This window comes from Salmo salar, chromosome 01, assembly GCF_965601325.2.
Source record: "Salmo salar chromosome 01, fSalSal1, whole genome shotgun sequence".
NCBI classification, from domain to species: Eukaryota; Metazoa; Chordata; class Actinopteri; order Salmoniformes; family Salmonidae; genus Salmo; species Salmo salar.
The window spans coordinates 111,718,860-112,872,292 of NC_138291.1; the positions used below are offsets into that span (position 1 = coordinate 111,718,860).

General features: G+C 40.8%; 5 protein-coding genes and 1 pseudogene across 9 annotated transcripts in view; 4 read left to right on the forward strand and 2 right to left on the reverse strand.

The window, feature by feature from the left end:
* pald1a (phosphatase domain containing paladin 1a) overlaps nt 1-100,001 on the forward strand; it is a 179,834-nt gene extending 79,833 nt beyond the window's left edge. For all 3 annotated transcript variants that reach the window (XM_082978763.1, XM_045687471.2, XM_045687469.2), the window contains 2 exons: nt 73,185-73,340; nt 95,783-100,001. In XM_082978763.1, coding sequence (XP_082834889.1) covers nt 73,185-73,340; nt 95,783-95,932 — 306 coding nt within the window. In that variant the 3' untranslated portion in view covers nt 95,933-100,001. The remainder of the gene's footprint in view (nt 1-73,184; nt 73,341-95,782) is intronic.
* On the forward strand, nt 86,986-89,305 carry LOC145882207 (general transcription factor II-I repeat domain-containing protein 2 pseudogene; annotated as a pseudogene).
* Nucleotides 100,002-115,764: 15,763 nt separating the features above from the next.
* Nucleotides 115,765-580,514, forward strand: LOC106613836 (A disintegrin and metalloproteinase with thrombospondin motifs 14). Of its 2 annotated transcripts, XM_082978765.1 has the most exons (23): nt 115,765-116,494; nt 117,392-117,849; nt 160,092-160,248; nt 166,410-166,606; nt 187,121-187,204; nt 191,608-191,764; nt 199,474-199,579; nt 202,554-202,697; nt 204,877-205,009; nt 205,646-205,759; nt 206,749-206,897; nt 208,784-208,956; nt 211,758-211,891; nt 213,218-213,341; nt 557,579-557,659; nt 560,584-560,750; nt 563,296-563,461; nt 564,660-564,792; nt 568,808-569,015; nt 569,782-569,820; nt 569,995-570,085; nt 574,371-574,481; nt 578,420-580,514. In XM_082978765.1, exons 1-23 carry the CDS (start codon nt 116,404-116,406, stop codon nt 579,106-579,108), a joined length of 3,906 nt encoding a protein of 1,301 aa, XP_082834891.1. In that variant the 5' UTR covers nt 115,765-116,403; the 3' UTR covers nt 579,109-580,514. The 2 variants fall into 2 exon arrangements, with proteins under 2 accessions (XP_082834891.1, XP_082834890.1); XM_082978764.1 differs by lacking the exon at nt 569,782-569,820 and having other exon boundaries at nt 115,767-116,494; nt 569,956-570,085.
* A 6,666-nt stretch (nt 580,515-587,180) lies between these two features.
* Nucleotides 587,181-959,045, reverse strand: LOC106594977 (steroidogenic acute regulatory protein, mitochondrial-like). The gene is made up of 7 exons (XM_045687519.2): nt 958,982-959,045; nt 957,923-958,030; nt 957,535-957,674; nt 955,293-955,445; nt 594,847-595,031; nt 594,524-594,617; nt 587,181-587,793 (listed from the first exon to the last, which is right to left on the reverse strand). The coding sequence occupies exons 1-7, from the start codon at nt 959,043-959,045 to the stop codon at nt 587,692-587,694; spliced, it is 846 nt and encodes a 281-aa protein (XP_045543475.1). The 3' UTR covers nt 587,181-587,691.
* Nucleotides 959,046-1,010,835: 51,790 nt separating this feature from the next.
* On the forward strand, nt 1,010,836-1,022,502 carry LOC106593853 (pyroglutamylated RF-amide peptide receptor). Its single transcript, XM_082978766.1, has 6 exons — nt 1,010,836-1,011,313; nt 1,012,333-1,012,491; nt 1,015,792-1,015,883; nt 1,016,251-1,016,463; nt 1,017,610-1,017,703; nt 1,020,426-1,022,502. Exons 1-6 carry the CDS (start codon nt 1,010,956-1,010,958, stop codon nt 1,020,824-1,020,826), a joined length of 1,317 nt encoding a protein of 438 aa, XP_082834892.1. The 5' UTR covers nt 1,010,836-1,010,955; the 3' UTR covers nt 1,020,827-1,022,502.
* Nucleotides 1,022,503-1,032,058: 9,556 nt separating this feature from the next.
* LOC106577378 (polymerase (RNA) III (DNA directed) polypeptide A) lies at nt 1,032,059-1,143,967 on the reverse strand. 2 transcript variants are annotated; one of them, XM_045687464.2, is made up of 32 exons: nt 1,143,700-1,143,967; nt 1,143,046-1,143,181; nt 1,142,580-1,142,717; nt 1,136,710-1,136,881; nt 1,136,380-1,136,534; nt 1,135,553-1,135,792; nt 1,135,029-1,135,191; nt 1,134,579-1,134,715; nt 1,133,429-1,133,532; nt 1,132,231-1,132,372; nt 1,131,668-1,131,808; nt 1,131,321-1,131,390; nt 1,129,160-1,129,287; nt 1,126,667-1,126,805; nt 1,125,965-1,126,129; nt 1,125,357-1,125,529; nt 1,123,566-1,123,677; nt 1,059,275-1,059,393; nt 1,056,488-1,056,625; nt 1,055,822-1,055,992; nt 1,054,747-1,054,860; nt 1,048,157-1,048,192; nt 1,046,895-1,046,981; nt 1,045,720-1,045,802; nt 1,045,143-1,045,313; nt 1,043,617-1,043,710; nt 1,040,015-1,040,107; nt 1,037,284-1,037,448; nt 1,036,452-1,036,616; nt 1,035,895-1,036,026; nt 1,033,886-1,034,018; nt 1,032,059-1,033,157 (listed from the first exon to the last, which is right to left on the reverse strand). In XM_045687464.2, the coding sequence occupies exons 1-32, from the start codon at nt 1,143,741-1,143,743 to the stop codon at nt 1,033,009-1,033,011; spliced, it is 4,209 nt and encodes a 1,402-aa protein (XP_045543420.1). In that variant the 5' UTR covers nt 1,143,744-1,143,967; the 3' UTR covers nt 1,032,059-1,033,008. The 2 variants fall into 2 exon arrangements, with proteins under 2 accessions (XP_045543420.1, XP_045543424.1); XM_045687468.2 differs by lacking the exon at nt 1,048,157-1,048,192.
* Between the last annotated feature and the right edge of the window lie 9,466 nt (nt 1,143,968-1,153,433).

The following is a 1,153,433-nucleotide window of genomic DNA, read 5'->3' on the forward strand; positions in this document are numbered from 1 at the left end:
CATCCTCCACTACACTACACCAGTAGTCTAAACATTACTCCCTGAACCTGTGTTGATTCATCCTCCGCTACACTACACCAGTAGTCTAAACATTACTCCCTGAACCTGTGTTTATTCATCCTCCACTACACTACACCAGTAGTCTAAACATTACTCTCGGAACCTGTGTTGATTCATCCTCCACTACACCAGTAGTCTAAACATTACTCTCGGAACCTGTGTTGATTCATCCTCCACTACACTACACCAGTAGTCTAAACATTACTCCCTGAACCTGTGTTGATTCATCCTCCACTACACTACACCAGTAGTCTAAACATTACTCCCTGAACTTGTGTTGATTCATCCTCCACTACACCAGTAGTCTAAACATTACTCTCTGAACCTGTGTTGATTCATCCTCCACTACACCAGTAGTCTAAACATTACTCCCTGAACCTGTGTTGATTCATCCTCCACTACACTACACCAGTAGTCTAAACATTACTCCCTGAACCTGTGTTGATTCATCCTCCACTACACTACACCAGTAGTCTAAACATTACTCTCTGAACCTGTGTTGATTCATCCTCCACTACACTACACCAGTAGTCTAAACATTACTTCTGAACCTGTGTTGATTCATCCTCCACTACACCAGTAGTCTAAACATTACTCCCTGAACCTGTGTTGATTCATCCTCCACTCCACTACACCAGTATTCTAAACATTACTCTCTGAACCTGTGTTGATTCATCCTCCACTACACTACACCAGTAGTCTAAACATTACTCCCTGAACCTGTGTTGATTCATCCTCCACTACACTACACCAGTAGTCTAAACATTACTCTCTGAACCTGTGTTGATTCATCCTCCACTACACTACACCAGTAGTCTAAACATTACTCCCTGAACCTGTGTTGATTCATCCTCCACTACACCAGTAGTCTGAACATTACTCCCTGAACCTGTGTTGATTCATCCTCCACTACACTACACCAGTAGTCTGAACATTACTCCCTGAACCTGTGTTGATTCATCCTCCACTACACTACACCAGTAGTCTAAACATTACTCCCTGAACCTGTGTTGATTCATCCTCCACTACACCACACCAGTAGTCTAAACACTACTCCCTGAACCTGTGTTGATTCATCCTCCACTACACTACACCAGTAGTCTGAACATTACTCCCTGAACCTGTGTTGATTCATCCTCCACTACACTACACCAGTAGTCTAAACATTACTCTCTGAACCTGTGTTTTTTCATCCTCCACTACACTACACCAGTATTCTAAACATTACTATCTGAACCTCTGTTGATTCATCCTCCACTACACTACACCAGTAGTCTAAACATTACTCCCTGAACCTGTGTTGATTCATCCTCCAATACACTACACCAGTAGTCTAAACATTACTCCCTGAACCTGTGTTTATTCATCCTCCACTACACTACACCAGTAGTCTAAACATTACTCTCGGAACCTGTGTTGATTCATCCTCCACTACACCAGTAGTCTAAACATTACTCTCGGAACCTGTGTTGATTCATCCTCCACTACACTACACCAGTAGTCTAAACATTACTCCCTGAACCTGTGTTGATTCATCCTCCACTACACTACACCAGTAGTCTAAACATTACTCCCTGAACTTGTGTTGATTCATCCTCCACTACACCAGTAGTCTAAACATTACTCTCTGAACCTGTGTTGATTCATCCTCCACTACACCAGTAGTCTAAACATTACTCCCTGAACCTGTGTTGATTCATCCTCCACTACACTACACCAGTAGTCTAAACATTACTCCCTGAACCTGTGTTGATTCATCCTTCACTACACTACACCAGTAGTCTAAACATTACTCTCTGAACCTGTGTTGATTCATCCTCCACTACACTACACCAGTAGTCTAAACATTACTCCCTGAACCTGTGTTGATTCACTCTCCACTCCACTACACCAGTAGCCTAAACATTACTCTCTGAACCTCTGTTGATTCATCCTCCACTACACTACACCAGTAGTCTAAGCATTACTCCCTGAACCTGTGTTGATTCATCCTCCACTACACTACACCAGTAGTCTAAACATTACTCTCTGAACCTGTGTTGATTCATCCTCCACTACACCAGTAGTCTAAACATTACTCTCTGAACCTGTGTTGATTCATCCTCCACTACACTACACCAGTAGTCTAAACATTACTCTCTGAACCTGTGTTGATTCATCCTCCACTACACCAGTAGTCTAAACATTACTCCCTGAACCTGTGTTGATTCATCCTCCACTACACTACACCAGTAGTCTAAACATTACTCCCTGAACCTGTGTTGATTCATCCTCCACTACACTACACCAGTAGTCTAAACATTACTCTCTGAACCTGTGTTGATTCATCCTCCACTACACCAGTAGTCTAAACATTACTCTCTGAACCTGTGTTGATTCATCCTCCACTACACTACACCAGTAGTCTAAACATTACTCTCTGAACCTCTGTTGATTCATCCTCCACTACACTACACCAGTAGTCTAAACATTACTCCCTGAACCTGTGTTGATTCATCCTCCACTACACTACACCAGTAGTCTAAACATTACTCCCTGAACCTGTGTTGATTCATCCTCCACTACACCAAAATTCTAAACATTACTCTCTGAACCTGTGTTGATTCATCCTCCACTACACTACACCAGTAGTCTAAACATTACTCTCTGAACCTGTGTTGATTCATCCTCCACTACATTTCACCAGTAGTCTAAACATTACTCCCTGAACCTGTGTTGATTTATCCTCCGCTACACCAGTAGTCTAAACATTACTCCCTGAACCTGTGTTGATTCATCCTCCACTACACTACACCAGTAGTCTAAACATTACTCCCTGAACCTGTGTTGATTCATCCTCCACTACACTACACCAGTAGTCTAAACATTACTCCCTGAACCTGTGTTGATTCATCCTCCACTACACTACACCAGTAGTCTGAACATTACTCCCTGAACCTGTGTTGATTGATCCTCCACTACACTACACCAGTAGTCTGAACATTACTCCCTGAACCTGTGTTGATTCATCCTCCACTACACTACACCAGTAGTCTAAACATTACTCCCTGAACCTGTGTTGATTCATCCTCCACTACACTACACCAGTAGTCTAAACATTACTCTCTGAACCTGTGTTGATTCATCCTCCACTACACTACACCAGTAGTCTAAACATTACTTCTGAACCTGTGTTGATTCATCCTCCACTACACCAGTAGTCTAAACATTACTCCCTGAACCTGTGTTGATTCATCCTCCACTCCACTACACCAGTATTCTAAACATTACTCTCTGAACCTGTGTTGATTCATCCTCCACTACACTACACCAGTAGTCTAAACATTACTCCCTGAACCTGTGTTGATTCATCCTCCACTACACTACACCAGTAGTCTAAACATTACTCTCTGAACCTGTGTTGATTCATCCTCCACTACACTACACCAGTAGTCTAAACATTACTCCCTGAACCTGTGTTGATTCATCCTCCACTACACCAGTAGTCTAAACATTACTCTCTGAACCTGTGTTGATTCATCCTCCACTACACCAGTAGTCTAAACATTACTCTCTGAACCTGTGTTGATTCATCCTCCACTACACTACACCAGTAGTCTAAACATTACTCCCTGAACCTGTGTTGATTCATCCTCCACTACACCAGTAGTCTAAACATTACTCTCTGAACCTGTGTTGATTCATCCTCCACTACACCAGTAGTCTAAACATTACTCTCTGAACCTGTGTTGATTCATCCTCCACTACACTACACCAGTAGTCTAAACATTACTCCCTGAACCTGTGTTGATTCATTCTCCACTCCACTACACCAGTAGTCTAAACATTACTCTCTGAACCTCTGTTGATTCATCCTCCACTACACTACACCAGTAGTCTAAACATTACTCCCTGAACCTGTGTTGATTCATCCTCCACTACACTACACCAGTAGTCTAAACATTACTCCCTGAACATGTGTTGATTCATCCTCCACTACACCAAAATTCTAAACATTACTCTCTGAACCTGTGTTGATTCATCCTCCACTACACTACACCAGTAGTCTAAACATTACTCTCTGAACCTGTGTTGATTCATCCTCCACTACACTACACCAGTAGTCTAAACATTACTCCCTGAACCTGTGTTGATTTATCCTCCACTACACCAGTAGTCTAAACATTACTCCCTGAACCTGTGTTGATTCATCCTCCACTACACCAGTAGTCTAAACATTACTCTCTGAACCTGTGTTGATTCATCCTCCACTACACTACACCAGTAGTCTAAACATTACTCCCTGAACCTGTGTTGATTCATCCTCCACTACACTACACCAGTAGTCTAAACATTACTCCCTGAACCTGTGTTGATTCATCCTCCACTACACTACACCAGTAGTCTAAACATTACTCTCTGAACCTGTGTTGATTCATCCTCCACTACACTACACCAGTAGTCTAAACATTACTCCCTGAACCTGTGTTGATTCATCCTCCACTACACCAGTAGTCTAAACATTACTCTCTGAACCTGTGTTGATTCATCCTCCACTACACCAGTAGTCTAAACATTACTCTCTGAACCTGTGTTGATTCATCCTCCACTACACTACACCAGTAGTCTAAACATTACTCCCTGAACCTGTGTTGATTCATCCTCCACTACACCAGTAGTCTAAACATTACTCTCTGAACCTGTGTTGATTCATCCTCCACTACACCAGTAGTCTAAACATTACTCTCTGAACCTGTGTTGATTCATCCTCCACTACACTACACCAGTAGTCTAAACATTACTCCCTGAACCTGTGTTGATTCATTCTCCACTCCACTACACCAGTAGTCTAAACATTACTCTCTGAACCTCTGTTGATTCATCCTCCACTACACTACACCAGTAGTCTAAACATTACTCCCTGAACCTGTGTTGATTCATCCTCCACTACACTACACCAGTAGTCTAAACATTACTCCCTGAACATGTGTTGATTCATCCTCCACTACACCAAAATTCTAAACATTACTCTCTGAACCTGTGTTGATTCATCCTCCACTACACTACACCAGTAGTCTAAACATTACTCTCTGAACCTGTGTTGATTCATCCTCCACTACACTACACCAGTAGTCTAAACATTACTCCCTGAACCTGTGTTGATTTATCCTCCACTACACCAGTAGTCTAAACATTACTCCCTGAACCTGTGTTGATTCATCCTCCACTACACCAGTAGTCTAAACATTACTCCCTGAACCTGTGTTGATTCATCCTCCACTACACTACACCAGTAGTCTAAACATTACTCCCTGAACCTGTGTTGATTCATCCTCCACTACACCAAAATTCTAAACATTACTCTCTGAACCTGTGTTGATTCATCCTCCACTACACTACACCAGTAGTCTAAACATTACTCTCTGAACATTTGTTGATTCATCCTCCACTACACTACACCAGTAGTCTAAACATTACTCCCTGAACCTGTGTTGATTTATCCTCCACTACACCAGTAGTCTAAACATTACTCCCTGAACCTGTGTTGATTCATCCTCCACTACACTACACCAGTAGTCTAAACATTACTCCCTGAACCTGTGTTGATTCATCCTCCACTACACTACACCAGTAGTCTAAACATTACTCCCTGAACCTGTGTTGATTCATCCTCCACTACACCAGTAGTCTGAACATTACTCCCTGAACCTGTGTTGATTCATCCTCCACTACACTACACCAGTAGTCTGAACATTACTCCCTGAACCTGTGTTGATTCATCCTCCACTACACTACACCAGCAGTCTAAACATTACTCCCTGAACCTGTGTTGATTCATCCTCCACTACACCACACCAGTAGTCTAAACATTACTCCCTGAACCTGTGTTGATTCATCCTCCACTACACCACACCAGTAGTCTAAACATTACTCCCTGAACCTGTGTTGATTCATCCTCCACTACACTACACCAGTAGTCTAAACATTACTCCCTGAACCTGTGTTTATTCATCCTCCACTACACTACACCAGTAGTCTAAACATTACTCTCTGAACCTGTGTTGATTCATCCTCCACTACACCAGTAGTCTAAACATTACTCCCTGAACCTGTGTTGATTTATCCTCCACTACACCAGTAGTCTAAACATTACTCCCTGAACCTGTGTTGATTCATCCTCCACTACACCAGTAGTCTAAACATTACTCCCTGAACCTGTGTTGATTCATCCTCCACTACACTACACCAGTAGTCTAAACATTACTCCCTGAACCTGTGTTGATTCATCCTCCACTACACCACACCAGTAGTCTAAACACTACTCCCTGAACCTGTGTTGATTCATCCTCCACTACACTACACCAGTAGTCTGAACATTACTCCCTGAACCTGTGTTGATTCATCCTCCACTACACTACACCAGTAGTCTAAACATTACTCTCTGAACCTGTGTTTTTTCATCCTCCACTACACTACACCAGTATTCTAAACATTACTCTCTGAACCTGTGTTGATTCATCCTCCACTACACTACACCAGTAGTCTAAACATTACTTCTGAACCTGTGTTGATTCATCCTCCACTACACCAGTAGTCTAAACATTACTCCCTGAACCTGTGTTGATTCATCCTCCACTCCACTACACCAGTATTCTAAACATTACTCTCTGAACCTGTGTTGATTCATCCTCCACTACACTACACCAGTAGTCTAAACATTACTCCCTGAACCTGTGTTGATTCATCCTCCACTACACTACACCAGTAGTCTAAACATTACTCCCTGAACCTGTGTTGATTCATCCTCCACTACACTACACCAGTAGTCTAAACATTACTCTCTGAACCTGTGTTGATTCATCCTCCACTACACTACACCAGTAGTCTAAACATTACTCCCTGAACCTGTGTTGATTCATCCTCCACTACACCAGTAGTCTAAACATTACTCCCTGAACCTGTGTTGATTTATCCTCCACTACACCAGTAGTCTAAACATTACTCTCTGAACCTGTGTTGATTCATCCTCCGCCACACCAGTAGTCTAAACATTACTCTCTGAACCTGTGTTGATTCATCCTCCACTACACTACACCAGTAGTCTAAACATTACTCCCTGAACCTCTGTTGATTCACTCTCCACTCCACTACACCAGTAGTCTAAACATTACTCTCTGAACCTCTGTTGATTCATCCTCCACTACACTACACCAGTAGTCTAAGCATTACTCCCTGAACCTGTGTTGATTCATCCTCCACTACACTACAACAGTAGTCTAAACATTACTCTCTGAACCTGTGTTGATTCATCCTCCACTACACCAGTAGTCTAAACATTACTCTCTGAACCTGTGTTGATTCATCCTCCACTACACTACACCAGTAGTCTAAACATTACTCTCTGAACCTGTGTTGATTCATCCTCCACTACACCAGTAGTCTAAACATTACTCCCTGAACCTGTGTTGATTCATCCTCCACTACACCACACCAGTAGTCTAAACATTACTCCCTGAACCTGTGTTGATTCATCCTCCACTACACTACACCAGTAGTCTGAACATTACTCCCTGAACCTGTGTTGATTCATCCTCCACTACACTACACCAGTAGTCTAAACATTACTCTCTGAACCTGTGTTTTTTCATCCTCCACTACACTACACCAGTATTCTAAACATTACTCTCTGAACCTCTGTTGATTCATCCTCCACTACACTACACCAGTAGTCTAAACATTACTCCCTGAACCTGTGTTGATTCATCCTCCACTACACTACACCAGTAGTCTAAACATTACTCCCTGAACCTGTGTTTATTCATCCTCCACTACACTACACCAGTAGTCTAAACATTACTCTCTGAACCTGTGTTGATTCATCCTCCACTACACCAGTAGTCTAAACATTACTCCCTGAACCTGTGTTGATTCATCCTCCACTACACTACACCAGTAGTCTAAACATTACTCCCTGAACCTGTGTTGATTCATCCTCCACTACACTACACCAGTAGTCTAAACATTACTCCCTGAACCTGTGTTGATTCATCCTCCACTACACCACACCAGTAGTCTAAACATTACTCCCTGAACCTGTGTTGATTCATCCTCCACTACACTACACCAGTAGTCTGAACATTACTCCCTGAACCTGTGTTGATTCATCCTCCACTACACTACACCAGTAGTCTAAACATTACTCTCTGAACCTGTGTTTTTTCATCCTCCACTACACTACACCAGTATTCTAAACATTACTCTCTGAACCTCTGTTGATTCATCTTCCACTACACTACACCAGTAGTCTAAACATTACTCCCTGAACCTGTGTTGATTCATCCTCCACTACACTACACCAGTAGTCTAAACATTACTCCCTGAACCTGTGTTTATTCATCCTCCACTACACTACACCAGTAGTCTAAACATTACTCTCTGAACCTGTGTTGATTCATCCTCCACTACACCAGTAGTCTAAACATTACTCTCTGAACCTGTGTTGATTCATCCTCCACTACACCAGTAGTCTAAACATTACTCCCTGAACCTGTGTTGATTCATCCTCCACTACACTACACCAGTAGTCTAAACATTACTCCCTGAACCTGTGTTGATTCATCCTCCACTACACTACACCAGTAGTCTAAACATTACTCTCTGAACCTGTGTTGATTCATCCTCCACTACACTACACCAGTAGTCTAAACATTACTTCTGAACCTGTGTTGATTCATCCTCCACTACACCAGTAGTCTAAACATTACTCCCTGAACCTGTGTTGATTCATCCTCCACTCCACTACACCAGTATTCTAAACATTACTCTCTGAACCTGTGTTGATTCATCCTCCACTACACTACACCAGTAGTCTAAACATTACTCCCTGAACCTGTGTTGATTCATCCTCCACTACACTACACCAGTAGTCTAAACATTACTCCCTGAACCTGTGTTGATTCAACCTCCACTACACTACACCAGTAGTCTAAACATTACTCTCTGAACCTGTGTTGATTCATCCTCCACTACACTACACCAGTAGTCTAAACATTACTCCCTGAACCTGTGTTGATTCATCCTCCACTACACCAGTAGTCTAAACATTACTCCCTGAACCTGTGTTGATTCATCCTCCACTACACCAGTAGTCTAAACATTACTCCCTGAACCTGTGTTGATTCATCCTCCACTACACCAGTAGTCTAAACATTACTCTCTGAACCTGTGTTGATTCATCCTCCACCACACCAGTAGTCTAAACATTACTCTCTGAACCTGTGTTGATTCATCCTCCACTACACTACACCAGTAGTCTAAACATTACTCCCTGAACCTGTGTTGATTCACTCTCCACTCCACTACACCAGTAGTCTAAACATTACTCTCTGAACCTCTGTTGATTCATCCTCCACTACACTACACCAGTAGTCTAAGCATTACTCCCTGAACCTGTGTTGATTCATCCTCCACTACACTACACCAGTAGTCTAAACATTACTCTCTGAACCTGTGTTGATTCATCCTCCACTACACCAGTAGTCTAAACATTACTCTCTGAACCTGTGTTGATTCATCCTCCACTACACTACACCAGTAGTCTAAACATTACTCCCTGAACCTGTGTTGATTCATCCTCCACTCCACTACACCAGTAGTCTAAACATTACTCCCTGAACCTGTGTTGATTCATCCTCCACTACACTACACCAGTAGTCTAAACATTACTCCCTGAACCTGTGTTGATTCATCCTCCACTACACTACACCAGTAGTCTAAACATTACTCCCTGAACCTGTGTTGATTCATCCTCCACTACACCAAAATTCTAAACATTACTCTCTGAACCTGTGTTGATTCATCCTCCACTACACTACACCAGTAGTCTAAACATTACTCTCTGAACCTGTGTTGATTCATCCTCCAATACACTACACCAGTAGTCTAAACATTACTCCCTGAACCTGTGTTGATTCATCCTCCACTACACCAGTAGTCTAAACATTACTCCCTGAACCTGTGTTGATTCATCCTCCACTACACTACACCAGTAGTCTAAACATTACTCCCTGAACCTGTGTTGATTCATCCTCCACTACACTACACCAGTAGTCTAAACATTACTCCCTGAACCTGTGTTGATTCATCCTCCAATACACCAGTAGTCTGAACATTACTCCCTGAACCTGTGTTGATTCATCCTCCACTACACTACACCAGTAGTCTAAACATTACTCCCTGAACCTGTGTTGATTCATCCTCCACTACACCACACCAGTAGTCTAAACATTACTCCCTGAACCTGTGTTGATTCATCCTCCACTACACTACACCAGTAGTCTGAACATTACTCCCTGAACCTGTGTTGATTCATCCTCCACTACACTACACCAGTATTCTAAACATTACTCTCTGAACCTCTGTTGATTCATCCTCCACTACACTACACCAGTAGTCTAAACATTACTCCCTGAACCTGTGTTGATTCATCCTCCACTACACTACACCAGTAGTCTAAACATTACTCCCTGAACCTGTGTTTATTCATCCTCCACTACACTACACCAGTAGTCTAAACATTACTCTCTGAACCTGTGTTGATTCATCCTCCGCTACACCAGTAGTCTAAACATTACTCTCGGAACCTGTGTTGATTCATCCTCCACTACACTACACCAGTAGTCTAAACATTACTCCCTGAACCTGTGTTGATTCATCCTCCACTACACTACACCAGTAGTCTAAACATTACTCCCTGAACTTGTGTTGATTCATCCTCCACTACACCAGTAGTCTAAACATTACTCTCTGAACCTGTGTTGATTCATCCTCCACTACACCAGTAGTCTAAACATTACTCCCTGAACCTGTGTTGATTCATCCTCCACTACACTACACCAGTAGTCTAAACATTACTCTCTGAACCTGTGTTGATTCATCCTCCACTACACTACACCAGTAGTCTAAACATTACTCCCTGAACCTGTGTTGATTCATCCTCCACTACACTACACCAGTAGTCTAAACATTACTCCCTGAACCTGTGTTGATTCATCCTCCACTACACTACACCAGTAGTCTAAACATTACTCTCTGAACCTGTGTTGATTCATCCTCCACTACACTACACCAGTAGTCTAAACATTACTCCCTGAACCTGTGTTGATTCATCCTCCACTACACCAGTAGTCTAAACATTACTCCCTGAACCTGTGTTGATTTATCCTCCACTACACCAGTAGTCTAAACATTACTCTCTGAACCTGTGTTGATTCATCCTCCGCCACACCAGTAGTCTAAACATTACTCTCTGAACCTGTGTTGATTCATCCTCCACTACACTACACCAGTAGTCTAAACATTACTCCCTGAACCTCTGTTGATTCACTCTCCACTCCACTACACCAGTAGTCTAAACATTACTCTCTGAACCTCTGTTGATTCATCCTCCACTACACTACACCAGTAGTCTAAGCATTACTCCCTGAACCTGTGTTGATTCATCCTCCACTACACTACAACAGTAGTCTAAACATTACTCTCTGAACCTGTGTTGATTCATCCTCCACTACACCAGTAGTCTAAACATTACTCTCTGAACCTGTGTTGATTCATCCTCCACTACACTACACCAGTAGTCTAAACATTACTCTCTGAACCTGTGTTGATTCATCCTCCACTACACCAGTAGTCTAAACATTACTCCCTGAACCTGTGTTGATTCATCCTCCACTACACCACACCAGTAGTCTAAACATTACTCCCTGAACCTGTGTTGATTCATCCTCCACTACACTACACCAGTAGTCTGAACATTACTCCCTGAACCTGTGTTGATTCATCCTCCACTACACTACACCAGTAGTCTAAACATTACTCTCTGAACCTGTGTTTTTTCATCCTCCACTACACTACACCAGTATTCTAAACATTACTCTCTGAACCTCTGTTGATTCATCCTCCACTACACTACACCAGTAGTCTAAACATTACTCCCTGAACCTGTGTTGATTCATCCTCCACTACACTACACCAGTAGTCTAAACATTACTCCCTGAACCTGTGTTTATTCATCCTCCACTACACTACACCAGTAGTCTAAACATTACTCTCTGAACCTGTGTTGATTCATCCTCCACTACACCAGTAGTCTAAACATTACTCCCTGAACCTGTGTTGATTCATCCTCCACTACACTACACCAGTAGTCTAAACATTACTCCCTGAACCTGTGTTGATTCATCCTCCACTACACTACACCAGTAGTCTAAACATTACTCCCTGAACCTGTGTTGATTCATCCTCCACTACACCACACCAGTAGTCTAAACATTACTCCCTGAACCTGTGTTGATTCATCCTCCACTACACTACACCAGTAGTCTGAACATTACTCCCTGAACCTGTGTTGATTCATCCTCCACTACACTACACCAGTAGTCTAAACATTACTCTCTGAACCTGTGTTTTTTCATCCTCCACTACACTACACCAGTATTCTAAACATTACTCTCTGAACCTCTGTTGATTCATCTTCCACTACACTACACCAGTAGTCTAAACATTACTCCCTGAACCTGTGTTGATTCATCCTCCACTACACTACACCAGTAGTCTAAACATTACTCCCTGAACCTGTGTTTATTCATCCTCCACTACACTACACCAGTAGTCTAAACATTACTCTCTGAACCTGTGTTGATTCATCCTCCACTACACCAGTAGTCTAAACATTACTCTCTGAACCTGTGTTGATTCATCCTCCACTACACCAGTAGTCTAAACATTACTCCCTGAACCTGTGTTGATTCATCCTCCACTACACTACACCAGTAGTCTAAACATTACTCCCTGAACCTGTGTTGATTCATCCTCCACTACACTACACCAGTAGTCTAAACATTACTCTCTGAACCTGTGTTGATTCATCCTCCACTACACTACACCAGTAGTCTAAACATTACTTCTGAACCTGTGTTGATTCATCCTCCACTACACCAGTAGTCTAAACATTACTCCCTGAACCTGTGTTGATTCATCCTCCACTCCACTACACCAGTATTCTAAACATTACTCTCTGAACCTGTGTTGATTCATCCTCCACTACACTACACCAGTAGTCTAAACATTACTCCCTGAACCTGTGTTGATTCATCCTCCACTACACTACACCAGTAGTCTAAACATTACTCCCTGAACCTGTGTTGATTCAACCTCCACTACACTACACCAGTAGTCTAAACATTACTCTCTGAACCTGTGTTGATTCATCCTCCACTACACTACACCAGTAGTCTAAACATTACTCCCTGAACCTGTGTTGATTCATCCTCCACTACACCAGTAGTCTAAACATTACTCCCTGAACCTGTGTTGATTCATCCTCCACTACACCAGTAGTCTAAACATTACTCCCTGAACCTGTGTTGATTCATCCTCCACTACACCAGTAGTCTAAACATTACTCTCTGAACCTGTGTTGATTCATCCTCCACCACACCAGTAGTCTAAACATTACTCTCTGAACCTGTGTTGATTCATCCTCCACTACACTACACCAGTAGTCTAAACATTACTCCCTGAACCTGTGTTGATTCACTCTCCACTCCACTACACCAGTAGTCTAAACATTACTCTCTGAACCTCTGTTGATTCATCCTCCACTACACTACACCAGTAGTCTAAGCATTACTCCCTGAACCTGTGTTGATTCATCCTCCACTACACTACACCAGTAGTCTAAACATTACTCTCTGAACCTGTGTTGATTCATCCTCCACTACACCAGTAGTCTAAACATTACTCTCTGAACCTGTGTTGATTCATCCTCCACTACACTACACCAGTAGTCTAAACATTACTCCCTGAACCTGTGTTGATTCATCCTCCACTCCACTACACCAGTAGTCTAAACATTACTCCCTGAACCTGTGTTGATTCATCCTCCACTACACTACACCAGTAGTCTAAACATTACTCCCTGAACCTGTGTTGATTCATCCTCCACTACACTACACCAGTAGTCTAAACATTACTCCCTGAACCTGTGTTGATTCATCCTCCACTACACCAAAATTCTAAACATTACTCTCTGAACCTGTGTTGATTCATCCTCCACTACACTACACCAGTAGTCTAAACATTACTCTCTGAACCTGTGTTGATTCATCCTCCAATACACTACACCAGTAGTCTAAACATTACTCCCTGAACCTGTGTTGATTCATCCTCCACTACACCAGTAGTCTAAACATTACTCCCTGAACCTGTGTTGATTCATCCTCCACTACACTACACCAGTAGTCTAAACATTACTCCCTGAACCTGTGTTGATTCATCCTCCACTACACTACACCAGTAGTCTAAACATTACTCCCTGAACCTGTGTTGATTCATCCTCCAATACACCAGTAGTCTGAACATTACTCCCTGAACCTGTGTTGATTCATCCTCCACTACACTACACCAGTAGTCTAAACATTACTCCCTGAACCTGTGTTGATTCATCCTCCACTACACCACACCAGTAGTCTAAACATTACTCCCTGAACCTGTGTTGATTCATCCTCCACTACACTACACCAGTAGTCTGAACATTACTCCCTGAACCTGTGTTGATTCATCCTCCACTACACTACACCAGTATTCTAAACATTACTCTCTGAACCTCTGTTGATTCATCCTCCACTACACTACACCAGTAGTCTAAACATTACTCCCTGAACCTGTGTTGATTCATCCTCCACTACACTACACCAGTAGTCTAAACATTACTCCCTGAACCTGTGTTTATTCATCCTCCACTACACTACACCAGTAGTCTAAACATTACTCTCTGAACCTGTGTTGATTCATCCTCCGCTACACCAGTAGTCTAAACATTACTCCCTGAACCTGTGTTGATTCATCCTCCACTACACTACACCAGTAGTCTGAACATTACTCCCTGAACCTGTGTTGATTCATCCTCCACTACACTACACCAGTATTCTAAACATTACTCTCTGAACCTCTGTTGATTCATCCTCCACTACACTACACCAGTAGTCTAAACATTACTCCCTGAACCTGTGTTGATTCATCCTCCACTACACTACACCAGTAGTCTAAACATTACTCCCTGAACCTGTGTTTATTCATCCTCCACTACACTACACCAGTAGTCTAAACATTACTCTCTGAACCTGTGTTGATTCATCCTCCGCTACACCAGTAGTCTAAACATTACTCTCGGAACCTGTGTTGATTCATCCTCCACTACACTACACCAGTAGTCTAAACATTACTCCCTGAACCTGTGTTGATTCATCCTCCACTACACTACACCAGTAGTCTAAACATTACTCCCTGAACTTGTGTTGATTCATCCTCCACTACACCAGTAGTCTAAACATTACTCTCTGAACCTGTGTTGATTCATCCTCCACTACACCAGTAGTCTAAACATTACTCCCTGAACCTGTGTTGATTCATCCTCCACTACACTACACCAGTAGTCTAAACATTACTCTCTGAACCTGTGTTGATTCATCCTCCACTACACTACACCAGTAGTCTAAACATTACTCCCTGAACCTGTGTTGATTCATCCTCCACTACACTACACCAGTAGTCTAAACATTACTCCCTGAACCTGTGTTGATTCATCCTCCACTACACTACACCAGTAGTCTAAACATTACTCTCTGAACCTGTGTTGATTCATCCTCCACTACACTACACCAGTAGTCTAAACATTACTCCCTGAACCTGTGTTGATTCATCCTCCACTACACCAGTAGTCTAAACATTACTCCCTGAACCTGTGTTGATTTATCCTCCACTACACCAGTAGTCTAAACATTACTCTCTGAACCTGTGTTGATTCATCCTCCGCCACACCAGTAGTCTAAACATTACTCTCTGAACCTGTGTTGATTCATCCTCCACTACACTACACCAGTAGTCTAAACATTACTCCCTGAACCTCTGTTGATTCACTCTCCACTCCACTACACCAGTAGTCTAAACATTACTCTCTGAACCTCTGTTGATTCATCCTCCACTACACTACACCAGTAGTCTAAGCATTACTCCCTGAACCTGTGTTGATTCATCCTCCACTACACTACAACAGTAGTCTAAACATTACTCTCTGAACCTGTGTTGATTCATCCTCCACTACACCAGTAGTCTAAACATTACTCTCTGAACCTGTGTTGATTCATCCTCCACTACACTACACCAGTAGTCTAAACATTACTCTCTGAACCTGTGTTGATTCATCCTCCACTACACCAGTAGTCTAAACATTACTCCCTGAACCTGTGTTGATTCATCCTCCACTACACCACACCAGTAGTCTAAACATTACTCCCTGAACCTGTGTTGATTCATCCTCCACTACACTACACCAGTAGTCTGAACATTACTCCCTGAACCTGTGTTGATTCATCCTCCACTACACTACACCAGTAGTCTAAACATTACTCTCTGAACCTGTGTTTTTTCATCCTCCACTACACTACACCAGTATTCTAAACATTACTCTCTGAACCTCTGTTGATTCATCCTCCACTACACTACACCAGTAGTCTAAACATTACTCCCTGAACCTGTGTTGATTCATCCTCCACTACACTACACCAGTAGTCTAAACATTACTCCCTGAACCTGTGTTTATTCATCCTCCACTACACTACACCAGTAGTCTAAACATTACTCTCTGAACCTGTGTTGATTCATCCTCCACTACACCAGTAGTCTAAACATTACTCCCTGAACCTGTGTTGATTCATCCTCCACTACACTACACCAGTAGTCTAAACATTACTCCCTGAACCTGTGTTGATTCATCCTCCACTACACTACACCAGTAGTCTAAACATTACTCCCTGAACCTGTGTTGATTCATCCTCCACTACACCACACCAGTAGTCTAAACATTACTCCCTGAACCTGTGTTGATTCATCCTCCACTACACTACACCAGTAGTCTGAACATTACTCCCTGAACCTGTGTTGATTCATCCTCCACTACACTACACCAGTAGTCTAAACATTACTCTCTGAACCTGTGTTTTTTCATCCTCCACTACACTACACCAGTATTCTAAACATTACTCTCTGAACCTCTGTTGATTCATCTTCCACTACACTACACCAGTAGTCTAAACATTACTCCCTGAACCTGTGTTGATTCATCCTCCACTACACTACACCAGTAGTCTAAACATTACTCCCTGAACCTGTGTTTATTCATCCTCCACTACACTACACCAGTAGTCTAAACATTACTCTCTGAACCTGTGTTGATTCATCCTCCACTACACCAGTAGTCTAAACATTACTCTCTGAACCTGTGTTGATTCATCCTCCACTACACCAGTAGTCTAAACATTACTCCCTGAACCTGTGTTGATTCATCCTCCACTACACTACACCAGTAGTCTAAACATTACTCCCTGAACCTGTGTTGATTCATCCTCCACTACACTACACCAGTAGTCTAAACATTACTCTCTGAACCTGTGTTGATTCATCCTCCACTACACTACACCAGTAGTCTAAACATTACTTCTGAACCTGTGTTGATTCATCCTCCACTACACCAGTAGTCTAAACATTACTCCCTGAACCTGTGTTGATTCATCCTCCACTCCACTACACCAGTATTCTAAACATTACTCTCTGAACCTGTGTTGATTCATCCTCCACTACACTACACCAGTAGTCTAAACATTACTCCCTGAACCTGTGTTGATTCATCCTCCACTACACTACACCAGTAGTCTAAACATTACTCCCTGAACCTGTGTTGATTCAACCTCCACTACACTACACCAGTAGTCTAAACATTACTCTCTGAACCTGTGTTGATTCATCCTCCACTACACTACACCAGTAGTCTAAACATTACTCCCTGAACCTGTGTTGATTCATCCTCCACTACACCAGTAGTCTAAACATTACTCCCTGAACCTGTGTTGATTCATCCTCCACTACACCAGTAGTCTAAACATTACTCCCTGAACCTGTGTTGATTCATCCTCCACTACACCAGTAGTCTAAACATTACTCTCTGAACCTGTGTTGATTCATCCTCCACCACACCAGTAGTCTAAACATTACTCTCTGAACCTGTGTTGATTCATCCTCCACTACACTACACCAGTAGTCTAAACATTACTCCCTGAACCTGTGTTGATTCACTCTCCACTCCACTACACCAGTAGTCTAAACATTACTCTCTGAACCTCTGTTGATTCATCCTCCACTACACTACACCAGTAGTCTAAGCATTACTCCCTGAACCTGTGTTGATTCATCCTCCACTACACTACACCAGTAGTCTAAACATTACTCTCTGAACCTGTGTTGATTCATCCTCCACTACACCAGTAGTCTAAACATTACTCTCTGAACCTGTGTTGATTCATCCTCCACTACACTACACCAGTAGTCTAAACATTACTCCCTGAACCTGTGTTGATTCATCCTCCACTCCACTACACCAGTAGTCTAAACATTACTCCCTGAACCTGTGTTGATTCATCCTCCACTACACTACACCAGTAGTCTAAACATTACTCCCTGAACCTGTGTTGATTCATCCTCCACTACACTACACCAGTAGTCTAAACATTACTCCCTGAACCTGTGTTGATTCATCCTCCACTACACCAAAATTCTAAACATTACTCTCTGAACCTGTGTTGATTCATCCTCCACTACACTACACCAGTAGTCTAAACATTACTCTCTGAACCTGTGTTGATTCATCCTCCAATACACTACACCAGTAGTCTAAACATTACTCCCTGAACCTGTGTTGATTCATCCTCCACTACACCAGTAGTCTAAACATTACTCCCTGAACCTGTGTTGATTCATCCTCCACTACACTACACCAGTAGTCTAAACATTACTCCCTGAACCTGTGTTGATTCATCCTCCACTACACTACACCAGTAGTCTAAACATTACTCCCTGAACCTGTGTTGATTCATCCTCCAATACACCAGTAGTCTGAACATTACTCCCTGAACCTGTGTTGATTCATCCTCCACTACACTACACCAGTAGTCTAAACATTACTCCCTGAACCTGTGTTGATTCATCCTCCACTACACCACACCAGTAGTCTAAACATTACTCCCTGAACCTGTGTTGATTCATCCTCCACTACACTACACCAGTAGTCTGAACATTACTCCCTGAACCTGTGTTGATTCATCCTCCACTACACTACACCAGTATTCTAAACATTACTCTCTGAACCTCTGTTGATTCATCCTCCACTACACTACACCAGTAGTCTAAACATTACTCCCTGAACCTGTGTTGATTCATCCTCCACTACACTACACCAGTAGTCTAAACATTACTCCCTGAACCTGTGTTTATTCATCCTCCACTACACTACACCAGTAGTCTAAACATTACTCTCTGAACCTGTGTTGATTCATCCTCCGCTACACCAGTAGTCTAAACATTACTCTCGGAACCTGTGTTGATTCATCCTCCACTACACTACACCAGTAGTCTAAACATTACTCCCTGAACCTGTGTTGATTCATCCTCCACTACACTACACCAGTAGTCTAAACATTACTCCCTGAACTTGTGTTGATTCATCCTCCACTACACCAGTAGTCTAAACATTACTCTCTGAACCTGTGTTGATTCATCCTCCACTACACCAGTAGTCTAAACATTACTCCCTGAACCTGTGTTGATTCATCCTCCACTACACTACACCAGTAGTCTAAACATTACTCTCTGAACCTGTGTTGATTCATCCTCCACTACACTACACCAGTAGTCTAAACATTACTTCTGAACCTGTGTTGATTCATCCTCCACTACACCAGTAGTCTAAACATTACTCCCTGAACCTGTGTTGATTCATCCTCCACTCCACTACACCAGTAGTCTAAACATTACTCCCTGAACCTGTGTTGATTCATCCTCCACTACACTACACCAGTAGTCTAAACATTACTCTCTGAACCTGTGTTGATTCATCCTCCACTACACTACACCAGTAGTCTAAACATTACTCCCTGAACCTGTGTTGATTCATCCTCCACTACACCAGTAGTCTAAACATTACTCCCTGAACCTGTGTTGATTCATCCTCCACTACACCAGTAGTCTAAACATTACTCTCTGAACCTGTGTTGATTCATCCTCCACCACACCAGTAGTCTAAACATTACTCTCTGAACCTGTGTTGATTCATCCTCCACTACTCTACACCAGTAGTCTAAACATTACTCCCTGAACCTGTGTTGATTCACTCTCCACTCCACTACACCAGTAGTCTAAACATTACTCTCTGAACCTCTGTTGATTCATCCTCCACTACACTACACCAGTAGTCTAAGCATTACTCCCTGAACCTGTGTTGATTCATCCTCCACTACACTACACCAGTAGTCTAAACATTACTCTCTGAACCTGTGTTGATTCATCCTCCACTACACCAGTAGTCTAAACATTACTCTCTGAACCTGTGTTGATTCATCCTCCACTACACTACACCAGTAGTCTAAACATTACTCTCTGAACCTGTGTTGATTCATCCTCCACTACACCAGTAGTCTAAACATTACTCCCTGAACCTGTGTTGATTCATCCTCCACTACACTACACCAGTAGTCTAAACATTACTCCCTGAACCTGTGTTGATTCATCCTCCACTCCACTACACCAGTAGTCTAAACATTACTCCCTGAACCTGTGTTGATTCATCCTCCACTACACTACACCAGTAGTCTAAACATTACTCCCTGAACCTGTGTTGATTCATCGTCCACTACACTACACCAGTAGTCTAAACATTACTCCCTGAACCTGTGTTGATTCATCCTCCACTACACCAAAATTCTAAACATTACTCTCTGAACCTGTGTTGATTCATCCTCCACTACACTACACCAGTAGTCTAAACATTACTCTCTGAACCTTTGTTGATTCATCCTCCAATACACTACACCAGTAGTCTAAACATTACTCCCTGAACCTGTGTTGATTCATCCTCCACTACACCAGTAGTCTAAACATTACTCCCTGAACCTGTGTTGATTCATCCTCCACTACACTACACCAGTAGTCTAAACATTACTCCCTGAACCTGTGTTGATTCATCCTCCACTACACTACACCAATATTCTAAACATTACTCCCTGAACCTGTGTTGATTCATCCTCCACTACACTACACCAATAGTCTAAACATTACTCCCTGAACCTGTGTTGATTCATCCTCCACTACACCAGTAGTCTGAACATTACTCCCTGAACCTGTGTTGATTCATCCTCCACTACACTACACCAGTAGTCTGAACATTACTCCCTGAACCTGTGTTGATTCATCCTCCACTACACTACACCAGTAGTCTAAACATTACTCCCTGAACCTGTGTTGATTCATCCTCCACTACACCACACCAGTAGTCTAAACATTACTCCCTGAACCTGTGTTGATTCATCCTCCACTACACTACACCAGTAGTCTGAACATTACTCCCTGAACCTGTGTTGATTCATCCTCCACTACACTACACCAGTAGTCTAAACATTACTCTCTGAACCTGTGTTTTTTCATCCTCCACTACACTACACCAGTATTCTAAACATTACTCTCTGAACCTCTGTTGATTCATCCTCCACTACACTACACCAGTAGTCTAAACATTACTCCCTGAACCTGTGTTGATTCATCCTCCACTACACTACACCAGTCGTCTAAACATTACTCCCTGAACCTGTGTTTATTCATCCTCCACTACACTACACCAGTAGTCTAAACATTACTCTCTGAACCTGTGTTGATTCATCCTCCACTACACCAGTAGTCTAAACATTACTCTCGGAACCTGTGTTGATTCATCCTCCACTACACTACACCAGTAGTCTAAACATTACTCCCTGAACCTGTGTTGATTCATCCTCCACTACACCAGTAGTCTAAACATTACTCTCTGAACCTGTGTTGATTCATCCTCCACTACACCAGTAGTCTAAACATTACTCCCTGAACCTGTGTTGATTCATCCTCCACTACACTACACCAGTAGTCTAAACATTACTCTCTGAACCTGTGTTGATTCATCCTCCACTACACTACACCAGTAGTCTAAACATTACTTCTGAACCTGTGTTGATTCATCCTCCACTACACCAGTAGTCTAAACATTACTCCCTGAACCTGTGTTGATTCATCCTCCACTCCACTACACCAGTATTCTAAACATTACTCTCTGAACCTGTGTTGATTCATCCTCCACTACACTACACCAGTAGTCTAAACATTACTCCCTGAACCTGTGTTGATTCATCCTCCACTACACTACACCAGTAGTCTAAACATTACTCCCTGAACCTGTGTTGATTCATCCTCCACTACACTACACCAGTAGTCTAAACATTACTCTCTGAACCTGTGTTGATTCATCCTCCACTACACTACACCAGTAGTCTAAACATTACTCCCTGAACCTGTGTTGATTCATCCTCCACTACACCAGTAGTCTAAACATTACTCCCTGAACCTCTGTTGATTCATCCTCCACTACACCAGTAGTCTAAACATTACTCTCTGAACCTGTGTTGATTCATCCTCCACCACACCAGTAGTCTAAACATTACTCTCTGAACCTGTGTTGATTCATCCTCCACTACACTACACCAGTAGTCTAAACATTACTCCCTGAACCTGTGTTGATTCACTCTCCACTCCACTACACCAGTAGTCTAAACATTACTCTCTGAACCTCTGTTGATTCATCCTCCACTACACTACACCAGTAGTCTAAGCATTACTCCCTGAACCTGTGTTGATTCATCCTCCACTACACTACACCAGTAGTCTAAACATTACTCTCTGAACCTGTGTTGATTCATCCTCCACTACACCAGTAGTCTAAACATTACTCTCTGAACCTGTGTTGATTCATCCTCCACTACACTACACCAGTAGTCTAAACATTACTCTCTGAACCTGTGTTGATTCATCCTCCACTACACCAGTAGTCTAAACATTACTCCCTGAACCTGTGTTGATTCATCCTCCACTACACTACACCAGTAGTCTAAACATTACTCCCTGAACCTGTGTTGATTCATCCTCCACTCCACTACACCAGTAGTCTAAACATTACTCCCTGAACCTGTGTTGATTCATCCTCCACTACACTACACCAGTAGTCTAAACATTACTCCCTGAACCTGTGTTGATTCATCCTCCACTCCACTACACCAGTAGTCTAAACATTACTCCCTGAACCTGTGTTGATTCATCCTCCACTACACTACACCAGTAGTCTAAACATTACTCCCTGAACCTGTGTTGATTCATCGTCCACTACACTACACCAGTAGTCTAAACATTACTCCCTGAACCTGTGTTGATTCATCCTCCACTACACCAAAATTCTAAACATTACTCTCTGAACCTGTGTTGATTCATCCTCCACTACACTACACCAGTAGTCTAAACATTACTCTCTGAACCTTTGTTGATTCATCCTCCAATACACTACACCAGTAGTCTAAACATTACTCCCTGAACCTGTGTTGATTCATCCTCCACTACACCAGTAGTCTAAACATTACTCCCTGAACCTGTGTTGATTCATCCTCCACTACACTACACCAGTAGTCTAAACATTACTCCCTGAACCTGTGTTGATTCATCCTCCACTACACTACACCAATATTCTAAACATTACTCCCTGAACCTGTGTTGATTCATCCTCCACTACACTACACCAATAGTCTAAACATTACTCCCTGAACCTGTGTTGATTCATCCTCCACTACACCAGTAGTCTGAACATTACTCCCTGAACCTGTGTTGATTCATCCTCCACTACACTACACCAGTAGTCTGAACATTACTCCCTGAACCTGTGTTGATTCATCCTCCACTACACTACACCAGTAGTCTAAACATTACTCCCTGAACCTGTGTTGATTCATCCTCCACTACACCACACCAGTAGTCTAAACATTACTCCCTGAACCTGTGTTGATTCATCCTCCACTACACTACACCAGTAGTCTGAACATTACTCCCTGAACCTGTGTTGATTCATCCTCCACTACACTACACCAGTAGTCTAAACATTACTCTCTGAACCTGTGTTTTTTCATCCTCCACTACACTACACCAGTATTCTAAACATTACTCTCTGAACCTCTGTTGATTCATCCTCCACTACACTACACCAGTAGTCTAAACATTACTCCCTGAACCTGTGTTGATTCATCCTCCACTACACTACACCAGTCGTCTAAACATTACTCCCTGAACCTGTGTTTATTCATCCTCCACTACACTACACCAGTAGTCTAAACATTACTCTCTGAACCTGTGTTGATTCATCCTCCACTACACCAGTTGTCTAAACATTACTCTCGGAACCTGTGTTGATTCATCCTCCACTACACTACACCAGTAGTCTAAACATTACTCCCTGAACCTGTGTTGATTCATCCTCCACTACACCAGTAGTCTAAACATTACTCTCTGAACCTGTGTTGATTCATCCTCCACTACACCAGTAGTCTAAACATTACTCCCTGAACCTGTGTTGATTCATCCTCCACTACACTACACCAGTAGTCTAAACATTACTCTCTGAACCTGTGTTGATTCATCCTCCACTACACTACACCAGTAGTCTAAACATTACTTCTGAACCTGTGTTGATTCATCCTCCACTACACCAGTAGTCTAAACATTACTCCCTGAACCTGTGTTGATTCATCCTCCACTCCACTACACCAGTATTCTAAACATTACTCTCTGAACCTGTGTTGATTCATCCTCCACTACACTACACCAGTAGTCTAAACATTACTCCCTGAACCTGTGTTGATTCATCCTCCACTACACTACACCAGTAGTCTAAACATTACTCCCTGAACCTGTGTTGATTCATCCTCCACTACACTACACCAGTAGTCTAAACATTACTCTCTGAACCTGTGTTGATTCATCCTCCACTACACTACACCAGTAGTCTAAACATTACTCCCTGAACCTGTGTTGATTCATCCTCCACTACACCAGTAGTCTAAACATTACTCCCTGAACCTCTGTTGATTCATCCTCCACTACACCAGTAGTCTAAACATTACTCTCTGAACCTGTGTTGATTCATCCTCCACCACACCAGTAGTCTAAACATTACTCTCTGAACCTGTGTTGATTCATCCTCCACTACACTACACCAGTAGTCTAAACATTACTCCCTGAACCTGTGTTGATTCACTCTCCACTCCACTACACCAGTAGTCTAAACATTACTCTCTGAACCTCTGTTGATTCATCCTCCACTACACTACACCAGTAGTCTAAGCATTACTCCCTGAACCTGTGTTGATTCATCCTCCACTACACCAGTAGTCTAAACATTACTCCCTGAACCTGTGTTGATTCATCCTCCACTACACTACACCAGTAGTCTAAACATTACTCTCTGAACCTGTGTTGATTCATCCTCCACTACACTACACCAGTAGTCTAAACATTACTTCTGAACCTGTGTTGATTCATCCTCCACTACACCAGTAGTCTAAACATTACTCCCTGAACCTGTGTTGATTCATCCTCCACTCCACTACACCAGTATTCTAAACATTACTCTCTGAACCTGTGTTGATTCATCCTCCACTACACTACACCAGTAGTCTAAACATTACTCCCTGAACCTGTGTTGATTCATCCTCCACTACACTACACCAGTAGTCTAAACATTACTCCCTGAACCTGTGTTGATTCATCCTCCACTACACTACACCAGTAGTCTAAACATTACTCTCTGAACCTGTGTTGATTCATCCTCCACTACACTACACCAGTAGTCTAAACATTACTCCCTGAACCTGTGTTGATTCATCCTCCACTACACCAGTAGTCTAAACATTACTCCCTGAACCTCTGTTGATTCATCCTCCACTACACCAGTAGTCTAAACATTACTCTCTGAACCTGTGTTGATTCATCCTCCACCACACCAGTAGTCTAAACATTACTCTCTGAACCTGTGTTGATTCATCCTCCACTACACTACACCAGTAGTCTAAACATTACTCCCTGAACCTGTGTTGATTCACTCTCCACTCCACTACACCAGTAGTCTAAACATTACTCTCTGAACCTCTGTTGATTCATCCTCCACTACACTACACCAGTAGTCTAAGCATTACTCCCTGAACCTGTGTTGATTCATCCTCCACTACACTACACCAGTAGTCTAAACATTACTCTCTGAACCTGTGTTGATTCATCCTCCACTACACCAGTAGTCTAAACATTACTCTCTGAACCTGTGTTGATTCATCCTCCACTACACTACACCAGTAGTCTAAACATTACTCTCTGAACCTGTGTTGATTCATCCTCCACTACACCAGTAGTCTAAACATTACTCCCTGAACCTGTGTTGATTCATCCTCCACTACACTACACCAGTAGTCTAAACATTACTCCCTGAACCTGTGTTGATTCATCCTCCACTCCACTACACCAGTAGTCTAAACATTACTCCCTGAACCTGTGTTGATTCATCCTCCACTACACTACACCAGTAGTCTAAACATTACTCCCTGAACCTGTGTTGATTCATCCTCCACTCCACTACACCAGTAGTCTAAACATTACTCCCTGAACCTGTGTTGATTCATCCTCCACTACACTACACCAGTAGTCTAAACATTACTCCCTGAACCTGTGTTGATTCATCGTCCACTACACTACACCAGTAGTCTAAACATTACTCCCTGAACCTGTGTTGATTCATCCTCCACTACACCAAAATTCTAAACATTACTCTCTGAACCTGTGTTGATTCATCCTCCACTACACTACACCAGTAGTCTAAACATTACTCTCTGAACCTTTGTTGATTCATCCTCCAATACACTACACCAGTAGTCTAAACATTACTCCCTGAACCTGTGTTGATTCATCCTCCACTACACCAGTAGTCTAAACATTACTCCCTGAACCTGTGTTGATTCATCCTCCACTACACTACACCAGTAGTCTAAACATTACTCCCTGAACCTGTGTTGATTCATCCTCCACTACACTACACCAATATTCTAAACATTACTCCCTGAACCTGTGTTGATTCATCCTCCACTACACTACACCAATAGTCTAAACATTACTCCCTGAACCTGTGTTGATTCATCCTCCACTACACCAGTAGTCTGAACATTACTCCCTGAACCTGTGTTGATTCATCCTCCACTACACTACACCAGTAGTCTGAACATTACTCCCTGAACCTGTGTTGATTCATCCTCCACTACACTACACCAGTAGTCTAAACATTACTCCCTGAACCTGTGTTGATTCATCCTCCACTACACCACACCAGTAGTCTAAACATTACTCCCTGAACCTGTGTTGATTCATCCTCCACTACACTACACCAGTAGTCTGAACATTACTCCCTGAACCTGTGTTGATTCATCCTCCACTACACTACACCAGTAGTCTAAACATTACTCTCTGAACCTGTGTTTTTTCATCCTCCACTACACTACACCAGTATTCTAAACATTACTCTCTGAACCTCTGTTGATTCATCCTCCACTACACTACACCAGTAGTCTAAACATTACTCCCTGAACCTGTGTTGATTCATCCTCCACTACACTACACCAGTCGTCTAAACATTACTCCCTGAACCTGTGTTTATTCATCCTCCACTACACTACACCAGTAGTCTAAACATTACTCTCTGAACCTGTGTTGATTCATCCTCCACTACACCAGTAGTCTAAACATTACTCTCGGAACCTGTGTTGATTCATCCTCCACTACACTACACCAGTAGTCTAAACATTACTCCCTGAACCTGTGTTGATTCATCCTCCACTACACCAGTAGTCTAAACATTACTCTCTGAACCTGTGTTGATTCATCCTCCACTACACCAGTAGTCTAAACATTACTCCCTGAACCTGTGTTGATTCATCCTCCACTACACTACACCAGTAGTCTAAACATTACTCTCTGAACCTGTGTTGATTCATCCTCCACTACACTACACCAGTAGTCTAAACATTACTTCTGAACCTGTGTTGATTCATCCTCCACTACACCAGTAGTCTAAACATTACTCCCTGAACCTGTGTTGATTCATCCTCCACTCCACTACACCAGTATTCTAAACATTACTCTCTGAACCTGTGTTGATTCATCCTCCACTACACTACACCAGTAGTCTAAACATTACTCCCTGAACCTGTGTTGATTCATCCTCCACTACACTACACCAGTAGTCTAAACATTACTCCCTGAACCTGTGTTGATTCATCCTCCACTACACTACACCAGTAGTCTAAACATTACTCTCTGAACCTGTGTTGATTCATCCTCCACTACACTACACCAGTAGTCTAAACATTACTCCCTGAACCTGTGTTGATTCATCCTCCACTACACCAGTAGTCTAAACATTACTCCCTGAACCTCTGTTGATTCATCCTCCACTACACCAGTAGTCTAAACATTACTCTCTGAACCTGTGTTGATTCATCCTCCACCACACCAGTAGTCTAAACATTACTCTCTGAACCTGTGTTGATTCATCCTCCACTACACTACACCAGTAGTCTAAACATTACTCCCTGAACCTGTGTTGATTCACTCTCCACTCCACTACACCAGTAGTCTAAACATTACTCTCTGAACCTCTGTTGATTCATCCTCCACTACACTACACCAGTAGTCTAAGCATTACTCCCTGAACCTGTGTTGATTCATCCTCCACTACACTACACCAGTAGTCTAAACATTACTCTCTGAACCTGTGTTGATTCATCCTCCACTACACCAGTAGTCTAAACATTACTCTCTGAACCTGTGTTGATTCATCCTCCACTACACTACACCAGTAGTCTAAACATTACTCTCTGAACCTGTGTTGATTCATCCTCCACTACACCAGTAGTCTAAACATTACTCCCTGAACCTGTGTTGATTCATCCTCCACTACACTACACCAGTAGTCTAAACATTACTCCCTGAACCTGTGTTGATTCATCCTCCACTCCACTACACCAGTAGTCTAAACATTACTCCCTGAACCTGTGTTGATTCATCCTCCACTACACTACACCAGTAGTCTAAACATTACTCCCTGAACCTGTGTTGATTCATCCTCCACTACACTACACCAGTAGTCTAAACATTACTCCCTGAACCTGTGTTGATTCATCCTCCACTACACCAAAATTCTAAACATTACTCTCTGATCCTGTGTTGATTCATCCTCCACTACACTACACCAGTAGTCTAAACATTACTCTCTGGACCTGTGTTGATTCATCCTCCAATACACTACACCAGTAGTCTAAACATTACTCCCTGAATCTGTGTTGATTCATCCTCCAATACACTACACCAGTAGTCTAAACATTACTCCCTGAACCTGTGTTGATTCATCCTCCACTACACTACACCAGTAGTCTAAACATTACTCCCTGAACCTGTGTTGATTCATCCTCCACTACACCAAAATTCTAAACATTACTCTCTGAACCTGTGTTGATTCATCCTCCACTACACTACACCAGTAGTCTAAACATTACTCTCTGAACCTGTGTTGATTCATCCTCCAATACACTACACCAGTAGTCTAAACATTACTCTCTGAACCTGTGTTGATTCATCCTCCAATACACTACACCAGTAGTCTAAACATTACTCCCTGAACCTGTGTTGATTCATCCTCCACTACACTACACCAGTAGTCTAAACATTACTCCCTGAACCTGTGTTGATTCATCCTCCACTACACTACACCAGTAGTCTAAACATTACTCCCTGAACCTGTGTTGATTCATCCTCCACTACACCAGTAGTCTGAACATTACTCCCTGAACCTGTGTTGATTCATCCTCCACTACACTACACCAGTAGTCTGAACATTACTCCCTGAACCTGTGTTGATTCATCCTCCACTACACTACACCAGTAGTCTAAACATTACTCCCTGAACCTGTGTTGATTCATCCTCCACTACACCACACCAGTAGTCTAAACATTACTCCCTGAACCTGTGTTGATTCATCCTCTACTACACTACACCAGTAGTCTGAACATTACTCCCTGAACCTGTGTTGATTCATCCTCCACTACACTACACCAGTAGTCTAAACATTACTCCCTGAACCTGTGTTGATTCATCGTCCACTACACTACACCAGTAGTCTAAACATTACTCCCTGAACCTGTGTTGATTCATCCTCCACTACACCAAAATTCTAAACATTACTCTCTGAACCTGTGTTGATTCATCCTCCACTACACTACACCAGTAGTCTAAACATTACTCTCTGAACCTTTGTTGATTCATCCTCCAATACACTACACCAGTAGTCTAAACATTACTCCCTGAACCTGTGTTGATTCATCCTCCACTACACCAGTAGTCTAAACATTACTCCCTGAACCTGTGTTGATTCATCCTCCACTACACTACACCAGTAGTCTAAACATTACTCCCTGAACCTGTGTTGATTCATCCTCCACTACACTACACCAATATTCTAAACATTACTCCCTGAACCTGTGTTGATTCATCCTCCACTACACTACACCAATAGTCTAAACATTACTCCCTGAACCTGTGTTGATTCATCCTCCACTACACCAGTAGTCTGAACATTACTCCCTGAACCTGTGTTGATTCATCCTCCACTACACTACACCAGTAGTCTGAACATTACTCCCTGAACCTGTGTTGATTCATCCTCCACTACACTACACCAGTAGTCTAAACATTACTCCCTGAACCTGTGTTGATTCATCCTCCACTACACCACACCAGTAGTCTAAACATTACTCCCTGAACCTGTGTTGATTCATCCTCCACTACACTACACCAGTAGTCTGAACATTACTCCCTGAACCTGTGTTGATTCATCCTCCACTACACTACACCAGTAGTCTAAACATTACTCTCTGAACCTGTGTTTTTTCATCCTCCACTACACTACACCAGTATTCTAAACATTACTCTCTGAACCTCTGTTGATTCATCCTCCACTACACTACACCAGTAGTCTAAACATTACTCCCTGAACCTGTGTTGATTCATCCTCCACTACACTACACCAGTCGTCTAAACATTACTCCCTGAACCTGTGTTTATTCATCCTCCACTACACTACACCAGTAGTCTAAACATTACTCTCTGAACCTGTGTTGATTCATCCTCCACTACACCAGTAGTCTAAACATTACTCTCGGAACCTGTGTTGATTCATCCTCCACTACACTACACCAGTAGTCTAAACATTACTCCCTGAACCTGTGTTGATTCATCCTCCACTACACCAGTAGTCTAAACATTACTCTCTGAACCTGTGTTGATTCATCCTCCACTACACCAGTAGTCTAAACATTACTCCCTGAACCTGTGTTGATTCATCCTCCACTACACTACACCAGTAGTCTAAACATTACTCTCTGAACCTGTGTTGATTCATCCTCCACTACACTACACCAGTAGTCTAAACATTACTTCTGAACCTGTGTTGATTCATCCTCCACTACACCAGTAGTCTAAACATTACTCCCTGAACCTGTGTTGATTCATCCTCCACTCCACTACACCAGTATTCTAAACATTACTCTCTGAACCTGTGTTGATTCATCCTCCACTACACTACACCAGTAGTCTAAACATTACTCCCTGAACCTGTGTTGATTCATCCTCCACTACACTACACCAGTAGTCTAAACATTACTCCCTGAACCTGTGTTGATTCATCCTCCACTACACTACACCAGTAGTCTAAACATTACTCTCTGAACCTGTGTTGATTCATCCTCCACTACACTACACCAGTAGTCTAAACATTACTCCCTGAACCTGTGTTGATTCATCCTCCACTACACCAGTAGTCTAAACATTACTCCCTGAACCTCTGTTGATTCATCCTCCACTACACCAGTAGTCTAAACATTACTCTCTGAACCTGTGTTGATTCATCCTCCACCACACCAGTAGTCTAAACATTACTCTCTGAACCTGTGTTGATTCATCCTCCACTACACTACACCAGTAGTCTAAACATTACTCCCTGAACCTGTGTTGATTCACTCTCCACTCCACTACACCAGTAGTCTAAACATTACTCTCTGAACCTCTGTTGATTCATCCTCCACTACACTACACCAGTAGTCTAAGCATTACTCCCTGAACCTGTGTTGATTCATCCTCCACTACACTACACCAGTAGTCTAAACATTACTCTCTGAACCTGTGTTGATTCATCCTCCACTACACCAGTAGTCTAAACATTACTCTCTGAACCTGTGTTGATTCATCCTCCACTACACTACACCAGTAGTCTAAACATTACTCTCTGAACCTGTGTTGATTCATCCTCCACTACACCAGTAGTCTAAACATTACTCCCTGAACCTGTGTTGATTCATCCTCCACTACACTACACCAGTAGTCTAAACATTACTCCCTGAACCTGTGTTGATTCATCCTCCACTCCACTACACCAGTAGTCTAAACATTACTCCCTGAACCTGTGTTGATTCATCCTCCACTACACTACACCAGTAGTCTAAACATTACTCCCTGAACCTGTGTTGATTCATCCTCCACTACACTACACCAGTAGTCTAAACATTACTCCCTGAACCTGTGTTGATTCATCCTCCACTACACCAAAATTCTAAACATTACTCTCTGATCCTGTGTTGATTCATCCTCCACTACACTACACCAGTAGTCTAAACATTACTCTCTGGACCTGTGTTGATTCATCCTCCAATACACTACACCAGTAGTCTAAACATTACTCCCTGAATCTGTGTTGATTCATCCTCCAATACACTACACCAGTAGTCTAAACATTACTCCCTGAACCTGTGTTGATTCATCCTCCACTACACTACACCAGTAGTCTAAACATTACTCCCTGAACCTGTGTTGATTCATCCTCCACTACACCAAAATTCTAAACATTACTCTCTGAACCTGTGTTGATTCATCCTCCACTACACTACACCAGTAGTCTAAACATTACTCTCTGAACCTGTGTTGATTCATCCTCCAATACACTACACCAGTAGTCTAAACATTACTCTCTGAACCTGTGTTGATTCATCCTCCAATACACTACACCAGTAGTCTAAACATTACTCCCTGAACCTGTGTTGATTCATCCTCCACTACACTACACCAGTAGTCTAAACATTACTCCCTGAACCTGTGTTGATTCATCCTCCACTACACTACACCAGTAGTCTAAACATTACTCCCTGAACCTGTGTTGATTCATCCTCCACTACACCAGTAGTCTGAACATTACTCCCTGAACCTGTGTTGATTCATCCTCCACTACACTACACCAGTAGTCTGAACATTACTCCCTGAACCTGTGTTGATTCATCCTCCACTACACTACACCAGTAGTCTAAACATTACTCCCTGAACCTGTGTTGATTCATCCTCCACTACACCACACCAGTAGTCTAAACATTACTCCCTGAACCTGTGTTGATTCATCCTCTACTACACTACACCAGTAGTCTGAACATTACTCCCTGAACCTGTGTTGATTCATACTCCACTACACTACACCAGTAGTCTAAACATTACTCTCTGAACCTGTGTTTTTTCATCCTCCACTACACTACACCAGTATTCTAAACATTACTCTCTGAACCTCTGTTGATTCATCCTCCACTACACTACACCAGTAGTCTAAACATTACTCCCTGAACCTGTGTTGATTCATCCTCCACTACACTACACCAGTAGTCTAAACATTACTCCCTGAACCTGTGTTTATTTATCCTCCACTACACTACACCAGTAGTCTAAACATTACTCTCTGAACCTGTGTTGATTCATCCTCCACTACACCAGTAGTCTAAACATTACTCTCGGAACCTGTGTTGATTCATCCTCCACTACACTACACCAGTAGTCTAAACATTACTCCCTGAACCTGTGTTGATTCATCCTCCACTACACTACACCAGTAGTCTAAACATTACTCTCTGAACCTGTGTTTTTTCATCCTCCACTACACTACACCAGTATTCTAAACATTACTCTCTGAACCTCTGTTGATTCATCCTCCACTACACTACACCAGTAGTCTAAACATTACTCCCTGAACCTGTGTTGATTCATCCTCCACTACACTACACCAGTAGTCTAAACATTACTCCCTGAACCTGTGTTTATTCATCCTCCACTACACTACACCAGTAGTCTAAACATTACTCTCTGAACCTGTGTTGATTCATCCTCCACTACACCAGTAGTCTAAACATTACTCTCGGAACCTGTGTTGATTCATCCTCCACTACACTACACCAGTAGTCTAAACATTACTCCCTGAACCTGTGTTGATTCATCCTCCACTACACTACACCAGTAGTCTAAACATTACTCCCTGAACTTGTGTTGATTCATCCTCCACTACACCAGTAGTCTAAACATTACTCTCTGAACCTGTGTTGATTCATCCTCCACTACACCAGTAGTCTAAACATTACTCCCTGAACCTGTGTTGATTCATCCTCCACTACACTACACCAGTAGTCTAAACATTACTCTCTGAACCTGTGTTGATTCATCCTCCACTACACTACACCAGTAGTCTAAACATTACTTCTGAACCTGTGTTGATTCATCCTCCACTACACCAGTAGTCTAAACATTACTCCCTGAACCTGTGTTGATTCATCCTCCACTCCACTACACCAGTATTCTAAACATTACTCTCTGAACCTGTGTTGATTCATCCTCCACTACACTACACCAGTAGTCTAAACATTACTCCCTGAACCTGTGTTGATTCATCCTCCACTACACTACACCAGTAGTCTAAACATTACTCCCTGAACCTGTGTTGATTCATCCTCCACTACACTACACCAGTAGTCTAAACATTACTCTCTGAACCTGTGTTGATTCATCCTCCACTACACTACACCAGTAGTCTAAACATTACTCCCTGAACCTGTGTTGATTCATCCTCCACTACACTACACCAGTAGTCTAAACATTACTCCCTGAACCTGTGTTGATTCATCCTCCACTACACTACACCAGTAGTCTAAACATTACTTCTGAACCTGTGTTGATTCATCCTATTCCCTTTTGATCATCAGGGCATATTAGTGTACTATATAGAGAGTAGGTTGCCATTTCAGACACACTTTAAGAGTTATCATACTAACTTCCTGTAATTGGAAGGACCCCTAGGTTTTGCAGTAGCTGTCCTATTAGGTTGCCTGCTTGACATAAGTGGGCTAATCACAATTGGTGGCGCTTCGTGGCCAAGGAAAACATTGGCTGTAAAGCTATGTACCTATACCCTCCTGGATGACTGCTGTAGGTAAAGCTATGTACCCTTACTCTCCTGGATGACTGCTGTAGGTAAAGCTATGTACCTATACCCTCCTGGATGACTGCTGTAGGTAAAGCTATGTTCCTATACCCTCCTGGATGACTGCTGTAGGTAAAGCTATGTACCTATACCCTCCTGGATGACTGCTGTAGGTAAAGCTATATTCCTATACCCTCCTGGATGACTGCTGTAGGTAAAGCTATGTACCTATACCCTCCTGGATGACTGCTGTAGGTAAAGCTATATTCCTATACCCTCCTGGATGACTGCTGTAGGTAAAGCTATGTACCTATACCCTGCTGGATGACTGCTGTAGGTAAAGCTATATTCCTATACCCTCCTGGATGACTGCTGTAGGTAAAGCTATGTACCTATACCCTGCTGGATGACTGCTGTAGGTAAAGCTATATTCCTATACCCTCCTGGATGACTGCTGTAGGTAAAGCTATGTCCGTACAGTGGCTTGCGAAAGTATTCACCCCCCTTTCTATTTTTCCTCTTTTGTTGCCTTACAACCTGGAATTAAAATTGATTTTTGGGGGGGTTGTACCATTTGATGTACACAACATGCCTACCACTTTGAAGATGCAAAAATATTTTTATTGTGAAACAAACAAGAAATAATACAAGAAAACAGAACTTGAGCGTGCATAACTATTCACCCCCCCCCCCCCCCCCACCCCCCAAAGTCAATACTTTGTAGAGCCACCATTTGCTGCAATTACAGCTGTATCTTGGGGTATGTCTCTATAGGCTTGGCACATCTAGCCACTGGGATTTTTGCCCATTCTTCAAGGCAAAACTGCTCCAGCTTCTTCAAGTTGGATGGGTTCACAGATTCTCAATTGCATTGAGGTCTGGGCTTTGACTAGGCCATTCCAAGACAAAAAATGCTTCCCCTTAAACCACTTGAGTGTTGCTTTAGCAGTATGCTTTGGGTCATTGTCCTGCTGGAAGGTGAACCTCTGTCCCTGTCTCAAATCTCTGTAAGACTGAAACAGGTTTCCCTCAAGAATTTCCCTGTATTTAACACCATCCATCATTCCTTCAATTCTGAAGTCCCTGTTGATGGAAAAACATCCCCACAGCATGATGCTGCCCCCACCATGCTTTACTGTGGGGATGATGTCCTCGGGGTGATGAGAGGTGTTGGGTTTGCGCCAGACATAGCGTTTTTCTTGATGGCCATAAACCTCAATTTTAGTCTCATCTTGACCAGAGTACCTTCTTCCATATGTTTGGGGAGTCTCCCACTTGCCTTTTGGTGAACACCAAACATGTTTTCTTATTTTTGGCTTTTTCTCTGGCCACTCTTCCGTAAAGCCCAGCTCTGTGGAGTGTACAGCTTAAAGTGGTCCTATGGACAGATACTCCAATCTCCGCTGTGGAGCTTTGAAGCTCCTTCAGGATTATCTTTGGTCTCTTTGTTGCCTCTCTGATTAATGTCCTCCTTGCCTGGTCTGTGAGTTTTGGTGGGCGGCCCTCTCTTGTTGTGGTGCCATATTCTTTATATTTTTTAATAATGGATTTAATGGTGCTCCGTGGGATGTTCAAAGTTTCAGATATTTTTTTATAACCCAATCCTGATCTGTACCTCTCCACAACTTTGTCCCTGACCTGTTTGGAGAGCTCCTTGGTCTTCATAATGCTGCTTGCTTGGTGGTGCCTCTTGCTTTGTGATGTTCCAGACTCTGGGGCCTTTCAGAACAGGTGTTAATATACTGAGATCATGTGACAGTTCATGTGACACTTAGATTGCACACAGGTGGACTTTATTTAACTAATTATGTAACTTCTGAAGGTAATTGGTTGCACCAGATCTTATTTAGGGGCTTCGTAGCAAAGGGGGTGAATACATATGCACGCTCGACTTTTCCATTACATTTTTTTTTAAACAAGTTATTTTTTTCATTTCACTTCACCAATTTGGACTATTTTGTATGTCCATTACATGAAATCCAAATAAAACCCATTTAAATTACAGGTTGTAATGCAAAAAAATAGAAAAAATGACAAGGTACTGTATACCCTCCTGGATGACTGCTGTAGTCGCAGGTTCGTTACCAGCCTGTATGTTTCCCAAATGGCACACTATTCCCTATATAAGTAGTGAACTGTGTAGGGAATAGGGTGCCGTTTGGGACACGGGCCCTGAGGTGCTGCTCAGCTTTACCACTGGGCCATGAAAGGGCCCCTCAGTTCTTAGACTACTCAGTCAGAGCAGAGGAGGGATGGGGGGATGGGAGAGGAGGAGAGAGAGTTGAGGGAAGTGTTGTTTTTATTCCTTATTCTCAGACTTTCACATGCCAGTGCCAACGGCAATATTTCTAGTAGCCAGTCTGCTCCACGGAATGCCTTTATTTTGACTGGATCGCCTGGTCCTCTGAGGTTCAGGAGTGTGAGACAGGTGCAGGAGCAACCAGGTGAGCTCTGGGACGCTGTACTGCCCTCCATTTAGTAATGTCTCTCAGCTGTCTGCAGCAGTCTGTCTGCAGCAGTCTGTTTGCATCCCAAATGGTTCCCTATTCCCTATATAGTGCACTACTTTAGACTAGAGCCCTATTCCCTATATAGTGCACTACTTTAGACCAGAGCCCTATTCCCTATATAGTGCACTACTTTAGACCAGAGCCCTATTCCCTATATAGTGCACTACTTTAGACCAGAGCCCTATTCCCTATATAGTGCACTACTTTAGACCAGTGCCCTATTCCCTATATAGTGCACTACTTTAGACCAGAGCCCTATTCCCTATATAGTGCACTACTTTAGACCAGAGCCCTATTCCCTATATAGTGCACTACTTTAGACCAGGGCTCAGTTATTTACCCCCCAGTATTGCTGCTGTTTTGCCTCATGTTGTGGAGGAAAGGATGGAGGCATGGGGTGTCTACGGGTGGGTGGGTGGTATCTACGGGTGGGTGGGTGGGTGGTGTCTACGGGTGGGTGGTGTCTATGGGTGGTGTCTACGGGTGGGTGGGTGGGTGGGTGGGTGGGTGTCTACGGGTGGGTGGGTGGGTGTCTACGGGTGGGTGGGTGGTGTCTACGGGTGGGTGGTGTCTATGGGTGGGTGGTGTCTACGGGTGGGTGGGTGGGTGTCTACGGGTGGTGGGTGAGCCTATACATCCAGGTATTTAGAGAAAGTACATATTAAAGGAAACAGTTGTATACTAGGTCATCTGTTTCAGATGATGTGTTCCGGCCTGCAAAACCTAACATATCATCTGTTTGTGTGCAATTTGGATGATATGTTGTGACTTCCAGTTTGTACTCTATGCTTTAGATCCCAGACTGCATCTTTAAGATAAATGACTCACTACTGTAAGTGACTCTGGATAAGAGAGTCTGCTAAATGACTCACTACTGTAGTCTCTCTGGATAAGAGAGTCTGCTAAATGACTCACTACTGTAGTCTCTCTGGATAAGAGAGTCTGCTAAATGACTCACTACTGTAGTAGCTCTGGATAAGAGAGTCTGCTAAATGACTCACTACTGTAGTGGCTCTGGATAAGAGAGTCTGCTAAATGACTCACTACTGTAGTGACTCTGGATAAGAGAGTCTGCTAAATGACTCACTACTGTAGTGACTCTGGATAAGAGAGTCTGCTAAATGACTCACTACTGTAGTATCTCTGGATAAGAGAGTCTGCTAAATTACTAAATTGTCAATGTAAGAGAAAAGCAGGACCAGAGTTGACCACAGTCCTTGGTGTGACCCTGGGGACGGTGCTGGCCGGGGCCAACTGGAATCATGATGTTCCCTTGACCTGTCTGTGTGGTGCATCCATTCCTCTCCTCTCCTCTTCTCTCCATTTCTCTCCTCTCCATTTCTCTCCTCTCCATTTCTCTCCTCTCCATTTCTCTCCTCTCCATGTCTCTCCTCTCCATTCCTCTCCTCTCAATTTCTCTCCTCTCCATTCCTCTCCTCTCCATTTCCCTCTTCTCCATTCCCTTCCTCTCTTCTCCATTTCCCTCTTCTCCATTCCTTTCCTCTCTTCTCCATTTCCCTCTGATCTGGAGGACTTACTAAACAGAGAACATCCCTGGTCATCCCTACTGCCTCTGATCTGGTGGACTCACTAAACAGAGAACATCCCTGGTAATCCTTACTGCCTCTGATCTGGAGGACTCACTAGACAGAGAACATCCCTGGTCATCCCTACTGCCTCTGATCTGGAGGACTCACTAAACAGAGAACATCTCTGGTCATCCCTACTGCCTCTGATCTGGAGGACTGACTAAACAGAGAACATCCCTGGTCGTCCCTACTGCCTCTGATCTGGCAGACTGACTAAACACAAATGTTTCGATTGTAAATGATGTCTGAGTGTTGGAGTGTGCCCCTGGCTATCCGTAAATTAAAAAAACAAGAAAATTGTGGCGTCTGGTTTGCTTAATATATGAAATGTGAAATTATTTATACTTTTACTTTTGAAACTTAAGTATATTTAAAACCAAATACTTTTAGACTTCTCCTCAAGTAGTATTTTACTGGGTGACTTCACTTTTACTTGAGTCATTTTCTATTAAGGTATCTTTATTTTTACTCAAGTATGAGAATTGAGTCCTTTTCCCCCACTGCTCTTCTCTACATGAGGGCTAATTGTCTGCCCTTCCATGATGATCACTTTGGAAATCAATATGAGCATGCATGATTCCTGGTCTGTCTGGTCTTCCCCATTTGACCTGCCTGACCGAATGACCTCTTCTGCAGCTGCTACCCCCGCTTGGCCGTCCCCCTCCCCCGTCCTGCCCTCACCTCCCCACCCTGTCTTCTCCTCTGTCCTCTCCTCCCCCTGCCAACTCCCCCTACCCCTCCCCCGTCCTGCCCTCACCTCCCCACCCTGTCTTCTCCTCTGTCCTCTCCTCCCCCTGCCAACTCCCCCTACCCCTCCCCCGCCCTGCCCTCACCTCCCCACCCTGTCTTCTCCTCTGTCCTCCCCTCCCCCTGCCAACTCCCCCTACCCCTCCCCCGCCCTGCCCTCACCTCCCCACCCTGTCTTCACCTCTGCCCTCCCCTACCCCTGCCAACTCCCCCTCTCCCTTGCCCCTCCTCTACCCCTTCCCCTCCCCTGCTCCCACCCCAACCCCCTCTTGCCCTCCCCTGTGGCCCCAGGAGGAAAGAGTTTGGGAATGTACCAACTAGCTGTCCTAGGCACGACACGGAGTGACACACGCACGCAAGCAAGCACATACGCTTGACCTATCATTGCCTCTGTCTCTCAGTCTGGAGAGAGAGCAGAAATAACCACAGTGTTAGGAGCAGGCTTCCTCCTACTAGCTGTGGTGGTTCTGGTATCTGAGGGATCCTGCAGTGCTCCCTGCTTCCTCCCACTAGCTGTGGTGGTATAGAGGTGTCTGCAGTTCAACAGCCCAACACTTTACATGTAGAACAAATACCTTTTAGGAATAGAGGTGTCTGCAGTCCAACAGCCCAACTCTTTACATGTAGAACAAATACCTTTTAGGAATAGAGGTGTCTGCAGTCCAACAGCCCAACACTTTAAATGCCAAGCATTCAGGAAATCCAGAAGTCGTGACCGCGGCGAGTTGCTCCAGGCACCCTGTGTGTGTGTGTGTGTGTGTGTGTGTGTGTGTGTGTGTGTGTGTGTGTGTGTGTGTGTGTGTGTGCGTGCGCTCGGGCGTGTGAGAGTCCGTGTTTCATACGTAAAGACAGTTGAGGCCCAACAGGTGAAACATGTTAATTAACAACACCATAAACCACTTCCTCATAAAGACCTCCCCCTGAATGTCACCACAGACGTGTGTGTGTGTGTGTCCCCGCCTCACAAGTAGTTTAAAAAAAAAAAATCCTATTATTTTCTCTTTCCAGTCAGTGAGGGTTTAGAGGGTTTAAACAGTATTTCCCCCCCAATTAGCTGTACCAGTAATAATCAGTCATGAATACCAACTTAATGACACAGAAAAGGAGTTCACTTGGTTAACATATTGTGTTGCCAGGGCAGTGAATGACCTGAGGCACTAATCTACAGGGGACATCATTCAGTGTGGGGGGTGTATGGTTAACAACCCAAAATGGTCGCATTCCAAATGGCACCTTTTCTTCCTACATAAGCTTAATGGGCCTTGGTCAAAAGTAGTACACTATATAGGGAATAATATGCCATTTGGGAAAGAAGCCATGTATGTGAGCATTCTTTTCCACTGAGGGCCAGTTCCAACACGTTTTCAAATCAAACTTTAGTTGTCACCTGTTGCCGAATACAACAAAGTATCGACCTTACAGTGAAATGCTTACGTACAAGCCCTTAACCAACAGTGCAGTTGAAGAAAGAGTTAAGAAAAGATTTACCAAATAAACTAAAGTAAAAAGTAATAAAATAAGTAAAACAAGGCTATATAGAGGGAGGACCGGTGCGTGGGGTCCAGGTTAGTCCAGGATAAAGAGATATCAGGCTACATAAAGACAAGACAATCTGACATGCTGATAGTTTATTCTCAACAGTAGCTTAGTGGGTTTTAACTGATGAAAGACTAGGATGGACCAGCAGTCAATAAAACACTGTACTGCCTGCCAGGGTTAGTGTTAATTAAGACTAGGATGGACCAGCAGTCAATAAAACACTGTACTGCCTGCCAGGGTTAGTGTTAATTAAGACTAGGATGGACCAGCAGTCAATAAAACACTGTACTGCCTGCCAGGGTTAGTGTTAATTAAGACTAGGATGGACCAGCAGTCAATAAAACACTGTACTGCCTGCCAGGGTTAGTGTTAATTAAGACTAGGATGGACCAGCAGTCAATAAAACACTGTACTGCCTGCCAGGGTTAGTGTTAATTAAGACTAGGATGGACCAGCAGTCAATAAAACACTGTACTGCCTGCCAGGGTTAGTGTTAATTAAGACTAGGATGGACCAGCAGTCAATAAAACACTGTACTGCCTGCCAGGGTTAGTATTAATTAAGACTAGGATGGACCAGCAGTCAATAAAACACTGTACTGCCTGCCAGGGTTAGTGTTAAGACTAGGATGGACCAGCAGTCAATAAAACACTGTACTTCCTGCCAGGGTTAGTGTTAATTAAGACTAGGATGGACCAGCAGTCAATAAAACACTGTACTGCCTGCCAGGGTTAGTATTAAATAAGACGTGTATTAACACCCAATAGAACAGCATTGATCAGACAGGGCTTCATACTGGGATTTGAGTTATCGACACACACACATTGTACAGGAAGAGCCTTGTTTATTGGCTTGTAATACCACCACAGTGTTGGGTGTGATGTTAGTGTGGGTGAGGTGTTTACATAGAGCTGATTCATAGCAGGGGATCTGCTGGTCGATAGGCTGCCAAGCGTGTGCATGTTCTTGTATGTGGTTAAAGGGGGGGGGGGGGGGGGGGGTGATTGTGGTTTAACCTTCTGAGTTGACTTGTGTTGTTGGGTCTTTCTGATCTAAAGTTGAAGAGACCCTGGTTCGAATCCAGGCTGCATCACATCCGGCAGTGATTAGGAGTCCCACAGGGCGGCGCACAATTGGCCCAACGTCATCTGGGTTTGGCCGGGGTAGGCCTTCATTGTAAATAAGAATTTGTTCTTAACTGACTTGCCTAATTAAATAAAGGTTAAATTTAAATTAAAAATTAAATAACAATGAGAAAAGGCCATGATTTTGTTGTTAATGCAGAACTCGTCCACCCCTGTATTTCTCTATGTAATGTTTGCAGATTATTTCCTCAGTAGCTCTACAGCTGAATTGAGCTGTTTCAGTATCTGAACAATGCACTACAGTTAATCAGGAATGCATTATATGAGTCATTCATAATTGATTGTGTGTAACCCATTGGGGATTTTTACTTTCATGAAAGTAAAACTTATTGAAATATTATTGAAATGTGTTAAATTCAGGGATTAAACAGCTTCAAGGAGCAAAACCGGATAATAACTACATTTTTCAAGGAACAGAACCAGAACCGGGAAACTAAATCTATACTGTTCCGGAACAGAACCATTATTTTAAAACCATGGGAACCGGCTAATAACGTTCTTCTACGTTCCGGGTATTTTATTCCAGTCCCACAAATAACGCAACAAGGAGCTGATACAAAGCCCCTCCTTCTGTCAATCAGAAACTTCTTTCAGTGTCTCCCTGACAGCTGAACATCTTTGCCAGTGTGTGTGTGTGTGTGTGTGTTATCTGCCCCTAGCTGTATCCTAGGAACGTTACAAGCCCCTCCCCCTCTGAAGCAAAGCTGTAGACCTCTGACGTTACAAGCCCCTCCCCCTCCATAACATAGCTGTAGACTACTGATGTTACAAGCCCCTCCCCCTCTGAAACATGGCTGTAGACTACTGATGTTACAAGCCCCTCCCCCTCTGAAACATAGCTGTAGACTACTGATGTTACAAGCCCCTCCCCCTCTGAAACATAACTGGAGACTACTGATGTTACAAGCCCCTCCCCCTCTGAAACATAGCTGTAGACTGCTGATGTTACAAGCCCCTCCCCCCTGAAACATAACTGTAGACTACTGATGTTACAAGCCCCTCCCCCTCTGAAACATAGCTGTAGACTACTGATGTTACAACAAGTGTGATTCAGAAGATGGGGAGATTTTTTATTAAAGAATGGATTACATTTTTCAATGCTAGTTAGATATACTAGCGTTATCACATTTCACATTGGATTTATTAACTACAAAAAGGTAAGACGTGTTTTTAATTCTGGTGCCGCTCTGCACACACAAGCTTGTTAGCTAGCTAGCTCTGGCCCAACGTTAAGCCAATTCTGAAGTTCAGACATTCAAAGTTCGTCCGTAGAAGCCGCTCCTCCGTAGGTATAATTCTGTTGGCCTAATTCAGATAATGATGTCATAACAAGATGCTCAGCGCTTCAAGCCTCCTCCTCCTCCTCTTCCTCTCCACCCTTTCACTCTCCACCCGCAGAGTTTCAGGTGCACCTTGTGCCCTACACTTGTCTTTCCATGACACATATAAACAACTCACTGAGCTATAGAGTGCCTGCTCTGTAGCAAGCTGCTCTATTCTCACAGCATGAACGGTGAAGTCATTCAATGACGAGCTAAAAGTAAAAAAAATAAAGGATTTCGGAAGTTTAAAAAGGAACGGAAAGGAACGATATAAACCTGTATTTTTTTGTGGGAGGGGATCGGTTCAAAACGTTCTTTTATCGGTCAGAAGAGTGGAACGGAACCCCCAAAAAATGATGCTTCTGTTCAGAATGAAACGATTGGGAAAGAAATGTCAGTTCCAAGCTCTGGTTTGAAACACCAGCTGTATTAATGTCTTTTTATTTATTTATTTGTCATTTTAGCAGACGCTCTTATCCAGAGCGACTTACAGTAGTGAATGCATACATTTCATACATTTTTTTTTTTTCATTCTCCGTACTGGCCCCCCGTGGGAATCAAACCCACAACCCTGGCATTGCAAACACCATGCTCTACCAACTGAGCCACAGGGAAGGTCAAAACAAAAATGTAATGTAGACGTTTGTAACCTAATGGCAATGTTAAACAGCTCCTATTGTTTCCACCAGCTCTCTTTTCACATTCATTCTCCAGACAGGATATGATAGAAACATTCCTCCAGATAGATGTATATCAGAACCCACTCAGCTGCTCTGCTCCTGGTCCCTCCTGTTCCTAACTCTGATCATGTCCCAAATGGCACCCATTATTCCCTACATAGTGCACTACTTTTGACCAGAACCCGCATAGGGTTCTCATAAAAAGTAGTGCACTATATAGGGAATATAGGGTGCCGTCTGGGACACGGACATCTGTGATTTCATCAGCAGCAGCACGGCCGGCGACTGGAAAAAGAGGTGAAAGGACTATATCTGTGAAAATCATTAACGTAAAGAAATGTAATCTCCATCCACTCTCTGAATATGTCCCAAATGGTATCCTGTTCCCTACATAGTACACTACCAATAGGGCTCTGGTCATAAGTAGTGCCCTATGTAGGGAATAGGGTGCCATTTGGTACGATCTCTCTTCTGCCTGGCTGGTTCCATCCAGAGGCTCTGTGCTCCTTTTAAAACCGCTATGATGATCCATAAAGACCAGCTCTGCAGCTTGAGGCCAGATAATATATAGCTTTAATTACCCTGCTGGCTGGCTGACTGGCTGACTGTCTGGTTGACTGGCTCTCTGGCTGACTGGCTCTCTGGCTGACTGTCTGGCTGACTGACTGTGACTGACTGTCTGGCTGGCTGGCTCTCTGGCTGGCTGGCTGACTGTAACTGACTGTCTGGCTGGCTGACTGGCTCTCTGTCTGGCTGGCTGACTGTCTGGCTGACTGGCTGTGACTGACTGTCTGGCTGTCTGACTGACTGTCTGACTGACTGACTGGCTGGCTGACTGACTGACTGTCTGGCTGACTGGCTCTCTGGCTGGGGTTATTTTTAGAAAAATGGTGGTGTTTATGAAAAAGTGTCTGTGGATGAGGGTGTCCAGACTGCCTGGGGTTTCAGGCAGGACTTGCTTGGTCTGTGGAGCCCTCACTCCCTGCCTGTCTGTGGGGGATGACTGGGCTTTACCTCACCCTGCCCATCAGTCCAGCTTCTTGATGTGTCTCCCCTCGCATGGGAACCATGTGGTCCTCCCGTAGCTAGGTCCATGGCTGGATCTGTTCCCTGTTTACTGTACTGTAGCTAGGTCCATGTCTGGTTCTGTTTAATGTACTGTAGCTAGGTCCATGTCTGGTTCTGTTCCCTGTTTACTGTACTGTAGCTAGGTCCATGTCTGGTTCTGTTTACTGTACTGTAGCTAGGTCCATGTCTGGTTCTGTTTACTGTACTGTAGCTAGGTCCATGGCTGGATCTGTTCCCTGTTTACTGTACTATAGCTAGGTCCATGTCTGGTTCTGTTCCCTGTTTACTGTACTGTAGCTAGGTCCATGTCTGGTTCTGTTTACTGTACTGTAGCTAGGTCCATGTCTGGTTCTGTTTACTGTACTGTAGCTAGGTCCATGTCTGGTTCTGTTTACTGTACTGTAGCTAGGTCCATGTCTGGTTCTGTTTACTGTACTATAGCTAGGTCCATGTCTGGTTCTGTTCCCTGTTTACTGTACTGTAGCTAGGTCCATGTCTGGTTCTGTTTAATGTACTGTAGCTAGGTCCATGTCTGGTTCTGTTTACTGTACTGTAGCTAGGTCCATGTCTGGTTCTGTTTACTGTACTGTAGCTAGGCCCATGTCTGGTTCTGTTTACTGTACTGTAGCTAGGCCCATGTCTGGTTCTGTTTACTGTACTGTAGCTAGGTCCATGTCTGGTTCTGTTTACTGTACTGTAGCTAGGTCCATGTCTGGTTCTGTTCCCTGTTTACTGTACTGTAGCTAGGTCCATGTCTGGTTCTGTTTACTGTACTGTAGCTAGGCCCATGTCTGGATCTGTTTACTGTACTGTAGCTAGGTCCATGTCTGGTTCTGTTCCCTGTTTACTGTACTGTAGCTAGGTCCATGTCTGGTTCTGTTTACTGTACTGTAGCTAGGTCCATGTCTGGTTCTGTTTACTGTACTGTAGCTAGGTCCATGTCTGGTTCTGTTTACTGTACTGTAACTAGGTCCATGTCTGGTTCTGTTTACTGTACTGTAACTAGGTCCATGTCTGGTTCTGTTTACTGTACTGTAGCTAGGTCCATGTCTGGTTCTGTTTACTGTACTGTAACTAGGTCCATGTCTGGATCTGTTTACTGTACTGTAGCTAGGTCCATGTCTGGTTCTGTTTACTGTACTGTAGCTAGGTCCATGTCTGGTTCTGTTTACTGTACTATAGCTAGGTCCATGGCTGGTTCTGGTTACTGTACTGTAGCTAGGTCCATGTCTGGTTCTGTTTACTGTACTATAGCTAGGTCCATGGCTGGTTCTGTTTACTGTACTATAGCTAGGTCCATGGCTGGTTCTGTTTACTGTACTGTAGCTAGGTCCATGTCTGGTTCTGTTTACTGTACTGTAGCTAGGTCCATGGCTGGTTCTGTTTACTGTACTGTAGCTAGGTCCATGTCTGGTTCTGTTTACTGTACTGTAGCTAGGTCCATGTCTGGTTCTGTTTACTGTACTGTAGCTAGGTCCATGTCTGGTTCTGTTTACTGTACTGTAGCTAGGTCCATGTCTGGTTCTGTTTACTGTACTATAGCTAGGTCCATGGCTGGTTCTGTTTACTGTACTGTAGCTAGGTCCATGGCTGGTTCTGTTTACTGTACTGTAGCTAGGTCCATGTCTGGTTCTGTTTACTGTACTGTAGCTAGGTCCATGTCTGGTTCTGTTCCCTGTTTACTGTACTGTAGCTAGGTCAGTGTCTGGTTCTGTTTACTGTACTGTAGCTAGGCCCATGTCTGGATCTGTTTACTGTACTGTAGCTAGGTCCATGTCTGGTTCTGTTCCCTGTTTACTGTACTGTAGCTAGGTCCATGTCTGGTTCTGTTTAATGTACTGTAGCTAGGTCCATGTCTGGTTCTGTTCCCTGTTTACTGTACTGTAGCTAGGTCCATGTCTGGTTCTGTTTACTGTACTGTAGCTAGGTCCATGTCTGGTTCTGTTTACTGTACTGTAGCTAGGTCCATGTCTGGTTCTGTTTACTGTACTGTAGCTAGGTCCATGTCTGGTTCTGTTCCCTGTTTACTGTACTGTAGCTAGGTCCATGTCTGGTTCTGTTCCCTGTTTACTGTACTTTAGCTAGGTCCATGTCTGGTTCTGTTCCCTGTTTACTATACTGTAGCTAGGTCCATGTCTGGTTCTGTTCCCTGTTTACTATACTGTAGCTAGGTCAAATCAAATCAAATGAAATTTATTTTTATATAGCTCTTCGTACATCAGCTGATATTCTCAAAGTGCTGTACAGAAACCCAGCCTAAAACCCCAAACAGCAAGCAAAGCATGTGAAAGAAGCACGGTGGCTAGGAAAAACTCCCTAGGAAAAACTCCCTAGAAAGGCCAAAAACCTAGGAAGAAACCTAGAGAGGAACCAGGCTATGAGGGGTGGCCAGTCCTCTTCTGGCTGTGCAGGGTGGATATTATAACAGAACATAGTCAAGATGTTAAAATGTTAAAATGTTCATAAATGACCAGCATGGTCAAATAATAATAATCATAGTAGTTGTCGAGGGTGCAACAAGCACGTCCGGTGAACAGGTCAGGGTTCCATAGCCGCAGGCAGAACAGTTGAAACTGGAGCAGCAGCACGGCCAGGTGGTCTGGGGACAGTAAGGAGTCATCATACCAGGTAGTCCTGAGGCATGGTCCTAGGGCTCAGGTCCTCCGAGAGAAAGACAGAAAGAGAGAAAGAGAGAATTAGAGAGAGCATATTTAAATACACACAGGACACCGGATAAGACAAGAGAAATACTCCAGATGTAACAGACTGACCCTAGCCCCCCGACACATAAACTACTGCAGCATAAATACTGGAGGCTGAGACAGGAGGGATCAGAAGACACTGTGGCCCCATCCGATGATACCCCCGGACAGGGCCAAACAGGCAGGATATAACCCCACCCACTTTGCCAAAGCACAGCCCCCACACCACTAGAGGGATGTCTCCAACCACCAACTTACCGTCCTAAGACAAGGCCGAGTATAGCCCACAACGATCTCCGCCATGGCACAACCCAAGGGGGGGGCGCCAACCCAGACAGGAAGACCACGTCAGTGACTCAACCCACTCAAGTGACGCACCCCTCCCATGGACGGCATGGAAGAACACCAGTAGGCCAGTGACTCAGCCCCTGTAAAAGGGTTAGAGGCAGAGAATCCCAGTGGAAAGAGGGTAACCGGCAAGGCAGAGACAGCAAGGGCGGTTCGTTGCTCCAGCCTTTCCGTTCACCTTCACACTCCTGGGCCAGACTGTACTTAATCATAGGACCTACTGAAGAGATAAGTCTTCAGTAAAGACTTAAAGGTTGAGACTGAGTCTGCGTCTCTCACATTGGTAGGCAGACCATTCCATAAAAATGGAGCTGTATAGGAGAAAGCCCTACCTCCAGCCGTTTGCTTAGAAATTCTAGGGACAATTAGGAGGCCTGCGTCTTGTGACCGTAGCGTACGTGTAGGTATGTACGGCAGGACCAAATCGGAAAGATAGGTAGGAGCAAGCCCATGTAATGCTTTGTAGGTTAGCAGTAAAACCTTGAAATCAGCCCTTGCCTTAACAGGAAGCCAGTGTAGGGAGGCTAGCACTGGAGTAATATGATCACATTTTTTGGTTCTAGTCAGGATTCTAGCAGCCGTATTTAGCACTAACTGAAGTTTATTTAGTGCTTTATCCGGGTAGCCGGAAAGTAGAGCATTGCAGTAGTCCAGCCTAGAAGTAACAAAAGCATGGATTAATTTTTCTGCGTCATTTTTGGACAGAAAATTTCTGATTTTTGCAATGTTACGTAGATGGAAAAAAGCTGTCCTTGAAACAGTCTTGATATGTTCTTCAAAAGAGAGATCAGGGTCCAGAGTAACGCCGAGGTCCTTCACAGTTTTATTTGAGACGACTGTACAACCATCCAGATTAATTGTCAGATTCAACAGAAGATCTCTTTGTTTCTTGGGACCTAGAACAAGCATCTCTGTTTTGTCCGAGTTTAAAAGTAGAAAGTTTGCAGCCATCCACTTCTTTATGTCTGAAACACAGGCTTCTAGCGAGGGCAATTTTGGGGCTTCACCATGTTTCATTGAAATGTACAGCTGTGTGTCGTCCGCATAGCAGTGAAATTTAACATTATGTTTTCGAATGACATCCCCAAGAGGTAAAATATATAGTGAAAACAATAGTGGTCCTAAAACGGAACCTTGAGGAACACCGAAATTTACAATTGATTTGTCAGAAGACAAACCATTCACAGAGACAAACTGATATCTTTCCGACAGATAAGATCTAAACCAGGCCAGAACTTGTCCATGTAGACCAATTTGGGTTTCCAATCTCTCCAAAAGAATGTGGTGATCGATGGTATCAAAAGCGGCACTAAGATCTAGGAGCACGAGGACAGATGCAGAGCCTCGGTCTGACGTCATTAAAAGGTCATTTACCACCTTCACAAGTGCAGTCTCAGTGCTATGATGGGGTCTAAAACCAGACTGAAGCGTTTCGTATACATTGTTTGTCTTCAGGAAGGCAGTGAGTTGCTGTGCAACAGCTTTTTCAATTTTTTTTGAGAGGAATGGAAGATTCGATATAGGCCGATAGTTTTTTATAATTTCTGGATCAAGATTCGGCTTTTTCAAGAGAGGCTTTATTACTGCCACTTTTAGTGAGCTTGGTACACATCCGGTGGATAGAGAGCCGTTTATTATGTTCAACATAGGAGGGCCAAGCACAGGAAGCAGCTCTTTCAGTAGTTTAGTTGGAATAGGGTCCAGTATGCAGCTTGAGGGTTTGGAGGCCATGATTATTTTCATCATTGCGTCAAGAGATATAGTACTAAAACACTTTAGTATCTCCCTTGATCCTAGGTCCTGGCAGAGTTGTGTAGACTCAGGACAATGGAGCTTTGGAGGAATACCCAGATTTAAGGAGGAGTCTGTAATTTGCTTTCTAATGATCATGATCTTTTCCTCAAAGAAGTTCATAAATTTATTACTGCTGAAGTGAAAGCCATCCTCCATTTGCGAAGGCTGCTTTTTAGTTAGCTTTGCGACAGTATCAAAAATAAATTTCGGATTGTTCTTATTTTCCTCAATTAAGTTGGAAAAATAGGATGATCGAGCAGCAGTAAGGGCTCTTCGATACTGCACGGTACTGTCTTTCCAAGCTAGTCGGAAGACTTCCAGTTTGGTGTGGCGACATTTCCGTTCCAATTTTCTGGAAGCTTGCTTCAGAGCTTGTGTATTTTCTGTATACCAGGGAGCTAGTTTCTTATGACAGATGTTTTTAGTTTTTAGGGGTGCAACTGCATCTAGGGTATTGCGCAAGGTTAAATTGAGTTCCTCGGTTAGGTGGTTAACTGATTTTTGTCCTCTGACGTCCTTGGGTAGGCAGAGGCAGTCTGGAAGGGCATCAAGGAATCTTTGGGTTGTCTGAGAATTTATAGCACGACTTTTAATGCTCCTTGGTTGGGGTCTGAGCAGATTATTTGTTGCAATTGCAAACAAAATAAAATGGTGGTCCGATAGTCCAGGATTATGAGGAAAAACATTTAGATCCACAACATTTATTCCATGGGACAAAACTAGGTCCAGAGTATGACTGTGGCAGTGAGTAGGTCCAGAGACATGTTGGACAAAACCCACTGAGTCGATGATGGCTCCGAAAGCCTTTTGGAGTGGGTCTGTGGACTTTTCCATGTGAATGTTAAAGTCACCAAAAATTAGAATATTATCTGCTATGACTACAAGATCCGATAAGAATTCAGGGAACTCAGTGAGGAACACTGCATATGGCCCAGGAGGCCTGTAAACAGTAGCTATAAAAAGTGAGTGAGTAGGCTGCATAGATTTCATGACTAGAAGCTCAAAAGACGAAAACGTCATTGTTTTTTTTTTTGTAAATTGAAATTTGCTATCGTAAATATTAGCAACACCTCCGCCTTTGCCGGATGCACGGGGGGTATGGTCACTAGTGTAACCAGGGGGTGAGGCCTCATTTAACACAGTAAATTCATCAGGCTTAAGCCATGTTTCAGTCAGGCCAATCACATCAAGATTATTATCAGTGATTAGTTCATTGACTATAACTGCCTTGGAAGTGAGGGATCTAACATTAAGTAACCCAATTTTGAGATGTGAGGTATCACAATCTCTTTCAATAATGGCAGGAATGGAGGAGATCTTTATACTAGTGAGATTGCTAAAGCGAACACCGCCATTTTTAATTTTGCCCAACCTAGATCGAGGCACAGACACGGTCTCAATGGGGAAAGCTGAGCTGACTACGCTGACTGTGCTAGTGGCAGACTCCACTAAGCTGGCAGGCTGGCTAACAGCCTGCTGCCTGGCCTGCACCCTATTTCATTGTGGAGCTAGAGGAGTTAGAGCCCTGTCTATGTTCGTAGATAAGATGAGAGCACCCCTCCAGCTAGGATGGAGTCCGTCACTCCTCAACAGGCCAGGCTTGGTCCTGTTTGTGGGTGAGTCCCAGAAAGAGGGCCAATTATCTACAAATTCTATCTTTTGGGAGGGGCAGAAAACAGTTTTCAACCAGCGACTGAGTTGTGAGACTCTGCTGTAGAGCTCATCACTCCCCCTAACTGGGAGGGGGCCAGAGACAATTAATCGATGCCGACACATCTTTCTAGCTGATTTACACGCTGAAGCTATGTTGCGCTTGGTGACCTCTGACTGTTTCATCCTAACATCGTTGGTGCCGACGTGGATAACAATATCTCTGTACTCTCTACACTCGCCAGTTTTAGCTTTAGCCAGCACCGTCTTTAGATTAGCCTTAACGTCGGTAGCCCTGCCCCCTGGTAAACAGTGTATGATCGCTGGATGATTAGTTTTAAGTCTAATACTGCGGGTAATGGAGTCGCCAATGACTAGGGTTTTCAATTTGTCAGAGCTAATGGTGGGAGCCGTCGGCGTCTCAGACCCCACAACGGGAGGAGTAGAGACCAGAGAAGTCTCGGCCTCCGACTCCGACTCGCTTAATGGGGAGAACCGGTTGAAAGTTTCTGTCGGCTGAATAAGCGACACCGGTTGAGCATTCCTACAGCGTTTCCCTCCAGAAGCCATGAGAAAGATGTCCGGCTGCGGGGACCGTGCGAGGGGGTTTATACTAACGTTACTATCTGTACTTACTGGTGGCACAGACGCTGTTTCATCCTTTCCTACACTGAAATTACCCTTGCCTAACGATCGCGTCTGAAGCTGGGCTTGCAGCACAGCTATCCTTGCCGTAAGGCGATCGTTCTCCTGTATATTATAGGTACAACGACTGCAATTAGAAGGCATCATGTTAATGTTACTTAGCTTCATTTTACATTTACATTTTAGTCATTTAGCAGACGCTCTTATCCAGAGCGACTTACAAATTGGTGCATTCACCTATAATATCCAGTGGAACAACCACTTTACAATAGTGCATCTAAATCTTTTAAGGGGGGGGTTAGAAGGATTACTTTATCCTATCCCAGGTATTCCTTGAAGAGGTGGGGTTTCAGGTGTCTCCGGAAGGTGGTGATTGACTCCGCTGTCCTGGCGTCGTGAGGGAGCTTCGGCTGTTTGAAGTCCTGACGAACCATGTCCAGATAAAACCTCCGGGGTGAAAAAGTTGAATGAAAAAAGTTGAGTGAGGGAAAAAGTAAAAAATATACGGTAATGAAAAAGTAAAAAACCGTCAGGTAGCAAAGTAAGATCGGCAACAAAACGCACAGTAGCGTAAACAAGTCTGCAAGTTGTGACCGGAAACAGGTCCATGTCTGGTTCTGTTCCCTGTTTACTGTACTGTAGCTAGGTCCATGTCTGGTTCTGTTTAATGTACTGTAGCTAGGTCCATGTCTGGTTCTGTTCCCTGTTTACTGTACTGTAGCTAGGTCCATGTCTGGTTCTGTTTACTGTACTGTAGCTAGGTCCATGTCTGGTTCTGTTTACTGTACTGTAGCTAGGTCCATGTCTGGTTCTGTTCCCTGTTTACTGTACTTTAGCTAGGTCCATGTCTGGTTCTGTTCCCTGTTTACTATACTGTACCTAGGTCCATGTCTGGTTCTGTTCCCTGTTTACTGTACTGTAGCTAGGTCCATGTCTGGTTCTGTTTAATGTACTGTAGCTAGGTCCATGTCTGGTTCTGGTCCCTGTTTACTGTACTGTAGCTAGGCCCATGTCTGGTTCTGTTTACTGTACTGTAGCTAGGTCCATGTCTGGTTCTGTTTACTGTACTGTAGCTAGGTCCATGTCTGGTTCTGTTTACTGTACTGTATCTAGGTCCATGGCTGGTTATGTTTACTGTACTGTAGCTAGGTCCATGGCTGGTTCTGTTTACTGTACTGTAGCTAGGTCCATGTCTGGTTCTGTTTACTGTACTGTAGCTAGGTCCATGTCTGGTTCTGTTCCCTGTTTACTGTACTGTAGCTAGGTCCATGTCTGGTTCTGTTTACTGTACTGTAACTAGGTCCATGTCTGGTTCTGTTTACTGTACTGTAGCTAGGTCCATGTCTGGTTCTGTTTACTGTACTGTAGCTAGGTCCATGTCTGGTTCTGTTTACTGTACTGTAGATAGGTCCATGTCTGGTTCTGTTTACTGTACTGTAGCTAGGTCCATGTCTGGTTCTGTTCCCTGTTTACTGTACTGTAGCTAGGTCCATGTCTGGTTCTGTTCCCTGTTTACTGTACTGTAACTAGGTCCATGTCTGGTTCTGTTCCCTGTTTACTGTACTGTAGCTAGGTCCATGTCTGGTTCTGTTTACTGTACTGTAGCTAGGTCCATGTCTGGATCTGTTTACTGTACTGTAGCTAGGTCCATGTCTGGTTCTGTTTACTGTACTGTAGCTAGGTCCATGTCTGGTTCTGTTTACTGTACTGTATCTAGGTCCATGGCTGGTTCTGTTTACTGTACTGTAGCTAGGTCCATGGCTGGTTCTGTTTACTGTACTGTAGCTAGGTCCATGTATGGTTCTGTTTACTGTACTGTAGCTAGGTCCATGTCTGGTTCTGTTCCCTGTTTACTGTACTGTAGCTAGGTCCATGTCTGGTTCTGTTTACTGTACTGTAACTAGGTCCATGTCTGGTTCTGTTTACTGTACTGTAGCTAGGTCCATGTCTGGTTCTGTTTACTGTACTGTAGCTAGGTCCATGTCTGGTTCTGTTTACTGTACTGTAGCTAGGTCCATGTCTGGTTCTGTTTACTGTACTGTAGCTAGGTCCATGTCTGGTTCTGTTCCCTGTTTACTGTACTGTAGCTAGGTCCATGTCTGGTTCTGTTTACTGTACTATAGCTAGGTCCATGTCTGGTTCTGTTCCCTGTTTACTGTACTGTAGCTAGGTCCATGTCTGGTTCTGTTTACTGTACTGTAACTAGGTCCATGTCTGGTTCTGTTCCCTGTTTACTGTACTGTAGCTAGGTCCATGTCTGGTTCTGTTTACTGTACTGTAACTAGGTCCATGTCTGGTTCTGTTCCCTGTTTACTGTACTATAGCTAGGTCCATGGCTGGTTCTGTTTACTGTACTGTAACTAGGTCCATGTCTGGTTCTGTTCCCTGTTTACTGTACTGTAGCTAGGTCCATGTCTGGTTCTGTTTACTGTACTGTAACTAGGTCCATGTCTGGTTCTGTTCCCTGTTTACTGTACTGTAGCTAGGTCCATGTCTGGTTCTGTTTACTGTACTGTAGCTAGGTCCATGTCTGGATCTGTTTACTGTACTGTAGCTAGGTCCATGTCTGGTTCTGTTTACTGTACTGTAGCTAGGTCCATGTCTGGTTCTGTTTACTGTACTGTAGCTAGGCCCATGGCTGGTTCTGTTTACTGTACTATAGCTAGGTCCATGTCTGGTTCTGTTCCCTGTTTACTGTACTGTAGCTAGGTCCATGTCTGGTTCTGTTTACTGTACTGTAGCTAGGTCCATGTCTGGTTCTGTTCCATGTTTACTGTACTGTAGCTAGGTCCATGTCTGGTTCTGTTTATTGTACTGTAGCTAGGTCCATGTCTGGTTCTGTTTACTGTACTGTAGCTAGGCCCATGTCTGGTTCTGTTTACTGTACTGTAGCTAGGTCCATGGCTGGTTCTGTTTACTGTACTGTAGCTAGGTCCATGTCTGGTTCTGTTTACTGTACTGTATCTAGGTCCATGGCTGGTTCTGTTTACTGTACTGTAGCTAGGTCCATGGCTGGTTCTGTTTACTGTACTGTAGCTAGGTCCATGTCTGGTTCTGTTCCCTGTTTACTGTACTGTAGCTAGGTCCATGTCTGGTTCTGTTTACTGTACTGTAGCTAGGTCCATGTCTGGTTCTGTTTACTGTACTGTAGCTAGGTCCATGTCTGGTTCTGTTTACTGTACTGTAGCTAGGTCCATGTCTGGTTCTGTTTACTGTACTGTAGCTAGGTCCATGTCTGGTTCTGTTCCCTGTTTACTGTACTGTAGCTAGGTCCATGTCTGGTTCTGTTCCCTGTTTACTGTACTGTAGCTAGGTCCATGTCTGGTTCTGTTTACTGTACTTTAGCTAGGTCCATGTCTGGTTCTGTTCCCTGTTTACTGTACTGTAGCTAGGTCCATGTCTGGTTCTGTTCCCTGTTTACTGTACTGTAGCTAGGTCCATGTCTGGTTCTGTTTACTGTACTGTAGCTAGGTCCATGTCTGGTTCTGTTCCCTGTTTACTGTACTGTAGCTAGGTCCATGTCTGGTTCTGTTTACTGTACTGTAACTAGGTCCATGTCTGGTTCTGTTTACTGTACTGTAGCTAGGTCCATGTCTGGTTCTGTTTACTGTACTGTAGCTAGGTCCATGTCTGGTTCTGTTTACTGTACTGTAGATAGGTCCATGTCTGGTTCTGTTTACTGTACTGTAGCTAGGTCCATGTCTGGTTCTGTTCCCTGTTTACTGTACTGTAGCTAGGTCCATGTCTGGTTCTGTTTACTGTACTGTAGCTAGGTCCATGTCTGGTTCTGTTCCCTGTTTACTGTACTGTAGCTAGGTCCATGTCTGGTTCTGTTTACTGTACTGTAACTAGGTCCATGTCTGGTTCTGTTCCCTGTTTACTGTACTGTAGCTAGGTCCATGTCTGGTTCTGTTTAATGTACTGTAGCTAGGTCCATGTCTGGTTCTGTTCCCTGTTTACTGTACTGTAGCTAGGTCCATGTCTGGTTCTGTTTACTGTACTATAGCTAGGTCCATGTCTGGTTCTGTTTACTGTACTGTAACTAGGTCCATGTCTGGTTCTGTTCCCTGTTTACTGTACTGTAACTAGGTCCATGTCTGGTTCTGTTCCCTGTTTACTGTACTGTAGCTAGGTCCATGTCTGGTTCTGTTTACTGTACTGTAGCTAGGTCCATGTCTGGATCTGTTTACTGTACTGTAGCTAGGTCCATGTCTGGTTCTGTTTACTGTACTGTAGCTAGGTCCATGTCTGGTTCTGTTTACTGTACTGTATCTAGGTCCATGGCTGGTTCTGTTTACTGTACTGTAGCTAGGTCCATGGCTGGTTCTGTTTACTGTACTGTAGCTAGGTCCATGTATGGTTCTGTTTACTGTACTGTAGCTAGGTCCATGTCTGGTTCTGTTCCCTGTTTACTGTACTGTAGCTAGGTCCATGTCTGGTTCTGTTTACTGTACTGTAACTAGGTCCATGTCTGGTTCTGTTTACTGTACTGTAGCTAGGTCCATGTCTGGTTCTGTTTACTGTACTGTAGCTAGGTCCATGTCTGGTTCTGTTTACTGTACTGTAGCTAGGTCCATGTCTGGTTCTGTTTACTGTACTGTAGCTAGGTCCATGTCTGGTTCTGTTCCCTGTTTACTGTACTGTAGCTAGGTCCATGTCTGGTTCTGTTTACTGTACTATAGCTAGGTCCATGTCTGGTTCTGTTCCCTGTTTACTGTACTGTAGCTAGGTCCATGTCTGGTTCTGTTTACTGTACTGTAACTAGGTCCATGTCTGGTTCTGTTCCCTGTTTACTGTACTGTAGCTAGGTCCATGTCTGGTTCTGTTTACTGTACTGTAACTAGGTCCATGTCTGGTTCTGTTCCCTGTTTACTGTACTGTAGCTAGGTCCATGTCTGGTTCTGTTTACTGTACTGTAGCTAGGTCCATGTCTGGATCTGTTTACTGTACTGTAGCTAGGTCCATGTCTGGTTCTGTTTACTGTACTGTAGCTAGGCCCATGTCTGGTTCTGTTTACTGTACTGTAGCTAGGCCCATGTCTGGTTCTGTTTACTGTACTGTAGCTAGGCCCATGTCTGGTTCTGTTTACTGTACTGTAGCTAGGTCCATGTCTGGTTCTGTTCCCTGTTTACTGTACTGTAGCTAGGTCCATGTCTGGTTCTGTTTACTGTACTGTAGCTAGGTCCATGTCTGGTTCTGTTCCCTGTTTACTGTACTGTAGCTAGGTCCATGTCTGGTTCTGTTTACTGTACTGTAGCTAGGCCCATGTCTGGATCTGTTTACTGTACTGTAGCTAGGTCCATGTCTGGTTCTGTTTACTGTACTGTAACTAGGTCCATGTCTGGTTCTGTTCCCTGTTTACTGTACTGTAGCTAGGTCCATGTCTGGTTCTGTTTACTGTACTGTAGCTAGGTCCATGTCTGGTTCTGTTCCCTGTTTACTGTACTGTAGCTAGGTCCATGTCTGGTTCTGTTTACTGTACTGTAGCTAGGTCCATGTCTGGTTCTGTTCCCTGTTTACTGTACTGTAGCTAGGTCCATGTCTGGTTCTGTTTACTGTACTGTAGCTAGGTCCATGTCTGGTTCTGTTCCCTGTTTACTGTACTGTAGCTAGGTCCATGTCTGGTTCTGTTTACTGTACTGTAGCTAGGTCCATGTCTGGTTCTGTTCCCTGTTTACTGTACTGTAGCTAGGTCCATGTCTGGTTCTGTTTACTGTACTGTAGCTAGGTCCATGTCTGGTTCTGTTCCATGTTTACTGTACTGTAGCTAGGTCCATGTCTGGTTCTGTTTATTGTACTGTAGCTAGGTCCATGTCTGGTTCTGTTTACTGTACTGTAGCTAGGCCCATGTCTGGTTCTGTTTACTGTACTGTAGCTAGGTCCATGGCTGGTTCTGTTTACTGTACTGTAGCTAGGTCCATGTCTGGTTCTGTTTACTGTACTGTATCTAGGTCCATGGCTGGTTCTGTTTACTGTACTGTAGCTAGGTCCATGGCTGGTTCTGTTTACTGTACTGTAGCTAGGTCCATGTCTGGTTCTGTTCCCTGTTTACTGTACTGTAGCTAGGTCCATGTCTGGTTCTGTTTACTGTACTGTAGCTAGGTCCATGTCTGGTTCTGTTTACTGTACTGTAGCTAGGTCCATGTCTGGTTCTGTTTACTGTACTGTAGCTAGGTCCATGTCTGGTTCTGTTTACTGTACTGTAGCTAGGCCCATGTCTGGTTCTGTTTACTGTACTGTAGCTAGGTCCATGTCTGGTTCTGTTTAATTTACTGTAGCTAGGTCCATGTCTGGTTCTGTTTACTGTACTATAGCTAGGTCCATGTCTGGTTCTGTTTACTGTACTGTAGCTAGGTCCATGTCTGGTTCTGTTTAATTTACTGTAGCTAGGTCCATGTCTGGTTCTGTTTACTGTACTGTAGCTAGGTCCATGTCTGGTTCTGTTCCCTGTTTACTGTACTGTAGCTAGGTCCATGTCTGGTTCTGTTTACTGTACTATAGCTAGGTCCATGTCTGGTTCTGTTCCCTGTTTACTGTACTGTAGCTAGGTCCATGTCTGGTTCTGTTCCCTGTTTACTGTACTGTAGCTAGGTCCATGTCTGGTTCTGTTTACTGTACTGTAGCTAGGTCCATTTCTGGTTCTGTTTAATTTACTGTAGCTAGGTCCATGGCTGGTTCTGTTTACTGTACTGTAGCTAGGTCCATGTCTGGTTCTGTTTACTGTACTGTAGCTAGGTCCATGTCTGGTTCTGTTTACTGTACTGTAGCTAGGTCCATGGCTGGTTCTGTTTACTGTACTGTAGCTAGGTCCATGGCTGGTTCTGTTTACTGTACTGTTGCTAGGTCCATGGCTGGTTCTGTTTACTGTACTGTAGCTAGGTCCATGTCTGGTTCTGTTCCCTGTTTACTGTACTGTAGCTAGGTCCATGTTTGGTTCTGTTCCCTGTTTACTGTACTGTAGCTAGGTCCATGTCTGGTTCTGTTTACTGTACTATAGCTAGGTCCATGTCTGGTTCTGTTCCCTGTTTACTGTACTGTAGCTAGGTCCATGTCTGGTTCTGTTCCCTGTTTACTGTACTGTAGCTAGGTCCATGTCTGGTTCTGTTTATTGTACTGTAGCTAGGTCCATGTCTGGTTCTGTTTACTGTACTATAGCTAGGTCCATGTCTGGTTCTGTTCCCTGTTTACTGTACTGTAGCTAGGTCCATGTCTGGTTCTGTTCCCTGTTTACTGTACTGTAGCTAGGTCCATGTCTGGTTCTGTTTACTGTACTGTACCTAGGTCCATGTCTGGTTCTGTTCCCTGTTTACTGTACTGTAGCTAGGTCCATGTCTGGTTCTGTTTACTGTACTGTAGCTAGGTCCATGTCTGGTTCTGTTTAATGTACTGTAGCTAGGTCCATGTCTGGTTCTGTTCCCTGTTTACTGTACTGTAGCTAGGTCCATGTCTGGTTCTGTTTACTGTACTGTAGCTAGGTCCATGTCTGGTTCTGTTTACTGTACTGTAGCTAGGTCCATGTCTGGTTCTGTTTACTGTACTGTAACTAGGGCCATGTCTGGTTCTGTTTACTGTACTGTAGCTAGGTCCATGTCTGGTTCTGTTTACTGTACTGTAACTAGGGCCATGTCTGGTTCTGTTTACTGTACTGTAGCTAGGTCCATGTCTGGTTCTGTTTACTGTACTGTAGCTAGGTCCATGTCTGGTTCTGTTTACTGTACTGTAGCTAGGTCCATGTCTGGTTCTGTTTACTGTACTGTAGCTAGGTCCATGTCTGGTTCTGTTTAATGTACTGTAGCTAGGTCCATGTCTGGTTCTGTTCCCTGTTTACTGTACTGTAGCTAGGTCCATGTCTGGTTCTGTTTACTGTACTGTAGCTAGGTCCATGTCTGGTTCTGTTTACTGTACTGTAGCTAGGTCCATGTCTGGTTCTGTTTACTGTACTGTAACTAGGTCCATGTCTGGATCTGTTCCCTGTTTACTGTACTGTAGCTAGGTCCATGTCTGGTTCTGTTTACTGTACTGTAACTAGGTCCATGTCTGGTTCTGTTTACTGTACTGTAACTAGGGCCATGTCTGGTTCTGTTTAATGTACTATAGCTAGGTCCATGGCTGGTTCTGTTTACTGTACTGTAACTAGGTCCATGGCTGGATCTGTTCCCTGTTTACTGTACTGTAGCTAGGTCCATGTCTGGTTCTGTTTACTGTACTGTAGCTAGGTCCATGTCTGGTTCTGTTTACTGTACTGTAACTAGGCCCATGTCTGGTTCTGTTTACTGTACTGTAGCTAGGTCCATGTCTGGTTCTGTTTAGTGTACTGTAGCTAGGTCCATGGCTGCTATATCTCTGTAGTAGGAAAGGTTAAAAAGTGAAAAGAGGTGGATGGTGACTGACTACGTTGAGGTAGATGGTGACTGACTACATTGAGGTGGATGGTGACTGACTGTGTTGTGGTGGATGGTGACTGACTACGTTGAGGTGGATGGTGACTGACTACGTTGAGGTGGATGGTGACTGACTACGTTGAGGTGGATGGTGACTGACTACGTTGAGGTGGATGGTGACTGACTACGTTGTGGTGGATGGTGACTGACTACGTTGTGGTGGATGGTGACTGACTACGTTGAGGTGGATGGTGACTGACTACATTGAGGTGGATGGTGACTGACTACATTGACGTGGATGGTGACTGACTACATTGACGTGGATGGTGAGGGGCGAGACTGGGGCAGCAGGGGGCAGAGACCCGGGGACGTGAACAACCTCGGGGATGTGAACAACCTTGGGGACGTGAACAACCTTGCCAGAGGGGAAACTTTATCCCGTGTCGATGCTAAAATAAAGTGGCACAGTGAGAGGGATGGGATTCCATTACTGCCAAGCACAAAACAACCAAGGCTCTTATGGGCTCCGAGGCCGCTGGATCTGACACTTCTATGCACCGCAGTGTGTTTGTGTGTGTGTGTGTGTGTGTGTGTGTTCGTTTGACGTGTGTGTGTGTGTGTGTGTGTGTGTGTGTGTGTGTGTTCGTTTGACACTGTGTGTGTGTGTGTGTGTGTGTGTGTGTGTGTGTGTGTGTGTGTGTGTGTGTGTGTGTGTGTGTGTGTGTGTGTGTGTGTGTGTGTGTGTGTGTGTGTGTGTGTTCATTTGACACTGTGTGTGTGTGTGTGTTCATTTGACACTGTGTGTGTGTGAGTAGGAATGAGGCCTGTCAATTCAAATATTGCTGCATGTTTCTTTCCTTCTTCTTCTTGTGTAGTAACCTTTGACCTTTCTCTATATTCAGTAGGTCATGTCATTAACAGCAGAGTTTGATCTTTAGGAGCTGATTGAACTGCCACTCCAGACAACAATGGGTCCCGACAATCTTTTATTTGATTTTGAAGTATAGTACTTTGGATTATCAGCATTTTGAGTTCCTAATTTCCTGTTCCATTGTCCTGGTTCAATATAGTAGTCAGAAATTACGTCCTTGTGGAAGTCAATGAAGTGGCATTAAAACCCTTTCCTGAGGTGGCCTAAAACAGGGTCACACATGGCGTTCTTTGGTGGTCTCAAAACTGTTCCAATTCCAAGAAAAATAAATAAATGAATAAAAAAAAATACACTCAAAAAGAAATCCACCTTTAGTAGGTTGACTGAATGTGCTCCTCCATTGATGTTCCCTGTTGCACAATAGAGAAGCCAGTATAAGTCGTGACGCAGGTCTGTGTTACTCTAGACGACTTGTTAACCATGGACAGGAAATTAAACAGACAAGGGAATCACTAAGGTTGTGACCCAAATGGCACCCTGTCACCTACATAGTGCACTACCGGTTGCATTATATAGGGAATTATATAGGGAATAGGGTGCCAATTGGGATGTTGCCTAGGTCTAAATGTTCCTTTTATCTACAGTAATGTGATTTGAGCTTTTGTATTCATTTAATTGAGCCTTTCATTAAATGAGGTCCTTAACCCTCAGCTCACAAGGAGAGTAGGAGAGTAGGGGAGTAGGAGAGTAGGAGAGTAGGAGAGTAGGGGAGTAGGAGAGTAGGGGAGTAGGAGAGTAAGGGAGTAGGAGAGTAGGGGAGTAGGGGAGTAGGAGAGTAGGGGAGTAGGAGAGTGGAGAGCAAGTCAGTGTCCAAATGGTACCCTATTCCCTATATCGTTTTTTATTTAACTAGGAAAGTCAGCTAAGAACAAATTCTTATTTACAATGACGGCCTACCAAAAGGCCTCCTGCAGGGATGGGGGCCTGGGATTAAAAAAATACAAAAATAAATACAATATAAATATATAATGCCCTTCTTTTGACCACTATGTAGGCGATAGGGGGCCATTTTGGACATGCATTGTTACACAGATTGAACACCAACTGTACAGTGACCTACACAATGTCTATATAATAACACTTGGAAGGACATCTGAGGAAGTGGTAGTGTGGCTTCCTGGAAATTAGCATTGATTCCATTCCATTGGTGGCTGGCAGACCTCACGTGTCTGCTGAGCGGACTTGAATGCAGTTTCTTTCAGACCTGTCTATGCATTAATGTACTGTTCTATTGTTCCATGGAATGAGTAGAACCGGAACATACCATTAGAACGCTTGAAGGTCTTTTAGTTTCTAGACTCGTTATACAGAGAAACTGTTCCAATGAACTTGATTCATTCTCAATGCCTTTAGAAGAAATAGTGAGTCGCACGTCATTATGGTGAAGTGGCGTGCTCTGGCCATGAATGGACTTTGTCCTCTTATGGTTTATCCTTAAACTCTTAAACCCCTCCTCCTGAGTGAAAAACTGTAATTACAGAAATATAACTACATAGAAGGAGAGGAGGCAGGGAGGAGGTATCCTCTGTAGGGGACTAGAAGAAGAGGAGGTATCCTCTGTAGGGGACTAGAAGGAGAGGAGGTATCATCTGTAGGGGACTGATGAATGGATGCTTGTACTAATCTGGGTGGGCAGGGCCATTACAGAGGAACTCTGAGTGGCCTTTTTACCTCGGCAACCCCGGGGCCTGCTAATTGAGTCCATATGTCCAGGAGCAGACATACAGAGCCTCTCAGTCCACATACTAGGTCCTCTCAGCAGACCTGAGTTCAAATTCTATTTGAAATCTTTCTAACACTTGAAAGATGTATTTGAGTTTGCCTGGAGTGCCAGATGGATGGGGTTTGTTTTAGTCTGTCTGGAGTGCCAGATGGACGGGGTTTGTTTTAGCCTATCTGGAGTGCCAGATGGCCGGGTTAGTTTTAGTCTGCCAGGAGTGCCAGATGGGCGGGGTTTATTTTAGCCTGCCTGGAGTGCCAGATGGACGGGGTTTGCAGCTCTGGGAGTTTTCTATTGGTTCCATCTCACAAGGCAAGCTCAATCGAGCCCAGATGAAGTACTACTAGTGTAGTGTCTCTCTCTCTTTCTCTGTCTGTGTCTCTCTCTCTGTATGTCTCCCTCTCACTCTCTGTCTCTCTCTCGCTCTCTGTCTGTGTGTCTCTCTCTCTCTCTGTGTCTCTCTGTCTGTCTCTCTGTCCTTATTAGAAAGGTAGGGGAAGGGAAACGCTTCATCCCTCAACTTCTGACTGCCTCCGTTCAAACAGCCTGTATTTGTCCCACTGGCACCAATTTGTAAGTCGCTCTGGATAAGAGCGTCTGCTAACTGACTTAAATGTAAAATATTCTCTATATATGACTTTAGACTAGAACCCTATGGGCCCTGGTTATAACCAAGAGCACATATTCCCTTTATAGGGTTGTAAGTAGTGCCCTATAAAGGGAATAGGTGTTCCTGGTCATTAAAAGTGAACGTCAAGTATAATTTTAATACCTTCTGCTCATTAACCTCCCTGGGCAAGGTGGGACGCTTGCGTGGAATCGCGTGGCGCGAAATACAAATACCTCATAAATGCAATAACTTCAATTTCTCAAACATATGACTATTTTACACCATTTTAAAGACAAGACTCTCGTTAATCTAACCACACTGTCCGATTTCAAAAAGGCTTTACAGCGAAAGCAAAATATTAGATTATGTCAGGAGAGTACCCTGCCAAAAATATTCACACAGCCATTTTCAAAGCAAGCCTATATGTCACAAAAACCAAAACCACAGCTAAATGCAGCACTAACCTTTGATGATCTTCATTAGATGACACTCCTAGGACATTATGTTATACAATACATGCATGTTTTGTTCAATCAAGTTCATATTTATATCAAAAACCAGCTTTTTACATTAGCATGTGATGTTCAGAACTAGCATACCCACCGCAAACTTTCGGTGAATTTACTTAATTACTCACGATTAACGTTCACAAAATACATAACAATTATTTTAAGATTTATAGATACAGAACTCCTTTATGCAATCGCGGTGTCAGATTTTAAAATAGCTTTTCGGCGAAAGCACATTTTGCAATATTCTGAGTAGATAGCCTGGCCATCACGGCTAGCTAATTTGACACCCACCAAGTTTGGCCCTCACCAAACTCAGATTTACTATAAAAAAAATTGGATTACCTTTGCTGTTCTTTGTCAGAATGCACTCCCAGGACTTCTACTTCAACAACAAATGATGTTTTGGTTCGAAATAATCCATAGTTATATTGAAATAGCTCTGTTTTGTTCGTGCGTTCAGGTAAATATCCGAAGGGTGACGCGCGAGCGCTTTTCGTGACAAAAAAATTCAAAATATTCCATTACCGTACTTCGAAGCATGTCAAACGCTGTTTAAAATCAATTTTTATGCGATTTTTCTCGTAAAATAGCGATAATATTCCAACCGGGCGACGTTGTATTCGTTCAAAGAGAGAAAGAAAAATATGGAGAATTCACATGAACACGCATCTCCAGTGTCACTGTTCTCAGCCTGACCAGTAACAAACAGAGCTGCTGTACTTAGCCCAGAGACTGGAGAGACGTCATTCCACTTTCTGGCGCCTTCTGAGAGCCAATGGAAGCCTTAGAAAATGTCACGTTACAGCAGAGATGCTGTATTTTTGATAGAGATGCCAATGAAGGAGAACAAATTGTCAGACAGGGCACTTCCTGTATGGAATCTTCTCAGGTTTTGGCCTGCCATATGAGTTCTGTTATACTCACAGACACCATTCAAACAGTTTTAGAAACTTTTGAGTGTTTTCTATCCAAATCTACTAATTATATGTATATTCTCGTTTCTGGGCAAGAGTAGTAACCAGTTTAAATCGGGTATGTTTTTTATCCGGCCATGCAAATACTGCCCCCTAGCCCCAACAGGTTAATTCAACTTGAACCTTTGTCATTAATCCTTGATGGACACCAAGAGGATAATGACACAACTCAGCAATTAGTGAGACACACAGCTATAAATAAAGAGCAGACTCTCTCCACACCACCCTTATTTTAACCCCAGCAGTGTCACCACCCTTATTTTAACCCCAGCAGTGTCACCGCCCTTATTTTAACCCCAGCAGTGTCACCGCCCTTATTTTAACCCCAGCAGTGTCACCACCCTTATTATAACCCCAGCAGTGCTACCACCCATATTTTAACTCCAGCAGTGTCACCTCCCTCATTTTAACCCCAGCAGTGTCACCTCCCTCATTTTAACCCCAGCAGTGTCACCACCCTCAATTTAATAAATCACACATTTTTCAATTGGATGGGATTAGTTACACTGTGCCAGTTTACAGATCAGCGTGTGTGTGTGTGTGTGTGGTGTGTGTGTGTGTGTGTGTGTGTGTGTGTGTGTGTGTGTGTGTGTGTGTGTGTGTGTGTGTGTGTGTGTGTGTGTGTGTGTGTGTGTGTGTGTTCGCGCTCCTTTGCTTAGTAAGCGCAGTTAGGGTTTCCCTCTTCTAGCCAGTTGTGCTCTGTCCTGTCCTGAGAGGAGGGGAGGGGGACATGCCTGTAGGGGATTACCGGAGACCCTCTGGTTCCATCCCAAATGACACCTAAATTCCCTACATGGTGCCCTACTTTGACCTGGGCCTGCAGTGTACTATGTAGGGAATAGGGTGATTTATAGGATGGAGCCCTGTGTGAGAAAGGGAAGACCTCTGTGTGTACTAGTGCAGCTCTGGGGTTTAACAGAGGAACTGAATTCATCCTCCTTAACATGACCTGTTTCAAATGGTACGGATCCTTGCACAATCGCAGTTCCACTACTGTAAAACAACAACTGTATACTGTAAACACTGTTGTTAGTGTTACTGTAATCCTGTTGTGCTGTAGAATCAGCCTTCTTCATAACAGACCCAGTGGAGAGACTATAGTTCAAACGTCAATACCTCAACTTTCTACTATCAGTAATGTGTGTTATCTCTGTTTCTACTATTTAATTTAATTTAATTTATTTATTTCACCTTTATTTAACCATGTAGGCTAGTTGAGAACAAGTTCTCATTTACAACTGTGACCTGGCCAAGATAAAGCAAAGCAGTGCGACAAAAACAACAACACAGAGTTCCACATGGAATAAACAAGCGTACAGTCAATAACACAATAGAAAAGAAGAAAGTCTATATATAGTGTGCGCAAATGGCGTGAGGAGGTAAGGCAATAAATAGGCCGAAGTAGCGAAGTAATTACAATTTAGCAAATTAACACTGGAGTGATAGATGAGCATATGATGTGCAAGTAGAAATACTGGTGTGCAAAAGAGCAGAAAAGTAAATAAAAACAATATGGGGATAAAGTAGGTAGATTGGGTGGGCTATTTACAGATGGGCTATGTAGAGCTGCAGCGATCGGTTAGCTGCTCAGATAGCTGATGTCCAGCTTCAGCGATTTTTGCAATTCGTTCCAGTCATTGGCAGCAGAGAACTGGAAGGAAAGGCGGCCAAAGGAGGTGTTGGCTTTGGGGATGACCAGTGAGATATACCTGCTGGAGCGCATGCTACGGGTGGGTGTTGATATCGTGACCAGTGAGCTGAGATAAGACGGAGGAAAACCTAGCATAGACTTATAGATGACCTGGAGCCAGTGGGTCTGGCAACGAATATGTAACGAGTAACAGCCGACTAGAGCATACAGGTCGCAGTGGTGGGTGGTGTAAGGGGCTTTGGTGACAAAACGGATGGCACTGTGATAGACTGCATCCAGTTTGCTGAGTAGAGTATTGGAAGCTATTTTGTAAATGACATCACAGAGGTCGAGGATCGGTAGGATAGTCAGTTTTACGAGGGTATGTTTGGCGGCGTGAGTGAAGGAGGCTTTGTTGCGAAATAGGAAGCCGATTCTAGATTTAATTTTGGATTGGAGATGTTTAATATGAGTCTGGAAGGAGAGTTTACAGTCTAGCCAGACACCTAGGTATTTGTAGTTGTCCACATATTCTAAGTCAGAACCGTCCAGAGTAGTGATGCTAGTCGGGCGAACGGTTGAAAAGCATGCATTTGGTTTTACTAGCGTTTAAGAGCAGTTGGAGGCCATGGAAGGAGTGTTGTATGGCATTGAAGCTCATTTGGAGGTTAGTTAACACAGTGTCCAAAGAAGGGCCAGAAATATACAGAATGGTGTCGTCTGCGTAGAGGTGGATCAGGGAATCACCCGCAGCAAGAGCGACATCGTTGATATATACAGAGAAAAGAGTCGGCCATAGAGTCTGCCAGAGGTCCGGACAACAGGCCCTCCGATTTGACACACTGAACTCTGTCTGAGAAGTAGTTGGTGAACCAGGCGAGGCAATCATTTGAGAAACCAAGGCTATTGAGTCTGCTGATAAGAATACGGTGATTGACAGAGTCGAAAGCCTTGGCCAGGTCGATGAAGACAGCTGCACAGTACTGTCTTTTATCGATGGTGGTTATGATATCGTTTAGTACCTTGAGCATGGCTGAGGTGCCCCCATGACCAGCTCGGAAACCAGATTGCATAGTGGAGAAGGTACGGTGAAATGGTCACTGATCTGTTTATTAACTTGGCTTTCGAAGACTTGAGAGAGGCAGGGCAGGATGGATATAGGTCTATAACAGTTTGGGTCTAGAGAGCTTTCCAATCTTTAGGGATCTAAATCCAAATCAAGTGGATTAATGGACTGGTATATATCAGTAATATCTCTGTTTCTACTAAATCCAATCCATGTGGATTAATGGATTGGTATATATCAGTAATATCTCTGTTTCTACTAAATCCAATCCATGTGGATTAATGGACTGGTATATATCAGTAATATCTCTGTTTCTACTAAATCCAATCCATGTGGATTAATGAACTGGTATATATCAGTAATATCTCTATTTCTACTAAATCCAATCCATGTGGATTAATGGACTGGTATATATCAGTAATATCTCTATTTCTACTAAATCCAATCCATGTGGATTAATGGACTGGAATATATCAGTAATATCTCTGTTTCTACTAAATCCAGTCCATGTGGATTAATGGACTGGAATATATCAGTAATATCTCTGTTTCTACTAAATCCAGTCCATGTGGATTAATGGACTGGTATAAGCAGCAGCTCACACAACAGTCGTTGGTCGTGCCCCAAATGACCCTCTAGTCCTTATATAGTGTATATTGGGGATAGAGTGCAGTTTGGGACATAGACCACATGGAGTTGAGCCTCTCCCTTTCTCAGAGTCTCTGTTAATACTCTCTAGTCCTATCTGTGGGAGCCACATGGGTTTCTCTGTATGACTGAGGTTATGTGGATACTAGGGATGAGTTGAGGACTCTGACTTTATGACTGACTGACTCTGACTCTATGACTGACTGACTCTCTGACTGACTCTGACTGACTCTGACTGCCACTGACTGCCTCTGACTGACTCTGACTACTCCCACTTCTGTACATCTTCATCCTAGTGTTTCTCCATCATCATCCTCTGGCATTTCTCTACTCTTTTACATGATCCACAGATAGAGTGAGTTGATGGCTTGACGCCTGTCTCTGTCTGCTGTCAGGTACAATGTCAATATGACGTAACATTTTAATGCTTTTAAAAACAACAACACGTCAGCTCCTAATTGACAGACGACTTCCTGTTTTTAATTCAATGCACATTTAGGGATTCATGGTGTGTGTTGTCCTCGAGGAGCAGGCAGAAAACATGTTTCTGTTGTATGGGAGGAGGTGTCAAGAAGTGTGCAGTCACAGCTGATCTTTGTGTGTGTGTGTGTGTTGTGAGTGTCTGTCTATCTGGAGCACGCCTCTGCCAGGAATGGGCGCTGTGTTATATTCAGGCTGAAGAGAGGGTTGAGAGGAGGGTGAGAGCATGCTGAACTAGTGTTGCCTCAGAGCCTTCTGGGAAGGCAGAGTGCACAGGGGGATCAGGGTCCTGTTCAGTAGGCACCAAACGGAGGAAAACACACTGAAATAGGAAGAGGGACTTCCTGGGTCATATTCATTAGTGTACACCGTAGCAAACCGTAGAAAATATTATTCAGTTGCAAATTAGCGCTTCTTAAGTTCAGGTTGTCCCTACCCGTTTCGTTCTGTTTTCTTCCGTTTAGTTTCTAATGAATTGAACCAAGAAGAAAATATTGTTTTCGTTTTTACTACGCTGTGCACTAATGAATATTAGCCTCACAGGGTTCTCAGATAGACAGGATTCACATGTTGTCCAGTTAGATCAGCTGTCAGAAGATACCGGAGGAGAGGAGAGGAGAGGAGAGGAGAGGAGGGGAGAGGAGAGGGGAGAGGAGAGGAATGCATCTACAGTATGGTAAAAATATGACATGCCTTTCCTTTATTATGTCATGTGCCGGCCACCGACAGGGCCCATGGGGATTCCCTGAGGAACGTCTGCACAACGTTTAACAACCTCAGTCTGACGTCCCAAATGGCACCCTATTCTCTTGATATAGTTACTCGGTCTTAGTTCTCTGGTCACAAGTAGGGCACTATATGGGGAATAGGGTTAAATTTGGGATAGAACCTCGGAAAACTGTGATCTCTCTCTCTTCCCGCCCCTGTTTGGGAATGGACAGGAAGTACCACTGACTCCTGTCTTTCCCACCGTGAAAAGGCCATTTATTGGTACTCTACAGATCTGCAGGTGTTTATTTCCACCAGTCCACCTATTTATTACCTGTTGACATTGTGAAAGGACAAGTTTTCATTAGCCCTAATGCGCCATAGAATGTTTCTTCATTTGTCCTTTTACAGTTAGTGTAATCTTTTTAAAATGCAATTCATTTAATATCGCAACATTTTCTATCAGACCCCAAACACACCTCATTCTGGCAGTTACAAATATGAATTATCATGACGTCTTAATACATTCTGCTTTCTGCTCAGACTGCTGATGCTACAGGGAACTAGACCCTGCTCTCCCCTCAACTCCCTCCTGTCCCCCCTCTACCCCCTCCTCACCCCTCAATTCCTTCCTGTCCCTCCTCACCCCTCTACCCCCCTCCTCACCCCCACCTCCCCTCCAACCTTGCCACTACAAACACTCTGAAGCATTAGTACTCTGATCCCAGGTTAGCTTAAGGCTCAAAGCTTCACATTAAAAACCTTCGTTCCTGACATTGACTAATGGCCTACATCCCAAATGGCTCCCTATTTAGTCCACCATTTTTCAGCATAATCCCTATGGGCCCTTGTAAAAAGCAGTGCATTAAATAGGGAATAGGTTGCAGTTTGGGACGAAACCGTAGCGCTGCTAGAAGAGCCTAGTCAGCAGATACCATGGTGCCAGTAACCAGTTATTGAAAAAGGACCCCATTAACAAGGTTACTCAGCGTAGAGAGAGAACGAGGTAAATGATTGTCATTGTATTCCGTCTGATGTTTTTTTTTCTTCAGTTGGCCTGATTGCTAGGTTAGGCTTTTCAGTTCGACATAAAGTTAGAGAGTGTTCTTTAAAAAAAAAAAATGTATGGCCACTTTGATACTTATCTGCTGCTGCTCCAAACGGAGGAGAACACACAAATAGGAAGAGGGACTTCCTGGGTCATATTCATTAGTGCACACAATAGCAAACCGTCGCAAATAGTATTCCGTTGCAAATTAGTGCTTCTTAAGTTCAGGTTGTCCCTACCCGTTTCGTTCTGTTTTCTTCCGTTTAGTTTGAATGAATACGGGACCTCTACATCCAGCCTGGCTGCCAAGTGGGTTGGTCTATGCCCTCCATGGCTGCACCCCTGCCCAGTCATGTGAAATCCATAGATTAGGACCTAATGAATTTATTTCAGTAGACTGATTTCCTTATATGAACTGTAACTCAGTATTTTAGAAATTGTTGCATGTTGCGTTTATATTTTTGCTAGATAACCATTTTCATATATTGCTATAGATTTTAAATGAGATTTAAGTCAAAACTGTTACTCGGCCACTAAGGAACATTCACTGTCTTCATGGTAAACCACTCCAGTGTAGATTTGGCCTTGTGTTTTAGGTTATTGTCCTTCTGAAAGGTGAATTCATCTCCCAGTGTCTGGTGGAAAGAAGACTGAACCAGGCTTTCCTCTAGGATTTGCCTGTACTTGGTGCCATTCCGTTTATTTTTTTATCCTGAAAAACGATTACAAGCATACCCATAACATGATGCAGCCACCACTATGCTTGAAAATATGGAGAGTGGTACTCATGTTCTGTGAAAATTCAATACATTACTAACACTTTGTATTCAGGACAAAAAGTGAATTGCTTTACCACATTTTGTGCAATATTACTTTAGTGCCCAGGATGCATGTTTTTGAATATTTGTATTCTGTTCAGGCTTCCTTTTTTTCACTCTGCCATTTAGGTTAGTATTGTGGAGTAACTACAATGTTGTTGATCCATCCTCAGTTTTCAATTGTTCAGGGGCAGAACAACAGATTTTTGTTTTACCTTGTCAGCTCGGGGATTTGATCTAGCAACCTTTTGGTTACTGACCCAATGCTCTAACCACTAGGCTACCTGTCTCCCCAGTCTGATCCACAACATGAATTAAAGGAATAGTTCACCTAAAATATAGTCTTGTTTCTTCTGCAGCGTGTTTTATTTACCGTTGTAATGTGGACGCTGCTGTTCACTTGAACTAAAACAACCTTTACATGTTTTTATGGTTAGACTTCTCATCCTTGGTGTGGAGGGCCCTTTATAATGACTCTCCTCTTCCCATGATTCCCCTGCAGATTAAAAGTGGTAAGAGTGAGAAGGAGGTGCAGCAGCTGCTTCTGAAGAGTGTCCAGTATCTGGAGCGTTACATGTACCTGATCCTCTTCAACAGCTACCTGCATCTGGAGAAGAAAAACTCCTGGCAACGATCCTTTACCACCTGGATGCAACAGGTTGGTGGGCCTCCTATTCATTCACACAGCACAACTCACAGTAGAATAACGTGGCCGTACACTGGCCTAGAATAGAAGAGACTGGACTAGACTGGGCTGGAATAGAATATATCTTCATTGGGTTGGCCTCCCATTCACACAGCAGAGCAGTAGAAACACTCACCCTATAGTAAATTCTGACCCAGAATGAGGTTATAGAATTACCTTTATGATTACTACAGGGCTGGGTGAATTATAGTTAATTTCAGTCAATTCAGGAACTAAACTGAAATATCAATACCAAATACATTTTCCCCCATTTGCTTTTCCATGGGAAAAAATATGCTTTTCAATTAGGAAAATTGCTTTTCAATGAGAGAAAATTCAACGTAATTACCCTTAACCTGGTCACATTCATCAACTAAATAGGTGAATTAAATATACTTTTATCTTTTTTATAAAATAAAATATGATCCAACATCAACGGCCAGTTATTATTGTTTTTGTATTCTGTTGTATTCTTATATCCAGTTGTCAGATTTGCCCGTTTCGGTTTCTTTGACCCATACCGGTCCAATGAAATCTCAGAATAATGCTGCTGTGGCTTATGAAGGAAAACGACCCCATCAGCCATTTCTGTGCAGTGAGGAAACGTGTGGCAGGTTTCCAGACCCAGGCTATCTGATATCTGATCCACGGCACCTCTCGCACCTCCTCACTGACACATTCATCAATTCCAGCAGCTTCATACAAGGCCAGCTGAGAATCAATTCCAGCAGCTTCATACAAGGCCAGCTGAGAATCAATTCCAGCAGCTTCATACAAGGCCAGCTGAGAATCAATTCCAGCAGCTTCATACAAGGCCAGCTGAGAATCAATTCCAGCAGCTTCATACAAGGCCAGCTGAGAATCAATTCCAGCAGCTTCATACAAGGCCAGCTGAGAATCAATTCCAGCAGCTTTATAAAAGGCCAGCTGAGAATCAATCAATCTATTCAGAAAATGGAGCTGCTGCCTTCATTCTATTCACAAGTGTGGCGAAAGCAACAGGTTGTAATCCCAAATAGCTCCCTATTCCCTAGATAGTGCACTACTTTTGACTAGAGCCTGGTCAAAAGTAGCTCACTAACGAGGGAATAAGGTACCATTTGGGATGCCACCACACTTATCTGTGTTCATTAAACTGAAGTAGGGAAAACATCTATTACCCACAATGTGTGTGTGTGTGTGTGCAATATATATTACACTATATTCTCTCCAGCTGTCATACTGTAAGTGTTTGGGTGAAAATGGCCTCAGAGGAGCGGGAAAGAAGCAAGGGAAAATCTCCCTCCAGTTTGTGTGCTCTGAAGCGTTAACAGAGTTTCATGTGGATTTCCCCCCTGGAATTTACAAGCTTATCCTAGTTCTATTGTGGCCTAGTTCTTCACACATTAAACTCCATAAGGTCTGGGACCCTGTGTTTTTGGTGCTTTGTCTCTTGTCCTGGTTTGTCCAGCTGTGCAGCCTACAGTAAAGCACTGAATCTATGGGCATTCCACTGCTAGCGGAGCGTTAGCCACCCTGGGTGTCATGTTGGTCATTATATTCAAGGCAAGTTGTGAGTCCCAAACGGCACTATATTCCCTAATTAGTGCACTATTTTTGACCAGGGCTGACAGGGACCCATTCAAAATCATAGAATGCAATCTTCAGCTGTTTACTAAAGAAAATGTTTTGACCTTTGTGGGTGGTCAGGGTCAGTTCCAGTTGAATGTAGTGCTTTATACTTGGAAGATAGTAATGAGTTTTTAGGAGGCACACGTTCATTCACTCTTTAAAAAACTGAAGTTGACATTTTTCTTCCGGCCTTCTAGTTGGTAAAAACAACCAAGAAACATGTCTCGCCCTCCAGGGACAAAAATGTGTCAAAGCCCACCGTTAAGTTCTTCTTGAACAAATATTTGTTGTCTGAAAAACATCAATAAATAATTAAAATAAATAATAATAGTATACTGGATTAAAGGTGCCTTTAAAAAAAACACAGGGCACTGCACAATAAAACAGAAGAGAAAAACACAGGGCACTGCACAAGAAAACAGAAGAGAAAAACACAGGATGAAAGCAATTAACAAATCTAAACTAGGGCTGAAGGAAGAGGCTGAGGAATGGTAAACTAGGGCTGGGGAATGGTAAACTAGGGCTGAAGGAAGAGGCTGAGGAATGGTAAACTAGGGCTGAAGGAAGAGGCTGAGGAATGGTAAACTAGGGCTGAGGAAGAGGCTGAGGAATTGTAAACTAGGGCTGAAGGAAGAGGCTGGGGAATGGTAAACTAGGGCTGAAGGAAGAGGCTGGGGAATGGTAAACTAGGGCTGAAGGAAGAGGCTGAGGAATGGTAAACTAGGGCTGAAGGAAGAGGCTGGGGAATGGTAAAATAGGGCTGAAGGAAGAGGCTGGGGAATGGTAAAATAGGGCTGAAGGAAGTGGCTGGGGAATGGTAAACTAGGGCTGAAGGAAGTGGCTGAGGAATGGTAAACTAGGGCTGAAGGAAGCGGCTGAGGAATGCGAAACTAGGGCTGAAGGAAGTGGCTGAGGAATGGTAAACTAGGGTTGAAGGAAGAGACTGAGGAATGGTAAACTAGGGCTGAAGGAAGAGGCTGAGGAATTGTAAACTAGGGCTGAAGGAAGAGGCTGAGGAATGCTAAACTTGGGATGAAGGAAGAGGCTGAGGAATGCTAAACTTGGGCTGAAGGAAGAGGCTGAGGAATGCTAAACTAGGGCTGAAGGAAGAGGCTGAGGAATGCTAAACTTGGGCTGAAGGAAGAGGCTGGGGAATGGTAAACTAGGGCTGAAGGAAGAGGCTGAGGAATGGTAAACTAGGGCTGAAGGAAGAGGCTGGGGAATGGTAAACTAGGGCTGAAGGAAGAGGCTGAGGAATGGTAAACTAGGGCTGAAGGAAGAGGCTGAGGAATGGTAAACTAGGGGTGAAGGAAGAGGCTGAGGAATGGTAAACTAGGGCTGAAGGAAGAGGCTGAGGAATGGTAAACTAGGGCTGAAGGAAGAGGCTGGGTAATTCTGAGAGGGAAAGGTAAACCAAGAAATATGAGATTCTTATGACATACTGTAAGAGGTCCTATTTGGCTGATGCCTTGAAACGCGACATGTTTCACAGAATCGATCGCAGACAGAAGTGCCCATGTGATTTCATATCCTTCAGCCGTGGAGAGGTACACTTTCACACTGTGCCATACATTAAAATGCTTTGATAAGTGCTTGTGCGTGCACTGAGGGAAGCTGACTGTTACTGTCCTATAGAACCACTGAGGGAAGCTGGCTGTTACTGTCCTATAGGACCAGTCTGAGGGAAGCTGACTGTTACTGTACTATAGGACCAGTCTGAGGGAAGCTGGCTGTTACTGTCCTATAGGACCAGTCTGAGGGAAGCTGGCTGTTACTGTCCTATAGGACCAGTCTGAGGGAAGCTGACTGTTACTGTCCTATAGGACCAGTCTGAGGGAAGCTGACTGTTACTGTCCTATAGGACCACTGAGGGAAGCTGACTGTTACTGTCCTATAGGACCACTGAGGGAAGCTGACTGTTACTGTCCTATAGGACCACTGAGGGAAGCTGACTGTTACTGTCCTATAGGACCAGTCTGAGGAAAGCTGACTGTTACTGTCCTATAGGACCAGTCTGAGGGAAGCTGACTGTTACTGTCCTATAGAACCACTGAGGGAAGCTGACTGTTACTGTCCTATAGAACCACTGAGGGAAGCTGACTGTTACTGTCCTATAGGACCAGTCTGAGGGAAGCTGACTGTTACTGTACTATAGAACCAGTCTGAGGGAAGCTGACTGTTACTGTCCTATAGGACCACTGAGGGAAGCTGACTGTTACTGTCCTATAGGACCACTGAGGGAAGCTGACTGTTACTGTCCTATAGGACCACTGAGGGAAGCTGACTGTTACTGTCCTATAGAACCACTGAGGGAAGCTGACTGTTACTGTCCTATACGACCAGTCTGAGGGAAGCTGACTGTTACTGTACTATAGAACCACTCTGAGGGAAGCTGACTGTTACTGTCCTATAGGACCAGTCTGAGGGAAGCTGACTGTTACTGTCCTATAGGACCACTCTGTGAGGGAAGCTGACTGTTACTGTACTATAGAACCACTCTGAGGGAAGTGCTGAACCTAATATGAGGAAGCTTTGCTTTAAGGCAATCATTTCATTTTCACTCCAGCCCAATCAATTGCAGGCTTATCAATGCCTGAATCCCAAATGCACCCTACCCCTTTATAGTATAGTGCACTGCTTTTGACAAAGTAGTGAAAAGTAGTCCACTATAAAGAGAATAGAGGGCTGTTTGGGACACGGTCAGGCTTGTCAGGTTTTGAAAGTGTCTGTTTGTAGTGTTCTAGAGGGAATAGATGGCCGTTTTGGGACACGGTCAGGCTGGTCAGGTTTTGAATGTGTCTGTTTGTAGTGTTCTAGAGGGAATAGATGGCCGTTTGGGACACGGTCAGGCTAGTCAGGTTTGGAAAGCATCTGTTTGTAGTGTTCTAAAGGCGTTTTGGAGGAAGTAGAGTAAAACATGACATATTGATTCATCTACAGTTCCAATATGTTAACACTAAGACGGCTGGTTTAGCTGTACGGTTGGTACGACTGCACTGCCTCTGGATGTGTCCCAAATGGCACCCTATTACCATAGGGCTCTGGTCAAAATTAGTGCACTATATCCTGGGGCGGAAGGTAGCCTAGTGGTTAGAGCATTGGGCCAGTAACCGCAAGGTTGGTACATTGAATCCCCGAGCTGACAAGGTAAATATCTGTCGTTCTGCCCCTGAACACTGTTCCTAGGCCGTCATTTTAAATAAGAATTTGTTCTTAACTGATTTTTTTATTTCACCTTTATTTAACCAGGTAGGCCAGTTGAGAACAAGTTCTCATTTACAACTGCGACCTGGCCAAGATAAAGTAAAGGAGTGCGACACAAACAACAACACAGAGTTACACATGGAATAAACAAACGTACAGTCAATAACACAATAGAAAAAAATCTATATACAGTGTGCAAATTAGGTAATATTAGGGAGGTAAGGCAATAAATAGGCCGTAGTGGTGAAGTAATTACAATTTAGCAATTAAACACTGGAGTGATAGATGTGCAGAAGATGAATGTGCAAGTAGAGATACTGGGGTGCAAAGGAGCAAAATAAATAAATAACAGTATGGGGATGAGGTAGTTGGATGGGCTATAACTAGACTTGCCTAGTTAAATAAAAAATATCAGGTTCCATTTAGGCTGAAGACACACATGACTCTACCATTGCAATATATTAGACTAAGGTAGGTGATTTAGTTGTAGGTATTGCTGTCCTTTCCTTCACCATCCTCCTGTTACAAACAGTGGAGCAGCAATAACAACCAAAAGGGATCAAACCTTAAAACATCCTAATGTTAATATGACCGTACATATTGCTCTGTTCTCCGCCCCTGTTCCTCCTGTCTCTGAGCTAGAATAAACCATTTGAACAGATCCTTCGTCCCACTATAAAAACATTGAATTCCAAAATAGACCGGAACAATTGCTATGAAAACAGTTGTTGAATACAGAAATATGTGAGGTCGGTGGTTTGCTCAGTCAGTTGGAGCTATATCCTTCCTGTTATGATTAGGTGGAATATACACTGAATGAACAAAACATTAGGAACACCTTCCTGATATTGAGCTGAACCCCCTTTTGCTAACTTTTGAGTTTGGATCCCGCGACGCAGTTGGCATCAGTTGCTGGGACTGCTACTCTCTGTCCAGTGATCCTGCCGACCAAGGCCGGGTCTGAGGAGTTATTTGGCGTAGCAGCTAGCTATCAAGCTAGCAGGGTTTTCTTGAGGGCTTGAATGCAGCTCGCGACGTGGTTAGCCATTGTGGCTGGGACCGTGGATTGTCCCGGGTTTGTGGCTGTCTAGATCCCTGCTGTTTGTTGTTGTATTCAATCTTCCCTGTGACCAACCCTGTCTGGAACTGTGTGGAATAACAGTATAAGCTACGTTAATAGCTACCATGACAAAGACCAAAGCCGGTGGGTGTACCGTTGACGACAGTGGTGTGTCTCTGTCACAGGTAAAGGATATTTTAATCGAACAAAAATACTTCTACAAGCAGTTGTTACAACAACAAGAAAATAGCTTCAAGTGTTTTGTCCAAATACTGGTGGATTCAACTAATAAAAGAATGAACGACCTGATCAGAGACATCCAGGACCTGAAGAACTGTTGCAGGAGAACGGCAAGATGACCGCAATCTAAGTAATTGAGAGAGGACATCAGTTCTGTCTGTGAATCCATGATAACAATGACGGAGAAATCAGACGAGGGACAATCAAGGCGGAACAACATGGTTGTGGACGGAATTGCAAAATCTCCACATGAGACCTGGACAGAGTCTGAGGACAAAGTGAGGTAAATGATCTCTGAGAAATTGAAGATGGACCATGGGAAGATTGAGGTGGAGCGCGCCCACAGGACTGGAAAACCCACCACAGGCCCAGGTGACAGGCCCAGTTCCTGAGGTTCAAGGACAAGGTAGCTGTTCTGGAAAGGGCCAAGAACCTGAGAGGAACATACCGTGCATTTGGAAACTATTCAGACACCTTGAATTTTTCAAAATGTTGTTACGTTACAGCCTTATTCTAAAATGGATTGAATATTTTTTTCCCCACATCAATCTACACACAATACTGCATAATAAAAAGGCAAAAACAGGTTTCTAGAATTTTTTTCCAAATGTATAAAAAAACAGAAATACCTTATTTACATAACTATTCAGACCCTTTGCTATGAGACTCGAAATTGAGCTCAGGTGCATCCTGTTTCCAGTGATCATCCTTGAGATGTTTCTACAACTTGATTAGAGTCCACTTGTGGTAAATTCTATTGATTGGACATGATTTGGAAAGGCACACACCTGTTTATATTTGACCGTGCATGTCAGAGCAAAAACCAAGCCATGAGGTATAAGGAATTGTCCGTAGAGCTCAGAGATAGTGTCGATTGTGTCGAGGCACAGATCTGGGGAAGGGTACCAAAAAATGTCTACAGCATTGAAGGTCCCCATAAAGTGGCCTCCATCATTCCTAAATGGAAGAACCTGAAACCACCAAGAGCTGGCTGCCCGGCCAATCTGAGCAAGGGCCTTGGTCAGGGTCTTGGTCAGAGTTCCTCTGTGGAAATGGGAGAACATTCCAGAAGGACAACCATCTCTGCAGCACTCCACCAATCATTTCTTGAGGAGGGGAGTGACCCAGGCCATTTTGAAGTGAGGGGACACAGCCAGTGGTCAGGGAGGAGTTGATGAGAGAAGTGAGTAATGGAAGAAGGTCTCCAGAGATGGTCTGGAGAAGGGAGGAGGGGATGGGGTTGAGCGGGCAGGTTGTCGGGCATCCGAACCCCACTAGTCACAGGATTTAATTTGAAGAGAGAGGGGAGAAGGATGTCTAGGCGTAGGGTAGTTCTGTGTGAGTGGGACCAGCGGACTCAATAGGCTGAGTAAATAAGGAGCGGATGTTGTTAACCTTCTTTTCAAAGTGGTTGACAAAGTAATCCGAAGAGAGAGAGGGAGGGAGGGGGAGGGGATGGAAGATTACGGTGGGAGGAGAAGGTGGAAAGAGTTTCCTAGGGTTAGAGGCAGAAGCTTAAAATGTAGAGTGATATATAAAGTGGCTTTAGCAGTGGATACAGAAGAAGAGAAGGTCGAGAGGAGGGAGTCAAAGGACAATAGGTATTTTAGAAGTTTAGTTTTCCTCCATTTTCGTCAACTGCCTGCAGTCCTGTTCTGTAAGCTCGCAATGAGTGACTCAGCCACGGAGCAGGAGGGGAAGGCCTAGCCGATCAGGAGGAAAGGGGACATTGCGAGTCATAGGATGCGGAAAGATTAGTAGGCAAACAGCCTCTAGGGACTGGGAAAGGGTGAGGTCAAAAGAGGCAAAGAGGGGAAAGAAAGAGTTGGAAAGAAATTAATCGGAAGGCAGACGTTGGGAGGTTGAACCGCACAGTACGAAGAGCGGTGAGCCATCGTCAGAAAATGAAATTATCAAGGTGTCAAACTCATTGAGGGACTCTCTAAGGGCACCTGGTGGGCGATAGATGAAAACAATGTTAAGCTTGAGTGAACAAGTGACAGCATGGAACTAAAGTGAGGAGATGGACAGGTGAGGAGGGAGAAAAGAGAAAATCTCCAGTTAGGAGAAATGAGTAGCCCTGTTCCACCACCGCCACGACCAGATGTTCTCAGACTAGGAGAGAAAAAGTAGTCAGATGAAGAGAGAGCAGCTGGAGTGTTCTCCTATGTGTTCTCTGGGGTGAGCCAGGTCTCCGTCAGGGACAAAAAGTCAAGGGCAGCATAGGCTGAGATGAACTCTGCGTTCTTGACCGCAGATCGGCAGTTCAAAACGCTGCCGGAGGCCAGGAATACCTCATGGGTTGTGCGCGCAGGGTACACTAAATTAGAAGGGTTGCAGCCAAAGGGGTGGGTAGCGTCTGTAAAGCCTACAGGGAGAGGAGCAAACTGGGATAAAAAACACACACATAGTTGCCAAAGCTACAAAGAGCAAAATTAGATTCATCTGTAAATAACTAGGTAAGATACTGAAGTGAGAGAGTGGAGCCTTCCTCTCTTTCCTTCCTCGAATAAGCATCATTATCTAGTAACAAACTCCATTATCTAGTAACAAACCACCTTATCTAAACCTATTATTTAGCAACAAACCCACATAATCTATTAACAAACCCACAATCTATTAACAAACCCACATTATCTAGTAACAAACCCGCATTATCTAACCCCATTATCTAGCAGCAAACTACATTATTTAGCAACAAACCCACATTATCTAACCCCATTATCTAGCAACAAACCACATTATCTCGCAACAAACCACATTATCTCGCAACAAACCACATTATCTAGCAACAAACCACATTATCTAGCAACAAACTCCATTATCTAGTAACAAACCACCATTATCTAGTAACAAACCACATTATCTAACCCCATTATCTAGCAAGAAACCCACATTATCTCGCAACAAACCACATTATCTCACATCAAACCACATTATCTCACAACAAACCACATTATCTCACAACAAACCACATTATCTCGCAACAAACCACATTTTCTAGCAACAAACCACATTATCTCTGGGCTAATGTTAAAAGTAGTGCACTATATAGGGAATAGGGTGCCATTTGGGATGTACCGCTAGGTTGTCTAGCGGTTAAGAGCGTTGGGCCAGTAACCGTAAGGTGGCTGATTCGAATCCCTGAGCCGACTAGGTGAAAAATCTGTCGATGTGACCTTGAACAAGGCACTTAACCCAAATTGCTCCTGGATGTCTCTCTGGATAAGAGCGTCTCCTAAATGACTAAAATGTAAATGTGTTCTCCACATCAACAAACAGCACATGGAGCACGGCGTCACAGTGGTGAGGTGGATGGGATACAGTGACGCACGCTTTGGTTCCCGTGTTCTTTTGGTTCTTCAATGATTTTTTCCATTTTGGGTTTGTTTTCGTTGATCTCTTTGTATTTCTTTGAATGGTTTTCTTTGGTTGGGTGTCTTTTTGAGCACACAGACAGACACTACTATCTATTAGAGAGCAGGAGGAAATGTATGCATTGGATTCCTACTGACCAACACATCAACAACTTTGACCTGTTGTTATTCTTTGGTTTTCTTTGGTTGTGTGTTTTGAGCACACATAGAGAACAGGGGGAAATCAAATGTTATTTGTCACATGCTTCTTAAACTGGTGTAGGCTAACAGTTACAGTAGGGTACCAGGCCCTTCCCAACAATGCAGAGAACAAAATATAGAAATTATCACACAAGGAATAAATCCACAATGAGTAACAATAACATGGCTATAAACACAAGTCAATGTGCAGGGGTAGAGGTAATAACATGGCTATATACACAGGGTACCAGTACCAAGTCAATGTGCAGGGGTAATAACATGGCTATATACACAGGGTACCAGTACCAAGTCAATGTGCAGGGGTAATAACATGGCTATATACACAGGGTACCAGTACCAAGTCAATGTGCAGGGTTAGAGGTAATAACATGGCTATATACACAGGGTACCACTACCAAGTCAATGTGCAGGGTTAGAGGTAATAACATGGCTATATACACAGGGTACCAGTACCAAGTCAATATGCAGGGGTAATAACATGGCTATATACACAGGGTACCAGTACCAAGTCAATGTGCAGGGGTAATAACATGGCTATATACACAGGGTACCAGTACCAAGTCAATGTGCAGGGGTAGAGGTAATAACATGGCTATATACACAGGGTACCAGTACCAAGTCAATATGCAGGGGTAATAACATGGCTGTATACACAGGGTACCAGTACCAAGTCAATGTGCAGGGGTAGAAGTAATAACATGGCTATATACACAGGGTACCAGTACCAAGTCAATGTACAGGGGTAGAGGTAGTAACATGGCTGTATACACAGGGTACCAGTACCAAGTCAATGTGCAGGGTTAGAGGTAATAACATGGCTGTATACACAGGGTACCAGTACCAAGTCAATGTGCAGGGGTAATAACATGGCTATATACACAGGGTACCAGTACCTAGTCAATGTGCAGGGGTAATAACATGGCTATATACACAGGGTACCAGTACCAAGTCAATGTGCAGGGGTAATAACTTGGCTATATACACAGGGTACCAGTACCTTAGTCAATGTGCAGGGGTAATAACTTGGCTATATACACAGGGTACCAGTACCAAGTCAATATGCAGGGGTAATAACATGGCTGTATACACAGGGTACCAGTACCAAGTCAATGTGCAGGGGTAGAGGTAATAACATGGCTATATACACAGGGTACCAGTACCTAGTTAATGTGAAGGGGTAATAACTTGGCTGTATACACAGGGTACAGGTACCAAGTCAATGTGCAGGTGTACGACGTAATGGAGGTAGATATGTACATATAGGTAGGGGTAAAGTGACTAGGCATAAGGATAGATAATAAGCAGTAGCAGCAGCGTACATGATGAGTCAAAATAAATATGTAGGTATTACAGACTGGGTCAGGGAGAGGTAGAAAATGTCAGTGAAGACACTTGCCAGCTGGTTAGTATATACTCGGAGTACGCGTCCTGGTAATCTGTCTGGCCTCCCCGTCTGGAACAGCTGGTGCTCTTATGCATGCTTCAGTGTTGCTTTCCTCGAGGCAAGCATAGAAAGCATTTAGCTCGTCTGGTAGGCTCGCATCACTGGGGCTTCCCTTTGTTATCCGTGATAGTTTGCAAGCCCTGCCACATCCGACGAGCGTCAGAGACGGCTTAGTAGGATTCCATCGTAGTCCTGTATTGATGCTTTGCCTGGTGCATGTGCATGTGTGTGTGTGTTGGAGTCGGTACATTCCTTTGCCATGAATTGATGTAGGTTGAAGTGGTACGTCAACCAAAGATGTTAAAAAGCTACCAGTGTGTAACATTCACATACGTATCATTAACTAGGCCACATTGCCTCTGTATGTACCGGTATGTTCGTTGCATCAGAGGAAAATTATCAGAGGAAATCTGAAATGCCTGTTTTGCGGACGAGACGTGAGGTGGTTCATTGTACAATGAACAGGTTTGTGTATGGCGGATGCCACAGATGCCTCCCGGAGGGGCAGCCAATCAGTCAGCCCAGCTATTTTGATGTGTGCTACAGAGGCCTCCCTGTTCACCTTACCCGCCTGGTATGTGGGGCCTTTCACATAGTCGACTGTGGGACAAGACCCTAACTCACAGACACACACACACACACACACACACACACACACACACACACACACACACACACACACACACACACACACACACACACACACACACACACACACACTCACTCACTCACCTCACTACCCCTGTACTAGCATTGGCGCCAGGCTCCTAATGAGTATTGGCCTGTGGGATCTTCTCAGTAGGAGATGAAAGACCAAGTCTGCCAGCTCTGCTCACTATCACAACTACACACTGGACAGTCAGTCAACGAACAGACACAACACACAGGCAGGCACACTTCAGCCAGGGCCAAGGGCCCGGGGCCCAAACCATTTCATAAGAAGATGGCTTCATTTTCTGACTCCAGAGAGAGAGAGAGGGAGAAAGAGGGGGAAAATACTTCTTTATTCACCGGCGATGCTCACCTTTGGCTTGAGTCAGCTGAGGCTCACATGCTCCCCAATACCCAGCCACACAGAGTTCTCCAGTAAGGGCTAAGTCCCCAAGCAACCTTTTAACAGAATGGACCTGGAGTCATACTGATGCAGTCATACTGATGGACCTGTAGTCATACTGATGGAGCCATACTGATGGACCTGGAGTCATACTGATGGACCTGGAGTCATACTGATGGAGCCATACTGATGGACCTGGAGTCATACTGATGGAGCCATACTGATGGACCTGGAGTCATACTGATGGACCTGGAGTCATACTGATGGAGCCATACTGATGGACCTGGAGTCATACTGATGGAGCCATACTGATGGACCTGGAGCCATACTGATGGAGTCATACTGATGGACCTGGAGCCATACTGATGGAGCCATACTGATGGACCTGGAGTCATACTGATGGACCTGGAGCCATACTGATGGACCTGGAGTCATACTGATGGACCTGGAGTCATACTGATGGAGCCATACTGATGGACCTGGAGTCATACTGATGGAGCCATACTGATGGACCTGGAGCCATACTGATGGAGTCATACTGATGGACCTGGAGCCATACTGATGGAGTCATACTGATGGACCTGGAGCCATACTGATGGAGTCATACTGATGGACCTGGAGTCATACTGATGGAGTCATACTGATGGACCTGGAGTCATACTGATGGACCTGGAGCCATACTGATGGAGTCATACTGATGGACCTGGAGTCATACTGATGGAGCCATACTGATGGACCTGGAGCCATACTGATGGAGTCATACTGATGGACCTGGAGCCATACTGATGGACCTGGAGTCATACTGATGGAGCCATACTGATGGACCTGGAGTCATACTGATGGAGCCATACTGATGGACCTGGAGTCATACTGATGGAGCCATACTGATGGACCTGGAGTCATACTGATGGAGTCATACTGATGGACCTGGAGTCATACTGATGGAGTCATACTGATGGACCTGGAGTCATACTGATGGACCTGGAGTCATATACCTCTGCTGGACCCATTCTTTAGTGGAATTATTTTCATGTTAAATCTATGGATTCCTGGTCAGTTAGGAATCAAATTTATAGACTCTTGGTCAGTTGGGAATCAAACCTGCTGTATGGTCAGTTTGGCTGGACCCATTCTGTAGTGTTTCCAGTTAGTTATGGGTCATTGGGGGGGATTTGTTTACTGCAGAGTTATGTACTGACTTTGATTAGTGCCTTCATCATAAGGTGAGAAAACCACCTAACTGCAAGTCACTCTGGGTAAGAGCGTATGCTAAATGACTATGTAAATGTCTCTGTGTTTCCTGGATAGTGAGTACTATGCTACACCATTGATGGAACTGTACATCTTGTTTTGTTCTGAATGAATCAGCTTAGAATGGATAAGGTCTCATGGATTCTTGCTGAGTTGCTGAAAATATTTCTCCAACAGTGACACAGTAGATCATGGGTGTCAAACTCTGGCCCATAATGCTCTGCTGTTGTTTTCGCGCGCCAATCAGGACAGGACCCAGAAACGCCCTCTCCTCTGTGACAGTAGTCATAGCAACATAGACGCTACAACTGTCAGCGCGCTATCCCTTCCCAAAAATGGCGAAAAGAAAGGCAGAAAACAGGAGCTTTCTGGACAAGTGGGAGGCAGAATATCTGTTTACATATGTAAAAGACAAACCTGTTTATCTTGTTTGTGGAGTCAACGTGGCTGTAAGTAAGGAGTACAACATTAGACGACACTATGAAACGAAACACCATGATAAATACAAGGACCTGGACATGACTAAAAGGAGCCAGAAAGTAGAGGAAATGAAAAGAAGTTTGGTTTCACAACAGAATATGTTCAAAAAAGCCATATCACAAAGTGAGGCTGCTGTAAAGGCTAGTTATATAGTGGCAGCAGAGATCGCAAAATCAGCCCGGCCCTTTAATGAGGGAGAGTTCGTGAAAAAGTGCATGATGAAAGTTTGTGACCTCGAATGCCCAGAGAAAAAGCAAGCATTTTCAAACGTGAGCCTGAGCAGGAACACAGTAGCTGATCGCACATGTGATCTTGCCACCAATCTGTATGACCAGCTGATGGAAAAGGGAAAAGATTTCGTTGCGTTCTCCCTCGCTGTGGATGAGAGCTGCGACGCATCTGATACTGCTCAGCTGTCAGTCTTCATCCGTGGAGTGGACTCAAATCTGTGTGTTACGGAGGAGCTATTGGGATTCAAATCAATGCATGGCACAACCACATGAAAGGAAATCTTTGAGGAGGTTTCCAAATGTGTAACTGAAATAAAGCTGCCGTGGGATAAACTCGTGGGATTAACGACAGATGGTGCGCCAGCGATGTGCGGTAAAAAGAGTGGACTGGTGGGCATGGTTCGGGAGAAGATGCGGGAAGAGAACTGTGCAGGTGAGCTAACTGTTTACCACTGCATCATACATCAGGAATCACTGTGTGCCAAAGCCCTAAAGATGGAACATGTTATGACCACAGTAACACAGGTAGTTAACTTTATAAGAGCCAAAGGTCTGAATCACCGGCAGTTTACATTTTTTCTAGAGGAGTGTGGTTCGGAATACGCAGACGTGCCGTATCACACAGAGGTGAGATGGCTAAGCAGAGGAAATGTACTGAACAGATGTTTCGAGCTGCGTGAGGAAATATGTCAATTCATGGAAACCAAAGGGAAGGATACAGCAGAGCTCCGGGAGCAAAAGTTTCTGTGTGAGCTGGCCTTTCTCTGTGACATCTCGAGCCATCTCGATGCGCTGAACCTGCAGCTTCAGGGGCGGGGGCGCATCATCACAGACATGTACGCTGCAGTGAGGGCCTTTAAAACTAAACTGTGCCTGTGGGAGAATCAGATGCTGCAAGGAAACCCTTGCCATTTTCCCTGCTGCCAAACCATAAAAGCGCAGATCTCTACCGCCGTGTTCCCATGCGCACAGTTTGCTGAAAAACTCAGTGTTCTCGCCGCTGAGTTTAGCCGGCGATTTGCCGACTTCGATGTCCAGAAATGTAGGTTTGAACTGCTTAGTAATCCCTTCGCAGTTGATGTGGAAAATACACCAACCAACATCCAAATGGAGCTGATTGAACTCCAGTGCAACGACACGCTGAAGTCAAAGTATGATGCTGTGGGCGCCACACAGTTTCCACGGTTCATCCCTGACACAATGCCTCAGCTCCGCACCCAAGCTGCTCAGATGCTCTCCATGTTCGGCAGCACTTATCTATGCGAGCAACTTTTCTCCTCGATGAAGATGACCAAAACAACTCACAGGAGACGTCTGACTGATGAACACCTTCGCTCGATACTGAGGATTTCTTCAGCTCAGAGCCTGAGCCCAGACATTGATGAACTAGCATCCAAGAAGAGATGCCAGGTATCTGGCTTGGTCACATCAGATTAGATCAGTGTGCAATAATTAACGTTTTCTTTGTGCACTTTTTATTGCTACAAGGCATGGGCTTGAATGGTTGGTTGATTTATTATCATTTTATTTGTAAAATTATTAGCCAGTGGAAAAAGTTTATTTTGGTATTTAAATCAGAAGGCTGCAAATAGAAAAGAGGCATACGATTTTTATTTAAATCGTATTTATTTAATAAATGAATGCCATTGATGTGTTTTTTCATTTGAAATTCGATTTTGCATGTCTCCACTATTAAATTATATATTGTATGGTAATAAGCGATGCTTGTTCCATATTCAATGTTAAAGCAAAACTTGTTTGGGTCCATATTAAAAGGTTAATTTGTTCAATGTTGGCCCGCGACTTTGTTCAGGTTTTACATTTTGGCCCACTGGGTATTTGAGTTTGACACCCCTGCAGTAGATGGTTGAAAATGCTTGCAGTGCTACATAATCTGGGTTCTGTTGGAGCATTCAATGTAGCATGGTCAGAGACAAGGCCACAGCATTATACCACAAGGTCTGCTTTCTTTGCTGTCTTACAATGCTGGCTTTCTAAGCTATAATCAATGGTTGAAGAGTAAGGGATATTGCCAAACAACGATTATCTCAACCATTGTTCCCCAATAGGTCCTTCAGCATGTTTCACATACCCAACAACTCTCCAGCAGAGACTGAAAATGGCTGGGTTCCAAATGGCATCCATAGGGCTCTTAGTCTGGAAAACCCGACCCCAGGCAACAGGGACATGGGTCTGGTTTCAATGATGGACTCTTGGCTTAGAGGAACCATGCCCACATCTCTACTTTACCCACTTAAATAAAATACTAAATAGTAACTAGCCAGATGGAGATCAGAGTTTTTTTCTTTCAGGAGTGCATTTTGTAATTGGCTACTGGCAAATTTGCATCAACTACCTTCACTAAAACCACTGCAAAGGCTTTGCCTGGAAACATTGGTTTTGAATCGCGACGTTGTGGCTTGTGATTTGTTAGGAGAGTTGCCTGTCTGAAGAGGACCCACCCCAGAAGTTGCCAAAAGAGTCCGTCATTGAAACCAGACCCTAGTCACTGTTGCCGGGTCGGGTTTTCCAGACTAAAGGGGCTCTGGTCAAAAGTAGTGCACTATATAGGGAATAAGGAATATAGGGCTCTGGTCAGAAGTACTACACAATAAAGGGAATAGGGTACCACTGTTTGGGATGCAGCCAATGTCTTCAGTTTCTCCATAGACTCATATGGCCTCCAGAACCTTATTGTTTACCTTTTGTCATTCCTGGTGCATCTTTAAAGTAAATATTGGAATGTAAATACCTCATTAACACCCCATATCTTCTTGTAACAGCGTTTCTGATTCCACGCAGGCTAAATGGATGTACATGTTAAAACCATTTCCTCTTAATCTGATTCAGCGGTTACCAGTGGTGCAAAGTACTTAAGTAAAAAAATACTTGAAAGTACTACTTAACTCGATTTTTGGGGTACTTTACTATTTATATTTTTTACAACTTTTACTGTTACTCCACTACATTCCTAAAGAAAAGTATGTTATTTTTACTCCAAACATTTTCCCTGACACCCAAAAGTACTTGTTACATTTTGAATGCTTAGCAGGACAGGAAAATGGTCTAATTCACACACTTATCAAGAGAACATCCCTGGTCATTCCATCCCTTTTACTTGAGTCATTTTCTATTAAGGTATCTTTACTTTTGATCAAGTATGACAATTGGGTACTTTTCCCACCACTGCTTTAGCTGTCTGAGTTTAATTTATCTGAAGTATATTTGTGGTGAAAAAAATGTAGGTCAACTAAATAGTGAGTAAGTGACCAACTTCAAAGAGCTACCTAATCTAAACAGAACTGTGTCTGAAATGGCACCCTATTCCCTATATAGTGCACTACTTTTGACCAGGGTCCGCATAGGGAATAGAGTCCCATTTTAGACTCAGTTCTATTTAGATTAGGTAGCTCTTTGAAGTTGGTCACTTACTCACTATTTAGTTTTGTTCAGCCAAGTCAAGACTTATCTACTTTGATCAAGTCAGAGCAGCAGATCTTTCAGTGTCACAGAATAATTTCCAGACACCCTGTGGACTGAGCAATTTGCTGGATTAGTCCATAGGCATTGTATATGTTTATAAATCATTGGATTAGCCTACAGGCTAGTTAAGTCTACAGGCTAGTTAAGTCTGCAGGCTAGTTAAGTCTACAGGCTAGTTAAGTCTGCAGGCTAGTTAAGTCTACAGGCTAGTTAAGTCTGCAGGCTAGTTAAGTCTACAGGCTAGTTAAGTCTGCAGGCTAGTTAAGTCTGCAGGCTAGTTATGTCTACACGATAGTTAAGTCTACAGGCTAGTTAAGTCTGCAGGGTAGTTAAGTCTGCAGGCTAGTTAAGTCTGCAGGCTAGTTAAGTCTGCAGGCTAGTTAAGTCTACAGGCTAGTTAAGTCTGCAGGCTAGTTAAGTCTAGAGGCTAGTTAAGTCTACAGTTAGTGTGTGTGTTCGGGTCCTATTGGGCTCTTGTTAGGATGGAGGTCCTCTTTTGGTTGGTTAGGGCTAGGGTCCTAATGGAGGTCCTCTTTTGGTTGGTTAGGGCTAGGGTCCTAATGGAGGTCCTCTTTTGGTTGGTTAGGGCTAGGGTCCTAATGGAGGTCCTCTTTTGGTTGGTTAGGGCTAGGGTCCTAATGGAGGTCCTCTTTTGGTTGGTTAGGGCTAGGGTCCTAATGGAGGTCCTCTTTTGGTTGGTTAGGGCTAGGGTCCTAATGGAGGTCCTCTTTTGGTTGGTTAGGGCTAGGGTCCTAATGGAGGTCCTCTTTTGGTTGGTTAGAGCTAGGGTCCTAATGGAGGTCCTCTTTTGGTTGGTTAGGGCTAGGGTCCTAATGGAGGTCCTCTTTTGGTTGGTTGGGGCTAGGGTCCATTGTAAATGGCAGGCAGAGTAAACTCAACAAGCTGTGATCCTTTTAATGGTGGTACTGCTTACCATCAGTGGACAGTTACACACACCGTTTGTTGACCAACCATGAGTCAGCTTGACCCATCTCCAGGTCTCTAGGGAAGTCAGGGCTTCACAGCTCCAGTTCTCTAGGGAAGTAACCTCCTCAGGGCTTCACTGCTCCAGTTCTCTAGGGAAGTAATCTCCTCAGGGCTTCACTGCTCCAGTTCTCTAGGGAAGTCAGGGCTTCACTGCTCCAGTTCTCTAGGGAAGTAACCTCCTCAGGGCTTCACTGCTCCAGTTCTCTAGGGAAGTAACCTCCTCAGGGCTTCACTGCTCCAGTTCTCTAGGGAAGTAACCTCCTCAGGGCTTCACTGCTCCAGTTCTCTAGGGAAGTAACCTCCTCAGGGCTTCACTGCTCCAGTTCTCTAGGGAAGTAACCTCCTCAGAGCTTCACTGCTCCAGTTCTCTAGGGAAGTAACCTCCTCAGGGCTTCACTGCTCCAGTTCTCTATGGAAGTAACCTCCTCAGGGCTTCACAGCTCCAGTTCTCTAGGGAAGTAACCTCCTCAGGGCTTCACTGCTCCAGTTCTCTAGGGAAGTAACCCTCACGGCTTCACTGTTACAGTTCTCTAGGGAAGTAACCTCCTCAGGGCTTCACTGCTCCAGTTCTCTAGGGAAGTAACCTCCTCAGGGCTTCACTGCTCCAGTTCTCTAGGGAAGTAACCCCCTCAGGGCTTCACTGCTCCAGTTCTCTAGGGAAGTAACCTCCTCAGGGCTTCACTGCTCCAGTTCTCTAGGGAAGAGCTGGAGCAGAAGGGGGATGTTGCTTCTCCACCTTCACAGCGGAATACTAGACTTACGTGTTGCCAGGCTGATGAGGAGTGAGAGACCAGTGTTGCAGTGAGAGACCGGTGTTGCAGTGAGAGACCGGTGTTGCAGTGAGAGAGACCAGGTGTTGCAGTGAGAGAGACCAGGTGTCACAGTGAGAGAGACCAGGTGTCACAGTGAGAGAGACCAGGTGTCGCGCAGAGCGAGAGACCAGGTGTCGCGCAGAGCGAGAGACCAGGTGTCGCGCAGAGCGAGAGACCAGGTGTCGCGCAGAGCGAGAGACCAGGTGTCGCGCAGAGCGAGAGAACAGGTGTCGCGCAGAGAGAGAGAGAGAGAGGAGAGGAGAGTTGGGTAAAATATCTTATTTTCTTCAAATATTAAAAAACATGTTAATTGAATTAGTTGTAAGTAGAATTGAAAACAACTGTGTTGGTTCAGGAGGAGCCAGAAGGAGGAATAATGATGTATTATCCACTATCACCAGGAAACAGGGTCATTTGGGTTCAGCTTTATCCTAAATCAAGTGTTTGATCAAAAGTGCACCGTTCCTTTTCTGTTGCTGATGTGTTGATTGTTACTGTAGGAGCATTTGGCTTCACGAGACAATTCTGTTTACATCCGACTGCTTGGAAGGAGAGAGAGAGGGAGAAAGAGAGAGAAGGAGAGTGGGAGAGAGAGAGAGAGAGAGAGAGAGGAGAGAGGGAGAAAGAGAGAGGAGAGCGGGAGAGAAAGAGAGAGCGGGAGAGAGAGAGTCTCACCCGCAACCTCTGAAGGTGGCTTAAGAGACGTGAGAAGTTTATGCTTCAGTAGTAGGTCTAAAGGTATTTTTTGGGCAACCTCTAGAGAATATACTGTAGTGTAAAAACGCTCTAAAGTGTATCATTCCTGTTCTGTTGGTCATGTGTTGTTTCCTGTTTCTCTCCTCCTGCATAGTTAAAAACCACTGTGTTGGTCAGATTGAAGGACCAGTAAAACCACTGTGTTGGTCAGATAGAAGGACCAGTAAAACCACTGTGTTGGTCAGATAGAAGGACCAGTAAAACCACTGTGTTGGTCCGATAGAAGGACCAGTAAAACCACTGTGTTGGTCAGATAGAAGGACCAGTAAAACCACTGTGTTGGTCAGATAGAAGGACCAGTAAAACCACTGTGTTGGTCAGATAGAAGGACCAGTAAAACCACTGTGTTGGTCAGATAGAAGGACCAGTAAAACCACTGTGTTGGTCAGATAGAAGGACCAGTAAAACCACTGTGTTGGTCAGATTGAAGGACCAGTAAAACCACTGTGTTGGTCAGATAGAAGGACCAGTAAAACCACTGTGTTGGTCAGATTGAAGAACCAGTAAAACCACTGTGTTGGTCAGATTGAAGAACCAGTAAAACCACTGTGTTGGTCAGATAGAAGGACCAGTAAAACCACTGTGTTGGTCAGATTGAAGGACCAGTAAAACCACTGTGTTGGTCAGATTGAAACCCCAGTAAACCCCCTGTGTTGGTCAGATAGAAGGACCAATAAAACCACTGTGTTGGTCAGATAGAAGGACCAGTAAACCACTGTGTTGGTCAGATAGAAGGACCAGTAAAACCACTGTGTTGGTCAGATAGAAGGACCAGTAAAACCACTGTGTTGGTCAGATAGAAGGACCAGTAAAACCACTGTGTTGGTCAGATAGAAGGACCAGTAAAACCACTGTGTTGGTCAGATAGAAGGACCAGTAAAACCACTGTGTTGGTCAGATAGAAGGACCAGTAAAACCACTGTGTTGGTCAGATTGAAAGACCAGTAAACCACTGTGTTGGTCAGATAGAAGGACCAGTAAAACCACTGTGTTGGTCAGATAGAAGGACCAGTAAAACCACTGTGTTGGTCAGATAGAAGGACCAGTAAAACCACTGTGTTGGTCAGATTGAAGGACCAGTAAAACCACTGTGTTGGTCAGATTGAAGGACCAGTAAAACCACTGTGTTGGTCAGATAGAAAGCCCAGTAAAACCACTGTGTTGGTCAGATTGAAGGACCAGTAAAACCACTGTGTTGGTCAGATTGAAGGACCAGTAAAACCACTGTGTTGGTCAGATTGAAGGACCAGTTAAACCACTGTGTTGGTCAGATAGAAGGACCAGTAAAACCACTGTGTTGGTCAGATTGAAGGACCAGTAAAACCACTGTGTTGGTCAGATTGAAGGACCAGTAAAACCACTGTGTTGGTCAGATAGAAAGCCCAGTAAAACCACTGTGTTGGTCAGATTGAAGGACCAGTAAAACCACTGTGTTGGTCAGATTGAAGGACCAGTTAAACCACTGTGTTGGTCAGATAGAAGGACCAGTAAAACCACTGTGTTGGTCAGATAGAAGGACCAGTAAACCACTGTGTTGGTCCGATAGAAGGACCAGTAAACCACTGTGTTGGTCAGATTGAAGGACCAGTAAAACCACTGTGTTGGTCAGATAGAAGGACCAGTTAAACCACTGTGTTGGTCAGATTGAAGGACCAGTTAAACCACTGTGTTGGTCAGATTGAAGGACCAGTTATGTAGGATGTTAACAGAACATTGACCCTGTGTATCTCCTGTGGTTATGTAGGATGTTAACAGAACATTGACCCTGTGTATCTCCTGTGGTTATGTAGGATGTTAACAGAACATTGACCCTGTGTATCTCCTGTGGTTATGTAGGATGTTAACAGAACATTGAAAGTAGAGTTAAATGCAACTGTTTTGGTCAGAGATCACTCACAAATAAAGTGCATTGTTGTTTCAGCCCGTTCTGTTCTTAACTCGTTGTTTCCTGTGTGTGTCTCCTGCTGTGGTTGTGTGGGTGACCTCAACCAGCTGTCTTCTAACCAATAGCTGTCTTTCCTGTTCTCCTGTGTTCCTCCTGCTGTGGCTCTCCCAGGTGGCTGCTCTGCTCTGGTCTTTACTCATTGTGTTTCTCTCCTCCCTTGTTCCTCCTGTTTATCCTGCTGTGGTCTTTGCACATTGTGTTTCTCTCCTCCTGTGTTCCTCCTGTTTATCCTGCTGTGGTCTTTACATTGTGTTTCTCTCCTCCTGTGTTCCTCCTGTAGGTGGCAGCCAGGGCCGGGGTGTACGACCTTCTCAACCAGCTGGGTTTCTCTGAGTTTGAGAACCTTCGGGACACGCCACTCGCCAGGCTCCGCTGCCGCTGGCAACGACAGAACATCCAATCACGTCCCTTCAGGGGGGCGTTCATCTGAGCTGAGGAGAGATCACCGTGAACTGCCAGACTATGGCTGCTTCTGAAATGGTACTCTATTCCCTATGTAGTTCACTACTTTTGACCAGAGCCCTCTGCACTCTAAAGGGATTAGGGTGCCATTTTATGCAACCTATGTCCTCCTGTGCTTTTCTTTTTTTATACCTTTAAAATGCAATAATTTTTTGTATTTTAAAATGTAATAATGCTTTGTATTTTACCCTCATATCACTCCGATACTGTATTATTATAATAGTGCTTTTTTCAAACCCACTACCAATGTTATTTAGTATTTGAATGGATTACTGTTTTAGTACTGTCAGTTGATATTTCCTGGTTCTGATGCATCTGCTCTGACTGCTGCCAAGATTCAAGTTGACATTTAGACTCATTTGCTCTATTGTTTCATTGTTAATATAGGAGGAGAATGAATTCATATTTTGTCCTTTTTGTTTAATGAAAGAAAAGGCGAGAACTGCCTCACTAGTATGGGCCTATAGGTTTATCAAAGGAGGTGTATATTCACCTGGCAGAACAAACAGCTTAGCCATTAGGGGTTGAAATGAAGGTTTAAAGTAGGGTTACTTTTAGGGTTAGAAACAAGGGTTATGTTAAGGTTAGTTTGAGGTTACGCTAAGGGTTAGAGGTAGGGAAAGGCTTAAACTTTGGGTTAGCGGAACTCCACCGCCATAAATATTCTGCCGGTTAAATAGACACCACCTTAACCAGAAGACAGAATTGTATTTGTCTGTACTAGAATGTATTTGAAAGTTTCTCCAGTTTAAAATATTGTTGAAACTGCAGACTTTTAAAATGACAGCTTCTTTGTTTAGATTGAATACATTTCTGCTACTTTTAATTAACATACAGTATCAGTGTCTCCAAGTCCACTCCCAAGTATTCGTTTGCCAAACTGCTGTAGATGCTGCCAAAGCTAAGCTTCTGCTCTGTGTTTTACTGCTGTTTGCATGTGCCTCGGTCCTCAGTTCTTCACAGAAGTTTCTCCAATCATTAAAGGGGTAATCTGCATAAGGTTCATCCATTTTTAGATATTTTTTCAATAATGATATATACCAATTGATCCTTGAAGAATATAACTTATAAACGCCTCGCGTTAAATCCAACTGTCGTACCCCATCAGAACCAAAAATATACGCTTGTTTTACTCCAAGGTTTGTAAACGATGTCAATGTAAACACTGTATAGCCTCAAAACATGGTTAAACTATAATGTTGATATCATGGATGGTCTGTCCTTGTATCCATGGCGCCGTCTATGAATTTGAGTGGTTACATTTTTCCAGAACCATCCCTCGGCCTTTTACCAAAACAGTGGTGGGGTGGACGCTTTATGTGTTTTGAACTGTGAATTTCCCCTTTTTAAAGGGTTAATATGGGATTGAAACAAGAACAAAGCAGTCTCTCTGCCACCTGTTTCGGTAAACAGCTGAGGGATGGAACTGGAGAAATGGAACCACTCTCAAATTCACAGACTGAGCTCTAAGCAGTGACCATATATGTACTAATCCCAGATTCTTCCTTTAACTGATATCTCTGCATACTTGGAACAGCTGCTGAAACCATTCATGCAACCCACTCATTTGAGGTTTCCAACTTGAGTAAAAGGTGCCCCCCCCCCCCCCCCCCCTTCTTGGGATATTGAGTGTGTCCCAAATTTCACCCCATTCCAAACAGTAGTGCACTACTTTTGACGTGGGTCCATTGTGCTCTGGTCAAAAGTAGTGCAGTAACTAGTCGTCCACCTCCACACGGTGTCCTCTTCTCTCCCGTCTCCTGCTGTCTTCTGTCTGTGTTGTTAAGAAAGTGCATTTTTAGGTGTTTGTCAACAAAATATTATAAGGATATTTTGAAAATCAGCCTCCAAGAACAGATAAATGTTTTAAAATATATGTATATATATTGGTCAGTAAATAAATGCAGTTTGTTTTCACATAAAGTCAGTTCTGAGGGCTTCTGGGAAGGATGTGTCCTTTAGGAGGAAAGCTATGGCCTGAGGGACAGTCTGTTTGTACTGTCATGCCAACTACTTGGCACTCATTGTCATACCAAACATGTTTTTCTTGACAACGACAGCAGTGGAGTTAGCAAGAGCACAAACAGATCTGGGATCAGGAATGTTATACCCCAAAACAACAAAATATTATCATTAAGCACACTAAAGCTATGTAATGGTTATCAAATGTCCGTCGACAGGAATCCACTTCAGCTACTATCATGTATTGTGTAAGCTATACCTGATACTTACATGTTTTTACAGTATTTCCAATGCCATCATGTACATGCTTTAGGAGCCATACAGTAGATCCTGCAAATACAGACAGCCAGAGTACAGTGATAGTCTGCAGAACAACAGTAGTCTGTGGATCAGGCTGGTGTGAAACTGTAGAAACAACACTTACTGTAGGTTTGCTATTTGTGAACTAAATTATTCCAACACCGCCTCGAATGCGTCCCAAATGGCACCCTATTCCCTTTTAGGGAATAGGGTGCCATTTGGGACACAATCCCATCTCTCTGTGGGTGCAGGATCTGTTTTGCATTAGAGGGCTGGGGGATGACTGTTTTATTGAGGAGTCCTGGGTTGTATTCACTAGACACCGAATGGAAGAAAACAAACCAAAATGGGAAAGGACTACCTGAACTTGTCCAATCAGAAACGCACCTTTTCGTTGGCAAAACGTTTTCAATTGTAAAAAAACTGTTTTGCTACGGTGTGCACACGAGTAGGACTTAAAGCTGTCGTTAATGGACAGTGGAGAGGCCGGACTTAAGTCTCCATGACTCATAACCATAAAGGGTTGGGGGGTTTCTGTGATGTCATTGGGCTTACTCCACTCCCCACTCCAGTAGGAACCAAATGATACGTCCGGGCCGGATGGCCTTGGGCAGAAATCTACACGTGGAAGCTGCCACGTCAACCATATTTTAGTATCAATTGGTAATGGTTACTGATACTCTTTCTCCATTGGCAGGACTTCCTGGGTGACATTTGGGCCGGCACCCGATTCCCTGTATTGTGCACTAATGTTGACACATTTTGTCAAAAGTAGTGTACACTATGCAGTGTACTACATAGTGAATAGGGTGTGATTTGGGATGCAGGCTCACTATATGTTACACCCACAGGAAGGCTGTATAATAATGTGTTCATGATAGCAGCAATGCATTCCTGCTTGTAATGCAACCATCATTCAGCTTAGAGAAACATCCAATGTCCAATCAGTTTACCATGTTCTTTACCTATCATCATACATTACTATTTAAACAGCCACGTTATCGCTCTCCTTATCAAATACATCATACATTACTATTTAAACAGCCACGTTACTGCTCTCCTTATCAAATACATCGTACATTACTATTTAAACAGCCACGTTACTGCTCTCCTTATCAAATACATCGTACATTACTATTTAAACAGCCACGTTATCACTCTCCTTATCAAATACATCGTACATTACTATTTAAACAGCCACGTTACTGCTCTCCTTATCAAATACATCGTACATTACTATTTAAACAGCCACGTTACTGCTCTCCTTATCAAATACATCGTACATTACTATTTAAACAGCCACATTACTGCTCTCCTTATCAAATACATCATACATTACTATTTAAACAGCCACGTTACCGCTCTCCTTATCAAATACATCATACATTACTATTTAAACAGCCACGTTACTGCATATCGGTTTTTATGAAGGAGCTATTAGAAGTGTGTATATATAAATGTATTTTATTTGCATTTTACATTTTAGTCATTTAGCAGACACTCTTATCCAGAGCGACTTACAGTAGTGAATGGATACATTTTTTTTCTGTGCTGGCCCCCCGTGGGAATCGAACCCACAACCCTGGCGTTGCAAACACCATGTGTTGCAAACACCATGCTCTACCAACTGAGCTACAGGGAAGGCTATTTGAACATTGTCCAGTACAGAGATGATGGGGTTTATGTTCATTTCATTCCATTGCATTTTGACTCCATTGTTAATCTTTTTTTATTTGTTTTAAAGCTAAATAAATATGAAAATGAATTCAACAACAGCATTTGTCACATTTTTGTGAATATCGTTCCACTAACTGTAACTCATTATACTGTACTTTCTTTCATTGTTTAAAAAAAAAAAAGTTATATTTTTTTAACCTTTATTTAACCAGGCAAGTCAGTTAAGAACAAATTCTTATTTTCAATGACGGCCTAGGAACAGTGGGTTAACTGCCTTGTTCAGGGGAAGAACAACAGATTTGTACTTTGTCAGCTTGGGGATTTGAACTTGCAACCTTTCAGTTACTAGTCCAACGCTCTAACCACTAGGCTACCCTGCCGCCCTAGGTGGCTCTTCCAGACAGCTTGGATTTTCCTGCCACACACGTTCTCTAAAATATTATGTTCCAGGGGAGAGATTTTCCTGCCACACACATTTCCTGCCACACACGTTCTCTAAGATATTACAGTATGTTCCAGGGCAGAGATTTTCCTGCCACACACATTTCCTGCCACACACATTTCCTGCCACACACGTTCTCTAAGATTTTATAGTATGTTCCAGGGGAGAGATTTTCCTGCCACACACATTCTCTAAAATATTATGTTCCAGGAGGGAGATTGTCCTGCCACACGTTATCTAAGCCGAGCGTAACTGCAGTGCTCTGTCCAACCACTCTGAAGGTCTTCTGTCAGATAAGAGGGAGACTAATAAAGGCTCCACTGGCCATCCAATCACACACATCCATTTGACTTGTTCACCTCGAGTCTATAGAGACCAGGGCAGGCGAGGTCTGATGCCAACTTGTATGTATACTGTACATTGACCTTGTACATGCTGACGAGTTCTTGCTGACCTCTTACCAGTTCCTGTTACCTGAATGAATACATTTCTAACCTCAAGGGTCTTTTCCTGGTAAAATGCCACCAAAAAAATCATGAATTTATTGCATCTCATATACTCAGTCTCCAGTATTGTGAATGTAGACTACTGTTTCTTGAGAGTAGTCTAGAAACAGACGGCGTTGAGAAGGATCACAGAGAGGAGTCTAGAAACAGACAGCTGTGAGAAGGATTATAGAGGAGTCTAGAAACAGACAGCGGTGAGAAGGATTATAGAGGAGTCTAGAAACAGACAGCGGTGAGAAGGATTATAGAGAGGAGTCTAGAAACAGACAGCGGTGAGAAGGATTATAGAGAGTCTAGAAACAGACAGCGGTGAGAAGGATTATAGAGAGGAGTCTAGAAACAGACAGCGGTGAGAAGGATTATAGAGAGGAGTCTAGAAACAGACAGCGGTGAGAAGGATTATAGAGAGGAGTCTAGAAACAGACAGCGGTGAGAAGGATTATAGAGAGGAGTCTAGAAACAGACAGCGGTGAGAAGGATTATAGAGAGGAGTCTAGAAACAGACAGCGGTGAGAAGGATTATAGAGGAGTCTAGAAACAGACAGCGGTGAGAAGGATTATAGAGGAGTCTAGAAACAGACAGCGGTGAGAAGGATCCTAGAGAAGAGTCTAGAAACAGACAGCGGTGAGAAGGATCATAGAGGAGTCTAGAAACAGACAGTGGTGAGAAGGATCCTAGAGAGGAGTCTAGAAACAGACAGCAGTGAGAAGGATCCTAGAGAGGAGTCTAGAAACGGACAGTGGTGAGAAGGATCCTAGAGAGGAGTCTAGAAACAGACAGCGGTGAGAAGGATCCTAGAGAGGAGTCTAGAAACGGACAGTGGTGAGAAGGATTATAGAGGAGTCTAGAAACAGACAGCGGTGAGAAGGATTATAGAGGAGTCTAGAAACAGACAGCGGTGAGAAGGATTATAGAGGAGTCTAGAAACAGACAGCGGTGAGAAGGATCATAGAGGAGTCTAGAAACAGACAGCGGTGAGAAGGATTATAGAGGAGTCTAGAAACAGACAGTGGTGAGAAGGATTATAGAGAGGAGTCTAGAAACAGACAGCGGTGAGAAGGATCATAGAGAGCACAACAACACACTTCAATGTTGGAAACGTAAAGATTCCAGGAGAGAAGATTGACGTGAAGGCCAGCTCTTCTGAAATTTGGAAACTAAACTGACGACTAAACTGAAGCTTAGTGGTCCTGACAAATAGGTATCAGGCCAGCACATCAGATCAGAGCAGACTGAAGTCCTGAGGAAAGGGTACCAGCCATTACGTCAGATCAGAGCAGACTGAAGTCCTGAGGAAAGGGTACCAGCCATTACGTCAGAGCAGACTGAAGTCCTGAGGAAAGGGTACCAGCCATTATGTCATATCAGAGCAGACTGAAGTCCTGAGGAAAGGGTACCAGCCATTACGTCAGATCAGAGCAGACTGAAGTCCTGAGGAAAGGGTACCAGCCATTACGTCAGATCAGAGCAGACTGAAGTCCTGAGGAAAGGGTACCAGCCATTACGTCAGATCAGAGCAGACTGAAGTCCTGAGGAAAGGGTACCAGCCATTACGTCAGATCAGAGCAGACTGAAGTCCTGAGGAATGGGTACCAGCCATTACATCAGATCAGAGCAGACTGAAGTCCTAAGGAATGGGTACCAGCCATTACATCAGATCAGAGCATACTGAAGTCCTGAGGAAAGGGTACCAGCCCACAGGTCAGATCAGAGCAGACTGAAGTCCTGAGGAAAGGGTACCAGCCATTACGTCAGATCAGAGCAGACTGAAGTCCTAAAGAAAGGGTACCAGCCAGCAGGTCAGATCAGAGCAGACTGAAGTCCTGAGGAAAGGGTACCAGCCATTACGTCAGATCAGAGCATACTGAAGTCCTGAGGAAAGGGTACCAGCCCACAGGTCAGATCAGAGCAGACTGAAGTCCTGAGGAAAGGGTACCAGCCATTACGTCAGATCAGAGCATACTGAAGTCCTGAGGAAAGGGTACCAGCCATTACGTCAGATCAGAGCAGACTGAAGTCCTAAAGAAAGGGTACCAGCCAGCAGGTCAGATCAGAGCAGACTGAAGTCCTGAGGAAAGGGTACCAGCCATTACGTCAGATCAGAGCAGACTGAAGTCCTGAGGAAAGGGTACCAGCCATTACGTCAGATCAGAGCAGACTGAAGTCCTGAGGAAAGGGTACCAGCCATTACGTCAGATCAGAGCAGACTGAAGTCCTGAGGAATGGGTACCAGCCATTACATCAGATCAGAGCAGACTGAAGTCCTAAGGAATGGGTACCAGCCATTACATCAGATCAGAGCATACTGAAGTCCTGAGGAAAGGGTACCAGCCCACAGGTCAGATCAGAGCAGACTGAAGTCCTGAGGAAAGGGTACCAGCCATTACGTCAGATCAGAGCAGACTGAAGTCCTTAAGAAAGGGTACCAGCCAGCAGGTCAGATCAGAGCAGACTGAAGTCCTGAGGAAAGGGTACCAGCCATTACGTCAGATCAGAGCAGACTGAAGTCCTGAGGAATGGGTACCAGCCATTACATCAGATCAGAGCAGACTGAAGTCCTAAGGAATGGGTACCAGCCATTACATCAGATCAGAGCATACTGAAGTCCTGAGGAAAGGGTACCAGCCCACAGGTCAGATCAGAGCAGACTGAAGTCCTGAGGAAAGGGTACCAGCCATTACATCAGATCAGAGCAGACTGAAGTCCTGAGGAAAGGGTACCAGCCATTACGTCAGATCAGAGCCGACCGAAGTCCTAAAGAAAGGGTACCAGCCAGCAGGTCAGATCAGAGCAGACTGAAGTCCTGAGGAAAGGGTACCAGCCATTACGTCAGATCAGAGCAGACTGAAGTCCTAAAGAAAGGGTACCAGCCAGCAGGTCAGATCAGAGCAGACTGAAGTCCTGAGGAAAGGGTACCAGCCATTACGTCAGATCAGAGCAGACTGAAGTCCTAAAGAAAGGGTACCAGCCAGCAGCTCAGATCAGAGCAGACTGAAGCTCCCTTGGCTAAGCTGGCCCTGCTTTAAAAGGCTGATATCCCAGATCAGTTCCCCACCGTCCCTCCCGTTCTCTAAGACCATAACATGCTTATCACCTAAAATATGGAAGTTTAGGATTTTATCTCATCGCAGCCCTATTTTGGACTAATGAAAATGGAAACTAAGTGGTCATGATGAAATGACCTTTGTAGTTTACAACAGCTGAGGATTTAGCCATGCTAAAGTACATCACCAGGATATCATGTTCAATAGTCATGCTAAAGGACATCACCAGGATATCATGTTCAATAGTCATGCTAAAGGACATCACCAGGATATCATGCAGAACACAAGGCAAGATACACACAACTGAACCAATTCCTTCCATCTATATTCTTACTTGAAAGAGAATTTATAATATATGTATTATTATTATTATTCATTTCAGTATTGCTATGAACAACAAGGACACCTCTCTTCTATTCCATCGCCATAAAAAAAAAAACATCAAGATATGTCTTGTAGGAGATAAAAGCTATTCTGTTCCAGTAGGTAGCTAACTTGACTCCAGGTCACGATAAGCTCTAAGACATGAAGTCCGACCGTGGTCCAGGGCGGTGAGGTGATATGGCGGCCCTCGCTCCTCTGGACTTTGAAATGTTTTCCAGGCTGGTTCAGATCCCCTCTCCAACGTGAAACCCAACCAGTTCTGAGGGATCCTAAGATTAGCAGAGACAAAGAGCTGCGTTGAGAGCTGAGCGGCTAGGAGGGATGTAATTAACTTGATGTGAAAAGCCTTCCCTCCAGAGATGAGAGAGGAGTGCTGAGGACTCAGGGGAGAAGGTTGGAGGTGGACTGGAGGACACTCCCAACTAGCATCCCTTTTCACAGCTTATATCATCCCCTTTGATATTTCTGATGTGATTTAGAAGAGTAGTATCAGACTCCAATGAGAGGGAAGTGAATTGAATCCATTAGCCTGGCTTACAAATAGGGATGTGATCAGTGACAATACATTCATATCACCGGGAAATCTCCCTATGTATTTTGAGGAAGCAGTAGTGTTCTTTAAATTCATACTGTAAAAATGACACTGAGTGAACAAAACATTATGAACACCTTCCTAATATTGAGTTGCATCACCTTTTGCCCTCAGAACAGCCTCAAATCGTCAGGGCGTTCCACAGTGATGCTGGCCCATGTTGACTCCATTGCTTCCCACAGTTGTGTCAAGCTGGATGTCCTTTGGGTGGTGGACCATTCTTGATAAACACAGGAAACTAATGAGCGTGAAAAACCCAGCAGCGTTGCAGTTCTTGACACACTCAAACCGGTGCTTCTGGCACCTACTACCATACCCAATTCAAAGGCACTTACATATTTTGTCTTACCCATTCACCCTCTGAATGGCACATATACACAATCCATATGTCTCAATTGTCTCAAGGCTTAAACATCCTTCTTTAACCTGTGTCCACCTCTCCATCAATAAGGGATCATAGCTTTCACCTGGATTCACCTGGTCAGTCTATGTCATGGAAAGAGCATGTTTTGTTTTGTACACTCAGTGTATGTCCCTGTAAAAAGTCACTGCCCTCAGCAGAAAGTAGTCAGCAGAACTCTTTCAAATGGAATTCATTGTCAGAATCCTACACTTAAAGAGTATATTTGTGTCATTTTTGTGAAAAGTGTTGATCAAATATTATACAAGTCAGCAGCACATCTGTCAGGGCCTTCTGTCTGTCCTGACTGAGGGAGAGAGAGAGAGACAGGGGAACTTAATAACAACCTCTAAAACGCAGGGTTGTGACTTGGCAGGCTCTCTCTCTCTCTCTCTGCCTCTCCCTCTCTTTCTCTCTCTCCCCCTCTCTCTCTCGCTGCCTCTCCCTCTCTCCCCCTCTCACTTTCTCTCTCTGCCTCTCCCTCTCTTTCTCTCTCTCCCCCTCTCTCTCTCTGCCTCTCTCGCTGCCTCTCCCTCTCTCCCCCTCTCACTCTCTCTCTCTGCCTCTCTCTCTCGCTCTCGCTCTCTCTCTCTGCCTCTCCTTCTCTCTGTCTCTCTCTCGACCTCTTTTGTCTCTCTCTCTGTCTCTCTCTTCCTCTGCCTCTCTGTCTCTCGTACTCCCCCTCTCTCTCTTACTCCTTACCCCTCTTTCTGTCTTCCCTCCCCTCCCCCCTCTTTCTCTCTACCCCCTCTCTCTCTTACTCCTTACCCCTCTTTCTGTCTTCCCTCCCCTCCCCCCTCTTTCTCTACCCATTCTCTCTCTTATCCCTTACCCCTCTTTCGTCGTCCCTCCCCCTCCCCCCTCTTTCTCTCTACCCCCTCTCTCTCTTACGCCGTACCCCTCTTTCTGTCTTCCCTCCTCCCCTCTCTCTCTACCCCCTCTCTCTCCCCTCTCTCCCCCTCTCTTCACTCAAACTGATCTGCAGTCAGTCTAGCTAGCAGCTGCTTTGCATCTCCATGCATTGGAGAGATGAATAGTAACATATTCTGGGCACGCTGGCATGGCTCGCCCATATTACAGCACACATAGAGGAATTCAAAGCACCCTGCCTTCCTCCACTAGTCCTTCTTCCATTAATCCGTTCTTCCACTAGTCCTTCCTCCACTAGTCCTTCTTTCATTAATCCGTTCTTCCACTAGTCCTTCCTCCACTAGTCCTTCCTCCACTAGTCCTTCTTTCATTAATCCGTCCTTCCACTAGTCCTTCCTCCACTAGTCCTTCCTCCATTAGTCCTTCCTCCACTAGTTCTCTCCTCCACTAGTCCTTCCTCCACTAGTCCTTTCCTCCACTAGTCCTTTCCTCCACTAGTCCTTCCTCCACTAGTCATTTCCTCCACTAGTCTTTCCTCCTCTAGTTCTTCCTCTACTAGTCTTTCCTCCACTAGTCTTTCCTCCACTAGTCCTTCCTCCACTAGTCCTTCCCTCCACGAGTCTTTCCTCCACTAGTCCTTCCTCCACTAGTCCTTTCTCCACTAGTCCTTCCTCCACTAGTCCTTTCCTCCACTAGTCCTTTCTCCACTAGTCCTTTCCTCCACTAATCCTTTCTCCACTAGTCCTTCCTCCACTAATCCTTTCCTCCACTAGTCTTTCCTCCACCAGTCCTTCCTCCACTAGTCTTTCCTCCACTAGTCCTTTCCTCCACTAGTCCTTCCTCCACTAGTCCTTCCTCCACTAGTCATTCCTCCACTAATCCTTCCTTCATTAGTCCTTTCCTCCACTAGTCCTTCCTCCACTAGTCCTTTCCTCCACTAGTCCTTCCTCCACTAGTCCTTCCTCCACCTCCACTCGTCCTTCCTCCACTAGTCCTTCCTCCACTAGTCCTTCCTCCACTATTCCTTCCTCCACTAGTCCTTTCCTCCACTAGTCTTTTCCTCCACTAGTCCTTTCCTCCACTAGTCCTTCCTCCACTAGTCCTTCCTCCACTATTCCTTCCTCCACCTCCACTAGTCCTTCCTCCACTAGTCCTTCCTCCACTAGTCCTTCCTCCACCTCCACTAGTCCTTCCTCTACTAGTCTTTCCTCCAACTCCACCAGTCCTTCCTCCACCTCCACTAGTCCTTCCTCCACTAGTCCTTCCTCCACTAGAGATTCCTCTACTAGTCTTTCCTCCACCTCCACTAGTCCTTCCTCCACCTCCACTAGTCCTTCCTCCACTAGTCCTTCCTCCACTAGTCCTTTCCTCCACTAGTCCTTCCTCCACTAGTCCTTCCTCCACCTCCACTAGTCCTTCCTCCACTAGTTCTTTCCTCCACTAGTCCTTCCTCCACTAGTCCTTCCTCCACTAGTCCTTCCTCTACTAGTCCTTTCCTCCACTAGTCCTTTCCTCCACTAGTCCTTCCTCCACTAGTCCTTCCTCCACTAGTCCTTCCTCCACCTCCACTCGTCCTTCCTCCACTAGTCCTTCCTCCACTAGTCCTTCCTCCACTAGTCCTTTCCTCCACTAGTCCTTCCTCCACCAGTCTTTCTTCCACTAGTCTTTCTCCACTAGTCCTTTCCTCCACTAGTCGTTCCTCCACTAGTCCTTTCCTCCACTAGTCCTTCCTCCACTAGTCCTTCCTCCACTAGTCCTTCCTCCACTAGTCCTTCCTCCACCTCCACTAGAGCTTCCTCCACTAGTCCTTCCTCTACTAGTCCTTTCCTCCACTAGTCCTTTCCTCCACTAGTCCTTCCTCTACTAGTCCTTTCCTCCACTAGTCCTTCGTCCACTAGTCCTTCCTCCACTAGTCCTTCCTCTACTAGTCTTCCCTCTACTAGTCCTTTCCTCCACTAGTCTTTCCTCCACAAGTTCTTTCCTCCATTAGTCCTTCCTCCAGTAGTCCTTCCTCCACTAGTCCTTTCCTCCACTAGTCCTTCCTCCACTAGTCCTTCCTCCACCTCCACTAGTCCTTCCTCCACCTCCACTAGTCCTTTCCTCCACTAGTCTTTCCTCCACTAGTCATTCCTCCACCTCCACTAGTCCTTCCTCCACCTCCACTAGTCCTTTCCTCCACGAGTCCTCCCTCCACTAGTCTTTTCTCCACGAGTCCTTCCTCCACTAGTCTTTCCTCCACTAGTCCTTCCTCCACTAATCCAGTAGTCCTTCCTCCAGTAGTCCTTCCTCACTAGTCCTTTCCTCCACTAGTCCTTCCTCCACTAGTCCTTTCCTCCACTAGTCCTTCCTCCACTAGTCCTTCCTCCACCTCCACTCGTCCTTCCTCCACTAGTCCTTCCTCCACTAGTCCTTCCTCCACTAGTCCTTTCCTCCACTAGTCCTTCCTCCACTAGTCCTTCCTCCACCTCCACTAGTCCTTCCTCCACCTCCACTAGTCCTTCCTCCACTAGTCCTTCCTCTACTAGTCTTTCCTCCACCTCCACTAGTCCTTCCTCCACCTCCCCTAGTCCTTCCTCCACTAGTCCTTCATCCACTAGTCCTTCCTCTACTAGTCTTTCCGCCACCTCCACTAGTCCTTCCTCCACCTCCACTAGTCCTTCCTCCACCTCCACTAGTCCTTCCTCCACTAGTCCTTCCTCAACTAGTCCTTTCCTCCACTAGTCCTTCCTCCACTAGTCCTTCCTCCACCTCCACTAGTCCTTCCTCCACTAGTTATTTCCTCCACTAGTCCTTCCTCCACTAGTCCTTTCCTCCACTAGTCCTTTCCTCCACTAGTCCTTCCTCCACTAGTCCTTCCTCCACCTCCACTAGTCCTTCCTCCACTAGTCCTTCCTCCACTAGTCCTTCCTCTACTAGTCTTCCCTCCACTAGTCCTTTCCTCCACTAGTCTTTCCTCCACTAGTTCTTTCCTCCACTAGTCCTTCCTCCAGTAGTCCTTCCTCACTAGTCCTTCCTCCACGAGTCCTTCCTCCAGTAGTCCTTCCTCCACCTCCACTAGTCCTTCCACCAGTAGTCCTTTCCTCCACTAGTCTTTTCCCCGCTAGTTCTTTCCTCCACTAGTCCTTCCTCCAGTAGTCCTTTCTCCACTAGTCCTTCCTCCACTAGTCTTTCCTCCAGTAGTCCTTCCTCCACCTCCACTAGTCCTTCCTCCAGTAGTCTTTCCTCCACTAGTCCTTTCCTCCACTAGTCCTTCCTCCACTAGTCTTTCCTCCATTAGTCCTTCCTCCACTAGTCCTTTCTGCACTAGTCCTTGCACTAGTCCTTCCTCCACTAGTCTTTCCTCCATTAGTCCTTCCTCCACCAGTCCTTCCTCCACTAGTACACTACACTCAGAAAAAAAGGTGCGTCCAGAATCTAAAAGCGTTCTTCGGCTGTCCCCATAGAATAACCCTTTGAAGAACACCTTTTGGTTCCAGGTAGAACCTTTTCCATTCCAGGTAGAACCATTTTGGGTTCTGTGTAGAATCCTTTCCACAGAGGGTTCTACATGGAACCCCCAAAAGTGCTACTGGGAACTTCAAAGGGTTCTCCTATGGGAACAGCCAAAGAACTCCTTTGAAACCCTTTGTTCTAAGCGTGAACCTTTGACCAGGGCCCAAAGAGTTCTGTTGAAAAGTAGTACACTATATTATGGGGAATAGGGTACTATTTGGGAGGCAACCGATCTTTGTAAAGTTGTATTTTTATTTGAGAAAGGAGTGACTTCATCAGTGCAGCAACCAACCAACCCTCTCACTGTCTCTCATCAGTGCAGCAACCAACCCTCTCACTCTCTCATCAGTGTAGCAACCAACCAACCCTCTCACTCTCTCATCAGTGCACCAACCAACCAACCCTCTCACATCAGTGCAGCAACCAACCAACCTTCTCACTCTCTCTCATCAGTGCAGCAACCAACCAACCCTCTCACTCTCTCTCATCAGTGCAGCAACCAACCCTCTCACTCTCTCATCAGTGTAGCAACCAACCAACCCTCTCACTCTCTCTCTCATCAGTGCAGCAACCAACCCTCTCTCTCTCTCTCATCAGTGCAGCAACCAACCAACCCTCACACTCATCAGTGCAGCAACCAACCAACCCTCTCTCTCTCTCTCTCATCAGTGCAGCAACCAACCCTCTCTCTCTCTCTCTCATCAGTGCAGCAACCAACCAACCCTCTCTCTCTCTCTCATCAGTGCAGCAACCAACCAACCCTCTCACTCTCTCTCATCAGTGCAGCAACCAACCCTCTCTCTCTCTCTCTCTCATCAGTGCAGCAACCAACCCTCTCTCTCTCTATCACTCGCTCTCGCTCATCAGTGCAGCAACCAACCCTCTCTCTCTCTCATCAGTGCAGCAACCAACCCTCTCACTCTCCCTCTCTCATCAGTGCAGCAACCAACCAACCCTCTCACTCTCTCTCATCAGTGCAGCAACCAACCCTCTCTCTCTCTCATCAGTGCAGCAACCAACCCTCTCTCTCTCTATCACTCGCTCTCGCTCATCAGTGCAGCAACCAACCCTCTCACTCTCCCTCTCTCATCAGTGCAGCAACCAACCCTCTCTCTCTCTCTCTCTCTCTCTCTCTCTCTCTCTCTCTCATCAGGGCAGCAACCAACCCTCTCTCTCTCTCTGATCAGTGCAGCAACCAACCCCCCCCCCCTCTCTCTCTCTCTCTCACTGTCTCATCAGTGCAGCAACCAACCCTCTCTCTCTCTCTCTCTCTCTCTCACTGTCTCATCAGTGCAGCAACCAACCCCCCCTCTCTCTCTCTCTCTCACTGTCTCATCAGTGCAGCAACCAACCCTCTCTCTCTCACTCTCTCTCTCACTGTCTCATCAGTGCAGCAACCAACCCTCTCTCTCTCACTCTCTCATCAGTGCAGCAACCAACTATATGAGTTAGCATAAGCTATACTTCTAACAACCCTAATCCTCCCAGCCTTCAGCAAACTATTATACAATTAAGGAACATTTATTTTACAGAGACAACGTAAAAGAGACAGTTGGATTAGAATTAATTATAGCATAGAATGAATTCTAAAGCCTCTACTTAGAATAAACCATGTGAGACCCAAAAGGCGCCCTATTCACTATAGAGTGCATTACTTTTGACCAAGGCCCATGAGGCTCTCTGCACTATAAAGGGAACATGGTTCCATTTGGGACCTAGCCTCAGGCTTTTGAACTGAATACTCAGCATATTGTGGAATGTCATTGTGGATTTCTGGACACACTGAAAAAAAAACTCAGGTACTCAATGCTACGAATTGAAGACAAAAAAAACATCCAAACGTCTTCAAGACAGTAAATGGTTTCCATCTCTTAATGCTGCGGTTAATTTCCATTGGTTATTAATGCTGAGGTTTTAGATGTGCGTCCCAAATGGCACACTATTCCCGATGTAGTGCACTACTTTAGACCAGAGCACTATGGGCCTTACATAGGGAATAGGATGCCATTTGGGATGCAGCCTTGGATCACAATCAACTCCCTCTACTAGTCCATAGTTATGACTGTATATATACCATCAACCCTCTCTACTAGTCTATAGTGATGACTGTATATATACCATCAACCCTCTCTACTAGTCTATAGTGATGACCATCAACCTTCTCTACTAGTCTATAGTGATGACTGTATATATACCATCAACCCTCTCTACTAGTCTATAGTGATGACTGTATATATACCATCAACCCTCTCTACTAGTCTATAGTTATGACTGTATATATACCATCAACCCTCTCTACTAGTCTATAGTGATGACTGTATATATACCATCAACCCTCTCTACTAGTCTATAGTGATGACTGTATATATACCATCAACCCTCTCTACTAGTCTATAGTGATGACTGTATATATACCATCAACCCTCTCTATTAGTCTATAGTTATGACTGTATATATACCATCAACCCTCTCTACTAGTCTATAGTGATGACTGTATATATACCATCAACCCTCTCTACTAGTCTATAGTGATGACCATCAACCTTCTCTATTAGTCTATAGTGATGACTGTATATATACCATCAACCCTCTCTACTAGTCTATAGTGATAACCATCAACCCTCTCTACTAGTCTATAGTGATGACTGTATATATACCATCAACCCTCTCTACTAGTCTATAGTGATGACTGTATATATACCATTAACCCTCTCTACTAGTCTATAGTGATGACTGTATATATACCATCAACCCTCTCTACTAGTCTATAGTGATGACTGTATATATACCATCAACCCTCTCTACTAGTCTATAGTGATGACTGTATATATATCATCAACCCTCTCTACTAGTCTATAGTGATGACCATCAACCTTCTCTATTAGTCTATAGTGATGACTGTATATACAGTGGAAGTCGGAAGTTTACATACACTTTAGCCAAATACATTTAAACTCAGTTTTTCACAATTCCTGACATTTAATCCTAGTAAAAATTCCCTGTTTTAGGTCAGTTAGGATCACCACTTTATTTCAAGAATGTGAAATGTCAGAATAATAGTAGAGAGAATGATTTATTTCAGTTTTTATTTCTTTCATCACATTCCCAGTGGGTCAGACGTTTACATACACTCAATTAGTATTTGGTAGCATTGCCTTTAAATTGTTTAACTTGGGTCAAATGTTTCCGGTAGCCTTCCACAAGCTTCCCACAATAAGTTGGGTGAATTTTGTCCCATTCCTCCTGACAGAGCTGGTGTAACTGAGTCAGGTTTGTAGGCCTCCTTGCTCGCACATACTTTTTCAGTTCTGCCCACAAATATTCTATAGGATAGTGGTCAGGGCTTTGTGATGGCCACTCCAATACCTTGACTTTGTTGTCCTTAAGCCATTTTGCCACAACTTTGGAAGTATGCTTGGGGTCATTGTCCATTTGGAAGACCCATTTGCGACCAAGCTTTAACTTCCTGACTGATGTCTTGAGATGTTGCTTCAATATATCCACATCATTTTCCTACCTCATGATGCCATCTATTTTGTGAAGCGCACCAGTCCCTCCTGCAGCAAAGCACCCCCACAACATGATGCTGCCACCCCTGTGCTTCATGGTTGGGACGGTGTTTTTCGGCTTGCAAGCCTCCCCCTTTTTCCTCCAAACATAACGATGGTCATTAAGGCCAAACAGTTCTATTTTAGTTTCATCAGACCAGAGGACATTTCTCCAAAAAGTGTGATCCTTGTCCCATGTGCAGTTGCAAACTGTAGTCTGGCTTTTTTATTGCGGTTTTGGAGCAGTGGCTTCTTCCTTGCTGAGCGGCCTTTCAGGTTATATCGATATAGGACTCATTTTACTGTGGATATAGATACTTTTGTACCAGTTTCCTCCAGCATCTTCAGAAGGTCCTTTGCTGTTTTTCTGGGATTGATTTGCACTTTTCACTCCAAATTACATTCATCTCTAGGAGACAGAATGCGTCTCCTTCCTGAGCGGTATGACGGCTGCATGGTCCCATGGTGTTTATACTTGCGTACTATTGTTTGTACAGATGAACGTGGTACCTTTAGGCGTTTGGAAATTGCTCCCAAGGATGAACCAGACTTGTGGAGGTCTACAATTGTTTTTCTGAGGTCTTGGCTGATTTCTTTTGATTTTACCATGATGTCAAGCAAAAAGGCCCTGAGTTTGAAGGTAGGCCTTGAAATACATCCACAGGTACACCTCCAATTGACTCAATTGATGTCAATTAGCCTATGAGAAGTTTCTAAAGCCATGACATAATTTTCTGTAATTTTCCAAGCTGTTTAAAGGCACAGTCAACTTAGTGTATGTAAACTTCTGACCCACTGGAATTGTGATACAGTGAATTATAAGTGAAATAATCTGTCTGTAAAAAATTGTTGGAAAAATTACTAGTGTCATGCACAAAGTAGATGTCCTAACCGACTTCCCAAAACGATAGTTTGTTCACAAGACATTTGTGGAGTGGTTGAAAAACGAGTTTTAATGACTCCAACCTAAGTGTATGTAAACTTCCGACTTCAACTGTACACCATCAACCCTCTCTACTAGTCTATAGTGATGACTGTATATATACTATCAACCCTCTCTACTAGTCTATAGTGATGACTGTGCATGTACCATCATAGATGAACCACGGCATAAAAAACACACCTGCTCCACATTGACTGTCCATCCTAGAAACATGTAGACAATTATCCTGAAGACTGACAGGGTGTGGAGGCATTCAGACAGACGGACGGACGGACGGACGGACGGACAGACGGACAGGGGGACAGACAGACAGGGGGACAGACAGACAGGGGGACAGACAGGGGGACAGACAGACAGACAGACAGACAGACAGACAGACAGACAGAAAACCAGACAGGCACAGACATACAGACAGACAGGCAGGCAGTCAGACACGCAGACAGACAGAGAGACAGGAAGGCAGGCAGGCAGTTTCCTCTCAGGGAGGGAACTTGTTTAGAATTGAAGATGGGGAAAATAAGGTTCAGTCTAGACATAGTTACTTTTAGTTTAGGTCAGTTCTATCTTGCCTCTGAAGGACCCTTTAAAGCCTTTCCTTACAGGTAGACTCAGAGCTCCATGGGTAGTTATTTTGTGTGGAGTCATTCTATGATTCACTACTGTGGTTTGGGTTGAGTACCTGTGAGGGTCGAGGTGGGCGGTCATAAAAACAGCCATCCAGGAGTCTTAGCCCTTAGCCCGCAGCCTTCCATTCCACTGGTGGAAACGACAAGTCATTTCACATTTCATACTTTAAAAACCCTTTCAATGACTGGAGGAATTCATTTAGTCTTTTTTACTACAAGTGGAATGAATGTCATATACATTTAGTGACATCTGCAGGTTTATATAATATCCCCTTTCATGATATTGTTGACTTATGAAGTGTGTTTTATTTATATATATTTGTCTAAACACATTGGTCAACAGTAGTACAGATAATAGCCTAGCTGTGTAGAATAGACACATCCCATCACCAAGATGTATGGCGCAGCAATGGGAAAATGATCTGTTCAACTCAAATCTAGATTTATATCATATAATCTAGCAATCAATCATTTTGGTGAAATCATTATTCGACTCTTTTCAAGAGAAAACAGACATTTTTATTTTCTATTTACATCGGAAACGAGTTCAGTCTCGGCTGGAGATAAGTGATGGGTAAACTCCTCACCACTTCCTATCAGTAGGCTGTGCTACTGTAAATATATTCAGAAGCATTTCAAGGATATTACATAAAATTCTTACCCATAAATCATATTCACACGTTAACGTAGCCTACTGATGATGGAACTTGTAGACGGTAGCCTTTAGGTAAATGCATGAATCATTACTTTTCCATGACTTTTATAAAATCATGCCGTAAAAACGTTTATTTGAACAGAAGACATACTGTATTCTTTTTTATTTTAAGAATAGTCCGGGAGGTTAGATCCATGCCCACAGAAAGTTACATACTGAATGTGCATTCCAAGACTTGTTTCACAAACTAAACAATTCGCCACGACTTGTTCTCTCCCTGTGTGTCAGAGTCTCTCTCTCAGACCAGTGGACAGAATGCGTTTACCCTAAAAACTCGGTGGCTTAAAGTTTCGTGGAGTTAGAGAAGTCCGACTTCAATTTTTGTACTAACGCCTCCCCATCCGTGCGTAATGGTGCGGGACTGCGCCGCAGATGTTTGTGTGCAGGAATGCTTTTTTACTTCTGAGGTTGGGGTTGAATTTTATACAAATTAGTATGTTGTAGGCCAATGACTGTACATATGAAGGTGCAGGCCTACCTCTCTTTTTTCTAAACAACCATAAGGCATCTAAACAGTTCCAGGCTCCGGCTGTGAGTTAGTTTATCTGTACCTCCCTGAACTCTCCGATTAGCCGGGCAGGGAGCTGTCGTCATCAGCAGCACCCCCGGTTTTTTCCCTTTTCTAAATGGATGGGGATGTCCAGCTTCATGCACAGTTCAACGGAAGCCGAAAGATTGGAACAACTTGTGAATTCCCCCGTCAGTTTGGTTTGCGTTTGCGGTAACGTTCAGAAGAATGCTCGACGGCGGCTTCGCTGAAGAAGTTAAAGATTGAGAAGTGTTTTTCTTTCTCCTAAACTGTGCGGCGTTCAGGACTGGAGCAGGACAGGAGGAGGGAGAGGGAACAGCGGTTGCCTACTACAACGTTTACAATAGAAAGGAAACTTCAACTCCCGTTAGAGTGGACTGAAGTGAAGTGGCAGCTCGTAATTCCACAATGGCTTTCGCTTTGGATTGTATATATTTATTGACGTGCTGTTCTCTCAGCTTGATATTTTTAGATCACAAACATACTGTGAAATCACATGGTAAGTTCTTATGATTTTACACTTTTTTCCCCAACTTTTTGCTATTCAACTTTGAAGTAGCCTAATGTGGATTTTGAGCAGAGGGCTATAAAACGTATGGCATACTGTATTTGAAGTTATATAACCCCCTGGGTTTGATAGAGACTGAGGTCTTATTGATGAACGTGTCCAGAAATGCCACAAACTAGTCCAATAATTTAGTTGTACCTGAAAGGGTTTAGCCAAACTAAACCGTGATGCAACTGGCTGGCTCATAACCCATAGACCAAACTAGACTAGAGACACATTATCCTATGTCTCCACTGTTCAGAAGTTCAATATCATCTTTAAATAAAGGTTCAAAAAAGAATAAAAAGATCATCTTCGTTATTCATTAACCATTTGTTAGTAGGCCAATTCTCCTTTAACTAGCATGCATTACTCTTAGCCACACAGAGTATAATCAGAATTGTTTTATTTATTTATTTATTTAACCTTTATTTAACTAGGCAAGTCAGTATCAATTAAAGTATCCTATATTATTTTCTGTGCCTTTCACCAAGTTCCCATAAGTTCCCAATCCCCCAAGTTCCCATATGTTTCTGTACATAGGTTCCTACTCCCTGAGAAAGAAATGTGCTGTCTAGAACCTAAAACGGTCTTTGGCTGTCCCCATAAGATAACCCTTTGAAGAACCCTTTTGGTTCCAGGTAGAACCCTTTTGTGTTCCATGTAAAAAACGTTTCCACAGAGGATTCTACCTGGAACCCAAAAGAGTTCTATATGGATCCAAAAAGGGTTATCCTATGGGGACAGCCTAAGAACCCTTTTGAGAACCTTTTTTTCTAAGAGTTTATATTAGAACTGTCCAGTTGTCTCTGTTTCTCTGATGTTATTCTTGACTATTTGTCTCATCAGAACATCTCTCTGGAAAGTTAAGTGAATATGGTCTTATCGTGCCGTTCAGCACAGACTCCCACGGCCGCTATATCTCCCACGTGGTCTCAGTCTCAGGAGCCTGGGCCTCAGCTGCAACGGGAGAAAGTGAAAGTGAAGGTGCTGATGCAGGTGGTGGTGTTGGTGCTTCCTCATCCCCTGGTCCGGGAAAGAGGCGTGTGGCCCGTAGCGCCCCCGAGACTCCCTCTATCACCTCTGGCACAGGCAAACACCTGTTTTTCAACGTCACTGTGTTTGGGAAAGAGTTGCACCTTCGCCTCAAAGCAAACAGGAGGCTGGTGGCTCCGGGGGCATTTGTGGAATGGCAGGAGGACTTCGAGGAAAAGGCTAAGGAGCGTCTCCACGGGGACTGTGTTTTCACTGGAGACGTATCAGACATGCCAGAGGCTACTGTTGCCATAAGCAACTGTGATGGACTGGTAAGTCAATAACCAAACCCACCCTCCCTGAATTCCATACAATACAATGGTGCAAATGAGTTAGCGCACACACACACATACGCTAGTACTGTATACTGTACTATCAGCCAGATCTCAGATCTGTTTGTGGATTGGAAATTACAAATCAACCATATGAGTTGGCAAGACATCACAAACAGATCTGGGACCAGGCTGCTGTACACTGTAATCTAACCATATGAGTTGGCAAGACATCACAAACAGATCTGGGACCAGGCTGCTGTACACTGTAATCTAACCATATGAGTTGGCAAGACAGCACAAACAGATCTGGGACCAGGCTGCTGTACACTGTTTAAATGGCTTAGGTATTCTCCTCACACTGTTCCTAGCCCTGGCAGTCACTATGAATGCAGGTTGCGGGTGAATAAAAATCAGCGGTAGGATATCCTAACTCTGGCTGGATTCCAATAGGAATTACACATCACTTTGCAAGCCAGCATAATGTGACATGTAGGTAGGATTGCAAAATTCTGCTACATTTCCAGAAATACTGGTTGGAAGATTCCTGGAAATCCTTCAACCAGAATCTTTTGGAAAGTTACCGGAATTTTGCAACCCTACTTGCAGGCCTCATGTGGTCTGTAAACCATTGGTTTTAGGCCACTGAGTGAGGGTAAAGTTAGCCCTCAAAATAAGGCCTTATAAGATATGTAATACATTGTCAATGACAACATTCACCTAGGAACTCACTTAGTGAAGGCCACAGGGCTGAAACAGTGACTCTATCCGTTTGTGTAAGGATAGGTCCCATGTGGCTCAGTTGGTAGAGCATGGTGTTTACAACGCCAGGGTTGTGGGTTTGTTTCCCACGGGGGACAAGTACGGATTTTTTTTTTTTAAATGTATGCATTCACTACTGTAAGTCGCTCTGGATAAGAGCGTCTGCTAAATGACTAAAATGTAAAAAATGTAATGACTACAAAATCCCTTTAAGTAACTGGACTGATGTATATTAAAGGGATACATCGAAATTTTGGCAACAAGGTCATTTATCTAATTCCCCAGTCAATTGAACTCGTGGATAAACATGTTTTATGTCTCTGTGTGCAGTTTGAAGGAGGTTGCTAACTAGAGATAAACTTCCAGTCATTGTGTAAACGCCAGTTAGCATTGGCTTTCTGAAACTCTTTCTAACTTCCTTTATATACTGGATGCAGCGACATAAAAATGGTTTCCGTGAGTCCCGAAGTATCCCTTTTAAGTGTAACGGGTTTCCTCGAAAGTTTAGAGTAATGACAGCACATCGGGGTTTACACTGTAGCATTGTCCACTGGACACAATAACTTGAATTAATAACAAGAAGTTGACGTAAACAGCAGGGAGACATGACGCTTGTCCATTGCTTTGCTATGGAGCCCTGTTAACTATAGAGAACTCAGTATACAGTAGCCTCTACTTAGCCTACAGCCCTACACTGCTGCTTCCAGGGAATAGTTCTGTTAAGCTGTCCAGACATTACTTTCTCTGTTGAGGGAATAGTTCTGTTAAGCTGTTCAGACATTACTTTCTCTGTTGAGGGAATAGTTTCCTGTTAAGCTGTCCAGACATTACTTTCTCTGTTGAGGGAATAGTTTCCTGTTAAGCTGTCCAGACATTACTTTCTCTGTTGAGGGAATAGTTTCCTGTTAAGCTGTCCAGGCGTTACTTTCTCTTTTTCCAACACTTATGCAAGGAGCTCATGTTACAGCACTGTCGCTGCTCTGTCGCTGCACTGTCGCTGCAGTGTCGCTGCTCTGTCGCTGCTCTGTCACAAACGTTTTCACCTATAGTAGGAAAAAGTAAGAAAATGTGTAAGATCGTCTGCTAAATTACTAAAATGTATAGGGTGAAGTTGCCCCTAGGCGCTGTTCTTGGGTCAGTTTTACATTTTCCCCAGTTAAGGGCTTTTGTGTGGACGACCGACCAAATTCACATAGAACTGTGAGTTATAGATATGTCATTCTCATTGAAAGCAAGTCTAAGAAGCGGTAGATCTGTTCTATGTACGCTATTTCTATGCTTCCTGTTCATAAGGTTTTTTTTCTTCTTCGTCTTTTACTTTCGGTTTTGTACAACAGCTTCAAACAGCTGAAATGGAAAATGGAAAATACATTTCACAGCGGTTTCGATGGTACAATGATTCTCTACACAATACTTACTTGTTTTGTGAAATTAACTGAAATCAGCCGAACTATTCGAATTTTAGCAACCAGGAAATGGCGGAGCAATTCCTGCATAGTGCACCTTTACGGTTAGGATAAGGGGAAGGGAAGCTGATCCTAGATCTGTACCTAGGGGGAACTTCCTGGTTTCCCCTAGGGATGTCATTCAGAAAATGTTACAAGCAATTCATTCATTCTGCCAGTCATAACTGGCTTTAATAGTGTAATCATTTAATAACACTATGGTAAACATATAACACTATTAGGAAGAAGGCGACAAGCCAGACACCCAGAACTAAAGAACTACAAAGCAGACACCCAGAACTACAAAGCAGACACCCGCAGACACCCAGAACTACAAAGCAGACACCCAGAACTACAAAGCAGACACCCAGAACTACAAAGCAGACACCCACAACTACAAAGCAGACACCCACAACTACAAAGCAGACACCCAGAACTAAAGAACTACAAAGCAGACACCAAGAACAAAAAAACTACAAACCAGACACCCAGAACTAAAATCTCACGTAAATGCGCTAGATCGTGCGTCCGTCCACGAGAGATTAAACTCTATGAATATTATTTGCCAACCTTCTGTGTTTGCTGTAAATGAGTGCTCGTAGCCTCTGCTACTAGTAATTGTTAGAGTACTAAAAGCATTGTGTTTATATCAATCAATCAAATGTATTTATAAAGCCCTTTTTTCATCAGCCGATGTCACAAAGTGCTGTACAGAAACCCAGCCTAAAACCCCAAACAGCAAGAAATGCAGATGCAGAAGCATGGTGGCTAGGAAAAACTCCCTAGGAAGGCAGGAACCTAGGAAGAAACCTAGAGAGGAACCAGGCTATGAGGGGTGGCCAGTCCTCTTCTGGCTGTGCCGGGTGGAGATCATAACAGAACATGGCCAAGATGTTCAAATGTTCATAGATGACCAGCAGGATCAGATAATAATAATCACAGTGGTTGTACAGGGTGCAGCAGATTAGCACCTCAGGAGTAAATGTCAGTTGGCTTTTCATAGTTGATTATTCAGAGTTAGAGACAGCAGGTGCTGTAGAGAAAGATAGACAAAAATAGCAGGTCTGGGACAAGGTAGCATGTCCGGTGAACAGGTCAGGGTTCCATAGCAGCAGTCAGTTGAAACTGGAGCAGCAGCACAACCAGGTGGGCTGGGAACAGCCAGGAGTCATCAGGCCAGGTAGTCCTGAGGCATGGTCCCAGGGCTCAGGTCCTCTGGGAGGAGAGGGAGAGAGATAATTAGAGGGAGCATACTTAATTTCACACAGGACACAAGTGTCAAAAGACCTTTGTCTATGTTGTTTTATGTGTATTTGTGTGTGTTTATGTCTAATATAAACCATAGTGGTACCCTACATTACCCCATTACATTGCATTTATTTCTGTCAACACCCCCCCCCTCCACTCCACTGACAGGGGCAGAAGAATATAGTACCACTGTTCAGCATAGGAACAATGAGATCATTCATTAAAGAGACATTGATTTCTCACTCTGAGGTAATTACAGACATGCTTGCACACACACTCACCCTAGTACTGTATACTTTACTGTACTATCAGCCGGGTCCCAGATCTGTTTGTTCATTGTAAATGACAAACCAACCATATGAGGACAATGCTGTTCTGTTCTGTGTACTCAGAGAGGGAATCAGTCCCGTAGCCTAAAAGGTCTGAATGTTGTTGTTTCTCTGACTGTAGTCTCTGGTTAAACATTATGTTGGTGCTCTCAAACAGACTGCATTTCTCCGGGGACTGAAGAAAACAAACAATTACTTTTCTGAACAATATTGATCTGGAAGAGTTACATTTTGATTAACCAAATTCACAAACATTCTCAGACTTAAGGGACAGTATTGATAAATTTTTATGAACATGTTATTGTGGTTATTGAGATTTTGATTACGATTTTAATTGAGATGATGTTTCAAACATATTGGTCGCAATACACTGAGTGGACAAAACACTAAGAACACCTGCTCTTTCCATGACATAGAATGACTAGGTGAATCCAAGGGAAAGCTAAGCTTACTGATGTCACTTGTTAAATTGGAGCGGCAGGTAGCCTAGTGGTTAGAGTGTTGGGCCAGTAACCAAAAGGTTGCTAGATCGAATCTCAGAGCTGACAAAAATCTGTTCCTAGGCCGTCATTGTAAATAAGAATTTGTTCTTAACTGACTTGCATAGTTAAATAAATAAAAAATCCACTTCAATCAGTGTAGATGAAGGGTAGTTTAAATAAGGATTTTTAAGTGTGTGTGCCATTCACAGGGTGAATGGGCAAGTGTTACGAATTCCTTTTGGCCCTGCAGTCTAGGGGGGGGGGGATGGCAACGAGACCCGTAACATAACTCCTGCAAATTATAATAGTGACAAGTAACAGTGAGAACAAAAACCACAGACAACTTAAATCTACCGTCAAACTCTTTAGGGTTTATTTCTTTAAACACACAGTAATGGGGGTGTGGGAAAAGGGGCTGAGCTGGACCCAAGCAAAGAAACAATAATCCAAAACACCCCTAAGCTAGACTAGCCTACCTCAAGAACAGCTAACTAACCAAAAATAACTAACCAAAAATACAGTGGGTGGTCCGCCCAGTTCTAACTAGGGTACTTAGACAAGGGTTACCTACGGGTAGTGTATGCCCATGGGCGACTTGTCTTGGTACCCCCTTTTCCCACCAACAAACAAACAGTCAACACTTTAACAAAAACAATACTCACAGGTGGGATGGACAAAGTGACATATAGTTGCAAAACAAAATAGAGATCAATACAGAAAGAGAGAGCTGGGGACACAGAGCGAGAGATAGCGAGAGAATGAACAACAATAAAGTTTGATCTGGGGAGAAAACAACTGACTGGGTTTTTAAACCAAGGGTGAGGGATGTGATTGGGTGAGGGAAGAGGAGCAGGTGTCTTCTGTTTGGGGACTGATTGATGACTGACTGGAGGAATGATGATTGTCACCTGTAAGGAGAGAAGGAGAGACAAGAAACACACACAGGATACATACACAGGATACCTGTATCCGTAACACTCCCACCCTTAAAAGAGTAACCCTAGGGGGGATTGTGACCAAAAGTATGTACAAAGTATACCCACAATATCAATAAACAAAGGCAACCTTACAAAACATACAAAATTATTATTATTACACACGAGACAAAGCATCTGCTAATACGCCACAAAAAGGGTTCTGATAATGTATCTCCAAATTATAATTCTGTACAATAAGCGGCCAACGCATAAGGCGCTGGTTCTGGTTGTACATCCGGTGGAGAAACACTAAGGGGTTATGGTCAGTATATACCATCACTGGTAGAGCACTAGAACCAATATATACTTCAAAATATTGCAAAGCTAGAGCTTCTTGCTCGATGGTGGCATAGTTTGCCTGACATTTGTTAAATTTACGTGAGAAATAACACATAGGATGATCCACTCCACTCTTGTCCTGCTGTAGTAGAACAGCACCAGCACCTCTGGCACTAGCATCTACTTCAAGTTTAAATGGTTGTTCAAAATCCGGAGCAGCAAGTACAGGGGTATTACATAAGAGTGCTTTAGCATTTTCAAAAGCTACCTTACAATCTGGGGACCACACAAACGATCTTGCTGGACTGAGCAAATCGGTCAATGGAGCAACTACCGCAGAGACGTTTTTACAGAAACTACGGTAGTAGCCAACCATCCCTAAAAAGCGGCGTAGCTCTCGTCTGGTGGTAGGTGCAGGGAATGCAGTAATAGCCAAGACCTTAGGATCAACAGGGCGCACCTGTCCATGGCCGACCTCTTTGCCGATATAGGTAACAGTAGCCTTCCCAAACTCGCACTGTGCCAAGTTCAGGGTTAAAGAAGCAGCTGCCAAATGCTCACATACTACCCTTAGAGAGTTAACATGATCTGACCACTCAGATGAATAAATCACTAGATCATCAAGGTATGCACTACAATTGGGAATGCCAGCTAATACGGTGTTAACCAGTCGTTGAAAAGTGGCTGGTGCATTCCGCATCCCAAAAGCCATGACAGAGTACGCAGTCAAAACTGTTCGCTGCTCTGGCACCCCCAATGGTGGAACAAGCTCCCTCACGGCGCCAGGACAGCGGAGTCAATCACCACCTTCCGGAGACACCTGAAACTCCACCTCTTTAAGGAATACCTGGGATAGGATTAAGTAATCCTTCTAACCCCCCCCCCCCCCCCCCCCCCCCCAAAAAAGATATAGATGTACTATTGTAAAGTGGTTGTTCCATTGGATATCATAAGGTGAATGCACCAATTTGTAAGTCTCTCTGGATAAGAGTGTCTGCTAAATTACGTAAATGTAAAATGTAAATGTAGGAAGTTGTCTGGGGTAACAAAAGCAGAAATCTCAGAAGCACGTGAGGTTAATGGAACCTGCCAGTAACTTTTTAAGAGGTCCAACTTTGTTACATAAGTAGCAGCACCAACAGTGTCGATACAGACGTCCAGTCTGGGTAACGGGAACGAATCTGGCATTGTGACAGAATTTACCTTTCGATAATCCGTACATAACCTAGACGTACCATCAGATTTAGGAACCAGAATGCAAGGAGAACTCCAAGGGCTTGAACTTGGTATAGCCAGGTCATTCTCCAACAAATATCTCACTTCATCCCTCATTATCTTCCTTTTAGAAGCATTGACACGATATGGGTGTTGCTTGATAGGGGCGGTATTTCCGACATTAATGTCATGTTCCAACACGTTCTCATCTCCCACACACAACTCTTGGGCCAAAAACTGTTCTTTAAGGACTTTCATTGGTCCTCTCACTGTGTGACCAAACACTAGTTCAGCCGGGCTGAACCCTAGGGACTCCTGTACAGTTTCACGAGCAGCAAACAAAACTAGAGGAACTCCCTCATCCAAATCTTTCTCAGATTCCAAACAATATTTACGTAACATAGACTTCAGTGTCTGATGCCAACGCTCAAGCACACCCTGGGTGATATGCACTTGCCACACGGTGCATAACTGACAAGGATTTTAACACCTGCTTGAAGAGCTTTGACAGGAAATGTGTACCACCTTAGGTAACCTGAATGTCATGAAGAACTTAATTAAGGCTTTATTCACTACCAGAGCTGTAATCCTTCTCAGAGGAATGGCTTCGGGGTATCTTGTTGCCATACACATAATCGTTAACAGAAACTGGTTACCCGATTTTGTCTTCGGTAACAGTCCAACACAATCAACCACCACATGTTCAATTGGTTCACATTTACATTTTAGTCATTTAGCAGACACTCTTATCCAGAGTGACTTACAGTAGTGACTTCATACATTTCATTTCATGCATTTTTTTTCTTTCTTTATTTTTTAAACATTTTTTTTTGTACTAGCCCCCCCATGGGAATTGAACCCACAACCCTGGCATTGCACACACCATGCTGGCATTGCAAACACCATGCTCTACCAACTGAGCCACAGGTATAGGACAAAGAGGAGCGGGAGGAATAACCTGATTTGGTTTTCCTGTTATCTGACATGTGTGGCATGTCTGACAGAACTGAGCCACATCTTGTTTTAAACCTGGCTAAAAGAAATGTCGAAGGACCCGATCATAAGTCTTGGTGATTCCTAAATGACCAGACCACGGGTGATCATGAGCAAGGGATAACACATTTTGTCGAAAGGCTGTAGGAATCACTATTTGGTAAACAGCATTCCAATCTCCGTCCGCGTCAACATGGGATGTCCATTTACGCATGAGGAGATTACCATCAAGGAAGTAAGCCACGTTCTTCTTCTTCTTTACCTCTTCCAATGAGACAACACTAGAAAAACATTTAGCAAGCTTGTTGTCAACCTTTAGGTTAGCAATCAGCTGCTCACGAGTGACTGGTAACTGTATTGCATCAGCAATAAGTTCAACATACTTCGATTCTTCCCTGGGCTGTTTGTCAGAGGTGATCAGCTTCTCAGAAGTAGCACACAACCCATCCTCTTGATCAACTTCTTTGAACAGAACAGTGTTCGACAAATCTATCACGTCACCCACTGTCTTGCCTGAGCACGAGTGACAGCACAAGCGGGGAACACATGTGGATAACTCTGTGCCAGCTCATTGGAGAGAGAGTGGTCACTTTTATCCAATACTTCCAATACGGGTACTACCTTTCCTCCGGCAATATCGTTACCCATTATAAAGGTCACACCTTTTACTGGCAACATAGGATGTACCCCCACTCTGAATATTCCACTGGTTAATTCAGAGTGTAACATACACAAAGTGCAATGGCACTGGGACAAATCCCATTTCAATACCCTGAACTAAAACACTGGAACCACAGTATGTATTGTCGGATAAGGGCAACACATCAGACAATATAAATGACTGCGCCGCACCAGTATCTCTAAGGATTTTAACTGGGCGCTGAGATGCTTCGTCATTCGTTATGGACACAAACCCCTCAAAAATGAACGGTTCGTAACTGCGGTCAGGGACTGAGACTTTCAAACTACATTTACCCTGAGGCACTTGTTTCGTTTCAGACCTCACAACCGTACGAATTAGCCCAACACCTGTTGGCGGCTTGGCATGAATAGGCATCCCTTGTTTGCGTTTTAGCAGGAAGCAATCATTAATCATATGTCCCACTTTATGGCAATAGAAGCAGGGACGCTCATTTTTCTGGCGTGCTTGATATACTACTGGCCGACTAGGACTAAAAGTAGGCAACTCAGTGGCTCTACTCTCAGTATGAGCCGAAAACACGCTCTTGTGCGTTAGCACAAACTCGTCTGCCAACACAGACGCTTCTGACAGGGAGGATACCTTCTGTTCGTTTAGGTAAACTACAATGCGTTCGGGTAAGCAATTTTTAAACTCTTCCAACAAGATTAACTCCCGGAGAGAGTTGAAATCAGTTACCTTACTAGCAGCATGTCATTTATCAAACAGATTTCCCTTGTCTCTAGCAAATTCCACATAAGTCTTACTAGAAGACTTTCTATGAGACCTAAATCTCTGTCGGTATGCCTCAGGCACAAGCTCATAGGCACAAAGAACAGTAGCTTTGACCACTTCATAGTTCAAACTGTCTTCCAAAGGTAGCGCTGACAAAACCTTGGGCTTTACCAGTTAATTTACACTGAAGTAATAAGCACCATACTTCTTCAGGCCATTTCAATGCTACGGCTATTCGCTCAAACACACAAAAATAGGAGTCAACCTCTGACTCTCTAAACAAACGTACTAAGGTAATCTGCCTACTAATGTCAAACGTGTTGGAAGCTCCAGTTGGTGAGGACGACTCAGTAACAGGCACAGTAGGAACGGAGGCTAGCCTCGCTGTCTCTAGTTCCATCTGGCGCATTCTGAACTCCAACTGACGCTGGTCTCTTTCTGCCTCAATTTTACACATTTCCAACTCTAACTGCCGCTGTTCTTGTTCTTTTTCTGCCTCAATTTTACACATCTCCAACTGGAGATTCTCTCGCCTAATTTGGGCTCTCTCTTCCGCCTCCAGTTGGAACTGTATTGAACGGACATCCCAACTGGCATCACCGGTTGACAGTGGGGAGAGTGGATCAAAACGGGGCAATGTGGCTGGAGCTTTAGCCTCGCCCTCGTTCCCAGACACCGACGGGCTTACAGGAGCAGCAGCATCCCCTACAGGGGTAGTAGGTTCAGGCAGCGGTAATACAAGCACTTGTTCTTCCAACAAAACATTTAACACCAGTTGCTTAACCTCCACCTTAACTAAACTCTGCGGAATAGATACAGAATAATGGTCAGCCAAGGTCAATAAATCAACTCTACGACATTTGTCAAAAACCTCCAACGTAGGGTTATCCAAAAAGGATTTCAACTCAAAAGTAGCCATCTTGAACTACTACACAAGAGCCAACAAATAGCAAACACTAATGCTATGACGCTCAACACTGAACTAGACCACTACAATAAGTTGCACGAGCGGCATGGGTGTCAGTAAAGACAATAGAAGAGAAGAGAAGGAGAGACAAGAAACACACACAGGATACATACACAGGATACCTGTATCCGTAACAGCAAGACAAAATATTTAAGTGATTTGAACGGGGTATGGTAGTAGGAGCTAGGCGCACCAGTTTGAATGTGTCAAGAACTGCAACGCTGCCAGGGTTTTCACACTCAACAGTTTCCTGTGTGTATCAAGAATGGTCCACCACCCAAAGGACATCCAGCCAACTTGAAATAACTGTGGGAAGCATTGGAGTCAACATGGGCCAGAATCCTTGTGAAACTCTTTCCACACCTTGTAGAGTCCATGTCCCGAGGAACTGAGGCTGTTCTGAGGGTGGTACTCAATATAAGGAAGGTGTTCCTAATGTTTTGTACACTCAGTGTTGAGAGAGCATGAGAAAGTTAGTTTTGATCACTCAGAGAAATGTTCTGAAAACATGTTGGCTCACTATTTAAAAAGAAGATGGAGAACCAGATGTTTTGGCGCAGGAACAGCCGACTAACGCTAACTAATGATACCTACAGTAACTAATGATACCTATAGTAACTAATGATACCTACAGTAGCTAATGATACCTACAGTAACTAATGATACCTACAGTAGCTAATGATACCTATAGTAACTAATGATACCTACAGTAACTAATGATACCTACAGTAGCTAATGATACCTACAGTAGCTAATGATACCTATAGTAACTAATGATACCTACAGTAGCTAATGATACCTACAGTAACTAATGATACCTACCGTAACTAATGATACCTACAGTAGCTAATGATACCTACAGTAACTAATGATACCTACAGCAACTAAAGTCAAATATCGATTTAATATTGTCCCCAAATAATATTGTGATATGTAACTGTATGGACCCCCCGCCATAATCAGTGGTTATATATATAATATACATCATTTATCTGCTGCTTTTATGCATGCATATATTTCCCGTATTAGTGGCCCCAGCAGGAATCGAACCCCCAATACTGGCATTGCAAGTGCCATGCTCTACTAACTGAGCCACAGAGGACCACCGGGCTGAGACTGTCTGGTACAGTGTTAATACCGTGTACTGCCTTACAGTAGTTGGCCCTGATAGAACTATCGACTGTAGCCAATGGCTCCCATCCACAATATGTCTAGTTGATTCCATGCCCATCCATCCAGAGACTGATGAACTATCTGATCAATGCTAAACAAAAAAACACCAGGCACACACACACACACACACACACATATACACACATAGACACATATACACACACATATACACACACACATATATACACACACACAGACACATATACACACACTGACACATACACACACAGACAGACACACAGACACACATATACACACACAGACACACTCACACATGAACACACGTACGAGCACACGCTTGCACACACACACACACACACACACACACACACACACACACACACACACACACACACACACACACACACACACACACACACACACACACACACACACACACACACACACACACAGACACACACACACTAATAATAGTGCTGAATGAGCAGCCTCTTCTCTATTCTCTATAAGTTTGAACTGGTTATTTTGGCAGAGAGTTCTGGGCCAATGCTATGAAGCTGGCATAACAGCAGCCCTGTAGATGGACTACCCCTCTCATTGGTTAGTTAGACATTGCTGATGTCTGTACATTTGTAGATAAGGGCTAGGTTCCCACCACAGGCACCCCAGCAATGTCAGCTATTTCAAGGCATGTCTTCTTCTTCTTCTTCTTCTTCCCTGGCTTCGGCTCTCTCACAGAATGATTGAATAGTCTCTTGTGTCTAAAAAGCTATGAGTTTGACATGGCAGCGGAACATGTGAAAATGGGGTATCATCTCCTGAAGGGAAGTGATCTTGACCACAGTCAGGAGGAGAGAAGACAGTCCATGTGTTTCATTGAGCCACAGCCAAAATAAACACTCCAGGCACGTCTGTACATGCCTACCAGCCGGAGCTTTTCTGAGAGAGAGAGCAGAGAGAGAGAGAGCAGAGAGAGAGAGAGAGAGAGAGCAGAGAGAGGGAGAGAGCGCAGTTTGAAGGTGTAGAGACAGACCACTGACTATAGACTACAAACTACAGACCAGACTACTGACTACAGACTACTGCTCCCAGGCAAATGGTTTAGTCTCAGATGTGCCGTGTGAATTGGTAATTGGTAATAAACACACAGATTTCTTTCCTCAGAGCCGTGGGGTGAGACAGGGATGCAGCTTGAGCCCCACTCTCTTCAACATATATATCAATAAATTGGCAAGGGCACTAGAACAGTCTGCAGCACCCGGCCTCACCCTACTAGAATCTGAAGTCAAATGTCTACTGTTTGCTGATGATCTGGTGCTTCTGTCCCCAACCAATGAGGGTCTACAGCAGCATCTAGATCTTCTGCACAGATTCTGTCAGACATGGGCCCTGACAGTAAATCTCAGTAAGACAAAAATAATGGTGTTCCAAAAAAAGTCCAGTCGCCAGGACCACAAATACAAATTCCATCAAGACACTGTTGACCCTGAGTACACAAAAACTATACATTCCTCGGCCTAAACATCAGCACCACAGGTCACTTCCACAAAGCTGTGAACGAGCTGAGAGACAAGGCAAGAAGGGCCCTCTATGCCATCAAAAGGAACATAAAATTCGACATACCAATTAGGATCTGGCTAAAAATACTTGAATCAGTTATAGAACCCATTGCCCTTTATTGTTGTGAGGCCTGGGGTCCGCTCACCAACCAAGAATTCACAAAATGGGACAAACACCAAATTGAGACTCTGCATGCAGAATTCTGCAAAAATATCCTCTGTGTACAACGTAAAATACCAAATAATGCATGCAGAGCAGAATTAGGCCGATACTCGCTAATTATCAAAATCCAGAAAAGAGACGTTAAATTCTTCAACCACCTAAAAGGAAGTGATTCCCAAACCTTCCAATACAAAGCCATCACCTACAGAGAGATGAACCTGGAGAAGAGTCCCCTAAGCAAGCTGGTCCTGGGGCTCTGTTCACAAAAACACCCCACAGAGCCATCACCTACAGAGAGATGAACCTGGAGAATAGTCCTCTAAGCAAGCTGGTCCTGGGGCTCTGTTCACCAACACAAACAGACCCCACAGAGAACCAGGACAGCAACACAATTAGACCCAACGAAATCATGAGAAAACAAAAAGATAATTACTTGACACATTGGAAAGAATTAACAAAAAAACTGAGCAAACTGGAATGCTATTTGGCCCTAAACAGAGAGTACACAGTGGCAGAATACCTGACCAATGTGACTGACCCAAACTTAAGGAAAGCTTTGACTATGTACAGACTCAGTGAGCATAGCCTTGCTATTGAGAAAGGCTGCCATAGGCAGACCTGGCTCTCAAGAGAAGACAGGCTATGTGCACACTGCCTACAAAATGAGGTGGAAACTGAGCTGCACTTCCTGCCAAATATATGACCATATTAGAGACACATATTTCCCTCAGATTACACAGATCCACAAAGAATTAAAAAACAAACCCAATAAACTCTAATTTCTATTGGGTGAAATACCATTGTGACATCACAGCAGCAAGATTTGTGACCTGTTGCCACAAGACAAGGGCAATCAGTGAAGAACAAACACCATTGTAAATACAACCCATATTTATGTTTATTTATTTTCCCTTTTGTACATTAACATTTGTAATGTCCTTATTCTTTTGGACTTTTGTGAGTGTAATGTTTACTGTTAGTTTTTTTATTTCACTTTTGTTTATTATCTAGTTCACTTGCTTTGGCATTGTGAGAATATGTATACCATGCCAATAAAGCACTTTGAATCGAATTTGAATTAAAGCCATAGATAATGACTGATGACTGATGAAAGGAGACAGAGACAGAGAGCGAGAGAGAGAAGCAAAGACAGGGAGAGAGAGAGAAGCAGAGAGAGAGAGTGAAAGAAGAGAGAGAGAGAGCAAGAGAGAGACAGAGACAGACAGAGAGATAGGAGAGAGCGAGAGAAAAGAGAGAGGGTGAGAGAGAGAGGAGAGAGAAGCAGAGAGCGAGAGACAGACAGAGAGAGATGGAGAGAGAGCGAAAGAGGGAGCGAGACAGAGAGACAGACAGACAGAGAGAGAGACAGACAGACAGAGAGAGACAGAGATGGAGAGAGAGAAAGAGAGAGGGAGCCTGTTTAGGTGCAGCAACATCAGATGTGGGTCATTCCATCTCCCTTACACTACGGCTGTATGTATGTATGTATCTCTCTCTCTCACACACACACACACACACAGATCTCTGTTACATAATGGCTGTATGTTTGAGTAACTTAAAACCTCTTACATCTAGACGTTCCGCTAGCGGAACACCTGCTCCAATATCCAATGATAGGGCGTTGCGCGAAATACAAACTCCTCGAAAATCCGAAAACTTCCATTTTTCAAACATATGACTATTTTACACCATTTTAAAGACAAGACTCTCCTTTATCTAACCACACTGTCCGATTTCAAAAAGGCTTTACAGCGAAAGCAAAACATTAGATTATGTCAGCAGAGTACCCAGCCAGAAATAATCAGACACCCATTTTTCAAGCTAGCATATAATGTCACAAAAACCAAAACCACAGCTAAATGCAGCACTAACCTTTGATGATCTTCATCAGATGACACTCCTAGGACATTATGTTATACAATACATGCATGTTTTGTTCAATCAAGTTCATATTTATATAAAAAAACAGCTTTTTACATTAGCATGTGACGTTCAGAACTAGCATTCCCACCGAACACCTCCGGTGAATTTAATAAATTACTCACGATAAACATTCACAAAAAACATAACAATTATTTTAAGAATTATAGATACAGAACTCCTTTATGCAATCGCGGTGTCCGATTTTAAAATAGCTTTTCGGTGAAAGCACATTTTGCAATATTCTGAGTAGATAGCCCGGCCATCATGGCTAGCTATTTTGACACCCACCAAGTTTGGTACTCACCAAACTCAGATTTACTATAAGAAAAATTGGAATACCTTTGCTGTTCTTCGTCAGAATGCACTCCCAGGACTTCTACTTCATCACCCAATGTTGTTTTGGTTCCAAATAATCCATAGTTATATCCAAATAGCGGCTTTTTGTTGTGCGTTCAAGACACTATCCGAAGGGTAACGAAGGGTGACGCGCCCGGCGCGTATCGTGACAAATTTTTTAAAAATATTCCATTACCGTACTTCGAAGCATGTCAACCGCTGTTTAAAATCAATTTTTATGCGATTTTTCTCGTAAAATAGCGTTAATATTCCAACCGGGAGTCGTTGTTTTCGTTCAAAGACTGAAAATGTAAACATGGAGTCGTCTCGTGCACACGCACGCCCGTCTCATTGTTCTCAGATCGACCACTTACCAAATGCGCTACTGTTTTTCAGCCAGAGACTGCAAAGTCATCATTCAACGTTCTGCCGCCTTCTGAGAGCCTATGGGAGCCTCAGGAAGTGTCACATTACAGCAGAGATACTCTGTTTTGGATAGAGATGGCAAAGAAGGCCAAGAAATGGTCAGACAGGGTACTTCCTGTACAGAATCTTCTCAGGTTTTGGCCTGCCATTTGAGTTCTGTTATACTCACAGACACCATTCAAACAGTTTTAGAAACTTTGGAGTGTTTTCTATCCAAAGCTAATAATTATATGCATATTCTAGTTTCTGGGCAGGAGTAATAACCAGATTAAATCGGGTACATTTTTTATCCGGCCGTGAAAATACTGCCCCCTATCCATAACAAGTTAAAGTCTTTGGTGCCTTCCCTTCACAGTACTGTTGCTCATAACACAACATAAATGAATGATTGATGTTAGATGTACTAGCCGTCAGAATGACTGTTAGTGGCTGACTGACACTGATTCCGCCTGCACTGATCTGTCTCATATCTCGCAAAGGATAATGGGATACTCCGAGCCGATATTCACCTAATAATTAGGAATTCCCCTTGACCACGCCCACATTCTTTCCCATTGACCCCCAGTGTAAAAGAGCCAATATTGTTGTTGATTTAGAGTTATAGAAAAATAACAAAACATGCCGAAAAAGCTGCTGTGTTGTTCAATGTACATGTAAGCAGGTCAAAAATCCCGACCTATGGTTTGCAATGCTCCCACGTAGGGAAATAGAACCTGCTAGAAGAGCCCTGTGGCTCCAGGCTATTTGGAGTCCAAGTAGGCTTCAAGTAGCTAGAGAAAACATTGAATCACAGGTAAGACAATTAACTTGTTTAGTCCGTTTTTAACTCCACTCACTACTTGTAGCTGTATAGTCCGTTTATTTAAGTTGTTGGTCTTGGCTAGATTAATGTTCCGGTCTGTAGCTAGCTAGCTAACACTCACTCGCGTAGCTAGCTAGCACCGTTATGAAAAGGGGCATGAGGGAAGCCCTACCATGTTAAGTAGTGAGAACACTCGGTAGCAGGCAATGTTGAAAATTAATCATTAGACATGTTGTACTTTTCTTAAATGTCGTTTTGTAATTGACTAAAACAAGTCAAAGTTTTTTGCTGTGAGCCAATGGGGTAACCTAGGTAACCACAGGTTGTTTTCCCCACAGGTGGGCGGGGCCGCGGGGCGTTCTATCTTTAAAGTGGAACTGACAGCGTTTAAGCAACATGAAATCTTATTAAAATCGGTTCATATAAACACCCTTGAAAAATAACACTTTTTTTTTTTTTACATTTTCTGACAAGCAAGGACTTAGATATGGTCATTTTCATGTTTTTCATAAATTAATAGAATGTTTGGGAATGGTGCATAGTGAGGCATTTGTGAAAATTCTATAGCAGTATAGAGTGGGAAAGCGGCCATCCGCTTGAACAATTAATAGACACTGCAGCAAATAAAATCTAATAAAAACATCTGTCTTGTCCAGGACCGGAGTCTACACAGACCGGTGTGCTATAGCCAATCAGAGCTACAGCAGGCCTATATGCAAATATGCCATTTGCCACACAGGCCTGCCATCATTCACTATGAACTGGACTGTGTGTTTACAGACTGTAGGGCCTGTCATCATTCACTTTGAACTGGACTGTGTGTTTAGAGGCAGTAGGGCCTGTCATCATTCACTTTGAACTGGACTGTGTGTTTACAGACTGTAGGGCCTGTCATCATTCACTATGAACTGGACTGTGTGTTTACAGACTGTAGGGCCTGTCATCATTCACTATGAACTGGACTGTGTGTTTATAGGCAGTAGGGCCTGTCATCATTCACTATGAACTGGACTGTGTGTTTACAGACTGTAGGGCCTGTCATCATTCACTTTGAACTGGACTGTGTGTTTACAGGCTGTAGGGCCTGTCATCATTCACTATGAACTGGACTGTGTGTTTACAGACTGTTGCAACAGCGAGACATTAGATCATTAGAAAGCATTCGCCAAAAGCCACAAAATACACCTGAATAGATTTCTGAAAATATGTAAATACCACAGGAGTCCTCTTCCATTTGGGAACTTTACAGTCCTATTGATCAAATAACCATGAGAAGGTAGGCTCTCTCCCTCAGTTATGCACATCAACAAGATCAACAACTAATGCTAGCCAGAGCAAGATGAGCTAAAATCTAATGAAGGAACATTAGATAAACCCTCTCAAACTTTTTTCAGCTAGTTGGCCGTCAAAATTACACTGATAAACGATGGGGAATTGTAGCCTCCACGTCCTTCTGCAGCTTGCCTGCCAATGCATGCTTGTCCCAACCCACGTTTTGACAAGTGAATGGGAACTTTCCTGCCTGTCCCACCAGCTCATTTGATCGATGCCAAGTACATTTGATTGACAACTTAGAGATACGCTGACTGTGGATAACAGTCGTTCAAATTCAGCATAGCTAGTCAGTCCTCTCTCCTCTCTCAGAGGGGGGAACAGCTCCCAACTTCCCATAGTCAGTCATCTCTCCTCTCTCAGAGGGAACATCTCTCGACTCCCCATAGAGTCAGTCCTCTCTCCTCTCTCAGACGGAACATCTCTCGACTCCCCATAGTCAGTCCTCTCTCAGAGGGAACATCTCTCGACTCCCCATAGAGTCAGTCCTCTCTCCTCTCTCAGAGGGAACATCTCTCGACTCCCCATAGTCAGTCCTCTCTCAGAGTGAACATCTCTCGACTCCCCATAGAGTCAGTCCTCTCTCCTCTCTGAGGGAACATCTCTCGACTCCCCATAGAGTCAGTCCTCTCTCCTCTCTCAGAGGGAACATCTCTCGACTCCCCATAGAGTCAGTCCTCTCTCCTCTCTCAGAGGGAACATCTCTCGACTCCCCATAGTCAGTCATCTCTCCTCTCTGAGGGAACATCTCTCGACTCCCCATAGAGTCAGTCCTCTCTCCTCTCTCAGAGGGAACATCTCTCGACTCCCCATAGAGTCAGTCCTCTCTCCTCTCTCAGAGGGAACATCTCCCAACACCCTATAGTTAGTCCTCTCCCTCCTCTTTCACCCCCCCACGCCGACATGAAGTCAGTCCTCTCTCAAAGAGGGCATGACATCACCCAGTAACAGTTACGTTATCTTGGTACCCTGCCATGTACCCAGAGGGGCAAGATTGTTCAGCCCTCTGTTCATCCCTCCTCTGTTCATCCCTCCTCTGTTCATCCCTCCTCTGTTCAGCCCTCCTCTGTTCAGCCCTCCTCTGTTCAGCCCTCCTCTGTTCAGCCCTCCTCTGTTCAGCCCTCCTCTGTTCATCCCTCCTCTGTTCATCCCTCCTCTGTTCAGCCCTCCTCTGTTCATCCCTCCTCTGTTCAGCCCTCCTCTGTTCAGCCCTCCTCTGTTCAGCCCTCGTCTGTTCATCCCTCCTCTGTTCATCCCTCCTCTGTTCATCCCTCCTCTGTTCATCCCTCCTCTGTTCATCCCTCCTCTGTTCAGCCCTCCTCTGTTCAGCCCTCCTCTGTTCATCCCTCCTCTGTTCATCCCTCCTCTGTTCAGCCCTCCTCTATTCATCCCTCCTCTGTTCATCCCTCCTTTGTTCATCCTTCCTCTGTTCATCCCTCTGTTGGGGTGGCAGGTAGCCTAGTGGTTAGAGCGTTGGGCTAGTAACCGAAAGGTTTCTGGATTGAATCCCCGAGCTGACAAGGTAAAAATCTGTCCTTCTGCCCCTAATCCACTGTTCCCTGGGTGCTGTGGATGTTGATTAAGGCATTCCCCCGCACCTCTCTGATTCAGAGGGGTTGGGTTAAATGCGGAAGACACATTTCAGTTGAATGCATTCAGTTGTACAACTGACTAGGTACCCCCCTTTCCCTGTTCAGCCCTCTGTTGATCCCAGGCATCCAGCACATGACAGTTAGATCCAGGGCCCTGTGCAACAGCTTCTCAGCTACACTATCAACATTCACATGACAGTTAGATCCAGGGCCCTGTGTAACAGCTTCTCAGCTACACTATCAACATTCACATGACAGTTAGATCCAGGGCCCTTTGTAACAGCTTCTCAGCTACACTATCAACATTCACATGACAGTTAGATCCAGGGCCCTGTGTAACAGCTTCTCAGCTACACTATCAACATTCACATGACAGTTAGATCCAGGGCCCTGTGTAACAGCTTCTCAGCTACACTATCAACATTCACATGTATTTATATTGATGGATTTTCTCTGGATATATTTGTTCTTCATGGCTCTCTTCCCTGCCACATAGCCTTCATACAGTGTCTTGCGAAAGTATTCACCCCCCTTGGCATTTTTCCTATTTTGTTGCCTTACAACCTGGAATTAAAATATATTTTTTTAGGGGTTTGTATCATTTGATTTACACAACATGCCTACCACTGTGAAATAAACAAGAAATAAGACAAAAAAACTGAAAACTTGAACGTGCATAACTATTCACCCCCCCAAAGTCAATACTTTGAAGAGCCAATTTTTGCAGTAATTACAGCTGCAAGTCTCTTTGGGTATGTCTCTATAAGCTTGTCACATCTAGTCGCTAAGATTTTTGCCCATTATTCAAGGCAAAACTGCTCCAACTCCTTCAAGTTGGATGGGTTCCGCTGGTGTACAGCAATCGTTAAGTCATACCACAGATTCTCAATTGGATTGAGGTCTGGGCTTTGACTAGGCCATTCCAAGACATTTAAATGTTTCCCCTTAAACCACTCGAGTGTTGCTTTAGCAGTATGCTTAGGGTCATTGTCCTGCTGGAAGGTGAACCTCCGTCCCAGTCTCAGATCTCTGGAAGTCTGAAACAGGTTTCCCTTAAGAATTTCCCTGTATTTAGCGCCATCCATCATTCCTTCAATTCTGACCAGTTTCCCAGTCCCTGCCAATGAAAAACATCCCCACAGCATGATGCTGCCACCACCATGCTTTACTGTGGGGATGGTGTTTTCCGGGTGATGAGAGGTGTTGGGTTTGCGCCAGACATAGCGTTTTCCTTTATGGCCAAAAAGCTACATTTTTGCCTCATCTGACCAGAGTACCTTCTTTCATATGTTTGGGGGGTCTCCCACATGCCTTTTGGCGAAGACCAAATGTGTTTGCTTATTTTTCTATTTAAGCAATGGCTTTTTTTCTGGCCACTCTTCCGTAAAGCCCAGCTCTGTGAAGTGTACGGCTTAAAGTGGTCCTATGGACAGATACTCCAATATCCGCTGTGGAGCTTTGCAGCTCCTTCAGGGTTATCTTTGGTCACTTTGTTGCCTCTCTGATTAATGCCCTCCTTGCCTGATCTGTGAGTTTTGGTGGGCGGCCCTCTCTTGGCAGGTTTGTTGGGGTTCCATATTCTTTCCACTTTTTAATAATGGATTTAATGGTGCTCTGTGGGATTTTCAAAGTTTCTGATGTGTTTTAATAACCCAACCCTGATCTGTACTTCTCCACAACTTTGTCCCTGACCTGTTTAGAGAGCTCATTGGTCTTCATGGTGCCGCTTGCTTGGTGGTGCCACTTGCTTAGTGGTGTTGCAGACTCTGTGGCCTTTCAGAACAGGTGTATATATACTGAGATCATGTGACAGATCATGTGACATTTAGATTGCACAGAGGTGGACTTTATTTAATGAATTATGTGACTTCTGAAGGTAATTGGTTGCACCAGTTCTTATTTAGGGGCTTCATAGCAAAGGGGTGAATACATATGCAGGCAAGTTATTTTTTCAATTTCACTTCACCAAGATGGACTATTTTGTGTATGTCCATTACCATGAAGTCCAAATAAAAATACATTTTAATTACAGGTTGTAAAGCAACAAAATAGGAAAAATGCCAAGGGGGATGAATACTTTTGCAAGGTGCTGTAGATGGACAGTTTACCAAGCGAGCCCATCCAGAGGGTTTGGACTATATGGCTGAAACTGACCAGACTCAGACTCACAGGGGTGGTTGTTTTGGCAGGAAATTGGGAAATTGTGGATGCATCCCAAATGGCACCGTATTTCCTTTATAGTTCACTACTTTAGACCAGGACACATCTGTCTCTGGTCACTGTCTGTGTCTCTGGTCAACGTCTGTCCCTGGTCAACGTCTGTCTCTGGTCAACGTCTGTGTCTCTGGTCAACGTCTGTCTCTCTGGTCAACGTCTGTCCCTGGTCCATGTCTGTCTCTCTGGTCAACGTCTGTCTCTCTGGTCAACGTCTGTCTCTCTGGTCAACGTCTGTCTCTCTGGTCAACGTCTGTGTCTCTGGTCAACGTCTGTGTCTCTGGTCAACGTCTGTGTCTCTGGTCAACGTCTGTCTCTCTGGTCAACGTCTGTCTCGCTGGTCAAAGTCTGTCTCTCTGGTCAACGTCTGTCTCTCTGGTCAACGTCTGTCTCTGGTCAACGTCTGTCTCTGGTCAACGTCTGTGTCTCTGGTCAACGTCTGTCTCTCTGGTCAACGTCTGTCTCTGGTCAACGTCTGTCTCTGGTCAACGTCTGTCTCTCTGGTCAACGTCTGTCTCTCTGGTCAACGTCTGTCTCTCTGGTCAACGTCTGTCTCTGGTCAACGTCTGTGTCTCTGGTCAACGTCTGTCTCTCTGGTCACTCTCTGTCTCTCTGGTCACTGTCTGTCCCTCTGGTCAACGTCTGTCTCTCTGGTCAACGTCTGTGTCTCTGGTCAACGTCTGTGTCTCTGGTCAACGTCTGTGTCTCTGGTCAACGTCTGTCTCTGGTCAACGTCTGTCTCTCTGGTCAACGTCTGTCTCTGGTCAACGTCTGTCTCTGGTCAACGTCTGTGTCTCTGGTCAACGTCTGTCTCTCTGGTCAACGTCTGTGTCTCTGGTCAACGTCTGTCTCTCTGGTCAACGTCTGTCTCTCTGGTCAACGTCTGTGTCTCTGGTCAACGTCTGTGTCTCTGGTCAACGTCTGTCTCTCTGGTCAACGTCTGTCTCTCTGGTCAACGTCTGTGTCTCTGGTCAACGTCTGTGTTTCTGGTCAACGTCTGTGTCTCTGGTCAACGTCTGTGTCTCTGGTCAACGTCTGTGTCTCTGGTCAACGTCTGTCTCTCTGGTCAACGTCTGTCTCTCTGGTCAACGTCTGTCTCTCTGGTCAACGTCTGTGTCTCTGGTCAACGTCTGTCTCTGGTCAACGTCTTTCTCTCTGGTCAACGTCTGTCTCTCTGGTCAACGTCTGTCTCTGGTCAACGTCTGTCTCTCTGGTCAACGTCTGTGTCTCTGGTCAACGTCTGTCTCTGGTCAACGTCTGTGTCTCTGGTCAACGTCTGTGTCTCTGGTCAACGTCTGTCTCTCTGGTCAACGTCTGTCTCTGGTCAACGTCTGTCTCTGGTCAACGTCTGTCTCTCTGGTCAACGTCTGTCTCTCTGGTCAACGTCTGTCTCTCTTGTCAATGTCTGTGTCTCTGGTCAACGTCTGTGTCTCTGGTCAACGTCTGTCTCTGGTCAACGTCTGTCTCTCTGGTCAACGTCTGTCTCTGGTCAACGTCTGTGTCTCTGGTCAACGTCTGTCTCTCTGGTCAACGTCTGTCTCTCTGGTCAACGTCTGTCTCTCTGGTCAACGTCTGTCTCTCTGGTCAACGTCTGTCTCTGGTCAACGTCTGTGTCTCTGGTCAACGTCTGTGTCTCTGGTCAACGTCTGTGTTTCTGGTCAACGTCTGTGTTTCTGGTCAACGTCTGTCTCTCTGGTCAACGTCTGTCTCTCTGGTCACTGTCTGTCTCTCTTGTCAACGTCTGTCTCTCTGGTCAACGTCTGTCGTCTCTGGTCAACGTCTGTCTCTCTGGTCAACGTCTGTCTCTCTGGTCAACGTCTGTCTCTCTGGTCAACGTCTGTCTCTCTGGTCAACGTCTGTCTCTCTGGTCAACGTCTGTCTCTCTGGTCAACGTCTGTGTCTCTGGTCAACGTCTGTTTCTGGTCAACGTCTGTCTCTCTGGTCAACGTCTGTCTCTGGTCAACGTCTGTGTCTCTGGTCAACGTCTGTCTCTTGTCAACGTCTGTCTCTCTGGTCAACGTCTGTCTCTCTGGTCAACGTCTGTGTCTCTGGTCAACGTCTGTGTCTCTGGTCAACGTCTGTCTCTGGTCAACGTCTGTCTCTGGTCAAGGTCTGTCTCTCTGGTCAACGTCTGTCTCTCTGGTTAACGTCTGTCTCTGGTCAACGTCTGTGTCTCTGGTCAACGTCTGTCTCTCTGGTCAACGTCTGTGTCTCTGGTCAACGTCTGTGTCTCTGGTCAACGTCTGTGTCTCTGGTCAACGTCTGTCTCTCTGGTCAACGTCTGTGTCTCTGGTCAACATCTGTCTCTCTGGTCAACGTCTGTCTCTGGTCAACGTCTGTCTCTCTGGTCAACGTCTGTGTCTCTGGTCAACGTCTGTGTCTCTGGTCAACGTCTGTCTCTCTGGTCAACGTCTGTCTCTCTGGTCAACGTCTGTCTCTCTGGTCAACGTCTGTCTCTGGTCAACGTCTGTCTCTGGTCAACGTCTGTGTCTCTGGTCAACGTCTGTGTCTCTGGTCAACGTCTGTCTCTCTGGTCAACGTTTGTCTCTGGTCAACGTCTGTCTCTCTGGTCAACGTCTGTCTCTCTGGTCAACGTCTGTCTCTGGTCAACGTCTGTCTCTCTGGTCAACGTCTGTCTCTCTGGTCAACGTCTGTCTCTCTGGTCAACGTCTGTGTCTCTGGTCAACGTCTGTGTCTCTGGTCAACGTCTGTCTGTCTGGTCAACGTCTGTCTCTGGTCAACGTCTGTCTCTCTGGTCAACGTCTGTCTCTCTGGTCAACGTCTGTCTCTCTGGTCAACGTCTGTCTCTCTGGTCAACGTCTGTGTCTCTGGTCAACGTCTGTCTCTGGTCAACGTCTGTCTCTCTGGTCAACGTCTGTCTCTCTGGTCAACGTCTGTCTCTCTGGTCAACGTCTGTCTCTGGTCAACGTCTGTCTCTCTGGTCATCGTCTGTCTCTCTGGTTAACGTCTTTCTCTGGTCAACGTCTGTGTCTCTGGTCAACGTCTGTCTCTCTGGTCAACGTCTGTGTCTCTGGTCAACGTCTGTGTCTCTGGTCAACGTCTGTGTCTCTGGTCAACGTCTGTGTCTCTGGTCAACGTCTGTCTCTGGTCAACGTCTGTGTTTCTGGTCAACGTCTGTGTTTCTGGTCAACGTCTGTCTCTCTGGTCAACGTCTGTGTCTCTGGTCAACGTCTGTGTCTCTGGTCAACGTCTGTCTCTCTGGTCAACGTCTGTCTCTCTGGTCAACGTCTGTGTCTCTGGTCAACGTCTGTCTCTGGTCAACGTCTGTCTCTCTGGTCAACGTCTGTCTCTCTGGTCAACGTCTGTCTCTGGTCAACGTCTGTCTCTCTGGTCAACGTCTGTCTCTGGTCAACGTCTGTCTCTGGTCAACGTCTGTGTCTCTGGTCAACGTCTGTGTCTCTGGTCAACGTCTGTCTCTCTGGTCAACGTCTGTGTCTCTGGTCAACGTCTGTGTCTCTGGTCAACGTCTGTGTCTCTGGTCAACGTCTGTGTCTCTGGTCAACGTCTGTGTTCCTGGTCAATGTCTGTCTCTCTGGTCAACGTCTTTCTCTCTGGTCACTGTCTGTCTCTCTTGTCAACGTCTGTCTCTCTTGTCAACGTCTGTCTCTCTTGTCAACGTCTGTCTCTCTTGTCAACGTCTGTCTCTCTGGTCAACGTCTGTGTCTCTGGTCAACGTCTGTCTCTCTGGTCACTATCTGTCTCTGGTCAACGTCTGTGTCTCTGGTCAACGTCTGTGTCTCTGGTCAACGTCTGTGTCTCTGGTCAACGTCTGTGTCTCTGGTCAACGTCTGTGTTCCTGGTCAATGTCTGTCTCTCTGGTCAACGTCTGTCTCTCTGGTCACTGTCTGTCTCTCTTGTCAACGTCTGTCTCTCTGGTCAACGTCTGTGTCTCTGGTCAACGTCTGTGTCTCTGGTCAACGTCTGTCTCTCTGGTCAACGTCTGTCTCTCTGGTCCATGTCTGTCTCTCTTGTCAACGTCTGTCTCTCTGGTCAACGTCTGTCTCTCTGGTCAACGTCTGTGTCTCTGGTCAACGTCTGTGTCTGGTCAACGTCTGTCTCTGGTCAACGTCTGTCTCTCTGGTCAACGTCTGTCTCTGGTCAACGTCTGTCTCTATGGTCAACGTCTGTGTCTCTGGTCAACGTCTGTCTCTGGTCAACGTCTGTCTCTCTGGTCAACGTCTGTCTCTGGTCAACGTCTGTCTCTGGTCAACGTCTGTCTCTGGTCAACGTCTGTCTCTGGTCAACGTCTGTGTCTCTGGTCAACGTCTGTGTCTCTGGTCAACGTCTGTGTCTCTGGTCAACGTCTGTCTCTCTGGTCACTGTCTGTCTCTCTGGTCACTGTCTGTCTCTCTGGTCACTATCTGTCTCTGGTCAACGTCTGTGTCTCTGGTCAACGTCTGTGTCTCTGGTCAACGTCTGTTTCTCTGGTCACTATCTGTCTCTGGTCACTATCTGTCTCTGGTCAACGTCTGTGTCTCTGGTCAACGTCTGTGTCTCTGGTCAACGTCTGTGTCTCTGGTCAACGTCTGTGTCTCTGGTCAACATCTGTCTCTCTGGTCAACGTCTGTCTCTGGACTATATAATTAATAGGGTGCCATTTGCAACACGACTGTTGTCATGGTGATGGTGGTGAATGATATGTAGTCAGTGTAATGGATGGTAATGGTGATGAATGATATGCAGTCAGTGTAATGGATGGTAATGGTGATGAATGATATGTAGTCAGTGTATGGATGGTAATGGTGATGAATGATATGCAGGCTGCAGCACAATGAAAGACAGCGAGGAACAGCATCCCCTCTGCTAGGATAGTGATAACACCATGATAGCTATACTAGGATAGTGATAACACCATGACAGATGTACTAGGATAGTGATAACACCATGATAACTGTACTAGGATAGTGATAACACCATGACAGATGTACTAGGATAGTGATAACACCATGACAGATGTACTAGGATAGTGATAACACCATGATAGCTATACTAGGATAGTGATAACACTACGACAGCTGTACTAGGATAGTGATAACACCATGACAGATGTACTAGGATAGTGATAACACCATGACAGATGTACTAGGATAGTGATAACACCATGACAGATGTACTAGGATAGTGATAACACCATGATAGCTGTACTAGGATAGTGATAACACCATGACAGATGTACTAGGATAGTGATAACACCATGACAGATGTACTAGGATAGTGATAACACCATGATAGCTGTACTAGGATAGTGATAACACCATGACAGCTGTTCTAGGATAGTGATAACACCATGACAGATGTACTAGGATAGTGATAACACCATGACAGATGTACTAGGATAGTGATAACACCATGATAGCTGTACTAGGATAGTGATAACACCATGACAGCTGTTCTAGGATAGTGATAACACCATGACAGCTGTACTAGGATAGTGATAACACCATGACAGCTGTTCTAGGATAGTGATAACACAATGACAGATGTACTAGGATAGTGATAACACCATGACAGATGTACTAGGATAGTGATAACACCATGACAGCTGTTCTAGGATAGTGATAACACCATGATAACTGTACTAGGATAGTGATAACACCATGACAGATGTACTAGGATAGTGATAACACCATGACAGATGTACTAGGATAGTGATAACACCATGATAGCTATACTAGGATAGTGATAACACTACGACAGCTGTACTAGGATAGTGATAACACCATGACAGATGTACTAGGATAGTGGTAACACCATGACAGATGTACTAGGATAGTGATAACACCATGACAGATGTACTAGGATAGTGATAACACCATGACAGATGTACTAGGATAGTGATAACACCATGACAGATGTACTAGGATAGTGATAACACCATGACAGCTGTACTAGGATAGCTCTAGCCCATTGTTGTTCTAGGTGCCGATGAACGATGGCTATGATTACACAGGTGCTATTTCTCATGGTTGGGGAATTAACACCAATGACGTGTGATGGAATGACATCTGTTAGTGAAACATGAGTACTGGGATGGATGACTGCGCTGACTGGGAACTAGGAAGAGAAGACAGGCTATTTCTGTTACCGTCAGTTAAATACAGAGAGGGCCACCTAGCAACAGCAGCGCCGGAGATGGCATGCGTCACAAATGGCACCCTATTCCCCCTATGGGCCCTGTTCAAAAGTAGTGCACTAAATAGAGAATAGGGTGCCATTTGGAATGCAGACTGGGATCACATCAACTAACTGATGGGTGTGTTAGGATGGTGTTGGGTTACCCCATCCAAATTGACAGGGACAGATTCCAGATTCCTACCATCATGTGATATTGAATTCTTTACGTGTCCAACTACAGTATGTCGGTGCAGATTAGTCTGTGTTTAGTTCACTACTGTACATGATGAAACTAATGCGTCAGTCACTTTCAAGCACATGACCCGTTGGATTGGAGTTAGATATCACATCAACAGATCTAGCCATGCCAGTTCAGTGGTGTGTTCTACTAGGTCTGACTTTAGTACGATGCTTTGTCATGTCCTGCTCCATGCACACAACTGATAGGACTGGAACCATGACATTTAGGAGTACAACTGATTGGACTGGAACCATGACATTTAGGAATACAACTGATAGGACTGGAACCATGACATTTAGGAGTACAACTGATAGGACTGGAACCATGACATTTAGGAATACAACTGATAGGACTGGAACCATGACATTTAGGAATACAACTGATAGTACTGGAACCATGACATTTAGGAATACAACTGATAGGACTGGAACCATGACATTTAGGAGTACAACTGATAGGACTGGGACCATGACATTTAGGAATACAACTGATAGGACTGGAACCATGACATTTAGGAATACAACTGATAGGACTGGAACCATGACATTTAGGAGTACAACTGATAGGACTGGAACCATGACATTTAGGAGTACAACTGATAGGACTGGAACCATGACATTTAGGAATACAACTGATAGGACTGGAACCATGACATTTAGGAGTACAACTGATAGGACTGGAACCATGACATTTAGGAGTACAACTGATAGGACTGGAACCATGACATTTAGGAATACAACTGATAGGACTGGAACCATGACATTTAGGGGTACAACTGATAGGACTGGAACCATGACATTTAGGAATACAACTGATAGGACTGGAACCATGACATTTAGGAGTACAACTGATAGGACTGGAACCATGACATTTAGGAATACAACTGATCGGACTGGAACCATGACATTTAGGAATACAACTGATCGGACTGGAACCATGACATTTAGGAATACAACTGATAGGACTGGAACCATGACATTTAGGAATACAACTGATAGGACTGGACCATGACATTTAGGAATACAACTGATAGGACTGGAACCATGACATTTAGGAATACAACTGATAGGACTGGACCATGACATTTAGGAATACAACTGATAGGACTGGAACCATGACATTTAGGAGTACAACTGATAGGACTGGAACCATGACATTTAGGAGTACAACTGATAGGACTGGAACCATGACATTTAGGAATACAACTGATAGTACTGGAACCATGACATTTAGGAGTACGACTGATAGGACTGGAACCATGACATTTAGGAATACAACTGATGGGACTGGAACCATGACATTTAGGAATACACATTGACACATTGACTCTGTACCGGTACCCCCTGTATACAGCCCCACTACTGTTATTTACTGCTGCTATTTAATTATTTGTTATTCTTATCTCTTACTTTTTGGGGGTATTTTCTTCAAACTGAATTGTTGATTAGGGGCTCGCAAGTAAGCATTTCACTGTAAGGTACAACACCTGTTGTATTCAGCGCATGTGACAAATACAATTTGATTTGATTTGGACTATATGTAGATCTAAACAATGTAAAGATCTGCACTATGTAAAGATCTGCACTATGTAAAGATCTGCACTATGTAAAGATCTGCACTATGTAAAGATCTACACTATGTAAAGATTTTCACTATGTAAAGATCTACACTATGTAAAGATCTGCACTATGTAATGATCTGCACTATGTAATGATCTGCACTATGTAAAGATCTGCGCTATGTAAAGATCTATGCTATGTAAAGATTATGCGCTATGTAAAGATCTGCACTATGTAAAGATCTGCACTATGTAAAGATCTACACTATGTTTGTTTATTTATTTTTATTTCCCCTTTATTTAACCAGGTAGACTAGTTGAGAACAAGTTCTCATTTGCAACTGCGACCTGGCCAAGATAAAGCAAAGCAATGCAACACATACAACAACACAGAGTTACACATGGAATAAACAAACAATCAATAATACAGTAGGGAAATCTATATACAGCATGTGCAGATGAGGAAGGATAAGAGAGGTAAGGCAATAAATAGTCCATGGTGGCAAAGTAATTACAATTTAGCAATTAAACGCTGGAATGGTAGGATGTGCAGAATGTGAAAGTTGAGATACTGGGGTGCAAAGGAGCAAGATAAATAAATACAGTATGGGGATGAGGTAGATTGGATGGGCTATTTACACATGAGCTATGTACAGGTGCAGTGATCTGTGAGCTGCTCTGACAGCTGGTGCTTAAAGCTAGTGAGGGAGATAAGAGTCTCCAGCTTCAGAGATTTTCGCAGTTCGTTCCAGTCATTGGCAGCAGAGAACTGGAAGGAAAGGCGGCCAAAGGAAGTGTTGGCTTTGGGGATGACCAGTGAGATATACCTGCTGGAGCGCGTGCTACGGGTGGGTGCTGCTATGGTGACCAGTGAGCTGAGATAAGGCGGGGCTTTAACTAGCAGAGATTTATAGATGACCTGGAGCCAGTGGGTTTGGCGACGAGTATGAAGCGAGGGCCAGCCAATGAGAGCATACAGGTTGCAGTGGTGAATAGTATATGGGACTTTGGTGACAAAATGGATGGCACTGTGATAGACTGCATCCAATTTGTTGAGTATAGTGTTGGAGGCTATATTGTAAATGACATCGCCGAAGTCAAGGATCGGTAGGATGGTCAGTTTTACGAGGGTATGTTTGGCAGCATGAGTGAAGGATGCTTTGTTGCGAAATAGGAAGCCAATTCTAGATTTAATTTTGGATTGGAGATGTTTAATGTGAGTCTGGAAGGAGAGTTTACAGTCTAACCAGACACCTAGGTATTTGTAGTTGTCAACATATTCTAAGTAAGCACCATCCAGAGTAGTGATGCTGGACGGGCGGTCGGGTGCGGGCAGCGATCGTTTGAAGAGCATGCATTTAGTTTTACTTGCATTTAAGAGCAGTTGGAGGCCACGGAAGGAGTATTGTATGGTATTGAAGTTCGTCTGGAGGTTAGTTTACACATAGTGTCCAACGAAGGGCCAGAGGTATACAGAATGGTGTCGTCTGCGTAGAGGTGGATCAGAGAATCACCAGCAGCGAGAGCGACATCATTGATATATACAGAGAAGAGAGTCGGCCCGAGAATTGAACCCTGTGGCACCCCCATGTAAAGATCTACATTATGTAAAGATCTACATTATGTAAAGATCTACATTATGTAAAGATCTACACTATGTAAAGATCTACACTATGTAAAGATCTACACTATGTAAAGATCTGCACTATGTAAAGATCTGCACTATGTAAAGATCTGCACTATGTAAAGATCTACACTATGTAAAGATCTACACTATGTAAAGATCTACACTATGTAAAGATCTGCAGTGCCTTCAGAAAGTGTTCATACCCCTTGACTTATTCCACATTTTGTTGTCACAGCCTGAATTCAAAATGGATGAAATATTTTTTTTTCATACACATCTACACATCGACACGCAATACCCCATAATGACAAAGTGAAAACATGTTTTAAGAAACGTTATTGAGAATAAAATACAGAAAGATGTAATTTACATAAGTATCCACACCACTGAGTCAATACTGTGCAGAAGCACCTTTGGCTGCAATTGTAGCTGTGAGTCTTTCTGGGTAAGTCTCTAAAGGCATCCGCATGCTTTCCAAGTGAGGGGTGTTTTTCTGGAGGCAGTTCAGAGCCGAAGTCTACGCCCCTTCGTCGGTGATTGGTCAACAGTAGGGATTCTTCGTAAAGTATTTTTTTATTTTTTATTTATTTATTATTTATTACAAAAAACACAAGGAAGGGGTAACATTAAAGTATTAGAACATGAAGGACAAATAATACAGCATCAAGACACTATCAAACATGTATCAGTCTTTCCACAACAGAGCCATCCTTATGTGTGAGGGTGTGTGTGCATGATAGTGATATAAATATATGTCATAGTTTCCTTTTTCATGATCACAATCTTGTGAAGCCTGAACCCTCCAAGATCCCCCCACAGTCCCCCCCCGTCCCGTCCCCCAGAAGAAAATAAAATAAAAAATACAATTAATTCCATTCCCCACCCCGAAGAACCTCCCAATGCACCAACAACCAAGAGAATGAACTAAAGAGAAAAAAGGAAAAGACAGAAGAAAACAGCAAATAATAATGCAAAAAATAAAATAAAAAAATTATACATTTAAAACTAAGGACATCAAGGACAACTGAAATCATAACAGCAATGCCAACTGTATATGTTTGTGTGCATGTCTGGCACTATTACATGTATGTATGTGTGTGTTCTTGTAGGTGTTTATTTGAATGAGTGTGTGTGTATATGCATGTGTACAAACACCTGCACGGCATCAGCCTCAGGCAAACCGGCATTAGTTGTAAAAACATTGCCATTTAGTGTCATTCAAATGTACTTTTATTATGTTTTATTTTGACTTTTTTTTCCCTTTACCTTTTGACCGTCATTCTATCTCTCACACAGCAACTCCATTCCCACTTGTCTCCAATTCCACATACCAACCCTCAGCTTCCCTCAGCCCATCCCATCTATCGCTGCTGGCCACCCACTTCGTGTTTCTACGCAACACATATCTATCAACTATGCTATGATGTTTAACATTCAATTAGATAGATTGAAATTGTATAGAATCCACAGATTGCGTGTTGAAGATAAATACTTTTACTAAGAGTACTAGTATATTAGTAATTGACTGACCCGGTCTCTCCAGATCTCCTAACAGCACTATCTCTAGGGTCAATTTTAGATCAATGCTATGCATTTTCAGCCATTCCTGAACCTGAGACCAGAAACAGGCTACCTGAGGGCAATACCAAAATAAATGGTCTATTGATTCTGTATCCTCACAACAAAATCTGCAGAGCTTCGATGATTTTATGCCCCAAATATTCCACATTTTGTTGGTGGCAAGAATTCTATATAATAATTTTAGCTGAAAAGCACAAAGTCTTGAATCTTGCGTTGTTTTATATATCAACTCATACACCCTGTACCATAGAATTGGTACATCAAAAATCTCTTCCCAACTATTTTGCAATCTGTATGGCACAGTTGTCAACATCCTGGTCCTCAAATGAAACTGGTATACTTTCCTATTTATGCTATTTTTATTCCTCCGCCAGTTTTGATCCTTTAAATTGGGCAGACAGACCAGTTCCCTACCTCCTCCTGCTGCCACCCGCCTCCTCCATTTTTGGGGCAATGCTGTAATCAATTGGTTGTACTCTTGGATTGAGCAGACCTTCCCGTACAATTCTGATAACTCCATGAAGGACATAACTCTACCATTACAATTTACAATATCATTTAAGAACAAAATACCCTTTTCAAACATATTTCCCATAAATACAGGTATTTTATCAACCAGCACATTTGAGTTCAGCCATAATATTTGTTGTAATATTTGTTCTATCTTTTCAGGGGGATGAAATTGAAATTGTAGCCAGCTCTGCAATGCTTGTTTGAAAAAGACAGATACTTTGAAAAAAAGTATCATTTTCAATTAATCGAAAATGAGACATGGCAATCTGCACAATGGCAAAAAGGCCATTTTTAAACAATGGATGAGCTTTTCATATTAATCTACTTGAGAATCATTTAGGGTTCAAGTAAAACTTTTGAATGAGTGAAGCTTTTAGAGAGAGGTTTAGTGCTTTTATATTTAATAATCTCAACCCACCCAGTTCATATTCATTATATAGGTAGGCTCGTTTTATTTTGTCTGGTTTAGTGTCCCAGATAAAGCAAAATATTTTTTGCTCATATGATTTGAAAAACGAATCATCATGAGTAGGCAGCGCCATAAGTAAGTGAGTAAACTGAGATATGACTAAGGAGTTAATCAGGGCAATTTTCCCATAAATAGACAGGTATTTACCTCTCCATAAAGTCTTTGTTGTAATCCAACGAGAGACCAAAAAAATGTTAGATGTAAAATTGCGTGACTAAGATCTCCTCTGCTAAACCGTCAAAATGAACGACAGATTTCTTTAGTTATCTTAGATTAATTCTGACTATTTTGAGGAAGTGTATACTGGCTGCTGTCTGTCAAAATGAATAAACCGTACTATTGCTGCTTTTTTTGCGTTTTTCAAGCGAAGGTCTTTTAAGGCACTATATGAGCACACTCGTTGGGTTTTGGCTAGCTGACTTTGGCTAGGTGCCAGCTGAACTGAGGCTGATGCCTTAAGAGCTTTGCACACCTGGATTGTGCAACATTTGCCCATTTATTCTTTTCAAAATTCTTTAAGCTCTTTCAAATTGGTTGTTGATCATCGCTAGACAACCATTTTCAGGTTTTGCCATAGATTTTCAAGTAGATTTTATTCAAAAGTGTAACTCAGCCAGTCAGGAACATTCACTGTCCTCTTGGTAAGCAACTCCAGCGTAGATTTGGCCTTGTTTTAAGTTGTTGTCCTGCTGGAAGAGGAATTCATCTCCCAGACTGAACCAGGTTTTCCTCTAGGATTGCCTATGCTTAGCTCCATTCCGTACATTTTTTTTATCCTGAAAAACTCCCCAGATTACAAGCATACCCATAACATGATGCAGCCACCACTAAGCTTGAAAATAGGGAGAGTGGTACTCAGTAATGTGTTGTATTGGATTTGCCCCAAAAATAACACTGTATTCAGGACAAAAAGCGAATTGCTTTGCCACAGTTTTTTGCAGTATTACTTTAGTGCCTTGTTGCAAACAGGATGCATGTTTTGTAATATTTGAATTCTGTACAAGCTGCCTTCTTTTCACTGTTATTTAGGTTAGTATTGTGAAGTAACTACAATGTTGTTGATCCATCCTCAGTTTTCTCCTATTACAGCCTATCACTCCTATATCTTTATAGTGACTGGGTGGATTGATACACCATCCAAAGAGTATTTAAAAATACCATGCTCAAAGAGATATTAAATGTCTGCTTTTATTTTTTTACGCATCTACCGATAGGTGCCCTTGTTTGCGAGCGTTTGGAAAACCTCCCTGGTCTAATGATCAGAACTGTAAGGGAAGGGAAAGTGCTTACCTAGTCAGTTGCGCAATTGAATGCATTCAACCGAAATGTGTCTTCCGCATTTAACCAAACCCTGTCATTGGCACTCAGGGAGCAGTTGTTGTTGGGGGTTAACTGCCTTGCTCAAGGGCAGAACGGCAGATTTTTCCACCTTGCCAGCTCAGGGATTCGAAACAGCGACCTTTCGTTTACAGGCTATCGAGGAAGTGTGTATGAATATGAAAGTTCTTTAATTTATATTACACTTTATTAAACTTTCTTCTTTTTGTAAGATCTGTAAGATTATAATTTTTGAAACACTACAAAACATACACATACAAACGACAACATACAGACGTTCACAAGCAACCACAACATCACCACTGCCCAAACCCACCTGCTCACACCCCTATCTCCACTGCCCAAACCCACCTGCTCACACCCCTATCTCCACTGCCCAAACCCACCTGCTCACACCCCTATCTCCACTGCCCAAACCCACCTGCTCACACCCCTATCTCCACTGCCCAAACCCACCTGCTCACACCCCTATCTCCACTGCCCAAACCCACCTGCTCACACCCCTATCTCCACTGCCCAAACCCACCTGCTCACACCCCTATCTCCACTGCCCAAACCCACCTGCTCACACCCCTATCTCCACTGCCCAAACCCACCTGCTCACACCCCTATCTCCAGCACCTGCATCACTCTCTGCCACGTGCCCTCAAACTGCACCAATATGTTTCTCTCCGTCGCCCACGCACTTTCAACATCTAGAAAATAAAGCGTTTTACCTTTCCATTGTGTTAACGATGAAGTCTTGGTTGATTTCCAGTTTTTAAGTATTGTTTTTTTTTTAAATAATGGATGAGAAAAGTATTGTCCAATCCATCGGGTATCTCACTGCACCCTCATATGCCATGTCTTAAAATATGCAGACAGACGGATTAAAATGAATTTACTTTGAAATACTTCTGACAGACAACTTTCTAGCTCTGCCCATAACTTTTGGACTTCATAGTATTCCCATGAAGCATGGATTATTGAGTCATTGTGTCACTTAAGACATGACTTTGCCATTGTGCTGTAGAATTTGAGACTTTTGTCTCTTTCTTGATATGAAACTTTTAAATTGCGTGTATTTGAAAATATGTACATTGGTCAATCCAAAATGTATTTTGAATTTTGTCATGAAAATACATGTATTTCCTATTAGCAGGTAATTTAAAGTTTCTATGCCTTAAATTGGTCCACATGGAAAACTAATCTGTGAATTCTGAAGAGCTATCCAAGGATTGTTCCATCAGGTGTTTTTAGGGAGTGATATTGGTTCTTGTAGAATAAGTAAAATTTTCTTCCATATTGTTATAGTCTATGAAGTTGTTGATGTTCTCAGCTTTATCCTTTGAAAATAGACACGTTGTCACGTCCGTTTGTAAAAACAGACCAAGGTGCAGCGAATGTAGAGTTCCACATAATTTATTATAAAGTGAAACTTAGCAAAACAAACAAACAACAAACCGTGACTACAGCGGTGCACCGTGCACTACTCAAAACAATATCCCATAACACACAGGTGGTAAAATGCTACTTAAGTATGATCCCCAATTAGAGACAACAATAGCCAGCTGCCTCCAATTGGGGATCATACTAAAACACCAACATAGAAAAAACAAACTAGAACCCCACATAGAAAATATTAACTAGACGAAACCCCTAGTCACACCCTGACCTACTCTACCATAGAAAATAAAGGCTTTCTATGGTCAGGACGTAACACATGTGAAAATATTATTGGGATGAGCGTGCGCATCTTCAATATGTGCCCCTTGTTCTTCTTTAGTGCATTTAACTATTTGTCACAATTAAAAGGCCTGGGTGGTGAGTTGATACAATTCCAGTTCTGGAAGGACAAAACCACCCTCAGACTTAGAAAGATGTTAAACTCTCCTATTTTTTTTAACCTTTAAACCTTGTAAAGATTTTTTTATGGGCTTATTTTAAAATAGTAATTTATTTTTCTTTCATTTTAATTTCTAACTCAGATTTAATTTTGGCCGAGTATGAGATTATAATTTCCCTAATGTACGCCTTAAAAGCATCTCAGATGATATCGGGGCACACACTTCTCTGTCCTCTATGTTTACATTTGTAATGTTACATTTTTTACATTCACGTATTTAATACATGTCGGGTCTTGAAGATGTGCTCTGTTCATTCTCCACGTTCTGTCATTAAGTGTATTTGCTGTTGGTGTAATTCAGCATGATACCGGAGAATGATCCCATATCACTATTTCACAGATTTTTTAACCCAGTAAATTGTTCAGAGCATTGTTTAAAATATAAATCTAGTCAATTCTTGAATAGATTTTCTTACTTTGAGAAAAAAAGGAGTGTTTTTTTGAAGTTGGGAATAGTAATCTCCAAGTGTCCTGTAAATTATTTGTAGAGATGAACATTTTCAGCCTCTTTGTGCAGGTTCCTTGAATTTGCCCTTTTCTTATTTCAACATCTGTCAATCTTATCTAATGTATGATTTAGGTCTCTTGCTTGAATAATAGTTTGTGTCTGGATTTGATCTAATATAGTTTGAATTCTATCCAAAAACACAAGATATGCCCCTGGTGGGATATACAATGAAATCAATGTGTATTTTTCACCATGTAAGGTACAATTCAACATTAGAAAACGGCCTTCTTGGTCCGTGTGCTGGGATATAATGGAAAAGGGTTTGTTCTTATTTATCAGGATGCCTACACCTCTGCTGTTGCTACAGTAGGTGGCGGTATAGGCCTCTTCACCCCAGCTCCTCTTTAAATATTCCATTTCTATTTTTTTATTTTTTTATGTAACTCTTGCAGGAAAACCACATCTGCTGACAATGTCTTTAAGTGTTCAAGAACCTTGTGCTCCCCCCCCCCCCCCCACATTCCATGTAATAAGTTGGATTTTATTGGTCTTGTATAAAATCCAAGTGTCACGACTGTGTGTAGGAATGGACCAAGGCGCAGCGTGCGTATCATTCCACATCTTTATTATATTGTGAAACTTAGCCAAACAAACAAAAACCTATAAACAAACAACAAACCGTGACGACAGAGGTGCAACATGCACAAACTCAAAATAATCTCCCACAAACACAGGTGGGAAAAACAACTACGTAAATATGATCCCCAATTAGAGACAATGATGACCAGCTGCCTCTAATTGGCAATCATACAAAAACCCCAACATAGAAAAAAGAAACTAGAACACAACATAGAAAAAGAAACTAGATAAACCCCCCAGTCACGCCCTGACCTACTCTACCATAGAAAATAAGAGCACTCAATGGTCAGGACGTGACACCAAGTGTGTTCCGTCTATCATTGAAGAACCAGATAAAACATTTTAGCAGACATGTCATATGAGGGTGGTGGACATTCCATAGAATGGGAGTCATAGTATGAATGCATAGTTATTATTATATCCATTACATAGATAGAGCGTGTGCACTTTATTACACTTTCATTAGACAGTTATTACACTTGTCAGTTTTTTTTATCCGTAGAAACTGACTGTACACTGAGTGTATACTTTTTCAGTGTGTCTATGTAATCCCTGTGGGAATTGAACCCACAACCTTGATGTTGACAGCACCACACTCTACTCTTACCAACTGAGCCACGATGACAGGACCACCTCATTAGTTAAGCAGGGAAAAGATCAGTGGTTGTTTTAAAGCTCCACCATGTGAGCACCATTAGACTCTGCAGGTTGAGCTATTCCCCATCTCCTCTCCCAGCCTCCCATTAAACTCAGTAGGCCAGGCTATTCCCCATCTCCTCTCCCAGCCTCCCATTAAACTCAGTAGGCCAGGCTATTCCCCATCTCCTCTCCCAGACTCCCATTAAACTCAGTAGGCCAGGCTATTCCCCATCTCCTCTCCCAGCCTCCCATTAGACTCAGTAGGCCAGGCTATTCCCCATCTCCTCTCCCAGCCTCCCATTAGACTCAGTAGGCCAGGCTATTCCCCATCTCCTCTCCCAGCCTCCCATTAAACTCAGTTGGCCAGGCTATTCCCCATCTCCTCTCCCAGCCTCCCATTAGACTCAGTAGGCCAGGCTATTCCCCATCTCCTCTCCCAGCCTCCCATTAGACTCAGTAGGCCAGGCTATTCCCCATCTCCTCTCCCAGCCTCCCATTAAACTCAGTAGGCCAGGCTATTCCCCATCTCCTCTCCCAGCCTCCCAGATGTTTGGCTGCTGTAGTGTTCTAGAGTGGTGTCGCTAGACGTCCTCCCCCAGACAGCCCCAGTTCAGTTTCCGCCCACCGACCAGCTGGCTGGTAAAAGAAAAGACCACAGAGGAAGTATTCATACATTTGTTTGCCTGGCATTTCCTGGTTTTAAAGTGATGGATCCCTCCGTTCTTTCCTATTGGCTACACCTCCTCCAGTGTGTTATTGTTACCTGTCCAACTTGAGTTTGTTTTCCCTCACAACAAGTTATGTATGAGAAGATGCTTAGGATTCTTTATGATAGGGGTTACATTTAGCTGTGTGTGTGTGTGTGTGTGTGTGTGTGTGTGTGTGTGTGTGTGTGTGTGTGTGTGTGTGTGTGTGTGTGTGTGTAGGTTAAATTTGGCTGCAAAACAGTTGTTCTCACTTCTTGTGCATATTAAGTTGTGTACCATTTTGTCTGGGATCTGGAAATACATATCTCTCACTGCCAAAATGCAGATGTTTTTTTTTCTCATTTTTACCAGCATAATGATGGACCACTGTATTTTCTAAAGGAAAGGGTGTGGGTTCCTCAGAGAATGTTGGACATGAGTACAGACTCTAAAGCATCACATCCAACAAAATGTACTGTGTCACACATTTCAACTAAGTTTACTGTGTCACACATTTCAAAAGGAATCTACCACTGTTCATGTCATTACCAAACAAATGTCATCACCCATTTATAAATGTGAGAGTAATTGTTAACGTCTCTCCGTCATGGGATTGCATCATCAAACTACTGGAGAACTGAACTAGTTAATTATAGGAGGAGGATGAGGAGGAGAGAGGAGAGGAGGAGGAGAGAGAAGAGGAGGAGGAGGAGGAGGAGGAGAGAGGAGAGGAGGAGGAGGAGGAGAGAGAGGAGGAGAGAGGAGAGGAGGAGAAGTGAGGAGAGAAGGAGGAGTGAGGAGAGAAGGAGGAGGAGAGAGGAGAGGGGAGAGGAGGAGGAGGAGGAGGAGGAGAGGAGAAGAGGGGAGGAGGAGAGAGGAGAGGAGGAGGAAAGAGGAGGAGGAGAGGAGGAGGAGGAGAGAGGAGAGGGGAGGAGGAGGAGGAGAGAGGAGGAGGAGAGAGGAGAGGGGAGGAGGAGGAGGAGAGAGGAGGAGAGAGGGGAGGAGAGGAGAAGGAGAGAGGAGGAGAGAGGAGGAGAGAGGAAAGGAGGAGGATGGAGAGAGAGGAGGAGGAGAGAAGAGAGGAGGAGGAGAGGGAGAGGAGTGGATGGGGGAGAATAGAGGAAGACAAGTGGAGAGAGGGGAGGAGGAGGAGAGGGGTGGATTGGGTGAGGAGAGGGGTGGATGGATGGGGGAGAGGAGAGGGGTGGAGAGGAGAGGAGAGAGGAAAGGAAGAGAGGGGAGGATTGGAGAGGAAAGGAGTGCTCTACAATCATGCAGAAATGACTGTGCCAGATGGCATGGCTCTGCAGTCTGGACTCATGAAATACTCTCAGAACCAGTATGGAAGACCCTGGGCTCTGCCATCTCTCTCTCTATGCTTTGAATCAAACTCTCAGGGGTCATACAGAGTTGAGATGAGACACATTGGAGAGAGAGCTGGTATTGTGTCCTTTACAGTTTAGAAGTCATTATGGACCTCTGCCTCTCCAGTGATTGGTTAAAAATTAGTTTACCTCACAGTAGCCCCACAATTGAATGTTTCCTTCTTATTTTTTTTTTCCTATTATTGTTCAAATTATTGAATAAAACCGTATGAATAGAGATGCTAGACTGAACAATCAGATATATAATTTGCTTGGAGAAAAACACACAGTCAAACGTTTTCCAATCATTTTGAAAGTAACATTGTTGAATGTTGAAATAATTATCTCAATTATTATGACCTATGTAATTTCCCATTTGATTCCCCCATACACTGTAGGCTAACTTCCTATTGATAATTATAAGCTCCTCTACAATTACAGCTTGAAAGAAGAGGAGATTACTCAAGGATGGACATGGAAGAGAAGGGAAATCATTTAAAAAATAACATTTTACATTTTAGTCATTTAGCAGATGCTCTTATCCAGAGTGACTTACAGTAGTGAATGCATACATTTCATTTCATGCATTTTTTTTGTACTGGCCCCCTGTGGGAATGGAACTCACAACCCTGGCGTTGCACACACCATGCTGGCGTTGTAAACACCATGCTCTACCAACTGAGCCACAGGAAAGACTATAACCTGTGTACTAATACGGAGGTCTGTGTACTAATACGGAGGTCTGTGTACTAATACGGAGGTCTGTGTACTAATACGGAGGTCTGTGTACTAATACGGAGGTCTGTGTACTAATACAGGGGCCTGTGTACTAATGTGAATACCTGTGTACTAATGTGAATACCTGTGTACTAATGTAGAGGCCTGTGTACTAATGTAGAGGCCTGTGTACTAATGTAGAGGCCTGTGTACTAATGTAGAGGCCTGTGTACTAATGTGAACAGTGGTTGGAAAAAAGTAAATATACCTTAATAGAAAATTATTAAGTAAAAGTCACCCAGTAGAATTTTACTTGATTAAAAGTCTAAAAGTATTTGGTTTAAAATATACTTAAGTATCAAAAGTAAAAGTATAAATAATTTCAAATTCCTTATATTAAGCAAACCAGATGGCATCATTTACTTCTATTTTTTTTTTCAATTTGCGGGTAGCCAGGGGGACACTCCAACACTCAGACATCATTTACAAACAAAGTATTTGTGTCGAGTGAGTGCACCAGATCAGAGGCAGTAGATCCCTACTGGGATGTTCTGTTATGTTCATGAATTGGACCATTTTCCTGTCCTGCTAAGCATTCAAAACGTAACGAGTACTTTTGGGTGTCAAGGAAAATGTATGGAGTAAAAAGTACAATATTTTCTTAAGGAATGTAGTGAAGTAAAAGTTGTCAAAAATAGAAATATTAAAGTAAAGTACAGATACCCAAAAAAACTACTTAAGTAGTACTTTAAAGTATTTTTACTTAAGTACTATAAACCACATTATGTGAAGACCTGTGTCATTTTCCAGGCAGGCCTGATCCGGACTGATAACGGGGAGTTTTTCATCGAGCCTTTAGAGAAGGGTCAGCAGGATGTGGAGGTGAAAGGTCGTGTCCATGTGGTCTACAGGAGATCTGCCATCAAAAGTGAACCAGTCCAAAGAAGGAAGGACCTCCACAATGAAGGTAAAGGAAGGGAACACCACCAGTGTAGTGGAAAGAGGAGGGGTGAGTGCACACAAGCGCACACACACACACACACACACACACACACACACACATCCACCCACACACACACACCCACACACACACACACACACACACACACCCAGACACACACACACACACACACACACACACACACACACACACACACACACACACACACACACACACACACACACACACACACACACACACACACACACACACACACACACACACACACACACACACAGCAGACAGACTGTTCACTGCACCAGCTGTGAGGAATGCTAGGCCCCTATGAAAGCAGTGGTGAAAAGTCTGTCTCTCTGCTCTGCAGTTAAAATGGACCTGACTGCTCCATGGATTCCCTCCTGTCCGTCAACAACAGCTTGAGCATCTGGCGGTAGGCTGTCCTACTGTTATAGGTGCCATAGATTCTCTCTCCAGTGTCTGTGACTGTAAAGTTGATGTACAGTCATACATTCTAAACAAATGAGGGTTCCTCAATTGTTCTTTGGGAATTCTCTCCTCAGGGACCCCAGCTGTTCCAGAGGAAGCTCATTTGATTCAACTTGTCAATAATAACACCTACGGTATTTTAACAATATAACATGTCTGACCAGAATAAAACCCTGTGTGGTTTTCAATAGGATATACAAAGAACATTTAAGATTAAAGAAGGTTCTTTATAGAACCATTCTCCATAAAGGTTCTATAAAGAACCATAAGAAAAGGGTTCTACATAGCACCAGACAGGGTTGTAGCCATAGCACCAGACAGGGTTGTAACCATAGCACCAGACAGGGTTGTAGCCATAGCACCAGACAGGGTTTTAACCATAGCGCCAGACAGGGCTGTAACCATAGCACCAGACAGGGTTGTAACCATAGCACCAGACAGGGTTGTAACCATAGCACCAGACAGGGTTGTAGCCATAGCACCAGACAGGGTTGTAACCATAGCACCAGACAGGGTTGTAACCATAGCACCAGACAGGGTTGTAACCATAGCACCAGACAGGGTTGTAACCATAGCACCAGACAGGGTTGTAGCCATAGCACCAGACAGGGTTGTAGCCATAGCACCAGACAGGGTTGTAACCATAGCACCAGACAGGGTTGTAACCATAGCACCAGACAGGGTTGTAACCATAGCACCAGACAGGGTTGTAGCCATAGCACCAGACAGGGTTGTAACCATAGCACCAGACAGGGTTGTAGCCATAGCACCAGACAGGGTTGTAGCCATAGCACCAGACAGGGTTGTAGCCATAGCACCAGACAGGGTTGTAGCCATCGCACCAGACAGGGTTGTAACCATAGCACCAGACAGGGTTGTAGCCATAGCACCAGACAGGGTTGTAATCATAGCACCAGACAGGGTTGTAGCCATAGCACCAGACAGGGTCGTAACCATAGCACCAGACAGGGTTGTAGCCATAGCACCAGACAGGGTCGTAACCATAGCACCAGACAGGGTTGTAGCCATAGCACCAGACAGGGTCGTAGCCATAGCACCAGACAGGGTTGTAACCATAGCACCAGACAGGGTTGTAGCCAAAGCACCAGACAGGGTTGTAGCCAAAGCACCAGACAGGGTTGTAGCCATAGCGCCAGACAGGGTTGTAACCATAGCGCCAGACAGGGCTGTAACCATAGCACCAGACAGGGTTGTAGCCAAAGCACCAGACAGGGTTGTAGCCAAAGCACCAGACAGGGTTGTAGCCATAGCGCCAGACAGGGTTGTAACCATAGCGCCAGACAGGGCTGTAACCATAGCGCCAGACAGGGCTGTAACCATAGCACCAGACAGGGTTGTAGCCAAAGCACCAGACAGGGTTGTAGCCATAGCACCAGACAGGGTTGTAACCATAGCACCAGACAGGGTTTTAACCATAGCGCCAGACAGGGCTGTAACCATAGCTCCAGACAGGGCTATAACCATAGCACCAGACAGGGTTCTAACCATAGCACCAGACAGGGTTGTAACTGACAGATGGCAATGTCAATAGGTAGCAAAGTATGTTGTAATTAGCTAGCAATGCTAACATTAGCTAGTTAAAATCTGGAGGTCTCCCCTCAAGCTTAGCTAGCTAGCTAACATTATACTGCATCTAAAGTCAATCTGGCTACATCAAAAGGTTTTCCTACTAATTATTTGCCTTTAGAAATGTAATTTGTGTTTTCAAGCCTCAGTAATGCACTTCAGATCAAACCGTCATCAGCGTCCAATGAGGATGCATTGAGTAGAATGCTCTGTTGAGCATCAGTCCTAAAAACGAACCTTCAAAATAATATTGTGACGCAACGTGCAACCCATGAATATAGAACCTGAGGAAAGGGTTCTTCATATCACCATACAGGTTCCATTTAGAACCTCATGAGCATGGTTCTTTATAGAACCTTAAAAAAGGGTTCTATAGAGCACCAAAAAGGATCTGCTATGGTTACAAGCCAAAGAACTCCTATCTGATACTAGAACGGAAGTTACAAATGTAACTATGGTCGTATGAATACCATTCAGACCATCAGTACGGTGTAAAGTATGGATTATATCCCGTGCGCTCCCCGCAGGTCCAGTAATAATAACAACAAGTCACGCTGGTGACGAGACAGCGTGGGAGAACGTGCCCCCGCGGTTCATATAAAACTGCACATCAGACCATGCACTGTCTCAGAGAATCTTCTCGCCAAAAGATTCAGAGTGACGGGAAAGCACTGACGGTCTTCCAGGTATTCGTAGAACCATAGTTACATTCTTAACTTCCGTTCTACTTCATACTTTTCATACCGTCAGTTCGGTTGAAAGTATGGCTGACTCATACCAACAAGGTCACGAGGAATAGCACTATTAACTTCTGACTAATGCTCCAGTGCCACTGGTAGAACAGCAGAGCCCACGGTGTGGCAGGATGCCACTGGTAGAACAGCAGAGCCCACGGTGTGGCAGGATGCCACTGGTAGAACAGCAGAGCCCACGGTGTGGTAGGATGCCACTGGAAGAACAGCAGAGCCCACTGTGTGGCAGGATGCCACTGGAAGAACAGCAGAGCCCACGGTGTGGCAGGATGCCACTGGTAGAACAGCAGAGCCCACAGTGTGGTAGGATGCCACTGGTAGAACAGCAGAGCCCACTGTGTGGCAGGATGCCACTGGTAGAACAGCAGAGCCCACGGTGTGGCAGGATACCACTGGTAGAACAGCAGAGCCCACGGTGTGGCAGGATGCCACTGGAAGAACAGCAGAGCCTACGGTGTGGTAGGATGCCACTGGTAGAACAGCAGAGCCCACGGTGTGGCAGGATGCCACTGGAAGAACAGCAGAGCCCACGGTGTGGCAGGATACCACTGGTAGAACAGCAGAGCCCACGGTGTGGTAGGACGCCACTGGAAGAACAGCAGAGCCCACGGTGTGGCAGGATGCCACTGGAAGAACAGCAGAGCCCACGGTGTGGCAGGATGCCACTGGAAGAACAGCAGAGCCCACGGTGTGGCAGGATGCCACTGGAAGAACAGCAGAGCCCACGGTGTGGCAGGATGCCACTGGAAGAACAGCAGAGCCCACTGTGTGGTAGGATGCCACTGGTAGAACAGCAGAGCCCACGGTGTGGCAGGATGCCACTGGAAGAACAGCAGAGCCCACGGTGTGGCAGGATGCCACTGGAAGAACAGCAGAGCCCACTGTGTGGTAGGATGCCACTGGAAGAACAGCAGAGCATTATCTGGGTTCTATATAATCTGGGTTCTATGTCATCATTATCTGGGTTCTATGTCATCATTATCTGTGTTCTATGTCATCATTATCTGGATTCTATGTCATCATTATCAGAGTTCTGTAATTCAGTTTTTTAATGACATATTGAGGGCCTTCAGAATCTGAGTCCTGATGTCATATTTCCAGCAGTTAAGCAATGATGTGGTTCTGAAAGTACTGGAATGTAGGCAGCTGGCTGGGTGATTTACAATCATACATCCTATTTGTCAAGTTTAGCCACTTCCATGTTTGTCACATTGTTACTGACAGCATGCAACATGTGGCCTACTTCCCTTCTCTCAGTTTGTCCTGATATTATCTCAATCATGTCAAATGGACACCTGCTGTCTCCAACCTCCCATGTGGATGATTGGACCTTAGACACATAGAGAGCCCTTGTATTTCTATAGAGTAGAGTAGTGGATGATTTTACCTTAGACACACAGAGAGCCCTTGTATTTCTATAGAGTAGAGTAGTGGATGATTTTACCTTAGACACACAGAGAGCCCTTGTATTTCTATAGAGTAGAGTAGTGGATGATTTTACCTTAGACACATAGAGAGCCCTTGTATTTCTATAGAGTAGAGTAGTGGATGATTTTACCTTAGACACATAGAGAGCCCTTGTATTTCTATAGAGTAGAGTAGTGGATGATTTTACCTTAGACACATAGAGAGCCCTTGTATTTCTATAGAGTAGAGTAGTGGATGATTTTACCTTAGACACATAGAGAGCCCTTGTTTTTCTATAGAGTAGTGGATGATTTTACCTTAGACACATAGAGAGCCCTTGTTTTTCTATAGAGTAGTGGATGATATTACCTTAGACACAGAGAGCCCTTGTTTTTCTATAGAGTAGTGGATGATTTTACCTTAGACACATAGAGAGCCCTTGTTTTTCTAGCCACTGAGACAAACCTTCCTTCTGTGGCAGCCTATTATTTGTCTGACAGATTCCAAGAATTCATTCTAACGACACAGTAGTATTTTCTCTTCTCTATGTTGTGCTGTTTCTCACCTAGGAACATTTATATGATTTACCTTCATCACCTTCCTGGAACTGTCTCCATAAGGAAGCAGGCTAGAGCAAGCGCTGAAAGTCCTTGATTTGGAACAGTATTGAGCCCAGGTCTGGTGGCTGGATGCCCATCTGGTCTAGTGTGTGGGTCTCAGACAGCGTAGTGAGGTGGCAGAGATTCCTTGCCGTCATGGTGGAATGTGATCATTTCCAGCTGCCCATAGCCAAATTCCATGTTTTATAACACCAGGCTGTTTTTACACGGTAATAAAAAAATGTATCCAGACACATTCCTGTTGCTGTCGACAACAATAATGTTCAATAAGGAAATTAAAAACATTATTATGTTTGCTATTTCACTTTACTGTTATTTCGGATGGTTTCCATTCTATCCATTGTTGACTTACAAGTAACTGTTGCATTTAGCCGAGTCATTTTCCAGGGACACATACAGCTTAAAAATAAAATAACTAAAATGCCAAATCATATCCTACTGAGAATGCACATTCACCTGTTTCTTTAAGTTGTATATTCCAGAAGATGATCTCTGACATACAGGACATCAACATTATATTCCAGATATGGGCTATACAGAGGTTTCTGTCATTATATATAGTGTACATAGTTCTAGGGGGTTGAACAGGAAGAGGATGTTGACGTGTCATGCTGTTGTTGATGTATGATTAGAGATGGTGTTCAGGTGATGGGATCAAGGGGTCGTTGTAATGTACAGGTCTCAGTTCAGCCTTGTACAGTCTCTCCTGTTCATGTCTGGACTGTCTGCATCATTGTACAGGTCTCAGTTCAGCCTTGTACAGTCTCTCCTGTTCATGTCTGGGCTGTCTGCATCATTGTACAGGTCTCAGTTCAGCCTTGTACAGTCTCTCCTGTTCATGTCTGGACTGTCTGCATCATTGAGACGACACGAGACGATTCCAAAGCTTGGTTGTGTCCCATATTTCTCCCCATTTCCTATTTAAGTGCACTACTTTTGACCAACGCTTGACCAACGCTTGAGCAGCAGTAGGTTATGTCCCCAATGGCACTGTTTTCCCTTTTTAATGTTATGAAGCACCTACAAGGAGTGTACTAAATAGGGAATTGGGTGCCATCGGAGAGGAGGCCATACTATCTCCTCACCCTCATGTAAACATGCTGCTGTATGCTAAATGTTGCTATGTTACTTGTTGTAATTCCTCATGTAAACATACTGCTGTATTTTAAATGTTACTTGTTGTAATTCCTCATGTAAACATGCTGCTGTATGCTAAATGTTGCTATGTTACTTGTTGTAATTCCTCATGTAAACATACTGCTGTATTTTAAATGTTACTTGTTGTAATTCCTCATGTCTCTTCTCTTCCACACAGTGACAGACTTTGGGATTGCTAACCTCCCTGGTGCTCTGGACCTCTTGGAGCACAAGGTGACAGAGTCTGAGCGCAAACGGCGGCATGCCAAGAAGGACGACTACAACATCGAGGTGCTGCTGGCTGTGGACGACTCTGTGGTGCGCTTCCATGGCAAGGAGCACGTACAGAACTATGTCCTCACACTCATCAACATAGTAAGTCCATTTTTACTCTTTATGCCACACATATAAATACTTTATGAATGCTATTGGCGGTTCAACGCTAGTGTAGGCCGAAAATACTTTTGGTATGTCAGGTTTTTCTGGCAATGCTCACATAGTAACTTCTATTGGCAGGAAGGATGTTTGATCTGCTTTTTATATTTGTATCACCAACAATTGTGGGGAAAATCATGATGAAAGTGGCCTTTGTAGGCCCTTTTTAAACCCTATGGCTGCGTTTACACAGGCAGCCCAATTCTGATATTTTTTTTTCTCAATTAATTGGTCTTTTGATCAGTCACATCAGATCTTTTCAACATCAGATCTTTTTCAGAGCTAAACTGATTGGTCAAAAGACCAAATAGTGAAGAACAGATCAGAATTGGGCTGTCGTGTAAACGCAGCCTTAGGTCTGTGAACCGTACATGACACAGACAACATCTTAGTGTTGTCATACTCCTTATATTGTTCTCTCAAATATGGAGTATGTTTAGATTTTGGAATACAATTTTTCACACTAATTTCATCAGCATTTAAAATACTTGTATTAATATCTCAAAAGTACCCTTTTTTTACATATTGGTTGTAACAATATATTCTTCAAACACATCACATTTCCAGAGTGGGCTCTCTGGTACTTTTAATGATATGACCCATTTTATACATATAAATTGATATTATAGGTCATTAACCAATCACAGCCCTCCTTTAGGATTGCACATTCAGCAAATCACCAACAGAGGGAGTTCCCTTTTGTATCCATTTTCCCATTCACTGTGTTGGCGGGGCTCATAAATCGTATCTTCAGAGTTAGCAGAGAGTCCACTCTGGAAATTGTATGTACTTGTAGAGTATATTGATCCAAACAATACTGTTGAGATATTCATATTTTAAATGTTGCATAAATGAATGTGAAAATAGTATTTCAGAATCAAGAGATACTCCGCATTTTAGAGCACACTATAAAGAATTTGTATGTGTCATGTATATTTCACAGATCATAGGGTATTACAGGAGGCATGTATAGGTTTAAAAAGGGTCTACTTTCATTATGATTAATACAATTTAAATACCAATTAGTGAAAAAATAGTTTGTGATACAAATGTAAAAAGCATGTTAAATATCCTTCCTCCCAATGAAGTATCTATGTGATAACTGGCAGAACAATCTGAGATATAAAATATATGGGGTCTACGCTGGCATGGAATCGCCCTATGTGAATGTTACACATCACATACCCACCACTCTACTTAAGTGTTACCTTAAAAGGTCCCGTACAGTTAAAAATCATGTTTTTAATGAAATTGGATTATATTAGGATGAAACGAGATGGAAGATGACCAAAGTATAACAAATGACTGTTGCTTCTAAAGTTTGATCATAAAGTCACACTTGGATTCAGGAGGCGGGATTATTAAGGTTTTTTTGTGACATCACAAAAAGGCTCTCATTTTAATACACCAATGGTAACGTCTTATTCTCTTACCTAATTTAAATAAGGTACGCCTTGTAACCAACATGGCAGAAGGCGTGTTTGCAGAGGGGTATAGTTTACATAGCTAGTTAGCTGGTCAACTGATGCCTAAAGTTGACTGCAGCGTGTCAACAAATATAATTAGAGGTTTCTCCTACTCATCTATTCTAAGGCAAATGTACTTATAGGTTTCAGCTTTCATCTGGTTCTGGTGTTCGCTAGAGAAGTTGCTGGCTAGCTAGGTCTTTAGCCAGCATTTAACAAAAGCAAGGGGAAGGGTTGCCAAAAACCCCCAACACAGTTGTCATGTCATAACGTCGAGAGACGTTTCAAACAGGAGATTCATACAGACTTCTTGACATCATTGATAATCATGAGTTTTGAACATTGTCTAAGAGGTAATATACACTGAATATTCCAAACATTAGGAACACCTTCCTAATACTGAGTTGGAAAAACCCACTAGTGTTGCAGTTCAAACCGGTGCTCCTGGCACCTACCACCATACCCCATTCAAAGGCACTTCAATCTTTTGTCTTGCCCATTCAACCTCTGAATGGCACACATACACAATCAATGTCTCAATTGTCTCAAGGCTTCAAAACAATTCTTTAACCTGTCTCTTCCCCTTCATCTACACTGATTTGAAGTAACAGCAATAAGGGATCATCACTTTCACCTGGTCATGGAAGTAGCATTTGGTCTATATTGATGCTTTATTCAATAACCAAACAGGATTGATACATAATTTGTGAAACCGTGAGAGAGTATGTATGACAGGATTGGATGTTGCATGCAATTTCATTGTTGTTTGAGTTGATTTGTGTATCAGAAAATTTGCTTGAGATAATGTGACTGCAACACTGCTCACTGTGTCCACGGGGCTTCGCATAGACGTTTTCAAAGAACCGTCATTCAAGGTGAACTCCCCGCCCACTCAGCCACATGCCAACTAGCTCCCTCCCCACTCAGCCTACTAGGTCCCCACCCACTCAGCCTACTAGGTCCCCGCCCACTCAGCCTGCTTGGTCCCCGCACACTCAGCCTGCTAGGTCCCCGCCCACTCAGCCAACTAGGTCCCCGCCCACTCAGCCTGCTAGGTCCCCGCCCACTCAGCCTACTAGGTCCCCGCCCGCTCATCCTACTAGGTCCCCGCCCACTCAGCCTGCTAGGTCCCCGCCCACTCAGCCTCCTAGGTCCCTTCCCACTCAGCCTGCTAGGTCCCTGCCCACTCAGCCTGCTAGGTCCCCGCCCACTCAGCCTACTAGGTCCCCGCCCACTCAGCCAATTAGCTCCCTGCCTACTCAATCTGTCCTTTCAGACTTCCTAACTTCAAATTTTGAAATGTTTTATTGGTGAAAAATATTGTTGGTGTTGTTTTTGTCACTCAAAAGGCAATTTTACATGGGAATCAGAATGAGTGTTCGGGACCTTTAAATCTTTCCTAACTGTTTGTCCCCAATGCACTGTTTTTCTGTGTGTGAGTGCTTTAACTTTCCTGTGAACAGCTTACTGTACTATTCACAATTCAGACCAGAGTTTGGGGGTCAATTCCATTTAAATTCACTTATGTAAACTGAAATTCCAAAAAGCTATTGGAATGTAATTGACCAAACCAGTTGACCTTTGCCTGCAGTACAAGATGACTGTTTGTGGAAATTGGAAAACTGTGCTCTCTCGTGGGAATGACTTTCCATGATAGAGTAGTAACAGCTTTGTTGCTGGCTCGCTGGCCAGACTGATTCTCCCCCCCCCCCCAATGTGTATAGATTCCCCTCAGGGCCTGGTTGTTACTGTACTTGTCCCCTCCTCTCACATAGTGGACGTTGACACATTATGTATCCCTCGCCTCTCTCTCTCTGAATGTTGATGGATTACTAATGAAAGAGAAAAACCTGTCAGTTTGTTCATTGCAGTCTCAGGCAGCTCCTACCACCTTAATCTGATTCCACAACCCTAATCCACCAAGTCAGATTTTCACAAGGTGCTGGTGTCACTCTGTAACAGTTACCATTTGGGTCCAGCAGGGTGGTCTGATTAGCTGCACTAGACCTGTCACTGTTGTATCTTAAACGGCGCTGCTTGTTAAAAGTTGTGCATTATATATGGAATTGGTTTCCATTTGGGCGGCATCCACTGTGAGTTGCCCGGGAGTGGAGAGGGGGGGGGGGCGGGATGGGGCTGGCTGGTGCTGGACTGCTGCTTTGCATGGCAGCCAATCAGAACACACATCCACCCGACTAGAGGATCTGCTGCTGTTCAGCCCTGCTGGTCTGCTCTGCCAGGCCAGGCTGACACTAACACAGCATATTAAACAACTTCAGGCTACAGTGAATGTCTGTTGAGGAGGCCTGCTGCTCTGTGGTCCATCTGTTGATGATTCCATAGCCTACTGTCTGTTGAGGAGGCCTGCTGCTCTATGGTTCACCATCTGTTGATGATTCCATAGCCTACTGTCTGTTGAGGAGGCCTGCTGCTCTGTGGTCCATCTGTTGATGATTCCATAGCCTAATGTCTGTTGAGGAGGCCTGCTGCTCTGTAGTCCATCTGTTGATGATTCCATAGCCTAATGTCTGTTGAGGAGGCCTGCTGCTCTATGGTCCGTCTGTTGATGATTCCATAGCCTAATGTCTATTGAGGAGGCCTGCTGCTCTGTGGTCCATCTGTTGATGATTCCATAGTCTACTGTCTGTTGAGGAGGCCTGCTGCTCTATGGTTCACCATCTGTTGATGATTCCATAGCCTACTGTCTGTTGAGGAGGCCTGCTGCTCTATGGTCCGTCTGTTGATGATTCCATAGCCTACTGTCTGTTGAGGAGGCCTGCTGCTCTGTGGTCCATCTGTTGATGATTCCATAGCCTACTGTCTGTTGAGGAGGCCTGCTGCTCTATGGTCCATCTGTTGATGATTCCATAGCCTACTGTCTGTTGAGGAGGCCTGCTGCTCTGTGGTCCATCTGTTTGATGATTCCATAGCCTACTGTCTGTTGAGGAGGCCTGCTGCTCTATGGTTCGTCTGTTGATGATTCCATAGCCTACTGTCTGTTGAGGAGGCCTGCTGCTCTGTGGTCCACCATCTCTTGATGATTCCATAGCCTAATGTTTGTTGAGGAGGCATGCTGCTCTGTGGTCCATCTATTGATGATTCCATAGCCTACTGTCTGTTGAGGAGGCCTGCTGCTCTATGGTCTGTCTGTTGATGATTCCATAGCCTAATGTCTATTGAGGAGGCCTGCTGCTCTGTGGTCCATCTGTTGATGATTCCATAGCCTACTGTCTGTTGAGGAGGCCTGCTGCTCTATGGTTCACCATCTGTTGATAATTCCATAGCCTACTGTCTGTTGAGGAGGCCTGCTGCTCTATGGTCCGTCTGTTGATGATTCCATAGCCTACGGTCTGTTGAGGAGGCCTGCTGCTCTATGGTCCATCTGTTGATGATTCCATTGCCTACTGTCTGTTGAGGAGGCCTGCTGCTCTATGGTCCATCTGTTGATGATTCCATAGCCTAATGCCTATTGAGGAGGCCTGCTGCTCTGTGGTCCATCTGTTGATGATTCCATAGCCTACTGTCTGTTGAGGAGGCCTGCTGCTCTATGGTTCACCATCTGTTGATGATTCCATAGCCTAATGTCTGTTTAGGAGGCCTGCTGCTCTATGGTCCATCTGTTGATGATTCCATAGCCTACTGTCTGTTGAGGAGGCCTGCTGCTCTATGGTCCATCTGTTGATGATTCCATAGCCTACTGTCTGTTGAGGAGGCCTGCTGCTCTATGGTTCACCATCTGTTGATGATTCCATAGCCTACTGTCTGTTGAGGAGGCCTGCTGCTCTATGGTCTGTCTGTTAATGATTCCATAGCCTACTGTCTGTTGAGGAGGCCTGCTGCTCTATGGTCCATCTGTTGATGATTCCATAGCCTACTGTCTGTTGAGGAGGCCTGCTGCTCTATGGCCCATCTGTTGATGATTCCATAGCCTACTGTCTGTTGAGGAGGCCTGCTGCTCTGTGGTCCATTTGTTGATGATTCCATAGCCTACTCTCTGTTGAGGAGGCCTGCTGCTCTATGGTTCACCATATGTTGATGATTCCATAGCCTAATGTCTGTTTAGGAGGCCTGCTGCTCTATGGTCCGTCTGTTGATGATTCCATAGCCTACTGTCTGTTGAGGAGGCCTGCTGCTCAATGGTCCATCTGTTGATGATTCCATAGCCTACTGTCTGTTGAGGAGGCCTTCTGCTCTGTGGTCCATCTGTTGATGATTCCATAGCCTACTGTCTGTTGAGGAGGCCTGCTGCTCTGTGGTCCATCTGTTGATGATTCCATAGCCTAATGTCTGTTGAGGAGGCCTGCTGCTCTATGGTCCGTCTGTTGATGATTCCATAGCCTAATGTCTGTTGAGGAGGCCTGCTGCTCTGTGGTCCATCTGTTGATGATTCCATAGCCTACTGTCTGTTGAGGAGGCCTGCTGCTATATGGTTCACCATCTGTTGATGATTCCATAGCCTACTGTCTGTTGAGGAGGCCTGCTGCTCTATGGTCCATCTGTTGATGATTCCATAGCCTACTGTCTGTTGAGGAGGCCTGCTGCTCTATGGTCCATCTGTTGATGATTCCATAGCCTACTGTCTGTTGAGGAGGCCTGCTGCTCTGTGGTCCATCTGTTGATGATTCCATATCCTAATGTCTGTTGAGGAGGCCTGCTGCTCTGTGGTCCATCTGTTGATGATTCCATATCCTAATGTCTGTTGAGGAGGCCTGCTGCTCTATGGTTCGTCTGTTGATGATTCCATAGCCTAAATCAAATCCAATCAAATGTATTTATATAGCCCTTCTTACATCAGCTGATATCTCAAAGTGCTGTACAGAAACCCAGCCTAAAACCCCAAACAGCAAGCAATGCAAGTGTAGAAGCACGGTGGCTAGGAAAAACTCCCTAGAAAGGCCAAAACCTAGGAAGAAACCTAGAGAGGAACCAGGCTATGAGAGGTGGCCAGTCCTCTTCTGACTGTGCCGGGTGGAGATTATAACAGAACATGGCCAAGATGTTCAAATGTTCATAAATGACCAGCATGGTCAAATAATAATAATCACAGTAGTTGTCGAGGGTGCAACAGGTCAGCACCTCAGGAGTAAATGTCAGTTGGCTTTTCATAGCCGATCATTGAGAGTATCTCTACCGCTCCTGCTGTCTCTAGAGAGTTGAAAACAGCAGGTCTGGGACAGGTAGCACATCCGGTGAACAGGTCAGAATTCCATAGCCGCAGGCAGAACAGTTGAAACTGGAGCAGCAGCACGGCCAGGTGGACTGGGGACAGCAAGGAGTCATCATGCCAGGTAGTCCTGGGGCATGGTCCTTGGGCTCAGGTCGTCCGAGAGAGAGAGAGAGAGAGAGAGAGAGAGAGAGGGAGAGAGAGAAAGAAAGAAAGATAGAATTAGAGAGAGCATACTTAAATTCACACAGGACACCGGATAAGACAGGAGAAATACTCCAGATATAACAGACTGACCCTAGCCCCCAGACACATAAACTACTGCAGCATAAATACTGGAGGCTGAGACAGGAGGGGTCAGGAGACACTGTGGCCCCATCCGATGATACCCCCGGACAGGGCCAAACAAGCAGGATATAACCCCACCCACTTTGCCAAAGCACAGCCCCCACACCACTAGAGGGATATCTTCTACCACCAACTTACCATCCTGAAACAAGGCCGAGTATAGCCCACAAAGATCTCCACCACGGCACAACCCAAGGGGGGGGCGCCAACCCAGACAGGAAGACCACGTCAGTGACTCAACCCACTCAAGTGACGCACCCCTCCTAGGGACGGCATGGAAGAACACCAGTAAGCCAGTGACTCAGCCCCTGTAATAGGGTGAGAGGCAGATAATCCCAGTGGAGAGAGTGGAACCGGCCAGGCAGAGACAGCAAGGGCGGTTCGTTGCTCCAGTGCCTTTCCGTTCACCTTCACACTCCTGGGCCAGACTACACTCAATCATCTCATGTCTCTCACATGGGTAGGCAGACCATTCCATAAAAATGGAGCTCTATAGGAGAAAGCCCTGCCTCCAGCTGTTTGCTTAGAAATTCTAGGGACAATTAGGAGGCCTGCTTCTTGTGACCGTAGCGTACGTGTAGGTATGTACGGCAGGACCAAATCGGGAAGATAGGTAGGAGCAAGCCCATGTAATGCTTTGTAGGTTAGCAGTAAAACATTTAAATCAGCCCTTGCTTTAACAGGAAGCCAGTGTAGAGAGGCTAGCACTGGAGTAATATGATCAAATGTTTTGGTTCTAGTCAAGATTCTAGCAGCCGTATTTAGCACTAACTGAAGTTTATTTAGTGCTTTATCCGGGTAGCCGGAAAGTAGAGCATTGCAGTAGTCTAACCTCGAAGTGACAAAAGAGAGATCAGGGTCCAGAGTAACGCCGGGGTCCTTCACAGTTTTATTTGAGACGACTGTACAACCATCAAGATTAATTGTCAGATTCAACAGAAGATCTCTTTGTTTCTTGGGAGAGAACAAGCATCTCTGTTTTGTCCGAGTTTATGTCTGAAACACAGGCTTCTACCGAGGGCAATTTTGGGGCTTCACCATGTTTCATCGAAATGTACAGCTGTGTGTCATCCGCATAGCAGTGAAAGTTAACATTATGTTTTTGAATGACATACCCAAGAGGAAAAATATATAGTGAAAACAATAGTGGTCCTAAAACAGAACCTTGAGGAACACCGAAATGTACAGTTGATTTGTCAGAGGACAAACCATCCACAGAGACAAATTGATATCTTTCCGACAGATAAGATCTAAACCAGTTTGGTACGCATCTGGTGGATAGATAGCCGTTTATTATGTTCAACATAGGAGGGCCAAGCACAGGATGCAGCTCTTTCAGTAGTTTAGTTGGAATAGGGTCCATTATGTAACTTGAAGGTTTAGAGGTCATGATTATTTTCATCATTGTGTCAAGAGATATAGTACTAATACACTTGAGTGTCTGCCTTGAGCCTAGGTCCTGGCAGAGTTGTGCAGACTCAGGACAACTGAGCTTTGGAGGAATACGCAGACTTAAAGAGGAGTCCGTAATTTATTTCTAATGATCATGATATTTTCCTCAAAGAAGTTCATGTATTTATCACTGCTGAAGTGAAAGTCATCCTCTCTTGGGGAATGCTGCTTTTTAGTTAGCTTTGCGACAGTATCAAAAATGACAAATGTTTGGTCTGAGGAGTTATCTGGCCATGGACCCAAAATATCTCTGTTTTGTTCCCCGAGCCACTTAGTTATCACTTTTGCCTTATGGCAAGGTGCTCCATCATGCTGGAAAAGGCATTTTTCGTCATCAAACTGTCCCTGGATGGTTGGGAGAAGTTGCACTCGGAGGATGTGTTGGTACTATTCTTTAGTCATGGCTCTGTTCTTAGCCAAAATTGTGAGCCCACTCCCTTGGCTGAGAATCAACCCCACACATGAATGGTCTCAGGATGCATTACTGTTGGCATGACACAGGAGTGATGGTAGCGCTCACCTTGTCTTCTCCGGACAAGCTTTTTTCCGGATGCCCCAAACAATCGGAAAGAGATTCATCAGAGACAATGACTTTACCCCAGTCCTCAGCAGTCCAATCCTTGTACTTTTTGCAGAATATGTCTGTCCCTGATGTTGTTCCTGGAGAGAAGTGGCTTCTTTGCTGCCCTTCTTGCCTCCAAAAGTCTACGCCTCACTGTGCGTGCAGATGCACTCACACCTGCCTGCTGCCCTTCCTGAGCAAGCTCTGTACTGGTGGTGCCCCAATCCCGCAGCTGAATCAACTTTAGGAGACAGTCCTGGCGCTTGCTGGACTTTCTTGGGTACCTTGAAGCCTTCTTCACAACAATTGAACCGCTCTCCTTGAAGTTCTTGATTATCCGATAAATGGTTGATTTAGGTACAATATTACTGGCAGCAATATCCTTGCCTGTGAAGCCCTTTTTGCGCAAAGCAATGATGACGGCACGTGTTCTCTTGTAGGTAACCATGGTTGACAAAGGAAGAACAATGACTCCAAGCACCACCCTCCTTTTGAAGCTTCGTCTGTTATTCGAACTCAATCAGCATGACAGAGTGATCTCCAGCCTTGTCCTCATCAACACTCACACCTGTGTTAACGAGAGAATCACTGACATGATGTCAGCTGGTCCTTTTGTGGCAGGGCTGAAATGCAGTTGAAATGTTTTTTGGGGGATTCAGTTCATTTGCATGGTAAAGAGGGACTTTTCAATTAATTGCAATTCATCTGATTACTCTTCATAACATTCTGGAGTATATGCAAATTGCCATGATACAAACGGAGGCAGCAGACTTTGTGAAAATGAATATTTGTGTCATTCTCAAAACCTTTGGCCACGACTGTACTATTCTATACCTGCTGTATCCTGTGCATGTGACAAATAAAAGTTTAAACTTGAAACTTTACATTCTAATAATGTTTACATTCTAACAACATTCACTCAGAGAGAGCAAGAGCAAGTGAGGAGAGAGATGGTTTGTTGCTCCCAGTCTCTTTAGACTGAGAGGTCTAAGTTTCTACAAACAAGGTAAATACTGTAGCTCTTCTGGTTAAGCCAGTGGCTTGCTGTGTCTGAAATAGCTCTACCCACCCAAATCCCACCAATCCTTCCCAGCCACCAGTACAGAATGTAGAGCTAGTACAATACCACTTGGAGAAAATCTCCCGGGCCAAGGAACTGATTAAAGCACATCCTGCCTGGACCAAGCCATGCTAGGAGCCTGCATAGCCTGCGAGGTGCCTGCTTGGAACAAGCCATGTTAGGAACCTGCAGAGCCTGCGAGGTGCCTGCCTGAAACAAACCATGCTAGGAGCCTGCAGAGCCTGTGAGGTGCCTGTCTAGACCAAGCCATGCTAGGAGCTTGCAGAGCCTGTGAGGTGTCTGCTTGGAACAAGCCATGCTAGGAGCCTGCAGAGCCTGCGAGGTGCCTGCCTGGACCAAGCCATGCTAGGAGCCTGCGAGGTGCCTGCCTGGACAAAGCCATGCTAGGAGCCTGCGAGGTGCCTGCCTGGACAAAGCCATGCTAGGAGCCTATGAGGTGCCTGCCTGAGCACAATGGCTGTGTTGTTAGAGAAAACCCACGAGGGGTTTTGTCCATGTTGATGTTATGTTGTACACAAGGCAGGCAGGTAGGATGAGATATACAGCACCAGTCAAACGTTTGCACACACCTACTCATTCAAGGGTTTTTCTTTATTTTTTACTATTTTCTACATTTTAGAATAATAGTGAAGACATCAAAACTATGAAATAACACATGGAATCATGTAGTAACCAAAAAAGTGTTAAACAAATCAAAGTAGCCACCCGTTGCCTTGATGACAGCTTTGCATACTCCTGGCATTCTCTCTACCAGCTTCACCTGGAATGCTTTTCCAACAGTCTTGAAGGAGTTCACACATATGCTGAGCACTTGCTGGCTGATTTTCCTTCACTCTGCGGCCCAACTCATCCCAAACGTCTCAATTGGGTTGAGGTTGGGTGTTTGTGGAGGCCAGGTCATCTGATGCAGCACTCCATCACTCTCCTTCTTGGTCAAATAGCCCTTACACAGCCTGGAGGTGTTGGGTCATTGAAAAACAAATGATAGTCCCACTAAGTGCAAACCAGATGGGATGGCGTATCGCTGCAGAATGCTGTGTGCCTTGAATTCTAAATAAATCACTGACAGTGTCACCTGCAAAGCACCCCGACACAATCACACCTCCTCCTCCATGCTTCACGGTGGGAACAACACATGCCGAGATCATCCGTTCACCTTATCTGCGTCTCACAAAGACACGTCGGTTGGAACCAAAAATCTCAAATTTGGACTTGTCATGTATTTTCATGTGTTTAACACTTTTTTGGTTACTACATGATTCCATATGTGTTATTTCATAGTTTTGATGTATTCACTATTATTCTACAATGTCATAAATAGTAAAAATAAAGAAAAAGCTTTTGAATGAGTAGGTGTTCTAAATCTTTTGACTGGCACTGTATATCCCTCCAGCTAGCTTACAGTTTAGAGTATGCTCCACTATGGCAGGAAATGGCTGTGGCTATTTCTGATGTTTGTCGTCATTGTTCAACAGCTGCTCAGTTTAACGTCCAATATCAACCCGACATTTATACAGGTCAGCATTCAACTCAGTATGGAGATCTGAATACATTACATCACACAAAGTCAAGGGGAATCTGGCGTCATCTGCCTTTACTTTACTTATACACGGTTTCATTAAATAGCTGAATTACTGTTCTGGAAGTGAATGAATAAGGCTATTTGGTTGATGTGTAGCCTAGTCTACGTTCCTTTGCTGTGTAAATGTTGGATTGTTGCCAAGTTCCAGTCTTGCGTCAGTTACACAGTCGTTTATATGTTTGTACTGTGGTTTTTTAAACATTGTGTGCTGTCCTGCCTATTGACATTTAGCTTATCATTTATCTAGTGTGTTAGACATCTCTTCCCTCTTAATTCAGCTATATGTGCACAGATAGAAGGATGATAGATGGGTGATGTGTCCTTGGGGAGAGGGTAAACGTCACGTCTTGTTTTGGAGAACTTGGCGCAGACTCCCCCCAGCTGGGTTTATTTACATTCATGACATAGTTACAGAGAGACCAGCAAAGCAAAAATGCTTCCTTATTTCGGTTCTGTAATTTGTAAGGAGCACCACCGTACTTAGAGTGACCTGAGAGGCGGCATGTGCAACGCCTGCCTTTATCACTGTGACTGCTGTGTTTATGACTTACTGGGATAATGACATCATAGACAGGCAGGCCATCCCAGGGCCTTCCTCGGCTGTGTTTAAAGCATCACTCGAAAACAAAGTGCATCAGCTCAGACCTCCAGTATTCTGGTAAACAGGAGAGAGACTGTCACTAACACAGATAAATCAATATGGCCGACCTTCGCTCTGCTGGGAGGAGACCATTTGACCTAACTCACCATGGTCTAGTGTTGTTGAAACATATCTGGTCTAGTGTTGTTGAGACATCTGGTCTAGTGTTGTTGAGACATATCCGGTCAAGTGTTGTTGAGACATCTGGTCTAGTGTTGTTGAGACATATCCGGTCTAGTGTTGTTGAAACATATCCGGTCTAGTGTTGTTGAGACATCTGGTCTAGTGTTGTTGAGACATATCCGGTCTAGTGTTGTTGAGACATATCCGGTCTAGTGTTGTTGAGACATATCCGGTCTAGTGTTGTTGAGACATATCTGGTCTAGTGTTGTTGAGACATATCCGGTCTAGTGTTGTTGAGACATATCCGGTCTAGTGTTGTTGAGACATATCCGGTCTAGTGTTGTTGAGACATCTGGTCTAGTGTTGTTGAGACATATCCGGTCTAGTGTTGTTGAGACATATCCGGTCTAGTGTTGTTGAAACATATCCGGTCTAGTGTTGTTGAGACATATCCGGTCTAGTGTTGTTGAGACATATCCGGTCTAGTGTTGTTGAAACATATCCGGTCTAGTGTTGTTGAGACATCTGGTCTAGTGTTGTTGAGACATATCCGGTCTAGTGTTGTTGAGACATATCCGGTCTAGTGTTGTTGAGACATATCCGGTCTAGTGTTGTTGAGACATATCCGGTCTAGTGTTGTTGAGACATCTGGTCTAGTGTTGTTGAGACATATCCGGTCTAGTGTTGTTGAGACATATCCGGTCTAGTGTTGTTGAAACATATCTGGTCTAGTGTTGTTGAAACATATCTGGTCTAGTGTTGTTGAAACATATCTGGTCTAGTTTTGTTGAAACATATCTGGTCTAGTGTTGTTGAAACATATCTGGGCGAATGTGTGTGTTGAAACATAGCTGGTCTAGTGTTGTTGAAACATATCTGGGCGTGTGTGTGTGTGTTTTGAAACATATCTGGGCGTGTGTGTGTTGAAACACATCTGGGCTGTGTGTGTGTGGTGTGTGTGTGTGTGGTGTGTGTGTGTGTGTGTGTGTGTGTGTGTGTGTGTGTGTGTGTGTGTATTTTGAAACATATCTGGGCGTGTGTGTTTGTGATGGTTTCTGCACACTTTATTGTTAAATTATGCTTTGAAGTTAACTTTGAAAAGGCATAAAACTGGAAGAGAATAACATATATCTTCCATGTTTTGTTGTGGTCAATATCCTATATAATGTCCTTATTATTATTATTATTATTATTATTATTTGTATTTGCATTTTCTCACGATCTTGTCTCATCGCTGCAACTCCACAACGGGCTCGGGGGAGGCAAAGGTCAAATCATGTGTCCTCCGAAACATGACCACCCCCCAAAGCCGCGTTTCTTAAGACCAGCCGCTTAACCCAGAAGCCAGCTGCACCATTCAACTGATGACAGGTCAGCCTGCAGGCGCTTGGCCCGCCACAAGAAGTCGCTAGAGCGCAATGAGCCAAGTCAAGCCCCCGCGGGCCAAACCCTCCCCTAATTATGACAACGCTGGGCTTATTGGGCGCCGCCCTATGGGACTCACGGTCACAGACGGTTGTGACAGAGCCTGGGTTCGATCCCAGACTGTAGTGACGCTGCAACACTGCGAAGCAGTACCTAGGAAGGCTGCACCACTCAGGAGGCCCAACGGCAGCCTATTTCATCCATACATTTTAGTTTAAGACACACTTGAAGAAAAAGGAAAATGACACAGTAAAGCATCGAGACATATTCACACAAACTGTCTAGTAACCGCAGCCAGTACATCAAGTTCATGTTTGGGCAGACATACAAAGTTCAAAACAAACCAACCATAGAAGACTGATTGTATGTATAGCTTACATATATGTTTTCATAGCATATATATTTTCTAGGACAACAGGTTAAAGAGACACCTGTGAGGAAAGAATCATTAGAAAGGTTGTTTTTTTATGTGGAACTCAATGAACCCTGTGTCTCCTGGTCCCTTCTGGTCTCCAGTCAGCTGACTCGGCATGTTGATCATCATGATCCATAACCAAGCTGTTCCTGTTCTAAGACTTCTATATGTAGCTATGGAAACAGAAACAAGATTCCACATCCCTCCACCCATCCCTGGTTCTTTTCCTCAAACCCGCATTCAGAAAACCACAAATTGAAGCTGTTGATTGACTCTATAGGACCCTAGAGGGAGTGTTGACATGTAGTGGATGGTTTGATGAGGATAAAACATGCTCGGATGGAAATGTTACTTAGTCTGCGTCACAAATGGCTCCGTATTCCGTAGTGCACTATGTTTGACCAGAGCCTTATGGGTTGAGTAAACCTAGGGGGGGAAAAAGTCAACTTAAAATGATCTGTTTGCTCAACTTGTTTCATATGTTCATTAAACTATAAATTATTATTTGGGCATCTTAACTAAAAAAAAGTGCATGTGGTTACAAGCACAGTGCTTTTAACATACAATGTTTTCAATGCATGTTCATTTATATATATGTCCTCACCTGGGATTTGAACTCACAACCTCTTGATTTACATCATCCCCATCTTCCTGCTAAACCACCATGTCTGTCTGGTATCAGTTAATCTGACTATTCTCTCATCATTCATTTACTTATTGTTGTCTAATGTAGGTGGGGCATATTACTCTGTTAAAATGGTACTTCTTAATTACTATAATGAATAAAATAGTTTTGTGTCCTTTTAACAGAGGTGAGATTTACTTTGAAGTGCAAAGTGTAGCAATACAGGTGAAATCAGTCATTGACCCAGACATGGTGGAGACGTAGGAAGATTGGAATGCTGTGAACCAAGAAATTGTGAGCTCAAATCCCAGAGAACAACATGTAGAATAACAATTACTGTATAAATGAACGGAGACTGTGTCAAATAAGTCAGTTGAAAACATTGTATATTAAAAGCACTGTTTGTGTGTCTATCTAGTTCCAGAGCTTTTTGTTTTAGTTAACCTGTTTAGGATAGGGGGCAGTATTTTCACGGCCGGATAAAAAACATACCCGATTTAATCTGGTTATTACTCCTGCCCAGAAACTAGAATATGCATATAATTGTTTGATTTGGATAGAAAACACCCTAAAGTTTCTAAAACTGTTTGAATGGTGTCTGTGAGTATAACAGAACTCATATGGCAGGCAAAAACCTGAGAAGATTCTATACAGGAAGTGCCCTCTCTGACCATTTCTTGGCCTTCTATATCCTCTTTATCGAAAACAGAGGATCTCTGCTGTAACGTGACATTTTCTAAGGCTCCCATAGGCTCTCAGAAGGCGCCAGAACGTTGAATGATGACTCTGCAGTCCCTGGCTGAAAAACAGTAGCGCATTTGGATAGTGGTCGATCTGAGAACAATGAAACGGGTGCGCGTGTGCACGTGAAGAGTCCATTTTACATTTTCAGTCTTTGAACGAAAACAACGTCGCCCGGTCGGAATATTATCGCTATTTTACGAGAAAAATCGCATAAAAATTTATTTTAAACAGCGTTTGACATGCTTCGAAGTACGGTAATGGAATATTTTGAAATTTTTTGTCACGATATGCGCCGGCGCGTCACCCTTCGGATAGTGTCTTGAACGCAAGAACAAACGCAGCTATTTGGATATAACTATGGATTATTTGGAACCAAACCAACATTTGTTGTTGAAGTAGAAGTCCTGGGAGTGCATTCTGACGAAGAACAGCAAAGGTAATCCAATTTTTCTTATAGTAAATCTGAGTTTGGTGAGTGCCAAACTTGGTGGGTGTCAAAATAGCTAGCCATGATGGCCGGGCTATCTACTCAGAATATTGCAAAATGTGCTTTCACCGAAAAGCTATTTTAAAATCGGACACCGCGATTGCATAAAGGAGTTCTGTATCTATAATTCTTAAAATAATTGTTATGTTTTTTGTGAACGTTTATCCTGAGTAATTTAGTAAATTCACCGGAAGTTTCGGTGGGTATGCTAGTTCTGAACGTCACATGCTAATGTAAAAAGCTGTTTTTTGATATAAATATGAACTTGATTGAACAAAACATGCATGTATTGTATAACATAATGTCCTAGGAGTGTCATCTGAAGAAGATAATCAAAGGTTACTCTCCTGACATAATCTAATGTTTTGCTTTCACTGTAAAGCCTTTTTGAAATCGGACAATGTGGTTAGATAAAGGAGAGTCTTGTCTTTAAAATGGTGTAAAATAGTCATATGTTTGAAAAATGGAAGTTTTGGGATTTTTGAGGAGTTTGTAATTCGCGCCACGCCCTATCATTGTATATTGGAGTGGTGTTCCGCTAGCGGAACATCTAGATGTAAGAGGTTTTAAGATGCGCAAATAATATTTTTTGTTGAATGAACACATGAGACAAGTTGAATAAACATAATTTTATGTTCACTGAATTTCGGCCTTTCATTTTTCTCCAGTTGGACCTACAGTAAATTTGGCCCAACTATATTTTTTTTAGTTCAGGTAACACTTAGACCGAAAAGTTGAGTCAACTAAAAAAGGCTGTGGAACCAGTTAGTAAATAATAATGAGTTGAAACAACTTACAGTGCAGACTTGGTTTGACTTTTGATTGGACTTCCATGTTGGTTTGAAGCTCCTCCATTAAGTCTCCACACATTCCAGAGCATCATTATGGGACCATGTTGCAGTCATCAAAGCATCTCTAGGTCAGACTAGCTCAGCCATTGCATAATAACAGTGATTTCATTTGGACGCGTGCCAATGTTTTAACAAGATATCGCACATGATTGCCTGTTGAATCACAACTCATAACAATAGAGGGAGAACAACTCCACAGTCCCATGGCCAGGAAGGCCCAGCACAAGCATGACAAGCACTCACTGTGGACAGCAGCATCCCATTACCACCCACTCACTGTGGACAGCAGCATCCCATTACCACCCACTCACTTATACAGCAGCATCCCATTACCACCCACTCACTATGGATAGCAGCATCCCATTACCAGCCACCCACTGTGGACAGCAGCATCCCATTACCAGCCACCCACTGTGGACAGCAGCATCCCATTACCAGCCACCCACTGTGGATAGCAGCATCCCATTACCAGCCACCCACTGTGGACAGCAGCATCCTATTACCAGCCACCCACTGTGGACAGCAGCATCCCATTACCAGCCACCCACTGTGGACAGCAGCATCCCATTACCACCCACTCACTTATACAGCAGCATCCCATTACCACCCACTCACTGTGGATAGCAGCATCCCATTACCAGCCACCCACTGTGGACAGCAGCATCCCATTACCAGCCACCCACTGTGGACAGCAGCATCCCATTACCAGCCACCCACTGTGGACAGCAGCATCCTATTACCACCCACCCACTGTGGACAGCAGCATCCCATTCCATGTATGCAAAACCAAGCCATCAAAGAGCAGACAGACAGATGCGCACACACACACACACACACACACACACACACACACACACACACACACACACACACACACACACACACACACACACACACACACACACACACACACATTCTCTCTGTAAAGGGGATTGCTTCCACTCCTGTGCTGTCGAGTGGAAGCACATTGGTGTGAACTATTGAGCCAAGTGGATCAGTATTCAGTAGGTGTGTTTGTCCTGTCAGGTTCTATGTCAGATTATTACAGGTTGTTGTTCAGTAGGGTGTTTGTCCTGTCGGGTTCTATGTCAGATTATTACTGGTTATTGTTCAGTCGGGTGTTTGTCCTGTCAGGTTCTATGTCAGATTATTACAGGTTATTGTTCAGTAGGGTGTTTGTCCTGTCAGGTTCTATGTCAGATTATTACAGGTTGTTGTTCAGTAGGGGTGTTTTTCCTGTCAGGTTCTATGTCAGATTATTACAGGTTATTGTTCAGTCGGGTGTTTGTCCTGTCAGGTTCTATGTCAGATTATTACAGGTTATTGTTCAGTAGGGGTGTTTGTCCTGTCAGGTTCTATGTCAGATTATTACAGGTTATTGTTCAGTAGGGTGTTTGTCCTGTCAGGTTCTATGTCAGATTATTACAGGTTATTGTTCAGTAGGGTGTTTGTCCTGTCAGGTTCTATGTCAGATTATTACAGGTTATTGTTCAGTAGGGGTGTTTATCCTATCAGGTTCTATGTCAGATTATTACAGGTTATTGTTCAGTAGGGTGCTTGTCCTGTCAGGTTCTTTGTCAGATTATTACAGGTTATTGTTCAGTAGGGTGTTTGTCCTGTCAGGTTCTATGTCAGATTATTACAGGTTATTGTTCAGTAGGGGTGTTTGTCCTGTCAGGTTCTATGTCAGATTATTACAGGTTATTGTTCAGTAGGATGCTTGTCCTGTCAGGTTCTTTGTCAGATTATTACAGGTTATTGTTCAGTAGGGGTGTTTTTCCTGTCAGGTTCTATGTCAGATTATTACAGGTTATTGTTCAGTAGGGGTGTTTGTCCTGTCAGGTTCTATGTCATATTATTACAGGTTGTTGTTCAGTAGGGGTGCTTGTCCTGTCAGGTTCTATGTCAGATTATTACAGGTTATTGTTCAGTAGGGGTGTTTGTCCTGTCAGGTTCTATGTCAGATTATTACAGGTTATTGTTCAGTAGGGTGTTTATCCTGTCAGGTTCTATGTCAGATTATTACAGGTTATTGTTCAGTAGGGGTGTTTGTCCTGTCAGGTTCTATGTCAGATTATTACAGGTTATTGTTCAGTAGGATGCTTGTCCTGTCAGGTTCTTTGTCAGATTATTACAGGTTATTGTTCAGTAGGGGTGTTTTTCCTGTCAGGTTCTATGTCAGATTATTACAGGTTATTGTTCAGTAGGGTGTTTATCCTGTCAGGTTCTATGTCAGATTATTACAGGTTATTGTTCAGTAGGGTGTTTGTCCTGTCAGGTTCTATGTCAGATTATTACAGGTTATTGTTCAGTAGGGGTGTTTGTCCTGTCAGGTTCTATGTCAGATTATTACAGGTTGTTGTTCAGTAGGTGTGCTTGTCCTGTCAGGTTCTATGTCAGATTATTACAGGTTATTGTTCAGTAGGGTGCTTGTCCTGTCAGGTTTTGTGTCAGGTTATTACAGGTTATTAGCATGATATTAGTGTTAAAGGGGCAATCTGGGATTTAAACAACAAGTGTACACCCACCACTTTTTTGGGGGTGAACAGCTGAGGGATGGCGCTGGAGAAATGCAACTACTCAAGTTCATAGACCGAGCTATGGATGCTAGTTAATGCTTGCTGTTCATGTTAAGAGAGAGTTTTTGATACAGAGTATGTTTACTGTAGCAGCATAGATACCAGTTTGTAGGTAGAATAGAGATATTTAGTGAGAGAGACTTTGCGGTTCTGTTAACTTGCTCGTCCTACCTCTGGAAGGTTGGCCCTGGCTGGCTGCCTTATCCTTCTGGAGGGCCGGCCCTGGCTGGCTGGCTGTCTTATCCTTCTGGAGGGCCGGCCCTGGCTGGCTGGCTGGCTTATTCTTCTGGAGGGCCGGCCCTGGCTGGCTGGCTGTCTTATCCTTCTGGAGGGCCGGCCCTGGCTGACTGGCTGTCTTATCCTTCTGGAGGGCCGGCCCTGGCTGGATGGCTGTCTTATTCTTCTGAAAGCTAAACAAACTACCAGCTGTGTTTTTGCCAGATGTGACGTGCTGTGTAGACTCTTTGATGTAGACTCTGATGTAGGCCTGTGTACGTCTGTGTACTATGAGCTATCATCACATCGCGTATTAAGAAGCACACTATGAGATGATGAATCTAGCATCAGAAGCAATCTCATATGTGACAGCGTCCCAAATGGAACCCTATTCCCTGTATAGTGCACTACTTTTGACCAGGGCCCATGTTTGTTACCATTGGCGTGACAATGACCATAAGAGTTGGCAAGACAGCACAAACAGATCTGAGACCAAGCTATAGACTCCTTCACCCCTTAGTGCCTGTGGGGTGGAGCAAACCATGCACCACATTCCTAAGGTCTGTCCAATCTACCAACTCAGCGGAGGGCCTAATCACCCTCAACTCAGCAGGACCGGAAGCAAGGGCTTGGCTAAAGGAATTCACTAAATAAATAAATTAATGTTGTTTATCTCTCTGGCTGCTTCCCTTAGGTTGATGAGATCTACCACGATGAGTCCTTGGGAACCAACATCAACATCGTCCTCGTCCGCATGATCATGGTTGGGTACAGACAGGTAAGACTTCTCATCTTCCTGATCACGGTCAGGTACAGACAAGTAAGACTTCATCTTCCTGATCACGGTCCGGTTCAGACAGGTAAGACTTCTCATCTTCCTGATCACGGTCAGGTACAGACAGGTAAGACTTCATCTTCCTGATCACGGTCAGGTACAGACAGGTAAGACTTCATCTTCCTGATCACGGTCAGGTTCAGACAGGTAAGACTTCTCATCTTCCTGATCACGGTCAGGTACAGACAGGTAAGACTTCATCTTCCTGATCACGGTCAGGTTCAGACAGGTAAGACTTCTCACCTTCCTGATCACGGTCAGGTTCAGACAGGTAAGACTTCTCATCTTCCTGATCACGGTCAGGTTCAGACAGGTAAGACTTCTCATCTTCCTGATCACGGTCAGGTTCAGACAGGTAAGACTTCATCTTCCTGATCACGGTCAGGTTCAGACAGGTAAGACATCTCATCTTCCTGATCACGGTCAGGTACAGACAGGTAAGACTTCATCTTCCTGATCACGGTCAGGTTCAGACAGGTAAGACTTCATCTTCCTGATCACGGTCAGGTTCAGACAGGTAAGACATCTCATCTTCCTGATCACGGTCAGGTACAGACAGGTAAGACTTCTCATCTTCCTGATCACGGTCAGGTACAGACAGGTAAGACTTCTCATCTTCCTGATCACAGTCAGGTTCAGACAGGTAAGACTTCTCATCTTCCTGATCACGGTCAGGTTCAGACAGGTAAGACTTCTCATCTTCCTGATCACGGTCAGGTTCAGACAGGTAAGACTTCATCTTCCTGATCACGGTCAGGTTCAGACAGGTAAGACATCTCATCTTCCTGATCACGGTCAGGTTCAGACAGGTAAGACTTCTCATCTTCCTGATCACGGTCAGTTTCAGACAGGTAAGACTTCATCTTCCTGATCACGGTCAGGTACAGACAGGTAAGACTTCATCTTCCTGATCACGGTCAGGTTCAGACAGGTAAGACATCTCATCTTCCTGATCACGGTCAGGTTCAGACAGGTAAGACTTCATCTTCCTGATCACGGTCAGTTTCAGACAGGTAAGACTTCATCTTCCTGATCACGGTCAGGTACAGACAGGTAAGACTTCATCTTCCTGATCACGGTCAGGTTCAGACAGGTAAGACATCTCATCTTCCTGATCACGGTCAGGTTCAGACAGGTAAGACTTCATCTTCCTGATCACGGTCAGGTTCAGACAGGTAAGACTTCTCTTCTTCCTGATCACGGTCAGGTTCAGACAGGTAAGACTTCTCTTCTTCCTGATCACGGTCAGGTACAGACAGGTAAGACTTCTCATCTTCCTGATCACAGTCAGGTTCAGACAGGTAAGACTTCTCTTCTTCCTGATCACGGTCAGGTTCAGACAGGTAAGACTTCTCTTCTTCCTGATCACGGTCAGGTACAGACAGGTAAGACTTCTCATCTTCCTGATCACGGTCAGGTACAGACAGGTAAGAGTTTACATTACACCCGTCGCTCGCTCTGTCTCTCTCTCTCTCCTCTCCTTCTCTCTGTCTCTCTCGTCTCCTTCCCTCTGTCTCTCTCTCGTCTCCTTCCCTCTGTCTCTCTCACGCTCTCTTTCTCTCTCTCTCCAGGGCCGATAAGGGGTGGCCATGGGAAATGGATTGTGAAACAAATAGTGTTTAAATTGGCTGAAACTAGGATTCATTGTATTGACTAACTGTTTCAACTGTTCATTTGTATTTGCCCTAATTTATTCAAATCAATCAATTTGAAGTGATCCATCTTGATCCATCTAGACTCACATTAAGCATCTCCAATCCAAAATTAAATCTAGAATCGGCTTCCTATTTCGCAAAGAAAGCATCCTTCACTCGTGCTGCCAAACATACCCTCGTAAAACTGACTATCCGTCCGAGCCTTGACTTCGGCGATGTCATTTACAAAATAGCCTCTACTCAGCAAATTGGATGTAGTCTATCACAGTGCCATCTGTTTTGTCACCAAAGCCCCCTATACTACCCACCACTGCGACCTGTATGCTCTCGTTGGCTGGCCCTCGACCTCATATTCGTCGCCAAACCCACTGGCTCCAGGTCATCTATAAGTCTTTGCTAGGTAAAACCCTGCCTTATCTCAGCTCACTGGTCACCATAGCAGCATCCACCCGTAGCACGCGCTCCAGCAGGTATATCTCACTGGTCATCCCCAAAGCCAACTCCTCCTTTGGCTGCCTTTCCTTCCAGTTCTCTGCTGCCAAAGACTGGAACGAATTGCAAAAATCACTGAAGCTGGAGTCTTATATCTCCCTCTCTAACTTTAAGCATCAGCTGTCAGAGCAGTTTACTGAGCATTGCACCTGTACACAGCCCATCTGTAAATAGCCCATCCAACTACCTCATCCCTATATTGTTATTTTTTTGTTGTTGCTTATTTGCACCCCAGTATCTCTACTTGCACATTCATCTTCTGCACATCTATCACTCCAGTGTTTAATTGCTAAATTGTAATTATTTCGCCACTATGGGCTATTTATTGCCTTACGTCCCTAATCTTACTACATTTGCACACACTGTATATAGATTTTTCTGTTGTGTTATTGACTGTACGTTTGTTTATCCCATGTGTAACTCTGTATTGTTTGTGTCGCACTGCTTTGCTTTATCTTGGCCAGGTCGCAGTTGTAAATGAGAACTTGTTCTCAACTGGCCTTCCTGGTTAAATAACAGGAATACAAATATTCAAGTTAGATGTTCAGTGGTTCCTCCCATCTAAAGATTGTTTTCCCTCCAAGGGATTTTTGGCGAGTTGAAGCTAATTTACTGTATTTCTACACAGGGACTTAAATAACATTCTAGAACACTTGCCATAGCCTACAGAAATGAGCTATTAGCTCAGGAACTTAAATAACATTCTAGAACACCTGCCATAGCCTACAGAAATTAGCTATTAGCTCAGGGATTTAAATAACATTCTAGAACACCTGCCATAGCCTACAGAAATTAGCTATTAGCTCAGGGATTTAAATAACATTCTAGGACACCTGCCATATCCTACAGAAATTAGCTATTAGCTCAGGGAATTAAATAACATTCTAGAACACCTGCCATAGCCTACAGAAATTAGCAATTAGCTCAGGAACTTAAATAACATTCTAGAACACCTGCCATATCCTACAGAAATTAGCTATTAGCTCAGGGAATTAAATAACATTCTAGAACACCTGCCATAGCCTACAGAAATTAGCTATTAGCTCAGGGAATTAAATAACATTCTAGAACACCTGCCATAGCCTACAGAAGTGAGCTATTACCTCAGGAACTTAAATAACATTCTAGGACACCTGCCATAGCCTACAGAAATGAGCTATTAGATCAGGAACTTAAATAACATTCTATTTGGCAAAAATAACTAAATGAAATTGTTGCCAATTATAGTCACTAACAATTATAGTCACTAACCTTTTAGATAAGGTTAGTGGGGCTCCTGAGTGGAGCAGCGGTCTAAGGCACTGCATCTCAGTGCTAGAGGCATCACTACAGACCCTGGTTCCATTCCAGGCTGTATCACAGTGGTCTAAGGCACTGCATCTCAGTGCTAGAGGCATCACTACAGACCCTGGTTCCATTCCAGGCTGTATCACAGCGATCTAAGGCACTGCATCTCAGTGCTAGAGGGGTCACTACAGACCCTAGATCGATTCTAGGCTGTATCATAACCGGCCATGATTGGGAGTCCCATAGGGCGGCGCACAATTGGCCCAGCGTTGTCTGGGTTTGGCCGGTGTAGGCTGTCATTGTACATAAGAATTTATTCTTAACTGACTTGCCTTGTTAAATGAAGATTAAATAAAAAAAATATATATATTCTCCTCAAGCACAAGAACCCTCTCCAGGCTGTTGCTGTAAAACAATAAAGATGCCTCCAAAATGGTACTCCATTCCCTATGAAGTGTACTACTTTTCCTTATATAGTGTACTACTTTTGACCAGGGATGTTAGTACACCCTAGGTACAGTATGTTCTCAATATCTAATAATTACATTATGTTTTAGTCATTGAGCAGATACTCTTATCCAGGGCAACTAAAAATCAGTGCTTTCAACTCAAGTAGCTAAAACAAGCATGCTGATCCCTTTCATTGCAGGTAAAACCATTTTGAAGTAGTCATCTATCTGCTGAATGAGCGCTAGTAAGAGTAATAACGATGATTAAACACTGTGAGATGATCCTATTCAGCAGTTATGGTAGGCTGTTAGCCTGAGTGCCTGCTGTTTGGGGTATCATGCCAACTCCTTGTCGCTCATTGGCTTAACAATGACAGCAATGGAGTTGGCAAGAGCACAAACAGATCTGGGATCAGGCTCGTAGATTGTTTCTGAAATGAGAACGGTATTCTTCTTTCCTCAGTCCATCAGCCTGATCGAGCGTGGGAACCCATCCCGTAGCCTGGAGCAGGTGTGTCGCTGGGCCAACACGCAGCAGCGCCGGGACCCCGATCATGCTGAGTACCATGACCATGCCATCTTCCTCACAAGGCAAGATTTTGGTCCCGCAGGTATGCAAGGTACTGTATTTCTCTCGATCGAGGCCTGTGCAGACTGATACGACAGATATCTCCTTCCATTCACAAGGGTTGGCTCCTTTCAAGGCTAGCTCAGGTAAGGTCTCTGGAAACTTGACAGAGTTGGGGTCAGTTTCAATTCCAAGTCCATTCCAGAAGTAAACTGAAATTCCAATTCTGGATTTTTTTCCCCTTATTGCTTTTCAATTGGAATTGGATTGTCAGTTTACTTACGGAATTGTTTTAATAGTGATGGACTGGACCCCAACCATGCTGGGAACTTACAGGGAAGCAGGCAGCTGCTGCTGTGGTCCAGAAATGGGCTCCATCCCAAGTGGCACCCTATTCCCTATATAGTGCACTACTTGTGACCAGAACCCAATGGGGCCATGGCCAAAAGTAGTGCATAAAGGAAACAGGGAGCCATTTTGTGATGCTGACATGGTCCTGAGCATGTCTACATCCTCCAGTGGTGACCTCACATAACACTGAGCACATCATTGAGTATTTTCCAACCCTTTGCTGACTGACTGGGCATTGGTGCCAACCTATGTTTCCAAAAGTACCATCAGATCTACAAAATAATGGTTTCTGGCATGTAGGGAAAAAACATGAAAATGCTCAGAAATGGTTTGATTTTTCCTTTTTCCAGTATTTATAGTTTCCAGGTAGTCTGTAAGTAACTTCTAATTTAAACAGAAATAGGAAATGTCCTCTCTGTGTTGTTTTACATAATACAACTCATCTAAGATCATCTCTACCTGAATCAATGTGTACTGAAGTACTCCCACTCTGTCTATTTGTAAGACAAGTGAATGAAGATAGACATGTTGACTTTAATACGCATAGACTTGAAATCGTTTAAAGACAAAGAATGTAAGTACTACAGCAACTATTTTCTCTCTGAGTAACCTCTATAGAGGGAACACTTCAAGTTCAAGGTTAAAGTGTTTATTATCCTGAAGGTATATTACTTAGTATTTGTTATAAAATGTACACATTCACATTACATTACATTACACATCCACATTACATGACAGTATGTATTTTGGAACAAGATCTGTACAGTTATTTTTTGCGTCACAGCACCATTTCTTGAGACTCGGTCACTGCAACGCAAGGCTTTGAGAAACAAACCTCTTGCTTCCTTCTTTTGAAGTTCACTGTCACATATTGACTTTTGACTTTGGTTTAACTTTGAAGCACGTCATGTTTAAAAACTTCAAATGTTACCGTAGCAGCCAGCGATGTTATGGCCATAACAGGCCCATCTCTAAGGCACCGTGGGATGGGTTGGGACTGGCCTCTTCAACTAGGGAACAACCTTCCAGGCTTAGGGGTAAACATCACACTCTGTTGCCAGAGTTTTATGATGACTTGGAGGATTTTACACCCAAATACAGACCACAAGACCTTAGAGGAAACTCCTATTTATAACGAGTCAGCAAAAAGAAATACATGGAAACGGTCCAGAATCTATGTAACGCTTTATTTTAAACTTTAATATCTTAAATCTTAACATCTCAATGCAACTCTGATGAGATTAAAGAGGGATGAAAATCATAAACTAAATCTGAAGATTTTGTTATTGAATGAATGTGATTGTCCTCTCACTGTATCAGTAACCACTGACAGGTATGTAGTATGTATGTGATTGTCCTCTCACTGTAGCAGTAACCACTGACAGGTATGTTGAGTGATTTATCTCTAGGATCTGTGTCATTTATGATACTATATACCGTATCTCCCGAGTGGCACAGCCGTCTAAGGCACTGCATCTCAGTGCTTAAGGTTTCACTACAGACAACCTGGTTCGAATCCAGGCTGTATCACAACCGGCCGTGATTGGGAGTCCCGTAGGGCGGCGCACAATTGGCCCAGCGTCGTCCGGGTTTGGCCGGTGTAGGCCGTCATTGTAAATAAGAATTTGTTCTTAACTGACTTGCCTAATTAAATAAATAAAAATATCTAAATTACTGTCTCATGTCATCCTCTCATATCATTCATGGAATATATAGGTGTGATTTATACTGAACAAAAATATAAACGCAACATGTAAAGTGTTGGACCCATGTTTCATGAGCTGAATTAAAAGATCCCAGAAATGTTCCATACGCACAAAAAATGTATTTCTCACAAATGTTGTGCACAAATTTGTTTACATCCCTGTTAGTGAGCATTTCTCCGTTGATAAGATAATTAATCCACCTGACAGGTGTGGCATATCAAGAAGCTGATAAAACAGCATGATCATTACACAGGTGCACCTTGTGCTGGGGACAATAAAAGGCCACTCTAAAACACAATGCCACAAATGGTATGCTGACTACATGAATGTCCACCAGAGCTGTTGCAAGAGAACGTAATGTTAATTTCTCTACCATAAGCCGCCTCCAATGTTGTTTTAGAGAATTACGTCCAACCGGCCTCACAACCGCAGAGCACGTGTAACCACGGCAGCCCAGGACCTCCACATCCGGCTTCTTCACCTGTGGGATTGTCTGAAACCGAATAATTTCTGCACAAACTGTCAGAAACCGTCTCAGGGAAGCTCAACTGCGTGCTCGTTGTCCTCACCAGGGTCTTGACCTGATTGCAGTGGTCAAAAGCTCACCTTTAATGGCCGCTGGCACGCTGGAGAAGTGTGCTCTTCAAGGATGAATCCCGGTTTCAACTGTACCAGGTAGATGGCAGACAGTGTGTATGGCATCGTGTCGGCAAGCGTGGCTGATGTCAACGTTGTGAACAGAGTGCCCCATGGTGGCGATGGGGTTACGGTATAGGCTGCGGACAATGAACACAATTGCATTTTATCAATGGCAATTTGAATGCACAGAGATAACTTGACGAGATCCTGAGGCCCATTGTCGTGCCATGTATCCGCCACCATCACCTCATGTTTCAGCATGATAAAGCACAGCCTCATGTCACAAGGATTTGTAAAGAATTCCTGGAAGCTGAAAATGTCCCAGTTCTTCCACAGCCTGCATACTCACCAAACATGCCACCCACTGAGCATGTTTGAGATGTTCTGGGTTGACGTGAACATTTTTACATTTACATTTTAGTCATTTAGCAGACACTCTTATCCAGAGCAACTTACAGTAGTGAATGCATACATTTCATACATTTTTAAATTTGTGTATTATTTTATTTTTTATGTACTGGTGGGAATCGAACCCACAACCCTGGCGTTGCAAACACCATGCTCTACCAACTGAGCCACACGGGACCACTGGTGAATGACAGCATGTTCCAGTTCCCGCCAATATCCAGAAACTTCGCACGGCCATTGAAGAGGAGTGGGACAACATTACACAGCCCAAAATCAACAGCCTGATCAACTCTATGCGGAGGAGATGTATCTGTATTTCTTGTCATGTGAAATCCATAGATTAGGGCCTAATGAATTTATTTCCAATGACAGCTCTCCTTATATGAACAGTAACCCAGTAAAATCTTTGAAATTGTTGCATGTTGCGTTTACATTTTTGTTCAGTGTATAACTATAATTACTGTTCTATAGCTACTGTACTATAGCTATTATACCATAGCTACTGTACTATAACTACTGTACTATAGCTACTGTACTATAGCTTCTGCACTATAGCTAATGTACTATAGCTACTGTACCATAGCTACTGTACCTACTGCAACTTTTTCTCATACTCTTCCATGCCAAGCTCACCATGGCTTTTTCATGGGAATGTTTATAGTCTACATTCTCTTGAATATCTTTTATCTGTCTTCAGATAAAGGGCTTAGCTAGCGCATCTCCATTGCTTTCATGTTGTGCCATTTTGCTTGCAGCATTTAAATAGGTGATGAGCAACTAAAATTTCATGGAAGAAGAAACACCATCCATCATTCTAACTAAGTCTAACTAAGTCTAACTAAGCCATTCTAACTAAGTAGAACTAAGTCTAACTAAGCCATTCTAACTAAGTAGAACTAAGCCATTCTAACTAAGTAGAACTAAGTACAACTAAGCCTAACTAAGCCATTCTAACTAAGCAGAACTAAGCCAGTCTAACTAAGTAGACTAAGTCTAACTAAACCATTCTAAGTAGAACTAAGTCTAAGTCTAACTAAGCCATTCTAACTAAGTATAACTACGTCTAACTAAGTACAACTAAACCTAACTAAGCCATTATAACTAAGTAGACTAAGTCTAACTAAACCATTCTAACTAAGTAGAACTAAGTCTAAGTACAACTAAGTCTAGCTAAGCCATTCTAACTAAGTATAACTAAGATTAGCTAAGTACAACTAAGCCTAACTAAGCCATTCTAAGGAAGTACAACTAAGTCTAACTAAGCCATTCTAAATAAACCATTCTAACTAAGTATAACTATGTCTAACTAAGCCATTCTAACTAAGTAGAACTAAGTCTAACTAAGACATTCTAACTAAGTAGAACTAAGCCATTCTCACTAAGTCTAACTAAGCCATTCTAACTAAGTCATTCAAACTAGGTTTGGGGTCAATTCCAATTTCAGTTTCCTTCCTGAATTGACGGAATTGATTGAAATATAATTGTGCCCAACTCTGACGGTGATCATACGACACCTTTATGTCAGTGGCATGTAATAGGGAACGTCATCTTCCTATAAACAGAGTAACTATTGGATATGAATATAACATGACTATTACATAACCATTTGACCATTTAATATAATTACATAACCATTATAACATAAACATTTGACCATTTGATTTAACCATTTGATATAACTACATAACCATTATAACATAACCATTTTAACATTTGATATAACTACATAACCATTATAACATGACCATTTGATATAACTATATAACCATTATAACATAACCATTTGATATAACTATATAACCATTATAACATAACTGTTTGATATAACTACATAAACATTATAACATAACCATTTGACCATTTGATATAACTACATAACCATTGGATGCCGCCATGTTCATTGTAGTTCTTTCCCATCGGGCAGAGCTAGATGAAATAACGCCATTACAACAACCAGATTACAACCAGAACTGGTTGAAATGTGGTTATAGTGACATCATTGCAACTGGGTTCTAGCTAATCACCACAGAGCATGTGTCCCAAATGGTACCCCATTCACTATGTAGTGCACTACTTTGGACCAGGACCAATAGAGCTCTTGTCAAAAAAGTAGTCCTCTATATAGGGAATAGATTGGCATTTGGGACATGGCCAACTGAAGCAGCCCCGATCATCAATATCTGTCTGTGTCTGCATTTTCTGCTTTTTACCTGCATGCCAAAGGTCTTCACATGGTCAGAGAGCATGATCATTTGTTTGAACAACAAACCCCCCAAAAATGTTCCATTTGAACCAAACAAAACGCTTAGCTAATCTGGATCGCTGCACATCTCTTGATCGAGTATAGTAGTTATATATAGTATAGTAGTTAATATATAGTATAGTAGTTATATATAGTGTACAGTAGTTATATATAGTGTATAGTAGTTAGTATGTAGTATAGTAGTTATATATATATATATATATATATATATATATATATATATATATATATATATATATAGTATAGTAGTTAGTATATAGTATAGTAGTTATATATAGTGTATAGTAGTTAGTATGTAGTATAGTAGTTATATATAGTGTATAGTAGTTGTGTGTGTGTGTATGTGTATATATATATATATATATATATATATATATATATATATATATATATATATATATATATAGTATACAGTATAGCACTTGTGTATAGTACTTATGTATAGTAGTTATATATAGTATATAATATAGTAGTTAGTGTATAGTAGTTTTATATATAGTATACAGTATAGCACTTATGTATAGTATATAGTATAGTACTTATGTATAGTAGTTATATATATATATATATATATATATATATATATAGTATAGTAGTTAGTATATAGTATAGTAGTTATATATAGTGTATAGTAGTTAGTATGTAGTATAGTAGTTATATATAGTGTATAGTAGTTGTGTGTGTGTGTATGTGTATATATATATATATATATATATATATATATATATATATATATATATATATATATATATATATATATATATATAGTATACAGTATAGCACTTGTGTATAGTACTTATGTATAGTAGTTATATATAGTATATAATATAGTAGTTAGTGTATAGTAGTTTTATATATAGTATACAGTATAGCACTTATGTATAGTATATAGTATAGTACTTATGTATAGTAGTTATATATAGTATATAGTATAGTAGTTATATTCATGTGTCCTTTGTGCTTTGTGTTTAAATATGTGTCATTACTGTATTGTTGGGTTATATTATACGGTTGTGTTTGGTTTTAACAAGCTTGTGTTGGTCTGTCTGCTGGGTTTAACAAAATGCTTTCAAGCTTACTGTCTATTTTAGTACATAGAGGAGGAATTTCAACACAAGCAAGTACACAGACAAAATCTTCAGGTCTTTCTCAAAGTTTGACAGTTTTTCAATTTTTTCGTAGCATAATTTCCTGCCTTTGGGCATTTCCTGATTATTGACACAGTATATTTTTAAAGGGTATTTTACTAATCTGTTCAGCAGCACGTATCAGCTAACGACAGAGACACGTACTTACTGCTATCAACAACAAACTGCTCATTGGACACAAATCAGAACATCTACTACGAAAATTAACACAGACTATAAAGCAAGTCTTTTTCATGTGCATCTGTCCCAGATGGCACACTATTCCCTATGATGTGCACTATGGTCCCTGGTCAAAAGTAGTGTACTATATAGGGAACAGGGTGCCATTTGGGATTTAGCCACACATGAAGACGACATGCTTTATATACAGTAATCTATGTTCATTTTCATATTAGTTCTGATTTGTGTCCAATTATTAGTTTTTTGTTAATGTCAGTATGTATGTGTCAGACACTATAATTATAATAGCAATGGCTCTGTTGGGATAATTCATCATTTTCTCTTATGTAAAAAAAACACTTAGAGCTGAAGTCAATCAAACATCCTGTATTAGCAGCAATGTTTACGCAGTAGCTTTGTTTACACAACTACTAGCTTTAAAAATGTGCGCGCATTCTGAGAATTCTGACAACTAGAAGTACCTACCAGTGTCAGGAGACCATACGTACTATTTCTCATGTACACAAACCTATTGCAAAATGCAATAGGTACTTTATATGCCTCTTGACAGGTTGTCGTTGCAAATAGGAATGTGTTCTTAATTGGCCTCCCTGTTGATGAAGATGACCACTGACCAAGATATGAATGTATGATTAATGTATGATTTACTAGATCAATTGGTATTGAAGACGTCTCCCGAAACACAGACAGACATCTAAAAGCAGGCCGACCTAGTCTCACCTTTATCGAACCGCACCACATCATCATAACCAGGGTTTGAGCAGAGCCTTAGAGAGGCATATGTACCAGACCTGGGTTCAAGTAATATTTGTTTTTAATTGTAATACTTTAAGCACCACGTTTAGTCTGCCTGGAGTGCCAGGGGGGCGGGGTTTTGCGCTTATGCAACTATTCCATTGGTTCCATAGCGCCAGGCAAGCTCAATCAAGCCCAGCTGAAGTATTTCAAATGATTTCAAGTAGTATTTGAACCCAGGTGTGATGTAACAGCTATACAACCCTTCATCTTTGCGTATGCCTGCCTAGCGGGTTTGTTATCAGTGCTGTGTGTGATCTGTGTTGCCTAGGTTATGCCCCGGTGACAGGCATGTGCCACCCTCTGAGGAGCTGCACTCTGAACCACGAGGACGGATTCTCCTCGGCCTTCGTGGTGGCGCACGAGACCGGACATGTGTAAGTCATCGCAGCACACAGGCTGCGTCCCAAATGGCGCCCTCCTCCCTGTTGTTCACTACTGTTGACCAGAGTCCTACGGGACCTATGAGCCCCATAGCTTGAAGAAACTAAAGGGATACAAGCAAAGAGCTGCGTGTCTGGGTTTCTCTGCACTGCAAAGGAAATAGGCTGCCATTGGGAACAGAGACATGGACACAGCTGGAAAACACAGAACTAAGACACACTCCAGATGGGGGTCGATTCCATTTAAAGTCGGTCAATTCAGGAAGTAAATTGTAATTCTAGTTATTTTCTTTCAAGTTTATCATTGAATAATTAACCTGCAACAAGTATGTGTGACTGCTTTTCCAATTATACATTGAGTGAATTACATATTACATTAGAGCTGCTGCTCTACTTAGTCTAACCAGGACCATTACCTTAGAGCTGCTGCTCCACTTAGTCTAGCCAGGACCATTACATTAGAGCTGCTGCTCCATTTAGTCTAGCCAGGACCATTACATAAGAGCTGCTGCTCTACTTAGTCTAGCCAGGATCATTACATTAGAGCTGCTGCTCTATAGAGTCTAGCCAGGACCATTACATAAGAGCTGCTGCTCTACTTAGTCTAGCCAGGATCATTACATTAGAGCTGCTGCTCTATAGAGTCTAGCCAGGACCATTACATAAGAGCTGCTGCTCCACTTAGTCTAGCCAGGACCATTACATTAGAGCTGTTGCTCTATAGAGTCTAGCCAGGACCATTACATAAGAGCTGCTGCTCCACTTAGTCTAGCCAGAACCATTACATTAGAGCTGCTGCTCTATAGAGTCTAGCCAGGACCATTACATAAGAGCTGCTGCTCTACTTAGTCTAGCCAGGACCATTACATAAGAGCTGCTGCACCACTTAGTCTAGCCAGGATCATTACATTAGAGCTGCTGCTCCACTTAGTCTAGCCAGGATCATTACATTAGAGCTGCTGCTCCACTTAGTCTAGCTAGGACCATTACATAAGAACTGCTGCTCTACTTAGTCTAGCCAGGATCATTACATTAGAGCTGCTGCTCTACTTAGTCTAGCCAGGATCATTACATTAGAGCTGCTGCTCTATAGAGTCTAGCCAGGACCATTACATAAGAGCTGCTGCTCTACTTAGTCTAGCCAGGATCATTACATTAGAGCTGCTGCTCTATAGAGTCTAGCCAGGACCATTACATAAGAGCTGCTGCTCTACTTAGTCTAGCCAGAACCATTACATTAGAGCTGCTGCTCTATAGAGTCTAGCCAGGACCATTACATAAGAGCTGCTGCTCTACTTAGTCTAGCCAGGATCATTACATAAGAGCTGCTGCTCCACTTAGTCTAGCCAGGACCATTACATAAGATCTGCTGCTCCACTTAGTCTAGCCAGGACCATTACATAAGAGCTGCTGCTCTACTTAGTCTAGCAAGGACCATTACATAAGAGCTGCTGCTCCACTTAGTCTAGCCAGGACCATTACATTAGAGCTGCTGCTCTACTTAGTCTAGCCAGGACCATTACATAATAGCTGCTGCTCCACTTAGTCTAGCCAGGACCATTACATAAGAGCTGCTGCTCCACTTAGTCTAGCCAGGACCATTACATAAGAGCTGCTGCTCCACTTAGTCTAGCCAGAACCATTACATTAGAGCTGCTGCTCTATAGAGTCTAGCCAGGACCATTACATAAGAGCTGCTGCTCTACTTAGTCTAGCCAGGACCATTACATAAAAGCTGCTGCGCCACTTAGTCTAGCCAGGATCATTACCTTAGAGCTGCTGCTCCATTTAGTCTAGCCAGGACCATTACATAAGAGCTGCTGCTCCACTTAGTCTAGCCAGGACCATTACATAAGAACTGCTGCTCTACTTAGTCTAGCCAGGATCATTACATTAGAGCTGCTGCTCTATAGAGTCTAGCCAGGACCATTACATAAGAGCTGCTGCTCTACTTAGTCTAGCCAGGATCATTACATTAGAGCTGCTGCTCTATAGAGTCTAGCCAGGACCATTACATAAGAGCTGCTGCTCTACTTAGTCTAGCCAGGACCATTACATTAGAGCTGTTGCTCTATAGAGTCTAGCCAGGACCATTACATAAGAGCTGCTGCTCTACTTAGTCTAGCCAGAACCATTACATTAGAGCTGCTGCTCTATAGAGTCTAGCCAGGACCATTACATTAGAGCTGCTGCTCTACTTAGTCTAGCCAGGACCATTACATAATAGCTGCTGCTCCACTTAGTCTAGCCAGGACCATTACATAAGAGCTGCTGCTCTATAGAGTCTAGCCAGGACCATTACATAAGAGCTGCTGCTCTACTTAGTCATGCCAGGACCATTACATAAGAGCTGCTGCTCCACTTAGTCTAGCCAGGACCATTACATAAGAGCTGCTGCTCTACTTAGTCTAGCCAGGACCATTACATAAGAGCTACTGCTCTACTTAGTCTAGCCAGGACCATTACATTAGAGCTACTGCTCTACTTAGTCTAGCCAGGACCATTACATTAGAGCTGCTGCTCTACTTAGTCTAGCCAGGACCATTACATAAGAGCTACTGCTCTACTTAGTCTAGCCAGGACCATTACATTAGAGCTGCTGCTCTATAGAGTCTAGCCAGGACCATTACATTAGAGCTGCTGCTCTATAGAGTCTAGCCAGGACCATTACATAAGAGCTGCTGCTCTACTTAGTCTAGCCAGGACCATTGCATAATTATAAGAAGTATCTTAAGTGTTAAGCACAGAGAATTTGTCTACTTACTAAACCACACCGTATTCACTATACAGTGCGTTACTTTTGATCTGAGGCCTATGGGCCCTAGTCAACAGTAGTGGCCTATATAGGGAATAGAGAGTCAACAGTAGTGCCCTATATAGGGAATAGAGTGCCATTTGAGACGCAGGCTTTGTGTTTGAGCGTAATAGTGTGTTTTGCTCATCAATAACTCAGGTACCATTTCAACAGGTTAGGTATGGAACATGACGGACAGGGGAATCGTTGTTCTGACGAGACCAGTATGGGGAGTATCATGGCACCGCTGGTCCAAGCAGCCTTCCATCGCTACCACTGGTCACGCTGCAGTAAACAGGAACTGAACCGATACATCCAGTAAGTGCAGCCTTCACCATACCACTGACTAGGGTTCTGACAACTTTCCCAGAATTCACAGCTTTTCCAGGAATCCTGTTCACTGACATAACACTGATATCACTGACCTATATCACTGATCTATATCACTGACTTATATCATTGACCTATATCACTGACCTATCACTGACCTATCACTGACCTATCAGAGATATGAATCACTGACCTATATCACTGACCTATATCACTGACCTATATCACTGACCTATCACTGACCTATATCACTGACCTCCATCACTGACCTCCATCACTGACCTATCACTGACCTATCACTGACCTATATCACTGACCTATCAATGACATACATCACTGACCTCCATCACTGACCTCCATCACTGACCTCCATCACTGACCTATCACTGACCTATTTCACTGAACTATATCACTGACTTATCAGAGACATATATCACTGACCTATATCAGGTCAACAGTGAAGAGGCGACTCCGGGATGCTGGCCTTCTAGGCAGAGTTCCTCTGTCCAGTGTCTGTGTTTTTTTGCCCGTCTTAATCTTTTCTTTTTATTGGCCAGTCTGAGATATGGCTTTTTCTTTGCAACTCTGCCTAGAAGGCCAGCATCCTGGAGTCGCCTCTTCACTGTTGACGTTGAGACGGGTGTTTTGTACTATTTATTGAAGCTGCCAGTTGAGGACTTGTTAGGCATCTGTTTCTCAAACTAGACACTCTAATGTACTTGTCCTCTTGCTCAGTTGTGCACTGGGGCCTCCCACTCCTCTTTCTGGTTAAAGCCAGTTTGCGCTGTTCTGTGAAGGGAGTAGTGCACAGCGTTGTATGAGATCTTCAGTTTCTTGGCAATTTCTCGCATGGAATAGCCTTCATTTCTCAGAACAAGAATAGACTGACGAGTTTCAGAAAAAAGTTATTTGTTTCTGGCCAGTTTGAGCCTGTAATCAAACCCACAAATGCTGATGCTTCAGATACTCAACTAGTCTAAAGGCCTGTTTTATTGCTTCTTTAATCAGAACTGTTTTCATCGGTGCTAACGTAATTGCAAAAGGGTTTTCTAATGATCAATTAGCCTTTTTAAATGATAAACTTGGATTAGCTAACACAACGTGCCATTGGAACACAGGAGTGATGGTTGCTGACAATGGGCCTCTGTACGCCTATGTAGATATTCCATAACAATTCAGCCGTTTCCAGCTACAGTAGTCATTTACAACATTAACAATATCTACACTGTATTTCTGATCAATTTGATCAGCTCTTACTGTCTCTGTTCTGATGTGTTTTATCCTCCTTCAGCTCTTATGACTGTCTCTGTTCTGATGTGTTTTATCCTCCTCCAGCTCTTATGACTGTCTCTGTTCTGATGTGTTTTATCCTCCTCCAGCTCTTATGACTGTCTCTGTTCTGATGTGTTTTACCCTCCTCCAGCTCTTATGCCTGTCTCTGTTCTGATGTGTTTTATCCCTCCAGCTCTTATGACTGTCTCTGTTCTGATGTGTTTTATCCTCCTCCAGCTCTTATGACTGTCTCTGTTCTGATGTGTTTTACCCTCCTCCAGCTCTTATGACTGTCTCTGTTCTGATGTGTTTTATCCCTCCTCCAGCTCTTATGACTGTCTCTGTTCTGATGTGTTTTATCCTCCTCCAGCTCTTATGACTGTCTCTGTTCTGATGTGTTTTATCCTCCTCCAGCTCTTATGACTGTCTCTGTTCTGATGTGTTTTACCCTCCTCCAGCTCTTATGACTGTCTCTGTTCTGATGTGTTTTATCCTCCTCCAGCTCTTATGACTGTCTCTGTTCTGATGTGTTTTATCCCTCCTCCAGCTCTTATGACTGTCTCTGTTCTGATGTGTTTTACCCTCCTCCAGCTCTTATGACTGTCTCTGTTCTGATGTGTTTTATCCTCCTCCAGCTCTTATGACTGTCTCTGTTCTGATGTGTTTTATCCTCCTCCAGCTCTTATGACTGTCTCTGTTCTGATGTGTTTTATCCTCCTCCAGCTCTTATGACTGTCTCTGTTCTGATGTGTTTTATCCCTCCAGCTCTTATGACTGTCTCTGTTCTGATGTGTTTTATCCTCCTCCATCTCTTATGACTGTCTCTGTTCTGATGTGTTTTATCCCTCCAGCTCTTATGACTGTCTCTGTTCTGATGTGTTTTATCCTCCTCCAGCTCTTATGACTGTCTCCTGGACAACCCTTTTGAACACAAGTGGCCCAAGCTTCCTGAGCTACCTGGGATTAACTACTCCATGGACGAGCAGTGTCGTTTTGATTTCGGCGTGGGCTACAAGATGTGCACCGCTGTAAGTCCACTCCACTAGCTAGCTAGACCCCTGAGATCTGAGAATAACAACTGTGACCATTGGTGACGGGGCAGCCTGTCAATGTGTGTCCCAAATGGCACCCTATTCCATATATAGTGCACTGCTTTTTTACCAGGGCCCATCGTGAATAGCTTGCCATTTGGGACGCAGATTCAGGACTGCATGGGGCTCTCAGTACCACTCAGGACTTTGATCTTCTGAGAATGGGATTCAAATATTCCAAAGGTTAGTTTTGGAGCAGGGTTGGTCCTGCGTTCTCCTTGTTATCTCCCTGGTCCATAGGCTTAGATAGAGTGGGCTGCTTTTTGCTGGGTCCTACTTTCCCTGTTTGAGATTGCAGAGGGGCCATGACTTCTGGGAAGAGACTAGGTGACCCGTAGTCTGGTCACGGAAATGCACTAACTACCTCTTATCTCTCTCTCTGACTACCTCTTCCATTCTCTCTCTTCTCTCTGACATCCTCTTTCTTAACACTCTCTCTGTCTCTGTCTCTCTCTCTGTCTCTGTCTCTCTCTCTGTCTCTGTCTCTGTCTCTCTCTCTCTCTCTCTCTCTCTCTCTCTCTCTCTCTCTCTCTCTCTCTCTCTCTCTCTGTGTCTGTCTCTCTCCTCCTACAGTTCCGGACCTACGATCCCTGCAAGCAGCTGTGGTGTAGTCACCCTGACAACCAGTACTTTTGTAAGACCAAGAAGGGTCCGCCGGTGGATGGGACAGAGTGTGCACCGTCGAAGGTGGGAAATGGTTCAAAAAGAAACCATGGATTTCTGGTGACAATAGATAGACCTAATAATATACAGTGCTATACTTCATCTTTAGAAACAGTTCTCCAAAAAGTACACAATTACTTGAAGAACTTTTCCTAAATTAATATTAGAAAGAACATATCGGCCCGTTTGAATGTTATAATAATACTTTTTGGTGGGTGCATATATTTGTTCTATGTTCTACATGTCCAACTGCAATGGATGTGTAACACAGGTGGCACCTTACCCATACATTTAAACAGCATTAAACAAGTATTTAATCAGCTATTCATACCTCATGGATGAATACTCTTCGTTCTCATGTTCTATCCATGTTCCTTTAGCCAGGATTGCTCGAAGCATAACAGTTGTTGTGAACTCTGACCCAGAAGATGTTCAGGGCTCATTCTAGTCATGGTTTAAATGCTAATGGAGCCAATGAATGGAAAGATATTGTATACATGTACGCACTGTTGACTCCACCGTCTCCTTTCTGAAGTTAAAAAAATAAAAAGTCCTTGTAAAAGTACACAATAGTTCAAATGGATAAACAGAAGGAACAGTTTGAATGTACTTACTAAGCTTTTAATTAGCATGAAGTTGGCTAGTCATGATTCATGTTCCTTTAGCCGTCATCGCTCTAAGAGTTCTTATATACCATTGACATGGTCAGGGCTCCATTCTAGCCAGGGTTTTAATGGTAATAGGGCCAATAAATGGACAGATAGTCTATGTACTGTATGTTTTTTTACCTTTATTTAACTAGGCAAGTCAGTTAAGAACAAATTCTTATTTTCAATGACGGCCTAGGAACAGCCTTGTTCAGGGGCAGAACGACAGATTTTTGTACCTTGTCAGCTCAGGGATTTGATCTTGCAACCTTTTGGTTACTAGTCCAACATTCTAACCACTAGGCTACCTGCCGCCCCATGTCTGTATGCCCTGTTGACTCTCCTGTGTCCTGTCTGTTTGTTTAGTGGTGCTTCAAGGGCCACTGTATCTGGCGCTCCTCTAACCAACCTCAGGGCCATGACGGTAACTGGGGGTCCTGGACTAAGTTTGGGTCCTGCTCCAGAACCTGTGGAGGTGGAGTACGCTCCCGGAGCAGAACTTGTAACAACCCTGTGTGAGTGTCTGTCACAGGGGAACAGGTGTGGGGCATTGTGGGTAGTGTGGATAGAGATGTATAAATCTGGCTCTGGGGTGGGTTCTTAGGTCTCCTTACTGACGTTACCCTCTACATCCTGTTAGGACTTCTACCTACATCCTGTTAGGACTTCTATATACATCCTGTTGGGACTTCTATATACAGGCTATATGAGTCATACACATAATGTGACATGTAGTTCACAGATACTTTGTCTCTTTAGTCAGAGACGTGTCAGAGGATGTCTGAAGGAAAGTCAAAGAGGATCATGTGTTTCTTTACGCTGAACTTTCCTTGGATATTTGTGTGTGTGTGTGTGTTTGTGTGCATGCATGTTTCCGTGCGTGCGTGACTTTATGCGTGTACTGTATGTGCGTACGTGTCATCTAAATAATAATTAACCCTGTGTACTACATCATGACCCTCACTAGAGACTCATTACTCAGAGCTAGTTAAATGGATCTAATCCCTGGACCTGGACGACAGGCCCAGTTCTACCATGATCCACATTACAGTTAAATGGATCTAATCCCTGGACCTGGAGGACAGGCCCAGTTCTACCATGAACCACATTACAGTTAAATGGATCTAATCCCTGGACCTGGACGACAGACCCAGTTCTACCATGATCCACATTACAGTTAAATGGATCTAATCCCTGGACCTGGACGACAAGCCCAGTTCTACCATGATCCACATTACAGTTAAATGGATCTAATCACTGGACCTGGACGACAAGCCCAGTTCTACCATGATCCACATTACAGTTAAATGGATCTAATCCCTGGACCTGGACGCCAGGCCCAGTTCTACCATGATCCACTAATCACTGGACCTGGACCTGGACGACAGGCCCAGTTCTACCATGATCCACATTACAGTTAAATGGATCTAATCCCTGGACCTGGACGCCAGGCCCAGTTCTACCATAATCCACTAATCACTGGACCTGGACGACAGGCCCAGTTCTACCATGATCCACATTACAGTTAAATGGATCTAATCCCTGGACCTGGACGCCAGGCCCAGTTCTACCATGATCCACCAATCACTGGACCTGGACCTGGACGACAGGCCCAGTTCTACCATGATCCACATTACAGTTAAATGGATCTAATCACTGGACCTGGACGACAGGCCCAGTTCTACCATGATCCACATTACAGTTAAATGGATCTAATCACTGGACCTGGACGACAGGCCCAGTTCTACCATGATCCACATTACACTTAAATGGATCTAATCAATGAACCTGGACGCCAGGCCCAGTTCTACCATGATCCACATTACAGTTAAATGGATCTAATCACTGAACCTGGACGACAGGCCCAGTTCTACCATGATCCACATTACAGTTAAATGGATCTAATCACTGGACCTGGACGACAGGCCCAGTTCTACCATGATCCACATTACAGTTAAATGGATCTAATCACTGGACCTGGACGACAGGCCCAGTTCTACCATGATCCACATTACAGTTAAATGGATCTAATCACTGGACCTGGTCGACAGGCCCAGTTCTACCATGATCCACATTACAGTTAAATGGATCTAATCACTGAACCTGGACGACAGGCCCAGTTCTACCATGATCCACATTACAGTTAAATGGATCTAATCCCTGGACCTGGACGCCAGGCCCAGTTCTACCATGATCCACATTACAGTTAAATGGATCTAATCACTGAACCTGGACGACAGGCCCTCCTGTTCTGCATCTCAAATTGCACTCTATTCCCTATTCACTGCACTACTTTTGACTTGGGTCCATAGGGAATAGGGTGCCATTTGGGATACACGATAGGTGTTGATTACTCTGTTGTTGTTTATTGTTTCTGTGTTGTCGCCCCCCCTGTCTCCAGGCCTGCGTACGGCGGGCGGGATTGCCCCGGGTCCACCTTTGATTACCAGATGTGTAACATGGAGGAGTGTGCTGGACCCTATGAAGACTTCCGCGCTCAACAGTGTGTCCAGAGGAGCAACAAATACCACAAGAACACCAAGCACACCTGGCTACCTTACGAACACCCAGATGGTAGGACACAGCCTGCTTCCCATATGGAACACTATGCTTTTAGTGCGCTACTTTAGACCAAGGTCAAAAGTCAAATGGGTTGTAGTGAGTAATATTAACTTAAAGTAAAGAAACTCAGAGATGAAATGATGCAGCTGGGTTGTTGTAGGGAGTAATGTTAAACTTGCAGTAAAGAAACTCAGAATGTCAATGTCTGCATCACAAATCGAACCCTATTCCCTAGACGGTGCACTACTTGTGAAAGGATTCTAATACATATTTACCATAATAAGACAGTTTCCATACAATAATAGTAATTTCGATATTAATTATATATCTTACATAAGCAAATATGAATCAACCAAATCCGTTTTATACATTTATAATACGTTTTTCTTTAACACAAACAATATGGCTGTAACAATGAGATGTGCAGAATACAGAGGGGTTCTGCACGGCACACACAACAAGAACAATATGGCTGTAACAAAGAGATAAATAGAAGATGGGTGGGAGGGAGAGACTCTCATATATATATATATATATATATATATATATATATATATATATATATATATATATATATTCAAAGTATGTGGACACCCCTTCAAATTAGTGGATTTGGCTATTTCAGCCACACACAGGGGTACAAAATCAAGGACATAACCATGCAATCGCCATAGACAAACATTGACAGTAGAATGGCCTTACTGAAGTGCTCAGTGACTTTCAAAGTGGTACCGTCATAGTATGCCACCTTTCCGACAAGTCAGTTTGTGAAATTTCTACCCTGCTAGAGCTGCCCCAATTAACTGTAAGTGCTGTTATTGTGAAGTGGAAATTCCTAGGAGCAACAACGGCTCAACTGCGAAGTGGTAGGCCACACAAATTCACAGAATGGGACCGGCGAGTGTTGTAGCGCGTAAAATCATCTGTCCTCGGTTGCAACACTCACTACTGAGTTCCAAACTGCCTCTGGAAGCAACGTCAGCACAACAAATTTTCATCGGGAGCTTCATGAAATGGGTTTCCATGGCCGAGCAGCCGCACACAAGCCTAAGATCACCATGCACAATGCCAAGTGTCGACTGGAGTGGTGTAAAGCTCGCCGCCATTGGACTCTGAAGGAGTGGAAACATGTTCTCTGGAGTGATGAATCCCGCTTCACCATCAGCCAGGACAACGCTACCTGCCTGAATGCATAGTCCCAACTGTAAAGTTTGGTGGAGGAGGAATAATGGTCTGGGGCTGTTTTTCATGGTTCGGGCTAGGCCCCTTAGTTCCAGTGAAGGGAAATCTTAATGCTACAGCATACAATAACATTCTAGACAATTCTATGCTTCCAACTTTGTGGCAACAGTTTGGGGAAGGCCATTCCTATGACAATGCCCCTGTGCACAAAGCGAGGTCCATACAGAAAGAGTTTGTCGAGATCGGTGTGGTAGAACTTGACTGGCCTGCACAAAGCCCTGACCTCAACCCCATCGAACACCTTTGAAATGAATTGAAACGCTGACTACGAGTCCAACATCAGTTCCCGACCTCACTAATGCTCTTGTGGCTGAATGGAAGCAAGTCCCCACAGCAATGTTCCAACATCTAGTGGAAAGCCTTTCCAGAAGAGTGGAGGCTGTTATAGCAGCAAAGGAAGGGAACAACTCCATATTAATGCCCATGATTTTGGAATGAGATGTTTGACGAGCAGGTGTCCACATACTTTTGGTCATGTAGAGTGTGTGACTCAGGGTTTTCCTCATTAATGTCTAAAGTCAGACTAGTGCTGGTGAGACAGACACGGACAGAAGTCCACAGTATCTGGACATTAATTAGAACTTCCTGAAAGAACAATAACACATTTGTGGTGTCCAATAACATACAGGAACATCAACATCACACACAGCAGTGTAACCATTTCAGATGCCCACATGTGAACTGAACATAGGATCTCTATCATCTCTGGCCTTGTGTTCTTGAGGTGAAAGAAAGCAGAAGAGATACAATGCAAACTTTCTCTGTCATTTATTTAGTTTATCTTCCCTCAGTCAGGACTAAAGTATGTGTTCATTTTGTTTTCTTTCTCTAGGGAGTTTTACTAGCCACTGTGCTTCTGCCTCTGCGTTGCTTTCTCTCTAGTATCTTAGACTGGGTATCTGTTAGGGAGTTTTACTAGCCACTGTGCTTCTGCCTCTGTGTTTCTTTCTCTCTGGTATCTTAGACTGGGTATCTGTTAGGGAGTTTTACTAGCCACTGTGTGTCTGTCTCTGTGTTTCTTTCTCTCTGGTATCTTAGACTGGGTATCTGTTAGGGAGTTTTACTAGCCACTGTGCTTCTGCCTCTGCATTTCTTTCTCTCTGGTATCTTAGACTGGGTATCTGTTAGGGAGTTTTACTAGCCACTGTGTGTCTGTCTCTGTGTTTCTTTCTCTCTGGTATCTTAGACTGGGTATCTGTTAGGGAGTTTTACTAGCCACTGTGTGTCTGTCTCTGTGTTTCTTTCTCTCTGGTATCTTAGACTGGGTATCTGTTAGGGAGTTTTACTAGCCACTATGCTTCTGCCTCTGCATTTCTTTCTCTCTGGTATCTTAGACTGGGTATCTGTTAGGGAGTTTTGCTAGCCACTGTGCTTCTGCCTCTGTATTTCTTTCTCTCTGTTATCTTAGACTGGGTATCTGTTAGGGAGTTTTACTAGCCACTGTGCTTCTGCCTCTGTATTTCTTTCTCTCTGGTAGACTGGGTATCTGAAAAGCACTTTGTAACAACTGCTGATGTAAAAAGGGCTTTATAAAATACATTTGATTGATTGATTGATCTTCACCCGTGTAGAGGCTCACAAGTGTGAGTTGAGCTGTCAGTCCAAAGAGACCGGTGAGGTGGTGGTCATGAACCAGGTGATGCATGATGGGACGCGGTGCAGCTACACAGACCCTTTCAGTGTCTGCACCCGGGGGGAATGTCTGGTATGTACAGTATAGCTCTCTCTCTATCTATACCACTCTCTATCTATACCACTCTCTATCTATACCACTCTATCTATACCACTCTCTATCTATACCACTCTCTATCTATATCACTCTCTATCTATACCTCTCTATCTATACCTCTCTATCTATACCTCTCTCTATCTACACCCCTCTATCTATACCTCTCTCTATCTACACCTCTCTATCTATACCTCTCTATCTATACCTCTCTCTATCTACACCTCTCTATCTATACCTCTTTCTACACCACTCTATCTATACCTCTTTATCTATACCTCTCTATCTATACCACTCTCTATCTATACCTCTCTATCTATACCTCTCTATCTATACCTCTCTATCTATACCTCTCTCTATCTACACCTCTCTATCTATACCTCTCTCTATCTACACCTCTCTATCTGTACCTCTCTATCTATACCTCTCTCTATCTGTACCTCTCTATCTGTACCTCTCTATCTATACCTCTCTCTATCTATACCTCTCTCTATCTATACCTCTCTCTATCTATACCGCTCTCTATCGATATCTCTCTCTATCTCCACCTCTCTCTATCTATACCTCTCTCTATCTACACCTCTATCTATACCTCTTTCTATCTATACCTCTTTCTATCTATACCTCTCTCTATCTACACCTCTCTCTATCTATACCTCATTTTCTATACCTCTCTCTATCTACACCTCTCTATCTATACCTCTTTCTATCTACACCTCTCTATCTATTCCTCTCTATCTATACCTCTCTATATCTACAGTGGCTTCAGTGCCTCTCTTTCTCTCTGTTTCTCTCTCTCCCTCTGTCTTTCCATGAAATCTACTTAATGTTTTGATTGTAGGTTAGATACCATAACAGACGTTGGCATTTTCCAGACCAGACCAAAACGTTTGTAGATTGAGGACCAGATTCAACATATGTTATGTCTCCCTTACCAATCACTTCTATAGCAGAAGTCTGGAGAGTAGTGTTCCACTGCAAGTCAGACAGCCTAGACTGAGCCTCCCCCAGCCTAATCTCAGTCAGTGTAAAAGTCAGACAGCCTAGACTGAGCCTCCCCCAGCCTAATCTCAGTCAGTGTAAAAGTCAGACAGCCTAGACTGAGCCTCCCCCAGCCTAATCTCTGTCAGTGTAAAAGTCAGACAGCCTAGACTGAGCCTCCCCCAGCCTAATCTCTGTCAGTGTAAAAGTCAGACAGCCTAGACTGAGCCTCCCCCAGCCTAATCTCTGTCAGTGTAAAAGTCAGACAGCCTAGATGGAGCCTCCCCTTGGTTGATTGACTGACTGTGCCCTTCTCTCTCCCAGCATGTGGGCTGCGACAAAGAGGTTGGCTCGTACAAACAAGAAGACAAGTGTGGAGTCTGTGGTGGGGACAACTCCCACTGTCGCACTGTCAAACTGACCCTCACCAAGATGCCAAAGAAAACAGGTAAACATTGGGCAGTCACCAGGGTGAAACCACAGTTCTGTTCAGAACATTATGTGTTATTTCATTTGACTATCAATCAATACTTGATGTTGAGAAATATTACAGCTTGAAATCCCTAAAATCCTCTCCTACATTCTTAGAAAAAAATATGCTAAAAGGGTTCTTTGGCTGTTCCTGTGGGTAGAACCCTTTTGAGTTCCGTGTAGAACCCTTTCCACACAGGGTTCTACATGGAATCCAAAAGAGTTCTACCTGGAATCAAAAAGGGTTCTACCTGGAACCAAAAAGGGTTTCTCCTATGGGGACAGTTGAAGAACCCTTTTGGAACCCTTTTTTCTAAGAGTGTGATGTGTTTCGCACTGTGTTATGAATTCCCAGTCGGTGACTCTTGATAAGAGTCCCCGGCAGGGGAATTCACAACACACTACACTATTTTAGTTACCCTGTATTCACCCAGCGACAGCCGTAAACACAAAACACTGCTATCACTGGTTCACACACAACTGTATAATTAGACACGACACGTTTCTCCTCTGTTAGAGTCACTAGTAGGCCTGGGGTTGTCTGTATCATTGGTCTCAGAGTAGGACTATGGTCTTTTAGATAACAATTAATAAGGTTACATGGATAGGGGGGACCTGATCCTAGATCAGCACTGCTACTCTGAAACCTATGATAGACATCCTCCCTGGTCTGTTGTTATTCTGTGGCTCATTGGATTAACTTCCTGACCAACCGGTTGTCTTGTTGTGTTGTCCTGTAGACATGCTGAAGATGTTTCATATTGTCTTGTTGTGTTGTCCTATAGACATGCTGAAGATGTTTCATATTGTCTTGTTGTGTTGTCCTATAGACATGCTGAAGATGTTTCATATTGTCTTGTTGTCCTGTAGACATACTGAAGATGTTTCATATTGTCTTGTTGTGTTGTCCTGTAGACATACTGAAGATGTTTCATATTGTCTTGTTGTGTTGTCCTATAGACATGCTGAAGATGTTTCATATTGTCTTGTTGTCCTGTAGACATACTGAAGATGTTTCATATTGTCTTGTTGTCCTTTAGACATACTGAAGATGTTTCATATTGTCTTGTTGTGTTTTCCTGTAGACATGCTGAAGCTGTTTCATATTGTCTTGTTGTGTTGTCCTATAGACATGCTGAAGATGTTTCATATTGTCTTGTGTCCTGTAGACATACTGAAGATGTTTCATATTGTCTTGTTGTGTTGTCCTGTAGACATGCTGAAGATGTTTCATATTGTCTTGTTGTGTTGTCCTATAGACATGCTGAAGATGTTTCATATTGTCTTGTTGTGTTCTCCTGTAGACATGCTGAAGATGTTTCATATTGTCTTGTTGTCCTGTAGACATGCTGAAAATGTTTCATATTGTCTTGTTGTGTTGTCCTATAGACATGCTGAAGATGTTTCATATTGTCTTGTTGTCCTATAGACATGCTGAAGATGTTTCATATTGTCTTGTTGTCCTATAGACATGCTGAAGATGTTTCATATTGTCTTGTTGTGTTGTCCTGTAGACATGCTGAAGATGTTTCATATTGTCTTGTTGTGTTGTCCTGTAGACATGCTGAAGATGTTTCATATTGTCTTGTTGTCCTGTAGACATGCTGAAGATGTTTCATATTGTCTTGTTGTGTTGTCCTATAGACATGCTGAAGATGTTTCATATTGTCTTGTTGTCCTATAGACATGCTGAAGATGTTTCATATTGTCTTGTTGTGTTGTCCTATAGACATGCTGAATATGTTTCATATTGTCTTGTTGTGTTGTCCTGTAGACATGCTGAAGATGTTTCATATTGTCTTGTTGTCCTATAGACATGCTGAAGATGTTTCATATTGTCTTGTTGTCCTGTAGACATGCTGAAGATGTTTCATATTGTCTTGTTGTCCTATAGACATGCTGAAGATGTTTCATATTGTCTTGTTGTGTTGTCCTGTAGACATCCTGTAGATGTTTCATATTGTCTTGTTGTCCTATAGACATGCTGAAGATGTTTCATATTGTCTTGTTGTCCTGTAGACATGCTGAAGATGTTTCATATTGTCTTGTTGTCCTATAGACATGCTGAAGATGTTTCATATTGTCTTGTTGTGTTGTCCTGTAGACATGCTGAATATGTTTCATATTGTCTTGTTGTGTTTTCCTGTAGACATGCTGAAGATGTTTCATATTGTCTTGTTGTCCTGTAGACATGCTGAAGTTGTTTCATATTGTCTTGTTGTCCTGTAGACATGCTGAATATGATTCATATTGTCTTGCTGTGTTGTCCTATAGACATGATGAAGATGTTTCATATTGTCTTGTTGTCCTATAGACATGCTGAAGATGTTTCATATTGTCTTGTGGTCCTATAGACATGCTGAAGATGTTTCATATTGTCTTGTTGTGTTGTCCTGTAGACATGCTAAAGATGTTTCATATTGTCTTGTTCTGTTGTCCTGTAGACATGCTGAAGATTTTTCATATTGTCTTGTTGTCCTGTAGACATGCTGAAGGTGTTTCATATTGTCTTGTTGTGTTGTCCTATAGACATGCTGAAGATGTTTCATATTGTCTTGTTGTGCTGTCCTGTAGACATGCTGAAGATGTTTCATATTGTCTTGTTGTCCTATAGACATGCTGAAGATGTTTCATATTGTCTTGTTGTCCTGTAGACATGCTGAAGATGTTTCATATTGTCTTGTTGTGTTGTCCTATAGACATGCTGAAGATGTTTCATATTGTCTTGTTGTCCTGTAGTCATGCTGAAGATGTTTCATATTGTCTTGTTGTCCTGTAGACATGCTGAAGATGTTTCATATTGTCTTGTTGTCCTGTAGACATGCTGAAGATGTTTCATATTGTCTTGTTGTGTTGTCCTATAGACATGCTGAAGATGTTTCATATTGTCTTGTTGTGTTGTCCTGTAGACATGCTGAAGATGTTTCATATTGTCTTGTTGTCCTATAGACATGCTGAAGATGTTTCATATTGTCTTGTTGTGTTGTCCTATAGACATGCTGAAGATGTTTCAAATTGTTTTGTTGTGTTGTCCTGTAGACATGTTGAAGATGTTTCATATTGTCTTGTTGTCCTGTAGACATGCTGAAGATGTTTCATATTGTCTTGTTGTCCTGTAGACATGCTGAAGATGTTTCATATTGTCTTGTTGTCCTATAGACATGCTGAAGATGTTTCATATTGTCTTGTTGTGTTGTCCTGTAGACATGCTGAAGATGTTTCATATTGTCTTGTTGTCCTATAGACATGCTGAAGATGTTTCATATTGTCTTGTTGTCCTGTAGACATGCTGAAGATGTTTCATATTGTCTTGTTGTGTTGTCCTATAGACATGCTGAAGATGTTTCATATTGTCTTGTTGTCCTGTAGTCATGCTGAAGATGTTTCATATTGTCTTGTTGTCCTGTAGACATGCTGAAGATGTTTCATATTGTCTTGTTGTCCTGTAGACATGCTGAAGATGTTTCATATTGTCTTGTTGTGTTGTCCTATAGACATGCTGAAGATGTTTCATATTGTCTTGTTGTGTTGTCCTGTAGACATGCTGAAGATGTTTCATATTGTCTTGTTGTCCTATAGACATGCTGAAGATGTTTCATATTGTCTTGTTGTGTTGTCCTATAGACATGCTGAAGATGTTTCAAATTGTTTTGTTGTGTTGTCCTGTAGACATGTTGAAGATGTTTCATATTGTCTTGTTGTCCTGTAGACATGCTGAAGATGTTTCATATTGTCTTGTTGTCCTGTAGACATGCTGAAGATGTTTCATATTGTCTTGTTGTCCTATAGACATGCTGAAGATGTTTCATATTGTCTTGTTGTGTTGTCCTATAGACATGCTGAAGATGTTTCATATTGTCTTGTTGTGTTTCCTGTAGACATGCTGAAGATGTTTCATATTGTCTTGTTGTGTTGTCCTGTAGACATGCTGAAGATGTTTCATATTGTCTTGTTGTCCTGTAGACATGCTGAAGATGTTTCATATTGTCTTGTTGTGTTGTCCTATAGACATGCTGAAGATGTTTCATGTTGTCTTGTTGTCCTATAGACATGCTGAAGATGTTTTATATTGTCTTGTTGTCCTGTAGACATGCTGAAGATGTTTCATATTGTCTTGTTGTCCTGTAGACATGCTGAATATGTTTCATATTGTCTTGTTGTGTTGTCCTGTAGACATGCTGAAGATGTTTCATATTGTCTTGTTGTCCTATAGACATGCTGAAGATGTTTCATATTGTCTTGTTGTGTTGTCCTATAGACATGCTGAAGATGTTTCAAATTGTTTTGTTGTGTTGTCCTGTAGACATGTTGAAGATGTTTCATATTGTCTTGTTGTCCTGTAGACATGCTGAAGATGTTTCATATTGTCTTGTTGTCCTGTAGACATGCTGAAGATGTTTCATATTGTCTTGTTGTCCTATAGACATGCTGAAGATGTTTCATATTGTCTTGTTGTGTTGTCCTGTAGACATGCTGAAGATGTTTCATATTGTCTTGTTGTGTTTTCCTGTAGACATGCTGAAGATGTTTCATATTGTCTTGTTGTGTTTTCCTGTAGACATGCTGAAGATGTTTCATATTGTCTTGTTGTCCTGTAGACATGCTGAAGATGTTTCATATTGTCTTGTTGTGTTGTCCTATAGACATGCTGAAGATGTTTCATGTTGTCTTGTTGTCCTATAGACATGCTGAAGATGTTTTATATTGTCTTGTTGTCCTGTAGACATGCTGAAGATGTTTCATATTGTCTTGTTGTCCTGTAGACATGCTGAATATGTTTCATATTGTCTTGTTGTGTTGTCCTATAGACATGCTGAAGATGTTTCAAATTGTTTTGTTGTGTTGTCCTGTAGACATGTTGAAGATGTTTCATATTGTCTTGTTGTCCTGTAGACATGCTGAAGATGTTTCATATTGTCTTGTTGTCCTGTAGACATGCTGAAGATGTTTCATATTGTCTTGTTGTCCTATAGACATGCTGAAGATGTTTCATATTGTCTTGTTGTGTTGTCCTGTAGACATGCTGAAGATGTTTCATATTGTCTTGTTGTGTTTTCCTGTAGACATGCTGAAGATGTTTCATATTGTCTTGTTGTGTTTTCCTGTAGACATGCTGAAGATGTTTCATATTGTCTTGTTGTCCTGTAGACATGCTGAAGATGTTTCATATTGTCTTGTTGTGTTGTCCTATAGACATGCTGAAGATGTTTCATGTTGTCTTGTTGTCCTATAGACATGCTGAAGATGTTTTATATTGTCTTGTTGTCCTGTAGACATGCTGAAGATGTTTCATATTGTCTTGTTGTCCTGTAGACATGCTGAATATGTTTCATATTGTCTTGTTGTGTTGTCCTGTAGACATGCTGAAGATGTTTCATATTGTCTTGTTGTCCTATAGACATGCTGAAGATGTTTCATATTGTCTTGTTGTGTTGTCCTATAGACATGCTGAAGATGTTTCAAATTGTTTTGTTGTGTTGTCCTGTAGACATGTTGAAGATGTTTCATATTGTCTTGTTGTCCTGTAGACATGCTGAAGATGTTTCATATTGTCTTGTTGTCCTGTAGACATGCTGAAGATGTTTCATATTGTCTTGTTGTCCTATAGACATGCTGAAGATGTTTCATATTGTCTTGTTGTGTTGTCCTGTAGACATGCTGAAGATGTTTCATATTGTCTTGTTGTGTTTTCCTGTAGACATGCTGAAGATGTTTCATATTGTCTTGTTGTGTTTTCCTGTAGACATGCTGAAGATGTTTCATATTGTCTTGTTGTCCTGTAGACATGCTGAAGATGTTTCATATTGTCTTGTTGTGTTGTCCTATAGACATGCTGAAGATGTTTCATGTTGTCTTGTTGTCCTATAGACATGCTGAAGATGTTTTATATTGTCTTGTTGTCCTGTAGACATGCTGAAGATGTTTCATATTGTCTTGTTGTCCTGTAGACATGCTGAATATGTTTCATATTGTCTTGTTGTGTTGTCCTATAGACATGCTGAAGATGTTTCATATTGTCTTGTTGTGTTGTCCTGTAGACATGCTGAAGATGTTTCATATTGTCTTGTTGTCCTATAGACATGCTGAAGATGTTTCATATTGTCTTGTTGTCCTATAGACATGCTGAAGATGTTTCATATTGTCTTGTTGTGTTGTCCTATAGACATGCTCAAGATGTTTCAAATTGTTTTGTTGTGTTGTCCTGTAGACATGTTGAAGATGTTTCATATTGTATTGTTGTCCTGTAGACATGCTGAAGATGTTTCATATTGTCTTGTTGTCCTGTAGACATGCTGAAGATGTTTCATATTGTCTTGTTGTCCTATAGACATGCTGAAGATGTTTCATATTGTCTTGTTGTGTTGTCCTATAGACATGCTGAAGATGTTTCAAATTGTTTTGTTGTGTTGTCCTGTAGACATGTTGAAGATGTTTCATATTGTCTTGTTGTCCTGTAGACATGCTGAAGATGTTTCATATTGTCTTGTTGTCCTGTAGACATGCTGAAGATGTTTCATATTGTCTTGTTGTCCTATAGACATGCTGAAGATGTTTCATATTGTCTTGTTGTGTTGTCCTGTAGACATGCTGAAGATGTTTCATATTGTCTTGTTGTGTTTTCCTGTAGACATGCTGAAGATGTTTCATATTGTCTTGTTGTGTTTTCCTGTAGACATGCTGAAGATGTTTCATATTGTCTTGTTGTCCTGTAGACATGCTGAAGATGTTTCATATTGTCTTGTTGTGTTGTCCTATAGACATGCTGAAGATGTTTCATGTTGTCTTGTTGTCCTATAGACATGCTGAAGATGTTTTATATTGTCTTGTTGTCCTGTAGACATGCTGAAGATGTTTCATATTGTCTTGTTGTCCTGTAGACATGCTGAATATGTTTCATATTGTCTTGTTGTGTTGTCCTATAGACATGCTGAAGATGTTTCAAATTGTTTTGTTGTGTTGTCCTGTAGACATGTTGAAGATGTTTCATATTGTCTTGTTGTCCTGTAGACATGCTGAAGATGTTTCATATTGTCTTGTTGTCCTGTAGACATGCTGAAGATGTTTCATATTGTCTTGTTGTCCTATAGACATGCTGAAGATGTTTCATATTGTCTTGTTGTGTTGTCCTGTAGACATGCTGAAGATGTTTCATATTGTCTTGTTGTGTTTTCCTGTAGACATGCTGAAGATGTTTCATATTGTCTTGTTGTGTTTTCCTGTAGACATGCTGAAGATGTTTCATATTGTCTTGTTGTCCTGTAGACATGCTGAAGATGTTTCATATTGTCTTGTTGTGTTGTCCTATAGACATGCTGAAGATGTTTCATGTTGTCTTGTTGTCCTATAGACATGCTGAAGATGTTTTATATTGTCTTGTTGTCCTGTAGACATGCTGAAGATGTTTCATATTGTCTTGTTGTCCTGTAGACATGCTGAATATGTTTCATATTGTCTTGTTGTGTTGTCCTGTAGACATGCTGAAGATGTTTCATATTGTCTTGTTGTCCTATAGACATGCTGAAGATGTTTCATATTGTCTTGTTGTGTTGTCCTATAGACATGCTGAAGATGTTTCAAATTGTTTTGTTGTGTTGTCCTGTAGACATGTTGAAGATGTTTCATATTGTCTTGTTGTCCTGTAGACATGCTGAAGATGTTTCATATTGTCTTGTTGTCCTGTAGACATGCTGAAGATGTTTCATATTGTCTTGTTGTCCTATAGACATGCTGAAGATGTTTCATATTGTCTTGTTGTGTTGTCCTGTAGACATGCTGAAGATGTTTCATATTGTCTTGTTGTGTTTTCCTGTAGACATGCTGAAGATGTTTCATATTGTCTTGTTGTGTTTTCCTGTAGACATGCTGAAGATGTTTCATATTGTCTTGTTGTCCTGTAGACATGCTGAAGATGTTTCATATTGTCTTGTTGTGTTGTCCTATAGACATGCTGAAGATGTTTCATGTTGTCTTGTTGTCCTATAGACATGCTGAAGATGTTTTATATTGTCTTGTTGTCCTGTAGACATGCTGAAGATGTTTCATATTGTCTTGTTGTCCTGTAGACATGCTGAATATGTTTCATATTGTCTTGTTGTGTTGTCCTATAGACATGCTGAAGATGTTTCATATTGTCTTGTTGTGTTGTCCTGTAGACATGCTGAAGATGTTTCATATTGTCTTGTTGTCCTATAGACATGCTGAAGATGTTTCATATTGTCTTGTTGTCCTATAGACATGCTGAAGATGTTTCATATTGTCTTGTTGTGTTGTCCTATAGACATGCTCAAGATGTTTCAAATTGTTTTGTTGTGTTGTCCTGTAGACATGTTGAAGATGTTTCATATTGTATTGTTGTCCTGTAGACATGCTGAAGATGTTTCATATTGTCTTGTTGTCCTGTAGACATGCTGAAGATGTTTCATATTGTCTTGTTGTCCTATAGACATGCTGAAGATGTTTCATATTGTCTTGTTGTGTTTTCCTGAAGACATGCTGAAGATGTTTCATATTGTCTTGTTGTGTATTCCTGTAGACATGCTGAAGATGTTTCATATTGTCTTGTTGTGTTTTCCTGTAGACATGCTGAAGATGTTTCATATTGTCTTGTTGTCCTATAGACATGCTGAAGATGTTTCATATTGTCTTGTTGTGTTGTCCTGTAGACATGCTGAAGATGTTTCATATTGTCTTGTTGTCCTGTAGACATGCTGAAGATGTTTCATATTGTCTTGTTGTGTTGTCCTATTGACATGCTGAAGATGTTTCATATTGTCGTGTTGTCCTGTAGACATGCTGAAGATGTTTCATGTTGTCTTGTTGTCCTATAGACATGCTGAAGATGTTTCATATTGTCTTGTTGTCCTATAGACATGCTGAATATGTTTCATATTGTCTTGTTGTCCTGTAGACATGCTGAAGATGTTTCATATTGTCTTGTTGTGTTGTCCTGTAGACATGCTGAAGATGTTTCATATTGTCTTGTTGTCCTGTAGACATGCTGAAGATGTTTCATATTGTCTTGTTGTCCTATAGACATGCTGAAGATGTTTCATATTGTCTTGTTGTGTTGTCCTGTAGACATGCTGAAGATGTTTCATATTGTCTTGTTGTGTATTCCTGTAGACATGCTGAAGATGTTTCATATTGTCTTGTTGTGTTTTCCTGTAGACATGCTGAAGATGTTTCATATTGTCTTGTTGTCCTATAGACATGCTGAAGATGTTTCATATTGTCTTGTTGTGTTGTCCTATAGACATGCTGAAGATGTTTCATGTTGTCTTGTTGTCCTATAGACATGCTGAAGATGTTTCATATTGTCTTGTTGTCCTATAGACATGCTGAATATGTTTCATATTGTCTTGTTGTCCTGTAGACATGCTGAAGATGTTTCATATTGTCTTGTTGTGTTGTCCTGTAGACATGCTGAAGATGTTTCATATTGTCTTGTTGTCCTGTAGACATGCTGGATATGTTTCATATTGTCTTGTTGTCCTGTAGACATGCTGAAGATGTTTCATATTGTCTTGTTGTGTTGTCCTGTAGACATGCTGAAGATGTTTCATATTCTCTTGTTGTGTATCCTGTAGACATGCTGAAGATGTTTCATATTGTCTTGTTGTGTTGTCCTGTAGACATGCTGAAGATGTTTCATATTGTCTTGTTGTCCTGTAGACATGCTGAAGATGTTTCATATTGTCTTGTTGTGTTGTCCTATAGACATGCTGAAGATGTTTCATGTTGTCTTGTTGTCCTATAGACATGCTGAAGATGTTTTATATTGTCTTGTTGTCCTGTAGACATGCTGAAGATGTTTCATATTGTCTTGTTGTCCTGTAGACATGCTGAATATGTTTCATATTGTCTTGTTGTGTTGTCCTATAGACATGCTGAAGATGTTTCAAATTGTTTTGTTGTGTTGTCCTGTAGACATGTTGAAGATGTTTCATATTGTCTTGTTGTCCTGTAGACATGCTGAAGATGTTTCATATTGTCTTGTTGTCCTGTAGACATGCTGAAGATGTTTCATATTGTCTTGTTGTCCTATAGACATGCTGAAGATGTTTCATATTGTCTTGTTGTGTTGTCCTGTAGACATGCTGAAGATGTTTCATATTGTCTTGTTGTGTTTTCCTGTAGACATGCTGAAGATGTTTCATATTGTCTTGTTGTGTTTTCCTGTAGACATGCTGAAGATGTTTCATATTGTCTTGTTGTCCTGTAGACATGCTGAAGATGTTTCATATTGTCTTGTTGTGTTGTCCTATAGACATGCTGAAGATGTTTCATGTTGTCTTGTTGTCCTATAGACATGCTGAAGATGTTTTATATTGTCTTGTTGTCCTGTAGACATGCTGAAGATGTTTCATATTGTCTTGTTGTCCTGTAGACATGCTGAATATGTTTCATATTGTCTTGTTGTGTTGTCCTGTAGACATGCTGAAGATGTTTCATATTGTCTTGTTGTCCTATAGACATGCTGAAGATGTTTCATATTGTCTTGTTGTGTTGTCCTATAGACATGCTGAAGATGTTTCAAATTGTTTTGTTGTGTTGTCCTGTAGACATGTTGAAGATGTTTCATATTGTCTTGTTGTCCTGTAGACATGCTGAAGATGTTTCATATTGTCTTGTTGTCCTGTAGACATGCTGAAGATGTTTCATATTGTCTTGTTGTCCTATAGACATGCTGAAGATGTTTCATATTGTCTTGTTGTGTTGTCCTGTAGACATGCTGAAGATGTTTCATATTGTCTTGTTGTGTTTTCCTGTAGACATGCTGAAGATGTTTCATATTGTCTTGTTGTGTTTTCCTGTAGACATGCTGAAGATGTTTCATATTGTCTTGTTGTCCTGTAGACATGCTGAAGATGTTTCATATTGTCTTGTTGTGTTGTCCTATAGACATGCTGAAGATGTTTCATGTTGTCTTGTTGTCCTATAGACATGCTGAAGATGTTTTATATTGTCTTGTTGTCCTGTAGACATGCTGAAGATGTTTCATATTGTCTTGTTGTCCTGTAGACATGCTGAATATGTTTCATATTGTCTTGTTGTGTTGTCCTATAGACATGCTGAAGATGTTTCATATTGTCTTGTTGTGTTGTCCTGTAGACATGCTGAAGATGTTTCATATTGTCTTGTTGTCCTATAGACATGCTGAAGATGTTTCATATTGTCTTGTTGTCCTATAGACATGCTGAAGATGTTTCATATTGTCTTGTTGTGTTGTCCTATAGACATGCTCAAGATGTTTCAAATTGTTTTGTTGTGTTGTCCTGTAGACATGTTGAAGATGTTTCATATTGTATTGTTGTCCTGTAGACATGCTGAAGATGTTTCATATTGTCTTGTTGTCCTGTAGACATGCTGAAGATGTTTCATATTGTCTTGTTGTCCTATAGACATGCTGAAGATGTTTCATATTGTCTTGTTGTGTTTTCCTGAAGACATGCTGAAGATGTTTCATATTGTCTTGTTGTGTATTCCTGTAGACATGCTGAAGATGTTTCATATTGTCTTGTTGTGTTTTCCTGTAGACATGCTGAAGATGTTTCATATTGTCTTGTTGTCCTATAGACATGCTGAAGATGTTTCATATTGTCTTGTTGTGTTGTCCTGTAGACATGCTGAAGATGTTTCATATTGTCTTGTTGTCCTGTAGACATGCTGAAGATGTTTCATATTGTCTTGTTGTGTTGTCCTATTGACATGCTGAAGATGTTTCATATTGTCGTGTTGTCCTGTAGACATGCTGAAGATGTTTCATGTTGTCTTGTTGTCCTATAGACATGCTGAAGATGTTTCATATTGTCTTGTTGTCCTATAGACATGCTGAATATGTTTCATATTGTCTTGTTGTCCTGTAGACATGCTGAAGATGTTTCATATTGTCTTGTTGTGTTGTCCTGTAGACATGCTGAAGATGTTTCATATTGTCTTGTTGTCCTGTAGACATGCTGAAGATGTTTCATATTGTCTTGTTGTCCTATAGACATGCTGAAGATGTTTCATATTGTCTTGTTGTGTTGTCCTGTAGACATGCTGAAGATGTTTCATATTGTCTTGTTGTGTATTCCTGTAGACATGCTGAAGATGTTTCATATTGTCTTGTTGTGTTTTCCTGTAGACATGCTGAAGATGTTTCATATTGTCTTGTTGTCCTATAGACATGCTGAAGATGTTTCATATTGTCTTGTTGTGTTGTCCTATAGACATGCTGAAGATGTTTCATGTTGTCTTGTTGTCCTATAGACATGCTGAAGATGTTTCATATTGTCTTGTTGTCCTATAGACATGCTGAATATGTTTCATATTGTCTTGTTGTCCTGTAGACATGCTGAAGATGTTTCATATTGTCTTGTTGTGTTGTCCTGTAGACATGCTGAAGATGTTTCATATTGTCTTGTTGTCCTATAGACATGCTGAATATGTTTCATATTGTCTTGTTGTCCTGTAGACATGCTGAAGATGTTTCATATTGTCTTGTTGTGTTGTCCTATAGACATGCTGAAGATGTTTCATATTCTCTTGTTGTCCTGTAGACATGCTGAAGATGTTTCATATTTTCTTGTTGTGTTGTCCTGTAGACATGCTGAAGATGTTTCATATTGTCTTGTTGTCCTGTAGACATGCTGAATATGTTTCGTATTGTCTTGTTGTGTTGTCCTATAGACATGCTGAAGCTGTTTCATTTTGTCTTGTTGTCCTATAGACATGCTGAAGATGTTTCATATTGTCTTGTTGTGTTGTCCTATAGACATGCTGAAGATGTTTCATATTTTCTTGTTGTGTTGTCCTGTAGACATGCTGAAGATGTTTCATATTGTCTTGTTGTCCTATAGACATGCTGAAGATGTTTCATATTGTCTTGTTGTCCTGTAGACATGCTGAAGATGTTTCATATTGTCTTGTTGTGTTGTCCTATAGACATGCTGAAGATGTTTCATATTGTCTTGTTGTCCTGTAGTCATGCTGAAGATGTTTCATATTGTCTTGTTGTCCTGTAGACATACTGAAGATGTTTCATATTGTCTTGTTGTCCTGTAGACATGCTGAAGATGTTTCATATTGTCTTGTTGTGTTGTCCTATAGACATGCTGAAGATGTTTCATATTGTCCTGTTGTGTTGTCCTGTAGACATGCTGAAGATGTTTCATATTGTCTTGTTGTCCTATAGACATGCTGAAGATGTTTCATATTGTCTTGTTGTGTTGTCCTATAGACATGCTGAAGATGTTTCAAATTGTTTTGTTGTGTTGTCCTGTAGACATGTTGAAGATGTTTCATATTGTCTTGTTGTCCTGTAGACATGCTGAAGATGTTTCATATTGTCTTGTTGTCCTGTAGACATGCTGAAGATGTTTCATATTGTCTTGTTGTCCTATAGACATGCTGAAGATGTTTCATATTGTCTTGTTGTGTTGTCCTATAGACATGCTGAAGATGTTTCATATTGTCTTGTTGTGTTGTCCTGTAGACATGCTGAAGATGTTTCATATTGTCTTGTTGTCCTATAGACATGCTGAAGATGTTTCATATTGTCTTGTTGTCCTATAGACATGCTGAAGATGTTTCATATTGTCTTGTTGTGTTGTCCTATAGACATGCTGAAGATGTTTCAAATTGTTTTGTTGTGTTGTCCTGTAGACATGTTGAAGATGTTTCATATTGTCTTGTTGTCCTGTAGACATGCTGAAGATGTTTCATATTGTCTTGTTGTCCTGTAGACATGCTGAAGATGTTTCATATTGTCTTGTTGTCCTATAGACATGCTGAAGATGTTTCATATTGTCTTGTTGTGTTTTCCTGAAGACATGCTGAAGATGTTTCATATTGTCTTGTGTTTTCCTGTAGACATGCTGAAGATGTTTCATATTGTCTTGTTGTGTTTTCCTGTAGACATGCTGAAGATGTTTCATATTGTCTTGTTGTCCTATAGACATGCTGAAGATGTTTCATATTGTCCTTTTGTGTTGTCCTATAGACATGCTGAAGATGTTTCATGTTGTCTTGTTGTCCTATAGACATGCTGAAGATGTTTCATATTGTCTTGTTGTCCTATAGACATGCTGAATATGTTTCATATTGTCTTGTTGTCCTGTAGACATGCTGAAGATGTTTCATATTGTCTTGTTGTGTTGTCCTGTAGACATGCTGAAGATGTTTCATATTGTCTTGTTGTCCTGTAGACATGCTGGATATGTTTCATATTGTCTTGTTGTCCTGTAGACATGCTGAAGATGTTTCATATTGTCTTGTTGTGTTGTCCTATAGACATGCTGAAGATGTTTCATATTCTCTTGTTGTCCTGTAGACATGCTGAAGCTGTTTCATATTGTCTTGTTGTGTTGTCCTGTAGACATGCTGAAGATGTTTCATATTGTCTTGTTGTCCTGTAGACATGCTGAATATGTTTCGTATTGTCTTGTTGTGTTGTCCTATAGACATGCTGAAGCTGTTTCATTTTGTCTTGTTGTCCTATAGACATGCTGAAGATGTTTCATATTGTCTTGTTGTGTTGTCCTATAGACATGCTGAAGATGTTTCATATTTTCTTTTTGTGTTGTCCTGTAGACATGCTGAAGATGTTTCATATTGTCTTGTTGTCCTATAGACATGCTGAAGATGTTTCATATTGTCTTGTTGTCCTGTAGACATGCTGAAGATGTTTCATATTGTCTTGTTGTGTTGTCCTATAGACATGCTGAAGATGTTTCATATTGTCTTGTTGTCCTGTAGTCATGCTGAAGATGTTTCATATTGTCTTGTTGTCCTGTAGACATACTGAAGATGTTTCATATTGTCTTGTTGTCCTGTAGACATGCTGAAGATGTTTCATATTGTCTTGTTGTGTTGTCCTATAGACATGCTGAAGATGTTTCATATTGTCCTGTTGTGTTGTCCTGTAGACATGCTGAAGATGTTTCATATTGTCTTGTTGTCCTATAGACATGCTGAAGATGTTTCATATTGTCTTGTTGTGTTGTCCTATAGACATGCTGAAGATGTTTCAAATTGTTTTGTTGTGTTGTCCTGTAGACATGTTGAAGATGTTTCATATTGTCTTGTTGTCCTGTAGACATGCTGAAGATGTTTCATATTGTCTTGTTGTCCTGTAGACATGCTGAAGATGTTTCATATTGTCTTGTTGTCCTATAGACATGCTGAAGATGTTTCATATTGTCTTGTTGTGTTGTCCTATAGACATGCTGAAAATGTTTCATATTGTCTTGTTGTGTTGTCCTGTAGACATGCTGAAGATGTTTAATATTGTCTTGTTGTCCTATAGACATGCTGAAGATGTTTCATATTGTCTTGTTGTCCTATAGACATGCTGAAGATGTTTCATATTGTCTTGTTGTGTTGTCCTATAGACATGCTGAAGATGTTTCAAATTGTTTTGTTGTGTTGTCCTGTAGACATGTTGAAGATGTTTCATATTGTCTTGTTGTCCTGTAGACATGCTGAAGATGTTTCATATTGTCTTGTTGTCCTGTAGACATGCTGAAGATGTTTCATATTGTCTTGTTGTCCTATAGACATGCTGAAGATGTTTCATATTGTCTTGTTGTGTTTTCCTGAAGACATGCTGAAGATGTTTCATATTGTCTTGTGTTTTCCTGTAGACATGCTGAAGATGTTTCATATTGTCTTGTTGTGTTTTCCTGTAGACATGCTGAAGATGTTTCATATTGTCTTGTTGTCCTATAGACATGCTGAAGATGTTTCATATTGTCCTTTTGTGTTGTCCTATAGACATGCTGAAGATGTTTCATGTTGTCTTGTTGTCCTATAGACATGCTGAAGATGTTTCATATTGTCTTGTTGTCCTATAGACATGCTGAATATGTTTCATATTGTCTTGTTGTCCTGTAGACATGCTGAAGATGTTTCATATTGTCTTGTTGTGTTGTCCTGTAGACATGCTGAAGATGTTTCATATTGTCTTGTTGTCCTGTAGACATGCTGAAGATGTTTCATATTGTCTTGTTGTCCTGTAGACATGCTGAAGATGTTTCATATTGTCTTGTTGTGTTGTCCTATAGACATGCTGAAGATGTTTCATATTCTCTTGTTGTCCTGTAGACATGCTGAAGATGTTTCATATTGTCTTGTTGTGTTGTCCTGTAGACATGCTGAAGATGTTTCATATTGTCTTGTTGTGTTTTCCTGTAGACATGCTGAAGATGTTTCATATTGTCTTGTTGTGTTTTCCTGTAGACATGCTGAGATGTTTCATATTGTCTTGTTGTCCTGTAGACATGCTGAAGTTGTTTCATATTGTCTTGTTGTCCTGTAGACATGCTGAATATGTTTCATATTGTCTTGTTGTCCTGTAGACATGCTGAAGATGTTTCATATTGTCTTGTTGTGTTGTCCTATAGACATGCTGAAGATGTTTCATATTGTCTTGTTGTCCTATAGACATGCTGAAGATGTTTCATATTGTCTTGTTGTGTTGTCCTGTAGACATGCTGAAGATGTTTCATATTGTCCTTTTGTGTTGTCCTATAGACATGCTGAAGATGTTTCATGTTGTCTTGTTGTCCTATAGACATGCTGAAGATGTTTCATATTGTCTTGTTGTCCTATAGACATGCTGAAGATGTTTCATATTGTCCTTTTGTGTTGTCCTATAGACATGCTGAAGAGGTTTCATGTTGTCTTGTTGTCCTATAGACATGCTGAAGATGTTTCATATTGTCTTGTTGTCCTATAGACATGCTGAATATGTTTCATATTGTCTTGTTGTCCTGTAGACATGCTGAAGATGTTTCATATTGTCTTGTTGTGTTGTCCTGTAGACATGCTGAAGATGTTTCATATTGTCTTGTTGTCCTGTAGACATGCTGAAGATGTTTCATATTGTCTTGTTGTCCTGTAGACATGCTGAAGATGTTTCATATTGTCTTGTTGTGTTGTCCTATAGACATGCTGAAGATGTTTCATATTCTCTTGTTGTCCTGTAGACATGCTGAAGATGTTTCATATTGTCTTGTTGTGTTGTCCTGTAGACATGCTGAAGATGTTTCATATTGTCTTGTTGTGTTTTCCTGTAGACATGCTGAAGATGTTTCATATTGTCTTGTTGTGTTTTCCTGTAGACATGCTGAGATGTTTCATATTGTCTTGTTGTCCTGTAGACATGCTGAAGTTGTTTCATATTGTCTTGTTGTCCTGTAGACATGCTGAATATGTTTCATATTGTCTTGTTGTCCTGTAGACATGCTGAAGATGTTTCATATTGTCTTGTTGTGTTGTCCTATAGACATGCTGAAGATGTTTCATATTGTCTTGTTGTCCTATAGACATGCTGAAGATGTTTCATATTGTCTTGTTGTGTTGTCCTGTAGACATGCTGAAGATGTTTCATATTGTCCTTTTGTGTTGTCCTATAGACATGCTGAAGATGTTTCATGTTGTCTTGTTGTCCTATAGACATGCTGAAGATGTTTCATATTGTCTTGTTGTCCTATAGACATGCTGAATATGTTTCATATTGTCTTGTTGTCCTGTAGACATGCTGAAGATGTTTCATATTGTCTTGTTGTGTTGTCCTGTAGACATGCTGAAGATGTTTCATATTGTCTTGTTGTCCTGTAGACATGCTGAAGATCTTTCATATTGTCTTGTTGTCCTGTAGACATGCTGAAGATGTTTCATATTGTCTTGTTGTGTTGTCCTATAGACATGCTGAAGATGTTTCATATTCTCTTGTTGTCCTGGAGACATGCTGAAGATGTTTCATATTGTCTTGTTGTGTTGTCCTGTAGACATGCTGAAGATGTTTCATATTGTCTTGTTGTGTTTTCCTGTAGACATGCTGAAGATGTTTCATATTGTCTTGTTGTGTTTTCCTGTAGACATGCTGAGATGTTTCATATTGTCTTGTTGTCCTGTAGACATGCTGAAGTTGTTTCATATTGTCTTGTTGTCCTGTAGACATGCTGAATATGTTTCATATTGTCTTGTTGTCCTGTAGACATGCTGAAGATGTTTCATATTGTCTTGTTGTGTTGTCCTATAGACATGCTGAAGATGTTTCATATTGTCTTGTTGTGTTGTCCTGTAGACATGCTGAAGATGTTTCATATTGTCTTGTTGTGTTTTCCTGTAGACATGCTGAAGATGTTTCATATTGTCTTGTTGTCCGATAGACATGCTGAAGATGTTTCATATTGTCTTGTTGTCCTGTAGACATGCTGAAGATGTTTCATATTGTCTTGTTGTGTTGTCCTATAGACATGCTGAAGATGTTTCATATTGTCTTGTTGTCCTGTAGTCATGCTGAAGATGTTTCATATTGTCTTGTTGTCCATTAGAAATGCTGAAGATGTTTCATATTGTCTTGTTGTCCTATAGACATGCTGAAGATGTTTCATATTGTCTTGTTGTGTTGTCCTGTAGACATACTGAAGATGTTTCATATTGTCTTGTTGTGTTGTCCTATAGACATGCTGAAGATGTTTCATATTGTCTTGTTGTCCTGTAGACATACTGAAGATGTTTCATATTGTCTTGTTGTGTTTTCCTGTAGACATGCTGAAGCTGTTTCATATTGTCTTGTTGTGTTGTCCTATAGACATGCTGAAGATGTTTCATATTGTCTTGTGTCCTGTAGACATACTGAAGATGTTTCATATTGTCTTGTTGTGTTGTCCTGTAGACATGCTGAAGATGTTTCATATTGTCTTGTTGTGTTGTCCTATAGACATGCTGAAGATGTTTCATATTGTCTTGTTGTGTTCTCCTGTAGACATGCTGAAGATGTTTCATATTGTCTTGTTGTCCTGTAGACATGCTGAAAATGTTTCATATTGTCTTGTTGTGTTGTCCTATAGACATGCTGAAGATGTTTCATATTGTCTTGTTGTCCTATAGACATGCTGAAGATGTTTCATATTGTCTTGTTGTCCTATAGACATGCTGAAGATGTTTCATATTGTCTTGTTGTGTTGTCCTGTAGACATGCTGAAGATGTTTCATATTGTCTTGTTGTGTTGTCCTGTAGACATGCTGAAGATGTTTCATATTGTCTTGTTGTCCTGTAGACATGCTGAAGATGTTTCATATTGTCTTGTTGTGTTGTCCTATAGACATGCTGAAGATGTTTCATATTGTCTTGTTGTCCTATAGACATGCTGAAGATGTTTCATATTGTCTTGTTGTGTTGTCCTATAGACATGCTGAATATGTTTCATATTGTCTTGTTGTGTTGTCCTGTAGACATGCTGAAGATGTTTCATATTGTCTTGTTGTCCTATAGACATGCTGAAGATGTTTCATATTGTCTTGTTGTCCTGTAGACATGCTGAAGATGTTTCATATTGTCTTGTTGTCCTATAGACATGCTGAAAATGTTTCATATTGTCTTGTTGTGTTGTCCTGTAGACATGCTGAAGATGTTTCATATTGTCTTGTTGTCCTATAGACATGCTGAAGATGTTTCATATTGTCTTGTTGTCCTGTAGACATGCTGAAGATGTTTCATATTGTCTTGTTGTCCTATAGACATGCTGAAGATGTTTCATATTGTCTTGTTGTGTTGTCCTGTAGACATGCTGAATATGTTTCATATTGTCTTGTTGTGTTTTCCTGTAGACATGCTGAAGATGTTTCATATTGTCTTGTTGTGTTTTCCTTTAGACATGCTGAAGATGTTTCATATTGTCTTGTTGTCCTGTAGACATGCTGAAGTTGTTTCATATTGTCTTGTTGTCCTGTAGACATGCTGAATATGTTTCATATTGTCTTGCTGTGTTGTCCTATAGACATGCTGAAGATGTTTCATATTGTCTTGTTGTCCTATAGACATGCTGAAGATGTTTCATATTGTCTTGTGGTCCTATAGACATGCTGAAGATGTTTCATATTGTCTTGTTGTGTTGTCCTGTAGACATGCTAAAGATGTTTCATATTGTCTTGTTCTGTTGTCCTGTAGACATGCTGAAGATTTTTCATATTGTCTTGTTGTCCTGTAGACATGCTGAAGGTGTTTCATATTGTCTTGTTGTGTTGTCCTATAGACATGCTGAAGATGTTTCATATTGTCTTGTTGTGTTGTCCTGTAGACATGCTGAAGATGTTTCATATTGTCTTGTTGTCCTATAGACATGCTGAAGATGTTTCATATTGTCTTGTTGTCCTGTAGACATGCTGAAGATGTTTCATATTGTCTTGTTGTGTTGTCCTATAGACATGCTGAAGATGTTTCATATTGTCTTGTTGTCCTGTAGTCATGCTGAAGATGTTTCATATTGTCTTGTTGTCCTGTAGACATGCTGAAGATGTTTCATATTGTCTTGTTGTCCTGTAGACATGCTGAAGATGTTTCATATTGTCTTGTTGTGTTGTCCTATAGACATGCTGAAGATGTTTCATATTGTCTTGTTGTGTTGTCCTGTAGACATGCTGAAGATGTTTCATATTGTCTTGTTGTCCTATAGACATGCTGAAGATGTTTCATATTGTCTTGTTGTGTTGTCCTATAGACATGCTGAAGATGTTTCAAATTGTTTTGTTGTGTTGTCCTGTAGACATGTTGAAGATGTTTCATATTGTCTTGTTGTCCTGTAGACATGCTGAAGATGTTTCATATTGTCTTGTTGTCCTGTAGACATGCTGAAGATGTTTCATATTGTCTTGTTGTCCTATAGACATGCTGAAGATGTTTCATATTGTCTTGTTGTGTTGTCCTGTAGACATGCTGAAGATGTTTCATATTGTCTTGTTGTCCTATAGACATGCTGAAGATGTTTCATATTGTCTTGTTGTCCTGTAGACATGCTGAAGATGTTTCATATTGTCTTGTTGTGTTGTCCTATAGACATGCTGAAGATGTTTCATATTGTCTTGTTGTCCTGTAGTCATGCTGAAGTTGTTTCATATTGTCTTGTTGTCCTGTAGACATGCTGAAGATGTTTCATATTGTCTTGTTGTCCTGTAGACATGCTGAAGATGTTTCATATTGTCTTGTTGTGTTGTCCTATAGACATGCTGAAGATGTTTCATATTGTCTTGTTGTGTTGTCCTGTAGACATGCTGAAGATGTTTCATATTGTCTTGTTGTCCTATAGACATGCTGAAGATGTTTCATATTGTCTTGTTGTGTTGTCCTATAGACATGCTGAAGATGTTTCAAATTGTTTTGTTGTGTTGTCCTGTAGACATGTTGAAGATGTTTCATATTGTCTTGTTGTCCTGTAGACATGCTGAAGATGTTTCATATTTTCTTGTTGTCCTGTAGACATGCTGAAGATGTTTCATATTGTCTTGTTGTCCTATAGACATGCTGAAGATGTTTCATATTGTCTTGTTGTGTTGTCCTGTTGACATGCTGAAGATGTTTCATATTGTCTTGTTGTGTTTTCCTGTAGACATGCTGAAGATGTTTCATATTGTCTTGTTGTGTTTTCCTGTAGACATGCTGAAGATGTTTCATATTGTCTTGTTGTCCTGTAGACATGCTGAAGATGTTTCATATTGTCTTGTTGTGTTGTCCTATAGACATGCTGAAGATGTTTCATGTTGTCTTGTTGTCCTATAGACATGCTGAAGATGTTTTATATTGTCTTGTTGTCCTGTAGACATGCTGAAGATGTTTCATATTGTCTTGTTGTCCTGTAGACATGCTCAATATGTTTCATATTGTCTTGTTGTGTTGTCCTATAGACATGCTGAAGATGTTTCATATTGTCTTGTTGTGTTGTCCTGTAGACATGCTGAAGATGTTTCATATTGTCTTGTTGTCCTATAGACATGCTGAAGATGTTTCATATTGTCTTGTTGTCCTATAGACATGCTGAAGATGTTTCATATTGTCTTGTTGTGTTGTCCTATAGACATGCTCAAGATGTTTCAAATTGTTTTGTTGTGTTGTCCTGTAGACATGTTGAAGATGTTTCATATTGTATTGTTGTCCTGTAGACATGCTGAAGATGTTTCATATTGTCTTGTTGTCCTGTAGACATGCTGAAGATGTTTCATATTGTCTTGTTGTCCTATAGACATGCTGAAGATGTTTCATATTGTCTTGTTGTGTTTTCCTGAAGACATGCTGAAGATGTTTCATATTGTCTTGTTGTGTATTCCTGTAGACATGCTGAAGATGTTTCATATTGTCTTGTTGTGTTTTCCTGTAGACATGCTGAAGATGTTTCATATTGTCTTGTTGTCCTATAGACATGCTGAAGATGTTTCATATTGTCTTGTTGTGTTGTCCTGTAGACATGCTGAAGATGTTTCATATTGTCTTGTTGTCCTGTAGACATGCTGAAGATGTTTCATATTGTCTTGTTGTGTTGTCCTATTGACATGCTGAAGATGTTTCATATTGTCGTGTTGTCCTGTAGACATGCTGAAGATGTTTCATGTTGTCTTGTTGTCCTATAGACATGCTGAAGATGTTTCATATTGTCTTGTTGTCCTATAGACATGCTGAATATGTTTCATATTGTCTTGTTGTCCTGTAGACATGCTGAAGATGTTTCATATTGTCTTGTTGTGTTGTCCTGTAGACATGCTGAAGATGTTTCATATTGTCTTGTTGTCCTGTAGACATGCTGAAGATGTTTCATATTGTCTTGTTGTCCTATAGACATGCTGAAGATGTTTCATATTGTCTTGTTGTGTTGTCCTGTAGACATGCTGAAGATGTTTCATATTGTCTTGTTGTGTATTCCTGTAGACATGCTGAAGATGTTTCATATTGTCTTGTTGTGTTTTCCTGTAGACATGCTGAAGATGTTTCATATTGTCTTGTTGTCCTATAGACATGCTGAAGATGTTTCATATTGTCTTGTTGTGTTGTCCTGTAGACATGCTGAAGATGTTTCATATTGTCTTGTTGTCCTGTAGACATGCTGAAGATGTTTCATATTGTCTTGTTGTGTTGTCCTATTGACATGCTGAAGATGTTTCATATTGTCGTGTTGTCCTGTAGACATGCTGAAGATGTTTCATGTTGTCTTGTTGTCCTATAGACATGCTGAAGATGTTTCATATTGTCTTGTTGTCCTATAGACATGCTGAATATGTTTCATATTGTCTTGTTGTCCTGTAGACATGCTGAAGATGTTTCATATTGTCTTGTTGTGTTGTCCTGTAGACATGCTGAAGATGTTTCATATTGTCTTGTTGTCCTGTAGACATGCTGAAGATGTTTCATATTGTCTTGTTGTCCTATAGACATGCTGAAGATGTTTCATATTGTCTTGTTGTGTTGTCCTGTAGACATGCTGAAGATGTTTCATATTGTCTTGTTGTGTATTCCTGTAGACATGCTGAAGATGTTTCATATTGTCTTGTTGTGTTTTCCTGTAGACATGCTGAAGATGTTTCATATTGTCTTGTTGTCCTATAGACATGCTGAAGATGTTTCATATTGTCTTGTTGTGTTGTCCTATAGACATGCTGAAGATGTTTCATGTTGTCTTGTTGTCCTATAGACATGCTGAAGATGTTTCATATTGTCTTGTTGTCCTATAGACATGCTGAATATGTTTCATATTGTCTTGTTGTCCTGTAGACATGCTGAAGATGTTTCATATTGTCTTGTTGTGTTGTCCTGTAGACATGCTGAAGATGTTTCATATTGTCTTGTTGTCCTGTAGACATGCTGAATATGTTTCATATTGTCTTGTTGTCCTGTAGACATGCTGAAGATGTTTCATATTGTCTTGTTGTGTTGTCCTATAGACATGCTGAAGATGTTTCATATTCTCTTGTTGTCCTGTAGACATGCTGAAGATGTTTCATATTGTCTTGTTGTGTTGTCCTGTAGACATGCTGAAGATGTTTCATATTGTCTTGTTGTCCTGTAGACATGCTGAATATGTTTCATATTGTCTTGTTGTGTTGTCCTATAGACATGCTGAAGCTGTTTCATTTTGTCTTGTTGTCCTATAGACATGCTGAAGATGTTTCATATTGTCTTGTTGTGTTGTCCTATAGACATGCTGAAGATGTTTCATATTTTCTTGTTGTGTTGTCCTGTAGACATGCTGAAGATGTTTCATATTGTCTTGTTGTCCTATAGACATGCTGAAGATGTTTCATATTGTCTTGTTGTGTTGTCCTGTAGACATGCTGAAGATGTTTCATATTGTCTTGTTGTGTTTTCCTGTAGACATGCTGAAGATGTTTCATATTGTCTTGTTGTGTTTTCCTGTAGACATGCTGAAGATGTTTCATATTGTCTTGTTGTCCTGTAGACATGCTGAAGATGTTTCATATTGTCTTGTTGTGTTGTCCTATAGACATGCTGAAGATGTTTCATGTTGTCTTGTTGTCCTATAGACATGCTGAAGATGTTTTATATTGTCTTGTTGTCCTGTAGACATGCTGAAGATGTTTCATATTGTCTTGTTGTCCTGTAGACATGCTGAATATGTTTCATATTGTCTTGTTGTGTTGTCCTATAGACATGCTGAAGATGTTTCATATTGTCTTGTTGTGTTGTCCTGTAGACATGCTGAAGATGTTTCATATTGTCTTGTTGTCCTATAGACATGCTGAAGATGTTTCATATTGTCTTGTTGTCCTATAGACATGCTGAAGATGTTTCATATTGTCTTGTTGTGTTGTCCTATAGACATGCTCAAGATGTTTCAAATTGTTTTGTTGTGTTGTCCTGTAGACATGTTGAAGATGTTTCATATTGTATTGTTGTCCTGTAGACATGCTGAAGATGTTTCATATTGTCTTGTTGTCCTGTAGACATGCTGAAGATGTTTCATATTGTCTTGTTGTCCTATAGACATGCTGAAGATGTTTCATATTGTCTTGTTGTGTTTTCCTGAAGACATGCTGAAGATGTTTCATATTGTCTTGTTGTGTATTCCTGTAGACATGCTGAAGATGTTTCATATTGTCTTGTTGTGTTTTCCTGTAGACATGCTGAAGATGTTTCATATTGTCTTGTTGTCCTATAGACATGCTGAAGATGTTTCATATTGTCTTGTTGTGTTGTCCTGTAGACATGCTGAAGATGTTTCATATTGTCTTGTTGTCCTGTAGACATGCTGAAGATGTTTCATATTGTCTTGTTGTGTTGTCCTATTGACATGCTGAAGATGTTTCATATTGTCGTGTTGTCCTGTAGACATGCTGAAGATGTTTCATGTTGTCTTGTTGTCCTATAGACATGCTGAAGATGTTTCATATTGTCTTGTTGTCCTATAGACATGCTGAATATGTTTCATATTGTCTTGTTGTCCTGTAGACATGCTGAAGATGTTTCATATTGTCTTGTTGTGTTGTCCTGTAGACATGCTGAAGATGTTTCATATTGTCTTGTTGTCCTGTAGACATGCTGAAGATGTTTCATATTGTCTTGTTGTCCTATAGACATGCTGAAGATGTTTCATATTGTCTTGTTGTGTTGTCCTGTAGACATGCTGAAGATGTTTCATATTGTCTTGTTGTGTATTCCTGTAGACATGCTGAAGATGTTTCATATTGTCTTGTTGTGTTTTCCTGTAGACATGCTGAAGATGTTTCATATTGTCTTGTTGTCCTATAGACATGCTGAAGATGTTTCATATTGTCTTGTTGTGTTGTCCTGTAGACATGCTGAAGATGTTTCATATTGTCTTGTTGTCCTGTAGACATGCTGAAGATGTTTCATATTGTCTTGTTGTGTTGTCCTATTGACATGCTGAAGATGTTTCATATTGTCGTGTTGTCCTGTAGACATGCTGAAGATGTTTCATGTTGTCTTGTTGTCCTATAGACATGCTGAAGATGTTTCATATTGTCTTGTTGTCCTATAGACATGCTGAATATGTTTCATATTGTCTTGTTGTCCTGTAGACATGCTGAAGATGTTTCATATTGTCTTGTTGTGTTGTCCTGTAGAAATGCTGAAGATGTTTCATATTGTCTTGTTGTCCTGTAGACATGCTGAAGATGTTTCATATTGTCTTGTTGTCCTATAGACATGCTGAAGATGTTTCATATTGTCTTGTTGTGTTGTCCTGTAGACATGCTGAAGATGTTTCATATTGTCTTGTTGTGTATTCCTGTAGACATGCTGAAGATGTTTCATATTGTCTTGTTGTGTTTTCCTGTAGACATGCTGAAGATGTTTCATATTGTCTTGTTGTCCTATAGACATGCTGAAGATGTTTCATATTGTCTTGTTGTGTTGTCCTATAGACATGCTGAAGATGTTTCATGTTGTCTTGTTGTCCTATAGACATGCTGAAGATGTTTCATATTGTCTTGTTGTCCTATAGACATGCTGAATATGTTTCATATTGTCTTGTTGTCCTGTAGACATGCTGAAGATGTTTCATATTGTCTTGTTGTGTTGTCCTGTAGACATGCTGAAGATGTTTCATATTGTCTTGTTGTCCTGTAGACATGCTGAATATGTTTCATATTGTCTTGTTGTCCTGTAGACATGCTGAAGATGTTTCATATTGTCTTGTTGTGTTGTCCTATAGACATGCTGAAGATGTTTCATATTCTCTTGTTGTCCTGTAGACATGCTGAAGATGTTTCATATTGTCTTGTTGTGTTGTCCTGTAGACATGCTGAAGATGTTTCATATTGTCTTGTTGTCCTGTAGACATGCTGAATATGTTTCATATTGTCTTGTTGTGTTGTCCTATAGACATGCTGAAGCTGTTTCATTTTGTCTTGTTGTCCTATAGACATGCTGAAGATGTTTCATATTGTCTTGTTGTGTTGTCCTATAGACATGCTGAAGATGTTTCATATTTTCTTGTTGTGTTGTCCTGTAGACATGCTGAAGATGTTTCATATTGTCTTGTTGTCCTATAGACATGCTGAAGATGTTTCATATTGTCTTGTTGTATTGTCCTATAGACATGCTGAAGATGTTTCAAATTGTTTTGTTGTGTTGTCCTGTAGACATGTTGAAGATGTTTCATATTGTCTTGTTGTCCTGTAGACATGCTGAAGATGTTTCATATTGTCTTGTTGTCCTGTAGACATGCTGAAGATGTTTCATATTGTCTTGTTGTCCTATAGACATGCTGAAGATGTTTCATATTGTCTTGTTGTGTTGTCCTATAGACATGCTGAAGATGTTTCATATTGTCTTGTTGTGTTGTCCTGTAGACATGCTGAAGATGTTTCATATTGTCTTGTTGTCCTATAGACATGCTGAAGATGTTTCATATTGTCTTGTTGTCCTATAGACATGCTGAAGATGTTTCATATTGTCTTGTTGTGTTGTCCTATAGACATGCTGAAGATGTTTCAAATTGTTTTGTTGTGTTGTCCTGTAGACATGTTGAAGATGTTTCATATTGTCTTGTTGTCCTGTAGACATGCTGAAGATGTTTCATATTGTCTTGTTGTCCTGTAGACATGCTGAAGATGTTTCATATTGTCTTGTTGTCCTATAGACATGCTGAAGATGTTTCATATTGTCTTGTTGTGTTTTCCTGAAGACATGCTGAAGATGTTTCATATTGTCTTGTGTTTTCCTGTAGACATGCTGAAGATGTTTCATATTGTCTTGTTGTGTTTTCCTGTAGACATGCTGAAGATGTTTCATATTGTCTTGTTGTCCTATAGACATGCTGAAGATGTTTCATATTGTCCTTTTGTGTTGTCCTATAGACATGCTGAAGATGTTTCATGTTGTCTTGTTGTCCTATAGACATGCTGAAGATGTTTCATATTGTCTTGTTGTCCTATAGACATGCTGAATATGTTTCATATTGTCTTGTTGTCCTGTAGACATGCTGAAGATGTTTCATATTGTCTTGTTGTGTTGTCCTGTAGACATGCTGAAGATGTTTCATATTGTCTTGTTGTCCTGTAGACATGCTGAAGATGTTTCATATTGTCTTGTTGTCCTGTAGACATGCTGAAGATGTTTCATATTGTCTTGTTGTGTTGTCCTATAGACATGCTGAAGATGTTTCATATTCTCTTGTTGTCCTGTAGACATGCTGAAGATGTTTCATATTGTCTTGTTGTGTTGTCCTGTAGACATGCTGAAGATGTTTCATATTGTCTTGTTGTGTTTTCCTGTAGACATGCTGAAGATGTTTCATATTGTCTTGTTGTGTTTTCCTGTAAACATGCTGAGATGTTTCATATTGTCTTGTTGTCCTGTAGACATGCTGAAGTTGTTTCATATTGTCTTGTTGTCCTGTAGACATGCTGAATATGTTTCATATTGTCTTGTTGTCCTGTAGACATGCTGAAGATGTTTCATATTGTCTTGTTGTGTTGTCCTATAGACATGCTGAAGATGTTTCATATTGTCTTGTTGTCCTATAGACATGCTGAAGATGTTTCATATTGTCTTGTTGTGTTGTCCTGTAGACATGCTGAAGATGTTTCATATTGTCCTTTTGTGTTGTCCTATAGACATGCTGAAGATGTTTCATGTTGTCTTGTTGTCCTATAGACATGCTGAAGATGTTTCATATTGTCTTGTTGTCCTATAGACATGCTGAATATGTTTCATATTGTCTTGTTGTCCTGTAGACATGCTGAAGATGTTTCATATTGTCTTGTTGTGTTGTCCTGTAGACATGCTGAAGATGTTTCATATTGTCTTGTTGTCCTGTAGACATGCTGAAGATGTTTCATATTGTCTTGTTGTCCTGTAGACATGCTGAAGATGTTTCATATTGTCTTGTTGTGTTGTCCTATAGACATGCTGAATATGTTTCATATTGTCTTGTTGTCCTGTAGACATGCTGAAGATGTTTCATATTGTCTTGTTGTGTTGTCCTGTAGACATGCTGAAGATGTTTCATATTGTCTTGTTGTCCTGTAGACATGCTGAATATGTTTCATATTGTCTTGTTGTCCTGTAGACATGCTGAAGATGTTTCATATTGTCTTGTTGTGTTGTCCTATAGACATGCTGAAGATGTTTCATATTCTCTTGTTGTCCTGTAGACATGCTGAAGATGTTTCATATTGTCTTGTTGTGTTGTCCTGTAGACATGCTGAAGATGTTTCATATTGTCTTGTTGTCCTGTAGACATGCTGAATATGTTTCATATTGTCTTGTTGTGTTGTCCTATAGACATGCTGAAGCTGTTTCATTTTGTCTTGTTGTCCTATAGACATGCTGAAGATGTTTCATATTGTCTTGTTGTGTTGTCCTATAGACATGCTGAAGATGTTTCATATTTTCTTGTTGTGTTGTCCTGTAGACATGCTGAAAATGTTTCATATTGTCTTGTTGTCCTATAGACATGCTGAAGATGTTTCATATTGTCTTGTTGTCCTGTAGACATGCTGAAGATGTTTCATATTGTCTTGTTGTGTTGTCCTATAGACATGCTGAAGATGTTTCATATTGTCTTGTTGTCCTGTAGTCATGCTGAAGATGTTTCATATTGTCTTGTTGTCCTGTAGACATACTGAAGATGTTTCATATTGTCTTGTTGTCCTGTAGACATGCTGAAGATGTTTCATATTGTCTTGTTGTGTTGTCCTATAGACATGCTGAAGATGTTTCATATTCTCTTGTTGTCCTGTAGACATGCTGAAGATGTTTCATATTGTCTTGTTGTGTTGTCCTGTAGACATGCTGAAGATGTTTCATATTGTCTTGTTGTGTTTTCCTGTAGACATGCTGAAGATGTTTCATATTGTCTTGTTGTGTTTTCCTGTAGACATGCTGAGATGTTTCATATTGTCTTGTTGTCCTGTAGACATGCTGAAGTTGTTTCATATTGTCTTGTTGTCCTGTAGACATGCTGAATATGTTACATATTGTCTTGTTGTCCTGTAGACATGCTGAAGATGTTTCATATTGTCTTGTTGTGTTGTCCTATAGACATGCTGAAGATGTTTCATATTGTCTTGTTGTCCTATAGACATGCTGAAGATGTTTCATATTGTCTTGTTGTGTTGTTCTGTAGACATGCTGAAGATGTTTCATATTGTCCTTTTGTGTTGTCCTATAGACATGCTGAAGATGTTTCATGTTGTCTTGTTGTCCTATAGACATGCTGAAGATGTTTCATATTGTCTTGTTGTCCTATAGACATGCTGAATATGTTTCATATTGTCTTGTTGTCCTGTAGACATGCTGAAGATGTTTCATATTGTCTTGTTGTGTTGTCCTGTAGACATGCTGAAGATGTTTCATATTGTCTTGTTGTCCTGTAGACATGCTGAAGATGTTTCATATTGTCTTGTTGTCCTGTAGACATGCTGAAGATGTTTCATATTGTCTTGTTGTGTTGTCCTATAGACATGCTGAATATGTTTCATATTGTCTTGTTGTCCTGTAGACATGCTGAAGATGTTTCATATTGTCTTGTTGTGTTGTCCTGTAGACATGCTGAAGATGTTTCATATTGTCTTGTTGTCCTGTAGACATGCTGAATATGTTTCATATTGTCTTGTTGTCCTGTAGACATGCTGAAGATGTTTCATATTGTCTTGTTGTGTTGTCCTATAGACATGCTGAAGATGTTTCATATTCTCTTGTTGTCCTGTAGACATGCTGAAGATGTTTCATATTGTCTTGTTGTGTTGTCCTGTAGACATGCTGAAGATGTTTCATATTGTCTTGTTGTCCTGTAGACATGCTGAATATGTTTCATATTGTCTTGTTGTGTTGTCCTATAGACATGCTGAAGCTGTTTCATTTTGTCTTGTTGTCCTATAGACATGCTGAAGATGTTTCATATTGTCTTGTTGTGTTGTCCTATAGACATGCTGAAGATGTTTCATATTTTCTTGTTGTGTTGTCCTGTAGACATGCTGAAGATGTTTCATATTGTCTTGTTGTCCTATAGACATGCTGAAGATGTTTCATATTGTCTTGTTGTCCTGTAGACATGCTGAAGATGTTTCATATTGTCTTGTTGTGTTGTCCTATAGACATGCTGAAGATGTTTCATATTGTCTTGTTGTCCTGTAGTCATGCTGAAGATGTTTCATATTGTCTTGTTGTCCTGTAGACATACTGAAGATGTTTCATATTGTCTTGTTGTCCTGTAGACATGCTGAAGATGTTTCATATTGTCTTGTTGTGTTGTCCTATAGACATGCTGAAGATGTTTCATATTGTCCTGTTGTGTTGTCCTGTAGACATGCTGAAGATGTTTCATATTGTCTTGTTGTCCTATAGACATGCTGAAGATGTTTCATATTGTCTTGTTGTCCTATAGACATGCTGAAGATGTTTCATATTGTCTTGTTGTGTTGTCCTATAGACATGCTGAAGATGTTTCAAATTGTTTTGTTGTGTTGTCCTGTAGACATGTTGAAGATGTTTCATATTGTCTTGTTGTCCTGTAGACATGCTGAAGATGTTTCATATTGTCTTGTTGTCCTGTAGACATGCTGAAGATGTTTCATATTGTCTTGTTGTCCTATAGACATGCTGAAGATGTTTCATATTGTCTTGTTGTGTTTTCCTGAAGACATGCTGAAGATGTTTCATATTGTCTTGTGTTTTCCTGTAGACATGCTGAAGATGTTTCATATTGTCTTGTTGTGTTTTCCTGTAGACATGCTGAAGATGTTTCATATTGTCTTGTTGTCCTATAGACATGCTGAAGATGTTTCATATTGTCCTTTTGTGTTGTCCTATAGACATGCTGAAGATGTTTCATGTTGTCTTGTTGTCCTATAGACATGCTGAAGATGTTTCATATTGTCTTGTTGTCCTATAGACATGCTGAATATGTTTCATATTGTCTTGTTGTCCTGTAGACATGCTGAAGATGTTTCATATTGTCTTGTTGTGTTGTCCTGTAGACATGCTGAAGATGTTTCATATTGTCTTGTTGTCCTGTAGACATGCTGAAGATGTTTCATATTGTCTTGTTGTCCTGTAGTCATGCTGAAGATGTTTCATATTGTCTTGTTGTCCTGTAGACATACTGAAGATGTTTCATATTGTCTTGTTGTCCTGTAGACATGCTGAAGATGTTTCATATTGTCTTGTTGTGTTGTCCTATAGACATGCTGAAGATGTTTCATATTGTCCTGTTGTGTTGTCCTGTAGACATGCTGAAGATGTTTCATATTGTCTTGTTGTCCTATAGACATGCTGAAGATGTTTCATATTGTCTTGTTGTCCTATAGACATGCTGAAGATGTTTCATATTGTCTTGTTGTGTTGTCCTATAGACATGCTGAAGATGTTTCAAATTGTTTTGTTGTGTTGTCCTGTAGACATGTTGAAGATGTTTCATATTGTCTTGTTGTCCTGTAGACATGCTGAAGATGTTTCATATTGTCTTGTTGTCCTGTAGACATGCTGAAGATGTTTCATATTGTCTTGTTGTCCTATAGACATGCTGAAGATGTTTCATATTGTCTTGTTGTGTTTTCCTGAAGACATGCTGAAGATGTTTCATATTGTCTTGTGTTTTCCTGTAGACATGCTGAAGATGTTTCATATTGTCTTGTTGTGTTTTCCTGTAGACATGCTGAAGATGTTTCATATTGTCTTGTTGTCCTATAGACATGCTGAAGATGTTTCATATTGTCCTTTTGTGTTGTCCTATAGACATGCTGAAGATGTTTCATGTTGTCTTGTTGTCCTATAGACATGCTGAAGATGTTTCATATTGTCTTGTTGTCCTATAGACATGCTGAATATGTTTCATATTGTCTTGTTGTCCTGTAGACATGCTGAAGATGTTTCATATTGTCTTGTTGTGTTGTCCTGTAGACATGCTGAAGATGTTTCATATTGTCTTGTTGTCCTGTAGACATGCTGAAGATGTTTCATATTGTCTTGTTGTCCTGTAGACATGCTGAAGATGTTTCATATTGTCTTGTTGTGTTGTCCTATAGACATGCTGAAGATGTTTCATATTCTCTTGTTGTCCTGTAGACTTGCTGAAGATGTTTCATATTGTCTTGTTGTGTTGTCCTGTAGACATGCTGAAGATGTTTCATATTGTCTTGTTGTGTTTTCCTGTAGACATGCTGAAGATGTTTCATATTGTCTTGTTGTGTTTTCCTGTAGACATGCTGAGATGTTTCATATTGTCTTGTTGTCCTGTAGACATGCTGAAGTTGTTTCATATTGTCTTGTTGTCCTGTAGACATGCTGAATATGTTTCATATTGTCTTGTTGTCCTGTAGACATGCTGAAGATGTTTCATATTGTCTTGTTGTGTTGTCCTATAGACATGCTGAAGATGTTTCATATTGTCTTGTTGTCCTATAGACATGCTGAAGATGTTTCATATTGTCTTGTTGTGTTGTCCTGTAGACATGCTGAAGATGTTTCATATTGTCCTTTTGTGTTGTCCTATAGACATGCTGAAGATGTTTCATGTTGTCTTGTTGTCCTATAGACATGCTGAAGATGTTTCATATTGTCTTGTTGTCCTATAGACATGCTGAATATGTTTCATATTGTCTTGTTGTCCTGTAGACATGCTGAAGATGTTTCATATTGTCTTGTTGTGTTGTCCTGTAGACATGCTGAAGATGTTTCATATTGTCTTGTTGTCCTGTAGACATGCTGAAGATGTTTCATATTGTCTTGTTGTCCTGTAGACATGCTGAAGATGTTTCATATTGTCTTGTTGTGTTGTCCTATAGACATGCTGAATATGTTTCATATTGTCTTGTTGTCCTGTAGACATGCTGAAGATGTTTCATATTGTCTTGTTGTGTTGTCCTGTAGACATGCTGAAGATGTTTCATATTGTCTTGTTGTCCTGTAGACATGCTGAATATGTTTCATATTGTCTTGTTGTCCTGTAGACATGCTGAAGATGTTTCATATTGTCTTGTTGTGTTGTCCTATAGACATGCTGAAGATGTTTCATATTCTCTTGTTGTCCTGTAGACATGCTGAAGATGTTTCATATTGTCTTGTTGTGTTGTCCTGTAGACATGCTGAAGATGTTTCATATTGTCTTGTTGTCCTGTAGACATGCTGAATATGTTTCATATTGTCTTGTTGTGTTGTCCTATAGACATGCTGAAGCTGTTTCATTTTGTCTTGTTGTCCTATAGACATGCTGAAGATGTTTCATATTGTCTTGTTGTGTTGTCCTATAGACATGCTGAAGATGTTTCATATTTTCTTGTTGTGTTGTCCTGTAGACATGCTGAAGATGTTTCATATTGTCTTGTTGTCCTATAGACATGCTGAAGATGTTTCATATTGTCTTGTTGTCCTGTAGACATGCTGAAGATGTTTCATATTGTCTTGTTGTGTTGTCCTATAGACATGCTGAAGATGTTTCATATTGTCTTGTTGTCCTGTAGTCATGCTGAAGATGTTTCATATTGTCTTGTTGTCCTGTAGACATACTGAAGATGTTTCATATTGTCTTGTTGTCCTGTAGACATGCTGAAGATGTTTCATATTGTCTTGTTGTGTTGTCCTATAGACATGCTGAAGATGTTTCATATTCTCTTGTTGTCCTGTAGACATGCTGAAGATGTTTCATATTGTCTTGTTGTGTTGTCCTGTAGACATGCTGAAGATGTTTCATATTGTCTTGTAGTGTTTTCCTGTAGACATGCTGAAGATGTTTCATATTGTCTTGTTGTGTTTTCCTGTAGACATGCTGAGATGTTTCATATTGTCTTGTTGTCCTGTAGACATGCTGAAGTTGTTTCATATTGTCTTGTTGTCCTGTAGACATGCTGAATATGTTTCATATTGTCTTGTTGTCCTGTAGACATGCTGAAGATGTTTCATATTGTCTTGTTGTGTTGTCCTATAGACATGCTGAAGATGTTTCATATTGTCTTGTTGTCCTATAGACATGCTGAAGATGTTTCATATTGTCTTGTTGTGTTGTCCTGTAGACATGCTGAAGATGTTTCATATTGTCCTTTTGTGTTGTCCTATAGACATGCTGAAGATGTTTCATGTTGTCTTGTTGTCCTATAGACATGCTGAAGATGTTTCATATTGTCTTGTTGTCCTATAGACATGCTGAATATGTTTCATATTGTCTTGTTGTCCTGTAGACATGCTGAAGATGTTTCATATTGTCTTGTTGTGTTGTCCTGTAGACATGCTGAAGATGTTTCATATTGTCTTGTTGTCCTGTAGACATGCTGAAGATGTTTCATATTGTCTTGTTGTCCTGTAGACATGCTGAAGATGTTTCATATTGTCTTGTTGTGTTGTCCTATAGACATGCTGAATATGTTTCATATTGTCTTGTTGTCCTGTAGACATGCTGAAGATGTTTCATATTGTCTTGTTGTGTTGTCCTGTAGACATGCTGAAGATGTTTCATATTGTCTTGTTGTCCTGTAGACATGCTGAAGATGTTTCATATTGTCTTGTTGTCCTGTAGACATGCTGAACATGTTTCATATTGTCTTGTTGTGTTGTCCTATAGACATGCTGAAGATGTTTCATATTCTCTTGTTGTCCTGTAGACATGCTGAAGATGTTTCATATTGTCTTGTTGTGTTGTCCTGTAGACATGCTGAAGATGTTTCATATTGTCTTGTTGTGTTTTCCTGTAGACATGCTGAAGATGTTTCATATTGTCTTGTTGTGTTTTCCTGTAGACATGCTGAGATGTTTCATATTGTCTTGTTGTCCTGTAGACATGCTGAAGTTGTTTCATATTGTCTTGTTGTCCTGTAGACATGCTGAATATGTTTCATATTGTCTTGTTGTCCTGTAGACATGCTGAAGATGTTTCATATTGTCTTGTTGTGTTGTCCTATAGACATGCTGAAGATGTTTCATATTGTCTTGTTGTCCTATAGACATGCTGAAGATGTTTCATATTGTCTTGTTGTGTTGTCCTGTAGACATGCTGAAGATGTTTCATATTGTCTTGTTGTGTTTTCCTGTAGACATGCTGAAGATGTTTCATATTGTCTTGTTGTCCGATAGACATGCTGAAGATGTTTCATATTGTCTTGTTGTCCTGTAGACATGCTGAAGATGTTTCATATTGTCTTGTTGTGTTGTCCTATAGACATGCTGAAGATGTTTCATATTGTCTTGTTGTCCTGTAGTCATGCTGAAGATGTTTCATATTGTCTTGTTGTCCATTAGAAATGCTGAAGATGTTTCATATTGTCTTGTTGTCCTATAGACATGCTGAAGATGTTTCATATTGTCTTGTTGTGTTGTCCTATAGACATGCTGAAGATGTTTCATATTCTCTTGTTGTCCTGTAGACATTCTGAAGATGTTTCATATTGTCTTGTTTTGTTGTCCTGTAGACATGCTGAAGATGTTTCATATTGTCTTGTTGTGTTTTCCTGTAGACAAGCTGAAGATGTTTCATATTGTCTTGTTGTGTTTTCCTGTAGACATGCTGAGATGTTTCATATTGTCTTGTTGTCCTGTAGACATGCTGAAGTTGTTTCATATTGTCTTGTTGTCCTGTAGACATGCTGAAGTTGTTTCATATTGTCTTGTTGTCCTGTAGACATGCTGAAGATGTTTCATGTTGTCTTGTTGTGTTGTCCTATAGACATGCTGAAGATGTTTCATATTGTCTTGTTGTCCTATAGACATGCTGAAGATGTTTCATATTGTCTTGTTGTGTTGTCCTGTAGAAATGCTGAAGATGTTTCATATTGTCTTGTTGTGTTTTCCTTGTAGACATGCTGAAGATGTTTCATATTGTCTTGTTGTCCGATAGACATGCTGAAGATGTTTCATATTGTCTTGTTGTCCTGTAGACATGCTGAAGATGTTTCATATTGTCTTGTTGTGTTGTCCTATAGACATGCTGAAGATGTTTCATATTGTCTTGTTGTCCTGTAGACATGCTGAAGATGTTTCATATTGTCTTGTTGTCCTACAGACATGCTGAAGATGTTTCATATTGTCTTGTTGTGTTGTCCTGTAGACATGCTGAAGATGTTTCATATTGTCTTGTTGTGTTTTCCTGTAGACATGCTGAAGATGTTTCATATTGTCTTGTTGTCCTGTAGACATGCTGAAGTTGTTTCATATTGTCTTGTTGTCCTGTAGACATGCTGAAGATGTTTCATATTGTCTTGTTGTGTTGTCCTGTAGACATGCTGAAGATGTTTCATATTGTCTTGTTGTGTTGTCCTGTAGACATGCTGAAGATGTTTCATATTGTCTTGTTGTCCTGTAGACATGCTGAAGATGTTTCGTATTGTCTTGTTGTCCTATAGACATGCTGAAGATGTTTCATATTGTCTTGTTGTCCTATAGACATGCTGAAGATGTTTCATATTGTCTTGATGTGTTGTCCTATAGACATGCTGAAGATGTTTCATATTGTCTTGTTGTGTTGTCCTGTAGACATGCTGAAGATGTTTCATACTGTCTTGTTGTCATGTAGACATGCTGAAGTTGTTTCATATTGTCTTGTTGTCCTGTAGATATGCTGAATATGTTTCATATTGTCTTGTTGTGTTGTCCTGTAGACATGCTGAAGATGTTTCATATTGTCTTGTTGTCCTATAGACATGCTGAAGATGTTTCATATTGTCTTGTTGTGTTGTCCTATAGACATGCTGAAGATGTTTCAAATCGTCTTGTTGTGTTGTCCTGTAGACATGTTGAAGATGTTTCATATTGTCTTGTTGTCCTATAGACATGCTGAAGATGTTTCATATTGTCTTGTTGTCCTGTAGACATGCTGAAGATGTTTCATATTGTCTTGTTGTGTTGTCCTGTAGACATGCTGAAGATGTTTCATGTTGTCTTGTTGTCCTATAGACATGCTGAAGATGTTTCATATTGTCTTGTTGTCCCGTAGACATGCTGAAGATGTTTCATATTGTCTTGTTGTGTTGTCCTATAGACATGCTGAAGATGTTTCATATTGTCTTGTTGTCCTGTAGACATGCTGAAGATGTTTCATATTGTCTTGTTGTCCTACAGACATGCTGAAGATGTTTCATATTGTCTTGTTGTGTTGTCCTGTAGACATGCTGAAGATGTTTCATATTGTCTTGTTGTGTTTTCCTGTAGACATGCTGAAGATGTTTCATATTGTATTGTTGTCCGATAGACATGCTGAAGATGTTTCATATTGTCTTGTTGTCCTGTAGACATGCTGAAGATGTTTCATATTGTCTTGTTGTCCTGTAGTCATGCTGAAGATGTTTCATATTGTCTTGTTGTCCATTAGAAATGCTGAAGATGTTTCATATTGTCTTGTTGTCCTATAGACATGCTGAAGATGTTTCATATTGTCTTGTTGTGTTGTCCTATAGACATGCTGAAGATGTTTCAAATCGTCTTGTTGTGTTGTCCTGTAGACATGTTGAAGATGTTTCATATTGTCTTGTTGTCCTATAGACATGCTGAAGATGTTTCATATTGTCTTGTTGTCCTGTAGACATGCTGAAGATGTTTCATATTGTCTTGTTGTGTTGTCCTGTAGACATGCTGAAGATGTTTCATGTTGTCTTGTTGTCCTATAGACATGCTGAAGATGTTTCATATTGTCTTGTTGTCCCGTAGACATGCTGAAGATGTTTCATATTGTCTTGTTGTGTTGTCCTATAGACATGCTGAAGATGTTTCATATTGTCTTGTTGTCCTGTAGACATGCTGAAGATGTTTCATATTGTCTTGTTGTCCTACAGACATGCTGAAGATGTTTCATATTGTCTTGTTGTGTTGTCCTGTAGACATGCTGAAGATGTTTCATATTGTCTTGTTGTGTTTTCCTGTAGACATGCTGAAGATGTTTCATATTGTATTGTTGTCCGATAGACATGCTGAAGATGTTTCATATTGTCTTGTTGTCCTGTAGACATGCTGAAGATGTTTCATATTGTCTTGTTGTCCTGTAGTCATGCTGAAGATGTTTCATATTGTCTTGTTGTCCATTAGAAATGCTGAAGATGTTTCATATTGTCTTGTTGTCCTATAGACATGCTGAATATGTTTCATATTGTCTTGTTGTGTTGTCCTGTAGACATGCTGAAGATGTTTCATATTGTCTTGTTGTCCTATAGACATGCTGAAGATGTTTCATATTGTCTTGTTGTGTTGTCCTATAGACATGCTGAAGATGTTTCAAATTGTCTTGTTGTGTTGTCCTGTAGACATGTTTAAGATGTTTCATATTGTCTTGTTTTCCTATAGACATGCTGAAGATGTTTCATATTGTCTTGTTGTCCTGTAGACATGCTGAAGATGTTTCATATTGTCTTGTTGTGTTGTCCTGTAGACATGCTGAAGATGTTTCATGTTGTCTTGTTGTCCTATAGACATGCTGAAGATGTTTCATATTGTCTTGTTGTCCCGTAGACATGCTGAAGATGTTTCATATTGTCTTGTTGTGTTGTCCTATAGACATGCTGAAGATGTTTCATGTTGTCTTGTTGTCCTATAGACATGCTGAAGATGTTTCATATTGTCTTGTTGTCCCGTAGACATGCTGAAGATGTTTCATATTGTCTTTTTGTGTTGTCCTATAGACATGCTGAAGATGTTTCATATTGTCTTGTTGTCCTGTAGACATGCTGAAGATGTTTCATATTGTCTTGTTGTCCTACAGACATGCTGAAGATGTTTCATATTGTCTTGTTGTGTTGTCCTGTAGACATGCTGAAGATGTTTCATATTGTCTTGTTGTGTTTTCCTGTAGACATGCTGAAGATGTTTCATATTGTCTTGTTGTCCTGTAGACATGCTGAAGATGTTTCATATTGTCTTGTTGTCCTGTAGTCATGCTGAAGATGTTTCATATTGTCTTGTTGTCCTATAGACATGCTGAAGATGTTTCATATTGTCTTGTTGTGTTGTCCTATAGACATGCTGAAGATGTTTCATATTCTCTTGTTGTCCTGTAGACATGCTGAAGATGTTTCATATTGTCTTGTTGTGTTGTCCTGTAGACATGCTGAAGATGTTTCATATTGTCTTGTTGTGTTTTCCTGTAGACATGCTGAAGATGTTTCATATTGTCTTGTTGTGTTTTCCTGTAGACATGCTGAGATGTTTCATATTGTCTTGTTGTCCTGTAGACATGCTGAAGTTGTTTCATATTGTCTTGTTGTCCTGTAGACATGCTGAAGTTGTTTCATATTGTCTTGTTGTCCTGTAGACATGCTGAAGATGTTTCATGTTGTCTTGTTGTGTTGTCCTATAGACATGCTGAAGATGTTTCATATTGTCTTGTTGTCCTATAGACATGCTGAAGATGTTTCATATTGTCTTGTTGTGTTGTCCTGTAGAAATGCTGAAGATGTTTCATATTGTCTTGTTGTGTTTTCCTGTAGACATGCTGAAGATGTTTCATATTGTCTTGTTGTCCGATAGACATGCTGAAGATGTTTCATATTGTCTTGTTGTCCTGTAGACATGCTGAAGATGTTTCATATTGTCTTGTTGTGTTGTCCTATAGACATGCTGAAGATGTTTCATATTGTCTTGTTGTCCTGTAGACATGCTGAAGATGTTTCATATTGTCTTGTTGTCCTACAGACATGCTGAAGATGTTTCATATTGTCTTGTTGTGTTGTCCTGTAGACATGCTGAAGATGTTTCATATTGTCTTGTTGTGTTTTCCTGTAGACATGCTGAAGATGTTTCATATTGTCTTGTTGTCCTGTAGACATGCTGAAGTTGTTTCATATTGTCTTGTTGTCCTGTAGACATGCTGAAGATATTTCATATTGTCTTGTTGTGTTGTCCTGTAGACATGCTGAAGATGTTTCATATAGTCTTGTTGTGTTGTCCTGTAGACATGCTGAAGATGTTTCATATTGTCTTGTTGTCCTGTAGACATGCTGAAGATGTTTCGTATTGTCTTGTTGTCCTATAGACATGCTGAAGCTGTTTCATTTTGTCTTGTTGTCCTATAGACATGCTGAAGATGTTTCATATTGTCTTGATGTGTTGTCCTATAGACATGCTGAAGATGTTTCATATTGTCTTGTTGTGTTGTCCTGTAGACATGCTGAAGATGTTTCATACTGTCTTGTTGTCATGTAGACATGCTGAAGTTGTTTCATATTGTCTTGTTGTCCTGTAGACATGCTGAATATGTTTCATATTGTCTTGTTGTGTTGTCCTGTAGACATGCTGAAGATGTTTCATATTGTCTTGTTGTCCTATAGACATGCTGAAGATGTTTCATATTGTCTTGTTGTGTTGTCCTATAGACATGCTGAAGATGTTTCAAATTGTCTTGTTGTGTTGTCCTGTAGACATGTTTAAGATGTTTCATATTGTCTTGTTGTCCTATAGACATGCTGAAGATGTTTCATATTGTCTTGTTGTCCTGTAGACATGCTGAAGATGTTTCATATTGTCTTGTTGTGTTGTCCTGTAGACATGCTGAAGATGTTTCATGTTGTCTTGTTGTCCTATAGACATGCTGAAGATGTTTCATATTGTCTTGTTGTCCCGTAGACATGCTGAAGATGTTTCATATTGTCTTGTTGTGTTGTCCTATAGACATGCTGAAGATGTTTCATATTGTCTTGTTGTCCTGTAGACATGCTGAAGATGTTTCATATTGTCTTGTTGTCCTACAGACATGCTGAAGATGTTTCATATTGTCTTGTTGTGTTGTCCTGTAGACATGCTGAAGATGTTTCATATTGTCTTGTTGTGTTTTCCTGTAGACATGCTGAAGATGTTTCATATTGTCTTGTTGTCCTGTAGACATGCTGAAGTTGTTTCATATTGTCTTGTTGTCCTGTAGACATGCTGAAGATGTTTCATATTGTCTGGTTGTGTTGTCCATTAGAAATGCTGAAGATGTTTCATATTGTCTTGTTGTCCTATAGACATGCTGAAGATGTTTCATATTGTCTTGTTGTGTTTTCCTGAAGACATGCTGAAGATGTTTCATATTGTCTTGTTGTGTTTTCCTGTAGACATGCTGAAGATGTTTCATATTGTCTTGTTGTCCTATAGACATGCTGAATATGTTTCATATTGTCTTGTTGTGTTGTCCTATAGACATGCTGAAGATGTTTCATATTGTCTTGTTGTCCTATAGACATGCTGAATATGTTTCATATTGTCTTGTTGTCCTGTAGACATGCTGAAGATGTTTCATATTGTCTTGTTGTGTTGTCCTGTAGACATGCTGAAGATGTTTCATATTGTCTTGTTGTCCTGTAGACATGCTGAAGATGTTTCATATTGTCTTGTTGTCCTGTAGACATGCTGAAGATGTTTCATATTGTCTTGTTGTGTTGTCCTATAGACATGCTGAAGATGTTTCATATTCTCTTGTTGTCCTGTAGACATGCTGAAGATGTTTCATATTGTCTTGTTGTGTTGTCCTGTAGACATGCTGAAGATGTTTCATATTGTCTTGTTGTGTTTTCCTGTAGACATGCTGAAGATGTTTCATATTGTCTTGTTGTGTTTTCCTGTAGACATGCTGAGATGTTTCATATTGTCTTGTTGTCCTGTAGACATGCTGAAGTTGTTTCATATTGTCTTGTTGTCCTGTAGACATGCTGAAGTTGTTTCATATTGTCTTGTTGTCCTGTAGACATGCTGAAGATGTTTCATATTGTCTTGTTGTGTTGTCCTATAGACATGCTGAAGATGTTTCATATTGTCTTGTTGTCCTATAGACATGCTGAAGATGTTTCATATTGTCTTGTTGTGTTGTCCTGTAGACATGCTGAAGATGTTTCATATTGTCTTGTTGTGTTTTCCTGTAGACATGCTGAAGATGTTTCATATTGTCTTGTTGTCCGATAGACATGCTGAAGATGTTTCATATTGTCTTGTTGTCCTGTAGACATGCTGAAGATGTTTCATATTGTCTTGTTGTGTTGTCCTATAGACATGCTGAAGATGTTTCATATTGTATTGTTGTCCTGTAGACATGCTGAAGATGTTTCATATTGTCTTGTTGTCCTATAGACATGCTGAAGATGTTTCATATTGTCTTGTTGTGTTTTCCTGAAGACATGCTGAAGATGTTTCATATTGTCTTGTTGTGTATTCCTGTAGACATGCTGAAGATGTTTCATATTGTCTTGTTGTGTTTTCCTGTAGACATGCTGAAGATGTTTCATGTTGTCTTGTTGTCCTATAGACATGCTGAAGATGTTTCATATTGTCTTGTTGTGTTGTCCTATAGACATGCTGAAGATGTTTCAAATTGTCTTGTTGTGTTGTCCTGTAGACATGTTTAAGATGTTTCATATTGTCTTGTTGTCCTATAGACATGCTGAAGATGTTTCATATTGTCTTGTTGTCCTGTAGACATGCTGAAGATGTTTCATATTGTCTTGTTGTGTTGTCCTGTAGACATGCTGAAGATGTTTCATGTTGTCTTGTTGTCCTATAGACATGCTGAAGATGTTTCATATTGTCTTGTTGTCCCGTAGACATGCTGAAGATGTTTCATATTGTCTTGTTGTGTTGTCCTATAGACATGCTGAAGATGTTTCATATTGTCTTGTTGTCCTGTAGACATGCTGAAGATGTTTCATATTGTCTTGTTGTCCTACAGACATGCTGAAGATGTTTCATATTGTCTTGTTGTGTTGTCCTGTAGACATGCTGAAGATGTTTCATATTGTCTTGTTGTGTTTTCCTGTAGACATGCTGAAGATGTTTCATATTGTCTTGTTGTCCTGTAGACATGCTGAAGTTGTTTCATATTGTCTTGTTGTCCTGTAGACATGCTGAAGATGTTTCATATTGTCTGGTTGTGTTGTCCATTAGAAATGCTGAAGATGTTTCATATTGTCTTGTTGTCCTATAGACATGCTGAAGATGTTTCATATTGTCTTGTTGTGTTTTCCTGAAGACATGCTGAAGATGTTTCATATTGTCTTGTTGTGTTTTCCTGTAGACATGCTGAAGATGTTTCATATTGTCTTGTTGTCCTATAGACATGCTGAATATGTTTCATATTGTCTTGTTGTGTTGTCCTATAGACATGCTGAAGATGTTTCATATTGTCTTGTTGTCCTATAGACATGCTGAATATGTTTCATATTGTCTTGTTGTCCTGTAGACATGCTGAAGATGTTTCATATTGTCTTGTTGTGTTGTCCTGTAGACATGCTGAAGATGTTTCATATTGTCTTGTTGTCCTGTAGACATGCTGAAGATGTTTCATATTGTCTTGTTGTCCTGTAGACATGCTGAAGATGTTTCATATTGTCTTGTTGTGTTGTCCTATAGACATGCTGAAGATGTTTCATATTCTCTTGTTGTCCTGTAGACATGCTGAAGATGTTTCATATTGTCTTGTTGTGTTGTCCTGTAGACATGCTGAAGATGTTTCATATTGTCTTGTTGTGTTTTCCTGTAGACATGCTGAAGATGTTTCATATTGTCTTGTTGTGTTTTCCTGTAGACATGCTGAGATGTTTCATATTGTCTTGTTGTCCTGTAGACATGCTGAAGTTGTTTCATATTGTCTTGTTGTCCTGTAGACATGCTGAAGTTGTTTCATATTGTCTTGTTGTCCTGTAGACATGCTGAAGATGTTTCATATTGTCTTGTTGTGTTGTCCTATAGACATGCTGAAGATGTTTCATATTGTCTTGTTGTCCTATAGACATGCTGAAGATGTTTCATATTGTCTTGTTGTGTTGTCCTGTAGACATGCTGAAGATGTTTCATATTGTCTTGTTGTGTTTTCCTGTAGACATGCTGAAGATGTTTCATATTGTCTTGTTGTCCGATAGACATGCTGAAGATGTTTCATATTGTCTTGTTGTCCTGTAGACATGCTGAAGATGTTTCATATTGTCTTGTTGTGTTGTCCTATAGACATGCTGAAGATGTTTCATATTGTATTGTTGTCCTGTAGACATGCTGAAGATGTTTCATATTGTCTTGTTGTCCTATAGACATGCTGAAGATGTTTCATATTGTCTTGTTGTGTTTTCCTGAAGACATGCTGAAGATGTTTCATATTGTCTTGTTGTGTATTCCTGTAGACATGCTGAAGATGTTTCATATTGTCTTGTTGTGTTTTCCTGTAGACATGCTGAAGATGTTTCATGTTGTCTTGTTGTCCTATAGACATGCTGAAGATGTTTCATATTGTCTTGTTGTGTTGTCCTATAGACATGCTGAAGATGTTTCAAATTGTCTTGTTGTGTTGTCCTGTAGACATGTTTAAGATGTTTCATATTGTCTTGTTGTCCTATAGACATGCTGAAGATGTTTCATATTGTCTTGTTGTCCTGTAGACATGCTGAAGATGTTTCATATTGTCTTGTTGTGTTGTCCTGTAGACATGCTGAAGATGTTTCATGTTGTCTTGTTGTCCTATAGACATGCTGAAGATGTTTCATATTGTCTTGTTGTCCCGTAGACATGCTGAAGATGTTTCATATTGTCTTGTTGTGTTGTCCTATAGACATGCTGAAGATGTTTCATATTGTCTTGTTGTCCTGTAGACATGCTGAAGATGTTTCATATTGTCTTGTTGTCCTACAGACATGCTGAAGATGTTTCATATTGTCTTGTTGTGTTGTCCTGTAGACATGCTGAAGATGTTTCATATTGTCTTGTTGTGTTTTCCTGTAGACATGCTGAAGATGTTTCATATTGTCTTGTTGTCCTGTAGACATGCTGAAGTTGTTTCATATTGTCTTGTTGTCCTGTAGACATGCTGAAGATGTTTCATATTGTCTGGTTGTGTTGTCCATTAGAAATGCTGAAGATGTTTCATATTGTCTTGTTGTCCTATAGACATGCTGAAGATGTTTCATATTGTCTTGTTGTGTTTTCCTGAAGACATGCTGAAGATGTTTCATATTGTCTTGTTGTGTTTTCCTGTAGACATGCTGAAGATGTTTCATATTGTCTTGTTGTCCTATAGACATGCTGAATATGTTTCATATTGTCTTGTTGTGTTGTCCTATAGACATGCTGAAGATGTTTCATATTGTCTTGTTGTCCTATAGACATGCTGAATATGTTTCATATTGTCTTGTTGTCCTGTAGACATGCTGAAGATGTTTCATATTGTCTTGTTGTGTTGTCCTGTAGACATGCTGAAGATGTTTCATATTGTCTTGTTGTCCTGTAGACATGCTGAAGATGTTTCATATTGTCTTGTTGTCCTGTAGACATGCTGAAGATGTTTCATATTGTCTTGTTGTGTTGTCCTATAGACATGCTGAAGATGTTTCATATTCTCTTGTTGTCCTGTAGACATGCTGAAGATGTTTCATATTGTCTTGTTGTGTTGTCCTGTAGACATGCTGAAGATGTTTCATATTGTCTTGTTGTGTTTTCCTGTAGACATGCTGAAGATGTTTCATATTGTCTTGTTGTGTTTTCCTGTAGACATGCTGAGATGTTTCATATTGTCTTGTTGTCCTGTAGACATGCTGAAGTTGTTTCATATTGTCTTGTTGTCCTGTAGACATGCTGAAGTTGTTTCATATTGTCTTGTTGTCCTGTAGACATGCTGAAGATGTTTCATATTGTCTTGTTGTGTTGTCCTATAGACATGCTGAAGATGTTTCATATTGTCTTGTTGTCCTATAGACATGCTGAAGATGTTTCATATTGTCTTGTTGTGTTGTCCTGTAGACATGCTGAAGATGTTTCATATTGTCTTGTTGTGTTTTCCTGTAGACATGCTGAAGATGTTTCATATTGTCTTGTTGTCCGATAGACATGCTGAAGATGTATCATATTGTCTTGTTGTGTTGTCCTATAGACATGCTGAAGATGTTTCATGTTGTCTTGTTGTCCTATAGACATGCTGAAGATGTTTCATATTGTCTTGTTGTCCTATAGACATGCTGAATATGTTTCATATTGTCTTGTTGTCCTGTAGACATGCTGAAGATGTTTCATAATGTCTTGTTGTGTTGTCCTGTAGACATGCTGAAGATGTTTCATATTGTCTTGTTGTCCTGTAGACATGCTGAAGATGTTTCATATTGTCTTGTTGTCCTGTAGACATGCTGAAGATGTTTCATATTGTCTTGTTGTGTTGTCCTATAGACATGCTGAAGATGTTTCATATTCTATTGTTGTCCTGTAGACATGCTGAAGATGTTTCATATTGTCTTGTTGTGTTGACCTGTAGACATGCTGAAGATGTTTCATACTGTCTTGTTGTGTTTTCCTGTAGACATGCTGAAGATGTTTCATATTGTCCTGTTGTGTTTTCCTGTAGACATGCTGAGATGTTTCATATTGTCTTGTTGTCCTGTAGACATGCTGAAGTTGTTTCATATTGTCTTGTTGTCCTGTAGACATGCTGAAGTTGTTTCATATTGTCTTGTTGTCCTGTAGACATGCTGAAGATGTTTCATATTGTCTTGTTGTGTTGTCCTATAGACATGCTGAAGATGTTTCATATTGTCTTGTTGTCCTATAGACATGCTGAAGATGTTTCATATTGTCTTGTTGTGTTGTCCTGTAGACATGCTGAAGATGTTTCATATTGTCTTGTTGTGTTTTCCTGTAGACATGCTGAAGATGTTTCATATTGTCTTGTTGTCCGATAGACATGCTGAATATGTTTCATATTGTCTTGTTGTCCTGTAGACATGCTGAAGATGTTTCATATTGTCTTGTTGTGTTGTTCTATAGACATGCTGAAGATGTTTCATATTGTATTGTTGTCCTGTAGACATGCTGAAGATGTTTCATATTGTCTTGTTGTCCTATAGACATGCTGAAGATGTTTCATATTGTCTTGTTGTGTTTTCCTGAAGACATGCTGAAGATGTTTCATATTGTCTTGTTGTCCTATAGACATGCTGAAGATGTTTCATATTGTCTTGTTGTGTTGTCCTGTAGAAATGCTGAAGATGTTTCATATTGTCTTGTTGTGTTTTCCTGTAGACATGCTGAAGATGTTTCATATTGTCTTGTTGTCCGATAGACATGCTGAAGATGTTTCATATTGTCTTGTTGTCCTGTAGACATGCTGAAGATGTTTCATATTGTCTTGTTGTGTTGTCCTATAGACATGCTGAAGATGTTTCATATTGTCTTGTTGTCCTGTAGACATGCTGAAGATGTTTCATATTGTCTTGTTGTCCTACAGACATGCTGAAGATGTTTCATATTGTCTTGTTGTGTTGTCCTGTAGACATGCTGAAGATGTTTCATATTGTCTTGTTGTGTTTTCCTGTAGACATGCTGAAGATGTTTCATATTGTCTTGTTGTCCTGTAGACATGCTGAAGTTGTTTCATATTGTCTTGTTGTCCTGTAGACATGCTGAAGATGTTTCATATTGTCTTGTTGTGTTGTCCTGTATACATGCTGAACATGTTTCATATTGTCTTGTTGTGTTGTCCTGTAGACATGCTGAAGATGTTTCATATTGTCTTGTTGTCCTGTAGACATGCTGAAGATGTTTTGTATTGTCTTGTTGTCCTATAGACATGCTGAAGATGTTTCATATTGTCTTGTTGTCCTATAGACATGCTGAAGATGTTTCATATTGTCTTGTTGTGTTGTCCTGTAGACATGCTGAAGATGTTTCATACTGTCTTGTTGTCATGTAGACATGCTGAAGTTGTTTCATATTGTCTTGTTGTCCTGTAGACATGCTGAATATGTTTCATATTGTCTTGTTGTGTTGTCCTGTAGACATGCTGAAGATGTTTCATATTGTCTTGTTGTCCTATAGACATGCTGAAGATGTTTCATATTGTCTTGTTGTGTTGTCCTATAGACATGCTGAAGATGTTTCAAATCGTCTTGTTGTGTTGTCCTGTAGACATGTTGAAGATGTTTCATATTGTCTTGTTGTCCTATAGACATGCTGAAGATGTTTCATATTGTCTTGTTGTCCTGTAGACATGCTGAAGATGTTTCATATTGTCTTGTTGTGTTGTCCTGTAGACATGCTGAAGATGTTTCATGTTGTCTTGTTGTCCTATAGACATGCTGAAGATGTTTCATATTGTCTTGTTGTCCCGTAGACATGCTGAAGATGTTTCATATTGTCTTGTTGTGTTGTCCTATAGACATGCTGAAGATGTTTCATATTGTCTTGTTGTCCTGTAGACATGCTGAAGATGTTTCATATTGTCTTGTTGTCCTACAGACATGCTGAAGATGTTTCATATTGTCTTGTTGTGTTGTCCTGTAGACATGCTGAAGATGTTTCATATTGTCTTGTTGTGTTTTCCTGTAGACATGCTGAAGATGTTTCATATTGTCTTGTTGTCCTGTAGACATGCTGAAGTTGTTTCATATTGTCTTGTTGTCCTGTAGACATGCTGAAGATGTTTCATATTGTCTGGTTGTGTTGTCCATTAGAAATGCTGAAGATGTTTCATATTGTCTTGTTGTCCTATAGACATGCTGAAGATGTTTCATATTGTCTTGTTGTGTTTTCCTGAAGACATGCTGAAGATGTTTCATATTGTCTTGTTGTGTTTTCCTGTAGACATGCTGAAGATGTTTCATATTGTCTTGTTGTCCTATAGACATGCTGAATATGTTTCATATTGTCTTGTTGTGTTGTCCTATAGACATGCTGAAGCTGTTTCATATTGTCTTGTTGTCCTATAGACATGCTGAATATGTTTCATATTGTCTTGTTGTCCTGTAGACATGCTGAAGATGTTTCATATTGTCTTGTTGTGTTGTCCTGTAGACATGCTGAAGATGTTTCATATTGTCTTGTTGTCCTGTAGACATGCTGAAGATGTTTCATATTGTCTTGTTGTCCTGTAGACATGCTGAAGATGTTTCATATTGTCTTGTTGTGTTGTCCTATAGACATGCTGAAGATGTTTCATATTCTCTTGTTGTCCTGTAGACATGCTGAAGATGTTTCATATTGTCTTGTTGTGTTGTCCTGTAGACATGCTGAAGATGTTTCATATTGTCTTGTTGTGTTTTCCTGTAGACATGCTGAAGATGTTTCATATTGTCTTGTTGTGTTTTCCTGTAGACATGCTGAGATGTTTCATATTGTCTTGTTGTCCTGTAGACATGCTGAAGTTGTTTCATATTGTCTTGTTGTCCTGTAGACATGCTGAAGATGTTTCATATTGTCTTGTTGTGTTGTCCTATAGACATGCTGAAGATGTTTCATATTGTCTTGTTGTCCTATAGACATGCTGAAGATGTTTCATATTGTCTTGTTGTGTTGTCCTGTAGACATGCTGAAGATGTTTCATATTTTCTTGTTTTGTTTTCCTGTAGATATGCTGAAGATGTTTCATATTGTCTTGTTGTCCGATAGACATGCTGAAGATGTTTCATATTGTCTTGTTGTCCTGTAGACATGCTGAAGATGTTTCATATTGTCTTGTTGTGTTGTCCTATAGACATGCTGAAGATGTTTCATATTGTATTGTTGTCCTGTAGACATGCTGAAGATGTTTCATATTGTCTTGTTGTCCTATAGACATGCTGAAGATGTTTCATATTGTCTTGTTGTGTTTTCCTGAAGACATGCTGAAGATGTTTCATATTGTCTTGTTGTGTATTCCTGTAGACATGCTGAAGATGTTTCATATTGTCTTGTTGTGTTTTCCTGTAGACATGCTGAAGATGTTTCATATTGTCTTGTTGTCCTATAGACATGCTGAAGATGTTTCATATTGTCTTGTTGTGTTGTCCTATAGACATGCTGAAGATGTTTCATGTTGTCTTGTTGTCCTATAGACATGCTGAAGATGTTTCATATTGTCTTGTTGTCCTATAGACATGCTGAATATGTTTCATATTGTCTTGTTGTCCTGTAGACATGCTGAAGATGTTTCATATTGTCTTGTTGTGTTGTCCTATAGACATGCTGAAGATGTTTCATATTGTCTTGTTGTGTTGTCCTGTAGACATGCTGAAGATGTTTCATGTTGTCTTGTTGTCCTATAGACATGCTGAAGATGTTTCATATTGTCTTGTTGTGTTGTCCTATAGACATGCTGAAGATGTTTCATATTGTCTTGTTGTCCTGTAGACATGCTGAAGATGTTTCATATTGTCTTGTTGTCCCGTAGACATGCTGAAGATGTTTCATATTGTCTTGTTGTGTTGTCCTATAGACATGCTGAAGATGTTTCATATTGTCTTGTTGTCCTGTAGACATGCTGAAGATGTTTCATATTGTCTTGTTGTCCTACAGACATGCTGAAGATGTTTCATATTGTCTTGTTGTGTTGTCCTGTAGACATGCTGAAGATGTTTCATATTGTCTTGTTGTGTTTTCCTGTAGACATGCTGAAGATGTTTCATATTGTCTTGTTGTCCTGTAGACATGCTGAAGTTGTTTCATATAGTCTTGTTGTCCTGTAGACATGCTGAAGATGTTTCATATTGTCTGGTTGTGTTGTCCATTAGAAATGCTGAAGATGTTTCATATTGTCTTGTTGTCCTATAGACATGCTGAAGATGTTTCATATTGTCTTGTTGTGTTTTCCTGAAGATATGCTGAAAATGTTTCATATTGTCTTGTTGTGTTTTCCTGTAGACATGCTGAAGATGTTTCATATTGTCTTGTTGTCCTATAGACATGCTGAATATGTTTCATATTGTCTTGTTGTGTTGTCCTATAGACATGCTGAAGATGTTTCATGTTGTCTTGTTGTCCTATAGACATGCTGAAGATGTTTCATATTGTCTTGTTGTCCTATAGACATGCTGAATATGTTTCATATTGTCTTGTTGTCCAATAGACATGCTGAAGATGTTTCATATTGTCTTGTTGTGTTGTCCTGTAGACATGCTGAAGATGTTTCATATTGTCTTGTTGTGTTTTCCTGTAGACATGCTGAAGATGTTTCATATTGTCTTGTTGTGTTTTCCTGTAGACATGCTGAGATGTTTCATATTGTCTTGTTGTCCTGTAGACATGCTGAAGTTGTTTCATATTGTCTTGTTGTCCTGTAGACATGCTGAAGATGTTTCATATTGTCTTGTTGTGTTGTCCTATAGACATGCTGAAGATGTTTCATATTGTCTTGTTGTCCTATAGACATGCTGAAGATGTTTCATATTGTCTTGTTGTGTTGTCCTGTAGACATGCTGAAGATGTTTCATATTTTCTTGTTTTGTTTTCCTGTAGATATGCTGAAGATGTTTCATATTGTCTTGTTGTCCGATAGACATGCTGAAGATGTTTCATATTGTCTTGTTGTCCTGTAGACATGCTGAAGATGTTTCATATTGTCTTGTTGTGTTGTCCTATAGACATGCTGAAGATGTTTCATATTGTATTGTTGTCCTGTAGACATGCTGAAGATGTTTCATATTGTCTTGTTGTCCTATAGACATGCTGAAGATGTTTCATATTGTCTTGTTGTGTTTTCCTGAAGACATGCTGAAGATGTTTCATATTGTCTTGTTGTGTATTCCTGTAGACATGCTGAAGATGTTTCATATTGTCTTGTTGTGTTTTCCTGTAGACATGCTGAAGATGTTTCATATTGTCTTGTTGTCCTATAGACATGCTGAAGATGTTTCATATTGTCTTGTTGTGTTGTCCTATAGACATGCTGAAGATGTTTCATGTTGTCTTGTTGTCCTATAGACATGCTGAAGATGTTTCATATTGTCTTGTTGTCCTATAGACATGCTGAATATGTTTCATATTGTCTTGTTGTCCTGTAGACATGCTGAAGATGTTTCATATTGTCTTGTTGTGTTGTCCTATAGACATGCTGAAGATGTTTCATATTGTCTTGTTGTGTTGTCCTGTAGACATGCTGAAGATGTTTCATGTTGTCTTGTTGTCCTATAGACATGCTGAAGATGTTTCATATTGTCTTGTTGTGTTGTCCTATAGACATGCTGAAGATGTTTCATATTGTCTTGTTGTCCTGTAGACATGCTGAAGATGTTTCATATTGTCTTGTTGTCCCGTAGACATGCTGAAGATGTTTCATATTGTCTTGTTGTGTTGTCCTATAGACATGCTGAAGATGTTTCATATTGTCTTGTTGTCCTGTAGACATGCTGAAGATGTTTCATATTGTCTTGTTGTCCTACAGACATGCTGAAGATGTTTCATATTGTCTTGTTGTGTTGTCCTGTAGACATGCTGAAGATGTTTCATATTGTCTTGTTGTGTTTTCCTGTAGACATGCTGAAGATGTTTCATATTGTCTTGTTGTCCTGTAGACATGCTGAAGTTGTTTCATATAGTCTTGTTGTCCTGTAGACATGCTGAAGATGTTTCATATTGTCTGGTTGTGTTGTCCATTAGAAATGCTGAAGATGTTTCATATTGTCTTGTTGTCCTATAGACATGCTGAAGATGTTTCATATTGTCTTGTTGTGTTTTCCTGAAGATATGCTGAAAATGTTTCATATTGTCTTGTTGTGTTTTCCTGTAGACATGCTGAAGATGTTTCATATTGTCTTGTTGTCCTATAGACATGCTGAATATGTTTCATATTGTCTTGTTGTGTTGTCCTATAGACATGCTGAAGATGTTTCATGTTGTCTTGTTGTCCTATAGACATGCTGAAGATGTTTCATATTGTCTTGTTGTCCTATAGACATGCTGAATATGTTTCATATTGTCTTGTTGTCCAATAGACATGCTGAAGATGTTTCATATTGTCTTGTTGTGTTGTCCTGTAGACATGCTGAAGATGTTTCATATTGTCTTGTTGTCCTGTAGACATGCTGAAGATGTTTCATATTGTCTTGTTGTCCTGTAGACATGCTGAAGATGTTTCATATTGTCTTGTTGTGTTGTCCTATAGACATGCTGAAGATGTTTCATATTCTATTGTTGTCCTGTAGACATGCTGAAGATGTTTCATATTGTCTTGTTGTGTTGTCCTGTAGACATGCTGAAGATGTTTCATACTGTCTTGTTGTGTTTTCCTGTAGACATGCTGAAGATGTTTCATATTGTCCTGTTGTGTTTTCCTGTAGACATGCTGAGATGTTTCATATTGTCTTGTTGTCCTGTAGACATGCTGAAGTTGTTTCATATTGTCTTGTTGTCCTGTAGACATGCTGAAGTTGTTTCATATTGTCTTGTTGTCCTGTAGACATGCTGAAGATGTTTCATATTGTCTTGTTGTGTTGTCCTATAGACATGCTGAAGATGTTTCATATTGTCTTGTTGTCCTATAGACATGCTGAAGATGTTTCATATTGTCTTGTTGTGTTGTCCTGTAGACATGCTGAAGATGTTTCATATTGTCTTGTTGTGTTTTCCTGTAGACATGCTGAAGATGTTTCATATTGTCTTGTTGTCCTATAGACATGCTGAAGATGTTTCATATTGTCTTGTTGTCCTGTAGACATGCTGAAGATGTTTCATATTGTCTTGTTGTGTTGTTCTATAGACATGCTGAAGATGTTTCATATTGTATTGTTGTCCTGTAGACATGCTGAAGATGTTTCATATTGTCTTGTTGTCCTATAGACATGCTGAAGATATTTCATATTGTCTTGTTGTGTTTTCCTGAAGACATGCTGAAGATGTTTCATATTGTCTTGTTGTGTATTCCTGTAGACATGCTGAAGATGTTTCATATTGTCTTGTTGTGTTTTCCTATAGACATGCTGAAGATGTTTCATATTGTCTTGTTGTCCTATAGACATGCTGAAGATGTTTCATATTGTCTTGTTGTGTTGTCCTACAGACATGCTGAAGATGTTTCATGTTGTCTTGTTGTCTTATAGACATGCTGAAGATGTTTCATATTGTCTTGTTGTCCTATAGACATGCTGAATATGTTTCATATTGTCTTGTTGTCCTGTAGACATGCTGAAGATGTTTCATATTGTCTTGTTGTCCTGTAGACATGCTGAAGATGTTTCATATTGTCTTGTTGTGTTGTCCTATAGACATGCTGAAGATGTTTCATATTCTCTTGTTGTCCTATAGACATGCTGAATATTTTTCATATTGTCTTGTTGTCCTGTAGACATGCTGAAGATGTTTCATATTGTCTTGTTGTGTTGTCCTGTAGACATGCTGAAGATGTTTCATATTGTCTTGTTGTCCTGTAGACATGCTGAAGATGTTTCATATTGTCTTGTTGTCCTGTAGACATGCTGAAGATGTTTCATATTGTCTTGTTGTGTTGTCCTATAGACATGCTGAAGATGTTTCATATTCTCTTGTTGTCCTGTAGACATGCTGAAGATGTTTCATATTGTCTTGTTGTGTTGTCCTGTAGACATGCTGAAGATGTTTCATATTGTCTTGTTGTGTTTTCCTGTAGACATGCTGAAGATGTTTCATATTGTCTTGTTGTGTTTTCCTGTAGACATGCTGAGATGTTTCATATTGTCTTGTTGTCCTGTAGACATGCTGAAGTTGTTTCATATTGTCTTGTTGTCCTGTAGACATGCTGAAGTTGTTTCATATTGTCTTGTTGTCCTGTAGACATGCTGAAGATGTTTCATATTGTCTTGTTGTCCTATAGACATGCTGAAGATGTTTCATATTGTCTTGTTGTGTTGTCCTGTAGACATGCTGAAGATGTTTCATATTGTCTTGTTGTGTTGTCCTATAGACATGCTGAAGATGTTTCATATTCTCTTGTTGTCCTATAGACATGCTGAATATTTTTCATATTGTCTTGTTGTCCTGTAGACATGCTGAAGATGTTTCATATTGTCTTGTTGTGTTGTCCTGTAGACATGCTGAAGATGTTTCATATTGTCTTGTTGTCCTGTAGACATGCTGAAGATGTTTCATATTGTCTTGTTGTCCTGTAGACATGCTGAAGATGTTTCATATTGTCTTGTTGTGTTGTCCTATAGACATGCTGAAGATGTTTCATATTCTATTGTTGTCCTGTAGACATGCTGAAGATGTTTCATATTGTCTTGTTGTGTTGTCCTGTAGACATGCTGAAGATGTTTCATACTGTCTTGTTGTGTTTTCCTGTAGACATGCTGAAGATGTTTCAAATTGTCCTGTTGTGTTTTCCTGTAGACATGCTGAGATGTTTCATATTGTCTTGTTGTCCTGTAGACATGCTGAAGTTGTTTCATATTGTCTTGTTGTCCTGTAGACATGCTGAAGTTGTTTCATATTGTCTTGTTGTCCTGTAGACATGCTGAAGATGTTTCATATTGTCTTGTTGTGTTGTCCTATAGACATGCTGAAGATGTTTCATATTGTCTTGTTGTCCTATAGACATGCTGAAGATGTTTCATATTGTCTTGTTGTGTTGTCCTGTAGACATGCTGAAGATGTTTCATATTGTCTTGTTGTGTTTTCCTGTAGACATGCTGAAGATGTTTCATATTGTCTTGTTGTCCGATAGACATGCTGAAGATGTTTCATATTGTCTTGTTGTCCTGTAGACATGCTGAAGATGTTTCATATTGTCTTGTTGTGTTGTTCTATAGACATGCTGAAGATGTTTCATATTGTATTGTTGTCCTGTAGACATGCTGAAGATGTTTCATATTGTGTTGTTGTCCTATAGACATGCTGAAGATATTTCATATTGTCTTGTTGTGTTTTCCTGAAGACATGCTGAAGATGTTTCATATTGTCTTGTTGTGTACTCCTGTAGACATGCTGAAGATGTTTCATATTGTCTTGTTGTGTTTTCCTATAGACATGCTGAAGATGTTTCATATTGTCTTGTTGTCCTATAGACATGCTGAAGATGTTTCATATTGTCTTGTTGTGTTGTCCTACAGACATGCTGAAGATGTTTCATGTTGTCTTGTTGTCTTATAGACATGCTGAAGATGTTTCATATTGTCTTGTTGTCCTATAGACATGCTGAATATGTTTCATATTGTCTTGTTGTCCTGTAGACATGCTGAAGATGTTTCATATTGTCTTGTTGTCCTGTAGACATGCTGAAGATGTTTCATATTGTCTTGTTGTGTTGTCCTATAGACATGCTGAAGATGTTTCATATTCTCTTGTTGTCCTATAGACATGCTGAATATTTTTCATATTGTCTTGTTGTCCTGTAGACATGCTGAAGATGTTTCATATTGTCTTGTTGTCCTGTAGACATGCTGAAGATGTTTCATATTGTCTTGTTGTGTTGTCCTATAGACATGCTGAAGATGTTTCATATTCTCTTGTTGTCCTGTAGACATGCTGAAGATGTTTCATATTGTCTTGTTGTGTTGTCCTGTAGACATGCTGAAGATGTTTCATATTGTCTTGTTGTGTTTTCCTGTAGACATGCTGAAGATGTTTCATATTGTCTTGTTGTGTTTTCCTGTAGACATGCTGAGATGTTTCATATTGTCTTGTTGTCCTGTAGACATGCTGAAGTTGTTTCATATTGTCTTGTTGTCCTGTAGACATGCTGAAGTTGTTTCATATTGTCTTGTTGTCCTGTAGACATGCTGAAGATGTTTCATATTGTCTTGTTGTGTTGTCCTATAGACATGCTGAAGATGTTTCATATTGTCTTGTTGTCCTATAGACATGCTGAAGATGTTTCATATTGTCTTGTTGTGTTGTCCTGTAGACATGCTGAAGATGTTTCATATTGTCTTGTTGTCCTGTAGACATGCTGAAGATGTTTCATATTGTCTTGTTGTCCTGTAGACATGCTGAAGATGTTTCATATTGTCTTGTTGTGTTGTCCTATAGACATGCTGAAGATGTTTCATATTCTCTTGTTGTCCTGTAGACATGCTGAAGATGTTTCATATTGTCTTGTTGTGTTGTCCTGTAGACATGCTGAAGATGTTTCATATTGTCTTGTTGTGTTTTCCTGTAGACATGCTGAAGATGTTTCATATTGTCTTGTTGTGTTTTCCTGTAGACATGCTGAGATGTTTCATATTGTCTTGTTGTCCTGTAGACATGCTGAAGTTGTTTCATATTGTCTTGTTGTCCTGTAGACATGCTGAAGTTGTTTCATATTGTCTTGTTGTCCTGTAGACATGCTGAAGATGTTTCATATTGTCTTGTTGTCCTATAGACATGCTGAAGATGTTTCATATTGTCTTGTTGTGTTGTCCTGTAGACATGCTGAAGATGTTTCATATTGTCTTGTTGTGTTGTCCTATAGACATGCTGAAGATGTTTCATATTCTCTTGTTGTCCTATAGACATGCTGAATATTTTTCATATTGTCTTGTTGTCCTGTAGACATGCTGAAGATGTTTCATATTGTCTTGTTGTGTTGTCCTGTAGACATGCTGAAGATGTTTCATATTGTCTTGTTGTCCTGTAGACATGCTGAAGATGTTTCATATTGTCTTGTTGTCCTGTAGACATGCTGAAGATGTTTCATATTGTCTTGTTGTGTTGTCCTATAGACATGCTGAAGATGTTTCATATTCTATTGTTGTCCTGTAGACATGCTGAAGATGTTTCATATTGTCTTGTTGTGTTGTCCTGTAGACATGCTGAAGATGTTTCATACTGTCTTGTTGTGTTTTCCTGTAGACATGCTGAAGATGTTTCAAATTGTCCTGTTGTGTTTTCCTGTAGACATGCTGAGATGTTTCATATTGTCTTGTTGTCCTGTAGACATGCTGAAGTTGTTTCATATTGTCTTGTTGTCCTGTAGACATGCTGAAGTTGTTTCATATTGTCTTGTTGTCCTGTAGACATGCTGAAGATGTTTCATATTGTCTTGTTGTGTTGTCCTATAGACATGCTGAAGATGTTTCATATTGTCTTGTTGTCCTATAGACATGCTGAAGATGTTTCATATTGTCTTGTTGTGTTGTCCTGTAGACATGCTGAAGATGTTTCATATTGTCTTGTTGTGTTTTCCTGTAGACATGCTGAAGATGTTTCATATTGTCTTGTTGTCCGATAGACATGCTGAAGATGTTTCATATTGTCTTGTTGTCCTGTAGACATGCTGAAGATGTTTCATATTGTCTTGTTGTGTTGTTCTATAGACATGCTGAAGATGTTTCATATTGTATTGTTGTCCTGTAGACATGCTGAAGATGTTTCATATTGTGTTGTTGTCCTATAGACATGCTGAAGATATTTCATATTGTCTTGTTGTGTTTTCCTGAAGACATGCTGAAGATGTTTCATATTGTCTTGTTGTGTATTCCTGTAGACATGCTGAAGATGTTTCATATTGTCTTGTTGTGTTTTCCTATAGACATGCTGAAGATGTTTCATATTGTCTTGTTGTCCTATAGACATGCTGAAGATGTTTCATATTGTCTTGTTGTGTTGTCCTACAGACATGCTGAAGATGTTTCATGTTGTCTTGTTGTCTTATAGACATGCTGAAGATGTTTCATATTGTCTTGTTGTCCTATAGACATGCTGAATATGTTTCATATTGTCTTGTTGTCCTGTAGACATGCTGAAGATGTTTCATATTGTCTTGTTGTCCTGTAGACATGCTGAAGATGTTTCATATTGTCTTGTTGTGTTGTCCTATAGACGTGCTGAAGATGTTTCATATTCTCTTGTTGTCCTATAGACATGCTGAATATTTTTCATATTGTCTTGTTGTCCTGTAGACATGCTGAAGATGTTTCATATTGTCTTGTTGTCCTGTAGACATGCTGAAGATGTTTCATATTGTCTTGTTGTGTTGTCCTATAGACATGCTGAAGATGTTTCATATTCTCTTGTTGTCCTGTAGACATGCTGAAGATGTTTCATATTGTCTTGTTGTGTTGTCCTGTAGACATGCTGAAGATGTTTCATATTGTCTTGTTGTGTTTTCCTGTAGACATGCTGAAGATGTTTCATATTGTCTTGTTGTGTTTTCCTGTAGACATGCTGAGATGTTTCATATTGTCTTGTTGTCCTGTAGACATGCTGAAGTTGTTTCATATTGTCTTGTTGTCCTGTAGACATGCTGAAGTTGTTTCATATTGTCTTGTTGTCCTGTAGACATGCTGAAGATGTTTCATATTGTCTTGTTGTGTTGTCCTATAGACATGCTGAAGATGTTTCATATTGTCTTGTTGTCCTATAGACATGCTGAAGATGTTTCATATTGTCTTGTTGTGTTGTCCTGTAGACATGCTGAAGATGTTTCATATTGTCTTGTTGTGTTTTCCTGTAGACATGCTGAAGATGTTTCATATTGTCTTGTTGTCCGATAGACATGCTGAAGATGTTTCATATTGTCTTGTTGTCCTGTAGACATGCTGAAGATGTTTCATATTGTCTTGTTGTGTTGTCCTATAGACATGCTGAAGATGTTTCATATTGTATTGTTGTCCTGTAGACATGCTGAAGATGTTTCATATTGTCTTGTTGTCCTATAGACATGCTGAAGATGTTTCATATTGTCTTGTTGTGTTGTCCTATAGACATGCTGAAGATGTTTCATATTGTATTGTTGTCCTGTAGACATGCTGAAGATGTTTCATATTGTCTTGTTGTCCTATAGACATGCTGAAGATGTTTCATATTGTCTTGTTGTGTTTTCCTGAAGACATGCTGAAGATGTTTCATATTGTCTTGTTGTGTATTCCTGTAGACATGCTGAAGATGTTTCATATTGTCTTGTTGTGTTTTCCTGTAGACATGCTGAAGATGTTTCATATTGTCTTGTTGTCCTATAGACATGCTGAAGATGTTTCATATTGTCTTGTTGTGTTGTCCTATAGACATGCTGAAGATGTTTCATGTTGTCTTGTTGTCCTATAGACATGCTGAAGATGTTTCATATTGTCTTGTTGTCCTGTAGACATGCTGAAGATGTTTCATATTGTCTTGTTGTGTTGTCCTATAGACATGCTGAAGATGTTTCATATTGTCTTGTTGTGTTGTCCTGTAGACATGCTGAAGATGTTTCATGTTGTCTTGTTGTCCTATAGACATGCTGAAGATGTTTCATATTGTCTTGTTGTCCCGTAGACATGCTGAAGATGTTTCATATTGTCTTGTTGTGTTGTCCTATAGACACGCTGAAGATGTTTCATATTGTCTTGTTGTCCTGTAGACATGCTGAAGATGTTTCATATTGTCTTGTTGTCCTTCAGACATGCTGAAGATGTTTCATATTGTCTTGTTGTGTTGTCCTGTAGACATGCTGAAGATGTTTCATATTGTCTTGTTGTGTTTTCCTGTAGACATGCTGAAGATGTTTCATATTGTCTTGTTGTCCTGTAGACATGCTGAAGTTGTTTCATATTGTCTTGTTGTCCTGTAGACATGCTGAAGATGTTTCATATTGTCTGGTTGTGTTGTCCATTAGAAATGCTGAAGATGTTTCATATTGTCTTGTTGTCCTATAGACATGCTGAAGATGTTTCATATTGTCTTGTCGTGTTTTCCTGAAGACATGCTGAAGATGTTTCATATTGTCTTGTTGTGTTTTCCTGTAGACATGCTGAAGATGTTTCATATTGTCTTGTTGTCCTATAGACATGCTGAATATGTTTAATATTGTCTTGTTGTGTTGTCCTATAGACATGCTGAAGATGTTTCATGTTGTCTTGTTGTCCTATAGACATGCTGAAGATGTTTCATATTGTCTTGTTGTCCTATAGACATGCTGAATATGTTTCATATTGTCTTGTTGTCCTGTAGACATGCTGAAGATGTTTCATATTGTCTTGTTGTGTTGTCCTGTAGACATGCTGAAGATGTTTCATATTGTCTTGTTGTCCTGTAGACATGCTGAAGATGTTTCATATTGTCTTGTTGTCCGATAGACATGCTGAAGATGTTTCATATTGTCTTGTTGTCCTGTAGACATGCTGAAGATGTTTCATATTGTCTTGTTGTGTTGTCCTATAGACATGCTGAAGATGTTTCATATTGTATTGTTGTCCTGTAGACATGCTGAAGATGTTTCATATTGTCTTGTTGTCCTATAGACATGCTGAAGATGTTTCATATTGTCTTGTTGTGTTGTCCTATAGACATGCTGAAGATGTTTCATATTGTATTGTTGTCCTGTAGACATGCTGAAGATGTTTCATATTGTCTTGTTGTCCTATAGACATGCTGAAGATGTTTCATATTGTCTTGTTGTGTTTTCCTGAAGACATGCTGAAGATGTTTCATATTGTCTTGTTGTGTATTCCTGTAGACATGCTGAAGATGTTTCATATTGTCTTGTTGTGTTTTCCTGTAGACATGCTGAAGATGTTTCATATTGTCTTGTTGTCCTATAGACATGCTGAAGATGTTTCATATTGTCTTGTTGTGTTGTCCTATAGACATGCTGAAGATGTTTCATGTTGTCTTGTTGTCCTATAGACATGCTGAAGATGTTTCATATTGTCTTGTTGTCCTGTAGACATGCTGAAGATGTTTCATATTGTCTTGTTGTGTTGTCCTATAGACATGCTGAAGATGTTTCATATTGTCTTGTTGTGTTGTCCTGTAGACATGCTGAAGATGTTTCATGTTGTCTTGTTGTCCTATAGACATGCTGAAGATGTTTCATATTGTCTTGTTGTCCCGTAGACATGCTGAAGATGTTTCATATTGTCTTGTTGTGTTGTCCTATAGACACGCTGAAGATGTTTCATATTGTCTTGTTGTCTTGTAGACATGCTGAAGATGTTTCATATTGTCTTGTTGTCCTACAGACATGCTGAAGATGTTTCATATTGTCTTGTTGTGTTGTCCTGTAGACATGCTGAAGATGTTTCATATTGTCTTGTTGTGTTTTCCTGTAGACATGCTGAAGATGTTTCATATTGTCTTGTTGTCCTGTAGACATGCTGAAGTTGTTTCATATTGTCTTGTTGTCCTGTAGACATGCTGAAGATGTTTCATATTGTCTGGTTGTGTTGTCCATTAGAAATGCTGAAGATGTTTCATATTGTCTTGTTGTCCTATAGACATGCTGAAGATGTTTCATATTGTCTTGTCGTGTTTTCCTGAAGACATGCTGAAGATGTTTCATATTGTCTTGTTGTGTTTTCCTGTAGACATGCTGAAGATGTTTCATATTGTCTTGTTGTCCTATAGACATGCTGAATATGTTTCATATTGTCTTGTTGTGTTGTCCTATAGACATGCTGAAGATGTTTCATGTTGTCTTGTTGTCCTATAGACATGCTGAAGATGTTTCATATTGTCTTGTTGTCCTATAGACATGCTGAATATGTTTCATATTGTCTTGTTGTCCTGTAGACATGCTGAAGATGTTTCATATTGTCTTGTTGTGTTGTCCTGTAGACATGCTGAAGATGTTTCATATTGTCTTGTTGTCCTGTAGACATGCTGAAGATGTTTCATATTGTCTTGTTGTCCTGTAGACATGCTGAAGATGTTTCATATTGTCTTGTTGTGTTGTCCTATAGACATGCTGAAGATGTTTCATATTCTATTGTTGTCCTGTAGACATGCTGAAGATGTTTCATATTGTCTTGTTGTGTTGTCCTGTAGACATGCTGAAGATGTTTCATACTGTCTTGTTGTGTTTTCCTGTAGACATGCTGAAGATGTTTCATATTGTCCTGTTGTGTTTTCCTGTAGACATGCTGAGATGTTTCATATTGTCTTGTTGTCCTGTAGACATGCTGAAGTTGTTTCATATTGTCTTGTTGTCCTGTAGACATGCTGAAGTTGTTTCATATTGTCTTGTTGTCCTGTAGACATGCTAAAGATGTTTCATATTGTCTTGTTGTGTTGTCCTATAGACATGCTGAAGATGTTTCATATTGTCTTGTTGTCCTATAGACATGCTGAAGATGTTTCATATTGTCTTGTTGTGTTGTCCTGTAGACATGCTGAAGATGTTTCATATTGTCTTGTTGTGTTTTCCTGTAGACATGCTGAAGATGTTTCATATTGTCTTGTTGTCCGATAGACATGCTGAAGATGTTTCATATTGTCTTGTTGTCCTGTAGACATGCTGAAGATGTTTCATATTGTCTTGTTGTGTTGTCCTATAGACATGCTGAAGATGTTTCATATTGTATTGTTGTCCTGTAGACATGCTGAAGATGTTTCATATTGTCTTGTTGTCCTATAGACATGCTGAAGATGTTTCATATTGTCTTGTTGTGTTGTCCTATAGACATGCTGAAGATGTTTCATATTGTATTGTTGTCCTGTAGACATGCTGAAGATGTTTCATATTGTCTTGTTGTCCTATAGACATGCTGAAGATATTTCATATTGTCTTGTTGTGTTTTCCTGAAGACATGCTGAAGATGTTTCATATTGTCTTGTTGTGTATTCCTGTAGACATGCTGAAGATGTTTCATATTGTCTTGTTGTGTTTTCCTGTAGACATGCTGAAGATGTTTCATATTGTCTTGTTGTCCTATAGAGATGCTGAAGATGTTTCATATTGTCTTGTTGTGTTGTCCTATAGACATGCTGAAGATGTTTCATGTTGTCTTGTTGTCCTATAGACATGCTGAAGATGTTTCATATTGTCTTGTTGTCCTGTAGACATGCTGAAGATGTTTCATATTGTCTTGTTGTGTTGTGCTATAGACATGCTGAAGATGTTTCATATTGTCTTGTTGTGTTGTCCTGTAGACATGCTGAAGATGTTTCATGTTGTCTTGTTGTCCTATAGACATGCTGAAGATGTTTCATATTGTCTTGTTGTCCCGTAGACATGCTGAAGATGTTTCATATTGTCTTGTTGTGTTGTCCTATAGACACGCTGAAGATGTTTCATATTGTCTTGTTGTCCTGTAGACATGCTGCAGATATTTCATATTGTCTTGTTGTCCTACAGACATGCTGAAGATGTTTCATATTGTCTTGTTGTGTTGTCCTGTAGACATGCTGAAGATGTTTCATATTGTCTTGTTGTGTTTTCCTGTAGACATGCTGAAGATGTTTCATATTGTCTTGTTGTCCTGTAGACATGCTGAAGTTGTTTCATATTGTCTTGTTGTCCTGTAGACATGCTGAAGATGTTTCATATTGTCTGGTTGTGTTGTCCATTAGAAATGCTGAAGATGTTTCATATTGTCTTGTTGTCCTATAGACATGCTGAAGATGTTTCATATTGTCTTGTTGTGTTTTCCTGAAGACATGCTGAAGATGTTTCATATTGTCTTGTTGTGTTTTCCTGTAGACATGCTGAAGATGTTTCATATTGTCTTGTTGTCCTATAGACATGCTGAATATGTTTCATATTGTCTTGTTGTGTTGTCCTATAGACATGCTGAAGATGTTTCATGTTGTCTTGTTGTCCTATAGACATGCTGAAGATGTTTCATATTGTCTTGTTGTCCTATAGACATGCTGAATATGTTTCATATTGTCTTGTTGTCCTGTAGACATGCTGAAGATGTTTCATATTGTCTTGTTGTGTTGTCCTGTAGACATGCTGAAGATGTTTCATATTGTCTTGTTGTCCTGTAGACATGCTGAAGATGTTTCATATTGTCTTGTTGTCCTGTAGACATGCTGAAGATGTTTCATATTGTCTTGTTGTGTTGTCCTATAGACATGCTGAAGATGTTTCATATTCTATTGTTGTCCTGTAGACATGCTGAAGATGTTTCATATTGTCTTGTTGTGTTGTCCTGTAGACATGCTGAAGATGTTTCATACTGTCTTGTTGTGTTTTCCTGTAGACATGCTGAAGATGTTTCATATTGTCCTGTTGTGTTTTCCTGTAGACATGCTGAGATGTTTCATATTGTCTTGTTGTCCTGTAGACATGCTGAAGTTGTTTCATATTGTCTTGTTGTCCTGTAGACATGCTGAAGTTGTTTCATATTGTCTTGTTGTCCTGTAGACATGCTGAAGATGTTTCATATTGTCTTGTTGTGTTGTCCTATAGACATGCTGAAGATGTTTCATATTGTCTTGTTGTCCTATAGACATGCTGAAGATGTTTCATATTGTCTTGTTGTCCTGTAGACATGCTGCAGATGTTTCATATTGTCTTGTTGTCCTACAGACATGCTGAAGATGTTTCATATTGTCTTGTTGTGTTGTCCTGTAGACATGCTGAAGATGTTTCATATTGTCTTGTTGTGTTTTCCTGTAGACATGCTGAAGATGTTTCATATTGTCTTGTTGTCCTGTAGACATGCTGAAGTTGTTTCATATTGTCTTGTTGTCCTGTAGACATGCTGAAGATGTTTCATATTGTCTGGTTGTGTTGTCCATTAGAAATGCTGAAGATGTTTCATATTGTCTTGTTGTCCTATAGACATGCTGAAGATGTTTCATATTGTCTTGTTGTGTTTTCCTGAAGACATGCTGAAGATGTTTCATATTGTCTTGTTCTGTTTTCCTGTAGACATGCTGAAGATGTTTCATATTGTCTTGTTGTCCTATAGACATGCTGAATATGTTTCATATTGTCCTGTTGTGTTGTCCTATAGACATGCTGAAGATGTTTCATGTTGTCTTGTTGTCCTATAGACATGCTGAAGATGTTTCATATTGTCTTGTTGTCCTATAGACATGCTGAATATGTTTCATATTGTCTTGTTGTCCTGTAGACATGCTGAAGATGTTTCATATTGTCTTGTTGTGTTGTCCTGTAGACATGCTGAAGATGTTTCATATTGTCTTGTTGTCCTGTAGACATGCTGAAGATGTTTCATATTGTCTTGTTGTGTTGTCCTGTAGACATGCTGAAGATGTTTCATACTGTCTTGTTGTGTTTTCCTGTAGACATGCTGAAGATGTTTCATATTGTCCTGTTGTGTTTTACTGTAGACATGCTGAGATGTTTCATATTGTCTTGTTGTCCTGTAGACATGCTGAAGTTGTTTCATATTGTCTTGTCGTCCTGTAGACATGCTGAAGTTGTTTCATATTGTCTTGTTGTCCTGTAGACATGCTGAAGATGTTTCATATTGTCTTGTTGTGTTGTCCTATAGACATGCTGAAGATGTTTCATATTGTCTTGTTGTCCTATAGACATGCTGAAGATGTTTCATATTGTCTTGTTGTGTTGTCCTGTAGACATGCTGAAGATGTTTCATATTGTCTTGTTGTGTTTTCCTGTAGACATGCTGAAGATGTTTCATATTGTCTTGTTGTCCGATAGACATGCTGAAGATGTTTCATATTGTCTTGTTGTCCTGTAGACATGCTGAAGATGTTTCATATTGTCTGTTGTGTTGTTCTATAGACATGCTGAAGATGTTTCATATTGTATTGTTGTCCTGTAGACATGCTGAAGATGTTTCATATTGTTTTGTTGTCCTATAGACATGCTGAAGATGTTTCATATTGTCTTGTTGTGTTTTCCTGAAGACATGCTGAAGATGTTTCATATTGTCTTGTTGTGTATTCCTGTAGACATGCTGAAGATGTTTCATATTGTCTTGTTGTGTTTTCCTGTAGACATGCTGAAGATGTTTCATATTGTCTTGTTGTCCTATAGACATGCTGAAGATGTTTCATATTGTCTTGTTGTGTTGTCCTATAGACATGCTGAAGATGTTTCATGTTGTCTTGTTGTCCTATAGACATGCTGAAGATGTTTCATATTGTCTTGTTGTCCTATAGACATGCTGAATATGTTTCATATTGTCTTGTTGTCCTGTAGACATGCTGAAGATGTTTCATATTGTCTTGTTGTCCTGTAGACATGCTGAAGATGTTTCATATTGTCTTGTTGTGTTGTCCTATAGACATGCTGAAGATGTTTCATATTCTCTTGTTGTCCTGTAGACATGCTGAAGATGTTTCATATTGTCTTGTTGTGTTGTCCTGTAGACATGCTGAAGATGTTTCATATTGTCTTGTTGTCCTGTAGACATGCTGAATATGTTTCATATTGTCTTGTTGTGTTGTCCTATAGACATGCTGAAGCTGTTTCATTTTGTCTTGTTGTCCTATAGACATGCTGAAGATGTTTCATATTGTCTTGTTGTGTTGTCCTATAGACATGCTGAAGATGTTTCATATTGTCTTGTTGTGTTGTCCTGTAGACATGCTGAAGATGTTTCATATTGTCTTGTTGTCCTATAGACATGCTGAAGATGTTTCATATTGTCTTGTTGTCCTGTAGACATGCTGAAGATGTTTCATATTGTCTTGTTGTGTTGTCCTATAGACATGCTGAAGATGTTTCATATTGTCTTGTTGTCCTGTAGTCATGCTGAAGATGTTTCATATTGTCTTGTTGTCCTGTAGACATACTGAAGATGTTTCATATTGTCTTGTTGTCCTGTAGACATGCTGAAGATGTTTCATATTGTCTTGTTGTGTTGTCCTATAGACATGCTGAAGATCTTTCATATTGTCTTGTTGTGTTGTCCTGTAGACATGCTGAAGATGTTTCATATTGTCTTGTTGTCCTATAGACATGCTGAAGATGTTTCATATTGTCTTGTTGTGTTGTCCTATAGACATGCTGAAGATGTTTCAAATTGTTTTGTTGTGTTGTCCTGTAGACATGTTGAAGATGTTTCATATTGTCTTGTTGTCCTGTAGACATGCTGAAGATGTTTCATATTGTCTTGTTGTCCTGTAGACATGCTGAAGATGTTTCATATTGTCTTGTTGTGTTGTCCTATAGACATGCTGAAGATGTTTCATATTGTCTTGTTGTCCTGTAGTCATGCTGAAGATGTTTCATATTGTCTTGTTGTCCTGTAGACATACTGAAGATGTTTCATATTGTCTTGTTGTCCTGTAGACATGCTGAAGATGTTTGATATTGTCTTGTTGTGTTGTCCTATAGACATGCTGAAGATGTTTCATATTGTCTTGTTGTGTTGTCCTGTAGACATGCTGAAGATGTTTCATATTGTCTTGTTGTCCTATAGACATGCTGAAGATGTTTCATATTGTCTTGTTGTGTTGTCCTATAGACATGCTGAAGATGTTTCAAATTGTTTTGTTGTGTTGTCCTGTAGACATGTTGAAGATGTTTCATATTGTCTTGTTGTCCTGTAGACATGCTGAAGATGTTTCATATTGTCTTGTTGTCCTGTAGACATGCTGAAGATGTTTCATATTGTCTTGTTGTGTTTTCCTGTAGACATGCTGAAGATGTTTCATATTGTCTTGTTGTCCTATAGACATGCTGAATATGTTTCATATTGTCTTGTTGTGTTGTCCTATAGACATGCTGAAGATGTTTCATGTTGTCTTGTTGTCCTATAGACATGCTGAAGATGTTTCATATTGTCTTGTTGTCCTATAGACATGCTGAATATGTTTCATATTGTCTTGTTGTCCTGTAGACATGCTGAAGATGTTTCATATTGTCTTGTTGTGTTGTCCTGTAGACATGCTGAAGATGTTTCATATTGTCTTGTTGTCCTGTAGACATGCTGAAGATGTTTCATATTGTCTTGTTGTCCTGTAGACATGCTGAAGATGTTTCATATTGTCTTGTTGTGTTGTCCTGTAGACATGCTGAAGATGTTTCATATTGTCTTGTTGTGTTTTCCTGTAGACATGCTGAAGATGTTTCATATTGTCTTGTTGTCCGATAGACATGCTGAAGATGTTTCATATTGTCTTGTTGTCCTGTAGACATGCTGAAGATGTTTCATATTGTCTTGTTGTGTTGTTCTATAGACATGCTGAAGATGTTTCATATTGTCTTGTTGTCCTGTAGACATGCTGAAGATGTTTCATATTGTTTTGTTGTCCTATAGATATGCTGAAGATGTTTCATATTGTCTTGTTGTGTTGTCCTGTAGACATGCTGAAGATGTTTCATATTGTCTTGTTGTCCTGTAGACATGCTGAATATGTTTCATATTGTCTTGTTGTGTTGTCCTATAGACATGCTGAAGCTGTTTCATTTTGTCTTGTTGTCCTATAGACATGCTGAAGATGTTTCATATTGTCTTGTTGTGTTGTCCTATAGACATGCTGAAGATGTTTCATATTGTCTTGTTGTGTTGTCCTGTAGACATGCTGAAGATGTTTCATATTGTCTTGTTGTCCTATAGACATGCTGAAGATGTTTCATATTGTCTTGTTGTCCTGTAGACATGCTGAAGATGTTTCATATTGTCTTGTTGTGTTGTCCTATAGACATGCTGAAGATGTTTCATATTGTCTTGTTGTCCTGTAGTCATGCTGAAGATGTTTCATATTGTCTTGTTGTCCTGTAGACATACTGAAGATGTTTCATATTGTCTTGTTGTCCTGTAGACATGCTGAAGATGTTTCATATTGTCTTGTTGTGTTGTCCTATAGACATGCTGAAGATCTTTCATATTGTCTTGTTGTGTTGTCCTGTAGACATGCTGAAGATGTTTCATATTGTCTTGTTGTCCTATAGACATGCTGAAGATGTTTCATATTGTCTTGTTGTGTTGTCCTATAGACATGCTGAAGATGTTTCAAATTGTTTTGTTGTGTTGTCCTGTAGACATGTTGAAGATGTTTCATATTGTCTTGTTGTCCTGTAGACATGCTGAAGATGTTTCATATTGTCTTGTTGTCCTGTAGACATGCTGAAGATGTTTCATATTGTCTTGTTGTGTTGTCCTATAGACATGCTGAAGATGTTTCATATTGTCTTGTTGTCCTGTAGTCATGCTGAAGATGTTTCATATTGTCTTGTTGTCCTGTAGACATACTGAAGATGTTTCATATTGTCTTGTTGTCCTGTAGACATGCTGAAGATGTTTGATATTGTCTTGTTGTGTTGTCCTATAGACATGCTGAAGATGTTTCATATTGTCTTGTTGTGTTGTCCTGTAGACATGCTGAAGATGTTTCATATTGTCTTGTTGTCCTATAGACATGCTGAAGATGTTTCATATTGTCTTGTTGTGTTGTCCTATAGACATGCTGAAGATGTTTCAAATTGTTTTGTTGTGTTGTCCTGTAGACATGTTGAAGATGTTTCATATTGTCTTGTTGTCCTGTAGACATGCTGAAGATGTTTCATATTGTCTTGTTGTCCTGTAGACATGCTGAAGATGTTTCATATTGTCTTGTTGTGTTTTCCTGTAGACATGCTGAAGATGTTTCATATTGTCTTGTTGTCCTATAGACATGCTGAATATGTTTCATATTGTCTTGTTGTGTTGTCCTATAGACATGCTGAAGATGTTTCATGTTGTCTTGTTGTCCTATAGACATGCTGAAGATGTTTCATATTGTCTTGTTGTCCTATAGACATGCTGAATATGTTTCATATTGTCTTGTTGTCCTGTAGACATGCTGAAGATGTTTCATATTGTCTTGTTGTGTTGTCCTGTAGACATGCTGAAGATGTTTCATATTGTCTTGTTGTCCTGTAGACATGCTGAAGATGTTTCATATTGTCTTGTTGTCCTGTAGACATGCTGAAGATGTTTCATATTGTCTTGTTGTGTTGTCCTGTAGACATGCTGAAGATGTTTCATATTGTCTTGTTGTGTTTTCCTGTAGACATGCTGAAGATGTTTCATATTGTCTTGTTGTCCGATAGACATGCTGAAGATGTTTCATATTGTCTTGTTGTCCTGTAGACATGCTGAAGATGTTTCATATTGTCTTGTTGTGTTGTTCTATAGACATGCTGAAGATGTTTCATATTGTCTTGTTGTCCTGTAGACATGCTGAAGATGTTTCATATTGTTTTGTTGTCCTATAGACATGCTGAAGATGTTTCATATTGTCTTGTTGTGTTTTCCTGAAGACATGCTGAAGATGTTTCATATTGTCTTGTTGTGTATTCCTGTAGACATGCTGAAGATGTTTCATATTGTCTTGTTGTGTTTTCCTGTAGACATGCTGAAGATGTTTCATATTGTCTTGTTGTCCTATAGACATGCTGAAGATGTTTCATATTGTCTTGTTGTGTTGTCCTATAGACATGCTGAAGATGTTTCATGTTGTCTTGTTGTCCTATAGACATGCTGAAGATGTTTCATATTGTCTTGTTGTCCTATAGACATGCTGAATATGTTTCATATTGTCTTGTTGTCCTGTAGACATGCTGAAGATGTTTCATATTGTCTTGTTGTCCTGTAGACATGCTGAAGATGTTTCATATTGTCTTGTTGTGTTGTCCTATAGACATGCTGAAGATGTTTCATATTCTCTTGTTGTCCTGTAGACATGCTGAAGATGTTTCATATTGTCTTGTTGTGTTGTCCTGCAGACATGCTGAAGATGTTTCATATTGTCTTGTTGTCCTGTAGACATGCTGAATATGTTTCATATTGTCTTGTTGTGTTGTCCTATAGACATGCTGAAGCTGTTTCATTTTGTCTTGTTGTCCTATAGACATGCTGAAGCTGTTTCATATTGTCTTGTTGTGTTGTCCTATAGACATGCTGAAGATGTTTCATATTGTCTTGTTGTGTTGTCCTGTAGACATGCTGAAGATGTTTCATATTGTCTTGTTGTCCTATAGACATGCTGAAGATGTTTCATATTGTCTTGTTGTCCTGTAGACATGCTGAAGATGTTTCATATTGTCTTGTTGTGTTGTCCTATAGACATGCTGAAGATGTTTCATATTGTCTTGTTGTCCTGTAGTCATGCTGAAGATGTTTCATATTGTCTTGTTGTCCTGTAGACATACTGAAGATTTTTCATATTGTCTTGTTGTCCTGTAGACATGCTGAAGATGTTTCATATTGTCTTGTTGTGTTGTCCTATAGACATGCTGAAGATGTTTCATATTGTCTTGTTGTGTTGTCCTGTAGACATGCTGAAGATGTTTCATATTGTCTTGTTGTCCTATAGACATGCTGAAGATGTTTCATATTGTCTTGTTGTGTTGTCCTATAGACATGCTGAAGATGTTTCATATTGTCTTGTTGTGTTTTCCTGTAGACATGCTGAAGATGTTTCATATTGTCTTGTTGTCCTATAGACATGCTGAATATGTTTCATATTGTCTTGTTGTGTTGTCCTATAGACATGCTGAAGATGTTTCATGTTGTCTTGTTGTCCTATAGACATGCTGAAGATGTTTCATATTGTCTTGTTGTCCTATAGACATGCTGAATATGTTTCATATTGTCTTGTTGTCCTGTAGACATGCTGAAGATGTTTCATATTGTCTTGTTGTGTTGTCCTGTAGACATGCTGAAGATGTTTCATATTGTCTTGTTGTCCTGTAGACATGCTGAAGATGTTTCATATTGTCTTGTTGTCCTGTAGACATGCTGAAGATGTTTCATATTGTCTTGTTGTGTTGTCCTATAGACATGCTGAAGATGTTTCATATTCTATTGTTGTCCTGTAGACATGCTGAAGATGTTTCATATTGTCTTGTTGTGTTGTCCTGTAGACATGCTGAAGATGTTTCATACTGTCTTGTTGTGTTTTCCTGTAGACATGCTGAAGATGTTTCATATTGTCCTGTTGTGTTTTCCTGTAGACATGCTGAGATGTTTCATATTGTCTTGTTGTCCTATAGACATGCTGAAGATGTTTCATATTGTCTTGTTGTGTTTTCCTGTAGACATGCTGAAGATGTTTCATATTGTCTTGTTGTCCTATAGACATGCTGAATATGTTTCATATTGTCTTGTTGTGTTGTCCTATAGACATGCTGAAGATGTTTCATGTTGTCTTGTTGTCCTATAGACATGCTGAAGATGTTTCATATTGTCTTGTTGTCCTATAGACATGCTGAATATGTTTCATATTGTCTTGTTGTCCTGTAGACATGCTGAAGATGTTTCATATTGTCTTGTTGTGTTGTCCTGTAGACATGCTGAAGATGTTTCATATTGTCTTGTTGTCCTGTAGACATGCTGAAGATGTTTCATATTGTCTTGTTGTCCTGTAGACATGCTGAAGATGTTTCATATTGTCTTGTTGTGTTGTCCTTTAGACATGCTGAAGATGTTTCATATTGTCTTGTTGTGTTTTCCTGTAGACATGCTGAAGATGTTTCATATTGTCTTGTTGTCCGATAGACATGCTGAAGATGTTTCATATTGTCTTGTTGTCCTGTAGACATGCTGAAGATGTTTCATATTGTCTTGTTGTGTTGTTCTATAGACATGCTGAAGATTTTTCATATTGTCTTGTTGTCCTGTAGACATGCTGAAGATGTTTCATATTGTCTTGTTGTGTTGTCCTATAGACATGCTGAAGATGTTTCATATTGTCTTGTTGTGTTGTCCTGTAGACATGCTGAAGATGTTTCATATTGTCTTGTTGTCCTATAGACATGCTGAAGATGTTTCATATTGTCTTGTTGTGTTGTCCTATAGACATGCTGAAGATGTTTCATATTGTCTTGTTGTGTTTTCCTGTAGACATGCTGAAGATGTTTCATATTGTCTTGTTGTCCTATAGACATGCTGAATATGTTTCATATTGTCTTGTTGTGTTGTCCTATAGACATGCTGAAGATGTTTCATGTTGTCTTGTTGTCCTATAGACATGCTGAAGATGTTTCATATTGTCTTGTTGTCCTATAGACATGCTGAATATGTTTCATATTGTCTTGTTGTCCTGTAGACATGCTGAAGATGTTTCATATTGTCTTGTTGTGTTGTCCTGTAGACATGCTGAAGATGTTTCATATTGTCTTGTTGTCCTGTAGACATGCTGAAGATGTTTCATATTGTCTTGTTGTCCTGTAGACATGCTGAAGATGTTTCATATTGTCTTGTTGTGTTGTCCTATAGACATGCTGAAGATGTTTCATATTCTATTGTTGTCCTGTAGACATGCTGAAGATGTTTCATATTGTCTTGTTGTGTTGTCCTGTAGACATGCTGAAGATGTTTCATACTGTCTTGTTGTGTTTTCCTGTAGACATGCTGAAGATGTTTCATATTGTCCTGTTGTGTTTTCCTGTAGACATGCTGAGATGTTTCATATTGTCTTGTTGTCCTATAGACATGCTGAAGATGTTTCATATTGTCTTGTTGTGTTTTCCTGTAGACATGCTGAAGATGTTTCATATTGTCTTGTTGTCCTATAGACATGCTGAATATGTTTCATATTGTCTTGTTGTGTTGTCCTATAGACATGCTGAAGATGTTTCATGTTGTCTTGTTGTCCTATAGACATGCTGAAGATGTTTCATATTGTCTTGTTGTCCTATAGACATGCTGAATATGTTTCATATTGTCTTGTTGTCCTGTAGACATGCTGAAGATGTTTCATATTGTCTTGTTGTGTTGTCCTGTAGACATGCTGAAGATGTTTCATATTGTCTTGTTGTCCTGTAGACATGCTGAAGATGTTTCATATTGTCTTGTTGTCCTGTAGACATGCTGAAGATGTTTCATATTGTCTTGTTGTGTTGTCCTTTAGACATGCTGAAGATGTTTCATATTGTCTTGTTGTGTTTTCCTGTAGACATGCTGAAGATGTTTCATATTGTCTTGTTGTCCGATAGACATGCTGAAGATGTTTCATATTGTCTTGTTGTCCTGTAGACATGCTGAAGATGTTTCATATTGTCTTGTTGTGTTGTTCTATAGACATGCTGAAGATGTTTCATATTGTCTTGTTGTCCTGTAGACATGCTGAAGATGTTTCATATTGTTTTGTTGTCCTATAGACATGCTGAAGATGTTTCATATTGTCTTGCTGTGTTTTCCTGAAGACATGCTGAAGATGTTTCATATTGTCTTGTTGTGTATTCCTGTAGACATGCTGAAGATGTTTCATATTGTCTTGTTGTGTTTTCCTGTAGACATGCTGAAGATGTTTCATATTGTCTTGTTGTCCTATAGACATGCTGAAGATGTTTCATATTGTCTTGTTGTGTTGTCCTATAGACATGCTGAAGATGTTTCATGTTGTCTTGTTGTCCTATAGACATGCTGAAGATGTTTCATATTGTCTTGTTGTCCTATAGACATGCTGAATATGTTTCATATTGTCTTGTTGTCCTGTAGACATGCTGAAGATGTTTCATATTGTCTTGTTGTCCTGTAGACATGCTGAAGATGTTTCATATTGTCTTGTTGTGTTGTCCTATAGACATGCTGAAGATGTTTCATATTCTCTTGTTGTCCTGTAGACATGCTGAAGATGTTTCATATTGTCTTGTTGTGTTGTCCTGCAGACATGCTGAAGATGTTTCATATTGTCTTGTTGTCCTGTAGACATGCTGAATATGTTTCATATTGTCTTGTTGTGTTGTCCTATAGACATGCTGAAGCTGTTTCATTTTGTCTTGTTGTCCTATAGACATGCTGAAGATGTTTCATATTGTCTTGTTGTGTTGTCCTATAGACATGCTGAAGATGTTTCATATTGTCTTGTTGTGTTGTCCTGTAGACATGCTGAAGATGTTTCATATTGTCTTGTTGTCCTATAGACATGCTGAAGATGTTTCATATTGTCTTGTTGTCCTGTAGACATGCTGAAGATGTTTCATATTGTCTTGTTGTGTTGTCCTATAGACATGCTGAAGATGTTTCATATTGTCTTGTTGTCCTGTAGTCATGCTGAAGATGTTTCATATTGTCTTGTTGTCCTGTAGACATACTGAAGATTTTTCATATTGTCTTGTTGTCCTGTAGACATGCTGAAGATGTTTCATATTGTCTTGTTGTGTTGTCCTATAGACATGCTGAAGATGTTTCATATTGTCTTGTTGTGTTGTCCTGTAGACATGCTGAAGATGTTTCATATTGTCTTGTTGTCCTATAGACATGCTGAAGATGTTTCATATTGTCTTGTTGTGTTGTCCTATAGACATGCTGAAGATGTTTCAAATTGTTTTGTTGTGTTGTCCTGTAGACATGTTGAAGATGTTTCATATTGTCTTGTTGTCCTGTAGACATGCTGAAGATGTTTCATATTGTCTTGTTGTCCTGTAGACATGCTGAAGATGTTTCATATTGTCTTGTTGTGTTTTCCTGTAGACATGCTGAAGATGTTTCATATTGTCTTGTTGTCCTATAGACATGCTGAATATGTTTCATATTGTCTTGTTGTGTTGTCCTATAGACATGCTGAAGATGTTTCATGTTGTCTTGTTGTCCTATAGACATGCTGAAGATGTTTCATATTGTCTTGTTGTCCTATAGACATGCTGAATATGTTTCATATTGTCTTGTTGTCCTGTAGACATGCTGAAGATGTTTCATATTGTCTTGTTGTGTTGTCCTGTAGACATGCTGAAGATGTTTCATATTGTCTTGTTGTCCTGTAGACATGCTGAAGATGTTTCATATTGTCTTGTTGTCCTGTAGACATGCTGAAGATGTTTCATATTGTCTTGTTGTGTTGTCCTATAGACATGCTGAAGATGTTTCATATTCTATTGTTGTCCTGTAGACATGCTGAAGATGTTTCATATTGTCTTGTTGTGTTGTCCTGTAGACATGCTGAAGATGTTTCATACTGTCTTGTTGTGTTTTCCTGTAGACATGCTGAAGATGTTTCATATTGTCCTGTTGTGTTTTCCTGTAGACATGCTGAGATGTTTCATATTGTCTTGTTGTCCTGTAGACATGCTGAAGTTGTTTCATATTGTCTTGTTGTCCTGTAGACATGCTGAAGTTGTTTCATATTGTCTTGTTGTCCTGTAGACATGCTGAAGATGTTTCATATTGTCTTGTTGTGTTGTCCTATAGACATGCTGAAGATGTTTCATATTGTCTTGTTGTCCTATAGACATGCTGAAGATGTTTCATATTGTCTTGTTGTGTTGTCCTGTAGACATGCTGAAGATGTTTCATATTGTCTTGTTGTGTTTTCCTGTAGACATGCTGAAGATGTTTCATATTGTCTTGTTGTCCGATAGACATGCTGAAGATGTTTCAAATTGTTTTGTTGTGTTGTCCTGTAGACATGTTGAAGATGTTTCATATTGTCTTGTTGTCCTGTAGACATGCTGAAGATGTTTCATATTGTCTTGTTGTCCTGTAGACATACTGAAGATGTTTCATATTGTCTTGTTGTGTTTTCCTGTAGACATGCTGAAGATGTTTCATATTGTCTTGTTGTCCTATAGACATGCTGAATATGTTTCATATTGTCTTGTTGTGTTGTCCTATAGACATGCTGAAGATGTTTCATGTTGTCTTGTTGTCCTATAGACATGCTGAAGATGTTTCATATTGTCTTGTTGTCCTATAGACATGCTGAATATGTTTCATATTGTCTTGTTGTCCTGTAGACATGCTGAAGATGTTTCATATTGTCTTGTTGTGTTGTCCTGTAGACATGCTGAAGATGTTTCATATTGTCTTGTTGTCCTGTAGACATGCTGAAGATGTTTCATATTGTCTTGTTGTCCTGTAGACATGCTGAAGATGTTTCATATTGTCTTGTTGTGTTGTCCTATAGACATGCTGAAGATGTTTCATATTCTATTGTTGTCCTGTAGACATGCTGAAGATGTTTCATATTGTCTTGTTGTGTTGTCCTGTAGACATGCTGAAGATGTTTCATACTGTCTTGTTGTGTTTTCCTGTAGACATGCTGAAGATGTTTCATATTGTCCTGTTGTGTTTTCCTGTAGACATGCTGAGATGTTTCATATTGTCTTGTTGTCCTGTAGACATGCTGAAGTTGTTTCATATTGTCTTGTTGTCCTGTAGACATGCTGAAGTTGTTTCATATTGTCTTGTTGTCCTGTAGACATGCTGAAGATGTTTCATATTGTCTTGTTGTGTTGTCCTATAGACATGCTGAAGATGTTTCATATTGTCTTGTTGTCCTATAGACATGCTGAAGATGTTTCATATTGTCTTGTTGTGTTGTCCTGTAGACATGCTGAAGATGTTTCATATTGTCTTGTTGTGTTTTCCTGTAGACATGCTGAAGATGTTTCATATTGTCTTGTTGTCCGATAGACATGCTGAAGATGTTTCAAATTGTTTTGTTGTGTTGTCCTGTAGACATGTTGAAGATGTTTCATATTGTCTTGTTGTCCTGTAGACATGCTGAAGATGTTTCATATTGTCTTGTTGTCCTGTAGACATACTGAAGATGTTTCATATTGTCTTGTTGTGTTTTCCTGTAGACATGCTGAAGATGTTTCATATTGTCTTGTTGTCCTATAGACATGCTGAATATGTTTCATATTGTCTTGTTGTGTTGTCCTATAGACATGCTGAAGATGTTTCATGTTGTCTTGTTGTCCTATAGACATGCTGAAGATGTTTCATATTGTCTTGTTGTCCTATAGACATGCTGAATATGTTTCATATTGTCTTGTTGTCCTGTAGACATGCTGAAGATGTTTCATATTGTCTTGTTGTGTTGTCCTGTAGACATGCTGAAGATGTTTCATATTGTCTTGTTGTCCTGTAGACATGCTGAAGATGTTTCATATTGTCTTGTTGTCCTGTAGACATGCTGAAGATGTTTCATATTGTCTTGTTGTGTTGTCCTATAGACATGCTGAAGATGTTTCATATTCTATTGTTGTCCTGTAGACATGCTGAAGATGTTTCATATTGTCTTGTTGTGTTGTCCTGTAGACATGCTGAAGATGTTTCATACTGTCTTGTTGTGTTTTCCTGTAGACATGCTGAAGATGTTTCATATTGTCCTGTTGTGTTTTCCTGTAGACATGCTGAGATGTTTCATATTGTCTTGTTGTCCTGTAGACATGCTGAAGTTGTTTCATATTGTCTTGTTGTCCTGTAGACATGCTGAAGTTGTTTCATATTGTCTTGTTGTCCTGTAGACATGCTGAAGATGTTTCATATTGTCTTGTTGTGTTGTCCTATAGACATGCTGAAGATGTTTCATATTGTCTTGTTGTCCTATAGACATGCTGAAGATGTTTCATATTGTCTTGTTGTGTTGTCCTGTAGACATGCTGAAGATGTTTCATATTGTCTTGTTGTGTTTTCCTGTAGACATGCTGAAGATGTTTCATATTGTCTTGTTGTCCGATAGACATGCTGAACATGTTTCATATTGTCTTGTTGTCCTGTAGACATGCTGAAGATGTTTCATATTGTCTTGTTGTGTTGTTCTATAGACATGCTGAAGATGTTTCATATTGTATTGTTGTCCTGTAGACATGCTGAAGATGTTTCATATTGTTTTGTTGTCCTATAGACATGCTGAAGATGTTTCATATTGTCTTGTTGTGTTTTCCTGAAGACATGCTGAAGATGTTTCATATTGTCTTGTTGTGTATTCCTGTAGACATGCTGAAGATGTTTCATATTGTCTTGTTGTGTTTTCCTGTAGACATGCTGAAGATGTTTCATATTGTCTTGTTGTCCTATAGACATGCTGAAGATGTTTCATATTGTCTTGTTGTGTTGTCCTTTAGACATGCTGAAGATGTTTCATGTTGTCTTGTTGTCCTATAGACATGCTGAAGATGTTTCATATTGTCTTGTTGTGTTGTCCTATAGACATGCTGAATATGTTTCATATTGTCTTGTTGTCCTGTAGACATGCTGATGATGTTTCATATTGTCTTGTTGTCCTGTAGACATGCTGAAGATGTTTCATATTGTCTTGTTGTGTTGTCCTATAGACATGCTGAAGATGTTTCATATTCTCTTGTTGTCCTGTAGACATGCTGAAGATGTTTCATATTGTCTTGTTGTGTTGTCCTGTAGACATGCTGAAGATGTTTCATATTGTCTTGTTGTCCTGTAGACATGCTGAATATGTTTCATATTGTCTTGTTGTGTTGTCCTATAGACATGCTGAAGCTGTTTCATTTTGTCTTGTTGTCCTATAGACATGCTGAAGATGTTTCATATTGTCTTGTTGTGTTGTCCTTTAGACATGCTGAAGATGTTTCATGTTGTCTTGTTGTCCTATAGACATGCTGAAGATGTTTCATATTGTCTTGTTGTGTTGTCCTATAGACATGCTGAATATGTTTCATATTGTCTTGTTGTCCTGTAGACATGCTGATGATGTTTCATATTGTCTTGTTGTCCTGTAGACATGCTGAAGATGTTTCATATTGTCTTGTTGTGTTGTCCTATAGACATGCTGAAGATGTTTCATATTCTCTTGTTGTCCTGTAGACATGCTGAAGATGTTTCATATTGTCTTGTTGTGTTGTCCTGTAGACATGCTGAAGATGTTTCATATTGTCTTGTTGTCCTGTAGACATGCTGAATATGTTTCATATTGTCTTGTTGTGTTGTCCTATAGACATGCTGAAGCTGTTTCATTTTGTCTTGTTGTCCTATAGACATGCTGAAGATGTTTCATATTGTCTTGTTGTGTTGTCCTATAGACATGCTGAAGATGTTTCATATTGTCTTGTTGTGTTGTCCTGTAGACATGCTGAAGATGTTTCATATTGTCTTGTTGTCCGATAGACATGCTGAAGATGTTTCATATTGTCTTGTTGTCCTGTAGACATGCTGAAGATGTTTCATATTGTCTTGTTGTGTTGTTCTATAGACATGCTGAAGATGTTTCATATTGTCTTGTTGTCCTGTAGACATGCTGAAGATGTTTCATATTGTTTTGTTGTCCTATAGACATGCTGAAGATGTTTCATATTGTCTTGTTGTGTTTTCCTGAAGACATGCTGAAGATGTTTCATATTGTCTTGTTGTGTATTCCTGTAGACATGCTGAAGATGTTTCATATTGTCTTGTTGTGTTTTCCTGTAGACATGCTGAAGATGTTTCATATTGTCTTGTTGTCCTATAGACATGCTGAAGATGTTTCATATTGTCTTGTTGTGTTGTCCTATAGACATGCTGAAGATGTTTCATATTCTCTTGTTGTCCTGTAGACATGCTGAAGATGTTTCATATTGTCTTGTTGTGTTGTCCTGTAGACATGCTGAAGATGTTTCATATTGTCTTGTTGTCCTGTAGACATGCTGAATATGTTTCATATTGTCTTGTTGTGTTGTCCTATAGACATGCTGAAGCTGTTTCATTTTGTCTTGTTGTCCTATAGACATGCTGAAGATGTTTCATATTGTCTTGTTGTGTTGTCCTATAGACATGCTGAAGATGTTTCATATTGTCTTGTTGTGTTGTCCTGTAGACATGCTGAAGATGTTTCATATTGTCTTGTTGTCCGATAGACATGCTGAAGATGTTTCATATTGTCTTGTTGTCCTGTAGACATGCTGAAGATGTTTCATATTGTCTTGTTGTGTTGTTCTATAGACATGCTGAAGATGTTTCATATTGTCTTGTTGTCCTGTAGACATGCTGAAGATGTTTCATATTGTTTTGTTGTCCTATAGACATGCTGAAGATGTTTCATATTGTCTTGTTGTGTTTTCCTGAAGACATGCTGAAGATGTTTCATATTGTCTTGTTGTGTATTCCTGTAGACATGCTGAAGATGTTTCATATTGTCTTGTTGTGTTTTCCTGTAGACATGCTGAAGATGTTTCATATTGTCTTGTTGTCCTATAGACATGCTGAAGATGTTTCATATTGTCTTGTTGTGTTGTCCTATAGACATGCTGAAGATGTTTCATGTTGTCTTGTTGTCCTATAGACATGCTGAAGATGTTTCATATTGTCTTGTTGTCCTATAGACATGCTGAATATGTTTCATATTGTCTTGTTGTCCTGTAGACATGCTGAAGATGTTTCATATTGTCTTGTTGTCCTGTAGACATGCTGAAGATGTTTCATATTGTCTTGTTGTGTTGTCCTATAGACATGCTGAAGATGTTTCATATTCTCTTGTTGTCCTGTAGACATGCTGAAGATGTTTCATATTGTCTTGTTGTGTTGTCCTGCAGACATGCTGAAGATGTTTCATATTGTCTTGTTGTCCTGTAGACATGCTGAATATGTTTCATATTGTCTTGTTGTGTTGTCCTATAGACATGCTGAAGCTGTTTCATTTTGTCTTGTTGTCCTATAGACATGCTGAAGATGTTTCATATTGTCTTGTTGTGTTGTCCTATAGACATGCTGAAGATGTTTCATATTGTCTTGTTGTGTTGTCCTGTAGACATGCTGAAGATGTTTCATATTGTCTTGTTGTCCTATAGACATGCTGAAGATGTTTCATATTGTCTTGTTGTCCTGTAGACATGCTGAAAATGTTTCATATTGTCTTGTTGTGTTGTCCTATAGACATGCTGAAGATGTTTCATATTGTCTTGTTGTCCTGTAGTCATGCTGAAGATGTTTCATATTGTCTTGTTGTCCTGTAGACATACTGAAGATTTTTCATATTGTCTTGTTGTCCTGTAGACATGCTGAAGATGTTTCATATTGTCTTGTTGTGTTGTCCTATAGACATGCTGAAGATGTTTCATATTGTCTTGTTGTGTTGTCCTGTAGACATGCTGAAGATGTTTCATATTGTCTTGTTGTCCTATAGACATGCTGAAGATGTTTCATATTGTCTTGTTGTGTTGTCCTATAGACATGCTGAAGATGTTTCAAATTGTTTTGTTGTGTTGTCCTGTAGACATGTTGAAGATGTTTCATATTGTCTTGTTGTCCTGTAGACATGCTGAAGATGTTTCATATTGTCTTGTTGTCCTGTAGACATGCTGAAGATGTTTCATATTGTCTTGTTGTGTTTTCCTGTAGACATGCTGAAGATGTTTCATATTGTCTTGTTGTGTTTTCCTGAAGACATGCTGAAGATGTTTCATATTGTCTTGTTGTGTATTCCTGTAGACATGCTGAAGATGTTTCATATTGTCTTGTTGTGTTTTCCTGTAGACATGCTGAAGATGTTTCATATTGTCTTGTTGTCCTATAGACATGCTGAAGATGTTTCATATTGTCTTGTTGTGTTGTCCTATAGACATGCTGAAGATGTTTCATGTTGTCTTGTTGTCCTATAGACATGCTGAAGATGTTTCATATTGTCTTGTTGTCCTATAGACATGCTGAATATGTTTCATATTGTCTTGTTGTCCTGTAGACATGCTGAAGATGTTTCATATTGTCTTGTTGTCCTGTAGACATGCTGAAGATGTTTCATATTGTCTTGTTGTGTTGTCCTATAGACATGCTGAAGATGTTTCATATTCTCTTGTTGTCCTGTAGACATGCTGAAGATGTTTCATATTGTCTTGTTGTGTTGTCCTGCAGACATGCTGAAGATGTTTCATATTGTCTTGTTGTCCTGTAGACATGCTGAATATGTTTCATATTGTCTTGTTGTCCTGTAGACATGCTGAATATGTTTCATATTGTCTTGTTGTGTTGTCCTATAGACATGCTGAAGCTGTTTCATTTTGTCTTGTTGTCCTATAGACATGCTGAAGATGTTTCATATTGTCTTGTTGTGTTGTCCTATAGACATGCTGAAGATGTTTCATATTGTCTTGTTGTGTTGTCCTGTAGACATGCTGAAGATGTTTCATATTGTCTTGTTGTCCTATAGACATGCTGAAGATGTTTCATATTGTCTTGTTGTCCTGTAGACATGCTGAAAATGTTTCATATTGTCTTGTTGTGTTGTCCTATAGACATGCTGAAGATGTTTCATATTGTCTTGTTGTCCTGTAGTCATGCTGAAGATGTTTCATATTGTCTTGTTGTCCTGTAGACATACTGAAGATTTTTCATATTGTCTTGTTGTCCTGTAGACATGCTGAAGATGTTTCATATTGTCTTGTTGTGTTGTCCTATAGACATGCTGAAGATGTTTCATATTGTCTTGTTGTGTTGTCCTGTAGACATGCTGAAGATGTTTCATATTGTCTTGTTGTCCTATAGACATGCTGAAGATGTTTCATATTGTCTTGTTGTGTTGTCCTATAGACATGCTGAAGATGTTTCAAATTGTTTTGTTGTGTTGTCCTGTAGACATGTTGAAGATGTTTCATATTGTCTTGTTGTCCTGTAGACATGCTGAAGATGTTTCATATTGTCTTGTTGTCCTGTAGACATGCTGAAGATGTTTCATATTGTCTTGTTGTGTTTTCCTGTAGACATGCTGAAGATGTTTCATATTGTCTTGTTGTCCTATAGACATGCTGAATATGTTTCATATTGTCTTGTTTTGTTGTCCTATAGACATGCTGAAGATGTTTCATGTTGTCTTGTTGTCCTATAGACATGCTGAAGATGTTTCATATTGTCTTGTTGTCCTATAGACATGCTGAATATGTTTCATATTGTCTTGTTGTCCTGTAGACATGCTGAAGATGTTTCATATTGTCTTGTTGTGTTGTCCTGTAGACATGCTGAAGATGTTTCATATTGTCTTGTTGTCCTGTAGACATGCTGAAGATGTTTCATATTGTCTTGTTGTCCTGTAGACATGCTGAAGATGTTTCATATTGTCTTGTTGTGTTGTCCTATAGACATGCTGAAGATGTTTCATATTCTATTGTTGTCCTGTAGACATGCTGAAGATGTTTCATATTGTCTTGTTGTGTTGTCCTGTAGACATGCTGAAGATGTTTCATACTGTCTTGTTGTGTTTTCCTGTAGACATGCTGAAGATGTTTCATATTGTCCTGTTGTGTTTTCCTGTAGACATGCTGAGATGTTTCATATTGTCTTGTTGTCCTGTAGACATGCTGAAGTTGTTTCATATTGTCTTGTTGTCCTGTAGACATGCTGAAGTTGTTTCATATTGTCTTGTTGTCCTGTAGACATGCTGAAGATGTTTCAAATTGTTTTGTTGTGTTGTCCTGTAGACATGTTGAAGATGTTTCATATTGTCTTGTTGTCCTGTAGACATGCTGAAGATGTTTCATATTGTCTTGTTGTCCTGTAGACATACTGAAGATGTTTCATATTGTCTTGTTGTGTTTTCCTGTAGACATGCTGAAGATGTTTCATATTGTCTTGTTGTCCTATAGACATGCTGAATATGTTTCATATTGTCTTGTTGTGTTGTCCTATAGACATGCTGAAGATGTTTCATGTTGTCTTGTTGTCCTATAGACATGCTGAAGATGTTTCATATTGTCTTGTTGTCCTATAGACATGCTGAATATGTTTCATATTGTCTTGTTGTCCTGTAGACATGCTGAAGATGTTTCATATTGTCTTGTTGTGTTGTCCTGTAGACATGCTGAAGATGTTTCATATTGTCTTGTTGTCCTGTAGACATGCTGAAGATGTTTCATATTGTCTTGTTGTCCTGTAGACATGCTGAAGATGTTTCATATTGTCTTGTTGTGTTGTCCTATAGACATGCTGAAGATGTTTCATATTCTATTGTTGTCCTGTAGACATGCTGAAGATGTTTCATATTGTCTTGTTGTGTTGTCCTGTAGACATGCTGAAGATGTTTCATACTGTCTTGTTGTGTTTTCCTGTAGACATGCTGAAGATGTTTCATATTGTCCTGTTGTGTTTTCCTGTAGACATGCTGAGATGTTTCATATTGTCTTGTTGTCCTGTAGACATGCTGAAGTTGTTTCATATTGTCTTGTTGTCCTGTAGACATGCTGAAGTTGTTTCATATTGTCTTGTTGTCCTGTAGACATGCTGAAGATGTTTCATATTGTCTTGTTGTGTTGTCCTATAGACATGCTGAAGATGTTTCATATTGTCTTGTTGTCCTATAGACATGCTGAAGATGTTTCATATTGTCTTGTTGTGTTGTCCTGTAGACATGCTGAAGATGTTTCATATTGTCTTGTTGTGTTTTCCTGTAGACATGCTGAAGATGTTTCATATTGTCTTGTTGTCCGATAGACATGCTGAACATGTTTCATATTGTCTTGTTGTCCTGTAGACATGCTGAAGATGTTTCATATTGTCTTGTTGTGTTGTTCTATAGACATGCTGAAGATGTTTCATATTGTATTGTTGTCCTGTAGACATGCTGAAGATGTTTCATATTGTTTTGTTGTCCTATAGACATGCTGAAGATGTTTCATATTGTCTTGTTGTGTTTTCCTGAAGACATGCTGAAGATGTTTCATATTGTCTTGTTGTGTATTCCTGTAGACATGCTGAAGATGTTTCATATTGTCTTGTTGTGTTTTCCTGTAGACATGCTGAAGATGTTTCATATTGTCTTGTTGTCCTATAGACATGCTGAAGATGTTTCATATTGTCTTGTTGTGTTGTCCTATAGACATGCTGAAGATGTTTCATGTTGTCTTGTTGTCCTATAGACATGCTGAAGATGTTTCATATTGTCTTGTTGTGTTGTCCTATAGACATGCTGAATATGTTTCATATTGTCTTGTTGTCCTGTAGACATGCTGATGATGTTTCATATTGTCTTGTTGTCCTGTAGACATGCTGAAGATGTTTCATATTGTCTTGTTGTGTTGTCCTATAGACATGCTGAAGATGTTTCATATTCTCTTGTTGTCCTGTAGACATGCTGAAGATGTTTCATATTGTCTTGTTGTGTTGTCCTGTAGACATGCTGAAGATGTTTCATATTGTCTTGTTGTCCTGTAGACATGCTGAATATGTTTCATATTGTCTTGTTGTGTTGTCCTATAGACATGCTGAAGCTGTTTCATTTTGTCTTGTTGTCCTATAGACATGCTGAAGATGTTTCATATTGTCTTGTTGTGTTGTCCTATAGACATGCTGAAGATGTTTCATATTGTCTTGTTGTGTTGTCCTGTAGACATGCTGAAGATGTTTCATATTGTCTTGTTGTCCTATAGACATGCTGAAGATGTTTCATATTGTCTTGTTGTCCTATAGACATGCTGAAGATGTTTCATATTGTCTTGTTGTCCTGTAGACATGCTGAAGATGTTTCATATTGTCTTGTTGTGTTGTCCTATAGACATGCTGAAGATGTTTCATATTGTCTTGTTGTCCTGTAGTCATGCTGAAGATGTTTCATATTGTCTTGTTGTCCTGTAGACATACTGAAGATGTTTCATATTGTCTTGTTGTCCTGTAGACATGCTGAAGATGTTTCATATTGTCTTGTTGTGTTGTCCTATAGACATGCTGAAGATGTTTCATATTGTCTTGTTGTGTTGTCCTGTAGACATGCTGAAGATGTTTCATATTGTCTTGTTGTCCTATAGACATGCTGAAGATGTTTCATATTGTCTTGTTGTGTTGTCCTATAGACATGCTGAAGATGTTTCAAATTGTTTTGTTGTGTTGTCCTGTAGACATGTTGAAGATGTTTCATATTGTCTTGTTGTCCTGTAGACATGCTGAAGATGTTTCATATTGTCTTGTTGTCCTGTAGACATGCTGAAGATGTTTCATATTGTCTTGTTGTCCTATAGACATGCTGAAGATGTTTCATATTGTCTTGTTGTGTTGTCCTGTAGACATGCTGAAGATGTTTCATATTGTCTTGTTGTGTTTTCCTGTAGACATGCTGAAGATGTTTCATATTGTCTTGTTGTGTTTTCCTGTAGACATGCTGAAGATGTTTCATATTGTCTTGTTGTCCTGTAGACATGCTGAAGATGTTTCATATTGTCTTGTTGTGTTGTCCTATAGACATGCTGAAGATGTTTCATGTTGTCTTGTTGTCCCATAGACATGCTGAAGATGTTTCATATTGTCTTGTTGTCCTGTAGACATGCTGAAGATGTTTCATATTGTCTTGTTGTCCTGTAGACATGCTGAATATGTTTCATATTGTCTTGTTGTGTTGTCCTATAGACATGCTGAAGATGTTTCATATTGTCTTGTTGTGTTGTCCTGTAGACATGCTGAAGATGTTTCATATTGTCTTGTTGTCCTATAGACATGCTGAAGATGTTTCATATTGTCTTGTTGTCCTATAGACATGCTGAAGATGTTTCATATTGTCTTGTTGTGTTGTCCTATAGACATGCTGAAGATGTTTCATGTTGTCTTGTTGTCCTATAGACATGCTGAAGATGTTTCATATTGTCTTGTTGTCCTATAGACATGCTGAATATGTTTCATATTGTCTTGTTGTCCTGTAGACATGCTGAAGATGTTTCATATTGTCTTGTTGTGTTGTCCTGTAGACATGCTGAAGATGTTTCATATTGTCTTGTTGTCCTGTAGACATGCTGAAGATGTTTCATATTGTCTTGTTGTCCTGTAGACATGCTGAAGATGTTTCATATTGTCTTGTTGTGTTGTCCTATAGACATGCTGAAGATGTTTCATATTCTCTTGTTGTCCTGTAGACATGCTGAAGATGTTTCATATTGTCTTGTTGTGTTGTCCTGTAGACATGCTGAAGATGTTTCATATTGTCTTGTTGTCCTATAGACATGCTGAAGATGTTTCATATTGTCTTGTTGTCCTGTAGACATGCTGAAGATGTTTCATATTGTCTTGTTGCCCTGTAGACATGCTGAAGATGTTTCATATTGTCTTGTTGTCCTGTAGACATGCTGAAGATGTTTCATATTGTCTTGTTGTGTTGTCCTATAGACATGCTGAAGATGTTTCATATTCTATTGTTGTCCTGTAGACATGCTGAAGATGTTTCATATTGTCTTGTTGTGTTGTCCTGTAGACATGCTGAAGATGTTTCATACTGTCTTGTTGTGTTTTCCTGTAGACATGCTGAAGATGTTTCATATTGTCCTGTTGTGTTTTCCTGTAGACATGCTGAGATGTTTCATATTGTCTTGTTGTCCTGTAGACATGCTGAAGTTGTTTCATATTGTCTTGTTGTCCTGTAGACATGCTGAAGTTGTTTCATATTGTCTTGTTGTCCTGTAGACATGCTGAAGATGTTTCAAATTGTTTTGTTGTGTTGTCCTGTAGACATGTTGAAGATGTTTCATATTGTCTTGTTGTCCTGTAGACATGCTGAAGATGTTTCATATTGTCTTGTTGTCCTGTAGACATACTGAAGATGTTTCATATTGTCTTGTTGTGTTTTCCTGTAGACATGCTGAAGATGTTTCATATTGTCTTGTTGTCCTATAGACATGCTGAATATGTTTCATATTGTCTTGTTGTGTTGTCCTATAGACATGCTGAAGATGTTTCATGTTGTCTTGTTGTCCTATAGACATGCTGAAGATGTTTCATATTGTCTTGTTGTCCTATAGACATGCTGAATATGTTTCATATTGTCTTGTTGTCCTGTAGACATGCTGAAGATGTTTCATATTGTCTTGTTGTGTTGTCCTGTAGACATGCTGAAGATGTTTCATATTGTCTTGTTGTCCTGTAGACATGCTGAAGATGTTTCATATTGTCTTGTTGTCCTGTAGACATGCTGAAGATGTTTCATATTGTCTTGTTGTGTTGTCCTATAGACATGCTGAAGATGTTTCATATTCTATTGTTGTCCTGTAGACATGCTGAAGATGTTTCATATTGTCTTGTTGTGTTGTCCTGTAGACATGCTGAAGATGTTTCATACTGTCTTGTTGTGTTTTCCTGTAGACATGCTGAAGATGTTTCATATTGTCCTGTTGTGTTTTCCTGTAGACATGCTGAGATGTTTCATATTGTCTTGTTGTCCTGTAGACATGCTGAAGTTGTTTCATATTGTCTTGTTGTCCTGTAGACATGCTGAAGTTGTTTCATATTGTCTTGTTGTCCTGTAGACATGCTGAAGATGTTTCATATTGTCTTGTTGTGTTGTCCTATAGACATGCTGAAGATGTTTCATATTGTCTTGTTGTCCTATAGACATGCTGAAGATGTTTCATATTGTCTTGTTGTGTTGTCCTGTAGACATGCTGAAGATGTTTCATATTGTCTTGTTGTGTTTTCCTGTAGACATGCTGAAGATGTTTCATATTGTCTTGTTGTCCGATAGACATGCTGAACATGTTTCATATTGTCTTGTTGTCCTGTAGACATGCTGAAGATGTTTCATATTGTCTTGTTGTGTTGTTCTATAGACATGCTGAAGATGTTTCATATTGTATTGTTGTCCTGTAGACATGCTGAAGATGTTTCATATTGTTTTGTTGTCCTATAGACATGCTGAAGATGTTTCATATTGTCTTGTTGTGTTTTCCTGAAGACATGCTGAAGATGTTTCATATTGTCTTGTTGTGTATTCCTGTAGACATGCTGAAGATGTTTCATATTGTCTTGTTGTGTTTTCCTGTAGACATGCTGAAGATGTTTCATATTGTCTTGTTGTCCTATAGACATGCTGAAGATGTTTCATATTGTCTTGTTGTGTTGTCCTATAGACATGCTGAAGATGTTTCATGTTGTCTTGTTGTCCTATAGACATGCTGAAGATGTTTCATATTGTCTTGTTGTGTTGTCCTATAGACATGCTGAATATGTTTCATATTGTCTTGTTGTCCTGTAGACATGCTGATGATGTTTCATATTGTCTTGTTGTCCTGTAGACATGCTGAAGATGTTTCATATTGTCTTGTTGTGTTGTCCTATAGACATGCTGAAGATGTTTCATATTCTCTTGTTGTCCTGTAGACATGCTGAAGATGTTTCATATTGTCTTGTTGTGTTGTCCTGTAGACATGCTGAAGATGTTTCATATTGTCTTGTTGTCCTGTAGACATGCTGAATATGTTTCATATTGTCTTGTTGTGTTGTCCTATAGACATGCTGAAGCTGTTTCATTTTGTCTTGTTGTCCTATAGACATGCTGAAGATGTTTCATATTGTCTTGTTGTGTTGTCCTATAGACATGCTGAAGATGTTTCATATTGTCTTGTTGTGTTGTCCTGTAGACATGCTGAAGATGTTTCATATTGTCTTGTTGTCCTATAGACATGCTGAAGATGTTTCATATTGTCTTGTTGTCCTATAGACATGCTGAAGATGTTTCATATTGTCTTGTTGTCCTGTAGACATGCTGAAGATGTTTCATATTGTCTTGTTGTGTTGTCCTATAGACATGCTGAAGATGTTTCATATTGTCTTGTTGTCCTGTAGTCATGCTGAAGATGTTTCATATTGTCTTGTTGTCCTGTAGACATACTGAAGATGTTTCATATTGTCTTGTTGTCCTGTAGACATGCTGAAGATGTTTCATATTGTCTTGTTGTGTTGTCCTATAGACATGCTGAAGATGTTTCATATTGTCTTGTTGTGTTGTCCTGTAGACATGCTGAAGATGTTTCATATTGTCTTGTTGTCCTATAGACATGCTGAAGATGTTTCATATTGTCTTGTTGTGTTGTCCTATAGACATGCTGAAGATGTTTCAAATTGTTTTGTTGTGTTGTCCTGTAGACATGTTGAAGATGTTTCATATTGTCTTGTTGTCCTGTAGACATGCTGAAGATGTTTCATATTGTCTTGTTGTCCTGTAGACATGCTGAAGATGTTTCATATTGTCTTGTTGTCCTATAGACATGCTGAAGATGTTTCATATTGTCTTGTTGTGTTGTCCTGTAGACATGCTGAAGATGTTTCATATTGTCTTGTTGTGTTTTCCTGTAGACATGCTGAAGATGTTTCATATTGTCTTGTTGTGTTTTCCTGTAGACATGCTGAAGATGTTTCATATTGTCTTGTTGTCCTGTAGACATGCTGAAGATGTTTCATATTGTCTTGTTGTGTTGTCCTATAGACATGCTGAAGATGTTTCATGTTGTCTTGTTGTCCCATAGACATGCTGAAGATGTTTCATATTGTCTTGTTGTCCTGTAGACATGCTGAAGATGTTTCATATTGTCTTGTTGTCCTGTAGACATGCTGAATATGTTTCATATTGTCTTGTTGTGTTGTCCTATAGACATGCTGAAGATGTTTCATATTGTCTTGTTGTGTTGTCCTGTAGACATGCTGAAGATGTTTCATATTGTCTTGTTGTCCTATAGACATGCTGAAGATGTTTCATATTGTCTTGTTGTCCTATAGACATGCTGAAGATGTTTCATATTGTCTTGTTGTGTTGTCCTATAGACATGCTGAAGATGTTTCATGTTGTCTTGTTGTCCTATAGACATGCTGAAGATGTTTCATATTGTCTTGTTGTCCTATAGACATGCTGAATATGTTTCATATTGTCTTGTTGTCCTGTAGACATGCTGAAGATGTTTCATATTGTCTTGTTGTGTTGTCCTGTAGACATGCTGAAGATGTTTCATATTGTCTTGTTGTCCTGTAGACATGCTGAAGATGTTTCATATTGTCTTGTTGTCCTGTAGACATGCTGAAGATGTTTCATATTGTCTTGTTGTGTTGTCCTATAGACATGCTGAAGATGTTTCATATTCTCTTGTTGTCCTGTAGACATGCTGAAGATGTTTCATATTGTCTTGTTGTGTTGTCCTGTAGACATGCTGAAGATGTTTCATATTGTCTTGTTGTGTTTTCCTGTAGACATGCTGAAGATGTTTCATATTGTCTTCTTGTGTTTTCCTGTAGACATGCTGAAGATGTTTCATATTGTCTTGTTGTCCGATAGACATGCTGAAGATGTTTCATATTGTCTTGTTGTGTTGTCCTATAGACATGCTGAAGATGTTTCATATTGTCTTGTTGTCCTATAGACATGCTGAAGATGTTTCATATTGTCTTGTTGTGTTGTCCTGTAGACATGCTGAAGTTGTTTCATATTGTCTTGTTGTCCTGTAGACATGCTGAAGATGTTTCATATTGTCTTGTTGTGTTGTCCTATAGACATGCTGAAGATGTTTCATATTGTCTTGTTGTCCTATAGACATGCTGAAGATGTTTCATATTGTCTTGTTGTGTTGTCCTGTAGACATGCTGAAGATGTTTCATATTGTCTTGTTGTGTTTTCCTGTAGACATGCTGAAGATGTTTCATATTGTCTTGTTGTCCGATAGACATGCTGAACATGTTTCATATTGTCTTGTTGTCCTGTAGACATGCTGAAGATGTTTCATATTGTCTTGTTGTGTTGTTCTATAGACATGCTGAAGATGTTTCATATTGTATTGTTGTCCTGTAGACATGCTGAAGATGTTTCATATTGTTTTGTTGTCCTATAGACATGCTGAAGATGTTTCATATTGTCTTGTTGTGTTTTCCTGAAGACATGCTGAAGATGTTTCATATTGTCTTGTTGTGTATTCCTGTAGACATGCTGAAGATGTTTCATATTGTCTTGTTGTGTTTTCCTGTAGACATGCTGAAGATGTTTCATATTGTCTTGTTGTCCTATAGACATGCTGAAGATGTTTCATATTGTCTTGTTGTGTTGTCCTATAGACATGCTGAAGATGTTTCATGTTGTCTTGTTGTCCTATAGACATGCTGAAGATGTTTCATATTGTCTTGTTGTGTTGTCCTATAGACATGCTGAATATGTTTCATATTGTCTTGTTGTCCTGTAGACATGCTGATGATGTTTCATATTGTCTTGTTGTCCTGTAGACATGCTGAAGATGTTTCATATTGTCTTGTTGTGTTGTCCTATAGACATGCTGAAGATGTTTCATATTCTCTTGTTGTCCTGTAGACATGCTGAAGATGTTTCATATTGTCTTGTTGTGTTGTCCTGTAGACATGCTGAAGATGTTTCATATTGTCTTGTTGTCCTGTAGACATGCTGAATATGTTTCATATTGTCTTGTTGTGTTGTCCTATAGACATGCTGAAGCTGTTTCATTTTGTCTTGTTGTCCTATAGACATGCTGAAGATGTTTCATATTGTCTTGTTGTGTTGTCCTATAGACATGCTGAAGATGTTTCATATTGTCTTGTTGTGTTGTCCTGTAGACATGCTGAAGATGTTTCATATTGTCTTGTTGTCCTATAGACATGCTGAAGATGTTTCATATTGTCTTGTTGTCCTATAGACATGCTGAAGATGTTTCATATTGTCTTGTTGTCCTGTAGACATGCTGAAGATGTTTCATATTGTCTTGTTGTGTTGTCCTATAGACATGCTGAAGATGTTTCATATTGTCTTGTTGTCCTGTAGTCATGCTGAAGATGTTTCATATTGTCTTGTTGTCCTGTAGACATACTGAAGATGTTTCATATTGTCTTGTTGTCCTGTAGACATGCTGAAGATGTTTCATATTGTCTTGTTGTGTTGTCCTATAGACATGCTGAAGATGTTTCATATTGTCTTGTTGTGTTGTCCTGTAGACATGCTGAAGATGTTTCATATTGTCTTGTTGTCCTATAGACATGCTGAAGATGTTTCATATTGTCTTGTTGTGTTGTCCTATAGACATGCTGAAGATGTTTCAAATTGTTTTGTTGTGTTGTCCTGTAGACATGTTGAAGATGTTTCATATTGTCTTGTTGTCCTGTAGACATGCTGAAGATGTTTCATATTGTCTTGTTGTCCTGTAGACATGCTGAAGATGTTTCATATTGTCTTGTTGTCCTATAGACATGCTGAAGATGTTTCATATTGTCTTGTTGTGTTGTCCTGTAGACATGCTGAAGATGTTTCATATTGTCTTGTTGTGTTTTCCTGTAGACATGCTGAAGATGTTTCATATTGTCTTGTTGTGTTTTCCTGTAGACATGCTGAAGATGTTTCATATTGTCTTGTTGTCCTGTAGACATGCTGAAGATGTTTCATATTGTCTTGTTGTGTTGTCCTATAGACATGCTGAAGATGTTTCATGTTGTCTTGTTGTCCCATAGACATGCTGAAGATGTTTCATATTGTCTTGTTGTCCTGTAGACATGCTGAAGATGTTTCATATTGTCTTGTTGTCCTGTAGACATGCTGAATATGTTTCATATTGTCTTGTTGTGTTGTCCTATAGACATGCTGAAGATGTTTCATATTGTCTTGTTGTGTTGTCCTGTAGACATGCTGAAGATGTTTCATATTGTCTTGTTGTCCTATAGACATGCTGAAGATGTTTCATATTGTCTTGTTGTCCTATAGACATGCTGAAGATGTTTCATATTGTCTTGTTGTGTTGTCCTATAGACATGCTGAAGATGTTTCATGTTGTCTTGTTGTCCTATAGACATGCTGAAGATGTTTCATATTGTCTTGTTGTCCTATAGACATGCTGAATATGTTTCATATTGTCTTGTTGTCCTGTAGACATGCTGAAGATGTTTCATATTGTCTTGTTGTGTTGTCCTGTAGACATGCTGAAGATGTTTCATATTGTCTTGTTGTCCTGTAGACATGCTGAAGATGTTTCATATTGTCTTGTTGTCCTGTAGACATGCTGAAGATGTTTCATATTGTCTTGTTGTGTTGTCCTATAGACATGCTGAAGATGTTTCATATTCTCTTGTTGTCCTGTAGACATGCTGAAGATGTTTCATATTGTCTTGTTGTGTTGTCCTGTAGACATGCTGAAGATGTTTCATATTGTCTTGTTGTGTTTTCCTGTAGACATGCTGAAGATGTTTCATATTGTCTTCTTGTGTTTTCCTGTAGACATGCTGAAGATGTTTCATATTGTCTTGTTGTCCGATAGACATGCTGAAGATGTTTCATATTGTCTTGTTGTGTTGTCCTATAGACATGCTGAAGATGTTTCATATTGTCTTGTTGTCCTATAGACATGCTGAAGATGTTTCATATTGTCTTGTTGTGTTGTCCTGTAGACATGCTGAAGATGTTTCATATTGTCTTGTTGTCCTATAGACATGCTGAAGATGTTTCATATTGTCTTGTTGTGTTGTCCTATAGACATGCTGAAGATGTTTCATGTTGTCTTGTTGTCCTATAGACATGCTGAAGATGTTTCATATTGTCTTGTTGTCCTATAGACATGCTGAATATGTTTCATATTGTCTTGTTGTCCTGTAGACATGCTGAAGATGTTTCATATTGTCTTGTTGTCCTGTAGACATGCTGAAGATGTTTCATATTGTCTTGTTGTGTTGTCCTATAGACATGCTGAAGATGTTTCATACTCTCTTGTTGTCCTGTAGACATGCTGAAGATGTTTCATATTGTCTTGTTGTGTTGTCCTGTAGACATGCTGAAGATGTTTCATATTGTCTTGTTGTCCTGTAGACATGCTGAATATGTTTCATATTGTCTTGTTGTGTTGTCCTATAGACATGCTGAAGCTGTTTCATATTGTCTTGTTGTCCTATAGACATGCTGAAGATGTTTCATATTGTCTTGTTGTGTTGTCCTATAGACATGCTGAAGATGTTTCATATTGTCTTGTTGTGTTGTCCTGTAGACATGCTGAAGATGTTTCATATTGTCTTGTTGTCCTATAGACATGCTGAAGATGTTTCATATTGTCTTGTTGTCCTATAGACATGCTGAAGATGTTTCATATTGTCTTGTTGTCCTGTAGACATGCTGAAGATGTTTCATATTGTCTTGTTGTGTTGTCCTATAGACATGCTGAAGATGTTTCATATTGTCTTGTTGTCCTGTAGTCATGCTGAAGATGTTTCATATTGTCTTGTTGTCCTGTAGACATACTGAAGATGTTTCATATTGTCTTGTTGTCCTGTAGACATGCTGAAGATGTTTCATATTGTCTTGTTGTGTTGTCCTATAGACATGCTGAAGATGTTTCATATTGTCTTGTTGTGTTGTCCTGTAGACATGCTGAAGATGTTTCATATTGTCTTGTTGTCCTATAGACATGCTGAAGATGTTTCATATTGTCTTGTTGTGTTGTCCTATAGACATGCTGAAGATGTTTCAAATTGTTTTGTTGTGTTGTCCTGTAGACATGTTGAAGATGTTTCATATTGTCTTGTTGTCCTGTAGACATGCTGAAGATGTTTCATATTGTCTTGTTGTCCTGTAGACATGCTGAAGATGTTTCATATTGTCTTGTTGTCCTATAGACATGCTGAAGATGTTTCATATTGTCTTGTTGTGTTGTCCTGTAGACATGCTGAAGATGTTTCATATTGTCTTGTTGTGTTTTCCTGTAGACATGCTGAAGATGTTTCATATTGTCTTGTTGTGTTTTCCTGTAGACATGCTGAAGATGTTTCATATTGTCTTGTTGTCCTATAGACATGCTGAAGATGTTTCATATTGTCTTGTTGTCCTATAGACATGCTGAAGATGTTTCATATTGTCTTGTTGTGTTGTCATATAGACATGCTGAAGACGTTTCAAATTGTTTTGTTGTGTTGTCCTGTAGACATGTTGAAGATGTTTCATATTGTCTTGTTGTCCTGTAGACATGCTGAAGATGTTTCATATTGTCTTGTTGTCCTGTAGACATGCTGAAGATGTTTCATATTGTCTTGTTGTCCTATAGACATGCTGAAGATGTTTCATATTGTCTTGTTGTGTTTTTCTGAAGACATGCTGAAGATGTTTCATATTGTCTTGTGTTTTCCTGTAGACATGCTGAAGATGTTTCATATTGTCTTGTTGTGTTTTCCTGTAGACATGCTGAAGATGTTTCATATTGTCTTGTTGTCCTATAGACATGCTGAAGATGTTTCATATTGTCTTGTTGTGTTGTCCTATAGACATGCTGAACATGTTTCATGTTGTCTTGTTGTCCTATAGACATGCTGAAAATGTTTCATATTGTCTTGTTGTCCTGTAGACATGCTGAAGATGTTTCATATTGTCTTGTTGTCCTGTAGACATGCTGAAGATGTTTCATATTGTCTTGTTGTCCTATAGACATGCTGAAGATGTTTCATATTGTCTTGTTGTGTTTTTCTGAAGACATGCTGAAGATGTTTCATATTGTCTTGTGTTTTCCTGTAGACATGCTGAAGATGTTTCATATTGTCTTGTTGTGTTTTCCTGTAGACATGCTGAAGATGTTTCATATTGTCTTGTTGTCCTATAGACATGCTGAAGATGTTTCATATTGTCTTGTTGTGTTGTCCTATAGACATGCTGAACATGTTTCATGTTGTCTTGTTGTCCTATAGACATGCTGAAGATGTTTCATATTGTCTTGTTGTCCTGTAGACATGCTGAAGATGTTTCATATTGTCTTGTTGTCCTATAGACATGCTGAAGATGTTTCATATTGTCTTGTTGTCCTATAGACATGCTGAAGATGTTTCATATTGTCTTGTTGTGTTGTCCGATAGACATGCTGAAGATGTTTCATATTGTCTTGTTGTCCTGTAGACATGCTGAAGATGTTTCATATTGTCTTGTTGTCCTGTAGACATGCTGAAGATGTTTCATATTGTCTTGTTGTGTTGTCCTATAGACATGCTGAAGATGTTTCATATTCTCTTGTTGTCCTGTAGACATGCTGAAGATGTTTCATATTGTCTTGTTGTGTTGTCCTGTAGACATGCTGAAGATGTTTCATATTGTCTTGTTGTGTTTTCCTGTAGACATGCTGAAGATGTTTCATATTGTCTTCTTGTGTTTTCCTGTAGACATGCTGAAGATGTTTCATATTGTCTTGTTGTCCTGTAGACATGCTGAAGATGTTTCATATTGTCTTGTTGTCCTGTAGACATGCTTAATATGTTTCATATTGTCTTGTTGTGTTGTCCTATAGACATGCTGAAGATTTTTCATATTGTCTTGTTGTTTTGTCCTGTAGACATGCTGAAGATGTTTCATATTGTCTTGTTGTCCTATAGACATGCTGAAGATGTTTCATATTGTCTTGTTGTCCTATAGACATGCTGAAGATGTTTCATATTGTCTTGTTGTGTTGTCATATAGACATGCTGAAGACGTTTCAAATTGTTTTGTTGTGTTGTCCTGTAGACATGTTGAAGATGTTTCATATTGTCTTGTTGTCCTGTAGACATGCTGAAGATGTTTCATATTGTCTTGTTGTCCTGTAGACATGCTGAAGATGTTTCATATTGTCTTGTTGTCCTATAGACATGCTGAAGATGTTTCATATTGTCTTGTTGTGTTTTTCTGAAGACATGCTGAAGATGTTTCATATTGTCTTGTTTTTTCCTGTAGACATGCTGAAGATTTTTCATATTGTCTTGTTGTGTTTTCCTGTAGACATGCTGAAGATGTTTCATATTGTCTTGTTGTCCTATAGACATGCTGAAGATGTTTCATATTGTCTTGTTGTGTTGTCCTATAGACATGCTGAACATGTTTCATGTTGTCTTGTTGTCCTATAGACATGCTGAAGATGTTTCATATTGTCTTGTTGTCCTGTAGACATGCTGAAGATGTTTCATATTGTCTTGTTGTCCTGTAGACATGCTGAAGATGTTTCATATTGTCTTGTTGTCCTATAGACATGCTGAAGATGTTTCATATTGTCTTGTTGTCCTATAGACATGCTGAAGATGTTTCATATTGTCTTGTTGTGTTGTCCGATAGACATGCTGAAGATGTTTCATATTGTCTTGTTGTCCTGTAGACATGCTGAAGATGTTTCATATTGTCTTGTTGTCCTGTAGACATGCTGAAGATGTTTCATATTGTCTTGTTGTGTTGTCCTATAGACATGCTGAAGATGTTTCATATTCTCTTGTTGTCCTGTAGACATGCTGAATATGTTTCATATTGTCTTGTTGTGTTGTCCTGTAGACATGCTGAAGATGTTTCATATTGTCTTGTTGTGTTTTCCTGTAGACATGCTGAAGATGTTTCATATTGTCTTCTTGTGTTTTCCTGTAGACATGCTGAAGATGTTTCATATTGTCTTGTTGTCCTGTAGACATGCTGAAGATGTTTCATATTGTCTTGTTGTCCTGTAGACATGCTTAATATGTTTCATATTGTCTTGTTGTGTTGTCCTATAGACATGCTGAAGATTTTTCATATTGTCTTGTTGTTTTGTCCTGTAGACATGCTGAAGATGTTTCATATTGTCTTGTTGTCCTATAGACATGCTGAAGATGTTTCATATTGTCTTGTTGTCCTATAGACATGCTGAAGATGTTTCATATTGTCTTGTTGTGTTGTCATATAGACATGCTGAAGACGTTTCAAATTGTTTTGTTGTGTTGTCCTGTAGACATGTTGAAGATGTTTCATATTGTCTTGTTGTCCTGTAGACATGCTGAAGATGTTTCATATTGTCTTGTTGTCCTGTAGACATGCTGAAGATGTTTCATATTGTCTTGTTGTCCTATAGACATGCTGAAGATGTTTCATATTGTCTTGTTGTGTTTTTCTGAAGACATGCTGAAGATGTTTCATATTGTCTTGTTTTTTCCTGTAGACATGCTGAAGATTTTTCATATTGTCTTGTTGTGTTTTCCTGTAGACATGCTGAAGATGTTTCATATTGTCTTGTTGTCCTATAGACATGCTGAAGATGTTTCATATTGTCTTGTTGTGTTGTCCTATAGACATGCTGAACATGTTTCATGTTGTCTTGTTGTCCTATAGACATGCTGAAGATGTTTCATATTGTCTTGTTGTCCTGTAGACATGCTGAAGATGTTTCATATTGTCTTGTTGTCCTGTAGACATGCTGAAGATGTTTCATATTGTCTTGTTGTCCTATAGACATGCTGAAGACGTTTCATATTGTCTTGTTGTGTTTTTCTGAAGACATGCTGAAGATGTTTCATATTGTCTTGTGTTTTCCTGTAGACATGCTGAAGATGTTTCATATTGTCTTGTTGTGTTTTCCTGTAGACATGCTGAAGATGTTTCATATTGTCTTGTTGTCCTATAGACATGCTGAAGATGTTTCATATTGTCTTGTTGTGTTGTCCTATAGACATGCTGAACATGTTTCATGTTGTCTTGTTGTCCTATAGACATGCTGAAGATGTTTCATATTGTCTTGTTGTCCTGTAGACATGCTGAAGATGTTTCATATTGTCTTGTTGTCCTATAGACATGCTGAAGATGTTTCATATTGTCTTGTTGTCCTATAGACATGCTGAAGATGTTTCATATTGTCTTGTTGTGTTGTCCGATAGACATGCTGAAGATGTTTCATATTGTCTTGTTGTCCTGTAGACATGCTGAAGATGTTTCATATTGTCTTGTTGTCCTGTAGACATGCTGAAGATGTTTCATATTGTCTTGTTGTGTTGTCCTATAGACATGCTGAAGATGTTTCATATTCTCTTGTTGTCCTGTAGACATGCTGAAGATGTTTCATATTGTCTTGTTGTGTTGTCCTGTAGACATGCTGAAGATGTTTCATATTGTCTTGTTGTGTTTTCCTGTAGACATGCTGAAGATGTTTCATATTGTCTTCTTGTGTTTTCCTGTAGACATGCTGAGATGTTTCATATTGTCTTGTTGTCCTGTAGACATACTGAAGTTGTTTCATATTGTCTTGTTGTCCTGTAGACATGCTGAATATGTTTCATATTGTCTTGTTGTCCTGTAGACATGCTGAAGATGTTTCATATTGTCTTGTTGTGTTGTCCTATAGACATGCTGAAGATGTTTCATATTGTCTTGTTGTCCTATAGACATGCTGATGATGTTTCATATTGTCTTGTTGTGTTGTCCTGTAGACATGCTGAAGATGTTTCATATTGTCTTGTTGTGTTGTCCTATAGACATGCTGAAGATGTTTCATATTGTCTTGTTGTGTTGTCATATAGACATGCTGAAGACGTTTCAAATTGTTTTGTTGTGTTGTCCTGTAGACATGCTGAAGATGTTTCATATTGTCTTGTTGTCCTGTAGACATGCTGAAGATGTTTCATATTGTCTTGTTGTCCTATAGACATGCTGAAGATGTTTCATATTGTCTTGTTGTGTTTTTCTGAAGACATGCTGAAGATGTTTCATATTGTCTTGTTTTTTCCTGTAGACATGCTGAAGATGTTTCATATTGTCTTGTTGTGTTTTCCTGTAGACATGCTGAAGATGTTTCATATTGTCTTGTTGTCCTATAGACATGCTGAAGATGTTTCATATTGTCTTGTTGTGTTGTCCTATAGACATGCTGAACATGTTTCATGTTGTCTTGTTGTCCTATAGACATGCTGAAGATGTTTCATATTGTCTTGTTGTCCTGTAGACATGCTGAAGATGTTTCATATTGTCTTGTTGTCCTGTAGACATGCTGAAGATGTTTCATATTGTCTTGTTGTCCTATAGACATGCTGAAGACGTTTCATATTGTCTTGTTGTGTTTTTCTGAAGACATGCTGAAGATGTTTCATATTGTCTTGTGTTTTCCTGTAGACATGCTGAAGATGTTTCATATTGTCTTGTTGTGTTTTCCTGTAGACATGCTGAAGATGTTTCATATTGTCTTGTTGTCCTATAGACATGCTGAAGATGTTTCATATTGTCTTGTTGTGTTGTCCTATAGACATGCTGAACATGTTTCATGTTGTCTTGTTGTCCTATAGACATGCTGAAGATGTTTCATATTGTCTTGTTGTCCTGTAGACATGCTGAAGATGTTTCATATTGTCTTGTTGTCCTATAGACATGCTGAAGATGTTTCATATTGTCTTGTTGTCCTATAGACATGCTGAAGATGTTTCATATTGTCTTGTTGTGTTGTCCGATAGACATGCTGAAGATGTTTCATATTGTCTTGTTGTCCTGTAGACATGCTGAAGATGTTTCATATTGTCTTGTTGTCCTGTAGACATGCTGAAGATGTTTCATATTGTCTTGTTGTGTTGTCCTATAGACATGCTGAAGATGTTTCATATTCTCTTGTTGTCCTGTAGACATGCTGAAGATGTTTCATATTGTCTTGTTGTGTTGTCCTGTAGACATGCTGAAGATGTTTCATATTGTCTTGTTGTGTTTTCCTGTAGACATGCTGAAGATGTTTCATATTGTCTTCTTGTGTTTTCCTGTAGACATGCTGAGATGTTTCATATTGTCTTGTTGTCCTGTAGACATGCTGAAGATGTTTCATATTGTCTTGTTGTCCTATAGACATGCTGAAGATGTTTCATATTGTCTTGTTGTGTTTTTCTGAAGACATGCTGAAGATGTTTCATATTGTCTTGTTTTTTCCTGTAGACATGCTGAAGATGTTTCATATTGTCTTGTTGTGTTTTCCTGTAGACATGCTGAAGATGTTTCATATTGTCTTGTTGTCCTATAGACATGCTGAAGATGTTTCATATTGTCTTGTTGTGTTGTCCTATAGACATGCTGAACATGTTTCATGTTGTCTTGTTGTCCTATAGACATGCTGAAGATGTTTCATATTGTCTTGTTGTCCTGTAGACATGCTGAAGATGTTTCATATTGTCTTGTTGTCCTGTAGACATGCTGAAGATGTTTCATATTGTCTTGTTGTCCTATAGACATGCTGAAGACGTTTCATATTGTCTTGTTGTGTTTTTCTGAAGACATGCTGAAGATGTTTCATATTGTCTTGTGTTTTCCTGTAGACATGCTGAAGATGTTTCATATTGTCTTGTTGTGTTTTCCTGTAGACATGCTGAAGATGTTTCATATTGTCTTGTTGTCCTATAGACATGCTGAAGATGTTTCATATTGTCTTGTTGTGTTGTCCTATAGACATGCTGAACATGTTTCATGTTGTCTTGTTGTCCTATAGACATGCTGAAGATGTTTCATATTGTCTTGTTGTCCTGTAGACATGCTGAAGATGTTTCATATTGTCTTGTTGTCCTATAGACATGCTGAAGATGTTTCATATTGTCTTGTTGTCCTATAGACATGCTGAAGATGTTTCATATTGTCTTGTTGTGTTGTCCGATAGACATGCTGAAGATGTTTCATATTGTCTTGTTGTCCTGTAGACATGCTGAAGATGTTTCATATTGTCTTGTTGTCCTGTAGACATGCTGAAGATGTTTCATATTGTCTTGTTGTGTTGTCCTATAGACATGCTGAAGATGTTTCATATTCTCTTGTTGTCCTGTAGACATGCTGAAGATGTTTCATATTGTCTTGTTGTGTTGTCCTGTAGACATGCTGAAGATGTTTCATATTGTCTTGTTGTGTTTTCCTGTAGACATGCTGAAGATGTTTCATATTGTCTTCTTGTGTTTTCCTGTAGACATGCTGAGATGTTTCATATTGTCTTGTTGTCCTGTAGACATGCTGAAGTTGTTTCATATTGTCTTGTTGTCCTGTAGACATGCTGAATATGTTTCATATTGTCTTGTTGTCCTGTAGACATGCTGAAGATGTTTCATATTGTCTTGTTGTGTTGTCCTATAGACATGCTGAAGATGTTTCATATTGTCTTGTTGTCCTATAGACATGCTGATGATGTTTCATATTGTCTTGTTGTGTTGTCCTGTAGACATGCTGAAGATGTTTCATATTGTCTTGTTGTGTTGTCCTATAGACATGCTGAAGATGTTTCATATTGTCTTGTTGTCCTGTAGTCATGCTGAAGATGTTTCATATTGTCTTGTTGTCCATTAGAAATGCTGAAGATGTTTCATATTGTCTTGTTGTCCTATAGACATGCTGAAGATGTTTCATATTGTCTTGTTGAGTTGTCCTGTAGACATGCTGAAGATGTTTCATATTGTCTTGTTGTGTTGTCCTGTAGACATGCTGAAGATGTTTCATATTGTCTTGTTGTCCTGTAGACATGCTGAAGATGTTTCATATTGTCTTGTTGTCCTATAGACATGCTGAAGATGTTTCATATTGTCTTGTTGTCCTATAGACATGCTGAAGATGTTTCATATTGTCTTGTTGTGTTGTCCGATAGACATGCTGAAGATGTTTCAAATTGTTTTGTTGTGTTGTCCTGTAGACATGTTGAAGATGTTTCATATTGTCTTGTTGTCCTGTAGACATGCTGAAGATGTTTCATATTGTCTTGTTGTCCTATAGACATGCTGAAGATGTTTCATATTGTCTTGTTGTCCTGTAGACATGCTGAAGATGTTTCATATTGTCTTGTTGTGTTGTCCTATAGACATGCTGAAGATGTTTCATATTGTCTTGTTGTGTTGTCCTGTAGACATGCTGAAGATGTTTCATGTTGTCTTGTTGTCCTATAGACATGCTGAAGATGTTTCATATTGTCTTGTTGTCCCGTAGACATGCTGAAGATGTTTCATATTGTCTTGTTGTGTTGTCCTATAGACATGCTGAAGATGTTTCATATTGTCTTGTTGTCCTGTAGACATGCTGAAGATGTTTCATATTGTCTTGTTGTCCTACAGACATGCTGAAGATGTTTCATATTGTCTTGTTGTGTTGTCCTATAGACATGCTGAAGATGTTTCAAATTGTTTTGTTGTGTTGTCCTGTAGACATGTTGAAGATGTTTCATATTGTCTTGTTGTCCTGTAGACATGCTGAAGATGTTTCATATTGTCTTGTTGTCCTGTAGACATGCTGAAGATGTTTCATATTGTCTTGTTGTCCTATAGACATGCTGAAGATGTTTCATATTGTCTTGTTGTGTTGTCCTGTAGACATGCTGAAGATGTTTCATATTGTCTTGTTGTGTTTTCCTGTAGACATGCTGAAGATGTTTCATATTGTCTTGTTGTGTTTTCCTGTAGACATGCTGAAGATGTTTCATATTGTCTTGTTGTCCTGTAGACATGCTGAAGGTGTTTCATATTGTCTTGTTGTCCTGTAGACATGCTGACTATGTTTCATATTGTCTTGTTGTGTTGTCCTATAGACATGCTGAAGATGTTTCATATTGTCTTGTTGTGTTGTCCTGTAGACATGCTGAAGATGTTTCATATTGTCTTGTTGTCCTATAGACATGCTGAAGATGTTTCATATTGTCTTGTTGTCCTATAGACATGCTGAAGATGTTTCATATTGTCTTGTTGTGTTGTCATATAGACATGCTGAAGACGTTTCAAATTGTTTTGTTGTGTTGTCCTGTAGACATGTTGAAGATGTTTCATATTGTCTTGTTGTCCTGTAGACATGCTGAAGATGTTTCATATTGTCTTGTTGTCCTGTAGACATGCTGAAGATGTTTCATATTGTCTTGTTGTCCTATAGACATGCTGAAGATGTTTCATATTGTCTTGTTGTGTTTTTCTGAAGACATGCTGAAGATGTTTCATATTGTCTTGTGTTTTCCTGTAGACATGCTGAAGATGTTTCATATTGTCTTGTTGTGTTTTCCTGTAGACATGCTGAAGATGTTTCATATTGTCTTGTTGTCCTATAGACATGCTGAAGATGTTTCATATTGTCTTGTTGTGTTGTCCTATAGACATGCTGAACATGTTTCATGTTGTCTTGTTGTCCTATAGACATGCTGAAGATGTTTCATATTGTCTTGTTGTCCTGTAGACATGCTGAAGATGTTTCATATTGTCTTGTTGTCCTATAGACATGCTGAAGATGTTTCATATTGTCTTGTTGTCCTATAGACATGCTGAAGATGTTTCATATTGTCTTGTTGTGTTGTCCGATAGACATGCTGAAGATGTTTCAAATTGTTTTGTTGTGTTGTCCTGTAGACATGTTGAAGATGTTTCATATTGTCTTGTTGTCCTGTAGACATGCTGAAGATGTTTCATATTGTCTTGTTGTCCTATAGACATGCTGAAGATGTTTCATATTGTCTTGTTGTCCTGTAGACATGCTGAAGATGTTTCATATTGTCTTGTTGTGTTGTCCTATAGACATGCTGAAGATGTTTCATATTGTCTTGTTGTGTTGTCCTGTAGACATGCTGAAGATGTTTCATGTTGTCTTGTTGTCCTATAGACATGCTGAAGATGTTTCATATTGTCTTGTTGTCCCGTAGACATGCTGAGGATGTTTCATATTGTCTTGTTGTGTTGTCCTATAGACATGCTGAAGATGTTTCATATTGTCTTGTTGTCCTGTAGACATGCTGAAGATGTTTCATATTGTCTTGTTGTCCTACAGACATGCTGAAGATGTTTCATATTGTCTTGTTGTGTTGTCCTATAGACATGCTGAAGATGATTCAAATTGTTTTGTTGTGTTGTCCTGTAGACATGCTGAAGATGTTTCATATTGTCTTGTTGTGTTTTCCTGTAGACATGCTGAAGATGTTTCATATTGTCTTGTTGTGTTTTCCTGTAGACATGCTGAAGATGTTTCATATTGTCTTGTTGTCCTGTAGACATGCTGAAGATGTTTCATATTGTCTTGTTGTGTTGTCCTATAGACATGCTGAAGATGTTTCATGTTGTCTTGTTGTCCTATAGACATGCTGAAGATGTTTCATATTGTCTTGTTGTCCTGTAGACATGCTGAAGATGTTTCATATTGTCTTGTTGTCCTGTAGACATGCTGAATATGTTTCATATTGTCTTGTTGTGTTGTCCTATAGACATGCTGAAGATGTTTCATATTGTCTTGTTGTGTTGTCCTGTAGACATGCTGAAGATGTTTCATATTGTCTTGTTGTCCTATAGACATGCTGAAGATGTTTCATATTGTCTTGTTGTCCTATAGACATGCTGAAGATGTTTCATATTGTCTTGTTGTGTTGTCATATAGACATGCTGAAGACGTTTCAAATTGTTTTGTTGTGTTGTCCTGTAGACATGTTGAAGATGTTTCATATTGTCTTGTTGTCCTGTAGACATGCTGAAGATGTTTCATATTGTCTTGTTGTCCTGTAGACATGCTGAAGATGTTTCATATTGTCTTGTTGTCCTATAGACATGCTGAAGATGTATCATATTGTCTTGTTGTGTTTTCTGAAGACATGCTGAAGATGTTTCATATTGTCTTGTGTTTTCCTGTAGACATGCTGAAGATGTTTCATATTGTCTTGTTGTCCTATAGACATGCTGAAGATGTTTCATATTGTCTTGTTGTGTTGTCCTATAGACATGCTGAACATGTTTCATGTTGTCTTGTTGTCCTATAGACATGCTGAAGATGTTTCATATTGTCTTGTTGTCCTATAGACATGCTGAATATGTTTCATATTGTCTTGTTGTCCTGTAGACATGCTGAAGATGTTTCATATTGTCTTGTTGTGTTGTCCTGTAGACATGCTGAAGATGTTTCATATTGTCTTGTTGTCCTGTAGACATGCTGAAGATGTTTCATATTGTCTTGTTGTCCTGTAGACATGCTGAAGATGTTTCATATTGTCTTGTTGTGTTGTCCTATAGACATGCTGAAGATGTTTCATATTCTCTTGTTGTCCTGTAGACATGCTGAAGATGTTTCATATTGTCTTGTTGTGTTTTCCTGTAGACATGCTGAAGATGTTTCATATTGTCTTGTTGTCCTGTAGACATGCTGAAGATGTTTCATATTGTCTTGTTGTGTTGTCCTATAGACATGCTGAAGATGTTTCATGTTGTCTTGTTGTCCTATAGACATGCTGAAGATGTTTCATATTGTCTTGTTGTCCTGTAGACATGCTGAAGATGTTTCATATTGTCTTGTTGTCCTGTAGACATGCTGAATATGTTTCATATTGTCTTGTTGTGTTGTCCTATAGACATGCTGAAGATGTTTCATATTGTCTTGTTGTGTTGTCCTGTAGACATGCTGAAGATGTTTCATATTGTCTTGTTGTCCTATAGACATGCTGAAGATGTTTCATATTGTCTTGTTGTCCTATAGACATGCTGAAGATGTTTCATATTGTCTTGTTGTGTTGTCATATAGACATGCTGAAGACGTTTCAAATTGTTTTGTTGTGTTGTCCTGTAGACATGTTGAAGATGTTTCATATTGTCTTGTTGTCCTGTAGACATGCTGAAGATGTTTCATATTGTCTTGTTGTCCTGTAGACATGCTGAAGATGTTTCATATTGTCTTGTTGTCCTATAGACATGCTGAAGATGTTTCATATTGTCTTGTTGTGTTTTTCTGAAGACATGCTGAAGATGTTTCATATTGTCTTGTGTTTTCCTGTAGACATGCTGAAGATGTTTCATATTGTCTTGTTGTGTTTTCCTGTAGACATGCTGAAGATGTTTCATATTGTCTTGTTGTCCTATAGACATGCTGAAGATGTTTCATATTGTCTTGTTGTGTTGTCCTATAGACATGCTGAACATGTTTCATGTTGTCTTGTTGTCCTATAGACATGCTGAAGATGTTTCATATTGTCTTGTTGTCCTGTAGACATGCTGAAGATGTTTCATATTGTCTTGTTGTCCTATAGACATGCTGAAGATGTTTCATATTGTCTTGTTGTCCTATAGACATGCTGAAGATGTTTCATATTGTCTTGTTGTGTTGTCCGATAGACATGCTGAAGATGTTTCAAATTGTTTTGTTGTGTTGTCCTGTAGACATGTTGAAGATGTTTCATATTGTCTTGTTGTCCTGTAGACATGCTGAAGATGTTTCATATTGTCTTGTTGTCCTATAGACATGCTGAAGATGTTTCATATTGTCTTGTTGTCCTGTAGACATGCTGAAGATGTTTCATATTGTCTTGTTGTGTTGTCCTATAGACATGCTGAAGATGTTTCATATTGTCTTGTTGTGTTGTCCTGTAGACATGCTGAAGATGTTTCATGTTGTCTTGTTGTCCTATAGACATGCTGAAGATGTTTCATATTGTCTTGTTGTCCCGTAGACATGCTGAAGATGTTTCATATTGTCTTGTTGTGTTGTCCTATAGACATGCTGAAGATGTTTCATATTGTCTTGTTGTCCTGTAGACATGCTGAAGATGTTTCATATTGTCTTGTTGTCCTACAGACATGCTGAAGATGTTTCATATTGTCTTGTTGTGTTGTCCTATAGACATGCTGAAGATGATTCAAATTGTTTTGTTGTGTTGTCCTGTAGACATGTTGAAGATGTTTCATATTGTCTTGTTGTCCTGTAGACATGCTGAATATGTTTCATATTGTCTTGTTGTCCTGTAGACATGCTGAAGATGTTTCATATTGTCTTGTTGTCCTATAGACATGCTGAAGATGTTTCATATTGTCTTGTTGTGTTGTCCTGTAGACATGCTGAAGATGTTTCATATTGTCTTGTTGTGTTTTCCTGTAGACATGCTGAAGATGTTTCATATTGTCTTGTTGTGTTTTCCTGTAGACATGCTGAAGATGTTTCATATTGTCTTGTTGTCCTGTAGACATGCTGAAGATGTTTCATATTGTCTTGTTGTGTTGTCCTATAGACATGCTGAAGATGTTTCATGTTGTCTTGTTGTCCTATAGACATGCTGAAGATGTTTCATATTGTCTTGTTGTCCTGTAGACATGCTGAAGATGTTTCATATTGTCTTGTTGTCCTGTAGACATGCTGAATATGTTTCATATTGTCTTGTTGTGTTGTCCTATAGACATGCTGAAGATGTTTCATATTGTCTTGTTGTGTTGTCCTGTAGACATGCTGAAGATGTTTCATATTGTCTTGTTGTCCTATAGACATGCTGAAGATGTTTCATATTGTCTTGTTGTCCTATAGACATGCTGAAGATGTTTCATATTGTCTTGTTGTGTTGTCATATAGACATGCTGAAGACGTTTCAAATTGTTTTGTTGTGTTGTCCTGTAGACATGTTGAAGATGTTTCATATTGTCTTGTTGTCCTGTAGACATGCTGAAGATGTTTCATATTGTCTTGTTGTCCTGTAGACATGCTGAAGATGTTTCATATTGTCTTGTTGTCCTATAGACATGCTGAAGATGTTTCATATTGTCTTGTTGTGTTTTTCTGAAGACATGCTGAAGATGTTTCATATTGTCTTGTGTTTTCCTGTAGACATGCTGAAGATGTTTCATATTGTCTTGTTGTCCTATAGACATGCTGAAGATGTTTCATATTGTCTTGTTGTGTTGTCCTATAGACATGCTGAACATGTTTCATGTTGTCTTGTTGTCCTATAGACATGCTGAAGATGTTTCATATTGTCTTGTTGTCCTATAGACATGCTGAATATGTTTCATATTGTCTTGTTGTGTTGTACTATAGACATGCTGAAGATGTTTCATGTTGTCTTGTTGTCCTATAGACATGCTGAAGATGTTTCATATTGTCTTGTTGTCCTGTAGACATGCTGAAGATGTTTCATATTGTCTTGTTGTCCTGTAGACATGCTGAATATGTTTCATATTGTCTTGTTGTGTTGTCCTATAGACATGCTGAAGATGTTTCATATTGTCTTGTTGTGTTGTCCTGTAGACATGCTGAAGATGTTTCATATTGTCTTGTTGTCCTATAGACATGCTGAAGATGTTTCATATTGTCTTGTTGTCCTATAGACATGCTGAAGATGTTTCATATTGTCTTGTTGTGTTGTCATATAGACATGCTGAAGACGTTTCAAATTGTTTTGTTGTGTTGTCCTGTAGACATGTTGAAGATGTTTCATATTGTCTTGTTGTCCTGTAGACATGCTGAAGATGTTTCATATTGTCTTGTTGTCCTGTAGACATGCTGAAGATGTTTCATATTGTCTTGTTGTCCTATAGACATGCTGAAGATGTTTCATATTGTCTTGTTGTGTTTTTCTGAAGACATGCTGAAGATGTTTCATATTGTCTTGTGTTTTCCTATAGACATGCTGAAGATGTTTCATATTGTCTTGTTGTGTTTTCCTGTAGACATGCTGAAGATGTTTCATATTGTCTTGTTGTCCTATAGACAAGCTGAAGATGTTTCATATTGTCTTGTTGTGTTGTCCTATAGACATGCTGAACATGTTTCATGTTGTCTTGTTGTCCTATAGACATGCTGAAGATGTTTCATATTGTCTTGTTGTCCTATAGACATGCTGAATATGTTTCATATTGTCTTGTTGTCCTGTAGACATGCTGAAGATGTTTCATATTGTCTTGTTGTGTTGTCCTGTAGACATGCTGAAGATGTTTCATATTGTCTTGTTGTCCTGTAGACATGCTGAAGATGTTTCATATTGTCTTGTTGTCCTGTAGACATGCTGAAGATGTTTCATATTGTCTTGTTGTGTTGTCCTATAGACATGCTGAAGATGTTTCATATTCTCTTGTTGTCCTGTAGACATGCTGAAGATGTTTCATATTGTCTTGTTGTGTTGTCCTGTAGACATGCTGAAGATGTTTCATATTGTCTTGTTGTGTTTTCCTGTAGACATGCTGAAGATGTTTCATATTGTCTTGTTGTGTTTTCCTGTAGACATGCTGAGATGTTTCATATTGTCTTGTTGTCCTGTAGACATGCTGAAGTTGTTTCATATTGTCTTGTTGTCCTGTGGACATGCTGAATATGTTTCATATTGTCTTGTTGTCCTGTAGACATGCTGAAGATGTTTCATATTGTCTTGTTGTGTTGTCCTGTAGACATGCTGAAGATGTTTCATATTGTCTTGTTGTGTTTTCCTGTAGACATGCTGAAGATGTTTCATATTGACTTGTTGTCCTATAGACATGCTGAAGATGTTTCATATTGTCTTGTTGTCCTGTAGACATGCTGAAGATGTTTCATATTGTCTTGTTGTGTTGTCCTATAGACATGCTGAAGATGTTTCATATTGTCTTGTTGTGTTGTCCTGTAGACATGCTGAAGATGTTTCATGTTGTCTTGTTGTCCTATAGACATGCTGAAGATGTTTCATATTGTATTGTTGTCCCGTAGACATGCTGAAGATGTTTCATATTGTATTGTTGTCCTGTAGACATGCTGAAGATGTTTCATATTGTCTTGTTGTCCTATAGACATGCTGAAGATGTTTCATATTGTCTTGTTGTGTTTTCCTGAAGACATGCTGAAGATGTTTCATATTGTCTTGTTGTGTATTCCTGTAGACATGCTGAAGATGTTTCATATTGTCTTGTTGTGTTTTCCTGTAGACATGCTGAAGATGTTTCATATTGTCTTGTTGTCCTATAGACATGCTGAAGATGTTTCATATTGTCTTGTTGTGTTGTCCTATAGACATGCTGAAGATGTTTCATGTTGTCTTGTTGTCCTATAGACATGCTGAAGATGTTTCATATTGTCTTGTTGTCCTATAGACATGCTGAATATGTTTCATATTGTCTTGTTGTCCTGTAGACATGCTGAAGATGTTTCATATTGTCTTGTTGTCCTGTAGACATGCTGAAGATGTTTCATATTGTCTTGTTGTGTTGTCCTATAGACATGCTGAAGATGTTTCATATTCTCTTGTTGTCCTGTAGACATGCTGAAGATGTTTCATATTGTCTTGTTGTGTTGTCCTGTAGACATGCTGAAGATGTTTCATATTGTCTTGTTGTCCTGTAGACATGCTGAAGATGTTTCATATTGTCTTGTTGTCCTATAGACATGCTGAAGATGTTTCATATTGTCTTGTTGTGTTTTTCTGAAGACATGCTGAAGATGTTTCATATTGTCTTGTGTTTTCCTATAGACATGCTGAAGATGTTTCATATTGTCTTGTTGTGTTTTCCTGTAGACATGCTGAAGATGTTTCATATTGTCTTGTTGTCCTATAGACAAGCTGAAGATGTTTCATATTGTCTTGTTGTGTTGTCCTATAGACATGCTGAACATGTTTCATGTTGTCTTGTTGTCCTATAGACATGCTGAAGATGTTTCATATTGTCTTGTTGTCCTATAGACATGCTGAATATGTTTCATATTGTCTTGTTGTCCTGTAGACATGCTGAAGATGTTTCATATTGTCTTGTTGTGTTGTCCTGTAGACATGCTGAAGATGTTTCATATTGTCTTGTTGTCCTGTAGACATGCTGAAGATGTTTCATATTGTCTTGTTGTCCTGTAGACATGCTGAAGATGTTTCATATTGTCTTGTTGTGTTGTCCTATAGACATGCTGAAGATGTTTCATATTCTCTTGTTGTCCTGTAGACATGCTGAAGATGTTTCATATTGTCTTGTTGTGTTGTCCTGTAGACATGCTGAAGATGTTTCATATTGTCTTGTTGTGTTTTCCTGTAGACATGCTGAAGATGTTTCATATTGTCTTGTTGTGTTTTCCTGTAGACATGCTGAGATGTTTCATATTGTCTTGTTGTCCTGTAGACATGCTGAAGTTGTTTCATATTGTCTTGTTGTCCTGTGGACATGCTGAATATGTTTCATATTGTCTTGTTGTCCTGTAGACATGCTGAAGATGTTTCATATTGTCTTGTTGTGTTGTCCTGTAGACATGCTGAAGATGTTTCATATTGTCTTGTTGTGTTTTCCTGTAGACATGCTGAAGATGTTTCATATTGACTTGTTGTCCTATAGACATGCTGAAGATGTTTCATATTGTCTTGTTGTCCTGTAGACATGCTGAAGATGTTTCATATTGTCTTGTTGTGTTGTCCTATAGACATGCTGAAGATGTTTCATATTGTCTTGTTGTGTTGTCCTGTAGACATGCTGAAGATGTTTCATGTTGTCTTGTTGTCCTATAGACATGCTGAAGATGTTTCATATTGTATTGTTGTCCCGTAGACATGCTGAAGATGTTTCATATTGTATTGTTGTCCTGTAGACATGCTGAAGATGTTTCATATTGTCTTGTTGTCCTATAGACATGCTGAAGATGTTTCATATTGTCTTGTTGTGTTTTCCTGAAGACATGCTGAAGATGTTTCATATTGTCTTGTTGTGTATTCCTGTAGACATGCTGAAGATGTTTCATATTGTCTTGTTGTGTTTTCCTGTAGACATGCTGAAGATGTTTCATATTGTCTTGTTGTCCTATAGACATGCTGAAGATGTTTCATATTGTCTTGTTGTGTTGTCCTATAGACATGCTGAAGATGTTTCATGTTGTCTTGTTGTCCTATAGACATGCTGAAGATGTTTCATATTGTCTTGTTGTCCTATAGACATGCTGAATATGTTTCATATTGTCTTGTTGTCCTGTAGACATGCTGAAGATGTTTCATATTGTCTTGTTGTCCTGTAGACATGCTGAAGATGTTTCATATTGTCTTGTTGTGTTGTCCTATAGACATGCTGAAGATGTTTCATATTCTCTTGTTGTCCTGTAGACATGCTGAAGATGTTTCATATTGTCTTGTTGTGTTGTCCTGTAGACATGCTGAAGATGTTTCATATTGTCTTGTTGTCCTGTAGACATGCTGAAGCTGTTTCATTTTGTCTTGTTGTCCTATAGACATGCTGAAGATGTTTCATATTGTCTTGTTGTGTTGTCCTATAGACATGCTGAAGCTGTTTCATTTTGTCTTGTTGTCCTATAGACATGCTGAAGATGTTTCATATTGTCTTGTTGTGTTGTCCTATAGACATGCTGAAGATGTTTCATATTGTCTTGTTGTGTTGTCCTGTAGACATGCTGAAGATGTTTCATATTGTCTTGTTGTGTTGTCCTATAGACATGCTGAAGATGTTTCATATTCTCTTGTTGTCCTGTAGACATGCTGAAGATGTTTCATATTGTCTTGTTGTGTTGTCCTGTAGACATGCTGAAGATGTTTCATATTGTCTTGTTGTCCTGTAGACATGCTGAAGCTGTTTCATTTTGTCTTGTTGTCCTATAGACATGCTGAAGATGTTTCATATTGTCTTGTTGTGTTGTCATATAGACATGCTGAAGACGTTTCAAATTGTTTTGTTGTGTTGTCCTGTAGACATGTTGAAGATGTTTCATATTGTCTTGTTGTCCTGTAGACATGCTGAAGATGTTTCATATTGTCTTGTTGTCCTGTAGACATGCTGAAGATGTTTCATATTGTCTTGTTGTCCTATAGACATGCTGAAGATGTTTCATATTGTCTTGTTGTGTTTTTCTGAAGACATGCTGAAGATGTTTCATATTGTCTTGTGTTTTCCTATAGACATGCTGAAGATGTTTCATATTGTCTTGTTGTGTTTTCCTGTAGACATGCTGAAGATGTTTCATATTGTCTTGTTGTCCTATAGACAAGCTGAAGATGTTTCATATTGTCTTGTTGTGTTGTCCTATAGACATGCTGAACATGTTTCATGTTGTCTTGTTGTCCTATAGACATGCTGAAGATGTTTCATATTGTCTTGTTGTCCTATAGACATGCTGAATATGTTTCATATTGTCTTGTTGTCCTGTAGACATGCTGAAGATGTTTCATATTGTCTTGTTGTGTTGTCCTGTAGACATGCTGAAGATGTTTCATATTGTCTTGTTGTCCTGTAGACATGCTGAAGATGTTTCATATTGTCTTGTTGTCCTGTAGACATGCTGAAGATGTTTCATATTGTCTTGTTGTGTTGTCCTATAGACATGCTGAAGATGTTTCATATTCTCTTGTTGTCCTGTAGACATGCTGAAGATGTTTCATATTGTCTTGTTGTGTTGTCCTGTAGACATGCTGAAGATGTTTCATATTGTCTTGTTGTGTTTTCCTGTAGACATGCTGAAGATGTTTCATATTGTCTTGTTGTGTTTTCCTGTAGACATGCTGAGATGTTTCATATTGTCTTGTTGTCCTGTAGACATGCTGAAGTTGTTTCATATTGTCTTGTTGTCCTGTGGACATGCTGAATATGTTTCATATTGTCTTGTTGTCCTGTAGACATGCTGAAGATGTTTCATATTGTCTTGTTGTGTTGTCCTGTAGACATGCTGAAGATGTTTCATATTGTCTTGTTGTGTTTTCCTGTAGACATGCTGAAGATGTTTCATATTGACTTGTTGTCCTATAGACATGCTGAAGATGTTTCATATTGTCTTGTTGTCCTGTAGACATGCTGAAGATGTTTCATATTGTCTTGTTGTGTTGTCCTATAGACATGCTGAAGATGTTTCATATTGTCTTGTTGTGTTGTCCTGTAGACATGCTGAAGATGTTTCATGTTGTCTTGTTGTCCTATAGACATGCTGAAGATGTTTCATATTGTATTGTTGTCCCGTAGACATGCTGAAGATGTTTCATATTGTATTGTTGTCCTGTAGACATGCTGAAGATGTTTCATATTGTCTTGTTGTCCTATAGACATGCTGAAGATGTTTCATATTGTCTTGTTGTGTTTTCCTGAAGACATGCTGAAGATGTTTCATATTGTCTTGTTGTGTATTCCTGTAGACATGCTGAAGATGTTTCATATTGTCTTGTTGTGTTTTCCTGTAGACATGCTGAAGATGTTTCATATTGTCTTGTTGTCCTATAGACATGCTGAAGATGTTTCATATTGTCTTGTTGTGTTGTCCTATAGACATGCTGAAGATGTTTCATGTTGTCTTGTTGTCCTATAGACATGCTGAAGATGTTTCATATTGTCTTGTTGTCCTATAGACATGCTGAATATGTTTCATATTGTCTTGTTGTCCTGTAGACATGCTGAAGATGTTTCATATTGTCTTGTTGTCCTGTAGACATGCTGAAGATGTTTCATATTGTCTTGTTGTGTTGTCCTATAGACATGCTGAAGATGTTTCATATTCTCTTGTTGTCCTGTAGACATGCTGAAGATGTTTCATATTGTCTTGTTGTGTTGTCCTGTAGACATGCTGAAGATGTTTCATATTGTCTTGTTGTCCTGTAGACATGCTGAAGCTGTTTCATTTTGTCTTGTTGTCCTATAGACATGCTGAAGATGTTTCATATTGTCTTGTTGTGTTGTCCTATAGACATGCTGAAGCTGTTTCATTTTGTCTTGTTGTCCTATAGACATGCTGAAGATGTTTCATATTGTCTTGTTGTGTTGTCCTATAGACATGCTGAAGATGTTTCATATTGTCTTGTTGTGTTGTCCTGTAGACATGCTGAAGATGTTTCATATTGTCTTGTTGTGTTGTCCTATAGACATGCTGAAGATGTTTCATATTCTCTTGTTGTCCTGTAGACATGCTGAAGATGTTTCATATTGTCTTGTTGTGTTGTCCTGTAGACATGCTGAAGATGTTTCATATTGTCTTGTTGTCCTGTAGACATGCTGAAGCTGTTTCATTTTGTCTTGTTGTCCTATAGACATGCTGAAGATGTTTCATATTGTCTTGTTGTGTTGTCCTATAGACATGCTGAAGCTGTTTCATTTTGTCTTGTTGTGTTGTCCTGTAGACATGCTGAAGATGTTTCATGTTGTCTTGTTGTCCTATAGACATGCTGAAGATGTTTCATATTGTCTTGTTGTGTTGTCCTATAGACATGCTGAAGATGTTTCAAATTGTTTTGTTGTGTTGTCCTGTAGACATGTTGAAGATGTTTCATATTGTCTTGTTGTCCTGTAGACATGCTGAAGATGTTTCATATTGTCTTGTTGTCCTGTAGACATGCTGAAGATGTTTCATATTGTCTTGTTGTCCTATAGACATGATGAAGATGTTTCATATTGTCTTGTTGTGTTGTCCTGTAGACATGCTGAAGATGTTTCATATTGTCTTGTTGTGTTTTCCTGTAGACATGCTGAAGATGTTTCATATTGTCTTGTTGTGTTTTCCTGTAGACATGCTGAAGATGTTTCATATTGTCTTGTTGTCCTGTAGACATGCTGAAGATGTTTCATATTGTCTTGTTGTGTTGTCCTATAGACATGCTGAAGATGTTTCATGTTGTCTTGTTGTCCTATAGACATGCTGAAGATGTTTCATATTGTCTTGTTGTCCTGTAGACATGCTGAAGATGTTTCATATTGTCTTGTTGTCCTGTAGACATGCTGAATATGTTTCATATTGTCTTGTTGTGTTGTCCTATAGACATGCTGAAGATGTTTCATATTGTCTTGTTGTGTTGTCCTGTAGACATGCTGAAGATGTTTCATATTGTCTTGTTGTCCTATAGACATGCTGAAGATGTTTCATATTGTCTTGTTGTCCTATAGACATGCTGAAGATGTTTCATATTGTCTTGTTGTGTTGTCATATAGACATGCTGAAGACGTTTCAAATTGTTTTGTTGTGTTGTCCTGTAGACATGTTGAAGATGTTTCATATTGTCTTGTTGTCCTGTAGACATGCTGAAGATGTTTCATATTGTCTTGTTGTCCTGTAGACATGCTGAAGATGTTTCATATTGTCTTGTTGTCCTATAGACATGCTGAAGATGTTTCATATTGTCTTGTTGTGTTTTTCTGAAGACATGCTGAAGATGTTTCATATTGTCTTGTGTTTTCCTATAGACATGCTGAAGATGTTTCATATTGTCTTGTTGTGTTTTCCTGTAGACATGCTGAAGATGTTTCATATTGTCTTGTTGTCCTATAGACATGCTGAAGATGTTTCATATTGTCTTGTTGTGTTGTCCTATAGACATGCTGAACATGTTTCATGTTGTCTTGTTGTCCTATAGACATGCTGAAGATGTTTCATATTGTCTTGTTGTCCTATAGACATGCTGAATATGTTTCATATTGTCTTGTTGTCCTGTAGACATGCTGAAGATGTTTCATATTGTCTTGTTGTGTTGTCCTGTAGACATGCTGAAGATGTTTCATATTGTCTTGTTGTCCTGTAGACATGCTGAAGATGTTTCATATTGTCTTGTTGTCCTGTAGACATGCTGAAGATGTTTCATATTGTCTTGTTGTGTTGTCCTATAGACATGCTGAAGATGTTTCATATTCTCTTGTTGTCCTGTAGACATGCTGAAGATGTTTCATATTGTCTTGTTGTGTTGTCCTGTAGACATGCTGAAGATGTTTCATATTGTCTTGTTGTGTTTTCCTGTAGACATGCTGAAGATGTTTCATATTGTCTTGTTGTGTTTTCCTGTAGACATGCTGAGATGTTTCATATTGTCTTGTTGTCCTGTAGACATGCTGAAGATGTTTCATATTGTCTTGTTGTGTTGTCCTGTAGACATGCTGAAGATGTTTCATATTGTCTTGTTGTGTTTTCCTGTAGACATGCTGAAGATGTTTCATATTGACTTGTTGTCCTATAGACATGCTGAAGATGTTTCATATTGTCTTGTTGTCCTGTAGACATGCTGAAGATGTTTCATATTGTCTTGTTGTGTTGTCCTATAGACATGCTGAAGATGTTTCATATTGTCTTGTTGTGTTGTCCTGTAGACATGCTGAAGATGTTTCATGTTGTCTTGTTGTCCTATAGACATGCTGAAGATGTTTCATATTGTATTGTTGTCCCGTAGACATGCTGAAGATGTTTCATATTGTATTGTTGTCCTGTAGACATGCTGAAGATGTTTCATATTGTCTTGTTGTCCTATAGACATGCTGAAGATGTTTCATATTGTCTTGTTGTGTTTTCCTGAAGACATGCTGAAGATGTTTCATATTGTCTTGTTGTGTATTCCTGTAGACATGCTGAAGATGTTTCATATTGTCTTGTTGTGTTTTCCTGTAGACATGCTGAAGATGTTTCATATTGTCTTGTTGTCCTATAGACATGCTGAAGATGTTTCATATTGTCTTGTTGTGTTGTCCTATAGACATGCTGAAGATGTTTCATGTTGTCTTGTTGTCCTATAGACATGCTGAAGATGTTTCATATTGTCTTGTTGTCCTATAGACATGCTGAATATGTTTCATATTGTCTTGTTGTCCTGTAGACATGCTGAAGATGTTTCATATTGTCTTGTTGTCCTGTAGACATGCTGAAGATGTTTCATATTGTCTTGTTGTGTTGTCCTATAGACATGCTGAAGATGTTTCATATTCTCTTGTTGTCCTGTAGACATGCTGAAGATGTTTCATATTGTCTTGTTGTGTTGTCCTGTAGACATGCTGAAGATGTTTCATATTGTCTTGTTGTCCTGTAGACATGCTGAAGCTGTTTCATTTTGTCTTGTTGTCCTATAGACATGCTGAAGATGTTTCATATTGTCTTGTTGTGTTGTCCTATAGACATGCTGAAGCTGTTTCATTTTGTCTTGTTGTCCTATAGACATGCTGAAGATGTTTCATATTGTCTTGTTGTGTTGTCCTATAGACATGCTGAAGATGTTTCATATTGTCTTGTTGTGTTGTCCTGTAGACATGCTGAAGATGTTTCATATTGTCTTGTTGTGTTGTCCTATAGACATGCTGAAGATGTTTCATATTCTCTTGTTGTCCTGTAGACATGCTGAAGATGTTTCATATTGTCTTGTTGTGTTGTCCTGTAGACATGCTGAAGATGTTTCATATTGTCTTGTTGTCCTGTAGACATGCTGAAGCTGTTTCATTTTGTCTTGTTGTCCTATAGACATGCTGAAGATGTTTCATATTGTCTTGTTGTGTTGTCCTATAGACATGCTGAAGCTGTTTCATTTTGTCTTGTTGTCCTATAGACATGCTGAAGATGTTTCATATTGTCTTGTTGTGTTGTCCTATAGACATGCTGAAGATGTTTCATATTGTCTTGTTGTGTTGTCCTGTAGACATGCTGAAGATGTTTCATATTGTCTTGTTGTCCTATAGACATGCTGAAGATGTTTCATATTGTCTTGTTGTCCTGTAGACATGCTGAAGATGTTTCATATTGTCTTGTTGTGTTGTCCTATAGACATGCTGAAGATGTTTCATATTGTCTTGTTGTCCTGTAGTCATGCTGAAGATGTTTAATATTGTCTTGTTGTCCTGTAGACATACTGAAGATGTTTCATATTGTCTTGTTGTCCTGTAGACATGCTGAAGATGTTTCATATTGTCTTGTTGTGTTGTCCTGTAGACATGCTGAAGATGTTTCATATTGTCTTGTTGTCCTATAGACATGCTGAAGATGTTTCATATTGTCTTGTTGTGTTGTCCTATAGACATGCTGAAGATGTTTCAAATTGTTTTGTTGTGTTGTCCTGTAGACATGTTGAAGATGTTTCATATTGTCTTGTTGTCCTTTAGACATGCTGAAGATGTTTCATATTGTCTTGTTGTCCTGTAGACATGCTGAAGATGTTTCATATTGTCTTGTTGTCCTATAGACATGCTGAAGATGTTTCATATTGTCTTGTTGTGTTGTCCTGTAGACATGCTGAAGATGTTTCATATTGTCTTGTTGTGTTTTCCTGTAGACATGCTGAAGATGTTTCATATTGTCTTGTTGTGTTTTCCTGTAGACATGCTGAAGATGTTTCATATTGTCTTGTTGTCCTGTAGACATGCTGAAGATGTTTCATATTGTCTTGTTGTGTTGTCCTATAGACATGCTGAAGATGTTTCATGTTGTCTTGTTGTCCTATAGACATGCTGAAGATGTTTCATATTGTCTTGTTGTCCTGTAGACATGCTGAAGATGTTTCATATTGTCTTGTTGTCCTGTAGACATGCTGAATATGTTTCATATTGTCTTGTTGTGTTGTCCTATAGACATGCTGAAGATGTTTCATATTGTCTTGTTGTGTTGTCCTGTAGACATGCTGAAGATGTTTCATATTGTCTTGTTGTCCTATAGACATGCTGAAGATGTTTCATATTGTCTTGTTGTCCTATAGACATGCTGAAGATGTTTCATATTGTCTTGTTGTGTTGTCCTATAGACATGCTGAAGATGTTTCAAATTGTTTTGTTGTCCTGTAGACATGCTGAAGATGTTTCATATTGTCATGTTGTCCTGTAGACATGCTGAAGATGTTTCATATTGTCTTGTTGTCCTGTAGACATGCTGAAGATGTTTCATATTGTCATGTTGTCCTGTAGACATGCTGAAGATGTTTCATATTGTCTTGTTGTGTTTTCCTGAAGACATGCTGAAGATGTTTCATATTGTCTTGTGTTTTCCTGTAGACATGCTGAAGATGTTTCATATTGTCTTGTTGTGTTTTCCTGTAGACATGCTGAAGATGTTTCATATTGTCTTGTTGTCCTATAGACATGCTGAAGATGTTTCATATTGTCTTGTTGTGTTGTCCTATAGACATGCTGAAGATGTTTCATGTTGTCTTGTTGTCCTATAGACATGCTGAAGATGTTTCATATTGTCTTGTTGTCCTATAGACATGCTGAATATGTTTCATATTGTCTTGTTGTCCTGTAGACATGCTGAAGATGTTTCATATTGTCTTGTTGTGTTGTCCTGTAGACATGCTGAAGATGTTTCATATTGTCTTGTTGTCCTGTAGACATGCTGAAGATGTTTCATATTGTCTTGTTGTCCTGTAGACATGCTGAAGATGTTTCATATTGTCTTGTTGTGTTGTCCTATAGACATGCTGAAGATGTTTCATATTCTCTTGTTGTCCTGTAGACATGCTGAAGATGTTTCATATTGTCTTGTTGTGTTGTCCTGTAGACATGCTGAAGATGTTTCATATTGTCTTGTTGTGTTTTCCTGTAGACATGCTGAAGATGTTTCATATTGTCTTCTTGTGTTTTCCTGTAGACATGCTGAGATGTTTCATATTGTCTTGTTGTCCTGTAGACATGCTGAAGTTGTTTCATATTGTCTTGTTGTCCTGTAGACATGCTGAATATGTTTCATATTGTCTTGTTGTCCTGTAGACATGCTGAAGATGTTTCATATTGTCTTGTTGTGTTGTCCTATAGACATGCTGAAGATGTTTCATATTGTCTTGTTGTCCTATAGACATGCTGATGATGTTTCATATTGTCTTGTTGTGTTGTCCTGTAGACATGCTGAAGATGTTTCATATTGTCTTGTTGTGTTTTCCTGTAGACATGCTGAAGATAGTTCATATTGTCTTGTTGTCCGATAGACATGCTGAAGATGTTTCATATTGTCTTGTTGTCCTGTAGACATGCTGAAGATGTTTCATATTGTCTTGTTGTGTTGTCCTATAGACATGCTGAAGATGTTTCATATTGTCTTGTTGTCCTGTAGTCATGCTGAAGATGTTTCATATTGTCTTGTTGTCCTATAGACATGCTGAAGATGTTTCATATTGTCTTGTTGTGTTGTCCTGTAGACATGCTGAAGATGTTTCATATTGTCTTGTTGTGTTGTCCTGTAGACATGCTGAAGATGTTTCATATTGTCTTGTTGTCCTGTAGACATGCTGAAGATGTTTCATATTGTGTTGTTGTCCTATAGACATGCTGAAGATGTTTCATATTGTCTTGTTGTCCTATAGACATGCTGAAGATGTTTCATATTGTCTTGTTGTGTTGTCCGATAGACATGCTGAAGATGTTTCAAATTGTTTTGTTGTGTTGTCCTGTAGACATGTTGAAGATGTTTCATATTGTCTTGTTGTCCTGTAGACATGCTGAAGATGTTTCATATTGTCTTGTTGTCCTATAGACATGCTGAAGATGTTTCATATTGTCTTGTTGTCCTGTAGACATGCTGAAGATGTTTCATATTGTCTTGTTGTGTTGTCCTATAGACATGCTGAAGATGTTTCATATTGTCTTGTTGTGTTGTCCTGTAGACATGCTGAAGATGTTTCATGTTGTCTTGTTGTCCTATAGACATGCTGAAGATGCTTCATATTGTCTTGTTGTCCCGTAGACATGCTGAAGATGTTTCATATTGTCTTGTTGTGTTGTCCTATAGACATGCTGAAGATGTTTCATATTGTCTTGTTGTCCTGTAGACATGCTGAAGATGTTTCATATTGTCTTGTTGTCCTACAGACATGCTGAAGATGTTTCATATTGTCTTGTTGTGTTGTCCTATAGACATGCTGAAGATGTTTCAAATTGTTTTGTTGTGTTGTCCTGTAGACATGTTGAAGATGTTTCATATTGTCTTGTTGTCCTGTAGACATGCTGAAGATGTTTCATATTGTCTTGTTGTCCTGTAGACATGCTGAAGATGTTTCATATTGTCTTGTTGTCCTATAGACATGCTGAAGATGTTTCATATTGTCTTGTTGTGTTGTCCTGTAGACATGCTGAAGATGTTTCATATTGTCTTGTTGTGTTTTCCTGTAGACATGCTGAAGATGTTTCATATTGTCTTGTTGTGTTTTCCTGTAGACATGCTGAAGATGTTTCATATTGTCTTGTTGTCCTGTAGACATGCTGAAGATGTTTCATATTGTCTTGTTGTGTTGTCCTATAGACATGCTGAAGATGTTTCATGTTGTCTTGTTGTCCTATAGACATGCTGAAGATGTTTCATATTGTCTTGTTGTCCTGTAGACATGCTGAAGATGTTTCATATTGTCTTGTTGTCCTGTAGACATGCTGAATATGTTTCATATTGTCTTGTTGTGTTGTCCTATAGACATGCTGAAGATGTTTCATATTGTCTTGTTGTGTTGTCCTGTAGACATGCTGAAGATGTTTCATATTGTCTTGTTGTCCTATAGACATGCTGAAGATGTTTCATATTGTCTTGTTGTCCTATAGACATGCTGAAGATGTTTCATATTGTCTTGTTGTGTTGTCATATAGACATGCTGAAGACGTTTCAAATTGTTTTGTTGTGTTGTACTGTAGACATGTTGAAGATGTTTCATATTGTCTTGTTGTCCTGTAGACATGCTGAAGATGTTTCATATTGTCTTGTTGTCCTGTAGACATGCTGAAGATGTTTCATATTGTCTTGTTGTCCTATAGACATGCTGAAGATGTTTCATATTGTCTTGTTGTGTTTTTCTGAAGACATGCTGAAGATGTTTCATATTGTCTTGTGTTTTCCTGTAGACATGCTGAAGATGTTTCATATTGTCTTGTTGTGTTTTCCTGTAGACATGCTGAAGATGTTTCATATTGTCTTGTTGTCCTATAGACATGCTGAAGATGTTTCATATTGTCTTGTTGTGTTGTCCTATAGACATGCTGAAGATGTTTCATATTGTCTTGTTGTCCTATAGACATGCTGAATATGTTTCATATTGTCTTGTTGTCCTGTAGACATGCTGAAGATGTTTCATATTGTCTTGTTGTGTTGTCCTGTAGACATGCTGAAGTTGTTTTATATTGTCTTGTTGTCCTGTAGACATGCTGAAGATGTTTCATATTGTCTTGTTGTCCTGTAGACATGCTGAAGATGTTTCATATTGTCTTGTTGTGTTGTCCTATAGACATGCTGAAGATGTTTCATATTCTCTTGTTGTCCTGTAGACATGCTGAAGATGTTTCATATTGTCTTGTTGTGTTGTCCTGTAGACATGCTGAAGATGTTTCATATTGTCTTGTTGTGTTTTCCTGTAGACATGCTGAAGATGTTTCATATTGTCTTGTTGTGTTTTCCTGTAGACATGCTGAGATGTTTCATATTGTCTTGTTGTCCTGTAGACATGCTGAAGTTGTTTCATATTGTCTTGTTGTCCTGTGGACATGCTGAATATGTTTCATATTGTCTTGTTGTCCTGTAGACATGCTGAAGATGTTTCATATTGTCTTGTTGTGTTGTCCTGTAGACATGCTGAAGATGTTTCATATTGTCTTGTTGTGTTTTCCTGTAGACATGCTGAAGATGTTTCATATTGACTTGTTGTCCTATAGACATGCTGAAGATGTTTCATATTGTCTTGTTGTCCTACAGACATGCTGAAGATGTTTCATATTGTCTTGTTGTGTTGTCCTGTAGACATGCTGAAGATGTTTCATATTGTCTTGTTGTCCTATAGACATGCTGAAGATGTTTCATATTGTCTTGTTGTGTTGTCCTATAGACATGCTGAAGATGTTTCATATTGTCTTGTTGTCCTATAGACATGCTGAATATGTTTCATATTGTCTTGTTGTCCTGTAGACATGCTGAAGATGTTTCATATTGTCTTGTTGTGTTGTCCTGTAGACATGCTGAAGTTGTTTCATATTGTCTTGTTGTCCTGTAGACATGCTGAAGATGTTTCATATTGTCTTGTTGTCCTGTAGACATGCTGAAGATGTTTCATATTGTCTTGTTGTGTTGTCCTATAGACATGCTGAAGATGTTTCATATTCTCTTGTTGTCCTGTAGACATGCTGAAGATGTTTCATATTGTCTTGTTGTGTTGTCCTGTAGACATGCTGAAGATGTTTCATATTGTCTTGTTGTGTTTTCCTGTAGACATGCTGAAGATGTTTCATATTGTCTTGTTGTGTTTTCCTGTAGACATGCTGAGATGTTTCATATTGTCTTGTTGTCCTGTAGACATGCTGAAGTTGTTTCATATTGTCTTGTTGTCCTGTGGACATGCTGAATATGTTTCATATTGTCTTGTTGTCCTGTAGACATGCTGAAGATGTTTCATATTGTCTTGTTGTGTTGTCCTGTAGACATGCTGAAGATGTTTCATATTGTCTTGTTGTGTTTTCCTGTAGACATGCTGAAGATGTTTCATATTGACTTGTTGTCCTATAGACATGCTGAAGATGTTTCATATTGTCTTGTTGTCCTACAGACATGCTGAAGATGTTTCATATTGTCTTGTTGTGTTGTCCTATAGACATGCTGAAGATGTTTCAAATTGTTTTGTTGTGTTGTCCTGTAGACATGTTGAAGATGTTTCATATTGTCTTGTTGTCCTGTAGACATGCTGAAGATGTTTCATATTGTCTTGTTGTCCTGTAGACATGCTGAAGATGTTTCATATTGTCTTGTTGTCCTATAGACATGCTGAAGATGTTTCATATTGTCTTGTTGTGTTGTCCTGTAGACATGCTGAAGATGTTTCATATTGTCTTGTTGTGTTGTCCTGTAGACATGCTGAAGATGTTTCATATTGTCTTGTTGTGTTTTCCTGTAGACATGCTGAAGATGTTTCATATTGTCTTGTTGTGTTTTCCTGTAGACATGCTGAAGATGTTTCATATTGTCTTGTTGTCCTGTAGACATGCTGAAGATGTTTCATATTGTCTTGTTGTGTTGTCCTATAGACATGCTGAAGATGTTTCATGTTGTCTTGTTGTCCTATAGACATGCTGAAGATGTTTCATATTGTCTTGTTGTCCTGTAGACATGCTGAAGATGTTTCATATTGTCTTGTTGTCCTGTAGACATGCTGAATATGTTTCATATTGTCTTGTTGTGTTGTCCTATAGACATGCTGAAGATGTTTCATATTGTCTTGTTGTGTTGTCCTGTAGACATGCTGAAGATGTTTCATATTGTCTTGTTGTCCTATAGACATGCTGAAGATGTTTCATATTGTCTTGTTGTCCTATAGACATGCTGAAGATGTTTCATATTGTCTTGTTGTGTTGTCCTATAGACATGCTGAAGATGTTTCAAATTGTTTTGTTGTGTTGTCCTGTAGACATGTTGAAGATGTTTCATATTGTCTTGTTGTCCTGTAGACATGCTGAAGATGTTTCATATTGTCATGTTGTCCTGTAGACATGCTGAAGATGTTTCATATTGTCTTGTTGTGTTTTCCTGAAGACATGCTGAAGATGTTTCATATTGTCTTGTGTTTTCCTGTAGACATGCTGAAGATGTTTCATATTGTCTTGTTGTGTTTTCCTGTAGACATGCTGAAGATGTTTCATATTGTCTTGTTGTCCTATAGACATGCTGAAGATGTTTCATATTGTCTTGTTGTGTTGTCCTATAGACATGCTGAAGATGTTTCATGTTGTCTTGTTGTCCTATAGACATGCTGAAGATGTTTCATATTGTCTTGTTGTCCTATAGACATGCTGAATATGTTTCATATTGTCTTGTTGTCCTGTAGACATGCTGAAGATGTTTCATATTGTCTTGTTGTGTTGTCCTGTAGACATGCTGAAGATGTTTCATATTGTCTTGTTGTCCTGTAGACATGCTGAAGATGTTTCATATTGTCTTGTTGTCCTGTAGACATGCTGAAGATGTTTCATATTGTCTTGTTGTGTTGTCCTATAGACATGCTGAAGATGTTTCATATTCTCTTGTTGTCCTGTAGACATGCTGAAGATGTTTCATATTGTCTTGTTGTGTTGTCCTGTAGACATGCTGAAGATGTTTCATATTGTCTTGTTGTGTTTTCCTGTAGACATGCTGAAGATGTTTCATATTGTCTTCTTGTGTTTTCCTGTAGACATGCTGAGATGTTTCATATTGTCTTGTTGTCCTGTAGACATGCTGAAGTTGTTTCATATTGTCTTGTTGTCCTGTAGACATGCTGAATATGTTTCATATTGTCTTGTTGTCCTGTAGACATGCTGAAGATGTTTCATATTGTCTTGTTGTGTTGTCCTATAGACATGCTGAAGATGTTTCATATTGTCTTGTTGTCCTATAGACATGCTGATGATGTTTCATATTGTCTTGTTGTGTTGTCCTGTAGACATGCTGAAGATGTTTCATATTGTCTTGTTGTGTTTTCCTGTAGACATGCTGAAGATAGTTCATATTGTCTTGTTGTCCGATAGACATGCTGAAGATGTTTCATATTGTCTTGTTGTCCTGTAGACATGCTGAAGATGTTTCATATTGTCTTGTTGTGTTGTCCTATAGACATGCTGAAGATGTTTCATATTGTCTTGTTGTCCTGTAGTCATGCTGAAGATGTTTCATATTGTCTTGTTGTCCTATAGACATGCTGAAGATGTTTCATATTGTCTTGTTGTGTTGTCCTGTAGACATGCTGAAGATGTTTCATATTGTCTTGTTGTGTTGTCCTGTAGACATGCTGAAGATGTTTCATATTGTCTTGTTGTCCTGTAGACATGCTGAAGATGTTTCATATTGTGTTGTTGTCCTATAGACATGCTGAAGATGTTTCATATTGTCTTGTTGTCCTATAGACATGCTGAAGATGTTTCATATTGTCTTGTTGTGTTGTCCGATAGACATGCTGAAGATGTTTCAAATTGTTTTGTTGTGTTGTCCTGTAGACATGTTGAAGATGTTTCATATTGTCTTGTTGTCCTGTAGACATGCTGAAGATGTTTCATATTGTCTTGTTGTCCTATAGACATGCTGAAGATGTTTCATATTGTCTTGTTGTCCTGTAGACATGCTGAAGATGTTTCATATTGTCTTGTTGTGTTGTCCTATAGACATGCTGAAGATGTTTCATATTGTCTTGTTGTGTTGTCCTGTAGACATGCTGAAGATGTTTCATGTTGTCTTGTTGTCCTATAGACATGCTGAAGATGCTTCATATTGTCTTGTTGTCCCGTAGACATGCTGAAGATGTTTCATATTGTCTTGTTGTGTTGTCCTATAGACATGCTGAAGATGTTTCATATTGTCTTGTTGTCCTGTAGACATGCTGAAGATGTTTCATATTGTCTTGTTGTCCTACAGACATGCTGAAGATGTTTCATATTGTCTTGTTGTGTTGTCCTATAGACATGCTGAAGATGTTTCAAATTGTTTTGTTGTGTTGTCCTGTAGACATGTTGAAGATGTTTCATATTGTCTTGTTGTCCTGTAGACATGCTGAAGATGTTTCATATTGTCTTGTTGTCCTGTAGACATGCTGAAGATGTTTCATATTGTCTTGTTGTCCTATAGACATGCTGAAGATGTTTCATATTGTCTTGTTGTCCTATAGACATGCTGAAGATGTTTCATATTGTCTTGTTGTGTTGTCCGATAGACATGCTGAAGATGTTTCAAATTGTTTTGTTGTGTTGTCCTGTAGACATGTTGAAGATGTTTCATATTGTCTTGTTGTCCTGTAGACATGCTGAAGATGTTTCATATTGTCTTGTTGTCCTATAGACATGCTGAAGATGTTTCATATTGTCTTGTTGTCCTGTAGACATGCTGAAGATGTTTCATATTGTCTTGTTGTGTTGTCCTATAGACATGCTGAAGATGTTTCATATTGTCTTGTTGTGTTGTCCTGTAGACATGCTGAAGATGTTTCATGTTGTCTTGTTGTCCTATAGACATGCTGAAGATGCTTCATATTGTCTTGTTGTCCCGTAGACATGCTGAAGATGTTTCATATTGTCTTGTTGTGTTGTCCTATAGACATGCTGAAGATGTTTCATATTGTCTTGTTGTCCTGTAGACATGCTGAAGATGTTTCATATTGTCTTGTTGTCCTACAGACATGCTGAAGATGTTTCATATTGTCTTGTTGTGTTGTCCTATAGACATGCTGAAGATGTTTCAAATTGTTTTGTTGTGTTGTCCTGTAGACATGTTGAAGATGTTTCATATTGTCTTGTTGTCCTGTAGACATGCTGAAGATGTTTCATATTGTCTTGTTGTCCTGTAGACATGCTGAAGATGTTTCATATTGTCTTGTTGTCCTATAGACATGCTGAAGATGTTTCATATTGTCTTGTTGTGTTGTCCTGTAGACATGCTGAAGATGTTTCATATTGTCTTGTTGTGTTTTCCTGTAGACATGCTGAAGATGTTTCATATTGTCTTGTTGTGTTTTCCTGTAGACATGCTGAAGATGTTTCATATTGTCTTGTTGTCCTGTAGACATGCTGAAGATGTTTCATATTGTCTTGTTGTGTTGTCCTATAGACATGCTGAAGATGTTTCATGTTGTCTTGTTGTCCTATAGACATGCTGAAGATGTTTCATATTGTCTTGTTGTCCTGTAGACATGCTGAAGATGTTTCATATTGTCTTGTTGTCCTGTAGACATGCTGAATATGTTTCATATTGTCTTGTTGTGTTGTCCTATAGACATGCTGAAGATGTTTCATATTGTCTTGTTGTGTTGTCCTGTAGACATGCTGAAGATGTTTCATATTGTCTTGTTGTCCTATAGACATGCTGAAGATGTTTCATATTGTCTTGTTGTCCTATAGACATGCTGAAGATGTTTCATATTGTCTTGTTGTGTTGTCATATAGACATGCTGAAGACGTTTCAAATTGTTTTGTTGTGTTGTACTGTAGACATGTTGAAGATGTTTCATATTGTCTTGTTGTCCTGTAGACATGCTGAAGATGTTTCATATTGTCTTGTTGTCCTGTAGACATGCTGAAGATGTTTCATATTGTCTTGTTGTCCTATAGACATGCTGAAGATGTTTCATATTGTCTTGTTGTGTTTTTCTGAAGACATGCTGAAGATGTTTCATATTGTCTTGTGTTTTCCTGTAGACATGCTGAAGATGTTTCATATTGTCTTGTTGTGTTTTCCTGTAGACATGCTGAAGATGTTTCATATTGTCTTGTTGTCCTATAGACATGCTGAAGATGTTTCATATTGTCTTGTTGTGTTGTCCTATAGACATGCTGAAGATGTTTCATATTGTCTTGTTGTCCTATAGACATGCTGAATATGTTTCATATTGTCTTGTTGTCCTGTAGACATGCTGAAGATGTTTCATATTGTCTTGTTGTGTTGTCCTGTAGACATGCTGAAGTTGTTTTATATTGTCTTGTTGTCCTGTAGACATGCTGAAGATGTTTCATATTGTCTTGTTGTCCTGTAGACATGCTGAAGATGTTTCATATTGTCTTGTTGTGTTGTCCTATAGACATGCTGAAGATGTTTCATATTCTCTTGTTGTCCTGTAGACATGCTGAAGATGTTTCATATTGTCTTGTTGTGTTGTCCTGTAGACATGCTGAAGATGTTTCATATTGTCTTGTTGTGTTTTCCTGTAGACATGCTGAAGATGTTTCATATTGTCTTGTTGTGTTTTCCTGTAGACATGCTGAGATGTTTCATATTGTCTTGTTGTCCTGTAGACATGCTGAAGTTGTTTCATATTGTCTTGTTGTCCTGTGGACATGCTGAATATGTTTCATATTGTCTTGTTGTCCTGTAGACATGCTGAAGATGTTTCATATTGTCTTGTTGTGTTGTCCTGTAGACATGCTGAAGATGTTTCATATTGTCTTGTTGTGTTTTCCTGTAGACATGCTGAAGATGTTTCATATTGACTTGTTGTCCTATAGACATGCTGAAGATGTTTCATATTGTCTTGTTGTCCTACAGACATGCTGAAGATGTTTCATATTGTCTTGTTGTGTTGTCCTGTAGACATGCTGAAGATGTTTCATATTGTCTTGTTGTCCTATAGACATGCTGAAGATGTTTCATATTGTCTTGTTGTGTTGTCCTATAGACATGCTGAAGATGTTTCATATTGTCTTGTTGTCCTATAGACATGCTGAATATGTTTCATATTGTCTTGTTGTCCTGTAGACATGCTGAAGATGTTTCATATTGTCTTGTTGTGTTGTCCTGTAGACATGCTGAAGTTGTTTCATATTGTCTTGTTGTCCTGTAGACATGCTGAAGATGTTTCATATTGTCTTGTTGTCCTGTAGACATGCTGAAGATGTTTCATATTGTCTTGTTGTGTTGTCCTATAGACATGCTGAAGATGTTTCATATTCTCTTGTTGTCCTGTAGACATGCTGAAGATGTTTCATATTGTCTTGTTGTGTTGTCCTGTAGACATGCTGAAGATGTTTCATATTGTCTTGTTGTGTTTTCCTGTAGACATGCTGAAGATGTTTCATATTGTCTTGTTGTGTTTTCCTGTAGACATGCTGAGATGTTTCATATTGTCTTGTTGTCCTGTAGACATGCTGAAGTTGTTTCATATTGTCTTGTTGTCCTGTGGACATGCTGAATATGTTTCATATTGTCTTGTTGTCCTGTAGACATGCTGAAGATGTTTCATATTGTCTTGTTGTGTTGTCCTGTAGACATGCTGAAGATGTTTCATATTGTCTTGTTGTGTTTTCCTGTAGACATGCTGAAGATGTTTCATATTGACTTGTTGTCCTATAGACATGCTGAAGATGTTTCATATTGTCTTGTTGTCCTACAGACATGCTGAAGATGTTTCATATTGTCTTGTTGTGTTGTCCTATAGACATGCTGAAGATGTTTCAAATTGTTTTGTTGTGTTGTCCTGTAGACATGTTGAAGATGTTTCATATTGTCTTGTTGTCCTGTAGACATGCTGAAGATGTTTCATATTGTCTTGTTGTCCTGTAGACATGCTGAAGATGTTTCATATTGTCTTGTTGTCCTATAGACATGCTGAAGATGTTTCATATTGTCTTGTTGTGTTGTCCTGTAGACATGCTGAAGATGTTTCATATTGTCTTGTTGTGTTGTCCTGTAGACATGCTGAAGATGTTTCATATTGTCTTGTTGTGTTTTCCTGTAGACATGCTGAAGATGTTTCATATTGTCTTGTTGTGTTTTCCTGTAGACATGCTGAAGATGTTTCATATTGTCTTGTTGTCCTGTAGACATGCTGAAGATGTTTCATATTGTCTTGTTGTGTTGTCCTATAGACATGCTGAAGATGTTTCATGTTGTCTTGTTGTCCTATAGACATGCTGAAGATGTTTCATATTGTCTTGTTGTCCTGTAGACATGCTGAAGATGTTTCATATTGTCTTGTTGTCCTGTAGACATGCTGAATATGTTTCATATTGTCTTGTTGTGTTGTCCTATAGACATGCTGAAGATGTTTCATATTGTCTTGTTGTGTTGTCCTGTAGACATGCTGAAGATGTTTCATATTGTCTTGTTGTCCTATAGACATGCTGAAGATGTTTCATATTGTCTTGTTGTCCTATAGACATGCTGAAGATGTTTCATATTGTCTTGTTGTGTTGTCCTATAGACATGCTGAAGATGTTTCAAATTGTTTTGTTGTGTTGTCCTGTAGACATGTTGAAGATGTTTCATATTGTCTTGTTGTCCTGTAGACATGCTGAAGATGTTTCATATTGTCATGTTGTCCTGTAGACATGCTGAAGATGTTTCATATTGTCTTGTTGTGTTTTCCTGAAGACATGCTGAAGATGTTTCATATTGTCTTGTGTTTTCCTGTAGACATGCTGAAGATGTTTCATATTGTCTTGTTGTGTTTTCCTGTAGACATGCTGAAGATGTTTCATATTGTCTTGTTGTCCTATAGACATGCTGAAGATGTTTCATATTGTCTTGTTGTGTTGTCCTATAGACATGCTGAAGATGTTTCATGTTGTCTTGTTGTCCTATAGACATGCTGAAGATGTTTCATATTGTCTTGTTGTCCTATAGACATGCTGAATATGTTTCATATTGTCTTGTTGTCCTGTAGACATGCTGAAGATGTTTCATATTGTCTTGTTGTGTTGTCCTGTAGACATGCTGAAGATGTTTCATATTGTCTTGTTGTCCTGTAGACATGCTGAAGATGTTTCATATTGTCTTGTTGTCCTGTAGACATGCTGAAGATGTTTCATATTGTCTTGTTGTGTTGTCCTATAGACATGCTGAAGATGTTTCATATTCTCTTGTTGTCCTGTAGACATGCTGAAGATGTTTCATATTGTCTTGTTGTGTTGTCCTGTAGACATGCTGAAGATGTTTCATATTGTCTTGTTGTGTTTTCCTGTAGACATGCTGAAGATGTTTCATATTGTCTTCTTGTGTTTTCCTGTAGACATGCTGAGATGTTTCATATTGTCTTGTTGTCCTGTAGACATGCTGAAGTTGTTTCATATTGTCTTGTTGTCCTGTAGACATGCTGAATATGTTTCATATTGTCTTGTTGTCCTGTAGACATGCTGAAGATGTTTCATATTGTCTTGTTGTGTTGTCCTATAGACATGCTGAAGATGTTTCATATTGTCTTGTTGTCCTATAGACATGCTGATGATGTTTCATATTGTCTTGTTGTGTTGTCCTGTAGACATGCTGAAGATGTTTCATATTGTCTTGTTGTGTTTTCCTGTAGACATGCTGAAGATAGTTCATATTGTCTTGTTGTCCGATAGACATGCTGAAGATGTTTCATATTGTCTTGTTGTCCTGTAGACATGCTGAAGATGTTTCATATTGTCTTGTTGTGTTGTCCTATAGACATGCTGAAGATGTTTCATATTGTCTTGTTGTCCTGTAGTCATGCTGAAGATGTTTCATATTGTCTTGTTGTCCTATAGACATGCTGAAGATGTTTCATATTGTCTTGTTGTGTTGTCCTGTAGACATGCTGAAGATGTTTCATATTGTCTTGTTGTGTTGTCCTGTAGACATGCTGAAGATGTTTCATATTGTCTTGTTGTCCTGTAGACATGCTGAAGATGTTTCATATTGTGTTGTTGTCCTATAGACATGCTGAAGATGTTTCATATTGTCTTGTTGTCCTATAGACATGCTGAAGATGTTTCATATTGTCTTGTTGTGTTGTCCGATAGACATGCTGAAGATGTTTCAAATTGTTTTGTTGTGTTGTCCTGTAGACATGTTGAAGATGTTTCATATTGTCTTGTTGTCCTGTAGACATGCTGAAGATGTTTCATATTGTCTTGTTGTCCTATAGACATGCTGAAGATGTTTCATATTGTCTTGTTGTCCTGTAGACATGCTGAAGATGTTTCATATTGTCTTGTTGTGTTGTCCTATAGACATGCTGAAGATGTTTCATATTGTCTTGTTGTGTTGTCCTGTAGACATGCTGAAGATGTTTCATGTTGTCTTGTTGTCCTATAGACATGCTGAAGATGCTTCATATTGTCTTGTTGTCCCGTAGACATGCTGAAGATGTTTCATATTGTCTTGTTGTGTTGTCCTATAGACATGCTGAAGATGTTTCATATTGTCTTGTTGTCCTGTAGACATGCTGAAGATGTTTCATATTGTCTTGTTGTCCTACAGACATGCTGAAGATGTTTCATATTGTCTTGTTGTGTTGTCCTATAGACATGCTGAAGATGTTTCAAATTGTTTTGTTGTGTTGTCCTGTAGACATGTTGAAGATGTTTCATATTGTCTTGTTGTCCTGTAGACATGCTGAAGATGTTTCATATTGTCTTGTTGTCCTGTAGACATGCTGAAGATGTTTCATATTGTCTTGTTGTCCTATAGACATGCTGAAGATGTTTCATATTGTCTTGTTGTCCTATAGACATGCTGAAGATGTTTCATATTGTCTTGTTGTGTTGTCCGATAGACATGCTGAAGATGTTTCAAATTGTTTTGTTGTGTTGTCCTGTAGACATGTTGAAGATGTTTCATATTGTCTTGTTGTCCTGTAGACATGCTGAAGATGTTTCATATTGTCTTGTTGTCCTATAGACATGCTGAAGATGTTTCATATTGTCTTGTTGTCCTGTAGACATGCTGAAGATGTTTCATATTGTCTTGTTGTGTTGTCCTATAGACATGCTGAAGATGTTTCATATTGTCTTGTTGTGTTGTCCTGTAGACATGCTGAAGATGTTTCATGTTGTCTTGTTGTCCTATAGACATGCTGAAGATGCTTCATATTGTCTTGTTGTCCCGTAGACATGCTGAAGATGTTTCATATTGTCTTGTTGTGTTGTCCTATAGACATGCTGAAGATGTTTCATATTGTCTTGTTGTCCTGTAGACATGCTGAAGATGTTTCATATTGTCTTGTTGTCCTACAGACATGCTGAAGATGTTTCATATTGTCTTGTTGTGTTGTCCTATAGACATGCTGAAGATGTTTCAAATTGTTTTGTTGTGTTGTCCTGTAGACATGTTGAAGATGTTTCATATTGTCTTGTTGTCCTGTAGACATGCTGAAGATGTTTCATATTGTCTTGTTGTCCTGTAGACATGCTGAAGATGTTTCATATTGTCTTGTTGTCCTATAGACATGCTGAAGATGTTTCATATTGTCTTGTTGTGTTGTCCTGTAGACATGCTGAAGATGTTTCATATTGTCTTGTTGTGTTTTCCTGTAGACATGCTGAAGATGTTTCATATTGTCTTGTTGTGTTTTCCTGTAGACATGCTGAAGATGTTTCATATTGTCTTGTTGTCCTGTAGACATGCTGAAGATGTTTCATATTGTCTTGTTGTGTTGTCCTATAGACATGCTGAAGATGTTTCATGTTGTCTTGTTGTCCTATAGACATGCTGAAGATGTTTCATATTGTCTTGTTGTCCTGTAGACATGCTGAAGATGTTTCATATTGTCTTGTTGTCCTGTAGACATGCTGAATATGTTTCATATTGTCTTGTTGTGTTGTCCTATAGACATGCTGAAGATGTTTCATATTGTCTTGTTGTGTTGTCCTGTAGACATGCTGAAGATGTTTCATATTGTCTTGTTGTCCTATAGACATGCTGAAGATGTTTCATATTGTCTTGTTGTCCTATAGACATGCTGAAGATGTTTCATATTGTCTTGTTGTGTTGTCATATAGACATGCTGAAGACGTTTCAAATTGTTTTGTTGTGTTGTACTGTAGACATGTTGAAGATGTTTCATATTGTCTTGTTGTCCTGTAGACATGCTGAAGATGTTTCATATTGTCTTGTTGTCCTGTAGACATGCTGAAGATGTTTCATATTGTCTTGTTGTCCTATAGACATGCTGAAGATGTTTCATATTGTCTTGTTGTGTTTTTCTGAAGACATGCTGAAGATGTTTCATATTGTCTTGTGTTTTCCTGTAGACATGCTGAAGATGTTTCATATTGTCTTGTTGTGTTTTCCTGTAGACATGCTGAAGATGTTTCATATTGTCTTGTTGTCCTATAGACATGCTGAAGATGTTTCATATTGTCTTGTTGTGTTGTCCTATAGACATGCTGAAGATGTTTCATATTGTCTTGTTGTCCTATAGACATGCTGAATATGTTTCATATTGTCTTGTTGTCCTGTAGACATGCTGAAGATGTTTCATATTGTCTTGTTGTGTTGTCCTGTAGACATGCTGAAGTTGTTTTATATTGTCTTGTTGTCCTGTAGACATGCTGAAGATGTTTCATATTGTCTTGTTGTCCTGTAGACATGCTGAAGATGTTTCATATTGTCTTGTTGTGTTGTCCTATAGACATGCTGAAGATGTTTCATATTCTCTTGTTGTCCTGTAGACATGCTGAAGATGTTTCATATTGTCTTGTTGTGTTGTCCTGTAGACATGCTGAAGATGTTTCATATTGTCTTGTTGTGTTTTCCTGTAGACATGCTGAAGATGTTTCATATTGTCTTGTTGTGTTTTCCTGTAGACATGCTGAGATGTTTCATATTGTCTTGTTGTCCTGTAGACATGCTGAAGTTGTTTCATATTGTCTTGTTGTCCTGTGGACATGCTGAATATGTTTCATATTGTCTTGTTGTCCTGTAGACATGCTGAAGATGTTTCATATTGTCTTGTTGTGTTGTCCTGTAGACATGCTGAAGATGTTTCATATTGTCTTGTTGTGTTTTCCTGTAGACATGCTGAAGATGTTTCATATTGACTTGTTGTCCTATAGACATGCTGAAGATGTTTCATATTGTCTTGTTGTCCTACAGACATGCTGAAGATGTTTCATATTGTCTTGTTGTGTTGTCCTGTAGACATGCTGAAGATGTTTCATATTGTCTTGTTGTCCTATAGACATGCTGAAGATGTTTCATATTGTCTTGTTGTGTTGTCCTATAGACATGCTGAAGATGTTTCATATTGTCTTGTTGTCCTATAGACATGCTGAATATGTTTCATATTGTCTTGTTGTCCTGTAGACATGCTGAAGATGTTTCATATTGTCTTGTTGTGTTGTCCTGTAGACATGCTGAAGTTGTTTCATATTGTCTTGTTGTCCTGTAGACATGCTGAAGATGTTTCATATTGTCTTGTTGTCCTGTAGACATGCTGAAGATGTTTCATATTGTCTTGTTGTGTTGTCCTATAGACATGCTGAAGATGTTTCATATTCTCTTGTTGTCCTGTAGACATGCTGAAGATGTTTCATATTGTCTTGTTGTGTTGTCCTGTAGACATGCTGAAGATGTTTCATATTGTCTTGTTGTGTTTTCCTGTAGACATGCTGAAGATGTTTCATATTGTCTTGTTGTGTTTTCCTGTAGACATGCTGAGATGTTTCATATTGTCTTGTTGTCCTGTAGACATGCTGAAGTTGTTTCATATTGTCTTGTTGTCCTGTGGACATGCTGAATATGTTTCATATTGTCTTGTTGTCCTGTAGACATGCTGAAGATGTTTCATATTGTCTTGTTGTGTTGTCCTGTAGACATGCTGAAGATGTTTCATATTGTCTTGTTGTGTTTTCCTGTAGACATGCTGAAGATGTTTCATATTGACTTGTTGTCCTATAGACATGCTGAAGATGTTTCATATTGTCTTGTTGTCCTACAGACATGCTGAAGATGTTTCATATTGTCTTGTTGTGTTGTCCTATAGACATGCTGAAGATGTTTCAAATTGTTTTGTTGTGTTGTCCTGTAGACATGTTGAAGATGTTTCATATTGTCTTGTTGTCCTGTAGACATGCTGAAGATGTTTCATATTGTCTTGTTGTCCTGTAGACATGCTGAAGATGTTTCATATTGTCTTGTTGTCCTATAGACATGCTGAAGATGTTTCATATTGTCTTGTTGTGTTGTCCTGTAGACATGCTGAAGATGTTTCATATTGTCTTGTTGTGTTGTCCTGTAGACATGCTGAAGATGTTTCATATTGTCTTGTTGTGTTTTCCTGTAGACATGCTGAAGATGTTTCATATTGTCTTGTTGTGTTTTCCTGTAGACATGCTGAAGATGTTTCATATTGTCTTGTTGTCCTGTAGACATGCTGAAGATGTTTCATATTGTCTTGTTGTGTTGTCCTATAGACATGCTGAAGATGTTTCATGTTGTCTTGTTGTCCTATAGACATGCTGAAGATGTTTCATATTGTCTTGTTGTCCTGTAGACATGCTGAAGATGTTTCATATTGTCTTGTTGTCCTGTAGACATGCTGAATATGTTTCATATTGTCTTGTTGTGTTGTCCTATAGACATGCTGAAGATGTTTCATATTGTCTTGTTGTGTTGTCCTGTAGACATGCTGAAGATGTTTCATATTGTCTTGTTGTCCTATAGACATGCTGAAGATGTTTCATATTGTCTTGTTGTCCTATAGACATGCTGAAGATGTTTCATATTGTCTTGTTGTGTTGTCCTATAGACATGCTGAAGATGTTTCAAATTGTTTTGTTGTGTTGTCCTGTAGACATGTTGAAGATGTTTCATATTGTCTTGTTGTCCTGTAGACATGCTGAAGATGTTTCATATTGTCATGTTGTCCTGTAGACATGCTGAAGATGTTTCATATTGTCTTGTTGTGTTTTCCTGAAGACATGCTGAAGATGTTTCATATTGTCTTGTGTTTTCCTGTAGACATGCTGAAGATGTTTCATATTGTCTTGTTGTGTTTTCCTGTAGACATGCTGAAGATGTTTCATATTGTCTTGTTGTCCTATAGACATGCTGAAGATGTTTCATATTGTCTTGTTGTGTTGTCCTATAGACATGCTGAAGATGTTTCATGTTGTCTTGTTGTCCTATAGACATGCTGAAGATGTTTCATATTGTCTTGTTGTCCTATAGACATGCTGAATATGTTTCATATTGTCTTGTTGTCCTGTAGACATGCTGAAGATGTTTCATATTGTCTTGTTGTGTTGTCCTGTAGACATGCTGAAGATGTTTCATATTGTCTTGTTGTCCTGTAGACATGCTGAAGATGTTTCATATTGTCTTGTTGTCCTGTAGACATGCTGAAGATGTTTCATATTGTCTTGTTGTGTTGTCCTATAGACATGCTGAAGATGTTTCATATTCTCTTGTTGTCCTGTAGACATGCTGAAGATGTTTCATATTGTCTTGTTGTGTTGTCCTGTAGACATGCTGAAGATGTTTCATATTGTCTTGTTGTGTTTTCCTGTAGACATGCTGAAGATGTTTCATATTGTCTTCTTGTGTTTTCCTGTAGACATGCTGAGATGTTTCATATTGTCTTGTTGTCCTGTAGACATGCTGAAGTTGTTTCATATTGTCTTGTTGTCCTGTAGACATGCTGAATATGTTTCATATTGTCTTGTTGTCCTGTAGACATGCTGAAGATGTTTCATATTGTCTTGTTGTGTTGTCCTATAGACATGCTGAAGATGTTTCATATTGTCTTGTTGTCCTATAGACATGCTGATGATGTTTCATATTGTCTTGTTGTGTTGTCCTGTAGACATGCTGAAGATGTTTCATATTGTCTTGTTGTGTTTTCCTGTAGACATGCTGAAGATAGTTCATATTGTCTTGTTGTCCGATAGACATGCTGAAGATGTTTCATATTGTCTTGTTGTCCTGTAGACATGCTGAAGATGTTTCATATTGTCTTGTTGTGTTGTCCTATAGACATGCTGAAGATGTTTCATATTGTCTTGTTGTCCTGTAGTCATGCTGAAGATGTTTCATATTGTCTTGTTGTCCTATAGACATGCTGAAGATGTTTCATATTGTCTTGTTGTGTTGTCCTGTAGACATGCTGAAGATGTTTCATATTGTCTTGTTGTGTTGTCCTGTAGACATGCTGAAGATGTTTCATATTGTCTTGTTGTCCTGTAGACATGCTGAAGATGTTTCATATTGTGTTGTTGTCCTATAGACATGCTGAAGATGTTTCATATTGTCTTGTTGTCCTATAGACATGCTGAAGATGTTTCATATTGTCTTGTTGTGTTGTCCGATAGACATGCTGAAGATGTTTCAAATTGTTTTGTTGTGTTGTCCTGTAGACATGTTGAAGATGTTTCATATTGTCTTGTTGTCCTGTAGACATGCTGAAGATGTTTCATATTGTCTTGTTGTCCTATAGACATGCTGAAGATGTTTCATATTGTCTTGTTGTCCTGTAGACATGCTGAAGATGTTTCATATTGTCTTGTTGTGTTGTCCTATAGACATGCTGAAGATGTTTCATATTGTCTTGTTGTGTTGTCCTGTAGACATGCTGAAGATGTTTCATGTTGTCTTGTTGTCCTATAGACATGCTGAAGATGCTTCATATTGTCTTGTTGTCCCGTAGACATGCTGAAGATGTTTCATATTGTCTTGTTGTGTTGTCCTATAGACATGCTGAAGATGTTTCATATTGTCTTGTTGTCCTGTAGACATGCTGAAGATGTTTCATATTGTCTTGTTGTCCTACAGACATGCTGAAGATGTTTCATATTGTCTTGTTGTGTTGTCCTATAGACATGCTGAAGATGTTTCAAATTGTTTTGTTGTGTTGTCCTGTAGACATGTTGAAGATGTTTCATATTGTCTTGTTGTCCTGTAGACATGCTGAAGATGTTTCATATTGTCTTGTTGTCCTGTAGACATGCTGAAGATGTTTCATATTGTCTTGTTGTCCTATAGACATGCTGAAGATGTTTCATATTGTCTTGTTGTGTTGTCCTGTAGACATGCTGAAGATGTTTCATATTGTCTTGTTGTGTTTTCCTGTAGACATGCTGAAGATGTTTCATATTGTCTTGTTGTGTTTTCCTGTAGACATGCTGAAGATGTTTCATATTGTCTTGTTGTCCTGTAGACATGCTGAAGATGTTTCATATTGTCTTGTTGTGTTGTCCTATAGACATGCTGAAGATGTTTCATGTTGTCTTGTTGTCCTATAGACATGCTGAAGATGTTTCATATTGTCTTGTTGTCCTGTAGACATGCTGAAGATGTTTCATATTGTCTTGTTGTCCTGTAGACATGCTGAATATGTTTCATATTGTCTTGTTGTGTTGTCCTATAGACATGCTGAAGATGTTTCATATTGTCTTGTTGTGTTGTCCTGTAGACATGCTGAAGATGTTTCATATTGTCTTGTTGTCCTATAGACATGCTGAAGATGTTTCATATTGTCTTGTTGTCCTATAGACATGCTGAAGATGTTTCATATTGTCTTGTTGTGTTGTCATATAGACATGCTGAAGACGTTTCAAATTGTTTTGTTGTGTTGTACTGTAGACATGTTGAAGATGTTTCATATTGTCTTGTTGTCCTGTAGACATGCTGAAGATGTTTCATATTGTCTTGTTGTCCTGTAGACATGCTGAAGATGTTTCATATTGTCTTGTTGTCCTATAGACATGCTGAAGATGTTTCATATTGTCTTGTTGTGTTTTTCTGAAGACATGCTGAAGATGTTTCATATTGTCTTGTGTTTTCCTGTAGACATGCTGAAGATGTTTCATATTGTCTTGTTGTGTTTTCCTGTAGACATGCTGAAGATGTTTCATATTGTCTTGTTGTCCTATAGACATGCTGAAGATGTTTCATATTGTCTTGTTGTGTTGTCCTATAGACATGCTGAAGATGTTTCATATTGTCTTGTTGTCCTATAGACATGCTGAATATGTTTCATATTGTCTTGTTGTCCTGTAGACATGCTGAAGATGTTTCATATTGTCTTGTTGTGTTGTCCTGTAGACATGCTGAAGTTGTTTCATATTGTCTTGTTGTCCTGTAGACATGCTGAAGATGTTTCATATTGTCTTGTTGTCCTGTAGACATGCTGAAGATGTTTCATATTGTCTTGTTGTGTTGTCCTATAGACATGCTGAAGATGTTTCATATTCTCTTGTTGTCCTGTAGACATGCTGAAGATGTTTCATATTGTCTTGTTGTGTTGTCCTGTAGACATGCTGAAGATGTTTCATATTGTCTTGTTGTGTTTTCCTGTAGACATGCTGAAGATGTTTCATATTGTCTTGTTGTGTTTTCCTGTAGACATGCTGAGATGTTTCATATTGTCTTGTTGTCCTGTAGACATGCTGAAGTTGTTTCATATTGTCTTGTTGTCCTGTGGACATGCTGAATATGTTTCATATTGTCTTGTTGTCCTGTAGACATGCTGAAGATGTTTCATATTGTCTTGTTGTGTTGTCCTGTAGACATGCTGAAGATGTTTCATATTGTCTTGTTGTGTTTTCCTGTAGACATGCTGAAGATGTTTCATATTGACTTGTTGTCCTATAGACATGCTGAAGATGTTTCATATTGTCTTGTTGTCCTACAGACATGCTGAAGATGTTTCATATTGTCTTGTTGTGTTGTCCTGTAGACATGCTGAAGATGTTTCATATTGTCTTGTTGTCCTATAGACATGCTGAAGATGTTTCATATTGTCTTGTTGTGTTGTCCTATAGACATGCTGAAGATGTTTCATATTGTCTTGTTGTCCTATAGACATGCTGAATATGTTTCATATTGTCTTGTTGTCCTGTAGACATGCTGAAGATGTTTCATATTGTCTTGTTGTGTTGTCCTGTAGACATGCTGAAGTTGTTTCATATTGTCTTGTTGTCCTGTAGACATGCTGAAGATGTTTCATATTGTCTTGTTGTCCTGTAGACATGCTGAAGATGTTTCATATTGTCTTGTTGTGTTGTCCTATAGACATGCTGAAGATGTTTCATATTCTCTTGTTGTCCTGTAGACATGCTGAAGATGTTTCATATTGTCTTGTTGTGTTGTCCTGTAGACATGCTGAAGATGTTTCATATTGTCTTGTTGTGTTTTCCTGTAGACATGCTGAAGATGTTTCATATTGTCTTGTTGTGTTTTCCTGTAGACATGCTGAGATGTTTCATATTGTCTTGTTGTCCTGTAGACATGCTGAAGTTGTTTCATATTGTCTTGTTGTCCTGTGGACATGCTGAATATGTTTCATATTGTCTTGTTGTCCTGTAGACATGCTGAAGATGTTTCATATTGTCTTGTTGTGTTGTCCTGTAGACATGCTGAAGATGTTTCATATTGTCTTGTTGTGTTTTCCTGTAGACATGCTGAAGATGTTTCATATTGACTTGTTGTCCTATAGACATGCTGAAGATGTTTCATATTGTCTTGTTGTCCTACAGACATGCTGAAGATGTTTCATATTGTCTTGTTGTGTTGTCCTATAGACATGCTGAAGATGTTTCAAATTGTTTTGTTGTGTTGTCCTGTAGACATGTTGAAGATGTTTCATATTGTCTTGTTGTCCTGTAGACATGCTGAAGATGTTTCATATTGTCTTGTTGTCCTGTAGACATGCTGAAGATGTTTCATATTGTCTTGTTGTCCTATAGACATGCTGAAGATGTTTCATATTGTCTTGTTGTGTTGTCCTGTAGACATGCTGAAGATGTTTCATATTGTCTTGTTGTGTTTTCCTGTAGACATGCTGAAGATGTTTCATATTGTCTTGTTGTGTTTTCCTGTAGACATGCTGAAGATGTTTCATATTGTCTTGTTGTCCTGTAGACATGCTGAAGATGTTTCATATTGTCTTGTTGTGTTGTCCTATAGACATGCTGAAGATGTTTCATGTTGTCTTGTTGTCCTATAGACATGCTGAAGATGTTTCATATTGTCTTGTTGTCCTGTAGACATGCTGAAGATGTTTCATATTGTCTTGTTGTCCTGTAGACATGCTGAATATGTTTCATATTGTCTTGTTGTGTTGTCCTATAGACATGCTGAAGATGTTTCATATTGTCTTGTTGTGTTGTCCTGTAGACATGCTGAAGATGTTTCATATTGTCTTGTTGTCCTATAGACATGCTGAAGATGTTTCATATTGTCTTGTTGTCCTATAGACATGCTGAAGATGTTTCATATTGTCTTGTTGTGTTGTCATATAGACATGCTGAAGACGTTTCAAATTGTTTTGTTGTGTTGTCCTGTAGACATGTTGAAGATGTTTCATATTGTCTTGTTGTCCTGTAGACATGCTGAAGATGTTTCATATTGTCTTGTTGTCCTGTAGACATGCTGAAGATGTTTCATATTGTCTTGTTGTCCTATAGACATGCTGAAGATGTTTCATATTGTCTTGTTGTGTTTTTCTGAAGACATGCTGAAGATGTTTCATATTGTCTTGTGTTTTCCTGTAGACATGCTGAAGATGTTTCATATTGTCTTGTTGTGTTTTCCTGTAGACATGCTGAAGATGTTTCATATTGTCTTGTTGTCCTATAGACATGCTGAAGATGTTTCATATTGTCTTGTTGTGTTGTCCTGTAGACATGCTGAACATGTTTCATGTTGTCTTGTTGTCCTATAGACATGCTGAAGATGTTTCATATTGTCTTGTTGTCCTATAGACATGCTGAATATGTTTCATATTGTCTTGTTGTCCTGTAGACATGCTGAAGATGTTTCATATTGTCTTGTTGTGTTGTCCTGTAGACATGCTGAAGATGTTTCATATTGTCTTGTTGTCCTGTAGACATGCTGAAGATGTTTCATATTGTCTTGTTGTCCTGTAGACATGCTGAAGATGTTTCATATTGTCTTGTTGTGTTGTCCTATAGACATGCTGAAGATGTTTCATATTCTCTTGTTGTCCTGTAGACATGCTGAAGATGTTTCATATTGTCTTGTTGTGTTGTCCTGTAGACATGCTGAAGATGTTTCATATTGTCTTGTTGTGTTTTCCTGTAGACATGCTGAAGATGTTTCATATTGTCTTGTTGTGTTTTCCTGTAGACATGCTGAGATGTTTCATATTGTCTTGTTGTCCTGTAGACATGCTGAAGTTGTTTCATATTGTCTTGTTGTCCTGTGGACATGCTGAATATGTTTCATATTGTCTTGTTGTCCTGTAGACATGCTGAAGATGTTTCATATTGTCTTGTTGTGTTGTCCTGTAGACATGCTGAAGATGTTTCATATTGTCTTGTTGTGTTTTCCTGTAGACATGCTGAAGATGTTTCATATTGACTTGTTGTCCTATAGACATGCTGAAGATGTTTCATATTGTCTTGTTGTCCTGTAGACATGCTGAAGATGTTTCATATTGTCTTGTTGTGTTGTCCTATAGACATGCTGAAGATGTTTCATATTGTCTTGTTGTGTTGTCCTGTAGACATGCTGAAGATGTTTCATGTTGTCTTGTTGTCCTATAGACATGCTTAAGATGTTTCATATTGTATTGTTGTCCCGTAGACATGCTGAAGATGTTTCATATTGTCTTGTTGTGTTGTCCTATAGACATGCTGAAGATGTTTCATATTGTCTTGTTGTCCTGTAGACATGCTGAAGATGTTTCATATTGTCTTGTTGTCCTGTAGACATGCTGAAGTTGTTTCATATTGTCTTGTTGTCCTGTAGACATGCTGAAGATGTTTCATATTGTCTGGTTGTGTTGTCCATTAGAAATGCTGAAGATGTTTCATATTGTCTTTTTGTCCTATAGACATGCTGAAGACGTTTCATATTGTCTTGTTGTGTTGTCCTGTAGACATGCTGAAGATGTTTCATATTGTCTTGTTGTGTTGTCCTGTAGACATGCTGAAGATGTTTCATATTGTCTTGTTGTCCTGTAGACATGCTGAAGATGTTTCATATTGTCTTGTTGTCCTATAGACATGCTGAAGATGTTTCATATTGTCTTGTTGTCCTATAGACATGCTGAAGATGTTTCATATTGTTTTGTTGTCCTGTAGTCATGCTGAAGATGTTTCATATTGTCTTGTTGTCCATTAGAAATGCTGAAGATGTTTCATATTGTCTTGTTGTCCTATAGACATGCTGAAGATGTTTCATATTGTCTTGTTGTGTTGTCCTGTAGACATGCTGAAGATGTTTCATATTGTCTTGTTGTGTTGTCCTGTAGACATGCTGAAGATGTTTCATATTGTCTTGTTGTCCTGTAGACATGCTGAAGATGTTTCATATTGACTTGTTGTCCTATAGACATGCTGAAGATGTTTCATATTGTCTTGTTGTCCTGTAGACATGCTGAAGATGTTTCATATTGTCTTGTTGTGTTGTCCCGTAGACATGCTGAAGATGTTTCATATTGTCTTGTTGTGTTGTCCTATAGACATGCTGAAGATGTTTCATATTGTCTTGTTGTCCTGTAGACATGCTGAAGATGTTTCATATTGTCTTGTTGTCCTACAGACATGCTGAAGATGTTTCATATTGTCTTGTTGTGTTGTCCTGTAGACATGCTAAAGATGTTTCATATTGTCTTGTTGTGTTTTCCTGTAGACATGCTGAAGATGTTTCATATTGTCTTGTTGTCCTGTAGACATGCTGAAGTTGTTTCATATTGTCTTGTTGTCCTGTAGACATGCTGAAGATGTTTCATATTGTCTGGTTGTGTTGTCCATTAGAAATGCTGAAGATGTTTCATATTGTCTTTTTGTCCTATAGACATGCTGAAGACGTTTCATATTGTCTTGTTGTGTTGTCCTGTAGACATGCTGAAGATGTTTCATATTGTCTTGTTGTGTTGTCCTGTAGACATGCTGAAGATGTTTCATATTGTCTTGTTGTCCTGTAGACATGCTGAAGATGTTTCATATTGTCTTGTTGTCCTATAGACATGCTGAAGATGTTTCATATTGTCTTGTTGTCCTATAGACATGCTGAAGATGTTTCATATTGTTTTGTTGTCCTGTAGTCATGCTGAAGATGTTTCATATTGTCTTGTTGTGTTGTCCTGTAGACATGCTGAAGATGTTTCATATTGTCTTGTTGTGTTTTCCTGTAGACATGCTGAAGATGTTTCATATTGTCTTGTTGTGTTTTCCTGTAGACATGCTGAGATGTTTCATATTGTCTTGTTGTCCTGTAGACATGCTGAAGTTGTTTCATATTGTCTTGTTGTCCTGTGGACATGCTGAATATGTTTCATATTGTCTTGTTGTCCTGTAGACATGCTGAAGATGTTTCATATTGTCTTGTTGTGTTGTCCTGTAGACATGCTGAAGATGTTTCATATTGTCTTGTTGTGTTTTCCTGTAGACATGCTGAAGATGTTTCATATTGACTTGTTGTCCTATAGACATGCTGAAGATGTTTCATATTGTCTTGTTGTCCTGTAGACATGCTGAAGATGTTTCATATTGTCTTGTTGTGTTGTCCTATAGACATGCTGAAGATGTTTCATATTGTCTTGTTGTGTTGTCCTGTAGACATGCTGAAGATGTTTCATGTTGTCTTGTTGTCCTATAGACATGCTTAAGATGTTTCATATTGTATTGTTGTCCCGTAGACATGCTGAAGATGTTTCATATTGTCTTGTTGTGTTGTGCTATAGACATGCTGAAGATGTTTCATATTGTCTTGTTGTCCTGTAGACATGCTGAAGATGTTTCATATTGTCTTGTTGTCCTGTAGACATGCTGAAGTTGTTTCATATTGTCTTGTTGTCCTGTAGACATGCTGAAGATGTTTCATATTGTCTGGTTGTGTTGTCCATTAGAAATGCTGAAGATGTTTCATATTGTCTTTTTGTCCTATAGACATGCTGAAGACGTTTCATATTGTCTTGTTGTGTTGTCCTGTAGACATGCTGAAGATGTTTCATATTGTCTTGTTGTGTTGTCCTGTAGACATGCTGAAGATGTTTCATATTGTCTTGTTGTCCTGTAGACATGCTGAAGATGTTTCATATTGTCTTGTTGTCCTATAGACATGCTGAAGATGTTTCATATTGTCTTGTTGTCCTATAGACATGCTGAAGATGTTTCATATTGTTTTGTTGTCCTGTAGTCATGCTGAAGATGTTTCATATTGTCTTGTTGTCCATTAGAAATGCTGAAGATGTTTCATATTGTCTTGTTGTCCTATAGACATGCTGAAGATGTTTCATATTGTCTTGTTGTGTTGTCCTGTAGACATGCTGAAGATGTTTCATATTGTCTTGTTGTGTTGTCCTGTAGACATGCTGAAGATGTTTCATATTGTCTTGTTGTCCTGTAGACATGCTGAAGATGTTTCATATTGACTTGTTGTCCTATAGACATGCTGAAGATGTTTCATATTGTCTTGTTGTCCTGTAGACATGCTGAAGATGTTTCATATTGTCTTGTTGTGTTGTCCCGTAGACATGCTGAAGATGTTTCATATTGTCTTGTTGTGTTGTCCTATAGACATGCTGAAGATGTTTCATATTGTCTTGTTGTCCTGTAGACATGCTGAAGATGTTTCATATTGTCTTGTTGTCCTACAGACATGCTGAAGATGTTTCATATTGTCTTGTTGTGTTGTCCTGTAGACATGCTAAAGATGTTTCATATTGTCTTGTTGTGTTTTCCTGTAGACATGCTGAAGATGTTTCATATTGTCTTGTTGTCCTGTAGACATGCTGAAGTTGTTTCATATTGTCTTGTTGTCCTGTAGACATGCTGAAGATGTTTCATATTGTCTGGTTGTGTTGTCCATTAGAAATGCTGAAGATGTTTCATATTGTCTTTTTGTCCTATAGACATGCTGAAGACGTTTCATATTGTCTTGTTGTGTTGTCCTGTAGACATGCTGAAGATGTTTCATATTGTCTTGTTGTGTTGTCCTGTAGACATGCTGAAGATGTTTCATATTGTCTTGTTGTCCTGTAGACATGCTGAAGATGTTTCATATTGTCTTGTTGTCCTATAGACATGCTGAAGATGTTTCATATTGTCTTGTTGTCCTATAGACATGCTGAAGATGTTTCATATTGTTTTGTTGTCCTGTAGTCATGCTGAAGATGTTTCATATTGTCTTGTTGTCCATTAGAAATGCTGAAGATGTTTCATATTGTCTTGTTGTCCTATAGACATGCTGAAGATGTTTCATATTGTCTTGTTGTGTTGTCCTGTAGACATGCTGAAGATGTTTCATATTGTCTTGTTGTGTTGTCCTGTAGACATGCTGAAGATGTTTCATATTGTCTTGTTGTCCTGTAGACATGCTGAAGATGTTTCATATTGACTTGTTGTCCTATAGACATGCTGAAGATGTTTCATATTGTCTTGTTGTCCTGTAGACATGCTGAAGATGTTTCATATTGTCTTGTTGTGTTGTCCTATAGACATGCTGAAGATGTTTCATATTGTCTTGTTGTGTTGTCCTGTAGACATGCTGAAGATGTTTCATGTTGTCTTGTTGTCCTATAGACATGCTGAAGATGTTTCATATTGTATTGTTGTCCCGTAGACATGCTGAAGATGTTTCATATTGTCTTCTTTTGTTGTCCTATAGACATGCTGAAGATGTTTCATATTGTCTTGTTGTCCTGTAGACATGCTGAAGATGTTTCATATTGTCTTGTTCTGTTTTCCTGTAGACATGCTGAAGATGTTTCATATTGTCTTGTTGTCCTGTAGACATGCTGAAGTTGTTTCATATTGTCTTGTTGTCCTGTAGACATGCTGAAGATGTTTCATATTGTCTGGTTGTGTTGTCCATTAGAAATGCTGAAGATGTTTCATATTGTTTTTTTGTCCTATAGACATGCTGAAGATGTTTCATATTGTCTTGTTGTGTTGTCCTGTAGACATGCTGAAGATGTTTCATATTGTCTTGTTGTGTTGTCCTGTAGACATGCTGAAGATGTTTCATATTGTCTTGTTGTCCTGTAGACATGCTGAAGATGTTTCATATTGTCTTGTTGTCCTATAGACATGCTGAAGATGTTTCATATTGTCTTGTTGTCCTATAGACATGCTGAAGATGTTTCATATTGACTTGTTGTGTTGTCCGATAGACATGCTGAAGATGTTTCAAATTGTTTTGTTGTGTTGTCCTGTAGACATGTTGAAGATGTTTCATATTGTCTTGTTGTCCTGTAGACATGCTGAAGATGTTTCATATTGTCTTGTTGTCCTATAGACATGCTGAAGATGTTTCATATTGTCTTGTTGTCCTGTAGACATGCTGAAGATGTTTCATATTGTCTTGTTGTGTTGTCCTGTAGACATGCTGAAGATGTTTCATGTTGTCTTGTTGTCCTACAGACATGCTGAAGATGTTTCATATTGTCTTGTTGTGTTGTCCTGTAGACATGCTGAAGATGTTTCATATTGTCTTGTTGTGTTTTCCTGTAGACATGCTGAAGATGTTTCATATTGTCTTGTTGTCCTGTAGACATGCTGAAGTTGTTTCATATTGTCTTGTTGTCCTGTAGACATGCTGAAGATGTTTCATATTGTCTTGTTGTCCTATAGACATGCTGAAGATGTTTCATATTGTCTTGTTGTCCTATAGACATGCTGAAGATGTTTCATATTGACTTGTTGTGTTGTCCGATAGACATGCTGAAGATGTTTCAAATTGTTTTGTTGTGTTGTCCTGTAGACATGTTGAAGATGTTTCATATTGTCTTGTTGTCCTGTAGACATGCTGAAGATGTTTCATATTGTCTTGTTGTCCTATAGACATGCTGAAGATGTTTCATATTGTCTTGTTGTCCTGTAGACATGCTGAAGATGTTTCATATTGTCTTGTTGTGTTGTCCTATAGACATGCTGAAGATGTTTCATATTGTCTTGTTGTGTTGTCCTGTAGACATGCTGAAGATGTTTCATGTTGTCTTGTTGTCCTATAGACATGCTGAAGATGTTTCATATTGTCTTGTTGTCCCGTAGACATGCTGAAGATGTGTCATATTGTCTTGTTGTGTTGTCCTATAGACATGCTGAAGATGTTTCATATTGTCTTGTTGTCCTGTAGACATGCTGAAGATGTTTCATATTGTCTTGTTGTCCTACAGACATGCTGAAGATGTTTCATATTGTCTTGTTGTGTTGTCCTGTAGACATGCTGAAGATGTTTCATATTGTCTTGTTGTGTTTTCCTGTAGACATGCTGAAGATGTTTCATATTGTCTTGTTGTCCTGTAGACATGCTGAAGTTGTTTCATATTGTCTTGTTGTCCTGTAGACATGCTGAAAATGTTTCATATTGTCTGGTTGTGTTGTCCATTAGAAATGCTGAAGATGTTTCATATTGTCTTGTTGTCCTATAGACATGCTGAAGATGTTTCATATTGTCTTGTTGTGTTTTCCTGAAGACATGCTGAAGATGTTTCATATTGTCTTGTTGTGTTTTCCTGTAGACATGCTGAAGATGTTTCATATTGTCTTGTTGTGTTTTCCTGTAGACATGCTGAAGATGTTTCATATTGTCTTGTTGTCCTATAGACATGCTGAAGATGTTTCATATTGTCTTGTTGTGTTGTCCTATAGACATGCTGAAGATGTTTCATATTGTCTTGTTGTTCTATAGACATGCTGACGATGTTTCATATTGTCTTGTTGTGTTGTCCTGTAGACATGCTGAAGATGTTTCATATTGTCTTGTTGTGTTGTCCTGTAGACATGCTGAAGATGTTTCATATTGTCTTGTTGTCCTGTAGACATGCTGAAGATGTTTCATATTGTCTTGTTGTCCTATAGACATGCTGAAGATGTTTCATATTGTCTTGTTGTCCTATAGACATGCTGAAGATGTTTCATATTGACTTGTTGTGTTGTCCGATAGACATGCTGAAGATGTTTCAAATTGTTTTGTTTTGTTGTCCTGTAGACATGTTGAAGATGTTTCATATTGTCTTGTTGTCCTGTAGACATGCTGAAGATGTTTCACATTGTCTTGTTGTCCTATAGACATGCTGAAGATGTTTCATATTGTTTTGTTGTCCTGTAGACATGCTGAAGATGTTTCATATTGTCTTGTTGTGTTGTCCTATAGACATGCTGAAGATGTTTCATATTGTCTTGTTGTGTTGTCCTGTAGACATGCTGAAGATGTTTCATGTTGTCTTGTTGTCCTATAGACATGCTGAAGATGTTTCATATTGTCTTGTTGTCCCGTAGACATGCTGAAGATGTTTCATATTGTCTTGTTGTGTTGTCCTATAGACATGCTGAAGCTGTTTCATATTGTCTTGTTGTCCTGTAGACATGCTGAAGATGTTTCATAGTGTCTTGTTGTCCTACAGACATGCTGAAGATGTTTCATATTGTATTGTTGTCCCGTAGACATGCTGAAGATGTTTCATATTGTCTTGTTGTGTTGTCCTATAGACATGCTGAAGATGTTTCATATTGTCTTGTTGTCCTGTAGACATGCTGAAGATGTTTCATATTGTCTTGTTGTCCTACAGACATGCTGAAGATGTTTCATATTGTCTTGTTGTGTTGTCCTGTAGACATGCTGAAGATGTTTCATATTGTCTTGTTGTGTTTTCCTGTAGACATGCTGAAGATGTTTCATATTGTCTTGTTGTCCTGTAGACATGCTGAAGTTGTTTCATATTGTCTTGTTGTCCTGTAGACATGCTGAAGATGTTTCATATTGTCTGGTTGTGTTGTCCATTAGAAATGCTGAAGATGTTTCATATTGTCTTTTTGTCCTATAGACATGCTGAAGATGTTTCATATTGTCTTGTTGTGTTGTCCTGTAGACATGCTGAAGATGTTTCATATTGTCTTGTTGTGTTGTCCTGTAGACATGCTGAAGATGTTTCATATTGTCTTGTTGTCCTGTAGACATGCTGAAGATGTTTCATATTGTCTTGTTGTCCTATAGACATGCTGAAGATGTTTCATATTGTCTTGTTGTCCTATAGACATGCTGAAGATGTTTCATATTGACTTGTTGTGTTGTCCGATAGACATGCTGAAGATGTTTCAAATTGTTTTGTTGTGTTGTCCTGTAGACATGTTGAAGATGTTTCATATTGTCTTGTTGTCCTGTAGACATGCTGAAGATGTTTCATATTGTCTTGTTGTCCTATAGACATGCTGAAGATGTTTCATATTGTCTTGTTGTCCTGTAGACATGCTGAAGATGTTTCATATTGTCTTGTTGTGTTGTCCTATAGACATGCTGAAGATGTTTCATATTGTCTTGTTGTGTTGTCCTGTAGACATGCTGAAGATGTTTCATGTTGTCTTGTTGTCCTATAGACATGCTGAAGATGTTTCATATTGTCTTGTTGTCCTGTAGACATGCTGAAGATGTTTCATATTGTCTTGTTGTCCTACAGACATGCTGAAGATGTTTCATATTGTCTTGTTGTGTTGTCCTGTAGACATGCTGAAGATGTTTCATATTGTCTTGTTGTGTTGTCCTGTAGACATGCTGAAGATGTTTCATATTGTCTTGTTGTCCTGTAGACATGCTGAAGATGTTTCATATTGTCTTGTTGTCCTACAGACATGCTGAAGATGTTTCATATTGTCTTGTTGTGTTGTCCTGTAGACATGCTGAAGATGTTTCATATTGTCTTGTTGTGTTTTCCTGTAGACATGCTGAAGATGTTTCATATTGTCTTGTTGTCCTGTAGACATGCTGAAGTTGTTTCATATTGTCTTGTTGTCCTGTAGACATGCTGAAAATGTTTCATATTGTCTGGTTGTGTTGTCCATTAGAAATGCTGAAGATGTTTCATATTGTCTTGTTGTGTTTTCCTGTAGACATGCTGAAGATGTTTCATATTGTCTTGTTGTGTTTTCCTGTAGACATGCTGAAGATGTTTCATATTGTCTTGTTGTCCTATAGACATGCTGAAGATGTTTCATATTGTCTTGTTGTGTTGTCCTATAGACATGCTGAAGATGTTTCATATTGTCTTGTTGTTCTATAGACATGCTGAAGATGTTTCATATTGTCTTGTTGTGTTGTCCTGTAGACATGCTGAAGATGTTTCATATTGTCTTGTTGTGTTGTCCTGTAGACATGCTGAAGATGTTTCATATTGTCTTGTTGTCCTGTAGACATGCTGAAGATGTTTCATATTGTCTTGTTGTCCTATAGACATGCTGAAGATGTTTCATATTGTCTTGTTGTCCTATAGACATGCTGAAGATGTTTCATATTGACTTGTTGTGTTGTCCGATAGACATGCTGAAGATGTTTCAAATTGTTTTGTTGTGTTGTCCTGTAGACATGTTGAAGATGTTTCATATTGTCTTGTTGTCCTGTAGACATGCTGAATATGTTTCATATTGTCTTGTTGTCCTGTAGACATGCTGAAGATGTTTCATATTGTCTTGTTGTGTTGTCCTGTAGACATGCTGAAGATGTTTCATATTGTCTTGTTGTCCTGTAGACATGCTGAAGATGTTTCATATTGTCTTGTTGTCCTGTAGACATGCTGAAGATGTTTCATATTGTCTTGTTGTGTTGTCCTATAGACATGCTGAAGATGTTTCATATTCTCTTGTTGTCCTGTAGACATGCTGAAGATGTTTCATATCTTGTTGTGTTGTCCTGTAGACATGCTGAAGATGTTTCATATTGTCTTGTTGTGTTTTCCTGTAGACATGCTGAAGATGTTTCATATTGTCTTGTTGTGTTTTCCTGTAGACATGCTGAGATGTTTCATATTGTCTTGTTGTCCTGTAGACATGCTGAAGTTGTTTCATATTGTCTTGTTGTCCTGTGGACATGCTGAATATGTTTCATATTGTCTTGTTGTCCTGTAGACATGCTGAAGATGTTTCATATTGTCTTGTTTTGTTGTCCTGTAGACATGCTGAAGATGTTTCATATTGTCTTGTTGTGTTTTCCTGTAGACATGCTGAAGATGTTTCATATTGACTTGTTGTCCTATAGACATGCTGAAGATGTTTCATATTGTCTTGTTGTCCTACAGACATGCTGAAGATGTTTCATATTGTCTTGTTGTGTTGTCCTATAGACATGCTGAAGATGTTTCAAATTGTTTTGTTGTGTTGTCCTGTAGACATGTTGAAGATGTTTCATATTGTCTTGTTGTCCTGTAGACATGCTGAAGATGTTTCATATTGTCTTGTTGTCCTGTAGACATGCTGAAGATGTTTCATATTGTCTTGTTGTCCTATAGACATGCTGAAGATGTTTCATATTGTCTTGTTGTGTTGTCCTGTAGACATGCTGAAGATGTTTCATATTGTCTTGTTGTGTTTTCCTGTAGACATGCTGAAGATGTTTCATATTGTCTTGTTGTGTTTTCCTGTAGACATGCTGAAGATGTTTCATATTGTCTTGTTGTCCTGTAGACATGCTGAAGATGTTTCATATTGTCTTGTTGTGTTGTCCTATAGACATGCTGAAGATGTTTCATGTTGTCTTGTTGTCCTATAGACATGCTGAAGATGTTTCATATTGTCTTGTTGTCCTGTAGACATGCTGAAGATGTTTCATATTGTCTTGTTGTCCTGTAGACATGCTGAATATGTTTCATATTGTCTTGTTGTGTTGTCCTATAGACATGCTGAAGATGTTTCATATTGTCTTGTTGTGTTGTCCTGTAGACATGCTGAAGATGTTTCATATTGTCTTGTTGTCCTATAGACATGCTGAAGATGTTTCATATTGTCTTGTTGTCCTATAGACATGCTGAAGATGTTTCATATTGTCTTGTTGTGTTGTCATATAGACATGCTGAAGACGTTTCAAATTGTTTTGTTGTGTTGTCCTGTAGACATGTTGAAGATGTTTCATATTGTCTTGTTGTCCTGTAGACATGCTGAAGATGTTTCATATTGTCTTGTTGTCCTGTAGACATGCTGAAGATGTTTCATATTGTCTTGTTGTCCTATAGACATGCTGAAGATGTTTCATATTGTCTTGTTGTGTTTTTCTGAAGACATGCTGAAGATGTTTCATATTGTCTTGTGTTTTCCTGTAGACATGCTGAAGATGTTTCATATTGTCTTGTTGTGTTTTCCTGTAGACATGCTGAAGATGTTTCATATTGTCTTGTTGTCCTATAGACATGCTGAAGATGTTTCATATTGTCTTGTTGTGTTGTCCTGTAGACATGCTGAACATGTTTCATGTTGTCTTGTTGTCCTATAGACATGCTGAAGATGTTTCATATTGTCTTGTTGTCCTATAGACATGCTGAATATGTTTCATATTGTCTTGTTGTCCTGTAGACATGCTGAAGATGTTTCATATTGTCTTGTTGTGTTGTCCTGTAGACATGCTGAAGATGTTTCATATTGTCTTGTTGTCCTGTAGACATGCTGAAGATGTTTCATATTGTCTTCTTGTCCTGTAGACATGCTGAAGATGTTTCATATTGTCTTGTTGTGTTGTCCTATAGACATGCTGAAGATGTTTCATATTCTCTTGTTGTCCTGTAGACATGCTGAAGATGTTTCATATTGTCTTGTTGTGTTGTCCTGTAGACATGCTGAAGATGTTTCATATTGTCTTGTTGTGTTTTCCTGTAGACATGCTGAAGATGTTTCATATTGTCTTGTTGTGTTTTCCTGTAGACATGCTGAGATGTTTCATATTGTCTTGTTGTCCTGTAGACATGCTGAAGTTGTTTCATATTGTCTTGTTGTCCTGTGGACATGCTGAATATGTTTCATATTGTCTTGTTGTCCTGTAGACATGCTGAAGATGTTTCATATTGTCTTGTTGTGTTGTCCTGTAGACATGCTGAAGATGTTTCATATTGTCTTGTTGTGTTTTCCTGTAGACATGCTGAAGATGTTTCATATTGACTTGTTGTCCTATAGACATGCTGAAGATGTTTCATATTGTCTTGTTGTCCTGTAGACATGCTGAAGATGTTTCATATTGTCTTGTTGTGTTGTCCTATAGACATGCTGAAGATGTTTCATATTGTCTTGTTGTGTTGTCCTGTAGACATGCTGAAGATGTTTCATGTTGTCTTGTTGTCCTATAGACATGCTTAAGATGTTTCATATTGTATTGTTGTCCCGTAGACATGCTGAAGATGTTTCATATTGTCTTGTTGTGTTGTCCTATAGACATGCTGAAGATGTTTCATATTGTCTTGTTGTCCTGTAGACATGCTGAAGATGTTTCATATTGTCTTGTTGTCCTGTAGACATGCTGAAGTTGTTTCATATTGTCTTGTTGTCCTGTAGACATGCTGAAGATGTTTCATATTGTCTGGTTGTGTTGTCCATTAGAAATGCTGAAGATGTTTCATATTGTCTTTTTGTCCTATAGACATGCTGAAGACGTTTCATATTGTCTTGTTGTGTTGTCCTGTAGACATGCTGAAGATGTTTCATATTGTCTTGTTGTGTTGTCCTGTAGACATGCTGAAGATGTTTCATATTGTCTTGTTGTCCTGTAGACATGCTGAAGATGTTTCATATTGTCTTGTTGTCCTATAGACATGCTGAAGATGTTTCATATTGTCTTGTTGTCCTATAGACATGCTGAAGATGTTTCATATTGTTTTGTTGTCCTGTAGTCATGCTGAAGATGTTTCATATTGTCTTGTTGTCCATTAGAAATGCTGAAGATGTTTCAAATTGTCTTGTTGTCCTATAGACATGCTGAAGATGTTTCATATTGTCTTGTTGTGTTGTCCTGTAGACATGCTGAAGATGTTTCATATTGTCTTGTTGTGTTGTCCTGTAGACATGCTGAAGATGTTTCATATTGTCTTGTTGTCCTGTAGACATGCTGAAGATGTTTCATATTGACTTGTTGTCCTATAGACATGCTGAAGATGTTTCATATTGTCTTGTTGTCCTGTAGACATGCTGAAGATGTTTCATATTGTCTTGTTGTGTTGTCCCGTAGACATGCTGAAGATGTTTCATATTGTCTTGTTGTGTTGTCCTATAGACATGCTGAAGATGTTTCATATTGTCTTGTTGTCCTGTAGACATGCTGAAGATGTTTCATATTGTCTTGTTGTCCTACAGACATGCTGAAGATGTTTCATATTGTCTTGTTGTGTTGTCCTGTAGACATGCTGAAGATGTTTCATATTGTCTTGTTGTGTTTTCCTGTAGACATGCTGAAGATGTTTCATATTGTCTTGTTGTCCTGTAGACATGCTGAAGTTGTTTCATATTGTCTTGTTGTCCTGTAGACATGCTGAAGATGTTTCATATTGTCTGGTTGTGTTGTCCATTAGAAATGCTGAAGATGTTTCATATTGTCTTTTTGTCCTATAGACATGCTGAAGACGTTTCATATTGTCTTGTTGTGTTGTCCTGTAGACATGCTGAAGATGTTTCATATTGTCTTGTTGTGTTGTCCTGTAGACATGCTGAAGATGTTTCATATTGTCTTGTTGTCCTGTAGACATGCTGAAGATGTTTCATATTGTCTTGTTGTCCTATAGACATGCTGAAGATGTTTCATATTGTCTTGTTGTCCTATAGACATGCTGAAGATGTTTCATATTGTTTTGTTGTCCTGTAGTCATGCTGAAGATGTTTCATATTGTCTTGTTGTCCATTAGAAATGCTGAAGATGTTTCATATTGTCTTGTTGTCCTATAGACATGCTGAAGATGTTTCATATTGTCTTGTTGTGTTGTCCTGTAGACATGCTGAAGATGTTTCATATTGTCTTGTTGTGTTGTCCTGTAGACATGCTGAAGATGTTTCATATTGTCTTGTTGTCCTGTAGACATGCTGAAGATGTTTCATATTGTCTTGTTGTCCTGTAGACATGCTGAATATGTTTCATATTGTCTTGTTGTGTTGTCCTATAGACATGCTGAAGATGTTTCATATTGTCTTGTTGTGTTGTCCTGTAGACATGCTGAAGATGTTTCATATTGTCTTGTTGTCCTATAGACATGCTGAAGATGTTTCATATTGTCTTGTTGTCCTATAGACATGCTGAAGATGTTTCATATTGTCTTGTTGTGTTGTCATATAGACATGCTGAAGACGTTTCAAATTGTTTTGTTGTGTTGTCCTGTAGACATGTTGAAGATGTTTCATATTGTCTTGTTGTCCTGTAGACATGCTGAAGATGTTTCATATTGTCTTGTTGTCCTGTAGACATGCTGAAGATGTTTCATATTGTCTTGTTGTCCTATAGACATGCTGAAGATGTTTCATATTGTCTTGTTGTGTTTTTCTGAAGACATGCTGAAGATGTTTCATATTGTCTTGTGTTTTCCTGTAGACATGCTGAAGATGTTTCATATTGTCTTGTTGTGTTTTCCTGTAGACATGCTGAAGATGTTTCATATTGTCTTGTTGTCCTATAGACATGCTGAAGATGTTTCATATTGTCTTGTTGTGTTGTCCTGTAGACATGCTGAACATGTTTCATGTTGTCTTGTTGTCCTATAGACATGCTGAAGATGTTTCATATTGTCTTGTTGTCCTATAGACATGCTGAATATGTTTCATATTGTCTTGTTGTCCTGTAGACATGCTGAAGATGTTTCATATTGTCTTGTTGTGTTGTCCTGTAGACATGCTGAAGATGTTTCATATTGTCTTGTTGTCCTGTAGACATGCTGAAGATGTTTCATATTGTCTTGTTGTCCTGTAGACATGCTGAAGATGTTTCATATTGTCTTGTTGTGTTGTCCTATAGACATGCTGAAGATGTTTCATATTCTCTTGTTGTCCTGTAGACATGCTGAAGATGTTTCATATTGTCTTGTTGTGTTGTCCTGTAGACATGCTGAAGATGTTTCATATTGTCTTGTTGTGTTTTCCTGTAGACATGCTGAAGATGTTTCATATTGTCTTGTTGTGTTTTCCTGTAGACATGCTGAGATGTTTCATATTGTCTTGTTGTCCTGTAGACATGCTGAAGTTGTTTCATATTGTCTTGTTGTCCTGTGGACATGCTGAATATGTTTCATATTGTCTTGTTGTCCTGTAGACATGCTGAAGATGTTTCATATTGTCTTGTTGTGTTGTCCTGTAGACATGCTGAAGATGTTTCATATTGTCTTGTTGTGTTTTCCTGTAGACATGCTGAAGATGTTTCATATTGACTTGTTGTCCTATAGACATGCTGAAGATGTTTCATATTGTCTTGTTGTCCTGTAGACATGCTGAAGATGTTTCATATTGTCTTGTTGTGTTGTCCTATAGACATGCTGAAGATGTTTCATATTGTCTTGTTGTGTTGTCCTGTAGACATGCTGAAGATGTTTCATGTTGTCTTGTTGTCCTATAGACATGCTTAAGATGTTTCATATTGTATTGTTGTCCCGTAGACATGCTGAAGATGTTTCATATTGTCTTGTTGTGTTGTCCTATAGACATGCTGAAGATGTTTCATATTGTCTTGTTGTCCTGTAGACATGCTGAAGATGTTTCATATTGTCTTGTTGTCCTGTAGACATGCTGAAGTTGTTTCATATTGTCTTGTTGTCCTGTAGACATGCTGAAGATGTTTCATATTGTCTGGTTGTGTTGTCCATTAGAAATGCTGAAGATGTTTCATATTGTCTTTTTGTCCTATAGACATGCTGAAGACGTTTCATATTGTCTTGTTGTGTTGTCCTGTAGACATGCTGAAGATGTTTCATATTGTCTTGTTGTGTTGTCCTGTAGACATGCTGAAGATGTTTCATATTGTCTTGTTGTCCTGTAGACATGCTGAAGATGTTTCATATTGTCTTGTTGTCCTATAGACATGCTGAAGATGTTTCATATTGTCTTGTTGTCCTATAGACATGCTGAAGATGTTTCATATTGTTTTGTTGTCCTGTAGTCATGCTGAAGATGTTTCATATTGTCTTGTTGTCCATTAGAAATGCTGAAGATGTTTCATATTGTCTTGTTGTCCTATAGACATGCTGAAGATGTTTCATATTGTCTTGTTGTGTTGTCCTGTAGACATGCTGAAGATGTTTCATATTGTCTTGTTGTGTTGTCCTGTAGACATGCTGAAGATGTTTCATATTGTCTTGTTGTCCTGTAGACATGCTGAAGATGTTTCATATTGACTTGTTGTCCTATAGACATGCTGAAGATGTTTCATATTGTCTTGTTGTCCTGTAGACATGCTGAAGATGTTTCATATTGTCTTGTTGTGTTGTCCCGTAGACATGCTGAAGATGTTTCATATTGTCTTGTTGTGTTGTCCTATAGACATGCTGAAGATGTTTCATATTGTCTTGTTGTCCTGTAGACATGCTGAAGATGTTTCATATTGTCTTGTTGTCCTACAGACATGCTGAAGATGTTTCATATTGTCTTGTTGTGTTGTCCTGTAGACATGCTGAAGATGTTTCATATTGTCTTGTTGTGTTTTCCTGTAGACATGCTGAAGATGTTTCATATTGTCTTGTTGTCCTGTAGACATGCTGAAGTTGTTTCATATTGTCTTGTTGTCCTGTAGACATGCTGAAGATGTTTCATATTGTCTGGTTGTGTTGTCCATTAGAAATGCTGAAGATGTTTCATATTGTCTTTTTGTCCTATAGACATGCTGAAGACGTTTCATATTGTCTTGTTGTGTTGTCCTGTAGACATGCTGAAGATGTTTCATATTGTCTTGTTGTCCTGTAGACATGCTGAAGATGTTTCATATTGTCTTGTTGTCCTATAGACATGCTGAAGATGTTTCATATTGTCTTGTTGTCCTATAGACATGCTGAAGATGTTTCATATTGTTTTGTTGTCCTGTAGTCATGCTGAAGATGTTTCATATTGTCTTGTTGTCCATTAGAAATGCTGAAGTTGTTTCATATTGTCTTGTTGTCCCGTAGACATGCTGAAGATGTTTCATATTGTCTTGTTGTGTTGTCCTATAGACATGCTGAAGATGTTTCAAATCGTCTTGTTGTGTTGTCCTGTAGACATGTTGAAGATGTTTCATATTGTCTTGTTGTCCTATAGACATGCTGAAGATGTTTCATATTGTCTTGTTGTCCTGTAGACATGCTGAAGATGTTTCATATTGTCTTGTTGTGTTGTCCTATAGACATGCTGAAGATGTTTCATATTGTCTTGTTGTGTTGTCCTGTAGACATGCTGAAGATGTTTCATGTTGTCTTGTTGTCCTATAGACATGCTGAAGATGTTTCATATTGTCTTGTTGTCCCGTAGACATGCTGAAGATGTTTCATATTGTCTTGTTGTGTTGTCCTATAGACATGCTGAAGATGTTTCATATTGTCTTGTTGTCCTGTAGACATGCTGAAGATGTTTCGTATTGTCTTGTTGTCCTATAGACATGCTGAAGATGTTTCATATTGTCTTGTTGTCCTATAGACATGCTGAAGGTGTTTCATATTGTCTTGATGTGTTGTCCTATAGACATGCTGAAGATGTTTCATATTGTCTTGTTGTGTTGTCCTGTAGACATGCTGAAGATGTTTCATACTGTCTTGTTGTCCTGTAGACATGCTGAAGTTGTTTCATATTGTCTTGTTGTCCTGTAGACATGCTGAATATGTTTCATATTGTCTTGTTGTGTTGTCCTGTAGACATGCTGAAGATGTTTCATATTGTCTTGTTGTCCTATAGACATGCTGAAGATGTTTCATATTGTCTTGTTGTGTTGTCCTATAGACATGCTGAAGATGTTTCAAATCGTCTTGTTGTGTTGTCCTGTAGACATGTTGAAGATGTTTCATATTGTCTTGTTGTCCTATAGACATGCTGAAGATGTTTCATATTGTCTTGTTGTCCTGTAGACATGCTGAAGGTGTTTCATATTGTCTTGTTGTGTTGTCCTATAGACATGCTGAAGATGTTTCATATTGTCTTGTTGTGTTGTCCTGTAGACATGCTGAAGATGTTTCATGTTGTCTTGTTGTCCTATAGACATGCTGAAGATGTTTCATATTGTCTTGTTGTCCCGTAGACATGCTGAAGATGTTTCATATTGTCTTGTTGTGTTGTCCTGTAGCCATGCTGAAGATGTTTCATATTGTCTTGTTGTCCTGTAGACATGCTGAAGTTGTTTCATATTGTCTTGTTGTCCTGTAGACATGCTGAAGATGTTTCATATTGTCTGGTTGTGTTGTCCATTAGAAATGCTGAAGATGTTTCATATTGTCTTGTTGTCCTATAGACATGCTGAAGATGTTTCATATTGTCTTGTTGTGTTTTCCTGTAGACATGCTGAAGATGTTTCATATTGTCTTGTTGTCCTATAGACATGCTGAATATGTTTCATATTGTCTTGTTGTGTTGTCCTATAGACATGCTGAAGATGTTTCATGTTGTCTTGTTGTCCTATAGACATGCTGAAGATGTTTCATATTGTCTTGTTGTCCTATAGACATGCTGAATATGTTTCATATTGTCTTGTTGTCCTGTAGACATGCTGAAGATGTTTCATATTGTCTTGTTGTGTTGTCCTGTAGACATGCTGAAGATGTTTCATATTGTCTTGTTGTCCTGTAGACATGCTGAAGATGTTTCATATTGTCTTGTTGTCCTGTAGACATGCTGAAGATGTTTCATATTGTCTTGTTGTGTTGTCCTATAGACATGCTGAAGATGTTTCATATTCTCTTGTTGTCCTGTAGACATGCTGAAGATGTTTCATATTGTCTTGTTGTGTTGTCCTGTAGACATGCTGAAGATGTTTCATATTGTCTTGTTGTGTTTTCCTGTAGACATGCTGAAGATGTTTCATATTGTCTTGTTGTGTTTTCCTGTAGACATGCTGAGATGTTTCATATTGTCTTGTTGTCCTGTAGACATGCTGAAGTTGTTTCATATTGTCTTGTTGTCCTGTAGACATGCTGAAGTTGTTTCATATTGTCTTGTTGTCCTGTAGACATTCTGAAGATGTTTCATATTGTCTTGTTGTGTTGTCCTATAGACATGCTGAAGATGTTTCATATTGTCTTGTTGTCCTATAGACATGCTGAAGATGTTTCATATTGTCTTGTTGTGTTGTCCTGTAGACATGCTGAAGATGTTTCATATTGTCTTGTTGTCCTATAGACATGCTGAAGATGTTTCATATTGTCTTGTCGTGTTGTCCTGTAGACATTCTGAAGATGTTTCATTTTGGCTTGTTGTCCTGTAGACATGCTGAAGAAGTTTCATATTGTCTTGTTGTGTTGTCCTGTAGACATGCTGAAGATGTTTCATATTGTCTTGTTGTCCTGTAGACATGCTGAAGATGTTTCATATTGACTTGTTGTCCTATAGACATGCTGAAGATGTTTCATATTGTCTTGTTGTCCTGTAGACATGCTGAAGATGTTTCATATTGTCTTGTTGTGTTGTCCCGTAGACATGCTGAAGATGTTTCATATTGTCTTGTTGTGTTGTCCTATAGACATGCTGAAGATGTTTCATATTGTCTTGTTGTCCTGTAGACATGCTGAAGATGTTTCATATTGTCTTGTTGTCCTACAGACATGCTGAAGATGTTTCATATTGTCTTGTTGTGTTGTCCTGTAGACATGCTGAAGATGTTTCATATTGTCTTGTTGTGTTTTCCTGTAGACATGCTGAAGATGTTTCATATTGTCTTGTTGTCCTGTAGACATGCTGAAGTTGTTTCATATTGTCTTGTTGTCCTGTAGACATGCTGAAGATGTTTCATATTGTCTGGTTGTGTTGTCCATTAGAAATGCTGAAGATGTTTCATATTGTCTTTTTGTCCTATAGACATGCTGAAGACGTTTCATATTGTCTTGTTGTGTTGTCCTGTAGACATGCTGAAGATGTTTCATATTGTCTTGTTGTGTTGTCCTGTAGACATGCTGAAGATGTTTCATATTGTCTTGTTGTCCTGTAGACATGCTGAAGATGTTTCATATTGTCTTGTTGTCCTATAGACATGCTGAAGATGTTTCATATTGTCTTGTTGTCCTATAGACATGCTGAAGATGTTTCATATTGTTTTGTTGTCCTGTAGTCATGCTGAAGATGTTTCATATTGTCTTGTTGTCCATTAGAAATGCTGAAGATGTTTCATATTGTCTTGTTGTCCTATAGACATGCTGAAGATGTTTCATATTGTCTTGTTGTGTTGTCCTGTAGACATGCTGAAGATGTTTCATATTGTCTTGTTGTGTTGTCCTGTAGACATGCTGAAGATGTTTCATATTGTCTTGTTGTCCTGTAGACATGCTGAAGATGTTTCATTTTGACTTGTTGTCCTATAGACATGCTGAAGATGTTTCATATTGTCTTGATGTCCTGTAGACATGCTGAAGATGTTTCATATTGTCTTGTTGTGTTGTCCTATAGACATGCTGAAGATGTTTCATATTGTCTTGTTGTGTTGTCCTGTAGACATGCTGAAGATGTTTCATGTTGTCTTGTTGTCCTATAGACATGCTGAAGATGTTTCATATTGTATTGTTGTCCCGTAGACATGCTGAAGATGTTTCATATTGTCTTCTTTTGTTGTCCTATAGACATGCTGAAGATGTTTCATATTGTCTTGTTGTCCTGTAGACATGCTGAAGATGTTTCATATTGTCTTGTTGTCCTACAGACATGCTGAAGATGTTTCATATTGTCTTGTTGTGTTGTCCTGTAGACATGCTGAAAATGTTTCATATTGTCTTGTTGTGTTTTCCTGTAGACATGCTGAAGATGTTTCATATTGTCTTGTTGTCCTGTAGACATGCTGAAGTTGTTTCATATTGTCTTGTTGTCCTGTAGACATGCTGAAGATGTTTCATATTGTCTGGTTGTGTTGTCCTATAGACATGCTGAAGATGTTTCATATTGTCTTGTTGTGTTGTCCTGTAGACATGCTGAAGATGTTTCATGTTGTCTTGTTGTCCTATAGACATGCTGAAGATGTTTCATATTGTCTTGTTGTCCCGTAGACATGCTGAAGATGTTTCATATTGTCTTGTTGTGTTGTCCTATAGACATGCTGAAGATGTTTCAAATCGTCTTGTTGTGTTGTCCTGTAGACATGTTGAAGATGTTTCATATTGTCTTGTTGTCCTATAGACATGCTGAAGATGTTTCATATTGTCTTGTTGTCCTGTAGACATGCTGAAGATGTTTCATATTGTCCTTTTGTGTTGTCCTATAGACATGCTGAAGATGTTTCATATTGTCTTGTTGTGTTGTCCTGTAGACATGCTGAAGATGTTTCATGTTGTCTTGTTGTCCTATAGACATGCTGAAGATGTTTCATATTGTCTTGTTGTCCCGTAGACATGCTGAAGATGTTTCATATTGTCTTGTTGTGTTGTCCTATAGACATGCTGAAGATGTTTCATATTGTCTTGTTGTCCTGTAGACATGCTGAAGATGTTTCGTATTGTCTTGTTGTCCTATAGACATGCTGAAGATGTTTCATATTGTCTTGTTGTCCTATAGACATGCTGAAGGTGTTTCATATTGTCTTGATGTGTTGTCCTATAGACATGCTGAAGATGTTTCATATTGTCTTGTTGTGTTGTCCTGTAGACATGCTGAAGATGTTTCATACTGTCTTGTTGTCCTGTAGACATGCTGAAGTTGTTTCATATTGTCTTGTTGTCCTGTAGACATGCTGAAGATGTTTCATATTGTCTGGTTGTGTTGTCCTATAGACATGCTGAAGATGTTTCATATTGTCTTGTTGTGTTGTCCTGTAGACATGCTGAAGATGTTTCATGTTGTCTTGTTGTCCTATAGACATGCTGAAGATGTTTCATATTGTCTTGTTGTCCCGTAGACATGCTGAAGATGTTTCATATTGTCTTGTTGTGTTGTCCTATAGACATGCTGAAGATGTTTCAAATCGTCTTGTTGTGTTGTCCTGTAGACATGTTGAAGATGTTTCATATTGTCTTGTTGTCCTATAGACATGCTGAAGATGTTTCATATTGTCTTGTTGTCCTGTAGACATGCTGAAGATGTTTCATATTGTCCTTTTGTGTTGTCCTATAGACATGCTGAAGATGTTTCATATTGTCTTGTTGTGTTGTCCTGTAGACATGCTGAAGATGTTTCATGTTGTCTTGTTGTCCTATAGACATGCTGAAGATGTTTCATATTGTCTTGTTGTCCCGTAGACATGCTGAAGATGTTTCATATTGTCTTGTTGTGTTGTCCTATAGACATGCTGAAGATGTTTCATATTGTCTTGTTGTCCTGTAGACATGCTGAAGATGTTTCGTATTGTCTTGTTGTCCTATAGACATGCTGAAGATGTTTCATATTGTCTTGTTGTCCTATAGACATGCTGAAGGTGTTTCATATTGTCTTGATGTGTTGTCCTATAGACATGCTGAAGATGTTTCATATTGTCTTGTTGTGTTGTCCTGTAGACATGCTGAAGATGTTTCATACTGTCTTGTTGTCCTGTAGACATGCTGAAGTTGTTTCATATTGTCTTGTTGTCCTGTAGACATGCTGAATATGTTTCATATTGTCTTGTTGTGTTGTCCTGTAGACATGCTGAAGATGTTTCATATTGTCTTGTTGTCCTATAGACATGCTGAAGATGTTTCATATTGTCTTGTTGTGTTGTCCTATAGACATGCTGAAGATGTTTCAAATCGTCTTGTTGTGTTGTCCTGTAGACATGTTGAAGATGTTTCATATTGTCTTGTTGTCCTATAGACATGCTGAAAATGTTTCATATTGTCTTGTTGTCCTGTAGACATGCTGAAGGTGTTTCATATTGTCTTGTTGTGTTGTCCTATAGACATGCTGAAGATGTTTCATATTGTCTTGTTGTGTTGTCCTGTAGACATGCTGAAGATGTTTCATGTTGTCTTGTTGTCCTATAGACATGCTGAAGATGTTTCATATTGTCTTGTTGTCCCGTAGACATGCTGAAGATGTTTCATATTGTCTTGTTGTGTTGTCCTGTAGCCATGCTGAAGATGTTTCATATTGTCTTGTTGTCCTGTAGACATGCTGAAGTTGTTTCATATTGTCTTGTTGTCCTGTAGACATGCTGAAGATGTTTCATATTGTCTGGTTGTGTTGTCCATTAGAAATGCTGAAGATGTTTCATATTGTCTTGTTGTCCTATAGACATGCTGAAGATGTTTCATATTGTCTTGTTGTGTTTTCCTGTAGACATGCTGAAGATGTTTCATATTGTCTTGTTGTCCTATAGACATGCTGAATATGTTTCATATTGTCTTGTTGTGTTGTCCTATAGACATGCTGAAGATGTTTCATGTTGTCTTGTTGTCCTATAGACATGCTGAAGATGTTTCATATTGTCTTGTTGTCCTATAGACATGCTGAATATGTTTCATATTGTCTTGTTGTCCTGTAGACATGCTGAAGATGTTTCATATTGTCTTGTTGTGTTGTCCTGTAGACATGCTGAAGATGTTTCATATTGTCTTGTTGTCCTGTAGACATGCTGAAGATGTTTCATATTGTCTTGTTGTCCTGTAGACATGCTGAAGATGTTTCATATTGTCTTGTTGTGTTGTCCTATAGACATGCTGAAGATGTTTCATATTCTCTTGTTGTCCTGTAGACATGCTGAAGATGTTTCATATTGTCTTGTTGTGTTGTCCTGTAGACATGCTGAAGATGTTTCATATTGTCTTGTTGTGTTTTCCTGTAGACATGCTGAAGATGTTTCATATTGTCTTGTTGTGTTTTCCTGTAGACATGCTGAGATGTTTCATATTGTCTTGTTGTCCTGTAGACATGCTGAAGTTGTTTCATATTGTCTTGTTGTCCTGTAGACATGCTGAAGTTGTTTCATATTGTCTTGTTGTCCTGTAGACATTCTGAAGATGTTTCATATTGTCTTGTTGTGTTGTCCTATAGACATGCTGAAGATGTTTCATATTGTCTTGTTGTCCTATAGACATGCTGAAGATGTTTCATATTGTCTTGTTGTGTTGTCCTGTAGACATGCTGAAGATGTTTCATATTGTCTTGTTGTGTTTTCCTGTAGACATGCTGAAGATGTTTCATATTGTCTTGTTGTCCGATAGACATGCTGAAGATGTTTCATATTGTCTTGTTGTCCTGTAGACATGCTGAAGATGTTTCGTATTGTCTTGTTGTCCTATAGACATGCTGAAGATGTTTCATATTGTCTTGTTGTCCTATAGACATGCTGAAGGTGTTTCATATTGTCTTGATGTGTTGTCCTATAGACATGCTGAAGATGTTTCATATTGTCTTGTTGTGTTGTCCTGTAGACATGCTGAAGATGTTTCATACTGTCTTGTTGTCCTGTAGACATGCTGAAGTTGTTTCATATTGTCTTGTTTTCCTGTAGACATGCTGAATATGTTTCATATTGTCTTGTTGTGTTGTCCTGTAGACATGCTGAAGATGTTTCATATTGTCTTGTTGTCCTATAGACATGCTGAAGATGTTTCATATTGTCTTGTTGTGTTGTCCTATAGACATGCTGAAGATGTTTCAAATCGTCTTGTTGTGTTGTCCTGTAGACATGTTGAAGATGTTTCATATTGTCTTGTTGTCCTATAGACATGCTGAAAATGTTTCATATTGTCTTGTTGTCCTGTAGACATGCTGAAGGTGTTTCATATTGTCTTGTTGTGTTGTCCTATAGACATGCTGAAGATGTTTCATATTGTCTTGTTGTGTTGTCCTGTAGACATGCTGAAGATGTTTCATGTTGTCTTGTTGTCCTATAGACATGCTGAAGATGTTTCATATTGTCTTGTTGTCCCGTAGACATGCTGAAGATGTTTCATATTGTCTTGTTGTGTTGTCCTGTAGCCATGCTGAAGATGTTTCATATTGTCTTGTTGTCCTGTAGACATGCTGAAGTTGTTTCATATTGTCTTGTTGTCCTGTAGACATGCTGAAGATGTTTCATATTGTCTGGTTGTGTTGTCCATTAGAAATGCTGAAGATGTTTCATATTGTCTTGTTGTCCTATAGACATGCTGAAGATGTTTCATATTGTCTTGTTGTGTTTTCCTGTAGACATGCTGAAGATGTTTCATATTGTCTTGTTGTCCTATAGACATGCTGAATATGTTTCATATTGTCTTGTTGTGTTGTCCTATAGACATGCTGAAGATGTTTCATGTTGTCTTGTTGTCCTATAGACATGCTGAAGATGTTTCATATTGTCTTGTTGTCCTATAGACATGCTGAATATGTTTCATATTGTCTTGTTGTCCTGTAGACATGCTGAAGATGTTTCATATTGTCTTGTTGTGTTGTCCTGTAGACATGCTGAAGATGTTTCATATTGTCTTGTTGTCCTGTAGACATGCTGAAGATGTTTCATATTGTCTTGTTGTCCTGTAGACATGCTGAAGATGTTTCATATTGTCTTGTTGTGTTGTCCTATAGACATGCTGAAGATGTTTCATATTCTCTTGTTGTCCTGTAGACATGCTGAAGATGTTTCATATTGTCTTGTTGTGTTGTCCTGTAGACATGCTGAAGATGTTTCATATTGTCTTGTTGTGTTTTCCTGTAGACATGCTGAAGATGTTTCATATTGTCTTGTTGTGTTTTCCTGTAGACATGCTGAGATGTTTCATATTGTCTTGTTGTCCTGTAGACATGCTGAAGTTGTTTCATATTGTCTTGTTGTCCTGTAGACATGCTGAAGTTGTTTCATATTGTCTTGTTGTCCTGTAGACATTCTGAAGATGTTTCATATTGTCTTGTTGTGTTGTCCTATAGACATGCTGAAGATGTTTCATATTGTCTTGTTGTCCTATAGACATGCTGAAGATGTTTCATATTGTCTTGTTGTGTTGTCCTGTAGACATGCTGAAGATGTTTCATATTGTCTTGTTGTGTTTTCCTGTAGACATGCTGAAGATAATTCATATTGTCTTGTTGTCCGATAGACATGCTGAAGATGTTTCATATTGTCTTGTTGTCCTGTAGACATGCTGAAGATGTTTCATATTGTCTTGTTGTGTTGTCCTATAGACATGCTGAAGATGTTTCATATTGTCTTGTTGTCCTGTAGACATGCTGAAGATGTTTCATATTGTCTTGTTGTCCTACAGACATGCTGAAGACGTTTCATATTGTCTTGTTGTGTTGTCCTGTAGACATGCTGAAGATGTTTCATATTGTCTTGTTGTGTTTTCCTGTAGACATGCTGAAGATGTTTCATATTGTCTTGTTGTCCTGTAGACATGCTGAAGTTGTTTCATATTGTCTTGTTGTCCTGTAGACATGCTGAAGATGTTTCATATTGTCTGGTTGTGTTGTCCATTAGAAATGCTGAAGATGTTTCATATTGTCTTGTTGTCCTATAGACATGCTGAAGATGTTTCATATTGTCTTGTTGTGTTGTCCTGTAGACATGCTGAAGATGTTTCATATTGTCTTGTTGTGTTGTCCGGTAGACATGCTGAAGATGTTTCATATTGTCTTGTTGTCCTGTAGACATGCTGAAGATGTTTCGTATTGTCTTGTTGTCCTATAGACATGCTGAAGATGTTTCATATTGTCTTGTTGTCCTATAGACATGCTGAAGATGTTTCATATTGTCTTGATGTGTTGTCCTATAGACATGCTGAAGATGTTTCATATTGTCTTGTTGTGTTGTCCTGTAGACATGCTGAAGATGTTTCATACTGTCTTGTTGTCCTGTAGACATGCTGAAGTTGTTTCATATTGTCTTGTTGTCCTGTAGACATGCTGAATATGTTTCATATTGTCTTGTTGTGTTGTCCTGTAGACATGCTGAAGATGTTTCATATTGTCTTGTTGTCCTATAGACATGCTGAAGATGTTTCATATTGTCTTGTTGTGTTGTCCTATAGACATGCTGAAGATGTTTCAAATCGTCTTGTTGTGTTGTCCTGTAGACATGTTGAAGATGTTTCATATTGTCTTGTTGTGTTGTCCTGTAGACATGCTGAAGATGTTTCATATTGTCTTGTTGTGTTTTCCTGTAGACATGCTGAAGATGTTTCATATTGTCTTGTTGTGTTTTCCTGTAGACATGCTGAGATGTTTCATATTGTCTTGTTGTCCTGTAGACATGCTGAAGTTGTTTCATATTGTCTTGTTGTCCTGTGGACATGCTGAATATGTTTCATATTGTCTTGTTGTCCTGTAGACATCCTTAAGATGTTTCATATTGTCTTGTTTTGTTGTCCTGTAGACATGCTGAAGATGTTTCATATTGTCTTGTTGTGTTTTCCTGTAGACATGCTGAAGATGTTTCATATTGACTTGTTGTCCTATAGACATGCTGAAGATGTTTCATATTGTCTTGTTGTCCTACAGACATGCTGAAGATGTTTCATATTGTCTTGTTGTGTTGTCCTATAGACATGCTGAAGATGTTTCAAATTGTTTTGTTGTGTTGTCCTGTAGACATGTTGAAGATGTTTCATATTGTCTTGTTGTCCTGTAGACATGCTGAAGATGTTTCATATTGTCTTGTTGTCCTGTAGACATGCTGAAGATGTTTCATATTGTCTTGTTGTCCTATAGACATGCTGAAGATTTTTCATATTGTCTTGTTGTGTTGTCCTGTAGACATGCTGAAGATGTTTCATATTGTCTTGTTGTGTTTTCCTGTAGACATGCTGAAGATGTTTCATATTGTCTTGTTGTGTTTTCCTGTAGACATGCTGAAGATGTTTCATATTGTCTTGTTATCCTGTAGACATGCTGAAGATGTTTCATATTGTCTTGTTGTGTTGTCCTATAGACATGCTGAAGATGTTTCATGTTGTCTTGTTGTCCTATAGACATGCTGAAGATGTTTCATATTGTCTTGTTGTCCTGTAGACATGCTGAAGATGTTTCATATTGTCTTGTTGTCCTGTAGACATGCTGAATATGTTTCATATTGTCTTGTTGTGTTGTCCTATAGACATGCTGAAGATGTTTCATATTGTCTTGTTGTGTTGTCCTGTAGACATGCTGAAGATGTTTCATATTGTCTTGTTGTCCTATAGACATGCTGAAGATGTTTCATATTGTCTTGTTGTCCTATAGACATGCTGAAGATGTTTCATATTGTCTTGTTGTGTTGTCATATAGACATGCTGAAGACGTTTCAAATTGTTTTGTTGTGTTGTCCTGTAGACATGTTGAAGATGTTTCATATTGTCTTGTTGTCCTGTAGACATGCTGAAGATGTTTCATATTGTCTTGTTGTCCTGTAGACATGCTGAAGATGTTTCATATTGTCTTGTTGTCCTATAGACATGCTGAAGATGTTTCATATTGTCTTGTTGTGTTTTTCTGAAGACATGCTGAAGATGTTTCATATTGTCTTGTGTTTTCCTGTAGACATGCTGAAGATGTTTCATATTGTCTTGTTGTGTTTTCCTGTAGACATGCTGAAGATGTTTCATATTGTCTTGTTGTCCTATAGACATGCTGAAGATGTTTCATATTGTCTTGTTGTGTTGTCCTGTAGACATGCTGAACATGTTTCATGTTGTCTTGTTGTCCTATAGACATGCTGAAGATGTTTCATATTGTCTTGTTGTCCTATAGACATGCTGAATATGTTTCATATTGTCTTGTTGTCCTGTACACATGCTGAAGATGTTTCATATTGTCTTGTTGTCCTGTAGACATGCTGAAGATGTTTCATATTGTCTTGTTGTGTTGTCCTATAGACATGCTGAAGATGTTTCATATTCTCTTGTTGTCCTGTAGACATGCTGAAGATGTTTCATATTGTCTTGTTGTGTTGTCCTGTAGACATGCTGAAGATGTTTCATATTGTCTTGTTGTGTTTTCCTGTAGACATGCTGAAGATGTTTCATATTGTCTTGTTGTGTTTTCCTGTAGACATGCTGAGATGTTTCATATTGTCTTGTTGTCCTGTAGACATGCTGAAGTTGTTTCATATTGTCTTGTTGTCCTGTGGACATGCTGAATATGTTTCATATTGTCTTGTTGTCCTGTAGACATGCTGAAGATGTTTCATATTGTCTTGTTGTGTTGTCCTGTAGACATGCTGAAGATGTTTCATATTGTCTTGTTGTGTTTTCCTGTAGACATGCTGAAGATGTTTCATATTGACTTGTTGTCCTATAGACATGCTGAAGATGTTTCATATTGTCTTGTTGTCCTGTAGACATGCTGAAGATGTTTCATATTGTCTTGTTGTGTTGTCCTATAGACATGCTGAAGATGTTTCATATTGTCTTGTTGTGTTGTCCTGTAGACATGCTGAAGATGTTTCATGTTGTCTTGTTGTCCTATAGACATGCTTAAGATGTTTCATATTGTATTGTTGTCCCGTAGACATGCTGAAGATGTTTCATATTGTCTTGTTGTGTTGTCCTATAGACATGCTGAAGATGTTTCATATTGTCTTGTTGTCCTGTAGACATGCTGAAGATGTTTCATATTGTCTTGTTGTCCTGTAGACATGCTGAAGTTGTTTCATATTGTCTTGTTGTCCTGTAGACATGCTGAAGATGTTTCATATTGTCTGGTTGTGTTGTCCATTAGAAATGCTGAAGATGTTTCATATTGTCTTTTTGTCCTATAGACATGCTGAAGACGTTTCATATTGTCTTGTTGTGTTGTCCTGTAGACATGCTGAAGATGTTTCATATTGTCTTGTTGTGTTGTCCTGTAGACATGCTGAAGATGTTTCATATTGTCTTGTTGTCCTGTAGACATGCTGAAGATGTTTCATATTGTCTTGTTGTCCTATAGACATGCTGAAGATGTTTCATATTGTCTTGTTGTCCTATAGACATGCTGAAGATGTTTCATATTGTTTTGTTGTCCTGTAGTCATGCTGAAGATGTTTCATATTGTCTTGTTGTCCATTAGAAATGCTGAAGATGTTTCATATTGTCTTGTTGTCCTATAGACATGCTGAAGATGTTTCATATTGTCTTGTTGTGTTGTCCTGTAGACATGCTGAAGATGTTTCATATTGTCTTGTTGTGTTGTCCTGTAGACATGCTGAAGATGTTTCATATTGTCTTGTTGTCCTGTAGACATGCTGAAGATGTTTCATATTGACTTGTTGTCCTATAGACATGCTGAAGATGTTTCATATTGTCTTGTTGTCCTGTAGACATGCTGAAGATGTTTCATATTGTCTTGTTGTGTTGTCCCGTAGACATGCTGAAGATGTTTCATATTGTCTTGTTGTGTTGTCCTATAGACATGCTGAAGATGTTTCATATTGTCTTGTTGTCCTGTAGACATGCTGAAGATGTTTCATATTGTCTTGTTGTCCTACAGACATGCTGAAGATGTTTCATATTGTCTTGTTGTGTTGTCCTGTAGACATGCTGAAGATGTTTCATATTGTCTTGTTGTGTTTTCCTGTAGACATGCTGAAGATGTTTCATATTGTCTTGTTGTCCTGTAGACATGCTGAAGTTGTTTCATATTGTCTTGTTGTCCTGTAGACATGCTGAAGATGTTTCATATTGTCTGGTTGTGTTGTCCATTAGAAATGCTGAAGATGTTTCATATTGTCTTTTTGTCCTATAGACATGCTGAAGACGTTTCATATTGTCTTGTTGTGTTGTCCTGTAGACATGCTGAAGATGTTTCATATTGTCTTGTTGTGTTGTCCTGTAGACATGCTGAAGATGTTTCATATTGTCTTGTTGTCCTGTAGACATGCTGAAGATGTTTCATATTGTCTTGTTGTCCTATAGACATGCTGAAGATGTTTCATATTGTCTTGTTGTCCTATAGACATGCTGAAGATGTTTCATATTGTTTTGTTGTCCTGTAGTCATGCTGAAGATGTTTCATATTGTCTTGTTGTCCATTAGAAATGCTGAAGATGTTTCATATTGTCTTGTTGTCCTATAGACATGCTGAAGATGTTTCATATTGTCTTGTTGTGTTGTCCTGTAGACATGCTGAAGATGTTTCATATTGTCTTGTTGTGTTGTCCTGTAGACATGCTGAAGATGTTTCATATTGTCTTGTTGTCCTGTAGACATGCTGAAGATGTTTCATATTGACTTGTTGTCCTATAGACATGCTGAAGATGTTTCATATTGTCTTGTTGTCCTGTAGACATGCTGAAGATGTTTCATATTGTCTTGTTGTGTTGTCCTATAGACATGCTGAAGATGTTTCATATTGTCTTGTTGTGTTGTCCTGTAGACATGCTGAAGATGTTTCATGTTGTCTTGTTGTCCTATAGACATGCTGAAGATGTTTCATATTGTATTGTTGTCCCGTAGACATGCTGAAGATGTTTCATATTGTCTTCTTTTGTTGTCCTATAGACATGCTGAAGATGTTTCATATTGTCTTGTTGTCCTGTAGACATGCTGAAGATGTTTCATATTGTCTTGTTGTCCTACAGACATGCTGAAGATGTTTCATATTGTCTTGTTGTGTTGTCCTGTAGACATGCTGAAGATGTTTCATATTGTCTTGTTGTGTTTTCCTGTAGACATGCTGAAGATGTTTCATATTGTCTTGTTGTCCTGTAGACATGCTGAAGTTGTTTCATATTGTCTTGTTGTCCTGTAGACATGCTGAAGATGTTTCATATTGTCTGGTTGTGTTGTCCTATAGACATGCTGAAGATGTTTCATATTGTCTTGTTGTGTTGTCCTGTAGACATGCTGAAGATGTTTCATGTTGTCTTGTTGTCCTATAGACATGCTGAAGATGTTTCATATTGTCTTGTTGTCCCGTAGACATGCTGAAGATGTTTCATATTGTCTTGTTGTGTTGTCCTATAGACATGCTGAAGATGTTTCAAATCGTCTTGTTGTGTTGTCCTGTAGACATGCTGAAGATGTTTCATATTGTCTTGTTGTCCTATAGACATGCTGAAGATGTTTCATATTGTCTTGTTGTCCTGTAGACATGCTGAAGATGTTTCATATTGTCTTGTTGTGTTGTCCTATAGACATGCTGAAGATGTTTCATATTGTCTTGTTGTGTTGTCCTGTAGACATGCTGAAGATGTTTCATGTTGTCTTGTTGTCCTATAGACATGCTGAAGATGTTTCATATTGTCTTGTTGTCCCGTAGACATGCTGAAGATGTTTCATGTTGTCTTGTTGTGTTGTCCTATAGACATGCTGAAGATGTTTCATATTGTCTTGTTGTCCTGTAGACATGCTGAAGATGTTTCGTATTGTCTTGTTGTCCTATAGACATGCTGAAGATGTTTCATATTGTCTTGTTGTCCTATAGACATGCTGAAGGTGTTTCATATTGTCTTGATGTGTTGTCCTATAGACATGCTGAAGATGTTTCATATTGTCTTGTTGTGTTGTCCTGTAGACATGCTGAAGATGTTTCATACTGTCTTGTTGTCCTGTAGACATGCTGAAGTTGTTTCATATTGTCTTGTTGTCCTGTAGACATGCTGAATATGTTTCATATTGTCTTGTTGTGTTGTCCTGTAGACATGCTGAAGATGTTTCATATTGTCTTGTTGTCCTATAGACATGCTGAAGATGTTTCATATTGTCTTGTTGTGTTGTCCTATAGACATGCTGAAGATGTTTCAAATCGTCTTGTTGTGTTGTCCTGTAGACATGTTGAAGATGTTTCATATTGTCTTGTTGTCCTATAGACATGCTGAAGATGTTTCATATTGTCTTGTTGTCCTGTAGACATGCTGAAGGTGTTTCATATTGTCTTGTTGTGTTGTCCTATAGACATGCTGAAGATGTTTCATATTGTCTTGTTGTGTTGTCCTGTAGACATGCTGAAGATGTTTCATGTTGTCTTGTTGTCCTATAGACATGCTGAAGATGTTTCATATTGTCTTGTTGTCCCGTAGACATGCTGAAGATGTTTCATATTGTCTTGTTGTCCTGTAGACATGCTGAAGGTGTTTCATATTGTCTTGTTGTGTTGTCCTATAGACATGCTGAAGATGTTTCATATTGTCTTGTTGTGTTGTCCTGTAGACATGCTGAAGATGTTTCATGTTGTCTTGTTGTCCTATAGACATGCTGAAGATGTTTCATATTGTCTTGTTGTCCCGTAGACATGCTGAAGATGTTTCATATTGTCTTGTTGTGTTGTCCTGTAGCCATGCTGAAGATGTTTCATATTGTCTTGTTGTCCTGTAGACATGCTGAAGTTGTTTCATATTGTCTTGTTGTCCTGTAGACATGCTGAAGATGTTTCATATTGTCTGGTTGTGTTGTCCATTAGAAATGCTGAAGATGTTTCATATTGTCTTGTTGTCCTATAGACATGCTGAAGATGTTTCATATTGTCTTGTTGTGTTTTCCTGTAGACATGCTGAAGATGTTTCATATTGTCTTGTTGTCCTATAGACATGCTGAATATGTTTCATATTGTCTTGTTGTGTTGTCCTATAGACATGCTGAAGATGTTTCATGTTTTCTTGTTGTCCTATAGACATGCTGAAGATGTTTCATATTGTCTTGTTGTCCTATAGACATGCTGAATATGTTTCATATTGTCTTGTTGTCCTGTAGACATGCTGAAGATGTTTCATATTGTCTTGTTGTGTTGTCCTGTAGACATGCTGAAGATGTTTCATATTGTCTTGTTGTCCTGTAGACATGCTGAAGATGTTTCATATTGTCTTGTTGTCCTGTAGACATGCTGAAGATGTTTCATATTGTCTGGTTGTGTTGTCCTATAGACATGCTGAAGATGTTTCATATTGTCTTGTTGTGTTGTCCTGTAGACATGCAGAAGATGTTTCATGTTGTCTTGTTGTCCTATAGACATGCTGAAGATGTTTCATATTGTCTTGTTGTCCCGTAGACATGCTGAAGATGTTTCATATTGTCTTGTTGTGTTGTCCTATAGACATGCTGAAGATGTTTCAAATCGTCTTGTTGTGTTGTCCTGTAGACATGCTGAAGATGTTTCATGTTGTCTTGTTGTCCTATAGACATGCTGAAGATGTTTCATATTGTCTTGTTGTCCCGTAGACATGCTGAAGATGTTTCATGTTGTCTTGTTGTGTTGTCCTATAGACATGCTGAAGATGTTTCATATTGTCTTGTTGTCCTGTAGACATGCTGAAGATGTTTCGTATTGTCTTGTTGTCCTATAGACATGCTGAAGATGTTTCATATTGTCTTGTTGTCCTATAGACATGCTGAAGGTGTTTCATATTGTCTTGATGTGTTGTCCTATAGACATGCTGAAGATGTTTCATATTGTCTTGTTGTGTTGTCCTGTAGACATGCTGAAGATGTTTCATACTGTCTTGTTGTCCTGTAGACATGCTGAAGTTGTTTCATATTGTCTTGTTGTCCTGTAGACATGCTGAATATGTTTCATATTGTCTTGTTGTGTTGTCCTGTAGACATGCTGAAGATGTTTCATATTGTCTTGTTGTCCTATAGACATGCTGAAGATGTTTCATATTGTCTTGTTGTGTTGTCCTATAGACATGCTGAAGATGTTTCAAATCGTCTTGTTGTGTTGTCCTGTAGACATGTTGAAGATGTTTCATATTGTCTTGTTGTCCGATAGACATGCTGAAGATGTTTCATATTGTCTTGTTGTCCTGTAGACATGCTGAAGGTGTTTCATATTGTCTTGTTGTGTTGTCCTATAGACATGCTGAAGATGTTTCATATTGTCTTGTTGTGTTGTCCTGTAGACATGCTGAAGATGTTTCATGTTGTCTTGTTGTCCTATAGACATGCTGAAGATGTTTCATATTGTCTTGTTGTCCCGTAGACATGCTGAAGATGTTTCATATTGTCTTGTTGTCCTGTAGACATGCTGAAGGTGTTTCATATTGTCTTGTTGTGTTGTCCTATAGACATGCTGAAGATGTTTCATATTGTCTTGTTGTGTTGTCCTGTAGACATGCTGAAGATGTTTCATGTTGTCTTGTTGTCCTATAGACATGCTGAAGATGTTTCATATTGTCTTGTTGTCCCGTAGACATGCTGAAGATGTTTCATATTGTCTTGTTGTGTTGTCCTGTAGCCATGCTGAAGATGTTTCATATTGTCTTGTTGTCCTGTAGACATGCTGAAGTTGTTTCATATTGTCTTGTTGTCCTGTAGACATGCTGAAGATGTTTCATATTGTCTGGTTGTGTTGTCCATTAGAAATGCTGAAGATGTTTCATATTGTCTTGTTGTCCTATAGACATGCTGAAGATGTTTCATATTGTCTTGTTGTGTTTTCCTGTAGACATGCTGAAGATGTTTCATATTGTCTTGTTGTCCTATAGACATGCTGAATATGTTTCATATTGTCTTGTTGTGTTGTCCTATAGATATGCTGAAGATGTTTCATGTTGTCTTGTTGTCCTATAGACATGCTGAAGATGTTTCATATTGTCTTGTTGTCCTATAGACATGCTGAATATGTTTCATATTGTCTTGTTGTCCTGTAGACATGCTGAAGATGTTTCATATTGTCTTGTTGTGTTGTCCTGTAGACATGCTGAAGATGTTTCATATTGTCTTGTTGTCCTGTAGACATGCTGAAGATGTTTCATATTGTCTTGTTGTCCTGTAGACATGCTGAAGATGTTTCATATTGTCTTGTTGTGTTGTCCTATAGACATGCTGAAGATGTTTCATATTCTCTTGTTGTCCTGTAGACATGCTGAAGATGTTTCATATTGTCTTGTTGTGTTGTCCTGTAGACATGCTGAAGATGTTTCATATTGTCTTGTTGTGTTTTCCTGTAGACATGCTGAAGATGTTTCATATTGTCTTGTTGTGTTTTCCTGTAGACATGCTGAGATGTTTCATATTGTCTTGTTGTCCTGTAGACATGCTGAAGTTGTTTCATATTGTCTTGTTGTCCTGTAGACATGCTGAAGTTGTTTCATATTGTCTTGTTGTCCTGTAGACATTCTGAAGATGTTTCATATTGTCTTGTTGTGTTGTCCTATAGACATGCTGAAGATGTTTCATATTGTCTTGTTGTCCTATAGACATGCTGAAGATGTTTCATATTGTCTTGTTGTGTTGTCCTGTAGACATGCTGAAGATGTTTCATATTGTCTTGTTGTGTTTTCCTGTAGACATGCTGAAGATGTTTCATATTGTCTTGTTGTCCGATAGACATGCTGAAGATGTTTCATATTGTCTTGTTGTCCTGTAGACATGCTGAAGATGTTTCATATTGTCTTGTTGTGTTGTCCTATAGACATGCTGAAGATGTTTCATATTGTCTTGTTGTCCTGTAGACATGCTGAAGATGTTTCATATTGTCTTGTTGTCCTACAGACATGCTGAAGACGTTTCATATTGTCTTGTTGTGTTGTCCTGTAGACATGCTGAAGATGTTTCATATTGTCTTGTTGTGTTTTCCTGTAGACATGCTGAAGATGTTTCATATTGTCTTGTTGTCCTGTAGACATGCTGAAGTTGTTTCATATTGTCTTGTTGTCCTGTAGACATGCTGAAGATGTTTCATATTGTCTGGTTGTGTTGTCCATTAGAAATGCTGAAGATGTTTCATATTGTCTTGTTGTCCTATAGACATGCTGAAGATGTTTCATATTGTCTTGTTGTGTTGTCCTGTAGACATGCTGAAGATGTTTCATATTGTCTTGTTGTGTTGTCCGGTAGACATGCTGAAGATGTTTCATATTGTCTTGTTGTCCTGTAGACATGCTGAAGATGTTTCGTATTGTCTTGTTGTCCTATAGACATGCTGAAGATGTTTCATATTGTCTTGTTGTCCTATAGACATGCTGAAGATGTTTCATATTGTCTTGATGTGTTGTCCTATAGACATGCTGAAGATGTTTCATATTGTCTTGTTGTGTTGTCCTGTAGACATGCTGAAGATGTTTCATACTGTCTTGTTGTCCTGTAGACATGCTGAAGTTGTTTCATATTGTCTTGTTGTCCTGTAGACATGCTGAATATGTTTCATATTGTCTTGTTGTGTTGTCCTGTAGACATGCTGAAGATGTTTCATATTGTCTTGTTGTCCTATAGACATGCTGAAGATGTTTCATATTGTCTTGTTGTGTTGTCCTATAGACATGCTGAAGATGTTTCAAATCGTCTTGTTGTGTTGTCCTGTAGACATGTTGAAGATGTTTCATATTGTCTTGTTGTCCTATAGACATGCTGAAGATGTTTCATATTGTCTTGTTGTCCTGTAGACATGCTGAAGATGTTTCATATTGTCTTGTTGTGTTGTCCTATAGACATGCTGAAGATGTTTCATATTGTCTTGTTGTCCTGTAGACATGCTGAAGTTGTTTCATATTGTCTTGTTGTCCTGTAGACATGCTGAAGATGTTTCATACTGTCTTGTTGTCCTGTAGACATGCTGAAGTTGTTTCATATTGTCTTGTTGTCCTGTAGACATGCTGAATATGTTTCATATTGTCTTGTTGTGTTGTCCTGTAGACATGCTGAAGATGTTTCATATTGTCTTGTTGTCCTATAGACATGCTGAAGATGTTTCATATTGTCTTGTTGTGTTGTCCTATAGACATGCTGAAGATGTTTCAAATCGTCTTGTTGTGTTGTCCTGTAGACATGTTGAAGATGTTTCATATTGTCTTGTTGTCCTATAGACATGCTGAAGATGTTTCATATTGTCTTGTTGTCCTGTAGACATGCTGAAGATGTTTCATATTGTCTTGTTGTGTTGTCCTATAGACATGCTGAAGATGTTTCATATTGTCTTGTTGTCCTGTAGACATGCTGAAGTTGTTTCATATTGTCTTGTTGTCCTGTAGACATGCTGAAGATGTTTCATATTGTCTGGTTGTGTTGTCCATTAGAAATGCTGAAGATGTTTCATATTGTCTTGTTGTCCTATAGACATGCTGAAGATGTTTCATATTGTCTTGTTGTGTTGTCCTGTAGACATGCTGAAGATGTTTCATATTGTCTTGTTGTGTTGTCCTGTAGACATGCTGAAGATGTTTCATATTGTCTTGTTGTCCTGTAGACATGCTGAAGATGTTTCATATTGTCTTGTTGTCCTATAGACATGCTGAAGATGTTTCATATTGTCTTGTTGTCCTATAGACATGCTGAAGATGTTTCATATTGTCTTGTTGTGTTGTCCTATAGACATGCTGAAGATGTTTCAAATCTTCTTGTTGTGTTGTCCTGTAGACATGTTGAAGATGTTTCATATTGTCTTGTTGTCCTATAGACATGCTGAAGATGTTTCATATTGTCTTGTTGTCCTGTAGACATGCTGAAGATGTTTCATATTGTCTTGTTGTGTTGTCCTATAGACATGCTGAAGATGTTTCATATTGTCTTGTTGTCCTGTAGACATGCTGAAGTTGTTTCATATTGTCTTGTTGTCCTGTAGACATGCTGAAGATGTTTCATACTGTCTTGTTGTCCTGTAGACATGCTGAAGTTGTTTCATATTGTCTTGTTGTCCTGTAGACATGCTGAATATGTTTCATATTGTCTTGTTGTGTTGTCCTGTAGACATGCTGAAGATGTTTCATATTGTCTTGTTGTGTTTTCCTGTAGACATGCTGAAGATGTTTCATATTGTCTTGTTGTGTTTTCCTGTAGACATGCTGAGATGTTTCATATTGTCTTGTTGTCCTGTAGACATGCTGAAGTTGTTTCATATTGTCTTGTTGTCCTGTAGACATGCTGAAGTTGTTTCATATTGTCTTGTTGTCCTGTAGACATTCTGAAGATGTTTCATATTGTCTTGTTGTGTTGTCCTATAGACATGCTGAAGATGTTTCATATTGTCTTGTTGTCCTATAGACATGCTGAAGATGTTTCATATTGTCTTGTTGTGTTGTCCTGTAGACATGCTGAAGATGTTTCATATTGTCTTGTTGTGTTTTCCTGTAGACATGCTGAAGATGTTTCATATTGTCTTGTTGTCCGATAGACATGCTGAAGATGTTTCATATTGTCTTGTTGTCCTGTAGACATGCTGAAGATGTTTCATATTGTCTTGTTGTGTTGTCCTATAGACATGCTGAAGATGTTTCATATTGTCTTGTTGTCCTGTAGACATGCTGAAGATGTTTCATATTGTCTTGTTGTCCTACAGACATGCTGAAGACGTTTCATATTGTCTTGTTGTGTTGTCCTGTAGACATGCTGAAGATGTTTCATATTGTCTTGTTGTGTTTTCCTGTAGACATGCTGAAGATGTTTCATATTGTCTTGTTGTCCTGTAGACATGCTGAAGTTGTTTCATATTGTCTTGTTGTCCTGTAGACATGCTGAAGATGTTTCATATTGTCTGGTTGTGTTGTCCATTAGAAATGCTGAAGATGTTTCATATTGTCTTGTTGTCCTATAGACATGCTGAAGATGTTTCATATTGTCTTGTTGTGTTGTCCTGTAGACATGCTGAAGATGTTTCATATTGTCTTGTTGTGTTGTCCGGTAGACATGCTGAAGATGTTTCATATTGTCTTGTTGTCCTGTAGACATGCTGAAGATGTTTCGTATTGTCTTGTTGTCCTATAGACATGCTGAAGATGTTTCATATTGTCTTGTTGTCCTATAGACATGCTGAAGATGTTTCATATTGTCTTGATGTGTTGTCCTATAGACATGCTGAAGATGTTTCATATTGTCTTGTTGTGTTGTCCTGTAGACATGCTGAAGATGTTTCATACTGTCTTGTTGTCCTGTAGACATGCTGAAGTTGTTTCATATTGTCTTGTTGTCCTGTAGACATGCTGAATATGTTTCATATTGTCTTGTTGTGTTGTCCTGTAGACATGCTGAAGATGTTTCATATTGTCTTGTTGTCCTATAGACATGCTGAAGATGTTTCATATTGTCTTGTTGTGTTGTCCTATAGACATGCTGAAGATGTTTCAAATCGTCTTGTTGTGTTGTCCTGTAGACATGTTGAAGATGTTTCATATTGTCTTGTTGTCCTATAGACATGCTGAAGATGTTTCATATTGTCTTGTTGTCCTGTAGACATGCTGACGATGTTTCATATTGTCTTGTTGTGTTGTCCTATAGACATGCTGAAGATGTTTCATATTGTCTTGTTGTCCTGTAGACATGCTGAAGTTGTTTCATATTGTCTTGTTGTCCTGTAGACATGCTGAAGATGTTTCATACTGTCTTGTTGTCCTGTAGACATGCTGAAGTTGTTTCATATTGTCTTGTTGTCCTGTAGACATGCTGAATATGTTTCATATTGTCTTGTTGTGTTGTCCTGTAGACATGCTGAAGATGTTTCATATTGTCTTGTTGTCCTATAGACATGCTGAAGATGTTTCATATTGTCTTGTTGTGTTGTCCTATAGACATGCTGAAGATGTTTCAAATCGTCTTGTTGTGTTGTCCTGTAGACATGTTGAAGATGTTTCATATTGTCTTGTTGTCCTATAGACATGCTGAAGATGTTTCATATTGTCTTGTTGTCCTGTAGACATGCTGAAGATGTTTCATATTGTCTTGTTGTGTTGTCCTATAGACATGCTGAAGATGTTTCATATTGTCTTGTTGTCCTGTAGACATGCTGAAGTTGTTTCATATTGTCTTGTTGTCCTGTAGACATGCTGAAGATGTTTCATATTGTCTGGTTGTGTTGTCCATTAGAAATGCTGAAGATGTTTCATATTGTCTTGTTGTCCTATAGACATGCTGAAGATGTTTCATATTGTCTTGTTGTGTTGTCCTGTAGACATGCTGAAGATGTTTCATATTGTCTTGTTGTGTTGTCCTGTAGACATGCTGAAGATGTTTCATATTGTCTTGTTGTCCTGTAGACATGCTGAAGATGTTTCATATTGTCTTGTTGTCCTATAGACATGCTGAAGATGTTTCATATTGTCTTGTTGTCCTATAGACATGCTGAAGATGTTTCATATTGTCTTGTTGTGTTGTCCTATAGACATGCTGAAGATGTTTCAAATCTTCTTGTTGTGTTGTCCTGTAGACATATTGAAGATGTTTCATATTGTCTTGTTGTCCTATAGACATGCTGAAGATGTTTCATATTGTCTTGTTGTCCTGTAGACATGCTGAAGATGTTTCATATTGTCTTGTTGTGTTGTCCTATAGACATGCTGAAGATGTTTCATATTGTCTTGTTGTCCTGTAGACATGCTGAAGTTGTTTCATATTGTCTTGTTGTCCTGTAGACATGCTGAAGATGTTTCATACTGTCTTGTTGTCCTGTAGACATGCTGAAGTTGTTTCATATTGTCTTGTTGTCCTGTAGACATGCTGAATATGTTTCATATTGTCTTGTTGTGTTGTCCTGTAGACATGCTGAAGATGTTTCATATTGTCTTGTTGTCCTATAGACATGCTGAAGATGTTTCATATTGTCTTGTTGTGTTGTCCTATAGACATGCTGAAGATGTTTCAAATCGTCTTGTTGTGTTGTCCTGTAGACATGTTGAAGATGTTTCATATTGTCTTGTTGTCCTATAGACATGCTGAAGATGTTTCATATTGTCTTGTTGTCCTGTAGACATGCTGAAAATGTTTCATATTGTCTTGTTGTGTTGTCCTATAGACATGCTGAAGATGTTTCATATTGTCTTGTTGTCCTGTAGACATGCTGAAGTTGTTTCATATTGTCTTGTTGTCCTGTAGACATGCTGAAGATGTTTCATATTGTCTGGTTGTGTTGTCCATTAGAAATGCTGAAGATGTTTCATATTGTCTTGTTGTCCTATAGACCTGCTGAAGATGTTTCATATTGTCTTGTTGTGTTGTCCTGTAGACATGCTGAAGATGTTTTATATTGTCTTGTTGTGTTGTCCTGTAGACATGCTGAAGATGTTTCATATTGTCTTGTTGTCCTGTAGACATGCTGAAGATGTTTCATATTGTCTTGTTGTCCTATAGACATGCTGAAGATGTTTCATATTGTCTTGTTGTCCTATAGACATGCTGAAGATGTTTCATATTGTCTTGTTGTGTTGTCCGATAGACATGCTGAAGATGTTTCAAATTGTTTTGTTGTGTTGTCCTGTAGACATGTTGAAGATGTTTCATATTGTCTTGTTGTCCTGTAGACATGCTGAAGATGTTTCATATTGTCTTGTTGTCCTATAGACATGCTGAAGATGTTTCATATTGTCTTGTTGTCCTGTAGACATGCTGAAGATGTTTCATATTGTCTTGTTGTGTTGTCCTATAGACATGCTGAAGATGTTTCATATAGTCTTGTTGTCCTGTAGACATGCTGAAGATGTTTCATATTGTCTTGTTGTCCTACAGACATGCTGAAGATGTTTCATATTGTCTTGTTGTGTTTTCCTGTAGACATGCTGAAGATGTTTCATATTGTCTTGTTGTCCTGTAGACATGCTGAAGTTGTTTCATATTGTCTTGTTGTCCTGTAGACATGCTGAAGATGTTTCATATTGTCTGGTTGTGTTGTCCATTAGAAATGCTGAAGATGTTTCATATTGTCTTGTTGTCCTATAGACATGCTGAAGATGTTTCATATTGTCTTGTTGTGTTTTCCTGAAGACATGCTGAAGATGTTTCATATTGTCTTGTTGTGTTTTCCTGTAGACATGCTGAAGATGTTTCATATTGTCTTGTTGTCCTATAGACATGCTGAAGATGTTTCATATTGTCTTGTTGTCCTATAGACATGCTGAATATGTTTCATAGTGTCTTGTTGTCCTGTAGACATGCTGAAGATGTTTCATATTGTCTTGTTGTGTTGTCCTGTAGACATGCTGAAGATGTTTCATATTGTCTTGTTGTGTTGTCCTATAGACATGCTGAAGATGTTTCATATTGTCTTGTTGTCCTATAGACATGCTGAAGATGTTTCATATTGTCTTGTTGTGTTGTCCTGTAGACATGCTGAAGATGTTTCATATTGTCTTGTTGTGTTTTCATGTAGACATGCTGAAGATGTTTCATATTGACTTGTTGTCCGATAGACATGCTGAAGATGTTTCATATTGTCTTGTTGTCCTGTAGACATGCTGAAGATGTTTCATATTGTCTTGTTGTCCTACAGACATGCTGAAGATGTTTCATATTGTCTTGTTGTGTTGTCCTGTAGACATGCTGAAGATGTTTCATATTGTCTTGTTGTGTTTTCCTGTAGACATGCTGAAGATGTTTCATATTGTCTTGTTGTCCTGTAGACATGCTGAAGTTGTTTCATATTGTCTTTTTGTCCTGTAGACATGCTGAAGATGTTTCATATTGTCTGGTTGAGTTGTCCATTAGAAATGCTGAAGATGTTTCATATTGTCTTGTTGTCCTATAGACATGCTGAAGATGTTTCATATTGTCTTGTTGTGTTGTCCTGTAGACATGCTGAAGATGTTTCATATTGTCTTGTTGTGTTGTCCTGTAGACATGCTGAAGATGTTTCATATTGTCTTGTTGTCGTGTAGACATGCTGAAGATGTTTCGTATTGTCTTGTTGTCCTATAGACATGCTGAAGATGTTTCATATTGTCTTGTTGTCCTATAGACATGCTGAAGATGTTTCATATTGTCTTGATGTGTTGTCCTATAGACATGCTGAAGATGTTTCATATTGTCTTGTTGTGTTGTACTGTAGACATGCTGAAGATGTTTCATACTGTCTTGTTGTCCTGTAGACATGCTGAAGTTGTTTCATATTGTCTTGTTGTCCTGTAGACATGCTGAATATGTTTCATATTGTCTTGTTGTGTTGTCCTGTAGACATGCTGAAGATGTTTCATATTGTCTTGTTGTCCTATAGACATGCTGAAGATGTTTCATATTGTCTTGTTGTGTTGTCCTATAGACATGCTGAAGATGTTTCAAATCGTCTTGTTGTGTTGTCCTGTAGACATGTTGAAAATGTTTCATATTGTCTTGTTGTCCTATAGACATGCTGAAGATGTTTCATATTGTCTTGTTGTCCTGTAGACATGCTGAAGATGTTTCATATTGTCTTGTTGTGTTGTCCTATAGACATGCTGAAGATGTTTCATATTGTCTTGTTGTGTTGTCCTGTAGACATGTTGAAGATGTTTCATATTGTCTTGTTGTCCTGTAGACATGCTGAAGATGTTTCATATTGTCTTGTTGTCCTATAGACATGCTGAAGATGTTTCATATTGTCTTGTTGTCCTGTAGACATGCTGAAGATGTTTCATATTGTCTTGTTGTGTTGTCCTATAGACATGCTGAAGATGTTTCATATTGTCTTGTTGTGTTGTCCTGTAGACATGCTGAAGATGTTTCATGTTGTCTTGTTGTCCTATAGACATGCTGAAGATGTTTCATATTGTCTTGTTGTCCCGTAGACATGCTGAAAATGTTTCATATTGTCTTGTTGTGTTGTCTTATAGACATGCTGAAGATGTTTCATATTGTCTTGTTGTCCTGTAGACATGCTGAAGATGTTTCATATTGTCTTGTTGTCCTACAGACATGCTGAAGATATTTCATATTGTCTTGTTGTGTTGTCCTGTAGACATGCTGAAGATGTTTCATATTGTCTTGTTGTCCTATAGACATGCTGAAGATGTTTCATATTGTCTTGTTGTGTTGTCCTATAGACATGCTGAAGATGTTTCAAATCGTCTTGTTGTGTTGTCCTGTAGACATGTTGAAGATGTTTCATATTGTCTTGTTGTCCTATAGACATGCTGAAGATGTTTCATATTGTCTTGTTGTCCTGTAGACATGCTGAATATGTTTCATATTGTCTTGTTGTGTTGTCCTTTAGACATGCTGAAGATGTTTCATATTGTCTAGTTGTCCTATAGACATACTGAAGATATTTCATATTGTCTTGTTGTCCTGTAGACATGCTGAAGATGTTTCATATTGTCTTGTTGTGTTGTCCTGTAGACATGCTGAAGATGTTTCATATTGTCTTGTTGTGTTGTCCTGTAGACATGCTGAAGATGTTTCATATTGTCTTGTTGTCCTGTAGACATGCTGAAGATGTTTCATATTGTCTTGTTGTGTTTTCCTGTAGACATGCTGAAGATGTTTCATATTGTCTTGTTGTCCTGTAGACATGCTGAAGATGTTTCGTATTGTCTTGTTGTCCTGTAGACATGCTGAAAATGTTTCATATTGTCTTGTTGTGTTGTCCTATAGACATGCTGAAGATGTTTCATATTGTCTTGTTGTGTTGTCCTGTAGACATGCTGAAGATGTTTCATATTGTCTTGTTGTGTTGTCCTGTAGACATGCTGAAGATGTTTCATATTGTCTTGTTGTCCTATAGACATGCTGAAGATGTTTCATATTGTCTTGTTGTGTTGTCCTATAGACATGCTGAAGATGTTTCAAATCGTCTTGTTGTGTTGTCCTGTAGACATGTTGAAGATGTTTCATATTGTCTTGTTGTCCTATAGACATGCTGAAGATGTTTCATATTGTCTTGTTGTCCTGTAGACATGCTGAATATGTTTCATATTGTCTTGTTGTGTTGTCCTTTAGACATGCTGAAGATGTTTCATATTGTCTTGTTGTCCTATAGACATACTGAAGATATTTCATATTGCCTTGTTGTCCTGTAGACATGCTGAAGATGTTTCATATTGTCTTGTTGTGTTGTCCTGTAGACATGCTGAAAATGTTTCATATTGTCTTGTTGTGTTGTCCTGTAGACATGCTGAAGATGTTTCATATTGTCTTGTTGTGTTTTCCTGTAGACATGCTGAAGATGTTTCATATTGTCTTGTTGTCCTGTAGACATGCTGAAGATGTTTCGTATAGTCTTGTTGTCCTGTAGACATGCTGAAGATGTTTCATATTGTCTTGTTGTGTTGTCCTGTAGACATGCTGAAGATGTTTCATATTGTCTTGTTGTGTTGTCCTGTAGACATGCTGAAGATGTTTCATATTGTCTTGTTGTGTTGTCCTGTAGACATGCTGAAGATGTTTCATATTGTCTTGTTGTCCTATAGACATGCTGAAGATGTTTCATATTGTCTTGTTGTGTTGTCCGATAGACATGCTGAAGATGTTTCAAATTGTTTTGTTGTGTTGTCCTGTAGACATGTTGAAGATGTTTCATATTGTCTTGTTGTCCTGTAGACATGCTGAAGATGTTTCATATTGTCTTGTTGTCCTATAGACATGCTGAAGATGTTTCATATTGTCTTGTTGTCCTGTAGACATGCTGAAGATGTTTCATATTGTCTTGTTGTGTTGTCCTATAGACATGCTGAAGATGTTTCATATAGTCTTGTTGTCCTGTAGACATGCTGAAGATGTTTCATATTGTCTTGTTGTCCTACAGACATGCTGAAGATGTTTCATATTGTCTTGTTGTGTTTTCCTGTAGACATGCTGAAGATGTTTCATATTGTCTTGTTGTCCTGTAGACATGCTGAAGTTGTTTCATATTGTCTTGTTGTCCTGTAGACATGCTGAAGATGTTTCATATTGTCTGGTTGTGTTGTCCATTAGAAATGCTGAAGATGTTTCATATTGTCTTGTTGTCCTATAGACATGCTGAAGATGTTTCATATTGTCTTGTTGTGTTTTCCTGAAGACATGCTGAAGATGTTTCATATTGTCTTGTTGTGTTTTCCTGTAGACATGCTGAAGATGTTTCATATTGTCTTGTTGTCCTATAGACATGCTGAAGATGTTTCATATTGTCTTGTTGTCCTATAGACATGCTGAATATGTTTCATAGTGTCTTGTTGTCCTGTAGACATGCTGAAGATGTTTCATATTGTCTTGTTGTGTTGTCCTGTAGACATGCTGAAGATGTTTCATATTGTCTTGTTGTGTTGTCCTATAGACATGCTGAAGATGTTTCATATTGTCTTGTTGTCCTATAGACATGCTGAAGATGTTTCATATTGTCTTGTTGTGTTGTCCTGTAGACATGCTGAAGATGTTTCATATTGTCTTGTTGTGTTTTCATGTAGACATGCTGAAGATGTTTCATATTGACTTGTTGTCCGATAGACATGCTGAAGATGTTTCATATTGTCTTGTTGTCCTGTAGACATGCTGAAGATGTTTCATATTGTCTTGTTGTCCTACAGACATGCTGAAGATGTTTCATATTGTCTTGTTGTGTTGTCCTGTAGACATGCTGAAGATGTTTCATATTGTCTTGTTGTGTTTTCCTGTAGACATGCTGAAGATGTTTCATATTGTCTTGTTGTCCTGTAGACATGCTGAAGTTGTTTCATATTGTCTTTTTGTCCTGTAGACATGCTGAAGATGTTTCATATTGTCTGGTTGTGTTGTCCATTAGAAATGCTGAAGATGTTTCATATTGTCTTGTTGTCCTATAGACATGCTGAAGATGTTTCATATTGTCTTGTTGTGTTGTCCTGTAGACATGCTGAAGATGTTTCATATTGTCTTGTTGTGTTGTCCTGTAGACATGCTGAAGATGTTTCATATTGTCTTGTTGTCGTGTAGACATGCTGAAGATGTTTCGTATTGTCTTGTTGTCCTATAGACATGCTGAAGATGTTTCATATTGTCTTGTTGTCCTATAGACATGCTGAAGATGTTTCATATTGTCTTGATGTGTTGTCCTATAGACATGCTGAAGATGTTTCATATTGTCTTGTTGTGTTGTACTGTAGACATGCTGAAGATGTTTCATACTGTCTTGTTGTCCTGTAGACATGCTGAAGTTGTTTCATATTGTCTTGTTGTCCTGTAGACATGCTGAATATGTTTCATATTGTCTTGTTGTGTTGTCCTGTAGACATGCTGAAGATGTTTCATATTGTCTTGTTGTCCTATAGACATGCTGAAGATGTTTCATATTGTCTTGTTGTGTTGTCCTATAGACATGCTGAAGATGTTTCAAATCGTCTTGTTGTGTTGTCCTGTAGACATGTTGAAAATGTTTCATATTGTCTTGTTGTCCTATAGACATGCTGAAGATGTTTCATATTGTCTTGTTGTCCTGTAGACATGCTGAAGATGTTTCATATTGTCTTGTTGTGTTGTCCTATAGACATGCTGAAGATGTTTCATATTGTCTTGTTGTGTTGTCCTGTAGACATGTTGAAGATGTTTCATATTGTCTTGTTGTCCTGTAGACATGCTGAAGATGTTTCATATTGTCTTGTTGTCCTATAGACATGCTGAAGATGTTTCATATTGTCTTGTTGTCCTGTAGACATGCTGAAGATGTTTCATATTGTCTTGTTGTGTTGTCCTATAGACATGCTGAAGATGTTTCATATTGTCTTGTTGTGTTGTCCTGTAGACATGCTGAAGATGTTTCATGTTGTCTTGTTGTCCTATAGACATGCTGAAGATGTTTCATATTGTCTTGTTGTCCCGTAGACATGCTGAAAATGTTTCATATTGTCTTGTTGTGTTGTCTTATAGACATGCTGAAGATGTTTCATATTGTCTTGTTGTCCTGTAGACATGCTGAAGATGTTTCATATTGTCTTGTTGTCCTACAGACATGCTGAAGATATTTCATATTGTCTTGTTGTGTTGTCCTGTAGACATGCTGAAGATGTTTCATATTGTCTTGTTGTCCTATAGACATGCTGAAGATGTTTCATATTGTCTTGTTGTGTTGTCCTATAGACATGCTGAAGATGTTTCAAATCGTCTTGTTGTGTTGTCCTGTAGACATGTTGAAGATGTTTCATATTGTCTTGTTGTCCTATAGACATGCTGAAGATGTTTCATATTGTCTTGTTGTCCTGTAGACATGCTGAATATGTTTCATATTGTCTTGTTGTGTTGTCCTTTAGACATGCTGAAGATGTTTCATATTGTCTAGTTGTCCTATAGACATACTGAAGATATTTCATATTGTCTTGTTGTCCTGTAGACATGCTGAAGATGTTTCATATTGTCTTGTTGTGTTGTCCTGTAGACATGCTGAAGATGTTTCATATTGTCTTGTTGTGTTGTCCTGTAGACATGCTGAAGATGTTTCATATTGTCTTGTTGTCCTGTAGACATGCTGAAGATGTTTCATATTGTCTTGTTGTGTTTTCCTGTAGACATGCTGAAGATGTTTCATATTGTCTTGTTGTCCTGTAGACATGCTGAAGATGTTTCGTATTGTCTTGTTGTCCTGTAGACATGCTGAAAATGTTTCATATTGTCTTGTTGTGTTGTCCTATAGACATGCTGAAGATGTTTCATATTGTCTTGTTGTGTTGTCCTGTAGACATGCTGAAGATGTTTCATATTGTCTTGTTGTGTTGTCCTGTAGACATGCTGAAGATGTTTCATATTGTCTTGTTGTCCTATAGACATGCTGAAGATGTTTCATATTGTCTTGTTGTGTTGTCCTATAGACATGCTGAAGATGTTTCAAATCGTCTTGTTGTGTTGTCCTGTAGACATGTTGAAGATGTTTCATATTGTCTTGTTGTCCTATAGACATGCTGAAGATGTTTCATATTGTCTTGTTGTCCTGTAGACATGCTGAATATGTTTCATATTGTCTTGTTGTGTTGTCCTTTAGACATGCTGAAGATGTTTCATATTGTCTTGTTGTCCTATAGACATACTGAAGATATTTCATATTGCCTTGTTGTCCTGTAGACATGCTGAAGATGTTTCATATTGTCTTGTTGTGTTGTCCTGTAGACATGCTGAAGATGTTTCATATTGTCTTGTTGTGTTGTCCTGTAGACATGCTGAAGATGTTTCATATTGTCTTGTTGTGTTTTCCTGTAGACATGCTGAAGATGTTTCATATTGTCTTGTTGTCCTGTAGACATGCTGAAGATGTTTCGTATAGTCTTGTTGTCCTGTAGACATGCTGAAGATGTTTCATATTGTCTTGTTGTGTTGTCCTGTAGACATGCTGAAGATGTTTCATATTGTCTTGTTGTGTTGTCCTGTAGACATGCTGAAGATGTTTCATATTGTCTTGTTGTCCTGTAGACATGCTGAAGATGTTTCATATTGTCTTGTTGTCCTACAGACATGCTGAAGATGTTTCATATTGTCTTGTTGTGTTGTCCTATAGACATGCTGAAGATGTTTCATATTGTCTTGTTGTCCTGTAGACATGCTGAAGATGTTTCATATTGTCTTGTTGTCCTACAGACATGCTGAAGATGTTTCATATTGTCTTGTTGTGTTTTCCTGTAGACATGCTGAAGATGTTTCATATTGTCTTGTTGTCCTGTAGACATGCTGAAGTTGTTTCATATTGTCTTGTTGTCCTGTAGACATGCTGAAGATGTTTCATATTGTCTGGTTGTGTTGTCCATTAGAAATGCTGAAGATGTTTCATATTGTCTTGTTGTCCTATAGACATGCTGAAGATGTTTCATATTGTCTTGTTGTGTTTTCCTGAAGACATGCTGAAGATGTTTCATATTGTCTTGTTGTGTTTTCCTGTAGACATGCTGAAGATGTTTCATATTGTCTTGTTGTCCTATAGACATGCTGAAGATGTTTCATATTGTCTTGTTGTCCTATAGACATGCTGAATATGTTTCATAGTGTCTTGTTGTCCTGTAGACATGCTGAAGATGTTTCATATTGTCTTGTTGTGTTGTCCTGTAGACATGCTGAAGATGTTTCATATTGTCTTGTTGTGTTGTCCTATAGACATGCTGAAGATGTTTCATATTGTCTTGTTGTCCTATAGACATGCTGAAGATGTTTCATATTGTCTTGTTGTGTTGTCCTGTAGACATGCTGAAGATGTTTCATATTGTCTTGTTGTGTTTTCATGTAGACATGCTGAAGATGTTTCATATTGACTTGTTGTCCGATAGACATGCTGAAGATGTTTCATATTGTCTTGTTGTCCTGTAGACATGCTGAAGATGTTTCATATTGTCTTGTTGTCCTACAGACATGCTGAAGATGTTTCATATTGTCTTGTTGTGTTGTCCTGTAGACATGCTGAAGATGTTTCATATTGTCTTGTTGTGTTTTCCTGTAGACATGCTGAAGATGTTTCATATTGTCTTGTTGTCCTGTAGACATGCTGAAGTTGTTTCATATTGTCTTTTTGTCCTGTAGACATGCTGAAGATGTTTCATATTGTCTGGTTGTGTTGTCCATTAGAAATGCTGAAGATGTTTCATATTGTCTTGTTGTCCTATAGACATGCTGAAGATGTTTCATATTGTCTTGTTGTGTTGTCCTGTAGACATGCTGAAGATGTTTCATATTGTCTTGTTGTGTTGTCCTGTAGACATGCTGAAGATGTTTCATATTGTCTTGTTGTCGTGTAGACATGCTGAAGATGTTTCGTATTGTCTTGTTGTCCTATAGACATGCTGAAGATGTTTCATATTGTCTTGTTGTCCTATAGACATGCTGAAGATGTTTCATATTGTCTTGATGTGTTGTCCTATAGACATGCTGAAGATGTTTCATATTGTCTTGTTGTGTTGTACTGTAGACATGCTGAAGATGTTTCATACTGTCTTGTTGTCCTGTAGACATGCTGAAGTTGTTTCATATTGTCTTGTTGTCCTGTAGACATGCTGAATATGTTTCATATTGTCTTGTTGTGTTGTCCTGTAGACATGCTGAAGATGTTTCATATTGTCTTGTTGTCCTATAGACATGCTGAAGATGTTTCATATTGTCTTGTTGTGTTGTCCTATAGACATGCTGAAGATGTTTCAAATCGTCTTGTTGTGTTGTCCTGTAGACATGTTGAAAATGTTTCATATTGTCTTGTTGTCCTATAGACATGCTGAAGATGTTTCATATTGTCTTGTTGTCCTGTAGACATGCTGAAGATGTTTCATATTGTCTTGTTGTGTTGTCCTATAGACATGCTGAAGATGTTTCATATTGTCTTGTTGTGTTGTCCTGTAGACATGTTGAAGATGTTTCATATTGTCTTGTTGTCCTGTAGACATGCTGAAGATGTTTCATATTGTCTTGTTGTCCTATAGACATGCTGAAGATGTTTCATATTGTCTTGTTGTCCTGTAGACATGCTGAAGATGTTTCATATTGTCTTGTTGTGTTGTCCTATAGACATGCTGAAGATGTTTCATATTGTCTTGTTGTGTTGTCCTGTAGACATGCTGAAGATGTTTCATGTTGTCTTGTTGTCCTATAGACATGCTGAAGATGTTTCATATTGTCTTGTTGTCCCGTAGACATGCTGAAAATGTTTCATATTGTCTTGTTGTGTTGTCTTATAGACATGCTGAAGATGTTTCATATTGTCTTGTTGTCCTGTAGACATGCTGAAGATGTTTCATATTGTCTTGTTGTCCTACAGACATGCTGAAGATATTTCATATTGTCTTGTTGTGTTGTCCTGTAGACATGCTGAAGATGTTTCATATTGTCTTGTTGTCCTATAGACATGCTGAAGATGTTTCATATTGTCTTGTTGTGTTGTCCTATAGACATGCTGAAGATGTTTCAAATCGTCTTGTTGTGTTGTCCTGTAGACATGTTGAAGATGTTTCATATTGTCTTGTTGTCCTATAGACATGCTGAAGATGTTTCATATTGTCTTGTTGTCCTGTAGACATGCTGAATATGTTTCATATTGTCTTGTTGTGTTGTCCTTTAGACATGCTGAAGATGTTTCATATTGTCTAGTTGTCCTATAGACATACTGAAGATATTTCATATTGTCTTGTTGTCCTGTAGACATGCTGAAGATGTTTCATATTGTCTTGTTGTGTTGTCCTGTAGACATGCTGAAGATGTTTCATATTGTCTTGTTGTGTTGTCCTGTAGACATGCTGAAGATGTTTCATATTGTCTTGTTGTCCTGTAGACATGCTGAAGATGTTTCATATTGTCTTGTTGTGTTTTCCTGTAGACATGCTGAAGATGTTTCATATTGTCTTGTTGTCCTGTAGACATGCTGAAGATGTTTCGTATTGTCTTGTTGTCCTGTAGACATGCTGAAAATGTTTCATATTGTCTTGTTGTGTTGTCCTATAGACATGCTGAAGATGTTTCATATTGTCTTGTTGTGTTGTCCTGTAGACATGCTGAAGATGTTTCATATTGTCTTGTTGTGTTGTCCTGTAGACATGCTGAAGATGTTTCATATTGTCTTGTTGTCCTATAGACATGCTGAAGATGTTTCATATTGTCTTGTTGTGTTGTCCTATAGACATGCTGAAGATGTTTCAAATCGTCTTGTTGTGTTGTCCTGTAGACATGTTGAAGATGTTTCATATTGTCTTGTTGTCCTATAGACATGCTGAAGATGTTTCATATTGTCTTGTTGTCCTGTAGACATGCTGAATATGTTTCATATTGTCTTGTTGTGTTGTCCTTTAGACATGCTGAAGATGTTTCATATTGTCTTGTTGTCCTATAGACATACTGAAGATATTTCATATTGCCTTGTTGTCCTGTAGACATGCTGAAGATGTTTCATATTGTCTTGTTGTGTTGTCCTGTAGACATGCTGAAGATGTTTCATATTGTCTTGTTGTGTTGTCCTGTAGACATGCTGAAGATGTTTCATATTGTCTTGTTGTGTTTTCCTGTAGACATGCTGAAGATGTTTCATATTGTCTTGTTGTCCTGTAGACATGCTGAAGATGTTTCGTATAGTCTTGTTGTCCTGTAGACATGCTGAAGATGTTTCATATTGTCTTGTTGTGTTGTCCTGTAGACATGCTGAAGATGTTTCATATTGTCTTGTTGTGTTGTCCTGTAGACATGCTGAAGATGTTTCATATTGTCTTGTTGTCCTGTAGACATGCTGAAGATGTTTCATATTGTCTTGTTGTCCTGTAGACATGCTGAAGATGTTTCATATTGTCTTGTTGTCCTGTAGACATGCTGCAGATGTTTCATATTGTCTTGTTGTGTTGTCCTATAGACATGCTGAAGATGTTTCATATTGTCTTGTTGTGTTGTCCTGTAGACATGCTGAAGATGTTTCATATTGTCTTGTTGTCCTATAGACATGCTGAAGATGTTTCATATTGTCTTGTTGTGTTGTCCTATTGACATGCTGAAGATGTTTCATATTGTCTTGTTGTGTTGTCCTGTAGACATGCTGAAGATGTTTCATGTTGTCTTGTTGTCCTATAGACATGCTGAAGATGTTTCATATTGTCTTGTTGTCCTGTAGACATGCTGAAGATGTTTCATATTGTCTTGTTGTGTTGTCCTATAGACATGCTGAAGATGTTTCATATTGTCTTGTTGTGTTGTCATGTAGACATGCTGAAGATGTTTCATATTGTCTTGTTGTCCTATAGACATGCTGAAGATGTTTCATATTGTCTTGTTGTCCTGTCCTATTGACATGCTGAAGATGTTTCATATTGTCTTGCTTGTGTTGTCCTGTAGACATGCTGAAGATGTTTCATGTTGTCTTGTTGTCCTATAGACATGCTGAAGATCTTTCATATTGTCTTGTGTGTTGTCCTGTAGACATGCTGAAGATGTTTCAAATTGTCTTGTTGTCCTATAGACATACTGAAGATATTTCATATTGCCTTGTTGTCCTGTAGAGATGCTGAAGATGTTTCATATTGTCTTGTTGTGTTGTCCTGTAGACATGCTGAAGATGTTTCATATTGTCTTGTTGTCCTGTAGACATGCTGAAGATGTTTCATATTGTCTTGTTGTGTTGTCCTGTAGACATGCTGAAGATGTTTCATATTGTCTTGTTGTGTTGTCATGTAGACATGCTGAAGATGTTTCATATTGTCTTGTTGTCCTGTAGACATGCTGAAGATGTTTCATATTGTCTTGTTGTCCTGTAGACATGCTGCAGATGTTTCATATTGTCTTGTTGTGTTGTCATGTAGACATGCTGAAGATGTTTCATATTGTCTTGTTGTGTTGTCCTGTAGACATGCTGAAGATGTTTCATATTGTCTTGTTGTCCTATAGACATGCTGAAGATGTTTCATATTGTCTTGTTGTGTTGTCCTATTGACATGCTGAAGATGTTTCATATTGTCTTGTTGTGTTGTCCTGTAGACATGCTGAAGATGTTTCATGTTGTCTTGTTGTCCTATAGACATGCTGAAGATGTTTCATATTGTCTTGTTGTGTTGTCCTATAGACATGCTGAAGATGTTTCATATTGTCTTGTTGTGTTGTCCTGTAGACATGCTGAAGATGTTTCATATTGTCTTGTTGTCCTATAGACATGCTGAAGATGTTTCATATTGTCTTGTTGTGTTGTCCTATTGACATGCTGAAGATGTTTCATATTGTCTTGTTGTGTTGTCCTGTAGACATGCTGAAGATGTTTCATGTTGTCTTGTTGTCCTATAGACATGCTGAAGATGTTTCATATTGTCTTGTTGTGTTGTCCTATAGACATGCTGAAGATGTTTCAAATTGTCTTGTTGTGTTGTCCTGTAGAGATGTTGAAGATGTTTCATATTGTCTTGTTGTCCTATAGACATGCTGAAGATGTTTCATATTGTCTTGTTGTCCTGTAGACATGCTGAAGATGTTTCATATTGTCTTGTTGTGTTGTCCTATAGACATGCTGAAGATGTTTCATATTGTCTTGTTGTGTTGTCATGTAGACATGCTGAAGATGTTTCATATTGTCTTGTTGTCCTATAGACATGCTGAAGATGTTTCATATTGTCTTGTTGTCCTGTAGACATGCTGAAGATGTTTCATATTGTCTTGCTTTGTTGTCCTATAGACATGCTGAAGATGTTTCATATTGTCTTGTTGTCCTATAGACATGCTGAAGATCTTTCATATTGTCTTGTTGTCCTGTAGACATGCTGAAGATGTTTCATATTGTCTTGTTGTGTTGTCCTGTAGACATGCTGAAGATGTTTCATATTGTCTTGTTGTGTTGTCCTGTAGACATGCTGAAGATGTTTCATATTGTCTTGTTGTCCTATAGACATGCTGAAGATGTTTCATATTGTCTTGTTGTGTTGTCCTATAGACATGCTGAAGATGTTTCAAATCGTCTTGTTGTGTTGTCCTGTAGACATGTTGAAGATGTTTCATATTGTCTTGTTGTCCTATAGACATGCTGAAGATGTTTCATATTGTCTTGTTGTCCTGTAGACATGCTGAATATGTTTCATATTGTCTTGTTGTGTTGTCCTTTAGACATGCTGAAGATGTTTCATATTGTCTTGTTGTCCTATAGACATACTGAAGATATTTCATATTGTCTTGTTGTCCTGTAGACATGCTGAAGATGTTTCATATTGTCTTGTTGTGTTGTCCTGTAGACATGCTGAAGATGTTTCATATTGTCTTGTTGTGTTGTCCTGTAGACATGCTGAAGATGTTTCATATTGTCTTGTTGTCCTGTAGACATGGTGAAGATGTTTCATATTGTCTTGTTGTGTTTTCCTGTAGACATGCTGAAGATGTTTCATATTGTCTTGTTGTCCTGTAGACATGCTGAAGATGTTTCGTATAGTCTTGTTGTCCTGTAGACATGCTGAAGATGTTTCATATTGTCTTGTAGTGTTGTCCTGTAGACATGCTGAAGATGTTTCATATTGTCTTGTTGTGTTGTCCTGTAGACATGCTGAAGATGTTTCATATTGTCTTGTTGTCCTGTAGACATGGTGAAGATGTTTCATATTGTCTTGTTGTGTTTTCCTGTAGACATGCTGAAGATGTTTCATATTGTCTTGTTGTCCTATAGACATGCTGAAGATGTTTGATATTGTGTTGTTTCCTGTAGACATGCTGAAGATGTTTCATATTGTCTCGTTGTGTTGTCCTGTAGACATGCTGAAGATGTTTCATATTGTCTTGTTGTCCTGTACACATGCTGAAGATGTTTCATATTGTCTTGTTGTCCTGTAGACATGCTGAAGATGTTTCATATTGTCTTGTTGTGTTGTCCTATAGACATGCTGAAGATGTTTCATATTGTCTTGTTGTGTTGTCCTGTAGACATGCTGAAGATGTTTCATATTGTCTTGTTGTCCTATAGACATGCTGAAGATGTTTCATATTGTCTTGTTGTGTTGTCCTATAGACATGCTGAAGATGTTTCATATTGTCTTGTTGTGTTGTCCTGTAGACATGCTGAAGATGTTTCATGTTGTCTTGTTGTCCTATAGACATGCTGAAGATGTTTCATATTGTCTTGTTGTGTTGTCCTGTAGACATGCTGAAGATGTTTCATATTGTCTTGTTGTTTTGTCCTGTAGACATGCTGAATATGTTTCATATTGTCTTGTTGTCCTATAGACATGCTGAAGATGTTTCATATTGTCTTGTTGTGTTGTCCTATAGACATGCTGAAGATGTTTCAAATCGTCTTGTTGTGTTGTCCTGTAGACATGTTGAAGATGTTTCATATTGTCTTGTTGTCCTATAGACATGCTGAAGATGTTTCATATTGTCTTGTTGTCCTGTAGACATGCTGAATATGTTTCATATTGTCTTGTTGTGTTGTCCTTTAGACATGCTGAAGATGTTTCATATTGTCTTGTTGTCCTATAGACATACTGAAGATATTTCATATTGTCTTGTTGTCCTGTAGACATGCTGAAGATGTTTCATATTGTCTTGTTGTGTTGTCCTGTAGACATGCTGAAGATGTTTCATATTGTCTTGTTGTGTTGTCCTGTAGACATGCTGAAGATGTTTCATATTGTCTTGTTGTCCTGTAGACATGGTGAAGATGTTTCATATTGTCTTGTTGTGTTTTCCTGTAGACATGCTGAAGATGTTTCATATTGTCTTGTTGTCCTGTAGACATGCTGAAGATGTTTCGTATAGTCTTGTTGTCCTGTAGACATGCTGAAGATGTTTCATATTGTCTTGTTGTGTTGTCCTGTAGACATGCTGAAGATGTTTCATATTGTCTTGTTGTGTTGTCCTGTAGACATGCTGAAGATGTTTCATATTGTCTTGTTGTCCTGTAGACATGGTGAAGATGTTTCATATTGTCTTGTTGTGTTTTCCTGTAGACATGCTGAAGATGTTTCATATTGTCTTGTTGTCCTATAGACATGCTGAAGATGTTTGATATTGTGTTGTTTCCTGTAGACATGCTGAAGATGTTTCATATTGTCTCGTTGTGTTGTCCTGTAGACATGCTGAAGATGTTTCATATTGTCTTGTTGTCCTGTACACATGCTGAAGATGTTTCATATTGTCTTGTTGTCCTGTAGACATGCTGAAGATGTTTCATATTGTCTTGTTGTGTTGTCCTATAGACATGCTGAAGATGTTTCATATTGTCTTGTTGTGTTGTCCTGTAGACATGCTGAAGATGTTTCATATTGTCTTGTTGTCCTATAGACATGCTGAAGATGTTTCATATTGTCTTGTTGTGTTGTCCTATAGACATGCTGAAGATGTTTCATATTGTCTTGTTGTGTTGTCCTGTAGACATGCTGAAGATGTTTCATGTTGTCTTGTTGTCCTATAGACATGCTGAAGATGTTTCATATTGTCTTGTTGTGTTGTCCTGTAGACATGCTGAAGATGTTTCATATTGTCTTGTTGTTTTGTCCTGTAGACATGCTGAATATGTTTCATATTGTCTTGTTGTCCTATAGACATGCTGAAGATGTTTCATATTGTCTTGTTGTGTTGTCCTATAGACATGCTGAAGATGTTTCAAATCGTCTTGTTGTGTTGTCCTGTAGACATGTTGAAGATGTTTCATATTGTCTTGTTGTCCTATAGACATGCTGAAGATGTTTCATATTGTCTTGTTGTCCTGTAGACATGCTGAATATGTTTCATATTGTCTTGTTGTGTTGTCCTTTAGACATGCTGAAGATGTTTCATATTGTCTTGTTGTCCTATAGACATACTGAAGATATTTCATATTGTCTTGTTGTCCTGTAGACATGCTGAAGATGTTTCATATTGTCTTGTTGTGTTGTCCTGTAGACATGCTGAAGATGTTTCATATTGTCTTGTTGTGTTGTCCTGTAGACATGCTGAAGATGTTTCATATTGTCTTGTTGTCCTGTAGACATGGTGAAGATGTTTCATATTGTCTTGTTGTGTTTTCCTGTAGACATGCTGAAGATGTTTCATATTGTCTTGTTGTCCTGTAGACATGCTGAAGATGTTTCGTATAGTCTTGTTGTCCTGTAGACATGCTGAAGATGTTTCATATTGTCTTGTTGTGTTGTCCTGTAGACATGCTGAAGATGTTTCATATTGTCTTGTTGTGTTGTCCTGTAGACATGCTGAAGATGTTTCATATTGTCTTGTTGTCCTGTAGACATGGTGAAGATGTTTCATATTGTCTTGTTGTGTTTTCCTGTAGACATGCTGAAGATGTTTCATATTGTCTTGTTGTCCTATAGACATGCTGAAGATGTTTGATATTGTGTTGTTTCCTGTAGACATGCTGAAGATGTTTCATATTGTCTCGTTGTGTTGTCCTGTAGACATGCTGAAGATGTTTCATATTGTCTTGTTGTCCTGTACACATGCTGAAGATGTTTCATATTGTCTTGTTGTCCTGTAGACATGCTGAAGATGTTTCATATTGTCTTGTTGTGTTGTCCTATAGACATGCTGAAGATGTTTCATATTGTCTTGTTGTGTTGTCCTGTAGACATGCTGAAGATGTTTCATATTGTCTTGTTGTCCTATAGACATGCTGAAGATGTTTCATATTGTCTTGTTGTGTTGTCCTATAGACATGCTGAAGATGTTTCATATTGTCTTGTTGTGTTGTCCTGTAGACATGCTGAAGATGTTTCATGTTGTCTTGTTGTCCTATAGACATGCTGAAGATGTTTCATATTGTCTTGTTGTGTTGTCCTGTAGACATGCTGAAGATGTTTCATATTGTCTTGTTGTTTTGTCCTGTAGACATGCTGAATATGTTTCATATTGTCTTGTTGTCCTATAGACATGCTGAAGATGTTTCATATTGTCTTGTTGTGTTGTCCTATAGACATGCTGAAGATGTTTCAAATCGTCTTGTTCTGTTGTCCTGTAGACATGTTGAAGATGTTTCATATTGTCTTGTTGTCCTATAGACATGCTGAAGATGTTTCATATTGTCTTGTTGTCCTGTAGACATGCTGAATATGTTTCATATTGTCTTGTTGTGTTGTCCTTTAGACATGCTGAAGATGTTTCATATTGTCTTGTTGTCCTATAGACATACTGAAGATATTTCATATTGTCTTGTTGTCCTGTAGACATGCTGAAGATGTTTCATATTGTCTTGTTGTGTTGTCCTGTAGACATGCTGAAGATGTTTCATATTGTCTTGTTGTGTTGTCCTGTAGACATGCTGAAGATGTTTCATATTGTCTTGTTGTCCTGTAGACATGGTGAAGATGTTTCATATTGTCTTGTTGTGTTTTCCTGTAGACATGCTGAAGATGTTTCATATTGTCTTGTTGTCCTGTAGACATGCTGAAGATGTTTCGTATAGTCTTGTTGTCCTGTAGACATGCTGAAGATGTTTCATATTGTCTTGTTGTGTTGTCCTGTAGACATGCTGAAGATGTTTCATATTGTCTTGTTGTGTTGTCCTGTAGACATGCTGAAGATGTTTCATATTGTCTTGTTGTCCTGTAGACATGGTGAAGATGTTTCATATTGTCTTGTTGTGTTTTCCTGTAGACATGCTGAAGTGGTTTCATATTGTCTTGTTGTCCTATAGACATGCTGAAGATGTTTGATATTGTCTTGTTTCCTGTAGACATGCTGAAGATGTTTCATATTGTCTTGTTGTGTTGTCCTGTAGACATGCTGAAGATGTTTCATATTGTCTTGTTGTCCTGTACACATGCTGAAGATGTTTCATATTGTCTTGTTGTCCTGTAGACATGCTGAAGATGTTTCATATTGTCTTGTTGTGTTGTCCTATAGACATGCTGAAGATGTTTCATATTGTCTTGTTGTGTTGTCCTGTAGACATGCTGAAGATGTTTCATATTGTCTTGTTGTCCTATAGACATGCTGAAGATGTTTCATATTGTCTTGTTGTGTTGTCCTATAGACATGCTGAAGATGTTTCATATTGTCTTGTTGTGCTGTCCTGTAGACATGCTGAAGATGTTTCATGTTGTCTTGTTGTCCTATAGACATGCTGAAGATGTTTCATATTGTCTTGTTGTGTTGTCCTATAGACATGCTGAAGATGTTTCAAATCGTCTTGTTGTGTTGTCCTGTAGACATGTTGAAGATGTTTCATATTGTCTTGTTGTCCTATAGACATGCTGAAGATGTTTCATATTGTCTTGTTGTCCTGTAGACATGCTGAAGATGTTTCATATTGTCTTGTTGTGTTTTCCTGTAGACATGCTGAAGATGTTTCATATTGTCTTGTTGTCCGATAGACATGCTGAAGATGTTTCATATTGTATTGTTGTCCTGTAGACATGCTGAAGATGTTTCATGTTGTCTTGTTGTGTTGTCCTATAGACATGCTGAATATGTTTCATATAGTCTTGTTGTCCTGTAGTCATGCTGAAGATGTTTCATATTGTCTTGTTGTCCATTAGAAATGCTGAAGATGTTTCATATTGTCTTGTTGTCCTATAGACATGCTGAAGATGTTTCATATTGTCTTGTTGTGTTGTCCTGTAGAAATGCTGAATATGTTTCATATTGTCTTGTTGTGTTGTCCTGTAGACATGCTGAAGATGTTTCATATTGTCTTGTTGTCCTGTAGACATGCTGAAGATGTTTCATATTGTCTTGTTATCCTATAGACATGCTGAAGATGTTTCATATTGTCTTGTTGTCCTATAGACATGCTGAAGATGTTTCATATTGTCTTGTTGTGTTGTCCTATAGACATGCTGAAGATGTTTCATATTGTCTTGCTGTGTTGTCCTGTAGACATGCTGAAGATGTTTCATGTTGTCTTGTTGTCCTTTAGACATGCTGAAGATGTTTCATATTGTCTTGTTGTGTTGTCCTGTAGACATGTTGAAGATGTTTCATATTGTCTTGTTGTGTTGTCCTATAGACATGCTGAAGATGTTTCATATTGTCTTGTTGTGTTGTCCTGTAGACATGCTGAAGATGTTTCATGTTGTCTTGTTGTCCTTTAGACATGCTGAAGATGTTTCATATTGTCTTGTTGTGTTGTCCTGTAGACATGTTGAAGATGTTTCATATTGTCTTGTTGTGTTGTCCTAAAGACATGCTGAAGATGTTTCATATTGTCTTGTTGTGTTGTCCTGTAGACATGCTGAAGATGTTTCATGTTGTCTTGTTGTCCTATAGACATGCTGAAGATGTTTCATATTGTCTTGTTGTCCTGTAGACATGCTGAATATGTTTAATATTGTCTTGTTGTGTTGTCCTTTAGACATGCTGAAGATGTTTCATATTGTCTTGTTGTCCTATAGACATACTGAAGATATTTCATATTGTCTTGTTGTCCTGTAGACATGCTGAAGATGTTTCATATTGTCTTGTTGTGTTGTCCTGTAGACATGCTGAAGATGTTTCATATTGTCTTGTTGTCCTGTAGACATGCTGAAGTTGTTTCATATTGTCTTGTTGTGTTTTCCTGTAGACATGCTGAAGATGTTTCATATTGTCTTGTTGTGTTGTCCTGTAGACATGCTGAAGATGTTTCATGTTGTCTTGTTGTCCTTTAGACATGCTGAAGATGTTTCATATTGTCTTGTTGTGTTGTCCTGTAGACATGTTGAAGATGTTTCATATTGTCTTGTTGTGTTGTCCTATAGACATGCTGAAGATGTTTCATATTGTCTTGTTGTGTTGTCCTGTAGACATGCTGAAGATGTTTCATGTTGTCTTGTTGTCCTTTAGACATGCTGAAGATGTTTCATATTGTCTTGTTGTGTTGTCCTGTAGACATGTTGAAGATGTTTCATATTGTCTTGTTGTGTTGTCCTATAGACATGCTGAAGATGTTTCATATTGTCTTGTTATGTTGTCCTGTAGACATGCTGAAGATGTTTCATGTTGTCTTGTTGTCCTATAGACATGCTGAAGATGTTTCATATTGTCTTGTTGTCCTGTAGACATGCTGAATATGTTTAATATTGTCTTGTTGTGTTGTCCTTTAGACATGCTGAAGATGTTTCATATTGTCTTGTTGTGTTGTCCTGTAGACATGCTGAAGATGTTTCATATTGTCTTGTTGTCCTATAGACATGCTGAAGATGTTTCATATTGTCTTGTTGTGTTGTCCTATTGACATGCTGAAGATGTTTCATATTGTCTTGTTGTCCTGTAGACATGCTGAAGATGTTTCATATTGTCTTGTTGTGTTGTCCTATAGACATCCCGAAGATGTTTCATGTTGTCTTGTTGTCCTTTAGACATGCTGAAGATGTTTCATATTGTCTTGTTGTGTTGTCCTGTAGACATGTTGAAGATGTTTCATATTGTCTTGTTGTCCTATAGACATGCTGAAGATGTTTCATATTGTCTTGTTGTCCTGTAGACATGCTGAATATGTTTAATATTGTCTTGTTGTGTTGTCCTTTAGACATGCTGAAGATGTTTCATATTGTCTTGTTGTCCTATAGACATACTGAAGATATTTCATATTGTCTTGTTGTCCTGTAGACATGCTGAAGATGTTTCATATTGTCTTGTTGTGTTGTCCTGTAGACATGCTGAAGATGTTTCATATTGTCTTGTTGTGTTTTCCTGTAGACATGCTGAAGATGTTTCATATTGTCTTGTTGTCCTGTAGACATGCTGAAGATGTTTCATATTGTCTTGTTGTCCTGTAGACATGCTGAAGATGTTTCATATTGTCTTGTTGTCCTGTAGACATGCTGCAGATGTTTCATATTGTCTTGTTGTGTTGTCCTATAGACATGCTGAAGATGTTTCATATTGTCTTGTTGTGTTGTCCTGTAGACATGCTGAAGATGTTTCATATTGTCTTGTTGTCCTATAGACATGCTGAAGATGTTTCATATTGTCTTGTTGTGTTGTCCTATTGACATGCTGAAGATGTTTCATATTGTCTTGTTGTGTTGTCCTGTAGACATGCTGAAGATGTTTCATGTTGTCTTGTTGTCCTATAGACATGCTGAAGATGTTTCATATTGTCTTGTTGTGTTGTCCTATAGACATGCTGAAGATGTTTCAAATCGTCTTGTTGTGTTGTCCTGTAGACATGTTGAAGATGTTTCATATTGTCTTGTTGTCCTATAGACATGCTGAAGATGTTTCATATTGTCTTGTTGTCCTGTAGACATGCTGAAGATGTTTCATATTGTCTTGTTGTGTTGTCCTATAGACATGCTGAAGATGTTTCATATTGTCTTGTTGTGTTGTCATGTAGACATGCTGAAGATGTTTCATATTGTCTTGTTGTCCTATAGACATGCTGAAGATGTTTCATATTGTCATGTTGTCCTGTAGACATGCTGAAGATGTTTCATATTGTCTTGCTTTGTTGTCCTATAGACATGCTGAAGATGTTTCATATTGTCTTGTTGTCCTATAGACATGCTGAAGATCTTTCATATTGTCTTGTTGTCCTGTAGACATGCTGAAGATGTTTCATATTGTCTTGTTGTGTTGTCCTGTAGACATGCTGAAGATGTTTCATATTGTCTTGTTGTCCTATAGACATGCTGAAGATGTTTCATATTGTCTTGTTGTGTTGTCCTATAGACATGCTGAAGATGTTTCAAATCGTCTTGTTGTGTTGTCCTGTAGACATGTTGAAGATGTTTCATATTGTCTTGTTGTCCTATAGACATGCTGAAGATGTTTCATATTGTCTTGTTGTCCTGTAGACATGCTGAATATGTTTCATATTGTCTTGTTGTGTTGTCCTTTAGACATGCTGAAGATGTTTCATATTGTCTTGTTGTCCTATAGACATACTGAAGATATTTCATATTGTCTTGTTGTCCTGTAGACATGCTGAAGATGTTTCATATTGTCTTGTTGTGTTGTCCTGTAGACATGCTGAAGATGTTTCATATTGTCTTGTTGTGTTGTCCTGTAGACATGCTGAAGATGTTTCATATTGTCTTGTTGTCCTGTAGACATGGTGAAGATGTTTCATATTGTCTTGTTGTGTTTTCCTGTAGACATGCTGAAGATGTTTCATATTGTCTTGTTGTCCTGTAGACATGCTGAAGATGTTTCGTATAGTCTTGTTGTCCTGTAGACATGCTGAAGATGTTTCATATTGTCTTGTAGTGTTGTCCTGTAGACATGCTGAAGATGTTTCATATTGTCTTGTTGTGTTGTCCTGTAGACATGCTGAAGATGTTTCATATTGTCTTGTTGTCCTGTAGACATGGTGAAGATGTTTCATATTGTCTTGTTGTGTTTTCCTGTAGACATGCTGAAGATGTTTCATATTGTCTTGTTGTCCTATAGACATGCTGAAGATGTTTGATATTGTCTTGTTTCCTGTAGACATGCTGAAGATGTTTCATATTGTCTTGTTGTGTTGTCCTGTAGACATGCTGAAGATGTTTCATATTGTCTTGTTGTCCTGTACACATGCTGAAGATGTTTCATATTGTCTTGTTGTCCTGTAGACATGCTGAAGATGTTTCATATTGTCTTGTTGTGTTGTCCTATAGACATGCTGAAGATGTTTCATATTGTCTTGTTGTGTTGTCCTGTAGACATGCTGAAGATGTTTCATATTGTCTTGTTGTCCTATAGACATGCTGAAGATGTTTCATATTGTCTTGTTGTGTTTTCCTATAGACATGCTGAAGATGTTTCATATTGTCTTGTTGTGTTGTCCTGTAGACATGCTGAAGATGTTTCATGTTGTCTTGTTGTCCTATAGACATGCTGAAGATGTTTCATATTGTCTTGTTGTGTTGTCCTGTAGACATGCTGAAGATGTTTCATATTGTCTTGTTGTGTTGTCCTGTAGACATGTTGAAGATGTTTCATATTGTCTTGTTGTCCTATAGACATGCTGAAGATGTTTCATATTGTCTTGTTGTCCTGTAGACATGCTGAATATGTTTAATATTGTCTTGTTGTGTTGTCCTTTAGACATGCTGAAGATGTTTCATATTGTCTTGTTGTCCTATAGACATACTGAAGATATTTCATATTGTCTTGTTGTCCTGTAGACATGCTGAAGATGTTTCATATTGTCTTGTTGTGTTGTCCTGTAGACATGCTGAAGATGTTTCATATTGTCTTGTTGTGTTTTCCTGTAGACATGCTGAAGATGTTTCATATTGTCTTGTTGTCCTGTAGACATGCTGAAGATGTTTCATATTGTCTTGTTGTCCTGTAGACATGCTGAAGATGTTTCATATTGTCTTGTTGTCCTGTAGACATGCTGCAGATGTTTCATATTGTCTTGTTGTGTTGTCCTATAGACATGCTGAAGATGTTTCATATTGTCTTGTTGTGTTGTCCTGTAGACATGCTGAAGATGTTTCATATTGTCTTGTTGTCCTATAGACATGCTGAAGATGTTTCATATTGTCTTGTTGTGTTGTCCTATTGACATGCTGAAGATGTTTCATATTGTCTTGTTGTGTTGTCCTGTAGACATGCTGAAGATGTTTCATGTTGTCTTGTTGTCCTATAGACATGCTGAAGATGTTTCATATTGTCTTGTTGTGTTGTCCTATAGACATGCTGAAGATGTTTCAAATCGTCTTGTTGTGTTGTCCTGTAGACATGTTGAAGATGTTTCATATTGTCTTGTTGTCCTATAGACATGCTGAAGATGTTTCATATTGTCTTGTTGTCCTGTAGACATGCTGAAGATGTTTCATATTGTCTTGTTGTGTTGTCCTATAGACATGCTGAAGATGTTTCATATTGTCTTGTTGTGTTGTCATGTAGACATGCTGAAGATGTTTCATATTGTCTTGTTGTCCTATAGACATGCTGAAGATGTTTCATATTGTCATGTTGTCCTGTAGACATGCTGAAGATGTTTCATATTGTCTTGCTTTGTTGTCCTATAGACATGCTGAAGATGTTTCATATTGTCTTGTTGTCCTATAGACATGCTGAAGATCTTTCATATTGTCTTGTTGTCCTGTAGACATGCTGAAGATGTTTCATATTGTCTTGTTGTGTTGTCCTGTAGACATGCTGAAGATGTTTCATATTGTCTTGTTGTCCTATAGACATGCTGAAGATGTTTCATATTGTCTTGTTGTGTTGTCCTATAGACATGCTGAAGATGTTTCAAATCGTCTTGTTGTGTTGTCCTGTAGACATGTTGAAGATGTTTCATATTGTCTTGTTGTCCTATAGACATGCTGAAGATGTTTCATATTGTCTTGTTGTCCTGTAGACATGCTGAATATGTTTCATATTGTCTTGTTGTGTTGTCCTTTAGACATGCTGAAGATGTTTCATATTGTCTTGTTGTCCTATAGACATACTGAAGATATTTCATATTGTCTTGTTGTCCTGTAGACATGCTGAAGATGTTTCATATTGTCTTGTTGTGTTGTCCTGTAGACATGCTGAAGATGTTTCATATTGTCTTGTTGTGTTGTCCTGTAGACATGCTGAAGATGTTTCATATTGTCTTGTTGTCCTGTAGACATGGTGAAGATGTTTCATATTGTCTTGTTGTGTTTTCCTGTAGACATGCTGAAGATGTTTCATATTGTCTTGTTGTCCTGTAGACATGCTGAAGATGTTTCGTATAGTCTTGTTGTCCTGTAGACATGCTGAAGATGTTTCATATTGTCTTGTAGTGTTGTCCTGTAGACATGCTGAAGATGTTTCATATTGTCTTGTTGTGTTGTCCTGTAGACATGCTGAAGATGTTTCATATTGTCTTGTTGTCCTGTAGACATGGTGAAGATGTTTCATATTGTCTTGTTGTGTTTTCCTGTAGACATGCTGAAGATGTTTCATATTGTCTTGTTGTCCTATAGACATGCTGAAGATGTTTGATATTGTCTTGTTTCCTGTAGACATGCTGAAGATGTTTCATATTGTCTTGTTGTGTTGTCCTGTAGACATGCTGAAGATGTTTCATATTGTCTTGTTGTCCTGTACACATGCTGAAGATGTTTCATATTGTCTTGTTGTCCTGTAGACATGCTGAAGATGTTTCATATTGTCTTGTTGTGTTGTCCTATAGACATGCTGAAGATGTTTCATATTGTCTTGTTGTGTTGTCCTGTAGACATGCTGAAGATGTTTCATATTGTCTTGTTGTCCTATAGACATGCTGAAGATGTTTCATATTGTCTTGTTGTGTTTTCCTATAGACATGCTGAAGATGTTTCATATTGTCTTGTTGTGTTGTCCTGTAGACATGCTGAAGATGTTTCATGTTGTCTTGTTGTCCTATAGACATGCTGAAGATGTTTCATATTGTCTTGTTGTGTTGTCCTGTAGACATGCTGAAGATGTTTCATATTGTCTTGTTGTGTTGTCCTGTAGACATGCTGAAGATGTTTCATATTGTCTTGTTGTCCTATAGACATGCTGAAGATGTTTCATATTGTCTTGTTGTGTTGTCCTATAGACATGCTGAAGATGTTTCAAATCGTCTTGTTGTGTTGTCCTGTAGACATGTTGAAGATGTTTCATATTGTCTTGTTGTCCTATAGACATGCTGAAGATGTTTCATATTGTCTTGTTGTCCTGTAGACATGCTGAATATGTTTCATATTGTCTTGTTGTGTTGTCCTTTAGACATGCTGAAGATGTTTCATATTGTCTTGTTGTCCTATAGACATACTGAAGATATTTCATATTGTCTTGTTGTCCTGTAGACATGCTGAAGATGTTTCATATTGTCTTGTTGTGTTGTCCTGTAGACATGCTGAAGATGTTTCATATTGTCTTGTTGTGTTGTCCTGTAGACATGCTGAAGATGTTTCATATTGTCTTGTTGTCCTGTAGACATGGTGAAGATGTTTCATATTGTCTTGTTGTGTTTTCCTGTAGACATGCTGAAGATGTTTCATATTGTCTTGTTGTCCTGTAGACATGCTGAAGATGTTTCGTATAGTCTTGTTGTCCTGTAGACATGCTGAAGATGTTTCATATTGTCTTGTTGTGTTGTCCTGTAGACATGCTGAAGATGTTTCATATTGTCTTGTTGTGTTGTCCTGTAGACATGCTGAAGATGTTTCATATTGTCTTGTTGTCCTGTAGACATGGTGAAGATGTTTCATATTGTCTTGTTGTGTTTTCCTGTAGACATGCTGAAGATGTTTCATATTGTCTTGTTGTCCTATAGACATGCTGAAGATGTTTGATATTGTCTTGTTTCCTGTAGACATGCTGAAGATGTTTCATATTGTCTTGTTGTGTTATCCTGTAGACATGCTGAAGATGTTTCATATTGTCTTGTTGTCCTGTACACATGCTGAAGATGTTTCATATTGTCTTGTTGTCCTGTAGACATGCTGAAGATGTTTCATATTGTCTTGTTGTGTTGTCCTATAGACATGCTGAAGATGTTTCATATTGTCTTGTTGTGTTGTCCTGTAGACATGCTGAAGATGTTTCATATTGTCTTGTTGTCCTATAGACATGCTGAAGATGTTTCATATTGTCTTGTTGTGTTGTCCTATAGACATGCTGAAGATGTTTCATATTGTCTTGTTGTGTTGTCCTGTAGACATGCTGAAGATGTTTCATGTTGTCTTGTTGTCCTATAGACATGCTGAAGATGTTTCATATTGTCTTGTTGTGTTGTCCTATAGACATGCTGAAGATGTTTCAAATCGTCTTGTTGTGTTGTCCTGTAGACATGTTGAAGATGTTTCATATTGTCTTGTTGTCCTATAGACATGCTGAAGATGTTTCATATTGTCTTGTTGTCCTGTAGACATGCTGAAGATGTTTCATATTGTCTTGTTGTGTTTTCCTGTAGACATGCTGAAGATGTTTCATATTGTCTTGTTGTCCGATAGACATGCTGAAGATGTTTCATATTGTCTTGTTGTCCTGTAGACATGCTGAAGATGTTTCATGTTGTCTTGTTGTGTTGTCCTATAGACATGCTGAATATGTTTCATATAGTCTTGTTGTCCTGTAGTCATGCTGAAGATGTTTCATATTGTCTTGTTGTCCATTAGAAATGCTGAAGATGTTTCATATTGTCTTGTTGTCCTATAGACATGCTGAAGATGTTTCATATTGTCTTGTTGTGTTGTCCTGTAGACATGCTGAATATGTTTCATATTGTCTTGTTGTGTTGTCCTGTAGACATGCTGAAGATGTTTCATATTGTCTTGTTGTCCTGTAGACATGCTGAAGATGTTTCATATTGTCTTGTTATCCTATAGACATGCTGAAGATGTTTCATATTGTCTTGTTGTCCTATAGACATGCTGAAGATGTTTCATATTGTCTTGTTGTGTTGTCCTATAGACATGCTGAAGATGTTTCATATTGTCTTGTTGTGTTGTCCTATAGACATGCTGAAGATGTTTCATATTGTCTTGTTGTGTTGTCCTGTAGACATGCTGAAGATGTTTCATGTTGTCTTGTTGTCCTTTAGACATGCTGAAGATGTTTCATATTGTCTTGTTGTGTTTTCCTATAGACATGCTGAAGATGTTTCATATTGTCTTGTTGTGTTGTCCTGTAGACATGCTGAAGATGTTTCATGTTGTCTTGTTGTCCTATAGACATGCTGAAGATGTTTCATATTGTCTTGTTGTGTTGTCCTATAGACATGCTGAAGATGTTTCAAATCGTCTTGTTGTGTTGTCCTGTAGACATGTTGAAGATGTTTCATATTGTCTTGTTGTCCTATAGACATGCTGAAGATGTTTCATATTGTCTTGTTGTCCTGTAGACATGCTGAAGATGTTTCATATTGTCTTGTTGTGTTTTCCTGTAGACATGCTGAAGATGTTTCATATTGTCTTGTTGTCCGATAGACATGCTGAAGATGTTTCATATTGTCTTGTTGTCCTGTAGACATGCTGAAGATGTTTCATGTTGTCTTGTTGTGTTGTCCTATAGACATGCTGAATATGTTTCATATAGTCTTGTTGTCCTGTAGTCATGCTGAAGATGTTTCATATTGTCTTGTTGTCCATTAGAAATGCTGAAGATGTTTCATATTGTCTTGTTGTCCTATAGACATGCTGAAGATGTTTCATATTGTCTTGTTGTGTTGTCCTGTAGAAATGCTGAATATGTTTCATATTGTCTTGTTGTGTTGTCCTGTAGACATGCTGAAGATGTTTCATATTGTCTTGTTGTCCTGTAGACATGCTGAAGATGTTTCATATTGTCTTGTTATCCTATAGACATGCTGAAGATGTTTCATATTGTCTTGTTGTCCTATAGACATGCTGAAGATGTTTCATATTGTCTTGTTGTGTTGTCCTATAGACATGCTGAAGATGTTTCATATTGTCTTGTTGTGTTGTCCTATAGACATGCTGAAGATGTTTCATATTGTCTTGTTGTGTTGTCCTGTAGACATGCTGAAGATGTTTCATGTTGTCTTGTTGTCCTTTAGACATGCTGAAGATGTTTCATATTGTCTTGTTGTGTTGTCCTGTAGACATGTTGAAGATGTTTCATATTGTCTTGTTGTGTTGTCCTATAGACATGCTGAAGATGTTTCATATTGTCTTGTTGTGTTGTCCTGTAGACATGCTGAAGATGTTTCATATTGTCTTGTTGTCCTGTAGACATGCTGAAGATGTTTCGTATTGTCTTGTTGTGTTGTCCTGTAGACATGCTGAAGATGTTTCATATTGTCTTGTTGTCCTGTAGACATGCTGAAGTTGTTTCATATTGTCTTGTTGTGTTGTCCTTTAGACATGCTGAAGATGTTTCATATTGTCTTGTTGTCCTATAGACATACTGAAGATATTTCATATTGTCTTGTTGTCCTGTAGACATGCTGAAGATGTTTCATATTGTCTTGTTGTGTTGTCCTGTAGACATGCTGAAGATGTTTCATATTGTTTTGTTGTCCTGTAGACATGCTGAAGTTGTTTCATATTGTCTTGTTGTGTTTTCCTGTAGACATGCTGAAGATGTTTCATATTGTCTTGTTGTCCTGTAGACATGCTGAAGATGTTTCGTATTGTCTTGTTGTCCTGTAGACATGCTGAAAATGTTTCATATTGTCTTGTTGTGTTGTCCTATAGACATGCTGAAGATGTTTGATATTGTCTTGTTTCCTGTAGACATGCTGAAGATGTTTCATATTGTCTTGTTGTCCTGTAGACATGCTGAAGATGTTTCATATTGTCTTGTTGTCCTGTAGACATGCTGAAGATGTTTCATATTGTCTTGTTGTCCTGTAGACATGCTGCAGATGTTTCATATTGTCTTGTTGTGTTGTCCTATAGACATGCTGAAGATGTTTCATATTGTCTTGTTGTGTTGTCCTGTAGACATGCTGAAGATGTTTCATATTGTCTTGTTGTCCTATAGACATGCTGAAGATGTTTCATATTGTCTTGTTGTGTTGTCCTATTGACATGCTGAAGATGTTTCATATTGTCTTGTTGTCCTGTAGACATGCTGAAGATGTTTCATATTGTCTTGTTGTGTTGTCCTATAGACATCCCGAAGATGTTTCATGTTGTCTTGTTGTCCTTTAGACATGCTGAAGATGTTTCATATTGTCTTGTTGTGTTGTCCTGTAGACATGTTGAAGATGTTTCATATTGTCTTGTTGTCCTATAGACATGCTGAAGATGTTTCATATTGTCTTGTTGTCCTGTAGACATGCTGAATATGTTTAATATTGTCTTGTTGTGTTGTCCTTTAGACATGCTGAAGATGTTTCATATTGTCTTGTTGTCCTATAGACATACTGAAGATATTTCATATTGTCTTGTTGTCCTGTAGACATGCTGAAGATGTTTCATATTGTCTTGTTGTGTTGTCCTGTAGACATGCTGAAGATGTTTCATATTGTCTTGTTGTGTTTTCCTGTAGACATGCTGAAGATGTTTCATATTGTCTTGTTGTCCTGTAGACATGCTGAATATGTTTCGTATTGTCTTGTTGTCCTGTAGACATGCTGAAAATGTTTCATATTGTCTTGTTGTGTTGTCCTATAGACATGCTGAAGATGTTTGATATTGTCTTGTTTCCTGTAGACATGCTGAAGATGTTTCATATTGTCTTGTTGTCCTGTAGACATGCTGAAGATGTTTCATATTGTCTTGTTGTCCTGTAGACATGCTGAAGATGTTTCATATTGTCTTGTTGTCCTGTAGACATGCTGCAGATGTTTCATATTGTCTTGTTGTGTTGTCCTATAGACATGCTGAAGATGTTTCATATTGTCTTGTTGTGTTGTCCTGTAGACATGCTGAAGATGTTTCATATTGTCTTGTTGTCCTATAGACATGCTGAAGATGTTTCATATTGTCTTGTTGTGTTGTCCTATTGACATGCTGAAGATGTTTCATATTGTCTTGTTGTGTTGTCCTGTAGACATGCTGAAGATGTTTCATGTTGTCTTGTTGTCCTATAGACATGCTGAAGATGTTTCATATTGTCTTGTTGTGTTGTCCTATAGACATGCTGAAGATGTTTCAAATCGTCTTGTTGTGTTGTCCTGTAGACATGTTGAAGATGTTTCATATTGTCTTGTTGTCCTATAGACATGCTGAAGATGTTTCATATTGTCTTGTTGTCCTGTAGACATGCTGAAGATGTTTCATATTGTCTTGTTGTGTTGTCCTATAGACATGCTGAAGATGTTTCATATTGTCTTGTTGTGTTGTCATGTAGACATGCTGAAGATGTTTCATATTGTCTTGTTGTCCTATAGACATGCTGAAGATGTTTCATATTGTCATGTTGTCCCATAGACATGCTGAAGATGTTTCATATTGTCTTGCTTTGTTGTCCTATAGACATGCTGAAGATGTTTCATATTGTCTTGTTGTGTTGTCATGTAGACATGCTGAAGATGTTTCATATTGTCTTGTTGTCCTATAGACATGCTGAAGATGTTTCATATTGTCATGTTGTCCTGTAGACATGCTGAAGATGTTTCATATTGTCTTGCTTTGTTGTCCTATAGACATGCTGAAGATGTTTCATATTGTCTTGTTGTCCTATAGACATGCTGAAGATCTTTCATATTGTCTTGTTGTCCTGTAGACATGCTGAAGATGTTTCATATTGTCTTGTTGTGTTGTCCTGTAGACATGCTGAAGATGTTTCATATTGTCTTGTTGTGTTGTCCTGTAGACATGCTGAAGATGTTTCATATTGTCTTGTTGTCCTATAGACATGCTGAAGATGTTTCATATTGTCTTGTTGTGTTGTCCTATAGACATGCTGAAGATGTTTCAAATCGTCTTGTTGTGTTGTCCTGTAGACATGTTGAAGATGTTTCATATTGTCTTGTTGTCCTATAGACATGCTGAAGATGTTTCATATTGTCTTGTTGTCCTGTAGACATGCTGAATATGTTTCATATTGTCTTGTTGTGTTGTCCTTTAGACATGCTGAAGATGTTTCATATTGTCTTGTTGTCCTATAGACATACTGAAGATATTTCATATTGTCTTGTTGTCCTGTAGACATGCTGAAGATGTTTCATATTGTCTTGTTGTCCTGTAGACATGCTGAAGATGTTTCATATTGTCTTCTTGTGTTGTCCTGTAGACATGCTGAAGATGTTTCATATTGTCTTGTTGTCCTGTAGACATGGTGAAGATGTTTCATATTGTCTTGTTGTGTTTTCCTGTAGACATGCTGAAGATGTTTCATATTGTCTTGTTGTCCTATAGACATGCTGAAGATGTTTGATATTGTCTTGTTTCCTGTAGACATGCTGAAGATGTTTCATATTGTCTTGTTGTGTTGTCCTGTAGACATGCTGAAGATGTTTCATATTGTCTTGTTGTCCTGTACACATGCTGAAGATGTTTCATATTGTCTTGTTGTCCTGTAGACATGCTGAAGATGTTTCATATTGTCTTGTTGTATTGTCCTATAGACATGCTGAAGATGTTTCATATTGTCTTGTTGTGTTGTCCTGTAGACATGCTGAAGATGTTTCATATTGTCTTGTTGTCCTATAGACATGCTGAAGATGTTTCATATTGTCTTGTTGTGTTTTCCTATAGACATGCTGAAGATGTTTCATATTGTCTTGTTGTGTTGTCATGTAGACATGCTGAAGATGTTTCATATTGTCTTGTTGTCCTATAGACATGCTGAAGATGTTTCATATTGTCTTGTTGTCCTGTAGACATGCTGAAGATGTTTCATATTGTCTTGCTTTGTTGTCCTATAGACATGCTGAAGATGTTTCATATTGTCTTGTTGTGTTGTCATGTAGACATGCTGAAGATGTTTCATATTGTCTTGTTGTCCTATAGACATGCTGAAGATGTTTCATATTGTCATGTTGTCCTGTAGACATGCTGAAGATGTTTCATATTGTCTTGCTTTGTTGTCCTATAGACATGCTGAAGATGTTTCATATTGTCTTGTTGTCCTATAGACATGCTGAAGATGTTTCATATTGTCTTGTTGTCCTGTAGACATGCTGAAGATGTTTCATATTGTCTTGTTGTGTTGTCCTGTAGACATGCTGAAGATGTTTCATATTGTCTTGTTGTGTTGTCCTGTAGACATGCTGAAGATGTTTCATATTGTCTTGTTGTCCTATAGACATGCTGAAGATGTTTCATATTGTCTTGTTGTGTTGTCCTATAGACATGCTGAAGATGTTTCAAATCGTCTTGTTGTGTTGTCCTGTAGACATGTTGAAGATGTTTCATATTGTCTTGTTGTCCTATAGACATGCTGAAGATGTTTCATATTGTCTTGTTGTCCTGTAGACATGCTGAATATGTTTCATATTGTCTTGTTGTGTTGTCCTTTAGACATGCTGAAGATGTTTCATATTGTCTTGTTGTCCTATAGACATACTGAAGATATTTCATATTGTCTTGTTGTCCTGTAGACATGCTGAAGATGTTTCATATTGTCTTGTTGTGTTGTCCTGTAGACATGCTGAAGATGTTTCATATTGTCTTCTTGTGTTGTCCTGTAGACATGCTGAAGATGTTTCATATTGTCTTGTTGTCCTGTAGACATGGTGAAGATGTTTCATATTGTCTTGTTGTGTTTTCCTGTAGACATGCTGAAGATGTTTCATATTGTCTTGTTGTCCTGTAGACATGCTGAAGATGTTTCGTATAGTCTTGTTGTCCTGTAGACATGCTGAAGATGTTTCATATTGTCTTGTAGTGTTGTCCTGTAGACATGCTGAAGATGTTTCATATTGTCTTGTTGTGTTGTCCTGTAGACATGCTGAAGATGTTTCATATTGTCTTGTTGTCCTGTAGACATGGTGAAGATGTTTCATATTGTCTTGTTGTGTTTTCCTGTAGACATGCTGAAGATGTTTCATATTGTCTTGTTGTCCTATAGACATGCTGAAGATGTTTCATATTGTCTTGTTGTGTTGTCCTGTAGACATGCTGAAGATGTTTCATATTGTCTTGTTGTCCTGTACACATGCTGAAGATGTTTCATATTGTCTTGTTGTCCTGTAGACATGCTGAAGATGTTTCATATTGTCTTGTTGTGTTGTCCTATAGACATGCTGAAGATGTTTCATATTGTCTTGTTGTGTTGTCCTGTAGACATGCTGAAGATGTTTCATATTGTCTTGTTGTCCTATAGACATGCTGAAGATGTTTCATATTGTCTTGTTGTGTTTTCCTATAGACATGCTGAAGATGTTTCATATTGTCTTGTTGTGTTGTCCTGTAGACATGCTGAAGATGTTTCATGTTGTCTTGTTGTCCTATAGACATGCTGAAGATGTTTCATATTGTCTTGTTGTGTTGTCCTGTAGACATGCTGAAGATGTTTCATATTGTCTTGTTGTGTTGTCCTGTAGACATGCTGAAGATGTTTCATATTGTCTTGTTGTCCTATAGACATGCTGAAGATGTTTCATATTGTCTTGTTGTGTTGTCCTATAGACATGCTGAAGATGTTTCAAATCGTCTTGTTGTGTTGTCCTGTAGACATGTTGAAGATGTTTCATATTGTCTTGTTGTCCTATAGACATGCTGAAGATGTTTCATATTGTCTTGTTGTCCTGTAGACATGCTGAATATGTTTCATATTGTCTTGTTGTGTTGTCCTTTAGACATGCTGAAGATGTTTCATATTGTCTTGTTGTCCTATAGACATACTGAAGATATTTCATATTGTCTTGTTGTCCTGTAGACATGCTGAAGATGTTTCATATTGTCTTGTTGTGTTGTCCTGTAGACATGCTGAAGATGTTTCATATTGTCTTCTTGTGTTGTCCTGTAGACATGCTGAAGATGTTTCATATTGTCTTGTTGTCCTGTAGACATGGTGAAGATGTTTCATATTGTCTTGTTGTGTTTTCCTGTAGACATGCTGAAGATGTTTCATATTGTCTTGTTGTCCTGTAGACATGCTGAAGATGTTTCGTATAGTCTTGTTGTCCTGTAGACATGCTGAAGATGTTTCATATTGTCTTGTAGTGTTGTCCTGTAGACATGCTGAAGATGTTTCATATTGTCTTGTTGTGTTGTCCTGTAGACATGCTGAAGATGTTTCATATTGTCTTGTTGTCCTGTAGACATGGTGAAGATGTTTCATATTGTCTTGTTGTGTTTTCCTGTAGACATGCTGAAGATGTTTCATATTGTCTTGTTGTCCTATAGACATGCTGAAGATGTTTCATATTGTCTTGTTGTGTTGTCCTGTAGACATGCTGAAGATGTTTCATATTGTCTTGTTGTCCTGTACACATGCTGAAGATGTTTCATATTGTCTTGTTGTCCTGTAGACATGCTGAAGATGTTTCATATTGTCTTGTTGTGTTGTCCTATAGACATGCTGAAGATGTTTCATATTGTCTTGTTGTGTTGTCCTGTAGACATGCTGAAGATGTTTCATATTGTCTTGTTGTCCTATAGACATGCTGAAGATGTTTCATATTGTCTTGTTGTGTTTTCCTATAGACATGCTGAAGATGTTTCATATTGTCTTGTTGTGTTGTCCTGTAGACATGCTGAAGATGTTTCATGTTGTCTTGTTGTCCTATAGACATGCTGAAGATGTTTCATATTGTCTTGTTGTGTTGTCCTGTAGACATGCTGAAGATGTTTCATATTGTCTTGTTGTGTTGTCCTGTAGACATGCTGAAGATGTTTCATATTGTCTTGTTGTCCTATAGACATGCTGAAGATGTTTCATATTGTCTTGTTGTGTTGTCCTATAGACATGCTGAAGATGTTTCAAATCGTCTTGTTGTGTTGTCCTGTAGACATGTTGAAGATGTTTCATATTGTCTTGTTGTCCTATAGACATGCTGAAGATGTTTCATATTGTCTTGTTGTCCTATAGACATACTGAAGATATTTCATATTGTCTTGTTGTCCTGTAGACATGCTGAAGATGTTTCATATTGTCTTGTTGTGTTGTCCTGTAGACATGCTGAAGATGTTTCATATTGTCTTGTTGTGTTGTCCTGTAGACATGCTGAAGATGTTTCATATTGTCTTGTTGTGTTGTCCTGTAGACATGCTGAAGATGTTTCATATTGTCTTGTTGTCCTGTAGACATGGTGAAGATGTTTCATATTGTCTTGTTGTGTTTTCCTGTAGACATGCTGAAGATGTTTCATATTGTCTTGTTGTCCTGTAGACATGCTGAAGATGTTTCGTATAGTCTTGTTGTCCTGTAGACATGCTGAAGATGTTTCATATTGTCTTGTTGTGTTGTCCTGTAGACATGCTGAAGATGTTTCATATTGTCTTGTTGTGTTGTCCTGTAGACATGCTGAAGATGTTTCATATTGTCTTGTTGTCCTGTAGACATGGTGAAGATGTTTCATATTGTCTTGTTGTGTTTTCCTGTAGACATGCTGAAGATGTTTCATATTGTCTTGTTGTCCTGTAGACATGCTGAAGATATTTCATATTGTCTTGTTGTCCTGTAGACATGCTGAAGATGTTTCATATTGTCTTGTTGTGTTTTCCTATAGACATGCTGAAGATGTTTCATATTGTCTTGTTGTGTTGTCCTGTAGACATGCTGAAGATGTTTCATGTTGTCTTGTTGTCCTATAGACATGCTGAAGATGTTTCATATTGTCTTGTTGTGTTGTCCTATAGACATGCTGAAGATGTTTCAAATCGTCTTGTTGTGTTGTCCTGTAGACATGTTGAAGATGTTTCATATTGTCTTGTTGTCCTATAGACATGCTGAAGATGTTTCATATTGTCTTGTTGTCCTGTAGACATGCTGAATATGTTTCATATTGTCTTGTTGTGTTGTCCTTTAGACATGCTGAAGATGTTTCATATTGTCTTGTTGTCCTATAGACATACTGAAGATATTTCATATTGTCTTGTTGTCCTGTAGACATGCTGAAGATGTTTCATATTGTCTTGTTGTGTTGTCCTGTAGACATGCTGAAGATGTTTCATATTGTCTTGTTGTGTTGTCCTGTAGACATGCTGAAGATGTTTCATATTGTCTTGTTGTCCTGTAGACATGGTGAAGATGTTTCATATTGTCTTGTTGTGTTTTCCTGTAGACATGCTGAAGATGTTTCATATTGTCTTGTTGTCCTGTAGACATGCTGAAGATGTTTCGTATAGTCTTGTTGTCCTGTAGACATGCTGAAGATGTTTCATATTGTCTTGTTGTGTTGTCCTGTAGACATGCTGAAGATGTTTCATATTGTCTTGTTGTGTTGTCCTGTAGACATGCTGAAGATGTTTCATATTGTCTTGTTGTCCTGTAGACATGGTGAAGATGTTTCATATTGTCTTGTTGTGTTTTCCTGTAGACATGCTGAAGATGTTTCATATTGTATTGTTGTCCTATAGACATGCTGAAGCTGTTTGATATTGTCTTGTTTCCTGTAGACATGCTGAAGATGTTTCATATTGTCTTGTTGTGTTGTCCTGTAGACATGCTGAAGATGTTTCATATTGTCTTGTAGTCCTGTACACATGCTGAAGATGTTTCATATTGTCTTGTTGTCCTGTAGACATGCTGAAGATGTTTCATATTGTCTTGTTGTGTTGTCCTATAGACATGCTGAAGATGTTTCATATTGTCCTGTTGTGTTGTCCTGTAGACATGCTGAAGATGTTTCATATTGTCTTGTTGTCCTATAGACATGCTGAAGATGTTTCATATTGTCTTGTTGTGTTGTCCTATAGACATGCTGAAGATGTTTCATATTGTCTTGTTGTGTTGTCCTGTAGACATGCTGAAGATGTTTCATGTTGTCTTGTTGTCCTATAGACATGCTGAAGATGTTTCATATTGTCTTGTTGTGTTGTCCTATAGACATGCTGAAGATGTTTCAAATCGTCTTGTTGTGTTGTCCTGTAGACATGTTGAAGATGTTTCATATTGTCTTGTTGTCCTATAGACATGCAGAAGATGTTTCATATTGTCTTGTTGTCCTGTAGACATGCTGAAGATGTTTCATATTGTCTTGTTGTGTTTTCCTGTAGACATGCTGAAGATGTTTCATATTGTCTTGTTGTCCGATAGACATGCTGAAGATGTTTCATATTGTCTTGTTGTCCTGTAGACATGCTGAAGATGTTTCATGTTGTCTTGTTGTGTTGTCCTATAGACATGCTGAATATGTTTCATATAGTCTTGTTGTCCTGTAGTCATGCTGAAGATGTTTCATATTGTCTTGTTGTCCATTAGAAATGCTGAAGATGTTTCATATTGTCTTGTTGTCCTATAGACATGCTGAAGATGTTTCATATTGTCTTGTTGTGTTGTCCTGTAGACATGCTGAATATGTTTCATATTGTCTTGTTGTGTTGTCCTGTAGACATGCTGAAGATGTTTCATATTGTCTTGTTGTCCTGTAGACATGCTGAAGATGTTTCATATTGTCTTGTTATCCTATAGACATGCTGAAGATGTTTCATATTGTCTTGTTGTCCTATAGACATGCTGAAGATGTTTCATATTGTCTTGTTGTGTTGTCCTATAGACATGCTGAAGATGTTTCATATTGTCTTGTTGTGTTGTCCTATAGACATGCTGAAGATGTTTCATATTGTCTTGTTGTGTTGTCCTGTAGACATGCTGAAGATGTTTCATGTTGTCTTGTTGTCCTTTAGACATGCTGAAGATGTTTCATATTGTCTTGTTGTGTTTTCCTATAGACATGCTGAAGATGTTTCTTATTGTCTTGTTGTGTTGTCCTGTAGACATGCTGAAGATGTTTCATGTTGTCTTGTTGTCCTATAGACATGCTGAAGATGTTTCATATTGTCTTGTTGTGTTGTCCTGTAGACATGCTGAAGATGTTTCATATTGTCTTGTTGTGTTGTCCTGTAGACATGCTGAAGATGTTTCATATTGTCTTGTTGTCCTATAGACATGCTGAAGATGTTTCATATTGTCTTGTTGTGTTGTCCTATAGACATGCTGAAGATGTTTCAAATCGTCTTGTTGTGTTGTCCTGTAGACATGTTGAAGATGTTTCATATTGTCTTGTTGTCCTATAGACATGCTGAAGATGTTTCATATTGTCTTGTTGTCCTGTAGACATGCTGAATATGTTTCATATTGTCTTGTTGTGTTGTCCTTTAGACATGCTGAAGATGTTTCATATTGTCTTGTTGTCCTATAGACATGCTGAAGATGTTTCATATTGTCTTGTTGTCCTGTAGACATGCTGAAGATGTTTCATATTGTCTTGTTATCCTATAGACATGCTGAAGATGTTTCATATTGTCTTGTTGTCCTATAGACATGCTGAAGATGTTTCATATTGTCTTGTTGTGTTGTCCTATAGACATGCTGAAGATGTTTCATATTGTCTTGTTGTGTTGTCCTATAGACATGCTGAAGATGTTTCATATTGTCTTGTTGTGTTGTCCTGTAGACATGCTGAAGATGTTTCATGTTGTCTTGTTGTCCTTTAGACATGCTGAAGATGTTTCATATTGTCTTGTTGTGTTGTCCTGTAGACATGTTGAAGATGTTTCATATTGTCTTGTTGTCCTATAGACATGCTGAAGATGTTTCATATTGTCTTGTTGTCCTGTAGACATGCTGAATATGTTTAATATTGTCTTGCTTGTGTTGTCCTTTAGACATGCTGAAGATGTTTCATATTGTCTTGTTGTCCTATAGACATACTGAAGATATTTCATATTGTCTTGTTGTCCTGTAGACATGCTGAAGATGTTTCATATTGTCTTGTTGTGTTGTCCTGTAGACATGCTGAAGATGTTTCATATTGTCTTGTTGTCCTGTAGACATGCTGAAGTTGTTTCATATTGTCTTGTTGTGTTTTCCTGTAGACATGCTGAAGATGTTTCATATTGTCTTGTTGTCCTGTAGACATGCTGAAGATGTTTCGTATTGTCTTGTTGTCCTGTAGACATGCTGAAAATGTTTCATATTGTCTTGTTGTGTTGTCCTATAGACATGCTGAAGATGTTTGATATTGTCTTGTTTCCTGTAGACATGCTGAAGATGTTTCATATTGTCTTGTTGTCCTGTAGACATGCTGAAGATGTTTCATATTGTCTTGTTGTCCTGTAGACATGCTGAAGATGTTTCATATTGTCTTGTTGTCCTGTAGACATGCTGCAGATGTTTCATATTGTCTTGTTGTGTTGTCCTATAGACATGCTGAAGATGTTTCATATTGTCTTGTTGTGTTGTCCGGTAGACATGCTGAAGATGTTTCATATTGTCTTGTTGTCCTATAGACATGCTGAAGATGTTTCATATTGTCTTGTTGTGTTGTCCTATTGACATGGTGAAGATGTTTCATATTGTCTTGTTGTGTTGTCCTGTAGACATGCTGAAGATGTTTCATGTTGTCTTGTTGTCCTATAGACATGCTGAAGATGTTTCATATTGTCTTGTTGTGTTGTCCTATAGACATGCTGAAGATGTTTCAAATCGTCTTGTTGTGTTGTCATGTAGACATGTTGAAGATGTTTCATATTGTCTTGTTGTCCTATAGACATGCTGAAGATGTTTCATATTGTCTTGTTGTCCTGTAGACATGCTGAAGATGTTTCATATTGTCTTGTTGTGTTGTCCTATAGACATGCTGAAGATGTTTCATATTGTCTTGTTGTGTTGTCATGTAGACATGCTGAAGATGTTTCATATTGTCTTGTTGTCCTATAGACATGCTGAAGATGTTTCATATTGTCTTGTTGTCCTGTAGACATGCTGAAGATGTTTCATATTGTCTTGCTTTGTTGTCCTATAGACATGCTGAAGATGTTTCATATTGTCTTGTTGTCCTATAGACATGCTGAAGATCTTTCATATTGTCTTGTTGTCCTGTAGACATGCTGAAGATGTTTCATATGTTGTCTTATAGACATGCTGAAGATGTTTCATATTGTCTTGTTGTGTTTTTCTGTAGACATGCTGAAGATGTTTCATATTGGCTTGTTGTCCTGTAGACATGCTGAAGTTGTTTCATATTGTCTTGTCGTCCTGTAGACATGCTGAAGATGTTTCATATTGTCTTGTTGTGTTGTCCTGTAGAAATGCTGAAGATGTTTCATATTGTCTTGTTGTGTTGTCCTATAGAAATGCTGAAGGTGTTTCATATTGTCTTGTTGTGTTGTCCTGTAGAGATGCTGAAGATGTTTCATATTGTCTTGTTGTCCTATAGACATGCTGAAGATGTTTCATATTGTCTTGTTGTGTTGTCCTGTAGACATGCTGAAGATGTTTCATATTGTCTTGTTGTCCTGTAGACATGCTGAAGATGTTTCATATTGTCTTGTTGTCCTATAGACATGCTGAAGATGTTTCATATTGTCTTGTTGTCCTATAGACATGCTGAAGATGTTTCATATTGTCTTGTTGTGTTGTCCTATAGACATGCTGAAGATGTTTCATATTGTCTTGTTGTGTTGTCCTGTAGACATGTTGAAGATGTTTCATATTGTCTTGTTGTCCTGTAGACATGCTGAAGATGTTTCATATTGTCTTGTTGTCCTATAGACATGCTGAAGATGTTTCATATTGTCTTGTTGTCCTGTAGACATGCTGAAGATGTTTCATATTGTCTTGTTGTCTTGTCCTATAGACATGCTGAAGATGTTTCATATTGTCTTGTTGTGTTGTCCTGTAGACATGCTGAAGATGTTTCATATTGTCTTGTTGTCCTATAGACATGCTGAAGATGTTTCATATTGTCTTGTCGTGTTGTCCTGTAGACATGCTGAAGATGTTTCATATTGGCTTGTTGTCCTGTAGACATGCTGAAGAAGTTTCATATTGTCTTGTTGTCCTGTAGACATGCTGAAGATGTTTCATATTGTCTTGTTATCCTATAGACATGCTGAAGATGTTTCATATTGTCTTGTTGTCCTATAGACATGCTGAAGATGTTTCATATTGTCTTGTTGTGTTGTCCTATAGACATGCTGAAGATGTTTCATATTGTCTTGTTGTGTTGTCCTATAGACATGCTGAAGATGTTTCATATTGTCTTGTTGTGTTGTCCTGTAGACATGCTGAAGATGTTTCATGTTGTCTTGTTGTCCTTTAGACATGCTGAAGATGTTTCATATTGTCTTGTTGTGTTGTCCTGTAGACATGTTGAAGATGTTTCATATTGTCTTGTTGTCCTATAGACATGCTGAAGATGTTTCATATTGTCTTGTTGTCCTGTAGACATGCTGAATATGTTTAATATTGTCTTGTTGTGTTGTCCTTTAGACATGCTGAAGATGTTTCATATTGTCTTGTTGTCCTATAGACATACTGAAGATATTTCATATTGTCTTGTTGTCCTGTAGACATGCTGAAGATGTTTCATATTGTCTTGTTGTGTTGTCCTGTAGACATGCTGAAGATGTTTCATATTGTCTTGTTGTCCTGTAGACATGCTGAAGTTGTTTCATATTGTCTTGTTGTGTTTTCCTGTAGACATGCTGAAGATGTTTCATATTGTCTTGTTGTCCTGTAGACATGCTGAAGATGTTTCGTATTGTCTTGTTGTCCTGTAGACATGCTGAAAATGTTTCATATTGTCTTGTTGTGTTGTCCTATAGACATGCTGAAGATGTTTCGATATTGTCTTGTTGTCCTGTAGACATGCTGAAGATGTTTCATATTGTCTTGTTGTCCTGTAGACATGCTGAAGATGTTTCATATTGTCTTGTTGTCCTGTAGACATGCTGCAGATGTTTCATATTGTCTTGTTGTGTTGTCCTATAGACATGCTGAAGATGTTTCATATTGTCTTGTTGTGTTGTCCGGTAGACATGCTGAAGATGTTTCATATTGTCTTGTTGTCCTATAGACATGCTGAAGATGTTTCATATTGTCTTGTTGTGTTGTCCTATTGACATGGTGAAGATGTTTCATATTGTCTTGTTGTGTTGTCCTGTAGACATGCTGAAGATGTTTCATGTTGTCTTGTTGTCCTATAGACATGCTGAAGATGTTTCATATTGTCTTGTTGTGTTGTCCTATAGACATGCTGAAGATGTTTCAAATCGTCTTGTTGTGTTGTCATGTAGACATGTTGAAGATGTTTCATATTGTCTTGTTGTCCTATAGACATGCTGAAGATGTTTCATATTGTCTTGTTGTCCTGTAGACATGCTGAAGATGTTTCATATTGTCTTGTTGTGTTGTCCTATAGACATGCTGAAGATGTTTCATATTGTCTTGTTGTGTTGTCATGTAGACATGCTGAAGATGTTTCATATTGTCTTGTTGTCCTATAGACATGCTGAAGATGTTTCATATTGTCTTGTTGTCCTGTAGACATGCTGAAGATGTTTCATATTGTCTTGCTTTGTTGTCCTATAGACATGCTGAAGATGTTTCATATTGTCTTGTTGTCCTATAGACATGCTGAAGATCTTTCATATTGTCTTGTTGTCCTGTAGACATGCTGAAGATGTTTCATATTGTCTTGTTGTGTTGTCCTGTAGACATGCTGTAGATGTTTCATATTGTCTTGTTGTCCTGTAGACATGCTGAAGATGTTTCATATTGTCTTGTTGTCCTGTAGACATGCTGAAGATGTTTCATATTGTCTTGTTGTGTTGTCTTATAGACATGCTGAAGATGTTTCATATTGTCTTGTTGTGTTTTTCTGTAGACATGCTGAAGATGTTTCATATTGGCTTGTTGTCCTGTAGACATGCTGAAGTTGTTTCATATTGTCTTGTCGTCCTGTAGACATGCTGAAGATGTTTCATATTGTCTTGTTGTGTTGTCCTGTAGAAATGCTGAAGATGTTTCATATTGTCTTGTTGTGTTGTCCTATAGAAATGCTGAAGGTGTTTCATATTGTCTTGTTGTGTTGTCCTGTAGAGATGCTGAAGATGTTTCATATTGTCTTGTTGTCCTATAGACATGCTGAAGATGTTTCATATTGTCTTGTTGTGTTGTCCTGTAGACATGCTGAAGATGTTTCATATTGTCTTGTTGTCCTGTAGACATGCTGAAGATGTTTCATATTGTCTTGTTGTCCTATAGACATGCTGAAGATGTTTCATATTGTCTTGTTGTCCTATAGACATGCTGAAGATGTTTCATATTGTCTTGTTGTGTTGTCCTATAGACATGCTGAAGATGTTTCATATTGTCTTGTTGTGTTGTCCTGTAGACATGTTGAAGATGTTTCATATTGTCTTGTTGTCCTGTAGACATGCTGAAGATGTTTCATATTGTCTTGTTGTCCTATAGACATGCTGAAGATGTTTCATATTGTCTTGTTGTCCTGTAGACATGCTGAAGATGTTTCATATTGTCTTGTTGTCTTGTCCTATAGACATGCTGAAGATGTTTCATATTGTCTTGTTGTGTTGTCCTGTAGACATGCTGAAGATGTTTCATATTGTCTTGTTGTCCTATAGACATGCTGAAGATGTTTCATATTGTCTTGTCGTGTTGTCCTGTAGACATGCTGAAGATGTTTCATATTGGCTTGTTGTCCTGTAGACATGCTGAAGAAGTTTCATATTGTCTTGTTGTCCTGTAGACATGCTGAAGATGTTTCATATTGTCTTGTTATCCTATAGACATGCTGAAGATGTTTCATATTGTCTTGTTGTCCTATAGACATGCTGAAGATGTTTCATATTGTCTTGTTGTGTTGTCCTATAGACATGCTGAAGATGTTTCATATTGTCTTGTTGTGTTGTCCTATAGACATGCTGAAGATGTTTCATATTGTCTTGTTGTGTTGTCCTGTAGACATGCTGAAGATGTTTCATGTTGTCTTGTTGTCCTTTAGACATGCTGAAGATGTTTCATATTGTCTTGTTGTGTTGTCCTGTAGACATGTTGAAGATGTTTCATATTGTCTTGTTGTCCTATAGACATGCTGAAGATGTTTCATATTGTCTTGTTGTCCTGTAGACATGCTGAATATGTTTAATATTGTCTTGTTGTGTTGTCCTTTAGACATGCTGAAGATGTTTCATATTGTCTTGTTGTCCTATAGACATACTGAAGATATTTCATATTGTCTTGTTGTCCTGTAGACATGCTGAAGATGTTTCATATTGTCTTGTTGTGTTGTCCTGTAGACATGCTGAAGATGTTTCATATTGTCTTGTTGTCCTGTAGACATGCTGAAGTTGTTTCATATTGTCTTGTTGTGTTTTCCTGTAGACATGCTGAAGATGTTTCATATTGTCTTGTTGTCCTGTAGACATGCTGAAGATGTTTCGTATTGTCTTGTTGTCCTGTAGACATGCTGAAAATGTTTCATATTGTCTTGTTGTGTTGTCCTATAGACATGCTGAAGATGTTTGATATTGTCTTGTTTCCTGTAGACATGCTGAAGATGTTTCATATTGTCTTGTTGTCCTGTAGACATGCTGAAGATGTTTCATATTGTCTTGTTGTCCTGTAGACATGCTGAAGATGTTTCATATTGTCTTGTTGTCCTGTAGACATGCTGCAGATGTTTCATATTGTCTTGTTGTGTTGTCCTATAGACATGCTGAAGATGTTTCATATTGTCTTGTTGTGTTGTCCGGTAGACATGCTGAAGATGTTTCATATTGTCTTGTTGTCCTATAGACATGCTGAAGATGTTTCATATTGTCTTGTTGTGTTGTCCTATTGACATGGTGAAGATGTTTCATATTGTCTTGTTGTGTTGTCCTGTAGACATGCTGAAGATGTTTCATGTTGTCTTGTTGTCCTATAGACATGCTGAAGATGTTTCATATTGTCTTGTTGTGTTGTCCTATAGACATGCTGAAGATGTTTCAAATCGTCTTGTTGTGTTGTCATGTAGACATGTTGAAGATGTTTCATATTGTCTTGTTGTCCTATAGACATGCTGAAGATGTTTCATATTGTCTTGTTGTCCTGTAGACATGCTGAAGATGTTTCATATTGTCTTGTTGTGTTGTCCTATAGACATGCTGAAGATGTTTCATATTGTCTTGTTGTGTTGTCATGTAGACATGCTGAAGATGTTTCATATTGTCTTGTTGTCCTATAGACATGCTGAAGATGTTTCATATTGTCTTGTTGTCCTGTAGACATGCTGAAGATGTTTCATATTGTCTTGCTTTGTTGTCCTATAGACATGCTGAAGATGTTTCATATTGTCTTGTTGTCCTATAGACATGCTGAAGATCTTTCATATTGTCTTGTTGTCCTGTAGACATGCTGAAGATGTTTCATATTGTCTTGTTGTGTTGTCCTGTAGACATGCTGTAGATGTTTCATATTGTCTTGTTGTCCTGTAGACATGCTGAAGATGTTTCATATTGTCTTGTTGTCCTGTAGACATGCTGAAGATGTTTCATATTGTCTTGTTGTGTTGTCTTATAGACATGCTGAAGATGTTTCATATTGTCTTGTTGTGTTTTTCTGTAGACATGCTGAAGATGTTTCATATTGGCTTGTTGTCCTGTAGACATGCTGAAGTTGTTTCATATTGTCTTGTCGTCCTGTAGACATGCTGAAGATGTTTCATATTGTCTTGTTGTGTTGTCCTGTAGAAATGCTGAAGATGTTTCATATTGTCTTGTTGTGTTGTCCTATAGAAATGCTGAAGGTGTTTCATATTGTCTTGTTGTGTTGTCCTGTAGAGATGCTGAAGATGTTTCATATTGTCTTGTTGTCCTATAGACATGCTGAAGATGTTTCATATTGTCTTGTTGTGTTGTCCTGTAGACATGCTGAAGATGTTTCATATTGTCTTGTTGTCCTGTAGACATGCTGAAGATGTTTCATATTGTCTTGTTGTCCTATAGACATGCTGAAGATGTTTCATATTGTCTTGTTGTCCTATAGACATGCTGAAGATGTTTCATATTGTCTTGTTGTGTTGTCCTATAGACATGCTGAAGATGTTTCATATTGTCTTGTTGTGTTGTCCTGTAGACATGTTGAAGATGTTTCATATTGTCTTGTTGTCCTGTAGACATGCTGAAGATGTTTCATATTGTCTTGTTGTCCTATAGACATGCTGAAGATGTTTCATATTGTCTTGTTGTCCTGTAGACATGCTGAAGATGTTTCATATTGTCTTGTTGTCTTGTCCTATAGACATGCTGAAGATGTTTCATATTGTCTTGTTGTGTTGTCCTGTAGACATGCTGAAGATGTTTCATATTGTCTTGTTGTCCTATAGACATGCTGAAGATGTTTCATATTGTCTTGTCGTGTTGTCCTGTAGACATGCTGAAGATGTTTCATTTTGGCTTGTTGTCCTGTAGACATGCTGAAGAAGTTTCATATTGTCTTGTTGTCCTGTAGACATGCTGAAGATATTTCATATTGTCTTGTTGTCCTGTAGACATGCTGAAGATGTTTCATATTTTCTTGTTGTCCTGTAGACATGCTGAAGATGTTTCATATTGTCTTGTTGTCCTGTAGACATGCTGAAGATGTTTCATATTGTCTTGTTGTCCTATAGACATGCTGAAGATGTTTCATATTGTCTTGTTGTGTTGTCCTGTAGACATGCTGAAGATGTTTCATATTGTCTTGTTGTCCTGTAGACATGCTGAAGTTGTTTCATATTGTCTTGTTGTCCTGTAGACATGCTGAAGATGTTTCATATTGTCTTGTTGTGTTGTCCTGTAGAAATGCTGAAGATGTTTCATATTGTCTTGTTGTGTTGTCCTGTAGACATGCTGAAGATGTTTCATGTTGTCTTGTTGTCCTTTAGACATGCTGAAGATGTTTCATATTGTCTTGTTGTGTTGTCCTGTAGACATGCTGAAGATGTTTCATGTTGTCTTGTTGTCCTATAGACATGCTGAAGATGTTTCATATTGTCTTGTTGTGTTGTCCTATAGACATGCTGAAGATGTTTCAAATCGTCTTGTTGTGTTGTCATGTAGACATGTTGAAGATGTTTCATATTGTCTTGTTGTCCTATAGACATGCTGAAGATGTTTCATATTGTCTTGTTGTCCTGTAGACATGCTGAAGATGTTTCATATTGTCTTGTTGTGTTGTCCTATAGACATGCTGAAGATGTTTCATATTGTCTTGTTGTGTTGTCATGTAGACATGCTGAAGATGTTTCATATTGTCTTGTTGTCCTATAGACATGCTGAAGATGTTTCATATTGTCTTGTTGTCCTGTAGACATGCTGAAGATGTTTCATATTGTCTTGCTTTGTTGTCCTATAGACATGCTGAAGATGTTTCATATTGTCTTGTTGTCCTATAGACATGCTGAAGATCTTTCATATTGTCTTGTTGTCCTGTAGACATGCTGAAGATGTTTCATATTGTCTTGTTGTGTTGTCCTGTAGACATGCTGTAGATGTTTCATATTGTCTTGTTGTCCTGTAGACATGCTGAAGATGTTTCATATTGTCTTGTTGTCCTGTAGACATGCTGAAGATGTTTCATATTGTCTTGTTGTGTTGTCTTATAGACATGCTGAAGATGTTTCATATTGTCTTGTTGTGTTTTTCTGTAGACATGCTGAAGATGTTTCATATTGGCTTGTTGTCCTGTAGACATGCTGAAGTTGTTTCATATTGTCTTGTCGTCCTGTAGACATGCTGAAGATGTTTCATATTGTCTTGTTGTGTTGTCCTGTAGAAATGCTGAAGATGTTTCATATTGTCTTGTTGTGTTGTCCTATAGAAATGCTGAAGGTGTTTCATATTGTCTTGTTGTGTTGTCCTGTAGAGATGCTGAAGATGTTTCATATTGTCTTGTTGTCCTATAGACATGCTGAAGATGTTTCATATTGTCTTGTTGTGTTGTCCTGTAGACATGCTGAAGATGTTTCATATTGTCTTGTTGTCCTGTAGACATGCTGAAGATGTTTCATATTGTCTTGTTGTCCTATAGACATGCTGAAGATGTTTCATATTGTCTTGTTGTCCTATAGACATGCTGAAGATGTTTCATATTGTCTTGTTGTGTTGTCCTATAGACATGCTGAAGATGTTTCATATTGTCTTGTTGTGTTGTCCTGTAGACATGTTGAACATGTTTCATATTGTCTTGTTGTCCTGTAGACATGCTGAAGATGTTTCATATTGTCTTGTTGTCCTATAGACATGCTGAAGATGTTTCATATTGTCTTGTTGTCCTGTAGACATGCTGAAGATGTTTCATATTGTCTTGTTGTCTTGTCCTATAGACATGCTGAAGATGTTTCATATTGTCTTGTTGTGTTGTCCTGTAGACATGCTGAAGATGTTTCATATTGTCTTGTTGTCCTATAGACATGCTGAAGATGTTTCATATTGTCTTGTCGTGTTGTCCTGTAGACATGCTGAAGATGTTTCATTTTGGCTTGTTGTCCTGTAGACATGCTGAAGAAGTTTCATATTGTCTTGTTGTCCTGTAGACATGCTGAAGATATTTCATATTGTCTTGTTGTCCTGTAGACATGCTGAAGATGTTTCATATTTTCTTGTTGTCCTGTAGACATGCTGAAGATGTTTCATATTGTCTTGTTGTCCTGTAGACATGCTGAAGATGTTTCATATTGTCTTGTTGTCCTATAGACATGCTGAAGATGTTTCATATTGTCTTGTTGTGTTGTCCTGTAGACATGCTGAAGATGTTTCATATTGTCTTGTTGTCCTGTAGACATGCTGAAGTTGTTTCATATTGTCTTGTTGTCCTGTAGACATGCTGAAGATGTTTCATATTGTCTTGTTGTGTTGTCCTGTAGAAATGCTGAAGATGTTTCATATTGTCTTGTTGTGTTGTCCTGTAGACATGCTGAAGATGTTTCATGTTGTCTTGTTGTCCTTTAGACATGCTGAAGATGTTTCATATTGTCTTGTTGTGTTGTCCTGTAGACATGTTGAAGATGTTTCATATTGTCTTGTTGTCCTATAGACATGCTGAAGATGTTTCATATTGTCTTGTTGTCCTGTAGACATGCTGAATATGTTTAATATTGTCTTGTTGTGTTGTCCTTTAGACATGCTGAAGATGTTTCATATTGTCTTGTTGTCCTATAGACATACTGAAGATATTTCATATTGTCTTGTTGTCCTGTAGACATGCTGAAGATGTTTCATATTGTCTTGTTGTGTTGTCCTGTAGACATGCTGAAGATGTTTCATATTGTCTTGTTGTCCTGTAGACATGCTGAAGTTGTTTCATATTGTCTTGTTGTGTTTTCCTGTAGACATGCTGAAGATGTTTCATATTGTCTTGTTGTCCTGTAGACATGCTGAAGTTGTTTCATATTGTCTTGTTGTGTTTTCCTGTAGACATGCTGAAGATGTTTCATATTGTCTTGTTGTCCTGTAGACATGCTGAAGATGTTTCGTATTGTCTTGTTGTCCTGTAGACATGCTGAAAATGTTTCATATTGTCTTGTTGTGTTGTCCTATAGACATGCTGAAGATGTTTGATATTGTCTTGTTTCCTGTAGACATGCTGAAGATGTTTCATATTGTCTTGTTGTCCTGTAGACATGCTGAAGATGTTTCATATTGTCTTGTTGTCCTGTAGACATGCTGAAGATGTTTCATATTGTCTTGTTGTCCTGTAGACATGCTGCAGATGTTTCATATTGTCTTGTTGTGTTGTCCTATAGACATGCTGAAGATGTTTCATATTGTCTTGTTGTGTTGTCCGGTAGACATGCTGAAGATGTTTCATATTGTCTTGTTGTCCTATAGACATGCTGAAGATGTTTCATATTGTCTTGTTGTGTTGTCCTATTGACATGGTGAAGATGTTTCATATTGTCTTGTTGTGTTGTCCTGTAGACATGCTGAAGATGTTTCATGTTGTCTTGTTGTCCTATAGACATGCTGAAGATGTTTCATATTGTCTTGTTGTGTTGTCCTATAGACATGCTGAAGATGTTTCAAATCGTCTTGTTGTGTTGTCATGTAGACATGTTGAAGATGTTTCATATTGTCTTGTTGTCCTATAGACATGCTGAAGATGTTTCATATTGTCTTGTTGTCCTGTAGACATGCTGAAGATGTTTCATATTGTCTTGTTGTGTTGTCCTATAGACATGCTGAAGATGTTTCATATTGTCTTGTTGTGTTGTCATGTAGACATGCTGAAGATGTTTCATATTGTCTTGTTGTCCTATAGACATGCTGAAGATGTTTCATATTGTCTTGTTGTCCTGTAGACATGCTGAAGATGTTTCATATTGTCTTGCTTTGTTGTCCTATAGACATGCTGAAGATGTTTCATATTGTCTTGTTGTCCTATAGACATGCTGAAGATCTTTCATATTGTCTTGTTGTCCTGTAGACATGCTGAAGATGTTTCATATTGTCTTGTTGTGTTGTCCTGTAGACATGCTGTAGATGTTTCATATTGTCTTGTTGTCCTGTAGACATGCTGAAGATGTTTCATATTGTCTTGTTGTGTTTTTCTGTAGACATGCTGAAGATGTTTCATATTGGCTTGTTGTCCTGTAGACATGCTGAAGTTGTTTCATATTGTCTTGTCGTCCTGTAGACATGCTGAAGATGTTTCATATTGTCTTGTTGTGTTGTCCTGTAGAAATGCTGAAGATGTTTCATATTGTCTTGTTGTGTTGTCCTATAGAAATGCTGAAGGTGTTTCATATTGTCTTGTTGTGTTGTCCTGTAGAGATGCTGAAGATGTTTCATATTGTCTTGTTGTCCTATAGACATGCTGAAGATGTTTCATATTGTCTTGTTGTGTTGTCCTGTAGACATGCTGAAGATGTTTCATATTGTCTTGTTGTCCTGTAGACATGCTGAAGATGTTTCATATTGTCTTGTTGTCCTATAGACATGCTGAAGATGTTTCATATTGTCTTGTTGTCCTATAGACATGCTGAAGATGTTTCATATTGTCTTGTTGTGTTGTCCTATAGACATGCTGAAGATGTTTCATATTGTCTTGTTGTGTTGTCCTGTAGACATGTTGAAGATGTTTCATATTGTCTTGTTGTCCTGTAGACATGCTGAAGATGTTTCATATTGTCTTGTTGTCCTATAGACATGCTGAAGATGTTTCATATTGTCTTGTTGTCCTGTAGACATGCTGAAGATGTTTCATATTGTCTTGTTGTCTTGTCCTATAGACATGCTGAAGATGTTTCATATTGTCTTGTTGTGTTGTCCTGTAGACATGCTGAAGATGTTTCATATTGTCTTGTTGTCCTATAGACATGCTGAAGATGTTTCATATTGTCTTGTCGTGTTGTCCTGTAGACATGCTGAAGATGTTTCATTTTGGCTTGTTGTCCTGTAGACATGCTGAAGAAGTTTCATATTGTCTTGTTGTCCTGTAGACATGCTGAAGATATTTCATATTGTCTTGTTGTCCTGTAGACATGCTGAAGATGTTTCATATTTTCTTGTTGTCCTGTAGACATGCTGAAGATGTTTCATATTGTCTTGTTGTCCTGTAGACATGCTGAAGATGTTTCATATTGTCTTGTTGTCCTATAGACATGCTGAAGATGTTTCATATTGTCTTGTTGTGTTGTCCTGTAGACATGCTGAAGATGTTTCATATTGTCTTGTTGTCCTGTAGACATGCTGAAGTTGTTTCATATTGTCTTGTTGTCCTGTAGACATGCTGAAGATGTTTCATATTGTCTTGTTGTGTTGTCCTGTAGAAATGCTGAAGATGTTTCATATTGTCTTGTTGTGTTGTCCTGTAGACATGCTGAAGATGTTTCATGTTGTCTTGTTGTCCTTTAGACATGCTGAAGATCTTTCATATTGTCTTGTTGTGTTGTCCTGTAGACATGTTGAAGATGTTTCATATTGTCTTGTTGTCCTATAGACATGCTGAAGATGTTTCATATTGTCTTGTTGTCCTGTAGACATGCTGAATATGTTTAATATTGTCTTGTTGTGTTGTCCTTTAGACATGCTGAAGATGTTTCATATTGTCTTGTTGTCCTATAGACATACTGAAGATATTTCATATTGTCTTGTTGTCCTGTAGACATGCTGAAGATGTTTCATATTGTCTTGTTGTGTTGTCCTGTAGACATGCTGAAGATGTTTCATATTGTCTTGTTGTCCTGTAGACATGCTGAAGTTGTTTCATATTGTCTTGTTGTGTTTTCCTGTAGACATGCTGAAGATGTTTCATATTGTCTTGTTGTCCTGTAGACATGCTGAAGATGTTTCGTATTGTCTTGTTGTCCTGTAGTCATGCTGAAAATGTTTCATATTGTCTTGTTGTGTTGTCCTATAGACATGCTGAAGATGTTTGATATTGTCTTGTTTCCTGTAGACATGCTGAAGATGTTTCATATTATCTTGTTGTCCTGTAGACATGCTGAAGATGTTTCATATTGTCTTGTTGTCCTGTAGACATGCTGAAGATGTTTCATATTGTCTTGTTGTCCTGTAGACATGCTGCAGATGTTTCATATTGTCTTGTTGTGTTGTCCTATAGACATGCTGAAGATGTTTCATATTGTCTTGTTGTGTTGTCCTGTAGACATGCTGAAGATGTTTCATATTGTCTTGTTGTCCTATAGACATGCTGAAGATGTTTCATATTGTCTTGTTGTGTTGTCCTATTGACATGGTGAAGATGTTTCATATTGTGTTGTTGTGTTGTCCTGTAGACATGCTGAAGATGTTTCATGTTGTCTTGTTGTCCTATAGACATGCTGAAGATGTTTCATATTGTCTTGTTGTGTTGTCATATAGACATGCTGAAGATGTTTCAAATCGTCTTGTTGTGTTGTCATGTAGACATGTTGAAGATGTTTCATATTGTCTTGTTGTCCTATAGACATGCTGAAGATGTTTCATATTGTCTTGTTGTGTTGTCCTGTAGACATGCTGAAGATCTTTCATATTGTCTTGTTGTGTTGTCCTGTAGACATGTTGAAGATGTTTCATATTGTCTTGTTGTCCTGTAGACATGCTGAAGATGTTTCATATTGTCTTGTTGTCCTATAGACATGCTGAAGATGTTTCATATTGTCTTGTTGTCCTGTAGACATGCTGAAGATGTTTCATATTGTCTTGTTGTCTTGTCCTATAGACATGCTGAAGATGTTTCATATTGTCTTGTTGTGTTGTCCTGTAGACATGCTGAAGATGTTTCATATTGTCTTGTTGTCCTATAGACATGCTGAAGATGTTTCATATTGTCTTGTCGTGTTGTCCTGTAGACATGCTGAAGATGTTTCATTTTGGCTTGTTGTCCTGTAGACATGCTGAAGAAGTTTCATATTGTCTTGTTGTCCTGTAGACATGCTGAAGATGTTTCATATTGTCTTGTTGTCCTGTAGACATGCTGAAGATGTTTCATATTTTCTTGTTGTCCTGTAGACATGCTGAAGATGTTTCATATTGTCTTGTTGTCCTGTAGACATGCTGAAGATGTTTCATATTGTCTTGTTGTCCTATAGACATGCTGAAGATGTTTCATATTGTCTTGTTGTGTTGTCCTGTAGACATGCTGAAGATGTTTCATATTGTCTTGTTGTCCTGTAGACATGCTGAAGTTGTTTCATATTGTCTTGTTGTCCTGTAGACATGCTGAAGATGTTTCATATTGTCTTGTTGTGTTGTCCTGTAGAAATGCTGAAGATGTTTCATATTGTCTTGTTGTGTTGTCCTGTAGACATGCTGAAGATGTTTCATATTGTCTTGTCTTGTTGTCCTATAGACATGCTGAAGATGTTTCATATTGTCTTTTTGTGTTGTCCTATAGACATGCTGAAGATGTTTCAAATTGTCTTGTTGTGTTGTCCTGTAGACATGTTGAAGATGTTTCATATTGTCTTGTTGTCCTGTACACATGCTGAAGATGTTTCATATTGTATTGTTGTCCTATAGACATGCTGAAGATGTTTCATATTGTCTTGTTATCCTGTAGACATGCTGAAGATGTTTCATATTGTCTTGTTGTGTTGTCCTATAGGCATGCTGAAGATGTTTCGTATTGTCTTGTTGTCCTATAGACATGCTGAAGATGTTTCATATTGTCTTGTTGTGTTGTCCTGTAGACATGCTGAAGATGTTTCATATTGTCTTGTTGTCCTGTAGACATGCTGAAGATGTTTCATATTGTCTTGTTGTGTTGTCCTATAGACATGCTGAAGATGTTTCATATTGTCTTGTTGTGTTGTCCTGTAGACATGCTGAAGATGTTTCATATTGTCTTGTTGTCCTGTAGACATGCTGAAGTTGTTTCATATTGTCTTGTTGTCCTATAGACATGCTGAAGATGTTTCATATTGTCTTGTTGTGTTGTCCTGTAGACATGCTGAAGATGTTTCATATTGTCTTGTTGTGTTTTCCTGTAGACATGCTGAAGATGTTTCATATTGTCTTGTTGTGTTTTCCTGTAGACATGCTGAAGATGTTTCATATTGGCTTGTTGTCCTGTAGACATGCTGAAGTTGTTTCATATTGTCTTGTTGTCCTGTAGAAATGCTGAAGATGTTTCATATTGTCTTGTTGTGTTGTCCTGTAGAAATGCTGAAGATTTTTCATATTGTCTTGTTGTGTTGTCCTGTAGACATGCTGAAGATGTTTCATATTGTCTTGTTGTCCTGTAGACATGCTGAAGATGTTTCATATTGTCTTGTTGTCCTATAGACATGCTGAAGATGTTTCATATTGTCTTGTTGTCCTATAGACATGCTGAAGATGTTTCATATTGTCTTGTTGTGTTGTCCTATAGACATGCTGAAGATGTTTCATATTGTCTTGTTGTGTTGTCCTGTAGACATGCTGAAGATGTTTCATATTGTCTTGTTGTGTTGTCCTGTAGACATGTTGAAGATGTTTCATATTGTCTTGTTGTCCTGTAGACATGCTGAAGATGTTTCATATTGTCTTGTTGTCCTATAGACATGCTGAAGATGTTTCATATTGTCTTGTTGTCCTGTAGACATGCTGAAGATGTTTCATATTGTCTTGTTGTGTTGTCCTATAGACATGCTGAAGATGTTTCATATTGTCTTGTTGTGTTGTCCTGTAGACATGCCGAAGATGTTTCATATTGTCTTGTTGTCCTGTAGACATGCTGAAGTTGTTTCATATTGTCTTGTTGTCCTGTAGACATGCTGAAGATGTTTCATATTGTCTTGTTGTGTTGTCCTGTAGAAATGCTGAAGATGTTTCATATTGTCTTGTTGTGTTGTCCTGTAGACATGCTGAAGATGTTTCATATTGTCTTGTCTTGTTGTCCTATAGACATGCTGAAGATGTTTCATATTGTCTTTTTGTGTTGTCCTATAGACATGCTGAAGATGTTTCAAATTGTCTTGTTGTGTTGTCCTGTAGACATGTTGAAGATGTTTCATATTGTCTTGTTGTCCTGTACACATGCTGAAGATGTTTCATATTGTCTTGTTGTCCTATAGACATGCTGAAGATGTTTCATATTGTCTTGTTATCCTGTAGACATGCTGAAGATGTTTCATATTGTCTTGTTGTGTTGTCCTATAGGCATGCTGAAGATGTTTCGTATTGTCTTGTTGTCCTATAGACATGCTGAAGATGTTTCATATTGTCTTGTTGTGTTGTCCTGTAGACATGCTGAAGATGTTTCATATTGTCTTGTTGTCCTGTAGACATGCTGAAGATGTTTCATATTGTCTTGTTGTGTTGTCCTATAGACATGCTGAAGATGTTTCATATTGTCTTGTTGTGTTGTCCTGTAGACATGCTGAAGATGTTTCATATTGTCTTGTTGTCCTGTAGACATGCTGAAGTTGTTTCATATTGTCTTGTTGTCCTATAGACATGCTGAAGATGTTTCATATTGTCTTGTTGTGTTGTCCTATAGGCATGCTGAAGATGTTTCGTATTGTCTTGTTGTCCTATAGACATGCTGAAGATGTTTCATATTGTCTTGTTGTGTTGTCCTGTAGACATGCTGAAGATGTTTCATATTGTCTTGTTGTCCTGTAGACATGCTGAAGATGTTTCATATTGTCTTGTTGTGTTGTCCTATAGACATGCTGAAGATGTTTCATATTGTCTTGTTGTGTTGTCCTGTAGACATGCTGAAGATGTTTCATATTGTCTTGTTGTCCTGTAGACATGCTGAAGTTGTTTCATATTGTCTTGTTGTCCTATAGACATGCTGAAGATGTTTCATATTGTCTTGTTGTGTTGTCCTGTAGACATGCTGAAGATGTTTCATATTGTCTTGTTGTGTTTTCCTGTAGACATGCTGAAGATGTTTCATATTGTCTTGTTGTGTTTTCCTGTAGACATGCTGAAGATGTTTCATATTGGCTTGTTGTCCTGTAGACATGCTGAAGTTGTTTCATATTGTCTTGTTGTCCTGTAGACATGCTGAAGATGTTTCATATTGTCTTGTTGTGTTGTCCTGTAGACATGCTGAAGATGTTTCATATTGTCTTGTTGTCCTGTAGACATGCTGAAGTTGTTTCATATTGTCTTGTTGTCCTGTAGACATGCTGAAGATGTTTCATATTGTCTTGTTGTGTTGTCCTGTAGAAATGCTGAAGATGTTTCATATTGTCTTGTTGTGTTGTCCTGTAGACATGCTGAAGATGTTTCATATTGTCTTGTCTTGTTGTCCTATAGACATGCTGAAGATGTTTCATATTGTCTTTTTGTGTTGTCCTATAGACATGCTGAAGATGTTTCAAATTGTCTTGTTGTGTTGTCCTGTAGACATGTTGAAGATGTTTCATATTGTCTTGTTGTCCTGTACACATGCTGAAGATGTTTCATATTGTCTTGTTGTCCTATAGACATGCTGAAGATGTTTCATATTGTCTTGTTATCCTGTAGACATGCTGAAGATGTTTCATATTGTCTTGTTGTGTTGTCCTATAGGCATGCTGAAGATGTTTCGTATTGTCTTGTTGTCCTATAGACATGCTGAAGATGTTTCATATTGTCTTGTTGTGTTGTCCTGTAGACATGCTGAAGATGTTTCATATTGTCTTGTTGTCCTGTAGACATGCTGAAGATGTTTCATATTGTCTTGTTGTGTTGTCCTATAGACATGCTGAAGATGTTTCATATTGTCTTGTTGTGTTGTCCTGTAGACATGCTGAAGATGTTTCATATTGTCTTGTTGTCCTGTAGACATGCTGAAGTTGTTTCATATTGTCTTGTTGTCCTATAGACATGCTGAAGATGTTTCATATTGTCTTGTTGTGTTGTCCTGTAGACATGCTGAAGATGTTTCATATTGTCTTGTTGTGTTTTCCTGTAGACATGCTGAAGATGTTTCATATTGTCTTGTTGTGTTTTCCTGTAGACATGCTGAAGATGTTTCATATTGGCTTGTTGTCCTGTAGACATGCTGAAGTTGTTTCATATTGTCTTGTTGTCCTGTAGACATGCTGAAGATGTTTCATATTGTCTTGTTGTGTTGTCCTGTAGAAATGCTGAAGATTTTTCATATTGTCTTGTTGTGTTGTCCTGTAGACATGCTGAAGATGTTTCATATTGTCTTGTTGTCCTGTAGACATGCTGAAGATGTTTCATATTGTCTTGTTGTCCTATAGACATGCTGAAGATGTTTCATATTGTCTTGTTGTCCTATAGACATGCTGAAGATGTTTCATATTGTCTTGTTGTGTTGTCCTATAGACATGCTGAAGATGTTTCATATTGTCTTGTTGTGTTGTCCTGTAGACATGCTGAAGATGTTTCATATTGTCTTGTTGTGTTGTCCTGTAGACATGTTGAAGATGTTTCATATTGTCTTGTTGTCCTGTAGACATGCTGAAGATGTTTCATATTGTCTTGTTGTCCTATAGACATGCTGAAGATGTTTCATATTGTCTTGTTGTCCTGTAGACATGCTGAAGATGTTTCATATTGTCTTGTTGTGTTGTCCTATAGACATGCTGAAGATGTTTCATATTGTCTTGTTGTGTTGTCCTGTAGACATGCCGAAGATGTTTCATATTGTCTTGTTGTCCTGTAGACATGCTGAAGTTGTTTCATATTGTCTTGTTGTCCTGTAGACATGCTGAAGATGTTTCATATTGTCTTGTTGTGTTGTCCTGTAGAAATGCTGAAGATGTTTCATATTGTCTTGTTGTGTTGTCCTGTAGACATGCTGAAGATGTTTCATATTGTCTTGTCTTGTTGTCCTATAGACATGCTGAAGATGTTTCATATTGTCTTTTTGTGTTGTCCTATAGACATGCTGAAGATGTTTCAAATTGTCTTGTTGTGTTGTCCTGTAGACATGTTGAAGATGTTTCATATTGTCTTGTTGTCCTGTACACATGCTGAAGATGTTTCATATTGTCTTGTTGTCCTATAGACATGCTGAAGATGTTTCATATTGTCTTGTTATCCTGTAGACATGCTGAAGATGTTTCATATTGTCTTGTTGTGTTGTCCTATAGGCATGCTGAAGATGTTTCGTATTGTCTTGTTGTCCTATAGACATGCTGAAGATGTTTCATATTGTCTTGTTGTGTTGTCCTGTAGACATGCTGAAGATGTTTCATATTGTCTTGTTGTCCTGTAGACATGCTGAAGATGTTTCATATTGTCTTGTTGTGTTGTCCTATAGACATGCTGAAGATGTTTCATATTGTCTTGTTGTGTTGTCCTGTAGACATGCTGAAGATGTTTCATATTGTCTTGTTGTCCTGTAGACATGCTGAAGTTGTTTCATATTGTCTTGTTGTCCTATAGACATGCTGAAGATGTTTCATATTGTCTTGTTGTGTTGTCCTATAGGCATGCTGAAGATGTTTCGTATTGTCTTGTTGTCCTATAGACATGCTGAAGATGTTTCATATTGTCTTGTTGTGTTGTCCTGTAGACATGCTGAAGATGTTTCATATTGTCTTGTTGTCCTGTAGACATGCTGAAGATGTTTCATATTGTCTTGTTGTGTTGTCCTATAGACATGCTGAAGATGTTTCATATTGTCTTGTTGTGTTGTCCTGTAGACATGCTGAAGATGTTTCATATTGTCTTGTTGTCCTGTAGACATGCTGAAGTTGTTTCATATTGTCTTGTTGTCCTATAGACATGCTGAAGATGTTTCATATTGTCTTGTTGTGTTGTCCTGTAGACATGCTGAAGATGTTTCATATTGTCTTGTTGTGTTTTCCTGTAGACATGCTGAAGATGTTTCATATTGTCTTGTTGTGTTTTCCTGTAGACATGCTGAAGATGTTTCATATTGGCTTGTTGTCCTGTAGACATGCTGAAGTTGTTTCATATTGTCTTGTTGTCCTGTAGACATGCTGAAGATGTTTCATATTGTCTTGTTGTGTTGTCCTGTAGAAATGCTGAAGATTTTTCATATTGTCTTGTTGTGTTGTCCTGTACACATGCTGAAGATGTTTCATATTGTCTTGTTGTCCTGTAGACATGCTGAAGTTGTTTCATATTGTCTTGTTGTCCTGTAGACATGCTGAAGATGTTTCATATTGTCTTGTTGTGTTGTCCTGTAGAAATGCTGAAGATGTTTCATATTGTCTTGTTGTGTTGTCCTGTAGACATGCTGAAGATGTTTCATATTGTCTTGTCTTGTTGTCCTATAGACATGCTGAAGATGTTTCATATTGTCTTTTTGTGTTGTCCTATAGACATGCTGAAGATGTTTCAAATTGTCTTGTTGTGTTGTCCTGTAGACATGTTGAAGATGTTTCATATTGTCTTGTTGTCCTGTACACATGCTGAAGATGTTTCATATTGTCTTGTTGTCCTATAGACATGCTGAAGATGTTTCATATTGTCTTGTTATCCTGTAGACATGCTGAAGATGTTTCATATTGTCTTGTTGTGTTGTCCTATAGGCATGCTGAAGATGTTTCGTATTGTCTTGTTGTCCTATAGACATGCTGAAGATGTTTCATATTGTCTTGTTGTGTTGTCCTGTAGACATGCTGAAGATGTTTCATATTGTCTTGTTGTCCTGTAGACATGCTGAAGATGTTTCATATTGTCTTGTTGTGTTGTCCTATAGACATGCTGAAGATGTTTCATATTGTCTTGTTGTGTTGTCCTGTAGACATGCTGAAGATGTTTCATATTGTCTTGTTGTCCTGTAGACATGCTGAAGTTGTTTCATATTGTCTTGTTGTCCTATAGACATGCTGAAGATGTTTCATATTGTCTTGTTGTGTTGTCCTATAGGCATGCTGAAGATGTTTCGTATTGTCTTGTTGTCCTATAGACATGCTGAAGATGTTTCATATTGTCTTGTTGTGTTGTCCTGTAGACATGCTGAAGATGTTTCATATTGTCTTGTTGTCCTGTAGACATGCTGAAGATGTTTCATATTGTCTTGTTGTGTTGTCCTATAGACATGCTGAAGATGTTTCATATTGTCTTGTTGTGTTGTCCTGTAGACATGCTGAAGATGTTTCATATTGTCTTGTTGTCCTGTAGACATGCTGAAGTTGTTTCATATTGTCTTGTTGTCCTATAGACATGCTGAAGATGTTTCATATTGTCTTGTTGTGTTGTCCTGTAGACATGCTGAAGATGTTTCATATTGTCTTGTTGTGTTTTCCTGTAGACATGCTGAAGATGTTTCATATTGTCTTGTTGTGTTTTCCTGTAGACATGCTGAAGATGTTTCATATTGGCTTGTTGTCCTGTAGACATGCTGAAGTTGTTTCATATTGTCTTGTTGTCCTGTAGACATGCTGAAGATGTTTCATATTGTCTTGTTGTGTTGTCCTGTAGAAATGCTGAAGATTTTTCATATTGTCTTGTTGTGTTGTCCTGTACACATGCTGAAGATGTTTCATATTGTCTTGTTGTCCTGTAGACATGCTGAAGATGTTTCATATTGTCTTGTTGTCCTATAGACATGCTGAAGATGTTTCATATTGTCTTGTTGTGTTGTCCTGTAGACATGCTGAAGATGTTTCATATTGTCTTGTTGTCCTGTAGACATGCTGAAGATGTTTCATATTGTCTTGTTGTGTTGTCCTATAGGCATGCTGAAGATGTTTCGTATTGTCTTGTTGTCCTATAGACATGCTGAAGATGTTTCATATTGTCTTGTTGTGTTGTCCTGTAGACATGCTGAAGATGTTTCATATTGTCTTGTTGTCCTGTAGACATGCTGAAGATGTTTCATATTGTCTTGTTGTGTTGTCCTATAGACATGCTGAAGATGTTTCATATTGTCTTGTTGTGTTGTCCTGTAGACATGCTGAAGATGTTTCATATTGTCTTGTTGTCCTGTAGACATGCTGAAGTTGTTTCATATTGTCTTGTTGTCCTATAGACATGCTGAAGATGTTTCATATTGTCTTGTTGTGTTGTCCTATAGGCATGCTGAAGATGTTTCGTATTGTCTTGTTGTCCTATAGACATGCTGAAGATGTTTCATATTGTCTTGTTGTGTTGTCCTGTAGACATGCTGAAGATGTTTCATATTGTCTTGTTGTCCTGTAGACATGCTGAAGATGTTTCATATTGTCTTGTTGTGTTGTCCTATAGACATGCTGAAGATGTTTCATATTGTCTTGTTGTGTTGTCCTGTAGACATGCTGAAGATGTTTCATATTGTCTTGTTGTCCTGTAGACATGCTGAAGTTGTTTCATATTGTCTTGTTGTCCTATAGACATGCTGAAGATGTTTCATATTGTCTTGTTGTGTTGTCCTGTAGACATGCTGAAGATGTTTCATATTGTCTTGTTGTGTTTTCCTGTAGACATGCTGAAGATGTTTCATATTGTCTTGTTGTGTTTTCCTGTAGACATGCTGAAGATGTTTCATATTGGCTTGTTGTCCTGTAGACATGCTGAAGTTGTTTCATATTGTCTTGTTGTCCTGTAGACATGCTGAAGATGTTTCATATTGTCTTGTTGTGTTGTCCTGTAGAAATGCTGAAGATTTTTCATATTGTCTTGTTGTGTTGTCCTGTACACATGCTGAAGATGTTTCATATTGTCTTGTTGTCCTGTAGACATGCTGAAGATGTTTCATATTGTCTTGTTGTCCTATAGACATGCTGAAGATGTTTCATATTGTCTTGTTGTCCTATAGACATGCTGAAGATGTTTCATATTGTCTTGTTGTGTTGTCCTATAGACATGCTGAAGATGTTTCATATTGTCTTGTTGTGTTGTCCTGTAGACATGATGAAGATGTTTCATATTGTCTTGTTGTGTTGTCCTGTAGACATGTTGAAGATGTTTCATATTGTCTTGTTGTCCTGTATACATGCTGAAGATGTTTCATATTGTCTTGTTGTCCTATAGACATGCTGAAGATGTTTCATATTGTCTTGTTGTCCTGTAGACATGCTGAAGATGTTTCATATTGTCTTGTTGTGTTGTCCTATAGACATGCTGAAGATGTTTCATATTGTCTTGTTGTGTTGTCCTGTAGACATGCTGAAGATGTTTCATATTAGTCTTGTTGTCCTATAGACATGCTGAAGATGTTTCATATTGTCTTGTTGTGTTGTCCTGTAGACATGCTGAAGATGTTTCATTTTGGCTTGTTGTCCTGTAGACATGCTGAAGAAGTTTCATATTGTCTTGTTGTCCTGTAGACATGCTGAAGATGTTTCATATTGTCTTGTTGTCCTGTAGACATGCTGAAGATGTTTCATATTTTCTTGTTGTCCTGTAGACATGCTGAAGATGTTTCATATTGTCTTGTTGTCCTATAGACATGCTGAAGCTGTTTCATATTGTCTTGTTGTGTTGTCCTGTAGACATGCTGAAGATGTTTCATATTGTCTTGTTGTCCTGTAGACATGCTGAAGATGTTTCATATTGTCTTGTTGTCCTGTAGACATGCTGAAGACGTTTCATATTGTCTTGTTGTCCTGTAGACATGCTGAAGATGTTTCATATTGTCTTGTTGTGTTGTCCTATAGACATGCTGAAGATGTTTCATATTGTCTTGTTGTGTTGTCCTGTAGACATGCTGAAGATGTTTCATATTGTCTTGTTGTCCTGTAGACATGCTGAAGTTGTTTCATATTGTCTTGTTGTCCTATAGACATGCTGAAGATGTTTCATATTGTCTTGTTGTGTTGTCCTGTAGACATGCTGAAGATGTTTCATATTGTCTTGTTGTGTTTTCCTGTAGACATGCTGAAGATGTTTCATATTGTCTTGTTGTGTTTTTCTGTAGACATGCTGAAGATGTTTCATATTGGCTTGTTGTCCTGTAGACATGCTGAAGTTGTTTCATATTGTCTTGTCGTCCTGTAGACATGCTGAAGATGTTTCATATTGTCTTGTTGTGTTGTCCTGTAGAAATGCTGAAGATGTTTCATATTGTCTTGTTGTGTTGTCCTATAGAAATGCTGAAGATGTTTCATATTGTCTTGTTGTGTTGTCCTGTAGACATGCTGAAGATGTTTCATATTGTCTTGTTGTCCTATAGACATGCTGAAGATGTTTCATATTGTCTTGTTGTGTTGTCCTGTAGACATGCTGAAGATGTTTCATATTGTCTTGTTGTCCTGTAGACATGCTGAAGATGTTTCATATTGTCTTGTTGTCCTATAGACATGCTGAAGATGTTTCATATTGTCTTGTTGTCCTATAGACATGCTGAAGATGTTTCATATTGTCTTGTTGTGTTGTCCTATAGACATGCTGAAGATGTTTCATATTGTCTTGTTGTGTTGTCCTGTAGACATGCTGAAGATGTTTCATATTGTCTTGTTGTGTTGTCCTGTAGACATGTTGAAGATGTTTCATATTGTCTTGTTGTCCTGTAGACATGCTGAAGATGTTTCATATTGTCTTGTTGTCCTATAGACATGCTGAAGATGTTTCATATTGGCTTGTTGTCCTGTAGACATGCTGAAGTTGTTTCATATTGTCTTGTCGTCCTGTAGACATGCTGAAGATGTTTCATATTGTCTTGTTGTGTTGTCCTGTAGAAATGCTGAAGATGTTTCATATTGTCTTGTTGTGTTGTCCTATAGAAATGCTGAAGATGTTTCATATTGTCTTGTTGTGTTGTCCTGTAGACATGCTGAAGATGTTTCATATTGTCTTGTTGTCCTATAGACATGCTGAAGATGTTTCATATTGTCTTGTTGTGTTGTCCTGTAGACATGCTGAAGATGTTTCATATTGTCTTGTTGTCCTGTAGACATGCTGAAGATGTTTCATATTGTCTTGTTGTCCTATAGACATGCTGAAGATGTTTCATATTGTCTTGTTGTCCTATAGACATGCTGAAGATGTTTCATATTGTCTTGTTGTGTTGTCCTATAGACATGCTGAAGATGTTTCATATTGTCTTGTTGTGTTGTCCTGTAGACATGCTGAAGATGTTTCATATTGTCTTGTTGTGTTGTCCTGTAGACATGTTGAAGATGTTTCATATTGTCTTGTTGTCCTGTAGACATGCTGAAGATGTTTCATATTGTCTTGTTGTCCTATAGACATGCTGAAGATGTTTCATATTGTCTTGTTGTCCTGTAGACATGCTGAAGATGTTTCATATTGTCTTGTTGTGTTGTCCTATAGACATGCTGAAGATGTTTCATATTGTCTTGTTGTGTTGTCCTGTAGACATGCTGAAGATGTTTCATATTGTCTTGTTGTCCTATAGACATGCTGAAGATGTTTCATATTGTCTTGTCGTGTTGTCCTGTAGACATGCTGAAGATGTTTCATTTTGGCTTGTTGTCCTGTAGACATGCTGAAGAAGTTTCATATTGTCTTGTTGTCCTGTAGACATGCTGAAGATGTTTCATATTGTCTTGTTGTCCTGTAGACATGCTGAAGATGTTTCATATTTTCTTGTTGTCCTGTAGACATGCTGAAGATGTTTCATATTGTCTTGTTGTCCTATAGACATGCTGAAGATGTTTCATATTGTCTTGTTGTGTTGTCCTGTAGACATGCTGAAGATGTTTCATATTGTCTTGTTGTCCTGTAGACATGCTGAAGATGTTTCATATTGTCTTGTTGTCCTGTAGACATGCTGAAGATGTTTCATATTGTCTTGTTGTCCTGTAGACATGCTGAAGATGTTTCATATTGTCTTGTTGTGTTGTCCTATAGACATGCTGAAGATGTTTCATATTGTCTTGTTGTGTTGTCCTGTAGACATGCTGAAGATGTTTCATATTGTCTTGTTGTCCTGTAGACATGCTGAAGTTGTTTCATATTGTCTTGTTGTCCTATAGACATGCTGAAGATGTTTCATATTGTCTTGTTGTGTTGTCCTGTAGACATGCTGAAGATGTTTCATATTGTCTTGTTGTGTTTTCCTGTAGACATGCTGAAGATGTTTCATATTGTCTTGTTGTGTTTTTCTGTAGACATGCTGAAGATGTTTCATATTGGCTTGTTGTCCTGTAGAGATGCTGAAGTTGTTTCATATTGTCTTGTTGTCCTGTAGACATGCTGAAGATGTTTCATATTGTCTTGTTGTGTTGTCCTGTAGAAATGCTGAAGATGTTTCATATTGTCTTGTTGTGTTGTCCTATAGACATGCTGAAGATGTTTCATATTGTCTTGTTGTGTTGTTCTGTAGACATGCTGAATATGTTTCATATTGTCTTGTTGTCCTATAGACATGCTGAAGATGTTTCATATTGTCTTGTTGTCCTGTAGACATGCTGAAGATGTTTCATATTGTCTTGTTGTGTTGTCCTGTAGACATGCTGAAGATGTTTCATATTGTCTTGTTGTCCTGTAGACATGCTGAAGATGTTTCATATTGTCTTGTTGTCCTATAGACATGCTGAAGATGTTTCATATTGTCTTGTTGTCCTATAGACATGCTGAAGATGTTTCATATTGTCTTGTTGTGTTGTCCTATAGACATGCTGAAGATGTTTCATATTGTCTTGTTGTGTTTTCCTGTAGACATGCTGAAGATGTTTCATATTGTCTTGTGTTTTACTGTAGACATGCTGAAGATGTTTCATATTGGCTTGTTGTCCTGTAGACATGCTGAAGTTGTTTCATATTGTCTTGTTGTCCTGTAGACATGCTGAAGATGTTTCATATTGTCTTGTTGTGTTGTCCTGTAGAAATGCTGAAGATGTTTCATATTGTCTTGTTGTGTTGTCCTGTAGACATGCTGAAGATGTTTCATATTGTCTTGTCTTGTTAACCTATAGACATGCTGAAGATGTTTCATATTGTCTTTTTGTGTTGTCCTATAGACATGCTGAAGATGTTTCAAATTGTCTTGTTGTGTTGTCCTGTAGACATGTTGAAGATGTTTCATATTGTCTTGTTGTCCTGTACACATGCTGAAGATGTTTCATATTGTCTTGTTGTCCTATAGACATGCTGAAGATGTTTCATATTGTCTTGTTATCCTGTAGACATGCTGAAGATGTTTCATATTGTCTTGTTGTGTTGTCCTGTAGACATGCTGAAGATGTTTCATATTGTCTTGTTGTCCTGTAGACATGCTGAAGATGTTTCATATTGTCTTGTTGTGTTGTCCTATAGACATGCTGAAGATGTTTCATATTGTCTTGTTGTGTTGTCCTGTAGACATGCTGAAGATGTTTCATATTGTCTTGTTGTCCTGTAGACATGCTGAAGTTGTTTCATATTGTCTTGTTGTCCTATAGACATGCTGAAGATGTTTCATATTGTCTTGTTGTGTTGTCCTGTAGACATGCTGAAGATGTTTCATATTGTCTTGTTGTGTTTTCCTGTAGACATGCTGAAGATGTTTCATATTGTCTTGTTGTGTTTTCCTGTAGACATGCTGAAGATGTTTCATATTGGCTTGTTGTCCTGTAGACATGCTGAAGTTGTTTCATATTGTCTTGTTGTCCTGTAGACATGCTGAAGATGTTTCATATTGTCTTGTTGTGTTGTCCTGTAGAAATGCTGAAGATTTTTCATATTGTCTTGTTGTGTTGTCCTGTAGACATGCTGAAGATGTTTCATATTGTCTTGTTGTACTGTAGACATGCTGAAGATGTTTCATATTGTCTTGTTGTCCTATAGACATGCTGAAGATGTTTCATATTGTCTTGTTGTCCTATAGACATGCTGAAGATGTTTCATATTGTCTTGTTGTGTTGTCCTATAGACATGCTGAAGATGTTTCATATTGTCTTGTTGTGTTGTCCTGTAGACATGCTGAAGATGTTTCATATTGTCTTGTTGTGTTGTCCTGTAGACATGTTGAAGATGTTTCATATTGTCTTGTTGTCCTGTAGACATGCTGAAGATGTTTCATATTGTCTTGTTGTCCTATAGACATGCTGAAGATGTTTCATATTGTCTTGTTGTCCTGTAGACATGCTGAAGATGTTTCATATTGTCTTGTTGTGTTGTCCTATAGACATGCTGAAGATGTTTCATATTGTCTTGTTGTGTTGTCCTGTAGACATGCTGAAGATGTTTCATATTGTCTTGTTGTCCTATAGACATGCTGAAGATGTTTCATATTGTCTTGTTGTGTTGTCCTGTAGACATGCTGAAGATGTTTCATTTTGGCTTGTTGTCCTGTAGACATGCTGAAGAAGTTTCGTATTGTCTTGTTGTCCTGTAGACATGCTGAAGATGTTTCATATTGTCTTGTTGTCCTGTAGACATGCTGAAGATGTTTCATATTTTCTTGTTGTCCTGTAGACATGCTGAAGATGTTTCATATTGTCTTGTTGTCCTGTAGACATGCTGAAGATGTTTCATATTGTCTTGTTGTCCTATAGACATGCTGAAGATGTTTCATATTGTCTTGTTGTGTTGTCCTGTAGACATGCTGAAGATGTTTCATATTGTCTTGTTGTTCTGTAGACATGCTGAAGATGTTTCATATTGTCTTGTTGTCCTGTAGACGTGCTGAAGACGTTTCATATTGTCTTGTTGTCCTATAGACATGCTGAAGATGTTTCATATTGTCTTGTTGTGTTGTCCTGTAGACATGCTGAAGATGTTTCATATTGTCTTGTTGTGTTTTCCTGTAGACATGCTGAAGATGTTTCATATTGTCTTGTTGTGTTTTTCTGTAGACATGCTGAAGATGTTTCATATTGGCTTGTTGTCCTGTAGACATGCTGAAGTTGTTTCATATTGTCTTGTCGTCCTGTAGACATGCTGAAGATGTTTCATATTGTCTTGTTGTGTTGTCCTGTAGAAATGCTGAAGATGTTTCATATTGTCTTGTGGTGTTGTCCTATAGAAATGCTGAAGATGTTTCATATTGTCTTGTTGTGTTGTCCTGTAGACATGCTGAAGATGTTTCATATTGTCTTGTTGTCCTATAGACATGCTGAAGATGTTTCATATTGTCTTGTTGTGTTGTCCTGTAGACATGCTGAAGATGTTTCATATTGTCTTGTTGTCCTGTAGACATGCTGAAGATGTTTCATATTGTCTTGTTGTCCTATAGACATGCTGAAGATGTTTCATATTGTCTTGTTGTCCTATAGACATGCTGAAGATGTTTCATATTGTCTTGTTGTGTTGTCCTATAGACATGCTGAAGATGTTTCATATTGTCTTGTTGTGTTGTCCTGTAGACATGCTGAAGATGTTTCATATTGTCTTGTTGTGTTGTCCTGTAGACATGTTGAAGATGTTTCATATTGTCTTGTTGTCCTGTAGACATGCTGACGATGTTTCATATTGTCTTGTTGTCCTATAGACATGCTGAAGATGTTTCATATTGTCTTGTTGTCCTGTAGACATGCTGAAGATGTTTCATATTGTCTTGTTGTGTTGTCCTATAGACATGCTGAAGATGTTTCAAATTGTCTTGTTGTGTTGTCCTGTAGACATGCTGAAGATGTTTCATATTGTCTTGTTGTCCTATAGACATGCTGAAGATGTTTCATATTGTCTTGTCGTGTTGTCCTGTAGACATTCTGAAGATGTTTCATTTTGGCTTGTTGTCCTGTAGACATGCTGAAGAAGTTTCATATTGTCTTGTTGTCCTGTAGACATGCTGAAGATGTTTCATATTGTCTTGTTGTCCTGTAGACATGCTGAAGATGTTTCATATTTTCTTGTTGTCCTGTAGACATGCTGAAGATGTTTCATATTGTCTTGTTGTCCTGTAGACATGCTGAAGATGTTTCATATTGTCTTGTTGTCCTGTAGACATGCTGAAGTTGTTTCATATTGTCTTGTTGTCCTATAGACATGCTGAAGATGTTTCATATTGTCTTGTTGTCCTGTAGACATGCTGAAGATGTTTCATATTGTCTTGTTGTGTTGTCCTATAGACATGCTGAAGATGTTTCATATTGTCTTGTTGTGTTGTCCTGTAGACATGCTGAAGATGTTTCATATTGTCTTGTTGTCCTATAGACATGCTGAAGATGTTTCATATTGTCTTGTCGTGTTGTCCTGTAGACATGCTGAAGATGTTTCATTTTGGCTTGTTGTCCTGTAGACATGCTGAAGAAGTTTCATATTGTCTTGTTGTCCTGTAGACATGCTGAAGATGTTTCATATTGTCTTGTTGTCCTGTAGACATGCTGAAGTTGTTTCATATTTTCTTGTTGTCCTGTAGACATGCTGAAGATGTTTCATATTGTCTTGTTGTCCTATAGACATGCTGAAGATGTTTCATATTGTCTTGTTGTGTTGTCCTGTAGACATGCTGAAGATGTTTCATATTGTCTTGTTGTCCTGTAGACATGCTGAAGATGTTTCATATTGTCTTGTTGTCCTGTAGACATGCTGAAGATGTTTCATATTGTCTTGTTGTCCTGTAGACATGCTGAAGATGTTTCATATTGTCTTGTTGTGTTGTCCTATAGACATGCTGAAGATGTTTCATATTGTCTTGTTGTGTTGTCCTGTAGACATGCTGAAGATGTTTCATATTGTCTTGTTGTCCTGTAGACATGCTGAAGTTGTTTCATATTGTCTTGTTGTCCTATAGACATGCTGAAGATGTTTCATATTGTCTTGTTGTGTTGTCCTGTAGACATGCTGAAGATGTTTCATATTGTCTTGTTGTGTTTTCCTGTAGACATGCTGAAGATGTTTCATATTGTCTTGTTGTGTTTTTCTGTAGACATGCTGAAGATGTTTCATATTGGCTTGTTGTCCTGTAGAGATGCTGAAGTTGTTTCATATTGTCTTGTTGTCCTGTAGACATGCTGAAGATGTTTCATATTGTCTTGTTGTGTTGTCCTGTAGAAATGCTGAAGATGTTTCATATTGTCTTGTTGTGTTGTCCTATAGACATGCTGAAGATGTTTCATATTGTCTTGTTGTGTTGTTCTGTAGACATGCTGAATATGTTTCATATTGTCTTGTTGTCCTATAGACATGCTGAAGATGTTTCATATTGTCTTGTTGTCCTGTAGACATGCTGAAGATGTTTCATATTGTCTTGTTGTGTTGTCCTGTAGACATGCTGAAGATGTTTCATATTGTCTTGTTGTCCTGTAGACATGCTGAAGATGTTTCATATTGTCTTGTTGTCCTATAGACATGCTGAAGATGTTTCATATTGTCTTGTTGTCCTATAGACATGCTGAAGATGTTTCATATTGTCTTGTTGTGTTGTCCTATAGACATGCTGAAGATGTTTCATATTGTCTTGTTGTGTTTTCCTGTAGACATGCTGAAGATGTTTCATATTGTCTTGTGTTTTTCTGTAGACATGCTGAAGATGTTTCATATTGGCTTGTTGTCCTGTAGACATGCTGAAGTTGTTTCATATTGTCTTGTTGTCCTGTAGACATGCTGAAGATGTTTCATATTGTCTTGTTGTGTTGTCCTGTAGAAATGCTGAAGATGTTTCATATTGTCTTGTTGTGTTGTCCTGTAGACATGCTGAAGATGTTTCATATTGTCTTGTCTTGTTAACCTATAGACATGCTGAAGATGTTTCATATTGTCTTTTTGTGTTGTCCTATAGACATGCTGAAGATGTTTCAAATTGTCTTGTTGTGTTGTCCTGTAGACATGTTGAAGATGTTTCATATTGTCTTGTTGTCCTGTACACATGCTGAAGATGTTTCATATTGTCTTGTTGTCCTATAGACATGCTGAAGATGTTTCATATTGTCTTGTTATCCTGTAGACATGCTGAAGATGTTTCATATTGTCTTGTTGTGTTGTCCTGTAGACATGCTGAAGATGTTTCATATTGTCTTGTTGTCCTGTAGACATGCTGAAGATGTTTCATATTGTCTTGTTGTGTTGTCCTATAGACATGCTGAAGATGTTTCATATTGTCTTGTTGTGTTGTCCTGTAGACATGCTGAAGATGTTTCATATTGTCTTGTTGTCCTGTAGACATGCTGAAGTTGTTTCATATTGTCTTGTTGTCCTATAGACATGCTGAAGATGTTTCATATTGTCTTGTTGTGTTGTCCTGTAGACATGCTGAAGATGTTTCATATTGTCTTGTTGTGTTTTCCTGTAGACATGCTGAAGATGTTTCATATTGTCTTGTTGTGTTTTCCTGTAGACATGCTGAAGATGTTTCATATTGGCTTGTTGTCCTGTAGACATGCTGAAGTTGTTTCATATTGTCTTGTTGTCCTGTAGACATGCTGAAGATGTTTCATATTGTCTTGTTGTGTTGTCCTGTAGAAATGCTGAAGATTTTTCATATTGTCTTGTTGTGTTGTCCTGTAGACATGCTGAAGATGTTTCATATTGTCTTGTTGTACTGTAGACATGCTGAAGATGTTTCATATTGTCTTGTTGTCCTATAGACATGCTGAAGATGTTTCATATTGTCTTGTTGTCCTATAGACATGCTGAAGATGTTTCATATTGTCTTGTTGTGTTGTCCTATAGACATGCTGAAGATGTTTCATATTGTCTTGTTGTGTTGTCCTGTAGACATGCTGAAGATGTTTCATATTGTCTTGTTGTGTTGTCCTGTAGACATGTTGAAGATGTTTCATATTGTCTTGTTGTCCTGTAGACATGCTGAAGATGTTTCATATTGTCTTGTTGTCCTATAGACATGCTGAAGATGTTTCATATTGTCTTGTTGTCCTGTAGACATGCTGAAGATGTTTCATATTGTCTTGTTGTGTTGTCCTATAGACATGCTGAAGATGTTTCATATTGTCTTGTTGTGTTGTCCTGTAGACATGCTGAAGATGTTTCATATTGTCTTGTTGTCCTATAGACATGCTGAAGATGTTTCATATTGTCTTGTTGTGTTGTCCTGTAGACATGCTGAAGATGTTTCATTTTGGCTTGTTGTCCTGTAGACATGCTGAAGAAGTTTCGTATTGTCTTGTTGTCCTGTAGACATGCTGAAGATGTTTCATATTGTCTTGTTGTCCTGTAGACATGCTGAAGATGTTTCATATTTTCTTGTTGTCCTGTAGACATGCTGAAGATGTTTCATATTGTCTTGTTGTCCTGTAGACATGCTGAAGATGTTTCATATTGTCTTGTTGTCCTATAGACATGCTGAAGATGTTTCATATTGTCTTGTTGTGTTGTCCTGTAGACATGCTGAAGATGTTTCATATTGTCTTGTTGTTCTGTAGACATGCTGAAGATGTTTCATATTGTCTTGTTGTCCTGTAGACGTGCTGAAGACGTTTCATATTGTCTTGTTGTCCTATAGACATGCTGAAGATGTTTCATATTGTCTTGTTGTGTTGTCCTGTAGACATGCTGAAGATGTTTCATATTGGCTTGTTGTCCTGTAGACATGCTGAAGTTGTTTCATATTGTCTTGTCGTCCTGTAGACATGCTGAAGATGTTTCATATTGTCTTGTTGTGTTGTCCTGTAGAAATGCTGAAGATGTTTCATATTGTCTTGTTGTGTTGTCCTGTAGACATGCTGAAGATGTTTCATATTGTCTTGTTGTCCTGTAGACATGCTGAAGATGTTTCATATTGTCTTGTTGTCCTATAGACATGCTGAAGATGTTTCATATTGTCTTGTTGTCCTATAGACATGCTGAAGATGTTTCATATTGTCTTGTTGTGTTGTCCTATAGACATGCTGAAGATGTTTCATATTGTCTTGTTGTGTTGTCCTGTAGACATGCTGAAGATGTTTCATATTGTCTTGTTGTGTTGTCCTGTAGACATGTTGAAGATGTTTCATATTGTCTTGTTGTCCTGTAGACATGCTGACGATGTTTCATATTGTCTTGTTGTCCTATAGACATGCTGAAGATGTTTCATATTGTCTTGTTGTCCTGTAGACATGCTGAAGATGTTTCATATTGTCTTGTTGTGTTGTCCTATAGACATGCTGAAGATGTTTCAAATTGTCTTGTTGTGTTGTCCTGTAGACATGCTGAAGATGTTTCATATTGTCTTGTTGTCCTATAGACATGCTGAAGATGTTTCATATTGTCTTGTCGTGTTGTCCTGTAGACATTCTGAAGATGTTTCATTTTGGCTTGTTGTCCTGTAGACATGCTGAAGAAGTTTCATATTGTCTTGTTGTCCTGTAGACATGCTGAAGATGTTTCATATTGTCTTGTTGTCCTGTAGACATGCTGAAGATGTTTCATATTTTCTTGTTGTCCTGTAGACATGCTGAAGATGTTTCATATTGTCTTGTTGTCCTGTAGACATGCTGAAGATGTTTCATATTGTCTTGTTGTCCTGTAGACATGCTGAAGTTGTTTCATATTGTCTTGTTGTCCTATAGACATGCTGAAGATGTTTCATATTGTCTTGTTGTGTTGTCCTGTAGACATGCTGAAGATGTTTCATATTGTCTTGTTGTGTTTTCCTGTAGACATGCTGAAGATGTTTCATATTGTCTTGTTGTGTTTTCCTGTAGACATGCTGAAGATGTTTCATATTGGCTTGTTGTCCTGTAGACATGCTGAAGTTGTTTCATATTGTCTTGTTGTCCTGTAGACATGCTGAAGATGTTTCATATTGTCTTGTTGTGTTGTCCTGTAGAAATGCTGAAGATTTTTCATATTGTCTTGTTGTGTTGTCCTGTAGACATGCTGAAGATGTTCCATATTGTCTTGTTGTTTTGTAGACATGCTGAAGATGTTTCATATTGTCTTGTTGTCCTATAGACATGCTGAAGATGTTTCATATTGTCTTGTTGTGTTGTCCTATAGACATGCTGAAGATGTTTCATATTGTCTTGTTGTGTTGTCCTGTAGACATGCTGAAGATGTTTCATATTGTCTTGTTGTGTTGTCCTGTAGACATGTTGAAGATGTTTCATATTGTCTTGTTGTCCTGTAGACATGCTGAAGATGTTTCATATTGTCTTGTTGTCCTATAGACATGCTGAAGATGTTTCATATTGTCTTGTTGTCCTGTAGACATGCTGAAGATGTTTCATATTGTCTTGTTGTGTTGTCCTATAGACATGCTGAAGATGTTTCATATTGTCTTGTTGTGTTGTCCTGTAGACATGCTGAAGATGTTTCATATTGTCTTGTTGTCCTATAGACATGCTGAAGATGTTTCATATTGTCTTGTTGTGTTGTCCTGTAGACATGCTGAAGATGTTTCATTTTGGCTTGTTGTCCTGTAGACATGCTGAAGAAGTTTCATATTGTCTTGTTGTCCTGTAGACATGCTGAAGATGTTTCATATTGTCTTGTTGTCCTGTAGACATGCTGAAGATGTTTCATATTTTCTTGTTGTCCTGTAGACATGCTGAAGATGTTTCATATTGTCTTGTTGTCCTGTAGACATGCTGAAGATGTTTCATATTGTCTTGTTGTCCTATAGACATGCTGAAGATGTTTCATATTGTCTTGTTGTGTTGTCCTGTAGACATGCTGAAGATGTTTCATATTGTCTTGTTGTGTTGTCCTGTAGACATGCTGAAGATGTTTCATATTGTCTTGTTGTCCTGTAGACATGCTGAAGTTGTTTCATATTGTCTTGTTGTCCTATAGACATGCTGAAGATGTTTCATATTGTCTTGTTGTGTTGTCCTGTAGACATGCTGAAGATGTTTCATATTGTCTTGTTGTGTTTTCCTGTAGACATGCTGAAGATGTTTCATATTGTCTTGTTGTGTTTTTCTGTAGACATGCTGAAGATGTTTCATATTGGCTTGTTGTCCTGTAGACATGCTGAAGTTGTTTCATATTGTCTTGTCGTCCTGTAGACATGCTGAAGATGTTTCATATTGTCTTGTTGTGTTGTCCTGTAGAAATGCTGAAGATGTTTCATATTGTCTTGTTGTGTTGTCGTATAGAAATGCTGAAGGTGTTTCATATTGTCTTGTTGTGTTGTCCTGTAGACATGCTGAAGATGTTTCATATTGGCTTGTTGTCCTGTAGACATGCTGAAGTTGTTTCATATTGTCTTGTTGTCCTATAGACATGCTGAAGATGTTTCATATTGTCTTGTTGTGTTGTCCTGTAGACATGCTGAAGATGTTTCATATTGTCTTGTTGTCCTGTAGACATGCTGAAGATGTTTCATATTGTCTTGTTGTCCTATAGACATGCTGAAGATGTTTCATATTGTCTTGTTGTCCTATAGACATGCTGAAGATGTTTCATATTGTCTTGTTGTGTTGTCCTATAGACATGCTGAAGATGTTTCATATTGTCTTGTTGTGTTGTCCTGTAGACATGCTGAAGATCTTTCATATTGTCTTGTTGTGTTGTCCTGTAGACATGTTGAAGATGTTTCATATTGTCTTGTTGTCCTGTAGACATGCTGAAGATGTTTCATATTGTCTTGTTGTCCTATAGACATGCTGAAGATGTTTCATATTGTCTTGTTGTCCTGTAGACATGCTGAAGATGTTTCATATTGTCTTGTTGCCCTGTAGACATGCTGAAGATGTTTCATATTGTCTTGTTGTCCTGTAGACATGCTGAAGATGTTTCATATTGTCTTGTTGCCCTGTAGACATGCTGAAGATGTTTCATATTGTCTTGTTGTCCTGTAGACATGCTGAAGATGTTTCATATTGTCTTGTTGCCCTGTAGACATGCTGAAGATGTTTCATATTGTCTTGTTGTCCTGTAGACATGCTGAAGATGTTTCATATTGTCTTGTTGTCTTGTCCTATAGACATGCTGAAGATGTTTCATATTGTCTTGTTGTGTTGTCCTGTAGACATGCTGAAGATGTTTCATATTGTCTTGTTGTCCTATAGACATGCTGAAGATGTTTCATATTGTCTTGTCGTGTTGTCCTGTAGACATGCTGAAGATGTTTCATTTTGGCTTGTTGTCCTGTAGACATGCTGAAGAAGTTTCATATTGTCTTGTTGTCCTGTAGACATGCTGAAGATGTTTCATATTGTCTTGTTGTCCTGTAGACATGCTGAAGATGTTTCATATTTTCTTGTTGTCCTGTAGACATGCTGAAGATGTTTCATATTGTCTTGTTGTCCTGTAGACATGCTGAAGATGTTTCATATTGTCTTGTTGTCCTATAGACATGCTGAAGATGTTTCATATTGTCTTGTTGTGTTGTCCTGTAGACATGCTGAAGATGTTTCATATTGTCTTGTTGTCCTGTAGACATGCTGAAGTTGTTTCATATTGTCTTGTTGTCCTGTAGACATGCTGAAGATGTTTCATATTGTCTTGTTGTGTTGTCCTGTAGAAATGCTGAAGATGTTTCATATTGTCTTGTTGTGTTGTCCTGTAGACATGCTGAAGATGTTTCATATTGTCTTGTCTTGTTGTCCTATAGACATGCTGAAGATGTTTCATATTGTCTTTTTGTGTTGTCCTATAGACATGCTGAAGATGTTTCATATTGTCTTGTTGTCCTGTAGACATGCTGACGATGTTTCATATTGTCTTGTTGTCCTATAGACATGCTGAAGATGTTTCATATTGTCTTGTTGTCCTGTAGACATGCTGAAGATGTTTCATATTGTCTTGTTGTGTTGTCCTATAGACATGCTGAAGATGTTTCAAATTGTCTTGTTGTGTTGTCCTGTAGACATGCTGAAGATGTTTCATATTGTCTTGTTGTCCTATAGACATGCTGAAGATGTTTCATATTGTCTTGTCGTGTTGTCCTGTAGACATTCTGAAGATGTTTCATTTTGGCTTGTTGTCCTGTAGACATGCTGAAGAAGTTTCATATTGTCTTGTTGTCCTGTAGACATGCTGAAGATGTTTCATATTGTCTTGTTGTCCTGTAGACATGCTGAAGATGTTTCATATTTTCTTGTTGTCCTGTAGACATGCTGAAGATGTTTCATATTGTCTTGTTGTCCTGTAGACATGCTGAAGATGTTTCATATTGTCTTGTTGTCCTGTAGACATGCTGAAGTTGTTTCATATTGTCTTGTTGTCCTATAGACATGCTGAAGATGTTTCATATTGTCTTGTTGTGTTGTCCTGTAGACATGCTGAAGATGTTTCATATTGTCTTGTTGTGTTTTCCTGTAGACATGCTGAAGATGTTTCATATTGTCTTGTTGTGTTTTCCTGTAGACATGCTGAAGATGTTTCATATTGGCTTGTTGTCCTGTAGACATGCTGAAGTTGTTTCATATTGTCTTGTTGTCCTGTAGACATGCTGAAGATGTTTCATATTGTCTTGTTGTGTTGTCCTGTAGAAATGCTGAAGATTTTTCATATTGTCTTGTTGTGTTGTCCTGTAGACATGCTGAACATGTTCCATATTGTCTTGTTGTCCTGTAGACATGCTGAAGATGTTTCATATTGTCTTGTTGTCCTATAGACATGCTGAAGATGTTTCATATTGTCTTGTTGTGTTGTCCTATAGACATGCTGAAGATGTTTCATATTGTCTTGTTGTGTTGTCCTGTAGACATGCTGAAGATGTTTCATATTGTCTTGTTGTGTTGTCCTGTAGACATGTTGAAGATGTTTCATATTGTCTTGTTGTCCTGTAGACATGCTGAAGATGTTTCATATTGTCTTGTTGTCCTATAGACATGCTGAAGATGTTTCATATTGTCTTGTTGTCCTGTAGACATGCTGAAGATGTTTCATATTGTCTTGTTGTGTTGTCCTATAGACATGCTGAAGATGTTTCATATTGTCTTGTTGTGTTGTCCTGTAGACATGCTGAAGATGTTTCATATTGTCTTGTTGTCCTATAGACATGCTGAAGATGTTTCATATTGTCTTGTTGTGTTGTCCTGTAGACATGCTGAAGATGTTTCATTTTGGCTTGTTGTCCTGTAGACATGCTGAAGAAGTTTCATATTGTCTTGTTGTCCTGTAGACATGCTGAAGATGTTTCATATTGTCTTGTTGTCCTGTAGACATGCTGAAGATGTTTCATATTTTCTTGTTGTCCTGTAGACATGCTGAAGATGTTTCATATTGTCTTGTTGTCCTGTAGACATGCTGAAGATGTTTCATATTGTCTTGTTGTCCTATAGACATGCTGAAGATGTTTCATATTGTCTTGTTGTGTTGTCCTGTAGACATGCTGAAGATGTTTCATATTGTCTTGTTGTCCTGTAGACATGCTGAAGATGTTTCATATTGTCTTGTTGTCCTGTAGACATGCTGAAGACGTTTCATATTGTCTTGTTGTCCTGTAGACATGCTGAAGATGTTTCATATTGTCTTGTTGTGTTGTCCTATAGACATGCTGAAGATGTTTCATATTGTCTTGTTGTGTTGTCCTGTAGACATGCTGAAGATGTTTCATATTGTCTTGTTGTCCTGTAGACATGCTGAAGTTGTTTCATATTGTCTTGTTGTCCTATAGACATGCTGAAGATGTTTCATATTGTCTTGTTGTGTTGTCCTGTAGACATGCTGAAGATGTTTCATATTGTCTTGTTGTGTTTTCCTGTAGACATGCTGAAGATGTTTCATATTGTCTTGTTGTGTTTTTCTGTAGACATGCTGAAGATGTTTCATATTGGCTTGTTGTCCTGTAGACATGCTGAAGTTGTTTCATATTGTCTTGTCGTCCTGTAGACATGCTGAAGATGTTTCATATTGTCTTGTTGTGTTGTCCTGTAGAAATGCTGAAGATGTTTCATATTGTCTTGTTGTGTTGTCCTATAGAAATGCTGAAGGTGTTTCATATTGTCTTGTTGTGTTGTCCTGTAGACATGCTGAAGATGTTTCATATTGTCTTGTTGTCCTATAGACATGCTGAAGATGTTTCATATTGTCTTGTTGTGTTGTCCTGTAGACATGCTGAAGATGTTTCATATTGTCTTGTTGTCCTGTAGACATGCTGAAGATGTTTCATATTGTCTTGTTGTCCTATAGACATGCTGAAGATGTTTCATATTGTCTTGTTGTCCTATAGACATGCTGAAGATGTTTCATATTGTCTTGTTGTGTTGTCCTATAGACATGCTGAAGATGTTTCATATTGTCTTGTTGTGTTGTCCTGTAGACATGCTGAAGATCTTTCATATTGTCTTGTTGTGTTGTCCTGTAGACATGTTGAAGATGTTTCATATTGTCTTGTTGTCCTGTAGACATGCTGAAGATGTTTCATATTGTCTTGTTGTCCTATAGACATGCTGAAGATGTTTCATATTGTCTTGTTGTCCTGTAGACATGCTGAAGATGTTTCATATTGTCTTGTTGCCCTGTAGACATGCTGAAGCTGTTTCATATTGTCTTGTTGTCCTGTAGACATGCTGAAGATGTTTCATATTGTCTTGTTGCCCTGTAGACATGCTGAAGATGTTTCATATTGTCTTGTTGTCCTGTAGACATGCTGAAGATGTTTCATATTGTCTTGTTGCCCTGTAGACATGCTGAAGATGTTTCATATTGTCTTGTTGTCCTGTAGACATGCTGAAGATGTTTCATATTGTCTTGTTGTCTTGTCCTATAGACATGCTGAAGATGTTTCATATTGTCTTGTTGTGTTGTCCTGTAGACATGCTGAAGATGTTTCATATTGTCTTGTTGTCCTATAGACATGCTGAAGATGTTTCATATTGTCTTGTCGTGTTGTCCTGTAGACATGCTGAAGATGTTTCATTTTGGCTTGTTGTCCTGTAGACATGCTGAAGAAGTTTCATATTGTCTTGTTGTCCTGTAGACATGCTGAAGATGTTTCATATTGTCTTGTTGTCCTGTAGACATGCTGAAGATGTTTCATATTTTCTTGTTGTCCTGTAGACATGCTGAAGATGTTTCATATTGTCTTGTTGTCCTGTAGACATGCTGAAGATGTTTCATATTGTCTTGTTGTCCTATAGACATGCTGAAGATGTTTCATATTGTCTTGTTGTGTTGTCCTGTAGACATGCTGAAGATGTTTCATATTGTCTTGTTGTCCTGTAGACATGCTGAAGTTGTTTCATATTGTCTTGTTGTCCTGTAGACATGCTGAAGATGTTTCATATTGTCTTGTTGTGTTGTCCTGTAGAAATGCTGAAGATGTTTCATATTGTCTTGTTGTGTTGTCCTGTAGACATGCTGAAGATGTTTCATATTGTCTTGTCTTGTTGTCCTATAGACATGCTGAAGATGTTTCATATTGTCTTTTTGTGTTGTCCTATAGACATGCTGAAGATGTTTCAAATTGTCTTGTTGTGTTGTCCTATAGACATGCTGAAGATGTTTCATATTGTCTTGTTGTGTTGTCCTGTAGACATGCTGAAGATGTTTCATATTGTCTTGTTGTCCTGTAGACATGCTGAAGTTGTTTCATATTGTCTTGTTGTCCTATAGACATGCTGAAGATGTTTCATATTGTCTTGTTGTGTTGTCCTGTAGACATGCTGAAGATGTTTCATATTGTCTTGTTGTGTTTTCCTGTAGACATGCTGAAGATGTTTCATATTGTCTTGTTGTGTTTTTCTGTAGACATGCTGAAGATGTTTCATATTGGCTTGTTGTCCTGTAGACATGCTGAAGTTGTTTCATATTGTCTTGTCGTCCTGTAGACATGCTGAAGATGTTTCATATTGTCTTGTTGTGTTGTCCTGTAGAAATGCTGAAGATGTTTCATATTGTCTTGTTGTGTTGTCCTATAGAAATGCTGAAGATGTTTCATATTGTCTTGTTGTGTTGTCCTGTAGACATGCTGAAGATGTTTCATATTGTCTTGTTGTCCTATAGACATGCTGAAGATGTTTCATATTGTCTTGTTGTGTTGTCCTGTAGACATGCTGAAGATGTTTCATATTGTCTTGTTGTCCTGTAGACATGCTGAAGATGTTTCATATTGTCTTGTTGTCCTATAGACATGCTGAAGATGTTTCATATTGTCTTGTTGTCCTATAGACATGCTGAAGATGTTTCATATTGTCTTGTTGTGTTGTCCTATAGACATGCTGAAGATGTTTCATATTGTCTTGTTGTGTTGTCCTGTAGACATGCTGAAGATGTTTCATATTGTCTTGTTGTGTTGTCCTGTAGACATGTTGAAGATGTTTCATATTGTCTTGTTGTCCTGTAGACATGCTGAAGATGTTTCATATTGTCTTGTTGTCCTATAGACATGCTGAAGATGTTTCATATTGTCTTGTTGTCCTGTAGACATGCTGAAGATGTTTCATATTGTCTTGTTGTGTTGTCCTATAGACATGCTGAAGATGTTTCATATTGTCTTGTTGTGTTGTCCTGTAGACATGCTGAAGATGTTTCATATTGTCTTGTTGTCCTATAGACATGCTGAAGATGTTTCATATTGTCTTGTCGTGTTGTCCTGTAGACATGCTGAAGATGTTTCATTTTGGCTTGTTGTCCTGTAGACATGCTGAAGAAGTTTCATATTGTCTTGTTGTCCTGTAGACATGCTGAAGATGTTTCATATTGTCTTGTTGTCCTGTAGACATGCTGAAGATGTTTCATATTTTCTTGTTGTCCTGTAGACATGCTGAAGATGTTTCATATTGTCTTGTTGTCCTGTAGACATGCTGAAGATGTTTCATATTTTCTTGTTGTCCTGTAGACATGCTGAAGATGTTTCATATTGTCTTGTTGTCCTATAGACATGCTGAAGATGTTTCATATTGTCTTGTTGTGTTGTCCTGTAGACATGCTGAAGATGTTTCATATTGTCTTGTTGTCCTGTAGACATGCTGAAGATGTTTCATATTGTCTTGTTGTGTTGTCCTGTAGACATGCTGAAGATGTTTCATATTGTCTTGTTGTCCTGTAGACATGCTGAAGATGTTTCATATTGTCTTGTTGTCCTGTAGACATGCTGAAGATGTTTCATATTGTCTTGTTGTGTTGTCCTATAGACATGCTGAAGATGTTTCATATTGTCTTGTTGTGTTGTCCTGTAGACATGCTGAAGATGTTTCATATTGTCTTGTTGTCCTGTAGACATGCTGAAGTTGTTTCATATTGTCTTGTTGTCCTATAGACATGCTGAAGATGTTTCATATTGTCTTGTTGTGTTGTCCTGTAGACATGCTGAAGATGTTTCATATTGTCTTGTTGTGTTTTCCTGTAGACATGCTGAAGATGTTTCATATTGTCTTGTTGTGTTTTTCTGTAGACATGCTGAAGATGTTTCATATTGGCTTGTTGTCCTGTAGAGATGCTGAAGTTGTTTCATATTGTCTTGTTGTCCTGTAGACATGCTGAAGATGTTTCATATTGTCTTGTTGTGTTTACCTGTAGAAATGCTGAAGATGTTTCATATTGTCTTGTTGTGTTGTCCTATAGACATGCTGAAGATGTTTCATATTGTCTTGTTGTGTTGTTCTGTAGACATGCTGAAGATGTTTCATATTGTCTTGTTGTCCTATAGACATGCTGAAGATGTTTCATATTGTCTTGTTGTGTTGTCCTGTAGACATGCTGAAGATGTTTCATATTGTCTTGTTGTCCTGTAGACATGCTGAAGAAGTTTCATATTGTCTTGTTGTCCTGTAGACATGCTGAAGATGTTTCATATTGTCTTGTTGTCCTGTAGACATGCTGAAGATGTTTCATATTTTCTTGTTGTCCTGTAGACATGCTGAAGATGTTTCATATTGTCTTGTTGTCCTGTAGACATGCTGAAGATGTTTCATATTGTCTTGTTGTCCTATAGACATGCTGAAGATGTTTCATATTGTCTTGTTGTGTTGTCCTGTAGACATGCTGAAGATGTTTCCTATTGTCTTGTTGTCCTGTAGACATGCTGAAGATGTTTCATATTGTCTTGTTGTCCTGTAGACATGCTGAAGATGTTTCATATTGTCTTGTTGTGTTGTCCTGTAGACATGCTGAAGATGTTTCATATTGTCTTGTTGTATTTTCCTGTAGACATGCTGAAGATGTTTCATATTGTCTTGTTGTGTTTTTCTGTAGACATGCTGAAGATGTTTCATATTGGCTTGTTGTCCTGTAGACATGCTGAAGTTGTTTCATATTGTCTTGTTGTCCTGTAGACATGCTGAAGATGTTTCATATTGTCTTGTTGTGTTGTCCTGTAGAAATGCTGAAGATGTTTCATATTGTCTTGTTGTGTTGTCCTGTAGACATGCTGAAGATGTTTCATATTGTCTTGTGGTGTTGTCCTATAGACATGCTGAAGATGTTTCATATTGTCTTGTTGTGTTGTCCTGTAGACATGCTGAAGATGTTTCATATTGTCTTGTTGTCCTATAGACATGCTGAAGATGTTTCATATTGTCTTTTTGTGTTGTCCTATAGACATGCTGAAGATGTTTCAAATTGTCTTGTTGTGTTGTCCTGTAGACATGTTGAAGATGTTTCATATTGTCTTGTTGTCCTGTACACATGCTGAAGATGTTTCATATTGTCTTGTTGTCCTATAGACATGCTGAAGATGTTTCATATTGTCTTGTTGTCCTGTAGACATGCTGAAGATGTTTCATATTGTCTTGTTGTGTTATCCTATAGACATGCTGAAGATGTTTCGTATTGTCTTGTTGTCCTATAGACATGCTGAAGATGTTTCATATTGTCTTGTTGTGTTGTCCTGTAGACATGCTGAAGATGTTTCATATTGTCTTGTTGTCCTGTAGACATGCTGAAGATGTTTCATATTGTCTTGTTGTGTTGTCCTATAGACATGCTGAAGATGTTTCATATTGTCTTGTTGTGTTGTCCTGTAGACATGCTGAAGATGTTTCATATTGTCTTGTTGTCCTGTAGACATGCTGAAGTTGTTTCATATTGTCTTGTTGTCCTATAGACATGCTGAAGATGTTTCATATTGTCTTGTTGTGTTGTCCTGTAGACATGCTGAAGATGTTTCATATTGTCTTGTTGTGTTGTCCTGTAGACATGCTGAAGATGTTTCATATTGTCTTGTTGTGTTTTCCTGTAGACATGCTGAAGATGTTTCATATTGTCTTGTTTTCCTATAGACATGCTGAAGATGTTTCATATTGTCTTGTTGTGTTTTCCTGTAGACATGCTGAAGATGTTTCATATTGTCTTTTTGTGTTGTCCTGTAGACATGCTGAAGATGTTTCATATTGTCTTGTTGTCCTGTAGACATGCTGAAGATGTTTCATATTGTCTTGCTTTGTTGTCCTGTAGACATGCTGAAGATGTTTCATATTGTCTTGTTGTCCTGTAGACATGCTGAAGATGTTTCATATTGTCTTGTTGTCCTGTAGACATGCTGAAGATGTTTCATATTGTCTTTTTGTGTTGTCCTACAGACATGCTGAAGATGTTTCATATTGTCTTGTTGTCCTGTAGACATGCTGAAGATGTTTCATATTGGCTTGTTGTCCTGTAGACATGCTGAAGAAGTGTCATATTGTCTTGTTGTCCTGTAGACATGCTGAAGATGTTTCATATTGTCTTGTTGTGTTTTCCTGTAGACATGCTGAAGATGTTTCATATTGTCTTGTTTTCCTATAGACATGCTGAAGATGTTTCATATTGTCTTGTTGTGTTTTCCTGTAGACATGCTGAAGATGTTTCATATTGTCTTTTTGTGTTGTCCTGTAGACATGCTGAAGATGTTTCATATTGTCTTGTTGTCCTGTAGACATGCTGAAGATGTTTCATATTGTCTTGCTTTGTTGTCCTGTAGACATGCTGAAGATGTTTCATATTGTCTTGTTGTCCTGTAGACATGCTGAAGATGTTTCATATTGTCTTGTTGTCCTGTAGACATGCTGAAGATGTTTCATATTGTCTTTTTGTGTTGTCCTACAGACATGCTGAAGATGTTTCATATTGTCTTGTTGTCCTGTAGACATGCTGAAGATGTTTCATATTGGCTTGTTGTCCTGTAGACATGCTGAAGAAGTGTCATATTGTCTTGTTGTCCTGTAGACATGCTGAAGATGTTTCATATTGTCTTGTTGTCCTATAGACATGCTGAAGATGTTTCATATTGTCTTGTTGTGTTGTCCTGTAGACATGCTGAAGATGTTTCATATTGTCTTTTTGTGTTGTCCTGTAGACATGCTGAAGATGTTTCATATTGTCTTGTTGTCCTGTAGACATGCTGAAGATGTTTGATATTGTCTTGCTTTGTTGTCCTGTAGACATGCTGAAGATGTTTCATATTGTCTTGTTGTCCTGTAGACATGCTGAAGATGTTTCATATTGTCTTGTTGTCCTATAGACATGCTGAAGATGTTTCATATTGTCTTGTTGTCCTGTAGACATGCTGAAGATGTTTCATATTGTCTTGTTGTGTTATCCTATAGACATGCTGAAGATGTTTCGTATTGTCTTGTTGTCCTATAGACATTCTGAAGATGTTTCATATTGTCTTGTTGTGTTGTCCTGTAGACATGCTGAAGATGTTTCATATTGTCTTGTTGTCCTGTAGACATGCTGAAGATGTTTCATATTGTCTTGTTGTGTTGTCCTATAGACATGCTGAAGATGTTTCATATTGTCTTGTTGTGCTTGTCCTGTAGACATGCTGAAGATGTTTCATATTGTCTTGTTGTCCTGTAGACATGCTGAAGATGTTTCATATTGTCTTGTTGTGTTGTCCTGTAGACATGCTGAAGATGTTTCATATTATCTTGTTGTGTTTTCCTGTAGACATGCTGAAGATGTTTCATATTGTCTTGTTGTGTTGTCCTGTAGACATGCTGAAGATGTTTCATATTGTCTTGTTGTGTTTTCCTGTAGACATGCTGAAGATGTTTCATATTGTCTTGTTGTGTTTTCCTGTAGACATGCTGAAGATGTTTCATATTGTCTTGTTTTCCTATAGACATGCTGAAGATGTTTCATATTGTCTTGTTGTGTTGTCCTGTAGACATGCTGAAGATGTTTCATATTGTCTTTTTGTGTTGTCCTGTAGACATGCTGAAGATGTTTCATATTGTCTTGTTGTCCTGTAGACATGCTGAAGATGTTTCATATTGTCTTGTTGTGTTGTCCTATAGACATCCCGAAGATGCTTCATATTGTCTTGTTGTCCTGTAGACATGCTGAAGATGTTTCATATTGTCTTGTTGTCCTATAGACATGCTGAAGATGTTTCATATTGTCTTGTTGTGTTGTCCTGTAGACATGCTGAAGATGTTTCATATTGTCTTGTGGTGTTGTCCTGTAGACATGCTGAAGATGTTTCATATTGTCTTGTTGTCCTGTAGACATGCTGAAGATGTTTCATATTGTCTTGTTGTGTTGTCCTGTAGACATGCTGAAGATGTTTCATATTGTCTGGTTGTGTTGTCCTGTAGACATGTTGAAGATGTTTCATATTGTCTTGTTGTCCTGTAGACATGCTGAAGATGTTTCATATTGTCTTGTTGTCCTGTAGACATGCTGAAGATGTTTCATATTGTCTTGTTGTGTTGTCCTGTAGAAATGCTGAAGATGTTTCATATTGTCTTGTTGTGTTGTCCTGTAGACATGCTGAAGATGTTTCATATTGTCTTGTGGTGTTGTCCTATAGACATGCTGAAGATGTTTCATATTGTCTTGTTGTGTTGTCCTGTAGACATGCTGAAGATGTTTCATATTGTCTTGTTGTCCTATAGACATGCTGAAGATGTTTCATATTGTCTTGTTGTGTTGTCCTGTAGACATGCTGAAGATGTTTCATATTGTCTTTTTGTGTTGTCCTGTAGACATGCTGAAGATGTTTCATATTGTCTTGTTGTCCTGTAGACATGCTGAAGATGTTTCATATTGTCTTGCTTTGTTGTCCTGTAGACATGCTGAAGATGTTTCATATTGTCTTGTTGTCCTGTAGACATGCTGAAGATGTTTCATATTGTCTTGTTGTCCTATAGACATGCTGAAGATGTTTCATATTGTCTTGTTGTCCTGTAGACATGCTGAAGATGTTTCATATTGTCTTGTTGTGTTATCCTATAGACATGCTGAAGATGTTTCGTATTGTCTTGTTGTCCTATAGACATTCTGAAGATGTTTCATATTGTCTTGTTGTGTTGTCCTGTAGACATGCTGAAGATGTTTCATATTGTCTTGTTGTCCTGTAGACATGCTGAAGATGTTTCATATTGTCTTGTTGTGTTGTCCTATAGACATGCTGAAGATGTTTCATATTGTCTTGTTGTGCTTGTCCTGTAGACATGCTGAAGATGTTTCATATTGTCTTGTTGTCCTGTAGACATGCTGAAGATGTTTCATATTGTCTTGTTGTGTTGTCCTGTAGACATGCTGAAGATGTTTCATATTATCTTGTTGTGTTTTCCTGTAGACATGCTGAAGATGTTTCATATTGTCTTGTTGTGTTGTCCTGTAGACATGCTGAAGATGTTTCATATTGTCTTGTTGTGTTTTCCTGTAGACATGCTGAAGATGTTTCATATTGTCTTGTTGTGTTTTCCTGTAGACATGCTGAAGATGTTTCATATTGTCTTGTTTTCCTATAGACATGCTGAAGATGTTTCATATTGTCTTGTTGTGTTGTCCTGTAGACATGCTGAAGATGTTTCATATTGTCTTTTTGTGTTGTCCTGTAGACATGCTGAAGATGTTTCATATTGTCTTGTTGTCCTGTAGACATGCTGAAGATGTTTCATATTGTCTTGCTTTGTTGTCCTGTAGACATGCTGAAGATGTTTCATATTGTCTTGTTGTCCTGTAGACATGCTGAAGATGTTTCATATTGTCTTGTTGTGTTGTCCTATAGACATCCCGAAGATGCTTCATATTGTCTTGTTGTCCTGTAGACATGCTGAAGATGTTTCATATTGTCTTGTTGTCCTATAGACATGCTGAAGATGTTTCATATTGTCTTGTTGTGTTGTCCTGTAGACATGCTGAAGATGTTTCATATTGTCTTGTGGTGTTGTCCTGTAGACATGCTGAAGATGTTTCATATTGTCTTGTTGTCCTGTAGACATGCTGAAGATGTTTCATATTGTCTTGTTGTGTTGTCCTGTAGACATGCTGAAGATGTTTCATATTGTCTGGTTGTGTTGTCCTGTAGACATGTTGAAGATGTTTCATATTGTCTTGTTGTCCTGTAGACATGCTGAAGATGTTTCATATTGTCTTGTTGTCCTGTAGACATGCTGAAGATGTTTCATATTGTCTTGTTGTGTTGTCCTGTAGAAATGCTGAAGATGTTTCATATTGTCTTGTTGTGTTGTCCTGTAGACATGCTGAAGATGTTTCATATTGTCTTGTGGTGTTGTCCTATAGACATGCTGAAGATGTTTCATATTGTCTTGTTGTGTTGTCCTGTAGACATGCTGAAGATGTTTCATATTGTCTTGTTGTCCTATAGACATGCTGAAGATGTTTCATATTGTCTTTTTGTGTTGTCCTATAGACATGCTGAAGATGTTTCAAATTGTCTTGTTGTGTTGTCCTGTAGACATGTTGAAGATGTTTCATATTGTCTTGTTGTCCTGTACACATGCTGAAGATGTTTCATATTGTCTTGTTGTCCTCTAGACATGCTGAAGATGTTTCATATTGTCTTGCTTTGTTGTCCTGTAGACATGCTGAAGATGTTTCATATTGTCTTGTTGTCCTGTAGACATGCTGAAGATGTTTCATATTGTCTTGTTGTCCTATAGACATGCTGAAGATGTTTCATATTGTCTTGTTGTCCTGTAGACATGCTGAAGATGTTTCATATTGTCTTGTTGTGTTATCCTATAGACATGCTGAAGATGTTTCGTATTGTCTTGTTGTCCTATAGACATTCTGAAGATGTTTCATATTGTCTTGTTGTGTTGTCCTGTAGACATGCTGAAGATGTTTCATATTGTCTTGTTGTCCTGTAGACATGCTGAAGATGTTTCATATTGTCTTGTTGTGTTGTCCTATAGACATGCTGAAGATGTTTCATATTGTCTTGTTGTGCTTGTCCTGTAGACATGCTGAAGATGTTTCATATTGTCTTGTTGTCCTGTAGACATGCTGAAGATGTTTCATATTGTCTTGTTGTGTTGTCCTGTAGACATGCTGAAGATGTTTCATATTATCTTGTTGTGTTTTCCTGTAGACATGCTGAAGATGTTTCATATTGTCTTGTTGTGTTGTCCTGTAGACATGCTGAAGATGTTTCATATTGTCTTGTTGTGTTTTCCTGTAGACATGCTGAAGATGTTTCATATTGTCTTGTTGTGTTTTCCTGTAGACATGCTGAAGATGTTTCATATTGTCTTGTTTTCCTATAGACATGCTGAAGATGTTTCATATTGTCTTGTTGTGTTGTCCTGTAGACATGCTGAAGATGTTTCATATTGTCTTTTTGTGTTGTCCTGTAGACATGCTGAAGATGTTTCATATTGTCTTGTTGTCCTGTAGACATGCTGAAGATGTTTCATATTGTCTTGCTTTGTTGTCCTGTAGACATGCTGAAGATGTTTCATATTGTCTTGTTGTCCTGTAGACATGCTGAAGATGTTTCATATTGTCTTGTTGTGTTGTCCTATAGACATCCCGAAGATGCTTCATATTGTCTTGTTGTCCTGTAGACATGCTGAAGATGTTTCATATTGTCTTGTTGTCCTATAGACATGCTGAAGATGTTTCATATTGTCTTGTTGTGTTGTCCTGTAGACATGCTGAAGATGTTTCATATTGTCTTGTGGTGTTGTCCTGTAGACATGCTGAAGATGTTTCATATTGTCTTGTTGTCCTGTAGACATGCTGAAGATGTTTCATATTGTCTTGTTGTGTTGTCCTGTAGACATGCTGAAGATGTTTCATATTGTCTGGTTGTGTTGTCCTGTAGACATGTTGAAGATGTTTCATATTGTCTTGTTGTCCTGTAGACATGCTGAAGATGTTTCATATTGTCTTGTTGTCCTGTAGACATGCTGAAGATGTTTCATATTGTCTTGTTGTGTTGTCCTGTAGAAATGCTGAAGATGTTTCATATTGTCTTGTTGTGTTGTCCTGTAGACATGCTGAAGATGTTTCATATTGTCTTGTGGTGTTGTCCTATAGACATGCTGAAGATGTTTCATATTGTCTTGTTGTGTTGTCCTGTAGACATGCTGAAGATGTTTCATATTGTCTTGTTGTCCTATAGACATGCTGAAGATGTTTCATATTGTCTTTTTGTGTTGTCCTATAGACATGCTGAAGATGTTTCAAATTGTCTTGTTGTGTTGTCCTGTAGACATGTTGAAGATGTTTCATATTGTCTTGTTGTCCTGTACACATGCTGAAGATGTTTCATATTGTCTTGTTGTCCTATAGACATGCTGAAGATGTTTCATATTGTCTTGTTGTCCTGTAGACATGCTGAAGATGTTTCATATTGTCTTGTTGTGTTATCCTATAGACATGCTGAAGATGTTTCGTATTGTCTTGTTGTCCTATAGACATGCTGAAGATGTTTCATATTGTCTTGTTGTGTTGTCCTGTAGACATGCTGAAGATGTTTCATATTGTCTTGTTGTCCTGTAGACATGCTGAAGATGTTTCATATTGTCTTGTTGTGTTGTCCTATAGACATGCTGAAGATGTTTCATATTGTCTTGTTGTGTTGTCCTGTAGACATGCTGAAGATGTTTCATATTGTCTTGTTGTCCTGTAGACATGCTGAAGTTGTTTCATATTGTCTTGTTGTCCTATAGACATGCTGAAGATGTTTCATATTGTCTTTTTGTGTTGTCCTACAGACATGCTGAAGATGTTTCATATTGTCTTGTTGTCCTGTAGACATGCTGAAGATGTTTCATATTGGCTTGTTGTCCTGTAGACATGCTGAAGAAGTGTCATATTGTCTTGTTGTCCTGTAGACATGCTGAAGATGTTTCATATTGTCTTGTTGTCCTATAGACATGCTGAAGATGTTTCATATTGTCTTGTTGTGTTGTCCTGTAGACATGCTGAAGATGTTTCATATTGTCTTTTTGTGTTGTCCTGTAGACATGCTGAAGATGTTTCATATTGTCTTGTTGTCCTGTAGACATGCTGAAGATGTTTCATATTGTCTTGCTTTGTTGTCCTGTAGACATGCTGAAGATGTTTCATATTGTCTTGTTGTCCTGTAGACATGCTGAAGATGTTTCATATTGTCTTGTTGTCCTATAGACATGCTGAAGATGTTTCATATTGTCTTGTTGTCCTGTAGACATGCTGAAGATGTTTCATATTGTCTTGTTGTGTTATCCTATAGACATGCTGAAGATGTTTCGTATTGTCTTGTTGTCCTATAGACATTCTGAAGATGTTTCATATTGTCTTGTTGTGTTGTCCTGTAGACATGCTGAAGATGTTTCATATTGTCTTGTTGTCCTGTAGACATGCTGAAGATGTTTCATATTGTCTTGTTGTGTTGTCCTATAGACATGCTGAAGATGTTTCATATTGTCTTGTTGTGCTTGTCCTGTAGACATGCTGAAGATGTTTCATATTGTCTTGTTGTCCTGTAGACATGCTGAAGATGTTTCATATTGTCTTGTTGTGTTGTCCTGTAGACATGCTGAAGATGTTTCATATTATCTTGTTGTGTTTTCCTGTAGACATGCTGAAGATGTTTCATATTGTCTTGTTGTGTTTTCCTGTAGACATGTTGAAGATGTTTCATATTGTCTTGTTGTCCTGTACACATGCTGAAGATGTTTCATATTGTCTTGTTGTCCTATAGACATGCTGAAGATGTTTCATATTGTCTTGTTGTCCTGTAGACATGCTGAAGATGTTTCATATTGTCTTGTTGTGTTATCCTATAGACATGCTGAAGATGTTTCGTATTGTCTTGTTGTCCTATAGACATGCTGAAGATGTTTCATATTGTCTTGTTGTGTTGTCCTGTAGACATGCTGAAGATGTTTCATATTGTCTTGTTGTCCTGTAGACATGCTGAAGATGTTTCATATTGTCTTGTTGTGTTGTCCTATAGACATGCTGAAGATGTTTCATATTGTCTTGTTGTGTTGTCCTGTAGACATGCTGAAGATGTTTCATATTGTCTTGTTGTCCTGTAGACATGCTGAAGTTGTTTCATATTGTCTTGTTGTCTTATAGACATGCTGAAGATGTTTCATATTGTCTTTTTGTGTTGTCCTACAGACATGCTGAAGATGTTTCATATTGTCTTGTTGTCCTGTAGACATGCTGAAGATGTTTCATATTGGCTTGTTGTCCTGTAGACATGCTGAAGAAGTGTCATATTGTCTTGTTGTCCTGTAGACATGCTGAAGATGTTTCATATTGTCTTGTTGTCCTATAGACATGCTGAAGATGTTTCATATTGTCTTGTTGTGTTGTCCTGTAGACATGCTGAAGATGTTTCATATTGTCTTTTTGTGTTGTCCTGTAGACATGCTGAAGATGTTTCATATTGTCTTGTTGTCCTGTAGACATGCTGAAGATGTTTCATATTGTCTTGCTTTGTTGTCCTGTAGACATGCTGAAGATGTTTCATATTGTCTTGTTGTCCTGTAGACATGCTGAAGATGTTTCATATTGTCTTGTTGTCCTATAGACATGCTGAAGATGTTTCATATTGTCTTGTTGTCCTGTAGACATGCTGAAGATGTTTCATATTGTCTTGTTGTGTTATCCTATAGACATGCTGAAGATGTTTCGTATTGTCTTGTTGTCCTATAGACATTCTGAAGATGTTTCATATTGTCTTGTTGTGTTGTCCTGTAGACATGCTGAAGATGTTTCATATTGTCTTGTTGTCCTGTAGACATGCTGAAGATGTTTCATATTGTCTTGTTGTGTTGTCCTATAGACATGCTGAAGATGTTTCATATTGTCTTGTTGTGCTTGTCCTGTAGACATGCTGAAGATGTTTCATATTGTCTTGTTGTCCTGTAGACATGCTGAAGATGTTTCATATTGTCTTGTTGTGTTGTCCTGTAGACATGCTGAAGATGTTTCATATTGTCTTGTTGTGCTTGTCCTGTAGACATGCTGAAGATGTTTCATATTGTCTTGTTGTCCTGTAGACATGCTGAAGATGTTTCATATTGTCTTGTTGTGTTGTCCTGTAGACATGCTGAAGATGTTTCATATTGTCTTGTTGTCCTATAGACATGCTGAAGATGTTTCATATTGTCTTGTTGTGTTGTCCTGTAGACATGCTGAAGATGTTTCATATTGTCTTTTTGTGTTGTCCTGTAGACATGCTGAAGATGTTTCATATTGTCTTGTTGTCCTGTAGACATGCTGAAGATGTTTCATATTGTCTTGCTTTGTTGTCCTGTAGACATGCTGAAGATGTTTCATATTGTCTTGTTGTCCTGTAGACATGCTGAAGATGTTTCATATTGTCTTGTTGTCCTATAGACATGCTGAAGATGTTTCATATTGTCTTGTTGTCCTGTAGACATGCTGAAGATGTTTCATATTGTCTTGTTGTGTTATCCTATAGACATGCTGAAGATGTTTCGTATTGTCTTGTTGTCCTATAGACATTCTGAAGATGTTTCATATTGTCTTGTTGTGTTGTCCTGTAGACATGCTGAAGATGTTTCATATTGTCTTGTTGTCCTGTAGACATGCTGAAGATGTTTCATATTGTCTTGTTGTGTTGTCCTATAGACATGCTGAAGATGTTTCATATTGTCTTGTTGTGCTTGTCCTGTAGACATGCTGAAGATGTTTCATATTGTCTTGTTGTCCTGTAGACATGCTGAAGATGTTTCATATTGTCTTGTTGTGTTGTCCTGTAGACATGCTGAAGATGTTTCATATTATCTTGTTGTGTTTTCCTGTAGACATGCTGAAGATGTTTCATATTGTCTTGTTGTGTTGTCCTGTAGACATGCTGAAGATGTTTCATATTGTCTTGTTGTGTTTTCCTGTAGACATGCTGAAGATGTTTCATATTGTCTTGTTGTGTTTTCCTGTAGACATGCTGAAGATGTTTCATATTGTCTTGTTTTCCTATAGACATGCTGAAGATGTTTCATATTGTCTTGTTGTGTTGTCCTGTAGACATGCTGAAGATGTTTCATATTGTCTTTTTGTGTTGTCCTGTAGACATGCTGAAGATGTTTCAAATTGTCTTGTTGTCCTGTAGACATGCTGAAGATGTTTCATATTGTCTTGCTTTGTTGTCCTGTAGACATGCTGAAGATGTTTCATATTGTCTTGTTGTCCTGTAGACATGCTGAAGATGTTTCATATTGTCTTGTTGTGTTGTCCTATAGACATCCCGAAGATGCTTCATATTGTCTTGTTGTCCTGTAGACATGCTGAAGATGTTTCATATTGTCTTGTTGTCCTATAGACATGCTGAAGATGTTTCATATTGTCTTGTTGTGTTGTCCTGTAGACATGCTGAAGATGTTTCATATTGTCTGGTTGTGTTGTCCTGTAGACATGTTGAAGATGTTTCATATTGTCTTGTTGTCCTGTAGACATGCTGAAGATGTTTCATATTGTCTTGTTGTCCTGTAGACATGCTGAAGATGTTTCATATTGTCTTGTTGTGTTGTCCTGTAGAAATGCTGAAGATGTTTCATATTGTCTTGTTGTGTTGTCCTGTAGACATGCTGAAGATGTTTCATATTGTCTTGTGGTGTTGTCCTATAGACATGCTGAAGATGTTTCATATTGTCTTGTTGTGTTGTCCTGTAGACATGCTGAAGATGTTTCATATTGTCTTGTTGTCCTATAGACATGCTGAAGATGTTTCATATTGTCTTTTTGTGTTGTCCTATAGACATGCTGAAGATGTTTCAAATTGTCTTGTTGTGTTGTCCTGTAGACATGTTGAAGATGTTTCATATTGTCTTGTTGTCCTGTACACATGCTGAAGATGTTTCATATTGTCTTGTTGTCCTATAGACATGCTGAAGATGTTTCATATTGTCTTGTTGTCCTGTAGACATGCTGAAGATGTTTCATATTGTCTTGTTGTGTTATCCTATAGACATGCTGAAGATGTTTCGTATTGTCTTGTTGTCCTATAGACATGCTGAAGATGTTTCATATTGTCTTGTTGTGTTGTCCTGTAGACATGCTGAAGATGTTTCATATTGTCTTGTTGTCCTGTAGACATGCTGAAGATGTTTCATATTGTCTTGTTGTGTTGTCCTATAGACATGCTGAAGATGTTTCATATTGTCTTGTTGTGTTGTCCTGTAGACATGCTGAAGATGTTTCATATTGTCTTGTTGTCCTGTAGACATGCTGAAGTTGTTTCATATTGTCTTGTTGTCCTATAGACATGCTGAAGATGTTTCATATTGTCTTGTTGTGTTGTCCTGTAGACATGCTGAAGATGTTTCATATTGTCTTGTTGTGTTTTCCTGTAGACATGCTGAAGATGTTTCATATTGACTTGTTGTGTTTTCCTGTAGACATGCTGAAGATGTTTCATATTGTCTTGTTGTGTTGTCCTGTAGACATGCTGAAGATGTTTCATATTGTCTTTTTGTGTTGTCCTGTAGACATGCTGAAGATGTTTCATATTGTCTTGTTGTCCTGTAGGCATGCTGAAGATGTTTCATATTGTCTTGTTGTGTTGTCCTATAGACATGCTGAAGATGTTTCATATTGTCTTGTTGTCCTGTAGACATGCTGAAGATGTTTCATATTGTCTTGTTGTCCTGTAGACATGCTGAAGATGTTTCATATTTTCTTGTTGTCCTGTAGACATGCTGAAGATGTTTCATATTGTCTTGTTGTCCTGTAGACATGCTGAAGATGTTTCATATTGTCTTGTTGTCCTATAGACATGCTGAAGATGTTTCATATTGTCTTGTTGTGTTGTCCTGTAGACATGCTGAAGATGTTTCATATTGTCTTGTTGTCCTGTAGACATGCTGAAGATGTTTCATATTGTCTTGTTGTCCTGTAGACATGCTGAAGATGTTTCATATTGTCTTGTTGTGTTGTCCTGTAGACATGCTGAAGATGTTTCATATTGTCTTGTTGTATTTTCCTGTAGACATGCTGAAGATGTTTCATATTGTCTTGTTGTGTTTTTCTGTAGACATGCTGAAGATGTTTCATATTGGCTTGTTGTCCTGTAGACATGCTGAAGTTGTTTCATATTGTCTTGTTGTCCTGTAGACATGCTGAAGATGTTTCATATTGTCTTGTTGTGTTGTCCTGTAGAAATGCTGAAGATGTTTCATATTGTCTTGTTGTGTTGTCCTGTAGACATGCTGAAGATGTTTCATATTGTCTTGTGGTGTTGTCCTATAGACATGCTGAAGATGTTTCATATTGTCTTGTTGTGTTGTCCTGTAGACATGCTGAAGATGTTTCGTATTGTCTTGTTGTCCTATAGACATGCTGAAGATGTTTCATATTGTCTTGTTGTGTTGTCCTGTAGACATGCTGAAGATGTTTCATATTGTCTTGTTGTCCTGTAGACATGCTGAAGATGTTTCATATTGTCTTGTTGTGTTGTCCTATAGACATGCTGAAGATGTTTCATATTGTCTTGTTGTGTTGTCCTGTAGACATGCTGAAGATGTTTCATATTGTCTTGTTGTCCTGTAGACATGCTGAAGTTGTTTCATATTGTCTTGTTGTCCTATAGACATGCTGAAGATGTTTCATATTGTCTTGTTGTGTTGTCCTGTAGACATGCTGAAGATGTTTCATATTGTCTTGTTGTGTTTTCCTGTAGACATGCTGAAGATGTTTCATATTGACTTGTTGTGTTTTCCTGTAGACATGCTGAAGATGTTTCATATTGTCTTGTTTTCCTATAGACATGCTGAAGATGTTTCATATTGTCTTGTTGTGTTGTCCTGTAGACATGCTGAAGATGTTTCATATTGTCTTTTTGTGTTGTCCTGTAGACATGCTGAAGATGTTTCATATTGTCTTGTTGTCCTGTAGGCATGCTGAAGATGTTTCATATTGTCTTGTTGTGTTGTCCTATAGACATGCTGAAGATGTTTCATATTGTCTTGTTGTCCTGTAGACATGCTGAAGATGTTTCATATTGTCTTGTTGTCCTGTAGACATGCTGAAGATGTTTCATATTTTCTTGTTGTCCTGTAGACATGCTGAAGATGTTTCATATTGTCTTGTTGTCCTGTAGACATGCTGAAGATGTTTCATATTGTCTTGTTGTCCTATAGACATGCTGAAGATGTTTCATATTGTCTTGTTGTGTTGTCCTGTAGACATGCTGAAGATGTTTCATATTGTCTTGTTGTCCTGTAGACATGCTGAAGATGTTTCATATTGTCTTGTTGTCCTGTAGACATGCTGAAGATGTTTCATATTGTCTTGTTGTGTTGTCCTGTAGACATGCTGAAGATGTTTCATATTGTCTTGTTGTATTTTCCTGTAGACATGCTGAAGATGTTTCATATTGTCTTGTTGTGTTTTTCTGTAGACATGCTGAAGATGTTTCATATTGGCTTGTTGTCCTGTAGACATGCTGAAGTTGTTTCATATTGTCTTGTTGTCCTGTAGACATGCTGAAGATGTTTCATATTGTCTTGTTGTGTTGTCCTGTAGAAATGCTGAAGATGTTTCATATTGTCTTGTTGTGTTGTCCTGTAGACATGCTGAAGATGTTTCATATTGTCTTGTGGTGTTGTCCTATAGACATGCTGAAGATGTTTCATATTGTCTTGTTGTGTTGTCCTGTAGACATGCTGAAGATGTTTCGTATTGTCTTGTTGTCCTATAGACATGCTGAAGATGTTTCATATTGTCTTGTTGTGTTGTCCTGTAGACATGCTGAAGATGTTTCATATTGTCTTGTTGTCCTGTAGACATGCTGAAGATGTTTCATATTGTCTTGTTGTGTTGTCCTATAGACATGCTGAAGATGTTTCATATTGTCTTGTTGTGTTGTCCTGTAGACATGCTGAAGATGTTTCATATTGTCTTGTTGTCCTGTAGACATGCTGAAGTTGTTTCATATTGTCTTGTTGTCCTATAGACATGCTGAAGATGTTTCATATTGTCTTGTTGTGTTGTCCTGTAGACATGCTGAAGATGTTTCATATTGTCTTGTTGTGTTTTCCTGTAGACATGCTGAAGATGTTTCATATTGACTTGTTGTGTTTTCCTGTAGACATGCTGAAGATGTTTCATATTGTCTTGTTTTCCTATAGACATGCTGAAGATGTTTCATATTGTCTTGTTGTGTTGTCCTGTAGACATGCTGAAGATGTTTCATATTGTCTTTTTGTGTTGTCCTGTAGACATGCTGAAGATGTTTCATATTGTCTTGTTGTCCTGTAGGCATGCTGAAGATGTTTCATATTGTCTTGTTGTGTTGTCCTATAGACATGCTGAAGATGTTTCATATTGTCTTGTTGTCCTGTAGACATGCTGAAGATGTTTCATATTGTCTTGTTGTCCTGTAGACATGCTGAAGATGTTTCATATTTTCTTGTTGTCCTGTAGACATGCTGAAGATGTTTCATATTGTCTTGTTGTCCTGTAGACATGCTGAAGATGTTTCATATTGTCTTGTTGTCCTATAGACATGCTGAAGATGTTTCATATTGTCTTGTTGTGTTGTCCTGTAGACATGCTGAAGATGTTTCATATTGTCTTGTTGTCCTGTAGACATGCTGAAGATGTTTCATATTGTCTTGTTGTCCTGTAGACATGCTGAAGATGTTTCATATTGTCTTGTTGTGTTGTCCTGTAGACATGCTGAAGATGTTTCATATTGTCTTGTTGTATTTTCCTGTAGACATGCTGAAGATGTTTCATATTGTCTTGTTGTGTTTTTCTGTAGACATGCTGAAGATGTTTCATATTGGCTTGTTGTCCTGTAGACATGCTGAAGTTGTTTCATATTGTCTTGTTGTCCTGTAGACATGCTGAAGATGTTTCATATTGTCTTGTTGTGTTGTCCTGTAGAAATGCTGAAGATGTTTCATATTGTCTTGTTGTGTTGTCCTGTAGACATGCTGAAGATGTTTCATATTGTCTTGTGGTGTTGTCCTATAGACATGCTGAAGATGTTTCATATTGTCTTGTTGTGTTGTCCTGTAGACATGCTGAAGATGTTTCATATTGTCTTGTTGTCCTATAGACATGCTGAAGATGTTTCATATTGTCTTTTTGTGTTGTCCTATAGACATGCTGAAGATGTTTCAAATTGTTTTGTTGTGTTGTCCTGTAGACATGTTGAAGATGTTTCATATTGTCTTGTTGTCCTGTACACATGCTGAAGATGTTTCATATTGTCTTGTTGTCCTATAGACATGCTGAAGATGTTTCATATTGTCTTGTTGTCCTGTAGACATGCTGAAGATGTTTCATATTGTCTTGTTGTGTTATCCTATAGACATGCTGAAGATGTTTCGTATTGTCTTGTTGTCCTATAGACATGCTGAAGATGTTTCATATTGTCTTGTTGTGTTGTCCTGTAGACATGCTGAAGATGTTTCTTATTGTCTTGTTGTCCTGTAGACATGCTGAAGATGTTTCATATTGTCTTGTTGTGTTGTCCTATAGACATGCTGAAGATGTTTCATATTGTCTTGTTGTGTTGTCCTGTAGACATGCTGAAGATGTTTCATATTGTCTTGTTGTCCTGTAGACATGCTGAAGTTGTTTCATATTGTCTTGTTGTCCTATAGACATGCTGAAGATGTTTCATATTGTCTTGTTGTGTTGTCCTGTAGACATGCTGAAGATGTTTCATATTGTCTTGTTGTGTTTTCCTGTAGACATGCTGAAGATGTTTCATATTGTCTTGTTGTGTTTTCCTGTAGACATGCTGAAGATGTTTCATATTGTCTTGTTTTCCTATAGACATGCTGAAGATGTTTCATATTGTCTTGTTTTGTTTTCCTGTAGACATGCTGAAGATGTTTCATATTGTCTTTTTGTGTTGTCCTGTAGACATGCTGAAGATGTTTCATATTGTCTTGTTGTCCTGTAGACATGCTGAAGATGTTTCATATTGTCTTGCTTTGTTGTCCTGTAGACATGCTGAAGATGTTTCATATTGTCTTGTTGTCCTGTAGACATGCTGAAGATGTTTCATATTGTCTTGTTGTGTTGTCCTATATACATCCCGAAGATGCTTCATATTGTCTTGTTGTCCTGTAGACATGCTGAAGATGTTTCAAATTGTCTTGTTGTCCTATAGACATGCTGAAGATGTTTCATATTGTCTTGTTGTGTTGTCCTGTAGACATGCTGAAGATGTTTCATATTGTCTTGTGGTGTTGTCCTGTAGACATGCTGAAGATGTTTCATATTGTCTTGTTGTCCTGTAGACATGCTGAAGATGTTTCATATTGTCTTGTTGTGTTGTCCTGTAGACATGCTGAAGATGTTTCATATTGTCTTGTTGTCCTGTAGACATGCTGAAGATGTTTCATATTGTCTTGTTGTGTTGTCCTGTAGACATGCTGAAGATGTTTCATATTATCTTGTTGTGTTTTCCTGTAGACATGCTGAAGATGTTTCATATTGTCTTGTTGTGTTGTCCTGTAGACATGCTGAAGATGTTTCATATTGTCTTGTTGTCCTGTAGACATGCTGAAGTTGTTTCATATTGTCTTGTTGTCCTATAGACATGCTGAAGATGTTTCATATTGTCTTGTTGTGTTGTCCTGTAGACATGCTGAAGATGTTTCATATTGTCTTGTTGTGTTTTCCTGTAGACATGCTGAAGATGTTTCATATTGTCTTGTTTTCCTATAGACATGCTGAAGATGTTTCATATTGTCTTGTTGTGTTTTCCTGTAGACATGCTGAAGATGTTTCATATTGTCTTTTTGTGTTGTCCTGTAGACATGCTGAAGATGTTTCATATTGTCTTGTTGTCCTGTAGACATGCTGAAGATGTTTCATATTGTCTTGCTTTGTTGTCCTGTAGACATGCTGAAGATGTTTCATATTGTCTTGTTGTCCTGTAGACATGCTGAAGATGTTTCATATTGTCTTGTTGTGTTGTCCTATATACATCCCGAAGATGCTTCATATTGTCTTGTTGTCCTGTAGACATGCTGAAGATGTTTCAAATTGTCTTGTTGTCCTATAGACATGCTGAAGATGTTTCATATTGTCTTGTTGTGTTGTCCTGTAGACATGCTGAAGATGTTTCATATTGTCTTGTGGTGTTGTCCTGTAGACATGCTGAAGATGTTTCATATTGTCTTGTTGTCCTGTAGACATGCTGAAGATGTTTCATATTGTCTTGTTGTGTTGTCCTGTAGACATGCTGAAGATGTTTCATATTGTCTTGTTGTCCTGTAGACATGCTGAAGATGTTTCATATTGTCTTGTTGTGTTGTCCTGTAGACATGCTGAAGATGTTTCATATTATCTTGTTGTGTTTTCCTGTAGACATGCTGAAGATGTTTCATATTGTCTTGTTGTGTTGTCCTGTAGACATGCTGAAGATGTTTCATATTGTCTTGTTGTGTTTTCCTGTAGACATGCTGAAGATGTTTCATATTGTCTTGTTGTGTTTTCCTGTAGACATGCTGAAGATGTTTCATATTGTCTTGTTTTCCTATAGACATGCTGAAGATGTTTCATATTGTCTTGTTGTGTTGTCCTGTAGACATGCTGAAGATGTTTCATATTGTCTTTTTGTGTTGTCCTGTAGACATGCTGAAGATGTTTCATATTGTCTTGTTGTCCTGTAGACATGCTGAAGATGTTTCATATTGTCTTGCTTTGTTGTCCTGTAGACATGCTGAAGATGTTTCATATTGTCTTGTTGTCCTGTAGACATGCTGAAGATGTTTCATATTGTCTTGTTGTGTTGTCCTATAGACATCCCGAAGATGCTTCATATTGTCTTGTTGTCCTGTAGACATGCTGAAGATGTTTCATATTGTCTTGTTGTCCTATAGACATGCTGAAGATGTTTCATATTGTCTTGTTGTGTTGTCCTCTAGACATGCTGAAGATGTTTCATATTGTCTTGTGGTGTTGTCCTGTAGACATGCTGAAGATGTTTCATATTGTCTTGTTGTCCTGTAGACATGCTGAAGATGTTTCATATTGTCTTGTTGTGTTGTCCTGTAGACATGCTGAAGATGTTTCATATTGTCTGGTTGTGTTGTCCTGTAGACATGTTGAAGATGTTTCATATTGTCTTGTTGTCCTGTAGACATGCTGAAGATGTTTCATATTGTCTTGTTGTCCTGTAGACATGCTGAAGATGTTTCATATTGTCTTGTTGTGTTGTCCTGTAGAAATGCTGAAGATGTTTCATATTGTCTTGTTGTGTTGTCCTGTAGACATGCTGAAGATGTTTCATATTGTCTTGTGGTGTTGTCCTATAGACATGCTGAAGATGTTTCATATTGTCTTGTTGTGTTGTCCTGTAGACATGCTGAAGATGTTTCATATTGTCTTGTTGTCCTATAGACATGCTGAAGATGTTTCATATTGTCTTTTTGTGTTGTCCTATAGACATGCTGAAGATGTTTCAAATTGTCTTGTTGTGTTGTCCTGTAGACATGTTGAAGATGTTTCATATTGTCTTGTTGTCCTGTACACATGCTGAAGATGTTTCATATTGTCTTGTTGTCCTATAGACATGCTGAAGATGTTTCATATTGTCTTGTTGTCCTGTAGACATGCTGAAGATGTTTCATATTGTCTTGTTGTGTTATCCTATAGACATGCTGAAGATGTTTCGTATTGTCTTGTTGTCCTATAGACATGCTGAAGATGTTTCATATTGTCTTGTTGTGTTGTCCTGTAGACATGCTGAAGATGTTTCATATTGTCTTGTTGTCCTGTAGACATGCTGAAGATGTTTCATATTGTCTTGTTGTGTTGTCCTATAGACATGCTGAAGATGTTTCATATTGTCTTGTTGTGTTGTCCTGTAGACATGCTGAAGATGTTTCATATTGTCTTGTTGTCCTGTAGACATGCTGAAGTTGTTTCATATTGTCTTGTTGTCCTATAGACATGCTGAAGATGTTTCATATTGTCTTGTTGTGTTGTCCTGTAGACATGCTGAAGATGTTTCATATTGTCTTGTTGTGTTTTCCTGTAGACATGCTGAAGATGTTTCATATTGACTTGTTGTGTTTTCCTGTAGACATGCTGAAGATGTTTCATATTGTCTTGTTTTCCTATAGACATGCTGAAGATGTTTCAAATTGTCTTGTTGTGTTGTCCTGTAGACATGTTGAAGATGTTTCATATTGTCTTGTTGTCCTGTACACATGCTGAAGATGTTTCATATTGTCTTGTTGTCCTATAGACATGCTGAAGATGTTTCATATTGTCTTGTTGTCCTGTAGACATGCTGAAGATGTTTCATATTGTCTTGTTGTGTTATCCTATAGACATGCTGAAGATGTTTCGTATTGTCTTGTTGTCCTATAGACATGCTGAAGATGTTTCATATTGTCTTGTTGTGTTGTCCTGTAGACATGCTGAAGATGTTTCATATTGTCTTGTTGTCCTGTAGACATGCTGAAGATGTTTCATATTGTCTTGTTGTGTTGTCCTATAGACATGCTGAAGATGTTTCATATTGTCTTGTTGTGTTGTCCTGTAGACATGCTGAAGATGTTTCATATTGTCTTGTTGTCCTGTAGACATGCTGAAGTTGTTTCATATTGTCTTGTTGTCCTATAGACATGCTGAAGATGTTTCATATTGTCTTGTTGTGTTGTCCTATATACATCCCGAAGATGCTTCATATTGTCTTGTTGTCCTGTAGACATGCTGAAGATGTTTCAAATTGTCTTGTTGTCCTATAGACATGCTGAAGATGTTTCATATTGTCTTGTTGTGTTGTCCTGTAGACATGCTGAAGATGTTTCATATTGTCTTGTGGTGTTGTCCTGTAGACATGCTGAAGATGTTTCATATTGTCTTGTTGTCCTGTAGACATGCTGAAGATGTTTCATATTGTCTTGTTGTGTTGTCCTGTAGACATGCTGAAGATGTTTCATATTGTCTTGTTGTCCTGTAGACATGCTGAAGATGTTTCATATTGTCTTGTTGTGTTGTCCTGTAGACATGCTGAAGATGTTTCATATTATCTTGTTGTGTTTTCCTGTAGACATGCTGAAGATGTTTCATATTGTCTTGTTGTGTTGTCCTGTAGACATGCTGAAGATGTTTCATATTGTCTTGTTGTGTTTTCCTGTAGACATGCTGAAGATGTTTCATATTGTCTTGTTGTGTTTTCCTGTAGACATGCTGAAGATGTTTCATATTGTCTTGTTTTCCTATAGACATGCTGAAGATGTTTCATATTGTCTTGTTGTGTTGTCCTGTAGACATGCTGAAGATGTTTCATATTGTCTTTTTGTGTTGTCCTGTAGACATGCTGAAGATGTTTCATATTGTCTTGTTGTCCTGTAGACATGCTGAAGATGTTTCATATTGTCTTGCTTTGTTGTCCTGTAGACATGCTGAAGATGTTTCATATTGTCTTGTTGTCCTGTAGACATGCTGAAGATGTTTCATATTGTCTTGTTGTGTTGTCCTATAGACATGCTGAAGATGTTTCATATTGTCTTGTTGTGTTGTCCTGTAGACATGCTGAAGATGTTTCATATTGTCTTGTTGTCCTGTAGACATGCTGAAGTTGTTTCATATTGTCTTGTTGTCCTATAGACATGCTGAAGATGTTTCATATTGTCTTGTTGTGTTGTCCTGTAGACATGCTGAAGATGTTTCATATTGTCTTGTTGTGTTTTCCTGTAGACATGCTGAAGATGTTTCATATTGTCTTGTTTTCCTATAGACATGCTGAAGATGTTTCATATTGTCTTGTTGTGTTTTCCTGTAGACATGCTGAAGATGTTTCATATTGTCTTTTTGTGTTGTCCTGTAGACATGCTGAAGATGTTTCATATTGTCTTGTTGTCCTGTAGACATGCTGAAGATGTTTCATATTGTCTTGCTTTGTTGTCCTGTAGACATGCTGAAGATGTTTCATATTGTCTTGTTGTCCTGTAGACATGCTGAAGATGTTTCATATTGTCTTGTTGTGTTGTCCTATATACATCCCGAAGATGCTTCATATTGTCTTGTTGTCCTGTAGACATGCTGAAGATGTTTCAAATTGTGTTGTTGTCCTATAGACATGCTGAAGATGTTTCATATTGTCTTGTTGTGTTGTCCTGTAGACATGCTGAAGATGTTTCATATTGTCTTGTGGTGTTGTCCTGTAGACATGCTGAAGATGTTTCATATTGTCTTGTTGTCCTGTAGACATGCTGAAGATGTTTCATATTGTCTTGTTGTGTTGTCCTGTAGACATGCTGAAGATGTTTCATATTGTCTTGTTGTCCTGTAGACATGCTGAAGATGTTTCATATTGTCTTGTTGTGTTGTCCTGTAGACATGCTGAAGATGTTTCATATTATCTTGTTGTGTTTTCCTGTAGACATGCTGAAGATGTTTCATATTGTCTTGTTGTGTTGTCCTGTAGACATGCTGAAGATGTTTCATATTGTCTTGTTGTGTTTTCCTGTAGACATGCTGAAGATGTTTCATATTGTCTTGTTGTGTTTTCCTGTAGACATGCTGAAGATGTTTCATATTGTCTTGTTTTCCTATAGACATGCTGAAGATGTTTCATATTGTCTTGTTGTGTTGTCCTGTAGACATGCTGAAGATGTTTCATATTGTCTTTTTGTGTTGTCCTGTAGACATGCTGAAGATGTTTCATATTGTCTTGTTGTCCTGTAGACATGCTGAAGATGTTTCATATTGTCTTGCTTTGTTGTCCTGTAGACATGCTGAAGATGTTTCATATTGTCTTGTTGTCCTGTAGACATGCTGAAGATGTTTCATATTGTCTTGTTGTGTTGTCCTATAGACATCCCGAAGATGCTTCATATTGTCTTGTTGTCCTGTAGACATGCTGAAGATGTTTCATATTGTCTTGTTGTCCTATAGACATGCTGAAGATGTTTCATATTGTCTTGTTGTGTTGTCCTCTAGACATGCTGAAGATGTTTCATATTGTCTTGTGGTGTTGTCCTGTAGACATGCTGAAGATGTTTCATATTGTCTTGTTGTCCTGTAGACATGCTGAAGATGTTTCATATTGTCTTGTTGTGTTGTCCTGTAGACATGCTGAAGATGTTTCATATTGTCTGGTTGTGTTGTCCTGTAGACATGTTGAAGATGTTTCATATTGTCTTGTTGTCCTGTAGACATGCTGAAGATGTTTCATATTGTCTTGTTGTCCTGTAGACATGCTGAAGATGTTTCATATTGTCTTGTTGTGTTGTCCTGTAGAAATGCTGAAGATGTTTCATATTGTCTTGTTGTGTTGTCCTGTAGACATGCTGAAGATGTTTCATATTGTCTTGTGGTGTTGTCCTATAGACATGCTGAAGATGTTTCATATTGTCTTGTTGTGTTGTCCTGTAGACATGCTGAAGATGTTTCATATTGTCTTGTTGTCCTATAGACATGCTGAAGATGTTTCATATTGTCTTTTTGTGTTGTCCTATAGACATGCTGAAGATGTTTCAAATTGTCTTGTTGTGTTGTCCTGTAGACATGTTGAAGATGTTTCATATTGTCTTGTTGTCCTGTACACATGCTGAAGATGTTTCATATTGTCTTGTTGTCCTATAGACATGCTGAAGATGTTTCATATTGTCTTGTTGTCCTGTAGACATGCTGAAGATGTTTCATATTGTCTTGTTGTGTTATCCTATAGACATGCTGAAGATGTTTCGTATTGTCTTGTTGTCCTATAGACATGCTGAAGATGTTTCATATTGTCTTGTTGTGTTGTCCTGTAGACATGCTGAAGATGTTTCATATTGTCTTGTTGTCCTGTAGACATGCTGAAGATGTTTCATATTGTCTTGTTGTGTTGTCCTATAGACATGCTGAAGATGTTTCATATTGTCTTGTTGTGTTGTCCTGTAGACATGCTGAAGATGTTTCATATTGTCTTGTTGTCCTGTAGACATGCTGAAGTTGTTTCATATTGTCTTGTTGTCCTATAGACATGCTGAAGATGTTTCATATTGTCTTGTTGTGTTGTCCTGTAGACATGCTGAAGATGTTTCATATTGTCTTGTTGTGTTTTCCTGTAGACATGCTGAAGATGTTTCATATTGACTTGTTGTGTTTTCCTGTAGACATGCTGAAGATGTTTCATATTGTCTTGTTTTCCTATAGACATGCTGAAGATGTTTCATATTGTCTTGTTGTGTTGTCCTGTAGACATGCTGAAGATGTTTCATATTGTCTTTTTGTGTTGTCCTGTAGACATGCTGAAGATGTTTCATATTGTCTTGTTGTCCTGTAGGCATGCTGAAGATGTTTCATATTGTCTTGTTGTGTTGTCCTATAGACATGCTGAAGATGTTTCATATTGTCTTGTTGTCCTGTAGACATGCTGAAGATGTTTCATATTGTCTTGTTGTCCTGTAGACATGCTGAAGATGTTTCATATTTTCTTGTTGTCCTGTAGACATGCTGAAGATGTTTCATATTGTCTTGTTGTCCTGTAGACATGCTGAAGATGTTTCATATTGTCTTGTTGTCCTATAGACATGCTGAAGATGTTTCATATTGTCTTGTTGTGTTGTCCTGTAGACATGCTGAAGATGTTTCATATTGTCTTGTTGTCCTGTAGACATGCTGAAGATGTTTCATATTGTCTTGTTGTCCTGTAGACATGCTGAAGATGTTTCATATTGTCTTGTTGTGTTGTCCTGTAGACATGCTGAAGATGTTTCATATTGTCTTGTTGTATTTTCCTGTAGACATGCTGAAGATGTTTCATATTGTCTTGTTGTGTTTTTCTGTAGACATGCTGAAGATGTTTCATATTGGCTTGTTGTCCTGTAGACATGCTGAAGTTGTTTCATATTGTCTTGTTGTCCTGTAGACATGCTGAAGATGTTTCATATTGTCTTGTTGTGTTGTCCTGTAGAAATGCTGAAGATGTTTCATATTGTCTTGTTGTGTTGTCCTGTAGACATGCTGAAGATGTTTCATATTGTCTTGTGGTGTTGTCCTGTAGACATGCTGAAGATGTTTCATATTGTCTTGTTGTGTTGTCCTGTAGACATGCTGAAGATGTTTCATATTGTCTTGTTGTCCTATAGACATGCTGAAGATGTTTCATATTGTCTTTTTGTGTTGTCCTATAGACATGCTGAAGATGTTTCAAATTGTTTTGTTGTGTTGTCCTGTAGACATGTTGAAGATGTTTCATATTGTCTTGTTGTCCTGTAGACATGCTGAAGATGTTTCATATTGTCTTGTTGTCCTATAGACATGCTGAAGATGTTTCATATTGTCTTGTTGTCCTGTAGACATGCTGAAGATGTTTCATATTGTCTTGTTGTGTTATCCTATAGACATGCTGAAGATGTTTCGTATTGTCTTGTTGTCCTATAGACATGCTGAAGATGTTTCATATTGTCTTGTTGTGTTGTCCTGTAGACATGCTGAAGATGTTTCATATTGTCTTGTTGTCCTGTAGACATGCTGAAGATGTTTCATATTGTCTTGTTGTGTTGTCCTATAGACATGCTGAAGATGTTTCATATTGTCTTGTTGTGTTGTCCTGTAGACATGCTGAAGATGTTTCATATTGTCTTGTTGTCCTGTAGACATGCTGAAGTTGTTTCATATTGTCTTGTTGTCCTATAGACATGCTGAAGATGTTTCATATTGTCTTGTTGTGTTGTCCTGTAGACATGCTGAAGATGTTTCATATTGTCTTGTTTTCCTATAGACATGCTGAAGATGTTTCATATTGTCTTGTTGTGTTTTCCTGTAGACATGCTGAAGATGTTTCATATTGTCTTGTTTTCCTATAGACATGCTGAAGATGTTTCATATTGTCTTGTTGTGTTTTCCTGTAGACATGCTGAAGATGTTTCATATTGTCTTTTTGTGTTGTCCTGTAGACATGCTGAAGATGTTTCATATTGTCTTGTTGTCCTGTAGACATGCTGAAGATGTTTCATATTGTCTTGCTTTGTTGTCCTGTAGACATGCTGAAGATGTTTCATATTGTCTTGTTGTCCTGTAGACATGCTGAAGATGTTTCATATTGTCTTGTTGTGTTGTCCTATATACATCCCGAAGATGCTTCATATTGTCTTGTTGTCCTGTAGACATGCTGAAGATGTTTCAAATTGTCTTGTTGTCCTATAGACATGCTGAAGATGTTTCATATTGTCTTGTTGTGTTGTCCTGTAGACATGCTGAAGATGTTTCATATTGTCTTGTGGTGTTGTCCTGTAGACATGCTGAAGATGTTTCATATTGTCTTGTTGTCCTGTAGACATGCTGAAGATGTTTCATATTGTCTTGTTGTGTTGTCCTGTAGACATGTTGAAGATGTTTCATATTGTCTTGTTGTCCTGTAGACATGCTGAAGATGTTTCATATTGTCTTGTTGTCCTGTAGACATGCTGAAGATGTTTCATATTGTCTTGTTGTGTTGTCTTATAGACATGCTGAAGATGTTTCATATTGTCTTTTTGTGTTGTCCTACAGACATGCTGAAGATGTTTCATATTGTCTTGTTGTCCTGTAGACATGCTGAAGATGTTTCATATTGGCTTGTTGTCCTGTAGACATGCTGAAGAAGTGTCATATTGTCTTGTTGTCCTGTAGACATACTGAAGATGTTTCATATTGTCTTGTTGTCCTATAGACATGCTGAAGATGTTTCATATTGTCTTGTTGTGTTGTCCTGTAGACATGCTGAAGATGTTTCATATTGTCTTTTTGTGTTGTCCTGTAGACATGCTGAAGATGTTTCATATTGTCTTGTTGTCCTGTAGACATGCTGAAGATGTTTCATATTGTCTTGCTTTGTTGTCCTGTAGACATGCTGAAGATGTTTCATATTGTCTTGTTGTCCTGTAGACATGCTGAAGATGTTTCATATTGTCTTGTTGTCCTATAGACATGCTGAAGATGTTTCATATTGTCTTGTTGTCCTGTAGACATGCTGAAGATGTTTCATATTGTCTTGTTGTGTTATCCTATAGACATGCTGAAGATGTTTCGTATTGTCTTGTTGTCCTATAGACATGCTGAAGATGTTTCATATTGTCTTGTTGTGTTGTCCTGTAGACATGCTGAAGATGTTTCATATTGTCTTGTTGTCCTGTAGACATGCTGAAGATGTTTCATATTGTCTTGTTGTGTTGTCCTATAGACATGCTGAAGATGTTTCATATTGTCTTGTTGTGCTTGTCCTGTAGACATGCTGAAGATGTTTCATATTGTCTTGTTGTCCTGTAGACATGCTGAAGTTGTTTCATATTGTCTTGTTGTCCTATAGACATGCTGAAGATGTTTCATATTGTCTTGTTGTGTTGTCCTGTAGACATGCTGAAGATGTTTCATATTGTCTTGTTGTGTTTTCCTGTAGACATGCTGAAGATGTTTCATATTGTCTTGTTGTGTTTTCCTGTAGACATGCTGAAGATGTTTCATATTGTCTTGTTTTCCTATAGACATGCTGAAGATGTTTCATATTGTCTTGTTGTGTTGTCCTGTAGACATGCTGAAGATGTTTCATATTGTCTTTTTGTGTTGTCCTGTAGACATGCTGAAGATGTTTCATATTGTCTTGTTGTCCTGTAGACATGCTGAAGATGTTTCATATTGTCTTGCTTTGTTGTCCTGTAGACATGCTGAAGATGTTTCATATTGTCTTGTTGTCCTGTAGACATGCTGAAGATGTTTCATATTGTCTTGTTGTGTTGTCCTATATACATCCCGAAGATGCTTCATATTGTCTTGTTGTCCTGTAGACATGCTGAAGATGTTTCAAATTGTCTTGTTGTCCTATAGACATGCTGAAGATGTTTCATATTGTCTTGTTGTGTTGTCCTGTAGACATGCTGAAGATGTTTCATATTGTCTTGTGGTGTTGTCCTGTAGACATGCTGAAGATGTTTCATATTGTCTTGTTGTCCTGTAGACATGCTGAAGATGTTTCATATTGTCTTGTTGTGTTGTCCTGTAGACATGCTGAAGATGTTTCATATTGTCTTGTTGTCCTGTAGACATGCTGAAGAATTTTCATATTGTCTTGTTGTGTTGTCCTGTAGACATGCTGAAGATGTTTCATATTATCTTGTTGTGTTTTCCTGTAGACATGCTGAAGATGTTTCATATTGTCTTGTTGTGTTGTCCTGTAGACATGCTGAAGATGTTTCATATTGTCTTGTTGTGTTTTCCTGTAGACATGCTGAAGATGTTTCATATTGTCTTGTTGTGTTTTCCTGTAGACATGCTGAAGATGTTTCATATTGTCTTGTTTTCCTATAGACATGCTGAAGATGTTTCATATTGTCTTGTTGTGTTGTCCTGTAGACATGCTGAAGATGTTTCATATTGTCTTTTTGTGTTGTCCTGTAGACATGCTGAAGATGTTTCATATTGTCTTGTTGTCCTGTAGACATGCTGAAGATGTTTCATATTGTCTTGCTTTGTTGTCCTGTAGACATGCTGAAGATGTTTCATATTGTCTTGTTGTCCTGTAGACATGCTGAAGATGTTTCATATTGTCTTGTTGTGTTGTCCTATAGACATCCCGAAGATGCTTCATATTGTCTTGTTGTCCTGTAGACATGCTGAAGATGTTTCATATTGTCTTGTTGTCCTATAGACATGCTGAAGATGTTTCATATTGTCTTGTTGTGTTGTCCTCTAGACATGCTGAAGATGTTTCATATTGTCTTGTGGTGTTGTCCTGTAGACATGCTGAAGATGTTTCATATTGTCTTGTTGTCCTGTAGACATGCTGAAGATGTTTCATATTGTCTTGTTGTGTTGTCCTGTAGACATGCTGAAGATGTTTCATATTGTCTGGTTGTGTTGTCCTGTAGACATGTTGAAGATGTTTCATATTGTCTTGTTGTCCTGTAGACATGCTGAAGATGTTTCATATTGTCTTGTTGTCCTGTAGACATGCTGAAGATGTTTCATATTGTCTTGTTGTGTTGTCCTGTAGACATGCTGAAGATGTTTCATATTGTCTTGTGGTGTTGTCCTATAGACATGCTGAAGATGTTTCATATTGTCTTGTTGTGTTGTCCTGTAGACATGCTGAAGATGTTTCATATTGTCTTGTTGTCCTATAGACATGCTGAAGATGTTTCATATTGTCTTTTTGTGTTGTCCTATAGACATGCTGAAGATGTTTCAAATTGTCTTGTTGTGTTGTCCTGTAGACATGTTGAAGATGTTTCATATTGTCTTGTTGTCCTGTACACATGCTGAAGATGTTTCATATTGTCTTGTTGTCCTATAGACATGCTGAAGATGTTTCATATTGTCTTGTTGTCCTGTAGACATGCTGAAGATGTTTCATATTGTCTTGTTGTGTTATCCTATAGACATGCTGAAGATGTTTCGTATTGTCTTGTTGTCCTATAGACATGCTGAAGATGTTTCATATTGTCTTGTTGTGTTGTCCTGTAGACATGCTGAAGATGTTTCATATTGTCTTGTTGTCCTGTAGACATGCTGAAGTTGTTTCATATTGTCTTGTTGTCCTATAGACATGCTGAAGATGTTTCATATTGTCTTGTTGTGTTGTCCTGTAGACATGCTGAAGATGTTTCATATTGTCTTGTTGTGTTTTCCTGTAGACATGCTGAAGATGTTTCATATTGACTTGTTGTGTTTTCCTGTAGACATGCTGAAGATGTTTCATATTGTCTTGTTTTCCTATAGACATGCTGAAGATGTTTCATATTGTCTTGTTGTGTTGTCCTGTAGACATGCTGAAGATGTTTCATATTGTCTTTTTGTGTTGTCCTGTAGACATGCTGAAGATGTTTCATATTGTCTTGTTGTCCTGTAGGCATGCTGAAGATGTTTCATATTGTCTTGTTGTGTTGTCCTATAGACATGCTGAAGATGTGTCATATTGTCTTGTTGTCCTGTAGACATGCTGAAGATGTTTCATATTGTCTTGTTGTCCTGTAGACATGCTGAAGATGTTTCATATTTTCTTGTTGTCCTGTAGACATGCTGAAGATGTTTCATATTGTCTTGTTGTCCTGTAGACATGCTGAAGATGTTTCATATTGTCTTGTTGTCCTATAGACATGCTGAAGATGTTTCATATTGTCTTGTTGTGTTGTCCTGTAGACATGCTGAAGATGTTTCATATTGTCTTGTTGTCCTGTAGACATGCTGAAGATGTTTCATATTGTCTTGTTGTCCTGTAGACATGCTGAAGATGTTTCATATTGTCTTGTTGTGTTGTCCTGTAGACATGCTGAAGATGTTTCATATTGTCTTGTTGTATTTTCCTGTAGACATGCTGAAGATGTTTCATATTGTCTTGTTGTGTTTTTCTGTAGACATGCTGAAGATGTTTCATATTGGCTTGTTGTCCTGTAGACATGCTGAAGTTGTTTCATATTGTCTTGTTGTCCTGTAGACATGCTGAAGATGTTTCATATTGTCTTGTTGTGTTGTCCTGTAGAAATGCTGAAGATGTTTCATATTGTCTTGTTGTGTTGTCCTGTAGACATGCTGAAGATGTTTCATATTGTCTTGTGGTGTTGTCCTATAGACATGCTGAAGATGTTTCATATTGTCTTGTTGTGTTGTCCTGTAGACATGCTGAAGATGTTTCATATTGTCTTGTTGTCCTATAGACATGCTGAAGATGTTTCATATTGTCTTTTTGTGTTGTCCTATAGACATGCTGAAGATGTTTCAAATTGTTTTGTTGTGTTGTCCTGTAGACATGTTGAAGATGTTTCATATTGTCATGTTGTCCTGTACACATGCTGAAGATGTTTCATATTGTCTTGTTGTCCTATAGACATGCTGAAGATGTTTCATATTGTCTTGTTGTCCTGTAGACATGCTGAAGATGTTTCATATTGTCTTGTTGTGTTATCCTATAGACATGCTGAAGATGTTTCGTATTGTCTTGTTGTCCTATAGACATGCTGAAGATGTTTCATATTGTCTTGTTGTGTTGTCCTGTAGACATGCTGAAGATGTTTCATATTGTCTTGTTGTCCTGTAGACATGCTGAAGATGTTTCATATTGTCTTGTTGTGTTGTCCTATAGACATGCTGAAGATGTTTCATATTGTCTTGTTGTGTTGTCCTGTAGACATGCTGAAGATGTTTCATATTGTCTTGTTGTCCTGTAGACATGCTGAAGTTGTTTCATATTGTCTTGTTGTCCTATAGACATGCTGAAGATGTTTCATATTGTCTTGTTGTGTTGTCCTGTAGACATGCTGAAGATGTTTCATATTGTCTTGTTTTCCTATAGACATGCTGAAGATGTTTCATATTGTCTTGTTGTGTTTTCCTGTAGACATGCTGAAGATGTTTCATATTGTCTTGTTTTCCTATAGACATGCTGAAGATGTTTCATATTGTCTTGTTGTGTTTTCCTGTAGACATGCTGAAGATGTTTCATATTGTCTTTTTGTGTTGTCCTGTAGACATGCTGAAGATGTTTCATATTGTCTTGTTGTCCTGTAGACATGCTGAAGATGTTTCATATTGTCTTGCTTTGTTGTCCTGTAGACATGCTGAAGATGTTTCATATTGTCTTGTTGTCCTGTAGACATGCTGAAGATGTTTCATATTGTCTTGTTGTGTTGTCCTATATACATCCCGAAGATGCTTCATATTGTCTTGTTGTCCTGTAGACATGCTGAAGATGTTTCAAATTGTCTTGTTGTCCTATAGACATGCTGAAGATGTTTCATATTGTCTTGTTGTGTTGTCCTGTAGACATGCTGAAGATGTTTCATATTGTCTTGTGGTGTTGTCCTGTAGACATGCTGAAGATGTTTCATATTGTCTTGTTGTCCTGTAGACATGCTGAAGATGTTTCATATTGTCTTGTTGTGTTGTCCTGTAGACATGTTGAAGATGTTTCATATTGTCTTGTTGTCCTGTAGACATGCTGAAGATGTTTCATATTGTCTTGTTGTCCTGTAGACATGCTGAAGATGTTTCATATTGTCTTGTTGTGTTGTCTTATAGACATGCTGAAGATGTTTCATATTGTCTTTTTGTGTTGTCCTACAGACATGCTGAAGATGTTTCATATTGTCTTGTTGTCCTGTAGACATGCTGAAGATGTTTCATATTGGCTTGTTGTCCTGTAGACATGCTGAAGAAGTGTCATATTGTCTTGTTGTCCTGTAGACATACTGAAGATGTTTCATATTGTCTTGTTGTCCTATAGACATGCTGAAGATGTTTCATATTGTCTTGTTGTGTTGTCCTGTAGACATGCTGAAGATGTTTCATATTGTCTTTTTGTGTTGTCCTGTAGACATGCTGAAGATGTTTCATATTGTCTTGTTGTCCTGTAGACATGCTGAAGATGTTTCATATTGTCTTGCTTTGTTTTCCTGTAGACATGCTGAAGATGTTTCATATTGTCTTGTTGTCCTGTAGACATGCTGAAGATGTTTCATATTGTCTTGTTGTCCTATAGACATGCTGAAGATGTTTCATATTGTCTTGTTGTCCTGTAGACATGCTGAAGATGTTTCATATTGTCTTGTTGTGTTATCCTATAGACATGCTGAAGATGTTTCGTATTGTCTTGTTGTCCTATAGACATGCTGAAGATGTTTCATATTGTCTTGTTGTGTTGTCCTGTAGACATGCTGAAGATGTTTCATATTGTCTTGTTGTCCTGTAGACATGCTGAAGATGTTTCATATTGTCTTGTTGTGTTGTCCTATAGACATGCTGAAGATGTTTCATATTGTCTTGTTGTGCTTGTCCTGTAGACATGCTGAAGATGTTTCATATTGTCTTGTTGTCCTGTAGACATGCTGAAGTTGTTTCATATTGTCTTGTTGTCCTATAGACATGCTGAAGATGTTTCATATTGTCTTGTTGTGTTGTCCTGTAGACATGCTGAAGATGTTTCATATTGTCTTGTTGTGTTTTCCTGTAGACATGCTGAAGATGTTTCATGTTGTCTTGTTGTGTTTTCCTGTAGACATGCTGAAGATGTTTCATATTGTCTTGTTTTCCTATAGACATGCTGAAGATGTTTCATATTGTCTTGTTGTGTTGTCCTGTAGACATGCTGAAGATGTTTCATATTGTCTTTTTGTGTTGTCCTGTAGACATGCTGAAGATGTTTCATATTGTCTTGTTGTCCTGTAGACATGCTGAAGATGTTTCATATTGTCTTGCTTTGTTGTCCTGTAGACATGCTGAAGATGTTTCATATTGTCTTGTTGTCCTGTAGACATGCTGAAGATGTTTCATGTTGTCTTGTTGTGTTGTCCTATAGACATCCCGAAGATGCTTCATATTGTCTTGTTGTCCTGTAGACATGCTGAAGATGTTTCATATTGTCTTGTTGTCCTATAGACATGCTGAAGATGTTTCATATTGTCTTGTTGTGTTGTCCTGTAGACATGCTGAAGATGTTTCATATTGTCTTGTGGTGTTGTCCTGTAGACATGCTGAAGATGTTTCATATTGTCTTGTTGTCCTGTAGACATGCTGAAGATGTTTCATATTGTCTTGTTGTGTTGTCCTGTAGACATGCTGAAGATGTTTCATATTGTCTTGTTGTGTTGTCCTGTAGACATGTTGAAGATGTTTCATATTGTCTTGTTGTCCTGTAGACATGCTGAAGATGTTTCATATTGTCTTGTTGTCCTGTAGACATGCTGAAGATGTTTCATATTGTCTTGTTGTGTTGTCCTGTAGAAATGCTGAAGATGTTTCATATTGTCTTGTTGTGTTGTCCTGTAGACATGCTGAAGATGTTTCATATTGTCTTGTTGTCCTGTAGACATGCTGAAGTTGTTTCATATTGTCTTGTTGTCCTATAGACATGCTGAAGATGTTTCATATTGTCTTGTTGTGTTGTCCTGTAGACATGCTGAAGATGTTTCATATTGTCTTGTTGTGTTTTCCTGTAGACATGCTGAAGATGTTTCATATTGTCTTGTTGTGTTTTCCTGTAGACATGCTGAAGATGTTTCATATTGTCTTGTTTTCCTATAGACATGCTGAAGATGTTTCATATTGTCTTGTTGTGTTGTCCTGTAGACATGCTGAAGATGTTTCATATTGTCTTTTTGTGTTGTCCTGTAGACATGCTGAAGATGTTTCATATTGTCTTGTTGTCCTGTAGACATGCTGAAGATGTTTCATATTGTCTTGCTTTGTTGTCCTGTAGACATGCTGAAGATGTTTCATATTGTCTTGTTGTCCTGTAGACATGCTGAAGATGTTTCATATTGTCTGGTTGTGTTGTCCTATAGACATCCCGAAGATGCTTCATATTGTCTTGTTGTCCTGTAGACATGCTGAAGATGTTTCATATTGTCTTGTTGTCCTATAGACATGCTGAAGATGTTTCATATTGTCTTGTTGTGTTGTCCTGTAGACATGCTGAAGATGTTTCATATTGTCTTGTGGTGTTGTCCTGTAGACATGCTGAAGATGTTTCATATTGTCTTGTTGTCCTGTAGACATGCTGAAGATGTTTCATATTGTCTTGTTGTGTTGTCCTGTAGACATGCTGAAGATGTTTCATATTGTCTTGTTGTGTTGTCCTGTAGACATGTTGAAGATGTTTCATATTGTCTTGTTGTCCTGTAGACATGCTGAAGATGTTTCATATTGTCTTGTTGTCCTGTAGACATGCTGAAGATGTTTCATATTGTCTTGTTGTGTTGTCCTGTAGAAATGCTGAAGATGTTTCATATTGTCTTGTTGTGTTGTCCTGTAGACATGCTGAAGATGTTTCATATTGTCTTGTGGTGTTGTCCTATAGACATGCTGAAGATGTTTCATATTGTCTTGTTGTGTTGTCCTGTAGACATGCTGAAGATGTTTCATATTGTCTTGTTGTCCTATAGACATGCTGAAAATGTTTCATATTGTCTTTTTGTGTTGTCCTATAGACATGCTGAAGATGTTTCAAATTGTCTTGTTGTGTTGTCCTGTAGACATGTTGAAGATGTTTCATATTGTCTTGTTGTCCTGTACACATGCTGAAGATGTTTCATATTGTCTTGTTGTCCTATAGACATGCTGAAGATGTTTCATATTGTCTTGTTGTCCTGTAGACATGCTGAAGATGTTTCATATTGTCTTGTTGTGTTTTCCTATAGACATGCTGAAGATGTTTCATATTGTCTTGTTGTGTTGTCCTGTAGACATGTTGAAGATGTTTCATATTGTCTTGTTGTCCTGTAGACATGCTGAAGATGTTTCATATTGTCTTGTTGTGTTGTCCTATAGACATGCTGAAGATGTTTCATATTGTCTTGTTGTGTTGTCCTGTAGACATGCTGAAGATGTTTCATATTGTCTTGTTGTCCTGTAGACATGCTGAAGTTGTTTCATATTGTCTTGTTGTCCTATAGACATGCTGAAGATGTTTCATATTGTCTTGTTGTGTTGTCCTGTAGACATGCTGAAGATGTTTCATATTGTCTTGTTGTCTTTTCCTGTAGACATGCTGAAGATGTTTCATATTGACTTGTTGTGTTTTCCTGTAGACATGCTGAAGATGTTTCATATTGTCTTGTTTTCCTATAGACATGCTGAAGATGTTTCATATTGTCTTGTTGTGTTGTCCTGTAGACATGCTGAAGATGTTTCATATTGTCTTTTTGTGTTGTCCTGTAGACATGCTGAAGATGTTTCATATTGTCTTGTTGTCCTGTAGGCATGCTGAAGATGTTTCATATTGTCTTGTTGTGTTGTCCTATAGACATGCTGAAGATGTTTCATATTGTCTTGTTGTCCTATAGACATGCTGAAGATGTTTCATATTGTCTTGTTGTCCTATAGACATGCTGAAGAAGTGTCATATTGTCTTGTTGTGTTGTCCTGTAGGCATGCTGAAGATGTTTCATATTGTCTTGTTGTGTTGTCCTATAGACATGCTGAAGATGTTTCATATTGTCGTGTTGTCCTGTAGACATGCTGAAGATGTTTCATGTTGTCTTGTTGTCCTATAGACATGCTGAAGATGTTTCATATTGTCTTGTTGTCCAGTAGACATGCTGAATATGTTTCATATTGTCTTGTTGTGTTGTCCTATAGACATGCTGAAGATGTTTCATATTGTCTTGTTGTCCTGTAGAAATGCTGAAGATGTTTCATATTGTCTTGTTGTGTTGTCCTATTGACATGCTGAAGATGTTTCATAGTGTCTTGTTGTGTTGTCCTGTAGACATGCTGAAGATGTTTCATATTGTCTTGTTGTGTTGTCCTGTAGACATGCTGAAGATGTTTCATATTGTCTTGTTGTGTTGTCCTGTAGACATGCTGAAGATGTTTCATATTGTCTTGTTGTGTTGTCCTGTAGACATGCTGAAGATGTTTCATATTGTCTTGTTGTCCTATAGACATGCTGAAGATGTTTCATATTGTCTTGTTGTCCTATCGACATGCTGAAGATGTTTCATGTTGTCTTGTTGTCCTGTAGACATGCTGAAGATGTTTCATATTGTCTTGTTGTGTTGTCCTATAGACATGCTGAAGATGTTTCATATTGTTTTGTTGTCCTATAGACATGCTGAAGATGTTTCATATTGTCTTGTTGTCCTATAGACATGCTGAAGATGTTTCATATTGTCTTGTTGTGTTGTCCTGTAGACATGCTGAAGATGTTTCATATTGTCTTGTTGTGTTGTCCTGTAGACATGCTGAAGATGTTTCATATTGTCTTGTTGTCCTATAGACATGCTGAAGATGTTTCATATTGTCTTGTTGTCCTATCGACATGCTGAAGATGTTTCATGTTGTCTTGTTGTCCTGTAGACATGCTGAAGATGTTTCATATTGTCTTGTTGTGTTGTCCTATAGACATGCTGAAGATGTTTCATATTGTTTTGTTGTCCTATAGACATGCTGAAGATGTTTCATATTGTCTTGTTGTCCTATAGACATGCTGAAGATGTTTCATATTGTCTTGTTGTCCTATAGACATGCTGAAGATGTTTCATATTGTCTTGTTGTGTTGTACTGTAGACATGCTGAAGATGTTTCATATTGTCTTGTGGTGTTGTCCTGTAGACATGCTGAAGATGTTTCATATTGTCTTGTTGTCCTGTAGACATGCTGAAGATGTTTCATATTGTCTTGTTGTGTTGTCCTGTAGACATGCTGAAGATGTTTCATATTGTCTTGTTGTGTTGTCCTGTAGACATGTTGAAGATGTTTCATATTGTCTTGTTGTCCTGTAGACATGCTGAAGATGTTTCATATTGTCTTGTTGTCCTGTAGACATGCTGAAGATGTTTCATATTGTCTTGTTGTGTTGTCCTGTAGAAATGCTGAAGATGTTTCATATTGTCTTGTTGTGTTGTCCTGTAGACATGCTGAAGATGTTTCATATTGTCTTGTGGTGTTGTCCTATAGACATGCTGAAGATGTTTCATATTGTCTTGTTGTGTTGTCCTGTAGACATGCTGAAGATGTTTCATATTGTCTTGTTGTCCTATAGACATGCTGAAGATGTTTCATATTGTCTTTTTGTGTTGTCCTATAGACATGCTGAAGATGTTTCAAATTGTCTTGTTGTGTTGTCCTGTAGACATGTTGAAGATGTTTCATATTGTCTTGTTGTCCTGTACACATGCTGAAGATGTTTCATATTGTCTTGTTGTCCTATAGACATGCTGAAGATGTTTCATATTGTCTTGTTGTCCTGTAGACATGCTGAAGATGTTTCATATTGTCTTGTTGTGTTATCCTATAGACATGCTGAAGATGTTTCGTATTGTCTTGTTGTCCTATAGACATGCTGAAGATGTTTCATATTGTCTTGTTGTGTTGTCCTGTAGACATGCTGAAGATGTTTCATATTGTCTTGTTGTGTTGTCCTGTAGACATGCTGAAGATGTTTCATATTGTCTTGTTGTCCTATAGACATGCTGAAGATGTTTCATATTGTCTTGTTGTCCTATCGACATGCTGAAGATGTTTCATGTTGTCTTGTTGTCCTGTAGACATGCTGAAGATGTTTCATATTGTCTTGTTGTGTTGTCCTATAGACATGCTGAAGATGTTTCATATTGTTTTGTTGTCCTATAGACATGCTGAAGATGTTTCATATTGTCTTGTTGTCCTATAGACATGCTGAAGATGTTTCATATTGTCTTGTTGTCCTATAGACATGCTGAAGATGTTTCATATTGTCTTGTTGTGTTGTACTGTAGACATGCTGAAGATGTTTCATATTGTCTTGTGGTGTTGTCCTGTAGACATGCTGAAGATGTTTCATATTGTCTTGTTGTCCTGTAGACATGCTGAAGATGTTTCATATTGTCTTGTTGTGTTGTCCTGTAGACATGCTGAAGATGTTTCATATTGTCTTGTTGTGTTGTCCTGTAGACATGTTGAAGATGTTTCATATTGTCTTGTTGTCCTGTAGACATGCTGAAGATGTTTCATATTGTCTTGTTGTCCTGTAGACATGCTGAAGATGTTTCATATTGTCTTGTTGTGTTGTCCTGTAGAAATGCTGAAGATGTTTCATATTGTCTTGTTGTGTTGTCCTGTAGACATGCTGAAGATGTTTCATATTGTCTTGTGGTGTTGTCCTATAGACATGCTGAAGATGTTTCATATTGTCTTGTTGTGTTGTCCTGTAGACATGCTGAAGATGTTTCATATTGTCTTGTTGTCCTATAGACATGCTGAAGATGTTTCATATTGTCTTTTTGTGTTGTCCTATAGACATGCTGAAGATGTTTCAAATTGTCTTGTTGTGTTGTCCTGTAGACATGTTGAAGATGTTTCATATTGTCTTGTTGTCCTGTACACATGCTGAAGATGTTTCATATTGTCTTGTTGTCCTATAGACATGCTGAAGATGTTTCATATTGTCTTGTTGTCCTGTAGACATGCTGAAGATGTTTCATATTGTCTTGTTGTGTTATCCTATAGACATGCTGAAGATGTTTCGTATTGTCTTGTTGTCCTATAGACATGCTGAAGATGTTTCATATTGTCTTGTTGTGTTGTCCTGTAGACATGTTGAAGATGTTTCATATTGTCTTGTTGTCCTGTAGAGATGCTGAAGATGTTTCATATTGTCTTGTTGTGTTGTCCTATAGACATGCTGAAGATGTTTCATATTGTCTTGTTGTGTTGTCCTGTAGACATGCTGAAGATGTTTCATATTGTCTTGTTGTCCTGTAGACATGCTGAAGTTGTTTCATATTGTCTTGTTGTCCTATAGACATGCTGAAGATGTTTCATATTGTCTTGTTGTGTTGTCCTGTAGACATGCTGAAGATGTTTCATATTGTCTTGTTGTGTTTTCCTGTAGACATGCTGAAGATGTTTCATATTGACTTGTTGTGTTTTCCTGTAGACATGCTGAAGATGTTTCATATTGTCTTGTTTTCCTATAGACATGCTGAAGATGTTTCATATTGTCTTGTTGTGTTGTCCTGTAGACATGCTGAAGATGTTTCATATTGTCTTTTTGTGTTGTCCTGTAGACATGCTGAAGATGTTTCATATTGTCTTGTTGTCCTGTAGGCATGCTGAAGATGTTTCATATTGTCTTGTTGTGTTGTCCTATAGACATGCTGAAGATGTTTCATATTGTCTTGTTGTCCTATAGACATGCTGAAGATGTTTCATATTGTCTTGTTGTCCTATAGACATGCTGAAGAAGTGTCATATTGTCTTGTTGTGTTGTCCTGTAGGCATGCTGAAGATGTTTCATATTGTCTTGTTGTGTTGTCCTATAGACATGCTGAAGATGTTTCATATTGTCGTGTTGTCCTGTAGACATGCTGAAGATGTTTCATGTTGTCTTGTTGTCCTATAGACATGCTGAAGATGTTTCATATTGTCTTGTTGTCCAGTAGACATGCTGAATATGTTTCATATTGTCTTGTTGTGTTGTCCTATAGACATGCTGAAGATGTTTCATATTGTCTTGTTGTCCTGTAGAAATGCTGAAGATGTTTCATATTGTCTTGTTGTGTTGTCCTATTGACATGCTGAAGATGTTTCATATTGTCTTGTTGTGTTGTCCTGTAGACATGCTGAAGATGTTTCATATTGTCTTGTTGTGTTGTCCTGTAGACATGCTGAAGATGTTTCATATTGTCTTGTTGTGTTGTCCTGTAGACATGCTGAAGATGTTTCATATTGTCTTGTTGTGTTGTCCTGTAGACATGCTGAAGATGTTTCATATTGTCTTGTTGTCCTATAGACATGCTGAAGATGTTTCATATTGTCTTGTTGTCCTATCGACATGCTGAAGATGTTTCATGTTGTCTTGTTGTCCTGTAGACATGCTGAAGATGTTTCATATTGTCTTGTTGTGTTGTCCTATAGACATGCTGAAGATGTTTCATATTGTTTTGTTGTCCTATAGACATGCTGAAGATGTTTCATATTGTCTTGTTGTCCTATAGACATGCTGAAGATGTTTCATATTGTCTTGTTGTGTTGTCCTGTAGACATGCTGAAGATGTTTCATATTGTCTTGTTGTGTTGTCCTGTAGACATGCTGAAGATGTTTCATATTGTCTTGTTGTCCTATAGACATGCTGAAGATGTTTCATATTGTCTTGTTGTCCTATCGACATGCTGAAGATGTTTCATGTTGTCTTGTTGTCCTGTAGACATGCTGAAGATGTTTCATATTGTCTTGTTGTGTTGTCCTATAGACATGCTGAAGATGTTTCATATTGTTTTGTTGTCCTATAGACATGCTGAAGATGTTTCATATTGTCTTGTTGTCCTATAGACATGCTGAAGATGTTTCATATTGTCTTGTTGTCCTATCGACATGCTGAAGATGTTTCATGTTGTCTTGTTGTCCTGTAGACATGCTGAAGATGTTTCATATTGTCTTGTTGTGTTGTCCTATAGACATGCTGAAGATGTTTCATATTGTTTTGTTGTCCTATAGACATGCTGAAGATGTTTCATATTGTCTTGTTGTCCTATAGACATGCTGAAGATGTTTCATATTGTCTTGTTGTCCTATAGACATGCTGAAGATGTTTCATATTGTCTTGTTGTGTTGTCCTATAGACATGCTGAAGATGTTTCATATTGTCTTGTTGTCCTGTAGACATGCTGAAGAAGTTTCATATTGTCTTGTTGTGTTGTCCTGTAGGCATGCTGAAGATGTTTCATATTGTCTTGTTGTGTTGTCTTATAGACATGCTGAAGATGTTTCATATTGTCTTGTTGTGTTTTCTTATAGACATGCTGAAGATGTTTCATATTGTCTTGTTGTGTTGTCCTATAGACATGCTGAAGATGTTTCATATTGTCTTTTTGTCCTATAGACATGCTGAAGATGTTTCATATTGTCTTGTTGTGTTCTCCTGTAGGCATGCTGAAGATGTTTCATATTGTCTTGTTGTGTTGTCCTATAGACATGCTGAAGATGTTTCATATTGTCTTGTTGTCCTATAGACATGCTGAAGATGTTTCATATTGTCTTGTTGTGTTGTCCTGTAGACATGCTGAAGATGTTTCATATTGTCTTGTTGTGTTTTCCTGTAGACATGCTGAAGATGTTTCATATTGACTTGTTGTGTTTTCCTGTAGACATGTTGAAGATGTTTCATATTGTCTTGTTTTCCTATAGACATGCTGAAGATGTTTCATATTGTCTTGTTGTGTTGTCCTGTAGACATGCTGAAGATGTTTCATATTGTCTTTTTGTGTTGTCCTGTAGACATGCTGAAGATGTTTCATATTGTCTTGTTGTCCTGTAGGCATGCTGAAGATGTTTCATATTGTCTTGTTGTGTTGTCCTATAGACATGCTGAAGATGTTTCATATTGTCTTGTTGTCCTATAGACATGCTGAAGATGTTTCATATTGTCTTGTTGTCCTATAGACATGCTGAAGAAGTGTCATATTGTCTTGTTGTGTTGTCCTGTAGGCATGCTGAAGATGTTTCATATTGTCTTGTTGTGTTGTCCTATAGACATGCTGAAGATGTTTCATATTGTCGTGTTGTCCTGTAGACATGCTGAAGATGTTTCATGTTGTCTTGTTGTCCTATAGACATGCTGAAGATGTTTCATATTGTCTTGTTGTCCAGTAGACATGCTGAATATGTTTCATATTGTCTTGTTGTGTTGTCCTATAGACATGCTGAAGATGTTTCATATTGTCTTGTTGTCCTGTAGAAATGCTGAAGATGTTTCATATTGTCTTGTTGTGTTGTCCTATTGACATGCTGAAGATGTTTCATATTGTCTTGTTGTGTTGTCCTGTAGACATGCTGAAGATGTTTCATATTGTCTTGTTGTGTTGTCCTGTAGACATGCTGAAGATGTTTCATATTGTCTTGTTGTGTTGTCCTGTAGACATGCTGAAGATGTTTCATATTGTCTTGTTGTGTTGTCCTGTAGACATGCTGAAGATGTTTCATATTGTCTTGTTGTCCTATAGACATGCTGAAGATGTTTCATATTGTCTTGTTGTCCTATCGACATGCTGAAGATGTTTCATGTTGTCTTGTTGTCCTGTAGACATGCTGAAGATGTTTCATATTGTCTTGTTGTGTTGTCCTATAGACATGCTGAAGATGTTTCATATTGTTTTGTTGTCCTATAGACATGCTGAAGATGTTTCATATTGTCTTGTTGTCCTATAGACATGCTGAAGATGTTTCATATTGTCTTGTTGTGTTGTCCTGTAGACATGCTGAAGATGTTTCATATTGTCTTGTTGTGTTGTCCTGTAGACATGCTGAAGATGTTTCATATTGTCTTGTTGTCCTATAGACATGCTGAAGATGTTTCATATTGTCTTGTTGTCCTATCGACATGCTGAAGATGTTTCATGTTGTCTTGTTGTCCTGTAGACATGCTGAAGATGTTTCATATTGTCTTGTTGTGTTGTCCTATAGACATGCTGAAGATGTTTCATATTGTTTTGTTGTCCTATAGACATGCTGAAGATGTTTCATATTGTCTTGTTGTCCTATAGACATGCTGAAGATGTTTCATATTGTCTTGTTGTCCTATAGACATGCTGAAGATGTTTCATATTGTCTTGTTGTGTTGTCCTATAGACATGCTGAAGATGTTTCATATTGTCTTGTTGTCCTGTAGACATGCTGAAGAAGTTTCATATTGTCTTGTTGTGTTGTCCTGTAGGCATGCTGAAGATGTTTCATATTGTCTTGTTGTGTTGTCTTATAGACATGCTGAAGATGTTTCATATTGTCTTGTTGTGTTGTCCTGTAGACATGCTGAAGATGTTTCATATTGGCTTGTTGTCCTATAGACATGCTGAAGATGTTTCAAATTGTCTTGTTGTGTTGTCTTATAGACATGCTGAAGATGTTTCATATTGTCTTGTTGTGTTTTCTTATAGACATGCTGAAGATGTTTCATATTGTCTTGTTGTGTTGTCCTATAGACATGCTGAAGATGTTTCATATTGTCTTTTTGTCCTATAGACATGCTGAAGATGTTTCATATTGTCTTGTTGTGTTCTCCTGTAGGCATGCTGAAGATGTTTCATATTGTCTTGTTGTGTTGTCCTATAGACATGCTGAAGATGTTTCATATTGTCTTGTTGTCCTATAGACATGCTGAAGATGTTTCATATTGTCTTGTTGTCCTATAGACATGCTGAAGAAGTGTCATATTGTCTTGTTGTGTTGTCCTGTAGGCATGCTGAAGATGTTTCATATTGTCTTGTTGTGTTGTCCTATAGACATGCTGAAGATGTTTCATATTGTCGTGTTGTCCTGTAGACATGCTGAAGATGTTTCATGTTGTCTTGTTGTCCTATAGACATGCTGAAGATGTTTCATATTGTCTTGTTGTCCAGTAGACATGCTGAATATGTTTCATATTGTCTTGTTGTGTTGTCCTATAGACATGCTGAAGATGTTTCATATTGTCTTGTTGTCCTGTAGACATGCTGAAGATGTTTCATATTGTCTTGTTGTCCTATAGACATGCTGAAGATGTTTCATATTGTCTTGTTGTCCTATAGACATGCTGAAGATGTTTCATATTGTCTTGTTGTGTTGTCCTATAGACATGCTGAAGATGTTTCATATTGTCTTGTTGTCCTGTAGACATGCTGAAGAAGTTTCATATTGTCTTGTTGTGTTGTCCTGTAGGCATGCTGAAGATGTTTCATATTGTCTTGTTGTGTCGTCCTATAGACATGCTGAAGATGTTTCATATTGTCTTGTTGTCCTGTAGACATGCTGAAGATGTTTCATGTTGTCTTGTTGTCCTATAGACATGCTGAATATGTTTGATATTGTCTTGTTGTCCTGTAGACATGCTGAATATGTTTCATATTGTCTTGTTGTGTTGTCCAATAGACATGCTGAAGATGTTTCATATTGTCTTGTTGTCCTGTAGACATGCTGAAGATGTTTCATATTGTCTTGTTGTGTTGTCCTATTGACATGCTGAAGATGTTTCATATTGTCTTGTTGTGTTGTCCTGTAGACATGCTGAAGATGTTTCATATTGTCTTGTTGTGTTGTCCTGTAGGCATGCTGAAGATGTTTCATATTGTCTTGTTGTGTTGTCCTATAGACATGCTGAAGATGTTTCATATTGTCTTGTTGTCCTATAGACATGCTGAAGATGTTTCATATTGTCTTGTTGTCCTATCGACATGCTGAAGATGTTTCATGTTGTCTTGTTGTCCTGTAGACATGCTGAAGATGTTTCATATTGTCTTGTTGTGTTGTCCTATAGACATGCTGAAGATGTTTCATATTGTCTTGTTGTCCTGTAGACATGCTGAAGAAGTTTCATATTGTCTTGTTGTGTTGTCCTGTAGGCATGCTGAAGATGTTTCATATTGTCTTGTTGTGTTGTCCTATAGACATGCTGAAGATGTTTCATATTGTCTTGTTGTCCTGTAGACATGCTGAAGATGTTTCATATTGTCTTGTTGTGTTGTCCTATAGACATGCTGAAGATGTTTCATATTGTTTTGTTGTCCTATAGACATGCTGAAGATGTTTCATATTGTCTTGTTGTCCTATAGACATGCTGAAGATGTTTCATATTGTCTTGTTGTGTTGTCCTGTAGACATGCTGAAGATGTTTCATATTGTCTTGTTGTGTTGTCCTGTAGACATGCTGAAGATGTTTCATATTGTCTTGTTGTCCTATAGACATGCTGAAGATGTTTCATATTGTCTTGTTGTCCTATCGACATGCTGAAGATGTTTCATGTTGTCTTGTTGTCCTGTAGACATGCTGAAGATGTTTCATATTGTCTTGTTGTGTTGTCCTATAGACATGCTGAAGATGTTTCATATTGTTTTGTTGTCCTATAGACATGCTGAAGATGTTTCATATTGTCTTGTTGTCCTATAGACATGCTGAAGATGTTTCATATTGTCTTGTTGTCCTATAGACATGCTGAAGATGTTTCATATTGTCTTGTTGTGTTGTCCTATAGACATGCTGAAGATGTTTCATATTGTCTTGTTGTCCTGTAGACATGCTGAAGAAGTTTCATATTGTCTTGTTGTGTTGTCCTGTAGGCATGCTGAAGATGTTTCATATTGTCTTGTTGTGTTGTCTTATAGACATGCTGAAGATGTTTCATATTGTCTTGTTGTGTTGTCCTGTAGACATGCTGAAGATGTTTCATATTGGCTTGTTGTCCTATAGACATGCTGAAGATGTTTCAAATTGTCTTGTTGTGTTGTCTTATAGACATGCTGAAGATGTTTCATATTGTCTTGTTGTGTTTTCTTATAGACATGCTGAAGATGTTTCATATTGTCTTGTTGTGTTGTCCTATAGACATGCTGAAGATGTTTCATATTGTCTTTTTGTCCTATAGACATGCTGAAGATGTTTCATATTGTCTTGTTGTGTTCTCCTGTAGGCATGCTGAAGATGTTTCATATTGTCTTGTTGTGTTGTCCTATAGACATGCTGAAGATGTTTCATATTGTCTTGTTGTCCTATAGACATGCTGAAGATGTTTCATATTGTCTTGTTGTCCTATAGACATGCTGAAGAAGTGTCATATTGTCTTGTTGTGTTGTCCTGTAGGCATGCTGAAGATGTTTCATATTGTCTTGTTGTGTTGTCCTATAGACATGCTGAAGATGTTTCATATTGTCGTGTTGTCCTGTAGACATGCTGAAGATGTTTCATGTTGTCTTGTTGTCCTATAGACATGCTGAAGATGTTTCATATTGTCTTGTTGTCCAGTAGACATGCTGAATATGTTTCATATTGTCTTGTTGTGTTGTCCTATAGACATGCTGAAGATGTTTCATATTGTCTTGTTGTCCTGTAGACATGCTGAAGATGTTTCATATTGTCTTGTTGTCCTATAGACATGCTGAAGATGTTTCATATTGTCTTGTTGTCCTATAGACATGCTGAAGATGTTTCATATTGTCTTGTTGTGTTGTCCTATAGACATGCTGAAGATGTTTCATATTGTCTTGTTGTCCTGTAGACATGCTGAAGAAGTTTCATATTGTCTTGTTGTGTTGTCCTGTAGGCATGCTGAAGATGTTTCATATTGTCTTGTTGTGTCGTCCTATAGACATGCTGAAGATGTTTCATATTGTCTTGTTGTCCTGTAGACATGCTGAAGATGTTTCATGTTGTCTTGTTGTCCTATAGACATGCTGAATATGTTTGATATTGTCTTGTTGTCCTGTAGACATGCTGAATATGTTTCATATTGTCTTGTTGTGTTGTCCAATAGACATGCTGAAGATGTTTCATATTGTCTTGTTGTCCTGTAGACATGCTGAAGATGTTTCATATTGTCTTGTTGTGTTGTCCTATTGACATGCTGAAGATGTTTCATATTGTCTTGTTGTGTTGTCCTGTAGACATGCTGAAGATGTTTCATATTGTCTTGTTGTGTTGTCCTGTAGGCATGCTGAAGATGTTTCATATTGTCTTGTTGTGTTGTCCTATAGACATGCTGAAGATGTTTCATATTGTCTTGTTGTCCTATAGACATGCTGAAGATGTTTCATATTGTCTTGTTGTCCTATCGACATGCTGAAGATGTTTCATGTTGTCTTGTTGTCCTGTAGACATGCTGAAGATGTTTCATATTGTCTTGTTGTGTTGTCCTATAGACATGCTGAAGATGTTTCATATTGTCTTGTTGTCCTGTAGACATGCTGAAGAAGTTTCATATTGTCTTGTTGTGTTGTCCTGTAGGCATGCTGAAGATGTTTCATATTGTCTTGTTGTGTTGTCCTATAGACATGCTGAAGATGTTTCATATTGTCTTGTTGTCCTGTAGACATGCTGAAGATGTTTCATATTGTCTTGTTGTCCTATAGACATGCTGAATATGTTTCATATTGTCTTGTTGTCCTATAGACATGCTGAAGATGTTTCATATTGTCTTGTTGTGTTGTCCTATAGACATGCTGAAGATGTTTCATATTGTCTTGTTGTCCTGTAGACATGCTGAAGAAGTTTCATATTGTCTTGTTGTGTTGTCCTGTAGGCATGCTGAAGATGTTTCATATTGTCTTGTTGTGTCGTCCTATAGACATGCTGAAGATGTTTCATATTGTCTTGTTGTCCTGTAGACATGCTGAAGATGTTTCATGTTGTCTTGTTGTCCTATAGACATGCTGAAGATGTTTGATATTGTCTTGTTGTCCTGTAGACATGCTGAATATGTTTCATATTGTCTTGTTGTGTTGTCCAATAGACATGCTGAAGATGTTTTATATTGTCTTGTTGTCCTGTAGACATGCTGAAGATGTTTCATATTGTCTTGTTGTGTTGTCCTATTGACATGCTGAAGATGTTTCATATTGTCTTGTTGTGTTGTCCTGTAGACATGCTGAAGATGTTTCATATTGTCTTGTTGTGTTGTCCTGTAGACATGCTGAAGATGTTTCATATTGTCTTGTTGTGTTGTCCTGTAGACATGCTGAAGATGTTTCATATTGTCTTGTTGTCCTATAGACATGCTGAAGATGTTTCATATTGTCTTGTTGTCCTATCGACATGCTGAAGATGTTTCATGTTGTCTTGTTGTCCTGTAGACATGCTGAAGATGTTTCATATTGTCTTGTTGTGTTGTCCTATAGACATGCTGAAGATGTTTCATATTGTCTTGTTGTCCTGTAGACATGCTGAAGAAGTTTCATATTGTCTTGTTGTGTTGTCCTGTAGGCATGCTGAAGATGTTTCATATTGTCTTGTTATGTTGTCCTATAGACATGCTGAAGATGTTTCATATTGTCTTGTTGTACTGTAGACATGCTGAAGATGTTTCATGTTGTCTTGTTGTCCTATAGACATGCAGAAGATGTTTCATATTGTCTTGTTGTGTTGTCCTGTAGACATGCTGAAGATGTTTCATATTGTCTTGTTGTGTTGTCCTGTAGGCATGCTGAAGATGTTTCATATTGTCTTGTTGTGTTGTCCTATAGACATGCTGAAGATGTTTCATATTGTCTTGTTGTCCTATAGACATGCTGAAGATGTTTCATATTGTCTTGTTGTCCTATAGACATGCTGAAGAAGTGTCATATTGTCTTGTTGTGTTGTCCTGTAGGCATGCTGAAGATGTTTCATATTGTCTTGTTGTGTTGTCCTATAGACATGCTGAAGATGTTTCATATTGTCGTGTTGTCCTGTAGACATGCTGAAGATGTTTCATGTTGTCTTGTTGTCCTATAGACATGCTGAAGATGTTTCATATTGTCTTGTTGTCCAGTAGACATGCTGAATATGTTTCATATTGTCTTGTTGTGTTGTCCTATAGACATGCTGAAGATGTTTCATATTGTCTTGTTGTCCTGTAGAAATGCTGAAGATGTTTCATATTGTCTTGTTGTGTTGTCCTATTGACATGCTGAAGATGTTTCATATTGTCTTGTTGTGTTGTCCTGTAGACATGCTGAAGATGTTTCATATTGTCTTGTTGTGTTGTCCTGTAGACATGCTGAAGATGTTTCATATTGTCTTGTTGTGTTGTCCTGTAGACATGCTGAAGATGTTTCATATTGTCTTGTTGTGTTGTCCTGTAGACATGCTGAAGATGTTTCATATTGTCTTGTTGTCCTATAGACATGCTGAAGATGTTTCATATTGTCTTGTTGTCCTATCGACATGCTGAAGATGTTTCATGTTGTCTTGTTGTCCTGTAGACATGCTGAAGATGTTTCATATTGTCTTGTTGTGTTGTCCTATAGACATGCTGAAGATGTTTCATATTGTTTTGTTGTCCTATAGACATGCTGAAGATGTTTCATATTGTCTTGTTGTCCTATAGACATGCTGAAGATGTTTCATATTGTCTTGTTGTGTTGTCCTGTAGACATGCTGAAGATGTTTCATATTGTCTTGTTGTGTTGTCCTGTAGACATGCTGAAGATGTTTCATATTGTCTTGTTGTCCTATAGACATGCTGAAGATGTTTCATATTGTCTTGTTGTCCTATCGACATGCTGAAGATGTTTCATGTTGTCTTGTTGTCCTGTAGACATGCTGAAGATGTTTCATATTGTCTTGTTGTGTTGTCCTATAGACATGCTGAAGATGTTTCATATTGTTTTGTTGTCCTATAGACATGCTGAAGATGTTTCATATTGTCTTGTTGTCCTATAGACATGCTGAAGATGTTTCATATTGTCTTGTTGTCCTATAGACATGCTGAAGATGTTTCATATTGTCTTGTTGTGTTGTCCTATAGACATGCTGAAGATGTTTCATATTGTCTTGTTGTGTTGTCCTGTAGGCATGCTGAAGATGTTTCATATTGTCTTGTTATGTTGTCCTATAGACATGCTGAAGATGTTTCATATTGTCTTGTTGTACTGTAGACATGCTGAAGATGTTTCATGTTGTCTTGTTGTCCTATAGACATGCAGAAGATGTTTCATATTGTCTTGTTGTGTTGTCCTGTAGACATGCTGAAGATGTTTCATATTGTCTTGTTGTGTTGTCCTGTAGGCATGCTGAAGATGTTTCATATTGTCTTGTTGTGTTGTCCTATAGACATGCTGAAGATGTTTCATATTGTCTTGTTGTCCTATAGACATGCTGAAGATGTTTCATATTGTCTTGTTGTCCTATAGACATGCTGAAGAAGTGTCATATTGTCTTGTTGTGTTGTCCTGTAGGCATGCTGAAGATGTTTCATATTGTCTTGTTGTGTTGTCCTATAGACATGCTGAAGATGTTTCATATTGTCGTGTTGTCCTGTAGACATGCTGAAGATGTTTCATGTTGTCTTGTTGTCCTATAGACATGCTGAAGATGTTTCATATTGTCTTGTTGTCCAGTAGACATGCTGAATATGTTTCATATTGTCTTGTTGTGTTGTCCTATAGACATGCTGAAGATGTTTCATATTGTCTTGTTGTCCTGTAGAAATGCTGAAGATGTTTCATATTGTCTTGTTGTGTTGTCCTATTGACATGCTGAAGATGTTTCATATTGTCTTGTTGTGTTGTCCTGTAGACATGCTGAAGATGTTTCATATTGTCTTGTTGTGTTGTCCTGTAGACATGCTGAAGATGTTTCATATTGTCTTGTTGTGTTGTCCTGTAGACATGCTGAAGATGTTTCATATTGTCTTGTTGTGTTGTCCTGTAGACATGCTGAAGATGTTTCATATTGTCTTGTTGTCCTATAGACATGCTGAAGATGTTTCATATTGTCTTGTTGTCCTATCGACATGCTGAAGATGTTTCATGTTGTCTTGTTGTCCTGTAGACATGCTGAAGATGTTTCATATTGTCTTGTTGTGTTGTCCTATAGACATGCTGAAGATGTTTCATATTGTTTTGTTGTCCTATAGACATGCTGAAGATGTTTCATATTGTCTTGTTGTCCTATAGACATGCTGAAGATGTTTCATATTGTCTTGTTGTGTTGTCCTGTAGACATGCTGAAGATGTTTCATATTGTCTTGTTGTGTTGTCCTGTAGACATGCTGAAGATGTTTCATATTGTCTTGTTGTCCTATAGACATGCTGAAGATGTTTCATATTGTCTTGTTGTCCTATCGACATGCTGAAGATGTTTCATGTTGTCTTGTTGTCCTGTAGACATGCTGAAGATGTTTCATATTGTCTTGTTGTGTTGTCCTATAGACATGCTGAAGATGTTTCATATTGTTTTGTTGTCCTATAGACATGCTGAAGATGTTTCATATTGTCTTGTTGTCCTATAGACATGCTGAAGATGTTTCATATTGTCTTGTTGTCCTATAGACATGCTGAAGATGTTTCATATTGTCTTGTTGTGTTGTCCTATAGACATGCTGAAGATGTTTCATATTGTCTTGTTGTCCTGTAGACATGCTGAAGAAGTTTCATATTGTCTTGTTGTGTTGTCCTGTAGGCATGCTGAAGATGTTTCATATTGTCTTGTTGTGTTGTCTTATAGACATGCTGAAGATGTTTCATATTGTCTTGTTGTGTTGTCCTGTAGACATGCTGAAGATGTTTCATATTGGCTTGTTGTCCTATAGACATGCTGAAGATGTTTCAAATTGTCTTGTTGTGTTGTCTTATAGACATGCTGAAGATGTTTCATATTGTCTTGTTGTGTTTTCTTATAGACATGCTGAAGATGTTTCATATTGTCTTGTTGTGTTGTCCTATAGACATGCTGAAGATGTTTCATATTGTCTTTTTGTCCTATAGACATGCTGAAGATGTTTCATATTGTCTTGTTCTGTTGTCCTGTAGGCATGCTGAAGATGTTTCATATTGTCTTGTTGTGTTGTCCTATAGACATGCTGAAGATGTTTCATATTGTCTTGTTGTCCTATAGACATGCTGAAGATGTTTCATATTGTCTTGTTGTCCTATAGACATGCTGAAGAAGTGTCATATTGTCTTGTTGTGTTGTCCTGTAGGCATGCTGAAGATGTTTCATATTGTCTTGTTGTGTTGTCCTATTGACATGCTGAAGATGTTTCATATTGTCTTGTTGTGTTGTCCTGTAGACATGCTGAAGATGTTTCATATTGTCTTGTTGTGTTGTCCTGTAGACATGCTGAAGATGTTTCATATTGTCTTGTTGTGTTGTCCTGTAGACATGCTGAAGATGTTTCATATTGTCTTGTCTTGTTGTCCTGTAGACATGCTGAAGATGTTTCATGTTGTCTTGTTGTCCTATAGACATGCTGAAGATGTTTCATATTGTCTTGTTGTCCTGTAGACATGCTGAATATGTTTCATATTGTCTTGTTGTGTTGTCCTATAGACATGCTGAAGATGTTTCATATTGTCTTGTTGCCCTGTAGACATGCTGAAGATGTTTCATATTGTCTTGTTGTCCTACAGACATGCTGAAGATGTTTCATATTGTCTTGTTGTGTTGTCCTGTAGACATGCTGAAGATGTTTCATATTGTCTTGTTGTGTTGTCCTATAGATATGCTGAAGATGTTTCATATTGTTTTGTTGTCCTGTAGACATGCTGAAGATGTTTCATATTGTCTTGTTGTGTTGTCTTATAGACATGCTGAAGATATTTCATATTGTCTTGTTGTGTTGTCTTATAGACATGCTGAAGATGTTTCATATTGTCTTGTTGTCCTATAGACATGCTGAAGATGTTTCATATTGTCTTGTTGTCCTATAGACATGCTGAAGATGTTTCATATTGTCTTGTTGTCCTATAGACATGCTGAAGATGTTTCATATTGTCTTGTTGTGTTGTCCTATAGACATGCTGAAGATATTTCATATTGTCTTGTTGTCCTGTAGACATGCTGAAGATGTTTCATATTGTCTTGTTGTCCTGTAGACATGCTGAAGATGTTTCATGTTGTCTTGTTGTCGTGTAGACATGCTGAAGATGTTTCATATTGTCTTGTTGTCCTGTAGACATGCTGAAGATGTTTCATATTGTCTTGTTGTCCTATAGACATGCTGAAGATGTTTCATATTGTCTTGTTGTCCTATCGACATGCTGAAGATGTTTCATGTTGTCTTGTTGTCCTGTAGACATGCTGAAGATGTTTCATATTGTCTTGTTGTGTTGTCCTATAGACATGCTGAAGATGTTTCATATTGTCTTGTTGTCCTGTAGACATGCTGAAGAAGTTTCATATTGTCTTGTTGTGTTGTCCTGTAGGCATGCTGAAGATGTTTCATATTGTCTTGTTGTGTTGTCCTATAGACATGCTGAAGATGTTTCATATTGTCTTGTTGTCCTGTAGACATGCTGAAGATGTTTCATATTGTCTTGTTGTCCTATAGACATGCTGAAGATGTTTCATATTGTCTTGTTGTCCTATAGACATGCTGAAGATGTTTCATATTGTCTTGTTGTGTTGTCCTATAGACATGCTGAAGATGTTTCATATTGTCTTGTTGTCCTGTAGACATGCTGAAGAAGTTTCATATTGTCTTGTTGTGTTGTCCTGTAGGCATGCTGAAGATGTTTCATATTGTCTTGTTGTGTCGTCCTATAGACATGCTGAAGATGTTTCATATTGTCTTGTTGTCCTGTAGACATGCTGAAGATGTTTCATGTTGTCTTGTTGTCCTATAGACATGCTGAAGATGTTTGATATTGTCTTGTTGTCCTGTAGACATGCTGAATATGTTTCATATTGTCTTGTTGTGTTGTCCAATAGACATGCTGAAGATGTTTTATATTGTCTTGTTGTCCTGTAGACATGCTGAAGATGTTTCATATTGTCTTGTTGTGTTGTCCTATTGACATGCTGAAGATGTTTCATATTGTCTTGTTGTGTTGTCCTGTAGACATGCTGAAGATGTTTCATATTGTCTTGTTGTGTTGTCCTGTAGACATGCTGAAGATGTTTCATATTGTCTTGTTGTGTTGTCCTGTAGACATGCTGAAGATGTTTCATATTGTCTTGTTGTCCTATAGACATGCTGAAGATGTTTCATATTGTCTTGTTGTCCTATCGACATGCTGAAGATGTTTCATGTTGTCTTGTTGTCCTGTAGACATGCTGAAGATGTTTCATATTGTCTTGTTGTGTTGTCCTATAGACATGCTGAAGATGTTTCATATTGTCTTGTTGTCCTGTAGACATGCTGAAGAAGTTTCATATTGTCTTGTTGTGTTGTCCTGTAGGCATGCTGAAGATGTTTCATATTGTCTTGTTATGTTGTCCTATAGACATGCTGAAGATGTTTCATATTGTCTTGTTGTACTGTAGACATGCTGAAGATGTTTCATGTTGTCTTGTTGTCCTATAGACATGCAGAAGATGTTTCATATTGTCTTGTTGTGTTGTCCTGTAGACATGCTGAAGATGTTTCATATTGTCTTGTTGTGTTGTCCTGTAGGCATGCTGAAGATGTTTCATATTGTCTTGTTGTGTTGTCCTATAGACATGCTGAAGATGTTTCATATTGTCTTGTTGTCCTATAGACATGCTGAAGATGTTTCATATTGTCTTGTTGTCCTATAGACATGCTGAAGAAGTGTCATATTGTCTTGTTGTGTTGTCCTGTAGGCATGCTGAAGATGTTTCATATTGTCTTGTTGTGTTGTCCTATAGACATGCTGAAGATGTTTCATATTGTCGTGTTGTCCTGTAGACATGCTGAAGATGTTTCATGTTGTCTTGTTGTCCTATAGACATGCTGAAGATGTTTCATATTGTCTTGTTGTCCAGTAGACATGCTGAATATGTTTCATATTGTCTTGTTGTGTTGTCCTATAGACATGCTGAAGATGTTTCATATTGTCTTGTTGTCCTGTAGAAATGCTGAAGATGTTTCATATTGTCTTGTTGTGTTGTCCTATTGACATGCTGAAGATGTTTCATATTGTCTTGTTGTGTTGTCCTGTAGACATGCTGAAGATGTTTCATATTGTCTTGTTGTGTTGTCCTGTAGACATGCTGAAGATGTTTCATATTGTCTTGTTGTGTTGTCCTGTAGACATGCTGAAGATGTTTCATATTGTCTTGTTGTGTTGTCCTGTAGACATGCTGAAGATGTTTCATATTGTCTTGTTGTCCTATAGACATGCTGAAGATGTTTCATATTGTCTTGTTGTCCTATCGACATGCTGAAGATGTTTCATGTTGTCTTGTTGTCCTGTAGACATGCTGAAGATGTTTCATATTGTCTTGTTGTGTTGTCCTATAGACATGCTGAAGATGTTTCATATTGTTTTGTTGTCCTATAGACATGCTGAAGATGTTTCATATTGTCTTGTTGTCCTATAGACATGCTGAAGATGTTTCATATTGTCTTGTTGTGTTGTCCTGTAGACATGCTGAAGATGTTTCATATTGTCTTGTTGTGTTGTCCTGTAGACATGCTGAAGATGTTTCATATTGTCTTGTTGTCCTATAGACATGCTGAAGATGTTTCATATTGTCTTGTTGTCCTATCGACATGCTGAAGATGTTTCATGTTGTCTTGTTGTCCTGTAGACATGCTGAAGATGTTTCATATTGTCTTGTTGTGTTGTCCTATAGACATGCTGAAGATGTTTCATATTGTTTTGTTGTCCTATAGACATGCTGAAGATGTTTCATATTGTCTTGTTGTCCTATAGACATGCTGAAGATGTTTCATATTGTCTTGTTGTCCTATAGACATGCTGAAGATGTTTCATATTGTCTTGTTGTGTTGTCCTATAGACATGCTGAAGATGTTTCATATTGTCTTGTTGTGTTGTCCTGTAGGCATGCTGAAGATGTTTCATATTGTCTTGTTATGTTGTCCTATAGACATGCTGAAGATGTTTCATATTGTCTTGTTGTACTGTAGACATGCTGAAGATGTTTCATGTTGTCTTGTTGTCCTATAGACATGCAGAAGATGTTTCATATTGTCTTGTTGTGTTGTCCTGTAGACATGCTGAAGATGTTTCATATTGTCTTGTTGTGTTGTCCTGTAGGCATGCTGAAGATGTTTCATATTGTCTTGTTGTGTTGTCCTATAGACATGCTGAAGATGTTTCATATTGTCTTGTTGTCCTATAGACATGCTGAAGATGTTTCATATTGTCTTGTTGTCCTATAGACATGCTGAAGAAGTGTCATATTGTCTTGTTGTGTTGTCCTGTAGGCATGCTGAAGATGTTTCATATTGTCTTGTTGTGTTGTCCTATAGACATGCTGAAGATGTTTCATATTGTCGTGTTGTCCTGTAGACATGCTGAAGATGTTTCATGTTGTCTTGTTGTCCTATAGACATGCTGAAGATGTTTCATATTGTCTTGTTGTCCAGTAGACATGCTGAATATGTTTCATATTGTCTTGTTGTGTTGTCCTATAGACATGCTGAAGATGTTTCATATTGTCTTGTTGTCCTGTAGAAATGCTGAAGATGTTTCATATTGTCTTGTTGTGTTGTCCTATTGACATGCTGAAGATGTTTCATATTGTCTTGTTGTGTTGTCCTGTAGACATGCTGAAGATGTTTCATATTGTCTTGTTGTGTTGTCCTGTAGACATGCTGAAGATGTTTCATATTGTCTTGTTGTGTTGTCCTGTAGACATGCTGAAGATGTTTCATATTGTCTTGTTGTGTTGTCCTGTAGACATGCTGAAGATGTTTCATATTGTCTTGTTGTCCTATAGACATGCTGAAGATGTTTCATATTGTCTTGTTGTCCTATCGACATGCTGAAGATGTTTCATGTTGTCTTGTTGTCCTGTAGACATGCTGAAGATGTTTCATATTGTCTTGTTGTGTTGTCCTATAGACATGCTGAAGATGTTTCATATTGTTTTGTTGTCCTATAGACATGCTGAAGATGTTTCATATTGTCTTGTTGTCCTATAGACATGCTGAAGATGTTTCATATTGTCTTGTTGTGTTGTCCTGTAGACATGCTGAAGATGTTTCATATTGTCTTGTTGTGTTGTCCTGTAGACATGCTGAAGATGTTTCATATTGTCTTGTTGTCCTATAGACATGCTGAAGATGTTTCATATTGTCTTGTTGTCCTATCGACATGCTGAAGATGTTTCATGTTGTCTTGTTGTCCTGTAGACATGCTGAAGATGTTTCATATTGTCTTGTTGTGTTGTCCTATAGACATGCTGAAGATGTTTCATATTGTTTTGTTGTCCTATAGACATGCTGAAGATGTTTCATATTGTCTTGTTGTCCTATAGACATGCTGAAGATGTTTCATATTGTCTTGTTGTCCTATAGACATGCTGAAGATGTTTCATATTGTCTTGTTGTGTTGTCCTATAGACATGCTGAAGATGTTTCATATTGTCTTGTTGTCCTGTAGACATGCTGAAGAAGTTTCATATTGTCTTGTTGTGTTGTCCTGTAGGCATGCTGAAGATGTTTCATATTGTCTTGTTGTGTTGTCTTATAGACATGCTGAAGATGTTTCATATTGTCTTGTTGTGTTGTCCTGTAGACATGCTGAAGATGTTTCATATTGGCTTGTTGTCCTATAGACATGCTGAAGATGTTTCAAATTGTCTTGTTGTGTTGTCTTATAGACATGCTGAAGATGTTTCATATTGTCTTGTTGTGTTTTCTTATAGACATGCTGAAGATGTTTCATATTGTCTTGTTGTGTTGTCCTATAGACATGCTGAAGATGTTTCATATTGTCTTTTTGTCCTATAGACATGCTGAAGATGTTTCATATTGTCTTGTTCTGTTGTCCTGTAGGCATGCTGAAGATGTTTCATATTGTCTTGTTGTGTTGTCCTATAGACATGCTGAAGATGTTTCATATTGTCTTGTTGTCCTATAGACATGCTGAAGATGTTTCATATTGTCTTGTTGTCCTATAGACATGCTGAAGAAGTGTCATATTGTCTTGTTGTGTTGTCCTGTAGGCATGCTGAAGATGTTTCATATTGTCTTGTTGTGTTGTCCTATTGACATGCTGAAGATGTTTCATATTGTCTTGTTGTGTTGTCCTGTAGACATGCTGAAGATGTTTCATATTGTCTTGTTGTGTTGTCCTGTAGACATGCTGAAGATGTTTCATATTGTCTTGTTGTGTTGTCCTGTAGACATGCTGAAGATGTTTCATATTGTCTTGTCTTGTTGTCCTGTAGACATGCTGAAGATGTTTCATGTTGTCTTGTTGTCCTATAGACATGCTGAAGATGTTTCATATTGTCTTGTTGTCCTGTAGACATGCTGAATATGTTTCATATTGTCTTGTTGTGTTGTCCTATAGACATGCTGAAGATGTTTCATATTGTCTTGTTGCCCTGTAGACATGCTGAAGATGTTTCATATTGTCTTGTTGTCCTACAGACATGCTGAAGATGTTTCATATTGTCTTGTTGTGTTGTCCTGTAGACATGCTGAAGATGTTTCATATTGTCTTGTTGTGTTGTCCTATAGATATGCTGAAGATGTTTCATATTGTTTTGTTGTCCTGTAGACATGCTGAAGATGTTTCATATTGTCTTGTTGTGTTGTCTTATAGACATGCTGAAGATATTTCATATTGTCTTGTTGTGTTGTCTTATAGACATGCTGAAGATGTTTCATATTGTCTTGTTGTCCTATAGACATGCTGAAGATGTTTCATATTGTCTTGTTGTCCTATAGACATGCTGAAGATGTTTCATATTGTCTTGTTGTCCTATAGACATGCTGAAGATGTTTCATATTGTCTTGTTGTGTTGTCCTATAGACATGCTGAAGATATTTCATATTGTCTTGTTGTCCTGTAGACATGCTGAAGATGTTTCATATTGTCTTGTTGTCCTGTAGACATGCTGAAGATGTTTCATGTTGGCTTGTTGTCCTATAGACATGCTGAAGATGTTTCATATTGTCTTGTTGTCCTGTAGACATGCTGAAGATGTTTCATATTGTCTTGTTGTGTTGTCCTGTAGATATACTGAAGATGTTTCATATTGTCTTGTTGTCCTGTAGACATGCTGAAGATGTTTCATATTGTCTTGTTGTCCTGTAGACATGCTGAAGATGTTTCATATTGTCTTGTTGTCCTGTAGACATGCTGAAGATGTCTCATATTGTCTTGTTGTGTTGTCTTATAGACATGCTGAAGATGTTTCATATTGTCTTGTTGTGTTGTCCTGTAGACATGCTGAAGATGTTTCATATTGGCTTGTTGTCCTATAGACATGCTGAAGATGTTTCAAATTGTCTTGTTGTGTTGTCCTGTAGACATGCTGAAGATGTTTCATATTGTCTTGTTGTCCTGTAGACATGCTGAAGATGTTTCATATTGTCTTGTTGTCCTATAGACATGCTGAAGATGTTTCATATTGTCTTGTTGTGTTGTCCTGTAGACATGCTGAAGATGTTTCATATTGTCTTGTTGTGTTGTCCTTTAGATATGCTGAAGATGTTTCATATTGTTTTGTTGTCCTGTAGACATGCTGAAGATGTTTCATATTGTCTTGTTGTGTTGTCTTATAGACATGCTGAAGATATTTCATATTGTCTTGTTGTGTTGTCTTATAGACATGCTGAAGATGTTTCATATTGTCTTGTTGCCCTATAGACATGCTGAAGATGTTTCATATTGTCTTGTTGTCCTATAGACATGCTGAAGATGTTTCATATTGTCTTGTTGTCCTATAGACATGCTGAAGATCTTTCATATTGTCTTGTTGTGTTGTCCTATAGACATGCTGAAGATGTTTCATATTGTCTTGTTGTCCTGTAGACATGCTGAAGATGTTTCATATTGTCTTGTTGTCCTGTAGACATGCTGAAGATGTTTCATGTTGTCTTGTTGTCCTATAGACATGCTGAAGATGTTTCATATTGTCTTGTTGTCCTGTAGACATGCTGAAGATGTTTTATATTGTCTTGTTGTGTTGTCCTGTAGATATACTGAAGATGTTTCATATTGTCTTGTTGTCCTGTAGACATGCTGAAGATGTTTCATTTTGTCTTGTTGTCCTGTAGACATGCTGAAGATGTTTCATATTGTCTTGTTGTCCTGTAGACATGCTGAAGATGTCTCATATTGTCTTGTTGTGTTGTCTTATAGACATGCTGAAGATGTTTCATATTGTCTTGTTGTGTTGTCCTGTAGACATGCTGAAGATGTTTCATATTGTCTTGTTGTGTTATCCTGTAGATATGCTGAAGATGTTTCATACTGTATTGTTGTCCTGTAGACATGCTGAAGATGTTTCATATTGTCTTGTTGTCCTGTAGACATGCTGAAGATGTTTCATATTGTCTTGTTGTGTTGTCCTGTAGACATCCCGAAGATGTTTCATATTGTCTTGTTGTCCTATAGACATGCTGAAGATGTTTCATATTGTCTTGTTGTCCTGTAGACATGCTGAAGATGTTTCATATTCTCTTGTTGTATTGTCCTGTATACATCCCGAAGATGTTTCATATTGTCTTGTTGTCCTATAGACATGCTGAAGATGTTTCATATTGTCTTGTTGTGTTGTCCTGTAGACATGCTGAAGATGTTTCATATTGTCTTGTTGTGTTGTCCTGTAGACATGCTGCAGATGTTTCATATTGTCTTGTTGTCCTATAGACATGCTGAAGATGTTTCATATTGTCTTGTTGTGTTGTCCTATAGACATGCTGAAGATGTTTCATATTGTCTTGTTGTCCTGTAGACATGCTGAAGATGTTTCATATTGTTTTGTTGTGTTGTCCTATTGACATGCTGAAGATGTTTCATATTGTCTTGTTGTGTTGTCCTGTAGACATGCTGAAGATGTTTCATATTGTCTTGTTGTGTTGTCCTGTAGCCATGCTGAAGATGTTTCTTATTGTCTTGTGTTGTCCTGTAGAAATGCTGAAGATGTTTCATATTGTCTTGTTGTCCTATAGACATGCTGAAGATGTTTCATATTGTCTTGTTGTGTTGTCTTATAGACATGCTGAAGATGTTTCATATTGTCTTGTTGTGTTGTCTTATAGACATGCTGAAGATGTTTCATATTGTCTTGTTGTGTTGTCTTATAGACATGCTTAAGATGTTTCATATTGTCTTGTTGTGTTGTCCTATAGACATGCTGAAGATGTTTCATATTGTCTTGTTGTCCTATAGACATGCTGAAGATGTTTCATATTGTCTTGTTGTCCTGTAGACATGCTGAAGATGTTTCATATTGTCTTGTTGTGTTGTCCTGTAGATATACTGAAGATGTTTCATATTGTCTTGTTGTCCTGTAGACATGCTGAAGATGTTTCATATTGTCTTGTTGTCCTGTAGACATGCTGAAGATGTTTCATATTGTCTTGTTGTCCTGTAGACATGCTGAAGATGTCTCATATTGTCTTGTTGTGTTGTCTTATAGACATGCTGAAGATGTTTCATATTGTCTTGTTGTGTTGTCCTGTAGACATGCTGAAGATGTTTCATATTGGCTTGTTGTCCTATAGACATGCTGAAGATGTTTCAAATTGTCTTGTTGTGTTGTCCTGTAGACATGCTGAAGATGTTTCATATTGTCTTGTTGTCCTGTAGACATGCTGAAGATGTTTCATATTGTCTTGTTGTCCTATAGACATGCTGAAGATGTTTCATATTGTCTTGTTGTGTTGTCCTGTAGACATGCTGAAGATGTTTCATATTGTCTTGTTGTGTTGTCCTGTAGACATGCTGAAGATGTTTCATATTGTCTTGTTGTGTTGTCCTGTAGACATGCTGAAGATGTTTCATATTGTCTTGTCTTGTTGTCCTGTAGACATGCTGAAGATGTTTCATGTTGTCTTGTTGTCCTATAGACATGCTGAAGATGTTTCATATTGTCTTGTTGTCCTGTAGACATGCTGAATATGTTTCATATTGTCTTGTTGTGTTGTCCTATAGACATGCTGAAGATGTTTCATATTGTCTTGTTGCCCTGTAGACATGCTGAAGATGTTTCATATTGTCTTGTTGTCCTACAGACATGCTGAAGATGTTTCATATTGTCTTGTTGTGTTGTCCTGTAGACATGCTGAAGATGTTTCATATTGTCTTGTTGTGTTGTCCTATAGATATGCTGAAGATGTTTCATATTGTTTTGTTGTCCTGTAGACATGCTGAAGATGTTTCATATTGTCTTGTTGTGTTGTCTTATAGACATGCTGAAGATATTTCATATTGTCTTGTTGTGTTGTCTTATAGACATGCTGAAGATGTTTCATATTGTCTTGTTGTCCTATAGACATGCTGAAGATGTTTCATATTGTCTTGTTGTCCTATAGACATGCTGAAGATGTTTCATATTGTCTTGTTGTCCTATAGACATGCTGAAGATGTTTCATATTGTCTTGTTGTGTTGTCCTATAGACATGCTGAAGATATTTCATATTGTCTTGTTGTCCTGTAGACATGCTGAAGATGTTTCATATTGTCTTGTTGTCCTGTAGACATGCTGAAGATGTTTCATGTTGGCTTGTTGTCCTATAGACATGCTGAAGATGTTTCATATTGTCTTGTTGTCCTGTAGACATGCTGAAGATGTTTCATATTGTCTTGTTGTGTTGTCCTGTAGATATACTGAAGATGTTTCATATTGTCTTGTTGTCCTGTAGACATGCTGAAGATGTTTCATATTGTCTTGTTGTCCTGTAGACATGCTGAAGATGTTTCATATTGTCTTGTTGTCCTGTAGACATGCTGAAGATGTCTCATATTGTCTTGTTGTGTTGTCTTATAGACATGCTGAAGATGTTTCATATTGTCTTGTTGTGTTGTCCTGTAGACATGCTGAAGATGTTTCATATTGGCTTGTTGTCCTATAGACATGCTGAAGATGTTTCAAATTGTCTTGTTGTGTTGTCCTGTAGACATGCTGAAGATGTTTCATATTGTCTTGTTGTCCTGTAGACATGCTGAAGATGTTTCATATTGTCTTGTTGTCCTATAGACATGCTGAAGATGTTTCATATTGTCTTGTTGTGTTGTCCTGTAGACATGCTGAAGATGTTTCATATTGTCTTGTTGTGTTGTCCTTTAGATATGCTGAAGATGTTTCATATTGTTTTGTTGTCCTGTAGACATGCTGAAGATGTTTCATATTGTCTTGTTGTGTTGTCTTATAGACATGCTGAAGATATTTCATATTGTCTTGTTGTGTTGTCTTATAGACATGCTGAAGATGTTTCATATTGTCTTGTTGCCCTATAGACATGCTGAAGATGTTTCATATTGTCTTGTTGTCCTATAGACATGCTGAAGATGTTTCATATTGTCTTGTTGTCCTATAGACATGCTGAAGATCTTTCATATTGTCTTGTTGTGTTGTCCTATAGACATGCTGAAGATGTTTCATATTGTCTTGTTGTCCTGTAGACATGCTGAAGATGTTTCATATTGTCTTGTTGTCCTGTAGACATGCTGAAGATGTTTCATGTTGTCTTGTTGTCCTATAGACATGCTGAAGATGTTTCATATTGTCTTGTTGTCCTGTAGACATGCTGAAGATGTTTTATATTGTCTTGTTGTGTTGTCCTGTAGATATACTGAAGATGTTTCATATTGTCTTGTTGTCCTGTAGACATGCTGAAGATGTTTCATATTGTCTTGTTGTCCTGTAGACATGCTGAAGATGTTTCATATTGTCTTGTTGTCCTGTAGACATGCTGAAGATGTCTCATATTGTCTTGTTGTGTTGTCTTATAGACATGCTGAAGATGTTTCATATTGTCTTGTTGTGTTGTCCTGTAGACATGCTGAAGATGTTTCATATTGTCTTGTTGTGTTATCCTGTAGATATGCTGAAGATGTTTCATACTGTATTGTTGTCCTGTAGACATGCTGAAGATGTTTCATATTGTCTTGTTGTCCTGTAGACATGCTGAAGATGTTTCATATTGTCTTGTTGTGTTGTCCTGTAGACATCCCGAAGATGTTTCATATTGTCTTGTTGTCCTATAGACATGCTGAAGATGTTTCATATTGTCTTGTTGTCCTGTAGACATGCTGAAGATGTTTCATATTCTCTTGTTGTATTGTCCTGTATACATCCCGAAGATGTTTCATATTGTCTTGTTGTCCTATAGACATGCTGAAGATGTTTCATATTGTCTTGTTGTGTTGTCCTGTAGACATGCTGAAGATGTTTCATATTGTCTTGTTGTGTTGTCCTGTAGACATGCTGCAGATGTTTCATATTGTCTTGTTGTCCTATAGACATGCTGAAGATGTTTCATATTGTCTTGTTGTGTTGTCCTATAGACATGCTGAAGATGTTTCATATTGTCTTGTTGTCCTGTAGACATGCTGAAGATGTTTCATATTGTTTTGTTGTGTTGTCCTATTGACATGCTGAAGATGTTTCATATTGTCTTGTTGTGTTGTCCTGTAGACATGCTGAAGATGTTTCATATTGTCTTGTTGTGTTGTCCTGTAGCCATGCTGAAGATGTTTCTTATTGTCTTGTGTTGTCCTGTAGAAATGCTGAAGATGTTTCATATTGTCTTGTTGTCCTATAGACATGCTGAAGATGTTTCATATTGTCTTGTTGTGTTGTCTTATAGACATGCTGAAGATGTTTCATATTGTCTTGTTGTGTTGTCTTATAGACATGCTGAAGATGTTTCATATTGTCTTGTTGTGTTGTCTTATAGACATGCTTAAGATGTTTCATATTGTCTTGTTGTGTTGTCCTATAGACATGCTGAAGATGTTTCATATTGTCTTGTTGTCCTATAGACATGCTGAAGATGTTTCATATTGTCTTGTTGTCCTGTAGACATGCTGAAGATGTTTCATATTGTCTTGTTGTGTTGTCCTGTAGATATACTGAAGATGTTTCATATTGTCTTGTTGTCCTGTAGACATGCTGAAGATGTTTCATATTGTCTTGTTGTCCTGTAGACATGCTGAAGATGTTTCATATTGTCTTGTTGTCCTGTAGACATGCTGAAGATGTCTCATATTGTCTTGTTGTGTTGTCTTATAGACATGCTGAAGATGTTTCATATTGTCTTGTTGTGTTGTCCTGTAGACATGCTGAAGATGTTTCATATTGGCTTGTTGTCCTATAGACATGCTGAAGATGTTTCAAATTGTCTTGTTGTGTTGTCCTGTAGACATGCTGAAGATGTTTCATATTGTCTTGTTGTCCTGTAGACATGCTGAAGATGTTTCATATTGTCTTGTTGTCCTATAGACATGCTGAAGATGTTTCATATTGTCTTGTTGTGTTGTCCTGTAGACATGCTGAAGATGTTTCATATTGTCTTGTTGTGTTGTCCTTTAGATATGCTGAAGATGTTTCATATTGTTTTGTTGTCCTGTAGACATGCTGAAGATGTTTCATATTGTCTTGTTGTGTTGTCTTATAGACATGCTGAAGATATTTCATATTGTCTTGTTGTGTTGTCTTATAGACATGCTGAAGATGTTTCATATTGTCTTGTTGCCCTATAGACATGCTGAAGATGTTTCATATTGTCTTGTTGTCCTATAGACATGCTGAAGATGTTTCATATTGTCTTGTTGTCCTATAGACATGCTGAAGATCTTTCATATTGTCTTGTTGTGTTGTCCTATAGACATGCTGAAGATGTTTCATATTGTCTTGTTGTCCTGTAGACATGCTGAAGATGTTTCATATTGTCTTGTTGTCCTGTAGACATGCTGAAGATGTTTCATGTTGTCTTGTTGTCCTATAGACATGCTGAAGATGTTTCATATTGTCTTGTTGTCCTGTAGACATGCTGAAGATGTTTTATATTGTCTTGTTGTGTTGTCCTGTAGATATACTGAAGATGTTTCATATTGTCTTGTTGTCCTGTAGACATGCTGAAGATGTTTCATATTGTCTTGTTGTCCTGTAGACATGCTGAAGATGTTTCATATTGTCTTGTTGTCCTGTAGACATGCTGAAGATGTCTCATATTGTCTTGTTGTGTTGTCTTATAGACATGCTGAAGATGTTTCATATTGTCTTGTTGTGTTGTCCTGTAGACATGCTGAAGATGTTTCATATTGTCTTGTTGTGTTATCCTGTAGATATGCTGAAGATGTTTCATACTGTATTGTTGTCCTGTAGACATGCTGAAGATGTTTCATATTGTCTTGTTGTGTTGTCCTGTAGACATCCCGAAGATGTTTCATATTGTCTTGTTGTCCTATAGACATGCTGAAGATGTTTCATATTGTCTTGTTGTCCTGTAGACATGCTGAAGATGTTTCATATTCTCTTGTTGTATTGTCCTGTATACATCCCGAAGATGTTTCATATTGTCTTGTTGTCCTATAGACATGCTGAAGATGTTTCATATTGTCTTGTTGTGTTGTCCTATAGACATGCTGAAGATGTTTCATATTGTCTTGTTGTCCTGTAGACATGCTGAAGATGTTTCATATTGTTTTGTTGTGTTGTCCTATTGACATGCTGAAGATGTTTCATATTGTCTTGTTGTGTTGTCCTGTAGACATGCTGAAGATGTTTCATATTGTCTTGTTGTGTTGTCCTGTAGCCATGCTGAAGATGTTTCTTATTGTCTTGTGTTGTCCTGTAGAAATGCTGAAGATGTTTCATATTGTCTTGTTGTCCTATAGACATGCTGAAGATGTTTCATATTGTCTTGTTGTGTTGTCTTATAGACATGCTGAAGATGTTTCATATTGTTTTGTTGTCCTATAGACATGCTGAAGATGTTTCATATTGTCTTGTTGTCCTGTAGACATGCTGAAGATGTTTCATATTGTCTTGTTGTGTTGTCCTATAGACATGCTGAAGATGTTTCATATTGTCTTGTTGTCCTGTAGACATGCTGAAGATGTCTCATATTGTCTTGTTGTGTTGTCTTATAGACATGCTGAAGATGTTTCATATTGTCTTGTTGTCCTGTAGACATGCTGAAGATGTTTCATATTGTCTTGTTGTCCTGTAGACATGCTGAAGATGTCTCATATTGTCTTGTTGTGTTGTCTTATAGACATGCTGAAGATGTTTCATATTGTCTTGTTGTGTTGTCCTGTAGACATGCTGAAGATGTTTCATATTGTCTTGTTGTGTTATCCTGTAGATATGCTGAAGATGTTTCATACTGTATTGTTGTCCTGTAGACATGCTGAAGATGTTTCATATTGTCTTGTTGTGTTGTCCTGTAGACATCCCGAAGATGTTTCATATTGTCTTGTTGTCCTATAGACATGCTGAAGATGTTTCATATTGTCTTGTTGTCCTGTAGACATGCTGAAGATGTTTCATATTCTCTTGTTGTATTGTCCTGTATACATCCCGAAGATGTTTCATATTGTCTTGTTGTCCTATAGACATGCTGAAGATGTTTCATATTGTCTTGTTGTGTTGTCCTATAGACATGCTGAAGATGTTTCATATTGTCTTGTTGTCCTGTAGACATGCTGAAGATGTTTCATATTGTTTTGTTGTGTTGTCCTATTGACATGCTGAAGATGTTTCATATTGTCTTGTTGTGTTGTCCTGTAGACATGCTGAAGATGTTTCATATTGTCTTGTTGTGTTGTCCTGTAGCCATGCTGAAGATGTTTCATATTGTCTTGTGTTGTCCTGTAGAAATGCTGAAGATGTTTCATATTGTCTTGTTGTCCTATAGACATGCTGAAGATGTTTCATATTGTCTTGTTGTGTTGTCATATAGACATGCTGAAGATGTTTCATATTGTCTTGTTGTGTTGTCCTATAGACATGCTGAAGATGTTTCATATTGTCTTGTTGTCCTGTAGACATGCTGAAGATGTTTCATATTGTCTTGTTGTGTTGTCCTATAGACATGCTGAAGATGTTTCATATTGTCTTGTTGTCCTGTAGACATGCTGAAGATGTTTCATGTTGTCTTGTTGTCCTATAGACATGCTGAAGATGTTTCATATTGTCTTGTTGTCCTGTAGACATGCTGAATATGTTTCATATTGTCTTGTTGTGTTGTCCTATAGACATGCTGAAGATGTTTCATATTGTCTTGTTGTCCTGTAGACATGCTGAAGATGTTTCATATTGTCTTGTTGTCCTATAGACATGCTGAAGATGTTTCATATTGTCTTGTTGTGTTGTCCTGTAGACATGCTGAAGATGTTTCATATTGTCTTGTTGTGTTGTCCTATAGATATGCTGAAGATGTTTCATATTGTTTTGTTGTCCTGTAGACATGCTGAAGATGTTTCATATTGTCTTGTTGTGTTGTCTTATAGACATGCTGAAGATATTTCATATTGTCTTGTTGTGTTGTCTTATAGACATGCTGAAGATGTTTCATATTGTCTTGTTGTCCTATAGACATGCTGAAGATGTTTCATATTGTCTTGTTGTCCTATAGACATGATGAAGATGTTTCATATTGTCTTGTTGTGTTGTCCTATAGACATGCTGAAGATGTTTCATATTGTCTTGTTGTCCTGTAGACATGCTGAAGATGTTTCATGTTGTCTTGTTGTCCTATAGACATGCTGAAGATGTTTCATATTGTCTTGTTGTCCTGTAGACATGCTGAATATGTTTCATATTGTCTTGTTGTGTTGTCCTATAGACATGCTGAAGATGTTTCATATTGTCTTGTTGTCCTGTAGACATGCTGAAGATGTTTCATATTCTCTTGTTGTATTGTCCTGTATACATCCCGAAGATGTTTCATATTGTCTTGTTGTCCTATAGACATGCTGAAGATGTTTCATATTGTCTTGTTGTGTTGTCCTATAGACATGCTGAAGATGTTTCATATTGTCTTGTTGTCCTGTAGACATGCTGAAGATGTTTCATATTGTTTTGTTGTGTTGTCCTATTGACATGCTGAAGATGTTTCATATTGTCTTGTTGTGTTGTCCTGTAGACATGCTGAAGATGTTTCATATTGTCTTGTTGTGTTGTCCTGTAGCCATGCTGAAGATGTTTCTTATTGTCTTGTGTTGTCCTGTAGAAATGCTGAAGATGTTTCATATTGTCTTGTTGTCCTATAGACATGCTGAAGATGTTTCATATTGTCTTGTTGTGTTGTCTTATAGACATGCTGAAGATGTTTCATATTGTCTTGTTGTGTTGTCTTATAGACATGCTGAAGATGTTTCATATTGTCTTGTTGTGTTGTCTTATAGACATGCTTAAGATGTTTCATATTGTCTTGTTGTGTTGTCCTATAGACATGCTGAAGATGTTTCATATTGTCTTGTTGTCCTGTAGACATGCTGAAGATGTTTCATATTGTCTTGTTGTGTTGTCATATAGACATGCTGAAGATGTTTCATATTGTTTTGTTGTCCTATAGACATGCTGAAGATGTTTCATATTGTCTTGTTGTCCTGTAGACATGCTGAAGATGTTTCATATTGTCTTGTTGTGTTGTCCTATAGACATGCTGAAGATGTTTCATATTGTCTTGTTGTCCTGTAGACATGCTGAAGATGTTTCATGTTGTCTTGTTGTCCTATAGACATGCTGAAGATGTTTCATATTGTCTTGTTGTCCTGTAGACATGCTGAATATGTTTCATATTGTCTTGTTGTGTTGTCCTATAGACATGCTGAAGATGTTTCATATTGTCTTGTTGTCCTGTAGACATGCTGAAGATGTTTCATATTGTCTTGTTGTCCTATAGACATGCTGAAGATGTTTCATATTGTCTTGTTGTGTTGTCCTGTAGACATGCTGAAGATGTTTCATATTGTCTTGTTGTGTTGTCCTATAGATATGCTGAAGATGTTTCATATTGTTTTGTTGTCCTGTAGACATGCTGAAGATGTTTCATATTGTCTTGTTGTGTTGTCTTATAGACATGCTGAAGATATTTCATATTGTCTTGTTGTGTTGTCTTATAGACATGCTGAAGATGTTTCATATTGTCTTGTTGTCCTATAGACATGCTGAAGATGTTTCATATTGTCTTGTTGTCCTATAGACATGATGAAGATGTTTCATATTGTCTTGTTGTGTTGTCCTATAGACATGCTGAAGATGTTTCATATTGTCTTGTTGTCCTGTAGACATGCTGAAGATGTTTCATGTTGTCTTGTTGTCCTATAGACATGCTGAAGATGTTTCATATTGTCTTGTTGTCCTGTAGACATGCTGAATATGTTTCATATTGTCTTGTTGTGTTGTCCTATAGACATGCTGAAGATGTTTCATATTGTCTTGTTGTCCTGTAGACATGCTGAAGATGTTTCATATTGTCTTGTTGTGTTGTCTTATAGACATGCTGAAGATGTTTCATATTGTCTTGTTGTGTTGTCTTATAGACATGCTGAAGATGTTTCATATTGTCTTGTTGTGTTGTCTTATAGACATGCTGAAGATGTTTCATATTGTCTTGTTGTCCTATAGACATGCTGAAGATGTTTCATATTGTCTTGTTGTCCTATAGACATGCTGAAGATGTTTCATATTGTCTTGTTGTGTTGTCCTGTAGACATGCTGAAGATGTTTCATATTGTCTTGTTGTCCTGTAGACATGCTGAAGATCTTTCATATTGTCTTGTTATGTTGTCCTATAGACATGTTGAAGATATTTCATATTGTCTTGTTGTCCTATAGACATGCTGAAGATGTTTCATATTGTCTTGTTGTCCTATAGACATGCTGAAGATGTTTCATATTGTCTTGTTGTCCTATAGACATGATGAAGATGTTTCATATTGTCTTGTTGTGTTGTCCTATAGACATGCTGAAGATGTTTCATATTGTCTTGTTGTCCTATAGACATGCTGAAGATGTTTCATATTGTCTTGTTGTGTTGTCCTGTAGACATGCTGAAGATGTTTCATATTGTCTTGTTGTCCTGTAGACATGCTGAAGATCTTTCATATTGTCTTGTTATGTTGTCCTATAGACATGTTGAAGATATTTCATATTGTCTTGTTGTCCTATAGACATGCTGAAGATGTTTCATATTGTCTTGTTATCCTATAGACATGCTGAAGATGTTTCATATTGTCTTGTTGTGTTGTCCTATAGACATGCTGAAGATGTTTCATATTGTCTTGTTGTCCTGTAGACATGCTGAAGATGTTTCATGTTGTCTTGTTGTCCTATAGACATGCTGAAGATGTTTCATATTGTCTTGTTGTCCTGTAGACATGCTGAATATGTTTCATATTGTCTTGTTGTGTTGTCCTATAGACATGCTGAAGATGTTTCATATTGTCTTGTTGTCCTGTAGACATGCTGAAGATGTTTCATATTGTCTTGTTGTGTTGTCTTATAGACATGCTGAAGATGTTTCATATTGTCTTGTTGTGTTGTCTTATAGACATGCTGAAGATGTTTCATATTGTCTTGTTGTGTTGTCTTATAGACATGCTGAAGATGTTTCATATTGTCTTGTTGTGTTGTCCTATAGACATGCTGAAGATGTTTCATATTGTCTTGTTGTCCTATAGACATGCTGAAGATGTTTCATATTGTCTTGTTGTGTTGTCCTGTAGACATGCTAAAGATGTTTCATATTGTCTTGTTGTCCTGTAGACATGCTGAAGATCTTTCATATTGTCTTGTTATGTTGTCCTATAGACATGTTGAAGATATTTCATATTGTCTTGTTGTCCTATAGACATGCTGAAGATGTTTCATATTGTCTTGTTGTGTTGTCCTATAGACATGCTGAAGATGTTTCATATTGTCTTGTTGTGTTGTCCTATAGACATGCTGAAGATGTTTCATATTGTCTTGTTGTCCTATAGACATGATGAAGATGTTTCATATTGTCTTGTTGTGTTGTCCTATAGACATGCTGAAGATGTTTCATATTGTCTTGTTGTCCTGTAGACATGCTGAAGAAGTTTCATATTGTCTTGTTGTGTTGTCCTGTAGGCATGCTGAAGATGTTTCATATTGTCTTGTTGTGTTGTCCTATAGACATGCTGAAGATGTTTCATATTGTCTTGTTGTCCTATAGACATGCTGAAGATGTTTCATATTGTCTTGTTGTCCTGTAGACATGCTGAAGATGTTTCATGTTGTCTTGTTGTCCTATAGACATGCTGAAGATGTTTCATATTGTCTTGTTGTCCTGTAGACATGCTGAATATGTTTCATATTGTCTTGTTGTGTTGTCCTATAGACATGCTGAAGATGTTTCATATTGTCTTGTTGTCCTATAAACATGCTGAAGATGTTTCATATTGTCTTGTTGTCCTGTAGGCATGCTGAAGATGTTTGATATTCCGATCGGTGCCCGGCACATCGTTATAGAGGAGAATGAGACTTCCTCCCACATCATTGGTAAGTGTGTCTCGTTACAGTAGGATAAAACACCTTTGGGATGAATTGGAACGACGACTGTGAGCCAGGTCTAATCACCCAACATCAGTGCTTGACTTCACTAATGCTCTTGTGGCTGAGTGGAGGCAAGTCCCTGCAGCAATGTTCCAACCTCTAGTGGAAAGCTTTCTCAGAAGAGTGGAGGCTGTTTTAGCAGCAAAGGGGGGACCAACTCCATATTAATGCCCATGATTTAGGAATGAGATATTCAACAAGCTTTTGGCCAAGTAGTGTACATTTACAGTAGGGACATCCGCAGAGCATGACTGCAGAACTTACACACACACACACACACACACACACACACACACACACACACACACACACACACACACACACACACACACACACACACACACACCCCCCACCCATTTCCTGTATGATTGTCAGCAGTGCATGACTGCAGAACATTTGACTGTCACCAATTAGCCTTGTGGACTTTTATCCTGTCAGTAAATCTCGCCAGCCTGGACCAGACATCAGCTATTTTTTCCCAATTTTTAAATGCTAATCATGTCTAGCAGGGCCCTGTGTGTGTGTGTGTGTGTGTGTGTGTGTGTGTGTGTGTGTGTGTGTGTGTGTGTGTGTGTGTGTGTGTGTGTGTGTGTGTGTGTGTGTGTGTGTGGTGTGTGTGTGTGTGTGTCTCTGTGTGTGTCTGTGTGTGTCTCTGTGTGTGTCTCTGTGTGTGTGCGTGTGTGTGTGTCTCTGTGTGTGTACAGAGCTTATCTAACATAATGTAGAGACAGAATAAACAGGAGAGTGGGTGGGCAGCAGGTGAAGAGGAACAGTAGACATGATACCATATGGTGTTGGACGGATATGTGTGATCACTGCCTCATTACTCTCAATGCAAACTAATGGTAATGGACTGTCTGAGGAATGATGCTGGACAAGGCCTACGGTTCTTTGAATACGTTTCAATGGTACATTAGTTTTGGTCAGTGTAAAGGTCAATTCGATCCATTTTGTTAGTCAACAAGTGATATTCTGACTTCATCAGATCCACACACTTCACCCACACTGACGTCAATTCATCATTTACAAAAAAAAGACATGTAAGCAATTTTCTTGTGTTCAACTCAGCTGGGAATCAGGTCCTATGTGAGGGGAGTGTTCATCCCATCTGGGAATCAGGTCCTATGTGACGGGAGTGTTCATCTCAGCTGGGAATCAGGTCCTATGTGAGGGGAGTGTTCATCTCAGCTGGGAATCAGGTCCTATGTGAGGGGAGTGTTCATCTCAGCTGGGAATCAGGTCCTATGTGAGGGGAGTGTTCATCTCAGCTGGGAATCAGGTCCTATGTGAGGGGAGTGTTCATCTCAGCTGGGAATCAGGTCCTATGTGAGGGGAGTGTTCATCCCAGCTGGGAATCAGGTCCTATGTGAGGGAGTGTTCATCTCAGCTGGGAATCAGGTCCTATGTGAGGGGAGTGTTCATCCCAGCTGGGAATCAGGTCCTATGTGAGGGGAGTGTTCATCCCAGCTGGGAATCAGGTCCTATGTGAGGGGAGTGTTCATCTCAGCTGGGAATCAGGTCCTATGTGAGGGGAGTGTTCATCTCAGCTGGGAATCAGGTCCTATGTGAGGGGAGTGTTCATCTCAGCTGGGAATCAGGTCCTATGTGAGGGGAGTGTTCATCTCAGCTGGGAATCAGGTCCTATGTGAGGGGAGTGTTCATCTCAGCTGGGAATCAGGTCCTATGTGAGTTGAGTGTTCATCTCAGCTGGGAATCAGGTCCTATGTGAGGGGAGTGTTCATCTCAGCTGGGAATCAGGTCCTATGTGAGGGGAGTGTTCATCTCAGCTGGGAATCAGGTCCTAGGTGAGGGGAGTGTTCATCTCAGCTGGGAATCAGGTCCTATGTGAGGGGAGTGTTCATCTCAGCTGGGAATCAGGTCCTATGTGAGGGGAGTGTTCATCTCAGCTGGGAATCAGGTCCTATGTGAGGGGAGTGTTCATCCCAGCTGGGAATCAGGTCCTATGTGAGGGACTCCTGGTATTCAATAGCTCTGTGTGGGACTCCCCTGGTATTCAATAGCTCTTTGTGGGACTCCCCTGGTATTCAATAGCTCTGTGTGGGACTCTCCTGGTATACAATAGCTCTGTGTGGGACTCTCCTGGTATACAATAGCTCTGTGTGGGACTCCCCTGGTATACAATAGCTCTGTGTGGGACTCCCCTGGTATTCAATAGCTCTGTGTGGGACTCCCCTGGTATTCAATAGCTCTGTGTGTGTGAGCGGCCCAGCGTGAGTCAGTATCACCGTGGCTACCAGCCAAATCCTTCTCTCACTGTCTGTCTCTAAGATCTATTATCTAACAGGGAGACGATGAGACGAGGCTTTAGCATTAAAGCCACAATCTGTCATTTGAATTTCAATGACATGTACCATACATATAGATCTCTATTTGAAATGAACACTGAGCAACAGTAGCTATCGCAGATTGGTCCTTTTATACAGCACTGACACAATGTCATATAATGGCTGCCAACTTCTATCGTTGCTCTGCTCTCTCAGTAAGAATTCGAATTTCATTACTGTTATAGAAAAGTTTAGAGTTTCCTTGAATTGAATGCAATGACATGTAGCCTAGTTGTGTTTCCAATGAAAGACGATTGTCATGGAATTCTAGTTGAATACACACACACACACACACACACACACACACACACACACACACACACACACACACACACACACACACACACACACACACACACACACACACACACACACACACACACACACACACACACACACACACACAGGCTGGAACAGTTGGTCACCCCTCCTCTGTATGGCCTGTTTCTGCTGTGCTGGTTCTGTCAGACAATCCAACGGATGAAAACACATTGTGAATCAGACGGTTTTCTTTGTGTTTCACAGCTGTTAAGAATCAAGTCACAGGCAGCTTCATATTGAACGCAAAAAGTGGAGATGCCAAGTCCAGAACCTTCATCGAGAGCGGTTTGGAGTGGGAGTACGTCTTCGGAAGCGGCGAGAAAGAAACCCTGAAAACAATCGGCCCCCTTCACGAGGGCATCGTTGTTCTGGTAAGAAGATGAAACTGATGGATCTAGTAAGACGCACACCCAGACACACACACGCACACCCAGACACACACACACGCACACACACACATACACACCCAGACACGTGCACACACACACACATACACACCCAGACACGTGCACACACACACACATACACACCCAGACACGTGCACACACAAACATACATACACACCCAGACACGTACACACACAAACCCAGACACGTGTACAGACACACACCCAGACACGTGTACACACACCCAGACACGTGCACACACACCCAGACACGTGCACACACACACACACACACACACACACCCAGACACGTGCACACACACGCACACACACACACACACCCAGACACGTGCACACACACACACACACACACACACACACACACAGGCTGAATTTTTAAACATTGACAAGTGGCAGTTGGGATGCAGGTGTGCATTTTACCCAAAACAGGCCGACCCAAATGATCACTATCCGACACAGCAGCATGTGGTCAGAAGATAAAGGACTCCGTGCCCATTGGTTCACGTTGAGGTTCAGCCAGAAGATAAAGGACTCCGTGCCCAATGGTTCACGTTGAGGTTCAGCCAGAAGATAAAGGACTCCGTGCCCAATGGTTCACGTTGAGGTTCAGCCAGAAGATAAAGGACTCCGTGCCCAATGGTTCACGTTGAGATTCAGCCAGAAGATAAAGGACTCCGTGCCCAATGGTTCACGTTGAGGTTCAGCCAGAAGATAAAGGACACCGTGCCCAATGGTTCACGTTGAGGTTCAGCCAGAAGATAAAAGACTCCGTGCCCAATGGTTCACGTTGAGGTTCAGCCAGAAGATAAAGGACTCCGTGCCCAATGGTTCACGTTGAGGTTCAGCCAGAAGATAAAGGACTCCGTGCCCAATGGTTCACGTTGAGGTTCAGCCAGAAGATAAAGGACTCCGTGCCCAATGGTTCACGTTGAGGTTCAAACAGAAGATAAAGGACTCCGTGCCCAATGGTTCACGTTGAGGTTCAGCTACACACTCCAGTCAGTCCCCTAGAAAGACAGTGGAGCACCTTCACTGTGATTTTAATCATCTTTGATTTTGTCCACTTGTGGTAATTAGTGCTTTTCTAGATCGGTTTTGGTACGATTAGTAAAACAAATATTGTGGTTTTCGATTTCAATAACATTAAATATATTTTTTTTTTTGCTTTTTAATGGAAATTACAAAGCTAAAAATAGGGAAAATGTAATTGCCAAAGCATTGAAAATATTCCATTGTCTCTGTCAGGTCCACATCAATAGAAAAATAGGAAATTACTATGAAATAATACAATATTCAGTTGTGAATATTTACTTAGTTTTAATTTAATGACTTTATTATTTTTCATTCCTTAAAGTCATCATCTCATCTCTGGCAGTAGCAGTCAGCCGTCATCCTATCTAGCTAGGCTAGCTTGCCTAAGTATGCTGCAGAGCGGTCTGTAGTCATTCTGTTTAGCTAGGCTAGCCTGCCTAAGTATGCTGCAGAGCTGTCTGTAGTCATTCTGTTTAGCTAGGCTAGCCTGCCTAAGTATGCTGCAGAGCTGTCTGTAGTCATGCTATCTAGCTAGGCTAGCTTGTCTAAGTATGCTGCAGAGCGGTCTGTAGTCCTTCTGTTTAGCTAGGCTAGCATGCCTAAGTATGCTGCAGAGCGGTCTGTAGTCATTCTGTTTAGCTAGGCTAGCCTGCCTAAGTATGCTGCAGAGCTGTCTGTATAAATCATTTGACTAGTTCTTCAAAGTAGTTCAGGTAAACTTTCACCAACTATCTCAGTCCCTCTTGTTGTGTTGTGTACATTCCTCTCTCATGCGGTCTGTGTGTATCTAACCAAACGTAGCAGACGTAAAAAGGTATGCATCTCTGCCTAAACTGGGAAAAAACTGGCGCAATGGATTATGGTCATTGTAGTTAATTACCACATTTCTGCGCTGAACTAGGTTGAATATTTGCTTAATGAAAAACTACATCTCCCTTTAGCCCATCGTCCCACTTAGTTCTTGAGTTGATTTCTCTCGTGAATGATTTGATTTCCCTCTAGAGGAAATGTGCGTTAGGTTCACAAATAACAGAACAAAATGGAATTCATGTAATTGAACTGACGTTGGTCAATTAGTTGTTTAATAATCCCCCCAAAAAACGAAATGTTGGTTAATTGCTCAGCACTATTGTCCACTGTGTGTGTGTGGACCAGAAGTCCTTACAAGGATAGTAAAACGAGGACAATTCGGACAAGTGGGGACATTTCGCATGTCCCCACAAGGAAAAAGGCTATTTTAGGCTTAGGGTCTTAGGCTTAGGTTTAGGGTTAGGATTTGGGGTTAATGTTAAAGTCAGATTTAGGTTAAGGGTTAGGATTAGGGATTAGGGAGAATAGGATTTTGAATGGGAATCAATTGTTTATCTTTCTCTCGCTCTCTTTCTCTCTGTCTTTCTCTCTCTGTCTTTCTCTCACACTCCCTCTCTCTCTCTCTCTCTCTCTGTCATCGTGTCCTCTTTCTTCCTTTCCTCTTCTAGGTCATTCCCCAGGAGGAGGACACTAAGATCAGTCTGACATATAAGTACATTATCCATGAGGACCTGCTGCCGGTCATCACCAATAACAACGTTCTCCTGGCCGAGCTGGATACCTACGAGTGGGCCCTGAAGAGCTGGTCGCAGTGCTCTAAACCCTGTGGGGGAGGTGTGTGTATGGGGGGGGCCTGGTTGTGGAGTGGATCTTTAGACCAGATGGATTCTCTGTGTGTGTGGGGGGGGGGGGGCTGCTTGTGGAGTGGCTCTTTAGACCAGATGGATTCTCTGTGTGTGTGGGGGGGCCTGCTTGTGGAGTGGCTCTTTAGACCAGATGGATTCTCTGTGTGTGGGGGGGCCTGGTTGTGGAGTGGATCTTTAGACCAGATGGATTCTCTGTGTGTGTGGGGGGGCCTGCTTGTGGAGTGGCTCTTTAGACCAGATGGATTCTCTGTGTGTGGGGGGGCCTGGTTGTGGAGTGGATCTTTAGACCAGATGGATTCTCTGTGTGTGGGGGGGGGGCTGCTTGTGGAGCGACTCTTTAGACCAGATTAATTCAATCTCACCTGCTACAGAAAGGTCCCTGCTGGTTCACCTGTCAATCATGGTTGTTTCCATTTGTGCCTGGGTTGCCAAGTACCCCTGTTGTGGGTTGATGCTATTGGCCCAACCTGGCAACCTGCTGTGGGTTGGTACTATTGTCCCAACCTGGCTGGCAACCTGCTGTGGGTTGGTACTATTGGCCCAACCTGGCTGGCAACCTGCTGTGGGTTGGTACTATTGGCCCAACCTGGCTGGCAAACTGCTGTGGGTTTGCGCTATTGCCCCAACCTGGCAACCTGCTGTGGGTTGGTACTATTAGCCCAACCTGGCTGGCAACCTGCTGTGGGTTGGTACTATTGCCCCAACCTGGCAACCTGCTGTGGGTTGGCACTATTAGCCCAACCTGGCTGGCAACCTGCTGTGGGTTGGTACTATTGGCCCAACCTGGCAACCTGCTGTGGGTTGGTGCTATTGTCCCAACCTGGTTGACGCAGAGCCTAAATGTCCTCAGGGCATGTTGCTAAGGGGTCTCTGACACATTCACATTCAGATGGTTCTTCCTACCCTGTTGCTCTGTCAGTGTGTGTGTGTGTGTGTGTGTGTGTGTGTGTGTGTGTGTGTGTGTGTGTGTGTGTGTGTGTGTGTGTGTGTGTGTGTGTGTGTGTGTGTGTGTGTGTGTGTGTGTGTGTGTGCTCTCTCCAGTGTTAGTTCATATAGCCACCTGTATTTTCTTTCTGTCAAATGATTTACAGTATAATTGAGAAACGTATGTTTTGCCAGACGTTACAACAGATTGTACTAAGCAGTTTAATTGGACCGTCTGGCAGGTATACAGTACACCAAATACGGATGCAGGAGGAAGAGCGACAGTCGACTGGTGCACCGGAACTTCTGTGAAACCAGCAAGAAGCCCAAACCCATCCGGAAGAGGTGCAACGTGAACGAGTGCAGTCAGCCAACGTGAGCTCCTCTCCCCTTCACTCTCCCCTCTAGCCTTTCTGTCCATGTCCGAGCCATGTTGATAGCAGAGCATCCATTTCATCATCATCATCATCATCATCATCGCTCTAAGGGACTCTCCCTCTCGAAGAGGGACTGAAGCTAATGCACTGTGTCTGGATGACTAACCTAGTCATTCCCAGTAGTAGACAGATTGAATAATGAGATAATAACCTAGTCATTCCCAGTAGTGGACAGATTGAATAATGAGATAATAACCTAGTCATTCCCAGTAGTAGACAGATTGAATAATGTGATAATAACCTAGTCATTCCCAGTAGTAGACAGATTGAATAATGTGATAATAACCTAGTCATTCCCAGTAGTGGACAGATTGAATAATGTGATAATAATCTAGTCATTCCCAGTAGTGGACAGATTGAATAATGTGATAATAACCTAGTCATTCCCAGTAGTGGACAGATTGAATAATGAGATAATAACCTAGTCATTCCCAGTAGTAGACAGATTGAATAATGTGATAATAACCTAGTCATTCCCAGTAGTAGACAGATTGAATAATGTGATAATAACCTAGTCATTCCCAGTAGTGGACAGATTGAATAATGAGATAATAACCTAGTCATTCCCAGTAGTAGACAGATTGAATAATGTGATAATAACCTAGTCATTCCCAGTAGTGGACAGATTGAATAATGTGATAATAACCTAGTCATTCCCAGTAGTGGACAGATTGAATAATGAGATAATAACCTAGTCATTCCCAGTAGTGGACAGATTGAATAATGTGATAATAACCTAGTCATTCCCAGTAGTAGACAGATTGAATAATGTGATAATAACCTAGTCATTCCCAGTAGTAGACAGATTGAATAATGTGATAATAACCTAGTCATTCCCAGTAGTAGACAGATTGAATAATGTGATAATAACCTAGTCATTCCCAGTAGTAGACAGATTGAATAATGTGATAATAACCTAGTCATTCCCAGTAGTAGACAGATTGAATAATGTGATAATAACCTAGTCATTCCCAGTAGTGGACAGATTGAATAATGTGATAATAACCTAGTCATTCCCAGTAGTGGACAGATTGAATAATGTGATAATAACCTAGTCATTCCCAGTAGTGGACAGATTGAATAATGAGATAATAACCTAGTCATTCCCAGTAGTGGACAGATTGAATAATGTGATAATAACCTAGTCATTCCCGGTAGTGGACAGATTGAATAATGAGATAATTGTCACATTCTTCTTCGTCAGACGATAAGGAAAAATCATTGTCGGACCAAAACGCAGCGGGATCATGTGTACTCATCTTCTTTATTTAGGAAAAGAAGGGAAACCAAAATAAACACGTACACAAAACACAATGACGCATAACAGGCTGGTAAGGCAACTAAGCTATACCTAGCACAATCTCCCACAAACTCCAAACACATACCTAATTATAGGACTCTCAATCAGAGGCAACTAGGAAACACCTGCCTCCAATTGAGAGTCCAACACCCAATACCTAAACATAGAAATACTAAACTAGAAAGAACATAGAAATACAAAAACATAGAACATAACCCAAAACCCGGAAATAATAAATCAAACACCCTTCTAAACAAACCACCACCCTGAACCACATAAAACAAATACCCTCTGCTACGTCCTGACAGAAACTACAATCACAAATAACCCCTATACTGGTCAGGACGTGACTATAATAACCTAGTCATTCCCGGTAGTAGACAGATTGAATAATGAGATAATAACCTAGTCATTCCCGGTAGTAGACAGATTGAATAATGTGATAATAACCTAGTCATTCCCAGTAGTGGACAGATTGAATAATGAGATAATAACCTAGTCATTCCCGGTAGTAGACAGATTGAATAATGAGATAATAACCTAGTCATTCCCAGTAGTAGACAGATTGAATAATGTGATAATAACCTAGTCATTCCCAGTAGTGGACAGATTGAATAATGAGATAATAACCTAGTCATTCCCAGTAGTGGACAGATTGAATAATGTGATAATAACCTAGTCATTCCCAGTAGTGGACAGATTGAATAATGAGATAATAACCTAGTCATTCCCAGTAGTAGACAGATTGAATAATGTGATAATAACCTAGTCATTCCCAGTAGTGGACAGATTGAATAATGTGATAATAACCTAGTCATTCCCAGTAGTAGACAGATTGAATAATGTGATAATAACCTAGTCATTCCCAGTAGTAGACAGATTGAATAATGTGATAATAACCTAGTCATTCCCAGTAGTGGACAGATTGAATAATGAGATAATAACTTAGTCATTCCCAGTAGTGGACAGATTGAATAATGAGATAATAACCTAGTCATTCCCAGTAGTGGACAGATTGAATAATGAGATAATAACCTAGTCATTCCCAGTAGTAGACAGATTGAATAATGCGATAATAACCTAGTCATTCCCAGTAGTGGACAGATTGAATAATGAGATAATAACCTAGTCATTCCCAGTAGTGGACAGATTGAATAATGTGATAATAACCTAGTCATTCCCAGTAGTGGACAGATTGAATAATGTGATAATAACCTAGTCATTCCCAGTAGTGGACAGATTGAATAATGTGATAATAACCTAGTCATTCCCAGTAGTGGACAGATTGAATAATGTGATAATAACCTAGTCATTCCCAGTAGTGGACAGATTGAATAATGTGATAATAACCTAGTCATTCCCAGTAGTGGACAGATTGAATAATGTGATAATAACCTAGTCATTCCCAGTAGTGGACAGATTGAATAATGTGATAATAACCTAGTCATTCCCAGTAGTAGACAGATTGAATAATGTGATAATAACCTAGTCATTCCCAGTAGTGGACAGATTGAATAATGTGATAATAACCTAGTCATTCCCAGTAGTAGACAGATTGAATAATGTGATAATAACCTAGTCATTCCCAGTAGTAGACAGATTGAATAATGTGATAATAACCTAGTCATTCCCAGTAGTGGACAGATTGAATAATGTGATAATAACCTAGTCATTCCCAGTAGTGGAAAGATTGAATAATGTGATAGTTGGGGTGAGTGCCCTGTGCCACGGCAGTCTGGCCTTATTATATGAAAGGTCAGTGAAGTGAAGGAGGTCTGACTGAGAGTCTTTCTCCCCCCCTCTCTCTTACTCTGTCTGCCCCCCCTCTCTCTCTTATTCTGTCTGCCCCCCTCTCTCTCTTATTCTGTCTGCCCCCCCTCTCTCTCTTACTCTGTCTGCCCCCCCTCTCTCTCTTATTCTGTCTGCCCCCCTCTCTCTCTTACTCTGTCTGCCCCCCCTCTCTCTCTTATTCTGTCTGCCCCCCTCTCTCTCTTACTCTGTCTGCCCCCCCTCTCTCTCTTATTCTGTCTGCCCCCCTCTCTCTCTTATTCTGTCTGCCCCCCCTCTCTCTCTTATTCTGTCTGCCCCCCTCTCTCTCTTATTCTGTCTGTCCCCCCTCTCTCTCTTATTCTGTCTGCCCCCCTCTCTCTCTTATTCTGTCTGCCCCCCCCTCTCTCTCTTATTCTGTCTGCCCCCCCTCTGTCTCTTATTCTGTCTGCCCCCCCTCTCTCTCTTATTCTGTCTGCCCCCCCCTCTCTCTCTTATTCTGTCTGCCCCCCCCTCTCTCTTATTCTGTCTGCCCCCCTCTCTCTCTTATTCTGTCTGCCCCCCCTCTCTCTCTTATTCTGTCTGCCCCCCCTCTCTCTTATTCTGTCTGCCCCCCCTCTCTCTTATTCTGTCTGCCCCCCCTCTCTCTCTCTTATTCTGTCTGCCCCCCCTCTCTCTTATTCTGTCTGCCCCCCCTCTCTCTTATTCTGTCTGCCCCCCCTCTCTCTCTCTTATTCTGTCTGCCCCCCCTCTCTCTTATTCTGTCTGCCCCCCCTCTCTCTCTTATTCTGTCTGCCCCCCCTCTCTCTCTTATTCTCTCTGCCCCCCCTCTCTCTTATTCTGTCTGCCCCCAATCCTCCCTCCCTCTCTCTCCCTCCTCTCCCAGGTGGTTGGTGGAGGAGTGGAACCCGTGCAGTAAGACGTGTGGGAAGGTTGGCTACCAGTCCAGGGTTGTTCAGTGTATGCAGGCCCTCCACAACGGCACAAACCGGACGGTCCACACTAAGTACTGTACAGAGGACAAGCCTGAGACCAGGAAGGTCTGTAACCCCTCTGCCTGCCCTGCACAGTGGAGGACAGGGGCCTGGTCACAGGTGGGTCCCAGCATAGAGCTTCACCACAGAGCATCCTCTAGACAGGGGCCTGGTCAAAGGTGGGTCCCAGCATAGAGCTTCACCACAGAGCATCCTTTAGACAGGGGCCTGGTCACAGGTGGGTCCCAGCATAGAGCTTCACCACAGAGCATCCTCTAGACAGGGGCCTGGTAACAGGTGGGTCCCAGCATGGAGCTCCACCACAGAGCCTTCAGTACAGACAGGGACCTGGTCATGGAGCTCTGTCACACAGCTTACAGTACTACTTATCAGAGTTGGGGTCAACTCAATTTCAATTCAATCAATGATGGAATTGGAATTTCTGTTCACTAAAATAGAATTGTAGTTTTCTTTGTGAATTGACTGAATTGAATTGTAATGAAGCTCAACTCTGGTATGGAACATTATCCAGTCACCACACACTGAAGGAGACGTGAAGAGGATGGTTAGCGTATCCAGACCCTCTAGCAGAGTTCTATTTTATTGATTTTGTTGAATATAAACACTTTTTTCCTCTGTTGTTTACCGGGTTTTCTGGAAAGGGAAGTTGCTCTATATCGATTTGTTTTAGGAATTGTGCTAGCTAACTGTTCTAGGGATTTCAGCGTTGTTTCTAAGAACTGTGAAGAGCCAGCTGCTTTGAGTCTCGTCTGACCCGCTGTCTCTCTGGCCACCACAGTGTTCAGTAAGCTGTGGAGAGGGGATTCGACAGAGACAGGTTATCTAACCCGCTGTCTCTCTGTGTCTCTCTTTGTGGGCCCCACAGTGTTCAGTAAGCTGTGGAGAGGGGATTCGACAGAGACAGGTTATCTAACCCGCTGTCTCTCTGTGTCTCTCTGTGTGGGCCCCACAGTGTTCAGTAAGCTGTGGAGAGGGGATTCGACAGAGACAGGTTATCTAACCCGCTGTCTCTCTGTGTCTCTCTGTGTGGGCCCCACAGTGTTCAGTAAGCTGTGGAGAGGGGATTCGACAAAGACAGGTTGTGTGTAGAGCCACAGACAACACCATCGGCCAGTGTGAGGGAGACAAGCCTGAAACGGTCCTCATCTGTAAACTGAGCCCATGTCCAGGTAGAGTACATACACACACACATGCATGCTCTTATGCACACACACACATACACACGCTCATAGAAACACACACACAGAACAACACACACACAGAGATAGAAGTCAATGATGTGTAATAACTGTTCCTATTACTGTCCCTATAAGTGCTTCAGGAGACCTCTATAGCACTTTGTGTGTGTGTGTGTGTGTGTGTGTGTGTGTGTGTGTGTGTGTGTGTGTGTGTGTGTGTGTGTGTGTGTGTGTGTGTGTGTGTGTGTGTGTGTGTGTGTGTGTGCGCGTGTTTAACTTAAATCATAAACTATACTTGACCAGATGTCCCCACAAGAATAGTAAAAGAACAAACATAACTGGAGACATTCTGTTGTTCTTCACGAGGTCAAATGCTGTTTCTAGTGGGGTTAGGGTTAAGGTTAGAATTAGTGTTAGGATTAGAATTAGGTTTAAGGTTAGAATTTGTGTTAGGATTAGAATTAGGTTTAGGGTTAAGGTTAGAATTAGTGTTAGGGTAAGAATTAGGGTTAGGAGCTGGGATTAGTTTTAGGGTTAAGGTTAGGTTTTTGGGTTATGGTTAGGGTTAGCCTTAGGGTTATGGTTTTGGGTAATGGTTAGGGTTAGCCTTAGGGGTTAAGGAAAATAGGATTTTGAATGGGACTGAATTGTATGTCCCCACAAGGTTAGCTGCGCAAGACTGCGTGCGTGCGTGCGTGGTGTGTGTGTGTGTGTGTGTGTGTGTGTGTGTGTGTGCACGTCTGTATCTGTGTCTATACATGCATCTGAACAGTTGGGAAAGCCAATATAAATGGACCCTCCTCATCCATAACACCTGGGGGGAATGGGGGGAATTGAGCTTTGTACCCAGTTGTTATCTGAGGAGTGACTTCCAGGGGATAAAACACATTTAGGGGACACCTCTTTATGAACTATTAGAAAGGAGGATGAGAGTTGTCCAAACATGAATGGGTGACATTTAGGAGAGGAACAGGGGTTCTTAACCTCTCTAGGGTAGGGGGCAGTATTTTCACATCCGGATAAAAAACATACCCGATTTAATCTGGTTATTACTACTGCCCAGAAACTAGAATATGCATATAATTGTTTGATTTGGATAGAAAACACCCTAAAGTTTCTAAAACTGTTTGAATGGTGTCTGTGAGTATAACAGAACTCATATGGCAGGCAAAAACCTGAGAAGATTCTGTACAGGAAGTGCCCTCTCTGACCATTTCTTGGCCTTCTACACTCTCTTTATTGAAAACTGAGGATCTCTGCTGTAACGTGACACTTCCTATGGCTCCCATAGGCTCTCAGAGGGCGCCAGAACGTTGAATGATGACTTTGCAGCCCATGGCTGAAAAACAGTAGCGCATTTGGTAAGTGGTCGATCTGAGAACAATGAGACGGGCGCGCGTGTGCACGTGAAGAGGCCATTTTCAACTTTGAGTCTTTGAACGAAAACAGGGTTTCCCGGTCGGAATATTATCGCTTTTTTACGAGAAAAATCGCATAAAAATTGATTTTAAACAGCGTTTGACATGCTTCGAAGTACGGTAATGGAATATTTAGACATTTTTTGTCACGAAACGCGCCGGGCGCGTCACCCTTCGGATAGTGTCTTGAACGCAAGAACAAAACAGAGGATATTTGAACATAACTATGGATTATTTTGAACCAAAACAACATTTGTGGATGAAGTAGAAGTCCTGGGAGTGCATTCTGACGAAGAACAGCAAAGGTAATCCAATTTTTCTTATAGTAAATCTGAGTTTGGTGAGTGCCAAACTTGGTGGGTGTCAAAATAGCTAGCCCGTGATGGCGAGCTATCTACTCAGAATATTGCAAAATGTGCTTTTGCCGAAAAGCTATTTTAAAATCGGACACCGCGATTGCATAAAGGAGTTCTGTATCTATAATTCTTAAAATAATTTATGTTTTTTGTGAACGTTTATCGTGAGTAATTTAGTAAATTCACCGGAAGTTTGCGGTGGGTATGCTAGTTCTGAACGTCACATGCTAATGTAAAAAGCTGGTTTTTGATATAAATATGAACTTGATTGAACAAAACATGCATGTATTGTATAACATTATGTCCTAGGAGTGTCATCTGATGAAGATCATCAAAGGTTAGTGCTGCATTTAGCTGTGGTTTTGGTTTTTGTGACATTATATGCTAGCTTGAAAAATGGGTGTCTGATTATTTCTGTCTGGGTACTCTGCTGACATAATCTAATGTTTTGCTTTCGTTGTAAAGTCTTTTTGAAATCGGACAGTGTGGTTAGATTAACGAGAGTCTTGTCTTTAAAATGGTGTAAAATAGTCATATGTTTGAGAAATTGAAGTAATAGCATTTCTAAGGTATTTGAATATCGTACCACGGGATTCCACTGGCTGTTGAGTAGGTGGGACGATTTCATCCCACATACCCTAGAGAGGTTAAAGAGCTCTGATTACCTGGGGAGACAGGAGAGGAGAGGAGGGGGTTCTTAAAGAGCTCTGATTACCTGGGGAGACAGGACAGGAGAGGAGAGGAGGAGGTTCTTAAAGAGCTCTGATTACCTGGTGAGACAGGACAGGAGAGGAGAGGAGGAGGTTCTTAAAGAGCTCTGATTACCTGGGGAGACAGGACAGGAGAGGAGAGGAGGAAGTTCTTAAAGATCTCTGATTACCTGGGGAGACAGGAGAGGAGAGGAGGAGGTTCTTAAAGAGCTCTGATTACCTGGGGAGACAGGACAGGAGAGGAGAGGAGGAGGTTCTTAAAGATCTCTGATTACCTGGGGAGACAGGAGAGGAGAGGAGGAGGTTCTTAAAGAGCTCTGATTACCTGGGGAGACAGGAGAGGAGAGGAGGAGGTTCTTAAAGAGCTCTGATTACCTGGGGAGTTTGGAACAGATGGTGCGTTGTGGCTTTGTCTGAGACCATGTTTATGTCAAGTTAGGACATAGGCTACTGCTTCACTGTGGTTTGTGTTTGTTGTATTGTTGGTTACTGATGGCCCCTTGGTGTGTGTTGTTGGTTACATGAAAATTGCTAAAAAACATCACATTTGAAGTTTTGGAATGGCCTAGTCAAAGTCCAGACCTAATCCCAACTGAGATGTCGTGGCAGGACGTGAAATGAGAAGTTCATATTTTTTTGTTATTTGTAAATTCAGGCTCCCTTTATCTAATATTAGGTTTTGGTTGAAGATTTGATAACATTCAGTATCAAAAATATTCAAGAATGGAGAAAATCAGAAAGGGGGCAAAGACTTTTTCACAGCACTGCATATATTATGTATGTATAAAAAATAAAAATAAATACGAAATTTGTGTCTGCGGACCCCACATGGGGTCGCAAACCCCTAGTTCGGGAACCACTGCCATAGCAAATCCCTTTTGGTGCTATATGTAACCTTTTTTTGAAGGTTCTATGAAGAACCATGCTCAAGGTTCTAAATGGAACATGGTGTTAATGTTCTATAAAGAACCATTAGTAAAAGGCTCTATATAGCATCAAAAAAGGGTTCTACTATGGTTGCAACCCTTTTCCTATGGTCCTTTATAGAACCTTTATGGAGAATGGTTCTATAAAGAACCTTCTTTAATCTTAAATGTTCTTTGTATATCCAATTGAAAACCACACAGGGTTTTATTCTGGTCAGACATGTTATATTGTTAAAATACCGTAGGTGTTATTATTGACAAGTTGAATGAAATGAGCTTCCTCTGGAACAGCTGGGGTCCCTGAGGAGAGAATTCAGACCCACTGACTGATTTAGTCATCTGTTCTCAACTGACACAAGGCCATAACATGAGTCTTTCACAGGACACCATCACTGGCCATAGTCATATACAAAATGTAATGGCATAACACAACACATCAGATAACCTGACATGACACTCTCACTCACAGCTGCACAAAAAGAGCTGTGTGTAAACCACGCCCCCAAATATTCTAATGAGCTGCTTCCCCTACATTTGAATTATCACTAGAAGAGGAAAGAACCATTTTCTGAACTGTAAAGAACCATTTGAAGAGCTCAAAGGGCTATTTGAGTCATTATGGTTCCACATAGAACCATCACCTTCCCAAAGAACCCTTATGTAGGGTTGCAGTTAAGGTAACTTTCCCCAAAATGTCCAGGATGTCCAGAACTCCCAGTCGGTACATTACCAGAAGAAGTAAGGAAAAAGCAAGACATCTGGAATCATCCAACCTGGATTTCTGGAAAATCTGAATTTTGCAACCCAAAGTCCCACCATGTAATAATGTGTAAATGTTGCCGTCTCTCATCCTGTGGTATAAACAGGACAGTCATCGCTGCCCCCGCTCACTAAAGAAGCCATGGAGAATTCAACAACGAAGACGGAGGGTGTACATCAGATTGTTCCTGATAATCCTGTCCACAAACTCTCCTCCAGTAAGTGAGCATGAGATGCTTCTATTGGATCCAATAAAATCCTAGTCTATTCTATTCTTCTATTGGAGTTTATTGGATTCTAGTCTATTCTATTCTTCTATTGGATTTTATTGGATTCTAGTCTATTCTATTCTTCTATTGGATTTTATTGGATTCTAGTCTATTCTATTCTTCTATTGGATTTTATTGGATTCTAGTCTATTCTATTCTTCTATTGGATTTTATTGGATTCTAGTCTATTCTATTCTTCTATTGGAGTTTATTGGATTCTAGTCTATTTTATTCTTCTATTGGATTTTATTGGATTCTAGTCTATTCTATTCTTAGCGGCTTACCATTTTAAACATCTGATACTAAAGAGTATGTCTGAGAAATATGTTTGAGGTACAGTGTGTAGTGAATTCGGGGAACAGCCCTGACTGGGACTCAACCCATAACCTTAGGCGTTACGCCAAGAGGTCCAAATCTCTTTTCTTTTGTGACCAACTTTTTATTCAGTTTTGTCATTATTTTGTTTTTCAAAGCGGGGTTACAAGTACAAAAACAATCAAATAAATGCATACAAAGATAACCCAGCCCCCTTCCACCCGCCCTCATCCTCAATTGTTCCTTGACCAGCCCCATTCCTTCTTGTTGTCGATAATTCTAGTGTTATAACTCCTAACAGTAACTGGTAACTGGTTAAATGGGAGAGTGAGGTAGTCGCCATCTTAGAGCCAATCATTTTTCAGCAGCAGTGCTGCCCTCCGGCAGTAATCTTCTCTGATTGATTGAGAGATTCAAGGGGCTATCATCGTTAAGTAACATAATTAAAGGAAAGCATTGAATATTTAAATTCATGAACTTCGTGGGGAAAAAAGGCATTTATCTGTAGGGCACACCCACATCAAATGAAAGAATGTGCCTACCTGATTTAGGGGACACAGTGAACAGTTGCACATTGGGGCCAATTTCATTGTAAAATGTTTCCTTGGTGTTAAATACAGTGAATAAGTTGGTGGTTGGGATTACAGAATGCCATGGTCTTATTGTTTCCATATTCTGTTTGAGTTAAAGGATTGTTCAGATTCAAGTAGATCTGTAGACCGTACTTTTTTAATGGCTAGCTCAGAATATGAGCTTTCCAAAAGTTGTTTATATATCATAGTGCACTCCTTTATGGAGCCCAGATAACTTATTTTATAAATCCCATCATTGGAGGTTTCAGTAGCTGGGTTTCCCAAAGGTCTCCATAGCTGACTTAAGTTGTAAATATATATATTTTTTTTCCTTGGAATGTTCTTAAACCATTAATGTCCATGATATCAGTAAGGATACGGATTCCACATTTGGACCATTGAGGGGATGCTAAAGGCTATCCTCCAGATCACAAGGCATTATTGTGAAATATTGGGAGTCTGGACATGCCATTTTGATTCCCAGTTACATTGTTTTTCAAATAGAAATTGTGTGAGCAATAATAGGGTTAAAGCATAGTTTTACATTGTGTAAGGGAGGTATCAGTGAAGACCACCTCTTCCAGGGCAATAGGAGCCAGGGGGCAGAATAATCACGTCTAAACCAATTTCGGATGGGGCGAAATGCTAGTGCCGGAAATACAATTTAAGGTTAGGTATGGATAGTCCTCCTACATCTTTCCCTCTTTGTAAATGTGTTCATTTTATCTGGGATCGTTCACCTTGCCAAATACATTTTGAAGCCGCTCTATGACTTTCTGCCCAATAGCCAGAGCCATAGGAAGCATTGAACTACAGAAACCCAGCCGCAACTGGGATATTCCATCTACTGAGGTTGGATTGAATTGGTTTGAGCGTTCTGTTAGTTTCTGCCAATGGTTTTATCTACAGAAGGAGCTACACTGAGTATACAAAACATTAGGAACACCTGCTCTTTCCATGACAAAGACTTTTACATTTTGGTAGGACTTCATTGTAAATGAGAATGTGTTCTTAACTGACTTGCCTAGTTAAATAAAGGTCGAATAAAATATTTATAAATAAAATAGCCTGACTAGGTGAATCAAGGTGAAAGCTATAATCCCTTTTTGATGTCACCTGTAAATCCACTTCAATCAGTATAGATGAAGGGAAGTAAAAATGGAAGGAGACAGGTTAAAGAAGGATTTGTAAGCCTTGAGACATGGATTGTGTATGTGTGCCATTTAGAGGGTGAATGGACAAGACACAAGATTATAGTGCCTTTGAAAGTAGTAGGTGCCAGGCACACTGGTTTGAGTGTGTCAAGAACTGCAATGCTGCTGGGTTTTTCACGCTGAAGAGTTTCTCGTGTGTATCTCGTGTGTATCAAGAATGGTCCACCACCCAAAGGACATCCAGCTAACTTGACACCACATTGGAGTCGACATGGGCCAGCATCCTTGTGGAACACTTTTGACACCTAGTAGATTCCATACCCAGGCGAATTGAGGCTGTTCTGAGGGCAAAAGGGGTGCAACTCAATATTAGGAAGGTGTTCCTAATGTTTTCTACACTCTGTGTATATCTACTACCAAATATTTAAAATGGGAAACGATTGAGTTTCCATAAGTATAATTATTTTGTCGACTGGGGTGGGTGTTGAAAAAAGAAATCTGCCCACGCCTCAGATGCTACATCAGTCCGCTAATAGAGGACTAGTAAAGGCCAGGTGCACTTCTTTTGTGAAATATATATTTTTATTAAATTCAGATTTTTCAGGGGGTGCAGCACGGCTAGGATTCTAAGGGTTTTGTAATGATCAATTATCCTTTTAAAATGATAAACTTGGATTAGCTAACACAACGTGCCATTGGAACTTGGTTGCTGATAATGGGCCTCTTTACGCCAATGTAGATATTCCGTTTCCAGCTACAATAGATATTTACAACATTAAGAATGTCTACACTATTTCTGATCAATTTTAATGGACAAAAAAATGTGGTTCTCTTTCAAAAACAGGGACATTTTAGTCATTTACAGTAGTGAATGCATACATTTCATTTCATGCATTTTTTTTTTGTACTGGCCCCCCGTGGGAATCGAACCCAGAACCCTGGTGTTGCACACACTATGTTGGCGTTGCAAACACCATGCTCTACCAACTGAGCCACAGGGAAGACACAGGACATTTCTAAGTGACCCCAGACATTTGAACAGTAGTGTATATCTATTATTAATGATGTAGTTGTTATCTTTAGTGTTAATAAGACCATAAAAACAGTCCCACAGTGAAACCCAGGCATTGGTCGTTCTCCATCCAGGTCATGGAGTCGCTCCTCCGTCACATTGGCCACTGACTCCAAACTTTCCACTTCAGTAGAGTAGGTATCCATTTTAGAAACGAGCAGTGCAAGAAATGTATTTATCTGTTTTAATTGCAAATCGAAGGTAGACGTAACTAACACTCTCTTGGATAGTATTGGTCAACTCTTTCTGTTGTCGGGTGTTTTAATAAACATTTTGCATTCAAGCCTCAGTTTTGGATGTATTCATTTTTCTGACAGTGTGCGGGTCGCCATGTCTTCCAGTATTGTTATTGTTGACTGCTACTCACCTGGAACAGACACTATTCAGTAGTAAGGACCTTAAGAGAGCAGACGGCATCTTATCATTCATGGGTGTTGAGAACCGCCATGTTCCCACAGGTGAATTCTGAATGGACAGAATAGTCCAGCTACTGGAGAGAAATACACCTGCTATTGTTACTTTTTAATACAGTGACCAGCCCACACCTTAATGTGATGTTATATGTAATACACATTTATTAGAAAATAAGTCACTTCATTCCTAGTTATTTTGCAAAAGAAAAGCCAGGAGAAAGCCACAAGTTTTCAGTGCATGCCAGCGGAACGGGATATAGTTGAAGAGGTTGCCAGGTGTTGGGTTGCCAGGTGTTGGGTTAATGTCACTACTGTATGAGGAAAGAGCCGTAATGTGTCTGACTCTTCTCTCGCCCCACAGATGAGCCATGTCTTGGAGACAAGTCTATATTCTGCCAGATGGAGGTCCTAGCCCGTTACTGTTCCATTCCAGGCTACAACAAGCTGTGCTGTGAGTCCTGCAACAAGAAGGAAGGCTTCACCACCCTCTTCTCTCCATCCCCAGACCTCCACAAGACTGGAGGATCCTCCGACTCAGACTCTGAGACGGGCCCAGACCAGGAGACCTCCACCCAGCCCAACCCCACCGCCTCCACCACCCTACCATCAGACTCCCCACTCCCCACCACCACCCAGAGCCCATCCCGAACCACTAAGACCCCTAGACGGCCTCGCTCCACTGCTCAGGGCCTGACCACCTTACCGTCGGCGAGTGCCGTCGTTCCCCAGGGTCCTTCCTTTGGGGTCGGGGATGGAGACTCGGTCCCTGGGCTCCCTTCTCTACCTCCAGGTCCCAGCCCGCCTCTCCGGCCCCGGCTCCGATCCAATGCTGCTCCAGACTCCAATGGAGACCCTGCTTTATCGCCATCTAAAGAGCACATCAGTCCAAACAACCGCTCTTTAGGCCAATCCGCCGGCCCCGGCCCTGAACCCGAGCCTGCTGGAACTGTGGCTGGCGTTGCTGCTGCCAGGTCAAGAAGGGAGGATGTAGGATCAGACTCAGCTCACAGAACCAGAACAACCAGAACCCTGTCCCATGTGCTGACATGATCACTGACTTATCCTGGGACTTGCTGCTCAGTAATATGGTCCACCGTGACTTCTGTCAGCTAAACGTTATTGCAACGTTGTTACAGCATTAGAGTGTTACAGCGTTACAATGTGACAATGTTACAATATGACAATGTTACAATGTGACAACTTTATTACAACATTGTTACAACATTATTACAAACATCTGATGGATTGGACTGGACTCTCAACTGATTGCTGCAAGAATAAATTAACATACAATTTAAAATAAATCCATGCCAGTGGACTTAGACCAGTAATGGTTACCTCATCGAACCAGCAGAGTGATCTCTATGCATTTGCACTGCATCACTCAGCCCTCTCTGCTTCAGTTACTAAATGGAATGATAAAAAATAAAATAAAATGGTGCTGGAACTAAAATGACTACAAGACATGTTAAACAATGTGATGACTGCATTGCTACCATTTACTTCCTGATCTGTGTACATGTTAAACAATGTGACGACTGCATTGCTACCATTTACTTCCTGATCTGTGTACATGTTAAACAATGTGACGACTGCATTGCTACCATTTACTTCCTGATCTGTGTACATGTTAAACAATGTGACGACTGCATTGCTACCATTTACTTCCTGATCTGTGTACAGTTGTGCAAACATATTTTGAAAGTGCATCAGAACTACTTATTGAACTTTAATATTGTGAAGATATTGTGTGGCACGGCCAAAAACCTTAACTTTAGGGGCTGTCACAAGTTGAAGTGGTGATGTCACAAGTATTGGTGATGTCACAAGTATTGGTGATGTCACAAGTTTGGAGATGATGTCACAATGTATTGGTGATGATGTCGCAGTGTCTTGGTGATGATGTAACTTCCTCCAGGGAGCTTTGTACCCTCTGCCCATTGGTGCTCTTATTGTTGAAGTGCTTCCCAAACAACCATTTACAAGAGATTGACCTCAGAGGTCATCTAAAGGTCAAAAGGTCAACAGGTCAAGTCTGTTTGTAAAGCCAACCCCACTGTAGCATGCACATTACCTTTGTGGAAAAACTCACATATGCTTTAAAAGATAAAAAGAAAACCATTCTTGATATTTTTTTGTAAGTGATATATTTTGCAAGTAATATTGTATATAGTGTACATTTCAGCAGCATAGTATTATCTAAGAAACTAACAGCCAGCCAACAGAATGTAAAGTATAATGATGTCAGTCGAGAAGTAGAGAGAATGCTGTAAGTCTGCAGAGTGGTTGGTCTGATGTCACGCTGTTTCAAGTTGTGCATTACCTCATTCCTGTCTTGCAGTTCATAACATCATTATGTGTATTGTATAGTTCTTGTATATACATGAATGAAAAGCTTTAAATGTTAATATTTATTAAATTTTTAAATGGTAGGGAGGAGAAAAAAACGTTTAAAAGAAAAATGTAAAAGTTGTCGTCTTTTTTGCGTCATCTTGGTCCGAGTCGAAAGCTAATCAGCTGGTGAAAAAACTCAGTCAGATTAGGACAATACCTTGTTGTTCAAATACTTTTTCCTATCTTCAAACCTTTTTTTATGCTAACAGTAGGATTCAGTTCATACCCAGACCACATCTTGAAGGGACAATCTGCAGTTGATGCATCACTCTAAATATTGATGATGTATACCCATTGATTCTTGAAGAATAGAACTTATAGACGCCTCATTGTCTTAGTTCAACTGTCCTACCCCATCAGAACTCAAAATACGCTGAGTGTACAAAACATTAGGGACACCTTCCTAATATTGAGTTGCATCCCCTTTTCCACTCAGAACAGACTCAATTCATCGGAGCATGGACTCTACAAGGTGTCAAAAGCATTCCACAGGGATGCTGGCCCATGTTGACTCCAATGCTTCCCACAGTTCTGTCAAGTTAGCTGGATGGCCTTTGGGTGGTGGACCATTCTTGATACACACGGGAAACTGTTGAACGTGAAAAACCCAGCAGCGTTGCAGTTCTTGACACACTCAAACCGGTGCTCCTGGCACCTACTACCATACTCCGTTCAAAGGCACTTATATATTTTGTCTTGTCCATTCACCCTCTGAATGACACACATACACAATCCATGTCTCAACTGTCTCCTCCCCTTCATCTACACTGATTTGAAGTGAATTTAACAGGTGACATCAATAAGGGATCATCGCTTTCACCTGGTCAGTCTGACCACCTCCGGCTCTATCCAGGGACCCATTGTGTCTGGATATCTTCTTACAAGTTTAGATCTGTACAGTGAAGTGAAGCCATTTACATCACCCTTATCCCACACTCTAAAATCATTGACAGGTGGCCCCATTGACTTATGCCATCAATTTGTATCTTAACATAAATACATCAATATTAGCTGTGAAATAATTTTCAGACAGGGAGGGACCAGGAAATGAGGTCACAATGCGGACAGTGGGCGGATAAGACATTTTAATGCCATACACTTTTCATAAAATATCACAATCCGAATGTGGACAATATCAGGACACATGACATGTTAGCACTAGGTATTATAACGGTGGATTCTGAATGATGGTGGTGACGAGTTGTCGTGCAGAGTACCGCGTTATTGGAAACTCACACTGTTCTGCAGGCAGTATTGCCGGTTTTGACTAGATGGAGTACAGCAAACCTTTCGTAGCAAGGTTAGGATAACTTACGTAGCAAGTTAGGAGAATTAACATAGCAAGTTAGGAGAATTAGGTTAAGGTTAGGAAAAGGGTTAGGGTTAAAAGTCACCTAAAATTAATGTTGTGTTCGAGACCACTTAAAGTGAGATCAATTGAAGACCAAGACCGGAGCAAATCGAGCCACTCTACAAATGTTTACTAACCCAAACACAGTGGGGAACAATGGGCCTTCTACGCATTCAGAGAAGGGCTAAGGATGAATAAAATAAGGATTATAATAATGATAATGATATTATTATTTTCAATGATGTTCTGATTTAATCTGGGGCGGCAGGTAGCCTAGTGGTTAGAGTGTTGGACTAGTAACCGAAAGGTTGCAAGATCAAATCCCTGAGCTGACAAGGTAAAAAAACTGTTGTTCTGAACATGGCAGTTAATCCACTGTTCCTAGGCCGTCATTGAAAATAAGAATTTGTTCTTAACTGACTAAATAAAGGTAAGAAATATCATCCATTTTTGTTGGAAAGGAATGGATTTATCTCTGGGGAGAAATATCTAGTTAGCTAAGTCAGCGATTGGCTAGCCCATCAGAAGCAAGATAAAGGCGTCTGCCATTCAACTGTATTAGGGAAACATTTTGGAGTGACAGTGGAATCAACCAATCACATTTTGACTTAATGAGTGGGACCGTTTTTACAAAAACGTATGGAAACAACATGTCACTGCGCAATTGCGAACAGTAGTTTTCCCACAGTCTAGCTAGCTAGCTAGCTTTTGTTGTCAGCTAGTTTGCAGGGGCTGCAGCAGCTGTTATCAAAGAAGATGTTGTTGCTAATTTGTTAGCTTCTCCCTTTTCAAGAATAACTTTTAACAAGTTAAGTTTCAAATGATCATCATCTTGTGAGTGGAACTGTGTTTGTTATTGCAGCGCCTGTTGTTAGCCGTCTCTTTGAAAATAACTTGTGTGTGTGAAACGTTGTTGCGTTTTAAGTGGAACTGACAGCATTTTAGCATCATGAAATCTTATTAAAATCTGTTCATGTACACCCCCAGGAAGAATGACACTTAAAAAAAATAATCTGACAATCGACCACTTAGATATGGTCATTTCCACGTTTTCATGAATTCTTAGAATGTTTGGGAATTATGTATACTAATGCATTTGTGGAATTTCTATAGCAGTATAGAGTGAGAAAGCGGCCATGTGTTTGGACAATTAATAGACACTGCAGTAAAACCGAATAAAACCATCTGTCTTGTCCAGAATCATTCACTTTGAACTGGACTGTGTGTTTAGAGGCAGTAGGGCCTGTCATCATTCACTTTGAACTGGACTGTGTGTTTACAGACAGTAGGACCTGTCATCATTCACTATGAACTGGACTGTGTGTTTACAGGCAGTAGGGCCTGTCATCATTCACTATGAACTGGACTGTGTGTTTACAGACTGTAGGGCCTGTCATCATTCACTTTGAACTGGACTGTGTGTTTACAGACAGTAGGACCTGTCATCATTCACTTTGAACTGGACTGTGTTTACAGGTAATTGGGCCTGTCATCATTCACTTTGAACTGGACTGTGTGTTTACAGGCAGTAGGGCCTGTCATCATTCACTTTGAACTGGACTGTGTGTTTACAGACTGTTGCAACAGCGAGACATTAGATCATTAGAAACCATTCGCCAAAAGCCACAAAATACACCTGAATAGATTTCTGTAAATATGTAAATACCACAGGAGTCCTCTTCCATTTGGGAACTTTACAGTCCTATTGATCAAACAACCATGAGAAGGTAGGCTCTCTCCCTCAGTTATGCACATCAACCAGATCAACAACTAATGCTAGCCAGAGCAAGATGAGCTAAAATCTAACGAAGGAACATTAGATAAACCCTATCAAACTTTTTTCAGCTAGTTGGCCGTCAAAATTACACTGATAAACGATGGGGAATTGTAGCCTCCACGTCCTTCTGCAGCTTGCCTGCCAATGCATGCTTGTCCCAATCAAGCACCCAAGCTAACTGGCTGAAGTTGCATCTCTAGCTGTGTATATCCACCGAAAAACAATATGAGGGGAAAAAGTAGTCACTCACCCACTCCTCCAATGGCATGACATCCTCCTAGCAAATATCTAGCTAGCTATCTAGCTAACTCGAGGCTCTGTATTTTTAGCTTGCTACATAAATAGATACGCTAGCCTATTAGCCACATTATGATTGACTTGTGATCATTGCCCTTGCTAGTTTGATTGGATTGACATTCCCAGCATTAGTTACATTCGTCCGTTTTTGTCCAGAATATTGAGTCATTGAAACTGAAACCGTGCATCCGGAATGGAGGCAGCAAACAATGTACCAGGGCAGTTGTGATTTACAACCTGATAACAATATTTTTGTATTGGTGAATTATACTATACGTGCATTAAACTGCACCCATCTATTCTGCCAACAATGCCTTAGTGTACGTCATGTAACGCCGAGTCAAATAGAACCTATTTTTAAAACCTCTCATGAAGTTGGTTATGTGGCATAAACTGGGAATTTGATATTTTTGACTGAATTTATGATTGTCTGTTTGTTTCATATCTGCAAAGTAGTTAACACTGTCAGTTCCACTTTAAGGTCAGAGGTTAATTTTGAGTGCTAAAAGTGACATGTTTTTTTTTGCAAAGGGAAGTAGTAGTAGTAAATTTCGATTGGGAATTGCTTAATGGTTGTGTTTTTTAGTCTTCTGATTGGCACCTACTGGCTTATTATTTTAGAGTTTATGGACTGCTTATCCTTTACCATCGTGCTGTGTGTGACTGCTGTCTTTCCATCAGACCTGTACAGTGGTGTAGTGGTGCTTTAACATCATGCTGTGTGTGACTGCTGTCTTTCCATCAGACCTATACAGTTGTGTAGTGGTGCTTTAACATCATGCTGTGTGTGACTGCTGTCTTTCCATCAGCCCTATACAGTGGTGTAGTGGTGCTTTAACATCATGCTGTGTGTGACTGCTGTCTTTCCATCAGCCCTATGCAGTGGTGTAGTGGTGCTTTAACATCATGCTGTGTGTGACTGCTGTCTTTCCATCAGCCCTATGCAGTGGTGTAGTGGTGCTTTAACATCATGCTGTGTGTGACTGCTGTCTTTCCATCAGCCCTATGCAGTGGTGTAGTGGTGCTTTAATATCATGCTGTGTGTGACTGCTGTCTTTCCATTAGACCTATCCAGTGATGTAGTGGTGCCTGGAGAAGTGGGTGTACTCTAATTTTGCCAAAAAGTTCCCGTCCAGCGAAGGATTTTTTTCACACGTGGTGTCTTTCCTATGTTTTCAGATTTTCACTCTCAAAATCACACCTTTTTTTAAATAGAAAAAATATAAACGTGATTGTTGAAGTCAACAACAATGCTTAAACCACATCAATCTGATTGGGTGGGTCTGTCAGGGCCCGGCTCCCCAGTGGGTGGGCCTGTCAGGGCCCGGCTCCCCAGTGGGTGGGCCTGTCAGGGCCCGGCTCTCCAGTGGGTGGGCCTGTCAGGGCCCGGCTCCCCAGTGGGTGGGCCTGTCAGGGCCCGGCTCCCCAGTGGGTGGGCCTGTCAGGGCCCGGCTCTCCAGTGGGTGGGCCTGTCAGGGACCGGCTCCCCAGTGGGTGGGCCTGTCAGGGCCTGGCTCCCCAGTTGGTGGGCCTCTGTCCACCAAGGCTCATCCATGTCTACGCCCCTGATGCAAACAGCGCGTAATGACATCACAAATAGCCTACTAACCAACAATTCTGACTAAACGTTTTCCAATACCTGGTTTGCATACTCTTTGTTGCCTTAGTTAGCATTTACTGGTAGATTCATAAGTTGAAACGTCTTTCCTATCCTACCGGCTACCGATGTCATTCTTCTGTGAGCTGCTCCATGCCAAAACCAGTTGAGAGAGTCACACTCTTGCTGCGAGTACAAATGACAGAGTACAAATGTATCCGACACCGGTCAATATGTGGTCTCGAGACCGTACTACAACACTACCTAAAACGCTACAATTGTCCCCGACGCTACTTGAACATATCTAGCCACAAACAGACCTGCCCTGAGAACAGCCTTTGTTTCCAATAAGGCTGCTTGTCCTGCATCACTAAAACGATCATTAGAACAGCGTTTGTTTCCAATAAGGCTGCTTGTCCTGCATCACTAAAACGATCATTAGAACAGCGTTTGTTTCCAATAAGGCTGCTTGTCCTGCAGCACTAAAACGATCATTAGAACAGTGTTTGTTTCCAATAAGGCTGCTTGTCCTGCAGCACTAAAACGATCATTAGAGCAGCGTTTGTTTCCAATAAGGCTGCTTGTCCTGCATCACTAAAACGATCATTAGAACAGCGTTTGTTTCCAATAAGGCTGCTTGTCCTGCATCACTAAAACATATATTTTCCTCCTCTTCTCTGTGCTTTATTAACATTGTATTTATGAAATGGAAATGTAGAAAGAGGAGTGTTTTTGAAAATACTCTGCTGGAAAAAATATTTGAAGACATGAAGGTTATTTTATTTTCCTGTCCAGAATGCACCACAGCATACTGTACAGTCAACTACTAATATTGCATCTGATAGTCGACTGAAAGGCATTTCTTTTGGAGGTGTTTCAGGCAGTTGCAGACTTACAGAAGACATAGAAATACATAGTCATGAGGTTTGTGTGGTTTATTATTATATATATATATATATTTAAATTGAACCTTTATTTAACTAGGCAAGTCAGTTAAGAACAAATTCTTATTTACAATGAGGGCCTACACCGGCCAAACCCGGGCGGCGCTGGGCCAATTGTACGCCGCCCTATGGGACTCCCAATCACGGCCAATTGTGATACAGCCTGGATACTGGTACAGTATATTATTCATGAATTCCTATTATGAGCTCAGCTTGTTCTCTCAGACGGGCAGACCCATGTGTGTGTGTGTGTGTGTGTGTGTGTGTGTGTGTGTGTGTGTGTGTGTGTGTGTGTGTGTGTGTGTGTGTGTGTGTGTGTGTGTGTGTGTGTGTGTGTGTACATGTAATGTAACTACATTTTGCAGTAGCTTGGTAGTTGAACTAAATTCAAATCTTGGTGGTGTTTTCAGTAGTTAATTATTTTGCTATGTAGCGGTGTAGCTAACTACAGGAAATATACACTACTGTTTTACCATGTAGCGGTGTAGCTAACTACTGGAACTACACACTACTGTTTTACCATGTAGCGGTGTAGCTAACTACTGGAACTTTACACTACTGTTTTACCATGTAGCGGTGTAGCTTACTACTGGAACTACACACTACTGTTTTACCATGTAGCGGTGTAGCTAACTACTGGAACTACACACTACTGTTTTGGCAAAAATAAAATATGGCTAAAGTAGGCAAAGTAGTCTTTTTCAGCATGCCACCTGCCTAATTTTCATTTGAAATGTTGTTTTGGGGTCTTTAACAGGCGGCAAAATTACACATTCTGTTAAGATATGACCCCAAAGTGATCTATTCTTGCAATGTGTAGTCTATGACATTTCAGATTTAGATATGATACTTTTTCACAAAGTAGTTTGGATGGAGTGAGCTTTAGTGTAGCTTAACTTATTCCAGTGTGAAGTAATTGGTAGCTTGGTAAACTATATATTCAGAGTAGCTTCAACCAACACTTCCCGTGTGTGTGTGTGTAGATGTGTGTGTCTGTCACACACCCTGAAAGAGAGGGCACCCTGGCATGTCTTCACAGCGGTGGGTGGCTCTCCTCTGGGTGTCTGGGTGCTCCTAGTGAAAGGCCAGAGCCAGCCTGCAGACGGTTCTGTCTCTGTGTGTGTGAATGGCAGCCAGGTCCTTCAGTCTCTCTCTAAGTCTCTCTCTCTCTCTGTCTCTACTCCCAAGCACTCAACTCCAGTTAGTGTGTATCAGAGAGTGTGTGCGGTGGTTGTCTGGCTCTAGACACTGTGGGAGCATGGTGGTTTGTGTGTCACTGAGTAGGTCCCTCGGCCAGCCGTCTGCGCAGACACCGTGTGAAATCCACCTGCGCTCGTGGCAACGCTTGATTGACAATTGACTTTGGCAGCCAGCCCTGAAAATACAGTACATACATATTCAATCTTCAAATCAAATCAAATCACATTTTATTAGTCACATGCGCCGAATACAACAGGTGTACACCTTACAGTGAAATGCTTACTTACAAGCCCTTAACCAACAATTCATTTTTAAGAAAATACCTAAAAAAGAGTAAAAGATATGAATAACAAATAATTAAAGAGCAGCAGTAAATAACAATAGCGGGGCTATATACAGGGGGTACCGTTGTCGAGGTAATTGAGGTAATATGTACATGTAGGTAAAGTTATTAAAGTGATTATGCATAGATAATAACAGAAACCCCAAACAACGTCTATGTTAGAAAACGGCACTCATTCATACATACATACATACATACATACATACATACATACATACATACATACATACATACATACATACATACATACATACATACATACATACATACATACAGACATACATAATTATTCGTTCCTATGGCCTATTTATTGCCTACCTCCTCATGCCCTTTGCACACACTGTATATAGACTTTCTTTTTTTTCTACTGTGTCATTGTCTTGTTTATTGTGTTATTGGCTTGTTTATTGTTTACTCCATGTGTAACTCTGTGTTGTTGTCTGTGTCACACTGCTTTGCTTTATCTTGGCCAGCTCGCAGTTGTAAATGAGAACTTGTTCTCAACTAGCCTACCTGGTTAAATAAAGGTGAAATATAAATTTAAAAAAATAAAATAAATACATACATTCTGATAGTATTCAGACCCCTTGACTTTTTTCACATTCTGTTACGTTACAGCCTTATTCTAAAATGGATTAAATAAAAATTGTCCTCAATCTACACACAATACCCCATAACGACAAAGTGAAACAGGTTTAAAAAAATATAGATATATATTTACATAAGAATTCAGACCCTTTGCTATGAGACATGAAATTGAGCTCAGGTGCATCCTGTTTCCATTGATCATCCTTGAGATTTTTCTACAACTTGATTGGAGTCCACCTGTGGTAAATTCAATTGATTGGACATGATTTGGAAAGGCACACACCTGTCTATTTGAGTCCACCTGTCTATATAAGGTCCCACAGTTGACAGTGCATGTCAGAGCAAAAATCAAGCCATGAGGCCGAAGGAATTGCGTGTAGAGCTCCGAGACAGGATTGTGTCGAGGCACAGATCTGGGGAAGGGCACCAAAACAATTCTGCAGCATTGAACATCCCCAAGAACACAGTGGCCTCCATCATTCTTAAATGGAAGAAGTTTGGAACCACCAAGACTCTTCCTAGAGCTGGCTGCCCGGTCAAACTGAGCAATCAGGGGAGAAGGGCCTTGGTCAAGGAGGTGACCAAGAACCCGATAGTCACTCTGACAGAGCTCCAGAGTTCCTCTGTGGAAATGGGAGAACCTTCCAGAAGGATAACCATCTCTGCAGCACTCCACCAATCAGGCCTTTATGGTAGAGTGGCCAGACGTAAGCCACTCCTCAGTAAAAGACACATGACAGCTCACTTGGAGATGGCCAAAAGGTACCTAAAGTTCTCTCAGACCATGAAAAACAAGATTCTCTGGTCTGATGAAACCAAGGTTGAAGTCTTTGGCCTGAATGCCAAGTGTCACGTATGGAAGAAACCTTGCACCATCCCTACGGTGAAGCATGTGGGGATGTTTTTCAGTAGAAGGGATTGGGAGACTAGTCAGGATCGAGGGAAAGATGAACAGAGCAAAGTACAGAGAGGTCCAGAGCGTTCAGGACCCTCAGACTGGGATGAAGGTTCACCTTCCAACAGGATAACGACCCTAAGCACACAGCCAAGATAACGCAGGAGTGGCTTCGGGACAAGTCTCTAAATGTCCTTGAGTTGCCCAGCCAGAGCCCGGACTTGAGCCTGATCGAACATCTCTGGCATGACCTGAAAATAGCTGTGCACCGACGCTCCCAATCCAACCTGACAGAGCTTGAGAGGATCGGCAGAGAAGAATGGGAGAAACTCCCCAAATACAGGTGTGCCAAGCTTGTAGCATCATACCTAAGAAGATTCAAGGCTGTAATCTCTGCCAAAGGTGCTTCAACAAAGTACTGAGTAAAGGGTCTGAATACTTATGTAAATGTGATATTTCAGTTTTTTTTGTTATAAATTAGTAAAGAAAATCTAAAAACCTGTTTTTGCTTTTCATTATGAGGTATTGTGTGTAGATTGATGAGAAAAAAATTACAATTTCATATATTTTAGAATAAGACTGTAACCTAACAAAATGTGGAAAAAGTCAAATGGTCTGAATATTTTCCGAAGGCACTGTACTGTACATACATACAGTGGCAGTGAGAGCAGCGCTCTAATGAAGGTGGACCATATCTCACCATATGTGTAAATTAGGTGTCATCATGGGGATGAAGGTACAGTGGTTCGCCCTTTAAAAGTTGCGGTGTACTGCAGCACAGCTTGCGTGGTGCCGCAGGCACGTTATTTAAGTGCCAACTACGGGTACCATTAATGCTAGTTAGTGCTAGTTTGACCACCAGAGGGTATCTTTGAGAAGCATTTGATAGCCTTCAATAGTGGCTGTACTAGAGAATTTAAAACCTTTTTTGTAAGAACATAGTATATGGGACTGATTTTAAGAAATGTTGCTTAATTAATTTGATTAATATTATGTTGTTCCCTCTGGGTTTCTGTTAGGATGGAACGGAAAATATGGCGCTGTACAACGTGATGGTTGGGAGTAGGCTACATCGCTGGGCTATTTAGCCATAGAATCCCTGTGTCATGCGGGCACGCGGGAGACCGGGGTTCAATTCCCAGATGGGGAGAAAAGAGTAGGCTGTCCTTGTAAATAAGATTCCATATGTGTTATTTCATTGTTGTGATGTATTCACTATTATTCTACAATGTAGAAAATAGTAAAAATAAAGAAAAACCCTGGAATGAGTAAGTGTCCAAACTTTTGACTGGTACCTGCTTAATTCATTTGATTAATAGTATGGTGTTTCTACTCCAAGAAAAACGTAAAACCCTCTGGGTTTCCGTCAGGATGGAACGTAAAATATGACGCTGGACAAAGTGACAGTCAGGAGTAGGCTACAGTACTACAGTAAGAGCAAAATAATCCTAACAAAATAAAAAAAATAAAAACCTTAGTGTAACAACAGTTTTAGTAAGTAATACCGAAGTCCTGCACAATTATCAGTTTCTATTTAGGTTTATGTTGCCCATTCATTGTCAGTTAGAGACACAGTAGGACCCAAAAGCATAATCAGTGCTCTAACTCCCCCTTGCTCTGGTCTGGAGCAATGAAGTGGTGACGCAGAGTACCGTACTAAACCACAAATTACCTCTAAGTACCGCAGCATAATAGCAAAACTTTTAGTGGAGCAACCACTGTAGACCATGTCTCATCCTATGTGTAAATGAGGTGTCATCATGGTGATGAAGGTAGACCATGTCTCATCCTATGTGTAAATGAGGTGTCATCATGGTGATGAAGGTAGACCTTGTCTCATCCTATGTGTAAATGAGGTGTCATCATGGTGATGAAGGTAGACCATGTCTCATCCTATGTGTAAATGAGGTGTCATCATGGTGATGAAGGTAGACCATGTCTCATCCTATGTGTAAATGAGGTGTCATCATGGTGATGAAGGTAGACCATGTCTCATCCTATGTGTAAATGAGGTGTCATCATGGTGATGAAGGTAGACCATGTCTCATCCTATGTGTAAATGAGGTGTCATCATGGTGATGAAGGTAGACCATGTCTCACCCTATGTGTAAATGAGGTGTCAACATGGTGAAAGGATTGGAACATTAATTTGTATTTGTCTTGTTTAGTCTTATGAAAAATTGTAAAGCGCACGGTATGCCAGCCGTGCCTCAGTAAGACAGCTGCTGCTTCAGTGGTGGTCCATTCCCTGCACAGCAGCATTTGTGTGCTTGCATTACATTGGATGGTCTTGCTTGATCCTACATGTTCTCTAAGGAAGTTCTATAACGTATCAGTACAGCAGTCTTAGCAACCTGAAGACCTATATATAGAAGGTTCCAGCAGCTGAAAGTGACAGGTCATTTCCTGTGAAACATCGTGCTTAGCTTCATTTGACAGAAAGTGTTTAGAGAAAGATGTTGCTGCCAACCCTAATGGCAGTAGCAGGAGCCAGGTGTGTGTGTGTGTGTGTGTATATGTGTGTGTGTGTGTGTGTGTGTGTGTGTGTGTGTGTGTGTGTGTGTGTGTGTGTGTGTGTGTGTGGTGTGTGTGTGTGTGTATATGTGAGTGTGTGAAACCCCTATTGGCAAATGCATCTGACAGCAAAACATGTTGATATTTTGAGCTTGTAGAGGATGGAGGAGCAGCTTTAGCTGTGGTGTGATGAAATACTCTATCTGTGTCACCAAAGCGTTACTTGAGCTGACATATGCAATGTTTACCGTGCATGCAGTCTCTGCTAAAGTGGGAACATTGACTGACTGCTATAGTTACAGGTAATTTTTATTATTATTTAAATGTTTTATTTCACCTTTATTTAACCAGGTAGGCCGGTTGAGAACAAGTTCTCATTTACAACTGCGACCTGGCCAAGATAAAGCAAAGCAGTGCGACAAAAACAACAACACAGAGTTACACATAAACAACGTACAGTCAATAACACAATAGAAAAATATATGTACAGTGTGTGCAAATGTAGAAGATTAGGGAGGTAAGGCAATAAACAGGCCATAGAGGCGAAATAATTACAATTTAGCATTAACACTGGAGTGATAGATGTGCAGATGATGATGTGCATGTAGAGATACTGGGGTGCAAAGGAGAAAAAATATAAATAACAATATGGGGATGAGGTAGTTGGGTGTGCTATTTACAGATTGGCTGTGTACAGGTGCAGTGATCGGTAAGCTGCTCTGACAGCTGATGCTTAAAGTTAGAGAGGGAGATATAAGTCTTCAGCTTCAGTGATTTTTGCAATTCGTTCCAGTCATTGGCTGCAGAGAACGAGAAGGAAAGGCGGCCAAAGCAGGTGTTGGCTTTGTGGATGACCAGTGATATACCTGCTGGAGCGCATGCTACGGGTGGGTGTTGCTATGGTGACCAGTGAGCTGAGATAAGTCGGGGCTTTACCTAGCAAAGACTTATAGATGACCTGGATCCAGTGGGTTTGGTGACGAATATGTAGCGAGGGCTAGCCAACGAGAGCATACAGGTCGCAGTGGTGGGTAGTATATGGGGCTTTGGTGACAAAATGGATGGCACTGTGATAGTAAACTGGATGTCTGAGTAGAGTGTTGGAGGCTATTTTGTAAATGTCATCGCCAAAGTCAAGGATCTGTAGAATAATCAGTTTTACGAGGGTATGTTTGGCAGCATGAGTGAAGGATGCTTTGTTGCGAAATAGGAAGTCGATTCTAGATTTAATTTTGGATTAGAGATGCTTAATGTGAGTCTGGAAGGAGAGTTTACAGTCTAACCAGACACCTAGGTATTTGTAGTTGTCCACATATTCTAAGTCAGAACCGTCCAGAGTAGTGATGCTAGTCGGGCAGTTGGGTATGGGCAGCAATCGGTTGAAGTTTTACTAGCATTTAAAAGCAGTTGGAGGCCACGTACAGAGTGTTGTATGGCATTGAAGCTCATTTGGAGGTTTGTTAGCACAGTGTCCAAAGAAGGGCCAGATGTATACAGAATGGTGTCTGCGCAGAGGTGGATCAGAGAATCACCAGCAGCAAGAGCAACATCATTGATATATACAGAGAAAAGAGTTGGCCCGAGAATTGAACCCTGTGGCACCCCCATAAAGACTGCCAGAGGTCTGGACAACTGGCCCTCCGATTTGACACACTGAACTCAGAAAAGTAGTTGGTGAACCAGGCGAGGCAGGCATTTGAGAAGCCAAGGCTATTAATGCGGTGATTGACAAGAGTCAAAAGCCTTGGCCAGGTCGATGAAGAAGGCTGCACAGTACTGTCTTTTATCGATGGCGGTTATGATATCGTTTAGGACCTTGAGCATGGCTGAGGTGCACCCATGACCAGCTCGGAAACCAGATTGCATAGTGGAGAAGGTACGGTGGGATTCGAAATGGTCGGTGATCTGTTTGTTAACTTGGCTTTCGAAGATTTTAGAAAGGCAGGGCAGGATGGATATAGGTCTGTAACAGTTTGGTTCAAGAGTGTCTCCCCCTTTGAAGAGGGGGATGACCGCGGCAGCTTTCCAATCTTTAAGTGGATCTCAGACGATACAAAAGAGAGGTTGAACAGGCTAGTAATAGGGGTTGCAACAATTTCGGCGGATCATTTTAGAAAGAGAGGGTCAAGATTGTCTAGCCCAGCTGATTTGTACGGGTCCAGGTTTTGCAGCTCTTTCAGAACATCAGCTATCTGTATTTGGGTGAAGGAGAAGTCATTTTCACAGCAGCTTTAGTCGTTGATGGTAGCCTTGAATATCAATTCAAACCTCTTCTTAAGTAGCCTGAGGGCCAGTCTGTTTGTGCGATATGTCATATGAACATGTTTGGCATGACAATGAATGACAAGGTGTTGGCACAATAGCACAAACAGACTGGCACTCAGGCTACTTAAAGGGGAGGTTGGAATTGATATTCATGATCTAAACTGACATGTGATGGCATCCTAGTCCATCTGTAGCCTAACAAGTTGGGGTCAAGTTGGGGTCAATTTGAATTCAAGTCATTCAATTCAGGAAGTGGATACAAAATTAAAGTTGATAAAAAAAGAAGAAAAGAAAATCTACCTTGACATCCATGTTGAGGAGCCACGTAAAGTGGCTCCTGCCTGTGTCGTCTGCCAGGGGCTCGATGACAATACACGTTGGTCCGTCCTCCGCTCTATTCAGATCAAGTAAATAAAATCACTCATTAAAACTCTATTAACAATGTAATGTGTAGAAACCTACAGCATAATTATTAACTGAACCTAAAATAACCTTTATATCAAATAACCTTTGCAATGGCCCTTCTGTGACAGCATGAGCCATAAACAGGCTTTGGTCCAAGCGCACCCTCTATCCAACTCTATGAGCCAGGCTTATCCGAGCAAAGCCGGTGTTCTTGTTACCTGACGAAGCTTTTCTGAGGAGGGAAGGACTCCAGGTGTGTGGCTGCTCCCCCCAGATAGATACATGACTCCTGTCTGGAGAAGTGTCTCACACTCAGGAAGTCTCTCTGGCCTATCAGGTTGCCGGCTGTCTCTGCTGACACCTCGTGTGTAACCATGGTTTCCGGGCCAGCTTGCTTTAGAACCTTCAACACAAGAGACAGACTGACAATACAATATCATTTACTGTACTGCTATGTGTCCCAAATAGGACCGTATTCCCTATATGGAGCACTGCTTTCTCATGTCACTACTAGTGCACTGTATAGGGAGTAGGATGCCAGTTGGGACGAAGGCTTTGTAATGCCAGCTGAAGACACAGGATCTGCCGTAGCAGTTTGTTCTTCCCTCATCAGAATGTCACCAGACAAGTGTGATATCCTGGTGTTGTAAAGACTATTGACACTGTATGGTCCATGTCTACTGTAAAACTATCGACCATCGACACTGTGTGGTCCACGTCTACCGTAAAACTAGCGACACTATCAACTATCGACACTGTGTGGTCCACGTCTACTGTAAAACTAGCGACACTCTCAACTATCGACACTGTGTGGTCAACGTCTATCGTAAAACTATTGACACTATCGACCATCGACACTGTGTGGTCCACGTCTACCGTAAAACTATTGACTATCGACTATCGACACTGTGTGGTCCACGTCTACCGTAAAACTATTGACTATCGACTATCAACACTGTGTGGTCCACGTCTACCGTAAAACTATTGACATTATCGACTATTGACACTGTATGGTCCATGTCTACCGTAAAGCTATCGACACTATCGACTATTGACACTGTGTGGTCCACGTCTACCATAAAACTATCGACTATTGACAGTGTGTGGTCCACGTCTACCGTAAAACTATCGACTATTGACAGTGTATGGTCCACTTCTACCGTAAAACTATCGACACTATCGACTATTGACACTGTATAGTCCACGTCTACCATAAAACTATCGACTATTGACACTGTATGGTCCACGTCTACCATAAAACTATCGACACTATCGACTATTGACACTGTATGGTCCACGTCTACCATAAAACTATCGACACAATCGACTATTGACACTGTATGGTCCACGTCTACCGTAAAACTATCGATACTATCGACTATTGACACTGTGTGGTCCACGTCTACCATAAAACTATCGACTATTGACACTGTATTGTCCACGGCCACCATAAAACTATTGACTATTGACACTGTGTGGTCCACGTCTACCATAAAACTATCGACTATTGACACTGTATGGTCCACGTCCACCATAAAACTATCGACTATTGACACTGTGTGGTCCACGTCTACCATTAAACTATCGACTATTGACACTGTATGGTCCACGTCTACCATAAAACTATCGACACTATGGACTATTGACACTGTATGGTCCACGTCTACCATAAAACTATCGACTATTGACACTGTGTGGTCCACGTCTACCATAAAACTATCGACACTATCGACTATTGACACTGTGTGGTCCACGTCTACCATAAAACTATCGACTATTGACAGTGTGTGGTCCACGTCTACCGTAAAACTATCGACTATTGACACTGTATGGTCCACGTCTACCGTAAAACTATCGACACTATCGACTATTGACACTGTATGGTCCACGTCTACCATAAAACTATCGACTATTGACACTGTATGGTCCACGTCTACCATAAAACTATCGACACTATCGACTATTGACACTGTATGGTCCACGTCTACCATGAAACTATCGACACTATCGACTATTGACACTGTATGGTCCACGTCTACCGTAAAACTATCGATACTTTCGACTATTGACACTTTGTGGTCCACGTCTACCATAAAACTATCGACACTATCGACTATTGACACTGTATGGTCCACGTCTACCATAAAACTATCGACTATTGACACTGGGTGGTCCACGTCTACCATAAAACTATCGACACTATCGACTATTGACACTGTGTGGTCCACGTCTACTATAAAACTATCGACTATTGACACTGTGTGGTCCACGTCTACCATAAAACTATCGACTATTCACACTGTGTGGTCCACGTCTACCATAAAACTATCGACACTATCGACTATTGACACTGTGTGGTCCACGTCTACCATAAAACTATCGACTATTGACACTGTGTGGTCCACGTCTACCATAAAACTATCGACTATTGACACTGTATGGTCCACGTCCACCATAAAACTATCGACTATTGACACTGTGTGGTCCACGTCTACCATAAAACTATCGACTATTGACACTGTGTGGTCCACGTCTACCATAAAACTATTGACTATTGACACTGTGTGGTCCACGTCTACCATAAAACTATCGACTATTGACACTGTGTGGTCCACGTCTACCATAAAACTATCGACTATTGACACTGTGTGGTCCACGTCTACCATAAAACTATCGACTATTGACACTGTGTGGTCCACGTCCACCATAAAACTATCGACTATTGACACTGTGAGGTCCACGTCTACCATAAAACTATCGACACTATCGACTATTGACACTGTATGGTCCACGTCTACCATAAAACTATCGACTATTGACACTGTATGGTCCACGTATACCATAAAACTATCGACACTATCGACTATTGACACTGTATGGTCCACGTTTACCATAAAACTATCGACTATTGACACCGTATGGTATACTTCTACCATAAAACTATCGACTATTGACACTGTATGGTCCACGTCTACAATAAAACTATCGACTATTGACAGTGTGTGGTCCACGTCTACCATAAAACTATCGACTATTGACACTGTGTGGTCCACGTCTACCATAAAACTATCGACTATTGACACTGTGGTCCACGTCTACCATAAAACTATCGACTATTGACAGTGTGTGGTCCCGGTCTACCATAAAACTATCGACTATTGACACTGTGTGGTCCACGTCTACCATAAAACTATCGACTATTTACACTGTGGTCCACGTCTACCATAAAACTATAGACTATTGACACTGTATGGTCCACGTCTACCATAAAACTATCGACTATTGACACTGTATGGTCCAAGTCTACCATAAAACTATCGACTATTGACACTGTATGGTCCACGTCTACCATACAACTATTGATACTATCGACTATTGATAATGTGTGGTCCACGTCTACCATAAAACTATTGACTATTGACACTGTATTGTCCACGTCTACCATAAAACTTTCGAATATTGACACTGTATGGTCCACGTCAACCATAAAACTATCGACTTTTGACACTGTATGGTCCACGTCTACCATAAAACTATTGATACTATCGACTATTGACACTGTGTGGTCCACGTCTACCATAAAACTATTGTCTATTGACACTGTATGGTCCACGTCTACCATAAAACTATCGACTATTGACACTGTATGGTCCACGTCTACCATAAAACTATCGACTATTGACACTGTATGGTCCATGTCTACCATAAAACTATCGACTATTGACACTGTGGTCCACGTCTAGCATAAAACTATCGACTATTGACACTGTGTGGTCCACGTCTACCATAAAACTATCGACACTATCGACTATTGACACTGTGTGGTCCACGTCTACCATAAAACTATCAACTATTGACACTGTATGGTCCACGTCTACCATAAAACTATCGACTATTGACACTGTATGGTCCATGTCTACCATAAAACTATCGACACTATCGACTATTGACACTTTATGGTCCACGTTTACCATAAAACTATCGACTATTGACACCGTATGGTACACTTCTACCATAAAACTATCGACTATTGACACTGTATGGTCCACGTCTACCATAAAACTATCGACTATTGACAGTGTGTGGTCCACGTCTACCATAAAACTATCGACTTTTGACACTGTATGGTCCACGTCTAACATAAAACTATTGATACTATCGACTATTGACACTGTATGGTCCACGTCTACCATAAAACTATCGACTATTGACACTGTATGGTCCACGTCTACCATAAAACTATCGACTATTGACACTGTATGTTCCACGTCTACCATAAAACTATCGACTTTTGACACTGTATTGTCCACGTCTACCATAAAACTATTGATACTATCGACTATTGACACTGTGTGGTCCACGTCTACCATAAAACTATTGACTATTGACACTGTATGGTCCACGTCTACCATAAAACTATCGACTATTGACACTGTGTGGCCCACGTCTACCATAAAACTATCGACTATTGACAGTGTGTGGTCCACGTCTACTGTAAAACTATCGATACTGTCGACAATCAACACTGTGTTGTCCACGTCTACCGTAAAACTATCGACACTATCGACTATTGACAGTGTGTGGTCCACGTCTACCATAAAACTATTGACTATTGACACTGTATGGTCCACGTCTACCATAAAACTATCGACTATTGACACTGTATGGTCCACGTCTACCGTAAAACTATCGACACTATCGACTATTGACACTGTATGGTCCACGTCTACCATAAAACTATCGACTATTGACACTGTATGGTCCACGTCTACCATAAAACTATCGACACTATCGACTATTGACACTCTATGGTCCACGTCTACCATAAAACTATCGACTATTGACACTGTGTGTTCCACGTCTACCATAAAACTATCGACTATTGACAGTGTGTGGTCCACGTCTACCATAAAACTATCAACTATTGACACTGTATGGTCCATGTCTACCATAAAACTATCGACACTATCGACTATTGACACTGTATGGTCCACGTTTACCATAAAACTATCGACTATTGACACCGTATGGTACACTTCTACCATAAAACTATCGACTATTGACACTGTATGGTCCACGTCTACAATAAAACTATCGACTATTGACAGTGTGTGGTCCACGTCTACCATAAAACTATCGACTATTGACACTGTGTGGTCCACGTCTACCATAAAACTATCGACTATTGACACTGTGGTCCACGTCTACCATAAAACTATCGACTATTGACAGTGTGTGGTCCACGTCTACCATAAAACTATCGACTCCTGACACTGTGTGGTCCACGTCTACCATAAAACTATCGACTATTGACACTGTGGTCCACGTCTACCATAAAACTATCGACTATTGACACTGTATGGTCCACGTCTACCATAAAACTATCGACTTTTGACACTGTATGGTCCACGTCTACCATAAAACTATTGATACTATCGACTATTGACACTGTGTGGTCCACGTCTACCATTAAAACAATTGACTATTGACACTGTATGGTCCACGTCTACCATAAAACTATCGACTATTGACACTGTATGGTCCACGTGTACCATAAAACTATCGACTATTGACACTGTATGGTCCATGTCTACCGTAAAACTATCGACACTATCGACTATTGACACTGTGTGGTCCACGTCTACCATAAAACTATCGACTATTGACACTGTATGGTCCACGTCTACCATAAAACTATCGTCTATTGACACTGATTGGTCCACGTCTACCATAAAACTATCGACTATTGACACTGTATGGTCCAAGTCTACCGTAAAACTATCGACACTATCGACTATTGACACTTTATGGTCCACGTCTCCCATAAAACTATAGACTATTGACACTGTATGGTCCACGTCTACCATAAAACTATCGACACTATCGACTATTGACACTGTATGGTCCACGTCTACCATAAAACTATCGACACTATCGACTATTGCCACTGTATGGTCCACGTCTACCGTAAAACTATCAATACTATCGACTATTGACACTGTGTGGTCCACGTCTACCATAAAACTATCAACTATTGACACTGTATGGTCCACGTCTACCATAAAACTATCGACACTATCGACTATTGACACTGTATGGTCCACGTCTACCATAAAACTATCGACTATTGACACTGTGTGGTCCACGTCTACCATAAAACTATCGACACTATCGACTATTGACACTGTGTGGTCCACGTCTACCATAAAACTATCGACTATTGACACTGTGTGGTCCACGTCTACCATAAAACTATCGACTATTGACACTGTCTGGTCCACGTCTACCATAAAACTATCGACTATTGACACTGTGTGGTCCACGTCTACCATAAAACTATCGACTATTGACACTGTGGTCCACGTCTAGCATAAAACTATCGACTATTGACACTGTGTGGTCCACGTCTACCATAAAACTATCGACACTATCGACTATTGACACTGTGTGGTCCACGTCTACCATAAAACTATCGACTATTGACACTGTGTGGTCCACGTCTACCATAAAACTATCGACTATTGACACTGTGTCGTCCACGTCTACCATAAAACTATCGACTATTGACACTGTGTGGTCCACGTCTACCATAAAACTATCGACTATTGACACTGTGGTCCACGTCTAGCATAAAACTATCGACTTTTGACACTGTGTGGTCCACGTCTACCATAAAACTATCGACACTATCGACTATTGACACTGTGTGGTCCACGTCTACCATAAAACTATCAACTATTGACACTGTATGGTCCACGTCTACCATAAAACTATCGACTATTGACACTGTATGGTCCACGTCTACCATAAAACTATCGACACTATCGACTATTGACACTGTATGGTCCACGTTTACCATAAAACTATCGACTATTGACACCGTATGGTACACTTCAACCATAAAACTATCGACTATTGACACTGTATGGTCCACGTCTACCATAAAACTATCGACTTTTGAAAATTATGGTCCACGTCTATCATAAAACTATTGATACTATCGACTATTGACACTGTGTGGTCCACGTCTACCATAAAACTATTGACTATTGACACTGTATGGTCCACGTCTACCATAAAACTATCGACTATTGACACTGTATGGTCAACGTCTACCATAAAACTATCGACTATTGACACTGTATGGTCCACGTCTACCATAAAACTATCGACTATTGACACTGTATGGTCCACGTCTACCATAAAACTATCGACTATTGACACTGTATGGTCCACGTCTACCATAAAACTATCGACACTATCGACTATTGACACTGTATGGTCCACGTCTACCATAAAACTATTGATACTATCGACTATTGACACTGTGGTCCACGTCTAGCATAAAACTATCGACTTTTGACACTGTGTGGTCCACGTCTACCATAAAACTATCGACACTATCGACTATTGACACTGTGTGGTCCACGTCTACCATAAAACTATCAACTATTGACACTGTATGGTCCACGTCTACCATAAAACTATCGACTATTGACACTGTATGGTCCACGTCTACCATAAAACTATCGACACTATCGACTATTGACACTGTATGGTCCACGTTTACCATAAAACTATCGACTATTGACACCGTATGGTACACTTCAACCATAAAACTATCGACTATTGACACTGTATGGTCCACGTCTACCATAAAACTATCGACTTTTGAAAATTATGGTCCACGTCTATCATAAAACTATTGATACTATCGACTATTGACACTGTGTGGTCCACGTCTACCATAAAACTATTGACTATTGACACTGTATGGTCCACGTCTACCATAAAACTATCGACTATTGACACTGTATGGTCAACGTCTACCATAAAACTATCGACTATTGACACTGTATGGTCCACGTCTACCATAAAACTATCGACTATTGACACTGTATGGTCCACGTCTACCATAAAACTATCGACTATTGACACTGTATGGTCCACGTCTACCATAAAACTATCGACACTATCGACTATTGACACTGTATGGTCCACGTCTACCATAAAACTATTGATACTATCGACTATTGACACTGTGTGGTCCACGTCTACCATAAAACTATTGACTATTGACACTGTATGGTCCACGTCTACCATAAAACTATCGACTATTGACACTGTATGGTCCACGTCTACCATAAAACTATTGACTATTGACACTGTATGGTCCATGTCTACCGTAAAACTATCGACACTATCGACTATTGACACTGAGTGGTCCACGTCTACCATAAAACTATCGACTATTGACACTGTATGGTCCACGTCTACCATAAAACTATCGTCTATTGACACTGATTTGTCCACGTCTAGCATAAAACTATCGACTATTGACACTGTATGGTCCACTTCTACCGTAAAACTATCGACACTATCGACTATTGACACTTTATGGTCCACGTCTACCATAAAACTTTAGACTATTGACACTGTATGGTCCACGTCTACCATAAAACTATCGACAATTTCGACTATTGACACTGTATGGTCCACGTCTACCATAAAACTATAGACACTATCGACTATTGCCACTGTATGGTCCACGTCTACCGTAAAACTATCAATACTATCGACTATTGACACTGTGTGGTCCACGTCTACCATAAAACTATCAACTATTGACACTGTATGGTCCACGTCTACCATAAAACTATCGACACTATCGACTATTGACACTGTATGGTCCACGTCTACCATAAAACTATCGACTATTGACACTGTGTGGTCCACGTCTACCATAAAACTATCGACACTATCGACTATTGACACTGTGTGGTCCACGTCTACCATAAAACTATCGACTATTGACACTGTGTGGTCCACGTCTACCATAAAACTATCGACTATTGACACTGTCTGGTCCACGTCTAGCATAAAACTATCGACTATTGACACTGTGTGGTCCACGTCTACCATAAAACTATCGACTATTGACACTGTGTGGTCCACGTCTACCATAAAACTATCGACTATTGACACTGTGTGGTCCACGTCTACCATAAAACTATCGACTTTTGACACTGTATGGTCCACGTCTACCATAAAACTATTGATACTATCGACTATTGACACTGTGTGGTCCACGTCTACCATAAAACTATTGACTATTGACACTGTATGGTCCACGTCTACCATAAAACTATCGACTATTGACACTGTATGGTCAACGTCTACCATAAAACTATCGACTATTGACACTGTATGGTCAACGTCTACCATAAAACTATCGACTATTGACACTGTATGGTCCACGTCTACCATAAAACTATCGACTATTGACACTGTATGGTCCACGTCTACCATAAAACTATCGACTATTGACACTGTATGGTCCACGTCTACCATAAAACTATCGACACTATCGACTATTGACACTGTATGGTCCACGTCTACCATAAAACCATCGACACTATCGACTATTGACACTGTATGGTCCACGTCTACCGTAAAACTATCGATACTATCGACTATTGACACTGTGTGGTCCACGTCTACCGTAAAACTATCGACACTATCGACTATTGACACTGTATGGTCCACGTCTACCATAAAACTATCGACTATTGACACTGTGTGGTCCACGTCTACCATAAAACTATCGACACTATTGTCTATTGACACTGGGTGGTCCACGTCTACCATAAAACTATCGACTATTGACACTGTGTGGTCCACGTCTACCATAAAACTATCGACTGTTGACAGTGTGTGGTCCACGTCTACCATAAAACTATCGACTATTGACACTGTGTGGTCCACTTCTACCATAAAAATATCGACTATTGACACTGTGTGGTCCACGTCTACCATAAAACTATCGACACTATCGACTATTGACACTGTGTGGTCCACGTCTACCATAAAACTATCGACTATTGACACTGTGTGGTCCACGTCTACCATAAAACTATCGACTATTGACACTGTGTGGTCCACGTCTACCATAAAACTATCGACTATTGACACTGTGTGGTCCACGTCTACCATAAAACTATCGACTATTGACACTGTGTGGTCCACGTCTACCATAAAACTATCGACTATTGACACTGTGTGGTCCACGTCTACCATAAAACTATCGACTTTTGACAGTGTGTGGTCCACGTCTACCATAAAACTATCGACTATTGACACTGTGTGGTCCACGTCTACCATAAAACTATCGACACTATCGACTATTGACACTGTATTGTCCACGTCTACCATAAAACTATCGACTATTGACACTGTATGGTCCACGTCTACCATAAAACTATTGATACTATCGACTATTGACACTGTGTGGTCCACGTCTACCATAAAACTATTGACTATTGACACTGTATGGTCCACGTCTACCATAAAACTATCGACTATTGACACTGTATGGTCCACGTCTACCATAAAACTATCGACTATTGACACTGTATGGTCCACGTCTACCATAAAACTATCGACTTTTGACACTGTATGGTCCACGTCTACCATAAAACTATTGATACTATCGACTATTGACACTGCGTGGTCCACGTCTACCATAAAACTATTGACTATTGACACTGTATTTTCGATGTCTACCATAAAACTATCGACTATTGACACTGTATGGTCCACGTCTACCATAAAACTATCGACTATTGACACTGTATGGTCCATGTCTACCGTAAAACTATCGACACTATCGACTATTGACACTGTGTGGTCCACGTCTACCATAAAACTATCGACTATTGACACTGTATGGTCCACGTCTACCATAAAACTATCGACTATTGACACTGTGTGGTCCACGTCTACCATAAAACTATCGACTATTGACAGTGTGTGGTCCACGTCTACCGTAAAACTATCAATACTGTCGACTATCAACACTGTGTTGTCCACGTCTACCGTAAAACTATCGACACTATCGACTATTGACACTGTGTGGTCCACGTCTACCATAAAACTATTGACTATTGACACTGTGTGGTCCACGTCTACCATAAAACTATCGACTATTGACACTGTGTGGTCCACGTCTACCGTAAAACTATCGACACTATCGACTATTGACACCGTATGGTCCACGTCTACCATAAAACTAACGACTATTGACACTGTATGGTCCACGTCTACCATAAAACTATCGACTATTGACAGTGTGTGGTCCACGTCTACCATAAAACTATCGACTATTGACACTGTATGGTCCACGTCTACCATAAAACTATCGACTATTGACACTGTATGGTCCATGTCTACCGTAAAACTATCGACACTATCGACTATTTACACTGTGTGGTCCACGTCTACCATAAAACTATCGACTATTGACACTGTATGGTCCATGTCTACCATAAAACTATCGACTATTGACACTGATTGGTCCACGTCTACCATAAAACTATCGACTATTGACACTGTATGGTCCACGTCTACCGTTTAACTATCGACACTATCGACTATTGACACTGTATGGTCCACGTCTACCATAAAACTATCGACACTATCGACTATTGACACTGTGTGGTCCACGTCTACCATAAAACTATCGACTATTGACACTGTATGGTCCACGTCCACCATAAAACTATTGACTATTGACACTGTGTGGTCCACGTCTACCATAAAACTATCGACTATTGACACTGTGTGGTCCACGTCTACCATAAAACTATCGACTATTGACACTGTGTGGTCCACGTCTACCATAAAACTATCGACTATTGACACTGTGTGGTCCACGTCTACCATAAAACTATCGACTATTGACACTGTGTGGTCCACGTCTACCATAAAACTATCGACTATTGACACTGTGTGGTCCACGTCCACCATAAAACTATCGACTATTGACACTGTGTGGTCCACGTCTACCATAAAACTATCGACTATTGACAGTGTGTGGTCCACGTCTACCATAAAACTATCGACTATTGACACTGTGTGGTCCACGTCTACCATAAAACTATCGACACTATCGACTATTGACACTGTATGGTCCACGTCTACCATAAAACTATCGACTATTGACACTGTATGGTCCACGTCTACCATAAAACTATCGACTATTGACACTGTGTGGTCCACGTCTACCATAAAACTATCGACTATTGACAGTGTGTGGTCCACGTCTACCGTAAAACTATCGATACTGTCGACTATCAACACTGTGTTGTCCACGTCTACCGTAAAACTATCGACACTATCGACTATTGACACTGTGTGGTCCACGTCTACCATAAAACTATTGACTATTGACACTGTGTGGTCCACGTCTACCATAAAACTATCGACTATTGACACTGTGTGGTCCACGTCTACCGTAAAACTATCGACACTATCGACTATTGACACCGTATGGTCCACGTCTACCATAAAACTAACGACTATTGACACTGTATGGTCCACGTCTACCATAAAACTATCGACTATTGACAGCGTGTGGTCCACGTCTACCATAAAACTATCGACTATTGACACTGTATGGTCCACGTCTACCATAAAACTATCGACTATTGACACTGTATGGTCCATGTCTACCGTAAAACTATCGACACTATCGACTATTTACACTGTGTGGTCCACGTCTACCATAAAACTATCGACTATTGACACTGTATGGTCCACGTCTACCATAAAACTATCGACTATTGACACTGTATGGTCCACGTCTACCGTAAAACTATCGACACTATCGACTATTGACACTGTATGGTCCACGTCTACCATAAAACTATCGACACTATCGACTATTGACACTGTGTGGTCCACGTCTACCATAAAACTATCGACTATTGACACTGTATGGTCCACGTCCACCATAAAACTATTGACTATTGACACTGTGTGGTCCACGTCTACCATAAAACTATCGACTATTGACACTGTGTGGTCCACGTCTACCATAAAACTATCGACTATTGACACTGTGTGGTCCACGTCTACCATAAAACTATCGACCATTTTTTTTATTTTTATTTTTTTTAAACCTTTATTTAACCAGGAAAGGCTCATTGAGATTTAAAATCTCTTTTTCAAGAGCGTCCTGGCCAAGATAGGCAGCGCCAAGTCATTACAAAAATTAGACAAACAACATGAAAAACTACAAGTAATCTAGTAAAAACCATAAAATTAACAAAGAATATAACAAAATCAAAAACAGCAAATTAAAAACATTGACAGGTCAGGGAATCAGTCTCAAGATCATTCATCAGTGATTTAAAAATACCAATCGGGACAAGTTCTTCCAGTTTAAAAGTATTTTGTAAGGCATTCCAAGACGATGGCGCAGAGTACATAAAAGCCCTTTTACCAAATTCAGTTCGGACATTTGGAACAGTTAGCAAGATAAAGTCCCTCGAACGAAGAGAGTACCCACCACATTTCTGAACAATAAAAATGCCCAAATAAAAAGGTAGTAAACCCAAAATGGCTTTGTAAATAAAAGTATACCAGTGACTGAGCCTACGAGTGACTAGAGAAGGCCAGCCAACCCTGGTATACAAAGTGCAGTGGTGCGTAAGGGTTTTGCAATTTAAAATAAATCTCAAAGTGCCATGGTAAAGGGTGTCAATTGATCTCAAACACTGAGCGGAAGCATTTATATATAAAATATCCCCATAGTCTAGTAAAGGCATAAATGTAGCTGATACTAGCCTCCTTCTGGCTTCAAAAGAAAAACAAGTCTTATTCCTAAAATAAAATCCTAATTTCAGCTTCAATTTTTTTGTAAGTTGTTGAATATGCATTTTAAAAGAGAGGCCATCATCAATCAAAATTCCAAGATATTTATATGAGGTTACAACCTCAATCTCCTTGCCCTGAAAGGTAGTAATAGGTGAAAGGTTCAGGGGTCTATTTCTTGCTTTAGAAAACACCAGAAGTTTAGTTTTGTCAGTATTGAGGATAAGCTTCAATTGAGACAAGGTATGTTGAACAGTATTAAAAGCAGTTTGCAAGTTCTGGAAAGCTTTTGTAAGAGATGAAGCACAACAGTAAATAACAGTATCATCAGCATAAAAATGAAGTCGTGCATTTTGGACATTTTTGTCTAAATTATTTATATAAATAGTGAATAAGAGAGGACCAAGTACAGAGCCTTGGGGCACACCATTTAAGACAGACAATTTAACAGACCTAAGCCCATCAAATTGAGTGCACTGAGTTCTATCAGACAGATAGTTAACAAACCATGCAACTGCATGCTCTGAAAGACCTACACTCGACAATCTCTGCCTTAGTATAGCATGATCAACTGTATCAAAAGCCTTAGAGAGATCAATAAAAAGTGAGACACAATGCTGTTTTTTGTCAAGAGCTTCAGTGATATCATTTAAAACCTTCATGGCTGCTGTAATTGTGCTATGCTTCTTCCTGAAACCCGATTGGTACATTGATAAAATAGAGTTAGTATATAAAAACTCTTTTAGCTGGTCACTCACAAGGGTTTCAAGTATTTTCACCAGGGGTGACAGCTTTGAGATTGGCCTATAATTATTTAAAAGAGTTGGATCTCCCCCTTTTAAAAGTGGCAGGACAAATGCTGATTTCCAGATCTTTGGAATTTCATTACATTCCAGGGTTAGATTAAACAGATATGCAAGTGGTTCAGCTATGAAATCAGCTGCCAGATTTAAAAAGCAGGGATCCAAAAGATCAGGACCTGCAGGCTTTCTCTGATCTAAGGATTTCAGGGCTTTATGTACCACCTGCACTGAGAATGGCAAAAAGCTAAAAGTTTGACCAGCTCTCACTGGTTCATCCACACAAGGTTGTACAGAGACAGAGGACACTGAATCAAACAGCCTACCAGATGATACAAAGTGCTCATTGAAACAATTCAGCATTTCAGTTTTGTCATATATAGCAACAGAGTCCTTCAATACACATGACGGTAATTCATTAACATTACTGTTACCAGACATAGACTTAATAGCCTTCCAAAACTTTCTAGGGTCATTCAGGTTATCAGTGGTAACAGACATAAAATATTCAGATTTGGCCTTCCTGAGAAGAGAAGAACACTTGTTTCGTAACTGCCTAAAAACAAGCCAATCAGCATCAGAACACGATTTCCTTGCTTTAGCCCAGGCTAGATTACGGTCGTGAACAATGCAAGAAAGCTCAGACGAAAACCATGGATTATCCCTCCCTTTAACCCTGAACCTGCGGAATGGAGCATGTCTGTTTACTATTTGGAGAAAACCATCATGAAAGAATTTCCAGGCAGTTTCCACATCAGGGATAAGCTCAATCTTGCTCCAGTCAAAATAAAACAAATCATGAAAGAAAGCCTGCTCAATGAAACACTTCAGATTTCTCTTACGAATAAAACGCGGGTTAGACTTAGAAATCTTAGTATTTCTAATAGCAACAACAGCACAATGGTCACTTAAATCATTACAAAAAACACCAACCGCAGAATATTTATGTGGAACATTTGTCAATATCAAATCAATCAGGGTAGATTTATCAGGGCATTTTAGATTAGGGCGAGTGGGTGAGTTAATCAACTGGGTAAGATTCATAGAATTACAAAACATTTTTAAATCATCAGACACCGGCATTAACCAACACCAGTTAAGATCACCAATCAAAATCATTTCACTGTAAAGAAGTTTAGACATGAGGTGCGTCAAAGAAGAAAATGCATCACCGAGAGCAGAGGGGGGTCTGTAACAGCCAATCACAGTTATAGAAAGACCCTTAGAAACCTCAATATTCAAAGCAAGAAATTCCAACTGTTTACAAATAGTTTCAGACTTTGCCACACTTACAGGGAATTTCGTTTTTACATATATAGCCACACCCCCACCTTTCTTAACCCGATCAGTGCGATAAACATTGTAACCAGTTATACAAATATCCGTATCAAGAACAGACTTGCTGAGCCAGGTTTCAGAAAACACAATTATATCAGCATCAGTTGATTTAGCCCAAATCCTAACCCCATCCATTTTTGACAACAGGCTGCGTACATTTAAATGAAAAATACCAAGACCAGATCTTGATTTAAAATCAATTGACACTGTATGGTCCACGTCTACCATAAAACTATCGACTATTGACAGTGTGTGGTCCACGTCTACCATAAAACTATCGACTATTGACACTGTGTGGTCCACGTCTACCATAAAACTATCGACACTATCGACTATTGACACTGTATGGTCCACGTCTACCATAAAACTATCGACTATTGACACTGTATGGTCCACGTCTACCATAAAACTATCGACTTTTGACACTGTATGATCCACGTCTACCATAAAACTATTGATACTATCGACTATTGACACTGTGTGGTCCACGTCTACCATAAAACTATTGACTATTGACACTGTATGGTCCACGTCTACCATAAAACTATCGACTATTGACACTGTATGGTCCACGTCTACCATAAAACTATCGACTATTGACACTGTATGGTCCACGTCTACCATAAAACTATCGACTTTTGACACTGTATGGTCCACGTCTACCATAAAACTATTGATACTATCGACTATTGACACTGTGTGGTCCACGTCTACCATAAAACTATTGACTATTGACACTGTATGGTCCACGTCTACCATAAAACTATCGACTATTGACACTGTATGGTCCACGTCTACCATAAAACTATTGATTATTGACACTGTATGGTCGATGTCTACCATAAAACTATCGACTATTGACACTGTATGGTCCACGTCTACCATAAAACTATCGACTATTGACACTGTATGGTCCATGTCTACCGTAAAACTATCGACACTATCGACTATTGACACTGTGTGGTCCACGTCTACCATAAAACTATCGACTATTGACACTGTATGGTCCACGTCTACCATAAAACTATCGACTATTGACACTGTGTGGTCCACGTCTACCATAAAACTATCGACTATTGACAGTGTGTGGTCCACGTCTACCGTAAAACTATCGATACTGTCGACTATCAACACTGTGTTGTCCACGTCTACCGTAAAACTATCGACACTATCGACTATTGACACTGTGTGGTCCACGTCTACCATAAAACTATTGACTATTGACACTGTGTGGTCCACGTCTACCATAAAACTATCGACTATTGACACTGTGTGGTCCACGTCTACCGTAAAACTATCGACACTATCGACTATTGACACCGTATGGTCCACGTCTACCATAAAACTATCGACTATTGACACTGTATGGTCCACGTCTACCATAAAACTATCGACTATTGACAGTGTGTGGTCCACGTCTACCATAAAACTATCGACTATTGACACTGTATGGTCCACGTCTACCATAAAACTATCGACTATTGACACTGTATGGTCCATGTCTACCGTAAAACTATCGACACTATCGACTATTTACACTGTGTGGTCCACGTCTACCATAAAACTATCGACTATTGACACTGTATGGTCAACGTCTACCATAAAACTATCGACTATTGACACTGTATGGTCCACGTCTACCATAAAACTATCGACTATTGACACTGTATGGTCCACGTCTACCATAAAACTATCGACTATTGACACTGTATGGTCCACGTCTACCATAAAACTATCGACACAATCGACTATTGACACTGTATGGTCCACGTCTACCATAAAACTATCGACACTATCGACTATTGACACTGTATGGTCCACGTCTACCGTAAAACTATCGATACTATCGACTATTGACACTGTGTGGTCCACGTCTACCGTAAAACTATCGACACTATCGACTATTGACACTGTATGGTCCACGTCTACCATAAAACTATCGACTATTGACACTGTGTGGTCCACGTCTACCATAAAACTATCGACACTATTGACTATTGACACTGGGTGGTCCACGTCTACCATAAAACTATCGACTATTGACACTGTGTGGTCCACGTCTACCATAAAACTATCGACTGTTGACAGTGTGTGGTCCACGTCTACCATAAAACTATCGACTATTGACACTGTGTGGTCCACGTCTACCATAAAAATATCGACTATTGACACTGTGTGGTCCACGTCTACCATAAAACTATCGACACTATCGACTATTGACACTGTGTGGTCCACGTCTACCATAAAACTATCGACTATTGACACTGTATGGTCCACGTCCACCATAAAACTATCGACTATTGACACTGTGTGGTCCACGTCTACCATAAAACTATCGACTATTGACACTGTGTGGTCCACGTCTACCATAAAACTATCGACTATTGACACTGTGTGGTCCACGTCTACCATAAAACTATCGACTATTAACACTGTGTGGTCCACGTCTACCATAAAACTATCGACTATTGACACTGTGTGGTCCACGTCTACCATAAAACTATCGACTATTGACACTGTGTTGTCCACGTCCACCATAAAACTATCGACTATTGACACTGTGTGGTCCACGTCTACCATAAAACTATCGACTATTGACAGTGTGTGGTCCACGTCTACCATAAAACTATCGACTATTGACACTGTGTGGTCCACGTCTACCATAAAACTATCGACACTATCGACTATTGACACTGTATTGTCCACGTCTACCATAAAACTATCGACTATTGACACTGTATGGTCCAATTCTACCATAAAACTATTGATACTATCGACTATTGACACTGTGTGGTCCACGTCTACCATAAAACTATTGACTATTGACACTGTATGGTCCACGTCTACCATAAAACTATCGACTATTGACACTGTATGGTCCACGTCTACCATAAAACTATCGACTATTGACACTGTATGGTCCACGTCTACCATAAAACTATCGACTTTTGACACTGTATGGTCCACGTCTACCATAAAACTATTGATACTATCGACTATTGACACTGTGTGGTCCACGTCTACCATAAAACTATTGACTATTGACACTGTATTTTCGATGTCTACCATAAAACTATCGACTATTGACACTGTATGGTCCACGTCTACCATAAAACTATCGACTATTGACACTGTATGGTCCATGTCTACCGTAAAACTATCGACACTATCGACTATTGACACTGTGTGGTCCACGTCTACCATAAAACTATCGACTATTGACACTGTATGGTCCACGTCTACCATAAAACTATCGACTATTGAGACTGTGTGGTCCACGTCTACCATAAAACTATCGACTATTGACAGTGTGTGGTCCACGTCTACCGTAAAACTATCGATACTGTCGACTATCAACACTGTGTTGTCCACGTCTACCGTAAAACTATCGACACTATCGACTATTGACACTGTGTGGTCCACGTCTACCATAAAACTATTGACTATTGACACTGTGTGGTCCACGTCTACCATAAAACTATCGACTATTGACACTGTGTGGTCCACGTCTACCGTAAAACTATCGACACTATCGACAATTGACACCGTATGGTCCACGTCTACCATAAAACTAACGACTATTGACACTGTATGGTCCACGTCTACCATAAAACTATCGACTATTGACAGTGTGTGGTCCACGTCTACCATAAAACTATCGACAATTGACACTGTATGGTCCACGTCTACCATAAAACTATCGACTATTGACACTGTATGGTCCATGTCTACCGTAAAACTATCGACACTATCGACTATTTACACTGTGTGGTCCACGTCTACCATAAAACTATCGACTATTGACACTGTATGGTCCACGTCTACCATAAAACTATCGACTATTGACACTGATTGGTCCACGTCTACCATAAAACTATCGACTATTGACACTGTATGGTCCACGTCTACCGTAAAACTATCGACACTATCGACTATTGACACTGTATGGTCCACGTCTACCATAAAACTATCGACACTATCGACTATTGACACTGTGTGGTCCACGTCTACCATAAAACTATCGACTATTGACACTGTATGGTCCACGTCCACCATAAAACTATCGACTATTGACACTGTGTGGTCCACGTCTACCATAAAACTATCGACTATTGACACTGTGTGGTCCACGTCTACCATAAAACTATCGACTATTGACACTGTGTGGTCCACGTCTACCATAAAACTATCGACTATTGACACTGTGTGGTCCACGTCTACCATAAAACTATCGACTATTGACACTGTGTGGTCCACGTCTACCATAAAACTATCGACTATTGACACTGTGTGGTCCACGTCCACCATAAAACTATCGACTATTGACACTGTGTGGTCCACGTCTACCATAAAACTATCGACTATTGACAGTGTGTGGTCCACGTCTACCATAAAACTATCGACTATTGACACTGTGTGGTCCACGTCTACCATAAAACTATCGACACTATCGACTATTGACACTGTATGGTCCACGTCTACCATAAAACTATCGACTATTGACACTGTATGGTCCACGTCTACCATAAAACTATCGACTATTGACACTGTGTGGTCCACGTCTACCATAAAACTATCGACTATTGACAGTGTGTGGTCCACGTCTACCGTAAAACTATCGATACTGTCGACTATCAACACTGTGTTGTCCACGTCTACCGTAAAACTATCGACACTATCGACTATTGACACTGTGTGGTCCACGTCTACCATAAAACTATTGACTATTGACACTGTGTGGTCCACGTCTACCATAAAACTATCGACTATTGACACTGTGTGGTCCACGTCTACCGTAAAACTATCGACACTATCGACTATTGACACCGTATGGTCCACGTCTACCATAAAACTAACGACTATTGACACTGTATGGTCCACGTCTACCATAAAACTATCGACTATTGACAGTGTGTGGTCCACGTCTACCATAAAACTATCGACTATTGACACTGTATGGTCCACGTCTACCATAAAACTATCGACTATTGACACTGTATGGTCCATGTCTACCGTAAAACTATCGACACTATCGACTATTTACACTGTGTGGTCCACGTCTACCATAAAAGTATCGACTATTGACACTGTATGGTCCACGTCTACCATAAAACTATCGACTATTGACACTGTATGGTCCACTTCTACCGTAAAACTATCGACACTATCGACTATTGACACTGTATGGTCCACGTCTACCATAAAACTATCGACACTATCGACTATTGACACTGTGTGGTCCACGTCTACCATAAAACTATCGACTATTGACACTGTATGGTCCACGTCCACCATAAAACTATTGACTATTGACACTGTGTGGTCCACGTCTAGCATAAAACTATCGACTATTGACACTGTGTGGTCCACGTCTACCATAAAACTATCGACTATTGACACTGTGTGGTCCACGTCTACCATAAAACTATCGACTATTGACACTGTGTGGTCCACGTCTACAATAAAACTATCGACTATTGACACTGTGTGGTCCACGTCTACCATAAAACTATCGACTATTGACACTGTGTGGTCCACGTCCACCATAAAACTATCGACTATTGACACTGTGTGGTCCACGTCTACCATAAAACTATCGACTATTGACAGTGTGTGGTCCACGTCTACCATAAAACTATCGACTATTGACACTGTGTGGTCCACGTCTACCATAAAACTATCGACACTATCGACTATTGACACTGTATGGTCCACGTCTACCATAAAACTATCGACTATTGACACTGTATGGTCCACGTCTACCATAAAACTATCGACTTTTGACACTGTATGGTCCACGTCTACCATAAAACTATTGATACTATCGACTATTGACACTGTGTGGTCCACGTCTACCATAAAACTATTGATTATTGACACTGTATGGTCCACGTCTACCATAAAACTATCGACTATTGACACTGTATGGTCCACGTCTACCATAAAACTATCGACTATTGACACTGTATGGTCCACTACTACCATAAAACTATCAACTTTTGACACTGTATGGTCCACGTCTACCATAAAACTATTGATACTATCGACTATTGACACTGTATGGTCCACGTCTACCATAAAACTATTGATTATTGACACTGTATGGTCGATGTCTACCATAAAACTATCGACTATTGACACTGTATGGTCCACGTCAACCATAAAACTATCGACTATTGACACTGTATGGTCCATGTCTACCGTAAAACTATCGACACTATCGACTATTGACACTGTGTGGTCCACGTCTACCATAAAACTATCGACTATTGACACTGTATGGTCCACGTCTACCATAAAACTATCGAATATTGACACTGTGTGGTCCACGTCTACCATAAAACTATCGACTATTGACAGTGTGTGGTCCACGTCTACCGTAAAACTATCGATACTGTCGACTATCAACACTGTGTTGTCCACGTCTACCGTAAAACTATCGACACTATCGACTATTGACACTGTGTGGTCCACGTCTACCATAAAACTATTGACTATTGACACTGTGTGGTCCACGTCTACCATAAAACTATCGACTATTGACACTGTGTGGTCCACGTCTACCGTAAAACTATCGACACTATCGAATATTGACACCGTATGGTCCACGTCTACCATAAAACTATCGACTATTGACACTGTATGGTCCACGTCTACCATAAAACTATCGACTATTGACAGTGTGTGGTCCACGTCTACCATAAAACTATCGACTATTGACACTGTATGGTCCACGTCTACCATAAAACTATCGACTATTGACACTGTATGGTCCATGTCTACCGTAAAACTATCGACACTATCGACTATTTACACTGTGTGGTCCACGTCTACCATAAAACTATCGACTATTGACACTGTATGGTCAACGTCTACCATAAAACTATCGACTATTGACACTGTATGGTCCACGTCTACCATAAAACTATCGACTATTGACACTGTATGGTCCACGTCTACCATAAAACTATCGACTATTGACACTGTATGGTCCACGTCTACCATAAAACTATCGACACAATCGACTATTGACACTGTATGGTCCACGTCTACCATAAAACTATCGACACTATCGACTATTGACACTGTATGGTCCACGTCTACCGTAAAACTATCGATACTATCGACTATTGACACTGTGTGGTCCACGTCTACCGTAAAACTATCGACACTATCGACTATTGACACTGTATGGTCCACGTCTACCATAAAACTATCGACTATTGACACTGTGTGGTCCACGTCTACCATAAAACTATCGACACTATTGACTATTGACACTGGGTGGTCCACGTCTACCATAAAACTATCGACTATTGACACTGTGTGGTCCACGTCTACCATAAAACTATCGACTGTTGACAGTGTGTGGTCCATGTCTACCATAAAACTATCGACTATTGACACTGTGTGGTCCACGTCTACCATAAAAATATCGACTATTGACACTGTGTGGTCCACGTCTACCATAAAACTATCGACACTATCGACTATTGACACTGTGTGGTCCACGTCTACCATAAAACTATCGACTATTGACACTGTATGGTCCACGTCCACCATAAAACTATCGACTATTGACACTGTGTGGTCCACGTCTACCATAAAACTATCGACTATTGACACTGTGTTGTCCACGTCCACCATAAAACTATCGACTATTGACACTGTGTGGTCCACGTCTACCATAAAACTATCGACTATTGACAGTGTGTGGTCCACGTCTACCATAAAACTATCGACTATTGACACTGTGTGGTCCACGTCTACCATAAAACTATCGACACTATCGACTATTGACACTGTATTGTCCACGTCTACCATAAAACTATCGACTATTGACACTGTATGGTCCACGTCTACCATAAAACTATTGATACTATCGACTATTGACACTGTGTGGTCCACGTCTACCATAAAACTATTGACTATTGACACTGTATGGTCCACGTCTACCATAAAACTATCGACTATTGACACTGTATGGTCCACGTCTACCATAAAACTATCGACTATTGACACTGTATGGTCCACGCCTACCATAAAACTATCGACTTTTGACACTGTATGGTCCACGTCTACCATAAAACTATTGATACTATCGACTATTGACACTGTGTGGTCCACGTCTACCATAAAACTATTGACTATTGACACTGTATTTTCGATGTCTACCATAAAACTATCGACTATTGACACTGTATGGTCCACGTCTACCATAAAACTATCGACTATTGACACTGTATGGTCCATGTCTACCCTAAAACTATCGACACTATCGACTATTGACACTGTGTGGTCCACGTCTACCATAAAACTATCGACTATTGACACTGTATGGTCCACGTCTACCATAAAACTATCGACTATTGACACTGTGTGGTCCACGTCTACCATAAAACTATCGACTATTGACAGTGTGTGGTCCACGTCTACCGTAAAACTATCGATACTGTCGACTATCAACACTGTGTTGTCCACGTCTACCGTAAAACTATCGACACTATCGACTATTGACACTGTGTGGTCCACGTCTACCATAAAACTATTGACTATTGACACTGTGTGGTCCACGTCTACCATAAAACTATCGACTATTGACACTGTGTGGTCCACGTCTACCGTAAAACTATCGACACTATCGACAATTGACACCGTATGGTCCACGTCTACCATAAAACTAACGACTATTGACACTGTGTGGTCCACGTCTACCATAAAACTATCGACTATTGACAGTGTGTGGTCCACGTCTACCATAAAACTATCGACTATTGACACTGTATGGTCCACGTCTACCATAAAACTATCGACTATTGACACTGTATGGTCCATGTCTACCGTAAAACTATCGACACTATCGACTATTTACACTGTGTGGTCCACGTCTACCATAAAACTATCGACTATTGACACTGTATGGTCCACGTCTACCATAAAACTATCGACTATTGACACTGATTGGTCCACGTCTACCATAAAACTATCGACTATTGACACTGTATGGTCCACGTCTACCGTAAAACTATCGACACTATCGACTATTGACACTGTATGGTCCACGTCTACCATAAAACTATCGACACTATCGACTATTGACACTGTGTGGTCCACGTCTACCATAAAACTATCGACTATTGACACTGTGTGGTCCACGTCTACCATAAAACTATCGACTATTGACACTGTGTGGTCCACGTCTACCATAAAACTATCGACTATTGACACTGTGTGGTCCACGTCTACCATAAAACTATCGACTATTGACACTGTGTGGTCCACGTCTACCATAAAACTATCGACTATTGACACTGTGTGGTCCACGTCCACCATAAAACTATCGACTATTGACACTGTGTGGTCCACGTCTACCATAAAACTATCGACTATTGACAGTGTGTGGTCCACGTCTACCATAAAACTATCGACTATTGACACTGTGTGGTCCACGTCTACCATAAAACTATCGACACTATCGACTATTGACACTGTATGGTCCACGTCTACCATAAAACTATCGACTATTGACACTGTATGGTCCACGTCTACCATAAAACTATCGACTATTGACACTGTGTGGTCCACGTCTACCATAAAACTATCGACTATTGACAGTGTGTGGTCCACGTCTACCGTAAAACTATCGATACTGTCGACTATCAACACTGTGTTGTCCACGTCTACCGTAAAACTATCGACACTATCGACTATTGACACTGTGTGGTCCACGTCTACCATAAAACTATTGACTATTGACACTGTGTGGTCCACGTCTACCATAAAACTATCGACTATTGACACTGTGTGGTCCACGTCTACCGTAAAACTATCGACACTATCGACTATTGACACCGTATGGTCCACGTCTACCATAAAACTAACGACTATTGACACTGTATGGTCCACGTCTACCATAAAACTATCGACTATTGACAGTGTGTGGTCCACGTCTACCATAAAACTATCGACTATTGACACTGTATGGTCCACGTCTACCATAAAACTATCGACTATTGACACTGTATGGTCCATGTCTACCGTAAAACTATCGACACTATCGACTATTTACACTGTGTGGTCCACGTCTACCATAAAAGTATCGACTATTGACACTGTATGGTCCACGTCTACCATAAAACTATCGACTATTGACACTGTATGGTCCACGTCTACCGTAAAACTATCGACACTATCGACTATTGACACTGTATGGTCCACGTCTACCATAAAACTATCGACACTATCGACTATTGACACTGTGTGGTCCACGTCTACCATAAAACTATCGACTATTGACACTGTATGGTCCACGTCCACCATAAAACTATTGACTATTGACACTGTGTGGTCCACGTCTACCATAAAACTATCGACTATTGACACTGTGTGGTCCACGTCTACCATAAAACTATCGACTATTGACACTGTGTGGTCCACGTCTACCATAAAACTATCGACTATTGACACTGTGTGGTCCACGTCTACCATAAAACTATCGACTATTGACACTGTGTGGTCCACGTCCACCATAAAACTATCGACTATTGACACTGTGTGGTCCACGTCTACCATAAAACTATCGACTATTGACAGTGTGTGGTCCACGTCTACCATAAAACTATCGACTATTGACACTGTGTGGTCCACGTCTACCATAAAACTATCGACACTATCGACTATTGACACTGTATGGTCCACGTCTACCATAAAACTATCGACTATTGACACTGTATGGTCCATGTCTACCGTAAAACTATCGACACTATCGACTATTTACACTGTGTGGTCCACGTCTACCATAAAAGTATCGACTATTGACACTGTATGGTCCACGTCTACCATAAAACTATCGACTATTGACACTGTATGGTCCACGTCTACCATAAAACTATCGACTATTGACACTGTATGGTCCACGTCTACCATAAAACTATCGACTATTGACACTGTGTGGTCCACGTCTACCATAAAACTATCGACTATTGACAGTGTGTGGTCCACGTCTACCGTAAAACTATCGATACTGTCGACTATCAACACTGTGTTGTCCACGTCTACCGTAAAACTATCGACACTATCGACTATTGACACTGTGTGGTCCACGTCTACCATAAAACTATTGACTATTGACACTGTGTGGTCCACGTCTACCATAAAACTATCGACTATTGACACTGTGTGGTCCACGTCTACCGTAAAACTATCGACACTATCGACTATTGACACCGTATGGTCCACGTCTACCATAAAACTAACGACTATTGACACTGTATGGTCCACGTCTACCATAAAACTATCGACTATTGACAGTGTGTGGTCCACGTCTACCATAAAACTATCGACTATTGACACTGTATGGTCCACGTCTACCATAAAACTATCGACTATTGACACTGTATGGTCCATGTCTACCGTAAAACTATCGACACTATCGACTATTTACACTGTGTGGTCCACGTCTACCATAAAAGTATCGACTATTGACACTGTATGGTCCACGTCTACCATAAAACTATCGACTATTGACACTGTATGGTCCACGTCTACCGTAAAACTATCGACACTATCGACTATTGACACTGTATGGTCCACGTCTACCATAAAACTATCGACACTATCGACTATTGACACTGTGTGGTCCACGTCTACCATAAAACTATCGACTATTGACACTGTATGGTCCACGTCCACCATAAAACTATTGACTATTGACACTGTGTGGTCCACGTCTACCATAAAACTATCGACTATTGACACTGTGTGGTCCACGTCTACCATAAAACTATCGACTATTGACACTGTGTGGTCCACGTCTACCATAAAACTATCGACTATTGACACTGTGTGGTCCACGTCTACCATAAAACTATCGACTATTGACACTGTGTGGTCCACGTCCACCATAAAACTATCGACTATTGACACTGTGTGGTCCACGTCTACCATAAAACTATCGACTATTGACAGTGTGTGGTCCACGTCTACCATAAAACTATCGACTATTGACACTGTGTGGTCCACGTCTACCATAAAACTATCGACACTATCGACTATTGACACTGTATGGTCCACGTCTACCATAAAACTATCGACTATTGACACTGTATGGTCCATGTCTACCGTAAAACTATCGACACTATCGACTATTTACACTGTGTGGTCCACGTCTACCATAAAAGTATCGACTATTGACACTGTATGGTCCACGTCTACCATAAAACTATCGACTATTGACACTGTATGGTCCACGTCTACCGTAAAACTATCGACACTATCGACTATTGACACTGTATGGTCCACGTCTAACATAAAACTATCGACACTATCGACTATTGACACTGTGTGGTCCACGTCTACCATAAAACTATCGACTATTGACACTGTATGGTCCACGTCCACCATAAAACTATTGACTATTGACACTGTGTGGTCCACGTCTACCATAAAACTATCGACTATTGACACTGTGTGGTCCACGTCTACCATAAAACTATCGACTATTGACACTGTGTGGTCCACGTCTACCATAAAACTATCGACTATTGACACTGTGTGGTCCACGTCTACCATAAAACTATCGACTATTGACACTGTGTGGTCCACGTCCACCATAAAACTATCGACTATTGACACTGTGTGGTCCACGTCTACCATAAAACTATCGACTATTGACAGTGTGTGGTCCACGTCTACCATAAAACTATCGACTATTGACACTGTGTGGTCCACGTCTACCATAAAACTATCGACACTATCGACTATTGACACTGTGTGGTCCACGTCTACCATAAAACTATCGACTATTGACACTGTGTGGTCCACGTCTACCATAAAACTATCGACTATTGACACTGTGTGGTCCACGTCTACCATAAAACTATCGACACTATCGACTATTGACACTGTATGGTCCACGTCTACCATAAAACTATCGACTATTGACACTGTATGGTCCACGTCTACCATAAAACTATCGACTATTGACACTGTATGGTCCACGTCTACCATAAAACTATCGACTATTGACACTGTATGGTCCACGTCTACCATAAAACTATCGACTATTGACACTGTATGGTCCACGTCTACCGTAAAACTATCGACACTATCGACTATTGACACTGTGTGGTCCACGTCTACCATAAAACTATCGACTATTGACACTGTATGGTCCACGTCTACCATAAAACTATCGACTATTGACACTGTATGGTCCACGTCTACCATAAAACTATCGACACTATCGACTATTGACACTGTATGGTCCACGTCTACCATAAAACTATCGACACTATCGACTATTGACACTGTGTGGTCCACGTCTACCATAAAACTATCGACTATTGACACTGTATGGTCCACGTCCACCATAAAACTATCGACTATTGACACTGTGTGGTCCACGTCTACCATAAAACTATCGACTATTGACACTGTGTGGTCCACGTCTACCATAAAACTATCGACTATTGACACTGTGTGGTCCACGTCTACCATAAAACTATCGACTATTGACACTGTGTGGTCCACGTCTACCATAAAACTATCGACTATTGACACTGTGTGGTCCACGTCCACCATAAAACTATCGACTATTGACACTGTGTGGTCCACGTCTACCATAAAACTATCGACTATTGACACTGTGTGGTCCACGTCTACCATAAAACTATCGACTATTGACACTGTGTGGTCCACGTCTACCATAAAACTATCGACACTATCGACTATTGACACTGTATGGTCCACGTCTACCATAAAACTATCGACTATTGACACTGTATGGTCCACGTCTACCATAAAACTATCGACTTTTGACACTGTATGGTCCACGTCTACCATAAAACTATTGATACTATCGACTATTGACACTGTGTGGTCCACGTCTACCATAAAACTATTGACTATTGACACTGTATGGTCCACGTCTACCATAAAACTATCGACTATTGACACTGTGTGGTCCACGTCTACCATAAAACTATCGACTATTGACACTGTGTGGTCCACGTCTACCATAAAACTATCGACTATTGACACTGTGTGGTCCACGTCTACCATAAAACTATCGACTATTGACACCGTATGGTCCACGTCTACCATAAAACTATCGACTATTGACACTGTATGGTCCACGTCTACCATAAAACTATCGACTATTGACACTGTGTGGTCCACGTCTACCATAAAACTATCGACTATTGACACTGTATGGTCCACGTCTACCATAAAACTATCGACTATTGACACTGTATGGTCCACGTCTACCATAAAACTATCGACACTATCGACTATTGACACTGTATGGTCCACGTCTACCATAAAACTATCGACTATTGACACTGTATGGTCCACGTCTACCATAAAACTATCGACTATTGACACTGTATGGTCCACGTCAACCATAAAACTATCGACTATTGACACTGTATGGTCCATGTCTACCGTAAAACTATCGACACTATCGTCTATTGACACTGTGTGGTCCACGTCTACCATAAAACTATCGACTATTGACACTGTATGGTCCACGTCTACCATAAAACTATCAACTTTTGACACTGTATGGTCCACGTCTACCATAAAACTATTGATACTATCGACTATTGACACTGTATGGTCCACGTCTACCATAAAACTATTGATTATTGACACTGTATGGTCGATGTCTACCATAAAACTATCGACTATTGACACTGTATGGTCCACGTCAACCATAAAACTATCGACTATTGACACTGTATGGTCCATGTCTACCGTAAAACTATCGACACTATCGTCTATTGACACTGTGTGGTCCACGTCTACCATAAAACTATCGACTATTGACACTGTGTGGTCCACGACTACCATAAAACTATCGACTATTGACAGTGTGTGGTCCACGTCTACCGTAAAACTATCGATACTGTCGACTATCAACACTGTGTTGTCCACGTCTACCGTAAAACTATCGACACTATCGACTATTGACACTGTGTGGTCCACGTCTACCATAAAACTATTGACTATTGACACTGTGTGGTCCACGTCTACCATAAAACTATCGACTATTGACACTGTGTGGTCCACGTCTACCGTAAAACTATCGACACTATCGACTATTGACACCGTATGGTCCACGTCTACCATAAAACTATCGACTATTGACACTGTATGGTCCACGTCTACCATAAAACTATCGACTTTTGACAGTGTGTGGTCCACGTCTACCATAAAACTATCGACTATTGACACTGTATGGTCCACGTCTACCATAAAACTATCAACTTTTGACACTGTATGGTCCACGTCTAACATAAAAATATTGATACTATCGACTATTGACACTGTATGGTCCACGTCTACCATAAAACTATTGATTATTGACACTGTATGGTCGATGTCTACCATAAAACTATCGACTATTGACACTGTATGGTCCACGTCAACCATAAAACTATCGACTATTGACACTGTATGGTCCATGTCTACCGTAAAACTATCGACACTATCGTCTATTGACACTGTGTGGTCCACGTCTACCATAAAACTATCGACTATTGACACTGTATGGTCCACGTCTACCATAAAACTATCAACTTTTGACACTGTATGGTCCACGTCTACCATAAAACTATTGATACTATCGACTATTGACACTGTATGGTCCACGTCTACCATAAAACTATTGATTATTGACACTGTATGGTCGATGTCTACCATAAAACTATCGACTATTGACACTGTATGGTCCACGTCAACCATAAAACTATCGACTATTGACACTGTATGGTCCATGTCTACCGTAAAACTATCGACACTATCGTCTATTGACACTGTGTGGTCCACGTCTACCATAAAACTATCGACTATTGACACTGTGTGGTCCACGACTACCATAAAACTATCGACTATTGACAGTGTGTGGTCCACGTCTACCGTAAAACTATCGATACTGTCGACTATCAACACTGTGTTGTCCACGTCTACCGTAAAACTATCGACACTATCGACTATTGACACTGTGTGGTCCACGTCTACCATAAAACTATTGACTATTGACACTGTGTGGTCCACGTCTACCATAAAACTATCGACTATTGACACTGTGTGGTCCACGTCTACCGTAAAACTATCGACACTATCGACTATTGACACCGTATGGTCCACGTCTACCATAAAACTATCGACTATTGACACTGTATGGTCCACGTCTACCATAAAACTATCGACTTTTGACAGTGTGTGGTCCACGTCTACCATAAAACTATCGACTATTGACACTGTATGGTCCACGTCTACCATAAAACTATCGACTATTGACACTGTATGGTCCATGTCTACCGTAAAACTATCGACACTATCAACTATTTACACTGTGTGGTCCACGTCTACCATAAAACTATCGACTATTGACACTGTATGGTCCACGTCTACCATAAAACTATCGACTATTGACACTGATTGGTCCACGTCTACCATAAAACTATCAACTATTGACACTGTATGGTCCACGTCTACCGTAAAACTATCGAAACTATCGACTATTGACACTGTATGGTCCACGTCTACCATAAAACTATCGACTATTGACACTGTATGGTCCACGTCTACCATAAAACTATCGACACTATCGACTATTGACACTGTATGGTCCACGTCTACCATAAAACTATCGACTATTGACACTCTATGGTCCACGTCTACCATAAAACTATCGACTATTGACACTGTGTGGTCCACGTCTACCATAAAACTATCGACTATTGACAGTGTGTGGTCCACGTCTACCATAAAACTATCAACTATTGACACTGTATGGTCCACGTCTACCATAAAACTATCGACACTATCGACTATTGACACTGTATGGTCCACGTTTACCATAAAACTATCGACTATTGATACCGTATGGTACACTTCTACCATAAAACTATCGACTATTGACACTGTATGGTCCACGTCTACAATAAAACTATCGACTATTGACAGTGTGTGGTCCACGTCTACCATAAAACTATCGACTATTGACACTGTGTGGTCCACGTCTACCATAAAACTATCGACTATTGACACTGTGGTCCACGTCTACCATAAAACTATCGACTATTGACAGTGTGTGGTCCACGTCTACCATAAAACTATCGACTATTGACACTGTGTGGTCCACGTCTACCATAAAACTATCGACTATTGACACTGTGGTCCACGTCTACCATAAAACTATCGACTATTGACACTGTATGGTCCACGTCTACCATAAAACTATCGACTATTGACACTGTATGGTCCACGTCTACCATAAAACTATCGACTTTTGACACTGTATGGTCCACGTCTACCATAAAACTATTGATACTATCGACTATTGACACTGTGTGGTCCACGTCTACCATAAAACTATTGACTATTGACACTGTATTGTCCACGTCTACCATAAAACTATCGACTATTGACACTGTATGGTCCACGTCTACCATAAAACTATCGACTATTGACACTGTATGGTCCACGTCTACCATAAAACTATCGACTTTTGACACTGTATGGTCCACGTCTACCATAAAACTATTGATACTATCGACTATTGACACTGTGTGGTCCACGTCTACCATAAAACTATTGACTATTGACACTGTATGGTCCACGTCTACCATAAAACTATCGACTATTGACACTGTATGTTCCACATCTACCATAAAACTATCGACTATTGACACTGTATGGTCCATGTCTACCGTAAAACTATCGACACTATCGACTATTGACACTGTGTGGTCCACGTCTACCATAAAACTATCGACTATTGACACTGTATGGTCCACGTCTACCATAAAACTATCGTCTATTGACACTGATTGGTCCACGTCTACCATAAAACTATCGACTATTGACACTGTATGGTCCACGTCTACCGTAAAACTATCGACACTATCGACTATTGACACTTTATGGTCCACGTCTACCATAAAACTATCGACTATTGACACTGTATGGTCCACGTCTACCATAAAACTATCGACACTATCGACTATTGACACTGTATGGTCCACGTCTACCATAAAACTATCGACACTATCGACTATTGCCACTGTATGGTCCACGTCTACCGTAAAACTATCAATACTATCGACTATTGACACTGTGTGGTCCACGTCTACCATAAAACTATCAACTATTGACACTGTATGGTCCACGTCTACCATAAAACTATCGACACTATCGACTATTGACACTGTATGGTCCACGTCTACCATAAAACTATCAACTATTGACACTGTGTGGTCCACGTCTACCATAAAACTATCGACACTATCGACTATTGACACTGTGTGGTCCACGTCTACCATAAAACTATCGACTATTGACACTGTGTGGTCCACGTCTACCATAAAACTATCGACTATTGACACTGTGTGGTCCACGTCTACCATAAAACTATCGACTATTGACACTGTGTGGTCCACGTCTACCATAAAACTATCGACTATTGACACTGTGGTCCACGTCTAGCATAAAACTATCGACTATTGACACTGTGTGGTCCACGTCTACCATAAAACTATCGACACTATCGACTATTGACACTGTGTGGTCCACGTCTACCATAAAACTATCGACTATTGACACTGTGTGGTCCAAGTCTACCATAAAACTATCGACTATTGACACTGTGTGGTCCACGTCTACCATAAAACTATCGACTATTGACACTGTGTGGTCCACGTCTACCATAAAACTATCGACTATTGACACTGTGGTCCACGTCTAGCATAAAACTATCGACTATTGACACTGTGTGGTCCACGTCTACCATAAAACTATCGACACTATCGACTATTGACACTGTGTGGTCCACGTCTACCATAAAACTATCAACTATTGACACTGTATGGTCCACGTCTACCATAAAACTATCGACACTATCGACTATTGACACTGTATGGTCCACGTTTACCATAAAACTATCGACTATTGACACCGTATGGTACACTTCTACCATAAAACTATCGACTATTGACACTGTATGGTCCACGTCTACCATAAAACTATCGACTATTGACAGTGTGTGGTCCACGTCTACCATAAAACTATCGACTATTAACACTGTGTGGTCCACGTCTACCATAAAACTATCGACACTATCGACTATTGACACTGTATGGTCCACGTCTACCATAAAACTATCGACTATTGACACTGTATGGTCCACGTCTACCATAAAACTATCGACTTTTGACACTGTATGGTCCACGTCTACCATAAAACTATCGACTATTGACACTGTATGGTCCACGTCTACCATAAAACTATCGACTATTGACACTGTATGGTCCACGTCTACCATAAAACTATCGACTTTTGACACTGTATGGTCCACGTCTACCATAAAACTATTGATGCTATCGACTATTGACACTGTGTGGTCCACGTCTACCATAAAACTATTGACTATTGACACTGTATGGTCGATGTCTACCATAAAACTATCGACTATTGACACTGTATGGTCCACGTCTACCATAAAACTATCGACTATTGACACTGTGTGGTCCACGTCTACCATAAAACTATCGACTATTGACAGTGTGTGGTCCACGTCTACCGTAAAACTATCGATACTGTCGACTATCAACACTGTGTTGTCCACGTCTACCGTAAAACTATCGACACTATCGACAATTGACACTGTGTGGTCCACGTCTACCATAAAACTATCGACTATTGACACTGTGTGGTCCACGTCTACCGTAAAATTATCGACACTATCGACTATTGACACCGTATGGTCCACGTCTACCATAAAACTATCGACTATTGACACTCTATGGTCCACGTCTACCATAAAACTATCGACTATTGACAGTGTGTGGTCCACGTCTACCATAAAACTATCGACTATTGACACTGTATGGTCCACGTCTACGATAAAACTATCGACTTTTGACACTGTATGGTCCACGTCTACCATAAAACTATTGATACTATCGACTATTGACACTGTGTGGTCCACGTCTACCATAAAACTATTGACTATTGACACTGTATGGTCCACGTCTACCATAAAACTATCGACTATTGACACTGTATGGTCAACGTCTACCATAAAACTATCGACTATTGACACTGTATGGTCCACGTCTACCATAAAACTATCGACTATTGACACTGTATGGTCCACGTCTACCATAAAACTATCGACTATTGATACTGTATGGTCCACGTCTACCATAAAACTATCGACACTATCGACTATTGACACTGTATGGACCACGTCTACCATAAAACTATCGACACTATCGACTATTGACACTGTATGGTCCACGTCTACCTTAAAACTATCGATACTAGCGACTATTGACACTGTGTGGTCCACGTCTACCATAAAACTATCGACACTATCGACTATTGACACTGTATGGTCCACGTCTACCATAAAACTATCGACTATTGACACTGTGTGGTCCACGTCTACCATAAAACTATCGACACTATTGACTATTGACACTGGGTGGTCCACGTCTACCATAAAACTATCGACTATTGACACTGTGTGGTCCACGTCTACCATAAAACTATCGACTGTTGACAGTGTGTGGTCCACTTCTACCATAAAACTATCGACTATTGACACTGTGTGGTCCACGTCTACCATAAAAATATCGACTATTGACACTGTGTGGTCCACGTCTACCATAAAACTATCGACACTATCGACTATTGACACTGTGTGGTCCCCGTCTACCATAAAACTATCGACTATTGACACTGTGTGGTCCACGTCTACCATAAAACTATCGACTATTGACACTGTGTGGTCCACGTCCACCATAAAACTATCGACTATTGACACTGTGTGGTCCACGTCTACCATAAAACTATCGACTATTGACACTGTGTGGTCCACGTCTACCATAAAACTATCGACTATTGACACTGTGTGGTCCACGTCTACCATAAAACTATCGACTATTGACACTGTGTGGTCCACGTCTACCATAAAACTATCGACACTATCGACTATTGACACTGTATGGTCCACGTCTACCATAAAACTATCGACTATTGACACTGTATGGTCCACGTCTACCATAAAACTATCGACTATTGACACTGTATGGTCCACGTCTACCATAAAACTATCGACTTTTGACACTGTATGGTCCACGTCTACCATAAAACTATTGATACTATCGACTATTGACACTGTGTGGTCCACGTCTACCATAAAACTATTGATTATTGACACTGTATGGTCGATGTCTACCATAAAACTATCGACTATTGACACTGTATGGTCCACGTCAACCATAAAACTATCGACTATTGACACTGTATGGTCCATGTCTACCGTAAAACTATCGACACTATCGACTATTGACACTGTGTGGTCCACGTCTACCATAAAACTATCGACTATTGACACTGTATGGTCCACGTCTACCATAAAACTATCGACTATTGACACTGTGTGGTCCACGTCTACCATAAAACTATCGACTATTGACAGTGTGTGGTCCACGTCTACCGTAAAACTATCGATACTGTCGACTATCAACACTGTGTTGTCCACGTCTACCGTAAAACTATCGACACTATCGACTATTGACACTGTGTGGTCCACGTCTACCATAAAACTATTGACTATTGACACTGTGTGGTCCACGTCTACCATAAAACTATCGACTATTGACACTGTATGGTCCACGTCTACCGTAAAACTATCGACACTATCGACTATTGACACCGTATGGTCCACGTCTACCATAAAACTATCGACTATTGACACTGTATGGTCCACGTCTACCATAAAACTATCGACTTTTGACAGTGTGTGGTCCACGTCTACCATAAAACTATCGACTATTGACACTGTATGGTCCACGTCTACCATAAAACTATCAACTTTTGACACTGTATGGTCCACGTCTACCATAAAACTATTGATACTATCGACTATTGACACTGTATGGTCCACGTCTACCATAAAACTATTGATTATTGACACTGTATGGTCGATGTCTACCATAAAACTATCGACTATTGACACTGTATGGTCCACGTCAACCATAAAACTATCGACTATTGACACTGTATGGTCCATGTCTACCGTAAAACTATCGACACTATCGTCTATTGACACTGTGTGGTCCACGTCTACCATAAAACTATCGACTATTGACACTGTATGGTCCACGTCTACCATAAAACTATCAACTTTTGACACTGTATGGTCCACGTCTACCATAAAACTATTGATACTATCGACTATTGACACTGTATGGTCCACGTCTACCATAAAACTATTGATTATTGACACTGTATGGTCGATGTCTACCATAAAACTATCGACTATTGACACTGTATGGTCCACGTCAACCATAAAACTATCGACTATTGACACTGTATGGTCCATGTCTACCGTAAAACTATCGACACTATCGTCTATTGACACTGTGTGGTCCACGTCTACCATAAAACTATCGACTATTGACACTGTGTGGTCCACGACTACCATAAAACTATCGACTATTGACAGTGTGTGGTCCACGTCTACCGTAAAACTATCGATACTGTCGACTATCAACACTGTGTTGTCCACGTCTACCGTAAAACTATCGACACTATCGACTATTGACACTGTGTGGTCCACGTCTACCATAAAACTATTGACTATTGACACTGTGTGGTCCACGTCTACCATAAAACTATCGACTATTGACACTGTGTGGTCCACGTCTACCGTAAAACTATCGACACTATCGACTATTGACACCGTATGGTCCACGTCTACCATAAAACTATCGACTATTGACACTGTATGGTCCACGTCTACCATAAAACTATCGACTTTTGACAGTGTGTGGTCCACGTCTACCATAAAACTATCGACTATTGACACTGTATGGTCCACGTCTACCATAAAACTATCGACTATTGACACTGTATGGTCCATGTCTACCGTAAAACTATCGACACTATCGACTATTTACACTGTGTGGTCCACGTCTACCATAAAACTATCGACTATTGACACTGTATGGTCCACGTCTACCATAAAACTATCGACTATTGACACTGATTGGTCCACGTCTACCATAAAACTATCAACTATTGACACTGTATGGTCCACGTCTACCGTAAAACTATCGACACTATCGACTATTGACACTCTATGGTCCACGTCTACCATAAAACTATCGACTATTGACACTGTGTGGTCCACGTCTACCATAAAACTATCGACTATTGACAGTGTGTGGTCCACGTCTACCGTAAAACTATCGATACTGTCGACTATCAACACTGTGTTGTCCACGTCTACCGTAAAACTATCGACACTATCGACAATTGACACTGTGTGGTCCACGTCTACCATAAAACTATTGACTATTGACACTGTGTGGTCCACGTCTACCATAAAACTATCGACTATTGACACTGTGTGGTCCACGTCTACCGTAAAATTATCGACACTATCGACTATTGACACCGTATGGTCCACGTCTACCATAAAACTATCGACTATTGACACTCTATGGTCCACGTCTACCATAAAACTATCGACTATTGACAGTGTGTGGTCCACGTCTACCATAAAACTATCGACTATTGACACTGTATGGTCCACGTCTACGATAAAACTATCGACTTTTGACACTGTATGGTCCACGTCTACCATAAAACTATTGATACTATCGACTATTGACACTGTGTGGTCCACGTCTACCATAAAACTATTGACTATTGACACTGTATGGTCCACGTCTACCATAAAACTATCGACTATTGACACTGTATGGTCAACGTCTACCATAAAACTATCGACTATTGACACTGTATGGTCCACGTCTACCATAAAACTATCGACTATTGACACTGTATGGTCCACGTCTACCATAAAACTATCGACTATTGATACTGTATGGTCCACGTCTACCATAAAACTATCGACACTATCGACTATTGACACTGTATGGACCACGTCTACCATAAAACTATCGACACTATCGACTATTGACACTGTATGGTCCACGTCTACCTTAAAACTATCGATACTAGCGACTATTGACACTGTGTGGTCCACGTCTACCATAAAACTATCGACACTATCGACTATTGACACTGTATGGTCCACGTCTACCATAAAACTATCGACTATTGACACTGTGTGGTCCACGTCTACCATAAAACTATCGACACTATTGACTATTGACACTGGGTGGTCCACGTCTACCATAAAACTATCGACTATTGACACTGTGTGGTCCACGTCTACCATAAAACTATCGACTGTTGACAGTGTGTGGTCCACTTCTACCATAAAACTATCGACTATTGACACTGTGTGGTCCACGTCTACCATAAAAATATCGACTATTGACACTGTGTGGTCCACGTCTACCATAAAACTATCGACACTATCGACTATTGACACTGTGTGGTCCCCGTCTACCATAAAACTATCGACTATTGACACTGTGTGGTCCACGTCTACCATAAAACTATCGACTATTGACACTGTGTGGTCCACGTCCACCATAAAACTATCGACTATTGACACTGTGTGGTCCACGTCTACCATAAAACTATCGACTATTGACACTGTGTGGTCCACGTCTACCATAAAACTATCGACTATTGACACTGTGTGGTCCACGTCTACCATAAAACTATCGACTATTGACACTGTGTGGTCCACGTCTACCATAAAACTATCGACACTATCGACTATTGACACTGTATGGTCCACGTCTACCATAAAACTATCGACTATTGACACTGTATGGTCCACGTCTACCATAAAACTATCGACTATTGACACTGTATGGTCCACGTCTACCATAAAACTATCGACTTTTGACACTGTATGGTCCACGTCTACCATAAAACTATTGATACTATCGACTATTGACACTGTGTGGTCCACGTCTACCATAAAACTATTGATTATTGACACTGTATGGTCGATGTCTACCATAAAACTATCGACTATTGACACTGTATGGTCCACGTCAACCATAAAACTATCGACTATTGACACTGTATGGTCCATGTCTACCGTAAAACTATCGACACTATCGACTATTGACACTGTGTGGTCCACGTCTACCATAAAACTATCGACTATTGACACTGTATGGTCCACGTCTACCATAAAACTATCGACTATTGACACTGTGTGGTCCACGTCTACCATAAAACTATCGACTATTGACAGTGTGTGGTCCACGTCTACCGTAAAACTATCGATACTGTCGACTATCAACACTGTGTTGTCCACGTCTACCGTAAAACTATCGACACTATCGACTATTGACACTGTGTGGTCCACGTCTACCATAAAACTATTGACTATTGACACTGTGTGGTCCACGTCTACCATAAAACTATCGACTATTGACACTGTATGGTCCACGTCTACCGTAAAACTATCGACACTATCGACTATTGACACCGTATGGTCCACGTCTACCATAAAACTATCGACTATTGACACTGTATGGTCCACGTCTACCATAAAACTATCGACTTTTGACAGTGTGTGGTCCACGTCTACCATAAAACTATCGACTATTGACACTGTATGGTCCACGTCTACCATAAAACTATCAACTTTTGACACTGTATGGTCCACGTCTACCATAAAACTATTGATACTATCGACTATTGACACTGTATGGTCCACGTCTACCATAAAACTATTGATTATTGACACTGTATGGTCGATGTCTACCATAAAACTATCGACTATTGACACTGTATGGTCCACGTCAACCATAAAACTATCGACTATTGACACTGTATGGTCCATGTCTACCGTAAAACTATCGACACTATCGTCTATTGACACTGTGTGGTCCACGTCTACCATAAAACTATCGACTATTGACACTGTATGGTCCACGTCTACCATAAAACTATCAACTTTTGACACTGTATGGTCCACGTCTACCATAAAACTATTGATACTATCGACTATTGACACTGTATGGTCCACGTCTACCATAAAACTATTGATTATTGACACTGTATGGTCGATGTCTACCATAAAACTATCGACTATTGACACTGTATGGTCCACGTCAACCATAAAACTATCGACTATTGACACTGTATGGTCCATGTCTACCGTAAAACTATCGACACTATCGTCTATTGACACTGTGTGGTCCACGTCTACCATAAAACTATCGACTATTGACACTGTGTGGTCCACGACTACCATAAAACTATCGACTATTGACAGTGTGTGGTCCACGTCTACCGTAAAACTATCGATACTGTCGACTATCAACACTGTGTTGTCCACGTCTACCGTAAAACTATCGACACTATCGACTATTGACACTGTGTGGTCCACGTCTACCATAAAACTATTGACTATTGACACTGTGTGGTCCACGTCTACCATAAAACTATCGACTATTGACACTGTGTGGTCCACGTCTACCGTAAAACTATCGACACTATCGACTATTGACACCGTATGGTCCACGTCTACCATAAAACTATCGACTATTGACACTGTATGGTCCACGTCTACCATAAAACTATCGACTTTTGACAGTGTGTGGTCCACGTCTACCATAAAACTATCGACTATTGACACTGTATGGTCCACGTCTACCATAAAACTATCGACTATTGACACTGTATGGTCCATGTCTACCGTAAAACTATCGACACTATCGACTATTTACACTGTGTGGTCCACGTCTACCATAAAACTATCGACTATTGACACTGTATGGTCCACGTCTACCATAAAACTATCGACTATTGACACTGATTGGTCCACGTCTACCATAAAACTATCAACTATTGACACTGTATGGTCCACGTCTACCGTAAAACTATCGACACTATCGACTATTGACACTCTATGGTCCACGTCTACCATAAAACTATCGACTATTGACACTGTGTGGTCCACGTCTACCATAAAACTATCGACTATTGACAGTGTGTGGTCCACGTCTACCGTAAAACTATCGATACTGTCGACTATCAACACTGTGTTGTCCACGTCTACCGTAAAACTATCGACACTATCGACAATTGACACTGTGTGGTCCACGTCTACCATAAAACTATTGACTATTGACACTGTGTGGTCCACGTCTACCATAAAACTATCGACTATTGACACTGTGTGGTCCACGTCTACCGTAAAATTATCGACACTATCGACTATTGACACCGTATGGTCCACGTCTACCATAAAACTATCGACTATTGACACTCTATGGTCCACGTCTACCATAAAACTATCGACTATTGACAGTGTGTGGTCCACGTCTACCATAAAACTATCGACTATTGACACTGTATGGTCCACGTCTACGATAAAACTATCGACTTTTGACACTGTATGGTCCACGTCTACCATAAAACTATTGATACTATCGACTATTGACACTGTGTGGTCCACGTCTACCATAAAACTATTGACTATTGACACTGTATGGTCCACGTCTACCATAAAACTATCGACTATTGACACTGTATGGTCAACGTCTACCATAAAACTATCGACTATTGACACTGTATGGTCCACGTCTACCATAAAACTATCGACTATTGACACTGTATGGTCCACGTCTACCATAAAACTATCGACTATTGATACTGTATGGTCCACGTCTACCATAAAACTATCGACACTATCGACTATTGACACTGTATGGACCACGTCTACCATAAAACTATCGACACTATCGACTATTGACACTGTATGGTCCACGTCTACCTTAAAACTATCGATACTAGCGACTATTGACACTGTGTGGTCCACGTCTACCATAAAACTATCGACACTATCGACTATTGACACTGTATGGTCCACGTCTACCATAAAACTATCGACTATTGACACTGTGTGGTCCACGTCTACCATAAAACTATCGACACTATTGACTATTGACACTGGGTGGTCCACGTCTACCATAAAACTATCGACTATTGACACTGTGTGGTCCACGTCTACCATAAAACTATCGACTGTTGACAGTGTGTGGTCCACTTCTACCATAAAACTATCGACTATTGACACTGTGTGGTCCACGTCTACCATAAAAATATCGACTATTGACACTGTGTGGTCCACGTCTACCATAAAACTATCGACACTATCGACTATTGACACTGTGTGGTCCCCGTCTACCATAAAACTATCGACTATTGACACTGTGTGGTCCACGTCTACCATAAAACTATCGACTATTGACACTGTGTGGTCCACGTCCACCATAAAACTATCGACTATTGACACTGTGTGGTCCACGTCTACCATAAAACTATCGACTATTGACACTGTGTGGTCCACGTCTACCATAAAACTATCGACTATTGACACTGTGTGGTCCACGTCTACCATAAAACTATCGACTATTGACACTGTGTGGTCCACGTCTACCATAAAACTATCGACACTATCGACTATTGACACTGTATGGTCCACGTCTACCATAAAACTATCGACTATTGACACTGTATGGTCCACGTCTACCATAAAACTATCGACTATTGACACTGTATGGTCCACGTCTACCATAAAACTATCGACTTTTGACACTGTATGGTCCACGTCTACCATAAAACTATTGATACTATCGACTATTGACACTGTGTGGTCCACGTCTACCATAAAACTATTGATTATTGACACTGTATGGTCGATGTCTACCATAAAACTATCGACTATTGACACTGTATGGTCCACGTCTACCATAAAACTATTGACTATTGACACTGTGTGGTCCACGTCTACCATAAAACTATCGACTATTGACACTGTGTTGTCCACGTCTACCGTAAAACTATCGACACTATCGACTATTGACACTGTGTGGTCCACGTCTACCATAAAACTATTGACTATTGACACTGTGTGGTCCACGTCTACCATAAAACTATCGACTATTGACACTGTGTGGTCCACGTCTACCGTAAAACTATCGACACTATCGACTATTGACACCGTATGGTCCACGTCTACCATAAAACTATCGACTATTGACACTGTATGGTCCACGTCTACCATAAAACTATCGACTTTTGACAGTGTGTGGTCCACGTCTACCATAAAACTATCGACTATTGACACTGTATGGTCCACGTCTACCATAAAACTATCGACTATTGACACTGTATGGTCCATGTCTACCGTAAAACTATCGACACTATCGACTATTTACACTGTGTGGTCCACGTCTACCATAAAACTATCGACTATTGACACTGTATGGTCCACGTCTACCATAAAACTATCGACTATTGACACTGATTGGTCCACGTCTACCATAAAACTATCAACTATTGACACTGTATGGTCCACGTCTACCGTAAAACTATCGACACTATCGACTATTGACACTCTATGGTCCACGTCTACCATAAAACTATCGACTATTGACACTGTGTGGTCCACGTCTACCATAAAACTATCGACTATTGACAGTGTGTGGTCCACGTCTACCATAAAACTATCAACTATTGACACTGTATGGTCCACGTCTACCATAAAACTATCGACACTATCGACTATTGACACTGTATGGTCCACGTTTACCATAAAACTATCGACTATTGATACCGTATGGTACACTTCTACCATAAAACTATCGACTATTGACACTGTATGGTCCACGTCTACAATAAAACTATCGACTATTGACAGTGTGTGGTCCACGTCTACCATAAAACTATCGACTATTGACACTGTGTGGTCCACGTCTACCATAAAACTATCGACTATTGACACTGTGGTCCACGTCTACCATAAAACTATCGACTATTGACAGTGTGTGGTCCACGTCTACCATAAAACTATCGACTATTGACACTGTGTGGTCCACGTCTACCATAAAACTATCGACTATTGACACTGTGGTCCACGTCTACCATAAAACTATCGACTATTGACACTGTATGGTCCACGTCTACCATAAAACTATCGACTATTGACACTGTATGGTCCACGTCTACCATAAAACTATCGACTTTTGACACTGTATGGTCCACGTCTACCATAAAACTATTGATACTATCGACTATTGACACTGTGTGGTCCACGTCTACCATAAAACTATTGACTATTGACACTGTATGGTCCACGTCTACCATAAAACTATCGACTATTGACACTGTATGTTCCACGTCTACCATAAAACTATCGACTATTGACACTGTATGGTCCATGTCTACCGTAAAACTATCGACACTATCGACTATTGACACTGTGTGGTCCACGTCTACCATAAAACTATCGACTATTGACACTGTATGGTCCACGTCTACCATAAAACTATCGTCTATTGACACTGATTGGTCCACGTCTACCATAAAACTATCGACTATTGACACTGTATGGTCCACGTGTACCGTAAAACTATCGACACTATCGACTATTGACACTTTATGGTCCACGTCTACCATAAAACTATCGACTATTGACACTGTATGGTCCACGTCTACCATAAAACTATCGACACTATCGACTATTGACACTGTATGGTCCACGTCTACCATAAAACTATCGACACTATCGACTATTGCCACTGTATGGTCCACGTCTACCGTAAAACTATCAATACTATCGACTATTGACACTGTGTGGTCCACGTCTACCATAAAACTATCAACTATTGACACTGTATGGTCCACGTCTACCATAAAACTATCGACACTATCGACTATTGACACTGTATGGTCCACGTCTACCATAAAACTATCGACTATTGACACTGTGTGGTCCACGTCTACCATAAAACTATCGACACTATCGACTATTGACACTGTGTGGTCCACGTCTACCATAAAACTATCGACTATTGACACTGTGTGGTCCACGTCTACCATAAAACTATCGACTATTGACACTGTGTGGTCCACGTCTACCATAAAACTATCGACTATTGACACTGTGTGGTCCACGTCTACCATAAAACTATCGACTATTGACACTGTGGTCCACGTCTAGCATAAAACTATCGACTATTGACACTGTGTGGTCCACGTCTACCATAAAACTATCGACACTATCGACTATTGACACTGTGTGGTCCACGTCTACCATAAAACTATCGACACTATCGACTATTGACACTGTGTGGTCCACGTCTACCATAAAACTATCGACTATTGACACTGTGTGGTCCACGTCTACCATAAAACTATCGACTATTGACACTGTGGTCCACGTCTAGCATAAAACTATCGACTATTGACACTGTATGGTCCATGTCTACCGTAAAACTATCGACACTATCGTCTATTGACACTGTGTGGTCCACGTCTACCATAAAACTATCGACTATTGACACTGTGTGGTCCACGACTACCATAAAACTATCGACTATTGACAGTGTGTGGTCCACGTCTACCGTAAAACTATCGATACTGTCGACTATCAACACTGTGTTGTCCACGTCTACCGTAAAACTATCGACACTATCGACTATTGACACTGTGTGGTCCACGTCTACCATAAAACTATTGACTATTGACACTGTGTGGTCCACGTCTACCATAAAACTATCGACTATTGACACTGTGTGGTCCACGTCTACCGTAAAACTATCGACACTATCGACTATTGACACCGTATGGTCCACGTCTACCATAAAACTATCGACTATTGACACTGTATGGTCCACGTCTACCATAAAACTATCGACTTTTGACAGTGTGTGGTCCACGTCTACCATAAAACTATCGACTATTGACACTGTATGGTCCACGTCTACCATAAAACTATCGACTATTGACACTGTATGGTCCATGTCTACCGTAAAACTATCGACACTATCGACTATTTACACTGTGTGGTCCACGTCTACCATAAAACTATCGACTATTGACACTGTATGGTCCACGTCTACCATAAAACTATCGACTATTGACACTGATTGGTCCACGTCTACCATAAAACTATCAACTATTGACACTGTATGGTCCACGTCTACCGTAAAACTATCGACACTATCGACTATTGACACTCTATGGTCCACGTCTACCATAAAACTATCGACTATTGACACTGTGTGGTCCACGTCTACCATAAAACTATCGACTATTGACAGTGTGTGGTCCACGTCTACCATAAAACTATCAACTATTGACACTGTATGGTCCACGTCTACCATAAAACTATCGACACTATCGACTATTGACACTGTATGGTCCACGTTTACCATAAAACTATCGACTATTGATACCGTATGGTACACTTCTACCATAAAACTATCGACTATTGACACTGTATGGTCCACGTCTACAATAAAACTATCGACTATTGACAGTGTGTGGTCCACGTCTACCATAAAACTATCGACTATTGACACTGTGTGGTCCACGTCTACCATAAAACTATCGACTATTGACACTGTGGTCCACGTCTACCATAAAACTATCGACTATTGACAGTGTGTGGTCCACGTCTACCATAAAACTATCGACTATTGACACTGTGTGGTCCACGTCTACCATAAAACTATCGACTATTGACACTGTGGTCCACGTCTACCATAAAACTATCGACTATTGACACTGTATGGTCCACGTCTACCATAAAACTATCGACTATTGACACTGTATGGTCCACGTCTACCATAAAACTATCGACTTTTGACACTGTATGGTCCACGTCTACCATAAAACTATTGATACTATCGACTATTGACACTGTGTGGTCCACGTCTACCATAAAACTATTGACTATTGACACTGTATGGTCCACGTCTACCATAAAACTATCGACTATTGACACTGTATGTTCCACGTCTACCATAAAACTATCGACTATTGACACTGTATGGTCCATGTCTACCGTAAAACTATCGACACTATCGACTATTGACACTGTGTGGTCCACGTCTACCATAAAACTATCGACTATTGACACTGTATGGTCCACGTCTACCATAAAACTATCGTCTATTGACACTGATTGGTCCACGTCTACCATAAAACTATCGACTATTGACACTGTATGGTCCACGTGTACCGTAAAACTATCGACACTATCGACTATTGACACTTTATGGTCCACGTCTACCATAAAACTATCGACTATTGCCACTGTATGGTCCACGTCTACCATAAAACTATCGACACTATCGACTATTGACACTGTATGGTCCACGTCTACCATAAAACTATCGACACTATCGACTATTGCCACTGTATGGTCCACGTCTACCGTAAAACTATCAATACTATCGACTATTGACACTGTGTGGTCCACGTCTACCATAAAACTATCAACTATTGACACTGTATGGTCCACGTCTACCATAAAACTATCGACACTATCGACTATTGACACTGTATGGTCCACGTCTACCATAAAACTATCGACTATTGACACTGTGTGGTCCACGTCTACCATAAAACTATCGACACTATCGACTATTGACACTGTGTGGTCCACGTCTACCATAAAACTATCGACTATTGACACTGTGTGGTCCACGTCTACCATAAAACTATCGACTATTGACACTGTGTGGTCCACGTCTACCATAAAACTATCGACTATTGACACTGTGTGGTCCACGTCTACCATAAAACTATCGACTATTGACACTGTGGTCCACGTCTAGCATAAAACTATCGACTATTGACACTGTGTGGTCCACGTCTACCATAAAACTATCGACACTATCGACTATTGACACTGTGTGGTCCACGTCTACCATAAAACTATCGACTATTGACACTGTGTGGTCCAAGTCTACCATAAAACTATCGACTATTGACACTGTGTGGTCCACGTCTACCATAAAACTATCGACTATTGACACTGTGTGGTCCACGTCTACCATAAAACTATCGACAATTGACACTGTGGTCCACGTCTAGCATAAAACTATCGACTATTGACACTGTGTGGTCCACGTCTACCATAAAACTATCGACACTATCGACTATTGACACTGTGTGGTCCACGTCTACCATAAAACTATCAACTATTGACACTGTATGGTCCACGTCTACCATAAAACTATCGACACTATCGACTATTGACACTGTATGGTCCACGTTTACCATAAAACTATCGACTATTGACACCGTATGGTACACTTCTACCATAAAACTATCGACTATTGACACTGTATGGTCCACGTCTACCATAAAACTATCGACTATTGACAGTGTGTGGTCCACGTCTACCATAAAACTATCGACTATTAACACTGTGTGGTCCACGTCTACCATAAAACTATCGACACTATCGACTATTGACACTGTATGGTCCACGTCTACCATAAAACTATCGACTATTGACACTGTATGGTCCACGTCTACCATAAAACTATCGACTTTTGACACTGTATGGTCCACGTCTACCATAAAACTATCGACTATTGACACTGTATGGTCCACGTCTACCATAAAACTATCGACTATTGACACTGTATGGTCCACGTCTACCATAAAACTATCGACTTTTGACACTGTATGGTCCACGTCTACCATAAAACTATTGATGCTATCGACTATTGACACTGTGTGGTCCACGTCTACCATAAAACTATTGACTATTGACACTGTATGGTCGATGTCTACCATAAAACTATCGACTATTGACACTGTATGGTCCACGTCTACCATAAAACTATCGACTATTGACACTGTGTGGTCCACGTCTACCATAAAACTATCGACACTATCGACTATTGACACTGTATGGTCCACGTCTACCATAAAACTATCGACTATTGACACTGTGTGGTCCACGTCTACCATAAAACTATCGACACTATCGACTATTGACACTGTGTGGTCCACGTCTACCATAAAACTATCGACTATTGACACTGTGTGGTCCACGTCTACCATAAAACTATCGACTATTGACACTGTGTGGTCCACGTCTACCATAAAACTATCGACTATTGACACTGTGTGGTCCACGTCTACCATAAAACTATCGACTATTGACACTGTATGGTCCACGTCTACCATAAAACTATCGACTTTTGACACTGTATGGTCCACGTCTACCATAAAACTATTGATGCTATCGACTATTGACACTGTGTGGTCCACGTCTACCATAAAACTATTGACTATTGACACTGTATGGTCGATGTCTACCATAAAACTATCGACTATTGACACTGTATGGTCCACGTCTACCATAAAACTATCGACTATTGACACTGTGTGGTCCACGTCTACCATAAAACTATCGACACTATCGACTATTGACACTGTATGGTCCACGTCTACCATAAAACTATCGACTATTGACACTGTGTGGTCCACGTCTACCATAAAACTATCGACACTATCGACTATTGACACTGTGTGGTCCACGTCTACCATAAAACTATCGACTATTGACACTGTGTGGTCCACGTCTACCATAAAACTATCGACTATTGACACTGTGTGGTCCACGTCTACCATAAAACTATCGACTATTGACACTGTGGTCCACGTCTAGCATAAAACTATCGACTATTGACACTGTGTGGTCCACGTCTACCATAAAACTATCGACACTATCGACTATTGACACTGTGTGGTCCACGTCTACCATAAAACTATCGACTATTGACACTGTGTGGTCCAAGTCTACCATAAAACTATCGACTATTGACACTGTGTGGTCCACGTCTACCATAAAACTATCGACTATTGACACTGTGTGGTCCACGTCTACCATAAAACTATCGACTATTGACACTGTGGTCCACGTCTAGCATAAAACTATCGACTATTGACACTGTGTGGTCCACGTCTACCATAAAACTATCGACACTATCGACTATTGACACTGTGTGGTCCACGTCTACCATAAAACTATCAACTATTGACACTGTATGGTCCACGTCTACCATAAAACTATCGACACTATCGACTATTGACACTGTATGGTCCACGTCTACCATAAAACTATCGACTATTGACACTGTGTGGTCCACGTCTACCATAAAACTATCGACACTATCGACTATTGACACTGTGTGGTCCACGTCTACCATAAAACTATCGACTATTGACACTGTGTGGTCCACGTCTACCATAAAACTATCGACTATTGACACTGTGTGGTCCACGTCTACCATAAAACTATCGACTATTGACACTGTGTGGTCCACGTCTACCATAAAACTATCGACTATTGACACTGTGGTCCACGTCTAGCATAAAACTATCGACTATTGACACTGTGTGGTCCACGTCTACCATAAAACTATCGACACTATCGACTATTGACACTGTGTGGTCCACGTCTACCATAAAACTATCGACTATTGACACTGTGTGGTCCAAGTCTACCATAAAACTATCGACTATTGACACTGTGTGGTCCACGTCTACCATAAAACTATCGACTATTGACACTGTGTGGTCCACGTCTACCATAAAACTATCGACTATTGACACTGTGGTCCACGTCTAGCATAAAACTATCGACTATTGGCACTGTGTGGTCCACGTCTACCATAAAACTATCGACACTATCGACTATTGACACTGTGTGGTCCACGTCTACCATAAAACTATCAACTATTGACACTGTATGGTCCACGTCTACCATAAAACTATCGACACTATCGACTATTGACACTGTATGGTCCACGTTTACCATAAAACTATCGACTATTGACACCGTATGGTACACTTCTACCATAAAACTATCGACTATTGACACTGTATGGTCCACGTCTACCATAAAACTATCGACTATTGACAGTGTGTGGTCCACGTCTACCATAAAACTATCGACTATTAACACTGTGTGGTCCACGTCTACCATAAAACTATCGACACTATCGACTATTGACACTGTATGGTCCACGTCTACCATAAAACTATCGACTATTGACACTGTATGGTCCACGTCTACCATAAAACTATCGACTTTTGACACTGTATGGTCCACGTCTACCATAAAACTATCGACTATTGACACTGTATGGTCCACGTCTACCATAAAACTATCGACTATTGACACTGTATGGTCCACGTCTACCATAAAACTATCGACTTTTGACACTGTATGGTCCACGTCTACCATAAAACTATTGATGCTATCGACTATTGACACTGTGTGGTCCACGTCTACCATAAAACTATTGACTATTGACACTGTATGGTCGATGTCTACCATAAAACTATCGACTATTGACACTGTATGGTCCACGTCTACCATAAAACTATCGACTATTGACACTGTGTGGTCCACGTCTACCATAAAACTATCGACACTATCGACTATTGACACTGTATGGTCCACGTCTACCATAAAACTATCGACACTATCGACTATTGACACTGTATGGTCCACGTCTACCATAAAACTATCGACTATTGACACTGTGTGGTCCACGTCTACCATAAAACTATCGACACTATCGACTATTGACACTGTGTGGTCCACGTCTACCATAAAACTATCGACTATTGACACTGTGTGGTCCACGTCTACCATAAAACTATCGACTATTGACACTGTGTGGTCCACGTCTACCATAAAACTATCGACTATTGACACTGTGTGGTCCACGTCTACCATAAAACTATCGACTATTGACACTGTGGTCCACGTCTAGCATAAAACTATCGACTATTGACACTGTGTGGTCCACGTCTACCATAAAACTATCGACACTATCGACTATTGACACTGTGTGGTCCACGTCTACCATAAAACTATCGACTATTGACACTGTGTGGTCCAAGTCTACCATAAAACTATCGACTATTGACACTGTGTGGTCCACGTCTACCATAAAACTATCGACTATTGACACTGTGTGGTCCACGTCTACCATAAAACTATCGACAATTGACACTGTGGTCCACGTCTAGCATAAAACTATCGACTATTGACACTGTGTGGTCCACGTCTACCATAAAACTATCGACACTATCGACTATTGACACTGTGTGGTCCACGTCTACCATAAAACTATCAACTATTGACACTGTATGGTCCACGTCTACCATAAAACTATCGACACTATCGACTATTGACACTGTATGGTCCACGTTTACCATAAAACTATCGACTATTGACACCGTATGGTACACTTCTACCATAAAACTATCGACTATTGACACTGTATGGTCCACGTCTACCATAAAACTATCGACTATTGACAGTGTGTGGTCCACGTCTACCATAAAACTATCGACTATTAACACTGTGTGGTCCACGTCTACCATAAAACTATCGACACTATCGACTATTGACACTGTATGGTCCACGTCTACCATAAAACTATCGACTATTGACACTGTATGGTCCACGTCTACCATAAAACTATCGACTTTTGACACTGTATGGTCCACGTCTACCATAAAACTATCGACTATTGACACTGTATGGTCCACGTCTACCATAAAACTATCGACTATTGACACTGTATGGTCCACGTCTACCATAAAACTATCGACTTTTGACACTGTATGGTCCACGTCTACCATAAAACTATTGATGCTATCGACTATTGACACTGTGTGGTCCACGTCTACCATAAAACTATTGACTATTGACACTGTATGGTCGATGTCTACCATAAAACTATCGACTATTGACACTGTATGGTCCACGTCTACCATAAAACTATCGACTATTGACACTGTGTGGTCCACGTCTACCATAAAACTATCGACACTATCGACTATTGACACTGTATGGTCCACGTCTACCATAAAACTATCGACTATTGACACTGTGTGGTCCACGTCTACCATAAAACTATCGACACTATCGACTATTGACACTGTGTGGTCCACGTCTACCATAAAACTATCGACTATTGACACTGTGTGGTCCACGTCTACCATAAAACTATCGACTATTGACACTGTGTGGTCCACGTCTACCATAAAACTATCGACTATTGACACTGTGTGGTCCACGTCTACCATAAAACTATCGACTATTGACACTGTATGGTCCACGTCTACCATAAAACTATCGACTTTTGACACTGTATGGTCCACGTCTACCATAAAACTATTGATGCTATCGACTATTGACACTGTGTGGTCCACGTCTACCATAAAACTATTGACTATTGACACTGTATGGTCGATGTCTACCATAAAACTATCGACTATTGACACTGTATGGTCCACGTCTACCATAAAACTATCGACTATTGACACTGTGTGGTCCACGTCTACCATAAAACTATCGACACTATCGACTATTGACACTGTATGGTCCACGTCTACCATAAAACTATCGACTATTGACACTGTGTGGTCCACGTCTACCATAAAACTATCGACACTATCGACTATTGACACTGTGTGGTCCACGTCTACCATAAAACTATCGACTATTGACACTGTGTGGTCCACGTCTACCATAAAACTATCGACTATTGACACTGTGTGGTCCACGTCTACCATAAAACTATCGACTATTGACACTGTGGTCCACGTCTAGCATAAAACTATCGACTATTGACACTGTGTGGTCCACGTCTACCATAAAACTATCGACACTATCGACTATTGACACTGTGTGGTCCACGTCTACCATAAAACTATCGACTATTGACACTGTGTGGTCCAAGTCTACCATAAAACTATCGACTATTGACACTGTGTGGTCCACGTCTACCATAAAACTATCGACTATTGACACTGTGTGGTCCACGTCTACCATAAAACTATCGACTATTGACACTGTGGTCCACGTCTAGCATAAAACTATCGACTATTGACACTGTGTGGTCCACGTCTACCATAAAACTATCGACACTATCGACTATTGACACTGTGTGGTCCACGTCTACCATAAAACTATCAACTATTGACACTGTATGGTCCACGTCTACCATAAAACTATCGACACTATCGACTATTGACACTGTATGGTCCACGTCTACCATAAAACTATCGACTATTGACACTGTGTGGTCCACGTCTACCATAAAACTATCGACACTATCGACTATTGACACTGTGTGGTCCACGTCTACCATAAAACTATCGACTATTGACACTGTGTGGTCCACGTCTACCATAAAACTATCGACTATTGACACTGTGTGGTCCACGTCTACCATAAAACTATCGACTATTGACACTGTGGTCCACGTCTAGCATAAAACTATCGACTATTGACACTGTGTGGTCCACGTCTACCATAAAACTATCGACACTATCGACTATTGACACTGTGTGGTCCACGTCTACCATAAAACTATCAACTATTGACACTGTATGGTCCACGTCTACCATAAAACTATCGACACTATCGACTATTGACACTGTATGGTCCACGTCTACCATAAAACTATCGACTATTGACACTGTGTGGTCCACGTCTACCATAAAACTATCGACACTATCGACTATTGACACTGTGTGGTCCACGTCTACCATAAAACTATCGACTATTGACACTGTGTGGTCCACGTCTACCATAAAACTATCGACTATTGACACTGTGTGGTCCACGTCTACCATAAAACTATCGACTATTGACACTGTGTGGTCCACGTCTACCATAAAACTATCGACTATTGACACTGTGGTCCACGTCTAGCATAAAACTATCGACTATTGACACTGTGTGGTCCACGTCTACCATAAAACTATCGACACTATCGACTATTGACACTGTGTGGTCCACGTCTACCATAAAACTATCGACTATTGACACTGTGTGGTCCAAGTCTACCATAAAACTATCGACTATTGACACTGTGTGGTCCACGTCTACCATAAAACTATCGACTATTGACACTGTGTGGTCCACGTCTACCATAAAACTATCGACTATTGACACTGTGGTCCACGTCTAGCATAAAACTATCGACTATTGGCACTGTGTGGTCCACGTCTACCATAAAACTATCGACACTATCGACTATTGACACTGTGTGGTCCACGTCTACCATAAAACTATCAACTATTGACACTGTATGGTCCACGTCTACCATAAAACTATCGACACTATCGACTATTGACACTGTATGGTCCACGTTTACCATAAAACTATCGACTATTGACACCGTATGGTACACTTCTACCATAAAACTATCGACTATTGACACTGTATGGTCCACGTCTACCATAAAACTATCGACTATTGACAGTGTGTGGTCCACGTCTACCATAAAACTATCGACTATTAACACTGTGTGGTCCACGTCTACCATAAAACTATCGACACTATCGACTATTGACACTGTATGGTCCACGTCTACCATAAAACTATCGACTATTGACACTGTATGGTCCACGTCTACCATAAAACTATCGACTTTTGACACTGTATGGTCCACGTCTACCATAAAACTATCGACTATTGACACTGTATGGTCCACGTCTACCATAAAACTATCGACTATTGACACTGTATGGTCCACGTCTACCATAAAACTATCGACTTTTGACACTGTATGGTCCACGTCTACCATAAAACTATTGATGCTATCGACTATTGACACTGTGTGGTCCACGTCTACCATAAAACTATTGACTATTGACACTGTATGGTCGATGTCTACCATAAAACTATCGACTATTGACACTGTATGGTCCACGTCTACCATAAAACTATCGACTATTGACACTGTGTGGTCCACGTCTACCATAAAACTATCGACACTATCGACTATTGACACTGTATGGTCCACGTCTACCATAAAACTATCGACACTATCGACTATTGACACTGTATGGTCCACGTCTACCATAAAACTATCGACTATTGACACTGTGTGGTCCACGTCTACCATAAAACTATCGACACTATCGACTATTGACACTGTGTGGTCCACGTCTACCATAAAACTATCGACTATTGACACTGTGTGGTCCACGTCTACCATAAAACTATCGACTATTGACACTGTGTGGTCCACGTCTACCATAAAACTATCGACTATTGACACTGTGTGGTCCACGTCTACCATAAAACTATCGACTATTGACACTGTGGTCCACGTCTAGCATAAAACTATCGACTATTGACACTGTGTGGTCCACGTCTACCATAAAACTATCGACACTATCGACTATTGACACTGTGTGGTCCACGTCTACCATAAAACTATCGACTATTGACACTGTGTGGTCCAAGTCTACCATAAAACTATCGACTATTGACACTGTGTGGTCCACGTCTACCATAAAACTATCGACTATTGACACTGTGTGGTCCACGTCTACCATAAAACTATCGACAATTGACACTGTGGTCCACGTCTAGCATAAAACTATCGACTATTGACACTGTGTGGTCCACGTCTACCATAAAACTATCGACACTATCGACTATTGACACTGTGTGGTCCACGTCTACCATAAAACTATCAACTATTGACACTGTATGGTCCACGTCTACCATAAAACTATCGACACTATCGACTATTGACACTGTATGGTCCACGTTTACCATAAAACTATCGACTATTGACACCGTATGGTACACTTCTACCATAAAACTATCGACTATTGACACTGTATGGTCCACGTCTACCATAAAACTATCGACTATTGACAGTGTGTGGTCCACGTCTACCATAAAACTATCGACTATTAACACTGTGTGGTCCACGTCTACCATAAAACTATCGACACTATCGACTATTGACACTGTATGGTCCACGTCTACCATAAAACTATCGACTATTGACACTGTATGGTCCACGTCTACCATAAAACTATCGACTTTTGACACTGTATGGTACACTTCTACCATAAAACTATCGACTATTGACACTGTATGGTCCACGTCTACCATAAAACTATCGACTATTGACAGTGTGTGGTCCACGTCTACCATAAAACTATCGACTATTAACACTGTGTGGTCCACGTCTACCATAAAACTATCGACACTATCGACTATTGACACTGTATGGTCCACGTCTACCATAAAACTATCGACTATTGACACTGTATGGTCCACGTCTACCATAAAACTATCGACTTTTGACACTGTATGGTCCACGTCTACCATAAAACTATCGACTATTGACACTGTATGGTCCACGTCTACCATAAAACTATCGACTATTGACACTGTATGGTCCACGTCTACCATAAAACTATCGACTTTTGACACTGTATGGTCCACGTCTACCATAAAACTATTGATGCTATCGACTATTGACACTGTGTGGTCCACGTCTACCATAAAACTATTGACTATTGACACTGTATGGTCGATGTCTACCATAAAACTATCGACTATTGACACTGTATGGTCCACGTCTACCATAAAACTATCGACTATTGACACTGTGTGGTCCACGTCTACCATAAAACTATCGACACTATCGACTATTGACACTGTATGGTCCACGTCTACCATAAAACTATCGACTATTGACACTGTGTGGTCCACGTCTACCATAAAACTATCGACACTATCGACTATTGACACTGTGTGGTCCACGTCTACCATAAAACTATCGACTATTGACACTGTGTGGTCCACGTCTACCATAAAACTATCGACTATTGACACTGTGTGGTCCACGTCTACCATAAAACTATCGACTATTGACACTGTGTGGTCCACGTCTACCATAAAACTATCGACTATTGACACTGTATGGTCCACGTCTACCATAAAACTATCGACTTTTGACACTGTATGGTCCACGTCTACCATAAAACTATTGATGCTATCGACTATTGACACTGTGTGGTCCACGTCTACCATAAAACTATTGACTATTGACACTGTATGGTCGATGTCTACCATAAAACTATCGACTATTGACACTGTATGGTCCACGTCTACCATAAAACTATCGACTATTGACACTGTGTGGTCCACGTCTACCATAAAACTATCGACACTATCGACTATTGACACTGTATGGTCCACGTCTACCATAAAACTATCGACTATTGACACTGTGTGGTCCACGTCTACCATAAAACTATCGACACTATCGACTATTGACACTGTGTGGTCCACGTCTACCATAAAACTATCGACTATTGACACTGTGTGGTCCACGTCTACCATAAAACTATCGACTATTGACACTGTGTGGTCCACGTCTACCATAAAACTATCGACTATTGACACTGTGGTCCACGTCTAGCATAAAACTATCGACTATTGACACTGTGTGGTCCACGTCTACCATAAAACTATCGACACTATCGACTATTGACACTGTGTGGTCCACGTCTACCATAAAACTATCGACTATTGACACTGTGTGGTCCAAGTCTACCATAAAACTATCGACTATTGACACTGTGTGGTCCACGTCTACCATAAAACTATCGACTATTGACACTGTGTGGTCCACGTCTACCATAAAACTATCGACTATTGACACTGTGGTCCACGTCTAGCATAAAACTATCGACTATTGACACTGTGTGGTCCACGTCTACCATAAAACTATCGACACTATCGACTATTGACACTGTGTGGTCCACGTCTACCATAAAACTATCAACTATTGACACTGTATGGTCCACGTCTACCATAAAACTATCGACACTATCGACTATTGACACTGTATGGTCCACGTCTACCATAAAACTATCGACTATTGACACTGTGTGGTCCACGTCTACCATAAAACTATCGACACTATCGACTATTGACACTGTGTGGTCCACGTCTACCATAAAACTATCGACTATTGACACTGTGTGGTCCACGTCTACCATAAAACTATCGACTATTGACACTGTGTGGTCCACGTCTACCATAAAACTATCGACTATTGACACTGTGGTCCACGTCTAGCATAAAACTATCGACTATTGACACTGTGTGGTCCACGTCTACCATAAAACTATCGACACTATCGACTATTGACACTGTGTGGTCCACGTCTACCATAAAACTATCAACTATTGACACTGTATGGTCCACGTCTACCATAAAACTATCGACACTATCGACTATTGACACTGTATGGTCCACGTCTACCATAAAACTATCGACTATTGACACTGTGTGGTCCACGTCTACCATAAAACTATCGACACTATCGACTATTGACACTGTGTGGTCCACGTCTACCATAAAACTATCGACTATTGACACTGTGTGGTCCACGTCTACCATAAAACTATCGACTATTGACACTGTGTGGTCCACGTCTACCATAAAACTATCGACTATTGACACTGTGTGGTCCACGTCTACCATAAAACTATCGACTATTGACACTGTGGTCCACGTCTAGCATAAAACTATCGACTATTGACACTGTGTGGTCCACGTCTACCATAAAACTATCGACACTATCGACTATTGACACTGTGTGGTCCACGTCTACCATAAAACTATCGACTATTGACACTGTGTGGTCCAAGTCTACCATAAAACTATCGACTATTGACACTGTGTGGTCCACGTCTACCATAAAACTATCGACTATTGACACTGTGTGGTCCACGTCTACCATAAAACTATCGACTATTGACACTGTGGTCCACGTCTAGCATAAAACTATCGACTATTGGCACTGTGTGGTCCACGTCTACCATAAAACTATCGACACTATCGACTATTGACACTGTGTGGTCCACGTCTACCATAAAACTATCAACTATTGACACTGTATGGTCCACGTCTACCATAAAACTATCGACACTATCGACTATTGACACTGTATGGTCCACGTTTACCATAAAACTATCGACTATTGACACCGTATGGTACACTTCTACCATAAAACTATCGACTATTGACACTGTATGGTCCACGTCTACCATAAAACTATCGACTATTGACAGTGTGTGGTCCACGTCTACCATAAAACTATCGACTATTAACACTGTGTGGTCCACGTCTACCATAAAACTATCGACACTATCGACTATTGACACTGTATGGTCCACGTCTACCATAAAACTATCGACTATTGACACTGTATGGTCCACGTCTACCATAAAACTATCGACTTTTGACACTGTATGGTCCACGTCTACCATAAAACTATCGACTATTGACACTGTATGGTCCACGTCTACCATAAAACTATCGACTATTGACACTGTATGGTCCACGTCTACCATAAAACTATCGACTTTTGACACTGTATGGTCCACGTCTACCATAAAACTATTGATGCTATCGACTATTGACACTGTGTGGTCCACGTCTACCATAAAACTATTGACTATTGACACTGTATGGTCGATGTCTACCATAAAACTATCGACTATTGACACTGTATGGTCCACGTCTACCATAAAACTATCGACTATTGACACTGTGTGGTCCACGTCTACCATAAAACTATCGACACTATCGACTATTGACACTGTATGGTCCACGTCTACCATAAAACTATCGACACTATCGACTATTGACACTGTATGGTCCACGTCTACCATAAAACTATCGACTATTGACACTGTGTGGTCCACGTCTACCATAAAACTATCGACACTATCGACTATTGACACTGTGTGGTCCACGTCTACCATAAAACTATCGACTATTGACACTGTGTGGTCCACGTCTACCATAAAACTATCGACTATTGACACTGTGTGGTCCACGTCTACCATAAAACTATCGACTATTGACACTGTGTGGTCCACGTCTACCATAAAACTATCGACTATTGACACTGTGGTCCACGTCTAGCATAAAACTATCGACTATTGACACTGTGTGGTCCACGTCTACCATAAAACTATCGACACTATCGACTATTGACACTGTGTGGTCCACGTCTACCATAAAACTATCGACTATTGACACTGTGTGGTCCAAGTCTACCATAAAACTATCGACTATTGACACTGTGTGGTCCACGTCTACCATAAAACTATCGACTATTGACACTGTGTGGTCCACGTCTACCATAAAACTATCGACAATTGACACTGTGGTCCACGTCTAGCATAAAACTATCGACTATTGACACTGTGTGGTCCACGTCTACCATAAAACTATCGACACTATCGACTATTGACACTGTGTGGTCCACGTCTACCATAAAACTATCAACTATTGACACTGTATGGTCCACGTCTACCATAAAACTATCGACACTATCGACTATTGACACTGTATGGTCCACGTTTACCATAAAACTATCGACTATTGACACCGTATGGTACACTTCTACCATAAAACTATCGACTATTGACACTGTATGGTCCACGTCTACCATAAAACTATCGACTATTGACAGTGTGTGGTCCACGTCTACCATAAAACTATCGACTATTAACACTGTGTGGTCCACGTCTACCATAAAACTATCGACACTATCGACTATTGACACTGTATGGTCCACGTCTACCATAAAACTATCGACTATTGACACTGTATGGTCCACGTCTACCATAAAACTATCGACTTTTGACACTGTATGGTCCACGTCTACCATAAAACTATCGACTATTGACACTGTATGGTCCACGTCTACCATAAAACTATCGACTATTGACACTGTATGGTCCACGTCTACCATAAAACTATCGACTTTTGACACTGTATGGTCCACGTCTACCATAAAACTATTGATGCTATCGACTATTGACACTGTGTGGTCCACGTCTACCATAAAACTATTGACTATTGACACTGTATGGTCGATGTCTACCATAAAACTATCGACTATTGACACTGTATGGTCCACGTCTACCATAAAACTATCGACTATTGACACTGTGTGGTCCACGTCTACCATAAAACTATCGACACTATCGACTATTGACACTGTATGGTCCACGTCTACCATAAAACTATCGACTATTGACACTGTGTGGTCCACGTCTACCATAAAACTATCGACACTATCGACTATTGACACTGTGTGGTCCACGTCTACCATAAAACTATCGACTATTGACACTGTGTGGTCCACGTCTACCATAAAACTATCGACTATTGACACTGTGTGGTCCACGTCTACCATAAAACTATCGACTATTGACACTGTGTGGTCCACGTCTACCATAAAACTATCGACTATTGACACTGTATGGTCCACGTCTACCATAAAACTATCGACTTTTGACACTGTATGGTCCACGTCTACCATAAAACTATTGATGCTATCGACTATTGACACTGTGTGGTCCACGTCTACCATAAAACTATTGACTATTGACACTGTATGGTCGATGTCTACCATAAAACTATCGACTATTGACACTGTATGGTCCACGTCTACCATAAAACTATCGACTATTGACACTGTGTGGTCCACGTCTACCATAAAACTATCGACACTATCGACTATTGACACTGTATGGTCCACGTCTACCATAAAACTATCGACTATTGACACTGTGTGGTCCACGTCTACCATAAAACTATCGACACTATCGACTATTGACACTGTGTGGTCCACGTCTACCATAAAACTATCGACTATTGACACTGTGTGGTCCACGTCTACCATAAAACTATCGACTATTGACACTGTGTGGTCCACGTCTACCATAAAACTATCGACTATTGACACTGTGGTCCACGTCTAGCATAAAACTATCGACTATTGACACTGTGTGGTCCACGTCTACCATAAAACTATCGACACTATCGACTATTGACACTGTGTGGTCCACGTCTACCATAAAACTATCGACTATTGACACTGTGTGGTCCAAGTCTACCATAAAACTATCGACTATTGACACTGTGTGGTCCACGTCTACCATAAAACTATCGACTATTGACACTGTGTGGTCCACGTCTACCATAAAACTATCGACTATTGACACTGTGGTCCACGTCTAGCATAAAACTATCGACTATTGACACTGTGTGGTCCACGTCTACCATAAAACTATCGACACTATCGACTATTGACACTGTGTGGTCCACGTCTACCATAAAACTATCAACTATTGACACTGTATGGTCCACGTCTACCATAAAACTATCGACACTATCGACTATTGACACTGTATGGTCCACGTCTACCATAAAACTATCGACTATTGACACTGTGTGGTCCACGTCTACCATAAAACTATCGACACTATCGACTATTGACACTGTGTGGTCCACGTCTACCATAAAACTATCGACTATTGACACTGTGTGGTCCACGTCTACCATAAAACTATCGACTATTGACACTGTGTGGTCCACGTCTACCATAAAACTATCGACTATTGACACTGTGTGGTCCACGTCTACCATAAAACTATCGACTATTGACACTGTGGTCCACGTCTAGCATAAAACTATCGACTATTGACACTGTGTGGTCCACGTCTACCATAAAACTATCGACACTATCGACTATTGACACTGTGTGGTCCACGTCTACCATAAAACTATCGACTATTGACACTGTGTGGTCCAAGTCTACCATAAAACTATCGACTATTGACACTGTGTGGTCCACGTCTACCATAAAACTATCGACTATTGACACTGTGTGGTCCACGTCTACCATAAAACTATCGACTATTGACACTGTGGTCCACGTCTAGCATAAAACTATCGACTATTGACACTGTGTGGTCCACGTCTACCATAAAACTATCGACACTATCGACTATTGACACTGTGTGGTCCACGTCTACCATAAAACTATCAACTATTGACACTGTATGGTCCACGTCTACCATAAAACTATCGACACTATCGACTATTGACACTGTATGGTCCACGTTTACCATAAAACTATCGACTATTGACACCGTATGGTACACTTCTACCATAAAACTATCGACTATTGACACTGTATGGTCCACGTCTACCATAAAACTATCGACTATTGACAGTGTGTGGTCCACGTCTACCATAAAACTATCGACTATTAACACTGTGTGGTCCACGTCTACCATAAAACTATCGACACTATCGACTATTGACACTGTATGGTCCACGTCTACCATAAAACTATCGACTATTGACACTGTATGGTCCACGTCTACCATAAAACTATCGACTTTTGACACTGTATGGTCCACGTCTACCATAAAACTATCGACTATTGACACTGTATGGTCCACGTCTACCATAAAACTATCGACTATTGACACTGTATGGTCCACGTCTACCATAAAACTATCGACTTTTGACACTGTATGGTCCACGTCTACCATAAAACTATTGATGCTATCGACTATTGACACTGTGTGGTCCACGTCTACCATAAAACTATTGACTATTGACACTGTATGGTCGATGTCTACCATAAAACTATCGACTATTGACACTGTATGGTCCACGTCTACCATAAAACTATCGACTATTGACACTGTGTGGTCCACGTCTACCATAAAACTATCGACACTATCGACTATTGACACTGTATGGTCCACGTCTACCATAAAACTATCGACTATTGACACTGTGTGGTCCACGTCTACCATAAAACTATCGACACTATCGACTATTGACACTGTGTGGTCCACGTCTACCATAAAACTATCGACTATTGACACTGTGTGGTCCACGTCTACCATAAAACTATCGACTATTGACACTGTGTGGTCCACGTCTACCATAAAACTATCGACTATTGACACTGTGTGGTCCACGTCTACCATAAAACTATCGACTATTGACACTGTGGTCCACGTCTAGCATAAAACTATCGACTATTGACACTGTGTGGTCCACGTCTACCATAAAACTATCGACACTATCGACTATTGACACTGTGTGGTCCACGTCTACCATAAAACTATCGACTATTGACACTGTGTGGTCCAAGTCTACCATAAAACTATCGACTATTGACACTGTGTGGTCCACGTCTACCATAAAACTATCGACTATTGACACTGTGTGGTCCACGTCTACCATAAAACTATCGACTATTGACACTGTGGTCCACGTCTAGCATAAAACTATCGACTATTGACACTGTGTGGTCCACGTCTACCATAAAACTATCGACACTATCGACTATTGACACTGTGTGGTCCACGTCTATCATAAAACTATCAACTATTGACACTGTATGGTCCACGTCTACCATAAAACTATCGACACTATCGACTATTGACACTGTATGGTCCACGTTTACCATAAAACTATCGACTATTGACACCGTATGGTACACTTCTACCATAAAACTATCGACTATTGACACTGTATGGTCCACGTCTACCATAAAACTATCGACTATTGACAGTGTGTGGTCCACGTCTACCATAAAACTATCGACTATTAACACTGTGTGGTCCACGTCTACCATAAAACTATCGACACTATCGACTATTGACACTGTATGGTCCACGTCTACCATAAAACTATCGACTATTGACACTGTATGGTCCACGTCTACCATAAAACTATCGACTTTTGACACTGTATGGTCCACGTCTACCATAAAACTATCGACTATTGACACTGTATGGTCCACGTCTACCATAAAACTATCGACTATTGACACTGTATGGTCCACGTCTACCATAAAACTATCGACTTTTGACACTGTATGGTCCACGTCTACCATAAAACTATTGATGCTATCGACTATTGACACTGTGTGGTCCACGTCTACCATAAAACTATTGACTATTGACACTGTATGGTCGATGTCTACCATAAAACTATCGACTATTGACACTGTATGGTCCACGTCTACCATAAAACTATCGACTATTGACACTGTGTGGTCCACGTCTACCATAAAACTATCGACTATTGACAGTGTGTGGTCCACGTCTACCGTAAAACTATCGATACTGTCGACTATCAACACTGTGTTGTCCACGTCTACCGTAAAACTATCGACACTATCGACAATTGACACTGTGTGGTCCACGTCTACCATAAAACTATTGACTATTGACACTGTGTGGTCCACGTCTACCATAAAACTATCGACTATTGACACTGTGTGGTCCACGTCTACCGTAAAATTATCGACACTATCGACTATTGACACCGTATGGTCCACGTCTACCATAAAACTATCGACTATTGACACTCTATGGTCCACGTCTACCATAAAACTATCGACTATTGACAGTGTGTGGTCCACGTCTACCATAAAACTATCGACTATTGACACTGTATGGTCCACGTCTACGATAAAACTATTGACTTTTGACACTGTATGGTCCACGTCTACCATAAAACTATTGATACTATCGACTATTGACACTGTGTGGTCCACGTCTACCATAAAACTATTGACTATTGACACTGTATGGTCCACGTCTACCATAAAACTATCGACTATTGACACTGTATGGTCAACGTCTACCATAAAACTATCGACTATTGACACTGTATGGTCCACGTCTACCATAAAACTATCGACTTTTGACACTGTATGGTCCACGTCTACCATAAAACTATCGACTATTGATACTGTATGGTCCACGTCTACCATAAAACTATCGACACTATCGACTATTGACACTGTATGGACCACGTCTACCATAAAACTATCGACACTATCGACTATTGACACTTTATGGTCCACGTCTACCATAAAACTATCGACTATTGACACTGTATGGTCCACGTCTACCATAAAACTATCGACACTATCGACTATTGACACTGTATGGTCCACGTCTACCATAAAACTATCGACACTATCGACTATTGCCACTGTATGGTCCACGTCTACCGTAAAACTATCAATACTATCGACTATTGACACTGTGTGGTCCACGTCTACCATAAAACTATCAACTATTGACACTGTATGGTCCACGTCTACCATAAAACTATCGACACTATCGACTATTGACACTGTATGGTCCACGTCTACCATAAAACTATCGACTATTGACACTGTGTGGTCCACGTCTACCATAAAACTATCGACACTATCGACTATTGACACTGTGTGGTCCACGTTTACCATAAAACTATCGACTATTGACACTGTATGGTCCACGTTTACCATAAAACTATCGACTATTGACACCGTATGGTACACTTCTACCATAAAACTATCGACTATTGACACTGTATGGTCCACGTCTACCATAAAACTATCGACTATTGACAGTGTGTGGTCCACGTCTACCATAAAACTATCGACTATTAACACTGTGTGGTCCACGTCTACCATAAAACTATCGACACTATCGACTATTGACACTGTATGGTCCACGTCTACCATAAAACTATCGACTATTGACACTGTATGGTCCACGTCTACCATAAAACTATCGACTTTTGACACTGTATGGTCCACGTCTACCATAAAACTATCGACTATTGACACTGTATGGTCCACGTCTACCATAAAACTATCGACTATTGACACTGTATGGTCCACGTCTACCATAAAACTATCGACTTTTGACACTGTATGGTCCACGTCTACCATAAAACTATTGATGCTATCGACTATTGACACTGTGTGGTCCACGTCTACCATAAAACTATTGACTATTGACACTGTATGGTCGATGTCTACCATAAAACTATCGACTATTGACACTGTATGGTCCACGTCTACCATAAAACTATCGACTATTGACACTGTGTGGTCCACGTCTACCATAAAACTATCGACACTATCGACTATTGACACTGTATGGTCCACGTCTACCATAAAACTATCGACTATTGACACTGTGTGGTCCACGTCTACCATAAAACTATCGACACTATCGACTATTGACACTGTGTGGTCCACGTCTACCATAAAACTATCGACTATTGACACTGTGTGGTCCACGTCTACCATAAAACTATCGACTATTGACACTGTGTGGTCCACGTCTACCATAAAACTATCGACTATTGACACTGTGTGGTCCACGTCTACCATAAAACTATCGACTATTGACACTGTGGTCCACGTCTAGCATAAAACTATCGACTATTGACACTGTGTGGTCCACGTCTACCATAAAACTATCGACACTATCGACTATTGACACTGTGTGGTCCACGTCTACCATAAAACTATCGACTATTGACACTGTGTGGTCCAAGTCTACCATAAAACTATCGACTATTGACACTGTGTGGTCCACGTCTACCATAAAACTATCGACTATTGACACTGTGTGGTCCACGTCTACCATAAAACTATCGACTATTGACACTGTGGTCCACGTCTAGCATAAAACTATCGACTATTGACACTGTGTGGTCCACGTCTACCATAAAACTATCGACACTATCGACTATTGACACTGTGTGGTCCACGTCTACCATAAAACTATCAACTATTGACACTGTATGGTCCACGTCTACCATAAAACTATCGACACTATCGACTATTGACACTGTATGGTCCACGTTTACCATAAAACTATCGACTATTGACACCGTATGGTACACTTCTACCATAAAACTATCGACTATTGACACTGTATGGTCCACGTCTACCATAAAACTATCGACTATTGACAGTGTGTGGTCCACGTCTACCATAAAACTATCGACTATTAACACTGTGTGGTCCACGTCTACCATAAAACTATCGACACTATCGACTATTGACACTGTATGGTCCACGTCTACCATAAAACTATCGACTATTGACACTGTATGGTCCACGTCTACCATAAAACTATCGACTTTTGACACTGTATGGTCCACGTCTACCATAAAACTATCGACTATTGACACTGTATGGTCCACGTCTACCATAAAACTATCGACTATTGACACTGTATGGTCCACGTCTACCATAAAACTATCGACTTTTGACACTGTATGGTCCACGTCTACCATAAAACTATTGATGCTATCGACTATTGACACTGTGTGGTCCACGTCTACCATAAAACTATTGACTATTGACACTGTATGGTCGATGTCTACCATAAAACTATCGACTATTGACACTGTATGGTCCACGTCTACCATAAAACTATCGACTATTGACACTGTGTGGTCCACGTCTACCATAAAACTATCGACTATTGACAGTGTGTGGTCCACGTCTACCGTAAAACTATCGATACTGTCGACTATCAACACTGTGTTGTCCACGTCTACCGTAAAACTATCGACACTATCGACAATTGACACTGTGTGGTCCACGTCTACCATAAAACTATTGACTATTGACACTGTGTGGTCCACGTCTACCATAAAACTATCGACTATTGACACTGTGTGGTCCACGTCTACCGTAAAATTATCGACACTATCGACTATTGACACCGTATGGTCCACGTCTACCATAAAACTATCGACTATTGACACTCTATGGTCCACGTCTACCATAAAACTATCGACTATTGACAGTGTGTGGTCCACGTCTACCATAAAACTATCGACTATTGACACTGTATGGTCCACGTCTACGATAAAACTATCGACTTTTGACACTGTATGGTCCACGTCTACCATAAAACTATTGATACTATCGACTATTGACACTGTGTGGTCCACGTCTACCATAAAACTATTGACTATTGACACTGTATGGTCCACGTCTACCATAAAACTATCGACTATTGACACTGTATGGTCAACGTCTACCATAAAACTATAGACTATTGACACTGTATGGTCCACGTCTACCATAAAACTATCGACTTTTGACACTGTATGGTCCACGTCTACCATAAAACTATCGACTATTGATACTGTATGGTCCACGTCTACCATAAAACTATCGACACTATCGACTATTGACACTGTATGGACCACGTCTACCATAAAACTATCGACACTATCGACTATTGACACTGTATGGTCCACGTCTACCTTAAAACTATCGATACTAGCGACTATTGACACTGTGTGGTCCACGTCTACCATAAAACTATCGACACTATCGACTATTGACACTGTATGGTCCACGTCTACCATAAAACTATCGACTATTGACACTGTGTGGTCCACGTCTACCATAAAACTATCGACACTATTGACTATTGACACTGGGTGGTCCACGTCTACCATAAAACTATCGACTATTGACACTGTGTGGTCCACGTCTACCATAAAACTATCGACTGTTGACAGTGTGTGGTCCACGTCTACCATAAAACTATCGACTATTGACACTGTGTGGTCCACGTCTACCATAAAAATATCGACTATTGACACTGTGTGGTCCACGTCTACCATAAAACTATCGACACTATCGACTATTGACACTGTGTGGTCCCCGTCTACCATAAAACTATCGACTATTGACACTGTGTGGTCCACGTCTACCATAAAACTATCGACTATTGACACTGTGTGGTCCACGTCCACCATAAAACTATCGACTATTGACACTGTGTGGTCCACGTCTACCATAAAACTATCGACTATTGACACTGTGTGGTCCACGTCTACCATAAAACTATCGACTATTGACACTGTGTGGTCCACGTCTACCATAAAACTATCGACAATTGACACTGTGTGGTCCACGTCTACCATAAAACTATCGACACTATCGACTATTGACACTGTATGGTCCACGTCTACCATAAAACTATCGACTATTGACACTGTGTGGTCCACGTCTACCATAAAACTATCGACACTATCGACTATTGACACTGTGTGGTCCACGTCTACCATAAAACTATCGACTATTGACACTGTGTGGTCCACGTCTACCATAAAACTATCGACTATTGACACTGTGTGGTCCACGTCTACCATAAAACTATCGACTATTGACACTGTGTGGTCCACGTCTACCATAAAACTATCGACTATTGACACTGTGGTCCACGTCTAGCATAAAACTATCGACTATTGACACTGTGTGGTCCACGTCTACCATAAAACTATCGACACTATCGACTATTGACACTGTGTGGTCCACGTCTACCATAAAACTATCGACTATTGACACTGTGTGGTCCAAGTCTACCATAAAACTATCGACTATTGACACTGTGTGGTCCACGTCTACCATAAAACTATCGACTATTGACACTGTGTGGTCCACGTCTACCATAAAACTATCGACTATTGACACTGTGGTCCACGTCTAGCATAAAACTATCGACTATTGACACTGTGTGGTCCACGTCTACCATAAAACTATCGACACTATCGACTATTGACACTGTGTGGTCCACGTCTACCATAAAACTATCAACTATTGACACTGTATGGTCCACGTCTACCATAAAACTATCGACACTATCGACTATTGACACTGTATGGTCCACGTTTACCATAAAACTATCGACTATTGACACCGTATGGTACACTTCTACCATAAAACTATCGACTATTGACACTGTATGGTCCACGTCTACCATAAAACTATCGACTATTGACAGTGTGTGGTCCACGTCTACCATAAAACTATCGACTATTAACACTGTGTGGTCCACGTCTACCATAAAACTATCGACACTATCGACTATTGACACTGTATGGTCCACGTCTACCATAAAACTATCGACTATTGACACTGTATGGTCCACGTCTACCATAAAACTATCGACTTTTGACACTGTATGGTCCACGTCTACCATAAAACTATCGACTATTGACACTGTATGGTCCACGTCTACCATAAAACTATCGACTATTGACACTGTATGGTCCACGTCTACCATAAAACTATCGACTTTTGACACTGTATGGTCCACGTCTACCATAAAACTATTGATGCTATCGACTATTGACACTGTGTGGTCCACGTCTACCATAAAACTATTGACTATTGACACTGTATGGTCGATGTCTACCATAAAACTATCGACTATTGACACTGTATGGTCCACGTCTACCATAAAACTATCGACTATTGACACTGTGTGGTCCACGTCTACCATAAAACTATCGACTATTGACAGTGTGTGGTCCACGTCTACCGTAAAACTATCGATACTGTCGACTATCAACACTGTGTTGTCCACGTCTACCGTAAAACTATCGACACTATCGACAATTGACACTGTGTGGTCCACGTCTACCATAAAACTATTGACTATTGACACTGTGTGGTCCACGTCTACCATAAAACTATCGACTATTGACACTGTGTGGTCCACGTCTACCGTAAAATTATCGACACTATCGACTATTGACACCGTATGGTCCACGTCTACCATAAAACTATCGACTATTGACACTCTATGGTCCACGTCTACCATAAAACTATCGACTATTGACAGTGTGTGGTCCACGTCTACCATAAAACTATCGACTATTGACACTGTATGGTCCACGTCTACGATAAAACTATCGACTTTTGACACTGTATGGTCCACGTCTACCATAAAACTATTGATACTATCGACTATTGACACTGTGTGGTCCACGTCTACCATAAAACTATTGACTATTGACACTGTATGGTCCACGTCTACCATAAAACTATCGACTATTGACACTGTATGGTCAACGTCTACCATAAAACTATAGACTATTGACACTGTATGGTCCACGTCTACCATAAAACTATCGACTTTTGACACTGTATGGTCCACGTCTACCATAAAACTATCGACTATTGATACTGTATGGTCCACGTCTACCATAAAACTATCGACACTATCGACTATTGACACTGTATGGACCACGTCTACCATAAAACTATCGACACTATCGACTATTGACACTGTATGGTCCACGTCTACCTTAAAACTATCGATACTAGCGACTATTGACACTGTGTGGTCCACGTCTACCATAAAACTATCGACACTATCGACTATTGACACTGTATGGTCCACGTCTACCATAAAACTATCGACTATTGACACTGTGTGGTCCACGTCTACCATAAAACTATCGACACTATTGACTATTGACACTGGGTGGTCCACGTCTACCATAAAACTATCGACTATTGACACTGTGTGGTCCACGTCTACCATAAAACTATCGACTGTTGACAGTGTGTGGTCCACGTCTACCATAAAACTATCGACTATTGACACTGTGTGGTCCACGTCTACCATAAAAATATCGACTATTGACACTGTGTGGTCCACGTCTACCATAAAACTATCGACACTATCGACTATTGACACTGTGTGGTCCCCGTCTACCATAAAACTATCGACTATTGACACTGTGTGGTCCACGTCTACCATAAAACTATCGACTATTGACACTGTGTGGTCCACGTCCACCATAAAACTATCGACTATTGACACTGTGTGGTCCACGTCAACCATAAAACTATCGACTATTGACACTGTGTGGTCCACGTCTACCATAAAACTATCGACTATTGACACTGTGTGGTCCACGTCTACCATAAAACTATCGACAATTGACACTGTGTGGTCCACGTCTACCATAAAACTATCGACACTATCGACTATTGACACTGTATGGTCCACGTCTACCATAAAACTATCGACTATTGACACTGTATGGTCCACGTCTACCATTAAACTATCGACTATTGACACTGTGTGGTCCACCTCTACCATTAAACTATCGACTATTGACACTGTATGGTCCACGTCTACCATAAAACTATCGACTATTGAAACTGTATGGTCCACGTCTACCATAAAACTATCGACTATTGACACTGTATTGTCCACGTCTACCATAAAACTATCGACTATTGACACTCTATGGTCCACGTCTACCATAAAACTATCGACTATTGACACTGTGTGGTCCACGTCTACCATAAAACTATCGACTATTGACAGTGTGTGGTCCACGTCTACCATAAAACTATCAACTATTGACAATGTATGGTCCACGTCTACCATTAAACTATCGACTATTGACACTGTGTGGTCCACCTCTACCATTAAACTATCGACTATTGACACTGTATGGTCCACGTCTACCATAAAACTATCAACTATTGACACTGTATGGTCCACGTCTACCATAAAACTATCGACTATTGACACTGTATGGTCCACGTCTACCATAAAACTATCGACTATTGACACTCTATGGTCCACGTCTACCATAAAACTATCGACTATTGACACTGTGTGGTCCACGTCTACCATAAAACTATCGACTATTGACAGTGTGTGGTCCACGTCTACCATAAAACGATCAACTATTGACACTGTATGGTCCACGTCTACCATAAAACTATCGACTATTGACACTGTATGGTCCACGTCTACCATAAAACTATCGACTTTTGACACTGTATGGTCCACGTCTACCATAAAACTATTGATACTATCGACTATTGACACTGTGTGGTCCACGTCTACCGTAAAACTATTGACTATTGACACTGTATGGTCCACGTCTACCATAAAACTATCGACTATTGACACTGTATGGTCCACGTCTACCATAAAACTATCGACTATTGACACTGTATGGTCCATGTCTACCGTAAAACTATCGACACTATCGACTATTGACACTGTGTGGTCCACGTCTACCATAAAACTATCGACTATTGACACTGTATGGTCCATGTCTACCGTAAAACTATCGACACTATCGACTATTGACACTGTGTGGTCCACGTCTACCATAAAACTATCGACTATTGACACTGTATGGTCCACGTCTACCATAAAACTATCGACTATTGACACTGTGTGGTCCACGTCTACCATAAAACTATCGACTATTGACAGTGTGTGGTCCACGTCTACCGTAAAACTATCGATACTGTCGACTATCAACACTGTGTTGTCCACGTCTACCGTAAAACTATCGACACTATCGACTATTGACACTGTGTGGTCCACGTCTACCATAAAACTATTGACTATTGACACTGTGTGGTCCACGTCTACCATAAAACTATCGACTATTGACACTGTGTGGTCCACGTCTACCGTAAAACTATCGACACTGTCGACTATTGACACCGTATGGTCCACGTCTACCATAAAACTATCGACTATTGACACTGTATGGTCCACGTCTACCATAAAACTATCGACTATGGACAGTGTGTGGTCCACGTCTACCATAAAACTATCGACTATTGACACTGTATGGTCCACGTCTACGATAAAACTATCGACTTTTGACACTGTATGGTCCACGTCTACCATAAAACTATTGACTATTGACACTGTATGGTCCACGTCTACCATAAAACTATCGACTATTGACACTGTATGGTCAACGTCTACCATAAAACTATCGACTATTGACACTGTATGGTCCACGTCTACCATAAAACTATCAACTATTGACACTGTATGGTCCACGTCTACCATAAAACTATCGACTATTGACACTGTATGGTCCACGTCTACCATAAAACTATCGACACTATCGACTATTGACACTGTATGGTCGACGTCTACCATAAATCTATCGACACTATCGACTATTGACACTGTATGGTCCACGTCTACCGTAAAACTATCGATACTATCGACTATTGACACTGTGTGGTCCACGTCTACCATAAAACTATCGACACTATCGACTATTGACACTGTATGGTCCACGTCTACCATAAAACTATCGACTATTGACACTGTGTGGTCCACGTCTACCATAAAACTATCGACACTATTGACTATTGACACTGGGTGGTCCACGTCTACCATAAAACTATCGACTATTGACACTGTGTGGTCCACGTCTACCATAAAACTATCGACTGTTGACAGTGTGTGGTCCACGTCTACCATAAAACTATCGACTATTGACACTGTGTGGTCCACGTCTACCATAAAAATATCGACTATTGACACTGTGTGGTCCACGTCTACCATAAAACTATCGACACTATCGACTATTGACACTGTGTGGTCCACGTCTACCATAAAACTATCAACTATTGACACTGTATGGTCCACGTCCACCATAAAACTATCGACTATTGACACTGTGTGGTCCACGTCTACCATAAAACTATCGACTATTGACACTGTGTGGTCCACGTCTACCATAAAACTATCGACTATTGACACTGTGTGGTCCTTGTCTACCATAAAACTATCGACTATTGACACTGTATGGTCCACGTCTACCATAAAACTCTCGACTATTGACAGTGTGTGGTCCACATCTACCATAAAACTATCGACTATTGACACTGTGTGGTCCACGTCTACCATAAAACTATCGACTATTGACAGTGTGTGGTCCACGTCTACCATAAAACGATCAACTATTGACACCGTATGGTCCACGTCTACCATAAAACTATCGACTATTGACACTGTATGGTCCACGTCTACCATAAAACTATCGACTTTTGACACTGTATGGTCCAGGTCTACCATAAAACTATCGACACTATTGACTATTGACACTGGGTGGTCCACGTCTACCATAAAACTATCGACTGTTGACAGTGTGTGGTCCACGTCTACCATAAAACTATCGACTTTTGACACTGTATGGTCCACGTCTACCATAAAACTATCGACACTATCGACTATTGACACTGTTTGGTCCACGTCTACCATAAAACTATCGACTATTGACACTGTGTGGTCCACGTCTACCATAAAACTATCGACACTATTGACTATTGACACTGGGTGGTCCACGTCTACCATAAAACTATCGACTATTGACACTGTGTGGTCCACGTCTACCATAAAACTATCGACTGTTGACAGTGTGTGGTCCACGTCTACCATAAAACTATCGACTATTGACACTGTGTGGTCCACGTCTACCATAAAAATATCGACTATTGACACTGTGTGGTCCACGTCTACCATAAAACTATCGACACTATCGACTATTGACACTGTGTGGTCCACGTCTACCATAAAACTATCAACTATTGACACTGTATGGTCCACGTCCACCATAAAACTATCGACTATTGACACTGTGTGGTCCACGTCTACCATAAAACTATCGACTATTGACACTGTGTGGTCCACGTCTACCATAAAACTATCGACTATTGACACTGTGTGGTCCTTGTCTACCATAAAACTATCGACTATTGACACTGTATGGTCCACGTCTACCATAAAACTATCGACTATTGACAGTGTGTGGTCCACATCTACCATAAAACTATCGACTATTGACACTGTGTGGTCCACGTCTACCATAAAACTATCGACTATTGACAGTGTGTGGTCCACGTCTACCATAAAACGATCAACTATTGACACTGTATGGTCCACGTCTACCATAAAACTATCGACTATTGACACTGTATGGTCCACGTCTACCATAAAACTATCGACTTTTGACACTGTATGGTCCACGTCTACCATAAAACTATTGATACTATCGACTATTGACACTGTGTGGTCCACGTCTACCGTAAAACTATTGACTATTGACACTGTATGGTCCACGTCTACCATAAAACTATCGACTATTGACACTGTATGGTCCACGTCTACCATAAAACTATCGACTATTGACACTGTATGGTCCATGTCTACCGTAAAACTATCGACACTATCGACTATTGACACTGTGTGGTCCACGTCTACCATAAAACTATCGACTATTGACACTGTATGGTCCATGTCTACCGTAAAACTATCGACACTAACGACTATTGACACTGTGTGGTCCACGTCTACCATAAAACTATCGACTATTGACAGTGTGTGGTCCACGTCTACCATAAAACGATCAACTATTGACACTGTATGGTCCACGTCTACCATAAAACTATCGACTATTGACACTGTATGGTCCACGTCTACCATAAAACTATCGACTTTTGACACTGTATGGTCCACGTCTACCATAAAACTATTGATACTATCGACTATTGACACTGTGTGGTCCACGTCTACCGTAAAACTATTGACTATTGACACTGTATGGTCCACGTCTACCATAATACTATCGACTATTGAAACTGTGTGGTCCACGTCCACCATAAAACTATCGACTATTGACACTGTGTGGTCCACGTCTACCATAAAACTATCGACTATTGACACTGTGTGGTCCACGTCTACCATAAAACTATCGACTATTGACAGTGTGTGGTCCACGTCTACCGTAAAACTATCGATACTGTCGACTATCAACACTGTGTTGTCCACGTCTACCGTAAAACTATCGACACTATCGACTATTGACACTGTGTGGTCCACGTCTACCATAAAACTATTGACTATTGACACTGTGTGGTCCACGTCTACCATAAAACTATCGACTATTGACACTGTGTGGTCCACGTCTACCGTAAAACTATCGACACTATCGACTATTGACACCGTATGGTCCACGTCTACCATAAAACTATCGACTATTGACACTGTATGGTCCACGTCTACCATAAAACTATCGACTATTGACAGTGTGTGGTCCACGTCTACCATAAAACTATCGACTATTGACACTGTATGGTCCACGTCTACCATAAAACTATCGACTATTGACAGTGTGTGGTCCACGTCTACCATAAAACTATCGACTATTGACACTGTATGGTCCACGTCTACGATAAAACTATCGACTTTTGACACTGTATGGTCCACGTCTACCATAAAACTATTGATACTATCGACTATTGACACTGTGTGGTCCACGTCTACCATAAAACTATTGACTATTGACACTGTATGGTCCACGTCTACCATAAAACTATCGACTATTGACACTGTATGGTCAACGTCTACCATAAAACTATCGACTATTGACACTGTATGGTCCACGTCTACCATAAAACTATCAACTATTGACACTGTATGGTCCACGTCTACCATAAAACTATCGACTATTGACACTGTATGGTCCACGTCTACCATAAAACTATCGACACTATCGACTATTGACACTGTATGGTCCTCGTCTACCATAAAACTATCGACACTATTGACTATTGACACTGTATGGTCCACGTCTAACGTAAAACTATCGATACTATCGACTATTGACACTGTGTGGTCCACGTCTACCATAAAACTATCGACACTATCGACTATTGACACTGTATGGTCCACGTCTACCATAAAACTATCGACTATTGACACTGTGTGGTCCACGTCTACCATAAAACTATCGACACTATTGACTATTGACACTGGGTGGTCCACGTCTACCATAAAACTATCGACTATTGACACTGTGTGGTCCACGTCTACCATAAAACTATCGACTGTTGACAGTGTGTGGTCCACGTCTACCATAAAACTATCGACTATTGACACTGTGTGGTCCACGTCTACACTAAAAATATCGACTATTGACACTGTGTGGTCCACGTCTACCATAAAACTATCGACACTATCGACTATTGACACTGTGTGGTCCACGTCTACCATAAAACTATCAACTATTGACACTGTATGGTCCACGTCCACCATAAAACTATCGACTATTGACACTGTGTGGTCCACGTCTACCATAAAACTATCGACTATTGACACTGTGTGGTCCACGTCTACCATAAAACTATCGACTATTGACACTGTGTGGTCCTTGTCTACCATAAAACTATCGACTATTGACACTGTGTGGTCCACCTCTACCATAAAACTATCGACTATTGACACTGTGTGGTCCACGTCTACCATAATACTATCGACTATTGAAACTGTGTGGTCCACGTCCACCATAAAACTATCGACTATTGACACTGTGTGGTCCACGTCTACCATAAAACTATCGACTATTGACACTGTGTGGTCCACGTCTACCATAAAACTATCGACTATTGACACTGTGTGGTCCACGTCTACCATAAAACTATCGACTATTGACACTGTGGTCCACGTCTACCATAAAACTATTGACTATTGACACTGTATGGTCCACGTCTACCATAAAACTATCGACTATTGACACTGTATGGTCCACGTCTACCATAAAACTATCGACTATTGACACTGTATGGTCCACGTCTACCATAAAACTATCGACTATTGACACTGTATGGTCCACGTCTACCATAAAACTATCGACACTATCGACTATTGACACTGTATGGACCACGTCTACCATAAAACTATCGACACTATCGACTATTGACACTGTATGGTCCACGTCTAGCGTAAAACTATCGATACTAGCGACTATTGACACTGTGTGGTCCACGTCTACCATAAAACTATCGATACTATCGACTATTGACACTGTATGGTCCACGTCTACCATAAAACTATCGACTATTGACACTGTGTGGTCCACGTCTACCATAAAACTATCGACACTATTGACTATTGACACTGGGTGGTCCACGTCTACCATAAAACTATCGACTATTGACACTGTGTGGTCCACGTCTACCATAAAACTATCGACTGTTGACAGTGTGTGGTCCACGTCTACCATAAAAATATCGACTATTGACACTGTGTGGTCCACGTCTACCATAAAACTATCGACACTATCGACTATTGACACTGTGTGGTCCTCGTCTACCATAAAACTATCGACTATTGACACTATGTGGTCCACGTCTACCATAAAACTATCGACTATTGACACTGTGTGGTCCACGTCCACCATAAAACTATCGACTATTGACACTGTGTGGTCCACGTCTACCATAAAACTATCGACTATTGACACTGTGTGGTCCACGTCTACCATAAAACTATCGACTATTGACACTGTGTGGTCCACGTCTACCATAAAACTATCGACTATTGACACTGTGTGGTCCACGTCTACCATAAAACTATCGACACTATCGCCTATTGACACTGTATGGTCCACGTCTACCATAAAACTATCGACTATTGACACTGTATGGTCCACGTCTACCATTAAACTATCGACTATTGACACTGTGTGGTCCACGTCTACCATAAAACTATCGACTATTGACACTGTATTGTCCACGTCTACCATAAAACTATCGACTATTGACACTCTATGGTCCACGTCTACCATAAAACTATCGACTATTGACACTGTTTGGTCCACGTCTACCATAAAACTATCGACTATTGACAGTGTGTGGTCCACGTCTACCATAAAACTATCAACTATTGACAATGTATGGTCCACGTCTACCATTAAACTATCGACTATTGACACTGTGTGGTCCACCTCTACCATTAAACTATCGACTATTGACACTGTATGGTCCACGTCTACCATAAAACTATCAACTATTGACACTGTATGGTCCACGTCTACCATAAAACTATCGACTATTGACACTGTATGGTCCACGTCTACCATAAAACTATCGACTATTGACACTCTATGGTCCACGTCTACCATAAAACTATCGACTATTGACACTGTGTGGTCCACGTCTACCATAAAACTATCGACTATTGACAGTGTGTGGTCCACGTCTACCATAAAACGATCAACTATTGACACTGTGTGGTCCACGTCTACCATAAAACTATCGACTATTGACACTGTATGGTCCACGTCTACCATAAAACTATCGACTTTTGACACTGTATGGTCCACGTCTACCATAAAACTATTGATACTATCGACTATTGACACTGTGTGGTCCACGTCTACCGTAAAACTATTGACTATTGACACTGTATGGTCCACGTCTACCATAAAACTATCGACTATTGACACTGTATGGTCCACGTCTACCATAAAACTATCGACTATTGACACTGTATGGTCCATGTCTACCGTAAAACTATCGACACTATCGACTATTGACACTGTGTGGTCCACGTCTACCATAAAACTATCGACTATTGACACTGTATGGTCCATGTCTACCGTAAAACTATCGACACTATCGACTATTGACACTGTGTGGTCCACGTCTACCATAAAACTATCGACTATTGACACTGTATGGTCCACGTCTACCATAAAACTATCGACTATTGACACTGTGTGGTCCACGTCTACCATAAAACTATCGACTATTGACAGTGTGTGGTCCACGTCTACCGTAAAACTATCGATACTGTCGACTATCAACACTGTGTTGTCCACGTCTACCGTAAAACTATCGACACTATCGACTATTGACACTGTGTGGTCCACGTCTACCATAAAACTATTGACTATTGACACTGTGTGGTCCACGTCTACCATAAAACTATTGACTATTGACACTGTGTGGTCCACGTCTACCGTAAAACTATCGACACTATCGACTATTGACACCGTATGGTCCACGTCTACCATAAAACTATCGACTATTGACACTGTATGGTCCACGTCTACCATAAAACTATCGACTATTGACAGTGTGTGGTCCACGTCTACCATAAAACTATCGACTATTGACACTGTATGGTCCACGTCTACGATAAAACTATCGACTTTTGACACTGTATGGTCCACGTCTACCATAAAACTATTGATACTATCGACTATTGACACTGTGTGGTCCACGTCTACCATAAAACTATTGACTATTGACACTGTATGGTCCACGTCTACCATAAAACTATCGACTATTGACACTGTATGGTCAACGTCTACCATAAAACTATCGACTATTGACACTGTATGGTCCACGTCTACCATAAAACTATCAACTATTGACACTGTATGGTCCACGTCTACCATAAAACTATCGACTATTGACACTGTATGGTCCACGTCTACCATAAAACTATCGATACTATCGACTATTGACACTGTATGGTCCAAGTCTACCATAAAACTATCGACACTATCGACTATTGACACTGTATGGTCCACGTCTACCGTAAAACTATCGATACTATCGACTATTGACACTGTGTGGTCCACGTCTACCATAAAACTATCGACACTATCGACTATTGACACTGTATGGTCCACGTCTACCATAAAACTATCGACTATTGACACTGTGTGGTCCACGTCTACCATAAAACTATCGACACTACTGACTATTGACACTGGGTGGTCCACGTCTACCATAAAACTATCGACTATTGACACTGTGTGGTCCACGTCTACCATAAAACTATCGACTGTTGACAGTGTGTGGTCCACGTCTACCATAAAACTATCGACTATTGACACTGTGTGGTCCACGTCTACCATAAAAATATCGACTATTGACACTGTGTGGTCCACGTCTACCATAAAACTATCGACACTATCGACTATTGACACTGTGTGGTCCACGTCTACCATAAAACTATCAACTATTGACACTGTATGGTCCACGTCCACCATAAAACTATCGACTATTGACACTGTGTGGTCCACGTCTACCATAAAACTATCGACTATTGACACTGTGTGGTCCACGTCTACCATAAAACTATCGACTATTGACACTGTGTGGTCCTTGTCTACCATAAAACTATCGACTATTGACACTGTATGGTCCACGTCTACCATAAAACTATCGACTATTGACAGTGTGTGCTCCATGTCTACCATAAAACTATCGACTATTGACACTGTGTGGTCCACGTCTACCATAAAACTATCGACTATTGACAGTGTGTGGTCCACGTCTACCATAAAACGATCAACTATTGACACTGTATGGTCCACGTCTACCATAAAACTATCGACTATTGACACTGTATGGTCCACGTCTACCATAAAACTATCGACTTTTGACACTGTATGGTCCACGTCTACCATAAAACTATTGATACTATCGACTATTGACACTGTGTGGTCCACGTCTACCGTAAAACTATTGACTATTGACACTGTATGGTCCACGTCTACCATAAAACTATCGACTATTGACACTGTATGGTCCACGTCTACCATAAAACTATCGACTATTGACACTGTATGGTCCATGTCTACCGTAAAACTATCGACACTATCGACTATTGACACTGTGTGGTCCACGTCTACCATAAAACTATCGACTATTGACACTGTATGGTCCATGTCTACCGTAAAACTATCGACACTATCGACTATTGACACTGTGTGGTCCACGTCTACCATAAAACTATCGACTATTGACACTGTATGGTCCACATCTACCATAAAACTATCGACTATTGACACTGTGTGGTCCACGTCTACCATAAAACTATCGACTATTGACAGTGTGTGGTCCACGTCTACCGTAAAACTATCGATACTGTCGACTATCAACACTGTGTTGTCCACGTCTACCGTAAAACTATCGACACTATCGACTATTGACACTGTGTGGTCCACGTCTACCATAAAACTATTGACTATTGACACTGTGTGGTCCACGTCTACCATAAAACTATCGACTATTGACACTGTGTGGTCCACGTCTACCGTAAAACTATCGACACTATCGACTATTGACACCGTATGGTCCACGTCTACCATAAAACTATCGACTATTGACACTGTATGGTCCACGTCTACCATAAAACTATCGACTATTGACAGTGTGTGGTCCACGTCTACCATAAAACTATCAACTATTGACACTGTATGGTCCACGTCTACGATAAAACTATCGACTTTTGACACTGTATGGTCCACGTCTACCATAAAACTATTGATACTTGACACTGTATGGTCCACGTCTACCATAAAACTATCGACTATTGACACTGTATGGTCCACGTCTACCATAAAACTATCGACTATTGACACTGTATGGTCCACGTCTACCATAAAACTATCGACTATTGACACTGTATGGTCCACGTCTACCATAAAACTATCGACACTATCGACTATTGACACTGTATGGACCACGTCTACCATAAAACTATCGACACTATCGACTATTGACACTGTATGGTCCACGTCTACCGTAAAACTATCGATACTAGCGACTATTGACACTGTGTGGTCCACGTCTACCATAAAACTATCGATACTATCGACTATTGACACTGTATGGTCCACGTCGACCATAAAACTATCGACTATTGACACTGTGTGGTCCACGTCTACCATAAAACTATCGACACTATTGACTATTGACACTGGGTGGTCCACGTCTACCATAAAACTATCGACTATTGACACTGTGTGGTCCACGTCTACCATAAAACTATCGACTGTTGACAGTGTGTGGTCCACGTCTACCATAAAACTATCGACTATTGACACTGTGTGGTCCACGTCTACCATAAAAATATCGACTATTGACACTGTGTGGTCCACGTCTACCATAAAACTATCGACACTATCGACTATTGACACTGTGTGGTCCTCGTCTACCATAAAACTATCGACTATTGACACTATGTGGTCCACGTCTACCATAAAACTATCGACTATTGACACTGTGTGGTCCACGTCCACCATAAAACTATCGACTATTGACACTGTGTGGTCCACGTCTACCATAAAACTATCGACTATTGACACTGTGTGGTCCACGTCTACCATAAAACTATCGACTATTGACACTGTGTGGTCCACGTCTACCATAAAACTATCGACTATTGACACTGTGTGGTCCACGTCTACCATAAAACTATCGACACTATCGACTATTGACACTGTATGGTCCACGTCTACCATAAAACTATCGACTATTGACACTGTATGGTCCACGTCTACCATTAAACTATCGACTATTGACACTGTGTGGTCCACGTCTACCATAAAACTATCGACTATTGACACTGTATTGTCCACGTCTACCATAAAACTATCGACTATTGACACTCTATGGTCCACGTCTACCATAAAACTATCGACTATTGACACTGTGTGGTCCACGTCTACCATAAAACTATCGACTATTGACAGTGTGTGGTCCACGTCTACCATAAAACTATCAACTATTGACAATGTATGGTCCACGTCTACCATTAAACTATCGACTATTGACACTGTGTGGTCCACCTCTACCATTAAACTATCGACTATTGACACTGTATGGTCCACGTCTACCATAAAACTATCAACTATTGACACTGTATGGTCCACGTCTACCATAAAACTATCGACTATTGACACTGTATGGTCCACGTCTACCATAAAACTATCGACTATTGACACTCTATGGTCCACGTCTACCATAAAACTATCGACTATTGACACTGTGTGGTCCACGTCTACCATAAAACTATCGACTATTGACAGTGTGTGGTCCACGTCTACCATAAAACGATCAACTATTGACACTGTATGGTCCACGTCTACCATAAAACTATCGACTATTGACACTGTATGGTCCACGTCTACCATAAAACTATCGACTTTTGACACTGTATGGTCCACGTCTACCATAAAACTATTGATACTATCGACTATTGACACTGTGTGGTCCACGTCTACCGTAAAACTATTGACTATTGACACTGTATGGTCCACGTCTACCATAAAACTATCGACTATTGACACTGTATGGTCCACGTCTACCATAAAACTATCGACTATTGACACTGTATGGTCCATGTCTACCGTAAAACTATCGACACTATCGACTATTGACACTGTGTGGTCCACGTCTACCATAAAACTATCGACTATTGACACTGTATGGTCCATGTCTACCGTAAAACTATCGACACTATCGACTATTGACACTGTGTGGTCCACGTCTACCATAAAACTATCGACTATTGACACTGTATGGTCCACGTCTACCATAAAACTATCGACTATTGACACTGTGTGGTCCACGTCTACCATAAAACTATCGACTATTGACAGTGTGTGGTCCACGTCTACCGTAAAACTATCGATACTGTCGACTATCAACACTGTGTTGTCCACGTCTACCGTAAAACTATCGACACTATCGACTATTGACACTGTGTGGTCCACGTCTACCATAAAACTATTGACTATTGACACTGTGTGGTCCACGTCTACCATAAAACTATCGACTATTGACACTGTGTGGTCCACGTCTACCGTAAAACTATCGACACTATCGACTATTGACACCGTATGGTCCACGTCTACCATAAAACTATCGACTATTGACACTGTATGGTCCACGTCTACCATAAAACTATCGACTATTGACAGTGTGTGGTCCACGTCTACCATAAAACTATCGACTATTGACACTGTATGGTCCACGTCTACGATAAAACTATCGACTTTTGACACTGTATGGTCCACGTCTACCATAAAACTATTGATACTATCGACTATTGACACTGTGTGGTCCACGTCTACCATAAAACTATTGACTATTGACACTGTATGGTCCACGTCTACCATAAAACTATCGACTATTGACACTGTATGGTCAACGTCTACCATAAAACTATCGACTATTGACACTGTATGGTCCACGTCTACCATAAAACTATCAACTATTGACACTGTATGGTCCACGTCTACCATAAAACTATCGACTATTGACACTGTATGGTCCACGTCTAGCATAAAACTATCGACACTATCGACTATTGACACTGTATGGTCCAAGTCTACCATAAAACTATCGACACTATCGACTATTGACACTGTATGGTCCACGTCTACCGTAAAACTATCGATACTATCGACTATTGACACTGTGTGGTCCACGTCTACCATAAAACTATCGACACTATCGACTATTGACACTGTATGGTCCACGTCTACCATAAAACTATCGACTATTGACACTGTGTGGTCCACGTCTACCATAAAACTATCGACACTACTGACTATTGACACTGGGTGGTCCACGTCTACCATAAAACTATCGACTATTGACACTGTGTGGTCCACGTCTACCATAAAACTATCGACTGTTGACAGTGTGTGGTCCACGTCTACCATAAAACTATCGACTATTGACACTGTGTGGTCCACGTCTACCATAAAAATATCGACTATTGACACTGTGTGGTCCACGTCTACCATAAAACTATCGACACTATCGACTATTGACACTGTGTGGTCCACGTCTACCATAAAACTATCAACTATTGACACTGTATGGTCCACGTCCACCATAAAACTATCGACTATTGACACTGTGTGGTCCACGTCTACCATAAAACTATCGACTATTGACACTGTGTGGTCCACGTCTACCATAAAACTATCGACTATTGACACTGTGTGGTCCTTGTCTACCATAAAACTATCGACTATTGACACTGTATGGTCCACGTCTACCATAAAACTATCGACTATTGACAGTGTGTGCTCCATGTCTACCATAAAACTATCGACTATTGACACTGTGTGGTCCACGTCTACCATAAAACTATCGACTATTGACAGTGTGTGGTCCACGTCTACCATAAAACGATCAACTATTGACACTGTATGGTCCACGTCTACCATAAAACTATCGACTATTGACACTGTATGGTCCACGTCTACCATAAAACTATCGACTTTTGACACTGTATGGTCCACGTCTACCATAAAACTATTGATACTATCGACTATTGACACTGTGTGGTCCACGTCTACCGTAAAACTATTGACTATTGACACTGTATGGTCCACGTCTACCATAAAACTATCGACTATTGACACTGTATGGTCCACGTCTACCATAAAACTATCGACTATTGACACTGTATGGTCCATGTCTACCGTAAAACTATCGACACTATCGACTATTGACACTGTGTGGTCCACGTCTACCATAAAACTATCGACTATTGACACTGTATGGTCCATGTCTACCGTAAAACTATCGACACTATCGACTATTGACACTGTGTGGTCCACGTCTACCATAAAACTATCGACTATTGACACTGTATGGTCCACATCTACCATAAAACTATCGACTATTGACACTGTGTGGTCCACGTCTACCATAAAACTATCGACTATTGACAGTGTGTGGTCCACGTCTACCGTAAAACTATCGATACTGTCGACTATCAACACTGTGTTGTCCACGTCTACCGTAAAACTATCGACACTATCGACTATTGACACTGTGTGGTCCACGTCTACCATAAAACTATTGACTATTGACACTGTGTGGTCCACGTCTACCATAAAACTATCGACTATTGACACTGTGTGGTCCACGTCTACCGTAAAACTATCGACACTATCGACTATTGACACCGTATGGTCCACGTCTACCATAAAACTATCGACTATTGACACTGTATGGTCCACGTCTACCATAAAACTATCGACTATTGACAGTGTGTGGTCCACGTCTACCATAAAACTATCAACTATTGACACTGTATGGTCCACGTCTACGATAAAACTATCGACTTTTGACACTGTATGGTCCACGTCTACCATAAAACTATTGATACTATCGACTATTGACACTGTGTGGTCCACGTCTACCATAAAACTATTGACTATTGACACTGTATGGTCCACGTCTACCATAAAACTATCGACTATTGACACTGTATGGTCAACGTCTACCATAAAACTATCGACTATTGACACTGTATGGTCCACGTCTACCATAAAACTATCAACTATTGACACTGTATGGTCCACGTCTACCATAAAACTATCGACTATTGACACTGTATGGTCCACGTCTACCATAAAACTATCGACACTATCGACTATTGACACTGTATGGTCCACGTCTACCATAAAACTATCGACACTATCGACTATTGACACTGTATGGTCCACGTCTAACGTAAAACTATCGATACTATCGACTATTGACACTGTGTGGTCCACGTCTACCATAAAACTATCGACACTATCGACTATTGACACTGTATGGTCCACGTCTACCATAAAACTATCGACTATTGACACTGTGTGGTCCACGTCTACCATAAAACTATCGACACTATTGACTATTGACACTGGGTGGTCCACGTCTACCATAAAACTATCGACTATTGACACTGTGTGGTCCACGTCTACCATAAAACTATCGACTGTTGACAGTGTGTGGTCCACGTCTACCATAAAACTATCGACTATTGACACTGTGTGGTCCACGTCTACCATAAAAATATCGACTATTGACACTGTGTGGTCCACGTCTACCATAAAACTATCGACACTATCGACTATTGACACTGTGTGGTCCACGTCTACCATAAAACTATCGACTATTGACACTGTATGGTCCACATCTACCATAAAACTATCGACTATTGACACTGTGTGGTCCACGTCTACCATAAAACTATCGACTATTGACAGTGTGTGGTCCACGTCTACCGTAAAACTATCGATACTGTCGACTATCAACACTGTGTTGTCCACGTCTACCGTAAAACTATCGACACTATCGACTATTGACACTGTGTGGTCCACGTCTACCATAAAACTATTGACTATTGACACTGTGTGGTCCACGTCTACCATAAAACTATCGACTATTGACACTGTGTGGTCCACGTCTACCGTAAAACTATCGACACTATCGACTATTGACACCGTATGGTCCACGTCTACCATAAAACTATCGACTATTGACACTGTATGGTCCACGTCTACCATAAAACTATCGACTATTGACAGTGTGTGGTCCACGTCTACCATAAAACTATCAACTATTGACACTGTATGGTCCACGTCTACGATAAAACTATCGACTTTTGACACTGTATGGTCCACGTCTACCATAAAACTATTGATACTATCGACTATTGACACTGTGTGGTCCACGTCTACCATAAAACTATTGACTATTGACACTGTATGGTCCACGTCTACCATAAAACTATCGACTATTGACACTGTATGGTCAACGTCTACCATAAAACTATCGACTATTGACACTGTATGGTCCACGTCTACCATAAAACTATCAACTATTGACACTGTATGGTCCACGTCTACCATAAAACTATCGACTATTGACACTGTATGGTCCACGTCTACCATAAAACTATCGACACTATCGACTATTGACACTGTATGGTCCACGTCTACCATAAAACTATCGACACTATCGACTATTGACACTGTATGGTCCACGTCTAACGTAAAACTATCGATACTATCGACTATTGACACTGTGTGGTCCACGTCTACCATAAAACTATCGACACTATCGACTATTGACACTGTATGGTCCACGTCTACCATAAAACTATCGACTATTGACACTGTGTGGTCCACGTCTACCATAAAACTATCGACACTATTGACTATTGACACTGGGTGGTCCACGTCTACCATAAAACTATCGACTATTGACACTGTGTGGTCCACGTCTACCATAAAACTATCGACTGTTGACAGTGTGTGGTCCACGTCTACCATAAAACTATCGACTATTGACACTGTGTGGTCCACGTCTACCATAAAAATATCGACTATTGACACTGTGTGGTCCACGTCTACCATAAAACTATCGACACTATCGACTATTGACACTGTGTGGTCCACGTCTACCATAAAACTATCAACTATTGACACTGTATGGTCCACGTCCACCATAAAACTATCGACTATTGACACTGTGTGGTCCACGTCTACCATAAAACTATCGACTATTGACACTGTGTGGTCCACGTCTACCATAAAACTATCGACTATTGACACTGTGTGGTCCTTGTCTACCATAAAACTATCGACTATTGACACTGTGTGGTCCACCTCTACCATAAAACTATCGACTATTGACACTGTGTGGTCCACGTCTACCATAATACTATCGACTATTGAAACTGTGTGGTCCACGTCCACCATAAAACTATCGACTATTGACACTGTGTGGTCCACGTCTACCATAAAACTATCGACTATTGACACTGTGTGGTCCACGTCTACCATAAAACTATCGACTATTGACACTGTGTGGTCCACGTCTACCATAAAACTATCGACTATTGACACTGTGGTCCACGTCTACCATAAAACTATTGACTATTGACACTGTATGGTCCACGTCTACCATAAAACTATCGACTATTGACACTGTATGGTCCACGTCTACCATAAAACTATCGACTATTGACACTGTATGGTCCACGTCTACTATAAAACTATCGACTTTTGACACTGTATGGTCCACGTCTACCATAAAACTATTGATACTATCGACTATTGACACTGTATGGTCCACGTCTACCATAAAACTATCGACACTATCGACTATTGACACTGTATGGTCCACGTCTAACGTAAAACTATCGATACTATCGACTATTGACACTGTGTGGTCCACGTCTACCATAAAACTATCGACACTATCGACTATTGACACTGTATGGTCCACGTCTACCATAAAACTATCGACTATTGACACTGTGTGGTCCACGTCTACCATAAAACTATCGACACTACTGACTATTGACACTGGGTGGTCCACGTCTACCATAAAACTATCGACTATTGACACTGTGTGGTCCACGTCTACCATAAAACTATCGACTGTTGACAGTGTGTGGTCCACGTCTACCATAAAACTATCGACTATTGACACTGTGTGGTCCACGTCTACCATAAAAATATCGACTATTGACACTGTGTGGTCCAAGTCTACCATAAAACTATCGACACTATCGACTATTGACACTGTGTGGTCCACGTCTACCATAAAACTATCAACTATTGACACTGTATGGTCCACGTCCACCATAAAACTATCGACTATTGACACTGTGTGGTCCACGTCTACCATAAAACTATCGACTATTGACACTGTGTGGTCCACGTCTACCATAAAACTATCGACTATTGACACTGTGTGGTCCTTGTCTACCATAAAACTATCGACTATTGACACTGTATGGTCCACGTCTACCATAAAACTATCGACTATTGACAGTGTGTGCTCCATGTCTACCATAAAACTATCGACTATTGACACTGTGTGGTCCACGTCTACCATAAAACTATCGACTATTGACAGTGTGTGGTCCACGTCTACCATAAAACGATCAACTATTGACACTGTATGGTCCACGTCTACCATAAAACTATCGACTATTGACACTGTATGGTCCACGTCTACCATAAAACTATCGACTTTTGACACTGTATGGTCCACGTCTACCATAAAACTATTGATACTATCGACTATTGACACTGTGTGGTCCACGTCTACCGTAAAACTATTGACTATTGACACTGTATGGTCCACGTCTACCATAAAACTATCGACTATTGACACTGTATGGTCCACGTCTACCATAAAACTATCGACTATTGACACTGTATGGTCCATGTCTACCGTAAAACTATCGACACTATCGACTATTGACACTGTGTGGTCCACGTCTACCATAAAACTATCGACTATTGACACTGTATGGTCCATGTCTACCATAAAACTATCGACACTATCGACTATTGACACTGTGTGGTCCACGTCTACCATAAAACTATCGACTATTGACACTGTATGGTCCACATCTACCATAAAACTATCGACTATTGACACTGTGTGGTCCACGTCTACCATAAAACTATCGACTATTGACAGTGTGTGGTCCACGTCTACCGTAAAACTATCGATACTGTCGACTATCAACACTGTGTTGTCCACGTCTACCGTAAAACTATCGACACTATCGACTATTGACACTGTGTGGTCCACGTCTACCATAAAACTATTGACTATTGACACTGTGTGGTCCACGTCTACCATAAAACTATCGACTATTGACACTGTGTGGTCCACGTCTACCGTAAAACTATCGACACTATCGACTATTGACACCGTATGGTCCACGTCTACCATAAAACTATCGACTATTGACACTGTATGGTCCACGTCTACCATAAAACTATCGACTATTGACAGTGTTTGTTCCACGTCTACCATAAAACTATCAACTATTGACACTGTATGGTCCACGTCTACGATAAAACTATCGACTTTTGACACTGTATGGTCCACGTCTACCATAAAACTATTGATACTATCGACTATTGACACTGTGTGGTCCACGTCTACCATAAAACTATTGACTATTGACACTGTATGGTCCACGTCTACCATAAAACTATCGACTATTGACACTGTATGGTCAACGTCTACCATAAAACTATCGACTATTGACACTGTATGGTCCACGTCTACCATAAAACTATCAACTATTGACACTGTATGGTCCACGTCTACCATAAAACTATCGACTATTGACACTGTATGGTCCACGTCTAACATAAAACTATCGACACTATCGACTATTGACACTGTATGGTCCACGTCTACCATAAAACTATCGACACTATCGACTATTGACACTGTATGGTCCACGTCTAACGTAAAACTATCGATACTATCGACTATTGACACTGTGTGGTCCACGTCTACCATAAAACTATCGACACTATCGACTATTGACACTGTATGGTCCACGTCTACCATAAAACTATCGACTATTGACACTGTGTGGTCCACGTCTACCATAAAACTATCGACACTATTGACTATTGACACTGGGTGGTCCACGTCTACCATAAAACTGTCGACTATTGACACTGTGTGGTCCACGTCTACCATAAAACTATCGACTGTTGACAGTGTGTGGTCCACGTCTACCATAAAACTATCGACTATTGACACTGTGTGGTCCACGTCTACCATAAAAATATCGACTATTGACACTGTGTGGTCCACGTCTACCATAAAACTATCGACACTATCGACTATTGACACTGTGTGGTCCACGTCTACCATAAAACTATCAACTATTGACACTGTATGGTCCACGTCCACCATAAAACTATCGACTATTGACACTGTGTGGTCCACGTCTACCATAAAACTATCGACTATTGACAGTGTGTGGTCCACGTCTACCATAAAACGATCAACTATTGACACTGTATGGTCCACGTCTACCATAAAACTATCGACTATTGACACTGTATGGTCCACGTCTACCATAAAACTATCGACTTTTGACACTGTATGGTCCACGTCTACCATAAAACTATTGATACTATCGACTATTGACACTGTGTGGTCCACGTCTACCGTAAAACTATTGACTATTGACACTGTATGGTCCACGTCTACCATAAAACTATCGACTATTGACACTGTATGGTCCACGTCTACCATAAAACTATCGACTATTGACACTGTATGGTCCATGTCTACCGTAAAACTATCGACACTATCGACTATTGACACTGTGTGGTCCACGTCTACCATAAAACTATCGACTATTGACACTGTATGGTCCATGTCTACCATAAAACTATCGACACTATCGACTATTGACACTGTGTGGTCCACGTCTACCATAAAACTATCGACTATTGACACTGTATGGTCCACATCTACCATAAAACTATCGACTATTGACACTGTGTGGTCCACGTCTACCATAAAACTATCGACTATTGACAGTGTGTGGTCCACGTCTACCGTAAAACTATCGATACTGTCGACTATCAACACTGTGTTGTCCACGTCTACCGTAAAACTATCGACACTATCGACTATTGACACTGTGTGGTCCACGTCTACCATAAAACTATTGACTATTGACACTGTGTGGTCCACGTCTACCATAAAACTATCGACTATTGACACTGTGTGGTCCACGTCTACCGTAAAACTATCGACACTATCGACTATTGACACCGTATGGTCCACGTCTACCATAAAACTATCGACTATTGACACTGTATGGTCCACGTCTACCATAAAACTATCGACTATTGACAGTGTTTGTTCCACGTCTACCATAAAACTATCAACTATTGACACTGTATGGTCCACGTCTACGATAAAACTATCGACTTTTGACACTGTATGGTCCACGTCTACCATAAAACTATTGATACTATCGACTATTGACACTGTGTGGTCCACGTCTACCATAAAACTATTGACTATTGACACTGTATGGTCCACGTCTACCATAAAACTATCGACTATTGACACTGTATGGTCAACGTCTACCATAAAACTATCGACTATTGACACTGTATGGTCCACGTCTACCATAAAACTATCAACTATTGACACTGTATGGTCCACGTCTACCATAAAACTATCGACTATTGACACTGTATGGTCCACGTCTAACATAAAACTATCGACACTATCGACTATTGACACTGTATGGTCCACGTCTACCATAAAACTATCGACACTATCGACTATTGACACTGTATGGTCCACGTCTAACGTAAAACTATCGATACTATCGACTATTGACACTGTGTGGTCCACGTCTACCATAAAACTATCGACACTATCGACTATTGACACTGTATGGTCCACGTCTACCATAAAACTATCGACTATTGACACTGTGTGGTCCACGTCTACCATAAAACTATCGACACTATTGACTATTGACACTGGGTGGTCCACGTCTACCATAAAACTATCGACTATTGACACTGTGTGGTCCACGTCTACCATAAAACTATCGACTGTTGACAGTGTGTGGTCCACGTCTACCATAAAACTATCGACTATTGACACTGTGTGGTCCACGTCTACCATAAAAATATCGACTATTGACACTGTGTGGTCCACGTCTACCATAAAACTATCGACACTATCGACTATTGACACTGTGTGGTCCACGTCTACCATAAAACTATCAACTATTGACACTGTATGGTCCACGTCCACCATAAAACTATCGACTATTGACACTGTGTGGTCCACGTCTACTATAAAACTATCGACTTTTGACACTGTATGGTCCACGTCTACCATAAAACTATTGATACTATCGACTATTGACACTGTATGGTCCACGTCTACCATAAAACTATCGACACTATCGACTATTGACACTGTATGGTCCACGTCTAACGTAAAACTATCGATACTATCGACTATTGACACTGTGTGGTCCACGTCTACCATAAAACTATCGACACTATCGACTATTGACACTGTATGGTCCACGTCTACCATAAAACTATCGACTATTGACACTGTGTGGTCCACGTCTACCATAAAACTATCGACACTACTGACTATTGACACTGGGTGGTCCACGTCTACCATAAAACTATCGACTATTGACACTGTGTGGTCCACGTCTACCATAAAACTATCGACTGTTGACAGTGTGTGGTCCACGTCTACCATAAAACTATCGACTATTGACACTGTGTGGTCCACGTCTACCATAAAAATATCGACTATTGACACTGTGTGGTCCACGTCTACCATAAAACTATCGACACTATCGACTATTGACACTGTGTGGTCCACGTCTACCATAAAACTATCAACTATTGACACTGTATGGTCCACGTCCACCATAAAACTATCGACTATTGACAGTGTGTGCTCCATGTCTACCATAAAACTATCGACTATTGACACTGTGTGGTCCACGTCTACCATAAAACTATCGACTATTGACAGTGTGTGGTCCACGTCTACCATAAAACGATCAACTATTGACACTGTATGGTCCACGTCTACCATAAAACTATCGACTATTGACACTGTATGGTCCACGTCTACCATAAAACTATCGACTTTTGACACTGTATGGTCCACGTCTACCATAAAACTATTGATACTATCGACTATTGACACTGTGTGGTCCACGTCTACCGTAAAACTATTGACTATTGACACTGTATGGTCCACGTCTACCATAAAACTATCGACTATTGACACTGTATGGTCCACGTCTACCATAAAACTATCGACTATTGACACTGTATGGTCCATGTCTACCGTAAAACTATCGACACTATCGACTATTGACACTGTGTGGTCCACGTCTACCATAAAACTATCGACTATTGACACTGTATGGTCCATGTCTACCATAAAACTATCGACACTATCGACTATTGACACTGTGTGGTCCACGTCTACCATAAAACTATCGACTATTGACACTGTATGGTCCACATCTACCATAAAACTATCGACTATTGACACTGTGTGGTCCACGTCTACCATAAAACTATCGACTATTGACAGTGTGTGGTCCACGTCTACCGTAAAACTATCGATACTGTCGACTATCAACACTGTGTTGTCCACGTCTACCGTAAAACTATCGACACTATCGACTATTGACACTGTGTGGTCCACGTCTACCATAAAACTATTGACTATTGACACTGTGTGGTCCACGTCTACCATAAAACTATCGACTATTGACACTGTGTGGTCCACGTCTACCGTAAAACTATCGACACTATCGACTATTGACACCGTATGGTCCACGTCTACCATAAAACTATCGACTATTGACACTGTATGGTCCACGTCTACCATAAAACTATCGACTATTGACAGTGTTTGTTCCACGTCTACCATAAAACTATCAACTATTGACACTGTATGGTCCACGTCTACGATAAAACTATCGACTTTTGACACTGTATGGTCCACGTCTACCATAAAACTATTGATACTATCGACTATTGACACTGTGTGGTCCACGTCTACCATAAAACTATTGACTATTGACACTGTATGGTCCACGTCTACCATAAAACTATCGACTATTGACACTGTATGGTCAACGTCTACCATAAAACTATCGACTATTGACACTGTATGGTCCACGTCTACCATAAAACTATCAACTATTGACACTGTATGGTCCACGTCTACCATAAAACTATCGACTATTGACACTGTATGGTCCACGTCTAACATAAAACTATCGACACTATCGACTATTGACACTGTATGGTCCACGTCTACCATAAAACTATCGACACTATCGACTATTGACACTGTATGGTCCACGTCTAACGTAAAACTATCGATACTATCGACTATTGACACTGTGTGGTCCACGTCTACCATAAAACTATCGACACTATCGACTATTGACACTGTATGGTCCACGTCTACCATAAAACTATCGACTATTGACACTGTGTGGTCCACGTCTACCATAAAACTATCGACACTATTGACTATTGACACTGGGTGGTCCACGTCTACCATAAAACTGTCGACTATTGACACTGTGTGGTCCACGTCTACCATAAAACTATCGACTGTTGACAGTGTGTGGTCCACGTCTACCATAAAACTATCGACTATTGACACTGTGTGGTCCACGTCTACCATAAAAATATCGACTATTGACACTGTGTGGTCCACGTCTACCATAAAACTATCGACACTATCGACTATTGACACTGTGTGGTCCACGTCTACCATAAAACTATCAACTATTGACACTGTATGGTCCACGTCCACCATAAAACTATCGACTATTGACACTGTGTGGTCCACGTCTACCATAAAACTATCGACTATTGACAGTGTGTGGTCCACGTCTACCATAAAACGATCAACTATTGACACTGTATGGTCCACGTCTACCATAAAACTATCGACTATTGACACTGTATGGTCCACGTCTACCATAAAACTATCGACTTTTGACACTGTATGGTCCACGTCTACCATAAAACTATTGATACTATCGACTATTGACACTGTGTGGTCCACGTCTACCGTAAAACTATTGACTATTGACACTGTATGGTCCACGTCTACCATAAAACTATCGACTATTGACACTGTATGGTCCACGTCTACCATAAAACTATCGACTATTGACACTGTATGGTCCATGTCTACCGTAAAACTATCGACACTATCGACTATTGACACTGTGTGGTCCACGTCTACCATAAAACTATCGACTATTGACACTGTATGGTCCATGTCTACCATAAAACTATCGACACTATCGACTATTGACACTGTGTGGTCCACGTCTACCATAAAACTATCGACTATTGACACTGTATGGTCCACATCTACCATAAAACTATCGACTATTGACACTGTGTGGTCCACGTCTACCATAAAACTATCGACTATTGACAGTGTGTGGTCCACGTCTACCGTAAAACTATCGATACTGTCGACTATCAACACTGTGTTGTCCACGTCTACCGTAAAACTATCGACACTATCGACTATTGACACTGTGTGGTCCACGTCTACCATAAAACTATTGACTATTGACACTGTGTGGTCCACGTCTACCATAAAACTATCGACTATTGACACTGTGTGGTCCACGTCTACCGTAAAACTATCGACACTATCGACTATTGACACCGTATGGTCCACGTCTACCATAAAACTATCGACTATTGACACTGTATGGTCCACGTCTACCATAAAACTATCGACTATTGACAGTGTTTGTTCCACGTCTACCATAAAACTATCAACTATTGACACTGTATGGTCCACGTCTACGATAAAACTATCGACTTTTGACACTGTATGGTCCACGTCTACCATAAAACTATTGATACTATCGACTATTGACACTGTGTGGTCCACGTCTACCATAAAACTATTGACTATTGACACTGTATGGTCCACGTCTACCATAAAACTATCGACTATTGACACTGTATGGTCAACGTCTACCATAAAACTATCGACTATTGACACTGTATGGTCCACGTCTACCATAAAACTATCAACTATTGACACTGTATGGTCCACGTCTACCATAAAACTATCGACTATTGACACTGTATGGTCCACGTCTAACATAAAACTATCGACACTATCGACTATTGACACTGTATGGTCCACGTCTACCATAAAACTATCGACACTATCGACTATTGACACTGTATGGTCCACGTCTAACGTAAAACTATCGATACTATCGACTATTGACACTGTGTGGTCCACGTCTACCATAAAACTATCGACACTATCGACTATTGACACTGTATGGTCCACGTCTACCATAAAACTATCGACTATTGACACTGTGTGGTCCACGTCTACCATAAAACTATCGACACTATTGACTATTGACACTGGGTGGTCCACGTCTACCATAAAACTATCGACTATTGACACTGTGTGGTCCACGTCTACCATAAAACTATCGACTGTTGACAGTGTGTGGTCCACGTCTACCATAAAACTATCGACTATTGACACTGTGTGGTCCACGTCTACCATAAAAATATCGACTATTGACACTGTGTGGTCCACGTCTACCATAAAACTATCGACACTATCGACTATTGACACTGTGTGGTCCACGTCTACCATAAAACTATCAACTATTGACACTGTATGGTCCACGTCCACCATAAAACTATCGACTATTGACACTGTGTGGTCCACGTCTACTATAAAACTATCGACTTTTGACACTGTATGGTCCACGTCTACCATAAAACTATTGATACTATCGACTATTGACACTGTATGGTCCACGTCTACCATAAAACTATCGACACTATCGACTATTGACACTGTATGGTCCACGTCTAACGTAAAACTATCGATACTATCGACTATTGACACTGTGTGGTCCACGTCTACCATAAAACTATCGACACTATCGACTATTGACACTGTATGGTCCACGTCTACCATAAAACTATCGACTATTGACACTGTGTGGTCCACGTCTACCATAAAACTATCGACACTACTGACTATTGACACTGGGTGGTCCACGTCTACCATAAAACTATCGACTATTGACACTGTGTGGTCCACGTCTACCATAAAACTATCGACTGTTGACAGTGTGTGGTCCACGTCTACCATAAAACTATCGACTATTGACACTGTGTGGTCCACGTCTACCATAAAAATATCGACTATTGACACTGTGTGGTCCACGTCTACCATAAAACTATCGACACTATCGACTATTGACACTGTGTGGTCCACGTCTACCATAAAACTATCAACTATTGACACTGTATGGTCCACGTCCACCATAAAACTATCGACTATTGACACTGTGTGGTCCACGTCTACCATAAAACTATCGACTATTGACACTGTGTGGTCCACGTCTACCATAAAACTATCGACTACTGACACTGTGTGGTCCTTGTCTACCATAAAACTATCGACTATTGACACTGTATGGTCCACGTCTACCATAAAACTATCGACTATTGACAGTGTGTGCTCCATGTCTACCATAAAACTATCGACTATTGACACTGTGTGGTCCACGTCTACCATAAAACTATCGACTATTGACAGTGTGTGGTCCACGTCTACCATAAAACGATCAACTATTGACACTGTATGGTCCACGTCTACCATAAAACTATCGACTATTGACACTGTATGGTCCACGTCTACCATAAAACTATCGACTTTTGACACTGTATGGTCCACGTCTACCATAAAACTATTGATACTATCGACTATTGACACTGTGTGGTCCACGTCTACCGTAAAACTATTGACTATTGACACTGTATGGTCCACGTCTACCATAAAACTATCGACTATTGACACTGTATGGTCCACGTCTACCATAAAACTATCGACTATTGACACTGTATGGTCCATGTCTACCGTAAAACTATCGACACTATCGACTATTGACACTGTGTGGTCCACGTCTACCATAAAACTATCGACTATTGACACTGTATGGTCCATGTCTACCATAAAACTATCGACACTATCGACTATTGACACTGTGTGGTCCACGTCTACCATAAAACTATCGACTATTGACACTGTATGGTCCACATCTACCATAAAACTATCGACTATTGACACTGTGTGGTCCACGTCTACCATAAAACTATCGACTATTGACAGTGTGTGGTCCACGTCTACCGTAAAACTATCGATACTGTCGACTATCAACACTGTGTTGTCCACGTCTACCGTAAAACTATCGACACTATCGACTATTGACACTGTGTGGTCCACGTCTACCATAAAACTATTGACTATTGACACTGTGTGGTCCACGTCTACCATAAAACTATCGACTATTGACACTGTGTGGTCCACGTCTACCGTAAAACTATCGACACTATCGACTATTGACACCATATGGTCCACGTCTACCATAAAACTATCGACTATTGACACTGTATTGTCCACGTCTACCATAAAACTATCGACTATTGACAGTGTGTGGTCCACGTCTACCATAAAACTATCAACTATTGACACTGTATGGTCCACGTCTACGATAAAACTATCGACTTTTGACACTGTATGGTCCACGTCTACCATAAAACTATTGATACTATCGACTATTGACACTGTGTGGTCCACGTCTACCATAAAACTATTGACTATTGACACTGTATGGTCCACGTCTACCATAAAACTATCGACTATTGACACTGTATGGTCAACGTCTACCATAAAACTATCGACTATTGACACTGTATGGTCCACGTCTACCATAAAACTATCAACTATTGACACTGTATGGTCCACGTCTACCATAAAACTATCGACTATTGACACTGTATGGTCCACGTCTAACATAAAACTATCGACACTATCGACTATTGACACTGTATGGTCCACGTCTACCATAAAACTATCGACACTATCGACTATTGACACTGTATGGTCCACGTCTAACGTAAAACTATCGATACTATCGACTATTGACACTGTGTGGTCCACGTCTACCATAAAACTATCGACACTATCGACTATTGACACTGTATGGTCCACGTCTACCATAAAACTATCGACTATTGACACTGTGTGGTCCACGTCTACCATAAAACTATCGACACTATTGACTATTGACACTGGGTGGTCCACGTCTACCATAAAACTATCGACTATTGACACTGTGTGGTCCACGTCTACCATAAAACTATCGACTGTTGACAGTGTGTGGTCCACGTCTACCATAAAACTATCGACTATTGACACTGTGTGGTCCACGTCTACCATAAAAATATCGACTATTGACACTGTGTGGTCCACGTCTACCATAAAACTATCGACACTATCGACTATTGACACTGTGTGGTCCACGTCTACCATAAAACTATCAACTATTGACACTGTATGGTCCACGTCCACCATAAAACTATCGACTATTGACACTGTGTGGTCCACGTCTACCATAAAACTATCGACTATTGACACTGTGTGGTCCACGTCTACCATAAAACTATCGACTATTGACACTGTGTGGTCCTTGTCTACCATAAAACTATCGACTATTGACACTGTATGGTCCACGTCTACCATAAAACTATCGACTATTGACAGTGTGTGCTCCATGTCTACCATAAAACTATCGACTATTGACACTGTGTGGTCCACGTCTACCATAAAACTATCGACTATTGACAGTGTGTGGTCCACGTCTACCATAAAACGATCAACTATTGACACTGTATGGTCCACGTCTACCATAAAACTATCGACTATTGACACTGTATGGTCCACGTCTACCATAAAACTATCGACTTTTGACACTGTATGGTCCACGTCTACCATAAAACTATTGATACTATCGACTATTGACACTGTGTGGTCCACGTCTACCGTAAAACTATTGACTATTGACACTGTATGGTCCACGTCTACCATAAAACTATCGACTATTGACACTGTATGGTCCACGTCTACCATAAAACTATCGACTATTGACACTGTATGGTCCATGTCTACCGTAAAACTATCGACACTATCGACTATTGACACTGTGTGGTCCACGTCTACCATAAAACTATCGACTATTGACACTGTATGGTCCATGTCTAACATAAAACTATCGACACTATCGACTATTGACACTGTGTGGTCCACGTCTACCATAAAACTATCGACTATTGACACTGTATGGTCCACATCTACCATAAAACTATCGACTATTGACACTGTGTGGTCCACGTCTACCATAAAACTATCGACTATTGACAGTGTGTGGTCCACGTCTACCGTAAAACTATCGATACTGTCGACTATCAACACTGTGTTGTCCACGTCTACCGTAAAACTATCGACACTATCGACTATTGACACTGTGTGGTCCACGTCTACCATAAAACTATTGACTATTGACACTGTGTGGTCCACGTCTACCATAAAACTATCGACTATTGACACTGTGTGGTCCACGTCTACCGTAAAACTATCGACACTATCGACTATTGACACCGTATGGTCCACGTCTACCATAAAACTATCGACTATTGACACTGTATGGTCCACGTCTACCATAAAACTATCGACTATTGACAGTGTGTGGTCCACGTCTACCATAAAACTATCAACTATTGACACTGTATGGTCCACGTCTACGATAAAACTATCGACTTTTGACACTGTATGGTCCACGTCTACCATAAAACTATTGATACTATCGACTATTGACACTGTGTGGTCCACGTCTACCATAAAACTATTGACTATTGACACTGTATGGTCCACGTCTACCATAAAACTATCGACTATTGACACTGTATGGTCAACGTCTACCATAAAACTATCGACTATTGACACTGTATGGTCCACGTCTACCATAAAACTATCAACTATTGACACTGTATGGTCCACGTCTACCATAAAACTATCGACTATTGACACTGTATGGTCCACGTCTAACATAAAACTATCGACACTATCGACTATTGACACTGTATGGTCCACGTCTACCATAAAACTATCGACACTATCGACTATTGACACTGTATGGTCCACGTCTAACGTAAAACTATCGATACTATCGACTATTGACACTGTGTGGTCCACGTCTACCATAAAACTATCGACACTATCGACTATTGACACTGTATGGTCCACGTCTACCATAAAACTATCGACTATTGACACTGTGTGGTCCACGTCTACCATAAAACTATCGACACTATTGACTATTGACACTGGGTGGTCCACGTCTACCATAAAACTATCGACTATTGACACTGTGTGGTCCACGTCTACCATAAAACTATCGACTGTTGACAGTGTGTGGTCCACGTCTACCATAAAACTATCGACTATTGACACTGTGTGGTCCACGTCTACCATAAAAATATCGACTATTGACACTGTGTGGTCCACGTCTACCATAAAACTATCGACACTATCGACTATTGACACTGTGTGGTCCACGTCTACCATAAAACTATCAACTATTGACACTGTATGGTCCACGTCCACCATAAAACTATCGACTATTGACACTGTGTGGTCCACGTCTACCATAAAACTATCGACTATTGACACTGTGTGGTCCACGTCTACCATAAAACTATCGACTATTGACACTGTGTGGTCCTTGTCTACCATAAAACTATCGACTATTGACACTGTGTGGTCCACCTCTACCATAAAACTATCGACTATTGACACTGTGTGGTCCACGTCTACCATAATACTATCGACTATTGAAACTGTGTGGTCCACGTCCACCATAAAACTATCGACTATTGACACTGTGTGGTCCACGTCTACCATAAAACTATCGACTATTGACACTGTGTGGTCCACGTCTACCATAAAACTATCGACTATTGACACTGTGTGGTCCACGTCTACCATAAAACTATCGACTATTGACACTGTGGTCCACGTCTACCATAAAACTATTGACTATTGACACTGTATGGTCCACGTCTACCATAAAACTATCGACTATTGACACTGTATGGTCCACGTCTACCATAAAACTATCGACTATTGACACTGTATGGTCCACGTCTACTATAAAACTATCGACTTTTGACACTGTATGGTCCACGTCTACCATAAAACTATTGATACTATCGACTATTGACACTGTATGGTCCACGTCTACGATAAAACTATCGACACTATCGACTATTGACACTGTATGGTCCACGTCTAACGTAAAACTATCGATACTATCGACTATTGACACTGTGTGGTCCACGTCTACAATAAAACTATCGACACTATCGACTATTGACACTGTATGGTCCACGTCTACCATAAAACTATCGACTATTGACACTGTGTGGTCCACGTCTACCATAAAACTATCGACACTATTGACTATTGACACTGGGTGGTCCACGTCTACCATAAAACTATCGACTATTGACACTGTGTGGTCCACGTCTACCATAAAACTATCGACTGTTGACAGTGTGTGGTCCACGTCTACCATAAAACTATCGACTATTGACACTGTGTGGTCCACGTCTACCATAAAAATATCGACTATTGACACTGTGTGGTCCACGTCTACCATAAAACTATCGACACTATCGACTATTGACACTGTGTGGTCCACGTCTACCATAAAACTATCAACTATTGACACTGTATGGTCCACGTCCACCATAAAACTATCGACTATTGACACTGTGTGGTCCACGTCTACCATAAAACTATCGACTATTGACACTGTGTGGTCCACGTCTACCATAAAACTATCGACTATTGACACTGTGTGGTCCTTGTCTACCATAAAACTATCGACTATTGACACTGTGTGGTCCACCTCTACCATAAAACTATCGACTATTGACACTGTGTGGTCCACGTCTACCATAATACTATCGACTATTGAAACTGTGTGGTCCACGTCCACCATAAAACTATCGACTATTGACACTGTGTGGTCCACGTCTACCATAAAACTATCGACTATTGACACTGTGTGGTCCACGTCTACCATAAAACTATCGACTATTGACACTGTGTGGTCCACGTCTACCATAAAACTATCGACTATTGACACTGTGGTCCACGTCTACCATAAAACTATTGACTATTGACACTGTATGGTCCACGTCTACCATAAAACTATCGACTATTGACACTGTATGGTCCACGTCTACTATAAAACTATCGACTTTTGACACTGTATGGTCCACGTCTACCATAAAACTATTGATACTATCGACTATTGACACTGTGTGGTCCACGTCTACCATAAAACTATTGACTATTGACACTGTATTGTCCACGTCTACCATAAAACTATCGACTATTGACACTGTATGGTCCACGTCTACCATAAAACTATCGACTATTGACACTGTGTGGTCCACGTCTACCATAATACTATCGACTATTGAAACTGTGTGGTCCACGTCCACCATAAAACTATCGACTATTGACACTGTGTGGTCCACGTCTACCATAAAACTATCGACTATTGACACTGTGTGGTCCACGTCTACCATAAAACTATCGACTATTGACACTGTGTGGTCCACGTCTACCATAAAACTATCGACTATTGACACTGTGGTCCACGTCTACCATAAAACTATTGACTATTGACACTGTATGGTCCACGTCTACCATAAAACTATCGACTATTGACACTGTATGGTCCACGTCTACTATAAAACTATCGACTTTTGACACTGTATGGTCCACGTCTACCATAAAACTATTGATACTATCGACTATTGACACTGTGTGGTCCACGTCTACCATAAAACTATTGACTATTGACACTGTATTGTCCACGTCTACCATAAAACTATCGACTATTGACACTGTATGGTCCACGTCTACCATAAAACTATCGACTATTGACACTGTATGGTCCACGTCTACCATAAAACTATCGACTTTTGACACTGTATGGTCCACGTCTACCATAAAACTATTGATACTATCGACTATTGACACTGTGTGGTCCACGTCTACCATAAAATTATTGACAATTGACACTGTACGGTCCACGTCTACCATAAAACTATCGACTATTGACACTGTATGGTCCACGTCTACCATAAAACTATCGACTATTGACACTGTATGGTCCATGTCTACCGTAAAACTATCGACACTATCGACTATTGACACTGTGTGGTCCACGTCTACCATAAAACTATCGACTATTGACACTGTATGGTCCACGTCTACCATAAAACTATCGTCTATTGACACTGATTGGTCCACGTCTACCATAAAACTATCGACTATTGACACTGTATGGTCCACGTCTACCGTAAAACTATCGACACTATCGACTATTGACACTTTATGGTCCACGTCTACCATAAAACTATCGACTATTGACACTGTATTGTCCACGTCTACCATAAAACTATCGACACTATCGACTATTGACACTGTATGGTCCACGTCTACCATAAAACTATCGACACTATCGACTATTGACACTGTATGGTCCACGTCTACCGTAAAACTATCAATACTATCGACTATTGACACTGTGTGGTCCACGTCTACCATAAAACTATCAACTATTGACACTGTATGGTCCACGTCTACCATAAAACTATCGACACTATCGACTATTGACACTGTATGGTCCACGTCTACCATAAAACTATCGACTATTGACACTGTGTGGTCCACGTCTACCATAAAACTATCGACACTATCGACTATTGACACTGTGTGGTCCACGTCTACCATAAAACTATCGACTATTGACACTGTGTGGTCCACGTCTACCATAAAACTATCGACTATTGACACTGTGTGGTCCACGTCTACCATAAAACTATCGACTATTGACACTGTGGTCCACGTCTAGCATAAAACTATCGACTATTGACACTGTGTGGTCCACGTCTACCATAAAACTATCGACACTATCGACTATTGACACTGTGTGGTCCACGTCTACCATAAAACTATCAACTATTGACACTGTATGGTCCACGTCTACCATAAAACTATCGACTATTGACACTGTATGGTCCACGTCTACCATAAAACTATCGACACTATCGACTATTGACACTGTATGGTCCACGTTTACCATAAAACTATCGACTATTGACACCGTATGGTCCACGTCTACCATAAAACTATTGATACTATCGACTATTGACACTGTGTGGTCCACGTCTACCATAAAACTATTGACTATTGACACTGTATTGTCCACGTCTACCATAAAACTATCGACTATTGACACTGTATGGTCCACGTCTACCATAAAACTATCGACTATTGACACTGTATGGTCCACGTCTACTATAAAACTATCGACTTTTGACACTGTATGGTCCACGTCTACCATAAAACTATTGATACTATCGACTATTGACACTGTGTGGTCCACGTCTACCATAAAACTATTGACTATTGACACTGTATTGTCCACGTCTACCATAAAACTATCGACTATTGACACTGTATGGTCCACGTCTACCATAAAACTATCGACTATTGACACTGTATGGTCCACGTCTACCATAAAACTATCGACTTTTGACACTGTATGGTCCACGTCTACCATAAAACTATTGATACTATCGACTATTGACACTGTGTGGTCCACGTCTACCATAAAATTATTGACAATTGACACTGTACGGTCCACGTCTACCATAAAACTATCGACTATTGACACTGTATGGTCCACGTCTACCATAAAACTATCGACTATTGACACTGTATGGTTCATGTCTACCGTAAAACTATCGACACTATCGACTATTGACACTGTGTGGTCCACGTCTACCATAAAACTATCGACTATTGACACTGTATGGTCCACGTCTACCATAAAACTATCGTCTATTGACACTGATTGGTCCACGTCTACCATAAAACTATCGACTATTGACACTGTATGGTCCACGTCTACCGTAAAACTATCGACACTATCGACTATTGACACTTTATGGTCCACGTCTACCATAAAACTATCGACTATTGACACTGTATTGTCCACGTCTACCATAAAACTATCGACACTATCGACTATTGACACTGTATGGTCCACGTCTACCATAAAACTATCGACACTATCGACTATTGACACTGTATGGTCCACGTCTACCGTAAAACTATCAATACTATCGACTATTGACACTGTGTGGTCCACGTCTACCATAAAACTATCAACTATTGACACTGTATGGTCCACGTCTACCATAAAACTATCGACACTATCGACTATTGACACTGTATGGTCCACGTCTACCATAAAACTATCGACTATTGACACTGTGTGGTCCACGTCTACCATAAAACTATCGACACTATCGACTATTGACACTGTGTGGTCCACGTCTACCATAAAACTATCGACTATTGACACTGTGTGGTCCACGTCTACCATAAAACTATCGACTATTGACACTGTGTGGTCCACGTCTACCATAAAACTATCGACTATTGACACTGTGTGGTCCACGTCTACCATAAAACTATCGACTATTGACACTGTGGTCCACGTCTAGCATAAAACTATCGACTATTGACACTGTGTGGTCCACGTCTACCATAAAACTATCGACACTATCGACTATTGACACTGTGTGGTCCACGTCTACCATAAAACTATCAACTATTGACACTGTATGGTCCACGTCTACCATAAAACTATCGACTATTGACACTGTATGGTCCACGTCTACCATAAAACTATCGACACTATCGACTATTGACACTGTATGGTCCACATTTACCATAAAACTATCGACTATTGACACCGTATGGTACACTTCTACCATAAAACTATCGACTATTGACACTGTATGGTCCACGTCTACCATAAAACTATCGACTATTGACAGTGTGTGGTCCACATCTACCATAAAACTATCGACTATTGACACTGTGTGGTCCACGTCTACCATAAAACTATCGACACTATCGACTATTGACACTGTATGGTCCACGTCTACCATAAACTATTGACTATTGACACTGTATGGTCCACGTCTACCATAAAACTATCGACTATTGACACTGTATGGTCCACGTCTACCATAAAACTATCGACTATTGACACTGTATGGTCCACGTCTACCATAAAACTATCGACTTTTGACACTGTATGGTCCACGTCTACCATAAAACTATTGATACTATCGACTATTGACACTGTGTGGTCCACGTCTACCATAAAACTATTGACTATTGACACTGTATGGTCGATGTCTACCATAAAACTATCGACTATTGACACTGTATGGTCCACGTCTACCAAAAAACTATCGACTATTGACACTGTATGGTCCATGTCTACCGCAAAACTATCGACACTATCGACTATTGACACTGTGTGGTCCACGTCTACCATAAAACTATCGACTATTGACACTGTATGGTCCACGTCTACCATAAAACTATCGACTATTGACACTGTGTGGTCCACGTCTACCATAAAACTATCGACTATTGACAGTGTGTGGTCCACGTCTACCGTAAAACTATCGATACTGTCGACTATCAACACTGTGTTGTCCACGTCTACCGTAAAACTATCGACACTATCGACTATTGACACTGTGTGGTCCACGTCTACCATAAAACTATTGACTATTGACACTGTGTGGTCCACGTCTACCATAAAACTATCGACTATTGACAGTGTGTGGTCCACGTCTACCATAAAACTATCGACTATTGACACTGTATGGTCCACGTCTACGATAAAACTATCGACTTTTGACACTGTATGGTCCACGTCTACCATAAAGCTATTGATTCTATCGACTATTGACACTGTGTGGTCCACGTCTACCATAAAACTATTGACTATTGACACTGTATGGTCCACGTCTACCATAAAACTATCGACTATTGACACTGTATGGTCAACGTCTACCATAAAACTATCGACTATTGACACTGTATGGTCCACGTCTACCATAAAACTATCGACTATTGACACTGTGTGGTCCACGTCTACCATAAAACTATCGACTATTGACAGTGTGTGGTCCACGTCTACAGTAAAACTATCGATACTGTCGACTATCAACACTGTGTTGTCCACGTCTACCATTAAACTATCTTCTATTGAAACTGTGTGGTCCACCTCTACCATTAAACTATCGACTATTGACACTGTATGGTCCACGTCTACCATAAAACTATCAACTATTGACACTGTATGGTCCACGTCTACCATAAAACTATCGACTATTGACACTGTATGGTCCACGTCTACCATAAAACTATCGACTATTGACACTCTATGGTCCAGGTCTACCATAAAACTATCGACTATTGACACTGTGTGGTCCACGTCTACCATAAAACTATCGACTATTGACACTGTATGGTCCACGTCTACCATAAAACTATCGACTATTGACACTGTATGGTCCACGTCTACCATAAAACTATCGACACTATCGACTATTGACACTGTATGGTCCACGTCTACCATAAAACTATCGACACTATCGACTATTGACACTGTATGGTCCACGTCTACCATAAAACTATCGACTATTGACACCGTATGGTACACTTCTACCATAAAACTATCGACTATTGACACTGTATGGTCCACGTCTACCATAAAACTATCGACTATTGACAGTGTGTGGTCCACGTCTACCATAAAACTATCGACTATTGACACTGTGTGGTCCACGTCTACCATAAAACTATCGACTATTGACACTGTTGGTCCACGTCTACCATAAAACTATCGACTATTGACAGTGTGTGGTCCACGTCTACCATAAAACTATCGACTATTGACACTGTGTGGTCCACGTCTACCATAAAACTATCGACTATTGACACTGTATGGTCCACGTCTACCATAAAACTATCGACTATTGACACTGTATGGTCCACGTCTACCATAAAACTATCGACTATTGACACTGTATGGTCCACGTCTACCATAAAACTATCGACTATTGACACTGTATGGTCCACGTCTACCATAAAACTATTGATACTATCGACTAATGAAACTGTGTGGTCCACGTCTACCAAAAAACTAATGACTATTGACACTGTATGGTCCACGTCTACCATAAAACTATCGACTATTGACACTGTATGGTCCACTTCTACCATAAAACTATCGACTATTGACACTTTATGGTCCACGTCTACCATAAAACTATCGACTTTTGACACTGTATGGTCCACGTCTACCATAAAACTATTGATTCTATCGACTATTGAAACTGTGTGGTCCACGTCTACCGTAAAACTATTGACTATTGACACTGTATGGTCCACGTCTACCATAAAACTATCGACTATTGACACTGTATGGTCCACGTCTACCATAAAACTATCGACTATTGACACTGTATGGTCCATGTCTACCGTAAAACTATCGACACTATCGACTATTGACACTGTGTGGTCCACGTCTACCATAAAACTATCGACTATTGACACTGTATGGTCCATGTCTACCGTAAAACTATCGACACTATCGACTATTGACACTGTGTGGTCCACGTCTACCATAAAACTATCGACTATTGACACTGTATGGTCCACGTCTACCATAAAACTATCGACTATTGACACTGTATGGTCCACGTCTACCATAAAACTATCGACTATTGACACTGTATGGTCCACGTCTACCATAAAACTATCGACTATTGACACTGTATGGTCCACGTCTACCATAAAACTATTGATACTATCGACTAATGAAACTGTGTGGTCCACGTCTACCAAAAAACTAATGACTATTGACACTGTATGGTCCACGTCTACCATAAAACTATCGACTATTGACACTGTATGGTCCACTTCTACCATAAAACTATCGACTATTGACACTTTATGGTCCACGTCTACCATAAAACTATCGACTTTTGACACTGTATGGTCCACGTCTACCATAAAACTATTGATTCTATCGACTATTGACACTGTGTGGTCCACGTCTACCGTAAAACTATTGACTATTGACACTGTATGGTCCACGTCTACCATAAAACTATCGACTATTGACACTGTATGGTCCACGTCTACCATAAAACTATCGACTATTGACACTGTATGGTCCATGTCTACCGTAAAACTATCGACACTATCGACTATTGACACTGTGTGGTCCACGTCTACCATAAAACTATCGACTATTGACACTGTATGGTCCATGTCTACCGTAAAACTATCGACACTATCGACTATTGACACTGTGTGGTCCACGTCTACCATAAAACTATCGACTATTGACACTGTATGGTCCACGTCTACCATAAAACTATCGACTATTGACAGTGTGTGGTCCACGTCTACCATAAAACTATCGACTATTGACAGTGTGTGGTCCACGTCTACCGTAAAACTATCGATACTGTCGACTATCAACACTGTGTTGTCCACGTCTACCGTAAAACTATCGACACTATCGACTATTGACACTGTGTGGTCCACGTCTACCATAAAACTATTGACTATTGACACTGTGTGGTCCACGTCTACCATAAAACTATCGACTATTGACACTGTGTGGTCCGCGTCTACCGTAAAACTATCGACACTATCGACTATTGACACCGTATGGTCCACGTCTACCATAAAACTATCGACTATTGACAATGTATGGTCCACGTCTACCATAAAACTATCAACTATTGACAGTGTGTGGTCCACATCTACCATAAAACTATCGACTATTGACACTGTATGGTCCACGTCTACGATAAAACTATCGACTTTTGACACTGTATGGTCCACGTCTACCATAAAACTATTGATACTATCGACTATTGACACTGTGTGGTCCACGTCTACCATAAAACTATTGACTATTGACACTGTATGGTCCACGTCTACCATAAAACTATTGACTATTGACACTGTATGGTCAACGTCTACCATAAAACTATCGACTATTGACACTGTATGGTCCACGTCTACCATAAAACTATCGACTATTGACACTGTATGGTCCACGTCTACCATAAAACTATCGACTATTGACACTGTATGGTCCACGTCTACCATAAAACTATCGACACTATCGACTATTGACACTGTATGGTCCACGTCTACCATAAAACTATCGACACTATCGACTATTGACACTGTATGGTCCACGTCTACCGTAAAACTATCGATACTATCGACTATTGACACTGTGTGGTCCACGTCTACCATAAAACTATCGACACTATCGACTATTGACACTGTATGGTCCACGTCTACCATAAAACTATCGACTATTGACACTGTGTGGTCCACGTCTACCATAAAACTATCGACACTATTGACTATTGACACTGGGTGGTCCACGTCTACCATAAAACTATCGACTATTGACACTGTGTGGTCCACGTCTACCATAAAACTATCGACTGTTGACAGTGTGTGGTCCACGTCTACCATAAAACTATCGACTATTGACACTGTGTGGTCCACGTCTACCATAAAAATATCGACTATTGACACTGTGTGGTCCACGTCTACCATAAAACTATCGACACTATCGACTATTGACACTGTGTGGTCCACGTCTACCATAAAACTATCGACTATTGACACTGTATGGTCCACCTCCACCATAAAACTATCGACTATTGACACTGTGTGGTCCACGTCTACCATAAAACTATCGACTATTGACACTGTGTGGTCCACGTCTACCATAAAACTATCGACTATTGACACTGTGTGGTCCACGTCTACCATAAAACTATCGACTATTGACACTGTGTGGTCCACGTCTACCATAAAACTATCGACACTATCGACTATTGACACTGTATGGTCCACGTCTACCATAAAACTATCGACTATTGACACTGTATGGTCCACGTCTACCATAAAACTATCGACTATTGACACTGTGTGGTCCACGTCTACCATAAAACTATCGACACTATCGACTATTGACACTGTATGGTCCACGTCTACCATAAAACTATCGACTATTGACACTGTATGGTCCACGTCTACCATTAAACTATCGACTATTGACACTGTGTGGTCCACCTCTACCATTAAACTAGCGACTATTGACACTGTATGGTGCACGTCTACCATAAAACTATCGACTATTGACACTGTATGGTCCACGTCTACCATAAAACTATCGACTATTGAAACTGTATGGTCCACGTCTACCATAAAACTATCGACTATTGACACTCTATGGTCCACGTCTACAATAAAACTATCGACTATTGACACTGTGTGGTCCACGTCTACCATAAAACTATCGACTATTGACAGTGTGTGGTCCACGTCTACCATAAAACTATCAACTATTGACAATGTATGGTCCACGTCTACCATTAAACTATCGACTATTGACACTGTGTGGTCCACCTCTACCATTAAACTATCGACAATTGACACTGTGTGGTCCACGTCTACCATAAAACTATCGACTATTGACACTGTGTGGTCCACCTCTACCATTAAACTATCGACTATTGACACTGTATGGTCCACGTCTACCATAAAACTATCAACTATTGACACTGTATGGTCCACGTCTACCATAAAACTATCGACTATTGACACTGTATGGTCCACGTCTACCATAAAACTATCGACTATTGACACTCTATGGTCCACGTCTACCATAAAACTATCGACTATTGACAGTGTGTGGTCCACGTCTACCATAAAACTATCGACTATTGACAGTGTGTGGTCCACGTCTACCATAAAACGATCAACTATTGACACTGTATGGTCCACGTCTACCATAAAACTATCGACTATTGACACTGTATGGTCCACGTCTACCATAAAACTATCGACACTATCGACTATTGACACTGTATGGTCCACGTCTACCATAAAACTATCGACACTATCGACTATTGACACTGTATGGTCCACGTTTACCATAAAACTATCGACTATTGACACCGTATGGTACACTTCTACCATAAAACTATCGACTATTGACACTGTATGGTCCACGTCTACCATAAAACTATCGACTATTGACAGTGTGTGGTCCACGTCTACCATAAAACTATCGACTGTTGACACTGTGTGGTCCACGTCTACCATAAAACTATCGACTATTGACACTGTGGTCCACGTCTACCATCAAACTATCGACTATTGACAGTGTTTGGTCCACGTCTACCATAAAACTATCGACTATTGACACTGTGTGGTCCACGTCTACCATAAAACTATCGACTATTGACACTGTGGTCCACGTCTACCATAAAACTATCGACTATTGACACTGTATGGTCCACGTCTACCATAAAACTATCGACTATTGACACTGTATGGTCCACGTCTACCATAAAACTATCGACTATTGACACTGTATGGTCCACGTCTACCATAAAACTATCGACTTTTGAAACTGTATGGTCCACGTCTAACATAAAACTATTGATACTATCGACTATTGACACTGTGTGGTCCACGTCTACCGTAAAACTATTGACTATTGACACTGTATGGTCCACGTCTACCATAAAACTATCGACTATTGACACTGTATGGTCCACGTCTACCATAAAACTATCGACTATTGACACTGTATGGTCCATGTCTACCGTAAAACTATCGACACTATCGACTATTGACACTGTGTGGTCCACGTCTACCATAAAACTATCGACTATTGACACTGTATGGTCCATGTCTACCGTAAAACTATCGACACTATCGACTATTGACACTGTGTGGTCCACGTCTACCATAAAACTATCGACTATTGACACTGTGTGGTCCACGTCTACCAAAGAACTATCGACTATTGACAGTGTGTGGTCCACGTCTACCGTAAAACTATCGATACTGTCGACTATCAACACTGTGTTGTCCACCTCTACCGTAAAACTATCGACACTATCGACTATTGACACTGTGTGGTCCACGTCTACCATAAAACTATTGACTATTGACACTGTGTGGTCCAAGTCTACCATAAAACTATCGACTATTGACACTGTGTGGTCCGCGTCTACCGTAAAACTATCGACACTATCGACTATTGACACCGTATGGTCCACGTCTAACATAAAACTATCGACTATTGACACTGTATGGTCCACGTCTACCATAAAACTATCGACTATTGACAGTGTGTGGTCCACATCTACCATAAAACTATCGACTATTGACACTGTGTGGTCCACGTCTACCATAAAACTATCGACACTATCGACTATTGACACTGTATGGTCCACGTCTACCATAAAACTATCGACTATTGACACTGTGTGGTCCAAGTCTACCATTAAACTATCGACTATTGACACTGTGTGGTACACGTCTACCATTAAACTATCGACTATTGACACTGTATTGTCCACGTCTACCATAAAACTATCGACTATTGACACTGTATGGTCCACGTCTACCATAAAACTATCGACTATTGACAGTGTGTGGTCCACGTCTACCATAAAACTATCAACTATTGACAATGTATGGTCCACGTCTACCATTAAACTATCGACTATTGACACTGTGTGGTCCACCTCTACCATTAAACTATCGACTATTGACACTGTGTGGTCCACGTCTACCATAAAACTATCGACTATTGACACTGTGTGGTCCACCTCTACCATTAAACTATTGACTATTGACACTGTATGGTCCACGTCTACCATAAAACTATCAACTATTGACACTGTATGGTCCACGTCTACCATAAAACTATCGACTATTGACACTGTATGGTCCACGTCTACCATAAAACTATCGACTATTGACACTTTATGGTCCACGTCTACCATAAAACTATCGACTATTGACACTGTGTGGTCCACGTCTACCATAAAACTATCGACTATTGACAGTGTGTGGTCCACGTCTACCATAAAACGATCAACTATTGACACTGTATGGTCCACGTCTACCATAAAACTATCGACTATTGACACTGTATGGTCCACGTCTACCATAAAACTATCGACACTATCGACTATTGACACTGTATGGTCCACGTCTACCATAAAACTATCGACACTATCGACTATTGACACTGTATGGTCCACGTTTACCATAAAACTATCGACTATTGACACCGTATGGTACACTTCTACCATAAAACTATCGACTATTGACACTGTGTGGTCCACGTCTACCATAAAACTATCGACTATTGACACTGTGTGGTCCACGTCTACCATAAAACTATCGACTATTGACACTGTGTGGTCCACGTCTACCATAAAACTATCGACTATTGACACTGTGGTCCACGTCTACCATAAAACTATCGACTATTGACAGTGTGTGGTCCACGTCTACCATAAAACTATCGACTATTGACACTGTGGTCCACGTCTACCATAAAACTATCGACTATTGACACTGTATGGTCCACGTCTACCATAAAACTATCGACTATTGACACTGTATGGTCCACGTCTACCATAAAACTATCGACTATTGACACTGTATGGTCCACGTCTACCATAAAACTATCGACTTTTGAAACTGTATGGTCCACGTCTAACATAAAACTATTGATACTATCGACTATTGACACTGTGTGGTCCACGTCTACCGTAAAACTATTGACTATTGACACTGTATGGTCCACGTCTACCATAAAACTATCGACTATTGACACTGTATGGTCCACGTCTACCATAAAACTATCGACTATTGACACTGTATGGTCCATGTCTACCGTAAAACTATCGACACTATCGACTATTGACACTGTGTGGTCCACGTCTACCATAAAACTATCGACTATTGACACTGTATGGTCCATGTCTACCGTAAAACTATCGACACTATCGACTATTGACACTGTGTGGTCCACGTCTACCATAAAACTATCGACTATTGACACTGTGTGGTCCACGTCTACCAAAGAACTATCGACTATTGACAGTGTGTGGTCCACGTCTACCGTAAAACTATCGATACTGTCGACTATCAACACTGTGTTGTCCACCTCTACCGTAAAACTATCGACACTGTCGACTATTGACACTGTGTGGTCCACGTCTACCATAAAACTATTGACTATTGACACTGTGTGGTCCAAGTCTACCATAAAACTATCGACTATTGACACTGTGTGGTCCGCGTCTACCGTAAAACTATCGACACTATCGACTATTGACACCGTATGGTCCACGTCTAACATAAAACTATCGACTATTGACACTGTATGGTCCACGTCTACCATAAAACTATCGACTATTGACAGTGTGTGGTCCACATCTACCATAAAACTATCGACTATTGACACTGTATGGTCCACGTCTACGATAAAACTATCGACTTTTTACACTGTATGGTCCACGTCTACCATAAAACTATTGATACTATCGACTATTGACACTGTGTGGTCCACGTCTACCATAAAACTATCGACTATTGACACTGTATGGTCAACGTCTACCATAAAACTATCGACTATTGACACTGTATGGTCCACGTCTACCATAAAACTATCGACTATTGACACTGTATGTTCCACGTCTACCATAAAACTATCGACTATTGACACTGTGTGGTCCACGTCTACCATAAAACTATCGACTATTGACACTGTGTGGTCCACGTCTACCATAAAACTATCGACTATTGACACTGTGTGGTCCACGTCTACCATAAAACTATCGACACTATCGACTATTGACACTGTATGGTCCACGTCTACCATAAAACTATCGACTATTGACACTGTGTGGTCCAAGTCTACCATTAAACTATCGACTATTGACACTGTGTGGTACACGTCTACCATTAAACTATCGACTATTGACACTGTATTGTCCACGTCTACCATAAAACTATCGACTATTGACACTGTATGGTCCACGTCTACCATAAAACTATCGACTATTGACAGTGTGTGGTCCACGTCTACCATAAAACTATCAACTATTGACAATGTATGGTCCACGTCTACCATTAACCTGTTGGGTCTAGGGGGCAGCATTTGCACGTCTGGATAAAAAAAATGTACCCGATTTAATCTGGTTACTAATCCTACCCAGTAACTAGAATATGCATATACTTATTATATATGGATAGAAAACACTCTAAAGTTTCCAAAACTGTTTGAATGGTGTCTGTGAGTATAACAGAACTCATTTGGCAGGCAAAACCCTGAGACATTTTCTGACAGGAAGTGGATACCTGATGTGTTGTATTGACTTTAAACCTATCCCATTGAAAAACACAGGGGTTTAGGAATATTTTGGCACTTCCTATTGCTTCCACTAGATGTCACCAGCCTTTACAAAGTGTTTTGAGTCTTCTGGAGGGAGATCTGACCGAACAAGAGCCATGGAACGGTGATGTCCCATTAGACACCTGGCGCGCTACTTCATGTTGGGTACCCTCGTTCCAATACGTTATAAAAGACTATGCATTCGTCCACCTTGAATATTATTCATGTTCTGGTTAAAAAAGGCCCTAATGATTTATGCTATACAACGTTTGACATGTTTGAACGAACGGAAATATATTTTTTCCCCTCGTTCATGACGAGAAGTCCGGCTGGCTTACATCATGTGCTAACGAGACGGAGATTTTTGGACATAAATGATGAGCTTTTTTGAACAAAACTACATTCGTTATGGACCTGTGATACCTGGAAGTGACATCTGATGAAGAGAATCAAAGGTAATGGATTATTTACATAGTATTTTCGATTTTAGATCTCCCCAACATGACGTCTAGTCTGTATCGCAACGCGTATTTTTCTGGGCACAGTGCTCAGATTATTGCAAAGTGTGATTTCCCAGTAAGGTTATTTTTAAATCTGGCAAGTTGATTGCGTTCAAAAGATGTAAATCTATAATTCTTTAAATGACAATATAATATTTTACCAATGTTTTCTAATTTTAATTATTTAATTTGTGACGCTGACTTGACTGCCGGTTATTGGAGGGAAACGATTTCCTCAACATCAATGCCATAGTAAAACGCTGTTTTTGGATATAAATATCAACTTGATAGAACTAAAAATGCATGCATTGTCTAACATAATGTCCTAGGAGTGTCATCTGATGGAGATTGTAAAAGGTTAGTGTATCATTTTAGCTGGTTTTATGGTTTTGGTGACCCTGTCTTTGACTTGACAAAACATTACACACAACTCTTGTAAATGTACTGTCCTAACATACTCTAAATTTATGCTTTCGCCGTAAAACCTTTTTGAAATCGTAAAACGTGGTTAGATTAAGGAGATGTTTATCTTTCAAATGGTGTAACATAGTTGTATTTTTGAAAAATTTGAATTTTGACATTTATTTGGATTCAAATTTGCCGCTCTTGAAATGCACCTGCTGTTGATGGAGTGCACCACGGGTGGCACGCTAGCGTCCCACCTAGCCCCAAGAGGTTAAACTATCGACTATTGACACTGTGTGGTCCACCTCTACCATTAAACTATCGACTATTGACACTGTGTGGTCCACGTCTACCATAAAACTATCGACTATTGACACTGTGTGGTCCACCTCTACCATTAAACTATTGACTATTGACACTGTATGGTCCACGTCTACCATAAAACTATCAACTATTGACACTGTATGGTCCACGTCTACCATAAAACTATCGACTATTGACACTGTATGGTCCACGTCTACCATAAAACTATCGACTATTGACACTTTATGGTCCACGTCTACCATAAAACTATCGACTATTGACACTGTGTGGTCCACGTCTACCATAAAACTATCGACTATTGACAGTGTGTGGTCCACGTCTACCATAAAACGATCAACTATTGACACTGTATGGTCCACGTCTACCATAAAACTATCGACTATTGACACTGTATGGTCCACGTCTACCATAAAACTATCGACACTATCGACTATTGACACTGTATGGTCCACGTCTACCATAAAACTATCGACACTATCGACTATTGACACTGTATGGTCCACGTTTACCATAAAACTATCGACTATTGACACCGTATGGTACACTTCTACCATAAAACTATCGACTATTGACACTGTATGGTCCACGTCTACCATAAAACTATCGACTATTGACACTGTGTGGTCCACGTCTACCATAAAACTATCGACTATTGACACTGTGTGGTCCACGTCTACCATAAAACTATCGACTATTGACACTGTGGTCCACGTCTACCATAAAACTATCGACTATTGACAGTGTGTGGTCCACGTCTACCATAAAACTATCGACTATTGACACTGTGTGGTCCACGTCTACCATAAAACTATCGACTATTGACACTGTGGTCCACGTCTACCATAAAACTATCGACTATTGACACTGTATGGTCCACGTCTACCATAAAACTATCGACTATTGACACTGTATGGTCCACGTCTACCATAAAACTATCGACTATTGACACTGTATGGTCCACGTCTACCATAAAACTATCGACTTTTGACACTGTATGGTCCACGTCTACCATAAAACTATTTATACTATCGACTATTGACACTGTGTGGTCCACGTCTACCGTAAAACTATTGACTATTGACACTGTATGGTCCACGTCTACCATAAAACTATCGACTATTGACACTGTATGGTCCACGTCTACCATAAAACTATCGACTATTGACACTGTATGGTCCATGTCTACCGTAAAACTATCGACACTATCGACTATTGACACTGTGTGGTCCACGTCTACCATAAAACTATCGACTATTTACACTGTATGGTCCATGTCTACCGTAAAACTATCGACACTATCGACTATTGACACTGTGTGGTCCACGTCTACCATAAAACTATCGACTATTGACACTGTGTGGTCCACGTCTACCATAAAACTATCGACTATTGACAGTGTGTGGTCCACGTCTACCGTAAAACTATGATACTGTCGACTATCAACACTGTGTTGTCCACGTCTACCGTAAAACTATCGACACTATTGACACTGTGTGGTCCACGTCTACCATAAAACTATTGACTATTGACACTGTGTGGTCCAAGTCTACCATAAAACTATCGACTATTGACACTGTGTGGTCCGCGTCTACCGTAAAACTATCGACACTATCGACTATTGACACCGTATGGTCCACGTCTACCATAAAACTATCGACTATTGACACTGTATGGTCCACGTCTACCATAAAACTATCGACTATTGACAGTGTGTGGTCCACATCTACCATAAAACTATCGACTATTGACACTGTATGGTCCACGTCTACGATAAAACTATCGACTTTTGACACTGTATGGTCCACGTCTACCATAAAACTATTGATACTATCGACTATTGACACTGTGTGGTCCACGTCTACCATAAAACTATTGACTATTGACACTGTATGGTCCACGTCTACCATAAAACTATCGACTATTGACACTGTGTGGTCCACGTCTACCATAAAACTATCAACTATTGACACTGTGTGGTCCACGTCTACCATAAAACTATCGACTATTGACACTGTGTGGTCCACGTCTACCATAAAACTATCGACACTATCGACTATTGACACTGTATGGTCCACGTCTACCATAAAACTATCGACTATTGACACTGTGTGGTCCAAGTCTACCATTAAACTATCGACTATTGACACTGTGTGGTCCACGTCTACCATTAAACTATCGACTATTGACACTGTATTGTCCACGTCTACCATAAAACTATCGACTATTGACACTGTATGGTCCACGTCTACCATAAAACTATCGACTATTGACACTGTATGGTCCACGTCTACCATAAAACTATCGACTATTGACAGTGTGTGGTCCAAGTCTACCATAAAACTAACGACTATTGACACTGTATGGTCCACGTCTACCATAAAACTATCGACTATTGACACTGTATGGTCCACGTCTACCATAAAACTATCGACTTTTGACACTGTATGGTCCACGTCTACCATAAAACTGTTGATACTATCGACTATTGACACTGTGCTGTCCACGTCTACCATAAAACTATTGACTATGAACACTGTATGGTCCACGTCTACCATAAAACTATTGATACTATCGACTATTGACACTGTGTGGTCCACGTCTACCATAAAAATATTGACTATTGACACTGTATGGTCCACGTCTACCATAAAACTATCGACTATTGACACTGTATGGTCCACGTCTACCATAAAACTATCGACTATTGACACTGTATGGTCCACGTCTACCATAAAACTATCGACTATTGACACTGTGTGGTCCACGTCTACCATAAAACTATCGACTATTGACACTGTGTGGTCCACGTCTACCATAAAACTATCGACTATTGACACTGTGTGGTCCACGTCTACCATAAAACTATCGACACTATCGACTATTGACACTGTATGGTCCACGTCTACCATAAAACTATCGACTATTGACACTGTGTGGTCCACGTCTACCATTAAACTATCGACTATTGACACTGTGTGGTCCACGTCTACCATTAAACTATCGACTATTGACACTGTGTGGTCCACTTCTACCGTAAAACTATCGACTATTGACACTGTATGGTCCACGTCTACCATAAAACTATCGACTATTGACACTGTATGGTCCATATCTACCATAAAACTATCGACTATTGACAGTGTGTGGTCCACGTCTACCATAAAACTATCGACTATTGACACTGTGTGGTCCACGTCTACCATAAAACTATCGACACTATCGACTTTTGACACTGTATGGTCCACGTCTACCATAAAAATATCGACTATTGACACTGTATGGTCCACGTCTACCATAAAACTATTGATACTATCGACTATTGACACTGTGTGGTCCACGTCTACCATAACACTATTGACTATTGACACTGTATGGTCCACGTCTACCATAAAACTATCGACTATTGACACTGTATGGTCCACGTCTACCATAAAACTATCGACTTTTGACACTGTATGGTCCACGTCTACCATAAAACTATTGATACTATCGACTATTGACACTGTGTGGTCCACTTCTACCATAAAACTATTGACTATTGACACTGTATGGTCCACGTCTACCATAAAACTATCGACTATTGACACTGTATGGTCCACGTCTACCATAAAACTATCGACTATTGACACTGTATGGTCCACGTCTACTGTAAAACTATCGACACTATCGACTATTGACACTGTATGGTCCACGTCTACCATAAAACTATCGACTATTGACACTGTATGGTCCACGTCTACCATAAAACTATCGACACTATCGACTATTGACACTGTATGGTCCACGTCTACCGTAAAACTATCAATACTATCGACTATTGACACTGTGTGGTCCACGTCTACCATAAAACTATCAACTATTGACACTGTATGGTCGACGTCTACCATAAAACTATCGACACTATCGACTATTGACACTGTGTGGTCCACGTCTACCATAAAACTATCGACTATTGACACTGTGTGGTCCACGTCCACCATAAAACTATCGACTATTGACAAAGTGTGGTCCACGTCTACCATAAAACTATCGACTATTGACACTGTGTGGTCCACGTCTATCATAAAACTATCGACTATTGACACTGTGTGGTCCATGTCTACCATAAAACTATCGACTATTGACACTGTGTGGTCCACGTCTACCATAAAACTATCGACACTATCGACTATTGACACTGTATGGTCCACGTCTACCATAAAACTATCGACTATTGACACTGTGTGGTCCAAGTCTACCATTAAACTATCGACTATTGACACTGTGTGGTCCACGTCTACCATTAAACTATCGACTATTGACACTGTATGGTCCACGTCTACCATAAAACTATCGACTATTGACACTGTATGGTCCACGTCTACCATAAAACTATCGACTATTGACACTGTATGGTCCACGTCTACCATAAAACTATCGACTATTGACAGTGTGTGGTCCACGTCTACCATAAAACTATCGACTATTGACACTGTGTGGTCCACGTCTACCATAAAACTATCGACACTATCGACTATTGACACTGTATGGTCCACGTCTACCATAAAACTATCGACTAATGACACTGTACGGTCCACGTCTACCATAAAACTATCGACTTTTGACACTGTACGGTCCACGTCTACCATAAAACTATTGATACTATCGACTATTGACACTGTGCTGTCCACGTCTACCATAAAACTATTGACTATGAACACTGTATGGTCCACGTCTACCATAAAACTATCGACTTTTGACACTGTATGGTCCACGTCTACCATAAAACTATTGATACTATCGACTATTGACACTGTGTGGTCCACGTCTACCATAAAACTATTGACTATTGACACTGTATGGTCCACGTCTACCATAAAACTATCGACTATTGACACTGTGTGGTCCACGTCTACCATAAAACTATCGACTATTGACACTGTATGGTCCACGTCTACCATAAAACTATCGACTATTGACACTGTGTGGTCCACGTCTACCATTAAACTATCGACTATTGACACTGTGTGGTCCACGTCTACCATTAAACTATCGACTATTGACACTGTGTGGTCCACTTCTACCGTAAAACTATCGACTATTGACACTGTATGGTCCACGTCTACCATAAAACTATCGACTATTGACACTGTATGGTCCACGTCTACCATAAAACTATCGACTATTGACAGTGTGTGGTCCACGTCTACCATAAAACTATCGACTATTGACACTGTGTGGTCCACGTCTACCATAAAACTATCGACACTATCGACTTTTGACACTGTATGGTCCACGTCTACCATAAAAATATCGACTATTGACACTGTATGGTCCACGTCTACCATAAAACTATTGATACTATCGACTATTGACACTGTGTGGTCCACGTCTACCATAACACTATTGACTATTGACACTGTATGGTCCACGTCTACCATAAAACTATCGACTATTGACACTGTATGGTCCACGTCTACCATAAAACTATCGACTTTTGACACTGTATGGTCCACGTCTACCATAAAACTATTGATACTATCGACTATTGACACTGTGTGGTCCACTTCTACCATAAAACTATTGACTATTGACACTGTATGGTCCACGTCTACCATAAAACTATCGACTATTGACACTGTATGGTCCACGTCTACCATAAAACTATCGACTATTGACACTGTATGGTCCACGTCTACTGTAAAACTATCGACACTATCGACTATTGACACTGTATGGTCCACGTCTACCATAAAACTATCGACTATTGACACTGTATGGTCCACGTCTACCATAAAACTATCGACACTATCGACTATTGACACTGTATGGTCCACGTCTACCATAAAACTATCGACTATTGACACTGTGTGGTCCAAGTCTACCATTAAACTATCGACTATTGACACTGTGTGGTCCACGTCTACCATTAAACTATCGACTATTGACACTGTATGGTCCACGTCTACCATAAAACTATCGACTATTGACACTGTATGGTCCACGTCTACCATAAAACTATCGACTATTGACACTGTATGGTCCACGTCTACCATAAAACTATCGACTATTGACAGTGTGTGGTCCACGTCTACCATAAAACTATCGACTATTGACACTGTGTGGTCCACGTCTACCATAAAACTATCGACACTATCGACTATTGACACTGTATGGTCCACGTCTACCATAAAACTATCGACTAATGACACTGTACGGTCCACGTCTACCATAAAACTATCGACTTTTGACACTGTACGGTCCACGTCTACCATAAAACTATTGATACTATCGACTATTGACACTGTGCTGTCCACGTCTACCATAAAACTATTGACTATGAACACTGTATGGTCCACGTCTACCATAAAACTATCGACTTTTGACACTGTATGGTCCACGTCTACCATAAAACTATTGATACTATCGACTATTGACACTGTGTGGTCCACGTCTACCATAAAACTATTGACTATTGACACTGTATGGTCCACGTCTACCATAAAACTATCGACTATTGACACTGTGTGGTCCACGTCTACCATAAAACTATCGACTATTGACACTGTATGGTCCACGTCTACCATAAAACTATCGACTATTGACACTGTGTGGTCCACGTCTACCATAAAACTATCGACTATTGACACTGTGTGGTCCACGTCTACCATAAAACTATCGACTATTGACACTGTGTGGTCCACGTCTACCATAAAACTATCGACACTATCGACTATTGACACTGTATGGTCCACGTCTACCATAAAACTATCGACTATTGACACTGTGTGGTCCACGTCTACCATTAAACTATCGACTATTGACACTGTGTGGTCCACGTCTACCATTAAACTATCGACTATTGACACTGTGTGGTCCACTTCTACCGTAAAACTATCGACTATTGACACTGTATGGTCCACGTCTACCATAAAACTATCGACTATTGACAGTGTGTGGTCCACGTCTACCATAAAACTATCGACTATTGACACTGTGTGGTCCACGTCTACCATAAAACTATCAACTATTGACACTGTATGGTCGACGTCTACCATAAAACTATCGACACTATCGACTATTGACACTGTATGGTCCACGTCTACCATAAAACTATCGACTATTGACACTGTGTGGTCCACGTCTACCATAAAACTATCGACACTGTCGACTATTGACACTGTGTGGTCCACGTCTACCATAAAACTTCCGAGTATTGACACTGTGTGGTCCACGTCTACCATAAAACTATTGACTATGAACACTGTATGGTCCACGTCTACCATAAAACTATCGACTTTTGACACTGTATGGTCCACGTCTACCATAAAACTATTGATACTATCGACTATTGACACTCTGTGGTCCACGTCTACCATAAAACTATCGACTATTGACACTGTATGGTCCACGTCTACCATAAAACTATCGACTATTGACACTGTATGGTCCACGTCTACCATAAAACTATCGACTTTTGACACTGTATGGTCCACGTCTACCATAAAACTATTGATACTATCGACTATTGACACTGTGTGGTCCACGTCTACCATAAAACTATTGACTATTGACACTGTATGGTCCACGTCTACCATAAAACTATCGACTATTGACACTGTGTGGTCCACGTCTACCATAAAACTATCGACTATTGACACTGTATGGTCCACGTCTACCATAAAACTATCGACTATTGACACTGTGTGGTCCACGTCTACCATAAAACTATCGACTATTGACACTGTGTGGTCCACGTCTACCATAAAACTATCGACTATTGACACTGTGTGGTCCACGTCTACCATAAAACTATCGACACTATCGACTATTGACACTGTATGGTCCACGTCTACCATAAAACTATCGACTATTGACACTGTGTGGTCCACGTCTACCATTAAACTATCGACTATTGACACTGTGTGGTCCACGTCTACCATTAAACTATCGACTATTGACACTGTGTGGTCCACTTCTACCGTAAAACTATCGACTATTGACACTGTATGGTCCACGTCTACCATAAAACTATCGACTATTGACACTGTATGGTCCACGTCTACCATAAAACTATCGACTATTGACAGTGTGTGGTCCACGTCTACCATAAAACTATCGACTATTGACACTGTGTGGTCCAAGTCTACCATAAAACTATCGACACTATCGACTTTTGACACTGTATGGTCCACGTCTACCATAAAAATATCGACTATTGACACTGTATGGTCCACGTCTATCATAAAACTATCGACTTTTGACACTGTATGGTCCACGTCTACCATAAAACTATTGATAATATCGACTATTGAGACTGTGTGGTCCACGTCTACCATAAAACTATCGACTATTGACACTGTGTGGTCCACGTCTACCATAAAACTATCGACTATTGACACTGTGTGGTCCACGTCTACCATAAAACTATCGACTATTGACACTGTGTGGTCCACGTCTACCATAAAACTATCGACTATTGACACTGTGTGGTCCACGTCTACCATAAAACTATCGACTATTGACACTGTGTGGTCCACGTCTACCATTAAACTATCGACTATTGACACTGTGTGGTCCACTTCTACCGTAAAACTATCGACTATTGACACTGTATGGTCCACGTCTACCATAAAACTATCGACTATTGACACTGTATGGTCCACGTCTACCATAAAACTATCGACTATTGACAGTGTGTGGTCCACGTCTACCATAAAACTATCGACTATTGACACTGTGTGGTCCACGTCTACCATAAAACTATCGACACTATCGACTTTTGACACTGTATGGTCCACGTCTACCATAAAAATATCGACTATTGACACTGTATGGTCCACGTCTACCATAAAACTATCGACTTTTGACACTGTATGGTCCACGTCTACCATAAAACTATTGATACTATCGACTATTGACACTGTGTGGTCCACGTCTACCATAACACTATTGACTATTGACACTGTATGGTCCACGTCTACCATAAAACTATCGACTATTGACACTGTATGGTCCACGTCTACCATAAAACTATCGACTTTTGAGACTGTATGGTCCACGTCTACCATAAAACTATTGATACTATCGACTATTGACACTGTGTGGTCCACTTCTACCATAAAACTATTGACTATTGACACTGTATGGTCCACGTCTACCATAAAACTATCGACTATTGACACTGTATGGTCCACGTCTACCATAAAACTATCGACTATTGACACTGTATGGTCCACGTCTACTGTAAAACTATCGACACTATCGACTATTGACACTGTATGGTCCACGTCTACCATAAAACTATCGACTATTGACACTGTATGGTCCACGTCTACCATAAAACTATCGACTTTTGAGACTGTATGGTCCACGTCTACCATAAAACTATTGATACTATCGACTATTGACACTGTGTGGTCCACTTCTACCATAAAACTATTGACTATTGACACTGTATGGTCCACGTCTACCATAAAACTATCGACTATTGACACTGTATGGTCCACGTCTACCATAAAACTATCGACTATTGACACTGTATGGTCCACGTCTACTGTAAAACTATCGACACTATCGACTATTGACACTGTATGGTCCACGTCTACCATAAAACTATCGACACTATCGACTATTGACACTGAATGGTCCACGTCTACCGTAAAACTATCAATACTATCGACTATTGACACTGTGTGGTCCACGTCTACCATAAAACTATCAACTATTGACACTGTATGGTTGACGTCTACCATAAAACTATCGACACTATCGACTATTGACACTGTATGGTCCACGTCTACCATAAAACTATCGACTATTGACACTGTGTGGTCCACGTCTACCATAAAACTATCGACACTATCGACTATTGACACTGTGTGGTCCACGTCTACCATAAAACTTCCGAGTATTGACACTGTGTGGTCCACGTCTACCATAAAACTATCGACTATTGACACTGTGTGGTCCACGTCCACCATAAAACTATCGACTATTGACAAAGTGTGGTCCACGTCTACCATAAAACTATCGACTATTGACACTGTGTGGTCCACGTCTATCATAAAACTATCGACTATTGACACTGTGTGGTCCACGTCTACCATAAAACTATCGACTATTGACACTGTGTGGTCCACGTCTACCATAAAACTATCGACACTATCGACTATTGACACTGTATGGTCCACGTCTACCATAAAACTATCGACTATTGACACTGTGTGGTCCAAGTCTACCATTAAACTATCGACTATTGACACTGTGTGGTCCACGTCTACCATTAAACTATCGACTATTGACACTGTATGGTCCACGTCTACCATAAAACTATCGACTATTGACACTGTATGGTCCACGTCTACCATAAAACTATCGACTATTGACACTGTATGGTCCACGTCTACCATAAAACGATCAACTATTGACACTGTATGGTCCACGTCTACCATAAAACTATCGACTATTGACAGTGTGTGGTCCACGTCTACCATAAAACTATCGACTATTGACACTGTGTGGTCCACGTCTACCATAAAACTATCGACACTATCGACTATTGACACTGTATGGTCCACGTCTACCATAAAACTATTGACTAAGAACACTGTATGGTCCACGTCTACCATAAAACTATCGACTTTTGACACTGTATGGTCCACGTCTACCATAAAACTATTGATACTATCGACTATTGACACTGTGTGGTCCACTTCTACCATAAAACTATTGACTATTGACACTGTATGGTCCACGTCTACCATAAAACTATCGACTATTGACACTGTGTGGTCCACGTCTACCATAAAACTATCGACTATTGACACTGTATGGTCCACGTCTACCATAAAACTATCGACTATTGACACTGTGTGGTCCACGTCTACCATAAAACTATCGACTATTGACACTGTGTGGTCCACGTCTACCATAAAACTATCGACACTATCGACTATTGACACTGTATGGTCCACGTCTACCATAAAACTATTGACTAAGAACACTGTATGGTCCACGTCTACCATAAAACTATCGACTTTTGACACTGTATGGTCCACGTCTACCATAAAACTATTGATACTATCGACTATTGACACTGTGTGGTCCACTTCTACCATAAAACTATTGACTATTGACACTGTATGGTCCACGTCTACCATAAAACTATCGACTATTGACACTGTGTGGTCCACGTCTACCATAAAACTATCGACTATTGACACTGTATGGTCCACGTCTACCATAAAACTATCGACTATTGACACTGTGTGGTCCACGTCTATCATAAAACTATCAACTATTGACACTGTGTGGTCCACGTCTACCATAAAACTATCGACTATTGACACTGTGTGGTCCACGTCTACCATAAAACTATCGACACTATCGACTATTGACACTGTATGGTCCACGTCTACCATAAAACTATCGACTATTGACACTGTGTGGTCCAAGTCTACCATTAAACTATCGACTATTGACACTGTGTGGTCCACGTCTACCATTAAACTATCGACTATTGACACTGTATGGTCCACGTCTACCATAAAACTATCGACTATTGACACTGTATGGTCCACGTCTACCATAAAACTATCGACTATTGACACTGTGTGGTCCACGTCTACCATAAAACTATCGACACTATCGACTATTGACACTGTATGGTCCACGTCTACCATAAAACTATCGACTATTGACACTGTACGGTCCACGTCTACCATAAAACTATCGACTTTTGACACTGTACGGTCCACGTCTACCATAAAACTATTGATACTATCGACTATTGACACTGTGCTGTCCACGTCTACCATAAAACTATTGACTATGAACACTGTATGGTCCACGTCTACCATAAAACTATCGACTTTTGACACTGTATGGTCCACGTCTACCATAAAACTATTGATACTATCGACTATTGACACTGTGTGGTCCACTTCTACCATAAAACTATTGACTATTGACACTGTATGGTCCACGTCTACCATAAAACTATCGACTATTGACACTGTGTGGTCCACGTCTACCATAAAACTATCGACTATTGACACTGTATGGTCCACGTCTACCATAAAACTATCGACTATTGACACTGTGTGGTCCACGTCTACCATAAAACTATCGACTATTGACACTGTGTGGTCCACGTCTACCATAAAACTATCGACTATTGACACTGTGTGGTCCACGTCTACCATAAAACTATCGACACTATCGACTATTGACACTGTATGGTCCACGTCTACCATAAAACTATCGACTATTGACACTGTGTGGTCCACGTCTACCATTAAACTATCGACTATTGACTCTGTGTGGTCCACGTCTACCATTAAACTATCGACTATTGACACTGTGTGGTCCACTTCTACCGTAAAACTATCGACTATTGACACTGTATGGTCCACGTCTACCATAAAACTATCGACTATTGACACTGTATGGTCCACGTCTACCATAAAACTATCGACTATTGACAGTGTGTGGTCCACGTCTACCATAAAACTATCGACTATTGACACTGTGTGGTCCACGTCTACCATAAAACTATCAACTATTGACACTGTATGGTCCACGTCTACCATAAAACTATCAACTATTGACACTGTATGGTCGACGTCTACCATAAAACTATCGACACTATCGACTATTGACACTGTATGGTCCACGTCTACCATAAAACTATCGACTATTGACACTGTGTGGTCCACGTCTACCATAAAACTATCGACACTATCGACTATTGACACTGTGTGGTCCACGTCTACCATAAAACTTCCGAGTATTGACACTGTGTGGTCCACGTCTACCATAAAACTATTGACTATTGACACTGTGTGGTCCACGTCCACCATAAAACTATCGACTATTGACAAAGTGTGGTCCACGTCTACCATAAAACTATCGACTATTGACACTGTGTGGTCCACGTCTATCATAAAACTATCGACTATTGACACTGTGTGGTCCACGTCTACCATAAAACTATCGACTATTGACACTGTGTGGTCCACGTCTACCATAAAACTATCGACACTATCGACTATTGACACTGTATGGTCCACGTCTACCATAAAACTATCGACTATTGACACTGTGTGGTCCAAGTCTACCATTAAACTATCGACTATTGACACTGTGTGGTCCACGTCTACCATTAAACTATCGACTATTGACACTGTATGGTCCACGTCTACCATAAAACTATCGACTATTGACACTGTACGGTCCACGTCTACCATAAACCTATCGACTATTGACACTGTATGGTCCACGTCTACCATAAAACTATCGACTATTGACAGTGTGTGGTCCACGTCTACCATAAAACTATCGACTATTGACACTGTGTGGTCCACGTCTACCATAAAACTATCGACACTATCGACTATTGACACTGTATGGTCCACGTCTACCATAAAACTATCGACTATTGACACTGTATGGTCCACGTCTACCATAAAACTATCGACTTTTGACACTGTACGGTCCACGTCTACCATAAAACTATTGATACTATCGACAATTGACACTGTACTGTCCACGTCTACCATAAAACTATTGACTATGAACACTGTATGGTCCACGTCTACCATAAAACTATCGACACTATCGACTATTGACACTGTATGGTCCACGTCTACCATAAAACTATCGACTATTGACACTGTATGGTCCACGTCTACCATAAAACTATCGACTTTTGACACTGTACGGTCCACGTCTACCATAAAACTATCGACTATTGACACTGTATGGTCCACGTCTACCATAAAACTATCGACTATTGACAGTGTGTGGTCCACGTCTACCATAAAACTATCGACTATTGACACTGTGTGGTCCACGTCTACCATAAAACTATCGACACTATCGACTATTGACACTGTATGGTCCACGTCTACCATAAAACTATCGACTATTGACACTGTATGGTCCACGTCTACCATAAAACTATCGACTTTTGACACTGTACGGTCCACGTCTACCATAAAACTATTGATACTATCGACAATTGACACTGTACTGTCCACGTCTACCATAAAACTATTGACTATGAACACTGTATGGTCCACGTCTACCATAAAACTATCGACACTATCGACTATTGACACTGTATGGTCCACGTCTACCATAAAACTATCGACTATTGACACTGTATGGTCCACGTCTACCATAAAACTATCGACTTTTGACACTGTACGGTCCACGTCTACCATAAAACTATTGATACTATCGACTATTGACACTGTGCTGTCCACGTCTACCATAAAACTATTGACTATGAACACTGTATGGTCCACGTCTACCATAAAACTATCGACTTTTGACACTGTATGGTCCACGTCTACCATAAAACTATTGATACTATCGACTATTGACACTGTGTGGTCCACGTCTACCATAAAACTATCGACTATTGACACTGTATGGTCCACGTCTACCATAAAACTATCGACTATTGACACTGTATGGTCCACGTCTACCATAAAACTATCGACTTTTGACACTGTATGGTCCACGTCTACCATAAAACTATTGATACTATCGACTATTGACACTGTGTGGTCCACGTCTACCATAAAACTATTGACTATTGACACTGTATGGTCCACGTCTACCATAAAACTATCGACTATTGACACTGTGTGGTCCACGTCTACCATAAAACTATCGACTATTGACACTGTATGGTCCACGTCTACCATAAAACTATCGACTATTGACACTGTGTGGTCCACGTCTACCATAAAACTATCGACTATTGACACTGTGTGGTCCACGTCTACCATAAAACTATCGACTATTGACACTGTGTGGTCCACGTCTACCATAAAACTATCGACACTATCGACTATTGACACTGTATGGTCCACGTCTACCATAAAACTATCGACTATTGACACTGTGTGGTCCACGTATACCATTAAACTATCGACTATTGACACTGTGTGGTCCACGTCTACCATTAAACTATCGACTATTGACACTGTGTGGTCCACTTCTACCGTAAAACTATCGACTATTGACACTGTATGGTCCACGTCTACCATAAAACTATCGACTATTGACAGTGTGTGGTCCACGTCTACCATAAAACTATCGACACTATCGACTTTTGACACTGTATGGTCCACGTCTACCATAAAACTATCGACTTTTGACACTGTATGGTCCACGTCTACCATAAAACTATTGATACTATCGACTATTGAGACTGTGTGGTCCACGTCTACCATAACACTATTGACTATTGACACTGTATGGTCCACGTCTACCATAAAACTATCGACTATTGACACTGTATGGTCCACGTCTACCATAAAACTATTGATACTATCGACTATTGACACTGTGTGGTCCACTTCTACCATAAAACTATTGACTATTGACACTGTATGGTCCACGTCTACCATAAAACTATCGACTATTGACACTGTGTGGTCCACGTCTACCATAAAACTATCAACTATTGACACTGTATGGTCGACGTCTACCATAAAACTATCGACACTATCGACTATTGACACTGTATGGTCCACGTCTACCATAAAACTATCGACTATTGACACTGTGTGGTCCACGTCTACCATAAAACTATCGACACTATCGACTATTGACACTGTGTGGTCCACGTCTACCATAAAACTTCCGAGTATTGACACTGTGTGGTCCACGTCTACCATAAAACTATTGACTATTGACACTGTGTGGTCCACGTCCACCATAAAACTATCGACTATTGACAAAGTGTGGTCCACGTCTACCATAAAACTATCGACTATTGACACTGTGTGGTCCACGTCTATCATAAAACTATCGACTATTGACACTGTGTGGTCCACGTCTACCATAAAACTATCGACACTATCGACTATTGACACTGTATGGTCCACGTCTACCATAAAACTATCGACTATTGACACTGTGTGGTCCAAGTCTACCATTAAACTATCGACTATTGACACTGTGTGGTCCACGTCTACCATTAAACTATCGACTATTGACACTGTATGGTCCACGTCTACCATAAAACTATCGACTATTGACACTGTATGGTCCACGTCTACCATAAACCTATCGACTATTGACACTGTATGGTCCACGTCTACCATAAAAATATCGACTATTGACAGTGTGTGGTCCACGTCTACCATAAAACTATCGACTATTGACACTGTGTGGTCCACGTCTACCATAAAACTATCGACACTATCGACTATTGACACTGTATGGTCCACGTCTACCATAAAACTATCGACTATTGACACTGTATGGTCCACGTCTACCATAAAACTATCGACTTTTGACACTGTACGGTCCACGTCTACCATAAAACTATTGATACTATCGACAATTGACACTGTGCTGTCCACGTCTACCATAAAACTATTGACTATGAACACTGTATGGTCCACGTCTACCATAAAACTATCGACACTATCGACTATTGACACTGTATGGTCCACGTCTACCATAAAACTATCGACTATTGACACTGTATGGTCCACGTCTACCATAAAACTATCGACTTTTGACACTGTACGGTCCACGTCTACCATAAAACTATTGATACTATCGACTATTGACACTGTGCTGTCCACGTCTACCATAAAACTATTGACTATGAACACTGTATGGTCCACGTCTACCATAAAACTATCGACTTTTGACACTGTATGGTCCACGTCTACCATAAAACTATTGATACTATCGACTATTGACACTGTGTGGTCCACGTCTACCATAAAACTATCGACTATTGACACTGTATGGTCCACGTCTACCATAAAACTATCGACTATTGACACTGTATGGTCCACGTCTACCATAAAACTATCGACTTTTGACACTGTATGGTCCACGTCTACCATAAAACTATTGATACTATCGACTATTGACACTGTGTGGTCCACGTCTACCATAAAACTATTGACTATTGACACTGTATGGTCCACGTCTACCATAAAACTATCGACTATTGACACTGTGTGGTCCACGTCTACCATAAAACTATCGACTATTGACACTGTATGGTCCACGTCTACCATAAAACTATCGACTATTGACACTGTGTGGTCCACGTCTACCATAAAACTATCGACTATTGACACTGTGTGGTCCACGTCTACCATAAAACTATCGACTATTGACACTGTGTGGTCCACGTCTACCATAAAACTATCGACACTATCGACTATTGACACTGTATGGTCCACGTCTACCATAAAACTATCGACTATTGACACTGTGTGGTCCACGTATACCATTAAACTATCGACTATTGACACTGTGTGGTCCACGTCTACCATTAAACTATCGACTATTGACACTGTGTGGTCCACTTCTACCGTAAAACTATCGACTATTGACACTGTATGGTCCACGTCTACCATAAAACTATCGACTATTGACAGTGTGTGGTCCACGTCTACCATAAAACTATCGACACTATCGACTTTTGACACTGTATGGTCCACGTCTACCATAAAACTATCGACTTTTGACACTGTATGGTCCACGTCTACCATAAAACTATTGATACTATCGACTATTGAGACTGTGTGGTCCACGTCTACCATAACACTATTGACTATTGACACTGTATGGTCCACGTCTACCATAAAACTATCGACTATTGACACTGTATGGTCCACGTCTACCATAAAACTATTGATACTATCGACTATTGACACTGTGTGGTCCACTTCTACCATAAAACTATTGACTATTGACACTGTATGGTCCACGTCTACCATAAAACTATCGACTATTGACACTGTGTGGTCCACGTCTACCATAAAACTATCAACTATTGACACTGTATGGTCGACGTCTACCATAAAACTATCGACACTATCGACTATTGACACTGTATGGTCCACGTCTACCATCAAACTATCGACTATTGACACTGTGTGGTCCACGTCTACCATAAAACTATCGACACTATCGACTATTGACACTGTGTGGTCCACGTCTACCATAAAACTTCCGAGTATTGACACTGTGTGGTCCACGTCTACCATAAAACTATTGACTATTGACACTGTGTGGTCCACGTCCACCATAAAACTATCGACTATTGACAAAGTGTGGTCCACGTCTACCATAAAACTATCGACTATTGACACTGTGTGGTCCACGTCTATCATAAAACTATCGACTATTGACACTGTGTGGTCCACGTCTACCATAAAACTATCGACACTATCGACTATTGACACTGTATGGTCCACGTCTACCATAAAACTATCGACTATTGACACTGTGTGGTCCAAGTCTACCATTAAACTATCGACTATTGACACTGTGTGGTCCACGTCTACCATTAAACTATCGACTATTGACACTGTATGGTCCACGTCTACCATAAAACTATCGACTATTGACACTGTATGGTCCACGTCTACCATAAACCTATCGACTATTGACACTGTATGGTCCACGTCTACCATAAAAATATCGACTATTGACAGTGTGTGGTCCACGTCTACCATAAAACTATCGACTATTGACACTGTGTGGTCCACGTCTACCATAAAACTATCGACACTATCGACTATTGACACTGTATGGTCCACGTCTACCATAAAACTATCGACTATTGACACTGTATGGTCCACGTCTACCATAAAACTATCGACTTTTGACACTGTACGGTCCACGTCTACCATAAAACTATTGATACTATCGACAATTGACACTGTGCTGTCCACGTCTACCATAAAACTATTGACTATGAACACTGTATGGTCCACGTCTACCATAAAACTATCGACACTATCGACTATTGACACTGTATGGTCCACGTCTACCATAAAACTATCGACTATTGACACTGTATGGTCCACGTCTACCATAAAACTATCGACTTTTGACACTGTACGGTCCACGTCTACCATAAAACTATTGATACTATCGACTATTGACACTGTGCTGTCCACGTCTACCATAAAACTATTGACTATGAACACTGTATGGTCCACGTCTACCATAAAACTATCGACTTTTGACACTGTATGGTCCACGTCTACCATAAAACTATTGATACTATCGACTATTGACACTGTGTGGTCCACGTCTACCATAAAACTATCGACTATTGACACTGTATGGTCCACGTCTACCATAAAACTATCGACTATTGACACTGTATGGTCCACGTCTACCATAAAACTATCGACTTTTGACACTGTATGGTCCACGTCTACCATAAAACTATTGATACTATCGACTATTGACACTGTGTGGTCCACGTCTACCATAAAACTATTGACTATTGACACTGTATGGTCCACGTCTACCATAAAACTATCGACTATTGACACTGTGTGGTCCACGTCTACCATAAAACTATCGACTATTGACACTGTATGGTCCACGTCTACCATAAAACTATCGACTATTGACACTGTGTGGTCCACGTCTACCATAAAACTATCGACTATTGACACTGTGTGGTCCACGTCTACCATAAAACTATCGACTATTGACACTGTGTGGTCCACGTCTACCATAAAACTATCGACACTATCGACTATTGACACTGTATGGTCCACGTCTACCATAAAACTATCGACTATTGACACTGTGTGGTCCACGTCTACCATTAAACTATCGACTATTGACACTGTGTGGTCCACTTCTACCGTAAAACTATCGACTATTGACACTGTATGGTCCACGTCTACCATAAAACTATCGACTATTGACACTGTATGGTCCACGTCTACCATAAAACTATCGACTATTGACAGTGTGTGGTCCACGTCTACCATAAAACTATCGACTATTGACACTGTGTGGTCCACGTCTACCATAAAACTATCGACACTATCGACTTTTGACACTGTATGGTCCACGTCTACCATAAAAATATCGACTATTGACACTGTATGGTCCACGTCTACCATAAAACTATCGACTTTTGACACTGTATGGTCCACGTCTACCATAAAACTATTGATACTATCGACTATTGACACTGTGTGGTCCACGTCTACCATAACACTATTGACTATTGACACTGTATGGTCCACGTCTACCATAAAACTATCGACTATTGACACTGTATGGTCCACGTCTACCATAAAACTATCGACTTTTGAGACTGTATGGTCCACGTCTACCATAAAACTATTGATACTATCGACTATTGACACTGTGTGGTCCACTTCTACCATAAAACTATTGACTATTGACACTGTATGGTCCACGTCTACCATAAAACTATCGACTATTGACACTGTATGGTCCACGTCTACCATAAAACTATCGACTATTGACACTGTATGGTCCACGTCTACTGTAAAACTATCGACACTATCGACTATTGACACTGTATGGTCCACGTCTACCATAAAACTATCGACTATTGACACTGTATGGTCCACGTCTACCATAAAACTATCGACACTATTGACTATTGACACTGTATGGTCCACGTCTACCGTAAAACTATCGACACTATCGACTATTGACACTGTATGGTCCACGTCTACCATAAAACTATCGACTATTGACACTGTGTGGTCCACGTCTACCATAAAACTATCGACTATTGACAAAGTGTGGTCCACGTCTACCATAAAACTATCGACTATTGACACTGTGTGGTCCACGTCTATCATAAAACTATCGACTATTGACACTGTGTGGTCCACGTCTACCATAAAACTATCGACTATTGACACTGTGTGGTCCACGTCCACCATAAAACTATCGACTATTGACAAAGTGTGGTCCACGTCTACCATAAAACTATCGACTATTGACACTGTGTGGTCCACGTCTATCATAAAACTATCGACTATTGACACTGTGTGGTCCACGTCTACCATAAAACTATCGACTATTGACACTGTGTGGTCCACGTCTACCATAAAACTATCGACACTATCGACTATTGACACTGTATGGTCCACGTCTACCATAAAACTATCGACTATTGACACTGTGTGGTCCAAGTCTACCATTAAACTATCGACTATTGACACTGTGTGGTCCACGTCTACCATTAAACTATCGACTATTGACACTGTATGGTCCACGTCTACCATAAAACTATCGACTATTGACACTGTATGGTCCACGTCTACCATAAAACTATCAACTATTGACACTGTATGGTCCACGTCTACCATAAAACTATCGACTATTGACAGTGTGTGGTCCACGTCTACCATAAAACTATCGACTATTGACACTGTGTGGTCCACGTCTACCATAAAACTATCGACACTATCGACTATTGACACTGTATGGTCCACGTCTACCATAAAACTATCGACTATTGACACTGTACGGTCCACGTCTACCATAAAACTATCGACTTTTGACACTGTACGGTCCACGTCTACCATAAAACTATTGATACTATCGACTATTGACACTGTGCTGTCCACGTCTACCATAAAACTATTGACTATGAACACTGTATGGTCCACGTCTACCATAAAACTATCGACTTTTGACACTGTATGGTCCACGTCTACCATAAAACTATCGACTATTGACACTGTGTGGTCCACGTCTACCATAAAACTATCGACTATTGACACTGTATGGTCCACGTCTACCATAAAACTATCGACTATTGACACTGTGTGGTCCACGTCTACCATAAAACTATCGACTATTGACACTGTGTGGTCCACGTCTACCATAAAACTATCGACTATTGACACTGTGTGGTCCACGTCTACCATAAAAATATCGACTATTGACACTGTGTGGTCCACGTCCACCATAAAACTATCGACTATTGACAAAGTGTGGTCCACGTCTACCATAAAACTATCGACTATTGACACTGTGTGGTCCACGTCTATCATAAAACTATCGACTATTGACACTGTGTGGTCCACATCTACCATTAAACTATCGACTATTGACACTGTATGGTCCACGTCTACCATAAAACTATCGACTATTGACACTGTATGGTCCACGTCTACCATAAAACTATCGACTATTGACACTGTATGGTCCACGTCTACCATAAAACTATCGACTATTGACAGTGTGTGGTCCACGTCTACCATAAAACTATCGACTATTGACACTGTGTGGTCCACGTCTACCATAAAACTATCGACACTATCGACTATTGACACTGTATGGTCCACGTCTACCATAAAACTATCGACTATTGACACTGTACGGTCCACGTCTACCATAAAACTATCGACTTTTGACACTGTACGGTCCACGTCTACCATAAAACTATTGATACTATCGACTATTGACACTGTGCTGTCCACGTCTACCATAAAACTATTGACTATGAACACTGTATGGTCCACGTCTACCATAAAACTATCGACTTTTGACACTGTATGGTCCACGTCTACCATAAAACTATCGACTTTTGACACTGTATGGTCCACGTCTACCATAAAACTATTGATACTATCGACTATTGAGACTGTGTGGTCCACGTCTACCATAACACTATTGACTATTGACACTGTATGGTCCACGTCTACCATAAAACTATCGACTATTGACACTGTATGGTCCACGTCTACCATAAAACTATTGATACTATCGACTATTGACACTGTGTGGTCCACTTCTACCATAAAACTATTGACTATTGACACTGTATGGTCCACGTCTACCATAAAACTATCGACTATTGACACTGTGTGGTCCACGTCTACCATAAAACTATCAACTATTGACACTGTATGGTCGACGTCTACCATAAAACTATCGACACTATCGACTATTGACACTGTATGGTCCACGTCTACCATAAAACTATCGACTATTGACACTGTGTGGTCCACGTCTACCATAAAACTATCGACACTATCGACTATTGACACTGTGTGGTCCACGTCTACCATAAAACTTCCGAGTATTGACACTGTGTGGTCCACGTCTACCATAAAACTATTGACTATTGACACTGTGTGGTCCACGTCCACCATAAAACTATCGACTATTGACAAAGTGTGGTCCACGTCTACCATAAAACTATCGACTATTGACACTGTGTGGTCCACGTCTATCATAAAACTATCGACTATTGACACTGTGTGGTCCACGTCTACCATAAAACTATCAACTATTGACACTGTGTGGTCCACGTCTACCATAAAACTATCGACACTATCGACTATTCACACTGTATGGTCCACGTCTACCATAAAACTATCGACTATTGACACTGTGTGGTCCAAGTCTACCATTAAACTATCGACTATTGACACTGTGTGGTCCACGTCTACCATTAAACTATCGACTATTGACACTGTATGGTCCACGTCTACCATAAAACTATCGACTATTGACACTGTATGGTCCACGTCTACCATAAACCTATCGACTATTGACACTGTATGGTCCACGTCTACCATAAAAATATCGACTATTGACAGTGTGTGGTCCACGTCTACCATAAAACTATCGACTATTGACACTGTGTGGTCCACGTCTACCATAAAACTATCGACACTATCGACTATTGACACTGTATGGTCCACGTCTACCATAAAACTATCGACTATTGACACTGTATGGTCCACGTCTACGATAAAACTATAGACTTTTGACACTGTACGGTCCACGTCTACCATAAAACTATTGATACTATCGACAATTGACACTGTGCTGTCCACGTCTACCATAAAACTATTGACTATGAACACTGTATGGTCCACGTCTACCATAAAACTATCGACACTATCGACTATTGACACTGTATGGTCCACGTCTACCATAAAACTATCGACTATTGACACTGTATGGTCCACGTCTACCATAAAACTATCGACTTTTGACACTGTACGGTCCACGTCTACCATAAAACTATTGATACTATCGACTATTGACACTGTGCTGTCCACGTCTACCATAAAACTATTGACTATGAACACTGTATGGTCCACGTCTACCATAAAACTATCGACTTTTGACACTGTATGGTCCACGTCTACCATAAAACTATCGACTTTTGAGACTGTATGGTCCACGTCTACCATAAAACTATTGATACTATCGACTATTGACACTGTGTGGTCCACTTCTACCATAAAACTATTGACTATTGACACTGTATGGTCCACGTCTACCATAAAACTATCGACTATTGACACTGTATGGTCCACGTCTACCATAAAACTATCGACTATTGACACTGTATGGTCCACGTCTACTGTAAAACTATCGACACTATCGACTATTGACACTGTATGGTCCACGTCTACCATAAAACTATCGACTATTGACACTGTATGGTCCACGTCTACCATAAAACTATCGACTTTTGAGACTGTATGGTCCACGTCTACCATAAAACTATTGATACTATCGACTATTGACACTGTGTGGTCCACTTCTACCATAAAACTATTGACTATTGACACTGTATGGTCCACGTCTACCATAAAACTATCGACTATTGACACTGTATGGTCCACGTCTACCATAAAACTATCGACTATTGACACTGTATGGTCCACGTCTACTGTAAAACTATCGACACTATCGACTATTGACACTGTATGGTCCACGTCTACCATAAAACTATCGACACTATCGACTATTGACACTGAATGGTCCACGTCTACCGTAAAACTATCAATACTATCGACTATTGACACTGTGTGGTCCACGTCTACCATAAAACTATCAACTATTGACACTGTATGGTCGACGTCTACCATAAAACTATCGACACTATCGACTATTGACACTGTATGGTCCACGTCTACCATAAAACTATCGACTATTGACACTGTGTGGTCCACGTCTACCATAAAACTATCGACACTATCGACTATTGACACTGTGTGGTCCACGTCTACCATAAAACTTCCGAGTATTGACACTGTGTGGTCCACGTCTACCATAAAACTATCGACTATTGACACTGTGTGGTCCACGTCCACCATAAAACTATCGACTATTGACAAAGTGTGGTCCACGTCTACCATAAAACTATCGACTATTGACACTGTGTGGTCCACGTCTATCATAAAACTATCGACTATTGACACTGTGTGGTCCACGTCTACCATAAAACTATCGACTATTGACACTGTGTGGTCCACGTCTACCATAAAACTATCGACACTATCGACTATTGACACTGTATGGTCCACGTCTACCATAAAACTATCGACTATTGACACTGTGTGGTCCAAGTCTACCATTAAACTATCGACTATTGACACTGTGTGGTCCACGTCTACCATTAAACTATCGACTATTGACACTGTATGGTCCACGTCTACCATAAAACTATCGACTATTGACACTGTATGGTCCACGTCTACCATAAAACTATCGACTATTGACACTGTATGGTCCACGTCTACCATAAAACGATCAACTATTGACACTGTATGGTCCACGTCTACCATAAAACTATCGACTATTGACAGTGTGTGGTCCACGTCTACCATAAAACTATCGACTATTGACACTGTGTGGTCCACGTCTACCATAAAACTATCGACACTATCGACTATTGACACTGTATGGTCCACGTCTACCATAAAACTATTGACTAAGAACACTGTATGGTCCACGTCTACCATAAAACTATCGACTTTTGACACTGTATGGTCCACGTCTACCATAAAACTATTGATACTATCGACTATTGACACTGTGTGGTCCACTTCTACCATAAAACTATTGACTATTGACACTGTATGGTCCACGTCTACCATAAAACTATCGACTATTGACACTGTGTGGTCCACGTCTACCATAAAACTATCGACTATTGACACTGTATGGTCCACGTCTACCATAAAACTATCGACTATTGACACTGTGTGGTCCACGTCTACCATAAAACTATCGACTATTGACACTGTGTGGTCCACGTCTACCATAAAACTATCGACACTATCGACTATTGACACTGTATGGTCCACGTCTACCATAAAACTATTGACTAAGAACACTGTATGGTCCACGTCTACCATAAAACTATCGACTTTTGACACTGTATGGTCCACGTCTACCATAAAACTATTGATACTATCGACTATTGACACTGTGTGGTCCACTTCTACCATAAAACTATTGACTATTGACACTGTATGGTCCACGTCTACCATAAAACTATCGACTATTGACACTGTGTGGTCCACGTCTACCATAAAACTATCGACTATTGACACTGTATGGTCCACGTCTACCATAAAACTATCGACTATTGACACTGTGTGGTCCACGTCTACCATAAAACTATCGACTATTGACACTGTGTGGTCCACGTCTACCATAAAACTATCGACTATTGACACTGTGTGGTCCACGTCTACCATAAAAATATCGACTATTGACACTGTGTGGTCCACGTCCACCATAAAACTATCGACTATTGACAAAGTGTGGTCCACGTCTACCATAAAACTATCGACTATTGACACTGTGTGGTCCACGTCTATCATAAAACTATCAACTATTGACACTGTGTGGTCCACGTCTACCATAAAACTATCGACTATTGACACTGTGTGGTCCACGTCTACCATAAAACTATCGACACTATCGACTATTGACACTGTATGGTCCACGTCTACCATAAAACTATCGACTATTGACACTGTGTGGTCCAAGTCTACCATTAAACTATCGACTATTGACACTGTGTGGTCCACGTCTACCATTAAACTATCGACTATTGACACTGTATGGTCCACGTCTACCATAAAACTATCGACTATTGACACTGTATGGTCCACGTCTACCATAAAACTATCGACTATTGACACTGTGTGGTCCACGTCTACCATAAAACTATCGACACTATCGACTATTGACACTGTATGGTCCACGTCTACCATAAAACTATCGACTATTGACACTGTACGGTCCACGTCTACCATAAAACTATCGACTTTTGACACTGTACGGTCCACGTCTACCATAAAACTATTGATACTATCGACTATTGACACTGTGCTGTCCACGTCTACCATAAAACTATTGACTATGAACACTGTATGGTCCACGTCTACCATAAAACTATCGACTTTTGACACTGTATGGTCCACGTCTACCATAAAACTATTGATACTATCGACTATTGACACTGTGTGGTCCACTTCTACCATAAAACTATTGACTATTGACACTGTATGGTCCACGTCTACCATAAAACTATCGACTATTGACACTGTGTGGTCCACGTCTACCATAAAACTATCGACTATTGACACTGTATGGTCCACGTCTACCATAAAACTATCGACTATTGACACTGTGTGGTCCACGTCTACCATAAAACTATCGACTATTGACACTGTGTGGTCCACGTCTACCATAAAACTATCGACTATTGACACTGTGTGGTCCACGTCTACCATAAAACTATCGACACTATCGACTATTGACACTGTATGGTCCACGTCTACCATAAAACTATCGACTATTGACACTGTGTGGTCCACGTCTACCATTAAACTATCGACTATTGACACTGTGTGGTCCACGTCTACCATTAAACTATCGACTATTGACACTGTGTGGTCCACTTCTACCGTAAAACTATCGACTATTGACACTGTATGGTCCACGTCTACCATAAAACTATCGACTATTGACACTGTATGGTCCACGTCTACCATAAAACTATCGACTATTGACAGTGTGTGGTCCACGTCTACCATAAAACTATCGACTATTGACACTGTGTGGTCCACGTCTACCATAAAACTATCAACTATTGACACTGTATGGTCCACGTCTACCATAAAACTATCAACTATTGACACTGTATGGTCGACGTCTACCATAAAACTATCGACACTATCGACTATTGACACTGTATGGTCCACGTCTACCATAAAACTATCGACTATTGACACTGTGTGGTCCACGTCTACCATAAAACTATCGACACTATCGACTATTGACACTGTGTGGTCCACGTCTACCATAAAACTTCCGAGTATTGACACTGTGTGGTCCACGTCTACCATAAAACTATTGACTATTGACACTGTGTGGTCCACGTCCACCATAAAACTATCGACTATTGACAAAGTGTGGTCCACGTCTACCATAAAACTATCGACTATTGACACTGTGTGGTCCACGTCTATCATAAAACTATCGACTATTGACACTGTGTGGTCCACGTCTACCATAAAACTATCGACTATTGACACTGTGTGGTCCACGTCTACCATAAAACTATCGACACTATCGACTATTGACACTGTATGGTCCACGTCTACCATAAAACTATCGACTATTGACACTGTGTGGTCCAAGTCTACCATTAAACTATCGACTATTGACACTGTGTGGTCCACGTCTACCATTAAACTATCGACTATTGACACTGTATGGTCCACGTCTACCATAAAACTATCGACTATTGACACTGTATGGTCCACGTCTACCATAAACCTATCGACTATTGACACTGTATGGTCCACGTCTACCATAAAACTATCGACTATTGACAGTGTGTGGTCCACGTCTACCATAAAACTATCGACTATTGACACTGTGTGGTCCACGTCTACCATAAAACTATCGACACTATCGACTATTGACACTGTATGGTCCACGTCTACCATAAAACTATCGACTATTGACACTGTATGGTCCACGTCTACCATAAAACTATCGACTTTTGACACTGTACGGTCCACGTCTACCATAAAACTATTGATACTATCGACAATTGACACTGTACTGTCCACGTCTACCATAAAACTATTGACTATGAACACTGTATGGTCCACGTCTACCATAAAACTATCGACACTATCGACTATTGACACTGTATGGTCCACGTCTACCATAAAACTATCGACTATTGACACTGTATGGTCCACGTCTACCATAAAACTATCGACTTTTGACACTGTACGGTCCACGTCTACCATAAAACTATTGATACTATCGACTATTGACACTGTGCTGTCCACGTCTACCATAAAACTATTGACTATGAACACTGTATGGTCCACGTCTACCATAAAACTATCGACTTTTGACACTGTATGGTCCACGTCTACCATAAAACTATTGATACTATCGACTATTGACACTGTGTGGTCCACGTCTACCATAAAACTATCGACTATTGACACTGTATGGTCCACGTCTACCATAAAACTATCGACTATTGACACTGTATGGTCCACGTCTACCATAAAACTATCGACTTTTGACACTGTATGGTCCACGTCTACCATAAAACTATTGATACTATCGACTATTGACACTGTGTGGTCCACGTCTACCATAAAACTATTGACTATTGACACTGTATGGTCCACGTCTACCATAAAACTATCGACTATTGACACTGTGTGGTCCACGTCTACCATAAAACTATCGACTATTGACACTGTATGGTCCACGTCTACCATAAAACTATCGACTATTGACACTGTGTGGTCCACGTCTACCATAAAACTATCGACTATTGACACTGTGTGGTCCACGTCTACCATAAAACTATCGACTATTGACACTGTGTGGTCCACGTCTACCATAAAACTATCGACACTATCGACTATTGACACTGTATGGTCCACGTCTACCATAAAACTATCGACTATTGACACTGTGTGGTCCACGTATACCATTAAACTATCGACTATTGACACTGTGTGGTCCACGTCTACCATTAAACTATCGACTATTGACACTGTGTGGTCCACTTCTACCGTAAAACTATCGACTATTGACACTGTATGGTCCACGTCTACCATAAAACTATCGACTATTGACAGTGTGTGGTCCACGTCTACCATAAAACTATCGACACTATCGACTTTTGACACTGTATGGTCCACGTCTACCATAAAACTATCGACTTTTGACACTGTATGGTCCACGTCTACCATAAAACTATTGATACTATCGACTATTGAGACTGTGTGGTCCACGTCTACCATAACACTATTGACTATTGACACTGTATGGTCCACGTCTACCATAAAACTATCGACTATTGACACTGTATGGTCCACGTCTACCATAAAACTATTGATACTATCGACTATTGACACTGTGTGGTCCACTTCTACCATAAAACTATTGACTATTGACACTGTATGGTCCACGTCTACCATAAAACTATCGACTATTGACACTGTGTGGTCCACGTCTACCATAAAACTATCAACTATTGACACTGTATGGTCGACGTCTACCATAAAACTATCGACACTATCGACTATTGACACTGTATGGTCCACGTCTACCATAAAACTATCGACTATTGACACTGTGTGGTCCACGTCTACCATAAAACTATCGACACTATCGACTATTGACACTGTGTGGTCCACGTCTACCATAAAACTTCCGAGTATTGACACTGTGTGGTCCACGTCTACCATAAAACTATTGACTATTGACACTGTGTGGTCCACGTCCACCATAAAACTATCGACTATTGACAAAGTGTGGTCCACGTCTACCATAAAACTATCGACTATTGACACTGTGTGGTCCACGTCTATCATAAAACTATCGACTATTGACACTGTGTGGTCCACGTCTACCATAAAACTATCGACACTATCGACTATTGACACTGTATGGTCCACGTCTACCATAAAACTATCGACTATTGACACTGTGTGGTCCAAGTCTACCATTAAACTATCGACTATTGACACTGTGTGGTCCACGTCTACCATTAAACTATCGACTATTGACACTGTATGGTCCACGTCTACCATAAAACTATCGACTATTGACACTGTATGGTCCACGTCTACCATAAACCTATCGACTATTGACACTGTATGGTCCACGTCTACCATAAAAATATCGACTATTGACAGTGTGTGGTCCACGTCTACCATAAAACTATCGACTATTGACACTGTGTGGTCCACGTCTACCATAAAACTATCGACACTATCGACTATTGACACTGTATGGTCCACGTCTACCATAAAACTATCGACTATTGACACTGTATGGTCCACGTCTACCATAAAACTATCGACTTTTGACACTGTACGGTCCACGTCTACCATAAAACTATTGATACTATCGACAATTGACACTGTGCTGTCCACGTCTACCATAAAACTATTGACTATGAACACTGTATGGTCCACGTCTACCATAAAACTATCGACACTATCGACTATTGACACTGTATGGTCCACGTCTACCATAAAACTATCGACTATTGACACTGTATGGTCCACGTCTACCATAAAACTATCGACTTTTGACACTGTACGGTCCACGTCTACCATAAAACTATTGATACTATCGACTATTGACACTGTGCTGTCCACGTCTACCATAAAACTATTGACTATGAACACTGTATGGTCCACGTCTACCATAAAACTATCGACTTTTGACACTGTATGGTCCACGTCTACCATAAAACTATTGATACTATCGACTATTGACACTGTGTGGTCCACGTCTACCATAAAACTATCGACTATTGACACTGTATGGTCCACGTCTACCATAAAACTATCGACTATTGACACTGTATGGTCCACGTCTACCATAAAACTATCGACTTTTGACACTGTATGGTCCACGTCTACCATAAAACTATTGATACTATCGACTATTGACACTGTGTGGTCCACGTCTACCATAAAACTATTGACTATTGACACTGTATGGTCCACGTCTACCATAAAACTATCGACTATTGACACTGTGTGGTCCACGTCTACCATAAAACTATCGACTATTGACACTGTATGGTCCACGTCTACCATAAAACTATCGACTATTGACACTGTGTGGTCCACGTCTACCATAAAACTATCGACTATTGACACTGTGTGGTCCACGTCTACCATAAAACTATCGACTATTGACACTGTGTGGTCCACGTCTACCATAAAACTATCGACACTATCGACTATTGACACTGTATGGTCCACGTCTACCATAAAACTATCGACTATTGACACTGTGTGGTCCACGTCTACCATTAAACTATCGACTATTGACACTGTGTGGTCCACTTCTACCGTAAAACTATCGACTATTGACACTGTATGGTCCACGTCTACCATAAAACTATCGACTATTGACACTGTATGGTCCACGTCTACCATAAAACTATCGACTATTGACAGTGTGTGGTCCACGTCTACCATAAAACTATCGACTATTGACACTGTGTGGTCCACGTCTACCATAAAACTATCGACACTATCGACTTTTGACACTGTATGGTCCACGTCTACCATAAAAATATCGACTATTGACACTGTATGGTCCACGTCTACCATAAAACTATCGACTTTTGACACTGTATGGTCCACGTCTACCATAAAACTATTGATACTATCGACTATTGACACTGTGTGGTCCACGTCTACCATAACACTATTGACTATTGACACTGTATGGTCCACGTCTACCATAAAACTATCGACTATTGACACTGTATGGTCCACGTCTACCATAAAACTATCGACTTTTGAGACTGTATGGTCCACGTCTACCATAAAACTATTGATACTATCGACTATTGACACTGTGTGGTCCACTTCTACCATAAAACTATTGACTATTGACACTGTATGGTCCACGTCTACCATAAAACTATCGACTATTGACACTGTATGGTCCACGTCTACCATAAAACTATCGACTATTGACACTGTATGGTCCACGTCTACTGTAAAACTATCGACACTATCGACTATTGACACTGTATGGTCCACGTCTACCATAAAACTATCGACTATTGACACTGTATGGTCCACGTCTACCATAAAACTATCGACACTATTGACTATTGACACTGTATGGTCCACGTCTACCGTAAAACTATCGACACTATCGACTATTGACACTGTATGGTCCACGTCTACCATAAAACTATCGACTATTGACACTGTGTGGTCCACGTCTACCATAAAACTATCGACTATTGACAAAGTGTGGTCCACGTCTACCATAAAACTATCGACTATTGACACTGTGTGGTCCACGTCTATCATAAAACTATCGACTATTGACACTGTGTGGTCCACGTCTACCATAAAACTATCGACTATTGACACTGTGTGGTCCACGTCCACCATAAAACTATCGACTATTGACAAAGTGTGGTCCACGTCTACCATAAAACTATCGACTATTGACACTGTGTGGTCCACGTCTATCATAAAACTATCGACTATTGACACTGTGTGGTCCACGTCTACCATAAAACTATCGACTATTGACACTGTGTGGTCCACGTCTACCATAAAACTATCGACTATTGACACTGTGTGGTCCAAGTCTACCATTAAACTATCGACTATTGACACTGTGTGGTCCACGTCTACCATTAAACTATCGACTATTGACACTGTATGGTCCACGTCTACCATAAAACTATCGACTATTGACACTGTATGGTCCACGTCTACCATAAAACTATCAACTATTGACACTGTATGGTCCACGTCTACCATAAAACTATCGACTATTGACAGTGTGTGGTCCACGTCTACCATAAAACTATCGACTATTGACACTGTGTGGTCCACGTCTACCATAAAACTATCGACACTATCGACTATTGACACTGTATGGTCCACGTCTACCATAAAACTATCGACTATTGACACTGTACGGTCCACGTCTACCATAAAACTATCGACTTTTGACACTGTACGGTCCACGTCTACCATAAAACTATTGATACTATCGACTATTGACACTGTGCTGTCCACGTCTACCATAAAACTATTGACTATGAACACTGTATGGTCCACGTCTACCATAAAACTATCGACTTTTGACACTGTATGGTCCACGTCTACCATAAAACTATTGATACTATCGACTATTGACACTGTGTGGTCCACTTCTACCATAAAACTATTGACTATTGACACTGTATGGTCCACGTCTACCATAAAACTATCGACTATTGACACTGTGTGGTCCACGTCTACCATAAAACTATCGACTATTGACACTGTATGGTCCACGTCTACCATAAAACTATCGACTATTGACACTGTGTGGTCCACGTCTACCATAAAACTATCGACTATTGACACTGTGTGGTCCACGTCTACCATAAAACTATCGACTATTGACACTGTGTGGTCCACGTCTACCATAAAAATATCGACTATTGACACCGTGTGGTCCACGTCCACCATAAAACTATCGACTATTGACAAAGTGTGGTCCACGTCTACCATAAAACTATCGACTATTGACACTGTGTGGTCCACGTCTATCATAAAACTATCGACTATTGACACTGTGTGGTCCACGTCTACCATAAAACTATCGACTATTGACACTGTGTGGTCCACGTCTACCATAAAACTATCGACACTATCGACTATTGACACTGTATGGTCCACGTCTACCATAAAACTATCGACTATTGACACTGTGTGGTCCAAGTCTACCATTAAACTATCGACTATTGACACTGTGTGGTCCACATCTACCATTAAACTATCGACTATTGACACTGTATGGTCCACGTCTACCATAAAACTATCGACTATTGACACTGTATGGTCCACGTCTACCATAAAACTATCGACTATTGACACTGTATGGTCCACGTCTACCATAAAACTATCGACTATTGACAGTGTGTGGTCCACGTCTACCATAAAACTATCGACTATTGACACTGTGTGGTCCACGTCTACCATAAAACTATCGACACTATCGACTATTGACACTGTATGGTCCACGTCTACCATAAAACTATCGACTATTGACACTGTACGGTCCACGTCTACCATAAAACTATCGACTTTTGACACTGTACGGTCCACGTCTACCATAAAACTATTGATACTATCGACTATTGACACTGTGCTGTCCACGTCTACCATAAAACTATTGACTATGAACACTGTATGGTCCACGTCTACCATAAAACTATCGACTTTTGACACTGTATGGTCCACGTCTACCATAAAACTATCGACTTTTGACACTGTATGGTCCACGTCTACCATAAAACTATTGATACTATCGACTATTGAGACTGTGTGGTCCACGTCTACCATAACACTATTGACTATTGACACTGTATGGTCCACGTCTACCATAAAACTATCGACTATTGACACTGTATGGTCCACGTCTACCATAAAACTATTGATACTATCGACTATTGACACTGTGTGGTCCACTTCTACCATAAAACTATTGACTATTGACACTGTATGGTCCACGTCTACCATAAAACTATCGACTATTGACACTGTGTGGTCCACGTCTACCATAAAACTATCAACTATTGACACTGTATGGTCGACGTCTACCATAAAACTATCGACACTATCGACTATTGACACTGTATGGTCCACGTCTACCATAAAACTATCGACTATTGACACTGTGTGGTCCACGTCTACCATAAAACTATCGACACTATCGACTATTGACACTGTGTGGTCCACGTCTACCATAAAACTTCCGAGTATTGACACTGTGTGGTCCACGTCTACCATAAAACTATTGACTATTGACACTGTGTGGTCCACGTCCACCATAAAACTATCGACTATTGACAAAGTGTGGTCCACGTCTACCATAAAACTATCGACTATTGACACTGTGTGGTCCACGTCTATCATAAAACTATCGACTATTGACACTGTGTGGTCCACGTCTACCATAAAACTATCAACTATTGACACTGTGTGGTCCACGTCTACCATAAAACTATCGACACTATCGACTATTGACACTGTATGGTCCACGTCTACCATAAAACTATCGACTATTGACACTGTGTGGTCCAAGTCTACCATTAAACTATCGACTATTGACACTGTGTGGTCCACGTCTACCATTAAACTATCGACTATTGACACTGTATGGTCCACGTCTACCATAAAACTATCGACTATTGACACTGTATGGTCCACGTCTACCATAAACCTATCGACTATTGACACTGTATGGTCCACGTCTACCATAAAAATATCGACTATTGACAGTGTGTGGTCCACGTCTACCATAAAACTATCGACTATTGACACTGTGTGGTCCACGTCTACCATAAAACTATCGACACTATCGACTATTGACACTGTATGGTCCACGTCTACCATAAAACTATCGACTATTGACACTGTATGGTCCACGTCTACGATAAAACTATCGACTTTTGACACTGTACGGTCCACGTCTACCATAAAACTATTGATACTATCGACAATTGACACTGTGCTGTCCACGTCTACCATAAAACTATTGACTATGAACACTGTATGGTCCACGTCTACCATAAAACTATCGACACTATCGACTATTGACACTGTATGGTCCACGTCTACCATAAAACTATCGACTATTGACACTGTATGGTCCACGTCTACCATAAAACTATCGACTTTTGACACTGTACGGTCCACGTCTACCATAAAACTATTGATACTATCGACTATTGACACTGTGCTGTCCACGTCTACCATAAAACTATTGACTATGAACACTGTATGGTCCACGTCTACCATAAAACTATCGACTTTTGACACTGTATGGTCCACGTCTACCATAAAACTATTGATACTATCGACTATTGACACTGTGTGGTCCACGTCTACCATAAAACTATCGACTATTGACACTGTATGGTCCACGTCTACCATAAAACTATCGACTATTGACACTGTATGGTCCACGTCTACCATAAAACTATCGACTTTTGACACTGTATGGTCCACGTCTACCATAAAACTATTGATACTATCGACTATTGACACTGTGTGGTCCACGTCTACCATAAAACTATTGACTATTGACACTGTATGGTCCACGTCTACCATAAAACTATCGACTATTGACACTGTGTGGTCCACGTCTACCATAAAACTATCGACTATTGACACTGTATGGTCCACGTCTACCATAAAACTATCGACTATTGACACTGTGTGGTCCACGTCTACCATAAAACTATCGACTATTGACACTGTGTGGTCCACGTCTACCATAAAACTATCGACTATTGACACTGTGTGGTCCACGTCTACCATAAAACTATCGACACTATCGACTATTGACACTGTATGGTCCACGTCTACCATAAAACTATCGACTATTGACACTGTGTGGTCCACGTCTACCATTAAACTATCGACTATTGACACTGTGTGGTCCACTTCTACCGTAAAACTATCGACTATTGACACTGTATGGTCCACGTCTACCATAAAACTATCGACTATTGACACTGTATGGTCCACGTCTACCATAAAACTATCGACTATTGACAGTGTGTGGTCCACGTCTACCATAAAACTATCGACTATTGACACTGTGTGGTCCAAGTCTACCATAAAACTATCGACACTATCGACTTTTGACACTGTATGGTCCACGTCTACCATAAAAATATCGACTATTGACACTGTATGGTCCACGTCTATCATAAAACTATCGACTTTTGACACTGTATGGTCCACGTCTACCATAAAACTATTGATAATATCGACTATTGAGACTGTGTGGTCCACGTCTACCATAAAACTATCGACTATTGACACTGTGTGGTCCACGTCTACCATAAAACTATCGACTATTGACACTGTGTGGTCCACGTCTACCATAAAACTATCGACTATTGACACTGTGTGGTCCACGTCTACCATAAAACTATCGACACTATCGACTATTGACACTGTATGGTCCACGTCTACCATAAAACTATCGACTATTGACACTGTGTGGTCCACGTCTACCATTAAACTATCGACTATTGACACTGTGTGGTCCACTTCTACCGTAAAACTATCGACTATTGACACTGTATGGTCCACGTCTACCATAAAACTATCGACTATTGACACTGTATGGTCCACGTCTACCATAAAACTATCGACTATTGACAGTGTGTGGTCCACGTCTACCATAAAACTATCGACTATTGACACTGTGTGGTCCACGTCTACCATAAAACTATCGACACTATCGACTTTTGACACTGTATGGTCCACGTCTACCATAAAAATATCGACTATTGACACTGTATGGTCCACGTCTACCATAAAACTATCGACTTTTGACACTGTATGGTCCACGTCTACCATAAAACTATTGATACTATCGACTATTGACACTGTGTGGTCCACGTCTACCATAACACTATTGACTATTGAAACTGTATGGTCCACGTCTACCATAAAACTATCGACTATTGACACTGTATGGTCCACGTCTACCATAAAACTATCGACTTTTGAGACTGTATGGTCCACGTCTACCATAAAACTATTGATACTATCGACTATTGACACTGTGTGGTCCACTTCTACCATAAAACTATTGACTATTGACACTGTATGGTCCACGTCTACCATAAAACTATCGACTATTGACACTGTATGGTCCACGTCTACCATAAAACTATCGACTATTGACACTGTATGGTCCACGTCTACTGTAAAACTATCGACACTATCGACTATTGACACTGTATGGTCCACGTCTACCATAAAACTATCGACTATTGACACTGTATGGTCCACGTCTACCATAAAACTATCGACACTATTGACTATTGACACTGTATGGTCCACGTCTACCGTAAAACTATCAATACTATCGACTATTGACACTGTGTGGTCCACGTCTACCATAAAACTATCAACTATTGACACTGTATGGTCGACGTCTACCATAAAACTATCGACACTATCGACTATTGACACTGTATGGTCCACGTCTACCATAAAACTATCGACTATTGACACTGTGTGGTCCACGTCTACCATAAAACTATCGACTATTGACAAAGTGTGGTCCACGTCTACCATAAAACTATCGACTATTGACACTGTGTGGTCCACGTCTATCATAAAACTATCGACTATTGACACTGTGTGGTCCACGTCTACCATAAAACTATCGACTATTGACACTGTGTGGTCCACGTCCACCATAAAACTATCGACTATTGACAAAGTGTGGTCCACGTCTACCATAAAACTATCGACTATTGACACTGTGTGGTCCACGTCTATCATAAAACTATCGACTATTGACACTGTGTGGTCCACGTCTACCATAAAACTATCGACTATTGACACTGTGTGGTCCACGTCTACCATAAAACTATCGACACTATCGACTATTGACACTGTATGGTCCACGTCTACCATAAAACTATCGACTATTGACACTGTGTGGTCCAAGTCTACCATTAAACTATCGACTATTGACACTGTGTGGTCCACGTCTACCATTAAACTATCGACTATTGACACTGTATGGTCCACGTGTACCATAAAACTATCGACTATTGACACTGTATGGTCCACGTCTACCATAAAACTATCAACTATTGACACTGTATGGTCCACGTCTACCATAAAACTATCGACTATTGACAGTGTGTGGTCCACGTCTACCATAAAACTATCGACTATTGACACTGTGTGGTCCACGTCTACCATAAAACTATCGACACTATCGACTATTGACACTGTATGGTCCACGTCTACCATAAAACTATCGACTATTGACACTGTACGGTCCACGTCTACCATAAAACTATCGACTTTTGACACTGTACGGTCCACGTCTACCATAAAACTATTGATACTATCGACTATTGACACTGTGCTGTCCACGTCTACCATAAAACTATTGACTATGAACACTGTATGGTCCACGTCTACCATAAAACTATCGACTTTTGACACTGTATGGTCCACGTCTACCATAAAACTATTGATACTATCGACTATTGACACTGTGTGGTCCACTTCTACCATAAAACTATTGACTATTGACACTGTATGGTCCACGTCTACCATAAAACTATCGACTATTGACACTGTGTGGTCCACGTCTACCATAAAACTATCGACTATTGACACTGTATGGTCCACGTCTACCATAAAACTATCGACTATTGACACTGTGTGGTCCACGTCTACCATAAAACTATCGACTATTGACACTGTGTGGTCCACGTCTACCATAAAACTATCGACTATTGACACTGTGTGGTCCACGTCTACCATAAAACTATCGACACTATCGACTATTGACACTGTATGGTCCACGTCTACCATAAAACTATCGACTATTGACACTGTGTGGTCCACGTCTACCATTAAACTATCGACTATTGACACTGTGTGGTCCACGTCTACCATTAAACTATCGACTATTGACACTGTGTGGTCCACGTCTACCATTAAACTATCGACTATTGACACTGTGTGGTCCACTTCTACCGTAAAACTATCGACTATTGACACTGTATGGTCCACGTCTACCATAAAACTATCGACTATTGACACTGTATGGTCCACGTCTACCATAAAACTATCGACTATTGACAGTGTGTGGTCCACGTCTACCATAAAACTATCGACTATTGACACTGTGTGGTCCACGTCTACCATAAAACTATCAACTATTGACACTGTATGGTCGACGTCTACCATAAAACTATCGACACTATCGACTATTGACACTGTATGGTCCACGTCTACCATAAAACTATCGACTATTGACACTGTGTGGTCCACGTCTACCATAAAACTATCGACACTATCGACTATTGACACTGTGTGGTCCACGTCTACCATAAAACTTCCGAGTATTGACACTGTGTGGTCCACGTCTACCATAAAACTATTGACTATTGACACTGTGTGGTCCACGTCCACCATAAAACTATCGACTATTGACAAAGTGTGGTCCACGTCTACCATAAAACTATCGACTATTGACACTATGTGGTCCACGTCTATCATAAAACTATCGACTATTGACACTGTGTGGTCCACGTCTACCATAAAACTATCGACTATTGACACTGTGTGGTCCACGTCTACCATAAAACTATCGACACTATCGACTATTGACACTGTATGGTCCACGTCTACCATAAAACTATCGACTATTGACACTGTGTGGTCCAAGTCTACCATTAAACTATCGACTATTGACACTGTGTGGTCCACGTCTACCATAAAACTATCGACACTATCGACTATTGACACTGTATGGTCCACGTCTACCATAAAACTATCGACTATTGACACTGTGTGGTCCACGTCTACCATTAAACTATCGACTATTGACACTGTGTGGTCCACTTCTACCATAAAACTATCGACTATTGACACTGTATGGTCCACGTCTACCATAAAACTATCGACTATTGACACTGTATGGTCCACGTCTACCATAAAACTATCGACTATTGACAGTGTGTGGTCCACGTCTACCATAAAACTATCGACTATTGACACTGTGTGGTCCACGTCTACCATAAAACTATCGACACTATCGACTTTTGACACTGTATGGTCCACGTCTACCATAAAAATATCGACTATTGACACTGTATGGTCCACGTCTACCATAAAACTATCGACTTTTGACACTGTATGGTCCACGTCTACCATAAAACTATTGATACTATCGACTATTGACACTGTGTTGTCCACGTCTACCATAACACTATTGACTATTGACACTGTATGGTCCACGTCTACCATAAAACTATCGACTATTGACACTGTATGGTCCACGTCTACCATAAAACTATCGACTTTTGAGACTGTATGGTCCACGTCTACCATAAAACTATTGATACTATCGACTATTGACACTGTGTGGTCCACTTCTACCATAAAACTATTGACTATTGACACTGTATGGTCCACGTCTACCATAAAACTATCGACTATTGACACTGTATGGTCCACGTCTACCATAAAACTATCGACACTATCGACTATTGACACTGTATGGTCCACGTCTACCGTAAAACTATCAATACTATCGACTATTGACACTGTGTGGTCCACGTCTACCATAAAACTATCAACTATTGACACTGTATGGTCGACGTCTACCATAAAACTATCGACACTATCGACTATTGACACTGTATGGTCCACGTCTACCATAAAACTATCGACTATTGACACTGTGTGGTCCACGTCTACCATAAAACTATCGACACTATCGACTATTGACACTGTGTGGTCCACGTCTACCATAAAACTTCCGAGTATTGACACTGTGTGGTCCACGTCTACCATAAAACTATCGACTATTGACACTGTGTGGTCCACGTCCACCATAAAACTATCGACTATTGACAAAGTGTGGTCCACGTCTACCATAAAACTATCGACTATTGACACTGTGTGGTCCACGTCTATCATAAAACTATCGACTATTGACACTGTGTGGTCCACGTCTACCATAAAACTATCGACTATTGACACTGTGTGGTCCACGTCTACCATAAAACTATCGACACTATCGACTATTGACACTGTATGGTCCACGTCTACCATAAAACTATCGACTATTGACACTGTGTGGTCCAAGTCTACCATTAAACTATCGACTATTGACACTGTGTGGTCCACGTCTACCATTAAACTATCGACTATTGACACTGTATGGTCCACGTCTACCATAAAACTATCGACTATTGACACTGTGTGGTCCACGTCCACCATAAAACTATCGACTATTGACAAAGTGTGGTCCACGTCTACCATAAAACTATCGACTATTGACACTGTGTGGTCCACGTCTATCATAAAACTATCGACTATTGACACTGTGTGCTCCACGTCTACCATAAAACTATCGACTATTGACACTGTGTGGTCCACGTCTACCATAAAACTATCGACACTATCGACTATTGACACTGTATGGTCCACGTCTACCATAAAACTATCGACTATTGACACTGTGTGGTCCAAGTCTACCATTAAACTATCGACTATTGACACTGTGTGGTCCACGTCTACCATTAAACTATCGACTATTGACACTGTATGGTCCACGTCTACCATAAAACTATCGACTATTGACACTGTATGGTCCACGTCTACCATAAAACTATCAACTATTGACACTGTATGGTCCACGTCTACCATAAAACTATCGACTATTGACAGTGTGTGGTCCACGTCTACCATAAAACTATCGACTATTGACACTGTGTGGTCCACGTCTACCATAAAACTATCGACACTATCGACTATTGACACTGTATGGTCCACGTCTACCATAAAACTATCGACTATTGACACTGTACGGTCCATGTCTACCATAAAACTATCGACTTTTGACACTGTACGGTCCACGTCTACCATAAAACTATTGATACTATCGACTATTGACACTGTGCTGTCCACGTCTACCATAAAACTATTGACTATGAACACTGTATGGTCCACGTCTACCATAAAACTATCGACTTTTGACACTGTATGGTCCACGTCTACCATAAAACTATTGATACTATCGACTATTGACACTGTGTGGTCCACTTCTACCATAAAACTATTGACTATTGACACTGTATGGTCCACGTCTACCATAAAACTATCGACTATTGACACTGTGTGGTCCACGTCTACCATAAAACTATCGACTATTGACACTGTATGGTCCACGTCTACCATAAAACTATCGACTATTGACACTGTGTGGTCCACGTCTACCATAAAACTATCGACTATTGACACTGTGTGGTCCACGTCTACCATAAAACTATCGACTATTGACACTGTGTGGTCCACGTCTACCATAAAAATATCGACTATTGACACTGTGTGGTCCACGTCCACCATAAAACTATCGACTATTGACAAAGTGTGGTCCACGTCTACCATAAAACTATCGACTATTGACACTGTGTGGTCCACGTCTATCATAAAACTATCGACTATTGACACTGTGTGGTCCACGTCTACCATAAAACTATCGACTATTGACACTGTGTGGTCCACGTCTACCATAAAACTATCGACACTATCGACTATTGACACTGTATGGTCCACGTCTACCATAAAACTATCGACTATTGACACTGTGTGGTCCAAGTCTACCATTAAACTATCGACTATTGACACTGTGTGGTCCACGTCTACCATTAAACTATCGACTATTGAAACTGTATGGTCCACGTCTACCATAAAACTATCGACTATTGACACTGTATGGTCCACGTCTACCATAAAACTATCGACTATTGACACTGTATGGTCCACGTCTACCATAAAACTATAGACTATTGACAGTGTGTGGTCCACGTCTACCATAAAACTATCGACTATTGACACTGTGTGGTCCACGTCTACCATAAAACTATCGACACTATCGACTATTGACACTGTATGGTCCACGTCTACCATAAAACTATCGACTATTGACACTGTACGGTCCACGTCTACCATAAAACTATCGACTTTTGACACTGTACGGTCCACGTCTACCATAAAACTATTGATACTATCGACTATTGACACTGTGCTGTCCACGTCTACCATAAAACTATTGACTATGAACACTGTATGGTCCACGTCTACCATAAAACTATCGACTTTTGACACTGTATGGTCCACGTCTACCATAAAACTATTGATACTATCGACTATTGACACTGTGTGGTCCACTTCTACCATAAAACTATTGACTATTGACACTGTATGGTCCACGTCTACCATAAAACTATCGACTATTGACACTGTGTGGTCCACGTCTACCATAAAACTATCGACTATTGACACTGTATGGTCCACGTCTACCATAAAACTATCGACTATTGACACTGTGTGGTCCACGTCTACCATAAAACTATCGACTATTGACACTGTGTGGTCCACGTCTACCATAAAACTATCGACTATTGACACTTTGTGGTCCACGTCTACCATAAAACTATCGACACTATCGACTATTGACACTGTATGGTCCACGTCTACCATAAAACTATCGACTATTGACACTGTGTGGTCCACGTCTACCATAAAACTATCGACTATTGACACTGTATGGTCCACGTCTACCATAAAACTATCGACTATTGACAGTGTGTGGTCCACGTCTACCATAAAACTATCGACTATTGACACTGTGTGGTCCACGTCTACCATAAAACTATCAACTATTGACACTGTATGGTCGACGTCTACCATAAAACTATCGACACTATCGACTATTGACACTGTATGGTCCACGTCTACCATAAAACTATCGACTATTGACACTGTGTGGTCCACGTCTACCATAAAACTATCGACACTATCGACTATTGACACTGTGTGGTCCACGTCTACCATAAAACTTCCGAGTATTGACACTGTGTGGTCCACGTCTACCATAAAACTATTGACTATTGACACTGTGTGGTCCACGTCCACCATAAAACTATCGACTATTGACAAAGTGTGGTCCACGTCTACCATAAAACTATCGACTATTGACACTGTGTGGTCCACGTCTATCATAAAACTATCGACTATTGACACTGTGTGGTCCACGTCTACCATAAAACTATCGACTATTGACACTGTGTGGTCCACGTCTACCATAAAACTATCGACACTATCGACTATTGACACTGTATGGTCCACGTCTACCATAAAACTATCGACTATTGACACTGTGTGGTCCAAGTCTACCATTAAACTATCGACTATTGACACTGTGTGGTCCACGTCTACCATTAAACGATCGACTATTGACACTGTATGGTCCACGTCTACCATAAAACTATCGACTATTGACACTGTATGGTCCACGTCTACCATAAACCTATCGACTATTGACACTGTATGGTCCACGTCTACCATAAAACTATCGACTATTGACAGTGTGTGGTCCACGTCTACCATAAAACTATCGACTATTGACACTGTGTGGTCCACGTCTACCATAAAACTATCGACACTATCGACTATTGACACTGTATGGTCCACGTCTACCATAAAACTATCGACTATTGACACTGTATGGTCCACGTCTACCATAAAACTATCGACTTTTGACACTGTACGGTCCACGTCTACCATAAAACTATTGATACTATCGACAATTGACACTGTGCTGTCCACGTCTACCATAAAACTATTGACTATGAACACTGTATGGTCCACGTCTACCATAAAACTATCGACACTATCGACTATTGACACTGTATGGTCCACGTCTACCATAAAACTATCGACTATTGACACTGTATGGTCCACGTCTACCATAAAACTATCGACTTTTGACACTGTACGGTCCACGTCTACCATAAAACTATTGATACTATCGACTATTGACACTGTGCTGTCCACGTCTACCATAAAACTATTGACTATGAACACTGTATGGTCCACGTCTACCATAAAACTATCGACTTTTGACACTGTATGGTCCACGTCTACCATAAAACTATTGATACTATCGACTATTGACACTGTGTGGTCCACGTCTACCATAAAACTATCGACTATTGACACTGTATGGTCCACGTCTACCATAAAACTATCGACTATTGACACTGTATGGTCCACGTCTACCATAAAACTATCGACTTTTGACACTGTATGGTCCACGTCTACCATAAAACTATTGATACTATCGACTATTGACACTGTGTGGTCCACGTCTACCATAAAACTATTGACTATTGACACTGTATGGTCCACGTCTACCATAAAACTATCGACTATTGACACTGTGTGGTCCACGTCTACCATAAAACTATCGACTATTGACACTGTATGGTCCACGTCTACCATAAAACTATCGACTATTGACACTGTGTGGTCCACGTCTACCATAAAAGTATCGACTATTGACACTGTGTGGTCCACGTCTACCATAAAACTATCGACTATTGACACTGTGTGGTCCACGTCTACCATAAAACTATCGACACTATCGACTATTGACACTGTATGGTCCACGTCTACCATAAAACTATCGACTATTGACACTGTGTGGTCCACGTATACCATTAAACTATCGACTATTGACACTGTGTGGTCCACGTCTACCATTAAACTATCGACTATTGACACTGTGTGGTCCACTTCTACCGTAAAACTATCGACTATTGACACTGTATGGTCCACGTCTACCATAAAACTATCGACTATTGACAGTGTGTGGTCCACGTCTACCATAAAACTATCGACACTATCGACTTTTGACACTGTATGGTCCACGTCTACCATAAAACTATCGACTTTTGACACTGTATGGTCCACGTCTACCATAAAACTATTGATACTATCGACTATTGAGACTGTGTGGTCCACGTCTACCATAACACTATTGACTATTGACACTGTATGGTCCACGTCTACCATAAAACTATCGACTATTGACACTGTATGGTCCACGTCTACCATAAAACTATCGACTTTTGACACTGTATGGTCCACGTCTACCATAAAACTATTGATACTATCGACTATTGACACTGTGTGGTCCACTTCTACCATAAAACTATTGACTATTGACACTGTATGGTCCACGTCTACCATAAAACTATCGACTATTGACACTGTATGGTCCACGTCTACCATAAAACTATCGACTATTGACACTGTATGGTCCACTTCTACCATAAAACTATCGACTATTGACACTGTATGGTCCACGTCTACCATAAAACTATCGACTATTGACAGTGTGTGGTCCACGTCTACCATAAAACTATCGACTATTGACACTGTGTGGTCCACGTCTACCATAAAACTATCGACACTATCGACTATTGACACTGTATGGTCCACGTCTACCATAAAACTATCGACTATTGACACTGTATGGTCCACGTCTACCATAAAACTATCGACTTTTGACACTGTATGGTCCACATCTACCATAAAACTATTGATACTATCGACTATTGACACTGTGCTGTCCACGTCTACCATAAAACTATTGACTATGAACACTGTATGGTCCACGTCTACCATAAAACTATCGACTTTTGACACTGTATGGTCCACGTCTACCATAAAACTATTGATACTATCGACTATTGACACTGTGTGGTCCACGTCTACCATAAAACTATTGACTATTGACACTGTATGGTCCACGTCTACCATAAAACTATCGACTATTGACACTGTATGGTCCACGTCTACCATAAAACTATCGACTATTGACACTGTATGGTCCACGTCTACCATAAAACTATCGACTATTGACACTGTGTGGTCCACGTCTACCATAAAACTATCGACTATTGACACTGTGTGGTCCACGTCTACCATAAAACTATCGACTATTGACACTGTGTGGTCCACGTCTACCATAAAACTATCGACACTATCGACTATTGACACTGTATGGTCCACGTCTATCATAAAACTATCGACTATTGACACTGTGTGGTCCACGTCTACCATTAAACTATCGACTATTGACACTGTGTGGTCCACGTCTACCATTAAACTATCGACTATTGACACTGTGTGGTCCACTTCTACCGTAAAACTATCGACTATTGACACTGTATGGTCCACGTCTACCATAAAACTATCGACTATTGACACTGTATGGTCCACGTCTACCATAAAACTATCGACTATTGACAGTGTGTGGTCCACGTCTACCATAAAACTATCGACTATTGACACTGTGTGGTCCACGTCTACCATAAAACTATCGACACTATCGACTTTTGACACTGTATGGTCCACGTCTACCATAAAAATATCGACTATTGACACTGTATGGTCCACGTCTACCATAAAACTATCGACTTTTGACACTGTATGGTCCACGTCTACCATAAAACTATTGATACTATCGACTATTGACACTGTGTGGTCCACGTCTACCATAACACTATTGACTATTGACACTGTATGGTCCACGTCTACCATAAAACTATCGACTATTGACACTGTATGGTCCACGTCTACCATAAAACTATCGACTATTGACACTGTATGGTCCACGTCTACCATAAAACTATCGACTTTTGACACTGTATGGTCCACGTCTACCATAAAACTATTGATACTATCGACTATTGACACTGTGTGGTCCACTTCTACCGTAAAACTATTGACTATTGACACTGTATGGTCCACGTCTACCATAAAACTATCGACTGTTGACACTGTATGGTCCACGTCTACCATAAAACTATCGACTATTGACACTGTATGGTCCATGTCTACCGTAAAACTATCGACACTATCGACTATTGACACTGTGTGGTCCACGTCTACCATAAAACTATCGACTATTGACACTGTATGGTCCACGTCTACCATAAAACTATCGACTATTGACACTGTGTGGTCCACGTCTACCATAAAACTATCGACTATTGACAGTGTGTGGTCCACGTCTACCGTAAAACTATCGATACTGTCGACTATCAACACTGTGTTGTCCACGTCTACCGTAAAACTATTGACACTATCGACTATAGACACTGTGTGGTCCAAGTCTACCATAAAACTATTGACTATTGACACTGTGTGGTCCACGTCTACCATAAAACTATCGACTATTGACACTGTGTGGTCCGCGTCTACCGTAAAACTATCGACACTATCGACTATTGACACCGTAATGTCCACGTCTACCATAAAACTATCGACTATTGACACTGTGTGGTCCACGTCTACCATAAAACTATCGACACTATCGACTATTGACACTGTATGGTCCACGTCTACCATAAAACTATCGACTATTGACACTGTGTGGTCCAAGTCTACCATTAAACTATCGACTATTGACACTGTGTGGTCCACGTCTACCATTAAACTATCGACTATTGACACTGTATGGTCCACGTCTACCATAAAACTATCGACTATTGACACTGTATGGTCCACGTCTACCATAAAACTATCAACTATTGACACTGTATGGTCCACGTCTACCATAAAACTATCGACTATTGACAGTGTGTGGTCCACGTCTACCATAAAACTATCGACTATTGACACTGTGTGGTCCACGTCTACCATAAAACTATCGACACTATCGACTATTGACACTGTATGGTCCACGTCTACCATAAAACTATCGACTATTGACACTGTACGGTCCATGTCTACCATAAAACTATCGACTTTTGACACTGTACGGTCCACGTCTACCATAAAACTATTGATACTATCGACTATTGACACTGTGCTGTCCACGTCTACCATAAAACTATTGACTATGAACACTGTATGGTCCACGTCTACCATAAAACTATCGACTTTTGACACTGTATGGTCCACGTCTACCATAAAACTATTGATACTATCGACTATTGACACTGTGTGGTCCACTTCTACCATAAAACTATTGACTATTGACACTGTATGGTCCACGTCTACCATAAAACTATCGACTATTGACACTGTGTGGTCCACGTCTACCATAAAACTATCGACTATTGACACTGTATGGTCCACGTCTACCATAAAACTATCGACTATTGACACTGTGTGGTCCACGTCTACCATAAAACTATCGACTATTGACACTGTGTGGTCCACGTCTACCATAAAACTATCGACTATTGACACTGTGTGGTCCACGTCTACCATAAAAATATCGACTATTGACACTGTGTGGTCCACGTCCACCATAAAACTATCGACTATTGACAAAGTGTGGTCCACGTCTACCATAAAACTATCGACTATTGACACTGTGTGGTCCACGTCTATCATAAAACTATCGACTATTGACACTGTGTGGTCCACGTCTACCATAAAACTATCGACTATTGACACTGTGTGGTCCACGTCTACCATAAAACTATCGACACTATCGACTATTGACACTGTATGGTCCACGTCTACCATAAAACTATCGACTATTGACACTGTGTGGTCCAAGTCTACCATTAAACTATCGACTATTGACACTGTGTGGTCCACGTCTACCATTAAACTATCGACTATTGAAACTGTATGGTCCACGTCTACCATAAAACTATCGACTATTGACACTGTATGGTCCACGTCTACCATAAAACTATCGACTATTGACACTGTATGGTCCACGTCTACCATAAAACTATCGACTATTGACAGTGTGTGGTCCACGTCTACCATAAAACTATCGACTATTGACACTGTGTGGTCCACGTCTACCATAAAACTATCGACACTATCGACTATTGACACTGTATGGTCCACGTCTACCATAAAACTATCGACTATTGACACTGTACGGTCCACGTCTACCATAAAACTATCGACTTTTGACACTGTACGGTCCACGTCTACCATAAAACTATTGATACTATCGACTATTGACACTGTGCTGTCCACGTCTACCATAAAACTATTGACTATGAACACTGTATGGTCCACGTCTACCATAAAACTATCGACTTTTGACACTGTATGGTCCACGTCTACCATAAAACTATTGATACTATCGACTATTGACACTGTGTGGTCCACTTCTACCATAAAACTATTGACTATTGACACTGTATGGTCCACGTCTACCATAAAACTATCGACTATTGACACTGTGTGGTCCACGTCTACCATAAAACTATCGACTATTGACACTGTATGGTCCACGTCTACCATAAAACTATCGACTATTGACACTGTGTGGTCCACGTCTACCATAAAACTATCGACTATTGACACTGTGTGGTCCACGTCTACCATAAAACTATCGACTATTGACACTTTGTGGTCCACGTCTACCATAAAACTATCGACACTATCGACTATTGACACTGTATGGTCCACGTCTACCATAAAACTATCGACTATTGACACTGTGTGGTCCACGTCTACCATAAAACTATCGACTATTGACACTGTATGGTCCACGTCTACCATAAAACTATCGACTATTGACAGTGTGTGGTCCACGTCTACCATAAAACTATCGACTATTGACACTGTGTGGTCCACGTCTACCATAAAACTATCAACTATTGACACTGTATGGTCGACGTCTACCATAAAACTATCGACACTATCGACTATTGACACTGTATGGTCCACGTCTACCATAAAACTATCGACTATTGACACTGTGTGGTCCACGTCTACCATAAAACTATCGACACTATCGACTATTGACACTGTGTGGTCCACGTCTACCATAAAACTTCCGAGTATTGACACTGTGTGGTCCACGTCTACCATAAAACTATTGACTATTGACACTGTGTGGTCCACGTCCACCATAAAACTATCGACTATTGACAAAGTGTGGTCCACGTCTACCATAAAACTATCGACTATTGACACTGTGTGGTCCACGTCTATCATAAAACTATCGACTATTGACACTGTGTGGTCCACGTCTACCATAAAACTATCGACTATTGACACTGTGTGGTCCACGTCTACCATAAAACTATCGACACTATCGACTATTGACACTGTATGGTCCACGTCTACCATAAAACTATCGACTATTGACACTGTGTGGTCCAAGTCTACCATTAAACTATCGACTATTGACACTGTGTGGTCCACGTCTACCATTAAACGATCGACTATTGACACTGTATGGTCCACGTCTACCATAAAACTATCGACTATTGACACTGTATGGTCCACGTCTACCATAAACCTATCGACTATTGACACTGTATGGTCCACGTCTACCATAAAACTATCGACTATTGACAGTGTGTGGTCCACGTCTACCATAAAACTATCGACTATTGACACTGTGTGGTCCACGTCTACCATAAAACTATCGACACTATCGACTATTGACACTGTATGGTCCACGTCTACCATAAAACTATCGACTATTGACACTGTATGGTCCACGTCTACCATAAAACTATCGACTTTTGACACTGTACGGTCCACGTCTACCATAAAACTATTGATACTATCGACAATTGACACTGTGCTGTCCACGTCTACCATAAAACTATTGACTATGAACACTGTATGGTCCACGTCTACCATAAAACTATCGACACTATCGACTATTGACACTGTATGGTCCACGTCTACCATAAAACTATCGACTATTGACACTGTATGGTCCACGTCTACCATAAAACTATCGACTTTTGACACTGTACGGTCCACGTCTACCATAAAACTATTGATACTATCGACTATTGACACTGTGCTGTCCACGTCTACCATAAAACTATTGACTATGAACACTGTATGGTCCACGTCTACCATAAAACTATCGACTTTTGACACTGTATGGTCCACGTCTACCATAAAACTATTGATACTATCGACTATTGACACTGTGTGGTCCACGTCTACCATAAAACTATCGACTATTGACACTGTATGGTCCACGTCTACCATAAAACTATCGACTATTGACACTGTATGGTCCACGTCTACCATAAAACTATCGACTTTTGACACTGTATGGTCCACGTCTACCATAAAACTATTGATACTATCGACTATTGACACTGTGTGGTCCACGTCTACCATAAAACTATTGACTATTGACACTGTATGGTCCACGTCTACCATAAAACTATCGACTATTGACACTGTGTGGTCCACGTCTACCATAAAACTATCGACTATTGACACTGTATGGTCCACGTCTACCATAAAACTATCGACTATTGACACTGTGTGGTCCACGTCTACCATAAAAGTATCGACTATTGACACTGTGTGGTCCACGTCTACCATAAAACTATCGACTATTGACACTGTGTGGTCCACGTCTACCATAAAACTATCGACACTATCGACTATTGACACTGTATGGTCCACGTCTACCATAAAACTATCGACTATTGACACTGTGTGGTCCACGTATACCATTAAACTATCGACTATTGACACTGTGTGGTCCACGTCTACCATTAAACTATCGACTATTGACACTGTGTGGTCCACTTCTACCGTAAAACTATCGACTATTGACACTGTATGGTCCACGTCTACCATAAAACTATCGACTATTGACAGTGTGTGGTCCACGTCTACCATAAAACTATCGACACTATCGACTTTTGACACTGTATGGTCCACGTCTACCATAAAACTATCGACTTTTGACACTGTATGGTCCACGTCTACCATAAAACTATTGATACTATCGACTATTGAGACTGTGTGGTCCACGTCTACCATAACACTATTGACTATTGACACTGTATGGTCCACGTCTACCATAAAACTATCGACTATTGACACTGTATGGTCCACGTCTACCATAAAACTATCGACTTTTGACACTGTATGGTCCACGTCTACCATAAAACTATTGATACTATCGACTATTGACACTGTGTGGTCCACTTCTACCATAAAACTATTGACTATTGACACTGTATGGTCCACGTCTACCATAAAACTATCGACTATTGACACTGTATGGTCCACGTCTACCATAAAACTATCGACTATTGACACTGTATGGTCCACTTCTACCATAAAACTATCGACTATTGACACTGTATGGTCCACGTCTACCATAAAACTATCGACTATTGACAGTGTGTGGTCCACGTCTACCATAAAACTATCGACTATTGACACTGTGTGGTCCACGTCTACCATAAAACTATCGACACTATCGACTATTGACACTGTATGGTCCACGTCTACCATAAAACTATCGACTATTGACACTGTATGGTCCACGTCTACCATAAAACTATCGACTTTTGACACTGTATGGTCCACATCTACCATAAAACTATTGATACTATCGACTATTGACACTGTGCTGTCCACGTCTACCATAAAACTATTGACTATGAACACTGTATGGTCCACGTCTACCATAAAACTATCGACTTTTGACACTGTATGGTCCACGTCTACCATAAAACTATTGATACTATCGACTATTGACACTGTGTGGTCCACGTCTACCATAAAACTATTGACTATTGACACTGTATGGTCCACGTCTACCATAAAACTATCGACTATTGACACTGTATGGTCCACGTCTACCATAAAACTATCGACTATTGACACTGTATGGTCCACGTCTACCATAAAACTATCGACTATTGACACTGTGTGGTCCACGTCTACCATAAAACTATCGACTATTGACACTGTGTGGTCCACGTCTACCATAAAACTATCGACTATTGACACTGTGTGGTCCACGTCTACCATAAAACTATCGACACTATCGACTATTGACACTGTATGGTCCACGTCTATCATAAAACTATCGACTATTGACACTGTGTGGTCCACGTCTACCATTAAACTATCGACTATTGACACTGTGTGGTCCACGTCTACCATTAAACTATCGACTATTGACACTGTGTGGTCCACTTCTACCGTAAAACTATCGACTATTGACACTGTATGGTCCACGTCTACCATAAAACTATCGACTATTGACACTGTATGGTCCACGTCTACCATAAAACTATCGACTATTGACAGTGTGTGGTCCACGTCTACCATAAAACTATCGACTATTGACACTGTGTGGTCCACGTCTACCATAAAACTATCGACACTATCGACTTTTGACACTGTATGGTCCACGTCTACCATAAAAATATCGACTATTGACACTGTATGGTCCACGTCTACCATAAAACTATCGACTTTTGACACTGTATGGTCCACGTCTACCATAAAACTATTGATACTATCGACTATTGACACTGTGTGGTCCACGTCTACCATAACACTATTGACTATTGACACTGTATGGTCCACGTCTACCATAAAACTATCGACTATTGACACTGTATGGTCCACGTCTACCATAAAACTATCGACTATTGACACTGTATGGTCCACGTCTACCATAAAACTATCGACTTTTGACACTGTATGGTCCACGTCTACCATAAAACTATTGATACTATCGACTATTGACACTGTGTGGTCCACTTCTACCGTAAAACTATTGACTATTGACACTGTATGGTCCACGTCTACCATAAAACTATCGACTGTTGACACTGTATGGTCCACGTCTACCATAAAACTATCGACTATTGACACTGTATGGTCCATGTCTACCGTAAAACTATCGACACTATCGACTATTGACACTGTGTGGTCCACGTCTACCATAAAACTATCGACTATTGACACTGTATGGTCCACGTCTACCATAAAACTATCGACTATTGACACTGTGTGGTCCACGTCTACCATAAAACTATCGACTATTGACAGTGTGTGGTCCACGTCTACCGTAAAACTATCGATACTGTCGACTATCAACACTGTGTTGTCCACGTCTACCGTAAAACTATTGACACTATCGACTATAGACACTGTGTGGTCCAAGTCTACCATAAAACTATTGACTATTGACACTGTGTGGTCCACGTCTACCATAAAACTATCGACTATTGACACTGTGTGGTCCGCGTCTACCGTAAAACTATCGACACTATCGACTATTGACACCGTAATGTCCACGTCTACCATAAAACTATCGACTATTGACACTGTATGGTCCACGTCTACCATAAAACTATCGACTATTGACAGTGTGTGGTCCACATCTACCATAAAACTATCGACTATTGACACTGTATGGTCCACGTCTACGATAAAACTATCGACTTTTGACACTGTATGGTCCACGTCTACCATAAAACTATCGACTATTGACACTGTGTGGTCCACGTCTACCATAAAACTATCGACTATTGACAGTGTGTGGTCCACGTCTACCGTAAAACTATCGATACTGTCGACTATCAACACTGTGTTGTCCACGTCTACCGTAAAACTATTGACACTATCGACTATAGACACTGTGTGGTCCACGTCTACCATAAAACTATTGACTATTGACACTGTGTGGTCCACGTCTACCATAAAACTATCGACTATTGACACTGTGTGGTCCGCGTCTACCGTAAAACTATCGACACTATCGACTATTGACACCGTAATGTCCACGTCTACCATAAAACTATCGACTATTGACACTGTATGGTCCACGTCTACCATAAAACTATCGACTATTGACAGTGTGTGGTCCACATCTACCATAAAACTATCGACTATTGACACTGTATGGTCCACGTCTACGATAAAACTATCGACTTTTGACACTGTATGGTCCACGTCTACCATAAAACTATTGATACTATCGACTATTGACACTGTGTGGTTCACGTCTACCATAAAACTATCGACTATTGACACTGTATGGTCCACGTCTACGATAAAACTATCGACTTTTGACACTGTATGGTCCACGTCTACCATAAAACTATCGACACTATCGACTATTGACACTGTATGGTCCACGTCTACCGTAAAACTATCGATACTATCGACTATTGACACTGTGTGGTCCACGTCTACCATAAAACTATCGACACTATCGACTATTGACACTGTATGGTCCACGTCTACCATAAAACTATCGACTATTGACACTGTGTGGTCCACGTCTACCATAAAACTATCGACACTATTGACTATTGACACTGGGTGGTCCACGTCTACCATAAAACTATCGACTATTGACACTGTGTGGTCCAAGTCTACCATAAAACTATCGACTGTTGACAGTGTGTGGTCCACGTCTACCATAAAACTATCGACTATTGACACTGTGTGGTCCACGTCTACCATAAAAATATCGACTATTGACACTGTGTGGTCCACGTCTACCATAAAACTATCGACACTATCGACTATTGACACTGTGTGGTCCACGTCTACCATAAAACTATCGACTATTGACACTGTGTGGTCCACGTCTACCATAAAACTATCGACTATTGACACTGTGTGGTCCACGTCTACCATAAAACTATCGACTATTGACACTGTGTGGTCCACGTCTACCATAAAACTATCGACTATTGACAGTGTGTGGTCCACGTATACCATAAAACTATCAACTATTGACAATGTATGGTCCACGTCTACCATTAAACTATCGACTATTGACACTGTGTGGTCCACCTCTACCATTAAACTATCGACTATTGACACTGTGTGGTCCACGTCTACCATTAAACTATCGACTATTGACACTGTGTGGTCCACTTCTACCGTAAAACTATCGACTATTGACACTGTATGGTCCACGTCTACCATAAAACTATCGACTATTGACACTGTATGGTCCACGTCTACCATAAAACTATCGACTATTGACAGTGTGTGGTCCACGTCTACCATAAAACTATCGACTATTGACAGTGTGTGGTCCACGTCTACCATAAAACTATCAACTATTGACACTGTGTGGTCCACGTCTACCATAAAACTATCGACACTATTGACTATTGACACTGGGTGGTCCACGTCTACCATAAAACTATCGACTATTGACACTGTGTGGTCCACGTCTACCATAAAACTATCGACTGTTGACAGTGTGTGGTCCACGTCTACCATAAAACTATCGACTATTGACACTGTGTGGTCCACGTCTACCATAAAAATATCGACTATTGACACTGTGTGGTCCACGTCTACCATAAAACTATCGACACTATCGACTATTGACACTGTGTGGTCCACGTCTACCATAAAACTATCGACTATTGACACTGTGTGGTCCACGTCTACCATAAAACTATCGACTATTGACACTGTGTGGTCCACGTCTACCATAAAACTATCGACTATTGACACTGTGTGGTCCACGTCTACCATAAAACTATCGACTATTGACAGTGTGTGGTCCACGTCTACCATAAAACTATCAACTATTGACAATGTATGGTCCACGTCTACCATTAAACTATCGACTATTGACACTGTGTGGTCCACCTCTACCATTAAACTATCGACTATTGACACTGTATGGTCCACGTCTACCATAAAACTATCGACTATTGACACTGTGTGGTCCACGTCTACCATAAAACTATCGACACTATCGACTATTGACACTGTATGGTCCACGTCTATCATAAAACTATCGACTATTGACACTGTGTGGTCCACGTCTACCATTAAACTATCGACTATTGACACTGTGTGGTCCACGTCTACCATTAAACTATCGACTATTGACACTGTGTGGTCCACGTCTACCATTAAACTATCGACTATTGACACTGTGTGGTCCACTTCTACCGTAAAACTAGCGACTATTGACACTGTATGGTCCACGTCTACCATAAAACTATCGACTATTGACACTGTATGGTCCACGTCTACCATAAAACTATCGACTATTGACAGTGTGTGGTCCACGTCTACCATAAAACTATCGACTATTGACACTGTGTGGTCCACGTCTACCATAAAACTATCGACTTTTGACACTGTATGGTCCACGTCTACCATAAAACTATTGATACTATCGACTATTGACACTGTGTGGTCCACGTCTACCATAACACTATTGACTATTGACACTGTATGGTCCACGTCTACCATAAAACTATCGACTATTGACACTGTGTGGTCCACGTCTACCATAAAAATATCGACTATTGACACTGTGTGGTCCACGTCTACCATAAAACTATCGACACTATCGACTATTGACACTGTGTGGTCCACGTCTACCATAAAACTATCGACTATTGACACTGTGTGGTCCACGTCTACCATAAAACTATCGACTATTGACACTGTGTGGTCCACGTCTACCATAAAACTATCGACTATTGACACTGTGTGGTCCACGTCTACCATAAAACTATCGACTATTGACAGTGTGTGGTCCACGTATACCATAAAACTATCAACTATTGACAATGTATGGTCCACGTCTACCATTAAACTATCGACTATTGACACTGTGTGGTCCACCTCTACCATTAAACTATCGACTATTGACACTGTGTGGTCCACGTCTACCATTAAACTATCGACTATTGACACTGTGTGGTCCACTTCTACCGTAAAACTATCGACTATTGACACTGTATGGTCCACGTCTACCATAAAACTATCGACTATTGACACTGTATGGTCCACGTCTACCATAAAACTATCGACTATTGACAGTGTGTGGTCCACATCTACCATAAAACTATCGACTATTGACAGTGTGTGGTCCACGTCTACCATAAAACTATCAACTATTGACACTGTGTGGTCCACGTCTACCATAAAACAATCGACACTATTGACTATTGACACTGGGTGGTCCACGTCTACCATAAAACTATCGACTATTGACACTGTGTGGTCGACGTCTACCATAAAACTATCGACTGTTGACAGTGTGTGGTCCACGTCTACCATAAAACTATCGACTATTGACACTGTGTGGTCCACGTCTACCATAAAAATATCGACTATTGACACTGTGTGGTCCACGTCTACCATAAAACTATCGACACTGTGTGGTCCACGTCTACCATAAAACTATCGACTATTGACACTGTGTGGTCCACGTCTACCATAAAACTATCGACTATTGACACTGTGTGGTCCACGTCTACCATAAAACTATCGACTATTGACACTGTGTGGTCCACGTCTACCATAAAACTATCGACTATTGACAGTGTGTGGTCCACGTCTACCATAAAACTATCAACTATTGACAATGTATGGTCCACGTCTACCATTAAACTATCGACTATTGACACTGTGTGGTCCACCTCTACCATTAAACTATCGACTATTGACACTGTATGGTCCACGTCTACCATAAAACTATCGACTATTGACACTGTGTGGTCCACGTCTACCATAAAACTATCGACACTATCGACTATTGACACTGTATGGTCCACGTCTATCATAAAACTATCGACTATTGACACTGTGTGGTCCACGTCTACCATTAAACTATCGACTATTGACACTGTGTGGTCCACGTCTACCATTAAACTATCGACTATTGACACTGTGTGGTCCACTTCTACCGTAAAACTATCGACTATTGACACTGTATGGTCCACGTCTACCATAAAACTATCGACTATTGACACTGTATGGTCCACGTCTACCATAAAACTATCGACTATTGACAGTGTGTGGTCCACGTCTACCATAAAACTATCGACTATTGACACTGTGTGGTCCACGTCTACCATAAAACTATCGACACTATCGACTTTTGACACTGTATGGTCCACGTCTACCATAAAAATATCGACTATTGACACTGTATGGTCCACGTCTACCATAAAACTATCGACTTTTGACACTGTATGGTCCACGTCTACCATAAAACTATTGATACTATCGACTATTGACACTGTGTGGTCCACGTCTACCATAACACTATTGACTATTGACACTGTATGGTCCACGTCTACCATAAAACTATCGACTATTGACACTGTATGGTCCACGTCTACCATAAAACTATCGACTATTGACACTGTATGGTTCACGTCTACCATAAAACTATCGACTTTTGACACTGTATGGTCCACGTCTACCATAAAACTATTGATACTATCGACTATTGACACTGTGTGGTCCACTTCTACCGTAAAACTATTGACTATTGACACTGTATGGTCCACGTCTACCATAAAACTATCGACTGTTGACACTGTATGGTCCACGTCTACCATAAAACTATCGACTATTGACACTGTATGGTCCATGTCTACCGTAAAACTATCGACACTATCGACTATTGACACTGTGTGGTCCACGTCTACCATAAAACTATCGACTATTGACACTGTATGGTCCACGTCTACCATAAAACTATCGACTATTGACACTGTGTGGTCCACGTCTACCATAAAACTATCGACTATTGACACTGTATGGTCCACGTCTACCATAAAACTATCGACTATTGACACTGTGTGGTCCACGTCTACCATAAAACTATCGACTATTGACAGTGTGTGGTCCACGTCTACCATAAAACTATCGATACTGTCGACTATCAACACTGTGTTGTCCACGTCTACCGTAAAACTATTGACACTATCGACTATAGACACTGTGTGGTCCACGTCTACCATAAAACTATTGACTATTGACACTGTGTGGTCCACGTCTACCATAAAACTATCGACTATTGACACTGTGTGGTCCGCGTCTACCGTAAAACTATCGACACTATCGACTATTGACACCGTAATGTCCACGTCTACCATAAAACTATCGACTATTGACACTGTATGGTCCACGTCTACCATAAAACTATCGACTATTGACAGTGTGTGGTCCACATCTACCATAAAACTATCGACTATTGACACTGTATGGTCCACGTCTACGATAAAACTATCGACTTTTTGACACTGTATGGTCCACGTCTACCATAAAACTATTGATACTATCGACTATTGACACTGTGTGGTTCACGTCTACCATAAAACTATCGACTATTGACACTGTATGGTCCACGTCTACGATAAAACTATCGACTTTTGACACTGTATGGTCCACGTCTACCATAAAACTATCGACACTATCGACTATTGACACTGTATGGTCCACGTCTACCGTAAAACTATCGATACTATCGACTATTGACACTGTGTGGTCCACGTCTACCATAAAACTATCGACACTATCGACTATTGACACTGTGTGGTCCACGTCTACCATAAAAATATCGACTATTGACACTGTGTGGTCCACGTCTACCATAAAACTATCGACACTATCGACTATTGACACTGTGTGGTCCACGTCTACCATAAAACTATCGACTATTGACACTGTGTGGTCCACGTCTACCATAAAACTATCGACTATTGACACTGTGTGGTCCACGTCTACCATAAAACTATCGACTATTGACACTGTGTGGTCCACGTCTACCATAAAACTATCGACTATTGACAGTGTGTGGTCCACGTATACCATAAAACTATCAACTATTGACAATGTATGGTCCACGTCTACCATTAAACTATCGACTATTGACACTGTGTGGTCCACCTCTACCATTAAACTATCGACTATTGACACTGTGTGGTCCACGTCTACCATTAAACTATCGACTATTGACACTGTGTGGTCCACTTCTACCGTAAAACTATCGACTATTGACACTGTATGGTCCACGTCTACCATAAAAATATCGACTATTGACACTGTATGGTCCACGTCTACCATAAAACTATCGACTATTGACAGTGTGTGGTCCACATCTACCATAAAACTATCGACTATTGACAGTGTGTGGTCCACGTCTACCATAAAACTATCAACTATTGACACTGTGTGGTCCACGTCTACCATAAAACTATCGACACTATTGACTATTGACACTGGGTGGTCCACGTCTACCATAAAACTATCGACTATTGACACTGTGTGGTCCAAGTCTACCATAAAACTATCGACTGTTGACAGTGTGTGGTCCACGTCTACCATAAAACTATCGACTATTGACACTGTGTGGTCCACGTCTACCATAAAAATATCGACTATTGACACTGTGTGGTCCACGTCTACCATAAAACTATCGACACTATCGACTATTGACACTGTGTGGTCCACGTCTACCATAAAACTATCGACTATTGACACTGTGTGGTCCACGTCTACCATAAAACTATCGACTATTGACACTGTGTGGTCCACGTCTACCATAAAACTATCGACTATTGACACTGTATGGTCCACGTCTACCATAAAACTATCGACTATTGACACTGTATGGTCCACGTCTACCATAAAACTATCGACTATTGACACTCTATGGTCCACGTCTACCATAAAACTATCGACTATTGACACTGTGTGGTCCACGTCTACCATAAAACTATCGACTATTGACAGTGTGTGGTCCACGTCTACCATAAAACGATCAACTATTGACACTGTATGGTCCACGTCTACCATAAAACTATCGACACTATCGACTATTGACACTGTATGGTCCACGTCTACCATAAAACTATCGACACTATCGACTATTGACACTGTATGGTCCACGTTTACCATAAAACTATCGACTATTGACACCGTATGGTACACTTCTACCATAAAACTATCGACTATTGACACTGTATGGTCCATGTCTACCATAAAACTATCGACTATTGACAGTGTGTGGTCCACGTCTACCATAAAACTATCGACTATTGAAACTGTGTGGTCCACGTCTACCATAAAACTATCGACTATTGACACTGTGTGGTCCACGTCTACCATAAAACTATCGACTATTGACAGTGTGTGGTCCACATCTACCATAAAACTATCGACTATTGACAGTGTGTGGTCCACGTCTACCATAAAACTATCAACTATTGACACTGTGTGGTCCACGTCTACCATAAAACAATCGACACTATTGACTATTGACACTGGGTGGTCCACGTCTACCATAAAACTATCGACTATTGACACTGTGTGGTCCACGTCTACCATAAAACTATCGACTGTTGACAGTGTGTGGTCCACGTCTACCATAAAACTATCGACTATTGACACTGTGTGGTCCACGTCTACCATAAAAATATCGACTATTGACACTGTGTGGTCCACGTCTACCATAAAACTATCGACACTGTGTGGTCCACGTCTACCATAAAACTATCGACTATTGACACTGTGTGGTCCACGTCTACCATAAAACTATCGACTATTGACACTGTGTGGTCCACGTCTACCATAAAACTATCGACTATTGACACTGTGTGGTCCACGTCTACCATAAAACTATCGACTATTGACAGTGTGTGGTCCACGTCTACCATAAAACTATCAACTATTGACAATGTATGGTCCACGTCTACCATTAAACTATCGACTATTGACACTGTGTGGTCCACCTCTACCATTAAACTATCGACTATTGACACTGTATGGTCCACGTCTACCATAAAACTATCGACTATTGACACTGTGTGGTCCACGTCTACCATAAAACTATCGACACTATCGACTATTGACACTGTATGGTCCACGTCTATCATAAAACTATCGACTATTGACACTGTGTGGTCCACGTCTACCATTAAACTATCGACTATTGACACTGTGTGGTCCACGTCTACCATTAAACTATCGACTATTGACACTGTGTGGTCCACTTCTACCGTAAAACTATCGACTATTGACACTGTATGGTCCACGTCTACCATAAAACTATCGACTATTGACACTGTATGGTCCACGTCTACCATAAAACTATCGACTATTGACAGTGTGTGGTCCACGTCTACCATAAAACTATCGACTATTGACACTGTGTGGTCCACGTCTACCATAAAACTATCGACACTATCGACTTTTGACACTGTATGGTCCACGTCTACCATAAAAATATCGACTATTGACACTGTATGGTCCACGTCTACCATAAAACTATCGACTTTTGACACTGTATGGTCCACGTCTACCATAAAACTATTGATACTATCGACTATTGACACTGTGTGGTCCACGTCTACCATAACACTATTGACTATTGACACTGTATGGTCCACGTCTACCATAAAACTATCGACTATTGACACTGTATGGTCCACGTCTACCATAAAACTATCGACTATTGACACTGTATGGTCCACGTCTACCATAAAACTATCGACTTTTGACACTGTATGGTCCACGTCTACCATAAAACTATTGATACTATCGACTATTGACACTGTGTGGTCCACTTCTACCGTAAAACTATTGACTATTGACACTGTATGGTCCACGTCTACCATAAAACTATCGACTGTTGACACTGTATGGTCCACGTCTACCATAAAACTATCGACTATTGACACTGTATGGTCCATGTCTACCGTAAAACTATCGACACTATCGACTATTGACACTGTGTGGTCCACGTCTACCATAAAACTATCGACTATTGACACTGTATGGTCCACGTCTACCATAAAACTATCGACTATTGACACTGTGTGGTCCACGTCTACCATAAAACTATCGACTATTGACACTGTATGGTCCACGTCTACCATAAAACTATCGACTATTGACACTGTGTGGTCCACGTCTACCATAAAACTATCGACTATTGACAGTGTGTGGTCCACGTCTACCATAAAACTATCGATACTGTCGACTATCAACACTGTGTTGTCCACGTCTACCGTAAAACTATTGACACTATCGACTATAGACACTGTGTGGTCCACGTCTACCATAAAACTATTGACTATTGACACTGTGTGGTCCACGTCTACCATAAAACTATCGACTATTGACACTGTGTGGTCCGCGTCTACCGTAAAACTATCGACACTATCGACTATTGACACCGTAATGTCCACGTCTACCATAAAACTATCGACTATTGACACTGTATGGTCCACGTCTACCATAAAACTATCGACTATTGACAGTGTGTGGTCCACATCTACCATAAAACTATCGACTATTGACACTGTATGGTCCACGTCTACGATAAAACTATCGACTTTTTGACACTGTATGGTCCACGTCTACCATAAAACTATTGATACTATCGACTATTGACACTGTGTGGTTCACGTCTACCATAAAACTATCGACTATTGACACTGTATGGTCCACGTCTACGATAAAACTATCGACTTTTGACACTGTATGGTCCACGTCTACCATAAAACTATCGACACTATCGACTATTGACACTGTATGGTCCACGTCTACCATAAAACTATCGACTATTGACACTGTGTGGTCCACGTCTACCATAAAACTATCGACACTATTGACTATTGACACTGGGTGGTCCACGTCTACCATAAAACTATCGACTATTGACACTGTGTGGTCCAAGTCTACCATAAAACTATCGACTGTTGACAGTGTTTGGTCCACGTCTACCATAAAACTATCGACTATTGACACTGTGTGGTCCACGTCTACCATAAAAATATCGACTATTGACACTGTGTGGTCCACGTCTACCATAAAACTATCGACACTATCGACTATTGACACTGTGTGGTCCACGTCTACCATAAAACTATCGACTATTGACACTGTGTGGTCCACGTCTACCATAAAACTATCGACTATTGACACTGTGTGGTCCACGTCTACCATAAAACTATCGACTATTGACACTGTGTGGTCCACGTCTACCATAAAACTATCGACTATTGACAGTGTGTGGTCCACGTATACCATAAAACTATCAACTATTGACAATGTATGGTCCACGTCTACCATTAAACTATCGACTATTGACACTGTGTGGTCCACCTCTACCATTAAACTATCGACTATTGACACTGTGTGGTCCACGTCTACCATTAAACTATCGACTATTGACACTGTGTGGTCCACTTCTACCGTAAAACTATCGACTATTGACACTGTATGGTCCACGTCTACCATAAAACTATCGACTATTGACACTGTATGGTCCACGTCTACCATAAAACTATCGACTATTGACAGTGTGTGGTCCACATCTACCATAAAACTATCGACTATTGACAGTGTGTGGTCCACGTCTACCATAAAACTATCAACTATTGACACTGTGTGGTCCACGTCTACCATAAAACTATCGACACTATTGACTATTGACACTGGGTGGTCCACGTCTACCATAAAACTATCGACTATTGACACTGTGTGGTCCAAGTCTACCATAAAACTATCGACTGTTGACAGTGTGTGGTCCACGTCTACCATAAAACTATCGACTATTGACACTGTGTGGTCCACGTCTACCATAAAAATATCGACTATTGACACTGTGTGGTCCACGTCTACCATAAAACTATCGACACTATCGACTATTGACACTGTGTGGTCCACGTCTACCATAAAACTATCGACTATTGACACTGTGTGGTCCACGTCTACCATAAAACTATCGACTATTGACACTGTGTGGTCCACGTCTACCATAAAACTATCGACTATTGACACTGTATGGTCCACGTCTACCATAAAACTATCGACTATTGACACTGTATGGTCCACGTCTACCATAAAACTATCGACTATTGACACTCTATGGTCCACGTCTACCATAAAACTATCGACTATTGACACTGTGTGGTCCACGTCTACCATAAAACTATCGACTATTGACAGTGTGTGGTCCACGTCTACCATAAAACGATCAACTATTGACACTGTATGGTCCACGTCTACCATAAAACTATCGACACTATCGACTATTGACACTGTATGGTCCACGTCTACCATAAAACTATCGACACTATCGACTATTGACACTGTATGGTCCACGTTTACCATAAAACTATCGACTATTGACACCGTATGGTACACTTCTACCATAAAACTATCGACTATTGACACTGTATGGTCCATGTCTACCATAAAACTATCGACTATTGACAGTGTGTGGTCCACGTCTACCATAAAACTATCGACTATTGAAACTGTGTGGTCCACGTCTACCATAAAACTATCGACTATTGACACTGTGTGGTCCACGTCTACCATAAAACTATCGACTATTGACAGTGTGTGGTCCACATCTACCATAAAACTATCGACTATTGACAGTGTGTGGTCCACGTCTACCATAAAACTATCAACTATTGACACTGTGTGGTCCACGTCTACCATAAAACAATCGACACTATTGACTATTGACACTGGGTGGTCCACGTCTACCATAAAACTATCGACTATTGACACTGTGTGGTCCACGTCTACCATAAAACTATCGACTGTTGACAGTGTGTGGTCCACGTCTACCATAAAACTATCGACTATTGACACTGTGTGGTCCACGTCTACCATAAAAATATCGACTATTGACACTGTGTGGTCCACGTCTACCATAAAACTATCGACACTGTGTGGTCCACGTCTACCATAAAACTATCGACTATTGACACTGTGTGGTCCACGTCTACCATAAAACTATCGACTATTGACACTGTGTGGTCCACGTCTACCATAAAACTATCGACTATTGACACTGTGTGGTCCACGTCTACCATAAAACTATCGACTATTGACAGTGTGTGGTCCACGTCTACCATAAAACTATCAACTATTGACAATGTATGGTCCACGTCTACCATTAAACTATCGACTATTGACACTGTGTGGTCCACCTCTACCATTAAACTATCGACTATTGACACTGTATGGTCCACGTCTACCATAAAACTATCGACTATTGACACTGTGTGGTCCACGTCTACCATAAAACTATCGACACTATCGACTATTGACACTGTATGGTCCACGTCTATCATAAAACTATCGACTATTGACACTGTGTGGTCCACGTCTACCATTAAACTATCGACTATTGACACTGTGTGGTCCACGTCTACCATTAAACTATCGACTATTGACACTGTGTGGTCCACTTCTACCGTAAAACTATCGACTATTGACACTGTATGGTCCACGTCTACCATAAAACTATCGACTATTGACACTGTATGGTCCACGTCTACCATAAAACTATCGACTATTGACAGTGTGTGGTCCACGTCTACCATAAAACTATCGACTATTGACACTGTGTGGTCCACGTCTACCATAAAACTATCGACACTATCGACTTTTGACACTGTATGGTCCACGTCTACCATAAAAATATCGACTATTGACACTGTATGGTCCACGTCTACCATAAAACTATCGACTTTTGACACTGTATGGTCCACGTCTACCATAAAACTATTGATACTATCGACTATTGACACTGTGTGGTCCACGTCTACCATAACACTATTGACTATTGACACTGTATGGTCCACGTCTACCATAAAACTATCGACTATTGACACTGTATGGTCCACGTCTACCATAAAACTATCGACTATTGACACTGTATGGTCCACGTCTACCATAAAACTATCGACTTTTGACACTGTATGGTCCACGTCTACCATAAAACTATTGATACTATCGACTATTGACACTGTGTGGTCCACTTCTACCGTAAAACTATTGACTATTGACACTGTATGGTCCACGTCTACCATAAAACTATCGACTGTTGACACTGTATGGTCCACGTCTACCATAAAACTATCGACTATTGACACTGTATGGTCCATGTCTACCGTAAAACTATCGACACTATCGACTATTGACACTGTGTGGTCCACGTCTACCATAAAACTATCGACTATTGACACTGTATGGTCCACGTCTACCATAAAACTATCGACTATTGACACTGTGTGGTCCACGTCTACCATAAAACTATCGACTATTGACACTGTATGGTCCACGTCTACCATAAAACTATCGACTATTGACACTGTGTGGTCCACGTCTACCATAAAACTATCGACTATTGACACTGTGTGGTCCACGTCTACCATAAAACTATCGACTATTGACACTGTATGGTCCACGTCTACCATAAAACTATCGACTATTGACACTGTATGGTCCACGTCTACCATAAAACTATCGACTATTGACACTCTATGGTCCACGTCTACCATAAAACTATCGACTATTGACACTGTGTGGTCCACGTCTACCATAAAACTATCGACTATTGACAGTGTGTGGTCCACGTCTACCATAAAACGATCAACTATTGACACTGTATGGTCCACGTCTACCATAAAACTATCGACACTATCGACTATTGACACTGTATGGTCCACGTCTACCATAAAACTATCGACACTATCGACTATTGACACTGTATGGTCCACGTTTACCATAAAACTATCGACTATTGACACCGTATGGTACACTTCTACCATAAAACTATCGACTATTGACACTGTATGGTCCATGTCTACCATAAAACTATCGACTATTGACAGTGTGTGGTCCACGTCTACCATAAAACTATCGACTATTGAAACTGTGTGGTCCACGTCTACCATAAAACTATCGACTATTGACACTGTGTGGTCCACGTCTACCATAAAACTATCGACTATTGACAGTGTGTGGTCCACATCTACCATAAAACTATCGACTATTGACAGTGTGTGGTCCACGTCTACCATAAAACTATCAACTATTGACACTGTGTGGTCCACGTCTACCATAAAACAATCGACACTATTGACTATTGACACTGGGTGGTCCACGTCTACCATAAAACTATCGACTATTGACACTGTGTGGTCCACGTCTACCATAAAACTATCGACTGTTGACAGTGTGTGGTCCACGTCTACCATAAAACTATCGACTATTGACACTGTGTGGTCCACGTCTACCATAAAAATATCGACTATTGACACTGTGTGGTCCACGTCTACCATAAAACTATCGACACTGTGTGGTCCACGTCTACCATAAAACTATCGACTATTGACACTGTGTGGTCCACGTCTACCATAAAACTATCGACTATTGACACTGTGTGGTCCACGTCTACCATAAAACTATCGACTATTGACACTGTGTGGTCCACGTCTACCATAAAACTATCGACTATTGACAGTGTGTGGTCCACGTCTACCATAAAACTATCAACTATTGACAATGTATGGTCCACGTCTACCATTAAACTATCGACTATTGACACTGTGTGGTCCACCTCTACCATTAAACTATCGACTATTGACACTGTATGGTCCACGTCTACCATAAAACTATCGACTATTGACACTGTGTGGTCCACGTCTACCATAAAACTATCGACACTATCGACTATTGACACTGTATGGTCCACGTCTATCATAAAACTATCGACTATTGACACTGTGTGGTCCACGTCTACCATTAAACTATCGACTATTGACACTGTGTGGTCCACGTCTACCATTAAACTATCGACTATTGACACTGTGTGGTCCACTTCTACCGTAAAACTATCGACTATTGACACTGTATGGTCCACGTCTACCATAAAACTATCGACTATTGACACTGTATGGTCCACGTCTACCATAAAACTATCGACTATTGACAGTGTGTGGTCCACGTCTACCATAAAACTATCGACTATTGACACTGTGTGGTCCACGTCTACCATAAAACTATCGACACTATCGACTTTTGACACTGTATGGTCCACGTCTACCATAAAAATATCGACTATTGACACTGTATGGTCCACGTCTACCATAAAACTATCGACTTTTGACACTGTATGGTCCACGTCTACCATAAAACTATTGATACTATCGACTATTGACACTGTGTGGTCCACGTCTACCATAACACTATTGACTATTGACACTGTATGGTCCACGTCTACCATAAAACTATCGACTATTGACACTGTATGGTCCACGTCTACCATAAAACTATCGACTATTGACACTGTATGGTCCACGTCTACCATAAAACTATCGACTTTTGACACTGTATGGTCCACGTCTACCATAAAACTATTGATACTATCGACTATTGACACTGTGTGGTCCACTTCTACCGTAAAACTATTGACTATTGACACTGTATGGTCCACGTCTACCATAAAACTATCGACTGTTGACACTGTATGGTCCACGTCTACCATAAAACTATCGACTATTGACACTGTATGGTCCATGTCTACCGTAAAACTATCGACACTATCGACTATTGACACTGTGTGGTCCACGTCTACCATAAAACTATCGACTATTGACACTGTATGGTCCACGTCTACCATAAAACTATCGACTATTGACACTGTGTGGTCCACGTCTACCATAAAACTATCGACTATTGACACTGTATGGTCCACGTCTACCATAAAACTATCGACTATTGACACTGTGTGGTCCACGTCTACCATAAAACTATCGACTATTGACAGTGTGTGGTCCACGTCTACCATAAAACTATCGATACTGTCGACTATCAACACTGTGTTGTCCACGTCTACCGTAAAACTATTGACACTATCGACTATAGACACTGTGTGGTCCACGTCTACCATAAAACTATTGACTATTGACACTGTGTGGTCCACGTCTACCATAAAACTATCGACTATTGACACTGTGTGGTCCGCGTCTACCGTAAAACTATCGACACTATCGACTATTGACACCGTAATGTCCACGTCTACCATAAAACTATCGACTATTGACACTGTATGGTCCACGTCTACCATAAAACTATCGACTATTGACAGTGTGTGGTCCACATCTACCATAAAACTATCGACTATTGACACTGTATGGTCCACGTCTACGATAAAACTATCGACTTTTTGACACTGTATGGTCCACGTCTACCATAAAACTATTGATACTATCGACTATTGACACTGTGTGGTTCACGTCTACCATAAAACTATCGACTATTGACACTGTATGGTCCACGTCTACGATAAAACTATCGACTTTTGACACTGTATGGTCCACGTCTACCATAAAACTATCGACACTATCGACTATTGACACTGTATGGTCCACGTCTACCGTAAAACTATCGATACTATCGACTATTGACACTGTGTGGTCCACGTCTACCATAAAACTATCGACACTATCGACTATTGACACTGTATGGTCCACGTCTACCATAAAACTATCGACTATTGACACTGTGTGGTCCACGTCTACCATAAAACTATCGACACTATTGACTATTGACACTGGGTGGTCCACGTCTACCATAAAACTATCGACTATTGACACTGTGTGGTCCAAGTCTACCATAAAACTATCGACTGTTGACAGTGTGTGGTCCACGTCTACCATAAAACTATCGACTATTGACACTGTGTGGTCCACGTCTACCATAAAAATATCGACTATTGACACTGTGTGGTCCACGTCTACCATAAAACTATCGACACTATCGACTATTGACACTGTGTGGTCCACGTCTACCATAAAACTATCGACTATTGACACTGTGTGGTCCACGTCTACCATAAAACTATCGACTATTGACACTGTGTGGTCCACGTCTACCATAAAACTATCGACTATTGACACTGTGTGGTCCACGTCTACCATAAAACTATCGACTATTGACAGTGTGTGGTCCACGTATACCATAAAACTATCAACTATTGACAATGTATGGTCCACGTCTACCATTAAACTATCGACTATTGACACTGTGTGGTCCACCTCTACCATTAAACTATCGACTATTGACACTGTGTGGTCCACGTCTACCATTAAACTATCGACTATTGACACTGTGTGGTCCACTTCTACCGTAAAACTATCGACTATTGACACTGTATGGTCCACGTCTACCATAAAACTATCGACTATTGACACTGTATGGTCCACGTCTACCATAAAACTATCGACTATTGACAGTGTGTGGTCCACATCTACCATAAAACTATCGACTATTGACAGTGTGTGGTCCACGTCTACCATAAAACTATCAACTATTGACACTGTGTGGTCCACGTCTACCATAAAACTATCGACACTATTGACTATTGACACTGGGTGGTCCACGTCTACCATAAAACTATCGACTATTGACACTGTGTGGTCCACGTCTACCATAAAACTATCGACTGTTGACAGTGTGTGGTCCACGTCTACCATAAAACTATCGACTATTGACACTGTGTGGTCCACGTCTACCATAAAAATATCGACTATTGACACTGTGTGGTCCACGTCTACCATAAAACTATCGACACTATCGACTATTGACACTGTGTGGTCCACGTCTACCATAAAACTATCGACTATTGACACTGTGTGGTCCACGTCTACCATAAAACTATCGACTATTGACACTGTGTGGTCCACGTCTACCATAAAACTATCGACTATTGACACTGTGTGGTCCACGTCTACCATAAAACTATCGACTATTGACAGTGTGTGGTCCACGTCTACCATAAAACTATCAACTATTGACAATGTATGGTCCACGTCTACCATTAAACTATCGACTATTGACACTGTGTGGTCCACCTCTACCATTAAACTATCGACTATTGACACTGTGTGGTTCACGTCTACCATAAAACTATCGACTATTGACACTGTATGGTCCACGTCTACGATAAAACTATCGACTTTTGACACTGTATGGTCCACGTCTACCATAAAACTATCGACACTATCGACTATTGACACTGTATGGTCCACGTCTACCGTAAAACTATCGATACTATCGACTATTGACACTGTGTGGTCCACGTCTACCATAAAACTATCGACACTATCGACTATTGACACTGTATGGTCCACGTCTACCATAAAACTATCGACTATTGACACTGTGTGGTCCACGTCTACCATAAAACTATCGACACTATTGACTATTGACACTGGGTGGTCCACGTCTACCATAAAACTATCGACTATTGACACTGTGTGGTCCAAGTCTACCATAAAACTATCGACTGTTGACAGTGTGTGGTCCACGTCTACCATAAAACTATCGACTATTGACACTGTGTGGTCCACGTCTACCATAAAAATATCGACTATTGACACTGTGTGGTCCACGTCTACCATAAAACTATCGACACTATCGACTATTGACACTGTGTGGTCCACGTCTACCATAAAACTATCGACTATTGACACTGTGTGGTCCACGTCTACCATAAAACTATCGACTATTGACACTGTGTGGTCCACGTCTACCATAAAACTATCGACTATTGACACTGTGTGGTCCACGTCTACCATAAAACTGTCGACTATTGACAGTGTGTGGTCCACGTATACCATAAAACTATCAACTATTGACAATGTATGGTCCACGTCTACCATTAAACTATCGACTATTGACACTGTGTGGTCCACCTCTACCATTAAACTATCGACTATTGACACTGTGTGGTCCACGTCTACCATTAAACTATCGACTATTGACACTGTGTGGTCCACTTCTACCGTAAAACTATCGACTATTGACACTGTATGGTCCACGTCTACCATAAAACTATCGACTATTGACACTGTATGGTCCACGTCTACCATAAAACTATCGACTATTGACAGTGTGTGGTCCACATCTACCATAAAACTATCGACTATTGACAGTGTGTGGTCCACGTCTACCATAAAACTATCAACTATTGACACTGTGTGGTCCACGTCTACCATAAAACTATCGACACTATTGACTATTGACACTGGGTGGTCCACGTCTACCATAAAACTATCGACTATTGACACTGTGTGGTCCACGTCTACCATAAAACTATCGACTGTTGACAGTGTGTGGTCCACGTCTACCATAAAACTATCGACTATTGACACTGTGTGGTCCACGTCTACCATAAAAATATCGACTATTGACACTGTGTGGTCCACGTCTACCATAAAACTATCGACACTATCGACTATTGACACTGTGTGGTCCACGTCTACCATAAAACTATCGACTATTGACACTGTGTGGTCCACGTCTACCATAAAACTATCGACTATTGACACTGTGTGGTCCACGTCTACCATAAAACTATCGACTATTGACACTGTGTGGTCCACGTCTACCATAAAACTATCGACTATTGACAGTGTGTGGTCCACGTCTACCATAAAACTATCAACTATTGACAATGTATGGTCCACGTCTACCATTAAACTATCGACTATTGACACTGTGTGGTCCACCTCTACCATTAAACTATCGACTATTGACACTGTATGGTCCACGTCTACCATAAAACTATCAACTATTGACACTGTATGGTCCACGTCTACCATAAAACTATCGACTATTGACACTGTATGGTCCACGTCTACCATAAAACTATCGACTATTGACACTCTATGGTCCACGTCTACCATAAAACTATCGACTATTGACACTCTATGGTCCACGTCTACCATAAAACTATCGACTATTGACACTGTGTGGTCCACGTCTACCATAAAACTATCGACTATTGACAGTGTGTGGTCCACGTCTACCATAAAACGATCAACTATTGACACTGTATGGTCCACGTCTACCATAAAACTATCGACACTATCGACTATTGACACTGTATGGTCCACGTCTACCATAAAACTATCGACACTATCGACTATTGACACTGTATGGTCCACGTTTACCATAAAACTATCGACTATTGACACCGTATGGTACACTTCTACCATAAAACTATCGACTATTGACACTGTATGGTCCACGTCTACCATAAAACTATCGACTATTGACAGTGTGTGGTCCACGTCTACCATAAAACTATCGACTATTGAAACTGTGTGGTCCACGTCTACCATAAAACTATCGACTATTGACACTGTGTGGTCCACGTCTACCATAAAACTATCGACTATTGACACTGTGGTCCACGTCTACCATAAAACTATCGACTATTGACAGTGTGTGGTCCACGTCTACCATAAAACTATCGACTATTGACACTGTGTGGTCCACGTCTACCATAAAACTATCGACTATTGACACTGTGTGGTCCACGTCTACCATAAAACTATCGACTATTGACACTGTGTGGTCCACGTCTACCATAAAACTATCGACTATTGACAGTGTGTGGTCCACGTCTACCATAAAACTATCAACTATTGACAATGTATGGTCCACGTCTACCATTAAACTATCGACTATTGACACTGTGTGGTCCACCTCTACCATTAAACTATCGACTATTGACACTGTATGGTCCACGTCTACCATAAAACTATCAACTATTGACACTGTATGGTCCACGTCTACCATAAAACTATCGACTATTGACACTGTATGGTCCACGTCTACCATAAAACTATCGACTATTGACACTATGGTCCACGTCTACCATAAAACTATCGACTATTGACACTGTGTGGTCCACGTCTACCATAAAACTATCGACTATTGACAGTGTGTGGTCCACGTCTACCATAAAACGATCAACTATTGACACTGTATGGTCCACGTCTACCATAAAACTATCGACACTATCGACTATTGACACTGTATGGTCCACGTCTACCATAAAACTATCGACACTATCGACTATTGACACTGTATGGTCCACGTTTACCATAAAACTATCGACTATTGACACCGTATGGTACACTTCTACCATAAAACTATCGACTATTGACACTGTATGGTCCATGTCTACCATAAAACTATCGACTATTGACAGTGTGTGGTCCACGTCTACCATAAAACTATCGACTATTGAAACTGTGTGGTCCACGTCTACCATAAAACTATCGACTATTGACACTGTGTGGTCCACGTCTACCATAAAACTATCGACTATTGACACTGGTCCACGTCTACCATAAAACTATCGACTATTGACAGTGTGTGGTCCACGTCTACCATAAAACTATCGACTATTGACACTGTGTGGTCCACGTCTACCATAAAACTATCGACTATTGACACTGTGGTCCACGTCTACCATAAAACTATCGACTATTGACACTGTATGGTCCACGTCTACCATAAAACTATCGACTATTGACACTGTATGGTCCACATCTACCATAAAACTATCGACTATTGACACTGTATGGTCCACGTCTACCATAAAACTATCGACTTTTGACACTGTATGGTCCACGTCTACCATAAAACTATTGATACTATCGACTATTGACACTGTGTGGTCCACGTCTACCATAAAACTATCGACTATTGACACTGTATGGTCCACGTCTACCATAAAACTATCGACTATTGACACTGTGTGGTCCACGTCTACCATAAAACAATCGACTATTGACAGTGTGTGGTCCACGTCTACCGTAAAACTATCGATACTGTCGACTATCAACACTGTGTTGTCCACGTCTACCGTAAAACTATCGACACTATCGACTATTGACACTGTGTGGTCCATGTCTACCATAAAACTATTGACTATTGACACTGTGTGGTCCAAGTCTACCATAAAACTATCGACTATTGACACTGTGTGGTCCGCGTCTACCGTAAAACTATCGACACTATCGACTATTGACACCGTATGGTCCACGTCTACCATAAAACTATCGACTATTGACACTGTATGGTCCACGTCTACCATAAAACTATCGACTATTGACACTGTGTGGTCCACGTCTACCATAAAACTATTGACTATTGACACTGTATGGTCCACGTCTACCATAAAACTATCGACTATTGACACTGTATGGTCAACGTCTACCATAAAACTATCGACTTTTGACACTGTATGGTCCACGTCTACCATAAAACTATTGATACTATCGACTATTGACACTGTGTGGTCCACGTCTACCATAACACTATTGACTATTGACACTGTATGGTCCACGTCTACCATAAAACTATCGACTATTGACACTGTATGGTCCACGTCTACCATAAAACTATCGACTATTGACACTGTATGGTCCACGTCTACCATAAAACTATCGACTTTTGACACTGTATGGTCCACGTCTACCATAAAACTATTGATACTATCGACTATTGACACTGTGTGGTCCACTTCTACCGTAAAACTATTGACTATTGACACTGTATGGTCCACGTCTACCATAAAACTATCGACTGTTGACACTGTATGGTCCACGTCTACCATAAAACTATCGACTATTGACACTGTATGGTCCATGTCTACCGTAAAACTATCGACACTATCGACTATTGACACTGTGTGGTCCACGTCTACCATAAAACTATCGACTATTGACACTGTATGGTCCACGTCTACCATAAAACTATCGACTATTGACACTGTGTGGTCCACGTCTACCATAAAACTATCGACTATTGACAGTGTGTGGTCCACGTCTACCGTAAAACTATCGATACTGTCGACTATCAACACTGTGTTGTCCACGTCTACCGTAAAACTATTGACACTATCGACTATAGACACTGTGTGGTCCACGTCTACCATAAAACTATTGACTATTGACACTGTGTGGTCCACGTCTACCATAAAACTATCGACTATTGACACTGTGTGGTCCGCGTCTACCGTAAAACTATCGACACTATCGACTATTGACACCGTAATGTCCACGTCTACCATAAAACTATCGACTATTGACACTGTATGGTCCACGTCTACCATAAAACTATCGACTATTGACAGTGTGTGGTCCACATCTACCATAAAACTATCGACTATTGACACTGTATGGTCCACGTCTACGATAAAACTATCGACTTTTGACACTGTATGGTCCACGTCTACCATAAAACTATTGATACTATCGACTATTGACACTGTGTGGTCCACGTCTACCATAAAACTATCGACTATTGACACTGTATGGTCCACGTCTACGATAAAACTATCGACTTTTGACACTGTATGGTCCACGTCTACCATAAAACTATCGACACTATCGACTATTGACACTGTATGGTCCACGTCTACCGTAAAACTATCGATACTATCGACTATTGACACTGTGTGGTCCACGTCTACCATAAAACTATCGACACTATCGACTATTGACACTGTATGGTCCACGTCTACCATAAAACTATCGACTATTGACACTGTGTGGTCCACGTCTACCATAAAACTATCGACACTATTGACTATTGACACTGGGTGGTCCACGTCTACCATAAAACTATCGACTATTGACACTGTGTGGTCCAAGTCTACCATAAAACTATCGACTGTTGACAGTGTGTGGTCCACGTCTACCATAAAACTATCGACTATTGACACTGTGTGGTCCACGTCTACCATAAAAATATCGACTATTGACACTGTGTGGTCCACGTCTACCATAAAACTATCGACACTATCGACTATTGACACTGTGTGGTCCACGTCTACCATAAAACTATCGACTATTGACACTGTGTGGTCCACGTCTACCATAAAACTATCGACTATTGACACTGTGTGGTCCACGTCTACCATAAAACTATCGACTATTGACACTGTGTGGTCCACGTCTACCATAAAACTATCGACTATTGACAGTGTGTGGTCCACGTATACCATAAAACTATCAACTATTGACAATGTATGGTCCACGTCTACCATTAAACTATCGACTATTGACACTGTGTGGTCCACCTCTACCATTAAACTATCGACTATTGACACTGTGTGGTCCACGTCTACCATTAAACTATCGACTATTGACACTGTGTGGTCCACTTCTACCGTAAAACTATCGACTATTGACACTGTATGGTCCACGTCTACCATAAAACTATCGACTATTGACACTGTATGGTCCACGTCTACCATAAAACTATCGACTATTGACAGTGTGTGGTCCACATCTACCATAAAACTATCGACTATTGACAGTGTGTGGTCCACGTCTACCATAAAACTATCAACTATTGACACTGTGTGGTCCACGTCTACCATAAAACTATCGACACTATTGACTATTGACACTGGGTGGTCCACGTCTACCATAAAACTATCGACTATTGACACTGTGTGGTCCACGTCTACCATAAAACTATCGACTGTTGACAGTGTGTGGTCCACGTCTACCATAAAACTATCGACTATTGACACTGTGTGGTCCACGTCTACCATAAAAATATCGACTATTGACACTGTGTGGTCCACGTCTACCATAAAACTATCGACACTATCGACTATTGACACTGTGTGGTCCACGTCTACCATAAAACTATCGACTATTGACACTGTGTGGTCCACGTCTACCATAAAACTATCGACTATTGACACTGTGTGGTCCACGTCTACCATAAAACTATCGACTATTGACACTGTGTGGTCCACGTCTACCATAAAACTATCGACTATTGACAGTGTGTGGTCCACGTCTACCATAAAACTATCAACTATTGACAATGTATGGTCCACGTCTACCATTAACCTCTTGGGGCTAGGTGGGACGCTAGCGTGCCACCCGTGGTGCACTCCATCAACAGCAGGTGCATTTCAAGAGCGGCAAATTTGAATCCAAATAAATGTCAAAATTCAAATTTTTCAAAAATACAACTATGTTACACCATTTGAAAGATAAACATCTCCTTAATCTAACCACGTTTTACGATTTCAAAAAGGTTTTACGGCGAAAGCATAAATTTAGAGTATGTTAGGACAGTACATTTACAAGAGTTGTGTGTAATGTTTTGTCAAGTCAAAGACAGGGTCACCAAAACCATAAAACCAGCTAAAATGATACACTAACCTTTTACAATCTCCATCAGATGACACTCCTAGGACATTATGTTAGACAATGCATGCATTTTTAGTTCTATCAAGTTCATATTTATATACAAAAACAGCGTTTTACTATGGCATTGATGTTGAGGAAATCGTTTCCCTCCAATAACCGGCAGTCAAGTCAGCGTCACAAATTAAATAATTAAAATTAGAAAACATTGTTAAAATATTATATTGTCATTTAAAGAATTATAGATTTACATCTTTTGAACGCAATCAACTTGCCAGATTTAAAAATAACCTTACTGGGAAATCACACTTTGCAATAATCTCAGCACTGTGCCCAGAAAAATACGCGTTGCGATACAGACTAGACGTCATGTTGGGGAGATCTAAAATCGAAAATACTATGTAAATAATCCATTACCTTTGATTCTCTTCATCAGATGTCACTTCCAGGTATCACAGGTCCATAACGAATGTAGTTTTGTTCAAAAAAGCTCATCATTTATGTCCAAAAATCTCCGTCTCGTTAGCACATGATGTAAGCCAGCCGGACTTCTCGTCATGAACGAGGGGAAAAAATATATTTCCGTTCGTTCAAACATGTCAAACGTTGTATAGCATAAATCATTAGGGCCTTTTTTAACCAGAACATGAATAATATTCAAGGTGGACGAATGCATAGCCTTTTATAACGTATTGGAACGAGGGTACCCAACATGAAGTAGCGCGCCAGGTGTCTAATGGGACATCACCGTTCCATGGCTCTTGTTCGGTCAGATCTCCCTCCAGAAGACTCAAAACACTTTGTAAAGGCTGGTGACATCTAGTGGAAGCAATAGGAAGTGCCAAAATATTCCTAAACCCCTGTGTTTTTCAATGGGATAGGTTTAAACTCAATACAACACATCAGGTATCCACTTCCTGTCAGAAAATGTCTCAGGGTTTTGCCTGCCAAATGAGTTCTGTTATACTCACAGACACCATTCAAACAGTTTTGGAAACTTTAGAGTGTTTTCTATCCATATATAATAAGTATATGCATATTCTAGTTACTGGGTAGGATTAGTAACCAGATTAAATCGGGTACATTTTTTTTATCCAGACGTGCAAATGCTGCCCCCTAGACCCAACAGGTTAAACTATCGACTATTGACACTGTGTGGTCCACCTCTACCATTAAACTATCGACTATTGACACTGTATGGTCCACGTCTACCATAAAACTATCAACTATTGACACTGTATGGTCCACGTCTACCATAAAACTATCGACTATTGACACTGTATGGTCCACGTCTACCATAAAACTATCGACTATTGACACTCTATGGTCCACGTCTACCATAAAACTATCGACTATTGACACTGTGTGGTCCACGTCTACCATAAAACTATCGACTATTGACAGTGTGTGGTCCACGTCTACCATAAAACGATCAACTATTGACACTGTATGGTCCACGTCTACCATAAAACTATCGACACTATCGACTATTGACACTGTATGGTCCACGTCTACCATAAAACTATCGACACTATCGACTATTGACACTGTATGGTCCACGTTTACCATAAAACTATCGACTATTGACACCGTATGGTACACTTCTACCATAAAACTATCGACTATTGACACTGTATGGTCCATGTCTACCATAAAACTATCGACTATTGACAGTGTGTGGTCCACGTCTACCATAAAACTATCGACTATTGAAACTGTGTGGTCCACGTCTACCATAAAACTATCGACTATTGACACTGTGTGGTCCACGTCTACCATAAAACTATCGACTATTGACACTGTGGTCCACGTCTACCATAAAACTATCGACTATTGACAGTGTGTGGTCCACGTCTACCATAAAACTATCGACTATTGACACTGTGTGGTCCACGTCTACCATAAAACTATCGACTTTTGACACTGTATGGTCCACGTCTACCATAAAACTATTGATACTATCGACTATTGACACTGTGTGGTCCACGTCTACCATAAAACTATCGACTATTGACACTGTATGGTCCACGTCTACCATAAAACTATCGACTATTGACACTGTGTGGTCCACGTCTACCATAAAACTATCGACTATTGACAGTGTGTGGTCCACGTCTACCGTAAAACTATCGATACTGTCGACTATCAACACTGTGTTGTCCACGTCTACCGTAAAACTATCGACACTATCGACTATTGACACTGTGTGGTCCATGTCTACCATAAAACTATTGACTATTGACACTGTGTGGTCCAAGTCTACCATAAAACTATCGACTATTGACACTGTGTGGTCCGCGTCTACCGTAAAACTATCGACACTATCGACTATTGACACCGTATGGTCCACGTCTACCATAAAACTATCGACTATTGACACTGTATGGTCCACGTCTACCATAAAACTATCGACTATTGACACTGTGTGGTCCACGTCTACCATAAAACTATTGACTATTGACACTGTATGGTCCACGTCTACCATAAAACTATCGACTATTGACACTGTATGGTCAACGTCTACCATAAAACTATTGACTATTGACACTGTGTGGTCCAAGTCTACCATAAAACTATCGACTATTGACACTGTGTGGTCCGCGTCTACCGTAAAACTATCGACACTATCGACTATTGACACCGTATGGTCCACGTCTACCATAAAACTATCGACTATTGACACTGTATGGTCCACGTCTACCATAAAACTATCGACTATTGACACTGTATGGTCAACGTCTACCATAAAACTATCGACTATTGACACTGTATGGTCCAAGTCTACCATAAAACTATCGACTATTGACACTGTATGGTCCACGTCTACAATAAAACTATCGACTATTGACACTGTATGGTCCACGTCTACCATAAAACTATCGACACTATCGACTATTGACACTGTATGGTCCGCGTCTACCGTAAAACTATCGACACTATCGACTATTGACACCGTATGGTACACTTCTACCATAAAACTATCGACTATTGACACTGTATGGTCCATGTCTACCATAAAACTATCGACTATTGACAGTGTGTGGTCCACGTCTACCATAAAACTATCGACTATTGAAACTGTGTGGTCCACGTCTACCATAAAACTATCGACTATTGACACTGTGTGGTCCACGTCTACCATAAAACTATCGACTATTGACACTGTGGTCCACGTCTACCATAAAACTATCGACTATTGACAGTGTGTGGTCCACGTCTACCATAAAACTATCGACTATTGACACTGTGTGGTCCACGTCTACCATAAAACTATCGACTTTTGACACTGTATGGTCCACGTCTACCATAAAACTATTGATACTATCGACTATTGACACTGTGTGGTCCACGTCTACCATAAAACTATCGACTATTGACACTGTATGGTCCACGTCTACCATAAAACTATCGACTATTGACACTGTGTGGTCCACGTCTACCATAAAACTATCGACTATTGACAGTGTGTGGTCCACGTCTACCGTAAAACTATCGATACTGTCGACTATCAACACTGTGTTGTCCACGTCTACCGTAAAACTATCGACACTATCGACTATTGACACTGTGTGGTCCATGTCTACCATAAAACTATTGACTATTGACACTGTGTGGTCCAAGTCTACCATAAAACTATCGACTATTGACACTGTGTGGTCCGCGTCTACCGTAAAACTATCGACACTATCGACTATTGACACCGTATGGTCCACGTCTACCATAAAACTATCGACTATTGACACTGTATGGTCCACGTCTACCATAAAACTATCGACTATTGACACTGTGTGGTCCACGTCTACCATAAAACTATTGACTATTGACACTGTATGGTCCACGTCTACCATAAAACTATCGACTATTGACACTGTATGGTCAACGTCTACCATAAAACTATTGACTATTGACACTGTGTGGTCCAAGTCTACCATAAAACTATCGACTATTGACACTGTGTGGTCCGCGTCTACCGTAAAACTATCGACACTATCGACTATTGACACCGTATGGTCCACGTCTACCATAAAACTATCGACTATTGACACTGTATGGTCCACGTCTACCATAAAACTATCGACTATTGACACTGTATGGTCAACGTCTACCATAAAACTATCGACTATTGACACTGTATGGTCCAAGTCTACCATAAAACTATCGACTATTGACACTGTATGGTCCACGTCTACAATAAAACTATCGACTATTGACACTGTATGGTCCACGTCTACCATAAAACTATCGACACTATCGACTATTGACACTGTATGGTCCGCGTCTACCGTAAAACTATCGACACTATCGACTATTGACACCGTATGGTCCACGTCTACCATAAAACTATCGACTATTGACACTGTATGGTCCACGTCTACCATAAAACTATCGACTATTGACACTGTGTGGTCCACGTCTACCATAAAACTATTGACTATTGACACTGTATGGTCCACGTCTACCATAAAACTATCGACTATTGACACTGTATGGTCAACGTCTACCATAAAACTATCGACTATTGACACTGTATGGTCCAAGTCTACCAAAAACTATCGACTATTGACACTGTATGGTCCACGTCTACCATAAAACTATCGACTATTGACACTGTATGGTCCACGTCTACCATAAAACTATCGACACTATCGACTATTGACACTGTATGGTCCACGTCTACCATAAAACTATCGACACTATCGACTATTGACACTGTATGGTCCACGTCTACCGTAAAACTATCGATACTATCGACTATTGACACTGTGTGGTCCACGTCTACCATAAAACTATCGACACTATCGACTATTGACACTGTATGGTCCACGTCTACCATAAAACTATCGACTATTGACACTGTGTGGTCCACGTCTACCATAAAACTATCGACTGTTGACAGTGTGTGGTCCACGTCTACCATAAAACTATCGACTATTGACACTGTGTGGTCCACGTCTACCATAAAAATATCGACTATTGACACTGTGTGGTCCACGTCTACCATAAAACTATCGACTATTGACACTGTGTGGTCCACGTCTACCATAAAACTATCGACTATTGACACTGTGTGGTCCACGTCTACCATAAAACTATCGACTATTGACACTGTGTGGTCCACGTCTACCATAAAACTATCGACACTATCGACTATTGACACTGTATGGTCCACGTCTACCATAAAACTATCGACTATTGACACTGTATGGTCCACGTCTACCATAAAACTATCGACTATTGACACTGTGTGGTCCACGTCTACCATAAAACTATCGACACTATTGACTATTGACACTGTATGGTCCACGTCTACCATAAAACTATCGACTATTGACACTGTATGGTCCACGTCTACCATAAAACTATCGACTATTGACACTGTATGGTGCACGTCTACCATAAAACTATCGACTATTGACACTGTATGGTCCACGTCTACCATAAAACTATCGACTATTGAAACTGTATGGTCCACGTCTACCATAAAACTATCGACTATTGACACTCTATGGTCCACGTCTACCATAAAACTATCGACTATTGACACTGTGTGGTCCACGTCTACCATAAAACTATCGACTATTGACAGTGTGTGGTCCACGTCTACCATAAAACTATCAACTATTGACAATGTATGGTCCACGTCTACCATTAAACTATCGACTATTGACACTGTGTGGTCCACCTCTACCATTAAACTATTGACTATTGACAATGTATGGTCCACGTCTACCATAAAACTATTGACTATTGACACTGTATGGTCCACGTCTACCATAAAACTATCGACTATTGACACTCTATGGTCCACGTCTAACATAAAACTATCGACTATTGACACTGTGTGGTCCACGTCTACCATAAAACTATCGACTATTGACAGTGTGTGGTCCACGTCTACCATAAAACGATCAACTATTGACACTGTATGGTCCACGTCTACCATAAAACTATCGACTATTGACACTGTATGGTCCACGTCTACCATAAACCTATCGACACTATCGACTATTGACACTGTATGGTCCACGTCTACCATAAAACTATCGACACTATCGACTATTGACACTGTATGGTCCACGTTTACCATAAAACTATCGACTATTGACACCGTATGGTACACTTCTACCATAAAACTATCGACTATTGACACTGTATGGTCCACGTCTACCATAAAACTATCAACTATTGACAGTGTGTGGTCCACGTCTACCATAAAACTATCGACTATTGACACTGTGTGGTCCACGTCTACCATAAAACTATCGACTATTGACACTGTGGTCCACGTCTACCATAAAACTATCGACTATTGACAGTGTGTGGTCCACTTCTACCATAAAACTATCGACTATTGACACTGTGTGGTCCACGTCTACCATAAAACTATCGACTATTGACACTGTGGTCCACGTCTACCATAAAACTATCGACTATTGACACTGTATGGTCCAATTCTACCATAAAACTATCGACTATTGACACTGTATGGTCCACGTCTACCATAAAACTATCGACTATTGACACTGTATGGTCCACGTCTACCATAAAACTATCGACTTTTGACACTGTATGGTCCACGTCTACCATAAAACTATTGATACTATCGACTATTGACACTGTGTGGTCCACGTCTACCATAAAACTATTGACTATTGACACTGTATGGTCCACGTCTAGCATAAAACTATCGACTATTGACACTGTATGGTCCACGTCTACCATAAAACTATCGACTATTGACACTCTATGGTCCACGTCTACCATAAAACTATCGACTATTGACACTGTGTGGTCCACGTCTACCATAAAACTATCGACTATTGACAGTGTGTGGTCCACGTCTACCATAAAACGATCAACTATTGACACTGTATGGTCCACGTCTACCATAAAACTATCGACACTATCGACTATTGACACTGTATGGTCCTCGTCTACCATAAAACTATCGACACTATCGACTATTGACACTGTATGGTCCACGTTTACCATAAAACTATCGACTATTGACACCGTATGGTACACTTCTACCATAAAACTATCGACTATTGACACTGTATGGTCCATGTCTACCATAAAACTATCGACTATTGACAGTGTGTGGTCCACGTCTACCATAAAACTATCGACTATTGAAACTGTGTGGTCCACGTCTACCATAAAACTATCGACTATTGACACTGTGTGGTCCACGTCTACCATAAAACTATCGACTATTGACACTGTGGTCCACGTCTACCATAAAACTATCGACTATTGACAGTGTGTGGTCCACGTCTACCATAAAACTATCGACTATTGACACTGTGTGGTCCACGTCTACCATAAAACTATCGACTATTGACACTGTGGTCCACGTCTACCATAAAACTATCGACTATTGACACTGTATGGTCCACGTCTACCATAAAACTATCGACTATTGACACTGTATGGTCCACGTCTACCATAAAACTATCGACTATTGACACTGTATGGTCCACGTCTACCATAAAACTATCGACTTTTGACACTGTATGGTCCACGTCTACCATAAAACTATTGATACTATCGACTATTGACACTGTGTGGTCCACGTCTACCGTAAAACTATTGACTATTGACACTGTATGGTCCACGTCTACCATAAAACTATCGACTATTGACACTGTATGGTCCACGTCTACCATAAAACTATCGACTATTGACACTGTATGGTCCAAGTCTACCAAAAACTATCGACTATTGACACTGTATGGTCCACGTCTACCATAAAACTATCGACTATTGACACTGTATGGTCCACGTCTACCATAAAACTATCGACACTATCGACTATTGACACTGTATGGTCCACGTCTACCATAAAACTATCGACACTATCGACTATTGACACTGTATGGTCCACGTCTACCGTAAAACTATCGATACTATCGACTATTGACACTGTGTGGTCCACGTCTACCATAAAACTATCGACACTATCGACTATTGACACTGTATGGTCCACGTCTACCATAAAACTATCGACTATTGACACTGTGTGGTCCACGTCTACCATAAAACTATCGACTGTTGACAGTGTGTGGTCCACGTCTACCATAAAACTATCGACTATTGACACTGTGTGGTCCACGTCTACCATAAAAATATCGACTATTGACACTGTGTGGTCCACGTCTACCATAAAACTATCGACTATTGACACTGTGTGGTCCACGTCTACCATAAAACTATCGACTATTGACACTGTGTGGTCCACGTCTACCATAAAACTATCGACTATTGACACTGTGTGGTCCACGTCTACCATAAAACTATCGACACTATCGACTATTGACACTGTATGGTCCACGTCTACCATAAAACTATCGACTATTGACACTGTATGGTCCACGTCTACCATAAAACTATCGACTATTGACACTGTGTGGTCCACGTCTACCATAAAACTATCGACACTATTGACTATTGACACTGTATGGTCCACGTCTACCATAAAACTATCGACTATTGACACTGTATGGTCCACGTCTACCATAAAACTATCGACTATTGACACTGTATGGTGCACGTCTACCATAAAACTATCGACTATTGACACTGTATGGTCCACGTCTACCATAAAACTATCGACTATTGAAACTGTATGGTCCACGTCTACCATAAAACTATCGACTATTGACACTCTATGGTCCACGTCTACCATAAAACTATCGACTATTGACACTGTGTGGTCCACGTCTACCATAAAACTATCGACTATTGACAGTGTGTGGTCCACGTCTACCATAAAACTATCAACTATTGACAATGTATGGTCCACGTCTACCATTAAACTATCGACTATTGACACTGTGTGGTCCACCTCTACCATTAAACTATTGACTATTGACAATGTATGGTCCACGTCTACCATAAAACTATTGACTATTGACACTGTATGGTCCACGTCTACCATAAAACTATCGACTATTGACACTCTATGGTCCACGTCTAACATAAAACTATCGACTATTGACACTGTGTGGTCCACGTCTACCATAAAACTATCGACTATTGACAGTGTGTGGTCCACGTCTACCATAAAACGATCAACTATTGACACTGTATGGTCCACGTCTACCATAAAACTATCGACTATTGACACTGTATGGTCCACGTCTACCATAAACCTATCGACACTATCGACTATTGACACTGTATGGTCCACGTCTACCATAAAACTATCGACACTATCGACTATTGACACTGTATGGTCCACGTTTACCATAAAACTATCGACTATTGACACCGTATGGTACACTTCTACCATAAAACTATCGACTATTGACACTGTATGGTCCACGTCTACCATAAAACTATCAACTATTGACAGTGTGTGGTCCACGTCTACCATAAAACTATCGACTATTGACACTGTGTGGTCCACGTCTACCATAAAACTATCGACTATTGACACTGTGGTCCACGTCTACCATAAAACTATCGACTATTGACAGTGTGTGGTCCACTTCTACCATAAAACTATCGACTATTGACACTGTGTGGTCCACGTCTACCATAAAACTATCGACTATTGACACTGTGGTCCACGTCTACCATAAAACTATCGACTATTGACACTGTATGGTCCAATTCTACCATAAAACTATCGACTATTGACACTGTATGGTCCACGTCTACCATAAAACTATCGACTATTGACACTGTATGGTCCACGTCTACCATAAAACTATCGACTTTTGACACTGTATGGTCCACGTCTACCATAAAACTATTGATACTATCGACTATTGACACTGTGTGGTCCACGTCTACCATAAAACTATTGACTATTGACACTGTATGGTCCACGTCTAGCATAAAACTATCGACTATTGACACTGTATGGTCCACGTCTACCATAAAACTATCGACTATTGACACTCTATGGTCCACGTCTACCATAAAACTATCGACTATTGACACTGTGTGGTCCACGTCTACCATAAAACTATCGACTATTGACAGTGTGTGGTCCACGTCTACCATAAAACGATCAACTATTGACACTGTATGGTCCACGTCTACCATAAAACTATCGACACTATCGACTATTGACACTGTATGGTCCTCGTCTACCATAAAACTATCGACTATTGACACTGTATGGTCCATGTCTACCGTAAAACTATCGACACTATCGACTATTGACACTGTGTGGTCCACGTCTACCATAAAACTATCGACTATTGACACTGTATGGTCCACGTCTACCATAAAACTATCGACTATTGACACTGTGTGGTCCACGTCTACCATAAAACTATCGACTATTGACAGTGTGTGGTCCACGTCTACCGTAAAACTATCGATACTGTCGACTATCAACACTGTGTTGTCCACGTCTACCGTAAAACTATCGACACTATCGACTATTGACACTGTGTGGTCCATGTCTACCATAAAACTATTGACTATTGACACTGTGTGGTCCAAGTCTACCATAAAACTATCGACTATTGACACTGTGTGGTCCGCGTCTACCGTAAAACTATCGACACTATCGACTATTGACACCGTATGGTCCACGTCTACCATAAAACTATCGACTATTGACACTGTATGGTCCACGTCTACCATAAAACTATCGACTATTGACACTGTATGGTCAACGTCTACCATAAAACTATCGACTATTGACACTGTATGGTCCACGTCTACCATAAAACTATCGACTATTGACACTGTATGGTCCACGTCTACCATAAAACTATCGACACTATCGACTATTGACACTGTATGGTCCACGTCTACCGTAAAACTATCGATACTATCGACTATTGACACTGTGTGGTCCACGTCTACCATAAAACTATCGACACTATCGACTATTGACACTGTATGGTCCACGTCTACCATAAAACTATCGACTATTGACACTGTGTGGTCCACGTCTACCATAAAACTATCGACACTATTGACTATTGACACTGGGTGGTCCACGTCTACCATAAAACTATCGACTATTGACACTGTGTGGTCCACGTCTACCATAAAACTATCGACTGTTGACAGTGTGTGGTCCACGTCTACCATAAAACTATCGACTATTGACACTGTGTGGTCCACGTCTACCATAAAAATATCGACTATTGACACTGTGTGGTCCACGTCTACCATAAAACTATCGACTATTGACACTGTGTGGTCCACGTCTACCATAAAACTATCGACTATTGACACTGTATGGTCCACGTCCACCATAAAACTATCGACTATTGACACTGTGTGGTCCACGTCTACCATAAAACTATCGACTATTGACACTGTGTGGTCCACGTCTACCATAAAACTATCGACACTATCGACTATTTACACTGTATGGTCCACGTCTACCATAAAACTATCGACTATTGACACTGTATGGTCCACGTCTACCATAAAACTATCGACTATTGACACTGTGTGGTCCACGTCTACCATAAAACTATCGACACTATTGACTATTGACACTGTATGGTCCACGTCTACCATAAAACTATCGACTATTGACACTGTATGGTCCACGTCTACCATAAAACTATCGACTATTGACACTGTATGGTCCACGTCTACCATAAAACTATCGACTATTGACACTGTGTGGTCCACGTCTACCATAAAACTATCGACTATTGACAGTGTGTGGTCCACGTCTACCATAAAACGATCAACTATTGACACTGTATGGTCCACGTCTACCATAAAACTATCGACACTATCGACTATTGACACTGTATGGTCCTCGTCTACCATAAAACTATCGACACTATCGACTATTGACACTGTATGGTCCACGTTTACCATAAAACTATCGACTATTGACACCGTATGGTACACTTCTACCATAAAACTATCGACTATTGACACTGTATGGTCCATGTCTACCATAAAACTATCGACTATTGACAGTGTGTGGTCCACGTCTACCATAAAACTATCGACTATTGAAACTGTGTGGTCCACGTCTACCATAAAACTATCGACTATTGACACTGTGTGGTCCACGTCTACCATAAAACTATCGACTATTGACACTGTGGTCCACGTCTACCATAAAACTATCGACTATTGACAGTGTGTGGTCCACGTCTACCATAAAACTATCGACTATTGACACTGTGTGGTCCACGTCTACCATAAAACTATCGACTATTGACACTGTGGTCCACGTCTACCATAAAACTATCGACTATTGACACTGTATGGTCCACGTCTACCATAAAACTATCGACTATTGACACTGTATGGTCCACGTCTACCATAAAACTATCGACTATTGACACTGTATGGTCCACGTCTACCATAAAACTATCGACTTTTGACACTGTATGGTCCACGTCTACCATAAAACTATTGATACTATCGACTATTGACACTGTGTGGTCCACGTCTACCGTAAAACTATTGACTATTGACACTGTATGGTCCACGTCTACCATAAAACTATCGACTATTGACACTGTATGGTCCACGTCTACCATAAAACTATCGACTATTGACACTGTATGGTCCATGTCTACCGTAAAACTATCGACACTATCGACTATTGACACTGTGTGGTCCACGTCTACCATAAAACTATCGACTATTGACACTGTATGGTCCACGTCTACCATAAAACTATCGACTATTGACACTGTGTGGTCCACGTCTACCATAAAACTATCGACTATTGACAGTGTGTGGTCCACGTCTACCGTAAAACTATCGATACTGTCGACTATCAACACTGTGTTGTCCACGTCTACCGTAAAACTATCGACACTATCGACTATTGACACTGTGTGGTCCATGTCTACCATAAAACTATTGACTATTGACACTGTGTGGTCCAAGTCTACCATAAAACTATCGACTATTGACACTGTGTGGTCCGCGTCTACCGTAAAACTATCGACACTATCGACTATTGACACCGTATGGTCCACGTCTACCATAAAACTATCGACTATTGACACTGTATGGTCCACGTCTACCATAAAACTATCGACTATTGACACTGTATGGTCAACGTCTACCATAAAACTATCGACTATTGACACTGTATGGTCCACGTCTACCATAAAACTATCGACTATTGACACTGTATGGTCCACGTCTACCATAAAACTATCGACACTATCGACTATTGACACTGTATGGTCCACGTCTACCGTAAAACTATCGATACTATCGACTATTGACACTGTGTGGTCCACGTCTACCATAAAACTATCGACACTATCGACTATTGACACTGTATGGTCCACGTCTACCATAAAACTATCGACTATTGACACTGTGTGGTCCACGTCTACCATAAAACTATCGACACTATTGACTATTGACACTGGGTGGTCCACGTCTACCATAAAACTATCGACTATTGACACTGTGTGGTCCACGTCTACCATAAAACTATCGACTGTTGACAGTGTGTGGTCCACGTCTACCATAAAACTATCGACTATTGACACTGTGTGGTCCACGTCTACCATAAAAATATCGACTATTGACACTGTGTGGTCCACGTCTACCATAAAACTATCGACTATTGACACTGTGTGGTCCACGTCTACCATAAAACTATCGACTATTGACACTGTATGGTCCACGTCCACCATAAAACTATCGACTATTGACACTGTGTGGTCCACGTCTACCATAAAACTATCGACTATTGACACTGTGTGGTCCACGTCTACCATAAAACTATCGACACTATCGACTATTTACACTGTATGGTCCACGTCTACCATAAAACTATCGACTATTGACACTGTATGGTCCACGTCTACCATAAAACTATCGACTATTGACACTGTGTGGTCCACGTCTACCATAAAACTATCGACACTATTGACTATTGACACTGTATGGTCCACGTCTACCATAAAACTATCGACTATTGACACTGTATGGTCCACGTCTACCATAAAACTATCGACTATTGACACTGTATGGTGCACGTCTACCATAAAACTATCGACTATTGACACTGTATGGTCCACGTCTACCATAAAACTATCGACTATTGAAACTGTATGGTCCACGTCTACCATAAAACTATCGACTATTGACACTCTATGGTCCACGTCTACCATAAAACTATCGACTATTGACACTGTGTGGTCCACGTCTACCATAAAACTATCGACTATTGACAGTGTGTGGTCCATGTCTACCATAAAACTATCAACTATTGACAATGTATGGTCCACGTCTACCATTAAACTATCGACTATTGACACTGTGTGGTCCACCTCTACCATTAAACTATTGACTATTGACAATGTATGGTCCACGTCTACCATAAAACTATCGACTATTGACACTGTATGGTCCACGTCTACCATAAAACTATCGACTATTGACACTCTATGGTCCACGTCTAACATAAAACTATCGACTATTGACACTGTGTGGTCCACGTCTACCATAAAACTATCGACTATTGACAGTGTGTGGTCCACGTCTACCATAAAACGATCAACTATTGACACTGTATGGTCCACGTCTACCATAAAACTATCGACACTATCGACTATTGACACTGTATGGTCCACGTCTACCATAAAACTATCGACACTATCGACTATTGACACTGTATGGTCCACGTTTACCATAAAACTATCGACTATTGACACCGTATGGTACACTTCTACCATAAAACTATCGACTATTGACACTGTATGGTCCACGTCTACCATAAAACTATCAACTATTGACAGTGTGTGGTCCACGTCTACCATAAAACTATCGACTATTGACACTGTGTGGTCCACGTCTACCATAAAACTATCGACTATTGACACTGTGGTCCACGTCTACCATAAAACTATCGACTATTGACAGTGTGTGGTCCACGTCTACCATAAAACTATCGACTATTGACACTGTGTGGTCCACGTCTACCATAAAACTATCGACTATTGACACTGTGGTCCACGTCTACCATAAAACTATCGACTATTGACACTGTATGGTCCAATTCTACCATAAAACTATCGACTATTGACACTGTATGGTCCACGTCTACCATAAAACTATCGACTATTGACACTGTATGGTCCACGTCTACCATAAAACTATCGACTTTTGACACTGTATGGTCCACGTCTACCATAAAACTATTGATACTATCGACTATTGACACTGTGTGGTCCACGTCTACCATAAAACTATTGACTATTGACACTGTATGGTCCACGTCTACCATAAAACTATCGACTATTGACACTGTATGGTCCACGTCTACCATAAAACTATCGACTATTGACACTCTATGGTCCACGTCTACCATAAAACTATCGACTATTGACACTGTGTGGTCCACGTCTACCATAAAACTATCGACTATTGACAGTGTGTGGTCCACGTCTACCATAAAACGATCAACTATTGACACTGTATGGTCCACGTCTACCATAAAACTATCGACACTATCGACTATTGACACTGTATGGTCCTCGTCTACCATAAAACTATCGACACTATCGACTATTGACACTGTATGGTCCACATTTACCATAAAACTATCGACTATTGACACCGTATGGTACACTTCTACCATAAAACTATCGACTATTGACACTGTATGGTCCATGTCTACCATAAAACTATCGACTATTGACAGTGTGTGGTCCACGTCTACCATAAAACTATCGACTATTGAAACTGTGTGGTCCACGTCTACCATAAAACTATCGACTATTGACACTGTGTGGTCCACGTCTACCATAAAACTATCGACTATTGACACTGTGGTCCACGTCTACCATAAAACTATCGACTATTGACAGTGTGTGGTCCACGTCTACCATAAAACTATCGACTATTGACACTGTGTGGTCCACGTCTACCATAAAACTATCGACTATTGACACTGTGGTCCACGTCTACCATAAAACTATCGACTATTGACACTGTATGGTCCACGTCTACCATAAAACTATCGACTATTGACACTGTATGGTCCACGTCTACCATAAAACTATCGACTATTGACACTGTATGGTCCACGTCTACCATAAAACTATCGACTTTTGACACTGTATGGTCCACGTCTACCATAAAACTATTGATACTATCGACTATTGACACTGTGTGGTCCACGTCTACCGTAAAACTATTGACTATTGACACTGTATGGTCCACGTCTACCATAAAACTATCGACTATTGACACTGTATGGTCCACGTCTACCATAAAACTATCGACTATTGACACTGTATGGTCCATGTCTACCGTAAAACTATCGACACTATCGACTATTGACACTGTGTGGTCCACGTCTACCATAAAACTATCGACTATTGACACTGTATGGTCCACGTCTACCATAAAACTATCGACTATTGACACTGTGTGGTCCACGTCTACCATAAAACTATCGACTATTGACAGTGTGTGGTCCACGTCTACCGTAAAACTATCGATACTGTCGACTATCAACACTGTGTTGTCCACGTCTACAGTAAAACTATCGACACTATCGACTATTGACACTGTGTGGTCCATGTCTACCATAAAACTATTGACTATTGACACTGTGTGGTCCAAGTCTACCATAAAACTATCGACTATTGACACTGTGTGGTCCGCGTCTACCGTAAAACTATCGACACTATCGACTATTGACACCGTATGGTCCACGTCTACCATAAAACTATCGACTATTGACACTGTATGGTCCACGTCTACCATAAAACTATCGACTATTGACACTGTATGGTCAACGTCTACCATAAAACTATCGACTATTGACACTGTATGGTCCACGTCTACCATAAAACTATCGACTATTGACACTGTATGGTCCACGTCTACCATAAAACTATCGACTATTGACACTGTATGGTCCACGTCTACCATAAAACTATCGACACTATCGACTATTGACACTGTATGGTCCACGTCTACCATAAAACTATCGACACTATCGACTATTGACACTGTATGGTCCACGTCTACCGTAAAACTATCGATACTATCGACTATTGACACTGTGTGGTCCACGTCTACCATAAAACTATCGACACTATCGACTATTGACACTGTATTGTCCACGTCTACCATAAAACTATCGACTATTGACACTGTGTGGTCCACGTCTACCATAAAACTATCGACACTATTGACTATTGACACTGGGTGGTCCACGTCTACCATAAAACTATCGACTATTGACACTGTGTGGTCCACGTCTACCATAAAACTATCGACTGTTGACAGTGTGTGGTCCACGTCTACCATAAAACTATCGACTATTGACACTGTGTGGTCCACGTCTACCATAAAAATATCGACTATTGACACTGTGTGGTCCACGTCTACCATAACACTATCGACACTATCGACTATTGACACTGTGTGGTCCACGTCTACCATAAAACTATCGACTATTGACACTGTATGGTCCACGTCCACCATAAAACTATCGACTATTGACACTGTGTGGTCCACGTCTACCATAAAACTATCGACTATTGACACTGTGTGGTCCACGTCTACCATAAAACTATCGACACTATCGACTATTGACACTGTATGGTCCACGTCTACCATAAAACTATCGACTATTGACACTGTATGGTCCACGTCTACCATAAAACTATCGACTATTGACACTGTGTGGTCCACGTCTACCATAAAACTATCGACACTATCGACTATTGACACTGTATGGTCCACGTTTACCATAAAACTATCGACTATTGACACCGTATGGTACACTTCTACCATAAAACTATCGACTATTGACACTGTATGGTCCACGTCTACCATAAAACTATCAACTATTGACAGTGTGTGGTCCACGTCTACCATAAAACTATCGACTATTGACACTGTGTGGTCCACGTCTACCATAAAACTATCGACTATTGACACTGTGGTCCACGTCTACCATAAAACTATCGACTATTGACAGTGTGTGGTCCACGTCTACCATAAAACTATCGACTATTGACACTGTGTGGTCCACGTCTACCATAAAACTATCGACTATTGACACTGTATGGTCCAATTCTACCATAAAACTATCGACTATTGACACTGTATGGTCCACGTCTACCATAAAACTATCGACTATTGACACTGTATGGTCCACGTCTACCATAAAACTATCGACTTTTGACACTGTATGGTCCACGTCTACCATAAAACTATTGATACTATCGACTATTGACACTGTGTGGTCCACGTCTACCATAAAACTATTGACTATTGACACTGTATGGTCCACGTCTACCATAAAACTATCGACTATTGACACTGTATGGTCCACGTCTACCATAAAACTATCGACTATTGACACTCTATGGTCCACGTCTACCATAAAACTATCGACTATTGACACTGTGTGGTCCACGTCTACCATAAAACTATCGACTATTGACAGTGTGTGGTCCACGTCTACCATAAAACGATCAACTATTGACACTGTATGGTCCACGTCTACCATAAAACTATCGACACTATCGACTATTGACACTGTATGGTCCTCGTCTACCATAAAACTATCGACACTATCGACTATTGACACTGTATGGTCCACGTTTACCATAAAACTATCGACTATTGACACCGTATGGTACACTTCTACCATAAAACTATCGACTATTGACACTGTATGGTCCATGTCTACCATAAAACTATCGACTATTGACAGTGTGTGGTCCACGTCTACCATAAAACTATCGACTATTGAAACTGTGTGGTCCACGTCTACCATAAAACTATCGACTATTGACACTGTGTGGTCCACGTCTACCATAAAACTATCGACACTATCGACTATTGACACTGTATGGTCCACGTTTACCATAAAACTATCGACTATTGACACCGTATGGTACACTTCTACCATAAAACTATCGACTATTGACACTGTATGGTCCACGTCTACCATAAAACTATCAACTATTGACAGTGTGTGGTCCACGTCTACCATAAAACTATCGACTATTGACACTGTGTGGTCCACGTCTACCATAAAACTATCGACTATTGACACTGTGGTCCACGTCTACCATAAAACTATCGACTATTGACAGTGTGTGGTCCACGTCTACCATAAAACTATCGACTATTGACACTGTGTGGTCCACGTCTACCATAAAACTATCGACTATTGACACTGTATGGTCCAATTCTACCATAAAACTATCGACTATTGACACTGTATGGTCCACGTCTACCATAAAACTATCGACTATTGACACTGTATGGTCCACGTCTACCATAAAACTATCGACTTTTGACACTGTATGGTCCACGTCTACCATAAAACTATTGATACTATCGACTATTGACACTGTGTGGTCCACGTCTACCATAAAACTATTGACTATTGACACTGTATGGTCCACGTCTACCATAAAACTATCGACTATTGACACTGTATGGTCCACGTCTACCATAAAACTATCGACTATTGACACTCTATGGTCCACGTCTACCATAAAACTATCGACTATTGACACTGTGTGGTCCACGTCTACCATAAAACTATCGACTATTGACAGTGTGTGGTCCACGTCTACCATAAAACGATCAACTATTGACACTGTATGGTCCACGTCTACCATAAAACTATCGACACTATCGACTATTGACACTGTATGGTCCTCGTCTACCATAAAACTATCGACACTATCGACTATTGACACTGTATGGTCCACGTTTACCATAAAACTATCGACTATTGACACCGTATGGTACACTTCTACCATAAAACTATCGACTATTGACACTGTATGGTCCATGTCTACCATAAAACTATCGACTATTGACAGTGTGTGGTCCACGTCTACCATAAAACTATCGACTATTGAAACTGTGTGGTCCACGTCTACCATAAAACTATCGACTATTGACACTGTGTGGTCCACGTCTACCATAAAACTATCGACTATTGACACTGTGGTCCACGTCTACCATAAAACTATCGACTATTGACAGTGTGTGGTCCACGTCTACCATAAAACTATCGACTATTGACACTGTGTGGTCCACGTCTACCATAAAACTATCGACTATTGACACTGTGGTCCACGTCTACCATAAAACTATCGACTATTGACACTGTATGGTCCACGTCTACCATAAAACTATCGACTATTGACACTGTATGGTCCACGTCTACCATAAAACTATCGACTATTGACACTGTATGGTCCACGTCTACCATAAAACTATCGACTTTTGACACTGTATGGTCCACGTCTACCATAAAACTATTGATACTATCGACTATTGACACTGTGTGGTCCACGTCTACCGTAAAACTATTGACTATTGACACTGTATGGTCCACGTCTACCATAAAACTATCGACTATTGACACTGTATGGTCCACGTCTACCATAAAACTATCGACTATTGACACTGTATGGTCCATGTCTACCGTAAAACTATCGACACTATCGACTATTGACACTGTGTGGTCCACGTCTACCATAAAACTATCGACTATTGACACTGTATGGTCCACGTCTACCATAAAACTATCGACTATTGACACTGTGTGGTCCACGTCTACCATAAAACTATCGACTATTGACAGTGTGTGGTCCACGTCTACCGTAAAACTATCGATACTGTCGACTATCAACACTGTGTTGTCCACGTCTACCGTAAAACTATCGACACTATCGACTATTGACACTGTGTGGTCCATGTCTACCATAAAACTATTGACTATTGACACTGTGTGGTCCAAGTCTACCATAAAACTATCGACTATTGACACTGTGTGGTCCGCGTCTACCGTAAAACTATCGACACTATCGACTATTGACACCGTATGGTCCACGTCTACCATAAAACTATCGACTATTGACACTGTATGGTCCACGTCTACCATAAAACTATCGACTTTTGACACTGTATGGTCCACGTCTACCATAAAACTATTGATACTATCGACTATTGACACTGTGTGGTCCACGTCTACCGTAAAACTATTGACTATTGACACTGTATGGTCCACGTCTACCATAAAACTATCGACTATTGACACTGTATGGTCCACGTCTACCATAAAACTATCGACTATTGACACTGTATGGTCCATGTCTACCGTGAAACTATCGACACTATCGACTATTGACACTGTGTGGTCCACGTCTACCATAAAACTATCGACTATTGACACTGTATGGTCCACGTCTACCATAAAACTATCGACTATTGACACTGTGTGGTCCACGTCTACCATAAAACTATCGACTATTGACAGTGTGTGGTCCACGTCTACCGTAAAACTATCGATACTGTCGACTATCAACACTGTGTTGTCCACGTCTACCGTAAAACTATCGACACTATCGACTATTGACACTGTGTGGTCCATGTCTACCATAAAACTATTGACTATTGACACTGTGTGGTCCAAGTCTACCATAAAACTATCGACTATTGACACTGTGTGGTCCGCGTCTACCGTAAAACTATCGACACTATCGACTATTGACACCGTATGGTCCACGTCTACCATAAAACTATCGACTATTGACACTGTATGGTCCACGTCTACCATAAAACTATCGACTATTGACACTGTATGGTCAACGTCTACCATAAAACTATCGACTATTGACACTGTATGGTCCACGTCTACCATAAAACTATCGACTATTGACACTGTATGGTCCACGTCTACCATAAAACTATCGACTATTGACACTGTATGGTCCACGTCTACCATAAAACTATCGACACTATCGACTATTGACACTGTATGGTCCACGTCTACCATAAAACTATCGACACTATCGACTATTGACACTGTATGGTCCACGTTTACCATAAAACTATCGACTATTGACACCGTATGGTACACTTCTACCATAAAACTATCGACTATTGACACTGTATGGTCCACGTCTACCATAAAACTATCAACTATTGACAGTGTGTGGTCCACGTCTACCATAAAACTATCGACTATTGACACTGTGTGGTCCACGTCTACCATAAAACTATCGACTATTGACACTGTGGTCCACGTCTACCATAAAACTATCGACTATTGACAGTGTGTGGTCCACGTCTACCATAAAACTATCGACTATTGACACTGTGTGGTCCACGTCTACCATAAAACTATCGACTATTGACACTGTATGGTCCAATTCTACCATAAAACTATCGACTATTGACACTGTATGGTCCACGTCTACCATAAAACTATCGACTATTGACACTGTATGGTCCACGTCTACCATAAAACTATCGACTTTTGACACTGTATGGTCCACGTCTACCATAAAACTATTGATACTATCGACTATTGACACTGTGTGGTCCACGTCTACCATAAAACTATTGACTATTGACACTGTATGGTCCACGTCTACCATAAAACTATCGACTATTGACACTGTATGGTCCACGTCTACCATAAAACTATCGACTATTGACACTCTATGGTCCACGTCTACCATAAAACTATCGACTATTGACACTGTGTGGTCCACGTCTACCATAAAACTATCGACTATTGACAGTGTGTGGTCCACGTCTACCATAAAACGATCAACTATTGACACTGTATGGTCCACGTCTACCATAAAACTATCGACACTATCGACTATTGACACTGTATGGTCCTCGTCTACCATAAAACTATCGACACTATCGACTATTGACACTGTATGGTCCACGTTTACCATAAAACTATCGACTATTGACACCGTATGGTACACTTCTACCATAAAACTATCGACTATTGACACTGTATGGTCCATGTCTACCATAAAACTATCGACTATTGACAGTGTGTGGTCCACGTCTACCATAAAACTATCGACTATTGAAACTGTGTGGTCCACGTCTACCATAAAACTATCGACTATTGACACTGTGTGGTCCACGTCTACCATAAAACTATCGACTATTGACACTGTGGTCCACGTCTACCATAAAACTATCGACTATTGACAGTGTGTGGTCCACGTCTACCATAAAACTATCGACTATTGACACTGTGTGGTCCACGTCTACCATAAAACTATCGACTATTGACACTGTGGTCCACGTCTACCATAAAACTATCGACTATTGACACTGTATGGTCCACGTCTACCATAAAACTATCGACTATTGACACTGTATGGTCCACGTCTACCATAAAACTATCGACTATTGACACTGTATGGTCCACGTCTACCATAAAACTATCGACTTTTGACACTGTATGGTCCACGTCTACCATAAAACTATTGATACTATCGACTATTGACACTGTGTGGTCCACGTCTACCGTAAAACTATTGACTATTGACACTGTATGGTCCACGTCTACCATAAAACTATCGACTATTGACACTGTATGGTCCACGTCTACCATAAAACTATCGACTATTGACACTGTATGGTCCATGTCTACCGTAAAACTATCGACACTATCGACTATTGACACTGTGTGGTCCACGTCTACCATAAAACTATCGACTATTGACACTGTATGGTCCACGTCTACCATAAAACTATCGACTATTGACACTGTGTGGTCCACGTCTACCATAAAACTATCGACTATTGACAGTGTGTGGTCCACGTCTACCGTAAAACTATCGATACTGTCGACTATCAACACTGTGTTGTCCACGTCTACCGTAAAACTATCGACACTATCGACTATTGACACTGTGTGGTCCATGTCTACCATAAAACTATTGACTATTGACACTGTGTGGTCCAAGTCTACCATAAAACTATCGACTATTGACACTGTGTGGTCCGCGTCTACCGTAAAACTATCGACACTATCGACTATTGACACCGTATGGTCCACGTCTACCATAAAACTATCGACTATTGACACTGTATGGTCCACGTCTACCATAAAACTATCGACTATTGACACTGTATGGTCAACGTCTACCATAAAACTATCGACTATTGACACTGTATGGTCCACGTCTACCATAAAACTATCGACTATTGACACTGTATGGTCCACGTCTACCATAAAACTATCGACTATTGACACTGTATGGTCCACGTCTACCATAAAACTATCGACACTATCGACTATTGACACTGTATGGTCCACGTCTACCATAAAACTATCGACACTATCGACTATTGACACTGTATGGTCCACGTCTACCGTAAAACTATCGATACTATCGACTATTGACACTGTGTGGTCCACGTCTACCATAAAACTATCGACACTATCGACTATTGACACTGTATGGTCCACGTCTACCATAAATCTATCGACTATTGACACTGTGTGGTCCACGTCTACCATAAAACTATCGACACTATTGACTATTGACACTGGGTGGTCCACGTCTACCATAAAACTATCGACTATTGACACTGTGTGGTCCACGTCTACCATAAAACTATCGACTGTTGACAGTGTGTGGTCCACGTCTACCATAAAACTATCGACTATTGACACTGTGTGGTCCACGTCTACCATAAAAATATCGACTATTGACACTGTGTGGTCCACGTCTACCATAACACTATCGACACTATCGACTATTGACACTGTGTGGTCCACGTCTACCATAAAACTATCGACTATTGACACTGTATGGTCCACGTCCACCATAAAACTATCGACTATTGACACTGTGTGGTCCACGTCTACCATAAAACTATCGACTATTGACACTGTGTGGTCCACGTCTACCATAAAACTATCGACTATTGACACTGTGTGGTCCACGTCTACCATAAAACTATCGACTATTGACACTGTGTGGTCCACGTCTACCATAAAACTATCGACACTATCGACTATTGACACTGTATGGTCCACGTCTACCATAAAACTATCGACTATTGACACTGTATGGTCCACGTCTACCATAAAACTATCGACTATTGACACTGTCTGGTCCACGTCTACCATAAAACTATCGACACTATTGACTATTGACACTGTATGGTCCACGTCTACCATAAAACTATCGACTATTGACACTGTATGGTCCACGTCTACCATAAAACTATCGACTATTGACACTGTATGGTGCACGTCTACCATAAAACTATCGACTATTGACACTGTATGGTCCACGTCTACCATAAAACTATCGACTATTGAAACTGTATGGTCCACGTCTACCATAAAACTATCGACTATTGACACTCTATGGTCCACGTCTACCATAAAACTATCGACTATTGACACTGTGTGGTCCACGTCTACCATAAAACTATCGACTATTGACAGTGTGTGGTCCACGTCTACCATAAAACTATCAACTATTGACAATGTATGGTCCACGTCTACCATTAAACTATCGACTATTGACACTGTGTGGTCCACCTCTACCATTAAACTATTGACTATTGACAATGTATGGTCCACGTCTACCATAAAACTATCGACTATTGACACTGTATGGTCCACGTCTACCATAAAACTATCGACTATTGACACTCTATGGTCCACGTCTACCATAAAACTATCGACTATTGACACTGTGTGGTCCACGTCTACCATAAAACTATCGACTATTGACAGTGTGTGGTCCACGTCTACCATAAAACGATCAACTATTGACACTGTATGGTCCACGTCTACCATAAAACTATCGACTATTGACACTGTATGGTCCACGTCTACCATAAAACTATCGACACTATCGACTATTGACACTGTATGGTCCACGTCTAACCTTAAAACTATCGACACTATCGACTATTGACACTGTATGGTCCACGTTTACCATAAAACTATCGACTATTGACACCGTATGGTACACTTCTACCATAAAACTATCGACTATTGACACTGTATGGTCCACGTCTACCATAAAACTATCAACTATTGACAGTGTGTGGTCCACGTCTACCATAAAACTATCGACTATTGACACTGTGTGGTCCACGTCTACCATAAAACTATCGACTATTGACACTGTGGTCCACGTCTACCATAAAACTATCGACTATTGACAGTGTGTGGTCCACGTCTACCATAAAACTATCGACTATTGACACTGTGTGGTCCACGTCTACCATAAAACTATCGACTATTGACACTGTGGTCCACGTCTACCATAAAACTATCGACTATTGACACTGTATGGTCCAATTCTACCATAAAACTATCGACTATTGACACTGTATGGTCCACGTCTACCATAAAACTATCGACTATTGACACTGTATGGTCCACGTCTACCATAAAACTATCGACTTTTGACACTGTATGGTCCACGTCTACCATAAAACTATTGATACTATCGACTATTGACACTGTGTGGTCCACGTCTACCATAAAACTATTGACTATTGACACTGTATGGTCCACGTCTACCATAAAACTATCGACTATTGACACTGTATGGTCCACGTCTACCATAAAACTATCGACTATTGACACTCTATGGTCCACGTCTACCATAAAACTATCGACTATTGACACTGTGTGGTCCACGTCTACCATAAAACTATCGACTATTGACAGTGTGTGGTCCACGTCTACCATAAAACGATCAACTATTGACACTGTATGGTCCACGTCTACCATAAAACTATCGACACTATCGACTATTGACACTGTATGGTCCTCGTCTACCATAAAAATATCGACACTATCGACTATTGACACTGTATGGTCCACGTTTACCATAAAACTATCGACTATTGACACCGTATGGTACACTTCTACCATAAAACTATCGACTATTGACACTGTATGGTCCATGTCTACCATAAAACTATCGACTATTGACAGTGTGTGGTCCACGTCTACCATAAAACTATCGACTATTGAAACTGTGTGGTCCACGTCTACCATAAAACTATCGACTATTGACACTGTGTGGTCCACGTCTACCATAAAACTATCGACTATTGACACTGTGGTCCACGTCTACCATAAAACTATCGACTATTGACAGTGTGTGGTCCACGTCTACCATAAAACTATCGACTATTGACACTGTGTGGTCCACGTCTACCATAAAACTATCGACTATTGACACTGTGGTCCACGTCTACCATAAAACTATCGACTATTGACACTGTATGGTCCACGTCTACCATAAAACTATCGACTATTGACACTGTATGGTCCACGTCTACCATAAAACTATCGACTATTGACACTGTATGGTCCACGTCTACCATAAAACTATCGACTTTTGACACTGTATGGTCCACGTCTACCATAAAACTATTGATACTATCGACTATTGACACTGTGTGGTCCACGTCTACCGTAAAACTATTGACTATTGACACTGTATGGTCCACGTCTACCATAAAACTATCGACTATTGACACTCTATGGTCCACGTCTACCATAAAACTATCGACTATTGACACTGTGTGGTCCACGTCTACCATAAAACTATCGACTATTGACAGTGTGTGGTCCACGTCTACCATAAAACGATCAACTATTGACACTGTATGGTCCACGTCTACCATAAAACTATCGACTATTGACACTGTATGGTCCACGTCTACCATAAAACTATCGACACTATCGACTATTGACACTGTATGGTCCACGTCTAACCTTAAAACTATCGACACTATCGACTATTGACACTGTATGGTCCACGTTTACCATAAAACTATCGACTATTGACACCGTATGGTACACTTCTACCATAAAACTATCGACTATTGACACTGTATGGTCCACGTCTACCATAAAACTATCAACTATTGACAGTGTGTGGTCCACGTCTACCATAAAACTATCGACTATTGACACTGTGTGGTCCACGTCTACCATAAAACTATCGACTATTGACACTGTGGTCCACGTCTACCATAAAACTATCGACTATTGACAGTGTGTGGTCCACGTCTACCATAAAACTATCGACTATTGACACTGTGTGGTCCACGTCTACCATAAAACTATCGACTATTGACACTGTGGTCCACGTCTACCATAAAACTATCGACTATTGACACTGTATGGTCCAATTCTACCATAAAACTATCGACTATTGACACTGTATGGTCCACGTCTACCATAAAACTATCGACTATTGACACTGTATGGTCCACGTCTACCATAAAACTATCGACTTTTGACACTGTATGGTCCACGTCTACCATAAAACTATTGATACTATCGACTATTGACACTGTGTGGTCCACGTCTACCATAAAACTATTGACTATTGACACTGTATGGTCCACGTCTACCATAAAACTATCGACTATTGACACTGTATGGTCCACGTCTACCATAAAACTATCGACTATTGACACTCTATGGTCCACGTCTACCATAAAACGATCAACTATTGACACTGTATGGTCCACGTCTACCATAAAACTATCGACTTTTGACACTGTATGGTCCACGTCTACCATAAAACTATTGATACTATCGACTATTGACACTGTGTGGTCCACGTCTACCATAAAACTATTGACTATTGACACTGTATGGTCCACGTCTACCATAAAACTATCGACTATTGACACTGTATGGTCCACGTCTACCATAAAACTATCGACTATTGACACTCTATGGTCCACGTCTACCATAAAACTATCGACTATTGACACTGTGTGGTCCACGTCTACCATAAAACTATCGACTATTGACAGTGTGTGGTCCACGTCTACCATAAAACGATCAACTATTGACACTGTATGGTCCACGTCTACCATAAAACTATCGACACTATCGACTATTGACACTGTATGGTCCTCGTCTACCATAAAAATATCGACACTATCGACTATTGACACTGTATGGTCCACGTTTACCATAAAACTATCGACTATTGACACCGTATGGTACACTTCTACCATAAAACTATCGACTATTGACACTGTATGGTCCATGTCTACCATAAAACTATCGACTATTGACAGTGTGTGGTCCACGTCTACCATAAAACTATCGACTATTGAAACTGTGTGGTCCACGTCTACCATAAAACTATCGACTATTGACACTGTGTGGTCCACGTCTACCATAAAACTATCGACTATTGACACTGTGGTCCACGTCTACCATAAAACTATCGACTATTGACAGTGTGTGGTCCACGTCTACCATAAAACTATCGACTATTGACACTGTGTGGTCCACGTCTACCATAAAACTACCGACTATTGACACTGTGGTCCACGTCTACCATAAAACTATCGACTATTGACACTGTATGGTCCACGTCTACCATAAAACTATCGACTATTGACACTGTATGGTCCACGTCTACCATAAAACTATCGACTATTGACACTGTATGGTCCACGTCTACCATAAAACTATCGACTTTTGACACTGTATGGTCCACGTCTACCATAAAACTATTGATACTATCGACTATTGACACTGTGTGGTCCACGTCTACCGTAAAACTATTGACTATTGACACTGTATGGTCCACGTCTACCATAAAACTATCGACTATTGACACTCTATGGTCCACGTCTACCATAAAACTATCGACTATTGACACTGTGTGGTCCACGTCTACCATAAAACTATCGACTATTGACAGTGTGTGGTCCACGTCTACCATAAAACGATCAACTATTGACACTGTATGGTCCACGTCTACCATAAAACTATCGACTATTGACACTGTATGGTCCACGTCTACCATAAAACTATCGACACTATCGACTATTGACACTGTATGGTCCACGTCTAACCTTAAAACTATCGACACTATCGACTATTGACACTGTATGGTCCACGTTTACCATAAAACTATCGACTATTGACACCGTATGGTACACTTCTACCATAAAACTATCGACTATTGACACTGTATGGTCCACGTCTACCATAAAACTATCAACTATTGACAGTGTGTGGTCCACGTCTACCATAAAACTATCGACTATTGACACTGTGTGGTCCACGTCTACCATAAAACTATCGACTATTGACACTGTGGTCCACGTCTACCATAAAACTATCGACTATTGACAGTGTGTGGTCCACGTCTACCATAAAACTATCGACTATTGACACTGTGTGGTCCACGTCTACCATAAAACTATCGACTATTGACACTGTGGTCCACGTCTACCATAAAACTATCGACTATTGACACTGTATGGTCCAATTCTACCATAAAACTATCGACTATTGACACTGTATGGTCCACGTCTACCATAAAACTATCGACTATTGACACTGTATGGTCCACGTCTACCATAAAACTATCGACTTTTGACACTGTATGGTCCACGTCTACCATAAAACTATTGATACTATCGACTATTGACACTGTGTGGTCCACGTCTACCATAAAACTATTGACTATTGACACTGTATGGTCCACGTCTACCATAAAACTATCGACTATTGACACTGTATGGTCCACGTCTACCATAAAACTATCGACTATTGACACTCTATGGTCCACGTCTACCATAAAACTATCGACTATTGACACTGTGTGGTCCACGTCTACCATAAAACTATCGACTATTGACAGTGTGTGGTCCACGTCTACCATAAAACGATCAACTATTGACACTGTATGGTCCACGTCTACCATAAAACTATCGACACTATCGACTATTGACACTGTATGGTCCTCGTCTACCATAAAAATATCGACACTATCGACTATTGACACTGTATGGTCCACGTTTACCATAAAACTATCGACTATTGACACCGTATGGTACACTTCTACCATAAAACTATCGACTATTGACACTGTATGGTCCATGTCTACCATAAAACTATCGACTATTGACAGTGTGTGGTCCACGTCTACCATAAAACTATCGACTATTGAAACTGTGTGGTCCACGTCTACCATAAAACTATCGACTATTGACACTGTGTGGTCCACGTCTACCATAAAACTATCGACTATTGACACTGTGGTCCACGTCTACCATAAAACTATCGACTATTGACAGTGTGTGGTCCACGTCTACCATAAAACTATCGACTATTGACACTGTGTGGTCCACGTCTACCATAAAACTATCGACTATTGACACTGTGGTCCACGTCTACCATAAAACTATCGACTATTGACACTGTATGGTCCACGTCTACCATAAAACTATCGACTATTGACACTGTATGGTCCACGTCTACCATAAAACTATCGACTATTGACACTGTATGGTCCACGTCTACCATAAAACTATCGACTTTTGACACTGTATGGTCCACGTCTACCATAAAACTATTGATACTATCGACTATTGACACTGTGTGGTCCACGTCTACCGTAAAACTATTGACTATTGACACTGTATGGTCCACGTCTACCATAAAACTATCGACTATTGACACTGTATGGTCCACGTCTACCATAAAACTATCGACTATTGACACTGTATGGTCCATGTCTACCGTAAAACTATCGACACTATCGACTATTGACACTGTGTGGTCCACGTCTACCATAAAACTATCGACTATTGACACTGTATGGTCCACGTCTACCATAAAACTATCGACTATTGACACTGTGTGGTCCACGTCTACCATAAAACTATCGACTATTGACAGTGTGTGGTCCAAGTCTACCATAAAACTATCGACTATTGACACTGTGTGGTCCGCGTCTACCGTAAAACTATCGACACTATCGACTATTGACACTGTGTGGTCCACGTCTACCATAAAACTATTGACTATTGACACTGTGTGGTCCAAGTCTACCATAAAACTATCGACTATTGACACTGTGTGGTCCGCGTCTACCGTAAAACTATCGACACTATCGACTATTGACACCGTATGGTCCACGTCTACCATAAAACTATCGACTATTGACACTGTATGGTCCACGTCTACCATAAAACTATCGACTATTGACACTGTGTGGTCCACGTCTACCATAAAACTATTGACTATTGACACTGTATGGTCCACGTCTACCATAAAACTATCGACTATTGACACTGTATGGTCAACGTCTACCATAAAACTATCGACTATTGACACTGTATGGTCCACGTCTACCATAAAACTATCGACTATTGACACTGTATGGTCCACGTCTACCATAAAACTATCGACACTATCGACTATTGACACCGTATGGTCCACGTCTACCATAAAACTATCGACACTATCGACTATTGACACTGTATGGTCCACGTCTACCGTAAAACTATCGATACTATCGACTATTGACACTGTGTGGTCCACGTCTACCATAAAACTATCGACACTATCGACTATTGACACTGTATGGTCCACGTCTACCATAAAACTATCGACTATTGACACTGTGTGGTCCACGTCTACCATAAAACTATCGACACTATTGACTATTGACACTGGGTGGTCCACGTCTACCATAAAACTATCGACTATTGACACTGTGTGGTCCACGTCTACCATAAAACTATCGACTGTTGACAGTGTGTGGTCCACGTCTACCATAAAACTATCGACTATTGACACTGTGTGGTCCACGTCTACCATAAAAATATCGACTATTGACACTGTGTGGTCCACGTCTACCATAACACTATCGACACTATCGACTATTGACACTGTGTGGTCCACGTCTACCATAAAACTATCGACTATTGACACTGTATGATCCACGTCCACCATAAAACTATCGACTATTGACACTGTGTGGTCCACGTCTACCATAAAACTATCGACTATTGACACTGTGTGGTCCACGTCTACCATAAAACTATCGACTATTGACACTGTGTGGTCCACGTCTACCATAAAACTATCGACTATTGACACTGTGTGGTCCACGTCTACCATAAAACTATCGACACTATCGACTATTGACACTGTATGGTCCACGTCTACCATAAAACTATCGACTATTGACACTGTATGGTCCACGTCTACCATAAAACTATCGACTATTGACACTGTGTGGTCCACGTCTACCATAAAACTATCGACACTATTGACTATTGACACTGTATGGTCCACGTCTACCATAAAACTATCGACTATTGACACTGTATGGTCCACGTCTACCATAAAACTATCGACTATTGACACTGTATGGTGCACGTCTACCATAAAACTATCGACTATTGACACTGTATGGTCCACGTCTACCATAAAACTATCGACTATTGAAACTGTATGGTCCACGTCTACCATAAAACTATCGACTATTGACACTCTATGGTCCACGTCTACCATAAAACTATCGACTATTGACACTGTGTGGTCCACGTCTACCATAAAACTATCGACTATTGACAGTGTGTGGTCCACGTCTACCATAAAACTATCAACTATTGACAATGTATGGTCCACGTCTACCATTAAACTATCGACTATTGACACTGTGTGGTCCACCTCTACCATTAAACTATTGACTATTGACACTGTATGGTCCACGTCTACCATAAAACTATCAACTATTGACAATGTATGGTCCACGTCTACCATAAAACTATCGACTATTGACACTGTATGGTCCACGTCTACCATAAAACTATCGACTATTGACACTCTATGGTCCACGTCTACCATAAAACTATCGACTATTGACACTGTGTGGTCCACGTCTACCATAAAACTATCGACTATTGACAGTGTGTGGTCCACGTCTACCATAAAACGATCAACTATTGACACTGTATGGTCCACGTCTACCATAAAACTATCGACTATTGACACTGTATGGTCCACGTCTACCATAAAACTATCGACACTATCGACTATTGACACTGTATGGTCCACGTCTACCATAAAACTATCGACACTATCGACTATTGACACTGTATGGTCCACGTTTACCATAAAACTATCGACTATTGACACCGTATGGTACACTTCTACCATAAAACTATCGACTATTGACACTGTATGGTCCACGTCTACCATAAAACTATCGACTATTGACAGTGTGTGGTCCACGTCTACCATAAAACTATCGACTATTGACACTGTGTGGTCCACGTCTACCATAAAACTATCGACTATTGACACTGTGGTCCACGTCTACAATAAAACTATCGACTATTGACAGTGTGTGGTCCACGTCTACCATAAAACTATCGACTATTGACACTGTGTGGTCCACGTCTACCATAAAACTATCGACTATTGACACTGTGGTCCACGTCTACCATAAAACTATCGACTATTGACACTGTATGGTCCACGTCTACCATAAAACTATCGACTATTGAAACTGTATGGTCCACGTCTACCATAAAACTATCGACTATTGACACTCTATGGTCCACGTCTACCATAAAACTATCGACTATTGACACTGTGTGGTCCACGTCTACCATAAAACTATCGACTATTGACAGTGTGTGGTCCACGTCTACCATAAAACTATCAACTATTGACAATGTATGGTCCACGTCTACCATTAAACTATCGACTATTGACACTGTGTGGTCCACCTCTACCATTAAACTATTGACTATTGACACTGTATGGTCCACGTCTACCATAAAACTATCAACTATTGACAATGTATGGTCCACGTCTACCATAAAACTATCGACTATTGACACTGTATGGTCCACGTCTACCATAAAACTATCGACTATTGACACTGTATGGTGCACGTCTACCATAAAACTATCGACTATTGACACTGTATGGTCCACGTCTACCATAAAACTATCGACTATTGAAACTGTATGGTCCACGTCTACCATAAAACTATCGACTATTGACACTCTATGGTCCACGTCTACCATAAAACTATCGACTATTGACACTGTGTGGTCCACGTCTACCATAAAACTATCGACTATTGACAGTGTGTGGTCCACGTCTACCATAAAACTATCAACTATTGACAATGTATGGTCCACGTCTACCATTAAACTATCGACTATTGACACTGTGTGGTCCACCTCTACCATTAATCTATTGACTATCTACACTGTATGGTCCACGTCTACCATAAAACTATCAACTATTGACAATGTATGGTCCACGTCTACCATAAAACTATCGACTATTGACACTGTATGGTCCACGTCTACCATAAAACTATCGACTATTGACACTCTATGGTCCACGTCTACCATAAAACTATCAACTATTGACACTGTGTGGTCCACGTCTACCATAAAACTATCGACTATTGACAGTGTGTGGTCCACGTCTACCATAAAACGATCAACTATTGACACTGTATTTTCCACGTCTACCATAAAACTATCGACTATTGACACTGTATGGTCCACGTCTACCATAAAACTATCGACACTATCGACTATTGACACTGTATGGTCCACGTCTACCATAAAACTATCGACACTATCGACTATTGACACTGTATGGTCCAAGTTTACCATAAAACTATCGACTATTGACACCGTATGGTACACTTCTACCATAAAACTATCGACTATTGACACTGTATGGTCCACGTCTACCATAAAACTATCGACTATTGACAGTGTGTGGTCCACGTCTACCATAAAACTATCGACTATTGACACTGTGTGGTCCACGTCTACCATAAAACTATCGACTATTGACACTGTGGTCCACGTCTACCATAAAACTATCGACTATTGACAGTGTGTGGTCCACGTCTACCATAAAACTATCGACTATTGACACTGTGTGGTCCACGTCTACCATAAAACTATCGACTATTGACACTGTGGTCCACGTCTACCATAAAACTATCGACTATTGACACTGTATGGTCCACGTCTACCATAAAACTATCGACTATTGAAACTGTATGGTCCACGTCTACCATAAAACTATCGACTATTGACACTCTATGGTCCACGTCTACCATAAAACTATCGACTATTGACACTGTGTGGTCCACGTCTACCATAAAACTATCGACTATTGACAGTGTGTGGTCCACGTCTACCATAAAACTATCAACTATTGACAATGTATGGTCCACGTCTACCATTAAACTATCGACTATTGACACTGTGTGGTCCACCTCTACCATTAAACTATTGACTATTGACACTGTATGGTCCACGTCTACCATAAAACTATCAACTATTGACAATGTATGGTCCACGTCTACCATAAAACTATCGACTATTGACACTGTATGGTCCACGTCTACCATAAAACTATCGACTATTGACACTCTATGGTCCACGTCTACCATAAAACTATCGACTATTGACACTGTGTGGTCCACGTCTACCATAAAACTATCGACTATTGACAGTGTGTGGTCCACGTCTACCATAAAACGATCAACTATTGACACTGTATGGTCCACGTCTACCATAAAACTATCGACTATTGACACTGTATGGTCCACGTCTACCATAAAACTATCGACACTATCGACTATTGACACCGTATGGTACACTTCTACCATAAAACTATCGACTATTGACACTGTATGGTCCACGTCTACCATAAAACTATCGACTATTGACACTGTGGTCCACGTCTACCATAAAACTATCGACTATTGACACTGTATGGTCCAATTCTACCATAAAACTATCGACTATTGACACTGTATGGTCCACGTCTACCATAAAACTATCGACTATTGACACTGTATGGTCCACGTCTACCATAAAACTATCGACTATTGACACTGTGTGGTCCACGTCTACCATAAAACTATCCACTATTGACAGTGTGTGGTCCACGTCTACCATAAAACTATCGACTATTGACACTCTATGGTCCACGTCTACCATAAAACTATCGACTATTGACACTGTGTGGTCCACGTCTACCATAAAACTATCGACTATTGACAGTGTGTGGTCCACGTCTACCATAAAACTATCAACTATTGACAATGTATGGTCCACGTCTACCATTAAACTATCGACTATTGACACTGTGTGGTCCACCTCTACCATTAAACTATTGACTATTGACACTGTATGGTCCACGTCTACCATAAAACTATCAACTATTGACAATGTATGGTCCACGTCTACCATAAAACTATTGATACTATCGACTATTGACACTGTGCTGTCCACGTCTACCATAAAACTATTGACTATTGACACTGTATGGTCCACGTCTTCTATAAAACTATCGACTTTTGACACTGTATGGTCCACGTCTACCATAAAACTATTGATACTATCGACTATTGACACTGTGTGGTCCACGTCTACCATAAAACTATCGACTATTGACACTGTATGGTCCACGTCTACCATAAAACTATCGACTATTGACACTGTATGGTCCACGTCTACCATAAAACTATCGACTATTGACACTGTATGGTCCACGTCTACCATAAAACTATCGACTATTGACACTGTGTGGTCCACGTCTACCATAAAACTATCGACTATTGACACTGTGTGGTCCACGTCTACCATAAAACTATCGACTATTGACACTGTGTGGTCCACGTCTACCATAAAACTATCGACTATTGACACTGTGTGGTCCACGTCTACCATAAAACTATCGACTATTGACACTGTGTGGTCCACGTCTACCATAAAACTATCGACACTATCGACTATTGACACTGTATGGTCCACGTCTACCATAAAACTATCGACTATTGACACTGTGTGGTCCACGTCTACCATTAAACTATCGACTATTGACACTGTGTGGTCCACGTCTACCATTAAACTATCGACTATTGACACTGTGTGGTCCACTTCTACCGTAAAACTATCGACTATTGACACTGTATGGTCCACGTCTACCATAAAACTATCGACTATTGACAGTGTGTGGTTTAATTCTACCATAAAACTATCGACTATTGACACTGTGTGGTCCACGTCTACCATAAAACTATCGACACTATCGACTTTTGACACTGTATGGTCCACGTCTACCATAAAAATATCGACTATTGACACTGTATGGTCCACGTCTACCATAAAACTATCGACTTTTGAAACTGTATGGTCCACGTCTACCATAAAACTATTGATACTATCGACTATTGACACTGTGTGGTCCACTTCTACCATAAAACTATTGACTATTGACACTGTATGGTCCACGTCTACCATAAAACTATCGACTATTGACACTGTATGGTCCACGTCTACCATAAAACTATCGACTATTGACACTGTATGGTCCACGTCTACCGTAAAACTATCGACACTATCGACTATTGACACTGTATGGTCCACGTCTACCATAAAGCTATCGACTATTGACACTGTATGGTCCACGTCTACCATAAAACTATCGACACTATCGACTATTGACAGTGTATGGTACACGTCTACCGTAAAACTATCAATACTATCGACGATTGACACTGTGTGGTCGACGTCTACCATAAAACTATCAACTATTGACACTGTATGGTCGACGTCTACCATAAAACTATCGACACTATCGACTATTGACACTGTATGGTCCACGTCTACCATAAAACTATCGACTATTGACACTGTGTGGTCCACGTCTACCATAAAACTATCGACACTATCGACTATTGACACTGTGTGGTCCACGTCTACCATAAAACGTCCGAGTATTGACACTGTGTGGTCCACGTCTACCATAAAACTATCGACTATTGACACTGTGTGGTCCACGTCCACCATAAAACTATCGACTATTGACAAAGTGTGGTCCACGTCTACCATAAAACTATCGACTATTGACACTGTGTGGTCCACGTCTACCATAAAACTATCGACTATTGACACTGTGTGGTCCACGTCTACCATAAAACTATCGACTATTGACAGTGTGTGGTCCACGTCTACCGTAAAACTATCGATACTATCGACTATCAACACTGTGTTGTCCACGTCTACCGTAAAACTATCGACACTATCGACTATTGACACTGTGTGGTAGACGTCTACCATAAAACTATTGACTATTGACACTGTGTGGTCCACGTCTACCATAAAACTATCGACTATTGACACTGTGTGGTCCACGTCTACCGTAAAACTATCGACACTATCGACTATTGACACCGTATGGTCCACGTCTACCATAAAACTATCGACTATTGACACTGTATGGTCCACGTCTACCATAAAACTATCGACTATTGACACTGTATGGTCCACGTCTACCATAAAACTATCGACTATTGACAGTGTGTGGTCCACGTCTACCATAAAACTATTGACTGTTGACACTGTGTGGTCCACGTCTACCATAAAACTATCGACACTATCGACTATTGACACTGTATGGTCCACGTCTACCATAAAACTATCGACTATTGACACTGTATGGTCCATGTCTACCGTAAAACTATCGACACTATCGACTATTGACACTGTGTGGTCCACGTCTACCATAAAACTATCGACTATTGACAGTGTGTGGTCCACGTCTACCGTAAAACTATCGATACTATCGACTATCAACACTGTGTTGTCCACGTCTACCGTAAAACTATCGACACTATCGACTATTGATTCTGTGTGGTAGACGTCTACCATAAAACTATTGACTATTGACACTGTGTGGTCCACGTCTACCATAAAACTATCGACTATTGAGACTGTGTGGTCCACGTCTACCGTAAAACTATCGACACTATCGACTATTGTCACCGTATGGTCCACGTCTACCATAAAACTATCGACTATTGACACTGTATGGTCCACGTCTACCATAAAACTATCGACTATTGACACTCTATGGTCCACGTCTACCATAAAACTATCGACTATTGACACTGTGTGGTCCACGTCTACCATAAAACTATCGACTATTGACAGTGTGTGGTCCACGTCTACCATAAAACGATCAACTATTGACACTGTATGGTCCACGTCTACCATAAAACTATCGACTATTGACACTGTATGGTCCACGTCTACCATAAAACTATCGACACTATCGACTATTGACACCGTATGGTACACTTCTACCATAAAACTATCGACTATTGACACTGTATGGTCCACGTCTACCATAAAACTATCGACTATTGACACTGTGGTCCACGTCTACCATAAAACTATCGACTATTGACACTGTATGGTCCAATTCTACCATAAAACTATCGACTATTGACACTGTATGGTCCACGTCTACCATAAAACTATCGACTATTGACACTGTATGGTCCACGTCTACCATAAAACTATCGACTATTGACACTCTATGGTCCACGTCTACCATAAAACTATCGACTATTGACACTGTGTGGTCCACGTCTACCATAAAACTATCCACTATTGACAGTGTGTGGTCCACGTCTACCATAAAACTATCGACTATTGACACTCTATGGTCCACGTCTACCATAAAACTATCGACTATTGACACTGTGTGGTCCACGTCTACCATAAAACTATCGACTATTGACAGTGTGTGGTCCACGTCTACCATAAAACTATCAACTATTGACAATGTATGGTCCACGTCTACCATTAAACTATCGACTATTGACACTGTGTGGTCCACCTCTACCATTAAACTATTGACTATTGACACTGTATGGTCCACGTCTACCATAAAACTATCAACTATTGACAATGTATGGTCCACGTCTACCATAAAACTATTGATACTATCGACTATTGACACTGTGCTGTCCACGTCTACCATAAAACTATTGACTATTGACACTGTATGGTCCACGTCTTCTATAAAACTATCGACTTTTGACACTGTATGGTCCACGTCTACCATAAAACTATTGATACTATCGACTATTGACACTGTGTGGTCCACGTCTACCATAAAACTATCGACTATTGACACTGTATGGTCCACGTCTACCATAAAACTATCGACTATTGACACTGTATGGTCCACGTCTACCATAAAACTATCGACTATTGACACTGTATGGTCCACGTCTACCATAAAACTATCGACTATTGACACTGTGTGGTCCACGTCTACCATAAAACTATCGACTATTGACACTGTGTGGTCCACGTCTACCATAAAACTATCGACTATTGACACTGTGTGGTCCACGTCTACCATAAAACTATCGACTATTGACACTGTGTGGTCCACGTCTACCATAAAACTATCGACTATTGACACTGTGTGGTCCACGTCTACCATAAAACTATCGACACTATCGACTATTGACACTGTATGGTCCACGTCTACCATAAAACTATCGACTATTGACACTGTGTGGTCCACGTCTACCATTAAACTATCGACTATTGACACTGTGTGGTCCACGTCTACCATTAAACTATCGACTATTGACACTGTGTGGTCCACTTCTACCGTAAAACTATCGACTATTGACACTGTATGGTCCACGTCTACCATAAAACTATCGACTATTGACAGTGTGTGGTTTAATTCTACCATAAAACTATCGACTATTGACACTGTGTGGTCCACGTCTACCATAAAACTATCGACACTATCGACTTTTGACACTGTATGGTCCACGTCTACCATAAAAATATCGACTATTGACACTGTATGGTCCACGTCTACCATAAAACTATCGACTTTTGAAACTGTATGGTCCACGTCTACCATAAAACTATTGATACTATCGACTATTGACACTGTGTGGTCCACTTCTACCATAAAACTATTGACTATTGACACTGTATGGTCCACGTCTACCATAAAACTATCGACTATTGACACTGTATGGTCCACGTCTACCATAAAACTATCGACTATTGACACTGTATGGTCCACGTCTACCGTAAAACTATCGACACTATCGACTATTGACACTGTATGGTCCACGTCTACCATAAAGCTATCGACTATTGACACTGTATGGTCCACGTCTACCATAAAACTATCGACACTATCGACTATTGACAGTGTATGGTACACGTCTACCGTAAAACTATCAATACTATCGACGATTGACACTGTGTGGTCCACGTCTACCATAAAACTATCAACTATTGACACTGTATGGTCGACGTCTACCATAAAACTATCGACACTATCGACTATTGACACTGTATGGTCCACGTCTACCATAAAACTATCGACTATTGACACTGTGTGGTCCACGTCTACCATAAAACTATCGACACTATCGACTATTGACACTGTGTGGTCCACGTCTACCATAAAACGTCCGAGTATTGACACTGTGTGGTCCACGTCTACCATAAAACTATCGACTATTGACACTGTGTGGTCCACGTCCACCATAAAACTATCGACTATTGACAAAGTGTGGTCCACGTCTACCATAAAACTATCGACTATTGACAGTGTGTGGTCCACGTCTACCATAAAACTATTGACTGTTGACACTGTGTGGTCCACGTCTACCATAAAACTATCGACACTATCGACTATTGACACTGTATGGTCCACGTCTACCATAAAACTATCGACTATTGACACTGTATGGTCCATGTCTACCGTAAAACTATCGACACTATCGACTATTGACACTGTGTGGTCCACGTCTACCATAAAACTATCGACTATTGACAGTGTGTGGTCCACGTCTACCGTAAAACTATCGATACTATCGACTATCAACACTGTGTTGTCCACGTCTACCGTAAAACTATCGACACTATCGACTATTGATTCTGTGTGGTAGACGTCTACCATAAAACTATTGACTATTGACACTGTGTGGTCCACGTCTACCATAAAACTATCGACTATTGAGACTGTGTGGTCCACGTCTACCGTAAAACTATCGACACTATCGACTATTGTCACCGTATGGTCCACGTCTACCATAAAACTATCGACTATTGACACTGTATGGTCCACGTCTACCATAAAACTATCGACTATTGACACTGTATGGTCCACGTCTACCATAAAACTATCGACTATTGACAGTGTGTGGTCCACGTCTACCATAAAACTATTGACTGTTGACACTGTGTGGTCCACGTCTACCATAAAACTATCGACACTATCGACTATTGACACTGTATGGTCCACGTCTACCATAAAACTATCGACTATTGACACTGTATGGTCTTCGTCTACCATAAAACTATCGACTTTTGACACTGTATGGTCCACGTCTACCATAAAACTATTGATACTATCAACTGTTGACACTGTATGGTCCACGTCTACCATAAAACTATCGACTTTTGACACTGTGTGGTCCACGTCTACCATAAAACTATCGACACTATCGACTATTGACACTGTATGGTCAACGTCTACCATAAAACTATCGACTATTGACACTGTATGGTCCACGTCTACCATAAAACTATCGACTATTGACACTGTATGGTCCACGTCTACCATAAAACTATCGACTTTTGACACTGTATGGTCCACGTCTACCATAAAACTATCGACTTTTGACACTGTATGGTCCACGTCTACCATAAAACTATCGACTATTGACAATGTGTGGTCCACGTCTACCGTAAAACTATCGACACTATCGACTATTGACACTGTGTGGTACACGTCTACCATAAAACTATCGACACTATCGACTATTGACACTGTATGGTCCACGTCTACCATAAAACTATCGACTATTGACACTGTATGGTCCACGTCTACCATAAAACTATCGACTTTTGACACTGTATGGTCCACGTCTACCATAAAACTATTGATACTATCGACTATTGACACTGTGCTGTCCACGTCTACCATAAAACTATTGACTATTGACACTGTATGGTCCACGTCTTCTATAAAACTATCGACTTTTGACACTGTATGGTCCACGTCTACCATAAAACTATTGATACTATCGACTATTGACACTGTGTGGTCCACGTCTACCATAAAACTATTGACTATTGACACTGTATGGTCCACGTCTACCATAAAACTATCGACTATTGACACTGTATGGTCCACGTCTACCATAAAACTATCGACTATTGACACTGTATGGTCCACGTCTACCATAAAACTATCGACTATTGACACTGTGTGGTCCACGTCTACCATAAAACTATCGACTATTGACACTGTGTGGTCCACGTCTACCATAAAACTATCGACTATTGACACTGTGTGGTCCACGTCTACCATAAAACTATCGACACTATCGACTATTGACACTGTATGGTCCACGTCTACCATAAAACTATCGACTATTGACACTGTGTGGTCCACGTCTACCATTAAACTATCGACTATTGACACTGTGTGGTCCACGTCTACCATTAAACTATCGACTATTGACACTGTGTGGTCCACTTCTACCGTAAAACTATCGACTATTGACACTGTATGGTCCACGTCTACCATAAAACTATCGACTATTGACACTGTATGGTCCACGTCTACCATAAAACTATCGACTATTGACAGTGTGTGGTTTAATTCTACCATAAAACTATCGACTATTGACACTGTGTGGTCCACGTCTACCATAAAACTATCGACACTATCGACTTTTGACACTGTATGGTCCACGTCTACCATAAAAATATCGACTATTGACACTGTATGGTCCACGTCTACCATAAAACTATCGACTTTTGAAACTGTATGGTCCACGTCTACCATAAAACTATTGATACTATCGACTATTGACACTGTGTGGTCCACTTCTACCATAAAACTATTGACTATTGACACTGTATGGTCCACGTCTACCATAAAACTATCGACTATTGACACTGTATGGTCCACGTCTACCATAAAACTATCGACTATTGACACTGTATGGTCCACGTCTACCGTAAAACTATCGACACTATCGACTATTGACACTGTATGGTCCACGTCTACCATAAAGCTATCGACTATTGACACTGTATGGTCCACGTCTACCATAAAACTATCGACACTATCGACTATTGACAGTGTATGGTACACGTCTACCGTAAAACTATCAATACTATCGACGATTGACACTGTGTGGTCCACGTCTACCATAAAACTATCAACTATTGACACTGTATGGTCGACGTCTACCATAAAACTATCGACACTATCGACTATTGACACTGTATGGTCCACGTCTACCATAAAACTATCGACTATTGACACTGTGTGGTCCACGTCTACCATAAAACTATCGACACTATCGACTATTGACACTGTGTGGTCCACGTCTACCATAAAACTTCCGAGTATTGACACTGTGTGGTCCACGTCTACCATAAAACTATCGACTATTGACACTGTGTGGTCCACGTCCACCATAAAACTATCGACTATTGACAAAGTGTGGTCCACGTCTACCATAAAACTATCGACTATTGACACTGTGTGGTCCACGTCTACCATAAAACTATCGACTATTGACACTGTGTGGTCCACGTCTACCATAAAACTATCGACTATTGACAGTGTGTGGTCCACGTCTACCGTAAAACTATCGATACTATCGACTATCAACACTGTGTTGTCCACGTCTACCGTAAAACTATCGACACTATCGACTATTGACACTGTGTGGTAGACGTCTACCATAAAACTATTGACTATTGACACTGTGTGGTCCACGTCTACCATAAAACTATCGACTATTGACACTGTGTGGTCCACGTCTACCGTAAAACTATCGACACTATCGACTATTGACACCGTATGGTCCACGTCTACCATAAAACTATCGACTATTGACACTGTATGGTCCACGTCTACCATAAAACTATCGACTATTGACACTGTATGGTCCACGTCTACCATAAAACTATCGACTATTGACAGTGTGTGGTCCACGTCTACCATAAAACTATTGACTGTTGACACTGTGTGGTCCACGTCTACCATAAAACTATCGACACTATCGACTATTGACACTGTATGGTCCACGTCTACCATAAAACTATCGACTATTGACACTGTATGGTCTTCGTCTACCATAAAACTATCGACTTTTGACACTGTATGGTCCACGTCTACCATAAAACTATTGATATTATCGACTATTGACATTGTATGGTCCACGTCTACCATAAAACTATCGACTTTTGACACTGTGTGGTCCACGTCTACCATAAAACTATCGACACTATCGACTATTGACACTGTATGGTCAACGTCTACCATAAAACTATCGACTATTGACACTGTATGGTCCACGTCTACCATAAAACTATCGACTATTGACACTGTATGGTCCACGTCTACCATAAAACTATCGACTTTTGACACTGTATGGTCCACGTCTACCATAAAACTATCGACTTTTGACACTGTATGGTCCACGTCTACCATAAAACTATCGACTATTGACACTGTGTGGTCCACGTCTACCGTAAAACTATCGACACTATCGACTATTGACACTGTGTGGTACACGTCTACCATAAAACTATCGACACTATCGACTATTGACACTGTATGGTCCACGTCTACCATAAAACTATCGACTATTGACACTGTATGGTCCACGTCTACCATAAAACTATCGACTTTTGACACTGTATGGTCCACGTCTACCATAAAACTATTGATACTATCGACTACTGACACTGTGCTGTCCACGTCTACCATAAAACTATTGACTATTGACACTGTATGGTCCACGTCTACCATAAAACTATCGACTTTTGACACTGTATGGTCCACGTCTACTATAAAACTATTGATACTATCGACTATTGACACTGTGTGGTCCACGTCTACCATAAAACTATTGACTATTGACACTGTATGGTCCACGTCTACCATAAAACTATCGACTATTGACACTGTATGGTCCACGTCTACCATAAAACTATCGACTATTGACACTGTGTGGTCCACGTCTACCATAAAACTATCGACACTATCGACTATTGACACTGTATGGTCCACGTCTACCATAAAGCTATCGACTATTGACACTGTATGGTCCACGTCTACCATAAAACTATCGACACTATCGACTATTGACAGTGTATGGTACACGTCTACCGTAAAACTATCAATACTATCGACGATTGACACTGTGTGGTCCACGTCTACCATAAAACTATCAACTATTGACACTGTATGGTCGACGTCTACCATAAAACTATCGACACTATCGACTATTGACACTGTATGGTCCACGTCTACCATAAAACTATCGACTATTGACACTGTGTGGTCCACGTCTACCATAAAACTATCGACACTATCGACTATTGACACTGTGTGGTCCACGTCTACCATAAAACTTCCGAGTATTGACACTGTGTGGTCCACGTCTACCATAAAACTATCGACTATTGACACTGTGTGGTCCACGTCCACCATAAAACTATCGACTATTGACAAAGTGTGGTCCACGTCTACCATAAAACTATCGACTATTGACACTGTGTGGTCCACGTCTACCATAAAACTATCGACTATTGACACTGTGTGGTCCACGTCTACCATAAAACTATCGACTATTGACAGTGTGTGGTCCACGTCTACCGTAAAACTATCGATACTATCGACTATCAACACTGTGTTGTCCACGTCTACCGTAAAACTATCGACACTATCGACTATTGACACTGTGTGGTAGACGTCTACCATAAAACTATTGACTATTGACACTGTGTGGTCCACGTCTACCATAAAACTATCGACTATTGACACTGTGTGGTCCACGTCTACCGTAAAACTATCGACACTATCGACTATTGACACCGTATGGTCCACGTCTACCATAAAACTATCGACTATTGACACTGTATGGTCCACGTCTACCATAAAACTATCGACTATTGACACTGTATGGTCCACGTCTACCATAAAACTATCGACTATTGACAGTGTGTGGTCCACGTCTACCATAAAACTATTGACTGTTGACACTGTGTGGTCCACGTCTACCATAAAACTATCGACACTATCGACTATTGACACTGTATGGTCCACGTCTACCATAAAACTATCGACTATTGACACTGTATGGTCTTCGTCTACCATAAAACTATCGACTTTTGACACTGTATGGTCCACGTCTACCATAAAACTATTGATACTATCGACTATTGACACTGTATGGTCCACGTCTACCATAAAACTATCGACTTTTGACACTGTGTGGTCCACGTCTACCATAAAACTATCGACACTATCGACTATTGACACTGTATGGTCAACGTCTACCATAAAACTATCGACTATTGACACTGTATGGTCCACGTCTACCATAAAACTATCGACTATTGACACTGTATGGTCCACGTCTACCATAAAACTATCGACTTTTGACACTGTATGGTCCACGTCTACCATAAAACTATCGACTTTTGACACTGTATGGTCCACGTCTACCATAAAACTATCGACTATTGACACTGTGTGGTCCACGTCTACCGTAAAACTATCGACACTATCGACTATTGACACTGTGTGGTACACGTCTACCATAAAACTATCGACACTATCGACTATTGACACTGTATGGTCCACGTCTACCATAAAACTATCGACTATTGACACTGTATGGTCCACGTCTACCATAAAACTATCGACTTTTGACACTGTATGGTCCACGTCTACCATAAAACTATTGATACTATCGACTATTGACACTGTGCTGTCCACGTCTACCATAAAACTATTGACTATTGACACTGTATGGTCCACGTCTACCATAAAACTATCGACTTTTGACACTGTATGGTCCACGTCTACTATAAAACTATTGATACTATCGACTATTGACACTGTGTGGTCCACGTCTACCATAAAACTATTGACTATTGACACTGTATGGTCCACGTCTACCATAAAACTATCGACTATTGACACTGTATGGTCCACGTCTACCATAAAACTATCGACTATTGACACTGTATGGTCCACGTCTACCATAAAACTATCGACTATTGACACTGTGTGGTCCACATCTACCATAAAACTATCGACTATTGACACTGTGTGGTCCACGTCTACCATAAAACTAGCGACTATTGACACTGTGTGGTCCACGTCTACCATAAAACTATCGACACTATCGACTATTGACACTGTATGGTCCATGTCTACCATAAAACTATCGACTATTGACACTGTGTGGTCCACGTCTACCATTAAACTATCGACTATTGACACTGTGTGGTCCACGTCTACCATTAAACTATCGACTATTGACACTGTGTGGTCCACTTCTACCGTAAAACTATCGACTATTGACACTGTATGGTCCACGTCTACCATAAAACTATCGACTATTGACACTGTATGGTCCACGTCTACCATAAAACTATCGACTATTGACAGTGTGTGGTTTACGTCTACCATAAAACTATCGACTATTGACACTGTGTGGTCCACGTCTACCATAAAACTATCGACACTATCGACTTTTGACACTGTATGGTCCACGTCTACCATAAAAATATCGACTATTGACACTGTATGGTCCACGTCTACCATAAAACTATCGATTTTTGACACTGTATGGTCCACGTCTACCATAAAACTATTGATACTATCGACTATTGACACTGTGTGGTCCACTTCTACCATAAAACTATTGACTATTGACACTGTATGGTCCACGTCTACCATAAAACTATCGACTATTGACACTGTATGGTCCACATCTACCATAAAACTATCGACTATTGACACTGTATGGTCCACGTCTCCCGTAAAACTATCGACACTATCGACTATTGACACTGTATGGTCCACGTCTACCATAAAGCTATCGACTATTGACACTGTATGGTCCACGTCTACCATAAAACTATCGACACTATCGACTATTGACACTCTATGGTCCACGTCTACCGTAAAACTATCAATACTATCGACGATTGACACTGTGTGGTCCACGTCTACCATAAAACTATCAACTATTGACACTGTATGGTCGACGTCTACCATAAAACTATCGACACTATCGACTATTGACACTGTATGGTCCACGTCTACCATAAAACTATCGACTATTGACACTGTGTGGTCCACGTCTACCATAAAACTATCGACACTATCGACTATTGACACTGTGTGGTCCACGTCTGCCATAAAACTTCCGAGTATTGACACTGTGTGGTCCACGTCTACCATAAAACTATCGACTATTGACACTGTGTGGTCCACGTCCACCATAAAACTATCGACTATTGACAAAGTGTGGTCCACGTCTACCATTAAACTATCGACTATTGACACTGTGTGGTCCAAGTCTACCATTAAACTATCGACTATTGACACTGTGTGGTCCACGTCTACCATTAAACTATCGACTATTGACACTGTATGGACCACGTCTACCATAAAACTATCGACTATTGACACTGTATGGTCCACGTCTACCATAAAACTATCGACTATTGACACTGTATGGTCCATTTCTACCATAAAACTATCGACTATTGACAGTGTGTGGGCCACGTCTACCATAAAACTATCGACTATTGACACTGTGTGGTCCACGTCTACCATAAAACTATCGACACTATCGACTATTGACACTGTATGGTCCAAGTCTACCATAAAACTATCGACTATTGACACTGTATGGTCCACGTCTACCATAAAACTATCGACTTTTGACACTGTATGGTCCACGTCTACCATAAAACTATTGATACTATCGACTATTGACACTGTGCTGTCCACGTCTACCATAAAACTATTGACTATGAACACTGTATGGTCCACGTCTACCATAAAACTATCGACTATTGACACTGTATGGTCCACGTCTACCATAAAACTATTGATACTATCGACTATTGACACTGTGTGGTCCACGTCTACCATAAAACTATTGACTATTGACACTGTATGGTCCACGTCTACCATAAAACTATCGACTATTGACACTGTATGTTCCACGTCTACCATAAAACTATCGACTATTGACACTGTGTGGTCCACGTCTACCATAAAACTATCGACTATTGACACTGTATGGTCCACGTCTACCATAAAACTATCGACTATTGACACTGTATGGTCCACGTCTACCATAAAACTATCGACTATTGACACTGTGTGGTCCACGTCTACCATAAAACTATCGACTATTGACACTGTGTGGTCCACGTCTACCATAAAACTATCGACTATTGACACTGTGTGGTCCACGTCTACCATAAAACTATCGACACTATCGACTATTGACACTGTGTGGTCCACGTCTACCATAAAACTATTGACTATTGACACTGTATGGTCCACGTCTACCATAAAACTATCGACTATTGAAACTGTATGGTCCACGTCTACCATAAAACTATCGACTATTGACACTGTATGGTCCACGTCTACCATAAAACTATCGACTATTGACACTGTGTGGTCCACATCTACCATAAAACTATCGACTATTGACACTGTGTGGTCCACGTCTACCATAAAACTAGCGACTATTGACACTGTGTGGTCCACGTCTACCATAAAACTATCGACACTATCGACTATTGACACTGTATGGTCCACGTCTACCATAAAACTATCGACTATTGACACTGTGTGGTCCACGTCTACCATTAAACTATCGACTATTGACACTGTGTGGTCCACGTCTACCATTAAACTATCGACTATTGACACTGTATGGTCCACGTCTACCATAAAACTATCGACTATTGACAGTGTGTGGTTTACGTCTACCATAAAACTATCGACTATTGACACTGTGTGGTCCACGTCTACCATAAAACTATCGACACTATCGACTTTTGACACTGTATGGTCCACGTCTACCATAAAAATATCGACTATTGACACTGTATGGTCCACGTCTACCATAAAACTATCGACTTTTGACACTGTATGGTCCACGTCTACCATAAAACTATTGATACTATCGACTATTGACACTGTGTGGTCCACTTCTACCATAAAACTATTGACTATTGACACTGTATGGTCCACGTCTACCATAAAACTATCGACTATTGACACTGTATGGTCCACATCTACCATAAAACTATCGACTATTGACACTGTATGGTCCACGTCTCCCGTAAAACTATCGACACTATCGACTATTGACACTGTATGGTCCACGTCTACCATAAAGCTATCGACTATTGACACTGTATGGTCCACGTCTACCATAAAACTATCGACACTATCGACTATTGACACTGTATGGTCCACGTCTACCGTAAAACTATCAATACTATCGACGATTGACACTGTGTGGTCCACGTCTACCATAAAACTATCAACTATTGACACTGTATGGTCGACGTCTACCATAAAACTATCGACACTATCGACTATTGACACTGTATGGTCCACGTCTACCATAAAACTATCGACTATTGACACTGTGTTGTCCACGTCTACCATAAAACTATCGACACTATCGACTATTGACACTGTGTGGTCCACGTCTACCATAAAACTTCCGAGTATTGACACTGTGTGGTCCACGTCTACCATAAAACTATCGACTATTGACAAAGTGTGGTCCACGTCTACCGTTAAACTATCGACTATTGACACTGTGTGGTCCACGTCTACCATTAAACTATCGACACTATCGACTATTGACACTGTATGGTCCACGTCTACCATAAAACTATCGACTATTGACACTGTGTGGTCCAAGTCTACCATTAAACTATCGACTATTGACACTGTGTGGTCCACGTCTACCATTAAACTATCGACTATTGACACTGTATGGACCACGTCTACCATAAAACTATCGACTATTGACACTGTATGGTCCACGTCTACCATAAAACTATCGACTATTGACACTGTATGGTCCATTTCTACCATAAAACTATCGACTATTGACAGTGTGTGGTCCACGTCTACCATAAAACTATCGACTATTGACACTGTGTGGTCCACGTCTACCATAAAACTATCGACACTATCGACTATTGACACTGTATGGTCCAAGTCTACCATAAAACTATCGACTATTGACACTGTATGGTCCACGTCTACCATAAAACTATCGACTATTGACACTGTGTGGTCCACGTCTACCATAAAACTATCGACACTATCGACTATTGACACTGTGTGGTCCACGTCTACCATAAAACTTCCGAGTATTGACACTGTGTGGTCCACGTCTACCATAAAACTATCGACTATTGACACTGTGTGGTCCACGTCCACCATAAAACTATCGACTATTGACAAAGTGTGGTCCACGTCTACCATTAAACTATCGACTATTGACACTGTGTGGTCCACGTCTACCATTAAACTATCGACACTATCGACTATTGACACTGTATGGTCCACGTCTACCATAAAACTATCGACTATTGACACTGTGTGGTCCAAGTCTACCATTAAACTATCGACTATTGACACTGTGTGGTCCACGTCTACCATTAAACTATCGACTATTGACACTGTGTGGTCCACGTCTACCATAAAACTATCGACACTATCGACTATTGACACTGTATGGTCCAAGTCTACCATAAAACTATCGACTATTGACACTGTATGGTCCACGTCTACCATAAAACTATCGACTTTTGACACTGTATGGTCCACGTCTACCATAAAACTATTGATACTATCGACTATTGACACTGTGCTGTCCACGTCTACCATAAAACTATTGACTATGAACACTGTATGGTCCACGTCTACCATAAAACTATTGATACTATCGACTATTGACACTGTGTGGTCCACGTCTACCATAAAACTATTGACTATTGACACTGTATAGTCCAAGTCTACCATAAAACTATCGACTATTGACACTGTATGGTCCACGTCTACCATAAAACTATCGGCTATTGACACTGTATGGTCCACGTCTACCATAAAACTATCGACTATTGACACTGTGTGGTCCACGTCTACCATAAAACTATCGACTATTGACACTGTGTGGTCCACGTCTACCATAAAACTATCGACTATTGACACTGTGTGGTCCACGTCTACCATAAAACTATCGACACTATCGACTATTGACACTGTATGGTCCACGTCTACCATAAAACTATCGACTATTGACACTGTGTGGTCCACGTCTACCATTAAACTATCGACTATTGACACTGTGTGGTCCACGTCTACCATTAAACTATCGACTATTGACACTGTGTGGTCCACTTCTACCGTAAAACTATCGACTATTGACACTGTATGGTCCACGTCTACCATAAAACTATCGACTATTGACACTGTATGGTCCACGTCTACCATAAAACTATCGACTATTGACAGTGTGTGGTTTACGTCTACCATAAAACTATCGACTATTGACACTGTGTGGTCCACGTCTACCATAAAACTATCGACACTATCGACTTTTGACACTGTATGGTCCACGTCTACCATAAAACTATTGACTATGAACACTGTATGGTCCACGTCTACCATAAAACTATCGACTTTTGACACTGTATGGTCCACGTCTACCATAAAACTATTGATACTATCGACTATTGACACTGTGTGGTCCACGTCTACCATAAAACTATTGACTATTGACACTGTATGGTCCACGTCTACCATAAAACTATCGACTAATGACACTGTATGGTCCACGTCTACCATAAAACTATCGACTATTGACACTGTATGGTCCACGTCTACCATAAAACTATCGACTATTGACACTGTATGGTCCACGTCTACCATAAAACTATCGACTATTGACACTGTATGGTCCACGTCTACCATAAAACTATCGACTTTTGAAACTGTATGGTCCACGTCTAGCATAAAACTATTGATACTATCGACTATTGACACTGTGCTGTCCACGTCTACCATAAAACTATTGACTATGAACACTGTATGGTCCACGTCTACCATAAAAATATCGACTTTTGACACTGTATGGTCCACGTCTACCATAAAACTATTGATACTATCGACTATTGACACTGTGTGGTCCACGTCTACCATAAAACTATTGACACTATCGACTATTGACACTGTATGGTCCACGTCTACCATAAAACTATCGACTATTGACACTGTGTGGTCCACGTCTACCATTAAACTATCGACTATTGACACTGTGTGGTCCACGTCTACCATTAAACTATCGAATATTGACACTGTGTGGTCCACTTCTACCGTAAAACTATCGACTATTGACACTGTATGGTCCACGTCTACCATAAAACTATCGACTATTGACACTGGATGGTCCACGTCTACCATAAAACTATCGACTATTGACAGTGTGTGGTCCACGTCTACCATAAAACTATCGACTATTGACACTGTGTGGTCCACGTCTACCATAAAACTATCGACACTATCGACTTTTGACACTGTATGGTCCACGTCTACCATAAAAATATCGACTGTTGACACTGTATGGTCCACGTCTACCATAAAACTATCGACTTTTGACACTGTATGGTCCACGTCTACCATAAAACTATTGATACTATCGACTATTGACACTGTGTGGTCCACGTCTACCATAACACTATTGACTATTGACAATGTATGGTCCACGTCTACCATAAAACTATCGACTATTGACACTGTATGGTCCACGTCTACCATAAAACTATCGACTTTTGAAACTGTATGGTCCACGTCTACCATAAAACTATTGATACTATCGACTATTGACACTGTGTGGTCCACTTCTACCATAAAACTATTGACTATTGACACTGTATGGTCCACGTCTACCATAAAACTATCGACTATTGACACTGTCTGGTCCAAGTCTACCATTAAACTATCGACTATTGACACTGTGTGGTCCACGTCTACCATTAAACTATCGACTATTGACACTGTATGGTCCACGTCTACCATAAAACTATCGACTATTGACACTGTATGGTCCATGTCTACCATAAAACTATCGACTATTGACACTATATGGTCCACGTCTACCATAAAACTATCGACTATTGACAGTGTGTGGTCCACGTCTACCATAAAACTATCGACTATTGACACTGTGTGGTCCACGTCTACCATAAAACTATCGACACTATCGACTATTGACACTGTATGGTCCACGTCTACCATAAAACTATCGACTATTGACACTGTATGGTCCACGTCTACCATAAAACTATCGACTTTTGACACTGTATGGTCCACGTCTAGCATAAAACTATTGATACTATCGACTATTGACACTGTGCTGTCCACGTCTACCATAAAACTATTGACTATGAACACTGTATGGTCCACGTCTACCATAAAACTATCGACTTTTGACACTGTATGGTCCACGTCTACCATAAAACTATTGATACTATCGACTATTGACACTGTGTGGTCCACGTCTACCATAAAACTATTGACTATTGACACTGTATTGTCCACGTCTACCATAAAACTATCGACTATTGACACTGTATGGTCCACGTCTACCATAAAACTATCGACTATTGACACTGTGTGGTCCACGTCTACCATAAAACTATCGACTATTGACACTGGATGGTCCACGTCTACCATAAAACTATCGACTATTGACAGTGTGTGGTCCACGTCTACCATAAAACTATCGACTATTGACACTGTGTGGTCCACGTCTACCATAAAACTATCGACACTATCGACTTTTGACACTGTATGGTCCACGTCTACCATAAAAATATCGACTATTGACACTGTATGGTCCACGTCTACCATAAAACTATCGACTTTTGACACTGTATGGTCCACGTCTACCATAAAACTATTGATACTATCGACTATTGACACTGTGTGGTCCACGTCTACCATAACACTATTGACTATTGACACTGTATGGTCCACGTCTACCATAAAATTATCGACTATTGACACTGTATGGTCCACGTCTACCATAAAACTATCGACTTTTGACACTGTATGGTCCACGTCTACCATAAAACTATTGATACTATCGACTATTGACACTGTGTGGTCCACTTCTACCATAAAACTATTGACTATTGACACTGTATGGTCCACGTCTACCATAAAACTATCGACTATTGACACTGTGTGGTCCAAGTCTACCATTAAACTATCGACTATTGACACTGTGTGGTCCACGTCTACCATTAAACTATCGACTATTGACACTGTATGGTCCACGTCTACCATAAAACTATCGACTATTGACACTGTATGGTCCACGTCTACCATAAAACTATCGACTATTGACACTGTATGGTCCACGTCTACCATAAAACTATCGACTATTGACAGTGTGTGGTCCACGTCTACCATAAAACTATCGACTATTGACACTGTGTGGTCCACGTCTACCATAAAACTATCGACACTATCGACTATTGACACTGTATGGTCCACGTCTACCATAAAACTATCGACTATTGACACTGTATGGTCCACGTCTACCATAAAACTATCGACTTTTGACACTGTATGGTCCACGTCTACCATAAAACTATTGATACTATCGACTATTGACACTGCTGTCCACGTCTACCATAAAACTATTGACTATGAACACTGTATGGTCCACGTCTACCATAAAACTATCGACTTTTGACACTGTATGGTCCACGTCTACCATAAAACTATTGATACTATCGACTATTGACACTGTGTGGTCCACGTCTACCATAAAACTATTGACTATTGACACTGTATGGTCCACGTCTACCATAAAACTATCGACTAATGACACTGTATGGTCCACGTCTACCATAAAACTATCGACTATTGACACTGTATGGTCCACGTCTACCATAAAACTATCGACTATTGACACTGTATGGTCCACGTCTACCATAAAACTATCGACTATTGACACTGTATGGTCCACGTCTACCATAAAACTATCGACTATTGACACTGTATGGTCCACGTCTACCATAAAACTATCGACTTTTGACACTGTATGGTCCACGTCTAGCATAAAACTATTGATACTATCGACTATTGACACTGTGCTGTCCACGTCTACCATAAAACTATTGACTATGAACACTGTATGGTCCACGTCTACCATAAAACTATCGACTTTTGACACTGTATGGTCCACGTCTACCATAAAACTATTGATACTATCGACTATTGACACTGTGTGGTCCACGTCTACCATAAAACTATTGACTATTGACACTGTATTGTCCACGTCTACCATAAAACTATCGACTATTGACACTGTATGGTCCACGTCTACCATAAAACTATCGACTATTGACACTGTATGGTCCACGTCTACCATAAAACTATCGACTATTGACACTGTGTGGTCCACGTCTACCATAAAACTATCGACTATTGACACTGTGTGGTCCACGTCTACCATAAAACTATCGACTATTGACACTGTGTGGTCCACGTCTACCATAAAACTATCGACACTATCGACTATTGACACTGTATGGTCCACGTCTACCATAAAACTATCGACTATTGACACTGTGTGGTCCACGTCTACCATTAAACTATCGACTATTGACACTGTGTGGTCCACGTCTACCATTAAACTATCGACTATTGACACTGTGTGGTCCACTTCTACCGTAAAACTATCGACTATTGACACTGTATGGTCCACGTCTACCATAAAACTATCGACTATTGACACTGGATGGTCCACGTCTACCATAAAACTATCGACTATTGACAGTGTGTGGTCCACGTCTACCATAAAACTATCGACTATTGACACTGTGTGGTCCACGTCTACCATAAAACTATCGACTATTGACACTGGATGGTCCACGTCTACCATAAAACTATCGACTATTGACAGTGTGTGGTCCACGTCTACCATAAAACTATCGACTATTGACACTGTGTGGTCCACGTCTACCATAAAACTATCGACACTATCGACTTTTGACACTGTATGGTCCACGTCTACCATAAAAATATCGACTATTGACACTGTATGGTCCACGTCTACCATAAAACTATCGACTTTTGACACTGTATGGTCCACGTCTACCATAAAACTATTGATACTATCGACTATTGACACTGTGTGGTCCACGTCTACCATAACACTATTGACTATTGACACTGTATGGTCCACGTCTACCATAAAACTATCGACTATTGACACTGTATGGTCCACGTCTACCATAAAACTATCGACTTTTGACACTGTATGGTCCACGTCTACCATAAAACTATTGATACTATCGACTATTGACACTGTGTGGTCCACTTCTACCATAAAACTATTGACTATTGACACTGTATGGTCCACGTCTACCATAAAACTATCGACTATTGACACTGTGTGGTCCAAGTCTACCATTAAACTATCGACTATTGACACTGTGTGGTCCACGTCTACCATTAAACTATCGACTATTGACACTGTATGGTCCACGTCTACCATAAAACTATCGACTATTGACACTGTATGGTCCACGTCTACCATAAAACTATCGACTATTGACACTGTATGGTCCACGTCTACCATAAAACTATCGACTATTGACAGTGTGTGGTCCACGTCTACCATAAAACTATCGACTATTGACACTGTGTGGTCCACGTCTACCATAAAACTATCGACACTATTGACTATTGACACTGTATGGTCCACGTCTACCATAAAACTATCGACTATTGACACTGTATGGTCCACGTCTACCATAAAACTATCGACTTTTGACACTGTATGGTCCACGTCTACCATAAAACTATTGATACTATCGACTATTGACACTGTGCTGTCCACGTCTACCATAAAACTATTGACTATGAACACTGTATGGTCCACGTCTACCATAAAACTATCGACTTTTGACACTGTATGGTCCACGTCTACCATAAAACTATTGATACTATCGACTATTGACACTGTGTGGTCCACGTCTACCATAAAACTATTGACTATTGACACTGTATGGTCCACGTCTACCATAAAACTATCGACTATTGACACTGTGTGGTCCACGTCTACCATTAAACTATCGACTATTGACACTGTGTGGTCCACGTCTACCATTAAACTATCGACTATTGACACTGTATGGTCCACGTCTACCATAAAACTATCGACTATTGACAGTGTGTGGTTTACGTCTACCATAAAACTATCGACTATTGACACTGTGTGGTCCACGTCTACCATAAAACTATCGACACTATCGACTTTTGACACTGTATGGTCCACGTCTACCATAAAAATATCGACTATTGACACTGTATGGTCCACGTCTACCATAAAACTATCGACTTTTGACACTGTATGGTCCACGTCTACCATAAAACTATTGATACTATCGACTATTGACACTGTGTGGTCCACTTCTACCATAAAACTATTGACTATTGACACTGTATGGTCCACGTCTACCATAAAACTATCGACTATTGACACTGTATGGTCCACATCTACCATAAAACTATCGACTATTGACACTGTATGGTCCACGTCTCCCGTAAAACTATCGACACTATCGACTATTGACACTGTATGGTCCACGTCTACCATAAAGCTATCGACTATTGACACTGTATGGTCCACGTCTACCATAAAACTATCGACACTATCGACTATTGACACTGTATGGTCCACGTCTACCGTAAAACTATCAATACTATCGACGATTGACACTGTGTGGTCCACGTCTACCATAAAACTATCAACTATTGACACTGTATGGTCGACGTCTACCATAAAACTATCGACACTATCGACTATTGACACTGTATGGTCCACGTCTACCATAAAACTATCGACTATTGACACTGTGTTGTCCACGTCTACCATAAAACTATCGACACTATCGACTATTGACACTGTGTGGTCCACGTCTACCATAAAACTTCCGAGTATTGACACTGTGTGGTCCACGTCTACCATAAAACTATCGACTATTGACAAAGTGTGGTCCACGTCTACCGTTAAACTATCGACTATTGACACTGTGTGGTCCACGTCTACCATTAAACTATCGACACTATCGACTATTGACACTGTATGGTCCACGTCTACCATAAAACTATCGACTATTGACACTGTGTGGTCCAAGTCTACCATTAAACTATCGACTATTGACACTGTGTGGTCCACGTCTACCATTAAACTATCGACTATTGACACTGTATGGACCACGTCTACCATAAAACTATCGACTATTGACACTGTATGGTCCACGTCTACCATAAAACTATCGACTATTGACACTGTATGGTCCATTTCTACCATAAAACTATCGACTATTGACAGTGTGTGGTCCACGTCTACCATAAAACTATCGACTATTGACACTGTGTGGTCCACGTCTACCATAAAACTATCGACACTATCGACTATTGACACTGTATGGTCCAAGTCTACCATAAAACTATCGACTATTGACACTGTATGGTCCACGTCTACCATAAAACTATCGACTATTGACACTGTGTGGTCCACGTCTACCATAAAACTATCGACACTATCGACTATTGACACTGTGTGGTCCACGTCTACCATAAAACTTCCGAGTATTGACACTGTGTGGTCCACGTCTACCATAAAACTATCGACTATTGACACTGTGTGGTCCACGTCCACCATAAAACTATCGACTATTGACAAAGTGTGGTCCACGTCTACCATTAAACTATCGACTATTGACACTGTGTGGTCCACGTCTACCATTAAACTATCGACACTATCGACTATTGACACTGTATGGTCCACGTCTACCATAAAACTATCGACTATTGACACTGTGTGGTCCAAGTCTACCATTAAACTATCGACTATTGACACTGTGTGGTCCACGTCTACCATTAAACTATCGACTATTGACACTGTGTGGTCCACGTCTACCATAAAACTATCGACACTATCGACTATTGACACTGTATGGTCCAAGTCTACCATAAAACTATCGACTATTGACACTGTATGGTCCACGTCTACCATAAAACTATCGACTTTTGACACTGTATGGTCCACGTCTACCATAAAACTATTGATACTATCGACTATTGACACTGTGCTGTCCACGTCTACCATAAAACTATTGACTATGAACACTGTATGGTCCACGTCTACCATAAAACTATTGATACTATCGACTATTGACACTGTGTGGTCCACGTCTACCATAAAACTATTGACTATTGACACTGTATAGTCCAAGTCTACCATAAAACTATCGACTATTGACACTGTATGGTCCACGTCTACCATAAAACTATCGGCTATTGACACTGTATGGTCCACGTCTACCATAAAACTATCGACTATTGACACTGTGTGGTCCACGTCTACCATAAAACTATCGACTATTGACACTGTGTGGTCCACGTCTACCATAAAACTATCGACTATTGACACTGTGTGGTCCACGTCTACCATAAAACTATCGACACTATCGACTATTGACACTGTATGGTCCACGTCTACCATAAAACTATCGACTATTGACACTGTGTGGTCCACGTCTACCATTAAACTATCGACTATTGACACTGTGTGGTCCACGTCTACCATTAAACTATCGACTATTGACACTGTGTGGTCCACTTCTACCGTAAAACTATCGACTATTGACACTGTATGGTCCACGTCTACCATAAAACTATCGACTATTGACACTGTATGGTCCACGTCTACCATAAAACTATCGACTATTGACAGTGTGTGGTTTACGTCTACCATAAAACTATCGACTATTGACACTGTGTGGTCCACGTCTACCATAAAACTATCGACACTATCGACTTTTGACACTGTATGGTCCACGTCTACCATAAAACTATTGACTATGAACACTGTATGGTCCACGTCTACCATAAAACTATCGACTTTTGACACTGTATGGTCCACGTCTACCATAAAACTATTGATACTATCGACTATTGACACTGTGTGGTCCACGTCTACCATAAAACTATTGACTATTGACACTGTATGGTCCACGTCTACCATAAAACTATCGACTAATGACACTGTATGGTCCACGTCTACCATAAAACTATCGACTATTGACACTGTATGGTCCACGTCTACCATAAAACTATCGACTATTGACACTGTATGGTCCACGTCTACCATAAAACTATCGACTATTGACACTGTATGGTCCACGTCTACCATAAAACTATCGACTTTTGAAACTGTATGGTCCACGTCTAGCATAAAACTATTGATACTATCGACTATTGACACTGTGCTGTCCACGTCTACCATAAAACTATTGACTATGAACACTGTATGGTCCACGTCTACCATAAAAATATCGACTTTTGACACTGTATGGTCCACGTCTACCATAAAACTATTGATACTATCGACTATTGACACTGTGTGGTCCACGTCTACCATAAAACTATCGACACTATCGACTATTGACACTGTATGGTCCACGTCTACCATAAAACTATCGACTATTGACACTGTGTGGTCCACGTCTACCATTAAACTATCGACTATTGACACTGTGTGGTCCACGTCTACCATTAAACTATCGAATATTGACACTGTGTGGTCCACTTCTACCGTAAAACTATCGACTATTGACACTGTATGGTCCACGTCTACCATAAAACTATCGACTATTGACACTGGATGGTCCACGTCTACCATAAAACTATCGACTATTGACAGTGTGTGGTCCACGTCTACCATAAAACTATCGACTATTGACACTGTGTGGTCCACGTCTACCATAAAACTATCGACACTATCGACTTTTGACACTGTATGGTCCACGTCTACCATAAAAATATCGACTGTTGACACTGTATGGTCCACGTCTACCATAAAACTATCGACTTTTGACACTGTATGGTCCACGTCTACCATAAAACTATTGATACTATCGACTATTGACACTGTGTGGTCCACGTCTACCATAACACTATTGACTATTGACAATGTATGGTCCACGTCTACCATAAAACTATCGACTATTGACACTGTATGGTCCACGTCTACCATAAAACTATCGACTTTTGAAACTGTATGGTCCACGTCTACCATAAAACTATTGATACTATCGACTATTGACACTGTGTGGTCCACTTCTACCATAAAACTATTGACTATTGACACTGTATGGTCCACGTCTACCATAAAACTATCGACTATTGACACTGTCTGGTCCAAGTCTACCATTAAACTATCGACTATTGACACTGTGTGGTCCACGTCTACCATTAAACTATCGACTATTGACACTGTATGGTCCACGTCTACCATAAAACTATCGACTATTGACACTGTATGGTCCATGTCTACCATAAAACTATCGACTATTGACACTATATGGTCCACGTCTACCATAAAACTATCGACTATTGACAGTGTGTGGTCCACGTCTACCATAAAACTATCGACTATTGACACTGTATGGTCCACGTCTACCATAAAACTATCGACTTTTGACACTGTATGGTCCACGTCTAGCATAAAACTATTGATACTATCGACTATTGACACTGTGCTGTCCACGTCTACCATAAAACTATTGACTATGAACACTGTATGGTCCACGTCTACCATAAAACTATCGACTTTTGACACTGTATGGTCCACGTCTACCATAAAACTATTGATACTATCGACTATTGACACTGTGTGGTCCACGTCTACCATAAAACTATTGACTATTGACACTGTATTGTCCACGTCTACCATAAAACTATCGACTATTGACACTGTATGGTCCACGTCTACCATAAAACTATCGACTATTGACACTGTGTGGTCCACGTCTACCATAAAACTATCGACTATTGACACTGGATGGTCCACGTCTACCATAAAACTATCGACTATTGACAGTGTGTGGTCCACGTCTACCATAAAACTATCGACTATTGACACTGTGTGGTCCACGTCTACCATAAAACTATCGACACTATCGACTTTTGACACTGTATGGTCCACGTCTACCATAAAAATATCGACTATTGACACTGTATGGTCCACGTCTACCATAAAACTATCGACTTTTGACACTGTATGGTCCACGTCTACCATAAAACTATTGATACTATCGACTATTGACACTGTGTGGTCCACGTCTACCATAACACTATTGACTATTGACACTGTATGGTCCACGTCTACCATAAAATTATCGACTATTGACACTGTATGGTCCACGTCTACCATAAAACTATCGACTTTTGACACTGTATGGTCCACGTCTACCATAAAACTATTGATACTATCGACTATTGACACTGTGTGGTCCACTTCTACCATAAAACTATTGACTATTGACACTGTATGGTCCACGTCTACCATAAAACTATCGACTATTGACACTGTGTGGTCCAAGTCTACCATTAAACTATCGACTATTGACACTGTGTGGTCCACGTCTACCATTAAACTATCGACTATTGACACTGTATGGTCCACGTCTACCATAAAACTATCGACTATTGACACTGTATGGTCCACGTCTACCATAAAACTATCGACTATTGACACTGTATGGTCCACGTCTACCATAAAACTATCGACTATTGACAGTGTGTGGTCCACGTCTACCATAAAACTATCGACTATTGACACTGTGTGGTCCACGTCTACCATAAAACTATCGACACTATCGACTATTGACACTGTATGGTCCACGTCTACCATAAAACTATCGACTATTGACACTGTATGGTCCACGTCTACCATAAAACTATCGACTTTTGACACTGTATGGTCCACGTCTACCATAAAACTATTGATACTATCGACTATTGACACTGCTGTCCACGTCTACCATAAAACTATTGACTATGAACACTGTATGGTCCACGTCTACCATAAAACTATCGACTTTTGACACTGTATGGTCCACGTCTACCATAAAACTATTGATACTATCGACTATTGACACTGTGTGGTCCACGTCTACCATAAAACTATTGACTATTGACACTGTATGGTCCACGTCTACCATAAAACTATCGACTAATGACACTGTATGGTCCACGTCTACCATAAAACTATCGACTATTGACACTGTATGGTCCACGTCTACCATAAAACTATCGACTATTGACACTGTATGGTCCACGTCTACCATAAAACTATCGACTATTGACACTGTATGGTCCACGTCTACCATAAAACTATCGACTATTGACACTGTATGGTCCACGTCTACCATAAAACTATCGACTTTTGACACTGTATGGTCCACGTCTAGCATAAAACTATTGATACTATCGACTATTGACACTGTGCTGTCCACGTCTACCATAAAACTATTGACTATGAACACTGTATGGTCCACGTCTACCATAAAACTATCGACTTTTGACACTGTATGGTCCACGTCTACCATAAAACTATTGATACTATCGACTATTGACACTGTGTGGTCCACGTCTACCATAAAACTATTGACTATTGACACTGTATTGTCCACGTCTACCATAAAACTATCGACTATTGACACTGTATGGTCCACGTCTACCATAAAACTATCGACTATTGACACTGTATGGTCCACGTCTACCATAAAACTATCGACTATTGACACTGTGTGGTCCACGTCTACCATAAAACTATCGACTATTGACACTGTGTGGTCCACGTCTACCATAAAACTATCGACTATTGACACTGTGTGGTCCACGTCTACCATAAAACTATCGACACTATCGACTATTGACACTGTATGGTCCACGTCTACCATAAAACTATCGACTATTGACACTGTGTGGTCCACGTCTACCATTAAACTATCGACTATTGACACTGTGTGGTCCACGTCTACCATTAAACTATCGACTATTGACACTGTGTGGTCCACTTCTACCGTAAAACTATCGACTATTGACACTGTATGGTCCACGTCTACCATAAAACTATCGACTATTGACACTGGATGGTCCACGTCTACCATAAAACTATCGACTATTGACAGTGTGTGGTCCACGTCTACCATAAAACTATCGACTATTGACACTGTGTGGTCCACGTCTACCATAAAACTATCGACTATTGACACTGGATGGTCCACGTCTACCATAAAACTATCGACTATTGACAGTGTGTGGTCCACGTCTACCATAAAACTATCGACTATTGACACTGTGTGGTCCACGTCTACCATAAAACTATCGACACTATCGACTTTTGACACTGTATGGTCCACGTCTACCATAAAAATATCGACTATTGACACTGTATGGTCCACGTCTACCATAAAACTATCGACTTTTGACACTGTATGGTCCACGTCTACCATAAAACTATTGATACTATCGACTATTGACACTGTGTGGTCCACGTCTACCATAACACTATTGACTATTGACACTGTATGGTCCACGTCTACCATAAAACTATCGACTATTGACACTGTATGGTCCACGTCTACCATAAAACTATCGACTTTTGACACTGTATGGTCCACGTCTACCATAAAACTATTGATACTATCGACTATTGACACTGTGTGGTCCACTTCTACCATAAAACTATTGACTATTGACACTGTATGGTCCACGTCTACCATAAAACTATCGACTATTGACACTGTGTGGTCCAAGTCTACCATTAAACTATCGACTATTGACACTGTGTGGTCCACGTCTACCATTAAACTATCGACTATTGACACTGTATGGTCCACGTCTACCATAAAACTATCGACTATTGACACTGTATGGTCCACGTCTACCATAAAACTATCGACTATTGACACTGTATGGTCCACGTCTACCATAAAACTATCGACTATTGACAGTGTGTGGTCCACGTCTACCATAAAACTATCGACTATTGACACTGTGTGGTCCACGTCTACCATAAAACTATCGACACTATTGACTATTGACACTGTATGGTCCACGTCTACCATAAAACTATCGACTATTGACACTGTATGGTCCACGTCTACCATAAAACTATCGACTTTTGACACTGTATGGTCCACGTCTACCATAAAACTATTGATACTATCGACTATTGACACTGTGCTGTCCACGTCTACCATAAAACTATTGACTATGAACACTGTATGGTCCACGTCTACCATAAAACTATCGACTTTTGACACTGTATGGTCCACGTCTACCATAAAACTATTGATACTATCGACTATTGACACTGTGTGGTCCACGTCTACCATAAAACTATTGACTATTGACACTGTATGGTCCACGTCTACCATAAAACTATCGACTAATGACACTGTATGGTCCACGTCTACCATAAAACTATCGACTATTGACACTGTATGGTCCACGTCTACCATAAAACTATCGACTATTGACACTGTATGGTCCACGTCTACCATAAAACTATCGACTATTGACACTGTATGGTCCACGTCTACCATAAAACTATCGACTTTTGAAACTGTATGGTCCACGTCTAGCATAAAACTATTGATACTATCGACTATTGACACTGTGCTGTCCACGTCTACCATAAAACTATTGACTATGAACACTGTATGGTCCACGTCTACCATAAAACTATCGACTTTTGACACTGTATGGTCCACGTCTACCATAAAACTATTGATACTATCGACTATTGACACTGTGTGGTCCACGTCTACCATAAAACTATCGACACTATCGACTATTGACACTGTATGGTCCACGTCTACCATAAAACTATCGACTATTGACACTGTGTGGTCCACGTCTACCATTAAACTATCGACTATTGACACTGTGTGGTCCACGTCTACCATTAAACTATCGAATATTGACACAGTGTGGTCCACTTCTACCGTAAAACTATCGACTATTGACACTGTATGGTCCACGTCTACCATAAAACTATCGACTATTGACACTGGATGGTCCACGTCTACCATAAAACTATCGACTATTGACAGTGTGTGGTCCACGTCTACCATAAAACTATCGACTATTGACACTGTATGGTCCACGTCTACCATAAAACTATCGACTTTTGACACTGTATGGTCCACGTCTACCATAAAACTATTGATACTATCGACTATTGACACTGTGTGGTCCACTTCTACCATAAAACTATTGACTATTGACACTGTATGGTCCACGTCTACCATAAAACTATCGACTATTGACACTGTGTGGTCCAAGTCTACCATTAAACTATCGACTATTGACACTGTGTGGTCCACGTCTACCATTAAACTATCGACTATTGACACTGTATGGTCCACGTCTACCATAAAACTATCGACTATTGACACTGTATGGTCCACGTCTACCATAAAACTATCGACTATTGACACTGTATGGTCCACGTCTACCATAAAACTATCGACTATTGACAGTGTGTGGTCCACGTCTACCATAAAACTATCGACTATTGACACTGTGTGGTCCACGTCTACCATAAAACTATCGACACTATCGACTATTGACACTGTATGGTCCACGTCTACCATAAAACTATCGACTATTGACACTGTATGGTCCACGTCTACCATAAAACTATCGACTTTTGACACTGTATGGTCCACGTCTACCATAAAACTATTGATACTTTCGACTATTGACACTGCTGTCCACGTCTACCATAAAACTATTGACTATGAACACTGTATGGTCCACGTCTACCATAAAACTATCGACTTTTGACACTGTATGGTCCACGTCTACCATAAAACTATTGATACTATCGACTATTGACACTGTGTGGTCCACGTCTACCATAAAACTATTGACTATTGACACTGTATGGTCCACGTCTACCATAAAACTATCGACTAATGACACTGTATGGTCCACGTCTACCATAAAACTATCGACTATTGACACTGTATGGTCCACGTCTACCATAAAACTATCGACTATTGACACTGTATGGTCCACGTCTACCATAAAACTATCGACTATTGACACTGTATGGTCCACGTCTACCATAAAACTATCGACTATTGACACTGTATGGTCCACGTCTACCATAAAACTATCGACTTTTGACACTGTATGGTCCACGTCTAGCATAAAACTATTGATACTATCGACTATTGACACTGTGCTGTCCACGTCTACCATAAAACTATTGACTATGAACACTGTATGGTCCACGTCTACCATAAAACTATCGACTTTTGACACTGTATGGTCCACGTCTACCATAAAACTATTGATACTATCGACTATTGACACTGTGTGGTCCACGTCTACCATAAAACTATTGACTATTGACACTGTATTGTCCACGTCTACCATAAAACTATCGACTATTGACACTGTATGGTCCACGTCTACCATAAAACTATCGACTATTGACACTGTATGGTCCACGTCTACCATAAAACTATCGACTATTGACACTGTGTGGTCCACGTCTACCATAAAACTATCGACTATTGACACTGTGTGGTCCACGTCTACCATAAAACTATCGACTATTGACACTGTGTGGTCCACGTCTACCATAAAACTATCGACACTATCGACTATTGACACTGTATGGTCCACGTCTACCATAAAACTATCGACTATTGACACTGTGTGGTCCACGTCTACCATTAAACTATCGACTATTGACACTGTGTGGTCCACGTCTACCATTAAACTATCGACTATTGACACTGTGTGGTCCACTTCTACCGTAAAACTATCGACTATTGACACTGTATGGTCCACGTCTACCATAAAACTATCGACTATTGACACTGGATGGTCCACGTCTACCATAAAACTATCGACTATTGACAGTGTGTGGTCCACGTCTACCATAAAACTATCGACTATTGACACTGTGTGGTCCACGTCTACCATAAAACTATCGACTATTGACACTGGATGGTCCACGTCTACCATAAAACTATCGACTATTGACAGTGTGTGGTCCACGTCTACCATAAAACTATCGACTATTGACACTGTGTGGTCCACGTCTACCATAAAACTATCGACACTATCGACTTTTGACACTGTATGGTCCACGTCTACCATAAAAATATCGACTATTGACACTGTATGGTCCACGTCTACCATAAAACTATCGACTTTTGACACTGTATGGTCCACGTCTACCATAAAACTATTGATACTATCGACTATTGACACTGTGTGGTCCACGTCTACCATAACACTATTGACTATTGACACTGTATGGTCCACGTCTACCATAAAACTATCGACTATTGACACTGTATGGTCCACGTCTACCATAAAACTATCGACTTTTGACACTGTATGGTCCACGTCTACCATAAAACTATTGATACTATCGACTATTGACACTGTGTGGTCCACTTCTACCATAAAACTATTGACTATTGACACTGTATGGTCCACGTCTACCATAAAACTATCGACTATTGACACTGTGTGGTCCAAGTCTACCATTAAACTATCGACTATTGACACTGTGTGGTCCACGTCTACCATTAAACTATCGACTATTGACACTGTATGGTCCACGTCTACCATAAAACTATCGACTATTGACACTGTATGGTCCACGTCTACCATAAAACTATCGACTATTGACACTGTATGGTCCACGTCTACCATAAAACTATCGACTATTGACAGTGTGTGGTCCACGTCTACCATAAAACTATCGACTATTGACACTGTGTGGTCCACGTCTACCATAAAACTATCGACACTATCGACTATTGACACTGTATGGTCCACGTCTACCATAAAACTATCGACTATTGACACTGTATGGTCCACGTCTACCATAAAACTATCGACTTTTGACACTGTATGGTCCACGTCTACCATAAAACTATTGATACTATCGACTATTGACACTGTGCTGTCCACGTCTACCATAAAACTATTGACTATGAACACTGTATGGTCCACGTCTACCATAAAACTATCGACTTTTGACACTGTATGGTCCACGTCTACCATAAAACTATTGATACTATCGACTATTGACACTGTGTGGTCCACGTCTACCATAAAACTATTGACTATTGACACTGTATGGTCCACGTCTACCATAAAACTATCGACTAATGACACTGTATGGTCCACGTCTACCATAAAACTATCGACTATTGACACTGTATGGTCCACGTCTACCATAAAACTATCGACTATTGACACTGTATGGTCCACGTCTACCATAAAACTATCGACTATTGACACTGTATGGTCCACGTCTACCAGAAAACTATCGACTTTTGAAACTGTATGGTCCACGTCTAGCATAAAACTATTGATACTATCGACTATTGACACTGTGCTGTCCACGTCTACCATAAAACTATTGACTATGAACACTGTATGGTCCACGTCTACCATAAAACTATCGACTTTTGACACTGTATGGTCCACGTCTACCATAAAACTATTGATACTATCGACTATTGACACTGTGTGGTCCACGTCTACCATAAAACTATCGACACTATCGACTATTGACACTGTATGGTCCACGTCTACCATAAAACTATCGACTATTGACACTGTGTGGTCCACGTCTACCATTAAACTATCGACTATTGACACTGTGTGGTCCACGTCTACCATTAAACTATCGAATATTGACACAGTGTGGTCCACTTCTACCGTAAAACTATCGACTATTGACACTGTATGGTCCACGTCTACCATAAAACTATCGACTATTGACACTGGATGGTCCACGTCTACCATAAAACTATCGACTATTGACAGTGTGTGGTCCACGTCTACCATAAAACTATCGACTATTGACACTGTGTGGTCCACGTCTACCATAAAACTATCGACATTATCGACTTTTGACACTGTATGGTCCACGTCTACCATAAAAATATCGACTGTTGACACTGTATGGTCCACGTCTACCATAAAACTATCGACTTTTGACACTGTATGGTCCACGTCTACCATAAAACTATTGATACTATCGACTATTGACACTGTGTGGTCCACGTCTACCATAACACTATTGACTATTGACAATGTATGGTCCACGTCTACCATAAAACTATCGACTTTTGACACTGTATGGTCCACGTCTACCATAAAACTATTGATACTATCGACTATTGACACTGTGTGGTCCACTTCTACCATAAAACTATTGACTATTGACACTGTATGGTCCACGTCTACCATAAAACTATCGACTATTGACACTGTCTGGTCCAAGTCTACCATTAAACTATCGACTATTGACACTGTGTGGTCCACGTCTACCATTAAACTATCGACTATTGACACTGTATGGTCCACGTCTACCATAAAACTATCGACTATTGACACTGTATGGTCCATGTCTACCATAAAACTATCGACTATTGACACTATGTGGTCCACGTCTACCATAAAACTATCGACTATTGACAGTGTGTGGTCCACGTCTACCATAAAACTATCGACTATTGACACTGTGTGGTCCACGTCTACCATAAAACTATCGACACTATCGACTATTGACACTGTATGGTCCACGTCTACCATAAAACTATCGACTATTGACACTGTATGGTCCACGTCTACCATAAAACTATCGACTTTTCACACTGTATGGTCCACGTCTAGCATAAAACTATTGATACTATCGACTATTGACACTGTGCTGTCCACGTCTACCATAAAACTATTGACTATGAACACTGTATGGTCCACGTCTACCATAAAACTATCGACTTTTGACACTGTATGGTCCACGTCTACCATAAAACTATTGATACTATCAACTATTGACACTGTGTGGTCCACGTCTACCATAAAACTATTGACTATTGACACTGTATTGTCCACGTCTACCATAAAACTATCGACTATTGACACTGTATGGTCCACGTCTACCATAAAACTATCGACTATTGACACTGTATGGTCCACGTCTACCATAAAACTATCGACTATTGACACTGTGTGGTCCACGTCTACCATAAAACTATCGACTATTGACACTGTGTGGTCCACGTCTACCATAAAACTATCGACTATTGACACTGTGTGGTCCACGTCTACCATAAAACTATCGACACTATCGACTATTGACACTGTATGGTCCACGTCTACCATAAAACTATCGACTATTGACACTGTGTGGTCCACGTCTACCATTAAACTATCGACTATTGACACTGTGTGGTCCACGTCTACCATTAAACTATTGATACTATCGACTATTGACACTGTGTGGTCCACGTCTACCATAAAACTATCGACACTATCGACTATTGACACTGTATGGTCCACGTCTACCATAAAACTATCGACTATTGACACTGTGTGGTCCACGTCTACCATTAAACTATCGACTATTGACACTGTGTGGTCCACGTCTACCATTAAACTATCGAATATTGACACTGTGTGGTCCACTTCTACCGTAAAACTATCGACTATTGACACTGTATGGTCCACGTCTACCATAAAACTATCGACTATTGACACTGGATGGTCCACGTCTACCATAAAACTATCGACTATTGACAGTGTGTGGTCCACGTCTACCATAAAACTATCGACTATTGACACTGTGTGGTCCACGTCTACCATAAAACTATCGACACTATCGACTTTTGACACTGTATGGTCCACGTCTACCATAAAAATATCGACTGTTGACACTGTATGGTCCACGTCTACCATAAAACTATCGACTTTTGACACTGTATGGTCCACGTCTACCATAAAACTATTGATACTATCGACTATTGACACTGTGTGGTCCACGTCTACCATAACACTATTGACTATTGACAATGTATGGTCCACGTCTACCATAAAACTATCGACTATTGACACTGTATGGTCCACGTCTACCATAAAACTATCGACTTTTGACACTGTATGGTCCACGTCTACCATAAAACTATTGATACTATCGACTATTGACACTGTGTGGTCCACTTCTACCATAAAACTATTGACTATTGACACTGTATGGTCCACGTCTACCATAAAACTATCGACTATTGACAGTGTGTGGTCCACGTCTACCATAAAACTATCGACTATTGACACTGTGTGGTCCACGTCTACCATAAAACTATCGACACTATCGACTATTGACACTGTATGGTCCACGTCTACCATAAAACTATCGACTATTGACACTGTATGGTCCACGTCTACCATAAAACTATTGACTTTTGACACTGTATGGTCCACGTCTAGCATAAAACTATTGATACTATCGACAATTGACACTGTGCTGTCCACGTCTACCATAAAACTATTGACTATGAACACTGTATGGTCCACGTCTACCATAAAACTATCGACTTTTGACACTGTATGGTCCACGTCTACCATAAAACTATTGATACTATCAACTATTGACACTGTGTGGTCCACGTCTACCATAAAACTATTGACTATTGACACTGTATTGTCCACGTCTACCATAAAACTATCGACTATTGACACTGTATGGTCCACGTCTACCATAAAACTATCGACTATTGACACTGTATGGTCCACGTCTACCATAAAACTATCGACTATTGACACTGTGTGGTCCACGTCTACCATAAAACTATCGACTATTGACACTGTGTGGTCCACGTCTACCATAAAACTATCGACTATTGACACTGTGTGGTCCACGTCTACCATAAAACTATCGACACTATCGACTATTGACACTGTATGGTCCACGTCTACCATAAAACTATCGACTATTGACACTGTGTGGTCCACGTCTACCATTAAACTATCGACTATTGACACTGTGTGGTCCACGTCTACCATTAAACTATTGATACTATCGACTATTGACACTGTGTGGTCCACGTCTACCATAAAACTATCGACACTATCGACTATTGACACTGTATGGTCCACGTCTACCATAAAACTATCGACTATTGACACTGTGTGGTCCACGTCTACCATTAAACTATCGACTATTGACACTGTGTGGTCCACGTCTACCATTAAACTATCGAATATTGACACTGTGTGGTCCACTTCTACCGTAAAACTATCGACTATTGACACTGTATGGTCCACGTCTACCATAAAACTATCGACTATTGACACTGGATGGTCCACGTCTACCATAAAACTATCGACTATTGACAGTGTGTGGTCCACGTCTACCATAAAACTATCGACTATTGACACTGTGTGGTCCACGTCTACCATAAAACTATCGACACTATCGACTTTTGACACTGTATGGTCCACGTCTACCATAAAAATATCGACTGTTGACACTGTATGGTCCACGTCTACCATAAAACTATCGACTTTTGACACTGTATGGTCCACGTCTACCATAAAACTATTGATACTATCGACTATTGACACTGTGTGGTCCACGTCTACCATAACACTATTGACTATTGACAATGTATGGTCCACGTCTACCATAAAACTATCGACTATTGACACTGTATGGTCCACGTCTACCATAAAACTATCGACTTTTGACACTGTATGGTCCACGTCTACCATAAAACTATTGATACTATCGACTATTGACACTGTGTGGTCCACTTCTACCATAAAACTATTGACTATTGACACTGTATGGTCCACGTCTACCATAAAACTATCGACTATTGACAGTGTGTGGTCCACGTCTACCATAAAACTATCGACTATTGACACTGTGTGGTCCACGTCTACCATAAAACTATCGACACTATCGACTATTGACACTGTATGGTCCACGTCTACCATAAAACTATCGACTATTGACACTGTATGGTCCACGTCTACCATAAAACTATTGACTTTTGACACTGTATGGTCCACGTCTAGCATAAAACTATTGATACTATCGACAATTGACACTGTGCTGTCCACGTCTACCATAAAACTATTGACTATGAACACTGTATGGTCCACGTCTACCATAAAACTATCGACTTTTGACACTGTATGGTCCACGTCTACCATAAAACTATTGATACTATCGACTATTGACACTGTGTGGTCCACGTCTACCATAAAACTATTGACTATTGACACTGTATTGTCCACGTCTACCATAAAACTATCGACTATTGACACTGTATGGTCCACGTCTACCATAAAACTATCGACTTTTGACACTGTATGGTCCACGTCTACCATAAAACTATTGATACTATCGACTATTGACACTGTGTGGTCCACGTCTACCATAACACTATTGACTATTGACAATGTATGGTCCACGTCTACCATAAAACTATCGACTATTGACACTGTATGGTCCACGTCTACCATAAAACTATCGACTTTTGACACTGTATGGTCCACGTCTACCATAAAACTATTGATACTATCGACTATTGACACTGTGTGGTCCACTTCTACCATAAAACTATTGACTATTGACACTGTATGGTCCACGTCTACCATAAAACTATCGACTATTGACACTGTCTGGTCCACGTCTACCATTAAACTATCGACTATTGACACTGTATGGTCCACGTCTACCATAAAACTATCGACTATTGACACTGTATGGTCCATGTCTACCATAAAACTATCGACTATTGACACTATGTGGTCCACGTCTACCATAAAACTATCGACTATTGACACTGTGTGGTCCACGTCTACCATAAAACTATCGACACTATCGACTATTGACACTGTATGGTCCACGTCTACCATAAAACTATCGACTATTGACACTGTATGGTCCACGTCTACCATAAAACTATCGACTTTTGACACTGTATGGTCCACGTCTAGCATAAAACTATTGATACTATCGACTATTGACACTGTGCTGTCCACGTCTACCATAAAACTATTGACTATGAACACTGTATGGTCCACGTCTACCATAAAACTATCGACTTTTGACACTGTATGGTCCACGTCTACCATAAAACTATTGATACTATCAACTATTGACACTGTGTGGTCCACGTCTACCATAAAACTATTGACTATTGACACTGTATTGTCCACGTCTACCATAAAACTATCGACTATTGACACTGTATGGTCCACGTCTACCATAAAACTATCGACTATTGACACTGTATGGTCCACGTCTACCATAAAACTATCGACTATTGACACTGTGTGGTCCACGTCTACCATAAAACTATCGACTATTGACACTGTGTGGTCCACGTCTACCATAAAACTATCGACTATTGACACTGTGTGGTCCACGTCTACCATAAAACTATCGACACTATCGACTATTGACACTGTATGGTCCACGTCTACCATAAAACTATCGACTATTGACACTGTGTGGTCCACGTCTACCATTAAACTATCGACTATTGACACTGTGTGGTCCACGTCTACCATTAAACTATTGATACTATCGACTATTGACACTGTGTGGTCCACGTCTACCATAAAACTATCGACACTATCGACTATTGACACTGTATGGTCCACGTCTACCATAAAACTATCGACTATTGACACTGTGTGGTCCACGTCTACCATTAAACTATCGACTATTGACACTGTGTGGTCCACGTCTACCATTAAACTATCGAATATTGACACTGTGTGGTCCACTTCTACCGTAAAACTATCGACTATTGACACTGTATGGTCCACGTCTACCATAAAACTATCGACTATTGACACTGGATGGTCCACGTCTACCATAAAACTATCGACTATTGACAGTGTGTGGTCCACGTCTACCATAAAACTATCGACTATTGACACTGTGTGGTCCACGTCTACCATAAAACTATCGACACTATCGACTTTTGACACTGTATGGTCCACGTCTACCATAAAAATATCGACTGTTGACACTGTATGGTCCACGTCTACCATAAAACTATCGACTTTTGACACTGTATGGTCCACGTCTACCATAAAACTATTGATACTATCGACTATTGACACTGTGTGGTCCACGTCTACCATAACACTATTGACTATTGACAATGTATGGTCCACGTCTACCATAAAACTATCGACTATTGACACTGTATGGTCCACGTCTACCATAAAACTATCGACTTTTGACACTGTATGGTCCACGTCTACCATAAAACTATTGATACTATCGACTATTGACACTGTGTGGTCCACTTCTACCATAAAACTATTGACTATTGACACTGTATGGTCCACGTCTACCATAAAACTATCGACTATTGACACTGTCTGGTCCAAGTCTACCATTAAACTATCGACTATTGACACTGTGTGGTCCACGTCTACCATTAAACTATCGACTATTGACACTGTATGGTCCACGTCTACCATAAAACTATCGACTATTGACACTGTATGGTCCATGTCTACCATAAAACTATCGACTATTGACACTATATGGTCCACGTCTACCATAAAACTATCGACTATTGACAGTGTGTGGTCCACGTCTACCATAAAACTATCGACTATTGACACTGTGTGGTCCACTTCTACCGTAAAACTATCGACTATTGACACTGTATGGTCCACGTCTACCATAAAACTATCGACTATTGACACTGGATGGTCCACGTCTACCATAAAACTATCGACTATTGACAGTGTGTGGTCCACGTCTACCATAAAACTATCGACTATTGACACTGTGTGGTCCACGTCTACCATAAAACTATCGACTATTGACACTGGATGGTCCACGTCTACCATAAAACTATCGACTATTGACAGTGTGTGGTCCACGTCTACCATAAAACTATCGACTATTGACACTGTGTGGTCCACGTCTACCATAAAACTATCGACACTATCGACTTTTGACACTGTATGGTCCACGTCTACCATAAAAATATCGACTATTGACACTGTATGGTCCACGTCTACCATAAAACTATCGACTTTTGACACTGTATGGTCCACGTCTACCATAAAACTATTGATACTATCGACTATTGACACTGTGTGGTCCACGTCTACCATAACACTATTGACTATTGACACTGTATGGTCCACGTCTACCATAAAACTATCGACTATTGACACTGTATGGTCCACGTCTACCATAAAACTATCGACTTTTGACACTGTATGGTCCACGTCTACCATAAAACTATTGATACTATCGACTATTGACACTGTGTGGTCCACTTCTACCATAAAACTATTGACTATTGACACTGTATGGTCCACGTCTACCATAAAACTATCGACTATTGACACTGTGTGGTCCAAGTCTACCATTAAACTATCGACTATTGACACTGTGTGGTCCACGTCTACCATTAAACTATCGACTATTGACACTGTATGGTCCACGTCTACCATAAAACTATCGACTATTGACACTGTATGGTCCACGTCTACCATAAAACTATCGACTATTGACACTGTATGGTCCACGTCTACCATAAAACTATCGACTATTGACAGTGTGTGGTCCACGTCTACCATAAAACTATCGACTATTGACACTGTGTGGTCCACGTCTACCATAAAACTATCGACACTATCGACTATTGACACTGTATGGTCCACGTCTACCATAAAACTATCGACTATTGACACTGTATGGTCCACGTCTACCATAAAACTATCGACTTTTGACACTGTATGGTCCACGTCTACCATAAAACTATTGATACTATCGACTATTGACACTGTGCTGTCCACGTCTACCATAAAACTATTGACTATGAACACTGTATGGTCCACGTCTACCATAAAACTATCGACTTTTGACACTGTATGGTCCACGTCTACCATAAAACTATTGATACTATCGACTATTGACACTGTGTGGTCCACGTCTACCATAAAACTATTGACTATTGACACTGTATGGTCCACGTCTACCATAAAACTATCGACTAATGACACTGTATGGTCCACGTCTACCATAAAACTATCGACTATTGACACTGTATGGTCCACGTCTACCATAAAACTATCGACTATTGACACTGTATGGTCCACGTCTACCATAAAACTATCGACTATTGACACTGTATGGTCCACGTCTACCAGAAAACTATCGACTTTTGAAACTGTATGGTCCACGTCTAGCATAAAACTATTGATACTATCGACTATTGACACTGTGCTGTCCACGTCTACCATAAAACTATTGACTATGAACACTGTATGGTCCACGTCTACCATAAAACTATCGACTTTTGACACTGTATGGTCCACGTCTACCATAAAACTATTGATACTATCGACTATTGACACTGTGTGGTCCACGTCTACCATAAAACTATCGACACTATCGACTATTGACACTGTATGGTCCACGTCTACCATAAAACTATCGACTATTGACACTGTGTGGTCCACGTCTACCATTAAACTATCGACTATTGACACTGTGTGGTCCACGTCTACCATTAAACTATCGAATATTGACACAGTGTGGTCCACTTCTACCGTAAAACTATCGACTATTGACACTGTATGGTCCACGTCTACCATAAAACTATCGACTATTGACACTGGATGGTCCACGTCTACCATAAAACTATCGACTATTGACAGTGTGTGGTCCACGTCTACCATAAAACTATCGACTATTGACACTGTGTGGTCCACGTCTACCATAAAACTATCGACATTATCGACTTTTGACACTGTATGGTCCACGTCTACCATAAAAATATCGACTGTTGACACTGTATGGTCCACGTCTACCATAAAACTATCGACTTTTGACACTGTATGGTCCACGTCTACCATAAAACTATTGATACTATCGACTATTGACACTGTGTGGTCCACGTCTACCATAACACTATTGACTATTGACAATGTATGGTCCACGTCTACCATAAAACTATCGACTATTGAAACTGTATGGTCCACGTCTACCATAAAACTATCGACTTTTGACACTGTATGGTCCACGTCTACCATAAAACTATTGATACTATCGACTATTGACACTGTGTGGTCCACTTCTACCATAAAACTATTGACTATTGACACTGTATGGTCCACGTCTACCATAAAACTATCGACTATTGACACTGTCTGGTCCAAGTCTACCATTAAACTATCGACTATTGACACTGTGTGGTCCACGTCTACCATTAAACTATCGACTATTGACACTGTATGGTCCACGTCTACCATAAAACTATCGACTATTGACACTGTATGGTCCATGTCTACCATAAAACTATCGACTATTGACACTATGTGGTCCACGTCTACCATAAAACTATCGACTATTGACAGTGTGTGGTCCACGTCTACCATAAAACTATCGACTATTGACACTGTGTGGTCCACGTCTACCATAAAACTATCGACACTATCGACTATTGACACTGTATGGTCCACGTCTACCATAAAACTATCGACTATTGACACTGTATGGTCCACGTCTACCATAAAACTATCGACTTTTCACACTGTATGGTCCACGTCTAGCATAAAACTATTGATACTATCGACTATTGACACTGTGCTGTCCACGTCTACCATAAAACTATTGACTATGAACACTGTATGGTCCACGTCTACCATAAAACTATCGACTTTTGACACTGTATGGTCCACGTCTACCATAAAACTATTGATACTATCAACTATTGACACTGTGTGGTCCACGTCTACCATAAAACTATTGACTATTGACACTGTATTGTCCACGTCTACCATAAAACTATCGACTATTGACACTGTATGGTCCACGTCTACCATAAAACTATCGACTATTGACACTGTATGGTCCACGTCTACCATAAAACTATCGACTATTGACACTGTGTGGTCCACGTCTACCATAAAACTATCGACTATTGACACTGTGTGGTCCACGTCTACCATAAAACTATCGACTATTGACACTGTGTGGTCCACGTCTACCATAAAACTATCGACACTATCGACTATTGACACTGTATGGTCCACGTCTACCATAAAACTATCGACTATTGACACTGTGTGGTCCACGTCTACCATTAAACTATCGACTATTGACACTGTGTGGTCCACGTCTACCATTAAACTATTGATACTATCGACTATTGACACTGTGTGGTCCACGTCTACCATAAAACTATCGACACTATCGACTATTGACACTGTATGGTCCACGTCTACCATAAAACTATCGACTATTGACACTGTGTGGTCCACGTCTACCATTAAACTATCGACTATTGACACTGTGTGGTCCACGTCTACCATTAAACTATCGAATATTGACACTGTGTGGTCCACTTCTACCGTAAAACTATCGACTATTGACACTGTATGGTCCACGTCTACCATAAAACTATCGACTATTGACACTGGATGGTCCACGTCTACCATAAAACTATCGACTATTGACAGTGTGTGGTCCACGTCTACCATAAAACTATCGACTATTGACACTGTGTGGTCCACGTCTACCATAAAACTATCGACACTATCGACTTTTGACACTGTATGGTCCACGTCTACCATAAAAATATCGACTGTTGACACTGTATGGTCCACGTCTACCATAAAACTATCGACTTTTGACACTGTATGGTCCACGTCTACCATAAAACTATTGATACTATCGACTATTGACACTGTGTGGTCCACGTCTACCATAACACTATTGACTATTGACAATGTATGGTCCACGTCTACCATAAAACTATCGACTATTGACACTGTATGGTCCACGTCTACCATAAAACTATCGACTTTTGACACTGTATGGTCCACGTCTACCATAAAACTATTGATACTATCGACTATTGACACTGTGTGGTCCACTTCTACCATAAAACTATTGACTATTGACACTGTATGGTCCACGTCTACCATAAAACTATCGACTATTGACAGTGTGTGGTCCACGTCTACCATAAAACTATCGACTATTGACACTGTGTGGTCCACGTCTACCATAAAACTATCGACACTATCGACTATTGACACTGTATGGTCCACGTCTACCATAAAACTATCGACTATTGACACTGTATGGTCCACGTCTACCATAAAACTATTGACTTTTGACACTGTATGGTCCACGTCTAGCATAAAACTATTGATACTATCGACAATTGACACTGTGCTGTCCACGTCTACCATAAAACTATTGACTATGAACACTGTATGGTCCACGTCTACCATAAAACTATCGACTTTTGACACTGTATGGTCCACGTCTACCATAAAACTATTGATACTATCAACTATTGACACTGTGTGGTCCACGTCTACCATAAAACTATTGACTATTGACACTGTATTGTCCACGTCTACCATAAAACTATCGACTATTGACACTGTATGGTCCACGTCTACCATAAAACTATCGACTATTGACACTGTATGGTCCACGTCTACCATAAAACTATCGACTATTGACACTGTGTGGTCCACGTCTACCATAAAACTATCGACTATTGACACTGTGTGGTCCACGTCTACCATAAAACTATCGACTATTGACACTGTGTGGTCCACGTCTACCATAAAACTATCGACACTATCGACTATTGACACTGTATGGTCCACGTCTACCATAAAACTATCGACTATTGACACTGTGTGGTCCACGTCTACCATTAAACTATCGACTATTGACACTGTGTGGTCCACGTCTACCATTAAACTATTGATACTATCGACTATTGACACTGTGTGGTCCACGTCTACCATAAAACTATCGACACTATCGACTATTGACACTGTATGGTCCACGTCTACCATAAAACTATCGACTATTGACACTGTGTGGTCCACGTCTACCATTAAACTATCGACTATTGACACTGTGTGGTCCACGTCTACCATTAAACTATCGAATATTGACACTGTGTGGTCCACTTCTACCGTAAAACTATCGACTATTGACACTGTATGGTCCACGTCTACCATAAAACTATCGACTATTGACACTGGATGGTCCACGTCTACCATAAAACTATCGACTATTGACAGTGTGTGGTCCACGTCTACCATAAAACTATCGACTATTGACACTGTGTGGTCCACGTCTACCATAAAACTATCGACACTATCGACTTTTGACACTGTATGGTCCACGTCTACCATAAAAATATCGACTGTTGACACTGTATGGTCCACGTCTACCATAAAACTATCGACTTTTGACACTGTATGGTCCACGTCTACCATAAAACTATTGATACTATCGACTATTGACACTGTGTGGTCCACGTCTACCATAACACTATTGACTATTGACAATGTATGGTCCACGTCTACCATAAAACTATCGACTATTGACACTGTATGGTCCACGTCTACCATAAAACTATCGACTTTTGACACTGTATGGTCCACGTCTACCATAAAACTATTGATACTATCGACTATTGACACTGTGTGGTCCACTTCTACCATAAAACTATTGACTATTGACACTGTATGGTCCACGTCTACCATAAAACTATCGACTATTGACAGTGTGTGGTCCACGTCTACCATAAAACTATCGACTATTGACACTGTGTGGTCCACGTCTACCATAAAACTATCGACACTATCGACTATTGACACTGTATGGTCCACGTCTACCATAAAACTATCGACTATTGACACTGTATGGTCCACGTCTACCATAAAACTATTGACTTTTGACACTGTATGGTCCACGTCTAGCATAAAACTATTGATACTATCGACAATTGACACTGTGCTGTCCACGTCTACCATAAAACTATTGACTATGAACACTGTATGGTCCACGTCTACCATAAAACTATCGACTTTTGACACTGTATGGTCCACGTCTACCATAAAACTATTGATACTATCGACTATTGACACTGTGTGGTCCACGTCTACCATAAAACTATTGACTATTGACACTGTATTGTCCACGTCTACCATAAAACTATCGACTATTGACACTGTATGGTCCACGTCTACCATAAAACTATCGACTTTTGACACTGTATGGTCCACGTCTACCATAAAACTATTGATACTATCGACTATTGACACTGTGTGGTCCACGTCTACCATAACACTATTGACTATTGACAATGTATGGTCCACGTCTACCATAAAACTATCGACTATTGACACTGTATGGTCCACGTCTACCATAAAACTATCGATTTTTGACACTGTATGGTCCACGTCTACCATAAAACTATTGATACTATCGACTATTGACACTGTGTGGTCCACTTCTACCATAAAACTATTGACTATTGACACTGTATGGTCCACGTCTACCATAAAACTATCGACTATTGACACTGTCTGGTCCACGTCTACCATTAAACTATCGACTATTGACACTGTATGGTCCACGTCTACCATAAAACTATCGACTATTGACACTGTATGGTCCATGTCTACCATAAAACTATCGACTATTGACACTATGTGGTCCACGTCTACCATAAAACTATCGACTATTGACACTGTGTGGTCCACGTCTACCATAAAACTATCGACACTATCGACTATTGACACTGTATGGTCCACGTCTACCATAAAACTATCGACTATTGACACTGTATGGTCCACGTCTACCATAAAACTATCGACTTTTGACACTGTATGGTCCACGTCTAGCATAAAACTATTGATACTATCGACTATTGACACTGTGCTGTCCACGTCTACCATAAAACTATTGACTATGAACACTGTATGGTCCACGTCTACCATAAAACTATCGACTTTTGACACTGTATGGTCCACGTCTACCATAAAACTATTGATACTATCAACTATTGACACTGTGTGGTCCACGTCTACCATAAAACTATTGACTATTGACACTGTATTGTCCACGTCTACCATAAAACTATCGACTATTGACACTGTATGGTCCACGTCTACCATAAAACTATCGACTATTGACACTGTATGGTCCACGTCTACCATAAAACTATCGACTATTGACACTGTGTGGTCCACGTCTACCATAAAACTATCGACTATTGACACTGTGTGGTCCACGTCTACCATAAAACTATCGACTATTGACACTGTGTGGTCCACGTCTACCATAAAACTATCGACACTATCGACTATTGACACTGTATGGTCCACGTCTACCATAAAACTATCGACTATTGACACTGTGTGGTCCACGTCTACCATTAAACTATCGACTATTGACACTGTGTGGTCCACGTCTACCATTAAACTATTGATACTATCGACTATTGACACTGTGTGGTCCACGTCTACCATAAAACTATCGACACTATCGACTATTGACACTGTATGGTCCACGTCTACCATAAAACTATCGACTATTGACACTGTGTGGTCCACGTCTACCATTAAACTATCGACTATTGACACTGTGTGGTCCACGTCTACCATTAAACTATCGAATATTGACACTGTGTGGTCCACTTCTACCGTAAAACTATCGACTATTGACACTGTATGGTCCACGTCTACCATAAAACTATCGACTATTGACACTGGATGGTCCACGTCTACCATAAAACTATCGACTATTGACAGTGTGTGGTCCACGTCTACCATAAAACTATCGACTATTGACACTGTGTGGTCCACGTCTACCATAAAACTATCGACACTATCGACTTTTGACACTGTATGGTCCACGTCTACCATAAAAATATCGACTGTTGACACTGTATGGTCCACGTCTACCATAAAACTATCGACTTTTGACACTGTATGGTCCACGTCTACCATAAAACTATTGATACTATCGACTATTGACACTGTGTGGTCCACGTCTACCATAACACTATTGACTATTGACAATGTATGGTCCACGTCTACCATAAAACTATCGACTATTGACACTGTATGGTCCACGTCTACCATAAAACTATCGACTTTTGACACTGTATGGTCCACGTCTACCATAAAACTATTGATACTATCGACTATTGACACTGTGTGGTCCACTTCTACCATAAAACTATTGACTATTGACACTGTATGGTCCACGTCTACCATAAAACTATCGACTATTGACACTGTCTGGTCCAAGTCTACCATTAAACTATCGACTATTGACACTGTGTGGTCCACGTCTACCATTAAACTATCGACTATTGACACTGTATGGTCCACGTCTACCATAAAACTATCGACTATTGACACTGTATGGTCCATGTCTACAATAAAACTATCGACTATTGACACTATATGGTCCACGTCTACCATAAAACTATCGACTATTGACAGTGTGTGGTCCACGTCTACCATAAAACTATCGACTATTGACACTGTGTGGTCCACGTCTACCATAAAACTATCGACACTATCGACTATTGACACTGTATGGTCCACGTCTACCATAAAACTATCGACTATTGACACTGTATGGTCCACGTCTACCATAAAACTATCGACTTTTGACACTGTATGGTCCACGTCTACCATAAAACTATTGATACTATCGACTATTGACACTGTGCTGTCCACGTCTACCATAAAACTATTGACTATGAACACTGTATGGTCCAAGTCTACCATAAAACTATCGACTTTTGACACTGTATGGTCCACGTCTACCATAAAACTATTGATACTATCGACTATTGACACTGTGTGGTCCACGTCTACCATAAAACTATTGACTATTGACACTGTATGGTCCACGTCTACCATAAAACTATCGACTAATGACACTGTATGGTCCACGTCTACCATAAAACTATCGACTATTGACACTGTATGGTCCACGTCTACCATAAAACTATCGACTATTGACACTGTGTGGTCCACGTCTACCATAAAGCTATCGACTATTGACACTGTGTGGTCCACGTCTACCATAAAACTATCGACTATTGACACTGTGTGGTCCACGTCTACCATAAAACTATCGACACTATCGACTATTGACACTGTATGGTCCACGTCTACCATAAAACTATCGACTATTGACACTGTGTGGTCCACGTCTACCATTAAACTATCGACTATTGACACTGTGTGGTCCACGTCTACCATTAAACTATCGACTATTGACACTGTGTGGTCCACTTCTACCGTAAAACTATCGACTATTGACACTGTATGGTCCACGTCTACCATAAAACTATCGACTATTGACACTGGATGGTCCACGTCTACCATAAAACTATCGACTATTGACAGTGTGTGGTCCACGTCTACCATAAAACTATCGACTATTGACACTGTGTGGTCCACGTCTACCATAAAACTATCGACTATTGACACTGGATGGTCCACGTCTACCATAAAACTATCGACTATTGACAGTGTGTGGTCCACGTCTACCATAAAACTATCGACTATTGACACTGTGTGGTCCACGTCTACCATAAAACTATCGACACTATCGACTTTTGACACTGTATGGTCCACGTCTACCATAAAAATATCGACTATTGACACTGTATGGTCCACGTCTACCATAAAACTATCGACTTTTGACACTGTATGGTCCACGTCTACCATAAAACTATTGATACTATCGACTATTGACACTGTGTGGTCCACGTCTACCATAACACTATTGACTATTGACACTGTATGGTCCACGTCTACCATAAAACTATCGACTATTGACACTGTATGGTCCACGTCTACCATAAAACTATCGACTTTTGACACTGTATGGTCCACGTCTACCATAAAACTATTGATACTATCGACTATTGACACTGTGTGGTCCACTTCTACCATAAAACTATTGACTATTGACACTGTATGGTCCACGTCTACCATAAAACTATCGACTATTGACACTGTGTGGTCCAAGTCTACCATTAAACTATCGACTATTGACACTGTGTGGTCCACGTCTACCATTAAACTATCGACTATTGACACTGTATGGTCCACGTCTACCATAAAACTATCGACTATTGACACTGTATGGTCCACGTCTACCATAAAACTATCGACTATTGACACTGTATGGTCCACGTCTACCATAAAACTATCGACTATTGACAGTGTGTGGTCCACGTCTACCATAAAACTATCGACTATTGACACTGTGTGGTCCACGTCTACCATAAAACTATCGACACTATCGACTATTGACACTGTATGGTCCACGTCTACCATAAAACTATCGACTATTGACACTGTATGGTCCACGTCTACCATAAAACTATCGACTTTTGACACTGTATGGTCCACGTCTACCATAAAACTATTGATACTATCGACTATTGACACTGTGCTGTCCACGTCTACCATAAAACTATTGACTATGAACACTGTATGGTCCACGTCTACCATAAAACTATCGACTTTTGACACTGTATGGTCCACGTCTACCATAAAACTATTGATACTATCGACTATTGACACTGTGTGGTCCACGTCTACCATAAAACTATTGACTATTGACACTGTATGGTCCACGTCTACCATAAAACTATCGACTAATGACACTGTATGGTCCACGTCTACCATAAAACTATCGACTATTGACACTGTATGGTCCACGTCTACCATAAAACTATCGACTATTGACACTGTATGGTCCACGTCTACCATAAAACTATCGACTATTGACACTGTATGGTCCACGTCTACCATAAAACTATCGACTTTTGAAACTGTATGGTCCACGTCTAGCATAAAACTATTGATACTATCGACTATTGACACTGTGCTGTCCACGTCTACCATAAAACTATTGACTATGAACACTGTATGGTCCACGTCTACCATAAAACTATCGACTTTTGACACTGTATGGTCCACGTCTACCATAAAACTATTGATACTATCGACTATTGACACTGTGTGGTCCACGTCTACCATAAAACTATCGACACTATCGACTATTGACACTGTATGGTCCACGTCTACCATAAAACTATCGACTATTGACACTGTGTGGTCCACGTCTACCATTAAACTATCGACTATTGACACTGTGTGGTCCACGTCTACCATTAAACTATCGAATATTGACACAGTGTGGTCCACTTCTACCGTAAAACTATCGACTATTGACACTGTATGGTCCACGTCTACCATAAAACTATCGACTATTGACACTGGATGGTCCACGTCTACCATAAAACTATCGACTATTGACAGTGTGTGGTCCACGTCTACCATAAAACTATCGACTATTGACACTGTGTGGTCCACGTCTACCATAAAACTATCGACATTATCGACTTTTGACACTGTATGGTCCACGTCTACCATAAAAATATCGACTGTTGACACTGTATGGTCCACGTCTACCATAAAACTATCGACTTTTGACACTGTATGGTCCACGTCTACCATAAAACTATTGATACTATCGACTATTGACACTGTGTGGTCCACGTCTACCATAACACTATTGACTATTGACAATGTATGGTCCACGTCTACCATAAAACTATCGACTATTGACACTGTATGGTCCACGTCTACCATAAAACTATCGACTTTTGACACTGTATGGTCCACGTCTACCATAAAACTATTGATACTATCGACTATTGACACTGTGTGGTCCACTTCTACCATAAAACTATTGACTATTGACACTGTATGGTCCACGTCTACCATAAAACTATCGACTATTGACACTGTCTGGTCCAAGTCTACCATTAAACTATCGACTATTGACACTGTGTGGTCCACGTCTACCATTAAACTATCGACTATTGACACTGTATGGTCCACGTCTACCATAAAACTATCGACTATTGACACTGTATGGTCCATGTCTACCATAAAACTATCGACTATTGACACTATGTGGTCCACGTCTACCATAAAACTATCGACTATTGACAGTGTGTGGTCCACGTCTACCATAAAACTATCGACTATTGACACTGTGTGGTCCACGTCTACCATAAAACTATCGACACTATCGACTATTGACACTGTATGGTCCACGTCTACCATAAAACTATCGACTATTGACACTGTATGGTCCACGTCTACCATAAAACTATCGACTTTTGACACTGTATGGTCCACGTCTAGCATAAAACTATTGATACTATCGACTATTGACACTGTGCTGTCCACGTCTACCATAAAACTATTGACTATGAACACTGTATGGTCCACGTCTACCATAAAACTATCGACTTTTGACACTGTATGGTCCACGTCTACCATAAAACTATTGATACTATCAACTATTGACACTGTGTGGTCCACGTCTACCATAAAACTATTGACTATTGACACTGTATTGTCCACGTCTACCATAAAACTATCGACTATTGACACTGTATGGTCCACGTCTACCATAAAACTATCGACTATTGACACTGTATGGTCCACGTCTACCATAAAACTATCGACTATTGACACTGTGTGGTCCACGTCTACCATAAAACTATCGACTATTGACACTGTGTGGTCCACGTCTACCATAAAACTATCGACTATTGACACTGTGTGGTCCACGTCTACCATAAAACTATCGACACTATCGACTATTGACACTGTATGGTCCACGTCTACCATAAAACTATCGACTATTGACACTGTGTGGTCCACGTCTACCATTAAACTATCGACTATTGACACTGTGTGGTCCACGTCTACCATTAAACTATTGATACTATCGACTATTGACACTGTGTGGTCCACGTCTACCATAAAACTATCGACACTATCGACTATTGACACTGTATGGTCCACGTCTACCATAAAACTATCGACTATTGACACTGTGTGGTCCACGTCTACCATTAAACTATCGACTATTGACACTGTGTGGTCCACGTCTACCATTAAACTATCGAATATTGACACTGTGTGGTCCACTTCTACCGTAAAACTATCGACTATTGACACTGTATGGTCCACGTCTACCATAAAACTATCGACTATTGACACTGGATGGTCCACGTCTACCATAAAACTATCGACTATTGACAGTGTGTGGTCCACGTCTACCATAAAACTATCGACTATTGACACTGTGTGGTCCACGTCTACCATAAAACTATCGACACTATCGACTTTTGACACTGTATGGTCCACGTCTACCATAAAAATATCGACTGTTGACACTGTATGGTCCACGTCTACCATAAAACTATCGACTTTTGACACTGTATGGTCCACGTCTACCATAAAACTATTGATACTATCGACTATTGACACTGTGTGGTCCACGTCTACCATAACACTATTGACTATTGACAATGTATGGTCCACGTCTACCATAAAACTATCGACTATTGACACTGTATGGTCCACGTCTACCATAAAACTATCGACTATTGACACTGTATGGTCCACGTCTACCATAAAACTATCGACTTTTGACACTGTATGGTCCACGTCTAGCATAAAACTATTGATACTATCGACTATTGACACTGTGCTGTCCACGTCTACCATAAAACTATTGACTATGAACACTGTATGGTCCACGTCTACCATAAAACTATCGACTTTTGACACTGTATGGTCCACGTCTACCATAAAACTATTGATACTATCGACTATTGACACTGTGTGGTCCACGTCTACCATAAAACTATTGACTATTGACACTGTATTGTCCACGTCTACCATAAAACTATCGACTATTGACACTGTATGGTCCACGTCTACCATAAAACTATCGACTATTGACACTGTATGGTCCACGTCTACCATAAAACTATCGACTATTGACACTGTGTGGTCCACGTCTACCATAAAACTATCGACTATTGACACTGTGTGGTCCACGTCTACCATAAAACTATCGACTATTGACACTGTGTGGTCCACGTCTACCATAAAACTATCGACACTATCGACTATTGACACTGTATGGTCCACGTCTACCATAAAACTATCGACTATTGACACTGTGTGGTCCACGTCTACCATTAAACTATCGACTATTGACACTGTGTGGTCCACGTCTACCATTAAACTATTGATACTATCGACTATTGACACTGTGTGGTCCACGTCTACCATAAAACTATCGACACTATCGACTATTGACACTGTATGGTCCACGTCTACCATAAAACTATCGACTATTGACACTGTGTGGTCCACGTCTACCATTAAACTATCGACTATTGACACTGTGTGGTCCACGTCTACCATTAAACTATCGAATATTGACACTGTGTGGTCCACTTCTACCGTAAAACTATCGACTATTGACACTGTATGGTCCACGTCTACCATAAAACTATCGACTATTGACACTGGATGGTCCACGTCTACCATAAAACTATCGACTATTGACAGTGTGTGGTCCACGTCTACCATAAAACTATCGACTATTGACACTGTGTGGTCCACGTCTACCATAAAACTATCGACACTATCGACTTTTGACACTGTATGGTCCACGTCTACCATAAAAATATCGACTATTGACACTGTATGGTCCACGTCTACCATAAAACTATCGACTTTTGACACTGTATGGTCCACGTCTACCATAAAACTATTGATACTATCGACTATTGACACTGTGTGGTCCACGTCTACCATAACACTATTGACTATTGACACTGTATGGTCCACGTCTACCATAAAACTATCGACTATTGACACTGTATGGTCCACGTCTACCATAAAACTATCGACTTTTGACACTGTATGGTCCACGTCTACCATAAAACTATTGATACTATCGACTATTGACACTGTGTGGTCCACTTCTACCATAAAACTATTGACTATTGACACTGTATGGTCCACGTCTACCATAAAACTATCGACTATTGACACTGTGTGGTCCAAGTCTACCATTAAACTATCGACTATTGACACTGTGTGGTCCACGTCTACCATTAAACTATCGACTATTGACACTGTATGGTCCACGTCTACCATAAAACTATCGACTATTGACACTGTATGGTCCACGTCTACCATAAAACTATCGACTATTGACACTGTATGGTCCACGTCTACCATAAAACTATCGACTATTGACAGTGTGTGGTCCACGTCTACCATAAAACTATCGACTATTGACACTGTGTGGTCCACGTCTACCATAAAACTATCGACACTATCGACTATTGACACTGTATGGTCCACGTCTACCATAAAACTATCGACTATTGACACTGTATGGTCCACGTCTACCATAAAACTATCGACTTTTGACACTGTATGGTCCACGTCTACCATAAAACTATTGATACTATCGACTATTGACACTGTGCTGTCCACGTCTACCATAAAACTATTGACTATGAACACTGTATGGTCCAAGTCTACCATAAAACTATCGACTTTTGACACTGTATGGTCCACGTCTACCATAAAACTATTGATACTATCGACTATTGACACTGTGTGGTCCACGTCTACCATAAAACTATTGACTATTGACACTGTATGGTCCACGTCTACCATAAAACTATCGACTAATGACACTGTATGGTCCACGTCTACCATAAAACTATCGACTATTGACACTGTATGGTCCACGTCTACCATAAAACTATCGACTATTGACACTGTATGGTCCACGTCTACCATAAAACTATCGACTATTGACACTGTATGGTCCACGTCTACCATAAAACTATCGACTATTGACAGTGTGTGGTCCACGTCTACCATAAAACTATCGACTATTGACACTGTGTGGTCCACGTCTACCATAAAACTATCGACTATTGACACTGTGTGGTCCACGTCTACCATAAAACTATCGACACTATCGACTATTGACACTGTATGGTCCACGTCTACCATAAAACTATCGACTATTGACACTGTATGGTCCACGTCTACCATAAAACTATCGACTTTTGAAACTGTATGGTCCACGTCTAGCATAAAACTATTGATACTATCGACTATTGACACTGTGCTGTCCACGTCTACCATAAAACTATTGACTATGAACACTGTATGGTCCACGTCTACCATAAAACTATCGACTTTTGACACTGTATGGTCCACGTCTACCATAAAACTATTGATACTATCGACTATTGACACTGTGTTGTCCACGTCTACCATAAAACTATCGACACTATCGACTATTGACACTGTATGGTCCACGTCTACCATAAAACTATCGACTATTGACACTGTGTGGTCCACGTCTACCATTAAACTATCGACTATTGACACTGTGTGGTCCACGTCTACCATTAAACTATCGAATATTGACACTGTGTGGTCCACTTCTACCGTAAAACTATCGACTACTGACACTGTATGGTCCACGTCTACCATAAAACTATCGACTATTGACACTGGATGGTCCACGTCTACCATAAAACTATCGACTATTGACAGTGTGTGGTCCACGTCTACCATAAAACTATCGACTATTGACACTGTGTGGTCCACGTCTACCATAAAACTATCGACACTATCGACTTTTGACACTGTATGGTCCACGTCTACCATAAAAATATCGACTGTTGACACTGTATGGTCCACGTCTACCATAAAACTATCGACTTTTGACACTGTATGGTCCACGTCTACCATAAAACTATTGATACTATCGACTATTGACACTGTGTGGTCCACGTCTACCATAACACTATTGACTATTGACACTGTATGGTCCACGTCTACCATAAAACTATCGACTATTGACACTGTATGGTCCACGTCTACCATAAAACTATCGACTTTTGACACTGTATGGTCCACGTCTACCATAAAACTATTGATACTATCGACTATTGACACTGTGTGGTCCACTTCTACCATAAAACTATTGACTATTGACACTGTATGGTCCACGTCTACCATAAAACTATCGACTATTGACACTGTCTGGTCCAAGTCTACCATTAAACTATCGACTATTGACACTGTGTGGTCCACGTCTACCATTAAACTATCGACTATTGACACTGTATGGTCCACGTCTACCATAAAACTATCGACTATTGACACTGTATGGTCCATGTCTACCATAAAACTATCGACTATTGACACTATATGGTCCACGTCTACCATAAAACTATCGACTATTGACAGTGTGTGGTCCACGTCTACCATAAAACTATCGACTATTGACACTGTGTGGTCCACGTCTACCATAAAACTATCGACACTATCGACTATTGACACTGTATGGTCCACGTCTACCATAAAACTATCGACTATTGACACTGTATGGTCCACGTCTACCATAAAACTATCGACTTTTGACACTGTATGGTCCACGTCTAGCATAAAACTATTGATACTATCGACTATTGACACTGTGCTGTCCACGTCTACCATAAAACTATTGACTATGAACACTGTATGGTCCACGTCTACCATAAAACTATCGACTTTTGACACTGTATGGTCCACGTCTACCATAAAACTATTGATACTATCGACTATTGACACTGTGTGGTCCACGTCTACCATAAAACTATTGACTATTGACACTGTATGGTCCACGTCTACCATAAAACTATCGACTATTGACACTGTATGGTCCACGTCTACCATAAAACTATCGACTATTGACACTGTATGGTCCACGTCTACCATAAAACTATCGACTATTGACACTGTGTGGTCCACGTCTACCATAAAACTATCGACTATTGACACTGTGTGGTCCACGTCTACCATAAAACTATCGACTATTGACACTGTGTGGTCCACGTCTACCATAAAACTATCGACACTATCGACTATTGACACTGTATGGTCCACGTCTACCATAAAACTATCGACTATTGACACTGTGTGGTCCACGTCTACCATTAAACTATCGACTATTGACACTGTGCTGTCCACGTCTACCATAAAACTATTGACTATGAACACTGTATGGTCCACGTCTACCATAAAACTATCGACTTTTGACACTGTATGGTCCACGTCTACCATAAAACTATTGATACTATCGACTATTGACACTGTGTGGTCCACGTCTACCATAAAACTATTGACTATTGACACTGTATTGTCCACGTCTACCATAAAACTATCGACTATTGACACTGTATGGTCCACGTCTACCATAAAACTATCGACTATTGACACTGTATGGTCCACGTCTACCATAAAACTATCGACTATTGACACTGTGTGGTCCACGTCTACCATAAAACTATCGACTATTGACACTGTGTGGTCCACGTCTACCATAAAACTATCGACTATTGACACTGTGTGGTCCACGTCTACCATAAAACTATCGACACTATCGACTATTGACACTGTATGGTCCACGTCTACCATAAAACTATCGACTATTGACACTGTGTGGTCCACGTCTACCATTAAACTATCGACTATTGACACTGTGTGGTCCACGTCTACCATTAAACTATCGACTATTGACACTGTATGGTCCACGTCTAGCATAAAACTATTGATACTATCGACTATTGACACTGTGCTGTCCACGTCTACCATAAAACTATTGACTATGAACACTGTATGGTCCACGTCTACCATAAAACTATCGACTTTTGACACTGTATGGTCCACGTCTACCATAAAACTATTGATACTATCGACTATTGACACTGTGTGGTCCACGTCTACCATAAAACTATCGACACTATCGACTATTGACACTGTATGGTCCACGTCTACCATAAAACTATCGACTATTGACACTGTGTGGTCCACGTCTACCATTAAACTATCGACTATTGACACTGTGTGGTCCACGTCTACCATTAAACTATCGAATATTGACACTGTGTGGTCCACTTCTACCGTAAATCTATCGACTATTGACACTGTATGGTCCACGTCTACCATAAAACTATCGACTATTGACACTGGATGGTCCACGTCTACCATAAAACTATCGACTATTGACAGTGTGTGGTCCACGTCTACCATAAAACTATCGACTATTGACACTGTGTGGTCCACGTCTACCATAAAACTATCGACACTATCGACTTTTGACACTGTATGGTCCACGTCTACCATAAAAATATCGACTGTTGACACTGTATGGTCCACGTCTACCATAAAACTATCGACTTTTGACACTGTATGGTCCACGTCTACCATAAAACTATTGATACTATCGACTATTGACACTGTGTGGTCCACGTCTACCATAACACTATTGACTATTGACACTGTATGGTCCACGTCTACCATAAAACTATCGACTATTGACACTGTATGGTCCACGTCTACCATAAAACTATCGACTTTTGACACTGTATGGTCCACGTCTACCATAAAACTATTGATACTATCGACTATTGACACTGTGTGGTCCACTTCTACCATAAAACTATTGACTATTGACACTGTATGGTCCACGTCTACCATAAAACTATCGACTATTGACACTGTCTGGTCCAAGTCTACCATTAAACTATCGACTATTGACACTGTGTGGTCCACGTCTACCATTAAACTATCGACTATTGACACTGTATGGTCCACGTCTACCATAAAACTATCGACTATTGACACTGTATGGTCCATGTCTACCATAAAACTATCGACTATTGACACTATATGGTCCACGTCTACCATAAAACTATCGACTATTGACAGTGTGTGGTCCACGTCTACCATAAAACTATCGACTATTGACACTGTGTGGTCCACGTCTACCATAAAACTATCGACACTATCGACTATTGACACTGTATGGTCCACGTCTACCATAAAACTATCGACTATTGACACTGTATGGTCCACGTCTACCATAAAACTATCGACTTTTGACACTGTATGGTCCACGTCTAGCATAAAACTATTGATACTATCGACTATTGACACTGTGCTGTCCACGTCTACCATAAAACTATTGACTATGAACACTGTATGGTCCACGTCTACCATAAAACTATCGACTTTTGACACTGTATGGTCCACGTCTACCATAAAACTATTGATACTATCGACTATTGACACTGTGTGGTCCACGTCTACCATAAAACTATTGACTATTGACACTGTATTGTCCACGTCTACCATAAAACTATCGACTATTGACACTGTATGGTCCACGTCTACCATAAAACTATCGACTATTGACACTGTATGGTCCACGTCTACCATAAAACTATCGACTATTGACACTGTGTGGTCCACGTCTACCATAAAACTATCGACTATTGACACTGTGTGGTCCACGTCTACCATAAAACTATCGACTATTGACACTGTGTGGTCCACGTCTACCATAAAACTATCGACACTATCGACTATTGACACTGTATGGTCCACGTCTACCATAAAACTATCGACTATTGACACTGTGTGGTCCACGTCTACCATTAAACTATCGACTATTGACACTGTGTGGTCCACGTCTACCATTAAACTATCGACTATTGACACTGTGTGGTCCACTTCTACCGTAAAACTATCGACTATTGACACTGTATGGTCCACGTCTACCATAAAACTATCGACTATTGACACTGGATGGTCCACGTCTACCATAAAACTATCGACTATTGACAGTGTGTGGTCCACGTCTACCATAAAACTATCGACTATTGACACTGTGTGGTCCACGTCTACCATAAAACTATCGACTATTGACACTGTATGGTCCACGTCTACCATAAAACTATCGACTATTGACAGTGTGTGGTCCACGTCTACCATAAAACTATCGACTATTGACACTGTGTGGTCCACGTCTACCATAAAACTATCGACACTATCGACTTTTGACACTGTATGGTCCACGTCTACCATAAAAATATCGACTATTGACACTGTATGGTCCACGTCTACCATAAAACTATCGACTTTTGACACTGTATGGTCCACGTCTACCATAAAACTATTGATACTATCGACTATTGACACTGTGTGGTCCACTTCTACCATAAAACTATTGACTATTGACACTGTATGGTCCACGTCTACCATAAAACTATCGACTATTGACACTGTCTGGTCCAAGTCTACCATTAAACTATCGACTATTGACACTGTGTGGTCCACGTCTACCATTAAACTATCGACTATTGACACTGTATGGTCCACGTCTACCATAAAACTATCGACTATTGACACTGTATGGTCCATGTCTACCATAAAACTATCGACTATTGACACTATATGGTCCACGTCTACCATAAAACTATCGACTATTGACAGTGTGTGGTCCACGTCTACCATAAAACTATCGACTATTGACACTGTGTGGTCCACGTCTACCATTAAACTATCGACTATTGACACTGTGTGGTCCACGTCTACCATTAAACTATCGAATATTGACACTGTGTGGTCCACTTCTACCGTAAAACTATCGACTATTGACACTGTATGGTCCACGTCTACCATAAAACTATCGACTATTGACACTGGATGGTCCACGTCTACCATAAAACTATCGACTATTGACAGTGTGTGGTCCACGTCTACCATAAAACTATCGACTATTGACACTGTGTGGTCCACGTCTACCATAAAACTATCGACACTATCGACTTTTGACACTGTATGGTCCACGTCTACCATAAAAATATCGACTGTTGACACTGTATGGTCCACGTCTACCATAAAACTATCGACTTTTGACACTGTATGGTCCACGTCTACCATAAAACTATTGATACTATCGACTATTGACACTGTGTGGTCCACGTCTACCATAACACTATTGACTATTGACACTGTATGGTCCACGTCTACCATAAAACTATCGACTATTGACACTGTATGGTCCACGTCTACCATAAAACTATCGACTTTTGACACTGTATGGTCCACGTCTACCATAAAACTATTGATACTATCGACTATTGACACTGTGTGGTCCACTTCTACCATAAAACTATTGACTATTGACACTGTATGGTCCACGTCTACCATAAAACTATCGACTATTGACACTGTCTGGTCCAAGTCTACCATTAAACTATCGACTATTGACACTGTGTGGTCCACGTCTACCATTAAACTATCGACTATTGACACTGTATGGTCCACGTCTACCATAAAACTATCGACTATTGACACTGTATGGTCCATGTCTACCATAAAACTATCGACTATTGACACTATATGGTCCACGTCTACCATAAAACTATCGACTATTGACAGTGTGTGGTCCACGTCTACCATAAAACTATCGACTATTGACACTGTGTGGTCCACGTCTACCATAAAACTATCGACACTATCGACTATTGACACTGTATGGTCCACGTCTACCATAAAACTATCGACTATTGACACTGTATGGTCCACGTCTACCATAAAACTATCGACTTTTGACACTGTATGGTCCACGTCTAGCATAAAACTATTGATACTATCGACTATTGACACTGTGCTGTCCACGTCTACCATAAAACTATTGACTATGAACACTGTATGGTCCACGTCTACCATAAAACTATCGACTTTTGACACTGTATGGTCCACGTCTACCATAAAACTATTGATACTATCGACTATTGACACTGTGTGGTCCACGTCTACCATAAAACTATTGACTATTGACACTGTATTGTCCACGTCTACCATAAAACTATCGACTATTGACACTGTATGGTCCACGTCTACCATAAAACTATCGACTATTGACACTGTATGGTCCACGTCTACCATAAAACTATCGACTATTGACACTGTGTGGTCCACGTCTACCATAAAACTATCGACTATTGACACTGTGTGGTCCACGTCTACCATAAAACTATCGACTATTGACACTGTGTGGTCCACGTCTACCATAAAACTATCGACACTATCGACTATTGACACTGTATGGTCCACGTCTACCATAAAACTATCGACTATTGACACTGTGTGGTCCACGTCTACCATTAAACTATCGACTATTGACACTGTGTGGTCCACGTCTACCATTAAACTATCGACTATTGACACTGTGTGGTCCACTTCTACCGTAAAACTATCGACTATTGACACTGTATGGTCCACGTCTACCATAAAACTATCGACTATTGACACTGGATGGTCCACGTCTACCATAAAACTATCGACTATTGACAGTGTGTGGTCCACGTCTACCATAAAACTGTCGACTATTGACACTGTGTGGTCCACGTCTACCATAAAACTATCGACTATTGACACTGGATGGTCCACGTCTACCATAAAACTATCGACTATTGACAGTGTGTGGTCCACGTCTACCATAAAACTATCGACTATTGACACTGTGTGGTCCACGTCAACCATAAAGCTATCGACACTATCGACTTTTGACACTGTATGGTCCACGTCTACCATAAAAATATCGACTATTGACACTGTATGGTCCACGTCTACCATAAAACTATCGACTTTTGACACTGTATGGTCCACGTCTACCATAAAACTATTGATACTATCGACTATTGACACTGTGTGGTCCACTTCTACCATAAAACTATTGACTATTGACACTGTATGGTCCACGTCTACCATAAAACTATCGACTATTGACACTGTCTGGTCCAAGTCTACCATTAAACTATCGACTATTGACACTGTGTGGTCCACGTCTACCATTAAACTATCGACTATTGACACTGTATGGTCCACGTCTACCATAAAACTATCGACTATTGACACTGTATGGTCCATGTCTACCATAAAACTATCGACTATTGACACTATATGGTCCACGTCTACCATAAAACTATCGACTATTGACAGTGTGTGGTCCACGTCTACCATAAAACTATCGACTATTGACACTGTGTGGTCCACGTCTACCATTAAACTATCGACTATTGACACTGTGTGGTCCACGTCTACCATTAAACTATCAAATATTGACACTGTGTGGTCCACTTCTACCGTAAAACTATCGACTATTGACACTGTATGGTCCACGTCTACCATAAAACTATCGACTATTGACACTGGATGGTCCACGTCTACCATAAAACTATCGACTATTGACAGTGTGTGGTCCACGTCTACCATAAAACTATCGACTATTGACACTGTGTGGTCCACGTCTACCATAAAACTATCGACACTATCGACTTTTGACACTGTATGGTCCACGTCTACCATAAAAATATCGACTGTTGACACTGTATGGTCCACGTCTACCATAAAACTATCGACTTTTGACACTGTATGGTCCACGTCTACCATAAAACTATTGATACTATCGACTATTGACACTGTGTGGTCCACGTCTACCATAACACTATTGACTATTGACACTGTATGGTCCACGTCTACCATAAAACTATCGACTATTGACACTGTATGGTCCACGTCTACCATAAAACTATCGACTTTTGACACTGTATGGTCCACGTCTACCATAAAACTATTGATACTATCGACTATTGACACTGTGTGGTCCACTTCTACCATAAAACTATTGACTATTGACACTGTATGGTCCACGTCTACCATAAAACTATCGACTATTGACACTGTCTGGTCCAAGTCTACCATTAAACTATCGACTATTGACACTGTGTGGTCCACGTCTACCATTAAACTATCGACTATTGACACTGTATGGTCCACGTCTACCATAAAACTATCGACTATTGACACTGTATGGTCCATGTCTACCATAAAACTATCGACTATTGACACTATATGGTCCACGTCTACCATAAAACTATCGACTATTGACAGTGTGTGGTCCACGTCTACCATAAAACTATCGACTATTGACACTGTGTGGTCCACGTCTACCATAAAACTATCGACACTATCGACTATTGACACTGTATGGTCCACGTCTACCATAAAACTATCGACTATTGACACTGTATGGTCCACGTCTACCATAAAACTATCGACTTTTGACACTGTATGGTCCACGTCTAGCATAAAACTATTGATACTATCGACTATTGACACTGTGCTGTCCACGTCTACCATAAAACTATTGACTATGAACACTGTATGGTCCACGTCTACCATAAAACTATCGACTTTTGACACTGTATGGTCCACGTCTACCATAAAACTATTGATACTATCGACTATTGACACTGTGTGGTCCACGTCTACCATAAAACTATTGACTATTGACACTGTATTGTCCACGTCTACCATAAAACTATCGACTATTGACACTGTATGGTCCACGTCTACCATAAAACTATCGACTATTGACACTGTATGGTCCACGTCTACCATAAAACTATCGACTATTGACACTGTGTGGTCCACGTCTACCATAAAACTATCGACTATTGACACTGTGTGGTCCACGTCTACCATAAAACTATCGACTATTGACACTGTGTGGTCCACGTCTACCATAAAACTATCGACACTATCGACTATTGACACTGTATGGTCCACGTCTACCATAAAACTATCGACTATTGACACTGTGGTCCACGTCTACCATTAAACTATCGACTATTGACACTGTGTGGTCCACGTCTACCATTAAACTATCGACTATTGACACTGTGTGGTCCACTTCTACCGTAAAACTATCGACTATTGACACTGTATGGTCCACGTCTACCATAAAACTATCGACTATTGACACTGGATGGTCCACGTCTACCATAAAACTATCGACTATTGACAGTGTGTGGTCCACGTCTACCATAAAACTATCGACTATTGACACTGTGTGGTCCACGTCTACCATAAAACTATCGACTATTGACACTGGATGGTCCACGTCTACCATAAAACTATCGACTATTGACAGTGTGTGGTCCACGTCTACCATAAAACTATCGACTATTGACACTGTGTGGTCCACGTCTACCATAAAACTATCGACACTATCGACTTTTGACACTGTATGGTCCACGTCTACCATAAAAATATCGACTATTGACACTGTATGGTCCACGTCTACCATAAAACTATCGACTTTTGACACTGTATGGTCCACGTCTACCATAAAACTATTGATACTATCGACTATTGACACTGTGTGGTCCACTTCTACCATAAAACTATTGACTATTGACACTGTATGGTCCACGTCTACCATAAAACTATCGACTATTGACACTGTCTGGTCCAAGTCTACCATTAAACTATCGACTATTGACACTGTGTGGTCCACGTCTACCATTAAACTATCGACTATTGACACTGTATGGTCCACGTCTACCATAAAACTATCGACTATTGACACTGTATGGTCCATGTCTACCATAAAACTATCGACTATTGACACTATATGGTCCACGTCTACCATAAAACTATCGACTATTGACAGTGTGTGGTCCACGTCTACCATAAAACTATCGACTATTGACACTGTGTGGTCCACGTCTACCATAAAACTATCGACTATTGACACTGTATGGTCCATGTCTACCATAAAACTATCGACTATTGACACTATATGGTCCACATCTACCATAAAACTATCGACTATTGACAGTGTGTGGTCCACGTCTACCATAAAACTATCGACTATTGACACTGTGTGGTCCACGTCTACCATTAAACTATCGAATATTGACACTGTGTGGTCCACTTCTACCGTAAAACTATCGACTATTGACACTGTATGGTCCACGTCTACCATAAAACTATCGACTATTGACACTGGATGGTCCACGTCTACCATAAAACTATCGACTATTGACAGTGTGTGGTCCACGTCTACCATAAAACTATCGACTATTGACACTGTGTGGTCCACGTCTACCATAAAACTATCGACACTATCGACTTTTGACACTGTATGGTCCACGTCTACCATAAAAATATCGACTGTTGACACTGTATGGTCCACGTCTACCATAAAACTATCGACTTTTGACACTGTATGGTCCACGTCTACCATAAAACTATTGATACTATCGACTATTGACACTGTGTGGTCCACGTCTACCATAACACTATTGACTATTGACACTGTATGGTCCACGTCTACCATAAAACTATCGACTATTGACACTGTATGGTCCACGTCTACCATAAAACTATCGACTTTTGACACTGTATGGTCCACGTCTACCATAAAACTATTGATACTATCGACTATTGACACTGTGTGGTCCACTTCTACCATAAAACTATTGACTATTGACACTGTATGGTCCACGTCTACCATAAAACTATCGACTATTGACACTGTCTGGTCCAAGTCTACCATTAAACTATCGACTATTGACACTGTGTGGTCCACGTCTACCATTAAACTATCGACTATTGACACTGTATGGTCCACGTCTACCATAAAACTATCGACTATTGACACTGTATGGTCCATGTCTACCATAAAACTATCGACTATTGACACTATATGGTCCACGTCTACCATAAAACTATCGACTATTGACAGTGTGTGGTCCACGTCTACCATAAAACTATCGACTATTGACACTGTGTGGTCCACGTCTACCATAAAACTATCGACACTATCGACTATTGACACTGTATGGTCCACGTCTACCATAAAACTATCGACTATTGACACTGTATGGTCCACGTCTACCATAAAACTATCGACTTTTGACACTGTATGGTCCACGTCTAGCATAAAACTATTGATACTATCGACTATTGACACTGTGCTGTCCACGTCTACCATAAAACTATTGACTATGAACACTGTATGGTCCACGTCTACCATAAAACTATCGACTTTTGACACTGTATGGTCCACGTCTACCATAAAACTATTGATACTATCGACTATTGACACTGTGTGGTCCACGTCTACCATAAAACTATTGACTATTGACACTGTATTGTCCACGTCTACCATAAAACTATCGACTATTGACACTGTATGGTCCACGTCTACCATAAAACTATCGACTATTGACACTGTATGGTCCACGTCTACCATAAAACTATCGACTATTGACACTGTGTGGTCCACGTCTACCATAAAACTATCGACTATTGACACTGTGTGGTCCACGTCTACCATAAAACTATCGACTATTGACACTGTGTGGTCCACGTCTACCATAAAACTATCGACTATTGACACTGTGTGGTCCACGTCTACCATAAAACTATCGACACTATCGACTATTGACACTGTATGGTCCACGTCTACCATAAAACTATCGACTATTGACACTGTGTGGTCCACGTCTACCATTAAACTATCGACTATTGACACTGTGTGGTCCACTTCTACCGTAAAACTATCGACTATTGACACTGTATGGTCCACGTCTACCATAAAACTATCGACTATTGACACTGGATGGTCCACGTCTACCATAAAACTATCGACTATTGACAGTGTGTGGTCCACGTCTACCATAAAACTATCGACTATTGACACTGTGTGGTCCACGTCTACCATAAAACTATCGACTATTGACACTGGATGGTCCACGTCTACCATAAAACTATCGACTATTGACAGTGTGTGGTCCACGTCTACCATAAAACTATCGACTATTGACACTGTGTGGTCCACGTCTACCATAAAACTATCGACACTATCGACTTTTGACACTGTATGGTCCACGTCTACCATAAAAATATCGACTATTGACACTGTATGGTCCACGTCTACCATAAAACTATCGACTTTTGACACTGTATGGTCCACGTCTACCATAAAACTATTGATACTATCGACTATTGACACTGTGTGGTCCACTTCTACCATAAAACTATTGACTATTGACACTGTATGGTCCACGTCTACCATAAAACTATCGACTATTGACACTGTCTGGTCCAAGTCTACCATTAAACTATCGACTATTGACACTGTGTGGTCCACGTCTACCATTAAACTATCGACTATTGACACTGTATGGTCCACGTCTACCATAAAACTATCGACTATTGACACTGTATGGTCCATGTCTACCATAAAACTATCGACTATTGACACTATATGGTCCACGTCTACCATAAAACTATCGACTATTGACAGTGTGTGGTCCACGTCTACCATAAAACTATCGACTATTGACACTGTGTGGTCCACGTCTACCATAAAACTATCGACACTATCGACTATTGACACTGTATGGTCCACGTCTACCATAAAACTATCGACTATTGACACTGTATGGTCCACGTCTACCATAAAACTATCGACTTTTGACACTGTATGGTCCACGTCTAGCATAAAACTATTGATACTATCGACTATTGACACTGTGCTGTCCACGTCTACCATAAAACTATTGACTATGAACACTGTATGGTCCACGTCTACCATAAAACTATCGACTTTTGACACTGTATGGTCCACGTCTACCATAAAACTATTGATACTATCGACTATTGACACTGTGTGGTCCACGTCTACCATAAAACTATTGACTATTGACACTGTATTGTCCACGTCTACCATAAAACTATCGACTATTGACACTGTATGGTCCACGTCTACCATAAAACTATCGACTATTGACACTGTATGGTCCACGTCTACCATAAAACTATCGACTATTGACACTGTGTGGTCCATGTCTACCATAAAACTATCGACTATTGACACTGTGTGGTCCACGTCTACCATAAAACTATCGACTATTGACACTGTGTGGTCCACGTCTACCATAAAACTATCGACACTATCGACTATTGACACTGTATGGTCCACGTCTACCATAAAACTATCGACTATTGACACTGTGTGGTCCACGTCTACCATTAAACTATCGACTATTGACACTGTGTGGTCCACGTCTACCATTAAACTATCGACTATTGACACTGTGTGGTCCACTTCTACCGTAAAACTATCGACTATTGACACTGTATGGTCCACGTCTACCATAAAACTATCGACTATTGACACTGGATGGTCCACGTCTACCATAAAACTATCGACTATTGACAGTGTGTGGTCCACGTCTACCATAAAACTATCGACTATTGACACTGTGTGGTCCACGTCTACCATAAAACTATCGACTATTGACAGTGTGTGGTCCACGTCTACCATAAAACTATCGACTATTGACACTGTGTGGTCCACGTCTACCATAAAACTATCGACACTATCGACTTTTGACACTGTATGGTCCACGTCTACCATAAAAATATCGACTATTGACACTGTATGGTCCACGTCTACCATAAAACTATCGACTTTTGACACTGTATGGTCCACGTCTACCATAAAACTATTGATACTATCGACTATTGACACTGTGTGGTCCACGTCTACCATAACACTATTGACTATTGACACTGTATGGTCCACGTCTACCATAAAACTATCGACTATTGACACTGTATGGTCCACGTCTACCATAAAACTATCGACTTTTGACACTGTATGGTCCACGTCTACCATAAAACTATTGATACTATCGACTATTGACACTGTTTGGTCCACTTCTACCATAAAACTATTGACTATTGACACTGTATGGTCCACGTCTACCATAAAACTATCGACTATTGACACTGTGTGGTCCAAGTCTACCATTAAACTATCGACTATTGACACTGTGTGGTCCACGTCTACCATTAAACTATCGACTATTGACACTGTATGGTCCACGTCTACCATAAAACTATCGACTATTGACACTGTATGGTCCACGTCTACCATAAAACTATCGACTATTGACACTGTATGGTCCACGTCTACCATAAAACTATCGACTATTGACAGTGTGTGGTCCACGTCTACCATAAAACTATCGACTATTGACACTGTGTGGTCCACGTCTACCATAAAACTATCGACACTATCGACTATTGACACTGTATGGTCCACGTCTACCATAAAACTATCGACTATTGACACTGTATGGTCCACGTCTACCATAAAACTATCGACTTTTGACACTGTATGGTCCACGTCTACCATAAAACTATTGATACTATCGACTATTGACACTGTGCTGTCCACGTCTACCATAAAACTATTGACTATGAACACTGTATGGTCCACGTCTACCATAAAACTATCGACTTTTGACACTGTATGGTCCACGTCTACCATAAAACTATTGATACTATCGACTATTGACACTGTGTGGTCCACGTCTACCATAAAACTATTGACTATTGACACTGTATGGTCCACGTCTACCATAAAACTATCGACTATTGACACTGTGTGGTCCACGTCTACCATAAAACTATCGACTATTGACACTGTGTGGTCCACGTCTACCATAAAACTATCGACTATTGACACTGTGTGGTCCACGTCTACCATTAAACTATCGACTATTGACACTGTGTGGTCCACGTCTACCATTAAACTATCGACTATTGACACTGTGTGGTCCACTTCTACCGTAAAACTATCGACTATTGACACTGTATGGTCCACGTCTACCATAAAACTATCGACTATTGACACTGTGTGGTCCACGTCTACCATAAAACTATTGATACTATCGACTATTGACACTGTGTGGTCCACGTCTACCATAACACTATTGACTATTGACACTGTATGGTCCACGTCTACCATAAAACTATTGATACTATCGACTATTGACACTGTGTGGTCCACGTCTACCATAACACTATTGACTATTGACACTGTATGGTCCACGTCTACCATAAAACTATCGACTATTGACACTGTATGGTCCACGTCTACCATAAAACTATCGACTTTTGACACTGTATGGTCCACATCTACCATAAAACTATTGATACTATCGACTATTGACACTGTGTGGTCCACTTCTACCATAAAACTATTGACTATTGACACTGTATGGTCCACGTCTACCATAAAACTATCGACTATTGACACTGTGTGGTCCAAGTCTACCATTAAACTATCGACTATTGACACTGTGTGGTCCACGTCTACCATTAAACTATCGACTATTGACACTGTATGCTCCACGTCTACCATAAAACTATCGACTATTGACACTGTATGGTCCACGTCTACCATAAAACTATCGACTATTGACACTGTATGGTCCACGTCTACCATAAAACTATCGACTATTGACAGTGTGTGGTCCACGTCTACCATAAAACTATCGACTATTGACACTGTGTGGTCCACGTCTACCATAAAACTATCGACACTATCGACTATTGACACTGTATGGTCCACGTCTACCATAAAACTATCGACTATTGACACTGTATGGTCCACGTCTACCATAAAACTATCGACTTTTGACACTGTATGGTCCACATCTACCATAAAACTATTGATACTATCGACTATTGACACTGTGCTGTCCACGTCTACCATAAAACTATTGACTATGAACACTGTATGGTCCACGTCTACCATAAAACTATCGACTTTTGACACTGTATGGTCCACGTCTACCATAAAACTATTGATACTATCGACTATTGACACTGTGTGGTCCACGTCTACCATAAAACTATTGACTATTGACACTGTATGGTCCACGTCTACCATAAAACTATCGACTAATGACACTGTATGGTCCACGTCTACCATAAAACTATCGACTATTGACACTGTATGGTCCACGTCTACCATAAAACTATCGACTATTGACACTGTGTGGTCCACGTCTACCATAAAACTATCGACTATTGACACTGTGTGGTCCACGTCTACCATAAAACTATCGACTATTGACACTGTGTGGTCCACGTCTACCATAAAACTATCGACACTATCGACTATTGACACTGTATGGTCCACGTCTACCATAAAAATATCGACTATTGACACTGTGTGGTCCACGTCTACCATTAAACTATCGACTATTGACACTGTGCGGTCCACGTCTACCATAAAACTATCGACTTTTGACACTGTATGGTCCACGTCTACCATAAAACTATTGATACTATCGACTATTGACACTGTGTGGTCCACGACTACCATAAAACTATTGACTATTGACACTGTATGGTCCACGTCTACCATAAAACTATCGACTAATGACACTGTATGGTCCACGTCTACCATAAAACTATCGACTATTGACACTGTATGGTCCACGTCTACCATAAAACTATCGACTATTGACACTGTGTGGTCCACGTCTACCATAAAACTATCGACTATTGACACTGTGTGGTCCACGTCTACCATAAAACTATCGACTATTGACACTGTGTGGTCCACGTCTACCATAAAACTATCGACACTATCGACTATTGACACTGTATGGTCCACGTCTACCATAAAACTATCGACTATTGACACTGTGTGGTCCACGTCTACCATTAAACTATCGACTATTGACACTGTGTGGTCCACGTCTACCATTAAACTATCGACTATTGACACTGTGTGGTCCACTTCTACCGTAAAACTATCGACTATTGACACTGTATGGTCCACGTCTACCATAAAACTATCGACTATTGACACTGGATGGTCCACGTCTACCATAAAACTATCGACTATTGACAGTGTGTGGTCCACGTCTACCATAAAACTATCGACTATTGACACTGTGTGGTCCACGTCTACCATAAAACTATCGACACTATCGACTTTTGACACTGTATGGTCCACGTCTACCATAAAAATATCGACTATTGACACTGTATGGTCCACGTCTACCATAAAACTATCGACTTTTGACACTGTATGGTCCACGTCTACCATAAAACTATTGATACTATCGACTATTGACACTGTGTGGTCCACTTCTACCATAAAACTATTGACTATTGACACTGTATGGTCCACATCTACCATAAAACTATCGACTATTGACACTGTATGGTCCACGTCTACCATAAAACTATCGACTATTGACACTGTATGGTCCACGTCTACCATAAAACTATCGACTATTGACACTGTGTGGTCCACGTCTACCATAAAACTATCGACTATTGACACTGTGTGGTCCACGTCTACCATAAAACTATCGACACTATCGACTATTGACACTGTATGGTCCACGTCTACCATAAAACTATCGACTATTGACACTGTGTGGTCCACGTCTACCATTAAACTATCGACTATTGACACTGTGTGGTCCACGTCTACCATTAAACTATCGACTATTGACACTGTGTGGTCCACTTCTACCGTAAAACTATCGACTATTGACACTGTATGGTCCACGTCTACCATAAAACTATCGACTATTGACACTGGATGGTCCACGTCTACCATAAAACTATCGACTTTTGACACTGTATGGTCCACGTCTACCATAAAACTATTGATACTATCGACTATTGACACTGTGTGGTCCACTTCTACCATAAAACTATCGACTATTGACACTGTATGGTCCACGTCTACCATAAAACTATCGACTATTGACACTGTATGGTCCACGTCTACCATAAAACTATCGACTATTGACACTGTATGGTCCACGTCTACCATAAAACTATCGACTTTTGACACTGTATGGTCCACGTCTACCATAAAACTATCGACTATTAACACTGTATGGTCCACGTCTACCATAAAACTATCGACTATTGACACTGTATGGTCCACGTCTACCATAAAACTATCGACTATTGACACTGTATGGTCCACGTCTACCATAAAACTATCGACTATTGACACTGTATGGTCCACGTCTACCATAAAACTATCGACTTTTGACACTGTATGGTCCACGTCTACCATAAAACTATCGACTATTAACACTGTATGGTCCACGTCTACCATAAAACTATCGACTATTGACACTGTATGGTCCATGTCTACCGTAAAACTATCGACACTATCGACTATTGACACTGTGTGGTCCACGTCTACCATAAAACTATCGACTATTGACAGTGTGTGGTCCACGTCTACCGTAAAACTATCGATACTATCGACTATCAACACTGTGTTGTCCACGTCTACCGTAAAACTATCGACACTATCGACTATTGACACTGTGTGGTCCACGTCTACCGTAAAACTATCGACACTATCGACTATTGACACCGTATGGTCCACGTCTACCATAAAACTATCGACTATTGACACTGTATGGTCCACGTCTACCATAAAACTATCGACTATTGACACTGTATGGTCCACGTCTACCATAAAACTATCGACTATTGACAGTGTGTGTTGTCCACGTCTACCATAAAACTATCGACTGTTGACACTGTGTGGTCCACGTCTACCATAAAACTATCGACACTATCGACTATTGACACTGTATGGTCCACGTCTACCATAAAACTATCGACTATTGACACTGTATGGTCTTCGTCTACCATAAAACTATCGACTTTTGACACTGTATGGTCCACGTCTAACATAAAACTATTGATACTATCGACTATTGACACTGTATGGTCCACGTCTACCATAAAACTATCGACTATTGACACTGTATGGTCCACGTCTACCATAAAACTATCGACTTTTGACACTGTATGGTCCACGTCTACCATAAAACTATCGACTATTGACACTGTATGGTCCACGTCTACCATAAAACTATCGACTATTGACACTGTGTGGTCCACGTCTACCATAAAACTATCGACTATTGACACTGTGTGGTCCACGTCTACCATAAAACTATCGACTATTGACACTGTGTGGTCCACGTCTACCATAAAACTATCGACACTATCGACTATTGACACTGTATGGTCCACGTCTACCATAAAACTATCGACTATTGACACTGTGTGGTCCACGTCTACCATTAAACTATCGACTATTGACACTGTGTGGTCCACGTCTACCATTAAACTATCGACTATTGACACTGTGTGGTCCACTTCTACCGTAAAACTATCGACTATTGACACTGTATGGTCCACGTCTACCATAAAACTATCGACTATTGACACTGGATGGTCCACGTCTACCATAAAACTATCGACTATTGACAGTGTGTGGTCCACGTCTACCATAAAACTATCGACTATTGACACTGTGTGGTCCACGTCTACCATAAAACTATTGATACTATCGACTATTGACACTGTGTGGTCCACGTCTACCATAACACTATTGACTATTGACACTGTATGGTCCACGTCTACCATAAAACTATCGACTATTGACAGTGTGTGGTCCACGTCTACCATAAAACTATCGACTATTGACACTGTGTGGTCCACGTCTACCATAAAACTATCGACACTATCGACTATTGACACTGTATGGTCCACGTCTACCATAAAACTATCGACTATTGACACTGTATGGTCCACGTCTACCATAAAACTATCGACTTTTGACACTGTATGGTCCACGTCTACCATAAAACTATTGATACTATCGACTATTGACACTGTGTGGTCCACGTCTACCATAAAACTATTGACTATTGACACTGTATGGTCCACGTCTACCATAAAACTATTGACTAATGACACTGTATGGTCCACGTCTACCATAAAACTATCGACTATTGACACTGTATGGTCCACGTCTACCATAAAACTATCGACTATTGACACTGTGTGGTCCACGTCTACCATAAAACTATCGACTATTGACACTGTGTGGTCCACGTCTACCATAAAACTATCGACTATTGACACTGTGTGGTCCACGTCTACCATAAAACTATCGACACTATCGACTATTGACACTGTATGGTCCACGTCTACCATAAAACTATCGACTATTGACACTGTGTGGTCCACGTCTACCATTAAACTATCGACTATTGACACTGTGTGGTCCACGTCTACCATTAAACTATCGACTATTGACACTGTGTGGCCCACTTCTACCGTAAAACTATCGACTATTGACACTGTATGGTCCACGTCTACCATAAAACTATCGACTATTGACACTGGATGGTCCACGTCTACCATAAAACTATCGACTATTGACAGTGTGTGGTCCACGTCTACCATAAAACTATCGACTATTGACACTGTGTGGTCCACGTCTACCATAAAACTATTGATACTATCGACTATTGACACTGTGTGGTCCACGTCTACCATAAAACTATCGACTTTTGAAACTGTATGGTCCACGTCTACCATAAAACTATTGATACTATCGACTATTGACACTGTGTGGTCCACTTCTACCATAAAACTATTGACTATTGACACTGTATGGTCCACGTCTACCATAAAACTATCGACTATTGACACTGTGTGGTCCAAGTCTACCATTAAACTATCGACTATTGACACTGTGTGGTCCACGTCTACCATTAAACTATCGACTATTGACACTGTATGGTCCACGTCTACCATAAAACTATCGACTATTGACACTGTATGGTCCACGTCTACCATAAAACTATCGACTATTGACACTGTATGGTCCACGTCTACCATAAAACTATCGACTATTGACAGTGTGTGGTCCACGTCTACCATAAAACTATCGACTATTGACACTGTGTGGTCCACGTCTACCATAAAACTATCGACACTATCGACTATTGACACTGTATTGTCCACGTCTACCATAAAACTATCGACTATTGACACTGTATGGTCCACGTCTACCATAAAACTATCGACTTTTGACACTGTATGGTCCACGTCTACCAGAAAACTATTGATATTATCGACTATTGACACTGTGTTGTCCACGTCTACCATAAAACTATTGACTATTGACACTGTATGGTCCACGTCTACCATAAAACTATTGACTAATGACACTGTATGGTCCACGTCTACCATAAAACTATCGACTATTGACACTGTATGGTCCACGTCTACCATAAAACTATCGACTATTGACACTGTGTGGTCCACGTCTACCATAAAACTATCGACTATTGACACTGTGTGGTCCACGTCTACCATAAAACTATCGACTATTGACACTGTGTGGTCCACGTCTACCATAAAACTATCGACACTATTGACTATTGACACTGTATGGTCCACGTCTACCATAAAACTATCGACTATTGACACTGTGTGGTCCACGTCTACCATTAAACTATCGACTATTGACACTGTGTGGTCCACGTCTACCATTAAACTATCGACTATTGACACTGTGTGGTCCACTTCTACCGTAAAACTATCGACTATTGACACTGTATGGTCCACGTCTACCATAAAACTATCGACTATTGACACTGGATGGTCCACGTCTACCATAAAACTATCGACTATTGACAGTGTGTGGTCCACGTCTACCATAAAACTATCGACTATTGACACTGTGTGGTCCACGTCTACCATAAAACTATTGATACTATCGACTATTGACACTGTGTGGTCCACGTCTACCATAACACTATTGACTATTGACACTGTATGGTCCACGTCTACCATAAAACTATTGATACTATCGACTATTGACACTGTGTGGTCCACGTCTACCATAACACTATTGACTATTGACACTGTATGGTCCACGTCTACCATAAAACTATCGACTATTGACACTGTATGGTCCACGTCTACCATAAAACTATCGACTTTTGACACTGTATGGTCCACGTCTACCATAAAACTATTGATACTATCGACTATTGACACTGTGTGGTCCACTTCTACCATAAAACTATTGACTATTGACACTGTATGGTCCACGTCTACCATAAAACTATCGACTATTGACACTGTGTGGTCCAAGTCTACCATTAAACTATCGACTATTGACACTGTGTGGTCCACGTCTACCATTAAACTATCGACTATTGACACTGTATGGTCCACGTCTACCATAAAACTATCGACTATTGACACTGTATGGTCCACGTCTACCATAAAACTATCGACTATTGACACTGTATGGTCCACGTCTACCATAAAACTATCGACTATTGACAGTGTGTGGTCCACGTCTACCATAAAACTATCGACTATTGACACTGTGTGGTCCACGTCTACCATAAAACTATCGACACTATCGACTATTGACACTGTATGGTCCACGTCTACCATAAAACTATCGACTATTGACACTGTATGGTCCACGTCTACCATAAAACTATCGACTTTTGACACTGTATGGTCCACGTCTACCATAAAACTATTGATACTATCGACTATTGACACTGTGCTGTCCACGTCTACCATAAAACTATTGACTATGAACACTGTATGGTCCACGTCTACCATAAAACTATCGACTTTTGACACTGTATGGTCCACGTCTACCATAAAACTATTGATACTATCGACTATTGACACTGTGTGGTCCACTTCTACAATAAAACTATTGACTATTGACACTGTATGGTCCACATCTACCATAAAACTATCGACTATTGACACTGTATGGTCCACGTCTACCATAAAACTATCGACTATTGACACTGTATGGTCCACGTCTACCATAAAACTATCGACTATTGACACTGTATGGTCCACGTCTACCATAAAACTATCGACTTTTGACACTGTATGGTCCACGTCTACCATAAAACTATCGACTATTGACACTGTATGGTCCACGTCTACCATAAAACTATCGACTATTGACACTGTATGGTCCATGTCTACCGTAAAACTATCGACACTATCGACTATTGACACTGTGTGGTCCACGTCTACCATAAAACTATCGACTATTGACAGTGTGTGGTCCACGTCTACCGTAAAACTATCGACACTATCGACTATTGACACTGTGTGGTCCACGTCTACCGTAAAACTATCGACACTATCGACTATTGACACCGTATGGTCCACGTCTACCATAAAACTATCGACTATTGACACTGTATGGTCCACGTCTACCATAAAACTATCGACTATTGACACTGTATGGTCCACGTCTACCATAAAACTATCGACTATTGACAGTGTGTGGTCCACGTCTACCATAAAACTATCGACTGTTGACACTGTGTGGTCCACGTCCACCATAAAACTATCGACACTATCGACTATTGACACTGTATGGTCCACGTCTACCATAAAACTATCGACTATTGACACTGTATGGTCTTCGTCTACCATAAAACTATCGACTTTTGACACTGTATGGTCCACGTCTAACATAAAACTATTGATACTATCGACTATTGACACTGTATGGTCCACGTCTACCATAAAACTATCGACTATTGACACTGTATGGTCCACGTCTACCATAAAACTATCGACTTTTGACACTGTATGGTCCACGTCTACCATAAAACTATCGACTATTGACACTGTATGGTCCACGTCTACCATAAAACTATCGACTATTGACACTGTATGGTCCATGTCTACCGTAAAACTATCGACACTATCGACTATTGACACTGTGTGGTCCACGTCTACCATAAAACTATCGACTATTGACAGTGTGTGGTCCACGTCTACCGTAAAACTATCGATACTATCGACTATCAACACTGTGTTGTCCACCTCTACCATAAAACTATCGACACTATCGACTATTGACACTGTGTGGTCCACGTCTACCGTAAAACTATCGACACTATCGACTATTGACACCGTATGGTCCACGTCTACCATAAAACTATCGACTATTGACACTGTATGGTCCACGTCTACCATAAAACTATCGACTATTGACACTGTATGGTCCACGTCTACCATAAAACTATCGACTATTGACAGTGTGTGGTCCACGTCTACCATAAAACTATCGACTGTTGACACTGTGTGGTCCACGTCTACCATAAAACTATCAACACTATCAATTATTGACACTGTATGGTCCACGTCTACCATAAAACTATCGACTATTGACACTGTATGGTCTTCGTCTACCATAAAACTATCGACTTTTGACACTGTATGGTCCACGTCTAACATAAAACTATTGATACTATCGACTATTGACACTGTATGGTCCACGTCTACCATAAAACTATCGACAATTGACACTGTATGGTCCACGTCTACCATAAAACTATCGACTTTTGACACTGTATGGTCCACGTCTACCATAAAACTATTGATACTATCGACTATTGACACTGTGCTGTCCACGTCTACCATAAAACTATTGACTATGAACACTGTATGGTCCACGTCTACCATAAAACTATCGACTTTTGACACTGTATGGTCCACGTCTACCATAAAACTATTGATACTATCGACTATTGACACTGTGTGGTCCACGTCTACCATAAAACTATTGACTATTGACACTGTATGGTCCACGTCTACCATAAAACTATCGACTATTGACACTGTATGGTCCACGTCTACCATAAAACTATCGACTATTGACACTGTATGGTCCACGTCTACCATAAAACTATCGACTATTGACACTGTGTGGTCCACGTCTACCATAAAACTATCGACTATTGACACTGTGTGGTCCACGTCTACCATAAAACTATCGACTATTGACACTGTGTGGTCCACGTCTACCATAAAACTATCGACACTATCGACTATTGACACTGTATGGTCCACGTCTACCATAAAACTATCGACTATTGACACTGTGTGGTCCACGTCTACCATTAAACTATCGACTATTGACACTGTGTGGTCCACGTCTACCATTAAACTATCGACTATTGACACTGTGTGGTCCACTTCTACCGTAAAACTATCGACTATTGACACTGTATGGTCCACGTCTACCATAAAACTATCGACTATTGACACTGGATGGTCCACGTCTACCATAAAACTATCGACTATTGACAGTGTGTGGTCCACGTCTACCATAAAACTATCGACTATTGACACTGTGTGGTCCACGTCTACCATAAAACTATCGACACTATCGACTTTTGACACTGTATGGTCCACGTCTACCATAAAAATATCGACTATTGTCACTGTATGGTCCACGTCTACCATAAAACTATCGACTTTTGACACTGTATGGTCCACGTCTACCATAAAACTATTGATACTATCGACTATTGACACTGTGTGGTCCACTTCTACCATAAAACTATTGACTATTGACACTGTATGGTCCACATCTACCATAAAACTATCGACTATTGACACTGTATGGTCCACGTCTACCATAAAACTTTCGACTATTGACACTGTATGGTCCACGTCTACCATAAAACTATCGACTATTGACACTGTATGGTCCACGTCTACCAATAAAACTATCGACTTTTGACACTGTATGGTCCACGTCTACCATAAAACTATCGACTATTGACACTGTATGGTCCACGTCTACCATAAAACTATCGACTATTGACACTGTATGGTCCATGTCTACCGTAAAACTATCGACACTATCGACTATTGACACTGTGTGGTCCACGTCTACCATAAAACTATCGACTATTGACAGTGTGTGGTCCACGTCTACCGTAAAACTATCGATACTATCGACTATCAACACTGTGTTGTCCACGTCTACCGTAAAACTATCGACACTATCGACTATTGACACCGTATGGTCCACGTCTACCATAAAACTATCGACTATTGACACTGTATGGTCCACGTCTACCATAAAACTATCGACTATTGACACTGTATGGTCCACGTCTACCATAAAACTATCGACTATTGACAGTGTGTGGTCCACGTCTACCATAAAACTATCGACTGTTGACACTGTGTGGTCCACGTCTACCATAAAACTATCGACACTATCGACTATTGACACTGTATGGTCCACGTCTACCATAAAACTATCGACTATTGACACTGTATGGTCTTCGTCTACCATAAAACTATCGACTTTTGACACTGTATGGTCCACGTCTAACATAAAACTATTGATACTATCGACTATTGACACTGTATGGTCCACGTCTACCATAAAACTATCGACTTTTGACACTGTGTGGTCCACGTCTACCATAAAACTATCGACACTATCGACTATTGACACTGTATGGTCAACGTCTGCCATAAAACTATCGACTATTGACACTGTATGGTCCACGTCTACCATAAAACTATCGACTTTTGACACTGTATGGTCCACGTCTACCATAAAACTATCAACTATTGACACTGTATGGTCCACGTCTACCATAAAACTATCGACTATTGACACTGTATGGTCCATGTCTACCGTAAAACTATCGACACTATCGACTATTGACACTGTGTGGTCCACGTCTACCATAAAACTATCGACTATTGACAGTGTGTGGTCCACGTCTACCGTAAAACTATCGATACTATCGACTATCAACACTGTGTTGTCCACGTCTACCGTAAAACTATCAACACTATCGACTATTGACACTGTGTGTTCCACGTCTACCATAAAACTATCGACACTATCGACTTTTGACACTGTATGGTCCACGTCTACCATAAAAATATCGACTATTGACACTGTATGGTCCACGTCTACCATAAAACTATTGACTTTTGGCACTGTATGGTCCACGTCTACCATAAAACTATTGATACTATCGACTATTGACACTGTGCTGTCCACGTCTACCATAAAACTATTGACTATTGACACTGTATGGTCCACGTCTACCATAAAACTATCGACTTTTGACACTGTATGGTCCACGTCTACCATAAAACTATTGAGTCTATCGACTATTGACACTGTGTGGTCCACGTCTACCATAAAACTATTGACTATTGACACTGTATGGTCCAAGTCTACCATAAAACTATCGACTATTGACACTGTATGGTCCACGTCTACCATAAAACTATCGACTATTGACACTGTATGGTCCACGTCTACCATAAAACTATCGACTATTGACACTGTGTGGTCCACGTCTACCATAAAAGTATCGACTATTGACACTGTGTGGTCCACGTATACCATAAAACTATCGACTATTGACACTGTGTGGTCCACGTCTACCATAAAACTGTCGACACTATCGACTATTGACACTGTATGGTAAACGTCTACCATAAAACTATCGACTATTGACACTGTGTGGTCCACGTCTACCATTAAACTATCGACTATTGACACTGTGTGGTCCACTTCTACCGTAAAACTATCGACTATTGACACTGTATGGTCCACGTCTACCATAAAACTATCGACTATTGACACTGTATGGTCCACGTCTACCATAAAACTATCGACTATTGACAGTGTGTGGTCCACGTCTACCATAAAACTATCGACTATTGACACTGTGTGGTCCACGTCTACCATAAAACTATCGACACTATCGACTTTTGACACTGTATGGTCCACGTCTACCATAAAAATATCGACTATTGACACTGTATGGTCCACGTCTACCATAAAACTATCGACTTTTGACACTGTATGGTCCACGTCTACCATAAAACTATTGATACTATCGACTATTGACACTGTATGGTCCACGTCTACCATAAAACTATTGATACTATCGACTATTGACACTGTGTGGTCCACTTCTACCATAAAACTATTGACTATTGACACTGTATGGTCCACGTCTACCATAAAACTATCGACTATTGACACTGTATGGTCCACGTCTACCATAAAACTATCGACTATTGACACTGTATGGTCCACGTCTACCATAAAACTATCGACTATTGACACTGTATGGTCCACGTCTACCATAAAACTATCGACTTTTGACACTGTATGGTCCACGTCTACCATAAAACGATCAACTATTGACACTGTATGGTCCACGTCTACCATAAAACTATCGACTATTGACACTGTATGGTCCATGTCTACCGTAAAACTATCGACACTATCGACTATTGACACTGTGTGGTCAACGTCTACCATAAAACTATCGACTATTGACAGTGTGTGGTCCACGTCTACCGTAAAACTATCGATACTATCGACTATCAACACTGTGTTGTCCACGTCTACCGTAAAACTATCAACACTATCGACTATTGACACTGTGTGTTCCACGTCTACCATAAAACTATTGACTATTGACACTGTGTGGTCCACGTCTACCATAAAACTATCGACTATTGACACTGTGTGGTCCACGTCTACCGTAAAACTATCGACACTATCGACTATTGACACCGTATGGTCCACGTCTACCATAAAACTATCGACTATTGACACTGTATGGTCCACGTCTACCATAAAACTATCGACTATTGACACTGTATGGTCCACGTCTACCATAAAACTATCGACTATTGACAGTGTGTGGTCCACGTCTACCATAAAACTATCGACTGTTGACACTGTGTGGTCCACGTCTACCATAAAACTATCGACACTATCGACTATTGACACTGTATGGTCCACGTCTACCATAAAACTATCGACTATTGACACTGTTTGGTCTTCGTCTACCATAAAACTATCGACTTTTGACACTGTATGGTCCACGTCTACCATAAAACTATTGATACTATCGACTATTTACACTGTATGGTCCACGTCTACCATAAAACTATCGACTTTTGACACTGTGTGGTCCACGTGTACCATAAAACTATCGACTTTTGACACTGTATGGTCCACGTCTACCATAAAACTATCGACTATTGACACTGTATGGTCCATGTCTACCGTAAAACTATCGACACTATCGACTATTAACACTGTGTGGTCCACGTCTACCATAAAACTATCGACTATTGACAGTGTGTGGTCCACATCTACCGTAAAACTATCGATACTATCGACTATCAACACTGTGTTGTCCACGTCTACCGTAAAACTATCGACACTATCGACTATTGACACTGTGTGGTAGACGTCTACCATAAAACTATTGACTATTGACACTGTGTGGTCCACGTCTACCATAAAACTATCGACTATTGACACTGTGTGGTCCACGTCTACCGTAAAACTATCGACACTATTGACTATTGACACCGTATGGTCCACGTCTACCATAAAACTATCGACTATTGACACTGTATGGTCCACGTCTACCATAAAACTATCGACTATTGACACTGTATGGTCCACGTCTACCATAAAACTATCGACTATTGACAGTGTGTGGTCCACGTCTACCATAAAACTATCGACTGTTGACACTGTGTGGTCCACGTCTACCATAAAACTATCGACACTATCGACTATTGACACTGTATGGTCCACGTCTACCATAAAACTATTGATACTATCGACTATTGACACTGTGCTGTCCACGTCTACCATAAAACTATTGACACTGTATGGTCCACGTCTACCATAAAACTATCGACTTTTGACACTGTATGGTCCACGTCTACCATAAAACTATTGATACTATCGACTATTGACACTGTGTGGTCCACGTCTACCATAAAACTATTGACTATTGACACTGTATGGTCCACGTCTACCATAAAACTATCGACTATTGACACTGTATGGTCCACGTCTACCATAAAACTATCGACTATTGACACTGTATGGTCCACGTCTACCATAAAACTATCGACTATTGACAGTGTGTGGTCCACGTCTACCATAAAACTATCGACTGTTGACACTGTGTGGTCCACGTCTACCATAAAACTATCGACACTATCGACTATTGACACTGTATGGTCCACGTCTACCATAAAACTATCGACTATTGACACTGTATGGTCTTCGTCTACCATAAAACTATCGACTTTTGACACTGTATGGTCCACGTCTACCATAAAACTATTGATACTATCGACTATTGACACTGTATGGTCCACGTCTACCATAAAACTATCGACTTTTGACACTGTGTGGTCCACGTGTACCATAAAACTATCGACTTTTGACACTGTATGGTCCACGTCTACCATAAAACTATCGACTATTGACACTGTATGGTCCACGTCTACCATAAAACTATCGACTATTGACACTGTATGGTCCATGTCTACCGTAAAACTATCGACACTATCGACTATTAACACTGTGTGGTCCACGTCTACCATAAAACTATCGACTATTGACAGTGTGTGGTCCACGTCTACCGTAAAACTATCGATACTATCGACTATCAACACTGTGTTGTCCACGTCTACCGTAAAACTATCGACACTATCGACTATTGACACTGTGTGGTAGACGTCTACCATAAAACTATTGACTATTGACACTGTGTGGTCCACGTCTACCATAAAACTATCGACTATTGACACTGTGTGGTCCACGTCTACCGTAAAACTATCGACACTATCGACTATTGACACCGTATGGTCCACGTCTACCATAAAACTATCGACTATTGACACTGTATGGTCCACGTCTACCATAAAACTATCGACTATTGACACTGTATGGTCCACGTCTACCATAAAACTATCGACTATTGACAGTGTGTGGTCCACGTCTACCATAAAACTATCGACTGTTGACACTGTGTGGTCCACGTCTACCATAAAACTATCGACACTATCGACTATTGACACTGTATGGTCCACGTCTACCATAAAACTATTGATACTATCGACTATTGACACTGTGCTGTCCACGTCTACCATAAAACTATTGACTATTGACACTGTATGGTCCACGTCTACCATAAAACTATCGACTTTTGACACTGTATGGTCCACGTCTACCATAAAATTATTGATACTATCGACTATTGACACTGTGTGGTCCACGTCTACCATAAAACTATTGACTATTGACACTGTATGGTCCACGTCTACCATAAAACTATCGACTATTGACACTGTATGGTCCACGTCTACCATAAAACTATCGACTATTGACACTGTATGGTCCACGTCTACCATAAAACTATCGACTATTGACACTGTGTGGTCCACGTCTACCATAAAACTATCGACTATTGACACTGTGTGGTCCACGTCTACCATAAAACTATCGACTATTGACACTGTGTGGTCCACGTCTACCATAAAACTATCGACACTATCAACTATTGACACTGTATGGTCCACGTCTACCATAAAACTATCGACTATTGACACTGTGTGGTCCACGTCTACCATTAAACTATCGACTATTGACACTGTGTGGTCCACGTCTACCATTAAACTATCGACTATTGACACTGTGTGGTCCACTTCTACCGTAAAACTATCGACTATTGACAATGTATGGTCCACGTCTACCATAAAACTATCGACTATTGACACTGTATGGTCCACGTCTACTATAAAACTATCGACTATTGACAGTGTGTGGTTTACGTCTACCATAAAACTATCGACTATTGACACTGTGTGGTCCACGTCTACCATAAAACTATCGACACTATCGACTTTTGACACTGTATGGTCCACGTCTACCATAAAAATATCGACTATTGACACTGTATGGTCCACGTCTACCATAAAACTTTTGACTTTTGACACTGTATGGTCCACGTCTACCATAAAACTATTGATACTATCGACTATTGACACTGTGCTGTCCACGTCTACCATAAAACTATTGACTATTGACACTGTATGGTCCACGTCTACCATAAAACTATCGACTTTTGACACTGTGTGGTCCACGTCTACCATAAAACTATCAGCTTTTGACACTGTATGGTCCACGTCTACCATAAAACTATTGAGACTATCGACTATTGACACTGTGTGGTCCACGTCTACCATAAAACTATTGACTATTGACACTGTATGGTCCACGTCTACCATAAAACTATCGACTATTGACACTGTATGGTCCACGTCTACCATAAAACTATCGACTATTGACACTGTATGGTCTTCGTCTACCATAAAACTATCGACTTTTGACACTGTATGGTCCACGTCTACCATAAAACTATTGATACTATCGACTATTGACACTGTATGGTCCACGTCTACCATAAAACTATCGACTTTTGACACTGTGTGGTCCACGTGTACCATAAAACTATCGACTTTTGACACTGTATGGTCCACGTCTACCATAAAACTATCGACTATTGACACTGTATGGTCCACGTCTACCATAAAACTATCGACTATTGACACTGTATGGTCCATGTCTACCGTAAAACTATCGACACTATCGACTATTAACACTGTGTGGTCCACGTCTACCATAAAACTATCGACTATTGACAGTGTGTGGTCCACGTCTACCGTAAAACTATCGATACTATCGACTATCAACACTGTGTTGTCCACGTCTACCGTAAAACTATCGACACTATCGACTATTGACACTGTGTGGTAGACGTCTACCATAAAACTATTGACTATTGACACTGTGTGGTCCACGTCTACCATAAAACTATCGACTATTGACACTGTGTGGTCCACGTCTACCGTAAAACTATCGACACTATCGACTATTGACACCGTATGGTCCACGTCTACCATAAAACTATCGACTATTGACACTGTATGGTCCACGTCTACCATAAAACTATCGACTATTGACACTGTATGGTCCACGTCTACCATAAAACTATCGACTATTGACAGTGTGTGGTCCACGTCTACCATAAAACTATCGACTGTTGACACTGTGTGGTCCACGTCTACCATAAAACTATCGACACTATCGACTATTGACACTGTATGGTCCACGTCTACCATAAAACTATTGATACTATCGACTATTGACACTGTGCTGTCCACGTCTACCATAAAACTATTGACTATTGACACTGTATGGTCCACGTCTACCATAAAACTATCGACTTTTGACACTGTATGGTCCACGTCTACCATAAAATTATTGATACTATCGACTATTGACACTGTGTGGTCCACGTCTACCATAAAACTATTGACTATTGACACTGTATGGTCCACGTCTACCATAAAACTATCGACTATTGACACTGTATGGTCCACGTCTACCATAAAACTATCGACTATTGACACTGTATGGTCCACGTCTACCATAAAACTATCGACTATTGACACTGTGTGGTCCACGTCTACCATAAAACTATCGACTATTGACACTGTGTGGTCCACGTCTACCATAAAACTATCGACTATTGACACTGTGTGGTCCACGTCTACCATAAAACTATCGACACTATCAACTATTGACACTGTATGGTCCACGTCTACCATAAAACTATCGACTATTGACACTGTGTGGTCCACGTCTACCATTAAACTATCGACTATTGACACTGTGTGGTCCACGTCTACCATTAAACTATCGACTATTGACACTGTGTGGTCCACTTCTACCGTAAAACTATCGACTATTGACAATGTATGGTCCACGTCTACCATAAAACTATCGACTATTGACACTGTATGGTCCACGTCTACTATAAAACTATCGACTATTGACAGTGTGTGGTTTACGTCTACCATAAAACTATCGACTATTGACACTGTGTGGTCCACGTCTACCATAAAACTATCGACACTATCGACTTTTGACACTGTATGGTCCACGTCTACCATAAAAATATCGACTATTGACACTGTATGGTCCACGTCTACCATAAAACTTTTGACTTTTGACACTGTATGGTCCACGTCTACCATAAAACTATTGATACTATCGACTATTGACACTGTGCTGTCCACGTCTACCATAAAACTATTGACTATTGACACTGTATGGTCCACGTCTACCATAAAACTATCGACTTTTGACACTGTGTGGTCCACGTCTACCATAAAACTATCAGCTTTTGACACTGTATGGTCCACGTCTACCATAAAACTATTGAGACTATCGACTATTGACACTGTGTGGTCCACGTCTACCATAAAACTATTCACTATTGACACTGTATGGTCCACGTCTACCATAAAACTATCGACTATTGACACTGTATGGTCCACGTCTACCATAAAACTATCGACTATTGACACTGTATGGTCCACGTCTACCATAAAACTATCGACTATTGACACTGTGTGGTCCACGTCTACCATAAAACTATCGACTATTGACACTGTGTGGTCCACGTCTACCATAAAACTATCGACTATTGACACTGTGTGGTCCACGTCTACCATAAAACTATCGACACTATCGACTATTGACACTGTATGGTAAACGTCTACCATAAAACTATCGACTATTGACACTGTGTGGTCCACGTCTACCATTAAACTATCGACTATTGACACTGTGTGGTCCACGTCTACCATTAAACTATCGACTATTGACACTGTGTGGTCCACTTCTACCGTAAAACTATCGACTATTGACACTGTATGGTCCACGTCTACCATAAAACTATCGACTATTGACACTGTATGGTCCACGTCTACCATAAAACTATCGACTATTGACAGTGTGTGGTCCACGTCTACCATAAAACTATCGACTATTGACACTGTGTGGTCCACGTCTACCATAAAACTATCGACACTATCGACTTTTGACACTGTATGGTCCACGTCTACCATAAAAATATTGACTATTGACACTGTATGGTCCACGTCTACCATAAAACTATCGACTTTTGACACTGTATGGTCCACGTCTACCATAAAACTATTGATACTATCGACTATTGACACTGTGTGGTCCACCTCTACCATAACACTATTGACTATTGACACTGTATTGTCCATGTCTACCATAAAACTATCGACTATTGAAACTGTATGGTCCACGTCTACCATAAAACTATCGACTTTTGACACTGTATGGTCCACGTCTACCATAAAACTATTGATACTATCGACTATTGACACTGTGTGGTCCACTTCTACCATAAAACTATTGACTATTGACACTGTATGGTCCACGTCTACCATAAAACTATCGACTATTGACACTGTATGGTCCACGTCTACCATAAAACTATCGACTATTGACACTGTATTGTCCACGTCTACCATAAAACTATCGACTATTGACACTGTATGGTCCACGTCTACCATAAAACTATCGACTTTTGACACTGTATGGTCCACGTCTACCATAAAACTATCAACTATTGACACTGTATGGTCCACGTCTACCATAAAACTATCGACTATTGACACTGTATGGTCCATGTCTACCGTAAAACTATCGACACTATCGACTATTGACACTGTGTGGTCCACGTCTACCATAAAACTATCGACTATTGACAGTGTGTGGTCCACGTCTACCGTAAAACTATCGATACTATCGACTATCAACACTGTGTTGTCCACGTCTACCGTAAAACTATCGACACTATCGACTATTGACACTGTGTGTTCCACGTCTACCATAAAACTATTGACTATTGACACTGTGTGGTCCACGTCTACCATAAAACTATCGACTATTGACACTGTGTGGTCCACGTCTACCGTAAAACTATCGACACTATCGACTATTGACACCGTATGGTCCACGTCTACCATAAAACTATCGACTATTGACACTGTATGGTCCACGTCTACCATAAAACTATCGACTATTGACACTGTATGGTCCACGTCTACCATAAAACTATCGACTATTGACAGTGTGTGGTCCACGTCTACCATAAAACTATCGACTTTTGACACTGTGTGGTCCACGTCTACCATAAAACTATCAGCTTTTGACACTGTATGGTCCACGTCTACCATAAAACTATTGAGACTATCGACTATTGACACTGTGTGGTCCACGTCTACCATAAAACTATTCACTATTGACACTGTATGGTCCACGTCTACCATAAAACTATCGACTATTGACACTGTATGGTCCACGTCTACCATAAAACTATCGACTATTGACACTGTATGGTCCACGTCTACCATAAAACTATCGACTATTGACACTGTGTGGTCCACGTCTACCATAAAACTATCGACTATTGACACTGTGTGGTCCACGTCTACCATAAAACTATCGACTATTGACACTGTGTGGTCCACGTCTACCATAAAACTATCGACACTATCGACTATTGACACTGTATGGTAAACGTCTACCATAAAACTATCGACTATTGACACTGTGTGGTCCACGTCTACCATTAAACTATCGACTATTGACACTGTGTGGTCCACGTCTACCATTAAACTATCGACTATTGACACTGTGTGGTCCACTTCTACCGTAAAACTATCGACTATTGACACTGTATGGTCCACGTCTACCATAAAACTATCGACTATTGACACTGTATGGTCCACGTCTACCATAAAACTATCGACTATTGACAGTGTGTGGTCCACGTCTACCATAAAACTATCGACTATTGACACTGTGTGGTCCACGTCTACCATAAAACTATCGACACTATCGACTTTTGACACTGTATGGTCCACGTCTACCATAAAAATATTGACTATTGACACTGTATGGTCCACGTCTACCATAAAACTATCGACTTTTGACACTGTATGGTCCACGTCTACCATAAAACTATTGATACTATCGACTATTGACACTGTGTGGTCCACCTCTACCATAACACTATTGACTATTGACACTGTATTGTCCATGTCTACCATAAAACTATCGACTATTGAAACTGTATGGTCCACGTCTACCATAAAACTATCGACTTTTGACACTGTATGGTCCACGTCTACCATAAAACTATTGATACTATCGACTATTGACACTGTGTGGTCCACTTCTACCATAAAACTATTGACTATTGACACTGTATGGTCCACGTCTACCATAAAACTATCGACTATTGACACTGTATGGTCCACGTCTACCATAAAACTATCGACTATTGACACTGTATTGTCCACGTCTACCATAAAACTATCGACTATTGACACTGTATGGTCCACGTCTACCATAAAACTATCGACTTTTGACACTGTATGGTCCACGTCTACCATAAAACTATCAACTATTGACACTGTATGGTCCACGTCTACCATAAAACTATCGACTATTGACACTGTATGGTCCATGTCTACCGTAAAACTATCGACACTATCGACTATTGACACTGTGTGGTCCACGTCTACCATAAAACTATCGACTATTGACAGTGTGTGGTCCACGTCTACCGTAAAACTATCGATACTATCGACTATCAACACTGTGTTGTCCACGTCTACCGTAAAACTATCGACACTATCGACTATTGACACTGTGTGTTCCACGTCTACCATAAAACTATTGACTATTGACACTGTGTGGTCCACGTCTACCATAAAACTATCGACTATTGACACTGTGTGGTCCACGTCTACCGTAAAACTATCGACACTATCGACTATTGACACCGTATGGTCCACGTCTACCATAAAACTATCGACTATTGACACTGTATGGTCCACGTCTACCATAAAACTATCGACTATTGACACTGTATGGTCCACGTCTACCATAAAACTATCGACTATTGACAGTGTGTGGTCCACGTCTACCATAAAACTATCGACTGTTGACACTGTGTGGTCAACGTCTACCATAAAACTATCGACACTATCGACTATTGACACTGTATGGTCCACGTCTACCATAAAACTATCGACTATTGACACTGTATGGTCTTCGTCTACCATAAAACTATCGACTTTTGACACTGTATGGTCCACGTCTACCATAAAACTATTGATACTATCGACTATTGACACTGTATGGTCCACGTCTACCATAAAACTATCGACTTTTGACACTGTGTGGTCCACGTCTACCATAAAACTATCGACTATTGACACTGTATGGTCCATGTCTACCGTAAAACTATCGACACTATCGACTATTGACACTGTGTGGTCCACGTCTACCATAAAACTATCGACTATTGGCAGTGTGTGGTCCACGTCTACCGTAAAACTATCGATACTATCGACTATCAACACTGTGTTGTCCACGTCTACCGTAAAACTATCGACACTATCGACTATTGAAAACTGTGTGGTAGACGTCTACCATAAAACTATTGACTATTGACACTGTGTGGTCCACGTCTACCATAAAACTATCGACTATTGACACTGTGTGGTCCACGTCTACCGTAAAACTATCGACACTATCGACTATTGACACCGTATGGTCCACGTCTACCATAAAACTATCGACTATTGACACTGTATGGTCCACGTCTACCATAAAACTATCGACTATTGACACTGTATGGTCCACGTCTACCATAAAACTATCGACTATTGACAGTGTGTGGTCCACGTCTAGCATAAAACTATCGACTGTTGACACTGTGTGGTCCACTTCTACCATAAAACTATCGACACTATCGACTATTGACACTGTATGGTCCACGTCTACCATAAAACTATTGATACTATCGACTATTGACACTGTGCTGTCCACGTCTACCATAAAACTATTGACTATTGACACTGTATGGTCCACCTCTACCATAAAACTATCGACTTTTGACACTGTATGGTCCACGTCTACCATAAAACTATTGATACTATCGACTATTGACACTGTGTGGTCCACGTCTACCATAAAACTATCGACTATTGACACTGTATGGTCCACGTCTACCATAAAACTATCGACTATTGACACTGTATGGTCCACGTCTACCATAAAACTATCGACTATTGACACTGTGTGGTCCACGTCTACCATAAAACTATCGACTATTGACACTGTGTGGTCCACGTCTACCATAAAACTATCGACTATTGACACTGTGTGGTCCACGTCTACCATAAAACTATCGACACTATCGACTATTGACACTGTATGGTCCACGTCTACCATAAAACTATCGACTATTGACACTGTGTGGTCCACGTCTACCATTAAACTATCGACTATTGACACTGTGTGGTCCACGTCTACCATTAAACTATCGACTATTGACACTGTGTGGTCCACTTCTACCGTAAAACTATCGACTATTGACACTGTATGGTCCACGTCTACCATAAAACTATCGACTATTGACACTGTATGGTCCACGTCTACCATAAAACTATCGACTATTGACAGTGTGTGGTTTACGTCTACCATAAAACTATCGACTATTGACACTGTGTGGTCCACGTCTACCATAAAACTATCGACACTATCGACTTTTGACACTGTATGGTCCACGTCTACCATAAAAATATCGACTATTGACACTGTATGGTCCACGTCTACCATAAAACTATTGACTTTTGACACTGTATGGTCCACGTCTACCATAAAACCATTGATACTATCGACTATTGACACTGTGCTGTCCACGTCTACCATAAAACTATTGACTATTGACACTGTATGGTCCACGTCTACCATAAAACTATCGACTTTTGACACTGTATGGTCCACGTCTACCATAAAACTATTGAGAATATCGACTATTGACACTGTGTGGTCCACGTCTACCATAAAACTATTGACTATTGACACTGTATGGTCCACGTCTACCATAAAACTATCGACTATTGACACTGTATGGTCCACGTCTACCATAAAACTATCGACTATTGACACTGTATGGTCCACGTCTACCATAAAACTATCGACTATTGACACTGTGTGGTCCACGTCTACCATAAAACTATCGACTATTGACACTGTGTGGTCCACGTCTACCATAAAACTATCGACTATTGACACTGTGTGGTCCACGTCTACCATAAAACTATCGACACTATCGACTATTGACACTGTATGGTAAACGTCTACCATAAAACTATCGACTATTGACACTGTGTGGTCCACCTTCTACCATTAAACTATCGACTATTGACACTGTGTGGTCCACGTCTACCATTAAACTATCGACTATTGACACTGTGTGGTCCACTTCTACCGTAAAACTATCGACTATTGACACTGTATGGTCCACGTCTACCATAAAACTATCGACTATTGACACTGTATGGTCCACGTCTACCATAAAACTATCGACTATTGACAGTGTGTGGTCCACGTCTACCATAAAACTATCGACTATTGACACTGTATGGTCCACGTCTACCATAAAACTATCGACTATTGACAGTGTGTGGTTTACGTCTACCATAAAACTATCGACTATTGACACTGTGTGGTCCACGTCTACCATAAAACTATCGACACTATCGACTTTTGACACTGTATGGTCCACGTCTACCATAAAAATATCGACTATTGACACTGTATGGTCCACGTCTACCATAAAACTATTGACTTTTGACACTGTATGGTCCACGTCTACCATAAAACCATTGATACTATCGACTATTGACACTGTGCTGTCCACGTCTACCATAAAACTATTGACTATTGACACTGTATGGTCCACGTCTACCATAAAACTATCGACTTTTGACACTGTATGGTCCACGTCTACCATAAAACTATTGAGAATATCGACTATTGACACTGTGTGGTCCACGTCTACCATAAAACTATTGACTATTGACACTGTATGGTCCACGTCTACCATAAAACTATCGACTATTGACACTGTATGGTCCACGTCTACCATAAAACTATCGACTATTGACACTGTATGGTCCACGTCTACCATAAAACTATCGACTATTGACACTGTGTGGTCCACGTCTACCATAAAACTATCGACTATTGACACTGTGTGGTCCACGTCTACCATAAAACTATCGACTATTGACACTGTGTGGTCCACGTCTACCATAAAACTATCGACACTATCGACTATTGACACTGTATGGTAAACGTCTACCATAAAACTATCGACTATTGACACTGTGTGGTCCACCTTCTACCATTAAACTATCGACTATTGACACTGTGTGGTCCACGTCTACCATTAAACTATCGACTATTGACACTGTGTGGTCCACTTCTACCGTAAAACTATCGACTATTGACACTGTATGGTCCACGTCTACCATAAAACTATCGACTATTGACACTGTATGGTCCACGTCTACCATAAAACTATCGACTATTGACAGTGTGTGGTCCACGTCTACCATAAAACTATCGACTATTGACACTGTGTGGTCCACGTCTACCATAAAACTATCGACACTATCGACTTTTGACACTGTATGGTCCACATCTACCATAAAAATATCGACTATTGACACTGTATGGTCCACGTCTACCATAAAACTGTCGACTTTTGACACTGTATGGTCCACGTCTACCATAAAACTATTGATACTATCGACTATTGACACTGTGTGGTCCACGTCTACCATAACACTATTGACTATTGACACTGTATGGTCCACGTCTACCATAAAACTATCGACTATTGACACTGTATGGTCCACGTCTACCATAAAACTATCGACTTTTGACACTGTATGGTCCACGTCTACCATAAAACTATTGATACTATCGACTATTGACACTGTGTGGTCCACTTCTACCATAAAACTATCGACTATTGACACTGTATGGTCCACGTCTACCATAAAACTATGGACTATTGACACTGTATGGTCCACGTCTACCATAAAACTATCGACTTTTGACACTGTATGGTCCACGTCTACCATAAAACTATCAACTATTGACACTGTATGGTCCACGTCTACCATAAAACTATCGACTATTGACACTGTATGGTCCATGTCTACCGTAAAACTATCGACACTATCGACTATTGACACTGTGTGGTCCAGGTCTACCATAAAACTATCGACTATTGACAGTGTGTGGTCCACGTCTACCGTAAAACTATCGATACTATCGACTATCAACACTGTGTTGTCCACGTCTACCGTAAAACTATCGACACTATCGACTATTGACACTGTGTGTTCCACGTCTACCATAAAACTATTGACTATTGACACTGTGTGGTCCACGTCTACCATAAAACTATCGACTATTGACACTGTGTGGTCCACGTCTACCGTAAAACTATCGACACTATCGACTATTGACACCGTATGGTCCACGTCTACCATAAAACTATCGACTATTGACACTGTATGGTCCACGTCTACCATAAAACTATCGACTATTGACACAGTATGGTCCACGTCTACCATAAAACTATCGACTATTGACAGTGTGTGGTCCACGTCTACCATAAAACTATCGAGTGTTGACACTGTGTGGTCCACGTCTACCATAAAACTATCGACACTATCGACTATTGACACTGTATGGTCCACGTCTACCATAAAACTATTGATACTATCGACTATTGACACTGTATGGTCCACGTCTACCATAAAACTATCGACTTTTGACACTGTGTGGTCCACGTCTACCATAAAACTATCGACACTATCGACTATTGACACTGTATGGTCAACGTCTACCATAAAACTATCGACTATTGACACTGTATGGTCCACGTCTACCATAAAACTATCGACTATTGACACTGTATGGTCCACGTCTACCATAAAACTATCGACTTTTGACACTGTATGGTCCACGTCTACCATAAAACTATCGACTTTTGACACTGTATGGTCCACGTCTACCATAAAACTATCGACTATTGACACTGTGTGGTCCACGTCTACCGTAAAACTATCGACACTATCGACTATTGACACTGTGTGGTACACGTCTACCATAAAACTATCGACACTATCGACTATTGACACTGTATGGTCCACGTCTACCATAAAACTATCGACTATTGACACTGTATGGTCCACGTCTACCATAAAACTATTGATACTATCGACTATTGACACTGTGCTGTCCACGTCTACCATAAAACTATTGACTATTGACACTGTATGGTCCACGTCTACCATAAAACTATCGACTTTTGACACTGTATGGTCCACGTCTACCATAAAACTATTGATACTATCGACTATTGACACTGTGTGGTCCACGTCTACCATAAAACTATTGACTATTGACACTGTATGGTCCACGTCTACCATAAAACTATCGACTATTGACACTGTATGGTCCACGTCTACCATAAAACTATCGACTATTGACACTGTGTGGTCCAAGTCTACCATTAAACTATCGACTATTGACACTGTGTGGTCCACGTCTACCATAAAACTATCGACACTATCGACTATTGACACTGTATGGTCCACGTCTACCATAACACTATCGACTATTGACACTGTGTGGTCCACGTCTACCATTAAACTATCGACTATTGACACTGTGTGGTCCACGTCTACCATTAAACTATCGACTATTGACACTGTGTGGTCCACTTCTACCGTAAAACTATCGACTATTGACACTGTATGGTCCACGTCTACCATAAAACTATCGACTATTGACACTGTATGGTCCACGTCTACCATAAAACTATCGACTATTGACAGTGTGTGGTTTACGTCTACCATAAAACTATCGACTATTGACACTGTGTGGTCCACGTCTACCATAAAACTATCGACACTATCGACTTTTGACACTGTATGGTCCACGTCTACCATAAAAATATCGACTATTGACACTGTATGGTCCACGTCTACCATAAAACTATCGACTTTTGACACTGTATGGTCCACGTCTACCATAAAACTATTGATACTATCGACTATTGACACTGTGCTGTCCACGTCTACCATAAAACTATTGACTATTGACACTGTATGGTCCACGTCTACCATAAAACTATCGACTTTTGACACTGTATGGTCCACGTCTACCATAAAACTATTGAGACTATCGACTATTGACACTGTGTGGTCCACGTCTACCATAAAACTATTGACTATTGACACTGTATGGTCCACGTCTACCATAAAACTATCGACTATTGACACTGTATGGTCCACGTCTACCATAAAACTATCGAATATTGACACTGTATGGTCCACGTCTACCATAAAACTATCGACTATTGACATTGTGTGGTCCACGTCTACCATAAAACTATCGACTATTGACACTGTGTGGTCCACGTCTACCATAAAACTATCGACACTATCGACTATTGACACTGTATGGTAAACGTCTACCATAAAACTATCGACTATTGACACTGTGTGGTCCACGTCTACCATTAAACTATCGACTATTGACACTGTGTGGTCCACGTCTACCATTAAACTATCGACTATTGACACTGTGTGGTCCACTTCTACCGTAAAACTATCGACTATTGACACTGTATGGTCCACGTCTACCATAAAACTATCGACTATTGACACTGTATGGTCCACGTCTACCATAAAACTATCGACTATTGACAGTGTGTGGTCCACGTCTACCATAAAACTATCGACTATTGACACTGTGTGGTCCACGTCTACCATAAAACTATCGACACTATCGACTTTTGACACTGTATGGTCCACGTCTACCATAAAAATATCGACTATTGACACTGTATGGTCAACGTCTACCATAAAAATATCGACTTTTGACACTGTATGGTCCACGTCTACCATAAAACTATTGATACTATCGACTATTGACACTGTATGGTCCACGTCTACCATAAAACTATTGATACTATCGACTATTGACACTGTGTGGTCCACTTCTACCATAAAACTATTGACTATTGACACTGTATGGTCCACGTCTACCATAAAACTATCGACTATTGACACTGTATGGTCCACGTCTACCATAAAACTATCGACTATTGACACTGTATGGTCCACGTCTACCATAAAACTATCGACTATTGACACTGTATGGTCCACGTCTACCATAAAACTATCGACTTTTGACACTGTATGGTCCACGTCTACCATAAAACTATCAACTATTGACACTGTATGGTCCACGTCTACCATAAAACTATCGACTATTGACACTGTATGGTCCATGTCTACCGTAAAACTATCGACACTATCGACTATTGACACTGTGTGGTCCACGTCTACCATAAAACTATCGACTATTGACAGTGTGTGGTCCACGTCTACCGTAAAACTATCGATACTATCGACTATCAACACTGTGTTGTCCACGTCTACCGTAAAACTATCAACACTATCGACTATTGACACTGTGTGTTCCACGTCTACCATAAAACTATTGACTATTGACACTGTGTGGTCCACGTCTACCATAAAACTATCGACTATTGACACTGTGTGGTCCACGTCTACCGTAAAACTATCGACACTATCGACTATTGACACCGTATGGTCCACGTCTACCATAAAACTATCGACTATTGACACTGTATGGTCCACGTCTACCATAAAACTATCGACTATTGACACTGTATGGTCCACGTCTACCATAAAACTATCGACTATTGACAGTGTGTGGTCCACGTCTACCATAAAACTATCGACTGTTGACACTGTGTGGTCCACGTCTACCATAAAACTATCGACACTATCGACTATTGACACTGTATGGTCCACGTCTACCATAAAACTATCGACTATTGACACTGTATGGTCTTCGTCTACCATAAAACTATCGACTTTTGACACTGTATGGTCCACGTCTACCATAAAACTATTGATACTATCGACTATTGACACTGTATGGTCCACGTCTACCATAAAACTATCGACTTTTGACACTGTGTGGTCCACGTCTACCATAAAACTATCGACACTATCGACTATTGACACTGTATGGTCAACGTCTACCATAAAACTATCGACTATTGACACTGTATGGTCCACGTCTACCATAAAACTATCGACTATTGACACTGTATGGTCCACGTCTACCATAAAACTATCGACTTTTGACACTGTATGGTCCACGTATACCATAAAACTATCGACTTTTGACACTGTATGGTCCACGTCTACCATAAAACTATCGACTATTGACACTGTGTGGTCCACGTCTACCGTAAAACTTTAGACACTATCGACTATTGACACTGTGTGGTCCACGTCTACCATAAAACTATTGACTATTGACAGTGTGTGGTCCACGTCTACCATAAAACTATCGACTGTTGACACTGTGTGGTCCACGTCTACCATAAAACTATCGACACTATCAACTATTGACACTGTATGGTCCACGTCTACCATAAAACTATCGACTATTGACACTGTATGGTCTTCGTCTACCATAAAACTATCGACTTTTGACACTGTATGGTCCACGTCTACCATAAAAAAATTTATACTATCGACTATTGACACTGTATGGTCCACGTCTACCGTAAAACTATCGACTTTTGACACTGTGTGGTCCACGTCTACCATGAAACTATCGACACTATCGACTATTGACACTGTATGGTCAACGTCTACCATAAAACTATCGACTATTGACACTGTATGGTCCACGTCTACCATAAAACTATCGACTATTGACACTGTATGGTCCACGTCTACCATAAAACTATCGACTTTTGACACTGTATGGTCCACGTCTACCATAAAACTATCGACTGTTGACACTGTGTGGTCCACGTCTACCATAAAACTATCGACACTATCGACTATTGACACTGTATGGTCCACGTCTACCATAAAACTATTGATACTATCGACTATTGACACTGTGCTGTCCACGTCTACCATAAAACTATTGACTATTGACACTGTATGGTCCACGTCTACCATAAAACTATCGACTTTTGACACTGTATGGTCCACGTCTACCATAAAATTATTGATACTATCGACTATTGACACTGTGTGGTCCACGTCTACCATAAAACTATTGACTATTGACACTGTATGGTCCACGTCTACCATAAAACTATCGACTATTGACACTGTATGGTCCACGTCTACCATAAAACTATCGACTATTGACACTGTATGGTCCACGTCTACCATAAAACTATCGACTATTGACACTGTGTGGTCCACGTCTACCATAAAACTATCGACTATTGACACTGTGTGGTCCACGTCTACCATAAAACTATCGACTATTGACACTGTGTGGTCCACGTCTACCATAAAACTATCGACACTATCAACTATTGACACTGTATGGTCCACGTCTACCATAAAACTATCGACTATTGACACTGTGTGGTCCACGTCTACCATTAAACTATCGACTATTGACACTGTGTGGTCCACGTCTACCATTAAACTATCGACTATTGACACTGTGTGGTCCACTTCTACCGTAAAACTATCGACTATTGACAATGTATGGTCCACGTCTACCATAAAACTATCGACTATTGACACTGTATGGTCCACGTCTACTATAAAACTATCGACTATTGACAGTGTGTGGTTTACGTCTACCATAAAACTATCGACTATTGACACTGTGTGGTCCACGTCTACCATAAAACTATCGACACTATCGACTTTTGACACTGTATGGTCCACGTCTACCATAAAAATATCGACTATTGACACTGTATGGTCCACGTCTACCATAAAACTATCGACTTTTGACACTGTGTGGTCCACGTCTACCATAAAACTATCAGCTTTTGACACTGTATGGTCCACGTCTACCATAAAACTATTGAGACTATCGACTATTGACACTGTGTGGTCCACGTCTACCATAAAACTATTGACTATTGACACTGTATGGTCCACGTCTACCATAAAACTATCGACTATTGACACTGTATGGTCCACGTCTACCATAAAACTATCGACTATTGACACTGTATGGTCCACGTCTACCATAAAACTATCGACTATTGACACTGTGTGGTCCACGTCTACCATAAAACTATCGACTATTGACACTGTGTGGTCCACGTCTACCATAAAACTATCGACTATTGACACTGTGTGGTCCACGTCTACCATAAAACTATCGACACTATCGACTATTGACACTGTATGGTAAACGTCTACCATAAAACTATCGACTATTGACACTGTGTGGTCCACGTCTACCATTAAACTATCGACTATTGACACTGTGTGGTCCACGTCTACCATTAAACTATCGACTATTGACACTGTGTGGTCCACTTCTACCGTAAAACTATCGACTATTGACACTGTATGGTCCACGTCTACCATAAAACTATCGACTATTGACACTGTATGGTCCACGTCTACCAAAAAAATATCGACTATTGACAGTGTGTGGTCCACGTCTACCATAAAACTATCGACTATTGACACTGTGTGGTCCACGTCTACCATAAAACTATCGACACTATCGACTTTTGACACTGTATGGTCCACGTCTACCATAAAAATATTGACTATTGACACTGTATGGTCCACGTCTACCATAAAACTATCGACTTTTGACACTGTATGGTCCACGTCTACCATAAAACTATTGATACTATCGACTATTGACACTGTGTGGTCCACGTCTACCATAACACTATTGACTATTGACACTGTATTGTCCATGTCTACCATAAAACTATCGACTATTGACACTGTATGGTCCACGTCTACCATAAAACTATCGACTTTTGACACTGTATGGTCCACGTCTACCATAAAACTATTGATACTATCGACTATTGACACTGTGTGGTCCACTTCTACCATAAAACTATTGACTATTGACACTGTATGGTCCACGTCTACCATAAAACTATCGACTATTGACACTGTATGGTCCACGTCTACCATAAAACTATCGACTATTGACACTGTATTGTCCACGTCTACCATAAAACTATCGACTATTGACACTGTATGGTCCACGTCTACCATAAAACTATCGACTTTTGACACTGTATGGTCCACGTCTACCATAAAACTATCAACTATTGACACTGTATGGTCCACGTCTACCATAAAACTATCGACTATTGACACTGTATGGTCCATGTCTACCGTAAAACTATCGACACTATCGACTATTGACACTGTGTGGTCCACGTCTACCATAAAACTATCGACTATTGACAGTGTGTGGTCCACGTCTACCGTAAAACTATCGATACTATCGACTATCAACACTGTGTTGTCCACGTCTACCGTAAAACTATCGACACTATCGACTATTGACACTGTGTGTTCCACGTCTACCATAAAACTATTGACTATTGACACTGTGTGGTCCACGTCTACCATAAAACTATCGACTATTGACACTGTGTGGTCCACGTCTACCGTAAAACTATCGACACTATCGACTATTGACACCGTATGGTCCACGTCTACCATAAAACTATCGACTATTGACACTGTATGGTCCACGTCTACCATAAAACTATCGACTATTGACACTGTATGGTCCACGTCTACCATAAAACTATCGACTATTGACAGTGTGTGGTCCACGTCTACCATAAAACTATCGACTGTTGACACTGTGTGGTCAACGTCTACCATAAAACTATCGACACTATCGACTATTGACACTGTATGGTCCACGTCTACCATAAAACTATCGACTATTGACACTGTATGGTCTTCGTCTACCATAAAACTATCGACTTTTGACACTGTATGGTCCACGTCTACCATAAAACTATTGATACTATCGACTATTGACACTGTATGGTCCACGTCTACCATAAAACTATCGACTTTTGACACTGTGTGGTCCACGTCTACCATAAAACTATCGACTATTGACACTGTATGGTCCATGTCTACCGTAAAACTATCGACACTATCGACTATTGACACTGTGTGGTCCACGTCTACCATAAAACTATCGACTATTGGCAGTGTGTGGTCCACGTCTACCGTAAAACTATCGATACTATCGACTATCAACACTGTGTTGTCCACGTCTACCGTAAAACTATCGACACTATCGACTATTGAAAACTGTGTGGTAGACGTCTACCATAAAACTATTGACTATTGACACTGTGTGGTCCACGTCTACCATAAAACTATCGACTATTGACACTGTGTGGTCCACGTCTACCGTAAAACTATCGACACTATCGACTATTGACACCGTATGGTCCACGTCTACCATAAAACTATCGACTATTGACACTGTATGGTCCACGTCTACCATAAAACTATCGACTATTGACACTGTATGGTCCACGTCTACCATAAAACTATCGACTATTGACAGTGTGTGGTCCACGTCTAGCATAAAACTATCGACTGTTGACACTGTGTGGTCCACTTCTACCATAAAACTATCGACACTATCGACTATTGACACTGTATGGTCCACGTCTACCATAAAACTATTGATACTATCGACTATTGACACTGTGCTGTCAACGTCTACCATAAAACTATTGACTATTGACACTGTATGGTCCACCTCTACCATAAAACTATCGACTTTTGACACTGTATGGTCCACGTCTACCATAAAACTATTGATACTATCGACTATTGACACTGTGTGGTCCACGTCTACCATAAAACTATCGACTATTGACACTGTATGGTCCACGTCTACCATAAAACTATCGACTATTGACACTGTATGGTCCACGTCTACCATAAAACTATCGACTATTGACACTGTGTGGTCCACGTCTACCATAAAACTATCGACTATTGACACTGTGTGGTCCACGTCTACCATAAAACTATCGACTATTGACACTGTGTGGTCCACGTCTACCATAAAACTATCGACACTATCGACTATTGACACTGTATGGTCCACGTCTACCATAAAACTATCGACTATTGACACTGTGTGGTCCACGTCTACCATTAAACTATCGACTATTGACACTGTGTGGTCCACGTCTACCATTAAACTATCGACTATTGACACTGTGTGGTCCACTTCTACCGTAAAACTATCGACTATTGACACTGTATGGTCCACGTCTACCATAAAACTATCGACTATTGACACTGTATGGTCCACGTCTACCATAAAACTATCGACTATTGACAGTGTGTGGTTTACGTCTACCATAAAACTATCGACTATTGACACTGTGTGGTCCACGTCTACCATAAAACTATCGACACTATCGACTTTTGACACTGTATGGTCCACGTCTACCATAAAAATATCGACTATTGACACTGTATGGTCCACGTCTACCATAAAACTATTGACTTTTGACACTGTATGGTCCACGTCTACCATAAAACTATTGATACTATCGACTATTGACACTGTGCTGTCCACGTCTACCATAAAACTATTGACTATTGACACTGTATGGTCCACGTCTACCATAAAACTATCGACTTTTGACACTGTATGGTCCACGTCTACCATAAAACTATTGAGAATATCGACTATTGACACTGTGTGGTCCACGTCTACCATAAAACTATTGACTATTGACACTGTATGGTCCACGTCTACCATAAAACTATCGACTATTGACACTGTATGGTCCACGTCTACCATAAAACTATCGACTATTGACACTGTATGGTCCACGTCTACCATAAAACTATCGACTATTGACACTGTGTGGTCCACGTCTACCATAAAACTATCGACTATTGACACTGTGTGGTCCACGTCTACCATAAAACTATCGACTATTGACACTGTGTGGTCCACGTCTACCATAAAACTATCGACACTATCGACTATTGACACTGTATGGTAAACGTCTACCATAAAACTATCGACTATTGACACTGTGTGGTCCACCTTCTACCATTAAACTATCGACTATTGACACTGTGTGGTCCACGTCTACCATTAAACTATCGACTATTGACACTGTGTGGTCCACTTCTACCGTAAAACTATCGACTATTGACACTGTATGGTCCACGTCTACCATAAAACTATCGACTATTGACACTGTATGGTCCACGTCTACCATAAAACTATCGACTATTGACAGTGTGTGGTCCACGTCTACCATAAAACTATCGACTATTGACACTGTGTGGTCCACGTCTACCATAAAACTATCGACACTATCGACTTTTGACACTGTATGGTCCACATCTACCATAAAAATATCGACTATTGACACTGTATGGTCCACGTCTACCATAAAACTGTCGACTTTTGACACTGTATGGTCCACGTCTACCATAAAACTATTGATACTATCGACTATTGACACTGTGTGGTCCACGTCTACCATAACACTATTGACTATTGACACTGTATGGTCCACGTCTACCATAAAACTATCGACTATTGACACTGTATGGTCCACGTCTACCATAAAACTATCGACTTTTGACACTGTATGGTCCACGTCTACCATAAAACTATTGATACTATCGACTATTGACACTGTGTGGTCCACTTCTACCATAAAACTATTGACTATTGACACTGTATGGTCCACGTCTACCATAAAACTATCGACTATTGACACTGTATGGTCCACGTCTACCATAAAACTATCGACTATTGACACTGTATGGTCCACGTCTACCATAAAACTATGGACTATTGACACTGTATGGTCCACGTCTACCATAAAACTATCGACTTTTGACACTGTATGGTCCACGTCTACCATAAAACTATCAACTATTGACACTGTATGGTCCACGTCTACCATAAAACTATCGACTATTGACACTGTATGGTCCACGTCTACCGTAAAACTATCGACACTATCGACTATTGACACTGTGTGGTCCACGTCTACCATAAAACTATCGACTATTGACAGTGTGTGGTCCACGTCTACCGTAAAACTATCGATACTATCGACTATCAACACTGTGTTGTCCACGTCTACCGTAAAACTATCGACACTATCGACTATTGACACTGTGTGGTCCACGTCTACCATAAAACTATTGACTATTGACACTGTGTGGTCCACGTCTACCATAAAACTATCGACTATTGACACTGTGTGGTCCACGTCTACCGTAAAACTATCGACACTATCGACTATTGACACCGTGATGGTCCACGTCTACCATAAAACTATCGACTATTGACACTGTATGGTCCACGTCTACCATAAAACTATCGACTATTGACACAGTATGGTCCACGTCTACCATACAGAACTATCGACTATTGACACTGTGTGGTCCACGTCTACCATAAAACTATCGACTGTTGACACTGTGTGGTCCACGTCTACCATAAAACTATCGACACTATCGACTATTGACACTGTATGGTCCACGTCTACCATAAAACTATCGACTATTGACACTGTATGGTCCTCGTCTACCATAAAACTATCGACTTTTGACACTGTATGGTCCACGTCTACCATAAAACTATTGATACTATCGACTATTGACACTGTATGGTCCACGTCTACCATAAAACTATCGACTTTTGACACTGTGTGGTCCACGTCTACCATAAAACTATCGACACTATCGACTATTGACACTGTATGGTCAACGTCTACCATACACGACACTATCGACTATTGACACTGTATGGTCCACGTCTACCATAAAACTATCGACTATTGACACTGTATGGTCCACGTCTACCATAAAACTATCGACTTTTGACACTGTATGGTCCACGTCTACCATAAAACTATCGACTTTTGACACTGTATGGTCCACGTCTACCATAAAACTATCGACTATTGACACTGTGTGGTCCACGTCTACCGTAAAACTATCGACACTATCGACTATTGACACTGTGTGGTACACGTCTACCATAAAACTATCGACACTATCGACTATTGACACTGTATGGTCCACGTCTACCATAAAACTATCGACTATTGACACTGTATGGTCCACGTCTACCATAAAACTATTGATACTATCGACTATTGACACTGTGCTGTCCACGTCTACCATAAAACTAATGACTATTGACACTGTATGGTCCACGTCTACCATAAAACTATCGACTTTTGACACTGTATGGTCCACGTCTACCATAAAACTATTGATACTATCGACTATTGACACTGTGTGGTCCACGTCTACCATAAAACTATTGACTATTGACACTGTATGGTCCACGTCTACCATAAAACTATCGACTATTGACACTGTATGGTCCACGTCTACCATAAAACTATCGACTATTGACACTGTGTGGTCCAAGTCTACCATTAAACTATCGACTATTGACACTGTGTGGTCCACGTCTACCATAAAACTATCGACACTATCGACTATTGACACTGTATGGTCCACGTCTACCATAACACTATCGACTATTGACACTGTGTGGTCCACGTCTACCATTAAACTATCGACTATTGACACTGTGTGGTCCACGTCTACCATTAAACTATCGACTATTGACACTGTGTGGTCCACTTCTACCGTAAAACTATCGACTATTGACACTGTATGGTCCACGTCTACCATAAAACTATCGACTATTGACACTGTATGGTCCACGTCTACCATAAAACTATCGACTATTGACAGTGTGTGGTTTACGTCTACCATAAAACTATCGACTATTGACACTGTGTGGTCCACGTCTACCATAAAACTATCGACACTATCGACTTTTGACACTGTATGGTCCACGTCTACCATAAAAATATCGACTATTGACACTGTATGGTCCACGTCTACCATAAAACTATCGACTTTTGACACTGTATGGTCCACGTCTACCATAAAACTATTGATACTATCGACTATTGACACTGTGCTGTCCACGTCTACCATAAAACTATTGACTATTGACACTGTATGGTCCACGTCTACCATAAAACTATCGACTTTTGACACTGTATGGTCCACGTCTACCATAAAACTATTGAGACTATCGACTATTGACACTGTGTGGTCCACGTCTACCATAAAACTATTGACTATTGACACTGTATGGTCCACGTCTACCATAAAACTATCGACTATTGACACTGTATGGTCCACGTCTACCATAAAACTATCGACTATTGACACTGTATGGTCCACGTCTACCATAAAACTATCGACTATTGACATTGTGTGGTCCACGTCTACCATAAAACTATCGACTATTGACACTGTGTGGTCCACGTCTACCATAAAACTATCGACACTATCGACTATTGACACTGTATGGTAAACGTCTACCATAAAACTATCGACTATTGACACTGTGTGGTCCACGTCTACCATTAAACTATCGACTATTGACAGTGTGTGGTCCACGTCTACCATTAAACTATCGACTATTGACACTGTGTGGTCCACGTCTACCATAAAACTATCGACACTATCGACTTTTGACACTGTATGGTCCACGTCTACCATAAAAATATCGACTATTGACACTGTATGGTCCACGTCTACCATAAAACTATCGACTTTTGACACTGTATGGTCCACGTCTACCATAAAACTATTGATACTATCGACTATTTACACTGTATGGTCCACGTCTACCATAAAACTATTGATACTATCGACTATTGACACTGTGTGGTCCACTTCTACCATAAAACTATTGACTATTGACACTGTATGGTCCACGTCTACCATAAAACTATCGACTATTGACACTGTATGGTCCACGTCTACCATAAAACTATCGACTATTGACACTGTATGGTCCACGTCTACCATAAAACTATCGACTATTGACACTGTATGGTCCACGTCTACCATAAAACTATCGACTTTGACACTGTATGGTCCACGTCTACCATAAAACTATCAACTATTGACACTGTATGGTCCACGTCTACCATAAAACTATCGACTATTGACACTGTATGGTCCATGTCTACCGTAAAACTATCGACACTATCGACTATTGACACTGTGTGGTCCACGTCTACCATAAAACTATCGACTATTGACAGTGTGTGGTCCACGTCTACCGTAAAACTATCGATACTATCGACTATCAACACTGTGTTGTCCACGTCTACCGTAAAACTATCAACACTATCGACTATTGACACTGTGTGTTCCACGTCTACCATAAAACTATTGACTATTGACACTGTGTGGTCCACGTCTACCATAAAACTATCGACTATTGACACTGTGTGGTCCACGTCTACCGTAAAACTATCGACACTATCGACTATTGACACCGTATGGTCCACGTCTACCATAAAACTATCGACTATTGACACTGTATGGTCCACGTCTACCATAAAACTATCGACTATTGACACTGTATGGTCCACGTCTACCATAAAACTATCGACTATTGACAGTGTGTGGTCCACGTCTACCATAAAACTATCGACTGTTGACACTGTGTGGTCCACGTCTACCATAAAACTATCGACACTATCGACTATTGACACTGTATGGTCCACGTCTACCATAAAACTATCGACTATTGACACTGTATGGTCTTCGTCTACCATAAAACTATCGACTTTTGACACTGTATGGTCCACGTCTACCATAAAACTATTGATACTATCGACTATTGACACTGTATGGTCCACGTCTACCATAAAACTATCGACTTTTGACACTGTGTGGTCCACGTCTACCATAAAACTATCGACACTATCGACTATTGACACTGTATGGTCAACGTCTACCATAAAACTATCGACTATTGACACTGTATGGTCCACGTCTACCATAAAACTATCGACTATTGACACTGTATGGTCCACGTCTACCATAAAACTATCGACTTTTGACACTGTATGGTCCACGTATACCATAAAACTATCGACTTTTGACACTGTATGGTCCACGTCTACCATAAAACTATCGACTATTGACACTGTGTGGTCCACGTCTACCGTAAAACTTTAGACACTATCGACTATTGACACTGTGTGGTCCACGTCTACCATAAAACTATTGACTATTGACAGTGTGTGGTCCACGTCTACCATAAAACTATCGACTGTTGACACTGTGTGGTCCACGTCTACCATAAAACTAGCGACACTATCAACTATTGACACTGTATGGTCCACGTCTACCATAAAACTATCGACTATTGACACTGTATGGTCTTCGTCTACCATAAAACTATCGACTTTTGACACTGTATGGTCCACGTCTACCATAAAAAAATTTATACTATCGACTATTGACACTGTATGGTCCACGTCTACCGTAAAACTATCGACTTTTGACACTGTGTGGTCCACGTCTACCATGAAACTATCGACACTATCGACTATTGACACTGTATGGTCAACGTCTACCATAAAACTATCGACTATTGACACTGTATGGTCCACGTCTACCATAAAACTATCGACTATTGACACTGTATGGTCCACGTCTACCATAAAACTATCGACTTTTGACACTGTATGGTCCACGTCTACCATAAAACTATCGACTATTGACACTGTGTGGTCCACGTCTACCGTAAAACTTTAGACACTATCGACTATTGACACTGTGTGGTACACGTCTACCATAAAACTATCGACACTATCGACTATTGACACTGTGTGGTCCACGTCTACCATAAAACTATCGACTATTGACAGTGTATGGTCCACGTCTACCATAAAACTATCGACTATTGACACTGTGTGGTCCACGTCTACCATAAAACTATCGACTATTGACACTGTATGGTCCATGTCTACCATAAAACTATCGACTATTGACACTGTGTGGTCCACGTCTACCATAAAACTATCGACTATTGACACTGTGTGGTCCACGTCTACCATAAAACTATCGACACTATCGACTATCGACACTGTGTGGTCCAAGCCTACCATAAAGCTATTGACTATTGACACTGTATGGTCCACGTCTACCGTAAAACTATCGACTATTGACACTGTGTGGTCCACGTCTACCATAAAACTATCGACACTATTGACTATCGACACTATCGACTATTGACACTGTGTGGTCCACGCCTACCATAACACTATTGACTATTGACACTCTGTGATCCACGTCTACCATAAAACTATCGACTATTGACACTGTTTGGTCCACGTCTACCATAAAACTATCGACTATCGACACTGTATGGTCCACGTCTACCATAAAACTATCGACTATCGACACTGTGTGGTCCACGCCTACCATAACACTATTGACTATTGACACTGTGTGGTCCACGTCTACCATAAAACTATCGACTATTGACACTGTGTGGTCCACGTCTACCATAAAACTATCGACACTATCGTCTATTGACACTGTGTGGTCCACGTCTACCATAAAACTATCGACTATTGACACTGTATGGTCCACGTCTACCATAAAACTATCGACACTATCGACTATTGACACTGTATGGTCCACGTCTACCATAAAACTATCGACTATTGACAGTGTGTGGTCCACGTCTACCATAAAACTATCGACTATTGACACTGTGTGGTCCACGTCTACCATAAAACTATCGACACTATCGACTATTGACACTGTATGGTCCACGTCTACCAAAAAACTATCGACTATTGACACTGTATGGTCCACGTCTACCATAAAACTATCGACTTTTGACACTGTATTGTCCACGTCTACCATAAAACTATCGACTATTGACACTGTATGGTCCACGTCTACCATAAAACTATCGACTATTGACACTGTATGGTCCACGTCTACCATAAAACTATTGACACTATCGACTATCGACACTGTGTGGTCCACGTCTACCATAAAACTATCGACTATTGACACTGTATGGTCCACGTCTACCATAAAACTATTGACTATTGACACTGTATGGTCCACGTCTACCATAAAACTATCGACTATTGACACTGTATGGTCCATGTCTACCGAAAAACTATCGACACTATCGACTATTGACACTGTGTGGTCCACGTCTACCATAAAACTATCGACTATTGACACTGTATGGTCCACGTCTACCATTAAACTATCGACTATTGACACTGTTTGGTCCACGTCTACCATAAAACTATCGACTATTGACACTGTATGGTCCACGTCTACCATAAAACTGTCGACTATTGACAGTGTGTGGTCCACGTCTACCATAAAACTATTGACTATTGACACTGTGTTGTCCACGTCTACCGTAAAACTATCGATACTATCGACTATTGACACTGTATGGTCCACGTCTACCATAAAACTATCGACTATTGACACTGTATGGTCCACGTCTACCATAAAACTATCGACTATTGACACTGTGTGGTCCACATCTACCATACAACTATCGACTATTGACACTGTATGGTCCACGTCTACCGTAAAACTATCGACACTATTGATTATTGACACTGTGGTCCACGTCTACCATAAAACTATCGACTATTGACAGTGTGTGGTCCACGTCTACCATAAAACTATCGACTATTGACACTGTGTGGTCCACGTCTACCATACAACTATCGACTATTGACACTGTGTGGTCCACGTCTACCATAAAACTATCGACTATTGACACTGTGTGGTCCACGTCCACCATAAAACTATCGACTATTGACACTGTATGGTCCACGTCTACCATAAAACTATCGACACTATCGACTATTGACACTGTGTGGTCCACGTCTACCATAAAACTATCGACTGTTGACACTGTGGTCCATGTCTACCATAAAACTTCAATTCATAGCCCGGGTGGTTATTTGCTTAATTCACTGAACACATCAGGCCCTTATTAGAGACAGGCTTCTATTTGAGCCAGGTGTTTATTTCCTTAATGCATACAGCTTTTGCTCATTTGCATTGTTAATTGTTTAATTCCAGCATTCACTTCCAGTATTTTAATCAATGTATTCATTTCCTGCACTGATGTGTTATCATTTACACACTGTGTCACGTTTCTTGTTTCAGTATGCATCTATAAAAATATATATTATTCTCCTATTTGACCGTGCATTTTCTGCAGTTCTTACTTTCGCAACTAGAAGGCAGACTGACAATTTCCGGGGGGTCTGTAGTCCTGAAGTTGTTGACTGTTTTATGCTTACCTAATTTTTATCAAGTGATTACTGAATTATTTAAACCCCTATAGTCGATTGACACACCGGTATGTCAATCTAAGTAACACAATAAACAATTCCCCATCATAATCTCCAGTTTAAGATAGAGATATGGTATCTGTTTTTTTGTATGGAATGCGTCTCAATCCACCGCATCCGCCAATATCGCACTTCCGCGTCTGCGGTGGAAGGTGGCAGAGCTAGAGCGGTGTTTGTCAAACCATGAGACAACCCCACAAAATCGGTCTTCTCAAGAAAATGGCTGTAGCGTCGGAACGCTCTATGACCCCCACAAATGTCAGGGGACTCGTCTGAAGTCAGTACCATCGATGTGCTTATAGTAGCAAAGGCCAAATTCAGTATTTTCTCAAATCATTTTCTTATATATTTTTTTACACCTAAAGGGGTCCTAAAATTCAAAATAAAAAAGCTGAATGATCCATAGTGTGCCCATCGTAAAACAATTCCATATGTCAGCTTAGATGAGTGCTTATCTTGATGTTGTTTTCTTTTATTCATAATATATTTTTTTAAATAATTTGCACAGTCACGTTGCTTTTTTATTTATTTGTTTACCCCTAATCCTTCAGAACATTCCCTATTGATCCCCGACCCCCTTCCTGTTTCCCACCCTTCCTAATGCCTCCCGGTCCCCCCACCCCTAAAATCACAGATAAAAAAGGAAAAATAAATAAATAAACAAAGTAATACAAATAAAATAATAATAATAGTTATTATAATAATGGCATTAATAATAGTTTTAGAAACACCTTATTACAAATATGTCCCAGTTTACAGACCATAATACACATACTTAGCAGATAAATAGTATTCCAGTTGGATAATAACACATGTGTATATGTAGAATAACAATCTAAAGGATGCCATAATAGATGGAGACCAAGGAGAACAGAAGATCAATGATTTCCTAAGGGGGAGGTGTTAAGATTACACATTGACCAACAACTACCCTACTATGATGGACCATTTACCTTGATGTTTTTGATGCTTGGGTTCCACTGGTGCATCTCCTCCACCTTCCACAGGATGTGATGTATCTCTTCTGGGGTGGCGTCTAACACAGTCTCCAGTCTGAAGACTTTCCTGTCCCCAGACACTTTACTGTAGATCACATCCCCATTCTCCTACGACAGACATTTACAGGAAATGTTGTAATGTGGCATCCTTATGATTTCCTTTAACAACACAGTTTCAAGAAGGTTTCTAATGATGTCCTGATTTTCTATAGAACACAGTTACTGTACGTTCTCTTGTGATAGTCTTTCTACTTCATTTGGTCTTGAGATTACAGAACATTTCTCTACTCGAGTTACAACGTTTTGGTAGTGTGGCATCTACAAAGGGACAACCAGCCACGTCGCTTGCTTCCGGTCAAGCTAAACACCTTCTTTGCCCGCTTTGAGGTTAACACAGTGCCACCCACGCGGCCCACTACCAAAGACTGCTTTTCATTGACTTTAGCCCCGCCCTGTGCAACTGGGTCCTGGACTTCCAGGTAGTGAAGGTAGGAACAACACTTTCACTTCGCTGATCCTCAACACAAGGGTGCGTGCTCAGCCCCCTCCTCTACTCCCTGTTCACCCATGACTGCGTGGCCACAAATGGCTGCAACTCAGTCATCGAGTTTGCAGATGACACAACAGTAGTAGGCCTGATTACCAATAATGACAAGACAGCCTACTGGGGGGAGGTGAGGGCCCTGCGAGTGTGGTGCCAGGAAAATAACCTCTCTCTCAATGTCGACAAAACAAAGGAGCTGATCGTGGACTTCAGGAAACAGCAGAGGGAGCACGCCCCTATCCACATCGACGGTATCGCAGTGGAGCAGGTGTAAAGCTTCAAGTTCCTCGACATACACATCACTGATGATCTGAAATTTGGCTTGGCACCTAAAACCCTCACAAACTTCTATAGATGCACAATTGAGAGCATCCTGTCGGGCTGTATCACAGCCTGATACGGCAACTGCATGGCTCTCAGCCGCAGGGCTCTCCAGAGGATGGTGCAGTCTGCCCAATGCATCACCGGGGGCAAACTACCTGCCCTCCAGGGCACCTACAGCATCTGACATCACAGGAAGGCCAAAAAGATCATCAAGGACAATAACCAGCCAAGCCACTGCCTGTTCACCCCATTATCATCCAGAAGGCAAGGTCAGTACAGGTGCATCAAAGCTGGGACCAAGAGACTGAAAAACAGCTTCTATCTCAAGGCCATCAGACTGTTAAACAGCCATCACTAGGCTGCTTCCACCCCATTATGTAAGCCTGGCCACTTTAATAATGGAACAATAGTGACTTTTAATAATGTTTACATATTTTTGCTTTATCAAATAAAATGTTAAATCTCATATGTATATACTGTATGCTATTCTACTGTATTTTAGTCTATGCCACTCCGACGTTGTTCATCCTAATATTTATATGTTTCTTAATTCCATTCTTTTACCTTTAGATTTGTGTGTATTGTTGTGAATTGTTAGATATTACTGCACTGTTGGAGCTAGAAACACAAGCATTTCGCTACACCCGCAATAACATCTGCTAAATATGTGTATATGTGACCAATACAATTTCGATTTGATTTGATATGCATATTACCGGTACAAGGTTTCCATGGTTATAGCTATTTAGATGAAGTTTTCCTAAATGTCAAAGTAACGGAAAGTGAAAGTTTGGATATGTGGCATTAGTATGCAGCTTTACAACACACCGTTTCAGAAAGTAGAAGAGTAACTGCTGCATTTGGAACAGCTACTGGGTTCCTTATTAAATAACTAATAACACATTTGGTTCTGGGTTCTGAGATTATGGAAAGTGCATTTTTCTCCTACAAGGCAAAAAGTTCCCTACTTAACTAAATTGAATGCACAGGCTGTAAATTGCTTTGGATTAAGAACGTCTGCTAATTGACTAAAATGTAAAATGTTAGAAAGTTAGAAATTGTGGCAACAGTATGCAGCACAAAGTGCCCATGTCAATTATATTTGAAGGGTTTTGAAGACAGGATATCCTTGACAGTTTGGTGGTTTGGCATCAGTACAAGGTTTCCATAGCAATAGCTTTTTTTTGGAGATTGAAAAGATATGCATGAACACATGGAGCAACATATTTTAAAGGGGAAATACATGATGGTTTGACAAAAATCTATATACAAATCCCGGATTGCCTCTTTAATCAACGATGATGTATGGATGTATGGATGATGCACTACCTCTGTGAGTTCTGTTTTCCATCCGTTCTTATCCTCAACAATGTCCAGAGCCTTGGTCAGCGCCTCGTGCCCACGTCTTATGTACAGCAGCTCCTCCTCTTTCAACGGGACTGGGTTGACTACCTCTCTTCTGGAGCTCTCTGTCACAAGTTTACATACACACATGAAAAGGGCCCTCACAGCAGCACTCACTTTATTCAGTTCTATTTGAAGCTGTTTAATATTCAATGGTCAGTACAAGTTATAGTGAAAAGTAAAATAGTAAAATATGTAATTATAACTAAAATAAGGGAAGTTTGTGCTCTGTGTAAAATAATAATGTAATTGAAAATGTGTGCAATTTGTGTATCATCGTCAGGCTTACCACTGTGTTGATGCTGAGCGGTGCCAGTCTGCCAACCCATATGGCTGGTCCATGTTGGTAGTTGGGTCTGCCCATTCCTCTGCATGTGAGCTAGCTCCTGGCCGATCGCTGCGATAGCTCGCCGTTGCAGTCCTGTCGTAGGATGACAATAATAACAACAGTCAGCTTTCATTTGTAGAGCACATTTCATATAGCCTGGTCCCAGATCTGTTGTCTCCTACTATAACCTGGTCCCAGATCTGTTGTCTCCTTCTATAGAATGGTCCCAGATCTGTTGTCTCCTACTATAACCTGGTCCCAGATCTGTTGTCTCCTTCTATAGCCTGGTCTCAGATCTGTTGTCTCCTTCTATAGCCTGGTCCCAGATCTGTTGTCTCCTACTATAACCTGGTCCCAGATCTGTTGTCTCCTTCTATAGCCTGGTCCCAGATCTGTTGTCTCCTTCTATAGCCTGGTCCCAGATCTGTTGTCTCCTTCTATAGCCTGGTCCCAGATCTGTTGAATCGTACTATAGCCTGGTCCCAGATCTGTTGTCTCGTACTATAACCTGGTCCCAGATCTGTTGTCTCCTACTATAACCTGGTCCCAGATCGGTTTGCTCTCTTGTCAACTCCATTGCTCATTATCAAGCCAAACATGTTTAGCATGACACAGACTGCCGCTCAGGCTGCATTTGATACATTCTGCAAGTCAAAGTGTTGTACACTTTGATGAGGACTTCTCAGGATTTCTCTCCACAAACTAAGACTACTACTAGTCACAGCCAAGACGCCATTAACAGCAACAATAGATAACTCCATCCAGATGAACGTGCACTGGCTGGTCCCAGATCTGTTTGTGCTTTCTTGCAATGACCATAGGAGGGAATTGGCAAGGCAGCACTAACTGATCTGGGACCAGGCTATGTGCAGTGTGCAAGACACCGTAATCCTACAATCTATGGAATGAGAGAAAATGTATGCATCTCTTCAGGCCTGCATCCAAAATGGCCCCCTGTAGTGCCCTGGTCAAAAATAATGCACTATATAGGGAATAGGGAGCCACTTAGAACATAACCAAGATTATATAGTTGTATGTTTTTACCTGCCATGGTCCTGAGGTGAGGGTAGGAGATTCCACAGCAGAGCTTCACCATGGCAGGCAGCATACTGTAATGTTGGTGACAGCGACGGCAGCTTGAGTGTGCCAGGCTCCAGGCTTTATAGGACCTCTGAAGGACAAGAAAGGAGATAAGGGGATGGGTTAGAGGATAGGATTGTAAACTGAATTCTGGCCCCAAGGTTGCTGTTAGAGAGACACACACACAGCTGCTTCCAATAGAGGTATTTTATGTGTGCTTCTAAAAAGGAGAGAATAAATCATGAGGATCCATGTATACAATAATAATCCACAACCATTATCAGAATGACACGTCTACATATAGGATGGCCTGTATTCTAGTGAAGGTTCATCCTATATAACTACTGCAGAATGACAAGTCTACTTATAGGACGGCCTGTACTCTAGTGAAGGTTCATCCTATATAACTACTGCAGAATGACAAGTCTACATATAGGATGGCCTGTACTCTAGTGAAGGTTCATCCTATATAACTACTGCAGAATGACAAGTCTACTTATAGGACGGCCTGTATTCTAGTGAAGGTTCATCCTATATAACTACTGCAGAATGACAAGTCTACATATAGGATGGCCTGTACTCTAGTGAAGGTTCATCCTATATAACTACTGCAGAATGACGAGTCTACATATAGGATGGCCTGTATTCTAGTGAAGGTTCATCCTATATAACAAGTAAATTCTATTCATATACTGGCCATACACAGACATATTGTTATTTAACTAGGCAAGCCAGTTAATAAGAACAAATTCTTATTTACAATGACGGCCAAACCCAGACGGCGCTGGGCCAATTGTGCACCGCCCTATGGGACTCCCAATCATGGCCGGATGTGATGCAGCCTGGATTCAAACCAGGAACGGCAGTGATGCCTCTTGCACTGAGATGCAGTGCCTTAGACCACTGCGCCACTCTGGAGTCCGTACACATACACACACAATCTACATATACATAATACACCATAATACACCATAGCTGTTTGGGAGCCTTTTGGACAGAGACTGTTCTCTCTGCTAGCGCACGGCAAGTCTAGGACCAAAAGGCTCCTTAACAGCTTCTACCCCCAAGCCATAAGACTGCTGAACAATTAATCAAATGGCCACCCAGACTATTTACATTGGACCCCCTCCACCCCCCCTTTGTTTTTACACTGCTGCTACTCGCTGTTTATTATCTATCACTTTATCACTTTACAAATGACCTCATCTAACCTGTACCCTCGGACATTGACTCGGTACCGGTACCCACTGTATATAGCCTCGTTATTGTTATGTCATTTTTTTGTGTTACTCTTAGATTTTTCTTTTTTTTTACTTTAGTTTATTTAGTAAATATTTTCTTAACTCTATTTCTTGAACTGGGCTTATAAGTAAACATTTCACAGTAAGGTCTACACCTGTTGCATTCAGCTCATGTGACAAACCAACATTTTTGCAAATTCATTTAAAAAAAAAAAACACTGAAATATCACATTTACATAAGTATTCAGACCCTTTACTCAGTACTTTGTTGAAGCACCTTTGGCAGCGATTACAGATTCGAGTCTTCCTGGGTATGACGCTACAAGCTTAGCACACCTGTATTTGGGGAGTTTCTCCCATTCTTCTCTGCAGATCCTCTCAAGCTTTGTCAGGTTGGATGGGGAGCGTCGCTGCAAAGCTATTTTCAGGACTCTTCAGAGATGTTAAATCGGGTTCAAGTCCAGCTCTGGCTGGGCCACTGAAGGGCATTCAGAGACTTTCTTTGTCATTATGGTGTATTGTGTGTAGATTGATGAGGGGAAAAAATATTTGATCAATTTTAGAATAAGGAAGTAATGTGAAGGGGACCGAACTCTTTCCGAATGCACTCTATGTAATAATTATATATGTTGCTACATGATCCCATATGTGTTATTTCATAGTGTTGATGTCTTCACTATTATTCTACAATGTAGAAGCTCTCTCTCTCTCTCTCTCTCTCTCTCTCTCTCTCTCTCTCTCTCTCTCTCTCGCTCTCAGAGTTTCCCAGATGTTTGACTGGTACTGAGAACCTAGCTGAGCAGGAGACTGAGAACCTAGCTGAGCAGGAGACTGAGAACCTAGCTGAGCAGGAGACTGAGAACCTAGCTGAGCAGGAGACTGAGAACCTAACTGAGCAGGAGACTGAGAACCTAGTTGAGCAGGAGACTGAGAACCTAGTTGAGCAGGAGACTGAGAAACTAGCTGAGCAGGAGACTGAGAACCTAGTTGAGCAGGAGACTGAGAACCTAGCTGAGCAGGAGACTGAGAACCTAGCTGAGCAGGAGACTGAGAACCTAGTTGAGCAGGAGACTGAGAATCTAGCTGAGCAGGGAGACTGAGAACCTAGCTGAGCAGGAGACTGAGAACCTAGTTGAGCAGGAGACTGAGAACCTAGTTGCAGAACAGTTGTGTGTAGTGGTGATTGGTCAGCCCAGGCTGCAGAACAGTTGTGTGTAGTGGTGATTGGTCAGTAAGTAGCCTTGGATTGTGTGAACCAGTAAGTGGCCTTGTATTGTGTGAACCAGTAAGTAGCCTTGTATTGTGTGAACCAGTAAGTAGCCTTGTATTGTGTGAACCAGTAAGTAGCCTTGTATTGTGTGAACCAGTAAGTAGCCTTGTATTGTGTGAACCAGTAAGTAGCCTTGTATTGTGTGAACCAGTAAGTAGCCTTGTATTGTGTGAACCAGTAAGTAGCCTTGTATTGTGTGAACCAGTAAGTGGTCTTGTATTGTGTGAACCAGTAAGTAGCCTTGTATTGTGTGAACCAGTAAGTAGCCTTGTATTGTGTGAACCAGTAAGTAGCCTTGTATTGTGTGAACCAGTAAGTAGCCTTGTATTGTGTGAACCAGTAAGTAGCCTTGTACTGTGTGATCCAATAAGTAGCCTTGTATTGTGTGAACCAGTAAGTGGTCTTGTATTGTGTGAACCAGTAAGTGGCCTTGTATTGTGTGAACCAGTAAGTAGCCTTGTATTGTGTGAACCAGTAAGTAGCCTTGTATTGTGTGATCCAATAAGTAACCTTGTATTGTGTGCGAGCCAGTAAGTAGCCTTGTATTGTGTTCCCAACCTTGATCGTTTACTGTACCACCAACTGAATTCTGCTCTGACAGGAGTACCCCTGAACTACCTCCTCATTGGGCTCCCGAGTGGTGCAGCGGTCTAAGGCACTGCATATCAGTGCTAGAGGGGTCACTACAGACACCCTGGTTCGAATCCAGGTTGTATCACAACCGGCCGTGATTGGGACTCCCGTAGGGCGGCGCACAATTGCTACAGCTGCCTTATCAACTACGGCTGCCTTATCAACTACGGCTGCCTTATCAACTACGGCTACCTTATCAACTACGGCTGCCTTATCAACTACGGCTGCCTTATCAACTACGGCTGCCTTATCAACTACAGCTACCTTATCAACTACAGCTACCTTATCAACTTCAGCTGCCTTATCAACTACAGCTACCTTATCAACTACAGCTGCCTTATCAACTACAGCTACCTTATCAACTACAGCTACCTTATCAACTACAGCTACCTTATTAACTACAGCTACCTTATCAACTACAGCTGTCTGGAGTTACAATGAATGAGGCATAGAGGGGGATAGAGCCATTTAAAACCTCTCGTCAATTGCCGGCTGTAATCTAAAGGTGGCGAAGTGCCTCGGCTTGCCACTCTCCAATGTATTATATTCCACCTGACACATCAAATCAACCTCCAAGGGTTTCATTTCCACACAATTATCGGCTATTATTACAACAACAAAAAAACAGTGAACCTGGCTGTGTCCCAGATGGAATCCTATTCTCTTTATAGTGCACTACTTTTGACCAGGGACATAGGGCTTTGGCCAAAAGTACTGAACAATATAGGGAAGGAGTAGTGTCCCATTTGATACTCGGCCCCTGATATAGGAAGTAATAACCATGCAGCAGCTATAGTTTTGGAAAGCGTATGTGGGTTGAAATGGAAATAATTTCAGAAAGTTTCTCCCCTGAGGAGATGTAACGGAGGCGATGTAGGGTTGTTATGGAAACACCTGACAGTGTCACCAACTGCGCTAACATAATTGCAAAAGGGTTTTCTAATGATCAATTAGCCTTTTAAAATGATAAACTTGGATTAGCTAATACAACGTGCCATTGGAACACAGGAGTGATGGTGGCTGATAATGGGCCTCTGTATGCCTATGTAGATATTCCATTAAAAATCAGCCGTTTCCAGCAACAATAGTCATTTACAACATTAACAATGTCTACACTGTATTTCTGGTCAATTTGATGTTATTTTAATGGACAAAAATCATGCTTTTCTTTCAAAAACAAGACATGTTCTAAGTAACCCCCAACTTTTGAATGGTAGTGTATATACAGTCGAAGTTGGAAGTTTACATACACCTTAGCCAAATACATTTAAACTCAGTTTTTCACAATTCCTGACATTTAATCCTAGTAAAAATGTCCTGTCTTAGGTCAGTTAGGATCACCACTTTATTTTAAGAATGTGAAATGTCAGAATAATAGTGGAGAGAATGATTTATTTCAGCTTTCATTTCTTTCATCACATTCTCAGTGGGTCAGAAGTTTACATACACTCAATTAGTATTTGCTAGCATTGCCTTTAAATTGTTTAACTTGGGTCAAACATTTCGGGTAGCCTTCCACAAGCTTCTCACAATAAGTTGGGTGAATTTTAGCCCATTCCTCCTGACAGAGCTGGTGTAACTGAGTCAGGTTTTGTAGGCCTCCTTGCTCACACACGCTTTTTCAGTTCTGCCCACAAATGTTCTATATTACTGAGGTCAGGGCTTTGTGATGGCCACTCCAATACCTTGACTTTGTTGTCCTTAAGCCATTTTGCCACAACTTTGGAAGTATGCTTGGGGTCATTGTCCATTTGGAAGACCCATTTGTGAACAAGCTTTAACTTTCTGACTGATGTCTTGAGATGCTGCTTCAATATATCCACATACTTTTCCTTCCTCACAACGCCATCTATTTTGTGAAGTGCACCAGTCCCTCCTGCAGCACATCACCCCCACAACATGATGCTGCCACCCCCGTGCTTCACGGTTGGGATGGTGTTCTTTGGCTTGCAAGCCTCCCCCTTTTTCCTCCAAACGTAACGTTGGACATTATGGCCAAACAGTTCTATTTTAGTTTCATCAGACCAGAGGACATTTCTCCAAAAGGTACGATCTTTGTCCCCATGTGCAGTTACAAACCGTAGTCTGGCTTTTTTTATGGCGGTTTTGGTGACTTCTTCCTTGCTGAGCGGCCTTTCAGGTTATGTCGATATAGGACTCGTTTTACTGTGGATATAGATTCTTTTGTACCCATTTCCTCCAGCATCTTCACAAGGTCCTTTGCTGTTGTTCTGGGATTGATTTGCACTTTTCGCACCAAAGTACGTTCATCTCTAGGAAACAGAACGCGTCTCCTTCCTGAGCGGTATGACGGCTGTGTGGTCCCATGGTGTTTATACTTGCATACTATTGTTTGTACAGATGAACGTGATACCTTCAGGCATTTGGAAATTGCTCCCAAGGATGAACCAGACTTGTGGAGGTCTACAATTTCTTTTCTGAGGTCTTGGCTGATTTCTTTTGATTTTCCCATGATATCAAGCAAAGAGGCACTGAGTTTGAAGGTAGGTCTTGAAATACATCCACAGGTACACCTCCAATTGACTCAAATTATGTCAATTAGCCATTCAGAAGCTTCTAAAGCCATGACTTGATTTTCTGGAATTTTCCAAGCTGTTTAAAGGCACAGTCAACTTAGTGTATGTAAACTTCTAAGCCACTGGAATTGTGATACAGTGAATTATAAGTGAAATAATCTGTCTGTAAACAGTTGTTGGAAAAATGACTTTGACTTCGTGTCATGCACAATGTAGATGTCCTAACCGACTTGCCAAAACCATAGTTTGTTAAAACAAGAAATTTGTGGAGTGGTTGAAAAACAAGTTTTAATGACTCCAACCTAAGTGTATGTAAACTTCTGACTTCAACTGTATATATACTCTATATTCAGTTATTGAAATGGGATTTTGCTTTTACTGACTTAATTTCATTCAAATGCATTAAATAAGTTCAATAATCGTCAAGGGGCGGGGATATAGGTGGGATTCCCTTCATTGACAATCGACACAATACATTGAATAAAAACACTTTACTGTCACGCTCTGACCTAAGAGAGCTGGTTATTCTCTGTTTAGTTAGGTCGGGGTGTGATAGGGGGTGGGCATTCTATGTGTGTTGTTTTCTATGTTTTGGCCGGGTATGGTTTCCAATCAGAGGCAGCTGTCTATCGTTGTCTCTGATTGGAAGCCATACTTAGGCAGCCTTTTTCCCTTGGTTTGTGTGGGTAGTTCTTTTCTGTTTAGTTTGTTAACCTGATGGAACTGTTTGGCTGTTTTCGGTCTGTTTCTTTGTTAGTGTTTTCGTATTATTAAATATTAATATGAACAATCACCACGCTGCACTTTGGTCCCCTCCTTTCGACAGCCGTTACATTTACACTGGGTTTGACCGGGGTAGGAGCACTGTGTTCAACAATGACTGGTTACAGCTCTACCTCCAGTTACTGATAGAGGGATGAGCACAGTGTTCAACAATGACTGCCAAGGTGGGTTGTAGTGCATTAAACAGGGAACAGGGTGCATCTCTAGTGTTTGTGTTTAATGGCCCATTTATATAGTAATGTACTGTACCTGCCTGGCCCATTTATATAGTAATGTACCGTTCCTGCCTGGCCCATTTATATAGTAATGTACTGTACCTACCTGGCCCATTTATACAGTAATGTACTGTACCTGCCTGGCCCATTTATACAGTAATATACTGTACCTGCCTGGCCCATTTATATAGTAATGTACTGTACCTGCCTGGCCCATTTATATAGTAATATACTGTACCTGCCTGGCCCATTTATATAGTAATATACTGTACCTGCCTGGCCCATTTATATAGTAATGTACTGTACCTGCCTGGCCCATTTATATAGTAATATACTGTACCTGCCTGGCCCATTTATATAGTAATATACTGTACCTGCCTGGCCCATTTATATAGTAATGTACTGTACCTGCCTGGCCCATTTATATAGTAATATACTGTACCTGCCTGGCCCATTTATATAGTAAAGTACTTTTCCTGCCTGGCCCATTTATATAGTAATATACTGTACCTGCCTGGCCCATTTATATAGTAATGTACTGTACCTGCCTGGCCCATTTATATAGTAATATACTGTACCTGCCTGGCCCATTTATATAGTAATGTACCGTTCCTGCCTGGCCCATTTATATAGTAATGTACTGTACCTGCCTGGCCCATTTATATAGTAATGTACTGTACCTGCCTGGCCCATTTATATAGTAATATACTGTACCTGCCTGGCCCATTTATATAGTAATATACTGTACCTGCCTGGCCCATTTATATAGTAATATACTGTACCTGCCTGGCCCATTTATACAGTAATGTACTGTACCAGCCTGGCCCATTTATATAGTAATGTACTGTACCTGCCTGGCCCATTTATATAGTAATATACTGTACCAGCCTGGCCCATTTATATAGTAATGTACTGTACCTGCACGCAGGTGAGTTCCTCTTACCTCAATGTACTGTAGTCCTACATTCCATTTTTTCCTGGAGTTTTCAGATGAAATGGTCCAATTCCAGACAGCTGAGATGAATGTCCACAGATTGATTGGACTAATGGTTGATTATATCAAGGTTTGTGTCCCTGCTGAGCTTTACATTGTATTTTTCCATGCCGCAGAAAAAAACTCATTTTATTGCTGTTATTTTCTGACACACATGGTGCATGTACTGTATACACACCCACACATCAAAACAAACAAACAAACCCAACAAACATAACAAATGAACAAGAAAAGAAATTCCAATTCACACAGCTTTTGAGGATTTTTAGAATCCTTTAGTTGATCGTAATGAGAAACGGAGACGTGTGATATTTTTGGTTGGAAATATAACTTAAACAGCCAGTCTCTCATGTTGGAGCATCTGGTTCCTCATAGAAACAGGATTACTGATAATCCAGTGATTATTTAGAGAGAGAGAGAGAGAGAGAGAGAGAGAGAGAGAGAGAGAGAGCCTGTGTGTTTGTTATTATTATCAGATACTGCTTCACATAGATTCAATATTTATTTGGTTGATATTGACTACATCGTACACCATTGCCCCGCAGGCCTTCCTTCAAACCTCTACTAAAAGTTTCAACAATCAAAGATGAAAAACCTTCACACCTTATCAACCATCAAAGATTACACCTTACTATTGTTTTATTTCTGACTCAGTGGCTTGCTGGATCGGAGGGTACCAGTTCACCAGTTATACATGGATACTCAGTCAGATGGAACTTGTCATGGGCTGTCAATATGTCTTAAATGTTTAGCCTGGAGGTCTACTGGGTAATGAATGTTTAGCCTGGAGGTCTACTGGGTAATGAATGTTTAGCTTGGAGGTCTACTGGGTAATGAATGTTTAGCCTGGAGGTCTACTGGGTAATGAATGTTTAGCCTGGAGGTCTACTGGGTAATGAATGTTTAGCCTGGAGGTCTACTGGGTAATGAATGTTTAGCCTGGAGGTCTACTGGGTAATTAATGTTTAGCTTGGTGGTCTACTGGGTAATGAATGTTTAGCCTGGAGGTCTACTCGGTAATGAATGTTTAGCCTGGATGTCTACTGGGTAATGAATGTTTAGCCTGGAGGTCTACTGGGTAATGAATGTTTAGCTTGGAGGTCTACTGGGTAATGACTGTTTAGCTTGGAGGTCTACTGGGTAATGAATGTTTAGCCTGGAGGTCTACTGGGTAATGAATGTTTAGCCTGGAGGTCTACTGGGTAATGAATGTTTAGCCTGGAGGTCTCCTGGGTAATTAATGTTTAGCTTGGAGGTCTACTGGGTAATGAATGTTTAGCCTGGAGGTCTACTGGTTAATGAATGTTTAGCTTGGAGGTCTACTGCGTAATGACTGTTTAACCTGGAGGTCTACTGGGTAATGAATGGTTAGCCTGGAGGTCTACTGGGTAATGAAGGAGCTCGACTGGGTAATGAATGTTTAGCCTGGAGGTCTACTGGGTAATGAATGTTTAGCCTGGATGTCTACTGGGTAATGAATGTTTAGCCTGGAGGTCTACTGGGTAATGAATGTTTAGCCTGGAGGTCTACTGGGTAATGAATGTTTAACCTGGAGGTCTACGTGGTAATGTATGTTTAACCTGGAGGTCTACTGGGTAATGAATGTTTAGCCTGGAGGTCTACTGTGTAATGAATGTTTAGCTTGGAGGTCTACTGGGTAATGAATGTTTAGCTTGGAGGTCTACTGGGTAATGAATGTTTAGCCTGGAGGTCTACTGGGTAATGAATGTTTAGCTGGTTACATCTCTACCTCCAGTTACTGTTAGAGGAATGAGCACTGTGTTCAACAATGACTGGTTACAGCTCTACCTCCAGTTACTGCTAGAGGAATGAGCACTGTGTTCAACAATGACTGGAGGTCTACTGGGTAATGAATGTTTAGCTTGGAGGTCTACTGGGTAATGAATGTTTACCCTGGAGGTCTACTGGGTAATGAATGTTTAGCCTGGAGGTCTACTGGGTAATGAATGTTTAGCCTGGAGGTCTACTGGGTAATTAATGTTTAGCTTGGAGGTCTACTGGGTAATGAATGTTTAGCCTGGAGGTCTACTGGTTAATGAATGTTTAGCTTGGAGGTCTACTGCGTAATGAATGTTTAACCTGGAGGTCTACTGGGTAATGAATGTTTAGCCTGGAGGTCTACTGGGTAATGAAGGAGCTCGACTGGGTAATGAATGTTTAGCCTGGAGGTCTACTGGGTAATGAATGTTTAGCCTGGATGTCTACTGGGTAATGAATGTTTAGCCTGGAGGTCTACTGGGTAATGAATGTTTAGCCTGGAGGTCTACTGGGTAATGAATGTTTAACCTGGAGGTCTACGTGGTAATGTATGTTTAACCTGGAGGTCTACTGGGTAATGAATGTTTAGCCTGGAGGTCTACTGTGTAATGAATGTTTAGCTTGGAGGTCTACTGGGTAATGAATGTTTAGCTTGGAGGTCTACTGGGTAATGAATGTTTAGCCTGGAGGTCTACTGGGTAATGAATGTTTAGCTGGTTACATCTCTACCTCCAGTTACTGTTAGAGGAATGAGCACTGTGTTCAACAATGACTGGTTACTGCTCTACCTCCAGTTACTGCTAGAGGAATGAGCACTGTGTTCAACAATGACTGGAGGTCTACTGGGTAATGAATGTTTAGCTTGGAGGTCTACTGGGTAATGAATGTTTACCCTGGAGGTCTACTGGGTAATGAATGTTTAGCTTGGAGGTCTACTGGGTAATGATTATTTAGCCTGGAGGTCTACTGGGTAATGAATGTTTAGCCTGGAGGTCTACTGGGTAATGAATGTTTAGCTTGAAGGTCTACTGGGTAATGAATGTTTAGCCTGGAGCTCGACTGGGTAATGAATGTTTAGCCTGGAGCTCTACTGGGTAATGAATGTTTAGCCTGGAGGTCTACTGGGTAATGAATGTTTAGCCTGGAGGTATACTGGGTAATGAATGTTTAGCCTGGAGGTTTACTGGGTAATGAATGTTTAGCTTGGAGGTCTACTGGGTAATGAATGTTTAGCCTGGAGGTTTACTGGGTAATGAATGTTTAGCTATGAGGTCTACTGGGTAATGAATGTTTAGCCTGGAGGTTTACTGGGTAATGAATGTTTAGCTTGGAGGTCTACTGGGTAATTAATGCACTTCAAGTCTCTAAGGCTGCGTCTACACTGACAGCCCAGTTCTGATATTTTTTTCTTTTGACCAATCACATCAAATTTTTTTCACATCAGCTGTTTTCAGAGCTGACCTGATTGGTCGAAAGATCAGAACTGAACTGTCTGTGTTGACGCAGCCTTAGGGTCATGTTCTGGATCCACTATGAAGAGGTATCTCCAAAAAGAAGCTGTGGGACCTCTGATTTGCCAAATATTTTTTTTCAGCATGCGAAGGAAAGAACCCACTATCTCTTCAAGCATGGAAACCTTACCACGCAGCGTTTTAAATGCAAAGGTTAGATAAAGGCTCCCGAGTGGCACAGCGGTCTAAGGCACTACATCTCAGTGCAAGAGGCATCACTACAGTCCCTGGTTAAAATCCAGGCTCTATTACATCCCGCCGGGATTGGGAGTCCCATATGGCGGCGCACAATTGGCCCAGCGTCGTCTGGGTTTGGCCGGTGTAGGCTGTCATTGTTAACAAGAATGTGTTCTTAACTGACTTGCCTAGTTAAATAAAGGTTAAAGGTTAAATAAAAATAACAGAAAGACAAGGGGCTAGATTCAAACAGTAGATGGAGATCTACTGCACATTTTAAATTTAAAGGCAATGTTCCCATGTTCGCAGAAACTGCATTTAAGGTAAACACTGCATATGTCTGCTCAATTGGAAATGACCTTTAACAATTGCGCTACACTGCGGATCTTCAGCGCTATGGATTGAATTTCAAGTAATTAGGTAGGAGGAACCACAAAGAAAAGTAAACACAGAAGGAAGAACCAAAAGGAAAGAAATGTTAAATAAACTGAAGGAGTAAAATAACAGGGTTAAATGTGTAGATGAGGACGTGAGAGTCATGTTTCAGCTTTGTATTGGCGTTTCTTATCTATTCTGTTGGAAGAACAAAGAAAAACTTTGCATCTGGAGCTAAAAGTAAATCTGTCCTCTTTTGTCTTTGAATACTTTCTCCTCTCTACTTCCTCCTCTCTCTGTCCTCTCTCTACTTCCTCCTCTCTCTATACTTCTTCCTCTCTCTCCTTTCTCTCTATTTCCTCCTCTCTACTTCCTCCTCTCTCTCCTCTCTCTATACTTCCTCCTCTCTCTCTCATCGCTCTATACTTCCTCCTCTCTCTCTCTACTTCCTCCTCTCTCTCCTCTCTATACTTCCTCCTCTCTCTCATCTCTCTCTACTTCCTCCTCTCACTCCTCACGCTATACTTCCTCCTCTCTCTCCTCTCTCTACTTCCTCCTCTCTCCCTCCTCTCTATCCTCTCTCCCTCCTCTCTCGGCCCTCTCTCTCTTCTTCCTCCCCTATCTCTCTACTTCCTCCTCTCTCTCTCCTCTCTCTACTTCCTCCTCTCTCCTCTCTCCTCTCTCTACTTCCTCCTCTCTCTCTCTCACCTCTTTCCTCTCTCTCTACTTCCTCCTGTCTCTCCTCTCTCTCCTCTCTCCCTCCTCTCTCCTCTCTCTCTCTGCTTCCTCCTCTCCCTCTCCTCTCTCTCAGCTTCCTCCTCTCCCTCTCCTCTCTCTCTACTTCCTCCTCTCTCTCTACTTCCTCCTCCCTCTCTACTTCCTCCTCCCTCTCTACTTCCTCTCTCTACCTCCTCTCTCTCCCTCCTCTCTCTCCCTCTCCTCTCAATTCAATTCAATTCAATTCAAGGGCTTTATTTATATATTTATATGAAATTAACAATAACAATTAACAGTAAACATTACATTCACAGAAGTTCCATATATGTCTATATACAGTGTGGTAACAATGTCGAAATAGTTAAAGTACAAAAGGGAAAATAAATATGGGTTGTATTTACAATGGTGTTTGTTCTTCACTGTTTGGCCTTTTCTTGTGGCAACAGGTCACAAATATTGCTGCTGTGATGGCACACTGTGGTAATTCTTTGTGGATCTGTGTAATCTGAGGGAAATATGTGTCTCTAATATGGTCATACATTGGGAAGGAGGTTAAGAAGTACAGTTCAGTTTCCACATCATTTTGTGGGCAGTGTGCACATAGCCTGTCTTCGGCAGACCTGGCTCTCAAGAGAAGACAGGCTATGTGCACACTGCCCACAAAATGAGGTGGAAACTGAGCTAAACTAACCTCCTGCCAAATGTATGACCATATTCACTGAACCAGATGGCTCGTTCACTGAATCAGATGGCTCATTCATCACAAAGCCCACCGATATTGCAAAATACTTTATTTACTTTTTCATTGCCAAGATAAGCAAACTTAGGGATGACATGCCAGCAACAAATGCTGACACTACACATCCAAGTATATCGGACCAAATTATGAAAGACAATAATTGTACTTTTGAATTCCGTAAAGTCAGTGTGGAAGAGATGACAAAAAATATTGTTGTCTATCAACAATGACAAGCCACCGGGGTCTGACAATCTGGATTGAGAATTACTGAGGATAATAGCAGACGATATTGCCACTCCTATTTGCTACATCTTCAATTGTGTGCCCTCAGGCCTGGAGGGAAGCTAAAGTCATTCCGCTACCCAAGAATAGTAAAGCCCTCTTTACTGGCTCAAATATCCGACCAATCAGCCTGTTACCAACCCTTAGTAAATTTCTGGAAAAAATTGTGTTTGACCAGATACAATGCTATTTCACAGTAAACAAATTGACAACAGAATTTCAGCATGCTTAAAGGAAAGGACACTCAACAAGCACAGCACTTATACAAATGACTGATGATTGGCTGAGAGAAATTGATGATAAAATGATTGTGGGGGCTGTCTTGTTAGACTTCAGTGCAGCTTTTGACATTATCGATCATAGTTTGCTGCTGGAAAAACGTATGTGTTATGGCTTTACACCCCCTGCTATAATGATGGCTTTACACCCCCTGCTATATTGTGGCTAAAGAGTTACTTGTCCAACAGAACACAGAGGGTGTACTTTAATGGAAGCCTCTCAAATATCATCCAGTTAGAATCAGGAATTCCCCAGGGTAGTTGTTTAGGCCCCTTGCTTTTTTCAATTTTTACTAATGACATGTCACTGACTTTGAGTAAACCCAGAGTGTCTATGTATGCGGATGACTCAACACTATACACGTCAGCTACTACAGCGACTGAAATGACTGCAACACTCAACAAAGAGCTGCAGTTAGTTTCAGAGTGGGTGGCAAGGAATAAGTTAGCCCTAAATATTTCTAAAACTAAAATCACTCACTCAACCCTAAACCTCAACTAAATCTTGTAATAAATAATGTGGAAATTGAGCAAGTTGAGATGACTAAACTGCTTGGAGTAACCCTAGATTGTAAACTGTCATGGTCAAAACATATTGCTGCAGTAGTAGCTAAGATGGGGAGAAGTCTGTCTATAATAAAGCAATGCTCTGCCTTCTTAACAACACTATCAACAAGGCAGGTCCTACAAGCCCTAGTTTTGTCGTACCTTGAGTACTGTTCAGTCATGTGGTCAGGTGCCACAAACAAGGACGTAGGAAAATTGCAATTGGGCAGCACGGGGGGTTCCGGTGACGCAACTTAGGAAATGGCTGCCTAGTTTTTCATACTGCACATCGGTTGGGTATTTCCCCCCTAAATTCAAGTATTTACTCTGAGCATTATTATAACTTACGCAAAATGGAAAAGTTGGAAAATAGGAAAAGGTTGCAGAGCTACAATAACAGCCCGTAACAAGACAGCAGAAGATATAATCGTCGATGAACCCGAGATGGCTAATGCTAGCGCAAATAAGATAGCAGCAGCAAAAGAACCCTCATTTCGTGAGGTGATAAAGGAGGAATTGCGCCAGGCGCTCACAGGCTTACGAGAGGAACTTCGAGAAGATGTAAGAAAATAACTAAATGAGTTCAAGAAGGACATTAACCAGAAACTCAAAGAAAACAAAGAAGAACTTCACAGCATGTCTACAAGAATGGGGGACGCAGAACAGCGCATTGGGAAAACGGACACATGGAACTCCGCAGTCAGAGAACAACTAACACCTCCACTTAAGGGCCTGATGGCTTCCCTTCAGAATGGGTCAAGACCTTCAGAGAACAACTAACACCTCTACTTAAGGGCCTGATGGCTTCCCTTCAGAATGGTTCAAGACCTTCAGAGAACAACTAACACCTCTACTTAAGGGCCTGATGGCTTCCCTTCAGAATGGTTCAAGACCTTCAGAGAACAACTAACACCTCTACTTAAGGGCCTGATGGCTTCCCTTCAGTATGGGTCAAGACCTTCAGAGAACAACTAACACCTCTACTTAAGGCCTGTTTTAACTGGACTCTGCGGGAGGGGGGGTCTCCCACCATCATGGAGACAGGCCATCATATCTGTAATCCCAAAAGAGGGTAAAGATAAGAAGGAATGCAGTTCATATAGACCTATCGCAATTCTTAACACGGATTATAAACTATATGCATCAATAATAGCCAAAAGAATGGAGAACATAATCCCAGAATTGATTGACGGAGATCAAACTGGTTTCATACAAAATAGGCAGACACAGGATAATATAAGGAGAACACTACATGTAATGGACCACATTACTCAGAATAAGACAAGTGCAATATTAATCAGTCTAGATGCAGAAAAAACATTTGATTCAGTGGGATGGGATTACCTATTCCAAGTTATGGAAAGATATGGTTTCAACAAAGAAGTGATACAGTGCATCAAAACACTGTATTCATGTCCGACTGCTAGAATAAAGATAAATGGACATTTGTCACGAACAATAAAATTAGAGCGAGGGGCAAGACAAGGCTGTAATCTTTCACCCACGCTCTTCTCCTTGTACCTCGAACCATTAGCACAGGCAATAAGACAGGACCCAACTTTAGAGGGAATAACAATAAGACAGGACCCAACTTTAGAGGGAATAACAATAAGACAGGACCCAACCTTAGAGGGAATAACAATAAGAGGCAGAGAACATAAGATATGCATGTATGCTGATGACGTTCTGTTATTCCTTAAAGACCCAGGCTCAAGTGCACCTAGATTGATGGATGTTTTACAAACATTTGGAACATATTCAGGGTATGTGCTTAACGTACACAAGACCCAAGCCCTGGTATATAATTATACCCCACAGAAAGAGCTGAAGAGTAGGTATAACTTCCACTGGACTTCTTCATCCATTAAATATCTTGGAGTAAATTTACCAAAAGATACACCCAAACTTTATGACATGAATTACGATCACATCAACAAGAAAATAAATGATGACCTAGACAGGTGGAATTCACTTCCCTTAGATCTTGAAACAATCAAAATGAACATCCTGCCGAGATTACTGTATTTGTTCCAATCACTGCCCATAGAAATCCCACCTAAACAGTTTAGAGAATGGGATAAATGGATATCAAGGTTTATCTGGAACAGTAAGAGACCAAGAATTAGATATACAACATTACAATTACCAAACAACTGTGGGGGTATGGCCTTACCAAACCTAAAAGATTATTATGTGTCAGCCCAATTGAGACCTCTGGTGTGTTGGTGCAATTCAGAATACGAATCCACATGGAAAGACATTGAGACTACTTTGACAGAGACACCCATACAGTCAGTTTTGGGAAATAAAGACATGGTAATAGAAATATACAATAGACAAAATCTGTGGATTAATTTCTCTCTGAAGACATGGTTTAGGGTAGTTAAGCAACATCATTTAGACAGAGAGATCAAACTGCTGAGTTGGCCAGCATACGACCCCAGCTTCATCCCTGCAACTCAGGACAGCAGATTTAAACAATGGACGCAGAAAGGCATCACATCGTTCAGTACAATTATAAGGAATGGGAACCTAGATAACTTCCAGGTCCTAAGTAAAAAATATGGCTTGGTTAAACAAGATTTTTACAGATACCTACAAGTTCGACATTATTTCTTAGGGGAGATAAAAGTGATTGACCCTCGAGCACCTCAAAAATTAATCCAAGTATTCACTAACGCATACAACTTGGGGAGTAACAAAATAAATATTTCAAATCACTACTTGGGTATTCCACCCTTAAAGAAACATTCTACAAACTATATTAAAAAGAAATGGGAGGAGGAATTTAACATGGAAATAACTGATGAAACATGGTTGAACATATTAGAGACTCAACAAAGCTCCACCAACTCAAGGTCATGGAGAGAATTCTGTTGGAAGAATGTTGTACGTTTCTTCATAACACCTAAACTGGAATCAAAACAGACTGGCTCCCTACAACCTTGTTGGAGAGAATGCTGTCTATTGAGGGTGGATCACTCTCATATCTTTTGGACCTGCCCCGCAAATGAAACTTACTGGGGAGAAATAAGATCTAACATTGGTAAAATTATTGGATTTGACATAGAACAAACATTCATTTCTTTGTACTTGGGTGAAATACCTGATAACTTACACAATAGAGAAAAGTACCTCTTGAAGGTCCTACTGGCAGCCAGTAAAAAGGCTATCACTAAGAAATGGCTACAAAAAGACCCTCCCACAGTGACACAATGGATAGACATTGTAAAAGAAATACACCACATGTAGCGTATGACCTTTGCTTTAAGAACACAAGCGGAGAGAGGTCAGGAATACTGGGAAGAATGGGTTTCGTATTTGGAAAAGGTCTAATTCAAAGATGTCAATATAACTAATATGATGAAGGTATGATGTGCACTGTAACTCCCAGATCTTTTTTGTTGTTCTTTTATTTGACTTTATTTATACTTTCTTTGTGTTCCTACAATAAAACAAAGTATAAAACAAGAAAAAAAAGAACAGGGCAGCACAGCTGGCCCTTGGATGTACACAGAGAGCTAATATTAATAATATGCATATCAATCTCTCCTGGCTAAAAGTGGAGGAGAGATTGACTTCATCACTACTTTTATTTATGAGAGGTATTGACATGTTAAATGCACCGAGGTGTCTGTCTAAACTACTGGCACACAGCTCGGACACCCATGTATACCCCACAAGACATGCCACCAGAGGTCTCTTCACTGTCCCCAAGTCCAGAACAGACTATGGGAGGTACACAGTACAACATAGAGCCATGACTACATGGAACTCTATTCCACATCAGGTAACTGATGCAGCAGTAGAATCAGATTTTAAAAAAGACCCTATGGAACAGCGTGGACTGTGACGCAACACAAACATTGGCACATTCACATACACACACACACACGATAACATACGCACTGTACATACACATGGATTTAGTACTGTAGATATGTGGTGGTGGTGGAGTAGGGGCCTGAGGGCACACAGTGTGTTGTGAAATCTGTGAATGTATTGTAATGTTTTTTTAATTGTATAAACTGCCTTCATATTGCTGGACCCTGGGAAGAGTAGCTGCTGCTTTGGCACCAGCTAATGGGGATCCATAATAAATACAAATTCAGCAACAATATTTGTGACCTGTTGCCACAAGAAATGGGTAACCAGTGAAGATCAAACACCATTGTAAATACAACCCATATTTATGTTTATTTATTTTCCCGTTTGTACTTTAACTATTTGCACATCCTTACAACACTGTATATATACATAATATGAAATGTCTTTATTCTTTTGGAACTTCTGTGAATGTAATGTTTACATTAATTGTTAATTGTTAATTGTTAACAATACAATGTATTGTTAATTTCACTTTTGTTTATTATCTACTTCACTTGCCTTGGCAATGTTAACATATGTTTCCCATGCCAATAAAGCCCTTGAATTGAATTGAGAGAGAGAGGAGAGAGAGAGAGAGAGAGAGAGAGAGAGAGAGAGAGAGAGAGAGAGAGAGAGAGAGAGAGAGAGAGAGAGAGAGAGAGAGAGAGAGAGAGAGAGAGAGAGAGAGAGAGAGAGAGAGAGAGAGAGAGAGAGAGAGAGAGAGAGAGAGAGAGCCAGGGAATTTCTGCTTCTTATCAGAGGCTCAAACAGGTGTCCTTGTGTGATGGCTGCTGATGACGTGAGTAGTGAACTCCACCTGCTGATCCAGGTCTCTCCAACGCTCCACACAGATACATGGAAAGCTCTGTTGATCCCAGGAGAACCTGTACAGACACCCTGATTATACAACCATTCTGTTGCCTGGGACAATGCACCCCTTGGGTATCCTCTATCTCTAGAGAGCCTGTGACAGACAGGAGACTATGATGATGAAGTCTGTATCCCGAATGGCATGCTAGGGTTCTGGTCAAAAGTAGTGCACTATATAGGGAATAGGGTGCCATAGAGCTCTGGTCAAAAGTAGTGCACTATATAGGGAGTAGGGTGCTATTTAGGACACACACCGTGACATTATTATAATAGTCTGTCATCTTCTCCAGAGCAGAGGTGCGTGTTACTCTGGAATATGAATTCTGTATCAACTATCAACTCAGTCTGCTACACAATCTTAATCCAATAGTTAAGTAAACCATCAATATATGTATTGTTAAAGTATTTGGGTAAAAGTACACACGATCAGAGATAAAGAGTTGTGTTAAAAGTTGAAAAGAAGGAATCATGTGTGTCCACAGCTCTGTACTGTAAACTAAGCCTTTGTTCAAGAAGATGCTAGTACTGTACTATTCAGTTACATATGAAGTTTAGTTTACCACTGAGATTATCACCAGCTGATCTGTCGTTAAACCATCAATACGCTCCATAAATTCACCAGCACTGCTGATCTCAATTCTTTACCGCTCCCTAAAAGCTGACGTCGGCGTTACCTTAGTAACACCAAAGTCTTTAAGATGTGTTCGCCCTCTGGTGGGTGTTATCATCAGAACTACTTCGTTCTACTTTTTTGATTACTGTGGAAATTTACCCAACACATTGTATGAATGGAAAACTAATGGTGGAAAACTCTTACAGTGAGATCTTGTTTTGGACATAGATCTGCTGCTGGGGGGGAGAGCTCCAAACAGCTGTGTGGGCGTCCAACAGACAAAGACAACAGACAAAGACATCTATTTGGGCGTCCAACAGACAAAGACAACAGACAGAAACATCTGTTTGGGCATCCAACAGACAAAGACAAGAGACAGAAACATCTGTTTGGGCATCCAACAAAGACAACAGACAGAAACATCTGTTTGGGCATCCAACAAAGACAACAGACAGAAACATCTTTTTGGGCGTTCAACAGACAAAGACAACAGACAGAAACATCTGTTTGGGCGTCCAACAGACAAAGACAACAGACAGAAACATCTGTTTGGGCATCCAACAGACAAAGACAACAGACAGAAACATCTGTTTGGGCATCCAACAGACAAAGACAACAGACAAAAACAGCTGTTTGGGCATCCAACAGACAAAAGGTTGGTCATGACTCACATCAACACCATTATCCCAGAAACCCTAGACCCACTCCAATTTGCATACCGTCCAAACAGATCCACAGATGACGCAATCTTTATTGCACTCCACACTGCCATTTCCCACCAGGACAAAAAGAACACCTACGTGAAAATGCTGTTCGTTCACTACAGCTCAGCGTTCAACACCATCGTGTCCTCAAAGCTCATCACTAAGCTAAGGACCCTGGGACTAAACACCTCCTTCTGCAGCTGGATCCTGGACTTCCTGACGGGCCGCCCCCAGGTGGTAAAGGTAGGTAGCAACACATCTACCACGCTGATCCCAAACACAGGGGCTCCCCAGTGGTGCGCGCTCAGCCCCCTGCTGTACTCCCTGTTCACCCACGACTGCGTGGCCAACCACTACTCCAACACCATCATTAAGTTTGCCGACGACACAACAGTGGTAGGCCTGATCACCGACAACGATGAGACAGTCTATAGGGAGGAGGTCAGAGACCTGGCAGCATGGCACCAGGACAACAACGTCTCCCTCAACGTGATCAAGACAAAGGAGCTGATCATGGACTACAGAAAAAGGAAGGCAGAGCCTGACCCCATTCACATCGATGGTGCTGTAGTGGAGCGGGTCAAGAGCTTCAAGTTCCTTGGTGTCCACATCACTAACAAACTATCACGGTCCAAACACACCAAGACAGTTGTGAAGAGGGCACGACAATGCCTAGTTTCCCTCAGGAGACTGAAAAGATTTTGCATGGATCCTCAGATCCTCAAAAGGTTCTACAGCTGCACCATCGAGAGCATCCTGACTGGCTGCATCACTGCTTGGTAGGGCAATTACTCGGCCTCCAACCGCAAGGCACTACAGAGGGTAGTGAGTATGGCCCAGTACATCACTAGGGCCAAGCTTCCTGCCATCCAGGACCTCTATACCAGGCGTTGTCAGAGGAAGGCCCTACAAATTGTCGAAGACTCCAGCCACCCTAGACAAATACTGTTCTCTCTGCTACCGCACAGCAAGCAGTACCGGAGCACCAAGTCTAGGTCCAAGAGGCTTCTAAACAGCTTCTACCCCCAAGCCATAAGACTCCTGAACAGCTAATCAAATGACTACCCAAACTATTTGCATTGTCCCCCCCCCCTCCTCTTTTACGCTGTTGCTAGTCTCTGTTAATTTCCTATATATAGTCACTTTAACTCTACCTACATGTACATATTACCTCAATTTCCTTGACTAACCGGTGCCCCCCCACATTGACTCTGTACCTGTACCCCCTGTATATAGCCTCCACATTGACTCTGTACCTGTACCCCCTGTATATAGCCTCCACATTGACTCTGTACCTGTACCCCCTGTATATAGCCTCCACATTGACTCTGTACCGGTACCCCCTGTATATAGCCTCGCTACTGTTGTTTTACTGCTGCTCTTTAATCATTTGTTATTTTAATTAAAACATTTTACTTATCTATTTTTTACTCAACACTTATTTTTCTTAAAACTGCATTGTTGGTTAAGGGCTTGTAAGTAAGCATTTCACTGTAAGGTCTACACCTGTTGTATTCGGCGCATGTGACAAATAACATTTGATTTGATTGGTTGTTACAGTATCAAATAACTCAGACAATTTACTCAGATTATTGAGCCACTCTTGTGTGATTTCTGTATGATAATTTGCTTGGCATACTTTCTCTTACAGCCATGTGTCTCTAGATGCTTGGCATGCAAAGCCAAGCTAGATAATGACCTATAATGAGCTATCTGGATAAATAGGTTGTTTATTTCACAATTATCTTTTGATTATATATCACTTAAAATAAATGTGCAATATACGAAGCCTTTGAATTATCCAGTCCCCTACCACTGACCAGAATGTTTCTATTAAATCCATTAAGCTCAATTTATTCATCCTGATTATATAAGACAGGGCATTATGCTAGCTTCAAAGCCCATATATCTGGATGTTGGAATCTCTTTCACACATCTAAAACTTCCTTTGAGCACAGCATGAACCCTTGTTTTGATCTTTACAATATGCCTATACTTATAATGCTGCAAACAAAATAAGAGTTGTTAGGAAGTCCCCAGAACGTCATGAAATGGTTGCCTAAAGTTGTCAGGACGTTGTGTCATGGTCCTAAAACAATGTTTTATTCTAGTTCCCGATTTGTTCCAGGGACATCCCCAAGGAAGTTTTTTGGATGTTCTCAGGATTTTGTGTCCCTTGGAGGTATTTATCTAAGTTTTTATCTAAGTTCCTAGCTTGTTACGGGTATGTCCCTAAATACGTTTTCAGATGTTCCACAAACATTATTCTTTCCTGTCATCAAGGGAATGTTCTCCAGGAGACTTTTGTCTAGTTCTCTCTATGTTCCTGGGACATCAGCAATAACCAGGTTCAGGATGTTTTTAGGATGTTCAAATACAATTTACTTGTCACATGCACCAAATACAACAGACCTTACCATGAAATGCTTACTTACAAGCCCTTAGCCAACAATGCAGTTTTTTTTTTAAAGAAAATATTTGCTAAAAATAAATTCAAACTAAAAAGTAACACAGCGAGTAGCAGCAGGGTAAAAAAAAAGTGGGTCAATGTAAATAGTCCGGGTAGCCATTTGATTAACTTTTTAGCAGTCTTATGGCTTGGGGGTAAAAGCTGTTTGGACATAGGCTTGGCACTCCGATACCACTTGCTGTGCAGTAGCAGAGAAAACAGTCTATGACTTGGGTGGCTGAAGTCTTTTTTTAGGGCCTTCCTCTGACACCACCTGGTATAGAGGTCCTGGATGGCAGAAAGCTTGGCCCCAATGATGTACTGGGCCGTACGCACTACCCTCTGTAGCACCTTGCTGTCGGATGCCGAGCAGTTGGCATACCAAGTGTTGATGCAACCAGTCCGGATGCTCTCGATGGTGCAGCTGTAGAACTTTGAGGATCTGAGGACCCATGCCAAATCTTCTCAGTCTCCTGAGGGGGAATAGGCGTTGTTGTGCCCTCTTCACGACTGTCTTGGTGAGTTTGGAACATGATAGTTTATTGGTGACGTGGACACCAAGGAACTTTAAGCTCTCAACCGGTTCCACTACAGCCCCATCGATGAGAATGGGGGCGTGCTCAGTCCTCATTTTCCTGTAGTCCACGATCAGCTCCTTTGTATTGATCACATTGAGTGAGGGATTGTTGTCCTGGCAACCATTCAACCATAACAACTGTGTTGCATCATAATGGCACATGACAATACAGATGAACTAGGATCAGATAATATTTAGAGATCCTATTAAATGACTATGTTTCATATTTACTACAATCAGGTACAGATGATGGATCTATCATGAAAACAAAAGCATAACAACGTAAGGAAGCCTAACCGTTCTGATCACACTGGTTATTCGTGTCATCCTGGGGAAGGTGTTGCTTAGTTTTCAGTGGGGTTTTGGGTTGGACCTCAAACATCTCAGCCTCGCCAATCATCTTTGGAAGAAAGAAGAATAAGCTTAGAAAGGAGAGGACAAGAGCATGTCAAATATATTGATGTACTATGCACACACAGTGCCTGGTGAAAGTCTACACACCAATTGCACAGTCTTCACATGTTGCTGCCTTAAAGTGCAATTGAACACAAACAAATAATTCTCTGGTTAAAAACGCCCTATGTTGCAGAATTGACAAAAAAAGTTGAATGATTTTTGTCATAAAGTTCCAAAATTGAGTTTTGTGAGATTTGTTTAAGTGAGGATGTTACAAGTTACATGAGGGTGGAGTTTTGATTTCATTCCTGTCCACAGTCTAATCAAAGCTAGCAGTAATCAAATCATCAGCTGCCCGGTGTTCTGTATTGTACACTATCCAATCGCTCACCAGAATCAACCTACAACACGCCCATTTATTGACAGACAGCCAAACTAACCATCAGCACGCAGCGCCTCACCCACCTACACACAATACCCCATAATGATTTTTTTTGTTGCAACTTTACATAAGTACATTCACATCCTTGAGTCAATACTTATAGCAGCACTTTTGTTGATGATTACAGCTTTGAGTCGTCTTGGGTATCTGTATCAGTTTTGCACATCTGGATTTGGGAATTTTCTCCAATTCTTCCTTGCATATTTTCTCAAGCTCTGTTAAGTCAGATTGGGAGCGGCGGTAAACAGCAATCTTCAAGTCTTCCCACAGATTTTCAATGGGATTCAGCCACTCAAGGACTTTCACATTATTGTTCTGAAGTCATTCCAATGTTGCTTTGGCTGTATGTTTGAGGTCATTGTCCTGTTGGAATATAAATCTTTGCCCCAGTCTAAGGTTGTTTGCACGCTGAAGCAGGTTCTCATCAAGGATTTGCCTGCATTTGGCTCCATTCATGGTTCCCTCTTGCCTTACCAGTATCCCAGTCCCTTCCGCTGGAAAGCATCCCCATAGCATGATGCTGCCACCACCATACTTCACAGTAGGGATGGTGTTAGATGGATGATGAGCTGTGCCAGGTTTTCTTCAGACATAACGCTTTGCATTCAGGCCAAAGAGTTACATTTAGTCTCATCAGGCCACAGAATATTTTTTTTGCAAACTCCAGGCGTGCTGTCATGTGCCTTTTTCTCAGGAGTGGCTTCCATCTGGCCACTCTCCCATAAAGCTCAAATGGTTGAAGTGCTGTAGAGACTGTTGTCCTTCTGGCAGCTTCTCCTATCTCAGCCAAATAACTCTTTAGTTCTGTCAGAGTGGTCATTTGGTTCTTGGTCACCTCCCTGACCAAGGCCCTTCTTGCCCAGTTGCTCAGTTTGGTTGGATGGCCATCTCTATGCAGTCTGGGTAGTTCCATATTTTTGCAAATGTTCAATAATGGAGACTGTGTTCTTGGAAACGTTCATCACTCAATCAATTGTTTTATAGCCTTCCCCAGATATGCAGTGCTGTGAAAAAGTATTTGCCCCCTTTCTGATTTTCTCTATTTTTGCATGTTTTATACTGAATGTTATCAAATCTTTAAACAAAGCCTAATATTAGATAAAGCGAAGCTGGGTTTACAAAAAAATGTAATGAAGTATACCACCACCACTCTTGACCGTTGGTATGATGTTCTTACAGTGGAATGAACTGTTTGGTTTTCTCCAGACATAATGGGACCCATCTCGTCCAAAAAGTTGACTCAAGTTTGCCAGGAAGCACCTGGATGATCACCAAGACTCTTGGAAGAATGTTCTATGGACAGATGAGTCAAAAGTATAACTTTTTGGACGAGATGGGTCCCATTATGCCTGGAGAAAACCAAACAGTGCATTCAACAGTAAGAACCTCATACCAACGGTCAGAGTGGTGGTGGTGGTGTGATGGTTTGGGGATGCTTTACTTCCTCAGGACCTGGACGACTTGCCTTAATAGAAGTAACCATGAATTCTGCTCTGTATCAGAGAATTCTACAGGAGAATGTCAGGCCATCCGTCTGTGAGCTGAAGCTGAAGCACAGTTGGGTCATGCAGCAAGACAATGAGCCAAAACATCAAGTCTACATAGAAATGGCTAAAAAGCAACACATTTGAAGTTTTGGAATGGCCTAGTCAAAGTCTAGACCTAATCCCAATTGAGATGTTGTGACAGGACTTGAAATGAGAAGTTCATGCTTGTAAACCCATGAATGTCACTGAGTTAAAGCAGTTCTGCATGGAAGAGTGGGACAAAATTCCTCCACAGCAACGTGAGATACTGATCAATAACTACAGGAAGTGTTTGGTTGGAGTCATTGCAGCTAAAGGTGGCACAGCGAGATAGAGTGTAAGGGGGCAAATTACTTTTTCACTCAGGGGCATTGGGTGCTGCATAACTTTGTTTATGAAATAAATGAAACAAGTATATAATTGTTGTGCTATTTGTTCACTCAGGTTCCTTTTATGTAATATTAGGTTTTGGTTAAAGATCTGGTAACATTCAGTGTAGAGAAAATTAGAAAGGGGACATTCTTTTTCACAGCACTTTATGCCTCATCACAATTCTAACTCAGAGATCTATGGACAGTTCCTTCGACTTCATGGTATAGTTTCTGCTCTGACATGCACTGTCAACTGTGGGACAGGTGTGTTTCTTTCTAAATCATGTCCAAACAATTTAATTGGCCACAGGTGGACTCCAATCAAGTTGTTGTGACATCTCAAGGATGGTCAAAGGAAATTGGATGCACCTGAGCTCAATTTGGAGTGTCATAGCAAAGGGGTGTGAATACTTATGTAAATGAGATATTTCTGTATTTAATTTTCAATACATTTGCTAAACTTTCTAAAAACATGTTTTCACTTTGTTATTATGGGGTATTGTGTGTAGATGGGTGGAAAAAAACATATTTGTAATGAATATGGTGGGAGACCGGAATGTTCCTCCTCTCTTACCTCTAACTCCATTCCACTTTGCCTCCGATGGTGGTAGAGCAAAGACGCAGTAGTTCTCTTGTTCTCATCGGTGGGATGTGTTAATGTACGTTAAAGTGGTCCAAGATAGTATCCTCAGTAGCTACTGCAGAGGAGCCCAGTCTCAGAGAACACCCTGGATTATCCTCTTTGTCAGTGTGTTAATACGTTAAAGTGGTCCAAGATAGTATCCTCAGTAGCTACTGCAGAGGAGCCCAGTCTCAGAGAACACCCTGGATTATCCTCTTTGTCAGTTAGAATTGTTACATCAACAACAGCATGCAGTCTTGAAGTCTCCTTAGCCAGAGAGAGATGGTCTTTTCAGACCCTGTTCTCCTCAAGTAGTTCAATGATCCGGTCTGTTGAAGTAACGAGTTACTTACACTGTTCACCCTATGTATAAGTCAGTCAATTCTTCCTCTTTCACTATTGTAAACATATCACATAGCTCTCACATTTCATGGCTTTACTGGCCATCTCCGGATCTGTCTCCAAAAACAGAGGAGTCTGAAGTGCTTATGCAAAGGTCAGAAACAGTGGTACTGGCTACAAGAGCCAACTGTATCACCACTCCAAACATTCTGCTTCCTACTTCCTGCTCAGCTGAATAGGGTGCCATTTGGGACGCAAAAAATGTTTTTGAAAGTTTGAAAGTGCTTTAAAGTGTAGACCAGAGAGTCACAGCGGCACTTAAAGCATCCTGTGCAGGGCTTCAAATAGACAAGTCTGGAAAAACATTGACATTTTGTTTCATTTCTAAAATGCCAGGCTGGAATATGAGACACCATCAAAGGCTGAGTCAGGGAACCCATTTCAAATTGCTGTGTGTATACGTATCCTCTTCGTAGCATCAATATACATTGGAGGAAAAAATTAAACTATATAATTACAATAGCTATTTTTTGAATTGCAGAGGTGTGAGGTCGTTCTTGGGTGAGAAGAATTTAAATAATTATCTTCACGACTTGTTCTCACCCATCTAACGCTCCTGCCTCCGCCATATAATAAGAAATGTTGTAACTTTAACCTTTCCTCAAAAACAGTTTCTGATTTTTATACGCATCAAAATGAAGTAAATATAATACATTTAGCACAATCCAATTCCAAAGACACCCTGTGAATTAGTCCAAATGAAATGTCTTTATATTTGAACTGGGGCTCATTTTGACGTCATCAGAGTATCACTCATCCTTGTGGATATGCCCATTTATATAAAACCATTTTAATTTGTACAAATTTGAAGCGTACCTTGGATTTCTTTTGTTCATAATGACTTCTATTTGACTCCTTTTTGATGTGTGTCATTAAACGTTAGAAAGTAATTTTATTATTCAGTATGTTAATCCACTAAATGTTATGTACCATTATATAATGTTATACTCTATGCTCCACAGTATAGGCTTCATTCAATTGCATCATGTTCTTCACTTGGGTTTCTAGCTTTAGTCATGTCTTGAATTTTGAATATTTCAAATGTTCTCATGTGCGTGGCATGACACATTTCCAATCATTCATTTGAGTGACATTTCTATGCCATTAATAATATGTGACAAAATATTTTAGTGACCTTGTCATTTCCAATATGTGACTAAAGATTTGAGAGATCTTGTCATTTCCAATAGGTGACTAAAGATTTGAGACCTTGTCATTTCCAATAGGTGACTAAAGATTTGAGACCTTGTCATTTCCAATAGGTGACTAAAGATTTGAGACCTTGTCATTTCCAATAGGTGACTAAAGATTTGGACCTTGTCATTTCCAATAGGTGACTAAAGATTTGAGACCTTGTCATTTCCAATAGGTGACTAAAGATTTGAGAGACCTTGTCATTTCCAATAGGTGACTAAAGATTTGAGAGACCTTGTCATTTCCAATAGGTGACTAAAGATTTGAGACCTTGTCATTTCCAATAGGTGACTAAAGATTTGAGACCTTGTCATTTCCAATAGGTGACTAAAGATTTGAGTGACCTTGTCATTTCCAATAGGTGACTAAATATTTGAGACCTTGTCATTTCCAATAGGTGACTAAAGATTTGAGACCTTGTCATTTCCAATAGGTGACTAAAGATTTGAGACCTTGTCATTTCCAATAGGTGACTAAAGATTTGAGACCTTGTCATTTCCAATAGGTGACTAAAGATTTGAGAGACCTTGTCATTTCCAATATGTGACTAAAGATTTGAGACCTTGTCATTTCCAATATGTGACTAAAGATTTGAGAGACCTTGTCATTTCCAATAGGTGACTAAAGATTTGAGTGACCTTGTCATTTCCAATAGGTGACTAAAGATTTGAGACCTTGTCATTTCCAATAGGTGACTAAAGATTTGAGACCTTGTCATTTCCAATAGGTGACTAAAGATTTGAGACCTTGTCATTTCCAATAGGTGACTAAAGATTTGAGACCTTGTCATTTCCAATAGGTGACTAAAGATTTGAGAGACCTTGTCATTTCCAATAGGTGACTAAAGATTTGAGTGCCATTTCCAATAGGTGCTGCTAGCACAAAGACATAGCATCACCACTAAAGTTTTAAGTGACATTTACTTTGTCATTTTCAATATTTACATAGTAGTATAATAGTAGTACACACAGTGGCTTCAGAAACTATTTATACCCCTTGACTTAGTCCACATTGTTGATACAGCCTGAATTCAAAATGTATTTAAAAAAGAAAATCTCACCCATCTACACACAACAACCCATAATGACAAAGTGAAAACATGGTTTTAGAACTTTATTTATGTAACCTTTATTTAACTAGGCAAGTCAGTTAAGAACAAATTCTTATTTACAATGACGGCCTACCCCAACCAACGCTGGGCCAAATGTGCGCCGCCCTATGGGACTCCCAATCACTGCCAGATATGATACTGCCTGGAATCAAACCATCTACCAAACCTCCATTGTCAAAGACTCTCTGCTACCGCACGGCAAGCGGTACCGGAGCGCCAAGTCTAGGACCGAAAGGCTCCTTAACAGCTTCTACCCCCAAGCCATAAGACTGCTGAACAACTAAACTAATCAAATTAATTTGTTTTTACACTGCTGCTACTCACTGTTTATTATCTATGCATAGTCACTTCACAAATTACCTCGATGAACCTTTACACCTGCACATTGACTCAGTACCGGGACCAACTGTATATAGCCACGCTATTGTTATGTAAATGTATTATGCTACTTTTTTTGATTGATTCAATTTTAGATAATTTAGTTTATTTAGTAAATATTTTATTAACTCTATTTCTTGAACTGCATTGGCTGTGGCTAGCAGACCTCCATCTGGGGAGATGTGCCTAACGAGCTGCTCCAGGCTTGCGTCCCAAATGGCACCCTATCCCCTACACAGCGCACTAGTTTGGACCAGAGCCCTATGGTGAATATAGTGCCATTAGGGGGACACATATTTTATAAAGGGCAGCTGCTGGGTGATGCTCATCAGAGCCCCGGAGAGCAGCTCTGGAAAAGCACCACTCACCAGTCACACACTCCATCCCCTCGAAACCGTAACAACCCATTCACACCCATGGAAAAATTCCATTCACACCCCCTGCCATCCAGCTCTGGTACTGTTACATTGGACAACCCTCTGTCCTAGAAACCCATGTTGGACAACTACCACTAACACCCCCTGTTACTTCATACAGCGGACCACATCCCCTGGTGTCATGGAAACTACCACTAACACCCCCTGTTACCTCATACAGCAGACCACATCTCCTGGTGTCATGTATAACTACCACTAACACCCCCTGTTACCTCATACAGTGGACCACATTTCCTGGTGTCATGGAAACTACCACTAACACCCCCTGTTACCTCATACAGCAGACCACATCTCCTGGTGTCATGGAAACTACCACTAACACCCCCTGTTACCTCATTCAGCGGACCACATCTCCTGGTGTCATGGAAACTACCACTAACACCCCCTGTTACCTCATACAGCGGACCACATCTCCTGGTGTCATGGAAACTACCACTAACACCCCCGTTACCTCATACAGCGGACCACATCTCCTGGTGTCATGGAAACTACCACTAACACCCCCTGTTACCTCATACAGTGGACCACATCGCCTGGTGTCATGTATAACTACCACTAACACCCCCTGTTACCTCATACAGTGGACCACATTTCCTGGTGTCATGGAAACTACCACTAACACCCCCTGTTACCTCATACAGCAGACCACATCTCCTGGTGTCATGGAAACTACCACTAACACCCCCTGTTACCTCATTCAGCGGACCACATCTCCTGGTGTCATGGAAACTACCACTAACACCCCCTGTTACCTCATACAGCGGACCACATCTCCTGGTGTCATGGAAACTACCACTAACACCCCCGTTACCTCATACAGCAGACCACATCTCCTGGTGTCATGGAAACTACCACTAACACCCCCTGTTACCTCATACAGTGGACCACATCTCCTGGTGTCATGTATAACTACCACTAACACCCCCTGTTACCTCATACAGCGGACCACATCTCCTGGTGTCATGGAAACTACCACTAACACCCCCTGTTACCTCATTCAGCGGACCACATCTCCTGGTGTCATGTATAACTACCACTAACACCCCCTGTTACCTCATTCAGCGGACCACATCTCCTGGTGTCATGGAAACTACCACTAACACCCCCTGTTACCTGGTGCCTCTGATGCTGCTACCCTTAGAGATCCTTTAATACTCCACCCCTGTCCTAGAAGGTGGTGCTATATGTAATTATATGGCTCTAACATGGACAACACCCTGTCCTAGAAGGTGGTGCTATATGTAATTATATGGATTTAACATGGACAACACCCTGTAATAGAAGGTGGTGCTATATGTAATTATATGGCTCTAACATGGACAACCCCCTGTCCTAGAAGGTGGTGCTATATGTAATTATATGGGTTTAACATGGACAACACCCTGTCCTAGAAGGTGGTGCTGTATGTAATTATATGGCTCTAACATGGACAACTCCCTGTCCTAGAAGGTGGTGCTGTATGTAATTATATGGCTCTAACATGGACAACCCCCTGTCCTAGAAGGTGGTGCTGTATGTAATTATATGGCTCTAACATGGGCAACCCCCTGTCCTAGGTGGTGCTGTATGTAATTATATGGCTGTAACATGGACAACCCACTGTCCTAGAAGGTGGTGCTGTATGTAATTATATGGCTCTAACATGGACAACCCCCTGTCCTAGAAGGTGGTGCTGTATGTAATTATATGGGTTTAACATGGACAACCCCCTGTCCTAGAAGGTGGTGCTGTATGTAATTATATGGCGTTACCGTAGAAACCAGCCATGGATCAACCCATCCACCCCCTGCCATCTCATCCACCTGTCACTCAAACCCTGTGCCCTGGGCACTTTGGCAAGTCCCTTTACACTCTCTGGTGTGGCTACCTTGGACAACCGCCTGACCTAGCAACCAGCCATGGACAACTTCCCCTTCAACCTCGTCCCCAGGAGTCCTCAATTGCTACCGCATTGTTTGACAGAAAGAGAGCTGGCTGTTGGACGAGATTATGCTCACTCACACCCCCTGCCACCTCATCCACCCTCTCACTCACAGTCCTACTGACACCCCCTGTCATCCCTCTGGTGTTGCTACAGTACTGTATCACATCACTCACAGTCCTACTGACACCCCCTGTCATCCCTCTGGTGTTGCTACAGTACTGTATCACATCACTCACAGTCCTACTGACACCCCCTGTCATCCCTCTGGTGTTGCTACAGTACTGTATCACATCACTCACAGTCCTACTGACACCCCCTGTCATCCCTCTGGTGTTGCTACAGTACTGTGTTTTGGTCGGGGGGGTGTGTGTGTGTGTGTGTGTGTGTGTGTGTGTGTGTGTGTGTGTGTGTGTGTGTGTGTGTGTGTGTGTGTGTGTGTGTGTGTGTGTGTGTGTGTGTGTGTGTGTGTGTGTGTGTGTGTGTGCGCGCCTGTGTGTGTGTGTTTCAGTTGTGATTCAGTGCAATTAATGAAATCTCAATGTACTCAGTTCTATTTATAACCTTCATGAACAACATGAAAGCAGAATTCTAATGCCTGACTTGGCAAAGTAAACATGGATCCACAAACAATATGAAACCAGAATTCTAATGCCTGACTTGGCAAAGTAAACATGACTCAATTTTCTCAAGGCTTAAAAATCCTTCTTTAACCTGTCTCCTCTCCTTCATCTACACTGATTGAAGTGGATTTAACAAGTGTCATCAATAAGGGATCATGGCTTTCACCTGTCAGTCTGTGGGTGTTTCTCAATATGCTTACTACCGTGCCGCACACTCTCATGCTCCAAGTGCGTTCTCTTGAATACGTTCTCTTGAGTATGTTCTTGTGAGGACTAGAGTGTGGAAAACAGATAAAACATTCCATTTGAGTACCACCCCCCCAACTGTATTACCTCACACTGAGCAGCACTCCCCCTACTGTACTACCTCACACTGAGCAGCACTACCCCTACTGTACTACCTCACACTGAGCAGCACCACCCCAACTGTATTACCTCACACTGAGCAGCACTCCCCCTACTGTATTACCTCATGCTGAGCGGCACTCCCCCTACTGTACTACCTCACGCTGAACAGCACTACCCCTACTGTACTACCTCACGCTGAGCAGCACTCCCCCTACTGTATTACCTCACGCTGAGCTGCACTCCCCCTACTGTATTACCTCACGCTGAGCTGCACTCCCCCTACTGTATTACCTCACGCTGAGCAGCACTCAACCTACTGTATTACCTCACGCTGAGCTGCACTCCCCCTACTGTATTACCTCACACTGAGCAGCACTCCCCCTACTGTATTACCTCACACTGAGCAGCGCAACCCCTACTGTACTACCTCACTCTGAGCAGCACCCCCTACTGTATTACCTCATGCTGAGCAGCACTCCCTCTACTGTATTACCTCATGCTGAGCAGCACTCCCCCTACTGTATTACCTCACGCTGAGAAGCACTCCCCCTACTGTATTACCTCACACTGAGCTGCACTCCCCCTACTGTATTACCTCACACTGAGCAGCGAAACCCCTACTGTACTACCTCACTCTGAGCAGCACCCCCTACTGTATTACCTCATGCTGAGCAGCACTCCCTCTACTGTATTACCTCATGCTGAGCAGCACTCCCCCTACTGTATTACCTCACGCTGAGAAGCACTGCCCCTACTGTATTACCTCACGCGGAGCAGCACTCCCCCTACTGTATTACCTCATGCTGAGAAGGACTCCCCCTACTGTATTACCTAACACTGAGCAGCACTCCCCCTACTGTATTACCTCACACTGAGCAGCACTCAACCTATTGTATTACCTCACGCTGAGCAGCACTCTCCCTACTGTATTACCTCAAGCTGAGCAGCACTTCCCCTACAGTATTACCTCACGCTGAGCAGCGCTCCCCCTACTGTATTACCTCACGCTGAGCAGTACTCCCTCTACTGTATTAACTCATGCTGAGCAGCACTCCCTCTACTGTATTACCTCACGCTGAGCAGCACTCCCCCTACTGTATAACCTCACGCTGAACAGCACTCCATCTACTGTATTACCTCACCCTGAGCAGCACCCCCCTTACTGTATTACCTCATGCTGAGCTGCGCTCCCCCTACTGTATTACCTCACGCTGAGCATCACTCCACTACTGTATTACCTCACGCTGAGCAGCACATCCCCTACTGTATTACCTCACGCTGAGCAGCACTCCCCCTACTGTATTACCTCACGCTGAGCAGAACTCCCCTACTGTATTACCTGACTCTGAGCAGCACTCCCCCTACTGTACTACCTCACGCTGAGCAGCACTCCCCCTGCTGTATTACCTCAATCTGAGCAGCACTCCCCTTACTGTATTACCTCACTCTGAGCAGCACTTCCCCTACCGTATTACCTTACACTGAGTAGCAGCCCCCAAACTGTATTACCTCACGCTGAGCAGCACTCCCACTACTGTATTACCTCACGCTGAACAGCACTCCCCCTACTGCACTCCCCCTACTGTATTACCTCACGCTGAGCTGCAATCCCCCTTCTGTATTACCTCACGCTGAGCTGCACTCCCGCTACTGTATAACCTCACACTGAGCTGCACTCCTCCTACTGTATTACCTCACACTGAGCTGCACTCCCCCTACTGTATTACCTCACACTGAGCAGAGCTCCCCCTACTGTACTACCTCACTCTGAGCAGCACTCCCCCTAATATATTACCTCACGCTGGGCAGCACTCCCCCTACTGTATTACCTCACACTGAGCAGCACTCCCCCTACTGTATTACCTCACGCTGAGCAGCACTCCCCCTACTGTATTACCTCATGCTGAGCAGCACTCCCCCTACTGTATTACCTCACGCTGAGCAGCACTCCCCCTAATGTACTACTTCAGTCTGAGCAGCACTCCCCTTACTGTACTACCTCACTCTCAGCAGCACTCCCCTACTGTATTACCTCACGCTGAGCAGCACTCCCCCTACTGTACTACCTCATGCTGAGCACCACTCCCCCTACTGTATTGCCTCACACTGAGCAGCGCTCCCCCTACTGTATTACCTCACGCTGAGCAGCACCCCCTACTGTATTACCTCATGCTTAGCAGCACTCCCCCTACTGTATTACCTCATGCTGAGCAGCACTCCCCCTACTGTATTACCTCACGTGGAGCAGCACTCCCCCTACTGTATTACCTCACGCTGAGCAGAACTCCCTCTACTGTATTACCTCACGCTGAGCAGCATTCCCCCTACTGTATTACCTCACGCTGAGCAGCGCTCCCCCTACTGTACTACCTCAGTCTGAGCAGCACTCCCCCTACTGTACTACCTCACGCTGAGCAGCACTCCCCCTACTGTATTACCTCACGCTGAAGAGCACTCCCCCTACTGTACTACCTCACGCTGACTTGCACTCCCCCTACTGTATTACCTCACGCTGAGCTACACTCCCCCTACTGTATTACCTCACGCTGAGCTGCACTCCCCCTACTGTATTACCTCACGCTGAGCTGCACTCCCCCTACTGTATTGCCTCACACTGTACTGCAACCCCCTTACTTTATTACCTCACACTGAGCAGGGCTCCCCCTACTGTACTATCTCACTCTGAGCAGCACTCCCCCTACTGTATTACCTCACGCTGAGCAGCACTCCCCCTACTGTATTACCTCACGCTGAGCAGCACTCCCCCTACTGTACTACCACACTCTGAGCAGCACTCCCCCTACTGTATTACCTCACGCTGAGCAGCACTCCCCCTACTGTATTGCCTCACACTGAGCAGGGCTCCCCCTACTGTATTACCTCACGCTGAGCAGCACCCCCTACTGTATTACCTCACACTGAGCAGCACTCCCCCTACTGTATTACCTCACGCTGAGCAGCGCTCCCCCTACTGTACTACCTCAGTCTGAGCAGCACTCCCCCTACTGTACTACCTCACTCTGAGCAGCACTCCCCCTACTGTATTACCTCACGCTGAGCAGCACTCCCACTACTGTACTACCTCACTCTGAGCAGCACTCCCCCTACTGTGTTACCCCATGCTGAGCAGCACTCCCCCTACTGTATTACCTCACGCTGAGCTACACTCCCCCTACTGTATTACCTCACGCTGAGCAGCACTCCCCCTACTGTATTACCTCACGCTGAGCAGCACTCCCCCTACTGTACTACCACACTCTGAGCAGCACTCCCCCTACTGTATTACCTCACGCTGAGCAGCACTCCCCCTACTGTATTGCCTCACACTGAGCAGGGCTCCCCCTACTGTATTACCTCACGCTGAGCAGCACCCCCTACTGTATTACCTCACACTGAGCAGCACTCCCCCTACTGTATTACCTCACGCTGAGCAGCGCTCCCCCTACTGTACTACCTCAGTCTGAGCAGCACTCCCCCTACTGTACTACCTCACTCTGAGCAGCACTCCCCCTACTGTATTACCTCACGCTGAGCAGCACTCCCACTACTGTACTACCTCACTCTGAGCAGCACTCCCCCTACTGTGTTACCCCATGCTGAGCAGCACTCCCCCTACTGTATTACCTCACGCTGAGCTGCACTCCCCCTACTGTATTGCCTCACACTGAGCAGCGCTCCCTCTACTGTATTACCTCACACTGAGCAGCTCCCCCTACTGTATTACCTCACACTGAGCAGCACTCCCTCTACTGTATTACCTCACGCTGAGTAGCACCCCCTACTGTATTACCACAAACTGAGCAGCACACCCTCTACTGTATTACCTCATGCTGAGCAGCACTCCCCCTACTGTATTACCTCACGCTGAGCAGCACTCCCCCTACTGTACTACCTCACGCTGAAAAGCACTCCCCCTACTGTATTGCCTCACACTGAGCAGCACTCCCCCTACTGTATTACCTCACGCTGAGCAGCACCCCCTACTGTATTACCTCAAACTGAGCAGCACTCCCTCTACTGTATTACCTCATGCTGAGAAGCACTCCCCCTATTGTATTACCTCAAGCTGAGCAGCACTCCCCCTACTGTATTACCTCCAGCGGAGCAGCACTCACCCTACTGTATTACCTCACGCTGAGCAGGACTTCACCTACTGTATTACCTAACACTGAGGAGCCCTCCCCCTACTGCATTACCTCACGCTGAGCAGCACTCAACCTATTGTATTACCCCACGCTGAGCAGCACTCTCCCTACTGTATTACCTCACGCTTAGCAGCACTTCCCCTACCGTATTACCTCACGCTGAGCAGCACCCCCCCCTACTGTATTACCTCACGCTTAGCAGCACTCCCTCTACTGTATTAACTCACGCTGTGCAGCACTCCCTCTACTGTATTACCTCACGCTGAGCTGCGCTCCCCCTACTGTATTACCTCACGCTGAGCAGCACTCCCCCTGCTGTATTACCTCACTCTGAGCAGCACTCCCCTTACTGTATTACCTCACACTGAGCAGCACTCCCCGTACTGTATTACCTCAAGCTGAGCAGCACTTCCCCTACCGTATTACCTCACACTGAGCAGCACCCCCCCAACTGTATTACCTCACGCTGAGCAGCACTCCCCCTACTGTATTACCTCACGCTGAACAGCACTCCCCCTACTGTACTACCTCACGCTGAGCTGCACTCCCCTTACTGTATTACCTGACGCTGAGCTGCACTCCCCCTACTGTATTACCTCACGCTGAGCAGCACCTCCCCTACTGTATTACCTCACGCTGAGCAGCACTCCCTCTACTGTACTACCTCACTCTGAGCAGCACTCCCCCTACTGTATTGCCTCACACTGAGCAGCGATCCCCCTACTGTATTACCTCACGCTGAGCAGCACCCCCTACTGTATTACCTCACACTGAGCAGCACTCCCTCTAGTGTATTACCTCATGCTGAGCAGCACTCCCCCTACTGTATTACCTCACGCTGAGCGGCACTCCCCCTACAGTATTACCTCACGCAGAGCAGCACTCCCCCTACTGTATTACCTCACGCTGAGCAGGACTCCCCCTACTGTATTATCTAACTCTGAGCTGCACTCCCCCTACTGTATTACCTCACACTGAGCAGCACTCAACCTATTGTATTACCTCACACTGAGCAGCACTCTCCCTACGGTATTACTTCACGCTGAGCAGCACTTCCGCTACCGTATTACCTCACGCTGAGCAGCACTCCCCTACTGTATTACCTCACACTGAGCAGCACTCCCTCTACTGTATTAACTCATGCTGAGCAGCACTCCCTCTACTGTATTACCTCACGCTGAGCAGCACTCCCTCTACTGTATTACCTCATGCGGAGCAGCTCTCCCCCTACTGTATTACCTCACGCTGAGCAGCACTCTCCCTACTGTATTACCTCACGCTGACCAGCACTTCCCCTACCGTATTACCTCACGCTGAGCAGCACTCCCCCTACTGTATTACCTCACGCTGAGCAGCACTCCATCTACCGTATTACCTCACGCTGTGCTCCCCCTACTGTATTACCTCACGCTGAGCAGCACTCCCCAAACTGTATTACCTTACGCTGAGCTGTGCTCCCCCTACTGTATTACCTCACGCTGAGCAGCACTCCCCCTGCTGTATTACCTCACTCTGAGCTGCACTCCCCCTACTGTACTACCTCACACTGAGCAGCACTCCCCCTACTTTATTACCTCAAGCTGAGCAGCACTTCCCCTACCGTATTACCTGACACTGAGCAGCACCCCCCCAACTGTATTACCTCACGCTGAGCAGCACTCCCCCTACTGTATTACCTCATGCTGAACAGCACTCCCCCTACTGTACTACCTCACACTGAGCTGCACTCCCCCTACTGTATTACCTCACGCTGAGCTGCACTCCCCCTACTGTATTACCTCACGCTGAGCTGCACTCCCCTACTGTATTACCTCACGCTGAGCAGCACTCCCCCTACTGTATTACCTCACGCTGAGCAGCGCTCCCCCTACTGTACTACCTCAGTCTGAGCAGCACTCCCCCTACTGTACTACCTCACTCTGAGCAGCACTCCCCCTACTGTATTACCTCACGCTGAGCAGCACTCCCCCTACTGTACTCCCTCACTCTGAGCAGCACTCCCCCTACTGTATTACATCACGCTGAGCAGCACTCCCCCTACTGTATTGCCTCACACTGAGCAGCGCTCCCCCTACTGTATTACCTCACGCTGAGCAGCATCCCCTACTGTATTACCTCACACTGAGCAGCACTCCCTCTACTGTATTACCTCATGCTGAGCAGCACTCCCCCTACTGTATTACCTCACGCTGAACAGCACTCAATCTACTGTATTACCTCACCCTGAGCAGCACTCCCCTTACTGTACTGCCTCACACTGAGCAGCGCTCCCCCTATTGTATTACCTCACGCTGAGCAGCACCCCCTACTGTATTACCTCACGCTGAGCAGCACTCCCTCTACTGTATTACCTAACACTGAGCAGCACTCCCCCTGCAGTATTAACTCACGCTGAGCAGCACTCAATCTATTGTATTACCTCACGCTGAACAGCACTCTCCCTACTGTATTACCTCAAGCTGAGCAGCACTTCCCCTACCGTATTACCTCACACTGAGCAGCACCCCCCCAACTGTATTACCTCACGCTGAGCAGCACTCCCCCTACTGTATTACCTCACGCTGAACAGCACTCCCCCTACTGTACTACCTCACACTGAGCTGCACTCCCCCTACTGTATTACCTCACGCTGAGCTGCACTCCCCCTACTGTATTACCTCACGCTGAGCTGCACTCCCCCTACTGTATTACCTCACGCTGAGCTGCACTCCCCATACTGTATTACCTCACACTGAGCTGCACTCCCCCTACTGTATTACCTCACGCTGAGCAGCACCTCCCCTACTGTATTACCTCACTCTGAGCAGCACTCCCCCTACTGTATTACCTCACGCTGAGCAGCACTCCCCCTACTGTAGTCCCTCACTCTGAGCAGCACTCCCCCTACTGTATTACCTCACCCTGAGCAGCACTCCCCCTACTGTACTGCCTCACACTGAGCAGCGCTCCCCCTATTGTATTACCTCACGCTGAGCAGCACCCCCTACTGTATTACCTCACGCTGAGCAGCACTCCCCTACTGTATTACCTCATGCTGAGCAGCTCTCCCCCTACTGTATTACCTCACGCTGAGCAGGTCTCCCCCTACTGTATTACCTAACACTGAGCAGCACTCCCCCTGCAGTATTAACTCACGCTGAGCAGCACTCAACCTATTGTATTACCTCACGCTGAACAGCACTCTCCCTACTGTATTACCTCACGCTGACCAGCACTTCCCCTACCGTATTACCTCACACTGAGCAGCACTCCCCCTACTGTATTACCTCACGCTGAGCAGCACTCCCTCTACTGTATTAACTCATTCTGAGCAGCACTCCCTCTACTGTATTACGTCACGCTGAGCAGCACTCCCCCTACTGTATTACCTCACACTGAGCAGCACTCCCCCTACTGTATTACCTCACGCTGCACCTCCCCATTCACTGAACCTTCTTCCAGCCAGGACAATGGCAGCAATACAGACCAAACAAGATATACACAAAGCAAAGCAAATATATCAGCTAGATATATTTGAATCGTTGTAATCTAGCTAGCCAGCTTGTTAAACAGGCATAAATGACCTAAAACTAATGTTATGCAACGTAGATTTTTTATTTCACCTTTATTTAACCAGGTATTATTTAACATAGTTTTATTTGCGTTTACGAGCAGTTGGAGGCCACGGAAGGAGAGTTGTATGGCATTGAAGCTCGTCTGGAGGTTAGTTAACACAGTGTCCAAAGAAGTGCCAGAAATATACAGAATGGTCTCGTCTGCGTAGAGGTGGATCAGAGAATCACCAGCAGCAAGAGCGACATCATTGATGTATACAGAGAAGAGAGTCGGCCCAAGAATTGAACCCTGTGGCACCCCCATAGAGACTGCCAGAGGTCCGGACAACAGGCCCTCCGATTTGACACACTGAACTCTATCAGAGAAGTAGTTGGTGAACCAGGCGAGGCAATCATTTGAGGAACCGAGGCTGTTGTGTCTGCCAATAAGAATGTGGTGTTTGACAGAGTCGAAAGCCTTGGCCAGGCCGATAAATACAGCTGCACAGGTTACAGTTTACGGTTACAGAAGTCAACAAATGAGAGCGCCTGGGGAATGGGAGTGGAGCTAGGCGGTGCAAGGCCTGGATTAACCTCTACATCACCAGAGGATCAAAGGAGGAGTAGGTTAAGTGTACGGCTAAAGGCTATAAGAACTGGTTGTCTAGTGCGTTCGGAACAGAGAGTAAAAGGAACAGGTTTCTGGGCGCGGAAGAATAGATTCAAGGCATAATATACAAACAAGGGTATGGTAGGATATGAATACAGTGGAGGTAAACCTAGGCATTGAGTGACGATGAGATAGGTTTTGTCTCTAGAGACACCATTTAAACCAGGTGAGGTCACCACATGTGTGGAAGGTGGAACAAAAGGGCTATTGAGCAGGGCTGGAGACTCTACAGTGAAATAAGACAATAACCACTAACCAAAACAGCAATGGACAAGGCATATTGACATTAGGGAGAGGCATGCATAGCCAAGTGATCATAGGGTCTAGTGAGTAGCTAGGCGAGCTGGAGACATGGCGATTCAGACAGCTAGCGGGCCGGGGCTAGCAGGCTAGCAGAAGGGCCTTAGGGGACATCACTACGGAAGAGTCTGTTGAAGCCCCCTCGGACGGTTCATCGGCAGACCAGTTGTGATGGATCGGCAAGGCTCCGTAAAGGCAGTAAAAGGGTCCAAGCCAATTGGCAAAATAGGTATTGTAGCCCAAGAACTTGGCTGATGGACCTCTTCAGCTAGCCGGGAGGTTGGCCTAGCTCAGGGCTAGCTCCAGGCTAACTGGTGCTTGCTTCGGGACAGAGATGTTAGCCAGGAGTAGCCACTCGGATAGCAGCTAGCTGCGATAACAGTAGTAGCTAGCCAGTTAGCCCTTTTGACTTATTATGGGCTTGTGATATACGGTACGTAAGCAGGTAAACATGTCGAAATGTACACAGCATGTATTTATTAAAGTATCAAGATAAAATATTGTAGTCAGGCAACATATGAGATGTGAATAGGCAACGTTTCATTCTGAAGTCGGAGTGTATTTTCTCTCGCTTCAGCTCAAATAATGGCCGCCATTGATTTCAATACATTTTGCATCGTTTTTTACGTGGTTGAGTCATATTTCTTTGCATACTTTCCGTTGTAGCTTGCATCGATGCATGCTTCAAAATATGTACAAACGGAGTACGCATTCGAGAAGTTCCCTCCGTGCTCCTTTTCGCATACTTCAATTTGGACTCATACTCCCACCCTCCCAAGCTCCAATTTGCGTGCTCAGAGCATGGTAGTATGCATTTTGAGAAACACCCTATGTCATGGAAAGAGCAGCTGTTCTTAATGTATTGTATACTCAGTGTGTAAACCAATGGTAAACCAAGCGCTAGAAAGTAATCAGTAAAGGTAAAGAATTATAATACAATTACATTTTCACTTGATTGAACTAAATTAGCTCTGAGATCCCTGTTGTCATCCAAACCAACCTGGTGTTGACGTGGCACACCAGTCTCCTTTATCACCTGATTTACTTAACAAAAGGTACATCTCATTAGGTGGTCCAGCTATCCTCATGACATGGCACACCAGTCTCCTTTAAACACCTGATTTACTTAACAAAAGGTACATCTCATTAGGTGGTCCAGCTATCCTCATGACATGGCACACCAGTCTCCTTTAAACACCTGATTTACTTAACAAAAGGTGACATCTCATTAGGTGGTCCAGCTATCCTCATGACATGGCACACCAGTCTCCTTTATCACCTGATTTACTTAACAAAAGGTACATCTTATTAGGTGGTCCAGGTATCCTTATGACATGGCACACCAGTCTCCTTTATCACCTGATTTACTTAACAAAAGGTACATCTCATTAGGTGGTCCAGGTATCCTCATGACATCACCAGTAGGGGAGGGGCCTTTCCTCTTTGTTTCTCTCTCTCCTCTATTGTTCCTCAGCAAGGGGGGAGAACGATGACATCACAAAGTCACCATCAGACCTACTCCTTGAAATTTGCAGTTGTGTCTAAAAAAAAAAGGCATATATTTTTACCCTTTAGTGTGTGAACATGACTGTTTTTATACTGGGGACATCGCTTTTCAACAAGAAAATGTTCAGAAATAACGGAAGGACATCTTTAAGTGTTTGTTTTCTCCATGCCTGGCTGAAGGTAGTCAGTATCCTCCCTGTATGTCGCCCTCACCCAACCTCTGCTGCTGCCGGCTGGGTGAGATGCTGTCTTCCATGGCCTGTTGAATCAACCTCAGCACCACCAGGCCATCCTATTTCCTATATACTTTTGGCCATGGCCCATATGTCTCTGGTCAAAAGTAGTGCTCTATATAGGGAATAGGGTGCCAGTTAAGGTTACAAGTAATTTGGAACACATCATTATATTCACAAACTGAAAATGAAAAGAAATAACGCTATGGTTACAAGACAAAGAACCCTTATTTGGCACTATATAGATGTCACACCCTGATCTGTTTCACCTGTCTTGTGCTTGTCTCCACCCCTCACCAGGTGCCTCCCATTTTCCCCATTATCCCCTGTTTATTTATACCTGCATCTTCTGTTTGTGTGTTGCCGGTTCGTCTTGTATTGTCAGGTCGTTCCAGCTTGTTTCCTGTTTTTCTCTGCTATCTAGTTTTTTTGTTTCCCTGGACGGCAGGCAGACCCTGAGCCTGCCTGCCATCCGGTACCTGTCGGACTCTGATCTGGTTATGAACCTCTGCCTGTCCTTGGCCCTTTGCCTGGTCCCTGTGTTATAATAAATGATCTGAGAACTGAATCATCCGCCACCTGTGTCTGCATCTGGGTTCATATATCCTGAGTCGTGATAATATAACCTTTTATTTTTAACACTTACTCAATCTCAAGCAGACAAAACCCAGACAAGATCATCAAACATGATATTTCAGCAAGAGCTCCTGTCCAAATAACGCAGAGAAAAATCCCAATATATAAAACAATTATTGATGATTTTGTTTTATTATCCATGTAGAAATGCTGACTTTTTCAACCAGATCAGGCTTCTGATAAAAGAGCTTTAAAGCAAAGAGTAAAAGTGCATCAGTAATTAAATCCCTCTTAATCCTGTTTATATGTTTAATTTAAACAGATATCATCTGTGAATTTCTGTTTATCTGAAAATGGACGCTTTGGAATTCAAATGAGCCTTGTCCTTAGATAAGTGTTTGTCAACCGCATGCGTTGACAAGGCAATATGCATTCACCAGTACGAAAATGTTTGCATTCACTACTGTAAGTCACTCTGAATAAGAGCGTCTGGTAAATGACTAAAACGTTAAAAAAATTGTATAACTGTATACAAAAGAGACTGTGAAGATTACAATTATATTGGAACCCAGTATTCATTCAATCAAATTCAATCAAATTAATTTATAAAGGCCTTCTTACATCAGCTGATGTCGCAAAGTGCAGTACAGAAACACAGCCTAAAACCCCAAACAGCAAGCAATGCAGGTGTAGAAGCACGGTGGCTAGGAAAAACTCGCTAGAAATGCCAGAACCTAGGAAGAAACCTAGAGAGGAACCAGGCAGGGTGTGCCAGGTAGAGATTATAACAGAACATGGCCAAGATTTTCAAATGTTCATAGATGACCAGCATGGTCAAATAATAATAATAATCACAGTGGTTGTCGAGGGTGCAACAGGTCAGCACCTCAAGAGTAAATGTCAGTTGGCTTTTCATAGCCGATCATTCAGAGTATCTCTACCACTCCTGCTGTCTCTAGAGAGTGGAAAACAGCAGGTCTGGGACAGGTAGCACGTCTGGTGAACAGGTCAGGGTTCCATAGCCGCAGGCAGAACAGTTGAAACTGGAGCAGCAGCACGGCCAGGTGGACTGGGGACATCAAGGAGTCATCAGGCCAGGTAGTTCTGAAGCATGGTCCTGGAGCTCAGGTCCTCTGAGTGAAGAGACAGAGAAAGAGAGAAAGCGAGAGAGAATTAGAGGGAGCCTACTTAAAATAAGACAGGAGAAATACTCCAGATATAACAGACTGACCCTAGCCCCCCGACACATAAACTATTGCAGCATAAATACTGGAGGCTGAGACAGGAGGGGTCGGGAGACACTGTGGACCCGTCCGACAATAGAGGCTCTACTTCATTACTGTCTATGTGAGCTCTTAGAGGTTCTTCTTCATTACTGTCTATGTGAGCTCTTAGAGGTTCTTCTTCATTACTGTCTATGTGAGCTCTTAGAGGTTCTTCTTCATTACTGTCTATGTGAGCTCTTAGAGGTTCTTCTTCATTACTGTCTATGTGAGCTCTTAGAGGTTCTTCTTCATTACTGTCTATGTGAGCTCTTAGAGGTTCTTCTTCATTACTGTCTATGAGGTCTTAGAGGTTCTTCTTCATTACTGTCTATGTGAGCTCTTAGAGGTTCTTCTTCATTACTGTCTATGAGGTCTTAGAGGTTCTTCTTCATTACTGTCTATGTGAGCTCTTAGAGGTTCTTCTTCGTGTATGAGGGAATAACTATGTGTGCCCCCTTGCTGGGACCAAAGGTACTATAATATAATATATGCCCTTTATTATATGCTTTTATCCAAAGCCGCTCACAGTCATGCGTGCATACTGATTTCGTATGGCCGCCCCCCAGGAATAGTTCCCACAATCCGGGCGTTGCAAGCGCCACGCTCTACCAACTGAGCCGTACAGGACCACAAAGAACACATACATTAGAGGAAGCCACAGGGAAGAGACATACTCCTACTCACTAGTACCCACCACACCAGATTGAACAGCCTTTTGATGTATGGTGTTACTGCTACAGATGATAGACCAAACAGTACTGGCCCGGAACAAGTCAAGTACTTCTCAACGACGTTTTATAACCCAGTTAGTGGTAATGAAAAGCAGGTTTTGACACGCTGCGTGTCCATCAAAAGTTATATTATTGATATCGAAGTCAACAGATGTAAGTCCATTATTGCATAACCCATAACCATAGCCTTTTCAAGTATAACTGTGTAATCACATACAAAATGAAAAAAGAAAACAACCCTCATCTGATACAAGTTGTATTTTAAGCTTTTTCTTTATCTCCTAGCAACATGTCTCGCCACACACTGAATGTTTCAACTTGGCCTTCCTCAGTGTGTGTGGTAACTGTATAGTTATCATTTTATTTAACCTCTGTTTAGGCAGGGGGAGTCCCTGATGAGAAGGGCCTTAGCCTTGATACCTCAGCTTGGTATGAAGCTATTCCAATTTCAAAGCAATTTCTTCAGATGCTAAGGAACACATGACATGTAAATTAGGAGTCATGTGTTGTTATAGTATACAGAGCGTTGACGGTGGCAACAGATTAACAGTTAACCAATGGCAAGGTACCTTTTTGTGGAAATGAAAACACAATGACCTACACCATTGACAGTAACATTGAATAAACACATCATGATTTTGACAGCTAGAGAACTAACAGTTTAAAAGGCCAGACACTCACATTTAGGCCAGGATTCAATCCGATCCCGCTTGTACACAATTAATAGGCAATTAGTAGGCAATGCCTACTCCCAATTGGTCAAAATCACACGATGCACACTGATGATGTCATGGTAAAACTGATCTCCAGCAGCTCGCTCCCGAAGATCAGTGTTCACCATGACATCATCGGTGTGCATCGTGTGATTTTGACCAATTGGGAGTAGGCATTGCCTACTAATTGTATACTAATTGTCTACTAATTGGTTGATGTCATTGGCCGCATGTTGGGGAACCATGGTCTACATCCTCCCTAGTCTACAATCGTCCCCACAGTCTACAGCATGTTTCGGCCCCCTGACCATCCGCTCAAGAACAAAATCAGCCAGCGGCTGAATCCACTTGATGATCACTGGTCTACAGCCTCTCAAGATTCTTCAGCATCCTACAGTCTTCAGCTTCCCCACAATCTACAGCCTCCCAACAATCTTCAGCTGGCTGAATCTCACAGGACCCTTATGATCACTCGGCTAAGCATGCCTCTCCTTAATGTCAATATGCCTTGTCCATTGCTGTTCTGGTTAGTGTTTATTGGCTCATTTCACTGTAGAGCCTCTAGCCCTGCTCATTATACCTTATCCAACCTTTCAGTTCCACCACCCACACATGCTATGACATCTTCTGGTTTCAATTATGTTTCTAGAGACAATATCTCTCTCATCATCACTCAATGCCTAGGTTTACCTCCACTGTATTCACATCCTACCATACCTGTGTATGTACATTATACCTTGAAGCTATTTTATCGCCCCCAGAAACCTGTTCCTTTTACTCTCTATTCTGGACGTCATAGACGACCAATTCTCATAGCTTTTAGCCGTACCCTTATCCTGCTCCTCCTCTGTTCCTCTGGTGATGTAGAGGTGAATCCAGGCCCTGCAGTGCCTAGCTCCACTCCTATTCCCCAGGCGCTCTCTTTTGATGACTTCTGTAACCGTAATAGCCTTGGTTTCATGCATGTTAACATTAGAAGCCTTCTCCCTAAGTTTGTTTTATTCACTGCTTTAGCACACTCTGCCAACCCGGATGTTCTAGCCGTGTCTGAATCCTGGCTTAGGAAGTCCACCAAAAACTCTGAAATCTTCATCCCTAACTACAACATTTTCAGACAAGATAGAACGACCAAAGGGGGCGGTGTTGCAATCTACTGCAGAGATAGCCTGCAGAGTTCTGTCCTACTATCCAGGTCTGTACCCAAACAATTTGAACTTCTACTTTTAAAAATCCATTACGCTAAAAACAAGTCTCTCACTGTTGCCGCCTGCTATAGACCACCCTCTGCCCCCAGCTGTGCTCTGGACACCATATGTGAACTGATTGCCCCCCATCTATCTTCAGAGCTCGTGCTGCTAGGTGACCTAAACTGGGACATGCTTAACACCCCAGCCAACCTACAATCTAAGCTTGATGCCCTCAATCTCACACAAATTATCAATGAACCTACCAGGTACAACCACAAAGCCGTAAACACGGGCACCCTCATAGATATCATCCTAACCAACTTGCCCTCTAAATACACCTCTGCTGTTTTCAACCAAGATCTCAGCGACCACTGCCTCATTGCCTGCATCCGTAATGTGTCAGCGGTCAAACGACCTCCACTCATCACTGTCAAACGCTCCCTGAAACATTTCAGCGAGCAAGCCTTTCTAATCGACCTGGCTAGGGTATCCTGGAAGGATATTGACCTCATCCCGTCAGTAGAGGATGCCTGGTTATTTTTTTTAAATGCCTTCCTATCCATCTTAAATAAGTATGCCCCATTCAAGAAATTTAGAACCAGGAACAGATATAGCCCTTGGTTCTCTCCAGAGCTGACTGCCCTTAACCAACACAAAAACATCCTGTGGCCTTTCGCATTAGCATCGAACAGCCCCTGTGATATGCAACTTTTCAGGGAAGTTAGAAACCAATATACACAGGCAGTTAGAAAAGCTAAGGCTAGCTTTTTCAAGCAGAAATTTGCTTCCTGTAACACAAACTCAAAAAAGTTCTGGGACACTGTAAAGTCCATGGAGAATAAGAACACCTCCTCACAGCTGCCCACTGCACTGAGGATAGGAAACTCTGTCACCTAGGATAAATCTAATATAATTGAGAATTTCAATAAGCATTTTTCTACGGCTGGCCATGCTTTCCACCTGGCTACCCCTACCGCGGTCAACAGCACTGCACCCCCCACAGCTACTCACCCAAGCCTTCCCCATTTCTCATTCTCCCAAATCCAGTCAGCTGATGTTCTGAAAGAGCTGCAAAATCTGGACCCCTACAAATCAGCCGGGCTAGACAATCTGGACCCTTTCTTTCTGAAATGATCTGCCGAAATCTCGTGTCGTCTGAGATTCCAAAAGATTGGAAAGCAGCTGCTGTCATCCCCCTCTTCAAAGGAGGGGACACTCTTGACCCAAACTGCTACAGACCTATATCTATCCTACCCTGCCTTTCTAAGGTCTTCGAAAGCCAAGTCAACAAACAGATTACCGACCATTTCGAATCCCCCTGCACCTTCTCCGCTATGCAATCTGGTTTCAGAGCTGGTCATGGGTGCACCTCAGCCACGCTCAAGGTCCTAAACGATATCGTAACCGCCATCGATAAGAAACAATACTGTGCTGCCGTATTCATTGACCTGGCCAAGGCTATCGACTCTGTCAATCACCACATCCTCATCGGCAGACTCAATAGCCTAGGTTTCTCAAATGATTGCCTCGCCTGGTTCACCAACTACTTCTCTGATAGAGTTCAATGTGTCAAATCGGATGGCCTGTTGTCCGGGCCTCTGGTAGTCTCTATGGGGGTGCCACAGGGTTCAATTCTTGGGCCAACTCTTTTCTCTGTATACATCAATGATGTCGCTCTTGCTGCTGGTGAGTCTCTGATCCACCTCTACGCAGACGACACCATTCTGTATACTTCTGGCCCTTCTTTGGACACTGTGTTAACAACCCTCCAGACGAGCTTCAATGCCATACAACTCTCCTTCGGTGGCCTCCAACTGCCCTTAAATACAAGTAAAACTAAATGCATGCTCTTCAACAGATCGCTGCCCGCACCTGCCCGCCCATCCACCATCACTACTCTGGACGGTTCTTACTTAGAATATGTGGACAACTACAAATATCTAGGTGTCTGGTTAGACTGTAAGCTCTCCTTCCATACTCACATCAAACATCTCCAATCCAAAGTTAAATCTAGAATTGGCTTCCTATTTCGCAACAAAGCATCCTTCACTCATGCTGCCAAAGTCACTCATTGACTTCGGCGATGTCATTTACAAAATTGCCTCCAATACCCTACTCAATAAACTGGATGCAGTCTATCACAGTGCCATCCGTTTTGTCACCAAAGCCCCATATACTACCCACCACTGCGACCTGTACGCTCTCGTTGCCTGGCCCTCGCTTCATACTCGTCGCCAAACCCACTGGCTCCAGGTCATCTACAAGACCCTGCTAGGTAAAGTCCCCCCTTATCTCAGCTCACTGGTCACCATAGCAGCACCCACCTGTAGCACGCGCTCCAGCAGGTATATCTCTCTGGTCACCCCCAAAGCCAATTCCTCCTTTGGCCGTTTCTCCTTCCAGTTCTCTGCTGCCAATGACTGGAGCAAACTACAAAAATCTCTGAAACTGAAAACACTTATCTCCCTCACTAGATTTAAGCACCAGCTGTCAGAGCAGCTCACAGATCACTGCACCTGTACATAGCCCATCTATAATTTAGCCCAAACAACTACCTCTTCCCCTACTGTATTTATTTATTTTGCTCCTTTGCACCCCATTATTTCTATTTCTACTTTGCACTTTCTTCCACTACAAATCTACCATTCCAGTGTTTTACTTGCTATATTGTATTTACTTTGCCATCATGGCCTGTTTTTGCCTTTACCTCCCTTGTCTCACCTCATTTACTCACATTGTATATAGACTTATTTTCTACTGTATTATTGACTGTATGTTTGTTTTACTCCATGTGTAACTCTGTGTTGTTGTATGTGTCAAACTGCTTTGCTTTATCTTGGCCAGGTCGCAATTGTAAATGAGAACTTGTTATCAACTTGCCTACCTGGTTAAATAAAGGTAAAAAAAAAAAAAAAAAATCTATAGCCTCCCAACAATCTACAGCCTCCCCACAGTCTACAGCCTCCCCACAGTCTACAGTCTCCCCACAGTCTACAGCCTCCCCACAGTCTACAGCCTCCCCACAGTCTACAGCCTCCCCACAATTTTCAGCTTCCCCACAATCTACAGCCTCTCACTTAGGGTCCAATGTTTCCTATGTTGCTTGGGGACTCATCTCTCAACACAGCCTCTCACTTAGGGTCCAATGTTTCCCATGTTGCTAGGAGACTCATCTTTCAACACAGCCTCTCACTTAGGGTCCAATGTTTCCCATGTTACTAGGAGACTCAGCTCTCAACACAGCCTATTCACTTTGGGTCCAATGTTTCCCATGTTGGTAGGGAGACTCAACACAATATAGAAAATCATCCTTAATAAACAATGGGTAACTTGCACCCAATACATAAATTGAAAAGTACTATATATACACAAAACATTTGATTGAAAGACGGGACCCTTGTCAGAATTCCCATAACAGTTCTGAGATTGGACTGTATAATAGAATCACAGACATCTGTTTGCAAAGGAAGTGTGTTGTTGTCAAACAACACACTACTCTCTGAAGAGCACTGTGCACAAAAACAAATGACTATGTAACTAACTCGAGTAGATGCAATGATAGACAAGTTGATTGACTCCTCTGTATGAGTTCAGGAAATTGAACACACGGATCAAAACCAGGAATGACCTTTTCATGAGACCTCAATCTTGTATAGGCTATGATGAAAAGCACAAAAGCACACAAACAAAAATATTAATCTGTTTCCATAAAGCGTGTGTGTGTGTGTGTGTGTGTGTGTGTGTGTGTGTGTGTGTGTGTGTGTGTGTGTGTGTGTGTGTGTGTGTGTGTGTGTGTGTGTGTGTGTGTGTGCGTTCGTTCGTTTTGTCTTTTGAGGACCCGAATGACAGTTAATTGGGTGTTCCACCCCTTGACTGACTGAGGTTATTAGCCCACAGCAATAACAGCAGACTAACAACGTGCGGTATAGGCTAGAAGTGTCACTCAGACACTTTCCTCTTTCCTCTTGCCACGGGAGAAATGCACTATCTAGCCGCAGCACAGTGGAAATATGTTTTTTGGAGGAGCGCACCAGTGCGCACAGCTTGGAATCGCCTAATCAGCCACACGTGAATAAAACACAATTTTCGGGCGGGAAAATACATCTGTCTGTAGTGGCTGTACTATTGGAATTTACATAAACTCCTAGAAAATGACAACGGCAACAGAAATGGGGTCCACGAAAATAACACCCGAGGTTCTGCAAGAGATGCTACAACATTACAACTTAACGCGACAAGAGTTCATCGAGTCTTACAACATACAGCCGCTTGTCTACGTACCTGAGCTCCCGTTGGGCGCTAAGACTACTTTCGTCATTATGTATGCTATCATTTTCGTCCTGGCTCTGGTTGGGAACAGTTTGGTTGTCTACATAGTGGTGCGTAAAAGAGCAATACAGACCTCCACTAATATCTTCATCTGTTCTCTGGCGGTGAGCGATCTTCTGATCACATTCTTCTGTATCCCGTTCACCTTGTTGCAGAACATCTCCTCGGAATGGCTTGGAGGTGAGTTCCTCTGTTCCATGTTTCCATCAACACCTGTCTGCTCTGCACTGCATGCCTACTGGTTGAATTAACATTGTTTACACGTAACTTCAATGAAATTACATTGAACTAAAGTGGAATTAGACATTGAATTGACTTTATGCGCCCAGTGGGGTGCCTACTGTCATTGATAGTTTGAATAAACTTTAGAAGCCTATATGGAATCGTTTTTTTTTTTGTTCTTCTTCATCCTAAAATAATATGGATGCGCATTAAATTTGGCAGCAGTTTAAGAATATTATAATCTGAGCCTTGACACTCATTGATTTATGAACGGGTTGTGTTTGCAGAGCACTTTTTATCATTTCAAGAGAATCTCAGTGTATTATTGCCTTCTGGTGCCTTCTACAGTTTAATGAAACTGATGGATGTGGGTCACTCAACCCATCAGTCATATGTTGCCGTTAAAAACCAACCAACATGGGAAGTAATAGACTACAGAGCAGTGGTTTACAGAGTATTTTATTTCCATAGTTGTAGTCTAAGTAAACAGTTTTTAATCGATGTTCTGGTTTGCCGGACGTTAGGGTTTATAGGTGGTTTGAGAGTTCTTTCACCTTTTTCAATATTTCACACAAGATTTAGAGCAAGTAATATCACATTCGTTTTGTGATAAATGTTATTCTGTGAATTGTCACAAAATAGCCAATTTTGTTTGAATGGGTGAGGAGCAGCCTTCTGGGAGTACACATCGAAGCCAGGGGATTTAGGAGTGAAGGTTACCTACACACGAATTTCCCCATGCAGTTATATAACGAGGGCCATACCGGCTGCAACACACAGGCAGCTCAATTATGATATGTTGCACAATTCTTGACAAAAGAGCTGATTTGATTGGTCAAAAGACCAATTAGTGAGAAAAAAAAAGATCGGAATAGGTCTGTGTAAACGCAGCCAATGAGAGAACGTATGGCGAAACTTCTGCTTGTTCCATGTACAGTGTGTTTTTTAGTGACACTTCTAACCCCTTCTCTTCCTAGGTGTTCTCATCTGCAAGACGATTCCTTTTGTTCAGACTATGGCCATAGTGACAGGGATTCTCACAATGACCTGCATCGCTGTGGAGAGGTACCAGGGAATTGTCTACCCTTTGAAAATGAGGAGGCAGTACACTCCGAAAAGAGCATACAAGATGCTAGGTATGCTTTTAAAAAATAAACACTTTCTGCTTTTGTGTTAATGGTGTACGGCAGTGAGAGTAGAGAAGGGAGGGTGGGGAGGAAGAGAAATGAGAGAGTGGGGAGGAAGAGAAATGAGAGAGTGGGGAGGAAGAGAAATGAGAGAGGAGAGGACTAAAGCTCACTAGGTACAGACATTGTGAGAGGATAGTAGCCTATGAGAGTTCTTCAGTTATGGTTGAATTTCTTTCATAATATAAAAAAAAGTGGAGTATGGTGTGTAGATAAGTGGGAAAAAATGCATAAAGCTCTGAGGCACTGACAACAAAAAGAGAAGGAAAATCTTTATTTAAACACATAAAGCTCTGAGGCACTGACAACAAAAATAGAAAAAAAAATGGCTTAGGTGGCTTATGGTAGTGAAATTAACATTAAATTCTCTGGCAACAGCTTTGGTGTACATTTCTGCAGTCAGCATGCCAATGGCACGCTCCTCAACTTGATACATCTGTGGCATTGTGTTGTGTGACAAAACTCCACATTTTAGTGTGACCTTTTATTGTCCTCAGCACAAGGTGCACCTGTGTAATGATCAAGCTGTTTAATCAGCTTCCTGATACGCCACACCTGTCAGGTGGATGGATTATCTTGGCAAAGGAGAAATGCTAACTAACAGGGATGTAAACAAATGTATACACAATTTGAGAGAAATTCGCTTTTTGTGTGTATGGAACATTTCTGGGATCTTTGTATGTATTTTTGTTCAGTGTATATAGGAGATAGGGTGCCATTTGGTACGAGACCTAACTCTTACCAATCACTATAGCATGATGCTAGACTTATGTGTTGAATTCATTCATATGTTAAACATACAGAAAAGGAACATTCTATTCCAGCTACCCAATAGATATACAGGATAGGAACATTCTATTCCAGCTACCCAATAGATATACAGGACCCAATCGAAGGTACACATGAAGGTACCTGTGCCATTAAACCCCTACAACTCATCCAGAACGCCGCAGCCCGTCTGGTGTTCAACCTTCCCAAGTTCTCTCACGTCACCCCGCTCCTCCGCACACTCCACTGGCTTCCAGTTGAAGCTCGCATCCGCTACAAGACCATGGTGCTTGCCTACGGAGCTGTGAGGGGAACGGCACCTCCGTACCTTCAGGCTCTGATCAGTCCCTACACCCAAACGAGGGCACTGCGTTCATCCACCTCTGGCCTGCTGGCCCCCCTACCTCTGCGGAAGCACAGTTCCCGCTCAGCCCAGTCAAAACTGTTCGCTGCTCTGGCACCCCAATGGTGGAACAAGCTCCCTCACGACGCCAGGACAGCGGAGTCAATCACCACCTTCCGGAGACACCTGAAACCCCACCTCTTTAAGGATTACCTGGGATAGGATAAAGTAATCCTTCCACCCCCCCCCCAAAAAAAAAATATATATATATCTATATATATCTTTTTTTAATATTTTTTATATATATATATATACTGCTCAAAAAAATAAAGGGAACACTTAAACAACACTTCCTAGATCTGAATGAAAGAAATAATCTTATTAAATACTTTTTTCTTTACATAGTTGAATGTGCTGACAACAAAATCACATAAAAATAATCAATGGAAATCCAATTTATCAACCCATGGAGGTCTGGATTTGGAGTCACACTCAAAATTAAAGTGGAAAACCACACTACAGGCTGATCCAACTTTGATGTAATGTCCTTAAAACAAGTCAAAATGAGGCTCAGTAGTGTGTGTGGCCTCCACGTGCCTGTATGACCTCCCTACAACGCCTGGGCATGCTCCTGATGAGGTGGCGGATGGTCTCCTGAGGGATCTCCTCCCAGACCTGGACTAAAGCATCCGCCAACTCCTGGACTGTCTGTGGTGCAACGTGGCGTTGGTGGATGGAGCGAGACATGATGTCCCAGATGTGCTCAATTGGATTCAGGTCTGGGGAACGGGCGGGCCAGTCCATAGCATCAATGCCTTCCTCTTGCAGGAACTGCTGACACACTCCAGCCACATGAGGTCTAGCATGGTCTTGCATTAGGAGGAACCCAGGGCCAACCGCACCAGCATATGGTCTCACAAGGGGTCTGAGGATCTCATCTCGATACCTAATCGCAGTCAGGCTACCTCTGGCGAGCACATGGAGGGCTGTGCGGCCCCCGAAAGAAATGCCACCCCACACCATGACTGACCCACCGCCAAACCGGTCATGCTAGAGGATGTTGCAGGCAGCAGAACGTTCTCCACGGCGTCTCCAGACTCTGTCACGTCTGTCACGTGCTCAGTGTGAACCTGCTTTCATCTGTGAAGAGCACAGGGCGCCAGTGGCGAATTTGCCAATCTTGGTGTTCTCTGGCAAATGCGAAACGTCTTGCACGGTGTTGGGCTGTAAGCACAACCCCCACCTGTGGACGTCGGGTCCTCATACCACCCTCATGGAGTCTGTTTCTGACCGTTTGAGCAGACACATGCACATTTGTGGCCTGCTGGAGGTCATTTTGCAGGGCTCTGGCAGTGCTCCTCCTGCTCCTCCTTGCACAAAGCGGTCCTGCTGCTGGGTTGTTGCCCTCCTACGGCCTCCTCCACGTCTCCTGATGTACTGGCCTGTCTCCTGGTAGCGCCTCCATGCTCTGGACACTACGCTGACAGACACAGCAAACCTTCTTGCCACAGCTCGCATTGATGTGCCATCCTGGATGAGCTGCACTACCTGAGCCACTTGTGTGGGTTGTAGACTCCGTCTCATGCAACCACTAGAGTGAAAGCACCGCCAGCATTCAAAAGTGACCAAAACATCAGCCAGGAAGCATAGGAACTGAGAAGTGGTCTGTGGTCCCCACCTGCAGAACCACTCTTTTATTGGGGGTGTCTTGCTAATTGCCTATAATTTCCACCTGTTGTCTATTCCATTTGCACAACAGCATGTGAAATTTATTGTCAATCAGTGTTGCTTCCTAAGTGGATAGTTTGATTTCACAGAAGTGTGATTGACTTGGAGTTACATTGTGTTGTTTAAGTGTTCCCTTTATTTTTTTGAGCAGTGTATATATATAAAAACAAAACATATATGTACTATTGTAAAGTGGTTGTTCCACTGGATATCATAAGGTGAATGCACCAATTTGTAAGTTGCTCTGGATAAGAGCGTCTGCTAAATGACATAAATGTAAATGTACAAATGTGAAAAATTGGTGGATACAGTGTTTTGGAAAGAAACTCTTCATATGTCTACAGTATATGATGTATTACTTGTGGTATTGTGAAGAAGTCATTGTATTGAGACATGTCTTCGTTGTGTAGGACTTGTATGGAGTGCATCAGTGGTTGTGGGATCCCCAATGCTGTTCGTACAGCAACTAGAGGTATGTCAAGCCCCTCACATCACAGCTACTGTAGCTTCAGATCAAATCCAAACGCTTACAGTAAACATCCTGGCACCTAAGAATCTGACCTGATCTAACCTAACCTGACCTGACCTAACTTAACCCCTAATTTAACCTAACCTGACCTAATCTAACCAAAACTGACCTAACCTAACCTGACCTGACCTAACTTAACCCCTAACTTAACCTAACCTGACCTAACTTAACCCCTAACTTAACCTAACCAAACCTGACCTAACCTAACCAAAACTGACCTGACTTAACCAGACCTGACCTTACCTAACTTAACCTAATCGGTTGCTTTCAGAATCACTCCAGAACAAAGCTGTGATTGAATGCTTCATTGATGTGTCTCCCCCTCCATTCCCAGGTGAAGTATGACTTCCTGTACGACCACCACCACGTGTGTTGTCAGGAGCGTTGGCGTTCCCTGACCCATAGACAAGTGTACACCACTTTCATCATGGTAGCTCTGTTCCTGATGCCCATGGCAGCCATGTTGTTTCTCTACACACGGATAGGGATAGAGCTGTGGATTAGGAAGAGGGTGGGGGACTCCTCTGTCCTGAACACCATGAACCACAGAGAGGTCAACAAAATATCCAGGTACTGTATGTACTGTACATGTACACAGACATCTTTCATTGTTTTTATTGTGATAGATATAGGGAAGAATGAGAGGGGAAAGATGAGCCAGGAGAGGACTTGCCACCCCTCAGAGCCTGGTTCCTCTTTACCCAGTACAGCCAGGAGAGGACTGGCCATCCCTCAGAGCCTGGTTCCTCTCTACCCAGTACAGCCAGCGTAACTGATGTGAAATGGCTAGTTAGTTAGCGGTGGTGCGCGCTAATAGCGTTTCAATTAGTGACGTCACTCACTCTGAGACTTGAAGTAGGGTTTCCCCTTGCGTTGCAAGGGCCGCGGCTTTTGTGGCGCGATGGGTAACGATGCTTCGTGGGGTGTCAGTTGTTGATGTGTGCAAGGGTGCCTTGTTCGAGCCCGGGTTGGGGTGAAGAGAGGGACGGAACCTACACTGTTACACCAGGAGAGGACTGGCCATCCCTCAGAGCCTGGTTCCTCTCTACCCAGTACAGCCAGGAGAGGACTGGCCACCCCTCAGAGCCTGGTTCCTCTCTACCCAGTACAGCCAGGAGAGGACTGGCCATCCCTCAGAGCCTGGTTCCTCTCTACCCAGTACAGCCAGGAGAGGACTGGCCACCCCTCAGAGCCTGGTTCCTCTCTACCCAGTACAGCCAGGAGAGGACTGGCCATCCCTCAGAGCCTGGTTCCTCTCTACCCAGTACAGCCAGGAGAGGACTGGCCATCCCTCAGAGCCTGGTTTCTTCCTAGGTTCCTGCCTTCTAGGGTGTTTTTCCTAGACTCTGTGCTTTTGCCTCTGCATTGCTTGCTCTTTGGGGTTTTTGGCTTGTTATCTGTAAAGTGCTTTGTGACAACTGCTGATGTAAAAAGGGCATTATAAAATGCATGATATTGATTGATTTGAGATGAACAGGATATGAAAAGTTGAAAGCACGTGGGTATTGAACCGCAGTCTGAGTTGGCAGCACTAACGCTAGACCATTCAGGCACACAGAGCTTTTCTACAATACCTGTTTTATTGTGTTGAAATGCATTGTGCATGATGACACCTGCATGTCTCTCAGTATGGGGTGAATAACAGAAAGGGAATCAGCATGAGAAGGTTAGAACATGCTTTATTGATTTTCACAGGAAGAAGAAGCGAGCTGTAAAAATGATGATTACCATCGTTCTGCTGTTCACCATCTGTTGGGCTCCGTTTCATACCGTTCACATGCTGTTTGAGTACAGTAAGTATATGATCTATCACACTACAATAACGACAGTAGGGCTAGATCTAACAAGCTGAACTAGGGTGTAGTACATATAGCATGAACAATAACCGTCACATAGGATAACCTTTACATTCAGGTTTAACTGTAACTCAGAGGCAGGTATAAATCTGACGGTTCAGCATGTTTTTTTTACTTTCACTAATCACGTTTCCATTAAACCATTTCATGCGGATGAATTACCTGATACATGAAACAAAGTCACGACCAGTCTGACGAAAACATGAAATGTCCGTACAAGACTGTTGGCAAAAGTTTTTGTTCGTTCGTAATGGTGGGATCTTTTTTTGTCGGTAAAATTAATTATGGTGGAAATGCATTGATGCGCAAATATTGATTTAATAACTATCATATCAAAGTAAACTTGGAGTCACGTGATGATATGTTGTGTGGTCCTCGCACTACGACTCGGGAAAACATGCAGTTTATTAGGCTACAGATTAAATAAATGATCAACTTCACAGGGTGGTGAATGTGCAATGAGCTTGATGCTCCTTTCCATTAAATATCAAGGGTCTTATTCTGGTGACATGATGATCGATGCTTGGCTGCCGTTTGACAAATGCACATAATTTTGCTCTTATTCATAATAATCTGATAATGTAGGTAGCCTACCCGCTCTGTATCTGCGAGCTGTTGGCTAGCGCGCATGTACCCAGACCAGAGCGGGCACACCTGCTATATAATGCAACACTTTTTGTGATACAAGTATCAGTAGAGTTGGAAATGCGATGGAAACCCATTTAAGTTGTATTTTTCCATTCGGTACATGAAAATGTAACAGTAAAAGTGATGTTTATATGCACTACGTCACGCACAGCCACTTGTCGGGGCTCTCGAGTGGCGCAGCGGTGTAACATGCTGACCAGACCGGACACGTCGCGTGCGCCAGCGTCGCAAATAGATCGCGATGCAAGTCCTGCCTCACCCATCTCCTCATTGGTTATACCCACGTGGGTGATTGAAAGAAGAACTGTTTTGCCGGTTGTCTTGGTGATACTATGAAAGTGTAGATGGATCACCATATAAGTTACATTTACATTTAAGTCATTTAGCAGACGCTCTTATCCAGAGCGACTTACAAATTGGTGCATTCACCTTATGATATCCAGTGGAACAACCACTTTACAATAGTGCATCTAAATCTTTTAAAGGGGGGGGGGTTAGAAGGATTACTTTATCCTATCCTAGGTATTCCTTAAAGAGGTGGGGTTTCAGGTGTCTCCGGAAGGTGGTGATTGACTCCGCTGTCCTGGCGTCGTGAGGGAGCTTGTTCCACCATTGGGGTGCCAGAGCAGCGAACAGTTTTGACTGGGCTGAGCGGGAACTGTGCTTCCTCAGAGGTAGGGGGGCCAGCAGGCCAGAGGTGGATGAACGCAGGCAATCACCATGGTCTTGTAGCGGATGCGAGCTTCAACTGGAAGCCAGTGGAGAGAGCGGAGGAGCGGGGTGACGTGAGAGAACTTGGGAAGGTTGAACACCAGACGGGCTGCGGCGTTCTGGATGAGTTGTAGGGGTTTAATGGCACAGGCAGGGAGCCCAGCCAACAGCGAGTTGCAGTAATCCAGACGGGAGATGACAAGTGCCTGGATTAGGACCTGCGCCGCTTCCTGTGTGAGGCAGGGTCGTACTCTGCGAATGTTGTAGAGCATGAACCTACAGGATCGGGTCACCGCCTTGATGTTAGTGGAGAACGACAGGGTGTTGTCCAGGATCACGCCAAGGTTCTTAGCACTCTGGGAGGAGGACACAAGGGAGTTGTCAACCGTGATGGCGAGATCATGGAACGGGCAGTCCTTCCCCAGGAGGAAGAGCAGCTCCGTCTTGCCGAGGTTCAGCTTGAGGTGGTGATCCGTCATCCACACTGATATGTCTGACAGTTCAAAGATCAAAAAGCCTGGAAGAAGGAGAGATGACTAGAATCGATTCGGTTGGCCGTTTTATGTGTGGATTAATTGTCGGAGTAGAGGACCTTGTGCATTTCAGGTAAAATAACAACTCAATGTTTATATCCCAGGACAAATTAGCTAGCAACAGCAAGCTAACTAGCTAAATTGCCATACATGTTTATTGCTTTTCGACCTGTCCCCAAATTAATGTCATTGGTTCAGAGTTTGTTTTGATATTTTAACCTGCGTGTCGTGATCGCGTTTGGTGTAGGGGGACAAAATAAATATATGCACGATAGCACGCGTGCAGTCGGTTTGGGTTCCGTGTAAGGCACTGCATCTCAGTGCAAGAGGTGCCACTATTGTACCTGGTTTGAATCCAAGCTGTATCACATCTGGTTGTGCTCGAGAGTCCCATAGGGCGGCGCACAATTGGCCCAGCGTCGTCCACTGTAAATAAGAATATGTTCTTAACTGACTTGCCTAGTTAAAATTAAAAACGTTTAAATCAGCAAACAGTCTGTTTTTATTTAATGTTATTTAATGTTTCTTAAGAGAAAAATATTGTAGTGATGTCCTATATTTGTTACTGTATTGTAATTTCCAAAAAATGTATAACGAAAAAATCAGTTTGATGGAAACATCTCTGGTGGGAAAATGCAATATTGTTATATGGAGATTTTAGAATATTCAAATGAAAATCTGTCGCAAATTGGATGGAAACCTAGCTACAAATATTCTCTAAATACAGCTGAACTAATCCCTATAAACCTTCCTTTCTTCACATCTAGATGACCTGGAGAAGAACTCTGACGAGGTGACCGTGAACATGATCATCGCCATCGTCCAGGCCATCGGCTTCTCCAACTCCTTCAACAACCCGATCATCTACGCCTTCATGAACGAGAACTTCAAGAAGAGCTGTGTGGCTACCTTGTCCCGCTGCCTCAGGAAACCTTCCAACCACCGGGGCGGCGCTGTGGAGACGCCCAACAACCCCACTGTATGCTTTATTAGACCACTGACGAGGGAGGCCTTCTCAGAGACTGGTGGCGGGGCTAATGGAGGCTTGGTGCAGGGTGTGCTGGAGAACGGTCCGTCTGTCTCCTCTCAGACCTCCTCAGCTTTAGCAGGAGAGAAGATGACGGTGACCACTGAGCTACCAGTGAGCAGCGTAGATCTGTTGAAATAGTCTCGTTACAGACTTTTAAAAAAGAAGCACTCCAGTCTCCTTTTTACCTAATTTATCCAAGTGTACATTAGGGGAGAAATGAGTACAGGTTCAAAAGCGTACCTTTTGGAAAAGGTACAAATGATCCTATTTAGGCTACCACCACAGTGACAAAGCAGTCTGTTCCTTTAAGTGGCAAAAATGTACCACTAAAACGTTTTTGGGGTGTTGTTTTAAAACTGTAGGGTACAAAACCTTATTTGCACATTTCCCAGGGTGCCTTTCAAGGGAAATTTAGAGTTACAAGTACCATTAATGACTGTGTTTGCTAGTGACACAGACATGGTTGTTACATTCAATTGCTTTGTCCTGTAGCCTTCAACAAGTGAGTGCCTAAGTTAATATTTGATCATTTACCGTAATTTCCGGACTATTAAGTGCACCTGAATATAAGCACTGAATTAAAAAATATATATTATTTTGAACATAAATAAGCCGCACATGTCTATAAGCCGCAGGTGCCTACCGGTACATTGAAACAAATGAACTTTACACAGGCTTTAACGAAACACGGCTTGTAACAAAAATAAATAGGCTTTAACGAAACACGGCTTGTAACAAAAATAAATAAATTGGCAGTAAGCTTTAGTTGTCTTTTTGCACTGAGTCAATTCCTCACGCTGCTGTTTCCAACGTCTTATCATCGACTCATTAAGACCAAGCTCCCGTGCAGCAACTCTATTTTCTTTTCCAACAGCCAGATCAATCGCCTTCAACTTGAAAGCTGCATCATATGCATTTCTCCGTGTCTTTGCCATGATGAGGGTGACAAAATGACTACCATAATCAGAATGATGAAGTTTGAGAGCGCTCGATTGAATCTAAACAGTAAACAAAAAAGTTGTTTGACCTTAACCCGTTCAGCAATTTCATTGGTCTAATGAAAGCTTCATGCCGCCAAAAAACTGAGCACGTCACACAGAATGTGTTTTTTTGGAAAAAAAAAATTGAAAGCGGGAAAAATCCATATATTAGCCACGTCATTGTTTAAGCCGCGAGGTTCAAAGCCTGGGAAAAAAGTTGCGGCTTACAGTCCAGAATTTACGGTAAATTAAACTCTTTATGACAATACATTACATATATCATATTTTAACAGTGTAGTTTCACCCCAACACAGCGGTCTGAAACTAGCCCGAGTAGCAGTCTCTTTAGCTAATCCACTTCCATGTCATTGCTTCTTAGTCTAAAAAGACTGGTACTCAGTCTTAAACCGCTGGTTTGCAGGCCACATCAGGCTGGCGTTCAAAGTGATATTGAATTCTAATTGGAATACAGCCAAAGTTAGAATATCCTAACAACTTTTAAATCACACTCAACCAGAATTTTTTTATTTAACCTTTATTTAACAAGGCAAGTCAGTTAAGAACAAATTCTTATTTTCAAAGACAGCCTAGGAACAGTGGGTTAACGGCTTTGTTCAGGGCAGAACGACAGATTTTTTTTTTACCTTGTCAGCTCGGGGATTTGATCTTGCAAGTTACTAGTCCAACGCTCTAACCACAAGGCTACCTGCCAACCCCAAAAATTGACAGCCAAAGTCAGGAAGATTTGATAAATGAGACTCCCTCTAAATGGGAACCATCTAAATGGGAACAACCATCTCAGTAACGGGTGAAATAAGTCAAACTACTAACAGATTGGATGAGTTAAAAAAAAGTATGTTATTTATCTTTGTGTAGCATAAGATCAATCAGACATATTGAAACAAACAATTCTAAAAATCAACCTACGATAGTGCATGCTGGGAAATATGATAATTGAAATGGTTTTTGAGAGTATATTGGGTACAAAAATGTACCATTATACTAGATTATCTACCTTTTTTCTGAGTGTACATACAGTGCATTCGGAAAGTATTCAGACCCCTTGACTTTTTCCACATTTTGTTACGTTACGGCCTTATTCTAAAATGGATTGAATAAACATTTTCCCTCAATCTACACACAATACCCCATAATGACAAAGCAAAACCAGGTTTTTAGAAATTTTAGCAAATTTATAAAAAATAAAACAGAAATACCTTATTTACATAAGTATTCCGACCCTTTGCTATTAGACTCAAAATTGAACTCGGGTGCATCCTGTTTCCATTGATCATCCTTAAGATATTTCTACAACTTGATTGGAGTCCACCTGTGGTCAATTCAGATTTGAAAAGGCACACACAAGTCTATATAAGGTCCCACAGTTGACAGTGCAAGCCGTGTGGTCGAAGGAATTGTCCTAGAGCTCCGAGACAGGATTGTGTCGAGGCACAGATCTGGGTAAGGGTACCAAAACATTTCTGCAGCATTGAAGGTCCCCAAGTGGCTTCCATCATTCTTAAATGGAACAAGTTTGGAACCAGACTCTTCCTAGAGCTGGCAACCCTGCCAAACTGATCAATCGGGGGAGAAGGGCCTCGGTGAGGGAGGTGACTAAGAACCCGATTGTCACTCTGACAGAGCTCCAGAGTTCCTCTGTGGAGATGGGAGAACCTTCCAGAAGTACAACCATCTCTGCAGCACTCCACCAATCAGACCTTTATGGTAGAGTGGCCAGACGGAAGCCAACCTCAGTAAAAGGCACATCCACAGCCCGCTTGGAGTTTGCCAAAAGGCACCCTGGTCTGATGAAACCAAGATTGAACACTTTGAACTTTTCGGCCTGAATGCCAAGCGCCACGTCTGGAGGAAACGTGGCACCATCCCTGCGGTGAAGCATGGTGGTGCAGCATCCTGCTGTGGGGATGTTTTTCAGCGGAAAATAATAGGAGATCTGCAGAAAAGAACGGGAGAAACTCCCCAAATACATGTGTGCCAAGCTTGTAGCATCAAACCCAAGAAGACTTGAGGCTGTAATCGTTGCCAAAGGTCCATCAACAAAGTACTGAGTAAAGGGTCTAAATATTTCTAAAAACCTATTTTTGCTTTGTTGTTATGGAGTATTGTGTGTAGACTGATGAGGGAGGAAAAAACAATTTAATCCATTCCAGAATAAGGCTGTAATGTAACAAGATGTGGAAAAAGTCAAAGGGTCTGAATACTTTCGAAGGCACTGTACATATGCCAACTTCTGAATAACTATTTTGCAGGACGTACCCTACAATAATCAGACTAAAACAGCCTGGTGAAACCAGCCACTACCCAGCCCAGCAAGGGTGACAGTGCCTTCTCACGCGGCCCCCTCAGCTCTGCAACACTCTACCTGTACTCGTCAAGGAGGCAGCTTTAATGTCCTCACTTTAAAACACAACACCTATTCAAGCTTTTAATGTTTAATGGCTTAATCTGCTTAAAGTCCATCTTCAACATCATTAGGTAATGTGTTGACGTATTGTGATTGATCGTCTGGATTACTGCAACTCGCTGTTGGCGGGGCTCCCTGCCTGTGCCATTAAACCCCTACAACTCATCCAGAACGCCGCAGCCCGTCTGGTGTTCAACCTTCCCAAGTTCTCTCACGTCACCCCACTCCTCTGCACACTCCACTGGCTTCCAGTTGAAGCTCGCATCTGCTACAAGACCATGGTGCTTGCCTACGGAGCTGTGAGGGGAACGGCACCTCCGTACCTTCAGGCTCTGATCAGTCCCTACACCCAAAGAAGGGCACTGCGTTCATCCACATCTGGCCTGCTCGCCTCCCTACCTCTGCGGAAGCACAGTTCCCGCTCAGCCCAGTCAAAACTGTTTGCTGCTCTGGCACCCCCAATGGTGGAACAAGCTCCCTCACGACGCCAGGACAGCGGAGTCAATCACCACCTTCCGGAGACACCTGAAACCCCACCTCTTTAAGGATTACCTGGGATAGGATAAAGTAATCCTTCTAACCCCCCCCCCCCCCCAAAAAAAAAAAAGATATAGATGTACTATTGTAAAGTGGTTGTTCCACTGGATATCATAAGGTGAATGCACCAATTTCTAAGTCGCTCTGGATAAGAGCGTCTGCTAAATGACGTAAATGTAAAAAATGTAATGTAAATGTGATTTTTTGTTTTGCTTTTTAACTTTATGCACATTGAGCGTGGGAAATGTGCTATGCAAATTATATATGTATTATTATTATTGACAGGAAGAGAACACCACAGCTAGCAGGCAGCTAGCAGGCAGGCAGCTAGCAGGCAGCTAGCAGGCAGGCAGCTAGGCAGGCAGGCAGGCAGCTAGGCAGGCAGGCAGGCAGCTAGCAGGCAGGCAGGCAGCTGGCAGGCAGGCAGCTAGCAGGCAAGCAGCTTGCAGGCAGGCAGGCAGCTAGCAGGCAGGCAGGCAGCTAGCAGGCAAGCAGCTGTCGTTTAGGAGACGGTAGACCAAAATCCTGGTGGCAAAACCTCTTACTGCTCAACTGTACATCCGGTAGTGAGAGCTAGTCCATTAATTTGTACTTTCACAAAACTACTGTCTTGTAAATGAAGGTAAGCACTGCAGGCATCTCAGAGAAGTACAGATTGTGAAGACAGGTTTTGAATATGAAATAAGACAGGGTCACCTCAGAAAGATCAAAATGCTCTGAAATAGAAAGGACACAGAGGTTCATTGATTCACTATTACCTGATTCAGCATGCTGAGAAAGCCAGGTTCATTGATTCACTATTACCTGATTCGGCATGCTGAGAAAGCCAGGTTCATTGATTCACTATTACCTGATTCGGCATGCTGAGAAAGCCAGGTTCATTGATTCACTATTAACTGATTCAGCATGCTGAGAAACCAGGTTCATTGATTCACTATTAACTGATTCGGCATGCTGAGAAAGCCAGGTTCATTGATTCACTATTACCTGATTCAGCATGCTGAGAAAGCCAGGTTCATTGATTCACTACAGATCATTCCACAACAGACAATACAATAGACTCAATAGAGGTCTTGGAGGTGGAATACTCAGTACCATGGAAATCACTATGGTGGAAATATCTAATTATAAAGAGGCTAATTACCAATCAATTAATGAATCAAGACCATTTTATTTAACTGAAAGAGCTAAACATTATTAACCTGGTCCCAGATCTATTTGTGCTCTATGCAACTCCATGTTCAAGCCAAACAATGAGTGACAAGTAGGTTAACACAACAACACAAATAGACCGACACTCAGGCTAATACTTTAATCATTGAACAATTGTACAAACATGTTTCTATAAGATTTTGTTAAAGAGGTAAATACTTTTTCAGTACAAGCTTCTATATATGTGCTATCAACACTATATTTCATTACTGGACCATAAGTTCAATGTTGAACTTGAGTTGATGCTTCTACATCTGCATTGCTTTCTCTGTAGTTTTAGGCTGGATAAGCACTTTGTGACCACTGCTGATGTAAAAAGGGCTTATCGTGTGTCTATTGTTGTACGTGTCACCAAGATTATGTTGATGTTTCAAATTTGGATAAAAAAAAAAAAGAACGTGGTTTGGTTCTCATTTCTGTGTGTAATTACTTCCTTTAATAACCTGTTAGGGCTAGGGGGCAGTATTTGCACGGCTGGATAAAAAAATGTACCCGATTTAATCTGGTTACTAATCCTACCCAGTAACTAGAATATGCATATACTTATTATATATGGATAGAAAACACTCTAAAGTTTCTAAAACTGTTTGAATGGTGTCTGTGAGTATAACAGAACTCATTTGGCAGGCAAAACCCTGAGACATTTTCTGACAGGAAGTGGATACCTGATGTGTTGTATTACCTTTAAACCTATGCCATTGAAAAACACAGGGGCTGAGGAATATTTTGGCACTTCCTATTGCTTCCACTAGATGTCACCAGCCTTTACAAAGTGTTTTGAGTCTTTTACTGTGAGATCTGACCGAACAAGAGCCATGAAACGATGATGTCCCATTAGACACCTGGCGCGCGAGTTCATGTTGGGTACCCTCGTTCCAATACGTTATAAAAGAGAATGCATTCGTCCACCTTGAATATTATTCATGTTCTGGTTAAAAAAGGCCCTAATGATTTATGCTATACAACGTTTGACATGTTTGAACGAACGGAAATATATTTTTTCCCCTCGTTCATGAAGTGAAGTCCGGCGGGCTTAGATCATGTGCTAACAAGACGGAGATTTTTGGACATAAATGATGAGCTTTTTTGAACAAAACTACATTCGTTATGGACCTGTGATACCTGGAAGTGACATCTGATGAAGAGAATCAAAGGTAATGGATTATTTACATAGTATTTTCGATTTTAGATCTCCCCAACATGACGGCTTGTCTGTATCGCAACGCGTATTTTTCTGGGCGCAGTGCTCAGATTATTGCAAAGTGTGATTTCCCAGTAAGGTTATTTTTAAATCTGGCAAGTTGATTGCGTTCAAGAGATGTCAATCTATAATTCTTTAAATGACAATATAATATTTTACCAATGTTTTCTAATTTTAATTAGTGTTGCTGACTTGACTGCCGGTTATTGGAGGGAAACGATTTCCTCAACATCAATGCCATAGTAAAACGCTGTTTTTGGATATAAATATGAACTTGATAGAACTAAAAATGCATGCATTGTCTAACATAATGTCCTAGGAGTGTCATCTGATGGAGATTGTAAAAGGTTAGTGCATCATTTTAGCTGGTTTTATGGTTTTGGTGACCCTGTCTTTGAATTGACAAAACATTACACACAACTCTTGTAAATGTACTGTCCTAACATACTCTACATTTATGCTTTCGCCGTAAAACCTTTTTGAAATCGTAAAACGTGGTTAGATTAAGGAGATGTTTATCTTTCAAAGGGTGTAAAATAGTTGTATGTTTGAAAAATTTGAATTTTGACATTTATTTGGATTCAAATTTGCCGCTCTTGAAATGCACCTGCTGTTGATGGAGTGCACCAGCCCATAGATCCAAATCCAGCTTTACGGTTGACATCAAAATGGTGAGAAAACAGCAAACAGTGACTGCATGCCAAATGGAACCCTGCAGAGCACTACTTTAGACCAGAGGCCTGTGGGCTATTGATTTCACTAGTCCTACTAATTACTATCTTAAAAGCCTACCTGCTGTTGAAGCCATTAGGTTCTCTGTGTGAGGGTACTACCATCCCAGTGGTTTAAAAATGCTCTTATCTGCAAGAGGCACTGTCAGTTCTCCCATTTCCATATTGGTTTGGTGGAACTCCAAGCCTCAAGTCACTGTGACATTTCGGCAGTCATGTCATATTTGAAACAGATTTCTTCATATCATCTCTGTTAAAGAGATTGAACAGGATCTTAAGCATTTCCAAATTCTTCACATATACGAATTGCAGGATTTATTAATAGATGTAAAGTCCCGTTTAGGGGACTTGCGTGGCTCTGGTACCGGTTCTGACCGACATTTTAGTGTCTAAATCGGTCTGTGAACATCGTAGATGGAAATGGCTTGCATTGAGCGGTAGCCCTGATTCTCACGGACACAGGAGTATGTCTCCTCTGAAATCTGACACCACTTGATGCTGGGATGTCCCTCAGAGATCGATTTATAGCCAGTAATCTAAAATAATTGGAAACAAAAACACATATGTTGTAAAATGACAATATTAATATGATATGAAAGGCAAGTTCAGGAAGCCATGCTAGAGCTCTGTGAGACATTCACAGCGATGGGGGCAGATGTTTTGATCAAGAGAGACCTTTAAAAAATATGCACATTTTTTTCTAACACTAAATATACAAATATGTATTTTACAGTTATAAGGAAGGTTAAATATTATAGTTAGTCCTTTTATAAATTGATTATACTACATTTAGAAAACAATATAATATAAATATACTGCTCAAAAAAATAAAGGGAACACTTAAACAACACATCCTAGATCTGAATGAAAGAAATAATCTTATTAAATACTTTTTTCTTTACATAGTTGAATGTGCTGACAACAAAATCACACAAAAATAATCAATGGAAATCCAATTTATCAAGCCATGGAGGTCTGGATTTGGAGTCACACTCAAAATTAAAGTGGAAAACCACACTACAGGCTTATCCAACTTTGATGTAATGTCCTTAAAACAAGTCAAAATGAGGCTCAGTAGTTTGTGTGGCCTCCACGTGCCTGTATGACCTCCCTACAACGCCTGGGCATGCTCCTGAGGTGGCGGATGGTCTCCTGAGGGATCTTCTCCCAGACCTGGACTAAAGCATCCGCCAACTCCTGGACAGTCTGTGGTGCAACGTGGCGTTGGTGGATGGAGCGAGACATGATGTCCCAGATGTGCTCAATTGGATTCAGGTCTGGGGAACGGGCGGGCCAGTCCATAGCATCAATGCCTTCCTCTTGCACGAACTGCTGACACACTCCAGCCACACGAGGTCTAGCATTGTCTTGCATTAGGAGGAACCCAGGGCCAACCGCACCAGCATATGGTCTCACAAGGGGTCTGAGGATCTCATCTCGGTACCTAATGGCAGTCAGGCTACCTCTGGCGAGCACATAGAGGGCTGTGCAGCCCCCCAAAGAAATGCCACCCCACACCATGACTGACCCACCGCCAAACCGGTCATGCTGGAGGATGTTGCAGGCAGCAGAACGTTCTCCACGGCATCTCCAGACTCTGTCACGTCTGTCACGTGCTCAGTGTGAACCTGCTTTCATCTGTGAAGAGCACAGGGCGCCAGTGGCGAATTTGCCAATCTTGGTGTTCTCTGGAAAATGCCAAACGTCCTGCACGGTGTTGGGCTGTAAGCACAACCCCCACCTGTTGACGTCGGGCCCTCATACCACCCTCATGGAGTCTGTTTCTGACCGTTTGAGCAGACACATGCACATTTGTGGCCTGCTGGAGGTCATTTTGCAGGGCTCTGGCAGTGCTCCTCCTGCTCCTCCTCGCACAAAGACGGAGGTAGCGGTCCTGCTGCTGGGTTGTTGCTCTCCTACGGCCTCCTCCACGTCTCCTGATGTACTGGCCCGTCTCCTGGTACTGGCCTGTCTCCATGCTCTGGACACTACGCTGACAGACACAGCAAACCTTCTTGCCACAGCTCGCATCGATGTGCCATCCTGGATGAGCTGCACTACCTGAGCCACTTGTGTGGGTTGTAGACTCCGTCTCATGCTACCACTAGAGTGAAAGCACCGCCAGCATTCAAAAGTGACCAAAACATCAGCCAGGAAGCATAGGAACTGAGAAGTGGTCTGTGGTCCCCACCTGCAGAACCACTCCTTTATTGGGGGTGTCTTGCTAATTGCCTATAATTTCCACCTGTTGTCTATTCCATTTGCACAACAGCATGTGAAATGTATTGTCAATCAGTGTTGCTTCCTAAGTGGATAGTTTGATTTCACAGAAGTGTGATTGACTTGGAGTTACATTGTGTTGTTTAAGTGTTCCCTTTATTTTTTGGAGCAGTGTATATACATACAGTAGAGGGATGTTTTAAACCATCCATACGTAGTGGGATGTTTTAAACCATCCATACGTAGTGGGATGTTTTAATCCATAAAGACATCCATACATAAAGTAGAGGGATGTTTTAAACCATAAAGACATCCATACATACAGTAGAGATGTTTTAAACCATAAAGACATCCATACATACAGTAGAGGGATGTTTTAAACCATAAAGACATCCATACATACAGTAGAGGGATGTTTTAAACCATATAGACATCCATACATACAGTAGAGGGATGTTTTAAACCATAAAGACATCCATACATACAGTAGAGGGATGTTTTAAACCATAAAGACATCCATACGTACAGTAGAGGGATGTTTTAAACCATAAAGACATCCATACGTACAGTAGAGGGATGTTTTAAACCATAAAGACATCCATTCGTACAGTAGAGGGATGTTTTAAACCATAAAGACATCCATACGTACAGTAGAGGGATGTTTTAAACCATATAGACATCCATACATACAGTAGAGGGATGTTTTAAACCATAAAGACATCCATACATACAGTAGAGGGATGTTTTAAACCATATAGACATCCATACATACAGTAGAGGGATGTTTTAAACCATAAAGACATCCATACATACAGTAGAGGGATGTTTTAAACCATAAAGACATCCATTCATACAGTAGAGGGATGTTTTAAACCATAAAGACATCCATACATACAGTAGAGGGATGTTTTAAACCATAAAGACATCCATACATACAGTAGAGGGATGTTTTAAACCATAAAGACATCCATACATACAGTAGAGGGATGTTTTAAACCATATAGACATCCATACATACAGCAGAGGGATGTTTTAATCCATATAGACATCCATACATACAGCAGAGGGATGTTTTAAACCATAAAGACATCCATACATACAGCAGAGGGATGTTTTAAACCATAAAGACATCCATACATACAGCAGAGGGATGTTTTAAACCATAAAGACATCCATACATACAGTAGAGGGATGTTTTAAACCATAAAGACATCCATACATACAGTAGAGGGATGTTTTAAACCATAAAGACATCCATACATACAGTAGAGGGATGTTTTAAACCATAAAGACATCCATACATACAGTAGAGGGATGTTTTAATCCATATAGACATCCATACATACAGCAGAGGGATGTTTTAATCCATATAGACATCCATACATACAGCAGAGGGATGTTTTAATCCATATAGACATCCATACATACAGCAGAGGGATGTTTTAAACCATAAAGACATCCATACATACAGCAGAGGGATGTTTTAAACCATAAAGACATCCATACATACAGTAGAGGGATGTTTTAAACCATAAAGACATCCATACATACAGTAGAGGGATGTTTTAAACCATAAAGACATCCATACATACAGTAGAGGGATGTTTTAAACCATAAAGACATCCATACATACAGTAGAGGGATGTTTTAATCCATATAGACATCCATACATACAGTAGAGGGGTGTTTTAAACACTGAAAAAAACCAAGCCAGCAGTAAACACAAAAAGCCACTTTGATTGAGGTTTTAGAGAACAGTCACCATATAGTAACCTCACCTTAAGAGACATCAGGAGTGAAGCCTGGGCATCCAAGGCCATCATATAGTATACACAGGGTTCATTGTAACCAGGCTCCAAATGGCTCTGTGTTTCAGCCAACTCCTCTCAAGGTTGTTCAATCAGTGTCAAACCAAACATGAAGGGCATAACAAAGCTGTGTGGCAATGACAGTCAGAAGAGTTGGCTCAAGCACATACTTTACAGACCTGGGAACAGGCTACTTTCAGCCAGTGAACAACATCAAACCATATTTCTAATCAAATCAGTGACTTCAACGCTTCACTCTTTCCAGCGTCAAGCACACTTTATTGTAAATTCAGAAAGGGAAAGCATGGAAAACAAACGAGGAACATGAGTCCACATGAGGCCATGACTAAACAAATAAAAACAGGTGAACATCAGTCTTCCATTGTGGAAGAGCTGGAGACGTTTTGACAGGCACTTCTCTCTGTAGTCCTGTGAATGAGAAGAAGTGGTATAAAATAACACAATAAACAGAAAGCCAAAGGAAGAGGTTATATGAAGCTTCATGGAGAGAAAACAAAAGCTTCACGTTAAGGCACTCCTTGTGTATGTGCCCCATGCTCTCTTTGCTCCATCACACACACACACACACACACACACACACACACACACACACACACACACACACACACACACACACACACACACACACACACTCATTGATAGCAAAAGAAGCATATACAATGAGGTGAGAGTGCCTTGATCAGATCAGTACAGTAAGGGTTGTGGGTTTGATTCCCGCAATGGCCACATATACTGCAGACGTGCCACTATGTAACTGTAGCTGCCTTTGGATTAAAGCATCTACTAAATGACCATATTATTTTACATTATTAGATGTTGGGTGTGGGACAGACAGAGCCCTGGGTTCTACTGGGACAGACACGAGCCCAGGGTTCTACTGGGACAGACACGAGCCCAGGGTTCTACTGGGACAGACACGAGCCCAGGGTTCTACTGGGACAGACACGAGCCCAGGGTTCTACTGGGACAGACACGAGCCCAGGGTTCTACTGGGACAGACACGAGTCCTGGGTTCTACTGGGACAGACACGAGTCCTGGGTTCTACTGGGACAGACACGAGTCCTGGGTTCTACTGGGACAGACACGAGTCCTGGGTTCTACTGGGACAGACAGGAGTCCTGGGTTCTACTGGGACAGACAGGAGTCCTGGGTTCTACTGGGACAGACATGAGTCCAGGGTTCTACTATGTAACCAAGGGGATGTGGAAGTCGGCGCTGTCGAAGAGCAGGGGTCTCCTGGGTGGCGTGGGGTCCTTATCAGCCTTGTGTAAGAGCTTGAACAGTCCTGTACCGATGTTCATGGGGATTCCCATGATGATGCATTCAGATACACCTGGAAACAGAGGAGACAGAGAGACATTCAGATACACCTGGAAGCAGAGGAGACAGAGAGACATTCAGATACACCTGGAACCAGAGGAGACAGAGAGACATTCAGATACACCTGGAACCAGAGGAGACAGAGAGACATTCAGATACACCTGGAACCAGAGGAGACAGAGAGACATTCAGATACACCTGGAACCAGAGGAGACAGAGAGACATTCAGATACACCTGGAACCAGAGGAGACAGAGAGACATTCAGATACACCTGGAACCAGAGGAGACAGAGAGACATTCAGATACACCTGGAACCAGAGGAGACAGAGAGACATTCAGATACACCTGGAACCAGAGGAGACAGAGAGACATTCAGATACACCTGGAACCAGAGGAGACAGAGAGACATTCAGATACACCTGGAACCAGAGGAGACAGAGAGACATTCAGATACACCTGGAACCAGAGGAGACAGAGAGATAGATTGAGCTCAATCAGCCGTGTCTGGGATATCTTTCTCAATGACTGGACATCCGACCTCTCTTCTGTCTCCTCCCCATTCATCTGCTGTGAAAACACTTGACAAGTGGCTAGTTAGTTATTTCAGATCAGTGAAATGAATGAGAGAAGTTGTGGAAAGGACAGATGTTTTTTAGACAACAAAAAGCCAGTGTGTTCTTTGTTATCAAGTAGCTGTATTTCTGTAATTCTGCTATAGAAAGAGGAAGCCTGAAACTCACCACAGACTGAGTCCTTCTGACCAAAGTACGCAGCATCAAAGAGATGGTCGGCAGTTTTCTCAAAGGACGCCAGCATCAACACGCTCTCCTTCATCTTAGCCAGGCCAAACCTGGTGATACCTAGGATCTCACCCTATGGATGGCAAATACATTATCCAATTGCATAACACTATACATTATCCTATTGCATATCCATTGACATTATCATACAACATTATCTGATTGCATAACCATATCACATTACACTACCACATTATCGTATTGCATTATCATATTACATTATCCCGTTTCATATCACTATTACATTATCATATCACATTATCTCATTGCATAACCCTTTACATGATCTTATTACATTATCATATTGCATAACCCTATTACTTGCCAAGATAATACATCCACCTGACAGGTGTGACATATCAAGAAGCTGATTAAACAGCATGGTCATTACACACACAGGTGCACCTTGTGCTGGGGACAATAAAAGGCCACTCAATTGTGCGGTTTTGTTACACAACACAATGCCACAGATGTTTCAAGTTGAGGGAGCATGCGATTGGCATGCAGGCTGCAGGAATGTCCAACAGAGTTGTTGCTAGAGAATTTAAAGTTCAGTTAATTGAACTCTGTGAAGCATTTATTTGGGCTGCAATTTTTGAGGCTGGTAACTCTAATGAACTTATCCTCTGCAGCAGACGTAACTCTGGGTCTTCCTTTCCTATGGCGGTCCTCATGAGAGCCAGTTTCATCATAGCACTCGATGGTTTCCGCGACTGCACTTGAAAAAACGTTCAATGTTCTTGAAATTTTCCAGATTGACTGACCTGTCTTAAAGTAATGTGCTTATTTGATCTGTTCTTGCCATAATATGGACTTGGTCTTTTACCAAATATGGCTATATTGTCACAACACAACTGATTGGCTCAAATGAACTAAGGAAAGAAATTCAAAAAATTAACAAGGCACACCTGTTAATTGAAATGCATTCCAGGTGACTATCTCATGAAGCTGGTTGAGAGAATGCCAAGAATGTGCAAAGCTGTCAAGTCAGAGGGTGGCTACTTTGAAGAATCTCAAATATAAAATCTATTTTGATTTGTTTAACACTTTTTTGGTTAATACATGATTCCATATGTGTTATTTAATAGTTTTGATGTCTTCACTATTATTCAATAATGTAGAAAATAGTAAAAATAAAGAAAAATCCTTCAATGAGTAGGTGTCCAAACATGTTTTTTTTTTAAAGTTTTTAAATATATATATATTTATTTTTACACCCCTTTTCTCCCCAATTTTGTGATATCCAATTGGTAGCTACAGTCTTGTCCCATCGCTGAGGCACTGCTTCTTAACACAATGCCTGCTTAACCCGGAAGCCAGCTGCACCAATGTGTCGGAGGAAACACCGTAAACCTGGCGACCGTGTCAGCGTGCACTGCACCCGGCTCGCCACAGGAGTCACTAGAGGGCGATGGGACAAGGACATCCCTGCCGGCCAAACCCTCCCCTAACCCGGACGACGCTGGGCCGATTGTGCGCCACCTCATGGGTCTCCCGGTCACGGCCGGCTGCGACACAGCCTGGAATCGAACCAGAATCTGTAATGACACAGCTAGCACTGCAATGCAGTGCCTTAGACCGCTGCACCAGTCGGGAGGCAGGTGTCCAAACTTTTGACTGGTACTGTATTTCAATGGAAAACACATGTAAAATATGACATTAGCTGAGAGTAGGCCTGCACAGGTTAGCAAAATTCTGGGAACTTTCAATAAATTCCCAGTTTTTCCAGAAATCCTGGTTGCATGATTCTGGTTGCATGATTTATTACGGGAATCCTCTAACCAGGATTTCGGGAAAACCAGGGAATTTATTGAAAGTTCCAGGAATTTTGCAACCCTGCTGCATCTAAACTGCAGAGGACTTCATCTGCATTCACAATACAAATAAAAAAAAAAACTTGCTCAATATTATTGGTCTTTGAATAAAACATGGTTCATCTTTTCACCGACCTTATAGGACATGAGGTCTGCCAGGAGCATGACGTGTCGCCTGTCGATGCTCATGCCGTGGTTCACCATGGTGTACTGGATCTCATTGATGATGGTGGACCTAGCAGCCTCGATACCAAGCGTCTTCTCAACCTGGGAAACAGAGACAATCAGTTGATTCTGTTTAGATCTGTTTTTTTTTAAAGGAGAATAGAATTCCAAACTGATATTTGTATGATTGATTAAATGGTAGGATAGGAGGAGCAGCAGCAGCAGGGAGACAGAGCAGAGGGAACAGAAATGCGTAAGGCTCATGCTGGGATCAAACTAGGATCCCCGCCGCGGGGAAAGTAGATAGTTCTGGAGGAAAGAACAGTCAGTTGGTTCTCGGCACAGAGGCATTGGGGAATTCAATCAATTCATTTAATTAACTAAGCCCCTCTTTTACAACAACAGTTGTCATAGAAAGAATTGGTTCAGGCCAATCAATGAGATGATCATTTGAAATTCGATCAATAAATGGGACGATAATATGTTGCTGTTTGTTTTTGGAGGAGGGGCTTCTACAGTCTAGTTACCTCATAGGTGTTGTTTGAGGTGGTCCTGTTGCCGTTGACACCGTGGGTTGCCATGACGCTGCGTAGGTTGTCTCCCTCAACCAGCAGCTTGTACTTGTTCTTGCCGGTCTGCTCGTCGATGTGAATGACAGCTCTGGACACCTCAGGGATACCCTGTACCACCACCTAGCAGCACCACAGAGACAGGGAGAGAAGAGAGAAGGGACAGAGAGAGAGAGGGGGGACAGAGAGAGGGAGGAGAGAGGGAAGGAACAGAGAGAGGGAGGAGAGAGGGGACAGAGAGAGGGAGGAGAGAGGACAGAGAGAGGGAGGAGAGAGGACAGAGAGAGGGAGGAAAGGAGAGAGGAGACAGAGAGGGAGGAGAGAGGGGACAGAGAGAGGGAGGAAAGGAGAGATGAGACAGAGAGGGAGGAGAGAGGGGACAGAGAGAGGGGACAGAGAGAGGGAGGAAAGGAGAGATGAGACAGAGAGGGAGGAGAGAGGGGACAGAGAGAGGGGACAGAGAGAGGGAGGAAAGGAGAGATGAGACAGAGAGGGAGGAGAGAGGGAACACACTATAATGAACTGTACAGAGGCTTGGCAGCATTACCCGCCTGGTGAATTCTATGCATTTCTAATCACAAAGCCTCTGTTGATATCATGAAAGAAACAATTCATGAAAATAATCCATCGTGAGACCTGCCTGAAGACTGACACAAGATTAACATTTTTAGTTCAATACTTTAGACCAGAGCCCCAGTCAAAAGTGGTTCACTATATATAGGGAATACGGGCCCTGGTCAAAAGTAGTGGGCTGAATAGGGTGCCTTTTGGGCCGCAGCTTTACTCTTACCTTGGGCAGGTTATCCTTTAGAGACTGGAGGACGTAGTACATGGAGCTCTTGCTGTTTTCCCTGGGAGATACACAGACCACTGCCTCCCCGTGTACAGCTATGTCTCCAGGCTTCACTCTCAGCTTAGACATGCAGATAGAGTAGCGGACTGTCTCTGCATTCACCTGGGGAGAGAGACAGACAGAGTCAGACAGAGTCAGAGAGAGTCAGAGAGAGACAGAGAGAGTCAGAGAGAGACAGAGAGAGACAGAGAGAGACAGAGAGAGACAGAGAGACAGAGAGAGAGAGACAGACAGACAGACAGACAGACAGACAGACAGACAGACAGACAGACAGACAGACAGACAGAGAGACAGAGAGACAGAGAGAGAGAGAGAGAGAGAGACAGAGAGACAGAGAGACAGAGAGACAGAGAGACAGAGAGAGAGAGACAGACAGACAGACAGACAGACAGACAGACAGACAGACAGACAGACAGACAGACAGACAGACAGACAGACAGACAGACAGACAGACAGACAGACAGACAGACAGACAGAGAGACAGAGAGAGAGAGACACAGAGAGAGAGAGACAGAGAGAGAGACAGAGAGAGAGAGAGAGGCAGAGAGACAGAGAGAGAGAAAGAAAAAGAGAGAGAAAGACATGCACACACAGTTGAACAGTCAAACATCCCAGGCTTCTCTACAGTGAGTTGGGGTGGATGGAACTACGTCCAGACCTGCCTGATTACTGGTCAGGCCACGCTACAGTATAAAACAACCCTTTCATTTAAAACCCATCCTTTAAAGAACAATCCAATGCACAGTTAGTGTAGTGTGAAGAACAGCCCTGCTCTCTGTGGAGCTGCATCCTACTCTTGTCAAACTGACAAAGTCCCACTGTCGGTCTGACTTCTGTCTGACTTCCTGTCTGACTTCCTGTCTAAACTGGCAGACCTGGGACGATGCAGACTACAAAACCTTTTTCCTCTAAAATGCCACCTGATAAAGATCAAAGGCAGATGTCCTGAAACCAAAACAGTTTATTTCCTTTCATCCCTCCCAGTAGTTCATACCCACACAAATATAAATTATAGAATAGGCATATAGAAATATAATGAATAGTCACTAGAACTAATAGAATAATCACAGAATTAGAATGAATATACACTACATGACCAAAAGTATGTGGCCACCTGCTCATCCAACATCTCATTCCAAAATCATGGGCATTAATATGGAGTTGTTCCCCCCTTTGCTGCTATAACATCCTCCACTCTTCTGGAAAGGCTTTCCACTAGATGTTTGAACATTGCTGCGGGGACTTGCTTCCATTCAGCCACAACAGCATTACTGAGGTCGGGGGCACTGATGTTGGTTGATTAGGCCTGGCTCACAATCGTCGTTCCAATTCATCCCAAAGGTGTTGAATGGGGTTGAGGTCAGGGCTCTGTGCAGACCAATCAAGTTCATCCACACCGATCTTGACAAACCATTTCTGTATGGATCTCACTTTGTGCACAGGGGCATTGTCATGCTGAAACAGGAATGGCCTTCCCCAAACTGTTGCCACAAAGTTGGAAGCACAGAATCGTCTAGAACAGTATGCTGTAATGTTAATATTTCCCTTCACTGGAACTAAGGGGCCTAGCCCAAACCATGAAAAACAGCCCCAGACCATTATTCCTCCTCCACCAAACTTTACAGTTGGGACTATGCATTGGGGCAGGTAGCATTCTCCCGGCATCTGCCAAACCTAGATTCGTCTGTCGGACTGCCAGATGGTGAAGCGTGATTCAGCACTCCAGAAAACGCGTTTACACTGCTACAAATTTCAAAGGCGGCGAGCTTGACACCACTCCAGCCAACGCTTGTCATTGTTCTTAGGCTTGTGTGCGGCTGCTCTTGCCATGGAAATCCATATCATGAAGCTCCCGACAAACAGTTCTTGTGGTGACGTTGCTTCCAGAGGCAGTTTGGAACTCGGTAGTGAGTGTTGCAAGCGAGGACAGACGATTTTTACGTGATACAAGCTTCAACACTCGGCGGTCCCATTCTGTGAGCTTGTGTGGCCTACCACTTCGCGGCTGAGCCTTTGTTGCTCCTAGACATTTCCACTTCACAATAACAGCATTTAAAGTTGACTGGGGCAGCACTAGCAGGGCATACATTTGAAAAACGGACTTGTTGGAAAGGTGGCATCCTATGACAGTGCCACGTTGAAAGTCACTGAGCTCTTCAGTAAGGCCATTCTACTGCCAATGTTTGTCTATGGAGATTGCAAGTGCTCGATTTTATACACCTGTCAGCAACGGGTGTGACTGAAATAGCCGAATCCAATAATTTGAAGGGGTGTCCACATACTTTTGTAATATAGTGTAGTCAATAGAATGAATAGAATAGTCAGAATCTAATGAACAGAATAGTCATATAGAATTACAACGAACAGAATAGTCAGAATTAGAATGAATAGTCATAGAATAAGAATGAATAGAATAGTCATAGAATAAGAATGAATAGAATAGTCATAGAATAAGAATGAATAGAATAGTCATAGAAAAATAATGAATAGAATAGTCATAGAAAAATAATGAATAGAATAGTCATAGAATTAGAGTAATAGAAAAGTCATCGAATTAGAATGAATAGAATAGTCAAATAGAAATAGAATGAATAGAAATAGTCACAAAAAATAAGGAATATATTATCATAGAATGACTAGAATTGTGGCTGTATTTCTATGTTGGTACCTCTAGTCGAAGCAGTCTGATCCTCTCCAGTGACAGCTTGACCAGAATGAAACAGTCGTCTGGCAGAAACACCTCTTCAATGTACTCTGAAATCTGTCAGGGGAAAGAGTCTGATATGTATTCAATCATTTACAAGTCAAACGACAAACATTGATTTTCTGTTGTCATGGCAGAACGGTGTTATTTTATTTTCAAGTACACAGTAAGTCTACAGTAAACAGTGTGTTTGCAGTAGCCAGTATTTCAAACCGAGTGTTATGTGTTGTGCATTGTGTATTTGAAATGACAGGGTTGTTTTTGGTAGAATCTCTGCTGGATTATTATAGTCCAAATGCCATCCTAATAGTTACATTAAACTTTGAAAAGGCAGGGGAAATAAGATTATTATTTGTAACTATAAAAAGCAATCAAAGTTTCAAAGTTTCAATACTAATCCTTGAATAATGAACAGACATCCTGTGAGGTAAGAGATAGTGCTCAGTATTCAAGCCAGCTAGCGGAGCTCAGGCTAAAGGCCAGCTAGCGGAGCTCAGGCTGCTAGCGGAGCTCAGGCTGAAGGCCAGCTAGCGGAGCTCAGGCTAAAGGCCAGCTAGCGGAGCTCAGGCTAAAGGCCAGCTAGCGGAGCTCAGGCTAAAGGCCAGCTAGCGGAGCTCAGGCTAAAGGCCAGCTAGCGGAGCTCAGGCTAAAGGCCAGCTAGCGGAGCTCAGGCTAAAGGCCAGCTAGCGGAGCTCAGGCTAAAGGCCAGCTAGCGGAGCTCAGGCTAAAGGCCAGCTAGAGGAGCTCAGGCTAAAGGCCAGCTAGAGGAGCTCAGGCTAAAGGCCAGCTAGAGGAGTTCAGGCTAAAGGCCAGCTAGAGGAGCTCAGGCTAAAGGCCAGCTAGAGGAGCTCAGGCTAAAGGCCAGCTAGAGGAGCTCAGGCTAAAGGCCAGCTAGAGGAGCTCAGGCTAAAGGCCAGCTAGAGGAGCTCAGGCTAAAGGAGCTCAGGCTAAAGGGCCAGGCTAGAGGAGCTCAGGCTAAAGGCCAGCTAGAGGAGCTCAGGCTAAAGGCCAGCTAGAGGAGCTCAGGCTAAAGGCCAGCTAGAGGAGCTCAGGCTAAAGGCCAGCTAGAGGAGCTCAGGCTAAAGGCCAGCTAGCGGAGCTCAGGCTAAAGGCCAGCTAGCGGAGCTCAGGCTAAAGGCCAGCTAGCGGAGCTCATGCTAAAGGCCAGCTAGCGGAGCTCAGGCTAAAGGCCAGCTAGCAGAGCTCAGGCTAAAGGCCAGCTAGCGGAGCTCAGGCTAAAGGCCAGCTAGAGGAGCTCAGGCTAAAGGCCAGCTAGAGGAGCTCAGGCTAAAGGCCAGCTAGAGGAGCTCAGGCTAAAGGCCAGCTAGAGGAGCTCAGGCTAAAGGCCAGCTAGAGGAGCTCAGGCTAAAGGCCAGCTAGAGGAGCTCAGGCTAAAGGCCAGCTAGAGGAGCTCAGGCTAAAGGCCAGCTAGAGGAGCTCAGGCTAAAGGCCAGCTAGAGGAGCTCAGGCTAAAGGCCAGCTAGAGGAGCTCAGGCTAAAGGCCAGCTAGAGGAGCTCAGGCTAAAGGAGCTCAGGCTAAAGGCCAGCTAGAGGAGCTCAGGCTAAAGGAGCTCAGGCTAAAGGCCAGCTAGAGGAGCTCAGGCTAAAGGCCAGCTAGAGGAGCTCAGGCTAAAGGCCAGCTAGAGGAGCTCAGGCTAAAGGCCAGCTAGAGGAGCTCAGGCTAAAGGCCAGCTAGAGGAGCTCAGGCTAAAGGCCAGCTAGCGGAGCTCAGGCTAAAGGCCAGCTAGCGGAGCTCATGCTAAAGGCCAGCTAGCGGAGCTCATGCTAAAGGCCAGCTAGCGGAGCTCATGCTAAAGGCCAGCTAGCGAAGCTCAGGCCAAAGGCCAGCTAGCGGAGCTCAGGCCAAAGGCCAGCTAGAGGAGCTCAGGCCAAAGGCCAGCTAGAGGAGCTCAGGCTAAAGGCCAGCTAGAGGAGCCCAGGCTAAAGGCCAGCTAGAGGAGCTCAGGCTAAAGGCCAGCTAGAGGAGCTCAGGCTAAAGGCCAGCTAGCGGAGCTCAGGCCAAAGGCCAGCTAGCGGAGCTCAGGCTAAAGGCCAGCTAGCGGAGCTCAGGCTAAAGGCCAGCTAGCAGAGCTCAGGCTAAAGGCCAGCTAGCAAAGCTCAGGCAATAGACTAGCTAGCAGAGCTCGACTGTCTGTCAGATTGTTACAACAATAACTACAGAGGGAAATTCTCATTAGAGCTCAACATCGTCCACTTCTACACTGAAGTGACAGATGAAACACTGATCAATGCACTTAGTCCATGTCAGCTAAGTTAGACTTGTTTTAGCCTTGGTTTCTCTGCTACCGCAAGGCAAGCGGTACCGGAGTGCCAAGTCTAGGTTCAAGAGGCTTCTAAACAGCTTCTACCCCCAAGCCATAGACTCCTGAACATCTAGTCAAAGGGCTACCCAGACTATTTGCATTGCCCCCCTCCCCCCCCGCCCTCTTCTATGCTGCTGCTGCTCTGTTATTGTCTATGCATAGTCACGTTAATAACTCTACCTACATGTACATATTACCTCAATTACCTCGACACCGGTGCCCCCGCACATTGACTCTGTACCGGTACCCCCTGTATATAGCCTCCACATTGACTCTGTACCAGTACCCCCTGTATATAGCCTCCACATTGACTCTGTACCAGTACCCCCTGTATAAAGCCTCCACATTGACTCTGTACCGGTACCCCCTGTATATAGCCTCCACATTGACTCTGTACCGGTACCCCCTGTATATAGCCTCCACATTGACTCTGTACCGGTACCCCCTGTATATAGCCTCCACATTGACTCTGTACTGGTACCCCCTGTATATAGCCTCCACATTGACTCTGTACCGGTACCCCCTGTATATAGCCTCCACATTGACTCTGTACCGGTACCCCCTGTATATAGCCCCGCTATTGTTATTTACTGCTGCTCTTTAATTTTTTGTTATTCTTATCTTACTTTTTTGGGGCCGGGGTCAGGGCTGTTGGTGCTCCTGAAGGCACACCGTGTATTCGCCCTGTGGTCTCTCACCGGCGCTCCTGTGGCCCCCTGGTACAGCCCGAGGTCTCTCACCGGTCGCCACGTAGGCTCTACACCTGTTGTATTCAGCATTTCACGTGGCCTACACCGGCGCTCCGTGGCACTACACCTGTTGTATTCAGCATTTCACTGTAAGGTCTACTACACCTGTTGTATTCAGCATTTCACTGTAAGGTCTACTACACCTGTTGTATTCAGCATTTCACTGTAAGGTCTACACCTGTTGTATTCGGCGCATGTGACAAATACAATTTGATTTGATTTGAATGTGAGAGCCTGTCAGCATTCTATGGAACCATGGATGGAATTACAGTGATCCATAAGCATTCTTACTTCTTTCACATCATGTACTATTGAACTGTAGTGCTGCGCATGACAGAATCACACGTATTCAAAACAACACAAAGCACAGCAACCTGCAGAGTGGGAATCATTCCACCGTGTGACTCATTATGTTGTGGAGAAAAGGGGACATTACAGTGGTGACAGATTGTACCTGTAGAGTAGCTATAAAACATGTTGAATAGCTAGCTACCTCTCCCAGAAGGGTCTTTTCAATCCTCCCTTTCACCAGTCGGCCAAAGTCTGCATCGTCGTCAACATCCAAGTGAGCGCTGATTATAGGTGTGCTGATGGGAACACAAAAGAAGCCTTTTAAAAGGTTTGTGTCATTCTGAATAGAGTGGCATTTAAAATGGATGGGTACTGCTCATTGTTTGGCCAAGCAACTGGCTTGAGATTCAGCCTCTCTGATCTCTGCATCTCTCTCCCTCCCTCTGAATGTCCAACCCTCTCTCGCTCTTCTGCTCCCTCTCTCTGAATCTCTCTCGCTCTTCTGCTCCCTCTCTCTGAATCGCTCTCGCTCTTCTGCTCCCTCTCTCTGAATCGCTCTCGCTCTTCTGCTCCCTCTCTCTGAATCGCTCTCGCTCTTCTGCTCCCTCTCTCTGAATCGCTCTCGCTCTTCTGCTCCCTCTCTCTGAATCTCTCTCGCTCTTCTGCTCCCTCTCTCTGAATCTCTCTCGCTCTTCTGCTCCCTCTCTCTGAATCTCTCTCGCTCTTCTGCTCCCTCTCTCTGAATCTCTCTCGCTCTTCTGCTCCCTCTCTCTGAATCTCTCTCGCTCTTCTGCTCCCTCTCTCTGAATTTCTCTCGCTCTTCTGCTCCCTCTCTCTGAATCTCTCTCCCTCCCTCTCTCTGAATCTCCCTCCCTCCCTCCCTCCCTCCCTCTGAATCTCCCTCCCTCCCTCTCTCTGAATCTCTCTCCCCCCCTCTCTCTCGCGTTCCTAAGGTGTATTCATTCCTTCTCCAGGATTCTCTCCGGGCCGTGTGATTAGGACACGGAGCAGAATAACTACCAGCTGACAGGGGGACATCACAGCTGGACACTGTGATTGGAAGAACCTTCTTGGCTGTCTAGTCATGTAGAAGCAGACACCAATCAGAGCTAATGGAACACGGCGCCCTGCGGTCCGCTCTGAAGGACCCCTGCTGGGTCCAAACAGAACCCTATTCCCTATACAGGGCTCTGGACAAAAGTAGTGCACTATGTAAGGAATAGGTTGCCATTTGGGATTCAGCCGTATTCCCGTTCAGTCAGGGAGACGAGGAAGAATTTGGACAAAAACTATTTATCTTTCTGTTTTTAGTTTTATGCTTCAGGGTGAAATTGATTGAATCTGAACTTCTCCTAGTAACTTGTAACAATGAGCAAGCCTTCATGATCCTTCTACTAAGCCTTCATGATCCTTCTACTATAATAGTCTGGAGAGAAAACCGAGAGGATTAAGAGAGACTTTTCCAAGTCCAGCTCTGACTCACATCTGATGTTGACTGACCATCCTAAACCAGGTCTATCTGGACCTGGAAGCCAGTTCCACTGCTGATTTTCATTCTTCCTCTCTAATCAAATACTGATTTAGACTTGGAACACCAGGTGGGTACAATTAATTATAATTTAGAACAGCAAACCAGCAGTACTCTGGACCTCCAGGCTCAGATCTGAATCATCCTGTCCTAAAGCCATTTAAAAAGGAGCTTAATAAGGGCTTTGACCCCCGACCCACCTGATGTTCTTGGAGGCGTTGATGATTTCCTTGATGCGTGGGACCCCCAGGGTGATGTTCATGGAGGCTACCCCAGCAAAGTGGAAGGTTTTCAGGGTCATCTGGGTGCCAGGCTCCCCAATGCTCTGGGCACACAGGGCTCCTACTGCTGAGCCCGGCTCCATCTGAGCTCTGGGGACACAGACATGTAGGATGAATGGGTAAAGTGTTACCTACCGGGGGTTCAAACCTGGGTTGACCCGCTGAGCTAAAGGACTAAGCATTAGTTTGGGGAGCTAACAAAAGTATTCAGACTGATCCTATGTCTCAATCCAATCTATGGGAATAGTGTGTCCTACGGAGGGGTTCAACACAAGTCTCCCAAGATTCTCCTAGGCATTAGCTTGGGGATCGAACACAAGTCTTCCAAGTCTCAAGCAAGGTTACTGATCACTCCATTAACACAACCTTCTGTGAGCAGTGACCACAACAGATACAACCATCTGTGAGCAGTAACCACCACAGACACAACCATCTGTGAGCAGTAACCACCACAGACACAACCATCTGTGAGCAGTGACCCCCACAGATACAGTACCTCATGTACTTGTCCCTGCAGGTCTCCAGAAACTTCTCTAGCTGGCTGGGAGTGATGCGGTCCAACTGATACAGAACTCTGGGCTGAAACAGAGAGAGAGAGAGAGAGAGAGAGAGAGAGAGAGCGCACGAGAGAGTGCGAGAGAGAGAGCGCACGAGAGACAGAGAGAGCGAGAGACAGAGAGAGCGACCGTGAGCAAGAGGATTTACACTGAGATTTACAGTTACAGGGCAAGTAGCGTTCTCCTGGCATCCGCCAAACCCAGATTCATCCGTCGGACTGCCAGATGGTGAAGAGTGATTCATCACTCCAGAGAACGTGTTTCCACTGCTCCAGAGTCCAATGGTGGCGAGCTTTACACCACTCCACACTTGGCATTGCGCATGGTGATCTTAGGCTCGGCCATGGACACCCATTTCATGAAGCTGCCCCATTACAATAATTTTTGAGATACGAAGACGTTATAATAAATTAAATAAAACTGTTCCACGAAAAACATGCATATGAAAACCATAACTGGTACGCAGATCGGTAGACATTGTAAGAAGTTTGCGGGAAGATGATGGTTGAGTCATGTTAAGGTTTTTTCCTTCTGGTTATCTTGATCTCTAGTTCCCTCTTGAGGCATTTGTATCTTATTTCATCAAACAGTGCGATTAAAGCATAGGACAAGCTTAATGCACATATAGTTGATTTTATGAAAACACATAGGGTGTGTCTATATATGGAAAAATACATGTTTAAAAATGTTGACTAATTGATTGGTCGAAAGAAGAGGATTTTTTTTGTCGGGGACAGCCCTAATTTACACTGAGATAGTCTAATGGACAGATACAGAGAAATAATTTACACAGTCAAGTAAGGCATTTGTGTTTTTTGGTCTAAATTGTTACAAAAAAGCTTTGACGGGGAAAAGTTGGTTGATTTAATCATTTTATGTGGTAGAATTGCGGTGATCGGTTAAAATTGCGAGCCATTATTTTGTAGTGATTAGACAGTTTTATATGGTAATATTGCACTGCTCTTACTGTTTTATGCAGTAAGTTCAGTGATGGGTCAAATTTGCAAGTGCTCGCATGATATAAAGGAAATAGCTAAATCCTGGATGGACTGCTTGAAAAAGAGATGTCATTGTATATGTGACTGTGTTAAATGTAAAGGATGAAAAGGTCTACCTCTGTGGTGCCATTGTCGTTGATGCCATATTTATCCCTGGTCTTCTTGATTTTCTCAGATGTAGCCTTGATGAACTTCTTGATCTCCTTTGGTTGGGAGAGAAGGAAAGAGAGAGAGGGACAGGGAGAGATAAAGGTAGAGTGAGAGAGACAGTGAGATAAAGGGAGAGAGTGCGCCATGTCAATAACAGCCATTATAAGATGTCAATAATTTACTCCTGTTGAGATGTAAAAACACTTTAGAAACCCAGTGGAAAAATACAATTTATTAAATAAATAAAAAGGAGTGTTAATTCTCATCAGGAAAAGCTGGTAGAAATGACGGTTAAAAAGTGGTTCTAAAGTGATGGTTGTAATGGTTATAAAGTGGTTCTAAAGTGATGGTTGTAAAGTGGTTCTAAAGTGATGCTGTAAAATGATGGTTGTAAAGTGGTTCTAAAGTGATGCTGTAAAGTGGTTCTAAAGTGATGGTTGTAAAGTGATTCTAAAGTGATGCTGTAAAGTGGTTCTAAAGTGGTGGTTCTAAAGTGATGGTTCTAAAGTGATGCTGTAAAGTGGTTCTAAAGTGATGGTTCTAAAGTGATGCTGTAAAGTGGTTCTAAAGTGATGGTTGTAAAGTGGTTCTAAAGTGATGCTGTAAAGTGGTTCTAAAGTGATGGTTGTAAAGTGGTTCTAAAGTGATGGTTGTAAAGTGATGTCTCTTCAACCACTTTTGCCCCTGGGTTACTTATTACATAATGTAGTGTACAGACGTTGGTAAATCAAGAGAACTGTTAGGAGATCATGCTTCCACACAACACACCAGCAGAGCTGCAGTGTAAACTGGTCTTTCAACACAGCACTACGCACTAGGTCAGGCTGTGCAAGACAGACAGTAACATCACAGAACAGGAAACACTCATTCCATTTATAATGGATGTCTTCTACAATCCATTTATCAAACCTGCCAAAAATATTCTGTTGATCAAAACCCTAGAACGATGCAACTCTTACATGGTTAGTAAAATACATTCAAATCAACTGTGGATGCATCCTACAATAAATGTATTTAAAATATGGACAACATTTATTTGATCAAATTAAACCCCTACTACGATTCAACACTTGCCTGATTAGTACTTTAATCCAAACATGGGGACACACATTGAAAAAGCCAAACGTTAAAATTGACCAACTGACTGAACGCAGTGTTGAAACGGTGCTGTTGTTACGTGGTTAGTGTCACACCATTACCTAGTCATGATGCACATTAGACAGTGTACCTCCATATACTTCTCTGAGCCCGTGTCTGTCAAGGCCTTGACGAGGGAGACAAAGTAGACAGAAACCGCTGAGAGCAAACTGGATCAACCTCACCACATGCTCATTAATCAACTCTGTGTGCGCGCACGGACGATCACATTACTCATCATTAAAATATGGTAATGACTACAAACAACACATAAACTAACGAATGAAAAAAAGGTGATTATGCTGCTATCTTGAAATCAGTTAATTAACTGATAAGGGACAGGCCTATTCATTTGAAACCAGAAGTTGTCATAGAAGTCCTTGACTCCTGTACTGACCTGACTTTCAACATTCCAATTAAAAGTTTATATACAAAAGGGGGAATATTCCTACAATAACGATGACAATACTTCAGGCTTCTGTCCTCATCAACCAGTATCAGAACTTCAAGACCCTGACAGTGTATGATGGAACATTGTTAAAATGGGAGGTAACCCATCTGCCTAGGGAGACTAATCACAAACAGACATAATATACCTTCAAATAACCCTCTGGACAACAGAGCATGTACTGATGAAGAAACAGTAACACTATACACAAAACCTTTCAGAACAACATACATTATAAATGGTAATACATGTTTAGAGATGCTTTTAATGTTTAGAGAAGCTATTTTTTATGTTAAAAGATGCATTTCTAGTCACAGTATTCATGGGACACGTCTTTATTAGGAGGAATCCTAGAGCACGGAGGTCTCATGGGACCCGTCTTCATTAGGGGGAATCCTAGAGCACGGAGGTCTCATGGGACACGTTATTAAAGGAGGAATCCTAGAGCACGGCGGTCTCATGGGACACGTCTTTATTAGGGGGAATCCTAGAGCACGGAGGTCTCATGGGACACGTTATTAAAGGAGGAATCCTAGAGCACGGAGGTCTCATGGGACACGTCTTTATTAGGAGGAATCCTAGAGCACGGAGGTCTCATGGGACACGTTATTAAAGGAGGAATCCTAGAGCACGGCGGTCTCATGGGACACGTCTTCATTAGGGGGAATCCTAGAGCACGGAGGTCTCATGGGACACGTTATTAAAGGAGGAATCCTAGAGCACGGCGGTCTCATGGGACCCGTCTTCATTAGGGGGAATCCTAGAGCACGGAGGTCTCATGGGACACGTTATTAAAGGAGGAATCCTAGAGCACGGCGGTCTCATGGGACACGTCTTTATTAGGGGGAATCCTAGAGCACGGAGGTCTCATGGGACACGTTATTAAAGGAGGAATCCTAGAGCACGGAGGTCTCATGGGACACGTCTTTATTAGGAGGAATCCTAGAGCACGGAGGTCTCATGGGACACGTTATTAAAGGAGGAATCCTAGAGCACGGCGGTCTCATGGGACACGTCTTCATTAGGGGGAATCCTAGAGCACGGAGGTCTCATGGGACACGTTATTAAAGGAGGAATCCTAGAGCACGGCGGTCTCATGGGACACGTCTTCATTAGGGGGAATCCTAGAGCACGGAGGTCTCATGGGACACGTTATTAAAGGAGGAATCCTAGAGCACGGAGGTCTCGTGGGACACATTAAAGGAGGAATCCTAGAGCACGGAGGTCTCATGGGACACATCTTTAAAAGGAGGAATCCTAGAGCACGGAGGTCTCATGGGACACGTCTTTAAAAGGAGGAATCCTAGAGCACGGAGGTCTCATGGGACACGTCTTCATTAGGAGGAATCCTAGAGCACGGAGGTCTCATGGGACACGTTATTAAAGGAGGAATCCTAGAGCACGGAGGTCTCATGGGACACGTCTTCATTAGGGGGAATCCTAGAGCACGGAGGTCTCATGGGACACGTTATTAAAGGAGGAATCCTAGAGCACGGAGGTCTCATGGGACACGTTATTAAAGGAGGAATCCTAGAGCACGGAGGTCTCATGGGACACATCTTTAAAAGGAGGAATCCTAGAGCACAGAGGTCTCATGGGACACGTCTTCATTAGGGGGAATCCTAGAGCACGAGGTCTCATGGGACACGTTATTAAAGGAGGAATCCTAGAGCACGGAGGTCTCATGGGACACGTCTTTATTAGGAGGAATCCTAGAGCACGGAGGTCTCATGGGACACGTCTTTATTAGGAGGAATCCTAGAGCACAGAGGTCTCATGGGACACGTCTTTATTAGGAGGAATCCTAGAGCACGGAGGTCTCATGGGACACGTCTTCATGAGGAGGAATCCTAGAGCACGGAGGTCTCATGGGACACGTTATTAAAGGAGGAATCCTAGAGCACGGAGGTCTCATGGGACACGTTATTAAAGGAGGAATCCTAGAGCACGGAGGTCTCATGGGACGTCTTTATTAGGAGGAATCCTAGAGCACGGAGGTCTCATGGGACACGTCTTCATGAGGAGGAATCCTAGAGCACGGAGGTCTCATGGGACACGTTATTAAAGGAGGAATCCTAGAGCACGGAGGTCTCATGGCACAGGTTATTAAAGGAGGAATCCTAGAGCACGGAGGTCTCATGGGACACGTCTTTATTAGGAGGAATCCTAGAGCACGGAGGTCTCATGGGACACGTTATTAAAGGAGGAATCCTAGAGCACGGAGGTCTCATGGGACACGTTATTAAAGGAGGAATCCTAGAGCACGAAGGTCTCATGGGACACGTCTTTAAAGGAGGAATCCTAGAGCACGGAGGTCTCATGGGACACGTCATTAAAGGAGGAATCCTAGAGCACGGAGGTCTCATGGGACACGTTATTAAAGGAGGAATCCTTGAGCACGGAGGTCTCATGGGACACGTTATTAAAGGAGGAATCCTATATCACGGAGGTCTCATGGGACACGTCTTTATTAGGAGGAATCCTAGAGCACGGAGGTCTCATGGGACACGTTATTAAAGGAGGAATCCTAGAGCACGGAGGTCTCATGGGACACGTCTTTATTAGGAGGAATCCTAGAGTACAGAGGTCTCATGGGACACGTTATTAAAGGAGGAATCCTAGAGCACGGAGGTCTCATGGGACACGTCTTCATGAGGAGGAATCCTAGAGCACGGAGGTCTCATGGGACACGTTATTAAAGGAGGAATCCTAGAGCACGGAGGTCTCATGGGACACGTTATTAAAGGAGGAATCCTAGAGCACGGAGGTCTCATGGGACGTCTTTATTAGGAGGAATCCTAGAGCACGGAGGTCTCATGGGACACGTCTTCATGAGGAGGAATCCTAGAGCACGGAGGTCTCATGGGACACGTTATTAAAGGAGGAATCCTAGAGCACGGAGGTCTCATGGCACAGGTTATTAAAGGAGGAATCCTAGAGCACGGAGGTCTCATGGGACCCGTCTTCATTAGGAGGAATCCTAGAGCACGAAGGTCTCATGGGACACGTCTTTAAAGGAGGAATCCTAGAGCACGGAGGTCTCATGGGACACGTCATTAAAGGAGGAATCCTAGAGCACGGAGGTCTCATGGGACACGTTATTAAAGGAGGAATCCTTGAGCACGGAGGTCTCATGGGACACGTTATTAAAGGAGGAATCCTAGAGCACGGAGGTCTCATGGCAAAGTTCATTAACACTAGAACTGCCTGGCCTTTCAGCATATCAGTACCCGCTAGAGAACGTTGCTGGGCGTCCCCTTTAGATGCATATCAGATGCATATCAACCCGCAAGGAGCACAAACATGCTTGATAAATAGTGCATAAACTATTATAAAGGATTAAATTGCATAAAGAAATACTTGTGGAAATAAATCAAATCAACAACAAAAAAACTCACTAGTTGTTTAGATGGATCGTCAAGGATATGTTGTTTTGTATAATTCTATTAAGTCCTAGAGAAAACGTAGGCCTGTAGCCTATTTTCATTCCCTTTACAATAAAACACTACAGTGTTTCCATTTGATCAACTTGATTTGTAAACTCGATTAGTAATAAGAGTTCTAGAGTTCTAGTAATTAATAAAGTCCAGTTACAGCTTCTTCTGACAAAGTAGAAACCAAAAATATAATAATAATAATAATCATCATATAACCAGCCAGGTGTGCAAGTGAAATGATTTGCTGTATTCCTAAACATAAACAATTATAAAGGATTAAATAGCATAAAGAAATATTCGTGGAAATATATTAAATGACAAGATATAAAAACAGTCATCTGTTGATAGTATCAGACAGTGTATTGGGCCCTTATACCTGTTCCTTTACACATGAATCAATCAAGTTCTCTCTTTATGCTTCAGGTTCCACAGTCAGCACACAGCTTCAGGGCTTTGTGTGAGCAAGCCCCACAAACAAAATCGGTTGCACTGCACACAGTTTTCATGGGCAGCAGCCGACTTCACATTGTGTCTTGTTTTTCCCCAGTGGGAGCTGTGGTGCTTGAGGAAGAGAGAGAGCAGGACCTGCTGTCTTGGCAGCCTGCTTGGAGCTGTGGTGCTTGAGGAAGAGAGAGAGCAGGACCTGCTGCCTCGGCAGCCTGCTTGGAGCTGTGGTGCTTGAGGAAGAGAGAGAGCAGGACCTGCTGCCTCGGCAGCCTGCTTGGAGCTGTGGTGCTTGAGGAAGAGAGAGAGCAGGACCTGCTGCCCCGGCAGCCTGCTTGGAGCTGTGGTGCTTGAGGAAGAGAGAGAGCAGGACCTGCTGTCTTGGCAGCCTGCTTGGCGCCTGTAGCTTCTTTCCTGGCGTTCATGTGGTTCTCACGACGCTCACATGCCAGATCCATGATGAAATCTCTCCTGCTGACTGGCTTGTACAACACGGACGCGTTGTAGAACACCGCGTTCGGCAGATGGAAAGGCTTTCTGTACACGGTAGAGATATATACCTGTGTGTCATTGTAGTCTGTCACCGTTTCCGGTTTCTTCTTGTGGTCATTGCCGATGGCAACAGTGGGATGCACGGTGTTGAGGATGAAACACTGACATTGTACACCGTGACTGTTGCTGTACCACTCTCCATCACACCGTGAGTGTTGCTGTACCACTCTCCATCACTGACGTGTAGCTCCACTGGTGTGTTGTCCATCACTGACGTGTAGCTCCACTGGTGTGTTGTCCATCACTGACGTGTAGCTCCACTGGTGTGTTGTCCATCACTGACGTGTATCTCCACTGGTGTGTTGTCCATCACTGACGTGTAGCTCCACTGGTGTGTTGTTTTGCACGGGGGGGGGGGGGGGGGGCAAGCTTTGTTTGTTCACTGTTCTGAACAGGCTAGTCTTCTTCACAATCAACTTGTCTGCCGGGGAATTTGATGTGAAGAAGTTATCCATGGTCACAAGTTCTGCCTTTGTCCGTGTAAGACTCCATGAGACTCAAACCCACAGCCTCAGACAGTCACTCACCTGCAGGCCTGGTTTCAGCTTTCCCCTGATATGGAAAGACATTGAGCAAGTACTTGGTTTGGACATCGGCGGCAAACCAGAACGTAACTGAAGTCACATGCACCATTATCAGCTTCTATCTGGTTTCTATCGCCCATTCTTCCATTGATGACAGAACAGCATATTGCAATTTGAGGTTTATTATGTTAGTAGTTTTTGCCTAGTAACCAGAGCAGTGGTGCCTCGCTAGTGGTCACGTGCTGAATGCATGGACAGCACAGATATTCTTGGAACAAGTGACATTTGGAAATAGAGCTGCAACTCTTGAATTCTGAGAATTCTATTTGACAAAGGGAAGCGTCATGGAAACAGCAGAATACACTCGTTCAGATTCTATATAGAAATCAACATGTTTTACCTTCATGTGACTGAAGGATGATTTGATAAATCTATAACTTGATAAATCTATAATATTTGAACGGTGGTTGAAGATCTGCTGTTGGCTGTGGCTGTTGATAGGCCATAATATAGGTCTGTGTCCTAAATGTCACCCCAGTCCCTATATAGAGCCCAGTGGGCCCAGGTAAACAGTAGTGCAGCCCATAGGGAATAGGGTCCCATTTGAGGATGTTACCCAGGTCTAAGTCTCGGTCTATACGCCGGGGTGTAACTGCTGGAACATTACTGTTGATGATTGATATAGGTCTATAGGCTGGAACATTACTGTTGCTGATTGATATAGGTCTATAGGCTGGAACATTACTGTTGATGACTGATATAGGTCTATACCCTGTAACATTACTGTTGATGACTGATATAGGTCTATACCCTGTAACATTACTGTTGATGACTGATATAGGTCTATACCCTGTAACATTACTGTTGATGATTGATATAGGTCTATACCCTGTAACATTACTGTTGATGATTGATATAGGTCTATACCCTGTAACATTACTGTTGATGATTGATACAGGTCTATACCTTGTAACATTACTGTTGATGACTGATATAGGTCTATACCCTGTAACATTACTGTTGATGATTGATACAGGTCTATACCCTGGAACATTACTGTTGATGATTGATATAGGTCTATACCCTGGAACATTACTGTTGATAATAGAACTAAAATCAATAATATAGTCTGGTCCCAAATGGCTCCCTATTCTCTATGGTATGCAGTGCACTACTTTAGACCAGGGCTCTGGTTAAAGTGCACTATGTAGGGAATAGGGTGCCATTTTGAACGCAGACATAGAAGCAGTCAAGTGGACAAGTGATAGTTATTTACCTCGAGGAAGCTGTCTCGGCAGCACTTGAAGTCACTCCTCTTCATGATGGACTCTGCTGTCAGGACCAACTCATTCTTACTAAGGGCTGGCTGCTCTGAACACGTATGGACCGACTGGGGGATGGAAGGATGGAGGAGGGATAGAGGGGCAGAGGAATGGAGGGAGGAGGGATAGAGGGAGGAGGGATAGAGGGAGGAGGGATAGAGGGAGGAGGGATAGAGGGAGGAGGGATAGAGGGATGGAGAGGAGGGATAGAGGGATGGAGAGGAGGGATAGAGGGATGAGAGGAGGGGTAGAGGGATGGAGGGATAGAGGGATGGAGAGGAGGGATAGAGGGATGAGAGGAGGGGTAGAGGGATGGAGAGGAGGGATAGAGGGATGGAGAGGAGGGATAGAGGGATGGAGAGGAGGGATAGAGGGATGGAGAGGAGGGATAGAGGGATGGAGAGGGATAGAGGGATGAGAGGAGGGGTAGAGGGATGGAGGGATAGAGGGATGGAGAGGAGGGATAGAGGGATGAGAGGAGGGGTAGAGGGATGGAGAGGAGGGATAGAGGGATGGAGAGGAGGGATAGAGGGATGGAGAGGAGGGATAGAGGGATGGAGAGGAGGGATAGAGGGATGGAGAGGAGGGATAGAGGGGAGGGATAGAGGGATGGAGAGGAGGGATAGAGGGAGAGGGATGGAGGGAAGAGGAGTCATGGAGGGATAGAGGGAGAGGGATGGAGGTATAGAGGGAGAGGGATGGAGAGGAGGGATAGAGGGAAGAGGAGTCATGGAGGGATAGAGGGAGGAGTGCAGAGTGTGGATGTGTTATTAGTAACTGTGGGCGGGTGAACAAACAGCTGACCTGCATCACCAACACATACATAGAGATGACAACATGCACGCTGGGTAAAACCTCATTTCACCGTCTGCACATTGTGAAGTCTGGCACTTTTAAATGCAGGCTTGTTTATGTTATTGTTGCCAGACTGACGACAGGTGAGGTCTAAGAGAATAATGGGTGTGTGAGCGTCTGCGTGTGTCTCTCTCTGTGTGTGAGATTAAGTCTTGTCGTACATGTGTGACTCACCCGGATGTTGTCCAGAACTCTGTTGAACTCCAGCGGTTCATCTTTCCCCTCCATGGCGGCCGGGTCCAGGCCGTCCCCTCCATAGACAAACTGGATGATGTCACCAGTGGAGCTCCGTACCGTCAGATCATACTGGGAACACAGGTCCTCCAACGACTTCACCAGACGTCTCTGTTGACACACAACACATCCACCACAGAAGAACAGATCAGAGGATGAATCAACAACAGATAGGCCTATTTAATCCTGCTTGTTGTGTAACCGTGTGTGTGTGTGACTGACCACTCAACACCGTTCCTCTGCTATGTGCCATTAGTCAGATGGTGAGTTGTTCTGATCTGACCCTCAACTCTGGACCGCCAGGCCAGCTCCACTGCATGTTTTCATTGTTCCCCTCTAGTCAGGGCCTGACTTAGACCTGGGACACCAGGTGGGTGATATTAATGACCAGGCAGAACAGAAAACCAGCAGGCTCCAGACCTCATAGGGTCAGAGTTGAATAGTCCATGCCCTAGGAGATAACCCTGATCGCTACTCAAGAGGGAGCCTGATCAGATTTAGATTTGTAGGGAGCACACGTTGTTCCTCTTTTCTTTAATACAAGCAGAGAGCAGAGGGTGTTGGGTACGGTGCAGCAGACAGCAGCCCAGTGTGTGTGTGTGTTACCTGCATGTATCCGGTCTCTGCTGTTTTAACAGCGGTGTCCACCAAGCCCTCTCGACCAGCCATAGTGTGGAAAAAGAATTCCGTGGGCGTCAGGCCTGAATAAAAGCTGTCAGCCACAAAGCCTTTAGCCGCAGGAAGCTGTGACACCACACACAGAGAGATAGAGAGAAAGGTGTTACATCATTATAATAGGCCCCGGACAAGTCCCAAATGGCACCCTATTCACTATTACTGTAGAGTGCATTACTTCTGACCAGGGCCACACAGCGCCTTGGTCAGAAGTAGTGCACTAAGGAGGGAAAAGGGTTGACATTTCGGGATTCATCCCGTTAGAGCAAAAACAATGAAAACAGGGCTCTGACTGAGCCAGCTGGAGATGTTTCTCCTTCCTAGCAGTAAACAACATCTATGAACGTTTGAACGTTTTTCAACCCTTAGCCTACAATTTCTGCAGGTTCGCGGAAATCTAATTAACATAAATCCCCATCAAAATCCGTCTGTTTAAGCTAGAGATCGTTTTTGCATCAGGCTGTGTGTTTCTCAATCCTCCGCATCCTGACTAGTCTCCCAGTCCCTGCCGCTGAATAATATCCCCACAGCATGTTGCTGCCACCACCATGCTTCACCGTAGGGATGATGCCAGGTTTCTTCTAGATGTAACGCTTGGCATTCAGGGAAAAATAGTTCAATCTTGGTTTCGTCAGGCCAGAGAGTCTTGTTTCTCATGGTCTGAGTCCTTTAGGTGCCTTTTGGCAAACTTCAAACGGGCTGTCATGTGCCTTTTACTGAGGAGTGGCTTCTGTCTGGCCACTCTACCATAAAGGCCTGATTTGGTCGAGTGCTGCAGAGATGGTTGTCCTTCTGGAAGGTACTCCCATCTCTACAGAGGAACTCTGGCACTCTGTCAGAGTAACCATCGGGTTCTTGGTCACCTCCCTGACCAAGGCCCTACTCCCCCGATTGCTCAGTTTGCCCGGGCAGCCATCTCTAGGAAGAGTCTTGGTGGTTCCAAACTTCTTCCATTTAAGAATGATGGTGGCCACTGTGTTGTTGAGGACCTTCAAAACTGCAAACATTTTTTGGTACTCTTCCCCAGATCTGTGCCACGACACAATCCTGTCTCGGAGCTCTACGGACAATTCCTTCGACCTCATGGCTTGGTTTTTGCTCTGACATGCACTGTCAACTGTGGGACCTTATATAGACAGGTACGTGCCTTTCCAAATCATGAACAATCATTAGAATTTACCACAGGTGGACTCCAATCAAGTTGTAGAAACGTCAAGGATGATCAATGGAAACAGGATGCACCTGAGCTCAATTTCAAGTCTCATAGCAAAGGGTCTGAATACTTATGTAAATAAGGTATTTCTGTTTATTTTTATAAATTTGCAAACATTTCTAAAAACCTGTTTTCGCTTGGTCATTATGGGGTATTGTGTGTAGATTGATGAAGGGGAAAAATTATTTCATAAATGTTTAGAATAAGACTAACGTAACAAAATGTGGAAAAAGTCAAGGGGTGTGAATCCTTTCAGAATGAACTGTATATGATAGAGGCTACTGCACATTCCACATGACAGAAACACATTAAAGCCCGTAGATATAGCTAGCTATATGTTCTCATGGGTAAATAAATGAAACTAGTTCCAGTAGGCTAATCTTTTGAGTGTGAAAGGTATTAATGTAGCCTACTGTATAATATATGTACATTGTTCAAACCATGATAAAGACAGGAGAGAACATGTGATTCTGGTGCTGCACATGCAGTCTATAAAGTTACAAGTATAAGCTAGAGGTTGAAATATAATAGGACCTATGTGTATAATTAGTAGGCTGATACATGTATACCTTTCATAATACCTCCCCTGATGTTATTAGTCTACCTCCTCTTTCCTTCTCTATTGTTGCTTCATTCCTTCCTCGCGTTCAACAGTTAAATGAAATACACATTTATTTTTCCTTATCTGCACAAACTGTCAGAAACCGTCTCAGGGAAGCTCATCTGCATGCTCGTCGTCCTCACCAGGGTCTTGACCTGACTGCAGTTCGACATCATAAATCGACTTGAGTGGGCCAATGCTCACATCGACGGCCACTGGCACCCTGGAGAAGTGTGCTCATCACGGACGAACTCCGGTTTCAACTGTCCCGGTCAGATGGCAGACAGCGTGTACGGCGTTGTGTGGGCGAGCGGTTTGCTGATGTCAATGTTGTGAACAGAGTGCCCCACGGTGATGAGATGGGATTATGCAAATTGCATTTTATCGATGGCAGTTTGAATGCACAGAGATACCGTGATGAGATCCTGAGGCCCATTGTTGTGCCATTCAGCCACCGCCATCACCTCATGTTTCAGCATGATAATGCACGGCCCCATGTCGCAAGGATCTGTACACAATTCCTGGAAGTTGAAAATGTCCCAGTTCTTCCATGGCCTGCATACTCACCAGACATGTCACCACCCATTGAGCATGTTTGGGATGCTCTGGATTATATTTTTGTTCTGAGTAATTATATCTACTTCCATTGTCCTCCAGGAGCGGCTTCAGGTCCTCAGCTGTGTCCCAAATGTCCCCCTATTCCCTATATAATGCATTACTTTTGACCAGAACCCTATCAGTGCCCTGGTAAAAAGGAGTGCACTATGAAATAGGGTGTCATTTGGGAGATAGCCCGCCCTAATATGTTATGAATGAATGAACCCATGCTCTGAGACTCTGGACAGATATAATGGTGATTTCAGCTGGTTAATAAAGGCCTTAAGAGGTTCTTAGAGAATCTTACTTTAGAGTGCTTCTCAAAGTGTGGCAGCGAGCGGTTCTCAAAGCCGTCGGGCACTCGAGAGCCGCTTATAGCCTGCTGGCCCACACAGGCAATCATCTGGGAGATGTTGATGAAGGATCCTAGGAGGGGAGAATGAAAGGGATGAAGAAATACGACCATTAGCATTACTGAATCATCACCTTAAACAAACAAAACTAAAAAATCCTAAGCATTCTACCATATACAGGTAAAAGAAAGCAAGCAGCCAGAACGGCTCATAGGACTAGGATCTCCTGTTTCTGTAGCGTGATGTACCAGTACACCCCCTGGACAGGACACTGGTCTATCTCCTCAGTACACCCCCTGGACAGGACACAGGTCTATCTCCTCAGTACACCCCCTGGACAGGACACAGGTCTATCTCCTCAGTACACCCCCTGGACAGGACACTGGTCTAACTCCTCAGTACACCCCCTGGACAGGACACTGGTCTAACTCCTCAGTACACCCCCTGGACAGGACACTGGTCTAACTCCTCAGTACACCCCCTGGACAGGACACTGGTCTAACTCCTCAGTACACCCCCTGGACAGGACACTGGTTTAACTCCTCAGTACACCCCCTGGACAGGACACTAGTCTAACTCCTAGATTGGGCCTTACCCCCAATCTATCTCCTTAATGCAGAGTGACAAGCAGAGATGCACCAGGTCTCATTTTTCTATGGTATGACTCGGCTGGGGATCACACTCTCAAGACCTCTAACCACAACACACCATTGAGTTGGACCATATACATGCACTGCCCATAATCAATGAATACATGAGAAATGTAGCAGGGAGAAGAGACATAATGATGGAGAGATGATGAGAGTCTACAGCAGGGAGATGAGACATAATGATGGAGAGATGTTGATGAGAGTCTACAGCAGGGAGAAGAGACATAATGATGGAGAGATGTTGATGAGAGTCTACAGCAGGGAGAAGAGACATAATGATGGAGAGATGTTGATGAGTCTACAGCAGGGAGAAGAGACATAATGATGGAGAGATGTTGATGAGTCTACAGCAGGGAGAAGAGACAATGATGGAGAGATGTTGAGGAGTCTACAGCAGGGAGAAGAGACATAATGATGGAGAGATGTTGATGAAAGAGTCTACAGCAGGGAGATGAGACAATGATGGAGAGATGATGAGAGTCTACAGCAGGGAGAAGAGACATAATGATGGAGAGATGTTGATGAAAGAGTCTACAGCAGGGAGAAGAGACATAATGATGGAGAGATGATGATGAGTCTACAGCAGGGAGAAGAGACATAATGATGGAGAGATGTTGATGAGAGTCTACAGCAGGGAGAAGAGACATAATGATGGAGAGATGTTGATGAAAGAGTCTACAGCAGGGAGAAGAGACATAATGATGGAGAGATGTTGATGAGTCTACAGCAGGGAGAAGAGACATAATGATGGAGACATGTTGATGAGTCTACAGCAGGGAGAAGAGACATAATGATGGAGAGATGATGAGAGTCTACAGCAGGGAGAAGAGACAATGATGGAGAGATGATGAGAGTCTACAGCAGGGAGAAGAGACAATGATGGAGAGATGATGAGAGTCTACAGCAGGGAGATGAGACATAATGATGGAGAGATGTTGATGAGTCTACAGCAGGGAGAAGAGACATAATGATGGAGAGATGTTGATGAGTCTACAGCAGGGAGAAGAGACATAATGATGGAGAGATGATGAGTCTACAGCAGGGAGAAGAGACATAATGATGGAGAGATGATGAGAGTCTACAGCAGGGAGAAGAGACAATGATGGAGAGATGATGAGAGTCTACAGCAGGGAGATGAGACATAATGATGGAGAGATGTTGATGAGAGTCTACAGCAGGGAGAAGAGACATAATGATGGAGAGATGATGAGTCTACAGCAGGGAGAAGAGACATAATGATGGAGAGATGTTGATGAGTCTACAGCAGGGAGAAGAGACATCATGATGGAGAGATGATGAGAGTCTACAGCAGGGAGAAGAGAGATAATGATGGAGAGATGTTGATGAAAGAGTCTACAGCAGGGAGAAGAGACATAATGATGGAGAGATGTTGATGAGACTCTACAGCAGGGAGAACACACATAATGATGGAGAGATGTTGATGAGAGTCTACAGCAAGGAGAAGAGACAATGATGGAGAGATGATGAGAGTCTACAGCAGGGAGATGAGACATAATGATGGAGAGATGTTGATGAGAGTCTACAGCAGGGAGATGAGACATGGAGAGATGTTGATGAGAGTCTACAGCAGGGAGAAGAGACACAATGATGGAGAGATGTTGATGAGTCTACAGCAGGGAGAAGAGACAATGATGGAGAGATGTTGATGAGTCTACAGCAGGGAGAAGAGACAATGATGGAGAGATGTTGATGAGAGTCTACAGCAGGGAGAAGAGACAATGATGGAGAGATGATGAGTCTACAGCAGGGAGATGAGACATAATGATGGAGAGATGTTGATGAGAGTCTACAGCAGGGAGAAGAGACAATGATGGAGAGATGTTGATGAGTCTACAGCAGGGAGAAGAGACAATGATGGAGAGATGATGAGTCTACAGAAGGGAGAAGATACATAATGATGGAGAGATGTTGATGAGTCTACAGCAGGGAGAAGAGACATAATGATGGAGAGATGTTGATGAGTCTACAGCCGGGAGAAGAGACATAATGATGGAGAGATGTTGATGAGAGTCTACAGCAGGGAGAAGAGACATAATGATGGAGAGATGTTGATGAGAGTCTACAGCAGGGAGAAGAGACATAATGATGGAGACATGTTGATGAGTCTACAGCAGGGAGAAGAGACATAATGATGGAGAGATGATGAGAGTCTACAGCAGGGAGAAGAGACAATGATGGAGAGATGATGAGAGTCTACAGCAGGGAGAAGAGACAATGATGGAGAGATGATGAGAGTCTACAGCAGGGAGATGAGACATAATGATGGAGAGATGTTGATGAGTCTACAGCAGGGAGAAGAGACATAATGATGGAGAGATGTTGATGAGTCTACAGCAGGGAGAAGAGACATAATGATGGAGAGATGATGAGTCTACAGCAGGGAGAAGAGACATAATGATGGAGAGATGATGAGAGTCTACAGCAGGGAGAAGAGACAATGATGGAGAGATGATGAGAGTCTACAGCAGGGAGATGAGACATAATGATGGAGAGATGTTGATGAGAGTCTACAGCAGGGAGAAGAGACATAATGATGGAGAGATGATGAGTCTACAGCAGGGAGAAGAGACATAATGATGGAGAGATGTTGATGAGTCTACAGCAGGGAGAAGAGACATAATGATGGAGAGATGATGAGAGTCTACAGCAGGGAGAAGAGAGATAATGATGGAGAGATGTTGATGAAAGAGTCTACAGCAGGGAGAAGAGACATAATGATGGAGAGATGTTGAGAGTCTACAGCAGGGAGAAGAGACAATGATGGAGAGATGATGAGAGTCTACAGCAGGGAGATGAGACATAATGATGGAGAGATGTTGATGAGTCTACAGCAGGGAGAAGAGACATAATGATGGAGAGATGTTGATGAGAGTCTACAGCAGGGAGAAGAGACATAATGATGGAGAGATGATGAGTCTACAGCAGGGAGAAGAGACATAATGATGGAGAGATGTTGATGAGTCTACAGCAGGGAGAAGAGACATCATGATGGAGAGATGATGAGAGTCTACAGCAGGGAGAAGAGAGATAATGATGGAGAGATGTTGATGAAAGAGTCTACAGCAGGGAGAAGAGACATAATGATGGAGAGATGTTGATGAGACTCTACAGCAGGGAGAAGAGACATAATGATGGAGAGATGTTGATGAGAGTCTACAGCAAGGAGAAGAGACAATGATGGAGAGATGATGAGAGTCTACAGCAGGGAGATGAGACATAATGATGGAGAGATGTTGATGAGAGTCTACAGCAGGGAGATGAGACATGGAGAGATGTTGATGAGAGTCTACAGCAGGGAGAAGAGACACAATGATGGAGAGATGTTGATGAGTCTACAGCAGGGAGAAGAGACAATGATGGAGAGATGTTGATGAGTCTACAGCAGGGAGAAGAGACAATGATGGAGAGATGTTGATGAGAGTCTACAGCAGGGAGAAGAGACAATGATGGAGAGATGATGAGTCTACAGCAGGGAGATGAGACATAATGATGGAGAGATGTTGATGAGAGTCTACAGCAGGGAGAAGAGACAATGATGGAGAGATGTTGATGAGTCTACAGCAGGGAGAAGAGACAATGATGGAGAGATGATGAGTCTACAGAAGGGAGAAGATACATAATGATGGAGAGATGTTGATGAGTCTACAGCAGGGAGAAGAGACATAATGATGGAGAGATGTTGATGAGTCTACAGCCGGGAGAAGAGACATAATGATGTTGAGATGTTGATGAGAGTCTACAGCAGGGAGAAGAGACATAATGATGGAGAGATGTTGATGAGAGTCTACAGCAGGGAGAAGAGACATAATGATGGAGACATGTTGATGAGTCTACAGCAGGGAGAAGAGACATAATGATGGAGAGATGATGAGAGTCTACAGCAGGGAGAAGAGACAATGATGGAGAGATGATGAGAGTCTACAGCAGGGAGAAGAGACAATGATGGAGAGATGATGAGAGTCTACAGCAGGGAGATGAGACATAATGATGGAGAGATGTTGATGAGTCTACAGCAGGGAGAAGAGACATAATGATGGAGAGATGTTGATGAGTCTACAGCAGGGAGAAGAGACATAATGATGGAGAGATGATGAGTCTACAGCAGGGAGAAGAGACATAATGATGGAGAGATGATGAGAGTCTACAGCAGGGAGAAGAGACAATGATGGAGAGATGATGAGAGTCTACAGCAGGGAGATGAGACATAATGATGGAGAGATGTTGATGAGAGTCTACAGCAGGGAGAAGAGACATAATGATGGAGAGATGATGAGTCTACAGCAGGGAGAAGAGACATAATGATGGAGAGATGTTGATGAGTCTACAGCAGGGAGAAGAGACATAATGATGGAGAGATGATGAGTCTACAGCAGGGAGAAGAGAGATAATGATGGAGAGATGTTGATGAAAGAGTCTACAGCAGGGAGAAGAGACATAATGATGGAGAGATGTTGATGAGACTCTACAGCAGGGAGAAGAGACATAATGATGGAGAGATGTTGATGAGAGTCTACAGCAAGGAGAAGAGACATAATGATGGAGAGATGTTGATGAGAGTCTACAGCAGGGAGAAGAGACATAATGATGGAGAGATGTTGATGAGAGTCTACAGCAGGGAGAAGAGACAATGATGGAGAGATGATGAGTCTACAGCAGGGAGATGAGACATAATGATGGAGAGATGTTGATGAGAGTCTACAGCAGGGAGAAGAGACATAATGATGGAGAGATGTTGATGAGTCTACAGCAGGGAGAAGAGACAATGATGGAGAGATGATGAGTGTACAGAAGGGAGAAGATACATAATGATGGAGAGATGTTGATGAGTCTACAGCAGGGAGAAGAGACATAATGATGGAGAGATGTTGATGAGTCTACAGCCGGGAGAAGAGACATAATGATGGAGAGATGTTGATGAGAGTCTACAGCAGGGAGAAGAGACATAATGATGGAGAGATGTTGATGAGAGTCTACAGCAGGGAGAAGAGACATAATGATGGAGAGATGTTGATGAGTCTACAGCAGGGAGAAGAGACATAATGATGGAGAGATGTTGATGAGTCTACAGCAGGGAGAAGAGACATAATGATGGAGAGATGTTGATGAGAGTCTACAGCAGGGAGAAGAGACATAATGATGGAGAGATGTTGATGAGAGTCTACAGCAGGGAGAAGAGACATAATGATGGAGAGATGTTGATGAGAGTCTACAGCAGGGAGAAGAGACATAATGATGGAGAGATGTTGATGAGAGTCTACAGCAAGGAGAAGAGACAATGATGGAGAGATGATGAGAGTCTACAGCAGGGAGATGAGACATAATGATGGAGAGATGTTGATGAGAGTCTACAGCAGGGAGATGAGACATGGAGAGATGTTGATGAGAGTCTACAGCAGGGAGAAGAGACACAATGATGGAGAGATGTTGATGAGTCTACAGCAGGGAGAAGAGACAATGATGGAGAGATGTTGATGAGTCTACAGCAGGGAGAAGAGACATAATGATGGAGAGATGTTGATGAGTCTACAGCAGGGAGAAGAGACAATGATGGAGAGATGTTGATGAGAGTCTACAGCAGGGAGAAGAGACAATGATGGAGAGATGATGAGTCTACAGCAGGGAGAAGAGACATAATTATGGAGAGATGTTGATGAAAGAGTCTACAGCAGGGAGAAGAGACATAATGATGGAGAGATGTTGATGAGAGTCTACAGCAGGGAGAAGAGACATAATGATGGAGAGATGTTGATGAGAGTCTACAGCAGGGAGAAGAGACATAATGATGGAGAGATGTTGATGAGAGTCTACAGCAGGGAGAAGAGACATAATGATGGAGAGATGTTGATGAGAGTCTACAGCAGGGAGAAGAGACATAATGATGGAGAGATGTTGATGAGAGTCTACAGCAGGGAGAAGAGACATAATGATGGAGATATGTTGATGAGTCTACAGCAGGGAGAAGAGACATAATGATGGAGAGATGTTGAGAGTCTACAGCAGGGAGAAGAGACAATGATGGAGAGATGTTGATGAAAGAGTCTACAGCAGGGAGAAGAGACATAATGATGGAGAGATGATGAGTCTACAGCAGGGAGAAGAGACATAATGATGGAGAGATGTTGATGAAAGAGTCTACAGCAGGGAGAAGAGACATAATGATGGAGAGATGTTGATGAAAGAGTCTACTGCAGGGAGAAGAGACATAATGATGGAGAGATGTTGATGAGAGTCTACAGCAGGGAGAAGAGACATAATGATGGAGAGATGTTGATGAAAGAGTCTACAGCAGGGAGAAGAGACATAATGATGGAGAGCTGTTGATGAGTCTACAGCAGGGAGAAGAGACATAATGATGGAGAGATGATGAGAGTCTACAGCAGGGAGAAGAGACATAATGATGGAGAGATGATGAGAGTCTACAGCAGGGAGAAGAGACATAATGATGGAGAGATGTTGATGAGTCTACAGCAGGGAGAAGAGACATAATGATGGAGAGATGATGATGAGTCTACAGCAGGGAGAAGAGACATAATGATGGAGAGATGTTGATGAGAGTCTACAGCAGGGAGAAGAGACAATGATGGAGAGATGTTGATGAGAGTCTACAGCAGGGAGAAGAGACATAATGATGGAGAGATGTTGATGAGTCTACAGCAGGGAGAAGAGACATAATGATGGAGAGATGTTGATGAAAGAGTCTACAGCAGGGAGAAGAGACATGATGGAGAGATGTTGATGAGTCTACAGCAGGGAGAAGAGACAATGATGGAGAGATGATGAGAGTCTACAGCAGGGAGAAGAGACATAATGATGGAGAGATGTTGATGAGAGTCTACAGCAGGGAGAAGAGACATAAAGATGGAGAGATGTTGATGAGAGTCTACAGCAGGGAGAAGAGACATAATGATGGAGAGATGTTGATGAGTCTACAGCAGGGAGAAGAGACAATGATGAAGAGATGTTGATGAGAGTCTACAGCAGGGAGAAGAGACAATGATGGAGAGATGATGAGAGTCTACAGCAGGGAGATGAGACATAATGATGGAGAGATGTTGATGAGTCTACAGCAGGGAGATGAGACATAATGATGGAGAGATGTTGATGAGTCTACAGCAGGGAGAAGAGACATGATGATGGAGAGATGTTGATGAGAGTCTACAGCAGGGAGAAGAGACATAATGATGGAGAGATGTTGATGAGAGTCTACAGCAGGGAGAAGAGACAATGATGGAGAGATGTTGATGAAAGAGTCTACAGCAGGGAGAAGAGACATAATGATGGAGAGATGTTGATGAAAGAGTCTACAGCAGGGAGAAGAGACATAATGATGGAGAGATGTTGATGAGTCTACAGCAGGGAGATGAGACATAATGATGGAGAGATGTTGATGAGAGTCTACAGCAGGGAGAAGAGACAATGATGGAGAGATGTTGATGAGAGTCTACAGCAGGGAGAAGAGACAATGATGGAGAGATGTTGATGAAAGAGTCTACAGCAGGGAGAAGAGACATAATGATGGAGAGATGATGAGTCTACAGCAGGGAGAAGAGACATAATGATGGAGAGATGATGAGTCTACAGCAGGGAGAAGAGACATAATGATGGAGAGATGTTGATGAGTCTACAGCAGGGAGAAGAGACATCATGATGGAGAGATGATGAGAGTCTACAGCAGGGAGAAGAGAGATAATGATGGAGAGATGTTGATGAAAGAGTCTACAGCAGGGAGAAGAGACATAATGATGGAGAGATGTTGATGAGACTCTACAGCAGGGAGAACACACATAATGATGGAGAGATGTTGATGAGAGTCTACAGCAAGGAGAAGAGACAATGATGGAGAGATGATGAGAGTCTACAGCAGGGAGATGAGACATAATGATGGAGAGATGTTGATGAGAGTCTACAGCAGGGAGATGAGACATGGAGAGATGTTGATGAGAGTCTACAGCAGGGAGAAGAGACACAATGATGGAGAGATGTTGATGAGTCTACAGCAGGGAGAAGAGACAATGATGGAGAGATGTTGATGAGTCTACAGCAGGGAGAAGAGACAATGATGGAGAGATGTTGATGAGAGTCTACAGCAGGGAGAAGAGACAATGATGGAGAGATGATGAGTCTACAGCAGGGAGATGAGACATAATGATGGAGAGATGTTGATGAGAGTCTACAGCAGGGAGAAGAGACAATGATGGAGAGATGTTGATGAGTCTACAGCAGGGAGAAGAGACAATGATGGAGAGATGATGAGTCTACAGAAGGGAGAAGATACATAATGATGGAGAGATGTTGATGAGTCTACAGCAGGGAGAAGAGACATAATGATGGAGAGATGTTGATGAGTCTACAGCCGGGAGAAGAGACATAATGATGGAGAGATGTTGATGAGAGTCTACAGCAGGGAGAAGAGACATAATGATGGAGAGATGTTGATGAGAGTCTACAGCAGGGAGAAGAGACATAATGATGGAGACATGTTGATGAGTCTACAGCAGGGAGAAGAGACATAATGATGGAGAGATGATGAGAGTCTACAGCAGGGAGAAGAGACAATGATGGAGAGATGATGAGAGTCTACAGCAGGGAGAAGAGACAATGATGGAGAGATGATGAGAGTCTACAGCAGGGAGATGAGACATAATGATGGAGAGATGTTGATGAGTCTACAGCAGGGAGAAGAGACATAATGATGGAGAGATGTTGATGAGTCTACAGCAGGGAGAAGAGACATAATGATGGAGAGATGATGAGTCTACAGCAGGGAGAAGAGACATAATGATGGAGAGATGATGAGAGTCTACAGCAGGGAGAAGAGACAATGATGGAGAGATGATGAGAGTCTACAGCAGGGAGATGAGACATAATGATGGAGAGATGTTGATGAGAGTCTACAGCAGGGAGAAGAGACATAATGATGGAGAGATGATGAGTCTACAGCAGGGAGAAGAGACATAATGATGGAGAGATGTTGATGAGTCTACAGCAGGGAGAAGAGACATAATGATGGAGAGATGATGAGAGTCTACAGCAGGGAGAAGAGAGATAATGATGGAGAGATGTTGATGAAAGAGTCTACAGCAGGGAGAAGAGACATAATGATGGAGAGATGTTGAGAGTCTACAGCAGGGAGAAGAGACAATGATGGAGAGATGATGAGAGTCTACAGCAGGGAGATGAGACATAATGATGGAGAGATGTTGATGAGTCTACAGCAGGGAGAAGAGACATAATGATGGAGAGATGTTGATGAGAGTCTACAGCAGGGAGAAGAGACATAATGATGGAGAGATGATGAGTCTACAGCAGGGAGAAGAGACATAATGATGGAGAGATGTTGATGAGTCTACAGCAGGGAGAAGAGACATCATGATGGAGAGATGATGAGAGTCTACAGCAGGGAGAAGAGAGATAATGATGGAGAGATGTTGATGAAAGAGTCTACAGCAGGGAGAAGAGACATAATGATGGAGAGATGTTGATGAGACTCTACAGCAGGGAGAAGAGACATAATGATGGAGAGATGTTGATGAGAGTCTACAGCAAGGAGAAGAGACAATGATGGAGAGATGATGAGAGTCTACAGCAGGGAGATGAGACATAATGATGGAGAGATGTTGATGAGAGTCTACAGCAGGGAGATGAGACATGGAGAGATGTTGATGAGAGTCTACAGCAGGGAGAAGAGACACAATGATGGAGAGATGTTGATGAGTCTACAGCAGGGAGAAGAGACAATGATGGAGAGATGTTGATGAGAGTCTACAGCAGGGAGAAGAGACAATGATGGAGAGATGATGAGTCTACAGCAGGGAGATGAGACATAATGATGGAGAGATGTTGATGAGAGTCTACAGCAGGGAGAAGAGACAATGATGGAGAGATGTTGATGAAAGAGTCTACAGCAGGGAGATGAGACATAATGATGGAGAGATGTTGATGAAAGAGTCTACAGCAGGGAGATGAGACATAATGATGGAGAGATGTTGATGAGAGTCTACAGCAGGGAGAAGAGACATAATGATGGAGAGATGTTGATGAGTCTACAGCAGGGAGAAGAGACAATGATGGAGAGATGATGAGTGTACAGAAGGGAGAAGATACATAATGATGGAGAGATGTTGATGAGTCTACAGCAGGGAGAAGAGACATAATGATGGAGAGATGTTGATGAGTCTACAGCCGGGAGAAGAGACATAATGATGGAGAGATGTTGATGAGAGTCTACAGCAGGGAGAAGAGACATAATGATGGAGAGATGTTGATGAGAGTCTACAGCAGGGAGAAGAGACATAATGATGGAGAGATGTTGATGAGTCTACAGCAGGGAGAAGAGACATAATGATGGAGAGATGTTGATGAGTCTACAGCAGGGAGAAGAGACATAATGATGGAGAGATGTTGATGAGAGTCTACAGCAGGGAGAAGAGACATAATGATGGAGAGATGTTGATGAGAGTCTACAGCAGGGAGAATAGACATAATGATGGAGAGATGATGAGAGTCTACAGCAGGGAGAAGAGACATAATGATGGAGAGATGTTGATGAGAGTCTACAGCAGGGAGAAGAGACATAATGATGGAGAGATGTTGATGAGAGTCTACAGCAAGGAGAAGAGACAATGATGGAGAGATGATGAGAGTCTACAGCAGGGAGATGAGACATAATGATGGAGAGATGTTGATGAGAGTCTACAGCAGGGAGATGAGACATGGAGAGATGTTGATGAGAGTCTACAGCAGGGAGAAGAGACAATGATGGAGAGATGTTGATGAGTCTACAGCAGGGAGAAGAGACAATGATGGAGAGATGTTGATGAGTCTACAGCAGGGAGAAGAGACATAATGATGGAGAGATGTTGATGAGTCTACAGCAGGGAGAAGAGACAATGATGGAGAGATGTTGATGAGAGTCTACAGCAGGGAGAAGAGACAATGATGGAGAGATGATGAGTCTACAGCAGGGAGAAGAGACATAATTATGGAGAGATGTTGATGAAAGAGTCTACAGCAGGGAGAAGAGACATAATGATGGAGAGATGTTGATGAGAGTCTACAGCAGGGAGAAGAGACATAATGATGGAGAGATGTTGATGAGAGTCTACAGCAGGGAGAAGAGACATAATGATGGAGAGATGTTGATGAGAGTCTACAGCAGGGAGAAGAGACATAATGATGGAGAGATGTTGATGAGAGTCTACAGCAGGGAGAAGAGACATAATGATGGAGAGATGTTGATGAGAGTCTACAGCAGGGAGAAGAGACATAATGATGGAGAGATGTTGATGAGTCTACAGCAGGGAGAAGAGACATAATGATGGAGAGATGTTGAGAGTCTACAGCAGGGAGAAGAGACAATGATGGAGAGATGTTGATGAAAGAGTCTACAGCAGGGAGAAGAGACATAATGATGGAGAGATGATGAGTCTACAGCAGGGAGAAGAGACATAATGATGGAGAGATGTTGATGAAAGAGTCTACAGCAGGGAGAAGAGACATAATGATGGAGAGATGTTGATGAAAGAGTCTACTGCAGGGAGAAGAGACATAATGATGGAGAGATGTTGATGAGAGTCTACAGCAGGGAGAAGAGACATAATGATGGAGAGATGTTGATGAAAGAGTCTACAGCAGGGAGAAGAGACATAATGATGGAGAGCTGTTGATGAGTCTACAGCAGGGAGAAGAGACATAATGATGGAGAGATGATGAGAGTCTACAGCAGGGAGAAGAGACATAATGATGGAGAGATGATGAGAGTCTACAGCAGGGAGAAGAGACATAATGATGGAGAGATGTTGATGAGTCTACAGCAGGGAGAAGAGACATAATGATGGAGAGATGATGATGAGTCTACAGCAGGGAGAAGAGACAATGATGGAGAGATGTTGATGAGAGTCTACAGCAGGGAGAAGAGACAATGATGGAGAGATGTTGATGAGAGTCTACAGCAGGGAGAAGAGACATAATGATGGAGAGATGTTGATGAGTCTACAGCAGGGAGAAGAGACATAATGATGGAGAGATGTTGATGAAAGAGTCTACAGCAGGGAGAAGAGACATGATGGAGAGATGTTGATGAGTCTACAGCAGGGAGAAGAGACATAATGATGGAGAGATGATGAGAGTCTACAGCAGGGAGAAGAGACATAATGATGGAGAGATGTTGATGAGAGTCTACAGCAGGGAGAAGAGACATAAAGATGGAGAGATGTTGATGAGAGTCTACAGCAGGGAGAAGAGACATAATGATGGAGAGATGTTGATGAGTCTACAGCAGGGAGAAGAGACAATGATGAAGAGATGTTGATGAGAGTCTACAGCAGGGAGAAGAGACAATGATGGAGAGATGATGAGAGTCTACAGCAGGGAGATGAGACATAATGATGGAGAGATGTTGATGAGTCTACAGCAGGGAGATGAGACATAATGATGGAGAGATGTTGATGAGTCTACAGCAGGGAGATGAGACATAATGATGGAGAGATGTTGATGAGAGTCTACAGCAGGGAGAAGAGACATAATGATGGAGAGATGTTGATGAGAGTCTACAGCAGGGAGAAGAGACAATGATGGAGAGATGTTGATGAAAGAGTCTACAGCAGGGAGAAGAGACATAATGATGGAGAGATGTTGATGAAAGAGTCTACAGCAGGGAGAAGAGACATAATGATGGAGAGATGTTGATGAGTCTACAGCAGGGAGATGAGACATAATGATGGAGAGATGTTGATGAGTCTACAGCAGGGAGAAGAGACATGATGATGGAGAGATGTTGATGAGAGTCTACAGCAGGGAGAAGAGACAATGATGGAGAGATGTTGATGAGAGTCTACAGCAGGGAGAAGAGACAATGATGGAGAGATGTTGATGAAAGAGTCTACAGCAGGGAGAAGAGACATAATGATGGAGAGATGATGAGTCTACAGCAGGGAGAAGAGACATAATGATGGAGAGATGTTGATGAGTCTACAGCAGGGAGAAGAGACATAATGATGGAGAGATGAAGAGAGTCTACAGCAGGGAGAAGAGACATAATGATGGAGAGATGTTGATGAAAGAGTCTACAGCAGGGAGAAGAGACAATGATGGAGAGATGTTGATGAGAGTCTACAGCAGGGAGAAGAGACATAATGATGGAGAGATGTTGATGAGAGTCTACAGCAGGGAGATGAGACATAATGATGGAGAGATGTTGATGAGTCTACAGCAGGGAGAAGAGACATAATGATGGAGAGATGTTGATTAGAGTCTACAGCAGGGAGATGAGACATAATGATGGAGAGATGATGATAGTCTACAGCAGGGAGAAGAGACATCACGATGGAGAGATATTGATGAAAGAGTCTACAGCAGGGAGAAGAGACATAATGATGGAGAGATGTTGATGAGTCTACAGCAGGGAGAAGAGACATAATGATGGAGAGATGTTGATGAGTCTACAGCAGGGAGAAGAGACATAATGATGGAGAGATGTTGATGAGTCTACAGCAGGGAGAAGAGACATGATGATGGAGAGATGTTGATGAGAGTCTACAGCAGGGAGAAGAGACATAATGATGGAGAGATGTTGATGAGAGTCTACAGCAGGGAGAAGAGACATAATGATGGAGAGATGTTGATGAGAGTCTACAGCAGGGAGAAGAGACATAATGATGGAGAGATGTTGATGAAAGAGTCTACAGCAGGGAGAAGAGACAATGATGGAGAGATGTTGATGAAAGAGTCTACAGCAGGGAGAAGAGACATAATGATGGAGAGATGTTGATGAGAGTCTACAGCAGGGAGAAGAGACATAATGATGGAGAGATGTTGATGAGAGTCTACAGCAGGGAGAAGAGACAATGATGGAGAGATGTTGATGAAAGAGTCTACAGCAGGGAGAAGAGACATAATGATGGAGAGATGTTGATGAAAGAGTCTACAGCAGGGAGAAGAGACATAATGATGGAGAGATGTTGATGAGTCTACAGCAGGGAGATGAGACATAATGATGGAGAGATGTTGATGAGTCTACAGCAGGGAGAAGAGACATGATGATGGAGAGATGTTGATGAGAGTCTACAGCAGGGAGAAGAGACAATGATGGAGAGATGTTGATGAAAGAGTCTACAGCAGGGAGAAGAGACATAATGATGGAGAGATGATGAGTCTACAGCAGGGAGAAGAGACATAATGATGGAGAGATGTTGATGAGTCTACAGCAGGGAGAAGAGACATAATGATGGAGAGATGAAGAGAGTCTACAGCAGGGAGAAGAGACATAATGATGGAGAGATGTTGATGAAAGAGTCTACAGCAGGGAGAAGAGACAATGATGGAGAGATGTTGATGAGAGTCTACAGCAGGGAGAAGAGACATAATGATGGAGAGATGTTGATGAGAGTCTACAGCAGGGAGATGAGACATAATGATGGAGAGATGTTGATGAGTCTACAGCAGGGAGAAGAGACATAATGATGGAGAGATGTTGATTAGAGTCTACAGCAGGGAGATGAGACATAATGATGGAGAGATGATGATAGTCTACAGCAGGGAGAAGAGACATCACGATGGAGAGATATTGATGAAAGAGTCTACAGCAGGGAGAAGAGACATAATGATGGAGAGATGTTGATGAGTCTACAGCAGGGAGAAGAGACATAATGATGGAGAGATGTTGATGAGTCTACAGCAGGGAGAAGAGACATAATGATGGAGAGATGTTGATGAGTCTACAGCAGGGAGAAGAGACATGATGATGGAGAGATGTTGATGAGAGTCTACAGCAGGGAGAAGAGACATAATGATGGAGAGATGTTGATGAGAGTCTACAGCAGGGAGAAGAGACATAATGATGGAGAGATGTTGATGAGAGTCTACAGCAGGGAGAAGAGACATAATGATGGAGAGATGTTGATGAAAGAGTCTACAGCAGGGAGAAGAGACATAATGATGGAGAGATGTTGATGAGTCTACAGCAGGGAGAAGAGACATAATGATGGAGAGATGTTGATGAGTCTACAGCAGGGAGAAGAGACATGATGATGGAGAGATGTTGATGAGAGTCTACAGCTGGGAGAAGAGACATAATGATGGAGAGATGTTGATGAGTCTACAGCAGGGAGAAGAGACATAATGATGGAGAGATGTTGATGAGTCTACAGCAGGGAGAAGAGACATGATGATGGAGAGATGTTGATGAGAGTCTACAGCAGGGAGAAGAGACATAATGATGGAGAGATGATGAGAGTCTACAGCAGGGAGAAGAGACATGATGATGGAGAGATGTTGATGAGAGTCTACAGCAGGGAGAAGAGACATAATGATGGAGAGATGTTGATGAGAGTCTACAGCAGGGAGAAGAGACATAATGATGGAGAGATGTTGATGAAAGAGTCTACAGCAGGGAGATGAGACATAATGATGGAGAGATGTTGATGAAAGAGTCTACAGCAGGGAGATGAGACATAATGATGGAGAGATGTTGATGAAAGAGTCTACAGCAGGGAGAAGAGACATAATGATGGAGAGATGTTGATGAGAGTCTACAGCAGGGAGAAGAGACATAATGATGGAGAGATGTTGATGAGAGTCTACAGCAGGGAGAAGAGACATAATGATGGAGAGATGTTGATGAGAGTCTACAGCAGGGAGAAGAGACATAATGATGGAGAGATGTTGATGAGAGTCTACAGCAGGGAGAAGAGACATAATGATGGAGAGATGTTGATGAGAGTCTACAGCAGGGAGAAGAGACATAATGATGGAGAGATGTTGATGAGTCTACAGCAGGGAGAAGAGACATAATGATGGAGAGATGAAGAGAGTCTACAGCAGGGAGAAGAGACATAATGATGGAGAGATGTTGATGAAAGAGTCTACAGCAGGGAGAAGAGACAATGATGGAGAGATGTTGATGAGAGTCTACAGCAGGGAGAAGAGACATAATGATGGAGAGATGTTGATGAGAGTCTACAGCAGGGAGATGAGACATAATGATGGAGAGATGTTGATGAGTCTACAGCAGGGAGAAGAGACAATGATGGAGAGATGTTGATTAGAGTCTACAGCAGGGAGATGAGACATAATGATGGAGAGATGATGATAGTCTACAGCAGGGAGAAGAGACATCACGATGGAGAGATATTGATGAAAGAGTCTACAGCAGGGAGAAGAGACATAATGATGGAGAGATGTTGATGAGTCTACAGCAGGGAGAAGAGACATAATGATGGAGAGATGTTGATGAGTCTACAGCAGGGAGAAGAGACATAATGATGGAGAGATGTTGATGAGTCTACAGCAGGGAGAAGAGACATGATGATGGAGAGATGTTGATGAGAGTCTACAGCAGGGAGAAGAGACATAATGATGGAGAGATGTTGATGAGAGTCTACAGCAGGGAGACATAATGATGGAGAGATGTTGATGAAAGAGTCTACAGCAGGGAGAAGAGACATAATTATGGAGAGATGTTGATGAAAGAGTCTACAGCAGGGAGAAGAGACATAATGATGGAGAGATGTTGATGAGTCTACAGCAGGGAGAAGAGACATAATGATGGAGAGATGTTGATGAGAGTCTACAGCAGGGAGAAGAGACATAATGATGGAGAGATGTTGATGAGAGTCTACAGCAGGGAGAAGAGACATAATGATGGAGAGATGTTGATGAGAGTCTACAGCAGGGAGAAGAGACATAATGATGGAGAGATGTTGATGAGAGTCTACAGCAGGGAGAAGAGACATAATGATGGAGAGATGTTGATGAGAGTCTACAGCAGGGAGAAGAGACATAATGATGGAGATATGTTGATGAGTCTACAGCAGGGAGAAGAGACATAATGATGGAGAGATGTTGATGAGAGTCTACAGCAGGGAGAAGAGACAATGATGGAGAGATGTTGATGAAAGAGTCTACAGCAGGGAGAAGAGACATAATGATGGAGAGATGATGAGTCTACAGCAGGGAGAAGAGACATAATGATGGAGAGATGTTGATGAAAGAGTCTACAGCAGGGAGAAGAGACATAATGATGGAGAGATGTTGATGAAAGAGTCTACTGCAGGGAGAAGAGACATAATGATGGAGAGATGTTGATGAGAGTCTACAGCAGGGAGAAGAGACATAATGATGGAGAGATGTTGATGAAAGAGTCTACAGCAGGGAGAAGAGACATAATGATGGAGAGATGTTGATGAGTCTACAGCAGGGAGAAGAGACATAATGATGGAGAGATGATGAGAGTCTACAGCAGGGAGAAGAGACATAATGATGGAGAGATGATGAGAGTCTACAGCAGGGAGAAGAGACATAATGATGGAGAGATGTTGATGAGTCTACAGCAGGGAGAAGAGACATAATGATGGAGAGATGATGATGAGTCTACAGCAGGGAGAAGAGACATAATGATGGAGAGATGTTGATGAGAGTCTACAGCAGGGAGAAGAGACAATGATGGAGAGATGTTGATGAGTCTACAGCAGGGAGAAGAGACATAATGATGGAGAGATGTTGATGAAAGAGTCTACAGCAGGGAGAAGAGACATGATGGAGAGATGTTGATGAGTCTACAGCAGGGAGAAGAGACATAATGATGGAGAGATGATGAGAGTCTACAGCAGGGAGAAGAGACATAATGATGGAGAGATGTTGATGAGAGTCTACAGCAGGGAGAAGAGACATAAAGATGGAGAGATGTTGATGAGAGTCTACAGCAGGGAGAAGAGACATAATGATGGAGAGATGTTGATGAGTGTACAGCAGGGAGAAGAGACAATGATGAAGAGATGTTGATGAGTCTACAGCAGGGAGAAGAGACAATGATGAAGAGATGTTGATGAGAGTCTACAGCAGGGAGAAGAGACAATGATGGAGAGATGATGAGAGTCTACAGCAGGGAGATGAGACATAATGATGGAGAGATGTTGATGAGTCTACAGCAGGGAGATGAGACATAATGATGGAGAGATGTTGATGAGTCTACAGCAGGGAGAAGAGACATGATGATGGAGAGATGTTGATGAGTGTCTACAGCAGGGAGAAGAGACATAATGATGGAGAGATGATGAGAGTCTACAGCAGGGAGAAGAGACATAATGATGGAGAGATGTTGATGAAAGAGTCTACAGCAGGGAGAAGAGACAATGATGGAGAGATGTTGATGAGAGTCTACAGCAGGGAGAAGAGACATGATGATGGAGAGATGTTGATGAGAGTCTACAGCAGGGAGAAGAGACATAATGATGGAGAGATGTTGATGAGAGTCTACAGCAGGGAGAAGAGACATAATGATGGAGAGATGTTGATGAGAGTCTACAGCAGGGAGAAGAGACATAATGATGGAGAGATGTTGATGAAAGAGTCTACAGCAGGGAGAAGAGACATAATGATGGAGAGATGTTGATGAGTCTACAGCAGGGAGAAGAGACATAATGATGGAGAGATGTTGATGAGTCTACAGCAGGGAGAAGAGACATGATGATGGAGAGATGTTGATGAGAGTCTACAGCTGGGAGAAGAGACATAATGATGGAGAGATGTTGATGAGTCTACAGCAGGGAGAAGAGACATAATGATGGAGAGATGTTGATGAGTCTACAGCAGGGAGAAGAGACATGATGATGGAGAGATGTTGATGAGAGTCTACAGCAGGGAGAAGAGACATAATGATGGAGAGATGATGAGAGTCTACAGCAGGGAGAAGAGACATGATGATGGAGAGATGTTGATGAGAGTCTACAGCAGGGAGAAGAGACATAATGATGGAGAGATGTTGATGAGAGTCTACAGCAGGGAGAAGAGACATAATGATGGAGAGATGTTGATGAAAGAGTCTACAGCAGGGAGATGAGACATAATGATGGAGAGATGTTGATGAAAGAGTCTACAGCAGGGAGAAGAGACATAATTATGGAGAGATGTTGATGAAAGAGTCTACAGCAGGGAGAAGAGACATAATGATGGAGAGATGTTGATGAGTCTACAGCAGGGAGAAGAGACATAATGATGGAGAGATGTTGATGAGAGTCTACAGCAGGGAGAAGAGACATAATGATGGAGAGATGTTGATGAGAGTCTACAGCAGGGAGAAGAGACATAATGATGGAGAGATGTTGATGAGAGTCTACAGCAGGGAGAAGAGACATAATGATGGAGAGATGTTGATGAGAGTCTACAGCAGGGAGAAGAGACATAATGATGGAGAGATGTTGATGAGAGTCTACAGCAGGGAGAAGAGACATAATGATGGAGATATGTTGATGAGTCTACAGCAGGGAGAAGAGACATAATGATGGAGAGATGTTGATGAGAGTCTACAGCAGGGAGAAGAGACAATGATGGAGAGATGTTGATGAAAGAGTCTACAGCAGGGAGAAGAGACATAATGATGGAGAGATGATGAGTCTACAGCAGGGAGAAGAGACATAATGATGGAGAGATGTTGATGAAAGAGTCTACAGCAGGGAGAAGAGACATAATGATGGAGAGATGTTGATGAAAGAGTCTACTGCAGGGAGAAGAGACATAATGATGGAGAGATGTTGATGAGAGTCTACAGCAGGGAGAAGAGACATAATGATGGAGAGATGTTGATGAAAGAGTCTACAGCAGGGAGAAGAGACATAATGATGGAGAGATGTTGATGAGTCTACAGCAGGGAGAAGAGACATAATGATGGAGAGATGATGAGAGTCTACAGCAGGGAGAAGAGACATAATGATGGAGAGATGATGAGAGTCTACAGCAGGGAGAAGAGACATAATGATGGAGAGATGTTGATGAGTCTACAGCAGGGAGAAGAGACATAATGATGGAGAGATGATGATGAGTCTACAGCAGGGAGAAGAGACATAATGATGGAGAGATGTTGATGAGAGTCTACAGCAGGGAGAAGAGACAATGATGGAGAGATGTTGATGAGTCTACAGCAGGGAGAAGAGACATAATGATGGAGAGATGTTGATGAAAGAGTCTACAGCAGGGAGAAGAGACATGATGGAGAGATGTTGATGAGTCTACAGCAGGGAGAAGAGACATAATGATGGAGAGATGATGAGAGTCTACAGCAGGGAGAAGAGACATAATGATGGAGAGATGTTGATGAGAGTCTACAGCAGGGAGAAGAGACATAAAGATGGAGAGATGTTGATGAGAGTCTACAGCAGGGAGAAGAGACATAATGATGGAGAGATGTTGATGAGTGTACAGCAGGGAGAAGAGACAATGATGAAGAGATGTTGATGGAGTCTACAGCAGGGAGAAGAGACAATGATGGAGAGATGTTGATGAGAGTCTACAGCAGGGAGAAGAGACAATGATGGAGAGATGTTGATGAGAGTCTACAGCAGGGAGAAGAGACATAATGATGGAGAGATGTTGATGAGTGTCTACAGCAGGGAGAAGAGACATAATGATGGAGAGATGATGAGAGTCTACAGCAGGGAGAAGAGACATAATGATGGAGAGATGTTGATGAAAGAGTCTACAGCAGGGAGAAGAGACAATGATGGAGAGATGTTGATGAGAGTCTACAGCAGGGAGAAGAGACATAATGATGGAGAGATGTTGATGAGAGTCTACAGCAGGGAGATGAGACATAATGATGGAGAGATGTTGATGAGTCTACAGCAGGGAGAAGAGACATAATGATGGAGAGATGTTGATTAGAGTCTACAGCAGGGAGATGAGACAATGATGGAGAGATGATGATAGTCTACAGCAGGGAGAAGAGACATAATGATGGAGAGATGTTGATTAGAGTCTACAGCAGGGAAAAGAGACATAATGATGGAGAGATATTGATGAAAGAGTCTACAGCAGGGAGAAGAGACATAATGATGGAGAGATGTTGATGAGTCTACAGCAGGGAGAAGAGACATAATGATGGAGAGATGTTGATGAGTCTACAGCAGGGAGAAGAGACATGATGATGGAGAGATGTTGATGAGAGTCTACAGCTGGGAGAAGAGACATAATGATGGAGAGATGTTGATGAGAGTCTACAGCAGGGAGAAGAGACATAATGATGGAGAGATGATGAGAGTATACAGCAGGGAGATGAGACATAATGATGGAGAGATGTTGATGAGAGTCTACAGCAGGGAGAAGAGACATAATGATGGAGAGATGTTGATGAGAGTCTACAGCAGGGAGAAGAGACATAATGATGGAGAGATGTTGATGAAAGAGTCTACAGCAGGGAGAAGAGACATAATGATGGAGAGATGTTGATGAGTATACAGCAGGGAGATGAGACATAATGATGGAGAGATGTTGATGAGTCTACAGCAGGGAGAAGAAACATAATGATGGAGAGATGTTGATGAGAGTCTACAGCAGGGAGAAGAGACAATGATGGAGAGATGTTGATGAGTCTACAGCAGGGAGAAGAGACATAATGATGGAGAGATGTTGAGAGTCTACAGCAGGGAGAAGAGACAATGATGGAGAGATGTTGATGAAAGAGTCTACAGCAGGGAGAAGAGACATAATGATGGAGAGATGATGAGTCTACAGCAGGGAGAAGAGACATAATGATGGAGAGATGTTGATGAAAGAGTCTACAGCAGGGAGAAGAGACATAATGATGGAGAGATGTTGATGAAAGAGTCTACTGCAGGGAGAAGAGACATAATGATGGAGAGATGTTGATGAGAGTCTACAGCAGGGAGAAGAGACATAATGATGGAGAGATGTTGATGAAAGAGTCTACAGCAGGGAGAAGAGACATAATGATGGAGAGCTGTTGATGAGTCTACAGCAGGGAGAAGAGACATAATGATGGAGAGATGATGAGAGTCTACAGCAGGGAGAAGAGACATAATGATGGAGAGATGATGAGAGTCTACAGCAGGGAGAAGAGACATAATGATGGAGAGATGTTGATGAGTCTACAGCAGGGAGAAGAGACATAATGATGGAGAGATGATGATGAGTCTACAGCAGGGAGAAGAGACATAATGATGGAGAGATGTTGATGAGAGTCTACAGCAGGGAGAAGAGACAATGATGGAGAGATGTTGATGAGAGTCTACAGCAGGGAGAAGAGACATAATGATGGAGAGATGTTGATGAGTCTACAGCAGGGAGAAGAGACATAATGATGGAGAGATGTTGATGAAAGAGTCTACAGCAGGGAGAAGAGACATGATGGAGAGATGTTGATGAGTCTACAGCAGGGAGAAGAGACATAATGATGGAGAGATGATGAGAGTCTACAGCAGGGAGAAGAGACATAATGATGGAGAGATGTTGATGAGAGTCTACAGCAGGGAGAAGAGACATAAAGATGGAGAGATGTTGATGAGAGTCTACAGCAGGGAGAAGAGACATAATGATGGAGAGATGTTGATGAGTCTACAGCAGGGAGAAGAGACAATGATGAAGAGATGTTGATGAGAGTCTACAGCAGGGAGAAGAGACAATGATGGAGAGATGATGAGAGTCTACAGCAGGGAGATGAGACATAATGATGGAGAGATGTTGATGAGTCTACAGCAGGGAGATGAGACATAATGATGGAGAGATGTTGATGAGTCTACAGCAGGGAGATGAGACATAATGATGGAGAGATGTTGATGAGAGTCTACAGCAGGGAGAAGAGACATAATGATGGAGAGATGTTGATGAGAGTCTACAGCAGGGAGAAGAGACAATGATGGAGAGATGTTGATGAAAGAGTCTACAGCAGGGAGAAGAGACATAATGATGGAGAGATGTTGATGAAAGAGTCTACAGCAGGGAGAAGAGACATAATGATGGAGAGATGTTGATGAAAGAGTCTACAGCAGGGAGATGAGACATAATGATGGAGAGATGTTGATGAGTCTACAGCAGGGAGAAGAGACATGATGATGGAGAGATGTTGATGAGAGTCTACAGCAGGGAGAAGAGACAATGATGGAGAGATGTTGATGAGAGTCTACAGCAGGGAGAAGAGACAATGATGGAGAGATGTTGATGAAAGAGTCTACAGCAGGGAGAAGAGACATAATGATGGAGAGATGATGAGTCTACAGCAGGGAGAAGAGACATAATGATGGAGAGATGTTGATGAGTCTACAGCAGGGAGAAGAGACATAATGATGGAGAGATGAAGAGAGTCTACAGCAGGGAGAAGAGACATAATGATGGAGAGATGTTGATGAAAGAGTCTACAGCAGGGAGAAGAGACAATGATGGAGAGATGTTGATGAGAGTCTACAGCAGGGAGAAGAGACATAATGATGGAGAGATGTTGATGAGAGTCTACAGCAGGGAGATGAGACATAATGATGGAGAGATGTTGATGAGTCTACAGCAGGGAGAAGAGACATAATGATGGAGAGATGTTGATTAGAGTCTACAGCAGGGAGATGAGACATAATGATGGAGAGATGATGATAGTCTACAGCAGGGAGAAGAGACATCACGATGGAGAGATATTGATGAAAGAGTCTACAGCAGGGAGAAGAGACATAATGATGGAGAGATGTTGATGAGTCTACAGCAGGGAGAAGAGACATAATGATGGAGAGATGTTGATGAGTCTACAGCAGGGAGAAGAGACATAATGATGGAGAGATGTTGATGAGTCTACAGCAGGGAGAAGAGACATGATGATGGAGAGATGTTGATGAGAGTCTACAGCAGGGAGAAGAGACATAATGATGGAGAGATGATGAGTCTACAGCAGGGAGAAGAGACATAATGATGGAGAGATGTTGATGAGTCTACAGCAGGGAGAAGAGACATAATGATGGAGAGATGAAGAGAGTCTACAGCAGGGAGAAGAGACATAATGATGGAGAGATGTTGATGAAAGAGTCTACAGCAGGGAGAAGAGACAATGATGGAGAGATGTTGATGAGAGTCTACAGCAGGGAGAAGAGACATAATGATGGAGAGATGTTGATGAGAGTCTACAGCAGGGAGATGAGACATAATGATGGAGAGATGTTGATGAGTCTACAGCAGGGAGAAGAGACATAATGATGGAGAGATGTTGATTAGAGTCTACAGCAGGGAGATGAGACATAATGATGGAGAGATGATGATAGTCTACAGCAGGGAGAAGAGACATCACGATGGAGAGATATTGATGAAAGAGTCTACAGCAGGGAGAAGAGACATAATGATGGAGAGATGTTGATGAGTCTACAGCAGGGAGAAGAGACATAATGATGGAGAGATGTTGATGAGTCTACAGCAGGGAGAAGAGACATAATGATGGAGAGATGTTGATGAGTCTACAGCAGGGAGAAGAGACATGATGATGGAGAGATGTTGATGAGAGTCTACAGCAGGGAGAAGAGACATAATGATGGAGAGATGTTGATGAGAGTCTACAGCAGGGAGAAGAGACATAATGATGGAGAGATGTTGATGAGAGTCTACAGCAGGGAGAAGAGACATAATGATGGAGAGATGTTGATGAAAGAGTCTACAGCAGGGAGAAGAGACATAATGATGGAGAGATGTTGATGAGTCTACAGCAGGGAGAAGAGACATAATGATGGAGAGATGTTGATGAGTCTACAGCAGGGAGAAGAGACATGATGATGGAGAGATGTTGATGAGTCTACAGCAGGGAGATGAGACATAATGATGGAGAGATGTTGATGAGTCTACAGCAGGGAGATGAGACATAATGATGGAGAGATGTTGATGAGAGTCTACAGCAGGGAGAAGAGACATAATGATGGAGAGATGTTGATGAGAGTCTACAGCAGGGAGAAGAGACAATGATGGAGAGATGTTGATGAAAGAGTCTACAGCAGGGAGAAGAGACATAATGATGGAGAGATGTTGATGAAAGAGTCTACAGCAGGGAGAAGAGACATAATGATGGAGAGATGTTGATGAAAGAGTCTACAGCAGGGAGATGAGACATAATGATGGAGAGATGTTGATGAGTCTACAGCAGGGAGAAGAGACATGATGATGGAGAGATGTTGATGAGAGTCTACAGCAGGGAGAAGAGACAATGATGGAGAGATGTTGATGAGAGTCTACAGCAGGGAGAAGAGACAATGATGGAGAGATGTTGATGAAAGAGTCTACAGCAGGGAGAAGAGACATAATGATGGAGAGATGATGAGTCTACAGCAGGGAGAAGAGACATAATGATGGAGAGATGTTGATGAGTCTACAGCAGGGAGAAGAGACATAATGATGGAGAGATGAAGAGAGTCTACAGCAGGGAGAAGAGACATAATGATGGAGAGATGTTGATGAAAGAGTCTACAGCAGGGAGAAGAGACAATGATGGAGAGATGTTGATGAGAGTCTACAGCAGGGAGAAGAGACATAATGATGGAGAGATGTTGATGAGAGTCTACAGCAGGGAGATGAGACATAATGATGGAGAGATGTTGATGAGTCTACAGCAGGGAGAAGAGACATAATGATGGAGAGATGTTGATTAGAGTCTACAGCAGGGAGATGAGACATAATGATGGAGAGATGATGATAGTCTACAGCAGGGAGAAGAGACATCACGATGGAGAGATATTGATGAAAGAGTCTACAGCAGGGAGAAGAGACATAATGATGGAGAGATGTTGATGAGTCTACAGCAGGGAGAAGAGACATAATGATGGAGAGATGTTGATGAGTCTACAGCAGGGAGAAGAGACATAATGATGGAGAGATGTTGATGAGTCTACAGCAGGGAGAAGAGACATGATGATGGAGAGATGTTGATGAGAGTCTACAGCAGGGAGAAGAGACATAATGATGGAGAGATGATGAGTCTACAGCAGGGAGAAGAGACATAATGATGGAGAGATGTTGATGAGTCTACAGCAGGGAGAAGAGACATAATGATGGAGAGATGAAGAGAGTCTACAGCAGGGAGAAGAGACATAATGATGGAGAGATGTTGATGAAAGAGTCTACAGCAGGGAGAAGAGACAATGATGGAGAGATGTTGATGAGAGTCTACAGCAGGGAGAAGAGACATAATGATGGAGAGATGTTGATGAGAGTCTACAGCAGGGAGATGAGACATAATGATGGAGAGATGTTGATGAGTCTACAGCAGGGAGAAGAGACATAATGATGGAGAGATGTTGATTAGAGTCTACAGCAGGGAGATGAGACATAATGATGGAGAGATGATGATAGTCTACAGCAGGGAGAAGAGACATCACGATGGAGAGATATTGATGAAAGAGTCTACAGCAGGGAGAAGAGACATAATGATGGAGAGATGTTGATGAGTCTACAGCAGGGAGAAGAGACATAATGATGGAGAGATGTTGATGAGTCTACAGCAGGGAGAAGAGACATAATGATGGAGAGATGTTGATGAGTCTACAGCAGGGAGAAGAGACATGATGATGGAGAGATGTTGATGAGAGTCTACAGCAGGGAGAAGAGACATAATGATGGAGAGATGTTGATGAGAGTCTACAGCAGGGAGAAGAGACATAATGATGGAGAGATGTTGATGAGAGTCTACAGCAGGGAGAAGAGACATAATGATGGAGAGATGTTGATGAAAGAGTCTACAGCAGGGAGAAGAGACATAATGATGGAGAGATGTTGATGAGTCTACAGCAGGGAGAAGAGACATAATGATGGAGAGATGTTGATGAGTCTACAGCAGGGAGAAGAGACATGATGATGGAGAGATGTTGATGAGAGTCTACAGCTGGGAGAAGAGACATAATGATGGAGAGATGTTGATGAGTCTACAGCAGGGAGAAGAGACATAATGATGGAGAGATGTTGATGAGTCTACAGCAGGGAGAAGAGACATGATGATGGAGAGATGTTGATGAGAGTCTACAGCAGGGAGAAGAGACATAATGATGGAGAGATGATGAGAGTCTACAGCAGGGAGAAGAGACATGATGATGGAGAGATGTTGATGAGAGTCTACAGCAGGGAGAAGAGACATAATGATGGAGAGATGTTGATGAGAGTCTACAGCAGGGAGAAGAGACATAATGATGGAGAGATGTTGATGAAAGAGTCTACAGCAGGGAGATGAGACATAATGATGGAGAAATGTTGATGAAAGAGTCTACAGCAGGGAGAAGAGACATAATTATGGAGAGATGTTGATGAAAGAGTCTACAGCAGGGAGAAGAGACATAATGATGGAGAGATGTTGATGAGTCTACAGCAGGGAGAAGAGACATAATGATGGAGAGATGTTGATGAGAGTCTACAGCAGGGAGAAGAGACATAATGATGGAGAGATGTTGATGAGAGTCTACAGCAGGGAGAAGAGACATAATGATGGAGAGATGTTGATGAGAGTCTACAGCAGGGAGAAGAGACATAATGATGGAGAGATGTTGATGAGAGTCTACAGCAGGGAGAAGAGACATAATGATGGAGAGATGTTGATGAGAGTCTACAGCAGGGAGAAGAGACATAATGATGGAGATATGTTGATGAGTCTACAGCAGGGAGAAGAGACATAATGATGGAGAGATGTTGAGAGTCTACAGCAGGGAGAAGAGACAATGATGGAGAGATGTTGATGAAAGAGTCTACAGCAGGGAGAAGAGACATAATGATGGAGAGATGATGAGTCTACAGCAGGGAGAAGAGACATAATGATGGAGAGATGTTGATGAAAGAGTCTACAGCAGGGAGAAGAGACATAATGATGGAGAGATGTTGATGAAAGAGTCTACTGCAGGGAGAAGAGACATAATGATGGAGAGATGTTGATGAGAGTCTACAGCAGGGAGAAGAGACATAATGATGGAGAGATGTTGATGAAAGAGTCTACAGCAGGGAGAAGAGACATAATGATGGAGAGCTGTTGATGAGTCTACAGCAGGGAGAAGAGACATAATGATGGAGAGATGATGAGAGTCTACAGCAGGGAGAAGAGACATAATGATGGAGAGATGATGAGAGTCTACAGCAGGGAGAAGAGACATAATGATGGAGAGATGTTGATGAGTCTACAGCAGGGAGAAGAGACATAATGATGGAGAGATGATGATGAGTCTACAGCAGGGAGAAGAGACATAATGATGGAGAGATGTTGATGAGAGTCTACAGCAGGGAGAAGAGACAATGATGGAGAGATGTTGATGAGAGTCTACAGCAGGGAGAAGAGACATAATGATGGAGAGATGTTGATGAGTCTACAGCAGGGAGAAGAGACATAATGATGGAGAGATGTTGATGAAAGAGTCTACAGCAGGGAGAAGAGACATGATGGAGAGATGTTGATGAGTCTACAGCAGGGAGAAGAGACATAATGATGGAGAGATGATGAGAGTCTACAGCAGGGAGAAGAGACATAATGATGGAGAGATGTTGATGAGAGTCTACAGCAGGGAGAAGAGACATAAAGATGGAGAGATGTTGATGAGAGTCTACAGCAGGGAGAAGAGACATAATGATGGAGAGATGTTGATGAGTCTACAGCAGGGAGAAGAGACAATGATGAAGAGATGTTGATGAGAGTCTACAGCAGGGAGAAGAGACAATGATGGAGAGATGATGAGAGTCTACAGCAGGGAGATGAGACATAATGATGGAGAGATGTTGATGAGTCTACAGCAGGGAGATGAGACATAATGATGGAGAGATGTTGATGAGTCTACAGCAGGGAGATGAGACATAATGATGGAGAGATGTTGATGAGAGTCTACAGCAGGGAGAAGAGACATAATGATGGAGAGATGTTGATGAGAGTCTACAGCAGGGAGAAGAGACAATGATGGAGAGATGTTGATGAAAGAGTCTACAGCAGGGAGAAGAGACATAATGATGGAGAGATGTTGATGAAAGAGTCTACAGCAGGGAGAAGAGACATAATGATGGAGAGATGTTGATGAGTCTACAGCAGGGAGATGAGACATAATGATGGAGAGATGTTGATGAGTCTACAGCAGGGAGAAGAGACATGATGATGGAGAGATGTTGATGAGAGTCTACAGCAGGGAGAAGAGACAATGATGGAGAGATGTTGATGAGAGTCTACAGCAGGGAGAAGAGACAATGATGGAGAGATGTTGATGAAAGAGTCTACAGCAGGGAGAAGAGACATAATGATGGAGAGATGATGAGTCTACAGCAGGGAGAAGAGACATAATGATGGAGAGATGTTGATGAGTCTACAGCAGGGAGAAGAGACATAATGATGGAGAGATGAAGAGAGTCTACAGCAGGGAGAAGAGACATAATGATGGAGAGATGTTGATGAAAGAGTCTACAGCAGGGAGAAGAGACAATGATGGAGAGATGTTGATGAGAGTCTACAGCAGGGAGAAGAGACATAATGATGGAGAGATGTTGATGAGAGTCTACAGCAGGGAGATGAGACATAATGATGGAGAGATGTTGATGAGTCTACAGCAGGGAGAAGAGACATAATGATGGAGAGATGTTGATTAGAGTCTACAGCAGGGAGATGAGACATAATGATGGAGAGATGATGATAGTCTACAGCAGGGAGAAGAGACATCACGATGGAGAGATATTGATGAAAGAGTCTACAGCAGGGAGAAGAGACATAATGATGGAGAGATGTTGATGAGTCTACAGCAGGGAGAAGAGACATAATGATGGAGAGATGTTGATGAGTCTACAGCAGGGAGAAGAGACATAATGATGGAGAGATGTTGATGAGTCTACAGCAGGGAGAAGAGACATGATGATGGAGAGATGTTGATGAGAGTCTACAGCAGGGAGAAGAGACATAATGATGGAGAGATGTTGATGAGAGTCTACAGCAGGGAGAAGAGACATAATGATGGAGAGATGTTGATGAGAGTCTACAGCAGGGAGAAGAGACATAATGATGGAGAGATGTTGATGAAAGAGTCTACAGCAGGGAGAAGAGACATAATGATGGAGAGATGTTGATGAGTCTACAGCAGGGAGAAGAGACATAATGATGGAGAGATGTTGATGAGTCTACAGCAGGGAGAAGAGACATGATGATGGAGAGATGTTGATGAGAGTCTACAGCTGGGAGAAGAGACATAATGATGGAGAGATGTTGATGAGTCTACAGCAGGGAGAAGAGACATAATGATGGAGAGATGTTGATGAGTCTACAGCAGGGAGAAGAGACATGATGATGGAGAGATGTTGATGAGAGTCTACAGCAGGGAGAAGAGACATAATGATGGAGAGATGATGAGAGTCTACAGCAGGGAGAAGAGACATGATGATGGAGAGATGTTGATGAGAGTCTACAGCAGGGAGAAGAGACATAATGATGGAGAGATGTTGATGAGAGTCTACAGCAGGGAGAAGAGACATAATGATGGAGAGATGTTGATGAAAGAGTCTACAGCAGGGAGATGAGACATAATGATGGAGAGATGTTGATGAAAGAGTCTACAGCAGGGAGAAGAGACATAATTATGGAGAGATGTTGATGAAAGAGTCTACAGCAGGGAGAAGAGACATAATGATGGAGAGATGTTGATGAGTCTACAGCAGGGAGAAGAGACATAATGATGGAGAGATGTTGATGAGAGTCTACAGCAGGGAGAAGAGACATAATGATGGAGAGATGTTGATGAGAGTCTACAGCAGGGAGAAGAGACATAATGATGGAGAGATGTTGATGAGAGTCTACAGCAGGGAGAAGAGACATAATGATGGAGAGATGTTGATGAGAGTCTACAGCAGGGAGAAGAGACATAATGATGGAGAGATGTTGATGAGAGTCTACAGCAGGGAGAAGAGACATAATGATGGAGATATGTTGATGAGTCTACAGCAGGGAGAAGAGACATAATGATGGAGAGATGTTGATGAGAGTCTACAGCAGGGAGAAGAGACAATGATGGAGAGATGTTGATGAAAGAGTCTACAGCAGGGAGAAGAGACATAATGATGGAGAGATGATGAGTCTACAGCAGGGAGAAGAGACATAATGATGGAGAGATGTTGATGAAAGAGTCTACAGCAGGGAGAAGAGACATAATGATGGAGAGATGTTGATGAAAGAGTCTACTGCAGGGAGAAGAGACATAATGATGGAGAGATGTTGATGAGAGTCTACAGCAGGGAGAAGAGACATAATGATGGAGAGATGTTGATGAAAGAGTCTACAGCAGGGAGAAGAGACATAATGATGGAGAGATGTTGATGAGTGTACAGCAGGGAGAAGAGACAATGATGAAGAGATGTTGATGAGTCTACAGCAGGGAGAAGAGACAATGATGAAGAGATGTTGATGAGAGTCTACAGCAGGGAGAAGAGACATAATGATGGAGAGATGATGAGTCTACAGCAGGGAGAAGAGACATAATGATGGAGAGATGTTGATGAGTCTACAGCAGGGAGAAGAGACATAATGATGGAGAGATGAAGAGAGTCTACAGCAGGGAGAAGAGACATAATGATGGAGAGATGTTGATGAAAGAGTCTACAGCAGGGAGAAGAGACAATGATGGAGAGATGTTGATGAGAGTCTACAGCAGGGAGAAGAGACATAATGATGGAGAGATGTTGATGAGAGTCTACAGCAGGGAGATGAGACATAATGATGGAGAGATGTTGATGAGTCTACAGCAGGGAGAAGAGACATAATGATGGAGAGATGTTGATTAGAGTCTACAGCAGGGAGATGAGACATAATGATGGAGAGATGATGATAGTCTACAGCAGGGAGAAGAGACATCACGATGGAGAGATATTGATGAAAGAGTCTACAGCAGGGAGAAGAGACATAATGATGGAGAGATGTTGATGAGTCTACAGCAGGGAGAAGAGACATAATGATGGAGAGATGTTGATGAGTCTACAGCAGGGAGAAGAGACATAATGATGGAGAGATGTTGATGAGTCTACAGCAGGGAGAAGAGACATGATGATGGAGAGATGTTGATGAGAGTCTACAGCAGGGAGAAGAGACATAATGATGGAGAGATGTTGATGAGAGTCTACAGCAGGGAGAAGAGACATAATGATGGAGAGATGTTGATGAGAGTCTACAGCAGGGAGAAGAGACATAATGATGGAGAGATGTTGATGAAAGAGTCTACAGCAGGGAGAAGAGACATAATGATGGAGAGATGTTGATGAGTCTACAGCAGGGAGAAGAGACATAATGATGGAGAGATGTTGATGAGTCTACAGCAGGGAGAAGAGACATGATGATGGAGAGATGTTGATGAGAGTCTACAGCTGGGAGAAGAGACATAATGATGGAGAGATGTTGATGAGTCTACAGCAGGGAGAAGAGACATAATGATGGAGAGATGTTGATGAGTCTACAGCAGGGAGAAGAGACATGATGATGGAGAGATGTTGATGAGAGTCTACAGCAGGGAGAAGAGACATAATGATGGAGAGATGATGAGAGTCTACAGCAGGGAGAAGAGACATGATGATGGAGAGATGTTGATGAGAGTCTACAGCAGGGAGAAGAGACATAATGATGGAGAGATGTTGATGAGAGTCTACAGCAGGGAGAAGAGACATAATGATGGAGAGATGTTGATGAAAGAGTCTACAGCAGGGAGATGAGACATAATGATGGAGAGATGTTGATGAAAGAGTCTACAGCAGGGAGAAGAGACATAATTATGGAGAGATGTTGATGAAAGAGTCTACAGCAGGGAGAAGAGACATAATGATGGAGAGATGTTGATGAGTCTACAGCAGGGAGAAGAGACATAATGATGGAGAGATGTTGATGAGAGTCTACAGCAGGGAGAAGAGACATAATGATGGAGAGATGTTGATGAGAGTCTACAGCAGGGAGAAGAGACATAATGATGGAGAGATGTTGATGAGAGTCTACAGCAGGGAGAAGAGACATAATGATGGAGAGATGTTGATGAGAGTCTACAGCAGGGAGAAGAGACATAATGATGGAGAGATGTTGATGAGAGTCTACAGCAGGGAGAAGAGACATAATGATGGAGATATGTTGATGAGTCTACAGCAGGGAGAAGAGACATAATGATGGAGAGATGTTGATGAGAGTCTACAGCAGGGAGAAGAGACAATGATGGAGAGATGTTGATGAAAGAGTCTACAGCAGGGAGAAGAGACATAATGATGGAGAGATGATGAGTCTACAGCAGGGAGAAGAGACATAATGATGGAGAGATGTTGATGAAAGAGTCTACAGCAGGGAGAAGAGACATAATGATGGAGAGATGTTGATGAAAGAGTCTACTGCAGGGAGAAGAGACATAATGATGGAGAGATGTTGATGAGAGTCTACAGCAGGGAGAAGAGACATAATGATGGAGAGATGTTGATGAAAGAGTCTACAGCAGGGAGAAGAGACATAATGATGGAGAGATGTTGATGAGTGTACAGCAGGGAGAAGAGACAATGATGAAGAGATGTTGATGAGTCTACAGCAGGGAGAAGAGACAATGATGAAGAGATGTTGATGAGAGTCTACAGCAGGGAGAAGAGACAATGATGGAGAGATGATGAGAGTCTACAGCAGGGAGATGAGACATAATGATGGAGAGATGTTGATGAGTCTACAGCAGGGAGATGAGACATAATGATGGAGAGATGTTGATGAGTCTACAGCAGGGAGAAGAGACATGATGATGGAGAGATGTTGATGAGTGTCTACAGCAGGGAGAAGAGACATAATGATGGAGAGATGATGAGAGTCTACAGCAGGGAGAAGAGACATAATGATGGAGAGATGTTGATGAAAGAGTCTACAGCAGGGAGAAGAGACAATGATGGAGAGATGTTGATGAGAGTCTACAGCAGGGAGAAGAGACATAATGATGGAGAGATGTTGATGAGAGTCTACAGCAGGGAGATGAGACATAATGATGGAGAGATGTTGATGAGTCTACAGCAGGGAGAAGAGACATAATGATGGAGAGATGTTGATTAGAGTCTACAGCAGGGAGATGAGACAATGATGGAGAGATGATGATAGTCTACAGCAGGGAGAAGAGACATAATGATGGAGAGATGTTGATTAGAGTCTACAGCAGGGAAAAGAGACATAATGATGGAGAGATATTGATGAAAGAGTCTACAGCAGGGAGAAGAGACATAATGATGGAGAGATGTTGATGAGTCTACAGCAGGGAGAAGAGACATAATGATGGAGAGATGTTGATGAGTCTACAGCAGGGAGAAGAGACATAATGATGGAGAGATGTTGATGAGTCTACAGCAGGGAGAAGAGACATGATGATGGAGAGATGTTGATGAGAGTCTACAGCTGGGAGAAGAGACATAATGATGGAGAGATGTTGATGAGAGTCTACAGCAGGGAGAAGAGACATAATGATGGAGAGATGATGAGAGTATACAGCAGGGAGATGAGACATAATGATGGAGAGATGTTGATGAGAGTCTACAGCAGGGAGAAGAGACATAATGATGGAGAGATGTTGATGAGAGTCTACAGCAGGGAGAAGAGACATAATGATGGAGAGATGTTGATGAAAGAGTCTACAGCAGGGAGAAGAGACATAATGATGGAGAGATGTTGATGAGTATACAGCAGGGAGATGAGACATAATGATGGAGAGATGTTGATGAGTCTACAGCAGGGAGAAGAAACATAATGATGGAGAGATGTTGATGAGAGTCTACAGCAGGGAGAAGAGACAATGATGGAGAGATGTTGATGAGTCTACAGCAGGGAGAAGAGACATAATGATGGAGAGATGTTGATGAGTCTACAGCAGGGAGAAGAGACATGATGATGGAGAGATGTTGATGAGAGTCTACAGCAGGGAGAAGAGACATAATGATGGAGAGATGTTGATGAGAGTCTACTGCAGGGAGAAGAGACAATGATGGAGAGATGATGAGAGTATACAGCAGGGAGATGAGACATAATGATGGAGAGATGTTGATGAGAGTCTACAGCAGGGAGAAGAGACATAATGATGGAGAGATGTTGATGAGAGTCTACAGCAGGGAGAAGAGACAATGATGGAGAGATGTTGATGAAAGAGTCTACAGCAGGGAGAAGAGACATAATGATGGAGAGATGTTGATGAGTCTACAGCAGGGAGAAGAGACATAATGATGGAGAGATGATGAGAGTCTACAGCAGGGAGATGAGACATAATGATGGAGAGATGTTGATGAGTCTACAGCAGGGAGATGAGACATAATGATGGAGAGATGTTGATGAGAGTCTACAGCAGGGAGATGAGACATGGAGAGATGTTGATGAGAGTCTACAGCAGGGAGATGAGACATGGAGAGATGTTGATGAGAGTCTACAGCAGGGAGAAGAGACATAATGATGGAGAGATGTTGATGAAAGAGTCTACAGCAGGGAGAAGAGACATGATGGAGAGATGTTGATGAGTCTACAGCAGGGAGAAGAGACATAATGATGGAGAGATGATGAGAGTCTACAGCAGGGAGAAGAGACATAATGATGGAGAGATGTTGATGAGAGTCTACAGCAGGGAGAAGAGACATAATGATGGAGAGATGTTGATGAGAGTCTACAGCAGGGAGAAGAGACATAATGATGGAGAGATGTTGATGAGTCTACAGCAGGGAGAAGAGACAATGATGAAGAGATGTTGATGAGAGTCTACAGCAGGGAGAAGAGACAATGATGGAGAGATGATGAGAGTCTACAGCAGGGAGATGAGACATAATGATGGAGAGATGTTGATGAGTCTACAGCAGGGAGATGAGACATAATGATGGAGAGATGTTGATGAGTCTACAGCAGGGAGAAGAGACATGATGATGGAGAGATGTTGATGAGAGTCTACAGCAAGGAGAAGAGACATAATGATGGAGAGATGTTGATGAGAGTCTACAGCAGGCAGAAGAGACAATGATGGAGAGATGTTGATGAAAGAGTCTACAGCAGGGAGAAGAGACATAATGATGGAGAGATGTTGATGAGTCTACAGCAGGGAGAAGAGACATAATGATGGAGAGATGTTGATGAGTCTACAGCAGGGAGAAGAGACATAATGATGGAGAGATGATGAGAGTCTACAGCAGGGAGAAGAGACATAATGATGGAGAGATGTTGATGAGTCTACAGCAGGGAGATGAGACATAATGATGGAGAGATGTTGATGAGTCTACAGCAGGGAGAAGAGACATGATGATGGAGAGATGTTGATGAAAGAGTCTACAGCAGGGAGATGAGACATAATGATGGAGAGATGATGAGAGTCTACAGCAGGGAGAAGAGACATAATGATGGAGAGATGTTGATGAGAGTCTACAGCAGGGAGAAGAGACATAATGATGGAGAGATGTTGATGAAAGAGTCTACAGCAGGGAGAAGAGACATAATGATGGAGAGATGTTGATGAGAGTCTACAGCAGGGAGATGAGACAATGATGGAGAGATGATGAGAGTCTACAGCAGGGAGATGAGACATAATGATGGAGAGATGTTGATGAGTCTACAGCAGGGAGATGAGACATAATGATGGAGAGATGTTGATGAGAGTCTACAGCAGGGAGATGAGACATGGAGAGATGTTGATGAGAGTCTACAGCAGGGAGATGAGACATGGAGAGATGTTGATGAGAGTCTACAGCAGGGAGAAGAGACATAATGATGGAGAGATGTTGATGAGTCTACAGCAGGGAGAAGAGACATAATGATGGAGAGATGTTGATTAGAGTCTACAGCAGGTAGAAGAGACAATGATGGAGAGATGTTGATGAAAGAGTCTACAGCAGGGAGAAGAGACATAATGATGGAGAGATGATGAGAGTCTACAGCAGGGAGAAGAGACATAATGATGGAGAGATGTTGATTAAAGAGTCTACAGCAGGGAGAAGAGACAATGATGGAGAGATGTTGATGAGAGTCTACAGCAGGGAGATGAGACAATGATGGAGAGATGTTGATGAGTCTACGGCAGGGAGAAGAGACATAATGATGGAGAGATGATGAGAGTCTACAGCAGGGAGAAGAGACATAATGATGGAGAGATGTTGATGAGTCTACAGCAGGGAGATGAGACATAATGATGGAGAGATGATGATGAGTCTACAGCAGGGAGATGAGACATAATGATGGAGAGATGATGATGAGTCTACAGCAGGGAGAAGAGACATAATGATGGAGAGATGTTGATGAGAGTCTACAGCAGGGAGAAGAGACATAATGATGGAGAGATGTTGATGAGAGTCTACTGCAGGGAGAAGAGACAATGATGGAGAGATGATGAGAGTATACAGCAGGGAGAAGAGACAATGATGGAGAGATGATGAGAGTCTACAGCAGGGAGAAGAGACATAATGATGGAGATATGATGAGAGTCTACAGCAGGGAGATGAGACATAATGATGGAGAGATGTTGATGAGTCTACAGCAGGGAGATGAGACATAATGATGGAGAGATGTTGATGAGAGTCTACAGCAGGGAGATGAGACATGGAGAGATGTTGATGAGAGTCTACAGCAGGGAGATGAGACATGGAGAGATGTTGATGAGAGTCTACAGCAGGGAGAAGAGACATAATGATGGAGAGATGTTGATGAAAGAGTCTACAGCAGGGAGAAGAGACATGATGGAGAGATGTTGATGAGTCTACAGCAGGGAGAAGAGACATAATGATGGAGAGATGATGAGAGTCTACAGCAGGGAGAAGAGACATAATGATGGAGAGATGTTGATGAGAGTCTACAGCAGGGAGAAGAGACATAATGATGGAGAGATGTTGATGAGTCTACAGCAGGGAGAAGAGACATAATGATGGAGAGATGTTGATGAGTCTACAGCAGGGAGAAGAGACATAATGATGGAGAGATGTTGATTAGAGTCTACAGCAGGGAGAAGAGACAATGATGGAGAGATGTTGATGAAAGAGTCTACAGCAGGGAGAAGAGACATAATGATGGAGAGATGATGAGAGTCTACAGCAGGGAGAAGAGACATAATGATGGAGAGATGTTGATTAAAGAGTCTACAGCAGGGAGAAGAGACAATGATGGAGAGACGATGAGAGTCTACAGCATGGAGAAGAGACAATGATGGAGAGATGTTGATGAGAGTCTACAGCAGGGAGAAGAGACATAATGATGGAGAGATGTTGATGAAAGAGTCTACAGCAGGGAGAAGAGACAATGATGGAGAGCTGTTGATGAGTCTACAGCAGGGAGAAGAGACATAATGATGGAGAGATGATGAGAGTCTACAGCAGGGAGAAGAGACATAATGATGGAGAGATGATGAGAGTCTACAGCAGGGAGAAGAGACATAATGATGGAGAGATGTTGATGAGTCTACAGCAGGGAGAAGAGACATAATGATGGAGAGATGTTGATGAGAGTCTACAGCAGGGAGAAGAGACATAATGATGGAGAGATGTTGATGAGAGTCTACAGCAGGGAGAAGAGACATAATGATGGAGAGATGTTGATGAGCGTCTACAGCAGGGAGAAGAGACATAATGATGGAGAGATGTTGATGAGTCTACAGCAGGGAGAAGAGACATAATGATGGAGAGATGTTGATGAGAGTCTACAGCAGGGAGAAGAGACATAATGATGGAGAGATGTTGATGAGTCTACGGCAGGGAGAAGAGACATAATGATGGAGAGATGATGAGAGTCTACAGCAGGGAGAAGAGACATAATGATGGAGAGATGTTGATGAGTCTACAGCGGGGAGATGAGACATAATGATGGAGAGATGATGATGAGTCTACAGCAGGGAGATGAGACATAATGATGGAGAGATGATGATGAGTCTACAGCAGGGAGAAGAGACATAATGATGGAGAGATGTTGATGAGAGTCTACAGCAGGGAGAAGAGACATAATGATGGAGAGATGTTGATGAGAGTCTACAGCAGGGAGAAGAGACATAATGATGGAGAGATGTTGATGAGAGTCTACAGCAGGGAGAAGAGACATAATGATGGAGAGATGTTGATGAGAGTCTACAGCAGGGAGAAGAGACATAATGATGGAGAGATGTTGATGAGTCTACAGCAGGGAGATGAGACATAATGATGGAGAGATGTTGATGAGTCTACAGCAGGGAGAAGAGACATGATGATGGAGAGATGTTGATGAGAGTCTACAGCAGGGAGAAGAGACATAATGATGGAGAGATGTTGATGAGAGTCTACAGCAGGCAGAAGAGACAATGATGGAGAGATGTTGATGAAAGAGTCTACAGCAGGGAGAAGAGACATAATGATGGAGAGATGTTGATGAGTCTACAGCAGGGAGAAGAGACATAATGATGGAGAGATGTTGATGAGTCTACAGCAGGGAGAAGAGACATAATGATGGAGAGATGATGAGAGTCTACAGCAGGGAGAAGAGACATAATGATGGAGAGATGTTGATGAGTCTACAGCAGGGAGATGAGACATAATGATGGAGAGATGTTGATGAGTCTACAGCAGGGAGAAGAGACATGATGATGGAGAGATGTTGATGAGAGTCTACAGCAGGGAGATGAGACATAATGATGGAGAGATGTTGATGAGTCTACAGCAGGGAGAAGAGACATAATGATGGAGAGATGTTGATTAGAGTCTACAGCAGGGAGATGAGACATAATGATGGAGAGATGATGAGAGTCTACAGCAGGGAGATGAGACATAATGATGGAGAGATGTTGATGAGTCTACAGCAGGGAGATGAGACATAATGATGGAGAGATGTTGATGAGAGTCTACAGCAGGGAGATGAGACATGGAGAGATGTTGATGAGAGTCTACAGCAGGGAGATGAGACATGGAGAGATGTTGATGAGAGTCTACAGCAGGGAGAAGAGACATAATGATGGAGAGATGTTGATGAGTCTACAGCAGGGAGAAGAGACAATGATGGAGAGATGTTGATTAGAGTCTACAGCAGGGAGAAGAGACAATGATGGAGAGATGTTGATGAAAGAGTCTACAGCAGGGAGAAGAGACATAATGATGGAGAGATGATGAGAGTCTACAGCAGGGAGAAGAGACATAATGATGGAGAGATGTTGATTAAAGAGTCTACAGCAGGGAGAAGAGACATAATGATGGAGAGATGATGAGAGTCTACAGCAGGGAGAAGAGACATAATGATGGAGAGATGTTGATGAGTCTACAGCAGGGAGATGAGACATAATGATGGAGAGATGATGATGAGTCTACAGCAGGGAGATGAGACATAATGATGGAGAGATGTTGATGAGAGTCTACAGCAGGGAGAAGAGACATAATGATGGAGAGATGTTGATGAGAGTCTACAGCAGGGAGAAGAGACATAATGATGGAGAGATGTTGATGAGAGTCTACAGCAGGGAGAAGAGACATAATGATGGAGAGATGTTGATGAGAGTCTACAGCAGGGAGAAGAGACATAATGATGGAGAGATGTTGATGAGAGTCTACAGCAGGGAGAAGAGACATAATGATGGAGAGATGTTGATGAGTCTACAGCAGGGAGATGAGACATAATGATGGAGAGATGTTGATGAGTCTACAGCAGGGAGAAGAGACATGATGATGGAGAGATGTTGATGAGAGTCTACAGCAGGGAGAAGAGACATAATGATGGAGAGATGTTGATGAGAGTCTACAGCAGGCAGAAGAGACAATGATGGAGAGATGTTGATGAAAGAGTCTACAGCAGGGAGAAGAGACATAATGATGGAGAGATGTTGATGAGTCTACAGCAGGGAGAAGAGACATAATGATGGAGAGATGTTGATGAGTCTACAGCAGGGAGAAGAGACATAATGATGGAGAGATGATGAGAGTCTACAGCAGGGAGAAGAGACATAATGATGGAGAGATGTTGATGAGTCTACAGCAGGGAGATGAGACATAATGATGGAGAGATGTTGATGAGTCTACAGCAGGGAGAAGAGACATGATGATGGAGAGATGTTGATGAGAGTCTACAGCAGGGAGATGAGACATAATGATGGAGAGATGTTGATGAGTCTACAGCAGGGAGAAGAGACATAATGATGGAGAGATGTTGATTAGAGTCTACAGCAGGGAGATGAGACATAATGATGGAGAGATGATGAGAGTCTACAGCAGGGAGAAGAGACATAATGATGGAGAGATGTTGATGAGAGTCTACAGCAGGGAGAAGAGACATAATGATGGAGAGATGTTGATGAGAGTCTACAGCAGGGAGAAGAGACATAATGATGGAGAGATGTTGATGAGAGTCTACAGCAGGGAGAAGAGACATAATGATGGAGAGATGTTGATGAGAGTCTACAGCAGGGAGAAGAGACATAATGATGGAGAGATGTTGATGAGAGTCTACAGCAGGGAGAAGAGACATAATGATGGAGATATGTTGATGAGTCTACAGCAGGGAGAAGAGACATAATGATGGAGAGATGTTGATGAGAGTCTACAGCAGGGAGAAGAGACAATGATGGAGAGATGTTGATGAAAGAGTCTACAGCAGGGAGAAGAGACATAATGATGGAGAGATGATGAGTCTACAGCAGGGAGAAGAGACATAATGATGGAGAGATGTTGATGAAAGAGTCTACAGCAGGGAGAAGAGACATAATGATGGAGAGATGTTGATGAAAGAGTCTACTGCAGGGAGAAGAGACATAATGATGGAGAGATGTTGATGAGAGTCTACAGCAGGGAGAAGAGACATAATGATGGAGAGATGTTGATGAAAGAGTCTACAGCAGGGAGAAGAGACATAATGATGGAGAGATGTTGATGAGTCTACAGCAGGGAGAAGAGACATAATGATGGAGAGATGATGAGAGTCTACAGCAGGGAGAAGAGACATAATGATGGAGAGATGATGAGAGTCTACAGCAGGGAGAAGAGACATAATGATGGAGAGATGTTGATGAGTCTACAGCAGGGAGAAGAGACATAATGATGGAGAGATGATGATGAGTCTACAGCAGGGAGAAGAGACATAATGATGGAGAGATGTTGATGAGAGTCTACAGCAGGGAGAAGAGACAATGATGGAGAGATGTTGATGAGTCTACAGCAGGGAGAAGAGACATAATGATGGAGAGATGTTGATGAAAGAGTCTACAGCAGGGAGAAGAGACATGATGGAGAGATGTTGATGAGTCTACAGCAGGGAGAAGAGACATAATGATGGAGAGATGATGAGAGTCTACAGCAGGGAGAAGAGACATAATGATGGAGAGATGTTGATGAGAGTCTACAGCAGGGAGAAGAGACATAAAGATGGAGAGATGTTGATGAGAGTCTACAGCAGGGAGAAGAGACATAATGATGGAGAGATGTTGATGAGTGTACAGCAGGGAGAAGAGACAATGATGAAGAGATGTTGATGAGTCTACAGCAGGGAGAAGAGACAATGATGAAGAGATGTTGATGAGAGTCTACAGCAGGGAGAAGAGACAATGATGGAGAGATGATGAGAGTCTACAGCAGGGAGATGAGACATAATGATGGAGAGATGTTGATGAGTCTACAGCAGGGAGATGAGACATAATGATGGAGAGATGTTGATGAGTCTACAGCAGGGAGAAGAGACATGATGATGGAGAGATGTTGATGAGTGTCTACAGCAGGGAGAAGAGACATAATGATGGAGAGATGATGAGAGTCTACAGCAGGGAGAAGAGACATAATGATGGAGAGATGTTGATGAAAGAGTCTACAGCAGGGAGAAGAGACAATGATGGAGAGATGTTGATGAGAGTCTACAGCAGGGAGAAGAGACATAATGATGGAGAGATGTTGATTAGAGTCTACAGCAGGGAGATGAGACAATGATGGAGAGATGATGATAGTCTACAGCAGGGAGAAGAGACATAATGATGGAGAGATGTTGATTAGAGTCTACAGCAGGGAAAAGAGACATAATGATGGAGAGATATTGATGAAAGAGTCTACAGCAGGGAGAAGAGACATAATGATGGAGAGATGTTGATGAGTCTACAGCAGGGAGAAGAGACATAATGATGGAGAGATGTTGATGAGTCTACAGCAGGGAGAAGAGACATGATGATGGAGAGATGTTGATGAGAGTCTACAGCTGGGAGAAGAGACATAATGATGGAGAGATGTTGATGAGAGTCTACAGCAGGGAGAAGAGACATAATGATGGAGAGATGATGAGAGTATACAGCAGGGAGATGAGACATAATGATGGAGAGATGTTGATGAGAGTCTACAGCAGGGAGAAGAGACATAATGATGGAGAGATGTTGATGAGAGTCTACAGCAGGGAGAAGAGACATAATGATGGAGAGATGTTGATGAAAGAGTCTACAGCAGGGAGAAGAGACATAATGATGGAGAGATGTTGATGAGTATACAGCAGGGAGATGAGACATAATGATGGAGAGATGTTGATGAGTCTACAGCAGGGAGAAGAAACATAATGATGGAGAGATGTTGATGAGAGTCTACAGCAGGGAGAAGAGACAATGATGGAGAGATGTTGATGAGTCTACAGCAGGGAGAAGAGACATAATGATGGAGAGATGTTGAGAGTCTACAGCAGGGAGAAGAGACATGATGATGGAGAGATGTTGATGAGTGTCTACAGCAGGGAGAAGAGACATAATGATGGAGAGATGATGAGAGTCTACAGCAGGGAGAAGAGACATAATGATGGAGAGATGTTGATGAAAGAGTCTACAGCAGGGAGAAGAGACAATGATGGAGAGATGTTGATGAGAGTCTACAGCAGGGAGAAGAGACATAATGATGGAGAGATGTTGATGAGAGTCTACAGCAGGGAGATGAGACATAATGATGGAGAGATGTTGATGAGTCTACAGCAGGGAGAAGAGACATAATGATGGAGAGATGTTGATTAGAGTCTACAGCAGGGAGATGAGACAATGATGGAGAGATGATGATAGTCTACAGCAGGGAGAAGAGACATAATGATGGAGAGATGTTGATTAGAGTCTACAGCAGGGAAAAGAGACATAATGATGGAGAGATATTGATGAAAGAGTCTACAGCAGGGAGAAGAGACATAATGATGGAGAGATGTTGATGAGTCTACAGCAGGGAGAAGAGACATAATGATGGAGAGATGTTGATGAGTCTACAGCAGGGAGAAGAGACATGATGATGGAGAGATGTTGATGAGAGTCTACAGCTGGGAGAAGAGACATAATGATGGAGAGATGTTGATGAGAGTCTACAGCAGGGAGAAGAGACATAATGATGGAGAGATGATGAGAGTATACAGCAGGGAGATGAGACATAATGATGGAGAGATGTTGATGAGAGTCTACAGCAGGGAGAAGAGACATAATGATGGAGAGATGTTGATGAGAGTCTACAGCAGGGAGAAGAGACATAATGATGGAGAGATGTTGATGAAAGAGTCTACAGCAGGGAGAAGAGACATAATGATGGAGAGATGTTGATGAGTATACAGCAGGGAGATGAGACATAATGATGGAGAGATGTTGATGAGTCTACAGCAGGGAGAAGAAACATAATGATGGAGAGATGTTGATGAGAGTCTACAGCAGGGAGAAGAGACAATGATGGAGAGATGTTGATGAGTCTACAGCAGGGAGAAGAGACATAATGATGGAGAGATGTTGAGAGTCTACAGCAGGGAGAAGAGACAATGATGGAGAGATGTTGATGAAAGAGTCTACAGCAGGGAGAAGAGACATAATGATGGAGAGATGATGAGTCTACAGCAGGGAGAAGAGACATAATGATGGAGAGATGTTGATGAAAGAGTCTACAGCAGGGAGAAGAGACATAATGATGGAGAGATGTTGATGAAAGAGTCTACTGCAGGGAGAAGAGACATAATGATGGAGAGATGTTGATGAGAGTCTACAGCAGGGAGAAGAGACATAATGATGGAGAGATGTTGATGAAAGAGTCTACAGCAGGGAGAAGAGACATAATGATGGAGAGCTGTTGATGAGTCTACAGCAGGGAGAAGAGACATAATGATGGAGAGATGATGAGAGTCTACAGCAGGGAGAAGAGACATAATGATGGAGAGATGATGAGAGTCTACAGCAGGGAGAAGAGACATAATGATGGAGAGATGTTGATGAGTCTACAGCAGGGAGAAGAGACATAATGATGGAGAGATGATGATGAGTCTACAGCAGGGAGAAGAGACATAATGATGGAGAGATGTTGATGAGAGTCTACAGCAGGGAGAAGAGACAATGATGGAGAGATGTTGATGAGAGTCTACAGCAGGGAGAAGAGACATAATGATGGAGAGATGTTGATGAGTCTACAGCAGGGAGAAGAGACATAATGATGGAGAGATGTTGATGAAAGAGTCTACAGCAGGGAGAAGAGACATGATGGAGAGATGTTGATGAGTCTACAGCAGGGAGAAGAGACATAATGATGGAGAGATGATGAGAGTCTACAGCAGGGAGAAGAGACATAATGATGGAGAGATGTTGATGAGAGTCTACAGCAGGGAGAAGAGACATAAAGATGGAGAGATGTTGATGAGAGTCTACAGCAGGGAGAAGAGACATAATGATGGAGAGATGTTGATGAGTCTACAGCAGGGAGAAGAGACAATGATGAAGAGATGTTGATGAGAGTCTACAGCAGGGAGAAGAGACAATGATGGAGAGATGATGAGAGTCTACAGCAGGGAGATGAGACATAATGATGGAGAGATGTTGATGAGTCTACAGCAGGGAGATGAGACATAATGATGGAGAGATGTTGATGAGTCTACAGCAGGGAGATGAGACATAATGATGGAGAGATGTTGATGAGAGTCTACAGCAGGGAGAAGAGACATAATGATGGAGAGATGTTGATGAGAGTCTACAGCAGGGAGAAGAGACAATGATGGAGAGATGTTGATGAAAGAGTCTACAGCAGGGAGAAGAGACATAATGATGGAGAGATGTTGATGAAAGAGTCTACAGCAGGGAGAAGAGACATAATGATGGAGAGATGTTGATGAGTCTACAGCAGGGAGATGAGACATAATGATGGAGAGATGTTGATGAGTCTACAGCAGGGAGAAGAGACATGATGATGGAGAGATGTTGATGAGAGTCTACAGCAGGGAGAAGAGACAATGATGGAGAGATGTTGATGAGAGTCTACAGCAGGGAGAAGAGACAATGATGGAGAGATGTTGATGAAAGAGTCTACAGCAGGGAGAAGAGACATAATGATGGAGAGATGATGAGTCTACAGCAGGGAGAAGAGACATAATGATGGAGAGATGTTGATGAGTCTACAGCAGGGAGAAGAGACATAATGATGGAGAGATGAAGAGAGTCTACAGCAGGGAGAAGAGACATAATGATGGAGAGATGTTGATGAAAGAGTCTACAGCAGGGAGAAGAGACAATGATGGAGAGATGTTGATGAGAGTCTACAGCAGGGAGAAGAGACATAATGATGGAGAGATGTTGATGAGAGTCTACAGCAGGGAGATGAGACATAATGATGGAGAGATGTTGATGAGTCTACAGCAGGGAGAAGAGACATAATGATGGAGAGATGTTGATTAGAGTCTACAGCAGGGAGATGAGACATAATGATGGAGAGATGATGATAGTCTACAGCAGGGAGAAGAGACATCACGATGGAGAGATATTGATGAAAGAGTCTACAGCAGGGAGAAGAGACATAATGATGGAGAGATGTTGATGAGTCTACAGCAGGGAGAAGAGACATAATGATGGAGAGATGTTGATGAGTCTACAGCAGGGAGAAGAGACATAATGATGGAGAGATGTTGATGAGTCTACAGCAGGGAGAAGAGACATGATGATGGAGAGATGTTGATGAGAGTCTACAGCAGGGAGAAGAGACATAATGATGGAGAGATGTTGATGAGAGTCTACAGCAGGGAGAAGAGACATAATGATGGAGAGATGTTGATGAGAGTCTACAGCAGGGAGAAGAGACATAATGATGGAGAGATGTTGATGAAAGAGTCTACAGCAGGGAGAAGAGACATAATGATGGAGAGATGTTGATGAGTCTACAGCAGGGAGAAGAGACATAATGATGGAGAGATGTTGATGAGTCTACAGCAGGGAGAAGAGACATGATGATGGAGAGATGTTGATGAGAGTCTACAGCTGGGAGAAGAGACATAATGATGGAGAGATGTTGATGAGTCTACAGCAGGGAGAAGAGACATAATGATGGAGAGATGTTGATGAGTCTACAGCAGGGAGAAGAGACATGATGATGGAGAGATGTTGATGAGAGTCTACAGCAGGGAGAAGAGACATAATGATGGAGAGATGATGAGAGTCTACAGCAGGGAGAAGAGACATGATGATGGAGAGATGTTGATGAGAGTCTACAGCAGGGAGAAGAGACATAATGATGGAGAGATGTTGATGAGAGTCTACAGCAGGGAGAAGAGACATAATGATGGAGAGATGTTGATGAAAGAGTCTACAGCAGGGAGATGAGACATAATGATGGAGAGATGTTGATGAAAGAGTCTACAGCAGGGAGAAGAGACATAATTATGGAGAGATGTTGATGAAAGAGTCTACAGCAGGGAGAAGAGACATAATGATGGAGAGATGTTGATGAGTCTACAGCAGGGAGAAGAGACATAATGATGGAGAGATGTTGATGAGAGTCTACAGCAGGGAGAAGAGACATAATGATGGAGAGATGTTGATGAGAGTCTACAGCAGGGAGAAGAGACATAATGATGGAGAGATGTTGATGAGAGTCTACAGCAGGGAGAAGAGACATAATGATGGAGAGATGTTGATGAGAGTCTACAGCAGGGAGAAGAGACATAATGATGGAGAGATGTTGATGAGAGTCTACAGCAGGGAGAAGAGACATAATGATGGAGATATGTTGATGAGTCTACAGCAGGGAGAAGAGACATAATGATGGAGAGATGTTGATGAGAGTCTACAGCAGGGAGAAGAGACAATGATGGAGAGATGTTGATGAAAGAGTCTACAGCAGGGAGAAGAGACATAATGATGGAGAGATGATGAGTCTACAGCAGGGAGAAGAGACATAATGATGGAGAGATGTTGATGAAAGAGTCTACAGCAGGGAGAAGAGACATAATGATGGAGAGATGTTGATGAAAGAGTCTACTGCAGGGAGAAGAGACATAATGATGGAGAGATGTTGATGAGAGTCTACAGCAGGGAGAAGAGACATAATGATGGAGAGATGTTGATGAAAGAGTCTACAGCAGGGAGAAGAGACATAATGATGGAGAGATGTTGATGAGTCTACAGCAGGGAGAAGAGACATAATGATGGAGAGATGATGAGAGTCTACAGCAGGGAGAAGAGACATAATGATGGAGAGATGATGAGAGTCTACAGCAGGGAGAAGAGACATAATGATGGAGAGATGTTGATGAGTCTACAGCAGGGAGAAGAGACATAATGATGGAGAGATGATGATGAGTCTACAGCAGGGAGAAGAGACATAATGATGGAGAGATGTTGATGAGAGTCTACAGCAGGGAGAAGAGACAATGATGGAGAGATGTTGATGAGTCTACAGCAGGGAGAAGAGACATAATGATGGAGAGATGTTGATGAAAGAGTCTACAGCAGGGAGAAGAGACATGATGGAGAGATGTTGATGAGTCTACAGCAGGGAGAAGAGACATAATGATGGAGAGATGATGAGAGTCTACAGCAGGGAGAAGAGACATAATGATGGAGAGATGTTGATGAGAGTCTACAGCAGGGAGAAGAGACATAAAGATGGAGAGATGTTGATGAGAGTCTACAGCAGGGAGAAGAGACATAATGATGGAGAGATGTTGATGAGTGTACAGCAGGGAGAAGAGACAATGATGAAGAGATGTTGATGAGTCTACAGCAGGGAGAAGAGACAATGATGAAGAGATGTTGATGAGAGTCTACAGCAGGGAGAAGAGACAATGATGGAGAGATGATGAGAGTCTACAGCAGGGAGATGAGACATAATGATGGAGAGATGTTGATGAGTCTACAGCAGGGAGATGAGACATAATGATGGAGAGATGTTGATGAGTCTACAGCAGGGAGAAGAGACATGATGATGGAGAGATGTTGATGAGTGTCTACAGCAGGGAGAAGAGACATAATGATGGAGAGATGATGAGAGTCTACAGCAGGGAGAAGAGACATAATGATGGAGAGATGTTGATGAAAGAGTCTACAGCAGGGAGAAGAGACAATGATGGAGAGATGTTGATGAAAGAGTCTACAGCAGGGAGAAGAGACATAATGATGGAGAGATGTTGATGAGTCTACAGCAGGGAGAAGAGACATAATGATGGAGAGATGTTGATGAGTCTACAGCAGGGAGAAGAGACATAATGATGGAGAGATGTTGATTAGAGTCTACAGCAGGGAGATGAGACATAATGATGGAGAGATGATGATAGTCTACAGCAGGGAGAAGAGACATCACGATGGAGAGATATTGATGAAAGAGTCTACAGCAGGGAGAAGAGACATAATGATGGAGAGATGTTGATGAGTCTACAGCAGGGAGAAGAGACATAATGATGGAGAGATGTTGATGAGTCTACAGCAGGGAGAAGAGACATAATGATGGAGAGATGTTGATGAGTCTACAGCAGGGAGAAGAGACATGATGATGGAGAGATGTTGATGAGAGTCTACAGCAGGGAGAAGAGACATAATGATGGAGAGATGTTGATGAGAGTCTACAGCAGGGAGAAGAGACATAATGATGGAGAGATGTTGATGAGAGTCTACAGCAGGGAGAAGAGACATAATGATGGAGAGATGTTGATGAAAGAGTCTACAGCAGGGAGAAGAGACATAATGATGGAGAGATGTTGATGAGTCTACAGCAGGGAGAAGAGACATAATGATGGAGAGATGTTGATGAGTCTACAGCAGGGAGAAGAGACATGATGATGGAGAGATGTTGATGAGAGTCTACAGCTGGGAGAAGAGACATAATGATGGAGAGATGTTGATGAGTCTACAGCAGGGAGAAGAGACATAATGATGGAGAGATGTTGATGAGTCTACAGCAGGGAGAAGAGACATGATGATGGAGAGATGTTGATGAGAGTCTACAGCAGGGAGAAGAGACATAATGATGGAGAGATGATGAGAGTCTACAGCAGGGAGAAGAGACATGATGATGGAGAGATGTTGATGAGAGTCTACAGCAGGGAGAAGAGACATAATGATGGAGAGATGTTGATGAGAGTCTACAGCAGGGAGAAGAGACATAATGATGGAGAGATGTTGATGAAAGAGTCTACAGCAGGGAGATGAGACATAATGATGGAGAGATGTTGATGAAAGAGTCTACAGCAGGGAGAAGAGACATAATTATGGAGAGATGTTGATGAAAGAGTCTACAGCAGGGAGAAGAGACATAATGATGGAGAGATGTTGATGAGTCTACAGCAGGGAGAAGAGACATAATGATGGAGAGATGTTGATGAGAGTCTACAGCAGGGAGAAGAGACATAATGATGGAGAGATGTTGATGAGAGTCTACAGCAGGGAGAAGAGACATAATGATGGAGAGATGTTGATGAGAGTCTACAGCAGGGAGAAGAGACATAATGATGGAGAGATGTTGATGAGAGTCTACAGCAGGGAGAAGAGACATAATGATGGAGAGATGTTGATGAGAGTCTACAGCAGGGAGAAGAGACATAATGATGGAGATATGTTGATGAGTCTACAGCAGGGAGAAGAGACATAATGATGGAGAGATGTTGATGAGAGTCTACAGCAGGGAGAAGAGACAATGATGGAGAGATGTTGATGAAAGAGTCTACAGCAGGGAGAAGAGACATAATGATGGAGAGATGATGAGTCTACAGCAGGGAGAAGAGACATAATGATGGAGAGATGTTGATGAAAGAGTCTACAGCAGGGAGAAGAGACATAATGATGGAGAGATGTTGATGAAAGAGTCTACTGCAGGGAGAAGAGACATAATGATGGAGAGATGTTGATGAGAGTCTACAGCAGGGAGAAGAGACATAATGATGGAGAGATGTTGATGAAAGAGTCTACAGCAGGGAGAAGAGACATAATGATGGAGAGATGTTGATGAGTCTACAGCAGGGAGAAGAGACATAATGATGGAGAGATGATGAGAGTCTACAGCAGGGAGAAGAGACATAATGATGGAGAGATGATGAGAGTCTACAGCAGGGAGAAGAGACATAATGATGGAGAGATGTTGATGAGTCTACAGCAGGGAGAAGAGACATAATGATGGAGAGATGATGATGAGTCTACAGCAGGGAGAAGAGACATAATGATGGAGAGATGTTGATGAGAGTCTACAGCAGGGAGAAGAGACAATGATGGAGAGATGTTGATGAGTCTACAGCAGGGAGAAGAGACATAATGATGGAGAGATGTTGATGAAAGAGTCTACAGCAGGGAGAAGAGACATGATGGAGAGATGTTGATGAGTCTACAGCAGGGAGAAGAGACATAATGATGGAGAGATGATGAGAGTCTACAGCAGGGAGAAGAGACATAATGATGGAGAGATGTTGATGAGAGTCTACAGCAGGGAGAAGAGACATAAAGATGGAGAGATGTTGATGAGAGTCTACAGCAGGGAGAAGAGACATAATGATGGAGAGATGTTGATGAGTGTACAGCAGGGAGAAGAGACAATGATGAAGAGATGTTGATGAGTCTACAGCAGGGAGAAGAGACAATGATGAAGAGATGTTGATGAGAGTCTACAGCAGGGAGAAGAGACAATGATGGAGAGATGATGAGAGTCTACAGCAGGGAGATGAGACATAATGATGGAGAGATGTTGATGAGTCTACAGCAGGGAGATGAGACATAATGATGGAGAGATGTTGATGAGTCTACAGCAGGGAGAAGAGACATGATGATGGAGAGATGTTGATGAGTGTCTACAGCAGGGAGAAGAGACATAATGATGGAGAGATGATGAGAGTCTACAGCAGGGAGAAGAGACATAATGATGGAGAGATGTTGATGAAAGAGTCTACAGCAGGGAGAAGAGACAATGATGGAGAGATGTTGATGAAAGAGTCTACAGCAGGGAGAAGAGACATAATGATGGAGAGATGTTGATGAGTCTACAGCAGGGAGAAGAGACATAATGATGGAGAGATGATGAGAGTCTACAGCAGGGAGAAGAGACATAATGATGGAGAGATGATGAGAGTCTACAGCAGGGAGAAGAGACATAATGATGGAGAGATGTTGATGAGTCTACAGCAGGGAGAAGAGACATAATGATGGAGAGATGATGATGAGTCTACAGCAGGGAGAAGAGACATAATGATGGAGAGATGTTGATGAGAGTCTACAGCAGGGAGAAGAGACAATGATGGAGAGATGTTGATGAGTCTACAGCAGGGAGAAGAGACATAATGATGGAGAGATGTTGATGAAAGAGTCTACAGCAGGGAGAAGAGACATGATGGAGAGATGTTGATGAGTCTACAGCAGGGAGAAGAGACATAATGATGGAGAGATGATGAGAGTCTACAGCAGGGAGAAGAGACATAATGATGGAGAGATGTTGATGAGAGTCTACAGCAGGGAGAAGAGACATAAAGATGGAGAGATGTTGATGAGAGTCTACAGCAGGGAGAAGAGACATAATGATGGAGAGATGTTGATGAGTGTACAGCAGGGAGAAGAGACAATGATGAAGAGATGTTGATGAGTCTACAGCAGGGAGAAGAGACAATGATGAAGAGATGTTGATGAGAGTCTACAGCAGGGAGAAGAGACAATGATGGAGAGATGATGAGAGTCTACAGCAGGGAGATGAGACATAATGATGGAGAGATGTTGATGAGTCTACAGCAGGGAGAAGAGACATGATGATGGAGAGATGTTGATGAGTGTCTACAGCAGGGAGAAGAGACATAATGATGGAGAGATGATGAGAGTCTACAGCAGGGAGAAGAGACATAATGATGGAGAGATGTTGATGAAAGAGTCTACAGCAGGGAGAAGAGACAATGATGGAGAGATGTTGATGAGAGTCTACAGCAGGGAGAAGAGACATAATGATGGAGAGATGTTGATGAGAGTCTACAGCAGGGAGATGAGACATAATGATGGAGAGATGTTGATGAGTCTACAGCAGGGAGAAGAGACATAATGATGGAGAGATGTTGATTAGAGTCTACAGCAGGGAGATGAGACAATGATGGAGAGATGATGATAGTCTACAGCAGGGAGAAGAGACATAATGATGGAGAGATGTTGATTAGAGTCTACAGCAGGGAAAAGAGACATAATGATGGAGAGATATTGATGAAAGAGTCTACAGCAGGGAGAAGAGACATAATGATGGAGAGATGTTGATGAGTCTACAGCAGGGAGAAGAGACATAATGATGGAGAGATGTTGATGAGTCTACAGCAGGGAGAAGAGACATGATGATGGAGAGATGTTGATGAGAGTCTACAGCTGGGAGAAGAGACATAATGATGGAGAGATGTTGATGAGAGTCTACAGCAGGGAGAAGAGACATAATGATGGAGAGATGATGAGAGTATACAGCAGGGAGATGAGACATAATGATGGAGAGATGTTGATGAGAGTCTACAGCAGGGAGAAGAGACATAATGATGGAGAGATGTTGATGAGAGTCTACAGCAGGGAGAAGAGACATAATGATGGAGAGATGTTGATGAAAGAGTCTACAGCAGGGAGAAGAGACATAATGATGGAGAGATGTTGATGAGTATACAGCAGGGAGATGAGACATAATGATGGAGAGATGTTGATGAGTCTACAGCAGGGAGAAGAAACATAATGATGGAGAGATGTTGATGAGAGTCTACAGCAGGGAGAAGAGACAATGATGGAGAGATGTTGATGAGTCTACAGCAGGGAGAAGAGACATAATGATGGAGAGATGTTGATGAGTCTACAGCAGGGAGAAGAGACATGATGATGGAGAGATGTTGATGAGAGTCTACAGCAGGGAGAAGAGACATAATGATGGAGAGATGTTGATGAGAGTCTACTGCAGGGAGAAGAGACAATGATGGAGAGATGATGAGAGTATACAGCAGGGAGATGAGACATAATGATGGAGAGATGTTGATGAGAGTCTACAGCAGGGAGAAGAGACATAATGATGGAGAGATGTTGATGAGAGTCTACAGCAGGGAGAAGAGACAATGATGGAGAGATGTTGATGAAAGAGTCTACAGCAGGGAGAAGAGACATAATGATGGAGAGATGTTGATGAGTCTACAGCAGGGAGAAGAGACATAATGATGGAGAGATGATGAGAGTCTACAGCAGGGAGATGAGACATAATGATGGAGAGATGTTGATGAGTCTACAGCAGGGAGATGAGACATAATGATGGAGAGATGTTGATGAGAGTCTACAGCAGGGAGATGAGACATGGAGAGATGTTGATGAGAGTCTACAGCAGGGAGATGAGACATGGAGAGATGTTGATGAGAGTCTACAGCAGGGAGAAGAGACATAATGATGGAGAGATGTTGATGAAAGAGTCTACAGCAGGGAGAAGAGACATGATGGAGAGATGTTGATGAGTCTACAGCAGGGAGAAGAGACATAATGATGGAGAGATGATGAGAGTCTACAGCAGGGAGAAGAGACATAATGATGGAGAGATGTTGATGAGAGTCTACAGCAGGGAGAAGAGACATAATGATGGAGAGATGTTGATGAGAGTCTACAGCAGGGAGAAGAGACATAATGATGGAGAGATGTTGATGAGTCTACAGCAGGGAGAAGAGACAATGATGAAGAGATGTTGATGAGAGTCTACAGCAGGGAGAAGAGACAATGATGGAGAGATGATGAGAGTCTACAGCAGGGAGATGAGACATAATGATGGAGAGATGTTGATGAGTCTACAGCAGGGAGATGAGACATAATGATGGAGAGATGTTGATGAGTCTACAGCAGGGAGAAGAGACATGATGATGGAGAGATGTTGATGAGAGTCTACAGCAAGGAGAAGAGACATAATGATGGAGAGATGTTGATGAGAGTCTACAGCAGGCAGAAGAGACAATGATGGAGAGATGTTGATGAAAGAGTCTACAGCAGGGAGAAGAGACATAATGATGGAGAGATGTTGATGAGTCTACAGCAGGGAGAAGAGACATAATGATGGAGAGATGTTGATGAGTCTACAGCAGGGAGAAGAGACATAATGATGGAGAGATGATGAGAGTCTACAGCAGGGAGAAGAGACATAATGATGGAGAGATGTTGATGAGTCTACAGCAGGGAGATGAGACATAATGATGGAGAGATGTTGATGAGTCTACAGCAGGGAGAAGAGACATGATGATGGAGAGATGTTGATGAAAGAGTCTACAGCAGGGAGATGAGACATAATGATGGAGAGATGTTGATGAGAGTCTACAGCAGGGAGAAGAGACATAATGATGGAGAGATGTTGATGAGTCTACAGCAGGGAGAAGAGACAATGATGAAGAGATGTTGATGAGAGTCTACAGCAGGGAGAAGAGACAATGATGGAGAGATGATGAGAGTCTACAGCAGGGAGATGAGACATAATGATGGAGAGATGTTGATGAGTCTACAGCAGGGAGATGAGACATAATGATGGAGAGATGTTGATGAGTCTACAGCAGGGAGAAGAGACATGATGATGGAGAGATGTTGATGAGAGTCTACAGCAAGGAGAAGAGACATAATGATGGAGAGATGTTGATGAGAGTCTACAGCAGGCAGAAGAGACAATGATGGAGAGATGTTGATGAAAGAGTCTACAGCAGGGAGAAGAGACATAATGATGGAGAGATGTTGATGAGTCTACAGCAGGGAGAAGAGACATAATGATGGAGAGATGTTGATGAGTCTACAGCAGGGAGAAGAGACATAATGATGGAGAGATGATGAGAGTCTACAGCAGGGAGAAGAGACATAATGATGGAGAGATGTTGATGAGTCTACAGCAGGGAGATGAGACATAATGATGGAGAGATGTTGATGAGTCTACAGCAGGGAGAAGAGACATGATGATGGAGAGATGTTGATGAAAGAGTCTACAGCAGGGAGATGAGACATAATGATGGAGAGATGATGAGAGTCTACAGCAGGGAGAAGAGACATAATGATGGAGAGATGTTGATGAGAGTCTACAGCAGGGAGAAGAGACATAATGATGGAGAGATGTTGATGAAAGAGTCTACAGCAGGGAGAAGAGACATAATGATGGAGAGATGTTGATGAGAGTCTACAGCAGGGAGATGAGACAATGATGGAGAGATGATGAGAGTCTACAGCAGGGAGATGAGACATAATGATGGAGAGATGTTGATGAGTCTACAGCAGGGAGATGAGACATAATGATGGAGAGATGTTGATGAGAGTCTACAGCAGGGAGATGAGACATGGAGAGATGTTGATGAGAGTCTACAGCAGGGAGATGAGACATGGAGAGATGTTGATGAGAGTCTACAGCAGGGAGAAGAGACATAATGATGGAGAGATGTTGATGAGTCTACAGCAGGGAGAAGAGACATAATGATGGAGAGATGTTGATTAGAGTCTACAGCAGGTAGAAGAGACAATGATGGAGAGATGTTGATGAAAGAGTCTACAGCAGGGAGAAGAGACATAATGATGGAGAGATGATGAGAGTCTACAGCAGGGAGAAGAGACATAATGATGGAGAGATGTTGATTAAAGAGTCTACAGCAGGGAGAAGAGACAATGATGGAGAGATGTTGATGAGAGTCTACAGCAGGGAGATGAGACAATGATGGAGAGATGTTGATGAGTCTACGGCAGGGAGAAGAGACATAATGATGGAGAGATGATGAGAGTCTACAGCAGGGAGAAGAGACATAATGATGGAGAGATGTTGATGAGTCTACAGCAGGGAGATGAGACATAATGATGGAGAGATGATGATGAGTCTACAGCAGGGAGATGAGACATAATGATGGAGAGATGATGATGAGTCTACAGCAGGGAGAAGAGACATAATGATGGAGAGATGTTGATGAGAGTCTACAGCAGGGAGAAGAGACATAATGATGGAGAGATGTTGATGAGAGTCTACTGCAGGGAGAAGAGACAATGATGGAGAGATGATGAGAGTATACAGCAGGGAGAAGAGACAATGATGGAGAGATGATGAGAGTCTACAGCAGGGAGAAGAGACATAATGATGGAGATATGATGAGAGTCTACAGCAGGGAGATGAGACATAATGATGGAGAGATGTTGATGAGTCTACAGCAGGGAGATGAGACATAATGATGGAGAGATGTTGATGAGAGTCTACAGCAGGGAGATGAGACATGGAGAGATGTTGATGAGAGTCTACAGCAGGGAGATGAGACATGGAGAGATGTTGATGAGAGTCTACAGCAGGGAGAAGAGACATAATGATGGAGAGATGTTGATGAAAGAGTCTACAGCAGGGAGAAGAGACATGATGGAGAGATGTTGATGAGTCTACAGCAGGGAGAAGAGACATAATGATGGAGAGATGATGAGAGTCTACAGCAGGGAGAAGAGACATAATGATGGAGAGATGTTGATGAGAGTCTACAGCAGGGAGAAGAGACATAATGATGGAGAGATGTTGATGAGTCTACAGCAGGGAGAAGAGACATAATGATGGAGAGATGTTGATGAGTCTACAGCAGGGAGAAGAGACATAATGATGGAGAGATGTTGATTAGAGTCTACAGCAGGGAGAAGAGACAATGATGGAGAGATGTTGATGAAAGAGTCTACAGCAGGGAGAAGAGACATAATGATGGAGAGATGATGAGAGTCTACAGCAGGGAGAAGAGACATAATGATGGAGAGATGTTGATTAAAAAGTCTACAGCAGGGAGAAGAGACAATGATGGAGAGACGATGAGAGTCTACAGCATGGAGAAGAGACAATGATGGAGAGATGTTGATGAGAGTCTACAGCAGGGAGAAGAGACATAATGATGGAGAGATGTTGATGAAAGAGTCTACAGCAGGGAGAAGAGACAATGATGGAGAGCTGTTGATGAGTCTACAGCAGGGAGAAGAGACATAATGATGGAGAGATGATGAGAGTCTACAGCAGGGAGAAGAGACATAATGATGGAGAGATGATGAGAGTCTACAGCAGGGAGAAGAGACATAATGATGGAGAGATGTTGATGAGTCTACAGCAGGGAGAAGAGACATAATGATGGAGAGATGTTGATGAGAGTCTACAGCAGGGAGAAGAGACATAATGATGGAGAGATGTTGATGAGAGTCTACAGCAGGGAGAAGAGACATAATGATGGAGAGATGTTGATGAGCGTCTACAGCAGGGAGAAGAGACATAATGATGGAGAGATGTTGATGAGTCTACAGCAGGGAGAAGAGACATAATGATGGAGAGATGTTGATGAGAGTCTACAGCAGGGAGAAGAGACATAATGATGGAGAGATGTTGATGAGTCTACGGCAGGGAGAAGAGACATAATGATGGAGAGATGATGAGAGTCTACAGCAGGGAGAAGAGACATAATGATGGAGAGATGTTGATGAGTCTACAGCGGGGAGATGAGACATAATGATGGAGAGATGATGATGAGTCTACAGCAGGGAGATGAGACATAATGATGGAGAGATGATGATGAGTCTACAGCAGGGAGAAGAGACATAATGATGGAGAGATGTTGATGAGAGTCTACAGCAGGGAGAAGAGACATAATGATGGAGAGATGTTGATGAGAGTCTACAGCAGGGAGAAGAGACATAATGATGGAGAGATGTTGATGAGAGTCTACAGCAGGGAGAAGAGACATAATGATGGAGAGATGTTGATGAGAGTCTACAGCAGGGAGAAGAGACATAATGATGGAGAGATGTTGATGAGTCTACAGCAGGGAGATGAGACATAATGATGGAGAGATGTTGATGAGTCTACAGCAGGGAGAAGAGACATGATGATGGAGAGATGTTGATGAGAGTCTACAGCAGGGAGAAGAGACATAATGATGGAGAGATGTTGATGAGAGTCTACAGCAGGCAGAAGAGACAATGATGGAGAGATGTTGATGAAAGAGTCTACAGCAGGGAGAAGAGACATAATGATGGAGAGATGTTGATGAGTCTACAGCAGGGAGAAGAGACATAATGATGGAGAGATGTTGATGAGTCTACAGCAGGGAGAAGAGACATAATGATGGAGAGATGATGAGAGTCTACAGCAGGGAGAAGAGACATAATGATGGAGAGATGTTGATGAGTCTACAGCAGGGAGATGAGACATAATGATGGAGAGATGTTGATGAGTCTACAGCAGGGAGAAGAGACATGATGATGGAGAGATGTTGATGAGAGTCTACAGCAGGGAGATGAGACATAATGATGGAGAGATGTTGATGAGTCTACAGCAGGGAGAAGAGACATAATGATGGAGAGATGTTGATTAGAGTCTACAGCAGGGAGATGAGACATAATGATGGAGAGATGATGAGAGTCTACAGCAGGGAGATGAGACATAATGATGGAGAGATGTTGATGAGTCTACAGCAGGGAGATGAGACATAATGATGGAGAGATGTTGATGAGAGTCTACAGCAGGGAGATGAGACATGGAGAGATGTTGATGAGAGTCTACAGCAGGGAGATGAGACATGGAGAGATGTTGATGAGAGTCTACAGCAGGGAGAAGAGACATAATGATGGAGAGATGTTGATGAGTCTACAGCAGGGAGAAGAGACAATGATGGAGAGATGTTGATTAGAGTCTACAGCAGGGAGAAGAGACAATGATGGAGAGATGTTGATGAAAGAGTCTACAGCAGGGAGAAGAGACATAATGATGGAGAGATGATGAGAGTCTACAGCAGGGAGAAGAGACATAATGATGGAGAGATGTTGATTAAAGAGTCTACAGCAGGGAGAAGAGACATAATGATGGAGAGATGATGAGAGTCTACAGCAGGGAGAAGAGACATAATGATGGAGAGATGTTGATGAGTCTACAGCAGGGAGATGAGACATAATGATGGAGAGATGATGATGAGTCTCAGCGGGGAGCGGGGGAGGGAGAGCTCGCGGGGGAGACATAATGATGGAGAGATGTTGATGAGAGTCTACAGCAGGGAGAAGAGACATAATGATGGAGAGATGTTGATGAGAGTCTACAGCAGGGAGAAGAGACATAATGATGGAGAGATGTTGATGAGAGTCTACAGCAGGGAGAAGAGACATAATGATGGAGAGATGTTGATGAGAGTCTACAGCAGGGAGAAGAGACATAATGATGGAGAGATGTTGATGAGAGTCTACAGCAGGGAGAAGAGACATAATGATGGAGAGATGTTGATGAGTCTACAGCAGGGAGATGAGACATAATGATGGAGAGATGTTGATGAGTCTACAGCAGGGAGAAGAGACATGATGATGGAGAGATGTTGATGAGAGTCTACAGCAGGGAGAAGAGACATAATGATGGAGAGATGTTGATGAGAGTCTACAGCAGGCAGAAGAGACAATGATGGAGAGATGTTGATGAAAGAGTCTACAGCAGGGAGAAGAGACATAATGATGGAGAGATGTTGATGAGTCTACAGCAGGGAGAAGAGACATAATGATGGAGAGATGTTGATGAGTCTACAGCAGGGAGAAGAGACATAATGATGGAGAGATGATGAGAGTCTACAGCAGGGAGAAGAGACATAATGATGGAGAGATGTTGATGAGTCTACAGCAGGGAGATGAGACATAATGATGGAGAGATGTTGATGAGTCTACAGCAGGGAGAAGAGACATGATGATGGAGAGATGTTGATGAGAGTCTACAGCAGGGAGATGAGACATAATGATGGAGAGATGTTGATGAGTCTACAGCAGGGAGAAGAGACATAATGATGGAGAGATGTTGATTAGAGTCTACAGCAGGGAGATGAGACATAATGATGGAGAGATGATGAGAGTCTACAGCAGGGAGAAGAGACATAATGATGGAGAGATGTTGATGAGAGTCTACAGCAGGGAGAAGAGACATAATGATGGAGAGATGTTGATGAAAGAGTCTACAGCAGGGAGAAGAGACATAATGATGGAGAGATGTTGATGAGAGTCTACAGCAGGGAGATGAGACAATGATGGAGAGATGATGAGAGTCTACAGCAGGGAGATGAGACATAATGATGGAGAGATGTTGATGAGTCTACAGCAGGGAGATGAGACATAATGATGGAGAGATGTTGATGAGAGTCTACAGCAGGGAGATGAGACATGGAGAGATGTTGATGAGAGTCTACAGCAGGGAGATGAGACATGGAGAGATGTTGATGAGAGTCTACAGCAGGGAGAAGAGACATAATGATGGAGAGATGTTGATGAGTCTACAGCAGGGAGAAGAGACAATGATGGAGAGATGTTGATTAGAGTCTACAGCAGGGAGAAGAGACAATGATGGAGAGATGTTGATGAAAGAGTCTACAGCAGGGAGAAGAGACATAATGATGGAGAGATGATGAGAGTCTACAGCAGGGAGAAGAGACATAATGATGGAGAGATGTTGATTAAAGAGTCTACAGCAGGGAGAAGAGACAATGATGGAGAGACGATGAGAGTCTACAGCATGGAGAAGAGACAATGATGGAGAGATGTTGATGAGAGTCTACAGCAGGGAGAAGAGACATAATGATGGAGAGATGTTGATGAAAGAGTCTACAGCAGGGAGAAGAGACAATGATGGAGAGCTGTTGATGAGTCTACAGCAGGGAGAAGAGACATAATGATGGAGAGATGATGAGAGTCTACAGCAGGGAGAAGAGACATAATGATGGAGAGATGATGAGAGTCTACAGCAGGGAGAAGAGACATAATGATGGAGAGATGATGAGTCTACAGCAGAGAGAAGAGACATAATGATGGAGAGATGTTGATGAGAGTCTACAGCAGGGAGAAGAGACATAATGATGGAGAGATGTTGATGAGAGTCTACAGCAGGGAGAAGAGACATAATGATGGAGAGATGTTGATGAGAGTCTACAGCAGGGAGAAGAGACATAATGATGGAGAGATGTTGATGAGTCTACAGCAGGGAGAAGAGACATAATGATGGAGAGATGTTGATGAGAGTCTACAGCAGGGAGAAGAGACATAATGATGGAGAGATGTTGATGAGTCTACGGCAGGGAGAAGAGACATAATGATGGAGAGATGATGAGAGTCTACAGCAGGGAGAAGAGACATAATGATGGAGAGATGTTGATGAGTCTACAGCAGGGAGATGAGACATAATGATGGAGAGATGATGATGAGTCTACAGCAGGGAGATGAGACATAATGATGGAGAGATGTTGATGAGAGTCTACAGCAGGGAGAAGAGACATAATGATGGAGAGATGTTGATGAGAGTCTACAGCAGGGAGAAGAGACATAATGATGGAGAGATGTTGATGAGAGTCTACAGCAGGGAGAAGAGACATAATGATGGAGAGATGTTGATGAGAGTCTACAGCAGGGAGAAGAGACATAATGATGGAGAGATGTTGATGAGAGTCTACAGCAGGGAGAAGAGACATAATGATGGAGAGATGTTGATGAGTCTACAGCAGGGAGATGAGACATAATGATGGAGAGATGAGTCTACAGCAGGGAGATGAGACATAATGATGGAGAGATGAGTCTACAGCAGGGAGAAGAGACATAATGATGGAGAGATGAGTCTACAGCAGGGAGAAGAGACATAATGATGGAGAGATGATGAGAGTCTACAGCAGGGAGAAGAGACATAATGATGGAGAGATGATGAGAGTCTACAGCAGGGAGAAGAGACATAATGATGGAGAGATGTTGATGAGCCTACAGCAGGGAGAAGAGACAATGATGGAGAGATGTTGATGAGAGTCTACAGCAGGGAGAAGAGACATAATGATGGAGAGATGTTGATGAGTCTACAGCAGGGAGAAGAGACATGATGAGAAAAGGATTTAAGGGCATTACCATTACACTAACTAATTTACCTTAACCAGGGGTAGGGAAACTAGATTCAGCCCTGGGGGCTGATTTTTGTCAGAGTGAATGGTCGGGGGGGCTGGAATATAATTATAATAATTTTGAACACTGCAAATTGACAACTAAGACCCCAAATAATATCATACCTTGAACACGTCTATTTTTTTCTTCATTCGTTGGAATACTTGGGAACAGATTTCCTAAATTAAAATATTTTTTTTGCTCAATTCCTGTTGATTTTACAGTCATTTAAAAAAAAAAGAATAATGTTGCAGGCCGGTTTTGGCCCGCGGGCAGCCTGTCGCCGACCCCAGTCTTAAACCCATGGGCTGGTTTCCCGGACAGACTAAGCTTTTGAAATCTGTGGAGAATCTCCATTGAGCATAGTTTTCTGTCCTGGACTATAAACTATACTGTACATCCTACCATAAACAGATAATGAAAGAGCCTAAAGCAGGGAAAAAATGAAATAAGGCAATTATAATGGCTATATTAGCATACAGGTCAGCTACAGGTCAGTACTACCCCTAATAATCAATATAACAAACGTTAAGAGTATAGCCTAGCTGTTCCCATGACAACAGCGCTCTAAAGGCCAATAAAATCAGAGCGAATCAGGAAGTCTTAGTTGAAGTGAATAAGAACCAGTTAGTCCTTATTATTAGAAGCGGGTACAAGCAGAGCTCCTGACATGTGATTAATGCATGTGTGTGTGTGACCGTGTGTGTGACCGTGTGTGTGTGGTAAAGGCAGCATTTAAACCTCCGCGGCTGGCTAGTTGACCTACGTTTGGAGCCACACAGAGCCATAATCAGAGGACTGGTTAGTTGACCTACCTTTGGAGCCACACAGAGCCATAATCAGAGGACTGTTGGTTTTGTCCAGTTCTCTGAGGCAGGCGCTGCCGGCATGGTCTCTGATAACAGATAGCTCCTTCAGGATGAGGGCCTGTTGAGAGACACATCATTATCACTCTAAACCACAGATAATAGATAAACCTCCAAAACCGACCCACCATTAAAAAAGAAAGTGCTATCTCTCCTCCTCACATCAGTCTGAAGCAGAGATGATGAGCTACCTGCTTTCAAAAGGCCACCAGACTAAAGTAGCTGGTCTAGAAGGAGCGCCAGACACCAGCCAGACAATAGATACAGTAGCTGGTCTAGAAGGAGCGCCAGACAGCCAGACAATAGATACAGTAGCTGGTCTAGAAGGAGCGCCAGACACCAGCCAGACAATAGATACAGTAGCTGGTCTAGAAGGAGCGCCAGACACCAGCCAGACAATAGATACAGTAGCTGGTCTAGAAGGAGCGCCAGACACCAGCCAGACAATAGATACAGTAGCTGGTCTAGAAGGAGCGCCAGACACCAGCCAGACAATAGATACAGTAGCTGGTCTAGAAGGAGCGCCAGACAGCCAGACAATAGATACAGTAGCTGGTCTAGAAGGAGCGCCAGACACCAGCCAGACAATAGATACAGTAGCTGGTCTAGAAGGAGCGCCAGACACCAGCCAGACAATAGATACAGTAGCTGGTCTAGAAGGAGCGCCAGACACCAGCCAGACAATAGATACAGTAGCTGGTCTAGAAGGAGCGCCAGACACCAGCCAGACAATAGACACAGTAGCTGGTCTAGAAGGAGCGCCAGACACCAGCCAGACAATAGATACAGTAGCTGGTCTAGAAGGAGCGCCAGACATCAGCCAGACAATAGATACAGTAGCTGGTCTAGAAGGAGCGCCAGACACCAGCCAGACAATAGATACAGTAGCTGGTCTAGAAGGAGCGCCAGACACCAGCCAGACAATAGACACAGTAGCTGGTCTAGAAGGAGCGCCAGACACCAGCCAGACAATAGATACAGTAGCTGGTCTAGAAGGAGCGCCAGACATCAGCCAGACAATAGACAAAGCTCATGGGGATACCAGAAATATCAGCTGGTTTAAGGGGGGTGTTTGATTTGGGGATACCAGAAATATCAGCTGGTTTAAGGGGGGTGTTTAATTTGGGGATACCAGAAATATCAGCTCGTTTAAGGGCGATGTTTGATTTGGGGATACCAGAAATATCAGCTAGTTTAAGGGCGGTGTTTGATTTGGGGATACCAGAAATATCAGCTAGTTTAAGGGCGGTGTTTGATTTGGGGATACCAGAAATATCAGCTGGTTTAAGGGGGGTGTTTGATTTGGGGATACCAGAAATATCAGCTGGTTTAAGGGGGGTTTTTGATTTGGGGATACCAGAAATATCAGGTATTTTAAGGGGGGTGTTTGATTTGGGGATACCAGAAATATCAGGTAGTTTAAGGGGGGTGTTTGATTTGTGGATACCAGAAATATCAGGTAGTTTAAGGGGGGTGGGGGATTGATTCAGTTTGGACCAAGCTTGAGGTAAAGACAGAGACAGGCCTCAGGTGAAAGGAGACGTCATCATCGTGCTTAACTATATCCTTTTGCAAAAAACACCACTGAAAGGCTCCAGTTGACTTCAGAAATGTAAAAGGCTACTAATCTGATTGGTTATCTTGTGTTTATAGTATCTCCATGGTCTCCTCATCAGTGAATCCTGCAACATCAAATTGAGAAAAGTGACTAAGCTAAGAGTTATCTAGTCTAGGGTGTACCTCCAGCGTCTCCTCAGCCGTGCAGCCTGGCTGTTGCTGCAGTTTGCCAGTCTTCAGTGCCTCGATGTACTCGTCACACTTGGCATAGCCTCCATCCAGCAGGTCCTGTTTGGCCTTCAACAGACCCTGGCCTGGGGTCACGTCACCAATACCGATGGAGAAACCCCGATTGGCTGCAAGGGTTTATAACGGTCATGTTCAGTAGGGCACACTGTAGCCAAATGCGGTGCAACGGGAAAACTAAAACGAGCAAACTAAAACAAGCATTGTAAAGTATGAGAACGCCGTTAGTATTGAGCATGTTCAAAGCATTATCATAAAGGGATGTAAACCTACAGTATATTACCACTATATAGCATTATATCACAGTACAGCATGTTCAAAGCATTATCATAAAGGGATGTAAACCTACAGTACATTACCACTATATAGCATTATATCACAGTACAGCATGTTCAAAGCATTATCATAAAGGGATGTAAACCTACAGTACATTACCACTATATAGCATTATATCACAGTACAGCATCAGTATACTGCAGTTCAGTAAAGCATCTTTGAAGTATTAACAGTAGAGAACATGTCAGTACGGGCGGCGGTGGACGTACAGAGGTATGTAGGCGCGATGCGGGCCAGGCGAGACATGGCGTTGGCTGCCTCCAGCTGCCCCCAGTCTCTCAGCAGGATGTAGAATATGTTCTTCTTGGAGCCAGAGCCCAACGTGCCCTTATCCATGGTACCACACATCAACTCACTGTTCTGGATCACCACGACTGACAGAGAGAGAAACAGAGAGAGAGAGAGACAGAGAGAGAGACAGAGAGACAGAGACAAAGAGAGAGAGACAGAGACAAAGAGAGAGAGAGAGACAGAGACAAAGAGAGAGAGAGAGACAGAGACAAAGAGAGAGAGAGACAGAGACAAAGAGAGAGAGAGACAGAGAGAGAGACAAAGAGAGACAGAGAGAGAGACAGAGAGAGAGAGAGACAGAGAGAGAGAGAGAGAGAGAGAGAGAGACAGAGAGAGAGAGAGAGACAGAGAGACAGAGAGAGAGACAGAGAGAGAGAGACAGAGAGAGAGACAGAGAGAGAGACAGAGAGAGAGACAGAGAGAGAGACAGAGAGAGAGAGAGACAAAGAGAGAGAGACAAAGAGAGAGAGACAAAGAGACAGAGTCATAGTTTTGGAATAATGAATCAGAATAGTTGAATCTGATTATAGTAATACAATTATATTTCGATCTGAATAATTGAATCAGATGATATGTATTGTATGGATGAAGACACTAGAGAGGCATGAGGAGGAACTCACAGGAGTCGTTGCTGCAGAGGTCCTCTCCTTTGCCACTGTACTGTTTCCCCTTGGTCCTCAGGTTGGCCTTGACTGGACAGGCCTTACTGGGCTTCAGGATCAGACCAAAGATCTGCTTCCCTGTCCACAGAGTCATGGGCTAACAACAGACAACAGAGTCATGGGCTAACAACAGACAACAGAGTCATGGGCTAACAACAGACAACAGAGTGATGGGCTAACAACAGACAACAGAGTGATGGGCTAACAACAGACAACAGAGTCATGGGCTAACAACAGACAACAGAGTCATGGGCTAACAACAGACAACAGAGTCATGGGCTAACAACAGACAACAGAGTCATGGGCTAACAACAGACAACAGAGTCATGGGCTAACAACAGACAACAGAGTCATTCATGGCGGACTGGCAACAGAGTCATTCATGGCGGACTGGCAACAGAGTCATTCATGGCGGACTGGCAACAGAGTCATTCATGGCGGACTGGCAACAGAGTCATTCATGGCGGACTGGCAACAGAGTCATTCATGGCAGACTGGCAACAGAGTCATTCATGGCAGACTGGCAACAGAGTCATTCATGGCGGACTGGCAACAGAGTCATTCATGGCGGACTGGCAACAGAGTCATTCATGGCGGACTGGCAACAGAGTCATTCATGGCGGACTGGCAACAGAGTCATTCATGGCGGACTGGCAACAGTGTCATGGCGGACTGGCAACAGTGTCATGGCGGACTGGCAATACAGTCATGACGGACTGGCAATACAGTCATGACGGACTGACAACAGAGTCATGGCGGACTGTCAACAGAGTCATGGCGGACTGGCAACAGAGTCATTCATGACGGACTGGCAACAGAGTCATTCATGACGGACTGGCAACAGAGTCATGATGGACTGACAACAGAGTCATGATGGACTGACAACAGAGTCATGATGGACTGACAACAGAGTCATGATGGACTGACAACAGAGTCATGATGGACTGACAACAGAGTCATGATGGACTGACAACAGAGTCATGATGGACTGACAACAGAGTCATGATGGACTGACAACAGAGTCATGATGGACTGACAACAGAGTCATGATGGATTGACAACAGAGTCATGATGGACTGACAACAGAGTCATGATGGACTGGCAACAAAAAGACCAACACCCAAATAATTGACGAGTTGCGGACCACTGATATTTAACTAGTAAAGAAGGTCACACTGTATATGACTCCCAGTGACTTTCAGACCAACTGATATTTAACTAGTAAAGAATGTCACACTGTATATGACTCCCAGTGACTTTCAGACCAACTGATATTTAACTAGTAAAGAATGTCACACTGTATATGACTCCCAGTGACTTTCAGACCAACTGATATTTAACTAGTAAAGAATGTCACACTGTATATGACTCCCAGTGACTTTCAGACCAACTGATATTTAACTAGTAAAGAATGTCACACTGTATATGACTCCCAGTGACTTTCAGACCAACTGATATTTAACTAGTAAAGAATGTCACACTGTATATGACTCCCAGTGACTTTCAGACCAACTGATATTTAACTAGTAAGGAATGTCACACTGTATATGACTCCCAGTGACTTTCAGACCAACTGATATTTAACTAGTAAAGAAGGTCACACTGTATATGACTCCCAGTGACTTTCAGACCAACTGATATTTAACTAGTAAAGAATGTCACACTGTATATGACTCCCAGTGACTTTCAGACCAACTGATATTTAACTAGTAAAGAAGGTCACACTGTATATGACTCCCAGTGACTTTCAGACCAACTGATATTTAACTAGTAAAGAATGTCACACTGTATATGACTCCCAGTGACTTTCAGACCAACTGATATTTAACTAGTAAAGAATGTCACACTGTATATGACTCCCAGTGACTTTCAGACCAACTGATATTTAACTAGTAAAGAATGTCACACTGTATATGACTCCCAGTGACTTTCAGACCAACTGATATTTAACTAGTAAGGAATGTCACACTGTATATGACTCCCAGTGACTTTCAGACCAACTGATATTTAACTAGTAAAGAAGGTCACACTGTATATGACTCCCAGTGACTTTCAGACCAACTGATATTTAACTAGTAAAGAATGTCACACTGTATATGACTCCCAGTGACTTTCAGACCAACTGATATTTAACTAGTAAAGAATGTCACACTGTATATGACTCCCAGTGACTTTCAGACCAACTGATATTTAACTAGTAAAGAATGTCACACTGTATATGACTCCCAGTGACTTTCAGACCAACTGATATTTAACTAGTAAAGAAGGTCACACTGTATATGACTCCCAGTGACTTTCAGACCAACTGATATTTAACTACTAAAGAATGTCACACTGTATATGACTCCCAGTGACTTTTCTCCTCACGACAGAGAATAACAGATGTCAGCCCAAAATCCACTAAACAGTCCCATCATTCAGTTCAACCAACCGAGGAGAGCCGTACTGTACCTTGAGTATGGCAGGGTGTGGGAGAGCTATCTTGATCCTCTCATCCACCCCCACCAGGATAGAGGCCACTATCTGGCAGGCTTTAGACCTATCGAAGAAAGTGTCCTTCAGGGTCAACAGGTAGGCTCCTGTGAAGAAAGGCGAGAGAGGAGAAGAGTAGGGTGTTGAAATGTGGAGTGTGAAACATACAGATATTGTGCTCCTAACAAATAGCCTAAGAAATATTAGGCTACACTTTCTCCAAATATGATAAATACAGAGATGTCATTTTGATATTGCTACAAAATGTGACCGGATTCAGGATCGTAGGCATTTGACGCCATTTCCTACTTCACAGTAGAGACGTAAAGAAACTAAGAAGAATATATTATTATTTTTGTTGCAGATAAGCCTTCTTGAACATGTGAACTTTCATATGACTTATTACAAACATGTCTGGAATCCGTAAATATGAAAAAAAACAAGTTAAATTAAGGGCCTAGTTTAGCCAAGGAGAAAGCACTGAGCTCTATAGGGAGAAAGACAGGCTCCATGATTGGCTGATAATGGAGGGGGATAATAGAGAGCAGTGGAGCCTCAGTGAAATTATTTTTTAAAGTTGTCCATCTTAGATGAAACTATACTAAATATATTCACGACACCAAATAATTGTTTAAAATACACTGTTTTGCGATGATCTACAGTAACCTCAACAGCACTTTGTAAGGTAGCACCATGGTGTAGCCGGAGGACAGCTAGCTTCCGTTCTCCTCTGGATACATTGACTTCAATACAAAACCTAGGAGGATGGTAGGCCTCACCCACTTCCATAGACTTACACAGTAATTATGACAACTTCTAGAGGATGTCCTTTAACCTATCAGAACTTATGCAGCATGGACTTAACATCCACCCAATCAAAGGATCAGAGAATTAATCTAGTACTGAAAGGATAAGCTACAGCTTGCTAGCACTGCAGAGTATAAAATGTGGTGAATAGTTGACTCAGAGAGAAAGACAAAAGTTTGAACAAATTAATTTAGTTAATGAAGGAGAAGCAACAGAGAGAGAGAGAGCAATATTTAGTTGTATTTTTTTCACTTACACTTAGCTAGCGAATGCAGCTAGCTAGTTTAGCCTCCTCAAACACAGAGGGATGCCATGTTAGCTAGCTGGCTATGACAGTTCAACACTAGTCTAATTTCTCTCAACCTGTGCACCTACGTTGTAAACTTTCATTCACAGGCTAGGTTGTAGCAACCTCATGATGGGAACAGGGAACATTAGAGTATCATGTAGTAGCCTAAACCTATCGCTGTTGCATTGAGCTGGGTGAATGGAATATGAATGGCAGTCATCCAATATGCTGTAATAGAAATAAGGCCATGGTCATTAAAAATAAAAGTCGCCCTCCCTCATGTTAAACGTCACCGACTGCCACTGATAGAGAGACTACTTTCTGGAGGACAATGCCATGCTGACTCGTGAATTTACATGTGAATTGTTAAGTAAATGTGTGGGACTAAGGCTTAAGAGGGTGCGAACAATGCTGAATGGACGTAAAGAAACAAGTGTTCTCTAGAAATGGGGAAAACCATTCAAGGCCATTTTTCTCCTCATTATCTCCATATTGGGATAACAAGTTTATCAAACATCAAAGAAGCATAACTTTCCCATGTTTCATAATATACCATTTCAAAGCTCTGGGACTGTACTTTTATAAAACGTCCCAAAAAATATATATATTTGACATAAGCTCATCTTTCTGAATTCCGTTTCAAATGTCAAACCATAATGGATAATAAAGTCAGTATGAAGAATCCCATCAAGGTGTTGACTTAACAAGAGGTAAGTGTCCCAATCTGGATAAAAACAAGCAAAGCAGCTGTAAAACGAAGATGACATAGTTTTCATTTCAAGACAGATGAGACGAGCTGTGACAAAAACGATCAAATGCAATGAACAGATGGGAGCGCTCCAGGGAGACGTTTTCCATCATGTTGAACACATGATCACCAAGTCAAAACCTTTCTCTTTTCTCCCCTTAACAACCAGCAGTTTGAGACACTCACTAATACAGTGGTCAAAGCCCTCAATCATCTGACAAATTAGCCATTTGATTGGCTGTCAGGCCTTGCTGTGACAAACAATGATTGGCTATTGCTGTAACACAATGGCTGACCTGTCAGAAAGTCTTGAATAGCAGCAATCAGAGGCTCTCCGTTTCTGGGGGTCACCAGGTTGGCTTTGGTCTGGAGGGAAAGAGACCAAGAGAAATGAGAAAAGGATCGTTCAGTGTGAAATTAGACCCTCGGCTGTACAGGTTGTAGTTTAAACCTGGGCTTTGAGAGACTGAGTGACAGAGAGGAGAAGTGTAGGGGTGGACTGTGGGGCAGCCCTGTACAGCGTGTAGGGGGGCTGTACAGCGTGTAGGGGGGGCTGTACAGCGTGTAGGGGGGCTGAACAGCGTGTAGGGGTGTGAGGTGTGCTGCAGGAGTCTAAAGGTGAAGCAGGGCAGGTGACACTAACCCCCATCAGCACCAGGGCTTCAGCCTTGGCCTCCTCTGTCTGGGGAAGGTGAAGGTTCATCTCGTCCCCGTCAAAGTCAGCGTTGTACGGCGTGCACACACACTCGTTGAACCGGAACGTTCTGTGAGGCTTCACTTTGGCCTTCAGGACAGACAAAGATGAATACAATAATGATTTCATTGAGATCTGCCTGAAATAGACTTATCTTGATACATCTAAAACAGTAACAGCTACACAACAAGGCAGCTCTAAAACAGTAACAGCTACACGACAAGGCAGCTCTAAAACAGTAACAGCTACACGACAAGGCAGCTCTAAAACAGTAACAGCTACACGACAAGGCAGCTCTAAAACAGTAACAACTACACGACAAGGCAGCTCTAAAACAGTAACAACTACACGACAAGGCAGCTATAAAACAGACAACCCCAATATACATCACACAAAATCCCCAACTTGTAACAGGGAGGTTCTCTTCCTGCCTACAAGTTGACATGGAGTTTCCAGACTGAGAGCCGAAGTGAAGGACGGGTGTGTGATGTGGAGAGAGACAGAGCACTCACAATATGAGCCATGATGCTGAGTTTGTGTAGAGAGGGCTGTCGGTTGAAGAGGACGATGTCTCCATCGATCATGTGTCTCTCCACCACGTCTCCAAACCTCAGCTCCTGGGCCATCTTCTCTCGGTTCCCGTACTTCAGAAACCTGGAGACACACACACACACACACACACACACACACACACAGAATACTCTTAGAACATACACCTAAACATGTGGTTTCATACAAAGTTTCAGTTTAGTGGTAGGCCTGTAACCACAGTTTCAGTTTAGTGGTAGGCCTGTAACCACAGTTTCAGTTTAGTGGTAGGCCTGTAACCACAGTTTCAGTTTAGTGGTAGGCCTGTAACCACAGTTTCAGTTTAGTGGTAGGCCTGTAACCACAGTTTCAGTTAAGTGGTAGGCCTGTAACCACAGTTTCAGTTTAGTGGTAGGCCTGTAACCACAGTTTCGGTTTAGTGGTAGGCCTATAACCAGCAGGGGCGGCAGGTAGCCTAGTGTAGAGCATTGGGCCAGTAACCCGAAAGGTTGCTGGATCGAATCCCTGAGCTCACAAGGTACAAATCTGTCGTTCTGCCCCTGAGCAAGGCAGTTAACCCACTGTTCCCCGGGCGTCGAAGACGTGGATGTCGATTAAGGCAGCCCCCACTCACCTCTCTGATTCAGAGGGGTTGGGTTAAATAAGGATGACACATTTTAGATGAAGGCATTCAGTTGTACAACTGACTAGGTATCCCCCTTTCCCTCTTTCCCTAACCACAGTTTCAGTTTAGTGGTAGGCCTATAACCAAAAGGATGACGGACCCAACCAACAACCAAATGATTGTGATAATGTGGTTGTTTTAGCTAATTTAGTTGACACTGGATAAGAGCATCTATTAAAAAGGGGATACTTCAGGACAATGAGGCCCTTTATCTACCTACCCAGAGTCAGATGAACTGGTGTCCCAGTAAACAGACATTAAAATGGTCCCAACGAGCTCATCTGACTGAGGAAGTACCTAAAGGGCCTCAAGACAAAGTATCCCTTTAAAACAACTAAAATGTCTTAAAAGAAAGAAAGATACTGTATATATGCTTCTAATAAGTGAATGGGTAAACCTCACCAACGTTTTGGCATGTAGTGCCTCCAACATTTTGGGGTGTGGATCAGCTCATGCTTTTTAACTGACTAAACAATGTCCAATAGAACGGTCCTGACCTCTTCATCTGCGTGTGTCGTTGCTGGATGAAGTTGGCTCCAGGATGGACCTCAGGACCGCTACGCACCAGCTTCCTCAGCATCTCCAAGTTGGCCTTGTTCACCTTGGGGCACAACAACTTAGAGGTCACAGGTCATACAACAGGACAGTGAAGAGACACTGTGCATGTTACTTCTCAATGGTAAAGACAGCTGGAAAAGGCACTCAAAACTCCCTTGTGATCCATCCTGATTTGTGAAGCATCTATGTAGTGCTTATAAACTATTGATGTATTCTTATTAAGCCAGTCTAACGATTAAAATAATTAGAGTTAATGGAATTAGTTAAATCGCGATTCATTGCAATTTTATAATTTGCTCCAATTTGGACTTCATTAAAAAGCAGAACATTGAGTTACTATTAAACCCAAAATAGTCTGGATCAAAATGTTTTAAAGGCATTTTCACCATAAACAACACAAACGTCTCTGTAACATACAAGCTGTTCATGATCCCAAAGGTTCAGGAGGCCTACTCCCTCCTATCAATAATATTGAAGCTGAACTGATCCATGGTCTTCATCATGAACTAGTCACAAGCTGCTGCTACTACAATTGGGATCATTAAGTATTTTGACCTGTGAACTACAACAGAAACAGTAGTTATATGGAATGGATGTCCTGTCCTGATTAAAATCATTGTGGGAAGTTAGATGAATCAAGAGGCATTCAGCCATGGCATTGTAAACAATATTTTGGCTAGCTAGCTAACGTTAGCATAACTAGTTCGCTACTTCTGTACAAATTCATGTTTTTTTGCTGTCATCTAAAGAAATGCCTGGGAACATGTTTATGGTAGAAGTATCTGTACGGTTTCCTTCAAAACTGTTCCTCAAAGCTGTGTGCATAGCGCACCACAATGGAGACAGACAGCGCTACTGAGACCGAGTGCACACTGACAGTACACAGCATAGAGTATGTTGCGCTTCAAAGGGTCCTCGCTGAAACACGTGCACTTAAAAAGGGTCGCGCGGGGTTAAGAAATGGAGAAGCGATTAAAAACGTCAAAGAAATTAACAGCATTAAAAAGGTTTGCGCTTTAACGTGGACAGCCCTAATTCTTATAAAGCCTTTATAAGTTGTAGTTAAAGTGTGGCCAATAAGATTCTTACCTTCTCCGGGTAGGTCAGGATTTTGGCTACGTGCACAGGGACAGCCACCTCATCGATCCGCAGGTTGGGGTCCGGAGAGATGACCGTTCTCCCAGAGAAATCCACTCTCTTCCCCGAGAGGTTTCCACGGAATCGCCCTGAGAGAGACACCACGAACCATCAATAACTGAGTGTCTCCAAATTCTTATCAATCCAAAGGCAGCAGTGGAGAATAACATTCCACTCTATAATTTGTGATTAAATGGCTCTACAATCAACTAGGATACTTCCTGTTTCTGAGTCAGCTGTGTAAATAAACTAAATTGTTTATGACAAAAGACATGACATTCACATGAATTCAGTGTCAACTATCAATAAATACGATGGTGAGAGTGACCACAGAACTAGACATCAGAATAGACAACAGGTAACTATGAAATAATTAGAAATCACTATTTATATGAGCGAGACCTTGTTTGCCCTTGAGTCTCTGAACGAAGCCTCTGGTCCACTTCTTAGGGGCCATGTTGAGGGGGATGCCAGAGAGCTCACTGTTGATGTAGAGAGCACATTGCAGCTGGAGGAAGTCCCAGTCCTCCATGATCATCTGGGTCTTGGCCCCTGACATACGGTGCTGTGGGACGGCATGGGAGGCAGGCAGAACAACTCATTCATCACTCAACATTCATTAGACAACAATAACAACAACATCAAACCACATTGTCTAATGTGAATTGGAAATTGTAACTTATTTCTGTCTTGTGTTATTGCTTTCATAAAAAGGCCCAGAGATTTTCCTCAGCTGACCAACTAGTTAGTAATAGCCTACTGGGGCCCAGAGGTTTTCCTGGTCAGTTCATGGAAAAACTCCCGGGCCGATTAATAAAACAATTAATCACAAATTCATTGACACTTCCTGCTACTGTCCCAATCCCATGATGCCCACCTTCTCTATGACATCATACATGACTAAAATGTAAATGTAATGTACCCACCTTCTTGATGACATCATTGAGGAAGATGATCTCTGTGAGCTTCATGGTGAGGTCATCCTCGTTAGTACCTGACTTGAGGTCTGAGATGACAGAGGGGCGGATGCAGAGTGGGGGTACCAGCAGACGGGTGAGGATGAGGTCTGCAGGCTTACCTGCCTCAGGGTTCATCAGGAGCAGGGGAATGTCCTCCGCTGGAATCCTCCTGAACAGGTTCAACACCACCAGAGGACTCAGGTTCTCCTGGAAACCACAGGACATGAAGGTCAGTCAGCATTTAAAACCAGAAGGGCCAGTTTCCCGGATTCAGACAGACACATTTTGAAGAGGTTCAGTACCACTAGAGGACTCAGGTTCTCCGTCAGGGTGAAAGACATAATCGGTCAGCATTTAAAACCTGTGTGATCCAGTTGGTAAGAAGAGTGTTGCTCTAGTAATACCAGGGTTGTGGGTTCAATTCCAACAAGTATCCCATATACTAACCCTGTATGAACTCTGTACTGTAAGTCACTGCTAAGTGAAAAACAAACACAATCCATTAACCTCACATGACCTCTACAAAGTAGACATGTAAACTGTTAAAAGTTGCCTTCAACGTGACTCACCTGAACCCTGTTAAGCAAGCCCTAGTTGCCTTCAACGTGACTCACCTGAGCCCTGTTAAGCAAGCCCTAGTTGCCTTCAACGTGACTCACCTGAGCCCTGTTAAGCAAGCCCTAGTTGCCTTCACCATGACTCACCTGAGCCCTGTTAAGCAAGCCCTAGTTGCCTTCAACGTGACTCACCTGAGCCCTGTTAAGCAAGCCCTAGTTGCCTTCACTGTGACTCACCTGAGCCCTGTTAAGCAAGCCCTCCACTTCTTTGTTGTGTTCTATTGCGATATCGAATGAGTTGAGAAAGTCTGATACTACAGTGTCCACCACTTTCTTGGTTGTCTTGTATTTCTCATGGAGGATCTTCAGCAAGCCACACTTCTTCACTGGTCCTGTTAAATGGGAAGAACAAAGACATCATCAGTCACACCAACCACCACTTGGGCTATGCTTTCAACTCAACTAAATCCAACTCAATTCAAATATAACTTAATAATATGTATTTTGGCCCAAATGCCAAAATTGAACCATAAACAGTCAAAGAGTAAGCTATTGTTGATACCCTACCATTTAACGTGGAGCAATTGAGACACATTGTCCTTTTGCGGCATTTGTCGGATATCTTCTTCTTCATTCCTCGTTTCTGGAGGTACGCTAGGCCTGGCCTCTTCAACACATCCATAAACTGTAGTTTCTCCTCTTTGGTCAGCATGATGTGAGAACACGTCTTACAGATCATCTGGAGGAATACCACAATCACATGATGTTATAATGGAACAACATGAACAACAATCACATGATGTTATAATGGAACAACAATCACATGATGTTATAATGGGCTAATTTGAACAACAATAACATCATGTTATAATGGGCTAATTTGAACAACAACAACATTATGTCATAATGGGCTAATTTGAACAACAACATGATGTCACAATGGGCTAATTTGAACAACAACATGATGTCATAATGGGCTAATTTGAACAACAACAACATGATGTCATAATGGGCTAATTTGAACAACATGATGTTATAATGGGCTAATTTGAACAACAATAACAGTTATAATGGGCTAATTTGAACAACAACATGATGTTATAATGGGCTAATTTGAACAACAACAACATGATGTTATAATGGGCCAATTTGAACAACAACAACATGATGTTATAATGGGCCAATTTGAACAACAACAACATGATGTTATAATGGGCTAATTTGAACAACAACAACATGATGTTATAATGGGCTAATTTGAACAACAACAACATGATGTTATAATGGGCCAATTTGAACAACAACAACATGATGTTATAATGGGCCAATTTGAACAACAACAACATGATGTTATAATGGGCTAATTTGAACAACAACAACATGATGTTATAATGGGCCAATTTGAACAACAACAACATGATGTTATAATGGGCTAATTTGAACAACAACAACATGATGTTATAATGGGCCAATTTGAACAACAACAACATGATGTTATAATGGGCTAATTTGAACAACAATAACATAGTTATAATGGAACAACATGAACAACAATCACATGATGTTATAATGGAACAACATGATGTTATAATGAGCCAATTTGAACAACAATAACATGATGTTATAATGGAACAACAATCACATTGGGTGTTTCTCAATATGCATTTACTGTGTGCCACACTCTCATGCTCCAAAGATGTTCTATTGAGCATGTTCTTGTGAGGACGAGTGTGGAGAACACATAAAAAATTACATTTGAGAAGCACTCCCCCTACTGTATTACCTCACGCTGAGCTGCACTCCCCCTACTGTATTACCTCACGCTGAGCTGCACTCCCCCTACTGTATTACCTCACGCTGAGCTGCACTCCCTCTACTGTATTACCTCACGCTGAGCTGCACTCCCTCTACTGTATTACCTCACGCTGAGCTGCACTCCCCCTACTGTATTACCTCACGCTGAGCTGCACTCCCCCTACTGTATTACCTCACGCTGAGCTGCACTCCCCCTACTGTATTACCTCACGCTGAGCTGCACTCCCCCTACTGTATTACCTCACGCTGAGCAGCACTCAACCTACTGTATTACCTCACGCTGAGCAGCACTCCCCCTACTGTATTACCTTGTTGATTTGCACACACTGTTCATAGATTTTTCTATTTTTCTTTTCTATTGTGTTATTGACTGTACATTTGTTTATGTGTAACTCTGTGTTGTTGTTTTTGTCGCACTGCTTTGCTTTATCTTGGCCAGGTCGCAGTTGTAAATGAGAACTTGTTCTCAACTGGCCTACCTGGTTAAATAAAGGTGAAATAAATAAAAAATAAATATAAATGTTCTAATGGGCCAGCTTGAATAACAATCACATGGTGTTCTAATGGGCCAGCTTGAATAACAATCACATGATGTTCTATGTTCTATATGTTCTATGATTCCTCTCTGCCTCCTTCTTTCCACTCCTCTCCTCTTTTGACCTCACCCTCTCACCTTCCCCCCTACTCACAAGGCAGGCAATACGCTTGACCTCATCTTTACTAGATGCTGTTCTTCCACTAATCTCATTGCAACTCCCCTCCAAATCTCCGACCACTACCTTATATCCTTTTCCCTCTCGCTCTCATCCAACACTTCTCACTCTGCCCCTACTCGGATGGTATTGCGCCGTCCCAACCTTCGCTCTCTCTCTCCCGCTACTCTCTCCTCTTCCATCCTATCATCTCTTCCCTCTGCTCAAACCTTCTCCAACCTATCTCCTGATTCTGCCTCCTCAACCCTCCTCTCCTCCCTCTCTGCATCCTTTGATTTTCTCTGTCCCCTATCCTCCAGGCCGGCTCGGTCCTCCCCTCCTGCTCCGTGGCTCGACGACTCACTGCGAGCTCACAGAACAGGGCTCCGGGCAGCCGAGCGGAAATGGAGGAAAACTCGCCTCCCTGCGGACCTGGCATCCTTTCACTCCCTCCTCTCTACATTCTCCTCTTCTGTCTCTGCTGCTAAAGCCACTTTCTACCACTCTAAATTCCAAGCATCTGCCTCTAACCCTAGGAAGCTCTTTGCTACCTTCTCCTCCCTCCTGAATCCTCCCTCCCCCCCCCCCCCCTCCTCCCTCTCTGCGGATGACTTCGTCAACCATTTTGAAAAGAAGGTTGACGATATCCGATCCTCGTTTGCTAAGTCAAACGACACCGCTGGTCCTGCTCACACTGCCCTACCCTGTGCTTTGACCTCTTTCTCCCCTCTCTCTCCAGATGAAATCTCGTGTCTTGTGACGGCCGGCTGCCCAACAACCTGCCCACTTGACCCTATCCCCTCCTCTCTTCTCCAGACCATTTCCGGAGACCTTCTCCCCTACCTCACCTCGCTCATCAACTCATCCTTGACCGCTGGCTACGTCCCTTCCGTCTTCAAGAGAGCGAGAGTTGCACCCCTTCTGAAAAAACCTACACTCGATCCCTCCGATGTCAACAACTACAGACCAGTATCCCTTCTTTCTTTTCTCTCCAAAACTCTTGAACGTGCCGTCCTTGGCCAGCTCTCCTGTCATCTCTCTCAGAATGACCTTCTTGATCCTAATCAGTCAGGTTTCAAGACTGGGCATTCAACTGAGACTGCTCTTCTCTGTGTCACGGAGGCTCTCTGCACTGCTAAAGCTAACTCTCTCTCCTCTGCTCTCATCCTTCTAGACCTATCTGCTGCCTTTGATACTGTGAACCATCAGATCCTCCTCTCCACCCTCTCCGAGTTGGGCATCTCCGGCGCGGCCCACGCTTGGATTGCGTCCTACCTGACAGGTCGCTCCTACCAGGTGGCGTGGCGAGAATCTGTCTCCGCACCACGCGCTCTCACCACTGGTGTCCCCCAGGGCTCTGTTCTAGGCCCTCTCCTATTCTCGCTATACACCAAGTCACTTGGCTCTGTCATATCCTCACATGGTCTCTCCTATCATTGCTATGCAGACGACACACAATTAATCTTCTCCTTTCCCCCTTCTGATAACCAGGCGGCGAATCGCATCTCTGCATGTCTGTCAGACATATCAGTGTGGATGACGGATCACCACCTCAAGCTGAACCTCGGCAAGACGGAGCTGCTCTTCCTCCCGGGGAAGGACTGCCCGTTCCATGATCTCGCCATCACGGTTGACAACTCCCTTGTGTCCTCCTCCCAGAGTGCTAAGAACCTTGGCGTGATCCTGGACAACACCCTGTCGTTCTCCACTAACATCAAGGCGGTGACCCGATCCTGTAGGTTCATGCTCTACAACATTCGCAGAGTGCGACCCTGCCTCACACAGGAAGCGGCGCAGGTCCTAATCCAGGCACTTGTTATCTCCCGTCTGGATTACTGCAACTCGCTGTTGGCTGGGCTCCCTGCCTGTGCCATTAAACCCCTACAACTCATCCAGAACGCCGCAGCCCGTCTGGTGTTCAACCTTCCCAAGTTCTCTCACGTCACCCCGCTCCTCCGCTCTCTCCACTGGCTTCCAGTTGAAGCTCGCATCCGCTATAAGACCATGGTGCTTGCCTACGGAGCTGTGAGGGGAACGGCACCTCCATACCTTCAGGCTCTGATCAGGCCCTACACCCAAACAAGGGCACTGCGTTCATCCACCTCTGGCCTGCTGGCCCCCCTACCTCTGAGGAAGCACAGTTCCCGCTCAGCCCAGTCAAAACTGTTCGCTGCTCTGGCACCCCAATGGTGGAACAAGCTCCCTCACGACGCCAGGACAGCGGAGTCAATCACCACCTTCCGGAGACACCTGAAACCCCACCTCTTTAAGGAATACCTGGGATAGGATAAAGTAATCCTTCTAACCCCCCCCCCCCTTAAAAGATTTAGATGCACTATTGTAAAGTGGTTGTTCCACTGGATATCATAAGGTGAATGCACCAATTTGTAAGTCGCTCTGGATAAGAGCGTCTGCTAAATGACTTAAATGTAAAATGTAAATGTAAACAATCACATGATGTTCTAATGGGCCAGCTTGAACAACAATCACATGATGTTCTACTGGGCCCGCTTGAATAACAATCACATGATGTTCTAATGGGCCAGCTTGAACAACAATCACATGATGTTCTAATGGGCCAGCTTGAATAACAATCACATGATGTTCTAATGGGCCAGCTTGAACAACAATCACATGATGTTCTAATGGGCCAGCTTCAATAACAATCACATGATGTTCTAACGGGCCAGCTTGAACAACAATCACATGGTGTTCTAATGGGCCAGCTTGAATAACAATCACATGATGTTCTAACGGGCCAGCTTGAACAACAATCACATGATGTTCTAATGGGGCCAGCTTGAACAACAATCACATGATGTTCTAATGGGGCCAGCTTGAACAACAATCACATGATGTTCTAATGGGCCAGCTTGAACAACAATCACATGGTGTTCTAATGGGCCAGCTTGAATAACAATCACATGATGTTCTAACGGGCCAGCTTGAACAACAATCACATGATGTTCTAATGGGCCAGCTTGAATAACAATCACATGATGTTCTAACGGGCCAGCTTGAACAACAATCACATGATGTTCTAATGGGCCAGCTTGAACAACAATCACATGATGTTCTAACGGGCCAGCTTGAACAACAATCACATGGTGTTCTAATGGGCCAGCTTGAATAACAATCACATGATGTTCTAACGGGCCAGCTTGAACAACAATCACATGATGTTCTAATGGGCCAGCTTGAACAACAATCACATGATGTTCTAACGGGCCAGCTTGAACAACAATCACATGATGTTCTAATGGGCCAGCTTGAACAACAATCACATAGCAAAAGAGTCAAAGAAGTAACTATGATAATTTAATCAGGATGATCAAGGTTGTGATGTAGGCTACTCAGTGTGCAGTACAGTAATGTCATATTTAGTTTGCTACATTGTACAGAGAGAGAAGATAAAGATATACAAATAACTGCCAAAATAAAGGAAACATCAACATAAAGTGGGCGTTGGGTGACCACGAGCCGCCAGAACAGCCTTTTCCTTGGCATAGATTCTACAAGTGTCTGGAACTCTATTAGAGGGATGCGACACCCTTCTACAAGAAATTCCATAATTTGGTGTTTTGTTGATGGTGGAGGAAAACGCTGTCTCAGGTGCCACTCCAGAATCTTCCGTAAGTGTTCAATTGGGTTGAGATCTGGTGACTGAGACACACCCTTTAAACCCTCTATGTTCCTTTGAGACCCCTCTTTCAAAGTCACTGAGATCTCTTCTTCTAGCCATGGTAGCCAAGATAATGGGCAACTGAGCATTTTTATACATGATCCTAAGCATGATGGGATGGTAATTGCTTAATTAACTCAGGAACCACACCTGTGTTGGAAGCACCTGCTTCTATATAGCCTACTTTGTATTCCTCAAAAACTCAAGTGTTTCCTTTATTTTGTCCGTTACTGTTATAGTGAACTTGCCTGTAGGATTCCAATGATGGCTTTGAAATAGCCCACATGAAAACAGGGCATCTCCAGATCCAGATATCCATAGTGTCCCAGACAGTCAGCCAGGTTCTTCCCACACGTCTCACATGGACGATCCTTCTCACTGGTGCCCTGGAATATAACATGACAGTTGGGTCAAAACCACCAATAGAGAATGCCAAGAGTTTGCAAAGCTGTTATAAAGGCAAAGGGATTGCTATTTGAAGAATCTCAAATGTAAAATATATTTTGATTTGTTTAAGACCGTTTTGGTTACTACATGATTCCATGTGTTATTTCAAAGCTGATGTCTTCACTATTATTCTACAATTTAGATAATAGTAAAAATAAAGAAAAACCTTTGAATAAGTAGGTGTTCTAAAACTTTTGACCGGTAGTGTACCATGTGATGGGTGGTGGTGTGTGTACGTGTGTGTGTATGTACACGTGTCAGCCCTACCATGCGATGATCCAGTACTCCGTATGGTAGAGGAGTATGGCTGGTGTCCTGGCTGTACAGGTTCTTACTGACCACTTGGATATGAGCCTGCTGTCTCATCTGCTCAGCCGACTTCATCCCAAAACAGATGTGGCTTCTGTTGACATAAATGGAATAAATAGCCAACTCAGCGTAGGGGTTAAATTAGACACTGGCTAGTAGGTCAACTAGCAAATAGGTCCTACCCAAGCAACAACTGCCTATGATAACAAGCTATAGTTTAGGGGTCAATTGGGAGTCATTTGTAAAGCATGGTCAGCATTGCCTTTCTGGATGTCTACTTGAGGCTACTTCGTCATGCTTTACCATGTACTTAGCAAGAGTGTCAGTTGTCATGGCAAGATGAGTTCGATATCCTGCCACATTAGCCAGGTAGGGATGTGATTCTTTGTTTAGCTAGCTAGCTTTCTAAAACGTGTTACCAGTATTGCTGACCCTGTTCAATCAATGATGCAATTGCAAAAAGCTAGCTAGCTATGAAAAGCAAGCTCATGTGACAAATTGCAAGCTGCTTTAGGCAATTATTTACGAACAATACTCATAGCTAGAGGGCTGGGGGAAATATGAATGGCTAATGGCTAACAGCAAGCTAGCTAACTAACTGGATATACTTACATTTTTTTGGCCACATCAGTCTCTCTAAACTGCTCTTTCACCATCGTGACTTCTGTTTGCCCCCGCCAACTTCCGGCAGAAATACAGATCTAGGATAAGATCCCGCACATAAACTGTTCTTTTCTACACTGTTGTTTTACACTAAACTTGATATACAGTCATCACACTGTCACTTGTCGTCCCCAATTCCCATGTTGTAGCTAGAAATGCTGCCACGGCAATGTGATACAACGTGAACCATGAATTCATATGACAACGACATGCACACATCCGGTTGAAGAGCGCCCCATGAACGAGAGGGAGGTTATCCATCAGCAACTGCCCTCCAGTGGGCTAAATCATTATCACATAAACACTGAGGAAACGGGTGCAGAAATACATTTCCACTAGATGTCACTCCTCGTAGCTACATGGATTAACAGATAATGTTACATGTATTAATGTTAATTAATACATGTTCCTTGTAGAATAGCCTAAATCTGTCTGAAAAGTTCATAATGTTAGACGTATGGACTTTTTTTTAACCTCCTCTAGTGCGGGAGAGGGGACACATGGGAGTTGTAGTTTTAAGCGGGAAGAAAAACTTAAAACAGTATACAATAATATAAGCCATTTAGCAAACACTTTTATCCAAAGCCACTTAGTCCTGTGTGGCTCAGTCCGTAGAACATGGCGCTTGCGAATGCCAAAAGTCATGGTTTCGAGTCCCGCGGGGACCACCCATTTGTAAGTGTACAATGCAACATGTCCTTTACATGACATAACAATAAGCCCTATGTTCCAGCGTAATTACCAATAGAGTAAGTTCACTACTATGTATTAAGCCTGTTATTACATGCAGTAAATCTACCACTTTAGGTTACATTTAAAAAATTAAAAAACAGAACTAGCAATGGTATGAGCTGTAATAAATGGTATCACAATTGTCAACCTCTTTATTAATTTTGTCCCTGTAGGGGGACACTTTTTTGGGCTGCGAATAACCTTTTTATAATGGTTATTTTTATAACCATCCGCCAACCAGGTCGACCAGGAAACAGAGGGTTCTTCATTACACTGTCAAAAAAACAAGTTACTGTATTTTTAGAGCTGAATTAAGGTTGTTGTGGAAAACTCGATCCAAAGATTTAGACAGAGACTAATTTAAGGTATAATAGTGAATCTTTAATACACGCAGCTGCAAGGTAGACCTGTCTCTGATCAGAGTCAGGGAAGGAGCTCCTTGGGGAGATAGTTTCAGGTCCCTCATATAGAAGAGGGGTGATAATGCAATCATAATGTTTACACAACAGGTCTTTGTCCAAGCAACAGTTCCAGAACACAATGGCCTTGTGTTAGGATGCAGACATAACAGGAGTCTATGAAATGCATAACATCACAGTTCAACACAGAATAGGGCATAAACCTTGTGAAGTTAGAACAGCTCACCCCAATTCTGTCACCACAAGGTGTTATTGCTGTACATTTACATTTTAGTCATTTAGCAGATGCTCTTATCCAGAGCAACTTACAGTAGTGAATGCATACATTTCATACATTCTTTTCTCCATACTGGCCCCCCATGGGAATCGAACCCACAACCCTGGCGTTGCAAACACCATGCTCTACCAACTGAGCCACACAGGACTCTGTAAGGGATAGCATGCTGCTGTATTTTGATTACCTGGGAGGCAACCTTACTTAGGGATTTGAACTCCCAACCTCGTGTTTGCTAGCGACCTGCATTTGCTGTTACACCAGCAGGTCTGTGAGTAAGACAGATATTTGTTGTTACACCAGCAGGTCTGTGGGTAATACAGAGATTGCTGCTTCTCCAGCAGGTCTGTGGGTAAGACTCTGTGGGTAAGACAGAGATTGCTGCTACACCTGCAGGTCTGTGGGTATGACAGAGATCGTTAAAAGATTAGAATAAAACATTGTTTAGCAGGTAATGACGTTGAAAGTCAACTGCAAAGAACTCCGGGGATGAAACTATTCTGCTATTTAGAACTTATTCAAGAAGAACCAATAGAGGATTCTGTCATTTGTCCCTATGGGGAATATCACGTTTTAGGTATGACCCAGACGCACACAGTGTCTAAGAAACAAAAGTTTATTTCAAAAACAGGGGAAGGCAAACGACAGGTCAAAGGCAGACGGGTCAATAATCCAGAATGGTGGGGCAAGGTATAGAATGTCAGGCAGTATCAGGGTCAGGGCAGGCAGAACGGTCAAAACCAGGAAGGACTAGAAAACATGAACAAGAACAGGCAGGAGCAGAGTAAAAAAATGCTGGTAGGTTTCACAAAACAAAACGAACTGGCAACAGACAAACAGAGAACACAGGTATAAATACACAGGGGATAATGGGCAACACCTGGAGGGGGGTGAAAGACAAGCACAAAGTCAGGTGAAACAGATTAGGGTGTGACAGGGAAACCCTTTTGGGTGCCACGTCAAACCCTTTGATTTATCCCTGTAGTAGGGAAACTCTTTTGAGTTCCATTTAGAACCCTCTCATGAGTAGGGCCTTACTTTTTGGACACTTTTAGAGGCATTTCGCTTTTACCAGTATTTCCAGCATTATCCACTAGGGTTACTGCAGGTAGAAAATCCTAGGAAATGTTATTTAATCCTTTAACTGTCACTTCTTGAAAAACACCTTAAAATCCTACTACTTACAACTCTCGACAATATTACATAAATTACTTTAGATATGATTCAATGGCTTTTATTGTAGTGGTCTGGGTGTAGCTGGTGCAGAGGAGTCAGGCACAGGACAGCAGAGATGAGTAACACAAGTAACTTTACTCAAATATTCCAATAACATGTCATAATACCGAGCCCACAATAACGGACCGAACATACATACAGTGAGGGAAAAAAGTATTTGATCCCCTGCTGATTTTGTACATTTGCCCACTGACAAAGAAATTATCAGTCTATAATTTTAATGGTAGGTTTATTTGAACAGTGAGTGACAGAATAACAACAAAAAAATCCAGAAAAACGCATGTAAAAAATGTTATAAATTGATTTGCATTTTAATGAGGGAAATAAGTATTTGACCCCCCCTCAATCAGAAAGATTTCTGGCACCCAGGTGTCTTTTATACAGGTAACGAGCTGAGATTAGGAGCACACTCAAAGTGAGTGCTCCTAATCTCAATTTGTTACCTGTATAAAAGATACCTGTCCACAGAAGCAATCAATTAATCAGATTTCAAACTCTCCACCATGGCCAAGACCAAAGAGCTCTCCAAGGATGTCAGGGACAAGATTGTAGACCTCCACAAGGCTGGAATGGGCTAAAAGACCATCGCCAAGCAGCTTGGTGAGAAGGTGACAACAGTTGGTGCGATCATTCGCAAATGGAAGAAACACAAAAAACTGTCAATCTCCCTCGGCCTGCGGCTCCATGCAAGATCTCACCTCGTGGAGTTGCAATGATCATGAGAACGGTGAGGAATTAGCCCAGAACTACACGGGAGGATCTTGTCAATGATCTCAAGGCAGCTGGGACCATAGTCACCAAGAAAACAATTGGTAACACACTACGCTGTGAAGGACTGAAATCCTACAGCGCCCGCAAGGTCCCCCTGCTCAAGAAAGCACATATACATGCCCGTCTTAAGTTTGCCAATGAACATCTGAATGATTCAGAGGACAACTGGGTGAAAGTGTTGTGGTCAGATGAGACCAAAATGGAGCTCTTTGACATCAACCCAACTCGCCGTGTTTGGAGGAGGAGGAATGCTGCCTATGACCCCAAGAACACCATCTCCACCGTCAAACATGGAGGTGGAAACATTATGCTTTGGGGGTGTTTTTCTGCTAAGGGGACAGGACAACTTCACCGCATCAAAGGGACGATGGACGGGGCCATGTACCGTCAAATCTTGGGTGAGAACATCCTTCCCTCAGCCAGGGCATTGAAAATGGGTCGTGGATGGGTATTCCAGCATGACAATGACCCAAAACACACGGCCAAGGAAACAAAGGAGTGGTTCAAGAAGAGGCACATTAAGGTCCTGGAGTGGCCTAGCCAGTCTCCAGACCTTAATCCCATAGAAAATCTGTGGAGGGAGCTGAAGGTCCGAGTTGCCAAACGTCAGTCTCGAAACCTTAATGACTTGGAGAAGATCTGCAAAGAGGAGTGGGACAAAATCCCTCTTGAGATGTGTGCAAACCTGGTGGCCAACTACAAGAAACATCTGACCTCTGTGATTGCCAACAAGGGTTTTGCCACCAAGTACTAAGTCATGTTTTGCAGAGGGGTCAAAGACTTATTTCCCTCATTAAAATGCAAATCAATTTATAACATTTTTGACATGCGTTTTTCTGGATTTTTGTTGTTGTTATTCTGTCTCTCACTGTTCAAATAAACCTACCATTAAAATTATAGACAGATTATTTCTTTGTCAGTGGGCAAACGTACAAAATCAGCAGGGGATCAAATACTTTTTTCCCTCACTGTAAACCAATCACGCACAAAAACCATGGGGAAAACAGAGGGTTAAATAATGAACATGTTACTGGGGAATTGAAACCAGGTGTGTAAAACAAAGACAAAACAAATGGAAAATGAAAAGTGGATCGGCGATGGCTAGAAGGCCGGTGACGTCAACCCCCAAACGCCGCCCAAACAAGGAGAGGGACCGACTTCGACGGAAGTCGTGACAGTACCCCCCCTTGAAGCGCGGCTCCTGCAGCGTGCCGACACCGGCCGACTGGCCTCTTCCAGTTTTACTGCTGCTGTTTAGTTATTTGATACTTATATTTTAAGTTTTTACTTATCTGTTATTTACTTAAAACGTATTTTTCTTAAAACTGCATTGTTGGTTAAGGGTTTGTAAGTAAGCGTTTCACTGTAAGGTCTACACCTGTTGTATTCAGCGCATGTGACAAATACAATGTGATTTGATTATGGGATATTGTGTGTAGATGGGTGACAAACAAATTATTCAGGCTGTAAAATGTGTAACAAGTCAAGGGGTATGAATCCTTTCTGAAGGCAGTTATTAACCCCCTGGTTGAGCAACGTTTTTGCAAATTTGTTTTGCCTTTTAGCCTATTTACATTTTAATTATTTATTTACATTATTCCTAATCATCAAGGTCTCTACTAACATAAATGGTGCAATATTTATTCCTGTCGTTTATCCTGTATCTTTATCCTATATCACTACCTCTGTCCAGAGACCCATCTAGCTATCCCATCACTATCTCAGTCCAGAGACCCATCTAGCTATCCCATCACCACCTCTGTCCAGAGACCCATCTAGCTATCCCATCACCACCTCTGTCAGAGACCCATCAAGCTATCCCATCACCACCTCTGTCCAGAGACCCATCTAGCTATCCCATCACCACCTCTGTCCAGAGACCCATCTAGCTATCCCATCACCACCTCTGTCAGAGACCCATCTAGCTATCCCATCACCACCTCTGTCCAGAGACCCATCTAGCTATCTCATCACCACCTCTGTCCAGAGACCCATCTAGCTATCCCATCACCACCTCTGTCAGAGACCCATCTAGCTATCCCATCACCACCTCTGTCAGAGACCCATCTAGCTATCCCATCACCACCTCTGTCCAGAGACCCATCTAGCTATCCCATCACCACCTCTGTCCAGAGACCCATCTAGCTATCCCATCACCACCTCTGTCCAGACATTCTAGCCCATCAATGTCTCTGTCCAGGCAAATAAATGAATTGCAAAATATTTTAAGATGTTTTTTGTTACATGCCTTAATGAACATGACCCAGCTCGTGGGCATTGCTATTTATTGTAAATCTCCAGATTTGTAAAGGACGTCCCACTGCTTGCTTAGCGAGTACCGCTTCCTCCCTATTCAGCCCAAACCTGGCACAAACACAGGTCCAATGCTTTGCTAGCAGACTTGACCTCCCTCCTGAAGTGTCTTACCAGTCGGTGCCACGTGAAAAGCTATCTATTCCCTGGTGCAGGTGGGGACACTTCAGGCTGAGGAGGAAGTGTTGCACATCCCCATGTGCTAAGCAAACAACATGTAGTATAACTATTCTCCAACAGAGGGCACTAAACGTAAAGGTTACTGGAGGTGCCTGAAACGCAAAGGTTACTGGAGGTGCCTGAAACGCAAAGGTTACTGGAGATGCCTGAAAGAGATCCTGGAGGGAAATTGGAGGAGCCTAAAGCTTGTCCAAAACAAACAGTTAAATAACCACAGTTAACCTCTCCACCCTGACCTCTGTGAGTCAACATGTAGGGAAGGCTTCCCCTTACAGATGGTTGGCTAGTTTATTTATAGACAACGTGTGTTAGTGTTTTAGGAGACGGGGGCAAGGGCTTCCCCTGGGCTAACTGGCAGTAAATATTTATGGACTACCATGGTGTGTGTGCTCTGTTTAGGAAACAGGCAGGTGATCACTGCAGAAGGTGTAGAAGGAAGCACAATGACAAATATTTCAAAATGTTAATACAGTGAATGTGACTCCAAAATGGGCACAAAATAATCTGAAACACAACCAAAACAAACAGCAAAATAATCTGAAACATAACCAAAACAAACAGCAAAATAATCTGAAACACAACCAAAACAAACAGCAAAATAATCTGAAACACAACCAAAACAAACAGTAAATGCAACCAACAAGTTTGTAGAGTCATTGCGTACTATGACTATGGGACCAAATACTTAACTTTTTACTACTTTAATATACATAAGTGAATTTGTCCCAATACTTCAAGTTCCCTTAAAATGGGGGGGACTACGTACAAAAAGTGCTGTAATTTCTAAATGGTTCACCCAACATGGATGACAATACCCTCAAATTAAAGCTGACAGCACTTTAACCTCATAGTCATTGTATCATATGAATTCCAAAGTGCTGGAGTACAGATCCAAAACAACAAAAAATGCGTCATTGTCCCAATACTTTTGGAACTCACTGTATCTTAAATAGCATGAGCAGTGCACCTTGTACCAGCATGCAATTAAAAGATAAACTCTATATTTCATGAAATGCATAGCAATACTTAGTGTTTAAATTCATTCATCAGTGTTAAATGAATTTGCATGATATTGATTCTTGAATACACCATTCACCACAGATGAATAGGGGAAACATAAGTATCTTTGCTAACACCCTGCAGTCAGGTTTTCACACCAGTAGACTAGCTAGCTATGTAAACAACGCCCATCATCCAAATATCATCCAATTTGATTACTTTTATTTTGACTGTTCAGGGCCTTTCAACATGATTTCAACATGATTTCAACATGATTTTGACTGTTCAGGGCCTTTCAATGTGATTTCAACATGATTTTGACTGTTCAGGGCCTTTCAACGTGATTTCAACATGATTTTGACTGTTCAGGGCCTTTCAACGTGATTTCAACATGATTTTGACTGTTCGGGGCCTTTCAACGTGATTTCAACATGATTTTGACTGTTCAGGGCTTTTTCAACATGATTTCAACAAGATTTTGACTTTTCGGGGCCTTTCAACATGATTTCAACATGATTGTGACTGTTCAGGGCCTTTCAACATGATTTCAACAAGATTTTGACTGTTCGGGGCCTTTCAACATGATTTTGACTGTTCGGGGCCTTTCGAACATGATCTCAACATGATTTTGACTGTTCGGGGCCTTTCAACATGATTTCAACATGATTTTGACTGTTCAGGGCCTTTCAACATGATTTCAACATTGTGACTGTTCAGGGCCTTTCAACATGATTTCAACATGATTTTGACTCTTCGGGGCCTTTCAACATGATTTCAACATGATTTTGACTGTTCGGGGCCTTTCAACATGATTTCAGCATGATTTTGACTGTCCAGGGACTTTCAACGTGATTTCAACATGATTTTGACTGTTCTGGGCCTTCAAGTCAGGGGCGGTTCTGGGGGGGGGGGGGCAGTGCCCCTGTGACAACAATTTTGGACCCCCTTGTGGCCCCCCCTAAATGTGGAGTATGAAGTAATTTTTAGATAACAAATTTTTGCTATTGTTCTTTTTTTACATCCGTTATTAGACAGTGTCAACGCGGAACACTAATGATTATGAACATGGTCTTTTGCCTGCTAATTCCTGCAATGCAGTGAAGAAAACGATATGACAACAATAACGTCTAATGTAACTGGCCCCTCTAACAGTACAACTGGCCCCAGCTCCCCCCCCCCCCCCCCCCCCCAGCCCCCAGTTGAAATGGTCTAGAACCGCCACTGCTTCAAGTGTATGTTTATTGCCTTTTAACTGTATCCTATGCCTGCCAGAAATGATTGCCCCTCAGGGATGCATGAAGTTCATTAAACTTTATTGTTAATGGTAATGCTAATGTTTCCATTTGGCAGCGCAAGCGGAGACACGTCAGACTGAGGAGTGAGTTTCACAGATCCCCATCTGATACACAAGCAATAACAAGTCTATACCCGTTTAGGAAAAAAGCATTTAATGTATTCAGTAACATTAGACTTATCCACGTTTACCAGAGGGTTCAAATTGCAATGAGTTAGAGGCTAGATAACTTTGTCAGCATATCAGACACATAGCGGAGCCCTCAGACTTTATGTGAGGGCTATAAATATATCCACAGTGGCGGGAAAGGTTGGAATGAAAGCCAAACAGTCAGCCGAAATCAGGGGAGAATGACTGCCCCCCTCTCATTGAAGCCACGAGGTTCAAGGTCGACCTGGGTACTGCAGGCTGTCGTTTCCAGAAATAGTCCATGGGCCAGACCCCCACATTTGAGCTGTAGGGTTCACTTGGGGTGACGATGTCTCACAGTGATTTTCTTGAAGGTCTATGTCCCTGGAGTTGTAACATGTGTGATAGCAGTGCAGCAATGGTAGCTTTCTCTGTGTTTTCACTCTTTCATTCATCCCTCCATCCTATTCATTTTCCCCATAGGATAAGGTAGGGATTTTACCCTATCACAAACAATGTCCGTATACAACAAGTTATTGCTCACATATACCCAATACTCATACAGTATATAATTGAAAACCTTAGATTCACAGCTAACCACTAGACACATTTTCAGGAATGTTCAGGTCAACAGAACTTTGACCTTTGACATCTAGGGGACATATCAGAATTACCTGTATGAATTGCTTTAAAAAAAGGAAACCCTGATACATTTTAAACTTTGTTTGACAAGTGGTTCTGACAGGTCATGACATCACCTTTCAAATGTATATAATATAACCAAATTTGACAGCACCACCTTCAACTATTGTTTAAAATTAGCCCATATTGTGCAATTGACATGAGAATGTTGGAAGTTACGTTTTTGGATGGTAACTTTGGTGATAGAAGCACCAAATTACATACACACAGCTAGAACAGGTTTTTAAAAAGATTTGTAGATACAAGGCAATCACAGAAGACTTCTTCTAATATGACCGCCAAACAACTCAATGGGGTCTTATTCGCATGACCATACCTGTATGAAATATAATTGTAGCACACACACACACACACACACACACACACACACACACACACACACACACACACACACACACACACACACACACACACACACACACACCTTGCTCCTCCAGACGCTGATGTTCCAACAGCTGCAGCTGAAGGGGAGTGTGGGATTCCCAGTTTTATTGATGTTCTCTGTTATGGACTTTTCTTTTCTTGTCTTTGACTGTGTTTTTCTACAGTCTGTGTTGTCTTTACATTTGAAAGTCTACAAATAAAGCTGTCCAAAAAGAAGCAGATATTTGACTGGTCCGTTTAATAGCCACAT

Coding starts and splice junctions, on each gene's coding strand:
- LOC106594977 (XM_045687519.2), bottom strand. CDS start 959,045: ATGCTGCCTGCCATGGTGAAGCTCTGCTGTGGAATCTCCTACCCTCAC. Junction 957,675..957,922: donor CCATATGGGTTGGCAGACTG/GCACCGCTCAGC, acceptor AACTTGTGACAG/AGAGCTCCAGAAGAGAGGTA. Junction 595,032..955,292: donor CAAGCATCAAAAACATCAAG/GTAAATGGTCCA, acceptor CTTGTGTTGAAG/GTTCTAAAGCAAGCTGGCCC.
- LOC106593853 (XM_082978766.1), top strand. CDS start 1,010,956: ATGACAACGGCAACAGAAATGGGGTCCACGAAAATAACACCCGAGGTT. Junction 1,011,314..1,012,332: donor CTCCTCGGAATGGCTTGGAG/GTGAGTTCCTCT, acceptor TTCTCTTCCTAG/GTGTTCTCATCTGCAAGACG. Junction 1,012,492..1,015,791: donor AAGAGCATACAAGATGCTAG/GTATGCTTTTAA, acceptor TTCGTTGTGTAG/GACTTGTATGGAGTGCATCA.
- LOC106577378 (XM_045687464.2), bottom strand. CDS start 1,143,743: ATGGTGAAAGAGCAGTTTAGAGAGACTGATGTGGCCAAAAAAAT. Junction 1,134,716..1,135,028: donor GAGACTCAAGGGCAAACAAG/GTCTCGCTCATA, acceptor TGTCTCTCTCAG/GGCGATTCCGTGGAAACCTC. Junction 1,125,530..1,125,964: donor CATCGCGCCTACATACCTCT/GTACGTCCACCG, acceptor AAACCCTTGCAG/CCAATCGGGGTTTCTCCATC.
- LOC106613836 (XM_082978765.1), top strand. CDS start 116,404: ATGGCTTTCGCTTTGGATTGTATATATTTATTGACGTGCTGTTCTCTC. Junction 199,580..202,553: donor GCGCACGAGACCGGACATGT/GTAAGTCATCGC, acceptor CCATTTCAACAG/GTTAGGTATGGAACATGACG. Junction 206,898..208,783: donor AGAACTTGTAACAACCCTGT/GTGAGTGTCTGT, acceptor CCCTGTCTCCAG/GCCTGCGTACGGCGGGCGGG.